The sequence below is a fragment of the Lutra lutra genome, chromosome 1 (genome assembly GCF_902655055.1).
Source record: "Lutra lutra chromosome 1, mLutLut1.2, whole genome shotgun sequence".
Taxonomy (NCBI): Eukaryota; Metazoa; Chordata; class Mammalia; order Carnivora; family Mustelidae; genus Lutra; species Lutra lutra.
The window spans coordinates 194764038-195917470 of record NC_062278.1 but is presented as its reverse complement, the minus strand read 5'-3'; the positions used below and the strand labels follow the sequence as shown (position 1 = coordinate 195917470).

Sequence of the window (1153433 nt, the reverse complement as noted above, 5' to 3'; positions counted from 1 at the left end):
TATATGTTGCCTACAAGAAACTCATCTTACACCCGAAGACACCTCCAGGTTTAAAGTGAGGGGGTGGAAAAGAATTTACCATGCTAATGGACATCAGAAGAAAGCAGGAGTGGCAATCCTTATATCAGATCAATTAGATTTTAAGCCAAAGATTATAATAAGAGATGAGGAAGGACACTATATCATACTCAAAGGAACTGTCCAACAAGAAGATTTAACAATTTTAAATATCTATGCCCCTAACGTGGGAGCAGCCAACTATATAAACCAATTAATAACAAAATCAAAGAAACACATAGACAAGAATACAATCATAGTAGGGGATTTTAACACTCCCCTCACTGAAATGGACAGATCATCCAAGCAAAAGATCAACAAGGAAATCAAGGCCTTAAATGACACACTGGACCAGATGGACATCACAGATATATTCAGAACATTTCATCCCAAAGCAACAGAATACACATTCTTCTCTAGTGCACATGGAACGTTCTCCAGAATAGATCACATTCTTGGTCCTAAATCAAGTCTCAACCGGTATCAAAAGATTGGGATCATTCCCTGCATATTTTCAGACCACAATGCTCTAAAGCTAGAACTCAATCACAAGAGGAAATTTGGAAAGAACCCAAATACATGGAGACTAAACAGCATCCTTCTAAAGAATGAATGGGTCAACCAGGAAATCAAAGAAGAATTGAAAAAATTTATGGAAACAAATGACAATGAAAACACAACAGTTCAGAATCTGTGGGACACAACAAAGGCAGTCCTGAGAGGAAAATATATAGCGGTACAAGCCTTTCTCAAGAAACAAGAAAGGTCTCAGGTACACAACCTAACCCTACACCTAAAGGAGCTGGAGAAAGAACAAGAAAGAAACCCTAAACCCAGCAGGAGAAGAGAAATCATAAAGATCAGAGCAGAAATCAATGAAATAGAAACCAAAAAAACAATAGAACAAATCAACGAAACTAGGAGCTGGTTCTTTGAAAGAATTAATAAGATTGATAAACCCCTGGCCAGACTTATCAAAAAGAAAAGAGAGAGGACCCAAATAAATAAAATCATGAATGAAAGAGGAGAGATCACAACGAACACCAAAGAAATACAGACAATTATAAGAACATACTATGAGCAACTCTACGCCAACAAATTTGACAATCTGGAAGAAATGGATGCATTCCTAGAGACATATAAACTACCACAACTGAACCAGGAAGAAATAGAAAGCCTGAACAGACCCATAACCAGTAAGGAGATTGAAACAGTCATCAAAAAACTCCAAACAAACAAAAGCCCGGGGCCAGACGGCTTCCCGGGGGAATTCTACCAAACATTTAAAGAAGAACTAATTCCTATTCTCCTGAAACTTTTCCAAAAAATAGCAATAGAAGGAAAACTTCCAAACTCATTTTATGAGGCCAGCATCACCTTGATCCCAAAACCAGACAAGGATCCCAACAAAAAAGAGAACTACAGACCAATATCCTTGATGAACACAGATGCAAAAATTCTCGCCAAAATACTAGCCAATAGGATTCAACAGTACGTTAAAAGGATTATTCACCACGACCAAGTGGGATTTATTCCAGGGCTGCAAGGCTGGTTCAACATCCGCAAATCAATCAATGTGATACAACACATTAATAAAAGAAAGAACAAGAACCATATGATACTCTCCATAGATGCTGAAAAAGCATTTGACAAAGTACAGCATCCCTTCCTGATCAAAACTCTTCAAAGTGTAGGGATAGAGGGCACATACCTCAATATTATCAAAGCCATCTATGAAAAACCCACCGCAAATATTCTCAATGGAGAAAAACTGAAAGCTTTTCCGCTAAGGTCAGGAACACGGCAGGGATGTCCGTTATCACCACTGCTATTCAACATAGTACTAGAAGTCCTAGCCTCAGCAATCAGACAACAAAAGGAAATTAAAGGCATCCAAATCGGCAAAGAAGAAGTCAAACTATCACTCTTCGCAGATGATATGATACTCTATGTGGAAAACCCAAAAGACTCCACTCCAAAACTGCTAGAACTTGTACAGGAATTCAGTAAAGTGTCAGGATATAAAATCAATGCACAGAAAGCAGTTGCATTTCTCTACACCAACAACAAGACAGAAGAAAGAGAAATTAAGGAGTCCATCCCATTTACAATTGCACCCAAAACTATAAGATACCTAGGAATAAACCTAACCAAAGAGACTAAGAATCTATACTCAGAAAACTATAAAGTACTCATGAAAGAAATTGAGGAAGACACAAAGAAATGGAAAAATGTTCCATGCTCCTGGATTGGAAGAATAAATATTGTGAAAATGTCTATGCTACCTAAAGCAATCTACACATTTAATGCAATTCCTATCAAAGTACCATCCATTTTTTTCAAAGAAATGGAACAAATAATCCTAAAATTTATATGGAACCAGAAAAGACCTCGAATAGCCAAAGGAATATTGAAAAAGAAAGCCAAAGTTGGTGGCATCACAATTCCGGACTTCAAGCTCTATTACAAAGCTGTCATCATCAAGACAGCATGGTACTGGCACAAAAACAGACACATAGATCAATGGAACAGAATAGAGAGCCCAGAAATGGACCCTCAACTCTATGGTCAACTCATCTTCGACAAAGCAGGAAAGAATGTTCAATGGAAAAAAGACAGCCTCTTCAATAAATGGTGTTGGGAAAATTGGACAGCCACATGCAGAAAAATGAAATTGGATCATTTCCTTACACCACACACGAAAATAGACTCAAAATGGATGAAGGATCTCAATGTGAGAAAGGAATCCATCAAAATCCTCGAGGAGAACACAGGCAGCAACCTCTTCGACGTCAGCCGCAGCAACATCTTCCTAGGAACATCACCAAAGGCAAGGGAAGCAAGGGCAAAAAATGAACTTTTGGGATTTTATCAAGATCAAAAGCTTTTGCACAGCAAAGGAAACAGTTAACAAAACCAAAAGACAACTGACAGAATGGGAGAAGATATTTGCAAATGACATATCAGATAAAGGGCTAGTGTCCAAAATCTATAAAGAACTTAGCAAACTCAACACCCAAAGAACAAATAATCCAATCAAGAAATGGGCAGAGGACATGAACAGACATTTCTGCAAAGAAGACATCCAGATGGCCAACAGACACATGAAAAAGTGCTCCATATCACTCGGCATCAGGGAAATACAAATCAAAACCACCATGAGATATCACCTCACACCAGTCAGAATGGCTAAAATTAACAAGTCAGGAAATGACAGATGCTGGCGAGGATGCGGAGAAAGGGGAACCCTCCTACACTGTTGGTGGGAATGCAAGCTGGTGCAACCACTCTGGAAAACAGCATGGAGGTTCCTCAAAATGTTGAAAATAGAACTACCCTATGACCCTGCAATTGCACTGCTGGGTATTTACCCTAAAGATACAAACATAGTGATCCGAAGGGGCATGTGCACCCGAATGTTTATAGCAGCAATGTCTACAATAGCCAAACTATGGAAAGAACCTAGATGTCCATCTACAGACGAATGGATAAAGAAGATGTGGTATATATACACAATGGAATACTATGCAGCCATCAAAAGAAATGAAATCTTGCCATTTGCGACGACGTGGATGGAACTAGAGGGTATCATGCTTAGCGAAATAAGTCAATCGGAGAAAGACAACTATCATATGATCTCCCTGATATGAGGGAGAGGAGATGCAACATGGGGGGTCGAGGGGGTAGGAGAAGAGTAAATGAAACAAGATGGGATTGGGAGGGAGACAAACCATAAGTGACTCTTAATCTCACAAAACAAACTGAGGGTTGATGGGGGGAGGGGGTTGGGAGAGGGGGTGGGGTTATGGATATTGGGGAGGGTATGTGCTATGGTGAGTGTTGTGAAGTGTGTAAACCTGGCGATTCGCAGACCTGTACCCCTGGGGATAAAAATATATGTTTATAAAGCTGTAAAAAAAAAAAAAAAAAAAAGGAAAGAAAGGATGAATCCCCAAGTTTTGTAGCAACATGGACGGGACTGGAAGAGATTATGCTGAGTGAAATAAGTCAAGCAGAGAGAGTCAATTATCATATGGTTTCACTTATTTGTGGAGCATAACAAATAGCATGGAGGACAAGGGGAGATGGAGAGGAGAAGGGAGTTGAGGGAAATTGGAAGGGGAGGTGAACCATGAGAGACTATGGACTCTGAAAAACGATCTGAGAATTTTGAAGGGGTGGGGGGTGGGAGGTTGGGGGCACCAGGTGGTGGGTATTGTAGAGGGCACGGATTGCATGGAGCACTGGGTGTGGTGCAAAAATAATGAATACTGTTATGCTGAAAAAAAATAAAAAAATTAAAAAAAAAATGTTTTTATCATGACTTTTTGTTATATTCTTCTTTGCGTTATTCCTCCACTCACTTCCCCATCTCTGTTCTCTCTGGTTGCCATGAAATGAACGAAAGCTCCTTCTGAGTATATTCCTTTGTTTTGTATGTTTTAAACCCTTTCCTTTCTGCCTCTCAAAATATACATCATCTATAGTGAATAAAACATTAAGAACACCATGAGCCATGCCCCTCTACTGTGTTTCCCCTCCAAAACCAGGTCTGTAGTCATGATCCTCATTTTGATTTCTTAGGATTTTCATTCTAGTAGATTGAACTTCTATTTTTCTTATAGGGCTGCTTAAAAAAAGTGTTTTTATTTTAACTTAATAGAAAAATTGAGCAGAAAGTACAAGGAGTGCCCATATATCCCTGTCCCTGTGCCCATATAACCCTTCTACTCCCAGATCCCATAGTTATTAACATCTTGGATTAGTTGCTACATGTGTTACAGTTGATAAGACAGTATTGATATGTTACTAACTAAAGTCTATAGTTTACATAAGGATTTATTTGTACTATACATTCTCTGGTTTTCACAAGTATATCATCTACCCATCATTACAGTATACAGAACTTTTAAAAAAAAGATTCATCCATCCATCCTAGGAAGAGAGAGAGAGTGATTGCCACAGTGGCAGGGAGAGGAAGAGGGCAAGAGAATCCCAAGCAGACTCTGTGATGATCATGGAGCCTAACCCAGGGCTTGGTCCCATGACCCTGAGATCATGACCTGAGATGAAACTAAGAGTTGGGTGCCTAATCGAATGTGCAACCCAGATGCCTCCAGAATTGTTTTACTATCCTCAAAATCCTTGGTGTTCCACCTATTCATCTTTTTTCTCCAAATACTGATTTTTTCATTTTGGCTTTTTTCATGTAGCAATATGCATTTGTTCCCTCCTTGTCTTTTTATGACTTGATAGCTCATTTCTTTGTTATTGCTAAATAACATTTCACCGAATGGATGTACCACAGTTGCAAAATCTTTGCAATCTGGTTTTCTTTAGCATAATCAAGAGCTTTATTATTCTGGATTATAATTACAACCTATTTATCTTGATGCCTGCAAAAAGGCCTTGATTTTTTCATAACTCAGAATTCTGCAAGAAACAAATGAGAACTATAAATGTATCACTGTACTTCATCTTTGTTCCCCATTTGGTCTCACTCGAGGAAAATTTATTTGAACATCAGCAATATCCTAGACATCCTATAGAATGCTCTGAATTATTAGCCAAGGATTTCATTGGAAAGTATTATACAAGGTAGAAAATACTCTCCCTTGGTTTTCCTTTGGTAATTTGTCATCTTATTAAGAAAACTGACAAATCGTAACACTGGGTTTTTATATTTATCTCACATATGTATATGTGTATCATATGCCTTCTTGCATTTGTTTACTTGATAGCTTGGTCCATTTGGGCTGCTATAGTAAAATATCACAGGCAGGTGGCTTTTAAACAATGGAAATTTATTTCTCATAGTTCTGGAGGTTAGAAGTCCAAGATAAAGGTACCATGGTTGGACGGAGGCTCCTTTCTAGTTTATGAACTTCTTGTCCTCGTGTGGTGGAAAAGGCAAGGGAGCTCTGTAGACTCTCCTTTATAAGACCGCTACTAACATTCTTGACAGCTCTACCTCATGACCTTCCCACATAATCCCTTCTCACAGCCCCCAGCTACTAATGCTATCACCTTTGGGATTAGGATTTCAACATGAGACTGGTAGGAACACAAACATTCAGACCATAGAATTTGGGTCATAGTCTCTACATCAGCACATAGCTGGATAAAATCCAGGTGACCCATGTGAGCTTGGCTGATTCTTTTCCCCTATTACCCTTCTGTGAAGCTCATTGTCAGGTGAGAAAAGATAGGAACAATCCTGATGACTTAGTGGCAGTTTGTCCCTGAGTAACCCAAATAGGGCTGATCCCAGCCAGTTCTGAATGAACATGGGAAGCACACTGTGGGGAGGGACATGGTATAAGTTCTTAGAGGGCATTTTCTGTGTTTTCCATTTCACCCTCTCACCCCAGAATCAAGGGGAGTAAATTCTGCTGATGAAAACTCCATGCACATATTCAACTTTAGAATAGGACAGAATTTTTGGTGTGGTGTATATAAGAATGGATCTTACTTAAGGAGGGTACTTATTCAAGGTGGCAAATGAGTGATGAGAAACTTCAGTTTGATTTCAATTCAGTGACAATTTATTTAGGAACAATAGATGCTGGAAATTATGCAAGGTGGGTTAGATAATAAGATGAATCCAAATGGATTTCAGCCTCAAAGAGTGTGCAGTTTTAGAAGGACTGATTGTTTCAGTAGAAGTAGAGATCTGAGAAAAGTATAATTAGAGGTAAAAAAGCTGATAGGAGAGGTTAAAACTTCTGAAATGGGATATCTTATAGTGTGAGTACCTTAAGGGGAGAACTGAATACTTCTAGAGCAAGGCATCTGAACCCTTGGGTAGTGCCAACTGTACAGTGGTGGTGGCCATCCCCTTCTTTGGAGTATGAGCATTAAGCATTGTCTCTGTATTCTTTTTTTTTTTTTTTTTTTTTTTTTTTTTTGGTCTCTGTATTCTTAATTTTCCCATCCCATCAGGGTTTTCTCTTACTGGTTCTTTCCTCATGCCTCTAATGTCCTTTTTCTCTCTCTCTTTAATATGGCTACCAAGAATTCAAGATTCAGTATATGTTAACTATATTGAATACATTTTTATGTTGTTTGTTCCTACTTCTTAAAGGTATGTGAAGTAGTTTGTGTAACCCAATACTAAATTTGATTTAATGTATTTGAAGAAGTATCATGCTAAATTCTTGAGGCAGGTACGTGTCTCCTACTCACCATGTATCTAGAATAGCACCTGGGATGTAACTGGTGTCTCTATGTTGGAAAAAGTTTTCAGGCCAGAAAACCCAGAGTTTATATCTATTAGCTCTGAAACCCAGAGTTTATATTATCTATTAGCTCAGTGGAAATTTTGCCCAATCATTTTTAATATGTCTTCTCACTTAAAACATGGGATTAATAGTTGTATTTCAAGGCTTTTTGTAAAAATCAGAGGAAATGATGAGAAAACATTTAAAACTATGTAATGTATATTTTTATAACATAACGTATTATTTGTTTCAGGGGTACAGGTGTGTGATTCATCAGTCTCAAAAATTCACAGCACTCACTGTATCTACCCCAGTGGCCATCCTCCAGCCAGCCCATCCCTCCTACATCTCCCCTCCAGCAACCCTCAGTTTGTTTATTGAAATTATGAGTCTCTTATGGTTTGTCTCCCTCCCTGGTTTCCTCTTGGTTCATTTTTCCCTCCCTCCCTCTATGATCCTCTGTCTTGTTTCTCAGATTCCTCATATCAGCGAGATCATATAATTGTCTTTCTCTGATTGACTTATTTCACTTAGCATAATAGCCTCTAGTTCCATCCATGTCATTGCAAATGGCAAGAATTTTTGATGGCTGCATAATATTCCATTGTATATACATACCATATCTTTTTTATCCATTCATCTGTTGATGGACATCTTAGGCTCTTTCCATAGTTTGGCTATTGTGGACATTGTTGCTATAAACATTGGGGTGCATGTGCCCCATTGGATCACTACATTTGTATCTTTAGGGTAAATACCTAGTAGTGCAATTGCTGGGTCATAGGGTAGCTCTATTATCAACTTTTTTTTTTTTTTAAAGATTTTACTTATTTATTTGACAGACAGAGATTACAAGCAGGCAGAGAGACAGTCAGAGAGAGGAGGAAGCAGGCTCCCTGCTGAGCAGAGAGCCCGATGTGGGGCTCGATCCCAGGACCCTGGGACCATGACCCGAGCTGAAGGCAGAAGCTTTAACCCACTGAGCCACCCAGGCGCCCCTATTATCAACTTTTTTGAGGAACCTCCATACTGTTTTCCAGAGTAGCTGCACTAGCTTGCATTCCCACCAACAGTGTAGGAGGGTTCCCCTTTCTCTGCATCCTCACCAACACCTGTGGTTTCCTGACTTGTTAATTTTAGACATTCTGACTAGTATGTGGTGGTATCTCACTGTGGTTTTGATTTGCATTTCCCTGATGCCGAGTGATGTGGAGCATTTTTTCGTGTGTCTGTTGGACATTTGGATGTCTTCTTTCAGAAATGTCTGTTCATGTCTTCTTCCCATTTCTTGATTGGATTATGTGTTCTTTGGGTGTTGAGTTTGATAAGTTCTTTGTAGATTTTGGATACTAGCCCTTTATCTTATATGTCATTTGCAAATATCTTCTCCCATTTTGTCAGTTGGCGGACAGGTCACTTTTGAGTGAAGTGGTCACCCAGAAGTAATGCAAGAGCAAAGGTGAGTTTGCATTATCAGTTTTTTTCCTTCATTTACTCCGCCCTGTGAAGTTCCATAATCTCTTACACCAACCTATTTTGGGGTGTGGAATGTGATGCTTCCTGGGACCAAAACATGGTATCCTATGTTACAGTGGAGCTATCCTAAGGTAGGAATACTCTAGCCATTCTTTCCATAGTACAAGAATAAATTTTGGCTTCCCTAGGACAGTGGTTGTCTTTTGATAACAATGGTTCTTGGGGATGGGGGGGTGCTCTCATATCATTTAAGGGAGCTCACCAGTTATAGCAAAGATAAGGCAGGATAAGGGTTCTACTCAAACACCAGTGCAGAATAATTTAGCTTATCCCAAACTCCTAGCCAGTTGTCATTCGGGTGGCATTGGATCATTGCTGTCTTATGGAATAAAAGCCCAGCAAGTACATTTCATAGGGAAATAAGGCACCTACAAGTGAGCAGGAGAGGGTATAATGTAAATTGACAGATAAAATACAGCATGCTGGTTAAATTTGAACTCCAGATAAACATTTTTAGTAGAAGTATATCCCATATGTGCCCAGTTAAATTGGGATTTCTGATAAATCATGAATTTTTTTTAGCATCAGCATATCCCATGAAATATTAAGCCAAGAGGACTGAGTTAGATGGGTAGGGAGTGGGGGTGGGGAGGCCACAGACATGACAGAAGAAAATGTAAGGAAAGGTAATTGACATGAAGAAACACCACCCCAAGAAAAAGGAAACATAATTCTCACAGTCACTATAAATGGACTGAAATTAGGCACAAGAGCAAAAATTATTATAATCCCCAAATATTTTGTTTGTATTTTTAATCTCAAAATCCTAAAGCATTTTTCTTAAGTACATTCACCATGAGTGCTTTAATTTAATTCAAAAGATTCCATGATTTATTTATTTATTCCATGATTTATTCCAGAATTTCTTAGAAATATATTCTAATCCAGGTTTATCTAATTTGCCTTCCCTATGCTTCCTAAAATCTCTTCAAGCCATTTACTTGCAATGTCAAAAAAAGAAAAAAAGAAAAAAGAAGTGCTCACTCTTTCAGCTCCCGAACCAAGCAAGTACTTCATCACTTAATGCAGTTCTCTCTGGGACTTCCAGAGGGAAATCTTGGCATCTTCAGTAGAAACACAGAGTGTGTCCCTGCTTGCTTTGCCCACCTCAGATTTGACTTTCCCCTAACTTCTGCCCTTCTTCCTAGAAGTGGTTCGTTGCCAAAATCTGCTTCATTACCAGATGTGAACGTCTCCGGCGTGAGGCTCTGTTGAGTGTTTTCCCTCAGGTGAGAGGGTGGAATGCCTCGCTTTCCTAGCTTGTGGGCAGACGTGGCACCTGAGCAGCAACCTGAGGCTCGGCTGCCTGCGGTTCCAGTGGGAAAGGATCAATCTAGCATAGAAAAGCAGGCACAGATAGATAGCTAAACACTGTAGGACAATGATGGCATACATCTCCGAAATGAGAATCTTGAAAATCAATAAGAATTGAAATTGAAAAAGGAAGAATTGTAGCTGTCAACATGCAGGATGTCGGCAGAATACTTGAGTCCAGATCCACGTTGGCTTGTCTGGTGCCCAGGAGAATCATCTGTTAAGAAAAGTTGTCTCTAGGGTGACCTTTCTCATGTCTCTTTGAAAAACATTGTGTCTCAGCCCAGGGACTGGACTCGTCCCCCAAGTCCTAATTGACCTACATATCATGTTGGCACAAGTGTGAGGGGCATTCTCTCAGCAAGAGGGGGCTTCTGGGGAGGGAGGAGAAGCCAAGGGTCAGAGGCTCATGCGGGAATGGGGAGGTCTGGATAGAGTGAGGCACATTTCAAATTCATGTAAAGACTATAAACAAAAATGTATTGTCTGGAAGACTTGCTAAGAGCACAAGTAGCAATCAGGCAAGGTGAGAAAAGGGTTTGTCACAAAAAACACTGAGCATCAGAACCCTTTCCTGTCTTCCAGTTAGAAGTTGAAATTCAAGGGGCGCCTGGGTGGCTCAGTGGGTTGAGGCCTCTGCCTTTGTCTCGGGTCATGATCTTGGTCGGTCCTGGGATCAAGCTCCGAATCAGGCTCTCTGCTCGTCGGGGAGCCTGCTTCCTCCTCTCTCTCTGCCTGCCTCTCTGCCTACTTGTGATCTCTGTCTGTCAAATAAATAAATAAAATCTTAAAAAAAAAAAGTTGAAATTCAAAATACGCCATTTAAAACATTAAATAAAACCAGAATATGACTCTCTACTGTATTATATCCCTTTTGATGAATTTTAAATTTTTTTAAAAATTGCCTCAATTTTTATAGTAACACAAACATTTCCTGATGTTCCACATTCTTGCCAAATCTTGGTAGTGTCTTAGTTACTGTACTGGGTTTGGGGTCTGGTTTTGCTTAATCATTGCAGTGGCTGAGCAGTGGTTTGGCTTTGTGGATGTGATTTGTTTCCTTATTTCTGATGAGGTGAAATGCATTTCTTTGTGTGTAGCAGCATTTGGATATCTCCTTTCATGAAGAGTCACATATTTTGCCCATTTTAATCATTGGGTTCTTCATATTTACTGATTTATAGTTCTTTATATCTTCCAAACACCTTATCAGTTATATTGATTAAAAATCCCTCTTTCCTTTTTACTCAATGATGTGTTTTGAAGAACAATTCTTAATTTTAATATGGTCCAGTTTTTTTAATGGCTAATGTTTTCTGGGTCCTGTTTGGATCGTTAGTTTTCTGCTCATCTTTTTTTTAAAGAAAGGTTATGTTACAGGATATTTCTTTGTGCATTGACTACTTTAAGATATAACTACTTAGCATATCTGTTCAAGAGAACAATTTTGCCTTTGCAAGGTAAGTCAAATAGCATAATTCAGACTAATACCATCAATTCCTTTACCAAACTGTGCCATGAAAACTTAGGTATTCTCATTGGCCTGAAAATAGAGGGATGGAAGTCCCCACATATATTTCTTTATTAGTTCTCTTTTTATCAGTCAAATCCAGTGTTTCACTAGTAATCTATATTCTCGAAAGTTTCATTTCTCAAACCTTAATGTGCCTTCAGATCAGTTGGAGATCTAGTGAAGATGTAGCTTCTGATTCAGTAGGTCTGAGGTGGGAGGAAACCCTGCATTTCTCCCAGGTCAAGGCAGCTGATTAGAAAATCACAGTTGGAGAGCAAGTTTCTCTAGTACAAGGCAGAATGAAGAATATGTAAAGAACATTATTTATGTACTATGTACATCAGTAGGATTTTAAATAGATCAAACTGCTCTTCCCCCCCCACCAAGATGTCCTTGAACTAAACAGACCTCTATTCTCAATTTTTCTCAAATGTAAAGCAGAATATAAGCTGGTGATTGCTAAGACCAATTTAAAATATTGAAGGAGTTGGGAGGTCTAGATCAGCTTGTCCTGCTTATAACAGAGGGTTCTGAGGCCAAATCCCATAAAACGGAGCCAACCAGTTGGCCAGCACAGAGGAGTGTCTTCTCTGAAAGAACTTTTTTACTATACAATTTTGATTAAAAGATTAATTTGAAATCAACTTATATCCACCTCCTTTTTCTTTCTTATCCTAACCCTTTACAACATTCTACTCAGCTTCCCCCAGCCCGCTCTGAAGGAGACTAATAGTGGCACTTGAAATTTTAGTATCTTGAGCAACACAGTACTACCTGAATATGATGCATTTGAGGGTTAGCTACTTAAAAAAAATGTTTACAGAGGAGAAAACTGGCAGACACTGTCTGGCCAGGTGATCAAGGTCAGCAATGCCTGTGATAAGTCTTATCAGTAGCCTAGACCGCTGGATATGATGTAATGAGAAAGGCACTTTACTTCATAGTAAACCCATAACCCCAAGGTAATCATGAGAAAACCATCAGACAAGGCTGAATTGAGGGACATTCTACAAAGTCTAGCCAATAATCCTCAAAAATGTGAAGGTTATTACAAAGACTAAAAAACTGCCACAGGCCAGAGGACATGAAGGGGACGTTGCTGACTGAATGCAGTGTGGTTCCTGGTTCCCATCTTGGAACAGAAAGAGGACATAAATGTAGAAACTGGTGAAACCTGGTTCAGGTCTAGAGTTTAGTTAATAGTAATATATCGTTGCTGGTTTCTGAGTTCAGACAAATATACCACAGTAATGTGCAAACATTAGGGGAACCTCAAATGGGTAGAGGATGTATGGGAACTCCCTGGACTAATGTTGTCATGTTTCTGTAAATCTAAAATAATTCCCCAATACAGAACATATTAAAAATGGTATTGAAAGCAGGATTGAGGGAGAGCAACGTTTAAGGAACTACTGGAACATATTCTTCTTGAAAACGTACTTCGTGGACAAATATCTTCCATATAATGTGTGTGTGTGGCGGGGTAGGACGTTGTGCAGGAGTGTGTATTTTCCTAATGATCTACTGAGACAATAACACAAAAATCAAAGATGACCTCTGGTTCAAAAGAAAACCAAAAGAACACCCCAGTGTCCAAGAAAGAGAAAGAGCGAGAAAGAGAAAAAAAGTCCTTAGTCATGAAAGTTAGCTCAGACGCTCAGCTGACATGTACCAAATTGCTTTGGAAGAAAGCAAAGTCTAGAGGAACTGTTGAAAAATCTGTCGAGTGACTAATCCCAAGTTGGATCCCAATGGAGGAAATTGGAGAGATCCATTAGGCAGACGAGGCTGTCCATTTCCTCAGAATTATCGACCGTGGTGATGCCCTTGCTCTGTGCGCATGTGTCACTGGAGAAGCTCCCCAGCCAGAATCGAGTTAAGTGGAAACATCACAATCAATAAAAGACACTCTATTTTCCATTTGCTCATTGTTTTTTAAGGGCTTATTTTGTAACAGCACAAGAAAGATTCAATTCAATATCAATTCACCTTCTGGGTGGGAGAGGACTCCAGATACTGACTTTTAGCACCTGACAAAGTTTGTGACAAGGCTCAGTTTGCTAACATTCTGACCAAAGTGCAAACCTCAGCCACAGAGGAGCCAGGATAAGCAGATGTTGGGCACCACTTCATGATACTGGAACCCCTTTCAATGCAGCAACAAAGACAGCAAATGCCAACTGAGCACCTACTGGCTGCTCGGCCAGCCAGCCAAAGTCCTTTCATGGTTTTCAGTGAGTTTGCCAAGAGCTGTTCTGGTTTGGGTTTTGTTTTTACCAGGTTAAATAGCTAAATTAGTAGTCTTCCAGGTGCTCATACCATTCCATTTTTTTAATCCAGGGGTGAGTTAAATGATACTGTTTAAAGCAATGTTTGACCTTTACATTGACTTTATGTATTTTTTTTTGAATTTTTGTTTTTGAGTTTGTAAGGGTGATGGTGGTGGTAGCAATGATGACATATTAGACTCTACTTAGAAATATATTTCTTTCATATTCTTTACCTACTCTTGCTCCTGCCCCAAGTGAAAATTACTAGGATTAACCAAGGATGTGGTTCTATGTGTATTTAATATATATAGCAAATATTTTCAAAGATGGCTGTGATCAGTCCTCCCACTCATTTATGTATTTATACCTCTACAACAGGGCTTGATGCTCTTCCCATGAAGAGGGGCAATCCATTTCTCTACCCCTGGAATCTGCTTGTGACTTGTTTGGCCAGTAGGGCATTAGCTAGTGTGATATGGGAGACTTGAAAATGGGTGCTTACTGGGGCTGCTGAAAATCCTACCTTCACATGTATAAGCCAGGGCTAGCCACCTGGAGAAGGAAGGCAACAAAGACAGAGACCCTGCCTGTCTCACCCATCCCAGTGAAGGCCCTAGTCATGGGAATGAGGGTCTCCTAGGCCACCTGACTTCAGCCAAGCCAACTCAGAGCAGCAGCACTGCCAAACTAATCCACAAAATGATAAATGTTCTAAGCTATGTTTTGAGGTGGTTTGCTACATAGAAAAATCTAACTCCTATAGTACATGCTCTTTGCTAGAATGGCTTATTTTTCTCATATAAGTTAAATCTTGAGAGTCTCAAATCCTAATTCAGAGCAAATATCTTGTTCTCAGAATCTGCCTTTACCTGGGAGACAGAATTATTGCTGATAATTCTATACCACTATGTTAATACATGTGACACTTATGCCATGTCTGTTTCTCTCTCACTAAGCTCTAAATGGAAAGGTTTGTACATCTTTGGGCATTTCCTGGTCTTCAGTATGGTAGAGACACTGGAATATTTGTTGAAAGTTCTAGGAAAATGTTTTCTTATTAACAAACATCTTTGTGTTGGGATCTTTGAAGCAGCCCAGTGTATAAGGCTACCCTGAAAAATAAGACAGGGGAAATGGAAAATATAGATTATCATTCCTATTACTGATAAAAACTAGGTAGAAGATATCATTTATCTATAACCCAATGTGTTTTCTGATACTCAGTTCCAGAAGTAGGCAAATGGACCCACTCAGATATAGGCTATGCTATACTAGACTCCATTTGAGTAGAGGCTGGGAAGACTCCCTCCCTGTCTGTCCCCTACTGAAGAGTTGACCCCACTCTCTCCATGACCCCATTTTACATATGTTGTGTCTTTTGGTGTTCATAGATCTTCCTGGCAGTCTTGATAAACTACCAGTGTATCTCCCCCCAATCCAAAATTGTAATTCCTTTGGCTCAAGGCAGGCATGTTAGTTATTTCTGTATCATTTGTGCCTGGTGGAGTTCTAGGCACAGAGTACTTAACAGTTGTTGAAAGACTAAGCTCTGTAATTGTGTGATTCTGGAGATAGTTTGACATCACCTTTCTCAATTAATTGGCATTGAAATCATCACAATTATGACATGGCATAGGTCACATATGACGCATGATAGTGTATGAACAAAAGGGGAAATCAAAGCTGTTTATGACGCTAATTTTAATAGACATGTGCTCGCTTAAAGAAAACAATCAGAACACACCACGTTAATGAGGGATGATTTGCTGTTTGTTTACTAACTTAACTACCCTTCTTATTTGCAGTGTGTTTTATAGACTTAAAGATGGTGTGACAATGACCTGTTCTAAACACTGAATATGGTGTTAGATGACCTTTTGTTCTTCATATTTTCATTAACTTTTAAAGACAAAACTGCCCTGGAAGATGTTTCTGTAAGGAAGATAGTTCTCTGATTTTAGTAGGGTATACAGTGCTTGATAAAAATACAGATCCTTGATCCCCATCCTCAGCATCTTTTATTGAAGGGGTCTGGATAGAGACTAGTATTGGGTGTGTTGAATAGCTACCCAGGGACTCTGATTCAGGTAGCCCATTGGCCGTCTTATGAGTGGGAGATTTTCTAACTGAACAGAGATCTGCTCAACTATCTCAAGTTCAAAGTCCATTTTTCTTTTGTAAGAGTGGAGAGATCTGTATTCCTAGGAAGCCAGAGAAATGTCACACAAGCAGACAGCTGAAAGGTCTAGCATCAGGGCAGCTCCGGGTGTACTGACTTGCCACCCTCCATCACCCTTTCCTGTTTCCTCTGATTCCTCCTATCTGATCTCTTCTCACTCCCAACCGCTTGCCTTTCAGTCCTTAGGTCCTCAGGACTTGGGCGTGTCCTGCCACTCAGCATCCAAGCTCTTCTCCCTGAGTTTCTCACCACCACCTGTGCACTTACCTGTGTCTTTTGTTTCAAATTCCCCAGAGGCAATTTGATCAGTGCAGTGTATCTTCTGGGGTCTTGATACCCAAATCAAAGGCTAGGAAAACCTCTGAGAAACATTCCTCACTGGACATCCACTCCTCATTCAGCACCAGGGGTGGGGTGGGGTGCTAGCAGTAGAAGGAAGGTTTTGTAGAAAATAGTGGCAGGGAGGCAGAGGGAACACTGGACAAAGTATGTTACTGGCACTCAAACCTTCTCACCATTTCAGTATCAGAATTTGTAACCAGCGATAAAATAGGGCACAAATTTGTCTCCACAAAAGACCTTTACCTTAAGGAATATTCACCATAGAATAGAGAATATGTAACATTGCTGTGGAGTGTGATGTTTTAATAATGTAAACACTCAAAGGGGGAGTTCTAAGATGTTTGGATATCAAGGAACTTTTGGAACCCAAAGGCCAGCAAACAGAAGATACTCAATTTGGATCAGACCTTCTTTTCAATTGAGTAGAACTTCAGGTGCTCATTTTGTCTTCATAGTCCTGGGAATTAGTTGTATTAAACCCCATCTTAGCTAGAGTTTTCTATGTTGTTGTTAGGATGATTCTATTTACTTATCAGACTCATTGGGAGTATGATTTACTTGATGGAAATTTACCTCGATGTACTCATTTTTGCATGTTAGAACTAAAACAAAAACGAAAACCCCCAAACCCTCACACCCAGAATTGATTTCCTTGGCAAAATAGTAATTAAAGAGCTTGTGTGTGCACATCTCTCCCTCACCTCTACTCCCTCCCCTATGTACATGTGTGTGTAGTTGTGTGTGTTTAATAAGAAAATGTAAAAAATCTGGAGACAAAAACCAAATTATTTTCCTGAAACTCGTAACATGTCCCCAGATGAGAAAGATTTCATTCTGGACAATGCAATGAAACTTAAGTAATTATCCATGTTGCATGTCTGTATGTTTGACAGACAATATTTTGTCTTCAAAAGCCTTCAAAATATTTTGATATGCAGCCTTTCTTCTTTTCCTTTGTGTTGTCATACAACATGCCAGCTGTCAGATGGAGGGAAGCAAGAAACTTTGGCATCACTATTCCTGCCACCTTCACCGTGGAGTCCCTATAAATAGCATGACAGGATAAACCAGCCTCAGAGGGAGAGCAGCAGGTGGCACTCCTTGTATCCAGAGCTGAACGTGTAAATGAATTTCAGTGTCTTTTTGATATCCAAACAAAAATAAGATTACAAAGAATGAAGCTTTTGTTAGGAGAGAGCCCAATATTTGAAGTAAATAATAATGATGATGATATTTTTCATTATCATGCAGCTTTCTCCTTTGAAAGAGTTTTCAAAGAAGAAAGCACCCTGTTTTCAGAACAGCCAATTTCCCTTCTTATCTCTCTAAGGAGTCTCTATGAACTCCCTCTTTTAAGGAAGGGGAGGTGATACTGATCTGAACCAGGTGGTAGTTGGAAGGAATTAAGTCTGTTGTAGAAATGTTACCATAAAATACATTGGCTGTAATTACCAGGAAAGGAAACCATGGTGACCTTCATCTGCTATGTTCTTAGTTGTTGCCCTATTTCTCAGCTTTATTTTCTGTCCATTCCTTGCCATTTCAGATTGATCACTACTTTTATGGCCCATCTTAAGTCCTAGCTCCTTTTCTCTGCCCTGATTGCTCCATATTAAAGAAACCTGCTCTTCTCGGACCACCTATAGCATGAACAGAAACACAATTTGTCACATGGTTCAGCTTTTGTATTAGGATTCAGCTGTGTCTTATACCTCATGTTTTTAACCAGATTTTGAACTACTTGAGAAAATAGAAGGTGACTTCATCTCTCATATACTCTTCATGATGTTTCACACATTTCTGCATCCAGAAGGGTCACATTCTACTTTATGCACAGTCAACCTAACCTCAGGAACGTCCAACCAGCACCAAAAGAGGGATGGGCGATGACGGAAGTTGTGGGCCCTCTGACCTTGTGCCATCTTTTCTTCTGCTCTTACCTCGATCTTTTCAGGTTCCAGCTCTGGTTCTTCTCTCTCTCTGGTCCCACACTTACCCCTCCAGCTTGCTGAGAGGTTCAGTGACCTCTACGTGGTCAGCTCCATCTGTAGTTTTGCAAGCCCCTGACTTCTGGGTGCTCTGGGTGACTGTTCTGCCTTAGCCTCCCTGATCAGGAATGGACCACGGATGCTCAGTTGTAAATAATTTACCTTATCCTTTGCAATCAGTTAACATCAAGCCAAACTTGTGTTAGGGCCACAGCTGTGCATAATGTAACCTAGGCTTTTTTCTCATTTCTGTCCCCTTTCCTCAAAAATTCTGGCCTTTCTTTCCCTTGAAGCTTCAGGACCATTTCACTTCTCTCTATCTGGAGGGCTTTCCTTCAGCTGACCACACACTCCCTATACCTGCTTTCACTTCAGGGACCATGCTCTCGCTCTCTCTCATTATATATGGTTTGGTATCTAATTGAGAACTAAATTGTTAATGTCACAGATGCCACATTGTCTCAGGGAGCTGGAGATCTATGCCAATCCTTGGTTAATTACCTGTTTTTCCTCACATTTGAATAGAGTGACACTAATTTTTAGTTGATCATCTGCTGAATCTACCACATGGATGAGACAGTGGTGTCACCTCTGCTGGGTGGAGATAACACACCATCAACAGCTCCATCTGCTCAGACCTATTCATTGTTCAGAGGGGTCCTGCCCATTGGGTCTTGTTGGTATATATGCCAAAATAGGCAAATGGGAAGATGAGGTAATACTACTTACCAGTATTTCACAGACAGCAAACCAAGGTTCTGAGACTCCATCACAAAGCTGTTAAAAAAAAAAAAAAAAGAACAGACATGCTGGTTGTGAAATCCAATTTTATGTGATTTTCTCTGCATCACTTTCCCTTGGTCCTCTGTGTTTTTCCAGCATCTTCTGTTCCTTACAATCACAGTTGTATCTGAGTGAAAGTTATATAAATGACAGAAGGTGGCTTCCAGTGGTGACAGAAACCATGGGGTACTTTGTGAATTCCCTTAAAACATGTGTCCCAGGGAGAAGCTGGAGGTGGTCTTAATAGTCTAGGGTGGGGTCTGCAAACTTTTGGTAAAGAGCCATATGGGAATTTTAGACTTTGAAGGCTAAGAGGCAAAATCAAGAATGTTACATAATACTTATATGACAAGAGATGAGATGAATTTATACACTTTTTTACCCAAAATTTAAAAATGTAAAACCTTCTTAGCTACAGACCATACAGAAATAGCCCAATTGGGCCTGAGGGCTGTGATTTGACTTCTACTCCGGAGAAAAAACAGAAATATTAGCCCAGGACTCTTAAACCTATATATATATACACACACACACACACACACACACACATGATATATACTTAATATGTATAAATATCCTAAACACATTGACCTTGCCTTTGGCCACAAATTTGGCTCTTTTTCAGGGTGTGCTCACTTCCACATTTATGTCCTGGCAGCCCCTTCTGAATTCTGTAACATCTGTGGAAAGTTGGAAGGGACCATACCTTTTAACTTGGCCACAGGAGATGTATTTTCTTACCAGAACCTCCTCAGGTGGGGACATGAGCCTTGCTACAGTCTTTGCTATCTGGTTACACTTTTCTCTCTCACTTCCTCTCTTTAGAGTTCCCACAGAGGCCTTTCTGCTCATTCAGTTCCCTGGAACACATCACGTAACCAAACCCTCATTAGACTTGATTGCTAGATTTTCGGTAAACAATAAAAATTACTTTTGAGCATTGCTGTACTGGTGAGACTACTATGTTAGATGGAATTAGGCCTATTTAGAGCTCTGTTTCCCTACATGTATGGGTGAAGGGCCTCATTTTTAACTGAAAGGGGTAGTAGTTATGGAACTTGAAGAACTTCCTAACTATTTGAGCCTGGGTCATGGCTTAGATTATATTTTGACTATAATGCATTGGCTTTCTTCTATGGAAAGTTCTTCCCAGTGGTTTTTAATAGGACTTTAAATATCATCCAGAGTTGGAGGCAAAGCCCTAAGGTAAGGTCTTCCCACATAAAGCCAGACCAGAGCTCTATCCCCAAGTATAGTAGACTCTTGAACAACACAGGGATTGGGGAACACCAATTCCCCCCCACACACACAGACAAGTTTTCACTAACTTTTGACTCTCCACAACCTAATGACTAATAACCTACTGTTGACCAGAATCCTTACTGATAAACCATAGATTAACACATATTTTCTGTTATATGTATTATATACTATATTTTTATAATAAAGTAAGCTAGAGAAAAGAAAATGTTAAGAATAAGGAAAAGAAAATACATGTGTACTACTGCATGGCATTTATCAAAAACATCCACATAAAAGTGGGCCTATGCAGTTTAAAACATGTTGTTCAAAGGTCCACTGTACTCCATCTTCCTGCCTCCTCATCAGTACGTGAATGGTTACACTTCCTGGTACCTTGTAGTTAGCTGTGGTCTGTGGCTTGCTTTGGATGATAAAATTTGAGAGGAAGTAGCATGTGTCTCTTCTAGGCAGAAATATTAAAGTGCCAGAGCAAGAGACAAGATCTCCTTTTTTCCTAGCCACAGGGAACATGGAAGCCCAGTGAAGACGGATTTGCCATCAGTCTGGGGCCTCCAAGAAAAGTCCTCCATGAAGCTGTACAGAGCATGAAGTTGCAGTGAGAAATAGGCCTTTGTGGTTTTAAGTCACCAAGATTCAGGGTTTTATTGTTATTTCAGCAAAACTCAGCCCATCCTGACTGCTATCACAGTCCAAATGCTAGTCTAGTCCAAATGCATGAGAATAGAGTGAGAAGAAAAATAATGCTGCTTGTTTGTTAGAATTATTAATAGTGGTTTCCAATTAGACTATTTCTAGATACGATTGTCCTGTGTGCCGTGCTTGTTGAGCTGTAGCTATAGGAAGTTGTGTGCCTTTGAGTATGGATCCAAAGACCAAACCTCTACCACAGAAGGGGAAATGGTGCTTGAGTTGAAGGCAAAATCCAGATAATGGGATCAATGCCATCGCATTTTGCCCTGCAAACATTTATTGAGCACCACTGTATACAAGACACTGTTAGGACCTCAGACTATTTTATCAGATAGTTTCTGAAGAACTGCAAGTATTTTCTTTGATTTCTTGTTTTCCTTGTGGTCAAGCAATTAGTTAGGAGGACACCTAATTAGCAGCTATTGTACCTCTATGCAGACAATTTACAAGTCTATTCTCCAAAAGGGGAAATGTTAATGAGAAGAGAATCCTGTGGCTAAACTCTTGGAGGGGATGACTGTCTGCCTTCATTGCATTCACTGGGCAGCTAGATTCCTTCGGTGTTCTGTACTCGGTCAGCAGAAGCATCTAGCAACTCACGTGACACATGGTTTATTTTGACCTCCTCAGATTGAAAACTTATTGCTAATTTAGTGGGTCCTCTTGGACAGCATGAGAAGGTACTGTGAAAAATCAAAACTGAGAGCACATTTAAATCACACCCCTCACCCAGACTGGGCATCTATACATATCATGGAACAATTTAAGTCCCCCGATGAAAAAGCAAGGGACACTATAATTGTCAGAGGATGTGTATTGAAGGTAGAACTTTGCAGCTACTAAGGACCAAGGGTTGGGTAGTCCACGTTTAGGTTGCAAGGGGGAGAAATTTAGCCACTGACCAGTTAAGAACCCTGGAGAAGCCATAAAATACGAGGGTAGACTTGTTCATTTTCATCCAGCACACACCTGTAGCTGTTACAGAATTTCCAATACTAAACGAGATTGCTAGGGAATCCTCTTTTTCTCCTCTTACTGAAAAATAATGAGATTTATTCAATAAGTATGTTTTTGTGAATCTCCATGAGATGCTCACTTTGTTAGTTAAGTAAGGAAATGCCAAGCTCATGAGCAAGTGATTTCTTCAACTCAAGTGTTGGTAGTATACCCTGCCACAGGGTCCCTTTTGCTTATAGGTCTTAAGTTATACTTTGTCAGTGTGCAAGATGGAAAAGAAACCTGTGAACCCTGGATATTCCTGTTTGTGAGAGAGGAGGAGTAGAAATATGGCAAAGGAGGCAAATGAGAGGCCATGTTGGCAGAACTTTGAGAATTTGCCTTTTCAGTCTAAAACCAATATGAGCCATGATAGCAATAGTTTTGAGACAAGAGCAAATACTGGGTATTAGAAATGGGTGGTTTCTTTTTTTGTTAATGTAAAGGAGCGAGGAAGCCCCTGTTGCTTTATCAAAATGAGTTCCACAGTTAAGATGCTCAGAAGATTGAGTAAACACTCAATTTTGAACAATCTTACTTCATAAAGTGGGATTATGCGAGATTTGCTTCCCATACAAAGCTTTGGGTCTCTCCCTATAAGTGCTGCATAGTTCCGCCAGCGTTGTGACCAGCGACTTTTTGTGGGGGGGGAGGGGGTCTCAGGGTTCTGTATGAGATGTGGCATCAAATTCTCTGGACTTCAGATTCCACTGTGGCTCCAAGAATTGGTTCACGTGGACTTCAAGCTGCTGTGTGCAGGTACGACTAAGCAGTATCTTGCTCGTCTATGCATCACATGCCTCTTGTTTCCAGGCTTCACTGACATCCGTACCTAGGGGGACATGGGAGCTGCTTGGCAGGTTTGCAAGGGCATCCTGGAAGCCTGGGAATTAGTGACCCTTCAGGAAACCCTTGGCCAGTGGGAGGTGAGAGCTGAGGGATAAATGCCTTCTCCTCTCACCCCTAGGTGGGCACTTCTAAGGCACATTTAACAAGGCTTCTCAGAAAGTCTCGAGGGATGTAGCATTGCAGCGTCTACAGTGGGGGCACGTTGATAGCATGTCTTCGTGTTGGCTTCCCCCCCCCATTCCTGTCTCAGTCCCCCAGCCCTTCCCTCCTGCACAAGCATCCATTTGCCAAAGAATCCACCTACGTACAAAGTGTGTCTCAAGCTCTCTTTTGAGGAAGCCTGTCTTAAGATACATTCTATTCGTAGGCCTTCACTGCCTTTGGCAGAAGTGTGTAATTTTAGGCTAAATTCAGTCTTACTGCTGTTGAGACATTATTAGTGAATATGAAAGACCCCACTTTTCCATTTCCAATACGGTTTTAGCATCAGGGCCAGTGGACTAAAATGATCCCATTAAAATGGTCAATGACCTATTTTTTCCCTCATGATATGGGAGAAGTTCTTTTAATGTGTGTTTCTAGCCTGCTGTATTGCTCCTTTGTGAGCCTCATTATAAAGCCCTGACCTTCAGGAAAGAAATTAAAGGATAGGGGCATTTCATGGTATTCGTGTTCGTTCTCTGTGTGCTTTTTGATCTTTGTAAAGTATAAACAGTCTGGGGAGAGTGCTGACAAGGCCAATGTTGTACCCTTGATCCTGGCATGGGCTGATTAGCCTTGCATAGCAGAAAACCATCACATAGCCTGAAATTGCATTCTGAATTCTGGTGGAACGTGGTGTGTCCGCTCTTGGTCACCCAGGGTAGCAGATGACAACATGCATTTCATCCTCCGTCCTGAACACTAAACACAAGTGCCTGTGACAGTGATTTGGAAATGCAGCATTGCCTGCGATGAGACTAACACATTTATACGATGGGGCATTTTTAGCTGGCTGAGCAGGGCTTGGATGAGACTCATGTAGGCACTGCCCTGGGGTTAGGAGTGTGAGGGCAGCAAAGCATCAGCACTGTTTGTCACAGGAGACAAGGGACTTGGAGAGACACTGGGTGTAAGCAGAGTAGCTTCAAGGCACACAACCCAGGTGTGGCGCTCCTCTAGTGGGGAGCCAAGGAGGGGCCAGGCTCCCCACTCTGCCTGGGGATCAGTTCCCTGCTGAGACGGCATACCTGCCTAGACGTGCATGTTTGTGTGTGTGTGGTGAAGGGGCTGGGGACAGGGCTGAGAGAATTGGAGTCAGCCAAGCTGCTGAGTGGTCTATAAACTGGGTGCTTATGGTACATTCGCCGTGGCACTTTTCCCCTTGTCCCAGATGAGGTGACTCTGCAGCCATATTTCTAATGGCAGTGGGTCATCTGGAAACTCAGGAAGCTGCTCTTGTCCCTGAGTTTCAGAGAAGGCCTGGCAGCTCCCCAGGAGGGCTACAGCTTGGCAGAGAATTGGCTAAAGGTAGAATTGGTTCTCTAGGGGAAAGCATGTTTGAATTTAATTTTGTGGTATAGGAATATGGAATGTTTTTTATTTTTGCAGTGAAATTTATATAACATAAAATTAACCACTTTAAAATCGTACTGGCATTTAGCTGTGGCATATAGTATATTTACAGTATTGAAGAACATGGCCTCTATCTAATTCCAAAATATTTTCATCACCCTCAAATGAGACGCCAGTGGAATGTCATAATGTGGTTTTAGTACCTGACTACACTGAGAATTGCCATTCTATGAGAAGAAAAAAAAAATTTTTTTAAAGATTTACATATTTGGGGTGCCTGGGTGGCTCAGTGGGTTAAGCCTCTCTGCCTTCAGCTCAGCTTCATGATCCACGGTCCTGGGATCGAGCCCCACATCGGGCACTCTGCTCAGCAGGGAGCCTGCTTCACCCTCTCTGTCTCTGCCTGCCTCTTTGCCTACTTGTGATCTCTGTCTGTCAAATAAATAAAAAAAAAAAAAAAAAAAAAAAGATCTAGGGCGCCTGGGTGGCTCAGTGGGTTAAGCCGCTGCCTTTGGCTCAGGTCATGATCTCAGGGTCCTGGGATCGAGGCCCGCATCGGGCTCTCTGCTCAGCAGGGAGCCTGCTTCCCTCTCTCTCTCTCTCTCTCTCTGCCTGCCTCTCCGTCTACTTGTGATCTCTCTCTGTCAAATAAATAAATAAAATCTTTAAAAAAAATAAAAAATAAATAAAAAATAAAGATCTATTTATTTTAGAGGGAGCACACAAGCGTGAGAATGGGAGGGACAGAGAGAGAGGGACTCTCAGGCAGACTTCCGGTAGAGTGCTGAGCTTGATGTGGGGTTTAATCTCAAAACCCTGCAAGCATGACCTGAGCCAAAACCAAGAGTCTGACACTCAACCTACTGAGCCACCCAGGCGCCCCCCCATCCCCAAAAGTTTTAAGAACAAATATCCTATTTTTAAATTTTATTCTATTTTTAAATGATGTAAATTTATTTTTGCTTCTTCCAATTTAGAGAGACCATGTATTTTCAATGCAGAAAATTTAAAAAAAAACCCTGTGAAATCAGAAGGTAAATCAGAAGGAAAAAAAGTTATGAAATTATGAGCAAAAAAATACCCAAACACAATATGAAGAAGGTGCAGGGCTAGTTGGGACAAAGTTAAGCAAAATCTTTTGCTAGATAAACATGCTCTGCTCTACCCCCATATCTGGATCAATGCAGATAGTTACATATGAGAATCCCATGACAGAGTCTGGAAAATGTGTCTTCCTGAATCCTCCATGTGTTTTCTAGAATGTTTCTAGAAAGTTCCACAGCAGGAGTTTTTCAAAATCAGGTCAGACTGGAGGTAAAATTTGATATTTACTGTGTAACCTTGGCAAGATGGGTACAATTTTTGTGAGCCTTGGTTTTCTTATCTGTAAAATGTGGTTAATAGCTGCTTTATGAGTTAATTGCTTATTGTGAAAAGTAAATGCCTGGTACCTAGTGCTGAGTAAATGATAATTTAAAAAGAGAGAGACAACTGTGAAGATAGGTAGAGATACAGATGTTTGGGGCCAAGCTCAACCACGCCCCCAGGCAAGTGACTCTCAGTTGTTTTATCCTCATGGTGGGTTTGAAGCTCGTGCCATCGCAAATGGAGTCGAACTACCACATACTAAATAAAGCTTGGATGCCAAACACCTGCTGGGCCCTGTCAGCTACTGCCAGAGACTATCTCCCAATTTAAAGCGGGATCACTTTGGGGAACACTGACTCTGGCTCATCAGTTGAAGAGAAATCAAGAAAGGGGAGTGAGTGGGGCAGGAAAGGTTGTGTGCTCTGTATATGACTAGCCAGTGGCACAGGGAAGCTTTACGACCGGCCCCTCCCAAGGCTAGAAATTGCACAAATTTGATAGGCGTGGCCTTGCTGCCTACAGTAGGGTGTCTGATTCTCATGAGACTGAGAATCTCATGTGCCATGCGCCGGGGGCTGGTTTTGTGTAGGACCTGAACACTTCATTTCCTGTGATCCGGGTGTGGAATGAAATTTGGAATCCCATTACCTTAGCCTAGGTGATACGTCCAGTGCCTCCAATCTAATTTATTCAGCGAATTGTTGAACATCTTTGGGTTAGATGTTATTCAAGGTGTTGACCTCTGGAAAGAAAACATGGCCCCAGCCATCATGAGAGTCCCAGCCTAGAGTGACCATTCCTTGAATCTTCCTGGAGGTCTTCACCTCTCAAGACGTATATCCCACGCATCAGAAAATCATTCCATGAGCAGACAGATTTGGCAAGGAGCATGGAGGCCATAACTCTACATTAATGTTTAAAACTTCTAAGACATCCCATAGCATAGGAAAAAAGATACATAACCAAATATGTCCAATGCTAATTTAAACATGAAATCCTTTTGCCACTTAAAACTTCTTAACATCACCTGAAGTGGTGTTCCCTGCTGGTCTAGAAGAAATCTGTCAAAATATCAGTTCTCCAGACTGATTCATGAAACTGTACTTCATATACATATACAGATCTATGTAATACTTTCAGAACCATTGAGATTTGATTCCATTTCTCCAACCCCCTAAAGGAGAGATGGAAAACAGCAGTGTTTGTAGCCAGCCAGCTCAGATAAGCAGGAGGGGCAGCAGGCAGCAGGCTGGGAGTCTGTCTGTGCTCACTGACAATTTGGTGGTAGTGCTGTGACCTGGAAACATACATCCTCCAGCTCCAGTCGGCCTCTGCTGGGTGGTAGGTGTGCGGGTCAGACCAGTGAGAGCTTGGTTTCATAGGAGAACATGGACATCTGTATTTTTTGGACATGAAATTTCACAACTTCAGATTCTAGAACAGTGTACTGGCCAAACAAAACAACAGAAACAGACTTCTATAGGCCAGTCCTGAGGGAGCTACCAAGCTATGCCCTGGCCCTGGGGCGATGGGGTGTGAACTATTTTCAGATTGGTAAGATATATAACACCAAAGGATCTGTGAGTTCATGAGGCAAATGCCATGCCCAGATACTTACGTTGGTGACCATGCCGTCCGTGCACTGTGATTCCCCACGTGCGTCTTCCTTGGCTCCTCAGGGAAAAGCATTGGCACAGCTGAAAGCTTTCTTCCCTGATACAGTTTCTGCAATTAGCTTCCAGGACTGCTCCTTCAACTACTTTGCTGCTTTTCCTTTTCTCCAAAGTTTGAGAATGTTTGAAAGACTCAACTCTGTTCTTCCTTATTTATACTCCCCTCCTGAGAGATGTCACATAGGCTGCAGGGCTAAGTGCCATCTCTATGCCCGCATGAGCATATTTCTATTTCTAGCCCAAATTTCACTCCTGAACTCTCCAGAGTTGTACATTCAAGTCTCTTCTTCAGTCCTAGTAGATCTTGAACGGGGCAGATCCAAAGCAGAGATCCGGATGTTTCCAGTCCCCCAAAGCTTATATACCCACAGCCTCCCCCATGTTGTAATAGTGGTGACAACGAACTACACGGCTGATTCCCTCCCTCCCTTCCAGTCTTGAACTGAATGCTCCCTCCTCCAGGAGGCCCGCCCTGGTTACCCTGTTTGAGATTGCAGTCCACCTCCTGTTCCCCATACCCTGCTTGATCTTCTCCCTTAGCACTTACCTTCTAACACACAATATATTCTTATGTTTACCGAGCATCTGCTTGTCTGCACTAGAATGTAAACTCCACAAGGGCTTAGGATACTTGTCTGTTTTATTTCCTAATATACCCTTAGATTCAATATGAAGCACATAGTAGTTGCTCAGTAAATGTTTGAGTAAATAAATGCCAGTTGTCACTTGACAAGGAATTCAAGAGAAAACGTGCTTAACAGCTCAAACTTGCCATAAATGTTCAAGTGTTAATTCTAATAGTTAGTGTCCATTAACTGAATTGAACCACAGACTACTGGGAGTATTTGGTATGTGGAATGTATTTGGTATGTGGAAACCCTATGATTATTGGGGCAGGTTTTAAGAAATAAGTATGTAATATGTGTGCAGATATATATATAAATAGATATTTTTTCTGATTAAGAATTTCATAATCCAAATATTCTAGGGGACATCTCTCTGTTGAAGTATTCTCCCAACTTTCTGCTAGGGTTCCAAATTTAAAATTAAAAAAACAAAACAGAGGTACTGCAGACTTCTCCCTGTACTGATAGCTCATTTCCCAGGGTGTTGCTAATCTCCAGTTTTACCCCAAAGATAGTATTTTAAAACTTTCACACTGAGTTCCTTTGTGTATCAAAGACAAAGTTATTATCAAAATTATTACTCATGTTCTTTGTCATGCAAAAAGCATAAGTAATGTTTTTAATAATGCAAGCCATTAAAAAGTGGATGGGCTGAATTCATTGTGTCTGTTTCTAGCCTGCTCTGGGAAAGAATTTTTCTCTGCACAAAGGTGTAACCCCTTGATGCCTGCAGGAGTCTTTCCCTCTGTTTTTCAATTAGAATTGAGCACCTATTTCATTTAGAGACTCCGAGCTACAGCTTCATCCTCTCAAGCCTCTTCCCTAGAGATGGAAAGGCTTTGGAAGGAATAGCTGCAAGGAAAAACTTTCTTTGGAAAAATCACTTTGGGAGAAAATAAAAGTTCTGGATTTTAAGTACGACTCCTTTCTTCAAAATGGCTTAGGGGGGTAGTTCATCGGAGAGGGGATTCTTCAGGAGTTAAGATGCCCTTCAGGATGGAGGCCCTCTTACTGGCAAGCTGGAAAGTAAGAAATGTGGTACGTGGGTAGCAGAGAGCAGGAGCATGTACCCCATTCCCCTACCTGATTGACGCCCAAGTGACTTCAGGAAAGCAGACAGGAAATCCTTGTCCGGAGCTCACAATATATATATTTTTTTAATTAATTTTTTATTTTTTTCAGCATAACAGTATTCATTATTTTTGCACCACAACCAGGGCTCCATGCAATCCGTGCCCTCTACCATACCCACCACCTGGTGCCCCCAACCTCCCATCCCCCACCCCTTCAAAATTCTCAGATCGTTTTTCAGAGTCCATAGTCTCTCATGGTTCACCTCCCCTTCCAATTTCCCTCAACTCCCTTCTCCTCTCCATCTCCCCTTGTCCTCCATGCTATTTGTTATGCTCCACAAATAAGTGAAACCATATGATAATTGACTCTCTCTGCTTGACTTATTTCACTCAGCATCATCTCTTCCAGTCCCGTCCATGTTGCTACAAAACTTGGGGATTCATCCTTTCTTTTTTCTTTTTCTTTTTTTTTTTTTACAGCTTTATAAACATATATTTTTATCCACAGGGGTACAGGTCTGCGAATCGCCAGGTTTACACACTTCACAGCACTCACCATAGCACATACCCTCCCCAATATCCATAACCCCACCCCCCTCTCCCAACCCCCTCCCCCCATCAACCCTCAGTTTGTTTTGTGAATTAAGAGTCACTTAGGTTTGTCTCCCTCCCAATCCCATCTTGTTTCATTTACTCTTCTCCTACCCCCTCAACCCCCCATGTTGCATCTCCTCTCCCTCATATCAGGGAGATCATATGATAGTTGTCTTTCTCCGATTGACTTATTTCGCTAAGCATGATACCCTCTAGTTCCATCCACGTCGTGGCAAATGGGAAGATTTCATTTCTTTTGATGGCTGCATAGTATTCCATTGTGTATATATACCACATCTTCTTTATCCATTCGTCTGTTGATGGACATCTAGGTTCTTTCCATAGTTTGGCTATTGTAGACATTGCTGCTATAAACATTCGGGTGCACGTGCCCCTTCGGATCACTACGTTTGTATCTTTAGGGTAAATACCCAGCAGTGCAATTGCTGGGTCATAGGGTAGTTCTATTTTCAACATTTTGAGGAACCTCCATGCTGTTTTCCAGAGTGGTTGCACCAGCTTGCATTCCCACCAACAGTGTAGGAGGGTTCCCCTTTCTCCGCATCCTCGCCAGCATCTGTCATTTCCTGACTTGTTAATTTTAGCCATTCTGACTGGTGTGAGGTGATATCTCATGGTGGTTTTGATTTGTATTTCCCTGATGCCGAGTGATATGGAGCACTTTTTCATGTGTCTGTTGGCCATCTGGATGTCTTCTTTGCAGAAATGTCTGTTCATGTCTGTCCTCTGCCCATTTCTTGATTGGATTATTTGTTCTTTGGGTGTTGAGTTTGCTAAGTTCTTTATAGATTTTGGACACTAGCCCTTTATCTGATATGTCATTTGCAAATATCTTCTCCCATTCTGTCAGTTGTCTTTTGGTTTTGTTCACTGTTTCCTTTGCTGTGCAAAAGCTTTTGATCTTGATAAAATCCCAAAAGTTCATTTTTGCCCTTGCTTCCCTTGCCTTTGGTGATGTTCCTAGGAAGATGTTGCTGCGGCTGAGGTCGAAGAGGTTGCTGCCTGTGTTCTCCTCGAGGATTTTGATGGATTCCTTTCTCACATTGAGATCCTTCATCCATTTTGAGTCTATTTTCGTGTGTGGTGTAAGGAAATGATCCAATTTCATTTTTCTGCATAGAGCTCACAATATTTTTTAAATGTTGTGGGTCCATGCAGCCACCCCCAATCACTTTGCATCAGCATGTGAAATTATTGTAGTAGATACGATTTTAAAAGTAAAAAAAATTAGTAAGAATTATTTTTTTTAAAAGCTGGATGTCAGGAGGACCAACACCAAGTCAAGGCCAAATTTCAGGTGCCTCTGATTGTTGGTAGCATGTCACAGCTTTCCTAAGTTCCAAAATTCGGATTCCTGTCCAGGCTTTTGCCCAATACCTGGTGGCCCTCTTTTGGATGTCTCAGACCTTAAGAAAAGGCTTTGGAGCAGGACACACTAAGAGTGGTTTATAAGAGCTTCATCTGGGCTTCACCCAGTGTGCTTTGAAACTTCTGGCTGCACATAACCAACGTCTTGATCCCAGACTCCTGGAATTAGTTGGCTTACAGATGTGAGGTCTTGAGAGTTTCCTTCAGAAGGAATCAAGGGGGCCTGTAGCTTTAATTCCTCTCCCAGATAGCAGTCTTTGTTCTAGTGAAGAGCCCAGCCTAGAAAGTAGTTACATAATGGGGGAGGGGCAAGAAGGCTGGGATTAGAATATCTCTCCAGGGAGAGGAAAACACATTGTAACTTTCTCAAACCCCAAATCTGTACTGCTTCTCTGCTGCTGAAAGAAATGGATGTTTATTTTTTGCTTCTTGTTGCAGAGAAGAAATGTGAAGGATCAAAAGAATGGATTTGCCTGGATGTTCCTGTGGCCTGATTAGGTTGGAATTAGTCTTTTTCTCTCTTCACTGACAGAAGCAGAGACCATCTGCGGAAATTATTTAAATTCTTGTGCCTTCCAGGGAAGCTGTTTTATTTGCCGCAGCATTTATCGTAGCACTGGGGAGCTCCACAGGCATTCCAGACTTCTGCTGCAATAGCACCAGTGTTGCCTCTGGCCATGAGATTAACAAAAGGAAAAATTAACTTTCCTCCAGCTGAAAATTAACACTTTAGATTAATTAAAAAGCAAATGTGATCAAGGCCCCTGGATTTTTTCTCTGAAGGTCCTTTCTGCAGGGGCTTCAGGACAAGAGCGAGGCTTCTTAGCTGATGAGGGGATAGGGGAGGGAAGAGTTGAATGTTTCATCAGGATGAATTTATAATGTAATTTGCCCAATGTGAATAGAAAGCAAACCAGTGGGAATCTAAAGCCTCTCTTGCTCCATGCAGAAGGGATCCTCACTGCTGTTTGTTTTGGAGGAGATGGGGAGGCTAAGATGAGCATGTGGGCCGCATGCCGCCTTCTAGAATGGGGCTGCCTTCTGTCCACATCCCAGGTGCCCCATGTGACCTTGGCCCTCTTGGCAAGCTACTTATTTCTCAGGAAACTGTTTTCTCACCAACAAAATGGGTATAAGTAATAAAACCTACAAGCCACAAAGCCCTTAGCATATAGGAGGCACTCATTAGGTGGTGGACATCATTGTCAGCATATTTATGGGAGGGGTGTGCTTGGTGCTTTGGCACTTAGTTACAATCACTCACCCTACAAACACACAGGTGGTATTGACAGTTATTCAATGGTCTTTGGGACCATACTGCTATTCTAAGCCATGTGTCTTAATTATGCTTTTGCTACTCGTAATTTTGCTAGAAGGCATCTGATCTGACAAAGGTCATCAAAATCTAGTAGACTATGTCATGGCAAATCTCCTTCCATATATTTTGCTTATTCTTTGAGAATCTTTGTGCTTTAGAAATGTTGTTTCTTGATTCTTCCAACTACAAATTTGGCTTCTTCTGGATTCTTTCATGTTTAAAAGCATTTAAAGCTTTTTGCTTTCTTGTCCCAATCCATTTTCTCTCTTTTAGCTCATGGACCATATAACACCCTAGCTACACTGAAATTCCTGCATTTTTCAAACCATTTGGGATTTTTATACTATCTGTTTTGTCTCTTAAGAATCCCTTTGTCCTTGAAGACTTCTCCCCTTTGAATCTGGATGTGGAAAACTCCTCTTTATAATTAAGCCCTATCCCCAATACCCAGTTTTCCATCTCCGAAACTCTCCTCTGATCTTAATCTACATCCTGGTCCCATCCATCTTTCTTTACAGGAACAATGCATTTCTCTTTACATTCCACTCTTTTAGTTTTGTGTATGACAGTAACAATATTAGTAAGGTAATTAATTTATGGGGCAACATCATTATCTACAGTTTCTAGAAGATGACCATGTACTGGGCATCGTGTGAAGAATATACTTGGCTTATCTCATTTATGCTTTACAACAACTTCACAAGGTGAAAACTAGGATTTTCTGTAGTTGGCAAATGGGGAAAGTAAGGCTCCGATATACTTGCCACAGTCCCCCAGATGTGGTAGAAGAAGCGCTAGGAGACAGGCCAGTTTGTCTTTAAAGCCCATGTGTCAAAATGTGTAATCTCCTTCCCAGGCATTGCCAGGATAAATTCCTTTCTATTATTATGGTCCTATCAGTCTCTCTTTTTTAAATTGTAAGCCCTCTGGGGGACCTGGGTGGCTCGGTGGGTTAAAGCCTCTGCCTTCGGCTCAGGACATGATTCCAGGGTCCTGGGATCGAGCCCCACATCGGGCTCCCTGCTCAGCGGGGAGCCTGCTTCCCCCTCTCTCTCTCTGCCTGCCTCTCTGCCTACTTGTGACCTCTGTCTGTCAAATAAATAAAAACAAAATAAAAAAAAATAAATTGTAAGCCCTCTGAGGTCCAGGACTATGACTCATTTGTCATTTCATTCCCTAGGCCTTAGTGTGGAGGTTGCTTACCTGGTGGGTGCCCGGAACGCAGTGGAAGGATTGAGTTTGGGCATGCATGGGCTGGCAAAGACAAGAGTTGAGGACGGTGGCCCCTATTCTCTGAAATACAACACAGGCCCCTAACGACATCACTTTGTATGCCCCTCAGACAATGACTAATGATTCTCAGTCTTCGTGAGCACATTAAGACGTGATTAAATTCTGTCAGCTCAGCTCTCCCAACTTCTAAATTAGAGCAGTGAGCACGGTTTCTCTGCTCGTGTCACGTTTTGCTGCAGCAGATTCCATTCAACCTCCTGACACCAATTTGTGTGATATTTTAGCATTTAGCACACAGACAGGAAAATGGTGTTCTTCCCTGTGTCCTCTAGGCAGACAGCGCACTTTGAGGTTCAGCCACGTGGTTTGTGCTCACTCCAAGTCTAGTCTACTCTATTGAAATTCTCCTCCTGAAATTCACTCATTAAACTCTCCCATGATCCATCACGATGAAACTGATTCTCGCAGTGTTGTCTTTTACCATTATTAATCTTTGGGGATTGATGCTCGCTGGTGCTTCTGACTGGCTCACATGATTTCAGCTATTAATCTTTATCTCAATCAAATTATTTACTGTTTTAACTTGGAAGGTCTTGCTGCCTCTGGGGCTGAATCTTATCAGCTCTGATGGTTTCGCAGGGAAAGCTATTTTTTTTTTTTTAAACCACCAACTTTTTGGTTTGCAAGCAAATTCTACCCACAAGAATTCCTGGATGTTGATGTTGTTTTCTTGAGCCCTTTTCCAAACACTGTTTTTCTCTCCATTTTTGTCTGTCCACCTCCTTCCTGGGGGTAGTTAAATGAGGTATCTGAGAACTGACTTTCAAAAACCTTCACACCAGATGTCTAATTGATAGGAAGCTACTGTGGTGGACATGGTCTAGCAGGTCTGTCCATGACCAACTCCCCCCACAAACTACTTCTGGCTAATAACTCAAAGTGTTAGGAGTACTAAGGCAGACTCATTCCTGGGAGACAAGAGACTAATTTATTTACCATGTTGGCTCTAAGACTCCCCCCGTGACATGGTGGAACCTGCCTTAGGCTGCAGGGCAGTCTGGAACACTTCCATCCAACCTTCTCTCCCTCTCTACCCCATTCGGGGTCAGACTGCAGCAAGATCTGCTCTCTCCTGTCCCGGCTTCCTTCTGAAGACCCAGGCTTACACATTCTCTTTCCACCTCTCTTCAGCTAGAGACCTGGCTGCACATGGAGAGTTTCACTTTAATGGAAAATGATATCAAGGGGCTGAGAGCAGTAGGTACACCAGAATCTGATATTCCTTTCAAGGAGAAGACTGAATCAGTAAAATTATTAGTGGAGTGAAATTGAAATAATGAGTTTCTAAGACAGGGCATGTGGCATTTGTTACTTCATGGATTCACTAGACTGAACACTGCTTAATTAACTTAATTAAGATTCAGTATATTCATTAGGATGTATTCACATACTTCTCAAACAATTAGAGGTCAAAGGTGGGAAAAAGACATGACAAATATTATAACATGGGGGAGGGTACCAATGATGTACACTGAATGCTCTTACAAATAATCATGTGTTTTTTATTTTGTATCTGGATGTTCTTAGTTAGGAGATATAAACAATATTCAGGTTTGTGTGATAATAAAGGAGATGTAAAGAAATGGGGAGGATAGTAAGAGGACTAAGTTTCAGGAGACGGAAACTAACCCCCCGCTTTCACCTGTTAAGGTCTGGCTGGATGGAAAGGTTGATCTGATAGAGCCTTGACCTTGGAGAAAGGAAAACTTGGCTGCTAATCCCCAACAAAGCCAGTAATTCACACCTGCTGTCTGGTCCCATTACCTCATTTGTACAGTTCGATAGGATGGGCTAGCTGAGTGCCATGTCCCTCCCTTCCTAGATTCCTCCTGCATCATCTAGCAGGAACCTCCGCTTACTGGCTATTGAAGGTTTGTGTTGATGAGTCGTGTTTCATGTCTAGAAAGCTAAATATCCCAGAATGATTCCAGAATGTTCAAAAGAATAAAATTCAAGATACATGTATGTTGACCAGCTAAATATATAGAAAAGGAATTTAAGAAAGGGCATAATCCCAGTTGTCATCCAGAAAGCATGGATTTCATGAAGTAACTTACCCAAGCTTGTTTATGGATTTTCTGCTGTTTTTAAGGTACTGTGCTAGGTCTGGGCATTGTTTGCAGACAGACTCCGTTAGCGTAATTGTGCAGATGAGTCTATGTCACTGGTTACCTGATACCCTAGCTGTCCTCCTCCTTCCAGTCAAAGCAGAAAGAGACGGCTCGACTAAGTGGAGTAGTGGCAGAGAATGAATTCAGCTCTTCTCTGCATGAAGCCCACACCTTCAAAGGTGGAACTCACTTCCTATCAGAGGGATGAAGTGTATACAGGTCCAAACTAAAAGCTTTCTATCCCATTGCCTTTTAACATTTCTTGCTGCTTTTAGAAAGGGGAGAGAGAATCAGATTCGGTGACACCACTTCTAATGGAGTCTTTACCTTTGATGCCTTTTGAAGGAAGAACCACTGTACGTGCTTTCTGTCTCGTAATATCAGTTTGCTTTTTTCCAGTCACAGGGATTCATCTATGGCGCTGCAATCCTGGGGTCCGGATCGGGTGTACTGGTGGTTAGTGGGAGGGCTCTGCCCATGCACTGAAAATTTCCAAGGCTGGTTCCTTTGCTTGTGGTGGTCTGTGTCTGTCTCGGGCCTTCTGACACCTTGGATTGTACCGTCTGGCATCTCACCACGTTTCTGCCTCTTCCAGGCAACACTGCATTACAGGAAAGTCAGACAGGGAAGCCGGGCAGCAGTCCCAATGCCAATGGAGCTAACCTGTGATACTAGTTACTAAGGGGTTGGTGGTAGCTGAGCTGATGCTCTCCCCAGCCATCCGGAACCTCCCACACCCCCCCCCCCAAACACTGAGTCCCGAGGAGAGCTGATTACCTTTGCCTTGCTCCCATATTCTCGTTCAAAGTTAACATTTAATACATTTATCAATACTGATTATGCAACTATTTCAGGCTCTCTGAAAAAAAAGCTTAGAATGTGTAAGAAAGCACAAGGAAGACAGAACTTTTTCTTTTTTTCTACAACCAGGGGTCTTATTGCACATACTGCGCTGTTCTTACATTTTACTCAACACTGTACTCGCAATACTTCCTTGCCTTTAAATCTTTTATAAGAGGAGCTTTAGAACTGCACGTTATTTTATAGGCTGGATGTGCCAAGCCCTGTTTAACCACAGTCTGGTCAGATGTTGGGAGTATTTTCCCTTTCTAGCTTGTGTTTACTCTTCTGAGCTTGCATTCGGCTCTCTTCGCACATCTGTGATACATTTTCCCCTTAGGATAAAATCTTCAAAGTAGAGTTGCTGTGTTGCTCGGGCTATTTTACAAGTTTAGAGGGTTTACGTCCCCACAAGTGTTGGAGGAGGACCCTTGGATTAAATCCACCCGCCTGGTGCAGGGGGTGGCAGTGGTCATGGTTTATAATGGTTAATTTGACAAGTCAAAATGGGTACCTAACTGGCATAAACATTTTGATTATTTTTTGTTTTGTTTTTAAAGATTTTCTTTATTATTTGAATGAGAGAGAGAGAGAGAGAGAGAGAGAGCACAAGTGAGCAAGAGAGGGGACAGCAGGGAGCCTGCTGTGGGACTCGATCCCAGGACTCTGGGATGATGACCTGAGCTGAGGGCAGATGCTTAACCAACTGAGCCACCCAGGCCCTCAACATTTTGATTATTATTCGATAACTACAAATTTTTAAGTGTTTTCCTCTTAGCTTCACTGGATTGTATGTTTCCCTTTTTTTTTTTCTATTTTACTTGTCATGTTTTATGTATTGCCCACTGTAATTAAAGTACTTTTTAATTACCTTTTAAACTCTTAATTAACAAAACAGATAGTTCATAGCTGTTCATCTGACTTTCATATTTTAACAATAAAATGTCTATTTTATTTATTTATTTTTCTTTTTTTTTTGTTTTTTTTTTTTTAATTTTTTATTTTTTCAGCATAACAGTATTCATTATTTTTGCACCACAACCAGTGCTCCATGCAATCCGTGCCCTCTACAATACCCACCACCTGGTGCCCCCAACCTCCCACCCCCCACCCCTTCAAAATTCTCAGATCGTTTTTCAGAGTCCATAGTCTCTCATGGTTCACCTCCCCTTCCAATTTCCCTCAACTCCCTTCTCCTCTCCATCTCCCCTTGTCCTCCATGCTATTTGTTATGCTCCACAAATAAGTGAAACCAAAATGTCTATTTTATTTTTATGAGGCCAAATATTTCCAAAATCTTTTTCATGGTCTCTTCCCTTGCTTACTGATTACCTCATGCTGAGAAGGGGATAAATATAAATTATATTACCTTTCCAATCTTATTTTTTTTAAAGATTTTATTTGTTTATTTGACACACACAGAGAGAAATCACAAGTAGGCAGAGAGGCAGGCAGAGAGAGCCTAATGCAGGGCTCGATCCCAGGAGCCTGAGACCATGACCTGAGCCGAAGGCAGAGGCTTAACCCACTGAGCCACCCAGCTGCCCCACCTTTCCAATCTTATGATTTAGTTTTTGTTTTGTTTTTTAACTTTAACTGATCTGAGTTTACTTTGAAGTATAAGGAGAGTAGGTATTTAACATTTTGAGGTAAGGAGTGATCTAAGTACCAATTATGAAATACCTCCTTCAGGAATTTAAATACTTCCTTTGGACTGTATTGACTATGTTCATACTTCAAGATTTAACTCCACCCAGCTATGCTTAGAATAATACAATAATTTTAGCTACAGTACATTTTAAATTATTTTAACACCAGCACTTCATGTTCCATGGACTTTTCAATTTGGAAATTATCTTTTTAAAATTTTACTTTTCTGTCTGCTGTTTAACATGTGAGTTTTCCCCTTTGATTATACATGCTATTATTGTAAATGTTCCTTGGGTGCGTAAGCTTCCTTCTTCAGCTAACTTGCTCTCTGATTGCCCTCCCTTAATACCTTGCACTACACAAAGCTTCCATTTCAGACCACAAACCTCTACTGAGTGTCAATACCTATTAATACCTATTAACACCAAACACCAGCTCTTTCCCTTTCATTCCTACTGTATTTCTACTCTTCTCCTCCCTGATTGTATAATGTCTGTCTCTCAACCTGTGCAATTAAATAGCTAAGATTCTTGGGAAAGATATGCTTACTTTTCAAACTAGAACTTCTTATATATATGTTTTTCATACTCTGGGATTTGGAACATACCTACATGTTCTCAAACCCAAAAGACATCCATGTGAGCAGCAATCTCAAGCTGTCATTTGCCACACACCTCCACCTGATCTCAGTGGAGACAGAAACAGATGCTGGTCTCCCAGGTTTACTTCCCTGACAACAGCTCAGTGATCCATTCTAGAAGCTACCATCTCCTTGACTAGAGGGCTCAACTGTATTCTCTCCTACTCTCTTCTACCAGTTGAATAATAGGTTTTACATCAAAATCAAATGTAATTCTGTGTAACATTATCAGGGGCTTTTAATAGATTAAGTTCAATCCATGTTTTGCAGGTAAGTTTTCCATCCTGTTTCACAGTTCCCTTGCCACTTATTCTTTGAGCAGCCCAGAGTATCTGTCACCGTCTGGTCTTTTCTAGATGCTGTTAGTGTAGAAATCTAAGAAAAGAACAGCACTGGTTAAAAGCAAGAGTTGGTAAACCTGATTTACATAGGCAGATAAAAAAATAGGTTTCACTTTGAGCCACAGTTCTCTGTTGCAACCCATCTTTATCATTATAGTGAAACACGGTCATAGACAATATATAAATGAATGAGCACAGCTGTGTTTCAGTAGAACTTTATTTACAAAAATAGATGCCAAGCTGGGTTTGTCCCTGGCATGTGGTTTGCTGACCGCTGTTTAGCATTGCAGGTGCTGGAGCTAAGTCACCTGAGAACGAGTATCTGTTCACCAATTTCTAGGTGTGTGATCAAGGGTAACTTTCTTAACCCCCTTGTGTCCCCAAAATAGGGCAGTCATAAAATGAAGATGATTATAAAATACGCTTCCTAGCGTCCTGTGGAGGACTGAAGGGGTGAGCACAGGTAAAGCTCCTGGCATCCGCCTGCCTGGGAACATACCAAGCCCTAAAAAAAAGTGTTGAATGTTGTGTTAGTTTGAGCCTAGTGCACTACATAGATCACGGAAAGAATATTGCTAGCATTTCATTTCTCTTAACTTCTCTTGTTTAAGCTCGGGACCTCTCCCATCCCTCCCCGAAGTCAAATCTTTAAGGAAATGCCAGTGGAGAGGTCTAACTGCCGCTTGCTCTGTTGTTTTATTTCCAGAAGGGAACATTGCAGTGGCAGCCGAGGGTCCTCCCAGGATACTCTGTAACACAGAAAACAAGGTCGGCTTTCTTATGGCTCCAGAAAAGCTCATTGCTTGTATTTCTTTTCACATGGTTTGCCAGTCTAGACCTATTTACTCCATGGTTTCTTGGCTAATTATTTCCAGCATGGCACTGATTGAGCTGTTAATAAAGTGTGAAGGTGCCTTGCAGATGCATTCTGAGCCTTAAAGAAGCCATCTACATCTCAAACTGCAAACGGGGGTGTCCTCCGATCCCTCCAATATTCTGGCGATAGCATCTCCAATTGTAAAATTAATCAAACTTCTTTCAGTGACAGAAAAGTTAATTTAAAATTTTTGTCACAATTACCCGGAGTGTTATTACAGCTTCTGACTTGTAATTAATTTCTCCTTCCCTTTTTCCATCACTGGGTTAGACTCCTTTGTAATAGTGATAAATGAAATCGCTGCCTTGACCTTTTTTTTTAAATTTAAAATAAATTACTTTACAAGAAAAAAAATTACTGCCAGGTAATCAACACCTTCAGATAAACGGGGGGAACATGGGGCATTAGGTACTTTATTGTTTCTCTCTTGCTCGCTATCTTTTTAATTTGTGTGTCTTCAGTGATTGAAACGACAAATGGAGAAAGAATGAAGTGAGTCTACTTTTATGGCTGCATTCCCAGGTGGAACCAACGTGGCTTGTGGTGTTGGTTTTTACGGGTGCCGGGAAACACTGGCAGAATCAGAGCGTGATGCTAAGAGATTGTAAATTAGGATAAAAGAAACCCACAGGGGAAGAAAGGAAACAAGATGTTATGTTTACTTTAGCAATAACTAGAAAGTTTAGTGCCCCCTCGGTGGGAACAAGCCCCGACTACTCCCCGTGTGGACCAGATGCATGGGGGCACTTGGGAGCTCACTGGAAATGCAGAATCTCAGACCCTGCTCTAGTCCTGCTGAATCAAACAAAATCCTCATGTCACCTGTATACATTCTAGGACCCGTAAAGCACTGGTGCCCAGACTTAGAGTGAGGTGTCTGGAAGGCAGGTACAAGTGAGGTTTATAAGCAAGAAGCAAAGCTCATGGGACCTTGCTACTACATGCGCACAGAAGAGGAGGTCCGGGGTGCACATTGGAATTTCAGAACATGAACAATTTAAGGAAAAGGGATGAAAAATGATCATTAAAAACAGGAATTGCTTTTCATGTCTCCCCGCAAGAGGCCCAGCTTTCTGATGACTGTCTCTTTTCTGCAAACCGTGGGATGGCAGGGACCATTCAGCTTTCTCCCAAGAGGTCCCCAGACATCTGACCAACTGAGTGGAAAGGGTAATGGAACAGGATCTACTAGACCCAACCGGAAATTCCAAAGCAGTTGGTATAACAATGTCAGAAGCTTTTGTAGAGTAAATGGGTTGTTCAGATTATGAATGCATGAATAAGGATTTTCTACCTCTGAAATGGAAAGCTTGGGACACGGGAGGATGTTACCTGACCGAGATGCTGGAGACAGAACAAGTAGGTAAGCAACACTTGGGACCTAAGATGAGCCATCCTCTGGGCTGTGCACTGGACAGATAGCCATGAAAACAATATGGGCTCCACTGGAGGAACTCAGAGTCTGAATAATGGTGGGGCAATGATCTTGGTTTCTCTCTAGGGCTTGCTTTATTACTTTCTTCGTAATACACTACTTTTCTCCATGTAAAAGTAAAATTTTGCTTCTATTTTGCCTCCAGATCTTACCACAAGTAGAACTAAGGAGCAGTGGTGAACTCTGGGCTACATTCCCTGGAGTTGGGACAGTTTGAGTGGGACTTCTGCTGTCACAGGGAATGTGCTTATTTGTTCATGTTATTAGTAAACAAGGTAGTTAAAGAGGCTGGCTTTCAAAATCTCCGTCCTTGATAGAGAGCTCTGAGAATAAGGATTACATGCACAGTGCTTTTCTGGGAAAAACAAGACTGGCTTGGGATCTTTGTTGTGAAATCCTCTGTCAAAATTAATTAAGGGAATCACATAATTACAATTTATGCATCTAGAAGGCCCCTAGTGGCTTGTTTATTAATATGGGATTAGTTTTAAAACCTATGAAATAACAATGAAAATACTAAATGGCATTTTTTGGGGAGATAAAGAGCTAAAGAAATCTTTGATTTAATCCTATCTTAATGGCAGTTATGGTTAGGATGGGAGTACTACCCCCTTTAAACTTAATCACATTAGGTATAAATCCTCAGATTGGGGGCCCAAGGATGGGAGACCCTACAGAAAGCCAGTATTATTTTAAAACCCGGGCCACATCATGAACAAAGTTATTACAGGTGGCAAGGCTGGTAGGAGATAATTGCCAGCCCCCCGGGTTCATAGGGAGGCACTTGCTTCGAGATTGGACTCCTCTGGCCCTTGATAAACGGAGTTATCACTAACACACACATGCTGCTGAATATATTACTTCATTCACCAAATGGAGATTTAAAGTGACTTTGTAACATGCCAAATTAGGTTAATTATCTTTTAAGAGTGTTTTGGAAAAAACTCTAAATGTTCTGTTCTAAGGCTGCAGGGGACCTGGCATGAGCTGGCCTTTATTTTTTTTTTTTAAATCACTTATTTTTCTCCTGCTTTATTACTATTGCCTGCTTTAAGGGACACCCAGCGAGTGTCCCTTGTGGCACCCTCTTCCTCTGCCAGCCCAGTGTCACTTTCACAGAGACCATGGTCCTCCCCTCTCCTTCCATCTTCTCCATTCTTGCCCACTGCGTGCTGGGAGGAGCCACACTCTATTATGGTGTGTGTGTGTGTGTGTGTGTATGTGAGAGAGAGAGAGAGAGAGAGAGAGAGAGGGAGAGAGTTGGGGAGGGAGGCAGAGGGAGAGAGAGAGAGGGAGAGAGAATCTTAATCAGGCTCCATGCCCAGTGCAGAGCCCAACTTGGGGCTCGGTCTCACAACCATGAGATCATGACCTGAGCTGAAATCAAGAGTTAATGCTTAACCAACTGAGCTACCCCGGGGGTCCCATCAATTCTGATTCTTGAAGATGCCTACCCACTTCTGTTATTCTTGACATTTTGACAAAGCCATCTCAGTTCAGCAGGGAGCCTCATGAGGGCAGAGGCAGGGCTTCTTGATTAGAGAATCCTAGCAGGGGCACGTGCTTAGAAAGCAAGTTCCCATGGTACGTGTCTAATGGATGCCAGTGAAGTGCATCACATAATCAGAATGTAGTTGGTGCTTGGAGTTGCTGGTATGTGTGAATTGTGCAACTTCTCAGCTTAAAATCCCTTTAATGTTTTTGCTTCCTATGGGATAGAATAAAACTCTAACATCACCTGCAAGGTCCTCCACCAGGGTCCTTCCATGCCTATTTCAATCTCCTCTTTTTAGCGTTTAAACCAATGGAGAATCTCAAGACCCTGAAGGTATTGAACCCCCTCCTGCCATTGAGTTTCCAACATAATTTTTCCTTTCCTGAGGAGTCTTCTCCTCTCCATCTTTGCCCTTCACGTTTCTTTGCTGGTCAGCTCCTCTTGCACCGGAGCGTTCTGCTTTGACACTCTCTATGAAGCCTTTCTGAATCTCCCCCCCGCCCCCCCCCCCCCCAGTGCTGGTTCAGGTTTGTGTCTGTTCATGCAGTATCTCATACCACCTTCCCACTCCCAGATTACTCAGAAGTTTCATCTCCTGGACTGTGAGCTCATTGAAGGTCATTGGAGACAGATGTCCTACCTGTCATATGGATCCCCAACCCCTAGACCCTGTGCAGAGCAGCTGCTCAGTTATCTGGTGTTGAAAGAATTAGTTGCCTCTGCTTATTCATAGGGGAGTTAAATTGTCATCAGAGAGACTAAACCTCCAGATTTGGGTGCCTCATTAAGAATGGGATATTAATTTTGGAAGAACCTCAACAGAAAGACTTGAAAGGTGTATGGTTTGTAGAGATTCTGCCATTATGGCAGCTGAGAAATGTCATCCTGTGTGAGCAGCAGTGTGCTGAGGATGACTCCTAGGGAGGCTGACATTGGTATATCAGGACACCTAGGTAATCTCACTTAAATAGTGCTCTAGTACCAAAGGCAGGTGAAGTCTGTGAACTCCTGAAATTGAATGGAAAACCCTATGTGTGGATGACAGTAGTTATCCATCTCTGAATATCTACCCCTACTTCTTCCTCCACACCCCATTAAATGGGATTTGCATTCTTCTGTTTACCTTTTCTCACCTTTTATATAGTACCAGGTATAAGGAGTCGCTTAAGTAAGGCTGGGGGTAAAGCATCCTGAATGTGTTTGTCTCTTTGAGAGGTCTTAGAATATGACAGAGTATTTCACCCCTTGGCATTACTACCAGAAAATTCCTGCTGGGTACATGTGAGAACTTGTTTCAGGCAATGTGTCAGGGATCACTCTAAGTTTGTAGAATGGCCTAGAAATAAGAAAAATAATTGCTGGTGTTTTCTGAACATTTCTTGTGTTCAGTATACCATGTTACATGCATTTGGGGCTTGTATCTCATTTTAATACTCATAGCAGAGTACTATTATTGTCCCCATTTTATCAGCAAGGGAAATTGAGGCCCAGAGAGAGAGGCTGGCCAACAGCATGCAGCCAGTAAGAAGCAAAGTCAGTATTTGAACCCAAAGAGTTGGTTTCTAGAACCCATGCTTTTATTCAATATATATTGTAGGTGATCTTGTAGGCCCATTTCATAGATAAGGAAAGTATGGGTCACAGAAATTAAGTAACTTACCCATGGTCACCCTGTTTTGTGATTAGCAGAGCCAGACTTGAAATCAGATCTGACTGCCAAGCCAGTGCTAGTGACCCCAGGCTGTTCTGCTTCCTGCTGGTTGTCTGTAGCTGGTGCCTTCTGGTTCAGACCCAGTTCCTTAGAGACCTCTCTTGGGGTTTCTACTGATAATTTCCTACGTTAGCCGTATAAATATTTCAGCATAAGAGAGGTCCTACCCGAGAGCTATTTTTGCTCCTTATTCTATGTGAGGCAGCCAAAGTATGTACTCAGCCCCATTGTATCTGTGATTAATGTTACCCACAGTGGGTGTTCTGATAGCAGTAACTTTGGTAAATTGTCTTAAGGGAAGCTAGTGCAATGTGACTCATCATTAGTTGTGAGTGTAGGTGGAAGCATTACTAGAGCCACTGGAGGTATTTTTCCCTGAACTCTCTTCTTCATTATTTTTAAGTACAATGTCCTAAGCTACAGAGTGAGTTATGACACTGGACCAAGGGATCTTTTAAATGATATTTTTAATCACCAACCATTCAAAGTGTTCTCTTCTGGCAAGATATTTTCTCCAGATTCCTGAATTTGTAGGCAAAAAACAAGTATGGTTCAGGTGGGTTTGGTATGTCTGAACCTGTTGGCCACTGACAGGATTCGTGTTTCCTGCTGACCTTCTAGAGAAGAATCTTATGTCTCTGTGCTGCAAAGGTTATTACTTGTTTTCATTCAGCAATTATTCAGTATAGGTCTGTAAGGTTCCTGGCATAGAGACATAAGGTAAATAAGACAGTTAAGATCCTTCCCTTGGAGGAACTGGGCAATAAACAGGGAAAAGTGCAAACAAGGATAGCTAAGCACTGCGCTATGTGCCGTGAAGGACATAAAGAGGGAGAGTGGTACTGATTGTTTGGGTGGCCCTAAATACCAAGGACCATTAGGGGTGGCTTCTTTGTAGAGTTTCTATTTATAGGAAAACTCAAGTAGGAGACAAAAGCAGGGGGAAGCATTCCAGGCAGAGGAGCTAGCATATACAAAGATCCTGAGTTGGGGAAAATCTTGTCAGTATTGAGAAACTAAAAGCAGAGGATGCCAGCTGGAGAGTGGGGCATGAGAGGTGGATGTCATGTGGGGTACTGCTGAGGAAGTAGGTGGGGTCTGGGTTGTGCAGGACCATGCAGGTGTTGGTATATATTGCAGGGACATTGGTAAGGCACTGCAACATTTTAAGCAGAGAATTTTTTTTATTAATTTTATTTTTTATAAACCTATATTTTTATCCCCAGGGGTACAGGTCTGTGAATCGCCAGGTTTACACACTTCACAGCACTCACCATAGCACATACCCTCCCCAGTGTCCATAATCCCAACCCCCTCCCAGCCCCCCTCCCCCCATCAACCCTCAGTTTGTTTTGTGAGATTAAGAGTCACTTATGGTTTGTCTCCCTCCCAATTCCATCTTGTTTCATTTACTCTTCTCCTACCCCCTTAACCCCCCATGTTGCATCTCCTATCCCTCATATCAGGGAGATCATATGATAGTTGTCTTTCTCCGATTGACTTATTTCGCTAAGCATGATACCCTCTAGTTCCATCCACGTCGTCACAAATGGCAAGATTTCACTTCTTTTGATGGCTGCATAGTATTCCATTGTGTATATATACACCACATCTTCTTTATTCATTTGTCTGTTGATGGACATCTTGTTCTTTCTTTTATTAATGTGTTGTATCACATTGATTGATTTGCGGATGTTGAACCAACCTTGCAGCCCTGGAATAAAACTCACTTGGCCTTGGTGAATAATCCTTTTAATGTACTGTTGAATCCTATTGGCTAGTATTTTGGTGAGAATTTTTGCATCTGTGTTCATCAAGGATATTGGTCTGTAGTTCTCTTTTTTGATGGGATCCTTGTCTGGTTTTGGGATCAAGGTGATGCTGGCCTCATAAAATGAGTTTGGAAGATTTCCTTCCATTTCTATTTTTTGGAACAGTCTCAGGAGAATAGGAATTAGTTCTTCTTTAAATGTTTGGTAGAATTCCCCCGGGAAGCCGTCTGGCCCTGGGCTTTTGTTTGTTTGGAGATTTTTGATGACTGTTTCAATCTCCTTACTGCTTATGGGTCTGTTGAGGCTTTCTATTTCTTCCTGGTTCAGTTGTAGTAGCTTATATGTCCCTAGGAATGCATCCATTTCTTCCAGATTGTCAAATTTGTTGGCGTAGAGTTGCTCATAGTATGTTCTTATAATTGTCTGTATTTCTTTGGTGTTCGTTGTGATCTCTCCTCTTTCATTCATGATTTTATTTATTTGGGTCCTCTCTCTTTTCTTTTTGATAAGTCTGGCCAGGGGTTTATCAATCTTATTAATTCTTTCAAAGAACCAGCTCCTAGTTTTGTTGATTTGTTCTATTTTTTTTTGTTTCTATTTCATTGATTTCTGCTCTGATCTTTATGATTTCTCTTCTCCTGCTGGGTTTAGGGTTTCTTTCTTGTTTTCTCCAGCTCCTTTAGGTGTAGGGTTAGGTTGTGTACCTGAGACCTTTCTTGTTTCTTGAGAAAGGCTTGTACCACTATATATTTTCCTCTCAGGACTGCCTTTGTTGTGTCCCACAGATTTTGAACCGTTGTGTTTTCATTATCATTTGTTTCCATGAATTTTTTCAATTCTTTAATTTCCTGGTTGACCCATTCATTCTTTAGAAGGATGCTGTTTAGTCTCCATGTATTTGGGTTCTTTCCAAATTTCCTCTTGTGATTGAGTTCTAGCTTCAGAGCATTGTGGTCTGAAAATATGCAGGGAATGATTCCAATCTTTTGATAACGGTTGAGACCTGATTTAGGACCGAGAATGTGATCTATTCTGGAGAATGTTCCATGTGCACTAGAGAAGAATGTGTATTCTGTTTAAGCAGAGAATTTATATGATATCATTGATGATTTTAAAAGTTTCCTCTAGCTATTGCATCACAATTGGATTAGACTGAAAAACTACAAAGTATTGCTGGAAGAAATTTTAAAAAACATAAATAGAAAGACATCTTGTATTCATTAATTGGAAGACTAACTAGCATGAAAATGATAAGGTTACCCAAAGCAATCTACAGATTCAGTATAATTCCTATTAAAAAAAAAAAAAAAGCTTGTGTTTGCAGAAAGAGGAAAAACCAATCCTAAAATTTATATGAAATTGCAAGGGACCTCGAATAACCAAAACAATGTTGAATAAGAATAAAGTTAGATCATTCAGACTTCCTGACTTCAAAAATTACTACAAAGATGCAGTAATCAAAATAGTGTCATATTGGCATAAGGACAGATGTGTAGGTCAATGGACTAGAATAGAGAACCCAGAGGGAAACTTTAGCAGTTAAGATCAAATGATTTTTGACACAGATGCCAAGATCATTTGGTAGGAGGGAAAAATGTCTTTTTATGAAATGGTGCTGGAAAAATTGGATATTCACATGCAAAAGAATGAAGTTGGACACTTACTTTACAACATACACAAAAATCAACCCCAAATGGGGTGCCTGGGTGGCTCAGTGGGTTAAGCCTCTGCCTTCGGCTCAGGGTGTGATCCCAGGGTCCTGGGATCGAGCCCCACATTGGGCTCTCTGCTCAGCAGGGAGCCTGCTTCCTCCTCTCTGTCTCTGCCTGCCTCTCTGCTTACTTGTGATCTCTATCAAATGAAGAAATAAAATCTTTTAAAAAATTAAAAAAGTCAACCCAAAATGGACCAAAGATATAAATGTAAGAGCTAAAACTCCGAAACTCTTAGAAGACAATAAAAAGTATCATGACATTTGACTTGACAATGACTTTTTTTATATGACATTAAAACTACAGGCAATAAAATAAAAGACTTTATCAAAATTAAAAACTTCTGTGTAGGGACATGTGGGTGGCACAGTCTGTTAAACATCCGACTCTTGATTTCAGTTCAGGTTGTGATCTCAGGCTCATGAGATGGAGACCAATGTCAGTCTGCTTGAGAGTCTCTCTCTCCCTCACCCTCTACCCTTCCCACTTGTGTGCTCTCTTTCTCTCTCAAATAAATAAATCTTATATAAAAAAACCAACCCAAACATCTGGGCAATCAAGAACACTACCATGAGAGTGGAAAGGGAACCAACAAAATGAGAAAATGTCTGTAAATCATATATCTGATATGGGATTAATATCTAGAATATATTAAAAACACTAACTCAGTAATAAAAAAAAAACCCAAATAAGCCCAATTTAAAAATGGGCAAAGTAATTGAATAGACATTCCTCTAGTGAAGACATGTAAGTGGCCAATAAGCACATGAAAAGGTGAAAAGAAAATATTACTATTTATTAGGGAACTGCAAATCAAAAACCACAATGAGATACTATTTCACATCTGTTAGGAAGGTTATTATAAAAAAAAGTAGAAAATAACAGGATGTAGAGAAATTGGGACCCTTGTATATTGCTTATGGGAATGTAAAATGGTGCAGTTGCTTTTGAAAACACTATGGTAGTTCTTAAGAAATTCAACAGAATTATAATATGATACATCAACTCTACTTGTAGATCTATACGTCAAAGAATTTAAAGCAGAGACTCAGATTCTTGTACATCAGTGTTCATAGCAGGATTATGCACAGTAGACAAAAGATAGAAACAACCTCAGTGTCCATCAAAAAATGAATAAAGTTTTCATATGTGTATATATACATTTATGTGTATATGTATATATGAAAAAGTTTGTGTATATACACACAGTGAAATATTATTCGGCCTTTAAAAAGGGGGAAATCTAACACAGGCTATAACATGGATGAACCTTGAAAACATGCTAAGTGGAATAAGCCAGACACAAAAGGATAAATAATTCATAGTTCTACTTATGTGAAATATCTAGAATAGGCAAATTCATAGAGACAAAAAGTAGAATAGATGTTTCCAGGGGCTAGGGGAACTTGTTATTTAATGGGCACAGAATTTGAGTTTGGTTTGATAAAAAGTTCTGGAGTTGGATAGTGGGGAAGGTTACATAATGTTGTGAAGGTATGTGATCACACTGGGTTGTACATGGTACAGTGGTGGCAGTGATCGATTTTACATTCGGTATCTTTTACCACAATTAAAAGAAATAAAGAAGATTGGATTGGAAGAACGAAAAGAATATAAACAGGCATACTGGTAAGGAAAAGTTGTGCGTAGTTAAGAGAGGAAGATGTTTTAGTTAGGGTGGGGGCAGGTGAAATGAAGAAGGAGAGTGTTTTGGATGTGTGTCATTTGTAGGGTTGGAATATCAACCATTAATTGTCTTTTAGTTTTTACTTTTTGTTTTATTTTGTTTTTTTAGCTTGAGCCAAAATAAAAATAGCTCTTACTGAAATATATTTTACTTTGGGAAGATTCTATCAGCATAGTGGCTGTTAAGTTGCTCACATTTATTCTTTTCACATCTCTGTGTTCATCCTTGGTGATTCTTCTACCCTAGGTTTACCTGTCTGGGACCAGAAAAACTAGCATTAGAGTTAAGGGTCTCTGACTCCATGGTCTTAACTTGTAAATAAATTCCCCCAAACTCTCAGCAGGCACTTTGTTTTTGAGAAGGCAAGTAAAATATTGATTTTAATGTAGTATTTGCATTGTAAATTAGCTCTTCAGAGCAGGTAGAATTTTTTTGGTATTGTTTTGGGCATCCTCAAAGGATGACAAAATAGCTTTCATTTCTTACCAGCTTGTGTCTCTGAGATTTACACAGAGGATCACATTGGAGGCCCATGCACAGAGGCGTGGCCAAGTGATCAATTTCCTGAAGTGATAGTTTTTCTCCCTGTGCCAAAAGGAAAGTCACAGTGAATATTGTGGAAGTTCATTTTGGAAGGTGTACTGCTTCTAAAGCCTGTTCATTAAAGCAAAGAGAAATACTTTAATGGCTCCTGTGTGCATACTGGCCCCTGTTTTCTAGAGTGGAACAGCTGTGTTGGTATTATGGTGGGTAGACAGACTGCAGTGCCTTGTGCAGGCCTGGGATGAACTGACTGGAAGATGATTAGCAAGGTTTGGGCAGCCACTGTGACACTGAGAGGCTGATCCCAAAGTGTCTCATACTCACTACCAACATCAGAAACAGGGCCATGTGTCCGTAGGGACCCTGATCCACAGACACTGAGTTGTAGCCTAAGGAAAATAAGCCCCGTTAGGAGGTGATGAGGGTACAGGGGTCTTTGAGAAAGATTTCAAGGTTGGTTTCCTTTTTACTTTTATAATCACACAATCTTTCTGAGCTGTCTTGAGTTTATGGGGGGAAATACTCGTAACTCCTATTATGAAAATAAGAATACTCATAACTCCTATTATGAAAATAACCATGGCAATTGTATGAGCTCTCAAAGAATGTTAACTAATGTGCCAGGAACTGTGTTATGGGTCTATTATAAAATGAATTGTGTTACCCTAAAATTCATGTTGAAGCCCAAACCAACAATATGATTGTGTTTGGAGATAGCAATTTTAGGGATGAAATTAAGGTTAAATGAAGTCATAAGAGTGGAGCTCTAATACAGTAGGACTAGTGTCCTTATAAGAAGACAGAACAGAGATCTGGAGGGTGGGGGCACACTAAGAAGGTACTTATCAGCAAGCTGGGAAGTTAGGTCTAATGAGACACCAACTCTCCTGGCACCTTGATCTTGGGCTTCCAGGCTCCAGAACCATGAGAACAGAAATTTCTGTTGTTTAAGCTACCTTGCCTGAGGTATTTTGTTTTAGCAGCCCAAGCCAGCAAATGTAGGATCCAACATAATTTGTCCCACTGCTCCTCACAACCTATAAGATAGGTAGTATATTCCCAATTTTGTGGATGAGGACACAAACTTTGAGTTGAAGGCAGCCTCTCCTCTTAAACTTTGTGAGTCATAGTTTCACTAAAGAAAATAAACATTCTTGCTTTATTTATTTATTTACATTAGCATATAATGTATTATTTGCCCCAGGGGTAAAGGTCTATGAATCGTCAGGCCTCCACATTTCACAGCACTCACCATATCACATACCCTTAACCAGCCACCCTCTCTATACTCCCTCTCCCCCCAGCAACCCTCAGACTGTTTTGTGAGATTGAGTCTCTTATGGTTCTTCTCCCTCCCTATCCCATCTTGTTTCATTTTTTTCCTTCCCTACCCCCTAAACCCCCCACCCTGCCTCTCAAATTCCTCATATCAGGGAGATCATATGATAATTCTCTTTCTCTGATTGACTTATTTCGCTCAGCATAATACCCTCTAGTTCCATCCACATCGTTGCAAATAGCAAGATTTCATTTCTTTTGATGGCTTCTTAGTATTACATTATATATATATATATATATATATATATATATATATATATATATATATATATAGACATCTGTGATGTCCATCTGGTCCAGTGTGTGATTTAAGGCCTTTATTTCCTTGTTGATCTTTTGCTTGGATTATTTGTCCATTTCAGTGAGGTAGGGTGTTAAATTCCCCTACTATCATATATATATATATACCACTTCTTTCTCCATTCATTTGTTGATGGACATCTAGGTTCTTTCCGCAGTTTGACTATTGTGGACATTGCTGCTGTAAACATTCAGGTGCACGTGCACTACATTTGTATCTTCAGGGTAAGTACATAGTAGTGCGATTGATGGGTCATAGGGGAGCTCTATTTTCACCTTTTTCAGGAACTTCCATGCTGTTTTCCAGAGTGGCTGCACCATCTTACATTCCCACCAACAGTGTAGAAGGGTTCTCCTTTCTTTTCATCCTCACCAACATCTGTCATTTCCTGACTTGTTAATTTTAGCCATTCTGACTGGTGAGAGGTAGTATCTTACTGTGGTTTTGATTTGTATTTCCCTGATGCTGAATGATGTGGAGCACTTTTTCATGTGTCTGTTGGCCATCTGGATGTCTTCTTTGCAGGAATGTCTTTTCATGTCCTCTGCCCATTTCTTGATTGGATTATTTGGTCTTTGCATGTGGAGTTTGATAAGTTCTTTATAGATTTTGGATACTAGCCCTTTGTCTCATATGTCATTTGCAAATGTTTTCTCCCATTCTGTCAGTTGTCTTTTGGTTTTGATGACTGTTTCCTGTGCTGTGCAAAAGCTTTTGATTTTGATGAAGTCCCAATAGTTCGTTTTTGCCCTTGCTTCCCTTGCCTTTCTAGGAAGAAGTTGCTGTGGCTGAGGTCAAAGAGGTTGCTGCCTGTGTTCTCAAGGATTTTGGTGGACTCCTATCTCACATTGAGGTCTTTTTTTTTTTTTAAGATTTTATTTATTTATTTGACAGACAAAGATCACAAGTAGGCAGAGAGGAGGAAGCAGGCTCCCTGCTGAGCAGAGAGCCCGATGCGGGGCTTGATCCCAGGACACTGGGATCATGACCTGAGCCGAAGGCAGAGGCTTTAACCCACTGAGCCACCCAGGCACCCCTCACATTGAGGTCTTTTATCCACTTAGAGTCTATTTTTGTGTGTCGTGTAAGAAAATGGTCCAGTTTCATTCTTCTGCATGTGACTGTCCAGTTTTTCCAACACCATTTTTTGAAGATACTATCTTTTTCCCATTGGACATTCTTTCCTGCTTTGTTGAAGATTAGTTGACCATAGAGTTGAGGGTCTATTTATGGGCTCTCTATTCTGTTCCATTGATCTATGTGTCTGTTTTTGTGCCAGTACCATACTGTCTTGATGCTGATAGCTTTGTAATAGAGCTTGAAGTCTGGAATTGTGAAGTCACCAATTTTGGCTTCTTTTTCAACATCCTCTGGCTATTTGGGGTCTTCTCTGGTTCCATATAACTTTTAGGATTATTTGTTCCATTTCCTTGAAAAAAATTGATGGTATTTTGATAGGGATTGCATTAAATGTGTAGATTACTTTAGGTATCATAGACATTTTCACCATATTTGTTCTTCCAATCCATGACCATGGAACATTTTTCCATTTCTTCCTGTCTTCCTCCATTTCTTTTATGAGTACTTTATAGTTTTCTGAGTACAAATTCTTTGCCTCTTTGGTTTGGCTTATTCCCAGGTATCTCATGGTTTTGGGTGCAATTGACTCCTTACTTTCTCTTTCTTCTGTCTTGTTGGTGTATAGAAATGCAACTGATTTCTGTGCTTTGATTTTATGTCCTGACACTTTACTGAATTCTTATATGACTTCTAGCAGTTTTGGAGTGGAGTCTTTTGGGTTTTCCACATGAAGTATCGTGCCATCTGCAAAGAGTGAGAGTTTGCCTTCTTCTTTGCTGATTCAGATGCCTTTTATTATTTTTGTTGTTGTTGTTGTGTGATTGCTGAGGCTAGGACTGCTAATATTATGGTGAATAGCAGTGGTGACTCCCTGCTGTGCTCCTGACCTTAGGGGAAAAGCTCTCAGTGTTTCGCCATTGAGAATGATATTCACTGTGGGTTTTTCATAGATGGCTTTGATGATATTGAGGTATGTACCTTCTATCCCTACACTTTGAAGAGGTTTTTATTTTTTTAAGATTTTATTTATTTATCTGACAGAGAGAGAGATCACAAGTAAGCACAGAGGCAGGCAGAACGAGAGGGAGGAAGCAGGCTCCCCACTGAGCAGAAAGCCCAATGCAGGGCTCGATCCCAGGACCCTGAGATCACGACCTGAGCTGAAGGCAGAGGCTTAACCCACTGAGCCACCCAGGTGCCCCTGAAGAGTTTTGATCAAGAAAAGTTACTGTACTTTGTCAAATGCTTTTTCTGCATCTATTGAGAATATCATATGGTTCTTGTTCTTTCTTTTATTAATGTACTGTGTCACGTTGATTGATTTGTGGATGTTGAACCAACCTTGCAGCCCAGGAATAAATCCCACTTGGTCGTGGTGACTAATCCTTTTAATGTACCATTGGATCCTGTTGGCTAGTATTTTGGTGAGAATTTTTGCATATGTGTTCATCAAAGATATTGGTGTGTAATTCTCCTTTTTGATGGGGTTTTTTTCTGGTTTTGGGATCAAAGTAATGCTGGCCTCATAAAATGAGTTTGGAAGTTTTACTCCCATTTCTATTTTTTGGAACACTTTTAGGAGAATAGGTATTAATGCTTCTTTAAATGTTTGGTAGAATTCGCCTGGGAAGCCGTCTGGCCCTGGGCTCTTGTTTGTTGGGAGATTTTTGATGACTGCTTCAATCTCCTTGCTGATTATGGGTCTGTTCAGGTTTTCTATTTCTTCCTGGTTCAGTTGTGGTAGTTTATATGTCTCCAGGAATGCATCCATTTCTTCCAGATTGTCAAATTTGCTGGCATATGGTTGCTCATAATATGTTCTTATAATTGTTGGTATTTCTTTGGTGTGGTTGTGATCTCTCCTCTTTCATTCATGATTTTATTTATTTGGGTCCTTTCTCTTTACATTTTGATAAGTCTGGCCAGGGATTTATCAATCTTAATTCTTTTAAGGAACCAGCTCCTAGTTTCACTGATTTGTTCTACTATTTTTTTGGTTTCTATTTCATTGATTTCTGCGCTGCTCTGATCTTTATTATTTCTCTTCTCCTGCTGGGTTTGGGTTATCTTTGCTGTTCTTTCTCCAGCCCCTTTAGATGTAGGGTTAGGTTGTGTACTTGAGAACTTTCTTGTTTCTTGAGAAAGCCCTGTATTGCTATATACTTTACTCTTAGGACTGCCTTTGCTGCATCCCACAGATTTTGAACAGTTGTGTTCTCATTTTCATTTGTTTCCATGAATTTTGTCAATTCTTCTTTAATTTCTTGGTTGACCCATTCATTCTTTAGTAAGATGCTCTTTAGCCTCCATGTATTTGAGTTCTTTCCAAGTTTCCTTTTGTGATTGAGTTCTAGCTTCAGAACATTGTGGTCTGAAAATACACAGGGAATGATCCCAATCTTTTGGTACTGGTTGACACCTGATTTGTAATGCAGGATATGATCTATTCTGGAGAATGTTCCATGTGCACTAGAGAAGAATGTGTGTTCTGTTGCTTTGGGATGGAATGTTTGGAATATATCTGTGATGTCCATCTGGTCCAGTGTGTGATTTAAGGCCTTTATTTCCTTGTTGATCTTTTGCTTGGATTATTTGTCCATTTCAGTGAGGTAGGGTGTTAAATTCCCCTACTATCATTGTATTATTGTTGATGTGTTTCTTTGATTTTGTTATTAACTTGTGTCTGCTCCCATGTTAGGGGCATAAATATATAAAATTGTTAGATCTTCTTGTTGGAAGGCCCCTTTAAGTATGATATAGTGTCCTTCCTCATCTCTTATTATAGTCTTTGGCTTAAAATATAATTTATCTGAGATAAGGATTGCCATCCCAGCTTTCTTTCTTTCTTTTTTTTTTTTTTAAAGATTTTATTTATTTATTTGACAGACAGAGATCACAAGTAGGCAAAGAGAGAGGAAGGGAAGCAGGCTCCCTGCTGAGCAGAGGGCCCGATGTGGGGCTCGATCCCAGGACCCTGGGATCATGACTTGGGCCGAAGGCAGAGGCCTTAACCTACTGAGCCACCCAGGTGCCCCCCAGCTTTCTTTTGATGTCCATTAGCATGGTAAATGGTTTTCCACCCCCTCACTTTAACTCTGGAGGTGTCTTTGGGTCTACAATGAATTTCTTGTAGACAGCATATCAATGGGTCTTGCTTTTTTATCCATTCTGATACCCTGTGTCTTTTGCTTGGGGCATTTAGCCCATTTCATTCAGGGTAACTATTGAAAGGTATAAATTTAGTGCCATTGTATTGCCTGTAAGGTGACTGTTATTATTTATTGTCTCTGTGCCTTTCTGGTCTACTACTTTTAGGCTCTCTCTTTGCTTAGAGGACCCCTTTCAATATTTCCTGTAGGGCTGGTTTGGTGTTTACAAATTCTTTTAATTTTTGTTTGTCCGAAGATTTTTATCTCTCCTTCTATTTCCAATGATACAGCTGGGTATAGTATTCTTGGCTACATATTTTTCTCATTTAATGCTCTGAATATATCATGCCAGTTCTTTCTGGCCTGCCAGGTCTCTGTGGATAAGTCTCCTGCCAATCTAATATTTCTGCCATTGTTTGTTACAGACTTCTTGTCCTGAACTGCTTTCAGGATTTTCTTTTTGTCGCTTAGACTTGTAAGTTTTACTATTAGATGATGGGGTGTGAACCTATTTTTATCGATTTTGATGGGGATTCTCTGTGCCTCCTGGATTTTGACACTTGTTCGCTTTGCCATATTAGGGAAATTCTCTCATATAATTCGCTCCGGTATACCTTCTGTCCTCCCCTTTCTTCTTCTTCTTCTGGAATCCAAATTATTCTAATATTGTTTTGTCTTATGGTATCACTTATCTTTCGAATTCTCCCCTCGTGATCCTGTAGTTGTTTGTCTCTCTTTTGCTCAGCTTCTTTATTCTCCATCATTTGGTCTTCTATATCACTAATTCTCTCTTCTGCCTCATTTATCCTAGCAGTAAGAGCCTCCATTTTTTATTGCACCTCATTAATAGCTTTTTTGATTTCAACTTGGTTAGGTTTTAGTTCTTTTATTTTTCCAGAAAGGGATTTTATTTATCCAGAAAGTGTTTCTCTAATATCTTCCATGCCTTTTCGAGCCCAGCTAGCACCTTGAGAATTGTTATTCTGAACTCTAGTTCTGACATATTACCAATGTCCATAGATTAGGTGTCTAGCCATTGGTACTGCTTCTTGCTTTTTTTTTTTTTTTTTGTGGTGAGTTTTTCCATCTCATCATTTTATCCAGATAAGAATATATGAACGAGAGAATAAAATACTTTATGTGTGGCAAAGACCCCAGAGAAATGTACACTAACCCAATCAGAAGACCCCCAAAACCAGCGGGAAAAGAAAAGGGGAAAAAATAAATAAATATATATATATTTTTGGGTGTATTCTGGTCTCTTAGAAGAAACTACCTCCCAAAATTTTAAAGAAATACACACACACACACACACACACACACACACACACAGAAATAAGGGTAAACACGATGAAGGGATGGAATATTACTGTAAAGAGGAAAATTTTTAAAAAATTCTAAAAAAGGAAATGTAAGATGAGTTGGTTGGAAAAAGAAAAGAAAAAAAGAGGAGAGCATGTGCTCAGGCTGGAGACTAGAACAAAGCCATGTGCTAGATTTACGGTATATTTTGTTTAGAAGAAATTGTATCCCAAAATTTTAAAGAAAAAGAAAACCTATATGTATACAAAAAATAAGGTTAATTACTATGAAGGGATAATATATGACTATAACAATGAAAGTTTAAAAGGATTTTTTTTAGAAATGTATTGCTAAGATAAACTAGTTTAAAAATGTCAAAAGAGGAAAGAGGAAATGTTTAAAAATAGAATAAGAAAAAATATAGAATAAAAAAATTTAACTTTGTAAGACTAAAGGATCATGGGGAAAAAGCCATGAATTCTATGTGTTGCTTTCCCCTAGCTCTGGAGTTCCACTGTTCTCCTTGATTGGTGAGCTTGGTCGTGGCTGGATGTTCTTACTGATCTCCTATTGCAGTGATTCTCAAATGTCTTTGCCTGAGGCAGAATTGCACTGCCTTTGCCAGGGGCCAGGCTATGTAATCTGCTCAGCTTTGCTCTCCAGAGCTTTTGTTCCTTGAAACTTTCTGTAAAGCTTTGGAGGATGGGAGTGAAAATGGCGGACTCCCAGTCTCTGACCTGGAGGAGCCGAGAGCTCAGGGCCCCACTCCTCAGTGTGCCCTTAGAGAAAAGCAATCAAACCCTCCCATCTCCCTGGTCTCCAGCCACACTCTAAACTCTTCTGGCCTGTGACCGAGCATTTCTATCTCTGGCCCACGGCCCCATTTGGAGTCTCCAAACTTAGCAGATTCCTGCTGTGCATTCTTGGGCCACTCCTCCTGGGGGAGGATGGAGGGGGTCTCTCCGGATCTGCCACTTGTGGGGTCCCTGCTCGAAGAGCAGTGGTCCAAATGTGCCTCAGATCACAGTTTAAGGTAACCCCAATCTGAAAGCTCACTCCTCAGCTCTGTCTCTGTAGTCTGCTTCCCTGCTCCAATACCTGGTATTTCTGCCACACTCAGACACCCTGATCTTTCTGTGACACTGCGTGACCTTAGACCACACTGTCCCCATGTGGGCTCCACCCCCACTGAGTCTCTGGATCAATGTTCCTCAATGGAGCAGACTTCTAAAAGTTCTGATTTTGTGCTCCACTGTTCTGCCACTTGCCAGGAGCCCACCCCTCCCCCTGTGGTCTATCTTCCTGTCACTTCAGATTCACTTCTCTGCACATCCTACCTTTCAGAAAATGGTTGATTTTCTGTTCCTAGAATTGCTGCTCATCTTCTCTTCTATCTCCTGTTGAGTTTGTAGGTGTTCGGAATGGTTTGATAATTATCTAGCTGAACTCCTGGGACCTGATGTCATTTCAGTCTGCTATAGCTCTGCCATCTTGGCCCCCTCCCCCAACATTCTTGCTTTAAATGGCTTACTTTCTGTTACTATGATACTGGATCTGGTGTTTTTACCTTCCATGTGTCATCACCACCAGCTAGGGTAGCTAGTACATAATAGGTCCTCATAACTTCATTGAATGAAAGATGTTGAGGCATTACAGGTGAAAGTTAATGTGGAGTTATTTGAATCATCAGCCATCTAATTTTATTGATTTAATATATGATTATATCTTCTCTACTTAAGGAGGGTAAGCATTGCCCAGATAGAAAATTCAGCTGCATTTTCACGAGTGATTGACTAAATGTATCCTGAGGGAAAATTTATGGTTCTTGGGCAATTCATTGCAAAGAAAAGATACAGGAAGAAACCTGGCATGACTGAAGTTTTTAGGCAGAGAGGTGGCTATTTGTATATTTTTTCAAATTAAGCTCATTTATTTCAACAATGTATTCCAGAAGTAATCCTGCTCACTTGCCTCCAGAATTGAGTTGTTGAGTGCAAAAAAACTTGGATCCATGTTCTCAATTATTTATACTTCCTGGGACTGACACTAGTGAACCCTAAGTCTTTGAAAAGAAAACATTGCCCAGCTGACATTGTTCTCATTTTTCTGAAGAGCATCAGACATTACTTGAGCCTATTCCTTGCCTTTTTCTCCTTAGGTCTGGAAGAAAATTTTCTCAAGTGAGAGGCATATGTACATGCCTTTTGTTTTCCTTTGCAATACTGTTACTAAAGGAGATTAATCATTCTTATCTTCTTAAACATCAGTTCAGGATGACAGAGCTACACACATTAAAAACCCCCATTTTTTTAAAAGATTTTATTTATTTGAGAATCAGAGATCACAGAGAGATCTGCCTGCAGAGAGGCAGGCAGAGAGAGAGGGGAAAGCAGACCTCCTGCTAAGCAGAGAGCCCAATGTGGGGCTCGATCCCAGGACCCCAGGATCATGACCCGAGCTGAAGGCAATGGCTTTAACCCACTGAGCCATTCAGGTGCCCCAAAACCCCCAATTTTTAAGACCAAATTCACTGGGACCTCCCTGCTTTCCAGTACATGGTCTTATATTGTCCTGTGGTAGCTGAGCAAATAAAAGTTGTTAAATGAACAGGGACAATATTTAAAGAGATATTCAGTCCTGGGTGAACAGAACTTCAGAAAATTTGATGTATGGCCATCCAAAATGAGCAAACACAAAACATCTTTTAGATGTTGACTCCACCATACTTAGATATTTAAATAATATTCACCTCCAGAGAGAGACTGAGATCAGGAAACTTGAAATTTGAGTGCTAGTAAATTATATAAAACAGTATTTATATAGCTAATAAAACAATAAGATTCATTTTACAGATTCATAATCCAACAGGAGTTCTCAAGGATTCATTTCTTAAACCAAGATAAATATCTTTCCTCATGTTTTCTTCTTGTCAAAAATCTAACCCTTTCACTGCCTTTTAAGTGATACCTAAGATTTAGTATGCTAGAGCTGGAAGGGAGAAGAGAGGAGTCCGAATCCAGCCCCTGATTTTACAACTGAGGAAATTGGATTAACTGATTTGTCCAAGGTCACACACCTATTAATGGCAGGCTCAGAACCAAGATCCAGATGTCTCAATTCCCAGTAAATACAGACTTCTTCTAGTCTCGTAAAGGGGTAATTGCTTGCATCATTTGGAATCGAGATATGTCTAAATACTGCTGGGTTCAGTCTCATCCCAAGATGGATATGTAATTGTCTAAGGCATCATCTGTTATTCTGCCAAAGATTCAACACCCTACTCAGTGGGAAACCAGCTCTAATTTAAGTCAGAGCAAATGACGTGTTTTTTTTTTTTCTATTGCAGGGCATGACAAGTTTCAGAAATAATGAGCTCTACTCACCAGACTTCTTTTTGGCTTGAGTATTATACTCTAGAATCATTCTTACTAATATCCTCTAAGGAGCTGAAGGGTTATACATGGGTTCTCAGAGCCATGTTTTATTATAAGGATCATTCATACCAGTTATGCATAGGCACATACCAATAGAAAGAGAAATTTGCAATACTGCATGCATGTGTTTAACTGAATGTGGAATGGTGTACTGAGGTTTGAGATCATATTAAGGCTCAGTCCTCATTTTTATGTAAACCCTCTCTGGCCTGAGGCATTTTCTCATTATAACCCTCCGTGCTGCAATCTCCTGCCACAAAGAGAAGTTTATGGTCACGACTGGCTATTTTTCAACTCATTGAAAAATATCAAAATGTGGATAGTTTATTAATGTTAAGCATTTGAGCATCTGGTTGAAATGGAGGGGTGGAAACAAGTACTCCTACAAACTCTTTCATCTATGGAATGAGGTAAAATCCTTGTGTTATCCAAGCTGCATACTGCCCCATAAATGCTACCACCTTCCCCACAGATGTTTTGTATCTGGTGTGTTTCTTGACCCCTTTGAGACACAGGTTCTGTGGAGCATCTGTTGAAAGCCATAAGCTTTCTCCTCCTACCCATCCTCGATACCTATGGGCACACCTCCTCAATGTTGCTCTTAATTTCAGAGGCCTGAGTGGTGCTTTGGAGTCTATCCAGGGGTCCTGAGTTAAGAAATCCCAGGTAGTGAGTTAAGATTCTTTATCCTAGAATCCAGAATTTAAAAGCTTTGGGGAAATCACCTTAGATTTCTTGAGATTTAAACCATGAACACAGGTTAGTATCAGATTAGTCCATAACAACTGAAATAAACTTCTTATCAGAAATTCTTTTATTGAATAGTAGGTATATCATGCAGACAACCTGGACATGCTTGAGACACCCTTACCCAGAAGCATATGGTCTAGTTAGAGACAAACTCAAAATAGCACATAAGAATGGTTAATCACAAAATGTCATACCCCAACATGTAGAGGTCAGAAGACAAATCAATCTCTTTGGGTCAGAGTGATGACAAAAGTCTTTCCGGAATGGAAGGAAATAATCTGTTGTGTGAAGCACAAATAAGCTTTAGGTAGATGGTAGGAAAGATGAGGGGATGGGGGAGAATATTTTGAGCAAGAGAGTAGTGCATTAATAAGACTGTTGGGAAGAATGTCAAATCAGCAAGAATGTGAATAGTGATGAGTATATGCAGTAAATTTTTTTCTATTATGAAGCATCACCTAACATAAATCTTCAAAGCTGATGGTACTATTGACCTAATTCTGATGAGGAGGAGTGATTGTATAACCAATCAAACTAAATTGGCCACAGTTTGAAGTTAGACATACATTGTTTATTGAATGATGCTTTGTGTTCTCAGCTAAAAGATCTGTTCATTTTAACCTTGTCTCTGCAATTCTTTTCAATTTGATGTTATTTTCTGGGTGTCAGCAGCTCTTAATGGGAGACCCAATATGCCTTCAACTTCTGCTGCAAACTATCTTGTCTTTTTTATGATTTTCCCATGGCTAATAAATACAAAAGTTAGGTTTTTGTGTATTTGAATAAATCCACATTTATTTATGTGTATACATAAATTTATGCATTTGCAATTCCATATATGCTTACATATGTGCAAAAAAATAGGAAAGGGATCTGAAGGTTTTAGTCTAAAGTATTGCTAGTGGTTGCCTCTGGGGACTAGGGTTGGAAGAGGGCAATGGTTAAGAGGGAACTTTATTTTACTCTACTTAGTGCTATATTGTTTGAACTCCTTACAATGAGCATGTATTACTTTTGTAATTAAAAAAAAGGGGAAAGAAATTAAATTTGACATACCTCCAAGTAATATGAAGCCCTTTCATCCTTTTGAAGGTACAAAGAAAAACAATTGTGCCTCAAGGGAAATTTATTTTATCAGAACCTGTACTTTTTTTTTTCTTTAATCATGTAATGAAGCAACTTGTCCTGGATTTCCAGTAAGCTTGCTTTGTTTAAATATGCAGATCTCTGCTAATAATTTATGGTAACTGGAAGAGGTATTTGTTAGACTGGCGTGTCATTCACACACTGGCATGTACTGTGTTAAGGCGATGTTGATTACTTTCACTTTCCCTCTATAGAATTTGGACTTCTGAAAGTGATGTGCTGGTTTTCCCATAATCTCTCTTTCCTCTATCCTGGGATTAAGTAGAGGAGTATTTCCTGCCCTGTGCCCTAGGGCTGTAGGATGCCCTATAGAACCATGATTTTGGTGTCAGAGTGGACATGCAGTTTTTTCCTCTTGTGCTCAATGGTGGTATGGCAAAAAAAAAAAAAAAAAAAAAAAAAAAAAAAAAAAAAAAAAAATTATTCTCCCAAGTGCATTTGATCTAAATGCCTGACTCATTAGTTAAAAATCACACATGTAATGAAAAATAAAGGCAAGAATATACAGAAACACTTTAAGATAATGTGTAAAGAGGGCAGGAATATGGATGGCCTCTATTTTTGGCAACATTAAATTGTTCCAGGGAGTAGACAAAGAATGGTAAAGAAAGTAACCACACAGATTTGGGCTAAGTGGAAGTAATAACAGAGAAGCAGTATAGCATTGTAGTTAAGAACATGCCCTCTGGGAGCGCCTAGGTGGCTCAGTGGGTTAAACATCTGCCTTCGACTCGGGTCATGATCTCGGGGTCCTGGAATCGAGCCCCACATCGGGCTTGCCACTCAGCGGGGAGCCTACTTCCCCTTCTCTCTCTGCCTGCCTCTCTGCCTACTTGTGATCTCTGTCTGTCAAATAAATAAATAATCTAAAAAAAAAAAAAAAAGAACATGGCCCCTGGCAGTCTGAATCCTGGCTCTTCAGCTTCAAAGCTATAGGACATTGGGCAAGTTACTTAACTTCTCTGTGCTTGAGTTTCCTCATCTGTAAAATGGAGTTGGTTATAGTGATTACCTTTTGGGATTATTAAGAATTTTAAATTTGTTCATATTTATACAGCATTTAGAATGGTGCATGGTACATGGAAGGCTGTGATGAAAAAATAAATTAATAAATATGTCAAGCATATATTAAGTTCTTAATGCTTGTCAGATCCTTAACTGAGTGGATTGTATATGCTTTAGTTTATTCCTCAGAACCTTGTAAGACATTTTAAGACTGCTTCCCTTTCACAGTTGAGGACAACAAAGCTCAGACAGAATGAGTAGGCACCAGGAACAGAATTTAAATACAAGCAATTAGATTTCAGAGCTCATGCTCTCAAATATAATCATCTACCAGAGATAGAAATGAAGGGATAAGGAAATTCTGATCCCAAACCAAGCATCCAATCCATGGTTTAAAATATTGTAGGTATAATGAGTATAGGGTTTCTTGTTGGGGTGATGAGAAACTTCCTGGAATTAGATCATGCTGATGTTGGCAAAGTATTGTGAATGTACTTAGTGCCACAGAATTGTTCAGTTTAAATGGTAAACTCTACCTTCTGTATACTTCACCACAATAATAAAAAGATAGCAGTCATGAGGGCAAGTAGCCCCCATGTAAAGAATATGTTGACTGCTAAGCTTTGTTACCAATTACTGCAAACAGGGTACATCAAAGCAACTGTCCCTCTTCTTCTTGAATTTGATGTCTATTCCTGAAACCGGGATACTTCTAGCTTCAATACAATGCAAAATCTGAGTGTAATGAAATCTCCCTGTGGCAAGCCCATCACAACTGTTCCTCCTATAAGTTGAGAGGCGTAATTATATTTTCTTCCCTGATAATAAAGTTCCTTGCATATTTTAAATCCTGAAGTGAGAAAACAGGAAAGTGAAGAGTCCAGGAGGGATTTTGTTTTCTGTGAATAATAATTTTTACAAGAATGAAGGCAACATGAAGAGGAATGAAATTAAGGAGAAATATTAAGAAATATAAATTAAGCATAATTTGTTTTTAATTTTTGTTTTTACTGAAGACTGTGTGGAGTCCATGGCTACTTGCTGAAAAAGAAAAAGTGTGTTTTAAAATTCTTCATTGTTGTTTAATTCCAAAGCTTTAGGAAAATTTAATCTTCTAGTGAAGAGGGGCTAATAATTGACAGTGTGGTGTGGTTATGTAGGTTTAATCATGAAATAGCAAAATTGTTGACCTATTGGAGTGATGGCTTAATTGATAGTAATAAGGAAACTATTAAGGATAGCCTTGGTTGGGGTTGATTCATTAAGAGCTTGTTTGTATTATTTTGCTTATTATATTTAACCCAAAACGGATATCAGACTAAATCATAAAATTTACATTGGCAACATAAAACAAAAAATTGTAAGAGAACCCCTTGTACCCTTTTCCCTTATTTTTTAGCCATGAAGAGGAGAGTGAGGGCCTATTTTATTTAAAACAAACAAAAAAAACCCTGGTCTCATGAAGAAATACCTTGAGAAATTTAAAAGAATTTCTATCTTGTGATAAACCAATGCAAATGCCGTGTGCAAAAACAGATTCTGACATATCTAAAATGAGTGGTACTTTTGTTGACAAACGAAAGGGGCCAGAAAAATGGAACAGACTGTTGTTACTAGAAGAAAGGTCTGGTCATGGAACCTCAACTAAGACCCAAAGAAATCCAATACCAGATCCTCACCATTATCCTCCAAACTGTATTTTATTCCTTAGTAACTTACTAGAGGTGGCTCACGGGGTGATGCTCTGAGCTGTTAAATTCTCTGGTTTCAAGGAAATAGCATTTCATACTTGGGAAACATGATATTGCTTTTAGTGAATTTGAAAATGGTGAGTGGGCCAGAGATGCTAGGGGGCTAGCTAAATCTTCCAAGTGACTTATGGTCACACTACCATGAAGATCACCAAGCCAATAAATTTTTTTTGGATATACTCCTTTTAAAGATTCAGTGTTTTTTTTTTTTAATTTTTTTTTATAGTGATTATTCCTAAAACATTGGTCACATCGCTTTGCTAATTTTGGAGGTGTGAGAATAAACATTTAACTTTTTTTTTTTTTGTGAAGAATTGAAAATAATCTTCAGAGATTTTTGTTGCTGCTATTTTTAAACTCAGTAGACTTAGAAATGTGGAAGTCTTAATTTTGTACAATAAAATTGACTTGTATTCTTAAAAAAAAAAATAGTACATATCCTGGTAGTGTCATTATAAAATCAGCATTAGTGTTGTTGAACCTGTTTTGAACCTGTTGGTGAGGTTAGGGTGGTGTGTGGAAGCAAAAAAAAAAAAAAAAAAAAAAAAACTGGTTTGCTGGTTTTCCTACCTGAAAAGGTGAGCTCCAGAGGGCAATTTCTGGAGAATGGTATGTGGCCTCATCCCTCATGTCTCCTTTTCCTGAAGCTGCCACTCATTTCAGAAATGAAGAGGCAAAATATGTGGGAAAGTATAGAAGGGTTCTGGTTCCAGGCTGGATTTTGATAATTGTTTTATTATATTTCCTAGTTCTTTGATGAAAGACGAGATGGCAGATCCACTTGTCAAGCTGCTTGGATGGTGTTAGACTCAGGTAAATAAGTGTTATTTCTTTACACTTACTAATGAGAAACCAAGAACACAGTTCCCCAAAGATTGGATGTAGGCTACCAAATAGTCCATGCTAAAGAATGGTTACTATTTGATTTATTCTGAAAAAACATACATGGGGAGCAAAGTTCTTATTTTGACTTGCTTTGTTTCACTCATTCCCAGATGATAAATGTTCTGTTTATGGGATAGTAATTTATGCTTTTGAAGGTTTGAATAACTGAATTCTACTAAGTGTTGCAAGATGTATTGGCTTTCAAAATTTTTCTGATATTAGTGTGATCTGGGTCTTAATCTGATGGTCTAGAATGGTTACATTGGTCCAAGATGCCAGTCACTGTTGGAAACATGGTATCATATTCCCTAGCCTACCATTAGCCATGTACTAGTGATATTAGGCTTTATGATTTCTATTTAAATAGCATAAGATGCATCAGCAGCAGAATGTTACTATACTTTTTCTTATACATATTGAGAATGATGCTTGTTAAAAGGTGGAACATGTCACTTCTTGTCCTGCTTTCTGTTTTATAAATAATAACTGGTGTTATAGACTCTCTGGTGATCCCAGAACAGTTTGCTTATGTTAATGTAGAATGAGATGCTGCTAATTTAGAGAAGTATGAAAAAAGAAAGAGAAATGTGTCTTACCAAGAAAATAGAATCATGTCCTGGGGCTAAACTTGGGTTGTCTTTTCCTTGTTCTGGAATTTTATTGTCTATATTTTGGGGATAAGAGGTTAGAGCCTGGCCATGAAGCAATTATTTAATTGTTGCCTAGATGGTGAAACTGATTTCTAAGAACATACCTTCCTGTGTGACTTAGGTCCTTGATTTGTTCTCAGTACCTTGGAGAGTTCCCCCCATTCGCCCTCTATGGAATAATGGTCCTCAAACTGTGGTCTCATATCCCTTACACTTACAAATTATTAAAAACTCCAAAGGACTTTGGTTAAATACTTATATTAAAAATCAGAGGTAAGAAATCTTAAATTATTATACGTATTTATTTTTAAAATAATAAACCTTTACATGATAACTGCATTTTTCAAGTGAACAATAGCTCTGTTTTCCAAAACAAAAGAAATTGGCAAGAAGAGTGGCATGTTTTACAATTTTGCAAACCATTTTAGTATGGATTAACAGAAGACTTCTTTTATCTGCCAATTGCATTCAATTTTTTGTGATAGGTTCATGAAAGTTGAAGTATATGAAGAAAATCTAGTCTCACATAGATGTGTAGTTGTAAAAGATGAATATTTTAATGTCCTCTTTTAGATAATTATGGGTATTTTTCTTTGATAATACACCTAAACTTGACAAGTGGTAGTTTTTTCAAAGCTATTTGCAGTTTGAAATCTGAACCCATATGAATTAGTGTTTTATATTCTATAAAATTAAAATCAGTTGGTCTTTCTTTTACTTTGAAAGGGTCTTTTACTTATGAAAGATTTCTTAACATCATGCATTGATTATTTGGAAAATATTGGTGCAGATCTGCCAAATGTTGACACATTTCACTGTACAATATAAAAAAATTACATTCATTAAAATCACAGAAAAATCTTTATGAACTGGGAAGCTTTTAAACGCACAGATACAATTTTAAAAAAAAAGGCCCTTAATTTTGCTTGAAAGCTTAAAATTTCAGCATTGGCAACAAGTGCTTTAAGTTTCCCTTGAAAGTTCCACTGTCTTCAATTTAGAAAAAAATGACTGCTAAATACCCAAATATCAGTACAATTGTGTGTCCATTGTTCTTTCAAGTAAAAATTGTGTTCCATTAAAAAAAAAGTGGTTGATTCAGTTCTCTGCTCAATCATGCAAGTGCTTTTCCTTGAGACAACCATCCTACTTCAGTTGGCAACAAAAGTGGGTTATGCAACTTTCCTATTTTGTCATACAGAATAGTAAAAAGATGTGTACTGAAGGGGTCAAGATTTAATAGGGCTCAGCATTTTTTAACTCCCTTTTCAAGTACCTTTTAAAAAAAATAAACTCCTCTTCTTCCTTTTTCTGCATGCCAGTGTGCTGGGAAGAGTTAGGGGGAAGGAATGTTGGTAAGATTACCTTGATTTGTGCTAAGCCTCTTAGTTTTCTCAAAATTACTTTTGCATCACTGGTGTAAAGGTCAAAGGGGTGAAAAATGCAATGTCTTAAGTTTATCACAATAATAGTTTTGACGTAGTGGCTTCCCTACAATGCTCTTTGGACCTGATTTTCTCCTTCCTCTGGGGTTCTGTGGATCACACTTTGAGAATTGTTGCTCTGGAGTTACATTTTGTTCTGGGATAGTAATCTTTTGTGAAATTTTTCCCCCTAATTTTCTTTTATGGTTAACTCTCTGAACTTCACTAAATCATCAGCTGTACTGTGATTCCCATCCTAAGTGTTTTACCTGTGTGAAATATTTATCTCTAAGTGAATTGTGTAGCAGATGTTCCCACTGAAAAATAAGTTAAGGCAGAGATCCTCCGAGAAGAAAAATATTAAAGAGCATTGATCCAAACCTTTAGTGACTGGGTAATATTATTGTGATCTAATCACAGTGGCAGAATGTTCCTCAAACGTTAAAACGAACAGCTCCATAATTTTCACAGTGTGCTATGTGACAGATGGCAAAAACTGTTTTGATTTTCCCCAATATCTGAGGAGCAGCAAGCGGAGCCTGTGCCTCCCACTTTACTCGCACTCTTTGTCATCTCTGGTCGGCCTGACAGTACACCGATTTTTGCCTCTGTGATCTGTTCTCTGGATGACTATGTTTTCAATAGCTACTTAGTATAAAAATAAAATGTGCAGGTCCCATCAAATAAACTAATTAAGGCTTAGAAAGTGTCAAAATCCAAAAGCCAGGAGGAACAGATTAGGCACTGAGTATAAGATACACAGACTTGACACCTAATGCGTTGCCATGACAACAGGAGAATCAATATCCCTCAACTGGGCAGATAGTTGACAGTAATTTTTGCTGGGTCAGAGAATTAGGAAGAGAGAGAACCACCTTCTGGTATGCAAAGAATTTCTCATTTTTAACCAAAAGCTTCTGAAGGATTTGTAAATTCTTGCTGTAAAATTGCAGTCAAAGCTAGGAGAAAGTGATGTCCATGGTGTTGGAGAAGGCCCTTACTTTGTAAAAGGGAAATTGTTGATTGCTGCTTTTTCTTAAGATGTTCCCACTATCTTCTTTGAAAATTAGTATATGAAGACAGGTGTTTCTTATGCATACTGTTCTCTATAAATGAGTGTTGAACATATGACTGAAGACTGGCCTGTGTTATCTCTTTCTTCTGTTCATGACTAACCGTAACAGGCAAAGAATTTCTGCATATGATCTTCACTACTGTCTTGTCACATTAGAAGTCCGTATTTTCCTGGGTGTAGTGTCACATACGCTTTGACATCCCATCCTGGCTACAAAGAGATTGGATTAAATATTACTTTGTATTTTGTGGAAGTTTGTCACTTAGCAAAAAGAGAGCCTCAACCTTACTGTCTGTTTTTCCAAACATCCTTCTCAGGTACAGTTGGTTTCTGAATTAATTGGGACCTAATAATATCTGACCTAGTAGAACAAGATATTTCATATCAAACCCATTTAGAGAAAAATGGTGTGCCATACCATGCATAATGGAGTAGATGATAAATTGCAAATGGAGAACAAAAATATTTGTTACTCTTTTCCACGACTTCCTACTTTGAGAGTCCAAATGTTTGTTTCTCTTTCTTCTTTTCTTTTTCTCTCTTTGACATGATGAAACTGTTTTGAAACACTAGCCAAAAGTCAATATATAACTTAGTCACACAGAGTTCTATATGTCCTTTCAGTAATGATTCCTGATGGCTCTCTCTTACCAAGTGGCACAGTGTGATATTATGGTGAAATGAAAATATGGGTTTCAGTTTTAATACAAGGGCATTAACAGAAATGTCATCCCTAACAAATTAGTCACTGGGAATTCTGCCCAGTAGTCAGAGAACCATGCTCATTTTGCCTTTTGCTATAACTTATATAAACAAACCTCGTGATGTAAATGCCTGTGGGTTAGATTCCCACTTGAGAGGCAGGTGACAGGCTTCACTGGGGAAATGCAAAGAGGCAGAATTTTTGTTTGTTTGTTTCAGACAAAGGATTTCTGGCCTGGGGCGATCCAGCTGCAGCTGCTGTCAATATTGAGGCAATGAGCCTATTTTTCTAACTAGATCAAAAAGGAAATTCTGACTGTGATTCACTATATCAGAAAGAGAGGATTAGGAAGGGAATGAAGAGGAGGGAGGGGGGAGAGAGAGGGATACAGAAAAGGGTGATTGTTAATTCTTGTGGAAATGATTTGCTAGAGCTGCCACTTTCAAATGAGAAGAACAAATTATATATGGATCCGTTTGCAAGATAGGAGCCTAAAGGAAAGAGAAGAGTGGTGTGATTCTCTGCTGTACAAGTGACAGGAGCTGGTGGGATCTGTGTTTTTTGAGAGAGAACTTCAAACCTCAAGAGCAACTGAATTTAGATCAGACTGATAACACGCTTGGTTTCTTATTTGTCAATAACATCCTGTTCTATTTTTCTCTTCCTTGGCAATAGTGTTTTAAGAACAGTCCTTCAGAGCCAGCCAGTGGTTCTTCTTATGGGTGAAAGTGACACTGGCCAGTGGGACCTTGGGTGACCTCACTCCAGTCTGAACCTTGCTGGGTCTATGGCTCTCCTGTCCTCTTGATACTGACGCATCACTTGGGCCACTTTGAGACAATACAGAGAAGTCCTCTTACTCTACAACTTACCTTTCCCCATCTATCTGCTTTTACTTCTTTAGTTGATCAATTAGGTACAATAAATGGGAAAAGAAAAGGAGAAAAATAAACAGATCTGAGTAACTGGAGAAAATGATGACCTATGATTGATTTATGCATTCAAAAAATATTTGCTGGGAAAATCAACAACAACAACAAAACACAAAATATTTGCTGAGTGACTTCTCCATGCTGGCACTGTGTCAGACCTCTGGAGACAAACATAGAACTGGCAGACGCAGCCTCTGCCCTTCAAGGCCACAGCCAATTGAATCAGTAAGGCCCCTGTTCTAGTTCAGTTTTTTATTTTAGTTGAACAGATTCTAAGGAATTAGCTTAAGCCATTTGTCTTAAAGATATTTGAGTTTTCTGTGTATGCAGAAATTGAAGAAATGAATTAGAAAAATATTAAATTATTTTATTATAAATTTGGCCCAAATTATCTGGTGTTATAATGCATACCATATCCTGTAACCGAGAAGAATATTATGAAGCTTAATAATAATTTCCAGGTTGCATAGGTGTGGTTGAATAGCTCATGAGAAAACCAAACTCAGGCTCAGGCTAGCTCCTTCTCTTCAAGTCAGATGAGCTCTTTGGGAATAGTTGTGTGCCTTTTTGAGGACTGACCGGATTGTCCTAAAACTATACTCCCTGCTATGGCAGCCAATAGCTACGTTAGGTGATTTAAATGTAAACTTAAACTGATTAAAATTATATAAATCTTGTTAAAAATTTATTTCCTCATTCATGCTAGCCATTCAAGTGCTCAATAGCCTCATGTGCCTAGAGGCTACCATATGGAGAAGAGAATAATACAGAGCATTTCCATCATTTCAGAAAGTTCTACTGGATAGTGCTGTCTAGAACACACCACTCAGCCAACCATTCTTGGGTACCTGGTTTGTGTGAGGCATTGTCCTGGTGAAATCAAGATACAGTCTCTGCTCTCAGGGACATTTGGCCCAAGGTAGAAGCTGATTACATGTAAAACAAGCAGAGGATGTGATGACATCAATGAGGAATGAAGTCAGGGTTGCTGGGACAGGCAATACTAGAGATAAGTTACTGATGGTGAGGGAAGACCCTTTTAAGGAGTTGACATCTGACTTGAAATTTGAGACCTGAGGCCCTGGTCTTGTGAAACTCAGACAAGTAGTATTTGGGGCACCAGAAACAGCATAAGCAAAGTCACAGAGGTGGGAAAGAGCTAGGCTTTTTTGTAGTTTCTCATGCACAGGACTTTGAGCACTGTGACAGTGATGGTGACTGATAGTGACATACCTTTACCCCAGTCACTACCTGGCACATTCACGAGGTTGCTTTCTTACCCCATCTGGGCTCTCTGCCAATTCATACTACATTTTCTCAACTGTGACAGTAGGCCTGTTTCCCTGGTCTCAGAATGAAGTTGGGAGAAGTTGAAAAGAGCACATTTAGCTTTTATTAAAGATACTTATGTTTCAGGGATGGTCATGTTCTGATTGTGGTTAATAATGAACTGTGGAAGCTTCTCTGTGTTAATGTTTGTTATTGCCTTTGTCTTCAGAATTCCTTCCCAATTTAGACCTTAATGAAGTCTCTCCAGGAAGGTGGGCGAGGCTTTTCCTCTTCTCTGAGCGGAAGAACTTCCAGTACTCACCTTGCTTGAATACATCATTCAAGTTCAGGGCATCAGTGCCTTTGAACAAGGGTTGGGTGAACACTTTCTCATATGCCTCCTCTGAGAATTTACAAGAGTTTGCTATGGAGAACTACTTCCTCTCTGGCACATCCAACAGGCCACAGATCATACTGATGTTGGCTAATGGCCTATATTTAGAACTCTCTGTGATTTCCAGAAGCCTTGGTCCAGCTCTTAGAGAAGGGGAAGCAGTATGCATCTGCGACTAGTAAGAAGACTTAGCAAAACCCCTATTGTACCATTTCCTGTAGACCAGTAATAAGAGTAATCCTTGGAACATAGGACTTAATCAATTATTATTATTATTTTTTTTATTTTTATTTTCAGTAGGTCACTGTGAGAAATGGGGCGGCAACTGTTGCTTCCTGAGGAAATCCTGTGGTGATGAAATCAGTGATGCCTTAAGACAGGCACTTTAAAATATCACAGTGTTAAAGATGGTGAAAACTGGAAGGTCCTTGTGAGAAAGTTCCCCACTTACCAGAAAAGTTACCTGGAAATGAAACCCCAACTGAGCAAGGAGACAGTCCCTGAGCATACTATAAAGATTAATCTTAGTCATTGTTCTTTTTGGCTTTCCAGAGGCAGAATAACAATCTGACTACAAAGCATGCAGACAGAAAGGCAAAGAGTATTGCAAGTAATAGATGGACTGTACTGCCTTCTATATTATCCATCTCTACCAGCCAAACACAGTGTTTGTGTTTAGGTGGACACTGTTGTGTATATCAAACCTAAATTTCAAAGGGATAGAATTAATCAAGTGTACTCGAAAGAGTGCTTTATAAAACTACAAACACATGTTATTGAAGATGATTTGATTCTTCTGAATAGAACACAACAAAACCAGCCACACAAAAGTTTCTTCTCAATATTTACAATGATAGCACCGTGAGTGGGATTGTGTGGGGGAGGGAAGAGTTACTTTGAAGAATCTCTAGAGATGCTTATATGCTAATGTCCTCTAATGGGTCTTCAGGGAAGAATTAACAATCATACAGATTCTTAAAATATTTTATTAATAGGGGCACCTGGGTGGCTCAGTGGGTTAAGCCGCTGCCTTCGGCTCAGGTCATGATCTTGGGGTCCTGGGATCGAGCCCTGCATCGGGCTCTCTGCTCAGCAGGGAGCCTGCTTCCTCCTCTCTCTCTCTGCCTACCTCTCTGCCTGCTTGTGATCTCTCTCTGTCAAATAAATAAATAAAATTAAAAAAAATATATTTTATTAATAGAATCTGGGGTAAACAGGTATAGAAAGGAATTACTTTGTGGAAGTGTTTTATTTTCCTAGTAGCTTTGTCAAACTGAGAAGATGATGGAAGGGAAGGCTATTCAAAGTAATTGTTTTGAATTTGGTTATATTTTTTAGAGAAACTTCTCTCTCTTTCTCCTTCCCTATCTCTCTCCATCCTTGTGTGTGTGGGGGGGAGGGGGGGTTGCTGCTCATTGCCTGAGAATCGAAGGGTGTGAATAAGGAGGTTGCTCCTGGCTGTACATAAATGGAGGCAATATGACCCTAAGAGAAATGAACTCTGTAGCCAGTTACTTTGTATGATGCTAAGAATTTTCTTCCCTTCAATTTCATTCTTTCATTGGGCTGGATTTTATTATTTTTGTGTTTATATACTGAGGCTCATGATCATATATCTCAAATTTATATATCTTTGTGTATACTATGTATTTTGTATATATTGTGTATGTTTGTATGTATTTGTGGATGTGTGAAAAAATATATGTGGTGAGCTCAATATCATGGAAGAGGCTACCAGAAGTGTGTTTATTCTGGATAGACTAGGAATTTTTTTTTCCCTATGTGTTCACTGAAGACTTATTTTTGTATGTACTTGAGTATGTAGAGGGGTCCTGGCCCATGAGAAAGTAGAAAAATATGATACTGTCTTTGTTTAGTAGCTAGTAAAACCATCTGGGATTATTAATAATTTTATGCATCCTGTGACTTTTCACTGCGAAAGTTAGTGCTTCCTTTTTTACCATGCCAACCCCAATCTGGCAACTCATTAGTTTTAAGTAATACTTCTACAGAAATTTGAAAAGACCTATTTTCTGCCTATTCACATGTGAACTTTGGTATTTTAGATGATCAACTTTTTGTTCAACTTCCTTTTTTTTTTTAAATTCTCAATTCAGAGTGTTTCAGAATAACCTGCTTATAAAATGCCGAAAGCATTGACTTTATATTTTCTACCAAAATTGCTTTACTCATTACCCTCACAAAACAGTATAATATTCAACTGATTCTAATAGTAAGTGAATCAGATTGCTATGAAGCCCAGACTTTATTTGGCTTAAATAAGTCCCTGTTAGTTTTCTATGTGTAGGTTTGGTTGATCCTTCTGCAACCAACAGGAAGAAAAAAATGTGCTTTCTAAAAAAGCACTTTGGGAAAGGTGGGAAAGATGGTGTTACAGGTTGAATTGTGTCCTCTCAAAAGTCATATGTTGAATCCTTCACCCCCAATACCTCAGAATGTGACCTTATTTGGTAATCTGGTCATGGCAGATGTAATTATTAAGTAGAGGTCATATTGGAAGAGGATGGTCCTCTGACTGATGATCTTATAAGAGGGAGAGATTTAGACAGGTGGCAAGCAGAACACAAGGAGGATGCATGTCATGACGAATGTAGAGATTGGGGTGATGCTTCGGTAAGTCAAGGAATGCCAAGTGCTAGAAAATCACCAAAAGCTAGGAGAGCAGTAGAATGTCCCTCCTAGCCCTTAGAAGGAAATCAACCATGCTGGTATCTTGGTTACAGACTTTTAGGTCTAGTACTGTGAGACAATACATTCCTGTTATATAAGCTTCTTAGTTTGCAGTACTTTGTTATATCAGCCCTAGGACACTAATACAGATTGCAAATGGGAAAAAAACAGAACAATCACTGGGATCATCATGACCACTCATCATTTGTACATAGTGGTGGTATGTTGCCAGGATAGAAAAGGAATGCTTACTAAGACCCCAGATGTGGGCAGCATTGGGCTGTTTACCAACATCATCATAAAGAAGCGGAGTTATTAAAGGCTCTCCGATCACTGGGTAATTCAGCTCTTGACATTGATGGATGGAACTTGGCTTTTCCTCTCAGCCAAAGCTGCTGACTGGGTAAATGTTTTATTCATGAGGCCTGGGGCAAGAAAGGATGCTAAAGGTTTAAGAATATTTTAAAAAACTCTTTGAGATGTCAGGCAAGTTATCAGAAGGTGTTAAGCAAGGAAGCTAGGTACTACCTCAACCCAGCTAGACAATACAACCTTAGTAAAGGCTAGAAGAAGTGGCTGCTCATGGTCTTGGGAAGCCATTCCATGTTCTTTGTCTTGTATTTTGTATTGGCTTTGTCCTGGTTACAACTCAAAGAAGCAGGAATTCCTGCTGTGGCTTGAGGGTCCTAATTTGGAGGATAGTATTAGTCTTGGAAGTTCTACCTGCCCATGGATGTAGACTCGGGATCTTTCCCCTGAATTGGCAACTGCTTTAGTCAACTGAGTCATTTAAATGATAGCATGTAGCTTTAGCTTAAAGTCTCAGGAGGCCCATTAGCTACACATTTTAATTACCTATTAACAAAATGGTATTTCAAATTATTTAGCACAATAGACTATATTTTTTTGCCAGGAGGATAGAGAGTAGCTTAAGTGTAGACAAGTTGCCAATGTGACTCTCATCTTTCCCTATATAAACAAAAGTCTTTTATATGCTAGCAGGGTTTAATAAAGAATGTTTGTACTAACTCAGGTAGCCATAATGATGGAAATTCTGGGTATATGTAATGAATCATAATGAAAGTGCCCTTTGTCCTTTAACTCTCTCTTATGGCCCATGAATTTTAATATTTCATAGTATCTACTAACAAAGCTTTAAAATTACTTAGACTCATGTAAAAGAGCCAACAATGAAGCGTAGTTGGCACATAGTTGTCAATTCAAGCATTTCCTCATTGCCAAGGTAGCATGCACCTAAGTCCAGAAGAAGCTTTGCAAATTTTATAACTTTGTTGAAACTAAACCAGGCTGAAATGAAGAGTTAAAATATAGAATGCATCAGTGGATAAAAACCAGACAAATCCTATGTATCCATTGCCCTTTATGTTTGGAGAAGTTTCGGTGTTAAAGAACCTAAGAACTTTCCCTTGGGTCTTGATTAGGAAAAAATCAAAGAGCAGAAATTGACAGGGACAGCCACTCTAAAACATGCTGTCAAGATGCATCAAAATATGCTTCTACATCCTCCCCTTTCTATCTGTCAAAGCCATTGATTATTTTCAATGAAGAAAGCCAGTGACAGTTGCTGGAATTGTAGAACTCGGCACAGCAACTAGGTGATGCCTGTCACTCTCTAAATAGACAAGAAAAAATTTATTCTCTGAATCACAAGCGTATTTTTGGAAGCATAGTTAAATACAGTTTCATAAAGCATAACAACAAAATGCAGGAAAGTAAAATAATCTTAGACCCCAAGGCTTTTTTCTTGGGTTTATTAGGGTTTTTCACGAAACTGCTTATTTTATGTCTGTTTTCCAAAGCAAACAGTAAGTTGTTGACCCTTTCCTGTCTCTTTGCTGGGTGAGAGTACTTTGGCACCCTGGAGTATTCAAGGATTCCAGGAATACCATGCATCTGGCCAGTCACTGTTGATCATACCGGTTGCTAAAGGTTGGGTTGTGTGGGAACAGTAGAATGACTTGCATATTTTAAGACATATTTTATGGTTGTCTGGTGTCCCAGAAAAAGAGTAGAACCCATGAAGGAAGTTAACTAAAGTTAAAAAAAAAGTTGAACACCGATGATTCTTGCTAGCAGCAGCAGAGGTATGAGCAATAGCTCATTTCCAGGGGCAGCAAGGGTATCGCCCAGAGTCTGGGGGCAGGGTCATGCTAGAGGGGAGCTGTTAAAGGGTTAGAGTCCCTGTCCTCTTGCCATGGACTGCTGAAGTGTGACGCGAGACTGAATTCCACCTGCCTAGCTTCCCTTGATTCTCAGCTTTCTCCTGCAATTCTGAGTTTACCATTATCCTTCTCAATAAATTCCTATTCTGCTTCTATCAGCTAGAGTCTATTTTTTTGTTTTTGTTTTTGTTTTTTTTTTTCTTTGCAACTAAGAAACCTCACTGATGAAATGTTGTGACTTCAGTTTGCTTGCAAAACCTCAGAGGGCTCAAAATGTGGTCAGGTTAGAGCAAAGCTGTTAACTAGAACCTACTGTATGACTATAACGTGGTATTTGGTGGTTTTTTCCCCTCTGTCAAGTTCTATTACCTCAACGTGCTCAGCCAATACTAGAAAAAAAAATAAAAGGAGCTTATCTGCTATAATACAAAATTAATAGCAATAACAGTGGCAGTAGCAGCTAACATTTATTGAGATCTTATGCTATGCCAGACACTGTGCTAAAAGCCTATGCAGAGTTTTTATTGAATTATCCCAACATTCCTAAGCCAAAAGTATTGTTATTATTACCATCCTATTTCTTTGGAAAATGAAGCACACAGAGGTTTTGTAACTTGCTGAGCAACACACATCTAGGAAACGTGAAATGGGTTTGAATCAAAGAGCTGTCTGCTTGAGACTTAAACTTGTCTATACTTATTATACTTCTGACTTCTAAAAAGCCATACAGTTTCAAAAGGGTCCTACTGATACCTGAAAAGAAAATAGGTATCCAGGTCATTATATGGGGAGCCCTGAGTGGCTCAGTTAGTTAAGTGTCAGCCTTTGGCTCAGGTCCTGATCCCAGGGTCCTGGGATGGAGCCCTACCTGGGGCTCCTTGCTCAGCGGGGAGTCTGCTTCTCTCTCTCCCTCTGGCCTTCTCCCTCCCCTCTGTTCATTCTCTCTCTTTCTCTCTCTCTCTCTTTCTCAAATAAATAAATGTAACCTTATTTATTTGAGAGAGAGAACACTTGAGAGAGCATGAGTAGGGGGAGGGGCAGAGGGAAAGGGAGAAACAGATTCCCGGCTCCCCTGCTGCCCCCAGCAGGGAGACCCATACAGTGATTGATCCCAGGACCCAGATCATGGCCTGAGCTGTAGGCAGATGATTAACCAACTGAGCCACCCAGGCTCCCAAGTAAATAAAATCTTTAAAAAAAAAAAAGAATTATACATCAGTCTCTCAAAACAGGTCATAACTGCATTAGTTTCATTCGAAAGGAAGATACATTGGCTTGTTTTTTATAATAAAAAAAGAAGGGGGCACCTGCGCGGCTCAGTTGGTTGAATGTCAAGTTCTTAATATCAGCTCAGCTCCAGTGGTGATCTCCCGGTCCTGAGCTCCATCCCTGGGCTTTTTGGCACTCTACTCAGAGTCTGCTTTGCTCGCGCTCGCTTGCTCTCTCTCTCCCTTCATATCCCACCCACCCACAAGGCTCGTACTCTCTAAAATAAATAAATAAATTTTAAAACAAACAAAAAGAAAGAAAGGGAATGATTTTTCAGAAGGTGGGTGGGAAAAAGGGTTGGGAAAACCCAGGGGATGTGGTTTATAGTTTTTAAATATTTAGGTCTACACATATTTCCTGTTATCACCCAAATTTACATCTGCAGCTAGCTAGAGCCATACTAACTAGAACAGTGGGTTTTGTTGTTGTTGTTGCTTTGTTTTGTTTTGTTTTTGAGATTAGTTCATTGTTTTCAGAAAAAAATTGGCTCTGGAGGTATTTGCCTGATTGACTCAGCTTAAGTGTAACTTGCAAAACACTGTTTTTGAGCATTCAGCACACCCTATTCTGCCATTAGCCACATACACAGGCAACTGCATCTGCAGGAGACCTTTTAAATATATAAACATTAATTTATCTATTTGAAATTCGTAGTAATAAGCCCTGCTTAGGAGTATAATGTAAAGCTCTTCAGAAGAAAGATGTAAAGGATTGACATCTTACGTCAAGAATAAGTATATTGGAATATATTGGGGGCCATGCTCTGATGGGTATTGTCAGAGAATCTCCTAATGTTTATTGAGGAAAAATGCTATCTGGTTTCCTTGGAAAATTTTGAACAGTTTATAAAATTAAAACATGGAATCTTTGGAGATTTTCCATCTTCAGCTGAGCAAAAATGTTTTTTAAAAGAAGTTCCCTCAAAAATATTTGAAAACAAATCTGTTACAGAAATGTCAAGAAAAATTTCCCAGGGAAAAGTCAGCCTATATTTTAACAGAGTAAATGCCAAACATATTCATCTCTAAAAAATACAATATACATATATTTAAATGTACAATCATATGTAATACATAAAATGGACATGAAATATAGCTATACCTACAACATGCAAAGACATATTCTATAAAATATTTAGTTAAAAATTGGTACAATTAAGGGTGCCTGGGTGGCTTAGTGAATTAAGCCTCTGCCTTCAGCTCAGGTCATGATCTCAAGGTCCTGGGATCGAGCCCCGCATTGTGCTCTCTGCTCAGCAGGGAGTCTGCTTCCCTCTCTCTCTGCCTGCCTCTCTGCCTACTTGTGATCTCTGTCTATCAAATAAATAAATAAATAAATAAAATTTAAAAAAATTGGTACCATTATAACAGATTAGAGCTTGTTTATACTCTTGTTGCTTTTCTCTTGCCATAGCTAGTTCTGTTTGCCTTTGGATCACATTATATCCTTAAATCTTGCGATAATTTGAAAGAAGTATTGATCCCTGCTGCTGTAGAAACAAACTAAAGAGATAGTTTAAACTGGCATGAGAAGATCAGACCAGCTGTGTTAATAATTCCTCTTTCTGCACTCACATTTGCACGTTGCTGTAGATTGAACAAAGGCAAAAATCTCTGAGAGGCTAGTAGATAGAATGGGACGATATTCCATGATCACCATTGGTGCACAGGTGCCTGAGTTTGTGTGTGTAAATGAGTCATGTCTGATGCGCCTTCTGTGAGTGCTACTACTTCAGTCCTGCTTTGGCTCCCTAGCCTCATTTTCTCCTCCATCGCGCTATGGAAATAAGCTTTCTGTATTTTATCTGGAAGAGAGAAGTATTATTACTTTTCAGAAATTTAGTATTACTGAAGATATTTTAGGTTTAAAGACATAAGGTTTAAAAGAAGAATGTGAAAACAACTAATGGAACTCACTTTGCATAGGATGACAGAACCTTACAGAATTTGTTACCCTAGAAATGGCCAATTTTTTCAAAGAGAGAAAGTCCTGCAGAGAACTAGGTAAATATTTGGAAGACCGATCTATGAGGACTTACCAAGCAACTTGCCAGCAATGTGTAGCTGTTTCACAGACTTTTGACTTCGTGGACCTAACCTACGTCCCTCACTAGAAAAGGAATAATTTACGGGGTAAAATATTAGTCTGACTTGATTTTCTTTCATTTATTCATGAAATATTTATTGAATGGCTACTATATGCCAGGCTTTACACTTGACAGTCTGAGATGAATGATGCAACCATTTTCCCTGACTGAATGGAACTTAAATTGGATGGGCGAGAGGGATGATGATATTACTTGATGAATGCAATAAGGCAAATAGGGAGTGCCAGTCTCAAGGAGCTGGAGAAGGTTTCTAGGTGGAAGGGGTTAAGCTGGGGCTTAAGGGGATTCGAAGTCAGCAGGAAAAGTAAGGGTTGTAGGTAAGAGTGTTCTGCATCAAGAGGGAGCAGGTGTTAGAGCTTGGAGGTGAGGAAGGGCCTGGTATCCCTGAAGATGCTAGCAAGTTCTGAACACTGCAGTTGGTCCAAGATTAATAAACTAGACACAGGTTATGGTGGAGTGATGAGAAGTTTGAAAACACAGAGCCCTGGGCCATGAACAAATGACCTCAGTGACTAATAAAGGAAGGCAAAAAACAAGTGGAATGAACCCAAGCAGCCAGGCTAGATCTTAAGACTAAACGAGAAACTCAGCGTAAATGCTGATGGCTAGCAGCTTCAACGGAGGCAGACGAACCACACATCACAGAGATGGATTTACTGCAGTGGACACAGGAAGGCCAGCAGTGACAGACAGTGCTCTGGAAAATGGTTGAGAGTGTTTGGAAACAGCATTCATTCCAGAGCTGGTCTCAGCAGGCCGACATGGTTGATGATGATGAACATGGAAAGAGTGTGTTGTTTGGAAGATGGATGGGGGTGAGGGTGTGTAAGTTAGGACTTTCCTTTGGGAAGAAATTAGGTGGGTTTCCTGTAGAAGTTTTGTCAGTTCCTAACAGCTTCTATGCCCCATAAACTTGGGGATCATGATGAGGGAGCCATTACTGGTTCTTCCACATTAATAATGGCCATTTATTTTTAGAAAGATAACTTCTAAAAGATTAAATGAAATATATTGATGTGACAAAAGTGTGGAAAATCATTTAGGAAACACATATGTGTCTTCTGCCCAGCTTTATCAAATACAACTTTTGCCAAGTTTGTGTAAGATATTTTTAAGAAATGAAACATACCGATAATGTTGAATTCTCCAGTCCCACTCCCCTCCCTCCTACTGGAGGGAACAATTTTTCTGAATTTGGTGTTTGTTAATCATCTCTATGGTTTTATTTAAAAATAATTTTACTACATTTTGTATCCTTAGAGAATATACACAAGTGACACTTTTAGAACTGTATAAATAGTATTATGCTATAGATATATACTATTCTGCATTATTTTTCACTCGGCATTGTGCTTTTATAATTTTTCTGTATTGATACAGAAACTATAGTTGATACTTTTAAAAAAAATATTTATTTATTTGACAGAGATCACAAGCAGGCGGAGAGGCAGGCAGAGAAAGAGAAGGGTGGGGAGCAGGCTCCCTGCTGAGCAGAGAGCTCGATGCAGAGCTTTCCAAATTTTTGCTATCATAAATAATGATGCCATGAGTATTATTTTGTTTGCCTTCTTGTGGAAATAAGGAGATGTATGGATGGGGTGCATATGCCTAAATGTGGAAAAGCTGTCACAGGAAACACTCATATCCAGTTTTACTAAATATTGCCACCCGCTTCCCAAAGTGGCCTTATCAGCTTCTACTTCCAGCAGCTGTGTATGGCAGGTCCTCCTGCTCTGCGTCTTTGTCAGCAAGTAGTATTGTCCGACATTTAAATCTGTGTCAATCTAATGAGTGTGAAATGGTATCTCAGTCAGGGTATAGCCAGGAATGCTCTACGCCCTTCAATAGAACAAATTTAATACAAGTGACTGTTGGGACAGTTGACGGCCCAGCTGAGAAGCTAAGCAGACTGGTGATACAACTTCCACAGTAGTAAAAGGCCGCTGTCAATCCCAGGGCTGGAGGGACACATGGAGAGGGTGTTGGAACCAGAGCCCAGAAGCTGGGGCTACCTGTCAGAAGCTGAAACCAGTGTGGGGAATGGGGTGTGAGAAGCCACAGAGGCTCATGGAAGCTGCCAGAGATCCTTCAAGAAGCAAAGAGAAAAGGTGAGAAGTGCCAGGCTCTCCTTCGCCTATCTCCCCCCACTCCCCATCTCTTTCCAGAGTGTTTTGCTTGGCTAAACTTACCTGCAGGCCAGAAGTTACCAGTGATATAAAGAAGAGCAGGGCAAGGCAGGAAATCATTCTAAAAGAAGACAGACCATTGACTAGAACAGGTGCTATTGCACTATGGTTTTATTTTCATGTCTCTGATTTTCAGTGAATGTATTTTTTAAAGATTTTTAAAATTTAAATGCAATTAATTAACATATAATGTGTTATTAGTATCAGAGGTAGAGGTCAGTAATTCATCAGTCTTACATAACACCCAGTGCCCATTATATCACATTTCCTCCTTAATGGCCATCACCCAGTTACCCTATCCCTCCACCCAGCAACCCTCAGTTTGTTTCCTATGATTAAGAGTCTCTTATGGTTTGTCTCCATCTCTGATATGGTTTTGTTTTATTTTTTTCCTCCCTCACCCTATGATCCTCTGTTTTGTTTTTTAAATTCCACATGTGAGTGAGATCATATGATAATTGTCTTTCGCTGATTGACTTATTTTGCTTAGAATAATGCTCTGTAGTTAAAACCATGTTGTGTAGTTACAACCATGTTGTTGCAAATGGCAAGCTTTCATTTTTTGGTGGCTGCAAAGTATCCCATCATATATATATTCATACACACACACACACACACACACACACACACACAGAGCACATATATCTATGTATCTATATCACATCTTCTTTATCCATTCACCTGTCAATGAACATTTGGACTTTTTTCATAGTTTGGCTATTGTGGACATTGCTACTAGAAACATTGGGGTGCAGGTGCCTCTCCAGATCACTACATTTTTATCTTTAGGGTAAATCCCTACTAGTGCAATTGCTGGGTCATAATGTGGCTCTATTTTCAACTTTTTGAGGAACCTCCATTCTGTTTCCCAGAGTGGCTGTAACAGCTTGCATGTAGGTGAAGATGCAGAGAAAGAGGAACCCTCTTGCACTGTTGGTGGGAATGCAAGCTATTTCAGTGAATGTATTTTAAACATTTATTGGTCATTTTGTTTCCTGTGAATCTTTTCAATTTGCTTTGTCCATATTTTTCCTATTAGCTGTCTGTGTTTAATGTATTTTTTTGGATTCTTTGTATATTATAGTTACTAATCATCAGTTATATGTATTGCTAATGTAACTCAAAATATGTGGCTAATTTTTCACTTTTTATGGTATCTTTCATGGTACAGAGGTTTTAAAATCTAATACACAAACTTGTTTAACTTTTAGGTTTTGTTCAAGGAGATCCTTCCCTATCCTGATTCATATTCCCCTATATTCTCCTTCAAAAGTTCTGTTTCACATTTCATATTTGTCTTTAATGCACTGGGGGCTTATTTTTTATGGTGTGTTTTAGGTATCTTAACATTTACTTCCATTAAGATAACCAATTGTCCCAGGTCATTTTAAAATACTCTTCCAATTTTTTTTATTGCTAATATTTTCATATACAGAGTTTGTGTATGTGTTGGTTCCTTCTGGTATAAGTCTGTTTCTGAGATATCTGCTCTGTGTCATTGGTCTGGGTTATTTTCATGAACAACAGCATCCTGTCTTAATATAGCTTTAAAATAAGACCTGATTGCTATCAAGAATAGTCCCTTCCAATCTGGCTAGGGTATTTCAGACTCTTAGGTACTTTGTATGAATTTTAAGATCATTTTGCCTAGTACCATAAAAAAACTGTTAAGATTTTAACTCATGCTTTGCTGAATATATAGATTAATATGAGCAAAATGTATAGATTAATATGAGCAAAAATCACTTCCATAATTTTATTTTCTCCTCACTAACATATGTCTCCTACATACTTTTGTCTTTATATAAAAATATTTTATATGTTTCATAATTTTGTCCATAAAACTATTACACACTTTTGGTTGCTTTTTCCTCCTTGATATATTTTCTTTTGGACTATCATTAACAATGACATTTTCAAAGTATAATTTCAAATTAATTGCTGCTAGTGCAAAAGAACATAAATAATTCTTATGTAATCAACTTATACCCGGAGAACCAGCTAAACTATTTCATTAGTTCTGTGTTTAGAGATTTTCTTGGCTTTTCATAAAGACACCCACAGTCTATGAATTATGATAAATTTATTTCTATCTTCCCAACCCTTATGCCTTTGACTGACTTTTTGTGTCTTACCCTACTGGCCAGCATCCCTTGAACAGAGATCATGACAGCTGCTCCTTCTTAGCTTTGGAAGGTAGTGTAATGTTTCAGCACTAAATATGCTTTTTACTCTGGGATTTTTTTTTTTTTTTACTTTTTTAGGTTAAAGAATTTCACTTTTCTTCATAGTTGGCTGCAAGTTTTGTTTAAATGTAATTAAATAATAGGTATTGTTTTGCATCAGGTGCTTTTCCTACATCTATTGAGAGGATCACATGGCTTCTCTGAAGTTCTTTGAAGACTAATGCTCTGCCTGAGGAAAATCTGAACTTGAAAAACACAAAAATCAATACTGCATATTTTCTATGGACATAGATAGATGTAAAAACATTTTTTAAAGGGTGGTAAGACTACATTCAGAAAGGATTCTAGGGGGGCGCCTGGGTGGCTCAGCGGGTTAAAGCCTCTGCCTTCGGCTCAGGTCATGATCCCAGGGTCCTGGGATCAAGCCCCGCTTTGGGCTCTCTGCTCAGCAGGGAGCCTGCTTCCCTTCCTCTCTCTCTGTCTGTCTCTCTGCCTACTTGTGATCTCTGTCTGTCAAATAAATAAATAAATAATCTTTAAAAAAAAAAAAGGATTCTAGGTGGTATTGTGGAGAGAGGGAGAGAGGGAAGTGGAAAGATGAGCACAGATAGGACTGGGGTTGGTAGAAACATAGCTGTGAGCTCTATCTGCAATATTCTAATATTTCTCTTAAAGGGGAATGTGCCTTTTGTAATTGTTTTAACAATGTACACAGAAAAAAAGGCATATAAAATTATAAATTTTGAGTGCTAAAAGATGTACAATTGCTACTTTCTGCACCTTTCTATAATTTTCTAATTTACAAGAACAACAAAAAAGCCATTTAGAAAGTATTATTCATCTGGATTATAGATGACATAGGATTTAAATTGTTCAAGTTTGGTCTTAATATTTGGAATCAGAAAGTTGAAAACATGAACTTCTTCATGCACATAATCAATTAAAATTCGTGTATTTAAGTACCTAATTGAGTATGGATTGGAAAGGATAATTATATAGGCATCATCTAATAATATGGATGGCAAATATAGACAAGCTTTTCAAAGAAGCACTGAACCAACATGGAAATCAAAAGTGAGATATTGGGACGCCTGGGTGGCTCAGTTGGTTGAGCAGCTGCCTTCGGCTCAGGTCATGGTCCCGGCATCCTGGGATCGAGTCCCGCATCGGGCTCCTTGCTCGTCGGGGAGCCTGCTTCTCCCTCTGCCTCTGCCTGCCATTCTGTCTGCCTGTGCTCGCTCTCTCTCTGACAAATAAGTAAATAAATAATCTTTAAAAAAAAAAAAAAAGTGAAATATTGCTGTCACCTACAGACCAATAGTAATAGTATTTCTTGTTTGAGTCTTAACTGTTTTTAATAGGCAGCCAAATCTTATTCCCTTTATATTACTAATATTTCTTTCTGCAAGTGTCTCTTTCACTCTAATTTTTATGTTTTTCTCTGTTTTGGACCCAGGAACTTGAAAAAGCAACCTTTTCCTTCATATATGAAGTGATCCTAATATAAGGGTTTGAACACCCAGTGCTGGGTGGTCCAACTGACAGATGGATGATTGGAGCATAGGCTTAGGGTGTTGACAGAACGCAGATAGATAGATGGGTAGATAGACACGCATGATAAGTGTGTGTGTGTGTGTACGTATGCACATACATATGCATAGATACATATATATATTTACATGTGATAATTCAAATAAAAAAATGAAAGCCATAATTAGAAGAATTAGAGTAGACTTAGGCTTACTTAATGCTCTGGTATTAGTTTATTTTGGAATGACGTGAGGAGTGGGGTGGATGGGGAGTAAGTACCATGGTTTTTCCAATGTTCGGGGCAGCTAAACATTTAAATCTGGCCCAAAGAACATATCTCCTACTCAGCAACATCAAAAAGAAGGAGTCTTTGTGAATGACTTTGTATTTTCAGACAGGCAATCCAGATACTTACCTAAGGTGTAGAATCTGAACCAGGCGTGATGTACGTAGAGTAAAGATTTGAGTGGGGCATTGCTAAGGAGGGGTGTGCATATGTGTGTGTAAAATATGGATTTAATCTTGAACAAGGTAAAAAATAATCAAATCCTCTCTGATTAAATGTCGAATGGCTTCGAAGAAAAAATCTTTCCCAAATGGCAATAGTAGATTAGCCCATGAAGAAGAAGAAAAAGCTAGACTCTGAGCATAAGGGGGTCTGGGGAACATGACTGCTGTGAGGAAGGACACGTAGAAAGGCAGAAAGAAAAGATGGGCAAAAAGTATGAGGAACAAGACAGATGGTATCCACACAGTCTTTCTCCAGGCAACCACACTGATGTCCTTCCCTGAACTTGTTTGTGCTTCTAGAAATCTCCTCCTTTATGTTTCCCATCTCCAGTCCCCATCCTGATAGGGGCAACATAAGTCCAGGAGAGGGAGAGGTCCACGGCCAGTGTATTAGTAACTCCAAATGCACAGCTAGATAGGAAGCTCATGGGCAAATAGGCTTCATTTTTGCTCTGGATACACATGCAGCATAGAGATAGGTTTTTCAAGCTTTGTCACACTGTTTGAGGTTACAAATGGGAAGGAAAGGAATTAAGCTTGAATAATGTCAGGGCCATGTTTTATAGAAACAGCAGGTCTTAAGATATTAGAGATGCAGATCCATCTTAATCTTTGCTCTCAGGACCACTATTTTATAAAACATTAATATAATAGTATTTTTTCAAATGTCAGAAGTTGTTGTTTTGTGTGGTTTTATAAAGATGGATACATAAGTAAATCAGGTGCTGAAGGGTTAGACTTAGGAGCCAGGTTTGAATAGGAGCTTCACTACACTCCACCTGATAACCTTGCACAAATTCCTCAACCTCCCTGAGCCTCCATTTCTTCATTAATGAATGAGGTAATAATACCTCCTTCCTACATTTCCTATAAGGAATAAATTATGCTGTGTAATAAAACTTAGCATAGTGCTGTGCACAGCGTGAAGTACTCAGGGAATGATGACGGTGCTATAGATGTGGTAATTACTCAACATTGAATTTATCATTTGTATATTTCGTATTTCTAGAACAATGATATTGTAATCCGTTGCATATAAAAACACCCAACCTCAATGGCTTGACCAAATTGGGGTGTATTTTTTCTCATGTGCAAAAAGGGGCACTCCAGGGCTTGTATGTCTGATGGAACAAATCCTCAAGCACCCAAGTTCCTTCCATTTGCCCTACTCTGTGTCCCTTAGTGAATGAGTCTAGTATTCATGGTTGCAAGATTCTCCTGCCCCTTTAGGAATCGTGACTATGCCCCCCAACAGAAAGAAGAGAAAGATGTGGGCCAGCGAAATTGGTCTCATTTCCATCAGGAACGCAAAGCTTTTCTGGAAGTTCTCTGCAGTGGACTTTCTCTTATACATCATTGTATAAGGTATTCAGTCACATGAGTATCTCCAGGACAAGGGACATTTGCTGCCCAAGCAAAGTTTGGTTCTGACAGTAAGAAAAGAGGAGAGAATAGATAGTGAAGAGGCACCAGCAGTGTTTGCCAGAGTTTGACATTAAGAATTATTTGCTTCCTGCCCTCCAGATGTCTAAGGCCTTAGTAATGAGAGGGTGAGAGAAAAGACCTCTGTTTCAGCCTGGTTTAAAAGAGGAGCTAGGTTGTGGCATGGCAAAACCCAGTATCACTTTAGGAGGGAGCAAACAAATGTTAGGCAAGAATTTTTAGCTTCTCCTAAATATTGTCCTGTCGTAGAGGGAAGCATGCTATATGAGTTTAGAACAAATCTCAGAAATCAAGCAGTCATGACTTGGAATTAAGGCCCTGGCCATCTTTGAGTGTATAACTTTGGGCAATTTATTTAATCTCTCTAGGATGTAAATCCCTGTGAGAGCAGTGACTTTGTCATTTTTGTTACTACTGTATCCCCGTTCTCCAGGAGAGAGTTTTTCTGTACCGGGCACTCAGGTATCTGATGGATGGATGGATGGATGGATATGTGAATGAGTGAACTTCTCTGAACCCCGAATTCCTCAGCAATAAAAGGGATTAATAGAGACCATTTTTAGAGGTCATAATGAGGATTAAATGAGAGAATATATGTCTTATAGAACACTCCATTGACTCCATTGTTAGAGAAATACAATTTCACTTAGAGCTTCCCTAAGGTTCCCTGAACCTGAGAAGCTCTGTGGGGTTTTTCAAAGGATCTATTCAGCCAGCTGTTCATCTCCAGGTCTGTTGGCTTTTTAGATAAGTTGCACTATTGTACAATTTAAGTTTAATACTAACATATCTATAGCAAATATCCTAGGAGTCTATTTCCAAAATGGACGGAGAGAGAGATGTATGTGTGCACGTGGCTGTGTGTGTATACACACCTGCAATGGTGGCTTTAATTTGGATAAAAGTCAGCTCAGATTTTAACATCTGCTACTTTGAGCAAAGCTTGCTGCTAATTAAGGGTTAGCACACTGAATTAGCAGGAAATTAATACTCATTTCTGCGCTAGTCCGCTACAGTGGCAAGAAAATTACCTAAATTCGATTCAGGGAATGGCATTTATCATGGACAACAATAATGGGGTCTAAAGGATTTTCTGTGAAACACTGGAAGTAAAACTTCCATGAGATCCAAAAACTCTGTCCTTATTTAGGACAGTGAGTGAATCTTTTTTTTTTTAATTTATTTATTTGACAGAGAGAGATCACAAGTAGGCAGAGAGGTAGGCAGAGAGAGAGAGGAGGAAGCAGGCTCCCTGCTGAGCAGAGAGCCTGATGTGGGACTTGATCCCAGGACTCTGAGATCATGACCTGAGCCAAAGGCAGAGGCTTTAACCTACTGAGCCACCCAGGCACCCCGGACAGGGAGTGAATCTTAAGAAATAATGATTTGAAAGAAAATTTCCCTCAGCAGCGTGTGCTAAGTACACACAATAGTTAGTATTGGCTGATTTACAGGGTTTTGGGGGGAACTTCAGAATTAAGGCCCAGAATGGCCTCATGCTGATAACATGAAAGTTGCTAAATTAAGGATTACATTGCAAGCAAATCCTACACCAGCAACCCATCATCAGGCAAATGATTCTCTAAAACTCATAAGCCATTTCATAATTCACCACCATCATCTCCTCTCTATTACATGGTGGTGTTTTGGCACCAGTGCCAAAGCGGGGATATCTTCTGTGCGGTGAGTGGTACTTGCTCAGACTTTCTAATTTGGATTTATTGACTAGGTGATACTGTGTTATCCCTGGCTATTGAAAACGTGTTCTACAACAGGGTAGTGTCACCAAATGCAAAAGTAACTACAATAAGCTTGGCGTACCTTTTCAGAGAAGAATGATTCACTCCTATCGCATACATTGTGTCATTGTGAAGAGACTTAATTTCCAAACTCATGGAACATAGACTGCAGGTAAACATCAAACTGTGTGTGCCCACCCCTCCTCTGAGTTTGAATAGTTCCTGAGGTCCTCTGTGGCCAACTTTGAGGTCTGTACCCATGGGCCCCACTGAGTATATGTCTGCTTTGTGTTTCTGCCCTAGCCATTCACCCTGCTCTGGCTTATAATGGGAATATTGACTGGCCATTGACTAAGCCTGGGCAGGCAGACTTTGCAGTAATTATGAATGAAAGATGTCAGTGGCAAAGCATCTCATTCCAGATATTTCTACACATAGTCGATATCGGCTTTTGTAAGCGTGACTGAGCTCCAAATGTCTTGCAGTCATAAGGGAATGACCAATTGAATAGCTATTATTTCATCCAATTGATGCTGTACTTTTTGTGCAAAGGGAAACAGGAATGCAGAAGTGTGCACATTTTACACCAGCCTGGTTCTTGCTTTCAATAGCTGCTGAAAAATATTAGCTATTTTCCCTAGGAAGCCGGCTCCTGGGGAGAGGCTATATGTTGCAAGTGGAAAACTATGTTAATTTTCAGCGAATGTTACAAAAAATAGAATCTTCTACCCTAACTTAATCATTAATGCATTTACTCCCACCAGAAAGAGTAGTATTTCCTGGAAACTCTTGAATCCTGCTTCACCAGGAAAATAAAGAATATGGCTAAGAAAAGAGTCCAGGTTAAAATGCAATATCCTATTGGTCTTGTGGAAGATCCATGAGTCCAGGCAAGGACAAAAATGAAGACTTCTGCCTCCTGACTGGCTTGCGTAATCTGAGATCCAAACCATTTTGAAATGGAAGATGCCTCTTTTCTCCTCACATTCTTGATGCCTCTGCATGTCAGAGGCATTTTACGTTCTTATGATGACAGTCCAAATATTTTCAGAGACTTTTTTCATTTGCCCATAATTATCTTGGTAATAGAGCATTAATTATTCTACCACGTAGTCAAAGCAGTTACACAGCAACATATCCCCAACTCCTGTAATGTGCAGAAAATGCCAGATTGGTTGAACAGAGTTGGGGGTAGGATTCACGCCAGACAGAGCTGCCCCAAGGGCACACAGCTAATAAATAGCAAAACCAGGTACTGACTCCAGACCGGACACCTCTAATCACTCTGCTTTATAGTCTCTCCACTGTAGGCCTGTAATAGCAGTAAGATGAGTTCATAGTAGAGGCATATAGAAGCAATAACAATATCAAGGATAGCATTTGCCATTATTTATTGAATTTGTGCTATGAGCAAGCTTCAGAATGTGTGGGATTGGGAATCAGAACTCTGGAAGGTGACAGCCTGTTTGAGATCCTCTCTCCCACCTCCACTACTGAGCTGCATCCTGCCACGGCACCCCATTTGCTTCTAATCAGATTCTTCTGAGGAGAAGGGCTTTTGTGTTCTCTTTCATGACAATGCACTCCTTTAGGATACCTTAGAGGGATTGGTACTGCTCCCGGGAAGCCCTTTTGGAAATTTGTGGGGGAGTTATTAGTTATTGCACTGACTGATATTTGCAATGACTTGCGTTCAGTAGGGGGAGTCGAGAATGCTAAATCTCCCAGCACCCTGAACAGCCCAGTTTCCGCAGGACTTCCACACATCATTCAAAATTTCCTGTAAATGCAAACACCATTTGCACCTCTTTAAGCCTTGAACTTGACTCCAGTTTACATACCAAGTATAAAATAATCCCAGTGTTCTATCCACTTTGTTTTCCAGGAATGCAGATGCTAGGTAAATGGAAAAAAGTGGTACTTCATTACACAGAAATAGCCTTTACCAGCACCCCTTCAGGTTTTCCAAAGCCCGCTATCAGATTTATATTAGTTTTCTCTTGCTGCATAACAAAATTACCACCAACTTCAGACAATATGCTTTTTTAATTTTTTTTTTTTTTTTTTTTTAAAGTAGGTTCCATGCCCAGCTTGGAGATCTGGAGTCAGACACTTAGTCAACTGAACCACCCAGACACCCAACAGCACACAGTTATTATCTCACCGTTTCCAAAGATATTCAGAGATCAGCATAGCTTAGGTAAGTGCTTCAGGTCTCATAAGGCTGTGATCAACGTGTCTCATCTGGGCCATCTGGGGCCTCATCTGGGCCAACAGGGAAAGAAGCTGCTACTGGGGAAAGACCCACTTTGAAGTTCACTCAGGTTGCTGACAGATTTTAGACTCATGGTTTGACTGAGGGCCTCTGTTCCCTCTGCTGGCTGTGAGCCAGAGGTTGCCTCAGTTCCTTGACATGTCGCTATCTCGTTAGGGTAGCTCACAAGATGGCATCTTGCTCTATCAGCGCAAGTGAGGAGACTCTACTACAATATGAGAGTTACAATCTTAAGTGACAAGCACAGAAGAGGCATCCCATCACCTTTGCCATATTTTATTGATTAGCAGCAAGCCCTACCCAGGACTCAGTGGGAGGGGGCTCCACAGGGGCATGAAGAGGCAAGGGTCACTGGGTGTCATCTTAGAATCTGCCTATCGTGCACCAAGCATGGGCTTGGTAATAGTTGTGTAGTCATGTCGGATCAGCCTTGGATGTAAAAATCCTGATTTTCAGCTGATTATATCTTGAAAGGATTTTCAGCCTCAGGCACCTGGAAATCAGAATTCATCATTATTCACTAGATGAACATCAAAGGACAGAAATTGAGGGGGGGAGGGGGGACAATGGAAGTTGTGATCCTTAAATCGGATACAAGGAAGGGCGATTGAGTAAAGCATGGTAAATTGGGTTTGGAAGGGATGGTCTAAATTCCCACCTACTCATTGTTTCATGAGTAGTGAAGTGAGAAGCCAAAGCCAAAGCTACCATAAGTCCTTCCCACAGGGCAGGGTTAAGAAGTAGGTCAAGCATAATGTGTTAGTTTCTAATACAATGCAGGAGGCAGGATGAAGTATAGAAGCCAGATCTTCTCAGGGCCGTGAATTGGGAGCTGAATACGTATCTTATGAGTTACAGAGGCTTGGGGTCCCCTTTTGAATCTTGACTCCTGTAGTGTGACCTAGTGGCAGTGAGAGAGAGCCTTGTTTCTGAAAGTACAAGGGCAAAAGATTTGGGACTCAGATGCTCTAGAGTAGAGTGACGAGCCATTGAGTCTTGGGCCTGGAAGGAACTTTTAGTTCCTTCCTGGTATCTAACACTTCATTTGATAGTTGGGGAAACTCCTATCCAGAGCAGCAATGGGGCTGAGGCAAGGCATATGGATGTAGGCTCAGAACCCAGATGTCTTATGTCCTTTTCACCCTTGCATTTTCCCTTTTAAAATAGGTCTCCCAAAATGCAGATATCTATATCGTCTTCACCAACTTGGAATGGGAGAAGCAAGGTTTTGTTTTGTTGGTGTTGAGAATGGGCTTCTGGCCACTTTTCCTAGGAGTCATGCATTATATAACTATCCTGTCATATCTTCCAGTGACTATCCCAGTGAGAGTTTGTACATCTCTGTCCCATTTAATCCCAGTAATCCATGTGACTTGTTTTGGCCAATGTGATGTGAGTGAAAGTGAAGTGTGTTGCTTAAGAGCCAGCTCGGAGTTTGCCACATCTTTGCTGCCATGAGCTGGGCAATGTTGCAGAGAGAGGCTTCCCAAAGTGAAGACAGCGTAGGGCAGAGCTATATAGCAGATGGTGATGACAGGTTGTAGGGACCACGTTTGTTGTTTTTTTGTTTTTTTTTTTAATAATTTTTTATTTTTTCAGCATAACAATATTCATTATTTTTGCACCACACCCAGTGCTCCATGCAATCCGTGCCCTCTACAATACCCACCACCTGGTGCCCCCAACCTCCCACCCCCCACCCCTTCAAAATTCTCAGATCTTTTTTCAGAGTCCATAGTCTCTCATGGTTCACCTCCCCTTCCAATTTCCCTCAACTCCCTTCTCCTCTCCATCTCCCCTTGTCCTCCATGCTATTTGTTATGCTCCACAAATAAGTGAAACCATATGATAATTGACTCTCTCTGCTTGACTTAGGGGGACCACGTTTGTTATGGGGGTGATTCAGTCTGCCTCCACAGCATTATCTGGTACAGCCTATCAGACTCAATTGAGGGGAGGACTACATACATATACATGTATGTAGACTCATTTTTCCCAGGTGCTAGCTCTTCCTCCAGTTTGCCTTCCCTTTGTATGTCCCCATCTCTATGAATAACATCCCCTCACTCAAGGAGCCGAGGGTCACACCTGCCTCCTCTTCCTCCTCTTCCAACCAGCTACCAAGTTCTTCTTTCTCGCCTCCCAGCTCCATCCCCACTGTCTTTGCCTGTGAGCAGGCCACTCATTGCTGCTCCAGCTGCCAAGTCTCAGCCTTCGCCCTCCAGTCTGTTCTCCATAAGTGCCAGAGGCAGCAAATCCCATTGGAAACTTTTGATAATGGTGTTGTAAGATCAGATTTAATACAACCCACAAAGTCCTTTCAGCAATGTCCCCATTTATCTCTCACTGTGTTACTACTGGGACCTTCCTCCTTATTCTCATCCACTGCCTCTTTTTTGTTTTAATTTATAGTAGGCTGCCTTTCCCCTTGGAAGCCTTGCCTCCCACCTGTACTGTCAGCCACCAGACACCCTCATGCCTCTCCCTTCTGCCCACTCCTCATTTACTTGGTCAGTTCCTACTCACTCCTTGAACCTCATCATAGACTTATCTCCTCTGAGAAGTCTTCCCTGAATTCCAGAGTCTTTATGCTCTTTATGACCCTATACTTTGTCTGACATGTGACTGTTCCCCACAGACTATATTCTCTGAGAAGTCCTCAACACTTCGCAAAGCAATATCTAGCACATAAGAGGTGACCCTTAAATATTTGCTATTGAATATTGTTTTTTTATCCTGAAAGTGAGGGAAAATAATGCCTGGACACTGGAATAAAATACTTTATCTTGAAAATAGGTTCTTTTGGATACCAAGTGTTTATATTTGTATGTAGCAAAAGCAAAGCTGTTGGAAACAACTAGAACTTTCAAGAATATAAGGAATAAAGCTATATATATGGTGCAAAATATGGGTCATTGTTATATCTGTTCTGAGTGTGCAAAAAATCACAAATTTTTCATCAAGAGGTAAATATTTAAAACATGAGTGCCGGGGGACTTTGGTGAAGAAGGAGGTGAGGAGAGGGCAGGGGATGAAGAAGAGCCTGCTTGGACTTGTGGGTCCGGGCGGACTCAGTTGGGGATGTGTGTGTGCATGAGAATAGTGTTCTATGTTTAAAAATACTTCCTCAAGAGATTGTTCACCAGAGAGTCCAACCTTCCCTCCTTGTTCTGTGCTGCGAACACAACCTGATTTCAGGAAGCTGAGTAAAAGAAATAAGAGTCTGTGGAGTCAGTGAGAAGAGCAGGGGTTGCTAGAGCATCCTGCAGGCCTGGTGGTCGAGGAGTACATTTGAGTGGTGGTTGTCAATTTTCTGGGCAGAGAAACTCAGGTTGGATAATGGTCTTTATTTCAGTGACTCTGAGGAAATGATTCCCAGTGCTTATGGGTACACATCTGAATTGTGGGTCTGTTTCTGCTGCTAGAGTGTCCTCCCTTGTGGTCAGTCAGAATGTAAGGCAGCTTGGGAATGCTGAACCTGGATCCCGCCCACATTCCTCCAGGAGGAGAACTGTGAGGTGTGTTTGCCATCTCCTCACTCTGAATGATCACAGACCCTCACATCTGACTATAGAACTTGACTTGGGCATGGTTGCCACATAAAGAGACTCTATAAGTATGTTGGGGCTCCTGGGTAGCTCATTGGGTTAAGTGTCTGACTCTTGATTTTGGGTCAAGTCATGGTCTCAGGGTCATGGGATTGAGCCTTGCCTCAGACTCTGTGCTGAGTGTGGAGGCTGCTTAAGATTCTCTCTCTCCCTCTCCACCTCCCACTGCTCTCTCTCTCTCTCTATTTAAAAAAAATTAAAATTAAGACATTATACATGTTAAGTATGTAGGTAGAAGTACTGACAGGCTGACAGAATTGGATGGCTGGCTGTGATTGTGCAGGGAGATGTACAGGGAGGTAAAAGAAGACTTTCTAAGGATCACAATGTTGGAAGTATCTTTTTCCATGACACTTACTTGCAATTTACTAAAAGTCAACATAGGAAATCTAAATAAATATGAAGTCCTACCAAAGACTTAATTAACCTAACCTTTAAAACATCTTTTATTGATTGGTCAAGTCAAAACATGATTAATACATCATTTAGAAGGAGGTATCACAAAGGAGACATTGATAAACATAAAACCCTTTGTCCAGGCACAAGAGAATTTCCCAAGAAGTAAGAGAGCTCATTTCTCCTCTGATAACACAATTTCTCTCCACTTAAAAAAGACATAAGCAGAATAATGAACAGATTAGGTACAGAATCACCAACAAAGTAATGAACCTGCTAAAGCAATTAGCCCCCTGTGCTTTCCCCCTGGGAGGAGCAGACCCAGGTTACATCCAGAATGAAGGAGCAGCACCTGAGTTAAGCAAGATGCTTTTGTTCATAGCCTAACTGTAGTTGGGCTGATTTCAAAGAGCATGAGGGAGGGGGTGGACTCCCAGCAACCTTTGCTTTCCATCTGGAGCGGACATGCATGTATGTCAGTCCCACACACCCTCCCTTTCTTTAAAACACAGCTCCTCTTTGTCTGGAGGGAGCCATTTGAACTTCCTATGTGGTTCTAAGAGGGGGCTGCTCATTACCGTACCCAACTCGAGAGTAGGCCTCAGATGCAAATGAGCCAATCATGGTAGATGCAGGCCATAAATCAGGCCAATCAGAACTCTCCACTGGGATTTTCATTTTAAGGGAGTGGCCCCTTTTCTAGTAGTAAAGTTAAGAGGATTGACAATTCAGGAGCGCAAAACCAACATACAAAAAGGAAAAGAAGTAAGAAACAACTGGAAAAAGAGGGGGCCAGCGTCCAGATGATACTTTAGTCCCTGAATCACCATCCCCTAAAAATACAATTTCTCTGATTCTTGCCTTTCTGAGACCTGGCTGTTTGGCATGTCCTGAACTGTGAGCTTCTCCAATGTCTCTTCAATAAATATCCACTTTCTTAAGCTAGGTTGATCTAGGTTTGTGTTGTTTGTGATGAAATGAGTCCTGAATAACTTATTTTCTTTCACATCTGGTTACTGAATACCTACATTATGCCTGAATAATGCCTCAGATTTTCTCTAAAGGTCCTCATGCCCCATGGGAGAGCTACAAAGAAGCCACGGTGGCCCAGTTTGTTTAGGAACATGATAGGTATTCCATGGAATGTAAAGACATTTGCCCAAATAAGAAAACCCAGTTCAGGTTGTAATAGGATGTATTTTTCTGAAATGTTTCTTAGGTTGAGTGCTGTCCTTGTGTTGTACAGTGTGAATTGGTGTTTCAATTAAAAATTTATTTAAAATGATTTTAACGTTTTCTAAGTCCAACCAAGTATTAGGGACACCAAGTTGAATTCAAATGTGCAGCAGGACTTCTCAGGGCCTATACGGCTAGCACAGTTTGGAATATAAAAGGGAATAATTGAGTATGTAGAGATTCCAAAAGTTCCAGAACCAAAGAATGCATTTTTCTTGGAATGTGTGATTAATTTTCAGAGAACCCATGTTCCTTGGAACATAGCTGGGGAACCACCCACACTAGATCTTCACTAACTTCTCAGTTGGTTTAGGTTAAGGTCCAAGGGAGAAGTTCTAGATTAATTAAATCTTTATTAATTGAATCCCAAGGCACTTTCCACTCCCTGCCACCATTGTGGATGGGTGCCAGAGCAAATCCTTCTTTTTGTCGTGATCAGGAAGCATGCTAAGCCGTCAAAAGGAGTTGCTGTGCTACGATCTGAAAAGCTGTCTTGTTTTCTGGAAGCCTAAGGTGGTACTGCAAAATGGGCGACAAGTATCACCTATGTAGACGTCGGCTGCTGTGAACTCTGGGGGCAGCCGGCAAAAGTTCTGACTCTTCTCAGCTTTCTTGGAGCCTCAAAAAAACTACCCATGGAAGTCCGCATTTTGATTTCCCCCTTTACATCACACGTTGTTACGACAGCAGCACGCTGCGGGAATGGAATGCAGAGGGAAGGTTAAAGGCCACTGGTAGGCAGAGGAGCCTCCTGTGGGCTCCAGAGTTTAGCTCTGATACCTCTGTGGACAGCTGGGAATTCAATATGGAAAATAAAGGGAAATTAAAGGGATTTCTGTGACCCTTTTGGTGATGTCTGAGGCAGAATATCAGAATGCCATCTCCACTGTTCAGGAAGTGGGGAGTCGAGCTTTCCATTTATATTCTGGCTCAGTGTCTCAGTTTGGTATATTTTTATGCTTTTGCTATTTATTGATTTAACCAATGTGAATCACCATTCGGCAAACAGGGCCGCATTAATGCGTTGAAAGCTCATTATGAGGATAATGGACACGAAGTAAAAAGGAATCAAATGATGTGAGTGTAAAAGGTTTTTCCCTAGACAGCTGAAAATAAATTGAAAACAAATTCAATTAAAATAGCATTCAGCCTTTTTATTCCTTCCGCAGTGTGATTCCTCTAACGGAGGTGCCCAGATCTAACACGCTGCTTTGCAAGGCCGCCCCTCCCGCACCTGCCAGACACACACGGGCTGTGGACAAGGGGCTCTGTTTTGGAAGCTGGTCTTGGCAACCCTGTGCTCCGGCCTACCTCAGAGATCTCTCCCTTTGTTTGTCCTAAGCCTTTCTCCTCTCTCTTGGTTAGAACTCATTGAGCCCCTTTGAGGCAAGGAGAGTTCCTCTCCTCTCACTGCTCAACCTTCTGCCCCAAAGCAAACGCTGGGTCTGTCCCAGCTGAAGCCCAGGGCCATAGGCCCCCTTGCTGCAGCTGCTGCTGAAACCCTGCCAGAGGCTTTTCAACTCAGTGCATTTCTTTGCTTCTCTGTGACAATGTCATTCTGGCCAGAGTTGCCCCTGACAAGGTGTGTTAGTATCCCAGGGCTGTGATCACAAAGTACCACAAACTGGGTGGCTTCACATCAAAAGAAATATATCGTCTCACAGCTCTGGAAACTCGAAGTCTGGAAAATCAAAGCATCGGCAGAGCCGTGCTTTCCCTGACTCCGGAGGGCAGTCTTCCCTGGCTTCCTCCTGGCTTCCGGGCCTTTGCTGGCCTCCTTTGGCGTCCCTCGGATTGCAGGTGCCTTACTCCATCTCTGCATCTGTCACCCCACGCTACTCTCCCTGTAGGTCTGTCTCCATGTGGCAGTCATCTTGTAAGAGTACCAGCCATGTCAGGTGAGGGGGCACCCCTACTCCAGCTTGAACCCCTCTTAATGGATTATGTGTGCAGTAACCCTATTTCCAAATAAGGTCACTTTCTAAAGTGCAGGGGGTTAGAAGTGCCCATAACCTCTGCCCATAACCGGAAGCTCTAGTCGTCTGGCCTTCTCCCCACCCCACCCCCCACCTTGTACCTGTCACTTCTCCAAAGCAGATGTGCACAGCAGCCAGAGGGTTCTTCCAACTTGAATCAGACCCTGACACTCCTCTCCTTAAAGGAGGATAAAAAGGATAAAAATCCAATATGGACAAGGTCCTGCAAGCTCTGGCTCTGTTGCCCAAAGCCTTTCTTGTGGCCCCTTTCCTGAAAGCTCTCCCTGTTCCACCCTAGTCCACGCTGCCCTGCTTTCTTCCATGGGTTTTGCCTTCCTCTCTTGTCAAAATACCTCTTTGGATATTGCCTCTTCCAAGAGGCCTCCCAGATTGCTCCAAAATCATGCCCTGACACAGCCTGTTTTTCTCCCTCACCCTTTTACGTGCTCATCACATCTGTCCTTAGGTAATTGTCAAGGCAGTTATTTGTTTAATATCTATCTTACCCCGAGGTTCGCTCTGGCTAATGGGCTACATTTGGCCCATGTGCCATTTTTGAAAGATGCTTGAGATAATGATTTTTACAATGTAAGGGCTGTAGGGGGGAAGAGGCAAAGAAAAGTATGCCGCAGAGACTGCCTATGGCCTGCAAAGCCTCAGAGGTTTACTCTCGGGCTCTTTGTAGAAGGCTTTTGGCCCCAAGTCTTACCCACGGCCAGCACACTCAGAGCCAGGAGCTCATCTGTCTTGCTCACTGCTGTATCTGGAAAACCTTATGAGGTCCCTGACACCTCACGGGTCCTCCAATAAACATGAGATGAAGAAATTCTTCGCTGCTTGGTCGGTTCACAATGGCTGTCGGTTAGACGAGGAGAAACAAATCCTTTAATAATAGCCAGAGGGAATTCTGTGGTAGCAGATAGAGATTTTGATAACCTGGTAATTCAGTCTTCTAATAAATACTTAGGACTGGTAATCTAGGTGCCTGGGAAGGATATGGATAGAGCACTTCCCTAGGGAAACTCCTCTAGAGGGGACAAGATACAAAGTGTGAGGAAGCTTTTAACACAGGAAACCCTGGCTACTGCGGCAAGAAATTTCCACAGGGCCTTGCTGAAAGTTCCACTTGTCTTTTGTGGTAGGGAGGAGGCAAAATTTTATTTTCTTAACGCACTTTCTCCTAGTGACAAACAAGTTCTCCTCAAAAGTGCTTCTGGCCCAAATAGGACTATCCCTCAGGAGTCAAGCCCCAAGTTCGTTGTCCTCAATGTCCAGGCTATAATGGACAAAACAAAACGTTTAGCATCCCTAGCCCCAGACTAAGTGAGGAAGTTGACTGTCTTGGTTAGCCCCTGGACACTCTTGAGGTGACAGCTCAGCCCTTGGTCAGCCACCATCTCTCACTGCCAGGGGTATTAGGAAGCTGTCATTTGAAATTTGGCCTCGACTTCTTTTTTTTTTTCCTCCCCAGGTTGCTGCAGTTTTAATGCCTATTTTCAGAATCAGATGGAATCTGAGATGCATGATCTGCTGGTTGCCTAGCTTCTTATAATTCAATGATTCATTTCAAAATTTCATGTCGTGAGTCTCAAGGAATCAAGCTTAAAGGTAGCATTAAGCTGTATAGGAGGCTTTGTTCTTCCCACTTTTGGCTAAATTAGAATCGGTTTGTCTTGGACTTAACTCTAAGCCTTCCTACCAGAACTTACCAGGATCTTTTATTTCTTAACAGAATTTAAATTTTCCTTTAAACAGGAGCCCTGGAGAGGGGCCTTTGTCTTCCAAATGTGGGGTTGCTTTATGGGACAGCTGGCAATGCTCTTCCTCCCTCTGCCTCACGTGGCTGTCACTTTTTCTTCCTGCAGGTCTCCGGCTTCAAAACCCTGCCCACATCCTTAGGGCTTTGTTCGGCTCTGGACACTGGGCAGGCCTGTTTTTGAGGTACCCGGCCACCTCCTGGCCCGAATGAAAAGCCAGATCGAGTGCCTGTATTTTGGAATATTTAAACCATTTTAAATCATTCCATTTGTGCATTACAATATATAATACAATGAAACTCCAATTTATTTATTCAAAAGAAGATGGAGAATGTATTTTGTGAAAGAATGTGTAGCATAATGAGTCCTGTGGGTTGGAGCAGGGAGGTCTTGGCGTGTACCCTCGATTCGAGTGGCAAGATGTGATCATCATTCAGTCCTGTCAGGTTCGCTCTGTGCCTTTGTGTGGTCCCTCATCTGGAGGCACCATTAGCATTGGGCGTGGGAGGCCCTTTGAAACGAGAGGCTTGGCCGAACACCCCCTGGTTCTTCTTTTCTGTGATGAAAAGGTCTTTGTCTCCCCAACTGTTTTCCCAGTACAGTTGCCTGTTGATTCCCTTTGAGTTTGCCATTATCTTATTTACCTGTTTGTGTTCTGCCTTCCCCTCCCTCTAACATAAATTCCCAGAGAGAGGGGTTCATGTAGTGTCCTCAGTGCTTGGTCCCCAGGGGGCCCTGTGAGTAAGGAAGTGGCAGATCCTGATCCGGGGGTGGGGATGGATGTCTGTGGGGCTGTCTGCAGCACACAGGGGCATGCGGGAGGGTTCACCGAGCCCTGCCGTGTTGGGCCGTGGTTCAACACCCAGGCCAGCCACCTGGTCTGGCAACGGAACCCACCCATGTTTGGTTACCAGGCCCTGTGCTCAGCTCCTCTTGCTCCCGGCTCCATGGCCGCACTAAGCTTGTTCAGTTGGTTCTGAATGTGAGGAACTAGGTAAACCTTTTGTCCAGTCACCTTTGTTTTCCTCTTGTCCTCCTTTCTTTCCTTTTTTTCAGATTATGCAGTGACTCATCTTCTACTGTCTTTCCATTCCCCAGAATCCCTCCTCATTTACTCCAGTCATCATGAAATCCTTGAGCTCTCACTCTGGGTCCCCATTGTCAGTGCAGGGTGGGGATCAGCAGGGACCCCATTACCCGGGTCTCCCCTGCTAACGATCTTACACTCCCTCACATCCATGAGTGCCCCATCCGATGGTGTTGATTTGTTGTTTGGTGTTAACTGATTACAAGTGTGACTTCTGGAGGCAGGCAGCCTGGGTTTGAAGCCCAGCTCTAGCATAAACTAGCTGTAAGTCTGTGCAAGCTGTTTCACCTTGCTGTGCCTCAGTTTCCTCACCTGTAAAATAAGGATGGTGATAGTATCTTCCTCCCAGCGTGGTTGTGAGGGTTGAATACGTTAATAAGAGAACTCACACCTGACGATTGCTGGCATACAGCAGGTGCTCAGATGGGTCAGCTGCTTTAGCATTTGCACATTGGGCTCAGGAACAGACTTTTAAGAGGTCCATTGTGGGGTGCTGGAAGCCTTTTATTGTGTGTGAGGTTATCTGTGTATAAGGACAACTGTTTGTTTACATTAGGGCTTAGCCTGAGCTGCTCCCTGTAGAAGAGAGCTGGAACCCTTAGCAGTGAGCCCTGGGATGGTCATGTCTCTCTCCCCGATTCGGTGGGGCAGAGAACCAGCCACGATGCTCTGTGTGCCTCTCTTCCTGATGGCCATGTTGCCTGACAGCTGGCTGAGTCCCTGGGGAGAGGAAAGGAGACAGCAGCGGAAGCCTGGAGCCCGTAGTGGCCTGTGCTCAAGCCAAGGCCAGGAAGCAACAGGCTGTGATGAACTACCAGGCTGGGAATGGAACCAAACGCCAAGGAGCAGCCTGATTAGTACATCAGGCCCGCTCCCTGCTGAATCGTTGCCTGATTCGGGAGTAGCAAAGGCAGGTGCTGTCTTGAGAGACAAGCCAGGGCCAGATGCCACATGCCCAGCAGCACAGCAGTGAGATCCAAGCTGTGACCATCCAGAGACCCTTAGTGCTGACCAGCTCCTCCCAGCCTCTTGGATCTCAAACCACTGGGCCTCCTGCTCTCAGCACCGTTGTAGCTATCACGCGGGTATTTACATGGCTATGGATAGCTTCCCCCCAAGCAGTTCTCCTAAGTAGCCAGCAGATGGCGCAGTTTCTCCTGTGTTCCTCCGAGGGCTTCTCAACCGGCGATGAGTTTTCACTGCTGAGAATCAAGCCGAACAAATACCTGTTAACATTTTGAATATAAAGCATAGCAGCAAACTACATTGGAGGCCACAGGCTGGGATGGCAATTTAACTTTTTTAATTTTGCAAACACAAGAGGAAACATGTATTAGAATTTACAAAAATCTTTTATATGTATTACCTCACACACACACACAATCAAAATAGATTTTAATCCCCTTCTGGAAAATAGGTAGGCTATATCTGAGTCCTGCATCTGATTGTAAGGTTTTACATTGGATCATTCAGTCCTAGACTATGTGGCAGTATTATTGTTGCAATAATGATATTGATAGTGATAAGAACAGAAACAATGGCTGCTATTATGGACTAAGCTTTTTACTTGCATTATCTTGTTTAATTCACCATGAGGCAGGAATCACCCAGTGATTGTACTAACAGATCTTGAAACTATGTCAGTAGGCTCACACTCACTGTCCCAGAAGTAGCCAGCATCACCAGACGAGAGACAACGAGAGTTAACTCACAGCAAAATTCCTCCTCTCAAATAAAAATATGGCAACCTGCCCCTTTGCCTTAATTCTGCTCCTGCTTATAGTGCCATGGCCTGGAGAGCCGGTAGAGGTAAATGTAACTAACACAGGGCAGATGATACATTCAATTAACAATAGCAGGTATCATTTACTTAGCTCTTACTATGTGCTGTGTCTTACTCTAAGAGAATCTTTAAAACCTTCTATCCACGTAGTGAGTAGGAACACTTCTCACCACTTCACTGCTGAGGGAAATGAGGCCCAGAGAGGTTTAGTAATGCTACTAAAGTCACAAAGCTAGCAAGAGACTAACTCTGGAGCAGACTCTCTTACACCAACCACTAAGTTAATGGTCTTCAGAACATAATTACCTGAGTGAATTTGCTTCTGTTGATTTCTTGGTTTCATGGCAGCTTCTTCATTAATCCAAGATTTTCTCAATGTTCTGTTCTCTGCCTCTGTGGGACCTTTTTTTTTTTTTTTTTCTTTTTTTTTAGGTGGATTTTCCTCTTTGCTTCTGTCCATGCAGCTGCCAAATCAAAAATACAACCCTCATTGGTTAGTCCAGATTGGTGTTTGGGACACACTCCATATTCCAGGATGACTCCATATTTCTGAATTATTAAAGGGACTCAGTCATTTGGCAGAGCCAATGGGCTTGTAAGATGTTGGCCTCAGCAGAATTATTTTGTGTCTTTTTTGAGTCTGTTCTGTCTCAGAAGCAAAGGGCACTTTGCTCCATTCTTTGGCAGTTTGAGTCAGTCCTGGGCCTAGAGGGTCATGTCCCCACAGCTTTAATGTAGGTCTCTTGTTTTCTCTCCCTTTTCTCCTTCTCTTTCTTTCTTACTCCACTTCCCTTCATCACTTGTGCACTTCATTTTCAGACATGTTTGGGAACTCCATGTGGATGAGAAGGGGCTGGTGAGATATGCATTTCAACTTCCCTTGTGCCATCAGATGTGTTCTTATCAGCTCTTGGGTTTTGAAATTACCTCATTGGCATCTAGGATCAATTTTTGTCAGAAGGGCTCATTTTCAGGCCTGGTGAAAAGTATCTGGAGAAGATCGGTATCTCTTACTAATTCAAAAAAGAGTGCCTCGTGCCTGCTTATAAACCTATTGCTCTGCAAATGGGGCTGTTGTTGGCATCCTTGTTACCCCCACTCAGCCTTCCTGAGTAGCTGCACCCCCTTTCCCAAAACTCTTCATTCCTAAAGCTCAGATCAACTGCTTCCTTCTTCTCTCACCCTTCCAGAGTAAGAATATCTTGTGCCCAGAAAGGCATTCTATTTCAGGGTTTGCCTATCAGGTGTGTGTGTGGCGGGGGGGTGGTGTGTGTGTGGAGGAGGTAGGGGGGTTGGGAGGGCAGGGGTGGGGGGGCCAAGACACTGCTGCAGAGCATGTCCTGGAGCTAAGGGGGGCTTGAGGAGGCAGGAGGTGTAGGCTGGCTTCCTCCTCAGTGTTGCCAGAGGAACCTTCCCCAGAGTTGTTGCACAGAATGTTATTGGCAGCCACATGCACACACACACATACATATACACACATACACACCCACACTGCCACTGCTAGAAAGCAAAATGGTTTCCTGCTCCAGTAAGTCCTGGGAGCATTGAATTAAAGTGATTCTTTTAGAGCCCTTGATTCTAAAAAGGGACTATAGCTTGGAGGGTTTTCCATATTTTGTAGGCCAAAGAGTCTCTTCTGGAAGATTATTTCATGGGGCTACTTACTCTATGCAACGCACATTGATGTATTAAGGAGCTAAGGGCCAGGACGTAGGCAATCTACTCTCAAAGTAATTTATAAAAATATATACTAATATGTATATGTGAGAAATACATGTTAAAAATTGGTGAATCTGAGTGAAGAATATCAAGAGTTCTCTGTATTTTCTTTTGTACTTTTTAGGAAGTTTGAAATTAGTTTAAAATACTATCCCAGAGGGTTGTTACTTAGAGACAAGAGTCACCTCTGAGATGTAAAACAAGCATTCACACAGCACCCAAACCAAGAACCTGCAGAAATTGGGTTGCATATTTGCCTCTGGTCCCCCAGACTGGGGACTCCAGTGCTCCATTAGGTAACTCCCTGCAGCCAGATGAAAAGCCAGGTGTCCTAAGCAGGCTCACCAAGGGAGGTCTTAGCCTATTTTTCCCTTTCAGAGGGATGGAAGTATGGATGGTTGGAATTGTGACTGGAAAGGAGAAGGAGTGTCAAGGCAGCCCAGCACAACAGGTATTTTGGTGGAAGGTGGGAGATCCTTTACCTCACTTGGAGAGTTCTGCATGTTTTTATGAATGCTAACTAAACTTATTGCAAAGCATATGGATTCCCACCTAGAATTCTTAAATATCCTGATTCTATGAATATGACACAAAGGCATAAATGACCAAATTCAATGATTATTTATGCTATCATGGTTAGAAATCAGCCACTCAGATAGCCTCCCCAAATAGTGCCTCACATTTGCCCTTAGATGGATCTATGAGCTCTTGTCTCTGATCTGCCTCCCATGCTCTAGCTCTTCACATCCATTAGTACCAGACCATTGGGTACAAACTTCCAGCCAGCGGGGTCTACATGGAGAACCCCAGTGGGAAGAGTTCTGTGTGCTTCTAAGGCTCTCATTCCAAGGGGTGCCAGGGTGTGGCTGGCACCATACAATGGTGAGAAGAACCTCTCTCCCCACAGCCTGCCATGTTTTGTCACGTGTACCTCAAGGCAACCTTGCTTACATCTAGAGCCTCTCCATTTATCTCAGGAACTATGATTCTGCTTTGAGCTAGAATTTTGCCCAGCCTCATTTGTAAAACAATCAGTACACACACAAAAAAAAACAAAAAACAGACAAAAGACTAAAAGGTTTTGCGTGTCAGCTCTCTGATAGTAGAATCTCAAACTCAGCTCATTATACCAGTTGGGGACATACCCAATACTTTGTACTACTTTCCTTCCTGTTTTTCCCAGCCCAAACTCTTCTTTGTCCCCAGATACTATACAAAAACCTGCTATGTGTATTTAGAGAATAGTTTTAAACAGCTCTCAGAAGATGTTGATAGAGTAGAGATAATCCTAGAAATTGTAGTTATCCCAATTAAGTGAGCCCCCCCTTTTTATATTAAGCTCAGTGCTGAATGCTTTGAGTGACTTATCTCATTCAGTCCTACTAATCACTACGTTCTAGTGTTATCCCTCCCTTCCTAGTTAGAAAACTGGGAAAATAAATAACTCACTTATGATCTCATAGTTAGCAAGCACTGGGGCTTGAACAACTATCCAGAGATGTCTGAATCCAAGGCCTATGTCTTTAACTTACTTCATGATTTCAATTCCCTCTCCTATCACTACAGAACTAATGGAGAGGGGAGAGGTGTTGTCTTCTAGCATCTGGGTTCTGAGGAAGATTGACCCAAATGATCTGTTCCCTATCATACCCACCAGGAGAGGTTGTGGGACCTTTGTGAGTCAGAATTTCCTATATCCGTGACTCTTGCCAATCTTAAGGATGAAGTTTAAAAAACTAGTCAATTCTGATGAATCTAGTAGAAGCCAGTGAAATACCTAATTCATTGACAATTTACATTCGACTCTGCAATACATTCAGTATTTTGGGAACAGTAGCCCTCCCCTCTATTCTGTTGGCTCTGGCTGACACTAAACTGTGTTTACCTTTCCTGGGTTCCACTGAGTCCAAGAAAACATGAATAGCTCAAAAGCATGGTGATTTGCCAAGAAAAGTTGGTTTGGGAGTGAATATCTGTAATAGAAAACCCACTGTGAGATTATTCAGAAAAGGATAAGGTAGGTGCACATGCTTCTTACTAAATGGGTTTCAGGTGAGAAGCTTGTTGCTTCTCTGTGCAGTTCAGCTTCCAATCCATGCCTGAAAATATAGGTAAAATTTCTGCCCTGACACACATGCATTTATCCTCTGTTTTGCACCCATAATCTACACTTGTCTTAATTTCCTCTCAATTATGCTCAGACATTAACTAATACTGACTAACTACAACCCCAAATAATTATTGCTATCTGTTCCCTTTGTAAATATAACTCCAGCACAGAGCTAGAAGAATAATGGCATATTTACGGAAGGCAGCTAATTAAACTGAGTTCCAATTGCTTTCACTTTGCCAGAAGGAGCCATTTCACAGCAAAAATTGGGTGGATGCTTGCATGCTTACCAGGAACAACTCAAGGTAACATAATTCAGGGTTCCCAAGACAAAAATTCAGCACAAGACAAATTTACACAAGCAATGAAAATCTCATTAAGGAAGATACAAAGATCTTTTTACTACAGCCCAACAGTTAAAAGAGGTATCATTTTGGTGGGTTTATTTAAGGAATGGTATATATTTCATTGTTTTATAATGGAAGTAATTGCAAGAAACTCAAATAATTCTTGAAGAACACTTTCATTTTTGAATCTTTCTTTTCTAGTTTCTAAAACTACTTCACCATTTGCAGCCTCGTAATTTCCACACTTTTGGGCAGATCTGAACCTTGTTGAGGACAATGTCGAAAATCGTGAATCCTCTTCTGCTTCTCATTTATTTCAGGAATTTGGTCTTAAACACAGCTTGACCTCTCCAATAGAAGGATGGGTGTTCTATCTGTGTGATTTCTGGAGTTTAGTTGAAGTCATTAGCAGTGGTCACATGAATGGAATTCCTCAGATCTAGATTTGAAAGCACATCTCAAGTTTGCCTTCTCCTCTGGGTTTATTCAAACTGAAACCAGATGCAGACCACAGCTTTCCAAAACAACAACCGGAAACGAAGCCATACCTAGCATTGTGAAGATGCTGGGTTTCATCTCTGTAAGGAGGAGTTTATTTCCCTTGTCCTAGCCTTGGGAGGGGAACTCAGTAACACACGGGTGCTTTTAGACTTGTGCCACTAACTGTCTTTTCAACTGCATTACTTTACTGTGTTTCTGAATGCTGCAATGATTTTTCTTCCTGCCTGTGTGTCATTCCTGAATTTGCTTCCATCTACTGGAAGTAGTGATTTGGCAGGCATCGGCACTTTTTCCATGTTTAATTAATTCCTCTAATTTTGTGGTAAATGAGAATAATGGGGCTTAATTTTGCTATTTATGTAAAATTGATTGGTAATTATGGAGAGCATAGGAGATTTGGCTTTACAAACGAAAATTAAGTGACCTCTCCATCATGGTGACTTGGCATGCCTCATTCACTCGTAGGAAAAAGCAGAAATGGCAGCAAAGCAGATGTTGAATGGGAGATGAATGTAGGTTTTGTGACTTCTGCAGAAGTTGAAATATGGACATTTGTGGGGTCTTGTTTAAAGACCTAAATGAGCTCAAACCAGAATCCTCTCAGAGAGAACATGTGAAGGACAGAAATGTGTTTGGGTTTCATCATCTCATATTTGGTATGATTGGTCACATTAATTCTAATATATTCTATTCTGTTGTGCTCTGATCAAAGCAGGGGGTAGTGAGTTGGCGGAAGAGAGGTCTTTATTTGAGGTGACCTGTGTTAAAGGGAGATATAGCAGGGGGTCTCAAGATGGAAAGATTTTAGAATTATTTTCTCTCTTATGAAAGTTTGGCAACAGGTCTAGATGATCTCTGGTTCTCGGTAAATAATATTTACATTGTATGAAGTGAGAAATAGTTTGCTATAGGTAAAGATCTATGCATACATATCTGTATCTACATGGTTATCTCTCTCTCTGTGTACACACACACACACACACACACACGAATTTCATCTTTGCTTTCTATCCAAGAAGACTTAAGCACCTTACCACAGCAATGAGAATTATTATCATCCCTAAGTATCAGGATTTAGTTGTTGTCATGTTGGGATTTATTTGTAAAATAAGACAAAAGAATTTGGTTTTGCTTCTGTTTGGTACCACCAAAAAAATTAGGGCAAGCAGGAGTGGTAGTCGTGATGAGACAAACCGTGTACGTTCACTCTGGTAGGGATATGGCGGATGTTGAATTCTGGAAGCTGATATTCAACCACAAAGATTTGCTGGAATGGACTTGTGTTGTGTGACCACATAAAAATTAACCACTATTAAAAATTGACAATATCTTAATTAGCTAATACTAATTATATGTAATTCTTTAATTTCAAAGTTCTGAGAAGAGTAGCTTAACATTAATATGTATATATTCTATAACTTTATATAGTTATATAGATAACTAAATAATATATAAATTTATATAACCATATAGCAAATATATTTAATATTTAATATATAATAAAATATATAATTATATAAATATAATTAAATATATATTGAACATTTAAATATATATAAATATGTAACTTTGAAATAAGTGCTATGGTTTATCTCAGTACTCATTGCCTGATTTTGCATTACAATGAAATGGACAGAAATATCTGGTAGTACCTGTTTTCTCCTAAGTTAATTTTTTCTCCACTAAAGTTATTCACCCTACATGTGCTTTGGAAGGCAACTTGGGATTACAAGAAAATTCACATTTAAGAAAGCCTCTGCCTCTAGCTGGGAACAAAAGCAGAATGCCCAGAACACACTGCCAACAGGATGTGTCCTGCTTTGGTAACTCTCTGGCCATGATCCATTTAGAATCAAATCACCGTGGATCAGGATGAGCTTTTTAAGTACTTTCAAACATTCCAGCCACTGAGATTTAAGGTGGAAAACAGAGTTGAGACAACAGAAAGACCTAGGGGATCAATTGCAAATATCACTGCAAAATGAAAAATATTTCCTTAAATTTTTTATTGATCTCACACCTGTGGTCTCCCAAAATAGTTTTAATAGCATTAAAACTCAGGGACTTGCATTGCCATCCTCAAAAACAAATTTAAAGTGCCCAAGCAAAACCCCAACTTTATTCTTTCAGACTTGCTTTTTTTGCTCTCAAAAACTTATTTTAGGGGCGCCTGGGTGGCTCAGTGGGTTAAGCCGCTGCCTTCGGCTCGGGTCATGATCTCAGGGTCCTGGGATCGAGCCCGGCATCGGGCTCTCTGCTCAGCAGGGAGCCTGCTTCCTCCTCTCTCTCTACCTGCCTCTCTGCCTGCTTGTGATCGCTCTCTGTCAAATAAATAAATAAAATCTTTAAAAAAAAACCAACCTTATTTTACAGCAGATCAAATCAAATGATCATTGCTTGTTAAAACCTTTGAATCAGGAGATTTTGGGGAGGTAGACAGTGGCAGCAAAATGTCTGGATTTCCCTGAATGATTATACAAACTCAGATAAATTAGTTAGCAAAACCAAAATTCCAGGTTTTTGGAAGACTTTGAGGTAACAAGGTATGCCACAGCCCACAGAATATAAGCAGGTGTTACTGTCTGTGGGAGAAAACAAAGGAAAGCAATGGGTCGTCTGACAGCCCTGAGAACAGGAAAGAACCCACGAGAGAGCTAACGGATACTAAGTGGAATGGGCGGCAGGCCAATTTTAAAATGGTAGCTCAAACTGGGGGTGATTTTGCTGCATGCCATAACAGAGGGGTACTTGTTAGGTATGAAGGAGCTGGAGCAGTCTTATCTGTATGAACTCTCAAAATTGACCTTCCAGTGGCCTTTCAGGACAGGACTCTACACAAAGGAGAAATTGCTGGGAGTGGAATCAAAATTGAGCAGGACAGGGTCAGTAGATAAAAAAGGAGAAAGTTTTCAGGTAAAAATATGAGAAAGGAACAGAGAGCAAAAATCTCAAAAAAAAAGGAAAAAAGCAGACAACTATATTTTCAATACAACATTTAATAGTAATTGCAACTACTTAATGCTACAATAAGTAGTGTCCAGTTGAACGTCACAGTTTGGGTTCAAAGAAACTAATTTAACATAGAAATGAGTAAAGAGCATTCAGGTAGATCTCACACAAAATTGTAATAAGAAAAAAAAAGAAATGTAGTAGAATATATCTCTGTAGAGGATAGAAGCATGCCAGAAATAGATGTTCAAAAAACAGATAAAAGCTATGACATTTTATTTCAAAACAATCTAAGAGACATTGAGAAAATAATAAGAGATATAAAAACCAACAAAAATAAAAACTCAAAGTAGATGAGTTTAAAAAAAGAATTAGAAATAAATCTTTTTCTTTTTAAAGATTTTATTTATTTATTTGACAGACAGAGATCACAAGTAGACAGGCGGGCAGAGAGAGAGGAGGAAGCAGGCTCCCTGCTGGTCAGAGAGCCTGACTCGGGGCTCGATCCCAGGACCCTGGGATCATGACCTGAGCCGAAGGCAGAGGCTTTAACCCACTGAGCCACCCAAGCGCCCCGAAATAAATCATTTTTTAAAAAATTTAGAAATAGTGGCCAAAATAGAAGGAATAAAAGAAGAAGTAAACATAGTATATAACATCCTAAGAAAATAGATGAAAAGAAGGGAATTTTTAAAATAAAAAACAGAGATAAAAAGGATTCATATGAAAATGACAAATATTACAGATAGGCAAAGAAGATCTAACCATGTGGATAATAGGAGTTCCTGAAAAAGGAAACTGTAGCAAGGGAGCAGAGAATACTAAAAAGGATAATTAAGAATGTATTTTCTTGGGTCAAAAAAATAATGAAAGTGACTACTGAAAAGGCACACTTTCCAATACCAACCAACTGCAAGATACATTCCAGTAGAATATCTGGATTAAAAAAAAAAAAATAGGAAAGGAAAACAAAAACAAGTGTGGCATCTAGGCAAAACGAACACATGACTTAGAAGGGAAAGAAGAATGGATTTCATCAGACTTTTTGATAGCAATGCTTTAATACAGTAGAACATGGAATAAAGAAGACATGAGAAAAGAATTAATGTCTACCAAAAAGATCTTTCAGTCTAAAAGGCAGAGATAAAATAACATGTAAGAATATTCTCCCATCCAGGTTTCTGTTTTTTATTTTAAGAAATCTACTAGAGAATTAGCTTCAGATCCCCAGAATGACTAAAGACATCAATGTAAAAACTGGCTTTTGGACATTAAATGAGCTTTTATATCTATCACTAAAAAGGGGAAGATTATGCTAAGTAGTGGCTGTATGATCTGACAGTGCAGACATAGTGCAACCAAAAATGGAAAAATTAGAGGACATATGTGAAAAAAAAATGTTTTAACTATTTTCAGGAACAATAATTGATGGCATTAGCATTGTTATGCTAATGTATATGTGCTATGTATACAGACGTAATCTGGGAAAATTAAATAAAATTCCTATATTCCCAAATTTGAACTATAAATACCATTGTAAACTCATGAGCTATTCAGGCTTTGAGCATTAATTACTACTAACAATGAAAACAAAAGCGAACATAGAACACCATGTATTTTCAGGTGAAACAACACACTACCATTATTAATCTTGCAAAAGGGATCATATCTGATCTGATCAAGCCTGTGGGTTGGGCTGTCAATTTGTGAGAAATATTCAGAACAGAAGAGCATGTTGAATTACCCGTAATCATGCAACCAACAAAGCCCAGACGGTGTGCAACTCCACAGGTCAAGTGACACAGGTTCTTCAACAGACACTTACTAAGGGATGGTAGGGGGAAATAGCCCAACTAGGTGACCTTCTCCATCTTGTTTGTATATTGGGAAGATAGAAGAAAAATTTAAGAATTCATATAAAATTTTTGGAATTTTTTAGAACTTTGGTTTTATGATGAGAAAGTTTAGGAAAGATTTGAGGATTCTACTCATGACGATGACAGAAATAGCTATTTATGAAAACCTATCACATGACTCATACAGTAACAATCTTACATGTATTATTATCTCTAATCTTCATGAGGAGTCTGTGAAATAAACTGTTAGCCCCATTTTATAATTGAGGATATAGAAACTTAAAGGTTAAGTAAATTGCACAACAGATTTATAACAAAATCAATGTGTTAACCCAGGCTATGTACTCCATATAGCCCATAATTTTCAACGACATCATGTAAAAAATTTTATTTCACATATGTTTAACACCTTACATTACATTACAACCTTAATGTTGTACATTGCAACCTTAATGTTATCACTTAGGAACTTGAAAAGGCCACTTGTGTTAATATGTCTTTTTTTATTGCCCAAACATAAAGCTAGAAAGACTGGTGTGGGACTACTACTTGGGTATTAACTTAGCCATACTGGCATCTAAGCATCAGCATATCCAAGAGACTTTGTAGTGGACAGTAACTTTTGGCTCACTAGAGATGCCATATATTTAACTCTTTTTCTGTGCTTTGAGAATCATCGTTGTTGGCCACTGCTTCTAAACATGTTATCACTTTCAATCTTATTTTGCATCTCTCATTTTATGGAGATTTTGTTTAGCTACTTACTTAAAATCTTGGTTTCTGATAGAATCAGAACAAGAAGATGTTGATGATGCCCCTGAAGGCAAAGTGAGAAATCATTAAACTGTATCAGTATTCGACAGCTGGTCCCTTGATCTATGAAACTAAGCTTCTTGAGGAAAATACCTGCTGAGACCCTGACCCCATGTAACTGGTTCTCTGCTTAGCTCAGCCCAGATATTCCATGCATGGTAAACAGGGAGGAGTCTCTTAATATGGCACTGGTTTTAGGGAATTTCTCCTTCTGTTTGATATATAAAATTATAATCCATTTCAGCCCATAATATCTTTATTCAGATGCCACCCTGGGAAGCAGTACCACCTTCCAGCATCATGGACCACCCCAGAGATTTCTGGAGGGGAATTGCAATAATAATATTTCAATTTGTTTTAAGGCTAAGAGTTTTGTCTGTGGAACTTTCCCTTTCTATTTCCTTCCCTGTCCAACTCCTCCTCACTAAGCTTAAAGCCCATCTTGAAATGGTGTTAAATCTAATACCACTCTCAGATTTCATCAATCTTTGAAGCTGGCCAGAGCTACATACAGTAAAACGGCAAGCAAAAATGGGCCTCTATAAATTAGAGACTGGAAAGCAACTATTAGAACACCAAGATTCTGACAAAACTTTCCCCCACCAATATACAGAGTTTGAAAATTGAAATGGTTTTCTCCTCAGAAATGCCTAAAAAGAATTTAAAATCCTTTTGTAGCAGTTTGTGATTCCTTGTACATCCATTGTTCCATACTATCTTGGTTCCTTTACTTTTGATTGAAAAATAAAAGTGATAACTTTTGCCACATTACAGATTCACCAGAATTCCATGTTTCTTCTTCATCTGCATGTTGTTGATTTAGTTCCTGTCTTGGGGTCTTTAGGGTCCCTACAAAATTGATATAAGTGAACTTGGGCCCCTGCCCAGGAATATAGAGACCCACTGAGCAATATTTCACATTGAAGGTCAATGCATGTTTAAGGATACAGAAAGAAAAGATTAGCCATGGGTGTGTTTCAGATCTAGGAAAGATGAAGCCAGAGAAAACCATTCCCTTCCTTAGAAGACTTTGTGGAGGAAGGGGACTTTTAGGAGCCATTTAAATGATGGACAAGGGACCACTAACTTCACAAAGATTCTGTATTGCCAAATAAAATAGCTTCAAATCACTCAGGTATTATAAGAAGAGTGTTAGAAAAATACACAGCCAGAGCTAAGTTAGGAGTGGCCCTTTAAATTTGATCAACCCAACTAGTCCTTAGATAATCTCATCTTTGCTTCTAGATGTTGGTGTGTAGATATTTGTGCTTTTATGAGTGGCATATCCTATTTTGGTTGATATGGGCAATAATTTCAAGGACGATATAAAATAAGATCCATTGAATCATTGAAAAGTATAATAAATTTGCACAGGGAAGTGTCTTTAGGATTGATTAGGGCTGTTTTGCATGGCTTGGTAAAGGTGAAGTGTCATCTCTCTTGTCTTCAGACAAATGAGTTTAGTTATTTCAATGAAAGATTTTTATGGAAAATGATCATACTCTCTTCTACTATAAACTTTCAGACTATAATTTTTATAGTGGTCAGGTCTCCCTTATTATATTTTATTTGAAATTCAGACTTCTATTTCTCTTTCAGTTTTTAGGAGGAAATTAATAATTAGTAATTTATCAAAATCTTGTGATCTTAAGTGAATACCTGTAATCTTGGTGGTTTACTTATTTATTAGCTATAAAGTAAGAAAAACACCAGGAACTCCTGAAAGATTTAATCACAGGTTCTATTTTAGACCAGTCTTTGAGTGACTTGAGTAAATCGCCTTTCATCTTCAGGCTTCAGCTTCCCCATCTGTCCAAAACCCCAAATGTCTAAACCTTTTATTCTCACAGTACCAAACTGATAAAGAAATGAATAGGGACATGCATAGGCTGATGCACAGATGGAAGCATGGGTGAATGCATGGTTAGGGATGTAGATAGATGCATGTTTGGGTGTGTGGATGGATAAATGGTTGGCTCCATGGGTGGATGCATGGACAAGTGTATAGATGGGTTCCGGGTTAAGGGCATGGATGAATGCATGAGTGCATGGGTGAGTGTGTAGATGAAGGCAAGGTAGGGTACATGGATGGATTCATGAACTGAAAGATGGTGGGAAGGAAGGATAGAAGGGCCCAAAAAATTTTTTTAAATTATAAAAAATGAAATAAATTCAGTAGAAGAAAAATGTACTGAAATAAAATTGGACAAAATGCTAAAATTTATTAAAATATTTATTCCCTCCCAAAAGACACTATTGTACCTAACACACTTTACAAATAATTTTAAAAAACATGTGCCAAGCCCCATGCTAGATAATGTTGCGTGTGTTTTTATTTGTAAGAGGCCTCTGTGGTTGATACGGCAGAACACTTTGCAGTGAAAGCCCTCATCTTTATAACAAGAACTTTGCAATTAACAAGAACGACCTCTTATTATTTATCTTCTATCCAGTCCAGTTCTTTGTCAGATCTCCAAAAAGAGGTACTAAACATCAGTCTGAAAGGTTCCTCAGTTCATGGAGAGCCCTAGGGTATACATGAAGCCAACCAGGAGAGCTATTGTTGTGTTAATTTGTTTTGTTAGATTAATGATTCTTCTGTTAATATTTAACCTTTTGTCAAATTGTGATGCATAGGGTTGTAATCTAGATCAATACAAATGAATAATGGGACAGGCATATTTTTTCATCTCATTTCTTTTTCCACTAGTTCACAACACTGTTTTATTGGCAGTGTGTTTCAAATGGCCTGTAATTAATTGAACTGAGAATGACGTATCCTTTTACCATGTGAAAAGAAACACCATTGGGCCAACTACTGTCTTTATTCTCCCTATGAAGCAAACTGGGACTGATTTCTATTTTTCCTAAATCTTCTTCCTCTTTAATCTTTCCTGAAGATTTGGAATAATAGTAAAGGAGTCTGTTTGAGGTCTGGATGGAGGGGAGGATGGAGCATATGGTATGCTTAACGGAGGGCTCGCAGGTCAGGTACAATGCACTGTGTCTAGGCAGGCAAATCGGAAAGCTTCTACGTGTTTTGGTGATTAGCAACGTCAAGTGGTGCTAAATAAGAAATGAATAACACCTGGGAATTCCTTCCAATAACACAGTCTAAAATTACAGCGCTTTCTCCTCAAATAGACAAGAATGATGAAGTACATGTCTCCTTAGTCCCTCACAGTGTCATTCTGTCAGTTCTTAATTTTACAGGCATCCTTGTTTATCTGTTCTTTTAATAAAATTTGTCAGGGCAAAATCCTCACTCCACATCATGCCCAGGCTCCATAGCATAATGCCTTGGAACATGGAATGCGCTGAGGAAATCCTCTGCTATTTTTGTGCTCAGTTGTAGTTTCGTTTCTTTCTGAGAAGAGGCATTGATTTTATCTCCCATTGCTGTAATTCAGAGCTCTTAGTGGTCCCTTGCTTGGGAGGTGCCTGCGATTGGATAAGTGAACAGAATACTTGGAGAACAGCAGTGTTTCGCTTTAATTGTCATTTCTCCCAGGACAGGAGATCACAAAGCCTCTGTCCGGTGCTGTTAGTCTGGTTAAAAGGTGCCTTTTGTCATGGACTCCTATCTTGGATTTAACGATGTAAACTTTGCCAGATATGAGAACCCGGCTTGGGAGCTTTATCCCAAGACAGGGACTTCCTGTGAACACCAGACCCTTGTAGGACACATGTGTTTCTTTCTGATTTGGGACTATGTAGACATGGGCTGCTTTCACGTTCTCTCTAGCTTAAAAGTGTATCATTGCCTTTTCCCTCCATGCTGCCAATCTCGATGACAGGAATAATCACGTCTTAATGTTCAAGGGCACTCACATCAACGCCTGTTTCCACTAAATTGTGGGTACAGGCTTCCTGCCTGAGAGCTGACCTAGAATCCTGATGAGCTGGGTTCAAGCTGAACTTGCTTCTCTGGCTGATGCTTTGGCCATCTGTTGACCCTCTCTGTAGCTTAGTCAAGAGTCTTTAGCCCTGACAGTACAGATGAAGGAGGCATGGATTGTATTTGGCAACTTTTCTGTACTTTTAGCACTTTTTCCTGTATTTTTTTCTTTATTTCCTAAATCAGTGAGAAGCAAGTTTAAGGAGCATGAAACATCCACTATTTGCATACATGGTATCCTTAGCTAGTTCTCCCTCTAAACTGTAGGGCCGAGATGATTTAGGTCTCATTAGGGTCTGCTCAACAATGTTGGTGGAATAAATGAAGTGATAAATGAACGAAAAAATGGTATATAGGTAAATTAAGATGGCTCTGCACCTATGGTTAATGACAATGTCAAGGATTTTACCCAGCATGGTTGTATCAACACTGACTCTGGTCTGATTAAACTTACCTCCTCTGAAGATAGCACCATGAACCACATTAACAGTGCAACAGCTTTGAGTTCTTCCATTTGGTGGTGAGGGAGCCAATCAACACAAGACCAATATTATAATAATTAGCATATGATTATAATAATTACCATGTGAAAGGCTTCCTGGTCACTGTTAAGACCAGTGACACATTTGCATATTGGCCTCATCCCCAAGTTGGTACCTTTAACACTAGCTCCCTTCCCCCCACCCCACTGCCCACTGCTGACCATTGCCTGCAGAGTATACACACCATGCACCAGGCACTCCAGTGTCATTCTGGGCACTGGATTTTCTCTCTCTGCTCTGCCTTCTTTTGAAACTGTTCCAGTGCTCACACAATGCTTCCATATTCTACCTTCCCTAAACAATTTGTATGGCTTCTATGTAATAGACCCTTTACTTTGCTGCTCTTCAAGTAGGAATCACCTCAGGCAATTACTCCTCCAGCCCTTCAAGTCAGTATTCCAAAGGTTGGTCTAGTCTTTGAAAAGGAGTAGACTGACACCCATAGACTGACACCCAAGAAAAAGGGTAAACTTGGGAAATCAGGAGAGGGAAAAAAAGGGGGCGACTTGGACCTGTGACCAAAGAGTACTAATTACAGGGCACTCCCAGGTAAACAGCATCATGAGCTCTTAAGCCATTCGTGTCGTAACATTCCTGGGACTCCTCTTTAGAAAAGAACTGTTTCTTAACACACTGTAAAATTTCATACAACAATAGCTATTATAGTTATGAAAAGCTAACATATTGAGCACTTTCTGCGACCAAAGCTCTCAATCCTCATAAAATTTTGGCATGGTAAATTGTACTGCATCACTTTAGAAGGAAAGTGAAGCTCAAAGAGATTAGCTATCTTGACCAAACTCACAGAGTTAGTGAGTTGAGGAGCCAAGATCTGGACCTAATCTAGTGTCCTTCACCATTGTTGCCTCCAATTTTCCTCCTCCTCACTACTCCCCCAACACACAAATAAATGAGTCTATCTGGACAACATATCTTCTCATTTGTAGAATAGAGAAACAGCTTTATAGTGTTTCAGGTTCCCAGGAAGACTGCAAATATCACGAAATACAATGGTGTCAAGCACTTTGCATATAGGAAATGCTAAATCAAGCTAAATTAAATTCGACAGAGTTCTCGACAGTTAAGAAGCCTTTATTAAACCCCTGCTGTGCTGGGCACCCAGCTGTGACTTGGGTTAAGCCTAATACTACTTAATTTATGAAAATGCTGTTATAATTATTCTGTTTCTTACATTTAGGTGCCCTCAAGAAGAAAGTACAATTACAATTAAATATAAATTATTTATCCCAATTTTCTGACTTCTATTCCATACAGTACTCCTTTAGGAGATACTGAACTGTGGTAGACCCATCTTAAAAGGTCTGCCTAGTTCTTGATTACTGCCCTTTGCCCACAATTACCCCTTCTTTGACACTCATGGAGGTGGTTTACCTACAGCGATGTGTGGCCATGTATTCCAGGTGGGGCCAATCAGGTTAGTTCTTTGTGAATTTGAAACTTAAATTTAGAATCTGTACCTCAGTCTTTGCATGTGGCTGGCATACCCCATGTGAACTATTTAGACAAAGGATGGGGATGAGAGTGAGGAGTGCGAGGGGAAAGAGAAAGCAGGAGAGAAGCAAAAATGAGAAACCATTTATCTAAAGAGGTAGACACACTAGCTAGAGCAAGAACACACAGGGCCGTGAAGGGAACTAGAGAATTGAAAACAGAAATTCCCAGCAGAATCCCTATGTGGTGGTGAAGCCATCCACTCATAATACCACACTTTGTGGAGTGAGGACTTCATCCTAATAAAATTTATTAAGTGCATGGAAAAACAAGGATGCCTTTAAAATTAAGAACTGGCAAAGTGATATTTTAAGGGACTAAGGACATCTGTACTTTATTGTTTTCTGGTATGGGAGAAAGCCTTGAAATTTAGACCATGAAATTGGATGAAATACCCAGCTAATGTTTCACTTTTTATTTAACATCATTGCCAGTAATGTCCTACGTGTTAATAAAGGACACAATATTAGGACTGACTGATAGTCATTGCTTTACCTCCTCTGCATTCCTCTAGTTATCAATTCTGAGGTCAAAACTAATTTTCTGCTTGGACTACTTGTTTTTTGTTTTTTGTTTTTTTGCAAAACGTGCTTCTCTGTATAAGGAGCTCCTTGGTGGGGTAGATCTACCTCAATCAGAGTGATATCATGCAGAACATGATGGTGAGGCTCCTGCTGTTCCTTTCACATCTGGAATTTCACATCATGGCCAAACCTGGGTTGGTAACCTCTTGCTACTTTACTTGTGTCTTCACCACTTGAACTTCTGACCTTCTGTGTCATCTATTGAAAATCTTCTTCCAAAATTTAATTGTACTTTTTATGCGCTGGTGACTCTGATCTGGGTCAGTTATGGTCTGGGGATTCATTCCAGAACTTTTATGAAGGCCCTGGGGTACGAGTTGGGGATACGTCCCTGCCTTTCCTGTGTTGATGGTCTGTGGAAGAGACAAAGAGGGAAATGAACCACCACACTACAGAGTGTGACAACTGCTACATCAGGATGTCTGAGCACGTTGGAGGGTGACCCTCTCAGACATATAGAATGTCTAAGAAGGCTCTCTAGAAGAGACAGGATCCTCACTGAGACCTGAAAGATGAGTGGGATGCAGCTGGGTAAAGAGTGGGGAGATGGATGATGTTCAGAGGCCCACAGTTAGGGAGTGCATGGCATGCTGGCTGGATTGAATGTGCTTGGTCGACCTGGAGCCCCAGCGCTACAGGAGAGGGAGGTAGAGAGACTGGCAAGGGCAGATCAGGAAAGGCATTGCAAGTCTTGTTAAAGGGTTTTTAACCTCAAAGAATTGGAGAGTGGTGGAAGAAGGAAGTAAGGAAAGGAAACTCAAGAAATCATACAGTTTGATGAGACGTTTCCAAAGATTCACGCCCACAGCCTCTGGTCAATCAGACTTGCTGGATGACATGTTTGTCTCTTTTGCAAAAACTATTTTTTTTTAACCCCAAGAGTTGAAAGTCCCAAGAAATTAAATATAAGAAGCATCTTTATTTCAGTCTTGCTACCTCAGCTCACCAGAGGAATCAGTAGCATTATTTCTGAGCTATGAATGCTTCTCTAAATTTCCATTTCCATGGCAATATCTGGAGAGGCAATCAGAAAGTAGAACAAGCAGGTTTCATGGGATATAATCACTGGAGCAACTTTATGTTTGTCTTACACAGTCACGTAAAATTTATTCAGTAGAAGTTCTTCCAGTGTCCCGAGTTGAAAGCTGAACTGGTCTCGTAATTTCCTGATTAAGCTCCATGGTCACTTTAAAATTACCCAGTTAACCTTAATTATTTAATTTAAATGTTTCCGTCCTAGGTAGACAACTTGCCACTCCATTCAAGGCTGCTGCCTGGGAAAGGAAAGATCAGGGTCTTATTTCTCACCTTCTCTGCCACCGGAGAGTTGTCATCCTCACTGTCCCTCCCCCGGAAGGTTTGGTGCCTCGGAAGACAGGAGGCCTGGGGGTAGGGGAATGGAAGAAAGTTTCTCACTTGGGGGGCACCATCGGAGGATGGCAAGGTGACATCACAGCCTTACATCTTTCAAGCTGACTCTCAAGTGAGGCCTTTCCCTCAGCTGGGCTCCTCATGCCATGAGGAGTGCATTTTATCCCTCTGGCAGCTGTACTCTACTAGACCTCCTTTGCCTTTTCAGGCAGGCTCCTGGGAGGGGGATAAAATGAATTGAGGCCAGGTCACCTCTTTAGCCCCACATAATTCATATCTGACTTCTGGAAAAGATTCATGCCACTTTTATGCACAGGTGGAGGCCAATCCCAAAGTAGCCATCTTTGTTTAGCTCCCATCTACTCAATTTCTCAGGCAGGAGTCAGATCCCCATCACCTGGGCCCTTAGCTGTGGAGAACATATCTGGCTCTGCACTGATGTGTAGAGCTCTCTACCAAAATACCTTCTCCATATTTTCTGACCTAGCCCTGTTATAGTCTCATCAAAGATGAGGGACTCAAAAGTCAGGAAACCTATTTCCAGACATTACTTTTGAAGCCCTTTTTGCTTAGGGTACCTCTTTGTAATCCGATCTTTCTCACATCTCGATACCTCAATCAAAATTTCCAATGTAATATTTTGCTACATAGACTTATAAGCATATGATACATGTTGGGGAACTAAAGAGATGTTCCCCATGCTCCTTGCTTCTGAAAAGCAAATATTTGTGAGAGACGGAGAAGAGAGAAATTCATTGGCAGAAGTTAGAATTTGAAGAGAAATGAAACAGAAGGAAAAAGTCATAACAAGGGTAGACTTTAAATGGAACATCTGAGAAACATTTGTTGAGAAGATGGGTCATGGCTCTGGTTGGAAGCCATAACTGATCAAAGAAATACGTCCAGTTAGAGTCCTGGTTTCCAGCCCAGAACTATTATTTTGGTTTCAGGGACGTAGCCCAGTGATTCTTCAAAACATATTGTTTATAAAAGAAACTTAGGTTTGTGAGATGCAGTCTAGCTTAGGATCCCTCAGTGGTCAGAGGGACCCTTTGCTTCCTCCATCCCAAACAACTATTTGTATTCCATTATAAACCAACTCATTAAAGAACAGACAGTTTATGTCAGGCCTAATAATCAACTCCGTAACTAGAAGGCACTGTAGTTTTGCTTCTCATTTTATTTTCCCTTTCACATGCATGAGATTTGGGGGCCTTTAGTTAAAAAGTATCTGAGTGAAGCTGGAGTCATCTCGTGTCTGAAATGAGATGTCTCCCGGAGTAAGAGCAAAGTGGTTCCAGAAGAGACTATATAGCCCCTCACTGTCCTCCAGGATGAGGAGGAGCCATGGTTTCCTCTCCAGGACTGGCAGAGCATCCCCTGTGTGCCTGGAGAGTGGACCAGAGGTCCACACTGTAACTCTCCAGGTTTGGGCTGCCGAGTAGATTTCGAGAGTCAAGATCTCAGCAGTGAAACTTCTGGTATTCAGATCATCAATCGCATTGATCCTTTCAGAAACAGGTGGCTCATGTGGATGAAAACTGGAGAGTCAATTTTTATCCATTTTATAAAGCTCTCTCATTGACTAAGACATTTCTAGTTATCTTTATTCAACACCTACTCCCTGCCAGCCTATTCCTGTTGTGAATACCTTTTGGGGTATCTTTCCAGGTCGCTACTCCCCCTTTAATCTCATTATCAAAAGCAATGAAATTCCTTCTCCAACAGCCATCCCGTACAGTGGGATAGATGCTCCAACCTCATCAGATTAGACCAAGTTTGGGTACCATTTTACCCAAGCTAGACCAATCAGAATCCTTTTCTTCTAAATTTGGAATTGAGAACAACAGAAACCAGGGAGACTGTCCACATGTGGCTGGAGATGTAACATTTGTACTCAGGAACCAGTGAAGCTGTCTTCTGCTGGGTAGCCTAGAGCAAGACAAGGCAACCTACAAAGACAGAGAGAAATGATGGGGATTCACAAAGAGAAACAAACAGAAACAAAAGACAGGGAGCGAGCACGGTATGAATTTCTGGCATCATCCTGGATTCAGAGTCAACCTTTCCTCAGAACTGGCTGCATTCCTGACCTTGATTTCCATGGAGGGTAACAGCATCATCTGGTTTGCCCAGTTCGGTTATAATAGTACTGTTTACACAGTCAAGTCCACAGACATCCTACTTCTATGGAACCTTAATTCTTGTAAAAGAACACCCATTTTGCTCTCAGGTTAGTTCAGGCTGGTTTTTCGGACTTACATTAGAATCAATGCAGATAGCAGCCTTAACAAACAGACATCTTAGAGAGTTCTCTTCATTTTGTAGATGAGAAAAGGGATGCTCTGGGGATTTAGGCAAATCATCCAAGATCAGACATCTAATAAATGGTGAAGCTGAGGTATCAACCAGACCTGGCCACCTCCAAAGCCTGTGCAGTTTCCATCAGGCTTCAGTGTTTCTCAAGGACACAGACTTCAGTTGTTTTTGTAGTCAACAGCGATTTTGTCTGTCTCGAAGCCTCTGAAGACAGATTGGGTGTCCAAAAAATGAATCCCAAACTTTTCTGATTAAATATCTGCTTTCCAATTGCTCTTTGAAATATGAGATCGAAAATGGCAATGCTGATGAAGATGAAATGAGCTCGGGCGGAAGCCTGAGCTGAATTTGGGAAGGATGATTAGTGAACCCAGTGCTGGGGAGAAACAAAGAGCTTGTTTGCCTTTTCCCTATTATCCATTTGTTATTGAAAAGGCGGACAAATCTCACCTGAGAGTGCTCTAATTAAAAGGTCTTTTGGATAAGAATCCGAACGCAACAGAGGGACGATAAATTAAAGTATATGTGTTCTTTGTACTGTTCTGGTTTCATTAGCCACTGGACCACATCTTTTTCTATTATTCACCAGGGATCACTACACAGAACAGCAGTGAATGCAGCCACTAGCTGAGTCTGGAAGGCCAATTAGACACCAGTTCTTAGCCTTTTTTTCTCCCCAACCAGGTAGAGTCACAGCTTTCAGAAACGAGAGGCATTATATGTGTTTTTAATTAACCTTACTTGGGTGCTAGCTTTTTTCATATAGGTCAGTTCTGACACAATGAGTACAATGTAGCTAGATTTTCTCTTCAGGGATGATTGGGTCTTGATTGGAATTGCAGAAAGCTTTTTGAACTAGACTTCCCTAATGCACACACAGTCTCCTCCCCTCCGGGGCTTGGACCCAACCTCCCAAAAGAGGGAACACCCACCTCCATATCACCACTGACAAAATCCAAGCATCTTTCCTGATATAGTCCTTATTGGCATAAATGAAGGATCTCAGAAGCAAAAAAAAAATCCAAGCCTAATAGAGGATGTCCGCTGGCATGGTTTTCTGAGTAAAGTGCTTATATTTTCCCCCACATTTCACCCTGTCCTCTTAATGGGGAAGGAAGTGGTGCTAATTTTACTGGTCAGCAATCAGAAGAGATCAATAGAGAGCACAGGTGCCAATTTGTAGAGGACGTGTTATTTTTAAATGGCATGCCGAACTCCGGAATTATACCAAGTTTTAAGGGCAAAACTGGGTCGAATAACTTTTTATTTTTTCCAATATGTTATTGTCTCACTTGCTAAATGTAATTTGCTCTGGCTGCTTCCTTAGGGGAGGGGTGGTGGAAAGAAAGAGAAAGAAATATGAAGCGAGGGGAGAGAAGAAAAGAATTGGAAAAACTCTATAAATGATCAGGGTGCAGAGGATGACATAATACCAGCTAGGGGCTTTAAATAGTCTGGCAGTGTAGGCATTTTGCTGATGCTTACTGGCCAGTCCCAACTAAGAAAGATTGTTTAATGCACATGTGTCATTTCATTATAATTCTCCAGCTAGTGTAAATCAAATTTCAACATTTGCTCAACATTGAGCCTAAAGCCACAGACAGAGAACAGATACGGTTCAATGCCTTGGGGTAATTTCTCCGCTATCAGGTTCCTTTCTCAGGACAGAGTTGTCTGGCTTGGCTATTCTACTGGGCAGGCATTAGGAAGGAAGACCCCAAATCATTGAGCCTCCTCTGTATTTATGTAATGCACCCCAGAATGGACTAAGTGGTATGGTAGTGGCAGGGTGTGATTCTGAAGAGCAGTTTAGAATAAGCCAAGATGCTTCTGGACCTGCCAGTTGGTAAACAAAAGTGCTTTATCACCATTGATGGGAAAGGTACCAATAAAGGGGTTTCTGGGACTCGTAGAAAGAACATGTAGTTTTTCAGAACATTCCTTCACATTTTTGTTTGAAGGAAAATATATCCTTTTTGTGTTTTCACTACAATTATTCCAGAAAAGGGAAGTGAGATTATTATTTTTTTTAACAATTGCCAAAAATCGGAGGGAGTACAAATCATACTTAGCTCATATTTGAGGGGAAAGTGCAAAAGAACAGATTGTGCATAGAAAGCCATTGCCCAATGATTCTTCCTCTTTAGTTTAAGATATTTCTATGAGGTGAGAGTAACACTTTCTCAAATATATTTACACTCAAATTACTGTACCAACATTTAGATCATTTGCAAGTAACAGTGTGAAACCAGCAGCCTCAGAAGTATTTATAACTGAGATGCATGATTGGTGGCACAGAAATTGTTTTATAAAATACTACACCTATCATTTTCGATTGCTGACTTAAGGTGAATGATCTGTATAAAAATATAAATTATTTGTGTTAAGGAAATGGTGATTAAATATGAGCTTTGTGTATTAGTCATTAATCTTTCCATTTAAATGCAAATTCTTCATTTCAACCACTACTTGAAGATACTTCTAATATGAAACAAGTTTGATCTTCTGATTTATTATTTCAGACAAGGCCTTTAAAATATGCATTTTCTTGTCATGGGGAAGGGTGGGTTCTATTTACATTTTTAAAAATGCACTGTAATAAAAACCAGCCAACCAAATACTACTTGAAACTCAAATATAAAATCCCTTTCTTGGCCAAGGGATGTCTAGAAGTGTGTGTGTGTGGGGGGGTGTACGGGGGTTGAGAGAAGGGTGTGGTAGTGGATATCCACTCTCTCCCAGTAATTCCCAATTCATGGACTACTGTGGACCTTGGAGTTACTGCTGGATTAACAAATACCTGTGCCCACCCAAGCATTCTCTTAACACTCAAAAAAATAAATATGTCTTGCTGGCATATTTTAATAATAATTACTAGTATTGTATGGCAGAAGTTACCCTGTTAAATACTTGACTAGACTCACTCACTAAATCCTCATAATAACCCAGTGCTATGCTGTTATTTTTATCCACGGTTGATAGATCAAGAGGTGAAACACAGATTAAGGAGTTGGTTTAAGATTACATGGATGTTAAATAAGGGAGCCAGAACTCAAACCCAGATCAGCTGACACCAGAGCCTGTGAATTCACCTCTAGACTCGGCTGTCTTCCCAGCTGAAACTTTATAAAAGGCATTTTATAATTTTTTTAAATCGATTTTTAAAAATTTTTAGAAAATCAATATTTAAAAAAAATATGGTCCTCAAATATGAGAAGGCTGAGATATCTTCTCTAATTGAATGAAGGCCTACATCTCATTGCATTGGCTGTTGTCAGCTGGATGTTTCCTCAAAATAAGAGTTCAAGATGAGGCTGGGGGTAGAGCAGCTGAGGGTGTGCAGCTCATTCATGAACTAACTTACCTGCTGCGCGGCGGAAACTACACGTGCCTTCAGTCAGGTCACCTCAGAGGGACGAACAATGGTGTCATAACCATGAATAAACCATTCCATATATATATAGCTCTTCTGTACCTCATTAGATGGCCAGAGCAAGATAACCCCAAAGAAAAAGAAAATGAGGAGGTGAAGAACAGACTAAGTCAGAAAATGGGGTTGCTGCTAATATTGGGGGTAGAAAAATCTTCTGTAACCTCCTGTCACCCTGGGTAAAAATGGCAGTAATATCGCCTCGCAGTGTCCTGTTAGATTACCTTGCGGTTCATTTACCTAAGGCATACGTCTAATGGACAAGGATTTTTTAATCCAGTGATTTTAGAGCCTGGCTGGGCTAGAGGGCAGTGTGGTAAACCAGCGATTGGCAAAATTCTTTAAGCAGCAAGCCTTCAGAGTTCATCTGGGCTGTTGTCTTGCAGGCGTTGGGAGTTCTGAAATAGGCCGTGGACAGTAAGGGGTCAGGCAGGTTCAAAGCCTTTTTTTGGAGGTGTTGCACCTGTACCACTGGGGGGTCTCTCTTAGTCCTTCATTAGGGCTGCACCCTTTAAAAAATCAGCTGGATAAAGAAAACATCAATTCATAAGGAGTAGAGCATGTGTTGCCGAAATACCTGTGGCCCAGTGATATCTGCCCGCGCCTGCTCCTGACTCCATAGCTTGTCCCCTTCTTGGGGACAGCTTCCCCCTGACATTGTTGTGCTGGTGTTTGTAAGTGGCCACACCATACGAGTATTTATACCTCGGAAATTGGTGTGTTCTATGAAGCAGGGCTCCCACTGCTGTTGCCCTATTTCCTTTCCCCTCCTCCCCTTCCAGCCAGTCACAAAACATTGGCCAGCACAACCTCTGCCTCTTCTCTGCCACCACTTGGGTGATTTTGGGCAACGATGTTCCCTGCAGAGTACTTTAGTTTTTTTTTGCCTATAAAATGAAAATACTAATATTAGTGCCTAATCATATAATTTTAGAGAGGATTAAATGAGATAATAAACGTAAAGCACACGTCAAGGTACTTGGCATTTAGTTAAGTACTTGAGAAATTCTGGCTCCTTGGCATCCTCTTTGCCTTTCATTAACCAGAATAGATGTGATCTCTCTAATGCAGACTCTTTATTTGTTATTTCCCTACTTAAATACTTCAATGACCCCACCCGGCCCCCTCCCTGTCCATGACGATTAGCATCTAATCAAATCTTAGTAGAGAAAATGAAGTAAATGTCTTACTTGGGAATCAGCCCAGTGGCCTTAACCTACTGCTCCAGGAGGAGCATTTCCCCTTTGCTGGGGACGGCCACAGAGGGTCTGATGTTATTTTAAGTCTCTGTCCTTGTACTTATCAGGAAGCAATAAACAAGGACAGGGAGGGCTGTCATGGCTCATGACTGCGGGCAAGAATCCCCCCAGGTGTGCAGCTGCAGAAAGAGGTCACATATGGGCAAAAGCTCATTTCAGACACTCTTGCGCTCTTAGGTAAACGGACCAGATTCCACCTCACAGAGCTTTGGTTAAAAGGACAAGCTACAGAGTCAAGGTCTTTAATGTCTACTCAGTGATCTCGTAGGTACACGGCTTCCACAAGGTGTTTTTTTTTTTTTTTTTAAACCTTTTTGAGCCTCCGTTGTGATTCTATGAAATGGGCATGTGAATGCCAGATTCATAGTCTCATTGTGAGCACTGAGCTAACGTCCAGCAAAATCCTGAACATGGTAACTGGTATGAGCTCTGTTGCTGCCGCTGAATCCGCCCCGGGTGGACAAAGTGGCAAATGCAGTGATGAGAAAGGGGAAATGCAGCTATTTTTTTTTTTCCCTTTTCATCCTCTGATGAGGCTTTTGCTATAGCTACTTCTAAGAGTCTGGAAACATTCTGTTCTCTTCAGGTATGAGCTGACACCGGGAAGACTATTCAGGGGCCTCATTGTGTCAATAAAACAAGAATAGTTCGTGGGGGTTGTGCCTCACTTGTGCTCTAGAGGTCACTTTGGTCTCTGACCTCTTCCGTCTACCCCAGTTTTATTTGCTGGTCAGCCCATCCCTTACCCTGGAAAGGCTGGGAGAGGCGGGGGTCAGCCTCCAAAAACACAAATAATTGTAAAGGTTAAAGTAGTTCGTGGCATTATAATTAACTGCTGTATTAGGTGTTTAACAAGCTTGACACTGGCACAGACAGAAATGTTTAATCAGAACAGAGAGTGCTTCAGCGTTAATCCATTTTCATGGTGGGAATTGCAGTGAAGGTGTGAAATCAGGCCAGCCTTCTTCTCAGGGAAGGAGGCAGCCCATTCGCCTTGCATGTTGGATGCTAGTCACTGTTTTTCCTGCTGCCATTAGAACTTCATCACTCAGAACTTTCTACGCTATAAAGTAACTTTTTGTTACTATAGCAAAATCTATTCATCAGTCCTTGGGGTCAGGATTCTTACCATGGTTTCCTCCTCAGAGTTCTGTAAGCCCTGACCTGTGTACAAATAGCACGGTGTGTATTCTGGTTGAGCCTGAAAAAAGTTGACCTTACCCAGTCCAAGCTCTGACTTGGATCTCTGGCCCTCCCCTGCCTCCAGCCAGTACTGAGCAACCAGGAGAAGGAAGGAGTTGTTGCACAGGTGGCTGGTCCGCATTGACTTCTTGCTCTGTCATGGCAAGCATCCATATGGCCCTTAGCATAATACCTGGCATAAAATTAACCTTCTATGAGTGGTTAGTCTTTTTTTAAACAGGCTCTACCCCTCTGCTGCTGGGCTAGGACAAGTCACTTAACCACACAAAAATCTTATTTCTTCAATATAAAAAAAAACGACTTTGTGGGGTCTTTGGAGAGAAACAGAGCTAACTGATCTATGGCACCTAGAATATAGGGTGAAGCCCGCAGATGGAAACCATAAGGATTCCCTTGACTGCAATAATGAGTGAACCACAAAGTGGATTATTGCACCTGTTGTTATTACTTACAATGGCTAGTTTGATAAATTTTGTCCTAGATATAATGGCCTAAAGGCCATGCTATTTAATAACTACATTAGTGTTCTCAGACAAATGCATTTACTGATTTTTAGAGCCTGTTAGCTTTTGCACAGGTGGAAGTAATAAATATATAAGATAAATATTTTAAACCCTGATTTTTTTGTTTTTCTAAGTCACACCGTACTCTTCTTTTTTAGAGTAGGATTTCTTGTCCTTGGTGGTGACTAACTTGCAAGGAGCCATTCGGACAGCCTGCATCCATTCTGCAAACGATGGATTTCTGCCTGCCACTGCCCATCTGATGGGCAATTAAAAAAGTGGTTTCTAGCACCTGTGCTATAATGCAGAGCTACCCATGCAAACACTTCACTGTCTCTGAATGGGGAACAAGGCCTGCGATGCAGTTGGGTCAGGAGGGTGCCAGATAATTTCTTTGTACAGCGTGTCTGTCCTTATCTGTGGGAGGTGTTTATTTTTAGCTCCCCAGACTGTTTCTAGCACCGTCCCTCCTTTGGAGGCCGACAGCTTGTTCCAAGGATCTTAAACAGGCTGTTAAAAGCAAGAGACTGCTGAAGGCAGCGAGGCAGCCAAGCAGCCAAGAAGGTGATTAGAGCAGAGTTCACCTTAGGTGTTAGAGGCAGAGGACAGCTTCGGTGGAGTGTGTCAAGCAAGTTGGCCAACAAACTTTTAAAAATGGCCTTGGTGACACTCACCTGGAGCTTTAAAGAAACAATGTTTGAAAGAAGCTGAGAGCATGACGGCCGCTGGGCACAGAGGCTGACGCTGGATGTGTGACTTCTCACCATAGCAGGAGGCTGGACTCCTGAGCTCAGACTGCAAATACCAAGGGCAGAAGCAGGGGAAGGAATCCAGGGTCAGTGACATTCCCACAGGGCCAGCTGGTTGGTGCCTGTTCAGGCTAATTTGGGGTGGCAGGAGGTCTGTGCTTGAGGTCCTATCCATAATCATGATGGTTAGTGTCAGCAGCCTACACCACCCAGACAGTCCCTGGACACCTGCAGGGGACAGAGCTCCAAGGTTAAGGAAATAAGCAAGGACAGAATCTCTGAGCACATTAAATCCCACAGGGTCAGATTTTTGTGTGTGTGGCAAGGAAGGAACGAGGAGAGGCTGGGAACGTTGCCTGTCTGAGTGGTACCGAATGTGCAGGGTGCCCTTGAATAATATGAAATAGCAACAGTGACATCATATCACATCAGGTGTGTCTTTAGGACTCAGGCGAGCCTGGTAGAACCAGCTCAGCGTGACAGTTGCCCAGGGGCCTGATCTTTAGTACGAAAGGGACAGATGGGAAGCAAGATAGTAAATTCCAGAGACCACAAGAACAGCTGCAGCTCTCAGACCTCCCAGAACATGAGAGAGTTCATCTCCATAACCACTGGTCACCGGGCTGTCTGCCTGGCTGTTTTTATGTGCAGCAGATAGAAAGGTTGCAAGTGGCTTTATGGGACACCCAGGGAGAGAGACAAGGGAAATGAAATTCTTTACTCACAAAAGTTCAGAACCCTGCGTGGATCTTTGAGTGGCATTCAAAGTGCTAGAGGCAGTGGAGAAGTGGGTGTTTGGCTGCTCAAGAAGATAGCAAGGGAATGAATGCCCTGCTAGTAGGTTGTAAAGAAAATATTCCCCCACAGATATGGATAAAGACAGAGCTGGAACACTGGCCTCTAACAATGGTGGAGGGGTTTCCTTTAGAGCCTTTCGTGCTGTCCACGCCATGGCCATTTTTCTGACCTTGAGGTAAGCATTGAGAGTTGAATGACTTGCCCATAATGTAACCAATATGACAGAACCCAGGTCATTCTCTTGGCTGTTGGTGAAAGATGTTGGACCCCTAACTCTAAATAAGTGACATAATTGGTCATTGTGTCACCTGAAAACTGGGTGACAGTTGTGGGAAGTGTGTGGCCTTTGGAATCAGAGTAAACCTGGACTCGAATCTCATCTTCACTATTGACTATCTCTGTGACCTTAGCAAAGGCATTCAGCTTCCCACCATCAATTCCACATCTGTAATGCGGAGAAAACAATGCCAACGTTGTAAGGCTAAGGGATGTGTCAGTCACTTGATAAACTATCTGGCAGTGTTGCCATTCAGTTAGTTCTACCAATCTGTGTTAATAACAATAAAATTCAAGAAGAAATTAGAACCAAAAGAGCTGTCTTTGGGATCAGAATCCACTGATGAGCTAAAATAGGGTGAGAATCTATAGTTCTAGATTGTCTTATGATATTTAAAATTATGTCACAATTATTTAAGCATGCACTGTGGATAATTCTCTAAAGCAATGTATTAGAAACAAATGGCATTATCTCCTAAATACTTACAAGTTAATCAATTATGTAAAAGAAAGAGAGAAATTTGGAGATTCTGGACCACCAAGAAGAGCTGTGTGTAGTTATGTCTTTTTTTAGCCAAACTGAGAATGTAGATAGGAACAAAAAAAATCCATGAAGCTAAGAGACAGAAAGAATACTTCCAGCTGTGGCAAACAGGGATCGGAGTGGAAGAAGGATTCCAACATCTGGGATGGAGCCGAAGAAGGGCATAAAAGATTATACAGGATTACAGGGAGGGCATCTAAGAGTCCACAGCCACCAAAAAGGTATTAGTAAGGCTCTGGAGATATCCAAGCATTGCTCTTGGTGCTTCAGAAGAAGCACCTGTGAAGTAGGCACCAGTGCCAGTGCTACTTGAACAAAGAGGCAACATGAGAAACCAAGCAGCATCCATCTGCTTACGCTAGAAGCAGGAGACTTGGGGAACATGCAGCCTGTTAAATATAAATAACCCATATCATCGTAAATATTTTATATGGCTCCAGACAGAGAAGGTGCCATATTTTATACCCTCACTGTAAATCTGAATACTTTATTGTTGCCAATTTTGCCATTGCCCTCAGCTAAAATGAGTCACTTATGGAGATTGACAGTATTTGGTTATATCACCCGTGGTCATTCCTATCAGCAATTGGCCTGATGATCTCTCCCAAGAAAATAATTGCCATCGATTGGCAAACACTGCAGACTTGTGGGTGTGTTTGCTTTTAAGTGATCCTAAAAGATGTATAGCTAATTGTATATATTAAGGGGGAAGGGCTTATCTTTAGGATTTGGAAACTTGAGGAAAATTTTATGAAGGAAATCAATTTTTAAGCTTTATTCAAATAAAAGGCAAGAAGTGTTCTCAATGAAGGCCTTGATATAATTCATATCTTTGTATAGCATTATGAGTATGAATGAACACACAAAATGTGGTATACCCATATAGGAATAGTATCTTGAGATAAAAAGGAACACCATACTCAAGACATGCTACAAAGGGGATAAATCTCCAAAGCCTTATGCTGAATGAAGGAAGTGAGACACAGAAGAACATATACTGTTTGATTCCACTCGCATAGAATGTCCAGAATAGGGATGCCTGGGTGGCTCAGTTGGTTGGACGACTGCCTTTGGCTCAGGTCATGATCCCGGAGTCCCGGGATCGAGTCCCGCATCAGGCTCCCAGCTCCACGGGGAGTCTGCTTCTCTCTCTGACCTTCTCCTCGCTCATGCTCTCTCTCACTGTCTCTCTCTCAAATAAATAAATAAAATCTTAAAAAAAAAAAAAAAAAGAATGTCCAGAATAGGCAAATCCATAAAGACAGAAAGTAGATTAAGGGTTGCCTAAGGTTGTGGGTGGGAACAAGGAGTAACTGCTAATGGGCGTCAAGGTTTCTTTAGGGACTGATAGAAATGTTCTAAGATCAGATGGTGGTGAAGGTCACACCACTTTGAATACAGTAGATGATTATTGAATTATGACTTAAAATGGATGAATTTTATGGTGTGTAAATTTTATCTCCGATCTGTTAGCATGAAAAGAAAAGGAGTGTGATGTTTTCTAGATGCAACTAGAAGACCTCTTTGGTAAAAAGGAAGGGATGAAGTTTGCACCCTCCCAAGAAGGATAATAAAGTGGGACATGGGCTTAACCTGACAGGCTGAACCCTAGACTCTGTTTTTCTTGGTTAGAGCAGCATCCCCGACCACCTGGCAAAGATGTGACCATTTCCCTCAAGGCAGGCCAGCTGATACTTGGACATGTGGCGTACATGTACTCTGATTTTGCCTTAGCTTAAGGAAGAATGAGCAAAATCAAACTAAAATCAAACCCTAAACTTACAGGGTGGGTAGGGCATTAAAAGCACCAAAAAGAGGAAAACTGGATCAAATGTGAATTAGTCCCAAGAAGGAGGGTCTCAGCCAGAGTTGAAAGCTGAAATTGAGTGTGAGCCAGAGATGGTTGTTTTACAAGCAGCACTCATGTCCTGGTACCAGCATGGAGCAGGGGTGGGGGGGAGGGGCTCATCGTGCCTCGCGCTGCATCTTCTGTCAGTGTGACATCCTGCCAGAAGCAGCAGTCCAGCTTATTGTTCATAAATGTGATTGGGAACCACACTTGGGTATTTTTCCCCTTCTCTCTAATTAAATGGTAAGTCCCAAAAGGCAGTGACCAGCATGAGCTTCAGCTCATGCTCTCGGCATAGTTTTTGGTACTGAAAAAATATTAAACAATGGTCTAGTCATAAATGACTGGCATTTTTCACAGAGCTGTTATAGCTGAAGAGCAAAGCAACCCTTTGAATGGAGTTGTAGGAGTTAGTTCTGGTTTTCATATTTCTCAGCAGGAGGCTCACTCCCCATGAAATGTTAATCACATTTTCATACCTGGTAAACCAAGCTAACTCGGGACTGTAATTGCAATAGTTTCATGTTGGAGGATAACCATTTAAGATCTTAGGTTATAACTAGTTCGTATTAGAACTAGGAAACAAAGGGGGAGTCATTTCTTCATTAGTTCCTGTGGAAGGGGTTGATCCAACTCAACCAAATGCCCAGAGTGGTATTTTCTAATGGAACTTCCTAAGATGGTGAAAATGTCCTATAATATAGAAGATATATCTAGCTGGTGGCTACCATCTTGGACAACCTAACACTAGAGGCCCTTAAGTAGGGGAGATTGAACAACTTTTTGATAACCCACACCTAAGTATTCATATACAATAGTGAAAAGTTATCATTAGAATTGTCATGGTGATCTCTTCTGTCTAGTCAACAAATATTTATTGTGGACTTTCTGAGTGCCAGGATCCATTTTAGATTCAGGATATACCTCAGTGAAAAGACCTGGCAAGGCCCCTGCTCTCAAGGAGTTTATAATCTTGTCTAAAACCAAAAAAAAAAAAAAAAATAAAAATAAAAATAAAAAAAAAATAAAGGAAAAATAAGCAAATAAATGAATGGTTACAAATAATAAGCTGTGTTTTCAAGAAGCCCACAAAGTAATGAGATATGCTGAGCTTCTTTAGACAGACGTGATGTCAGGTTTTGTTGAGAGTGAGGTAGAGGCTTCAGTTCAAAGAGAAGTGGGAAGGAAAGATTGTTCCAGGCAGATGGACTATCCTACAAGGAAACACCAAAGTGGGGAAAGAGCTTGATGCCTTTAAGAAACTAAATGAAGACCAGTGGAGAGCAGAGATGGACAAGAGCATGTTGGTGATGTAGGGCAGGAATCAAAGTGTACAGGGCTCTATAAACTGGTAGAGTACATTGGAAAATCTTGAGATGATTTCAAGCAGAAGAATGACAACAATGAGACATAATATAAAAAGTTTACTCTGACTGCAAAGAGGAGAGTGACTTGAAGGAGGCAGAAGTAAGAGTGAGAACACCAATTAGAAGATTGATGTGGTCAAAAAGTGAAAGGCAAGTGGCAAAGTAGTCCAAGGTATGAGTCTAGTTGTGAAAGGAGGGATTGAGAATTCAGAAATGATTTAGGAAAACTGAGAGATCTGACTGGATATTGGAGTAAGAATAAAATGGAAGAATCACAGGTTATTCATAGCTTTCTGGGCTAAGAAACTGGTGGATTTTGGTATCACTGGCAATAATGGGAATGGAACAGAAATCTCTTTTTCTATTCTAACTCTCTATTGGCTTTGTGTATCTATTTGTTCTTTTTGATGATGGGAGGTTGGATGACAACAGGTTTGAACTGGACTATCACATTTAGCACTGATTTGTTTGTTTCCAGACCTGTCTCTTGAAAGTGCCTTTTACGTTTTGGCTACATTTAACACTATAGTCTACAATGTTGAAGAAATAAGAAGGAATCTTCTAGACCATTTGTTCCCAACCTTTTAAAATGTGGGACTTGTCTGTAACAATGACATATGGATCTCCATAGGATGGTAGTAATTCTGGCTGGCTGCTTCCTTTGAATGGGATATGGACTGGAAGAAAGCTGCCAAAAACACAGCTTCTCTAGGATAGACTAAACTTTCAGTTTAACCAGCTAAGAATCTGGAAATGTAATGGAAAAAAAAATTTTGAGCTCCAGGATAGGGGAAGTTGCAGCACTTGGAATCCCGTTAGAGTTAAGAGAACAGTGGGGATTTTGCAATACTGTTGCTCTCCAGGGCTTATATAATCAGCTTTCATATTGTGTCCCAGAACTACCTAAGCACTTAAATTCAAGGAAGTATTTAAAAAAAAAACCATAGTCTCCTACTTCCTGGCTTACACTTATGATCCCTATCCAGGGGAGAAGGCAGAGTCTATGCCCCAGAGTAAGTGACACCACCCTAGTCCTGTGTTGTGGAAAGCCCGTGTCCTGTTCTATGTCTCGCGGAGCACTTACCCACCCCGGGCCAGGCAGGGTCTGTATCAAGCCCTCTCTTGCATTATCACACTTGATCTTCATTAAAGTCCCTTGAGACAGACTTCTTTTTTCTAAAATGATATTAACAGATGAGGGTACTGAGATTTGAAGAGGTAAAGAAAAACTATTTTATTGGGGTGCCTATAAATTAAGAAGATAATGACAAAACAACTATAAATTCAACAGTGATTTTGGATAAGTTTGTATTTCATTCATTGCAACAACGTCCATCAACTTTGGAAAATTAGTTGCCATGCCATTCATTTAATATTGAAACAGTGTTTTGAAGGTCATGAATTCCAGGTCCTCTTGCAATTTTCATGCCCCTCCTAGGAGTCCTTGAGTTGTGATTGACATCTTCTCATCAAACTGGAGCTGCTTGTTCTAGATTTTTGAATGTTGAAGTTTAAAGAAAGCAACTGATTTGACCAAGGGCAAAGAACTTGCTGATGGCAGAGTGGAGGCACAGACCTAGTCCTTCTATCTTTCTATTTAAATTTTTTACTAGTCTCACTCCCTAGTAAGATGAATGGATCATCTGCCTGAAGACACTAGAAAAGGACGGGTATTAAATCAGGATCGGCAGGAGAGTTATAAATCCTGCTGGTAACAGTTGCCTGCAGAGCTCTATGGAGAAGGATCTTGAGGCCCTATCTGTACTTACTGGAAAACATGATAGTAATTGATTACTAGTGTTTGTCATAAGTATGTGATTAGGAGTTAAGGCACGTGTACCATGCATTTGGATGTGACCCAGTCAAGTCTTGGTGGCTTTTAGTGAATTCAGGCTGGTTGGTTGTCTTCATAGTGTAGAGTCAAGTTCCACTTTCTTCGTGACTGTCCCTGTCAGGTCAAATGCCTTTAAAAATGAGCTGCAGAAGGGTATTAAATCTGGGTGTTGAAGGAAATTTGCCATATCCTTTCTGTCCCACTCACCAGCTTATGATTTTTTGTTATGAGCAGACACTAGCAAAAGTTCTGAGCACTGTATGTATACAAAAACCTTCCCTGACAAGGAGACAGGGGTCATGTTGAACTGAGAGTAATTGGATCATGGTACCTGGGGGTAGCCCTTGACATTTATTTTGAAATTTAAGTTCAAAAACTAAAGAATAGCATTTTAATTTTTCTCTGCTCCAAACCATTTACCTCCATTTACCTCCAAACCAGCAATTTATTGCTTGTAAGTCTGAGTACACAACTGAGTCTGGAAGTAGCAGTAGGAATAGCACAATTTTCAGTAGAAAACCTGAATCCACAGACAAGGGTATTGACCAGAAATGTAAGGGCAAACTAATTCAATTACTTTCAGTGGAGTTTAACCTATAATCTTCACCCAAGCATATGGGTACCTCAGACAAAGAGAAAGAACTTTTAAAAAATTGATTGTTACCCTGTGAAAGAGCAGGCAGGAAGCTGGCCTTGTGTGTATGAGGTTTCTTTGGAGGGCCAGAAATCTGTTTCTGTCAGCACAGGAAAAACCATCATGGAGTAAGGGAAGAAATGAAAACCAGAGTGAAAGTTAAACACTTTTTTTTTTTTTTTTCAGATGACCTGGAATAATGATTAAAATGCTGAATTGCTTTTTTAAAAGGTTTTCTACCAGAATGTCAGAGCCACCCCACCCCCACCAACTTGCTCCCTTCTTTTCAAAATGTCTGTGAGAGAACATAAAATGGGATATATATTTATGTAATTTTTTTCTTAAGACTGGTAAACAATTTGATCTCTTTTATCTGAAAGTTTTGCCAATGTTTTCATCAGTTCCTGTGGAGATGGCCTGTGAGCCCACTTTTTCTTTGAACAAAGAATAAATTGGGTTTCTTTGCACTGAGAAATAGAAGGCTAGCTAAAAGTACGGACTTCAAAATAGTGCTTATCGTACATTTGGGAAGAACATATTGAAAAAATAGTGCCGGGGCGCCTGGGTGGCTCAGTGGGTTAGGCCGCTGCCTTCGGCTCAGGTCATGATCTCAGAATCCTGGGATCGAGCCCCACGTCGGGCTCTCTGCTCAGCGGGGAGCCTGCTTCCTCCTCTCTCTCTGCCTGCCTCTCTGCCTGCTTGTGATCTGTCAAATAAATAAATAAAATCTTAAAAAAAAAAAAAAGAAAAGAAAAAATAGTGCCCAGTGCCACCTGTATGGAGAAATCTACTTTGGTTTCCATGAAGCTGCTGGAATCTTCTGGAAAAAGCCTGTGAGATATGCTCAGCTGGAGGTAGTGTTGGTATTTCCCTTTGATTCTGATTCATTCACTTGTTTCTCCATTAGCAATTTATTTTTACTTCAATGTTCTGTGGAAAAAGCATGTTGCAGGAAAATAGGAACATCTTATGTGCATATGTCTGACATTTTAAAAAATGACTGTAACACTCCATGCTCAAAATAAACAGGCTGTTTTTCCCTTTCCCCATCGAACAATATTTATGAACCTCCAGGATGAGATTGCTGGTATATTTGCTACCATCAGTATCCCAGGTCTGGCTGCATAATGGCTTAGTTCTACCTAGATTGGAGCCACCTAGATGCCAGAGTCATTGGCCATCAGGAAGGCTGATCTTCTCCAGGTGATCTGATAGATTCAGGATAGAAAAGCCTTGAAGATAACCAAGGAAAGTTCTTAGAGTTTATGTGCTTTTAATGGGCAGTCTTACTTTAATAGTGGTAATCTACTTCCTTTGTGTTATGCACATTGATTGATAAACTCATAAAGCAGTTGGCATCCAGCAGATCTGAGATGAGTCCCTATTCTACTGTTTTCTGAGCTTCTGGGTATGACTCTTGACTTCTCTGTCTCTGTTTACTCCTCTGTACTTAAAAACATACCCTTATCTTAAAAGGTTATTGTAAGGATTAAGTGAGATAATGCTCTTATAGTGCTTAGCACAGTGCTGGGCATATTAATTATTATCAGTTGTTAAACCAATTTCAGATAACTTTGACATTTATAAGTAGTTTCGCATTTCACAAAGGTGCTGTCTTGAGCAGCATCTGAAAAGTAATCTGGTATCCATATTAGCATCCCTCTTTGAATGTGATTTTAATACTATAGATGATTTATCTAAGCTGGATCTCTTAGCTCATTCCAAAATAGGTTGACTGCAATTAATCCTACTTCCTCCAGGGCCCTGACCCAGTGTGTTCCAAAGAAAACTGTCAGCTGCTACAGATACAGGCCTTGGGTTGAGTCTCAGGGATTCAGTCAACTAGGAGAAAGATTTTCTGCTAATAATTAAAAAAAAATAAATAAACTATATAACTTAGAACTATATATGTATATCTATTTATCTATCTATCTATCATCTCCAGCTTGTATTTGAAAGTAGAATCTCAAACTATTGGTATCTCTTCAATTCTAGAAAGTTCTTAGCCTTATCTTTTTGAAAATTGCCCTCCCCTATACTCTTCTTCTGCAGTTTCTCTGAAACATAGATGACTTAGCAATCTGTCCCTGTTGTCTCATAGCTGCTTTTATGTTATCTCTTTATCTGAGTCTATATTCTGAGTGGTTCCCTCAGTTCCAGAGCACCTGGAATGTATCCAGGATGTTGTTCAACCTGCTCACTGCAGTCTTAAGTTTAATGACTAGCTGTTCTGTTGTCAATATTCTATTTGGTTTTCTTTCAAATTCTCATGAATCCTTTAAAAATAATGTCCTGTTCTTTCACTAGGGCTTCAATGCCTTTTTTTTTTAATCTTTGAAGATTTTGAACACATTTATTTTATAGTTTCAGTCAGATAATTATCTTTTGTTCTTGAGGTGCTAATTTTGCCACTTGCTGGTATCAGCTGATTCTCCCTTGTGGTACTTTGTGTTCTTGTGCAGGTCATCTTATGAAGAAAAATATATCATTGGGTTTATCATCATTGGTGTTGGGGATGTGGTAAGGTGAGGACTTCTTTACAAGTCCTGTATGTCCTGCATCATAGGAATACCCCTGCTGGACAGTTAAACATGTGAGTCTCCTGTGCTTATTTGTGTGTTTGTTTCTCAGCTCGGGGTTCCCATGCCATATGTCATGGACCTATACCTGATCATCATGTGATGTATGTGGTGGATTTTGATGCCTTTGTGTGTAACTTCTTCTCCCTCCTATACCTCCAGGTAGACTGTAGTCATATACTGCAACTTTAGGCAAACAGAGGAGGTTTTCCTTCTTCCCACAGAAAGGAAAATATTTAAAGGCTCCCACATTTCTGTTGAGGGCTCAAGTCCAGCTTCTAGCCTCTCATTATCCAAAAAGTCACCATGGTTTCTGGACCATCCAGACGTTGTGGCCCTCTTTGCTTCTGGACACCTACATATTGCCTCCCTTGCAAGCTCTGATATGGATGGATTTACTGATTTTGTCCTTTTTATGTTTTGTTCTTCCATTCTTTTCTTTTTTAACAGGAAGATACCCTTCTATGTTTGGTGCTCTGGGTTGCCCTGGCATCAGAAAACATGGCTCTGGCCTGCCTGACTTAATCTGTGAGAAGTGCCCACTCAAAGCATTGAGCCCAGACTAATTCGATGTTTTGATTATAAACATGGGACCTTTTGATAAAGTGACAACAAAATTACACCACCTATTTTATGTGTCTTGAATTCCTGTGTGTGTGTGTGTGTGTGTGTGTGTGTGTGTAAAAGCCCTAGGCATTTAATCATTTAAAATACAAAGAGCAGTTTCTCATGAAGATGCTTCCTTACCTCAAGAAGAAACTAGAATATGTTCCTTTCTACAAATCAGCTCCAGATTATCTCAAAATCTAAAAGATTAAATGAAGGCAGTTGGTTTTTCTCCTAGTACTGCAAACCAGTGATTGTGTTTTCAGCAATAAATAGTCACATCACTGTTGGGCTAATGTTTTCAGAGTGCCCAAGAGGCACATCAGTTATAAAAACCTTATGAAAATTGTGGCCAACACCATTTCTACTGACATGGTGATATGCAGGCATGTCAATAGTTCTTAATCTATAGACAAATAATTTGGGTTCCAGAAATGTTCTGTTGTAACAATAAAAACAGAACAGTTTGTTCTTACAGACTTTTCTCTTTAAAAAACAAATGTCCTATGGCCTGAAATAGCCACATTTCTCTGTGGTAGAACAGGCATGAAGGTCAATACTTGGGACCTGGGAAGTAGAAGGGGGTATAAAAATAGAAAGTTGTGGCCCTTTCTTTCTAGCTGACAGCACAGTGGATCCAGGACTGAGTACAAGTGAGGTGTTTGCCTCATACACAAGATTTAGGGGTACTCCAAGAAACTCAGTAATTAAGGCAAATGATATTTCAATGCACTATTTTTTTTTAAACTTTATTTTTTCACTGTTCCAAGAATCATTGTTTAAGCACCACACCCAGTGCTCCATGCAATACATGCCCTCCTTAATATCCACCACCAGGCTCACCCAACCCCCCACTCCTCTCCCCTCCAAAGCTCTCAGTTTGTTTCTCAGAGTCCACAGTCTTTCATGGTTTGTCTCTCTCTCCAATTTCCCCCAACTCACTTCACCTCTCCTTCACCCAATGTCCTCCATGTTATTCCTTATGCTCCACAAGTAAATGAAACCATATGATAACAGACTCTCTCTGCTTGACTTGTTTCACTCAGCATAATCTCCTCCAGTCCCATCCATGTTGATACAAAAGTTGAGTATTCATCCTTTCTGATGGAGGCATAATACTCCATTGTATATATGGACCATATCTTCTTTATCCATACGTCTGTTGAACGGCATCTTGGCTCTTCCCACAGTTTGGCAACTGTGGCCATTGCTTTAAAACACTATTTAAAAAAAAAAAAAAAATCAATTGGCACACTCTGAGCCCTGGGATCTCTCCTGCTGTGGTGAATAAGGCTTCATTGGAATCAGGGCCAGGAACAGGGTAAGGCAAGTGAGACAGATTTGTCTAAGTGCATGGTCAGGTACTGTTCTTATTTAAAATTGTGATTTTTTTTCATCATGGGAGTTTCACATTAATTTTTATTGAAGATATTGCCTTAAATATTATTTATCTTTATTGTTCCCTTAAATTTTATAACCACGGGGAGCACCCCACTTTTGTCCCCGGGGTCTGGCCCAGCGGAAAGCTATCACAGAGAATTGACAATGTCTGACCTGTTACACTTGCATGGCTAGTAATGCAGACATCAAATCAGTGCTCTGGCAGGTGTGACCTTCTTCCAGATATTTCACCTCTGGGTGTTCTCTGCAAAGTGGTGGCCAGAACAGTCTTATTTTCTCAGATTGTATAGAGGATTAATGTAGGTGGCACAGCACAGTGCTCGGCATGTGGGATCAGTGAGTATAAAGAGTTAGTAGCACCAATAATAGAAATGAAAGACAAGTTTAGGAAGCTCTAAACAAAAGCAGATCGTTTAGGGCCTAGGTTGTCTTTCTAAGGATTTTTAAAAAATATTTTATGTATTTAGAGAGAGCACATAGCAGGGGGGAGGGACAGAGGGAGAGAGAGAGAGAGAATGCCAAGAAGACTCTGTGCTAAACACATAGTCTAACATGGGGCTTGGTCCCATGACCATAAGATCATGGACTGAGCTGAAATCACGAAGCAGATGCTTAACTGACTGAACCACCCAGGAGCCCCAGGATTTTTTTTTTTTTCTAATTGTGGTAAAACATACATAGTATAAAGTACACCATTTTTGTCATTTTTAAGTGAATGGTTCCATAGCATTAAGTGCATTCGCACTGTTCTGCAGTTATCTCCAGAATTTCTAGAGGTTTTGAACCCTATCCTTTTAGGCTTGAAGGGACCATGGAAGGCTTTGGAACAGAAAACTGGCCTAAAGAAGGATGTGGGCAAAATAAATTTGGAAGGAGAATCTAGAATGATACAGAGTAAGAAAGAAGAGGGGGAAGGAAATGATTAGGAGGGTCCATCAGTGGTACAGATGTGAAGTGGCAATGGCACTGACCAAGGAGGTGATAGCAGTAGCAAAGAGAAAGGACAGAGGAAGAGGGTGGGAAAGGTCCTTAGACAATGATAGAAAAGTAGAAGGAAATCAACTGCTGGAAGTGAGATTTTGAAAAGTGATTCAATTCATTAAAAAGCTGCTTTAGGCGTAGAGACAGTGGAGCTGTGGGTCAGACAGATGCTTCTCTCTCAAGGCAGCATATCGTGACCAGCTCCAAACAAAAGCAGCACCAGGTCTTCAATTTTCAGGAATTTTTTAAAAAAGTATTTATTTATTTTAGAGAGAGAGTGACAGAGATCCAGGGGAGGGGCAGAAAGGTAGAAGGAGAATCTCAAGCAGACTCCCCATGGAGCACAGAGTCCAACCCGGGTCTTGATCCCATGACCCTGAGATCATGACCTGAACTCAAATCAAGAGTCAGATGCTTAACTGACCGAGACACCCAGATGCCCCCAATTTTGGGGAATTTTATGAGCTAGCTGTTAAGCCTAACCAAAATTGATTAAGAAACTTACAGTTAAATAAATTACATTAAAAAACAAAGGTTAAAAGACTCAACAGACATCATTTCCGAATTGTGTTATTCCATTTTCATATTATCTCTGTTTCGGAGGTCATCACATCAGTTGTACAGCGCAGTGCTCTGTGACGGCATGCCACTGAGTGTCCCTTCCCAATGCCAGATTCAGTGACACTCTGTGAATAGCTAGAAAGCAATCATGGTGGGGATATTTACACCAGGAAACTGGTAAAGGCTACACAGTGGGGAGGAATTCACTGTTAACGCTGATTGTTTAGGCCTAGGAAGGTGATGGGAAAATGTTAACAATGCAATTATTGCTTAAAAGTATGTCGTGTCAGCAGCCGGTACCCTAGAACTACATGTTAAATCAAGGTGAATGGCTCTGAAGACAAAGGTTTGGTAAAAATCAACAAAACCATTTTATGCCAATCAATTGGAATTTAATGTAAAGAATACTGTAAATTTTATAATTTGTAAATTATGTGCTACATAGCCTTTGTATCAGTAAAATTTATGATAATTTAAAAAATTTTATATACATGAATATTTTGGGGCAATCAGTTGAACGTTCACCAGGATACCTCTGTCTATAATCTTCTATGAGAAGGAGATCTGTTGTATAAACATGTAGGTATTATTGTATCAACCTTATACCTGCCTTTCTGAAAGAAAAATGACTTAATTTTCCAGTTGAAACAGAAAACTGGACACATTCTTTACTTCATAAACAGTGAAAAGAAACTGTGTTTCTGCAGGCAGATGACCCAGTGCTAACCCCTTAGTTCTTTACTCTTAACCACCAGCAGTAGTTAGTACTGTTTAAGCACGACTGTATCCTATGTACCATGCAACATGCTTTATTCACGTTCCATTCCTGACTCAGCCTTGTGAGGTAGGTCCCAGTGTCACCCATTTTATAGATGGAAAGACCAAGGTAGCCTTACTTTAAAGGTTGTACAACGAGGAAGAGGTGAGGGAGAGATCTGAATATAGACCTCTTGATTCTGATACCTTCTCTATATTTCCTTTAAAAATGTATCTGTAGAAAAGTTTCTACTTCAAAAAGGATACATTTTTGGTAACCGTTACTGATCGCCAGTTATGTGCCCTGGTTCCCCATGTGACATGGGACAAGTCCGATGAGAGGTCTGTGAAGTGGCCTCTGACTCTCAGGAGCGCATTATGTTTATAAGCTCGACTGTGCTCGAGGCTGTCCCCATCACCTCTGCCAGTTTTATGGTAAGAGGAGTCACTTCCCAAACAAACCATACATTTGTCACAGCTGATGTCATGTGGGCTTCATTTGCTCCAAAGTTAGAACAGTCATTTCTTGTGGCCTTGATGCTCATCTCTTAAATCTCCCTCAAACGGTTCACTTGCTGCTCCTCCCACACGGTGTTGTTTAAGGCAGTAGGAGGATGATGAAGATATCAAGCAGCAGGTCCTTCCAGCCAGAGATCCTTTCAGGTTGTACAGTTATCTTTAGTCACAAAGCCTCTAAGACTCTCCTATCAAAATTTTGTGCTGCTGTGCGAGCTCTCGGATGCTCCCTTTGAGTTGTGTCCAAAATGAGAGATTTCAAGGGCCGTTGAACAGTGTTGTTGCCCAAGTGGATTGGTACAAGAACATTGGACATCAGAGTCTTGGACTCTGTCTTGGACATTAGAGGACATTTTCAACACTGAATGGTCTTAAAAATTTCCCTTTACCCACATTCCAAAGTAAGCCTGCATTCATCAACACCTCAGGCCCAATTGGCAGGAACAGAGGGATAGTTTGAGGATTCGGGTTCTCTCCCCCTTTATCTCCTTTTTCTCTCTATGTCCACTTACCAAAATATTTGCTTTCCCTTCTGCTTTCAAACTAGGCCAGTAATTAAGAGAGGAGTCAGAAATAATGTTGATATGCATCTGTGTTGCAAACAGAAACTCCAGTCAAGGCAGAAATGAGGTCGGCTAAAGATAGAACAAAGATTCTTCTGTTCACCAGTGATTAAAAAATACAGATCCTGAACATTAAAAACAATATAAATAAACCAAATATAAACAAACATACATGTTGATATTTATATAAAAGTGAAAGCACATTCAGATATAATGGTATTTATCCTTTTTTACTTAAGAGAAAAAAAGAGGAAGGGGCATTTGCAAACAGGAGACCCCGCTACCTGAGTGTCCACGTGGGTGTGCCCTGTGTTTGGAATCATACAAGTATAGAGCTCATTCTAGTTCTTTTTTTTTTTTTTTTTTTTTTTTTTTTTCAGCATAACAGTATTCATTATTTTTGCACCACACCCAGTGCTCCATGCAATCCGTGCCCTCTACAATACCCACCACCTGGTGCCCCCAACCTCCCACCCCCCACCCCTTCAAAATTCTCAGATCGTTTTTCAGAGTCCATAGTCTCTCATGGTTCACCTCCCCTTCCAATTTCCCTCAACTCCCTTCTCCTCTCCATCTCCCCTTGTCCTCCATGCTATTTGTTATGAGCTCATTCTAGTTCTTGAGTGCTCTACAGCCTACGCTTCCCAAAGGGGAAAATACATTGTTTCGCTCAAGCCCTAGCCATGTCACCAGTAATTCTTGTTTTCCTATTCACCAACCATCTTCTCTGTCCCAGTGAAGAGTGAGATCTCTTTCCCTCTCCTCATCAACACCAGGAAGAGGGAGGTGAGAGAGGTGACTGGTTTACATTCTAACAACTGAAAGCTGAGGGAACTTAAGCTATTACTCTTACAGGGCTATTAGGAGGCAGGCTAGGATTAGAGCTTGTTCTTCTAATTCTGGAGTGGGACACTTAGCCTCTGGGCTAGGGCTAGAGAAAGGCTCTGGCTTCAAAGCCCACCTCTGCTACTTCCCATCTTAATATAGTTTGGTAGTGGTGGTGGGGATTTGCTTTCCTTCCTGAGCCTCAGTTTCCCCTACTGAAAATAGAACCAACTTTGCAGGGTATTGTGGCAATGGAAGAGAATGTCAGTGAGGAACTTAAAACGGGACCTGGCAGGTAGATGGCAGGGATCAGCAGTTGTATTTGTGGGACCAATTCTGCTGAGAAATAAAGGGCCCAGTCTTTAAACTTGAGCTGTGAGTGAAGAGAATTATTGTAAAAACTCACCTTATCTGACATTTATTCATTTATTTTCTATTCACTCATTCACCCATTCCACAAGCATTAAGCATCTACTCTGATGTGAGGAGTTTTCTTCAGTTCTTTATGTATTTCCTTTAATACAACCTAAAAACCACACTACGTAGCAGACAGAGTTTCTGAGGCATCTTTTTTGCATTTGCCAGTCTAACCATTCACACCACCTATTGCATTGCAGGCACTGGGCTAGGCTCAGAAGATGGGCTGAGCACATTTCCCACTGTGGTAGGATAAGGGCCTTCTGGGGTAACCTGATCATCCGCATGTGGTATTGCAAGGGTGTGAAGGGAGTGCTCTGACCACAGAGGGGAGGGAGGGACTCAGGGTATGAAAGATTTCACCTCCCAAATAACATGGGAGGGCACTGGGGCGGATGGAAGCAGGCATGGCAGGCCTGGGGAACAGTGAGAACCCAGCATGGTTGGAACATTAGATGCAAGGCAGCTTGGGGGTGGAAGGTCCATTTACCCTTTGGAATATAGTCTTACTGTTGGCATGGCAACTGCTGCAAAATAAATTCAAGGTGGTGCTTCAAATGGTGCCTCAGAGACTGTCCAGGAGTCATTTAAATTGCTTGTTTGTTATGTATAAGGATTTGCCTAACCTCCAACCTGCAACTGCAGCTTGGCAATCTCTTGTTTATTGTGCTGATATTGTTTCTTGAGTCATTATTCTCCTTAAACCTTTTTTTCTACTTTTGCTTTTGCTTTTTATTTTGCCCATCTAGAAAATATGCCCAGGCATTGTGTTGATATTCCCAGGCCCCCTTGAGATACCCTCTCTTCCTCTGATGGAAAGGCTGCCAGGATGGTACTTGCCATCTCATTTCTCTCCCCTGGATCCCTGCACTGAGCTATGGTAGGTGTCACGGTGCGCTCAGCCCATCATGCCCCCCCCCCCCGCCGGTGCATTTGTGGAAGGGTCCAGAATTCAGGCTTCTCAGAGCCATGCAGTTGTTGAGGAATGAGACAGTTGGTGCTGACACCACGAACGTATCATGGATGCAAAGCTGCCTGCAAACTGACACCACAGGAGTGCTGCCCTGGACTGATTCTAAAAGCAGAATTAGAAAGAACGCATGAAAAACAAATAAATGACTCAGGGTGCCTTTTCCCCCTCAGGGTTCTAAAGCCAACAATAGTCTTTGGCTTCTTAGATCAGAGGTAGATTTGCCAAAACAAAATAAATGTCTAAATCTCTTCCTCTTCCTGCTCTGTGTGTGTGTGTGTGTGTGTGTGTGTGTGTGTGTGTGAAAGAGACTGACAGACACACACCACCAGCCACAAGGAATTGGGGAGGGTGGGGTTAGAAGGGGCCAATGTGGCTTCGGTTTATTCGGGAGAGTTGGTCTGTCCACCTTTCCAGGAGAAACTGAGTGTAAAATCCTTAGGCATGAAACGAACATCCCACAGCTGGACTCCTTGGGGATTCAATTCATACTCTTCTCTGCTTCTTTTCTCACTGTCTCTTTTGAACTTGAGGGGAAGGCATCTCCCATGCCGCTCACTTCTCTCACTCTCAGATAATAAAGAGAAAAAACTAAGGGGCTTAAATATCAAGATTTGTAGAAATTGGCAAACTGGCCCCACAAGGTTTGCAATTTGAGTGATGGGTCAGCATCAGGCTTGGTGACAATGATAGGAAAGGGGTCATAGAGCAGACACTCCTTCAGCCTTTCCTCTGTTCCAGGTACTGTTTTGAGAGCTGTACATTGATTAATTCATCTAATCCTCCCAATGATCTTACAAGGTAATAACAGTATTAATGTGATTACATCCATTTTGCAGTTGAGGGATTGATACTAGAGAGATAGGTCACATGACCAGCATTTGACCATAGACCGGTAGTTCTCAATCGGGCAATTTTGTGCACCCCCTCCCATGGGATCTTTGGCCATTTCTGAAAGCATTTTTAGTTGTCACAACTTGGGGGTGGGCTCTGCTACTTACATCTTAGTGGATAGAGCTGAGGGATGCTGGTAAACACCCTCACCCTAGCAATGAAAAATTATCAACCCAATGTCCTGAGTGCTAAGAACCCCTGCCTGGACTTATCACTTCTCACAGTTCTGGTGCTGAGCAGAATGATGGAGGCTGAGAATTGGATATCCAACTTGAGATCAGATATTTAGCTGTGAACATAGTCTCCTCCACTGGCTGGCTGAGCCACTCCACTTCTGTTCTCTAGTGCAAGGAGCAAGGTTCTTCTTAATGGCCTTTTATATCACTTCTGGCTGAATTTGGCAGGGGGAGCTCCTTGAGTTTGCCTAAGCCAGCCATCACAAGGGACATGGGTTTGGAATCTCAAGACCACATGGGAGGGAATGAGAAGAAAGCACTCACAGCAAAGTTATTTTTCACTTTCCTTGCTTTCCCCTTTCCTGCCCCCACCCTATCCTCCATATGAGAAGTTTTCTAAGTGGGATCTTTAGGAAGTAAAGTCTGTGACTTTACAGGAAACAACTGCAGGAGAGTGGGGATCTGTGGAATCCTTTGCTGGGGGATTTTTTAAAAAAATTATCAAGAGGAAGTTTGTTTTAGCATTCAAGAAATCCACATTCTCTGTAAGTTCTCCAAGATTTGCTTCTCTTGACCCAAAAGAGTTAGTTTCGAGGTTACCTTCAAGGATTTGATCTAAATCCACCATGTACTTTGGGGTTGACCAGTTGCTTCAGCGTTACCTGGGGTCTTCCTAGGAAAGTAGTATCTCCGCCCTGCCCAGGTCTATAGAATCAGAATCTGTATTTTTAACAAGGCCCCAGGTTACTTATATATAATAGTCTATGATGTTTTGATTTTTACTTTGGAAATTAGTCTAAGAACAGTGGGTACAAATAAATGGCAGCTCTCCTCACTAAACCTCAGATTCCAAAGTTTTACAGTGCAAGTTCCATCAGATGGGCTCTGGGGCCCGATTGCTGGTTACAAACACTGATGTCCTAGATTTATGTAATCCGATAGTTTCCAAACAATCCTAATCAATCACTGTAGGAATGTTTGAGCTACCCCACCAGTGATACTTCATACACTTTCAGTTGACCACCAGGCTCTTTGTAGGGCCCTCCTCCCACCAAGAAGGAATATTTCGTACTAAGAGCCATTCTGCTGAGGCTGGTTGTTGGCTATTTGATCTGACTTCTTCTGTCGCTTGGCAGTTACTTACTTCAGTTGCGATGTCTTATATGGGATGTGAATTAATCTACTTCCCAATTCCTTGCCACCCACTCCCGAATTTTTAGGTTGAGGTCCCACTCTAAAAACCTCATCCTAGGGTTTCTAAACCCTTGTATCCATCCATCTGAACATGGGCATGTATTTCAAGATCATTGTAGTGCTAGACTTTCTCCCTTCCCTCCATCAAGCCAAAAGACTGTGGACTATGCCTTTACCAGTCAAACAGATGACATGGTCATGCAGATCTTCAACAAGATGGCTGCTACCCTGGTGAAATGATGGGATCTCCCAAGAGGTGCAAGTGTGCAGTGAAGACAGGGGTCATAAAAGCAAATGTCTGCATGAGCCAGAAGAGAAGGCCTATTATCACAGGGCCTAGGGAGACATGATAACGTGTACAAGTGTGTTGAGGGAACTTGCACAGTTCCAACTAGTTGTTCCCAGGAAGGGGGACAGCAGGGCCTTCATGTGATCTGAATTTTCTTTGTAATCGAGGGAAGACACAAATCTGACAAGACATTTTAATTTTTTTTGAAAGTTGGTTATAATTCAGTTTCCTTTTGTTTTTCCATAAACCTGGGGAGAACAGAAAGAACACATCTTACAGTCTCAAATGTGTCCGTCTGGTGGAGATAACTCTATTTACAAGTCTTTAATGGACCTCTTCCACAGGCCTAGTGCCTTGTGTCGCTTGAAGTTCCATTTTGGATCACTCACATCAGAACCATACAATATTACCATATGCCCTCCTCTTTTTTTTAAAAGATTTTATTTATTTATTTGACAGAGAGAGCTCACAAATAGGCAGAGAGGCAGGCAGAGAGAGAGAGGGGGTAGGCAGGCTCCCCATTGAGCAGAGAGCCTGACATGGGGCTCAATCCCAGGACCCGGAGATCATGACCCCATCTGAAGGCAGAGGCTTTAACCCACTGAGCCACCCAGACGCCCCACCATATGCCCTTTTTGGTCCCCGCCCAGGACCGCCAAATCACAGTTTCTGTGGAATCTTTCTTTTAGCATGCTCCCTGGGAATTTCTGAAGACACAGAATTGTGATCCTTATTAAGTCTTATTACAAAATACAGAGACATGAAAAAGTAAGTCTCCATCCCAGGACCCTAGAATCTACTAGAGAAAATAAGATTATCACACATTAAATAATAATTTAAAAACTGGAATGATGCAGGAGTAGGGAGGAGGTCAGGCTTATAGATTACTCAGATCGATTGCCTTAAGCACTGGGCAATGGCCAGTTCCCCCGGAGTTTTGAAGGCAGCCAACTCTTTAACTGGGAAACAGCCTGTGGGGACCAGTTGTGTACTGATTGAATTTTCTAAGCACAGGCATAGAGATGGGGGTTGAAAAGTCAGGTGCCTCAGGGGCCAGTTAGGTGACGTGAAGGAGTGAAGCAGGCCAGCGTGAGAGGAAATGGGGAATGGAGTAGACTGTGGTGAACTGGAATGTGCATGGCCCCACTAGAGGGGGCAGTTATCTCTGAAAAAGACAAATAGTACCTACAGACCAAGAAAAGGCATGTTAAAACAACATAATTTGCAGCTACTTAGACTTGAATTTTATTAGGGATTCAGAAGTAGAGACCTCGGTCTGCTCCTCTCACATTCTGCTAGTTGCGCAGGTCACTTCTACCTTGTGCCTTCTGACGTTCTTCATATGTCGAGTGGTGGAGATAAGCTCTGACACTCTTGTTCTTTCTTTCTTGAGAATCAGGGCAGTTGGGTTAGTTAGTGGTTCTTAAACTGAGCTTTGGCCCATGAAAAGAGCACCAATAACAACAAGAATAGCAATCAAAATGTACGGGGTGGCTATCGTGTGCAAAACTGGGTGGCTTTCCTTCTAGGAAAGGTGAAGAGCAGGAGACAGACAGGCAAGAGCATGCATGCTGTGCACAGCGACAAAGACAAGGTGGAAAGATAGAGCTGAGTTTCTCTTTGGCTACTGCTCACTCAGGGCAAATCAAATTTTTTTTTTAATGATTATTTCATGTCACAGTAAAAAAGGCAAAATCCATTCGTTCATTTAACCCATGTTTATTGAGTACCTATCATGTGCTAGTGATAGGTTAAGTGTTAACTTGTCTGGGATAGTTCCTCCCGGCTGGCCTATCAGAAAAAGACTTGGCCTCCTTCAGTACTCTGCAGAAGCTGAGTACACAGCCTAGTACTTCAAAAGTCAATCCTGGTGAGTTCCAAGTCTGGAACCCCAACCCCCACTGTTATCACCACCCCATTATACTAGATAAGAGGCCAATTCTTACCCCTTCAAAAACTCTGGAGTGATGAATACTGTCTCAAGCTTTTCTCATTATAGAGCTGCAACTGGGAAGTTTAGGGCTCAGCCTCCAGATCATGGCTCCATAGCCATGAACACTAAGTGGGCACTAAGCCAGACCTGATGTTCTGCCATGCTACAGTGCTACTGTAGGCTTGCTTCTCCTCATGCTGGGAGAGGAGCTGATGCTTCCCTAACCAGGCAGTTTAAAAGACCACACAGCTGGAAGGTCAGTGTTCTCCTACTGGGTCTGATCTCTAACATTGCTATAACTCTGTGTGCTGCTCCGGAATGCAATGGTCAGTGAGAACCTGCACACCTGCTCCTGCTCCTCTCTCCAGGAATTTTCTCCAGTGATGCTGCTTGGCCACCTGTCCTTGTCTACATGACTGTCAGTGCCTGGGAATGCAACCAATCCCAGTGGCAGGGAGAACAAGTCAGTCAAAGTCTCTGCCCCCATGGAGCTTCCCTTCTAATGGAGGAGATGGCAAATACACATGTGAGTAAATGACGGAGGGTGAGGCAGAAAAATAGACAAATTGCAAAACAACCAGTGTTGGGATAGGAGTGAGGGGTGCTGTAGGAGCAGGCAATATCAGGGACAGGCCACCAAGGAGGTGGAAGCTTCCAGATAGCCTCACTTTCTTAACTCATAATTTAATATGGCTTCAGTAAATAGCAATAAATTTATTATTATTTTTTAATTTATCATAAAGCAAAATGTGTTTATTTTTGTCAAATCTTATGTCCACACTTCATTTGAGGCTTTAAAATATGCTCTATTTTATATCATTTAATGATATATTTGATCATTTTAATATCCATAATACACAAAATAAAATTTTTACAATAAGGTGGAGAGAACTTTTAATGAGACTATGACACTGAAACCACATAGAACCACCGCTCCAGCCAAATGTCCTGCCAGTTGTCTCATTATTGAGCACCAGCTGCATGTGAGGCACTCACCTAAATGCTTGTGTGTGTTCACTTTTTTATTTTTATTTTTTTGATGTGTTCAATTTTAAATCTTCAAACTAACCCTGGAAGAAGCGAACTATGATTTTCTCTGTTTGATAGAGGAGATAATTGAGGCACACTGAGGTGTGGAAACTTGGCCAAGATTATACTGTTAGTGTTAGAGCCTGGATTTGAACCCTGGTGTGCAAATCCCAGAGCTTGTGCTCTGATCATCCTTTCCTCCTTACTCCCAAGTCAACTAATAACTCTTGGGAGGACGGTAGCCCAAAGGTCTGGCAATCATTTGCATGTGTAGATCCTCTCCTTCCTCCCTCCCCAGCATTGGGTTTGGAAATCATTCAGTAAGTATTACCCTAGACCCAACAAGAAGGGTCCCACAGACAGGTAGACCTTCTTGGACATTCCCTAGAGAAGTGAAAACGCTTTCCTGGAGAGCTCACTGTGCATATTTGCTGCTCTCTGGATGTGTCCCAGTTGGGCCAACTTCTGTTCTCGGCTGTTTGAATATATTCTGGCAGCTCAGTGGTGTAATTTCTCCAAACGCCGCATTCCTGCTGGGCCCACGGGATGAATTGTGCAATTTCAGGTGAGCGTATCTTTAAACCTTAGCAAGTCTAGTAGTTTCTTCCCTCCTGCTTTCACTGCAGGCCCCACTTGGAAGATGGAGGGCCTGATAGCATATGCCAGGCCCTGGGATGCAGAAGGTGAGGTGCTGGGATGGAGATGGAGGAGGGCAGGAAGGCAGGTATGGAGCAGTGAGGGCTGCCCAGGCCAATGCCAGGTCCCCACTTTGAGAACTGGGATCGTCTTTAATTTTCCAGTTTTCATTTGTTCATATGTCTGTTGTAAAAAATATTTTGAGTGTCAGCTATGGGCCGATACTACTATGTCTGGAAGAATAATTGTTAAGTCTCCCTTATTGTGAGCAGGTAATGGGAGGGGAGCCGTGACTCAGTCAAGAAGGCTGGAGACATCTTATTGGAGCAAGTGGGATTAAACAGTGATATGAAGGTAGAAAGAGATCTTCCCTTCATCCTTAGCATTTTGGTTCTCTTTACGCATCAGGCATTATGTCAAGTGCTTTCTTATATTACTTCCATTAATCCTGCCAACTCCCTGTGAGGTAGGTTGGTTGGATTTTTTGTTTGTTTTGTTTTTAGCACCCTTTTACAGAGAAGAAATATAAGACACAGAGAATGCAAATGACTTGCCCAACGTCTTTCAACTGTAAGTTGTGGGAGCATTTTTTCTCTCTTCTATGAGGCTACATAGCTTTGAAGGCAGGTGGCAAATTCTCATTCTCACAGAGAATCCTGAGGAAGCACAGCCAATCTTCCTCATGCAAGCAAAGGCAGCAGGCAGTCTGCCTTGGCCCAACGGTGCCATACCTATAGAGCACGGAGTCCTGTCCCAAGGGATGGGTCAGCTGTGGGCCGACCGCCCGGCCACACACTGCACAGCTCTTCTTTCACCCTCTGCTCAAAGCTTCACCTATGCTCATAGAACTCTTCCCAGAAGCCCCTGAAACAGAGCAGGGTGAGGGACTGAATGTAGGGGCTCTGGAATCATGTCAAATCCCAACTGGGGCACTCAGAAGTTTCATGGACTGATTTTCATTTTCTTCCTTTTTAAAAAAGACTTTATTTATTTGACAGAGAGATCAAAAGTGGCAGAGAGGCAGGCAGACAGAGAGGGGGAAGCAGGCTCCCTGCTGAGCAGAAAGCCTGATGCGGGGCTCGATCCCAGGACCCTGGGATCATGACCTGAGCCGAAAGCAGAGGCTTTAACCCACTGAGCCACCCAGGTGTCCCCATTTTCTTCATTTCTAAAATGGAACTTCAGCTCATAGGTTCCTGTGAGGATTTAAATAAGGCTATCAGCGTAAAATAGCACAAGGGCTCCCACCACATAGTAGGGAAACTAAAACTGGCCATTCCTTCTAACTGTCATCATGAGCGTCTTCATCAATAAAGTTGATGAGAATGGGCTTTGAAGTCCCCTGAGGAAATCACTTCAGGCCTGCAGGGGGAAGGAGTAAGGAGGGGGCACCTCTGCAGTGTTGATAGGCTGTTTTGGCACCAGACTTTTGCAACAGGAGAGCAGAGCTCAGATTAAGCTCCTAAGTATACATTATACCAGGGGAATGAAACAAAGGTGAGAAATAACACAGTAAGGGAACAGACATTTCTAGGATTTCCCCAAGGAACAGACTTGTTCATCATCTGTCTCCACCACTGACTGAAAGTCAAACTCTGTGAGAAAAGGAAGTTTGTCTTACGTAGCTCTTTATCCTTTTCAGCTGGAACAGTTTCTGAGTCACTTTCGCTCCTTAATAGATATTTCCTGATTGGGCGAATGAATGAATGAATTCTTCTCTGGCCTGACTCAAGGGTCATTTTGCTAGAGGGTCAGGGTATGGAAATGAGGGACTTTTCAAGATGGCCTCCGCTTCCCACCTGAAAATACCTAAATAACAGGAATGCTTAATAAGCGGTAATTATCCCAGTGTACTGCCCCTGCATGTACTGCCTTTGTCCTGATGATATGCCAAGTGCTTAATGTCCCTTCTCTCACAGTACTCAATAGCTATGAGGGAAGAATTGTCATCCCCACATCCCAGAAAGGGGGGAGAGGATGTGGTGTGCAGAGGTGAAGCACCCTGCCCAAAGTCATATGGCCAAGAAGCCATGTGATCCTTGATTGGTTTCAGGGTCTATTTGTAGAGCCTGCATTTTAAGGCACTACCTTCTCCCACCTCTCCTACCCCCATCTGAGGATCAAAGAAGACCCCAAATAGCCTCACTCTTTTTAGCGCACAAGGATATGTTTCAGGAAAGATAGGCCATGTCATATTGAGTATCCATAGTTGAATTCAAGTCAAATTCAAGTGAACTTTCCAGTTCCATAACCCATATGACTCCCCTGAGGTGACCACCTGCTACTCCTGTGGGACCTGGGACACTGCCCGTCTCTACTCCCTGCACCAACTCACACATCAAAATGTGTCTGCTCAGTGGCCTGTTTCTTCCAAGTTTCTCTATGCCCCCATTCTCTTGAGCAGCTTACTTGAGCCAAGATAGGGAAGTGTATTTTTCAGACCATTCCTCCAATCTCTAGTGCACCATCATCAAAAAGAATGGAGCAATAAGGTCCAGAGCTCCCTGCTTCCCACCCCTGCTTCAGACTGAGTGAAGAGCTGAGTTTTCAACTTCTCTCCACCTACTTGTTTGACTTCTGTCCTTAAACAAAGGATTTTATGGAGCAAAGGACTGAAAAAGAAGCTTAAAAACTATTGGTTTAATTTCATCCTCAGTGTAGTCATCTAAAAATGTTTTGGAGTGTCTGCTTTGTGCTTGGCCATGTTCTCAACATCAGGGAAGTAAAGATAGGCAGAGTCCATGCTCTCATGGTGTTTACATTCTGAGGGAGATAGGAATTAAACAAATTTGTAACAGAAGTGAGGACAATAACGGCAAATGCTAAATAGTTAAAATCAAGCAATATGTCTAAATGGTGGGATCTAAAAAGGTGTGTCTGAGTCTTAATTCCTGGAACCTGTGAATATTACTTTAGATGGCAGAAGATGGAATCATTTAAGAATTTTGAGAGAAAGAACTTTTCTTAGATTATGCAAGTGAACTCTAAATGTAGTTACAAGTATCTTTATAGGAGAGAGGCAGAGGGAGTTTGAGACAGAAGAACATGAGGCAGTGGGACCAGACCCAGAGACTGGAATGATGCAGCCATAAGCCAAGGAATGCCTGGACCTGCCTGGTGTGGTTCTGCTGGTGTCCTGACATCTGATTTCTGACCTCTAGAACTGTGAGGGGATGAGTTTCTGTTGTTGGAAGCCACCCATTTTATGGTCCTTTCTGACGTTAGTGCCAAGGAACTAACACACATGGCTACTTTAGATAGAATGGTTAGGAAAACCTCAGAAGAGGGAACACGTGTGCTGATATATGAATGACAAAAAGGATCCTCCTTGTGAAGACCTGGAGGAGAAACATATCAGGCAGAGGGAATAGCTAGTGGAAAGGCGCTAACACAGGGTTCTAGCAGGGAGAATGCTTAGTGTGGATTACAGGGGCCAAGTGGAAGGTGTTTCCGACTTACACTAAAAGTAGTGGTTGAAAAGATAGGGAAAAGTAGATGGTCTTAAAATCAGTCATGGAATAAAGTCAATGTTAATTGTTTCCGAACTAGATATTGTGGTGAGGGAAAGCCAAGAGAAGATTTGGCTTGAACCACAGGAAAAATGTTGGTGTTGTTTACTGAAATGGAGAAAGAACAAGTTGGAAAGAAAATCAAGAGACCCTTTTCTCATATTAAATTTTAAATGCTTATGGACTCCCAAGTCTGGGATTAAAGGATATATTTGGGTGGGAAATCTAGCTTTGGGAGCCACTAACACATAGGTATCTAAGTTATGGGACTAGGTGAGATCATGCAGGAAGAGTATGTAAATAGAGAAATAAAGCAAGACAAAACAGACCCTGAGCAGAGAGACCAGCGCAGAGAGATCAGAATGATGAGGAGGAGTCAGTGAGGGAAACTGAGGCAGAATGGCAAACACAGTGAGAGAGAAAGAGTAGAGTGTGGTGTTTCAGAAGCCATGAGAAGGAAGACTTTCTCTAAATAGGGAGGCATCCACCATATCAAAATAAGTTTTTCTTGCCAAGCACCTCATATGCATTTTCACTGGGGAGTTAGTGTTCCAGGCCAATAGGTTTCTTCTCAACTGCCATCTCCCCTTAATTGGTAGTGGCTCCCCAGAGTCCAGTGATGAGAAGTATTCCAGTGTTCCGCCTGGGCTTGGCAGGAGAACCGGCTCTAATTGGTTGGCAATACCCATGTGAGAAGTTGGGCAAGAGTTTTGTCTATTTTATGGCCTTGCCTGAGCAAGGAGAAAGAGATGAGTTAGGACGATGTCAAGGGCTTTTGTAAGACACCAGGAGAAGAGCTGTGGGCAGGGTGAACCATCAAATCACATGCCGTAAGCCAAGTTCATCCATATGTTAGGACCAGCCTGCAGTGGAATCAGGACTAGAAACAGGGCAGTCTCTGGACGAAGGACATACAGAGAGACAGAGGCAAGAAGTGAGGGCTATAAATTAAGCCTGGGCATCAAGGGCTTTGAAATCTGATATCAGATCCAACTGGTAAATCTGCCACTTACTGTGAGGGTGTGGGTAACTAACCTTACTGAGCCCCATTTCCTCACCTGCTGAGTGATCTACATACAATGGTGGGGCCATAGCAATAGGGCAGGCCAAGTCTCTTGGGAATCCCTAAAACAATGTTTTTGTTTGTTGTTTTTTTTTGAGGGGCCAGAGTGATACCTTTAATTTAGGCAACAGAAGAGAGCTTTATCCCCCTCCATGGCCATCGCACCCTCCTTACAGAGAGTCTTAGGCATGATAGGTTCTCAATAAAGGATCAAACGGATTTGGATTGCAGTGTCACTGATTTTGTGCTATTGGGACACACTAAATTATAATCACATTTTGTTAAATAAGAATCTCTTATTAGAGGTATAACAGAGAATAACAAGAAGAATGTCAGTATGTGCCTACAATTTTTTTTTCATGCTCCCAGCTTTTAGGGAGAATACTGTGTAGACACTACATGGCTGTTGTGTCTTTGTTAGACAAATCAGGGAAATGGGTAGGGAGGTCATGGTAAAGAAGCTTAAAGAAGGAGAAGTAGACTTCCCTACATAGCATATGGAACAATTTGGGGAGGGGGAATTACCTAGAAATCTGGAGGATGGGATTAAAGAGAAGGGGAAAATATGAGTGTGGTCAGTATAGGCTGAACCACTTGAAGACAAAAGAGGTCACTGAACAGCTACCATGAATAGAGATGTTTGGGAAAGAGCTAATTAAGCTCTATGAGAAGAGTTTTGCCATGTTGTGGGACATGAATCCTCCCTGTCACCTCTTTAAGAGTCATTCAGTAAAAACTTGCTTCTCAAGACTTTTTGGATTAAAGTGTATATGTGTGTAATATCTTTGTGCTGAGGCTGGTCTTAAGGTGGCGGAGTTTTATTTAGGTTCCGTAGGTGAAAAGTGTCATCTTGTTCATCATCCCAATTTGACCTTCAAAGTACCTATCTGTGATAAAAACTCATCAGATTTTAGTTTTACATTGTTTCCTATCTGAACAAGGAGAGACCAAGTCTTGCCCTGTGTCCCTGAGTTCATCACTGGCAGGCTGTCAATAAAATACAAATTTCCTGTCACTTAGACAAGCGTGCTTTTCCTTCCCTCCTCCTCTCCTTCCCCATCTTTCTTCCCTCCTCGCTCTCTCTCTCACCCTCTTCTTCCTCCTCCCTATTCTCTCCCTGTGTATTACTGTTAGCAGTGAACCACAAGCCTAAGACATTATTCCCTGATACACCACCATGCTTTCAGTTGACAGTTTTAGTCTCAAAGAGTCCAAAGCTGAGTCTTCTGAAAAACCAGAGGGCCTGCCGATGGTGTTTAAAGATGTGAAGACCCAGAGGACTTACATTTTCAGTTTCCAGTGGGAAGGCCTAACAGCAGCCTGGGTGGTGGTAGATGCATCTAGGTCCCTTGCCTTCTAAAGGCAAAGAATCTAGACCCATGGGGATTGGGTGACTCCCTTGGGCCAAGCAGGGTTTTAATAACCTGGAGATAGGGAGGCTGTCTCACAGAGCCTGCTACCCAGGGTCACCACACCCAGGCCTGAGTGAGGAACGTGTTACTGTCCTCCAGGGCCCATGCTCCTGTTTTCTTCTGCTTTCCTTGAGTTGCTGAAAGCCTATTTGTGTGCAGTTTGGCTAAGAAAAATCCTGTTTCTTTCCAAGCGGATGCTTTGTTGTTTCTGTTACGCAAACATATGAAAAATCAGCATTTCCCACTCTGCATCGAGCCAAAATTGACTGCTGTCTCCATAGAATAAAGCAGCATGTTTTGCCCCTCTCTTCTAACTGGAAGACGCAAAGTCTCAACAGACAGAAAGAACGTGTTTATTGATTGAGCTTCATCCCAGAAACGGGACTGCACCACAGGGAGTGAGCAGAGAGCGAGCAAGCAGGCCAAGTTTAAATACTCCGCAAATGCTCCTTAGGGCTATTAATGAGCAGTGGACTGAAATGCGTTAAGATCTCGTGTGATGGAATAAATGAAGGCAGAGCTTTCTGTCTCAATAACGACCTGAAAATTCACTGGAAAGTGGAAGGGGAAAGAAGTCCTCATTTCCTGAGTTGCCTGTCCTCTCTTGCTGATTTGGAAATGCACTGGTTTCCCCAATGCAGTGGTAATAAAGCTCTTATGAATGCTGGAACAAGCCTTGTATGCTTGCAGGGGAAAGCAGGAACACTTCAACATAGTCTCAGGAGAAGCAGCAGAGAGATATGGGGCAGCAAAGCTGGACAGAAACCAAGAAGAGACTTGCCTCTGGCTCTTGTCCTGAGTCTGAATCACCTCTGTTTTTCCTTACCCTGTCCTGCCCCCTGCTCTCCTGGGTCTACCTGCTCCTTGGAGTGAAGTAGGCCTGTGGTTGGCTGGACCTGGTCTCCAGGGGCCTCTCTGCAGCCCCTTGTTCATTTCCCGTCCCAGAATGAGCTTGCTCAGACTCTGGAATGTGCTACTAACAAACACACAGAGCTGAGCCTCTGGTAGAAGACACTGCTTGCTGTCCCCATCTGGTAACCCAGAGAAAGCAGAGGGCGCACCTGCTGCTTGCCTGGATCCTGGCCTTGGGGGTCTGCCAGCTCCCCTCACCTATGGCAGCTAATTTTTTTTTTTTTTTCTTTCCTGCTCCTGGCATCAAGTTGACATACTGGCCAACAGATCCCTAGGGTAGCTCCTCCTCCAGCTATAAAAACTGAGCCTTGCTCCTGCCTGGAATATGAGCAAGATTGACCCAGAACCTAGAGCCACTGCCAAGGGGCTGCTTTTCCCCCTGTGAAGCTGTTCTTCATTCTTAAAAACAATGGGGAGAGCCAAAAATCCAAGGGAATTTGGGAGAGGGGTGGGGAGAGGGAGAGAGTAAATGGCATGAAGCAGGGAGGGCTTAAAATCTGGCCAATCTAGGTTCCAATCCCAAATCTGCTGCTTGCTACCAGCAAATTCACTTAGCCTCCCTTAGCTTCATGCCCTCAGCCATAGAAGGGGAATAAAAATGATTCATAATAGGAAGATTAATTGGGATAACATGTAAAGGGCCTTCGAGCAAGGAACTGGACACAGACCACATATTGAAATCTATTTCTTCCACCCCAACCCTCACCACCAATTTGCGACCACCAAGCACTTACTAGGTATTCTATAAATATCTGAAGGACAGAAAGATGATTTGAATGAATCAACAAATGTGTAATTTAAAAACACAGAATGTTGTAATGGATTAAGCCTTCAAAGTCAGAAGATCTGGTTTTGAGTTCTGATTCTAAGATATAGTTGAAGGAACTACACCAGAAATTTGATTGTGAAAATATTTGTTTAAGCTTTATTGTTTTTTCTTAGATTTTTTTTCTCATGAATTTTGTATTGTAGGAAAATACACATAACATAAAATGTATCATGTTAACCATTTTTAAATGTACAGTTGAGTGGCAGTAGCTTCATTTACAATGTTGTAAAGCATGATCACTGTTTCTAAAACATTTTCATCATCCCAAATAAACTCTAATCTGTTAAACAGTAATTCCCCATTTTTCCCTCCCTCCAACCCTGATAACCTCTATTGTCTCTCTAAATTTACCAATTCTCAACATTTCATATAAATGGAGTCATATAACATCTGTCCTTTTGTGTCTGGCTTATTTCACTAAGTATAATGTTTTCAAAGTTCATTGATGTAGCATCTGTCAGAACTGCATTTTTTACAGCTGAATAATATTCCATTTTATGTACATGATACATTTTGTGTATTCATTCATTTATCGGACTCTTGGGTTTTTTTTGTTGTTGTTGTTTGTTTGTTTTACCTTTTGGCTATTGTAAATGATGCTACAATGAGCACTGGCATACAAATCTCTGTTTGAGTCTCTGCTTTCAGTTATTTTGGATATATACCCAGGGATGAAATGCCTGGGTCATGGTAATTCTATGTTGAGCTTTTTGAGGAACTGCCAAATTGTTTTCCATAGTGGTTGCACCATTTTACCTTCCCACCAGCAATCCAGCAGTCATGCAGCCAGAGGTAGGGAAGAGGATGTTCCAATTTCTTCACATTCTCGTCAACACTCCTTATTGCCTGTCCTTTTTATTTTAGCCATCCTAGCAGCTGTGAAGTAGTATCTCACTGTGGTTTTGATTTACTTTCCCTAATGGCCTATGATGTTGAGCATCTTCTCCTGTGTTTACTGACCATTTGGAGAAATGTCTCTTGATGTCTTTTTTGCCCATGTTTTAGTTGGGTTGTCTGTTTGTTGAGTGGTAGGAGTTCTTTATATATTATGGATGTTGAGCCCATACCAGAAATATGACTTGAAAATACTTCTACCATTTGTAGGTTGTCTTTTCATTTTACTTAGTCTTGTCTTTAATTAAGAGTTATGAACACATGCACATATATGAGGGTAACTTAACATTATGAGAGTGATTCTGCAGTTCAAGAGCCAAAATCAGGCTTATAATTGTTTATCTGCAACCTCTAATGTAATGATGTCCATTTGGATAAGAAGTTTCTCTGTACAAGAAGTGTATGACCTCATAGAGCTATACTTCTGTACTCTGCTAGCTTCCTGGGAATGAGAGACAGTTGAGTCATTTTGTTATACTAAGTAGCAACCCAAACCTCTGGTTAGGTCCAGGATCAAGCAGCTCCACAGAGCCATAAAATGTCTTTTGAGTCCTGCCAAACATCCTTGGTTCAGCAGTGAAGGAAAGGAGTGATATGACCTAACTGGATGGATTTCTAACATGGCTGAAATCCAAATAACCAGACAGCAGGGGGATCCTGACCCAGAAGATGGACTATATTTGGACAGAGCTTGATGTTTTATTGAATACATGTTTCAGAATTCCAAGAGAGCATCTTTTATGACTTTTAAATCTGTGAGTCAAATATAAAGGAAGAATTCTCCCCTCTTCACTCTGGTAAGAGGCAATGGGCCCAGCCTTTAGGTATTTTCTGAGTGAGACCAGTAGGTGTTCCCAAGGCTGGAAGGGAAGAGAAAGGACATGATGAAGCAGTGTCCCTGCCTGTCTCCCTTCTCCCCACTCTTCATTCTTTTGTACCTAGTGAAGAAATGGTCAAACCTGAGAGGAAGAAGAGGAAGAAAAAAAGAGACAAGGAATTTTTATTTTTTATTTAAAAAAAATTATTTATTTATTTATTTGACAGAGAGAGGGAGAGAGAGCACAAGCAGGCAGAGAGGCAGGCAGAGAGAGAGAGGGAAGCAGGCTCCCCACTGAGCAGAGAGCCTGATGCGGGACTTGATCACAGGACCCTGAGACCATGACCTGAGTCAAAAGCAGAGGCTTAACCCACTGAGCCACCCAGGTGCCCGAGACAAGGAATTTAAAAAAAAAAATCAACTTGATCAGCTCTAAGATGAGCAGTCCTACTGCCACTGTAAAATATAAGCACTTTTGGGTATGATGTGTTCAGCAGGCAGGTGAAGTATGAAGCCAAGTCTTCAGGGTCCCTGATGGGAGCCCCCATTAGAGGAAGGGGCAGGAGCTTCTGCTTTCACATGCAGCAGGAGAAAGACTCCACAGCTTTTTAGCCAGGCAGGGGTTTGGTAGTGCAAAGGAAACAACAGGTTCTTCTCACACGGAGCTTCATAGCATTAGTCCAAGACAAGTAGACACTCCAAGATCCTAGAGGCAAAATCAAGAATTTCTCTACTAAGTGCTAAACAGGAGGTTCCGCTTAGCATGGGATCCTGGGATGGTGCTTTGAGATGTCTGCAGTTGGAGGAAGCTTCCTGCCAGAAAAGGCCAGAGGCCACTTGCAATAGGGGTTTTTTTGCTATCTGTAGAAACAAAAAAAGAAATTTAAGTGTTGCCCCGGGAGTTCATTTGGTGGTCTACTGGTACACACTCCCCTGCCCAGAAACCAACCCCCCAAAAGAAAAAAAAAAAGAAGGATGAGATGGTAATGGGAAAGAAGTATTTCTTCCTGGTCCCTTGGCTGATGCCAGTCTTGTTGCCTAGACGTAATGCCAGACTGCATGGCAGGCTTTGAGTGCCAGACAGTAGCAGAAGCAGCATGCTATATTTTTTAATTTTTTATTCCTCTACCTTCTCAGATGCCCATGAAGGGAACTTCCCTTAGCCCATGAATAACCGAGACTAATAGAATATCTCTGGCAAAGGGGTTGGCAGAAATCTCCACCATTTCAAGTATCAGGCTATGAGGAGGGACCCAGTTCCCTTGTTCCACAAGCAAAGTGTTGGCAAGCCACACAGAGAAAAACGACATGGTAAAAACATGTACATTTTGGGAGAAAAAAAATTCAGGTTGAGCCATATTGTTTTAATTGTCTCTGGCAAAATCTTTCTCTTCCATGGGTTTCCTATTGGAAGACATTTGTGATGCTGCTTTTCCTACCAGAAAAACAGGAATTATAAGAACTGATCCCTGCACAAAGCAAAACATGCTGAGGTTCAGGGGAAGAACTGGGCACTCTACTCAGGCCAGGTCCTCCTCCAGCATTTCTATCAGGCTCAGAGGGTGGGTGGAGCCTGTAAAGACCTTGGAAGTCATTCTTTCTTCTGCTATTATGTCAACAGCATGTCTTCCCAGCCCTGGGGAAGGCATTGCTCACTTAGCAAAGTTCCTGTGTGCCTCTCTACCCCTCTAAAGAGCCCCTGGCCCCTGCTGTTGACATCTAGAATTAGCCATGGAGCAGCCTAGGGCTGTGGGAAGTAGCCCAGTCTCTAGGTTTGAATGGCTCTACCATTCCTTCATAGTGTGATTTTTGTGAAAGTTATTTAACTGCTCTGTATCTTGATTTCCTGGTGTCAGGGCAGTTTAGCCAAGTAGTTAATAGTGAAGACTCAGAGCCAGAGTGACTAGGTTTAAATCCCCCATTTGCTGGCTGTATGATCATGGGCAAAATTGACTAATTCTGGGTGACATTTTTCTCATCTGTACAAAGGGGGTCATAATAGTATCTACCTTACAGGGTGCTTAGAAGCCTCAGAGGAGCTAATCCAGGGAAAGTGCTAAGAATGGCCTGCAGTAGAGACCAGTGAGTCACACTGGGTGTCTACCTACCTCTTAGCCCTGCCCTGTTCTCTCTTGACTTTCCCCGAAACACTCTGGCCACTCCTACCTTCCTTCAGTTTTGGAACAGACTCAGCTTTTCCTGCCCAAGGACTTTTCCTGGCTGATTTCTCTGCCTGTGCTTGTACCCTGACTCTCAAGACTACCTTTTTTGATTTTGCTTTCAGGTCTCAGCTGTCAGGGAGGTGCCTATGAATCCTCTGGACAGGATCAGAAGCCCCCTTGTGCCATAGCTTTCCCTTTATCCTTTTATCACAGTTTTAACATACTAATTTATCATTGGATTGACATGTATTAGATATTAGAATGTAAACTTCTTTACCATGACATTGTTGGCATTTATTGTACACATTAGGCGTTGGATGAGTATATGAAGGGGGAGAAATGCACATTTCCCTTGGGCTGGCCTGCCACCTTCCTATCTAAGGACGAGAATTACATTATCATGGGACTAAGATAGCATGCACTGATTTTTGCAAAGAATAATATTAATAATGGTGTTGATTTAGCTTTAGTAAGCAGTCACTAATGATACTCTGAGATACAGAATATACAGGTGTTTGTGAACCAGCAGGTGACAAAAGATGGTCTGGGATTTGAGGAGACAGTGGGGTGGAGTTGCTAAGACTATGGGCTCTTTGTTCAGACTGTCAGCATACCAGCTGTGTGATCTTGGGCAGAATCTGTGCCTTGACTCTATTCTTGCTGATAAAACACTTCCTGGGGTCACTATAAAGATAAAAACAAGATCATGCATATAAATTGCCTGGCATATAGTAAGCCCTATGCTAGTAATTTTTTTTAAAAAATCAGATACTATTTTTCAGACACTATAACAAATCCTAGAGACAATTTTTCCCCCCTAAGTCCTTGTCTCCTTTAATGTGTCAGGTTTCTGACTATCTAAGTGGAAGTGTAATCAACACAACTATTTAAATTTATATGTGCTCAAGATATCTTGGCTGAGTTAATCCAAAAATTTATGATCCCTTAAGGTATATTTACATTAGCTAGTAGAAAAAATGTAAAATGCACAGTGTACATTTAAAAGGCAGGCATTGGTATCTGTAGCCACATGCAATATGCAAATAAAAATAGCTCATCCAAGGTGCATGTGTGTTGTGCCTTGAGTACATCCTTGAAATACATACATGTGTCTTCATATGGTACTTTTCCCTCTGGGTTACACAACTAAGCCCATTGAAAATCATGATCTGCCTGAACATCTGGCTGAAGACTGGATATTTCAAACTCTGGACCACTATGAAAAAACACCATTTTCTTTCTGCCAACATCAACAGTTCTTCAGCCTATTATTAGTGGAATCATTTTCCATTGTTCCTTCACCACCATCTCTGGCTAAATTAGGCTATTCTTTGTAGAAAACAGTCACCTAATAATCTGTGTGCAGCCCAAAGGCGAAGGGCCCCTCTAGCTTCTGCCCTCCTGCAAACCCCACCAGTACTGTGCTTATTTGTGATTGGAGACCACAGGGTAAGCTGGTGGTGTTTTCCCCACCTAATTTCACCTCAGGAACACATGAGCCAAAAAAGTGTCTGGATGTTGCTGAGGAAGACCAATGGTCATTAGTGTTGTGAGCATTCCATATTGGCATGCCATTGGTGGTGCTTGATAGGCAACGTTTTTGATTAATTACTGGATAAACCACATTTATGTATGGATTAAATGCTGTGGCATGGGAAGGCATTTTGATGGAAAACTTACTCATCTTTTCTAACTCACTTATTCCAAAAATAAGTACTGAGTTTCAACTATGTCCCAGAGATCATTCTAGGCTCTATTAAATGATGACCAAGATGAGCCAGGCTTCTGCTTCCAAAGGGCTTATAATGTAAGATGGTATGGAATTCATATAATAAATTAACTGAAATAAGTAAGTTAAAAGATAATTTCAACTGTGGCACATGCCAAGCATTTGAAGAAACTGGATGACACAAAGGGGAATCAGAGGCTAGGAGCAACTACAGTGGGTGATAAGACCTATTTCTGGAAGGAACCAGATATAGGAGGATCTGGGGGAAAGGAGTTCTAAGCAGGAGAAAAGCAAATTCAGAGTATACAAAGACAAAAATGAACTTGATCCTGTGAGAAAGACCAGGAGACTACCATTGCAGCTGATGTCTAGTAAGAAGGAGGCAGGCAAGGGCTAGATCACACAGAGCCAAGTAGGCCCTGCTTTGTAGGGTTTGAATAGGCACGTGCTTGGCTTGATCAAAATCTTTAACAGGCTACTCCGACTGCTATAATATCCTGGCAAGGGGGCTCATACATATACCCAGACCCATGTCTTCCACTGATCCTCATCTAAAGAATGACATAAAAATGAACTAATTTTCCTCTTACTTTGAAATAATTATTCAGTGCCTCAATATTACCCATTCACTATAAAGACCATGTGCTTATGCTGGGTTTTCCTGGCTTCCCTGGAACCCCATCCCCAGAGCTGGGGCAAGCCCTTAAATTCCATTGGGAATTTAGGGAGTTCTGTACAAAATATGAAGTGTAGAAAATTCATATAAACAAGCAAAGAGAAACCTGCCTAAATACCTAAATGGTGCTTGTAAATATATTTCTCAGCCAGTTCACCCCAGCAGTTTTTAATAGAAAGGAATCAAACAAATCAGAATCTTAATAGGACAAATCATGATCTTCCTTTTTCTGGATCCTGGAGAGAACTGAACAGAAAGCAAGTGTATTTGACTCCCAAAAAGAAGAATAATTTCTTATAACTGAGTGTAGAGGTGATCTCTGGATAATGGATTCAGATGCTTGGTCACCCACAGGTTATAAGGTCTGAGCTCTGTTGGTTCTGCCCATCTGATCTACCATTGTGCCTGGCACTTATATGCTCAATAAAGTTCTACTTAGAATGGATGGATGTCCACTACATATCCAGTGTATTAAGTACTTTGGCAGGAATGGCAACAAGGCCATTTATGCTAAAGTGGTTGGGAAGCCAAAATACCTACCCCTTCTGTTCACAGAGCCAGAGATCCCTAGGAATAGTCAATAAAGAGTTTTAGAAGATGTATCAAAGAAAATATCAGGAAGGAGAGGTGTTTACAGTCAGACCAAAGGCTGGAATTAGGTAAAAGGCCATGGAGATTTGAGTCATCCAGGATCTTGGCTATACCCTGTGAGCAGGTGTCAGGAGGAACATGGAAGAGAGGGATGAGGATGTTAGAAACTGAGTGGTGGGTGCCTACATAAAAGGTAGAGGTTGGGATAAAGCTGAAGTCCATGAGTCAGATATCCAAATCTCTGATGGATGGGAGGGAATGGCCAGTACAGGTATACGACAGTGATGTGTTGGGGCTGCAGTGGGACGATGTTATAATTCAGTGGCCTAAGTCTCAAAGAATAAGAATTTTTTGGATCTCCTGTTGAGTTGAAGTGTAGTGACTTGTTTGCTAAGCTTTCTGTCCGTTAGATTATAAGTTCCTCAAAGACAGGAACACTTTTGCATCTGTTGTCACATTCTCTGTGCCTGGAATGTGATGGGCATTCAATATGTATTTGCCATGCTGAGAAATTATCCCTGGTATGCCCACCTGGAAGACATCATGATTCACCACCTCCTAATCAACCCTAGCAGTGGGTGTGCAAGTCCAGCACTTCCCTCATTTCAGCCAACTTGTGATTATTTGTTATTATTATTTTTTACCTCCTATAAAGCAGCAGGCCCTGGCAGGAGGAATACTGTCTCAGTCATCTCCATAGTCCTGTGCTCAGCCCACTAACATGTATTCAGTAGATGCTAAGTGCCTTTTGTTAAAAAATAAAAGACTTTAGTGACATCCTGCTCACTTCTTTTCTTCTAAATATGAAAGGCTTAAGTGGAGTTAATGGTTTTTCTCCCAGATAAAATAGAGTACACCTATATAGGGAAAGTGTAATTAAACAAAAACATCTTTGGTAAGTTAAAGACATATGCAGAGACATGTTGTTGTTCCTTATTGGAGTCATTCTTATTTGCAGTGCAACCTGACGAAGGCATGTACGTTTCTTGACTATTAAAAGATAGGCATATCTGAGGGAGCATGTAGGACCAAGAAATGCAATGAATAGATGGTGGTGGCTGTCTTGAGGTGGCATTGACAAGGACGAGCAGGAGTGTGAGTGGGACTGAGCTCTCCCCAGTGTTCATTGGGAGTGAATTGAGGGACGTGCTCCCATTGCTATTAAAAGCCAGGGTTCATCTTGAGTAAATAAGGCTTTTCAAAGTGCCACCAGGAGATGAAAGAGCCACTTAGATCAAATCTGACTTCTGTCAGTCTCAATAAGCTCACCTGTTTGCCACAGAAAGGGCACACTCACTCTTTGCTCGAGTCAACGCTGCTATGTAAACATCCAACTAAATATATCAGGCACCTGAAAGCATGGTAAAGAAATTGTGAAGTGCCCAGGGCAAAAGGGCCTCTTGACCCTGGAGCCAGCCTGATTTCACACTAAAATGACACCTGTCTGATTCCCACCATGTATCGAGATTGGCAGGTCCATTTAGTTCAGACCCCAACCTGGTTTCCACTGACCACCTCCAAAATTGCCCACAGAGGCCCAGCTGAGATCACCATGAGCCTGTTCTTACTCTAGGAAATATACCACCTTCTCTTACCCAGTTAATATACATGCAATATGCACTCAGTACTAGCCAAACTTTAGAACAATGGGGACACTTGCCTGCTCTCAAGATGGTAGTAGGAGAGATGGAAACACAATAAACACAATAAAGTCACAATAAATTCTAATAAAGTGTGATGTGGCAGCAAGAGTGGTAGTTTTGCATTTTAGCTCCACATTGAGTTAGGCCCAGGTTTCAAATTCCACCTTCTACAACTTACTAACTGGGTAATTCTGGGTAATTTAAATACCCTCTTGCAGCCTCAGGATCATCATCTACAGAGCAATGATGATTAATTGCTCTTGTAAGTACTCAGTAAAATAATGAGTGTGAAAAGAATCAGCCCAGAGTCTTGTAGTAGTAAATGCTTGGTAAATCTATCTTCTCTTCCTCCCCCTTTATTACTCCTATTACTGCTCCCATCCCTGCATAGAGGTGGGACCCAAGGGGAGGAGAGGGTCTGGAGGATGGAACAGGATTTGCTTGGGGATAGGCAACTATTGCTTTCAGGTCTCAGAGAATGGACAGAGTTTCACTGGGAAGAAAAGAATATGGAGATCTCTCTGGGCAGAATACTCAGCAGGAGCCACCCTTCTGTGCATACAATCATCCACTTATTTTTCCATTCACTTAATGTGTATTAACAAATATCTACTGAGTGCACACTATAACCTCCTCCAATTCCTGCCCGCACATACTCCAAACAGGCAAACTTTGTTTAAAAAAAAAAAAAAAATTGGGAGGCACAATTTCTAAGGGAAAAATCTTTATGCATTGAATACATTCTCAAAAAGTAACCTGTCAATTGATTTTTCATAAGTGGATCACATTTCATGCAGTCCTAGGAAGCTCACTACAGGAGTCTTATGACAAATCTGGTGAAGAAGAAATTCCTTACCTAATGTGAAACATCATTAGTCTTACATCTATTGAATGATAAATCTAGATATTGGATCCACTTCTCACTTCTTACCCTAGGTGTGCTGAGACACATGTTTAACCAGATGGTTGGCTATGCGATGTCAACCATCAGCACAGGAAGAACATATTTCTACAAGGAAAACTTTATTTGGAATGAGGTTTTGATGTCATATGCTTTTAAATTGGTCGGCAGCACTGGTATCAATGTTTTAGAGTAAGTCCGTGAAGGAAACCTGGAAGCCAAAGGCTAAGGGATGTGGCTTGGTCTTAGTGGTGCCACCAACAGCAAGGATATGATCTAGATCACAACTTCTGAATACCAGCCACAGCCAGGACCGTACGTGGGGCTGTTAGGACTAAGCATTTGGGTTTATGGAAATTAACTGCCTTTCCTCATAAGGAGAACAGTGTGTATGTGCTACTAATTATAACTCAGGTGTTGAAAGTTAATACTGAAAAAGATGACTAGCTGGGAAAAGGATCAATTAAAGAATTTTGAGACATGGAGGAGATTTCTAAAATATTTATTTTGGGCTCATATGTCAGACCATCATATAAACAAAATGTAAATATAGTCCAAAGATAAATGCTGTACTTTGCATATTTTAGGCTCATTATGGCTGATGTATAATGGGATGCAATCAGAATTTCCATACAGGAATATTTAGGGAAGAAACCCTTTTACTATGTTTTTACTTAGGCTAACAGAAGATTTTTCTTTTCTTTAATAGTCATGAAATAGTGTTATCACTTGGACAATATCAGCATATGCCATGTTTATTTCAAAATGTTACATTTATGCATCAAAATATTATATTACAGGTTTCCTGTTCAATAGGGATAGGGAGCAATTGAGTCTCTCAGGGGGGTGTGATGTCTTCAATAATTCAGATACCTCACAATTACATGGTGCTTCACAGTTTATACAAGACTCAGACCCATATTGTCTTATTTACCCTTTATTCAACCCTTGTGGCTGCTTAGTCATTACCATCATCATTTCATAAACAAATCTTAGCTCACAGAGGTGAAATAACCTAAATGAGGTAACAAAATAATGAGTGACGTGCCACCAGGTAAACTGTGTCCTCTTTTTCAATATCTAAATGAGTAGCTCGTTCCTGAAAGGAAATCATGCTCTCTTTTAAAGCCACATTCACTAAAGTCTTCAAGCTCCAGTCTGACCTAGAATATCACTTCTTCTGGGTGCCGCTTAGATCTGTTTGTGTCTCAGAAGGCAAACTCTGGTTCATTTAGACACAGAACTCTTCTGCCAAATTAAAAGTCAATTTGAAAGAGCAAAACCACAGAGCTAACAAAACTGAAAATCTGTTGTTACTATGTTCCTTCTCTCAGCATTGAACCTGGCAATGGAGGCCTGGCCTGCATCCCCTCTTGGCCATTGGCTCACTGTTAGTCGCTGTACTTCATTTGTGCTCATTTATTAGTGAAGATTGGAGTCAGCCGTGGATGTCTGTTTTAAATGAGAACAGAGTGAGGTTGGGGTTTCATTTTTATTTGAAGTCCAAGCCAAGTTTATTAAAGATAATTAGGCCTTTGGAATAGTGAAATTACAATCGACACGGGCCTCTTGCCAACTTAGGCAAACACATTTTCCAATCACAAAGAGGCACTAACTATCTGAAAGGAGCAAGATGTCTTCAGCCCCACAGGCTTCCTTCTGTTTCTTGGAGGCATGAAGTTCTTTCCCACTCAGAGCTGTTGCACTAGCTTGTTCCCTCTGGCTGGGGCATCCTGCTTCTGGAAATTAAAACCAGCTTCGTCATGTCAGCTAGATGCAAACAGAAATGTCATTTCAAAGAGACCCTCACTGTCCAAGTAATCTAAGGCAGCCAGCCAGTCATTTTATGAAATCATTTTGTGATATAGTAGCATCTGTTGCTCATTTTCATTATTTATTCCTTTGCTCCTTGTCTCCTCTTCACTAGACAAAAGTCTGGAAAAGCAGGACCCTGATCCCCTTACTCCTCCTTGTATTCTCAGAACTGAGTGCTGGACACCTGGTGTGTGGGTGCTTTATACATATTTGTTTAGTGAATGGAGCATCTTGAGCACTTAGGGCAAATCCATCCTCTTTGATGGCTGAATGTGTTCATAATTAAATTATTATTTAACAAGCTACCTGAAAATTTGATGGCTTACCATAACAATCCTTTATCATTATTCATGCAGTCTGCTGGTTGTGGGAGATTAGACAGTCTAGGTTGGGCTTGGCTGGTACAGCTCTGCTGATCTTGGCTGGCTAGCTCCCATTCTTGCAGTCTGCTGGAGTTGGCTGACATAGGTTGGGCTCTGCTTAACACTGTAGGTCTGAGGGTTCAGATCTTCAACACAAGTCTCTCATCCTCCTGGTCTTTATGCAGCCTCCCTGAACCTGCAGGCTCCCCAACCCAGGAGATGTTTTTCCTCAATGTAATGTCCTAGCCACAAGGGAACAAGCAGAAATATATAAGACCTCTAAAAGCTCAGAACTAGCCCACTGGCACTTTGGCAAACAAGCCATTGGCTAATAAAGTAAGACCTGTCCCCCAAGTCAAGGGATAGAGAAGTACACTCTGCCTATGATGAGGCTATAACAAAGGTGTGGATGAATGGAAGACTGAAGATTTGGGACATACAATGCAACCATCCCATCCATGAATACAGAGTAGGACCCATATGTCGTATAAGCCACATTTTCATCTGTCATGTGTCGATGGTTGCTTACATAGTCAGAAAAAGGTACAAGAGGGGCGTACATTTGGTAGATCAGCCCAATCTCCCTCACTTTCACTGGGTTTCTGGCATTCTCTTTTTCCTGTGCCGATCTCATTGTGTGACTCATTGTGCGATCTTTCTGTGTCTATTTTTATCCTGCCTTCCTTTCACTGCATGTGCCTTTTCTGAGTTTTGCATTTTCTTCTTTCTATCTTAACATATTTATATCTTCCTTTAAATAAAGAGGTATTTATTTTTAATGGTATTTACTGTATAGTTTTTTGTTTTATTTTTAATTTTTTATTATATTTTTAAATTAACATATAATGTATTATTTGTTTCAAGGGTACAGGTCTGTGAGTCATCAGTCTTACACAATTCACAGCACTCACCATAGCACATACCCTGCCCAGTGCCCATCCCCCAGCCACCCCATACCTCCTGCCCCTTCCACTCTAGCAACCCTCAGTTTGTTTCCTGAGATGAAGAGTCTGTTATGGTTTGTCTCCCTCTCTGGTTTCATCTTGTTTCATTCTTCCCTCCCTTCCCCTATGATCCTCTGTCTTGTTTATAAAATTCCTTATATCAGTGAGATCATCTGATAATTGTCTCTCACTGACTTATTTCACTTAACGTAATACCTTCTAGTTCCATCTACATCATTGCAAATGACAAGATTTCAATTTTTGATGGCTCTGTAATATTCCATTATGCATATATATATATATATATATATATATATATATCACATCTTCTTTACCCATTCGTCTGTTTGTGGACATCTAGGCTCTTTCCATAGTTTGGCTATTGTGGACATTGCTGCTATAAACATTCGGGTGCTCATGCTCTTTGGATCACTACATTTCTATCTTTAGGGTAAATACCAGTAGTGTGATTGCTGGGTCATAGGGTAGCTCTACTTTCAACTTTTTGAGGAACCTCCATACTGTTTTCCAGAGCAGCTGCAATAGCTTGCATTACCACCAACAGTGTAGGAGGGTTCCCCTTTCTCCGCATCCTCACTGACAGCTGTCATTTCCTGACTGGTTAATTTTAGCCATTCTGACTGGTGTGAGGTGGTATCTCATTGTGGTTTTGATTTGGATTTCCCTGATGCCGAGTGATGTGGAGCACTTTTTTCACGTGTCTGTTGGCCATTTGGATGTCTTCTTTGCAGAAATGTCTGTTCATGCCTTCTGGCCATTTCTTCATTGGATTGTTTGTTCTTTGGATTTTAAGTTTGATAAGTTCTTTATAGATTTTGGATATTCACCATTTACCTGATACGTCATTTGCGAATATCTTCTCCCATTCTGTTGGTTGTCTTTTGGTTTTGTTGATGTTTCTTTTGCTGTGCAAAAACTTGTTATCTTGATGAAGTCCTAATAGTTCTTTTTTGCACTTGCTTCCCTTGCCTTTGGCAATGTTTCCAGGAAGAATTTGCTGAGGCTGAGGTCAAAGAGTTTGCTGCCTGTGTTCCCCTCAAGGATTTTGATGAATTTCTGTCTCACATTTAGGTCTTTCATCCATTTTGAGTCAATTTTTATGCGTGGAATAAGGAAATGGTCCAGTTTCATTCCTCTGCATGTGGCTGTCTAATTTTCCCAAGACCATTTATTGAAGATATTGCCTTTTTTCCATTGGACATTGTTTCCTTTTTGGTCAAAGATTAGTTGAACATAGAGTTGAGGATCCATTTCTGGGCTCTGTTCTGTTCCATTGATCTATGTGTCTGTTTTTGTGCCAGTACCATACTGTCTTGATGATTACAGCTTTGGAATAGAGCTTGAAGTCTGGAATTGTGATGCCACTAGCTTTGTTTTTTTTTTGTTTTGTTTTTTTTTTCCCCAACATTTCTCTGACTATCCAGGGTCTTTTCCAGTTCCATACAAATTTAAAGATTATTTGTTCCATTTCCTTGAAAAAAGTTGACGGTATTTTGATAGGGATTGCTTTAAATGTGTAGATTGGTCTAGGTAGCATAGACATTTTCATAATATTTGTTCTTCAATCTATGAGCATGGAAATTTTTTCTATTTCTTTGTGTTTTCTTCAGTCTCTTTCATGAGTATTCTATAGTTCTCTGAGTACAGATTCTTAGCCTCTTTGGTTAGATTTATTCCTAGATATCTTACGGTTTTGGGTGCAATTGTAAATGGGATCAACTCCTTAATTTCTCTTTCTTCTGTCTTGTTACTGGTGTATAGTAATGCAATTGATTTCTGTGCATTGATTTTATATCCTGACACTTTACTGAATTCCTTTTAATGTACTGTTGGATCCTATTGGCTAGTATTTTGGTGAGAATTTTTGCATCCATGTTCATCCATGACTTCTAGCAGATTTGGAGTGGAGTCCTTTGGGTTTTCCACGAAAAGTATCACATCATCTGCAAAGAGTAGGAGTTTGACTTCTTCTTTACTGATTTGATGCCTTTAATTTCTTTTTATTGTCTGATTGCTGAGGCTAGGACTTCAAGTACTATGGTGAATAACAGTGGTGATAGTGGACATCCCTGCCATGTTCATGACCTTAAGGGAAAAGCTCTCAGTTTATCCCCATTGAGAATACTTGCTATGGGTTTTTCATATATGGCTTTTATGATATTGAGGTATGTACCTTCTATCCCTACACTGTGAAGCGTTTTGATCAAGAAAGGATGCTGTACGTTGTCAAATGCTTTTTCTGCATCTATTGAGAGTGTCGTATGGTTCTTGTTCTTTCCGTTATTATTGTACTATATCATGTTAATTGATTTACAGATCTTGAACAAACCTTGTAGCCCAGGACTAAATCCCACTTGTTTGTGATGAATAATCCTTTCAATGTACTGTTGGATCCTATTGGCTAGTATTTTGGTGAGAATTTTTGCATCCATGTTCATCAAGGATATTGGTCTATAATTCTCCTTTTTGATGGGGTCTTTGTCTGGTTTTGGGATCAAGGTAGTGCTGGCCTCATAGAATGAATTTGGACATTTTTCTTCCATTTCTATTTTTTGGAGCAATTTCAGGAGAATGTGTATTAATTCTTCTTTTAAATGTTTGGTAGAATTCCCTTGGTAAGCATCTGATTACTGCTTTAATTTCTTTACTGGTTATGGGTCTGTTCAGGTTTTCTATTTCTTTCTGGTTCAGTTTTGGTAGTTTATAGTCCCTAGGAATGCCTTCTTTTTTTCCAGATTGTCTAATTTATTGGCATATAGTTCTTAATATGTTCTTATAATTGTTTGTATTTCTTTGGTGTTGGTTGTGATCACTCCTCTTTCATTCATGATTTTATTAGTTTGGGTCCTTTCTCTTTTCCTTTTGGTAAGTCTGGCCAGTGGTTTATTAATCTCATTAATTCTTTCAAAGAGCCAGCTCCTAGTTTCATTGATCTGTTCTACTGTTTTTTTGGTTTCTATTTCGTTGATTTCTGCTCTGATTTTTATTATTTCTCTTCTCCTCCTAGGTTTGGGATTTCCTTGCCTTTCTTTCTCAAGCTCCTTTAGGTGTAGGGTTAGGTTGTATATTTGAGAACTTTCTTGTTTCTTGAGAAAGGCTTGTATTGTTATTTGCTTTCCTCTCAGGACTACCCTTGCTGCATCCCAAAGATTTTGAACAGTTGTGTTTTCATTTTTACTTGTTTGCATGAATTTTTAAAATTCTTCTTTAATTTCCTGGTTGATCCATTCATTCTTTAGTAGGATGCTCTTTAGCCTCCATGTATTTTAGTTCCTTCCAACTTTCCTCTTGTGATTGTGTTCTAGTTTCAAAGCACTGTGGTCTGAGAATATGCAGGGAATCATCCCAGTCTTTGGTACCAGTTGAGACCTGATTTGTGACCCAGGATGTAATCTATTCTAGAGAATGTTCCAATTGCACTAGAGAAGAATGTGTATGCTTTGGGATGGAATGTTCTGAATACAACTGTGAAGTCCATCTGGCCTAGTGTGTCATTTAAAGCCTTTATTTCCTTGTTGGTCTTTTGCTTGGATGATCTATTTCAGTGAGAGGGATGTTAAAATCACCTACTGTTATTGTATTGTCAGTGTGTTTTTTGATTTTATTATTAATTGGCTTATATAATTGGCTGCTCCCATTTTATGGGGATGGATATTTAAAATTGTTAGATCTTCTTGTTTGTTGGATAGACCCTTAAAGTATAATACAGTGTCCTTCCTCGTCTCTTATTATGGCCTTTGTTTTAAACTCTAATTTGTCTGATAAAAGGATTGCCACCCCAGCTTTCTTTTGATGTCCATTAGCATGGTAAATGGTTTTCCACCCCGCCACTTTAAATTTGGAGGTGTCTTTGGGTCTAAAATGAGTCTCTTGCAGACAGCATATTGATGGGTCTTATTTTCTTACCCAATCTGTGTCTTTTGATTGGGGCATTTAGCCCGTTTACATTCGGGGTAACTATTGAAAGTTATGAATTTAGTGCCATTGTATTGCCTGTACGGTGACTGTTACTTTATATTGTCTCTGTTTCTTTCTGGTCCATGTTGCTTTTAGGCTCTATTTTTGCTTAGAGGACCCCATTCAACATTTCCTGTAGGGCTGGTTTGGTGTTCGTAAATTCTTTTAGCTTTTATTTGTCCTGGAACCTTTTTATCCTTCTCTCTATTTTCAATGACAGCCTAGCTGGATATAGTATTCTTGACTGCATATTTTTCTCATTTAGTTCTCTGAATATATCATGCCAGTCCTTTCTGACCTGCCAGGTCTCTGTGGATAGGTCTGCTGCCAATCTAATGTTTCTACCATTGTAGGTTACAGACCTCTTGTCCAAGCTGCTTTCAGGATTTTCTCTTTGTCTCAGTCTCATATGTTTTTATTTAGATTAAGGGTGTTGACCTATTTTTATTGATTTTTAGGGGGATTCTCTATGACTCCTAGATTTTTATGCCTGTTTCCTTCCCCAGGTTAAGGAAGTTCTCCACTATAATTTACTCCAATATCCTTCTGCACCTCTCTGTCTTTCTTCTTCTTCTGGTATCCTGTTATTTTAATATTGTTTCTTCTTATGTTTTAACTTATCTCCTGAAATCTCCTCTCATGGTTCAGTGGTCATTTAACTCTCTTTTTCTCAGCTTCTTTATTCTCCATCATTTGGTCTTCTATACTACTAATCCTTTCCTGCCTCATTTATCCTAGCAGTTTGAGCCTCCATTTTTTTATTGCACTTCATTAATAGCCTTTTTTATTTTAACTTGGTTAGATTTTAGTTCTTTTATTTCTCCAGAAAGGGATTCTCTAGTATCTTCTATGCCCAGCTAGTATCTTTATAATCATCATTCTGACCTCTAGTTCCAACATCTTACTAATATCCATATTGATCAGGTCTCTAGCAGTTGGCACTGCCTCTTGTTCTTTTTTTTTTTTTTTTTTTGAGGTAAGTTTTTCTGTTTTGTCATTTTGTCCAGAGAAGAATATATGAATGAGAAAATAAAATGCTAAAAAGGTAACAATAACTCCAGAAAAATATACACTAAACAAATCAGAAGAGACCAAAAACTACAGGGAAAAAAAGAAAAAAAAAAAAAGAATGTGATCAGGCTGGTGAATAGAATAGAGCCACACACTGGATTTTGGGTGTATTTTGGTCTGTTAGAAGAAACTACCTCCCAAAATTTTAAACAAAGAAAAAATATATATGTATATATACAGACACATACAAAAAAATAAGGGAAAATATGATGAAGGGATGGAATATGACTATAAAGATTAAAATTAAAAGAGATTTTAAAAAAGGATTGAGAAGTTGGTTGAAAAAAGAAAGAAAAAAATTTTAAAAAGAGAGAGAGAATGTGATCAGGTGGGAGACTAGAACAAAGCCATAAACTAGATTTTAGGTATATCTTGGTCTGTTAGAAGAAACTGCATCCAAAAATTTTAAAGAAAGAGAAATATATATATATATATATGGTTAAATATAGTGAAGGGATAGAATATGACTGTAGAAATAAAAATTTAAAAAGATTTTTAAAAAGAAATTGATAAGATATGGTTGAAAAAGGAAAGAAGAAAAATTTTTAAAAATAGAGAAAGTAAAAAAGAAAGAAAATTTAAAAATTTAACTTTGAAAGACTAAGGAATCACAGGGGAAAAGCCATGAATTCTATGTGCTATGTTACCCTAGCACTGGAGTTTTGCTCTTCTCATTGATCGGTAAACTTGGTCTTGGAGGATGTTCTTGCTGATCTTCTAAGGGAGGGGCCTGTTGCAGTGATTCTCCAATGTCTTTGCCTGAGGCGGAATTGTACCACCCTTGCCAGGGGCCAGGATAAGCAATCTGCTCAGTTTTGCTCTCAGTACCTTTTGTTCCCTGAATGCTTTCCATTCAGCTTTGGAGGATGAGAATGAAGATGCTGGCCTCCCAGTCTCTGGGCCTAGAGGAGTGAGAGCTCAGAGCACCACTCCTCAGTGCACCCTCAGAGAAAAGCAGTCAATCACTCCTGTCTCCCTGGTCGCCAGCCCCACTCTGTGCTCACCCAGCCTGTGACCGAGCTTTTCTGTCTCTGGCAGACAGCCCCATTTGGAGTTTCCAAACCCAGCATATTCCTGTGGCTCACTCCCATGCCACTCCTCCCTGGGGAAGAAGCGGAGTCTTCCCAGATCTTCCACTTGTGGGGTCACTGCTCAAAGAGTAGTTGCCCAAATGTACCTCAGATCATGGTTTATGGCAACCCCAAGCTGTGAGCCCACTTCTTGTCTGTCTTTGTAGCCAGCTTCCCTGCTCTGATACCTGGGAGCTCTGCCATACTCAGGCACTCCCGGTCTTTCTGTGACCCCGAGGGTCCTGAGACTACACTGTCCCAGTGAGAGTTCTACCCCCTACTTAGCCATTGGAGCAACCTCCCTTAGTGGAGCAGACTTCTAAAAGTTCCAATTTTGTGATCCACCGCTCGATTACTTGCTGGGAGCTGCCTAACGGAGGCTCCCTCCCCCTGCAGTCTATCTTCCTAAATATTGCCTGGGATTCACTTCTCTGCATGTCTTACTTTCCAGAAATTCGTCACTTTTCTGTTCATAGGATTGGTGCTATTCTTTTCTTTGATCTCCTGTTGAGTTTGTAGGTGTTCAGAATGGTTTGATAACTATCTAGCTGAATTCCTGGGATTGGACAAAATTTAGGTCTCCTACTCCTCTGTCATCTAGCTCCTCTACTCTATAGGTTTAAGTTCCTTCTTACAAATTGTAAGAAATGAGTAAAACAGTTACATTAAATTCAGTTGCTTTTTATGTAATGTGGCCTTGCATTGATTTTTCTAGACATTATTTATACTGTATATAAAATGACCTCTTTATCTGACACTGATAATGTACCTTATCTGACACTTTATCTGACACTGATATGACCTTATCTGACACTTTATCTGACACTGATAATGTACCTTAAATAAAATGTTTTTTCTTCCCTACATTGTTGATGAGGATATAAATTTTAAGCCCTTTCAAGTGGGCAAATTGGCAGTATATTTCACAATTTAAAATACATGTATCATTGAACCCGAGTCCTCACTCCAGAAATTTATCCAACATGTGTATTTGTGTATGTACTCAAGGGTGTTCCTTGCAGCACTGCTTATATTGGGCAAAATCTGTAAAGAATTTAAATATCCATGAATGGGGTGCTGGTAACCTAAGTATGACATGTCTATACAGGGAGAGATCATGTAGTCAGTTAAAAGAATGGTGGCTCTATATGATAATATGAAAAGATCTCTAAGGCCTATTATTAAGTGAATAATTACAAGGTATAGAATATTGTATAGTGTGTGTCATGGTACTTAAAATGGACATGTGCATAAATACTTACACATATGTGTATATGTGGTTATATATATGCATTTCCATCTATAAATGCACATGGAAAATTTCTGGACAAAATATAGGAAACTTTTTGCAATGGTTATCTTTACTGACTGCTGGGATGGAAGAAAGGCAAACGTTTTTCATTGGGTACTCTTTTTTTTTTTACTTTAAGAATGGTTCATAAAAGTGGAAACAAAACATAAAAAAAAAGAATGGTTCAGATACTATATTTTTTTCAGGTGTACAACATAGTGATTTGATATTTTCATATATTAAGAAATGGTCACCACAATAAGTCTAGTTACCATATATCACCATACAAAGTTATAATAATGTTACTAACTTTATATATTACAACCCTGTGTCTTATTTATTGTGTAGCTGGATGATTGGGCTTATTAATCCTCCTTATCAGGTGCCTGGGTGGCTCAGTGGGTTAAGCCTCTGCCTTCAGCTCAGGTCATGGTCTCAGGGTCCTGGGATCAAGGCCAGCATCGGGCTCTCTGCTTAGCAGGGAGCTTGCTTCCTCCTCTCTCTCTCTGCCTGCCTCTCTGCCTACTTGTGATCTCTCTCTCTCTCTCTGTGTCAAAAAAATAAAATTGTTAAAGAAAAAAAATCCTCCTTATCTATTTCATCCATCTCTTTAATCCCCTCCCTTCTGGCAATCATTGGTTTGTTCTTTGTATCTCTCAGTCTGTTTCTGTTTTGTTTTGTTTGCTTGTTATGTTTTTTAGGTAATATATGTAAGTGAGGTCATACAGTATTTGTCTTTTTCCACCTGACTTACTTCTCTTAATATAATACTCTCTAGGTCCATCCATGTTGTTATAAAAGACAAGATTTCATCCTTATACTCTTATATGTGAGTGATATTCCACTGTGTGTGTGTGTGTGTGTGTGTGTGTGTGTGTCTGTATATATATTTTTATTCATTCATCTATCAATAGACATTTAGGTTCCTTCCACATCTTGGCTATTATAAATAACGTTGGGATGAACATAGGGGATGCATAATCTCTTTCCAAAGTAGTATTTTCATTTTCTTCCAATAAAAACCTGGAAGTAGAATTGCAGGATCATAGGGTATTTCTATATTTTTAGAAGATTTTACTTATTTATTTGACAGAGACAGAGAACATGAGCAAGGGGAGGGGCAGAAGGAGAGAGAGAAGCAGACTCCCTGCTGAGCAGGAATTCCTTACCCCCCAAATGCAGGGCTTGACCCTGAGACCTTGGGACCATGACCTGAGCTAAAGTCAAATGCTTACCCAACTGAGCCATCCATACACCCCTAGGGTAATTCTACTTTTAATTTTTGATGAGCCACCATGCTTTTTTCCATAGTGGCTACACCAGTTTGCATCCCCACCAACAGTGCATAAGGGTTCCCTTTTCTTAACATCCTCAACAACATTGGTTATTGCTCATCTTTTTGATTCTAACCATTCTGACATGTGCGAGGTAATATCTCATAGTGGTTTTGATTTGGGTTTCCCCAATAGTTAGTAATGTTTGGGAGTTTTTCATGTGCCTGTTGGCCATTTGGATGTCTTCCTTGAAAAAATGTCCACGTGGGTCTTCCACACATCTTTTAACTGGACTTTTTTTTTTTTTTTGATACTGAGTTTTAATATATTTTGTAGTTTAACTTCTTTTGGGTTATATCATTTGCAAATATCTTCTGTTTATTAGGTTGTCTTTTCATTTTGTTGATAGTTTTCTACACTGTGGAAAAGCTTTTTAGTTTGATGTATTATTACTATTACTATTATTATTATTTATATATTTTTTGCTTTTGTTGCCCTTGCTTAAGGGGACAGATCCAAAAAATATCACCAAGACAAGTGTCAAAGAGCTTACTGCCCCTTTTCTTCTAGTAGTCTTATGGATTCAGATCTTATATTTAAGTCTTTAATGCCTTTTTGAGTTTATTTTTGTATGTGGTAAAAGAGTCTGTTTCATTCTTGGGCATGTAGCTCTCTGGTTTTCCCAACACTATGTATTGAACTGTCATTTCCGTAGCTCTTCATGAATGCACACTTCTATTTAATTACACTCTTTGGTGTGGACTTGGTACTGTGAGATGTTATTGAATAAACTTATCCTTTACCACTATACAAGTCACATCGTAATAAAAGGGAGACTTTGTCCTCTCTTAGAAAAAAGTCATGAAAATACAGTTTTGAAAGAATGTTTTATGACTTCATTATAGTTTTTGATTTGGGGGACTATAAATTCCACAGCAATCCTGGGCAACTTCTAGATTTCACAGAGACATTTGTGGTCTCAGCCTGAAGATTTGCAATCTTTCTACCTAGACATTTCTCCTTGATATTTAGACATTTGAACTGTTGTAATTCTTTTAAGGTTTGGGGACAATAAAGAAAGCTGGCACTTTTAATTAATCGTATGCATGATGGCTTAATCCATTTTCTTGACTGTGAACTCCTTGGGGTCAAGAGTCAATCCATAGGACACTGCATCCTGAATATATTGTATACACACTCAATTGATCAAAGGTTAAAGGGTCTCTTTAAATGCCCACTGTTACACACAATTGGAAGTTATATGGTTTATATTCTGAGAATAGATGGATTTTCCCTTAAGAAAATTGGCTTGAAAAAAAAAATCCTAGGTTATAAACTAATTATTTAGACCAATACTATACAAGTATGATGAAAGCCATATGTCAAATTTTAAATATTCTCGTAGTCACACCAAAAAAAATGTAACAAGAAACAGGGAAAATTTATTTTAATAACATTTTATCTAAGTTGTATATCCAAAAATCAGTATATATAATCAATATAAAAATTGTTAATGAGATATTTTGTGCACTTTCTGGTATATATTTTAAGAATAAAAGAATAAAAAATAGCAGAAATGTGTGTAAAATATCTCATTCATTTTTATTTTTAAAACACAACTCAATCTAGAGAAGCTGTGTTTCAAGTGCTCAGTAGGCACATGTAGATGGTGGGTACCACAAAGGACAGTGTAGATTTAGTAGCTGATTGCATTTAAAAAACGATCCGTCAGAAGATCCTTCAAAGCAAAAGTTCTATTAGAGCATTTAAAACAAAATTCAAGTTATAAAGGTGAGATTTACATTATGGCCTGTTAGTAATGACTCTGTTTCATAGACGGAGGTATGCCTAAAGTGGAATAATTATGGAATACAAGTAAAAGCTCACCTTCAGCATCAATTATTGCTAACCAAATCACCACTGAAGGTAAATTAAATCAAGTATTTTAAAGATGGCTCAGCAATTATAAACACTTCCAGTAAACACCTTGCTGATGGTGAAATAGCATTTTTAAGAACAAAGGCTGAGAAGTGTGGGGTGAGCATGAAATATTTGCAGCACGTATGTGTAAAAAGGGTCTGGGTAGGTCTTCTCTGGTTCTGTAATGGACAGCCTCTCAGCTACACCTCGCCCACTTCAAATCAGAAATGAGAAACTTCAAGTGCCGTTGAACACTTAGGGAATTTTTACTGTGGAGCAGCTCAGGGTTATTTAACGCAGGTGTTGTGTAAATCATGATGCATTTGAAAAGCTTCTGCACCCGTGGCCTCAGACCCCACCTGCTCAGTAAGTGAGCAGCAGGCAATGTTCATGCAATGGTGAAATGCAGCTTTTGAGACCACTGGTGGCCTCCAGGCTCCCATTCTGCCTGGAGTGTCATAGAAAGAACTTGGACTTTGAGCCCAAAGAGCTAGGACCAAATTCTTGCCCTGCCATTCTTTTACTGTGAGACCATAAACAAGCCATTTGGTGTTCCTCCACTTCAGGTGCCGTATTAGGATTCTCCAGAGAAATAGAACAATAGAAGGTGTGCGTGTGCGTGCACACGTGCGTGCACACACACACTCACACACAGATTTATTATAAGGTGTTGACTCATGTGATGAAACGACGCTAAGTCCTGCAGACGTGGGTCCTGGAGACCCAGGAAAGGCAATGCTGTAATTTGAAGGCCAGAGAGCCAAAGGTATGCTTTCCAGTCCGAGTCTGAAGTCTTGAGAACCAGGAGCACCAAGGGCAGAAGACTGACGTCTTTCTCAAGCAATCGGGCAGAGAGCGAACCCTCTTCATCTTTCTGTTCTATTCAGGCCCTCCATGGATTGGAGGATGCCCACCCACATTGGGGAGGCCCATCTGCTTTACCAGCTCACCAATTCAAATGATGATATCTTCCAGAAAAACCCTCATAGGCATAGCCAAAGATAACATTTAACCAAGTATCAGGGCATCCTGTAGCCTACTCAACTGACACAAAAATTTAACCACTACAGGTGTCTTGTTTCTAAAACAAAAGGATTTGTTGAGATTACATCTACGGTCTCTGGAGTTTCTGACATTCTATGAGTCTTTGTCTCCAAGTGAATTATGTTAGTGGGTGTGAGTATTTGAATGTACGCATAACAAAATATGTGGAGTATTATAATACTCCTGATAGGAGTGAAGGAACAGTTAAAAGGCAAAAAAAAATCTCTGATAGGGGATGATGTGGGTTCAGGAGTCCTCAGAGAAATCAAAACTGTTTGTGTGTATGTCCTTTAAAGGAAAGACAAATATCGTTAGTAATATATGAATAATTCTGATTTCAGCAGATATGAGCATTTATAGCAAACTGTGAATGTTTTCCTTCAACTTTTCCTGCTTCCACTATACTTCTCAGAGCTAGCTACTGTCATTGGTATAGAGTATATTTTTCTAGTACATGTTCTATGCATTTGATCATATATTTAGACATTGTGTATATATTCTTATTTTTAATATAAATGGTATCATATATATTTTTCTGTAACTTTTTTTCACCAATAATATATCTTGGCAATTTTTTTTTTTAGTGTCCCTAGGTCTGTTTCATACTTTTGAACAAATTCCACATATTAATGTACCATAATTTATTTAGTCATTTTCCTAAGTGATGAGTATTTAGGTTGCTTCCAGTTTTTCACTGCTGTGAATACCTCTGAATTCACATTTTTATGCACATGTCTAAATATTTCAAGAGATAGAGTCCAAGAAATGGGATTGCTGAGCTGAAAGGTCTGTCTGCCTTTAATTTTGATGACTACTGCTAAATTACCTTCTATAAAAGCCCTCACCAACAATAATATTAAAAGGCCTACTTCTTCACAGAAGAATCGACATACCATTATCAATTTATATTTTTGAAAACTTCTGCTAATTTTATGGTTTTATTTTACACTCCTCAATTTTGGAGATCTTTACAATCCTCAGCTTTTGGGGAGCTTGTGTTCTCTTCAAATATTTATTGGACTTTTGTATTCTTTCTATGAAATGTCTATTCCTATTCTCTTCACAAATTTCTAAGAAGTTATTTGTCTATTCTTTATTGATTCACAGTAGCACAATTCATATTCTGGATAAATTAACGCTGTCCTTCATCTTGCATAAGTACCTTGCATGAATTTTTCCCAGTCTCTTTATTTTTTTTTAACTTTATGGTATATTTTGCCACATATAGATCTTTAATACTTTAATCTTTAGATTTATTTATATATATTTTGTTTCTATTCTTGTTTAGAACAAGATTATTTTACAATGACTCTCCTGAACTTTTGATACTATAATACTAGAAGGCAAATATATTTGTATTGATGTATAATATACTGGTAATGAAAAGAGATTTCAAAGAGTCTTCAAAACATGCATCAGTACTGATGTTTCTGAAGATCTCCTATCAGTGAAAGTGTGCTATTCTTTTCATCCCTTTCTCCTCATTCCTTCTTGAGACACTCCTGATGCCTTCCTACTCTGGCACAGAACAAGCCCATGCATAACATGAACCAACCTGTCAGTGTTAAAACTGGAACTCCCATCAATTTCCTAGCACCGATGGTGTCTGCATTCACTCCACCTCCTGACCTCTGCACAGCAAGTCTGTTTCTGCTGATTTTCTGTTTTCATAACCAGAATATGCTAACCTTTGTCTTCCCAAAGACTGTTTTTATTCCTTTCCTTTCTCCCCACATCTATTCCTTCTTCCTTTCTCTTTCTTTCTCTCCTTTTTCTCCCTCTTTCCCTTTGCCCCTAACCTCCTCCTCTGTCCTGTCTTTCTCTCTTTCTCTCTCTCTCTCTCTCTCTCTCTCTCACACACACACATACACACACATTTAGTGAGCATACAGAGTGTGTTATGGGCTTTTCCACATGCTCTGGGGACAGTGATGAACAAAGAAGGCAAGTCCCTCCATCATGGAACTTGTGTTCAGTGTTATTGATGCTGTTCTTTTTTATCAGGCTTTGCAATCTGCAAAGCTCACACTCTTACACACAACTGGGATGGTAAAGGGCATGGATTTTGGTGTCTGGGAGACATGAGTTCAGATTCTGGCTTTGTCTCTTTTAATCTGTGTGACTTAGGTCAAGTTACTTCAGCTCTTCCTGAATCTCAGTTTGCCTTCCTGTAGAATAGGGAGATTAATAGCACCTATCACAGCAATGGCCACGGTCACCAAACTGTGGAAAGAACCAAGATGCCCTTCAACGGACGAATGGATAAGGAAGATGTGGTCCATATACACTATGGAGTATTATGCCTCCATCAGAAAGGATGAATACCCAACTTTTGTAGCAACATGGGCGGGACTGGAAGAGATTATGCATATAAGACATGCAGAGAGAGTCAATTATCATATGGTTTCACTTATTTGTGGAGCATAACAAATAACATGGAGGACAAGGGGGGTTAGAGAGGAGAAGGGAGTTGGGGGAAATTGGAAGGGGAGGTGAACCATGAGAGACTATGGACTCTGAAAAACAATCTGAGGGGTTTGAAGCGGCGGGGGGGTGGGAGGTTGGGGGAACCAGGTGGTGGGTATTAGAGAGGGCACGGATTGCATCGAGCACTGGGTGTGGTGCAAAAACAATGAATACTGTTACGCTGAAAATAAAAAATAAAAAAATAAATAGCACCTATCACATAAAATTGCTGTAAGGATGGAATAAAGTGTGTGAAGAATGTAGCCCCATGCTAGAATATAGTAAATACAATCAGTAAATGGCAGACAAAATTCTTATCTCACTTTATCCTTATAATCTGTAGGGTGGTGACTGAGTAGAAATTATCAACCCTCCTTTCAGAGATAAGGAAACTAAGACCTGGTGCAGGTGCAGTCACTGGGATGTCCTGGGTAGAGGGTGCATGACTGCCTCCCAGACCAACCTTAGGGTTTTGCTCTGTACCTCCTGTTTCCATTTCCTTAGTGTTGACTCCTCTTTAAACTTTAACTTGAATAAGTACCTAGAATATCTGTGAAAAAATGGGTTTGAAATGCTGGTTATGGCCTATTTCATATACATGGAAAAAAAAAAAGAAATACTTTGAGCATTCTAGAACCATCATCTGAATCCCACCCAGAATTGCCTCGGCTGATGCTGGTGGTATGCATCCCCTGTAATATACGATGATGTCCCAAGATTCATGCCTAAATCAAACTGGCAGGGATCAGAGTTCTCTCAGTCCATGAAGAAATGATGCTCCAGTTCCCAAAATACAGTGAAGCCACTCTGTCAACCATCCCAAGCCTGGTTTTGTGAAATGCCAGTGTACCCCATTTGTCAGTGGTCCTCAACATCACCAAAGAAAATGAAGTTAATTCAATGTAATTTAAATGAGTACATTGTGAGTAGCACATGAATGTATCAACCACATGTGAGGGCATCTTGCATGGACTCCAAGAGTAGGGCTGGTGCTGGAAGTATGTGGGAGTGGTGGCTTCATTGGTCACAGCCAACACATCTGCTGAACTCAGGGATGCTCAGCCACAGTGCGAATATTTTGTCATTTCTGGTCACACAGGTATAAGGACACTGTTCTCACTGGGGAATGAGGAGTATGATGGACATGAGTAAGGAAGTGGGGGGAAGAAAACAATATCCCATCAGGAATGCCTTGAGAGGGTTGTTCTGGAAGACCAGGCCCACTGACTGGGGTTGCCCCAGACAGCCTGCATGGAACCTGATGCCTTAGTTCAGCCCTAACTTAGAGATGGCTTCTCAGAAGTGGAGCTGCTCTCCTCTGTATTCCCACCCTGGGCTTCCATCTGTCCCTGCATTTGCCACACACTGCTATATCTTCCATGTTTGTTTATTCCCTTTTCATCAAATACTTATTGAGGACCTACTACTATACACTATGCCTCATGTTGTGATCTAGAAACACAAAGGTAAAAACACAATAGAGATGAACCTTAGAGATCTTATTATCTAGTAGACATTATGTATATGCCCTATCCCTAGTTATAAAGGCCACTAACATTTGTGGCAGATAATGACACATGTTTAATATGTTATAAAGCCTATTTCAAGATTGTAAATTCTATTTGAATTCATAATAAGAAATAAGTACTGTACCCATTTTCCAGATGTGGAAACTGAGGCTCAGAGACATTACCCTCCTTACTCATGATCAGACAACAAGTGACAGAGGCAGGATTCAAATGGACTTCAGAAACAACTGTTGAATAAACAGGTTGTTGAAATTGAAACAGCCTGCTAAAGAAAACAGGTTTCTCCGCTGCATGGTGGTCTTGTCAGATTGCCAACCCTTTCTCCACCCTCAAGCAGAGGCTGGATGGAATGTTTCAAAGGTATATCATGACTCATTGGCTAGATGAATTCTAAGACCCTTTCATTTCCAAATGCCTGGAAATTAGAGTTAATCTGCTGAAGATGTTACCCTCTGTTCTTTTGGTGTTGCTGATGCTGGAGGCTATCCCTCCACACCTGGATGGTATTTAGACCATCTCTAAGAAAGAAGCTTGCCTTCCTGGTTAAGGTACTGGCTTGGTTTTCTGCAGAGCATAAAAGCAACCCTAATAGGCATTCTTTCCAAACCTCCAGTAGAAGGTAGAAATGCTAGAAGAAAGCAAAAGGACACTTGAGCCCAAGAGAACTTGAAAGGCCTGGATAGACTTAATTATCACTTTCAGAGTTCCCTTCTTGCTTCCACTCCAATGGGCTTTTGAAAGACATTCTTCTGTCTTTTCATGCCCAACTGGACTGATGGGAAAACTTTGAAACCTGGAATGCACTACAGAGTCAGAAGAGAAATTCTTTAATTTCCTCTCTAACTTTCCCTTGGATAGGGACAGGCCCTGTAAGAATCCTTGCAAAGGTAATGACATGGAACATAATTAAAGAATAATTAAACACTGTGAATCATTTTTTTCACCTCTGTGTTAGTAATTCCCCTAGGCAGAGTAGGGGTACCTGTCCTGCCTGGTGAGTGGGCAGCACTGCTCTGCAGTGCACAGTGGCCTGGGAAGTAGCCGGATCAGCTAGGTGGACAGAGCTTGTCCTGTCACATGTACAGCCCCCTTCATGCAGGCCGCAACTGGCCTGGATGGTGACCTGGAGGGTGGCAGGTCTCAGAGAAGAATTGCATCTCCCACCAGGCCAATCTCTTCAAATAAAGATTTGAATCTTTTACTGTTACTCAGATTAATTTATTTTGTCATTCACTTATATAAAACACGGTTAGTGCACCAAGAACATGTATAAAGTTAGCCCATCAAACATTTGTTTAAAAACCAACAGTAAGGGGCACCTGGGTGGCTCAGTCAGTTAGTGTCTGCTTTCAGCTCAGGCTATGATTCCAGAGTCCTTGGTCCCTGGCTTAGTGGGGAGCCTGCTTCTCCCTCTCCTCCCCATTCATGTTCTCTCTCTCTCTCTCTCTTTCTTGCTCACTTGCTCTCTATCTCAAATAAATAAATAGCATCTTTTAAAAAATAAAAACCAACAGTAAGCACATTTCACATTTCTTTTGAAAACCTTCTAAAGCTTTGGAACTTGATCTTTGTCCCAAATCTGATGTCAGCCCTCCAGTTAAAGCTTTTCCTGTCTGTTTCTCCTGCTGTCACTTCTTTTTGCTGTTTTTGGGATTTCTTGCTCTTAATTAAGGAGGCATCTTCCAGAATATAACAAAAAAACCCAGTGCATGAGCTGGAGGTATTGCTGTGTTTCTTTGTGCAAACTAGGAAAATGTGTCCCTGCCTCTAGATGCAGGAAGCCCCGTGCCAAGGTACATAGCTTGTAGCATAGAGGAGGAGTGGAAATGTAGCCTGCATCCCCCTTTTAGGATGTATCCTTGTCCAGGGGCAGACAGCCATGAGCCCAAGTCTTGATTCTACAAGGACCCAATAAACCTGAATGAGGAAGGGCTGAGGGCCGACATTCTCCCCTGAGAACAAAACTGGGTTCTTAAGATCTTTGGTGATGTCTACTTGTACATTCTTGAATAGTATGGTTTTCAAACTGGCCTTAGGACTGTTTTACATTACAAAGAGAAATCTCAGGGGCTGATACAAGGAATGAGATAGGAGGTCAAGAACGTATCTCTCTATTTAGGGTGGCTCAAACTTTTCACCATGTACAATGTAGAGCTTGAAAGTAGTAGAGGGAAGGGGATCCTAAGGCTAAAACAACAATAGATTGAAGACCATTAGTCTGTCCTTGAGATCAAGTTGTGGGGTCAGTGGGAACCTTCTGCATGTGTATTATTTGTGTTTGGGAAGGTATGGCTATCCTTAATGGTTACATTGACTATAGATAAGTACATAGCAGGAGATTGCTTACTATGTTTATGGTCATGACAGTTATTCTTATGTTTATAGGTACTTCTAGATGTTACCCAGACAGGGAAGAAAGGAAGAATTTCTGAATGCTTGAGTGTATATGGCAGCAGGTTCTTCATCTGGTGTTTGTCCAGCAGACCTCTTTATGAGCAAAGAGGAATCATGCCAGCACCCTTCAGACTCTGACTCAGGGTTGGGCTGACTACTGCTTATTATTGCCTGGGTGAGATGTACCACCCATACCACCTAGTAAAATTTAACCAGTGTTAACTATCACAAGGACTGGAAAGTGGTACTTGATTTGCATTTGCTTGTCTTCATATAGTAAGGGTCCCAGAGCAAGCAGGTTGCTCCAGGAAGTTCTGAGATAAAGTAGGGGGTCCTTGCTCACTTATCCTGGGATTGATGAAGCTTCCCTTCGAGCCAAGAAGATAACTTATGTGGGATATTTTTACAGACAGTTGAATAGCATTTCCAGCTCTGAGCACTAATCTAATTGTCTGTGACATATGACTGTCTCTGAAAAGGAGACGCAGGCTCTGGTAGGGTGCCCTCTCTGCCCCACTCAGCTTCAGAACATCCATCTCAGCCTTAATCACTTAGCCCATAAGCAGCCACATGGAGGAAAAGCCTGATGAGAAGCTGGTATGTAAAGGGTGTTTTGTGGCTTAAGTTGTTCTTTGCAATAACTGTCCTTGGAACTTAACTTGGGTGGATCTGGAGGTACCTCAGTCGTACCTGAAGAAACCTACAATAATGTCTCATTGTATTTAATAGTTCTCTGGGTTTCTATGTGACTTTTAGACTTAAACCTTTATAAATTCTTGAATACAAAGAGGCTTATTTTGCATACCTTGGGGTTAATGGAGACTAGGAAGAAAAAGCAGAAAGAAGAAAAAGGAGAAGAAGACAAGAAATGAATCAGTGGGCATGACTTTGCAACCTCTGAGCATGTGTCTTCCTGTCCCCATTATAAATAACAAGAGTAGAATAATATCACAACCACAGTTATTGAGTGTTTACGTGACAACATTTTGCAGGGAGCCTTATAAACACTATCTTAATTAATCTATTCATTTATACATTCAACAAGCTTTGAGTCTATTATATCCTGAATACTAGTGATTGGGGTTTACTAGTATGCAAAAAAATAGCCAGAGTTTCACCTTCATGGAGGTCACATTCCTGGGAGGGATACCCACAATCAAATGATTTCTCAAATATAGGTAAAATTGCAAATGAAGAAGGCATTATAAAAAGTGACGGGGGAAGGGAGGCAAGCTAGGATTGGAGCCTCAAGCGGGCATTAGCCTAATTATTGGGTATAGTTGAGCTGGGATCCAAATGAGGAGATAGATATTAATCAAGGAAGATGATAAGCCAGAGCACCTTGTGGTTTATGGGCACATAGTAGGCAGTGGATGAGCAGATACAGATGTTCTGAAAGTGATGTGGAGTAGAACATGATACATACTTAAATAACTCTGGGAATTCAGGAAGAAGCATTTTCTTCCAGCTAGAAGAGACCATGAAATTCCCCTGCAGAAGTGGGTATTGAAGAGGGACTTGACTGCACCAAGAGAGAGGCCCTGTGTGTCAAGCTGCTACATAAGATGCTTGGGTATATTTCCCCTGTGCACAGGATTTCGGCACCCTGAGCAATCCCACAGTCTCCTAGAGTTAGCAGTTCTCAACGAGGACAATTTTCTCCCCAGGAAACATTTGGCAAAATTTGGAGATGTTTTTGGTTGTCACACCTGGGAATGGGGGCAAGTGTTTCTATTGGCTTCTAGTGGAGAGAGGCCAGGGAAGATGCTAAACATGCCGTGATGCAGAGGACATCTGCTCACAACAAAGAATTATTGGACCCAAAATGTCAGTATTGCCAAGATTGAGAGCCTCTGTCCAATGCTTTAGGTAGGCCATGGGAACCAATGTTCCTGGTCTCTGAAGTAACTTTCAGAGACCTAACCACTTAAAATATCTTTCCCCCAGACCCCCTCCTTTTTAAATCAATATCTTTATGTTGATATTTATTAAAATGCTTATTACTAAAACCTATCTTCCTCATCTCTCTAGCCCTTACCACTGGACTTTGTATGAAGGGGATAGGAAATGGTAGAATAAGTGAATGGGTAAATAAATGAGTGGGCTGCTCTTCCTTGTGCCCTTGGAATGTATCTCTGGTACCACTGATAGCATGAAAATCCTGAATGAACTCTTCCTTAGCATGGAGGAGTCTCAGATCAACTCAGATTAGTCTCAGGATTATCCAGCACAGCTGTTTTTCTTATTCCATACATCTAGTATATCAGAAAATCCTATGGCTTCTATTTAAAAATATATCTCAAATTTATCACTCAGTATCTCTACTTCCTCCACCCCATTACCTTGTCAGAGCCAATACCAGTTTTCACTTGGATTTCCTGTTACTTCTCTTGCTTCTTTTCCTATGTTTACTTAATCTGCCCAACAGCTAACTCTCAGAACCCATTTTATAGCCTCAGCCCTGATGACTCTGTTCCAGATCACTAGCCTCCTTTCTGCTTTTCAGACATACATAGCTCTATTCCTGCCACAGGGCCTTTTCATGTGCTCTGACATCTACCTGGTACACACTTTCCCCAGAAATTCTCAGGCTCATTTCTTCACTTCATTCTGGGTTTTGCTCACATGTCATTTTATCACAGAAATTTTTTTCCTGACACTTCTCTATATGAACTAGTAGATCTCATACTTTTTTGTCCCCTAGTTCTGCTTTATCTTTTTTTTTGTTTGTTTTCAGATCATCCAGTTTCACCTGACGTTATGTTCTATATCTATTTTTTATGCCTTCTCCTTCTCTTTCACTACAATGTATGCTACATGAGGACCAAGATCATTAACAAAACAGATACATCCCCAGTACCTAGAAGACTGCCTCATCATGGGTCTCCATAAATTATTTAATAAATGAATGAAGAATCAAATTCCTGTACACTGAAACTAATGAAGCCCTGAGATGTCATACAGGAAAGACAGGAAGTATAAGAAGAAAGGAGACATGAGTTCGCATGTGTCACTGGGAGGCAAAATGGGGTGATGGGTTAGAAAGTCCCTGGAAGCTGCAGGGGCTGTGGGAATCCTGAGCTTCTGGTTGAGGGAAGATGTGATTGCCCTTTATCCATAGCAAGGGTACAGGGTAGCCTGTGCCTACTTGGCATTCTTGGCACTTGTGACCTCTTGACTTTGTTGCCATCCTACCTGTCACTGCATGAGGTGGCCTTACTTTCTGCCAGGGAACAGGGATCATCTTCCCTTTGACCTTAGACTAGAACACTGTCAATACTAATTTAATTAGCATTTGCATAATCACAACGTTATCATTTCCAAGTCTAATTTATTTTAATTTTATGTGTGTGATTTGATGATCAAAGGGTTTTTTGAAGCTTTGTTTCCATTCAAAGTACAGTATATTTATCATTCACTTAAAACTATTATTCCCACCCCTCCCCCACAAGACCCCTTTGGGTCATAAAGCGACAGGGCAGATTGGGATGGTTCATCTCATTTAGAATTTCTCTGATAGATTTCTTTTTTCCTTTGTTTCCCCTTCCTTTCTATGAGCAATCCAAGAAAATCCATTCCACTTTAATGGACCACTAGTAAAAAATGCTATGTGTTTTTCTACCCCACTCAGTTTGGGGGGCATTTCAGAATGGATTCCAGATCATAAGGCTTTAGTTTCCTAATGTGGTCAAGAGATCTAGAGAGAATAATGTCATAATTGAGACTACAGTTTTTGGAGTCAGGCAGACCCAAATTCAAATATTTGTTCCTTACTAGTGTGCCTTGGGCAGGTTGCATAATCTCTGTGAGCACCTATTTTTTTCATCTGTTGTATTCTCCAACGTGTTATAGAGACAATAATGAGACCTACAGATTTGACATTTAATTATCTGTTTGTTGTATTCTGAATGCTCTATGGAAATAAATGAAATAGAGGTAAATATTTGGTCAACATTCCCTCAATGTTTATTAGTAGCTACCATTTCTCTGTTCAATTTCACATACCCTTACCTGCCATATCCATGGCAGGCATGAAGCCAGGTGCAAGGGATACTAGAAATAAGCAGGGAACACATATTGCCCTCACCCTCAGTCCAATGGGAGGTCCAATATGCACTCTTATGGAGGCAACACAGTGAGCTGAGCACAGTAATTGAGTTCAAGTTGTAGGTACTCTGTCCTAAAGGAGCTAAAGAAACTATGGCATTGTAAGGTAGAGGCGGTTTAGGAAGGCTTCACAGAAGGGCCTGACATATATGAAGGAGGACTATAGGAATTGGTGCAAGAGGGAGAGGAGGTTGCAAGGACATTTCACGCTGAGGAGAGAACAAGTGCAAAAGCTAGCCCAGCACTAGTGTGCTCCTCAAAAGGTAAGTTTTGAGAACATTGGGCTTACCAAGGGGCAACTGCCAGGGGCAGACGGTACCAAATCAGGCTATTGGACACACTGATTGTTGATTGAGAGAGTTGGTTCAAGATCCCCCATGACAACATATGTCACACTTAATTTCTTAAATCCTTGTCCATATTGATTTCCCATCCTTCCAAAAGGCAAGTATACTCACAGAGGTTTACAGTGACCAACAATGATAGCCTGGGGAAGTTTTGCACAGGAACTGGACCATTTCCAAACTGTTTCTTGTCTGTTCATGCACAAGAGACCATTTCTTTGAGACATCTTGGACTGGTCTGAAAGGGCTTAAATATTAGAATATGAGCATTTTGTATTAGAAGAATCAAAATCTTTTGATCCTTTTAAGTGTTTAACTATTTTCTTATTTGGTAATATGAATATATTGATTAGAAATTTCCATCACATTATAGAATTCCAGCATTGACTAGTGACACAGGAAAGTCCAAGTGGGCTCCTCCATTTTCTTCTATGTGCATCATTCTTCTTTCCTTCTTAGGGTCCTTCCCAACTCAACTTTTCTACTCTCCATGATATTTTTCCCAGTCTGTGTGGTTGCCCCCTGATAATGCTCAAGGTCAAGAGGGTGCAGAAAAGATTCAAAAAGATGATAGCATCAAGTACTGCTAAGGATCTAGATGAACATGCTCCCAGGTAATGCCAATGGGAGTGAAATTGGTACATGTCTAGTGGGAATAATTTAGCCATATTCAAATGTCTTGATTTTGAATGCCATTTGATGAGGTGATGCCACTTCTAGGAATGTCTCAAATAAATTTTTTTAAAGATTTTATTTATTTATTTGAGAGAGAGATCACAAGTAGGCAGAGAGGCAGGCAGAGAGAGAAGGGGAAGCAGGCTCCCCACTGAACAGAGAGCCCGATGCAGGGCTCAATCCTAGGACCCTGAGACTGTGACCCAAGCCGAAGCAGAGGCTTAACACACTGAGCCACCCAGGCACCCCTCAAATAAATTTTTACCCTAAAGATTTAACCATAGATACAAACTTGGCCCCATTATTTAAAAAAATACAAAAATGAAGGGGAAGTTTTAAGTATCTATTCATATGGATGTAATCATAAATTATGTCTTATCAGAAAGGAAAATGTTGGCTTATATTTACTACCATTGAAAAAAGCCCATACTATAATGTTAGGTGACAAAGGCAGATTATAAAACACTATGCTGAATGTGAAACTATTCCAATTAAAAAATAGAACTCACTCTTACTATCCTTTAGCTATAGATTTAGAAATAGAGAAATACGAGTAACTTTCTTTTCTTCTCTATACTTTTTAAGTCTCTTTCTTTTAAACACATATTACTTTTAAGATCCAAAGAAAAGAGACTGTTTTCACTTAAAAAAAAAAAAAAGTGTATGCTCACCTTAGCCACATTTGGCACTAAGTCTTCCTGAGCAGGTACTCAAGAAACCACCTTTATCATAAGTTCTTGTCAGCAGAAAGTCCAGTGTCCATGCTTGTCTTAGAATTTTCTAAGTAATGGCCACCTTGAGGGAATGACCAGGTTTTTCTCCAGGAAATGTGGAAATAATTCCCCTCTCTCTGCTCTGGGGAAAGAGTTACTCTCAGCAGATGCATGAGAAACTAAATCTAGGAGCTGGGCACAATAGTTTTTATTCCCCCAGTTGTGTGAGGCTTGTCATCTAAGTTTAAAAGAAGTGCTTATGTTATGGTCACTTAACGAGAATTTGCAGCACACGCATGTGTTGTCTGATAGTGCTATGCTGTTCTTATAGTCCAAATCAACTCTTGTCCTGTGATATTTTCTTCATAGTTCCCTAAATACAGGTTTCACTGTGTTCAACATGCAGGTGGGATGAGGAAAGCTCTTCAGAGACCTGTCCACTGCTTCTTATATTAGCAATTCATTTTGTAGCCAGGAGTTTAATATAATCTTCCCTCCACATGATCCATCGAACTTGTACGATTTCAGATCTGAATTTGAAAAAGAGTTATATGAATTGTCGTATGTCCAGCCCTTATTACATTTTGCTGATCTTTTTATGCAGGAGGAAAGAAAAAGCAAGGGGTTTTGTTTGTTTGTTTGTTTGTTGTTACCATTGCTCTATAATGTCCTCTTTCCTGTAACATCCTCACAATTAAGGGCAATGACAAACATTAATAAGCATTTTCTACCAATTTGTAATTTACCATGTACTTCTGCACTCATCACTTCATCTGATTCTTATTAAGCACCCTCTGAATATGACATAATCACTGCCATTTTCAAGGTGAGGCAACTGAAGCATATAGAGGCTGTTATCTGCCTAAGTGTATTAGTTAGGACTCCTTTGGTTGCAAATCCTGAAGCACAAATACATCTCGCTAAAGAAAAAGGAAGCAATTTGTTAAGTCTAAGGGTAGATCTCGGCTTCAGGCACAGGTGAATCCAGGTGCTTGAATGTTATTGTCAGATTCATCCTCCATGTCTAGGCTCTGCGTTAGCTTCCTTCCCAGCAGATTTTTTCCATACAATGTGGAACAGCCCCACAGTTTGATATCTTACTGACTTAGCAACTTCAGCAGAAAGACATCTATTTCCCAAGCATTTAGCCAAATTCCTAAGACTGACTATTATTTGGTCTAGTCTGGTTCTTTTGTCCAGCCATGCACCTGTCACTGTGCCCAGGGAATGGAACATTCCAATGGCAGGTCTTAGATGGGGTGAAGTCAACCCCAACTGTAATGTGAACTGAAAGTAGGAAAAGGTTCTTCAAAGTGAAACATGGTACTGTTTACAGGAGGCAGACAGAAGCTCTAGCTCTTTGCTGTAGCAAGCTAGTAGCTAATAAGTAGTGAGTTTGCTGGGGCGCCTGGGTGGCTCAATGGGTTAAGCCGCTGCCTTCGGCTCAGGTCATGATCCCAGATCCTGGGTTCGAGCCCCACATCGGGCTTTCTGCTCAGCAGGAAGCCTGCTTCCTCCTCTCTCTCTCTGCCTGCCTCTCTGCCTACTTGTGATTTCTCTCTGTCAAATAAATAAATAAAATCTTTAAAAAAAAAATAAGTAGTGAGTTTGCACTCCTTATGGAAGGCTGGAGTAGGACATCTCACCTGAGAGGTTTTGCAGGAAGTCTGAAGACTAGAAACCACAGGCTCTGCCATAGTTCTCAAACCATGCTGATTCCCGAACTTTAGACTATTTGACCTTTAGATTATGTGGATCTTCTTGAATCCATATATGCACTCAACATTATCTTTTGAATTAAAAATATATCATGAGGCTCCTGGGTGGCTCAGTCAGTTAAGTGGCTGCCTTCAGGTCATGATCTCGGGTCCTGGAATTAAGCCCCATGTCGGGCTCCCTGCTCAGTGGGGAGTCTGCTTCTCCCTCCACCTCTCCCACCCACTCATGCTGTCTCTCACTCTCTCTCTCAAATAAATAAAAGCTTAAAAAATTAAAGTATCATGACTTGTTTGCATGGCCACTTTTCAAACATATAGGTGTAGCTATGATTAATATAAATCCATGGAATTCACAGAGGGTTTTGGTCATAATGTTTATTTTAATTTATATAAAAAATTCATGTGTTATCCTGTTCAGGGTTTTCAGAACATTTTCATCTCTAAAAGGTAGGGGGGGTCTCGAGGTTGAAATTACTTAGGAAGTCCTAGCATATTAAGATATTAAAACTCCATTTGAATGAGGGTTAGGAACCCATTTCTGCTATCATTTCTAATGACATGCTATTCCTTGGGTATCAGTTTCCTGACCTGTACTATGGGTATAACTGTCCTGTCCGCATAACTTGTTGCAAGGCTTTTACATGGAAGTGGAACTGCTAGCAAGTATTTTTAAAAAACTTATAATATGGTATCATTGATATTTTATTTTTATTTGACTCTGTGCTCAAGGATATTGCTCTTAATGTGTTCTGCAAACCACTAACGGCCCCTGAGGCAAAATGTTCTTGTCCATTTCTAATATGATTGTACAGATCAATGAAGGTCTGTCTTCCTCTGTGATACACCACAGGCTTACAGATTTTTTAAAGATACCCTTTTTCAATGATATATATTCCGGGAAGCACATTTTATCTTTCTTATGCCCAAAACATACTCATGACTGTAAAAAGTGATCAACAATTTGAATTTTCTGTTTAATTTTCTATTGTATAGTATACAGGAAAATGCATATATCCTAAGTATACTTTTGATTAATATTCACAATGGAAGACATTTGTATAACTAACATCCAGGTCAAGAGAGAACATCAGTAGTTCTCTAGAAACACACCCTGTGGCTCCTTCTTAGTTACAGACCCCTGCCAAAGATAACCTAAACCCGACTTCTCACAGCACAAATATGCTTCATTTGTTTCTTTAGTCCGTCTAAATGAACTCATTTTATTCCTAGTTCTTTGAACATTGCATTTACAAGATTTATCCATTTTGTTGTGTAGAGTGACAGATGATACATTTTTTTATTGCTGCACAGTATTCCATCATGTGTGTGTGTGCATGTGTGTGTGTATTTAACTTTCACAACATATTCATGCTATTCATAGGGATTTGAGTGGTTTCCAGTTTGGAATAATTCCAAAAAGTGCTACTGTTAAAATTTCATATAGGTCTATAGGTGAGCCCATACATGTATTTTTTTTTATTATTATTATTGTATTAGGGAATGCATAAGTTTAGCTTTACTAGACACTACTGAGCAGTTTCCCAAAACAGGTGCACCAAACAACATTCCCATAAGCATTGTAAGACAGTTTTGTTTTTTCCATGTGCTTGCTGATAGTTGGTGTTTTCTGCCTCTGTAATTCTAACCATTCTGGTAAATGTGTATACTTTTAATTTGCAGTTTGCATTATGGTTCTCATTTGCATGTTCATAATGAGTAATGAAGTTGAAATAATTTTTCATATGTTTATTGGCCATTTGGACATCCTTTTTTGGTGGCACTTACTTATCCGCATATTATGCTTATTTTTCTTTGGGCCGGAATCGGTTTCCTGTTGGTTTTTAGGGAATGGCTAATCCCTCACTTTTGCCATTTTATTGGCGGGAATATTTTTCAAGTTTTGATATTTATTTTTAAATATAAAATCTACTAACATTTCTCATCATGCCATTTCATTAGTGATCCATTCTCAGAGCAGAACATTGATTTGGACCCTATCTTTACAAAAACAGTGCTAGCTGTTAGACATGCAATAGTAAATAAAACATGTGGTCTCCACCCATTTGGTACTTACCATCTAAGAATGAGAGAGACAAACAATACACAAATACATGTATAAGTTAAAGATGAAGCCACTTATAAAAATAGCAGGAAACATTCAAACAGGGGAAAGGGATAGAATAAAAGGGCTTCCTTCAGCTCCACACACTTCTCTGTCATTGAATCTGAGACCTAAAGGCTAATAAATGCAGTGCCAAAAATGAGGGACGAATATTCTAGGCAGACACAACAGCATGTGCTATTCTCTGAGGTGGGAAAACACTTTGCATGTTCTAAGACTTGGAAGGAGGTGGTTTGTCTAGAGCATGGGTCAGCAAATTGTAAAAGGTAAAATAGGAAATATCTTAGGCTTTGCAGACCAGATGGTCTCTCTTGCAACTACTCAACACTGTTGTTGTAGCATGAAGGCAGCCATAGACTAAATGTAAACAAATGCACATGGTTGTTATTTCAATAAAACTTTATTTACAAGAATAGGCAATGGGCCAAATTTGATCCATGGCCATGTTTTGCCAACCCCTAGTCTAGATCATGGAGAAAAATGTCAGTCTCTTAGCTGGAATACCTTGGTGGACCCCTAACTAGACTTCCAGCTTCTAATCTTACCTACAAACATTCCCTACACAATATCCACAGCAAATATTTCAGAGTCCTAAATTAGATGATGATGCTCTTTTCCAATTAAACATCTCTGGTTAAATTTTTGGAAGCTTCTTATTAAACATAGAGTAGAATATAAAGCTGGGATAGACTTGGGCTACACAGCGCAGGGATTCATAAGCCACTGATTTGTAAACTTGATTTTAGAATGCAGTGCTGAAATTTCCTTTATATCTATGTGCATGGGGTTTAGTGATAACTGTGGGCATGGGATAAAAGGGGCATGATAGAATGTATGGTCTCTAGCTGCTCTTCAGCTTAGAGAAATCTCTTCCATCTGAAAATCCACACATACCTGACTTCGTGTACTTCTCATTTTCTCCCTTCTGTTACACAGTATAGGAGAAACCCTCTAATTGCTTGGGTTTTGTATTCAGTTCCAGGAGCAGATACGTGTTATGCGAACAAATGGATGGATATAATGGTGCTCTAAACCTCTAACGCTTAGTGAATAAACAGTCTAATAAAAGAATGAATAGCTTGAGTTTTGCAGGAGAAAAAAATCCAAAGATGATCCTGGAATTTTAGCCATGAGTGACAAGGGATGGGTGTGGCCTAATCAGAAATTAGGAAGTCAGGAGAAGGCTTTTTTTTTTTTTTGTCAGATTTCAGACATGGTGGATCTCTGGTGTGAGACCTCAGTGGTGTGCAGGGGACAGGTAGAAATGACTTCTGAGGCTTGGGAGAGAAATTGGGCTGGATAAAATAACTGAAACTAGAATAGTTTAAATACTAGGAGACAGAAGGAAAAGTGGATCAAGGACAGAAAAAGTAGGTTGAAAGGTAAGGATGAGAAATATAGAAAAATTTCCCTTGAATGAAAATAACTGTAAGATTTGTAGATTTTCAAGTAATAAAGCCATTCAGAAGGAGTGAAAAGCTATGTAGGCCCTCAATGTCAATGCTAAAATTATTCATTGACATGGGTATGAAGTTACATTAAAATTCACAAAATAGTGAGGGAAGTCATTAATGTAGATTCTTAACAAGATACTCATTTCCTAATTAAAAAAAAATAACCATCTCCTCTTCTTTCTACTTTATATTGTTAAAGAACACAGAAAAATGTATCCTTAAAAAACTAGATTTGAAGTCAAGCAGGGCTTGGATTCAAGTGCTAACCCTGCTACTCATCAGCTATTTGACCTTGAAATCTATATTAACTGTTCTAAATTTCAGTTATACATCTTTAAAGTAGGGTGGGTAACAGTACTTTCCTCAAAGCATGGTTATAAGGACTGAAAGGGATGATATGTATAAAAGCCACTGGCACCAGCAGGACACAAAGAAATGGGTATTAGCAGTTATGACTTGAAACATCTTTTTTTTTTAATATTTTATTTATTATTTATTTGACAGACACAGATCACAAGTAGGCAGAGAGGCAGGCAGAGAGAGAGGAAGGGAAGCAGGCCCTCTGCTGAGGAGAGAGCCTGATGCAGGGCTCAATCCCAGGACCCTGAGATGATGACCTGAGCCAAAGGCAGAGGCTTTAATCCACTGAGACACCCAGGCACCCCTTGAAACATATCTTCTTCTTCTTTTTTTTAAAAAACATATATTTTTATCCCCAGGGGTACAGGTCTGTGACTCGCCAGGTTTACACACTTCACAGCACTCACCATAGCACATACCCTCCCCAATGTCCATAACCCCACCCCCCTCCCCCAACCCCCCTCCCCCCAGCAACCCTCAGTTTGTTTTGTGAGATTAAGAGTCACTTATGGTTTGTCTCCCTCCCAATCCCATCTTGTTTCATTTCTTCTTCTTCTACCCCCTTAACCCCCCATGTTGCATCTCCACTTCCTCATATCAGGGAGATCATATGATAGTTTTCTTTCTCCGATTGACTTATTTCGCTAAGCATGATACCCTCTAGTTCCATCCACGTCATTGCAAATGGCAAGATTTCATTTCTTTTGATGGCTGCATAATATTCCATTGTGTATATATACCACATCTTCTTTATCCATTCATCTATTGATGGACATCTAGGTTCTTTCCATAGTTTGTCTATTGTAGACATTGCTGCTATAAACATTTGGGTGCACGTGCCCCTTCAGATCACTACATTTGTATCTTTAGGGTAAATACCCAGTAGTGCAATTGCTGGGTCATAAGGTAGTTCTATTTTCAACATTTTGAGGAACCTCCATGCTGTTTTCCAGAGTGGTTGCACCAGCTTGCATTCCCACCAACAGTGTAGGAGGGTTCCCCTTTCTCCGCATCCTCGCCAGCATCTGTCATTTCCTGACTTGTTAATTTTAGCCATTCTGACTGGTGTGGGGTGTTATCTCATTGTAGTTTTGATTTGTATTTCCCTGATGCCGAGTGATATGGAGCACTTTTTCATGTGTCTGTTGGCCATCTGGATGTCTTCTTTGCAGAAATGTCTGTTCATGTCTTCTGCCCATTTCTTGATTGGATTATTTGTTCTTTGGGTGTTGAGTTTGCTAAGTTCTTTATAGATTTTGGACACTAGCCCTTTATCTGATATGTCATTTGCAAATATCTTCTCCCATTCTGTCAGTTGTCTTTTGGTTTTGTCAACTGTTTCCTTTGCTGTGCAAAAGCTTTTGATCTTGATGAAATCCCAATAGTTCATTTTTGCCCTTGCTTCCCTTGCCTTTGGCGATGTTCCTAGGAAGATGTTGCTGCGGCTGAGGTCGAAGAGGTTGCTGGCTGCGTTCTCCTCAAGGATTTTGATGGATTCCTTTCTCACATTGAGGTCCTTCATCCATTTTGAGTCTATTTCCGTGTGTGGTGTAAGGAAGTGGTCCAGTTTCATTTATCTGCATGTGGCTATCCAATTTTCCCAACACCATTTATTGAAGAGGCTGTCTTTATTCCATTGGACATTCTTTCCTGCTTTGTCGAAGATGAGTTGACCATAGAGTTGAGGGTCTATTTCTGGGCTCTCTATTCTGTTCCATTGATCTATGTGTCTGTTTTTGTGCCAGTACCATGCTGTCTTGATGACAGCTTTGTAATAGAGCTTGAAGTCCGGAATTGTGATGCCACCAACTTTGGCTTTCTTTTTCAATATTCCTTTGGCTATTCGAGGTCTTTTCTGGTTCTACGTAAATTTTAGGATTATTTGTTCCATTTCTTTGAAAAAAATGGATGGTATTTTGATAGGAATTGCATTAAATGTGTAGATTGCTTTAGGTAGCATAGACATTTTCACAATATTTATTCTTCCAATCCAGGAGCATGGAACATTTTTCCATTTCTTTGTGTCTTCCTTAATTTCTTTCATGAGTACTTTATAGTTTTCTGAGTACACATTCTTAGTCTCTTTGGTTAGGTTTATTCCTAGGTATCTTATAGTTTTGGGTGCAATTGTAAATGGGATTGACTCCTTAATTTCTCTTTCTTCTGTCTTGTTGTTGGTGTAGAGAAATGCAACTGATTTCTGTGCATTGATTTTATATCCTGACACTTTACTGAATTCCTGTACAAGTCCTAGCAGTTTTGGAGTGGAGTCTTTTGGGTTTTCCACATATATAGAATCATATCATCTGTGAAGAGTGATAGTTTGACTTCTTTGCTGATTTGGATACCTTTAATTTCCTTTTGTTTCTGGTTACTGAGGCTAGGACTTCTAGTACTATGTTGAATAGCAGTGGTGATAATGGACATCCCTGCCGTGTTCCTGACCTTAGCGGAAAAGCTTTCAGTTTTTCTCCATTGAGAATGATATTTGCGGGGGGTTTTTCATAGATGGCTTTGATAATATTGAGGTATGTGCCCTCTATCCCTACACTTTGAAGAGTTTTGATCAGGAAGGGATGCTGTACTTTGTCAAATGCTTTTTTAGCATCTATTGAGAGTATCCTATGGTTCTTGCTCTTTCTTTTATTAATGTGTTGTATCACATTGATTGATTTGCATATGTTGAACCAACCTTGCAGCCCTGGAATAAATCCCACTTGGTCGTGGTGAATAATCCTTTTAATGTACTGTTGAATCCTATTGGCTCGTATTTTGGTGAGAATTTTTGCATCTGTGTTCATCAAGGATATTGGTCTGTAGTTCTCTTTTTTGATGGGATCCTTGTCTGGTTTGGGGATCAAGGTGATGCTGGCCTCATAAAATGAGTTTGGAAGTTTTCCTTCCATTTCTATTTTTTGGAACAGTCTCAGGAGAATAGGAATTAGTTCTTCTTTAAATGTTTGGTAGAATTCCCCCGGGAAGCCGTCTGGCCCTGGGCTTTTGTTTGTTTGGAGATTTTTGATGACTGTTTCAATCTGCTTACTGGTTATGGGTCTGTTCAGGTTTTCTATTTCTTCCTGGTTCAGTTGTGGTAGTTTATATGTCTCTAGGAATGCATCCATTTATTCCAGATTGTCAAATTTGTTGGATTTGTTGGATCATAGTATGTTCTTATAATTGTCTGTATTTCTTTGGTGTTAGTTGTGATCTCTCCTCTTTCATTCATGATTTTATTTATTTGGGTCCTTTCTCTTTTCTTTTTGGTAAGTCTGGCCAGGGGTTTATCAATCTTATTAATTCTTTCAAAGAACCAGCTCCTAGTTTCGTTGGTTTGCTCTATTGGTTTTTTTTTTTTTTTTTTTTGGTTTCTATTTCATTGATTTCTGCTCTGATCTTTATGATTTCTCTTCTCCTGCTGGGTTAAGGGTTTCTTTCTTGTTCTTTCTCCAGCTCCTTTAGGTGTAGGGTTAGGTTGTGTACTTGAGACCTTTCTTGTTTCTTGAGAAAGGCTTGTACCGCTACATATTTTCCTCTCAGGACTGCCTTTGTTGTGTCCCACAGATTCTGAACCGTTGTGTTTTCATTATCATTTGTTTCCATGAATTTTTTCAATTCTTCTTTAATTTCCTGGTTGACCCATTCATTCTTTAGAAGGATGCTCTTTAGTCTCCATGTATTTGGGTTCTTTCCAAATTTCCCCTTGTGATTGAGTTCTAGCTTCAGAGCATTGTGGTCTGAAAATATGCAGGGAATGATCCCAATCTTTTGATACCAGTTGAGACCTGATTTAGGACCGAGGATGTGATCTGTTCTGGAGAATGTTCCATGTGCACTAGAGAAGAATGTGTATTCTGTTGCTTTGGGATGAAATGTTCTGAATATATCTGTGATATCCATCTGGTCCAGTGTGTCATTTAAGGCCTTTATTTCCTTGTTGATCTTTTGCTTGGATGATCTGTCCATTTCAGTGAGGGGAGTGTTAAAGTCCCCTACTATTATTATATTATTGTTGATGTGTTTCTTTGACTTTGTTATTAATTGGTTTATATAGTTGGCTGCTCCCATGTTAGGGGCATAGATATTTAAAATTGTTAGATCTTCTTGTTGGACAGATCCTTTGAGTATGATATAGTGTCCTTCCTCATCTCTTATTATAGTCTATGGCTTAAAGTCTAATTGATCTGATATAAGGATTGCCACCCCTGCTTTCTTCTGATGTCCATTAGCATGGTAAATTGTTTTCCACCCCCTCACTTTAAATCTGGAGGTGTCTTCGGTTCTAAAATGAGTTTCTTATAGGCAACATATAGATGGGTTTTGTTTTTTTATCCATTCTGATACCCTGTGTCTTTTGATTGGGGGCATTTAGCCATTAACATTCAGGGTAACTATTGAGAGATATGAATTTAGTGCCATTGTATTGCCTGTAAGGTGACTGTTACTGTATATTGTCTCTGTTCCTTTCTGATCTACTACTTTTAGGCTCTCTCTTTGCTTAGAGGACCCCTTTCAATATTTCCTGTAGGACTGGTTTGGTATTTGCGAATTCTTTCTGTTTTGTTTGTCCTGGAAGCTTTTTATCTCTCCTTCTATTTTCTTTTTTTAACTTTTTTTTTTAACTTTTTTAAAATTTATTTTCAGCGTAACAGTATTCATTGTTTTTGCGCCACACCCAGTGCTCCATGCAATCCGTGCCCTCTCCAATACCCACCACCTGGTTCCCCCAACCTCCCAACCCCTGCCCCTTCAAAACCCTCAGATTGTTTTTCAGAGTCCATAGTCTCTCATGGTTCACCTCCCCTTCCAATTTCCCTCAACTCCCTTCTCCTCTCTAACTCCCCTTGTCCTCCATGCTATTTGTTATGCTCCACAAATAAGTGAAACCATATGATAATTGACTCTCTCTGCTTGACTTATTTCACTCAGCATAATCTCTTCCAGTCCCATCCATGTTGCTACAAAAGTTCGATATCAGCCACAGCAACTTCTTTCAAGATATGTCTCCAAAGGCAAAGGAAACAAAAGCAAAAATGAACTTTTGGGACTTCATCAAAATCAAAAGCTTCTGCACAGCAAAGGAAACAGTCAACAAAACAAAGAGGCAACCCACGGAATGGAGAAGATATTTGCAAATGACAGTACAGACAAAAGGTTGATATCCAGGATCTATAAAGAACTCCTCAAACTCAACACACACAAAACAGATAATCATATCAAAAAATGGGCAGAAGATATGAACAGACACTTCTCCAATGAAGACATACAAATGGCTATCAGACAGATGAAAAATTGTTCATCATCACTAGCCATCAGGGAGATTCAAATTAAAACCACATTGAGATACCACCTTACACCAGTTAGAATGGCCAAAATTAGCAATACAGGAAACAACATGTGTTGGAGGGGATGTGGAGAAAGGGGAACCCTCTTACATTGTTGGTGGGAATGCAAGTTGGTGCAGCCACTTTGGAGAAGAGTGTGGAGATTCCTCAAGAAATTAAAAATAGAGCTTCCCTATGACTCTCCTTCTATTTTCAATCATAGCCTAGCTGGATATAGTATTCTTGGCTACATGTTTTTCTCGTTTAGTGCTCTGAATATATCATGCCAGCTCTTTCTGGCCTGCCAGGTCTCTGTGGATAAGTCTGCTGCCAATCTAATATTTTTACCATTGTATGTTATAGACTTCTTTTCCCAGGCTGCTTTCAGGATTTTCTCTTTGTCACTAAGACTTGTAAATTTTACTATTAGGTGATGGGGTGTGGACCTATTCTTGTTGATTTTGAGCGGGGTTCTCTGCCCCTCCTGGAGTTTGATGCTTGTTTCCTTTGCCATATTAGGGAAATTCTCTCCAGTAATCCTCTCCAATATACCTTCTGCTCCCCTCTCTCTTTCTTCTTCTTCTGGAATCCCAATTATTCTAATGTTGTTTCATCTTATGGTGTCACTTATCTCTCGAATTCTCCCCTCATGGTCCAGTAGCTGTTTGTCCCTCTTTTGCTCAGCTTCTTTATTCTCTGTCATTTGGTCTTCTATATCGCTAATTCTTTCTTCTGCCTCATTTATGCTAGCAGTGAGAGCCTCCATTTTTTTTTTTGCACCTCATTAATAGCTTTTTTGATTTCAACTTGGTTAGATTTTTAGTTCTTTTATTTCTCCAGAAAGGGCTTTTATATCTCCCAAGAGGGTTTCTCTAATATCTTCCCTGCCTTTTTTGAGCCTGGCTAGAACCTTAAGAATCGTCATTCTGAACTCTATATCTGACATATTACCAATGTCTGTATTGATTAGGTCCCTAGCCTTTGGTACTGCCTCTTGTTCTTTTTTTTTTTTTTTTTGTGGTGAATTTTTCCGCCTTGTCATTTTGTCCAGATAAGAGTATATGAAGGAGCAAGTAAAATACTAAAAGGGTGGCAAAGACCCCAGGAAAATACACTTTAACCAAATCAGAAGAGATCCCAAATCGTGAGGGGGGAGAAAGGGGATAAAAAGAGGTTCAGAAAGAAAAAAAAAAAAGAAACAATTAAAAAAAGAAAATGAATAAAGAAAAAATATAAAAAAGATATATATATATATATATATATATATTAGATAAAGTAGTTAAAAAACATTAAAAAAAGGGTAAAAGTTAAAAATGTAGCAGAAGAAGAAAAAAAATTGAAAAAGAAAAAAAATTAAATTAACTGCAAGACTAAAGAATCGTGGGGAGAAAGCCATGAGTTCCGTGCTTTGCTTTCTCCTCCTCTGAAATTCTGCTACTCTCCTTGGTATTGAACCTGCACTCCTTGGTAGGTGAACTTGGTCCTGGCTGAATTTCTTGTTGATCTTCTCGGGGAGGGGCCTGTTGTAGTGATTCTCAAGTGTCTTTTCCCCAGGCAGAATTGCACCGCCCTTACCAGAGGCCAGGCTGAGTACTCAGCTCAAGTTTGCTTTTGGGAGCTTTTGTTCCCTGAGCGCTTTCCATAGAGTTCTGGAGGACGGGAATAAAGATGGCGGCCTCCCGGTCTCTGGCCTGGAGGAGCCGAGAGCTCGGGGCCCCACTCCTCAGTGCACCCCCAGAGAACAGCGCACAATCTTTCCTGTCTCCCTGGCCTCCGGCCACACTCCGAGCTCACCGAGCCTGCGACAGGTTCAAGGTAACCCCGAGCTTAGAGCTCACTCCTCGGCTCTGTCTCTGTAGCCAGCTTCCCCATTCTAATACCTGTAAACTCTGCGACACTCAGACATCCCCGATCCTTCTGTGACCCTGCGGGACCTGAGGCCATGCAGACCCCGAGTGGGCTTCACCCCAGTTAAGCCTCTGGAGTGATGTCCCTCAGCGGAACAGACCTTTTAAATTAAAAGTCCTGATTTTGTGCTCCGTTGTTCCGCCGCTTGCCGGGAGCCGGCCCCTCCCCCCTCAGTCTATCTTCCGTTGCTTTAGATTCACTTCTCCGCCAGTCCTACCTTTCAGAAAGTGGTTGATTTTCTGTTTCTAGAATTGCTGTTCTTCTTCTCTTCGATCTCCCATTGGATTTGTAGGTGTTTGCAATCTTTAGATAAGCTATCTAGCTGATCTCCTGCTTCCTGAAGTAGTCTCAGCCTGCTACTTCTCCGCCATCTTGACTCCTCCCCCAAAACATATCTTCTTATCATGGCAATGTCCTCTGTCCCTGAAAGCCCTTGATTAAAATAGAACATACAATGTAAAGATATGGTTTAGGCAACTAGCTTTGAGGGATTAAATCCTGGTTCTGCATCTTACAGCTGGGTAACCTAGGCACTTACCCTAATCTCTCAATTTCTCTGTCTGTAAATGGAGAAAATAAGAGCACTTCCTTCCCAAGAATTAAGGAGTGAATACATTTAAGGCTGGGTGATGGACATCAAGGAGAGTATGTGATATAATGAGCACTGGGTATTATATAAGACTGATGACTCATAGACCTGTACCTCTGAAACCAATAATGCATTATGTGTTAATTAAAAATTTTAAAAAGTACATTTAAGTCTAGTAAAATAGTCTCCCACATAAAAATATCTATAAATATTTTTGCAGTTTTATCATTATCATTATAGCTATGTAGCCATTCTAAAGCAAGACACAATGCAAGTTTTATTTAGTCCTATTTAGTTCCTATTAGAGATCGTCCTGGAACTATACCAGAAGGATTATCCTAAAATTCAGCATGTCAGACTCAACAAATTATTGCTAACAACAAAGTCCACCAATTTGTCCCAAATGAGGTAGCCAAATTAATAGGAAATTATAGAAGACCCCTTGCAGCTCCAAGGAACTCCCCAGTCTGTTGTCTCAGTTGTTCCATCTCCAGCTGAAACCTCCTCTCAGTCTCTTTGTCTCCTCTTTGCCCCCTAGTGGGATAGAGAGCTGATGTATACTCTGTGGAGAGATTTGGACAATATCCCACAGAGAGTTTGTTTGGGTTACAGCTGGCAGGATATCTCAGGAGCAAGGTGGGACTCAGAGTCCCAGTTAGAACACAGAATTGAGGGGACCACAGGAATGAGATCCCAGCATTAAGAACATCAGAGAAAATTATTCTGTGGGGATGGAGCTTTACAGAACAGTTGTGGTAGATGAGGTATTACAGAGAAGTAGCTTTGGAAGGATGTCAGGAAAGAGGAATTCCCACATCCTGCCTGGGATTGAACTACAAACCCGGTTCAATAATTGAATCCCTGCTGAGCTGCACAGTAGCATCAAAGGTTCCAAGATTCCTTTCTGTGTTTCCACTGCAATAGCAAAGCTCACAGACAGCCCCAGCTCCAGTCTTGTTTCTGCTGCTGTGAGACTCCTCTGCACCTCAGTTTCTCATGTGTAACATGGGAATCATGATAGGATCCACCTCGTCAGGATTATTGGGGTTCTACATATATGAAGAGTGAGAAGAGAGCCTGGCACACAAGTTTGTTATCACCGTCACTTTTGCCATTGCATCGTTATTACAAGGTGCAAGTCTGCAGAGGAAGCTTGAGTTCTCAAAGAGTCAATTGTCAAGGTGAAGCCCTGGTGAAGCAAAAGTGTGTTGGTTTAGAGTAGGGGTCTTGTAGTCAAGCAGAGATCCCACTTCTCACACTTACTAGCCGAATGACCTGGGATAAGTTATTCATCACTTGAAAGCCAGTTACTTTATCTGAAAAAATGGAAATGATGATCATACCTACCTCGCATTATTGAGAGGATTACATGACAGTAAGCATGAAGAACACTTTGAACTGTGTCTGTATATATCAAGTGATCCATAAATAGTAGTCATTATTAAAACTGAGACCGCAAACATCATTCCCAGCTGTAACTTGAGTGTCAGGTGGAGAAGGAGAGGCATAGAGCTAAACAGGAGTCCTGGGCCTCCAGAGTCAGACTCACATAAGATGAGATTTGGAAAAGGCTGTCCCATGCTGCAGTGGTTTTTGCAGAAGTGTCTTGGCCTTCTACTCTGGGCTGTCAAAAGATCAGTAACTAAAATAAATGTAACTCCTATGACTAATCATGAGGGCTGTGTGGCTGCATATTATTGCTAGGCCAAGGGAGGGGGATAGAGGAATGGGTGGGGGTCCAGATTGCTTCAGGGTCGCCCAAGAGGCAGTGGTTATTCTTTAAGGCGAGGTCATGGCCTCTATCGTTGGGGTAACTACACCCACATCCCTCATGACTAACACAAAACACTTTGCCCTCATTGCTGAAAAAAAAAAAGTTTCATAAGGGAATTAATAAACAAGCCAAAAAAAATTCTCATCTGCCTTTTAATTATAGAAGAGTGATTGCTATGCTAATCATAATCAGCATCAAGGTCAAAAGTTTCCACCACTCCAGAATGAACATTTAGAAAATAAATTAACCAGAATACCAATGCTATTTCTGAACTCCCAGCTCACGTGGGTTTGCGATAGAATGCTATATCTTTTAAGTGTGTTTTAAGAGGATCCATGTAAGGCTGATACATTGATTAGATAAATGTCACTCCACAAACCTAATGCCCAATGTGGGGGGCGGTGGGGAGCATTAGGAAGCCCATGAATTAGTGTAATTGCCTAGACTGCCAAAGTAAATACTGGTGATTTGTTGTCATGAGTAAGATCTTGCTTCATCTCTGGCAGGTATCACTACAGGATGTGTTGAAAGTACTTGGGTCTCAGGTTAATGTAAGTAATGAAATATTAATGTATTTGAATAATTCTAATATATTTTCATTTCCTCCTGGGTATTGGTATTACAATAAAAATAACGCTTCAATGCCTGTGATTTTACGAAGTTAGACCCCTACCTCACACCATTATACAAGATAGATTACAACTGTAAGACAAGTCAAATAAAAGTTTAAGAATATTGATACAGGGACGCCTGGGTGGCTCAGTTGGTTGGACGACTGCCTTCGGCTCAGGTCATGATCCTGGAGTCCCGGGATTGAGTCCCGCATCGGGCTCCCGGCTCCGCAGGGAGTCTGCTTCTCTCTCTGACCTTCTCCTCGCTCATGCTCTCTCTCACTGTCTCTCTCTCAAATAAATAAATAAAATCTTAAAAAAAAAAGAATATTGATACAATAAAGTATTTAGCCATAAGAAGGAATGCAGTACTGATACTTGCTACAACTTAGATGAACTCTGAAAATGTTATACTAAGTAGGAGAAACCAGACCCTGAAGTTTGCACATATTATATGATTCCATTTACATGAAATGTTTAGGACAGACAAATCCTTTGAGACAGAAAGCAAATTACTCATCACCAGGGGCTAGAATGAGGAGGGAATAGAAAATAATGGCTAATGGGTATGGGGTTTCCTTTGGGGTGATGAAAGTATTTTGGAGCTAGATAGAAGCAGTGATTGTGCAATGTTGTAAATCTCTTAAATGCCTCCCAAAATGCACAATGGTTAATTTTATAAGAATTCCATCTCAATTTTAAAATGTTTAAGGTTATTAGAAAAAATGCAGGGTAGTATTTTTTAAGTAAGGAAGAGTATTTTTTAAGTAAGGCAGAGACCTCAAAGCCATCGATCAAAAAAGGAACCAGTCTGGGGATGCCTGGGTGGCTCAGTTGGTTGGACGACTGCCTTCGGTTCAGGTCATGATCCCGGAGTCCCGGGATCGAGTCCCGCATCGGGCTCCCAGCTCCACGAGGAGTCTGCTTCTCCCTCTGACCTTCTCTTCGCTCATGCTCTCTCTCACTGCCTCTCTCTCAAATAAATAAAATCTTAAAAAAAAAAGGAACCAATCTGTACATAAGAATTAAAAGCATCTGTATTGCCAAAGATAACATAGCCAATGTAAAAACAAGTATAAACAAACAGCATTCCAGAAGAAAGTGCCAGGCGACATTCAAGGTTCTGAGAGACTTTCAGATATCACTGAGGGCTTGGACATCACCCTACCCTATGCCTGATCTGATGCTTAAACTCCTCCTTCCATATCTAGTATCTGCTAGGATGCATTCCATCCTGGGGAGCTCTTCTCTTCTGCACATGGCCTAGTCCATATTCAAGTTAACTCCACCGTCTTCAAAATATTTTCTTACATTGAGACAGATTGTCCTATGTAAGGCTCCCAATAGCTGGTGTGGTTTTTAGAGCACAGGCCTTACATTCAGAGAAATTCAGGTTTGTTTATTTACCACTCTGTACTCTTGTGCAAGTTGCTTAACCATTCTACACCTCTGTCTTCCCTCTTCTTTAAAAGAGGGTCATGTGTCCCTCGCTGGGGTAGTCAGAATTAAGTTAGATAATGTCTGCCAAAGGCCTAGCAGAGATCTTGGTACATTGTAGGCTCAGTAAGCGGTGGCTACTTTGATTAGTTCCAGAGACACAAACGGAAAATGGTTTCTGTCCTAACACATGGCAGTTTTCATTCACTCATTTACTCTTTCCTTTCTTCCTGCCTTCCTCATCTGAAGACCTTACTGTGGCTACAAGGTCCTATGTACAATCAGGCCTCACACCACCCAATCTCCCTGCTGCTAACTCTCTTACTTTACCATTCACCCTTTCTCTCTTCTGACTTCTCCACTTTAGCCACACTGGCCTTGTTGCTTTTCCCTCAACATATTCTGCATGCTTCTGCCTCAGGGCCTTTGCTCTTCTGAAATAGTCTTCTCACCAGTCACTCACACCTTCACTTCTGTGCTCACATGTCAGCCAACAAGAGAAGTTGTCCTAGACCATAGCGCTGCCACGCTTTGTTCTCAGCCCTCCTCCTTTGTTCTGCCTTATTTTTCTATTTATCTGTTTATCTATTTGTCTATTGTCTGTCCCCCTTAGTTAGAATTTAAGCTTCATAATGATAGGGACTCTTTTTTCTCCTTTGTGGTTTCCAGTACTTAGAGAAGAACTTGGTACATAGTAGGCATGCTATAAATAATGGTTTGGTGAATGTGTTAACCCAAATATGTGAGTGCTTGCTGTGAGCCAGGTGCGCTCATGCAGAGGAGAACAGCAAGGTGCTTTCTGCTTCGGTTATAACAATCCTATCCTGACACAACATGGTTTTAACAAGCCAGCTAGCAGACTGTCATAGTAAATGTTGTTTATGTACAAGGCATCTTTATGCTGAGGGTAATAAAACAGCCCTACGGTGCCAAAATCCTCAAGTTGAGTGACTGGTTAACTGTTAGACCATAAATAATTTGAGTTGGCGAAAAATATTCTCACTTCAGTGGGAGGCGGTATTCTGTCACTTCTCTGGATTCCATCTGACATGTTGGATTATTATAGATTAAATAAGCAATCCTGAGTGGACTGTGGCCTAGCAACACAGGCCTGAGACAAAGGAGATGGGACCCAAAAAACAGGGGGTGTGGGGATGTGGCCATGGCCAGGCTCACAGGCTACATTCACTGTAAGTGCATTTGTGAAGGCAACAACACTTGACCCCTGTTTTGTCCCCCTCGGGGTGCACTGAGGATGCTGTGATGACAAGGGCACTCACCGTGACTGTCCCCAAGGACTGGGAAGTGACTCTCCAGTCTCTTTTGTTGCTACCCGTGGCCATGTCTTTACAACAAGACTGCTGATTTGACAGCGAAGGTTTCAGGCGGGCAGCATTTTCAGCATTTCAGAGTCAGAGCAAAACAGACCTGGATTTGATTCCATACTCTGCTGATTCCAGCTGTGTGACCTTGAACAAGTTAGTTGACCTTTCTAAGCCTCTGTTTCTACAACTCTAAAAGGGGATGAAAAGCATTCTGATTTCATTATTAAGGAATAAACCTGATAATGCACATAAAGCATCCGGCATGGTGCCTGGCACCTTACAGGGGCCCAGTTATCACAATTGTGGTTGTTCACATGATTTAAGAATCTCCTCCCATGTCCTAAAATGGGGCACCTGGGTGGCTCAGTGGGTTAAAGCCTCTGCCTTCGGCTCAGGTCATGATTCCGGGGTCCTGGGATTGAGCCCCACATCCAGCTCTCTGCTCAGCAAGAAGCCTGCTTCCTCCTCTCTCTCTCTGCCTGCCTCTCTGCCTACTTGTGATCTCTGTCTGTCAAATAAATAAAATCTTAAAAAAAAAAAAGAAAAAAAAGAATCTCCTCCCATGTCCTAAATGGATGTTTGCTTGTATGTCACATAAGACGAACATGATATGGTGCAAGACAGATGTGGGAATGTTTCACTGACTTCCTAACACCAGAAAACAGCGTAATTAAAGTAGTCTTCAGGAATGCATTCAGGGAGCAAAGAATCCCTATGAAATAAATATGATTCAGTGATGCTTCCAGTCAGTTCTGTGCCAGCCAAGTCGATTAAAGTTTGAACCATGTCAGCTTAGTGATTCACAGTTACGGGATGCACATGCTCCGGCAAGACAGCCAGCCTGGAGACTGGAGCCTAAGGGCTCTGCGTGACCACTAGACAGCCTTGGGAGCCCCCTTCTCCTCTGAGCCTCGTTTCTCAGCTGTACATTACAGACATGCCATCTAGACATTTTGCTTTTAAACGGTCTTAGAATAGCAGGAACCCTAGATGCCCATTATTAGAAACAGACCCAATATCTACATTACTCCTTGTAACGAACAGATCTGTAGCATGCATTCTAATAATTGAGGATTAATATTCAAATAGGAGGCAGCACATGACAACAAGCAGGAACATCAGCATTTTTGTTCATTTCTCTCGCCCCTCTGGAGAATTGAGTTATCTGAATCGTAGGTTGTTTGAAAATGTCCGCGTTTGCATATAGATTTTCATTTTGTTCCTGTATTTATTCTAGTTTGGTGGTCCTCAAGCTGTAGTTTGTAGAAGATTTGCTATAGACCATTAATGATATAAAGTCAACATTTTCTACTTCCTAGGTACTTAAGGGATTTTTAATAGTATTTTGCCCAATACACATTTTTTTGTCAGACTTTAGAACATAACCTCCCAGTAGTGTAGAGCCCCACAAGGAAAAGAAAACACTGCACCAGATTGTTTCTATTGTTTCTTTCCTGCCTGAAAATAAAGGTGATGGTATAGGGGCTATTTTAGAGGAAGATACTGAAAATCAAATTAGGTCACATCCGTAAAACCACCTGGCAAACTGCTTCATAGAAGCGTTAGTTGCTGGAACTGCCTGGGGGCAGGTTGTAACACAGATATTTTTGAAGCATCTGAGCTGCACCCCAGATCTGCAGCTAGGATGGGAGAGTGACCTGGATAGGGCCGGCTTTGAAAACGCTGATGGAGGAGGCACAGCCACAAGAGGTGGGGCCACTGGCCTGGAGGGCAATACCGGGAAAGGAAGGTGGGGTGTGAATAGTGCCGGCAGGAACCTATAGGGCTGGGCGGTCAAAGAAGTGTTCTATTACTTTTTCCCTAGCCCCAGAGGGATAGGAATTCAGCGGGGCAGGAGTATGGGAGAATCTTCAGGAATCCATCCTAAAACCTGGGTGTGTGTCTCCCAGGTATCTTATGGGCATGTGTCCCCATAACTGTCCTTTTCTCTTGCCAAGGAGAACCCTATTCAGTCACAGGTGTGGGCATGTGCCAAGAGGGGACCTCGACCCCATAGGTAATAGCACCTGAGAAGGCCATTGAGGCCAGTCCCTGTCACAGCAGCACATGCAGCCAGGATCTGGATACTTGGACACCCCTTTGATGGGGTCAGTCTCCAGAGAGCTCTAGGCAGTGTCATGGTAGGTCTTCTGATATATGTTCAAATCCTATATGCTACTTTCTAGCTCTGTCATGTGCAGATGTGTATAACATCATGTAACCGTGCTGGGAAAATGAGCTTCTCAGCATTTTGAACAGAGCTTGAGGCAGACCTACCACTCAGGATGAGGGGGAGGCTTCTATGAGACTGGGTTCTATGGAACAGTCTCATAGAAGAACCAGAGGAGTCCAATGTTTATATACATTCCTGCAAACAGCACAGAGGTTGTTCCATAGTCCTTGAAGTGGTGGTGACATAAGCACCAGATGTAAAAGGGCCGTGGCCTGACCGTGTGTGTGTGCGTATGTATGTGTCGAGGTAGGGCATCTCTTTGTGCCATCTGAGGTCCAGCAGAAACCCTAGACTGACTCCATGGGTTGGTATGAAAATTAAATGAAACCATAGACGTAAAGCATTGAGCATGGTCTCTGGAATACATTAAGTATCTAATTGATGGGAGTTGTTGCTATTGTTGGTCATCCAGTGGAATTTGCTGGGAGAGGAGAGTGAGTTGAAAGAAGATAAAGCAACACAGTTAAGGATCTGATTCCCCTCTCATTACCTAAACCCCTGAGGGCCAGGAAAGCCAACACTCTGGTATCTGTCTAGAATAAGGCTCAAGCTCCAGACCCCCTTTCTCTCCCTAAGTTGTGGCCTCTCTCAACCTTGAAAGAGGTTTAGCAGAGTTTGGGAGAGAGTTGAGCAGAGTGGCCCCCATGAATCTCAAATGGCAAACACCCCTTTCATTCCAGGACTGACTCTACCCCATGTGTTCCATCACTTGTCATCTGTTTTTCAGAAATGAAGACGTCTTTCCCCTCAACCTGTGACTTCAGGACTTCCTTTCATAGTTCGGTGCTTGCATGCTTGACATGAAATGGTGTTGCCTCCTGCCATTATCTTTTATTCTGCTGAAACACAAACCCAAACCCTACCCAAGGCCCATGCGTTTCTTGCTAGCCTATCAGGATGTGCTCTGTCCACAGACTGAACTGACAATATGAAAGGCTTTGCCCTTGTCTATTTGCTGGTTCAGTCTCTGACAGCAGTAACTTGTTCCCGGGCTACCTTAATGGGAAGTGACAAGGATTTTTTCCTGGCAGTCCAGGTCGTAGCAGAAGCAGGATCTGACATGGAATGCATTCAGAACCCGGACAGGTCCATATTCCAGGTGATAGGTATCCATCCGGCCCATCAACTTTCTAGGAAATCTCTTTCTTTTTATCTCTTCTATATTAACTGTTCGAATTGTGTTATAAGCAACAGAACCCGAGTCTGGCTGAACTATGCAAAAGATTAACATTGACTGGCAGAAGAGAAGGGTGGCTCTCAGAATTGAGAAAAAAGATGGGCAGACCTCAGAAAGGACAGATTAGAACAGGCAAGAGATTGAGTTAGCAGAAGGGCAGCCACTGGGGCATATCTGCGTCATGCCGCTCATGATCCAGGTTCCCTGGAGATAGACTGATTGACCCAATGGGTTCCCAGGCCCAGTGGACAGGGGAGTTGTACCCACAAGAAATCTAAGTATTCTTAGCAGAGAGTCAGTGAAAGGGCTGGTCAGAGAAGGCAAGGATGCCAACCGAAGGGACAGCAAACAGCCCGTGCTCCAAGATTCTCAGGTGTCATTCAGCACATATCCTCCAGACCAGGTCAGCTGGGAGGAGTGCTTTTCAGTGCTGCCATGCCCCAGAGAAGAAGGTAGGGACGTTCCTTGTGGCCCAAGCAGTCTTCAAAAGGGGATCTAAATTTCTGCACATTCCGCATAAATCCCTCAAGCCCCACAGGACTTAAATCTGTTGTTAATTTCTATCTAACCTCAACCTCTTTGGCTGTTGAGTGAAGAACTTTCTCAAGAAACACAGTCTACAGGGCCGGGTGAGATGAGGGGAAAGAATCCTATGTTCACAGCCCAAAGGCCTGCCTCTCTTCTGAACCTGTTTTCTGGTATATGAAAGGAGAAGGACCATTTCCTGTGCTACCTCACAGGAAAGGAGGAGAGAATGAGTGTTCTTGAAAATTCTTTGCAAACTGTGAATGTGATGTGTCTGTGAAGCGAAAACCTGATCAATATTCGAGAACGAGGAGGATTCAAGATGGCAGAGAAGTAGCAGGCTGAGAATATTCGAGAACAACAGCAAGCATGGATGTGTTTCATCAAAAAATAGGCCATCTGATGGGACGCCTGGGTGGCTCAGTTGGTTGAGCAGCTGCCTTCGGTTCAGGTCATGATCCCAATGTCCTGGGATCGAGTCCCACATCGGGCTCCTTGCTCACCGGGGAGCCTGCTTCTCCGTCTGCCTCTGCCTACCACTCTGTCTGCCTGTGCTCATGCTCGCTCCCTCTCTCTCTCTAACAAATAAATAAATAAATAAATAAATAGGCCATCTGGAGAACAGTGGAGGGGTGAAGCAGCAATCCAGGCAAGTGTCCTATACCTAAAGATCAAATTTCAACAATTTTTTAGGCATTCAAGCAAATATGGGAAAGTTCAAGAGGGGAAGAATAAAAGAAGAAATTAATTTGAGATAAAGAGCTTGGGAGAGGAGATATCTTCCATTTGTATATTTGTTTATTCACTGAATAAACTGGGTACTTGTTACTTGTCAAACATGAATTCAGGGGAGACAGAGATGAATAAAGGCTAATCTCCTTTCTAAAGTCCTAAGAAGCAAGGAAGAAAGTTGGGAGTTGTTGTCCCTAAGGGATATTTTTAGGGTATGCTAAGGCAGAGGCAGTCATCTTGATTTCTTTTTTAAGAAAGAGGGGGAAAAAAAAAGAAGTGATAGAAAATATTGAGATGCCTTAACACCTTGGCTTTTCAGTCTCTGGACCTCTGAGGCAGAGCCTGAGTTTTCTCCCCAGAGGAGGATCCCTGAGGGTATCTCTTTCATTCACTGGGAATTACCAAGTTTTCATAAAGTCAGGCAGAAGTCATCCCAGCTATAGAGGCCACATGAGAATTTGAATAGTAAATTGCCCATTCCCTTGTCTTTGAAGCTAAACAAAAGTGCCCTAACCTTTGGAATCAACTGTAATATTTCACCCATGGTGGGGTGATGTCTATATAATGTATGAGTGAGTGGATTTCTTTAATTAAGAAATTAGCATTTTCGGAGTTTGGACTTAAGTGTATCTTGATCTATCTTAAGAAAGCCAGTGGGGGGCACCTGGGGGGGGTGCCTGGGTGGCTCAGTTAGTTAAGCTTCTGCCTTTGGCTCAAGTCATGATCTCAGGGTCCTGGGATTGAGCCCCACATCAGGGTCCCTGCTCAGTGGGGAGTCTTCTTCTCTCTCTCCCTTTACTCCTCCTCCCTCCTTGTGTTGTCTCTCTCTCTCATAAATAAATAAAATCTTTAAAAAAGAAAGAAAGAAACCCATTGGGACCCCAAGCTAGTTTTTGCAAATCTCCATTCTGTCTAGAGACGAAGACTCAACTATGAGAGATGATTTTAATTTCCATGTTGTTAAGGAAATGTTTAGGGTCATTATGTACTTATCAGAAGCAGTTAACAATTGACAATCACTGTAATTGTTCAGCGACTTTCTGAGAATGAATCTAACTGCCTCTATAATACCTTTGATCATGCCATTCTCTAAGAATGGAGATGATTATTATTTGACCAACCAAAACTATTGACAGGCAATGTCATATAGTGACATATATGTGCCTTTTTAGTCTCCGATCTAATGAAAAGCTGAATTAAACCAACAGGGAACTTTCACAAATGAGTGCTTTGGGACTGATGCAGAAAACTTTAAAAAGTGTGTGTGTGTGTGTGTGTGTGTGTGTGTGTGTGTGTACGTCTGTCTGTGAGTGTACGTGAGTATCTGTTTAGCCAAAGCGATTTGGACCAGCTAAAGAATCCCTTGACAGTGTTAAACCACACAATAAATTAGAGCGAGCTGTCTTCTGTAACTTCATGTGAGTGATAAGCATATTGACAGTAGAATTGAGCCTGTGGGATGGGAATGTGATAACAGGACGCCTTACAGTAAGATGCTTGTGATTGCAACATTTTAAATGGAATGTTTAATTACCTTTGGCTCTCTTCCTTTTCTAATCTCCCCTCCCTGCTCCTTTTGGCCCAGTAGGGAGATACAATAACACAATGAAGAATACTTTAGAGGAAAAGGGGAAAAAATAAAAAGCCCTTTAAAAAAAAAAAAAACCAACAAATTAGCACATTAATGCTCCAAACACAAGTAAAGCCCATTATCCTTTTATATTTAAAATCAGTTTGCTGTGTTATATTTGACTACTATTTTATCACAAATAATCACCTCAGTTTGGTGCCTTCTGTGTTTTTCAATCCATTGCAACTAAACTCCCACTTAAGATTTTAAGCAAATGCAAAATTCCATCAACTTCTTGAGAGAGAGAGAGAGAGAATGTGTGGTCTCATTTAGTGTTAATGGAATTTCATTTTAAGCAATGTTATAGGTATTCTGATTTGCTAGTTTAGTCACTTTAAGTGGGCAATGGAAGCTCAAGGATGTTAACATAAAACAAATCAAACATGACGGTTTTTACTATGCTTTACACTGATGTTTAAAGTCACAGAATAACATCCTTTAAATTTTGGCAAAAACAATTCTCATGAGAACTTTGCTGTGTATGGGTAAGACAGCTGACCTTTCAGGGATATTCTCTCTCAATATTTGAGCAACCAACATATGACACAAAAATATCCACTGCCAGTCCACTCTCATCCTCTGCAAATTCCCCTCCAGAGTTTCCCCAGATCCTAACGAGAGGCAGTGGTGCTGAAACTCTGATAAATTCCATGGGCCCCTGAGGCTCAGTGACTTAAAAACATGGCTGTTTCCTCCAGGCACAGTGGTGGAAATGACAGCACTTCTTCTCTGTCTTAACCAGGATAGGACTGTGTTAATTGCTGAGAATCCTACTAATCATACTGTTCCCTAGCTTGGAGTATTTATGGTCTTTCAAGTCTCAGTTGTGTAAGGAAGTTACCTGTTCCCAGCTTCATCAGCCATGTGGCCAGCCCTTCCCAGAAATGAAAATGAAGGATGTTTTGGGGAGGGGAATAAAGGCTGTCTCCTGGGATGTTTCAGAAAGGACATGAAGTGCATGAACTTTGACGTGTGCCCTAGAAAGACTTAGCCTGATGTTCCTGTGGCAGATTCAAGTTCTGTTGCTCACAGGTCTCTTTGCTACTGTTAACTTTTCTAGATAAAACAATAGAAATGAAGCCAGTTCACAGTCTTTACTTGCCCTGACTCCAGGCTCGAGTTTGGGATTCAGATAAAAACTTCAAAGGCCCTTCCTATTTCTAAAATTGCTTACCAAGGAATATAAGATAACTTTAAACATGTGATTTGTGTTCTCATAATGACATATTTCTATCAGAGGTACAATGAGGCAGGAGACAAAGCTTTGCTGTTCTGTGACTTTGGATCTCAACTTCTTCCCCTGTAATATGAGTCAGTGAGATGTCATGGAGACATGAAGCGATGGTTCATATTACTGAAGAAGAAAGAGTGGCTGGTGCAGTGGGCTGACAGCCAGGAGACCTAGACTTCATTTTGGTCCTAGAGAGCCGGCTCTGGGTCTTGGGAGGCTGCCTCATTTCTCTGAACTTTTTTCTTGATTTTCCAAAATGAAAAGCTGGAACAGGTGTCTCTGCTCATCTGGTGACTTTTTGTTACCATTCTTTATCCTGCTTGAAAAGCCAAGTTTCTGAGTCCTTACTGTTTTCCAGTGGCTGGAGAGGTATAGAGCAGCAGGGTTTTGGAGTTAGTTGTGTCTGAGTTCAAGTTTGGGACTCACTACACTTAGCAATATGGCAGTGGGTAGATACTTAGCATCTCCGTGTCTCTGTTTCCTCCTACATGGAGATCATGATGGTGTCTTCTCATAAGGCTGGGATAAGGATGAAACTTAAATTAATAGGAGCAAGGGACTTAGTACAGTGCTGGCCACATAGCAAATGCATGTATTAGTTTCTTGGGGCTACCTTAAATTCTCACAATTGTAGAGGCTTCAAGCAACACATATTTATTATCTCACAGTTTTCTAGGATAGAAGTCTGGCATGGGGGCCACCTGCATGGCTCAGTAGGTTAAGCATCTGCCTTCAGCTCAGGTCAGGCTCTTGGGGCCCTGGGATTGAGCCTGGCATAGGACTCCCTACTCAGTGGGGAGTCTGCTTCTCCCTCTGCCCCTCCCCTTTTGTGCTTACTTACTCCCTCTCTCTCAAATTAATAATCTTTTTAAATAAAGATTTTATTTATTTGTTTGACAGAAAGAGAGACAGTGAGAGAGGGAACACAAGCAGGGGGAGACGGAGAAGGAGAAGCAGGCTTCCTCCCAAGCAGGGAGCCCAGTGCAGGGCTTGATCCCAGGACCCTGGAATCATGACCTGAGCCGAAGACAGATGCTTAATGACTGAGCCACCCAGATGCCCCATAAATAAATAATCTTAAAAATTAAAAAAAGTCTGACATGGATCTTAGTGGTCTAGAATCAAGCTATTGGAAGGGTTATGTTCCCTTTTGATACCTGTCATGAGCTAAGTTGTATCCCCCAAAATTCATATGTTGAAGACCTAACCTCTTAGCATCTCAGAATGCAATTGTATTTGGAGATAAGGTCTTTGAAGAGGTGATTTTTTTTAAAGATTTTATTTATTTATTTGACAGACAGAGATCACAGAGAAGCAGGCAGAGAGAGAGGAGGAAGCAGGTTCCCTGCTGAGCAGAGAGCCTGATGTGGGGCTCGATCCCAGGACCCTGGAATCATGACCTGTGCCAAAGGCAGAGGCTTTAACCCACTGAGCCACCCAGGTGCCCCGAGGTGATTATTTTAAAATGAGGCTGCTAAGGTAGGTCTTAATCCAATCTGGTTGATGTCTCTCTATGTATGAAGAGGAAATTTGGACATCTGGAGAAATGCCAGGGATGCCTCTACACAGAGGATGGCCATGTGAGGACATGGTAAGAAGACATCATCTGCAAGCCAAGGAGAGAGGCCTCTGGAGAAACCAAACTTGCTGGCAATTTGATCTTGGATTCCCAGTCTCTAGAATTGTGAGCAAATAAATGACTACTGTTGAAGCCACCCCAGTCTGCAGAATGTATTATGGCCAGCCCTACCAAACCAACACAGGACCTCTATGGGAGGATCTACATCCTTGTTACTTCCAACTTTTAGAAGCCACCCACATTCCTTGGCCTGTGGCCCTCTTGCTCCATCTTCAAATCCAACAGCAGTGGGTGGAGTCCATCTCACATGGCAACACTCTGACCTTCTCTCCTGCCTGTCTCTACTTATCAGGACATTTGTGATTACCATTAGGTCCATCTGGATAACCAAGCATACTTTCCTTATCTTATGGTCAACCAATTAGCAACCTAAAGTCCCTGTTTGAACTTAATTCTCCCCCTGTCATGTAACATAATATATTCATAGGTTTCAGGGATTAGCATGTGGACTTTGGCAGGGGGACACTATCCTGCCTACCACAATGTTCAGTAAATTTTAGCTGTTGTATGGAATGGAAATTTTGTCCCAGCTTGGCTTACTTTACTGACTTCAGCACTAGAATGGAAATTACCAAAGAATTAAATTTCACTGAGTAGAAACTGGGGAATCATGCTCATTTTGTAGTTTGTCTTTGCTTCCTCCAATACAGCACAAGCTTCTGCTGACATAGGACTCCTATTGCATAGAGTAAGTGATGTTCCAATGAGCTGGAATTTTATCATTCTGATTCAGCTGATATTTCTAGCAAACTGTTGACCTAGTACTGTTTATTCAGGGGTTTTTTGGTCTTGGTAGAGTGGCAATTCAAGTTAAAATTTGTCATGCCATTTCTCACACATCTGTTTCTTTTACCTTTAGAAAAGGAGGTTTCAGTGTTTAATGGGGGACCAAGGTTGTATAGTTTCCATTGAACATTTGGCCTCAAAAAGCTCAGATTGTAGAAACAAAAAGCTCAGATTGTAGAAAACCTGATGTTTGTAGCCTTCAAAAGTGCTCCCAGTCACAAGTGACAGAAACTCAACTAGAAGTGGCTTAATCTGTAATGGAAGTTGTTGGTTTAGTTCATGTTAACTATAAAATCTTGAATGGATCTAAGTCTGAGTTCGATTAGATGCAGGCACTGCACAGTATTAGGATTAGAGTCTCTCTATAACCATCTCTATGCTCTGTTTGCACCTACATTGGTGTCACTCTGGGGAGAGACTGCTCAGAACTCTGGACCCTTACAGCAAGCAATCCCAGTGTAAATCAAGCTCTCCTTTCTCCAAAATCCAAGCCAAGTCCTTGGATTGAGTTTTCTTAGATCAGTTTAGGTCATGAGACCACCTCTAAACCAAATCAGTCTGACCAGGAGATACAGGGCAATGCTTTGCTAGGCTGAGGTCAAGGGCACCCTGGAGTCCTGGAAACTAGAGGAGGCTCAGCTCCACCCCAAATACATGGATGGAGAATGAGAAGAAATGATTCCCAAGGAAAATAAAAATGACGTTCCCAGGAAAGGACTACTGGATATGTAGTATGCAAACATAACCAATGTCCATCTCAGGTGAGGTTCTTATAATTACTCTGGAGATTGGAGCTTGTTATGTCTTCTGTCTTATTTGGGCCCCAAGGATGCCCTACTGGACACTGGACAGGCTCTTCCAGAAGTGTATGGATTTGGGGACAAATGACACAGACACCAGAAGATGTAAAATAATGTTTATTATTCACATGTAAATAGCCAAAGGATTTCCTGAGAAGGACTCAGATTCTATTCAGAATGAAGCAAAGAGGGAGGATCAGGTGGCTTTGGAGTTTTTTGGGAATTTAAGGGATAGGGTTGGGATAAGGTTTTCCTGTAAAGGCTGGGGTTTGAGTAGTGTGAATTTCCTTGTCAGGGCCTGAGCTTCCTCATGGACTTGCCCAGATGTGGGGCAAGTCATAAATGGGAAGGGATGGGGTTTGAAAGCTACCAGTGTCAAATCTCAAAAATGGACTTAGACTCTTGATTATACTTCCTTACTCGACTTTGAGGTGGGGGAAAAAACATAGAAGTACAGGGTTTGAAATCCTGTCTACCTAAAACAAACCTTGCCTCCTGGCATTTGTTTCTGATCAGTTTTGAAAAGGGAACATGTGGAAATTTTCCCAGCCACTTCCTGTTAGTGGGTCTTATAATACACATGGGAAATGGGTATGCTTTGCACATGTGGGTTTCAAATAATAAGCAACAACAATATATCTTTTCGCAGAGGAAATAGTTATCATGGAGATAAAGCAATAGACAGCACTAAGCTCTGGTGGCTGCACGCTTGGCATGGTGCTAGGGTTGATATTTACAGAGATAAATAAAGCATAATATTTCTGTCCACAAGGAACAGGTGAGGTGGTGCATGAGATCAGTGCACAATTCCTAAGAGCCTGTAAGTGTGAGTGGCCCTGCAAGTTACGTACAAGTGGTGTAGGAGGCGGTGACACATTACTCATGACTGAGGACATATTGCTACCAGGGGATGTTTTAAAAGCGTGATTTTTGATATGATGCTCGACAAGCTAGAAGCATGCTGATGGTCTAAGACTAGATAGATAGAAGAGGTTAAAAAATTATCAATCATATGACCCGGCAAAAGAGCAAACTAGTGTACTCCACATCCTGATGGAATCTCACAGGTAGTACATTGAGCAAAAAAGTTCATACAGCATGATTCCATACATATGAACTTCAAGAACAGGCAAAAGTAATCTATGAGAATAAACATAAGCAATTATTCAGGGTAGAGGTGGAAACTGACTGGGAGAGGACACAAGGTAGCCTTTGGGAGGTGAGAGAGGAAATGTAAATGTTCTCATCTTGACTTGAAAGGGGTTACAAGGGTGCATATATGTAAACAGTCATAAACTGAGTTTTAAGATTTGTCACTTAGCTATATGTGCATTTTGCCTGAATGGAAAGGGGGGAAAAAAAAGACAGAAAGAAATAGCCTAACAGTGATAACCATACTTATGTGCATGTGGAAGGCTGAATAAGGGCCCCTGAAAGATGTCCGCATCCTAATCCCTAGAACCTGGAGTTTATTACCTCAGGTGACAAGAGAGACTTGAGAGATCATGATGATTTTGAAGACATTGAAGTGGGGAGTTTAGCCTCATTTATCCAGGTGGGTCTGATGTAATCATAAAGGGACATTGTAATAGGGAAGAGCAGGAGAGTCAAAGGTAGAAGAGGCAGATGGGAGAACAGAAACAGAGGTGCTAGTGATGATCTCTGAAGATGGAAGGAGAGCCATGAGCCAGGAATACAGGTGGTCTCTAGAAGCTGGGGAGAAACAAGGAAACAGGTTCTCCCTAGAACCTCCAGAAGGAACGCAGGCCTGCTAAGACATTGAGTTTAGTCCACCAAAACTGGTTGACTTCAGACTTCGGATCCACAGAACTATAAAATAATAAATTTATGTTGTTTAAATCCACCAGGTTTATGGTAATTTGTTACAGCAGCTGTAGGAAACTCACACATTGCAAATTATTTAGCAGGAAGAGAATTACACCTGTATGCTATTTCGAATCTCAATTCATCTTCATAACTGCCCTTTGTGGCTGATACCATTATTTATCATCATTTTGTAAAGGAAACAGGCATGGACAGTCAGGTGTCCCCCAAACAAAAGAAGTGGAGAAACCACGATTTGGGTGCAGACCCCAGAGCTCAAGGTTTTCATCAGTCAGTTTTGCCCTTGCCAAGCAGAAGAGGCAGAAGCAGCAAAGCTGCAGAGGTCATTGTTTGGAGGAAACCAGAGTGCAGGCCGTGCCCCAGGAGAAATTCCATGACTTCTTTTCTAGTGGGCATATTCTGCCTGCAGAGCTCTCAGCCTGGCCCCCTCCACAGTCTATGGCCATGAGGGGGACAGTATGGATTTGTCAGGTTGCTATAAAAGCTTTGGTGTCTGGAGATTTGTTTCAGGACCATGACAAGCAGTTGAAATATTTCACTTGTGCCCACTGGGCGTCACATTTCATGAAGATGGCGTTAACTAAGGTCACTAAAAAATAAGTCTCTCCCTGAATGTCCCATACTGAACCGCTGCTGTCACTTGTATTCATGGACACACATGTATATGTGTGCGGTTTTATTAGGGTGTTATAGCAACTTATTGGCCCTGTCTCCCCAAATTCTAGAAGTCTACCAGACCCACCTTTATTTTCCAAATGGGTAGTCAGAAGATGGTTCGACTGACCTATACACAGAATTACATCAAGTAATATAGGAGCCAAACCTGCGATGCTGGTTTCCGGGGCTCCACATTCAACACTACTGAGAATAGGATATGACTTGCCCGGCTAACTGAAGGAAGTGTTCATTTTTCTCTAAGCCTTTTGAATATTTTTTCAGATCACACAGTGAATGGCTCTGCTTTCTACTTTGCTTAGAGAAACACACTGGTTAGGCTGAGGGCTAATAACAGAGGGCTAACAGAATACCAGCTCCACCTCCTACCAGCTGTGTGACCGTTGCAGGCCACCAACCTTCAATAAACGTTGTGTACCTGAAACAGAATGTTTCCACTCTTCCAAACCCTGAGAGGATGTCAGACCTTTAAAGAACTTCAAAGATCATCTAGTCCAATTTCTACATTTTCTAGGTGGAGAAGTTTGGCCAAGAACAGGGGTGAGTGGGCAAATGGCCAAGAGGGAAGTGGGTGACCATTCCAACTGTATGGACAACTGTCAATGCAAGGTTGGCTGATCATGAAAAAAAGCATTATAGTCAGAAGCATTTCCGGTAGACTATTAAGATCTATGATACGGCAATCATTTGAACAACTATGGTTATTAGTCTTATTTGCAGACACAGTGTTCAATTATGCAGAGCATTCAAGTGCAACAGTCCCATGGAAATTTCTCAGCCATCAGTGCAGAGAGACTCTTTTAAATGAATATATTTAGTGGTTTCCTCAGACCTACTTATCATACACAAGAGACCAACTTCCCATGGAAAAATCAGTTCACTACAAGAGGAGGCATGGGAGCTTTAAAACACTTCTTATTGCAAGTAGCCAAATAATTTTTTGAAAAACAACAACAACAACAACAACAAAACTTACCTTCTTGCCTTCCAGGCTGTTCAGAAGGCTTATGCAAATCTGTAAGTAAGCAGAGGTTAGTTTCTTGGCCTTGTCCTAGGGAGCATCCCTATACAGAGAAATCAATACCTCATTATCTATGGAGCCCTCCTGATGCTCACAAGCTGGTTTTATGTATTTATTAGCAATGTGAAGGGAAGCAAACCTAAAATAAATACTTATAAGGAGACCACAGCACATCACTCACACATACCCAATTCAATAACTACATCATATAGACCCTCCTCTGGAAATCTCAGAACTCAAAATATTCTGTTGGATTTCAAACACTTGCCAGAGACACTACTCTCACTATTAGAGAATTTTGCTAAAATTCTCCTTTTTCTGGTTGTGTTTTCTCACATCTCTGCTGTGGACTGTGACTAAGCCAGGGCCTCTCTAATGAGTTTTGAATGAGGCCTCTTCCCATGGGGAACTTGTCAAAGCTTAGGAAGGTTTAACCATAGACCAAAAGGACAGGGCATCCTACCTGGGACGTATAGGATTTTTTTTTTTCAAAATGATTTCAGACTGGCCTAAGTAGTACAAGGGGGTGAGGGATAGGGCTTGGGGTTGGCCTCTCTGTTAAACAAAATGCATTCTACTGATGAGTGTGGCTTCAGTGAAAGACCAGAAGGCAAAGCTCTGGATTTGGCTTTGTGTCATAGGGTGAAGGGTTTTCTGTTCCCTGGGCCCAGAGTCCGAAATGATAAGCTTTCTAAGCCTGTGCACTCTGCTCAAGAAAAGACTCTGCAGCCAGAACAGAAAAACTAATAAAATAAAATAAATTAAAAAAATAGCCATTTCTGCAGATTCCTGTTAGCCTAGAAAGGATTTCATTCAATGAGGAGTCCATGAGTGGAACCTCTGGGGATACTCCTCAAAATAGATCTGGATAGTCACACATGGCCTGTCCCTTGGATCAGCTCACACACAGATTTTAGAACTACCTTTACCATAAAGATCACATCTTTTTCTACCTTCATATGTTCCCTCTGTCAGCCTCTAGGCTTGGTCTGACCATTGCATTAGGGATTCTTGAGGTTTTCTTAGCAAATGAAGAATGGTGATAGGATGTCTCTTATTACCCAGGAGCTTGTCCACCTTATGAATAAATCACTTAGTTTGGGTACACTAGTATAGCTTTTCAGTCCTGGGGAAAAGACATGGGAATACTTACTATTCTAAAAACTTTTTTTTTTTTTTTTAGTTGAGCATTTGCTCTGTCCTTTAAGTCCTGTGCTCCAAGTTGGTGCCCTACTTACTGTACAAAGGCAACTGTGGGAAAGTGGATGAAAATGCTGTACTGCTATTCTTTATTCATTCATCCTATGAGAATATGCTTATTCAGGATTTACTATGTGTCTCTTTGCTAACTGCTATGCATATAGAATCAATAAGACAGTCCATTCCTTGCCCTCATGAAGCATCCTTCCTTTCTAGTGATGGAGAGAGAGTAAACATATATGATGCTTTCTGGATGTGATAAGAAGGAATAAAATAAGTAAAAGGGTAACAATGTCAGCACTGTGGAGGAGCCTCACTAGACTGTGTGCACAGAAGGTCTCTTGAAGGAGGCGGTATTTAAGCTGAGACTTGAACCTTGAGAGAAAACCACCTAAGACTGGAATCAGGAAAAGAACATTCCAAACAGAGGAAGATAGCAAATGAAAAGGCACTGTGGCGAGGGAGAATGTGGTATATTTGAGATGATAAAAAAAGGAAAATCTGTCAAAAAAAAAAAAAAAGAGAGAGAGAGAGAGAAAGAAAAAGGAAAATCTGTCTAATAAAAGGGGGAGCCTGGCTAGGAAAGAGGAACACAAGTGTCAGAGAGGTGGGCAGAGGCAAGATCCTAGGGAAGCTTATATTCTGGAGACTAGCATTTGGGTTTTATTCAGTGTCTAGTAGGAACCATGAAAATGTCTTAAGTGGGAAATGATGGGCTCTGGCTGATACCTTTCAGTGAAATTTGATTCATGTGGAGGATAAATTAGAACATGAAAGCCAGGAGAAGGGGCTGGGAGACTGTCCCCAAAGTCAGACCAGTGGTGATGGTGGTTTGTCCAAGGCAATGGGTATAGGAGGAAAACCAGAAACAAGTAGAGCGATAGAGGGGCAGACTATGAGTCCAGAGAGGCACTAAGCAAGGTGATGGCTTTGGTGTAGGAGGGATCCCCAAATGTTAGCTTAGTGGATGGCATGAAATCAGTGCTCAATGAACATTTCATCTAATATGAGTCACATTTGGAGATTTAAGCTCAATTTCGATCTTTGTTTCTAATGGATCTTTAGGCTCTAGGGGAGGGGGAATTAATTTTCCCACTATTCTAGGTTCTTGACTGAGACGTCCCTCGCCCATAATAAAAAGACAGATTAACATGAGAAAAACAAATTTAGTTACGTATGTACCTATGGTAGCCCCACAGAGATAGGAGACTCAAAGACAATGAGGCTTATATACATACCATCCTGAGCTATGGAAAATGATAGGTGTCTGAGGCTTTAAATGGGTGAAGGCAATTCACAGGACGGTAGCCCTCCCATGCATATTAAGTCTCTCAGGGGAAAACATTCTCTCTGGAAATGGCTCTCTTCTCAGCATTAGCCGCCTATCTAAAATTCGTAGGCATTTAAGAGGGAGATAAAAAATTTTGCCTGCTTTGCTGGGTCCTGATTGCTTTTGGCTTCACATGCCAAAGTGGCCTATTTTGAGGTGGCACATTCTGCTACCCTTCAGGGCAAATCCTTTACCCTCTCTAGATGAGGGTTGGAGGGGATGGCAGATCTGCAAGTCCTTTGTAAATGACCAGCCATCCTGACACAGAGGTTATGATGAAGATGGACATTCCTGGAGACATCAGTGCTCATATTGATTTTACTAAGGTCTCTTGGTGTTCACTGACCAGGGCTTGAGTGCAGGTGGCCAGGAGAACTCAGCATTTTATTTTCACCTCTACCCTGACTTTGAGCATAACTCCCTGTGAGCCTTCCTATGCCAGGAAAGCAGAGAACTCTCCTTGCCCTTCCATTATGGACTTTGGATGAGTTTGTCCAGACCTTGTCAATTCAGATGCTCATTTGGCTGATGGACAATAGGTTAGTGGGAACCAGGCTGCTACCACAGACCCATCTCAGGAAAATCAAAGAGCAGCTGGGGGCTCTTGGGGGCTTATTCATCATGGAAAGCATTTGGGTATGTGGCTAATTATATGCTTTATTATGGATGCTAATTTGTGCTGGAAGCTGGTACCATGCATGTTAGCATTTAGTTCTAGTTAATGAAGTTGAGTTAAGCATTCAATATATCACTGAGCTCACAATTTCTCCTCTTGGCTAGAACAACTTGGTGTAGAAAACTAACAGGTGATGGTGTTGGGGAAGAGAATGCACTCGTAGAGTGAGTTTATTCTCTGTAACTCGGGGCTATCTCCGATGCTGTATTGTGCCAGAGTGATATTAATGTGAGATAATTTTCAGTGGGATAAAACCCTGGGCTCTGCTAAGAGAAGTATCACTGTGATTACTTATTAGCATAATCACAAAGAGCCCCTGTGTGGGTTCCAATGAGGCCAGCTGGAACCCTGTGGTTTCTTTTAAGATAGTCTTAATGTTTTAAGAAGAAGAAATGGAAGCTAGCATAAAAGTGCATTCAGTATATCCCACTCATCTCAGACCTAAGTTTAATCATCACTGATAACTTTAAAATATGGAAGATAAACAAACTTACTTTGACCTTTGCAAGGAAGAAAATTATCTATTTGCTCTGTTCTTATTGGTGTTAAGAGGAGTTATGCTTGTGAATCACTGATATATGAATGAGATCATAGACTCCTGGGTAAGCCATTTAATTTTTCTTTTACTGCCATCTTTCATGTCAGGCTGAAAGGAGGAAAACAAAAACAATGTCCTCTATGAAGAACAAGTTTAGTTGACCTTGATTCTTAGGCATTCTTCCTCAGAGCCCAACTCCAGAAACCAGGCCCTCTGAAGGATCTGACAGGGAAGGGGCTGGGGCTGCCATGGTGAGGCTAGTTACTAGAGCCTCAAGTCTCCCGAGAAGCTGGCTTGAGGGCTTGCTGGAGTCCTCACTGTCCATCCCACAACCAAGTTTTCAGTCATGCCCTTTGTCATTTCATGGGAATTAGTACATTCTGCCACTGCACTGGGGTATTCTACAATCTTTTTGGGCAGGTAGCTGGCTATGTTTCCTTGAGTACTTACTAAGCACCAACCACTATGCTAGGAGCTTGAAATGCAGTACTTCACTCCATCCTCATTGCTGCTTCACTAAGGACACTGCCCCTTAAATGCCCAGATCTCAAATGAGAAAAATAGAGAACACAGAGAACAAGGGGAAATGACTCTTGAGTCAGACTGGTTGCCATGTTCAATGTTGCAAACCAAGGGTTGACAAACCCTTTCCTATAAGGGCACAGAGTGTGTATTTTTGGCTCTGTTGGCTATGAGTTTTTAGTTATAACTTACCTCTGGTGTAGAGAGAATGAACCATAGACAATATGTATGGGTGTGGCCATGTTCTACTAAATTTTTTTTTTTTTTTTTTTTTTTTTTTTTGCAAAAAAGGTGGGTAGCCAGACTCAGTCTGTGCCTCATAGTTTGCTGACCCCTATTCCTAAATGCTTGCTCCTTTTTCTTCTTCCAGGATCCATGGTGATGATCTCTGTCTTTGGAGTCCCATAGAGCCTGGCTTAACATTCAGTCTCTGCCACTTACTCACTCTGTTATGTTGGAGTAATCACTTAATGATGATTAAGTGATAAATCACTTAATGAGTTTGGTTTTCTCCTCTGTTAAATGGGCTGAAGGACAACCTAAGAGGGCAGTTGAGAAAATCAAATGAGAGAATGAGTATGAAACATGGAGCACAGAGCATGGCACTGGGAGAGCCAATGGACTGATGGCCCTACGACCTTGGGAGAGTCTCTGCTGACCCTGATCCTGACTCCAGGGAGAGTCAGTCTAGGTCTCTCTGCAGTACTGGAGCCTCCCCAGAGCAGGCAGGGAATGTTCGGGGGCCAGAGACCAGCTTTCAATCCTGCTTCTGTCTCCAAAATAACGATTTGGCATCAGGGAACAAAAGTCAGCTTACAATGGGAATTCAGGCCCCTAAGATCCCAGGGAACATGGGGTCTAATATTAAAGCACAAAGGAGGAAAGCAAGACATTTTTAAAAAGCTTTTTAGAAATGGTAAGAGACACAAAGAGCCCCTCACTGTTTTACACTTGTAAAGAGACCCCTGCAGGATTCCCAGTTCTAATCTGCAGTAAAAAGCTACAGGGCTACAATAAGGCATCTGGTTCCATTGACTTGCTTCCTTTTTTCTCCATAGCCTCTGGCATGAAAACTCAAACCAGTGAGACACTTTAGAATTGGCTTCAGCTGTGTTTTTCCTGTCAATCAGCTGCTGATCCTGGAAACACAAACATGGTGACATGACACAATTTCTGTTTTCATATCTGTTTTTCTGATATGATCATCTTAGAGGAGACATAGTCATCAGTTATTTACTTACAGCTCCCTGGGGCATAGAACCCTGGGGCAATTAAACCACAGAATTAGATTGAAATAATGGTGATGGTGGTGATGAGAACACAAAGGGCCAGACAGGCTAGGTCCTGGCTCAGCCTCACGCAGGCAGGGTGAGTGGGTTTCAGAACTTTCATTTAACAAAAGTATTATGCACATTATCTATTTTCTTTTTCAGGACAAGCAAAAAAATAATTCATTCTTTTCTCTGCTATCACTTGCATAGTAGCTTAAATCCCAAAAGTCATTTATTAGCTCACAAAACTAAAAGTCTAGGGGGTCTTTTGGTTTCAGGTATAACTGGATCCAGGAAGCTCAAACATGTCATGAGAATTTAGACAGCACACACATATGTTGTTCATCTTTCCTTCCTGCCCTCCTCTTTCTCTCCTTGTATCTCTCACTCATTTATTCATGAAATAGATGGAAATTAGAAGGCCCCAATAGCAATAGCATCTCTGAGGTGTAGAATCAGGTCAGGGTGGTCAAAGAAGATTTGCTGCAGGAGGAAGTCTCTGAGTTTGGGATTCAATCTCAACTTACTGAAAACCTGCAGAAGAATCTCCTGGACTTTTTTTTGCTGTGATATAGTTTGCTGGGCCCCATCCCAGACCAACAGCAAGAGATTCCCAGGGAAAGGCTCTAGGCTTGCTTTTCTTTGGCAAGTTTCTTCTAAATCTTGCGGACATTCCAGTTGAGAACAATTTTAGGGCTAACAGCTTCTTGTTCTGCACAATTAAGTAATAAATTGTAATTCAAGTTTGTATACTGAAGCTAGACCAGAAAATACAAAATATGTAGGGTAGATATAGAGTTTCCAGAACACTTACTCAGGAAGGCTGTTGGATCCCCCTACTCTCCAGCCTTCCTGAATAACAGACACAGACAATACTGATTTATAAGTGAGCCTTGCTGTAGGTAGACAGCCGCCCTGGAACACTAAAAGAAGACCATATTCTCTTTTTCATTCAGCAGTGCAGGAAGCATGGAAATCTTATGAAGAGCCCATCTCTACCTAGTCTTAGCTCTATTAGATGACTTGCCTAGGAAAAAAAGCTTCATAGATATTAAGTCCCCAGGACGTGTTCATGAGTTCCTTTCATCTATCACTGCAATCTCGGAAGAGGAAAGTACAGTGTCTCTAACTCATGTGCTCCTAGATCTTCTTGCTATACCAGATCCTAGTGTGGGTTCTGCAGTCTGCAGAGAGATGGCTTCATTCCTCATTTGGCTCTGCCCCATACAGGCTGAGTGACCTTGAACAACTCTGAGCCTGTTAATGAACATCTCTAAGCCTCAGTTTTCTCCTAAGCAACACAAGATGGTGAGAATTAAGAGTGAGAACTACATGGGAGGCATTTAACATAAGATCTGGCACGTAATATGTGCTCAATTAATCTCAGCTACTCTGACTTGACCTTATTAGTACTTCATCTGTGATTTACAGGAAGGATAAGTAAGATTTTAATATGAGAAAACTATCCAGGTCCTATGTCTTCTGCAAACTGGCATTGGGTCAATAGAGCCTTAGGGAAATATTTGGTTTCTATTAGATTCTCTGTTGGCCTTGATTATGTAAAATTAATTGTATATAATTATATGGAAATGATAATGAACATTTCCATCAGGGAATCAACAGAGCTTAGTAGTTAAGACCAAGAGTTTTGGTGCAAAACAAACATGGATGTGAGCCTGGTCCTGTCACTTAACTAACTCTGTAATCTTGGGCAAGTTACTTAACTTCTCCAGCCTCATTTCCTAGTCTGTAAAATGAGAAGAATAATAGAATTCACGCTCCTGGGTTGTTGTGGAGATTAACTGGTGAAGTAAAGTACCATATTTGCTCCATGGAAAGTGCTCTCTACCACCTCCACCATGATCATTTACAAAGACCCTTGTTAAGTGGGGTGTTTCTGTGCTTCATATACTTTATGGAAAGACAGTTTTGTTGGGTTTGCTTTTTCTTACAAAAAATGGCTATGCAATAAAATGGCTTATTACTATCAGCTCTACTTAAATTAGCAAAAGGGGCTCTACCAGACAGAGGAAAGAAGCTTGGGTTGGAAGAATGGGTAGAGGAGAACGGAGTGAATTTCTCAGATTACTTAAGACTGTGAATGTTCCAGGATCCTTGGGGTTGGGGTTGTGGGGTGCATCACCAAATTCTTTTTGTTGGAATTACTTCTCCTTTCTTCCCCTTCCCTTTTCTTCTCTATTTTTTTTAGATGGCCATAGATATGGAGTTCTAGATTTTCCACCTTGAAATTGGGCCATCCCTTTCCTTCTATGGCAAATGCTGGTAAAACACAAAAGTGCCATTTGTTTCTTCCTGCCTATTCATTCTTGCTGCAGAATAGTGGAAGAGTGGAGGAAGGCACTATCAAAGGCATTTCTGTTCAAAAGGAAAACTCCTCAATGATCACTATTACCGTTGCAAGTTCCGTCTGCTGCTTTCACAGTGTAATCATTTTCCTCTCCTTGAATTTTGCCTGTTTCCCTGAGGCACCTGAACCTGAGATAGTTTTTCCCCCTTTCAGGATGTGCCTATTGATTAGAAAGCATTAGGGGAGGCTCAGTGTGGGTCTAGGGCAACAGCCAGGGCACTCTCCAGGGCACCCACAGAGCTGGGTCTGCATTGCCACCGGTGGGAAGCATAGCTCTGCTGGGGCAGGGGTGGAGTTTTGGAGGCCCGTGGACAAAATAGCCAAAAAACCCGTTAAATCATAAGGTGAGAAGTTGTTCCCTTCCCACTTCTCTTTCAGTCTTCAAGGAGCAGGACTCTGTCTGGTGTTAGTGTATTTTAACACCTCTCTAACACTTACTAATGTCCCTTTATAATAAAGTGAGAAGGCAGGCCTCAGAGGCAGGACTTTCAGCAGCTCACAGGACCTACTAGAATTTAATAGCCTTGTATTCATCCTTATGGTTAGCTTCTGTGTATGACAAGGGATAGTGCTTTTCCATTTGCTGCAGTAATTTTATGTTTTCTTGAACAAATGTAAGTAAAAACGAGAGTTAAGTAAAGTGAAATATATCAATAACATAGGCATGTAGTCATGACAAACACATTGAAGGCTGGGAAGGTTGCCAAGAGCTAAAGTTTGGGGAAATTGTGCTGGGAACAATGACATACTTTCCCTCTTGAGGGTTTACTTCCAGGGTGGAGCCACCTTCTCATAAAGTCAGATGGTTCCGTGTATCAGTCTGTGAGGGGCTGTCTGAACACAAAAGGACAAGCTCTCCAAAGGGATAAAGAGACAGAGCCAGGGGATATTTTAGCTCTAGTCTTTGGTTGTGAGTGAAAGACTTCCACTGGGCTCCATCCCCAGAAGAGTCAGGGCAGCAAAGAGAGGGGACTTCAGAGTCTGGTGTACTGGGGTTTATATCTCAGTCAGCCATGTATCATTAGAGATTCTGGATTCCATTGTGGTTCAACGCTGAGCTCGGACACTTACTAACTGGGTAACCATGGGCAAGGCACACGTCCTTGTGCTGCAATTTTCCTATCTATAAAATGGGATAATAAGAATAGACTTACTCGTAGGGTGTTGAGAAGATTGATTGAAATAACAATATAGAGTACCTAGAAAAAAAATGCCTGAAACATTATCTTGTGGTAAATGCCCAATAAATGTAAGGTGCTATTATTATTGTCATCATCACTGCCACCCCCTTGGGTAACATCCTCTTGGAGCCTCATTTCCCTTGTTGGTAAAATCAGACTGGTACCATCTGCCTCAAAAGGTACCTAGTTGTTGCACAATCAATGCAGGCTTCCTACCATTCTCTTTTCCTGGAAATATAAGATAGGTAAGCTAATGCAAACTTCCAAAGCTATAGATATATGGCTTTCATACCTTACTTAATTTTGACTGGGAGCACAACCACAATGAGGTTTTTGAGTGCAAATGCCTTCCTATACACCAAGTCATTGGCAATGCTTGATATCCACAGTTGTGAGAGGCAGATATGAATGTCAGTCATTCAAAATGACACCTTTGCCTTATGGTGGAGTTGTTTGACTACCAGGGCCAAAGAAAGTCACTCCATTTGTAAGAGTCCTTTCGAACAACCATATTCCACCAATAGCATGCGTGAGCTCCTTTTCTCCTACTATAGAAACATTGATGTCTTCAGCAGCTAAGTCCAATTTTCAACCCATGTTGCTTCTCGTGGCTGAAGTTAGCACCATCTTATTAAGTTGGTAGTGAGCTATAGCTGCCCCACTTTCCCTCTGTTCCTCTATCGATCTAAACTAATCACTTAATTAGCCCAGACATGAAGTCTTCTGTGGTGTTAAATAACTCCAAAAACCTACCGGAGATGCTTGAGTGGACCGATTGGATTTAACTTGCAGTTCATTACCTCTAGACTAAGATATGTTAAATTCAGGGCCTGGAAAGCAAGCTGGATTCTGTACTGGAAACAAATTCTGTTTACTTACAGTACAAAAAAAAAAAAATCATCCCTTCAAGCCAGTGGTTTTCGAAGTGTGGACCCTGACACACCAGTGTCTGGATCACCTGGGAACATGTCAGGGCCCACTCCAGATCTACAGAATCAGAAACTCTGGAGGTAGGGCCTTACAATAAGTTTTAACAAGCCCTGCCAGTGATATTTATAAAGAACTCTTGCTTTAGGCTGTCTCTCAGAGTCATGGACTTATTTATGTGGGCCTACTTTTTTAGCAAGGAAAGCCGAGCAACCTGGATGGGAAGACTGCTTACTAAAGTATGACATTGAACCAGCAGCCTGGGGTTCATTGGGAATCTGAAAGTATTAGTTCAGATTCTTCCTTAGGAATGGCACAAGATAGAGAGGTGGGCACCCTGGCCAGGCTGACTAGGCAGAATGCTCAGAGAGTGACCAAAGTGCTGCTTTATTACAGAAATATGAGAGAACAGTGGGACATTTTCAGGGTGACATAAAGAGCACAAGAAAGCTTCACTTGCTCTTAGAAGTCTTCCCCAGAATGGACACACAGAAGGTATTTAATAAATGCTCCTTGACAAAGATTGAACCTTAGTATATTGTTTTTCCCCAGATAATTTTAATCTGGATTATGTAGGTGTGTGTGTGTGTGTTTTGTTTTGTTTTTTTGTTTTTTGCCTTTGTTTGTGGGGAAAACCAGGAGTTAGCCATAGTGCATCAGCTGTTCCCTCTTACACTGTATTCTGAGAAACAGCTTGGCTTAGAGGAAAGAGCTCCAGGCTTTAGGTCGCATATACATGTTCTTACTAGTGCTGACCTTAAGCAACTCGCAAACTCTGAACTGCTGGTTCCTCATCTACAGAAAGAGAATACTAGTTATTTCTGGATGTTTTTGCTCAGCACTGTAGCAGGGGCACCCAATATATACAATACTTGGCATATAGTAGTTGTTAGATAAATATCTGTTTAAAAGAAAGGGAGGAAAGAAAGAAGGAAAATGGGTTAAGGTGTGTTTTTTTTTAAGATTTTATTTATTTATTTGACAGACAGAGATCACAAGTAGGCAGAGAAGCAGGCAGAGAGAGATGAAGGGAAGCAGGCTCCCCACTGAGCAGAGAACCCGATGTGGGGCTCGATCCCAGGACCCTGGGATCACGACCTGAGCCAAAGGCAGGGGCTTAACCCACTGAGCCACCCAGGTGCCCCCGGGTTAAGGTTTTTTGTTGTTGTTGTTTTTGAGGCTTATATGAAATAGTGCTTTGAAAATGCCTGGCAAAATGCCTGGTACAGAGATACCCTGCAAATAGTATCCCAGGATGAGGCGGTGGAGAAGAAGAAAATGATGATGGAATTCAGAAAACCATCTTCTAGGTACCTAGAATTGGACCTGTCTTCTTGCTGAAACTAGATCTGCTCTTCCCATTCCTCTTCCCTCTGCAATCCATGGTTACTCCCCTTCCCAGCTACACCTCAGGAGCCATCTCAGTTTTGGCTGCTAAAACTATAGCCTTCAATTTGATGTACAGTATAGATGGTCAAGATGTTTGCAGGACTGAAATGGACTACAGATATGTGACCATGTTTGAGAGTTTTTAGTGGTGGTTATTCCAAGTGGGACTGATGGGTTTTCAATCCCTGCAACTAAGTAATTACATGTTAATTATTTTACATTGTTCCATATCCAGGATAAGTGATCATTAACCTTTTGGTTAACACATTTGCATCAGAGTCAGAGTAAGCATTCTTGGTAATACTCTTCCTGTATGTTTTTAAGTTATAGAAATGTCATGAGTTGCTTTCATTTACATGATTAAAGGGATGCTCTCACCTTGAGAATGCCTAAATATTCCCTGCCTTCCCTTAACTATCCCTTTCCCTTTCCCTTTGAACATCAGTACAAAGGACTAACCTACCAACTTGATAGTTCAGGAGAGAAATTGGAAATGATATTTATTAAATTTGCTGAGAGCCCTTCATTATTGATTATTCTCCAAAAGGGACAGGCTTTTGGGAATAAGACCTGAGTTGATCCCCAATCCATCCATTATCAGCTTTGTAAACTTGATCAAGTTCCCTAACTTTTCTGAGCCTAAATCTCCATATATTTATTTTTAGGGATCTTGTATGGATTAAACAAAAAAATATTTGCAAATGTATCTACAATAAAAACACAACAAAATTTCATTTCCTTCTTTGACCAGCCTGTTGCTCAGTTATACTCCATAGTTGTAGCTACTGAAAGAAGTAGGTACATCCCGAGACTTAGTCTCAAGCTTAGATACAGAGAGGGATGGATGGGAAAGGTTTCTGTTTCATGAGACATACAGCTCCTTCATACCATCTGAAGGAATTGGTGGGGTTTGAGAAGTATTATTGTATAACTTTGGGTCAGCTGTGGTGGAGATAATCATGGGGAAAGTTCCTTTCCAGTTCTTTGCCAAACATAGAGTGTCCTTCTCTTTTGCCATTTGGAATTTGATTATAGATGGAACAATAAAGATAAGGAGTGGGCCTGGAGTTTGAAAAGTGAGCACATACAGATATATAGGGGACATCTTCCTTCAGAATGTTGTCAATACAGAGACTGGCTGCTGTGCTCTTGTCTAATAAGCATGATGGAATGGATGCCCGTATACACATAGTTATCCATTGTTTATGGTAACATTAGGAACTTCTCAGCTCTTGGGCAAAACCGAAACCGCCTAGTGGGTATTGTGTCCAAGAAGAAATGAGAGAGAAAAAGAAGAATTCTTCCAGGGATACTGTCTTTTCTTCTGATTTTTCTCTATACAGACCAGACCCACTTTAGCAAATGGAGTAATAGTTATTTTTCCCATATTGGTATCAGTAGGCTTTGTTAGTTCTAGAAACATCTCTTAAAAGGCACTATAAACAGTACTTATTGGGTTATCAGGCCTCCCATCGGGCCTGGGTTCACAGGGCTGGCATGGAAGTAGAGCTTCAGGCCTGGCCTTCTGTACCGCCAGCTTCCACAACCTCCACAGTCTCCAAACCATGGCAGAGTTACAGGAAGATGTTAAGCTGAGGAAACACATGGGAGGAAGGGTGGAAATGAGGCTCCTCTAGGATTTCAATTGGACAGACAAAATGGAAACCACAGCTGCTGGTAGTTTGCAGTATCATACAATTGTTTCATCAGAGACTGTTCCTTCACTTCTTTGAAAGCCATTGAGTAACATGTGGAATTAGCCCCAATGGCAGCGGCTGGGTCTTCTGGTGACATCTGCTATTAAAATGGAGATGGAATTGGTGTCTGACCTTCTGGGGATAAGAAAAATCAGTACTTTTAGGGCTCTTCGTTGGACCACAAATCAGCCACCCTTGAGCTGGGGGAAATCACCAGTACTTGCCATCTTCCCTCACTGGTGTTTGATCTTCTGAACACATCCTACTCATATTGCAGTGCTTTTTCCTTTTAGCTAAGAAAGAAGCATCACAGACGAGGCTTGGGAATGAGAGGCTTTGGGGTCTCAAGAAGGCATTTGCCAAACTATTGTCAATCAATAGGACTTTGGCAAAGACATAGAAGAAGATTTGAAAGAAGATGTGATTGTCATACTCAGTTTATTGGCTTATACTAGATCAGAAACTGTCAAACATCAAATGTCCTAGGGAGTGGGTTGGATGGTGCCCTCCTCCCACAAGATATATCCAAGTCAAATCCCGGGAACCTCTAAATGTTTTCTAATTTGGAAAAGGGCCTTTGTAGATGTAATTAAGTAAAGGACATTAAGATCATGAGAACATCACTCTGGATTATTTGGGTGGCCCCTTAATCCAGTGAAGAGATACACAGAGGAGACACACAGAAGAGGGGGAAGGTGAAGACAGAGGCAGAGAGTGGGATCTTGTCAAGAAAATCCAAGGTTTTCTTGACAAGCACAAACAGCTAGGAGAGATTCCTCCAGAACTTCTGGAGGGAGCAGGGCCTCCCTGGACTTTGGACTTCTGACCTCCCAAACTGTGAGGGGACACATTTCTCTCATTTTGCCCCACCCAGTTTGCAGTAATTTGTTGCAGCACTCACAGGAAACTAATATGCCTTACGTCGATGATGGTGTTGAGGTCAAGGAGTAGCCCATAAGGCAACAGAGATTCTTAGGGTTTTTGTGGTTCTTTATCACAGTGCCATTGATATGTTTTATTTTTCTCTCTAAACTCAACTCTCCCCTTTTATTAATGTACCAGAGAAGAGAAAGAGCCTACGTCTGTCATCCTTCCTTATAGAAATTAACTATTCCAGAAAAAAAAATTTTTTTGACTATTCCGGGCAAGGGGCATGCTTCCTCAACCAATATCAAGAGCTTCTCCATTCCCTTTCGCTACATTCCTGCTGCTCAAATGGCCCAGTCCGAGGTGTCTGATCACCTCATTACATGTTTATTAGTTTCTTGAAGCCCATTTTTGCCATCTTAAGCTCTTTCAGCTCTGCTTCTCTGCACCCGAGGCAGGAGAATACAGCCGAGAAAAAGCTATGCATTTCTTGTTCTGTTTTGTTTGCTACCAAAAACGGAAACTAAGTTTTATCTCCGCTTTAACAAACCTTTGGTTACAGGAAGCACGGTAGTTCTAAAAGATTGACTTCCTCAGTTATGCCTTTCGGAGGCCCCCAAATATCAATTTTTAAGTTACCCAACACACAAGATAAATATTTTAACCACCGTTTTATTTCCATCCAGGCCAAGGGACAATTTAGAAAAGGTTCTATTCTAAGTACATAGCCCAGGAAGTGTGGAAGGGCTGTCGATGCTGTTATTTTGAAGTTAGCCTGTCAGTCATCGTGATTGAAACGTAACCCCAATGGCTTCCACAAGTGTAATAAAATGCTTCGCAAAAGGTTGCAGAATTGTAGGATGTAATAAAGTCTGCTTAGCTTCATTTCCAATGCCACAGAGTCCTAGAGAATGAGGCCCATTTCCTTATGCCTTGGGATTTGTTCAAGTCACTTTCGTGCCTGGAAATGACAGAACATAAAAACAGACATTTAGTTAGAACCAATAGCATTTTTTGAGTTATGGCAATAAACAAAATGTTAAGTTTGCTTACTGCTAATCTATTGGATTGCCACTAACAATTTCCAAGAAGCCATAAAGATGTGGGCAGAATGTATGAAATAGGTGGGTTCCAACCCTGCTGGTGTCTGTACTCCCCGGATCCCCACATTTTCTGTGGCTTCTGTCCACGCCCCACATCCCAGAGATCAGTTGCATGGTCTCTTAAGGATCTATTTTATGGACACGAGCCTTACATACAAATGAAGCCAATTCGGACCTTTATTAATTAGGTAAGAATGGATTCTCAAACATAGACGTTACCAGAATTACCAGGTGAGCTTGTTAAAAACACAGATTTCTCAAGTCTGTCCCCCACATTCTGACTCAGCAGGTCTGGAGAGAGGCCTGAGACTGTGCTTTTAACGAGCTCTCCAGAAGATTCTGAGATCTGGGGAATTACTGAGCTACTGTGTAGCAGGCAGAATTCACTTTGCTTCAAGTCTAAGTTACCGTAAGGATTGGGCTAGAATTAAAATAATTTCTACTCATAAAATAAGAAGGGGGGAGGTTAATCGTGGGAAGAAAAAAAGAAAAGAAAACCCTTAGCTCATATGAATGCCCTTCATATCTCTGGCATTCTCCCTCTACCCCAGAGGAGAACCTGTTGGATCCTTGGTTTCTGGGCCTTAATTACTGGTATCAGTAAGTTGGGAGTGGTAGGGAACTGGACAGGGTGAGGTACCAGCCTGGAGGACATTGGGAAAGGCAGTTAGTTATAGGAAAGAGAAAATTAACCAGGAGGGGAGGAAAGATGAGAAATTTCAGGGCTGGATTCCATGATACTGGGGGAAGGTTGAAAGAAGGGGTGCAGGGAGATGTTGGGCACAGCCACCATGGGTATGATAGAGGAGGAGATTTTGAGGAACTTTGTTGAGAAGCACAAACGGACTTCCCGTTCAGGGTTTTCAAAAGACTTCAGTGTAGATTTACATTGCTTTTCACTTCCTGTTTGCTATTTGTGTTAAATGGATGGCTCTGGGCGCAACCCCATGGACACAGATCTAGGAGGCTGAGCTGCAAATCCTCTGCTTCCCAGGTCCAGTGTATAGTTCAAGGGTGTCCCCAGTATGGGCTTGTTCAGTCCATATGGAGAGAGTTTTTACTGAGTCTAGCATTATGCTTTTTCTCTAAGTATATACCAAGGTCAGAGAGCAAAGGGCAGACAGGCATCCCTTTGGAAGTATATCTGGTCCCTTCCAGGACCCAGAACATAGAAGCCTAACCTCTTCTGCTTCATCCTTCACATTTGAGCTCAGGGTCCACTCTTCCTCCTGTCCCCCTCCTACACATTTACTGATATCTGGGAGTGAGGGGTGGAAAGTAGGGCATAGGCACCAGTCAGTTTGCAGGTCCCCTCCCTCGTTCCTGAGATGGGGGCCTATCTCCTTTCTCTGTGACATTGGGATCGTTCTCTATTGTGCTCAGCACCACCCATATTGTCTGGCATACAGGTCATCTCCTGATCATTCATCATTGCCCTTGTCCTTGAACAATTATTGACTTTGAGTCAGAGGCACCTGTGCAGGCCTGAAAATGGATGTGCCCTTTCTTTTCCTCCGCCTCACCTGTCTAGGGCAGATTTATGTCCTAGGAGAAGTTTCCCTCGGTTTTATTTTTGGTCTTTTGAACGTTGTGGCCCCGTGTTATTGGTCACACCCGCCCTCCCTGACACCAACCCTGTAATTTCTGAATCTCCACGGAAGCCTCGTTCTGTACCTGAGCGGACTTTCCGTCAGTCTACTTACAATGCTTCCGCACACATCCCTCACCAGGACTGGCATCCACACAGTCTGCCTTGCTTCTGCAGGCTCTGCATTTAGCAGTTCCTTTTCTCCCAACAAGCCTGGAAGCTTGTGGGAAGCAGAGTCTGCTTTTAAAGCCAGAGCACAGAGAGGGACCTTGTAGGGCTTTGCGGAGACTTGGGTCTGAAGCCCAGCCTCTTGACTGACTGGCTGTGTGTTTGCAGGGGATGTGGATTGGGCCTGGCCGGGGGTGGTGGGGGTCAGGGAGAGGACTGAGCCTGTGAATGCACACAAAGCACTTGAAGCAGAGCCTCACCCACTGTAAGCACTCACTCAGGTTAGCCCCTGGTGTCACTACCATGATTTTCCCTCTGGATCGCATTGCCCGTCAAAGCCAGTGAATGTCAGAGCTTAGCTACGCAGCAAGAGATTCAGTCTCATTTTTTTTTTTTTTTAAGATTTAATTTATTTATTTGACAGAGACAAGAGAGGGAACACAAGGGGGGGGTGGGGAGGGAGAAGCAGGCCTCCCACTGAGCAGGGAGCTTGATGTGGGGCTGGATCCCAGGATCCTAGGATCATGACCTGAGCCAAAGGCAGATGCTTAATGACTGAGCCTCCCAGGCACCCCTCAGTCTCATTTTTAGAGAGGGTGCATGTGGGCAAGGTGCTCGTCTTCCCGTCTTGTGGTTGGATGTCATATGGTAGGTGACCTTCATGTCCCTAGTTCCCTCTAATATTCCCTTAGACAGTGGTGTCTTTTGGTGCTGCCTGGGCATATCAACAAATGTCTTTCCTGAGGCATGAGTGAGACCCAGAGGAGGTGCAAGGAGGTTAATGATGGGTCCTCAAGGCACTTCTAGCTCTTGTGGAGAGACGCTCAGCACAGCACACGGCCAGGCAAGAGATGATCGGGGGCTGGGCAACCAGTCCCCAAAATGTGGCCTTTCTGGGATCTCAAGAACAGACTGCACGGGCCTGGAATGTGTGAATTGTGACTGATTGCCACAAACGTGTGTTTTTCCAATATTTCTATGTCTCTAATCTAGTGGCAGATGAACTGAGGACACCCCGTTCCCAGGCAAGGCCGTGCTTGAGGAGTAACAGGGAGTAGCATAAGGTTCGGGGGGAGGTTTATTTTGCAGGATAGGGAATAAAGGCAGACGGGAAGCTCCATGACCTTAGTCTGTAGAAGAGATTTTTGGGAAGGAGAGCTTCCAATTTGGAAGGAAAATACAAATGTCTGAAGGAGAAAGATTAAGTTTTGAGTAGGGCTGGCCATGTGGTGGATGCTGTCATCTTCCCCTCGGGCTCTCCCTGTTGCCTCAGGCAAGTCTTCTACGTCGATTTGCATGTTGTTGTCAGGAGTTAGTGAGTACAAACAGAAGCAGAGGGACACACGGATCCCCTGGGTTATGAGCTGAACCATGCCGACTTCTCCTTGACCGTGTAGGTGTCTTCATGCTCCAGAAAGTCATTCTCCACAACACGGAAGCAGAGTTCCCTGTTTTCAACAGATCAGCCAGGCTCTGCATGCTTTTAAGATGATGTCTTTCTACTACGGTGTCAGCAAAGAAAGCTTCTACTTCGTACTCTGTGCCTCATACTCTATGATCGGCCCAGAGAAGGAGTTTTCTGCTTTGAGGCTAAGAAAACAGATCAACATCTCTCTCTTCTGTAGGTGAACATGGACGGGAGCCGGCCACAGTCCATCTAGCTGACAGAATGCAAAAGGAACACTGGGGGCCACAAAAACTCAACACACCATCCCCTTCAGTTTCTTGAAGGTTGTGTTTCTCAACGTGGCTGGCTATTCACTGGAATTACCCACTCCCACCCCCACCAAGATTCTGATCTAATGGGTCGGAAGTGTGGCTTAGACTTTTGGGGGATATCACTGAATGTGAAAGCGAAGAGCTCCAACCCTGTCTCCTTTTTGATTCAGCTCTGAAGTGTGCGCCCAACAAAATGTTCCAGCTGCCCCAAAGCAATTCAGGAGCCGGAGACAAGTTTCAGTAGGTTTCAGATGCAGACTCCAAGGCTGTCCGTCTGCCACAGTCTTAGCAGAGCCTCACACACGGGGCAAGTGTCGACCTTCAAAGGGAAGTGATTCCTGCCCATGAGCTTGTATGAGATGTCTTGATTTGCATCCGTACCAGGGATGTCACAGAAATGGTTTTAAGGCAAAGTAATCACACTCACCAGCAAAACCAAGTCTTGAGACCCTAACATCAAATTCCTCTGTAACAATCTCTTCTATGAAAAGTAACTCTTTGTTCCTAGCAGCCTTACAGATATAGGCAGACAGCCACGGAAAGTCATTCTGCTCACACCAAAAACAAGAGGAACAATTTTCTACGGGCAGGCACCGTTGACCTCTGCTTTTCAGTTTTTTCTTAATAAACTGGTCTCAGAAATTGGGCCACAGAAGCTGCTGGTGGCAATCTCTTAGAGTAAGTGGGTAAAAGGGAAGCTGGGGGAGAAATGGCAAGGAACAGAGAACCACTCTGATGAGGAACTCTGAAGCAATGCAATTATTCTTCCATCTAGAGATAGAAGGGGTTATGCCCCAGCACAGTGACCAGAAACCCAGCGGTGCGAGGACAGACTCAAGAGAGCAGGGTGATCTCACGCCAAGTTTCCTGGCTCAAAACCATTCCTCTGTAGTGCACACCTGGCACTGATTAATAACACAACTTCCTTTGATGAGCTAGTGTGCATTAACTTCCGCTGAAATTTCCCCGTGGCCCAGTCCCGCGTTTGTGCCTCCTTGAGGGCACTGTGGGGCCAGCCCCACTCAGGAGGGGGGATGCCGTGTGGTGTTCTGCACAGAGGTGGGGCTCACCCGGGGGCTGTCCTTTATAGAGTGGCCACAGACTCGGCATTGTCGGTTTTCTCTTTGAAGGGATAAATCAAACACTAAGAACAGCAAACACACAAGAAAGATGATGCCCAAGCTTGTAGCTGTGAGTGATTTACGGAGACCCCGTGGGGCTCAGCACTTCCTTTATCCCACTGTCTCCTGGCAAGTGAAGCTGCGAAGCCTTTGAGGCTTGATAGTGGGAGTGAGGAGGCAGAACAGAGCAAACCCGCTCCTGGCAAATTTGTGGCACTCCCGGAGCGTATTCTTGTTGCCCACTTGAAACCAGTAAGGCCTCTGTCTTCCACGTTTGTCCCTTTGACGTCCCCTTCCCGGTGTCTGTATGGAGCAAAGACTCCCCTTAAAAGGCTTTCTCGTTCCGAGGGAGCTTATGAAGAACAGGCTTTATTTGTCTCTAAATCTTCAGCTGATATTACTTTTCCCTGAGACTCCGTTGAAATGAAAAAGGATTACTTTATATTTACTTGTGTCTTTCGTGAGAGAAACTAATTTTGAGAAAGAAAGTCCCTACAATGTGAAATACTTTCCCTTCTTCTCAACTCTCCAAAGGGGCAAAAGGAAAGCTAAAAGGTATACATGCTTTGTCATTTACTCTGTCTGACAGCTTTTTCTTATCATGCTTTTGAGGGTGACCTTCCTCTCGCATATTCCTTTGCTCTACTTGTGCTCTTTTGTTATAATGGAATTTTGGAGCCAACCATGGCACAGGCTACCTTTGATAATTAATGGCTCTGAGAGTTTGCTGAGTGTGTTATTTAATTAATGGCACTTGTGTCTGGAGTCTGTGCAACTCTGTGGTTGAATAAAAGGTGTATTTGCTGAGGGATTACAGGCAAATACTCAAGGATCGTCACACTGAGGATTTGTCAGGGTTCAGCACATTTAACAAACTAATGGGGTTATTATATTTTTTTGTTCTCTGCCATTTAAAAGGTACTGAAGTTGATATAACTCCGTCCTTTCTGCCTTATATGAAAGTTTAGATTATAATCCAAAAAATCCTTGGGCTAATGGATTAAAAATCTATTGCCTGGAGCAGGGCCTTTCATCAAAAACAAAAAGATGGAATCTTGAAGGCTCTATTTTGAGCATGAAGGTGATGGTTAAAAAAGTTCCACTTTGCTTCAATGACTCAAAAAGAGACTAACCTGAATTACACTCAAGGTCTGCTTGGGACCAAAAGATCAAAGGTTGAAAACTGGCAAGGAAACACAGTTGAAAGCTACTGTGAACACAGAATAGTTCACATCACCCTGCTTTTCCTGAGACTCTTTCTCATGCTAAGAATGAAATGCAGAAGAAAAGGCAGGGATGAACACATCCATGCAGAGACATCAGCAGTCCATATGGGGAAATCTGCACGGAGCTATCTCCATGGGTATTCATACAGAGACTACAAACAGGAAGGGTCTTAAGCCTGTATTATCACTCTGTGTGCCTAGACATGTTATGTCTGCTCTCTGGACCACTGTTTCTGTCTTTATGGAACTGTATATTGACCCCCTTCTGTCCCATAGATGCTCAAAGTGATTTCTTTCAATAGGGACATGGAAGCTGACTGTCCCACTGATAGAAGGGATAGCTGAGTGCTCACTTTGAGGACTTGAGGATTATCTTTTTCAGGAAGGGACTCCTTGTTGGGCATATTAATGTGAGAGGGCTAGAAGGAGCACCCAATCTCCAGCGCTCAGCCAGATGGTCCAGGGGATAAGACGCAAGCCAGGATCCTGGCTTTTTCCTTGCTCCATCCCACCAGAGGCCTCCCCAGTCGGCAGACAGTGGAAACAGGGGCACCATCACATAAGTTCAACTGGAGTGAGGAGAGAGACCCTAAACATTGTGCACAGTAGGGAAAGCCATCTGTCCTGAGCATCTACCAGCCAGCCCTTGTGCTAAGGGGGGGTGTACATCTTTATGTATGGAAACCTCATACAGTCTTCACCTCAGCCAGATGAGGTAGATGTCATAACTCCAGTGTTCCAGCTGGGAAAGGGTCACACAGTAAGTACAAGATTGGAACCAGATGTGCTTAATCCCAGAGCTCACCCTCTTCACACCTGCAGTGGCCAGTATGGTCACCACTAGCCACACGCAGTAAATGGGCACCAAAAGATGTGACTTGAGATGTGCAGAAAATATAAAGTCTAGGTTTCAAAGACTTACTCTAAAAGAAGGATGCAAAACAGCTCATTTTTTATATTTATATTTTTAGATTATAAAGATATTAAAATAATATTTGGATATACTGGGTTAAATATAAATACAAATATATTAATCAGTCCTTAATGTGGCTACTGAGAAATTTCAAATGACATATGTGGCTCATGTTCGGTTCCTATGGGACAGTGCTCTTCCATGACAGTATCCTGGCCTGGGGCTCTGGAATGAGCAGAGTGAAGCTGCCCAGGTGTGGGGAGACAGAGGTTCTGCGAGCATCTTAAGAGTTCATTTAGTGTTTGGTATTTAAGAACATGAGCTCTGGGTTCAAGTTAGGCCTGTGACTTATTTGCTGTGTAACCTTGATCAAGTTACTCTGCCTTTTCGTACCTCAGTTCCATCATCTACAGAATGGGAACTTAACTGTACCTGTTCTCCTAGAGTTGTTAGGAGAACTGAGGATGATACAGGTAAGGCACCTCTAGACTCTAAAGAAATGTCAGTAAGTGATTTGAACACTCATGATATGCCAGGAGCTCTTGCAAGTGCTAGAGACGATAATGGCCCTGTCCTTAGACACTTACTTGCTAGGGGAGCATGCACACAGACAAATCAATCTATAATGTGACGACAGATGATGGTGAATGCTATTAAGGAAAATAAGGCCAGTTTAAGGGAAAGAAGGAGACCGAGGCACTTAGGGAAGGCCTTTTGGGAGCAGGTGACATTTGATCAAATCCCGTGTGGAAGGAGAAAAGAATTTCAGGCAGATGGGGACAAGTGGGGCCAGGACCCCAAAGTGGGGGTGTGTCTGATGTGACCTGGTGACAGCAGGGAAGCAGGAAGACTGGAAGAATGAGTGTGGGTGAGAGACCTGGGAGAGGAGACTGGATTTGATCTTCTGTCCTTTACTGTGGCCACCAAAACTTCTCGTGAGTAGATCCTGGCTGGCTTTCCCACGTATGGAGGAGAGACATAATCTAGCTTGCCATTTATAAGAGCTTCCTATTTTAATGTACTCATTCATTCAAACTCACCTTGGGTGAGTTTGGGGGGATAGATGCATATTTTAAGAGTCAGAGGCAAGACTTGACATATGATATGCTATATACAGAAGCTATATTTTTAACTACAATATCACAGAAGCTTACCCAAAATGAGGGGGAAGTTCTTAGGTTTTACTGAGAATACTTTCCTTTTAAAATTTTGCACTACATTGCATTTCCATGGAGTCTCATTCTTTTAAAGGATTAAAAAAATTAAAATTAACTGCACACGAGATCTTCCACCTTAAAAGAAAAGAAAAGGAAAAAAAAAAAAAAAAACCTACCTGGATAGATAACAGATCCTTGAGAAGAGAGAAATAAAACAGAACTTTGATAGGGGTGCCAAAGATAAATGCTGATTTTACTACAGTAGGCCTATTGCCTGTTCCAAGTTGATAACTCTGGAATGTGTGGAGCCACCCGAGAGCGGATGAGAGAGGGGGCAGAGTTCTAAGAACGGCCCAGAGTTCCGCAATGCCAAGACTGGCCTTGCCTGTGAGAAAGCTTCCTTTTCCTAAAGCTATAACTCTGGCTTATCATTTCTAATTAAAAAGTGATTCAAGCAATATCATGGGCTTTCACTTCTTCAAAGCAATACCACACCGTCAGTTTGCAGCTTAGAATCCCAATAGTTCTAAACTTTTTGTGGGCCTCCTTGGAATAAGATGTAGAGCTTTAGCAGAGGGAAAATTGCTATGAACATCTAATTACATTCAAAGCCATTTTTACCTGTCTTAAAGGAATGGAAATGATCTGCCAGTTTTTATAGACCTTCTTGACCTAAAGATATCTGCTGGCGGAAAGGGAATCCTCAATTGGGTTCTTTTAATGCTTTAATTATTACATGAGCTATCCTTTTACGCACTGACTCACACACTTTGAAGAATCCCTTAAATACGCATTAAAATTGATTGGCTAATCCTAGACTGTGGGGTGGCTCTTGGAGGGCATGTAATTGTGTGTGGGCATGGGGGGTTAGACAAAATTAACACAAAGTCAACTACTTCATGGTGGGATAAGGTAGAGAAATCAATTTGGTCCCAGGTACTGTTGACATTGTACCGCCGACTTGCACAGAGCGCAGTCACATGCTTGCCTGTTCTCCAGTCAGTCTTACTGCTTGAGACTGACCAGCACTTTCTCCGGGGCAAGGGCATACTTCGCCTACTCTGCCTCAGTGTTTGGCTCAAAATGGCATCTCCATAAATATTTGGTGATTGAGTCCTAGATGCTCATGGTTAAGAGGGTCCTCTAGGAAGCAAGCAGTCCATCCCCCTGGTGTAGCCAGGACTCTTGATGGCAAGTAAGGAGACCTCAGCGCAAATGAGCCTCTGAAGAACACTGACATCATTACTGACCGTCTAACTATGAAGGGTGGGGTGGATGTGGGAATTCATCTCCCCTCTTTATCTTTTTGTCTCCCTTCTCTCTGGGGGCTTCTCCTGCATTAGACTTGTCCAAATGATGATCAGGATGACTGCCAATAGTCTCAAATACACGTCACCCCTTCAAGGGCTTCTCTCTGTATGTCCATACACCGAATAGTAGAGGAGAACTCTAATAAGCTGAATATGTGTGTGTGGGGCGGGGGCGATGGGGGTCACAAGCCCAGACTGTGGCCTATGGATGAGATTGACAGTTCCAAACTCAAAGCTACAGGGATGCCGGGGTGGCTCAGTCAGTTAAGTGTCTGCCTTTGGCTCAGGTCATGATCTCAGGGTCCTGGGATCAAGCCCTGCATGGGGATTCCTGCTCAGCAATGGGCCTGCTTCTCCTTCTTCCTCTGCCCGTCTGCCTGCTCATGTTCTCTCTATATCTCTCTCAAATGAATAAAGTATTTTTTTAAAAAATGTCCGCTACATCCCATCCTATTTTCTTCTCAAATCTCTCAACAAGCTTTTTAGTGTTTTGAAACCCAAGAGTTAATTTTAGACTCTTGGTGAAAAACCCATATCTTTAGAGGTAAAGGTCTTGAATGGAGCCGTTGGGAGTCCTCATTGATCCCAAGAAAGTAACATCTAATGCACTGTGGTCTAAGGTTGATTAGCTTTGATTTATTCCTACTCATTGAATGCAGTTTTAGCTTTTAGAGAAATATTCAGTCTGTAACTATGGCTGTATGGAGAAACGGGGGACGGTACTCTCTCTCTAGCAGGGTTGTTTAGCCTATTTTTGATACAAGTGCATGAAGTGACCAAAGCCCCTAGCACAGAAATTACCAAATTCTGGCTCCTTTACAGAAATTAGTAAAGAAGCAAGAGTAAGCAGTCTCTTAAGCCTCAGCTTCATTGTATAATTCTTGTCAGTTAGCTGGAGTTCAAGCAGGAGATGATGTCTCTAAGCAGAAACCCAGCAATTGTAGTGTGAAATGAAGTGTGGGCTCCCAAGTCAGACTGCAGGCACTTGAGCCCTGGCTCTCCACATAACCCTGAGAGTCCTTGGGCAAGTCCCACAGTGGCTGTAAGCCTCAGTTTCCACATCTGAAGATCAGGACAGTACTCCAGGGTTGCTGTGGGATTTAACTGACATAAAGCGTATAATGTGCTTGGTATAACTTGTCCATAATAAGTATTCCCTGAGTGGTATCCTTAAGAATCATTAATAATAAAGTGTCCTCTCTATGGTGATCTCTGTTACTTAGTTCCTCAGATGATGATCTTGTTGGCCAGCGTGGCCTCTTAAAGTCAGGGAGGATGGCCAAGAGGAAGAGAATGGGCTCTGATGTAGGAATACAGTGTCTGTAAAGATTACATACAACAATTATTCTTTTTTTGTTTTAGCCTATTATGGAATAATTGAATATCTAGCCAGCAGTTAGACTGTATATTAAAGTCAAACTCTTCCTTTCTTTTCTTTTGTCCTTAATGTAAAGTTCTTTATTTATCTGATTTACTTTTAGTCCTTTTTAGGGTAAAATATAACACAGTCAAGTGCAGAAGATACATACACATACGTGCTACACACACAAACACACATACACATATACATGCATATCTACCCACACAGCTTAGAGAATTAATATAAAACAAACACACATCTTGCTACTGGCCATGGCAAGGAGTAGAACATTGCCTCTACCCTCCTACGCCACATTTCCCTTCTCAATGACCGCCCCTTTCTTGCATCCCCCAAAAGGTAACCACTAGTCTGATTTTAGGGTGATTGCTTCCTTGCTTTGCCTTATAATTTTACCCTCTAAGTGTATCTCTAAACACTATAATTTAGTTTTGCCTGTTTTTGAACTTTACACAAATGCAATCACACCATGTGTGTTCTTTTGTGTTTGTTCTTCACACTCTTACAAGCACTTGATATCATCAGTTTTGCCAGTTTTTGACTATTGTGGAGGGTACACAGTGATAGTTCACTGTGTTTTAAGTTTACACTTCCCTGATGACTAAAGATCATTTGCCATTGTGATACTTCTCCAAAGTGCCTATTCAATCTTTTTGTAAATTTTTTTAATGTTATGTTAGTCACCATACAGTACTTTTTGTATTTTCTATTGGGCTGTTAACTTTTACTCAATGATTTTTTTTTTAAAGATTTTATTTATTTGACGGATAGAGATCACAAGGAGGCAGAGAGGCAGGCAGAGAAAGAGGGGGAAGCAGGCTCCCCACTGAGCAGAGAGCCCGATGTGGGGCTCGATCCCAGGACCCTGAGATCATGACCTGAACCGAAGGCAGAGGATTAACCCACTGAGCCACCCAGGTGCCCCTACTCAATGATTTTTAAGGTGTTGTTTTGTTTTGTTTTGTTTTCTTTAAAAAAATCTTCTGGGTACTGGTCCTTTGTTGGCTACCTATGTGGCAGATGCCTTCCCCCTCTCTTGTGTCTTGCCTTTCATCTCTCTTAATGGTATCTTTTGATAAACAGAATTTTTTTTTAAGATTTTATTTATTTGATAGATCACAAGTAGGCAGAGAGGCAGGCAGAGAGAGAAGGGGAATCAGACACCCCACTGAGCAGAGAGCCTGATATGGGGCTCGAACCCAGGACCCTGAGATCATGACCCAAGCCGAAGGCAGAGGCTTAACCCTCTGAGCCACCCAGGCGCCCCAAACAGAATTTCTTAACTTAAATGTATTCCAATTTATCAGTCTTGCTTGTGTGGTAATGCTTTTTGTGTCCTATTTAAAAAGTCTTTCCCTATAGCAAGAAAATGAAGATATTCCCCTATATTATCCTCTAAATGCTTTATGGTTTTACGCTTCACATTCTGAATTCTAACCCACCTCAGATTGTCTTCTGCATAAGGTGTGAAGTAGGGTATAGTTTCATTGGTTTTCTACCTGGGCCTTTTCCCAGGGCCTTTAATTGGGAAGATTTTGTTTTCCCCACAGCTCTGTGACTTCATTTTAATCATGAATCAAGTATTCACATATGCCTGGCTCTGGGCTTTGCATTTTGTTCCATTAGTCTACTCCTTGTACTGATACCATACTCTCTTAACTTTTATAGACCTACAATAAGTTAATATCAATTAGAGTAAGCCCTCCTATACATTTGTCTGCTTTTTTAATAGTCTCTGGCTACATTTCCATAAGCATAAGAATTAACTTGTAAATTTTCACCACCACCACCAAAAACAAACAAAAAAATCCTATGATAATTTTGACCTGAGTTGCATTGAATTTACAGGTCAACTTGAGGAGAGTTGCGTCTTTATGAAGTTGAGTCATTCCTCTCTCTGTTTACTTAATTGTTCTTTAATGCCTCTTACTACTACTTTGTAGTTTTTTTGTCTAGAAGCTTACATGTCTTTAATTATTCCTAGGCATTTGATTTCTGATGTTAACATAGGTGTCCCCTGCTTTTTGAAAATTCACTTCCACCACTGCACACTTTTACAAAAGACCTACATTAGTACCTGTTTTTACTAACAGAAAAAAAAATCTGAATTGGATTTTTGCTTTTATGAAAAAGGAAAAAAAGCGAAAATAGCATTTAGCATGCATTTTGCAGTGAGCACAGCCCTGCCGAGCTCCTTCCCTGGCAACTATACTCAGCATCAAGCCGCCATAGCCATGACCTGTGTCTGCGAGCATCTGTGGTTTATCTCCATTTATTTTGTGCATCCATTAGCAAGATGTATCCTGAAGTATCAGTAAAACCTAAAAGAGGTTATTTTTGGGTCTGGAAATGCTCAAAGAATTTTCCATATAAGTTAATGGTAATTGCGTCTTTGCTTTACACCATTTCAGCTTAGGAAAGGTTTCAAAAGAACGCTCTACTTTGAGATACTGGTGGGAAAATCTACATAAGCTAACTTCAATTTTTTTTTTTTTTCCATTTTCTTCCTGTGTGGCTGTTATGGAATAAATGATTGTGTCCCTTCAGAATCCATAAGTTGAAGCCCTAAACTTCAACGTGATAGTAATAGGTAGGGCCTCAAGAAGGTAATGAGGGTTAGGGGAGGTCATGAGGGTGGAGGGCCCCCGAGATAGAATTAATGTCCCTATAAAAAGAGTGAGAGGCTCAGACTTGCTGCTCTCTCTCCTCCATGTGAGGATACAGTGAAAAGGCAGCCATCTACAAAGTAGAAAGAAGATTCTCACCAGAACCTGACCATGTTGGCACCTTGATCTTGGACTTCTATCTTCCAGAACTGTGAAAAATAAATTTTTGTTGGTTAAGCCACCCAGTCTATGGGATGGTATATGTGGTATACAGCAGCCTGTGCTAAGAGAATGGCTAATAGAGAAATAAAAAGCTAACATATATTGATCTTATATTCAGAGGCCTTGCTAATTTTACTCATTAATTCTAATTGTTTCTCAGCAGACTGCTTTGTGTTTTCTGTATACATCATACTGTTTACAAATAATGACACTTTTATTCCTTTGTTTCCAGTCCTTCTACTTTTTTTTTTTCCTCATTCTTGCCCTACTGTACTAGCTACGGCCTTGAGTACATTGTGAAATAGCAGGACTAATAGTGAATATTGTCATCTCATTTATAATCTCAGATAAAGAGCATTGAACGTTTCATCCTTAAGTACAAGTTCCTTCTAGTTTCAGTGTCCTGGAACTTTTATATAAAGTTGGGATATTGAATTTGATCAATACACTTTTCCACATCTACTGAGATGATCCTATCCTCTATCTTTTATTAGTCTAGTGAAAGACAATGCTCAGTAGTCTAATATGAAACCACACGGCACTGGTCACAATGAATTCCCTTCTCATAGATTGTACATTCACACACATACACAATCTGTCTACCTATCGGATAGATTTTAGGACTTTGGTATCTGTATTTCCATGTGCAGTGAGTCTATAGAGCTCCTTTCTGTGATGTTCTTGTCAGGTTCATGTGTAAGAAGGCAACTCATACAACAAACTGAGAAGTGGAAGAATTTCTTTCTCTTTTTCAATTTTCTGGCAAAATTTGTTCCATCAGTTATATGGATAATAACAGTATTATTCAGATTCTTTCTTTCATAATTGCATGGTAGAATGCAGCAGTAAAGTTATCTGGGACTGATGTTATCATTGTGAGAGGGTTTAATTGAGGTTTGATTTCTTTAATAGTTACCCAATTCTTCTTCATTTTTTTTTTGTTGTTGTTGTTGTTTTTACTTTGTGTCAGTTTAGGTAAGATGTATTTTTCCTAGAAACTTCAAATTTCACCCCAATTTTCAAATCTATTGATTTAAAATTATTCATTATATGCTCTTTTCCTTTTGAATGACTGCAGTTTTCAGATAGACCTTTAGCATATTACTGTCAGTTTTTATTTTCTTCCAATAAATGCATACAAGTAATAACTACAAGTAAGTTACTCTGTAATCATGTTTAGTTGCATTCATGAGTTTTAGGTTTTCTTCCTTCAGTTCAAAATTATTTCTAATTTCCTTTGATCATTTTTTCTTTAGAATTCCTTTTAATTTATTTTTTAAATTTCTTTTCAGTGTTCCAGAATTCATTGTTTATGCAGCACACCCAGTGTTCCATGCAATATGTGCCCTCCGTAATACCCACCAGGTGAGCCTGGTGGTGGGTATTATAGAATTCCATTTGGATGACTCTGCTAGTGATGAATTCTCTCAGCCTTGTCAGAAAATGTGTTTGTTTCACTTTCATTCTTAAAAGAATATGTTAACTGGGTATGAAAATCTAAGGTGACAGTCATTTCCTTTCAGTTCTTTAAAGATGTCACTCCTTAGGTGGTATAATCAATTAAGCTTCTGACTCTTGGTTTCGGCTCAGGTTCTGATCTCAGGGTCATAGGATCGAGCCCTAAGTCTGCTTCGGACTCTGTCCCGCTTTTTCTGCTTCTCCCCTCAATGCTCTCTCCCTCTCTTGCAAATAAATAAATAGATAAATAAAGATGTCATTCCATGGTCTTGTGATTTTCTGAGGTTTTGTTCTTGTTGCCTTTTGTCTCTTGGTCTATTACTCCTTGGAAAGTGAGGTTTCCCCACCCCCACCCCCACTATTACACCTGAGACTCACCCTTTGCTTTCTGCAGTTGTACCATGATACCTTCAGGTGTGGCTGCTATACCCCCTGCTCTGGCGTTGGTGTGTTCTTGACTTTTGCCAGTTTTGAAAAATTTACAGCTATTATCTCTTTAAATATAGAGTTCGCTGAAACTGTTTTGGAATTGTGAATAAATATTTTGTAGGCTTTCTCATTATATTTTATGTTTTCTGACCGCTCATACTTTTCCCCACTCTTCATCTCTTTCTAGTACATTCTGAATATTTTCATATGGCTCATCTTTGAGGGTTTAGTAATTCTTTTGCTCCTAAATTCATTCCTTGAGTTACTGTATTTTTCTGCTCTAGAATTTCTGTTTGGTTCTTTTTCACATCATCTCATTTTCTTATAGATTCCAGCTCTTTGTTTTTAAGTATCTTTTCTACCTAGAAACAAGTTAAGAAAGTTATTTTAGTGACTGTGTCTTATCATTCCAATTTTAGGTATCCTGTGATTCTAATCTTATTTGTATTGACTTGTCTCTGCATATGCTATTGGGTATATATATGCACACATTCATGTGTTGGGTATTTGAAGAAAATAATTTGTAGAAATGATTTAAGATCTTGGGTGTGGTACTTTTTTTTTCCCCTCAGGGATGACTTTTTTTTTTCCCCCTTTGGTTCTGCCAGGCATCTAATATGACTATCAATTTGGGATCTTATATTTCCAAAAGTGAAATTTTCTCAATTGCCCACATGATTTGAAATTGGGCTGTGTAGCTGGTAGCAGGCCAGACTTATATATGGGTCATTCTTTTTCCAAGGATATCACTGCCCCAGATTTTTAGATTCCCACCCAGGTATGGAGATTTAGAAAGTACTCTGCCATTGGAAACCCAGCTTTTATTATTTTTAGTCCCATCTGCCTCTTCAAGACATAGATGCCCTCAGTAGAGAAGCAGCTATAAAAGGTGGGCTCCTCTCTCTGGATTTCTGGCTGCTTTTGGATCTTGACCTTATAATCCCTTACTGCCTTGTTACCTCTAGCAGATGTTTGTGTGTATTCTGTAAAATTCTTCCTAGTTGAACACAGTGGGATATTTAATTCAAATTATTTGGTCTGTTAGTAATAGAAGCAGAAGTCATTCTTTTTCTTTTCTCTTTTGGTGATTTGAAAATATCCTGCCCTACAGGTTTTATTCTTTAATTATTATTTAAACTAATTTATCCTAACCTGAACATTTCCATAATGTATCATCGTTAAAATATAATGGAAATTGGGGCGCCTGGGTGGCTCAGTGGGTTAAGCCGCTGCCTTCGGCTCGGGTCATGATCTCAGGGTCCTGGGATCGAGTCCCGCATCGGGCTCTCTGCTCGACAGGGAGCCTGCTTCCCTCTCTCTCTCTCTCTCCGCCTGCCTGCCTCTCTGTCTACTTGTGATCTCTCTCTGTCAAAATAAATAATAAATAAAATTAAAAAAATATAATGGAAATTATAGGGAAAATAATGAATCTATGTATTGGCACAACTAATGGACATTCATAGTCTCCATTGCTCACCATTAATGATAAATTGGAGGTAGTAGAACATACTGAAATGTCTTTTGTATCCTCAGAGAAGTATTACATCTAGAAGGAGCACAATTTAGAGCTGGTTTGGTAGTGTTATTTCCTAGCTGTTACTTTGTGTTATTCTCATAAAAACCTGAGGATATAATTAAAATGTTTTCCACCATAGTAATTCAGAGAGAGGAAAAATGAGGCACAAAAGAGTGATGTGTCCCAGTCCACAGAGTAAATTTTGTGACAGTGTTGATAGGGAGCTTGCTTAAATTATTTAAGACTTTTCCACTGAGAGTAAAAAACAAAGTAGCAGACAATCCAGACATTATTCTTAGGAGACTGAAAATGATCTTTTAATCCTTTGATTTGGTGATGAATATGCCTAGTACTTAGGACAAGTGATTAAAAATATATATTTTTTTCTGGGGCGCCTGGGTGGCTCAGTGGGTTAAAGCCTCTGCCTTCAGCTCAGGTCATGATCTCAGGGTCCTGGGATCGAGCCCCACATCGGGCTCTCTGCTGAGCGGGGAGCCTGTTTCCTCCTCTCTCTCTCTCTGCCTGCCTCTCTGCCTGCTTGTGATTTCTCTGTGTGTCAAATAAATAAAATCTTAAAATATATATATATATTTTATATATACATATAAAATATATATATATATTTTTTTTAGTTGGGTACGGCTAGGCATCATTTTTACAGAACCATGAAGTTTACCTTACCAGTCCTTTCTTTTCAAAGAACGTTCTAGAAAGTTCTGTTTAAAACTCCAGTCATTTTCTTTAGAAGAGGTATTATCTGCCACCTGACATTCTCTTGATTCCGAATTATTTACATGAGGGTCTAGTAGGGGAAACAAAATTTGCCCTGTGACATGGTTGCAAAATGGTAATAGTGAGCCAAAATAGTGACATCAGTGCATTGGCGTCTGGGAAGGGCATGGAATGGGTGGCAGGTATCCAGCTCCTAAATGAGCTGGCCACAAGAAAGTAAAGGTGAGTTCCCAAGGTGCCTTCCCAGTGCTCTCTTTCCCTGCCTCTGCATGGTTCCTATCCTCTCCAAAGGTTGTGTTCTACCTCATGTACCCTTAAAGGAGGGAAGAGGAAGAAGAGGGGCACATGGCATAGAATTGAGCTGGAGATCTAATTTCACTAACACTACTGAGACAAGTGGCCCCAGTGAGATATTTTAATTCTCTAAATGCTCTTTCTTTGGATCCTCTCCCTCTTTCCTCCATTTTTTTTTTTTTTTATTTTACTTTAATAAACAAGACACAGTTTCCATTGCTCACCACTCATGATAAATTAGAAGGAACAGACCATAGTGCAGTGTCTTTTGGATCATCAGAAAAATATTAACACCAAAAGGAGTACAATTTAGAACTGCTTTTTCTAGTGAGTGCTGATTGGTTGAGCACCCAACTTGATTGATACCCCTGGAATTTCAAAACAAAGGAGGATTGCTTATGTAAGAAGTGGCTTAGGGACATGTTAGGCATAGAATGGAGTGAATTATATAAATGTTATTACAAAATGATAGGTCAAATATTACTAATAAGAATTTTATTCTTTCCTTCACATTAACCTCCAACGACCTCTAGAAGAGTCTTTTCCCCATATTCCATATTCCTTTCTGGAAGAGACAAAGAGAAAATGAGAAAAGAGAATACCACACAGAGTGAAGAGAAGAGAAGCAAGTAGAGAGAGGGCAAAAAGTCTTGGGAGTGGGGAAAAATCTTGGAAAAGTTTCTCCAAGAGTGTGATGATTGATGTATGATATCCATTTCTGGGGATGAGATGAGGATTAGGATCCTAAGGATGGAAATGATGATAGACTTTTTTACATCATCATTTTGCAAGATGCAACTGAAAGTTATTTTTGGCACTTGGATTACTCTTTTCTGAAAAGAACTCTGTGCTGAGGTTTCACGTCAATCAGGGTTTCATAAGGGTTAACATTAACGATGGCACACTAGTCATTTTTCCTGTCACTTGAAGTAAATCTCAGTAGGATTCTGTAGATTGTTTAGTCATCAATGACCTGTGGAAATCTTTTGCCTCAACTATTGGGTATATGTCGAGAAAGCTAGAGCTTGGTAAAATATTTTTAAAATAATCAAACTAAGACCCATTTTGAAACCATGGGGTGTGGATCATCTCCAAATTTTTATAAAGGGAAGTTTTTCAAGTATAACTAGACGATCATCCTTTTGGGTCATGGTAAAATAAATCATTTAATAGGACATTAGATTTGATTATTTCTAAAGCTGACATAATTCTATGGTTTCTTGTTCCCAATTTAGATCATAGGGACTTGATTTATTAACATATTAATCCAATAAATAGACTCTTTAATTCCTCACTACAGAAATCTGGTTCTATAAAGGTAGAATATTCTACACAGAATAAAAGGAGAGGCAGCACCGTGCCTTAGAAACACGAACTTCAGAGGAAGGGAGAAGCAAACTAAAATCTTTTCTAGCTGTGTTTAAACGGATAGATTTTTTTTTTTTAAGAACTTTGAATATACTAAAGACTAAAGCATCATTAGCTGAAAGAATCTTCTCTTGTACTTCCATGCTAAAGAAAAATTTTTATTGTATCAATTTGGTGATGAGTGCTAGCAGACACTTTCCTTGGTACTGAGGATACCTCCGCATGGGATTGCCTGGTGGGTTTAGGATTGAACTGCCCAAGGAGCTGAAGTTAAAACCCTCCTTTTCCCTGAGAAAACATGAGAATACTATAATCTTCTCCCTCAGCCTTTCTCCTCAGAGGCTGCTGTGCTGAGAGAAGACCCTTTCTGTGAAGGAGGAGAGTTTTTCCAAGCAGGTGGGGTGTTTTAAGAAGTACAATTCAGTGACCAGAACATGTGCTAAATAAGCAGAACTGTCCTTTCTCATCTACCTCGACTGTCCATGATTATGATATAAGTGTGGTCCAGTGACTGGAATTATGGTGATTTTTCAAAAATGCCGGTGTCAAAATTTTGCCTCAACAGTATATCTGTAACTACTAATAATGCTGTTTTGGGCTGACTCAGTTGCTTTGAAATTGCACGGGCTCTGTTATGAGTAAATGAGAGGCAACCAATTATCTATAAAATAAAGGCATGCACAGAGGAGAGTTTGATGAATTACAAATGAGCTCTGCTGACACAACAGGGTGTGGAAACCTGCCCCACTCTGACTTTCTATCCAAGTTACGGGCCATGCTTGCATACTTTACAAACAACTTAGCCCACTCCATTCTAACATGGAGCAGGAGAGGGGACAGGGAGATAGTAAAACCTCCCCTCACTAGGACACAAGTCATTGGTTTAAAATTAAGTAGGAAACTCAATGTGGGTGTGTGGAGGCAGCAACCCCAAGTGTTAAATACGCACATGAAGAATTACTATGCTCCAGGAAAGATGCTCACATAAGGGATACGGATGCAGCGTCCTCTGATGGGATTCAGAGCAGAGACTAAAAGAGCCATCGCAAAGCTGCATCCTAGAGCTCAGCTCGGCTTGTGTAGAGCCAAGGCATAAATTCACCGAAGCAGAAGGCAGATGTTGAATTCCTGGAACCAAAGGATTTCCACCTCATCAGGGGTCTGTCCAGTGGAGGGAGCACCATTCAGCAACCCTTAGACTGTGGGCTCTGCCTATGCCTGGTGAAGACAATGCCTGTTTTTCACTATTGCTTAAGAAACTGCAATTCAAAGTCATTTTCTACTCGAGAAAGGATATAGGAAGTAGTCAGAGTACCAAAACCTCCTGCAGGGTCACGTGGGAAGATCAAGAGAATTCTATATGACTAAGTGGGTGTTGATGCCCTGGTGGCTTTAAGAGGCTGAGAAAACAGTGCATAGTTTTGGGATGTTTATCTCTGTGGTCCTATGGCAGTCCTATGCTGAGGATTAATGTGGGTTTATACATGAAGAAGATACAGAACAGGGGTTTCTGCTTACTGACAGGTTGCTAGGTATTTCCACACTGAACATTCTGCAGAGAGCAGGGGTTTTTTGTCTATTATAGGCCATTTCCCGTATTGGGCATCTCTGGGTATAGGTTTCCACATTCTTTTTTTTTTTTTTTAAAGATTTTTTATTTATTTATTTGACAGAGAGGCAGGCAGAGAGAGAGGAGGAAGCAGGCTCCCTGCTGAGCAGAGAGCCCGATTCGGGGCTCGATCCCAGGACCTGAGATCATGACCTGAGCCGAAGGCAGAGGCTTTAACCCACTGAGCCACCCAGGCGCCCCAGTTTCCACATTCTTTAACACACTGGTTTTTAAGGTAGGCTAATGGCAAAGTGTTGAGGCCAAGCCCTTTGAGTTCACCTCCCAGGAGAAGCAGTGATTTCAAACCGATCCAATCAGCCTAGATGAGGGGCCTAATGTGGGGCTTCCTGCCTGGTGTCCTCTAGCCAGGTACACGAGACTGGCCTCTTACCCCTGGGGAAGCCAACTCTGGTTCCCTTGGGTGACTTATCTTCTCCACATTCCTGGTAAGAGGCTTAGGGAGCACTGGCTTAGGGGGTTGCCACAGGCCCGGAGCCCGCTTGCTCTGGGTTTGAATTCTGATGGCCACTGCTGTTTTCCAAAGATGAGAATCATTTGTTTAAGATAATTTTAGGTGACCTTCATTGAACCTTGCTTAACTTACTTTCAATACTTTTAAATAGGTCACATAGAGAGTCCAGTCTGGTGCAGGACTCGAATGCCTCTGTAACGGTGGCTAGCCTCTCTTTTTAACAAAGAGAGAATGAATCTCAGCCCCAACTGCTGTAGGCAAGCGACGACACCATGCTGGAATTCATTAGCATTGTTTTTCTTTCGTCTTCGTTTGTATGCTTGACTTCTAGTACAAGTAATACTCATTTTTCATTGAGGTTAGGATATGAAGTTTAAGATTTTTTTTTTTTTTTTTTTTTTTTTTTTTTTATTAGAGAGAAAGGGAGAGAGAGCGAGCACAGGCGGACAGAATGGCAGGCAGAGGCAGAGGGAGAAGCAGGCTCCCCGCCAAGCAAGGAGCCCAATGTGGGACTCGATCCCAGGATGCCGGGATCATGACCTGAGCCGAAGGCAGCTGCTTAACCAACTGAGCCACCCAGGCGTCCCAGGATATGAAGTTTAAAAGTGAATCAGGTGACTAAGGAGCACACAATACCCTGGTGGGAAACAAAGATGAAAAAAAAAAAAAAAAAGCCTGAGGAGATGGGAATGAAAGCGATTTGGGAAACACTGTATTTGCCCAAGGTCATATTACTTGGGCACATGGTCATAGGATGTAATAAAGAGGGCAGGCAGCTGAGGGAGGCATTAAGCTGGTCTTGGAACAACGTACAAGGAGGGCAAAGTCAGTTGGTGCAAATTCAGCCCCGTTTGGGTTCCCGCTGCCCGGCTGCGGTGTGGCTGGGGCGCCGGATGCCGGAGTAGGGGGCATGAACAAGGCTGGCAGGGGAAGTGCAGCAGGGAAGAGAGGGGAAAGTGCTTCAAGGTGGAATCAGGCAGGCAACCAGAGCAGATGAAGAGGCTAAAGAGAACATTCGAAGGGCGCGAGGGGAGTTGGGGGAGAGTGGCCGAGCTGGCTGGGCAGTGGAGCTCTCTCAACAAAGACAGGCTGTTCAGACACTAAGAGAATAGTCTTTGGGGGGTAACTGGGTTCTGTCTCTGCTCTGTCCCTTGCAACTATTTGCCTCCAAATAACAGCATCACTGAGTGCTGGTTTTCTCATCCTCTGCAAGATGGGGTCGGAGAACCCATGTCTTCTCAATTCGGTAATGCCGGCTCCTGTTACCGAGTCCGGTGCTACAGCCTAGCGTCTCTGCCCTTGTGCAAGCTGCAAATCATACAGGCCTGGCTGATCTGTTGAAAACAGCTCGACACTGCCTCTGCCTGAGACTGACTTACTGCTGAGGGTGTAAATGGAGAGACACTGGAGAGGCCAAGTTTATCTGAAGTTTAAATAAACAATAAATAATTCTTCAGGTCTAGGTATATTCAAATATTGTATGACAGCCCTATATTTATTTACTTAGATTTTATTTATTAGAGCGAGAGAGAGAGAGAGCATGAGTGGGGTGAGGGGGCAGAGGGAGAAGCAGGTTCTCACTGTGCAGGGAACCTGATGTGGGGTCCAATCCCAGGACTCTGGGATCGTGACCTGAGCCAAAGGCAGGCACTTAACTGACTGAGCCACCCAGGCGCCCCAGGACAGCTGTATTTATTTGATGAAATTTTAGAAGTACTGAAAACCCCTAACACTGTATAAACATTTTGTGTAGATGAATTTTGAAAAGGAAGGAGAGAGCAGTGTCGAAAAACCAGGAAGACCAACTTATTGATCATGTTTCCAGGAATGAATGTTCCTTTACCCCTTTGTCTCTAAAGGGAAGTATATATAGTCCCTTTAAAGATTTATTGACTGATTTTTAGAGAGGGGCAGGGAAAGGGGCTGAGAGAGAGAGGGACAGAGAGTCCCAAACAAACTCCTCCCTGAGTACTGAGCCGACACAGGGCTGACCTGAGATAAGGAACTGAGCCGAAACCAAGGTTCAGACACTTAACTGACTGTACTACCCAGGCATCCCTACAGTAGTCCCTTTATCCTACAGGAAATGAGGATGCTCTTGGTGAAATCCTAGAACCCTATGTTTAAGTCCCTAGCCTCCGAGGTACTAGCTGTGCGATCTGGCAACCCACGTCATCCCTCCTTTTCTCCATTCCCACATTTGACTGCTGAGAACATTGACGGTGATTCGTTTGGTCTATAACCAAAGACCGGTAAAGACAGGTCTTAATGTTAATAATCTAAAAACCCACAGGCACTATGGCAACAGTTTGTACAGGAAGTTAGGATGACTATCTTTCTGGCAAGATTTATAAGGCAGGTTGATTCCCCGGGAGTATAGGAGATTTGGGGCCTCAAGGCAGGACAGAAGCAAAAACTGACAAAGCAAAGCATACAGGAAACTTGGGTACTAAGTTTAAATCCTCTTAAAACATCTAGAAAATGCATCCTAACGCAGAATTCTGTATTTCAGCAAGCCTCAGGAAAAGCCTAGAGCTTTCTCTCCTCTATCTGAAAGTACCCATTATGTAAGAAACCCAGGGTGGGGGGGGCAAGGAGCCTTATAAGTTGAGTCTGAAGAACAGTGATTCCATTTGAATGGGACATTCCAATATGAAACACTGGCTTTCGTGAGAGGAGTAGAAAGAGGTCTGAGGCTATGCCTATGGGTCTTTGTTCTTTAGGCAGACTAGCTTGATCCAGAGCAATTAAGGAGGGAGGGAGTAAGGAAGAAATGAGAAGGTGAACAGTGAAAAAGGTTCAGAATAAATGATCAAAGACAGCTTCTGCTAGCACTATACACTGTATCCCTTCAGGCAACTGGATACAGAACGGACAAACCAATGACATCCTCCGATTTCATTCTCCAGCGAAATAAGCATTCTAGAATGCAAGTGCCTGAATGCTATGACATCCTCAGACAATAATGGGTGAAAGGCCATTGATAGTGGGTCTTTAAGTCATTAGGATACTTTAAAAAGGAGGGTGGGGAGAAAATGCCCAAGAAATGCATGTATATTAAAAACTATCTAAAAAAGATGTCTATTTCAAAGTGAAAACAGAATACTATGAAGGTGTTTCCTACCTAAAAATCATGGTCACTAAGTGGTGGATACAATTTTATATAATTCAATTGCTACCAATATTCACCAATTGTGTTTTTAATTTGTGTCTAATCTACTTTAGCAGCTTATAATGTAAACACAAGACTGCATGAAGCAGCCTATTTCAAAAAGAAACTATTCAGGGGAAAAGTGCTTAATCCAAGGTCCATGGAAGGAGGTTTATTAACGGGGCTGACAGATAAAATGCAGGCTACATGGTACTTTTTAGCCTAGGGATGCCCCGATATTTCATGGCAACCCCATTTATTAGTATATTTCAGAAGATCCATGAGGCCCTGGACAACACATAAAAATTTGGTGTATATACGTATTTTGAAGGAGACTGGCTATCGCCTTCTACCAGAATCTTAAATCTGTGATCTCCCAACAGTTAAACATTCAGTAATGCAAAGAAATAATTCTATCATGTCTGACCTTTCCCTGTGACCTTGAGCTTCCCGGCAGCCAAAACTAAAGGGAAACATAAAACCAGGGTGTCTGGGTGGCTCCATCTGTTGAGCATCTAACTCTTGATTTGGGCTCAGGTCACAATCCCAGGGTGGTGAGATGGTGCCTTGTGTCAGGCTCAGTTGCAGAGTCTGCTTGAGATTCTCTCTGCCCCTCCCCTCTCCTCTCTAAAATAAATAAATAAATCTTAAAAAAAAAAAAAAAAGATCATTTAGCTGAGGAGAAGAGATCCAAGTGGAAGAAAGATCTAGTCAGGAGGTTGTGAGCTGGCTTACAGCACTGTGAAGCCTAAGGAGGGAATCTGAGACGTGAGCTCTCGAAGGGTTTGGGCTTTTTAAATGATCAGGTTTGCACTGCAAACTCTTTTGGCCTGCTTGGTGAGGTTGGTTTGGAGAAGGGCAGGACAGTGACTTGAGGTAGACTGGAAGGAAGGCAGCAGACAGGAGAGTCCCCCATAGAAGGTGGCAGGCAGGCAGGGAGGCAAAGGAAACCCAGAGGTAGGAATCCATGCCTCAAGGGTCAGGGTTTTCTCCACTCTGGCTTTCATGTCTTTGAACCCTCCTGCGCCTGCTTGTCTGTACCCATCCTGGGCAGGGAGCCTCCTTCTAGGGCCCCATGGAGGGTGTGAGTGATGAAATGCCCGGTGTTTACCTGCACAGTCACTGAAAGTAGGCCCGCAGGCTTGCGGCTTCTGCTGCCATTTCCTCCTCGGACCTCCACAAGGTTGGGGCGTCCTCCTCTTCCTTGTCATGTTTCTGGAGCTTTGGAGGAAACAATGGAATCAGCTCATGAATGGGTCCTCGGGAACTCAGAACAAGTGTTGTGGGCTGAACACAGTTGTGCACATCAGAGGCTGGAAGGTTGTGTGTCTTTTCATTGCACTAGTTGCCCACATGTGAAAATAGGGAAGTAAGAATCCTCATTTCCAGCTTTTGTGATCAAATAACCAGATTAGGCTAGCCTGTGGTCCCTTCCATGCCTTGTCTTATCTGCGGAGGTGGCGAGTGGGGGGTCACAGAGGGGAGCACCCTCCCATGTTCCATAACCCCCACCACTCTCTAGTCTTAGGCTCAGCTGGCATCGCTCATTTATTTTACTCACTGACATTGAAGACAGGGAGTTGGCCCCCTACCCATGATCATTCCCCTAAGCTGGCCTGCAGTTTACCTACTAGACATTTTGTTCAGTGAACCAAACTAGCCCAAGCAAATCATGATAATATTACAGGAGCCATGAGTACTGAGTGAGAAATAAGAGCATATTCATTAAAAGAGCCTTAGGGAGGCAAACAGCTTAAAAAAAAAAAAAAAAAAGAACATCAAAAAATTAACAATTGATCTAACTCAATTAAATCATTTTAAAATCCTCTTCAAACACCCGCATTTATTTTTTAAGACACCTTGTATATGTCTCAGATTTACAGAGAAAGTAAATAAAATTTCAATTCTATCAGAGAGAAGATATTCTCAGAATTTTTCATTGGAAGAGCTCAATTTCTCCCCTTCATCTCCTATTGCAATTCAGTTTTATTAACTAGATTTGTTATTCCTGTGTGGGGCTTTATCCGTTGTAAAATGCTAAAGGTAAATTCCTAGGATGCACGGTGTAGTATTTTGTAAGTCATTTGAAGAGATTGAGGTAAATGATTTAACAGCACCAATGATGGCTGGTATTTATGATATGAACGGGTAGTTTCTTTGATGTGTATCATTTCATTTAATCTATACCATCATCTATACATAAGGCAGGGACTACTTAGCTCCATCTTACCAAGGAAGAAATGGAGATCCGAGGAAGTTCCTTTGCTTGTTGAACTTCTCACCCAGCTAGGCAGTGATGGAGTTGTTCACTATAATTTTCGCCATTTTCTCTATCCCAGAGGAACTGCCAGGCCACCAAAGAGTAGCCAGCTCCGCCTGCCAGGTGCATACCCCCACAAAAGGCAGATCCTTTGAAAAGTATCTTGCTGCCTCAGCAAAAGGTCTCTCCACTGCCATAATGGAATTTCCTATCTCAGGCCCAAATCACTGTAAATCTAACGCAGAGACACCCCATACCCCCTCTCCCCCACCCTGAACCACGTGGCCCCTTGCAGCAGATAGGGAAATTTCCCCGTAGTTAAGAGCAAACTTTGCTGCACAAGGGAAAACAGTGAAGGAATGATAGCCCAGCTCTCCAGCTGAGCTGTATTTCCACTTGGGGTAAGTCTGAGCCTAAATGAGGTTCATTAGCATATGACTGGGCCACAAGTATGTTGATGAGGGTCATGGATCTTCCGTTCAGAATATGGCTGCCAGCACTCTAGTTTTACATTTTGCCACATAGATTTAATTCTCCTTAGTGGAAGAAAACCACATTAAGAAGTCATTTCCTTCCTTGCAGAGGCAGATATGACGCAATTGCTACGGGCGAGGCAAATGGGATTGCTATTTTTCTACTCAAGAACTAATTTTCATTTTGATTCTAGCTTTAGGTCTGTTATAAATCCCTCTTTTTAACAATCCAATAGGATGACAAAGAACAATATATACAGCCTGGAAAATATGGCCTCCCCACTTCTGGTGCTGCCATCAAAAAGACCCAGAAATCAAACATTAAGTGGCTTCATCACCACAGATCATACCAGACGAATCCAAATAATTTAGAGCCTGTGAGCGCTAATGCCTCCCTGGTTATTAGGCGACCGTCTGTTTTTGTCATATGCCTTACAGATGGCAACGTTGTGCCGACACTTCCAAGTTGTTTATGCGAGGTAGGGAATAAATAAAACAAAAACTAATCATATTTGCAAAGCTCTGTTGTATATGGCTTTTAAAACTTAGAGGTTTCCCTCCGAAAACTCCCAGATGGAAGCGTGGGGCTTTCTTTAGGACAGCCATGTTCAGTGCTAGCTGCCCGCTGGCATCCCCTGGCGAACTCAAGAAACTGCTATTGCCCGGGTGCACACAGGGGATCTGCTTTAATTTGTCTGGACACGGTCTGAGTTTGGGGATTTTTTTTTTTTTTTTTTCAAACTTCTCAGCTCATTCTAAGGTGCACTTACCGTTGAGAAGCCCCGCCCATGGGAGAAGCGTGTATGTGGACAGACAGAACCCGTGTACCTGATAAATAATACATCTGCCTTCGAGCCCAGTGCTTTTTGTCCTGTCCACAGAGTAGAGGCTTTCCTTGGAAACCCTGCTCCGGAACTGTTTTGCTTCTATTCTCATTCTGTCAAAGAGTGTCTGGGCCACGGGGCTTGTCCCAGCAACACTAGGATGCTGATCTGGTTCAGGAGACTTTGAGTAAGTTTTCAGTCTCAGCAGAAATAGGGAGCCCAGGAAAGATCCTGGTGAATAAGACTTGTGCCTCAGAAGAGCCACCCAGGTGACCTGGAAATTAAACATGCTGTAGTTTGGAGTGAATTTCTGTTTCCCTGAGGCAACCCAAGAACCTGGACGGTACAAGCATTGCAGACCTGCAGAGATCAACTCTAATGACCTCCAATGGCTGTTCATCCAGAAGGTACTAAATGCCTTGAGGAAGCTTTAATGCCGGGGGGAGAGGGGGGCGTTCAATTCAGATGAACCCTCCAGATTAATTTAGGCTGCTCACGGGGAAAGGCAGTGACTACATGCACACAGTATTTATTCTGTGTCTGCAATGCTAGGGGCTGGCCTTGGCATTAGAACACTGAAACAGACCCCGTTACTGTCTTCAGGGGGCCCCAGATAGGGAGAATAGACACCAAATGGTTAATTATCAATGTGAGGGGCATTTCCAAGTGGGAGGACTGCTGCTGGGAAGGCACGGCCCAGTCTGAAAGGCTTTTTAGAGTCAGCTGAGTTTGAAAAAGAAACAGGGTGCTACAATAAAGAGTGATGGGGGTTCTAAGGAACATCCAGCAACTTCTCTCCAAGAAGATGAGGTTAGGCCCAGACATTGACAATGAGAGGGGCAAGCTCCTTAACCTCTTTGTGCCTCAGTTTTACCCTCTGTAAAAGGGAGCAGTAAGAGTTGTGAGCAGTGATGTGCTGGGCACATAGTAGTAGTCACAGCAATAGCAAACAACTATTCTTAGGCTACGTACGCTGTCCCATGACAGTGATCACTGACCAATGCAGAGACCTTATGGCCAGGAGCAAAAGTGTTTTTCCTATCTTCATGGTTCCCCAGTGATATGTGTCTTTTTGACCTTAAATATCCTGTAAAAGGATTAAGAGCTATGGTCAAAATTCAGGCCCATACCAAAGAACCTGACACATTTAAACCTGAGGAGGAAATTTAGCTCCTTCAGATCTAAAATGACTTAGAATAATCCCTAACTCTCAGGGTTGTCGTAAGGAATGGATAAGGTATTAATGGAGGCTCCTCAGAATAAAGGTCATGGTCCTAGAGTAAAAAGCATGTGGTAATGGTCAAATGAAGTCAAATCACCTTGGGGGCAGGCCCCCAGAGTCAGCGAAAAAAAAAAAAAATACTAAAACAAATGAAATGAGTGTCCTGTATATCTCATCCAGTATTTGGGACATACTGTTACTGGTAAGTATTATTTGTTTATCTGAAATTCAGACTTAACTAGACTTCCTCCTGTATTTTATCTGGTAACTTGGTCCAGGAGACCCCTTTGAAAAAGACCACAGGAAGTATTTGGCTCACTTTTAGGTTGTTCCTAAACCTGCCGAGCTGTGAATCCTGGAAAAGATGCAAGCTCTCCAAAGGACGAACAAACTCAAGGCGAGCATTGGGTGCACTCTAAGGCTTATAAGTGCAAGAAATGAAGAATAAATCACCAGCTCCCTTTAAATCTCATAGCTCTTTGGTTCTCAGGCACGCACTTTTTCACATTTTCACATCTCTGAAATCAAAGTGTGTTCCACAATCAATGGTGTGTCATCATTTAATTGGCAGTGTTTTTCTCTGTTAGTAGTACATCAAAGAACAGTGCTCCTTCCAGGTGACTGTCTGGGATTCAACACACTACAGTGCTCTGTCTTTCCTCCTGATAATTACATCACGTAAGTTAAATGGCCATGAAAATGCTTAGCACCCCAGCACGTCGCTCTCCTTCTCTCCATGCAACAGGGAAATTGTTGAACAGATGACATTCTTTTCACAGGCACTTGGTTCTTTAGAGGAAAAGTGCTCACCTAAGTTACAAAGTTTGCAAAAATTTGAACCAAAAAGTCTTTATTCACATTCAACAGAGTGAAGTCTGTGATGGCTCTTGGAAGAGCATCCTATTTCTATATAGCTGTGAAAAGAGATTAAAAAAAATGTATCTGCAGTCATTCCACTTTATCTGCCTGAAATGGTTTTGGGGAAGGTAGTGTTAACAGGATTTCTGACTGAAGTACTGATAGGCATCAATGGTGACATTCCGCTCCTTCCCGGGTATTGAGCATGCTATCGGGAGGTATGTGGGGTAAAGATTAATTCCCTGATGTAATGCTCAAACTGCCTTGGCTATTGACTTTTTTTATAGCTCTGTAATGGAATACAGTGGGAAGAATGATGCACCATAATTTAAATGTTTTTCAGAACTCAGAACTAACCTGTAGTAAAATGCAAAATTGTCTTCAGTGGGTAGGGTATGGGGGGAGAAACAATTTAATACCACTTCTTAAAGAAGCAAGTGGCTGCATATAAACTTGGGTGTTGTTATAAAGTACATTAATATATTTCATTGTTATTAGTTTTGTAAAACAACATAAAGAGCAGAAAGCTTCAACTATTTCTTATGGGTTGATGGCTCTGTTCAGACAGGTGTTTATATAAAGTCTTGAAAGGGAAATAATATCAAGGAATAGGGAAGTAAATCTATATTTTTTTTTTTTCAGATCTGATTCTTTGCCTCTACTTTCAACTTAGCCAACAAGCATTTGTTGAGCACATGATATATCCCAGGCACTGCTGTAGGTCTTACGCTAACTATAAAGATGAAGAAGCCAAAAATCTGTGCCTTCTGGGGTCTTACCACCTTACAGGGCAGACCAGATTTATACATATGTTTAATATAATACAAGTCAGTCTGGCATAAGGACTGGGCTGGGCGAGAAGTTCTATCATAGTGCTCTCAGAATACCCAGGATGGGGTCTTGGGTTGACTTTACAAAATTGGGGTTTGACCTGGGCTCAAAAGATGGTGGTGGGATTTTAAGGACAAGGTTATTCTGGACAATGACAACAGCTTCAGCAGACACATAATGTTCAACTTTGCCGACTGTGTGCATCCCTCTTTCCGAAAGAATCCTGATGTGGCCATACGTGACCATCGATCAGAGTGGTCAAGAGAACTGAACCTTAGTTGCCAGTTTGAGAAGCCTTAACATCCCATGGTTTAAAGATGGGGAAGATATCTCCGTGGCCCCGAAGATGGCCTCTAGTCTATGATTCAAAACCACAAACTGTTTTGAATCTTTCTGAAAGTTATTCCATTTTCAATTGTCTTCCAACCCTTCTGATTAATCAAAAAGAAAGCCTCAGTGCTAGCATGTCCTTAACATGGGACCAACATGACCTCTAAGAGACACAGGGGAACCATCCAGACTCTAGCTAGAATTTAATAAGATTCTTTTGTTTAGATCACATTTATTTTGAAGGTTATCTCCCATTTATGATGTCATCTCAAGTTTCCTTTTAAAGTAAATTTATTTAAGGTAAGGAGTCGATTTAAAAAATAGATTAAGTAAAACTGTGTCAGAAATACAGCATTAAGCATGGCATTAACCTTGAAAGATGGTCCAGAGGTGGGAGGTTCAGCTGAGAGGAGGGAAGTCACTGATAATGTGAGGCTAAAACGTGGACCTTCTAGACTGGGGATGTGGTTTATATTGGGCTGAACTGGAAAATGCTTCAGAATTTTTTTTTTTAAACAGATCTTGAAAGTCAAAATAATTTAATATTCTAAGAGCTCTGAAGAACGACCAGTGCCTTAAGATCTGTAGAGACGGTGGAAGGGTAGAGAGGGGTTTTGGAAGGAAGGCTTCCCCAAAGAAGTGCTGGTTAAGCTGAGATGGGAACAATGGCTAGAAATCCCTGAAGCAAAGAGGAGGGAGAAGGACTATTTCACACAGAGCAGAAGTGCAGAGCACTGAGGAAAAAGGAATCTTGGTTGAGTGACTAGAAACGTAAGGAACATGGAAGATCATTTGCAGCTCGTAGGGATGGCTGAGAAATGTGGATTTTATTTTTGCTGCAAAGAAGACATTAAAGGGTTGGAAGCAGGGGAGTTAAAAGCTTAGAACAGTTTTTCATAGAGTGGCCTTGCTGGAGAATGAGTTAGAGCTTCTGGCTCCTGCGGCAGCCAGACCAGAAACTATGGGAGCTGGGCAGGCATGAACGTCGTCGAGGAGGTGGTGGTGGGGACAGAGGGGAGCTCAGCTGCCCCATGCACCAGTGTGGTGGTGACTTGGTGGCAACATCTGGAATTAGACACGGGGGCTCAGTGCTTGCCTGGAGCAAGCAGACCTTTTTCCGACAGGTTCCTTCTGGGCCCTTTGTAAAGCAACATGGAAGTTGTCTCCCTTGCTCACTCTGCTCTGAACCGGCATAAAAATCCTTCCTGCCCTGCCCAGTATGCGCCTCTCCTCAGTCACACGCTTCCCAAACTCCCCAAGAAGGCTTCTTGGACCACTTAGGTCAACTTGAGTTACATTTCATGGTTCTGGATGTTTTCTCACTCTGTCACACACACAGCCAGCATCCTTTGAGCACACATTTCCTCCCCCAACCATCAAACACCCTTTCTCTACATGCTGGTTATTGAGCAGATGGTCACCCACTTAGGCCTTTCTTGGGGTCCTAATGAATCCTCTCTTGCTTTCATTTGATGCAAAAAAATAATAAGTCTGGGCTGCCAAACTTGGACAGCCACTTGTGTTTTCTTAGAAACCTGAGAATCTTCCAGTATTTCTTTGTGCAAAAATATGTTAACTGCCTCCCTTCTTACTCTGTTTGAGCTGGAACCCTGGACTGATGGCCACATGGCGAGATCTCTAAGTGCAACCAAGTGACATCTGGTTTCCTCTTATTCACTGTGAAGTTTCCAAAGCCCTATTTATTGCCCTGATGGAGAGAAATCCAGGTAGTCAACAGAGCATTCATCATTTGATTAGTTGCCCACACTCTGATGAAGCCTAACTTGCTTGAGTTAAAGCAGAAGATTTTTTTTTGGTTTTTATTTTGTTTTGTTTTTAGTGCTGCCAATGAGGCCAAAATGCTGAAATAAGATCTTATATTAATTAATGGCACCCTACTTTCAAGGGGTATAGAGTGTTGATGTTTAAGAATTTGTAACCTCCAAAAGTATTTATTAACTAGAAAATCACAGCACTGGAAAGTAATTATGCCAAACCACTGTACTATAACAGAACCCAATTGCTTATCCAATTATACATTAAAGTATCACATTGTCAAGCCGATTGCCAAAGCAGCAAATGAGACTTTGCCAGCGTCACAATTTGGACCAGCTATTACTCAATAGACTATACTGTGAATGGTCTTCAGAGTATCCCAGGCACCCTATAAAACCTGTACAAACTAGGGTGGGCAGTCAGGTTTGGTGGAGCACATGCCTGCGATCATAAAGGGGCTGTAATTGGTTAGACATTGTAATTTGCCGTTTTCCATCAGGAGCTTGTTAGGAGCAGCTCAGCAAAGGGACACTTCTGCTCTTGGTCTTATGTGGTTGATTTCAATGAAAACAAAAGAGCAGTCTCGTCTTGTCACAGGCGAAATCGGTAAGGCTAACCTGAAACATACATTTGAGAAAGGTGACCCCAGACAGGGCGTCCTGCATCTGCCATGCTGCCTCCTGGTCAGCCACCATTAGAATGTTCTTACAACGTGGCATCAGGGCAGTTGAGGAACAGGGCTCAGGAAGTGAGCCTTGAGGGGCTGCTGGGGGTGTTGGTATGGGAGTCACTACACTGGAGAATCATTAGCATAGACAGAGTAAAATACAAACCCAACTTCTTATTTTTAGGACACCGCAGGGCTGAAATCTTCCTGAGGGCTTACCACAGTGAGCCTCATGATCCTAAGGAATAAGCGTGATCCTGCCTCAGTCGGGCTGGGAATTTCAGCTGCAAATCCCATGATGGCAGTAGTGATTACCGGGACTCGGCAGAGAAATCAGTGGGCTCACCCAACAGTTCTTGGTATTTCCATTATAATAAGCCCTCACCAATAGTTAATTTGGTAGAAAACTTCCTGTCCAATTCTCATGTGTATGTTAGAAATCACCAAATGACAGTAACGTCCTGACCATCTCCTTACTAAGCCGTGAGGAGTCTGACACTCAGTATGTTTTCAAGAAGCGTTGGTTAAGGGTGTTTTCCCTCCCAACATAGTACCTATATAAGTTCATCATTCCCATTTTCTGGATGAAACATCAGTCTCCTAGACACTTGAATCACTCAATCAACGTCACATGGCTAATGAGGAACAGTAGTTGTCTGGATCAGAAATACGATTGGTGGGTTCCTTGTATCCATTCTGTAAATACTTGGTGACTTTCCTATGGTTAACATAGGACAGGTGATAGAGCAGCCCAGAGAAGAAAACTGAAGTTGCAAGCACAGATCTACCTCCAAACCGGGATTGGGCTGGGGAGCCTCCTCTGAGGGGGGCAATTGCATCTCAGGCAAGTTTTCAGTAAATAATCACTAATCCCCGACACCTCACCCCGGGCTCCATTGTATCGGAGCTTTACTGGCTTTTTAATGGGTAGGAAATTGGTGAAGCAACAGGGACTAGAGATTTCTACCAGTTTGATTTCCTCAGGCCTCCTGTTTCTAGAAACACGCTCACCAAGAAATGAAATGAAACTCCTTCTGAAAGGGAGTTTCATGATGAAACAAAACTTTGGAAAAGGAAACATTTATTCAAAAAGCAATTTCCTAACAACAACAAAAAAGCAATTTCCTTGGCTAGTCATGTTCCGCAAGCCTTCCCCCCACTGTGTCTTGGATATTGGTGTTTGACCGAGAGTGTTCTCCTTTCTTCCCAGAGTGATGTCAGCTTTGGTACTCAGAATGAGGAAAGAGAAAAGGCGAGGGGCCAATTTCTGGTTTCTTTTGAATCTCCTGAACGTTTTGCTTCATATTTGCTCCTGCTACAATATGGCTTCTTTTTCTACAGGTCCCTTGCAGAATCTTTAGAAGCACAGCCCAGGCAAGAGAGCTCTCCTCGAGGTGACCGCCTGGAGTGTCTATACTGCAGGAAGGTAATCAGACACACAGCCAGAAGCATACTGCCATAGACACGGCCTCAGAGTCCTGCTCAGCACGCAGCCACAGGGAGCAACCACTAAGCCCTCAAGATAAAACCCATCGGGAGAAACCAAAGGAGGTTTGCAGAGTGGGGGGGTGCCCAATCCAGCACCCCCACCCCGAGCATTAGAAGCTCATTTCTCTGCAGAACTCATTAAATTACTCAACAAATCATAGTAATACATCTATGACATTGTATTACCCTGTGCGATGGTGAGCTAGCTGGACAAGGTTTAGTGCCCTCGAGAGGCTTACATTTGAGGAGAAAAGGCAGATAATTAGGAAGTAATCAAATCGGTTACTACCCTCCCAGGGAAATAACAGAAGTACATTAGACAGTGTGGGCAGGATAGACTGCTCTGTTGAAGTGACAAGGAGGCTTGAGAAGGATCAGCAAGGGCTCAGACTCAGCGGAAGCACAGCAGTATGTGTGTGATCTGTGCACTGGCTCAAGACCAGTGACAGGAGCAGAAAGAGGAAATGGCTAAAGAAGGGGCCAGTCCCCTTCCCTTTAGCACTAGATGCACAAGTGCTAACTGAGGGATTGGCTGATTCCATCACATCACCCTGACTGGGTACCTATTTTTGCTGGGCTCTGCAGAATACTAATCAAGTGAAGATGTGCAAAGTCCAGACTCCGTGAGCTGAAGGTAGAGAGGCCAGCTGGACTCGCTGGCCCAGCTTTCCCTCTAAGATAGGGCAAGGCCACGTTGTGGCTTGAGTTCTGCTCATTGGGCCTCTACCTGTTCTTAATACCAAGACCGCTTGATAGGGAATTTTCCATGGAAAAGCAAGCAAGCGGCAAGCTATTTGCACGAGCAGTTACCACCTTGGAGCAGCAAGGACACAGGCTGACCTCGAAAGTGGCTTTCTGAATGTTCACCGTATGTTTGGCAGAGCTAAAAGGGCTACCCCAATCCATCCGGCCAGGTGCCTGGCACCGGAACCCCATATTAGCAGATGAAAAATGACGAACATAAAATCCATATTCCAAGGGTACTCACCACTCCCCTGGACTGGTCATCAATTTCTTCTTTCCACAAGGTAATCATTCTGCCTCTGGTTATGAAGCCACACCCCACAAAGCTGCTACATGCCCATTGAAAGTAACGTGCCCTCTGTTATTCACAAGCCCATTCACTTCTCATGGAGCCCTGCCAGTGCCCTTCAAAGCCTGGCAGTGTGAGTTGCACAAATAAATTAGGAGCCAACCTTTCCCGAATACCTTCCTCTATCTCATTTAAAAACCTCATTTAATGAAGACGTAAAGCCTTAGATGCTGCTGAAACGCTAAGCTTACCATGTGTGACAGCAGATCTTTGTCACAAAGGATTTCAAATGCCTTTAAAAAAAAAACAACAAAAAACAACAAAAAACAGAATACTTGAAAGAAACTGAGATTTCCTTGTTACAGGCTCAACTGCTCATTTTATATACCCTATAAGTGACCATAATCCAGAAATCAGTACAAAAAACAGATGTAAGCCAACTGCAAACATACACATGTAACAGCTTCACCACAGTGAACACTTAAAATGCAATGCCAGGCTTGGGATTATTTCGAAGCATCAGGCTAGAAAAGAGACACCTTCACCTTTTCCAGCTTCCTGCTGTGCATCGAACCTCTCATTTATTTATTACTGAGATGCTCAAGAGGTACTATAGAAAGTGCCAAGCCTGGGATTTATACTTACATTTATTAATACACTATTTATATAAATTATATATGAAAATTCAGGCTTGACTCATGTATATACGTATGTATGTATATCTATATATGGCTTGATTTTAAATGTCATTGTTAGGAGTTATAACTTTGTGAATGAAAAACCCATAAAAATCTTTTAAGAGTCCTAATCTTTTAATTAATCTCACTTCAGTGTTGCTCAGGGGTTTAAAGGAGTCTGGTTGCTTTTTAAAGGATAAAAGATCAAAATGCCTTAAAGTATCTTCTTAAAATTTTAGGTATCTGTTTAAAGTCCCAGAAACAAATATTTGAAAAATGCTTGTTCCTAGAATCAGGGTCTGAAACCAATATTTGCAGTTCTCCAGTCCAAATATCCAAGGGGTACTCGCGCACTGGCTTGAGATTTTACCCTGCCCTGAAACAACAGGACCCCGACTGACAAGTGGTACCAGGAAGCCTAAGTCTGATTCTCCCTTCCCCAACCTCTGCACATAATATCTCAGCTTCAGCTTTATGTCTTAGCTTCAGGTCACACAGCATGAGATCAAGTTCACATACAAATACCACTTTCAAATGTTGAAGAATTTGAGCTACACCTAAACCTTGTGATTCCACGGCCTGGAGATCCTCGGGATCCCCATAGCAGTGCAGGTGAGAGGATAAGTTGCAGCACCCTCTTTGGAAGATGGTTTGGCCTGATCTCCTAAAGCTGACATTCACAACACGCTGTGACCCGCCAATACTATCCCCAGGCATATACTCGAGAGAAAAGTTTCTCACATGTCTGAGAATGTTCAAAGCAGCTCTAATTAAAACAGCCAAAAACTGGAAGTGACCAATGTTCTTCAGAAAGTAGATGAATAAACTGTGATATATTCACATAATGGAACATCATACAGTGATCAAAAGAATTGTTTGAAAGAGACAATTAGCCCCTATGGACAAATCTTAACATATAATGAAGGAAACAATAACTTCTAAAAGATAATATGCAGTAGGATGCTTTTTTTTTTTAAATAAAGTTAAAAAACAACTTAAAAATATATCCTATTAAAAAAATGCACAGAGATGCCTAAAACTATGTAAAAAGAAGTGAAGCAATGAGACCATGAGATTCAGGGTGATGGGTAACTCTGTGGGGGGAAGGGTGGGGTGTGGGCTCATTGTGCGGTTAGGTGTAGGGCATCAATATCGTAGATTTTGTACTGAGTGATGGGCTTGCAGATACCCAGTTGTTCAGTAAAACTACATCAACGCAGGCCACGAATGAAAACAAACTTGGGCATTTTGGGCAACATGCAGTTTATGCCATAGGATGACTGCAGTTTCCCTCCCTATGGAAATCCAGCTCCCATTCGGAGAACCTCGGTGAGAATTACAACATAGTAGCATTTGCTATGTAAGAGCACTGAAGTTATTAATTGGATTCCAGATGTCTGAAATTGATGTATCCCTTCCGTGAATCCCCCCTAGGATCTATTTTGGGTGTAACACTTCACACAGGATGCTGTTCTTAATTAAAACTGCTCTGCCTTAAGAGCTTTATGTCTGCGAGATAGTCATCCAAACATTCTCCTCTCCATAAATTTCCTCTTATGTCCTATTTCCAAAGCAAAAGTAATACTCGCCTGGGTTTTAATAAACATGTCTGCAGTGGTAATATAAATTTCACAGGCTTTCTACATTTCATTATCTCTTTTAGTCCTTTTCTTTGTGCTGATTCTCAGACCAGGACTGCATTAGACGGGTGTTGCAGCCCTTTGCCATTTCTGTTTCCCACGTTGGGGACAAGAAGCAGTAAGCTGACTGCTATTTGGGTAGGAAACACAGACAAGATGTTGAAAAAAGCCATTAATTTCCAAGCTGTTTTGCTCCTCTCCCTCTTTAATTTTTGATTTTGGCAATAACGGTCTAGTTCGTTGACATTAGATTGAAGCATCGTAGCCAAGTTACCAGTCCAAGATCTATGAGTGTCCCTGTAGGGTTACTCAGACTGTATGTACCAGATGCCAAAATTAAAGAATTATAAAATACCAAATATTTGGCATTTCAGGAGCAAAGCAAAAACAAAAAACAAACAAAAAGACCTGCTGATGGACTGTTTTTTTCACTTCATAAGTAGTTATTTGGGCCTTGGGTAGAGAGAAGACTCATCAACTTATAAAGGGAGTCAGATTCCGGACTTAATCCTCCAGCCAAATGGCAACTAAATCACAAGGAACAAATACTGTTGCGTGGAAAATGGACCCCTGGCCAAAGGAAAGAAAGATGTTCTTGGTCCAATGCCAGGGAACTTCTGCTCTAGGGAAGTGAAAACATCAAAGGAAGGGAGCCCAAGAACAATAATGGTATAATTATATTGTTATTATTAATGGATTTTTACTGAACATGCGCTAAGTGCCAGGCACGAAGTATTGGTACAGAGACAATTGCATTTAACCCTTATTGGACAGCCCTGGTGCTGTCTTCTCCTTTTTCAGGTGAGGAGGTTAAGATCAGAGATATGACCCTGTAGCTGACAGGTGGCTGGGTCTCCAGGGCCATTCCCTAAAGCTGCATGCCCTCCCTCGTAGAACAGTATCTGAGTCTGCTCAACAATGGGGAGTAAGGTCAAGTGTCTAAATTAAAGCACTTTTGCAGGCAGAATCTCATTGGATCCACGTTGGGGTAGGCAGAAGCATAATACTGCTGTCCTCATTTTATAGAAAAGGAAAAAAAGGCTCAGGAAGATTAAGTGAATTGTGGGGGTCTTTTCTGCAGTCTTAGACTGAAAGCCTTGACCTGTTTCTCTACTAAAAAGGATCCTCAATGAAATCTAATAGAAGTGACTTGAATCTAGATTTTGAAGCAGAACATACAGTGGGAGGATGATATATTGGGGCCTCTCCTACTTAAAAAGTATAAATTAAATTCTAGATTATGGCCCAGGGTGGTCTTCCAACCCTTGCTATCAAGTGCTCTGGTCCTGAGTTACTGGCCTTTGACAAACTTTCTTAGTATGATAGGCCCTTATTGACCATGTCACTCCCTCTCTCAACCTTCTGCAGCCTCTGTGCCTACCCTGTTTGAGCAAGAGTGGCTCTTTCAACAATCTGCCTTGTTTGACCACCAGTCCTCTGCACATACTATTCTGTATAAGGAAGACATTTCTTCCCCTGCTCACTCAAGGCTGGCCCAGGTGGTCCTGTGATGTGTTCCGTCTGAGGACATATACTGTGTTGTAAATACCTTACCCACTAGATTATATATTCTATGAGGGCAAAACCATGTCTACTGCCAATATTCAATCTTCCCTTAACCTTTCAAAGAACGTCACATGGTTCCATCGAAGACCTTAGTGAAGACCTTACAAAACCAGAGCTGGGTACGTAGTAGGTGTTCACTAAATATTTCCTGCCCAACCAACCTTAACAGATACTCAGAAGGGTGACACAGGTATAGCCACCCTCAGTTCTCAGAGAAGGGTTTGATTATGTTTTCCCAAACAATTGTTCTAATACTAATGCAGGAACAGAGATACATTGTAAGAACCATACAGAACAAAAAAGATTTATTGGTAGCCCTCATCAATCTGAAATTTAACCACATTTACTTAATCAAAAATTTTGTGCAACAGTAAACTTAGGATGAACCTGAGGAGACAGCCAAATGTTGGGGGTCCTTAGTCTTTGCACATGGATCCCCAGTGGCATTTTTCCCTCCTTCAAAAATAGTGAGAGAAAGCCAAACAGCAAGCAGAAGGGCAAATGAAAGGTGTGTTTATTGTATGCACAGAGAGCAGCATCCTAACCTTCTCTGTGACCCATAATGAATGACAATTTCCTCGTTTCAAAGCCTGGAAAATCACCAAGGAAGAGGACCTCTATTGTCTGACACCTAATCATCCTTTGAAGGAGAAGCTTGAGAGAAATAGAAGAGCAGAGACTATGGTCTGGAGTATTCTCTGGGTGGTCAGTGAGTACCCATGGCCACATCCCCTTCCTAAGCCAGCTCTGTGGTGACAGCCTCCCATTTCCCAGCGGGTGAAGGGAACATCTTGAAGAAGACTGGGCATGATGCCTTTCGGTTTCTACCGTGTTCCTTCTCGTTGTGGACATTCTTCTACGCGGCTTCCTAATTGTACACGTGCACATGCTGTGTCAAATGGAGTTTCCATTGCCTCTGCTTGCTGCATATTACATTTTTAATCAGGATATATAATTACTTATCACAGGCTGCCAGGCCAGATTTTCTGAGCATTAGTCTAATTAACTTAAGCTTGATAATTATGTTTCAGATACCATAGCTGTACACACGGAATTTGCGGATTATGCCGCCAGCTTATTTGATTCCAATAACGTGTTTTCTTGGACAGAGTTAGTTTTGATTTTTTTTTTTAATGGGCATCTGATAACTATTTAGGTTTCAGAGTTTTCCCTCAAACAAAATCATTGTGCTATTTAAGACAAGCTTCTCAAATAATTAATGCAGACTGGACTGAAATAGTAGGTTCCTGTGTATTTTTACACACACAAATCTATTTTTTACTAATATAAGCTCAGGTTGAGGAAATATTAAAGTATAAAATGTTCTATGGTCAAGTGGCAGAACCTTCCATGTTTCAACTGGTCTACGCTTTGCCTTTTCCCTTTACATTTACTTGCCCTCTAGTTGATGAAAAATGAGAAAAAAAAGAAGGGCAGAAGAAACTGAAAACCTCCAAGACTTGGAGGTGAGAAATTAGGGCATGATAAATTCCCTTATGAATAATAAGCAATGTACTGAGGGTTGTTACGTGCCAGGCACTAAGTTAAACCCTTTTTGTAGATTATCTCATCTAATCATCTGCAAACCCTATGTGGTGGGTATGTGTTACAGATTGAGCTGTGTCCTCCTTTCCCTCCAAAGATATGTTCAGTCTCTAACCCCCAGTACCTCAGAATGTAACCTTGGGTCTTTATAGAGGGAATCAAGTTGAAATAAAGTCGTAAGAGTGGGCACTCATGCAGTAAGACTGGTGTCCTTATTCAGGTGGGAAAGTTTGGACAATGCACACAGAATGAATGCCATGTGAACATGAAGGCGGAGACTGGGATGATGGGTCTACAAGCCAGGAAATGCCAGAGATTGCCGGCAAACCCCCCACAAGCCAGGACAGAGTCACAAAACAAATTCTCCTTCAGGATCCTCAGAAGGGACCAACCCTGCTGACACATTGATTTCAGACCTCTAACCTCCACAGTTGTGAGAAAACACAGTTGCCTCACTGGGTTTAAGCCATCCACTTGGTGTTGCTTTGCAATGGCAGCACTAGCAAATGAATACGGTATGCACGACCTTCCTCCCCATCTTACCGAGGCTCAAAAAAGCTATGGAGAGTGTCCAAGGCCACACAGCTGTCACACAGCAGGGATGGAGTCCACAATGGGGCCTTTCTGACTCCCAAGCTCATGCCCTTGACCTTATCCACAACCCAGCCATGAGCTATTTGTCTAGGAGTGGGGAGAGAAGCAATGCTACATGTCCTGGAAGTGGCTGATGTGCTATGAGCATTTTATTGCTTCTTCATTAAGAGTAAGACTGAGGTGGCACATGTTCCCAAGTCTATAGACAGTTGCTTTCATTTAGAACGAAAAATGCATGCTGGAAATCTCTACTTCCTAGCTTCTGAAGGCAACAAAACAGAATGTGCCTTTTCTCACAGTGATGGCATCAGCGCAGTTTTTTTCTCTTCCCACTTCTAACATGAGAGAATCATAGACCAAAAGATCAGCTGCCATTATGTAAGGCATGGGGGAAACAACAAATGAAATAGCCACTCTATTCAATCCACAGAACCAGAGAGGAAAGGACAGGTAGGTTTTCTCAAGATGTGGTAATGGAGGGAAAGAGCAGGAGTTGACAAGCCTGCTCCATAAAGGCCACAGCCATGGACTAAGAATAATTTTTGGGAAGAGATGCAATCTTGGTTCAAGACAGAAAGCAGAGGAATGGGAAGGAGAAAAAAAACAAAGAGGACACTTCTCTAAGAATGTCTGGAATGATCCAACAGAAAGCTTGACACCAGGCAAAGGAAGGAAGCTTCACATGCACTGAGGGCCTGTTACGTCTGCTGTGTGTAAAACACTAAAACCATCCAAATCCCCCCAGAAATCTGCAAACTGGAAGCTATCACCCCCATATGATCAGATACAGGGGCTCTGAGCACGGAAATGGTTGGCTCAGGGTCAAATCACTCGTAATGCCTCGATGGAAGAACAACGTAAAGGGGCTGCAGGAGAGCCACTAAGGCAGAGTAGGAGAACTGCCTTTCTCCTCCTCGACCAGCAGTGTTGAGGTATCTATCAGTATGTGTACAAGCTTACACTTAAAACATGGGCTGCTCGTTTACTGAGAATTTTCACAAATGACATCCAAGCTCCTCTAGAACTGGGGTTCTTACCATTTGGGGGCATGTCAAGACCTTTGAGAATCTGATCAAAGCCATGACTCCTTTCCCTAGGGGAAAAAACGTGTGCATACAAACACAATCTTTACATGAACCTTCCTGGGGGGAGGGGAGGGTAGTCGTGGGTCCCAGCTTAAAAACCACAATGGTTACACTTAAATCTCCGAGGACCCCAGCAATGTCATGATGTTACAGAAACGTGTACTGTGCCATGGTACACCTTGACTGGGAAAATTCCTCTCCTCCAACCCTGGCTCGTATTTCTGTAAAGCATTTGTTTCCCCCACTGCGGGGGAGCTGTACTGTACTTTGCTCACCTTTATTCACCTGGTACCTCAGTGCCCCCCGGGCCAGTAAGTATGAAGTCAATGTTAAGTGAATTTTTAGAAGGCCTCAACTTGATGCCTGGCCCTCCCTGCAAGCCACAGTGCTTCCCCTCCTTGGATCTCCCTTTCATCACCTGTACTATGAAATGGAAATCCTACCACTCCCAGCCCTGTTTTTTCTGAAGGAACATTTGCAATAATACAAGTGAAAGCAATTTCTGATAGTAACAGCGAGCGCCTGTTGCTTGTGCACCCTGTTTCTGCACTCTACCTGTCTTTACTCCTCCTGGTTACTAGCCTGGGAGGGTGGCACTACCTATCTCCATTGAACGCCGAGGAAGCTGAGCCCAGAGAGGTCTGGGGACTAGCATAGGAAGGCCCAGGGCTGGGATGCAAACACAGGCCACCGGGGCCCGCAGCAGCCCGTCTTGACCACTGGGTGGCGCATCTCTCTCCAGACTGGGCAATGCCATACAGGTGTCTGAAGCTGTTAGGACAAGGAGGCGCGATGGCCCCTCTATTAACGTAGCAGAGCTGGGGTGGGTGGATTTCGGGAGGCTTGACAGGAAAACCACTGGAGGAGCTCATTGTTAGGACCACAACCAGTTGATACCTCGAGCCACATTAACCGACCTGAGTTCCTCACCTGTGAGGTGGCTCTTCTGTGAGAGAAGCACCTGCCCTTCCCTCTTAGGCTCCCCCCAGCACCCTGCACGTGTTTTCAGCCCCGGGTAGAGGCGAGACAGGTATCAAGGAAGGGCGGCAGCCACTTCATGTTGGGCCTAGGGGTTGGATACCATGGAGTGGAGAGCCACGGCCCCTTCTAAAATCTGTCAGATTCACACGGACTGACTGTGCCAACCCCCGTGAACACACCTGCAGGCCACTCAGCCTGTGACTCAGCTGCCGTGCCCACTGAGCACACACCACACCACACAAAGTCCTTTCTTTCCTATCTCTGACAAAAGACTTCCCTCCTCCGATGTTGAGCTGGAGAGCTCCTACCTGGAAAGTTTCCAAGGAGTGCACACCCAGATGGACCTCAGACGGAATGCCAAATATTCTGCAAGACCCAATCCTCACTGCCAAGCACTCAGATGGCCACAGCTGGAGACAGAGCAGTGGCCAAACCCCAAGCCTGCCCTCTCAGAACTCACAACCCTGTGGGCCTCCCAAAAAACAATCTGGCACCTACGAAAAGCATGGACAGTGCTGTGACGAGGGAAATCTGGGCAATTGTGGGAGCACCGAGCGGGGGAATGAAGCTGGCTGGGGGAAGAATGGCAGGCAAGGGCTCCCAAAGTCTATATATCTGCCTGCCTTTACTTTGGAACAAAAACCCAAGACAGCATACCCAATGCTCAGTGCCTGCATGCATTAGCAGACTTAATCGAAAACATCTAGAGCATGAATAAAGCATCTTCTCCCAGTGTTCTTCTCTGTCCTGCTCAGCCTCTGGGTTTCCACTTGAATGTAACCTCTTTAAAGAGCCTTCAGGACCTCCCTTGCATCACCTGTCCCCTCAGGTCCATTCTTCCTTCAGAGGGGCAGTCTGCAGCCTTCCCACCCCGAGTCCACTGCTGACCAATATCATCTGGGGGCTCTTATGAGTATGGAATGTTGGGCTCCAGCCTGGACGAGTCTTCAGCACTTTACCACTGCCTTGTCCAGCACAGTAGCCACTAGCCCCAGGGGGCCCCCAGACACTTGAAACATCACTAGTCTGAGCTGAGACCCATGTTACGTGTAAAACACATACCACCTTTAGAAGACTTAGTGCAGGGCACCTAGGTGGCCAGTGAGTTAGGCTTCTGCCTTCTGCTCAGGTCATGATCCCAGGGTCTTGGGATTGAGTCCTGCATGGGGCTCCCTCTCCTCTGCCCCTCCCCACTGCTTGTGCATGCTGTCTCTCTCTCTCACACTCTTAAATAAAATCTTTTAAAAAAAGAAGACTTAATGCAAAAAAGAACATGAATTATCTCAATATTATTTAATACTGGCTACTTGTGAAAATAATATTTTGTATACTTCGGGTTAGAGATATTAAGTTTTTTTAAAACATGGCTACTCTAAGGTTTTCTATTTCACAATTAACTGACATTGTATTTATATTGTACAGGGCTGCTTTAGAAAATGAGAAGCTCGTCAAAGATAGCAATCAGGATCCAGAGTCAGCAAACTGGAATGGACGGGGCAAATCAGGCCCCCTGCCACCCCGATACACACACTTCCATCAGGATACATTGCTCTCACTCCTCGTGCATGTGATGTCTATGACACTTTCCTTGCTCCAAGGGCAGAATCAGGTAGGTGCAACAGAAACTGACTGGCTGGCAGAGCCTAAAATATTTACTGCCTGGCCTTTTACAGGAAAAGATCATGGCCTATCATCAAGAGCACTGGTTCAGGGGTTCAGGTTGTCACCCCCTTCCAGCACCTGAGGTTGGGTAAGATCCTTCATGCCTGTGCTGCAGTGTCTGCATCTGGAAACAGGGATGGGAGTACCTACCTCACAGAGCAGATACAAAGATTCGATCAGTTGATGCATGTGAAATTCTTTGAGGCTTTGTACCGACTAGGTTCTCAGTAAACATTAACCATCTTTGCTATCACCATGAGCAATGATCACGGGCTATAATTACACATTTTTGCTTTGTTACCTTCTTTCTTTTGTGTCACCCCACCAAAATTAAAAACCCCAGGGAAGCAGAGACAGTTTCTATCTTGATCCTGCTACTTCACTGGGAGCAGCTTCTGGTACAGAGTGGAAACTCAGTAAGTATCAGTTGAATGAAAGAGGTACAGAGGAAAGTACTTTGCCCAAGGCCTCCTGACCAGTCAATTGCCAGGACTTGAACTTGGTTCTTTCTGTTCCCTAAACTCTTAACTTCTGCTACACCAAGAGTGGTCTCTAGACCAGCAGTGTCATTGTCACCTAGGGCCTTGCTAGAAATGCAGATTCTTAAGCTCCATCCCAGGCCTGTTGAATCAAAAACTATTTTAACAATATTCAAGAATGTCTGAGAGATTCATGGACATGTGTGAGTTTGTGAGGTGCTACTCTGGGCTGTCATTCCCAGTTAAGACTCCCTGTTCACTCAACAAAGCAATCAATGTAGTATCAGTCATTCCACTGAGCCCTCTGTTCGGGCCCCCGAATACCAGAACTGATGATTTGTATTCACCCCACTGAAGGCCTGGGGGTATTCAGGGTCTGTGGTAAATGTCACTGCGCTGTGTCAGAAGGTGCCCTTTCTCCTGCCAGGGTCGGACCACTACAATGCTGGGGTGACCTCCCTGCACAGGAATCTGCTTAACTTTCCACACCGGCCTCTAATGACCAGGCAGCAAGCCCTAGGGAATCACCTCCTAAATCATCTCTCTCTGGATACCTACCTCAGTGAATTCATTCCCTTCTGCATTTTACACACCAGTGGCAGCACCACCAAAATAAACAATCCATCCCCACATTTAATAGCTCAGGCACCTTCCTTTTGAGTCTACAAATGAAAGCAAATCATCCCCTACTCATATTAAAAAACAAAACAAAACAAAAAAACAAAAACTCACAATTAAAATTCTCCCCACACTATTCTGGTTTTCTTACTTACTGTCCAGCTCTAAGACCCTATGTTCCTCACCTAACTATTTTCTTAGAAATGGTCCATTATGTGGCACTTGAGAGGATGAGGGTGTTTAAAATTAGCACAAAACCTTACAATGGGTTCCCATTTGTCACAGCAAGAAATTTCAAATTGTGGCCATCAGATGAACATTTTAAATTAGAAAAAGACTGATTAGCATAATTCTTAAGGGTCGGAATTCTAAATCCACAGATGGCCTCTGAGAGGGTTGACAAGGCAGAAAGGAGATTAGGATAAATCTAATTAGTTAGGGGTGTTCCCGTTTCTCAAGTCCAGTGGTGAGGGATGGAGAAGACGAGATGGATGGACAGATGGATCTAACGAAGCCCCATTAAAGTCTTTTTGATTCCCACTCACGGTGAGAGAACACATTACCCCATTAATGGTTCTGGGAGCTAACACAGTCCAAGTTTGGCACTGTGACCTCAGAAAATGAATTTGAATTGCCTGCCCAGCTCTTTGCACACATCTGCAGGATGTAAATGAGCCTGAAAACTCGATGCCTGCTGAGGGGCCATGCCTGCACGTGGGCTGGAAGCACCCCACACCCCAGCCCCTACCCAGCTGAGGGAGCTGGTGCCTCCTGGCTGCTTTCTCAAGGCCCTCAGGCTAGAGTCCCGCAACGTTTCTGTTCCTTCTGTGCTGCAACTTGGACCTGTCCTAGGAAATGTGCTGTGGTTTGCATAAGTCCCCGGTGCTACATGCTGATTCTAACCACTGTTGCTCTCTTCACTGGGGCTGATGGCTACACACTATCACCATCCCAGGCTGATTACAGATGGGAGGACAGGGCGAAAGACAGGGCCCTTTTCTTGAGGAGGAGCCTCAGTCCCAGACATGTGAGAGAATAACAGCACAGTTTTGCAGGCTAGGTGCCAGATGAAGGTATGACGGGCTCTGACAGCTCAGAGAATGAGGTGGAGACAGTGGTGGTCTCTCAGGGCAAAGTCAAGGAAAGAGGTAGGACTCCGCAGGATTTGAAGAAAGGTCCGTCTCTCCCATGGATGTCAGTCAGATCACACCATTTTTGCTGGTTCTCTCCAGCAATAATAAGAGCTGACGTTTACTGAGCACTTACTGTATCTTATGCTCGGCACTGATCTAGGCACATTTCATACAGTATTTCATTTAATCTTTGAAACCACCCTGTGTGGTAGGTCCTAGTACCATCCCTATATTACAGAGAAAACCGTAGCACAAAAGGTTATCGGCCCCAACAAGTAGCAGAACTAAGAGACAATTTCAGGCATCCTTCCTCTGCAGTTCATATTCTAAAGCCCGTAACTGCCATTCTTTGGCCCCTGTCCTCCAGTCACATGCAGAATAAAATCTAACAACACCCCCTCCACCTCATCTTGCTCTCATCTATCCAATGCTCTCTGTGTTCCAGCCACGCTTTCCAAGTACTCCAAGGGTGGTCCACATCAGGCTCTTTGCATTTGTAGTGCCCTCTGTCTGTAAGGTTTTCCTGCATTATCATATCCAACCTAGAAACAACTACCTGTGGTTCTTAGCAATTTTCTTTACTCCCTTCCCACCCAGGTGATGTCATTCTGGGCCATGGCTTTAGAATTTTTAAAGATTTTTATTTATTTATTTGACAGACAGATCACAAGTAGACAGAGACGCAGGCAGAGAGAGAGGAGGAACATGCTCCCCACTGAGCAGAGAGCCCAGTGCAGGGCTTGATCCCAGGTCTCTGAGATCATGACCTGAGCCAAAGACAGAGGCTTTAACCCACTGAGCCACCCAGGCGCCCCTGGGCCATGGCTTTAAACATCATCTCCTCCCAACAAACTAGAGCCCAGGGCCAGATGGCTTCCGAGGGGAATTCCACCAAACATTTATTTTATTATTATTTTTTTAAAGATTTCATTTATTTATTTGACAGACAGAGATCACAAGTAGGCAGAGAGGCAAGCAGAGAGAGAGGAGGAAGCAAGCTCCCTGCTGAGCAGAGAGCCCGATGTGGGACTCGATCCAGAGATCCTGGGAACAGGACCTGAGCTGAAGGCAGAGGCTTTAACCCACTGAGCCACCCAGGCATCTTCCACCAAACATTTAAAGAAGAATTAATACACATTCTCCTGAAACTGTTCCAAAAAATAGAAATGGAAGAAAAACTTCCAAACTCATTTTATGAGGCCAGCATTACCTCGATCCCAAAGCCAGACAAAGACCCCATCAAAAAGGAGAATTACACACCAATATCCCTGATGAACATGGATACAAAAATTCTCACCAAAATAGTAGCCAACAGGATCCAAAGTACATTACAAGGATTATTCACCACAACCAAGTGGGATTTATTCCAGGACTGCAAGGTTGGTTCAACATCCACAAATCAATCAATGTGATACAATACATTAATAAAAGAAAGAACAAGAACCATATGAAACTCTCAATAGATGCTGAAAAAGCATTTGACAATGTACAGCATCCTTTCTTGATCAAAACTCTTCACAGTGTAGGGATAGAGGGTACATACCTCAATATCATCAAAGCCATCTATGAAAAACCCACAGAAAATATCATTCTCAATGGAGAAAAGCTGAGAGCTTTTCTGCTAAGGTCAGGAATACAGCAGGGATGTCCACTATCACCTCTGCTATTCAACATGGTACTAGAAGTCCTAGCCTCAGCAGTCACACAACAAAAAGAAATAAAAGGCATCCAAATCAGCAAAGAAAAAGTCAAACTCTCACTCTTTGTAGATGATATGATCCTTTATGTGGAAAACCCAAAAAGACTCCACTCCAAATCTGCTAGAACTCATACAGGAATTCAGTAAAGTGTCAGGATATAAAATCAATGCACAGAAATCAGTTGCATTTCTATACATCAACAACAAGACAGAAGAAAGAGAAATGAAGGAGTCGATCCCATTTATAATTGCACCCAAAACCATAAGATACCTAGGAATAAATCTAATCAAAGAGGCAAAGTATGTGTACTCAGAAAACTATAAAGTACTCATGTAAGAAATTGAGGAAGACACAAAGAAACAGAAAAACATTCCATGTTCAAGAACAAATGTGAAAATGTCTATGCCAACTAGAGCAATCTACACATTTAATGCAATCCCTATCAAAATACCATCAATTTTTTTTTCAAAGAAATGGAACAAATAATCCTAAAATTTACATAGAACCAGAAAAGACCCTGAATAGAGAAATGTTGAAAAAGAAAACCAAAGATGGTGGCACCACAATTCTGGACTTCAAGCTCTATTCCAAAGCTGTCATCATCAAGACAGTATGGTACTGGCACAAAAACAGACACATAGATCAATGGAACAGAATAGAGAGCCCAGAAATGGACCTTCAACTCTGTGGTCAACTAATCTTTGACAAAGCAAGAAGAATGTCCAGTGGAATAAAGACAGTCTCTTCAACAAATGGTGTTGGGAAAGTTGGACAGCCACAGGCAGATAAATAAAACTGGACCATTTCCTTACACCACACACAAAAATAGACTCCAAATGGACGAAAGACTGCAATGTGAGAGAGGAATCCATCAAAATCCTTGAGGAGAACACAGGCAGCAACCTCTTCGACCTCAGTCTCAACAAATTCTTCCTAGAAACACCACCAAAGGCAAGGTAAGCAAGGGCAAAAATGAACTATTAGGACTTCATCAAGATCAAAACTTTTGCACAGCACAGGAAACAGTCAACAAAACCAAAAGACAAATGACAGAATGGGAGAAGATATTTGCAAACAACATATCAGATAAAAGGCTAGTATCCAAAATCTATACAGAATTTATCAAACTCAACACCCAAAGAACAAATAATCCAATCAAGAAAAGGGCAGAGGACATGAACAGACATTTCTGCAAAGAAGACATCCAGATGGCCAACAGACACATGAAAAAGTGCTCCACATCACTTGGCATCAGGGAAATACAAATCAAAACCACAATGAGACACCACCTTACTTACACCAGTCAGGATGGCTAAAATTAACAAGTCAGGAAACGACGGATGCTGGCGAGGATATGGAGAAAGGGGAACCCTCCTACACTGTTGGTGGGAATGCAAGCTGGTGCAACCACTCTGGAAAATAGCATGAGGTTCCTCAAAAGGTTGAAAACAGAGCTACCCTACGACCCAGCAATTGCACTACTGGGTATTTACCCTAAAGATACTAACGTAGTGATCCAAAGGGGAACGTGCACCTGAATGTTTATAGCATCAATGTCCACAATAGCCAAACTATGGAAAGAACCTAGATGTCCATCAACAGATGAATGGATGAAGAAGATTTGGTATATATATACAATGGAATACTATGCAACCATCAAAAAACCACAAAATCTTGTCATTTGCAATGATGTGGATGGAACTAGAGGGTATTATGCTGAGCAAAATAAGTCAATTAGAGAAAGAAAATTATCATATGATCTCTCTGATATGAGGAATTTGAGAGGCAGGGCAGGGATTCATGGGGGGAAGGGAAGGAAAAATGAAACAAGATGGGACCAGGGAGGGATACAAAACATAAGAGACTCTAAATCTCAGGAAATAAACTGAGGGTTGCTGGAGGTGGGGGTGGGGGGAGGGAGAGGGTGGCTGGGTGATGGGCACTGGGGAGGGTATGTGCTATGTTGAGTACTGTGAATTGTATAACACTAATGATTCACAGACCTGTACCCCTGAAACAAATAATACATTATATGTTAATAAATTTAAAAAAAAAAAAAAACATTATTTCTATGGCTCCCAAATTTGTTTCTAGCCTGGAACTCTAATGAGTTCCAACCCTGTGTATTCAACAGGTTCCCTGACGACTGTTCTTACATGTGCAGCAAAAACCTCATACTTCTTATAACCAAAGGAAAACACCTGACTTGTAGTTTCCCATCCTGTGTTAATCTTTCCAGTAAATATCGCTAATCATCCAGCTGGTTATTCAAGCCAAATCCCAGGAATTCTTAGTCTCTGAGCCCTCCTAGTCTACTCCATCAACAAAATCGGCCTGCTGGATTTTAAAGTCATCCTGTCAAAGCTGGCCCACTTCTCTTCACCTCCACTGTACCATAATCTGTCATAAACCACTGTGATAACCTCCTAATTGGTCCCCTTCCTTGCCCCTTTGCCTTCTTTCAACCTGGCCTGGGAGATCCTTGGACAACTTAGATCATGGCATTTCCTTCTCTAAGACTCTACAACTCTAAGCCCATACAAGACCTCCAGGCTACTGCCTGCCTCTGTAACCACAGCTCCCTCTGCCTGTTCATCAGTCCTCCAGGCTCACTGGCCTCCTGTCTATTTGCTGAGCATGCCAGGCTCATCTTAGACCCATGGCTTTTGCCATCACTATTTAATCTGCTTAGAAGACTCTCCGTCCTTAGGTTTCCCCAGACTTGCCTCTTATCCTTTAGTTATCAGCTGCGATGTTCTCTCCTCGGTGAAGCCTTTTCTGATACCTCTACCCAAATTCATTTGCTCCAGCACAAATACCTTTATCGTATTACCCTATTTTATTTCCTCTCGCTCTCTGGGATGAAGCATATTTGTGTGTTTACTTGTTTTTGTCTGTCTTTCCCCCAGGAATAACCTCTTTGAAGACCGGGGTGTGATCTGGCTTGTTCACCACAGTAACCCCCAGTGCCCAAAACTTTAAAGGGGCTCAAGAACATTTGTTTAATAAAGAACACCATGTGGCTAACCTAACAAGATGCAAATGGAGGTAGTAAGATTGAAGACAGATGATGCTGCTGGGACTCCTACAGTCGGCGGGGATGGAGGGCGTTGAAGAACCAATGTGAAGGGAACTTCTAGAGACTGGGAGGAAGTCTAACACCTTTCCTCTGTCGAGTGACTGTTACCCATGAGACCCTAGGGCTACACACGTGAACAGACTGCCATGGTCCCTGTCCTCATAGTGCTGGTGTTGTAGCATGTTGTTTAAACCCTCCATCCCCATTTTAGGATAGGGCATGGGGAAGCCATTTTTTTTTTTTTTAATGTAAAGGGCCAAATAGTAAATATTTTATGCTCTGCAGGTTTGCAATTTGTGTCACAAATACTCAACTCTGCTGGTGTAGTGCAAAAGCCATCACAAATGGCACAACATCATGGCTATGTTCAAATAAAACCTTGTTTACAAAAGCAAGCAATGGGTCTGGTTCAGCACATGGCTAAAATTTGATAAACCTTGACAGGCTCTTCTTTGGTACAAAGTTCTTCAGGCCTATCATACAGAAAAGTAGGCTTTGGAACAATCAGGATCTCTTGTAGAAACATCATCTCTGACACTCTCAGAAGACACTGCATAGACCTGAGCGGTGGTCCTATACTTCCTGTTAGTTTTCTGTACTAACTAATTAGTCCACTAATCAACCAGCTTTTGTAAGAAACTCCATAATTATATGGAATGTACTTAACCTGATGAAGAATAACTGAGAATGGCTAAGGAGACGGTGGACTTGCCTCCACTGGGACAGGATAGGAGCCCCAGCATCATACCATTGTTGGAAAGGAGGAGGATGGGGACTTCTGCTTGGTTATACTGATCCCAAATTAAGGTAATAGCTTGGCATCACAATGACTTCCATCAGGGAGGAGAGCTGTGTCCAAGTTTGCAGGTCTTCATGAAGCATTTGCCATTTAGCTGCTGGCTCATTAGCTTGGACGTAACAAAGGAGTTCTAGAAAGAAGATAGCATCATTGTGTGCTATTCTTGCTCTGGGGTGCATTTGGCAACAACAGCTGAGATCAGAGAAGTAAATACTGTTAAGGGAAGAGGGATGGTTGCTCTAGACAGATACCAACAGCCAAGCAGCTGGAGACAACAGAATCAAACCTTCAGGTACATAAGCCATTTCTGGGCTATATGCACAGGTTGCCTTTGTGCTAGTTGTCTGCCTGGTTTCCAGGGAGCCTTCAATTAGGCTACTGAGCTGAGCTGATTTATACCTGTGTACTGCATCAGCTCCATTACCATTAACATAAATAAGCCTTTATTACAGGGGGAAGGCACAGAGAGTGTGGATGGTGGCTTCACTTCATGAAAACATCCTTTTTTCAGAACACCAGTTTCTTCTGGATAGAAACTAGCTAGATTGCCCAAATAACATTAACATTAATACAGAACAATAGAAAGCCTCGATATACTGAACTGGGGCGACTGGGTTAAACTTGCTTCAATTCCAAGAAAGCCTCAAATCAGCTTGCCTCTCCCTAGAGGCCCACCTCCCTAATTCCTTTTCCTCTGCCTCTGTTTCAGCCAGACCTGGGGCGCACATCAGGGCACAACCCTCAACTCGGCCAGCACAGAACACATCTGTTCCGTTGCTTACTGTTCTCCCAGCACTTAGCGGTGTTCAAATAAATATGTGAGGAATAAACCAAGATAGGGAAACTCCCATCCCGTCAGAGTATAAGAATTCTGAAATGCATGGTCATAGGGGCACATGGTGCCCATCTCTATAGGAAGAGGAATAAATTCACTTTCATGGAAATACTCTAAGGCAGCGGGAAGGCTGTGCTAGGGCTTTTACCTGCCATGTCACTGAATGTCTTCAGCATCCCTGACAAGCAGGGATTTTTGACCAATATTTCACAGACCCTCTTACCATCTCCAATGGAGATAGCATCACTCACGCAAATGCTACAGTGGGGTTCACAGAGATAGACTATGTATGTAACATCTATACCCAGCCTAGGATCTGATACGTAAGTGTTCAGTAGATGACAACTGTGGGATTACTATTGCTTGTCTTGTTACAGATTAAGAAATAGACATTGAGTGGGTTACAGGGATCAATCCAAGGTACAAAATGTGTCACAATTGGGATTTGGATCCAATGTGTCTGGTTCTTTCTCTATTTACAGGAAGATATAGGGAAAGTATACTGGTTCCATCTTCCTCTGTTCTTTGCCTTCTTAGCATGAGCCCCGGGAGGTTCAGAGTACTTCAAGATTGCTACAAATTCTACTCTGAGTGCTTCACAGAGGATCAGAAAATAGATTACATACCTACTTACTTTCTACACTAGGTCTCTGTGATATGATATAAAGATAATTCTTTGTATAACAGAATATAGATCCCTTCCTCTAAAAAGTCCTTCCTGTACTGAATAGATGTTCTAATGTTAATTAAAGCAATTTCCACCTCACAGGTAAAGACACTTAAGGCTCCTCAAGGCATTTGCTGGGCTCCATTCTCTGGGTGCTGAGCAGAGCCTGACCTAGAGTGGTAGGTGGCATCAACCCTTCCATTGGTCACAAACACACAGCCAAAGGTCTTCAAAATGTATGGGCATCCTTGGAAAACAGAAGCATTTCTAGGCATGTGATTAACAAGCCAGAAAGGCCATGGCGCTTGACAGAAAAGATGAGGCATTTCAGAAAGATAAGTCAAGATGCATTTATGAGCTGAACGCATCCCTCAGCTTGCTTAGCTGTGCTACTGGGTTCATAAACCAGGGATTAAGTCAATTTTCATTTCAACTTTCTCTTTCACCTTTAAGCAACCCCTGAGGTTTCCAGAAAATTTTGCTTGACCTTTAGCTAAAGTTCAACCTCTACCAAGTTACCAATTTTGGATGGTCCCTGGGTGATCACTTAAGACAGATTTCACTATAATTCAAGACAAGGATAATCCCTGGCCTAAGAGTTCACAAAGGAAGGATTCCCAGTGGTCTCCGGGATGGCAAAAGTTATGATTCAGTCCTGCTAATGAATTGGAGTGATATTCTCATTGTGTGTTAATGATCAGGGAAGTCAGTCTGGATGCATTTGCTGGACATTGAGCCCAGGGTGTGTTTTTTTTTTTAACCTTCATCTGCTCCCAAATGAGGATTCTCTCGGTGGTCCTTTTAAGCTGAACTCCAGGAAGAAGCTATAGTCCATGGGAGGGGTCTTTTAGGAATTGTCATTTACTTCCGAAGTTATGATAGGAATGTTAAACCCATTAATGGACTTCGGTGGGATATCTTTACTACAAAGTACATATGCCTTAGATCTATCTCACACCAGCTTTCAGAGACTTCCAGCAACCCTCAGAGGAAATGTGGAGGTGAGCAATGAAGAGAAAATCAGGCCTTTTCAATTTGTAGTAAAGAATGGGGCTATGAAGTTATTTAATTCTTACATATCCTGACTTACTTTGTCTACCAAATCTGCCTGATTCCTAACTATATGAAAGTCTTTCAGTATGCCTATATATTTAATCAGTGGGTTTTTCCTCAAATTTTTGTTAATGTGGTCAGCTCCTGGATTATTGTGTGCCTATCATGAAGACAGAGTTGTTCTTGTCCAAGGAAGTGAAAACAGAGCCCCAGTTTGCATGAAAGTCAATTCATTCCTATCTGCAGACTCTACATTGATTAAATAAAGAAAAATTCAATGTTTATCTCATTCATGAATCCGAACAGAGTGTCTGCATATGTCATTTCTCTAATTTCCCAAACACTGTTGAGAACATATCGGCCCCTCTCCCCTAGCTCAGCGGACTGGAAGCGTGTTCATTTTAGAGGAAGGTCTCATAGCTTTCTGCAGACAGGTCAATACCACGATGCTTCAGAGTCAGCTTCCTGCATTCTTTCTTATTGATTGGCATACCTCAGGCTATTAGGTTTATTAACTAAATGATAATTTTTTTAGGGGGGTGAGTGTACAAGGAGATAAATGTTTCACAAATAGACTCAAAGCTTGCAGGCAGAAGATATGCAGTGATTTACAAAGTATTTATCTTTCTGGCATTTTTCTCCCCTAGGAAAAAGTAATCATTGCTACCATCCTCTGAAAACAGAGATGCTTGTCTTCTGGGCAGGCCTGGAGACTAGCCAAGGCAGTGTGACAATTCCTGGAATTTCAGCATACCTGCTGGGGTGCTGGACTGAGCCAAGTCCTCCCGCAGAGGCACCTGATCTGCTTGGAGAGTCAGCCCCTGGCCTCTCCCTTCCTCCTGGGAGCCACTCCAGCAGCCCTGGGTGTGTGAGAGTATGGAGCTTGCTTTCAGCAGCTGCCTCTTCCAGCTGGCTGCCTGGCCTGGTCTGATCCCAATCCTGGAAAACTCAGAGGAAGCAGCACTTTCACACCCTTGATCTCCCTCCCTCCCCCAAAGTACCCACCTCTAATGCAAATAATAGTTCCTAAGAGAAGCACCAGCCCCTCTAGAGCCTTCTTTCTTGTCCTCATGCAACATCCTCTGACACTGCCATTGTCCTGCTAGAGTTTCTCAAACTCAGGCACTATTGACATTTTGGGGGTCAGTTAATTGTCAGTTGTGGTGGGAGGTGGTTTTGTGCATTTTCGAAGGCTTAGCAGCATCCTTGGTCTCTACCTACCTGATGTGACTAACACACTCCTCCTTACCACTTGTGACGTTCACAGATGTCTCCTTACATTGCCAAATGTCCCAGGGGCATAAAATTACCCATTAAAACCAATGCCTTGTCACAGTGGGAACTAATGGGAGAACCTGAGAACCTCCCCGACCTCATAAGGAACTCAAAGGGAACATCACTAGCAACTCTCAGGCCTGGTTTGCAGACCTCATGCTGAAGAATCTCAATGAACCAATGCCCACCCCCCCAGGAAGGGGATCTGGGGGGACAGAAGGGGTGAGTTGAGAGATTATGGATTCTTGGCCAAAGCTGGACTGACCTGGCGCCCCCTGAATGTCTAGAGCCACATCACTTAGAAAACATTTCAAGTAACCACTGTGTCTTTCACCCCATCAATCAAAAAGTGTGATAGATTTTTTTTTTTTCCTTCTCCCCGTCCCCACATTCACTCTTCTAGTTTTTGTCACTCTCTTCTTATCCCTGGTTCTTCCAAAGCCTCCCTGCAGGTCCTTTCTTCCATGTTTGCTCTTCCCTGTCCTGCCCTGGGCCTCCACCCCCTGCAGGTGAGTGGGCTTTCTGAAATGCAAAGCAGACCATGCCAGCCAGCCATCTGCTGACTTCCCCGGCTTTCCAGCCTTTCAGGATAAAATCCAAACTCCTTAACAAGGCCTGCAAAGCCACGCACTTCATTACCTCTCTCCCTGTGTTATGTGCAACTTTACGTCTCCACTCCCCTGGATCTCTTATAGGACACATTCCCCTGTAAGGACACAGGTGGTTTTGGGTGGCAGCGAGTCATGACCGTAGTGAATGTAGAATCTCACAGTGATTGTTTAGTTTCAATATCCCTTTCTCCTATGTCCTCTCCAGGAGCCTGCTGAGTTTGGTGCTCCTTTGTCCTTCACACTGCTCTGAGGCTTGACAATCTCCCATTCTGTACCAGAAAAGAACAGCCCTCAGGCTCAAACAACAGCATCCAGATGAAATTTAATAACACCATTTTCTTTTTCATCATATTTACTTTTGTAGTTGCCTTCTATTTATAGCACATTGTACTACTTTTCTGTTACAAGAATGATATAATCTTTCCTTTTTCCATGAATGTTTTCAGGTAGTTGAAAGGAAGTTGATTTGACAAAGCATCAATAGCAGTAGAAGTGGTTCATAGACATGGCAGAGAATGGGCTTAATGATTGATACATGGGGAAAAAAGGAGTTATCTGAATCTGTGCCCTGCTCTTTGATACCCCAGTCTCACCTATCCCTCAAGACAGGCTAAGAACAGGGAGAAGGCAGGGGCAGGAGGAACTGGATTGTTCCTTGTAATGATTCATGTGTCCTTTAGATTTGGATGTAGATGTCACTTCGCCAAAATCTGAATCAGTGTCCTACCTGTGTGCTCCCCTAGCACTCTGGACACCCCTCATAGGCTCTGGCATGACCCCTGTGAGCTCTGCTTTATGTCTGTCACATTCATAGTGGTTTGCACAGTATCTGGTACAAAGCTTAGCAGAGATGAGATGCCAGATAAATGCCTCTTGGTTGGAAGAATGACATGGAAAGAAACACATAATCCTTTTCAGCTGGCTCTGGGCTTCAGCAAAAGAAAGGCAAAATGACAGGACCCCAGATAATCCATGTCACTGGGGATGTTACCCACTTCCCTAGGTGACAGACATGGAAGAACTGATGATGTAAATTACTCAGGGTACAATTTCTATTTACCCTTCCATTTTGAGCATCAGAATTTGACCTCCACTGGCCACTGAAACACTCTTGTGGCTTGGCCCAGCTGGATCTAGTGCCCAACAGGGGAGCACAGCGAAGAATACAAAGAAAGCCACAAGACATAAGTTTGCCATGTCCCCAGTCTTTCTACCAGAGCTTTACCTTTACAAATTTGTAGCACTTCAAGGTATGTTCCCTTAGCCACTTCCGGACTGTAACAATTCCTTTTTTCCTACTGACAAAATCTGATACTTAGCCTGGAGCACTTTCTTGCCAAGGAGAGAACTGTGTCAGACTTGTGACACATGATAAAATACTACAGTAATGTGGAATAATGCTTTGAAAAGTTGCCAGGGTGAGCATGCATGCAGAATGATGGAAATGGCTGCAAATACAAATGGTAGCTCTGTGGCTCATCTGTAACCTCCACGTAGGAAAACTGAGACATTCTTTTCCCTCCTTTGCAATTTGCACAGCCTCTCGTTGGAAACTATGGAGATTACCCCACTGAAAGTAACTGCCATGTTTACTCCACGCACAATTTTTACTAATACAATATCCCCATGTAGTCATTAGCCTTCTAGAGTTCCCCTGATACTCTGTAGTGCTGCTATGAATGTCTCATTCAAGTAGTCATGTACCCAAAACCAAAAGCTTTACAGAAGGGTACGGAGGTCATCTGTGCAGTGCTGAAAATGATGTCTACTTTGTCTACCTGAGAAATCAAGATTGTGGGCACCTGGGTGGCTCAGTGGGTTAAAGCCTCTGCCTTTGGCTCAGGTCATAATTCCAGGGTCCTGGGATCGAGCCCTGCATCGGACTCTCTGCTCATCAGGGAGCCTGCCTCCCTTCCTCTCTCTCTGCCTGCCTCTCTGCCTACTTGTGATCTCTGTCAAATAAATAAATAAAATCTAAAAAAAAAAAAAGAAATATTAAAAAAAGAAAGAAATCAAGATTGTGTAACTGAATGGGATTCAGTCCTCACTATACCCCCCAACCCACCAACCCCACACACCATGGTGAATTCAATGGGGATTATCAGTGCATTGAGCTGCATTATTAGAAGAGCCACAGCTGTAGGGTGTTTACTATATAGCAGGCATTTCACCCTCCTTTAGGTAAATAACATGCTATATAATAAGTGGAATTATCCTCATTTTGTTCTTGAGAAAAATGAGGCTCAGAAAGGATAACGTATTCAAGGTCTCACAGACAATAAGTGTCCCAGCCAGGATCGAGCCCCAGGTCTGTGTGATTCCAAAGCTTGATTCTTTTTTTTTTTTTTTTCCATGATGAACAATGTTGAACTAAAGCCAGCACCCTTCCTTCCATGAGTTGTGGTCAAACCTTCACTATCTGTGGGCTTTGAACATTATTTGTTGGCTATCTCATACCCATCAGTAACAAGATACATGAACCAATGCGTGGTTGCTTCCTCATGAAGAGCCAGTAGACTAATGAGAAGTTTTTCATGCACAAAAGATGACCAAGCAGTAGAAGAAGAAAATTCAAGCCCATTTCAAAGGTGTCTGCCTCTTTATGAAAAGTGAAACCCCATTTTCCTTTTCTGCAAAGGGAAAATAAGAAAAGCCATTCACTACGCATTGATTATTTCATTTATCCTAAGATAATAATAGTCCCCCGGCTGGGAACACAGTTCTTTCCCCACCTCCTGTGGTTGGCTGCCGTTCCACCTTCAGATCTCAGCTCTAGGGCCGCCTGCTCTGGGAAGCCTCGCCTGAAAGCTTGACTTAGTAGCCTCCTGCATGAAAGATTGACGCTTTCGTTCAGAGCACTTCTCTGCGTTGGTCCCCATTGGCTCAGATGGATCAGTGCCTGGGTCTCCCATTAGACACATGCTTGTGTCCCCAGCACTCAGCCCTGAGCCCGACTCAGGAGAGCCTCCCAAAACCTATCGGTGGAAGAACTGGCACCGTGACCTGCTAAGCAAGTCTGCATTCCTTTGTTGATGAGCTGCAAGAAGGAGGACGGCGAGCGAATATACAATGAGGTCACAAGGCTAGATCTCTTCTCTGTTCACCAAGTAACGTCTCAGATTCATGTGCTTTGCTGAGTTAATTTTTAATGTTTTTTTCCCTCATCTCCAAACATCAAGTCATCTTGTAGATCAATGCCTGAGACTAAAGAGACTTATGGAATGTTAAGATTATGCACATAAATGTACCAACTATGACAGCCACACTAAGAAGAATAGTAATATTGTGCCGAGCGACAGTTTATCAACCTTTGCCACTTACAAAATTCACAGCCAATTTAATTAAAAATATAACAGCTCTGAAAGCTGCTAAAATGAGTACGACAACAATCAATCATTTTGTAATAGTGTTGAAGATCCATTAGGGACGTTGCACTGGATGCCAACTATTTTTAAGCCCAGATAGTAGGGGCATTTCATTTTGCACAATTAATGTCACTGTATTAAAATATTGACTATCTATAAAGAAGAAAATACCAAACATCTTTATAACCCACATTTTTTATGGGCAAAACTTGCTTAGAAAGGTGCTTTGAATTTATTTGTTATAAGCTGCACATTTCACATTCAGAAAATTAAAATGGTTTCTACTGACTAACTCATTTAATCATTTAGTTGATTTAATGAAAAACACTATGCATTTTTCTCTTTCTGTTGCTAAGATTAATACTCTCTGTTCATTAGCAATCAAATATTGCAGGAAGGTTTACATCTTACTCTCACTTAACTCACTGCCTTTTATTTCAAAAAATCCTAATAGAATTTAAATGGTATCTTTTAAATCACTTGGAAATTTTTCTCTTAGTAACTCACTTTGTCTTGTGGAAGACACAGTGCTCACTGTGACACTGAGACATTTATCCCCAACTTCCTTTTCCAATCTCTCTTTCTGAGGGGGAAGGGCAAAGCATATATACATATGGGAGTGGAGACTTCGGATAAAAATTATGAATTATGCCTCTAATTCATTTAATACATCAGCAACATTGCAGCATCCCTTAAGATTCTGATTAGAAGGGCCCTTTGATTTATTAGTGGGGTTTTATGAGCTACCTGGGAGAATGAACCCATTAAAAATGTTAACCATAAGCATCTGGCTTTCATTTAATAAAGAATCAAAGCCACTGGGCACAAGTAAATGGGCACAAACACAGCACCCTTCTGCTGTCCCTCATGGAGGCTCCCACTGTAAATGCCACTTCCTCCCACTGTAAATGCCACTTCCTCCCAGCTGTGCCCTCTGCAGGCATGGCCTCATCTCTGCTCTCCACTGTGATTTTCAGGTATATATAAATGGGCAGTTGAATTCCACTTGAAATATCTCAAAAAAAAAAAAAAAAAAGAAATTAAGAAAGAATAAAACAAAAAAGAAAAAAGAAAAGAACAGAAATACCTCCAAGGGCAGATACTACAATGTAATCTTTTTTATGACCAGGAGAGTTATAAAAGAGTATAATCTATTTAAATTACTGAATAATAGAATCGGTAGTTTAAAAGCATGGTGCCAAGTTTTTCATTGCTTCTGTGCCGAAAAATATTTGTTAACCTCCAAATGATTGATAGGAGGAAATAACAAAAGGTAGATGATGATGTTTTATTCTGAGTGTAGATAGAGCAGGTTGAAGGACCCTGTGTGCCTGGGTGTAAAAATATAAACACTGAATCAGAAATGCTAAGACAGTGAGGACAAAGGAAACTTTTGGGCAGTAAGAAAATGATGCATTTTAAGGTGATTCTCAGAGAGCCAACTAAATACAGGAACAATCGCATCCCTAAATTTTACTATTTCAATGTGTTTTCTGCTTTTCTTGTGTGCATGCATGCAGACATATGTGTGTAGGTGAATTCATCTGTCTTCCTCACGGTGTTATATATTATCGATTGATTGTGGGAGAGGGACACAAGAGTCTTCTTTTCCATTTTATAGTTGGGAAAACTGAAATGCAAGGCGTAGGTATACTTTGACCCTAGCACAGTGATCTTTCCTTTTACACACTTGTAAAAGGGTAATTTTATCCTTTGGGCAATTATTAAAAGCTTTTTGCCTCTCTAGAATATAAGATCCACGAGAGGCACAGCAATGTCTTCCTTGTCCATCAGTGCTAACTTGGTTGGTACATGGTTTGTAAACTTCTTTTGAAAGAATGAATGATTTTCCCTGGTCATTACCACTGGAGTATTAGCAAAGAGGGTTTAAACTCCGGGTCACCCTTCTGTTCTATTCATGACTTTCTATTCACCCTGTGACTCTGTTCAAATACCAACCTCTGTAGGAAGCATTTCTGAGCTTTCTCCCCTACTTTCCCTGGGCTCCATTAATGCCTTATAGCATTAATATGTATATATATTAATATACATACAATAATATACATATATTAATATGTATATGTAGCTTTCCTTTTTTGTGATGGAACCCCTCTCTCTTCTAGGAAACTATTATATTCCTTAGGGTTGGGATGGAGTAGATTCTATTTCTACCTGGCCCTGTACATAGACTCAGGATCTCAATCTGGTCGCTCAGAGAACCATAACTCTCTGGCCACAGTTCCTAGTTCAACAATGGGCAAGAAACTCAAGTTGGACCAGAGTTCTCTGTGCAATTTTTTTTTTTTTTTTAAATCAGCATTGCTGGGAAAAACAATCTTTTCACTTAAGCTGGTAGGATATAAGCCTCAAGCTGCTGGTATTCATATCAGCTTCCTTAGGAAGAAGCTACCTGAAAGAAAGCAACACCCTTGGTGACATGGCTTGTGCCCCCAGATCCAGCCATGCCTGGATCAACTCCACCATTAGACTTTTCAGTTACACGAATAAAACTTCCTCCTTCCTTTCAAGCAGTTTGACTGCTGACCACGGCTTCTTGAGAGCAGGGGCTGACTCACTTCTGTATCCCCGAAGGGTGGATCCTACTCTCAGTAAAAGCCTGTTGAATGACAAACTGACATACTTCTTGGGGCAAGGACATTTCCAGGTGTTAGGGGAGTAAGACTATCCGTAAAAGCTATTTCACAGGGCTTTGTATCTTTTGGATCAAACTCTCATAAAAGAAGGAAGAGATAATACAGGCACTCTGGATGTGGAGGTGTCAAGGTCAATTTTAAGAGAAAGTATAAGGCGCTCGGCCAGATAAGGAGGCTCTTACAGCAGCTTACAATAAGGCAGTGGGAAGTGTGCAGGCACACAATGGATTTCACATTTCTGCAATCCTACAGTGACTAGGTCTTAATCATTATGACAGTATGTCTGCGGCAAATGGAATTAACAATCCCACATGCTTTGGAAATGTTAAATTGTTAATAAGCCCCTTAGAGCTTTGCTTCTTCTTTGAACTCCACGACCAGTTTTGGGCCACGGACAAGTGTATTAAACCATCTCGATTTGAGCTGGTAATTGAGGGCCTCTCGAAGTCTGCCCAGAAGAGAACATTTTCCACTGTGAGGAGGAACAGATGGTGCCGACGTTTGATTTTCATTTTTAAATCTAAGGCCTGGCAAAACTATTCAAGAAAAACGTAGTTTTCCAACTATTTGAAAGGTGAAGTTTCCAAGTACACCCTCGTTGTGATCCAAAAATCTGTACTTTGTTAAGCTTAAGAATCACCTGTACCTGAGTTTAAATCATGGATTTGCTACTTTTTTTTTGGCTGGAAGACCTTGAACAGATAACTTAATATCCATGAGCCCTTGTGTTCTCATAGATAAAACCAGACTAGACAACCCCCTCACAGACATTTTGTGAAGATTAAATCAGATCACGGATGTTAAATGCTTAGCAAGAATGTGGTGCATACTGTGAGCTCAGTATACATTAGCTATGAATGTGATGACAATGACCATGACCACTGCAAGCTTTTAAGTCAAACACTACCATACTGAATGCCTTATTTGTCATGAATTAACATCTCGAATATATTTGTCCACCTGTCATCACTTCCTCCATATATTGCTCATACTAAAATCATGTCAAATTCCCTTTCCTTTATTTCAGAGTCTCTATCCTTTTTGTTTTTTTTCTAGGTCTGAAGTCCCATGAAAATGTGATGGAGTCTGAGAGAGGAGCTCCTCTCTCAAGCTCTGATAGCATGCCATGTCTTCTACAGGACAGCCCCCCATTCTTTTTTACCACCACACTGTGATTGCCCACTGATTCATTTCTAGAATCTTCCTGATTAATCATAAAGGAGGCTCGGGGAGGTCAGGGACTGCATCTGCCCAGATCACCATTTTATTTCTCTTGCTTAGCTCAGTGTCTGGCAGATAATAGGTGTTCAATATTTACTGAATAAATAAATGAAAATCATAAAGCTTTCCCCTGACCCCTTAAATATTTCACCTATTCTGCAACTTTTGCATCCCATTTAAGGGTCTATCTGGGGACTCCAGAGTAAGAACCTCTATTTTAGATGATCATTAAAAACAAAGTAGGAAAATTTGCAGGTCAAATAAAGAAGCAGCCTTTCTTCATTGCAAGCCGGAAAGAATGCGCAGGTCAAGTGTGGGTCTCAAGAGATGAAGGGCAAAGTTCGTGTTGACATCGTGTTATAGATGAAGGAAAGCTTTGTCCAAGTCCCTCATATGCCTTAGATACTATGAGAGCTAAGCCTTTCCCAAGGTCACATGCCTAGTGGCAGAGAGAACCCAAATCTCCCACCTTCTAGACCTGTACTCCCTAGACCCTCACCTCACCCCTCCCGCGCTGTCTGCCAGAAGACCAGAGGTTACAAGAATTCAGCGAAGTCTTCCTTCAGAGCATGGCCAGAGGATAATTCAAGGCAATAGAGAATGGACATAACCTTGGTGAAATTAGGGGACAGGTCTTTACAAGAAAGATTGGATTCAAATGGGCAAAACCTTTGGAGTGAAGTTATTGCCTTGCTGCCTCATTCGAAAGAGGAAACCGTTCTCTCTCTTTATCCTTAGTGGGGACGTAACTTCAGAGGGAAAAAGGCCTGGTGCCTGAGAGCATGCCCAGCGAAGGCAGCAATCCTCTTGTGTTCCCCATTCAGGTTCTGCAGAGCCCTTAGGCTTGTCCCCCACACAATCCCCCAGAGCGAGGCAGATACAGCCCACAGACTTTCCAACCACATTTCACATTAACACGAACCCTTGATGAGCCTCTTAGCATGGGACACAGTTTTGGAATCCATTAATCTCACCACCACATAAGCAAGATGTTCCGGATAAGCTCAGCCAGAGATCTGTGTCATTGTTGTTGTTGTTGTTGTTGTTTTTAAACCAGGAAAAAAAGAAGCTCACACTCCCTGTCATGCCAGATGCTCTATCAGATAAATATCACACACAGTTTTTTAGAGAAATATTACGTGATTTGAGAACATCTTCAATTCTCTAGAACATACTATTGTCAGAAGCTGACTTAAACTACATATCACACATCAGACTTTCCTTCAAAGGTCTTGCACTAAAGTTTCCCATTACAGCACAAATGGTTCCTTCAGAAACAGTATCAGACAGAATTAAAAATGTGCCAGTTCATTAGCATTGCCACAACTCGATTTCAGAGGCACTCATGTTATCAATGACCGAGCTCCTTCCTGTTGCAAAAATGACAAGCGCAGAAGAGATCTCCCCAGTTGCTACTTTGGTTTGCTGTGGGTGTTATACCTTTGAGATATCACTTGTCCTTACATTAATTCGAGTAGCCACCACTATTTACAGGGGGGCGGAGAGGACTTTGTACACATGGCTTCCTCCAATGCCTTCAAGAGTCCTGTGAGACAGCTCCTATTATCCTACATGGCAGGGCACTGAGGCATGGGTGGGGGAGCATTTGCTGTGTGCTAGGCCCTCTGCTGTATATGTCATTTATATCTCATTTCATCCCACCAAACCCCTTGATGTCAGTGCCATCATCACTCCCAGGGACAGGTGAAGAAACTGTGACAGGTCTCCAGCTCAGCCCTGGTTTATTCCAAAACTCATGCACATGGTTTCATTTGACAGTATGTGGGAGGCTCCATATTTTGCTGAGGAGTGAGGTCTATGTAGCTACATCTCCAGGACTCCGCCCTCCCTATCTGGATGACCTTGGGTAAGCGCTAGTTAATCCTTCTGTGGCCAAGTTTCCTCATCTGTAAAATGGCATAATAATAGTCACTACCTCAGAAGGTTGAGAGAATGCAATGCCAGGTACTTAGCACAGTGTCTGGCACATAGTAATTGCTTAGCAAATTCTTAGTATTGCTAAGGATAATCCTAATCATAGGTCGTCTTATTTTTATAGAAAATAATGCTATTTCAGAAAGTATCAGGGATTAAAGTAAACCAAAAAAGTACACTGAGGGTGAGTTTAATTGTATATTAAGGACTAAGGTCAAATAGAGGCTGTCACCAAACTGAACAGAGCTACATTCAGTCAGAAATGGTGGCTGAAGGCCCCACTCTTCCTTGGTGCTTTCTGCGAAGGTGATGGCCATCTCCTACCCAGCATCACAGCCACCCTCAGACCTCTGGTGAGGCCCAAGATTGTTCAAAAGAGAACTGAGAGGTTCGTCTGGCAACGATCAGACCAAGGGGCCAAAATTAAGCACAACTGGTGGAAACCCAGAAGCAGGGACAACAGGATACGCAGAAGATTCAAGAGGCAGTCCTGATGCCCAACACTGGTTATGGGAGCAATAAGAAACTAAAGCACATGCTGCACAGGGGCTTCCAGAAGTTCCTAGTCCACACATCAAGGAGCTTAAAGTGCTACTTATGTGCAACAAATATTACTGTGCAGAGAATGCTCAACAGTGTCTCCTCTGAGAACCATGGAGCCCACATGGAAAGAGCAGACCAGCTGGCCATCAGTCACCGATCCCAATGCCAGGCTGCGCAGCAAATAAAATGAACAGAGAGGCAGCTTCTGTGCACATCACAGTTGTGTTAATAAGACCATTAAACTACTTTTTGGCTAAATAAATAAAGGCAGCTGAAGGGAAAGCCTTCTATTTTTAGTTCCAACGGGCTTATATACCTATCTCCTTTCCGGAAGTTGTGCATTGTTCGAGTGTTTGTATGGTACACAATGAGCTTGTCTTCATTTCTGTCTCTATCAGAATCTCTCCTGAGTGTCCTGCCCTGGGCTCCTTCTCTATGCTCTAGTCCATGGCTGCAGGACGGAGGTGGGGATGGGGAGGGTAGAGTACGAGTGTGCACGCATTCAAGACAAAATTTTGTCTAGTGATTGGGTAGATGTTGCTGTGGGAGCCGGACGTGGTGTCTCCACTCTGTGCTCAACACACACTGTGTTGGGTTCCTCTGTACTCAATGTTCTCTTATGAGTGTCCAATAAAGGGAGACTAAAATCCAAATCCCTTACACTGGTGTTGCATGATTTGGCGCCAGTCTACCTTTTTCTTTTCCCCACCAAGATCCATTCTCAAGTATCTCTTGAACACACGGGGCTCCTTCCATCCCCAAACTTTTACCCCAGCTCCTCTCCCTCTTTTTCTGTTTGACTTCTGTTCCTAGGCTCTTCTTACCCCAGCTCCTCTCCCTCTTTTTCTGTTTGACTTCTGTTCCCAGGCTCTTCAGCTTGGCTCCTTCTCCTACTGGTTCTGGGCTCTGACTCAGTCTTCCAAGAGAACTTCCCTGCGCTCCCCAAGCCACTGCATCTCTCTCTAATCTTTTCCTCACAGTATCCATTGCTACCTGAAATCATCTTATGTATTTGTGAGTTTATTATCTGTCTCCACCAAAATGGAAATTCCTTGAAGGCAGAGACCATGCCTGCTTTGCTCATTGCTGATTATCTTGTGCCTGACATGTCGGAAGTGCTCGATAAATAGTTGTAGAATTGAAGAATGAAAGCCCGACAGAACAGTCAATAGACCAGGAGTCAGGAGCTGTGTCTTCTCATTCTCATTTACTCTCCCTCACCAGCCATATGCCCTGATTTAGTCCCATCCTTACTGCGTCTTGGCTCTTTGTCTGGTAACTAGGACTGATCATGCTTATCCTTCTCTTACAGAACTTCCTTGATGAGCAAATGAGATTCATATGTATGTATCTCTGAAAATACTTTATAAATTGTGACTATTGAGGATTCAAAATAGGTTTCAATTCCCATGTCAGCTCCAGACAGGAATGTCTGAAGCACAGGCCTCAGATCCCCAGACTGCATTGTTCTGACCGAGGAAGGGTACAGCAATGGTTTAGTGATGTCTGCCCTGGAACAGGGAAAGGGCATTAGGGGCTGGCAAATCACTTATTCACTAGCTTATATTTAATATCACTGCAAAAATTCTAAATTTCTTTTTAAATCATCATAAGAGAGAAGCATCAAGAGAGGCAGAAAAGCAAAACTAGGAGCTTCCCATGTACAGCAGTGTCACTTGCTCATCACACATCAGCGTTTTGATCTGAAAAACTTCCTAAACAGTGAAAGGCAAATGTATTCAGTGAAGCCTACAGTATCACTGGTATTTCCTTTTGGCTAAACCATGTGCGTTACGTATAAAGGAGGTGCAACCCAGGGATCTCCGTTTTTACCCATTACTAAGTGACCATGGCACTCTCTTTGACACTGCTGTTACATAATTTTGAAGGCAGTGAGACAAATTTTAATTCATTTAATAATCAGGTCAATAAAAACCACTATAGCTGAGAGCTCCATTAAAAGTCCATAATGTTACCTTAATGGGGGAAAAACTAATATAGTTTTGTTGGAATTTTTCCATGAAATTAATATTAGACTATTTTAGTGGGCATCTTAAATAGCTTAAATTGACATTTTTATTAACAGAACTAATCATGGAATTAAAACAAATGAAAATTGTTACATTTGCAATGATAAAGTACCCACGTTCATGGGATTTTTATCAGGCCTGTTCCTAGGAAGAACATTTACTATCACAAGAACAGTAAGTTAAACTTGAGTGGACGGCTGCTCGCGGCCCTTCAGGGGCTGCCAACTCATGTTCTGGTGACTTCTGCTTCTTGAAATCTATGCTGGCAAACATTCCAGAGCCATAGGCTCCTCCAGATCAAAAGGCTTCTCTTAAGTCCTCTCTTTGGTTTCTAAGATTAACCCCCCATAGGAGGTTAAGAGCTAGGACATACACAACAGTTCAGAAAGACCCAAGACATGGAAAGGGTTGTGCTTACACTGCCCAGAGATGTTTGACCACCTCTATGTCATTGGCTTAGTCACTAAAGGTAGACATTAAGATGAACTAAAGTAGATTCAAGTATAGGGTTATGTGATTCCGGTAAATTTTGACCAGGACAGCTAGATTGGGGGAGGAAAAAGATTAAGCCACAGGCTCACTTTCTGGCCACATGAATCCTATGATTCTGGGAGTTATTCAAACACGTGAGTCCCTTTATATGGCCGTATCATTGCTACTTAGCTACTAGCAACTACTTTCATAATCAAGTGTATCAGATAAGGACTCAGGGTGATCCAATATTGACCAAAGGCCAAGGCTACAGATGTGTCTGACAACATAATACATGAACAGGACATTTGCTGATACACACAAAGAGGTAGCAGCGGGGGTAGGCGAGGGCCTGCAAACAGCAGGAGACTTTAGAATGGAAAACCCTGAATTTAACTCCAGCTCTTCTGCTGCCAACAGCATTATCATGGGCAACTCGGCTCACCTCTCTACTACTCACTTTCAGCATGAGGAAATGGGGATTGGTGGAGTCCATGGTCATTGGGATATTTGAAAAGAGACTGCACGTAAAGACTATCTAGTCCTGTGGCTGAAAGACAGTAAGGGCTATTCTTGGGCATCTGGACAGACTCAAGGTCTTAATTCCCAGGACATATTTCAGATATGAATGGGAGGCCTTGTCTAACCCCCAGCTACACTACTGTGCTCCCAGAAAGGTTGCGCATAGCCTGCCATCCCGAATCTAAATACCAGAGGGAAGATACACGTCTTCACCTCTTACTCCACTTTCCTTCCCTGGGAAGGTTCCCATGGATTACAAACACTAGGAAACCTATGGAAATATTTCTACTTAACTCAATTCTAAACGTGTCTGCTGGGAAATGTCATTCTATGGTAAAAGAGGCTTCCTTTGAAAGCACACATAGAGGCTGATGTGTGCAACATTTGCAACTAATTGGCATTTCAGGTGACACAGCAGGTCTCAGGAACAGGGAGGCACAGTCAAAAATGAAGAAACTCATTTGATCTTCCTGACTTCTAATCAAGGGTTGGTGTCTGAGAAGGCTTAGGCAGGTCATATTGGTGACGGTTATAATGCCATGCAAAATGGAGGAAAAAAATACCTTAAGAAAAAAAATTTACTAATGGCAGAAGACATGCGATTCCTTTCTCAAGGCCTATGATCTTCCAGCAGATGGGGATAATCTGCATGGGTTATTCTGTGCCTGGAAAGTAGAAGGGAAAATGTGGAAATCACAACAATTTAAAGTTGTTACTTAGGATTCATGATAGGAAACCAGTAGGGACACTTTGCCTTAAAATAAACAAATTCTGTGTTTAAAAAAAAAAAAGTAGCCAGAAAGTCCTATAAAAGAACATCCTGAAATCATCCAGTGAACTTTATTTTGGCGGGGAATGTTGGAGAAAAGAGACACTTCCTGCAACTTCTTTCATTTAGTTTGTGATATCATTGGGCATTAACTGGAGATTCACTATTCCTGTGGCAAGTACTTACTTTTGCTAAAATTACCAAATATTCTCTGGAACAGAGAATCTTATCAGAAAATTGATCTTTAATACATAAAGGCATCTTGTAAGAAAAAAGTCCCTGTGGGGGGATTTTTTTTAATGGTTCACTGCAGGCCTTTCACAGTCTCATGGAAATTTGTAGATTGCTCAGATATTGTTTCCATAGGGAGAGGGAAAGGGGAACAAAGAGAGACATAATACTTGTGACTTTCGACGCTACTACCATTTTCCAGTTTATTCAGTGAGGGCAGCAGAGGTTAATAACAAGGAAGTAAAAACCATTCAGGAATACAAAATTATTTACAAAAAATCAGTTTGTGCATTGCCTTTTTCCCTGTGACTCTGACAATTGCCAAGAACTGTAAGTGTACTTGCTCAGTACTATTTAAATTAAATTATCAAATGCAAATGCTAAATATGAACCTCTCAGCAAAGCACTAGATTAGAACACCACATCCCCTATTCAGACTCAAAGCTGATTACTGGTTCTGGAGCTATAAACATGTCAGACAATAATTTAATTGCTTTGCAGGTAGAGGAATATGCAATATTCTTATTCTCATTCTGGAACTCAGTGCAACTCTTTAATACAACATAATGATCATAAACATACACAAAGTCCTCACTTGACACCTGCTTTATGGTTAAAAAAAAAAGGGGGGGGGAGCTATAGCAAATTCCAGCAAAGCTCAAGGAACTAGGCAGTGCCAGACTTTTTAATCACCAAGCAAAATGGGTTTCTCACCACGTGGCCCAGGGTTTTACTCTGGTTCATGGAGTTAAAGAAGGGTTTTCAAAATGGGTTTAAATCTATAATGAATTTCAGGTGCAAAGGACCACCTTCTAACAGCTAATTTGCTTCCTGCCTTCAGCTGAGCTGTTAACCAGAGGCAGCCAACACGTGCGCCCCTTTCTTGGGCCAGCGGTGAACACAGATGTCACAATCAATACTCATTAACTACAAGATCAGGATCAGAGGAATACTCAGGAAAAGAGAGAGGGTCTAAAATGTAACTAGAAGGACTCTGTGAGCATTTAGGAGCCTTCCAGTTGCTGAGTGTTAAACCAAACCCAGAAAGGAGTGGAGCATTTGGGGAGAGAGGTAGGGAGTAGAGGGACTAACATTTGGTGACTTCTCCGTCTTAGAGCCCTCCATGCATCAGCCCGTGACATTCCCAAGGCTCCCGGGAGGCTGGCAGAACTGTCCACATCTGCCGCTGAAGAAAGAGGCTCTGAGTGACTCACCTTCAGTCACAAATGGTCACAAACAGGCCTAAATCAAGACACCATATCATTTCCCCCTTCCCAGTTCACCACAAGAGGTGTCGGACATTTCTTTGCAAATTGGGGATGAACAGGAGACTTTGAAGTCTGGGGTCCAACTTGAATACTAAATTCCCCATAAATGCTCTACAGAAATCACTCTAAGGAGCTGAACAACTGTCCCAACTCATCTGTACCCACTGCCATGCTAACTCCTCTGGTCTAACACTCTGCGAGCCCCATGTATCAGGCGCTGCGTTTCCTCTGTGCTTCTCCCCACAGCGACCCCATCATCTTTGAGGAAACACCCGGCCTTCTACCCCTATGAGGCTGTTTTAAACAATTCATACCCAATGGAGTCACGGTAAATGTAAATGTTTGCCATTTTTTTTGTACTTTACTACTTTTTAACAATTTCTTATGATGGAGATATCATACATTTTTTACAAAATCAAGAATGATTTTTTTGGCAGGAGGTTGGATGCAAATGTAAATCCACCAATATATTAAGCATGGTTAAATCTGGGTGGTAAGAACACAGATGATGTTTTGTACATTTCTTTGTATGTTTCTGAATGTTTAGTTTCCATAAATAAGTGAAAATGTAATCTTTAAAAAAAGAAAAGAAACTAGCAGTCCTTCACCAGTGCTACAGTAAGAGCAGAATCAAGTCCAAATTTCTTAAATCATAGGAAGAACCCGTGCTTATTAAATACTCCGTATCGATGCCAGGTCCAACACCTGTCATTTTCTGTGCGTGACCCCATCAACTCCGTCCGGCAATTCCAGCAGGTGGATGTCACCATTGTCACTGCACAGATGAGTCGAGTGAGGTTTCAAGTGGGTTAATGACCTGCATGAGGTCACTGGAGCATCTGGCCTCCACTAACCTCTCTGGCCTGAAGTCACCCGTGGGTCCCCTGACCCTTGCTCATGCCCTGGGCTCCAGCGACCAGAGTCCTTGCCCTTTTTCTGAGCACAAGCTCCAAGTCCTCAAGTCTGTAACTTTGCCTTCTCCCTGTCCTCTACTCAGGAAGCCCTTGTCCCACTTCCATCCATTCTCCCAAGGCCATATCAAAGACTGCTTCTTCCACAAGTTTCTCTGAGACGCCTGGCTGCGAGTCACCTCTTTCTTTCCCACATTTCTTTTCCACATTTCCTTAATATGTACCAGAGTTTGCCTTAGTATGTACCAGAGTTTGCCAGACCCCAGGCCAGCTCAGGCCCTCTGGATGCTTTGTTGGCATGGTATGTTCAATGTTGTCAAGACTCACAGATTCAGAGATTTGACACAAAATGTCCTATATGCCTAGTCGCCCTGGCCCTCCTTTCCTGCTTGGGAATAATTAAGCATAGCCAAGTAACCACTGTGCTCTTCAGACAGGAAAAGCCCTTGCTCAGGTCCTCATAAGCCTTCTTTTTAACCCCACTTCCTACCCTTGCTGCCTTTCCCCTCACTCCGCTACTGTCTGGCCCCTGTGGACATGGATGTTTGAGAACACGGATCAGTGTTTGCCTCTGACTGTAATGGTAGAGGTACTTCAACTCTGTCTTACACATACAAACCCCTTGCACGTTTGGTGTTCCCTCCCTCCCACTACTCAGCACAAATACGTGCTCAGTGTGGGTCAGAAAACAGTGAAGTCACTATGGCTGTGAGCCCAGGAAGGAGATGGTGAGGATTACGATAATGGGAAGAAGGAGGAGGATGAGGAGGAGGGGGAGGAAGAGGAGGAGGAGGATGGCAGCCTGGCTTAGAAACAATAACAGATTCAAAAGAATCTCTCCTCTGCAATTATGGCTCTTATTTGTTTCTTTTAGTACTTTCCATTCTGAACTGTAGTAATCTGGATATACCTTTTACCCATTCCATTAGACTGTGCCCTCCTTATAACATGCTGGGTGCAGTACTCGCCTGGCAACACCCCAGCCCAGCCTGACAGCAGGGCTCACCCAATACCATTTCAAAGATCACAAACCCTGACCCTGAAACCCACCATTTATGTTTCCACTGCATTGAAAGCCAAGCAAACTCATGTCCTTTCCTCCCACTCATTAAATTAAAAGCTTAATACATTAATGATCTGAACAAGAGTCAAGAGTTTGAGATAGTTCCCATCCCAGTTCACAGGTAGGGGCGAGATATATTTTCCCCAAGTCGCAGGGAGAGAAAGCAGACTAAGGAGTGAGGACCTGAAAGCCATGCACGGGGCCAGGCAAGGTTTCCATGTTCGTGTCACCTCATGGTCCTCATTAGGGATGCTGCTCCACTTCCGGGCCAGCTGTAGCAGCCGCGCTGATGGGAGACCCGTGCGCTGGCTCCCGCTGCATTAACAGTCCTTGCTGTTTCGACAGCAAGTGCAGGTCTCATTGGAGCGTGAGGACACGCAAATGCAGAGGGCCCTATTTTAAGAAAACACTTTGCATATGAACAAAGGTAGAAGCATGTCAGGCTTTTAAAGAGAATCTCCATCCCACTCATCACTTAGCAAAGTTATCCAGAGATTCTGCTAAGTAAAGAAGTTCTTGACCTTTTTCAAGCTATCAAAGGTGACCCAACCAAGTAAAGGGGTTTTGTTCCCCCAATTTCTTTTTCTCGGTTGCCTTGGACAACCAAGCCTGAACAAAACAGCCTCAGGGAGACTGCCATGTAATAACTCCCTATTCGCTTCAGCAAGGGGCATCTCAAAGGAAGGATTTTTTTTTAAAGAAGAAGCATATCAGAATGAAAGGAGGCACAAGAAATCTGACAATCCAGGGCACACAGATTCTGAATAGGGATAAATGCATGCAGGGACTGGTTTTCAGAGCTAGGTCTTCAAGCATTTTTAAGTAGCAGCTTGGCATCAGGCAAGATATGAATTTTCTTCACTGATGAGACTTTATGAAATAGCCTGTTTCCTTGAGCAGGAGCGGGGCCTCGAAGACATCTCATGAAGTTACTGTCACATCTATCTGTGTCTCAAGTTCTTTTGGGGAGAGAAGGAAATCATAGAACCCACAAGATGGGTTCAGAGGTTCTCATGCTCTTAAATCCAAGCAGGGACTCCTATGGCTTGGTCAAGTTTGAAACTATTTAACATGCCACGCATTTTAGACACTGTAGAATTTTAGGGTCAATATCTGTTTGCTTTCGTATCCCCCAATCTGAGCTTTTCCTTAAGGAAGAAGACACTGCCATCTCTTGGTCTCAAGGAGCTCCTCCTTGTTGACCCTTCCAGGAACTGGTAAGGTGATGTCCTAATCTAGAAAGGTTGGAGTAAACTGCCAAAGTCAGCTGTACTCTAAGTTTTTGGGAAAACCATTTTTTTTTCTCTCTCCCAGTTTGGTGGACTCCCTCGAGACTAGTATTTCCTTACTATTAGAGTGATCTACTCTTAGAGTATGGTGTAGGCCTACAGGAAGGGATGCAAAGAGCTAAGGAAACCATTCTATGCTCTTTGTTTCTATCTGTAGTGAAGCAAGAGCCCTCTTCTGTCTAGCTTAAAGCAGTGGAAATCTGCATGGGGCATGAAATCAAAGACTGAGAGAGCCCTTTCGTGTGATTTCATGTTCTGTAGGCACTTAGCTCTTCAGAACTTGTGAAGAGAGAGATGAGGGCTGGTGAAGCATTGCAATAGGATTTGGCTGATTCTTACCCCCAGCTTTTCTATTTCCGACAGGAATATTCAAAGTGATTTGATGCAATTCATTTTACAGATGAAACAGAGGGATCCAAAGTGGGGAGAAGACCCACCCAATGCCACAACATTTGCACTCTCCTTACAATATCCTGTCCTTACATCAGACATGACCACTATCGCAACTCTCCAGGCATAGACTCCAGCCTTCTCTTTACTTGTTATCCCCTATGACACAACTTATAAATCCTTTAGTGTTCTTGCCTGTGGAAAAAAGAGTGCCCTGTTTTCCAGGGGAATCAGATCATGATCAGAGGTTAAATTAAAATGTAAAAATGGACTCTACTCTTTACTTCTCTTGCCAGATAACCTATCTGATGCTCTGGGTTTTGTGACATTCATTTTCATATAGATTGTCTCAGATGATTCTTACAATCTCCCAAAGACGAGTGGGAAGGAAAGTGACATCTACAAAGTACCATACCATATACCATGTTCAGGACACACTTAAGCCTCATTTAAGCCCCTAGAGAGTCCCCATTTTACAAATAAGGTAGCTTATAATAATGAGACACAGAGAGGCAAACAACTTGGCTGTGGCTATAAATCTGGTAAATGGAGGAAACCGAATTCAGCTTTCGGACCTCCAAGCTGTATGTTCTTTCCAATGCTTCATCCTACGACTACAGTTAGGCTGACCATGGCTGCATCAAAAATCTTTCATGGGAAGCTTCTAGATCCCCAGTAATATTTCCAACCAATATGATGTTTTACCCGCTTGCCTCTCTCCCGTCGTGCACAATCATTATTGCCTCAAGTGAATTACTTCACATTAACAAATGATTCATATCCCCCGCCGGCATGGCCAGATGCAGCTATGGGACATGATGATATCCTCCTAGCGAGTTGACCTAAATCATCCCTGGAGAAACAATGAAAATGACAAAATCCAACATAAACCAACAAAACAAAAGTACACTTTTCATCTCAAGATAAAGACAAGGGAAAGATGTTCAGAAAGTCATGTGGCTTCTTTGCTCTACTAATTAAGTGTCTAATCTCAGTTCAGACAGTTCTAGAAACAACAGTCAGAACCAGGGCCATTGCCACACCTCTGGGGAATAGGGAAAGTGCTAGAAAAGTGGTCTCCACGGGCTGTCATGGCTCTGGCAGGGACCCTCTCCTATTGAAAACTCTATTCAGGGACTTGCTTGAAGACATGCCCAGATTTCTGTATCACAGAAAAACAGGAGGATGATAAATAGGTTAGATATTTCAACGGACTTCTAAAATTATATTTTGGAATGTTGCACTGTATCTAACTGGATAGGATTTCATTGAAATCCCTATGACTCTTTCATATGGCCTCCCAAATCCAGCGTCATACCTTTGGGCTGTGTGTAAGGGGAAGATTTAGCTTAACACCAGAGAGAAAACAGGAATTCACTGTAAGTGCCATCCTCTGGAAGGAGGTCCAGAGCAAGGCAATGGGTTATAAAGCTTGAGAGTTAGAAAAGACTTCAGAGGTCCTCTTGTCTTTTCATTTTACAGCTGAAGAAACTGAGGCCCAGAGAAATGGATGGCTTTTTAAAAGTTATACAGAGAGTTCGAGTCAGGACTCAGGCCTCCTAAGTCCCAGGCCTCAGGAGGTGATTAGCCAGCCATGACATATGGTGGCCACAGTGCTCAGAAACATTGTACCGTAATTTCAGAAAAGCAAGGGTGAAGGGGATATATCCAATGGAAGCTACTCTGGATTAGCAACCTTAAGGGTGAGCATTTGAAGGACCCAGGGTGACCAGGCTGGAAGAGCAGAGACACGGGCCATGACAGTGCCTACAGATGAAGGAGGAAAAGACATTAAAATGATATTCCCAGGGAAGAAGAATCAGACTTAAGGTTGGTTTCACTGGGCAGGGAGAGAACCAGTGGGTAGATCGGAAGGAAGCAGATATACTTATAGAGATATATACATATCTATATCTATATGTAGATATAGATCGATCTCTCTCTCTCTCTCTCTATATATATATATATATATTAATTACAGCAAGATACACATAAAATTCTCCATTTGGACCATTTTAAAGTGTATGATTCAATGGCATTTAGTGCATTCACAATGTTGAGCAACTATCACCACTATCAAGTTCCAGAACATTTTCATTACCCAAAAGGGAAACCTGTCCCCATTAAATAGCAATTCCTCATTTCCCCCTCCCTCCAGTCCCCGGCAACCACTAATCTGCTTTCTGTCCCAATCGATTTGCCTATTATGAGTATTTCATATAAATCGAATCACACAGTAAGTGGCCTTTAGTGTCTGGGGACCCGGATGTTCCTACAAGGCATTCCAATTGAGAACTATGAGCTTTGTGAGGGGGGCAGGCTGCTGCCTTCCAGGAGGCTCGGGTTCTAGCCAGGGCTAGAGTCCCCATAGTGGGAGCTCTGCCACGAGAAGTGGACCAGTAAAGGACAGCGAGCCAGGGCCTCTCAGACTCCCTTCCTGGGATGAGCTCTTCCATCAGCACCCCAGCTGTGCCCTGCGACCACTCTCTGCTGTAGCATAAAGCATGAGGCTAGCAAACGCTGTATCTCCTGCGGGTTTCCTTTCTTGCCACTCTTCTCCCACCTCCTGTTCTGTTGACACTTGTTTGCCAATTTGCCTGACACACCGCGGACAATCTTCCCCTCGCTTGAGCATGTCTGACCTGAAAGTACAGCTTTCTGTGGAGCTGATCTGGGGTTTTCAGCTGGCTGTTAGCGCAGCCAGGCACGTATTAAGAGCAGGGATAAATAAGGAGCGTCTGAGCTTTAACTACTGATTGGGCTCCAGAAGCTCAGGGATAATCTATAAAACCTGACAGCTGAGGGCAATAAACTTAGCTACGAAAGGACGGCAGGGTGGAAACATTGTCTTCTGGTGCTCTGCCCACAACACACACTTACACACAAAAGCCACTCTCAACACTCGGACTCAAGCCCTTCGGCGGCTTGGAGGAGAGGCATTGTATTTGAAAGGCTAGATTTAAAAAAATCAGAGGTGGAATTGAAGGGTATCACAGAAGTGTCATTTTCCAGGTGGTCATAATAGATTTCACCACGACCTGGAAAAGCGTATTAGAACAAGAATATCAGCCCTGCTCTGTGTCTAGGACTAAAAGTTCAAACATTCTTTAAATTCTTTAAAAACTTCTTTAAATTCTTTTAAGAAATTCTTCAAAAACTCTAAAAAATTACTTAAAGAACTTGTACCAGGTTGACTGGTGCCTTCCAAAAATTTGGAGGAAATAGGTCTTTGGAGATGTAATTAGTTACATGAAGTCATACGGGATTACCGCAGGCCCTAAATCCCCTGACTGGTGCCCTCATATAGAAGGGACATCCACAGAAGGAAGAGGTCATGCATATGAGGAGTGAGAAATGGGACAGGTGCACTGATAAGCCAGAGAATGCCAAGGATTGCCAGCAACCACCATAAGCTAAGAAGGAGAGAATTCTTCCCTAGAGCCTTCAAAGGGAGCATTGCCTTGCTAATGCCCAGATTTGGGACTTCTAGTCTCCAAACTTGGGAAAGAATATACTTCTGTTGTTTTAAACTACTCAGTGTGTGGCTATTTGTTCCCATCATTCTAGCAAACTATAATAGAACAACCTGATTCCCTCTTCTTCTATATGGTGGTACAGATCTATTTAAAAAATGGAACAGGGGAGAGTCAAGATGGCAGAGGAGTAGCAGACTGAGAAGACATCAGGTTGCAGGAGTTCAGCTAGATAGTTATCCAACCATTCCGAACACCTACAAACCCAATATGAGATTGAAGAGAAGGAGAGCAGCAATTCTAGAAACAGAAAATCAACCACTTTCTGAAAGGTAGGACGTGCGGAGAAGTGAATCTGAAGCCATGGGAGGATAGACCATGGTGGGTGGGGCCAGCTCCCAGCAAGCAGTGGAGCAGCAGAGCACAAAATCAGAACTTTTAAAACTCTGCTCCAATGAAAGACATTGCTCCAGAGGCTAAGTGGGGGTGGAGCCCTCACGGGGACAAGTGTGGTCTCAGGTCCTGCGGGGTCACAGAAGTATTGGGGATGTCTGAGTGTGGCAGAGCTGGCAGGTATCAGAGCAGGGAAGCCAGCTTCAGAGACGGAGCCGAAGAGTGAGCTTTCAGCTCGGGGTTACATTAAACTGTGATCTGCAGCACAGTTGGACCACTGCTCTTTGAGCAGGGACCCCACAAATGGCAGAACTGGGGAGACCTACCTTCCTCCGCTGCAAGAGAAGTGTGGCAGGAATCTGCTGGGTTTGGAGACTCCAAATGGGGCCATGAGCCAGAGATAGAAACGCTCAGTCACAGGCCGGGTGAGCTCAGAGCGCGGCTGGAGACCAGGGAGACTGGAGGGATTGATGACTTTTCTCCGAGGGAGCACTGAGAAGTGCGGCCCTGAGCTCTCGGCTCTTCCGGCCAGATATTGGGAGGCTGCCATTTTCATTCCCGTCCTCCAGAGCTCTACGGAAAGTGCTCAGGGAACAAAAGCTCCGGAGAGTGAACCAGAGCAGATTACTTAGCCCGGCCCCTGGCAAGGGCGGTGCAACTCGGCCTCAAGCAAAGACATTTGAGAATCACTGCAACAGGCCCCTCCCCAGAAGAGCAGCAAGAACATCCAGCCAAGACCAAGCTCACTGATCAAGGAGAACAGCAGAATTCCAGAGGAGGAAAAAGAAAAGCATGGAATTCATGGCTTTCTCCCCATGATTCCTCAGTCTTGCACAGTTAATTAAATTTTTTTAATTTTATTTTTTTCTTATTCTAATTTTTTTTAGCTTTTCCTCTTTCCTCTTTTAAAAAATTTTAACTAGTTCATCTTAATAATACCTTTCTATAAAAAAATCTTTTTAAACCTTCACTATTATAGTCATATTATATCCTTCATTGTATCTATTTTTATTTTTTGTATACACATAGGGCTTTTTCTTCTAAAAATTTTTGGGATACAATTTCTTCTAATAGATCAGAATATACCCTAAATATAGCATAGGGCTTTGTTCTAATCTCCAGCCCGAGCAAATTCTATCCATTTTCTTTTTCTTTCTTATTCCAACCAACTTATATTATCAATTCCTTTTTTAGAATTTTTAAAAAATTTTCATCTTTACAGTCATATTCTATCCCTTCATCATGTTTACCCTTATTTTTGTATATATATAAGTTTTTCTTTCTTTAAAATTTTGGGAGGTAGTTTCTTCTAAGAGACCAAAATATACCCCAAATCAAGTGGGTGGCTCTGTTCTATTCACCAGTCTAATATAGATATACACATGTATATGTGTATATATATATATACAAATATATGTGTATATATATATATATATATATATATATATTTATATGAATGAGAGAATAAGATAATAAAAGGGTGGCAAAGACCCCAGAAAAATGTACACTAACCAATTCAGAAGAGACCCCAACTTGGAGGGAGAAGAAAGGGGATAAAAAGACATTTTAAAAAAAAAATATATATATATATATATTCTATACAACAAGAAGATATAACAATTTTAAATATCTATGCCCCTAACATGGGAGCAGCCAACTGTATAAACCAATTAATAACAAAATCAAAGAAATACATCAACAATAATACAATAATAGTAGGGGACTTTAACACTCCCCTCACTGAAATGGAAAGACCATCCAAACAAAATATCAACAAGGAAATAAAGGCCTTAAAGGACAGCCTGGAACAGATGGAATTACAGATATATTCAGAAAATTCCATCCCAAAGCAACAGAATACACATTCTTCTCTAGTGCACATGGAACATTCTCCAGAATAGATCACATCCTGGGTCACAAATCAGGTCTCAACCAGTACCAAAAGATTGGGATCATTCCCTGCATATTTTCAGACTACAATGCTCTGAAGTTAGAACTTAGTCACAGGAGGAAAGTTGGAAAGAACTCAAATACATGGAGGCTAAAGAGCATCCTATTAAAGAAGGAAATTAGAGAAGAATTGAAAAAATACATGGAAACAAATGAAAATTAAAACATAACTGTTCAAAATCTTTGGGACACAGCAAAAGTGGTCCTGAGAGGAAAGTATATAGCAATGCAAGCCTTTCTCAAGAAACAAGAAAGGTCTCAAGTACACAACCTAACCCTACACCTAAAGAAGCTGGAGAAAGAACAGCAAAGAAAGCCTAAACCTAGCAGAGAAGAGAAATAATAAAGATCAGAGCAGAAATCAATGAAATAGAAAAATAAAAAAAAGAACAGTAGAACAAATCAATGAAATTAGCTGGTTTTTTGAAAGAATTAATAAGATCGATAAACCCCTGGCCCAACTTATCAAAAAGAAAAGAGAAAGGACCCGAATAAATAAAATCATGAATGAAAGAGGAGAGATCACAACCAACACCAAAGAAATACAATTAGAAGAAATATTATGAGCAACTATACAACAGCAAATTTGACAATCTGAAAGAAATGGATGCATTCCTAGAGACATATAAACTACCACAACTGAACCAGGAAGAAATAGAAAACCTGAAGAGACCCATAACCAGTAAAGAGATTGAAGCAGTCATCAAAAATCTCCCAATAAACAAGAGCCCAGGGCCAGACAGGTTGCCAGGGGAATTCTACCAAACATTTAAAGAAGAATTAATACTTACACTCCTGAAACTGTTCCAAAAAATAGAAATGGATAGAAAACTTCCAAACTCCTTTTGTGAGGCCAGCATTACCTTGATCCCAAAACCAGACAAAGACCCCATCAAAAAGGAGAATTACTCACCAATATCCTTAATGAACACAGATGTGAAAATTCTCACCAAAATACTAGCCAATAAGATCTAACAGTACATTGAAAGGATTATTCATCACAACCAAGTGGGATTTATTCCAGGACTGCAAGGTTGGTTCAACATCCACAAATCAATCAATGTGATACAATACATTAATAAAAGAAAGAACAAGAACCATATGATACTCCCCTCTTCACAGTGTAGGGATAGAGGGTACATACCTCAATATCATCAAAGCCATCAATGAAAAACCCACAGAGAATATCATTCTCAACAGAAAAAAGCTGAGAGCTTTTCTTCTAAGGTCAGGAATACAGCAGGGATGTCCACTATCACCTCTGCTATTCAACATGGTACTAGAAGTCCTAGCCTCAGCAATCACACAACAAAAAGAAATAAAAGGCATCCAAATCAGCAAAGAAAAAGTCAAACATTTGTAGATGATATGATACTTTATGTGGAAAACCCAAAAAGACTCCACTCCAAATCTGCTAGAACTCATACAGGAATTCAGTAAAGTGTCAGGATATAAAATCAATGCACAGAAATCAGTTGCATTCCTATACATCAACAAGACAGAAGAAAGAGAAATGAAGGAGTCGATCCCATTTAAAATTGCACCCAAAACCATAAGATACCCAGGAATAAACCTAACCAAAAAAGCAAAGAATCTGTACTCAGAAAACTGTAAGGTACTCATGAAAGAAATTGAGGAAGACCCAAAGAAATGGAAAAATGTTCCATGCTTATGGGTTGGAAAAACAAATATTATGAAAATGTCTATGCTACCTAAAGCAATCTACACATTTAATGCAATGCCTATCAAAATACCATCAATTTTTTTCAAAGAAATGGAACAAATAATCCTAAAATTTATATGAAACCAGAGAAGACCTCAAATAGCCAAAGGAATGTTGGAAAAGAAAGCCAAAGTTGGTGGCATCACAATTCCAGACTTCAAGCTCTATTACAAAGCTGTCATCATCAAGACAGTATGGAACTGGCACAAAAACAGACACATATATCATTGGAACATAAGAGAGAGCCCAGAAATAGACCCTTAACTCTAGTGTCAACTAATCTTTAAGAAAGCAGGAAAGAATGTCCAATGGAAAAAAGACAGTCTCTTCAATAAGTGGTGCTGGGAAAATTGGAAAGCCACATGCAGAAGAATGAAACTGGACCATTTTCTTACACCATACACAAAAATAGACTCCAAATGGATGAAACACCTCAATGTGAGACAGAAATCCATAAAAATCTTTGAGGAGAACACAGGTAGCAACCTCTTCGACCTCAGCTACAGCAACTTCCTCCTAGAAACAGCACTAAAGGCAAGGGAAGCAAGGGCAAAAATGAGCTATTGGGACTTCATCAAGATCAAAAGCTTTTGCACAGCACAGGAAACAGCCAACAAAACCAAAAGACAAATGACAGAATGGGAGAAGATATTTGCAAATGACATATCAGATAAAGGGCTAGTATCCAAAAATCTATAAAGAACTTATCAAACTCAACACCCAAAGACAAATAATCCAACCAAGAAATGGGCAGAGGATATGAACAGACATTTCTGCAAAGAAGACATCCAGATGGCCAACAGACACATGAAAAAGTGCTCCACATCACTCAGCATCAGGGAAATACAAATCAAACCCACAAAGAGATACCACCTCACACCAATCAGAATGGCTAAAATTAACAAGTCAGGAAACGATGGATGCTGGCGAGGATAGGGAGAAAGGGGAACCCTCCTACACTGTTGGTGGGAATGCAAGCTGGTGCAACCACTCTGGAAAACATCATGGAGGTTCCTCAAAGAGTTGAAAATAGAGCTACCCTACAATCTAGCAATTGCACTACTGGGTATTTACGCTAAAGTTACAAATGTAGTGATCTGAAGGGGTGTGTTCACCCAAATGTTTATAGCAGCAATGTCCACAATAGCCAAACTATGGAAAGAACCTAGATGTCCATCAACAGATGAATGGATAAAGAAGATGTGTGATATATATCTATATCTATAGATATAGATATATATCACATATTATATATATATATGTGATGCAGCCATCAAAAGAAATGAAATCTTGCTATTTGCAACAATGTGGATGGAACTAGAGGGTATTATGCTGAGCAAAATAAATCAATCAGAGAAAGAGAATTATCATATGATCTCCCTGTTATGAGGAATTTGAGAGGCAATGCCAGGGGCTTGGGGGTTAGGGAAGGAACAAATGAAACAAGATGGGATTGGGAGGAAGACAAACCATAAGAGTCTCTTAATCTCACAAAACAAACTGAGAGTTGCTGGGGGGAGGGGAGTATGGAGAGGGTGGTTGGGTTATGGCCGTTGGGGAGGGTATGTGCTATGGTGAGTGATGTGAACTGTGTAAGCCTGACGATTCACAGACCTATACCCCTGGGGAAAATAATACATTATATGTTAATAAAAAAAATTTTTAAAAATGGAACAGACTTTAGCCCCCATAACAAATCTCATTATATATGTTCAACTTCCAAACACAGGTTCATCAACAGTACTCAAATCTACTGACTTCAAGAGTGCTTTCTTTCTATTAGCCAGGTTTTGTTTTATATATTTGTCTGGTGGTCCTATTTATTTCCAGGTGAAGAGGAAGACACCCTCAGATCCCTTTGTCCTCAGATCTGCTCCTTGCTCTTTGGGGGATGCCTTTCTTTAGGTTGCCAAGCAGGGTCTTCTCTCAAATTGTTTATCCTTTTCTCCCCCCTTGTCATTTTCCAGAGAGAGACCCAGGGACTCAGAGGCAAGCTCACAGGGACTGAGCTGTGATTCCTCCATGTTGATTCTAATTTTTATCACATTATATGGGATCCCTCTGGTGGTTACCGAGAGACACGTCAGTTTTGAGAGATTAGGGACAAATCAAGAAGCTTCAAGTCTACAGGATAAGAGAATCAGGGTTTCCAAGTTGTGGCGAGACAGACAGACACTGTACTGCTTTGGGCATCTTCCCCATGTCTAAGTGACAGCTCCCAGGGCCTGAGGAAGGCTCCATTTGTCTGGGACACGAAAGGCTGCATTTGGTGATCCTTGAAAACTAACATCATTTGTATTGATAGGAACGGTGGATACAGAGCTGTCTTATCATAAGAAAAGCAGGACAGAGAATCCCAGCCACATCAAAGGAGTGGGTTCTGGCTACAGGGATTCAGAATGACACAGAGACCCAGATGAGAGGTTGATGGGGACAGTGTTACCAGACCCGGTATGGGCTAGATTTCTAAGCATCTCCAAGAACAGTCCTCACAGTGACCTTCCAAAGGCAACCAAAGCTGGCCCCCTTTCTTATTTGCAGCTACATATAAAAGCATCTATCTGGCTGGACCCAGCATCCCCCTCAGTTTAAAACAGTGGCAGAATAAGAAATAACTTAGGAAATGACTCATTTTCTTGACTGGCTGGGGCACTCTCAGTTGACCTTAGTAAGGGTCTGTTAAAATGCCTTTACGTCCTGATATGCATAGATGTGTTAATTTATAGCATATTCATCAGGAGACCTAAATTAATTGCTCTCTGATGAATTTTCTAACACCTCCTTTCTGCTTCTCCACCTGCCCCTCCTCCCCCAAGTACACTGATAAGGTCAGCAGCACTATCAAATCCAACACACTTCAACTTCCTTCCAAGCTCATAATTAAAGCTAATTAGTAGTTTTGGTAATTAGCACATGTAAGCTTCTTACTCTCTGAATTAATAAGACTTACTCAGGTTTGGAGCCAAGTAGACTTTTCGCTCTCTGGTTCTGATTCCTGAACTGCCTTGGCTGGTTAATTTAAAGCATGTCTGTTCCAAGTGCAACACTGGAAAGACATCATTACTTAATGGTGGCCTGCTCTCAAGCCAGAGTGTGAGCTGTGGGTAGGCAAGCGAGGGATTGTTGCCACCAGGATAAACTCAGAAGCCTCCAAGTCTGCAGTAACTGATTCAGTCTCAGCCCCTCAGTGTGAAATGGGTCGTGTCCAGTTACCGTGTCAGTGGGACCCCACATGCCTCCAGGATGCTCTTTTTTATTTACGTCCTAGGGATGACATGTCTGCACCGAGCACATCAGATCCTCTCAATTCTAACAGAACGCAAAGGTGATGGCTGCAGGATGCTAAGAAATAACTGCTCATTTTGTCCCAAATAAAAATCGAAAAGGAGAAAAATCATTAAGTCAAATCAGTTTCTGCTTTTGTGTAGACAAAGGGATTCTCCAAATAGCTTTGGGTTTCTTTTTTTAGTCAGTGTGTGGGCACCCTGCATGCCCAGACAGAATTAAGTGTGTTTTTTAAATCAAGAAATCAAATCTATATTCTATTAAAAGAAAAAAGGCTCTGTGATTTGTTTTCAGACTTTAGAAACAGTTTGAGAAAAATCTCCCATGGGTGAGCTCATTTGCTACCCCTCTCAACACTAATCTCGGGGGGTGGGTGGAAGGGAAGATTAAAAAAAGCAAAACCAGCTCAGGGATTTACTGGACCCCTTCTAGGTCCACAACAATAGTGCGGGGAGTGGGGAGCTCATAGCACCAGTCATTTGGATGCCAGGGGAAAGGAAGACAGCCACTTCTGCATGAAGAGGATTACCCAAGAGGCAGCCCTGGGTCATGGGAGTGAAGAGTTCTCATTTCAATGGCATGACTGCAGCTGTGACAGCCACATGTGGGTCCGTACGGGGCAGCCATTGTTACTAAGAGCAGAGACACATTTGGTCCTGTGGATGTCTGCAACTGCAAAGGTGACCAGGGACAGTGGGTTCCCACAGCCTCTCAGGCTCAATTCAATAGGAAGCCATGCATCCCCCTGAATGATCTCATTTCGGGAAGTACTTGAGTAAGTTCCATAAACAGGGGCTCTCAAATAGGGGTGATCCTATCCCTTCCTGGGGGTACTGGCAATGTCTGGATACATTTTTGATTGTCACAGCTATTAAGGGAGGTGTGAGCGGGGCTGTTTGCCACTAGCATCTAGGAGGCAGACACCAGGGATATTGCTAAACACCCAACAATGCACAGGACAGATGCCTAGAATGAATAATTATTTGGGCCTCAAGGTCAGTGGCGTTGAGATCGAGGAACCCTGATATAGAAGACCTGAATGGGGTCTGAGCCCCTCATACTTAACCACGTAAGAGCCAAACATGAGCTTTCTTGACTGACTACAGGCCTTATAACAATTAGAGGCTTTATAACAACGATATTACCTTGGCTGGAGCTGAACCAGGCTGAAAGGAGTGGGAGTACTCAGGATGATTCCAACCACCCAAAGCCAAGTGCTGGGCATTTTTATACTACAGCTCAGGCCAACATATTGCATTATGGATGAGCTCACATCCCGTGGCAAACAGTTTAAGAATGATGCTTATATTTAATGAATCCTAAATGGTTTATTACCGAGGGTCAAGTTCCTGCTTCCTGTGGGAATTTGACATTTATGAAAATGCCCGTGCATTAATTATTCAGCAGAGATGTCCTTCCTATGGAAATTCACTTTCCTGACACACTTGACAGCACTACATTCCCTGTCTGCACAGGCTACTTTGTTGTTAATCCTCTAAGCATTAATTAAATAAAATTTACAACCAAGGCAGGATACATCTACCCTCAAATATTACGCAAAAGACAGTAAATGCACTTTGATTTTTCCTGCTAGTAGCCAATCATTACCCATAGCTACTTACATTCTTCCTTTTGTTCTTTAAAGCATAAACCTGGTATCTCTTCCCACTGAGAAAGAAAACTATGCTTAGTAATTAAATTACACCGCATTAAACTTACTTAACTTAAGTTCACCAGCAGGGAAAATTCCATGCCCCTGGGTTTAACAATAACTCCTAATCACACTTGCAAGCCATATCTTTTCTGTGAGTTGTTATAATTTTCGTTCCTGGAATTCCATTAAAAATGGTAATGTCATTACTCCTGTTAATGTTCAAAACCAACAGCATAATCCTGCATTTTAATTAGTAATTATAATTAATCATTATTTCATTAATGAAATGTTTAGTTGGTAATTGTCTTTGAGCACCTTACTCCCTAGGCTTATAAGCATTTCATAACATCTAATTCACCACCTATTTCTGATGAAGTGGCACTGTCAACCTTATTTTATTTTAACGCTTTCATGTGGCTTCGCATCTAAGGCCCTTGACACTGGCTGCGTATTTACACTTTGGAAAACGTGTGGCTTCTGGCTCTCGATAAGGTTTGCATGAAGACTTACCCTCACACGCTTCTCTGCCAACTTAAGAAGGCAAGTCAGTGTGCTCCCGGAGTGCATAACGCGTGAACAGAAAAATAATTCTTGGAACCCTCGGTTAATAATAAATGTGGGATCCAAATTCATGGAATTTTGAGAGAAGATAGAGCAAGGATTTGGAGGTACTCTTTGGAACAAGAAGTTTGATTTTAAAGCTTAAAGAATTAAAAATAAGCTGGGAGGGTTGTCAAGAATTTCATATCAGGCAAGATTTTTGTTGATCCTTTTGCAATTATCACAGATAATCTTATTTTAGGGGTAGGAGGAAACCCTATCTTTGCCATGAAAATATAAACACCAAAGAGTGGGGACTCATACATATGCCTTTAGACCCTTGTATTCCCAGCTCCTGATGCTGGGCACATTTGCTATTCAACAAACAGCTGACTAGGTCATTGTTCTAATATGGCATGTGGTGAGGCCATGGAGAGGGATACCGAGGTACGAGGGTTGACAAATTAAGTCAGGGCTCTGTGATGGGAGTGGGGTGTGTTGGATGCTAAGAGCTACCATACTGGTGGGCTGCTGTGCTAGACATGGAGTCAGAGCTGTCTCTAACAGGGAATCCCAAAAGGAGGACAGGTTCCTCTTCTTGCTCTCCACGCAAAATAAAAGTTTAAAAATATATACGTGTATACGCACACAGACACGTCCAGCACTGAGCACAGAGAATTATTCAGGGAAGGGAAATCTGCTCTCCTCTGGCAATTACACAAGGAGAACGTGAGCAAAGAAAAGATATGCTGCTAGTATTTCAGGGAAGGATGCACAGCTTCTGAGTAAAGCTGAGACAGAACAAGGTCAGGCGGGTTGGGGAACGCTCCATGTGCGCTGTGTGTTACAGGCAAGCTACGCAGAAACTTCCAAATCTCTGGGAGAAATAAATGGTGGCCAATGGCTGTGTTGGCCCAAACATCAGAATGCACACAGCCGTGGTCTGGGAGGACTGAAAACCCATTGGGGTCCCGGGGGATCCTTCCCATTGGCGATCTTCAAGGCTGCTGATAATTTACAGCATGAAGAAATGTCAGGACAAAGCTTAAAGTTTTGTTGTATTTCATGAATGCTTCATTTAACAAGTTAACGCTTTAGCACATATACCTATATATGGCGACTTGTTTGGAAGTAACACTAGAAATCATAATTTGCGACCCTTTGTGAATGGGAGTGGAGGGTCAGCTAGACCCCCATACAGGTCCTTTATTTATATTTTTCCCTAGACCACATGGACTCTAAAAATAATATCCCTCCCCTAATATCCATTTAATTTCCCCAGAGCCCAGACTTGTGCGGAAAAAAGAATGGAGTCCCTCCCTCAGGGAGCCTCCAATCCAGAGCCCATTTCCTCCTGGACTTTCTTTTACTAGAAATCACCTTTCCTTTTCTAGGTGCCTTTGCTGAGTCCCTACTTATCAGCCGAGTCTCACGAATGCTACCGTGGTGGTGGGGGAATAAACACCAGAAAATATTTAATTATGGTCCTTGCACCCTAGGACGAAGGAGCAGGTTGCTTAATAATCCTGAGTAAGTGCTCTTGATCAAGAGGCTGGAGCGGGACTTTTAACACAAGTAAATGCAGTTTATTGAACACGTACTATGGGTGGGTGCATTGCTTAGTGCATCACCTGGATTGTCACTTTCAATCTGCTTCAGAGAAACTGGATTAGGCACAATGAGAATGAGGAGTGGCCCCATTCCACATCCGTCTAGGTCCATTCCACGCTTTGCTGACGGCTCGGGTGGGCTCTGCCTTGTTTGTTCCACTTCAGCTCTGACCGGAGCTATAGTCCAGGCCAGGTGGAAGGGAAGGGAAGGGAAGGGAGAGTACTGAAAGGAAACTCCAGGAAGAGGTATGAAGCCCTCTCACACCATAAGAGAAGACATTTGCCTATTTCTAGCTGTTCTCAGGAAGGAGAACCCATTTACCCATTGGGTGCGTCTTGCCAAACAAAAACAGTGAAGGCCCAGCCAGTCTGCGGGCTTGGACCCGGAAGGCCATGTTTGTATTGATATAGTGTGATAGCAAAGGCTTGGCTGCAAACGGAATCCTTGGGAGACAGCGCGGTGCATAAGGCAGCGAATCGCTGGGCCTCCAAACCCTCCTGTGTGAAATGGAGACAGGGAGCCCTGGCCTCGGGCTTTCTGGGATGATCACATGGAATAATGCACGCAGAGACATGAGCACTGTACCTGGTGCACGGTAAGCACTCGGCGGTTATCATTGTGTCATCCTCAATGTGGTTTTTGCTTATATGCTGTAGTCTTTTTGCTTTCATTAAAAATTTAAACAATGCCACCAGCCTCAGCTGTAAGCACAGTGGGCCCAGATTTAGAATACCGTGAATTCTCTCCCTGGTGTGATTTGAAAAGGGAGAACATTTTACGTGATGCTTTGAGGTCCATGGCAAGGCGTGATGGCGAACCCTGGTGTCATGCTTACATATTTTTACCAGAGGGAACAATAAGAGTCATGTGGGATGGTCTAAATGCAGGACTTTTTTTTTTTCCTAGACAGTTATGAGTAAGGCGAGCAGGAGAGTAGCTCGCTCGTTCATGCTGGGAGGCAGGAGCAGAGACAAGAAGGTGCTACACAAACACAGGATGGGAGGAGAGTGTGTTCCCCAAGTGCCCACAGTGGGTCCACTCCTGCCTTGTCAACCTTCTCTTGGAGTGGTTCTTCTCCACTCTCCTGCACCATGTTCCCTATCTTAAGAGCAGGATCACTCCTTACCCACAAGTAAATCCCCTTTAAAGACTGGCCATTGTTTTAAATGCAGGCTCTGAAGCTCTACAGAAAATCAGCAGATGAGAAGTGAGGTGATGGGGACCAGAGTCAGGAAACCGGTTGGGATGGGGGTCACCTGAAGAGCACCTTAGTCAGGAACTGGGGTGGACACACAGGACACAACAGTAACCCTTTGTTCGTGAGAAAGATTCCAAGAGACAAGGCCGAGCAGATGGAGACAGCTCCGCAGACCCCGGCGAGTTGGTAGATCTGAGGTTTAGCAGATGGTGTTTTTGCATTAATTGTCTAAATTACCATCTATAAGATCCTCTGTTTTCTAAAAACTGGCTTGCCATAAGCCTTTCAGCTTTTAATTTAACTTAAATGTTTGTGTGTGTTGGTAGCACACCTATGTTGCAGGGTGGCTGTTCCAGAGGGGCTGTGCAGGAGACCCTCGGAGGAAGGTCGGGGGCAAAAGCTGGTCCGCGAGACGAGACTATGCCCACCGAACAGGCATGGGGAGGGTCTCTCAGCATTGCCCAAGAAGGGCATGCTTACCGTGGTGGCTGCCCGTGGCTCCACCAGCACAGCAGCACTAGTGTCAGAAGAAAGATGAACTCTGGAGCTACACAGAGGCAGGTCCAGAAGCTTCCCTCCAGGCTTTGGAAGGCACTAGAAAGCTTTGTGTCACATTCAAGTCAGCTTGTGTTGTCAGTTTCATTGGTTTTACTCACAACAGTTTTCTCTCCAATCTAAGCTCCTCTTTCTTTACAAAACACAGAAAAGAAAAAAAAAGTCACAGTCTTTGTTTTACTAGCAAGAAATGAGGCTATAGAGCCCTTCAGAGAGCCAGTACCTATTTTCTACAAGCTTCGGCTGAGAGTTTCTAGGTGACTCCAAAAAAGGAAATGAAAGGACAGGGAGGGAGGAAAACAGGAAGGGAAACAGAAAGAAAGGAGAGAAGAAGGGAGAGAGGACAGAGAGGAGAATGTGGACAGCCACAGCTTATGACTGAACTGGGGGTGTGAGCAGGGCGGAGAGAAGAGAGCCCTATAGTAGGAACTTGTGTGAATTCTAGAAAGAAGAGAGAGAGAGAGGGAGAGAGAAAGGCCTTTGATCCACTCCAAAGAGGGAGACAGAAAACTTCAAAGCAGAAGAGCAGTCTCTTGCACTTTCCCTGCTGTAAGTATGGAACATTCATTAGGGAGCCGCTCAGCTCCCCCTGCGCCAAGTGGGGCAGCCGCACACAAGGGATCCGACTTGTCAGCCTCCCCCAAACACAGCTCGCACAGGGCTTGAGAACACGGATTCCTGAGGCCGCCCGCTCCTGTATGGGGATTAGCTCACTGATTTGGAAGGAATCTATCCAGGCCAGTGCTGCTAACCATCAGTTTCCCTTGCAAGATTCAGAGAAGGGGGGAGGGGGGAGGGGTTGCGTTTTGTCTCCCTGACACTATGAGTCAGTCACAGTGAGATACAACTGGATAATAGCCCAGGAGGAAGATCCTTGATCTCTTCAAAATCTTGCTTTCAGTCTCAAAAATAAGGTGTTTTTTGGTGGGGGAGAGGCGGTGAGGATGTCTTTACCGTGCAGAAAGCCTTGAACTTGGCTGGTAGCCCTTTAGAAAAAAGTAAAATTTGCTTTTATTAAAGACAACAGATCTGCTTATGGGAGCACCACAGATCTCACTGAGAGGTTTCATTTTTTCCTGGTTGTCCCAGAAGACTGGCCAGACCTCTGGTTCCCATGGACACGGGAAGTCATACAGTGAGATCATGCTTACTTATCTACCTCTCCTTAAACAGAACTGGGCACCTTGATAGAGTGGGGGGAATGGGAGTCTCCCCAACGTAAAGCCACGCAGGAATGCTCTGCTCTCCAGCAAAGCCCTGGCAAGAGAAAGGAGAGGAGATGAGCCCTCAGCTTCTTATTCTTTGTAGTGACTCATTTGTGTCACAGTCAGTAAAAATGGCAATGCAGCGAAGAACACAGATAAAAAGAAACATCCTGGAGAATTCTCCTGGTTATTTTTAAAATATTGTCTCTGTTGACTTGAAGTGGTGTAGAAACAGTTCCATATGCTGTGTTCCTTTTTTTTCCCTTGCATCTTATAGTTTAAACATAGAAGTACTATCGGATGCAACTTCTGTTAACAATATGGCCTCCTGGGTTAGCAGAGGAGGGGTTCTTTTCTCACACACTCTGGAATGGGGAAGGCTGTTAGCCGTCTTGTGTCCCCTGCTCACATGTATTTGTGGAAAGTATTCTGCTCTTAAGTTCTTTGCTGCTTCTTTTTTTTTTTTTTTTAAGATTTTATTTATTTATTTGACAGACAGAGATCACAAGCAGGCAGAGAGGCAGGCAGAGAGAAAGAGAGGAGGAAGCAGGCTCCCCGCAGAGCAGAGAGCCCAATGCGGGGCTCGATCCCAGGACCCTGGGATCACAACCCGAGCCGAAGGCAGAGACTTTAACCCACTGAGCCACCCAGGCGCCCCCGCCGCTTCTTTTCTATCACACAGGCCAAAATAACATATTCATTTCTCTAAGTTCTTGCCTGCTTTGGACCAAATGAAGGCCCAGAAATTGCTCACCCTTGTAAGTGTGTCTCTCTTATTTTTATGTAAGACAATATGTTTGTCTTTATTTCATCATACTTTATGGAGATTACCAGTGCTGCTTCACTCGTTTTCTTTCTCTTAAAAAAATCATTTTCATTTATACAGATTAACTTATTCATATATTTGTACAGTAAAATTTCAAAACAGAGATGGGATTATAAGCCCTTTTGACCGCCCTAGCCTACTTTGGCCCCCCTCCATGGGGGTAACAGTATCACCAGATTGGCTCATGTTCTTTTAGACCCTTTCTGTGGATTCACACAGATCTATGTACACAGTTATATGTCTTGTTTCTGTTGCTACTATTCTTCGATGAATGGAATTACACCCCAGAATGGATCTTTCATGATTTATTTACCCATTCTCTACCGAGTGATACTTTGCCTGTTAATTTGCTAAAAACCCAGGCTCCATTTCTAACATTTGTAACCAAACCAGGGTGGAGCAGTGAAAAGAATACCAAAGTGGACTGGATTTTAGTTCAGTTCTGTCACTAAGGCCCAGGTGGTCTTGGCCAAGTCACTGTCCTCTTTGGGCCAGTGTCTTCTCACCTGTTGGGGGCTGGGCAAGAACAGTGATCAGCTTGTTCAGGGCACAGCCACTTCGTACTAAGGTCAGGCTTTTCACACTGCAGTATGAGTGATTTAATTTAATAAACACATATCTAATGCCAGATATGTGCCAAAGTTCTCTGTTATCCAAATGCCTCTACACTTAGAATCATGCAGGTTTACAGGAATCATTGGTCCCACCAGAGTCTAACTTCGAGGCCAATAACAAGTACGCTGTGGAAACTACACAGGTATTTTCTCTGAGCCGTGCAGAGGTTTTGTTTTCGTTGACTTAGTTATCAATGTTATAAAAACAGGAAACATCCTAGAAAAATACAGTTGTCTTACTTCTCTTAGATGAAAATAAAATTTGGCAATAGTCAGCTTATACGTTTGGACAAAGAAAAGTTATAGACTGTGTAGGCAAGATGGGTTCTTTCATGCGTTAGAAAGATCCTAGTGCTGCCCAGATAATGGGGAAAGTACAAAAAGACAAGAAGCAGAAACAATTCAGAATGATTCAGGGAAGTTTGGATGAGGGAGGTTTCCCCACCCATTCCCTTAGTCTTACCCAGAATTCCCAACCCTCCTTTCCTAACTTGATTTTGCTCCCATCCCTTCCACATGCCATCTGATAAACTTTATCTTTCACTTATTCATTTCATTTCATGTCTGTCTCCCCTACTCCAATGTTAGCTATATAAGAGCAAAGATTTTTACCCTTTTTGTTTTTCAGTCTCAACACTAAAAATGCCAGGTACATAGTAGACACTCAAAAAACACTGAACTGATGGGGAAAAATGAATGAATGGATAGATGGATGGATGGAAGACTGGGTGGAAGGGAGGAAGGGAGGAAGGAAAGGGGATGTGATTGGTTGGTATACGTAATCTGATAGGCATATTTACATGGGGATGTTCTCATCCTTGAAGAGAATCAGGCTGGTATGGAGGACACCTTTGTGTACAATGAATGACTGATAATAACAAGTATCAGCATTATGGACAAATGATTAAGGCAAACTAGAGAAGAAAGAAATTGCACCAGAGTATATGAAGTTCTTAGAATGGGGTTGGAGAAAAATGAGTAGAATTTCTCCAGCTAGAGAAGAGAAAGCAAGGCCATTCCAAGCATAGGCACCTCCATGAGCAAAAGCTCAGAGGCCTGAATGTGCATGAAGACTCAGAGAACAATACACATATAGCCTAGGGCACCCAGAGTGGTGTGTACAGATCAGATGGCGGACAAGGGGATTAGAACAAGATAACGAAGAAAATTCTATCAGCTAGGCTAATATGTTTTCATTTTATATACTTTGTCAGTGTTTCTGAAGGTACTATCCTTGGACAACAAGCTTCTCAGAACCCAGGACAGTTGCTCAAGCGTCGATTCCCAGGCATCCTTGAAGAACCTAATGGGTCTCCAGCAATGCAGCTCAGAAATTCGCTTTCATAAATGTGTTCTCCACGTGGTTCTTATATGCACAGACATCTGAGAAGCATGGCTTTAGAAGCTATCCATTCTCAAACATGTCTATTCACTTGAATAACCTCTAGGGCTTTAGCAGTAGGAACACGCCCTGGCTTCAGTCCACTACTGGTGATTTGGATCTATGGCCCTAGAGCTTAAAATATTTGCCACTGGTTCTGTACAAATGTTTGCATGTCTCTGCTCCACGGCACCTGCTGGTGATACAAAGAAGGGGGAAGGGAGCCAACTTAGAATGGTGAGGCAGGGTTGCATCAGGACAAGAGAAAAGTGTAAAGTGAGAAACACAACATGATGAATCCATAGGCTTTTCTGGCTGACTCAATGTATGAAATAAGAGAATGAAAAGAGTCATTAGCTTCACCTTCCCAACTTGGGGGCCTGGGTGAATGCCATTAACCAAGATGCGGCTCAGAAAAGAGAAGAGGATTATAGGAAGGTGAGTGGGATCCAAGTTAACGACTTTCTGAATTCAAAGTGCAGATAAATATGCCCAGGAAGCAACTGGGGATCTAAGCCTAATATTCAGGTGAGAGGTCGGGGCTGAAGATCAAGACTTAGGGGCTACCATCTTAGGGACAGAAAAAGTCATAGAGCAGACCAGACCTGACCACGCATGGAAGCACGTGGGCCAAGGGAGACATTCTGAAGAGCCCCATGGTTAAGGGGCTGACAAACAATAAACCTGAGAAGCAGTCAGAAGAGGGAGAGAAAATTAAAAAAATAAATAAATAAATAATAATATCTGTGAGAGTAGAGCCACTGGTGTTGGCTTTTGGGGTGGTCTTTGCTGGGCTTAGGAGGTGTGGAGAATGCTCTGGAGACTGGGTGCCTCCTGCCAGCTTCCTGTGGAGACAACCATGGCACACACCCCATACTCATCATCTGCAAGGAGACAGCTGCAGTTTTGCCTCTTCTCATGTGATTTCTCCTCACACCCACCCCCTGGGACGCGCAATATGATTTTCCCACAGAGCAGATGGGTTGCTAGCTGGCGTTGCCCCTGCCTTGCAGAGTCCCCCAATGCTTAGCTCTGACAGAGCCTGGTAGTGTAAACAAGGCTGGCTCACCAGGGCCTGGCACCAGCAAGCCCTGAGCTGCTTTCCTATGCCTGGCCATGTACTGACCAACAAAGCCTCAGGCGCCAAGATCAGAACAATCCTCAGAGAGTTGCCTTATCCATATATTTGGAGAGAGGGAGAAAAGGAGCAAAGGAGAGAAGACAGAAAAGAAAGGAACAGGAAATTAAGCAAGGAGGGAGCTAGAGAAGGGAGAGAAGAAGATAAGGAAAAAAGAGCCGTGTAGAAAGTGACAAGCCACACAGCTAGATGACCTCACACTGGGTAGCTGACTTTGAGAGCTGTTGTGTATACTGAAGGTCCCCACATGGGCTTGGCGTCTAGCACAATACCTGACATACTGAACACCCCCTACATACCTCTTATAATCATATTTTTGAATATCCAAGGGAAGTAGGTCAGCCTTTACACTGATAGGCCCTTAGCTAATTCTCACACACCGTGCAGCAAAATCCATGCGCAAAAGGTTGGGGGAAATTCCCTATTCTGCTACATTTTTTCTGCACTCTTGGTGGCAACAGTGTTTAGCTTGGGTGAAATTTGATACTTCAAAAGTAGTCCCCCACTGAAGAGGGAAGGGAGCTCCCCCCGCTTCTCCTAGGGAGATATAGTAGACCACCCACGAAGTTTCAGAGAGTTACAGTAACACACTGAAGGTAAGTTAAAAGTCCTCTGCTAGTTTCCAGCTTCTAAAATGTCTCTACCCCTTCCTTCTTTTTTTCTTTTTTTTTTTTTTTAAGATTTTATTTATTCATTTGACAGACAGAGATCACAAGGAGGCAGAGAGGCAGGCAGAGAGAGAGAGAGAGAGGAGGAAGCAGGCTCCCTACCAAGCAGCAAGCCGGATGTGGGACTCAATCCCAGGACCCTGAGATCATGACCTGAGCTGAAGGCAGAGGCTTAACCCACTGAGCCACCCAGGCGCCCTCCTTCTTTTGTTCAACCACTCCCTCCTTCCTCCCTCCAGCCATTGCTCCCCATCCTCACTGTGGTGGACTGATGTGTGAGGGGCATCTTTCTAAGCTTCTGCTTACGTCTCCACCCGGGAAGCTTTGCTATTTGGATTTTCCAGCGAGCTCTGCAAAGGGGCTCTCAAAGAACTTTCGAAATCTGCAGTGTTACATATGTTTTGGTAAAATGTAGCAAAGGTTTTATTCATTTGGTCGGGTTTGCCTTTTGAAGTGTTACAGCCTCCCCCCCCCCCCCCCGGGGTGTTCCTCCTACCCTCCCAGAAGCCCTTGCGGAGCACTTCTAGAGCCTCTCTTCCTGCTGACTTGCAGAGGATTGGGTTCTTTTTCAATAGTGCCTATGCTGCTGTGTCGCTGCTTGTTCGCTTAACTTCATATTTCTTCTCTGGATGGATTTTCTATGAAGATCATCCCTACTTGTTTGATCTTTCATTTTGGATCTTGTCACTTTCTTTTCGAGTGTGCTTTTTTAAAATGGATGTTTCTTTGGTCTGAACAACTTCCCATGGGCCTCAGCAGGTGTTAATGGCACTCTCATTTATTATCATAGACAACATCAATTTCTAGGGGACAGGTGAGTTCTGCTATGGTTCAGAGGAGAAATAAATCCTTTACAACTTTGGCTATTTCATGTCACATCTGTGGCCTCAGAGGAGGAAAGAAGCTGAGAACATTGGCCACATCTGTTCATGAAGACTTCTCCACTTTCAGTTTGCTCCCCCAGCAAACCTGCTCAGGTCCACTCATCTAATTCATTGGGTCTGCAGAAAAATAAAACTATGTCTAAGGCACACAGACAGTTCAAGAATCAGGCTTTGAAAGAGGGCCTCAGTTCATCTTGTGCATCAGTGAGTCTTGCTGTAGAGAGGACTAATGGTCCCCATGCAGGCCTTTGGTAGAGAAGAGGTACAAGTCAATGGACTGAGACTCTGGGTCCCAGAAGATCTTCTGCCCAGTCTGCTCTGGCCAGCTTTGCAAAGGTCCCCAGCAGAACCGGCATTCTGAATTCATGACGTGACTGCATGTGAACACAAGAAAATCTGATATCCTTTACTGATTTTTTAATGACTATTTACATGGGAATTTTATATCTGTCCATCCATCATTAGTAGTAATGTCCCTAAGGCTGCTTTCTTGCTTAAAACAAGGAATCTCAACAGCTGAAACTCATTTCACTAACCTGCCACAGCTCTGAGCATCCTCCAAAACATGAATCTTTCTGTTATCTTCAGTTTAATTGATTAGCATATCTCCACATCCAGAGTAAATGAGAGTGGATGCACATCTAACTCCGTTATTCTCTTCTACTGGGACCATCCTGCTTAAAACTGTGATGTACCTCCCTTTCAGCAATCCTATTCCCTTCAACCTATTCTTTGTTTTTCCATTACACTATCACCTTCCAGCCTAATATGGACTGTCATTATGTTTATGTTTTATTGCCTATGTCTAGAATATAAGCTCCACGAAAGTAGGGATCTCTGTCTTGCCTGGCCCCTCCTCGCCAATTGCTAAGTGAGCCCCGACCCCCATGATCAATGTAACAAAAACATCCCTACATATTTCCAAATTCCTCATATGGCTCTGATAAGACTTTGCTTGGTAACTACTGCAACTTGTTTGTTTGTTTATACTGAAGTTCCACATAGCAAATAGTAAATCCACTTTATGCCATCTCACAGGCCCTCTCAAGGATGATACCCCTTCTTTCCTACATGCCTCATTCAACAGATTTCAAAATGCTTTCACAATTAAGACAGTGATATTTTATGGTAAAACTCAGCTGTCAAACATGCCTTTTATGCCAGTCAGTAACAAGCCAGTAAAGGAGTAATTACTAAGTGCTTTTGAGTCTTGGACCATGCTGAGGAATGTACATTTCAAAGGCACAAATGACATCCTGCCTGCATATTCTGGGCCGCTTGAGCTCCCTGTCTGATCTCATCCTGCTCCCACCTTGTAAGCAAAAGTTAGGCACTGCAGTCAGAGAACAAGTTTGACTGATTTCTTTTCTCTGTACTGCTCAGTTAGTCAACCGTGATGGACAAACTGATGAGTGAAATTGGAATAACACAGTCAAAGAGAATGACACCTGAAGTCAGAGATGGCAAAAATAACAGACATTTTTATGACAGAATATCAACAGATAATTACTGATTGTCTGCTGGATACAAAGTACTGTGCCCCAGAACAACATAAGGTATGGTTGTCATGGCATCGATGTCATCCTGGGGTGGGGTAGGTTGTGACAGTGGAATGTGTGTATGGATACGAATACTCACATAAGTGTTGATACTGTGAGGTGCTATACTGAATGCTTTACACGCACGATCTCATTTAATCACTAACATGAACACTATAGATATCCCTATTTTATAGATGTAGATAATGAAGCCCAGAGAACGGAGAGGACAAGCTGTCACTCAGCTGGGAATTGGCGAGTCCAGTACTTAAACTCAAGTTTGTCAGATGCCAAAGAGTCTTAACCATGATGTGACAAATTAACATTTTTTAATTGCCTGAAAATTGGCAGTTTTCATGTTCTTTGGTCACATAGGCACAAACTCGTGGAGATAAGAGGGTAGTATATATTTTTAAACTCTGTCTTTAAAGTGCTGTGTGTTGGGTTGCTTTGTACCTTCCACCCCATCTCATCTTCATTGTTTTAATCCACTGGTCCTTGCAAACATGGCGTTTGAACACAAATCGCTCATCCTGAAATGAATTATGGTGTCCCATGTGAAAGAAGCACTCAGAGATCCATCTCTATTCTATTTCAAGTAACTTATGTAAGAATCCTTTTTGATCTTTCCTAAAATTAAAATGAAAACCACACTCTGACAACATCATGGGATAACACAAGTGCTCAATTCTGTGAACAACGTAGCAACATCACTGATTATTTGGAGTTTAAGGCAAAGAGATAGCTGTTTCATTTGATTTTTCATTTCTGAACTCTACTGTCAGACTGTGAACCTTTTTTCTATCTTCATATAGCTTTTTAAAAGTGATCATCAAAAACAAGAAACAAAGACAAAGAAATAAACCACATTTTCTTGCTTCTAAGACTGGAAACATTTTCCCCTTGGCATGTACTCTAGTAAGTAGGAAGATCCAGAATGAAAGTTATGGTGTTGCTTCAGTAACTTCTAAGAAATCGATATAATTTTGGTTTTCTGCTACAGCTCTCAAAGAACATTTGATGTATCTCTTAGTCCCTGACACCTTCCTTCACACTCTGAAGCAAAACCATCCCAGCCAAGTAGATGTGCCTGCAGATGATAAAGGGTAGTGATTTGAAGTTTGCATCTTTTAAAAGAGACATACAAACTTCCCAGACAAATGGCGAGATACTACCTGTTCCCATGGACTTCACTAAGCACTTGCCTGGGTTTGGGGGCCAAATTCCATGAAGTCTTTGAACCAAGAAAATTAATTCAGTGCTCACTGAAAAACACTATTTCAACCATGTCACCTCCTTGGTTAAGACGGATTTATGGGAAAATCTCTTTCTTATATTATATGTAATTTTTCAAAAGTAAGCAGACTGTTGAATTTTGCACCTTTATGGAATAGAGGGTTAAAAAATCACCCTGTATCTAGACACAAACACACACACACACACATAAATTGTTGGTATGTGTATACTCACCTAGTTAATAAGCAAGGCAAATGTACTCAAGCAACTTGGCTAGTATTATGTGAACTTGCCAAGAAAGAAAGAAAATCTTATGTATTTCAAAGGCTCTCTAGTTTAATCATCAGAATGCCTATGAAAGCACAATCATAAAAGGAATAAAAGATGAAAACTGGATACAGAATTATGTTTATTTTACATGTGTATGATATGCAGTGGATGCCAAGAAGTAGGTGATGGTTACTTAAAATAACCATATCAGGTTGATTAAAGAACACAAAATTAAACACCAATTTCAACTGTAGACAAGGATACACATGAGTTCAGACCATCTCTGCATAATGAAAAGTGTATCATTCCAGTACCTCTGAAAATTTATCTTTGTTCTCTATGGATCTATGTGGTTCTAACTGAAGGATTCTATTCACAAATCAAGATCTCAGGGGAGAGAGGCTGAATGTTTGATAACCCTAGGGTTTCCCAATGTTTACACGCCTCCACGCTCCCACATTTATGCCCTCACCGCCAGCAGGTGTGAGAGACCAGGGACCCTCAAACTTCAAAATTAGATATATAAGAGGTTGAAACATGCAAGACTCAGCCAAGAGAGTCTAGGTCTGCTCTTTCTCCCATATTCCTCAGTTAGAGCATGAATGATCTGACACCTGCACTGTCCTTGGAAAGTGGGATGGATTAGGTGGTACTGAAGAGACATTTAGGGCACTGTGAATATCCAGGTACTCAACTTGCAGTTCCAAGTCCCTTACAGATAAGGGGACCACTCTGACCTGTCCTGCCCAAAGGACTTTGGGTGAAAATGCCACATTATGGACCAAAGAATTTAAGAGCCAATACATGACCTTCTCACTCTTTCTTTCTCTGCCTCAGTGATGTGGAGGCTGCTTGTTCAGATGTCAGAATTATAAGATACAGAAGATCTAATTCCTTGTAAGGGATCTTATAAGGAAACTGGCCTTGGAGAACCACCAGTCCCTTAACACAAACTGTATGAGTAAAAAATAAACTATATGTGTCAAAGTACCAAAATGGAGGGAAGGTATCACCCAGAACAGCACAATTAACCTTGATAATCTCTATCAAGTGTTAAGATAATCAAAGCAATCCAAAGTGCCATTGTAGGGCACAAAGCCTAACCAAGGCACATTCATTTTTGCACCTACTCCATTGGAGAAGTTCTAGACAACCGGATAGGTAATCTGCATCTCCAAGTGGAAAGAAGGAAATCCTAAGCAATTTTTCATTTGGGGTAAAAGCTGGGAATAAATACATGCTTCCCACTGAAACGTGTTCAGATCCTCAGAGATATCCTTAATGTTAAGTCCATGTGTAATTGCTTCCCTGTTTGGGGGCTCTTAAATATGCCATGTCAAACCTGTTTCCTAAAAATGTTGCATCGCAATTCAAAAAGCAATCAAAGGTTGTTGAAAATCTCTGGGAATTTGCAGTATACACACAGGCTTCAATTTAATCATTCTAAGGAAAATATTCCAACTCCCCCATTCTCCCATAGTCTAAACCCTAAATGTAGCATCCTAATTCTGCAAATAGAAATTTCCTCATTATCTGTGGAACAGGGCAACCGCAGCATAGACAGCCACCCCGGCAGACCTCTGAGTGGGGCTTTTTGAAGGAATAGCACCGGCCCTTAAAGAGACTTACACTTAAGCCCTGCAGGGGGCTCCGATTGTGCCCAGCAGCCACCCTTTAGAATTGGGTTATCTGTTCATGGGGTGGTTTATACACCATGTGGGGTGGAGGCTGGTGCTCTCCAAACAGCATGCCTGCTTTCCCCCAGCTGCAAAGGATGAAGCAGGGTAGGGATCCTGGCATTTGTAACCCGACCAGTCCAGTCACTCTGGCCCCAAAGAACTACTAATGTGAGCTGCAGTTGTGTGTTACTGCCGGAAGCATGGGGTATGATGCTAGGACCACGGGCTCTGCAGCCAGCCTACCTGGGCAGAATGACCTACCCTACCTCTTCCTAATTACGTGACCCTGGCAAGCTATGAGCCTCTATGAACCTTGGTTACTTCATCTGTTAAATGGGGGGTTATAATCCTCCCTGATTTGTAGGGTTCTTGTGAAGGGGTGCTTGAGAAGAGCTCAGAGGCATGCCTGGCATTCAGTAATTCTTACCGTTTCATGTTATTCAACATGACTGCCATGACCTAACACCTGGACACGACTGATATCATTTTTCCCATATTCACGATCCCTGATGACAGTGATGCTGTAATGATGATGAGGACAGGAACAATCACTTACTAGGTGCTTCCCATGTGTTTGGTACTCTGCTAAGCACCTTATGTGGATTATCTCGTTGACTCCTCAGGGTGATTGTTTAGATTATCATCTCTTTTTGACGATGAAGACATTGAGACTTAAAAAGATTAAGAAGCTTAGGGGCATCTGGGTGGCTCAGTGGGTTAAAGCCTCTGCCTTCAGCTCAGGTCATGATCTCAGGGTCCTGGGATTGAGCCCCGCATCGGGCTCTCTGCTTGGTGGGGAGCCTGCTTCCTCCCCCTCTCTCTGCCTACTTGTGATCTCTGTCTGTCAAATAAATAAATAAAATCTTAAAAAAAAAAAAAAGATTAAGAAGCTTGGTCAAATCAAAGAAGTAACCGAGCCCGGACATAAGTCATAAGCCGGGCCAACTGAATCTGGAGCCCATGCCCTCAGCCATGACCCCATGCTCCTGCACGTGTCCCATAGAGCCCCAGCAATGAGCTGTCCTTACAATGACTCAGCCCCATGCCGCGGGGCTCTCTGTGCAGGACAGAGACTCAGGTTACTTAAAATATGTGTTAAACACTTGATAGAGATATGCACATCTAGAAAGACACAGCTAGGCATCAATCCATAGACACAGAAGATCTACATCTCTACCAAGCTATATAAAATTTAATCAAATAAATTATTAGGAATTAAGGAATCCATCCATTCTCTCCATGAATTCCCAAATACTTTTAAATTAATTAGTACATTGCAGTAGTGGTGCCATACCATTTTTTCAGACTGAATGGAATCAACCCAAATGTATACAGATAGGCTGACCTTGTTCTGTAAACACCCCCTCTACTGTTTTTGCAAAGACAGCCTTTCTCTGAGAGTTACAGTCTGCTCTGGCCACATTGATTGTGTGGATCAAAGGCCTCTTGCCTTGTATCAGGCTGGGCTAAAACAGTCATTACCATAGATTTTGTACTTTTCTTCTTTAATGGACTAGGGCTTGAGGATCTGGGTACTGTTTGGGAAGTCAGAATAAGATCTGACAATTTCTTTAGGTACAGAAGAAAGAATGATAATATCCCTGCTGGTCATCAATGGGGATTTCTCCTCTTTCAATGTTATTTCTTACTCTCCCAATCTTCCCTCGTCTTTATAATAAGGAAAGTCCTTACATGGGTCATTTCTTGTATACATACAAAGACAAAAGATCTAGGGGTTCTATGCTGAAGCTAGAACTGCTGATATTTTTAAAATTATTAACCAGACCTGTCATGAGCGAGCCTGGTTTTGCAGAAAGTTCTGTCCCAGTCTCATGCATGAAGTATCAGGTCCTGACCTATCAAGAGGCAACATCTGGAATAGAGATAGGTTGAGAGCGGGGCACAGGGGGCACAGACCATCTGAGAGAAAATGGTTCATAACTGGCCCCAGGACGCCCTGCCTGGATGGGCAACCAGATTCCTGCCAGTCTTCTTCACTTCCTACAGGACCTCGAGTCAAGAGTATTCATGGATGCCAACAAAGACAGCACACCCTAGACAGAGTCCTCCCCTGTGTTTATCGAATGGATAAGGCTCAGGGCACCTGGGTGGCTCAGATGGTTAAGCATCTGCCTTTGGCTCAGGTCATAATCCCAGGGTCCTGAGATCGAGCCCTGCATGGGGCTCTCTGCTCTGTGGGAGTCTCCTTCTCCTTCTCACTCTGCCCCGCTACCCAGCTCTCTTTCTCTCTGTCTCAAATAAATAAAATCTATAAAACATAATGGCTAAGGCTTACAAGTCAAGGAGATTTGAGAGACCAGGCAGTATTATTCAGTCCTGAGGGAAGTTTCTTGCTAGACGGTTTGCAATTTCTCTCAAAATTTCCCAGGCTGGGCTGCTTTGCGTCACCCCATACTGTTAAGCTGGGCCTTCTCATCCTTCAGGACTGCTGGGACATGAACAAAGTGAGCCATACTTTGTCCCTTCAAAGGCGTTTAGTGCATTTGTTAACAGGCTCAGCTAACTCAGTGGGAGACCCAGTAGGTGGGCGGTGGCTGGCAAGGATGTCAGATATAAAAATACCCAGCAAACCCATGGAGGTTCTGTCTTCCTTCCCTGGTCTCCTTGCTCCTGGGGGGGAGGAGAGAGGGGTGACCTCTACACATGCCAGGAAAGCTTGGCCCTCGGGTTCTCCCTCCACACGAGAACGGGTGGCATGTCCTCTCTAGGAGTGCCACTGGCCATCACGCTGTGAGCCACTGAAGAGGCCGGGGGCCTGCTGTTTCAGTGTGGCCACTGAAGCCCACATTTGTGCAAGGGATTGGGCCCAGGCTGTTAACAGGTGCAGCCACTTCCCACCGGGGAGAGAGATGCTGGCCATGGGCCATGTGTGTTACTCATGGACTTGGCAGGAAGCGGCCCATCAAGAGAAATGACTGGACTGGGCGAAGGGGCTTGTGCAGGATGCCAAGTGTGCTGAGGCTCCCGCAGAAGCTGGACTGGCCCTGCTCCTGACGGAGATGCTCCCTCACTTCCCCACAGTCAGTGTCTACTTGTTGCATAGCTATTTCTTGTCCCCAGCTCACACCATGTCTAGGTTATCATGGAGAAACACAAGCTAATGTTCTGTGGGGAAAGCAAAAGTTATGCTTTTGCAAATTTGCTGAGGACACGCCACTGTTATGTTGGCTCCTGGCAATGCTCCGGGCACGTTCTCCCACTAAAAAGCACCCAAAGAGTCCTGGCCTATGGAAGCCTGATTAATTTTAAGTCACTATTTCTCCAGCCAATATATGTTTTCACGATCTCTCTTATAGCTCTCCCAGGGAATGCTATTTGTGCAATTCTGCTTTACAAAATATGCAGAAGTTGAGAGAATTGGTTTTCTCTATCAAAACTTGCCAAAGGTCCTCCTGACACCAGTTCACTTTCTCTGAGAGCTAGTTTAGCAAAGTGGTTATGGAGACAGATCTGGGGTCAAGCTGCCTGGGTTTGAATGTTGTCCCCAGGATCCATAGGTTACGATACCACAGGCAAGTTCCTGAACCTCTCTGTTTGCAGTTTTCTCCAGTGTAAAATGGGGATAATCACGGTATCTGCTCCAGAGGACTGTGGGCCGATTAGATCAGGTAGCGTCTGTGAAAGGCTCAGAGGGTGCCCGGCACCCAGTAAGCACGGGTCAGTATTCACTGGCATCATCAATGCCACCCAGAGTTGGATTCTAGAAACTCTTCTGTCTCTAGCTTCCTTACCCACCTCCAAAGCCATTCCTCGCCCATGTCCCACCCCTGCCTGTGAAAGGCTCCCTGCCACCCCCGCCCTCCTAACCAGCACAACCTGCCTTCTCACTCTAGGCTGGAGCTCACAGGTTCTCTGAGCTGTGGTCCCTGCCCTCAGTCTCGCCCTCCATATGCACCTGCTGCCCTCCATGGCCAGACTGCCTGGAACCCTCTGTCTTCTTGGCCCCACCCCTGCTGACAACCACATGGTGGTTCCCCCCTCGCTGCCTCAATGGCAGAGCTCAAAGTTCCCCGGGATTGCAAGACCCTCACAAGCCAGCCCAAACCTACTGTTCAAGCCTCCTGCATCCTTTCACTCCCAGGCTTTGCTCCTGTGGTTCTTCCTGCTAGAAATGTCCTTTCTGATCCCCACATGGGCTCAAACAGCGAGTAGGTGCCAAGGCCTGGCTCGGCTCCTGCAGGGTCATCTAGGCCCTCCCCAGCCATGCCGATCTGCTCCGGTTGTGGGGCTCGGGCGCACGCTCTAGGGCAGGGAGCTGGGGTTCAGGCCCAGAAGCCTGATTCACTTCCCAGCTTTGATAAGCACACACAGGAAGAGGCCTGAGGGAGTTGGGCAGCCTTTCCACATCTCACTTTCCTTACTTGTAAAATGGACACAAATTCTGTTTTCCTCACAGTGTGGTCAGGAGGTTTAGATAAAAACACTCTGCACACATTCCTGTTCTTTCCCAGAGTTGTCATGTCTGCCTTTTGAGGAGCCCTTGATTTGGGGACAGTGCCTTAGAAGGCAGAAGGAGGAGGGACCAGAAGGGAGGTCATGTTGGTCAGGTCCGGAGGTCCGGTCTGACAACCTTCAGCCCAGCCACCACATTTCATCCCGAACTATATTACTTTGGGTCGAGTTACCTTACATATTTAAGATCAGAGTTGGGTTAAATGATTAAAAAAAAAAAAAAAAAGCCTATTCCAAAAAAGAAAGAAGAAAACCACTGCCCTATGTGGTGTTTGATCGTTAGCAGCACACATACCCCATGAGGGCTGTACCATCACTGCTGGGCTCCCCAGGCAGTCCGTGTGTCCCTCGGGAGCACACAGCCTGAGCCACCCCAGAGCATTCAGTCCCCTCTGTGAGAACTTCAACTCTTGTCAGTGACGCAGTACTGCCTCGCTCCCACCAGCATCTCCAGAAAGCACCTGTGGACGCGGCTAAGCCCACCAAGAGGCTCCTTTCCCCTTGCCCGTGCAGGTGTCTTGGTCTCCTTCTCTCCCGCCCAGTCTTCTGGGAAGATCTACTCAGCCCCAGCTCCATTATCTCTTGCTCTCGCCCAGCGCCAAATGCCAGCTAGAGGATAGCATCCGAGACCTATGTTTCCTTAGAAGGATTCAGAGGATCATAGATACTGAAGACGAAGGAGAAAAAAAAAAAAATCTATCAGGACATCTTGTCCTCTCCTTGTGCAAAATGGTTCCAGCCTGAACATTTTCTAAATATTTGTCAGTCCCGGTATTAAAGGCTTGAAGTGACAAGGCCCCTCAGGGGAGAAGTCGGCATTAAACCTCGCTCTTAAAGATGATTTCTTTTACTGACTTTTTTGGCCTCATGTTTCACCACCGGATCTCACCTCTCACTTTCAGTTAAAACCCTTCTCCGCACACAGGCTGCGGTGAATGGGGACTAGAGAAAGGCCACAGGAAGGGTCAGAAGAGGGCAGGGCTGTCGCTCCGCAGGCTATGTGCCCTTCTGGCTCTGGGTAATGAAAAAGGAAGGCCGAAGTGGGAACCTGGTTTCCAGCTTAACTTCCACCCTGAAGCACAGGCACCCCTCCCTCCTGCAGGTCTCTGCTTCCCCTTTGGAGAGCCCAGACGCAATCTTGTCACTCAAGTCTCACGTCTGTGTCCCTCCTGAACTGACCCACTTAGCTGCCGGAAGGGGTCCTTTCTGAGGGCCAAATGCTCCCCCATCCAGCACACTGTCTCCTCATAGAAATGAGCACCCTTGGTGGCCAGCTCTCCCTCTTGTTTAAAAAGGCACACCAGGAATCATGAAATCTCTTCATTTTTAAATGTTGGCAACCACCTGCTTTCTTGTGCAGCCTGGATCTCCTAAGTGAGCGAGTTAAAAAAAAATAATAATTTTTAACCTATTGTGAAGGCCTAGCTCTCACCAATGTTCTCAGTTACGTGAGATTTCTCTTCCCTCTGAACAGATCACTTTTTCTTCAGCATGTATGTGGGAACGCTCATGCCATCTTCTGATGATTTTAGGTGTGGAAATCATGCTGAGTTTCTTGAGGGCAGGGACCACGTCTGATCCTGCTCGAACCTAAGTGCCTATTCTGCTGTCTTCTGCAAAGGAAGGTCCCCGAGCATCCATTCATAAAAAATGGCCAAGCCCTCAGGGAATGATTAATACTATTGTGAGGCTAGACCACTGGGCTTTGTAACCCTGCCCGTACCATTTGATAGCTCTGCAATCTGACAAATCTCAGAGCCTGTTTTCTCAACGGTAAACAGGGAATGATAACAGCTTTGACCTCACTGAGTTGTTGGAGGATTTGAATGAGATATTAGAGTAACAGTCACTCAGCATATAAAACAGCAGCTCAATCAACATCATTTGGTAGCTGCTTCACATTCCCATTGTTATCAAAATACCCAGAAACAGATGGTGCCCTTGACTCCATACTAACAAAGAGGCTCCCTGGCCTCATCCTATCCACCTCTGGGTTTTGGGGTTTCCTCTGAAGGTCAAATCAGCTCACTACATTCTTGGATGAGTCCTCAGCCCTCTTGATGGTTGACTGTGGTATGCATAAGAAAAAGTCAGATAATCTGGGCGCCTGGGTGGCTCAGTGGGTTAAAGCCTCTGCCTTGCGCTCAGGTCATGATCCCAGGGTCCTGGGATCAAGTCCTAAATTGGGCTCTCTGCTCAGCAGGGAGCCTGCTTCCTCCTCTCTATCTTTCTGTGATCCCTATCAAATAAATAACTTTTAAAAATCTTTAAAAAAACAAAAAGAAAAAGTCAGATAATCTTATCTGGGTTGACTGTCATCCAGGAAGATTACAGTTACATGCTAGACCAGGTGTGGGTGGGGGGAGGCTCGGCTGGGGACAGGAAGACACACACATATTGTGGTAGACGCAGATATGCACTGCCCTGACTCCCCTTTAAGGAACGACTTGCTGCCCAACTGTGAGGCAGGTGGTCAACAAAGAGTGTCCAGCCACCAGCTGCTTCAGACGGGCTCTGGTCACAGACAGCTGCTTCCCCAGAGGTCACACCCTCCCTGGGCAGCCAGGATCTGCTAACCGAGTGAAGCAGCCGTGGAAGGGCACTGCCCTTTCAGCTCACTGCAGGACGACCTTGACGGACAGTATTCATGCCCGGGCCCACTTTGGCTTGGGTGATACTTTGCAAGGCCTGCCTTACAGTCCACCCTCCCCTGTGTCCAGTCCTGCTTCCGCCACTTCCTTTAACAGATGTTCATGTCTGTTAGACATCCTGTACCCAGACTTCACCTTGGCCCTGCTTCCCACAGCCCAGCTTGCCACACACAGGTACACACATGCACAGCTCCTCTTAAAGCCCAATGCACCTAGTAAATAGGAAGCAGTCAAGTTGGTTCATAAGGATGACCAGTTTTGCCCTGTGATCTATAGGCTTTAGGATCAGAGGCATCTACAGAGTTTGGGAAAGATTCTCAATTATGTGTAAATATACGTATCTACATTCATAGAAAAGGGACACTAAAAAGACAAAATAACAATATGGCCCTTCAACAGGTGTCTGGATCTCTGAGTATTTTCAGTAATATGTGTGTTTTCTAAAACAATATCGGAGTTCTGGGAAATTATAAGAAATAAAAATAATAAATGATTCCTTTGTGTTAACACACAATAATTTCCTCTTCCCGAAGTACTCATGTTTAAGAGTGTATTAGGGAAATTAGGGAATGAAATGGAAAGATGAGGAGTTATGCTCAGGTGTCCGGCTTTTTATTATGCAATAATGACGCCGTGCAACCTGTTTCCATGTGGATTGCCTACGGGGCCTCTGTGATGCAGTGAAAAGTTCTACCAGAAAAATGTAACAGTTCAAAGATAATTCCTCCTATTCCCAGTAACAACAAAATACTTGGGAACAAAAGCATTTCAGGGCTCCTGTCTCTCACCCTTCACCCTGAGTATTTAGCTATATCTGTCCTTCTCCACTGCCTTTAGTTCCTCTTTGCTCAATTATCACCTGATCTAAAATGGAATAAATGGAATGTTATCATGCAAATTCTAGGAGGAGAGTACTCTCATAGATGAAGGTTAGGTTCACATCCCTTCGTAGGCAACCATTCACACTAACAGGTAGAGTTGCTCGTTAAGAAATCAGATTCTGCCATTGCAAAATGCATATGGAGAAGATGAAATCATGGCACATGCAGCGTGAGGTGGGTCCAAGCTACAGTCTAACGGAGGCACAATACTGAAACTCCAATCTGAGGGGTGGTCTGGCCTCCAATTCAGAAATATATGCAGACATGCAAGGAAGCAGCCAGCTGGAAAGTTGTTCTTTAAGCTTACCAACAGCATGCGCCTGAGGGCATGTGGAAAGCATGGAACAAAAGAGGCGGGCTTACCAGAAAGGAGCTAGTTGGTCTCCAATCCAGAGCAAAAATATCTAAAACTCCACAGTTCTAAGAAAGCTTAGCATTGTTTTCAGAAATACAAATGAATTCTATGAGTGGTTCAAAGAATATGAATTATTTTTGTAGTGAAGGAAAAAGCCTATGTCAATTTTGGACAGAGATCAGCAATATTATAAGAATATATACTAAGCACACGGAAGCTACCTTTGACTTTAGTTCATTGAAATAAATTATACCTATACAACTGTGTGAATGCACAACCTTAAGATAAGCCATGCTTTTTTTCTTCCATACAATTTTAATTAAGTACTTTTTTTTCAACATTTAAAAAAAATTATCTATGAGGACCAAATGCTAAAATGGAATTTTCTGCATGCTGGCCGCTAATTCAATAGTATTAGAAAGGTGAAGCTCTATTCCCTCGAAGGGAGAGGCCCTAACACAAAACATTCATTACTTCCATGTAAACTGCAAAAGTAAAGACGTTGGATTTAGCATCTAAGCAGAAGGAAACTGTCACTTTTCATTATCAGTGGGAAAATGTTATAATTTGCAAAATTCCCTAGCAAATTTTGATTTGACAACTCAACTTCTTTGTCAACATCTACCTTAATTTGTAATTTGCAACTTCTTAAGTACTATGTTGGGCCAGTGGTTCTGGGAGACTTTCTTTGAGGTAATGGCATCTTATATGGTTTGGGGTTTTTTTTGTTTTTGTTTTTGTTTTTCCTTTTTTCTCCCTTCTGGCACTGTCTCATTAAAATGAGACTCAGACTCAGAGAACCCTGACAGACCTAAGCCTTCCAATAAAAACCGTGGTATGTCTCTCCTCTTAAATTACACAGCAGAAGTGAAGTCTGGTACATCACACATGGAAGAGAAGCTAAAGGCCAAGCTATCTGAGTTAATGAGCCAGTACAAGCTCAGGCTCTCTAACCAGAGAGGTTAGGGTCAGACAGCATGGCCACCACCAAGAAACCGTGTTTAAAATTTCAATTAAAACTGAGTCACCTCTCTGTGCACCTCCCACACTTACCACTCAATACCTAGACACTCTGGGCAATGACAGGAAGGAACTCACACACATCTGAGAAAAAGCACCTTGGAAATGGGATCTGCGACAAGCCAAGAGCCTCTCTGCATTCGTAAATGTGATGGTAAGACAACAGGAGGGGTGCCGTGCAAGGGGAGACAGAGGTGGCCATCCTGGTATTCTAATACCCAATTTCATGTCCCACTTCCAGTCTGACCCCACTAGAGCTCCTCTTCATGAGAATGACTTGGATGACTGCCAGAGGTGTTGGCTACATCTAAGAGTCGTCCAGTCTCCTAAGTGCACAAGGAGTTGGCAAAACAGAATCAGCTAAGGAAGCAGGGTCTTCACCCATCCTTGATGGAGATGCAGTTAGGGGTCCTTCTAGGGTCTTTGGGCAAGGTCAACCTAGCAGAGTTCAGACCATCGGCTGGCATGTGTTCTCACATGTGAAATCTTTTTTTTTTTTTTAAGATTTTATTTATTTATTTGACAGACGGAGATCACAAGTAGGCAGAGAAGCAGACAGAGAGAGAGGAGGAAGCAGGCTCCCTGCTGAGCAGAGAGCCCGATGCGGGGCTCGATCCCAGGACCCTGGGATCATGACCTGAGCCGAAGGCAGAGGCTTTAACCCACTGAGCCACCCAGGTGCCCCTCACATGTGAAATCTTAAGTCGATGCACATGGTAGGGGTGGCAGCAGTGGTAATTCTCACAGCTCAAAAACTATTACAGCTCATTAATTATTAGTTAACCAAAACTTTCATAGCTCATTAGCTGCTGGTTAAATGTCAGTTAAAATGTAATATTTAATAAGAGCCATGAAGATGAGAAGCAGCAACTTACAGAGAGCTTGTTACATGTCAGTCCTACAAGAAATATTTTACATATATTTTTGTACTTGATCTTTACCACCTCAACGCAAGTGATGTATTTTTAGCTCCATTTTACAAATAAGGAAGCTGAATGTAAGGGGCTAAATAACTTGTCTGAAATGAAATAGTTAATGAGTAGTAGACCTGGGGTTCAAACCCAGCTCTGCATGATTCCAAGTCCATCCAATTATCACTTGATACACACCCAACTTATGCAATGCTTAGCTTTATTCTCAGTCACCTCTACACTGTAAAGAAGTTCCCTTCACCCCCAAATCAGGAATATTAAATGTACTTGTGTCCTCAAGAGACAATAGCATCTTGCCCAAAACTGTACGAAGTGTCACCATCATTAGTTGCCATGCCCACTAGAATTTGCCTCGACCCCTAATGATGCTACTGCATTCACTGTCATGCTAGTTTCCTCACCAAGGTATTATTTTTAAACTGCAAGTTTAAAGTTCCTACAAGCTTCTGACAACATACAAATCAGATATTACTTTGGAGTTTTTTTTTTTTTTTAAACAAACCAGTAGGAAGATTCCAATTAAGTGCCAAAAAGTAGTCACACATACCTGTAGAACTGATTCTAATTTACACCTTAATCTTGTTTTAATACACACCGTGTGAGTCTTAGCTCAGACAGAGAGATGATCCACCCAGCAGGGGATATTAGTTCTTCCTAAGTATTTTAATTAAAAAACTGTTATAGTGAGTAGCTTCTGCAAATCGAGTATGAATGACTTAATGTATAGCGGAGTCCTGCTGTCTAGGGTATGGCCATCCAACCACCCACATTCCATCTCCTTAAGCAGATTAGGATGAGGTCTTCCATGTAAGTTTGTCTTTTTTAAAAACCCTTGAATGGTTCTTTGTTCTTGGAGTAGAGAGTAGAACAAGGGAAAGAACTTCCGAGTAGAAAATACCACCACCACCAAGAGTGGCCAGCACTTATAGCACACTTACTCTATAACAAGAAATACACTCTACTCCTTGCATGAATACTCATTCTTAGAGTAGCCTCATAGGATATTATGATCCTCATTTTACAGTTGAGGAACTTGAGACTCAAAGAATGTAAACATCTCCCACTAGACATTATAAGCCTCAGAGGAAAGATTCAAATCCAAGTTTAGTGAACTGCATAGCCCATGATTTTTATCACTGCAATAGGATATACTTAACTTGAACCATTATATAACGAAGTATAATCTTTGGCCCAACAATTACCTGTTAAATACTACTAAATATCAAATTCAAAAATTAATCTAAATTAACTAAATCTTTGATATCTTGTCATGAAGGGATGGTGTTTTAAATGGAAGACAAGAATTTATAGTTCTGTGATTGAGAATAATTTCCATGGGCATATTTTTCTTTTTATCATATTCATTATGTACATGTGTGAGGGAGAAAGAGAGGGAGAGGGAGAAAAGGCAGTCACTTTCTTCTTATGCTACTTTGGAACTTTCCAGAGACAGTTTAAATCAGCTACCTAATTTTCATAAAGCATCCAAGTGAAATGACTCTTATTTAGACAACAGCATTCTTAACTGTTACAAAGACTCAGTAATCTTTGTAGTAGTAGGCATGGTTTTCATGGAATTCCTGAATATCTGTGTTCCTTCCCTGCAGTTCCACACTCTTCCCACCATAAAAATCCAAATAATAGATAAAGTCATTAGAAGCTAATTAGTCTCTGAGTAAAGAAAAGACAAAGAACAGATTTGAGGAAGGAAGGAAGGAAGGAAGGAAGGAAGGAAGGAAGGAAGGAAGGAAGGAAAACAAATCATCTGAAATACTGGGTAGAGTGCATGTAAATTGTGAAGTAAATTAATTAGCTCTGCATCGATTGGTATCAAAAGTCATTAGCCCTGCACTTCGAGGAAATCCCAGGAAGCCCCAGATGTGTGGCAGGAAAGGCTGTGATCGAGATCAATCTCTGCTCATCAACATTGATGCTTTAAAGGGTCCCCACTGTATACCTTGGCCAGAAGCATTCCAGGGGGAAGAACTCATGGATTTATATCTGCCACATGTGTCACTGAGCACAAATATGCCTGATAAATAATTGAAGGTCAGTAAAGCAAACTCCTCCACTGTGCTCACATCACATGGGCTAAAGAACAGGGAAAGGGAGGCAAAAAAGTCAAGTTTCTTTTGTGAATTTCCACTTGGCATCCCACTCATCAATTAGATCATTACTCTTCCTTATGGAAGTATCAGCTCATTGTGTTAGGGAATCCAGGGGCTAGTATATAGGCAGCAAAGCTGGTATCCCTCTCTCCCATACTACAGAGCCCTTTTTAAGAGTCCAAGCACAGGTCAAGGCCTTATCCATAATTCTCACAAGAATCCTGTGATTTCCAATTTTTAATTTAATTTTTTAAATTTCAATTTAATTTAATCTTTATCTTTTTCTTTTCTTTTTTCTTTTCTTTTCTTTTTTTTTTTTTTTTTTTTTTTTTTTTTTTTGAGAGAGAGAGTACTGTGAAGCACCAGTGGGTAGGAGGGGCAGGGGAGGGACAGAGAGAGAGAGAGAAAGAATCTTAAGCAGGCTTCATGCCCAGCACAGAGCCTGAAGCAGGCCTTAATCTCAGGACAGTGACATCATGACCTGAGTGGAAATCAAGAGCTGGAGGCTTAACTGGCTCACCCACCCATGTGCCCCATCTTGTGATTTTTCAGATGAAGAAATTGAGGCCTTGGGACAGAGCACCATTTATCACAGGCACAAAGCTAGTGAGCAGTAGACCTGGGATTTCATTCATTTATTTGAGAGAGAGAGAGAGAGCATTAGGAGAAGGGGCAGAGGGAGAGAGAATCTCAAGCAGACTCCATGCTGAGTGTGGAGCCTGACACAGGGCTTGATCTCACAACCCTGAGATCACAATCCAAGCCGAAACCAAGAGCGAGATGTTCAACCAACTGTGCCACCCAGGCGCCTCAATTTTAGCATTTTAAATGAAAAAGGTGGACACAAATGCAGCTCAAATAACAAATAATGATTATCAACAACTCTATGTCAAAATCTTCAAAAAACTTAGATGAAATGGTCAAGTACCTAGAAATGTATAAGTTACCAGGATGGGCATAGGAAATAAATTTTATTTTTATATTAAAAAAGCTTATATAGTCCCATAACTATTCACGAATTAGAAGTGTTCATTAAAAATCTTTTTGCAAAGAAAACACCATGTCAGATGACCGTACAGACAAGTTTTTCCACACTTTCAAGGAAGAGATCATTCCAATTTTATGCAAAATTTTTCCAGATGATAGAAAAAAAGAACTTATTCTCCACTGATTCTATAAGGTCAGTATAACCCTGCTACTAAGACCAGACAAAAACACTGTAAGAGTGAAAAATTACAGCCTCCCTTCACTCATAAGTACAGATGTATATCATTCTTCTTAGTAGCATACTAAGTTATAATCCATAAGAAACTTGATTTCCAATACCTAAGTACCATTGTTAACATTTCAGAAGGATCGCATTAGCTTCAGAATGTACCAATTTCCTAGCTGTATGACATAAGAATGTTACTTAAGCTCTCAAAAACTTAGTATCTTCCTCTGCAAAATGGTGTTTCATAATATCTACCTAATTCTGGGATAATAAATGAGGTCAATAATAGAAAGCCCTTAGCTCAGTGTATGGAAGTAACAATAAGCAATAATAAGTCATAGCTACTATTTATCAAGTGCTTATTTCCTTGGCTGAGTGTTCTTACAAACAAAAACCAAAATGAAACAATTTTCCTTGAATGCTCACAACCTCGAGTACTATCCCCACTTAAGGAATGAAGTAACTGAGTCAAGAAGAATCTCGACTTGCCCAAAGTTACACAATGTGTAAAAAGCCAAGTTAATATAACAACCGTGTGCAGTCTGGACACCGGTCTACGGTGGGCACTTCCAGTTGGAGACGATTTGAATAGCTGCTTTTGGGGACACAGCGCTTCCTCTGAGAGGCACTCTAGTTCCTTCCACAAGGCATGGGATGTGTTCACCTTTTTGGGAAAGGTAGTTTTCAGGTTGGGTTTGATTTGTGACCTGTGAGATTAAATTGCAGCCTTTCTAATGGAAAGGTTTCAGAGGGCAGGAGTGAGTGATACATTGTCATTTATCCATCCCTGCGTGGGGAACCTTGAACGTTAATGAGATCAGACATGTCATGGCAGCTCCCTCCACTACTGCCACAAATTCTAGGTCAGAAGAATTTTTTTGTTTGTTTGTTTTTATTCTGGCCACTTCCCTGCCCACCTGGAACTCTCTGCCAGGTTCCTAAGAAATAAGATTTATGATAATTTATCTTAGGCAAGGCTTGTGGCTTTATTCCATTAAGGTTATCAAGAATGTTGCCAATATCCATTTCATATTTTCATAGGAAAAGATTATTCACACAAATAATGAATCTAGAAAAATGAATGAGAGTTCTCAATTGGGAGAAAAGCTGAGTGGCAGGAAACATGAGGCTTGGGAACTCTGATGGCTTGAAAAATCAGTGGGGAAGATAGAGTGTTTCATTCTATTCATTCTATTCTTTCCCCAGAGAAGTTTACCTATCCGTTAGACATAGAAAACTAACAAAGATTTAAGAATCAATTTGCCCTCTACATGTGGAAAACACCATCCCATTAAAGATTATAACATGACATCATCTATTACTATGCTGTGCAAGGTGATTCTCTTGTATCTTAAGAGACTTTATGCTTGTCTTTGTACTACTGGTACCTTAAAAAGGAAATCAGCAAGGATGCATTGCTCACCATTTATGTCTATAGTGATACTGGGAACTGTGAATGTTAACATATTTTCAGGAAGCTTAAGATAGAGAAACAAGATGGTGAGAGAGGGTTTTGAAGATGACTGGATATAAAAAAAAAAATTGAGCTGAACATTCAGGTACCACCTGCTGTACCATCCAGTTCTTCTAGTTTTCTCTAGGGTCAGAGCTTCATGTCTGATTGGCTCAGCTGAATAAGTATCAAATTATTTCTGTCTCCAACTAGGCTTTGAATCAACCTTGGAGAGAGGTAGATAATGCTAAAAGAGTGAAGCAGGTGGATAGTGAACATTTGAGACATTTGTTCATTTGTTCATTTGACCCAGGTGCAAATACATTATAAAAGACAGAGGGTATGGGAGTTATCAAAATCCATCCATCAGTGAAAAGGCAAAAATGGTGATTTCTTTCCATCTTCCCCTCCCTTTCCTTGCTGGAGAGAGATGACAGCATCCAAGGAGGAGATGGTAAGAAGGGAAGGCGTCTCGTGGAGGTCCATGCTCAATGGGAGCATGTGCTGTAGCTGAACATATAAGACAGCGTGGGGAGGGCACCTGGATGGCTCAGTGGGTTAAGCCTCTGCCTTCGACTCAGCAGGGAGCCTGTTCCCCCCCAACCCCCACCTGCCTCTCTGCCCACTTGTGATCTCTGTTCGTCAAATAAATAAATAAAAATCTTAAAAAAAAAAGGGGGCGCCTGGGTGGCTCAGTGGGTTAAGCCTCTGCCTTCGGCTCATGTCATGATCTCAGGGTCCTGGCATCAAGGCCCGCATCGGGCTCTCTGCTCAGCGGGGAGCCTGCTTTCTCCTCTCTCTCTCTATGCCTGCCTCTCTGCATACTTGTGATCTCTCTCTCTCTGTTTCAAATAAATAAATAAAATCTTTAAAAAAAAAAAGGCATGGGGAGGGAGTGTCACCCAGAAATCGGGAGAGTGGTGTGTGCATTGTTTGAGGGAGCAGAGAAGAGCGGATGAGGGGGGCAGAGGTGGTAGGCAGGGAAGGATGACAGAACATTTAGGAGATTGTTTATACTGAGCAAATAAGTATATATATAGAGAGAGGACAATGTGAGCCAGGTTTCTTATTATCTGCAAGGGCATTTATAAACACGGAAAGGGAAAAGGAGTAAGATTTGAGTTGAAGAGTTACATTTGAATGAGTACGAACTCATGGTGGGATGTATATGTCCACATGCATGTCCATGCACATAGATATGATACATGCATATGGAAATATATACACATGTATTTCCAAGCTCTGTGTGTTGAGAGGACTTCCCAGGAGCCATGAGCGCACCAAGTACCCGGATGTTAGTTTCTAAAACTATCCTCCACTGAAAGGAACCATGGTTGTTTGGAGAAATAGCTGATTCCAAGACAGGACAGCAAAAATATAAGATGATCCTGGAACTTCTTATTTGGTACCAGAGAGTAAGGAAATGTTCACATAATGATGAGAAAACCTGGGAAACACCAACATGACCAGGAGATGCATTGAAAGGATGGGTCATGAGAGTTTGCCTTCTATGTGATGCACTGAAAAGATCTCAGCATCACTTCTGCAGAATTTCTGCCAGGGATGCATTCAAGAATGCATGAAGATACAGACAGAGGGTCAGCTTATGGGGAAATGTGAGGTAAGACTGAGAAATGGATCCAGATCAAAAGAAACTATGAAAGATAACCCACATTCCAAATGGGATCCTGGATCACCAAAGAAAACGAGTCATTGTTGAGACATTTGACAGAATCTAAATGGAGTCTACGGATTGGATGACGGTGCGTAACAGCACTGATTCCCAACTGGGGGAGTTTTTATAATAGTTATGAGAGGACAGATCTTGCCTTAGGATGGTAAACTGATATATATGTAGGGACCGGGGGTGGGGGCATCATGTCAGAAGAATATCTCTATTTGAGAGAGAGAGGGAGAAGGAAAATAAATGCAGTGACCTCTTAAAAGTTGGGTAATTTGGGTAAAAGGAATGTGACAGTTTTTACCATTCTTCTATAGGTTTGCAACAGCTTCAAAATTAAAAACAAAACAAAACAAACAAACAAAAAAACAAATAAAAAACAATAATCCTGAAAGTGATGAGCTCTGAAAAGAAGGAAACAGCATACATTTCACAGAAAGATTACATCATATACGGTTCAAATATCTTCTGTGCTTTTTAAGAAGTACAGATCCTAATGAAGATCCTTTGTTGGACAGAACTGGTAAGGAGGATTGTGAATGACAGTGAGCGTTGGTGATCTGGATGACTTCAGAGAAGAAAAAGAAAGGGAGATTCATTGTAAGAGAAGGAGGAGAGGGTAAGAAAAAAAAAAAGCTAGATATTGAGAGAAAGCACATGCACACACACATACAAAGAATCACCACCAGGAAAAGAACCAGTAGGAAAAGAAGAATGCTAAGGAAAAGTGGAATAAATTCTGGTGAAGAACATAGTCCTTCCATTATTCCAAGGCACTGCCAATAACATCCACATTATTCATCAACACCATTGGGACAGACACCGTGGGCTACCTTGTTTGATTTAATGGTAAGCATAAGGCTGATTGGAGGACAGGTACTGAGGGAGCACAGGGAAACCCAGAGTGGACAGGTACATTTGGGTTTCAGATGAAAAGTGAGATGAAACATATACCTAAAACCTAAATGCTCTAATACGTGATACAAAGGAATCCGACTGAGCCTCCAGAGAGTGGCAGATACAGTATGAAAGGACTTCAAAGGATGGAATGAAAGAGAACAGTCAAACTCCTTGAGCTCCCACTCTGGACTAGGTCCTTTGTATCTACTGTCCCATTATTCCTCACAGTGTGCTCAGGAGGTGGAAATTCAATACAGGAACTGCAAGGTATAGAGGTTCAACTCCAGACCAAGTTCCCCCAACTAGTAAATGGCAGAGCCAAGGTTTGACAACAAGTTTACCAGATACCAAAGATCATTTTGATTCCACCACAGTAGGCTGCCTTCTGCCTGGGGTCCAGGGATGGAGCTCTGATGGAGAAAGCTTCGTGGAAGACGTGAGCAGGGTTGAGGTAGGGTTTGACCAGCTGGCAGGAAGAGAAGGATGAACTCCTGGCAGAAGGAGAAGGAACTGTCAGCACATGGAGATGAGGAAGCCGGGTGGTGGTACAGGGGCAGTGCAACTGATTTCAAAGATGGCTAAAATACAAGATGACCCATTCTATGGCAAGTATGGATTCCAAGCCCACATGCAAAGATGACGGGGGTTAGAAAGACTGAGCCCTTTGGTGATGCCGACTGGTGGGCTGCAGAAGAGAGAGTGCTGGTGACACTTCTATGTCCTGAAGTTTAGGGTCAAAATCCACTGTGCACAAACTCACAGGGAAACATTTATTTTCAGATATCGTTCAAGGTAAGCAATGCCTGAAGGACTGAATGTGCCAAATTTCAAGGTGCTATTTTTGAAACTGCAGAACCTCCCAGTTGGGATACATTTTCTGAAAATTTTCCCCATCATTATTAGCCCTTCTGCCAAATAATCACATCCCTAAAAATATTTCCTCCTTGATAAAGCACAAATGAGGTCTCTTCATGGAGGAGGAGCAAGGCAAAGAAGGTGATGAATTGCAAATCAATCATAATTTATGCAGATATTATACTGAAAACTACATTCATCACCTTTTCCAAAAAGTACAAGAATTTCCTTTAAGTACAAGAAGGCTATTTTCATAAATTGGACCCTAATTTACTTCTCTAATCAATGTATTTTATGCCCAAAAGTCAAATAGTAAACAATGCAGTTAGGATAGGAATTATGAATGGGAAGAACATGGGACATGGTATTTAAAAAAGAAAAAAAAAAAGAAGAAGAATAAAACAGGCACATACATTTTCTATGGCTGTAGTTCTGCTTTTTTAAGTGCCTTTTTTCCAAAGGACTTTGTGATGTAATTGGTCCTAGTCATGCTGAGTATGAACACAAAAACGCCACATTATCATGAGATGCGTTTGGGAGAAAAATGGCCATTGGTGCTCAATGTCCCTGCCAGCTACAGATATGATGAGTAAATGAACAGAGCTCTATGTTCCAAAGCCCAGCCATCACAGTCACCAGCATCAGAAAACGAATGGTCTTCCAGCAGAACTCAGTTGCTACTTCTCTGACTTGCCTATCTCACATGTCTTTTTTTTTTTTTTTTTTTTTTTTTTTTTTTTTTTTGGTAGCATCCCAGTTGTAAAGGAGCAGACTAAGAAAAGTTCAAAGGCCTTGACTCTGGGGATTACTGACTTGGGTATTTAAATATGCGTGCCCGAGGCTAGTTTCCTCTAAAGCAAATCCTGATATAAGATTGTGAGGGCGGGTTGATTTGGAAGGTGATTCCAGAAAGCACCAGTCTGAGAGTGGGGAAGTGAGGTAGGGGAAGGAATACATACACCAGATGTGTTATGTTTCGTGGGCTAGAGGGACTGAATCCCACTGAGAGACAGCGTACACACGTTTCAGACTTATTCCACCACAGGAGCGAAGGAAGGTGGGTACTTATCCACTAACTTCATTTAGTCGAATGTGATGACTGTGACCACGTGGAGGTAGGGTAGCAGAGGATGGGATTTCCAATCAATTCTGCACTGCTCACTGGCAGAGTGGATAGCATTAGTGGCCAGGCAGAGCATCATGGTATTAACAGATGGAAGCCAAGGGTCAGGACGTAGTGGGATGACCACCGTCCACAGGTATGTTGGCAGCATCCCCGGTAGATCTTTTAAGAGGCAATGCTGAGAAGCCTGGGCCAACACTTAATTCCAAGCCAAAAAGCACACGTGTGTGTGTGCACGCACATGCACGTACACATACTCTTTAGGACAAAGTCTTTTTTTTTTAAGATTTTTTATTTATTTATTTGACAAGAGAAAGATCACAAGTAGGCAGAGAGGCAGGCAGAGAAAGAGGAGGAAGCAGGCTCCCCACTGAGCAGAGAGCCCGATGTGAGGCTCGATCCCAAGACCCTGAGATCATGACCTGAGCTGAAGGCAGCGGCTTAACCCATTGAGCCACCCAGGCGCCCCTAGGACAAAGTCTTAATAAGCATCAAATAGACCATCAGACAGCCATTTCAAGATCTGCTCTGAGATGCACACCAGCGCTCAGACTCTTCTAATGCTTATCAGTGTCTCAAAGACTAAGTCATCTAATTTATCTGCCCCTTGGTCTAATTATCTGCTCAAAGGACCCAAAACGAAAGGGGAAAGTCAAGACATTGCCATAAATAGGAAGAGTGATTGCAATGTATAACTTATTTACTGTCATGTATACCCATGATACCCTATACATCTCCTTTCATTAGCTTTCATTACATTCGTAATTATTTCTTTTTTATTATCTGTCTTCCCTGAGAGGCCATAAACTCAGTGGGGCTAGAGACCATGCCTGATTATTCAAAGCTCTATTCCCTATGTCTAATACATAGTAGAAACTTGATCACTGAGTAGTTTTGAGTGCAGGAATAAAGGAACAAATGAATCAGATTATTACCATCATCCATCAGGCAAAATGAATTACATGGCTAAGGTGCTGGACCACTGTTATATATGAGGTAACTTCCTACAAATTAGAAAATGATGTTCTCTTCTTTGGGCAGATAAAGCCCTGAGCAAGGGGCTCACTGTTTAACAAAAGGAATGCAGACTGGAATTCAGCCCTGGCTCACCCATTATTAGGATCCCCATGGTAGTCATAAGAGCTATATACTCATATTTATGGTTTTTCTTCTTCCTTGGAGTAAAAGTAATTTCCCTGTTCCTGTGAAATTAGATGTGGTCACATGGCTTGCCATAGCCATGTGAGCCAACTTCTAGGTGGAGGCCTCTGACAGTGCACAATATTGCATGTCTTGCCATATTCCTTTCCTTTTGCCAGGGTAACAGTAATATTTCAGATGGTAGAACAATGATCATCCTATATCCCTAAAGTGAAGATGCTATATTGTAGAATGCCCAGCTAATCTGCAAAGAACTATGGCATAAGGTAGAAAGGCACTTTTATTTTTTACAAATAAAAAAAAAAAATCATAATATTTGTTTGTTAGTGCAGCACACTTCGCTCATTCACACTTCGCACAACCAGCAGCTCTCTATTTGGTGACCCTGGGTAGGTTTATATAACTTGCACATTCTCTCCTCTCGTGAACTTCCCTGCATACCACACCCTCATGCATGCATTCTCCTCTCTCCACATGCATACAACAGAAACTCTAATAAGAATTGCTTTTCTACGTAGGAAAGAAGATGGAGAGCTTAACCACTTCTGCCAACAGACGCCCTTCTGAAATCATGTGAAGGAGAAAAAAAAAAAATGCTGCATGCTGTTCATTTAGAAGGGAGGCCTAATTCTTTCATCCTCATGTAATCTCAAGAGCAATTTCTACACCATCAAGGCCACCACTCCCCAGGGGGTCAGAGCTCCAGGCTCATAATTAGTTGTACTACTACTACTATCACTGCTAATTAATGGTCGATGTTCAGCTTAAATTGAATCCTGCCCATTTCTGACTCCTACACTGTAAGTCAAATACAGTTCCCACTTCCAAATTCTGCACTTCATCTTAACAGCATAATTTTATTTAAAAAAAATAAAGAAAAAAATTAAATCAAGGAAGAAATGACATTCCCCAAACTAGTTAGTTGGGTTATCAAAATTAAAAGCATAAAAAATTAATAACATGGGATTAGTATTATTATAGAAATACATTCAATCTTATATTAAAATACAATTCTTTTAAGCCATGGCTGTCACAGTTAAAATGTTAATAGTATTTAAACATAAATCCTTCTCCCCATGAAGCAAGAATCATTGTGCAGGCACGTTAGCTATTCTATTCACTTTAGAGATGCTGCCTGGTAGAGCATTTTAATGTAAGCCTTGTCAGTGTTAATCCTGATGTCTGATGCCGAGATGTGTGTTATATTACTTTACGTAACTGAAAAATGGGAAGCCTTTATGTCAGATTACAGGCTGAAATAATGACCTCCTCTTGGAAGCGGGGCCTGGGGTATAACGAGGTGCCACATGGGATTCTAGGTTGGAGCTTCTGCAAGACTTGAAAGGAGCCAGGTCTTTTGTTCAGACATATTCAATCACTAACAAAATGCGTTTGCCCCTTGCTATCTACTTCATGCTCACTTACAAAGAAGAGTAAGCATGAGAGACAGACTTGATTCATGAAGGGTTGGCCAGCCAAGATCTGGACTTGGGTAGACAACGGTGGGAATGTACCAAGCCACTCCTTCATTGCCACAACCAAGAGCCTAATGCAATGGTGTTCAAGATGTGATCGTGGAGTCCAAGGTCGACTGCAAGAACCAAAGGCTCCCCAGGGGCTGGATCAGGAAGAGAGAGACCCAGTGGGTTCAGTGTCTTCTTACTGCAGTCAGAAAAGTGCCTCTTATATCTGTTTCATATATCCGTATTCTCTTAATGATGGCATATGAAATATGGTTCTACTCTTAAAAGAATTCACTAATTCAACAAATATTTACTAGGCACAAATAATAAACCCCTAAATAAATGAGATAATTTCAGTGAGTGATAGATGGTATACAGACAAGAAGGCCTAATTATGGGATAGAAAGTGTGTGAGGTAAGGGCCACGTTCCTATGTGGTGAGACCAAGAAAACCTGGCTGGGGGGTGGAAGTTGAGTTGGACCTGTATAAACAGAAATAGTCCATCATGTGAGATCTAGAGAAGAAATATTTCAGGCAGAGGAAGCAGCCAGTACAAAGACCCCATGGCAGGAAAAAGCTCGTATTTCTAAGAACAGAAAGAGGGCACTGTGACTCTAGTCTGGGAAGGAAAAAAAAAAAAGAGGCATAAAAAAGATAGGGGCAGGGCAGACCAAGCAGATGTCATTGTCAGGTGTATAGACGTTTGGAAAAAAAGGGGGCATGACAAAATCTAAGTTCTAAAGTCTTCTGCCCCACGGGAAATAGACTCTTAGGGTTAAGAATATAAGTAGATTTAAAATTTCTCACACAAGAGAACATGAGGGCCTAGAAGAGAAAAGGAGTCATGAAGACGGTAAAAATTATTTGGACTTGGAGTATGTTTAACGGTAAATCTGATAAGAAGCGATGGTTTGAAACCACTAACCACAATTTGAGAAGGGGAGGGTGGAAACACATTGCATGTAGGGAAGGCGAGGAGGTGGGGGATAATGCTCAAACAAAAGACAACTGGCACTTCTACCAGACAGCTCGGCACAATGGCTTGCCAAGGATCAACACAGTGTTTCTGGGTGGAGACCTGAATGTTCTGTGATTGTCCTTCAACTACTTCACTCTTGCTTTGTGATCCGACCAAGAACTTTAGGTCAGTCTTGAGACTAAAACCCAATGCATTTTATACTCTCAGTTAATTTTAGGATCAGTGAATGAAATTGTTCTCTTTTTATGTCTAGATTACCTGTTCTCTCCCTTCACTTGCAGGTGGCCACAAACAAAGTGATCTCTAAATTTTTACTTCTTATGACAAATAAGGGGTTAGCGAACCTCATTAATGTGAGGGCTGTATCTTTTTCCCTTTTGCAACCACCCCATATAAATAGCCTCTAATTAGTTAAAAGACTCAACCAATTATACCATCAGAACAATGTATGGTAAAATCTGATAGCTCTAATTATCTTAATAATCAGCAGAACCACTCTCGACCTAATAAGAGGATGAGTCATTAATGACAGTTTATGAAGATTACCCTCTTCCTCTTTGTTTGCTATGCAGTTTGCCCTTTCCATGTTAAAATCTGGACATACTCTCTACTTGAATTTAAAAAGGGTGATTTCTAAGAAGCTCCTGCAGGAAGACAAGATCAAAACATAAGTAATAACCACATTTATTCTCAATTAATATCACAGTGAATTTAATACAGAACATATAATTAAGTTATAAATGAAATCTTAGACAGAAACTGCCCCCCTTTTAAGATTAAGATTTCTCACTCCCCATACACACTAAAATGAGAAGAAACATTTTCTCATTCTGATCCTAAATCACCACTGAAACAGTGATTTCACTTGCTTTTCATGTAATTTGCTTTATTTTGTGATTACCTTATCATACACCCTCTTTTTTCTTTTTTCCCCTTTGTGTGATTGCTTCTAGAACGAGAGGGAAATCTATCAGCTTCACTTTTTTTGTATGCTTCAGCTTGAGAAAACTATTTATGTAATTCAAAACTGGCCCAGGAGTGCCTGGATGGCTCAGTGGATTAAGCCTCTGCCTTCAACTCAGGTCATGATCTCAGGGTCCTGGGATTGAGCCCCACAATGGGCTCTCTGCTCAGTGGGGTGCCTGCTTCCTCCTCTCTCTCTCTGCCTGCCTCTCTGCCTACTCGTGATCTCTCTCTGTCAAATAAATAAATAAAATCTTAAAAAAAAACCTGGCCCAAAATTTAGAACGAAATATCACATACCATATACTCCTTGACCTTTGAGAGTTTTACTCTAAATATACAAACAAAATCCTCCCCATACCTCCACCATAGGGTATGTCCTTACCATCCCAAGTCATAAGATAAACCTATTTGTGGTTAGAATGAAGGGTGGGAAGGCAGCTTACAGTGTGTCTCTTCAAAAACTTTTGGATATGGTGAAGAAACAGACTCCAAGAAGTATGTAAGGTCATTCAAAGAGCTGGTGACAGTCTTGAGACTAAAACCCAGCATATTTTACTCTCAGTTAATGCTCTTTTATGTTCAGTGAATGAACTAATGCAGAAACGCTTCAGAAATAACTTATATCTCTTTTCATTATGTTTTACCACTACAAAGACTGAACATGGTCCTAGCAAGAGAGCTAACTTCAATATTAAAAAAATAATAATCTCAAAGAATCAAGCAATTCGTCAAGTGATCCTTCTTCTGTCTGCATTTCAGGACACCAAAACGCCAGTCCTCTGTACAAACATGCTTTCTGGATTCTAAAGCAGGGAGATTAATGTTCTTCCATTTCCTAGTCACAGTATAATCAGTATGAAGGAATAAGATTAGTGTTACGCTATTTCCACACACACAAAAATTTCTCAATGTGACTGTCAGTGTATGTGTTTCAAAATGATAATGGGGAATGCTTAATACAAGGTATTGCTCCTTATCTATGGATTGTGAAAAGAAAATTAGCTCACATATCCCTTGATATAGGAAGCACATATGAAAACATGAATTACACCATCTTGCTATCAATACTGTTTTGCTAAAAGTCAGTTTATGGCCCAGCCCCAAGCACCACAAGGCTCACAGTGCATTACCCTGATAGCAACTCAGAACTTTAAACATATATTACTCTTGCTTTCAAACCAACCAATATTAGAAGCTCTACGCCTTAACTCCATGGCATTCAGAAACTCAAAATGATGTCCTTTAGACTCTGCATCTCTTGAATCTGATTTTCTATGGGTGTTGGGCTAATTTCTTGCTCAGCTTGGGGTAGAGGAGCCTGGAGGAGGAAATAGATGTGTTTAGCCATTTTTAGGCTTAAATTACACCAGCTCAGTGAGTCCAGATTGAAGGAGGAGGAGAAGAAGAGAAGAGAAAAAAAATGATCTTCCTACTGTTCTTATATAAAATTCCAGGAAAAGAGCTTAATTGACGGTTCAATCATATGCTCACTCCTTAGATCAGTCACTGTGGCCAAGAGATGGTATACCTTGATTACCTATGCCTGGTCATATCCCCATTCTGTGGCTGGGACCAGAATATTCTGCTATTGTCTTTTCTTAAGTATTTCATTCTTGCCTAGATCTGGCTGAGAACTTTATGTTTCATATTAGCATACTACGTACTGATATGGACACCATGAACAGGAGATGTGTTAAAACCATATGATGTGTGGGGAAAATGTTATCCAGTGAAAATGGGTCATTATTACTGGGAATCATTGAAAGTTATGCCTGGAAGACAGAAACAACAGGTGTCCACTGCTGTTTCAAATGAGTTTATTAAGAAATCAAAGTCTGTGTCCTCTTTTATAATGCACCTTAATTCCAAAATTAAAAGTAAAAGGGTTTCCTCCAACCAACAAGGTCAAATAGGTCAGTTCCTTCTACCAGATGAGCCAAGAAGAATGAGCAATACATAAGGTCTCTCAGGTCACTCTTTCTTTCATGTTTAAATTCTGTAACTACAAACATAGTTGATAAATTTTCTAACTTAGATACCACATTAAGGAAAAAAAAATACCCTTCATCGGGTTGCGTTCAATGCTGAATGCCTGCATTTTCACGTACTAGTCATTGTCCCAACGTTTCATACAGTACATTTTCTTTTTCACTTCCTATCTAAGTTTACCAGATGAAAGTAGCCTACTATAATTCTTAGGAGTTTTTGTTCGTTTTCCTATTCTAAATCAGTTTGGAGTTTTCTTCTGGAGTAACAATCCCAATGATAGCTGCCATTTTTTGCCTACTAGTTATTAAATTCTGACTGTAGTTAGCATTGCCTACATTATCACTCATCTTCATACCAGCAATTATTATCTTCTCTATTATATAGTAGGGGAAACTGAGCCTTATAGAGCTCAAAGTGTTGCTCAAGGTCATGCAACTGAGAAGTGGTACAGCCTGAAGCCAAACTCTTCTCTCTGCACTACCAAGCCCCTGCTTTTAACTCTAGGCTCTATTCCTACCTTTCTGTCTACCAAGTACTTCATCTCTCCCAGGTACCGTGGCAAACACTACCCATGCATGACCTCATTTAACTTCCACTTTACACTTAGAAGATACAGATTTGCATTCCCATTTTACAAGTGAGGAAGTTGAGGCACAAAGAAATTAATCCACAGACCTAAGTTATCTAACAATTACTTTAAAAGCTCAGATAGTTTTGTATATGAATCTCTTGTTACTCTCATTTGGTTTCATTTTGCTCAACCCAGTCTTAATAAGCACTCTGGCTAAAATCATCTTATTGTGAAAAATAGTTAAAAAAACAAAACAGAGCTGTCTCATAAGGACAAGGACTGTCTCCATTCTTCCGGAGCTGGTTCCTTTTGGCAGTGGGTAATGCCAACTCGGTCACATTCAAGGAAGCTTGCCTTGCCTTCTTTGACACAATAACAGTAGAGTGGATTTCTGGAAGTAGAGAGCTACCTAACAAGGAAGGAAGAAACTGCAAGGTGCAAATGACTAATCCCTTGTCACTTGCCTGTAAAAGTTCCATGTATATGTCCTAAAAAATCAGAACCATGGGAGGCCACCTCTAGTTTGAAAAGATTCCAGATTTCAAAAGTTCTGGGTACTAATGGAAAGGTCATTCGTTACCCTGCTTTTGCTAGAAACCGACATGAACACGGGCACACATGATTCTTCCGTATCTGTGCTTCTCAAACTATGTGCAGTGAAGGACATGTGTGTGTGTGTATGTGTTTCCCTCTAATTATGGCTGACGGGTACACTGCCCTAGTGTGGATAACGAGAGACAGCTGACACCACAGCTGATTCACCACATGAGTATGACCACACTCACATTGGTCTTGCCCTTATTCAATAAGACAAGTCCACTGATCATGCAGTTTAATGTCATGGCGATGTCAAATCGTGACAGAGTTTCTCATCCCAGACTGGTATCATGCATTTCTTCGGGACTAGCACTGATCCTCCAACGACTCCATTTTGAGTCGCCCTGCTCCATAATTTTAGACCCAGGGGCGGCAAACCCCATGCACAGAGTGGTAAGGACGTGTGCATGCTGCGAAGGAAACCACCACGGCAGCTACTGAAATGACTGTTTCTGGACCTAGTTTAGGCAACAGCAGATAGTACCAACACTGTAAATATTTTCATATCTTATAAAGACCCACCTGCATTTTTCTGTGTGTACTATTAAAAATAACTAATATTTGTAGGATATTGCAGTTTTCAAAATGTTTCTTATATGTTTGCTAAAATAGCCCCACTGCAACCTGTGAAATATCTCCACCCTAGCCCAGCCCCCATTCCACAAAAAAGGAGTGGAAGCTGGGAGTATTTGTGTAACAAACCAAGTTTACATAGTCAGTTTTAGAGCCTAGCAAGGATGACACCAACGTTTCATCTGATTTGCCAACTCTGAATGACGCGATGACGATGGCCAGGAGGGTAGGTGGAGGCTATATGCCGGCTCAGTGTTAAAGTGTCTGATAGATTAGCAATGTCTTCCAGGTCAGACTCCATACCCTGCATTCTCTTGGACAGATTCCAATCTAGGGACACTGATTTCATTCTGCAGGTACTTTACCACTTTACCAAGAGCTGGTTCTCCCAAGGATCCATATCCGAAAGAGAGAATCTACCAGAACAATAACTAGAGAACCCCGGGGCTACAGCATATGCTCATTCTGATTGTTTAACTGCAGTCACCTACTCTTCTGCCCAGACTCAAGCTGATGCTTTCCTCCTCCACTCCTGATATTGGGTCAGCTCTCTCACACAATGTAGGATATTTAGCAGAATCCCTGGGCTCTACTTTCTAGATGCCAATAGCAATCTTGCCCCAAGGTGACAACCAAAAATGTCTCCAGGTATTGCAAATGTCCCCTGGAGGGCAAAACCATGCCATTGAGAACCACCGCTACAGCACAAATGGAATTCTTTTCATTCTATGAATACCATGTGAATCACTGCTTCTGTACTTTCAATTATATTTCATATTGTTTCCTTTTTAAAAAAATTCTCAGCTTCCTCCTTCTCTTCCCTGCTAGCTTCCCTAACCCATCAAAATTCTTGTCATTCTTCAAGATGATCGAAAAACCTACCCCAGTGAAAAGCCTTTCCTGATCAATCTCTTATGGTTTTCGACCCACTTTGCACCTGGTCTGCATCTACCCACTCATCTGAGTGAAGTTCATATTACCAGCAGGATTCTATTGGCTTATTTCTTCCCAAACTGATTGTAGGCTTTGCAGGGGACCACAATCTTCGCTGTGATGCAGTAATACTCAGCACAATGTCACCCATGTTGATGGGAAATTAGAATTTATTGAAATTAAGTAAAAAGAGATTTTTTTTTTTTTTCCTAGGACCTTCTGTGGGCTTCTAGACTCCAGTTAACAGAACTTTCTACTGGCCTTCAGCAGCCACACAAATCCCTAGTAATTTAATCTAGTCTTCTCACGTGGGGAGGGATGAAGAGTGTCCCTCCCAACTCCAGCTGTGACAACAGATGACTCTGGATAATGCCAAATGTCCCTGGGAGGTGGGGAATGGCAGGAAGGGGTGGGACATGAGGAGGATAGACACAACAAAATTGTCCAGTTGAGAACCACTGTCTAGGGTGAGGTACAGTTTAACACTAATGTCCCAAAGACATTATTAATAGCACCTTCTACCCCTTTACCTCAAATATGTCCCAGTTGGGAAGACAGAAGACGGAAGACACTATATCCCTACCTACATCTCCTGAGGCATTGACCTTGCTCTTTTTTCATGCTGATTCAGGAGTGAAGCAATATATAAGTCTGAATCCTTCTGCCTCCAAGGAACACATTTTTGTGGTGAGAAGATCTCCTCTTTAAAGAATATAATTCTCTCTCCTCCCTTCATACATGCAGCTCTGGGAGATAAAATCAGCACAGCCTCTCTGTGGGGAAATGTAAAGGTCATAAACTATCTCTGCCTCCCAACAAAAGAATCACATAATGTTTACAGCTTTTCTCAAAAAGTTGTGCATTCCTTAGGTATCCTTCCATGTCATGCTAACCCCAAATGCCTCAAAAACAAGTTCAAAGCATTCAAGTTCTTTGACCCAGCTTCTTCTATAGCCAAGAAATAATTGTGTTGCACACATTAACACAGGGGGCTCATTCTCTACTCATGGGAGATGTCAGCACACCTGGTTCTAAAGTTCAAAAGAAAAGTTTAAAATGAATCAGCAATTTTGACCAGCACAGTGGTTCTCCAGCTTTCCTGTCTATCAGAATCACCTGTTGAACCAGAGACTGCAGAGAGCCCTCCTCTCAGATCTCAGTAGGTCAGGGACAGAACTCATCATCTGCATCCCTAACAAGTTCCCTGGTGATGCTGTTGCTGCTGATCCAAGGCTCTAGAAGATGCCAGCTGCTCCCTGCTTATCCCCTCAAGGATCGAAGCATTCCATACCGGGGAATGGTTTGGGGAAAGAAAGAAGGAAGTTTAGGAGTCTTTTTTTTTTTTTTTTAAGATTTTATTTATTTATTTGACAGAGAGAGTTCACAAGCAGGCAGAGAGATAGGCAGAGAGGCAGGCAGACAGGGAGGGGGAAGCAGGCTCCCTGTTGAGCAGAGAGCCCAATGTGGGGCTCTATCCCAGGACCCTGAGATCATGACCTGAGCCGAAGGCAGAGGCTTTAACCCACTGAGCCACCCAGGTGCCCCATAGGAGTCTTAATCAGACTGCTTGCACAGCTGTTTGTGTTTCAGCTAATCAGAAGAAAATTGTTCCCCACCCACCTGTGCTGGGCACCACATTAGGCACTGGAGATGCAGCCAGAGCAGAACAGACGCAAACTCTTCTCACTGTACTCACTGCCCCCCCCCCCGCCCCCACAGCCAGTTTCCCCTTTTAGAGATGAAAACTCTCCTGCGGGCTCCCATTCCATTCTTTCTAGTACTCTGTTCTATTTATCAACTGCTAATCAGCTACTTCAATCACTCTCCAAATCCCCGTAAGACAGGTCCCATTTTTCAAAAGCAAAACCAAAGAAGCCTGGATGACAAAACAGAACTGAAATCCCGGAGTTTCTAGAGGCATCTCCTATTTCGGCAAGTGTTCCCTTTTTTTTTTTTTTTTTTTTTTTTTTTTTCTGTGACTCTGATCATTTCACGGGAAACTCTTACGGGTATGGCCCATCCCAGTCTCCTCTGCCCATTAGTTTCCTCTGGAGAAGGCAGGGGCGCGAGTTTATTTCTCATTTGCTGCAGGTCCTGCAAAGAGCCGTGTTTCACTCCAGCACTGATAACTGAGTGTGAAGGTGTCTCAGACTTCTTTCCAGGGAACAATAATTCAGACTATGATTTAGGACGTTTCCTTTCTTCTGTCACTGTCGCCAAGGCCTGAGGGAAAGCAGTCTACATTCTTGTTGACCTCTGAGGCAACTACCGGAGGTGTCAGCCATTTCTCCTTAACTACTCCTCACTGTTTACTCTTTAAGAGTTTTCATCTCCCGGGACTGCTCTGGCTTACCTCTTCATCATCATTTGGGAAGGTGAGAGGAAGTGTGGGTCATGGTATTCTCATTGGAGTCATCAAGACTCTTGTCTCATGCTGGGCTCTTTGTGGCTCTTTGTTATTTTTGTTTGGGGAATAGGGAAAATGCCCTGCGATTTGTAATCCCTCCTGGGCAGTGAAGGGGAAGCCTATAAAATAACTATGTTTTTGTGATACTAGGAGCATTCCATGGCTTTGTTACCCTCAGTTTTTAGGAAAGAAAAATTTACCTTCTTTCCCAACCAAAAATATCTTTTAGAGACAGTTACTTATTGGTTAACTTCAAATTGCCAGGGACCTAACAATGGTTTGACAGCAGAGGGGGACTCATTTTGTAAGTATTCTGCTAGGGAAAGATGGCTCATGACATGGTTTCCTATGGTGTCCATGGGTCATATTCATATGTATTCATATGACATCCATACATCAACCACGGGTCGCATCATTTTCTAAGATCTCAAACTTTCTCCCAAGCCCATATGCCCTTAGGATCAGAAAAAACTTCTGTTTCATGAAAAATAGCTTTAGTTCAAGAACTGTCTAGACTGCAAATTGCAGAAGTTCTCTAACCCAGTTGAGAAACAAGCAAAAAGAGGATGGTCATTGAAGCACATATAGGTCCAGCAGATGGGGATCCCTGGTAAATACAATTATAGTTAGCTCATATGCATAATATTTCCTCAGGCAATAAAGGAACCCATGAGTTCCTTCGATGAGTCTTTGGCTCTCCATGAAATCATATATATCAAGCACTATTTATAAATACTCCCTCTTTCAAAAGGACCTGCATTGCAAGCACAGCACGTGGGAAGAGAGACACTACCAAATTGGGGCAAGGAAAAAGAGAGGCAAATGCTCTTGGGTCTCTTTGAGGGTCACCTCACTATCATTTACGTGCCTGAGGACTGAGATCCCCTCTATAGTATTAACCATTCTTTGTAGCTATTTCTTCCATGTTTAATGGGCTCTGAGCTATGTGAATTGTGGCTTTGCTGTTCTGAGGACAGGTTGTTATTTGAACCATTCCTTCAGTTTCTTCTTGGAGGTAGAATCCAAATTACAAAATTGGTGAAGCTGGAACAAATATTCCATTTTGGAGACAGGATGGGTATTATGCAGTTTTTTTTTTGTTCTACAGAGGAATTTGGATTTTATCTTGGGGCAGATCAGTCCTTGCTCTGGAGGGGAGTATTTTGGAAAACCTTTCCTGCTCATGTAAATCTAAGGTATATGCCTCTCTAGTCAAATTGGTGTAGTCCACGGTCAGCAAAGTATTCTAAATACAGATGCTTCAGACTCTGATATTAAGAAATATATTTAATAAAATCAAATGGACATGACAAGATGCTCCACGTCACTAATTACTAGAGAGACTGCCTCATGCCCATTGGAATGACTATTATAAACCCATACACAGAAGATAACAAATGTTGGTATGGACATGTAGAAATTGGAACCTTTGTGCACTATTGGTGGGGACATAAAATGTTGTAGTCACTGCAGAAAATAGTAGGGAAGATCCTCAAAAATTAAAAACAGAATTACCATATGATCCAGTAATTCCATGTCTGGGTTTATGTGCCCCCAAATAATTAAAAGCAAGGACTCAAAGAGATATTGTACAACCATGTTCATAGCAGCATTATTTGCAAAAGCTGAGGCAGACATAATGGAGTGTCTGTCAACAGATGACTGGATAAACAAAATGTTACATATCTAGTGGGATATTATTTTGTCATAACAGGTAGGAAATTCTGACACATGCTACAACATGGATGAACCTTGAAGCCATCATGCTAAATTAAATGAGCCAGTCACAGAAAGGCAAATACCGTATGAAGTATCTAGAGTAGTCACACTCCCAGAGACAAAGAGTAAAATGGAGGTTTTGGGGGGCTGCGGTAATAGGGATATGTGAAGTCATTATTTAATAGGCACAGAGTTTTAGTTTTGCAAGATGAGAAGAGTTCTAGGAATGGATGGCAGTGAGGGCGGCAATGTGAATGTACTCAGTGCCACTGAACTGTCCCCTGAACATGGTTAACATGGTACATTTTACATTATGTGTATTTTATAATTTAAATAATAATAGAAAATGCAAAAATGTATACAATGAACATCTTAACAAGAAACTGTGATCTTAGATTTTTTTTCCTAAATGGAAATATGCATTGTATTAGGGCTGAAATCATCTAGTATAGATGATTTTGATGTCTAATAACAAAATTATATAAAATATTATTTTTGGCATCTAATAGCAATATTATTCAAATCTGAATAACTGAGAATTTGAGAGAAGCACTGGACTGCGTGCTTTTACCACGACAGAAGCAGCAGGCCCTCCCTACTCTGGAGACTGGGATGGAGCTTCCCTCAGAGAAAACAAATGTTCCATGGTCAGTCATCCTGGGGCACAAAAACAGACTTCGAGATGAAGAGAAGTAGAGGGCCTTCCTATCTTTAGAGGTAAATGGGCCCCTTAATCATGGTAACGAGCTAGAGGTGAGGACGGAGATGACTAGCAGGGAATGCCCATTCCATCAACGGTAAGAGCAGAAATATCTGAAATCCATCTTTCAGCTAGAGCTTCCTGCATTAGCAGTAGACACTACTGGTTGTCTTTCCACTCTCCATTTCTCTTTTCTACCTTGCTAAAAGAACCCTGGTTTTGTTAAGGTAATGACCTCTTTCCATCTGCTCATCTTTGTGGGCAGCTAATCCCACTTTCAACTGAATTGGTCTAAACAATTAATGGAAATAGAGGATACAATCCTTTTTCTTTTCTTTTCTTTTCTTTTTTTTTAAGATTTATTTGTTTATTTGAGAGAGGGTGTATGTGAGCAGGGGGAAGGGCAGAGGGAGAAGGAGAGAGAGAAAATTTCTTCCACTGAGCGTGGAGCCTGACACGGAGCTGGATCTCACAACCCTGAGATCATGACCTGAGCTGAAATCCAGAGTCGGATGCTTAACTAATTGAGCCACCTAGGTGCCCCACAGGATATAATTCTGACCACTGACATACTCAGCTATTGGGGAGACACCCATGAAACACCTCCTTGTCTCCTAAAGGAGCCACATAGGAAGACAAGGGTACAACTCCTCTGCTGTTAAGGTTTGGGTGGAATGGCTACAGCACCATTGACAACCTGTAATTACAAAGGTCACTAGTCTTGAACCAGACGCCAACACAGAGAGAACATAGAGTAGAAAGAGGGGAAGAAATTATATTCTTCATGATGATGTTTGTGTCAATGAGATAACCAACCATGAAACAGCTTACCTTTAAACTTACTGTTTGAGCTTTTTGAATCAGAATCTTTTATAATGTGCAGACAAAAGCATTTTACTTAACTGACTCAGACTTGTAATTCTTTCATGTTTTCCTTGAGTCATCAAAAAAAGTTTTCTTATAAATAACAGTCTAGTGTCGTCTATGCCTTTGAAGAATTAAGAAGAGACTGATGAACACAAAGGGAATGAAGGAGTCCTGGAACAAACTCTGAGAATATGTAGACATGGTTCTAAAAAGCAAGTGGAGATGAGCAGTGAGCAATGACTCATAACAGGAAGTGGCAGGTGACATCAGAGATGGATGTGAAGGACATGTAAATGAATCCTAGAGGTCTTCAGGAAGATGAGAGGAGGGGGACACATTTAAGATGTTAACTTCGTTTAGGGACACATGGGTGGCTTAGTCAGTTAAGCATCTGCCTTTGGGTCAGGTCATGATCCTGGGGTCCTGAGATCAAGTCCTGCATCAGGCTCCCTGCTCAGCGGACAGTCTACTTCTCCCTCTCCCTCTGCCCTCCACTTCCTCTTGTGCTCTCATGCTCTCTCTCTCTTGCTCGCTCTCTCTCAAAAAATCTTTAATTAAAAAAAAAAAGATGTTAACCTCATTTAGACATGTAGAATGAGGGCTTGGGCTATGATCATTAGATAGTAAAAGGAAGAGAAAAGATTGAAAAATAGGAAATTTAGAGGCATTCAGACAATATAAGGATTATCACAGGTTCCCCTTTGAAGAAAATGAAAGATTCCCATGGGACCTCATACATTTCTGTCTTTCTCTCTCTTTCTCTCTCTCTCTCTCTGAATGTTTTCTGTAAGGATACTAGTCATTAGAATGACAAAGTCAAATTGGTATATCCAAGCAAATGGAAAGAAAGTTCCTCACGCCTCCTCCCTTCTCCCAGAATGAGTTGTATAATTATGCATGGCAAGGCAGATGAGAACAAGAAAGCAAAAACCCTCACTCGAGCCCAGACAAAAGATAAAACAGGATAGTCGAAAGCATGATTGGTTTCCACCTTAACAGCTTACTTTCAACTCTTCAAAAACTAATAAGGAATAAGAAGCTATATTTTAGGTTAATAGTTACACCATTATTGAAGAACTGGGCTCATATCAATGAGCCATGAGCATTTCCTGCCTTTAAAAAAATTATAATGAAAAGAATGATTGATTGTACTTGGCATATTTTCCTCTCTATGGCTGCATTCCACTGCAATTATACAAATATAATATAATTTTCCCAAAGGCCATGGCCATCTGACAGAAGCATTTGAAAACCAACTGTATTTTGGGTTTCCAGGCAGGTGTGTATATATGTGTGCATGTGCATGCGTGCGTGTGTGTGTGTGTGTGAGCGAGAGATACAACAGTTCAGAAAAGAAACTTGTATTCGACATCCAGAGCCTTGTCTTCTTCCTTCCAGTCACTGCCCAGGTACTTCCAGGTACTTTCTCCAGTTATACCTGAGTTTTGATAATACTGGTTTATCAGAGGTTCTTAAGCCCTCTAACTGACACCTGTCCATTATACCAAGAACTGTTATTTTCACAGAAAGGTCGGAAGCCCATTTCGGACTCTCAGTCAGTGTAAAGAAACACTGCCCCCCAAAGTGTAATTCTTTTTCGAACACACTCACCCGCTAAGCACCAGAAAGAGCTCAGGGATTTCAAAAGTGCTGCAAGTTTAAAGATTTCGCAGTTTCAGGAAACACAGCCCGAGAGGAAACAGGAGAAAAACAACACAAAGACAACACTGGCTGTGTGATCACACACAAGTGAGGCATCAAGATATATGACCTCATGGGTTTTGACAGGGGTTTGGAGAACCACCTAGGTGACTTGATATTGATGCTAACGAAAGAGGGTTCAGAGCAAGTTTCAACTGGAGAAGGAGGAAGGACTTAAACCCCATCCTGGCGATGGCTGCTGCCCTGTTCTGAGAACTCTGTGTGCATTTCTCTTTCTGCACCTGGCTCACAGCTGATGTTATGATTAAACTGAACCCTTCTAACTATAAACCCTTTTGTTCTGTCTCACTATTTCACAGAGGCTTGGTGTGTTAATCAAACTGTCATCAAAGAAAAAAAAAGGGGGGGCACATTCCATCCAAATGAAGAAAAATTTGAGCTTTCTACAATAAACACATTTTACAGTGGATGAGCTTTTCACAGAGTAATTATTTCACTTCTCCCAAAGATTACTGATTACATCACACAGAAATACTAAGAGAGGCCTGTTTTATCTTCCCCATCTATCTATGGTTCTTGTGCAAACTTATACTTGTTACCATGAAAAATGACAAATTTGCCATCTGATCAAAATGTTAACAAGGTAACTGTCAGTGAGATGGATCTCTGACTGTCACTGCAAGCCAGAACATGAGGATACATTGATATTTCTCAAGGCAGCCACTGCTTCCCCAATGTTCACTAACAACATTTCCACAGTGAGGGTAATAAATCACCTAGAAATAACAAGCTATATACGATCTCTAGGATATGATAAATTCATCCTAACAGCACTATCTGCAAGGCAGAAAACAATTGATAATGATCTAAAGAAAGCCCTAATCAACTGCCATTTGCCATAATGGGGTAGATGAAGCAAAGATGAATCCTACCCATTTGATGCATGCAACGACAAAATTGAACTCCTCAGAGAAAAACACAGCCCAACAAACAAAATACAAATGAGTTAACGTTCTGGGAGCTCAAATAAATGGAAGATAAAGTTAGTAATATAATCCAGATAAAATTTTTATGTTAGACATGGGTAGGAATGAGATAATCATGGCAATTGCTGGGTTCATAAATACCCGGTAGTGGAAATTGCCCCATGACACTAATAAAGACTGGCTTAGTTCTTAGTTTCGTGGACTTTTCACCAGTACTTCTGTATTAAGACACTTTGGATCACATTATTTCTGAGCCTTGAATTCAGTGGTTTAACCAGTGAAACCAGTCTAGTTCCCCCAGCGTTATGGTCAAGTGCCATACCAAAGGAACCAAGACAAGTAAAGAACAAGTCCAAATGGAGTTAAGAAGAAATGGGAAATCAAACACAAGATAGGAAAGTCCTACAGGAAGATCATGGCATTGGGTTGCAAAAACAAAGAAATATGGTTTCAAACTACTCAAGAACTGCCCGTAGCCATATTCTTGGAGATTTCAAGAGTAAGATACAAATGCATGGCAGCTGTTAGTTTAATTTTTCCTCTCCTTGCTCACTACTCTTTGGATACTCTAGCTTCTGCTGTTGCTAAAATACTCCAAGCTCCTTCCCTCCCCAGGGTCTTTGCACTTCCTCTTGTGTTGGTCAGGAATCTCTCTCTTCCTTGTCTTTTTCCCTTCCTCCAGCTTACATCTTCTCCAAAGTTCTTCCTTGTCCATTTATTTCAAAGCAATCTCCACTCCCAGGCCTTCTGGTCTCTACCACAACTTCCACTTCCAAGACAGCAAGAACCATGTCTGTCTGGATCACTGTCATTTCTAAACTTCAAGCATGTTGGCTCTCACACAGTAAGGATTAAGCAGAGTCCAAAAGCTGAGCTCTGGGATGTTGGACTGCCTGGTTTTGAACCTTGGTGCCAGAACTCAGTACATATGTAACCTGGTATGAGTGCTCAATTTCGTGTGCCTGAGGGTCCTCATTTATAAAATGGGGACAATAGCAATGCTAACTAATGACAGTGTTTTGAAGATTAAATGAGATCATGCATGTAAAAAACTTTAGATAGTGTAAGGCACATTAGAAGCCATCAAAATTCATTAGCTGGTGTTAAAATTGCAGGAACAGAGGTAATTCTGACATATTTAAGTGAATTAATTCATGATAATGAATGTTAGGTCAATGAACCATCTTCTTTATTACTTGTCTGTATTTTTAACATGAGCCCAAACAATACTGTGTTAATTCTAGTTCCACAGTCTCAGACTAAATGGAAAGAATGGATTCTGGTCTTTAAGTTCCTTTAGGGAGTACCAATAAATACAGTCACTTCCAATATGGCAGCACCAGAAATAGCAATGCCATTGTTCATTTGGATGTCTTAACAACCTTTAGTTATATATATATATATATATATATATATATATATATATATATATATATAAAAATAATGGATTCATGGGTCTATTCCCTAAAAGAAACATACACATCTAACACACAGACATTTGTAATGGGCAGCAACACTGTTCCTTAGCTCCCGCTTCTCAATGATTTATCTCTTCATCTGTTCCATAATCATGCAATTGAATGCTTCTACTGGGCCATGTAGCAAGGATAAAATGATATTAAGACCACCTGGCTATGGAGATCCTTGCTTCTAAAGAGGCCATGTTCCAACCCACCTCAAGCTGTTGACCAAATGTATTATTTCTAGAACATTGGCACAGGTTTTGGAACTTTTATATATTTACATATTTGGTTCTTTATTCTTCCACATATCAGAATGCAGGGATAAAAGTATCCTTAGGAAACACAGAGGAAGGAGAAGTGGGCAACAGGTCATTAATAAAGTCATTTCTGCGAGGTAGGGAGAATGGGAAGACAATGGGTCCCACTAATCTCTATGAGGCAGTAGTCCTTAAGTTTTTGGGCATCATAAACCCTCTGTCAGATTCTGATTAAAACTATGGATTCCCAAGGCAAGTGCACATATACATAAATGTCCATGTATAATTTTTAGGGTTTGAAGAATCTCATAAAGTCCATCAATGAGCCACACACTCCAGGTTAAAAAAAAAATTTTCTATAAAGACTTAATATTACTCTTTCCTCCTTTGCATGCAGTCATTTTGTCCTTCAATGAAAATTAGTAAAATTAAGTCTTAAAAAGGAAGAAACTAAAATATCAGGACAGAATATTAGAGTTTAAAAGATCTTTGCTTGGTTACAATCTAAAGCTAAAGTTATTTGCCAAAACATATAATAATGCAATTTTTATTAATTAATGTAAATTGAAATAAGATAAAACAAACCTACAGCACTATAATTTCTGAATGGGTAATAAGGTGTCAGTTTTTTCCCTAACAAATTAGCTGAGCACACTTTCAGTTACTAAATTATAGTAATATGGGATACAAGAAAAAAAGTTAACATCAGGTGCTATGAAATTATTCACATTAAGAACTTTTATTTCCTACTTCCTTTTTCACTAAAATTATATTTTTTTCTCATTTTCAACCAGTCTAAATGTGAGGTATTTATCTTGCCTACTGTTCAAATTAAACACTTTCAGGGGCCGTCAAGATCAAAATAGGAGTCCTTTAAGATGCCTACATACAGTGTAAAAAAACATTTAGGTATGGAAGACAAAACATTCAAAACACATATGCACATTTATGTGTTTGGAAATATATAGTTAACATACTTCATGAAATAATTTTGGGGACTTATGCTACTGAAATGTCCTCATATCTTCAACTGGGTAAAGAAAAAAAAGTTATTAACAATATTCAAGTGCAGAAAACAGTTAGGAGGGGGGAGTATTTATAGTACATTGTTTTCGAGCAGAGCAGCCAGTAAGTGAGGTTTAAGAGAGCCCGCGGGTAGTACTTACTGGAGAAATCCAGACATGATGATGGGATTTACTTTCCATTTAATTACATTATCTGAGTCAAGGATATAACTTTCACCTTCCCACAGAGCAAACTGTTTACAGAAAAGACTGTTCAGGCCAGTGAGCAGAGGTGTAGGGAAATTAGGAGCTTCAAAGGACTTCAGGTGATAGGGAAGAACATCTAGAAAACAGATACACCCTGTAGAGAGGAAGGGAGATGCTGTTGCAAATGTTGCTGCATCCTAGAAAAGCATGACATCATGGACCACCGCCTCATTTCCTGTATTAGCCCTGGTTGATCTTCTTTGTCACCAAAGAAACATGGTTTATCCTTAACAGAGAACAAAGACACCTAATGCTCGAGAATTCAGAGCTTCCCAAGTTGACAAAAGGCAAAACTAAATGGACTTTGGCCATGACTGTGCTGTTGACAGAAGAAGGAGGATACAGAGTTTCCAGGGGAAATGATTTCTTCAGTGTTTTCCTAGGTCAGCAAACCCCCATTCTTTCCAAACTTCCTTCATCTCGCTTATTTTGGAATCCACATACATTGGATACAGTGATGTGCCGGGGTTGGTTTGTACTGACTCATGAGGAGTTATTTATAGTTTTCAGAAATTTTGTAAGCCAGTTGCTTAAAAAGCCATAAAAAGCTACTTTGTAACTTGTAATTAAATACACATTAATAGCAATGATAGTATTTAAAAATCCTCACTTCCTAATGATTTCACCATTGTCTATGCTTCTTCAGTATTCATGTCTGTTTTATTTGTATGGCTGAAATCCCATACAATAGTGAGCTACTGCAAATATCTTTCTAACTCTGCATAGTGATGTCTAGTTTGTAGCTTGAAATCAGCCATCATGGGAGTATTTATATGATGGAATTGGCAAACACTACAGATTTACTGTTTGGTTGGTTATCTAGCCCTAAGGAAGTAATGGATGAGATATTAACATAGATTAAACTTAAAAGTGTTTTGTGTCTATAGCTATTACATTGTGAACAGCACAGAAAATTGAGAGGATATTCTTCCAGTATTCTAAATCTATGACCTCACTCAGCAAAAAGTCACTCATGTCACTGATCAATGAGTAACATTTTGGCATATTTCTTCATTGTTTCACTTTTGTCTTCATGTTGCCATTCATGTCAGACATTGCAACATCGCGGAACTAGAGAGTAACCCAGAATTATCTCTCATCTGAATTTCCCAAACTGTGGCTGAATTGAAACCACAAGTTGACTATAACTTGTAGTTGTATACAAGAATTCAGCCAACATCAATAAAAACAACCTGTGAGAGTAAAAATGTATGCTCTGTATACTTTAAATCAGTAAAATTTACAATAAACTTATACGTATATATAAGATATGGACATTCCCATACAACTTTTTTTCCCCTGAAAGGATGATGTTTAAACACTTACCAGCACACCACTGGATATAACTACAATAAATATAGTAAAAGATGATCATTCAACTTTCCTACAAACAACTTCATTATGGTTGGACACTAGAGGGTAGGAGGTTTACTGGGTCATTATTTGCTATACAATTTACTTCCCAAACAGCAAGACTATGAAGTTGGTGACAGATCTGAACCCTCCTTCCATTATTTTGAGGGTAGACAGGGGTATCCTGCTAGGGGATGGAAGGGAAATTCACCTTTAGCAGGCAGGAAAGAACAGCAGACTTCAACAGGCTGTCAGTTGCCAGTAGACTGTTGAGAAGTAGCTACCGCACATAACGGAAAGTATTCAAACGAAAGGTTATTAATGTGAAATCTGTGGGAGAATATGTAACTTCGTATGTGTTGAGATAATATTAAGAGATCCTGTTTGGTGTTTGGTTGTATTCAAACTAGTTTAGAACTGTAACTCATTTAATTTTAAAGACAGAAAAGACCTTAAGCTAATGTTTCCTTGCAGTATTACATTTTAGAAAATAGTGGGGGAAAAAATCACCAAAATCAAAAATTAAGCAAAACAAAAATGGGGTACTCAAGTAGACACGCTGGGTTTGTTGTTGTTGTTGTTGTTGCCAAGTAAAGATGTTTTTAAACCCTTCTATTATCAGCCTCATGCCCTTAAGAAAGCTCATCAGCTGGCCATAAGGATCACATAGAAGTTAAGAGGTACCCAAAGATCATTTACTATCAACATTTGGAAGGGGAAACAGGAAAAGCACTGCGTCCAGCAAGGGAAACCACATCAGCCTCATCCTGGCTGAAGTTCAGCTTCAACCACACAAATACTGCCTAAGAAACACTAAGAACCAATGAGCACAGGGACTGCCATGTGTCCTCTCTGTTCCAGAGAGTCTGAAGGAATCAGTGACCTCAGGAAAATCAACCCAAAAGGACTTCTAGAAAAGAACATCAAGCCCATGCTACCTGCTGCTATATATTTTTTTCTTTTAAACTACTGACCTCTGTGATTTGATTTGCTCCAAGCTCTTCTGAGCATCTGAAATAGAATGAAAATGCAACAGCTACAGCCTATAGGTTCTTGCTTTGTAGTGTTCTATCTGATCATCGCTTTCCAAGACCCAGCTTCACATCCTAACTTCATCTTCCTTGCAATGCTTTGCTACTTTGAATGTTGTTTTTTTTTTTGTTTGTTTGTTTCTTTTTTTAAGGCCCTGAAGTATAGATGCCTGGGGCACCAAGAGTTGGGTTTTTTCTTTGACTTCCGTCCATGGAAGCCACAAGGCATATATGAAGGACATGAACACTGCTTTCATTTACCAAAAGAAATCAGCTTTCCACTGGGAATTGCAAGCACGTGGCAGGTTCCCCATTGTGGCTCATAAGAACTCACGCACACTCAAGAGTGAGTAAAACCAGCAGGGAGGCAGGTCTCAGCCAAGAAGACATTTGCTAGTTTTCCTTGAAATTTTCAAACCTCTGACCCTAAGAGAAGGTAATGCCAGGCATTTATACTTGCAAGGATGGGAGAGTGGTGGGATCAAGGCAAAAAGACACATTTGAGGGAAAGCCTTCTATTGGGCAAACTGATATGGAGGTTCTTTTTTTTTTTTAAAGATTTTTTTAATTTTTTAATTTTTTTATTTTTTTAAAGATTTTATTTATTTATTTGACAGACAGAGATCATGAGTAGGCAGAGAGGCAGGCAGAGAGAGAGGAGGAAGCAGGCTCCCTGCAGAGCAGAGAGCCCGATGCGGGACTCGATCCCAGGACCCTTAGATCATGACCTGAGCCAAAGGCAGCGGTTTAACCCACTGAGCCACCCAGGTGCCCCTGATATGGAGGTTCTAAGGCAGTTTTTCCTACCTGTGAATGCCAGAGCATTGCAGTGCCTTCGTAGGGCTCTGTGGTTACACGTAGTATTTTCTATCACATGAAGACAGCACCAGAAGGCAAGGAATGCCACATTCCTATTACATCTGACAGCCTGGAAATCCACTCTTTCACAAAGTGGTCATTTGGGAAATGAAAGAAAGAAAGAAAGAAAAAGCACCCCCCCTTCTCAACTTCCTTTGTTCCCACCAATTCATTCTCATAAGCGTGAAGCCACATTTCGCCTGAGCATCTCAGCTCATAGAGCTCAATGGAAAGAAGGAATTACACTCCCACTAATTGGGGACCAGCTATTTCCCAGGCACTCTGCAAGTACTGTGCCAATTAATGGTCCCTATAGCCTTATAAGGGCAGCATTATGATCCCTGCTTTATAGGTCAAGAGAGTAAGGCTCCCTCACTAACTAAATATGTATTTATTGAGCATCAGCTACTAGCCAGAAATCACACTGCACAGTTTCCAGAGAAGACAAAGATGTGGCCCCTCACCTTATAGAATTTCCATCCCAGTGGAGCTCAGAGAAGCAAGTGTCTGGACAGTCAGTAAGTACACTTCTGGCTGCCTGGCTAAATGAAGAGGAGGCAGGGAAAGAGGGGACAGTATGAGAAGACAAGAACAGAAAGAAAGGGAAAGGAAAAGGAAAAGGGGAAGGGAAGGGAAGGGAAGGGAAAGGAAAGGAGAGGAGAAAGGGGAAAGGGGAAAGAAGAGGAGAAAGGGGAAAGGGGAAAGGAGAAAAGGGAAAGGAAAGGGAAGGGAAAGGCAAAGGCAAAGGGAAAGGAAAGGGAAAGGGAAAGGCGAAGGGAAAGAAAAGAAAAAGAAAAAGAAAAAAAGCAAAGGAAACAAGTTGTCTAAGGATACCCAGATAATAAAATGAAGAACCCAAATTTGAATTCCAGATTCTTCACTCTCCACTTCACCAAGTCATATAGCCTTGGAGATGCCCCTACCGGCCTGCTGATTTCTGAGAAAAACAAAGTCCGAGAGAAAGAACAGTAGCGGAGGAATCTGTTCCAGAGCTTGATTTCACTCACTGGCGTCTAAGCATCATCTTTGGGGGCAAGGCCTTCCTTCCACAGCTGTGAGAAGGACCTGAATTCCAGATTTAAGGTGAGGACTAGAAAGTTTTCGAACACAGCCTGCCCTTTTAAACTCATCTTTATTAATATTCCTCAAGCTCCCAGGTAATGAGAAAATGCAAAATAGAGCCCCCTCTGGCTGCAGCAGCCAGAAAGCCAAAAAAAGAAGACTGCGTGTCATGCCACCCTATTATAATAAGAAATTAAGAGGGCACAAACAGGGTACTAATTAGCAGTCATAAAAACTCGAGGCTCGCAGTTGCTCATCTTTGTATCTGGGCAGGAAAACAGTTAACTTGGCGGAGCAGCTGAGAGCAGTTCCTGAGGCCTCAGCCCGCATGAGCCGGGGGACGCAGCCAGGTCCACTGGCACAACCTGTACTCTCCCCGAAGCCCAAAGACATTCAGGTGACTGCCCAAGAACTAAAAATCACCCAATCCACATAGAGGCAGATGCCTCCTAACTCGGCAAGGGACAGCAGGGGAAATGGCCGATTTCCGATTGGTCATTGTCAAGGCCCTGCCCCCAAGACGTATTCCCCTAGATTCTATCTCCCCTAGATTCTATGCAGAAGGCTACTTCTGAGAAATGAGATGCTTTTATTAGCATGCAGGGGCCCCAGTTTAGCCTGAAGGAGAGACACCTTCATCAATAAAATCTTTTTTGATTAAATTCAGTCTTTCTTCTTGGGTCTGCTCAGAGCTTAGAAAATAAGCCGTGTGTGCTTTCTAACTTTTATCCCCCATTTATTCCCTGAAGATTTCCAGGATTCTGTTGCCATCAGGGCAATGTGGGAGAAGAAAAAAGGGGATCTGTTTTCTTTAATAAGTTGTCTCTTAAGAAATTCAGACCCAATGATTCAGCCTTGGAAATTCACCCTATTCAGTTACCTAGCTTGGCCAAATGGTCATGTATTCCAGGTTAGCCAATTAACTTACTATAACTTTAAAATGACCATACAAGGCATATATGGAGAACCACATTTTATTTATTATTTTATTTTATTTTAAAGATTTTATTTATTTATTTGACACAGTGAGAGAGAGAGAGAGAGAGCACAAGCAAGGGGTGCTGCAGGCAGAGCGAGAGGAAGAAGCAGGCTCTTAGCAGAGCAGGGAGCCTGACATGGAGCTCAATCCCAGGACCCTGGGATCATGACCTGAGCTGAAGGCAGTTGCTTAGCCAACTGAGCCATCCAGGAATTTGACCTTTTTGTTGTTGTTGTTGTTGTTTTTTAATAAGGAAAAAAGTGCATCTCTATTGCATGTGAGGCTGAAGCTTGGCAATTTTATTTTTATTTATTTATTTATTTTTTAGGAAAGACACTATTAAAAGGGCCAAATTTGGGCGCCTGGGTGGCTCAGTGGGTTAAGCCTCTGCCTTCGGCTCAGGTCATGATCTCAGGGTCCTGGGATCGAGTCCCGCATCGGGCTCTCTGCTAGGCAGGGAGCCTGCTTCCTCCTCTCTCTCTCTCTCTCTGCCTGCCTCTCTGCCTACTTGTGATCTCTCTCTCTGTCAAATGAATAAATAAATTCTTAAAAAAAAAAAGGGCCAAGTTTGCAGACAAAGCAATGATGTAAGGGAACTATATAATAATAATCATATTTATCTTATTTTCCACATTACATAAAGGGATATATATCACCCATAGTAATAGCCTCCACTCACTGTGCAGTAAAAATCTAGGAGGAAAAAAAATCAAGGCTTTTTAAAAATAACAGCTCCACAGTAAAGGGAGAGAGAGAGAGAGAGAGAGAGAGAGAGAGAGAGAGAGAGAGAGAGAGAGACTGCCCCTACTCATTTATTATCTTTGAAAGATCTGGACAAATATCAATGGAAAGTGACTGGGTCCTTATATCTGTACCATCAGTGATTAGCCTGCCCAGGATGACCTTCTGAAAGTCTTAGTCTGTCTTTGGATCTCTCATCCTAGTCCCATGAACACACATTGTCCTCATTTGTCCTTACTGCTTGGGATTATATTAAAACAATGTTCCACAGTCCATGAGCCCTGGACAATCAGAATGGGACCAGATGCCAGAAATCTGCAGCCAGTCCAGCCTTCCCAGCGCATACTGCCAGCCATCCAACGCCAGGTCTTTCCAAGGCTCTGATGATAATATGGGCACCTCCCCTAGGATTTGCCTTCCTAATTAGATGCCTAAAAGAACAATTCATGAATCTCTAGTGGTGATAATTCAAGTACATGAGCCACAGGCCAGGAGAACTATTCTCATACTGAATGAAGCCTCCTCCTACGACCCTCAAATTACACCATGGGAGTGAAGCCCTCTGCATGGTCCCTGTCTTGCTGGGAATCCACGACCAAATCTTTTTACATTCTCCAGAAAAACGCATTCTACATAAAAGACACTGCAGCCTTGGCCTCACTCTTCCTCAAAGGAATGCTGAAAGGTCAAATAAGAGAAGACACTCAAATGTGCTTTGAATGCTTTCAAAGAAAAAAATACTTTCCAATCCTAAGACATAATGGCTAATAAGTGGTTTCTCTTTTACAGAAGGGTTAAAGGATTTTTAATACATATGTTCTTTGGTGCTCATTAAGAAAACTCCAATTCTTCATGGGTTCATAAGCACATACATAACTAAGAATAATTTGCAGTATGGTCCAGTAATAAATGTACAATCCTAATGAGAGAATGCGCATTGGCTGGAAACGTGTTGTTCTTTTCTTCCTTCCTTTCTTTTGTCAAAGATATTGTATTGAATTTTCTTCAGAGGGTTTATTAGTGCCTGTTTAATATTATCCCTCTCTTTTATGTGAAAACTTTCATTAGAATCCTAGGCAAAGCTTTAGGCTTTCAATGAAAAGGTTATTAAAAAATAATTAATATCTAAATGGTGCTCAAAATACCACATTACATTTAATCGACAGCATTGTCACAAGGCACAGAGATGGGGAAGATATTAAATACCAGAGAGCCCAGCCTGATCCATCAGTAATTTCATTATTTCCAAGTACAAAATTAACTTCGAGAGGCTAAAGACTGTGAGGCTCCTGGAGGCTTCTATTGTTCTGCACAGATGATTTCCTTGTGGGTACTCCATGGAGGGAATTAGACCTGACTGTGGTGGCTGCTGTGGCTGCTTCTCCACTCTTCCCATTTCTCATGCTAGTATGACTATAAATACGTCCTGGGCATCCCTCTGGAACTCTTTCTCAGGGTGTCTAGAAAACCAGTCATTGGAATAGAAAGGACTGCCATGATCTCCCTGGTTTCTAGTTCACTGGGGGCCAGATTCAAGGAGAGGCTGGTCTTAAGGTCCCTGAATAATCAGTGCTACCTCAGCTCATTTCCTGTTGGGGAAATTCTCAAGCTCATTTGTTAGCTTCTCAAGGCAAAACACCTACTTTAATTCATATACAGAATTGGAGCCAATTCAATGATTCTTGTCTGAAATCAGCCAAACCAGCTAATGAATCTTAGTGTCTAAATTTCCCAGTATGATCTTTGAAACACTATTCCCATAGAACTGCTTTGAGGAAGGAAGGAAGGAAGGAAGGAAGGAAGGCAGGCAGGCAAGAATGACAACCAACCAGAAAAAAGAAATGAAATAAAAAGAAAAATGTGGTAAAAGTACTTTTAGAAATGCTGATTATATCTCTTATTGGAGTTTCATAAAGAATGTTAAGGTTTGAGAATTTCTGCACTTAAGAAACCTGTTTAATTTTGTTTAGCTGAGAATTTTTCAAGGTTATTTACAATAGAACTTTCTTCATTTCTCCTCCTTTGTCTCAGCCTGTCATGGTTCCAGAGACTATGCTTTGGGAAGTTATGCTCTAAGTTAATCCACACCTGTACCCTCCATTAGCTGCCAGCCACCAACTCTGATGCAATCACGTAACCATACACTCAGCATTTCTCCAACACAAGGTCAGAAGAACAGTAATATACTCTTAAAGGGTAGGTTCCTAACATGGTGGGACACGTGCCAAGCCTCCCAAGAACTTACACACTTTCCAGAGGCCTAAAAATCTATGGGCTGAAGGCTATTAATCCGTCCTTCCTGCTGTCCAGCTGAGGCCAAGGGCCAACTCTGTGACAGCTGTAATGTCAGGAACTGGGGAGACCAATACAAGGCAAGTGTGGCCTCCAGAGGCTACCTTGCCAGTGATAGAGCACCACCCATAAACCATGAAATGTGTAACATGGAAAAAGGGGAAGTTCCTTCTGCATGAGGTGCAAAGGAGTTAGTAAAGACAGAAGTTGTTGGAACATGTTTTGGTGGAAAGATTTTGCCAGGTACAACGAGTAGAAGGCATGAGAGGCATTGAGGCTGCCAATATGAGGGGATGGCCTTCCTAAGTTGTTCACTCTCCCAACATCGGAGACAGTCTAATAGGTCTGTGCTCCCCCAACACAGAAGCAGGTGTCCATAGTAGTCATCCCTTTATGAGCACCAGCACAGGGTTACATTTGTGTCTTTGCCTTATGAAATAAAAGGGTCCTTAAAAACTGAATATTCATGGATGTCTTACAGGCATGGTCATTTTACATGGCCATGAAGAATGACCCATTTGAAGCACCCTTCCAGTAAATTCTTTGAGGAGCAAGGAATCCATAAGCACTCAGAGATTTGTTTGCATTTTCCTGAATAGAACATAACTGCTCTTTAAAGACTATCAAATTTAAAGAAATGCTGAAAAGCAGACATAGAATAACTGCACTGCCTCTGAACTAAAGGTAAAAAGATGAAAGCAAAATTTGCAAGCTCGATGTCATTTTGATGATTTGAGGTGAGATCACTGTCCCACCCCCAAATTTAGTCAGATCCTTATCATCTGAAGCTGCCTACAGTCTCAGTCCACCCTAAATAGTGACCCTGTAATTTGCAAGTTGAAGAAGAGTGAAAGAAACTGGCAGATGTTCACATCATCAGAAGAGATATAGCTGGTCAAATAGGCAGTGGTGTTTAAATACAACAAAGTGAGTTTTGAACTTCCTAAGCAAGCTGACAAATTGCCCTCTGGAGCGCAATTCCCAACATCAGCCCCACGTTGCCAGGATGGCTTGTCTTCTGTCTCTACTGCCTAATCGCTCTCCGCCCCAAGAAAGGCAGTCAGTGTGATTAAAATAACTATCAGGAAAACAGTCCAGTAATTGGCTGTCTTTTTTGTTAAATATAATTCTGGTCAGCAAGATGGATAAGCTCTTTTGGTCATTAACAACCTATGAAACAACAGTAAATTTAAAGTCATCACTTTCCTGAGCCCTGGTGTTAAAGAGGTTAGATGGCAGTTACACTGAGGCAGAGTCAAGAGCTGGAAAATTAAACCAGACTTGAAAAGTAAGACTTAACAAAGTAGTATTCCTCAAACAGTGCTGTGGACCTAAGTGGAACTGGAGTATTATTCATGCTAGGGAATTTGTTCTATCACTTTTTTTAAGGGAAACAAATCCTTTTTTTTTTTTTTTTAAAGATTTTTAAACATTTATTTATTAAAAAGAGAGAGCACGCACATGTGCACAAGCAGGGGGACAGGCAGAGGGAGAGGGAGAAGCAGACTCCTTCCTCCTGAGCAGGGAGTCGGATGCAGGGTCTATCCCAGAACCCTGAGATCATGACCTGAGCTGAAGGCAGATGCTTAACCAATTGAGCCACCCAGGGAACCCTAAAGGGACACAAATCTTAATACCTAGCAATATAATTTAGATGGGGATGGGAAATCCTTAAACCCAGCTGAAATTAAGATTTTATTGGAAATGAACCACCTATCCATTAATCATAAAAATATTAACTAATATGAAACATATTCTCTGGTCATGCCTGGGAATCTCAAAAACATCGATTCCTTTAGAGTGTTTTCATATTTCATATAAAAATACATATGGTCCATATATCCAATGGAGTATTATGCCTCCATCAGAAAGGATGAATACCCAACTTTTATATCAAGATGGACGGGACCGGAAGAGATTATGCTGAGTGAAATAAGTCAAGCAGAGAGAGTCAATTATCATATGGTTTCACTTACTTGTGCAGCATAAGGAATAACATGGAAGACATTGGCAGATGGAGAGGAGAAGTGAGTGGGGGGAAATCGGAGGGGGAGACAAGCCATGAGAGACTGTGGACTCTGAGAAACAAACTGAGAGTTTTGGAGGGGAGAGCGGTGGAGGGTTGGGTGAGCCTGGTGGTGGTAATTAAGGAGGGCATGTATTGCATGGAGCACCGGGTGTGGTACATAAACAATGAATTTTGGAACACTGAAAAAAAATTAAATTTAATAAAAAACTAGTCTTCAGACCATATTTTAAAAATGGAACCACTGATAGACACAGTCATTATAACATATTGTATTTTAAAATTATATCTATAAAATTTCAAAGTCTATAGTCAGTTGTACTGGTCAGTTAGTGTTATTATTATCTTTGCACCATCACATTTTGGTCTAACATTTTTACCCAGCCAAAGCTTGTTGCTGGCCCATTTGTTTTATCTGATACTCACAGGCCATTCATAGGGAAAGGTAAGCTAACTCTTCCATTGGTATATTTACTAGTTGCACAAAGAATCAATCTTTTGAGGTGCCTACTGGTGACACAGCCCAGTCTCACTCTACCCATGAATGGTCTAATAAAGAGCAAAATGGCCAGAATAAGAGGAAGAAAATCTCCCTCTAGCCTCCAGGTTTTAGACTGCTGGGAAGGACTCTTTGCAACCCAAAAAGCAAAGAATGTAAGATGAACTGAATCAGTGCACGAAGGCAAATTGGATTTTGTACACTCTAATCTGGAAAAAAACACATCCCCAGGACTGATCCTCAAAGGTATCTCTACTAATGGAGAAATTTAGGGATGTCTCCAAAGATGAAAGACTAAGACCACCAATGTGACAATACCACAAGTCTGCTGAACACTACATTTGCAGAAAGGATGTTCTATCTGCCTTTACAAAATTAAGAAAGAAATGAGTAAGCAGGAAAATAATAGTTCTATTGATTAAAGTTCAGGGAGCCTGGATTGTTACTTATAAGATACATTTCAACCATGTTTCCCTTTCCTCACAGGTTCACTGGATGCTTACTCACATGTCTCGATGGTATCTCCCTGTTCTATCTCAGAATTTACAGCTTAATGCTTGAGGGAGAAGAATTAAGGTACTGACAGGCAAGTAGGTTTGACTTCAAATACCAGCTCTGACCACATGGCAGTGGCCCGTGTTGAGAAGGACCCTGAGGCCACATTTAGACTCAGTGGAAAAGAGTAACATGATCCATTAATAATGTCTGTAGAGGCAGTTTCACAAAGAGGTAAAGAATGGATTCTGGGGGTGCCTGGGTGGCTCAGTGGGTTGAGCCTCTACCTTTGGCTCAAGTCATGATCTCAGGGTCCTGGGATCGAGCCCCGCATTGGGCTCTCCACTCGGCACGGAGCCTGCTTCCCCCTCTCTCTATGGCTGCCTCTCTACCTACTTGTGATCTGTCAAATAAATAAATAAAATCTTTAAAAAAAAATAATCGATTCTGAAGACACACTGAAATGTTCGAATCCCAGCCATGTAACTGATCGGCTAGGCAAGGCACTGATGGAACCTCAATCTACCACATACAAAATGGTAAAGACAGCAATGACTACAGGATTACTAGCATTAAAGAAATATAACACATTAAGCAATGTTCACAATGCCTAGTATATAACTTTCACTTCACGTAGTAAGCATTAGCACCATCATCATGACTAGTCACCACTGTAGCTAATTGGCATTGCAAAGCAGAGTGGCGGTCTTCTTTGTCCGTGGAGCTGTTTTTGTTCTAGAATCTGCTCCTCAGCTCAAGTGTAGAATTAATCAGTACCACGCTTTGAAGACGAGGGGGCTGTGGAAGTGGATTAAGTCAAAGCTAGACTCTTCTTCGTATGACTGAACATATGGATTTGGTAGAACTAACCTCCAAAATGCAACATATTACAGTAGTGCTGTTATGACATTTTCGGACTGTGAAAGATGAAAATGTCTTTCAATACCTCATATTTTCAGGGCACTGCAAATTGATCCAAATTGGTGTATCTTGACTTAAAATAAGTCATTTGGCTCTCTCCTGACTTCCCAGACTGCTAATAACATGCATTGCCACACTTCCTGTGCTCAAGCCGACTGAATAAAGAATCAAAAGGAGACTGGTTCCACCTCAAATGTTACATGAAGACTTCACATATTGCAAGTTTGGCTCCATCACTAAGAGGCAAAAAAAACCCTCTCAGATGTAGTGGGTGAGGACAATAGGCTTCTGAATTTGCCTGTAGTAGTGCTCCTACTGCTTCCTGTCATCAGGCACCAGGAACTGGAATTAGGGCATGAGTTCTCAACTGAGGACAATTCTCACCACCCCCTCATCCCCCGCCCCCCAACCGCCCAGGAATATTTGACAATGTCAGGAGACATTGTTGGTCGTCACAACTTGGTGGGAGATGCTACTGGCCTCTAGTGGGTGGAGACCAGGGATGCTGTCCACAGCCCCATCTCCACAACCAAGAGTTCTCTGGTTCAACACATCCATATTGTTACGGTCAAACCTTTCCTTAGTATGGAACACAGATCAGTGTGGACTCACTTGTGAAAGTTTTCTCCCACTAGATTGAAACCTCCATGTGGGCAGGAACCACTGTAGTCTTGGTGCTTGACGTAATGCCTAATACTTAATGAGGACTCTATTAATTTCTGTGGAGTAAATGAATGGTAACAGTTCACCACTTTTCTTCAAAGCAGAGCATACACTTCTTCCACATTGAAATCACAAAGGAAGGTGAAAAGAGAAGATATAACCAAATATGACTTTGCTTATTGGGGCACAAAGCACTTAGACATCTCTAATAAATTTGTCCCTTCCTCCTACATGCCCATCTTCCCTAGAGCAGTAACTGGGGTCACAGCTAGAACCTACCAATAAGTAGTGTCAACTCACCACAAAAGTATTTCTAGAATTGACATGCTTCTCTACTGTGTTACCACTACTACCAGGTATGGACAAGCCATCATTGCCAACATTTCTTAATGGGACACCCTGATTTCGCTTTTGACCTCCAGCTTCCATTCTCCATACAGTATATCCTTTTACAGGTTCTAATCACAGCCCATTATTCCTGTGTTCAAAACCTGCTCAAGTCCTTACTGGAGCTTAAAATGCCTTATAAGGTCAGGTACCTTCTCACCTCTTCACACTCTAATCACAATGCCCATTTTCGTACTTAACCAGCACAGCTAGATCCTTCTCCCCTCAGAGCCTCTGTACTGGCCTGGAATGTTCTTTCTCTGGATGCTTACATGGCTGCCACTGGCGCATCATTCATAAGTCAATTCAAAGTTAACTCATTAGAGAGAAATTTTCTGACTATAGGGGATAAAGAACTGCTCTCTCTTCTTTTTCTATCAGATATGTTACCTTGTTTTATTGTCTTCACATTATGAGTCAAAATCTGTGAGTTTACTCTTTATATGCTCAGTTATACTTGTGTGACTGGTCATCCCTCCCCCACTAGTGTGTCAGCTCCATGAGAGCAGGAGGTCTGACTGTCTTCTTTGCTGTATTTCGAGTACAGAGCCTGGCCCAGTAAAGGGGTAAATACCTATATGGTGGATGAATAGATTTCTCAAGAGGAGATGAAATAATATGTAAATGAGCCATGAAGGGCAAAAAGGCATTATCCGAAAGGAAATACAAACTGCCACTTGCAAAGAAGTTAAACCCCAAATTAAACCTCAAATTGCATCCTTTGTTTAACTGAGATCAATCCAACATAAGCAAAATCATCAGAATAATTTGAAAAAAAGTGGTTAATGTTTATCAATCACCACATACAACTCAAATTAAATTAACAATGTGTTAGTATAAATCATTCTTTTCATGAGCACTAAATTAAAGTTCATCCTATATTTTTAAAATATCTTACAAGCAGAGACAATGAAATGATGACATGAAAATACAGTGAATAATTTTAATAATGCTCAATACATAGCCATAGCAATAATCTCATAGGCTTCCAAATATGGTTCAGCAATGTGGACCAGCATGGTATGAAAATAAATTTAAGTCTGTTTTCCTTTTATAGTTTTTGTCACTGTGAAAAAAAAATCATTAAAATATTTAATATTCACAGGCAGTATCTAAGGCAAGAATAGGAGTATGCCATCCTTGCAGAAACCTGGAACACAGACAAGCGTAATGTTGCTTTTTTAGGACTGTGTGATGTATTTGTGTGCATGTCAGCTGTAAAGAAAAGAAGCCAGAACTATGTTGGCAGTGGTCGGGAGGGTGGGTAAATGATGGCATCCTGGATCAAGCAGAGTCAATGATGAGTCAACGATGAGAAGAACAACGGTGAAATGCACATACGCCTCATCTTGCTCTGCCTTCTGCCCACCTTTCACTCCAGCAACACCCCAAAACTTGTAGTATTGTGAACTTGCTAGAATCCTGGGGTATCTGTTTCCTCACTGACACCAGAGATCAACACCATCCAACAGTATCTTCCACAGTGGTGGAAGTGATCTAATTCTGCACTATGAGGTAGCTCTTAAACACATGTGGCTACTGAGCATTTGAAATGTGCCTTGCACAACCAAGGATCCGAATGTCTAATTCAATTTCAATCAAATTCACCACATGGAATATGTGGCAAGTGGCTGCCATATTGCACAAACGAAAGCCTAAGTGGCTTCCGTTACTCCCTCCCTTATTGGTCTAGCGAACACTTACTCTTCTTACAAGACTCAACGAAAACGGCCCCTCTTGTAGAATGCCCTTCCTGTTCCTTTTCCTGTTCCCTGTGGGGCAGGTGCATATACTTTGAAAATATTCATTGATCACTATAACATAATTACGTTATGACATGTTGGTCCTTCCACTAGATGTGAAGCTCTCATGGGCAGGGATTCTGGATCATTTCGAAATGCTTAGTTCGGTGCTTGGCACATGAGAATTATTTGACAAATATTTGCTGGATGCTCAAGTGAGATAGTGAAACCATCTTTAGATGTGAGCAAATATGAGCAGAGCTTCCCAGGAACGTTCTTCCCTAGGGAAGGTTTTACTGCCTTCATACAAGAAGTTGCAAAGCAGATGTAACCTTCAGATTTGGTAGTATTTTGCCATACATATTTTTAAAAGGTTTATTTATTTATCTTAGAGAGAGAGAATGTGGGGGGGAGGGGGAGGGGAAGAGACAGAATCTCAAGCAGACTCCCTGCTGAGCATGGAGCCCAACATGCGGCTCCATCTCACAACCCCGAGACCATGACCTGAGCCAAAAATCAAGAGTCAGCTCCTGAATCAACTGAGCTCTCCAGGTGCCCCATCAAACATATTTTGGTTTTTTAATGGAAATTGTTTTCAGGTGTTCAAAAGGAAGATTTCCAGGAATAATTATTAGATCTGGCAGTTTTCGTCTTATATTCCTGCTTGGCAAGAATGAACTAGAAAGGAACATGCAGCTGCATCTTTTAAATAATAAATACACTCCACAGATTTTGTTTTCTTACTCCCAGCCGACTTTAATCATTTATGGTCTCTTTCTTCCGTGGGCATTTGACCTTTAACTCCAGACACGGAATGAAGAGCCATGAGCTCAAGTTCAGACACTGATCTCTTACTTACAGTAGTAAAATAATAATAGTAACAGCAACAACAACGGGTGCTAGCATTTACTGAGCATCACATGCCAGGTCGTCTGCTAGGCAATTAATGCACACTGTCAGATGGAATCCTTCAAACTATACCATGGCCCAGAAAATATTTTTAGCCTCATTTTGTCAGTGAGGAGATAGAGATTCCAAGGAATGACACTGGGTATCAGCAGAAAGTTTTATCCCTAGGTCTGTCCCCAGAGTCCTTGCTACCATCTTCCCATTCCAAAGCCACATCCCATTTGGCTTTACAACAACCTCACCTATTCATGTTTTTTTTCTGGGCCTGGATTTAGACCCCAAGCATGATTCAAAGTGGGACCTTGGGCAAGTGACATAGTTTTTCCGTGTTTTGTTCTTCCACTAGCAATGAACTTCAGAAATAAGAGCTGATGTTACCTCCAGGGGCACATGTGGGCATATGACATGATGCAGGTGAAATACTAAACTTCTCAGACATTTTCACAAATGGAAAATGATTTAATCTTAGTAGGCAGATAATGGGTAGGGGTAGGCAGGCAAGAAACGTTTTAACCATTTAAAGAAAACAATGGTACTGTGGCTTCTGCTAGCATCAGCCTTGAGCATCGAGTAACCCTCACCTAGGGAAAGAACATCTCAGTGGAACTAATAAAAATTTGGCTCCTCGTAGCTCTGTGCCAATTAGGTGACACACTGGAAGTATACAAGGTAATGGAGGGTATAAGAGTCAGCTGTTGTGGGCCCAGTATGATGACAGGCCAGGAAGCACTTTTTCTATAAAGATCCAAATGGTAGATATTTTAGGCTTTGCAGGCCATATGTGAACAAATGAGCATGGCTGTGTTCTAATAAAACATTATTTATGAAACCAAGCCATTGGTTCACTCATTATAGTTTGTAACCCCTGAGGCAGGCACCAAGAAGGCAGAATAGAGGCTCAGCGGGAGACCTTGTACCTGCCCTTCACCTTTATCTAGCACAGTAACAGGAACAATACAAGATGATACCTATTGGATTCCCCTCCCTAGGTAGTCTCAGACCTTAAATGTAGAGGTCCAGATAGTGACAGTGACTTAACTAACAGGCTCTCAATAGCTCTAGTCCCAAACTAGCCCTGCAGGACATGAGAACAGTGAGTTTCTAGGTTGTTCCAGTGGATGGTTCCTTCAAGCAATGGTGTAGGCTGGAGAGCAGAACAGGAGCAGTGACATGGTCCTGCAGCCACATGATATATTAGCTCCTTGATGAAATCAAAGTTAACAGAAGAAAGGCCTGCAGTACGTAGAATACTGGCACATAGGGATGCTTGGGTTTATACATTTAGAGCAAACCAAATGTCTTTCCTTCCCTTGTCCCCTCTTAGACTTCCCCCAGGTGCCGTCCCCAGCACCACCTTGCATTAAGCCATCTACCCGTGCTTGAATTACTCACTCCTTATGTACCATGTATTTGCCAAGACTAGAGGTGGCTTCTGCCTTGGGCCCAATTTTTGGACTCTGTGCAGTCAGTCCTTCCTTGATGTGATCATACCGAGGTTGGTTGTTTTTCCCTCAAGTGTGTGACTAACATGATTCAGAAAACATTTGCTTCCTGCTCTGTTGGTTAATGACATCTTTCACTGTCCCTAATCTTCTGATTTTCTCATTTAACCCTGTTTTCCTTTATGGTACTAAGTCTATCCATTTCTACACTGTCTTTTGGAATTTACTAATAGTTTTATTGTTATCCTTACTCTTCATTGTTTTAGTTTTCAAGTGAAATGGTTAAATATACAAATGGGCACAATATTAGGAAATATACTAGCCTCAGAGTCAGAAATCCAGAGGTTCAGCCCTAGTCTGCCTTTGACATCTATGCGACTCTGGACAAATGAGTGAACATCTTTGACCTTTAATTGCTTCACCTACAAAATAAAGGTAAGTCTGCCAATCCCAGAAAGAAGCACAAGGATTAAATGAGTTAAATATGGAAGATTCTTTTTTTTTTAAAGATTTTATTTATTTATTTGACAGGCAGAGATCACAAGTAGGCAGAGAAGCAGGCAGGGGGTTGGGGAAGCAGGCTCCCTGCTGAGCAGAGAGCCTGATGCAGGGCTCAATCCCAGGACCCTGGGACCATGACCCGAGCTGAAGGCAGAGGCTTTAACCCACTGAGCCACCCAGGTGCCCCTAAATATGGAAGATTCTTCTTACAACTCAGTAATAAAATTACCTATGACCCAATTAAAATGGCTCAAAATAGACATTTCTTCCAAGAAGTTATGCAAATGGTTAATAAGCATGTGAAAGATGCTCAACATCATTAGCCATCCTGGATGAGAGAGCGCCTCATACCCACAATGTGATAGCGTCTCATACCCACTAGGATGACTATAATTAAAAAGTTAGAAAATAACAAATATTGGTGAGGAAATAAAGAAATTGAAATCCTTATCCCCTCATGCTGCTAAGGATGTAAAATGGTACTGATGCTTTAGGTTAAACATAGAGAGGCCATATGACCCAGCAACTCCATTCCCGAGTATATACCCAAGGGAAATGAAAACATATGCCAACACAAACACTTGTACATGAGTATCAGCATTCACGGCAGCATTATTTATAAGCAGCCCTATTCATAAAAAAGTAAAAATCAACCCAAATGGCCATCATTGATGAATAAATAAGCAAAATTTGGTACAGTCATATAACAGAATATTATTTGGCAATAAAAAGAAATGGAGTACCGATTCATGCTACATGATGTATGAACCTTGAAAATGTGATGGTAAGTGGAAAGAGGTAGGTCATAAAGGACCACATAATGTACAGTGTCCATTTATGTGAAATATTCACAGTCAGCAAATAGATTACTAATTGCCAGAGCTGGGGGAAGGGAGGAACGGGGAGTCACTGCCTTTGGTAATGGAGTTTCTTTTGGGAGTGATAACATGTTCTGAAATTAAACAGTGATGACTGCATATTCTGTGAATACACTTAAAACCATTTAATTGTACATTTTAATGGGTAAACTAGATGGTATTTTAATTGTATCTGGATAAACACTGTTGTAAAAATATGGGAAGTTTCTAACCTGGGCCTGGCACACAGTAAGAGCAAAAAATGGTCACTATTATTATCATTAACTCCTCTGGACATGAGTTTCTCCATTTTTAAACTGTAGTGTATTGTTCTGGAGTCTTTCAGCTTTGTTATTCTGAGAATCTAAGTGCTTAAGTATATATGTAATGAGATAGAGAGAAGAAGGTTATAGTTGCAGTAGTCAGGAAGTACCTTGGAAGTTTAGACAGGGCAGGTGCTTGGGTGGCTCAGCTGGTTAAGTAACTGCCTTTGGCTCAGGTCATGGTCTTGGAATCCCAGAATCAAGTCCTGCATCAGGCTCCCTGCTCAGCAGAGGATCTGCTTCTCCCTCTGACCTTCCCCCCTCTCATGCTCTCTCTCTCTCTCAAATAAATAAAATCTTTTGAAAAAATAAAGTTTGCCTTTCTCCGCATCCTCGCCAGCATCTGTCATTTCCTGACTTGTTAATTTTAGCCATTCTGACTGGTGTGAGGTGATATCTCATTGTGGTTTTGATTTGTATTTCCCTGATGCCGAGTGATGTGGAGCACTTTTTTTTTTTAAAGATTTTATTTATTTATTTGACAGAGAGATCACAAGCAGGCAGAGAGGCAAGCAGAGAGAGGAGGAAGCAGGCTCCCTGCTGAGCAGAGAGCCCGATGCGGGGCTCGATCCCAGGACCCCGAGATCATGACCTGAGCCGAAGGCAGTGGCTTAACCCACTGAGCCACCCAGGCGCCCCTGGAGCACTTTTTCATGTGTCTGTTGGCCATCTGGATGTCTTTTTTGCAAAAATGTCTGTTCATGTCCTCTGCCCATTTCTTGATTGGATTATTTGTTCTTTGGGTGTTGAGTTTGCTAAGTTCTTTATAGATTTTGGACACTAGCCCTTTATCTGATATGTCATTTGCAAATATCTTCTCCCATTCTGTCAGTTGTCTTTTGGTTTTGTTCACTGTTTCCTTTGCTGTGCAAAAGCTTTTGATCTTGATAAAATCCCAATAGTTCATTTTTGCCCTTGCTTCCCTTGCCTTTGGTGATGTTCCTAGGAAGATGTTGCTGTGGCTGACGTCGAAGAGGTTGCTGCCTGTGTTCTCCTCAAGGATTTTGATGGATTCCTTTCTCACATTGAGATCCTTCATCCATTTTGAGTCTATTTTCATGTGTGGTGTAAGGAAATGATCCAATTTCATTTTTCTGCATGTGGCTGTCCAATTTTCCCAACACCATTTATTGAAGAGGCTGTCTTTTTTCCATTGGACATTCTTTCCTGCTTTGTCGAAGATGAGTTGACCATAGAGTTGAGGGTCCATTTCTGGGCTCTCTATTCTGTTCCATTGATCTATGTGTCTGTTTTTGTGCCAGTACCATGCTGTCTTGATGATGACAGCTTTGTAATAGAGCTTGAAGTCCGGAACTGTGATGCCACCAACTTTGGCTTTCTTTTTCAATATTCCTTTGGCTATTCGAGGTCTTTTCTGGTTCCATATGAATTTTAGGATTATTTGTTCCATTTCTTTGAAAAAAATGGATGGTACTTTGATAGGAATTGCATTAAATGTGTAGATTGCTTTAGGTAGCATAGACATTTTCACAATATTTATTCTTCCAATCCAGGAGCATGGAACATTTTTCCATTTCTTTGTGTCTTCCTCAATTTCTTTCATGAGTACTTTATCTGGTGCAACCACTCTGGAAAACAGCATGGAGGTTCCTCAAAATGTTGAAAATAGAACTACCCTATGACCCAGCAATTGCACTGCTGGGTATTTACCCTAAAGATACAAACATAGTGATCCGAAGGGGCACGTGCACCCGAATGTTTATAGCAGCAATGTCTACAATAGCCAAACTATGGAAAGAACCTAGATGTCCATCAACAGACGAATGGATAAAGAAGATGTGGTATATATACACAATGGAATACTATGCAGCCATCAAAAGAAATGAAATCTTGCCATTTGCGACGACGTGGATGGAACTAGAGGGTATCATGCTTAGCGAAATAAGTCAATCGGAGAAAGACAACTATCATATGATCTCCCTGATATGAGGGAGAGGAGATGCAACATGGGGGGTTGAGGGGGTAGGAGAAGAATAAATGTAACAAGATGGGATTGGGAGGGAGACAAACCATAAGTGACTCTTAACCTCACAAAACAAACTGAGGGTTGATGGGGGGAGGGGGTTGGGAGAGGGGGGTGGGGTTATGGATATTGGGGAGGGTATGTGCTATGGTGAGTGCTGTGAAGTGTGTAAACCTGGCGATTCGCAGACCTGTACCCCGGGGATAAAAATATATGTTTATAAAAAATAAAATTTAAAAAAAAAATAAAAAAAAATAAAGTTTGGACAGGGCAATGGTTGAGGCAAGAGCTTTTAGAGTCATTGGAGGTAGCAGTCCAACAGCACAAAAGTGGAAATGATTTAGTCCCCGACTGGGCCCATAAAGATGTCAGTTTGATTAAGCAAATGTTCACAAGTGCAAGAGACAGGTTGGATGAGGAGGCAAAGTTTGATTTCAAAGAATCTTGAAAGCATAGGTCAGGAAGTTTGGACTTGTCCAAACACTGGGAAGCCAGGATTTGAATATAGGGAAAAGTAATCTGCCAGTTCATGTGGAATAAGTGGGAATGGCTGGAACAAAGTCCAAAAGGTACCAGCAAGTGAGGGTTTGAAGAAAGAGGAAAAGAATGAGGACAGGAAAGAAATGATACAAATAATGCTGCTTCATCATTATAATGGTGACGGAATTCAGAAGGAATATTCCCCAATAACTAATAAAATTAATAATAATGGCCACAAAATAATGGTGAAATCCACGGCAAATTTAACAGAACCCCTAAATTGGGAATCAAGTACAAACCCATGTCATAAGATTCAAAAGTAACTGGTAGGAAAAAGGAAAGTAGAAATAAATGGGAGGGAGGAAGAGAAAGAAACACATAGAAGGTAATTTTTTTTAAAGATTTTATTTGTTTATTTGACAGAGATCACAAGTAGGCAGAGAGGCAGGCAGAGAGAGAGGAGGAAGCAGACTCCCTCCTGAGCAGAGAGCCCGATGTGGGGCTCGATCCCAGGACTCTGGGATCATGACCTGAGCTGAAGGCAGAGGCTTTAACACAGGCGCCCCATAGAAGGTAATTTTGATGTGATTTGGAGTTGCATTAAAATCTCCGACCCTGGGGCACCTGGATGGGGCAGTCAGTTAAGCATCTGACTCTTGATTTCAGCTCAAGGGTCATGATCTCAGGGTTGTGAAATCAAGCCCCATGTCAGCCTCCCTGCTCAGCAAGGAGTCTACTTAAAATTCTCTGTTCCTCTACCTCTGCCCCCCCCCACTCACTCTCTCTCTAAAATAAACAATCAAATCTTAAGAAAAAGTAAAACAAAACCTTCCACCCCAACCTTCAGAAAGAGATTGAAAAAAAAATTAGTTGACAGAATTATGAGATTTCTTCTAATTTCACCCACAATCAAGAGAGAGGTACACTGAAGACATGATTTGAAAGCTCTGAGAAAGCCCCAGAAAACTTCTGGATAGGAGAATCCCAGGAATTCTGCCTACCCAAGGATAAGAATAACTATAAGAGGTGTTTGGCAGGAAAAGTTAATAGAACATGATGAACAACAGTATATAGGGGATAGACTTCAAGAATGAGCTGGAAATGAGGGGTGCCTGGGTGGCTCCATGGGTTAAAGCCTCTGCCTTCAGTTCAGGTCATGATCCTGGGATCATGGTCCTGGGATGGAGCCTGGACCATCTCTGCTCAGCAGGGAGCCTGTTTCCTCCTCTCTCTCTGCCTGCCTCTCTGCCTACTTGTGATCTCTGTCAAATAAATAAATAAAATCTTAAAAAAAAAAAAAAAAAGAGGGGGGAATGAGCTGGAAATGAACCAGATTTTCTAGCTGGGATTGTCCAGAAGGTGGATGCCAACAGTATGAATGGCTAGAAGAGGGAGATATTTTATGGGAGAAGGGGACGCATTTTCTTTTGAGATGCATTAAGTTTGAGCAATGCATCAGCTGAATTCAAATGTCTGGATCAACCTGTCCTAGAGTCTCCCAAGGAGTACGCCTTTTGTGAATGCATGCAGGATGAATGAGGCCACTGCATATAAAATGTTAATTGAAGTTGAAAAAATGAGAGCAGCTGTAAACAGATTTTCTTTTTAAAAAATCACCTTTTTCAACTACTTTGGAATCAACTGGCTCCATGATTCTTCAAAAATTTTGAATTTCAAACTATCTTTTTGATATTATAGAGCCACAGCCTGAGTCATCTAGCACTTAAAAAATAATAATGTAGAGCATATTAGAGAATAGAAAAACCGAATATGTAACTTCCTCCACTGACAGGACAAAAAAATTCCTATTTTTACAACTTATTTAAAGACTACTTAACACTTCAAAAAGATTTGTGATCAGTAAATTTCAAGATAGTTGTTTTCTGTACTTTGGTGTTACCTAATCATCAAACATCAGAAATCAAGTCAATTAACAAATAAAAGTGCAAGTCCTAATCCTTTGTGGAAAATTGTATGTCCTGTTTTTTTAGAAAGCTACTACCTGACTCTGGGACTGGACTTTTAATTAAAGGAAAGCTGAGAGAGTCAACCATCAGATGTGTGCAATTATGGGCTCCCCGATGAAGGTCACTGCCGTAGGTCCAGTGAATATTTCCTTTTCAAAAGACCCTCTCCTCCTCCTTCCATATTCTGACATTTGCTCTATAAGAGAATAACTCAACGGTCAAATGCTCTCACATAGAGACAGCTGGGTCTTGAGTGGACACAGTGAGCCTCAAGGATGTGAACACAAATCCTTGATTATGTATGACCATGTATATGCCAGTGTACATACATGCATATGTGTGTATAAAACTTCTTGCACAAAATCATTTTTTCTAATTTCCTAGATTTTTAAAAAGATTTCTTTTAAATGAATAAGAAAGAGTGAATGAACACATGGGAGGGAGGGGCAGGGAGAGACAGAAACTTCACCAGACTCCACACTGCCTGATGCAGGACTCAATTCCATGAGCCTGAGATCATGACCAGAACCAAAACCAAGAGCTGAACACTCAATCGACTGAGCGACCCAGGAGCCCCTAATTTCCTAGATGTTGAGAACATTCTTCTCTACTTCAAGTTGGGTATTCTTAACCCAGGATTAAAAAAAAAAAAAATTGTAACATGAAATGTAAATCTTTATAATGTCTGTGCAAATATTTAGAATTTGTCCTAGCTAGGGAGTTTCCAGCTTTCAGCAGGACTCTCAAAGGGGTCTGTAACCCAAAATAGATCTAGAACCACAGCATGAACCATGAGAGTCTATGGACTCTGGGAAATAAACTGAGGGTTTTAGAAAGGAGGAGGGTGGGAGGATGGGTGAGCCCAGTGATGGGCATGTATTGCATGGAACACTGGGTGTTATACATAAACAATGAATTATGGAACACTACATCAAAACTAATGATGTACTGCATAGTGACTAACATAACATAATAATAGTAATTTAAAAAGAGAAGCCCAGCATGGAGGATCCCTAAAAATTAAAGACAGGGAAAATTTATTTAGTGAATCTTCATGAGATGAAGAGCCAAATTCACAGTGCTTCTCAGGACTCAGTTCCCAGAGGCCCCAGTCAGTCAGTGGTGGAATCCTACTGTGTCTCAATTGTCTGCATGACTTCCCCTCCCTGTTATATTTATATCCAGCTAATTATTTCCTTAATATTTCCATAAAATAAAATTCCTAAAGTGATAGAATCAACCTTTTCATAGTCTTCCCTTTCTAAAGGGACTATTGTTGTCACTTTGAAGACTGTAAATAGCATTCACCATGGTATTTAATTTTAAGTTTGTGCCAACATTTAGTGGAAATATCTAAGTTTTGAAAATAGTAGGGAGCTCACATTCCATCTGGTGTGTTTTCATTTTATCTCCCCTTCTTGGTGAATTTTAAAAGTCAACTGCAGTGTCAATATCCTTTCTGCTATGCTAATGTGGCCTCCATGCAGAAATCAAAGGGAGGGAGTCCTCAGGGTAAGTGGTTCTTTCTCAATTGAACTAGTTAGTGTCATAGAATCACAAAGTATCAGAGCTGAATGTGTGCTTAGAGGTGACCAAGATGAGATGAATGCCTCTCAGTTTGAGGAAAGGGAAACTGAGCCCCAGACAGAGGGAAATGACCAAGGTCTCATTAGCAATAGAGCCAGGACATGAACCTCTACGGAGAGAAGGAAGGTGGTCACTTCCCTGAACCTGGAATACCCTTCATCATAGTGGACTGCCCCATGGGACTCAGTGGTTTCTGCTGTGTGGTTACTGTTGCTCATTTCTTATCCACATAAGGCAAGCTACTTTCAAAGTAATCACCGGTGTGCCATTTCCCTCTTGATCCTCTCTTCTGGCTAACTGGAAGTATAACTACTGCTTAGCACTAGTCTACTGCACTCATCAACATGACTTCTAAGTGCAAAAGGCACTGCCCAGTGTGAGAGAGAAATGATTCGTGCAGGGATAAGGAGCCTGCATAGCTCTACCTGCCTATCCTTGGACTTGAAAAAAAAGATTTTTCAAACTGGAGAAGAGACAGAACTTAAGAGAGAGAAAGCAACTGAGAGACAGAGAGACAGAATGAGAGAGAAAGCTCATGAGCATACCCTAGGGCAATAGGCTCTTCCCTTGCCCTTCTTCCAAACTCCAGGCCAAATCCTGAGGTTTGAAGATACATTAATTTGATATTTGTACTATAACAAATTTCCACAAACTTGGTGGCTTTAAACAACACGGGTTTACTATCTTATAGTTCTGGAAGTCAGAGGTCCAAGGCAGGTCTCAACAGGCAAAAATCAAGGGGTCAGCAGGTCTGCATTCTTTTCTGGGAGGCCAAGGGGAAAAATCTGTTTTCTCGCCTTTTCCATCTTCTAGAAACCGGTTGCATTCCTTGATTCATGGCCCACTTTGACCTTTGAAGCCAGCGATGACCGATTGAGTCTTTCTCTGGCCGCATCACTTTGACACTGACTCTTCTGCCTCCTCTGTCCACATGTAAGGACTCTTGTGATTATACTGGGTCTACTCAGGAGAATTCAGGATAATCTTCCTCTTTTTAAAACCAGCTAGTAGCCACTTTAATTCTATCTACTACCTTAATTCTTTGCCACGTAACATGTTTACAGATTCTGGAGATTAAGCCATGGACATCCTTAGGAGGCAGTCATTCTGCCTTCCACAAGTGACTTGCCGGAAACCTCCCCTTTTGGGTTGGGAATCCAAGACAGAGTGTACCTGCACTCTGCTCTTCTCATCAACAACTCTGGTAGCACATTTCTATGCAAAGAAAATGATGAAGTGTTGTATCAACAACATGAGTGTCTACCAGGGAGTCCCAAGTCTCCTGCAGGTCTCAGGAAAGCATGGAAGAAAAGAAGAACTATTCTGTGCCCATGAGAAGAATGCTGAAAAGGTGGCAAAGGGCACAGAGTCAGTGCTCTTCATGTGCTGTATACAGAGGCCTTTTCAGGACCATGGACACCTCAGGGAGGCAAGAGACCATGATCACTAACCCTCAGTGGACAATTGCCCTGTTTATACACCCAAGGACCAGGAAAGGCAAATTACTTAGACACCAGACGCCAAAGAAATAACAGCCAAGAATTGCATAACCCCTGCCCTCCCCAAATGACATGTGGCTGATAGTGGTCCCAGAGAGCAGAATGCTGAACTGAGAGGCTGTAAACCAGAATAGGGCTGAATTATAGGTCTGAACTCACTGAGACGGCACTGAATTTGCTGAGCAAAACCTGGCCCTGGGCTGATGAAATGGTCTGCTCTTAGGACAACAAATTAAACTCAAATTTGGGATTAAAGTGTATTTCATTCTTGTATAGTCAAGTTGGTAACTGTGAAATTAATCATGGACCACTCACGGACCTCAGAAATGGTAGGAGATGACTTGGCAATGGAGAAGAAACCTGAGACAAGACAAAGTGACTAGGGAGCATGAGACTTCGGAACGTTATATCTAATGTATCCTTTCCTGCAACTCTCTGGGCAGAAACTCAGGGAAATGTGATCCTAAACAGTATTTTTTACTAACAAAGGCCCTTTCTCTGGGTATTGCTGCTCAAGTGATCAAGTCACATACAAGCATCTCTCATGAAGGATTCACCAAAATTTAAGTCTCTTTCACCAGCCAGCCCCCCCATAACTGTTGGTCTTTGTCAATGAGTCTAAAAGAACACAAAGTCTGCTTATAAAAAAACTACCCCTAATATTTTATTTAAGTTACAGAATTTTGAACATTCACTATATAAAGTTTGGGGAAAAGGCCAAAGGGTATGAAGAAAGAAACAGAACAGACCTACCATTCTGTTACCCAGCCACAATACCTTTTAATTACCAGAAGTGTATGTTTCCATTCTATTCTTGATTTACATGCCACTATTTTCATTCAATATTATAATCTCAATGTTTTACATCATCAAAATTATTTTAAAGCACTCATCCATATATGTGAATACATACAATTAAAATATATCCCTCTATTATTTGACATTTAAATTATTTCCCAGGCATGGATTTTTTAAAATGAAATAGGTCAGTTATACAAGTTTTATAGACACACACTCTGAGGTAATTTGGAAACTATGATATAGATAACAGTATTTTTAAGCCTACAGTGGAATAAGAGAGAAATATCTATTATTTTCTTGGCAGGGTATTGACACAATTCCATAATATGAAGGTGCATGAGGATTATTCTATCTTGGATTGATTTATCTTAGAGAGTGCTGGTGGGGCTCTCAGGTCTCAGGGGCCAATTTTCAAACTAATTACAGGTAGATTCCAGAAATGAGTACAAGGTCCAGAGCTGGGCTTTGTGATTGGATTCTGGAGTTAACAACAAAGTCCCACATACCTCTAGACTAAGGTCTGATATTCCAGCTTCAAAATCCTGCTCTTTTCCCATCAGGCTTTGTTAGTTTATAAAATACTTTGTCATCTCTGGGAAGGGAACAATGTGAATTACTTTGTTACAATGAAGGTGCAGGTTCTTTCCTGAGGGGAGATTTTGACAGGAAGGAAGGTAGTACCCCAAAAACTAACAGAGGAATTTGAAGCTGATAAAGAAAAGCCACAGAGCTAAGAAATGAGAGAGCTAGTCTCTGAATTCAGAGGGTCAGGGGAGTAACAGATTCAGTTCAGCAAACGTTTTTCAAGAACCTACTCCATCAGGTAGCGGGATTTATCGGGTGTGAAGAGGTAGGGAAGACAAAGGTGATTAAAACACTTCTGGGAGTTCACAGAGGCAATGGAGTGAAAGAGAAATGAGCAGTATGAATCCTCTCTCTGCTTTTTACTGTGTGTGTGTGTGTGTGTGTGTGTGTGTGTGTGTGTGTGACCTTGAAAATGTTACTAGGTTTCTCTGTGCCTCAGTTTTCCTATTCTAGAAAGTAAATGTACTCTGTACATTACATTTACAGTAAATGTACTGCCCTACCCTGTACTTTATTGGATGCAAGACCTCATCAGCATGCTGAAGTCATAGCCACACCATAATTCCCCTCTGCATTTGAGAATATCATCCCTAACTTTTTCCTCAATAAGTTGAATTCATCTATATATCAGATCACTAATAAATAAAATCCCCCAAGCTCCTCATGCTCTTGATTTCAAGATGAGACCTGAACAAAGAAACTACACCAGTGCCCCAGGGAAGGAAGGTAAATGGTAGACCCATCATGTGGATGGAAAATGGCTTAAGAAAACAAGTATGATTGCTTATTTCAGATAGCTAAAAATAAAGTCAGCTTCAGTCTTCATAACAACGAATGTGGCCAAGATTACTGAAGAACCCAGTTGAAGGTTCATACATGGATCTGACCCAACTGTGCGCATTCCTTTTCAAAATCTCTGAAGAGTTATCTAAAAAGAACCAAAATTCTTTTAAAGGAAAAAGATGGTGCAGAAACAAGGTTTCATTTCAGGGAAAAGGGAATATTCTATAAGTTCCTTAGTTACAGTTAATATAAGAAGGATTTCCAACAGGTACTGGTACAGCTGGCCTAGAAGATATTTATGGTCCTCTGAGAGTTGTAAGCAAGGACTGTTTCTTTTTGAGGAAGACAAAAGCAGCAATTTCCTTTTAAATATTTTAGTTTGTTATCATGACATGAATACACTATAAGGCATGCAAAAGTATTTAAGAGGTTCAGTGCACAAAACCAGATCAGAAAGGATGACCTTGGGAATTGTAGAAGCTTGGCTAGAGTGTGTTGATGACTTTCTTGTGTTTAAAAAAAAAAAAAAACTATAAATAGGAGTTATAATAAAGTATCTAGCTGGGGACTAGTGGGTCATATGTGAAAAGCAGAGAACATATCTAACTTTGGAAAATGCCAATTTTCTACACTCTAAGTCTTATGTGCTTAATTAGCAGTGGTGGATCCAGGACCTATGGGTTTCTTGGAAATCTAGGATATGTGTGTGTGAGCAAATGTCTCTAAGGCCAAACAGAGACCTTGAAACTGTCTGAGATTTAGCACTGGAGGTCATATTATCTAGAGAAATCACTCATCTCACTATCTTTGAGTTTTCCATAAAAATGAAGGATAATATTTGCCTCAGACCAAAGGTTTTGTAGTCAGATGGACTGTGGTATAAACAAGCTTTGTCATGAACTAGTTATAATGTCTTGAGACAAACACACACTTGCTGGGAGGTGTAGCTTCAGCTGAATGGTATTAATGATATCGACCTCACAGGTTTAAGAAAATTCAAGAAATGTATGTACAGAACCTAACATAGAGTCCAGCCCATTGCGGACTCTCAGTAAATGACAATATTTTTATTCTATTAGTAGTTTTCATTAGTTCTCTCTCTAGGAAACAAAATTAAGAACTGTTTATTACTACTCACCTATGATTTAATCCCAGTAGCAAATCTCCCCCGCCCCTCATTTCAAATACTGGAAACATAAAAGATACTGAGATTTAAATAGCAAGTTCAACATTAAAGAAGTTGTAATAAACCACTGTACTGACCCAGTGCACAGAATTTAGACCTATGTAGGTATAGGAACCTATTCTAGATTTTCTTGACTAGAAAGAAAATCTGGCATCTCTCAACTTGGCTCCTGTAAACCTGGGGGTCATAATAATCTCCAAAAGAGCTGCTTGCCAGTAAGGAAAAGCAATCTGAAAGTCTTGGAATAAAATTGTAAATCAAAATTTCTTCTTTCCAGAAGAGATTCTGTCAATGGAAACATTTGTAGATCTAGACAGTGTGGGCTATACACTTGCGGTGACTTAAAAGTTTAATGTGGTCAAAAATTATTGAGCTGCTGTTTCTCTGAAGGCTGTTGGCCCAAGATGGGCATGATAATGGTAATGACACTATACCTTTATGATCTCCCCTTGATGGGTCTGTTGGATTTGGAATACCTCCTGGGTCTCCAGAGAAGGGGTCCTCTGGACTGTCACCTAGTTCATCTTCCAACTTCTCACTCTTTATAATACTTTATAACACTAACTTTTTATAATACTCTCTGATAATAATATGATAGTAATAATAGTTGTAATAATTACACAATAATAGCTAACATTTATTAAGCATTAACACTGCATCAGGCATTGTTCAAGGGCTTTATATGCAGTAATTTATTCTTCCAGCAGCTCCATCATAATCCCCATTTTACAGATGAGGAAATTAAGGCATGAAGCAACCAGTCTGGATCTGGAGGCCCAACCTTAAGTCCTGATATTGCCATAAAAGTACATTTAATGGGGGGGCAACTGGCTCAGCTGGCTCAGTTGGTAGAGCATATGACTCCTGATCTTGGGTTCATGAGTTCAAGCCCCACTTTGGGTGGAGATTACTGAAATAAATAAAACTTTTTTAAAAAAGATTTTTTTTTATTTATTTATTTGACAGACGGAGATCATAAGTAGGCAGAGAAGCAGGCAGAGAGAGAGGAGGAAGCAGGCTCCCTGCTGAGCAGAGAGCCCGATGCAGGCTCTGGGACTCTGGGATCATGCCCTGAGCCGAAGGCAGAGGCCTCAACCCACTGAGCTACCCAGGTGCCCCTAAAACTTTTTTAAAAAGTACACTTAATGGGTTTCTTTTCAAAACTGGAAGAAAGTTTGGCCTCCTGAATAATGGTTGATTATGCTACTCATAGAGGAGCAATGGTCCAAAGAAACAATGATCAAAACAGTGGCTCATCTATCCTCCAAAATTCATGGATTATCTTGTCAACCCCTGGTGAAATCAGTAGAAGAAAGATAAATTAGAAGAAAAATGAAAGTAGACTGTGTAGAGGAATCCAACTGGTCATCTCTGAGGTCATTTCATTGTTAAACTTACACAAAGCATTTGATTAAGGATGATAGGCCCTAACTCAACTATTTGATGACATATCTCTTGTGTTATCTTATGGCTTTAAGGACCAGGAGAAATAAATTATCATCTGGATATGGAAAGGTGGGGTGAAAAAATTAAGAGGTTTTGCATTAAAATTACACTTTATGAAAACTAATGAAGTTGTTTGGATTTAATCAAGCCTGAAATTGTACTTTCCAATTTGTTAGCCACTAGCCATATGTAGCTAGTCTAAATTGAGATGTGCTTGAAATATGAAATACATATTGAATTTCAAGGACTTACACAAAAAGAGGATGCAAATATTTCATTAATAATGCTTTGTATTGGGGTACCTGGGTGGCTCAGTTGGTTAAGCGTCCAAGTCTTGGTTCTGGCTCAGGTCATGATCTCAATTGTGATCCTTGACTGTGAGATCGAGCCTTGAGTCAGACTCCAGGCCCAGCATGCTTAAAATTCTCTCTCTCTCTACTCTCTCTCTCTTAAAAAAATATATATTTTGTATCAATTACATGATTAAATGATAATCCTTTGGTTATACTGGGTTAAAAAAGATATCACTAAATTATTTTCACCAATTTCTTTTTGCTTGTTTTAATGTGGCTATTGAAACATTTTTAAATTCATGTGTAACTCACATTATATTCTGTTGTGCAATGCTGCTCTAACACACAATATGGGAAGTGCAGAATGGAACATTGTGAGAGATATCACCTGACGGTGACATCAGTATAGCCATATATTTTTTAAAATATTTTATTTATTTATTTGACAGATAGAGATCACAAGTAGGCAGACAGGCAGGCAGAGAGAGAGGAGGAAGCAGGCTCCCCGCTGAGCAGAGAGCCCGATGCGGGGCTCGATCCCAGGACCCTGAGATCATGACCTGAGCAGAAAGCAGAGGCTTAACCCACTGAGCCACCCAGGCGCCCCTCAGTATAGCCATATTATGGGTGACATCAGTATAGCCATATTGTGGGTCAGTCCCTGAGCTGGGATTCCAAAGACCAGGCTATGTTTCTAGAGCCCTATGTGCCTTTTCTGATGCAGGTAACTTGGAGATCTACTATTCTCCACTGGCATGTGACACAAGATAGATCCAAAGAATAGGTCCTGCTCAAAGCTAATGGGTAATAAGACTTATTCATAAAGACTATTTTAATTAGGTATATCATTCTTTTGTCCAAAAAAAATGACAGTTGATAATTGAAAAGCAAAAAGAAAAAAAAATCAAGTGCTTTGAGGCTTAAAATTTTTATTCATTTTTATTCTTTCTTTTGCCCTTAATTCTTGCTTATTTGGCTTTTTGTCCTTAAAACAGAGATCAAGCCAAATGTTTAGGGAGTTTTTTCTTTGAGGTCATTATAATTTTTTTTTTAAGTAGGCTCCATGCTAAGCATGGAGCCTAGCATTGGGCTTGAACTCATGACTGTGAGATCAAGACCGGAGCTGAGATCAAGAGTTGGACTCTTTACTAAGCCATCCCAGGAGCCCTGAGGCCATTATAATTTATACTGATAGAAAAGTGTCAATGCTTAATCATATTTCTTTCCTTCTTGCTGTACTTATTCACTTCTGCGCATATTTTATTCCTCCAGTAATCCCTATTCTCTCAAAACTCTCAAGCAAAATAGATTTAGAAAAAATTCTTATGTGTGATATTGATAGTTTTCTTTAGCAGGTCACAGGCTCCTAAGTTACTGAATATTTTTGGACACTCTTATGAAGTGACTGTTATAGTTTTGTCAAGAGCCTTAAATATAAACTTAGTTTTAAAATTGAAAAATACACAAATGGTCCAATCTTTATTTACTGATGTTAGTTGAGTTTGATTGCAGTAGTCACTGTGTTACTAAAGACACAACTGCGACAGAAAGATCTCAGCAACGAAGACTTCTTAAAGCATCTTATCTAGCGTGGTCTTATTGATTTCTGCTGGGATATGTTTGTTTGGAGACAGGATTCACTGGGGAAGGCAGAAAAGACTCTGGACAATAAAGCTGTATTCAGAAAACATGGAACGGTCTTACTTTGGTATGATGGATAGAATGACATGTGACTAACTTTTTGCTGCTTATTGTTTATTAATATGCAATTGAACACATTCAAATGAGAGAGGAGAGCAGTTCTGAGAAGACTGGCATATGGTGGAAGTTGTCAAGGACTATTTCAAGAAAAATCATAGTGGTGTCATCCTTTGCCTTGAGGTACATCCTATAGATACCTGTCCTTCTCATCACCAGCCAGTCTTCTGCCTTCCTTCAGTGTTTTTCCTTTTGTATCCAGTGACTGCAGGATTATCCCTGGAGGTCTCCAGCCCACCATTATAACCCCGAATGCTTCTCAATATTTCACATGCATAGAGTCAAAAGTAACTAACCTGACTTGTGTACTCCCTGAATTCTTATTTCTACTAGTAAAAATGGGCAGAAATCATTTTTAACCAGGTAAATGCTTCTTTGCTAACCTTGTGTTCCTCTCTCCAAGGGACAGAGACATCTGAGTAATAATCTGAGATAGGAAAGGGTAAACCAGATGCCTACCCAATTCTCTTATACTTAAAACAGGTAAGCAAAAAATATTCAGAGATCCACACAGGGAGAATTTGATGTCAAAGATAATTAAATTACCACTAACTATATATTTTTTGTTGGTTATAGCACATCCAGATTCTTTGAGGTAGGAGTTCTCATAACATTGTAATAACTTTGTATGGTGACATGGTAATTACACTTCCTATGGCAAGCATTTCATAATGTATATGAATTTCAAGTTGCTAGGTTATACACCTAAAACTAATGAAATATTATATGTTAACTATGCTGCAATTAAAATTCTTTTAAGAAAAATTTGAAAGTTCTCATGAATTTAGAAGAACCCACAGTTTCTGTTTTATTATTTTTAAGCTTTTTTAAAAATTAATTTTGTGTGTGCGTGTGTTCCAAAATTCATTGTTTATGCACCTCACCCAGTGCTCCATGCAATATGTGTCCTCTTTAATATCCACCACCAGGCTCACCCAACCCCAAACCCCCTCCCCTCCAAAACCCTGAGTTTGTTTCTCAGAGTCCACAGTCTCTCATGGTTTGTCTCCCCCTCCAATTTCCCCCAACTCCCTTCTCCTCCCCATTTCCCAATGTCCTCCATGTTAGTTTCTGTTTTATTCTTAACAAGAGGTAACCAAGTTTTCATTCCAAAATTCTCAAACAGTAAAAGATGCATTACTCAGTATGAAGACATCACTGAACTCAAAAGGGGAGGGGAAGCTAATTAACTGTCTCATTGAAACATTCCTTCCCTTTTGGAGTCAAGTGGGGACCCATGGACTTTGAGTTCATTGTCAAATGGTGTGTGAAAGAGATCCAAGTTCAACAATAAATATTATCAGCAATATAATAGTTTTCTCCAGCCCTCAGGGCCCAATGACCTGCATTTTAGCAAATTGATTTTGTTCATGCATGTATTAAGCCAAGCAATTGTTTCCCATGACATGCTTGAACCCACAGTTGCTCTGTCTATGAAATTCATGGATGAATTGTCCAATTGCTGATTGCTATTCCCATTTGCTTTAATAATAGTCACTTCCTTCGTCAGTAATGGGTTTTATATACAGTGCACAATCACAACCATTCAATGTCACCCATAAACATTTGATGAATTGTCTAATCCAGTTATGAGACTTGCTTATTTGGGACACAGCTAGGTTAAGCCTTACTGAGTTAATGAGATGATGTACCATGGCATTAGGCAATGGGTGTTTCCTTCCCCCACATTAGCTGTATGTTCTCTTTTAACCAAGGACCCATTTATGTCATTATCATAATCTTCATCAACTTGTCAAGATAATGGAGGACCCACTGAGTTCAGAGAAGGCCTCACATAATTCATGGAAGTTTAAAGAACATGGATATAGAAAGGGTTTGGGAACAATGGACAAATAAGATCTTCATGGAAAACATTACTGAAAGGGCTTTATAAGAGATTTTTCCTTGAAAAGGGTGGAATGTGAACTCATTTTTGAGGGAGAAAAAGGAGACTCACTCTCTGAAATGAGGAAGATAAATTAGTGATCAAAATGCACAAAGACACATCCAGGACAGAAAGCTCGAGGAAGAGCTGATAAAGATAACCTCAGGACAATCCAGATTAAAATGAAAGGAAGAGAATTCTGGAGGCTGCTTTCGGCAAATCCCACATCTGTATTTGTTGCAGACACGTGAGTCTAGATTTTGGGGGAGGCAAGTGACTTATTGATGTTGACACGTGCCTCCCAGACTTCCTTAGCAATCGGACAAGGTTTATAATTACTTTGCCGTCCTTCTGACATGCGGCGATTTGGAACTGCGTGCACACGGATTTCTGACCAGCAGATTCTGTTCCATAAATTCTCCATTAAATTAGCCTCAGATGGCTGACATCACCATGTCAGAATCTCACCCAATGTAGCTCCAAGTTAATAAATTGACCCCCTGAAAAGCAAGATGTTCTCTCCCTTTAAATTATGTTAGGACTAGTAGGGAATGTCAAGTTCTTCTAGTTCAATGCCTCATTCCCTCATGTACTCATTCATTCAACAAATATTTCTTGGAGACCTCCTCTGCCCGATTAGGTCCCTGTTCCCAAGACTCTACAGCACAGATGGGAACACAGACACTGATTACTAAGCTAAAAAATTATTTCAAGCGTGGTCAGTATTAAGAAGTAAATAAATATAGTAAAGTGATAGAATTATTGTGGAGAAGATAAGAGATTAGTTATCCCAGATGGGCTGGGGGAATCCATGAAAAGAACCCTTCAAGGAGCTGATATTTGAGCTGAGATGTGGATGAAGACAGGAAGCCAGTGGAGGTTACAGGCAAAGGAAACATGAGTGCCAAGGCCCTGAGGTGGGAACAAGAATAATGTACTTGACAAAAGCAAGCAGTGAGGGAGAATGAAATTAAAAGAACTGGAGAGGTAGGCAGGGTATACTGAAGTTAAAGAACTTACCTAGGCCATAGTGCTATACGTGAGGAAACAAGGAGGTAAAATGGAAGTTACAGGGAAGTGACATGCACAGTAGAGGAGACAAACAATCCTGTGGAGTAGTGACATTTGAGAGGTAGAGGGAAGAGGGGCAGTCCATGAAATAGAGATCTCAAACAAATGGCTTCAGTGGCCAGACGGGGATCATAAACATATGAGGCAAGCGTTGCTAAGAGACAGGGAGCTGGGGGAGATGTAGTGACCTGAAGAATGAGTAACATGCCCAATACCATTCAAACTCATTAAAAAATACTTTGTAGGAAAAATAAATACATATGAGGAGGCAAGCAGAGCCTGTGGGCCAACCATATGCAAGAGTGAACTGGAGGAAAAGTAGGAAGCCGGTTGAGAATGAGAAAAATCAATACAGCCTGGTCACCCATACCTCAGAGGAAAACTACACTTATATTTCTATGAGCTACATAAAAAATTTTGTCCTATTAGGCAGCAACCCAAATGCTATTATTCTGATGACAACTACAACAACAACTCACACTAGTTGTTACAGAACTTGCCTAACCAAAAAATAAAGGTAATGATCCAATGGGCCAGATTGATAAAGAGTGGAATCTTAGAACCAAGGGGTCCCTCCAAGGACTGGATGTAGAAGTCCTCCTGAGGAATCATGGCCATCCACTCTGTGCCTGCATGGATCTGGGAAAAGGAAGCCCCCACAGACCCCCAATCACTCACACAAACACATGGCACTGTAAGTGTTTAGCAAGTTCTGTCAATTTGATCTATTGTTATATGGAGCTGATATCTGGCTCCTTTTAGCCCCCAAACCCCAGATTTCTACCCCCTTCCCATCAAAGACACACAGATCATTTAATACTTTTCCCACCTACTGGTAAATATTTAGAAATAATGACTCTGTCACTGCCTTCCCCCTGCAAGTCCACCCTTCTCGAGACAAAATATCTCCACCTTCCACTACTCCCCAGATCACCATGTCCAGACTCTGCCATCCCAATCATCTTTCTGTGAACCTTCTCCAGTTTGTCACTCTCTCTCCTCAAACAGGGCCTAGGGAGAACCCCACATTCTTAGCCGATTTATAATCTGGCACTCCTTTACACATCATTTTCTGTTTCCACAGTAGAAGGAACACAATTGCTTTTTATGGAGCCCCCTCTCCTGTTGTCCCCGTTCCCATTCCCCACCCTCCAAGCAAGTCTGTTTGCTGTATTTCATGGACAGATACATAATCTAGAATGAGTGCTCCCATCAGCATAAAGAATGCTGTCCCTCATCACTCCATCATTTCTGATTAAGATCACTCAGTCTAATGCACATTATGTCTTGTACCAATAATGCCTGTGCAATGCTTCATGTTTCTTGTACCACTTTCTAGACATTATCTTATTACATGCTGAAACTGGAAAAGTATATTTTTGCACAAAGAGGAAGATGAATCTGAGAATGAGTAGTGAAAGGCAGAGGGAAAATTGGAAATCTGACCCCTGAAAAGAATGTTGAATGGAAGCATCCAATGTCCTGGCTTTGAATATAAATTCTGCCTTTACCCACCAACTGCTAATCCTTTGAAAAACAAAATTAATGATCATAATAAGAATAGAACCACTACCTATTAATAAATGCCTAGTAGGTACCAATCCCCACAATGAGCTTTTAGGTACAGTATATCATACATTTCATGCAACGAGCTTTTGAAGGGTATTATCTCCATTTTTAAAGATAAAACACTGAGCTTTAATGCCTTGCCCTATGTCACAAAATTAGCAGGTAGCACTTGAATTTAAACCTAATTCTGCCTGTCTCTGAAGTTCAATCCCTTCATAGTTTTATACCATGATCTCCCTTAGTGGGTACTGTCTATACTGCAGGACTTAGCAGTTAATTGAAAAAAAAATAGAACTGTTATAGTAATTCCATCTCCTGAGATGCTTCTCCAAATATGGAGAAGCAGGAACATGTGTTGCCTCATCTATGGGGCTAGAGATGCTGTGAGAGCACGCACACAAGGGCAAAAGAGTAAGGGAGGGGAGAAAGGGCACATGCCACCCTCAGCATTGGACATCGTGTCTCAGACTGGGCTGAAATGTAGCCCCACAGCTCCTGTCACAAGTGCATTTAGAATATAAATAAGATTTCAAGGTGACAGTTCAGCCTAAGAAAACAGTGTTTTCAAGCACTTTTAATAACACTTTAGCAGTATTCACTTGTATATAAATCATGTGCTAATTTATTCATTAAAATAGCCTGTACTTGGCAACATTTTATTAACCTTAGTTTATGTTAATAAGATCAGTACTCATATTTTTAAAAAAGGCATCTCTTTATAATTACTCCATAATTCTGATTTTCTTCCAACTTGAACTAAGCCCTTACTAACTCCAAGTCACATTCCACATCTAATGAAAACGAGTTCAAATTATAATATTCTAGGATAGAACTTTCAGAAAGTAGAAATTTGGGAGACTATTTCCAAATCTAGCCATGATCAGAATCTCCTGGGCACTTTTTTTTTTTTTTTAAAGATTTTTTATTTATTTATTTGTCAGAGAGAGAGAGAGAGCAAGAGTGAGCACAGGCAGATAGAGTGGCAGGCAGAGGCAGAGGGAGAAGCAGGCTCCCCGCGGAGCAAGGAGCCCGATGTGGGACTCGATCCCAGGACTCTGGGATCATGACCTGAGCCGAAAGCAGCTGCTTAACCAACTGAGCCACCCAGGTGTCCCTCCTGGGCACTTTCTTATGCTCCCATAATTACTGATTCCAATGAGCCCCCATAATCCACTGGGTCAGAATGTCTAGGGATGGGATCTCTGGGGAATGGAGATTTGTAGCAATTGGTCCAAAAGCCAGTACTTAGGAATTTAGGAACCAAAAGCCAGTACTCTAGTTACTGGTGTAACTAGAAGGTTTTCACTCGGCACGGGCCTATTACAGTTCACAGGAGGCACAATATAGTGAGGGCTGTCCCAAAAGCATGATCACCAGTCACCTCTGAGGAACCAGTGAGTCCCAGAAAAATTAATTGTAAGTTTCATTATTAACGGATGACCTCTCATTCTTTATTTTTAGGGTATTGGTAGCCATTTTAATATCCAATTCCTGCAAAGAAACACTACAAATACAAAAAAAGACACACTAATAAAAAAAAAAAAAACAACCCTACAAATATAAAACCAGGTGGAGATAATCATAGGGGTAGGGCCACATGATAAACAACCAAAATTTTTTTAAAAATGTACTTGAAGCATTGTTCTCCAGTGGTTAGAATAGTAGTGTCAAAAAGATGGCAGGACTGGTACCCCTTTCCTATCTGACACCTGGTAGAGACAGCTAATCAATCACAGCATTTGTCTTTGTTTCATCCAGAAACAGCCTCAAAACCCTTTCCAAGCAAGCACTGGGGGCACCTCTGCCATCTGATCATTTGGGGAACATATGTGCCCTTCCCTGGCTAAAATAAGTAGTTAAATTGAATCATCCATCTAGGATTTTACACCAGCATATCCATTAAGGTTATTTACCCCACATAGTGCACACAGACCCCCAAAGTTTCCCAGGTAGAGGACCGTAGGAGCAGATCGCCTTTCTACTTTGTCTCTATAAGTGGTTTCACATTTATATTTTTGAATGGAAATATCCAGAAATCAGTTCGCTGCTCAAATGTTTACGATACATGGGCAGCACTCCTATCATTCAAGCCAACTAGGTTCTGCTGATGATAATTCAAAGTTCCACTTGGAATAAATGCTATTAGGGGAGAGAAGCTGAGTTAAAATTAAATGGAGCATTTGACTAGAAAAATAATCTATGAGTTGGCTTGATTTCCATTGGTCAGCAGCACTGTAGATTTTCTCCTGTGGAGACTGGGCTATATCTCCACACAATATTTAGTGTCCTTGGAAATGAGAGGGAGGAAATCACAAGGACACTTGGTTTCTGCCACATTTCATTTGAAAAAAAAAAAAATCATTATAATTCATTTGTCTTTGGTTCCTGTCATGGACATTCTTCGCTCCTTGGCTTTTCCTGCCACTTCCCAAGTCATATTGGGCAGAATCCCACATAAGCCCATATATCCAGGGTGATACCTGGTTCATCAGCTTGATTTCCTCACACCGACAGCCCCTGTGATCACGCAATGAGATCAGAGAGAACAGACCCACCTCATCATAGATGCTGTCATTCCTTTGAAAGTCTCCAGCCTTCCTCGGAAGAACGTGGACATGAACATGCTGAAAATGAATGAGAGAGGAAGAAATTGAAATGTGATTATCTCCCCATATATTTCTAGACTTGACAGTGATGCTCCCATGAAGCCCAATTAGTTCACATTGGTTCCTGCTAGATTATTTTCCAGAGGAGGAGGACGTTCACCTTCAGTAACTGTATCTGAAATCCATGGAGAACAGAGAGGCCTAAAACAAGAGAGAACAGTGTGGTGGCATGGATGAGAATTTGAGTGAAATGCCAGAACGTTTTAGGGGGTCTGTGGAATTATTCATAGCTGTCAGTCTTGGCTATAGTTAGCCAGTGCTGTGAAGTGACAGGTGACCACAGTGACTCTCAAAGTGACAAGAAATGAGACTTGGCCAAGGGAAAATTGCGTGGGAGCAAATAAGGGGCGGTAGCGAAGGGTGTAGGCCAAGTTACAGAATTAAGGTTTTTCAAGCAGAAATCATGTAAAAGTAATACAAATAGTTCTCCTTTATTAAACGTTGACTTATTGTGATAAGAAAGATCGATGCTTAGCACTGATCTCATGGACTGCTCTGAATAATCCCAGGAGGCAACTTCTACTCTGAGAACCCCCTTTACAGGTAAGGAAATCTACCCTCAGAAGTGGTCAAGGCCCCGCAGGAGATGCAGTGTCTATACAGGAACCCAGGGCTTGTGGCTCTTGTCCCCACACTCTTCATGAGCATCGACGCTCCTTCAATGAGTTCCATCTATTAAACAGCCTGTGTCTCCAGTCTATGAAAGCACCCAGGTAATAGACAGAGCTATGCTATTATGCAGAGATAGTGAATCAAGGCACATCGCATATCTAATTCAGTATATTCTTCAAGGCTAAACTGCCATTTGAAAGTTTTACTTTCCAAATAGCCTCTATTGTACCTCAGCTCAAGTTAAACCTCATTCCTGCCCTTGAGCTATGTTCCTGCGTTTATTACAAACAGTGGGGAGGAATGTGAAAATGAAAAGCCTAAATGTAGAGAGGCAGACAAAGAATCAAACTTAGTCCCTGATCACACCCACCCCTTCTTGATTACGGAGATTAGTCTCTGAGCTTCCAAAGGGCCTCTGGAGAATGTGAGATTAAGTGTCCCTGTGGCTTCGCTGCACAAGAAAGGGAAAAATGATATGCTATTAAAGCAGAGGTAGGGACAAGGCGGTCCAAGGTGAATGAAGGCAGAGGAGCTTCCCATCTGCCCCTGAGTGCACAGTCCCCAAAGAAGGACATGTTTTTGCCAGAATATTCTCCAGTCGATGAAGGCAGTCATGGATTGCTCAGTAACTGGGACGAGTTACAAAGATTGTGTGAGTGTAGGGAGACAAGGGGAACAAATAAAGGGGAAATATAAATTTGCAAACTGCCCATGGACCAAAGTCTTAGGAGAAAGCAATGGAGGATGCGCTCGGGCTGGATATGCTGAAAGACACAGGCTGTGTGACTTCAAGGTGAGACCAGAAAAATGTCACAGTTCAAGGCAAGAGCCCACCTGGGAAGGAGGCTTCCCTCGACCCTTGCTTCCCACACCTGAAGCTCTCCTTCCCTCCTCTCATTCTTTCCCTTTTCCTTTCTTCCTTTTATCCTTCCTTCCTTTCTACACTGCTTCCTGCTTTTCTTCCTTTCTTCTATCCACCTACCCACCCAACCACCATCTTCCTTGTACGTGGAATAATCAGATATTCCACACCAGGGCTCCGCTGTCCAACTGCCTGCTGCCAACCCTGACCAAACACTTACTGGCCATGGCCCCTGCCTCAGAAGGGCCTGGATCTCTGTATCCGCAGCTGCAGCAGGAACGGGAACGGTGTCTACCCCACATGGTCATTAAGAGGATTCAAATCCGCTAAGCCTGTGCAAAGCATCATCAGCACTCAATACACGTAGCTACAGCACTATTATTCTTATTTTCTTTTTTTATTTTCATTTTTTCCCCCTTCAGACCAAGTAGAGATCACCTCCAGGGACTGGATCCCAGGCTAGTAAGGAAGAGATTTAAGAAGCTCCTGGAGTGGGGGTACAGTTCTAGTTTGTGGCTGCAGCTTCTTTCTATTGCTTTGACTGGTAGTTCTCAAATTTGAACGTGCATCTGGGCTTGGTCAGACACGGACCTCCGGGGCCCCCAAAATGTGCATTTCAAGCAAACTCCCAGGTGGTGCCAATGTCCTCTGTTTAGACTATCCATCTGGTTCCTGAGCTCTTTCCTGCCAAAAGTGACCAGAGGCACCAGGGTCACTCACTGTTTTGTCTGCCCAACTGGGTTATGGAAGACCTACTATTACTAAATGCTCCCTGGCTTCCTGCACTCTGGTCACCCTCTGTGCCTTATCCTTAAGGATAGGCTTGTTGTGGTGCACTAATGAAATAGTCCCAGCTATGGACTTAATATTATATTAGGGGAACCTCCAGAGTCCAGGCCCATTCTATGTCTCCTTTTCTTTACCTTGTCTGCCTGGGTTTAGTGTTCAGGGCTATCTCTATAAGCTCTGTTATCACCCAGTCCTGGAAATGTCATTCCTGATCATGGTAGCCACTAAGATTTACTGTGACACTGATGACAACAAACAGCTCACCATATAGGTGATTCTCCCCAAGGGCCCAGACCTCAACCCTGCCTGATATCTTGATATAAATTCTTAAGTGACAGACTGATCACAAGATCCTGACAACACACTCGACTTCTCAGAGAAAGGAAATCATGATAAAGCTAGCTCACAACTTCACTATTGTGAACAAATACCATTACCATGGCCTTTCAATAGAATGGTATTCCAACAAAACAAAACAAACAAAGCGCTATGAATGGCACACATGGGGATATTTGGACATAACCTGTCCTTAGTGAGTTCATACGGAGCCTTGGTAATCACCGCTTACCTTTCTAAGTGGTAGCAAAACTTCTACTTAACAAAGCCCTCCCAAAATTTTACCAGGGTTTATTTTTTGCTAGAACTTAAATTTTGCTAGTGTTTCAAGCAGTTTAGCTGCTTGACTTAGAAGAATACTTCAGAAAAGCCATGACATATTCCACACCAAAAAAGGTTTCATGGTCAAGTAAAATTTCACAAGGCTCATAAGCACATTAAGGTATCAGACAAGAACCACATTGAATACACTTAATTAAGTATGTTCAATTAGCAACCGGGAAACTTATTTAATAATGGAGATCTTGCGTCCTTATTTATATAACATCTATTTATACTCTTCTAGTACAGTTATTCATGCAAAATTATTTATAACCAGGTACTACTCTAGGAACCAGTACCAAACAAGACAAAGTCCTTCCCCCCACAAAACTACATTCCAATAGGTAATGCAACATATACAAGAAAATAAATACACAATTTAATTGCAGGTAAAGATAAGGGTTGGGGAAAAATAAATAGTGGGCAGAGATAAAAATTCAGAATTGGGACACTTAAACATTTGAAGTTTGAGAAGGAAAGAAAAAAGATTCAAGGATACGGTGAGGAAAGTCAGGGAAGGGTCAGTGCTAGAGTTGAGAGAGGAAGGAATTTCAAGAAGGAAGGAATAATCATCAGTGTCAATGTTGAAAACCTGAGTTGGTTTCCAGTGAAATCAGGGTGATAAACACTTAACTGAAAACAGATTCAACATCATTAGTCAGTAGTGAAATACAAAGCAAAGCCACACTGAAAATATTGCCTTATATTCAACAGAATGGCAATTAGAGAAAAAAAGCAAGACAATAACAAGTGTTGGCGAGAATATGGAGAATTAAAACCTTCCTACACAGTTGGCAGAAAGGTGAAAGAGTATTACTGCTTTGGAAAAGAGCTTGACACTTCCTCGAAGAGTTAAACAGAGTTTCCATGTAAACCCAGAATTCCACGCCTAAGCATGTGCCTAAGAGATAAGAAAACATATGTCCACACAAAAACTTGCACATGAATATTTATAGCAGTATTATTCACAATAGCCAAATAGGGGAAGCAAACCAAATGTCCATCAAGTTGTGAATGCATCAATAAGATGTGGTACAGCCAGACAATGGAACATGATTCAGCCATAAAAAGGAATGAAGAGGGGCGCCTGGGTGGCTCATTGGGTTAAGCTGCTGCCTTCAGCTCAGGTCATGATCTCAGGGTCCTGGGATTGAGTCCCGCATCAGGCTCTCTGCTCAGCAGGGAGCCTGCTTCCCTCTTTCTCTCTCTCTCTCTCTCTCTCTGCCTGCCTCTCTGTCTACTTGTGATCTCTCTCCGTCAAATAAATAAATCTTTAAAAAAAAAAGGAATGAAGAACCGTTAAGTCAAAGAATTATGCTAATTATGAATTATGCCACATGAAAGAAGCCAGGCATAAAAGGCCAGATATTGTCTGATTCCATTTGTGAAATGTCTAGAATAGGCAAATCCATACAGACAGGGAGTAAATTAGCATTTTCCATGGAAGAATGAGGAGTTACTGCTAATGGGCATGGGTTTCTTTTGGGGATGATGAACATATTCTGGAATTAGATAGTTGTGATGGTTGCACAACATTGTGAATATTCTAGAAAAAATTGGAACTATACACTTTGAAAGAGTGAATTTGATGGCATGTGAATTATATCTCAATAAAGCTATTACTAAAAAAAAAAAAACTAAAACGGATATGGATTAAGAGAGAGGGGAAGGTGAGGAAAGGGAGATAAATAAGCACAGACAACTTTCTAAGGAAAAGGAGTCCTGCAAAGAAATCAATGGTGATATGGGCGGTGGAGGACAGAAATCACTTTTGCGGAAATACTGGCTGAAGTTTCCTCAGCCTACTGGTTTCCACAATGATCATTTTTATCTTCAGTAGCAGAAATTGCTGTTAGCATTTATTGAAGGCTCACTTCCTGCCAGTCCCTAGGATGATTTACACCATTTCAATGAAGCCTTCTAATACTCCCAAAAGGTGACTAATAAATTCATTATCATTTCCAGGTGCAAAGTAGGCCCAACGAGGTTAAGCATCTTGCCCAAGCTCCTGCAAGAGAGTGACCAAGCACTGAAATCTGAACTCGAGTCTGTCATGACACCATCTCTTAGGAGATCACACAGCTTCCCCCACATACACACTCCAAATTCAAGGACACCTCGTTGCTGCGGCTCCTTGATGCCTCTCTTAAGCTCTGTGATTTCTGAGTCATGTCTTTAACCACATCTGCAAGTCCTTTTGGGATCATGGATTGGAACTGGCCTTTGTCTAGAAAATTCAATTCACTTGGAGCAGTGTTATCTCCTGAGTTCCATTTCTATCTTACTTCCTCCTAGTTGGAAGCCATGCCCGATATCATACAGATGAACAAAGTTGTTCAATGACAAGTCTTCACTTCCCTCATTTATTAAACTGAAGTTCTTTCCATCAAGCAGGAGATCTACCTTTTCTCGGCCCCTGTGCTTCAGCACATTTTAGCTTTAAAAGCCCTGTTCTCTCTCAGTTTTCCTCCAAATGCGGGATCTCACTGAGTTTTAATACGCTGCCAACATTTTTGTAGGCTCTGCCCCTTTTGTGCTACGGAGCTTCTCCTTTCCTTTTGAACACACCTACTTTACCTCATACTCACTTGAGGATGGTCGATGTTGTCACACTGGTGTCTTTTGCCCTTGCTGGAATACAGTGCGATTTCATTATAAGCAATACAGTCATGGCAAGGGGAAAGGGTAGGGAGGGCTAGAGGGAGAGAGCTGGGCTCCTCCATAAATAGTGTCCTGCAACCACCAGCTGCTGCCAGTTGAACCTCTTCACTCAGATCAATGAGTGACCTCAGAAGGCAAATCTGATTCTAAAGAATAACAAACACCACTGCAGATCATGTGCATGGAATGACCCCTCCAGTATGTTCACACCCTGATCCCTGAACTTGTGAATACATTAGGTTCCATGGCAAGGGAGAAGTAGGTTGTAGAAAGATTAAGGTTGTTAACCAGTTGCTCTTAAAAGGGGAAGAGTGTGGACGATCTCAGATTATCCACCTGGGCCCAGGGTCCTTAAAGCGGAAGAGGGCGAACATCATCAAAATGTAAAACACTGGGCTTCAAAGGCTACCATCAAGAAACTTGAAGAGTCAACTCACAGAATGGGAGAACAGTTTTGTAGATCATATATCTGATAGGGCCTGGTACATAGGACATATGAAGAACTATTACAACGTAAGAAAAGACAACATTCCAGCTAAAAATAGGAGAAGTAGGAATAGGCATTTCTCCAAAGAAGATACATAAACGGCAATAAGCCCATGAGCAGAGTCAGCCGGCCATCTTGTCTCAAGAACATCACCAAAGCCAGCCTCCTGCCTTTCCTTCTCTGTTTGCCTAGTAGAGGCAGATGAGAATACTTAGAATCAGCAGAAGTAGGACTGCCTAGCAAGAACCATGCTGCTAGTTAGGGCACCACAGCATTTACTGTCTACAGTGGAACTTCTGAGCGTGAAAGGAGGCACTATTCACAACTACACTGGCCTGTTTATGACGACAGGCCTAACCCTGGACTATTCCAAATGCACCCAGACACATGTTTCACCCAAATGCTGGTTGTGTAGTTGGGAAGGACAGTGGTGTCACAAAGACAGCATGTAGACATCTCACCAAACTGCCTGAGAATCTCCGCTCCGCCACTATGATCGATTTGGTCACCCTGGACAATTCACTGGTTCTCAGTAAGCCCCATTTCCTCCTCTAGAAAAATGGAGACAGTCATAGCTCTTATGTTTTCGTGTTTTGGATGTGCTAATGTGCCCACAGCACTGTGCACGGTTACAAGCATATACTGTTCTCACAGATATGGTAGCTCCTGGTATAATTGACAATGACTTAAGAAATGGATGGATGAATGGTGTGATAGTACAACAGATGTCTAAGTAAAGCATTTGACTTATGAGAAAAAAAGTAATTAAATGATGTGTCAGTGTTCTCTTTATAGAAAAGAAGCAGATTAATTTTAGGGAAATCTTCAAACCAGCGATGACATAGTCCACCTCTCTCAAGACACCGGGTCTTGAGACGGTTCAACTGACAGCTTCGGAATAATGGGTGATGTATTTATTTCTCCTCTTTGATACCCAGATTATATAGGTAAGCTACTTACATAAGAAGCGGGGGGAGCCCAGAACTTCTTTTTTGAGAACAACAACAAAAAAAATGTTCTATTTGGTGAAAATAGGATGTTTTGCTTTTTGGAAGTCAGGGAGGAGTAAGAGGCAGACATCAAAAATCTATTGTAATTTGAGAATTAGAATCTGTGGAGGAAGCTAAAGGAGTGAAAAACTAGAGGCAAGATAATGGGCCGGGAGACTGTGTTAATTCCTCCTGCCCAGATGTTTCTCTCCACATGGCAGCCTCTCCACCGCCATGCTTGCCTCTAATTCACTTAGTAAAGGAAAATGGAAGAAGGCACTTGAAATGTAATTGTCTCTTGCTGTTCCTGTTTGGGCCTATTATACACACAGTAGGGAGGTTCCTCATTTTGTTCCGCTTACTGCGGTAGGATTAAAAAACAGAGGAGGAGGGGAGGTTCTCCTAACACCTGCTTTCTTAATGGATAGCGATTTCCTCGCCCCCAAAAGTGAGTGGTTTTTAAGCAAAGTGGTACATTCTCCTCAGCAATATCAGCATCTTATAGACGCATCATTAAGAAAGGAATGGGGGGATGCCTGGGTGGCTCAGTTGGTTAAGCGGCTGCCTTCGGCTCAGGTCATGATCCCAGAGTCCTGGGATCGAGTCCCACATCGGGCTCCTTGCTCAGCGGGGAGCCTGCTTCTCCCTCTGCCTCTGCCTACCACTCTGTCTGCCTGTGCTCATGCTCGCTCCCTCTCTCTCTCTTTCTAACAAATAAATAAAATCTTAAAAAAAAAAAAAAGATAGGAATGGGGATGGAGCTAAAGCAACAGCCCCCATTTCCCACTCTGGGTGAATGGCCCAGATGTCAGTCACCTTCGAGTTGTCTTCTCATTTGCAATCAGTGCATTGGTTTTACAAAGACAAATGATAGAAAAGGCCAGTTTGTCTTTCTGTGGGCCCTGTTTCAAATTGGTGAGCAATGGGTAAGGAAGTCATTCGACTTTTTATGTGCTCATTTTGTTCTGCATTTCAGCAGAAGCACTCTTTAAAATGAAGAAAACAGAAAATCATCTCCTGTGACCCAGTACTTCACTACGACGATGAGCTACTCAGGTTTGCCGTGTGGAAGATGGGGGGGAAATAGATGGGCAAAACAGACTCCTTGAACCTAGCTCATGTCTGTTCAGTTCTCTGAGCTTCTGCTCTTGTGAAGGAAAAATGGAAGAAGAGCCTTCCCATTATTTCTATGTTCTGCCCATTATTTATATGTTCTGAGCTTAAAGCCAGGAGGGAAAGACACATGCCCAGGCTCTCAGAGGGCAGGGACACTTAATACAGCAACAGATTCCATCATCTTGCTTTTATTTGACTTGAGAAGACCTTAATTTTTAGAAAATTTGAAATTTAAAGCTGTCTGGTCGCTAAAAGCTCCTTTAAACTCTCATTGTGGTTTGGAGCCATACATCATCAAAGCCGTGATGCTGAAATGATGTACTGTGCCCATATATCACGAGAGCACTGTCCTTCTCATGATGTATTATTCTAACTCACAATTGGCACACCATCATTGATGTATGGCTTGAAGACACAATCGTTAAGCCAAAAAACTCGATGGGGTCTCCACAAATTCTGGGAGGTTTTTTTGTTTTGTTTTGTTTTTTAACTGAAATGGCTTTTTTATCTTCTATTTTTTTTCCTTAAAGTTTCTCAACTTAACTGGGACGATCTGAGCATAGGAAAAACAAGGTGTTTCTTCTGTCTCATGAAAGGCATACCAGTTGCTTGAGCATGGCTGATACTCTGAAGGAAGGGCACGTATTGCATGGAGCACTGGGTGGGGTGCATAAACAATGAAATTTTGAACACGGAAAAGAGATAAAATAAAATAAATTGGAAAAAAAAAGAAAAAAAAGTTGACAAACTCAAGATTTATAAAACTGTGATAAACCCATGCAAATCTGGTCATTTTTCTGGCAGGAGGACATGCTCATGCAACAACCCAGGTGAAACTCCAGGTAGACCGACTCAAGGACAAGAAAGTCTCCCCGTTCAGCCACACGCTCGAGGGTTCTGTCTGCTGCTGGGAAGATAGAATGCCTTAGTGACAATTCCAGTAAAATGACTTTCAAGAGATTCAAAGAATGTCTCCAGATTTGTCATCCTTGTATTTTATCAGCAATTGTGGTGGCTGCTGTGTTTACAGTACCTATCCTTGATTAGAAAAATTTCACAATGTTCCTCCCTCTATGTGGAGTTCCCTTCTCATTCCTTCTCTCCCATTTCCCCCCAACTTGTAAGAGCCAGTTCCATGCCACCTTCTCTGTGTACCCTTCAGACTCTCCAGGGCTCCTCTGATTCTTTGTATGTATCTCAAGGTCTGCTTTTTACTATAAAGTATCAATAATTACAGGTACTTCTCTTCCATTAGTCCAGAACTCCGGGTTATTGCTGACTGCATTTTTCTTCTAATTATTTCCTTACCCCAAATCCTATATTCCATATTATGTAAATAAATCCTCGACAGGTGGACAGGTTGGATGGGTGGGTGGATGGGTGGATGAGTGGATAGATGGATGGGTAGTAGGTGATTGCTAAGCCTTCTTTATTTGTTAGGTTGCTTTAGGAAAAAGAAAAAAGAAACCTCACATACATAGTTTCTCTTGGCTATTCTTATCTTTTCCCTCTGTTTAAGCCTTCCTGCACACACCAGGATATGGCCCGTGTACAGCCATGGTGATTACATTGCACTTTACTTTCTTTCCCAATCGATTGTATTTTTGTTTTTACAAAAGTGTAAAAAGTTTGAAGGTCTTGTCTTTCCAGCTTCACGTAAGTCCTTTTTAAAAACTCTTCAAATATGCTTGAGTGTCTGGAGCCAATAGCTCATCCTGAAAACAATCAGCATTGCACAGACTGCCAAGAGGACGTATTCTTTGCTCAGCATTAACTTTAATAAGAGTCATTGTGGTTCTCTCTCAGGAGAAAAGAAGAAACCCACCCTTTCTTTGGATAACTTGTGACCTTGACAAATTAATTCCAGGATGTTCTCTTTGCTAGAAAGAATATCCAGAATATGTATTTTTTTTAATTTACACACCGTATCAGAACATTAATCCACAGAGTTATTCCCTCTGGGTGTTTTTCTGTTGGGTATACAATAAAGGATTTGGATGCAAATGAAACAATTATGGCATTTTTCCTTGTCTTACTCATTCTGTGACAAATGCACATTGCTTTACTGTTTGCCATACACATAATTACAGTTCTTTAATTTATGTTTCAATAAAATATATAATAATAAACGTTTACTGCTCCATGAATAAACATTCAAATGAAGCCTCTAATGGAGGTTACATGTTTTGAGGCAGCTCTGTGGCTTTCTAGAAATCTTGCCCTCTACTTAATGAGCATCATTTCCATAATCTGTGCATTATTGCTTAAGCCTCCCTTTAGGAATATTTTACAAAGCAAAAAAAAAAAAAATTGTGAAATATTATCAGTCCAAAGGGAAAAAAATGTTAAGGGGATTAGCAACTTGTCCTGTTAAAGGGACAGGACAAGCTTTCATGTCCCTCCAGAGACAGTGACATAGTAATTATGGAAATGGTTCTTCCTAATTATCTCACCAGCCGAGTGCATCACTACCATAGTTTTCACCTTTAATATCTGGTTTAAATAAAAGTGATGAGAAGCCCAGAAAGGTCAACCATGAAGGGCAAGCTTGTGCTACTTCCCTTTCTAGTGCTTAAAGAGAGACTAGGAGACAGACCTACACGTTCCCAGGACGTCAGGCTACAGCAAGATGGACACTCCTGGGTGAGAAAACAGACACACAATTTGAGTATCAAATAATCAACCAGAAGTAAATGAATCCAGACAAGATCCTAAGCTGGGTTTCACGCTGATGGTGTCACACTTTATTTTCAATGCGAGTTATTTTTTAAGAAAATTACTTAATATAATTTTATGCCATTATCATTTCAAAAGGTTAATCTATTTCAAATAATTTTTTCAAATTATCTTCCAAAAAGCAGGTGCTTTTAAAAATAACTAAAGCATAATGATATATTTCTTTTCTCTTTGTCCAATAGTGACAACTGGGTTGTTCAACCAGAGAGAAAAAGTAAAAAAAGGTGCCAGATAAAATCAAGCAACAAAGATCCTTTGCGGTGTGATAAGACCCAGATACTCAGCCTCTGGGAGTAATGATGAAATGCGTCCATTCATGACCTGTCAGCCTGCTTTATTGGTGGGTTGGCACACTATTTAAACGTTGTCACGAGGGAATCATTTTGCATAGTTAAAAGTTGTGTTTCTTTAATATGCATAAATATCTCTGAGTCCGCGTGCCACACTTCGAGATGGTGCTGTTTACTTACCATAGGAACAACAGCAAGCAGGGAAATGTTCCTAAGTGAACCTCCCCCTCTCCCACCATTTTGTGATTTGTTATGAATAATTATTCCTTGCTTTAAATGTTACCGCAAAATCTTTCAAAGGAACATTCTCTTTCCTTAACACGAGTTGAATACAAGATTTTCACCATTTCAATATGGCTATTTTCACATATGACTCCAACAAAATACAACATTCAGCATAAATAGAATTTAGCGCGATCCAAATTTTATCATATTTCTCCCTTGGATTTTTTTTATTTCCCATGCCGCTTTTCTCTTGGTACATATGCTTTCTTGTTTTCTAATGTTCCGGAATTCACAAATTAGGCAGAACCATCTTTTGAAGGGTAACATTTTCCTTCTAACTCAAGTGAGAGCAGGTATTGATTTGTGAGTCATGTTTTTAGAAAAGACGTCCTCTTGTAGGATGGGCCAAATCTGAACCCACAGAGCTACTAAGTGGAGCTGCTACTTCTTACAAATGTTCTAACCAGATAAGCTATAGAGCACAAACTTCAGAAATGATATTCTTTTCAAAGTAATCATTGTGAAATATACCAGGAAAGAACCACCCCCACCCAATGCCCTGTAACCCAGGAGCACTGATTTGATAGCTCAAGACAGGATAAATTACTCCGATTAGGCCAATGATCCCCAGTTTTATCGGGACCTCCTCAATCATATCTCGGTTTGGGTCTAGAATGATGACACTAGGAGCAACAAGAGGACTGCATATCATCCCAGCCTGGCTCCCACACAAGGAGCCAGGGAGATTTGTGGGACCCTGTCTGGTGGCTTTGAGGCTCCAACGATGAATGCTGCTAAGGCAATAATAATAAAAAAGGAAACAGGCAGTGAGGAAAGCCCTGGAACCATCTCTCGTTTTTCTCATAATATACTTTATTGTTCAATGAGACAGAGTGATTCCATAGGCAGTGCCCAGAAATTAGATAATATGAGAAATCAATAATGTTTCCTTTTCTGGGTGATTTCAGCGACCGAAGCCCTGGGATTTATGTTGACTAAACTCTTTTAGTCCAGAACAGCACGGTTGCTAGCTTCCATCTCCACGGTTCCATGTGGACTGGCCATTAACAGAAGACACACTGCATTGTATCACCTAGTCCAATCTCTCCTGTGGGGCGTGGGGGGGGTGACAGGTGCACCCAACAGCATTGGCAACAACTCCAATTTTCCAGGAATCTGACCCTAGACCTGAGTCTCCAGGGGTGAGGCCCTTTAAGGAACACTTAGCAGGAAGTCTTCCCTTCATGGCGTGGGTCAGACTGGGTTGTACAGGTGGTGAAGTGAGGTAAACCATCTATGATGATCTTCCCCTGCCTTTTAACCTGTAGAATTAACTTTTGGTCAAGGAGGGCCATCCAATGGCTGACTGTCCTGTTGCACGTAAGGAAACAAATGTTGGTGTTGGCTTAGGACACTGTAGGGCCCTGGCTGCTGCCAGTGTTGGCTTAATTCATTAATGTGATGAACCAACAATCCATCTTTTAAAACGAGTTATGCAAGCAGGCCATGCCAGGCCCACGGATGTGAAAGTTGGGGAACCACACGTGGCCCCTGAGAAATGTCACACCTGCATCAGCGAGCAGTCCAGGCAGAGCATCCCAGATGGTGCTGAACAATGAAGGCTTATGGCCCATGCAGGCTGTCTAGTTCCCTCCATGGACACATAGCCACCACGTATAGATTTCAGGGCAAGCATAGCTCTCCCTTTAAGCCTAGAGACAGAAGGTTCAGGTCCCTGGCCCTGCATCATGGGTTAACAATGTGCACATTCTGCAGCTGAACCTCCTTGGCCTCAGGTCCTGGTCCTGCCACTCACCAGCTGTGGCACCTGGACCAGATGCACACCTCAGGGCTTCTGAGCCCTCCTTTGGAACATTAGCCCCCTATTGGGCTTGCTGTGAGGACTGAATGGATGAGTGCTGCAAAGTACTAGGACTTGACACCTAGGAAGCCCTGAGGCAAGGGTCCACCAGATGTCACCACTGTTGCAGACCCTACCAGCCATCATTATTGCCACGTGACCACAAACACCCTCCATTCTTTAAATTTTTAAATACTCATTAAGCAAGTCCTCTTACAACTCTCTTTTAGAGACTTTAAGCCCTTAAAAAAAAAAAAAAAAAAGATTGTTGAAGCCTAATGTATAAAATAGACAGAAGTAGAAGCATTCTCCAGACACCATGGTGTGACCCCACACCCCTATCCTGGCCTCAAAAAACAAAACAAACAAACAAAATAAAAACAAATACGCAGGAGATTCCAAAGAGCACAGTGTGAAAACCATTACATTCAACCCACTGGGGAGGGAGACTGAAAGCAGAGAACCAGGTGCTTCTCCCCACAGGATACAGAATTCAGGCAACAGAGTTGGTGGTTAGCAGGGCCAAGCTCTAAAGTTAGACGAAATCCCCATGCCACCCCTCACTTCCCGAATGACTCTGGGAGAGCAGTTTTAGGTCTGTAAGCCTTGGGGTCCACTTAGGAATGCAGCTAAGAAGCACCTTCCTCAATGGGCTACTGAGCAGGTTAAATGAAACCCTGCAAGGAAAGCCCCTCCCACATCTTCTGCCCCTGGTAGGCAATGCACGATCCATGTAAGTTGGCTATTATCTCTTAGGTTTCTTATCTCTTAGGCTTCTTATCTCTTAGGCTCTTATCTCTATTATCTCTTAGGCTTCTGCTCAGGTACCTTTACCTCCTGCTATAGACTGAAGGTTTGAATGCCGCTAAAATTCATATGCTGAGATCATATCCCTATTCCCCAAGGACATGGGAGGAGGAGGTGGAGCCTTGGAGAGGTAATTAGGACATGAGGGTAGAGCCATTGTGAGCAGGATTCGGGACTCCTAGTCATGGAAGAGGGCTCTCACCAGACACCCTGAGGCTCTGAGGAAGCCTTTATCTATGATTTCCTAGCCTCTGGAACAGTGAAAAATAAATGTCACTTTTTAAACCACCCAGGCTGTGGTGTCCTATTACAACAGCCCGAACAAAGACACCTCCTTAGTGAGGACTTCTCAGTTCCTTCACATTAAAGAAGCCCCACTGTTACATACTCAATGGTAATCTGTATTTGTTTATTTTTTTCACTTTTTGACATATTCAGAGCTGGGATCCCATTACCTGAGAACACGCCTAGCACAAAGTCAGTGGGTACATGGAGGATTTGACTGCGTTAAGAGAACTAGGAGGAGGAGAAAGAGGAGAGAGGAAGCATCTCTACTCAATCTTCAAGCGATCATAGGAATTCTACCAGACCTGAATCTAGGAGGTAGAAATCCTTAAGGGAAAAACAAAAACAAGACTGCTGGCATAGACTTGTGCACATGATGTCATAAGGTGACCATTCTCTAACTGTCTACTACTTTTCACGGTATGGTAGTTGCTCTGCTGTCAAGGCACAAAAAAGGTGTGTGTGGGGGGGTGATTCAAACCTCCTTGGGGTGGGCCACAGTGAAAGTCTTGCCAAAGATGCCAGGATGCAGCTGGGACACTAACATCCTCACTGACCTTGTCGCCTTTTCTTCTGAAGCTTCTCTACATTATGACCTCTCTCTCTCTCTCATACTCTCTTTCTTCATGGCTGGCTTTATTTTGTCCATGGAAATGTCCTCCATATAATACCAAATATTCTCTTCTATCTTAAAACATTTTGTAGCCTCCTATGTGGGTATGATGTAGTTATACATCTACAGCTGGGATTCTTCACTGCCTTTGTGTTTACTTTGTGGACCTGGGTAATATTTGGATTCAAATCATGATATTATCCATTGGAGAGAGTCCAGGAAGCTCAGGCAACACTCCATACACCATGCTGTCATGACTTCTGCAAGGGCTGCCCAAAACCCAGGAGAGGAAGGCACATGCCTCTATGGGATACTGTGAGGGCAAGGTTCCTGAGCTCCCCGAACAGCCACCCCCAAATGCATGAGGTGTGATGTGGTTGGTTAAGGGGACAAGGGCTATGGTGGAGTGGGGTGGCTGAATTGGAAAGAGTTGGGAACTGGGAGTGTGTGTTTAGCGAAGTGGGGGGGGGAAGCATGGAGATGCCACGTTACTTTTGATGGGCACTGACTTTCAAATGCCTGAAATTTTCCCTCAACTTCCTGGCTCCAGAACAGTCAGCAAAATCCCCTCAGGCCTTGGGATCTGGATTCTTCTCATGAACTCTGTCTTATGCCCCAAAGTGGCCTCAGAAAAAAGAGGTAGATCCTGGCAAACCATTCAGACCACTACCATCAAGGAGGCTGTAGGGCTCTGATGGAGGGACTTCAACAGCTCTGTTTCAAGCCTTACGTCAGGCTCTACTCCCCTCCACCTCTCTGAACCCCTCACTCGGGTTGCCACTCCCCAGATATGCATCCATATTTAGCCTCTCAGCCTGAATATTTACATGGGTCCCTTCCTACAGGCTGCCCATCTGGCTCATAGGCAAACATCGGCCTTGCCCTCCATCTTTTCAGAGATCTTTGGAATCCACATTCCGGGCCTCTCCCATGAATTTCCTTCTTCCCAACATTCCTGTGCCCAAACCTGATGCCCCAAACCTAGCTTGGGCCTAGGTGTCATCTTCCCCTCCTCACCAGCTTGTGGATGACATTTATCAGACTCTTGGCTTAATATTCAACCGACAATGGGGACGGTCAAAGGACCTCTCATTTTCAAGAAGTAGTAGCTTTTCCTTGAATAAAACAGAACAGCAGTTCTCCTTTCTCCAAGGGACTCCACGTGGCCATTCCTCCAGAGCGGTGCTTTCCAGGACCCCAGCTGCCCGGTTCCCTCTTTTGTCCCCAGCAACTTACTCCTCGGCTAGGACTCTCGCCTGGGGGCTCTGCCTCAGGGACTGGAGACTTAAATTGGTTCCAACCAGAAGGCTTAGCCTACTCTTTGCAGCAGAGACCCGCGCTCCTATTATACTAGTAACAAGAAAAATAAGGCATCACAATAAATCTGCAGGTGCATCCCTGAGAGCACACGGCTTTGCTCAGATTTTACTCCTTGCGTCGGAAACCCTTGCCCAAGGCAGGCAGCAAAGCGGAAAATGCCAATCGCTAGGAGACAGGGGCTCGGGGCTTAAAGAAGGAGAAGGCCGGCGGGTGCCAAGCATTTTCAGGTTGACAGAAGTCAAAGAATTTTTTTTGGACTGGGATCATAGGGAGATTAGGCAGCTGGGTAGGAAGCGGACAAAGAAATATTCTCAACCTCAAATAAATCAGCATGGAAATTGAAGGATTTCGATCTCAGGGGCAGAAAAGGAAGAAGAACACTAACACCCGTTCTATTTGAAATGCACTACCCACCCTTCTCCCAGCCTTTCTCTGCATGGAATATAAGGAGCGGGGCCCTTGGGGAATTTTGCTTCAGTGAGAACCACAGAATGCAAGTGGAAATCAGAACAACTCCATTCTCCTCAGCTAATTACAGAAACCGCTTCCCTGGCACCTGGGTAAAGGCAGCAGGGCTGCCCCCCACACCTGCCATGGTTCACAGTGGGTTTTTAGAGACCTTGCCACCCTCTCGCAAGTACAGAGACCAGCCCTGGAGGGGAAGAAATCTCTACCACAGGAATTCCTCTATACCCATACATCCTTCTTTGGCTACACAGATGTCCCGGCTCAACAGAACTTACACACCCCTGCAGACCAAGGAAGAGGACAGTGGGGACAGATGTGGCTCTGGAGCTGGAATACCTTCGTGAGAATCCTCATTCTAACCACTTACTCCCTGTCTGACCTGGGGCGAGCTATCTGACTTCTCCAGGCCCCGTGTCCTCGTCGATAAGACAAACATAAGATTTTATAAATCTCACAGCATTTCCCCCTCTCTCCCTTAGAATTAGGAATCAATTACATAAAATAAGTCCTTAGCAAAGGCCTAGTGCACAGTAGGTACTCTCTAAATGTTCACTATGATTATCATTTTTATTCTACTGCTAACTTAAAAAAAATATGTTTTACTCTGAGAGCATTACAGGTTCAAAGGAAATTGCAAAACCAGTGAAGAAAAATTGTGCATCGTGTACCCTTTCCCCGGTTTCTCCCGGTAGGTAACCACGTGGCGTGGGTGGCAGCACACACGTGTCAAGCCCAGGAAAGTGACTCTGGTACAATGTCACTTTAGCACGTGTGTAGACGCATGAACACCACTGTTCTCAAGAAACGACACATCCATGAAGGCAAAGCCCTCCTTTGTGTTCACTCATGGTCACGCTCTCCCCTACCGCCTTCAATCCCCGCAGCCTCTAAGCCCTGTTCTCTGTTTCCATAACACTGTTCTTTTGAGAGTGCTCTGTAAATGGACTCAAATGTTATTTGACCTTTTGAGGTTGGCTTATTTCCCACTCAGCCTTCGAGATCCATCCATGCTGTGGCAGGTATCAGTCATTCACGACTTCTCATTGCTGGGTAGATTTCCATGGTAGGGACGTGCCAGGGTGTTGAACCCCTTACTCATTGAAGGATGTCACGGTGCTGTCCACTTTTGGCTACTACAAAGAAGCTACTCTGAACATTCATACACAAGGTTTTCTGGGCACGTAAGTTTTCATCTCTCTGGAGTAAATGCCCAGAAGTGTAATTGCTGGCTAAGGATATGTTTGGTTTTTTAGATTCCCACCAGAGAGAAACAGTTTCTCTACAACCTCGCCAGAGTCCTGTGTTATCACTTTATTTGATCTGTTCTTACCTGTGTGCAGTGATATGTCCATGTGGTCTCATTTTGCATCTCCCTAAGGGCTGTGAAGCTGGCATCCAACTTGTTAGTTCAGATGAAAGAACGAACACCAGGGGTGATACTGGCCCGGGGCATGGCTGGACTGGCCAGGGAACACATAGACCCAGGGCCCAAGACATGGGAATGCCTGCCTGTCAATCAAAGTAACATGAAAAAATGTAACCCCACTACTTACACATGTACAAATACTCAGGGAGCCAGCCAAACAGCACTCTCCTGAACTCCTTGGCACCAGATACACAAAATGACATCTCTAACGTAAAGAACAAAGCTATTTTGCAGATTCCCAATCTTTTGTGATGGAGCAGACCTCCATGGGACCATGGAGTGACGCCAGAAACAAGTAAGTAACATCAGTTAATGTGACTTCATAGGTCTCCAAACAACAACATTGAGTTTGTCAGAAGACTCTTGTCTCAAATTTTGCCCTTAAGAACCCTCACTCATAAGCCATTAGGGAGTTTGAAACTTGGAGCATTAGGTCCCCATTTTCCTGGGGGCACCACATCAACACATCAACACACCACATCAACAATCAACCCTTCTTTCTTCCCTGCAAATGTCCACATCAGTCTTTCAGGGGCTCGGTGTACATCAGGTGCATAAGCTCATGTTGGGTTTCTTGACGTCAAGCATCTTTTTGTGTGCTTTGTTGCCATGCTTTGTTCTTGTTGGGGAAATGTCTCTTCAGGACTTTTGTCCATTTTATAATTAGATTTTTCATTTTTTTCTTTCTATTACAGGGTTTGGAGAGTTCTCTATCATTCTAGATATGAGTCCTTTTATCAGGAAATTTTTAAGTATCAGGAGCCCTTCCCCAGGTCCCTTTAGCTGGAGATTATCTCTTCTTTCCCTCACTTGTTTACAGAAGTTTCACTGGGGAGCTTTGTTCCTGTCTATCTGGACTCCTCCACGAACAGAACTTCTAGACCCTGACTCATCTATATGCAGAATCTATGTCTTCCTCAGGGCTTGCTAAGAGGGGGGCACCTAGCTGATGACTTCATTAATGTCCACCAAGTGACTCTCCAAAAGATACCTGGATTTTTATTCAGTGACTCTAAACCTGGGTCTGAACAGAAACCATGGTTACCATGGATCTAGGGGCTGGGGGGGGTAGATAAAAATCATTTAATCCCATGGAAAGGATAACTAATTACAGGAAGAAATACACACACTCTGATGTGTGATTAATTTCTTCTCGGCTCCCACACTTCTAGCTAACACTGCAACACAGCGCCATTTATTGAAGAGTATTTATGCCAACCTGTGGCTCACATTTGGCTAATGAAGCACACATGCATTTCAGAACGTGTGATCTGTGGGCTGTGTTTACATACGAACATCATGTTCGGAACACAGGCAATTGCTTAGTGCCTCTAACCTATTTCCAGACTTACATTTAATTAGTGAGAGTTGCTGAGGAGAATGCAGCTCAGAATAAAACAACCAGCTACCTTCTTTACAAATCACAACAATGCATAATTAGATAATGAGATACCTGAGCTTTGTGGAATTGTTCCCCCAAAGGAGTTACAGCTCCAAAGAAGACCAAGTCACGGGGGTGGGGTGGGGGTGGGGTCATGGAAGGAGTGCAGGTAAGGGGACACGGGGGTGGACTCTAGCACCTCCACAGGCTCCCCTGTGCCTCAGGGTCCTCCCTGGTTGTAAAATAAAGACAATAACACAACAGCTTTCCCTGTTCCCCCCTTCCTTTCTCTCTCTGCCATGGATGTTCTACGGATCACAAGGAAATAATAGAGACAAAACAAAAAACGGATTAAAAAAACCTAACTTTGTCTTTGTTAAAGGAAAGACACAACATAAAATATAAGAATTATCACTGCAGTTCGTTAAGAGCATTTTAGTGTTTTGGTCTTACATGACAGAAGAAAAACAATTACCATTCAAGAAGCCTGTGATCCACGCCCACCTCCCTCCTGACCTTGTCTCCCATCCCGCTGTCCTTGTCCATACCTGCCGGCCACTGTGACTTTCCTCCCTTCCGCATGATACCAGGAACACTCTGGCCTTGGGGATTCCATACTTGCAAATGGCCCCTCCCCAGAGCAGATTTCCCTGTGCCACCCTCCAATCAAAACTGCCACCCACTTCCTTTTTATATCACCTCTTTAATTTCTTCCCATTTCTTAACCACATCTGAAAGCACTGTGTTTATTTGTCTCCTTGCTTTCTCTCCCCCTTCCCTAGTACCTTCCAGAATGAGGAACAGCCAACTATGACCTCAGATGAGTTCTCTGCAGTCCCCTGATGTGCCCTGGCAGACCTCTCAGGCACTGGGAGGAAAAATCTTCCTTTCATTTCACATGCTTTGGAAAACATGTTTAGTTCTAACACTGGGAGCCATTGTCCTTAAGCTGAGTCTTCAAGACCCCCCAGGATTCTGCAGCCCATAAATAAGACAACTTCATATGAGGAAATAGTAGCGATCATACGGTATCACGTTGAACTACATAAAAATGGCTGAGATTTGCTGTTTTGACCTACTTTCATATGGTTCAACATAGTAGAAAGGAGAGCAGGAGGAGACTTTACTAGGTGCCTGGCTTTGTATTAAGGGTCTGAGGTCATGTTAGCTTGTTCACTTCTTACTGCAATCCTCTAACCTGAGTATTATAAGCATCCATGTGTTATAGGTGAGAATACCAAGGATTAGGGAGGTTAAGGGATTTGTCCAGAAAAGAACTGCAGGCTACAATCCCAACCCTACATGATCCTGAAGAAAATCGTATGTGTTCCCTTCCAAGGGACTAGTATGCACTCAGCTGGGTTCATAGCCCAGAAAGAAGACAAAACCTCTAAACCAGGATGGTAGGCCACAAGATCTGATGGCCTTGCCCCTTGACTGAAGGTTTAGAGGTGGCTAGAGAGTCACAGGTGCCCAGAGGACTGGAGGTGGCTGAGGCATTATAAGCTAATGTCCATGTCATCATCAGAGTTCTTTGGGTAAAAGACAATCAGCAGGAAGTGCTTAAATACATTTTTGATACCTCATTTTATCTTCAACTAATTTTTCTCTTGGAAGCAGTGGTTATAGCCATGACAGGTATCAACTCATATGACTTTTGGGGGTCAGTGTAATTCAGGGCTTGCCACTCAACAGCAGTGGCCATGGATTCCTGGAGGATGGAGCGCAGAAAAGCAACTTCTATTACTCTTTCTTCTTTTCAGGGCAAAGTCCCTTTGCCCAGCTACCCCCAGCTACCTCACCCCTCCCATCCCAGTTCTTTTCTCAGCACACCTTCTCCCAACCATGACCTTTGCTTCTCAAAGCTAAGAAATGGGACTGGTCTTCTCCTGCCTGCAGTGTCCCTGAGAATACTGATCTATAACCTTTATTCAACAGTCCCCTCCTTTAAAATTATGTGATTGGGTATGTCAAGCCCATTCTTTACAGCTTTGCTAATATCCCTGGCAGCCTCCAGTTACCTCTCCCAAATTCCTCTCTTGGGGGTCATTCTCATGGTCTTCATCTCTACCTGGCCTAGGATCTTGTTCTCGGTATCCAGAGAGTTACAGCCAATGACTGATTCCATAGCCTTGTCTAGAAGTTCCTAGGCTCCTTGCACAAGAATTCAATTTCAAGGATTTGCACTTTAGCTACTAATGCGAAAGTGTTTTAATGTCGATTTTTATTATTAATTAAGTGTGGTGAGGCCATTAGGTCAGGAAACAATTGCCATTGAAAGGACAGTATGTATTCCTCAGAGATTCTAAGGTGGGTGGGGGTGGGGGGGGGTCATCCTATGTCAGGAGGTCCCATGGAGCAGAACTGGGGTTGGTAAGGAGTCAGAGGAGTGGAGAACCAAAGGCCAGAGCCTGAGCCTTTATGGGGTTCTGTGGGAAGGAATGGACAAGGCAGAGTAAGTTGAGAACCGGCTAGCTTGAATAATTTCAGCAAGCTCTGTGGCATAGAGGCTGCCCCTAGATATCCGGAACTATTAATGGACTACCCCTTAACAAATCTGAACAGCCCCACTGCCCTTGTCAGAACCAAGCACTGGTACTGCCGTCAAGCACCTGATGAAGTCCTAGTTGGGTGTAGGGAGCAAGAAATAGTCGACAAACATTCTTAGCCACCAGCGTCACATTCCGTCCAACAGAGGCTCACCCTGTGAGAGCGAGTGGGACTGCAGCCAATAACAGGGATGGCAGCCACTCTGGGCACATACCCTGAGAATGGAGTGGTTCATGATGCGTACCTAAGGAATTTGCTTCCTTTCTCCCTATGTATTTATCTCTCTTTCCATGTGTCTATCTCTGTGTCTCTGTCTCTCTTTCTGTGACCCCTTCTTGGTGTCTGTCATGTGTGTGTCTCTCTGTGTGCACCTCTGTGCATATATCACCCTTTTCTCTCTCTCAGTGTCATTGGGTTTCTATGTGTGTCTGGGTATGTGTTTCTGTGTATCTCCCTCTACCCCCACCGTGTTTCTCTATGTCTTTCTGTGTGTCTGTCCCTGCTCTCTAAATATCTCTCTCTATATGAGTATCTCTATGGCTGTTTCTTTCTGGGTCTTGAGGTCTCTTTTTGAGAGTGTGTGTGTCTGTGTGTGTGTGTGTGTGTGTGTGTATGTGTAACCCCCTGGCCCTATGTGTGTATTGGATCCGTGTGTGCAAGCCTGTGCGTATCTCCCAGGGCACATATTTCTCAGGATACAGCTCTCTGCCAAGCACTTAGAGCTGATTGAGTTCACATATATTAAGTGCACGCAACCCAGTGCCAGAGCCAGTCCTCTCATCTCATTCTCTCGTGGCCTGCCCCGCCCCACCCCACCCCACCCCGCCTCACCTGGAGGGACATGTCCAATTCTTTAGCACAACCTGCAAGATCTTCTGAAACCTGTTCCCATCAGGCACGTGAGCCCCACAATCTCCTGCACTGGTGCAGGCACTGCATACCTTGGCCCAAGCATTTACAAACACAGTTTTAGCAAGGCAGCCCCCCTTTCTCCAAAACACTCGCACTGAAGGAATGTCCACATATAGAAGAGGGTAGTGCAGAGCTTCAGTGGGTAATGTGAGGGCGGAGGGCTCCGAGCCAAGCTCAGCCTCCCGCTCAACACTCTGCAGAGGCCAAATGGAGTCTGAAACGGAAGCCCTAACAAACTGAACACTCCAACCTTTCCAGGCTCCCAAGATCCTCTACCATTTTCTTTTCTTTTCTTTCTTTTTTTTTTTTTTTTTTAAGATTTTGTTTATTTATTTGACAGAGATCACAAGTAGGCAGAGAGGCAGGCAGAGAGAGAGAGAGGAAAAAGCAGGCTCCCTGCTGAGAAGAGAGCCCGAGGGAGGGATTGATCCCAAGACCCTGAGATCGTGACCTGAGCTGAAGGCAGAGGTGTAACCCACAGAGCCACCCAGGTTCCCCAACCTCTACCATTTTCTCTGTATCAGAAGCCCCTACATTCTCTGGGTCAAACTCACATGCCACCCTTTGCAAAGCTTTAAGCACCCAAACTTGTTGTCGTGCCCACAAGCAGCATCCTGGTGCCTAAGCATTTCCTGGTACCTGCTGGTACACCATCACATTAAGAGGTACTGGCACCCATGGTGTGATACAAGTGTGTGTGTTAAAAGAAGGTTCTGAGGCTGTTTTTATGACCAAACTGCATCGAGTGGAGCCTGTCCTTTTGCCTTCTTTTGTAACCAAATGGGAGGATGTGGTGAACTTGCGGTATTTTAGTCTTAACCCTCAAGTTGGCAAGCAGCCCAAGCAAGACAATAGCACTTTAATTTGAAGAGTGGCAAAGAGACAAACAGGGAGAAAAGCAAACACTAGAAGTAAATCAGAGCCCAGGAGCCCCCATGAGTACTTGTACAACTGGTTATAGCCTCAGTCATCACGGGAGGGAAACTCACATTTTTAGAGGGTTTTCTGGTTGCTGCTGAGTTTTGTTTTTCCAAACATGCGTTTGTGCCTCTCTGCTAAAATAAAGGTCTGGTGCATTCCAAGTCCTCTGGCAAGACCCTGGGCTTTCAGAATTCAACAAAGCTCTTATTATTTGCAAAAGACTCAACTCAACAAACATCATTTGAGAAAAGCATGTGCTATGGCTTCTTGTAAAGTCAGAATGAAGGAGAAATCATGGTTCCTGCCCTTTGGCACTTTGGAAACAAACGATTTAGGGGGAACATACATCCACCTCTCATCTAAGGGGTGTGATAAGCACTGAAGGGGCAGACTGTTAACCCAGGAACATCTGGGATCTGAGACTCTAAGAGGAGACTAAAAGGACACTCCAGGTGGGGGAACAGCCTGAGCAAACACCTAAGAAGGACAGTATGTGAGACATAGTGTGCACATCCAATAAAAGTCTTACTGAAGGTATGTGTGTTGGACATGCTCATGTTGAACATCAACTCAAGACCAGACTGGCATTAAGAAGTACAGCTGTTTCCTTTTGGAAAGCCCTTTCCTGGGCTTCCTTTTGGAAGTTGCTTATATTAATAAGGTCTCATAATTCTAGGAGGAACTTTTAAAAGTTTCTTCAAATTCCTTTCTTTTGAAAATGAGGAGGCAGAGTTCCAAAGTTGTATGCTAGGTCTGGAAGTGAGAGGAGAACTCAGAACTATTCTCAAAGACAATCACTTTAAATTTAAATGTTTATCTTTGTAATCTGAATTTAAGGGATGAAATTGACATTGTCATTTGCTACTTTTCTGCATTAATACTGTAAAGAGAGTAAAATGGTGAAGAATTCAGACCCTTGAGTTGTCAGCTTCAGTTTTGAAAGCTGAGCTGGCCACTTACAAGTTGTGTGGTCATGGCTAGTAACCTACCACTGTGAGTCTCAATCTGCCCCTGCTGAGCTATGGGGATAATAATAGTGTATCATGGAGTGGTTGTGAAAATTAAGTGAGATCATGTAACAAACTACTCTTACCAAGGTTATCAGTGATGATGGCTGCCAAATTTAATGGATACTTTCCAGTCCCCAACTCACCTGACTTACGGATAGCAGTGTCTGACACAGCTGATGATTCTCCCATAAGTACCCCCTTGCCCCCAATTAACTTGGGGCCTAGGATGACCTTTCCTGGTATTACTTCCTCTCTAGATACTCCTCAGTCTTGTTTGCTGGACTCTCTTCTACATAAATCCTTTAAAAAAATTTTTTTTATTTATTTTTGTGAGACAGAGAGAGAGAGAGAGAGAGAGAGTGAGCATGAGTGGGGTGGGGAGGGGCAGAGGGAGAAGGAGACTCCCACTGAGAGAAGAGTCTGATGCAGGACTCGATCCCAGGACCCTGGGAATCATGACCTGAACTGAAGACAGATGCTTAACTGACTAAGCCACATAGGCACCCTCTTCTATACAAATTCTAAATGTTGGAAAACCTCAAGTTTGGGTTCTAAATCCAATCACCTTCTCTAGCAACATACTTTTTCCCTTGTCAATCCCATTATTTTACATACCATACAAATGCTGATGACACATACTTTTATATCCTCAATGACCTACTTCTTCCTTAATCTCCATACTCAAATGTCAAAATATCTACTTGAGATCTTCACATGGATGTCATGGAAGAGTTTCCAACCAACATGTCAAAAATGGAAATTTCTATTGTCCAATCTCTAAACTTAATTCTTCCCCATCTTAGTAAATTCTTCCCTCTACTCATCTGGTCAAGCCAGAATTTACAAGTCATTAATGACTCCTCAAATATGCCTCTCTCCCAACATCTGTCACTAAATCCTAGGGATTTCACATCCAAAATACAGGTTAATACTGCATGCCTTTCTTCTGCACCAACACCACTCTCATCTTGGTGACTGCAAATGGTGCGTGAGTGAGTTCCTAATTCGAGTCTTGTACCTCTGTAGTCATTTCTGCACAAAGCAGCCAGCATAACTTTTAACAAATGAAAAGCAGATCCAGTCTCTTGTGTCATATCCTTCAGTGGCCTCCTGTTGCTTGTAGAATAATGAAATCACAAGTAAGTTTTCTAATTTTTCTAAGATCTACTTACAAAACTCCTTTAGCACCATTTTCTTCTTTGGTCATTAAGCTGCATTCCTACTTGCCTATTTCCCATTCCTCAGATAAACCATGCTTTCTTAAGTCAGGACCCTCACACATATTGTTCATTCCTTAGCCAGCAAACTCCTCTTCCTTAACCTGGTGGTTAAGAGCTTCAATTTGCTAGTCAAACTGTCTTACTGCTTGTGACTATGGACAGTCTCCTTAGTATTATGTACCTTACTTTAATCATCTGTAAAATGGAAATAATAATTTTATTTATCTCATATGGTTGCAAATATTAAATTAAATACATATTGAGAAAAGTACCTGGCATATATGAAACAATTCACAAATGCTATTATCTTAACAAAAAATCCCTAGTGTCCTTCAGCTCTCAGGTTAAATGTTACTTCTTAAAGAGTCCTTACTTATTCTAACCCCCGGTTTGAATCCATCCTGTTTTCATAGAACCAACCTTAATTGGTCAGCAAATATTTATTTTGAGTCTTATTATTCATTCCTAAGCTTCAAAGAACAGGAACCTCATCTGTGTTTCCTTCAGTCCTTGGAACTTTATACAGGAGGAGAGAGATCGCAGTTAGGCACTCAGTGTAATGACTGAATGGTGTTCTCCTCCCTAAATTCACACTCTGAAACATGAACCCCCAGTGCCTCTGAATGTAGTTATATTTGGAGATAGGAAATTTAAAGAGGAATTAAGGTAAAATGAGGTCACTATGTAGGCCCTAATACAATGTGACTGGTGTCCTTATATGAAGAAATTTGAATACACAAATAGACACTGAGATAGTGTGTACAAGAGAAAAGACCATGTGAGGACACAGCAAGAAGGCAGTCATCTGCAAGCCCAGGAGAGAGACTTCAAGAGAACCAAACCTGCTGATGCACTGATCTTGAACTTTTGGCCTCCAAAACTATAAGAAAACACATTTTTGTTGTTTGATCCATCAGGTCCATGATACTTTGTTATGTCTCCCCTAGCAGACTAACATACTCAGTAGACACTCTCTAAATTGAATGAACAGATGAACATGCCCGCCCAGGTCCCAACACATGGAAGTATGCCACAAATGTTGACTCCTGTTCTTGAAATAACGATGATCTATGTAATAATGACTCACCAGCAAATCCACCCAATGTAGCTTGCCCAAGTGGACAAAAGAAAAATATTAGTGGCACTTAGTGCTTCTCAACTGTGATACTGAAGTTGAATATAATTAGTTATGAAAGCTAAGACTTTCCTTGGTGAGCAACCAAATACCAGTCTTAGGAATTCTATTTACTAATGTGCACATGTTGGAACTGGGCCATTTTTCTGACAGACCCTGGCTATATAACATTTCATACTGAGTAAACAAATATTTCTCAGATATGAAAGCAAAACTAGAAATAAAAAGAGTAGAATACTGTACTTTCAAAATATAGACCAGTGTTTTCATAAATATATCCTTGAACATGGACACATGTATGTGTATTAGTATATACATGTGAGATATATGAGTATACACACACACACACACACACACACACACACATATAATTTTCCACTGAAGGTGACCACACCATATACTATCGTAGGCTCTCAAGTTAAACATTTAGCATAGGTAGCCATATGAACCACATCTACCAAAATGCCTTCAAATAAAACTCTTTTATACCTGGAATATGTACCTGTCACAGGCAACTGCTGGCATATCTAAAATCATGATAAATCGCAAGACCTGGCACAGTTTTTGACAGTAGTACCATCTCTCGTATGGCTGCCCCATACAACAGAGTTCATATGAATGCAAGCAATTCAGCAAGCTATTGGCTCAAAATATGAAACAGCATGTATATTGATTCTTGTAATAGATCTTGGAATTAAAACACATGATCCCTTTAGAAGGACTGTAAAGAATCACCAAGCTGATGATTCGACAGTGAGGTCTCACTGAAATAGCACAAGTTGTGGGAGAAAAGGTAGATAATTTCTATGTTGAAGAGATTTCTCCTCTTACACACTGATTTTTTATTGAATAAAGAAATATGTAATGAAGTAATATAATTATGTATCTCACATAAGTAAGAGGAGATAAACAAAATGAGGAATAGCAAAAAGGTTTTGTGCTGAGTGTCAGTACCATTCAACTAGCTGCTGCTCTGTAGAGGGTTGTACTGAAAACTCTCAGCTCGATAGGTAAAAATGCCTTGGTGGAATAAAGATGTGTTCTGTGATGGTGAATTGGCGGGAGAAGATGCCTCTTATGTGTTGTCTACCCTTAAATACATGTCTCTAAGTTCCTTTCCAGTGTTAAACTTTTATGCTCTTCTCTTTCTCTTCTTCCCTCACTTTTGCTCTTGAGATTGGGATAAACATGGTAAAATATTCTGAGAATCCCAACATGCTCCTCTAATGCAAAATAAAGCAATTGGGGAGGAAGCAAGATGGTGGAAGAGTAGCAGACTGAAATAGCATTAGGTCACAGAAATTCATCTAAATAGTTATCAAATCATTCTGAACACCTACAAACTCAAGAGGACATAGAAGAGAAGAAGAGCAGCAATTATAGGAACAGAAAATCGACCACTTTCTGGAAAGTAGGACGTGCAGAAGTGAATCTAAGGAAATATATGGGAAGAGAGACTTCGGGGGGAGAGCTGGCTCCTGGCAAGTGGTAGAACATTGAAGCAAAAAATAAGAACTTTTGGAAGTCTGCTCCACTGAGGGACGTCACTCCAGAGGCTCAGTGGGGGGTGGAGTCCTTGTGGGGACAATGTGGTCTCGGGACCCACAGGGTCACAAAAGACCAGGGGTGTCTGAGTGCACCAGAGCTCCCAGGCATTGGAGCAGGGAAGTCAGTTGCAGGGATGGAGGTGAGGAGTGGGCTCTCAGCTCGGGGTTACCTTAAACCATGATCTGAGCCACAGTTGGGCCACTGTTTCTCGAGTGGAGACCACTCAAGTGGCAGATCCAGGGAGACCCCTTCCTTCCTCCTCCAGGAGGACTGCCAAGGGAGCACATGGCAGGAATCGGCTGGGTTTGTAGACTCCAAACAGGGCCATACACCAGAGACAGAAACGCTCGGTCACAGTCCGGGAAAGCACAGAGTGTGGCAGGAGACCAAGGAGATGGGAGGGATTGACTGCTTTTCTCCGAGGGCACAATGAGGAGGGGCCCCCTGAGCTTTTAGCTGTAATGGGGACCAGAGATTGGGAGGCCGCCATTTTCATTCCGATCTTCCAAAGCTCTACAGAAAGTGTTCAGGGAACGAAAGCTGCCAAGAGCGAATCCAAGCAGATTACTTAGCCTGGCCCCTGGCAAGGGCAGTGTAATTCTGCCTCAGGCAAAGATATTTGAGAATCACTACAACAGGACCTGCCCCGAGAAGATCAGCAAGAACATCCAGGCAAGACCAAGTTCACCAGATCAATGAGAATTGCAGAACTCCAGAGCTAGGGGAATGCAACACATAGAATTCATGGCTTTTCCCCCCATAATTCCTTAGTATTTCAAAATTAAGTTTTTTTAATTTTATTTTTTTCTTATTCCATTAAAAAAATTTTTTTCCTCTTTCCTATTTTAACCTTTTTTAACTAATTTATCTTATCAGTACCTTTTTTTAAAAAATCTTTTCTTAACTTTCATTGCGAAGGTCATATTCTATCCCATCATTGTATTTAACCTTATTTTTTTTTGGTATATATATATAGGTTTTTCTTTCCTTAAAATTTTGGGATAGAGTTTCTTCTAAAAGAACAAAATATACCCTAAATCTAGCACATGGTTTTGTTGTAGTCTCCAGCCTGATCATATTCCTTCCTCTTTTTTTTTTCCAACCAACGTCCTACCTTAACAATTTCTTTTTTAGAACCTTTTTTAATTTTTATTTTTACATTCATATTCGATCCCTTCATCCTTTTTACCCTTATTTTTCTATACACATAAGTATTTCTTTCTTTAAAATTCTGGGAGGCAATTTCTTCCAACAGACCAAAATACACACAAAATCAAGTGTGTGTCTCTGTTCTATTCACCAGTCTAATACACACACACACACACACACACACACATATATATATATATATATACTTTCTGTTGTTGTTGTTTTGTTTTGTTAGTGTATATTTTTCTGGGGCTGTTACTACCCTTTCAGTATTTTGTTCTCTCATTCTTCTATTCTTATCTGGATAAAATAACAAGGTGGAAAAACACACCTCAAAAAAAAAAAAGACAAGAGGTAGTACCAATGGCTAGAGACTTAATCACTACAGACATTAGTAATATGTCAGAACTAGAGTTCAGAATGATGATTATCAAGGTGCTAGATGGGCACCAAAAAAGCATGGAATATATTAAGAGAATCCTTTCTGGAGAAATAAAATCCCTTTCTGGAGAAATAAAGGAACTAAAATCTAACCAAGTTGAAATCAAAAAAGCTATTAATGAGGTGCAATAAAAAATGGAAGCTCTTACTGCTAGGATAAATGAGGCAGGAGAGAGGATTAGTGATATAGAACACCAAATAACAGAAAATAAAGAAGCTGAGCAAAAGAGACAAATAACTACTGGAACATGATGAGAGAATTCAAGTGATAAGTGATACCATAAGATGAAACAATATTAGAATAATTGGGATCCCAGAAAAAGAAGAGGGGGGGGCAGAAAATATATTGGAGCAAATTATAGTAGAGAACTTCCCTAATATGGCAACGGGAATAAGCATCAAAATCCAGGAGGCACAGAAAAACAACCTCAAAATCAATAAAACTAGAGCACACCCACTATCTAATAGCAAAACTTACAAGTCTCAGTGACAAAGAGAAAATCCTGAAAGTAGCTCGGGATAAGAGATCTGTAACATACAATGGTAGAAATATTAGATTGACAACAGACTTATCCAAGAAACCTGGCAGACCAGAAAGGACTGGCTTAATATATGGAGAACACTAAATGAGAAAAATATGAAGCCAAGGATACTATATCCAGCTAGGCTGTCATTGAAAATAGAAGGAGAGATAAAAAGCTTCCAGGACAAACACAAATTAAAAGAATTTGCAAACACCAACCAGCCCTGCAGGAAATATTGAGAGAGGTCCTCTAAGCAAAGAGAGAACCTAAAAGTAGTAGACCAGAAAGGAACAGAGACAATATACAGTAACAGTCACCTTACAGGCAATACAATGGCACTCGATTTATATCTTTCGATAATTACCCTAAATGGAAAAGGACTAAAAGCCCCAAGCAAAAGACACAGGGTATCAGAATGGATTAAAAAACAAGACCCATCCATATGCTGTCTACAAGAAACTCATTTTAGACCCAAAGACACCTTCAGATTTAAAGTGAAGGGGTGGAAAACTCTTTACCATGCTAATGCACATCGAAAGGAAGCTGGGGTGACAATCCTTATATCAGATCAATTAGATTTTAAGCCAAAGATATAATAAGAAATTAGAAAGGACACTATATCATACTCAAAGGGTATGTCCCACAAGAAGATCTAACAATTTTAAATATCTATGCCCCTAATATGGGAGCAGCCAATTATATTAACCAGTTAATAACAAAATCAAAGAAACACATTGACAATAATACAAAAATAGTAGGGGACTTTAACATCCCCCTCAATGAAATGGACAGATCATCTAAGCGAAAGATTAGCAAGGAAATAAAGGCTTTAAATGACACACTGGGCCGGAAGGACATCACAGATATATTCAGAACATTCCACCCCAAAACAACCAGAATACACATTCTTCTCTAGTGCACATGGAACATTCTCCAGAATAGATCACATCCTGGGTCACAAATCAGGTCTCAACCAGTACCAAAAGCTTGGGATCATTCCCTGCATATTTTCAGACCACAATGCTCTGATGTTAGAACTCAATCACAAGAGGAAAGCTAGAAAGAACTCAAATACATGGAGGTTAAAGAGCATCCTACTAAAGAAAGAATGGGTCAACCAGGAAATTAAAGAAGAATGAAAAAGTTCATGGAAACAAATGAAAATGAAAACACAACTGTTTAAAATCTTTGGGACACAGCAAAGGTGGTCCTCAGAGGAAAGAATATAGCAACACAAGCCTTTCTCAAGAAACAAGAAAGGTCTCAAGTACATAACCCAACCCTACACCTAAAGGAGCTGGAGAAAGAACAGCAAAGAAATCCTAAACCCAGCAGGAGAAGGCAATAATAAAGATCGGAGCACAAATCAATGAAATGGAATCCAAAAGAACAGTAGAACAAATCAACAAAACTAGGAGCTGGTTCTTTGAAAGAATGAATATGATTGATAAACCCCTGGCCAGATTTATCAAAAAGAAAATAGAAAAGACCCAAATTAATACACTCATGAATGAAAGAGGAGAGATCACAACCAACACCAAAGAAATACAAACAATTATAAGAACATATTATGAGCAACTATATACCAGCAAATTTGACAATCTGGAAGAAATTGATGCATTCCTAGAGACATATAAACTACCAAAACTGAGCCAGGAAGAAATAGAAGAAGGAAGAAGAGACCTATAACCAGTAAGTAGATTGAAGCTGTCATCAAAAATCTCCCAACACTCAAAAGACCAGGGCCAGACAGCTTCTTAGGGGAATTCTACAAAGCATTTTTTCTAAGATTTTATTTATTTATTTGACATACAGAGATCACAAGTAGGCAGAGAGGCAAGCAGAGAGAGAGGAGGAAGCAGGCTCCCCGCTGAGCAGAGCACCTGATGTGGGGCTTGATCCCAGGACCCTGGGATCATGATCTGAGCCAAAGGCAGAGGCTTTAACCCACTGAGCCACCCAGGCACCCTTCTACAAAACATTTAAAAAAGAATTAATACCTATTCTCCTGAAACTATTCCAAAAAATAGCAATGGAAGGAAAACTTCCAAACTCATTTTATGAGGACAGCATTACCTTGATCCCAAAACCAGACAAAGACCCCATTAAAAGCAGAATTACAGACCAATATCCTTGATGAACACAGATGCAAAAATTCTTATCAAAATGCTAGCCGATAGGATCCAACAGTACATTACAAGGATTATTCACCACGACCAAGTGGTGAATGGGCTGCAAGTTGGTTCAACATCCGCAAATCAATGTGATACACTACATTAATAAAAGATAGAACAAGAATCATATGAAACTCTCAATAGATGCTGAAAAAGCATTTGACGAATTACAACATCCTTTCTTAATCAAAACTCTTCAAAATGTAGGAATAGAGGGGACATACCTCAGTATCATAAAAGCCATCTGTGAAAAACCCACAGTGAATATCATTGTCAATGGGGATAACCTGAGAGCTTTTCACCTAAGATCAGGAACATGGCAGGGATGTCCACTATCACCACTGCTATTCAACATAGGACTAGAAGTCCTAGCCTCAGCAATCAGACAACAAAAAGAAATAAAAGGCATCTGAATCAGCAAAGAAGTCAAATCTCACTCTTTGTAGATGATATGATACTTGATGTGGAAAATGCAAAAAGACTCCACTCCCAATCTGCTAGAACTCATACAGGAATTCAGTAAAGTGTCAGGATATAAAATCAATGCACAGAAATCAGTTGCATTTCTATAAGCCAACAACAAGACAGAAGAAAGAGAAATTAAGGAGTTGATCCCATTTACAATTGCTCCCAAAACCATAAGATACCTAGGAATAAACATAACCAATGAGGCAAAAAATCTATACTCGGAAAAACTATAGAGTACTCTTGAAAGAAATCGAGGAAGACAGAAAGAAATGGAAAAACATTCCATGCTCATGGATTAGAAGAACAAATATTGTGAAAATGTCTATGCTAACCAGAGCAATCTACACATTTAATGCAATCCCTATCAAAATACCATCAATTTTTTTCAAAGAAATGAACAAATAACCCTAAAATTTATATGGAACCAGAAAAGACCCCGAATAGCTAGAGGAATGTTGAAAAAGCAAGCCAAAGTTGGTGGCATCACAATTCCAGACTTCAAATTCTATTCCAAAGCTGTAATATCAAGATAGTATGGTACTGGCACAAAAACAGACACATAGATCAATTGAACAAAATATAGAGCCCAGAAATAGACCCTCAACTCTATGATCAACTAATATTCGACAAAGCAAGAAAGAATGTCCAATGGAAAAAAGTCAGTCTCTTCAACAAATGGTGTTGGGAAAACAGGACAGCCATATGCAGAAAAATAAAACTGGACCATTTCTTTACACCACACACAAAATTGACTCAAAATGGATGAAAAACCTCAATGTGAGACAGGAATCCATCAAAATCCTTGAGGAGAACATAGGCAGCAACCTCCTCAACCTCAGCCACAGCAACTTCTTCCTAGAAACATTGCCAAGTAAAAAATGAACTATTGGTACTTCATCAAGATCAAAAGCTTTTGCACAGGAAAGGAAACAGTGAACAAAACCAAAAGACAACTGACAGAATGGGAGAAGATATTTGCAAACGACATATCAGATAAAGGGCTAGTGTCCAAAATCTATAACGAACTTAGCAAACTCAACAACGAAGGAACAAATAATCCAATCAAGAAATGGGCAGAAGACATGAACAGACATTTCTGCAAAGAAGACATCCAGATGGCCAACAGACACACGAAAAAGTGCTCCACATCACTCGGCATCAGGGAAATACAAATCAAAACCACAATGAGATATCACCTCATACCACTCAAAATGGCTAAAATTAACAAGTCAGGAAATGACAGATGCTGGCGAGGATGCAGAGAAAGTGGAACCCTCCTACATTGTTGGTGGGAATGCAAGCTGGTGCAATCACTCTGGAAAACAGCATGGAGGTTCCTCAAAGTGTTGAAAATAGAATTACCCTATGATCCAGCAATTGCACTACTGGGTATTTACCCTAAAGATATTAATGTAGTGAAGTTAAGAGGCACATGCACCCAAATGTTTATAGCAGCAATGTCCACAATAGCCAAACTATGGAAAGAACCTAGGTGTCCAACAACAGATGAATGGATAAAGAAGATGTGGTATAAACACACACACACACACACACACACACACACACACACACACACACACAATGGAATACTATGCAGCCATCAAAAGAAATGAAATCTTGCCATTTGCAACAGCGTGGATGGAACTAGAGGGTATTAGGCTGAGCAAAATAAGTCAACTGGAGAAAGACAATTATTATATGATCTCTCTGATATGAGGAATTTGAGAGGCAGGGCAGGGGCTTTGGGGGTAGGGAAGGAAAAAATGAAACAAGATGGGATTGTGAGGGGGGCAAATCATAAGAGACTCTTAATCTCACAAAACAAACGGAGGGTTGCTGAGGGTTTGGGAGGTAGGGAGAGGGTGGTTGGGTTATGGACTTTGGGGAGGGTATGTGCTATGGTGAGTGCTGTGAAATGTGTAAGACGTATGATTCACAGACTTGTACCCCTGGGACAAATAATACATTATATGTTAATAAAAATAATTTTGAAAAAAGATTCCATATAAAGCAACTGCTCAGTCCCAGCTTTCAGTCCCAAGACTCAAAATGGCAACCTCTTTACTCTCCATCTAGTATCATTTTAGTTATGTGTGGCTTTGGTATATGCATTGAAAATCATTACCAGAATGCTGACTCCCACTGAAGTTAGTAGAATAAATTTTGACAGACAAAATGAGATAGATGCAGGCGACTCAGATTTGTGAATGACCTCCAGGATCCTCTTTTTTGATATTAGATAGATAGATAGATAGATAGATAGATAGATAGATGAGGCACCATCAGTATAGTCCTATTTGCATGTGGAATTACAACAGCGAGAGAGCAATGCAGTGAGAATTGTTCCATGCTCTGCTTTATGTATGGGGTGGACACTGTAATCCTCATCAGCATCAAAGCTACGAAATTCATTCTCTAGTTCTCTGAAACTTCTTGATCATTGCTATAGCTACCATTTAATAATGTCTCAGTATGAAAAGTCAGTGTGCCAAGACGATGGGAACAGACTATTTCATGTAATACCTTCAACCAAAGCACCTATGAGACATTATTTTCTCTATAGAAAAATGTAGTCTAGGGAGGGCAAATAACTTGTAATAGAAGATTAGAAGATTAACAAACTAACACTAAAGCACTAACTAAAAAGGAAGCACTAACAAAAGTGCTTTGATTTGAAACCCATGTTCTTAATCATCTGGCATACTATTTCTCATTTCAACACATAAGACATGCAGCGATACTGGGCAGTGAGGGTGATAAATCTCACAAAAGGTAATTTGGGTTATTCATTCATTCACCCATCCACCCATGCATCTATCCATCTATCCTTCATTAATTCTTGCTTCAACAGATATTCACCATGTACCTATCACTGTAGTTGGTGGTGGCACAGAGTAATGAGGAAAGCAGAGAAGGTGCACGACCTTGAGGAGTTCACAGACTAATGGAAGAGGAAACATTAATCAGTGATGTTACTGTGTAATCACAAATTGAGATCATGCTCTGAAAGAAAGGAATAAGTTCAATGGGAGCATATGACAAAGGAGCACAACTTCAGCTAGGAGTCCTGTCTAAGGAAATTAGGTCTGAGATGTGAACAGAAAAGCAAATCAACACTAATTAGATAGAAAGGAGGTGGGGAATGGAAGTGGAGCATTGCAGAGGAAAGAACAGCATATGCAAAGGCCCAGGGAAGCAAGGAACATGACGTGTTCAAAGAGCTGATGGCCAATGTAGCTGGAACAAGTCAGTGAAGGAAAGAGTGATGTGAGAAGAGCCTGGTAGGGGGTCAGACCACTTTAGGGAGCATGGAACAGCAGCAGGAAACCATGGAAGGATTTGAGAGAGGGAGGGAATAGTAGTGTGGGGGCATTTTTTTTTTTTTCATAATGAATTAGACTTTAGGGATATAAATAATATAGAAGCATGGTAGAACTAGAATGAGCATAAAGCAACCAGTAATTAGGTTACTTAGTGGTTCAGATAAGAGAGGTTGGCAGTTTGACCAGCTGGTGCCAGTGGTGATGAGGAGAAATGGAAGAATGTAGGAAACAGTGATGTAAAAATCTCAGGAACTTAGTAATGAATTGGATTGGTGAAGGTAAGAAAGCAGGTAGAATAAAAGATAACTTTAAGGTTTCTGATCTGACCCAAAAGTTCCAGAAGGTGGCCATGCTGACTTTGAGATACCTTTAGGGCACCAGAGTGGAAAGGCCTATAAAAGGTTCAGTTGTAGGGCAGGAGCGAGAAAAGAGGTCTGGAACAGAGATAATAACTTGAGAGTCTGCTGGATAGATAGAGATGGTGGTTGATGCCTGGGGAGATCAATAGAGAAAGGATACAATGAACAACAATGTTCCAGAGAACTTAGGCAAAACATGCCTGTCTCCATGTCCTCCATGCTATTTGTTATGCTCCACAAATAAGTGAAACCATATGATAATTGACACGGGGACTTAGGGGAAGGGAGTTGGGGGAAATTGGAAGGGGAGGTGAACAATGAGAGACTATGGACTCTGAAAAACAATCTGAAGGGTTTGAAAAGGTGGGGGGTGGGAGGTTGGGAGAACCAGGTGGTGCGTATTAGAGAGGGCACGGATTGCATGGAGCACTGGGTGTGGTACAAAAACAATGAATACTGTTATGCTGAAAATAAATTTAAAAAATGATAAAAAAAACCATGCCTGTCAATCACTTAATCTACATTCTCTCTCTTTTATGATTACCTGAATCTTTCTTTTTCTCCCATTTTAATAGAATCTCTATTTTCTTTTACGTTTCCCTTCATTCTATTTTTCTCAATTGTTTTACATGTCTTATTTGACAGTAAAGATGCCTATGGCTATTCTATCTTTTGTGAAATGAGAAGAGAGAGGATCAATCACTAGCCTTCAGAAGAACCAGAAGAGACTCCAATTGGTCCAATTACCCTGGCAGTTGATGCAGCAAGCAACAGATCAAAGTTACTAATAGCGAATTCAAAGAAATGCTCCTTGAGACTCTAAGATGATTCTTGATGCCTTCCTATCATGAATGCCAAAATGTTTGAGAAAGTTGTGGTGGGCAGGGACTAGGCCCAGAATTTGATGTGTAAAGGATTCCCCGATGTTCAGTTTTAGGGTGGAGTCAATTCACTACGGCTAGCTGGAAGATTCATAGATGTTAGGATATATTAGCTACTAGAGCCATTTTTCTCATATCCAAGCTTACTGCTTAAGTGCTTTATGCTTGAAATAATATGCAGTTATGGAAATAGGAATGTAAAGATGAAGCAATCCCCAATGGCAAAAACTCTAAGAGATATGAAAATACATGTACTAAGTAATGAGTTTAATTACCTAATAATTAGATACTAAGCACTCAAATTTAACCAACACCTGTTTCTACAAGGAAGGAAATAATTTCATTGTTCTCATTGCCCTCTATTATACTTTTTACATTATCTTAAAGCTCACTTTTTCATATTTTTCCTATGCTGGGCTATGAGCTTCTTGAGAGACAGAATAGTGGTGTCTGGTTTTTGTTTTTGTTTTTAATCCTCTAGATCTAGTATAGTGTCTAGAAAATAACAAATGAATTAATACAACCAAGTCAAGCAAGGCTTCTCAATTCACAGCAGAATCATTCTGCAAAATAATTAATTTGAATTTTCTCTAAAAATGAAACCATGGAGATGTTCCATTAAAAGGCTAGAACTAAAATGTTTAATTCAATAGCTCTGACTGCATCCAAACAAAAGGAGCTATATCATTCAAATCTTCCTCTTGAAAACCAACCCATATGGGTGAAATCATTTATATGGAATATTAAAATGGGGAATAAAATCGGCCTACTGTTTTTGGCAAAAGTGCCATCAACTAAAGCTGGGGCCTCTGGAATATAATTAATGTTGCCTATTCTTTTTTTTTTTTTTTCTTAAGAGCTACTTTGTTCAAAGTTCAATCAAAGCCAAAAAGACAACACTATCTACTTATAGTAAACTGGTACTCTCCAGGACCACTTAATTTATTTCAGCTAATTCTAAGTGTCAAAAGTTCTGAAGAGCAGAAGACCCTAGAAATGTAATAGGACATTCATGTGGTTGGGTGTGTGGGGGAAGGAGGGTCTGTTAAGGAAAGATAAATTATTATTGTTCTAAGCAAAAAGATGGCTAATGAGATCCTAAATGATAGTTTAATCTACACACTTGTTGACTACAAAGTTATAGAGCTTTCTTCATTTCCATTGTTCAAGAGATATTTAAAGGTGAATGTCTCTTCTTAGATGGAAGCAATGGAAAACAGTAACTATTTTCTCAGCACAACTTCCTTTTCCTTTAAAGTTTTATTTATTTAAGTATTAAATTCCAAACTAAAGCAACTGTTCACATATTTGTTTGCTAGTTCAAGAGCACAAAACATGATATGTAGGAATGAGGCTCACCATAATGGATATAATAAAAGGACAACCAGATCCATCCATTTTCCAAGTATACATTACACACATATTTTGAGTTTTACATGGAACTCAGCATTACTAATATTTTATTTCTAATAAGGCAAGGATAGTAAGAAAAGCAAAAAGTTTTGGTTGTGTTAAAGGTTTTCTGGTTTTAGGTTGGTGGTCAAAAATACTCAAAGCTCATTCAAGTTCATTCAAACTCTAAGTATGAATTCTATGGATTAAATACTACTACAGTTAGTTCCTGAAATTATTCACCATTGTTTTTCTTTTTTGATAGCGAGAAAGAAAGAATGAGATAGAGAGAAAGGGGAGAAACTTCTATTGATTACCTACCATGTTTCAAGTATTTAAGTACTATATTGGAGGCTTTCATTTTTATACTCTCATTTATTCCTAAAAATTAAGTAGCTGAGGTTCAAAAAATAAAGTGATTCTCCAAAGATTATTCAGTGAGTAAGTGGTAGAATCCCAGTTTCAAAGAGCAATCTGTTGGACTCCAAAATGAGTTCTCTTTCCATAAAGCTATGCTACAAACTGGGGGAAATGGTTCATCTTTAAAATATCTTGTGAAGAAATAAATGAAGTTTTCACAGGAACATAGGCAAGCAAATTAAGAGAACATGATTTAAAATGCTGGATGTGAATTGGTAAACAGATGCATGTCACTAAAAAGTCACATTTTTCATCCTAATAGTTTGGCGTGTGTTGGCAAAGACCCCAGTAAAGCTGTTTTTATACAACAGAAGCACAGCTGGTTAACAAGGGAATAAATCTGGTCAACCAAATAAGACTTTCAATTCATTTAATGCCAATTATCTGTATGGATTTTTTTTAAAATAAAGCAACCCATAAGTAAGCTGACCCATATTTTTTTTATATTTAATAACTTTAATATTTAGGTCAACCTCTTTACTAATACCCTGCATATTATTCATTGTAAAAGCTAAAATATATTATACTAAAACTGATCTTAGACACTTTACACAGGAGTATGAAAAAAGGAACTTTTGAATTTAGCTGGAAATTTGTTTATATTTCAGAAACAACATACCATTCAGGTTCACAAGTTCCTCTACTCTCCATGAACAATGTGTGGACCAATACTCATCAGCCATTAATCATTATTTCTGTATAATGCATGTCATGTATTATACTTTGGTATAATACATATAACACACATATAATACTGATAAATTATGTTCTGATTCATTACTCCATCTGATGTGATATGTAACTCATTTGCAGAATACGGCGTTAAAGTAAAAGAGTTTTCACTTCATATACAAAACTAGTTACTCAGGATTTTTTCTAGAGTTTGGTCAACTAGAAGAAAATAAGTCTCTCATTTTTTTTTGAGTGCAAATTATTTATAAAGTGTCCCAACAGGAGCCCACAAAATAAATTATAATAGATAAATAGCAGCACTCAAATATCGTAAATAACAAGGGAGGACGCACAATTTTACCTATTCCCAGTTAAAGGTGTCATCAGTTTCAAGTTCTGAATTTAGGTATTTAGAAAATTAATCACATGTTGCTGAACATAAATCTTAATACCAGTGTGCATAAGCAGAAAAAAGTACATTGTGTATGTACAATTATTCAGTGTTATTATTTTTAAAAACCCTATATATCATACCAAAACAAATCAATATAATGCCACCAATGTGAATATCATTAGGCTCAGCATCTTAAACTCAGCATGAAATCTACCAGACCATAAATTTGAAAGGAAGAAATTCAACATCAGTCCCATAAATCAAATTAACATTAGGATAAAATCTATTAGCAAAAAGTCTTATTCAGAGGAAAATGGTATTCTCGGGGTGTGGGGGAAGAAAGTAGGTTTGTGACACTCTGCTCTATTAACCTCAAATCTTAAGAAATATCTAAATAGGAGAGTTTTGAGTGAAGTAGATCATAGAGTTAGCAAAACAATGCTTATATTATGTAATGAATCAATAACATGTATTTTTAACAAAGCAATACTTCCTAAATGTATAATGTTTTCAATTGTCTAGCAGAACAGAGCATGAATACAATATGGATGAGGGTATCTTTGTGTATAGGAAATAGAGATTCTATTAAGGAGATATATCTGACATAGATACCTGCATATATATGTGAGAATATGTTGAATTATACACTAAACCTCACAGAGCTACAGAAATATCACCCTCTTTGCTTTCCACATTACTATAAAAGAATATTATTTAAGAGATGACAATAATTTTCCATGTGTTTAACTTAAATTATTTCATCTCTTGCAGAATTATGTCCTCTTGTAGCTAGAGAGTAAAATCTCTTGGTAGCATAACATGCTCAAAAATTTTACACTAACACAACCACCAGTGACCAACTTTCTCTCACCTTCCAACAAGAGAAAGGGGGTAGACCTTGCAGTTCTAACCTTCCACTGGGCTTCAGGCTTATTAGATAGAACCAGTTCCCTCAAGTGATTCTTAAAAGGAACATTTAAAAGAAGATTAAGTCCAACTTCCCACCCACAAAACACCCATGACTATAACTAAATTTATATTAAATGTGATATTCAAAGCTATCTTTAAATATTAGAAATCATTTTATCTCCAAATACAACTAGACCATCAGAGAAGAAGTTAAATCAGCTTCTCATTTCCTCCTTTCTGCTCTGTCAAGGAAGGTGAACAAGCTGGAAAGAGTAAATCAAATGGGGATGCTCAGAGACCTGATGGCCAACATAGACTGGAAAATGAGACTTCAAGGGAACATGGCATTGTTTTAAAGGCTGTTCCAGACTGGATGAATGGAAAGAACTTGCAGATAGAACTGATGAATTGATGTGAGGTTTTCTGAGAAAATATCACTGAATTCAAAGGTGTCCAAAAAGGGATAACACCAGAACTTGCAGATTAAAGTGCTGAACTGCTTCTGGGCCTGGAAGAATCACCATCATAAGCCAGGGTATCTAAACAGGGATGACTGTGGTACTTAACCTTTTGTGGGGTAAATATGAAGATGGTACTTGAGGGAAGAAGCACTCGTCTCTTGGTCCCCAGTCATAAGGCTTGCAGTAGAAGCCTGGACTGGATTTTATCCTCACTTCCACATTGGTCAGGAACATTCATGCAACCTATACAACCCCTTCAAGTGGTCCTTTGATCTAAATATTGTGTGAGCATAAATGCCCCTTTATCAAAAGAACTAACCATAGCCTTAGAACATAGCTTGACAAAAATCTGGGTAAAATTCTAAAACACATTATTTTCAAATTGTGGGCATTAATTTGGCAAAGATCTTCACTAAGAATCAGCATGGCTCCCAGACGCATCTCAGTTTCTTTGTTTGCAGGATAAATTCAATAGATCCAAGGAATGCAACAAAATACATTGAAAGGTATTTAGAGTTATCATAATTCTCCTTCAGAGAGGATCAAAGAAGAAAAGACAACAAAAAAAGAAATAAGGAAAAGAGAGGAGTAAAGAGGAAAAGGAGAAAGAAGGAGGAGGGAAGGCTAAGAAAAATGAAGGAGAAAAAATGAAATACTTGAGGGGGAAAAAAAAGTAAGAAGGAATAAAGAACAAAGAATCAGGATATCTGTGAGGTAAAGACACAGTCCTTCACAATAGCCTTGCGAAGAATGTCACTTCCATCCAACAGAGCAGAATGCCAGAAAAAGTACCATTTCAAAAGACTGGGAGGTAGTTTTCCCATTTACCAATTTGAAGGGATAGTGAAATAAGAAAAAACACCATCTCCCATCCTAGGGAGGCATTTTTAATGTATATGAAGACTGTGGAAGGCAAATTTGCTTTAGGCTGCACCCACTGCTAACCTTGACTGTGTACTTTTCTACGAAGGTCAGGTATCCAGGACTCTCAGCTACAGGTGATAAGATCATACAGTTTCAATTTAATTTCACAATATAAATTAGGGGTTTTTTTTTTGATGAAGTGAAGACCTGCTCAGAGAGAGGGCAGGGACCTATGTGAACCTCAAGCAGTTCAGGAAACCCAAACCTATTTAAGATGTGCTTTAGACTCAAGGTCGTGGGCTAGTGGGAATAAACAACAAAACAAAAACAAAACAAGTCAAAACAAACCAGAGTTGTACCCTTGAGAAATCTCCTGGACAAAGGCTCTTCCACCAAGAAGTAACCCCTCAACTCCTGATTTCAAAGATCAGATACCAGCATCTTCACAGCACCTTCAACTATAGTTCTGTGGTTTCATTTCAAAGTTCTCTATCCTCCAAGAAACACACAGAAATGGGGCCTCACCTCTTTCAATCCATCACTCCCCACGGTGTGCATTAGCTGCCCAAGCCAGGAAGACACCATTACTGGCCACCGTGTGCCAAAGTGCATTTCCACAAACATGCCACTAGATACCAAAATATGTGCCGTGAACAAAAGGGCTTGCTATCCAGTAATGCTGGAGTTAAAGTCACAGTTATTTATTTACTGCTAGATTCCTCAAAGTCTCTATGATGCCAACGTTGCCTACAAATGTCTAAGAGAGAAACCAAGAATGCAACATTTCCCAAACGTTCTTCACTGGGGTATCTTAGCTTTTTAATTTTGCTAACCATCCTGACACATTTTGGGAAATGATCTGTCCAGGCCATTTTAGGAAATAGGTAGACAAAGAGTAGGTCTGCTAGATCGTGTGGGAAATCCACGTTTCATGTATTGCTCACAAGTGAAACTTTTTGCACACATGTATTATATCCCACATGTAACCATGCCTCTCATTTGTATAAACAACAGAAAGTCCTCTGTATCTAAATTCGAAAGGATGTGACCTGTTCTGTGCATATTTATTGTGTTGCCCAAGAATATCTAATGACATTTTTTCTACTTCAGTCTTCATTCCATCATTCAAAAATAAAACAATCACATTGCATTGGATTCTCCAGTTTCCTTCATTTGTATGTGGTACCAGTCTTCCAGGGAAATTCCTTAAAAGTGTTTTTCAAAGAAAGCTTTTGTTCGTACAAAACAGTCCCCAAACCTCTGTATTTGGGGACTCTAATATGAGGTAAGTGGAAAAGTAAATACTAATGTTTCATTAATCCCAATGCTTGCATTTCACCCCAACCTTTGCTGTGCTCTGCTCTCTCTGAAGTGATGTGTTTGCTTTTCAGTTCACCAAAAGCCCTGGTTAAACAAATGTTAAGCTAATGGGAACAGTAACGGTGTCTTGCGTAATTTGGGGCCATTACCAGCTACTTTTTTGCTTTATTTTATACTCATGTGTATTAAATGCATTTTGTTAAGTTCACCTGAGGATATTTTCCCTCAGCAGGAATAAATCCATACTGTCTTTAAGGTGACCTATGTGAGTATAGCTGCATTATTTATTCACACTAATATTTCCAGCAGTACCTTCAAAATCAAGATATTTTCTTGACAGTAAAATAACAAAATATACTGTAGGCCCAATACTTCAGAGGCCCCTGAAATTGTGTATAATAAGCCCAGTGAAAGGATCATTGAAGTTAACCAGCCTTGAGAATTTTAGCTATACTACCTCCCTTTGGTAAAACTATTTCTAATGGCTGTCATTTCAAAGGCACATCTCCCTCCAGCAAACTTGACCTTTCTTTTTCATCCCCACCCAGAACATGACTGAGTGTCATTTTACTGGGCACCCAGCTCCCTTCACCTGCCTTTTGTGTCATACATTTTCATTTATCCACACTCCTCGCCTAATACCATCACGCTCCCAAGTTTACCTCTGGGAGGACAAAAAGGATGGTCTTTGTGAACAGATGGTCTTTTCAAGGAAAACTAGTTACATTTCAATACAGATAAATGTACTGTAAATAATGGCCTTAAAAGAATTTAGGTCTTTAGGGGGAAAAATATGAGAGCACAAGATACTATTCTTTAATTACATGAGATTTTTTTCTTCCCTCGAAGACAATACCAATTCCTAATGAAGCATAATGAATCGTAAAGAGGCACCAATGCTCATTCCAACAGATGTTTATTGATTAGTGTTGACTGAACACAAACACAACTGAGCGTTGCTTGCTACCCTCAGTAAGTGGTGGGAAGTGGCACTGGCTCCCCCTCGTTATTTTACCTTCAAAGACAAGCTGACAAATCTATTTTGTCTTGAACAGCTGTGTTCTTATTTTTAAAGGGTTGGCTTACAACTAAGAAAGCAAGTGGAGGGAACAGCCTTTTGGTGTCCAATGTGTTATCTGGCAAGGACAGATTGTTTTAGGGTGCAATGAAAAAGATTTTTAATGAAACTACATTTTAAACGAGCAGCATATGCTGAGTTTTCCCTTCTGCTACTCATCCTGCCATTTGTTAATTTTTGTTATTGTTGTTCTCCGGGACTCCTAAATTTTTGCACAAGCTGTCTCGTCCAGCACTAACACAGCTTGGGGTGAATTATCACTTGGGATGCAAAAACCTCCACCTCCCACTCCAGCCTTTTTTTTAATTCCCATATTTTCCGCATTTAACCAGGGTTCACTGATAAACCAGTTGACTGAACAACCAGAGAAGAAAAATAAACTCTCCCTCTATGTTTGTTTTCCAAGCTGCAGAGTCTGAGATGTGACTTCAGGACATGTGTGGGCTCCTCAGCCACCTGAGCTGCACACAATCCTGGGGTCACAGCCCAGAACAGAGGTCTTGAGAAACTCTGAAATTGGGGATTAGGGCAAAATTTTTTCCCTTTAATACCATAATGCCTCATATTAATTTAAATGATTCTCTGAGAATGATTCTGTGGCCCAGTTAAATATAAAGTTCAAGGAAATGAATTTCAGTCTTTGGCAATCTGAGTTCTAGTTGAAAGCTATCAGCTTTATAAGATTAAAAAAAAATACAGAGAAGAGGAAAATCTTTGGACAGCAGGTACTTCGATAGACACAAGAAAAAAATATATATATATATATAATTTTTTTAAATGTGAACACACCTGGGAGAGAGGCACCGCAATTATCTTTGCTAGGAGGGCCTCCTAATGAGAATTCCCTTGTGCATGGACACTAAAGCCATCAACACCTGTGTCTGAAGAGTCTGGTTCAAGGGGTGATTTCAGTGTAATACTATCAATGCAAGGGTTTCTAAGCTCTGTTGGGGGGCTAACCTCCTTCTATGATCTGTTGAGGAACCTGGAGGGATTCACTGTTTCATGTGGGTTACCTTTAGCAAGAAAGCCGAGGCCAGGTTTGCCAAGAAAGAAAGAGAATACCCAAACAACATCTGTCTGTAACATGTATATCAGCCAATGGGAAAACAAAGGGCCTTGGAAGCCTACATGGGGTCTTGAGTCAGCTTTGGGCTCAGGCAAACCTCTCCTGTCCAGGCCTCCTCTATTCACTAGTTGTGTGACACTGAGCAAGCACAGTAAATCTGCTAAGGTTTGATTTCATCACCTACAACATGGGCATGATTATGTGGATTTCAACGTGGGCATGATTATGTGGATTTCAAGTGTACAGAAGAAATGAGTTACCACAGGGCCCAGCATACATTAAGGATACATTAAATGACAACAAAATATAATTATAAATGTTGTCAATGTCAAATCCGTATTCTACCTTGTTTCTTCCATTCATTTAAGTCCTTAAGATTTCAACCTCTTTTTGGTAGACCCTGGACAGACATGGCAAACTCTGTCACTCAACAACTTTGAATGGATGGTAATATAATGGTTAAAAAGCTACACATGTGATGTGGCCCATCATTATTTGGTAACCTGTGGACAATGTAGCAAGACTGTACTGGTGTCCTAGGACGGATGAGTACTCAGACCAAAGATGTTGGAATTAGGTGTGTGATTTGCTAAATTCAGCTGACACACATGTAAGGAACACACTCCAGAATTTCAGACTGACTTGGTAGCATAATTAAGAGGCTTGATAAGTCCCAAATGGGGCTGTGAGACCTAGGGTCACTTAACCCTGGACAATAAGAATATCAATGCCACCACCAATGCAAGTGTGTCTCCCATTGAAAAAGTGGGGAGACTTGAGAAGCTTGTTTACCAACCAACCACATGTCTCATTTCTTGGCATGCATGGCTGGGAGGGTACTCTTGGTATCCACTGCAGTAAACTATAAACTTCCTTAAGTTTTATGGGTCAGGTAGCTCATGGTCACTAAGACTCCTACCTAAAACATGCCTGTCACTCCTTTGAGGTTGTAAGACCTACTGCTGGGCCAGTCATCTCTTCTCTGCACGTTCCATCTGACCCCAGATTTTTAACAATCAAATTCACCAACCAGGACCCACAGGTCTCAGCAGTAAGTCAGACCCAGGTCTAAGTCCACTCTGCTCACAGAGCTTGGTTCTACAGTTTAGATAACTAAGTTCCTGTGTCTTTACTCAGTGCAGGTGTCAGGAACATGTCCAGTACTCCTGTTCTTTTGGGATTAAGGTTCTGACTTGTTCTCTTGAGGTTCACCAGGGAACAGAAGGAAACCAGTATCTACTGACCCTACCGGGTACTTTCATCACAGCGGTACTTGGTTTTTGCTCTTTGGACACTACCTGGGCTTTCTCACTTCCATATTTTTGCTCTTGATTACTTTTCCTCGACCGCATCCCAATCCCCAACTCTTACCAATGAAACCACACCATTGAATGCTAACTCTCTCATGAAGCCCAGCCAGATAGAGTGTAACTCTCCTCCAACTCTTAAAATTCTTGATTCCTCACTTCTGGTGCTTCTTACTACTTCCTATGATGGTAATTAATGCTATGTCTTACTTTGCTGTCTACATTCTTGACTGTCTTCCAAACTCCTCTTTCCTTGTCCATTCATATGCCCTCCAATCTGTTTCCCATTCAAATACTATACTGATCTTATTGAGACATGAACCTGATTCTACTTATGGTCTCTCAGTGATTTACCACTGTACTTGGGATAAAGACAAAGATCCTAAACACAACCCAGAAGACCTCAGTTGGCTGTTTATCTTTACAGTCTATCTGACATCTTCAGTCTTTTCCAGTCTTACGTTCCTACCACATCACTCACTCCCTTGCCACAGAGTCTTTCTTTACACATGCTCCCAGTGTTTCTTTCCCCATCTCTTCCTTTATTTAGTTAATATCTATCCACCCTCTGTATCTTAATTCAATCATCCATTTCTAGCCAAGATCTCTTATGAATTTCCCAACTAAGGCAATTCTGTTTGATTTTAGATCTTCCAGTACTAATATGTCTCCTTTGTAGCAGACATCAGAGATGTGATTTTGGTTTTGTATGTTTATTAATTTCTTGCTACCCCACTGGAGTTTAAACTTGCTGATATAGGGACCATGTTAGTTTTGTTAAACATTTCACCCCTGGGGTTTGTATAATACATGTAAGAGTTGCTCCATTAATATTTGTTAATTGAAATTACTTGGGCCAAGGACAAGATTCCATTTTTCTTCTTATTGCATCAATTTCTGACAGATAGGAGAGGCTCTCTATCCACTCTCCACCAACAAAATTATGGCTACAATGTCTCAAAGCTTCCTGTTTCTCCTAATAGTACCATTAAGTAGGACCATAGAGGCAATACTTTACAGGGCTCTATAAAGTCTTCAAGTACAAAATGTTGAAGACAAAAATTGTCTGTGCCATCTATAAGGAAGAATATGGTTCTCCTGGGCCACAGTGGCGTTCTCAACAACTGATATGGAGTGCCTCATAAGTGCTACAGCCATACCAATCTATACAGGCCATAAAGTCAGGCCAAAGGGAACCATTATGACATCTGAATGTTACCATTGACAGTTTGGCCAAGTTGTACCCCAACTCCCAAAAGAGAGATGGTGTTTTACAAAATGCCCAAAAAGGGAAGAAAAAAAAAAAAAAAAGGAAAGAACAAAACAAAGGCAAGTTGGGTTTCCATTCTGCACATGGTTTGGCCTCCATTTGTGTAGGAAGTCTAAATGCCCCATTCAGCAAAGGGAAAAACATTAAACGTCATCTTCTAAACCTTGCTCCCAAATGTGATGGGTAGATGTTTCACCTCAGCAATCAAATGGCCACCTAGAGTGCCAGGTATTTAGGCCATTCTGGCCTTAGTTCTACCAACTATTTTAGTGCATATAAAACACCTTCACCCAGCACGAGATACAAATACAGACTAATTTCTATCTCATCTTCTTTGCATTTCCTTATACTTAATACTGCCACATATTAAGTGGCACTAACACACCTAGTAAAGGATGGGTGTCTGTAAAGCCAACCATGTTTGCATGCAAAGAGTATCAACTTCAGACCTATCTCAATGATTGCAATGTGCATGGCAGCTAAGCTCGATAAATGTTAAACCACAAAACTCACACTAAAAGTTGTATGTGACTTGAGAGGGGTGAATTACAATTTCATGTTCTAAAACTTCCTAATATTCAAAGGTTGAGGGGGGCTGTGAAAATGGAGGCCAAAGTGGAAAGAAAAGTTCTACACCAGCTCCTGATCTTACCAGGAGTCTGTACCCTAATCTAACAAGAATGAGTTCTACCTTTACCATGACTACTCAGAAATAATGATTCTAATGGTAACCTCTGGCATTCACTGGTCTCTGTTCTATCTTTCCCCATGGAACTCATCATCCAAGATACACATCTTATACTTATTTAATTTTTGTGTGTCCCCACCCCTCAGTGGAACATAAACTCTATAATGGCAGGGATTTTTTATCATTCTTATTCACTACTATATTCTCAGCAGTTGGGACATAGGAGACTATGATTATTTCTTAAAAGAATGAATGAGTTCTTACTGTTTGCCATGTTCTGTTCCTACTGCTTTTCATGAATAAAGAGAAGGCAGCAAAGGAAAGAGCCAAGGACTTGGGTTCCAGAGTCATAAAGCCTGGGTGCCAAAACTTACTAAGTTTTTATCTTGGGCAAGTCACTTAACCTCTCTGTCCCCAAAGTAGTGATTCCTAAAATGGAGATGATGATAAGTATACTACCTCAAAGGGTAGATTTAAAATGTAATGAGAGAGTAAGTTTAAGATGCTCTGCACAGATCCTAGGCACATAATAATTAAACAATAAATGTTAGCAATTATTCTTATATTCTTACTGTAATTATTTTTTATAATTATTAATAACATAATTTTCAAAACAGCAGCAAAAGATAGGGCTTACTATTATTTTCTTTTTTACAGTTGGCCCTTTGGAGAAGAGAATGCTATTGCATAAAGTAAAGAGCAGAGAAAGGTTAGGGAAAGATGGTGGAAGGGAGGGAAGAGGAGCAAGACAAACAGAAGTATTGTAGCAAGAAGGAATCAAGAGCCATTAACGCAGAAATAAGAGACTTCATCTTGCAGAATTTGGTGACATTTGGTCCTGTGAACACATGGGAGTCAGGTGGGTTGAGACCAGACCCATACCTTAAGAGCTCCAGAACTGGGGCACCTGGGTGGCTCAGTGGGTTAAGCCGCTGACTTCGGCTCAGGTCATGATCTCAGGGTCCTGGGATCGAGTCCCACGTCGGGCTCTCTGCTCAGCGGGGAGCCTGCTTCCCTTCCTCTCTCTGCCTGCCTCTCTGCCTACTTGTGATCTCTCTCTGTCAAATAAATAAATAAAATCTTTAAAAAAAAAAAAAAAAAAAGAGCTCCAGAACTGGCCATAAACTGGAGTAAGCCAAAGAGTGAGTTGGAAATTAACAGCTTGGGGTAGAAATCCAGGCTATAAGACTTGGAACTCTGACTCCATGATTCCATTTCCTTTATTCTCAAAGACAGCAACAACACCAGCTTCTGCTCCAGAACTAGAGTGTTCCAGGACAACTCAGGGTATTAGAGTATAAGTTCTGTATCCAGACGGACTTGAGTTGAGACACAACTGAATCACTTACAAGTTGGGTGATGCTGTAACTTACTTAATCCCCTGGGCAACTTACTTTGTCCCCTGGGCCTCTTTTTATTTTCTTTTTTTGAAAACTGAGAATACTAACTGGATCTACTCCATGAGGTTGGCACAAAAAAGAAATGAGATAGTTCCCAAAAAGTGTTCCATACAGTATATGGGCAAGAGAATCTTTCAATTTAAGAATCTTTTAATTTAAGAATCTTTCAATTTAAGAATCATTTAAGCACAGGCAGTATTTAATTTTGCTGAGTGAATGCTTCTCATAAAATTAATGTATTTCCTCTTTCATGCTATGACTTCCCCAAAGGGCATATATGGTAGAAGCAAATCTAAAACCACCCCCTGAAGCATGTTAATGATCAACAGCTATCACTCTTAATGTCTTGAACAAATTAGCACAGTTTTCAAATACTAAAGACTCTCAAAGAATTAGGTACTCTACAAATACAAGAAAGTTGTCTTAGGAAGCAGACAAAGGCAACTAAATGATTTATGTCATGTCACTTATGTCAAGAGGAAAGGAAGGGAGGGTCCACTTTTAGTATTCAATATCCCCATGCAGATATCCCCACTCCCCTGCAAACCAGTCCTATCACAGTCAACCAACAAATTTGATGCTTGAAATCTGCCCCTATCATATCTACATTGCATGATACTTTCTAAATATCTTCATTTCTGAGCTTGTCCTAGAAATACTGACAAGGGAGAGCAAATTTTAGTGTAGGTTCAAAGGCCAGTCCTTTCAAAATGCCAAGTGAAATAACATCCCCGAGTCCTCCACTGTGTTGATAAACTTAGACACAACAAAGAAATCCTGACCCAGAGAGGTCAACCATTCAAGCATGAAAACAAGTATGCAAGATATTTCCACCAGCACTGGGAGAATAATTTGGGAGCCAGACATGGATTGAAGGCACATCTTATGGGGAGCTCTTAATTGAGCCTCTTTGTACTACCAAGGAGTCTCTGAGTGGGCCCTGGGGGTGGGAAGCCATGAGAATCTGGCGAAGTTCTTTGAGAATATGGCTTTTTTACTACAGAGTTAGGACATAGTTTTCTTTTTTCTTTTTTTTTTTTTTTTTAATTTAAATTCAACTAGCCATCATTAGTTTCAGGTGTAGTGTTAAAGAATTTATCAATTGTGTACAACACCCAGTACACATCACATCACATGTCCTCCTTAAAAGCCCATCACCCAATTACCTCATTCCCCTTACCGCCCCCAGCAACCCTCAGTTTGTTTCCTATAGTTAAGAGTCTCTCATAGTTTTTCTCCCTCTCCGGTGACTTCCCCTTCAGTTTTCCCTCCCCTTATAATCCCCTACACTGTTTCTTATATTCCACATATGAGTGAAACCATATGACAATTATCTTCCTCTGTTCGATTTATTCCATTCAGCCTAATACCCTCCAGTTCCATCTGTGTCTATGTAAATGGTAAGTATTTTTCATCAGCCAGCCACATGGATCCAAGAACCAAAAGGGGTTAAGAATCTAGAATGCATTTTCAACTCTCTCATTTTGTAGACAGAAAGACTAAGTCCCAGGTAAAACAGGACCGTTTCTCTCAAGATCACTTATCTGCCAATGGTCTTGAATTTGCCACTAAACTTCAGTGTTCTGTTTCTTCCATGTGTAAAGTCCTATTTTGAAGCAACCTGGAGGGTTCTCCTTGCTAAGAGGACTACAATTTATGCTCCCTTTCCAAAATTTTGATTTATGTTTAGTGAGAAAGTGGGCATCCCCGAAGCACTTATTTAAAAGAAAGCCAGCCTGCCAAATCAGCAGTGAGGGGCAGCCCTTGTAGAAGAATCCACCATTGGCCACGTTAATAGCCAAGAGAAAGGGTCATAAAAAGAAATACACTGAAGTTTCCAAACCTCACAGAGGTTATTACACATAATAACAAGGTCTCCTTTTTGTGTAGAGTTTAAAGAATGTGGATCTAACATTACATCTTGATAATAGTAACCAAGACACAGTCACTGTGTTATCAAACAATGAAAAGCTGAATATGAAATGCTCCCTTCCACAGCCCCTTTTCACAAATTTAAAGCAAAGAGAATCTCCCATGACAGATATGAATGTATTTATAAGTAGTTATTTGTGGCCTTGGCACAAAAGACTTACACACACCCACATACACACACACAGACACACAGCAAATAAATCAAGGATACTGATATTTTTGGGCCAAATTTCTAATAGCTCTAGTTATTCTGTCTATTAATTGATAAAGACACATGGCAAAAGAGAGAGATAACTGGAATATTGAGAAGTTGGTGGTCAATTGGCAGTATTCTGTTTTTAAGTGTTATGTAGTTTTAGGACAACTATGAAATTATGAGTCAAAAATATCATCAGCCAAGTGTATGGTATTATGAAATATATTTCACATTTACTGTGGGCCAGACACTATGCTAGGTAGGAATTCTTCATGTGTGATCTCAGTTAATCCCCACAATAATCCTGTGGGTGAATACTATTAAATCCAGTTCATAGATGAGGAAACAGAGACACCAAAATAGGTTAAGGAACTTGTTCCAGTCACACGGTTAATGAATCACACACTGGACTTAAACCCAGAAGTCTGTGTGCTCTTCCTCACGAAGGTTGATGGTCTTGGCCAGCAACTTTGGGGAAACTCTGTCCTAAAGCTGGGTTTACAGGTCTACCTTGCATGTCAATTAGGACTTTAGGACCTTATTTAAAATTTAAAGTACTTCATTTCTTCCTGAAAAGGGAAGTAGAACACAGAACACCTACAACATACTATATTATAGTTAGAACCCTGAAATTACTCATGTATAATTAGCTATACCCATGATCTGAATATCTAAAGTATCCTTAAAAGCCCTACTATAAATATGAAAGACTAGAATAGTTAAAGAGCTAATTAATTAGTTGTGTTCTTCTGCTCACTTTAGTTCTCTGAAACAACCCAAACTACTATCTAATCAGAAGTTCAGAATTGAGGGGTCCTTGCATGGACCTTAGAGAATAGGAAGGGTGCGGACTTCATACTCCCTGAAATTACTGAAAAACTTTTGGATAGACAGACATTTTTTTTTTCTCCCTAAGGAGAAGGTCCAAAGTTTCTCAAGAAGGCTTAGGACCTGAGGGGGAAAGAAGAAAACAAAAGAAGAAAAGAAAAAGAAAGCCTAAGGCTTAGAGAATTAACTGAATAGTACCTTCTGCCTTTGGGGGCTTAGAAATTCAGCAGACAGATGCATCTAAACTATTCTGTGGAGCCATCAAAATTCTGTTCTTTCTAACATTGTTTTGATTTCCCATTCAACATCTGAAAACTATTTTGACATAAGTAGCTAAAAATGTCACACCGAGGCTGAGATACCCCAGAGCTAAGACCCACCCAGACTCTCCCAAATAACCTTCTTAAAGCACCAAGGAAGACCTTGATCTGGACTTGGGGTCCTGAAGAGCTATGGAAGTGACGGGGCATTTTAGACTTGCAGGTTGTTTGTGTAGCCAATGCATTAACACCTAACTCATCAAAGCCAGAAACATAGTTTGTAAGTTACTGCTTCCCTCAATGCATTTTTTTCACGTATTTTGCACATTTCTATTTCCAAGATTCAGGGAAAACAAGATGCTTAGTTGAAAATGTTTACAGGGGAAGCCTTATAAATTACTTGATAGTCTTGGGAGAGGAAAGTATTTTGCAAAATACCAGCTGTGGGAATAAAATATTTTAGAGATTCTCTTAGGATCACTTTGCTTTCTATTGATACCAAAATCCTTTGTAAGTAGAAATATCTCAAGCAGGGGTAAGCAAGTGCTGATGAAGCCCCTTTAGAATTTGCATGCCCTCAAAGAACATTCCAGGTCAGTGGGGCCACTCTGAAACTCTAAACCAAGGGGTGATGGGACTGCTCTTTGGTGATCTGTTGCCTGGCTGAGGAAGGGGCGTCTCACTTATACTCTCAACCCGCCTACAGGTAAGTGAGCCCACATGACAAGGATATTTTTAACAAGAAAGAAACTAAAAATGAGTGTCACCATCCTGCCGCATAAAGAACGACAATAAATGATAACTGAATGATAACTTTCTTAATGGAAGGTTCTAATAACTCTGGGGGATAAAGCAGCAGCTCTTTCCCAACATATGAAGGTTGGCTGGCAGCGCTCTTCCACAACAAAGACTTGATGGGTCTGACAGATGGCAAATATACCACACTGACTCTTCTTCCTAATTTAACAAATACAAATGTTGTCAATTTCTCTTCCCAGTGAAGAGATAGCTTAAAACACCACATAAGTGTACATGGCTCTTGTCCCCCACTCTCCCTCTCTCCCATTATGTTTGACACTGCCTAAAAGAACCAATGCCAACTTCCTAAACTGACTCATTGTCCCAGCTACTAATGAGTATCACATATTCGGGCATTGGCTTGAGTGGTAATTCCCCATTTTTTTCTCACTATGATGAAGTCTCATGTCAAGCCAGGGGTAGTGAATCCAAGAGACAGTAAGCAATCCTGTTGAAATAATGCACAAAAGTAAGCATTTGTGTTCTTTGCTTGAAGGAAGAAAGGGGTCCTAACTTCATCAGATGCCCGAAGGCTCAATCCCTCTGCTTTAGTTCGAGATTGTTACTAAGCCATAAAGCTATACCCTGGGTTGCACTTCAGAATTTTGGGGGGTGGAGGGTGGTGTGTGCCTATGTGAGGTGGATGAGGTGAAGGCAAGGAAGGGCTTCAAGCTCTGGAGAAGCTATCTGGATCACTAAGCTGTCTAAGGAGCATCAAGTGTCACTCAAGGTCAGTGTGGAGAAGTCACAGACAAGTACAGCTTGCTGCCTCAGGAGGGGAGGTGCTTTTTTCCACCACTGCTGGAGGTATTTCAGTCCTGGCTGAGGGTCACTGGGAGGGTGTTGAGAAGGGCTCTGAGTAGGGATGGGAATAACGTGGAGGCACTGTGGGATCAAGCTGAAAGTGCAGATTTGGTAGATTCTTCATTTCCACTTTCCAGAACAGGGGAATTCTAGACTACAGAGGTGCCTCTAAATCAGGTCCCTCCTTCAAAGAGTAGGGCCTGATTCTGCTCACTGTGGTGGCATTTCTCTTCACTTCCTTAATTGCTACTTTGTTATGCTTACACCCACCCCCTGCTCTTATGCCTGCCAGGGGTGGAAATAAATTCCCCCGCCATCAGATAGCTCCTACTCTGGGGTCAGAGTGTATGGAGTGGAAGAAGACATATGTGAAACAATAAACAAAAAAAGAAATGTCCTTATTAGAGAGCAAGAGCTGCTCTGAAAAAAATGATAAAATAGGCGAGCAGATCGGATGGCTGCACAGGAGGGTAGAGGAAGGTACCTCTTCTCAGGGACCAGGAAAAGGCTCTGAAGAAGCAACAAAGAGGAAAGGGGCTGATGAGAAAGATGTTGACTGTGCAAAAATCTGCTGCTAGAGAATTCCAGACAGACAGAAGCCCAAATATTAAGAAGGGCATGAACTTTTGTGTTCAAGGAGGAGGGGGGAGAATGGTAAGAGAGAAGAAAGCAGCAGCACAGGGACACGGTGTGTTCCATTCTACAAACATGGGAAGCCACCAGAGGGTTTTGAGCAGAAGAATGACATAAATTGATTCTGTTTCAAGAAAGGTAATGATGGCTATTTATCATAATTTCTAATGTGTGCTAAAATTAAACATAATCTTAACTATGAACCTTAAATTATGATGTGTAACACCTTTCTGATAACAACACTAATTTTCCCCGAAAATCTCTGTAGTTCTATTATCAAAAATATCTAAAGACAAAGCAGCTACAGAATTTTAATTATTATTCTACATAATAACAATGAAGAAATCAAACCACCAAGACCAACAACATCAAAACATGGCATGCCCATGGTAAAATTAAAAAAAAAAAAGCAAATATTTAGTTAAGTCAAGTAAATAGATTTCTTTGCTGCAAGAAGAAAAAATTCTTAGAGCGTCTCATGGAAATGGAGTGTAGCAGAACATTATGCTTTATGCTATTCCGGAATCCAAATAATAATTATCATTTTTTCAATTTTATCTAAGAGGATTAAAATATTCATTCCTGGACTGTCTCCATATTACAGAGGACTTAATGTTGTCTTCTCCTGATCTTTCTTCTAAACTTCGGGATAATTCTCATGTTTCCAGCTGATTGCCTGGTTAAGACAACATAAGGCAACTAAAATATGGGCCATCGCTAATATGACAAATAGCCAAATTCTACTGCTGTCCTTGAACTGCAGTCTCTGGTTTCCTGCTAGGAATAAGTAGGCCATCAGTGGGGACCTACAAAATCCCTTCATTATACCAAGACTCCCACAGCAGCAGAGCCTGGCTGGCGTTATCTAACCTCTAGATAACACCCTGGCACCCGACAGTCCACCCACATTGCTACAGTTTTATAGCAAGGAAGGTATCCAAGGGCCCGCACATTGAGGCAAAGTGATGCCTCGATAATTAACAGTTCTTACAGAGTTTCCGGACTGATAAATGGTCAAGCAGAGAAGTTAACACACATAAAACATTTAATGTGAAATGGCCTAGATATGCCAAATTAACCTCAGATGAACTCAAAAGACCTTCAGCTCTGGAATCGACATTAATCATCTTCTGGAACACAAGGAAGAGCACGATATGGTTAATTTTTAATTTTATTTTATGACAGAAAGCAGAACAATCCCCCAGAAGTCAAGGTATCTATTAGTTTACATTCTTGCCAGGGTCAGTGAAAAAAGCCCTCTATTGATCTGCTATTAAAAATCAGTTGACTTCACTTCTTTCTGAACAGGAACTCCCTGATTGCTGAGCACTGGCTGATCTTACCTCTACCGAGTGCCAATGCAAAGCGATAAATAGACTATCCAGAGAGAGCTCTTCCCATCACATTAGCTGAATAAATAGTGATGTATGGGTTTCTTCTCTCAAGCGTTGCCTTAGTTTGTAAAGATGAGAATGAGGGAGATAGGGTTTATAAATCCTATTAGAATATTTACGCAAACACAAAATAACTTCCCTGAAGATCATTAAGAGAAAAGAAAAAAAAAGAACATTTTGTCTTTTAATTGTAGCTTCTGAGACTAAAAAAAAAGCCCATAATAAACCTTGAAGATTCAGAAGCTAAATGGAATCACAGAAGAAAAAACCTAATTTACTGTTTTATGAACAGTATCCAAAAGAAATAGGAGGAAGGCCCCGTCGTACTTCAGCAGGGCTATAGCATCAGTCCAGGCCAATTCAATGGAAGCAAAATATATTATCAAAACTGTTTTGCTCCAGGAATATTTCAGAATGAGTTTTTGCCCTCCCTAGTCTGTTTTTATGGACACTGTGCTCAATTTCCAGTGTGGACCGGTTCTTACAGAAGGGAAGGAAACTGAGCCAAGGTAAGGGCCTGAGGCTGGTGACCCACATATTACAATGTAGTCAGTGCTTCAAACAGCAACTCGTCCATTATGCTCCACTGTACACACAGAAAGGGAATGGGTCCTCCACAATGATGACATTAGCCACAGTCTCTATTCTCTTAGAACAGCTTCCAGAACATCCCCGGGGCTTCAACATATAACTGGCATAATCACCAGATTCTGACTTTCCTCTTAGTAAATTAGAGATTATAGCGAGGCAGAGGTAACAGATGAAATCCTACATATTCTGTATTAGGATTCTTCTTGACAAAAAGCTGGGAGCCATCGAGGTGCCTATGTGGCTCAGCAGGTGGAGCGCCTGACTTTTGGTTTCATCTGGGGTCATGATCTCAGGGTCCTGAGATGGAACCCTGCACTCAGCAGGGAGTCTGCTTGAGATTTTCAATTTCCCTCTCCCTCTGCCCCTCCCCCTACTCTTGCATTTGTGCACATTCTCTCTTGCAAATAAATCAATAAATCTTAAAAAAAAAAAAAAAAGCAGGGTGCATTTCAACTGACTCACATGAATACACCCCAGGATGGCCAGGCGGAGTTGTTGTAGTCCTTTGCCCCTCTGGGTTTTGGCTTCATTCTCTCAGAATGAAGATGAACAGCCTGGCCAGGGAGCATGGCTTCAGGAAGCCCCCAACCTAGTCATCAGGGAGGAATGGGAGAATTCTCCCACCAGAACTAGAAAACCATAAAATAAACAAAAAAGCCTGCCTTGGGTCAAGTGCCCACAACTCTATCACCCCTGTGGCCAAAGAGGGTGAATTACTGTACCTCATCTGCTGATGCATAAGGAAGGGACGCTGGGCAGACCAAGGAGAATAGCATCCATGGATTGGAAGGACAAGGCACAGAACACACCTTTACGGATTCTGATTCACCAAGTATACAATGCTATTAGATGCTTACAGGATCATCATTCCACAACTTCAGGTGAATAATTCTTTGGCCTCTCCATAAGTAGTACACTATCCTTAATATACCAAGAGGAAACTCCTCAGTCACTAACTGCTGGGTATGTTCTACCCGATGGTTTTCCCAGATGTAGCAGCTGTATGCTGAACTTCTCATCCTTGCTCTGTATTACTTTATTAGTGCTTCAGAATGGGTTCCCCAGAGCAGACTCCAGGAGAGGGCTATTCTGAGGGAGATACTAACTTCCCAGCACTTTAGGACTGATCCTTGCACTGGTGGGAGAAAGCTCTGAAGTGGGGAGGAGAAGGCACCTGTAATAGAATAGCCTCCCTCAGTATGTACAAGAAGGGTTAGTTCCAAGGGATATGGCCACAGCACACTCCTTTTGCTCCCACCAGTGACATACATCTATGAAAATATGCATTCATTTATTTAGCACCTACTTACCAAGCTCCTGTTTTGTGCAGGGAGTTTTCTAGGTGCTGAAAATATACTAAGGGACAAAATGAAGTTTATAGTCTGACAATATTCAGCAAAGCTGAGCTGGACAGAAGCAGACTCCATGGGCTGCATATCACAGCCTTGTTCACAACACCAGCTTTCAGCATGGTCCCTAATTTGAAAATAGCAAGGTCATTAGTCTTGGGTTTCCCTATCACTCATCCAGCTATGTTGGGTCTTTGAGCTACTGATAAATCTGACTCAAGACCTAGAGCTAGCAGATAGATGTTGGAAGGAAGTAGTTTCCTTTACAGGACACTGAGATACATTTTGTTTTCAAAACCCTTTGGGGACCTCTTTCTTGTGGTGGCTTGTGCCCAGAGGCACTGCAGCATTGCCTGCTCATATTCTGATAGCTGAGCGGGCTGTAAAGCTTCTGGACGTAGAGAAGACTAATGTTAATTTGACTACCTGGGGATTAAACGGGCCTTGGTGACTTCAAATATGCCCTGCAGAAGCTAACTGATCTCCATTTCAAGCACAAAGTCCTCTGCCTTCCAAATGATCCAGAATTCCATTTGATCTGCACTGGCCAGGTAAAGCAGCGTATTTGCAAATCTCTGGACATGGGCAGTTGTTTGTAAAACCTTAGAATATCATCAAGCATTGCCTTAAATAAACCCATTACACTTTTACAGAAAGTAATCGACTATATGTAGAGGTAAAAGATAAGTCAGGCCTATTCTACTGTACCCTGAACATCTATGCACGTAATTTAGAATCTGCTAGCAGGCAATTTTACTTATTCTGATTATCTCTACCATTTGGCATCTCCCATCTCAGGGAAATGAGTCTGGCTTCACTAGAGCTGCTTTTCTGTGAAGACTCTAGATTCTTTGATTAATGACTATTGAAATAAATGGTCAGAAAACAAAGTGCTGATGGCTGTTGGGATGCGTCTAGTGTGGCCTACAGCAGGATGAGCCAATATATGTGGGGCATGCTCTCGACAGACATGTTCATTGATTACAGCTCCCTCTCTCAATGAGCCCAGAATGAGTCTTGGAAGCCTTCATGGTACTGTTCTCCAGACAGTCATGACTGATCTTCTAGAGCATGTACTCGAGAAGAAACCTATTTGACATTCATGATTTGTTCAGAGAGCCTGGGCCCCTTAACATGCCATCACTGAGAAGGGGGGTGAGGAACGGGGGGAGAGAGGGAAGTGGGAAGGAGAGAAAGAAGGGGGAGAAGGGAGAGAGGGGGAAAGAGGAAAAATATTTAAACTTAAAAAAAAAAAAAAAACAAGTACCTCTTCCTTTGTTCTATGTAAATACTGCCATTTAGGGATTTAAAGTAAAGGGGATAAGCACATGTTTATAGGAAAATATGCCACTTTGGCATACTAATAATTTTGAGCTGAAAGCAATGGAAAAAATAGTAGCTGCAGGAACAGCTCTCTCCCTTCCCCGTTTTGCCTAAAAGCAGGACATAAGTTTCCTGGGAGAAAGGTATCCTCCCAGTACCAGGAAGACAAAAACAGTCTGACCACCAGGGATGGGAAGTCAATGCTGAATGGAATTTATATACACATGAACCTACCAAAATAACACTTATCTTCCGTTAGTTTGCTCCATATATTTCTAGTCACTTTCCCACTATTCACTGTCCCAGCACAAACCCCATTTTCCTTTGTCTTTTTGCATTTCCACTGTCTATCATTCTGTTAAAATGGCATATAAGCTCTCAGACTTGGCCACTTCTTTGGGTTTTCATTTCTTACATATATGAAAGCTTCTTTGTATGTGTAAAACTATTAACATCAAATAAAATGTAAATCTCTCTCCCTTGTTTATCTGTCTTTTGTCAGTTTAATTCTCAAGACCCGAGAGAGAATCTAAGAGGGTAGGAGAAAAGTCACTCTTCCCTGCATACAACAGTTTATTACTGTTCACCCTGAAACTGCTAACTTCCTGAGAAAACTCAAGACAGAATCATTCTTTCCAAATGCAAAAAAAGAAGAACAGTAACAAAAAATGACCACATCCTTAAGATAACCTAGCAGTTCTCAGCAGGAAGAAATTGTCCAAATAAAACTCAAGGGCACTCTACCTTTAAAAAGATGGTCAAGAAAACAAGAGATATAGAGAAGGATTAAAATTCCAAAGACCATTTTCTTCCCAAGCTTCCTCATTTTTTCTTCTACTGTGGTTACCTACAATGAATCATTCCCTTTGCCATATCACCTGGATATGGGTGTGACTGGATCGATCTCCCTTAGAGTCCAGAGAACTCTGGGTAGGAGAAAGTAGTATAATTCATACACACACACACACACACACACACACACACACACACATATTTAACTCTGTAAAACTTTTCATTCTACTAGCTACTTTTGGTGGTGACCCAGATCATCATTCACCTGGTATAAAAGAGCCTGGCTATGAACAATATTAAGAATTAGAGCCAAGAATGATCTATTAGTTCATCTTGCTTGTCTCATAGGCCAAAAACAGAATCGTTTCTCTGGATAGTTTCCTTGAAAGGTTTTCCAAATCTACTTGAAATCCCATTCAAAATCTTGTGACTTTCTTCTTTCTTGAATCCCACCAGTAATTAGTTGTTTGGCCCCTTCCAAGGCAATGATACCCAACATAAACACCAACTATTAACACACAACATTGGCCACTTTTATACTGCAAGCTCATTTTCAAGCATTATTTGTTTTCATAAACTTGAGCTAGGATGACTCTTTCCTCACTGCCTTTAATTAATAAAGAAAGCTTAATACGCACTTTCTTTCCCCCATCAATCTGGCACTAAAAAATGCTGAATTGCATTTGCGGTAATTTGAAAGAGGAGTTTGGGGCTATTAGAAGAAATTCACATCAGGCATTTCTCTCCATGGCCTACTTATATTTTTCAAAGTGAAGGAATGTTTCAAGGAAAATAAAAAACTTGGGGTACTAGAGAAGTCTGCCCCATCTAAAGTCCTATTTTTCGATTTTCTACACAAAGACGCCTTATGGTGCATTTTAATAATGTAACTTGAAATATATTTTGAAAGCGGGAACAAGTTGTAATCTGATCCAGGATGGAACAATGCCTCACATAGATTCATGAACGAATATCTGACTGTAGGAGCCCTACTCTTCTGTCTCCTGGGTAATTATTTTATACATTTGGGAGGTTTATAGGGAACGTGTATGAGCTTTTCAAGTGAAAAGGTGTGAGGCTCTGACTCTTCCTGCAAGTCTGGAAGGAAAAGAGAATATGAAATTAACAGGTAGCCTCCCGTACCGAACCAGGGATCCCGCGGGTCACCTTCACTGCTGAATATTCCATAGTTACACTCGTTAAAAATGCAGAAACAGCTTGAAAAGACATCTGACTTTACCCTTTAAAAGTAGGATTAAAAATTTAAGTAGCTTCATGAATTTCTCGCTCGCCTCCCTGTTCTTTGGTATTTTATTCTGTCCCTAATGCCTTGACAGAATCTACGGCTTATTCCTTTATTACATGATCAAATAGAGCAAACATGTGAAAATGTCCTTTTCCAAATAAACAGACTCTAATCTCCATGTTATAATCACAATATCTCTCACTTGGGTGTTTCCTGGACTAATCCTCTGGGCCACACACTCAGTGAGGCAGTGGGGACACACATGGTCCCATTCTCCTGAGCTGACAGTCTACTGAAAAGGACAGATTTTGATCGAATAAACACACATAGGCAGTAGGGTTTCAAATGGAGACAAGGAGCAAACACCTGTGAGTTGAGGGCCGACTTCCCTGTGGAGGTGGTAGAGAGTGAAGATGGACAGCTTGAGTAGGGGTTCAGGAAGCAGGAGGAGAATAGGCACTCCACGATGGGAGAAGGTGTGCACTGAAGCCCTAGAGCAAAATGGAACAGGGCCAAAGTCCTAAATGCAAAGAACAGGTGGTATTTGGGGAGCTAGCTGGCAACAGATTCTCCTATTTAAGCTGGCAGCATACACGATCTCAGGTTGATGGATACATGAAGGCGCTAAGTGCTGTCTAGATGGCTGCCACTGAGGGGCAGCTTGGGCTGAAGGCAATGGAGAGCATCTCACCTCAGGGCTTTTGATTCAGGCTTTAAGAAGGTTCTGGGCATGGGGCGCCTGGGTGGCTCAGTTGGTTAAGCAAGTGCCTTCGGCTCAGGTCATGATCTCAGAGTCCTGGGATGGAGCCCCGCATCAGGCTCTCTGCTCAGTGGGGAGCCTGCTCTCTCCTGCTCCCCTGCTTATGCTCTCTGTTACTCTCTCTCTGTCAAATAAATAAACAAAATCTTAAAAAAAAAAAATAAAGGTGGTTCTGGGCAGGTCAGTGGTTCTGAAGTACCTGGAAATGTGAGCAAGCAGATACATGGAGACTTCCACTGTCTTCCACCTGCATCCATTTAGGAGAGGCTGATATTCTCACAGGTCAGGCCCCCGTGTCCCCAGCCTTTCAGATACTGTTATTATAGGAGGACAGTGTGAGCTCTGATTCCCAGGAAACCTTTGAGGCTAGGGAGACAGCCTTCTTACTAGCTCAGTTTGGCTGCAGAGGGATGAGATGATTGCTTTCTCATACAAATGACCTAGACTCCAAAACTCTGCCACCATCTGGGAGATGAAGCAGGGCCTTAGCTTTGGTTCCCCTTAGAGCAAGACAAGGATCTTTTGTGCATACTTGGGTTAACTTTTTTTTCGCTGACAAGGAGTTTTACAGGTGTCTATAAGAGATAAGAATCATTCCCAGGAACTACCTCATGGTGGCATAGTAAGGCTCTAAAGGCTAGGCTTGTGGGGGTCTGAAATATCAAATTATGGTATAAAGAAGCTTCTATTCTGCAAATCATTATATTCCACAATCTCTAACTAAACAGAAGAGAGGGAGACCTCACTATGTGGGTTCAACCAGAGGCTCACCTGTACTGGGTTTGGTGTCTTCACAGGGACTCTGTCTCAGGGAACACCAAGCTGCCCATCTGTCATCCTTTCCTTTTTCCCTCTCGCAATTTTCACATGGCTTTATTTTTAACAAATTGTGCTCAATTTCCCAGACATCATTATATCAAAATGACATGTTCCTCTACACAAACTTCAGAGAGAGAAAAACCAAGAGAAAGACAGACAACAGAGGGGTTCTTTTCTCTGACAGGGATTTCCCTGGATAGAGAACTGATATATCTCAAATACAACAGAGAAGAAAGGTCAGAAAAATGGATGGGGAAGATAACCTTACCAAACCTTGTTTGTATGATGTTTGTTTTGTTTTGTTTTGTTTTTTTCCTTAACCATGAGTAGGAAATAATAAGAACCCCTCATAGTTTATGAAGACTTCTTTTTGTGGTTGTTTAAAAAAAAAATGTCAGCTGAAACATAAATTTAACCATGGATGATTTCCATTTTCTGCTTTGTATTTTTTCTGCATTTTCCAAAAAATCTACAATGAACAAGCGTTATCTTTGCAGTCAGAAAAGAAACTATAAAATTCCTCCAAATGAGATCTCTATCTGTTTGTGCTCAGGGAGCTATCTGGCGTGACAAGAGAAAGGGGACAACATGAACGCTTGTGGTGCCAACTCTCTTGTTTGCTTCAGTCAGAATGATTTCTAATTCTATTTCCCGTGGATTTTCATCAGTTGCTAGTTCATGTACATCAGCTATTAAATGGATACATGTGAAATCTTAAAATACACTGAGAGAAAGTATATTGTTCCATATTAAGCAAGCAGTCAGTGTTTCCAATTATATGTGAGCGTATGAGGGAGCCAATTCTCACTCACCAGATTTCAATCCACTTTGAAGAACTGCTTACTCCTCCACTTTGCTTCCTGATTAGGACATTTGATCTTTGGGAACCTTTACTATTACCGTATCATGATAATTCTTGGCTAATAGTCTGTGAAGAAATAATTACTTATAACCCATGCCAGCCAAAAGCAGATAAAGCAGTGTGAACAAAGGACTAAGGCTGGTGTTACGTGGCTCAATGACCACTTGGGGAAAAACAATGAAGGGTTTTTATTGACCTAAGTGGTTTAACAAATGACACTTAAGTGATCTATTGGCATATTAGAACAGAGGCAAAACTACTGCCTTATTAAGTCATTTTTAAAATAGTCATTATAGAGCATTTGCCATAAATCAAGAACAAAAGATTCCAGGAAATAATTTTTTATAAAAATTTTTAGACACACAGTAGTGTTGAGAAATGGGGCTTAGGGCTGATTATGGCTATTGATTACATTTTCCAGGTGTCTTTCCTAGAAATAATCCTCCCATGGGTTCAAACCTGAAGAATCAAGATGAGCTATTTTAGGTAAATGTGAAGGGTGGCAGACTCTGGCAGACTATCAGCCCTGTGAGGTGAGGGACCACATCCGTTCTCCTTAGCAGTACATACAAAAGAGCGGGCTGTGTGTGACTGTGGCTGTTACTTAGCAGGTGGTTAGTAAATGCTAAATGGATGAATGAGATTTCATAGTATCGTGTGATCTTGCAAGCAGAAAATCACAACTTTTTTGAATTTAAACCTACAGGGCAAAACCCATTATTATACAGACTCTTACAGAAATTTAGATATTTGGGAAAAGGACTGAGAATTTCTTCAGGTAGAAAGATGTTTCTTCACCCAGTATTTGCTGTGTGTCATTTGGCCTGATTTGGCCTAGAACATAAATGATGCTGATAGAAATTGAGATCCCAAGGGGTTCTCCCACAATCCTTTAGCTAATGGGATTAGTGGGATCTTGCACTGAACTCATGTTGTCCCTTCCTTATAAATTTAGTTGTCCCAGCCTCTTCTTAGAATCCCAAACAGAAAGACACATTAGTATCCCAGCCATCAGCCTTACCCAACTAACTGCTATCTTGCTGCTCTCTAGGAAGTACCTTTCTTTTCCTCTCAGTTAGTCTCTTCTTCCTTACCTCAATGAGTCCTGAATGCTTCTGGAATCATAGTCAGAAAGCAGGTCTTGGCTCTTGAGTATCTTTATGAATAGACTCCAAAACTGCCCACCACGGAGCTGCTCTTGAAACGCACATATGTGAGTCAAGATGCTCAACCCACTACTGCCATCTTGATACCTACATTAATGCCAGTCTTTTGCTTTACATGAAACATAGAGGAAAAGAAACACACATGGGGTGCGGGGAAGGGGAACACTGGCTCCTTATGTCGTTGAGTCTCTGGATCAAGCCATACCTGAAGTCAGAACATGGATGGACTCTTTAATTATATGATTCAATAAATCCTCCATTTACTTTATCCAGTTTAGGTTTTCTGTCACTTGCAACTGAAGTTGCTTTAACATATGAAGGATAAAGGAGATAAGGTCAAGGGAAAAAAACAAAACAAATCCCAAAAAACCTGAAAGGAAGAAAAGGGGATCTGGGGGAAAACAAACAATGGAAGATTTGACCAAGTCATAGGAACAGCCAGTATAGTATAAGAATACAGAGCATGGAGGGAGGAGGAGCAAGACGGCAGAGGAGTAGGGGACCTAAATATCATTGGGTCCCTGGAGTTCAGCTAGATAGTTATCAAACCATTCTGAACACCTACAAACTAAACAGGTGATAGAAGAGAAGAAGAGCAGCAATTATAGGAACAGAAAATTGACCACTTTCTGGAAAGTAGGATGTGCAGAGAAGTGAATCTAAGGAAATATATGGGAAGAGAGGCTTCAGGAAGGAGAGCTGGCTCCTGGCAAGTGGTTGAGCATTGGAGCAAAAAATAAGAACTTTTGGAAGACTGCTCCACTGAGGGACGTCACTCCAGAGGCTAAGTTGGGGGTGGAGTCCTTGTGGGGACAATGTGGTCTCAGGACCCACAGGGTCACAAAGAGACCAGGGGTGTCTGAGTGCAGCAGAGCTCCCAGGCATTGGAGCAGGGAAGTCAGTTGCAGGGATGGAGGTGAGGAGTGGGCTCTCAGCTCGGGGTTACCTTAAACCATGATCTGAGCCACAGTTGGGCCACTGTTTCTCGAGTGGAGACCACTCAAGTGGCAGATCCAGGGAGACCCCTTCCTTCCTCCTCCAGGAGGACTGCCAAGGGAGCACATGGCAGGAATCAGCTGGGTTTGTAGACTCCAAACAGGGCCATACACCAGAGACAGAAACGCTCAGTCACAGTCCGGGAAAGCACAGAGTGTGGCAGGAGACCAAGGAGATGGGAGGGATTGACTGCTTTTCTCCGAGGGCACAATGAGGAGGGGCTCCCTGAGCTTTTAGCTGTAATGGGGACCAGAGATTGGGAGGCCGCCATTTTCATTCCGATCTTCCAAAGCTCTACAGAAAGTGTTCAGGGAACGAAAGCTGCCAAGAGCGAATCCAAGCAGATTACTTAGCCTGGCCCCTGGCAAGGGCAGTGTAATTCTGCCTCAGGCAAAGATATTTGAGAATCACTACAACAGGACCTGCCCCTAGAAGATCAGCAAGAACATCCAGGCAAGACCAAGTTCACCAGATCAATGAGAATTGCAGAACTCCAGAGCTAGGGGAATGCAACACATAGAATTCATGGCTTTTCCCCCCATAATTCCTTAGTATTTCAAAATTAAGTTTTTTTAATTTTATTTTTTTCTTATTCCATTAAAAAAATTTTTTTCCTCTTTCCTATTTTAACCTTTTTTAACTAATTTATCTTATCAGTACTTTTTAAAAAATCTTTTCTTAACTTTCATTGCGAAGGTCATATTCTATCCCATCATTGTATTTAACCTTATTTTTTTTGGTATATATATAGGTTTTTCTTTCCTTAAAATTTTGGGATAGAGTTTCTTCTAAAAGAACAAAATATACCCTAAATCTAGCACATGGCTTTGTTGTAGTCTCCAGCCTGATCACATTCCTTCCTCTTTTTTTTTTCAACCAACCTCCTATCTTAACAATTTCTTTTTTAGAACCTTTTTAAATTTTTATTTTTACATTCAAATTCGATCCCTTCATCCTTTTTACCCTTATTTTTCTATATACATAAATTTTTCTTTCTTTAAAATTATGGGAGGCAATTTCTTCCAAAAGACCAAAATACACACAAAATCAAGTGTGTGCCTCTGTTCTAGTCACCAGTCTAATACATATATATATATATTTTGTTGTTTTTGTTGTTTTGTTTTGTTTTGTTAGTGTATATTTTTCTGGGGCCGTTACTACCCTTTCAATATTTTGTTCTCTCATTCTTCTATTCTTATCTGGATAAAATAACAAGGTGGAAAAACACACCTCAAAAAAAATAATGGGGCGCCTGGGTGGCTCAGTGGGTTAAGCCTCTGCCTTTGGCTCGGGTCATGTTCTCAGGGTCCTGGGATCGAGGCCCGCATTGGGCTCTCTGCTCAGCAGGGAGCCTGCTTTCTCCTCTCTCTCTCTATGCCTGCCTCTCTGCCTACTTGTGATCTCTCTCTCTCTCTCTGTTTCAAATAAATAAATAAAATCTTTAAAACAAAATGACAAGAGGTAGTACCAATGGCTAGGGACTTAATCACTACAGACATTAGTAATATGTCAGAACTAGAGTTCAGAATGATGATTATCAAGGTGCTAGATGGGCACCAAAAAAGCATGGAATATATTAAGTGAATCCTTTCTGGAGAAATAATGGAACTAAAATCTAGCCAAGTTGAAATCAAAAAAGCTATTAATGAGGTGCAATAAAAAATGGAGGCTCTTACCACTAGGATAAATGAGGCAGGACAGAGGATTAGTGATACAGAACACCAAATAACAGAGAATAAAGAAGCTGAGCAAAAGAGACAAACAACTACTGGAACATGATGGGAGAATTCAAGTGATAAGTGATACCATAAGATGAAACAATATTAGAATAATTGGGATCCCAGAAGAAGAAGAAAGAGAGAGGGGGGCAGAAAATATATTGGAGCAAATTATAGTAGAGAATTTCCCTAATATGGCAAAGGGAACAAGCATCAAAATCTAGGAGGCACAGAGAAACCCCCTCAGAATCAATTAAACTAGAGCCACACCCATTATCTAACAGTAAAACTTACAAGTCTCAGTGACAAAGAGAAAATCCTGAAAGCAGCTTGGGACAAGAAGTCTGTAACACACAATGGTAGAAATATTAGATTGACAGCAGACTTATCCAAGGGACCTGGCAGGCCAGGAAGGACTGGCATAACATATTGAGAACACTAAATGAGAAAAATATGAAGCCAATGATACTATATCCAGCTAGGCTATCATTGAAAATAGAAGGAGAGATAAAAAGCTTCCCGGACAAACAAAAAGTAAAAGAATTTGCAAATACCAAACCAGCCCTTCAGGAAATATTGAAAGGGGTCCTCTAAGCAAAGAGAGAACCTAAAAGTAGTAGACCAGAAAGGAACAGAGACAACATACAGTAACAGTCACCTTACAGGCAATACAATGGCACTCAATTCATATCTTTCAATAGTTACCCTGAATGTAAATGGACTAAAAGCCCCAAGCAAAAGACACAGGGTATCAGAATGGATAAAAAAAAAAAAAAAAAACAAGACCCATCCATATGCTGTCTACAAGAAACTCATTTTAGAGCCAAAGAAACCTCCAGATTTAAAGTGAAGGGGTGGAAAACTCTTTACCATGCTAATGCACATCGAAAGGAAGCTGGGGTGACAATCCTTATATCAGATCAATTAGATTTTAAGCCAAAGATATAATAAGAAATAAGAAAGGACACTATGTCATACTCAAAGGGTATGTCCAACAAGAAGATCTAACAACTTTAAATATCTGTGCCCCTAACATGGGAGCAGCCAATTATATCAACCAATTAATAACAAAATCAAAGAAACACATTGACAATAATACAAAAATAGTAGGGGACTTTAACATCCCCCTCAATGAAATGGACAGATCATCTAAGCGAAAGATTAGCAAGGAAATAAAGGCTTTAAATGACACACTGGGCCGGAAGGACATCACAGATATATTCAGAACATTCCACCCCAAAACAACCAGAATACACATTCTTCTCTAGTGCACATGGAACATTCTCCAGAATAGATCACATCCTGGGTCACAAATCAGGTCTCAACCAGTACCAAAAGCTTGGGATCATTCCCTGCATATTTTCAGACCACAATGCTCTGATGTTAGAACTCAAACACAAGAGGAAAGCTAGAAAGAACTCAAATACATGGAGGCTAAAGAGCATCCTACTAAAGAATGAATGGGTCAACTAGGAAATTAAAGAATTGAAAAAGTTCATGGAAACAAATGAAAATGAAAACACATCTGTTTAAAATCTTTGGGACACAGCAAAGGTGGTCCTCAGAGGAAAGAATATAGCAACACAAGCCTTTCTCAAGAAACAAGAAAGTCTCAAGTACATAACCTAACCCTACACCTAAAGGAGCTGGAGAAAGAACAGCAAAGAAAGCCTAAACGCAGCAGGAGAAGAGCAATAAAAAAGATCAGAGCACAAATAAATGAAATAGAACCCAAAAAAAAACAGTAGAACAAATCAACAAAACTAGGAGCTGGTTCTTTGAAAGAATGAATATGATTGATAAACCCCTGGCCAGATTTATCAAAAAGAAAATAGAAAAGACCCAAATTAATACACTCATGAATGAAAGAGGAGAGATCACAACCAACACCAAAGAAATACAAACAATTATAAGAACATACTATGAGCAACTATATACCAGAAAATTTGACAATCTGGAAGAAATCAATGCATTCCTAGAGACATATAAACTACCAAAACTGAGCCAGGAAGAAATAGAAAACCTGAAGAGACCCATAACCAGTGAGGAGATTGAAGCAGTCATCAAAAATCTCCCAACACACAAAAGCCCAGGACCAGACAGCTTCTTAGGGGAATTCTACAAAACGTTTAAAAAAGAATTAATACCTATTCTCCTGAAACTGTTCCAAGAAATAGCAATGGAAGGAAAACTTCCAAACTCATTTTATGAGGACAGCATTACCTTGATCCCAAAACCAGACAAAGACCCCATTAAAAGCAGAATTACAGACCAATATCCTTGATGAACACAGATGCAAAAATTCTTATCAAAATGCTAGCCGATAGGATCCAACAGTACATTACAAGGATTATTCACCAGAACCAAGTGAGATTTATTCCAGGGCTGCAAGGTTGGTTCAACAGCCGCAAATCAATCAATGTGATATAATAAAAGAAAGAATAAGAACCATATGAAACTCTCAATAGATGCTAAAAAAGATGTTGAAAAAGTACAGCATTCTTTCTTGATCAAAACTCTTCAAAGTGTAGGGATAGAGGGTATGTACCTCAATGTGCTAAAAGCCATCTATGAAAAGCGCACAGTGAATATCATGCTCAATGGGGAAAACTGAAAGCGTTTTGCCTACGGTCAGGAACATGTCACAAATGTCCACTATCACCATTGCTATTCACCATAGTACTAGAAGTCCTAACCTCAGTAATCAGACAACAAAAAGAAATAAAAGGCATTCGAATTGGCAAAGTAGAAGACAAACTCTCACTCTTTATAGATGATATGATACTTTATGTGGAAAACGCAAAAAGACTCCACCCCAAAACTGCTAGAACTCATACAGGAATTCAGTAATGTGTCAGGATATAAAATCAATGCACAGAAATCAGTTGCATTTCTATACACCAACAATAACATAGAAGAAAGAGAAATTAAGGAGTTGATCCCATTTACAATTGCACCCAAACATGTAAGATACCTAGGAACAAACCTAACCAAAGAGCCAAAGAAACTGTACTGAGAAAACTATAATGCACTCATGAAAGAAATTGAGGAAAACACAAAGAAATGGAAAAACATTCCATGCTCATGGATTAGAAGAACAAATATTATGAAAATATCTATGCTAACTAGAGCAATCTACATATTCAATGCAATCCCTATCAAAATACCATCAATTTTTTTCAAAGAAATGGAAGAATAATCCTAAAATTTATATGGAACCAGAAAAGACCCCGAATACCCAGAGGAACGTTGAAAAAGAAAGCCAAGGATGGTGGCATCACAATTCTAGACTTCAAGTTCTATTCCAAAGCTCTAATCATCAAGATGGTATGGTACAGGCACAAAAACAGACACATAGATCAATGGAACAGAACAGAGAGCCCTCAACTCTATGATCAACTAATATTTGACAAAGCAGGAAAGAATGTTCAATGGAAAAAAGACAGTCTCTTCAACAAATGGTGTTGGGAAAATTGGACAGCCACATGCAGAAAAATGAAATTGGACCACACACAAAATTGACTTAAAATGGATGAAAGACCTCAATGTGAAACAGGAATCCATCAAAATCCTTGAGGAGAACACAGGCAGCAACCTCTTCAACCTCAGGGACAGCAACTTCTTCTTAGAAACATCACCAAAGGCAAGGGAAGCAAGGGTAAAAATGAACTATTGGGACTTCATCAAGATCAAAAGCTTTTGCACAGCAAAGGAATCAGTCAACAAAACCAAAAGACAACCAAGGGAATGGGATAAGGTATTTGAAAGTGACATATCAGATAAAGGGCTAGTATCCAAAATCTATAAAGAACTTAGCAAACTTAACACCCAAAGAACAAAGAATCCAATTAAGAAATGGGCAGAAGACATGAACAGACATTTCTGCAAAGAAGACATTCAGATGGCCAACAGACACATGAAAACGTGCTCCACATCACTCGGCATCAAGGAAATAGAAATCAAAACCACAGTGAGATACCACCTCACACCAGTCAGAATGGCTATAATATAACAAGTGAGTAAATGACAGACATTGGCGAGGATGTGGAGAAAGGGGAACCCTCCTACACTGTTGGTGGGAATGCAAGCTGGCGCAGCCACTCTGGAAAACAGTAAGGAGGTTCATCAATAAGTTGGAAATAGAGCTACCCTATGACCCAGCAATCACACTACTGGGTATTTATCTCAAAGATACAAACGTAGTGATCCGAAGAGGCACTTGCACCCAAATGTTTATAGCAGCAATGTCCACAAGAGCCAAACTATGGGTAGAACCTAGATGTTCATCAACAGATGAATGGATAAAGAAGATGTGTATATATATTCAACAGAATAGTATGCAATCATCAAAAAAAAAAAAAAAACACACACAAAATCTTGCCATTTGCCATGATGTGCATGGAACTAGAGGATATTACGTTAAGTGGAATAAGTCAATCAGAAAAAGCCAATTATCATATGATCTCTCTGATACGAGGAATTTGAGAGGCAGGGTGGGGAGTCTTGAGGGGAATGGAGAGGAGAAAAATGAAACAAGATGGGACCAGGGAGACTGACAAACCATAAGAGACTCTTAATCTCAGGAAATGAACTGAGGGTTGCTCAGGGGTGGGAGGGAGGGATAGGGTGGTTGGGTTATGGACACTGGGGAGAGTATGTGCTATGGTGAGTGTTGTGAATTATTTAAGACTGATGATTCATAGACATGTACCCCTGAAGCAAGTAATACATTATATGTTAAAATATATATATATATATATATATATATGTGTGTGTGTGTATATATATATATATATATATATATATATATATATATAAAGAATACAGAGCTTGAAGCCCAGAGTTCACTGCTTCCCCCCTCCAGAAATCAGTATACTATTATTTATTTCTGCACATAGTTACTTTGAAGCTAAGCAATGAGAACTGGCCTGCCATCAACACCCCAGAAATACAAGACATATATCTGCTGTGGGTGACTTATACTCTGTTTTCTTCTTGTTGTACATTTAGGAATTATTTGCATAATTAAGTTTCCCAAGGAAAATACAAATGCCAATTTTAATTTAAACAAATACTAATGCTAAAATCAATTTGTAGAATATTTCAAATGGATCAATTGACAACGCTTCCACTAAAACAAAATCATTTCTCTACTAGTGCTCTCTATAAGTGTGCACCAACATCAATCAAGATTTTCAGGAAACTGAAAATAATTGCCAGAGACTGGATCAAGCAGCCAATGAGCAAATACCTGTGGCAAAAACTAATATCCTATCCTTGAATTCAAAGCACCTGAATTTTACCACACACTTACTAGAGATTTTACATAGGGTATGCCGCCCTGTGCCTATTTTCTCGTCTTCCAAAGGGTTTCATAATGTTTTGTGTGCAGTACCACAAGTAAGGCCCAGAAAGAGAGGTTATCTGTGCAACAGACACTGACTTGTCACTTACTCACAGAACAGAAAGGACTTAAAAATCACCAGCACAACTTTGCAAGAATATCAACAACAATAACACCTAGGCTCCAAGGTAGTGATTCTACCCATAAGAAGTTCAAGTGTTACAAAATAATAACTTGCTAAAAACCGAAAAGGACAAGCATATTTAATCCTATTGATGGCTCCTGCCTCTACTATTTGCCACAGGCAATTTGTTGTCTACCCTTCTTCTTGTAGAATGGCTTCACTGAGAGATAAAGTTCTCTTCTACCCAAGACACTTTCTTTACCCTCTGAATCCATGGTGTTTACTTTTCACCTTAAACTCATTGCTTGGTCCTTACAACATGCTGCCCTGTTGTTGGTTCTTTATATACATTTCCTGTCCTTCCTCCAGAATTGCATACCTGTGGGAGAGAGGTACCAAGTCTCACAGAGTTTCTAAGTCTGGAGCTCAGAACTACACTCTACAAAGCCAGTGACCCATACTGTTTGTTATTGTTCCTCATACATTTTTCAAGGCTGGTAACTGATCACTTTTTAAGAGATAAAATTGGGGCGCCTGGGTGGCTCAGTGGGTTAAAGCCTCTGCCCTCGGCTCAGGTCATGATCCCAGGGTCCTGGGATCAAGCCCCACATCGGGCTCTCTGCTCAGTGGGGAGACTGCATCCCCCTCTCTCTCTGCCTACTTGTGATCTCTGTCAAATAAATAAATAAATAAAAGCTTTAAAAAATAAATAAGAATAAATAAAAGAGATAAAATTGGTTATACATGGAGTATATTTTAAAAGTATAAAAAATTCTAAAATAATATCAGTGTGAGCATGGAAGCATTTTTAATTTAAGGGAGATGTCATATTCAGCCTGAGAATGGTGGAACTTATGACACCTCAAACAGTTTGCAAAGGGCCTCTGCTTTCCCTGTTGAGAAAATCTGTGTCAGAATCAAGTTCCAGATTCCACCCTCCCCGCCACAGACAATGAAACGTTTTGCTTTAAAAGCTGTTGCCAGGAGATGAGCTTGTTAGCCACATTCTGATGAGGCTGAGGCTACAGAAACCAGGCCATATGAGCGCATCGGGCAGACTCTACCAACATTTTCCCTGTAAATGAGGTGTCGTGGGTCTGAGTTTCTGTTTAGCTATGCCTCTGACTGGATTCTAGCTCCTGAGCAAGTCACTTTTCCCCCTCTGAGCCTCAGTCGTCTCTCCTTTTAAATTAAGATAAAATTCCTGGCAGCATACCTACTTCATGGGATGCTGGGAGCACAGTAACAGGAGCACTGATGATGTTAATAGTTCAGTGATAATAGCTAACATTCACTAAAGTGTCCCATATGCTAAGCACTGTGATAAAAGTCCTATACTTTCCTGAACTCTTATGATCCTCCCAACAATTCTACGAAGCCAGACACGATCATTGTCTGCCTTTTACAGATGAAGTAACTGAGGATCAAAGGTGTTAAACAACTTGCCCAAAGTCACATACCTGATAAAAAAAAATAATAATAATAATAATAAAGGCAGGATTTGAACCCTGGCATTTTGGTTCCAAAGCCTTATCCCCTGTGCTGTTTTGCCCAGTACAAATCATTTAAAGAATGTGATATGAAGCACTTTAGAACTGTCAGTTAATTTAAAAAATGCAAAGTATTACTATCAATATAAATAGATGTTCATGACAATTATTGAAAGATGAGGTAACCATCAATTCCTTTAATGAAAGCACATACACCTCTCTCAGGAATACTGACAATCCACTATCCCCCCCCCGCCCCCCGCCAAAAAAAAGAAAGATCCAGCTAGAATGGCCTTGGCACATCACCACAAGAGAAGTTCCACAGACAGCATCTCAACCTGAGAATTCATTCTTCCCTAGACTTCTAATGGGGGGAAAGAATCTGCCTTCTCTGACAGAGGAACAAATTCTTCTCAGAGCTCCAGCAAGGCACGCCTCTGACAGAGCAGGTTAAGGAAGGCACTCCCACTCCTACTGCAGACCAGGAGGGGGGCCTGCTGAGGGATCCCCACCAGGAGGCCTGTTGCCACCGGCAAGTCACACTTCACCCCGACACCGCCTGGGACCTGGCTGCAGGCCAAACCGACCTCACAAGCCTTACAAAGAGCCAGCCACTGGTGAGGTCTGGTGCTGCTGGGCCAGGGTCCCGGGGCCAAGGGTGAGGAAAAGCTCGCAACGCGACAGGCTATTTCTGAGTTCTCTCTTCAGCTTGTTTCCTCACTAAGTTACTTTGACACCACACCTGTTTCTGTTCTAGTCTGGAAGCCTCCGCAGCATGGCAGATGGCAGAGTGTTTGCATAACGAATGTTCTCTGGGGTCAGTCTGTGGAGGTGGCAGCGGGACTGTGACAGGTGGGACAGGAGGGCAGCAGGACCCCTCTCCCAAGGAAGCAGTGTCGCCATCCATCCCTGACTTTGCTGGAGAAACTTCCCACCCTGTGGAGACCAGAGTATGTCCTCAGCTCTGTTCCTCCTTCTGACAGTCACATCCCGGACACCACAGTTCAGCGGCTGCCAACAGGAAGCTACAAAGGAAATCTTGTGGTGGCCTTAAAAAATAATAATAAAAAGAGAACAAAACCTCATCACATTTAAAACTTACCTCCAATCTCAGTTCCAAGGAAACTTCCAATTTTGTGCTCTTAAATGGAACTTGAGATTTAACTCTTTGAAGTCTAAGCCTTTTAATTCTCCAATCTCAACTTCTCATGTTTCCTAACTCTATCTTCAAGTCAAAATGAGTCTTTTGAAGAGGGAAGTGAAATTTCACAGCTGACCGAAATGAGTTCATGTGAACTTCGAGGTTGGTTTAAGGTCACACCTGGTCCTCAGAGGTGGAAGAAATCCCCACTTTCCGTGTTAAAAATTTAACACCAGAATAAGGTTCTCTTTTGGCTGGGCTATGGGGGAAATACTTTCTCAATCATGCTACTGTCCATTTTTTAAAGAATTCACTGATGCTCAGGATTAGTAACATTCTGCTTCTAAAAGGAGCAAACACCCGTTCTCAGGGGCACATGCTTGGCAGACAGTATGTGTGTCTGAATGTGATACACACACTCCCCCACCCTCCCAGGGACACTGGTAGACTCCACTGCTTGCAAAATCTAGCTCTGCACATTCAGTGCCATTTGTCCCCCCTTGATCACACTGCTTGGAAACCAGTGTGCTTCCATTAGTAAGAATTCTGGACCCATTAACAGGATGACAGGAAGGGCTGGAAACCAACTGGAATTCACTCTCACTCCTCTCCAGGGGTTTCTCTTTAAGTTCTCATGAGCCTCGCCTGACACAGGGGTGATGGAGAAGAAGACCCGAGAGGATGCTCTCTTAGAGGGTAGGGACTGCATCTCCCCATGCCTGTTGTCATCACCAAAGCTAGAAGAGAGGCTGGCAAGCACTCGAGTTCTCAATAAATCATTGGTAAATAAAAATACAGTGTCCCAAGCACTGTGGGGAGAGTTTCCCATTCTTAGCTTTTTGTGATATTCACAAAATCCTGTGCAAGGGGGAGTCATCTCCTTCCAATGTCATGGACAAGGAAACAAAGGCAACAAAAGTTATGCCACTGGCCTAAAGCCACACAACTAAGAGTCAATGGAGCCAGACTTTGAATCCACAGAGCAAACAATTCCCATGAGTGAGAGACACAAGTTCCAAGGTAAATCTCCCAAATGGGGAGAACAGGGCTTTTTGCAACCTGCCTCAAGATTTATCCCATCCAGTTACATTAGTAATTCTACCTGCCCCTGAATGTAGGTAGAAGACAGCAATTCAGGTAAGGCCAGTAGAGCACCTACGAACAGGTGACAGGGGCCCAGGAGACCCCTGATATGAAATGGAACATTTTGTGCATATACCTGAGTTTTTTCCACAGAAAAAATTCATAGCTTTCTGACCTCAAAGAGTCTATGATCCTTCCAACCCCCAGAATTTAATGAGTTAGCCGCTTTTCATTAAATTAGGCTTCTAATTGTCACCCCCAAAGAGTCAAAGGGTTCTAGGTGACTTTTGTATGCCTGCTAGAGGGAAAATAATTAGCGTGAAAGCTTGGTGGGTATTAGACATGAGAACAGTCAGTCTCTGAAAACACCCTTGGTGTGGAAAGAGCCCCCACAGATCACCACTTAATTAAGAATATTAGTTCAGAATTCATTCCGTTGCTAGCATTTGTCCACAGTGAGATCAAAGAGCAGTTCTATCAATTTATTGCCCAGCTGGGCTTGCGGGTAGTGACATCATAGGATCCCGTATCATTGACCAGTGGTCAGTGGTCTTCAAAATATGAGAAGGAGCCAACAAATCCCCACCATACAGCAATGCCTGTAACTGTCAACAACGCATTTCTAACCATCTAGTTTTCTATGGTCTTCATCTGCAGCATGAACACCCAGCCCCGAGGCTCTGTACCATCGACATGTTCAACAAACACTGACTGAAAGCCTACTATGTACCAAGGACTGCAGTTAGACACTTCCTATGCCATTTGGTTGCCCCCATGTGATTCTTGACAACGTGTTTAAAATAGAAGAATCCCCAGAGAACACCTAGATGTAGGGACAAGCTTGGCAAAGGAGGAAAAGCCATGCCATATACATAGTTAAAGGCACCAGTGAGTCCTTAGAAGGACAAGAGCACATTTCTTCCAATTCCTATAAGGTTTCTAGGCAGAAAAGGAAACACAGGATTAGACCAGAGTGCCCAGACTCCAGAGAGAAAAAAACAAAAGAGCCAAGATCCCAGTCTTGTGACTGCTGGTTCACAGGAAGAGAAGAGGAAGAGGGGGAGGAAGAGAAGAAAATGGGAAAGGAACAACACACTTTTCTAATTGTAAAAGTGGAATAAGATAGCTGGTAACAAGTAAGCTAGATGTCTCTAGAAGACTCTTGTGCGATTTATACAAGGGATGAAGGTAAAGCTGAAACTATGCAACATGAAAGATGAATGAGTCAAAGATGATTGTATTAAAATACAATGAGACACGTACGTATCGTCAGTGTGTGACCCTTTAAAACTAGTACGTTGATGATGTTGTTTGCAGTAAAGAACATGATGTTCACAAGTCAACTTAACACAAATTACACGTTTACCATGGCTATTCCTGTAATGACCTTGGGAGTTGACTCATAGTCTTCCTTACCCTGATGAGCCTGCTGAATATCATCAATTAGGTTTGTAATTAACATTACAATGTATCTAACACCCCCGCCACCTTACCCCTACCTCTTGCTAAGGCTCAGGAAACTGTTGGGTAATCAATATGAGCTCTCAGCTCTAGCCATCTCTCTCTCCCTCCCCCCCGCCCCCTTTCTCTCTCTGTCAGCATTTCTATTATGGATAATTTATTAAACCCTAAAATTTCTTTCCTATTTGTAAGTTTCAGCAAAATTTAGTCAGGTTTCAACACAGAGTGTCAAGGGATAATTAGGACAGTTAGCAGTAATTTATGATTTCTCAGCTGGGTTTTCAAGCTTTCGCTGACTGCCTGTAGAAATCCGTTAGCCAGTTCTACGCCGATCACTATGAAATCTCCTTTATCTTTGCGCAAATTGCTTTTCTATTTTCCTGAAGTGAGCTGAAAGATGAGCCCATCCATTCCTGAAAACCTAGCCACCGGTGTGCTTGTCATCAGAGTGCGGCTGAGGCCAGGGTTGCAGATGAATGATGATAATGGCTAATGGATGAGATGAGGCCACAGGCAGCTCAGTCCCAACCTGCTACGGGTTAGAAATTTAAACCCGGCAGTCCGACTGCACATTAGATCTTCAGAAAATATGCAAAGGGATCTATGAACATGCCAGTGTACATGTTACAAAGCAAATACCGTCTAGCAGTCCACTAAAGATGAAAAGACTGGAGAAGCAAGGGACAACAGCTCTGCACTACTTCTGGGCAAGAGGAGGATGCTATTAAGCCTGAACTGGAAAAGGGAGGACCTCCTGTTCTTTAGAGAGGCTCATTTACTAGATGGTAAAAAATGAATGCTCTGGGTAATTTCATTCTGAATTGATTTATTTCTAAATGGGGGAAAATTGACACTCAGTGAAGAAAAGTAAAAAGCACGTCTCTGGAAAGAGCCAGCTAGTCTCAGGTATAACCCAATTATTTGCACACAGGAAATAAGAACACAGGAGGCAGGGTGGAAGGTCACCCAGGAAAGTCATTCCTTGCAATGAACACTTTCCTTTCCCCCTCCGATAGACTCTCAGAAAACTATAAACCGACCCATATTTCCAGTTTATTTCTGATGGCTAAACCTAATCAAAGTTCACTTTTTAGAAATCCAACAGTTATTCTCAATTAGATTGTCCCGCAAATTAAATCATAAATTTCTCTATCCTCGCCCTGGTTGTCACATTCCTAAAATACAACTTTTCTCCCTCTGGCATTCTATTTAAATCTCTGAGGCCAACTCCAGAGCAAGTTATAGATTTGATAATTTGCTAATGTGGCCACAGTAATTGTTTGAGGCATATTTATGATTTTATTGGATCTTACAACAATCAATAATAATCCATTGATGTCCCCGACTCTGGGGTTTTCTCAGAGTCGACAAATGGGTCAGTGGATTCATTTTTAATGTACTCAACTCCTTCCCTGAGAGAGTCTTGCATATATTAATAAAGGCCAAGAAATGAATGGCACTGGTGCACATATCTTACCCTGAAGAATTAGCTACAGGATAAGATTTAATGTTAAAGACAAGGGGGAGAATAGACTAACAGGGCCCATTTTGTACAGCACGACCATCATTAAAGTTAATGGAATTACCTTGTGGTCATGCACCAAAGGGAGCCTATTGGAAGTTAAGCTTTTCTAGGGCCATTGATTCTCCAACTTTCACTCAAAGATTCCCATTGGCATGTGATGAGTATCGCAGACATGCAGCCACACTTTATGCAAACTGCCAGTTAAGCATATTAAGGAGTAACGATAACTGAATATTTTAGAGCAGATGATTGAGTTGAGGATTCTTTCCACTGGAAGTGGCAGAAAATGCAATTCTGTTGGCTTAAACAAGAGGGGGCTTGAATGGATCACCTACCCAAAAAGTCTAGAGGTGGTGCAGGCTTCGGGATGGGTTAATTCAGCCACTTGATAATGTCACCAAGGGTCCAACTTCTAGCTCTGCCATTCCGGCCCAGCATTTGCTTTGTCCTAAAGCAATACTCCCCAGGAATCGTAAGGTAGCTGTCAGCAGCTGTCAGGGTTCCTGCTTCTTATTCACGTCCCTTCCCACAAACAATGGATATAAATTCTCCACGATGCTGGGAAGAACCATCCCTGAAGCGAACGGAATCCAACCCTCTAAATGGCTTGGGTGAGTGTTAACTGAAGTCCTAACTGTGGCAGAGAGAAATGGCTTAGGCCAGGGATGAGTAAAGGACAGCCTGTGGGCCAAATCCAGCCCACGGTCTGGTTTATAAACAAAGTTTTATTGGAATACAGCCACATTTATTGGTACAAATCCATTTACATGTTTTCTGTGGCTGTTTTCAGGCTACAGAGGCAGGTGTAAAATTGTGACCTCTAGCCTGAAAGCCTAAAATGCTTCATATCTGGACTTGTATGAAAAAGTGTGCCACTTCCTGAATTAGACCAAGCAGAGTTCACACTTAGATTTAGAGATGGATTCAAACACACCCTAATGTCTTGGCTGCTAGATAACGGAGGAATAGAGAAAGCATCCCAGAGAGACAACCAGAGTGCTCAAAATAGATAGGAGACAAAGTTATTCAAGTTCTGGAAAAAATGAGCTTAGAAATTGAAAAAACAAATTAATTCAGGTGACCCATCACATCTGCCCCAGGAGAAAAACCCTCCACCCTTGGAATAAAATGTAAATACCGAATACATTTAAAATCGAGTTAAAACTACTTACTAGGGTGTATAAGGCCTGGTATGACTCCTGCTCACCTCTCTATCCCCCAAATTCCTGCTACCGGGGCCATCCATCATCTCCCAGAACTTGGAAAGCTCGTTGCTGCTGTTTCCTCTGCCCAGAATGCTCTTCCTCCCCAGCTCTCCATTGGGATGGATCCTTATCATTCCTCAGATCTCAGCTGACTTCTCCAGCAGTCACTCCCTATCTAGAAAAGTCACTCCACCATCTTTCCTCCCTCTGTGTTTTTCCTTTCTCGGCTCCCTGTTATTGCCTTGTTACCGCTCAGAGCTCACAATTATTTTCTATGTCCTTTTGGGCACAGAGGAAGACGGACAATAGGTTGAGAGTTATTCCTTGGATGCTTGTTCTTCCACTGTACCCTGTGCCTGGGAGCACCAGAAGCCTAGCTGGTGATCACTAAACACTTCCTGGGAGAGGAATTCATAGGCACAACAGAACGTCCGCAAACCCTCAATCTTTCTCTGCGAAAGCATATATTTCAATGACTGCCCTTAAAGACAGGGACTACATCTCACTCTTCTTGGTCTGCCAGATCCTGTGACAATACCTGGTACACAGTAGGCCCTGCAAGAATAAATTAAAATAATAAAGACTAAATGCTAGGTAATAAAACATGAGCAGACAGGATGCTCTCTTCCTGCGAGGTAGGGACAGGATACTTCAATGGTGAGGAAATTCTCATCATCAACCACAGATCGGAGTGGTTCAAATCTAGAAGTGGCCTGGGTTTCCAGATAGAGAAGAAGAGGACAGAGCAATTTAGAGGCTATGGAGAGCGATTGTCTGCACAGGAGGTGAGGATACCGCATGCCCTCCAAGGTCACTTCCCCTTCTGGGATTCTCCGAGTTATCCCAGCCTCTGAGTTTCTTCCTAGAGAGTGACTCTCATCTCTGGTCATCTGATGGCAGAGCTGAGCTTGAAATCATATTTACTCTTTGCATGGCTGAACAGTTTTATCAAAATTATACTGTATAACCTGATTACATCTGGGAATTTATACCATTTATAACCAACGGATGAATGGAAACACAAATAAAAGGCCCAGCTGGGTTGTTTGCCAGGGCCCCAGCACATAAAGCCTGAAAAGAAAACATATTTTCAGGAAACAGGTCCAGATACGTGGACGCTACGGTGGGATATTTGAATGTGAACCTTAGGATAAATGGATTTCACCACGAAGTAAAAGAGTGTTTGGTGAGTTCGCTTTGTTCACTCAACGCTGTTTATTCTTATAAACCACTGTAGGCAAGATCAACAACCTAAACAACTTTGTGTTGATTTTTCATGTAGTATCAGGAACAAGAAAAGCTTATTTAAGAACAGGGGGAAGAAATGGGAGTTTTCATTCCAGGACCTGAAAATATTATGTCGAATGAGCCCAGAAGCATTTCAAACCATGCATTTTGCCCTCTCCCCCTGAGGTTCAGGATTCATGGGACTCAGGAGGCTTCCAGAGATGTCCGCCTCTATTTCCCTAATCTTGGCAGACCAGCGGCTTCTCCGCAGAGGGAATCTGCTATGAGGCTGCACGTTAAGTTAAAATTTCAACATTATCCTTTCCCAGCCCTAACATAATTCACACTAGGGAGGGGGCAGAATTGCTCACTGTGTTTGGCCCAAGGGCCATTACAGATCCTCCACAAGCCCGTATTTCTCACTTAAATGTCATTAGGAAGGTCATTATTCTAATTTTTCCATGTCTGTAGCTCTGTAGGTTGCCACGTCTATAATTCATTAAGCTGGTTTCCATCTGACCCAGGCTCAGTCATCACATCCTTATGATTCCAACTGCTTTTGGATCTTAATTATTTTACTAATGGCTTTAGTGTAAAAGGCAAAGAGGAGCTCCTAAAAGGGACAGAGTAACTTAGGATGGATATGGCAGCAAGAATCATGCCTCGATCACTTTGACCCAGAATCAAAATGTATTTCTAGAAATACATAAAACAGCAGTTCCTAAATCTGGGCAACAACAGAATCAACTGTAAGCTTTTAAAAAATCTATTTTAGGGGCCCCATCATCAGCAATCTGAACATAAGACGTATGAGAACTGGTTATATGCTAAGGACAATAAAGGAAAAAGATTGAATTATAAAAATCATTTCTTGATGGAAAACCTTCCAGTGGGACCTCTGTGAAAAAAAAAATAATAAAGAAAGCTGTATATTGTTTTTTAAAATACTTTTAAAATATCAATGATATTATAAAATATAAATAATGTAATGAATAAATAGGTACACATTACCCAACTTAAAGAGAAAACATAATTGTAGGATTGAAGGTCCCTGGGTGCCCCTGACATCCTATAGTGTGCTCCTTCTCCTTACTGTCTCCACAGGGCGGGGGGGGGGGGGGGGGAGGGTCCCAATCCTATTTTTGTCCAAATTTCTAAGCAATATACAGATCTGCATTTTTACATGTAATATAGACAGTCTATAAGGAATCTGCTTCTATATTTTATTATTTCTGCTCTCAATAACTCCTGAAACAGAAGTTTATAATGTCATCCATATCTTTCTCAGCTACAGTGTCCAATTTCAACCAAATCACACATTATTTAATGGCCATTCCCTCCCCATTTGATATTTAAGGTGTGTGGTATGGTTTATAACAAATGGTTCGTCTACTGAGACTGACATGACCACATCTCATCAAAACCGAATTCTTGTCACATGATTAATTGGGCTGAGTTAACTTTGCCTCTTCTTTCACGTTTTTTTTTTTTTTCTTTTTTCTTTTTCGTTCGTTTGTTTACATAGGGTTGACATTTTGGCCAAGTCAATTATTTAGATGCCACGGGTTCAAAACTTTAAACCTACCATGAGCTGGTTATATGGAATTGGAGAATTCTACAAATTATTTCCCAGGCCTGAAACATACAGAGCAACAGAGTGAGAAAGAGATTCCTTCGGTGATGACTTACTGAGTACCTAGTCCTCCACAACAAAATGGCAAGAGTGAGTGACTTTCCCAGACTGCAGCAACAGAGGTAAGAAGGTGAATGAATAATTACATCTTGCATTAATGGAGCATTTTTGGGTCTATGGAGCACTTTGCTTTTCACAGGATATTTGACTTGACAAGTGATTGAATAAAACCCCCTGACTGAACATCAGTTGTAAAAGACAGCCTGCTGAAATCTATAAAACATCGGCACCGAGAATCTATCTTCAACATTGGCCATCTTTCTGTGTTACGTATCTCAAAATAAATTTAACAGCCAAATATCCACTTTGCTTATGTCAGGTCCTCCAATTAATAAAGAAATTTGTTTGGTAGAGCTAATGAAAAACTGAACATCTAAAACGTATCATTCTGCTACGAACTGACGCACAGCAATAAAGCAGCATTTAGTTGAGTTAACCCTCACCTATATAATAAAGTTAGACAGAGAGAATCCTCTGGGTATTTTTTTAGGGAGAAGGCAATGTTATCCTAAGCAAAGCAAAATAAAATAGATTAATCTGTGTTGAGGGTGACAAAATATTTACAAAGTCTCTCCTTGAGCATCTTCCCCTGTGCTTACTGGGGGCAACGTGTTTTCTAGGACTAGCTGGCCACATGATACAATGGAGCGGGGCTCTCAGACAGGCCTAGGTTTGAATCTCTGCTCTACCATCAGTCAGCCGCATGTGGTTTGATACGTTACTCTACCTCCATACACCGTGGTTTCCTCAAGTGTAAAATACCAATGCCCACTGTTATGGGTTTGGAGGATTAAGTGAAAATTATAAAACTAAAGCAAATACTTACTCAGATGTACTGCCTGCCAAGGGCTGTTTTAAAGGCATTTATATGCATTAATCCCTTTGGTCTCCACAACACCCCTAGGAGGTAGGGTATCACTGAGGCTCTCACTTTAACAGTCTCTAAATGAATGGTGGGGCTAAGAGAGGTTGACTTCTGCTGGGTAGTACGACTGACTGGTAAGGGAAGCTCTGTAACTGAAACCAGGACATCTGGTTCCAGAGTCCTCCCTCTTTGTCAGTAGGTGGAATCCTGATGACATTTCCCCTCCGTCCTCACTCCATTTCCAGCATCCCCCATCCCATCTACAGAAGCTGCCTGTGACATTGAAAGAACAGAGAAAAATAAATAAATAAAGAGTAACCAGAAAACACCAGGGGGCTTGGGTAATTTTTCTTTCAGGGCTTTGCATGACATCATGCAAATCAAAATCAACTCTTTAGAAATGGAAAAACACAATGATTTGATAACCTACTTAGAAGAAGGCTGGAGGTTTAATAGGAGAAAGTTTCCAACAGGAGACAGGCAGGGTCATGGTTCCTTCCTCCTGCCTGGAGAGCCAGGCACCTGAGGTTGTGTCCCCAGATCACCAGAAGGGGAAGGAGAGTCAGACACACATACATGTTAGAAGGGAGGGGCAGGTTTGGAGGTGTCTGCTCCCACATGTACACCTAAACCCATCCTCTGAGCACCAAAATCGGTATTGGGTTACCAAATTCAGGCAAACTGGATTCACTGTGAGAGAAGAGATATAAATTCTCAGGCAGTTCCACAAGATAAAACCTATTATGTCCTTAAAATACTAATTCTTCTGGCAGTAATGCAGGCATGAGATATAAACACAAGAGAGGCACTTTTTGTCACAGCTTGAATCAGAGGATTAAAGTTCTCTGGCAAATTACAGCTTTCGTGAAATTTCTTTACAGATGAAAATAATAAATAACAGTCACGTAAAATCATTTTCATTCTCAAGGTATCTCTTTCTCCATTCTGTGTGCACCAAATTTTAGGAATTCATGTGGGGTGATGGGGTGCCTGGGTAGCTCAATTGTTACCCGTCTGCCTTTGGCTCAGGTCATGATCCTAGACTCTCAGGATAGAGTCCCACATTGGGCTCACCGCTCAGCCGGGAGTCTGCTTCTCCCTCTGACCCTTACCCTACTTGGGTTTTCTCTCTCTCAAATAAATAAATAAAATCTTTAAAAAAAAAAAAGGAATTCATTTGTCTTGAAAGCAAGGAATTATATATGGAGATTCCTCTCTATCTTCTCATCAGTTCGATGCTATGCACTAGACAAGGTGTGCCTGGGAATCACTTACAGTGTCTGTTAAAATGCAGAGAGTCCTAGGTCCCATGCCAGACCTACTGAATCAGCATCAGGGGGCAGGCAGATTTCTGCTTTGTGAAAACCTACATCAAGTAACTGAAGCATACTGTTGGTTTAGAACCATGAGTTAACCTATTACTGAGGGGTACGGCAGAGGCTAAAAAAACATCAGGGTAAAGATTTTTTTTTCTCCCATTTAATAAGGTAGGTTCTGAATATTCAACTGGTCACTTTTATAATAAATTCAAAGTCGATATTCAAAAACACAAGTCATATGATCAGAAGAAAGTTTCTCAAGAATTTAAGCAAAATGGCAAAAGTTAACAGTGTCAGAATTCAGAGTGTAGTTGTGAACTTATCAGAGCCACAGATAATCTCAATGCCAAGTATATTCTCTTTACATCCAGTCTTTGCCTATTTTCCAGATGAGAAAACTGAGGATAAGGTTAATATTAAGAGTCATGCACAAGGTCCCAGGGGCAGTATATGGTGGGCTGGGCTATTTATTCATGTTGGTTTCTCCTCACATCACTCCGTACAATAGACGATTCCCTCCATTTGAAAAATGGAGGCATAGATGTCCAGAGAGGTTAAGAGTCCTGCCCAAAGTCACACAGTAAAATAGCAGAGCTATTTTTTTAACTGTATTTTATTATTCTTTTTAATTGAGTTAGAGTTCAAATACGATAAAATCATCCATGTTAAAAAGTACGATGCACTGGGTTGTAGAATATTTGCTACATTGCAAGAACATCACCACTATCAAATTCCACATTTTTGTCAACTTAGAAAAGAGACCCGGACTCCTGAGCTGTCACTCCCCACGCCTTCCTTCCTTCAGTCCCTGGCAAACGCTCACGGATTTTTTGTCTCTATTCGATGCCTGCTTGTATAGGACGTAATTTTAATGCCCCCTTCAGAATTTCCAAGTGAAATTTTGAGATATTACATATATATTCATATAAATTTTATGAGATGTTTAATATGTACATCATATCGGTCTGTGCATTCTCCCACATTATTAGCTATGCTTCTACAGCTGGACTTCCAACCGCTGAAAGTATTCTGTCAAACTAGATAGTGCACACAGCATCTAACTAACTCTAGTGTTGTTGGAATCTACATCAACCTATTGAGGGTTTGTTTGTTTTTTTAAGGTTTTATTTATTTATTTTTGAGAGAGAGCATGAGTAGGGAGGAGGGAGAGGGAGAAGCAGACTCCCTGCTGAGCACGGAGCCCAACGTAGGACTTGATCCTAAGACCCTGAGATCATGACCGGAGCCAAAGGCAGACTCTTAACTGACTGAGCTACTCAAACACCCAGCATACGGAGTTTTTAAAAACTAGCAACCAGGTTTAAACATTGTGTTTTGTATTTCAAGAAACAATTTCAAAAAGAAGCTACACATATTATATTCTTTTTAGTGGCTGCATGTTTGGAAGCCTGGCATGGAGGGTAGACAGTGGGTTGGAGGGAAGCTTTGCGTCCCCTCTGTCCCTATGACATCATATGTCTGGAGCAATCAGGAGGCTAGCTCTTTTTTATCACAAAGAATTTGATGGCAGATCCTATAGGGCATTTGTTCCTCTGAAGTACTTCCCAGAGATTCTATTTTAAAAGTCACATAGTAGCTCTGTTAAACATTAAAACCATATGCAAACTAATATCAAGAAAAGACTATTTTTTTTTAAGATTTTATTTATTTATTTGACAGAGAGAGATCACAAGCAGACGGAAAGGCAGGCAGAGAGAGAGAGAGAGAGAGAGAGAGAAGCAGGCTCCCTGCTGAGCAAAGAGCCCGATGCGGGACTCGATCCCAGGACCCTGAGATCATGACCTGAGCTGAAGGCAGCGGCCTAACCCACTGAGCCACCCAGACGCCCCAAGAAAAGACTATTTTTTAAAAGATTTTATTTATTTATTTGACAGACAGCGATCACAAGTAGGCAGAGAGGCAGGTAGAGAGAGGGGGAAGCAGGCTCCCTGATGAGCAGAGAGCCCAATGCGGGGCTCAATCCAAGGACCCTGGGATCATGACCTGAACCGAAGGCAGAGACAACCCACTGAACCACCCAGGTGCCCCAAAAAAGGACTATTTTCGGGGGGGAACTGTTTGGAGCCAAGCATTTCCTTAGCCACTCACAGCCAGTCTCGAAGTCCTAAAACCGTAATTTGCAAAGTATCACATTAGCACCCTGGTTTGACTTGCTTCTGATTTCTAGCACTGGAAAAAAAAATAGCCTTTTCTATGATTTAGGTATAGGACATAACTGCAGAGGAATTTGCATTTGTATGAAGGGGGCTGAAACCCAGCCTCAGAATCAGCCAAGATTTTATTATTTTATTTTTATTTTATTTTATTTTATTTTATTTTACTAGGGAAGCAGAGAGTATCCCAATAAATCCTCCTTTCCTCTTTCAGCACAGTTAAAAAACCATCTTTGAGCTCCACTGACTCCATTAGGTTAGAACCTGGGTATGAGGTACAAAGGGAGGAAAATTATAGGTATGTGGGTGGAGAGAAAGAGAAGAAAGAGAGGCAGGGCACGGAACAAAGGAGAAGTGTGGGCTAGCACCTCGTGTCGCCCGGTGCTCAAGAACAACAAGGCAGAAAGAGGATGTGTGACAAACACAGTCATCCCAGCTTCACATGGGACCCGCCAGTCCACACAGGGCTCACTTGTACCCTGCACATGACCTCACCCGAACTCCTTTGACTTCAGTCTCTGTTTTTGGACTTCTTGATTTAGCTTCTGTTTTAGCATTTCCGCAATACTAACTTTACTACAAAAGGTAAATGTCTTGTAAACTAATGGGAAACATATTGCTTGGCATAGTTTATAATGTCAGGATTTATGGCTCTAACACTGAGGGTCTCTCTGACCTCGAAGATAACATAATGAACCAGCAATGTGCTACAAATGGCTCAGTGTGATTTTTATTAGTTCTCATAATTGCCCCTTATTAATTTGTATGCACGTAATAAGCACTCACCTTCACAGTCTGTCCAGCTTCAGGCCCATCCTGGAAGAAGGGGAAAAAAAAAGATAAATAACAGGGTGATACTAGATAGATGGTATCTCCTGCTTATTCAGAACTATCTCCTATTAATAATTTAGAACCAATTTCATTGTGTGTTAATTTATAGTATTCTCATGGGGACCATTCACCTCAAATGTGTGGGACCAGACAGTTCTCCATTTCCGACTGAGAGTAAGTGAGAAGTTATGTATAAAAATGATATAAATTATCCAGTGAGCCAACCCTCTTGCCACTTTCCATGCTCTTTGCTCTTGGCTATGGTTTTAATTGCATTAAAGAAGGTTGGAAATGTTTGGGGAGGTAAATTATCACACCTTTTGGTTATCTTTAAATCAGATGTAGTTTAATTAATGTCTGATTACTAGAGATCTCTACTCAAAAAAAAAAAAAAAAAAACAAACAAACCCAAAACCAAAACAAACAAACAAAAAACCCTGTTGTAAACATAATCCTTTAAGCAGGAAATGGGTTGTCTTATATGACAAGATCACCCAAGAGTGAGCCCTCTCTGACTGTCCTGACCTTAGGAGGGGGGATAGAGGAGCATTCATTGTTGCTGGGCCTTTTTCCCATCCTGGTTCCTCCTCTCAGCTTTTTAAAACCCAACAAAACTATTGGTTTAGCTGAAAATAAGCTAACTTGCCCAGTCATCATCATAATACAAAGCAAAAGCAAGTGTTTAGTGGGTTTGAGATACCAAGCACTGCCTACAGTCAAAAACTGTAAAACTAAAATAGAACCCTGCAACTTTTAGCAAGTCTTTCTACCTCTGCAACCCAGACTAATGGGTAAGCATGTTTGCCCTGCTGTGGCCAAGATGAAGTAGAACTCTGCATCAGTGGTTTTCAAACTTGAAGTCACGGCCCATTAGTGGGTCATGAAGTCAGCTTAATGGGTTGTGATCAGCACTAAAAACAAATCAGATAATACAACAAAAACGATTAGAGTGCACTGAAAGGGTAAATGCTATTTTGTAAAACTCTGGTTTTCTTTGTCTATATATGTATCCATGGGAAGGGAGGGTCACACTGTTGTGGAATAAATATCCTAGTGTGGTTTAAAGCTTTAAAAGGTTTGAAAACATGGCATATATGAAAGTACTCCAAGTGTTATGCACAAGTTAGTTCCTATGTTTATGAGATTCACTTTCTAGTAAATCATGTTAGATAACTAGCCCTGGCTATTTCCAGTGAATGTGAATTTTCTTCTAGCATTTCATTTAACACCGACAGATGTCTTCAGCCACTTGCCTTCCATTTCCTTCCTTCTCTGGAAACGTGATTTGTTGCATAAGCTTGATAAACTGACCCTGAGATTAATTACCTGCATGAAGGTGACTCAAATGGTTTGACATACAATAAACACACACACACACACACACACACACACACTTTAAAGGGAAGTTTACTCTCAACACAGGGCAGCAAAAAAAAATTTTTTAAGTGTTTTTTTTGTTTGGTTGTTTGGTTTTTTTAAAAGATTTTATTTATTTACTTGACAGACAGAGATCACAAGTAGGCAGAGAGGAAGGGAGAGAGAGAGGGGGAAGCAGGCTCCCTGCTGAGCAGAGAGCCAGATGTGGGGCTCGATCCCAGGACCCTGAGATCATGATTTAAGCCCAAGGCAGAGGCTTTAACCCACTGAGCCACCCAGGCACCCCTAAGAAGTGTTTAACAGCAGTTTTAGTCCAAGCCTTTCATAACCTGAAAATAGTGGCCTTCTTTATCTGTTGTCTTTGAAGGTCTGTGGTGGGGAAATGAGAGGGGTAGGAGGAGGATGGCAAGTATTCTGCACAACTAAACCACCTAGGGAAAGGTATCACATGATGGAAGAAGCCAATTCTTTCCAAAGGGTCCCTGCAGAGTCATCCGATTTCAAGGCTGTTGAGTACTTTAATAATTAGGTATTGATACCCCCCACTCTTCCCATGGGAAATCCGAAGGGGCATAAGATATGTTCTATTGATTTACTCAATTCCCACAACTGATGACTCACCACAACCTCCTCCTCTCACACTTTGTTCAACCTCTCCCTAAAAATCTCCAGTGATCTGGGGGCAGAGGGGGTCTCATTTTCTTCCTGGGAAGCAGGCCACACAGAATATCCAATCAATCCAGCTTCATACCAATCCATAATCGATCACTGGGGCTTGAGTTAAAGAGAAAAGGAACCCTCTGAGGGCAGTTTCTACTATCCTAAAGTAGAAGAGGGCTAGGCCCATGCAGTGCTCAAGACGTATTTACCATGCAGTAAAAATGACTTGCCCAGCCCCAGTTCTGGGAGAAGATCTGGAATGTCTTATTGCCCATGAAATCACGTGTCTATTATTACCACCTGCTTCGTAAACAACGCCGTAGACAGTGTCTCAGCTGACAGTCTACAGTCCACCTTGGGATAATAGGGCGGTCCTGGATTAGATACACCTTTTTCTGCTACTGTATAAGACATGAACAACTCACCTTACCAGTGAGATGCCGCTTAAAAGAGAGAGAGCCCAATGCTAGGGGGTGAAAAGGAAGAAAAATAACTTCTGAGCTATCCGTACACTCACCTGAATGGAAAATGTGAGAGAAGTCCCCTGGAAATGCTTCTCTACCACCATCCCGACCCTCTGGGTCGCCTGAAACAAATCCGCCACCTCATCGGGATGCAGGTCTCGGAAACGCTCCACCGGCCGAAGGGGACACACGAGGACATCTGTGGTGAGTTCTGTTAAGGCACACTTCGCTTGCTTTGGGTAGTATTTTTACCAAGAAATTTATACCCCTAAGTACTGAATCCCCTTGGCCCAGGGCCTTATCTCTCAAAGACTAAGGAATAAAAGAACAAATATTTATCAACCACCAAACTCCAAGAAGTTCAAAAAGAGCTTATAAACATGGTTAATTATACTTGGATGGTGCACTAAAGAAATCCTTTTAAGGGAAAGGGACATTAATGTTCAGAGAGACTCAAGTACTGGCTGAAATAATTAGGCCAAGAGGCAAAATCTATTCTGGACCATTATCTCCTGACCCCAATTCGAAAGCTCTGTCTTCTCCAGCAGCTAAAGGCACTGGGTTGGAAAAGCAAGCAGAATATCCATGATTAAAATTTTAATTTCAATATCTCTTTAGAGAAAAATGTAACAAAAATACTATAGGAGATGTTTTATTTATGTTTAAAAGGAGTGTTGACATTCTGAAAATGTACCATGCCCTTCATTTCTGATAAGAGATGTGCCACATGGTTAAGCAATTTATGACAAGTGTTCCTCAAGTTGATTATTAAGAATTCAGAAAGCCAGCTAAAGGTAAATCATTGACTTAAGAAAACAGGGATTTTTGTTTTGTGTTTTTTTTACTTAGGCAAACAAAACCATCTTAAGACAAGTCACCGTAGTTACGCTATTGGCCTGAACAAACAAGATCTAAAGAAAAAGATGAGTCTGATCACATGTTGGTGGCAAATCAGTATTCAATGTTACAGCATCAATAACATTTCAGTTGTCTTTGTATTTGAACTCCTCATATACGTGTGGCTACATGCATACAATCAGGCATGTGTGTGTGTGTGTGTGTATACATATACACACATATTCATACACACAAACATACACAGACAGATATAGTAATTTTTGTTTAGTTTTCAGGTACCAGCAGAGGGAAAAAAGTGTTCTAATGCTCTTTTCTGTTTCTCTCTTTTTTTCCTGTTTCTTGTTGTTTTATAAGAGTGTGCTTTGCCTGACGCTAAGCAGCTAAGGGGCATAATAAAACCCCAATTCTAGGACTGCTAGTCTCACCGGAATATCAAGCACTGTGGCCCATCATACTGGTAGGACTCAGAGCCCAAAGGGAAATGCACTGAGCTCAGCTGGGTGGGTCTGATTTCCATAAGAGAAGAGGGAAGGGGGGCGGAGAGAGGAAAAACTGATTAATTTTGCTCATAATCAGGAAATTCATGTCAACGGTAAACTAGGAAAAGGGGCATTTGTTTAATCTGAGTTCATTTTTCAAGAGAGGAGAAGGGAAGCCTTCACCCACAGGGCATCAGATACTTAAAAAGATAATTATCCTTCTTTGGCAGGGCTGCTTTATTATCATGGGTCAATGAACCGTTTAGAAATGAAGAATTTCCTTTCATTTCCTTTTAGCAGCCTCCACTCCCACTGAGTTGCCTTTTCTTTGTTAAAAGAGACCTTTTCCCATCATCCTCTTTCCAGCACCTCCTTCTCCTTCTTCCTCCCCACACCCTCCCTTAGGGCCTGACTTCACCAAACCACAACAACATGACAACTTTGCAGGCTTCCAACAGTACCCACAATTGCCGTGGTGAGCTGTGTCTAAACACGGCGACCAGGTGGGGAAGGAAGGACATTTTATTTAAACAACGGCTCACTGTAAGAATTATTGGACTGAATCTGAAATTCTTTGTACCTGATGTAACTTCAGTAATATCAATGACATCTGAAAATTTTTTTTCGTCCCAATGTCATAAAAATGTTTTATTATCAGTTCATTCTTCTTGTCTGATGCTAAGGATTGGCTTGACCCAATGTTTAATGAATCAAAACATTTACGGAAGTGAATTAAAATGGTTGAATCTATCAGCTGTTTCATCCCGTGTACACACAAGGGCAGGGTCGTCTACGTGATATACATTAATTATTTTAATTGAAGGTTAATAACACTAATAACAACAATGTCAAAAAGCAGTTGGGCAGGCTAAACGCATTCTCTTTTAGGTGAATATTTTTCACCAGCCCATTTAGGTCATGTTGCCCTGACATGTATATTTCCTGAAATCTAATCCTTTATTAAGAAAGCTTCTTATCTGCCTGAAACAAACATGTCTCCATGTGAATGACAGGATGAAACAGGGTTCAGTTTTAAAGGTGCTTACTCGGGCAGGTGTTCATGTAGGTAATCATTGTCTTTGTGCTACTGGGACCCAGCGGGTGGACAAATAAGCATCTTGACCCGGCAGTGGACACACGGGTAGGCTTCAGAGGAGTCCACAGGGAAGTAGATGGGTCTGGATTTACACAGGGTGGGTGGGGCTCTGGAGCTCCTGGCTACTGTGTGAGTCACTGACCTGACCAACAGCAGATTCCCCAGGCCATTCTAGGTACTAAATGGCATCAGGAAGTCAGGACCAACCATCATCCCTTAGTTCCTCTGAAACCAGAGCAGAAAAGAGCCTATGCCCTAACCCCAAACCCAGGCTACGTCCCCACTGCTGCCTACCCTACTTCCTGCTGCTTTTCTTCCCCCATTGCTCTGCTCTGCACTATACATTTGCCACATCTGCCTTTCTTCTGTTCGTCTAACACATTCAACTCCTTCCCAGATCGGGGGAACCTTCGTCCCAGCTGTTTGTTCTGCCTACAATTCAATTCCCCATGATCTTCGCCTGGCTGCTTCTTTCTTATCATTCTGATTCTAATTCCAGGGCTCCCCTCCAAGGAGCATTCCAGGACCACCAGTTTCAACAGCTACCCAGTGACTCTCTCTTTTGTCACCCGATTTCCATCCTGCCAGGGGCCTTGCCACCAGCTGGCAGTTTTCTGGGTTGGCTGCTACCTACCTGAATGAGAATGTCAGCTGCACAAGAGTGAAGACTGCCTTGTTTACCGCTGGCTCACCCCTGCCCGGAACACCAGACTTAATAAGCTTTGCTGCAATGAGGGAATACATTATGAACCAGACCTTCTTATCAGCTACCTCTGAGCATGAAGACCCTGACAAAATGGAGACAACACCCATTTATTTTCAGCCATCTCCACAAGGTTGGGATGGTGTGCAAGGTTGTTTTTTTTTTTTTTTTTAAATTCAAAGTGATCTATTCCTAACATGTAGCATAATTGGAACCAATGTCAGATGTGAGCTGGAAAAACGTAAACTTGTTTTTCACGTAAATGAGTTTTCATAGGAGCACAAAGGAAATATAATGATGAGGGTAAAAATCTTTGTGAAAAACACTTTTTAGGGGTGCCTGGGTGGCTCAGTGGGTTAAGCCGCTGCCTTCGGCTCAGGTCATGATCCCAGGGTCCTGGGATCGAGCCCCACATCGGGCTCTCTGCTCGGCAGGGAGCCTGCTTCCCTCTCACTCTCTCTCCCTGCCTCTTCGCCTACTTGTGATCTCTATCAAATAAATAAATAAAATCTTAAAAAAAAAACACTTTTTATGTATGTATTAAAAATTATAGAAAGAAGTGTTTTCTAGATTATTCAGAGTCTCTGGTAAACTAAACCTATGAAAATGCTGCTTTATAGTTTGAATAGGGATTGCAATTCATTTGTTCACTCAGTAAACAGGGGGCACCAGGTAAGTGTGGAGGCTGTGCCAAGCTCGGGGAAGAGCAACGGAGAACAGGAAGTTGCTCCTGTCCTTCCAGTCCAGGAGAGAGGCACTGGACCAGGTAACTGTAGTACCGTGGGAGGTACAGATGGAGAATTTGAAGATAAAGAGGCAGAGGGAAGCACCCAATGCAGCCCAACCTGGGAACCATAGTGAGGCAAGGGTTCCAGGGCAACCACAGGTGACCTCCAAGATTGATAAAGTACTCCGTGTTTCCCGAAAATATAAGCAGGTTCATAAAGGATTTAAAGCAGGTCAGCAAACATTTTCTGCAACACGTCAGATGGTTAAATTAAAAGTTTGATGGGCTGTATGCCTAAGCAGCTCTAGACAAGACAAACAACAGTAGGTATGGCTATGTCCTAATCAACTTTTATTTTAAAAAGAGGCGGGCAAGCCATATTTGGCCATGGATCTTATAATGTCAACCCTTGGTTTAGAGGAATCACATTAGCAAGAGGTAACTAAAGGAAGCTAGAACTATGTGGGGGCTCCATTGTTTTCCTGAGGTGAGGACTACAGTGTTATTTAGATAGAATATTGGATAAACATCATTTTGGTATCTTAAAAATTGTCAGTTTCTAAGGAGAACACCTGAACATGATAGAGAAATTTCATGAACCTGTGCAGCACTTTTGATGCGTTTAAAGACTAATCCCAGTCAGAAATTGTGTTACAGTGATGATATCATGTAGATAAATCCTTAAGTGTTGTTCCCCAATGCAACTAAAGGAGTTTCTGCCATCTTTAATTGGAAGAATGAAGCATATGATCTACAAACACATGAGAGCACCAGAACAGTATGTTATTCACAAATTCAACTGAAAATAAAGGCATTTTCTCAAAATAAGTGCATAAGCCTTGGAAGAAAACACCATATTGCTTAAAGATGGTGGGTATCACGCGCTACATGATTCCCATAGACAAACAAATCAGGGAAACCGAATTAATTTTGAAAAAGCAGACAGCTCTTATAATCCTACTGCAACTTTGTATATGCCAGTAGTTTTAAGGTAATATCACAGATGCAGAATAATTTAATTTAGAGATTCCTAGGCATCGTTAATGGGCAAATCCCACATTATACATAGTCTATTACAAGACAACTTCTTTTGCATCCTCTTTGCTTGTGATTAATACCTCTGAAGAGACTTTTTAGCCAACATGCCTGATACCCTCAAAGAAGTTAATCTACAGAATTGAATTTAATATATGTTTATTCGGGACCCATCATGGGTGAGAACCTGTGAAAGAGAGTATCAAATAGGATCTGGTCTCTCTCTATCTCTAATCTAAAGGAGACAAGGCCATTCAGTAGTAAGATTTTTTTTTTTTTTTAAAGAAGAATAGGGAATAGTTAGAGTTTAGTTCCTGTAGTCCACAAAGAAACTCCTCATAGCAGAGGAATATCAAAGACAACTTCCGAGAGCAGATGAGATTTCAAGTGAATTTTACAAATGGGGGAGTAATTCAACCAGTGGGCCAGCTGGCAACCCACTCATCCGTCCATCCCACCACTACAACCTCCTCTCAGTCCAGGGTTTCTGCTAGCATTTTGGGCGCCAAGATGAATACAGCAGAGTAAATGATCTTGAAGGGCTCACACTATGATGTCCCAAACTGTCATATAGTCTAAACAGATCATCACAACACAGAGAGATGAAGACTATTGATAGAAATCAGTACAGAATGTTGTGGGAGCTCAGAGGAGGCAGAATCTAACTCTGCCTAGGGGTGTGAGATAAACTTTTCAGCATGGTCTTGCATTTCAATTTTCTAAAATCAGAAACTATTTCTCCAAATTTAGGCCAAGATCTGTCCTTGAAAATGGCCTAGCAACTTGTGGTTAGCTTTAAAGAAATTTGTCAGACATTCCTTCTTTGGCCACAATCGCTGTTTCATTTAGAGTGTACTCTCCATTTACTTAATCTTTCCAACAAACCCATAAAGTACTGTTATAATTCCTATTTTGCAAATGAGGAAATTATAGCTTATAGAAAAAGAGAAACTTGTGCAAGACACTCAACATGAGATTAAAACTAGAATTCTACCCAAGCCATGCAATTCCAAGATCCATGTTATTAACCACAATGCTGTGATGTTGTACTTTTTGTACTATTAGGACTCAGTCTCTGCCCACCCTCTTATTAAAAGTGTGCCCTGAATTCCCAGGGTCTGTTTGTGGAAGACAGCCATGGGTATTACAAAACACTAAGACACCGTGCAAAACTGCTAAACACTGAGAGACACCTAGCCTTGAATGAAGAAAGCAGTGCAAACACATAATCCCATCATGGGAGGAAGCCTCAGTGCTGGGCAAGGGAAGTTGTTAAGGATGCCCTCATCCTAACAGAGAACAGTGAGTAAGGACATCAAGAATAAGAGAACTTCCTTGCACCAGGGGTTCACCAGGAGGAAGCATGGAGGGATGTGGAGCCTCCATTTTGGCCCTTCCCTCCCTCCATCCTGTCCTTTCTTCCTTCATTCATTTTAACTGAGTACAGTTGATTCATATCACATTAGTTTCAGGTGTATGACATAGTGATTCCACAAGTGTATACATATAATATGCTCACCCACAAATATAGCTACTACCTGGCCCTTTTCAATTTTTGAGGTTGGCTTGCTTCAAGGTACCTTTGGCTCCCCTGGGCTGGCAGATTCTGAAGGAAGCTTAGCTCCAACAGTCAAAATCGATGGGTTAGGCTGACAGATACACTGAAAAATCTGGCGGCTTGTTGGACAGTGATTGGGAGTCACTGACTCTCTCACACTATATTATTTGTATGACCAAGGACTACCAGAAACTTGGTAATGCCTTTCCTTTCCCTCTTCGTCTTCACTCACTACCAGCCCAGAGTGCTTGTCTCTGTCCTTTGGGTGTAAACACTTAGGGTGTTTTTGCCACATGGAAGCGATGATGACACAACACGCCAGACCTTGTGCTGAGCCCTGGGTGGCACACAGCTAACCCAGAATACAAACAATGGAAGAAAGAAATCAAATGGAATCTTGCACTACTCAAGCACCTGAAGTTGGTGTGGTAGATGATTTACAAATACTACCACAAAAGTCCCTCCCACCTGCCCCTTTGCAAAGTGACTTTGCTTCTCTTCTCATCAAAAGTGGAAGTCTGTTTCCTCTCCCCTTGAATTTGGGCTGGACTTAGGACTTGCTTTGATCAGTGAAATGTGGTAGAAGCTTCACTGTGTGACTTTCCAGGGTCAACCCTGAACAGTCGACAACTTCTGCTTTTTGTCCTTTTGGAACACTGAGACCGAAATGCCATGAAAAGCCCAGGTGGCCTACTGGGGAATGAGAACCACATGGAGGAGAACTAAGGTACCACACCTGATAGCCAGCACCAACTGTTAGAACCTTCCAGTCACAGGAGACCTAGTGACTGACTTCCTGTCTACTACTCCATTATGACAACAAACACAAACACAGTGGCCTAAAAAAACACTACTTTGTTTTCTTGTCCTGATTCTGTGGGTGGTTTTTGTGCCGGTCTCACACAGGTAACTGCTTTGAGTTGGCAGGTAGGGCTGGGGCTGGACTCAGCTGGGTCCACTGGGCCCTCGCTCCACGTGCACTTTCATCCCAATCCAGAGGCAGAAACTCTGAACGCCTCTGAAGGCTTAAGTTCTCCCATATTCTACTGGTCAAAGGAAATGACAGTCCAGCCCAGGTTCAAGGTAGAGAAATAAATTCCACCTTCTGACAGGAGGGGAAAGACCACACTGAAAAGAGGTAGGGGCAGGGGCAGTCCTGTTGCATCAAGGGTTCATCACCATAACGATGGACCACAGGTAGTAACTATGAAAATAAGTCCTGGGGATCTGATAAAAATGACCAGGTGCCAAGATATCTTAGACACCTGCTGACTATCTATAGCCACGGCATGTTTGGAGCTGGGATGGGCCTTATACATCATCCTTCAACTATTATAACATCAATTATCTTCCTTGTTGGATGGGGGAAAATGGGGGAGTAGAGTGTTTAACTGATGTGCCACAAAGTCACACAGGTTCACAACTGGAACTGAAACTCAGCTGTCTCCCTTCCCAAACCAAAGCTCCTTCCATTACACACAAGATGACAAAACACTGAGCCTCTGCCACCATGTTCCAGCACTAACCCTCTAGGAGACATCAATAATCAGCTCCGTAACCCTGTCCCTGAACCACAGAGACTTAGATTTCTTCTCAACCCTGCCCTTGAAGCAGCTGTCACCAATCGGAGTGGGCATGTACCATGAGACTCAGGGGTCATTTCTCTGGCCCCCTCTCCTGCTCAAGAACCACACAAACAAATGCAAAGACCCCGGCAGAGTCAAGAACAAAGTGAAAGGTTACAAAATCGAGAATCAGCCCAACTACCTCAAAGGTTCATCATGTTGCTACATTTTTATTCAAAATAAATGGGGTAAGTTTAAAATTTGCTCATCGTGGATAATAATTGATGATCTAAAAAATAATTTTATGTACATTTCCATGACAAGTAAGAAATATTTAAATACAGAGTCATGACAGAGAAATGGAAATGTACTGATTCAGATGATTAATTAAGGAAGACAGGAGAATATTATTCTCAGAGTTGTTCAGATTTGCTCCCATTTATTTTTCCATATCTGATCTATTCTAGGGATTCAGAATATAAAAGTCACTAAAATAAATCAAACCATCAAAATATCATTGATTCTGATGAGGCTGATTAGCATGTGCATATATGAATATGGAGGAAGTCAGTATCCAATAACATGATGAAGAATTAGTCATTCTTCGAAACTAATAAAAAAGTAGAGTGTATATTCATCTTACGACAGCTTAGTATGTACTTCAATGACAAGCAAGGAACTTTCCACTTCGTACTGCAGACTTCTAGAGACCCTGTGTAATAAGCTATTTGCTCTAACAAATAATCCTAGCCCTTGCAAATGTTTAAAATAATTCATAATGTCACTTCAAAAACAACAGGATGGACAGTGAGGCATTTTTTTAAGAGGAGACTCAATTTATTTGATTTAAATAGCACAGTTACAGAGCTTTGACTCAAAGTCAGTGGCATCTCCAAAAGTAATCTACTATTCACAGTGCAAGCACTTCTGTGAATTTTCTTATCAGAAAGGTAGAAATATTACCCCCTCTCCCCAAATTAAGCCATACCACTCTGAAGAAGCAACTTGTCCATTTGGGCCACATCTTTCTTCACTGGATATCAACATACCCACCATTGTAACTCAATGATGACATCGTGGGATAGTCATCAACCATAAGCATAAAGGGCGTGAATTTAATTTTAAGCAAGTTTGATTTTCAGAATATTCAGAAACTCCAGGACAGTGTGATTAAGATAATGATAGGACTCTGCTCATTCCTGGATCTCAGGGTGAGTATCTCCTAAGTATCCATGAGAATGCTCATGTTTTGTCCTGGAGACATACAGTGACAGTGAGTCCTCAGTCATCTGGGGGTAGGGAAGGCAGGTATCCTTGACTAGGCACACCTGCCCTGAGCCATGCTCTGAGCTCCTATACTACTATGGACGCTCAGAGGTGAGAATCACCTTTGTCGGGAGAAGTGATCAGGCGGCCTTCAAACAAAGTAAAATCAAAGGGGAACGTGCAGCCTGAAAGCACTATGGTACAGATTCTTCGGTTTAAATTTCACACATTTCTGTGTATTCTTCAAAGCAAAGGAATCTTGTATTGATTAGCCTAAGAGAATCAGAATGGGAAAAGCTTACCTGCATTAAATTAAACATGTGGGGACAAGTGAATAATGATAGCAGGGGAAGGAAAGAGCATGTAACATTTGTTTGCAGCCTACTATGTGCCAGTGATAATCAGTGACCCTTTGAGGCAGGTAATATCACCCCCGTTTTTCCACATTCAGAAGTTCTAGCCAATGAAGTGAAACCACATACCCAAGGTGACACAATTATAAAGTGAAAATCTTGGCTCAGGTCATGTGATGAAATCATCTAGGCTATCTCAATGCTGCCAACGTCATGGAAGTCTCCATGTGCCTACTGCGGTGTTCACTACAGCAGTTCACCAGAACCCTGGTTTTGTGAGATGCTATCACACATTAGACAGGAGGAAAAACATGGGTGCTTCGTGACGATTAAAAAGCACCAGATGAAATGAAGTGAAACAAGTTTCTTTACAACTGTACTCATCAGGATATTTAATATGCTAACGTGCATTCTGAGTTCTCAAAAACCAGAGATGCTGTGCAGCATTTCTCATATTTGCTTAACAATAAAACTAGTACTATCACTATTATTATTATTATTACTTTGCAGAACACTACATAGGACAAATGTTCTAGGGGATGTTCTTTGGGAATCCTGAGCATCATTTATCTCAATATAGAGGTGCCTCCAAAAGATGGCTCTTTTTCAAACAAAAAAGTAAATATCCTGTTAATTCCTATGGGCAAAGCAAGGCGACATTCTGCTAAATGAAATATGCTGAGAAGTTGAGCATTAAAATACATCTGATGGGATAGGAAGGTCATTAGGGCTCCTCACCAACTATTTTAGGTTCTTGCCATATCCAGGCACAAGGTAGGATTATACTTCCCGGATCCTTGTGGTTAGATGAAGCTGAAGATGAATTCTAGCCAGGGAATTGGGAGCAGAAGTGATACACATCGCTTATGCAGTCAAATGCTCTACCACTGCGCTATACCCCCTACACATCGCTTATGGACGAGAGCCCTGAATTGCAGTGTGAGACCCCAAAGCTCTCTCTCCTTCTCCATGGCAACCGGCAACATCAGTTGTGCTCTCAGACCGGACTGGCATCGCAGGTCAGCAGGGGGCTTTGCTCATCACCTGTTCTCAGGGACTAGAGCAAGTCTGTCAAACAGTTTTCATCTCTTTTGCTAACTCCCAACTAACCTGTAGCAGCTGTTTCAAGCAGTATTTCGAAGAGGATTCTGAGATGTTGATAGGAATCAGAAGGGAAGAATGGAGGGATTTGTTAGTTTGGCCTATCATGAGGGAAGGAGGAATATCCACATGCATGTGTATCTGCCATTCTTCGATGAGAAAGCATACAGACTTTCCCCCCAGGGCTCACATTTCCCCTTTCTCAATGATATGGAAGTCATCTCTAGGTAATGCAATGTCTCTGAGTAAGAGTGATGAAAATCTGGTCTTATTGATATTGTCCTGGAGATACATAAAAGACTATGGGGTTTAAATAATTCTAGTTAGGAGAGTATTAAAAAAGAGTTACTGTCTGGGCACCTGTGTGGCTCAGTGGGATAAGCTTCTGCCTTCCGCTCAGGTCATGATCCCAGGGTCTTGGGATCAAAGCTCAGCAGGGAGCCTGCTACTCCTTCTCTCTCTGCCTACTTGTGATCTCTCTCTCTCCGTGTCAAATAAATAAACAAAATCTTAAAAAAAAAAAAAAAAAGAGTTACTGTCACTCAAAAGTATCCTCCATAATGTGCCAACATGGGAGTGGGAACACTCCAAAATGAGAATGAAATAAAATGGTCTTAGGCGTTAACAGCTGGAAGGATATTGCAAAGAAGAATTAAATACACTTGTCAGCTGAAGGAAATATTTAAGGATCACCTCCAATGAGGATTTTTTTTTTTAAACTTCAGAAATACTCTGCTATGAGATCACTTCAAAAACTCTACAAAAAGTTGTGGGGTGTTTTGTTTTGTTTTGTTTTAATTCCAGTACAGATCAGGAAGTAATGCTAAAGGTCTGTAATTCATTGGAGATCTGCTGGAAAACCAAAGGCAAGGTAAGTAATTCCATAGCAGTTGGCCACGTACGCTTCTATTCTACCAGCATATGAATGAGGACAGAACATCTGGACTGTCTGCTTCTACAGACGGGGACCCAAACTCCCTTACAGTGAGGGTCGTTCCAACACAAGCTCCACTAGGTCCTGAAAATCATGGATTCCACTTCTGGTTTGCTAATGCCACTCAAGAGCCACTGAAAAGTCCAGTTTCCATTAGATCTCCAGTACAGTTGGACAAGCCCATGAAGCAAGCCACATATCATAGTTCGGACACTAAGGAAGGCAGAGAGCAACCAAAATATAAATATGGAACAGCAGAGACTCTTTAATAGGAGAAAAGAAATAGGAAATGGGAGACTTCTTTCTGCCTCCATTTTCTGCCTCTTCCTCTGGAGCGAGAAAGACATAAAAGGGAATATTCTGCAGGGAAAGCATTCTTAGAAGATAGGAAATATTCCCAAGTAGACAGGCTCACATGGCATTTCCTGATGCCACACACAGTGTGAATAGTGCAGAATAGGCTGTCAAGAAATATTTAGTGAAAGAGAAAATGACATGCATGCTCATTCGTTGCTTAATCTGTGAAACAATTCTTCCACGTAAGGGAGTCTTCAAAATGTTTCAGATATTGTTTCTGGGACCATTGAACAAGACAAGACTCAACTAACATACATGAAAATAATTAAGGGAAATGCACTTACTACTTAAAAAAAAATGCTTAGTTCTGAATTCTTAATCAAAGAGAGACCCAGCTAAAGGCACAGAAAAACTAAATATAAGATACCCTTCCCTTTGCACATCAAAGGCAGTGCTTGCATTTTAAATGGGAAACTTGTAGACCATTAACTCATTGGAGCTTGGAAAGATCTGAGAATACATTGTTTTATGTTTTTTTTTAAAAAAGGAAGAGATCTTTCTTGGTGATAGATACAAATGTTGATAGAAAAATTCCTTAAGAGAATTAAGTATGTTAATTGGACATTCTCAAAATGTGACTTAACCCCCTCAACCAAAATAAACAAATTCAGTCCCAAAAGAGATGTGAGAATATTTCATGTTGAAAGGTGTACTGTGTTTAATGAATGAATTTCTCTGTGAATTACTGAAGGAAGGCCATAAAGCCAAATTCTGGAGGAACAGGTAGAAACAAAACACTTTTTAGGACGTCGTATGTTTTTTATTTATTCATTAAGTATGTATTAACTTAGAGAATAACTAAGAGAGTTAATACTCTTATACTGGAATTAAAACACCAAAATTAAAGCTAAAAACTTAAAAAAAAAAAAAGAGCTTCCTACATGGTAGGTATTGTGTAGGATGCTGAGGACAGAGCAGGCACTAGCCATGTGTACCACGTTCCTTCCCATCCAGAAGTGTACATTGTAGAAGGTGAAAAGTCAGGAAACAGGTAAAAATGTCCTCTATTCTGAAAGAGACAATGGTGGACATAAGAAAGCCAAGATGCAATGATACAAGGGGAAAGACATTCCAATCCAACACTGCTACCTGGGAGTGAGCTTGGCCTGAGGACCTAGAGCACGAGGAGGGAGAACTGGCCCTCCACAGTTTTGGGGGTGGGGGAGCAGGCTGGACTAATTCTACGTGCATGGGAAAGCCTCCGCGGCATCTCAGGCAGTAAGTAACAGAGATTTATGACAGAATCTGAGTTCTCTTTTAGAAAGACCACTGTAAATGCTGTAGAGAAAAAAAAAAAAAAAGGATTCAATCAATGCAAGGATAAAAGCGGAAGACCACTGGGGATGGCTTTACCAGAGACTAGCTGAGAGATTCCAACTAAGCCCAAACTATGGTGGTGACAGTGTAGATACAGAAAATTTGAGACATATTTCTGAGGCAAGAGCAATAGCACTGACTGATGGGGGGTGGGGAAGAAGCAGAAGGGGAGTCCAAGAAGACTCCAGGGTTCTGGCCTGAGAGATGGGTGGGGAGAATGGTGTAATTTAGGACAGAAGGCGGTTAGCCAAGGGGGGAGGCAGTGTCACGTGGCTCACTATTTAGAGACCTTTCCTTCTTGAATTTACAGATTTCCCAAAACCAACCAACCTGGGGGTGTAGATGGACCCCAGGGCTCCTATGAATCTCCTGAAAATGCTAACAAGATGGGATGGATATGAGTGTGTGTGTGTGTGTGTACTGTTCTCCTGTGGTCTTGAATTTGCAAAAAATTCTTAGTCTCCTGACTACAACTAAGATAAGAATCACTGATTTGAATTAGAAAAATTATTTGGAATTAGTTTCCAGGAGAATGATTAAAAACAGACTTACACTTCTATCCATTGTAGCTTAGAATCTAATAGATTTGATGTAGGAAAGATGTTAGGGTTTGAAGCTGATGCCCAAGAAATTAGTTCCCAAGAGAATGATTAAAAACAGACTCACATTTCTATCCATTTTAGCTTAGAATCTAATAGACTTGATGTAGGAAGGATGTTAGGGTTTAAAACTGATGCCCAAGAGAAAATTCTTGAGACATCTTTGGTGCAAAAAGGTGGTTTTATTAAATCATGGGGACGGGACCCATGGGCAGAAAGACCAGCACCAGGTCATATGATGTGGCCCATTATATGCTTTCAGATTGGGAGGGAGTTAGGGAGAGTATAAGTCTCTAAGGAATTTGGAAGCAAGTCTTCCAGGACCTTGAGAGGGCTAGCTATTGTTGGGAAAAGGTCATTTATTACTGTCCAATAAAACCATAGTTATTAGACCCTTCAGATATATATCGGTAGGTCATACTCTTGGGGGATGATTGCCAACATGTATCTTGGGGAGAGGGGGAGATAAAAGAGGTTTCCAAAGAAATTTTTATATGTTTAAGTAGACTTGAAGGATCCTGGAGGTCAGGCTAAGACTGTCTTTTGCCTTTAGCAAAGTATTAACACCGAGGCAGCTGGGTGTCTAGAGGAATGTCACTCTGCCTGTTTCAAGGACTTGTCAGCAGGCTATAGGTAGGAAGGAAATTTAATTTTTTTTCTGCCTTTGTTTCTCACATCAGACCCGCTCCTGAAATGTGAAAAAAAAAGTTTATTTTGTGTCTGAGCAATGTTCAGAAGGATGAACAAGGATGAACCCTCCACAAAAGACAAACTAAAGTTTTTTTTCTACATGGCATAACACTAAAATCATTTAATCTGATTCAGCAGTGAACAGTTTAAGACATGTCTCTTCCAACAAAAGACAACTGGACACATAAAGATGATTGTGTGATCCATTCAAAATTAAAGAATAGGCTAAATCATTTACAACAATAAAAATGCAGAAAATCCTACTAGAAAAAAAAAAAAAACACGTGAAAACTCTAAGAAGCAAGTGATTTCTAAATGTTTCCAAAATAGGAAGCAAAAGACACTTTAATGTCACTCTGGTAGCTTCCAGAATAGAGTAAGTTAATCAGGCAGCCTCTAAAAACAAAGAGGCAATTCATTAAAAACAAATAAATTTAAAAAAATTCAGCAAGAAGTGTCAAGAAAGCAGGCTTTTTCAAGAGAGTGACTGTATGCAAATATAGCTCAGCATTTATCACTAAAATCTCCAAAGTCTGTAAAGGGACAAAGTTTGTTCTTTCCAGCTTCTTAAACTCTTCTCCTTATCAAGTCAACTGCCAATGACAAGGAAGGTTGTGACATCTTTAAAACAGTAGTAGAAGAGACACCTTCACACATATCACACATATAGTGTTTCAAACCACAAACTCCTAAGCTACTCTTTCTTCCTCAAATCTCTTAGCCTAGTGTCTTTGTTAATGTTAGGCTACTCTTTTTTTTTTTTTTTAAGATTTTATTTATCTATCTGACAGAGAGACAGAGATCACAAGGAGGCAGAGAGGCAGGCAGAGAGAGAGAGAGGGAGAAGCAGGCTCCCCGCCGAACAGAGAGCCCGATGAGGGGCTCGATCCCAGGACCCTGAGATCACGACCTGAGCCGAAGGCAGAGACTTAACCCACTGAGCCACCCAGGTGCCCCAGGCTACTCTTTATACCTACTTCATTTGGTGTGTTACAAGGGTGTTTTTGTTTGTTTTTTTTCATAAGGGATTTTTTTAAAAGATTTTATTTATTTATTTGACAGAGATCATAAGTAGGCAGAGAGGTAGGTAGAGAGAGAGGAAGGGAAGCAGGCTCCCCACTGAGCGAAGAACCAATGCAGGGCCCGATCCCAGGACCTAAGGATCATGACCCGAGCTGAAGGTAGAGGCTTAACCCACTGAGCCACCCAGGTGCCTCAATAAGGGATTTTTAATAGCATATTTCATGCCATACAAAGTGAATGCTACTAAGCAAATGGTTGCTTAAAAAATCAATAGAAATAACTTCCTTTAAGGCTTCCCTCTGGATAGCATGCCCCTCCTTGAAACCACAATGTGGAATAGGGTTTGAATATTGTTCACTGATACGAGGGTTCTTATCGTGAGGAACCCAGAACTTCCCTACGACACATATGAAACTTCATCGCTCTGTTTTCAAAGTCCACTCACCTACCCACCTCCCTTACCTCATATTCTCTCTCTGTTTTTCTCCCCCATCATTACTAGCACTGCTGGAAGCAGGGGCTGGGGATAGGTTAACTGACTATAGTTATCGTCTTTCACTCCAGTTTGAACTATATCAATTTTTTAAAACACAATTATCAATAATAAAAAAAACTCACAATAAGGAAAAAAAAAAAAACAAGAACACTGAAGACATTCAAAATATTGAAGCTCAATCAGGATTTACAACTTTTTTCTAGGCTCTCACTTCCGATGTTGGGTTTAGGCAGCGGAGCACATGATTCGGTTTGCCTAACGTTTAAATTAGAAGACCCAACAAGCTCAGAAGAATCTATGAAAATACCAACTTAAACCCAATATTTCTATGTATTTTAATTTTATTTTGTATATAACTGAAAAAAATATTTAAGCAGGCTAAGAAAAGCAAAAAAAAAAAATGTAGAAACAGATGTTCTGGCAATTTCTTACTAAGTTTATATTTACATGTTATTCCTCCTGCAGGATCTTAAAACTCACTCCCATTTCCTTATATGCCCAGATACTGAAAACACATATCTTTGCTACCTGATAATCTTCTGGTATGGGAAATCAAACATTGGCTCCAATACCTCTCATTACCAATATCACCATCATCACCAGCATCTTTGCCACCAAAAAGTAGAAATTATATGAATTACCACATTTTGCTAAAATAGCGTCCCAAATTTCTTATAGATGACAGCATGTTTTTCCCGGAGACTGCAACCTCAAATACTAAGCCAGCGAGGTTCCATCATCATCAATGTTTCCATAGGGAGAAAAAACAAAACAAAAAAGCCAAGCCTCTCCTTGAAAAAAAATACTCATTTAGAATCTCATCTGATCCAGCTTAATCTATGAAAAATGTAAAAAAAAAAAAAAAAAAAAAAGAATTCGAATGAGAGGGATTATTATGGATTTTAATGTTTTGATTTCTTATATCGATAGTAATTTACCTAATATAAGTCAATGCCTATAATGCTGTCCAGTGGGACTTTCATAATGAGGGAAAAGTTCTATATCCTACACTAATACAGTCCATGAGCCCCGTGTGGTTACTAAGCAGTTGAAATGTGGCTGGTGGGACTGAAGGACTGGATTTTAATTGCATTTAATTTTAATTAATTTTAATTTTAAAATGAACAATTAAACATCAACTTTATATTTTCACTTAAGTAGTTTCCTATAGGCAGGAGCTACCAGCAGCTACTTGCTTCTATACCGGACAGCAAGCAATAGAAGCCCCAGGTACATAACAACAGGGAGTTGGGAAAACTGACACAAATGGGAAAATACATACCCCAAGGTGGGGGGACATTACTTCATTGTTTCTTTTTATCAAGCAAAACTGGAAATTGGAGGCGCTATGTAATTCTATACTTAACTTCCAGCCCTTACTCACCATGATTCTAACACTTGAAAATGTCAATGACCACAGTTTAGTTAAATAATACCAGTTCCCTGACAATGTAGTTCAGATTTCAGTGACCATCGTTTGTTAGCTCAGAGGCAATGCGTAAAGTACAAATCCATTGCCATGTCTTCTGTCCACGGACCACCATGTGGGTAACAGATGTGCGTCTTGATCGGTGACCAACCACAGTACTTCTTTCAAAGTCTGCCAGGGATGGGTCACCGCGCATCTCTCATTGGTCACACAGAGCCTCCCAGTCTTCCGCTGGTTAAGCCCCGGTGACATTTTACAAACTTGGACATGCAGAGGAGGGAACGGGCCAAGAAATATGAAAGTACGACAAAGAAACAAAAAATGATGGCGGGGTTGGTAACTTGTGAATCAAACATAAAGGAAGTTATGGGAGGAATAGTTGAGTGTGGGAATGTCGGGAACGCGGACCAAGCTGCAGCTAAGACACTAGCTGTGGAGCCAGAGGAGCTTAGCTAAGGCAGAGGTATTGACATAAATGCAGAAAGCGGTCATGACAAAAAGAGGGAAGATGTCTCAGAGGAAGGGATGCCAGCAAAACACTTAATGTTTACAAACAAACAAAAAATAAAAAAAAAACAACTTCCTATTTCGCCACACTGAAAGCACAAAGGATAAAATGTTGGAAACCAATCGAAACTCAGAAAGGAATGTGACAATTTGCCAAGGCAGAGAATAGATGTTCCATCTGTATTATAAGTTATACAACCAGACAAAGCAGGCGAGCGCTGTTCAAACTACTCTTGATAAATGTTTTCCAAAGGGCGGGGGGCCACTTTCTCAATGTTTCTAGTGTTTTAAATTACCAGTGCACTAAATAGTCTTAGTCCTCTTTTTTTTTAACCCCAAAATCTCCTATATGCGTTTAACACACAGTAAGAATTGTGTTTTGACAACATTTTTAAAGGTCATGGAGCCATCATAATTTTCCCCCATTGATTATTAAGACTGCTTTGCAAGGCTTCAGTTTTCCTGGTCATTTTTCAGTCCCAAACTTCTGTACACAGTAAATACTTCAAATTCATAAAAAATACTGTGTAGGGCAAATAAGAAGCATGGTTAATGGGCCACATATTTAAAACCTGTGCCAGGAACTAATGTCATACTTGATGTGCTTCTCGGTAATAGCAGGATAGAGTGGGCTGAAGAAATTCAATGGCTGTAAGTGACTTTAAAAAGATGTATTTATCCAATACTCTGACCAGGAAGGGTCAACCTATTGTCACATGCCCCTGAATTCTAATAGACTGTCTGGCAAAAATAAAGTTGACAATCTATTTTTTTTTTCTCCAAACAGCTAGAGAACTGCATGTTACCAAACCTCTTAACCCCTCAATGCATCATTAAATCTGGCTGTTAAGCATTAAAGTTTCTCCATGAAATGTTCTCTTATACCTAATAACATGAAGGGAGGTGAATTACATAAAGAACATCAACACCACGCATGTCCCCTATTTAATATGGATGATGAACAGCAAGTAACATTCCTGCCAAAATCCTTGTTTTGAGACAACAGAAGGGATAGAGATGGATCTATCCTTCCCCTAACAATGCTCTGCGATAGACCCTTCCCATAGCAAATCCTCTGCTACCAGTCCCAGTGCTCTTTATAACAGAGGCCACCTCCCCTCGTTCATCCCTCAATCTATATCCAGCATTTGGAGCCCTGGCTAGGTCTCAGTTCAAATGTCACCTTCTAGGAGACCTGTCCACTCCATCTAAAGCAACCCTTCTTCCGTAACTCTTCATTTGCCGGTATCCCTCAGAACCTGACTTGAATCCTGAACTAAAGCATTCATTTAGGTTTACTTACTTCCTGCCTAGAATGTCAGCTGAAATGAGAGTCAGGGTGGGACTTGTCTGGTGTTCAGCTGTGTCGTGATGCCCAGTACAGTTCCTGGACATAACGCACTTGCTAAACACCACATGAATGGTGGTGGCTGGGTGTTTTGAAGCAACGCTGTTTAAGTGAATGACTATTTGAATGCATGACTGCTGAAAAGGATGCTTGATTAATAAATGAATTAGTCTGAAACTATTGCCTTATTTTAGTAAGTAGAAAGTAGAAAAAAAAGAGAACTGTTGTGCTCCTCACTAATGTTTCACACCCACCAACAGAAAATTCTCTGGGTTGTCATTCCTTTTCCTAGGTTTTGCCCTCAGACAAATCTGAAGATGAGAATTCTTGCAGTGGGTGAGCTCCCCAGGTCCAGCCTACCATTTGCTCAACGACAAGATGGAGACGTTTCACTTCACAGCAGCATGTGTGAAAACAGCTTGGGAACTTTTGTTAAGAATAAGCTCAAGATGAGTCGACAGAGAAATGTTGTTTCCACAAAACACATTTTCTCTCAGAATGTGAATGCCAGTCTGGTTTTGAGTTGAGGGAGGCGATTTCTCACTCTGATCTTTGTTGGCAAGGCTGTTCTTGGAGTTTTCTGTCAACATGGGAGCCACCAGGGACCGCCTATAGCACATTCACAGAAGGGATAAGTATAGATGAGGAAGATCAGACAAAATGGAAATGAGGAAACAAGGGCCAACCTTCAAGCCACAGCATTGCAACGGCTGTCATGTAGGGAAGAGGAAGATGCCGGCTAACCTGGTAGTGAGTGGGAGAATAAAAACCAACTAGTAAATGACAGAAAACAACTAGTAAATGGTGGAACAGAATTTCAGTCACACATGTGGGCTGAGGAATGACCCAGATCTGGATTCATATTTCATGTATCCCACTTTTTTAGCTATTTGATGTTAGGCAAATCAACTCCTTGAGTCATAGCAACTTCACCTGCAAAATGGGTATTATTTATTCAGTTTGTACTTCAGGGAAATCAAATAGTTTCAGCGATGGGAAGTTATCTAAAGTATTCCCATTCTGGGGGCGCCTGGGAGGCTCAGTGTGTTAAGCGTCTACCTTTGACTCAGATCATGATTCCAGGGACCTGGTATCAAGCCCCGCATTAGGAAGTCTGCTTCTCCCTCTCCCTCTGCTGCTCCACCTGCTTGTGCTCTCTTACTCTGTCAAATAAAAAAATAAAATAAAATCCTTAAAAAAAAATAAAGTACTACAATTCTAAAAGTGAAAAGAATATCAATAGACTTACAGAAACCACCATTTTCAAACCCTAATAAAAAAACTGATTCATGGGACGCCTAGGTGGCTCAGTCAGTTAAGCCACTGCCTTTGGCTCTGATCATGATCCCAGGGTCCTGGATCAAGTCCTGCATTCGGACTCCCTGCTCAGCAGGGAGCCTGCTTCTCTCTCTGCCTCTGCCTGCCACTCTGCGTGCTTGTGCTCGCTCTCTCTCTCTCTCTGACAAATAAATAAATAAATAAATTTAAAAAATTAAAAAAACAAAAACAAAACAAAACTGATTCATGTAAAATTGTTAATGGATGATTTAGGACCTAGATTAGGGGTTCACCACCTGGGGGGTCATTCCCCATCCACATTGAAGGAAAGACACACAATGAGAAGAAAAGGAACGCATGAAGATGAATGAGGGAGAAAGCTGCATGTCTGTTTTCACTAACTTTTAACTGATGCTTTGCATCTCCTCAAATCACAAATGTAAATAACAAACCAAGGAGTAACAGTGGTACCTAGAACTTTGTTATAGGATAATTCAAAGACATTTTAAAAAAAATAGAGAGTGATAGCTTTATATCTGTTATAGACATCTTGAAAAATCATTTACTCTATAGATATTCATCAATTCTAGGAGTATTAGAAAATTATAGAAGTTATTATACCTACCAGTTCTTGTTATTTACTATGTAAGAATATCATGCATATTTTACTATACCACAGCTTTGCTCTTTAATATTGAAAAAAACTGCTATTCAGTAACACGGACTTTCTCTGTGTTTGTACGCACTTGGTTTTCCTCATTTAAAAATTTATCAAGGGATGCTTGGGTGGCTCAGTCATTTAGTCATCTGCCTTCATCTCAGGTCATGATCTCAGGACTCCCTGCTCAGCAGGAAGTCTGCTTTCCATCTCCCCTACCCTTCCCCAACTCGTGCTCTTTCTTTCTCTCTCTCTCTCTCTCCAATAAATAAATAAAATCTTTTTAAAAAAATTACCAGGAGAAGAAATCTACAGGCTTCACTGACTTGCCAAAAGGGCTTACCTAACACAAAAGGTTAAGAGCTCCTGCTTTAGATGGAAGGTTGCTGGGGACTTTATAATAATGGGCCAGGATGTCAATACCTAAATCTGCTGAGCAATGTCAGGACCCTAAGAGTGGGACATCCAGATACCATGCCTCCCTGTTAGATGTGATTTGAGCACAGAGCACTGCCAGAAATGCTTATATCTGAAGATAGTCAATCCTCATGTCACACTGTCTAACAGAACTTTCTGTGATGATAGAAATGTTCTATGTCCAGGCTACCTAATATATCAACCGCTAGCTGCCTAAAACGTAGCCAATTCAAGGGAGTACCTGAATTTTTGAAATTTCATTTAAGTTTAATTAATCTCTATTTAAATAGCCACATTTAACTAGTATCTACACTACTAGACAACCCTCTTTAGAGCTAACCTAGCTTTTATAAGATAACAGAAGATGGAGAAACAAATTAAAGAAGACCAAGGGAAAGAAACAGACAAATCCAGATTACAGAACAGTCTTTAAGATAAGACAATTGATTTGATTAAAAAAAAAAATCAATGCCATAAAAAATATTGTACTAAAAGTACTAAAATAAGTAACCAAATATAATGTGAAGATTTTGTTTGGATCCTGATTCAACGAATCAATAATAAATAGACATGTTGAAACAATCACAGAAGCTTGAGTATTACATATCAGGAAATTACTATTAATTTTGTTAGATTTAGATATGATCATGGTATTATAGTTACATTAGAAAATTTCTACAGTTATAAAGATGCCAATAAAGGTAGGGTTGAGATAAAACTATGTCTAAAAACAGCCTTAAAATATTTTAGCAAATACAGAAATGTATAGATGAAATATGTGTAGCAAAATCTAGATAATCACTCAATCTGGTGAAGGTCAAAAGGCATCCTTTAAATTATTTCTGTTACTTCTGAGTATTTTGAAATAACTCAAAATGATTTTGGGGGCACCTGGCTGGCTCAGTTGGTTAAGTGTCTGCTTTTGGCTCAGGTCATGAGCCCAAGGTCCTGGGATCAAGACCCATGTTGGGCTCCCTGCTCAGCGGGGAGCCTGCTTCTCCCTCTCCCTCTGTCTCCCTCCCCCACCCTACTCATGCTGCTCTCTCTCTCTCTCAAATAAATAAATAAAATCTTTTTAAAAATGATTTTTAAAAGTGATTGTGTTCTGCAGAGTAATTGGCACATAGTAAGCACTCAATAAACGCATTAAATGTTAATTACCAACTATTAGCAACATCATTATTATTCATGATCCATAAAGCCAAAACAAAGATCAATTAGTAAAAAGTACAAAAGTTAGCTTTGGGCTCAATATACGAATAAGCTTTTTCAATGTGAGGGCTCTATGAAAATGGAAACATACTGTCTCCTGAGGCGATGGCGGCCCAGAGATGTTCCTAGTAACAAAAAACACAGTGGCTCCCATTTATTGAGCATTTACAAAGAGGGAGACATACGTCTCAGCCCCTTTCCATATTCCTTCATTTCAGCTTCCCAACAGTGTCATAAGGTAGATACTCCTGTTATCCCCACTGGAGCTATGCCAGCGGAGATTGATCACTTGGTGAGGATGTTGCAGAGAAAGGTCAAGGTGAATGGCTCTTCTAGTTGTCCTTTACCATCCCTGACAACCCTGGACTCTTCTGATTCAATGAACATGTCACTCAAGTGGATTGTACAGGCTAGTCAGCTGGCTGGCTCACACAAAGCCAGAGAACAGAGAGCAATTCTTCGTTTCACTTATTGAAAGGTCTTCAAACATCACCTTTCCCTTTCAAGTGGCAGACTAAAATCCCACAGGAATTTAATTATCTGTAGGCAAGGGGCTGATGTGATCAAGAAAATGCTACATTTCAACTACTTCATTTATCCATTTTCAAATTTCCCATAAATTACAGGGAAACATCTTCCCCAGGTTGCCGTTGGACCAAGAAATGCCCATGGTATATCTTTGTCAACATGTTTCAGAATATAAATCCAGATTACAAAAACTAAAGCTGGTATAAAGGCTGTCGTCATATATTATACCATTTGGAAAGAAATATTGGTGACCTTATCCAGTATGACTGTTATAATAGTAATAAAATTGAATCTTGGAAGATTACACTTCTGGTCAAAGTAGTAAAATGTGACCTTATTCTATTGAACATTGACATTTATTATATTAATTCACATGTAAAAAACTGCATTAAAATGATATTAAAGCCCTGGATAGAAATGGGAATGCTTAAGAACTTCAGAAAAAAAAAAAGATTTAACTTGACCAATCATTCATAGCATGGAGCCTGTTTGAGGCAAATCAAATTAAATTCCCTTCACCAATCTCTGGTTCAATCCTAACTTTATTACTATTACCATCTCATTCATACGGAAGGTATTTTTTTTTTCCTGATGCTTCTTCAAACATTTTATAAACCTTAACTCATTTTCATCGTGCTCTGGAGAGAAAGATAACACAGAGCAATGAATACACAAACTTGACACAGAGGATCAAGCCATCTGCTCACGGCCAAGAGATTCTCCTCACACCAATAAAACCGTCCTGAGGGGCACCTGGGTGGCTCAGTCAGTTAAATGTCTGATTCTTGATTCTGGCTTGGGTCACAATCTCAGGGTCATGAGATGAAGTCCTGTGTCAGGCTCAGTGCTCAACACAAAGTCTGCTCAAGTTTCTCTTTCTCCCTTGGCCATCCCCCATACTCCTCTCAGTCTCTCTCTCTCTCTCTCTCAAGTAAATAAATAAATAAAATCTTTCTAAAAGTAAATCATGCTTAGAGTTCATGTCAGCCAGTGCACAAGTTTCTAGAAACAGTACCAAGGTCCAGAGATCACAGAGCAGTCAACAGCTGCATGGACTTCACAGAATGGCAACAGATTATGGAGAAAAGGCATCATTTTGGATATTGTACCCACAAAAACAAAATTTATTTTAAATTTTGGTGTTTTGGGGGTTTTATTTTTTGACTAGTCAAGGTTTCACAGGAAGATCCCTCTCTTCAATATGTTTTGCATACATTCAGGTTGGGGGTAGAACATGAAATAATGCAATATATCCTGCGTATGGCCCAGACACCCTGCAAAGATCTGTTTTCTCTTGAGCATTTGCCCATAGTTCCAGGCTCACCGTGATAAGTCCTCCCATTTTTCAACCTTGTTTTTCACCACTCTCAGTAACTTCAGGCTCCAAACAACAGTAACTTCCTTATATCTCAATATCGTTTTCTGCTCTGAAAATCATTGCCCTCTATAATACTAGAATAGGCTAAGTGTTGTGGTAACAAACAGCCCCAACATTTCAGTGGGTTGAACAACAAAGGTTTTCTTCTTGCCTGATACTGAGTTGATAGCAGGTCAGGAGGTCTGCTGGAAGGCATCCAGGCAGATGGAGAAATCACCAGCACAAACATGGCTAGGATCCATGCCAAGAAGAAAAGAAAACTCTGTGGGTCTTGCACTGTAAATTAGCTGCTCAGACAAAAAGTGACACAATTTATTGCCATAAATAGCCATGTGGTTCCATCGAACCACAAGCACAATTCTACCATAAGCCTAATGAAAGGGAACTGAAATCATTTGTTCAACACCATCAATGACTTCTTATCTCCACATGCCCCCAGTCTTGTAATTCTTTCATATCTAGGTTAAATTCTATTTCCTCAAAGAGACCTCTTTGTCTCTTTGTACTCAAAGGTACCTCTTGTTACCAGGAAGCCATTTAGACTCTTAATATACACAGCACGTTATCCTACCTCTTAAGGCCATTATGGCTATGTGAGAACAGTGTCTCCACTGGGATTCTATGCTTCCCACAATGCCTTGCTAGATAAATATTGCTTGAATGATTGAATGAGACTGTATGCATAATGAGACTTCATCTCCAAAGACTTCAAATACCCTGGAGGCCAGTAATACTTGATAAGTAATAAACCTTTTTTATTTTTTCTTCTTATTTATATCATAAAGATACTTAAAACAACATTAAAAAGATCATAAAGATGAAATAAAACTGAACCCATAATCCCACCACCCTAAACCAGCAACTCCTCGCACTTCTCTGTCTAGTGCTGTTTAAAGAGCGTCTATGTCCTTTACATCACTATATTCAGGGTGCACATGGATATAGGGAGAATTCTAAATAGAAGATAAATGACTGCCCCATCAATGCTTTTTACTCTTCCTCAATGCAAAAACACATTGGGTCACATCTTAAGACTGATTTGTATTTTCCACAATATGCGTACCGGAGATGTAAAGATTCCAGGCTATTCAGTACAGTAGCCATTACTTAGAGGAAGCAATATACCCTGCCCCAAAACTTCTAGTCCTTAACCTGGCTCTAAAAGAAATCACCTCTAGTAAAAGGAACTTGATTTCCATCATTAGAAGAAAAAAAGAAAACAAAGTCTATGTACTAAATCTTAGACAATTTTGGATAATATTAGTGTAGGAAGAAAACTGCCAATGTTACCATGTTTTGGCCTATCATTAAGACACCATTAACAACACAAGAAAACATGAAAGTTTTAGTCTCACTCTTAAATTTCTTATTTTGTTTACTATTTTTTAACAAACGTATACTGCCTTCACCCATTTCCCCCATCCCCCACCGCCACATCACCAATCTGTTCTCTGTATCTATGAATTTGGCTTTGTTGCTATTATTGTTTTTTTTTTCTGTTAGTTTCCAGATACAAGAAGGATCATATGGAATGTGCCTTTCTGTGACTTACGGCACTTCACCTACTGACCTCAAAGTCCATCCATTTCACAAATGGCAATATTTCACTCATTTTCATGAATGAATAATATCCCATTGTGTGTGTGATATATATATATATCTATATATAGATATATCTTTATCTATTTCTTTATCTATTGATCCAGTGACAGACACTTAGGCTGTTTCCATCTCTTGGCTATTGTGAATAATGCTGCCTTGAACATGGGTACATGTATCTTTTCAAGTTAGTGTTTTCATTTACTTCAGATAAATAGCCAAAAGTAGCATTGCTGGATCATATAGGCATTAAATTTCTGTTTTCCTATGGTATCAGTTGTAACATTTCTTCTTTCATTTCTGGTGTTGAGTCCTTTTCTTGATGAGTAAAAACTTGCAATTTTTTAAAATATTTTTGAAGGAACAGGTCTCAGTTTAATTGACTTTCTCTACTGTCTTAGTTTCTAGTTAACTCATTTCTTTTCTAATCTTTGTAATTTCCTTCTGCTAATTTTGGGTTTCATTTGTTTTTGTTTTTGTTTTTCTAGTTCTGTAAGGTTCTGATGTTAGGTTGTTTATCTGAGATTTTCCTTATTTTTTTGAGGTAGGCATTTATCACTATGAACTTCCCTCTTGGAACTGCTTTTGCTGCATCTCACAAATTTTGGTATATCATATTTCCATTTTTGTTTGTCTCATAGCATTTTTTAACTTCTCTTTTGATTTCTTCTTTGACCAATTGGTTGTTCAGTAGCATGTTGTTCAATCTTCATATATTTGTGAATTTTCTTGTTTTCTTACTGTAATTAATTTCTATGATTATTTTATTACATGTTCTTCTTATGGATGTAAGCTGAGTTGAACCCTTTCTGGAACAAGGTGGAATATCCATACACAATGTATTTTTGTCTACTTATATAACCGAAAGGCACTGGGAAGTCTCACCATAGTTGATAAACAACCCTGATTGTTTAGTTTACTTAAGATCAAGTAAGTAAAATTATACTGAACTACTTCCATACTAAGAAAGAAAAAAATCATCCTTCCAAATCTTATTAAATTTCAGAGTAATGATTTCTTACCTATTTTATATTTAATAGGTGATAGATTATTAGGTTTTCAAGCTATAATATTTTCTGATTTTATGTTCAGTCTTTCACCACTTCCACAAGCACACATAATTTATACTCTTACATTTTTGAAAGGGTTTATTATTTTATGTGCCACAGTTATTGATCTGAATAAAATCTTTCTTACCTAATTCAACAGAATATAGTGGGAATAAAATGTGACTATTTACAACCATTAACCACTGCTATAATTCATATGGAATCTGCCAAACCCACTGCATTATAAATAACACTGTATATTTTTCTAAGAGTCTGGTAATACCAACTTCAAATACAAACCTTCTCTGGAAATTTGCCAAGAAAAATTTTTAAAAAGGTACCATTAAATAACATTTCCAGATATGACTATAGAGAGTTTCTAATACAATTCTCTTCAGTTTTAATACTGCTTCAATATTCATGAATGCTCAGCAGTTCAATTGTTATTTTCATGAGTTGTGCCTTCATTAAGGTGAAAAACATTAAACACCTGGAATTCTGTTCAAATTATTCCTAAGGGAGAAATTTTGGTGACAAATGAAAGGGATACATGTTTTACTTGAAAAAGTCACTTGTTGCTGATAAAGAATTTATAGCAGAATGTTCCAGTAGAGTAGAAGAAAGCAATATGAAAAGAAAATTAATATTCATTGAGAAATATCTACCTGGTATGAAACAAAGATCACAAAGCCAAACTGAACAATAATCCAATTTCTATATGAAAAATTGAACACACATAGTGCCTACAGTTCCAGTTATCTAATGTTGTGTAACAAAATACTCCACAGCTAAGATACCTAAATGACAGTCACCATTTATTACTTCTCATGGCTTCTATAGGTCAGGAGTTTTGAAGCATCTCCACTAGGAGATTCTGTCTCTCGATCTCTCGTGAAGTTGTAATCAGTGGTTATACTGGGGTCATACTGAAGGCTTCTCTGTATCCATGACTAGAGCCTGAGCTGGAAAGACTCACACAGTTAGGGGCATCCCTCTCTAGCCTTATATGGCAACCCCATGTGGAATCTCCAGGATGGTGGCTTCAGGGTGGCCAGATTTCTCACATGTTGCCTTGTGGTTGTGAAGGCAAATGTCCCAAGACAGAGAAAGGGTTTTCTTTCTCTGTCAAGCAAACCAAGGTTCTATAAGGATGTATTCTTACATCCTTACTCGCACAGCTTCACTTCTGCCACATTCTACTGGTCAAGGTATTTACAAAGACACACTTAGATTCAAGTGGAGGGAAGGTAAACTTCACCTCTTGAAGAGTTTCATCATCACACTGTAATAAGAGCATAGAGGATAGGACATGTTTTGATGTGTCCACCTCTCTAAAAATCCAACCTACCATCTTAGCCACATGGGTCACCTACACATGTAAAAATGATTAGCAATATAATCTACAAGGGAAAAATAAAAGAAAACAAATAAATAAAATAAAAATAAATAAATAAATCCCAATGTCTGCTGCTTGTCAGGTTTACCAACTAAATTGGGAGGAAGAAACAATTGTTAACTTAAAACCCCAGACTGTAAGAGACACAGTCCTGGAAAACATTAACTTGGCTAGAACGAGTATTAAAACTAAAACTGTCATATCTAAACACTGATTATGATTCAAACACTTCATCACTTTCTCTGGAGTACCTGTGAGTCTAACAGAGACACAGCACTTTGCTTTGAACAATTAGCCTCGGCAATATCTGTATGGAGAGATGTTTTATTTTCTTTCCTGGGGGCATTAGCTTTCTTTGGGGATTTTGCTAGAACAAATCTTAAGTAGAAAATGACAAAGCTCTGAAGTTGAATCGATTCAGGACACACTGACCATTCATTCCACAAATATTTACTAGGTATCTATCACGAGACAAATGCTATGCGAGGCACTGGAGACACAGCAGTGAGCAAATGAGACAAAAAGCTCTACCAGCAGAGGTCATATACTTGACATTGAGCCAGTTCTCTGGCAGCCACAGAACAACAAATGTTCTCGGGATCAGCTGTGAGATGAGAAGGAAGCCTAGGATAGAGAGAAGAGGAGCTCCAACATTTTGTCAAATTGATTTGAGGAGCAGCACCCCACAAAGGACACCGAAGAGGAGTTTGCAGGACAGGAGAAAATAGGAGGAATGGGAGGGGTCTGCAAAGTCAGGACAAACACAGATATCCAGAAGAGAAGGGTCAGCTCTGTCAAGTGAGCTAGAGACCAAAGACTATGGCAAATTTAACTTAGAGAACTACACGTTAGGATAATAGGGAATAATTCCTGCTCTCTGGAATGTGGGCAGATGTAGGGATGCTCTCTTAGAGCTGCTCTGGGAACACTACAGAATGTGAAATCACATTGTCTGTGGATAACAGCCTTTAGGGCGATGATTCTTAACCACGGTTCCACACCGCCACACGTGATACAGTTACATGTAAGGAGTACCTCAAGATGTTTAGAGAGAGAAGAGGGGGACAGATTCAGCTGGTGGATGAAGAAAAACCAAACCACAGGCAATTCTGGCCAACCCTCAGAGATCCTACATAAGGATCTGCAACAATGTACATCTCAACAAGAAAATCATTCCAGGAACCAGCATCCCACATTACAGGGCAAGTAGTGGGGGTGGGAGGAATTCATTAAAAGAGCTACACAAGTTATTTAAGTTAATGAAAGAGAATTCATGGCTTTACATGGGACATCGAGAGGGAGTGAGTGGGAAAGTAGAGCTAGCAGACCAGGAGCCTGGTTCTGGCCACCCTCTGCTTCCTGACATGGGACTTTAGGTCAGTATGATCAACCACTTTGTATCTCAGTTTCACTATCCATGCAGTGGGGATAGACGTCTCTCTCATAAGTTATCAAAAAGATTCATGGAGGAAGCAGGTGTAAAGCTCTTCACTGTGCTTGACATATGAAATGGTCAATAAGGATGTGCTTTGCTGTTCTGGTTGTTCTAAGTGGCTCTAGGTGATACAGTATAAAATGCTCTGGCTTGACTTCTCAAACCTTCCGGGGTCACCAGTAATTCTGTAACTTTCCCAAGGAGGCTCAGCTTCCCTGTTCCTGTTTCTTTATCTATAAAATTAAGAAGGCTTGTTTGGGTCAGTGGTCATTAAGCTCTCTTCTGAGAAATCTAAATCTGGAGAATAGGGGCAAGGCAAGAGTCTGATAGCCTCTCTCCCTTCACTACTCTCAGGATTATACACTTCGCTTTGGCATAAGTTTGTCTTTGACCAAAGACTGTATCGGTGAAAAATAGAACAGAAAATGTTTAAAAGTGACTGGTTTGGGTGGTGTCTAATGCCACAAACCTCTAAAATATGAGGTGAGCGGACAAGAACCCCTAGAGAATGCAGATAATCAAAACAACATCTAATTAGGCTATAACTGAGAGCTGGTTCATCATTATTCTAGCATCTTTTGCATATAAAGTTGTACTAAATACCTCACTTTCAGTTAGTCTTACATTCCATCCCTGTCATTGTAATAGGAATATTTTAGTAGCTGCAAAGCAAAAGATAGCTCTAACATGTATTTGCTTGGTAACTTCAATGCTCTTACAACAGGCAAACGATGGGGGAAGACTGTCTCAGAATGTGTGATCTAGTAGAAAAATCTTTGAACCAAATGCATGAGTTGAAAGCATTAGCACGGGCACTTTGGAGCAGTCTCAACTTTAGCAAAGTATTTAGCTTCTCAGAGTCTGAGTATCTTCATCAATGAGGTGGAAGAGATTATACAAGTTCACAAATTTGCCCTGAGAGTCACTAACTCACTCATTATTGAATTCACTCTGTATTTAGGGAGAACGGAATATATGCCAGAGGTAGCGCAGGATGAAAACGTAACAGTGAGCAGGGATGCCTACGATAACGAAAGGCCCCGAAATCATGGTATGTCTGCACCTATCAGCAGTCTTTAGAGGGATGCATGGAAACATGTCTCCCAAACTCAGGGTCATAACAATCCAGGCACCTAATAAATGCTAACTGTATTCCTTCTTAACCTTCCTTTCTTCATAGCATAATTAAATTATAATGAGTATGGGTGGAACAGAGCCATGCCATTCACATGTGACCCCCCCTGTCCTCCTCACCAAGTTTTGAGGGATTAGAGAAATACTATGGAGGGGAAGGAACTAGATCCCATTTCTCTGAGCTATTCAAATAAAGACTGAATTTCCTTTTAATTAACCTTAAGCATCTGAGTTGTACTCCTTGAAGGCCACTCTGGGTAGGGAATGAAGCACCACAGAGCCTCAAGCTGTATTCGAAACTGCCAGTATCAAACCCATGGTTCTCCTAAAATCTGGAAAGGGGCATTTTAAAAGGAGACAAACTGGCATTGACAAATATATACTCTGAATTGAATTCAGAGTGATTTCTCTGAATGGAGAAACTTCTGGTGCATTTAACATCAGGTCACCAAACAAGAATTTCCCGTGCAGAGAATACCTTTACATGTCCCACCTCTAAACCATGAGCCATCCTATCAGCAGCCTATGCTCCCAAACCTGCCACGACCCTCAGGAGAAGACTGCATATGCCACTGCTTCTGGAACCTCATGCACAGGGGGCACTCCTAATGTGTCAAGGGGGCATCTCTGGCTGAATGATGTGCTCTGAGGAGGAGAGGAAAATCAGCTCAGAAGTTCTTTGATCCTCCTCCTATTTTGTCTCTTATGCTTTCCTTTTGGGCCAATGACTTCTTTCAGACGCTAATAATTTACACTTCAGGCAAACATCAAAGTATAGTAATGCCCTGAATAGTAATTACTGCCCTGGTGATGGAATCAAGCCTCTCAAAGAAACTCTAAGTTAATTAGCTACAGACCTATTTACCTTTAGGCCAATGAAGAAGGCAAGGAACACTGGATTAGAACTTGCCTTCAATTCATGGCTTTATTAATTCTGGCATTCCAATCAGTATGAGACCCCACTCTGTCAACCTTCAGCATCTGGGCTGATAGCTGTCAATGGGACAGGACACCACTGAGACCCAGGCAGCATACCCATGGAAGAAACTTGGACTTTCATTGTTTTCTGTCATTTTTTTTCCAATTATTGAGCAGTTTTGTTTATCAGGACACAAATGGTCTCTTAACCCTTCCACAACACATAATGTTTTGGGACAAAGGTTGAGAGAAGAAAGATTCATTTATTCTTAACCAAAATTCTACTCAAAATCATTTTTCTATACCTATCCCATTTTAATCTTTCCTAATTCTTATTTCCCTTCCGGATAAATATTTTTTTTAGCTTTCATAAAAATCCACATTTTAGAGAAGCATTGGATATAAGTATCATTCGTTCTTGTTTCTATGTTTCTACAATGACTGTTGATTTCCACATACCCCTCTTAGAGGGGGACCCACTTTTGCCAGCCTACCTAGGATATTACTAAAGGTGTGTATCAACATGCCTCCTACAGATGGGTAGGACATATTTCTTCCAGTTTTCCTTGAGCCCTTTGTGTTGGACCAATCTCCCAGGAGAAGACATTTGAAATTTAGCAGAACCAGACCCCTGACCTCGGGTACTGACACTGACATCACGTGCTACAAATAAACATATGCTGACCGAACTTCTCAAATGCAGAATGCAATCTCAAGTATCTTGTTTGTCTTTTTTTTTTCTTTTCCATTTTTGAATAATCCTACCCTTAAAAGACCCTTTGTTGTGTCCAGACTGTATTAATTTACCAGGGCTGCCAGAACAAAGCACTTCAAACTGGGCACCTTAAACAAAGAATGCTATTATGTCACAGTTTGGGAGACTGGAAGCCCACCATCAAAGCATTGGCAAGGTAGGTCCCTTCAGGTAAGGGCTGTGAGGAAAGGATCTGCCCTTGGGTTTAAGATGTCTGTCTTCACTCTGTGTCTCTCCACATCGTCTTCCTTGTGTATATGCCTGTGTCTGTGTTCAAATTCTCCTTTTAATAAGAACACCAGGCATATTAGATTATGGCCAACCCTAATGAACTTATTTTAACTGGATTCCTTCTGCAAAGAACCTGTCTCCAAATAGCCACTTTCTGAGACACTTGGAATTAGGATCCCAATATACCTTGTTTTGGAGGTCACGCATTTCAACTCATTGCCAGGAATTAAAAAAAAAAAAAAAAAAAAGTTCTGACTTTAAAAAGTCACTTATCAAAGAGGAAAAATGCTATCGTAACACATTTCTCTGTTGGTTGCTTCATGTAAGCATCTGCTCTGTGCCAGGCACTATGCTATGTTGGAGGGAAACAGAAAGGAACAAAATGCAAATTCCATGCTATTGAACCTAACCTCTCTTGGTGGCAGTCCCCCTATCCTGCAGAAATGTAGATGAGCTGGAACACCCATCTTCAAATTGTGGAAAGCACTTCACTTCTATTTCCTTCTCCCTTGCCCTAGTTAAAAAGCATCAGCAACACTGTGACACTGTGTAAAGAAGTGTCCAGTAGGCATAGAAGTGACCAGTCTGCCCTCACCAATTTCCTTGGGACATTAAGCCCATGATAATTATTTTAATAGAATTGTATATAAATGAATAATGATGGCCAACCACCCATCTTTTTTGCTTGGTTGATAATAGGAAAAATAATAGCACTACCCATTTTTTTCTAAGACTTATGTTTCTGGCACTGTGCCAGGCACTTACCCTGCACAATTTTTAATTATTATTTTATATATTTACTTGAGAGAGAGAGAGCACAAAGGGAGAGGGAGAAGCAGATCCCCACTGAGCAGGGAGCCTGAGGCAGGGCTTGATCTCTGGACACTGGGATCATGACTTGAGCCAAAGGCAGATGCTTCATAGGCTGAGCCACCCAGGCACCCCTTACTGTGCACAATTTAAAGCCATTTTCACAATATAAGATTGCTGTTCTCAGCTCCATTTTACAGATGAGACAATTGAGGCTTGGAGAGATTAAGTATCTTGCTAAAGGCACCAGCTAACACACAGTGAAGGTAAAAATCAAAACTCCAGTTTTCTGAACAAAACTCCCACACTTTTTTAAAAATTTATTTTTATTTTTATTTTTTAAAGGTTTTATTTGACAGAGATCATAAGTAGGCAGAGAGGCAGGCAGAGAGAGAGGAGGAAGCAGGCTCCCCGTGGAGCAGAGAGCCTGATGTGGGACTCGTTCCCAGGACCCCGAGATCATGACCCGAGCCAAAGGTAGAGGTTTAACCCACTGAGCCACCCAGGCATCCCAACACACTTTTTTTTCTTTTTTTAAAGACAGAGTTATTTATTTATTTATTTGACAGCATGTATGTGTGAGAGAGAGAGAGCGCGCAAGAGGGAGAGAGCACAGCAGGGGGAAAAGCAGGCAGAAAGGAAAAGCAGGCTTTCTGCTCAGCAGGGAGCCCAATGTGGGGCTTGATCCCAGGACCAGGATATTATGACCTGAGCCCATGACACTCAGCCGACTGAGTCACCCACATACCCCACAACACCCACGCTCTTAGGCCCTATGCAATACTGCCTCTTTTAACCTCACAACTTGTCAATTGCCCAATATTTTGTGTGCGCTGTGTGTACATATGTGTATCCTTTAGCAGTAAACTCTGCACTCATTAGAAAGAAATGGGTGGCTTTTTCTCATGTCTACATCTGTGACATAACATATTCAACTAAAGAAAGCCTGAGCCAACTGATTAGTATTTGATGTGTTGAAAAGCCTAATGGTTCTTTATATGAAACATCTGACAACGTGCAGCCCACTTAATTACTTGGTTGATTTTATAGCTCCGAAATAGTAAAACAGAATAATCCAAACGACTGGCCAATGTGGTGAGTGATATTTTAACATCCATTCAACCCTCAAACTGTGAAGCAAAAGTACTTATCCAAAATCCAATACTTTCAATTTTTCTTTTTACTGTTATAAGTCAAAACCAGCTAAATTGATTTTTTTCCTTTGGCTTCCGTAAAAAAAAAAAATTCATTCCCGAACAGACTGCATGTGCTGCTTTATAGCCCGGAGGAAATTTTACCACCAAGTATAACCCTAAAATCATGAAAATATGGGTTTACTTGAGAAGCTGGAAGGCTTTGACAGATCTTTGATTATAACAGAGCAAATATATCTTGATAGATGAGCTACCTTTTATGAAAGAGATTTAAAAGTTTTAACTCTGTTAACCTTTACCCACTAGCATCATAGGAAGTTTCAGGACAATGTCTTCAAACTTCTAAGTAGAAGTCGGCACTGGCACGCATGCAGGAGCCCCTGGGACATCATTCAGTGACTTTCAATATGTGTGTCCAGGGTTTGCTTCCCTACAATGTTGCAAAACAAATGTTATCCCCCTTGCTTTTTTGGCTGCCAGCACACCTTGGCTATGTGTCTCCACAGTGTAACTGTTGATGATGATGATGATGAGGAGGAGGAGGAGGAGGAGAGGGAGGGAGGGTGAGGAAGATGGGAAGAACAACAAGAATATCTTCTGTAGGCTCCCAAAAAGGAATGCACTACATAAAAACCAATACTTCCTATGATGCAGGCAAATGGTCACAAATAAATGATGAAAATGAGACTCACATCCAGATCCTATATCTCATTCTCTACCACAAGCTCTCTTCTAAATGATAAGTTTGTAAAAACAAGCAATAGTGCCTATCCTAGGTCATTTTCCCTTCTGTTCCTATTGTTGAAACTAAGGCCATGTGGACACCTAGTGAAAATGCTGGGAGGAGTCCCCCCACCACGTCATAGGGACACCGTGAGCTCACGAGGCAAGAGCCATCGATGAATGATCTCTCTTGATACTCATCATTTAGGAATCTCAAAATATCTAAACACTGATAAACTAATATTATACTGATTCAAAGTTTTATCTATCTTCTTTTGCTTGTTCACATTGACCATTGCAGATGAAAGAAAGAAAGAAAGAGAGGGAAAGTGATAGAAGGAAAGGAAAGGAAAGGAAAGGAAAGGAAAGGAAAGGAAAGGAAAGGAAAGGAAAGGAAAGGAAAGGAAAAGAAAGGAAAGGAAAGGAAAGGAAAAGAAAGGAAAGGAAGGGAAGGGAAGGGAAGAGAAAGGAAGGGAAGGGAAGGGAAGGGAGGGGAAGGAAGGGGAAGGGAAGGGAAGGGAAAGGGGAGAGGGGAAGGGAAGAGAACGGGGAAGGAACAAAGGAAGGAAGGAAAAGGAAAGGAAAGGAAAGAAAAAAAGAAAAGAAAAGAAAGAAGGAAGGAAGGAAAGAGCGAGAGAGAAAGAAAGAATTATTTAATGAGTATGGATTTTAGTTTTGCAAAGTTCAAGAGATCTATTGTACAATGTGAGTACACTTAACATTACTGAATTGTAGACTTAAAAATGGTTAAGATGATAAACTTTGTTTCTTTTTTATCACAATTAAATTTTTTTAGAGAAAAAAGTGAAAAAACTCTCTCCCCTCTTCCACCCGCTTTCCTTCTAAGACTTGCATCTTAGGGATAAAAATAAGTGGACACAGCTAAGAAATATTTATGGGGCAGAATTGAAAGGATGGGTTATATTTCTGAATGGGGGGATGAAGAAGACAGAGGATATGGGTGATTTCCAAGTTGCTGGAAAAACTGCAACGAAGAATGGCCAAGAGGGAGCACTTTCAGAGGACAGTAGGGTTGGAAAGGCATGAGCAGTTCATCTAAGTAGGAATCACCAGCAAGCAGTTGACTCTGACAATCTGGAGCTCAGGAAGGAGGGTTAGTGTGGAGATGGAGTGTATTTCTATTGGGAACTCAAATTTTTGGTTACAGTCAAACCCTAGGCCCTTCAGAAATTTCTTCTTCTATAATTAGTAGTGATAAGCTTGTATTTCTAGAAGTATATGTGGATTCATCTTAAGTTTTTCATCGATTATTTCATATGTGAGTAAGGACAGACAGGCACTGGATCATTTGTGCAAATTAAGAATAAGTATCTAACACACCAGAAACATTTAACAAAGTTGTTTTTCATATGCTTCCTTGACTATCCATGCCTCCCCTCCCTGCTGCAACCCCCCCCCCCCCCCCAGCTATTACCATCTCACACATAGCTGGTTTGATCAGTCTGCAGAATCAAATCAATTTAGGCAAACACGGGGTGTTCAATGAACAGGTGGATTTCCAACAGAACACCCATCCATTCGACCCCCACGGTCAGGCCAACTGCATCTGTTGATACAATAACTAGCCCCTGGTAGCACCTGTGCAGACCAGCCTGCCGTCAGTGTTTACAAGTCGGAACTGACGAGTTCTCTCCGCAAGCTGACCGCAAAGGTTTGTGCAGCCCCTGTCCAAAGTATATGTGACTTGCCTTCAGGCAAGCCCATTAGTTCTCCACTTCCACGGACACTAGAACTTGTTCACAAATTTAGCGAGGTGTGGTGGGGACGGCTAGGTGGGAATAAAAAAGACAAAGAGAACCCGCTCTGGCTCAGAAAGGACACTTGAATGAGAAGCATCCTGATATGAGGACACAGAACAGGGGAAGAGGGAATGAGGAAGGCAGGACATCACCAAAACAGAGCTAGTGATGCTTACAGGTAGTAGGATATTGGAGCTCTAAGAAAGAGGCTCAGAGGCATGTTTTCTATCAGAGATGTCCTTGAGAAATATGCCAAGTACTGAGACTGGGCTCACGGATGTAAGTTTCCACTCCAAGGCATATTGCCATGCAGGGCCCTAAGTGCTTTAAATGGAACTTTGTGACTTGTTTATCTGACATAGTAACAGCTTTCTCAGCTCCAATCATCCCTTTTATGTGTTACAAGATAACAAAAGGTTATGTGATTTTAGGAAATTGAGCATATAAACAGGGATATTTGCAACATATCCAGTGAATATTAAGTGCCCACTTTTATCTCCTAGAGCTTGATGTGCAAAGGTAACTGACTTAAACACCCCAAAGAGCCTGCTTTCACAGGGCGATATTTTGCTAAGAATTTGTTGCGTTCTAAAATGCAGTCGCATTATAGTAATGTTCCATAAAGCACAACCGAGGGTGAATAGCAGGGATGCCCTCTGATTCGCGAAGGATAATTCTGTCCTCGATTCATTGCAGAGGAAAAACCGTATTGCCGATAAAACAGAATCCGTATCGTGACGCTGCTGGCTCTCTCCAAGGCTGGTGGGGGCACAGAAGGCTACATGGGCCACAGTGTGTTTTTGAGCTCCTGCCAGCTGAGGTCGGTTTCCCACTGTTCCCCAGTGCCCAATCTAACTACGTGCATTACACTGGCCGCGTTAATTCCTAAAAGAGAACACAAAATCTCTCGTGTTCACTTTCAGAACTCCAGCGGTCAATTCAAAGTCATGCTTTCAGAGAGTGAACCACGGAAAATAATGGGCAGACCAGACAAGAGTTCACAAAGGACTTTCTTTATGATTTGTAAAACCAGACATGGGACGAACGGCTAGTGAGTCACCCTGGCCCTTGGGGTGCATTTGCTCTATGTCCTCAGTGCAACTATGACACCAGAAGCACAGCAGCCAATCATAATGATCATGACAATTATGAACATTTATCCAGCAATCCCTTCCACACACCCACTTAATTCTCCCAGCAATCCTACCAGGTACAATTTACCACTCTCACTTCATGGGCCAGAAAGCAGCATGCAAAGAGGCCCAGAACTAGCCATTTGCAGACTGAGGTTAAGGCTAATCCAACCTGACTCCAGAGTTCCTGCTCTTACTTCTGCACTGACATTAAAAATATATATCTATTTTAAGGTTCAGGAGCATGGGGCCACTAGGGGCTGCCATAACAAAATAACATACAGAATGGCTTAAATAATGGAAATTTATATTCTCATGGTTCTGGGGACTCTGTCCAACATCAAGCAGAAAGTTTGGTTTCTCCTGAGGCCCCTATCTTTGGCTTACAGATGGTCCTGCTCTATATAGACACCTCCCTGTGGTCTCAGTGTGTGTGTCCTAATATCTTCTTTTAATAAGGATTGGATTGGGACTCACTCTCAGGGCCTCATTTTAATTTAATTACCTAGGTGTCAATGCCTGTCTCCAAATATAGTCATAATCTGACATACGGAGGATTAGGGATTCTATATGAATTTGGGGGGAAGAAACTGAACCCTTACATCATACATATTATAGTAAAGTAGTGTTCCATACCACACTAGCCTTAGAGCCCTCTGACTTCAGAGGCTTTAATTATATAAGGCCTTATTTTGGATTTTCCATTATCAAAAGGTTGTCAGAATGTGTTTAAAAACTATGTTTATCACAGGAGTAAAGAGCATGTGGGCGAATGCTCTGATTTTTTTCATAATCATGTCTTCTGGTGCCGTCAGCTAAGTTTGTGAGTTGCTGGCACGACTGAGTTTATGGTTTTAGAAGGAACGTCCACAGTGGTATTTAAAAATGTGATCATGAAACCATAATTCTGCATCAAGATTCCAATGTTGTCACTGCTTTGAGCTGATTTGCATTGGTCTTTTTTTTTTTTTTTAAGATTTTATTTATTTATTTGACAGACAGAGATCACAAGTAGACAGAAAGAAGGGGGAAACAGGCACTCCGCTGAGCAGAGAGCCCTATGTGGGGCTCGATCCCAGGGCCCTGGGATCATGACCTGAGCCGAAGGCAGAGGCTTTAACCCACTGACCCACCCAGGCGCCCCTGCGTTGGTCTTTTTAAAATACCTTTAAATATTTCCTATTTTAAGAGCAGGTTTACAGCAAAGGTGGTAATAACCCCTATGCCCCCCACACACATGTGTAGGCTCCCCATTATCAATGCCACTCACCGGAGTGAGACACTTATTACCAAGGAGGAACCTACATGGTCACATCATAGTCACCCCAAGTCCATAGTTTACCTAGGATTCACTGTTGGATTTGTACATTCTGTGGACTCGAGCAAATGTATAATGATATATATCGATCATTACAGTGTTAGTACAGAATAGTCTCACTGTCCTAAAAATCCTGTGTGTTCTGCCTGTTCATCTCCTCCACTACTCCTGGCAGCCCATGGGTCTTTTCTATTGTCACCACAGTTTTGTCTTTTCCAGAATGTCATATAGTTGGACTCATACAGTAGGTAGCCTGTTCAGACTGGCCCCTTTCACTGAGTCAAATGCATTTAAGTTTCCTCCATGACTTTTCATGGCTTCATAGCTCCTTTCTTTTTAGCTCTGAGTGACATTCCACTGTCTGGATGTACTGCTTATTGCTTTTTGTTTTCACCCTAGAACTGAGCTAAGTAAGCTCCTGGACCCAGAGCACTCTAAGAGTCTAGCTCTCTCCTAGATGGCACTTAAGGTTTTCCCTTTAGATACCCCTTTCCTGATCTCCTGCTGTCTCACCCTGTAGCTAGAGGTCAATTCTTCCCAAATATTTCCATGAATCTCATTATATATATATTTTTTAAATACAATGTATTGATTTGGGGGGGTATATGTTTAGTTTATTTAAAATGGCATTTTACTATAAATCTTGTTCTTATTCTTTTTTTTTCTTCCACTATTATATTATGGAAAACACCTATATAGCTAAGTTGTAATTCTTCATCATGTAGCTATTGAGCATTTGAAATGCAGGTAATACAAATGAGGGACTGAATTCTTATTTTTAATTGAATTTTAATTAAATTTAAATTTAAAAATTGACATCTTATTCAACTATTAGAATACTTTTAAGTATTTTTACAACATCTTGAGTATGAAAACCTATTTTCAGCTGTACATTTTATGAAATCTAAACACAGAAATAAGGGTCAAGTATTTCCAATGAAAATTTAGCATCTGATTGACATATGCTGTGTCAGGTATGCACCAAATTTTGAACACTAGGGATATAAATGTAATGTAAAAATCTCAATAATTTGTATATAAATATGTCAAAGGGATAATACTTTGGATCTACTGCCTTGAATAAAATAGAATATTAAAATTAATTTCACTTATTTCTTTGTACTTTTTTAATGTAGCTACCAGCAAACTTAAAATAACAGATATAACTCACATCAAATTTCTGTCAGGCAGTGTTTCTCTGGGTTTTAATTTCTCTGACTACTGCATAGTATCTTGTCATAAGCATACACCAAATTTTTCCTTCTCTATTTTCCTAATAATAGGCAGATAGGTTATTTCTAATCCTTTGCCATACCAAACAACATCAAAATTCCTGTTTTCACATGTCATGCCTGATAAATTATTACCTGACTTTCTAATTTTTTTAAACCAACCTCATGGGGAAAATGTCTCTCATTTTAACAGATATGTCTCTGAATACTAATAAGACTGAACATCTCCCTCAAAAAAAAAATTAGTCATTCAAGTTTCCCCTTCTCTAAAATGCCCGTTTATATCCTTTACCCATTGAAACTTATGTTCATTAAGAAGCAGAAATAAAAAGAGTGTATCTAAAGTATAAATATTTGATCACCTACTATCAGTATTTTCAATATTTTCTCTTGGTTTGCCCTCTGTTAATTTTTCTATGGCTTTCTTCACTGAACACAAATCTTTAATTATGATTTAGTTAAATTCCTCAAGTTTCACTTTTATTTATTTTAGGAAATTCTACTCCCTGTGTGAAATGATAAAGAAATTTCATAAATTTTCTCCTCGTGGTTTCCTAGTTTCACCTTTCGTATTTGGATCTTTTGTCCACCATGGATTTCTATTGTACTTAGAGCAGATGATTCTCAACCATTCTGGCTGGAGTCAGGTACCTCCCTTCAAGAACTGAGGAAAGCTCTAGACTCTTTCACTAGAAGGAAACACATTAACACTATGCACACAATCCAGAGAGTTCTCAGGCCTCCTACCCCAAGCCCTTCCTGTGGTCTGTGAAATCCGGGTTAAGGATCTCTAAGTCTTATGGACGCTACCACCTATTCTAATATTTCACTGTACTTTCTATAGCCTTGTTCATCCTTTGTATTCTGGATTATCTCATGTTCTCAACTAATTTACAGGCTCCTTAAGGACACAGACCTTGATTCAAATGTCTCCAAAATTTTTCAGAGTACAGCAAGGAGTGCTCAATAAATAAACTCCTTAGCAACTGATAGCTCAGAAATTAGATTCATAAGATTGTACTTATTGACCCAAGGGTTACTCTAAAGAGGTTATACAGTTGATTCACCCATTCAACTGGCATTCATAGAACTTGTCCATTGTTCCAGGCCCTGGGCTAGATGCCAGACAATCAATAAGGAAAAAGATACATTTTGTGCTCTCAGAGGGTTCCCAGTCCTTGGGAAAGACAGAGGAGAAGCAATTATAACAGGTGGCATAAATGCTCTACCAGAGGAAGGAGAGGGAGCTGTGGGACTGCATAGCAGGGAGCACTGAATGGGGCTTCTGAAAGTAAGGAAGGGTGGGGTTCTCAGGAAGAGCTGCATTTACACAGAGACCCAGAAGATGAGGAGAATGGAGGCAGCTTACCTAAGAGTAGTAGGAAGGAAAAGAGGGTCTCCTGGAAACCATCCTGTGATTAATATAGTGAACCAGGTAGAACGTTCCTGCTGCTCCTTCTGGGACTCCTAAAAGTAGCAGGTGAGACATTTAGCAAGGCACCCAAGAAGACTGATGTTCATATACAGGTCAGATGGTACCAGTGCCCATTACAGGATTGGCAGATAAAATATAGGACATCCAGTTAACCTTAACTCTCATAAACAACAACATTTTTTTGTTTCTTTTTTCTTTCTTTTTTTTTTAGTATAAGTATGCCCGGGCAGTAGTCAGGCCATACTTGCGCAACCAAAGCACATACTCTTTATCAGAGAGTCAAATTTAAGTGGGCGTCCTGTGATTTTGTTTGCTAAATCTGCCTGCTCCCCACACTTAAATTTACACTTAAAATACAATCCTCATGTGACCTGCCTCCTCTCCCCTTCCCCTCTCAACTTAGTCCACACTCTGCTTGCCCACCAATGCTTCAGGTGCAAGGAGAACTTCCAGAAGCATGAGAACGTGCCGACCACCTTTCCACCTCAGCACCTCAGTTGTGGTGTCTCTTGGAATGTTTTTCCCCTTCACCCTGAGCATGGCTGGTACCTCTTCTGCTTTCACCTGTCAGATCTCTCAACTGGCCCTAAGGAGATGACGTCTCATGGGCCTTAACCACAAAACCTAACGTAGGCTATCCCAATCATTTCCTTTCCTTTAGGTACATATATGGGCCAGTCCATCATCATCATCATCATCATTATTATTTTATTTGTTCAACTGTGTCCCTCACCATAAAGTCAGGGACTTCTGCCTTCTGCACCTTTGTATCCCAAGCACTTAGCAATCTGCCTCTCACATACAAGGTACTCAACAAATCCTTATCAAAGAAGAAACTACTCAGGTTGTCATTCTCCTCAATGTTTCTGAGTCATGTGTTTTGCCTGTATATGTTACCATTCATCGGCATGCGTGCTGGTCAAGGCCAAACACAGCACCTGCACAAAGGGAGCTCCACGCGTGTTCAAAGAAAGATGAAGACTACACAGCTGGCAGGATGGTCAAGACTCTACCAATGTTAAAGCCTTAGGGAAAAAAGGTCTCCCAAGGCATGTAAGAAGTTGGAGAAACCAGGTCTATGACTGGATGTCACTTCCCACTTTTTCTTTTCCTTTCCTACCTGTCACACCTAAGTGTTTGCTCAGTTACCTTGGCTGTGCCTACTCAGCCTTCATCATTTCTTACTACTTTATCTCCACCACTTCCCTCCTTCAAACAACCTTTTCCCGATACAACTTTCTATGAAGCTCACAGGGAAAAACCTCCCAAATATTAAATATAGAAGAAGTGCTTTCTTTACAAAAATACACATACATGCATACCCACTGAAGTAAATAATCCCTTTCAACACAATTGTTAACATAAATATATGCACAACCCTAATTCAATTAGGCATCTTATACATATGAATCAGGAACAATGCACACTATTTTTCAAAGGGATAATTCTGAGAAAAAAGATAGCACCCACATACATTTATTAAGAGAAAAACAAATGTAATGATTTTGTTCAGTCAGAAAAACGTTATAAATATGACCTATTATTACATGTAGCAAAATCAGTTTAACTTGATAATAACTCCACATATGAGTTATTTAGCTTTTTAATCATATAATTTACAAAAGTTTTGGATCAGATTCAAATTTCTTTTTAGAACCAAATGACAAGTTTGCAAACAATTATTGGGAAGAAATAAGAACAGATGACAGCAAATGAAAGGAGAAAGGTTATGTAGTGTGAAATCATGGTAAACCACAAATTTACAGCAAATTCTAACGTAGAACTTGGAAGGCACTTTCTATACGTGTGAGATAAATGAAAGTGCCAAGGTCATATCAGAAAAAAAAAAAATACAAGGTTTCTTTAGACAAATAAATGGCAGAACCAATGTAATGCCTCTTCGGATCCTGTCACCAGTGGAACGATGCTGCTATGAGATACAAACCCCCCACCCAGCCAGTGCTTCTCAGTAAGCATCATGGTTTTTAAATTAGTGGGAACTCTATCATAATGATGGGACAAGGAAGTCCACTCCATACCTTGACAGCTGTACATTATTTTCACTAAAGATAATACTGAGAAACAGACAACAAGGCTTCTGCCTGATCTGTTTATTCATAATATCAAACACAGCCTGTACTGAGTGGATGCTTTGTGCCAGGTGCTTGCCAAGCACAGGACAAGAGTCCATAAGTGCTACCTCGTCTCTTTTGTTGTGTGATGGTGGTGGTGGTAGCTATTTGTGCCTTCAGATCTCTTTACACACTCTGTCATTACATGAAAATTTTGAAATCCCATCCTTCGCCTACCCACAATGATGACATTTCACCACCTGTCACTGGTGAGAAATGCATTAAAAAAAAATAAAGTAAGGAACCAATGAAGAGAGAATGGATATCTTTGCTGCCTGTTCCAAATTCCCACTGAAGGTATCACATGCATGTGTGTGTGCACACGTGTGTTTCCTTGACCGGGGGGAGGGGAGGACAGTTGTCCAACACCAGGAGGAAATAAAAAATATCCTGTCGCAATACAATTCTCTACCTAAGTAAAAAGAAGTGATAACCCCAATTCCAGAGTACAGCCTTCTATGTGTGTGCCACACCGGAAACACTTTTCTCCCGTGAGGAGATAGCTACCCTTGACTATTCAGCCTCTTTCTCTCCTCTTGACACTACGACACTCCAACACGCCATCGGGGTTTTTCAGAAGGGACCGCACTGTCAGCTCCAGCTTGCAGCCCAGAGAAGTGACATCTTGAGTGGGCCTCTCCTTGTCACTTTCCCCCATACTTTGGCACACACAAAACGCCTGTCAAACACCATCGGACATACGTGGCTTCAAGGAGAAGGAAAAAAAAAATAATATCCACTTTACTATGAAAGATTCTAACTAGAGAAGGCAAAGAGATGCCAACTGACAAATGCACAGTGATAGGCTTTCTTCTTCTTTCTAATTCTCAGATTTATTCCTGAGGTTTCTGGCCCATTTCTGTGTTATAAAGATGGTGGTGTACAGAGCTCCACGGCTTCAGCATCTGTACCAAGAAACATTATACCACAATCTAGGAGAGGAAAGACGAGGGAAAACCAACATTTTCTGGGCAATGGCTATAAGGCAACCACTGTGCAAACATTTAGGAAAAGATCTTTGATTTTATTGAATCAAGGGGACAACACATCAAAGAAGCAGGCTTATCATTGTCTTATAGGGAAGCGAATTTCGACCCAGAGAACTGAAATGACTTGCCAAAGGCCACAGAGCTAGCAATTAGAGGAGCAGGAAGTGGACCTCAGATCTGATTCCAGAGGTTACACTCACCACCACCCCCCACCATGCACCCCCAACCCTCCCTAGGCGGCTCTGAAGATGCTGAACAAGGGCTCCTGAGGACTCAGGAAGTACTCAAGTCAGCTGGCCAACATGGATATGTTGGATAATGTTCAAATACTTAATAAGAACCACCAGCTGTCAGGTGTGGAAAGAGCTGCTCCAGACACAACCAAATCACATGCATGTCCCCGAAAAGCAACTCGCGACCAGCCCCCTTTTGCAGGAAGCTCTGAAAACACATCTCTGTAAGGGCCAAGGGCTTTATGCATTTCCCACACGCAGGACATCTGGAGGCCATGCAGGGTGGAAGGTCAGCACACAATGCTTCTGCTTTCCTTCTTCAAGTTCAGCCTGCTTGGAACCCTTCTGAGACAGAGAGCACAGATTCTACCAAGGACGATGCCCAGAAATGTTGCAGTTGATTACAAAGACCAGGCTGCTTTTGGTTCTATTGCTTTGGATGCATTTGGAACGAAAAGCTTTTCTGCCCGAAAGTAACCATTTATAATATACACGAGGTTGGGGGAGGGGAGGATGATAGGGTACTCCTGGTTTTTGTTTTGTTTTGTTTGTTTTTTCCTATTCCTGCCGCACCGGCTCAGTTCTATTATTTGCAAAAAGTTTTTTAACAGAAACTCTCCGCACACCTTACTCTGCAGCAGGTTTCCACGTGCCCAGCCCGTAGTTAGACTCCACGCATGCGCTTCTGACTCGAGCGCATTTATAGAGGTCGGCGTGGTTTCGCTCCGCGATTCCTCCAGCCACCTCCCTTGCCAGCTGCTTAAATGATGCCACTGCGGTGTTGTTGGTGTCCCGCAGATTGTACACCCTGATACCAGGAAAGCAGAAGCATTTCTCAAAGAGTCTTTGCTGGCTTGGCAGGAACACAGAAATTGCTTTTTATCAAAATGAAAAACACTTTCTTTCCCCCATAGGAAATATCAAAAGCAGTTTGAATGAGGGGTAGAGACTTTTTTATCTTGGAAAAGGTGTTTTCAGCATGGTAGACAGGGAGGCACGCTTTCCTTTCGCTCTCGAGATCAACCAGATCCGTGATGCCAGCCACCCCCAGGTCATGCAACAGATACACAGAGTGCTAAGTCCTTAGGGCCACTCTTTCCACTACAAAGATCTTGCCATTTTGGCCTCACTGTTCTCGAATCCATGTCCTGGACACACAAGTATCCTTTTTTTTTTTTTTTTTTTTTCTTATTTACGCTATAAAAACCAACCCCCACCCCCAAACACCCACTAGTATGCACTACTTCATTCTTGTCATAGGTAGGGGTTTCTGAACATGGAGGAATGGGTAACAACGTGGAATTAATTTTCCAAAGACTTACTATTAGCCTATGCATTATTCTACATAAACCTCACTATAAATCTTTAACAGCATCATTACATCCATAGGGCAGATGACAAACTAGGGGAGTTAACTAAAAATGCCCAAGGACATACTTCTGTTAAGCGGAAAGCTACAAGGATCTGGAGTATGATCCCTGCCCGATCTTCCGCTTCTGAGCCTTCCCATGCGACCAAGAGGCATTGCCATACCTTTCCTGCCCTAGAAAGCCTGGTGTGAAATGCTATTCCTGGAATAAACAACATGTGGTGTATACAGACAATGGAATATTATTCAACTTTAAAAAGGAGTCAAATTCTGATACACACTACAACATGGGACCTTGAAAACATTATGCTAAGTCAAATAAGCCAGACACAAAAGGAAAATATTATATGGTTCCACTTACAGTGGTATACCTAGAATAAATTGACAGACACAGAAAGTACCATAGAAGCTACCAGTGGCTCGGGGGAAAAGGAAATGGGAAATTACTGTTTAATGGGTACATAATTTCTATTAGGGATGATGGAAAAGTTCTGGAAATGGATAGTGGTGATGGTTGTACAACAGCGTGAATATACTCAATGCCACTGAAGGGTACACTTAAAAATTATTAAAATGGTAAATTTTATGTTATGTATATCTTACCACCATATAAACAATATTTCCCACTTCTCCCTTTTATAGAAACCACATCTTGATGCCAAAGCTCTTAGACCTACCTCTTGTTAGTGCTAAAGTGATACAAAATATTATCAATTCCAGGCATATTCCCTCTAATCCACTGATAGTCTGCTGAAAATACTGTGCTAATAAGGATCCTGCGGATGCTCCCAGGTCCAAGTGGGATAAACAGCAGAATGGACTTGTAAGGCCCTCACACAAAGACAAACAGAAATGTCAGATGTGATACGACAAAATATTTTTAATTGGGAAATGTGAATTGGGAACCACAAACCAAGTGCCAAGAGCCGAGGTGGACAGATATGCTACAGAGAGACCACGACAGCCAAGGCAAGTTGACTTCCTGATGGCCCATGAACCAAGGAAGCAAGAAAATCCAGGTAGCCTCAAAGGGAAAACAAGAGAGCTTTTCTCTGACCATGACTTTCATGGGTGAGGGCTGCGGAGAGCTTCCTCAGTTCTTGATGCTTTCTCTGCCAGTGCAAGACTCCATGTGGCCTTGCTATAAATCTCCCTTCCCCCCATACAAGCTTAGTATCTATTTCTTAAATCTAAAAATAGTCCAACTTCAACAGGGCCCCAGTCAGTAGGGTGGTCATATAATGTGTCCTCCATGGAAAGCAATTTCAATTCACTGGCATTTTGCTATACTCCAGGAGCTTTCTGTATTTTGATAGACAACATGCCCACATGCAAAGAGAAATACGGGTAGTCATCCAATTTCTCATTATTGGCAGAAATAGGACAATAGTTAAGTAGCATTTTTTAACCCTGGGAACTTCTACAACTTGCTTGAACCAGAAATAAAAATAACAAACACACTGGAAATTATAATAATCATTAAAAAATAAAATATTTGCAGAAATCCGTCATTCTGTTACATAAAAAAAAAAAAAGAAAAAATGTTTCTCGGGCAAAAAAGAGATCCTCCAATTCAATCAACTTTCAAGTTATCTAAAAATCAAACTGAACTGAATTTAGATCCTAGAATCAATACTTGGAGACTAACTAAGGATCATTAAATTCTATGTTACTGAATTGGAAAAACCTCTTTAATATGCATCATACAACACAGCCTTTATTTCTAAAATATTTTCCCTAAATCCTGCCTACATGTAGTTTGTGTAATGATTAATCTTTTGCCTTACCTGTTTTATATGTCAGAAATATGGAACGCATGTTCACTGTTCTTGTAAACTCTTTTGCATTGGTTTCTCCTACATACCACCTACTTTGAATAAATTACATGAAAAACACTGCACATTTGGGAAGAACATTGCTTATTAGGAGAAAAATGAGATTTTGAATTAGAAAGAATCAATACATGGATGCCTTAGTCAGTTTTAGATTTTTACATTGTAGTATCACTTTTTGGCCCCATGTAAAGCAAAAATCAATTTTTTTTCTTTTTCTTTTCTCATATTGGAGAACATCATTGCATTTAATCATAAAGAAGAATCTTGTTTTGACTTCCTCTATCAATTATTTCTTGGAAAAACACACTGTGGTAATCCTCTTCAGAATTTCAGAAACAAACTCTTCTCAATTTTCTGCCTGCCAACGAGGTTGGGATGGATGTGTGAGGGGGCTGAGATTGGGACAGAGGAGAGCTCCTACCTCTGATTCTGGGGAAGGCCTTTTTCACAAGGGGCAAGGTCATCGTGGGACATACATGATGCCTGAGTGTTGGTCGTCATGTTCCACTCAGATCCACAATCCCCTTGAAACCTGTCGCTTTCAAGAGTGCCAGTAATAGGAGGGGAAAAGAGCAACGGAGTTGGACATTCTCTAACAAGAGCCCAGTGGATTCCTACCTTTCATCTAAGACACTTCAATGGTTTCAGAGCAGATCCGCAATGCTGCTCAGTGAAAGGACCAATGCAAAATCACAGGGAGAGTCTGGAGTAAGAGATGGAATGTGACGATCCCAGGCCTTGCCCTCCAACCTGAAGTCCACATCACACGGCCTCTTCACAAAACGTCTTTCTGAAAGCCCAACGGTTGCCACTCTGGTTGGAGACTTACTGCTGAAAAGTCGGTGTGTAGAGATGGATATCTGACTAAGCTAGGTTTCCTTTTTATATGCTCACTTGCTCTCTCAAGAATGGAGGGTTTTTCACGTTCCAAAATAAAATGCAAACCAAGAGCATTTTGTATTTTTGCATTTCGATTCCCTGTTTTGTCAGTGAGTAATTATAGCAAATAAAATATTGCAGCTGAATGTAAATTGTTAGACAACCAGATCACACCAGGATATTTTTCTTCCACAAGTTTTACATCATAGCATGTTAAATATTAAAATACTACAAGTCAAGTAAACAGAGAGGGTTCTTTTGCTTAAAGCATTAATTTTAAACAAACATTTCACTGTTATTCAGATCAGATGCTGGGAAGCAAATGATGTTTTCTTTCAAATAAGGTGAATATATCATCTGGAGGAAAGTAGACAGGAGAATCACATAGAAATAGGCCATTTGTGACACTAGAGATGAATTTCCACCAGAAGAACAGAAGAGAATTCATGTTTTGGAGAAAAGGAAAAAGAAAGATCTGTAAAAGGGAATTTGGAAAAGAGTGAGAAATGAAAAAGATGTATTTATGCCTAGAAGAAAAAAAAATGACGATATGTCTCATGCCAGAAAAGAAACCTGACTCAAAATAAGGCAGGCAGTGAAGAAATCAAACAGTTTCTGATACAGTGAATTTCAGTTTTCTTAAGTAGTTACCAAGAAGGTAGAAGGAAGGAACATTTTTGTATCTCTGAAAGATTACCAATCCATAAAATGCCAATCAATAAGAACTGAGTACCTCATACGTGTTCAGCAACAAAACAGAAAATTAGACATGGTCCTCCCCTGACACTTTCCTGAGGGGTAAAGCAGAGGAAGTACTCTAATAATGACAGTCAGAATGTGTGTGTATTCTATACTGTGGAATTAACAATATCTGTAACTCAGTTTAAGGATATAGAAGATGATGGGGAGTTTGAGTTCCAGTCAGAACACGATCATTTCACAAATATCTCCTGCTTTCTAAGCCTTGTGTTGGAAGCCTGATGTCTACAACATCCAACATTTAAAACAATCCATTAAGAATTATTCCTTCTATGTTATTGAAGAAAATAAGGTTCAAAATTAAAGTCACTTATGTTAAACACAATGAATAAATGGTAGGGCCTGAATTTAACCAAAGTTCTCCCCTTCTCCCAAGGTCATGCTTTTTCTTCTACCAAAGTGTTGGATTTATCCTAAGAAAGCCCTTGGTTTATGAATCCAGACAGCCAAATAACAATCAATTAAAACAGAAACAAAACAAATAGAAAAGAAGTGTGGAAAAGTTTCTTTGTAAGGGACATGCTGCCAACATCATTAAAGCATCAAGACTGTAATAATATGGAGGATTTTTTTTTTTTCCTTTTAAAAATTCCCTTGGGAGGACATGTATTTGCTTGGAAGCAAGTTTCTCAAACCATTTCGGAGTTGAAGACTGGAGAGCATGGATACTGATGGCCATAATGTCTTCACAGAAGGAGGCAAGTCTCTTCTACAGAGGAGGGGGAACAAGAAAGGGGTAGGAAGAAGGAGAGCCAATCTCTTATGTCTTTCAGTTTTCCATTAAAATTAAAATAAAAAACAAAACCCTAAGACTAGGTCTGTTATGGATAAATGTGGACAACTAGCACATCGTGTTGAAGGGGACAAAACACTGCAAGATACTTGGACAGAGGAAACAGAAAGATTCCCAGAAAGGGTAGAGAACTTTAAATTCTCATGAAAAGTGGAATTTGTAGTTACATCTCCATAGGTTGAGGAGGATCCTTGGACATGTAGTTTATAGGAACAATATTTTGCCAATATGGTAATTTTTTGACAATTATTAGATGAGACTGAATATAAGCAAAGCTATAATAATAATCTTGCATTTGAACCAAGTGATACACCCCAGATATGTCACTACACTGTATGAGATTTCTGTAATAAAAAAATAGTTGAGCCAAATTCACACTGGTTGAGAATAACCAGAACACAGACTCCCTGTGTTCCCTGTAGCTCATCAGCTTCTCTTCTAGGCAAAAGCCCAGAGTGACTACTAAATAGAAATAACCTAATAGACATTCCACTCAATTATTTTTAGAAAGCTACTAAGAGACAAGCAATTGAAGTGGGGGCGGGGGAATGGATGAATAGGAGATTTTTCTTCACTTGTTTGTTAGGGAATATGCGGTTTCAACTTTCCTAGATAATAAACATCTGGCAATCTCCAAATAGAATGGGAAATCTGTATACCTTTAAAACCAGCTAATTCATTGCTAAAAATTTGCCTTATATATCTACTTAGAGTATACCAAAATAGGGACCTCGGGGAGGTAGCAGAGTGGGAGGACACTGAGCTTACCCCCTCCCATGGACACATCAAGGCTACAACTACATATAATGTAACTCACTCCAAAAAACACCTGAAGGTGAACAGAACAGCTTTTCCACAGCTGAAAATATAAAGCGGGGGGGCACATCAAGAAGGGTAGGAGAGGCAGAGACTAAGTTGGGAACCAAACCCATGGTGCAGAGACCCACTGGTGAGGAGGTCCTACAGGAGGAGTAAAGGGTTCAAGTTCCACATTGGGCACCCCTCACCCTGGAGATCTGAACCAGGAAGATAAGCAACTATGGCATCTGGCTTTGAAAATCAGTGGGACTTAACTCTGCGAGAGCCAGAGAACTATAGCCAACTGAGACTCTACTCTTAAAGGGCCAGTGTGTTGGAACAGCAGAGGCAGCAGTGTGAAAACTACCTGGGTTAATGTGAAGATTTATGGACTAATTTTTAAGCCATACTCTGCAAAGGCAGGGATCTATAGGAAATTTCTCCAAGAAAAGAAGTGCTGGTGGGCACCATTTTTTTTGCCCTCCTTCAGGCTAGCTAGCAGGATGCTAGAAGGAGCCCTTCTGACAACTTTGCTAGCATGCCCACCCCACCATGGATTTTCCCTTTAGACCTGCCTCACCCAACCTTGTCTCAGCAGGTACTCTTCCAAAGCTGTTGCCCTGCCACATCCAATAGACAACTTCAGTAGGGAAGGGTGTCTCACCTAAAGCAACTTCTAGCCTCCCACACCTAGAGCAGCTGAAGCCAGCATCTCAGCCAGCCACACCAGGGGCTGCCCTGTCCAGCTCTGTGCCTGCCCTGTCCAGAACTCTGGAGTTCCGAGTTCTGGTGACCAGGGAGGATTGTGCTACTGGATCCTCATAGGGAGCTTCCATCCAAGGCCATTATTTTCAATAGTGTGAGACAGAGCTGATCTATCTAATACACAGAAACAAACACAGAGAGCCAGACAAAATGAGAAATGAGAAATATGTTCCAAGTGAAACAATAATGACAACAACACAAAAACTCAGAAAAAGAACTAAATGAAACACAAATAAGCAAGCTACCTGACAAATTGTTCAAAATGATGGTCATAAAGATGTTCATGGGATTTGAAGAAAGAGTGGATGAACTCAATGAGAACTTCAACAGTGAAATAGAATATGTACAAAAACAATCAATCAGAAGGGAAGAAAACAATGATTGAGATTTAAAAAGACCCTAGAGGGAAAAAAAGACTACATTAGAGGATACATGAGAATGGATCTGCTATCTGTAAGACAGGGTAGTAGAAATCACCCAAGCTGAACAGCAAAAAGGAAAGATAAAAATAGAAATTGAAGGTAAGTTAAGAGACCTTTGGAATAACAGCAAGCATATAATGGGATTCCAGAAGGAAAAAAGAGAAAAAGTAGTAGAAAACTTATTTGAAGAAATAATAGCTAAAAATTTCCCTAATCTGAGGAAAGAAACAAACATCCACATTCAGAAACCACAGACAGCCTCAAACGAGAAAAACCCAAGGAAGTCTACACCAAGATACATCATTATTAAAATACTAAAAATTAGAGAAAGAAAATGTTAAAAGCAGCCAAGAGGGAAGCAAAGTTATATATCAGCTGTCTCTCAGCAGAAACTTTGCAGACCAGAAGGGAGCATTGTGATATAACCAGAATGTTAAAGGAAAAAACTTATAATCAAGAATACCTAGTGACACTTGGGTGGCTCAGTCGGTTGAGAGTCCAACTCTTGATTTTGGCTTAAGTCATGATCTCAGGGTGATGAGATCAAGCCATGTGTCAGGCTTCATGTACAGTGGGGAGTCTGCTTGAGACTCTTACTCTCCCTCTCCTTCTGCCCCTCCCCCCTGCTCATGCTTACATGTGCATGCATGCTCTCTCTCTCTCTCTCTAAATAAATTAAAGTCTTCAAAAAAAAAAAAAAAAAAAGGAAAAAAAAAGAATACCTGGCAAGGTTACCATTCAGAGCTGAGGAAGAGATAGTTTCTCTGACAAACAAAAGTTAAAGGAATTCACTACTATAAATGGCCTTACTAGAAATGCTAAAGAGACTTCTTAAGTGGATAAGAAAAGGCCATAGGAGAAAAATTATCAAAGGAAAAATTTTCACTGGTGAAAGCAAACACAGGAAGAGTAGTAGATCAATCACTTGTAAAGCCAGTATGAAAGTAAAAAGACAAATGTAGTAAAACCAATTACATTTACAAAAATTAGTTAAGAGATACACAAAATAAAAATATGTGAAGTATAACATAAAACACAGATCGGGAATAAAAATGTAGTGCTTTTGGAATGTGTTTGAACTTAAGGGACCATCAACTTAACCAGACTGCTATATACATAGGATGTGCTATAGACCTCATGGTAACCACAAATGGAAAAACCTCTAAAGGATAAACAAAAAATAAAGAGAAAGGAATCCAAGCATAACACTAAAAAGTCATCAAATCACAAAGGAAAATAGCAAAAGAAGAAGAAAGGAACAGGAACAAATTACAAAACCAACCAGGAAACTATAGACAAAATGGCACTAAGTACATACTCATGGATAATTAATTTAAATGTAAATGGACTAAATGCTCCAACCTAAAGAACTAAAGTGATGGATTAAAAAAATATATCTAAAATAAAAGTAAATAAAACAAAGATTTAATAAGCAATAGGAAAAATCAATGCAAATAAATCTTGTTCTTTGAAAAGAGAAGCAAAATTGATAAATTTTGCTTAGGCAGACTCAGCAAGGAAAAGAGAGGACTCCAATAAACTCAGAAATGAGAACTACAAAAGATTATAAGAGACTACTATTAAAAATAGTATGCCAACAAATTGGACAACTAAGAAGAAATGGATAAATTCCTAGAAACATGTAATTTTCCTGATACAAAACTATGTCAAGAAGAAATAGAAATCTGAACATACCAATTACTAGTAACAAAATTTAATCATTAATCAAAAAACTCTCAATAAATAAAAATCCAGAATCAGATGGCTTCACAGGTGAATTCTACCAAACACTTAGAGAAGAGTTAATTCCAATCCTTCTCAAACTATTTCAAAAAAAGCAAATAAATGATAAAAGCTGGAGGAATGTTTCCAAATTCATTCTACAAGACCAGCATTACCCTGATATCAAAAAAAAAGGGAAATTAAAGACCAATATCCTTGATGTACTTAAATGTAAAAATCCTTGACAAAACATTAGCAAACCAAATTCAGCAATAATTTAAAAGAATCATTTACACAATCAAGTGGAATTAATTCCAGGAATGCAAGGATGGTCCAAAATCCACAAATCAAAGTGTTTCCTTACCAAAATAAATGAAAATCATATGATAATCTCAATAGTTGCAGAAAAAGCATTTGACAAACTTCGACATCCATTCATTATAGAATCTCTTTAAAAAATGGTTTAGGGAGGACTGTCTCAACACAATAAAGATTATCTATGGCAAACCCATGGCTAGCATCCTACTCAATATTAAAAAGCTGAGATCTTGTCCTCTGTAGTCAGGAACAAGACAAGGATGTCCACTCATACCACTTTTATTCAACATCGTACTGGATATCGTAGCTGTGGAAATCAGACAAGAAATAAAGGCATCCAAATCCAAATTGGTAAGGAAGAAATAAGACTGTTTCTATTTCCAGATGACATGTTACTATACATAGACTAAAGGCTCGACCAAAAAACCACTAGAAATAATAAATTCAGTAAAGCTACAAAATACAAAATTAATATACAGAAATCTGCTGTTTCTCTACAATAATAACAAATTAGGAGAAAGGGAAATTAAGAAAGCAATCCCAAGAAAGCACTAAAAACAATAAAATATCTAGGAATAAATTCAACCAAGGAGGTAAAAGACTGTATTCTGAAAACCGTTCTGAATAAAGACACTGAAGGTAGCACAAATAAATGGAAATATATACTATGCTCATGGGTTGGAAAAAGTTAATACTGTTAAAATACCTATATTATGCAAAGCAATCTACAGATCCAATACAATCACATCAAAATACCAACAATATTTTTCCACAGGACTAGAGCAAATTACATTAAAATTTGTATGGAACCACAAAAGATCCCAAATAGCCAAAATAAATTTGAAAAAGAACAAGGCTGAGGTATTATAGTCCCAAATTCACAACTATACTACAGAGATATAGTAATCAAAAAAGTATGGTACTGGCACAAAAACAAACACATGGATCAATGGAGCAGAAGAGAGCCCAGAGATAAGCACAAACAATGTTGTTTTACCTACAACCAGGAGGCAGGAATATACAATGGGGAAAACACTTCAATAAAGATCTACAATAAATAGTATTGGGAAAACTGGAATGCTACATGCCAAATAATGAAACTGGACCACTCTTATATCCAACAAAAATAAACTCAAAATGGATTAAGGGCCTAAATATAAGACTAAAAAACACAAACCTCCTAAAAGAAAGCATAGGCAGTAATGTCTTGAACACTGGTTTTTAGCAACATTTTTCCAGATCTGTCTTCTCAGGCAAGGAAAATAAAAGCAAAAATAAACAATTGGGACTATGTCAAATTAAAAAGCTTTTGCACATTAAAGAAACCATCAACAAAACAAAACCGTGATCTCCTTCAAATAAGGGGTTAATATCCAAAATATATAAAGAGCTCATAAAATTCAACATCAAAACAAATGATTCAATCCAAAAAAGGACAGAAGACCCAAATAAATATTTTTCCAAAGAAGACATAAGATGGCCAACAAACACCCACTTCCGGTTATTTACATGAAAACACTAATTTGAAAAGATACATGTATCCTTGTTTTTATTGCAGAAGCATTTACAATAACCAAGACATGGAAGCAACCTGAGTCTATTAACAGGTGAATGGATAAAAAAGATGTGTGTGTGTGTGTGTGTGTGTGTATGTATTGCAATATTATTCGGCCATTGCTCTTGCCACTGATGACAACATGAATGGACCCTGACAAATATCTTATGATTTCACTTATATGTGTAACCTAAAAAACAATTCAAACAACAGAAACAGATTCATGGATATAGAGAAAAAGCTGGTAGTTGCTAGATGGAAGACAGTGAAGGGATGGGCAAAATGGGGATTAATTAATAATCCTTAATGAGGATTAAGATGTAAAAACTTCCAGTTATAAAATAAATATGGCACAATGATGAAATGTTCAAATAGGGAATACAATCAATAGTATTGCAATAACTTTGTATGGAAACAGACGGTAACTATACTTATTGTAGTAAGTATTTCATAATATGTATATTATTGATTAATTTTGTGGTACACCTAAAACTAATGAAATATTATATTTCAATGATACTTCAAAATAAAAACAGATTATGCCAAAATGATACACAGTAATGTTCATCATAGCACTGCATATGAAAACAAACAGGAAAGAACCCATATGCCGTCAACTGGATTAAATACATTTTGGTTCATCAGTAAAAAATTGAGAAAAACAACAAGGTAGTTCTATTCTTCAAAATATAATATGATGGGAAAGAACAAAGTGTGAAAATTACATATAATATCGAGTAATTTAAATAAAGTTTAAAAAGGTTGTATGTCATTTTGTTTAGACATGACATCTGTATTTTTCTTTTGTGAAAAGTACAGAAGAAACCTCACTGTGCCAACATTTGGAGAAAAGAGGACAATAGATCAAAACAGGTAAGCAATGGAGACTTTTATTATTTTTTAATTAGTTTATCTGACACACAGTGCTATATTAGTTTCAGGTGTATGACTTAGTGATCTGACAACTTTTTACATTATGCTATGTTCACCACAAGTACAGCCCCTTCACTTTTCTTCTTATACTTTTCTGTTTGGTGTTTTAGTATGTACATATGCTGTCTGCACTAAGATAAAAATATGTAATATTAACAGAACAGAAAGTATTGGGAACAGGATCCGAGCCTGCCAGGTGAAGCACTAATAGAACAGGACCCTAGAACTGTGGTAACTATGGCTGACTTTAGCTCACAAAATGGACATGCGTCCAAACAAGGGATGTACTCATGAGCACATGTAAGCACACACACAGAGTGGATGCAGAGGAGCCATGTGAAGACATACCAGTCGAAGTGCATTTAGTGATTGCAGAATAATCCAATTGTAGATTCTATTTGCATTTACTTCCCTTGCCCTTTAACCATCACCACAAACAGCTATTATTTACCTGATTCCTTATCAGATACGTTAGGCACTTCACATGCATGATCTCATTGACTTCTCATTGACAAAGTCATTGGTTAATACTGGAAATTCCCCACTGCTTATGAAGAAACTGACCCTTAAAGGTAGCAGATAACTTTTTCAAAGGCACATATCTAGCAACTGGCAGAACTAAGATTCAAAGGTAAACACAGCAGGTCAAAGCCACTAAGAGAACACTGCATTCATTCCAGTTCTAGACTCATTCTTTGACCTAAGAATATGCAATTGAACACAGGTCAGGTAGAAGATAATCCATTCACAGATGAGAAGACTTTCCAAACCTAAACTGGGAATTTTTGAAAAATAAGAATTATCATAATATGAGAATTGTATATGTGGCCAGGCTGTGGAGACAGAACATATTAGATGGAACATATTAGAAGCCTTCTTGTAAGCTATAAAATTTAGGGGATAGGAGAATGGCCTTTGTGGTCAGTCACCCGGGGAGAAATACTAACTCCACCAGTAGTTAAGTCAACAAGAGACAGTTACTTAACTGCCCCCCAATGTCATTACTTTCATCTCTAAAATGGATAGCGCAATTGTGCCTGCCTTCCAGAAGCATGGTGAGGATTGAATGAAATCATGCATATTAAGTATTTAAAGGATTTGGGACATAGTAATCCCCTCAATAAATGTGCTATGTTTGATATTAGAAAGTTAGTAACCATTATAAAAGTATCTGAAAAATTCTAGAACACTTGTAAGAGGCAAGCATCTTTAATTATAGATCACCCCTGAGCAAAACCTCATTTTATACAGCAAGAAAGTGAATCATCACCAGCCAAGAGCAAGATGCAACTCAACTTACACTTTTGGGTTCTTATTTTGTACTAAACACTACTTATATGAAATTCCGGGAACATGAACTGTTACTTGGTTTATCCACTGCTCATTTCCAAACCTTTCTCTCCTGCCTGCCTCCATCCCATGGCAAAGTCACTACTCACTCTCCCTGCTCCCCTAGAAACCAAGTGTGGCTACCACAATAAAGTCCTTGCCGAAGACAGGTGAGGAAAAATGTGCTGAAGGGTACTCTGGGAAAGTGTGTGCTCTTCCAATAAAGGGAATAGACACTGTTCCTGCCACCTCTCTCTCTCCCTTTCTTCCATGAGTTTGATCAAGATGCCAGGAAATATGGCAGCCATCTCAAAAAAGGACAGATCAAAGAATCACTTATATGCCCACCTCTAGTTCTCCTTGTTCCATAAGAAAATATCCCATTTGATTAAGCCACTGATAGCAGGTTTTCTGTTATATGCAGCTAAACTTACAAAGGATAAAGTTCCTTTTCCCATGGACAATGACATACTCTGGGCCAAGAAGATGACAAATATTAGTACAAAATCTCAGGAATTACCCAGCTCTCTGAGGAAATCCCTAAGTGTGAGGGTTCTATTTTTTTTTTTCTTAATTAAAATGTGAGTCAATTTCTGGCTTATTTTTGTCAGTCATTTCTCACTTTATTCTCCTTTTTGTCTTCACCCTCAGAATGAATTTCCCATAGATATCCAAGATCTTCCCATTGCCAAGTTGGCCCAGTGATTTCAGAGAATTTAGGTTTCATTGATGCTGCACTGTTTATTTTATTCACTTTCTACTCATTAGAGCACTTTGTCATTATCTCTATGTAGGCATTTTCTTCTCATCCCCACAGCACATGTTTGAAACATGGGAGTAATGATATGGAGGTTTAGATTGTTTTGGCCCTATCAATCTCCCCCACTTTCACAATGCCTAACTTTGGTCACAGAATTATATGCCACCTTGCCCTGTCAGTTAACTATTTGTTATGGATCTGATTTTACTCCTTAACTATATTATAAACCTGTGGGTATTGACAAAGTACTTTGTAATATATTTTTATAGTCATTCTCAGTGCCTGTCACAGTGATAGGCACGTCAAACATTCTCATTAAATGCTGTAAAAAGACACCCTCATCTCCTGCCAATAATCACAGCTTAAGAAAAGACCCAGTGCTAAAGGCACCTTACCCTGGTGTAAACTTGTACATGACTTTGAGTCTCTCGTCATCTGTTCAGGCAATCCAGTACTGAGGCTGAGATGGTTAAGATCAAGTCTGGATTGGGAGAAACATCTAAAATGGTGGTACTTATGGGTACATGTTGCTACACACACACAAAAGTACATCCCAAGACATAGCACAATGGTAGCCAAAAAACAGCCCTTTACCACATATATGTTGTGTGAATGAATAAGCATATGCATGCATGTAGCAAGAAATTTCACTGTGGGGGCGCCTGGGTGGCTCAGTGGGTTAAAGCCTCTGCCTTTGCCTCGGGTCGTGATCTCGGAGTCCTGGGATTGAGCCCCGCATCTGACTCTCAGCTCAGCAGGGAGCCTGCATTCCGCCCCCCCCCCCCCCCCCGCCTCTCTGCCTACTTGTGATCTCTGTCAAATAAATAAATAAAATCTTAAAAAAAAAAAACTCACTGTGAATGAATGCACTTCTCTTTTTCTAAAGATAGAGAAACTTACTAAAATAGATGGGTGATCAAACTCTATATTCTGCTTTCCCAAGCAAAGAACCCTCTCGTTTCCTCTTTGTTTTCTTCCTTACATGGTGTACAACATAAAGGACTTGTTAGTCACATTTGTCAAGAGAGCCCACAGGTACTATCTGGCTCATTGCAGCTTAAGTTATCAATTGTCTTTGTTGTTTGGTGGATATTGATCTGGGAAGACCTTGTATCTTGCTAAAGCCACTGTTACAGCAAAGCTTCCCTTTTCCTTTTTAGTCAACATGGAAGCTCAAGTGTGGCGGGCTTTAGGAATTTCCACCTGACAGCCCCCTTCCATCATTAAACATCCAGTTAAAGCTTGTTATCCAGATGAATGTACCAATTAAAGTAGCACACTGTTGCCCATACCTAACAGCGGCAGCAGGTCCAGGCTAACACTCTGAGGGGCAATAACTGATGTAGAAAATGGTCTGGGGAGCTACAAGTTTGGTTTCGTTTTACATTCATTCATTCATTTCTTCATTCAACTGGACATTTACTGATGGGTCCCAATGTCTATTTCTAAGCTTAAGATGTTGTTTGCTTTCCTGAAGGGACATATGTCTTTCCTAATTTTTCTGAACAGCACAAGATAACCAATCCTGACTCTGCAGCCAAAGCACCGAGCATTAGCTGGATATCCTGAGAACAAGAAAATAATAAAAATAGTGACAGTGAAAAATGACAGACATCAAGGTGGCCTTGTACGGTTGTGTGCACTGTGCACTATTCAACTCCTGAAGTTACTACTACTAGGACAATGATATGAATGGTGGGGCAGTGCAGCACCCTTGGCTGACAGTATTCCCTAGGCTAAATGGCATAAAACCATGCCATGCTCCAAAACACACCTAAAAACCAATTGCCTTTTTGTTTAGATAAGTACTTGATTCCACAATACATTTAAATTTTACAACTAAATTTTCAAATAAGGGGACACCTGGATGGCTCAGTCAGTTAAGTGTCTGTCTTTGGCTCAGGTCATGATCCCAGGATCCTGGGATCGAGTCCCATACCAGGCTCCCTGCTCAGTGGGGAGTCTGCTTCTCTCTCTGTACCCCCACCCTCATGCTTGCACTCTCTGTATCTCTTTCTGAAATAAATGAAATCTTTAAAAAAATATTCCAAATAAGAAGCTGCCAACTAAAAATATGTTATGAAAAACAAATATATCTATACCTGATGTTAACCCCACACAGGGGAATGACCGAACAATGGAAACACTATTTTTTAAAAAATTTCCAAAGTCCTAAGACTCTACACTAAGTAAATACAGTAGCGCACATAAAATATAGGTACAACGATATTTACTGCAATACAGCTACTACATTACTGAAACATAGGAATGGCTAAGTAAACTTGGTACTTCCATTCATGAAATTCTGCCAAGTCATTAAAAACACAGGGCCTTACAAATGCCCTGACAAGGACATAATGCCAAAACAAATCCTTAAAGGCAAAAATCAAAACAGAACAAGATGAATAATGTGCTTCTGCCCATGTACTTCTTAAAAATATGTACACTGTGCATGTAGAGATCTTAAGGGACAGAACAGAATCTAGAGGATACATACCAGTCTTGAGATAGGGGTAACCTCTGGAGAGGGACAGGAAAAGAGAGGAACATCAGGTTTTGTTATTATGGAATTTAAAATTAATAATGAGAAGTATTTATGCATTCATTTTGTTATAAAGACATACATATAGTCCAAACCAACAGCAAAATAATTCCAAGGTAGTTTACACACAGTTAAATCCCAACTTGTTGCAAATTCATGACAAAATGCCAAGTCATTTCAAAATAACTTTGCTGACGTCCCCTTTCCACTTCAATTACTCATCCTGGCAACATAGACTCATTGAGCAAATACACGCTGTACAACAGGCCCTGGGCTTTGGAGATGCAGAAGAAAAGGCTGGTGAGGTCCCTGCCCTTATAGAGCTGGAGTCCAAGCCACTAAAAGAGGCATCTGTATTTTATTTATAAATTTTTTTTAAAGATTTCATTTGCTTATTTGACACAGAGAGAATGAGCACAAGTAGCGGGAGCAGTAGGCAGAGAGAGAGGCAGGCTCCCCGCTGAGCAGGGAGCCCGGTGTGGGGCTTGATTCCAGGACCATGACCTGAGCTGAAGGCAGACTCTTAACAACTGAGCCACCCAGGCACCCTGAGGCATCTGTATTTTAGAGAAAATTTTCAGATTAACCATTATTTCCCTATTAAATAATTCAACTCATGACACCATGCCGGGCCCCAGGGCTGGGGGAGAAGTCTGCCGTGATTGCACTGAAGTTGCTTCTCTAAGACGTTCTATGCTGTACTGCTCATTCCCTGCCTATCAAATATTCATCCTCCTCACCCATCAATCAACTTAGGTTCCCTCCAACGGAATCCATAAAATAATAATACTTTACATTCAGAGAGGGGTTTATACCTTTCCAAACACTCTGGCATACACGGTATCCTAAGAGAGGGACGATTAGAATGTGAGAGCAAGACTGTGGCAATTTCTGACATAAAACTTCCTTCTGTCTGATATGCTTTTCCCTTTGCTCTTCACTCACCCAGCTTACTCTTGCCTTTCTGTTCACAGCTCGGATGACACCTCTTCCAGGAAGCATTCTGGGCTGGCGCAGGGGTCCTTCTTGCACGCTTCCATGGCTCCCTATTGTCTCTATCCCTCCAAACCCCACAAGATGTTGACCATGCTCTTTTGTAATTGCCAGCTCAGTGTCCCTGTCCATGACATTGGTCCCAGAATCACGTGGGAGGGACCCTGCTTCTGATCTCATCTTGAAGGACTAACCTACCAGGTAGGGAAGGATCTGACATCTATATTTTTAAAAGCTCCCTAGGTACTCTGAAACAGCTCATAACAAGAAATTAAAATGGAAGTTGTGGACTGTCTGTCCCTCAATCACTTGGCATTGTAGCAACAGCTTCTAAAAGCACTTGGTATATTGTTGGTGGCCAAGAAAGTGTTTCTCCTTCATCCACTGGTTCTTCCAACAAATATGTACTAAGCTCCTTCAGTGTGTCAGACTTCTGGTGAATGAGGAAATGGAATGAACCTAGTCACCATTCCCGAAGAACTTTCATTATTAGGAATTGTTTTCATAGTTACCTAATGTCAGACACAGCTAAAAAACCCAAATGGCACATGTCCCTTCATCTTACGGAGGATGGGTCAGAGAAGACCAACAGAGATTGGGGAGTTTCTGTCAGGTTCCTTAACTGCCAATATTCAAATCCTTCCAGGATGGCAGTAGTGGGCTCCAACTGCTCAGCTGTGTTTAGAGATGAGATGCCAAGCAGGGAAAATGAACCCAGCTGCAGGCCAAGAGGAAGGGTGCCTCTGTCTGACATAACGATCCAGTCAGAGAGAAAGAAGGAATCACAGCACGGTTACGTGGATTTTCCTTCCTAATTTTACTCTGTGTGCTTCTTCAGTAAGTTCCTTAAAACTTCTTCAAAATAGTTAGAAGGTATTGTTCTTACCTTCAAAGGATTTGACGAAAATCTGCTACGGGGTGTTGTCTCCTGGGCAGGGAAGGAGAGCCATGCCTACAGGTCCACTCGCATGACAACACAAAGACCAGTTGTAGTCTTTTTAAGAGAAATCTGTTGTCAGACTTCATGTAGGCTTCACCATGGTCTACAAAGCCCTTTCTCGCCTGCTCCTGCCTGTATTTCTACCTTTACCCATTCCACTTTCTTTTTTGCTTACTATGTTCCAGTTTTCCTCTGTCCACTAGAGTAGCCACTAGCCACATGGGACTACTGAGCATGTGAACTGTGGCTAGCCCAAAGGGAGATGCACTAGAGGTGTAACATAGAAACCAGATTTGCAAGACTTACTACAAGAAACACAGAATGTAAAAGCATGTTAGTACTGTTTTGAGTGGCTTATATGTTTGAAATGATACCACTTTGGATACATTAAATTCAATAAAATACATCGCTGAAATTAATTTTACTTACTTTTTTTTAAACCCCGTTTACTGGGGCTACTAGGAAAGTTGAAACTACAATGTGTGGCTGAGACAGGTCAGTGTAAGCTTTTTGTACTGGTCTTTTCACTCCTTCATTATGCCAAGCATTTCCCCACTTAGTCTTTGCTTTGGCTCTTGCCTTCACCCAAAAGACTGTTTCCACACTAGGCATGGCTGACCACTGTTCACTCTTCCAAATGTTGCTTTTTAACATCTCTGGGGTAAGGCTCCTCCTGACCTATGTATAATGTGTCTCCTCCACTGTCTATCCAAACCTGTTTAGATTTTTTAGCACTACCCAAAACCTGTCATTATTTTGCACAAGCGTTTTCTTACTAGTTTGTCTGTCTGCACTCTGCAACTTCGACTGTGAAGGCAGAGACCACGTCTGTCCTATTCTCTTTGTTAGTCCCAGATCCTAGTGTGTAAGAAGCTCTTAAAGTCTTTTTATTTGAATGAAATCACCAGTGGAAATGAGTAATAGACATGCAAAAAAGAAAATCAAAATTGAGTTTTTTGGCTTAGGCAAAACCTGGTTTGCTAAGTCCTCTTCATTTCTGTCCTGAAATGGCTCTGCAGGCAGTATCCCATCCCTTACTTGTAGAAACTCAGGACTTCTATCACTATTTAAGTGCCATTATCCTAGAGAATTTCTCAAATTCTGCCCTCTGTATAGTGACGGCTGCCAACATCCATAGATAGCTTAGGGCTGGGAAACATTCCTTAGGGTAACACGTCGTGAGGTGTGATGCTCCTTGGAGCACCAGCATCACGATTTCCCATGAATGTGGTTCCCCAATGCAGCACCCAGCTGAAAACCAATGAATCAGAATCTTGGGGGACCTTGCCCAGACTCAGCACTTTAATTAGGCTCCTAGGTGACCGTGAGGCACATCCAAATTTGATAACCTCTGACTTTTGACTGCAGTGGTCTCCCTGATTCTCCTAAGGGTTAACCATTCTTAAAAGAAGGGGAAGGGAATAGGGATGGCAAGGGGAAGTCAGACTTCTTATAGTGTGGAGAGGTTAGCAATGGTGGTCTTGTGCTACATTCCTAACTAGGAAGGTGAAACCATTTCCTACTAGGAGAGTAATGAGCTTATAGGCAAGACTCCCCAAACTGGGTGGGAATATATACAAGTAGAAGGCATCTTGGCCTGAAAGTCAGCTCCCAGAGCCTGATGGGAGAACGAGACAGAGAACAGATTTTCTTTGCTTCCTAGGCTTGGATCTATCAGACACTTTGATGAATATCAACCCTCCTTTTCTTTGGGGGTCTTTGCACATTTTCTATAAATACTTACATTGCTGGTCCAGCAACTAACCCAACCCGGACTATGAAACACAAAGTCAGAAAACACAAAAGATTAAAATGTCAGGGTTTGCTTTGTTCTTTCCTGGCACAGAGCTTGGGGATACTGAGCACATTTCTATGAAATACCCTCCTATCCACTTAGCCACAGGCAGTCGAGACTGGGACAGAAGGATACAGTAGCTTGAGACATGCTGAACACACGTGCTGAGAAGAAAGAAGGTAATTTCTTGCATACCAATTACCATGGCTCAACCGTCAGGGAAAATAGCAAAGTATTAACATCTTAATAAGCTGACCCCCAGAGAAAACAAAGTAAACCTGGATTCCTCATGACCCTGTATTTCTCTGAGCATGCAGAGGGCCATGTCTGTATCTTCCATGGTGCTCATCCTTTTCTACCTCACAGGTAAAACTACCACCACCTCCATCACTGCTATAATTAATAATGACAGCAGCAGAAGCAGCTGTCACTCTACGATGCTTCCCCTGACCCAGGCACTATCCCAGAGACTCATGTGATCTTCTCAACAGCCATATAAGCGAAGTGCTCTGTTTTCAAAGATGAAGAATTTGAGATGTACTTAAGACAAGTTGAATGACTTGCCAAGTGACAAAGACAGTAGGTGGAATTGTGACCACTCCTTCATTTGCTAAAGGGGACATCTTTAGTTACTCACTGTGTGTCAGAGGGCTTGGCTAAGACACTTCAGGCATTGAATCCTTACCCCAGTCCTATGAGTGAAGTAGAATTATTCCTATTTTACAGAAGTGGAAATGAGACATATAAAGGTGAAGTAATCTGTCCAAGGTCACTCAGCTAGGAGGCTTTGGAATCACAACCTAAAGCCAGGTAGCCAGTGGCCTATCACCTAGAATGTGCTTAATCTGATCTGTGGCTATGAATGAATGAATGGATGGATGGATGGATGGATGGATGCCCACAGAGTTGGCACTCTTATCCACTGCCTTTGAGGAATAAGACATAAGCAAAAGCTGAAGGCTCTAGGCATTCTTCTCATTTAACTTATCCCTCCAATGACAACTTTTTCTTCCCACTCAAGACTTCCATCTTGTCCCACTCTGACTTGCATGCCCAATTTCTAGTCAACTCAGGACCATGTTCTGGGAAGAAACACCCACTTAATACCCAAAAGCCCTACCATTCAAACCAGGGGAGAGGAAACAATGAGGAGCCCATTATCAGTTCCACAATAAAACAAAAAACTGAGTACACTGACAACACATACAAGACTACCTAAGAGTTTGTATGTGATTAGCCATGAATCAGATACTGTTTAAGACGTTGCATATAATGTTGGAGGAGGCGATCAGGAGAGCATGACTGCCTGTTGACCCATGAACAGGATCCAGACAATCCAAGGCTCCCTACTCCCTCCCCTGCCCTTGGAATGTTTGTCTGCTTGCCTTTGCCACAAGGATGCTGCCCCAAGGAGACCAACTTGAAGGAGTTATGTGTTGAGACCATGTGGATATTACATGTGACTGACCCAATTAAGGCCTCTGTATAAAATTTTAAAATTCTGGCAGGGTGGGTATGGAGATCTACTCATCTTGGAACTGCCTTACACAAGCCTCATGTTTCCTTGCTTATTAAACCTGCCACCTACCAGTCAGGAGTGGTTTGTCTCTTTCTTCAGTCTCTCCCTGTGTTCTGTTTCAAATTTCATTCAGGAAGCTCCAGAGGTTGCAAACCAACATATATTAATTGACTTCATCTTTTTAATGACTCTCAGAGGTATACAATATGAGTATCCCCATTAAACAGAGAAATAGAGAACCAAAAATGCCAAGCGACCTGCCCAATGTCACAGAGCTAGCCAGTGGACAAATCAGGGTTCCAGCCCATACAATCTGATCTTGAGCATGTGCTCTTAATCCCTTTGAGTTACAGCATTCCACAGCTTCTGTACTATCTTCTACTGACAGAATCCTAGTGTTACATTGTAGTGGGATTTAATACTTTCTTAATTACTTATTATTTCATCTATCCATGCCTTCTCATCCCAGCTAAACTGGTTGTTGCTTGAAGGGAGAGATTCAACCATCCTGCCCATACCAATCTGTTCTATTTGGACCCCATATCAACATGCCTTATTCTAAACTTGTGTTCAGTACACACGCCATGGATAACTGCATTGTGTTACTGAATCCTACAGAATAACAGGGATTGCAATCAATTATACATTCATGGAAGAAAATCCCAATTCAAATCATCCAGGGTTGAAACTAGGTCTTCTTTCCTATTGGAGGAAACTTCTGCAGGTGTGAGCAATTAAAAAATTAAACATTAATTAACAACTCAAGTGACTGTGTTAGTAAGTTGCTTGTTAACTACACAGGTAAATATTGTGCCCCCACCTAATGTTTGAAAATAAGGTCCCTTGAGCATATTAAGTAGTAGGGGTGATCTTCTCAAGATTCAAAGGTTCCATGCACCCCTTCAATATATGACATTTACAAGTTTGTAAATATATTACATTATAAGTTTGTGTATAACAAAGCTACTGAGAGAAGGGATTGCCTTACTCATTAACCTTGCTTATCATCTTACAATATATCTTCTACTGAATGAAAGACAAGGATGACAGCTCTATTTCCATCATCTACGTCTCATTATGCTGGGACGCCAAATAACCTCAGAATCATTATTCTCTAAATATAAACCCTAATGGTATCTCTCTCCTTTTACTCTCTCTCTTACTTGAAGACCTCTTCTCTTCCCCATCCTTCATGTTTTCAGTAGAGATGTGGATACTAACTACCTCTACTCCACTCACTTTAGCCATTTACTTTCTGGTTGCTGCTTTTATTCTTCTACTAAACCTGTTTTCTCAAAAGATATGAGAGCCATGCTACTACGTAAATGTTCTTGAACAGGTTTCTCTCCCTGGACAGTCCTGTGAACCATAACTCACTGTGAGAACTTACTCCACACTTGCCTGCTGTGACATTTTCTTTCTCCTTTGTTGTTAAAATTCTACAGTGTTACCTCTCCTATGACTCCTCCCTTCCATTGTGCCAAGTCTTTTCTCCCTTATTACATTTTAAACACTGTGAGGCAAGAGATAGCTTATTCATCTTTGACTTACCCCCCTGCCGAGCATCAAAAATTCTTGCCCCAAGATAGAATCAAATGAAAATTTGTTCATTCCTTCAGAACAGTTAGCAAATGGCTATATTTGAGAAATACACTTCCATCTCAAGGGTATTTAATACAACACCTGGCCCAGCTTTATAGACCAGAGACACATTACACCTGATATGATGATATTACTGCTTCTGCTATTCCTGCCAATTATTTATAAGAAAAAAATAGCATCCCTTTAAGAATATGTTACTCTTACTGGTACAAGGTACAAAAGTATATTCTCTTGGTATTTATTCCCTCTCCCCATATACTTTTCTCAGTTTTCATTCCAGAAATCTCATTACCCTCTTTTCACTTCCCCAGAGGCCTTATCCCTGGAAAACTTTACTGTCCTCACTAGCATTCACTTGGATTTATTTACTAAGGCCACTGTATCTACAGCCTTTTAGAACACTGGGCACACTGCTTCTCTTTCACTGAATCCAGGATATAAATAAAATAGACTGAAAGAGTGGGCATTAAGGCAAATTCCAACCAAAATTGAATTTGGTTAGATTCAACAATGAGGCTAACATGCTACCCAGTTTCAACTCCTCTGAAGTATTGTCATTTGGAATGACAAAAATCTTAACAAGATTTGGAACCAAAGTGCCTATGACCAAAAACAGCAGAAACTATATTTGTCATACTCAGGAAATAAAGGTACATTCTCAACCAGGATTGATGGGTTGTCTGTGAAACAGCAGGCTGCCTGTCAAGAGAACCAACAGAATAACTGGTAATCACTATATTTAAAATGAGAGTTTCTGTAAATGGTAGGCCTATGGGACATGGGTATAAAGTAAACAGCCATGAGTGGACAGTTCGTCAGCCAAGGTCCATAATTGTCAGCACCAGTGTAAAGAGCATTAGACCAGGAGTCTGAAAAACAGTAGTGTGACCTTAAGCCAGTTGCTTAATAAATCTTCATCCATGTTATTTAAAACACAACATAATAGAACTCCATGGAACCAATTAGATTTAATTCTTTATTATCCAAGCACTTTGTCTAAAATGAGATTTCTCAAAGCAACGGTCCAACATTCTTAGAAATCACTGGGTTAAAGAAGGTTAAATAGATTTCTTTACCATGCAGCCTTCAGGACTTTTAATATTCCAATGGGTATTGTGAAACTCTGAGATCTGGCAGATGTGCATGGAGCACTTCCCAAAGTAATCTGGCCAAAGATCCCTTTTACTGTGGACCATCTTCTAGGACTGTCATGCTCTATAACCCCACAGCCCTATATTATATCAGACTAAGAGAAGTCAAGAGAATGGTACCCTTGTTTCCTGACCCTGAGGCCTGCCCTTCTCATAAAGCCTACCCTATCACTTTCCCTTATGGTTTATGGCAAAGTCTGGATTCCTTAATACAAGGGCTCCTTTTGTCCTTAAGATAGCTTAAACTGGGGACTATTACGTGCAAACAGAATTATCTCAACTAAGAAAAACACATGTATACAGGTTGCAAATGAATATAGCTGATTGTTCTTATCTTCAGTGGTCACTGGGGCTGAAACCAAAGCACCAAGCCAACATGACAGTCAGTTTCCTTTGGGAACCCCAATTCTTGAGCTGAAACACTTTCATTCATCAAGATGCAATCATCTCACAGGAGGAACACCATTAAAAAATACAATTATTACAGAAAACTGAGACCTTTTGCAGGAGAACAGACATCCTGGTTTCCATTAAAAGCTCGTTCCTTTTTCATGTTCACCTTCTCCAACTTTAAAATAAAAGTGACTTCATTTTCAAGTGACCTTTTAAAAAGTCCACACATCAAGGCCCATAAATATTCAAAATATTCAGAATGAAACCTAGTCCTAGAATATTAAGTTGGATATGCCTGAAATTCAGAAAAGCCTATTGCTCTTTCTTTAAATAGCCACCTTGGAAAATGACTCATATTTTCTTCATAAACTCACTATGTGTTACTTATGGAAGGAGGTTTTACAAACCACGCCATGAGTTAATAAGACTGAACCAAAAGCTTTCAGAAGGATTTAGCTCTTTTTCATCTTCTTCTTTCCCTCCTTTTCTGAAAGGAGGAGATTAGAGGCAGATTGGGACTAGCATTATAGGTTTTCATAGAGAGAACAGAGAGATTGGAGTTAATTGTTACCTCATGTTACCTAACAGAGTGACAATAACGGTACTTTGGAATAGTAGCAGGGCTGTTGAGGATTCCTACAAGTAGCATAATTAGTTTTCAAATTAGTTTTAAGGAAGAAAATGAAAGAAACCAAGATGATTAAAACCATTAAAGCAATCCTAATCAAGAGAGAAAAAGAAAAATCAAACTCTGTTTTACTCCTAAGACAAGCATAAAAAGTAAAGTAGTCACCAAAATGATAAGTGATTGAAAAGTGGGAGGAAAACTCATTTTCCCCTTTCCTATGCAACCACTGAAGACAATTTAAGGCAAAAAAGATAAGCTGCTGTTTTTGTGGGGCTTGGGGGCTGTATGTATATGCTGGTGATTTGTTTGTAATGAATACATGGTTAAATAAAATAGATCAAACTTAGGAGACATAGAAATATATTTTCCCTGAAGGAAAAAAAAAACAAGCATTCAAGAGAGAAGTGTTGTTAAAAACAATGGCAACTAAGGACTCCAAAGTATCTATTTCAGGGAGTGAGGAGCCTATAGAGGACTTATTATAGGTTAGAAGTATCACTATGAATTTACAGTTTTTGATATACAAACTGAAATAAAGATACAGATGTAACGTGTGCACAAATATGCACTTCCTGGTATATCCATCGGGGGGGGGGGGCTGTGAAGTAATGGTACCCCAGTACTACTTAGCACACTGAATATACAGATCTTGGTTTCTAAGTACAACTATTCAATAAAAAGAATCAGAGCTCCTTAGAGAAATGGCTGATTTGGGGGGCGGGACATGGAAGAAAAAAAGATGGAATACCTTGTGGTGCCAGAAAATAAGAAATGGCTGAAAAAAACTATAGGAGGCATGGCAAAAGGACACATGAATCAGCCTGAAGGGGCTGCTCTGACAAAACCTGGGACAATTTTGAGCAAAACAAAGAAATAAGAGTAGCTGATTATAACTTACAGAATAAAAGTAAATACATGAGTCTATACTAATATAAATAAATGATCAAGTTAAAAAAAAGGAGAAAGAAAAGCTTTTCCTCCTAGAATTCAACTAATAAACACAAAAGTATGATTCAATTAAAGAATCACCATTTGGCGATCTCCACAATAATAACTGTTCCGGGTAAAAAGCATTAGTGAATGTTAAAACAAAAGTATCATAGGGAAAAAGGTATTTAAGTTGTTTAAAGAGATCACCCTATAAGATATACTTATTAACTACAAAAGGAAAAACAGTAATTTTTGAAGTGGAAAAACCTGTAAGCATATTCAGCAAGTGATCAAAGCTAATAAGCATTATTAAGAATGGGACAAGTAGACACCATGCACTCTCTAATATAATGCACGGAGAAGAATACAATACTACTTCCGTGACATTCCTGTCAAAAATGCAAAATAGGATTCTCATCATGAAGAAACATCACATTATCAGATAAACCCAAATTAAGGAATATTCAGGAGAACAACAGGTCTGTATTTTTCAAAAATGTCACAATCACAAAAGACTAGGAGTCTGAGGAATGGACATCAAGGAGAGATCAAAAGACATGACAACTAAATGTGAGGTAGGATCCTGGAATGGAACATGAACCAGAAAAAAAGGACATTGTAGAAATTTCAGTAAATTCTGTGTATCAAAAATAGTACTGCATCAATGTTAATTTCCTGGCTTGAGAACTGTACCTTGCTTTTCTAAGAGAATGTCCTCAATTTTTTAGAAATTGCATACTAAAATATATGGAACCAGGAGAAAGGGGAAACCCTCTTATACTGCTGGTGGGAATGCAAGCTGGGGCAGCCACTCTGGAAAACAGTGTGGAGGTTCCTCAAAAAGTTAAAAATAGAGCTATCCTATGAACCAGCAATTGCACTACTGTGTATTTACCCCAGTGATACAGATATAGTGAAAAGAAGGGGCACATGCACCCCAATGTTCATAGCAGCAATGTCCACAACAGCCAAATTGTGGAAGGAGCCAAATGCCCTTCAACGGATGAAAGGATAAAGAAGATGTGGTCCATATACACAATGGAATATTCCTCAGCCATCAGTAAGGATGAATACCCACCATTTGCATTGACATGGATGGAACTGGAGGGGATTATGCTGAGTGAAATAAGTCAAGCAGAGAAAGACAATTATCATATGGTTTCACTCATATGTGAAACATAAGGAATAACAAGGAGGACCATAGAGGAAGGGAGGGAAAACTGAAGGGAGGTGGAATCAGAGGAGACAAACCATGAAAGACTATGGACTCTGGGAAACAAACGGAGGGTTTCAGAGGGGAGGGGGTAACAGGGTGATGGATGCTGAGGAAGGCACATGTTGTAATGAGCACTGAGTGTTATACACAACTAATGAATCACTGTACCCTACATCAAAAACTAATGATGTACTATACGGTGGCTAACTGAACATAATTTTTAAAAAATGAATGAAAAATAAATATTTTTCTGCTCAAAAGAAACCCGCAAGTAGATAAATAACAAAGTATTAAAGAAACAAGGCAGCATCACTGTCTGCAACTTATTTCAAAAAAATTTTCAGGAAAAATTATCTACAGAGAGAGAATATGATGAAGCAAGGCCAAGTATGAATATCTAGAGAATCTAAAGGAAGAAGGTAAAGGAATTCTTTATGATTGCAACGTTTTTGCAAATCTAAAATTATTTCAGAATTGAAAGTTGAAAAAAAAACAAACAAAACCAGAAACACACACACACATACACCCAACTAGTTCAGATTTCAAGTATTGGTCTCTTGTAAATTGCAAAGCTTGGTCTCATTGAGATTCCTCTCCTTTGTTCAGTGGAAATGAAATGACTTTGTGTGCTCTCCGTGAGGACCAACAAGGTGCAGCCGACTCTACAGCCTAATGAGCTGGTTTGGAAGCCTTCCATAAGCTTCCATAAGCCTAGCTACTATGCCTTCTGGTGACTCTCCAATAGAGCCACACAACCAGAGGGAGCTACTGCTTCAAAGGCAGTTCCAGGGGCTTGGGAGGTCATCCCAACACTAGTGACACAATGCGGTTGTGTCAGGAGCGGGGACACAGATGCCTCACACCTGCTTTTAAATGGGGCCTTTCAGAGTTGTTTTTTTTTTTTTTTTAATGTTTCTGCACAATTGAAGATGGCATTACTCTTTTCAGAGTGGGAGGCTAAAAGCCACTGTGGGTGGGGGCTTCTTTAGAAGAGAGATTCATTTTTAACTTTTAAATCTGTCTCAGAATATCTAAAAATAATTCATCCTGCTGCTAAGCCTCTGCTCTGTTCCTGGCTTCTCAGCTGTCCTGTCCCTTGGCCTTTTCTTCTTATGGGCCCTTCCACATCTTTCTCCTGCCCTCCTTTCTGCTTCTAGTCAGTTGTGAGCCACCCCCATCTTCTCCCCTCTGATTTGTTTTGTATTTGTTTTGAAAAAGAAAAAAAGTATTAATTCCAAATGAACAAAAAAAGATATGTGGGAGGGAAATAAATAGTGAACTCCTAGTTACTCTACCAACTGCCAAGTTTATATGTTTTCTCCCCAACTCAGACTAAGCCCCTGAGCAACTAGAAATCACAGATGATTCTAACGGAAAGCTCAGATGATTCTAACCTAAAAGATGAAAATGGATAAGGAGAGGGGAATGTATTCTTATTATTCATAAGCCTGGGGAAAAAATTCCCAAGAATGTCAGTTTTAGGCTAACTATTAAAAAGTTACATTAAAAATGTGATAATTTTATAGATCTTTCCATTTCAATGTGTTTTAAACATCATAGACTATAAATTATTGTCATTATTTTAATGGTGGAGAATGTTGATAACTCAATCTGAATTAATTCCCAAACGTATCACCTTGAAAAGATGCACCCCAATGTTCATAGCAGCAATGTCCACAACAGCCAAATTGTGGAAGGAGCCAAATGCCCTTCAACAGATGAATGAATAAAGAAGATATGGTCCATATACACAATGGAATACTACCTAGCCATCGGAGGGGGGGGGGGGATCTTTTCTATTTTATTTCAATGTGATTTCCTAGTATTCAATAGTCAAAATGTGGATCCAGAAAAAAATAATTACAAGAGGGTTGAAATGTACCCAATGGGGTACATAAAATCTCAAAAACTACTTTCCTGAGAGCTCTTCCGTGATTTTAGAAAAGTGAAAACAAGGAAAATCCACTATTTTGTTTTCCCGTGCTCATGAGAAAGGGAGTGGGGCAACATTCGCTAAGGGAGAAGCCAGCTGCCAGACACAGGTATGGCTCTGAAAGAAACATCTTTCAAATCAAACCTTCAAGATGAACAGTCTCTGAGATGGGAGAGACCTAGTTTCAGGTCAATAAAACATCTTGAGAGCCTGATAGCCCCAAGGAGCTGCTAGTAACATTTCTGAGCTGTACTCTGTCCTTCATTTCATTCATACACTGATTTTTCATTCTGTTTCTATTCACCAAATATTAACCGAGTACTTGCTCACCAAATGCTGTGCTAGGTACTCTCTAACATGATGAGTGAGACAGGCCTGGCCCAAGGCCACATCACGTGCCAGCCAGCCTTGGCTTGTCTAAATTCCCAGAATTCCTGAGAGGGGGGGAGGATTAGCAACCTTTATGTGATGACAACATTTGGGCCCAGAATGGAATCCAGTTATTTTCTTAGATGCAATCATTTGCATGTGAGGGAGACAGGTACTTGTCAACAAACCAGGGTAGAGTGGGGAAGAGAAGAATGAGTAGTTCCAGACTACCCCCTGGGCACAGCCATCCTTTGTGTCTGCATGTGTACACATGGGCATGGGGGTGCAGAGAAAGAAAACTGAGAAGAGAGAGGGAAAGTGGGGGAGGGGAGGAGGAAGGAAGGTATTGGGGGAAGGCAGTCTTCTCCAAGTTTGGTCCCTGAATGCTCCCATCAGAATCACCAGACAGGATTTTTGAAAATGAGAATTTCTGGGCCCCAACCCAAGTCTACTGATCCTGAATCTGCCATATGGATTCCTGGGATTTATCTTTTAAACAAGGTTCTGGGGGGTTCCACGTAATAAAATTTAACATCCAGGCCTCTTACAGAACCTAAGGGCTCCTTTTTACTCATGAGTTGGCCAAGGTCTACAGTGAACAGATGCCTTCAAAGCCTGGTCATCACCAGGCAAGGCTGGGGCCTGCTCTGCACACTTCTGTTCATCCCACTCCCACATGGGGCACTCAGAAAGCCAGAGTGATCTTGAAGTCAACTACAAGTCAGCTCAGGTAGAGCTCCTGACTGGTAAATGGCCCTGTGGAAAAAACTAGGAGCTAGTCATTCATACTTTTATGGAGCTGCCAGCAGAGCCTCTCCAACTATTAACAGTGGGTGGATTCCAACCAAGAGATCTAAGACTACGTAATTCACGCACCATGCTACTTACTGAGTGATGGTAATAAATGTGGGCTCTTGCTTAATTATGCCCTGGTTTATTAACTATCTCGTAATAAAGTAGGAAGACCCCAATTAAACTAATAGATGTGGGGAGTGTGTGTATCTATTTATGTGTTTTTGTTTTTGTTTTTGTTTTTGTTTTTTTTTTAGAAATGTAAAAGGGATCTTAATGAGTGAAATTGAAGTAATAGCAGGGACACATGCCAGGCATCTTCTCTGTCTCCTTCCCAGTAAGCTGGATCACTTGTCAAAACTTCCCAAGAGAAAGAGGAAACTCCAACATCCACAAACACTAAGTAATTTTAGTATTTCTGCCAACGGGCTGAGTGTGCCACATGGTCCTTGACACTGGGTCCTTACCAAGTTATCAAGACACAGTGGTAGACAGATCTGCAGTAGCCCATAGTAGAGGTCGGCAAACTTTTTCCTTAAGAGAGACCAAGTAAATATTTTAGGTACTGCAGGATACATGGCCTCCACTGCAACAACCTTACCATTAATGCCTGAAAGCAGTCAGACATGTTATATAAACAGATGAGTAGGTCCGTGTTCAAATAAAGCTTTATGTATAAAAAACTGGCAGTGGGCCAGCATGGGCCTCCAGCATGCTCGGTTGTACCAGTTATTAAGTGATTGTCTCTCAGCACCAAATTAACCCTATGACACTCTCTGTGATAAAAGGCATGTTGATGTATTGACAAGAAAGATATACACGATATATTAGCTGGAGACAAAAAAAAATCACACTGTTTATAGCAACATGATTTTTTTTTTTTTAGACAAACTCAAGAAACAAGCATCAGAAAGAATAATACAGTTTTCCCCTTATCCGTGGTCTTGCTTTTGGCAATTTCAATGATCTGCGGTTCACCATGGTCACCATGACCTCCTTCTAAGGAATCATCTGAAGTTCAATAGCAGCCTACCGCTAGGACAGAATGAGTATGTCATTCACCCCACTTCCTCTCATCATAGGTATTTATCATCTCACATCATTATGAGAAGAAGGGTGAGTACAGTAGTAGAGAGATCATATTCATGTAACTTTCATTCCAGTATATAATTATAATTGTTCCATGTTATTATTAGTTATTACTGTTAATCTCTTACTGTGCCTAATTTATAGATTAAACTGTATGATGGGTATGCATGTAGAGGGGAAACGTGTATATATAGGGTTTGGTACTATCCACACTGCAGGCATGCAGAGGGGGTCTTGGAATGTATCCCCCACAGATCAGGGGGACTGCTATACTTGAAAGGATCCAGAGGAGTAACTTCTAGAAAAAGAATCAGGAGTGGAAAGAGAAGATGACACCAGCTTTTTACTTTTTTAACTTTATATCCTTTTTTGGTAATCTTTCAATTTATCGATGTGAACATATAGCCTTTCTAGGTTGAAAAACATAATAAAGGAAAAAGAATTTGGGGTCTTACAAATGCTGGATGTTAAAACATTTCTACTAGTTCCCACCTGAGCCTAACAAGGGTGCTATAGTCAAGGAATCATTCATTCAGTCACTGCATACATATATTGAGCACCGACTATGTGCCAGACACTAGATTAGAGACAAGGGAGTCATGGTGTTTTGAGTCTTGGTTGGCAAAAAGACATTAATCAAATAATTACACAAGTCAAGTTAAAATGACAACTGAGACAAGCGATATGAAGGAGACAAGGCATTATTCATTCTTTTAGTAAACTGTTTGTCGAGCACCATAACCCACGATTTCTGGAATATGAAATCTGTAGCAGTGAATACAGAAAGATGAGAGGAGGAGATAGGAGTAATATGCTGATGAGTGTAGACTCAGGTGTTTGTACCTAGGGTTATCATCTACTTACAATTTCCTTGAAGTCACTATGAATATAAAATCACAACAGCTATTTTCAAGGAGCTTGAAACAGAAGTTCTATGATACAAGGCATTTAGAAGTTTTCCTTGGCTAACATTCTGCACTAATCTTGTGTGTTCTTTTCACACCCTTAGAATCAGGGATGGGCTAGATCTTCTGACCTTACTGTCATGTCAGTCACCTCCTGTTGGCATTTTTCCTAATGAGATGCCAAGGGCAGAGACTGTGTCTTCTCTTGTACATGGTAGAGGCACCATCTTTTGAGTTGTGTGCCCAGTGCCTTCTCTGGAAATGGCTCGCCCTGTCCAAAGGGACAGGATCCCTGTGACATTTAGAACAGAGACAAAAGGACAGGGACAAAACAGAGTGATCTGGATTGTAGAGTACAATGGCTCAGGAGATGTAGGCCTCCACGTGTTCTTTTATGTGGACTAAAGAGAGGTAGTCAGCAGCCTTTAGAGAGAAAGAATCCTGCAGGCCTACAGTGAGAAGATGACCAAGGACAGATTATTCTACCCTACACTCTTCCAAAGGCACTGGGACATTCTTCACTTGGATTCCATGAGACATCATTCTATACTTAAAGTAAATCCTTCCTTTCCACATAAGCAGCTATAAATCAGCAGGACACTGACTCATGACTTGTGCATGTGTACATATTCAAAACTATTTACTATTATCTCCCTTTTTTTAAGTTTTTTTTTTTTTCTTTTAGTAATCTCTACACCCAGTGTGGGGCTAGAACTCATGACTCTGAGATCAAGAGTCGCATTATTTTCCAACTGAGCCAGCCAGGCACGAATACTCTTTCTAGACCATAAGGGGTTTACTTTCAATGCTTTCAAAGCCAAAGCAAATCCTGAGGTTATTATTATTATTTTTTTTTCACCAGAATATTTTTCCAGAAACTTTCCATTGGTCTGATGGAAGTTGGATGCCAAACAGAGTCATACACTGTTTAAAAGCCAGAAGCATAGCAATAGGAGAGCAGGGCAGGAGGCACTACATAAAAGTCCTTTAAATGACCTCTCCTGCGCTCTTCAGGCAATGTGGTTCGCATACCAAATCTGCCAGTCACTGACTGTGTGACCTTAGAGGAGTTGCTCGCCCTCTCTGACTTATAGTTGCCTCATTTGTATACATGAAGTACTATCTGATCTACAGAACTGTTAGAAGGGTAAGTGAAAAACTATTTGGAAAGCACCTCACATATAGTAAGTTGTCAGTTAAAAGTGGCTCTAAATATTAAGTTTATAGGTAGAGAGATAAGATCCTAGAATGATCACATGATAGAGCAGAAAGAGCATTTGAATGCTAATCAGAGGACCCTCCTTCAGGTCCCTTGCCCTCACTGATTAGCTATCCAGCCACACTGGTTACTTCCTTACCGGGAGCCTGTAACTTTGTGAATAAAATGATGCTCCCCTCACCTCAAGTGCAGCCCCACATTATCATGTCATGGAAACCCTAACTATAATTCACAAACCATCTCAGTCTTGACTTCTTCAGAAACACTTCTCTGGTTTCTGCAATCAGAGATCTTTCCTTCCTCTATATAAGTGAACAATGGGCATGGGCCTCTCCTATAGGAATTACTAGGCTCTGCCCTACTTATAGATGTGATGCCGCTCCATTTCCTTCTGTTTACCTTGTTTAAAGACAATGCATCATTCAGTTACATAAGAATTAAAGCTTAACATTCACTATAAATGTCAACAAACATATTTAATTGGATAATGAACTTGGCTCATAATTAGTACTAGGCATACCATTCACTGTTATATGCTAACACATGGAAAAGTGCCCGGCACAAGGTAGATACTCAACAAATATTTGCTGAATGAGTAAATAAATATTTAGACTTGATCAGGAAGGAGTATATAAGACAATATTTTCATGAGAATGTGTTTTTAGGCCAGTTTAGTTTACCCAAACGTGGGCTTTGAGGTTGAAAAGAACCTAGGGACTTGTAAGAACAGCCTCAAGTGTGATGGCAAGGCCATTATGAATGGTCATCTATGACATGGAGTCCACTGTTTGGTGTGGGAAAGGATGACAGCTGGCTACATAATTCCAAATGGTTCCACAAGGTGATTTTGAATACTGGGGGATTAGCTCAAGAATGCCTCTTTCAGACACTCAATCAACTGAGCCACCCAGGCGCCCCTCAAGCATGTATCTTACAAAGAGGTAGTAACAGTGGTCTTAACAAACACAAGTAATTAATCTCTGTTGGCTTTATGAAACATTTACTTTCTTTAGAACACTTAGTACAGTTTATCCTAATTTTATTGCCCTGCTTAGTTCCCTTTCTGTTGTTGTTTTTGGTGGTTTCCCCAACAGACCATGAGCTCTAAGTAGAAGGGAACTATGACTCTGGTCCACGGTTGTATGTGTACTGCCTGGCACAAAACAGATGAAGCTCAATAAACGTTGAATGAATAAATGAGCAGATGGCAGGCTGGATGGATTGTTGAGAGGATGGATGGAAGGACGGAAGCCAGAGAGCCAGCCAGATGGCCTTCTGGGTCACAAATCCAAATAATAAAATCAGGTCTCAACAACAACAGAAAATCAGTCTCATTACATTATAGGAGGGCTGAAAGACTTACCCATCTATAGATGATAGGACAAAAACAAAAATATGTGAATTATAATAGATGGAATAACAACAGGAGTACCAACAGCAGCCAGCACTGACATATAGCACTTGCTATATGCAAGTCAGTGCTCTAAATATTTTACATATATAAAATGAATATGCTTTCTTGATTGTATCTATCAAAAAAGGAATCTGAACATGACTACACACACACACACACACACACACAAATGCACAACAATGGTCTCTATGACCTCACATTATTTAATGCTAGAAGCAAACTTAACACTTTACTAAGTGCCAACCAAGATTACATCGTTTCCTAACCTGAAAATCTGAAAAACAAATGCTCAGTTTGTTTCCTGAAAAGCTCTCCCTGCCCCACTTCATACCTACCCCTGGAGAAATTGGTTTTCAAACCCTTCTACAGTCTGGGAATGCTAAATAAGCCCTAATAAGTTCAAAAGTTGGTAATGACTTTGCTAATTCAGTGGCTCCTTTGGCAGCAAGTCAGTCTCCCTCCTCAAAGGAAAAATAGGATTATTAAGTGAGCTAGGAGAATTTTCTTTACATGATTAATGGGAAGAACAAGTAATCACCTTTGAAGTGCCATGGCATATAATACCTCTTCAGTGTTCTCTTTCTTCTTCTGACACCCATGAGTAATTGAAGGGAAGGGAGCCTCTTAGAATGACCAATGAAGTGAAGAGGACAACTCTCTCTCTGTGTCTACCAAGAAAATGACACGCTGAGGTCTTAGGTAGTTGAGAGCTGACATGATATAAGGAGTCTTTGATGGGATCCTCTGATGCTGGGCTCAGCATGTACCTGCTACCAGTCAGACCACAGAAGCTTTGGGTAAAACACAGATCGGAGGAGATGAGCATTATTGTATCTGAGAAGCCCTGCTGTGAGAAGATCTGCTGAGTTTGCGGTGAAGGTAAAGTCCTCTTGGTAGGAGTGAAGGAAATTGGTGAGCAAAGAAAGATGGAGCAGGAGTGAAACCATGAATGCTATTTTGAAATCTAACTCCTTGTACCCATCCATAACAGATTAGCCATAATCTTGAGACTGGCCAACAAAGGACCATTAACCTCTTGGCCCCAACTTCTGGCGCAGGGACAGAGGGTCCTCCCCTTGGAAAAGGCACTGCTTCACAGCAGCTATTTAGTAAAGATAGCTTTGCAGATGCACACAGCTTAGCTGAAGCAGAGCTGAGTCTCACAGAGCTTAAGCAGCAAAATAATCAGGCAGTTGAGAATTTGCACTCCTGTAAGCTTTCCTGAACTGTGTTCAAGCCTGTCAGGGAAGGTTGACCTGCTGTAAATAAAATGCTTTGAGGATAGATTAATGGGAAGGAAGGGTCTTCAGTTTGTAGACAAGAAAGTAAAAAACAAAAACAAAAACAAAAAACAAAAAAAACAAAAAACCTTCTGCAGTTGTAGCCAAGATGTCACCTAAAATACCCCTGACCAGGTCCTAGAGCCTACTGGCTAGAGAATAGAAGGGCAGCCTGGGGTAATGAGGGGAAAGGGTGGTTGAAGACTCCATGGCATTTGGGCTTCCCTTGTAGAGAAGAGAATTAAGTTGGCTTGGGGGCATACCGTGGTGCCTCCAATCTGCTAATCAGGGTTAGGTGTCTGCCCTTTGGTAGCTGGGACCCACACACCCCATCACTCTTGACTCATATAAGAAAGACAAAGATCTTTTAAGGAACAGTACAGCGACAATTTCCTCTAGATCGTCTGCAACCAACTAATGGTCACCGTTCTCAGAAGCCGTGCCTCGAATACGGCAAACACTCAATACGGAACTGTAAATGAATCAGGAGGAAGGAAGGATTATACACTATAGCTATTTCATTAATGCAATTGTTTTATACTAATTTAATTCTAGCTTCTTGGTACCATGTGAGAATTCATTACATTAAGATCTTTCCTCTTCATATGACATGAGCTCAGAACACAGCCAACTTTTTCATCTGATTCTCAGCTCAAGAAACAGTGATGTGCGCCAAAAAGAGAGGACAGAGTGGGTGTAGTAGAGAAAGTAATGTTAGGTCTTTCTAATACTTAGGGATGTTGTATATTTTCAGGGTCTTTTCTTTTTTACTATACAATTTTTAGGTTAAGGGCCAACTATGAACCATGTAAAACATGGTAGCATTTCTCAAGTGATTTGATCCAGGGTTGCCTTTTTTATACCAAACATATATCTCAGACAAAGAATGAGTAGAGTGAAAACAAAGCCTACAAGAAATCATCAGGAGAGGGTTAAGGAGCAGAAGGAAAAGAAGGCAGAGAGAAACAAGGGCAGACTCATCCCAAGTCTACCAAGATGGGCTGAGATGTCTGAGCTTCCCGGAATAGCAAAATAAAAATAAAAACAAAAACAACAGCATTTACTGTGAACAAAAAAACCTATAAACAAATTAAAAAAAATCAGCAATAATGGTCTTAAGTTGCCTATAAGTAGTTTTTCATGTAATATCAGGGGTCAGGGAGAAGAAAACAGATTGTACATCTATTCAAACTGAACATATTTAATGCTAGAACCAGCTTAAGCCAAAGACATCGATTATCAAAGAGGGGGGAAATTGCAAATGGAAGCAGAGCGGTGCTTTATGCCCAGACATCATGAACTGGGGGAAGAAAACAAGGAAACCACTGCCTCACTTATGAGGTGCTGTACTAGTTCTCTGCCTGTCGTATTACTACCATTTAGTGGCTTTAAACAACACAAGTTTATCATCTTATTCTTCTGCAGGTTGGAAGTCTGGCCTGGGTCTCTCCGGGTTATAATCAAGGTGTGGGCAAAGCTGAGGTCCTATCTGGAGGCTTCTTTTCTAGCTTCTAAAGGTTAGCTCATGCCCTACTCCATCCACCTTCACAGTCATCAATAGTAGGTCAAGTCCATTTCCCAGGGTATCACCCTAATCTCTTCTTCCATCTTCCTCTTCCACTATTAGGACTCTTATGATTATACCAGCCCCTCTGGGATAATCCAGGATAACCTCCCAATGTTAAGGTCAGCTAGTTAGCCACCTCGATTTCTCCTGCAGCTTTAATTCCCCATTAACGTGTAATGACACCTATTCAGCTTCTAGGGATTAGGACATCCTTGGACAGAGGGAGAGATTCTGTATCCTGCCTACTAAAGACATCAAAGTTTCAGATTTATTTCTTTTTTTTTTTCCTTTTTTCATCTGCCCAGCTCCAAACTATCATGAGGATAAATGAGATCCTCCCATTTTATACACCATATATTATGAAGTGTGAGAATCATACCTCTCTTGCTAGGCACAGCTAAATATATGTACTTTCAGCAAACAAAACAAAACAAAGGAAAAAACTAACCACCCAAACAAAAAAACCCCAGAAAACCAAAAATAAATACCATCAAGGGAGGAAAAACAGAATATACTGTCCCGAAACATCTGAATTTATCCAGTGCACAGTTCCGAAGGCCATCTTCCCACTGACAGCCTTTCCCTCAAGTTCTCAATCATTTGTTTTGTGATATGTCCTATATTTGGAGAATGATTTCTAAGGAGTTTCATTGTTATTAGCAGTCTAGACACTTATGACAAATTAAAACCCCATTAAGTGTGAAGGTATCAAAACAATAGCAGTGCTGCCTTCCACTGCATATATTTTAGGATGACAGCCCTACTCCATCTGACTTCCTCAGCAAGAAAAGCTCATCAAATTCAGTTCTAGTGACAGAGCTCAACCAGCACCTATTTTTGTATTACCTGAGAAGGGAAAAAAAAAAAAAAAGTGCACGCAGGCAATAGTACATCTGGTACAGAAATGAAATTAAATACAACAAGACTGAAGCATCAAACACTCAGATCCATTTCATTGTTTCCTATCCAGAAACACCCTAATTGAAGGTGGCATTCCAAGGTTAAATCCCAGTTCTGACAGCCTCTCATGTCAGACACCTGTCAAAATGTAATAAGACACCTGTGAAAAGAAGAGGGATGCCAAAAGCTTATCAGATTTCCCAAATTGTGATCCTAAGTTGGAGGATTCATGTCCCCGAGCAAATGGAGTGGTACCTGGGTGCCGCTGGGGCCACACCATCATTCACAGGTGAGGAAGAATAAAATAGATAGATGACACCTTGGTAGGAAGTGCCATAGTGTTTCAAGATCAGCAAAGGATGATAATAAGCATGAAAGGACCTCGCTGAATGGACTTAAATTTCAGCATTCAGCCCTGGAGTCTTGATCCCAGTGAGAGGCAAGGAATTATTTTTTAATATCTGTTTTACATAATTAAGGGGCACTAGCTTTCATGCAGATGAGGCTTTGAATGTTCACAACACCAAATGGGCTTCATTAGCTTAGCCGGGCAATTAATGAAGCAGGAAGTAGAAAGCCAAGATAAAGCCTTATCTTCAAAAAAGTCTGAAGCAGGGAGGGCTGATAGTTGAGAGGCGGTGACGTGCATTTCCTACATTTATTCACTGGAAGGCAAAACTTCTATAGCTCTTGATAGCTTTAAAAGCAGCGCACACATCCCATTTAAGCCCCAAATGAGAGAAACAGGTGGTGTGTTTAAGGCTTTGTAGAAAGTCTTGAAGTATTTCCCAAACATTTGTAGGTTTCACCAAGCCTTTCTCTTGTTATTCTAAATGCCTTTTCTATTGTTTTCCAATTGCTTTCCTCATTTCCCTCCCATGTGCATTTCAAAGGAAATTGGAGAGTTTAAAATGTGGCTAAATATAACAGCACTGAACTAACAGTGAATAAAACCTCAAGAAATTATTTGAGATGCATGTTCCTCCCCTTCTGGTTAGGAAACTGCAGTATCACAAATGAGCTATGCTCCAGAGAAAGGCTATTTGTTTACAAGACGCCAAGCACAGGCAAGCAGAGCTCGGGCTGAAGGAATGGAATCCAATTCTCGGTTATTTCAATGCAGATTTTCTTCTAGATAACCAGCCACCTACCCATGTTGAAGAACCAGAGAAATCCAATGTCTCAGGGGTTGAGAAAAGTTAAACCACAGCCTGTTCACTCTGCAAGGGGCCATCTAGTGGGCCCACTCTAGTGCAACTACTTCATTTATTTTTTTCATGTTATGTTAGTCACCATACAATACATCATTGGTTTCTGATGTAGTGTTCCATGATTCATTGTTTGTGTCTAACACCCAGTGCTCCATGCAATCCGTACCCTCCTTAATACCCACCACCAGGCTCACCCATCCTCCCATGCCCTTCTAAAACCCTCAGTTTGTTTCCCAGAGTCCATAGTCTCATGTTTCATCTCCCACTCCAATTTCTCCCCCTTTATTTTTCCCTTCCTTCTCCTAATGCTCTCCATGCTATTCCTTATGTTCCACAAATAAGTGAAACCATGTAATTGACTTTCTCTGCTTGACTTATTTCACTTAGCATTATCTCCTCTAGTCCCGTCCACATTAATGCAAAAGTTGGGTATTCATCCTTTCTGATAGCTGAGTAATATTCCATTGTACATATGGACCACATCTTCTTTATCCATTCATCTGTTGAACGGCATCTCTGCTCTTTCCACATTTTGGCTACTGTGGACATTGCTGCTAAGAACATTGGGGTGCATATGGCCCTTCTTTTCCCTACATCTGTATCTTTGGGGTAAATACCCAGTAGTGCAATTGCTGGATCATAAGGTAGTTCTATTTTTAATTTGAAGGTGAGAAATAAAAGAGTTTATTGAGTTATTAAAGAGTTATTCTTTCTGGGTATCAGTGAGTCATCAACCATCAGAAGTAAATTCCAGGGCCCCTGTTTCTTACCCTGCTCTGTCTGCATTCCTCCAAACCATTTCCTAGGCCACGAGCTTCAGGGAAAAGGGAGTCCCAGAAAGATTAGGGATTACAAAGATATACCTGGAAGGCCTCATCTGTTCCTCAGGTTTTCTATTTATCTTCTTTTCTCACAGACATTCTGGTCACAGGCTTCTGTGTTGTTTTCTGTGTTTCCCTCCCCTTCCCTTTGTTCAAACTGAAGTAGGTATGTGGACTCAGAGAAAGTGCTAGACTCAAAGAATAAAGTGCTGGATAAATAAAGAGCACAAACTTTAACATCATGTTTATAGAGCAAAAGTGGCATTAGGCTCCAGAGACTAAGAAAAGCTCAAAGTTGGAAAGGGACAGGAGGACATAGGAGGGTCTAACTCTGGGGTACCGAGGGAACAGAAAAAAAAGACCTTAAAGTGAGTCCCCATCTAGAATTCCATGTGGCCAGCTGGAAGCTCACCTCATTATCACGTAAGGACCTTCACAGGCCAGGGCCCCTAAACTTCAATCCTATTATCAGCTCAACCTGGACTGGCTCATCCTCTATAATTAATACAATATCCTATGATTTGGGAGACCTACAGCAATCCACACTGTGGGTGGGGAACTTGGAAGGGTAAGGAGGGAACACTTTACCCCTTGTCGTTCAAAATGGGTCTGAACAGGATAAGTGGGGAATTTCCCCCAGGGCCCAAGGGAGAGGCACACAGAGGGTACACCTCCCCACTGATGTATATTATGTTCATTTGGTGTCTCTCAAGCCTGTTTTCTAGGATAGTCTCTAGCAAATATCCCATTACCTCAGCACTTGTTATCTCGTCTGATCTTAGACTTGTCTAATGTGAAAAAGCTGGTCCTATCCATCTGGTGACCCTGGAACTCAAGGCTTCTCCAATCTGCCCTTCATACCTCTTCTCTGTCCCCAGAAACTCAATACTGTAAGCCAAACAAGAAGAATCACATACCCTTGCTGGAACATGCCCCACAATTGCTTCTAATACTGGTCTTTGTCATTCAGGTCTTCCTACCCGAAAAGCTCTCCCTTCCCCATTGTCACCTCTTGATAATTTATCCACGTGCCACTTAAGAACTTTTGCCATTTAAAATGATTCATTGATGGAATGGGATGGCCTCGGAGAAGAAGAGCCCCTATCACGGCAAGTGTTCAAGGAGAAAGGAAGACAACATGTTAAGACTCTATCAGATAAAAGCTGGGCCACAACAATGACAACAGGGAGAGCTAGCTAGGTGCCAGGAACTGTGCTAACCATGGGCCATACATCATTCTCACAAAGACCCCAGGAAGGAGGTACGATAATCTTCATTTTATAGGTGAGGTCCAGAAATGTGCCCATGGTCACTCCACTGGGATTCAGAGCAAAGCAATAGAGAGTAAAGAGTAAGAGTCACATACTAACCCATGCCCTTCTAATGGTCCTCCCAACATCATTTTGTAATGTTCCTCCCTGGGTCCCTCTCTCACTGTCTGAGTGGAATGCAACCCCCTTTACCTCTGTACACTCTTGGCTCTTTCCTGGTAATTAATTTATTGGCTTCACCTGACATATCTGTATACTTACCTCATCTCACCTACTGGAACATAATCTGCTGGGAAGAACTCTGGCTGATCTACCCACAGAGCAGTCACACTGCCTGAGACAGGGCAGCTGCTAAAATTTTCTTGAATGAACACCACCCACAATGGTTCACATACTATAGCGAACTATAAATGGTGGTTGTATGTGTTGTATGTGTTGAAGATCATGATTCAAACAGCCGTCAAGAGCCAGAGTTTCTAATAATAACAGCCTGGAGGCCCCTTTGCTGAGAGCACCACTCTGACCTTGACGAGATGGCCAACCAGACAATCTGTTCTCAAGAGGCTCGGGGTGGGACTGAAAAACCTTCTTCTTCAGCCAAGAAGTGTTGTCATAAAATTCTTTGTTATTGTTTGAAACCATTAAATTCTTTATTGGTGCCAAGGTGCAAACGAAATCATTTGCTTTTGGCATTTGGACAAGCCCAGAATTATGTTATTGATAAAAACTGGTCTTTTAAAAATCCTAAGTTATTTCCACCGCAGGGATATTCAGGATCCTTTCTGCCTTACCCCACTGACCTTGAGTGGTTCTGGTCCCATCACTTCCGGGAGTTTCCTCCCTACCTTTGCCTCAGAAACATCATGGATTGCTGGAATTGTTCTGTCTTGGAGTAGAGGAAGCTGAGAAGACAAAGATCAGCTAGGGACTGGGATGAATTCATTTTATTCCTATTTATGGTAAAGTCATAATTTCTTTTCTTATCCCTAAAACTAAAAGGTAGTCATGCTGGAGAGAGACCATCAGTTATGACAACCAGACAAAACTAAAGCAAAGACAAAGCAAAGACATGTCCTTGTTTCACATTATTCGCTTCCCCTATTATTGCCTACATGATAAAGAACTGTTTGCCCTTTGGACAAAAAAGCAGTTACATCCAGAGCCATTTATGGCTAATGTCCTGATTCTGGTTCAAATCCCTATTGGTTCTACTTCCAAAACATAGTCTGACACGGATCACTTCTATCTCAAACCCCACCAGTGCAGACCACCACTGCCTCTTACCTTGGGGGTATCACAATATTCTTCCCTCACTGGCCTCTCAGTTTCCACTCCTGTCCCACTCTTCCATTTTGCATAGAGCAACCAGAGTGGCCTTCTACAAATATAAATTGTCTCACTTCTACCATATGTTTCAGTGGCTTTCCACTGCTTGGAGAATAAGCAAGCTAGAGCACAAGCCCTTAGGATGTGACATGGCACCTGGCCAGATGGCTGCCTGCACCTTGGGCCACTCTCACTCAGCACTCCAGGCTCCAGGCTTCTCTCACAGGTGAGCATGCACTGGTCCATACACCTGGAGCTCTGTTCTGTCACCTCTCCACAGAACATCTTCCTGTCACCCTTCCGATCTCTGTTAAGCATCATCTCAAAACATCTCTGACTCCCCTTTCTACAAGCACCTCTGAGTAACTTTATTCCATTCCTGCTATTTCCTGTCACATTCAATTTTTTTTTCCTGCCTGGTATTTTTTTTTTTAAAGATTTTTTTTTTAAATTTATTTGACAGACAGATCACAAGTAGGCAGAGAGAGAGAGGAGGAGGAGGCAGGCTCCCTGCTGAGCAGAGAGCCCGATGCGGGACTTGATCCCAGGACCCTGAGATCATGACCTGAACCGAAGGCAGCGGCTTAACCCACTGAGCCACCCAGGTGCCCCCCAGCCTGGTATTTTTTAAAGCATAATCAGCATTTATCTTCTTTATATATGTATTTATTTATTTCTATTTTTCCCTCCTGGAATTTAAGTTCCATGAGAACATAGACTTTGTCAGTCTCGTGTGACAGACACTGTATCTCCTGTAAGTCCTGAAACACATCACAGATACTCAAGAACTGTGGAATGAATGAAAAAATGAACTCAGATTCTATCCTGTTACAAGGTCTGCCATTATCTGGCTCCCTGCCACTCCTCCCAGCCTCATCTGCTGGCACTCACTCACACGGACTAATCACACATGGCGCACCGAGCCAACGGCTGTTGCACAAGGAAGTCACTCCTTTCAATGTCTCCAGAATGTTACACCGGCTCCCGCCTCTTGTTGGGACATCCTTCACCTCTACGCCACCTCTAAAGTCCTACTCTGCTCAAGGCTCAGTTTAACTGTTACTTCCTCCAGGATTTCAAATGAATCTCTGTCCCAAGGCAAAGTTAAATGTAGCGGTAATTTGTTAAAATATCTGCCTTTCAGTGGATGGTCCCAGAAGTGTACAAACCAAGGCTAACTCATACCTTTATCTTGAACACAGTTCCTGACACACAAGAGAAATGTTAGATGAATGAGTGAGTCCCATTTAACTACCACTATTGCACGCCCTCTATGTCCCAATCGTGAGGCTCGGTGAAGGATGGTGCTGAGGGTTTCCCATGTTGGGAGGAACTGGAGGAACTGTGTTGCATAAATCATTGAGCACAAAAGATAAATGAATTTCAGATGAGACATGAGAGCAAAGGAAAACTGACACTAAAGGAGCGAGCACTTTCTAGTTCCGTATCTGCTACTACGGAAACATTTAGTCCAAACAATCAGATTACTCGTGTTTCCAGGAGAGCATCCAGGTCCCTGGGCATAAACAGTCACAATCCAAAACCCCCCATGAAGACACAAGAAAGAATCTTCAAATATAATATTCCTGACATGCTCATTAAACTATTTTGGACAATTAATGTCAAATGATTAAGAACTTAAAAACAAACAAACAAAAAAACCTTTGTGTGTAATGTGATTAAAGATATCTTACCAATAAAGATCACCCATGGCAAAAATATTCCTTCTATAGAACTTCATTTCTTTTCCACTCTGAGGTTCCTAAAGACAATGGCCATGAAGACTATTATAGGATTCAAGGGAGAATAAAATGAAAAGGATGTGCAGGATAATTTTGCCCTTTTTTTTTTTTTAAATACAGAGAAGTGACACACTTACATACCAAAATACATGAGCTCCACATTAGATAAAATCACAATTATAGTCAAGGATACATTTCACTGCTTATCCACATCACACACTCGGAAAGGTACTCTACAAGGGAATTGTCCAAAGTCAAACAACTCCCAAACTTTTTCTTTGTGAGCACAGGTAGTAGTTAATATTATTCAGCCTTGTAGTATAAAAATTATAAGCTTATGAGCCCGTGGGTCTGTATCAAAAAAAAAAAAAAAGTAACACAGCTCACTTCCCAGCTAGATCCAGCCCATTCTTTTTCAAAGCAGCTCTCTTCTCCCCATCTTACCCAGCATCATGTGAAAAGAGATGACTGGGTTCATATGCTGATAGACTTCTCCTTACTTGATAAATACATTATGTATATTTGCCCCCCCTCCTACTAATATGTTTCCCTTTATATTTTATTTTAATATTTTTACGACCAATTTTAATGATGTCTTGCATGAGCACAATATAATCACTTCTAAAAAGCAGGTCATTTTCTGAGTTAGAAGGCATATCCGGTGCCCCAGCTTGCAGGTACGTTTGAGGCAGAGAGAAAGCAATTTCTGTGCATAAATGGACCTTTTATCAGATATATGCTCATATTCCTGTTTCAAATTTATGTCTTTTGATCCCTAAATGGTTTTGTTAAGAGTGAGAAAAGTAGACTCTCTTTCAACCTTGCCATAGCACAAAAATCAAAAGTCATTTTTGGTGGTGGTTTGGGGAGAGTAGTACCACCAAACTAGAATGCCACAGACTAAATAATGTGACATCAAAGATAAGTTTTCATTTAGTTTTTACTCCTGAGGGGTTATTTAGCTTTAAGAAAGTTACCTCTTGAACCCATCAACCAAGTACTGTTCATTAAATGCCAACTCTGTGCTAGAACCCACTTGTTGGAGAGAAGTCTATATCCTTATTAGGTGTCTTCATTGTGACTATCTTTGAAATGACCTTAACCATTCCAAATAACTATAAATGACTTTATATCAAGAGTAGGAAAAGACCGACTTGAACACATAATGTAAAAGTCTTGAAGGGAGCACCAGTTAAATTGTATTTTTTACAACAATCATTTGGCTTCTGGAAAAGAGAAAAGGGAAGAGAGAGAGAAGAGGGGATGTACCTTTTTCATTGAGAAGTGCAGTGTAATCCATAGTGATAACAAAAAAACAATCACTGAGTGATTAAGGACGAGAACTGCCAGGAAAAAATAACAAAGCAAAACGCAATTTAATGACCTTTGAGAAGGTGAGATCAGAAAGTGAAACAGAGACCTTTCTAGACATCCCCGTAAGCCAGATCAAATTTTTATTTTGCTGTCCATAGTGAAAACCAGAGATATCAGCTCCCTTACCAAAGTCAAGTTCAAACTTAGCCTCTTCTGTCACTAAGAACCTACTAAACTAAACTTAGTTGCCAGGGAAAACAGAATATAATTTTCAGAAAGAAGAGTGATATTGTCTTTGGAAACAGCTCAAGGGTCCACCAACTGATGAATGGATAAAGAAGATGTGGTATACGGTGGAATATTACTCAGCCATTAAAAAGAACGAAACCTTGCCATCTGCAATGACATAGATGGGACTAGAGACTATTATGCTAAGTAAACTAAGCCAGTCAAAGAAAGAAAATACCATATGTTTTCACTCATGTGTGGAATTTAAGAAACAAAACAAACGATTATGGGTAAGGGGGGAAAAAAAAAGAGGGAGGCAAACCAAGAAAAAGACTCTTAACTACAGAGACTGATGGTTACCAGAGGGGAGGAGGTGGGGGAGGCGAACTAGGTGATGGAGATTAAGAAGTGCTCTTGTGATGAGTACGGGGTGTTGTAGGGAGATGCTGAATCACCACATTGTGCAACCTGAAACTCAGATGACACAGTATGTTAACTAACAGGAATTTAAATAACAATGTAAAAGAAAAATTAACTCCAGCAGCTTTAGGCAGCGAAATCCAAAATCAAAGAGGGCTGTTTAATTTCCCCTCTTGAAGTTCTGACTGTCTTAGTGTATTTTAAAATAAAATAAAATCCAACAATAAAATAGCTCAATTAAGCCTAATTTGTGTGCTTCAACATCTGGCTGGGTGACTGCTCCCGTACTTCACACTTGTGCGGCAAAGCAATGTTTAATTAAGACCACTCGTTCTGTTGCCTCTGTACCAAACAATGATGAGGTTGTTGTTTGCGTACAAAACTCTCCAGGAAAAGGCTTAATGTAACAAATAATTCTTTTTTTTATTCTTTAAGTGCAAGGCAAACATTGGTTCACAGTCTAGGCTGCCTCACCTACCTTAAAGCTGATCTCAATCTTATTTCAGAGATGTTAGGATTTTATTGCCACTGTCTAGAACTTAGAAATAAATGCAAACAGGTGTGCAGGCACACATAACACAAAATCTCTCAAAAATCTTGCCTATAAGCAATATAGCTTTGGTGTGCTCTCCCAACACGGAACAAAATATGTGGTGTATTACAAACGGAAAAACACTCCTGTTTCTTGGGATGGAGAAATTTGAGGTTTCTCTACTTCACTGGGACTTCTATGTGAAATGCAGAGGACCAGACCTCAGCTGACCTTTTATGCTTGCTTTACTGATCAGAGTAGAAACACAGAACAACAGGAGACTCCAAAGCTGTGTTTTCTACTCAGCTAACGGTCCCTACAAAGAAACATCTCTTTTTTAAAATTATATCTGCAGGGAGCCCGATGTGGGGCCCGATCCCGGGACCTTGGGACCATGACCTGAGCAGAGGCTCTAACCCACTGAGCCACCCAGGTGCCCCCAAAGAAACATCTCTTAACTAGCCTTACCCTGAGCTAACTTCTTCTGATACACCATGTATAATTAAATATGTTAGCAAGACAGAAATGTGAGATACAGCAGCTTTCACACCCAAATTTTCAACTCCAAATTTATAAAAAGATAAATGTGGATTTTGTTTTTTTAGTTGAAAGCCCATCTTGAAGTATTTTATTTTCACTCTGAAAACTTTCAACATTATGCTAAAAGAATAAAAAGAAAATGGTAAAATTAGTAGTAGGACTGAATTTTCTAAGCAGAGAATTCTAAATCAAACTAACAGAATCTCAGGTGCCCAACCAAGGGCCTGGTACCCTCAGGAGATGAAGAATCCCCGGGAGAGTCTGTCCTCCCCCAGGCACATGTGGTGCCCACGCCACTGGTCTCTCACTTCTAGGAGTGACTTTGCAAGCTACAATGTTGATACAAGGCAGGAAACATCCAGCACGTGGGCCCTAAAGAACGCCGAAGGTGGCTTCCAGCCCCAGCCACGGGGTATCTCTTTATGGCTAAATTAAATGAAATTATATTTTATCCTTCTTAATTTGGCACCCTTTGGAAATGTGAAACTGCCTAGAGAAAATTGCTCTTTATATAATGAAGTGAAACAGTTTTGGAATATAGGCCTCTCCTATACTTATGCCTAAATATAACGAAGACATATGAGTGATAATTCACATTGGGTTTATAATATGTATATAAATCCTTTGGGAAAAAAATCCTGGTATTTTACATGCATTTGAAAATAAACCTAGATAATATTTATAAACTTAGCAAAAGGCCTATTTGATTAAACACATTTTGACCTTTAAAAGTCTTAATACTTTTTTTTTTTTAACACTAAGTATTCTGTTGTGGTTGAATCAATTTGCACATCCAGAGCCTATACCACAGATAGAACTACACAGTAATCTATCTTGTTATAGACAGGTTATCTTACAGATAAAAACAGAGATAAATAATTCATGCTCTTATCAGAATAACCTACCAAGAAAGAAATTAAAATAAACTCCATATATGCAGATAGCTTTTCAATATCATCTCTCATAAATGCCAGAAAGGTTTTCCTCTGTGTTGGCACTGTAAGTTTGCTTTGAAAAGGTAGTTATCGGGACGCCTGGGTGGCTCAGTTGGTTAAGCAGCTGCCTTCGGCTCAGGTCATGATCCCGGCGTCCTGGGATCGAGTCCCACATCGGGCTCCTTGCTTGGCAGGGAGCCTGCTTCTCCCTCTGCCTCTGCCTGCCACTCTGTCTGCCTGTGCTCACTCTCGCTTCTCTCTCTATGACAAATAAATAAATAAAATCTTAAAAAAAAAAGAAAAGGTAGTTATCTATTGGACTAGGCCCATTAATTTCAATCACTTCATTAAGACACATACAGGCACATATACTCTCTATTCTGGGGAAGTTTTCTCTTTTTTTTTTTTTTTTTTTTTTTTTAAATACGAAATTTTCCTGTTTTTTTTTTTTTTTTTTTTTTTTTTTTAAGATTTTATTTATTTCTTTGACACAGAGAGAGAGAGATCACAAGTAGGCAGAGCAGCACAGAGAGAGCGAGGGGGAAGCAGGCTCCCTGCTGAGCAGAGAGCCCGATATGGGGCTCGATCCCAGGACCCTGGGATCATGACCTGAGCTGAAGGCAGAGGTTTAACCCACTGAGCCACCCAGGTGCCCCTGGGGAAGTTTTGAAAGGCCATCTTGAGTAGTCAAAAAGCACTTCAAAAATTTCTCCAAGACTTCCTGTCCACGTATACACGAGTTTGATTACTTTGACAGACTGCTTAATTTAACCTTGGGGGAGTCCCTGAATTCACTAGCCAGACCAGAGGTTTAGACACAGTTGAAGATTCTGTATTTGCATCAACAACCATTTCTGATGAAAACTAGTTCAGAGTTACCTTCAAAGCTGGCTTTCAGCAACTGACACCAGAAGTCACTGGAGTGATGCAATTCCATCAAGGGGGCTGTGGCTGTTTTCCTGGTTACCTGTTTTGTTTTGATTTTCTGCTTCTCCAGGGCTTACCACCTGTCCTGATGTCCTGGTCCCATGTGGCTGGAATGCTTAGTGTGTGGACCCTTGGTTGGAGGCAAAGTACCCGTCTCCCATGAGGGGTCAGATGCTCCCCTCTTCCCCGCCAGGGTTTGCAGCACAGAGGCCTCCTGGCCCAAAGCATCTTGCTACAATGTATGGGGCTTCTCTTCTCTTGTTCCTAAAGCTTGCCTTGGTTCCTCCCATTTTCTAAGCCTTGTCTCTCCCCTGCTCATTGACAAGCATGTGTATGCTCTTATCCTCAGCCTAGAAATGTTCCCTTTCCTCCAAGATAGCCGGTGCTGGTCTGCACCGTGCTCCTGGAAGTTTCTGAGCGCAGAAAGTCTCACACAGTGTTAATTTTGCTCTAGATGCAGTAAGGAGAGGGAGGGGAGGAGAAAAAGAGAAAAAGAGAGATTAAAATGACAGACCAGAAATGCTGTTTCAGCCAGGATGCTTCTTCTCCCCCACAGCCTCTATTAAAATGGGCCTGATTTTCTAAATTCAGCCGAAGAGCCTGAGATGAAATATTAGCTTTTCAGTTAATGTCATTCACACAAGGAATTTGTCAGAAGAGCCTGCATTTGAACTTTTTATGTCATCTCATGCATCTCAAAGGTTATTAAACTCCATAAAATACAATTTCAAAAGTGAAATAATTCTCCACCTTGACTCTATAAGGGAATCTTAAGGAAGGTAAAACAAACAAACAAACAAACAACTACCTCTGGCTTATCCCTAAAGAGAGAATAAATAGAGTAAGGAGAGATATTTTCTGGCCAAATAACTAGAAGGATTACAACCCTCAGGGTTCTTGTTCCAAAGGCCTCCAAATCCCAGCAGGTCTGGCAAAGCAGAACAGAGAAGGGGCTGGATATACATTACAGGAAAAACAGAAGTAAGTGGTTAATGGTTTTCTTAAATGCTGCAGAAAATGGCTTGTGTGTAAATAAATACAGTAAAGTATAGAGACAGAACGAGGAAAAAAGTGAAAATGGAACCCAAGGGACCAGGAGGCCCTGTTCTCAGCCAGTCTGGCTGCATTTGCACAAGAGTGACCTGTAGCAAAGCTCTCCGTCACTACCTGGTTCCTCCCCTTCCTCCTGCGGTCGGCTACTAACCCACCACCACAGCCAGAAATAAATTCATGACATATATGCTATATTCCCTACCACCCTTTTATTTTTAAATTTTTTTAAAGATTTCATTTATTTATTTGAGAGCGAGCAAGGGAGCAGTGATGAGAGGTACAGGAAGAGGGAGAAGCAGGCTCCTTGCTGAGCAGGGAGCCCAACATTGGGCTCCATGCCAGGACCCTAGGATAGTGACCTGAGCCGAAGGCAGATGCTTAACTGTGCCCACACCCTTTTCTTTAAAAACTGTAAGAATTGCCCAAAGTAGCTTCTTAATGCTACTTCGATGGCTCCTTTGTTAAAGGGTTTCTGTTTTAGAGTCTCTGATCATAGTCTTAATGTTTCACACAAACTCAGATAGTCCAAAATTGGCTCAATGTTATGGCTTTATAGGAAACAGAAAACCGGCGTCCCAAGAACAACCTTCCTGACCTTTCTATTCTTTTTTTTTTTTTTTTAAAGATTTCATTTATTTATTTGACAGAGAGAGATCACAAGTAGACGGAGAGGAAGGCAGAGAGAGAGAGGGAAGCAGGCTTCTCGCTGAGCAGAGAGCCCGATGCGGGGCTCGATCCCAGGACCCTGAGATCATGACCTGAGCCGAAGGCAGCGGCTTAACCCACTGAGCCACCCAGGCGCCCCACTGACCTTTCTATTCTTAACATCATCTCTTGTGATTGGAGGGGGTTGGGAGGCCTCCATAGAATGATGATACAAGTGTGTGTGGTCAAAAAGATTTGGAAAATGCTGTGTTAAACATTAGGATTTTTTGGAGCATGTGACATGCAACTATGCAGTCTGAATCTCTAAATGCGGAAGACAGGCCGAGGAAGTCACAACTATTCAACTCACTGGACTATTTTGCAAAGTTCTTCCCTGGAACGTGGAGTTGAACTAAATAATCTTTACCATCCCTTCCAGCTTATATATCATTTCTGTTACTTTCTCATCAGGACCAAAGGACTCAACAAAACGACTGAGGGAAGTAAGAGGGTCTTCTTCCAAGGACAATCCAAAGGTCAGTAGATAGACACTATTGTTGGTGTTTTGGTGATGTAAAGAAGGTGTGATTTGGAGCCAAGATGACTTGAGTTCAAATCCCGTTTCTGCCTTCCACCAGCTGTGGGTCCTCAGAAAAGTGACTTAATCTCTCTGAGCCTCTGTTTCTTCTTCTATAAAATAGGAATAGTACTCATGCGACTAACAGTACTAAGATGACTTCATAAGGATGTTTGAAATAAATTATCTAAGACAGGAAGCACCATATCTTACATGTAATACAGCCATTTTATTTCAGTTACTCATTTATTTATTTCAGTAATCACTGAGGTTGAGACCTGGTTACGATCATCTGGTTAAGGAAGAAAGCTTGACTTCAAAATCACTAAAAATTTCTTTCTACTTTATGAATGGCCTTCAGATTTGCTGAATTTTGCATGTCTACATTTCTTTAACTAAAATTTTGGGTTCTTTTTGCATCACATCATAGCCTACCTAATTCCCCCTGAGCTTTCCTCTGCCTGCCCCATAAGACAATCACCAAAGCCTACAAAGGTCCCCCATAATACGGATTTTGAAATGATGTGAGCTGGAAGTAATTAACATATCCACATTGTCAGAGGTAAGCTGTACTACACATCAATTCCATTGAAGAGCAGTCTGCTATGCCAAAATAAAAAAGTATAAATTGTTTCTCTACCAAAGAGTACCACTGAATATTGATTTCTTCCAGTCTTTTAAATAGTCCATGTTTAGAATTTAGATCAGTGTTAGAACAATTCACTTCCAAATGCATGTAAATAAGGTTAAAGGCCTAGCTTAAATCTAGAATAAGTAGACCTGTGGAGAGTAAAGTCAAAAATGGCCCTCTGATAAGATAAACATATGCTCCTTCACCAAAGATGCAGTAATAAAAGTTGGTAGTGGCATCCTTCTAGATATGGGTGTACATCACACACTCCTGCTGTTAGAGGGCCCCTCCAGAGAGGACACCAGCCTAAGAAGGTGAGTTTTCTTTTAGCAATGGGATCAACTGTTTCTTTGGGGATATCTTTCCTTTAATGGGCACTGGCCTTTAAAAAATATATATATATTTTCCACTTCTATTACCTTTCATGTGAATAAAATACATTTGAAGTTTTGTAGTGGTTGTCCTTTAATCAGATACTTTTAAATTCAGTGTTTTTGTGGGGGAAAAAAATGGCTCTGATTTATAAAGAGGCCAAGAGATTATCAAATTCTCAAAAGGAATTAAAAAGTAGTCTCTTTCTTGGCTCTGCCTTAGGGCTAGCTCTTGACCTACCTTAGTTTTCTATCTACAGACCCAACCATTCTGTTCAGGTTTAAACTTGCATAGCCAAAAGCCACTCCCTGCCCCCAGCCCCCATCCATGAGACAACTGAACATCCCCCAGTTTTGCACCTGATTCCCCAAGATCTTTCAGATTTGTTCCTTCTCATCTCTGTTGTTGGCATCCCTTAAAATTACTTCCAGTTCTAAGAGACAGAAGACTCCGACTAAAACTGACTTGAATAATAAGGGAAATCATTGTCTCACATAAGAAAACTCTAAGTGGCTCCAGAAAGTCAGTTCTTCCTCTTTGTCGGGGGTTAGTCTTTCTCTTTGTCCTCCAGAAGCATCTGTGTACCTGTTGGATTCAAGCCCACAAACCAGAACGTACTCCAGAGATTTTAAGCAGGGGTAATTTTATATGGGGACATTGGTGCTTCAAAATCTACAGGAAGGGCTGAAGGAACAGGCTGTAGGTTAGGTCTACAGCAAAATTCCCAGAACAGTATTCCACTGACCACCGGGAAGTTACAAGGAGTCACTCCCACAGAGGCCACTTCGGAGCCCTAATACAACTGAGAACCTGTCTCAGGATGTGCAGAACAAGTGAGGAAGGCATATCTGGAGCTGTTGCTTGGAGCTCAGGAAGCTAGAGCAGAGAACTGTAACCACCGTGCCTGCCATCGCAATCATTCTTAAAAACTCAGAAAGCTGGAGAATGGACAGAGGAACATGCCTGCAGGGCATCCCCACATCTCACAGCTGTTCTAGCCAGCGGAGGCAGGGAGAGCTGTGCTGGAAGACGGCCTCCACCCCCTGCTTTCGCCTGTCCAACAGCACAGGAATGCATGCAACTGGAAGAACCCTTTCTGTAAGTCCAACCCGGCTAAAAGAGAATCAGAGAATCCTTGCTGTTCATTTTCCTTCCATAGAACAGAAACTATGTAAACTCATCTACTATACACAGGAAAGTCAGCTTCCTGGGGTGAGTTCCCACGGGAGAACATGATGGAAGTCAGCAGCATCTGGGCTGTCTGAGCCTTTGATGCAGTCTAATAGCAGAGACACAAAAATCCTTTCCTGAGTCATGGAACAGAGGCCCTCCCTTCTGTCTTGATCAGCCGATTTAGACCACTTGTTCACTCCTGGTTCCATATCAGAGACCAGGCAATGCTATGGGCTGAGAACGCTTAGGTGGGACAGGCTTAGGTAAAGAGTCAACCATGGTGTTTACCTCTAAGTCTCTGCTTATATATCATCACATGGAAGAGATCCTCCCTAACAATCTTGTCTAAAGTAGCCTTGCCTCATGAATGCTGAGTCCTCTACCCCGCTCATAAACCTTCATGTCACTTACCATATTCTGAAGTTGTCTTGCCCCACTGAATTCTTTGCTTGTATATTATTTCCATTTCCTACCCCGTGAAGGTGGAGATTTTGTCTCATCCCATTCACTTCTGTAACCCCATTATCTATAATGGCATAAAATACATACCAGTTCAATGGATAAACTGCTGAATGTGTACAAGTATGGACTAGCCCCCATGTACTACAGAAATATATTATCACTACAGCTTTTATATTCTTCCTAGGCCAATTTAGCCATTAAGTTAAAAGAGGAAAAAGTAAAAGCTGTTCAATTTGTGTGTGACCCATACAACTAATCTATTAGCTGGGTTGGTCTTTTGGGATTCAGAGTTTGGTCCTACTCTGTACCAGTCATTAGACCTTACAACTGGCCATTCATAAACCAGGGTCCTTTGCCTAATGAACTCTAATGACATATGAGGATGAACAGTACAATAAAACAGCTGCTATGGACAGCAGCATGTCAGTTCCTACTAAAATTTAAAATAGGATTACTAAGAAGAATGGGATTACCATATGATCTGGAAATTCCACTTCTGGGTACATACCCAGAAGAATAAGAGGGAACTTCTTGAAGAGATGAGCACAAATACTTTAATAGCAGCATGATTCACAATAGTCAAAAGGCAGAAGGAACCCTAGTGTTCCTTAAAAAGGAAAGAAATTCTGACAAATGCTACATGAAACTTTAGGATTTTTTAAAAAGATTTTATTTATTTATTTGACACAAAGAGAAAGAAAACGAGGGAGAGAGCACACAAGCAAGGGGAGTGGCAGGGGGAGAGGGAGAAGCAGGCTCCCCACTGAGCAGGGAGCGGGACGCGGGACTTGATCCCAGGACTCTGGGATCATGACCTGAGTTGCAGGCAGACGCTTAACCAACTGACCCACCCAGGTGCCCTGAACCTTGAGGATCTTATGCTAAACAAAATAAGCTAGTCACAAAAAGACTGCAGGATTCCACTTACATAAGGTACCTAGCATAGTCCAATTCATTAAGACAGAAATTAGAAGGACAGTTGCCAGATGGTAGGGAAGGAGAAAAGGAGAGTTGTTGTTCAGTGAGTGCAGAATTTCAGTTTCTCAAGAAGGAAGGAGTTCTGGAGAGGGACTGCACAGCAGTGCAAATGTATTTAACGTTACCAAAATGTATTCTTAAAAATCATGAGGGGCACCTTGGTGGCTTATTTGGTTAAGTGTCCGACTCTTGATTTCAGCTCAGCTCATGATCTCATGGGTTCTGGAATCCAGCCCCATGTCAGCTCACGCTGAGCATGGAGCCTGCTTAAAATTCTCTTTCCCAGGGAGCCTGGGTTGGTTAAACAACTGTCTTCGGCTCAGGTCATGATCCTGGAGTCCTGAGATCAAGTCCCGTATTGGGCTCCCTGCTTAATGGGGAGTCTGCTTCTCCCTCTCACCCTCCCCCCTCTCGTGCTCTCTCTCTCTCATTCTCTCTCAAATAAATAAATAAAATCTTTTAAAAAAATTGCTCCTTCCCTCTCCCACTTCCCCTCCACCCATAAAAAATCATAGGATGGTAAATTTAATTGACAGACATTTCCCAATTCTTGTAGACAAGCTATTGGGTGAACACACTCAGACATATCAAAGTTGCTTCTAAATTAAGTGAGAAGATAAGAAATCTGTCATTCTTGGGCTAAACTTGTTTAAAAAGTAAACTTCTTCAAAATAAGTAGTGAAAGGGGTGCCTGTGTGGCTCAGTGAGTTAAAGCCTCTGCCTTCGGCTCAGGTCATGATCCCAGGTCCTGGGATCAAGCCCCACATTGGGTTCTCTGCTCAGCAGGGAGCCTGCTTCCTCCTCTCTCTGACTGCCTCTCTGCCTACTTGTAATCTCTGTCTGTCAAATAAATAAATAAATAAATAAATAATCTTTAAAAAAAAAAAAAGTAGTGAAAGTTAACTGTAATAGTTGAGAGCATGTAATCTAAAAATATTTAGGTCAATGGACAGAAGAGAAAGGCCAGAAAGAGATCAGGGTGTAGAATGGATCATCCAGTAAAGGTGGCAGGCATGAGCCCTTGGGAAGAAAAAAAAAACAGGCAACAGACAATGGTGGAAATGATTAACAAATTACTTACGAGAAATAAGTTAAATCTCTTCCTCCTGTCACACTTTAAAATAAATCACATTCACTAATGAATTAAGAGGAGAAAATGGAGCCAGAAGATAATTAGAAGAAAATAGGCCTACATATCTGGATGGGAACAGACTTTCAAGTATGAAGACATAACATAAAATGACAAAAGAAAAAAACATGATATGTATCACTACAGAAAATTAAAACCTTTAGCTCTCCAAAACCATTATAAACAAGATGATGTGAAAAAACAATATAGGAAAAATGTATTATAGGCTAGTAGCTAATATCTATAGATAAAGAGCTATTACAAATTGATAAGATGCAAACACTTCATTAGGAAACTCAACTGAAACCATGAATAGTGCACATAAGAAGAAATATGTGTGGGTAAGAACAAAACGAAAAATATTCAACTTCACTACATTCAATTAACTACAATATTAAACAACGACACAGCATTTTTATTAGGAGAAAGGCTTTTTTTCCCTTATAAAAGTATTCAGAGGTTATAAGGAGGAAGGTACACATATATACTATTATAAGGGCAAATTGGTATATATATCAAACTATCTATACATTCCCTTCTAGAAATTGATGTCAAGATTATTATCAGAGATCCAAAGATTAATTCTAAGATGTTTATTGGTTTTATTTTTTTTTAAAAAGGGGAAAATAGCTAAATTCTGATATTCAAGAGCTAATATTTGAAAGCTATTAAGATATCAGGTTTTCAAAGGATACTAAATAATGCAAAAAAAGTTGAAATAGCAAAGTGCAAAAAAAAAGAAAATATAAATTCTGTAAATATATATGTATATATACATTTTTAATATACAAAAGTCCCATATATTTGCATTTAGCTATAAATAGAGAAAAGCATTAGGAGGAATTTCATCTAAGTGTTAATAATGGTTATAGCTAAGAAGTAGAATTAATGTTGATTTGTTTTCTGTACTTTTTGAATATTCTTTGATAAATTGGAACTATAGTTAGAAGACATTCATTGATATTGTAAATACTCATTTTCTAGATGTATTAAATCTGTTAACATTTATTGTTGACCACTGTATTGTATTAAGGGACTATGACAGAAAAAATAAAAGCAGCAATAGATACAAAAATAACTCCTGATAAATGGAACACTCGGTGTGAGGTTTGTAATGTAAGTAAAGAAAAAACTGAAATATGAAGGCAAAGGAACTGATAATAGGTGAAAGCCAGGAAGACTTCTCAGAGAAGGTGACATAAAAGCTCTGTATAAAAAAGATTGGAGGCCCATCTGCTGGAACAGCAGGAGAAGCTTCTTTGAACAGTGGGCTTCACCACTTAGACTGGAGCACTAGTCTCCAATAAAAATCATAAAGTCTATCTTCAGTACCTCCCTCTTATTCTTCTCCACCAGTTATGCAGTTCCCTTCCTTCCCAACTTCCTCCACTGTTGACCTATGAGTGAGACAATACTACAGCTTTTGGGAACCCACTGTGGACTACTCAAGTCCTCTTTTTTTTTTTTTTTTAAGATTTTATTTATTTATTTGACAGAGAGAGATCACAAGTAGGCAGAGAGGCAGGCAGAGAGAGAGAGAGAAAGGGGAGGAAGCAGGCTCCCTGCCGAGCAGAGAGCCAGATGCAGGGCTCTATCCCAGGACCCTGGATCATGACCTGAGCCAAAGGCAGAGGCTTTAACCCATTGAGACACCCAGGCACCCCTACTCAAGTCCTCTTAATTAGGGTCTAAGGATTTACTCTTCCTTGGCATTTGTAATATGCCTCATCTACCTATTTTTTAGCCCTGAAATAAAAGGTGTCCCTAATCTTTAACTAGTTTCAAGTATCAGGCAAGGTGGAGGCAGGGAAGTTTAGCCAAGAAGACAGATCGGAGCAACAAAATCGTACCGGGTAGCAAATGACTGTTCCTCTATTTGAAAATCTTTTGCTATTATAGGCAATTTTGATATGTTATTTTTCAGAAATAAAAAATAATGTAGTGATACAACTAGATGTACCTTCTATTTTTTTTTACAGACTTACTTATTGCTTGTAATTTCCCACCAGGAAATAAGTTGCAACTGGAACGTGTCATGAAAATATTGCACAAAATGCATCATGGGTTAAAAAAAAATAGGAAGATTTAAATACAAGAAATAATCTCTGTTAAATATGTGTTCTGGAGAGATCCACCATGTCCCAATCCTTAAATTAGAAAGTCAGCAGAAAGATGAACTGAATCCCAGATGTTAATTGCACAGGCTTACTGGATTAGAACTACAGATAATTAATTGCTCAATTTTAATATGCTTTGGACTAAATGGATGATAAGATTTTCAGTAGTTGGTTTTGAGGTCCAGAAGGGAAAGATTATTTCTTTACAGGCTTGGGAGCCCTAGGAACCAAAGACATTTAAAATGTCTGTATTTAGTGAGTAAGAAGTTAGGTAAACAGAAGAGGTTAGGGAATGAGGTAAACTTCCAGAAAGAGAGTACAGAAGTTCAACTTCAAATTACATTTACCTATTTGAAATTTGAAAATAATTTTGTATGGGAAAGGAGGTTTTAATTTTTTTTTCTACATCTCAGTGATTAGCATTCTTGTCCCATAATGTCAACATTAAATCCAGATAGATCCAAAGTCCATTACTTCCTATGTGCAAAAAAAAAAAAAAAAAAAAGACACTCACTGTTTATTGCCTAGATAATTAAATTTTTTATGTCCTCAAGAATTCAGGAGCATGATATGGTTAATTGGGAAAATTGTGAATTATGTGTAAGTTGTGCCCTACAACTTTTTTTTTTATTAAGCTTGTAACAAAGCAAATGATGAAGAACCAACAATTTGCCAATGCTAAGTGTCCAGACAAAAATATGCTGAGAGAGTTCACACCAGCAGATACCATTAAAAAGTTGTCTGCAGAGGTAGACGATGAAGGTCAAGAAGATGCAGGACTGTATGGCCCATCACTGAGTAGAAAAAAGTCCCATATTCTATCAACATAACATTAGGGATGCTAAAACAGAAGGAAAACCATCAACTACAAGGGCCCTACCCTGACATCCTAGAATACAAGTGCTGCACACCTTGAATATCAACTCTCCTCACACATCAGAATCATCTGTGGAGCTTGTTAAAGAAGATGGGATTCTAGGCTTTATTCCCCCCAAATTCTGATTTAAGTGGTCAAAGTGAGACCTAGAATATTCTTTTTTTTTGGTTGTTTATTTGTCTTTGTTTTTGTTAGTTTTGTTTGTGTGTGTGGGGGGGTGTTTTTTGTTTTTTTACTATTAACATATAATGTATTATTTGTTTGAAGGGTACAGGTCTGTGATTCATCAGTCTTACAAAATTCACAGCACTCACCACAACACATATCTTCTCCAATGTCAATAACACAGTCACCCCATCCTTCACATCCCCCTCCCCTCCAGCAATGCTCAGTTTGTTTCCTAAGATTAAGAGTGTCTTATGGTTTGTCTCCCTCTCTGGTTTCATCTATATTTCATTTTTTCTTCTCTTCCCCTATGATCCTCTGTCTTGTTTCTCAAATTCCTCATATCAGTGAGATCATATGATAATTGTTTTTCTTTGATTGAGTTATTTCACTTAGCATAATACCCTTTAGTTCCATCCATGTCCTTGCAAATGGCAAGATTTCATTTTTGATGGCTGCATAATATTCCACTGCGTGTATATATACCACATCCTCTTTATTCATTCATCTGCTAATGGACATCTGGACTCTTTCCATAGTGGCTATTGTAAGATCCAGGAAATTTCTGAGCAAACTTCACAGTGAAAGTTCAGCTAGGTTTGATAATTTAGTTTGACTTTTTAATTTAATTGAAAATATTAAATATAAATAAACTGAGGGTTTTGGAGGGGAGGGGGTTCAGAGGTTGGGTGAGCCTGGTGGCGGCCATTAAGGAGGGCACGTATTTCATGGAGCACTGGGTGTGATGCATAAACAATGAATCTTGGAACACTGGAAAAATAAAGTTAAAAAATATTAAATATAGGTAGCATTCTAGCATCATTCCTTTCATTTGAATGATGGGATATGCTCAGGGATGAATGTCATAATAGAAGTATGATAATATCAAGGGCTCTCCTTATAGTGTGTTTTTTTCAAGGCACTTTAGAATTGTTGGTCCCCTAGAAGTGAAGACACTTTCTGAAAGTCACAATGAATACAAAAAGAGGTAACAATTGGATTTTCGTATTTGAAAGCATATATCTGCTGTAATTATAATTGTCCAATAAGCTATAAGTTATTAAATATTAATATCTGAAGGGTCATTGCCATATTTCCTAAATTTTAAGATGCTTATTCATACATTTGTAACATAAGTAAGTAGAAATGCATCTTATGATTAAGTGTTTACTATGATGGCATTTCTTTTTTCCAAACTATAAAATCAATGGTACTCTTACAACCAACAGCATCACAGAATCGAGGATGTATGGGTGTGTGTGTGTGTGTGTGTGTGTGTGTGTGTGTAACACATGTACCATTTCTCTGAAACAAGGCTTTTTTTTTTTTAAGATTTTACTTATTTATTTGACAGAGAGAGAGATCCCAAGTAGGCAGAGAGAAAGGCAGAGAGAGAGAAGGAAGCAAGCTCCCTGCTGAGCAGAGAGCCCGGTGCGGGGCTCCATCCCAGGACCCTGAGATCATGACGTGAGCCGAAGGCAGAGGCTCAACCCGCTGAGCCACCCAGGCACCCCTGAAACAAGGTTTCCTGTTAATTCTGTTCTGTGCGTGGTTCACTGTCAGTTCTTGGTTAAGGAAACTGAAACTCACCTGGGCTAGAAACCTGAAATTAATTTTGGATTATACCTGCCTGGTACTGTCAGTATGTAACCACTCTGTGTGTACAGATGACTCCATTTTCACATTTTCAGACCTTTCTCTCCTTCCCAACACTACTGCTTCAACTGTTCCCACTACTGCAACACTAATCCAGTATGCCACAAAGTGGCCACATTTATCATGGTGAAATATATATTTGACCTTGTTACTTTCTTTTCAAATCCACTGTTCCCCAGCACTTAAGAGCCAAGTACCAAAATCCCCAAAGGGTATTTAGAATCCTCTGAAAGCTATTCCTGTCCTTCCTTTCCAGTCTCATAGTTGTCTGGTGCCTCCTCCTGATAGTAGATCAGCCCAATCACTATGTTTAGAACTTAGTCTTTCTGCCACATTTCTGTCAGTGGAAACATCCAGGATCTAGCTCAAAAGTCACAAACGGCCAACAGACACAAACACACACAAAATGCTCCACATCTGTCAGCATCAAGGAAATACAAATCAAAACCACAATGAGATACCACCTCAGAGCGGTCAGAATGCCCACCAGTAACAAGTCAGGAAACAACAGATGTTGGCGAGGATGTGGAGAAAAGAGTACCCTCTTACACTGCTGGTGGGAATGCAAGCTGGTGCAACCATTCTGGAAAATGGTATGGAGTTTCCTCAAAAAGTTAAAACTAAAACTACCCTACCCCCAGCACTTATACTTCCAGGTATTTATTCAAAGGATACAAACATAGTAATTTGAAGGGGTACCTGCCCTCCAATGTTTATAGCAGCAATGTCTACAGTAGCCAAAATAGGGAAAGAACACAGATGTCCATCAACAGATGAATGGTTAAAGAAAATGTGTGTGGGGTGTGTGTGTGTGTATGTGTTGGAATATTACTCAGCTGTCAAAAAGAATAAAATCTTGCCATTTTCAATGACATGGATGGAATGGGAAGGCATTACAGTAAGTGAAATAAGTCAGTCAGAGAAAGACAAATACGACATGATTTTGCTCATTTGTGGAATTTAAGAAACAAAAAACAGTAAAACATAGGGGAAGGGAAGGAAAAATAAGATAAAACCAGAGAAGGAGACAAACCATAAGAGACTCTTTTTTTTTTTTTAAAGATTTTATTTATTCGACAGAGAGAGAGAGAGAGAGATCACAAGTAGGCAGAGAGGCAGGCAGAGAGAGAGAGGGGAGGAAGCAGGCTCCCTGCTGAGCAGAGAGCCCGATGCGGGGCTCAATCCCAGGACCTGGGATCATGACCTGAGCTGAAGGCAGAGGCCTTAACCCACTGAGCCACCCAGGCGCCCCCCATAAGAGACTCTTAACTACAGGAAACAAACTGAGGGTTGCTGGAGGGGAGTTGGGTAGGGGGATGGGGTAACTGGGTGATGGGCATGAAGGAGGGTTCGTGGGTGTTCGTGGGTCTTACCCACGAACACACACACACACACACACACACACTGGGTGTTACCTGCAACCAAAGAAATACAAAATTCTACCCCTGAAACTAATAATACGCTCTATGTTAATGAAATTGAATTTAAATAAAAATTTTTAAAAATTCACATCACCCAAACTTTCCCAGTCCTCCCAGCAAAACTGATTTCTCCAATTTCAGCGTTCTAGCAGTTGGTTGGACCACCAGCACGTAACAGCTCCAAGCCCTACCATATGTGTGCCCCTCTCTCTATCCAAAGAGATGATCAGCTTCTTGACAACAGAAACCGGGTCTTAATCATTTTAGTTTCTTCCACAATGCTTAGCACAATGTACCGCATGTTGTACGTATTTAGTAAGCACAAAATATTTAACAAGGTCAGAACCAATCCTGAAGCCAAGTGGCCACAGGTTAAAGATACTATAAATAAAGCTCAAACAGAAATTCTTAGTCCTATGCTGGGCACCCGCAGATCTTTCTTGGGTTCTACCGCGGATGGTGTAATTTTAGATAACAGTATGCTGATGATGCACAATCCTCCCCCTCGGTCTTGGCTAAACTCAGGGATGCAATTTCCTATTTGATTAAGAGTGTGACAGTAGTGAGAACTGGATTATAAAAATTGACTATAGGGTTGAGAATGCAAGTCTAACCGTGGATCAAATGGGAGACATTCTCAGCGGGGTGTTTTTTAAAGGAAGTATTCGAACACTATTTCAGAAGAGCCAGTAACAGCTTTAGCATCACGCCAAGTTTAGGTAACTGTCTAATTTCAGGGCACATACTCATTCTCTCTTCTACAGGATCTAGAAAGAGGGTGGCGACAACTATCTGTTGCTCAGATGCCTCAGACTACCAATTCTTTTTTTTTTTTAAGATTTTATTTATTTATTTGACAGAGAGATCCCAAATAGGCAGAGAGGCAGGCAGAGAGAGAGAGGAGGAAGCAGGCTCCCTGCCAAGCAGAGAGCCCAATGCAGGACTTGATCCCATGTCCCTGAGATCATGACCTGAGCCGAAGGCAGAGGCTTAACCCACTGAGCACCCAGAGGCCCCCAGACTACCAATTCTTGTAATTACATCTCAACTAGGTGATTTTTTTTAACCATTTGTTTACATAGACGTATACACGTTTTATAGCAGTTCCCAAATTCTGCCTTTAGATTTATATTTTAAGTAAAGTTGCCTTCTCTTGGACATAGCAATATTCAATGGCTTTCTACCTAAAATCCTAGAAGATCATTTGGGGTTTCCTCTCTAGCTCATCTCCAGAAATCCTCAACGGATATTAACAAATCTTGAAATATTTTTGTGATTTGCTTTAATTTTTTTTAAACCACTGATCATGCCTTCAATGCAATGACCCTCTTAAAGCGAGGGCAATTCAAACTAACCCTATAATGGTTCACTAGCTTCAGCAATCACATTTGTGAGAAGGCAAAGGCTTATGTCCAACATTAGGAGTAGTAATTACATGTTCTGTATTAATGCTACCAAGTAAAATATACGAATTTGAAATACACATACTAATATAACTATTATATATACACATGCACCTCCATTTCATAATTACCAAAAACAGCAGTGAGACTCCTTGATCTTTACCTGGCACATTTCTAAGCACTTAAAATGCATTTTTATTATATGCCCACAACATTCCTGGTAACAAGCTTCATCTCCACTTTACAGACTGGGAAACTGAGACCAAGGTGACATAGGGAAGAAAACAAGAACATCAATAAAGTCTTAATTTGACACCCTGCCATTTTGTCCTCCATGTTAATCCATCCCCGCTTCTGCCAAGGGACTCATTAAAGAATGTGCATAAAAGAGTTCATTTCATGACTTCATTTCACTTGGGTGATTTCCATCCTGATAAAAGAACACATTACCCCTGTACCTCATCTCTCCTGTCTGAGGTCACGGCACTGTTTCTAAATTCCAGCCCTATAATAAAATACAACACATGACCCTCTGAACCACATCCCTTCCCCATGCCTCTGCTTCTGAAATTCTACAGTTCCAATTCTATGAAGAGTGTCACCAAAAAAATGTCCCCTTAAGTTAAACTTTCCCCCTCAAAGGCCAAGTCTTTCTTTACCACAACTTCTTAAATGTCTGGTCATATTTTGGTATCTATAGTCAACAAAGAAATAATTGTTTTTTAAAGACTTGGCTTTATTTTACTATTCACTCAAACCAAGAATCATTTATCATGCCTGCTAAGGGTAAGCTGCTTTCCTGGGAATAAGGAGAAACCCAAGACAGAGTGCCTGAAGGACCTTATGTTCTGAGAAGAGAAATGACAGAAATGCGCAAAAAAGTAAGAATAAATAATAAATAAAAGTAAGAATAAATTGTTTAAAAACCTGCAGCTAAAACAGTAATTTGACACACAGAGATAATAAAAGAGATGTTATGTAGCAGCCCATAATTGTCAAATGAATTGTACTGCTAAATATTTGACAAAGAAGCATTCACTCTGAGCAGGATATAATTTCCTGGTGGGTACCAGGATTAGAGGTAATATATATAAAACACTCAACCTGTTAACTCAGTAGATGATTATTATTAACCATAATATTATTGTCATAAAGATAATAAAGTACATTAGTGTGGTGTTGACCATTTACAAAGAAATTTTGCTCACAACCACCTCATTAAATAAGATTCCACGATATGGGTCATCTGACACAGAACGGGAATTCGGGGGAATGCGAAACAGTTTTGTGTTGAATCCGTGCCCTCAAGGAACATCTGAGATCATGAAATCAAGCTAGGAATCATGAAGATTGAGCCAGAATTGTTTTATCAAGAATGAAGGATAGATTCGAGAAAAACACAAATGTCTTGGGACTCAAGCAGACAGTTGAGACAGAAATTCAGTATTTAGGTAAAAATATACTGGTAACAAGATCACAGGACAGGTTTAAATATCTAAGAGAGAGTTTTACAGCAAAAAATTGGCCTTGCCTGAAAACATTCAATTTAGGACACAAAGGAGAAGTAGGGGCCCCTGTTTACAGCCTGAGACAAGTGATGAAATAGGGGGTCCTTTTCTAGAAACAGGGCTTCAGAGAAGTTATTCATTTGGAAGCTGTTGAGTTAAAAGCCCACAGTGAAGTCTTACAAAAAGAGAGAGACAACTTCCTACAATTTACACCAACAGAAAGCACTTAGGAAGGAAGAATAAATGTTAGTTAAACTTTAAAGATTAAATTACAGATTTACTCAATGGATTTAAACTTTCACTGCACAAGTAGCAATTTTAAGTCATAAGGGATCTGAAATGTTTCCAGAGTTTTAAAATCGACTATTTTACTCTAGTGAAAAAAGATCATCGCTTCTAGTGCTGAGCACATAGCAAATCTTCTACTTTGTAATGGGCTGGTATAATTGCATAGTTTCATTGAAATAATTTTACTGCTACCTTGCTAGTTTTCTGTTAATTATCATTTCAGAATAAGAAAAACTATTATTTTTAAAAGCTACATTAAAGAGGGCTTAAGCAAGCATAGGAAAGGAAGGCAGTATGGGAAAATATAAAAAGACACTATTAATATTAACAGTTATAGTTGGACACTTATTCATTTAATAAGTCTTTGCAATATTAGCAAGATGGATGAGTAGTAGTACAAATGAGAAGAACATGAGATAAGCGATCATTTGTTATCATTACTGAGATATAAAGTATGATTCAGTGTTTCATAATGGATGTTAAATTTGATTTAACATATGGTTGGCTCATTTGCTGAAAACTATCCTTAAAGATATAAACTCATTCTAAAGTCAAAGCCATTGTCTTAATTGCAGGCTTGGAATTATCTGTCCATAAAAGACTGAATAAACTCAGTAAACACAGGCTTAGGGAGAGGATGTGCAAAAACCATTAAAAAAAAAATGTGCCATATACCCAGACTCACTGAACATATTATAGAAAGCATTGTTGCCCATGTTGAAAAAGTAAAGAATGAATGTATTTTTAATACCCGTACAGATAGAGTGTGTTGAAATATTCATATGATCAATAGAGAAACTATCATGATTCTAACTGTTCCAGCAGCTACTTAAGAAATCCTCCTTAGTCAACTTGATCTGTATAATCACGTAAGTTCCCAACTTAAACTTAGTGGATTAAGCAGATCACTGCAAGTACGGTTAAAATAATTTATAATCCATCCTTGCCCTTTGGGAGTGATCCTACCTGAAATGAGAGACACTTAGAAATATTTGTGACATGAGGCTACTCCTATCAGCCACTCAAATTTGTCTGAGCTCTCAGTTCTATCAAGAGAAATACCTAAAAACATTTGAACAATTTACTTACCTCCTGGAGACACAAGACCAGTTTGAAAGCTAAAGGTCTTCAGTAGTCCCTGCGTTACCAAGTCAGTAGGTAAATGCTTGTATTTCATGAGTGGTGAGACTCTGTTCTAAAATCGGGTTCATTAATAAAATGTCTACCTTACAAACAGAGCTTGAATCTTCTGTTTTTAACTGATGAGTGTGCCTTTCCACATCTCTGGGCACCTATTCCTATAATCCAACCTACACTCCTCTGAAATAAGAGACCGCTAGGAAGCTCCATTACTGCACCTTTGAAAATTATCTAGACGTGGGGAGCAGTTGTTACATGCATTAAATCAGTTTCAGCTGTTAGGTTGCCTCTTGTCCGATCAAAATGTCATCTAATTCACATTGAGCTATTAGATGCACCTCTACTGAAGAGAACTTCAGCCAGATAAGGTTTATGTACACATCCTTAGGTTATATTCTCTAGGGAGGCTACTCTTATTTGGTGGAATCCCCATGGTTGACACCAACTAGCCTCGTGCCACTGAATCAGTTAACCCTACTCCCCACTAGCTACACAATCCCCTGAGGATTTTGCCAACAGATCAGACCTGAGAATCCAGGGGGCCCTGAAAATTCTGCATTGTATTGTTCCCAGATGATTCACATGGGGTATCCCCTCTGGAAATAATGAGATAGATATTGCTAAAATAATCTACGATATGATATACTGAATCCATTCAAGCACTAGGTAAAAAAAGACAAGAAGCATTCTGAGATCAATAACCTATTGTACAGAGATACCTAGTCACCCATCCAAAGAAACTGACCTCAAAAGGCCATGGAACCAGAGTAGACTGATGGAGATGGGGAACCCAACAGTCAGGGTTTAGAGTCCCCACTCTGCTCTCTTCCCAGCTCTATGACTCTGGTCATGTGTGTTAACCTTTTGAAACTTAGGGCTCCTTCTCTATAAAATGGGAATAATAAGTCCTACCTTAGAGAGGAGATGCAACATGGGGGGTTGAGGGGGTAGGAGAAGAGTAAAGGAAACAAGATGGGATTGGGAGGGAGACAAACCATAAGTGACTCTTAATCTCACAAAACAAACTGAGGGTTGATGGGGGGAGGGCGTTGAGAGAGGGGGTGGGGTTATGGATATTGGGGAGGGTATGTGCTATGGTGAGTGTTGTGAAGTGTGTAAACCTGGCGATTCGCAGACCTGGACCCCTGGGGATAAAAATATATGTTTATAAAGCTGTTAAAAAAAAAAAAAAAGAAAGAAAGGATGAATACCCAAGTTTTGTAGCAACATGGACGGGACTGGAAGAGATTATGCTGAGTGAAATAAGTCAAGCAGAGAGAGTCAATTATCATATGGTTTCACTTATTTGTGGAGCATAACAAATAGCATGGAGGACAAGGGGAGATGGAGAGGAGAAGGGAGTTGAGGGAAATTGGAAGGGGAGGTGAACCATGAGAGACTATGGACTCTGAAAAACGATCTGAGAATTTTGAAGGGGTGGGGGGTGGGAGGTTGGGGGCACCAGGTGGTGGGTATTGTAGAGGGCACAGATTGCATGGAGCACTGGGTGTGGTGCAAAAAATAATGAATACTGTTATGCTGAAAAAATAAAAAAATTAAAAAAAAAAAAGAAGAGGACTAAGTTAAATAAAAAATATGTTCATAAAGTACTTTCCAAATCTAAGTATGGTAGCTATGTGGCAGGGGAGGGCTGTGGTTGGGCTTTACTCACTGTTCTATTCTTTACAGAGCTTAGCACATAGTAGGTGCTGAAGAAACAATATCTGAAGGAAGAGAACTTAATCTAACTAACTAGTTATGAGATGTTATTTATTCGATTCATTCTTATTGGGAACCTGCCATGTGTGAGACACTGTGATAATCATGTTGCCTGTTGGATACATTTTTTTTTCTTTTAATTTTTTTTTGTTTTACAGAGGATGGGAGAGGCAGGGGCAGGGCAGAGAGAATCTTAAGGAGGCTCCATGCCCAGTGTAGAGCCCAACATGGGGCTCAATCTCACGACCCTGAGATCATGACCTGAGCCAAAATCAAGAATCAGGTGCCCCTCCATTCCCCGACTTCTTGACCTATTCTATGATCCAAAAGGTTGACCTGCATGGACTACACTGACAGGTTTCTTGCCTTCCTGCTCTCCAGGCAATCTGCTTCATGGGGGTTGCAGCAGGAGATCAACAGAGAGAAAAAAGGAAGGTTCAGTCCCCATTCAGGGATCCACAGTTCTTCCCAAGGCAGATTGCTTTTCCCAGTTCCCTCAAATACTATGGTTCAGGATCACTCTCTCCCTTTATCTCTTTGGGCCTGTGTCCTGGCAGTCCCAGTGCTGTTCCCTCCAGCCTTCTGCATTACCCTGTGATTCCCCTATATGCCATCCACACCTCTCCAAATAGAAACAGCCCCTTTCTAAAGAGTCCCTCCCATGCTCACCCTCATTTGACTGTGCTCTCCATCCTGGTTGGGAGTTCAATATAGGCAACATGTTAGGAGTTTGGGAATAAGGTAATAGACCAAAAAAGTCATCATCTCTTGCTCTCATGAAGTGCTAAAGAGGACGACTATGATAACAAAAATCACAAGAAACAGCTACCATTTATGAACACATATCACATGCCAAACTCTACAGAAACTGCACTCCTGAAGCTGGTATATTATTACCTCTATTTTGCAAAACGAAACAAAACAAAACAAACAAAAAACAACAAAAAAACACACACAAAAAAAACATAAAACAAAACCTAGAGCTCAGAAATATAAAGCCTGCATAAATATTAAGCGACAGAACTTGGATTCAAGCCAGGGTCAACCCAATGCAGAGCACACCCTCCTAAATACGGGCAGAGTGCCAAATTTACCTCAACAATATCCTGCCAGGTGGACCTTCAGTATAAGTATCAGAAGCTCCCTCTTCCCATGCCAAATCTGGCCCTGGACAGAAAACTCAATTTGGAAGTCGAAATCTACCCACTTATCACTTGCACACACATTTGCTTATGAGTTCCCTCTGGTGTGAGCTAACACATGTCTCCAGAAAGATGCATTCTTCCATAACTAGCAGCCTTTGTGGCAACCACCAGATCTGTCATTTTCTTGTACAACTCAAGACACATGCAGGTAAGCAAAGGGGAGGACCTTGGGGAGTATCCTGGAACTTCACAGAGAGACCAGGCATCTTCCTGACTGATTCCCACTTAGGTGATCACCCACTCGCCTGAGCCACCCCTTCTGTATTTACAGGTGCCCCCCCCGCCCCGACTATTGGCCAGAGCACTCAGCTCATCTAATGTTTTGAAAACACACACCCCCCAACCCAGGCTGGGCTGACAGATACACAGCTGTACCAACTTTATTAATTAGTACCAGACCTTTTGAGAATTGATTTCCACTTTGATCCTGGCCTGCACATTTCTACCTCAGATATCTAAACAGCAAATCATGTTATCTTATAATTAAGTGATAATCTTCATGACAGAGAAGATGACAGGACTATAAATGGCTTATGCCAGTGATTAAAATAACTTCCTCTAACTTCCTCTCCCTTCCCACTTAGCCCTGGAAATGTTCCCCAACTTCACAAAGCTATTAGTTGTTAATAAACTCTCCGTGACATGAGCCTCATTCCTATTCAACAAGATCACATATCCACTGAGTTACTCTTGAGAAACTACACACATTTCATTCTTTATGCTTAAATAAGCACACCCTATTGCCTTAGGAGGCCACACAACTGCAGCGAAACAATTGACTTTAATATTCAGATCGGTAAATTTTGAAGATATGCACAAACAATGTATGTACTAAGGAACTTCAGGGTCAATGGTGATATAACGCTGAGCATTTAAAACACAGAATAAAAAGCTATAAGAAGGTAAGTTTGACTTAAAGAGTACACTGAATTTAGTCGAGCATTTATTCTATACCAAACACCATGGTAAGTGCTTAGGATATCACAGTAAAAAGGGATACAAGCTCTACCTTTAAAGCTAGCAGAGCCAAGTGCAAGGAGAGTGAAAAAGAACTATTCCTCCAAGCAACTGGTAGCCATAGTAGTTGCGGACCGGTTGGAAGTAGGGTTGGGATTGATGAGCAATGTCTTCCATTAGGGTTGAACATAGGAATGACACAGTCCACTCAATGAACACCCCACAGAGGAACAAATTAATGCATGAATGTCATCTTTCAGACTGGATTGTGTGCTCCTTTGGGGGTAAGCTCCATGGTTATTCTACCTCCATGCCCCTCAAAACCCCTAACACAGTTCATTGTACATGGCAACCATTCATTTTGCTGGATAGGTGCCTGGATGGATTCCTTTCATTATCCATAATTCTGTTGCCATTTTGGATGCCTCATTGATGCTAAACCTTTCCTCCCCAGTTATTGTATCCTCTTTATCCTTCCCTTTTTCTGCTTTCTAAATACAACACGAATTTCTGCATCTAAATCCTACAAGGAGGGTCTCCTCTAAATGAGTTCAACAAACATTTTATACACATGTAGGTATGGATGATCCTTTGTTACCCACACATCAAAGGCATTTTAAAGCCAATCTGCAAACTCTTCCAGACTACATATCCTTGGTCACATTCTCAGGCTCTTAATTAAACTGCAACTAATTCCTTTTCTTCCAAGTAAGACAACATGTATATGAAGTACTGGGAGATGCCCTAATTCCACCATAAGTAGTGAATTCACTTCTATGCTGGTATGGACAACCACATTATTTTCCTAGCTATTCTAAACCCATGCCATATTCCTCATTTTGAATTATTGATGTTTAGGACACTTTGATTGTAAGATCTGTCTTTGCCTATGTCACATTAATCCTTGGTGCCTTTTATGCTCATCCCAAACTTTCCAAGTCTTTGTTCACTACAAAATATCTAAACATTCCTGAATTTGGGGTCTTAGAAATATATAATGTATTATAACATCTTTTACCAGAGGTACTGAACTTTCAACTTTTATATGGTCTGTCCTCTTTATGATGCTTAGATTTTCATTCAAATGACATACCTTTTTTTACCCAATTCACACTTCCTGTATCTATTTTTCTGTGTCCTTCTGGGATTCTCTGTCTCTCCACACTTCCCTTTCTCTTACACATGCACATTTCAGTGTCCAAATCCATAGTCTGTGCATGCTTGTGGTTTGCCATTCCTCTTCCACCTTTGTTAGGAGCTCTTTTTCCCCATGCAAGCAAATTCTAAGAGGAAAAATGAATAGGAACCTTGCAGAATAATGACTGATGGTTCAAAAGAAAAAGTACCAAGGCTCAACTGTCCCTAACCAGCCACATGATATCTGCCATCTGGCTTTGGTTTTCTCATCTGCAAAACTGGAGTGTGAGACAAGACTATGTCTAGCGTGCTTTCTAATTCTGAAATCATAATTATGAGTCAACACTTACTGAACTCTGACAATGTGTGCTGAATGAGATCATCACTTGTAATGGTGATGACAATTCTATAAAGTAGGCATCATTGTCAGCCCCATTTACCGAGCAGACTGAGGCTCAGAGAAGCCAAGTAACTTCATGACTCTTGAGAGACGGTCTGAGACTGGAACCCAGGAAGCATGACTCTCAAGTTATACATGTGCATCACACTCTCCTATCAACTGATCTCCTGTATTTTAATAGGATTAAAAATGAGAACATATAGGGGCACCTGGGTGGCTCAGTTGGTTAGGTGTCTGACTCTTGGTTTTGGCTCAGGCCATGATCTCAGGGTCTTGGGATCCAGCCCTGTGTCACATTCTGTGCTCAGCACAGAGTCTGTTGGAGATTATCTCCCTCTCCCTCTGCCCCTCCCCCTGTTCGTGAAGTCTCGCTTTCAAAAATAAAAAAAGGAATAAATCTTAAAAAAAAATAAATTCAGTAGGTGACTCTGGAAACAAATTATATACAGAAATTAATAGTGTATACCTGAAAGTAATATTACGCAGTATGACAACTAACTAGATTTTAAATAAAATTTTAAAAAATTAATAGCACCCAGACTGTTGAAAAAGCTTCCTCTCCTAAAACGACTTGAAAGGATGTCAAAAAGCAAGTTTTTCAAAATATAATCATGGCATCCATGTATACACTCCATATATACACTTTTAATTAGTACCTATATCCTCATGAATACATATAATCTCATGCTTTACATAATAATACAAGCATTATTCGCCTACATTCCATTGTCAACTTGTCAAGAGCACTGCCTGCCTACATTTTGTGGTCTTTACAAAAGAAGCTTTCCACCCAGGTAGGCCACCACAGACCTGTCCCTACCATCCCCTCAAGCTGACACCCACTATTGTGTTTCCTTCTCTGCTGCATTGAGAAGGCTCCTTGCTTTGGCCTTTCCGTCTCCTCCCTGAGGCTAAACCCAAGAACACACCCTACTGCAGTCATACTAGTCATCTTTCCCCAGCACTGCGACAAGAGGCTTCGAACCAGGAACCTCCACCTCAGTCCATTCTCCATGCAGCAGCCCTGTTCTCTTCTCAGAGCAAATCACACAGGCCACATCCTACTTAAAACTCAATAATGACACTCCATGGCACTGGAAATAAAACCCAAACACCCTGCACTCTTTCCACGTTATCTGCCCAGATCTCCATATTTATAATTTACTGACTGGTCTTTTTGACATTCATCAAACAGAATAAACTTTTTTCCCAATGCAGGACATTTGCATATGCTGGCCCCTTGACATTGAATATGTCTCTTTCTGCCTACCTTCTATATCCAGGCCTTCTCATTTTTGGGAGGCAGGGTGGGGGGGGGCTGAGATATTATGCCTCTTCCAGACAGCTTCTCATGTCCTCCTTATGTAAGTTGGCTCCAGCCTTGCCATCCCTTGTCTTACTTACAACTAAGAACTATTTCATTTGTGGGTGTGTCTCTGAGAGAAGTATCTTCCCTGACTCTAATACAAACCTTGAAGGCAGGTTGACCTTGCTCGCAGGTACATCTCCAGCATTTAACTCAGAGCCCCATATGGTTTAGAAGGTCAATAATTATTTGTTAGATGAAAAAACAAATGACCTTAGATCTGTTTACTTTAAGAGAAGAAAAAGATAAACCTTTTGAAAAGGGAAGAAAATTAAGAGGTTGGCCAAACTTAATAGTTTGGGCAAACGTTATCATGAACTTTGACAGATGTTAAAAGAATGGAGACAGATCTTTAACATATCTGATATATCATCTCTACTTAGAAGGTGGGTTTAAAATTATGTCTATGCCATTAGTTATGAAATGCGTGAAAATGATCTGCATGATTAACAGGGGCTAAGAAACTGCTCAGTATTGGTGCAACGTGCTAGATGGATAGAGATCTGGGTGGGCATTTCCCTCTGATCTTGCATTCACTTCTACTGGCTTATTTTTACACTGATTTTTATGGCTCTGCATTCAACAGCGAAGGTAAGTGAAATGAAACTCTGGAGAATGATCAGCAGTAACAAAATAGACAGGAAAAAAAAATTTTAAATGAGAATTGCCATTGCTGAGCCCACCATCTAACACATTTTATTATATGTGAATGATATTTAGAAGAACATCACACTTAAATCTCTTCCTGAGTTAGATTACTGGAGATAAAGGAGATTCTAAAATTGTAACTAAAGGAGTTAATATTCAAACATCTATCCAATAGAGAAATTTAAAATATAGAAGTGATTTTAAGCATAGTGAAATATTAACGACTACTAGGAAACAGGGATTTCATGGGGACTGGATATTACAGAATCTAATAGAAAGCTGGTAGTCTTTATTATTGGGATGGAACATGTTTTATGGTTCTGAAAATGTATGAAGTTTTAAACGCCAGACTGGAGTGAAGACACTGGAAGAGGAAGACTGGAGTGAAGGCCGGTGCTGATTTGTGGCAGGGGATAGGAGGTGCACCCCAAATCCATAAATCTTAAAATCAATTGTGCTCAGCCAAACTTCAATGATCTCCATGCTTCTGCCCTGACCCACTCCACAAACTTCTCCCCTTCCCTTGCTAATGAAATACTGGGAGAGAAACAATAAAAGGCAAATTTCATTAGAATACTTGGGCTGGACCTCTGCCAGGACATCTCCTGTCCAGAGGGATGAACCAGGGCACAAGTCAGGGCAAGCATAGATATGCGTGTTTGACCTGTTTCTACAGTTACAACATGAGAACAATGGAGTGGGTGGTTCATGTCTTAAGCCTCCGGTTTACAGACTAGTGTGATGAAAAAATAAAGACGGAAAAGTGGGGTATCCGAAGTTGGAAGGCTCTCTCGGTGGTCTGGGGGCACCAGGGGCAGAGTCCCTGACATGACCCACTGTGTAGCAGCTATGACAGCATTAATATCTGAGTCACGCATTAGTGTCCAGCCAGCATTAACCACCCCCACAGTTTCTCCTGACTTGTTTATTTTGTTTTGTTTGCTTTTTTTTAATCTTAAAAGAGGAAGCATTTCAAATAACCTAAATCTAAAAAATAGGGTAATTCATGCTTATGACTATTCCAAAGGAATGAAAGGGAAGATGCGCACGCACACACACATATTTCCATTTTGGGGACTTTCCCCCTGCCATGAAAAAGAGAAAAGTACTGTAGCTTGTCATTCAATCTAAAATCAGATTTTGTGCCAGCTGGAATCCTATGTCTATTTATTTCTGTGCGCAGTTTTTACATTAGCTATTTGTTAAAGTCTGATTTTGTCCCCAATGAGATACAATATAACTGAAGTCTCTTCATGTGGTGCCAGAAAGAATCATTCAAATGGGACTATTTGGGGAGAAATGCTATTAGAAGACAGGTGGAGAGGTACCACTTAGTCAATGATCCAGCTGCATTTTTGGAGAAATAAAGTTTAAATATAAGTAACTGCCTAATGGATTTGGGTAGAGATGGAGATTGGAAAATGTCCACGACATTCACTACATCTGCAAAACGGGTTCAGAAATAAATTCACAACATCTTAAGCCTAAGTAACATACTCAGGCCCTTAGCTTCAGAGATACCGGGAAAGTATCATCTAGTAGGAGTAGTGTCTTTTTCTCTATTTCAGAGAACTGTTCACATTTGCTCCCAATGAGCGTTCCAAGTGCAGTACTTCTCAGCTTAGGCTATGAAGAAGCATCTATAATTCACCCACAAGTTTCTTAAAAAGGAGAGAATCGGGGTGACTGGGTGGCTCAGTGGGTTAAAGCCTCTGCCTTAGGCTCAGGTCATGATCTCAGGGTCCTGGGATCAGGGCCCCACATCGGGCTCTCTGCTCAGCAGGGAGCCTGCTTCCCCACCCCCCTCTCTGCCTACTTGTGATCTTTCTCTGTCAAATAAATAAAATCTTTTACAATAAATAAATAAATAAATAAATAAATAACTAGTAGAGAATCAGACTTCTGCGACATGGGACCATACAGCTTTATAAGTTTTATAGGCTTGTACCTACACAGCTCATAGAAGGAGCACAATAGACAACTGACGATGAAATTCAGGTACACACACATTCACACATAAATACGTATGTGACCAAGCCTGCCCTAGGTTTATGGGTCTTACGAGGTTTCGTTTCTGCAGGAGAAGGTTTGTGATCAGCCTCTCTTGCTGGCAAAGACAGACAGACACATTCCTCCAACCATAAGATATTTATTTACATATTTATTAATAAATAAATGTTTTTCAATAATTTTTAAACTTAATAAATAAAAATAAAAAATAATTTTTTCTCAATAAATATGGAGTAAGGTGGAGTAAAGTAGAAGGGAAAGGAAGGGAAGGGGACTGGAAGAGGGAAGGGGAGAGCAGACAGGAAGGAAAGAGGGAGGCAAGGAGATGGCAAGGGACAGAGGAGAAGGGAAGCAAGCTAAGCATGGAAGGATGGGAAACAAGAGAAAGAAGGAAGCTGTCAGAGGAGGTGTCAGACAAAAAACAGAGGGAAAACGGCACTGCCAGAGTCCAAAGGTAAAATATTTTTTTGGGAGAGATGAGCAAAGTCCAGAGATGACACCCACGGATGAAGTCTTTTGCCTGCTGGGAGCATGTACAGATGAATGAATTCAGCACCTGGGGCTCCAGTGGTAAGGGGTCACATGCTCAGAATGCCTTGAGGGACCAGGCAAATAGCATAAACAGAAGATTATAGGCACAAAGATGCTTGAGGATTAAGCATGGCATCCATTTATAAAGGGGAAAGCTGCGTAGATCCAACGGCTAAACCCAGATTCTGTCCCTATAGCCTGGAGCTAGCGAATCGATTCAGATATTTGTGAAACACCTATAACAGAGTTTTAATTGCAAAACTTTCCTTGAATAGCTGCAAACACCAGCCTCTCCAAGCTTCTTCCCTCATCACAGGGAGAAGAGCACAAACATTTCAACATTTGGCAAGAGGTAGAAAGGTTTTTACATGAAGAAAGCCAGCTCTGATTTCTTTGTCCTGAGAGAGGAAAATCAGCCATGACTGATTTGCCAGAGCTTCTCATCTTGGGCACTGGCAGGGCTTCAGCCAAAGCCTCCAGGGAAAGAGCATAAACAGCCCCAAAATATGCAGGAGAGACCACCATCTTGGTCAACGCAACTTGTGTGAAACCAAGGTGCTGATCTTCTTTCTCACTTGCTGATGTTGGACACTTTTTTGTTGTTGTTTTTTAAGATTTTATTTATTTGTCAGAGAGAGAGAGAGAGAGCACAAGCAGGGGGAGCACAGGCAGAGGGAGAAGCAGGCTCCCCGCTGAGAAAGTAGCCCAATGTGGGACTCAATCCTAGGACCCTGGGATCATGACCAGAGCCGAAGGCAGACGCTTCAGCAACTGAGCCACCCAGACGTGGCGACACTTTTGTTTTTGAATAGAAGGATTTCAGTGAGCAGAAGGCTGTTTCCCACAATTTCTTATTATTGGTAGAGTCCCTAAAAAATCTAAATCCATCCAAACTAGCCACCGCCCCCATCTTCATAATGTTCTCATTGTATCCTAAATTTTTTTTTCATAATGTTTCACATCATTCATAGTAAAATATTCATTCGTCTTGCTTGTTGTCCACTTCCTCTATGAAACTGTCAACTCCATGTGGTAAAGGACAGAGTCTAAGTTGTTTATCATTGAATCTCGGGCATCTGGCACATACTCAGTGTGGGATACATATTTTTCTTGTTGGTCGTTTGCCTGGAAAGCAGCAGGAGCCCAACTCATGTTACCTCTTGCTGCTAACTCTTTTGTTACATCAGCACACCTCCATCAGTGCAAGGCAGGAGGAGGAAAGGGAGGGTGGCAACTGGGGAGCTCAATGTCAAGGGGATTTCCAGAGCTGTCGTGTCTTACATTTCCTGACTGCTAGAGGAATACTGGCGTTTATACTAGCAGAGACAAGGACTCCATGTTCTTCATCATGCCATAATCGAAAAATATATATATTTTTACAGGGTCTGTGGTATTATGCAAACCTAATTTTAATTTCAGATTCCAGAACATCTTCGCTACTACTGGAAGCGCATGTAAACCTTTGGCTCACATCTCATACAACTTCCTGCTGACCTTCCTCCCCTTTCTATCCCAAACCTGCCCAGAGTACTGTCTCATTAGGGCTGAGCCACTATCCAATTTCTACCTTATGGAAGGCTTGGCTTCAGAGTAACCTCACACATCCCGAAGGATGAACAAGTGCAGGGATTATGTTTCTGATAACTCACACATGACCTTGAATATCGCTATTACCCACATTGCAACATGTAGTTGCGCAGACTTAATACACCAAGCAACACACCTTAAGGTAGGGTTGTGTCTCTCCTGAAAGAGTGCCCTTTTCTATTGTGCACAAACATGCCCTATGGGCTAGTAACATTCTTGATACCAGAATAAAGGCCAAAACTCTACAGGACATGGCAAGTGAAACCCAATGACTTGATAAGATGTATTTTATCACCTCTGGTTTAATATTTCATCTGTTCCAATTAGGAAAAAATATTCATTACAAACTATTATTTTTTCAAATACTGTATCCTTTTGGCAGTAGCATGAATACCTACAGGGAGCTGCATTATTCAAACACTTTTCTATTTCAAAATACACAGGTAGGGAGAAGCAACACATTTTTACATTTCCACTAAATGCACAGGAACAACAAAGTTAATTAAAAAAACAAAAAACAAAAAACACTGAAGCAGCTTTCCAAAATGGTAACCTGCCTTCCCAGGGCAGAATGGTTTCCTTTTAAGGAATCCCCACCTGATGGCGAAGCCACCTTGTATCAGTAATTAATGACATTTTAAAAACTGAACTCATTTCTTAGATCTTTTCATAATGCAAACTGAAGTTGATGAGGGGCGAGGGTCCCCTTGGAACTCCAAATGCATTTTTACAAAAGCTTATATCTGTGATTCCTGCTCTGGAATGGCTATAATTAGCTAGCAAGCTGTCGATCACTCTCGTCTTAGCAATCACGTGACTACGAGAGGCGGGCTGATGTCATGGTTCAAATGGAGCTCCATCAGGGCAATGATACTGAGGGAGACAAAGCAGGGTGTAGGTTGCAGGAGCAACTCATGCACTCTGTAGGAATCTAAATTTTATCTTTCTCAGGCACGATGTCCTTGTAACCAGCAATACCTAAAACTTCTTCAGGGAATCTGAGGCCTCTGGGTCTGTCTGTAAAGGAAAGAAGCTGAGTCCTATCATTTCAGGCAAGTCAATCCTGCTGACTCAACAACATCTTTATAGGGAGAGGTTGGCAAAATGATACAAACTTTTGGTTATAAGATGAATAAGGACTGAGGATCTAGTGTATAACATGAAGCCTATAGTTGGTAACACTGTATTATGTAATTAAAATTTTCTAAGAAAGCAAAATTTAAATATTCTCACAAAAAAAAGAAAAAAAAGAGGGAGAGTAAAAAAAAAAAAAAAGAAAGAAAGAAAGAAAAGATATGGCCTCAGAATTAGTTCTGTTTTCTAAAACCCAAATACATGTAATTGGTTTAAAAAAAAAAAATCATATCCAGCATCCTACCTGCAAGGGAGTCTGGAGATGTCACTTTTGGCTTTCCTGCTTTTGGGTAGAGGAAAGCACATGAGAAGGAGGTTGAAAGTCTCCTCAGAGTCCCATCATCATATCCACACCAGTAGGTATGCCATCCAAGAGGCAGCTCAGAATTAAAGGGTATAGGAACCAAAAAACAGGCAAGACCAAATGCAAGAAGACATGACAGACAAGGGGTTAACTGGAGAACTAAAAAGAATTTAGTATAATGAAAGCAAAGGGAACATTTGGGAACATGGCAGGGGTGAAGGTGGAGAGGCATAAAATGGGCCCAATAGAGTGTCTATCACCTCAGCTTAAAAACATTCTCAGCCTAAACTAGATTTCCTTCTTGAGCTTCCAAGAAGCCTTGAATAATTCTCAACTACTTCATTTATCACACAGTTTTGTGACCATTCATTTTCTTGTATGCTATACCACTGCCCTTAAGGATGAGAGTGGGAGGTCAAGGGCAGAGAGGGGCTTCATCGTTCTTTTTTTTTTTTTTTTAAGATTTTATTTATTTATTTGACAGACAGAGATCACAAGTAGGCAGAGACACAGGCAGAGAGAGGGGGGGGGAAGCAGGCTCCATGCCGAGCAGAGAGCCTGATGAGGGGTCCGATCCCAGGACCCTGAGACCATGATCCAAGCCGAAGGCAGAGGCTTTAACCCACTGAGCCATTCAGGGGCCCCATCGTTCTTATACCTCTAGGATAAAGCATTGTCTTTGGCACAAACAAAAGCTGAGTACATGTTTGTCATATGGAATTATATCCTAACTGACCTTCTTTGAAAAATGAACATCTTGTTAATTAAAATACAACCAATCAGCCACTTAAAAAGGGAAAACAAAAGGTGTTTTCCTACCTTAAATACCCTTCATAATAAAAACTGATTGAATAAGGGCACCTGGGTGGCTCAGTGGGTTAAAGCCTCTGCCTTCATCTCAGATCATGATCTCAGGGTCCTGGGATCAAGCCCCACATCAGGCTCTGTGTTGAGAAGGGAGCCTGCTTCCCCCTCTCTCTCTGCCTGCCTCTCTGCCTACTTGTGATCTCTATTATATAAATAAATAAAATCTTTTAAAAAATTGATAGAATAAAAAAAATGAAATCTTGCCATTTGCAACAACATGGATGGAACTAGAGGGGTATTATGCTAAGTGAAATAAGTCAATCAGAGAAAGACAATTATCATATGATCTCCCTGATATGAGGAATTGGAGAAACAAGACAGAGGATCACAGGGGAAGGGAGGGAAAAATGAAACAAGACTAAACCAGACAGGAAGACAAACCTTAAGAGACTCTTAATCTTAGGAAACAAACCAAGGGTCTCTGGAGAAGAGCGGGGTAGGAGGGATGGGGTGGCTGGGTGATGGACATTGGGGAGGGTATGTGCTGTGGTGAGTGCTGTGAACTGTGTAAGCCTGACGATTCACAGACTTGTACCCATGAAACAAATAATATATTATGTGTTAATAAAAAAAAAATAATAAAGTAACAAGACATGGGGAAAAAAAAAACCTGGTTGATTATCAGATTACAGACTGGTAACACAATCAAGAATCTATCTTCATAAAAAAAAAAAAAAAGAATCTATCTTCATAGATTATAGATTATTTCTATGCATTTATACATAGGCCAGTTGTTTTTCACTGAGCAATCATTCCTGCATGTTGATATAGCATCTCAATTTTCCTGTAGAGCAGCACAGCACCTCCTGTCACAGGAGGGGCATCCTGTGAGGCATCTGACCTCAGCTCTGGGATTTCAGGCAGGCGCATGGTCTGGATGAACCAATGAGAGTTCTCTGGGGGACTCTTGCTAAGAGCTACTGAGAAAAAATTCTTCTGTTGAGGTTGCTGCTACTGATGACAGTCTCATGTTACCAATGGCTACCACAAGGAGTTACCTAACCAAAATAGAAGTCAACATAGTAGAAGTAGAGCCCAAAGATGGAGAGATGCAGATTAACAACATCATTTTGGGCACCTCGATCAAGGGTACTTATCTTACCATTGGCATGCATGCATATATATATATATGAAATCAAGCATGGATTCTGACTTGGGCCACCCAAAGAAATTCATGTTTTTCTATTTGCAACAGCTATACTACTGGTTGAAGAAATGGCAAGGACTCCAGGCACTGGAAGAATGGGACACAGTTTGAGAGACATCAGTCTGTGAGTGATCCACCATGCAGTCATTTTAAGGGCAGACAACTGGGGGGAGACACAGCCATCATTTGACCTTCCTTAAGAAAACTAAAGAAAAGCCAATAAGCCTTTCACTTGTCTATATGCACAGATAATTGATTAACAGTAAGTGATCATTACCAAAATGGCTTCAGAGCCCTTCAGGGCTTTGTGTATTACAGGCACTTTGAAGCAAATGAGATTACTTGAAGTTTCCCTCAAAGATTTTAGTTGTATAGTAATCAATGATACTGAAATAGCATAATTCCCATTAAAAAAAAAAAAAACCATTGAAGACTTTCCAAATAATTAAGCCAAGTGAGATATGAAAGATCACAGCAAGAAGGCCTTATGACTAAAAGTATATAAATACCAGAAGATCAGCCAGTAAAATACAACAAGAGCTGCTCTCATCTAGAATGGCCTTTACTTGTCATTCAAACTCATATAAAATGCCTAAAATCTGTCAGTATAGTAATTTCTAAGTGATATGTCAACAAATATATTCACTGAGAATACTTATTCTGCCTCAAGCCAATGTTTTTATAAAAACACCCTAAAGAGTCAACTGTTAAATCAATAAAAAGAATGTTTTGAGCAGGTGTTTGGAATTGTGCTGATTTATCCATATTTTCCAGTTTAATTTCCACATTTACCATCAAACTTCTGCAAGAAAACATAAAATGTACCTGGAAGTATTATGCTCCTCATAAATATGGGGACAGTTGTGCTAAACATATCTGTACCAGTAAGGGGGATTCATAAATCACTTTTATTTGCTTAAATTCTTAAGGTTTTCTGTTTAATCTGTAGTGATTGGAATGTCAAGTGTCACACAGCTTAAATGGTATTTTTAAGCCATTAACAGGCAACATTTTAATTAGGTATATTTTTGAGAGACACTGGAAAAAAATAGAAGATGAGTAAGGAATGAAAATCGAATTAGACTCATGAAAAGAGCAAGGAACTACTGTCCATTCTTTTTAGACTTCTCTGTTGGAATACAGAACAGTATAACTTACTGGTCAAGAATATAGGATTTAAAACCAGCCTCCACAAGTTCAAATCATAGCAGTGGCATTTACCACCCATAAGACACTGTACAAGTTCTATAGACCGCATCTGCTTCCACAGGGATAACGCAAGGACCTGCCACGTGAGGTTGTTGTGGAAACAGAATTCAGTACTGTTCAAACACCATTCTACATAGGATCCAAGAGGAAAAAAAGTGTGCAATAAATGCCAGCTCTTATTATATTATTTTTAACCCTACCTACTGGGTAAAGGGCAAATAGTGGTAGGAAATCATTGTTTCAAATTTAATTTGTATGTTTATGTTTCTTCTTGCATCAGAAATGATGCAAGACATTTACAAAATACCTATAAGAAACAAAATAGTCCAACTGAAGGAGAGATGTTAAATAAATAAGTAAGACAAAGGTAGACAAAAATAAAAGCAGGGATGAAAGGAAGAGTAAAAATCACAGATATCTGGCTGCCATAATCAACTACCTATCTTTCTTGGGCTTCTTGGCAACCAACATAAGAAAGTATGTATGCAGCACAATTTTCAGTACCCATGAGATCAGAATACACTAAATGCCGAGGAAGAGTATGATGATTTGTGAGAGACAGCAGACATGTAGAACTAATGCCAACACATGACAAGTATCTCCAGGGAAGCATACAATAACCATGGTAATAGCGTTGTTGGCCTCCTGCTTTACTCCTTCCTACACCCATACCTGTGCCATGGTTCCTGGGTCCATATGCATTCCCCAGACCCTTGACTTTGAACTTGGTCCTAGGATTCTCTCTGACCTTGATATATGGGAAAACGTGATATTGTGTCTTAAGTTCTAGTCCTTGACCTTAAAAGGTCTCAAGGAATTCTGCTTACCCTACTGCATCTCTGCCTCAGCATGAGAAGTAAATGGTATACGCCTTCTCTTGTTGTTAGTCTAAAAAGGCTGAAGGACAGGTAACAGGATCAGACCCTGCAGTGGGGAGAAGAGCCACCCGGCCGAGCCCAGCCAAGCTCAGCCAAACCCCAGACGACTCACAAAGATGTAAGCAATAACATATGATAGTTGTTTTAAACCTCTGAGTTTTGGGGTGATTTGCTTTGCAGCAATGGCAAACTAATACAAGAACAACCAAACGACAGTTCATTAAGCAGTATATGCATTGGCAACTCAAAGGCAAAAATATGTATTCTAAATGTATTACCATGACCCAGATAAAAAAGAAGAATATCCTCACAGCTTCAATTTATAAGCTTAACTAACCTCACTATTATAATTTCTGAAACCCATAATAGTTAATATAAATAAAATCAAATGTCTGTTGTTCCTCACCATACTAAATGAAAATGCCCTGACAGTCACCAAAACTGAGTAAGAGGCTTGAGGTAATCATTCATTTATAGGAGGATGAGAGGTGAAGGGGGAAGATGGTTATAACTTAAAGAGATAGACCCACAAGTTCCAGAGTAGCAATGGGCATGACAAGTGGCCCAGATGTCTGGCGCTTCATACCATATGTATGAAAATGCATTGGTCATAGAAATCATTCTCTTCACATGGGCACTTTATTCAAAAGTTACAGGGCATATGCTCCAAATGGTTGCATTGATCCAAGATTAAGTTGTTCTCACATGGGTAACTCTATCAGTCTGCACAGAACAGAGAAGTAGTAGGGATTTATTTAAGCATGGGTAATGATTCTCACTCATGAACAAAGCTAGATACTAGGTAACACCTACTCAGTAGCATGGATGTGCAAGGCACTGTACTAAGCACTGACCAAGAATTACTCCATTCACTTCATGTAACATTCATGATATCTACATGATAACCCAAGAAGGCAGGTACTTTTTCTCCAACGCACTGTTCCCTTTGATCTCACAGATACTCTGAGGCTTGAAGAGGCAAATGTTCTTCTTATGGTTACACAGATGCTCCTTGTTTAAGAGGACACAGTGGACAAAATTAGGATAGATAGACTTGATTACTATTTGCTGTAGATAAGTCTTGAGCAGTTTCTGGGTTGATCGACACTTAATTTTTCCCTTAAATATAAAGCTTCCTTAATTTCAACTGAAATTTCAATTTCAAAATATTAAAATATTTTGCCCAAAAAAAGTGCTTTTTAAATGGAGATAAGTGTGATACAGTGTGAATATCTCCCAGCTGGTCTAAAGAGAAAATATAAATTCCAATAATACCATTTTAGAATATCCCACTGGTATAGATTTAGAATATCCCACTGGTATAGAAATTTGGCCCAATACCCCAACATTACCTTTCAACTACCTCTCACCTACATGAAATCCTCTTTTTGTGTTCTGTCAGATGGACAATCTACATATAATATATTTCTCCTTTAAACTACTTTATACTGAAAATCATATACAGACCTCAGTGTCATAGGAAACTGCACTGTTGAACACACAAGGCTTTTTGTCTAATTTCTCTTGAACTTTCTCTCTTGTCTCATCAAACAGATGACATAGTTTGCACCCATATTACATACAAATTATGGACAAGTTTCACCACTCGGGCTTGCATATTATCCAGTGATTTCAAAAAATGGCATGTGAGGCATATGATAATAACCAGTCATAAATCTTCTTAGAAATTAAATACAAACCCAATGAACATTGGATATAAGCATTTCTAATGTGTTTTTCTTCAAATTTAGCTCATACAAGAAAAAAAAAAAAGACCAGTGGGACTGTGTAAAAGCAGTGAACACCACAAAATCATGTAGTTCTAGGAGATGGGCATTCTGGTCCACAGTGTTCGTTAATTATCAGAAACTAAAGCAAGCAGAATTCACACATGCAAAGTAATAAGAGAAATGGGCCTACCTGACATAACCGCTTGATTGAACTGATTATCACTGGCACAATGAGCTACTTCTTATCTATTTCAGAAACAAAATAATCCACTCGACTATCTCAAAACTCCAGGCTGCCCAGTTTTTGTTTTTTTCCCTCAAACATTAGAATGCTACATTATAACCACTGATTCACAAAGTAAGTTTTGTTGTTTCTTCCCTTGGCCACATAAAGGCTCCCCAAGAACAGTGAATAATCTGTCAGGTTATGATGAGCCTTCAAGAAGTTCTAGAAATTTCCTATTACTCCCTTCGGATATTTTGTAATACCCAACAGGAGCATCCAGCTCTTTTGAAATCAGAAGCTGTATTGGTACCCACATTTTTTTTCTTTGAAGATTTTATTTATTTATTTGACACAGAGAGACAGAGATCACAAGTAGGCAGAGAGGCAGGCAGAGAGAAGCGGGGGAAGCAGGCTCCCTGCTGAGCAGAGAGCCCAATGCAGGGCTCGATCCCAGGACCCTGAGATCATGACTTGAGCCAAAGGCAGAGGCTTAACCCACTGAGCCACCCAGGCACCCCTGGTTCCCACATTTTAACTACTATGTGATATAAAAGAACTATGTTTATCACAATGCCAAAATAAATAATTTAGCCAAGACATAACTTGGCTGGCTACATGTTACATATGAGGGCAAACCAACTCAATCTAACTTGGATAAAATAAAGGTGGGGAAAGGGGTAGGGAGTTAATTAGCTCACATGACAAGAGGTCATCTGATTTTATTTGGAATAGTCCCAGACCAGGGCGGGGGGCAGTTGGGAAATGTTTAACAATATGTTTATACTTTTTATACTTATTATTATTATTATTATTATTCATGGAGGGGGCCTGATTTCTGGCAATTGCCGATTTCAAGCTACCCACATGTCATCAGCCAGCTCACAAATTCCGGATAAGTTCAAGAAAGCTCTCGTGCACTGATATGAGTTAGCTCCAGGACATCACTAGATCTGGGTACCCAAATGATACCATAACTGCTCCCATCTCCCCCTCTACTTTCCGTTTCATTCTGTCTGATGTTCTCTCTCTGATGACGGGTTCATTCTATACAGTGGCAAAGACAACAGCAGTGGGATTGCTCAGACGGGCTGGAAATAGCGTGGCTTCCTAACCAAACATGATGGCAAAGGAATAAAATACTTCGATCACCCAGTTTGGGAGAAGGGGGAAGCTACCTTCAAGTCATTTGGATGAAGCAAGATTCATCCTTAGGGGGAAAGACCGGTTCTCTGAAGAAATTCTGCAGAGAAATAGAGACCATCTAAGTTTCAATAGCTCTAAGATTAAATCTAGGTAAAAGTTTACTCTATTTCTGGAAAAACAGCCGGAACTCCCTACCACAAGTCCACTTCCAATGAAAATGCAGGTCAAAAGCTTAAGATACAAAATAACAAAATGTGTCTTAAAGAAGAATACCCTGTTGCAACATAAAGAAGCCATCTTCAGTCATGGATAGATATAAAATATGAAGATATATAACTGCTGCATAAATTTATTAATGGAAGTGCTAATGCCATAAATCGTACATCTCTATTTGACACACAATCTTTTATTTTCCTTTCAATGAGGAAGAAAAAATAAAGGAGCGGAACTGGTAATATCGCTTGCAACTAAATTAGATTTTCCACCAGAGAAAGCTGTTTAGATAAAGCTTTTTGAGAAAGCAAAATAGTACTCACAAAAGGGTATTAATGAGTCTGACCAGGAAGAAAGAGCCTCCAACAATACAAACAAATGTTTGCAAAACCTCTTTCAGGACTGAAAGCCAAAGGGATGCTTACAACTTTCCGTCTTTGCAGAAACTCTTTCCCTTGCCCACCGAGTGTGAGCACCAGTTGAAATTTTAGACTAAGAACCCTCCACTTGCACTACAAAGTCTTACTGTGAATTCAAGAGACAAGACCTCCGCAGCTCTGGGTTTAGAAGAAAACTGATATATCCTACCCTCAAACCACGAGGCATTATAGGAACAAGATATAGGCTATGCTATGTGTTTGGCTCCCACCTTGGCTGTCATGAACATCATTACAAAGAGTTAAAAGTCAATTCCAAGACAAGGAGGGATCAAGTTAACCCTGAGCCTTTAGCCTGGAGAGCTCCTTCACTGCTTGTCCACAGAGTTTTCTGGTTTTTTTATAATCTTATTCTTTTTTATTCATTAACAAAAGAAGAAGAAAATGGCAGGAAAACGACAAAGAAAAAAATGAGCTTTTCCGCAAGAACAAAGGTGCATTAAGGCCACCTTTCTGTGGTTTCTCTGAAACACTAAATCAAGTCTGTTACAGGGATATCCCGCTTAACATGCCCCATGAGAGATGCAGCAGTTGGTAAATGACATTCAGAATTCTCTTCATCAGTTAAACAAGTCCAGGCCCATTTAAGCATTTTTTCAGAACCATCACTGCGTCATCCAAGCACTTAGTCAGCCCACCAGAGGGCAGTGGAAAACTGGGGCAGCTGGGGTGGGGTAGGGGATGTGGGGGTCGGGGAGGTGGGGAAGGTTCTGATTAACCCAATGGTCATGAATTCTTTTCTCTGAAGAAGGGGCTTCCTTGTAGATATTTAACACTAAAACTATCCCTTCTACACCATGTATCAGACTCATGAAGGAAGAGAAATGGACAAATGCTACCTGCTCTGAGCAAGAAGAGGGTCCTAAGATACAAACATTCCACTTCCAGGAATGAGATGGTCATGTTGACGAGAAAGTAGTTTTTCACCTTCAATTCCAATGGCACACTGGAAGGAATGCTAAATGTCCGTTCTCTCATCAGCAAGCCATTATACTAGGGTGTGTATTAATGAACCCAAGGCCCCATACTATGCTGCCATATGGATAAATAAGTGGCATACGTGGCACATAGTATTTTAAATAGGTTAAAAGTTTTAACAGGTTAGGGATGAGGTGACAGTTTGAATGTGGAAAAAAGAACAAACATTTTCTGGCATCATCTAGTGAAAAATAAATATTGTATGTGCAACAGTTGGAAAGGATCTGCAGTGTAGTTAATATTTATCTTCTTAAATTACACTTGACCTTTCTGTTAGAATTTCACCTTTGTACAGTACGCTAATATCACATGCAGTCTCAGTAGCATCTTTTACTTAAAACCGCAAATATTAGGTAGAAAAATGTGTTGAGGGAAGTTACCAGACTGCTTACATGGGGAAGGTAATTAGAGACGGCATCTGAATTGTTTGACAAGTCAGACCACATGGAAACTAACAACCAGAGACCTGTCAGGGGCCCCAGTAAGATAAGTGAGACGAAGGGTTACTTTTGCAGATTAAGATGTTATGATTTTTCAGTGAGTTAAATCTCTTGCAGAGAAAAGAAAGATGTGTTATTTAAATGTACTGTATTTTAATTTATTCTTAGGCATGCACTGTTTTAATAAAGTTGGAACCTGTTCCTTAAAAATAAATGTACCCTTAACAAAGTAAGCATAAACATCACCCTTTTATTTTTCATTCTGCTGTCTCTTCTCCCCCCCCCCCCCCGCATTCATTAGCTACTGTTCTTTGACCTTGGTTATGTAACAGTAATCCTTAGAGCTCTCGTCTACCACCAAGAAGATGTTCCCTCCACTCTGATAACATTTTTATTGTAGTTGTTGACATGCCAGGTGAAATAATTCCCTTTGGAAACTAAAACCCGTCTCAGAAACTATTCCTTCAAATAACTCACCCAATCAGATCTTAGAGGTGTTAAACCACTGCTGTGAGAGTTTGAATATGCTTATGATGTTGTTTCTTTGTCTCCTTCAGCCTTTCTCTCTTCCATTTTCTGGCATCCATGCATTAGGGTTTAGAAAAGACAGCGATGGAAATAGGTACCATCGACCCTGACTTCCCAGAGGCAGTCCTGTGTGTGGCTCATAATAAACCACTGGATTTACTTTTCAACCTGCCTTTTCGGGGTCAGAAGTGATGGGCTCTGTTGAAAACGAAAATGCATTTCTTCCACCAAGATGTCTTGAGAATGCCCATCTCAGGATATCACGTTCTTTCTAGCTTATAAGGACAAAGCAACATGAAAAGAATAACGTAGTATTTTCATCACAGTGTATCTGTCACTCCAGCCAGGAGCTCCATGATATCTAGAGGAAGCTTGCAGAGTACCTAAGGATGTGATGGCACTGTCATCACATTTGCTGTTTTCCATGACCCTCTCCCCCTTCCTCCAGCAAAAATGTTGGCATCATCTGGGGACTCAATCCTGCTCGAACTCTGTAAGGAAGGCTCCAGCCTCAGGCTTGAAGAATGTGTCTGAGGCTAAGCCAAAAGACACATCACACTCCCCTGGCCACTGAGATTTGTTGAGTGGTAGACGCATGACCTAACCCATTCCGATTAGAGCAACTCTGAGAAAGTCCACACGAGCTAGCATACAAGAAGTGGATTCTTATCTTCTGTTGGAGCTCTGTAGCCATACTGCCACCACTGGCTAGGCCAGATGAAGTCTGCAGACCTTTAACCACCTAATGGGACTTGAGGAATACATACTGGGCTCTCCCTTTACAGATAAAATATATTGGAGTCAGTCTCTGTTGCCCTTACACTAGGCAGAAGATGGCAATGTTTTAACCCCTTAGGGCAAACTGCAGAAATCTACATCTCAGAATTTTATCTGGCTTTGGTCATTCACTAATAGAAATATAATGTTTAATATATATATTTTTAAAGATGAGCATGAACTGATATTTACTACATGGTGGAATTAAAGCACAACATGCTCACTACGGCAGCATCGTGTTCCATCAGGCACAACACTGGATGGATTCATAGTGGGATCTTTCCACAGGTTTAGTGGGGAAATCGTGCATCGAAAGAACTTGGATACAAGAGACTAGACCTCAGAGTTTTCACAACTTTGTATTTCTGTCCATCCCCTACACATTTAGATTTAAGAATAGTATGGTCCTATCTAACCAAAGATTAGGTTCTAAAATCAGCACATAGATCATATCATCATGTGATATGACTTTATCACATTAATTCATATTCCTGGGTTATATAACTTCAAAATACATCTTCACGTCTTCAAAATATATCAAGATTCTGATCACTTCCCACCATCTCTACCACCATATCCAAGGCAACATCACCTCTTTTCTGGATTATTCCCTAAGCCCCCTAGTCAGTCTTTCTCCTTCCAAACTTATTCCCATATAATCTGTTCTCCACAGAACACCAGGAAATTCTTTTTTAAAAATACATCAGATCACACCAAGACTTAACACTCCCCACTGTCTTCCCATTGTAATTCCTTCCCATTGTAAATTCCTTTTAGCCTGCAAGGTTCTCTTGCTTCAATTTGGCAATGCCTACCCATCCAACCTCAATGCCTACCACTCAAACAAATCTCCAGCTCCACTGCTGTCCTTGTCCTTCCCTCAACATTGCATGCCCTGTCATTCCTCCAGGACTTTATTCCTATACTCTTCTGCCTGTAACACTTACCCCTTCACCTTTCCCATCCCAACCCCACCCCTTGCTTCATTCCAGTCACAGTTCAAATATTCTATCTTCAAAAAATCTTCCCTGGATACCCTATTAAAAATAGCATCCCTTCCCAACGCTCACTATCCTCTTGTCTTATTTTCTGCAAAGCACCTGCAACTACATTATATCCTTGTTGACTTGTTAATTATCTGTCTACTCCACTGAAATGTAACTGCCATGTCCACAAGGATGTCTGCCGTGCTGCTGAATCATAGCACAAGGAACGTAACCTGTGCAAGTCACTTTAGGTGTATTTAGCGAATGAATGAATGAATCAATTAATCAATCAATTTGGCTATAACATAATCCAAAGGTAAACCAATGTTCAGATACCACAAAAACTAATGACATAGAGGCAACTATTCTTGGTTCTGCTTGGCGAACATCCAATCAGCAGTGAAAGGCATGCATATTTGCATATTTAAACAATTATCGGCAAGGTGATTTTATCTTGAGGCTGTTTAATAGGATGAAAGCATCTCTTGATCGGACGCATACATACACATATACACATATACAAACTACAGTGGTTTCTGATGTCTTAAATAATTTGAGCACATTTTTACCTGAACACATTCCTTGGTATTAACAATGGTGTGCCTCCCTCAGAGAAATGAAACATACTGAGCTTTTCTCTAGGAAGACCAGGTCACAGAGGTTTCCAAAGTGTCAAAAGATCAGAGCATGTGTATACAGGACATATGTGTGGATTTTCCTGCGCACAGGCAGTTCTCACCCAATACACAAATAGAGAATGAACATGTTCCCAACCAAGAGAAAAACAACCAAGTTTCTAAAAAATGCTCTGAACCTGAATGTAACAGCAGAAGAAGATTGGAAAAGCTACAAAAGGCTGTTCTCTTAAAAATCTGTCATGACTCCTCACGAAAATGGTCTTTCACACATTGTCTTGCCTATAATCTCTATACGGGTTTTCCATGTCTCATCAGCAGGCTGTAAGAATGCTCATTCATTTTCACCCTCTTCTTTATGAGGTATTATGACTTTAAAAAATCCTGTCCAGATAGGTAGTTGAAAACACTGTATCTCACCACTTTAATTTGGATGTCTCTGAGCTGCTTAAAGCACAACCTCAGGATTCACTCATGCTCACATTTGAGTTCCAAAAAAGGGGTGGTGGATTTTTAAAAATTCCACAGGAAGCCAGGTGAAACCTTGACTATCTAGCATCATGAAGAAATAAGGGTCACTACTTCTAGTGAACTGGGAGTCAACCCAGGTGGCCTCTGTGAAGTTCTCTTCTACTGCTTCAGTTGATTTTCCTCCTCAGCCATCCAATGAATAATAGTAATTTTTGCATGTGCCTTACAATTTATCAAGTACCTTTGTCCTCCACAACTATTTTATAAAAAATGCTATAAGCCATATGAGGCAAATGTCTCTATTTTCCAGGTAAGATTCAGAAAACAGACTCTCCCTTGATCTCTCGGTTATTAAGTAGTAAAGTCCAGAACAGGATCTATGTTTCCTGATGGCCTTCTGAAAGCTCTTTCCAGAGGCACCTGGGTGGCTTGGATGATTAAGTGTCTGCCTGTGGCTCAGGTCAGGATCCTAGAGCCCTGGGATGGAGCCCTGCATGGGAATTCCCGCTGAGCAGGGAGCCTGCTTCTCCCTCTCCTACTGCCCCCCCCTTGCTTGGGCTCTCTCACTCTGTCAAATAAATAAATAAAATGTTTAATTAAAAAAAAAAAAAAAAGAAAACTCTTTCCATCATGCTGTGTTCCCTCACGATACACCAAATGAAAAGACACAATTTATCAGGAAAAAAAGAAAGAAAGAAAGAAAGAAGAAAAATAAGGCCTAGTTCCCACAGTGTTTCTTCTCTATGCCCACCCTCATGGGCTCTAAACTCCAACTAAAGTTACCCTCTTATACCCTCAATGCTACACCCAGCTGAGGCTGCCTGTTTGGTTTCTATGAGCTTTAACAAAAGTGCCAATTATATTATATTGAAATTCTATTTCAAGGTTTATCATGAACGCTGGTTTCTACAAAATCCTTAATTAAGAAATGATAGAAAACACAGCGCTCAGTCTGTCATCCTGGGACATAATACCAAGGGATGTTTACTATTCCTCACTTTTTTTTTTTTTTTTTCCAGTTTCAGGGACACCAATCCAGACTGAGTTAAGTTCAATGGTATCCTAAGGCCAATTTTCTGGAATAGAAACACCAAGGTCCCACAGTAATTTTGGGGTACATCTGAAATCTGGCATTTTATCATTTTGTTGCAGACCCAAGAGTTAACCTCGCACAGGCAGATTACTATAGCTTTCAGTGGGAAGTCACTCTTCCTAGGTTCTTCCAGCTCAAGCCAGGATCCACTCATCCATTCAACAACTCTATACATTCTGCCAGGTGCTGCAGATAGGATGAACAAACACACATTGTTCCTGTTCTCTAGAGATGTATACTAGTGAGACAGATGGAAAAAGACGAGTAAACATAGTTACAATTGATCATAGGTAAAGAAATAAACCGGGGCACTAAAGGGGCCTGACAAAGGCACCATTTTTGGGTAGGGTGGCCAAGCAAGAGTTCCCTGGACAGGTGACTCAGTGACAGAACAGCTGTCAATGAGCATCCCTTCCCTGACTCACACTTGCCTCATTCCACATTCTTTCCCTAAGTAGTTGACTGATGAACACGTCAAAAACCCAACATCCCGTGTTTGTTTGTTATGAGAGAACCCATATGATTTTGGTATGATACTGGACATACCAAAAGGCTCTGCTTTAGAAACCAGTCACAAAGGGGTGCCTGGGTGGCCTAGTCAGTTGGGCGTCAGCCTCTTGGTTTCAGGACACGTCATGTTTTCAGGGTTCTGGTGTCCAGCCCTGCTTCTGGCTTCCACACTCAGTGGGGAGTGGGCTTCCCCTCTCCCTCCTCTTGCCCCTCCCCCAACTCATAAACACTCTCTCTGTAAAATAAATAAATAAATCTTTAAAAAAAAAAAAAAAAAAAGGAAAGAAACCAGTCATGAAAATAAAATCAACATATAAGAGTCAGAAATGCCAACCGGTGCAAAAACGGCCTTTTTATATCCCATCAAGGAACCATTTCTCTAAGATGACAAGAGGTATATTGCCAATAAGTTCACAATTCTGTTTCCAATTAATGCAAACTTAAAATATTCCAAACTGTTATTAGATTTCAATTAATAACCTGTGATGCCTCATTAATGCAAATATGCTCCTGGTGGTGCAAAACCTTCATTAGTGAAATGGGTCCAATGACATGACTGTTTCATATGATAATGGAACTATGATTAAAAGGTACAATTAATCATTTTCTACTTCTAAATGATCTCTGTGACAGTTTACTTATGCCTATATGAAACATGTGCTTCTTGCAAAAAGCCAATTTATATTTAAACTCTTCAACGACAGAAAGAAAAGCAGAGATATCACAGTGAAGTGTCCCTAATCGTGGCAGAGAACCCAGAAGCACACTGGGTTCTTCAAGAATAAGAGAGGCACAGAGCCGATAGCATCCCCATTCCACATAGTACATCTGTTCAGATATGAAGAGCAAAGCTGTGGATCTCCACTAAAGCTGAGGGATGGTGCAGTTAGGTTTTCCTCCGTGTACTCTCCCATGACCTCAACCCCAAACTGCTTCACCCGGCAAGTTCATGCCAAACACCCATCCTGACACAGCAAAAGCAGGACACCATCCCCACATGCCCCCATGCAGTGAAGTTAGGCATGAAGGCAAACCACCTAGAACATTCTGTTACTGCTTCCTGCCCAACACTCTTTACAAATTTGTCCCGTTACACTGTTTTCCCTTTGCAGACCCAACCCTCTTTCACACCTGCGTGGTCTTGGTCAGACAGTCCAATACAAGCCTTCCCTCCAGCCCAGACAGGGCATGGTCATGAGCCTGGCTGGGCCAATGAAATACTCTGTCTCAACAAAGTAATGGCTCCTGTGACTTCTGAACTCAGCAGTCTCCTGGGTCTTTCCTGTGATTCTTTCACCACTACTCAAAAGTACCCTTTGACACCATGCTTTGGATTTTGTTTGTTATTTGTGATTCCTATAGAACCCCAGAACTGAAAAATAGGCAATTTAACGGAGCCACTGGTCCCATCCAAACCACCAGCCAGGTCAAGTCCAACCTGCTCTTATTCTCCCTCACTCTCAGCCCCCAGTGTCACTCATTGCTAAAAGACATAAGTTGTACAAAAGCCACACATTTCTCCCTCTTAAGTAAACAGTAGCTTTCAAAATCTATTGAGATGGCTTCTTAATTGTTGCTTAGGAACCATCCCAAGATTAGAACTATTTTCTAGCTTAAGAAAATAACACTATCAAAAGGATCACTTAGATATTTAAAAATTAAGAAACTGTCTTTAAATGGAGTTGTTGAAAAACTCTCAGTGTTTAGTAGCCTCACCTCAGACACATAATCCTAAAAACTGAAAATAAAACAAAAGCTTTAGGGAGTCTATGATAAGAGCACACAAGTCAATTCCTCTTCAATACTTTGTAGAACAATGTACAAATTCTGACTCAATTCCCCATGTCAATAGAAATAATATTGGGGGGCGCCTGGGTGGCTCAGTGGGTTAAGCCGCTGCCTTCGGCTCAGGTCATGATCTCAGGGTCCTGGGATCGAGTCCCGCATCAGGGTCTCTGCTCGGCAGGGAGTCTGCTTCCCTCTCTCTCTCTGTCTGTCTCTCTGCCTACTTGTGATCTCTCTCTGTCAAATAAATAAATAAAATCTTAAAAAAAATAATATTGGGTCTTAATGTGGATTAATATGATAGAAAAACCATACTTCTTTCATATATCATTATATATTATTAAATGCCTAAGACAAAGGCATTAGATATGACACTTTGGATAACAAGGTATCTCTTTATTTAAATAACTACCCCCCATAAAGAAATATTTGTAGAAATATTTGATTTGTAGATGGCCCCGCACGCTTGGTAGAAGGGATCCCAGGCAATGACTCATTAGGGCCACCATGGGTGTAGGACTCAGCACAGAAGAAGGTGAACCAAGAGTCTGTTTGCTCCCTTGCAGCATGCCGGAGCCCAGTTTCTCAGCCTGTGGTGGCTTGACCTTTGAGAAGCTGCAATTCCCTGGGTCTCAGTCTACTCACCTTTAAAATGACGGTTTTGATGAGATGACCTCGAAGGTCCCTTCCAGTTTGAACATTCTATGATATTCTGAGGCAAGCATAATCATAGCCACTGTGATTAGCAGCCAGAGTGGTATGATGTGGGGCGTGCTAAACACGGGTGGCCCCGTGAGCCTACACATGAAAACTCTGTGAGAAAGGGAGAGTGAAGGAAGGGGGGCCGTCTCTGAGCTTCTCCATGGGAAACGTGGCTTGGAGGATAATTCCTCAAAAGCAAATTAATATCCCATGAATAAGCAGTCCATCTTCCCACTTAAATATTTTTTCAAAAGTTCCTCACAGAGTTGTGTAGCCAAAAATGTTACATGTTCATGATTTCAAAAAATACAATTTTCTTTACATATAACCTTTCAGACACATCTGTACCTCACAGATAGAAATATGCAGGAGCCTTAGTCAAACTGTTTTTAGCCACAGAACCATGAAAGTCACCATCTCACAGAACAGGAAGTGCAGAAATCAGGCAGGCTCCGTGACTTGCAATGGCGGCAGGGGGGAGGCGGGGGAGTCTCCTGAGTTGTCTGTTCTTCAGACTTTGTGAAGGCTCTGTCCTAAGGCTTATTCCCCACATGGTGATTAAAGGACTGTTGGGAGCGATTGGTGCTCTGTGCATCTTGCTCAGTTCCTGAAAAAGATGGCTTTTCTTTCTTAGAAGCATGAGCAAGCTTCCCTGGCTGCTCTGTGGCCCAAATTGGTTCAAACCAACTCATCTTCAAATCAATATCTGGCAAGGTTGACGGAATTACTTTGGGAGGTGGGGGGGGCAGGGGGAGGAGGGATGGGAGAGAGGAAGGAAGGAGAGAGGTATGAAGGGAGGGAGGGAGGGTTGTAGAAAGGGCCCCAGACCAAAGGACCCTGTTCTGACCCTTACACCTAGGGCCCAGCATTAGAAGAGGGCCTGGCAGTCATAGCTGGGTCACACTGTTCTCCTGCTGGACATAAACAATCTTACAGAACACCAACAACTCAGGAAAGGTCACTCTGCGATTCAGATAAAGTAAGACAAGACAAGGCCTCTTGACAAAATGTCTAAGCACCTGACAAAGACAACGTTACTATACAATCCACAAAATACCAATGTCCTCCTCCTTTGGCTAATATGAGTGACTGCCGCTGCTTCATGAATTACAGCTTTAGCCTCACTCTACCCTGACTTCCCCATAGAGATTTATTGAGATACCCAATAATAGAAATTGGCCCCCACTTTATGACAGCACTCTGTCCAGGATGAACCTCACTTCAATGGACCCTCCCCAAATCACCCAACCACGTCCAAATCCTTTCTTACATGCACCATGGTTCTCCATGGTGTGCGTTCTCCCTCCTGGAATAATTTGTTCAACTCCAAGTATGTTCCTGGTGACCTATAGCTAGAGGGCATCAATACTGGTTTTAGACTCATGTTTGCCAATCCTTTGTTTTTTCCAGTCCTGCCCCCCATAAGAAGCCTCTTTACACATTCTTTCCCTAATCGCCTCTTACCCATGACATTTTAATACCAAAGACATACTGAATATCTACTTATTTACCGTATGCATGTCTGTGCTTTTTATACGTACAAAGAGTACGATCTCCTTAACACACACACACAAACACACACACACATACGCATTCATGAGCCAGCTGTCAGACGTGCAACTGGACGAGTCACCCAGGGAGCCCTAGAACTATCCCCATTTTACAGCTAAGGAAACTGAAGCACAAAGCAGTTAAGTATCACGCCCCAAGTCATACAGGGCATAAACAGTGTAGACACTACCACATGACAGGACCTATGACCCTAGGGGCCATGCTTTTAACCTGGAGGATACACTGCTCCATACGCAACATCAATTCTGTAAATACTTGCTAAAAGCATGAAGAATCTTTTTAAGATTATACTTCCAAACACTTATGAACGAGGCAGTAAAAATTTATGAACGTGGGGAGAAGAACTAAAAATAAGATGTCCTTTACACAGAAAACTGTTTTAGCAGAAATCTTTCAGGGGAATTTATACATTGTGTTGCATGACTGTCAAATGTTTCAGAAAACTAATCCTGTTCTGTATGTGTGCATGCATGTGTTTGACTAACTAGAAAATGCCTTGGTTAAGAAAGAGAGGGAGGGCGAGTGGGTCTGAATGATCTTTTCTTTCCCCCTTCCTAAAAATGAGCAGTTAAAAAGTGATGATCACATCATACAACCAACAGAGTCATCAAAGTTCTGGTTCACCGTTGGGCACCCTGGCTCATCTGTGCTCCATGTGGCTGCTGGACAGTTACAAAGCCAAGACTCCCTGTCCCCACATGAGACCACATTTCCCCATCTTCAGAACATTCTTCTCCAAGAAGAAACCAGATTTGGCACTGTTCCCTTTTACAAGAATCTTTTTGTTTCCAGCATTGTCCAAGAACTCAGGATCCTTAAGAGACTCGCCCTCTTCTAAAGTCAAGCGATCCACTCCCAGGACTTCTGCTCAAGTCAGAGCCTCCAGTTAAGCTGATTTTACACAATCAGATAGGGAAGGAAAATGGCGTTTTGATGAGCATCTGCTGTTTTGTTAAAAATGTGGTTAAAGACATTAACAAAAGTGACATTACCAGCTGTTGTAATGTCAAGCAGCTTAGCTAAACAGTTTTTTATCAAATGACAACATATGACACCCAAATTTCAAACCAATAACACATTGTTACTTGTAAAACAGAGCTGAGGGGGAGGCAGAGCAAGAGAGTGGGAGAAGTTAATTAAAACACAAATTCAAATTTTTCCTGAAGTAGGAACCACAAACGAGATACTGATCATTTTCACAAAATCTTTTACCTCTATTTCCAACACAGCAAAAGAGAACAGTTACCCCTCCCGTATTTTAACATGGAAACAATGCAATTTCCCTTGTGACATCCTTGTAACGGCAAAAAGATAAGACAGTGAATTTCTGGCTGTTAAATCTGACTTGGCTTCTGCCCCCTTAAGCCACGTACCTCCTGAGGAATGTGACTATAGGGAGAGAAGACCAGTTTTGTGTGGCTATATTCAGCTCCTCTATTTTTATCTGCCCATCATTTTTAATTAGCAGACCATTAAAAGGTGGCAGATCAGTAGCATTGTCAACTGTGTTGTCATTCTGGCTAGAAAGTCTGTGGCAGTCGATACAACCAACACCCTCCCTGTATTCTTCGCAGAGCTTGTAAAAAGCCAAACTGCCTGCCACAGTCATGGCCACTCCTGAACAAATGTTTAATATCCCTGACTGTGACAGGGTAGGGCTTGACTTGTGCCCAGTGCTTAGGAACCTGCGGGCATTTCATATTCACAAGCATTAATTATGCAATTCACAAATGCCAGGCCCACCGGCAAGGCCTGAGCCGAGTCCTGCTTCTCTAAGAGTTGATGTGGCTCCATCAACAGGCAAGAAGATGCTTCCAAGGGCATTGCTCCTCCTGGAAGAAAAACACAGGCGGGTGCTTGGGGAAAGGATGTTTGCCAGGAACAGAAGGTACATTGCACGTGGAGAGAGTTTCAAGATAGGTAACTCAGGAGGGACCTCCATCTGGGGGGAGAAAACACAGCAGAACCAATAGAAGAGACAGAAATAAGCAAGCAGCTGTGTGGCCCTATTTCTCCTAAATGAAAGGAAGACAGTGCTGAAAGTCACGGTCGGCATATGGAGACACACACAGAGGGGGCACCTGGGAAAATCAATGTGCATCAGGCTCGCTCACACCTGCCTCCTCAAGGATCTTGCTGGGTCAGCACAGGGTGGATAAATTCACCCCTTTCTGGCACAGGTGGATCCTGCATCTCTGCTCAGAATGGAATAAAGGCCGGCCTAGGGATAACAGCAAGAAGACTACAAGCCTGATGCTGGGAAGCACTTCCAACAGCAAAGCCACGACCAGCGCGGACCGCCAAGAGAAATGTATTAGGGAGAATGGGAGGACAGGAGAATGTGCAATGTCAAGGGTCCAACTCTCGCAAGAGACAGGAAAGGGCAGAATGACCTCTTCAAAATCATTCTAACCCTATTACTCCAGGAAAGAAAAGCTCCCTTGAAGGCCCTGGGTTTTAGATTTCCAATAGAAGACAGACGATTTGCAGTACTTTTAAAAATTGTTTTGTCATTTTCTAGTAGCTTCCATGGTAGACCTTTTACTTTTGAAACTAACTTTTTGTATTTTTCTATAGTCACCTGTCTCATTAAATCCTCTGTGACTGAAGGGCTAGAATTTGGACCAAACACCAGAAGCAGTGGTCAGTTGTGAATGTTCCCATTTGTTTGTTTATTCCTGGATTGATGTGTTTGTTCATTCACTTAAGGCATTAACACTTGCAACAGATTCCGTTTCTGTAAGTATTTGGAAAGCAGAATGACAAAGGATTCATAGTAAGGGGGAGTCCCGTTTTCTCTTCTCTGAAAGCATTACTTGTTGAATGCTCCATATTTATCGGCTGCCCTCCTACAATGCTACATGAAGGATTTTATTTCATCCTAACACTAACTTTGTGAGCTGTGTTTCATCTGTACCTTCTGTATTGAGGGCAAACTCTTTAGAAAAGAAATGCAATTAACAAGAGAAGTCAGGATTGGAACCCAGCACTGACTCTAGTCTGTACCATTAGCACCCTGCGAGATTTCTCCCTACAGATTTCTAAAAACACTGTACAAATCACATTCACAAGTAAATCCTTAAATAGGAATGTTCTCCTGGGGCTTCCATGGGTAACAGGGGACCTGAATTATAAATGGAGTTCTCCACTCAGGTAAATATCTCAACCAGAAGACCCACTAGGATTTCTCCTATGGAGAAAGGACGCAGGCTCACAACAACAAGACCTTTTGGCAGGGTCTAGAACTTTAAAAAAATTAATAAATAAACATTCCAATAAGGAGAATCCCAGTTTCTTACGGAGTTCTCCTGGTTTTTGATGAGATCCTTATAGCCTAGGTCAATACTAAAACCAAGAGGGAAAAGTTGCACGAAGATAGAGTATGTACATTTTCTCCCACACTCTCTGTGTTGGCTCTACAGGGTGAACAATATTGTCCCCATGCAGAAATGCATGACTGGCAGGTTAAGCAACTGTGACCAATCTTACCGAGGTCATGAGCAACAGAGCTGGGATTCCAGTCCAGGTATATGAAGCTCTGAAACTTGTGTTCTTTTCTGTGACAACACATGCTACAATGTCACCCTCAAAGGTAGACATCTGCCTTTACCACCTCTGAGTTTCTGAACTCACAGGGAGTTCAGACTCACTCACCGCCACGTGAGAGGTTTTTCTTCATGCCCGCCTAGAACCCACAAGGCCCCACAGAGACCACAACCTCTTCCCCTCATGCCCATTTCAGTCCCGCTCTCCAAGTCCCCTGATCTCCTGCTGCACTGGACACTTTCAGTTCCTCCAAGATCCTGTGCCCCTTTCTTTGTCCATGTGTCCTTCCGTCTGGAACTCATTCTTACCTATCTGTCCACCACTTTTGCTGACTCCTGTCCATCCTTCAGGATTCCCTCAAGGAATCCTCCCCAGAGTTCTAGGTCAGACCAGACCCCATGCTCAAGAACACAGCTTCCCAACCTCAGCCCTACTACTGTATGGGGTCAGGTAATTCTCTAGTGTGGGGTCTATCTTGTGCATTGTGGAAAGTCAGCAATACCGGATGCCAGAAGCCTCCACCTCCCAGTCGTGACACCTGAGGAAGTCCCCAGGCATTGCCAAATGGCCCTGGAAGGTAAAGGCACTCCTGGCTGAGAATCATCAGTCTACAGCCTTTTGGAACCACTTTCTGTACCTTTAGAGCACTGGCCCCAGTGCATTGACATGTGTTTGTGTGTGTCACTACTTAACCATTTCATGTATTTGACAGTGAGTGTGATGAAGGCAGGGGTAGTGCTGGCTTCTCATCCCTAGATACCCGGTAGTCAGGGCAGTGCCTGGCTCAAAGCAGGATTCCAAGAAAAATGCACGCTTTCTGAATTTGGACCTAAAAAGGGCTGGGTCAGAGACCACATACTCAAATCAGTAGCTGATGGAACACAGCTGAAAGGTTTTTGTTTTTTGAACACGAAGAATTACGCCACCATAGTTAGAGTCTGGGAAGATAAATCACCGGGCAGGATGAATACTGACCATACACCCAGAACATCGGGAGAACTTCCTGCCAAAGGAGGAGGTGAGAGGTTATTAACAGTGCCCCGATGGTACCCAAGGATTACAGAATGACATCCCACCACCTGTCCGTGGGGCTCTAATTAAATGAAGAATGTGTTCTCTGGCAGTGCTGCCACACAACCGTGGCACCGTGGGCACGCGGCTCATCCCACCAACCTGAAGACACACGCCACGACCTGGCCTCCTTGCCCGGCTGTGCCAGCCCGTGTTTCCCTGACGGAAATTAGAAAACAACGTAACCTCAGCTGACAGGTTTATTAAGACGCAGAAGACATTACAGAGGCCCTTTTGACATTATAATCTCCAACACAGTCAGAGAGAGATGCTGACTTGCCATCATTATTGAAAGTAATTGGTCAAAAAAAAAAAAAATGAAAAAGAGAGCCTTCCTATAAAGCTGTCAAGTTAATTATTTGGCCTACAGGTGTGTTCAGCACTCCTGACTCACCGCCAATGGGGATGCCTACCAGTGCTGAGTCGCTCGCTGTCTCCAGCCACCCCACTCCCGTTCCTCCTCGGGGGCAGCGGCATCTAAGGTGACTAGAGGACATTTAAGGCAGAATGCTACATTGGCCAAGCTTTCCCTTTGCCCAGTTTTCTTTTCATGCTGGCCCAACTCTTGTTACATCCCTATTGCTTGGTGCTTTATCAAGCAATAGGCCAATTTTCCAGGACAGATAGCCCAGATAACAACCACCAACCTGGGTGACACTGTGCACAACACCAAACACCAAAGCAAGTTTTACTCAGACTGAATTTAAGTTCTTAGGAAGTTGAGACCAGTGATCAGAAGCCCCAATTTTTTCACGGGTCAGGGAGATGCTCTAACAGAGTCAAGTAAGGCAGATGGGAGGAGAAAGGGAGGGATGACGGCTCTGGAAACAGGGTTGGCAGACGGTGGGCTCAGGGTCACCAGAAAAGCCCACTTTGCCAGGAAGCCTGATGCCACCCACGACCAGGGCTGCAGAAACTACGTGCAGAGTGGATACTCAAGCTGGATTTAGGCAATGAATGAATTCTGATCCAAGAGTGCACCCTGTTCTTTCTGGGTCCTGGGCTTCATCACCAGAATGATTTTTAGGTGTTCAGCGACTCATCAAGAGCCTTAAATCTCTGGTGCTTTTAGCACAAGTACTTATTCAGAACGTGCTAAACTTATTCATAAATTTAAAAATGGAAATGGAGGGTGAGTTGGAGCCACTGATACATGGAAGTGACTTAATGTCACTTTGGGAAACGCACAATCCACAGAGCTCATGGTCATAAGCGATTTTATTTCCACCTTGTTATGGGGGGACATTATTTAAAATAACTTGAGAGACTGTAATATTTTATAAGAGGTTTGGTAGGCTGGCAGGTCTACAGAGTGAAGGCTAAGGATATCAAATAAGATTATCGTGATATGCCTCTACTTTCCAAAATAAGGGAAGGAAAAAAAAAATCACTGTCCACACCGCTTCTCCTCCAAGAAGTGTACTTTGTCCCCCAACTTAGCACTCATGAAATATGTAAATATAATTTATACATATAGGTATACACTCAGAAACTGTACAAAGTCTGTTGCTGGTAGAAAACACAAGCAGTTCAGAAGGGCATAATATGAAGATACTGAGCCTAGTACTCAGGGATACGCTCGGTGAACGATTTCAGGCAAGTAGGTAGGGAAGGAGGAAGGGGATGGTGTGTGTGTGTGTGTGTGTGTGTGACAAATGGGCTCCTACTGCCACAGAGTACCTGCTCTTTTCCTTGAATCTTGGCCATCTTTCCATGTCCATGAATAGATGTCCGCTTTGTTCTTTGTCATCTACTGCTCAGTAAAAATCCACTGTAAAAATATAGAAAGCTGACTCAACTCAACACTCATCATGGAAAAGTTTCTATAATATGAGATCTTTCATATCTCTCTCATATTATTAGGCTTAAACAAATTATCAGAACCAAAAGACGTGACTGACATTGGCTTTGTTGACATGGATTCAGTTTTACTCAATTTGGACTGGTTTAAAAAATTAAGAAAGGCCTGCATATGAAGGACTGAGGAGAAAAACATCCCAGAGGAGCATGAAAAATGGAAAGTGTATATTTGAGGAAGGATTTGGGAGACTAGTTACACATCCTAAGGGTTCAGACTTATAGGCCAATTATCCCTAGGTACGAGTTGAATACTTTAGATAAATTACATAAGAATTGGAAAGTAGACTCGTCTTTGGTTGTTATTTCCAGCCTTCAGAAACACTCATCCTCAGTGTAAACATACATCAGATAGGTGTTCAGAGCATAAAACACGGGGAGGCAGTGTGCTGAGCACTGCCGAGGGCCTATCTCATTTAATCTTCATACTCTCCCTGAGAATAAGGCACTATAATTATCTAGGCAATCAGCTCCCAGAATCTGCACTCTATGACCCTCACTTATATCTTTAAAAATGCCAGAGATTTAGGGATGCCTGGGTGGCTCAGTCGGCTAAGCATTGGCCGAGGTCATCATCCCGGAGTCCTGGGATGGAGCCCCAGATCTGGCTCTCTGCTCAGCAGGGAGCCTGTTTCTCCCTCTTCCTCTGCCTGCTGCTTGCCCTGCTTGTGCTCTCTCTCCCTCTCTTTCTCTCTGTCAAATAAATAAATAAGATCTTAAAAAAAAAAAAAAAAAGGCCAGAGATATAAGAACAGAAAAAAACTGTGCTGCCTCCTTCATGCCCTGGGTTTTTCCTCCAAGGGGGGTATGGGTCATAAATGTTTGCTTTCTCTTTGCCGAATTAGCTTTCTGTTGTACTTGGGAGGGCTGAAGGAAGGACTCTGCCTGCTTAAATTAAAAAAGATTTAGGGGTGAGAAGCAGAGAAGAAGAAGAGCAGGAAGGAAGGACCTTCAGAAACCATTTGTCCCATCTCCCAAGAGAGGAAAGGTCAGCTTCCTTGGGTGGTCAAGAGTCCAGTTCCTCTAATGCTCCTCTGAGCCCAATCACCACTCCTCAAATATGCCAATCCCACCACATACGTCAGTACTCTGAGCTAGTTCTTTTACCTGGGAAGCTCCCTCCCTCCCCAGTTTCTCCCATGAGAGAGCCCTCACTTCTGTCAGAGTTCTGCTCAAATTACACCTCCGACCCCAACCCTCTCTTACCCACTAACATGCTCTGTGTTATCTTCATCACTTAGGAATACGAAATCGCATACAGAGTCAAGCTTTTTGTGACTGTCACCCTCACTATAAACCCTGTAGTCATCCCCAATCCCCGAAACAGTATCGGTAACGGCTTAATAAGTATTTGTTGAATGAGAGAATCAACTGTGTACTATATGGAAAGCATTCTTTTAGAGTGCTTGTAGGCCACCACAAGGTGTTCGTGTGTGCATACAAACACATGTGTATGCGTATATACAGAGACACCCACACATACATACATATTTGCATTTTGTAGTTTAGACTCTTAGATCATCGCAAATGAGGGACCTCGGTGATAGCACGTTGGGTGTCTAACCAGTATACGCCAATTGAATTACGAGCAGAGGACCCATAGGGTACTTAGAGACATTGCAGTAATTGTGATGCAGGACAGCGAGTCAAGGAGTAATGAGTAACAATGTTGTGTTAGTTGTGGATGAACCGTGTGGTCTTTATGAACTTCATGAGAAATCCATTTTTCTCCTTTTTGCTTATTACAACACAAAGGAAACAAAAGGACAACTGCTCCGAGTCCTACTCTAGCTATTAATATTTGTAGAAATTGAAAGGTATCAGGTCTTCCTAGGCTAATCAAGACCCTACAATTGGCTAGGCATTTATATGTCATTTTGGTGATCATGGTCACGGGCTCCAAAGATTCCCAGTCAGTACTCATTGGTGTTCAGATGGGGACCTGGTGATAAATACTTGAAAGAATTCCCTATTGCAGGGCGGAGAGGTGGGGGGCACCTGGGTGACTCTGCCAGTTAATCCTCAGACTCCTGATTTCAGCTCAAGGTCATGATCTCAGAGTCCTGGGATCGAGCCCCACATCAGGTCTCCCTGCTCAGTGGGGAATCTGCTTGTTCCTCTCCCTCTTCCCCTCAACCCCACTCATGCTATCTCTCAAATAAATAAATAAAATCTTTAAAAAAAAATAAAGAATTCCCTGTTGGGAGACAAAAGACTGATAGGTTTCAACCCTGCAGAGAGTTACCTTCCACCCCTTCTCCACAGCTATTAGGCTGATGTAATTAATCTAACACATGGAGCATATTCTAGCCTTCATTTTCAAGTATGTTGTCTATTAACAGTTTTTGTGAGCGCTCTGATTATGCAGGGTGCTCGTTAATGGATCCCTGCCAACACCAACCATCAAGCTAATGACCTGTGCTTGCCAGCTGCAAGATAAAGGACCACTCTTGGGCATCTCTTCCCAGGATGCAAAGAATCCCCTCTGCAAGTGATCTTGGAGAAGCAGGTATGCACCGCCTTCCTGCCAAAGGATTTCCCAGCTCCGTGTGAGGGCATTGAGAGAGGAGGAGGGAAAATCTAATTCTTCCTGGTTTAGATTATTGACTTCACTCTTAAGGAAGATAAAATAAAAGGAAGAGCCTTCCTTTTAAAGGTGAGATCGGGAATGTTTATCCTGCATTTCATCAATGTCAGCTTTTCTATGTTGGGTGACAGTCTATATCCTGTGACTTGTCAATGGCCCCATGCAGTGCAGCGAAAAGGTTGAAGGTTATTTCTGTAACGATTGATACTCTTTCTGCCACAGCAGTCAAGCCCCTGCAGATTCTTCCTTTTCTCCACTGCTCTGGTAAATCCTGCTGAAAGCCGATAGGTAAAAAAAGCTGCAGACCCCAGCAGACAACAAACCTTAAACACTGACTTGACTCAACCGGGTATGTGATGCTATTCACCACCCAGCTTCAAGCCGCTTCAGGAGCCCCTGAAACACAGCGGAAAGAATCTCTAAACACGGGGTAAAAGTCATGGATGACCTACATGGTCAGTGGTCTCTCTTTGGTCAAATAAGAAAAATGCTTCAGGTCAGCCCACTTGCTCAGCTAATGGAAAGATTGCCCAAAGTGATGAGGATGGAGGGTCATGGGAAAATGTGCAGATAAGTCAGCCAAAACTGACCCATCTTTTCTAATTGACAAACCCCAATCCAGTTTGTGGAATCCAGATTCCACAACAGGAATTCTAATGAAACAAACTGAGTATTTGAAGAATCACAATAAAACTTCCCGGAGTAGTGAAATACCCTTGAAAACTATGGAACACAATTAACGCGAATGAGCACAAGTAAGGTGGACACAAAGAGGCATCACTTACAGGACAGGAGAATAAGTAGCTGCTACACAAATGGTCGCTGTCTTGTTAGTTTCACATACAGTGTGCTTTGTTTCAGTGGGTGGGGAGACAAAATGTAACGAAAACCTTAAAAACTCTTTTTGTGTGTGTCCTAAACACTCTTTTAAATTAGCAAATGGTAACCTAAAGCGAGTTCATCTTTGCAACTCCACAGAGAAACAGGGAAACATTAAAGTCCCTTAAAAATGTCATTGTCCATGTTTTTACATCAAAGCTTAGGAGGCTCCTCAGCACATTCCAGGAAAATGAGGCTTCAAGTACACCAAGGGTCAATGACCCTGGGGGTTCTCACACATCTTCAGGAGATGAAAGCCCCCCAGGGAACAGAAGCCTGACTGCTTGGTGACATTCAGCAGAAACCTCTAGGCCATTAAAAGAACTTGGATCCTCACGGCCACAAAACATCAACTGAAGAATTCAGCAAAGGAAAAAAAGAAAATCCCCAGGAGGGGCAATATAGAATAAAAATGTGAAGAGAGAAAAATCTACAGCACTAATCTACAATTTGCTTCAACTGGCCAGAAAACAAACAAACAAACAAAAACAGTGTAGTTGTGTATATGCCAGAAATTATCATGCTACATGGAATGGACATCTGCGGTTTCTGATTACCCAGCATTCATCACTCCCATGTAATTTTCCTTTGGAAGAATCATTTTTTACATACTTTCAGTCCAGGCATTTTGAGAGGGGTCCTTTTAGGCACAAGCATGTGACCAAACTGAACAATCCATCCTCTGACCGCATCCTGCCTATGAGAGCTGCTCTAAGGATTTTGCTGAAAGTCCTGGGAGAGATTTTCTTGACAGTGGCTTAATAAGATGGTTGGAGGCAGACATGGGTGACAGGCAGGCAGGCAAGTGACCATCTTTGTCATTATAGAAGAAAAACCTTCCAGAGAGTAAAGGAATCCTAAAAGAAAGCAGAATGAAGAGATGGACAGAGATTCTTAACAATATATGAGCCTCTACATGCAATCACAAATGAAGCTAAGTATCATTATTTGAGCCAGTAACTCTTCTTGTTTGCTTAAGTTACTCTGATACATTTTTATCACTTGCAATGGATAATCCATTCCACATATGATGTAAATGTGGCATGACCTTTACAAGTACAAACTACCTTAGCGAAAGGACCGTACCTTGCTCACCTGTGTATCAGCACTTAGAACAAATGATGTGAGAAGACTTTGGATAATTGTTCAATGAATAGACAATATTTTTTAAAATGGATCTTTGTTGACTCAAAAATTATCTCTAAAATTCAGAGCCTTTAAAAATGAAAGATAATCAAAACAGGTTTGTCCTTCTCGTCCAAATCCCAGCAAGATCAAACTGGGGAAAAATTCATGTTCTCCCGTATCTATCTGACCTCAAATTATTACCTCCACGTGGTATTCAGTTTGGGGCAGATGTTTATGGAGAGATAACCTATATTCTGTGTTTTTAAGGAATAAGCCTATTATCTATTTTTTCTCTCACAAAGAGTAATGCCAGTGCCAAAATATTAAGCTATTCTCCCAAGAACGTGACATGTGGTCCCAAATCCCTGATGTCTAGAGGTGGTTCGACAAGCAAACACAAGGACCCAACTTTGTGCAGACAACTAAAAACCTCCTTAGAAGGAAAACATATAACCTCCTACTCCCAGCTGATACCAGAGTCCAGGTAAAATTAAACACTTTCCATAGACCCTTCTTTTCCTATTTCCATTAGAAAATTAAAACATTTGTATCTTTTAATGTAACTTCACTACCACAGTCTTCTTTACTAATTTTTAATATGGTATCTTTAAGGGACGCAATTTTTTTGAATACCTGCTTTCCTTCAACTAATGCAAAAAAAAAAAAAAAAAAGCCCCTCCCCCCGCCAGAAATAACTTTACACTATTGGTTCCCATGATACATTTTGCAGCAAATGTCTCTTCCTCTTCTACAAAAATCTCAGATGACTACAATGAGAGAAATTTTTCAGCACTTGGAACTCTCTAGGCTGTCTTATTTGGCTGTATGATTCAGTACTCCATTATACCTGCCATACCTTTGTAACATTGGTCACAAAGCAAACCTCTCACAGCAGAGAGAGACTCCAGAGAAGACAACCCACTGTAAATGCCAACTGGATGTGGAACAGCAGAATGGTTTTCACCTGTTTTCCAAAGCAAATATAAAATTCCAGACTAAAACTGCCACTTTCTCCTCTTACTGGGACCTACTGTTTGTTGACTTTTTGAGTTATAACCTCCCATGTTTGGAGTCATATTTTTTATTTCAAAATAATCCTTCCTTGTTTTCTTCATACAATTTTTTTAAAAAAATTATTTATTTATTTGACAGAGAGAGAGAGACATCAGAAGTAGGCAGAGAGGCAGGCAGAGAGAGGGGGAAGCAGGCTCCCCGCTGAGCAAGGAGCCCGATCCCAGGACCCTGAGATCATGACCTGAGCCGAAAGCAGAGTCTTAACCCACTGAGGCACCCAGGCGCCCCCATGCAATTTTTTTTTAAATGCCTTTGATTTGCTAGGTAGTGAGCCAGTGCTAGAACATAATGATGTGCAAAAGGTCCACACAGCCCTAGCTTTTCTGGAAAGTCCAGGCTAGTAGGGGAGAGAGCTATGATTTAAATAATTATTTAAGTAAACACATAACAGGAAAATCAAAGGGAGTTTGGGGGGGTTCAAGCGAGGCCTCCTGAAGGAATGAAGATGTAAACTGAGAGGCGGGAAGTCAACAGACCTAGAAGGTACCTGTGTAGGGCATAAAAATATGGGAAAACAAAAGACCACAAGAATAGAGATTCTGTTGTGGGAAAAAGTGGCCAGTGGCCAGGCACCAAGACAAGGCTGAAGGCTGAGGAGAGGCCACTCCAAAAAGAACTTTCCAGAATGCTTCAGGAAGGAGGTTGGTATCCTATGAGTGATAGGAATGGGTCTAACTTACTTTATTAATAAAACAAAACTGGTTAAATTTAATACATTTTCTGTATACCTTACTAACATCTCAGTAGAACTGATAGAGAAATCCCACTGCACATTCCCTTTGCTTCACTTAAATATTACTGTATCACACTGGCATCTACTGAAACATATTTCCCCTACCTCCATTTTTCATGTGCACACCATGTCTAAGATTCCTCCAACATTTTTTTCTTTGCTCGTCTGATGATTACAATAACAATCATGTAAAATAGAGATTATTATAAATCATGATCATAGCAGCCGAAATTTGTGGAAGACTCATTATGGTCAAGACATTAGACCCACCACTTTCTGAGCAAGTCCATGATGAAATCAGCTTTAACCTTAAAAAATTCGTCATTACATGCACATTATAAACTGAGATTCAGAGAGAAAAGACCAATTTGACCAAAATTACACAGCTAATGATTAGCCAAGTTGGTACATCGTTACAACTCTATCTGATTTCAAGGTCTACACTTATTTATTAGTTGAGGTAAAGTTCTTGTTACACAAAATTAACCATTTTAAAAGGAACAATGCTGTGTCATTTAGGAATCTGTTGTGTTGTGGAACCAGTACCTCCATCAAGTCCCACAGCATTTCATCATCCCAAATTAAAACCCATATCCACTAAGTAATGATTCCTTATCTCTGTTTCCCCTAGCTCCTAGCAACCATCCTGTCTTCTGTCTCTATGGGTTCACCTATTTTAAATGTCTCATATAAATGGAATCATAGAATACGTGACCAGTTGTGTCCACCTTCTTTCACCCACCACAATGTTTTTGAGGTTCATCCCCAGATACTGCATATTCCATTGGTTCCTTATGATTAAATAATATTCCACCAGTATATTCCACAAATCATTCATCTGTTTATAAATATGTGGGTTCTTTTCACATTTTGGCTATTCTGAATAGTGCTGCTCTAAATAAGTGTGTACAAGTATTTCATGAATTACCTTTTTTGTCCTTTTGGGTTTATCTGTGGGTAGAGTTTTAGAGTCATAGGTAATTCTAACTCCTGAGGAACTACCAAACGGTTTTCCGCAGTGGCTATACCATTTCCACCAGCCACGTAGCAAGGGTTCCAATTTGTCTTTATCCTCACCAACATGGGTTTTTATCTGGTGTTTTGATTATAAGCATTCAAGAGAATATAAAGTGGTATCTCATTGTGGCTTTGATTCGCATTTCTCTAATGACAGATAATCTTGAGCATCTTTTCATATGTTTGTTGGTCATTTGTTTATTTTCTTTGGAGAAATTTCTCTTAAGTCCTTTGCCCATTTGGATTGTTTGTCCTCTTATTTTTGAGTTGTATATATTGTGGACACAAAAGGATTTCCCTCTGTGTTTTCCTCTATGAGTTTTGTGGCTTTAGCTGTTATATTTAGTTCTTTGGCCCAATTTGAGTTAATTTTTTGTATATGGTGTGAGGTATCACGGTCCATGCTTTTAACAACCCATGGTTGTTATGTAAGAGGCTTCTTACATAACTGTATGTTATGTAAGAGGCTTCTCCCAAGTCTGCAGTAAAGGTTACCTTTTAAAAATGAAAATGGGAAAAATAAAATCAGCCCTATGAAGAATAAATCTACAGTTTTGTAGATTTCTAGCTCCTCTTGGAAAGAAATAGAAGTTCCGGATTTACATACTGGTGATGAGGGTTATATATAGCCAAAAGACAAGTTTTGTTTGGCCAATCATATGTGTAAATGTTTTATATCATGTGCTAATATAACATGAAGTATTTTCACATAAAGATCCAGACTTTCTACTCTCTTTGGAAGTACTGGATATTTTAGCCACAGTGTGCTAGAGCAATAAGGGTGCAATGCTCTGAACCCTTGAAGAAAGTCTCTCCAGCTTTTCCCAGACCTCAGCAGGATCTAACTAATTTCCATTACCCAAAAGGCTGTTGTCAACATGTAGGCTGTTGCCTAAGAAGCAACCTCTGCCACCAAAGAAAGTCAGATGTTATAGCCTGATTAATCTTAGATAACCCCATCTAGGCAAAGAAAATCAGACGGAAACAACGAACAGTAAAAACAGACTGACCGTCTCTAAGGGTAGGCCCATGAGACAGGTCAATTTTAAAGGTGAAGATGGAGGCATGATGGTTTGGGACACCCACCCCTGGGAATCTCTCTGCCCTGCCCACCTATAGCTTATAATGAGGTTTTTCTCTGCCTCTCTCCTTTGTCTGACCCATTACCACTCCTCTCCATCTCAATGTAGATTTCAATTCCTCTAGGATGCCTTCCCAAATCCTCTGCATCTAGATTAAGTCACCCTCCTATGCCTCACTACAACATTGTTCCATAACCAGCTACATAATTTGCAGAGTCCAGTACAAAACGACAATGGGGGGTGGGGGCAGCATCATGTTCAAAATTAAGAATCTCAGCACAGCGACAGCAGAGCGTTTAGCCAATTTGGGGGGGGGGGGTGGCCTTCTGGGCCTGGAGCCCTGAGCAGCCACACAGGTCACAGGCTCGTGGAGGAGACCCTTCCATTTTCTCCGCCATCAGACTGGCTTTCCTTCACCACCAGTGTCTTCTCCTTGCCTTTGAATCACCCCAGCGGAACACACAGTGCCTGGCATGTAGTAAACTTTAAGAAATATGAGTTGATGGACTGAATGAAAGGATGGGGGTGGATAATGATTAAACTACCATAAAATCCTGAGCTATTGTTCTAATATCCATTGTTAGCTGCTCCACAAATGCTCCTTCAAATTTTATCTTCTGTAACAATGACACTATGTCAACCTATCCACAGAGCCAATGCTGTTAATGCTGCATGTTAATAAAACCCCTGTCTTTCCCCACAGAGCTAGATATTTATTAACATGAAGCTTTAGAATCTAGATAATCAGGGCACAGTACACTGAATGTCTACATACTAAAACCGTGCAAAGCTTAAGCAAGACACATTGTTACATAAACGTAAAACTAATGCCATCTGAGTTTCTGAAGAGGAGAGTGTGGAATTTTAAGTAGGGTGAGGGCCCCTGCTATTAGCCTGGAAATGATCACCTGCTTGTGAGTCTGTGCTATGGGGCATCTGAGGGTCTGAAATAATGGCATAATTACATGTTAGCTCTTTTCTAGTCATAATACCTTAGAAGCAAGAAGAGAGAGGGGATGAGAGGAGAAAAGGCAAAAAAACCAACCAAACAAACAAAAAAAAAAAAACTAAACTATTTCTACTGAGTATAATGGCTCTTTGGAAGCTCTAAATGGCAACATTAGCAAAATTATAAAGTACATCTCAGAAGACAAAGGGCAGAAAGCAGACAAAAACTGTGTAGTTTATTTTATATATTCCATAAAAGACAAAAAAGATGAGAAATGCAGAGTTTTTCAGAGCAGCAGTAGGGTAAAAATAAAAGAAAACCAAAAACAAGCAAGCAAACAAAAACCCAAAAACCTGTACCTCTTTTAAAAATTAGGGCATTGCTAAATGCTGAAAGGAGTTCTTCAAGCTGGAATCAAAGGACATTAATAGCATGAAAATATATTACACACTAATAAAGTAAGTATATAATATGAATCAGAACACTTTAATACTATTATATGGTGATGTGTTAACCAGTTTAATGAGAAGGTTAGATGACAAAAAGATTTATAGTAACTACAGCCACATTAATGTGTTAATGAATACACAATTTAAAAAGAAGTAAATGGTGTCTTCAAAACACAAAAAGGAAAGAGTAAAAGAATAGAGTTTTTGTATGCAATCAACGTTAAGCTGTTATCAGCATGAAATAGACTGTTAGATCTATAAGATGTTTTATGTAAGTCTCATGGCAACCACAAAGCAAAAACCTACAGGAGATACACACACACAAAAAAAAAAAATAATAAAGAGAAGGAATCAAGACATAGCACCACAGAAAATCATCAACTCACAAAGGAAGACAGAAAGAGAGAAAGGAAGGAATACGAGAGTTATAAAATAGCTAGAAAACAGTAAGATGGGATTAGTACAAAACAGTTTTTTAGGAAATTTAGGAAGGTTAAAGCTATACATTTTTTCCCACCACAATGGAATAAAATCAGAAATCAACAAGAGGAAAGCTAGAAAATCTGTGCTTATGTGCTTATGGAAACTAAACAACACCCTCCTGAACAAACAACAGGTCAAAGAGGAAGAGGAAGTTGAAAAAAATCTGAACACAAATGAAAATGGAAAAACAATGCAACCACACATATGGGATACTGCAAGAACAATTCCTAGAGAGAAGTTGATAGTGATAAATACATATATTAAACAAACAAAATATCACAAATAAACAACCTAACTTTACACCTCAAGGACCTAGCAAAAGGAGAACAAAGCAGCCCAAAGTTGGCAGAAGGAAGGAAATAACAAAAATCAGAGCAGAAATAAATGAAATAGAGATCAGAAAAGGAACAGATCAAAACAAGAGATAATTTTTTTTAAAAGATAGAACTATCAAGCCTTTAGCTAGACTAACAAAAAGAAGACTCAAAATCAGAAATGAAAGGGAAGACATTATAACTGATACTACAGAAATACATAGGATCATAACAATATGCTTTAAAAAATGATATGCCAACAAAGTGGATAACCTAGAAGAAATGAACAAACATTTCCAGAGAAATGTACAACCTTACCAAGATTGAATCACAATGAGACAGAAAATCTGAATGAGAGATTTTTAAAATGAGAGATTTTATCAGTAATCAGAAACTTCCCAACACAGAAAAGCCCAGGACCAGATATTCAGCAGACTGCAAAACACTTAAAGAAGAATTACCACCAATCCTTCTCAAACTCTTCCAAAATACTGAAGAACAGGGAACATTTTCCAAAACCATATTACAAAGCTAGCATAACCCTTATCAAAACAAGATAAGGATAACACAAGAAAACAACAGACCAGTATCTCTGATGAATACTGATGCAAAAATTTTTGACAGAGTTATAGCAAATCAAACTCAACAACACATTAAAAGGATCATATACCATAACTATGTGGGATTTTTTGCTGGGATTCAAGGACATCTCAACACAGACAAATCAATAAATGTGATACATCACATTAAAAAGAATGAAAGACAAAAATCATGTGTTCATTTCAATGGATGCAGGAAAAGTATTTGACAAAATACATCATTTCATGCTAAAAACCACCAATAAACTGGGTACAGAAGGAAGATACCTTACTACAGTAAAGGCCATACACATAATAAAGGCTAATAAAAACTAACATGATACTTAATAGTGAAAAATTAAAAATTTTTTCCCTAAGATCTGGAAGAGGACAATGGTGCCCATTGTCACCACTCTTAGTCAACATAGTACTAGAAGTCCCAACTAAAACAGTTAGGCAGGACAAAGAAATAAAAAGCATCTGAATTAAAAAGGGAGAAGTACAATCATTGCTTGTTACAAGTGATATGTTTCTATACTTAAAAATTCAAAAGACACAACCAAAATACTATCCAAACTAATCAACAAATTCAGTAAAGTTGTAGGACATGAAATCAACCTACAAAAATCAGATGTGTTTCTATATACAAACAACCAAATATCTGAAAGAGAAAATTTTCTAAAAAATCCTCCCATTTTCAATAACATCAAAACCAAAAAAATACTTGGGAATTAATTTAATTGAGAAGGTAAAAAATCTCTGCAAACTCTAAGACTTATGAAAGAAACTGAAGAAAACGCAAACAAATGAAGAGATATTCCATGTCAATGGATCAGAAGAATATTGTTAAAATGTCCATACTATCCCAAACCATCTACAGATTCAAGGCAATGGTTATCAGAATTCCAATGGCATTTTTCACTGAAATTTAAAAAGATCTTAATATTTGTACGGAACAACAACAACAACAAAATGCCAGATAGCCAAAACAGCCCCAAGAAAGAAGAATAAACCTAGAGACATCATACTTCCCAATTTCAAAATATGGTACAAAGCTATTGTAATTAAAGCAGGGTAGCAATGGCATAGACACATGGACCAGTAGAACAGAATAGAAAGCCCAAAATAAACTCCCATAGATATGATCAACTAATATTTAATAAGGGGTCCAAGAATACTCAATAGGGAAGATTTAAGGACTTAAATCTGAGACCTGACACCATAAAACTTTAGAAGAAAGCACAGGGAAGAATATGCTGGACATTGTTTTTGGCAATAATATTTTGGATAGGACACTAAAAGCACAAGCAATAAAAGCAAAAATCAATAAGTGAGAATAGATCAAACTAAAAAACCCTGAACAGCAAAAGAAATAACCAACAAAATGAAAAGGCAACCTATGAAATGTGAGAAAATATTTGTAAATCATATATTGGATTAAGGACAAAAATCCAAATTATGAAATGATTTTAATCAATAGCAAGAAGAGGAAGAAGGAGGAGGGGGGGAGGAGGAGGGGGAGAAGGAGGAGGAGGAGGAGAAGTACTAGTAGTAGTAGTAGTAGTAGTAGTAGTAGTAGTAGTAGTAGTAGTCATCTGATTTAAAAAAAAAAAAAATGGGCAGAGGACTGGAATAGACATGTTTCCAAAGAACACATGTAGGTGGCCAAAAGGTACATGAAAAGATGCTCAACATCACTAATCATCAGGGAAATGCAAATCAAAACCACACTGAGATATTACATCATAGCTGTTAGAATGACTACTAATAGAAAGATAAAAGATGGTGGGGCGCCTGGGTGGCTCAGTCAGTTAAGCCACTCACTCTTGATTTTGGCTTAGGTCATGATCTCAGGGTCCTGGGATTGAGTCCCACATCAGCTGGGCATGGAGCCTGCTTAGGATTTTCTGTCTCCCTCTCCCTCTCACCCCCCCACCCCTGCCATGCTCATTCTTTCTCTTGAAAGAAAGGAAAAAAAAACGGTAAGAAGTGTTAAGTGTTGGCAAGGATGTGGAGAAAAGCAACCTTTATATACTGTGGTAGGAATATAATCTGGCAGAGACACAGTGGAAAACTGTACAGAGGTCCACTCAAAAAATTAAAAATAGAGAGTCAAGATGGCAGAGAAGTAGCAGGCTAAGACTACTTTAGATAGTGGGAGATCAGTTAGATAGCTTATCTAAAGATTGCAAACACCTACAAATCCAACGGGAGATTGAAGAGAAGAACAGCAACTCTAGAAACAGAAAATCAACCACTTTCTGAAAGGTAGGACTGGCGGAGAAGTGAATCCAAAGCGACGGGAAGATAGACCGCAGGGGGAGGGGCCGGCTCCCGGCAAGCGGCGGAGCAACGGAGCACAAAATCAGGACTTTTAAAAGTCTGTTCCGCTGAAGGACATCGCTCCAGAGGCTTAACCGGGGTGAAGCCCACGCAGGGTCAGCGTGGCCTCAGGTCCCGCAGGGTCACAGAAGGATCGGGGGCGTCTGAGTGTCGCAGAACTTACAGGTATTAGAACGGGGAAGCCGGCTACAGAGATAGAGCCGAGGAGTGAGCTCTAAGCTCGGGGTTACCTTGAACCGGTCGCAGGCTCGGTCAGCTCGGAGCGCGGCCAGAGGGCAGGGTGACGGGAGTAATTGGACGCTGTTCTCTGAGGGTGCACTGAGGAGTGGGGCCCCGGGCTCTTGGCTCCTCCGGAACTCTACAGAAAGCGCTCAGGGAACTAAAGCTCCCGAAAGCAAACCCAAGCGGATGACTCAGACTGGCCCCGGGTAAGGGTGGTGCAACTCCGCCTGGGGCAAAGACACTTGAGAATCACTACAACAGGCCCCTGGCCCAGAAGATCAACAAGAAACCCAGCCAGGACCAAGTTCACCTACCAAGGAGTGCAGTTTCAATACCAAGGAGAGCAGCAGAATTCCAGAGGAGGAGAAAGCAAAGCACGGAACTCATGGCTTTCTCCCCATGATTCTTTAGCCTTGCAGTTAATTTAATTTTTTTTCTTTTTCAATTTTTTTTCTTCTTCTGCTAAATTTTTTTTAACTTTTACCCTTTTCTTTTTTAACGTTTTTTAACTAGTTTACCTAATATATATTTTTTTTTCCTTTTTATATTTTTTTCTTTATTGGTTTTCTTTTTTTAATTGTTTCTTTTCTTTCTTTCTTTTTTTTTTTTTTTTTTCTTTCTGAACTTCTTTTTATCCCCTTTCTCCACGCTCACGATTTGGGATCTCTTCTGATTTGGCTAAAGCATATTTTCCTGGGGTTGTTGCCACCCTTTTAGTATTTTACTTGCTCCTTCATATACTCTTATCTGGACAAAATGACAAGGCAGAAAAATTCAACACACACACACAAAAAAAGAACAAGAGGCAGTACCAAAGGCTACGGACCTAATCAATACAGACATTGGAAATATGTCAGATCTAGAGTTCAGAATGACGATTCTCAAGGTTCTAGCCAGGCTCGAAAAAGGCATGGAAGATATTAGAGACACCCTCTCGGGAGATATAAAAGCCCTTTCTGGAGAAATAAAAGAACTAAAATCTAACCAAGTTGAAATCAAAAAAGCTATTAATGAGGTGCAATAAAAAATGGAGGCTCTCACTGCTAGGATAAATGAGGCAGAAGAAAGAATTAGCGATATATAGAAGACCAAATGACAGAGAATAAAGAAGCTGAGCAAAAGAGGGACAAACAGCTACTGGACCACGAGGGGAGAATTCGAGAGATAAGTGACACCATAAGACGAAACAACATTAGAATAATTGGGATTCCAGAAGAAGAGGAAACAGAGAGGGGAGCAGAGGGTATATTGGAGAGAATTATTGGAGAGAATTTCCCCAATATGGCAAAGGGAACAAGCATCAAAATCCAGGAGGTTCAGAGAACCCCCCTCAAAATCAATAAGAATAGGTCCACACCCTGTCACCTAATAGTAAAATTTATAAGTCTTAGTGACAAAGAGAAGATCCTGAAAGCAGCCTGGGAAAAGAAGTCTGTAACGTACAATGGTAAAACTATTAGATTGGCAGCAGACTTATCCACAGAGACCTGGCAGGCCAGAAAGAGCTGGCATGATATATTCAGAGTACTAAACGAGAAAAACATGCAGCCAAGAATACTATATCCAGCTAGGCTATCATTGAAAATAGAAGGAGAGATTAAAAGCTTCCAGGACAAAGAAAAACTGAAAGAATTTGCAAACACCAAACCAGCTCTACAGGAAATATTGAAAGGGGTCCTCTAAGCAAAGAGAGACCCTAAAAGGAGTAGATCAGAAAGAAACAGAGACAATATACAATAACAATCACCTTACAGGCAATACAATGGCACTAAATTCATATCTCTCAATAGTTACCCTGAATGTTAATGGGCTAAATGCCCCAATCAAAAGACACAGGGTATCAGAATGGATAAAAAAACAAAACCCATCTATAGGTTGCCTACAAGAAACTCATCTTAAACCCGAAGACACCTCCAGGTTTAAAGTGAGGGGGTGGAAAAGAATTTACCATGCTAATGGACATCAGAAGAAAGCAGGAGTGGCAATCCTTATAGCAGATCAATTAGATTTTAAGCCAAAGACTATAATAAGAGATGAGGAAGGACACTATATCATACTCAAAGGAACTGTCCAACAAGAAGATCTAACAATTTTAAATATCTATGCCCCTAACGTGGGAGCAGCCAACTATATAAACCAATTAATAACAAAATCAAAGAAACACATCGACAATAATACAATAATAGTAGGGGACTTTAACACTCCCCTCACTGAAATGGACAGATCATCCAAGCAAAAGATCAACAAGGAAATAAAGGCCTTAAATGACACACTGGACCAGATGGACATCACAGATATATTCAGAACATTTCATCCCAAAGCAACAGAATACACATTCTTCTCTAGTGCACATGGAACATTCTCCAGAATACATCACATTCTTGGTCCTAAATCAGGTCTCAACCGTTATCAAAAGATTGGGATCATTCCCTGCATATTTTCAGACCACAATGCTCTGAAGCTAGAACTCAATCACAAGAGGAAATTTGGAAAGAACCCAAATACATGGAGACTAAACAGCATCCTTCTAAAGAATGAATGGGTCAACCAGGAAATTAAAGAAGAATTGAAAAAATTCATGGAAACAAAAGATAATGAAAACACAACGGTTCAAAATCTGTGGGACACAACAAAGGCAGTCCTGAGAGGAAAACATATAGCGGTACTAGCCTTTCTCAAGAAACAAGAAAGGTCTCAGGTACACAACCTAACCCTACACCTAAAAGAGCTGGAGAAAGAACAAGAAAGAAACCCTAAACCCAGCAGGAGAAGAGAAATCATAAAGATCAGAGCAGAAATCAATGAAATAGAAACCAAAAAAACAATAGAACAAATCAACGAAACTAGGAGCTAGTTCTTTAAAAGAATTAATAAGATCGATAAACCCCTGGCCAGACTTATCAAAAAGAAAAGAGAAAGGACCCAAATAAATAAAATCATGAATGAAAGAGGAGAGATCACAATCAACACCAAAGAAATACAGACAATTATAAGAACATACTATGAGCTACTCTACGCCAACAAATTTGACAATCTGGAAGAAATGGATGCATTCCTAGAGACATATAAAATACCACAACTGAACCAGGAAGAAAGGAAAGCCTGAACAGACCCATAACCAGTAAGGAGATTGAAACAGTCATCAAAAATCTCCAAACAAACAAAAGCCCAGGGCCAGAATGCTTCCCAGGGGAATTCTACCAAACATTTAAAGAAGAACTAATTCCTATTCTCCTGAAACTGTTCCAAATAATAGAAATGGAAGGAAAACTTCCAAACTCATTTTATGAGGCCAGCATCAGCTTGATCCCAAAACCAGACAAGGATCCCATCAAAAAAGAGAACTACAGACCAATATCCTTGATGAACACAGATGCAAAAATTCTCTCCAAAATACTAGCCAATAGAATTCAATAGTACATTAAAAGGATTATTCACCACGACCAAGTGGGATTTATTCCAGGGCTGCAAGGCTGGTTCAACATCCACAAATCAATCAATATGATACAACACATTAATAAAAGAAAGAACAAGAACCATATGATACTCTCCATAGATGCTGAAAAAGCATTTGACAAAGTACAGCATCCCTTCCTGATCAAAACTCTTCAAAGTGTATGGATAGAGGGCACATACCTCAATATTATCAAAGCCATCTATGAAAAACCCACCACAAATATCATTCTCAATGGAGAAAAGCTGAAAGCTTTTCCGCTAAGGTCAGGAACACGGCAGGGATGTCCGTTATCACCACTGCTATTCAACATAGTACTAGAAGTCCTAGCCTCAGCAATCAGACAACAAAAGGAAATTAAAGGCATCCAAATCGGCAAAGAAGAAGTCAAACTATCACTCTTCGCAGATGATATGATAGTATATGTGGAAAACCCAAAAGACTCCACTCCAAAACTGCTAGAACTTGTACAGGAATTCAGTAAAGTGTCAGGATATAAAATCAATGCACAGAAATCAGTTGCATTTCTCTACACCAAGAACAAGACAGAAGAAAGAGAAATTAAGGAGTCCATCCCATTTACAATTGCACCCAAAACTATAAGATACCTAGGAATAAACCTAACCAAAGAGACTAAGAATCTATACTCGGAAAACTATAAAGTACTCATGAAAGAAATTGAGGAAGACACAAAGAAATGGGAAAATGTTCCATGCTCCTGGATTGGAAGAATAAATATTGTGAAAATGTCTATGCTACCTAAAGCAATCTACACATTTAATGCAATTCCTATCAAAGTACCATCCATTTTTTTCAAAGAAATGGAACAAATAATCCTAAAATTTATATGGAACCATAAAAGACCTCGAATAGCCAAAGGAATATTGAAAAAGAAAGCCAAAGTTGGTGGCATCACAATTCTGGACTTCAAGCTCTATTACAAAGCTGTCATCATCAAGACAGCATGGTACTAGCACAAAAACAGACACATAGATCAATGGAACAGAATAGAGAGCCCAGAAATGGACCCTCAACTCTATGGTCAACTCTTCTTCGACAAAGCAGGAAAGAATGTCCAATGGAAAAAAGACAGCCTCTTCAATAAATGGGGTTGGGACAATTGGACAGCCACATGCAGAAAAATGAAATTGGATCATTTCCTTACACCACACATGAAAATAGACTCAAAATGGATGAAGGATCTCAATGTGAGAAAGGAATCCATCAAAATCCTTGAGGAGAACACAGGCAGCAACCTCTTCGACCTCAGCCGCAGCAACATCTTCCTAGAAACATTGCCAAAGGCGAGGGAAGCAAGGGCAAAATGAACTACTGGGATTTTATCAAGATCAAAAGCTTTTGCACAGCAAAGGAAACAGTGAACAAAACCAAAAGACAACTGACAGAATGGGAGAAGATATTTGCAAATGACATATCAGATAGAGGGCTAGTGTCCAAAATCTATAAAGAACTTAGCAAACTCAACACCCAAAGAACAAATAATCCAATCAAGGAATGGGCAGAGGACATGAACAGACATTTCTGCAAAGAAGACATCCAGATGGCCAACAGACACATGAAAAAGTGCTCCACATCACTCGGCATCAGCGAAATAGAAATCAAAACCACAATGAGATATCACCTCACACCAGTCAGAATGGCTAAAATTAACAACTCAGGAAATGACAGATGCTGGCGAGGATGCGGAGAAAGGGGAACCCTCCTACACTGTTGGTGGGAATGCAAGCTGGTGCGACCACTCTGGAAAACAGCATGGAGGTTCCTCAAAATGTTGAAAATAGAGCTACCCTATGACCCAGCAATTGCACTGCTGGGTATTTACCCTAAAGATACAAACGTAGTGATGCGAAGGGGCACGTGCCCCCGAATGTATATAGCAGCAATGTCTACAATAGCCAAACTATGGAAAGAACCTAGATGTCCATCAACAGACGAATGGATAAAGAAGATGTGTATACAAAACTTGGGGATTCATCCTTTCTTTCTTTTTTTTTTTTTTTTTTTTATAGCTTTATAAACATATATTTTTATCCCCAGGGGTACAGGTCTGCGAATCGCCAGGTTTACACACTTCACAACACTCACCTGATTCCTACAAAAACACTGTTTTTTTCTTTACTTGATCACCATCACATTTGGGTGTAAGACTGGGTCAGAGCAGTGAATCTGAGAGAATATGAGAAATTAAAGCCCCAAGGGGTTGGGAGAGGGGGGTGGGGTTATGGATATTGGGGAGGGTATGTGCTATGGTGAGTGCTGTGAAGTGTGTAAACCTGGCGAATCGCAGACCTGTACCCCTGGGGATAAAAATATATGTTTATAAAGCTGTAAAAAAAAAAAAAAAAAAAGAAACGAAAAAAGAAAGGATGAATACCCAAGTTTTGTAGCAACATGGACGGGACTGGAAGAGATTATGCTGAGTGAAATAAGTCAAGCAGAGAGAGTCAATTATCATATGGTTTCACTTATTTGTGGAGCATAACAAATAGCATGGAGGACAAGGGGAGATGGAGAGGAGAAGGGAGTTGAGGGAAATTGGAAGGGGAGGTGAACCATGAGAGACTATGGACTCTGAAAAACGATCTGAGAATTTTGAAGGGGTGGGAGGTGGGAGGTTGGGGGCACCAGGTGGTGGGTATTGTAGAGGGCACGGATTGCATGGAGCACTGGGTGTGGTGCAAAAATAATGAATACTGTTATGCTGAAAAAAATAAAAAATTAATTAAAAAAAATTAAAAAAAAAAAGATGTGGTATATATACACAATGGAATACTATGCAGCCATCAAAAGAAATGAAATCTTGCCATTTGCGATGACGTGGATGGAACTAGAGGGTATCATGCTTAGCGAAATAAGTCAATTGGAGAAAGACAACTATCATATGATCTCCCTGATATGAGGGATAGGAGATGCAACATGGTGGGTTAAGGGGGTAGGAGAAGAGTAAATGAAACAAGATGGGATTGGGAGGGAGACAAACCATAAGTGACTCTTAATCTCACAAAACAAACTGAGGGTTAATGGGGGGAGGGGGGTTGGGAGGGGTGGGTGGGGTTATGGACATTGGGGAGGGTATGTGCTATGGTGAGTGCTGTGAAGTGTGTAAACCTGGCGATTCACAGACCTGTACCCCTGGGGATAAAAATATATTATATGTTGATAAAAAATAAAATTAAAAAAAAAAAAATAATAAACTCTCTAAAAAAAAAAAAAATTAAAAATAGAACCACCATAGGATCCACCAATCACATTTCTGGGTATATAACCAAAGGAAATGAAATGAGGATCTCAGGGAGATACCTACATGCCCATATTCAGTGCAGCATTACCAGCAGCCAAGGTATGTAAACTACCTAAGTGTCCATTTTTGGATGAGTGGTTAAAGAAGATATGGTGTGTGTGTGTGTGTGTGTGTGTGTGTGTGTGTGTGTGTATGAATATTACTCATCCATGAGAAAGAAGAAAATCCTGTCATTTATGACAACATGGATGGACCGTGAGGACACCATTCTAAATGAAGTCAGACAAAGAAAGACAAATACTGTAAGATATCTCTTACATGTGGAATCTGGAACAGCTGATCTCATAGAAACAGAAATTAGAATGAGCTTGGGGGTGGGGGATATAGGGGGATGATGGGCAAAGGTGACAAACTTTCATTATAGTTAATAGTACTGTATTGTGTATGTGAAAGTTGCTGAGAGAAAATCTTCAATGTTTTCACCACACACATACACACACAAAGGTAATTACATGAGGTGATGGAGGTATTCATTACATTATTGAGGTAATGATTTTATAATATATACATGCATCCAATCATCACATTGTATGCCTTAAGCTTCCACAATGTTATATGTCCATTATAAATTGCTAAAACTGGAGAGATATAATTAGGGTAGTACCAACAAATCTTTCACCAATTTAGAAGTCAAAGTATTACAGGACTCAGAACTAGTAACAATGGCACACTTAAAATTAGCAGAAGCCCGTGGATTTAACAAATGTTAACTATTTGGTTCAACCCAGATAAATCAGGACTCAGTTTTTAGCAGAGCATTCCAACAGAACTTTCTGTGACAACAGACACATTCTATATTTGTTCTGTCCAAAATGGTAGCCCACTGGCCACATATATCTCTTGAGCATTTGAAATGGGGCTAGCATGACTACAACACAGATATTTAAATACTATTTAACAGCAATTAATTTAGATTTACATTTAAAAGGCCACAGAGTCTATTAGTGACTATACTAGACAGAGAAACTCTGGAGAAACAAAGACACAAACAAAACCCAAGAGAAGACATCTGTCCTATGGAAATGGACAATCCCGTGGCTAGTCAACATAGACAAGCAGTAGGGGGTAATGCAAGTCAGATAAACCAGAGCTCATGGTGAGGCTGGAGTGTCCCAAGGACTTTCAAAGACTGGGAGAATCAGGGTCCCACACAAGGTTGCCATCTTAGGAAGATGAGTTCCGGTAAATGCTCACAGGAAAGAGAGACTTGACTTGCACAGGAAGCTTGTTTACACAACAGAGCTCTATCAATCATGCATCAGGGAAGTCCTGCTGCAGCTTTCAATGTCAAGCCGTAAATCTGTTCCCTGGAAATGGGAACCCCTCTGGGCTACTGAATGCCTTCTCTCCTTTAACTAGAGGAAGGAGGTCATGGAAAGACACTGAGGAGGGCAAAGCAAGGAAGAAAGCCAGGGATCAAAGCAAGACCAGACATAGGAGGAGGAAATGAAATGCTCCTAAGGAAATGCGATGCTCCCAGGGAGAAAATAATGAAAAATCAGAGGGGAGAGAGCATGCCCAGGCAGCTAGCAAGGGGCCTTTGGGAACTCATGTACAAAATCACAAATTACACACATGCCCCCTAGGAATGAGAAATGCTACACATAAAACCAAATACCTGCTATTAAAATAGAAGGAGGGAAGGGGGAAAGGAGTCAGGAAAACTACACAATAAGCCAAGACTCAAGTAAAACAAAGCTAGGGAAACTTGACCTAGAATTGAACAGTAGTGAGTGACTAAATTCAGAAAAAGGGAAAATGCCCGACAAATGTACTAGCACAATCAGCAGAGGCAAAACGGAATGCATTAATACAGATACTAGTAACTCAGAGGGATTTCTTAGAATTGATTGGTCTCTAATGCAATAGTTTAAAAACAAAAACAAAACAAAACAAAACCTGAAGTACAAGCTATGCTTCTAAATGCATTCCCTTCACAGAGCAGTAGGTCAACACAGAACTGGCTTACCAGGGCCGCAAAACAGACAAATCCCATCTTGGAACACACCGTGGTGTAAGGCGTTTACTGAGAGGACCAGCCTTAGCACGATTGTTTTGCATTTTGCATTTAGGGGTTTTTGAATCACTTTCTAAGGTCTTCCTTTCTGGGCATTCAATGATGTCAGCTGAGATAGAATGAAGCCAAACTGAGAGCCACGCCAAGCTCATCTCTCTCAGGGTTAGATAAAGGGTTCTCTCCCTGTCAAGATCTTCCCCCACCTCCCCTTCCTGATTCCTACAAAAACACTGTTTTTTTCTTTACTGGATCACCATCACATTTGGGTGTAAGACTGGGTCAGAGCAGTGAATCTGAGAGAATATGAGAAATTAAAGCCCCAAGCATTTTTAGGGGCTAGGTGCACTACACAAGATTAACACAGCAACGGCAAGCTCCTAGTGTGATCCAGTCAGTTCTGGCCATGGGAAGGGATGTTTACAATTGCCTCATTCCAACGTGTAGCCTTGTGGCACCAGACTTATGTTTGACATGTGGTGCCCTCAATGCTCTATTTTATGGAACGATGTAAGATGAGGTTTCCACTCAGGAAAAACAGAAGAGAACTGAGGAAGGACACATGGCTGATTAGTGCCTGAGACACAGATGGAATTCCTCATTCCCGTTTGATTCTTCAGTGTACACGACCTGAAAGGAACCCCATCTTTTTTTCATTTAAGAACCGTTAACTTCCCAAATGGGTTATCAAGGGGAAACCATCGCTAGTATAAGGGAGCAGGGGAAGATCAAAGCAGATTTAGTTGATCAACCCTAAGTTTTAAATAACAATTTATTTGCTCTTTAAGCCTTCCCACCCACTCCAGCCCTCAAAAAAACAAACAAACAAACAAAAAAATCTATTCCTCAGAAATCTCACCTCACAAGATATACCTTGAAGAAAGCCTTTCACAGATCAAAGCAGGAATGTTTCAAATTCTAAATTCTCTTCCTAGATATTTACCATGGCAGAAACATATTAAAGGTTCTGAGGAGTTCTGCTGTGAAAAAATAGGATTTTGCCCCCAGCCTTCTCCCAAATGGGTTTGGCTTTGCTTACTTTTCCATTGTTCTCTTTATAAAACCTCACTTGTCATCCGTCTAGAGTCCCATAAAATACACTTTGGGAAACATGGGACCGCCTGTAAGCTAATTATACTCTACAACTCTTGACACATAGGAGGTATGACACGTAGAAGGCAAAAAGGAAGAAAACGCAAGTTCCTCAGAATTAGCTCTTCCTGAGCAGGGAAACAAAGAAAAAAGAACTAGCATGCATTGCCATCTGCTGTGCAGTGACATTCCATTAGGAGGTTTCCAAACGCAGTAAATCATCACAATTCTCTGGTAGGTGCCAATATTCTCTTTCACGCAGAAGAGGACACTCAAGCGCAAGAATGTCATATGACCCGCTCAGGGTCAAAAGGTCAAGAAATGGCCAGGCAGGGACCTGAAAGCTGGGGACACCGTCCCCTCTACAATGCAGGTGTCATCTTTCACACTATGCAGATTTCTGTAAAACTGAACCATGTTGAAATATTTGTCCTGTGTGATATCACAATATTGTTAATGTTTTCCCTCTCTTTCCAACTGTCTGCTTAGTATAATGAAATTAAACCATTAAAATGGAAATTTGACTGGTTCTGTGACCTTGTCTTTGTCGGAATATGCCAAAGTAAATAAATGTGAGATTTTTGGAGGGCATGCCTTTTTTTTTTTTTTTTTTTTTTTTTTATAGAACAGGGCCCTTCTGCCAAGATAGAAGGCTCTATAGAAATTAAAATACATACCTGTAGAACCTCAGATATCAGGTTATAATACAGTTTTCTTTGGGTTACAAGAAACAGGCAACAGTTTTTTTGTTTTGTTTTGAATTTTAAGAAACTCAATGGCTATAGGCAAACTTGCAACCAGGGTCTAGAACACTAAAGAAACCCCAAGCCACCTTTCATGGCTTCCTGACATCTTAGTCATTGGACCCTGGTTTCCTTGGTTTTCCTTACTACATGAAAGGAAATAGCTACTATACTAATAATTCTCCAGTAAATCTCTTTCCTGATCTATGAGACCAGGTAGATTTAAGAAATCTGAGCCACAATTCTGAAACTTTCTGAGGAATAGGCTTTGACCTTTGGTCAGCCTTCTGTGAGCACTCTACCATACACAAGTGGCCAATGGAAATCTCTTACAAGTTAAGCACATGGATTGGGGGAAAACCGTCTCCAGACACAACGATGGGTGACGCCATTGAGGCAGCCAACAGAATCTACAAGGGCTTGCCAAAAGCACTCAAAGCCTTCGGTAGAAAAGTTCACAATATTCAAGTGATTTTTAACTAGGAAGATTGAAGAGGAGGGGGGACAGTGAATCCAGTTTTAGACAAAAAGTAGAAAAATCTACCATGCTGTTGCAATAAAAATAACCCAACTTGTGCTTGTGCAGAGTTATAAAAAGGAGAAAGGAAAAAACTTTTCACACCTGCAACAGAATCATTAAAACATGACAGGACAGTTTGGGTTTGCCAGAATTAAGGACCACCTGCTGTTCCACATTTCACCCTCATCCCAATCCCAGTCCTTGAAAGAAATGAAAAGAAAGCTGAAGGAATTTTCACTGAGACAAAAATCAAGCAGAAAACGAATCTGCCAAAGACAATTTTTCTATTCGGCAAGAAATATCTTGAAGTACTGTGTCTAACAGCTTCTTTATGATGTTTAACTTTTTTTTTTTTTTTGTCTTAGGCACTAAGGATGATGTACATTTTACTTTTTAATTCTAATTTTAATTAGAAAAACAGGGCTTGCGTTGTAAAAAAAAAAAAAGAAGAGAGGTCATTTCTGACTTGGTGCTGATGCGCCTTCAGAAAAATTAATGAGAATTTATTTTCTCAGAACCAAAATAAAAGGCCAAATATAAATTCTATAAGTTCAAATCTGTAGCCGGGTGAACCAAGCATAATTTTTACAATTTCTCTTTAAATTACTACATTGTAAGATTAAATACAGAGAATCAAGTATCCTGATATTGCTTCGTATAGCATTTATAAGATTTAAAATAGTCTACATACTTTAACCAAACTAAACATCTTCTATTTGGTTATCATGAAATTTAGTTTCCTATTTTATTTTTATTTCTATTTTTTTTAATTTAAATTCAATTTAATTAACATAGAGTGGATTATAAGTTTCAGGGGTAGTATTTCGTGATTCATCCGTGCATATAACACCCAGTGCTCATTACATCAAGTGCCCTCCTTCGTGCCCTTCACCCATTACCTCATCTCCCACCAACTTCCCCTAACTTCCTTTTTTAAAACATGATTTAGGAAGAAAAATTACAATTCCTGTAAACTGTCATGAATTAAACTGCCACACTGATGGGACTTCTTACCAAGCATCTAGGTGAAATGACAAAAATAGAGAACTCTGAATGTTACGATTAATTTCCACTATGAGTCTACAGACTATCTTCATTTTTTTTTTTTAAAGATTTTATTTATTTATTTGACAGAGAGAGATCACAAGTAGACGGAGAGGAAGGCAGAGAGAGAGAGAGAGGGAAGCAGGCTTCTTGGTGAGCAGAGAGCCCGATGTGGGACTCGATCCCAGGACCCTGAGATCATGACCTGAGCCGAAGGCAGTGGCTTAACCCACTGAGCCACCCAGGCGCCCCCAGACTATCTTCATTTTAAAGACAGGGACACCTAGATGCAGTAAGGTAGGGGAAGTCCTCAAGGACATATAGCTAAAATGCAGGGATCCAAAATCCACTATAACGCCAGGGCCATCCCTGTTCCCAGTGGCCTTTATAGAAAAGAGGAGCAGAGTTTAGGATACCGGTAAAGACCTATTCATCAGCACAAAGCCTCTTTATAATAAGGAAAAGAAAAACTCGGTACAGTTGCAATTCGGTCTCATACTGATCAGTTAAAATGGTCCAAAGCTTTTCTTCAGCATTTACTGACTTTAACTTCTATTCCCACAGCTCCTCAGAGCCTACAAAAATGATCACATTATCTCATTATGACACTATTACACACTTCATATTTTAATTGGTATTTATTAATTTATTCTATATCTCACTTCAAATGACACTTGAGGTGTTTTCTCTCCTTGACACAGAGCTCTCCACTGTTCCCTAATTGCGGTTACTCCCCTCATATGACTAGGTCTTAGCAACCCTACACATTTACAAACCCATGTAGCAACCCTCCTCTATCTGCTGCTGTGTAAACAAACAAACCAACAAATGAAACAACAGGACTATGTTGGGTACAGAGAGAGATGCAAATTCCCTGTGAAAGAGAAATGTGTTGTTGGGTTGGGTTCCTCCAGACTCTCCAGGAAGCATCAACTGGACTGCAGGAAACACGACACAATCCATAATGCACCTGCTCTGTCAGAGCAGGGCCTATTAGCGCCTTTAAATAGTGTAAGACATGTCAGCAGATTGTACTGGATCATATTTAGCGGCATCTGGTCACAGGAGGAACAGTCTTGGTTGACTTTCTTTTTAAAAAATTTGCTCAGAAGAGTACGAGGTCCCTTCTTTTGTTCTCTATGAATGTAGACATGAGAGAGGGGGATGAAAAGCAGAAAATTAAAACCAAAGAAAATATTAAAGAGGGTTTCTCTCCTTTAAAAGATCCTGCCAATGACTACTTTTTCCTCATTTAAAGGGAAAAAAGGGATGTCATCCTGTGTCTCTCACAGCCTCTCCTATAAAGTATCACTTTCAACAGAACAAGGGAAAGGAAAATATCAAGAAAAATTGGGGGGGGGGGTGTTATTTTGGAGGTGTTTTGTTTGGGGTCAACAACACCACTAAGAAGTTTGACTGGTACGGACCCTCAATCCTACCATGCTAGCCTAGAAACCCCACAGGCTGGACCAAGTCCACAGACCCCCAAGGGACTTACCAATAGTCACATCAAAGAGTCAAGTAAGTATCCCCATCTACATTCATTCTTTCCAAAACCTACTACTGCCTGAGTTGTAAACACAACTGATTAAAGGATGCTAACACACTTCTCCCTCCCAAATACCCCTTCAAACTCAAGCCCCACTTTGTTCAGCCACTTCAGGGAAAAAAAAAAAAAAAAAAAAAAAAAAAAAACACAAAAAAACCTTTTCTTCTCGGCCCCAGACTCTGATCCTAATCAACTGACCTGCTTTTTTGTTGTTATTAATCAACTTTTTATTGTAGAATAATTTTAAATCTACACAAAAACTAGGAAGATGATACAGAGTTTCCAGCTACTCCACATTCAGTCTCTACCATGACTGACATTGTCCATCGGTATGGTAGACTTGTCACAATTATTGAACCACCACTGAAACATTATTAACCAAAATCAATTCTTTATTCAGATGCCCCAGTTTTTGTTTTGGGGGTTGTTTTGTTTTGTTTTGTTTACCTAGTATTCCTTTTCTGTTCCAGGACCCAACCCAAGATACCGCATTTAACAAATGGCTCATCGGGTCTCCTAAGGCTCCAACTGGCTGTGCCAGTTTATTAGACTTGCCTTGTTTCTGGAGACCTTGATAGTTTTGAGGACTGCCAGTCAGGTATTTTGTACCAGGACCATCAGTTGAAACTTGCCTGATTGACGTTCTCGTGATTAAACTGGGATTCCAGTATTCTGGGAGGCACATCACAGAGGTAAAGTGCTGTTCTCATTGTGTCCTATCAAGGGTACCTATGACCGAGATGACTTAGCACTGGTGGAGTTCATGTTCATCATCTGGCAGAGGTAATATTTTAAAAGTTTCTGTACACTAAAGCTACCACTTTTCCTTCTCTCCACACTGTTCTCTCTCAACAACCACACTGTGTGCTGCCCACCCGGAAGGGGTGGGGAGTAATGCTTCATTTCCTTGACGGTGGATCATCTCCATAAATTATCTGGAATCCTTCAGCACAGATTTGTCCTTTTTCTCCCACTGATTCATTTTGCCAACCATTTCTTTATATCCTATCTACTCAAAGAATATTATTTTAGGCTTTGGGTTATAATCTGATACTACCCTCCTTTGGCTCAGTGTGATCCATCTTCGGCGATCCAGAGCTCTTCCAGTCACTTCCTCTGTCCCTCTCACCCATCCCCATTATTGTGGATTTATTTTGTTTTGTTCGGCTTAGTGAGCACTTTCTCACTTTCCGGCAGTACACAGTGTTCCATACTAGGTTGTGTATTTCTTGCCACCATCATAAAATGAGCCCCCTTTCCCCCCCCCTCAAGGAACTTTTATTGGAAACTGGTATTAGAAATCAAGATCTGAGTGTTAGGTGTACTTGTATTTCCCAGAGTGCCATTGCTTCTAGGCCCTCTCAGCTGACAGAACAAGGGAAAAAAACAATGTCCTGTAACCCAGGCATATACATGTTTCTGTAAATACCTTGATATGTAATCACCAGGATCTATATTACGCTAAATAGAGTTGGATGTTCCCAATTATAGTTAATCATCAAATGGATCATCCCAACCTGCTCTCCTGGCTTGTCTGTGACCTCCTATTCCAACCGTGAGAAACCTGGCTCCCATCATCCAGCATCCATTTATTTACCTAATTAATTACAATATACATAGATAAGGGTTTCAGAATTGTTAACCCGTAATCCTGTGAAAAGTAATTTTATCAACTGGGGTATAGGCCTCATGTACAGTTCATTTTGCCTTTAGTCTTACAAACTCCATTCATTTCCAAAGTTAGTAAACACATTTTCTCTCATCTTGCTTTAGTAAGACTCTTTCATACATGTGTAATACATAGATTCTTTTGTGATCCTCTATATTCCATCCTGGTATCCCCCAGACCTCCTAAATGATTTTTTTTTTTAATTTAGATACATTAAGATTTACTCTTGGAGATGTAAAATACTATGGGTTTTGGCAAATGCCAAGTGTGTCATATAACCATAATTACTGTCTCATACAGAATAGTTTGACCTCCAAAAAAAAGAAAGAAAGAAAAGAAAAGAAAAAAGAAAAAATCCTGTGTTTTATCTATTGAACCTTACCTTCAAACTTCTGGTAACCATGGATCTGTTTGTCATCTCCATGGTTTTATCTGTAGCAGAATTTCTTGTAAGTGGCTACATACACCATGTAGCCTTTTCAGACTGGCTTCTTTCCTTAGCAATAGGCATTTAACATAGACCCATACCTTTTTTTTTAATAGCGCATTCATTTGTGTTGCTGAAAATCGATCCATTCTACAGATGTGCCACAATGTGTTTATTCATTCACCGATGGAGGGCATCTTGTTTGTTTCCAGTTTTTGCCAATTATGAATATAGTTGTTAAAGTTGCTGTGTAGCTTTGTGGGGGCGTAACTTTTCAATTCAGTTGGGTAAATGTGTAAAAGCACAATTGCTGAGTTACACAGTAAAACGCTTTGAGCTTTGTAATAAAGTGCAAAACTGTCTTCCAAAGTGGCTGTTACATTTTATATTTTCATCAGCAGTAAGAGTTCCTGTTACTCCACATCCTCTGTGGTAATGGTATTGCCCGTTTTTTAGATTTTAGTCATTCTAATTGGCTTGTGGTGGGATCTCCTCATTGTTTTAATTTGCAATTCTGTTGACAGATGATGTTGAATATCTTCTCATGTGCACATTTTTCTACCTCTGTATCTTTAGCGAGGTATCTATTCAGATCGTTTACTCATTTTTTAATTAATTTGTTTTCTTACTGTTGAGTTGTAAGGATTCTTTCTGTATTATGGATTCAAGCTCTTGATCAGATTTGTGTTTTCCATTATCCCAGTCTGTAGTTTGTTTCTTCATTCTCTAGTATCTTTTGCAGAGAAGTTTTTCATTTTAATAAAACTTACCAGATTTTCTTTCAAGGATGTTTCCATACACTTACCACCATATCTAAAAACATATAGCTTTTTCTCCTGGTTTCTTTTAGAAATGGTTTTGCATGTTATATTTATGTTTATCGTTCATTTGGAATTATTTGAATTACAGGTACAAGGTCTATGTCTAGGTTCATATTTTTTCTGGATATGGATATATAATTGCTCTAGCATCATTTCTTGACAGGACTATCCTTTCTTCATTGAACTGCCATTGTGACTCTATCACAGCTTCACTGACTGGATTTCTATGGGTTAGCTAACTGCTTTTAAGAAATATTCAGCATTGGTGAAATCTGAGACGACAAGAAGATTCGACATTGAGCCAAGAGCAGCATGATAATTGAAGGTTGTGGTGGCACCATCGGTGTATATGCAGGTCAGACCAAGAGTGCTTAAAATGATCATAACGGAGCTAGGCCATGCACAGAATGTTCTGCATCTCCTAAATGATTTATAATCACTAACTAATGCTCTGCTATTATAGGTGGGCCTCATGATCTCTGGCAGCAAGGAGAGAAGGTGTTAGAAGACAGAAGGTTAATGCTAAGAGTAGGGAAGGAAAACTGGAATAGAAGAGCTGCAGAAAGAAGATGTCCCCCCGATTATAGATGGCCCATGGGATGTTTAATATGACCCTATCTTCATTTCCTTTGTACATTCTACATTGCCTCAAATCAGGAGGCATGAGATATTTAAATTCCAATGGTAGCAGTTTTTTAACTCCTCCAAAAAGCTGTGGGATCATTATGTACTTCACCAGTTTACATTTATGCAGAATCAAGGCATATTTACAAAAAGAATGAAAGATTATAATGAGAGTTTGCTGAAAACATGCCAGCTAAGACAAGGTCAAAGCAACCTTTCTGTCTTTCAGAGAGGTCTTCTGTCTTTGCAAGAGGGCTAACGGGGTCCGACAGTGTAGACCATGCTTTTTTTTTTTTAATTTCGGTCCTCTTCCAACACATTCACCATGATGTCCAGGGAACGCGCAACAATAAAGCCTCCTACTGGATTCAGCCTGTATAATGTCAAATCGGAATCAACACATCTTAATACTATCGCTGAAGTTGCTTTTGTGAAGTAAAAGTGGGCTGGATCATTTACCACGAACCATATGGAACTCAAGCAGGTGAGCCTGAAGTTCAGGTGAGAGGTTTTGCTCTGAAGATCAAAGTCTATAAGCATTTTTCAAAGGAGGACATTGGATCATTCCATTGCTGGTGCCCCCAGAAGCCTACCTGGGTTTCCTGTGAATCACTGCAAAGGGAAATAGTGAATGCAGAATGTGATCCCACCTCCACACTCATCAGTCCTCCGTCTGCAGATTGTGTGTGAGCACTTACAAAAATGGCAGGCCTCCTCCCGCATCACCAGCCCTGCCTAATACACTCACCCTGCTCTGCATGAAGCCAGAGAGACCCAACAACAAACAGCAAATAAATTTTAATAAACAGATTTATTGTCCTATTTTAATACAAATCACAGTCTATTAAGAATAATGCACTCTGATCCAGGTTCCGACAGTCAAAAATGCTGATTTAGTAAGAGATTTGTGCTCCTAATTTCATTCATTCATTTGCATGTCTCTCCTCTAAGTATGATATAATTCAGACTTGCTGATCATAGCTGGTAATCACACCTTCATGTTGTGTTCCAAATTGAGCTTTTTAAATCACCATTCTATTTATTTATTTACGGATTTTTATATATTACGGCTCTTGCATGAATGATTATTATATGATAATAAAAAGGGAGGTTATTCAAAGTGACCTTTGAAATGTCCCATGTATTTTTAAAATGATGTTTTTGTATTACAGGGAACATCACAGGATTCCCTACGACTAATGACATGACCAGACCCATCTGCACCTTTGGTCAGCACAATTTTTTTTTTTTTTTTTAATTTCAACACAGCATCACCCACTGAATGTCCAGATGTAATGGACATGTATGAAGCTAAGGGGTCTTAATTTTTTTTTATCACTTTTACCTTAAAGAAAACAAGATTCAGTTCCTTCAAGTTTAAACATTCCCACCTCGTTTCCTACCTCTCTCTCCTTCTGCCTCACTTTTTTTTTTTTTACTTGCTAAAAAATGTACACATTTACACATTATACTATAGATGCCGATGGGCTTCTATCATGTTTTTTGTTTTGTTGGTTTTTTTTTTTTTTTTTTTTTTTTTTTGAGAATGGAGAATAGAGGGAGAAGGAGGGAAAGAATCTTAAACAGCCTCCACGCTCAGCACAAAGCCCCACACGGGGCTCAATCTCACAACCTTGAGATCATGACCTGAACCAAAATCAAGAGTCAGTTGCTTAACTGACTGAGCCACCCAGGAGCCCCTGGGGGGTATCTTTTAATTGAGAGATTGTATTTTATAAAGTTAGATATGACAAGGAGTTCAAATTGGATTCAAAGTGTATACGTTTTCTTCAGAACAATTTTTTTTTTTATGTACCTCCCTTTGAACATGAAACTCTAATAAGCAGTGAAAATTTTGGACATAGACCTAGGTTTCACGAAGTTTCATATGGTGAGTTAAGGGATACCTTCATTATTCTCTAAGTTTTGACAGAAATCAATTTTTTATAAAGAAGCCAATTCAGCAACTACAAAACATTTCTGAATTATACCACAGTGTGTTCCATACTAAGATGAAAAACACTGCCTCTAATTCTATTAAAGACAAACACACATTTTTCACCTTAAATCTTGAACAGAGATGCAAACTTCTCAGAAAAAGCATAATAAACCACTCTTAAGAACAAACCATTCTTAAGAATGCTTGATTTCAAAATGAGACTTTTCCAGGCTACCTCTCACAAAGCAATTTCTTTCTTGCTTCAGGGCAACCCAGTAGATGTTAAAAATAGAATACATTCCTATTCATCCAAAAGAAGGACACTAATGTGAGCGGTGTAGCTTTCTGCATTTTGGGAAAAATCAGAAATGATCTGTGCACAGTGAATGAAGTTGATTCACTTACAGAAAACCAGCGTATCTACTCTAGCCTAGCTTTTGAAAGCCAGTCTGAAACAGCCCCTGTCTCCAAAATTGCAGAGGAATTACTCTCAATTACAGCCTTCTGTCTGTTAAAAAGTACAGTTGGTGATCACTTCGGACCTTTTTCCTCTGACAAGCCAAAGAAATGAAAGGAAAAAGAAAAATTTGACAGGTGTTCAATTTTCAAAGCTGAGGGTGGGGAAAAGAAGGGGCTGGGGGGGGGTGGGGAGGGACAAAGAAAAGCTTGTATTCCCCAGCTAAATCTCAAGGGGGTTTTTGTTTGTTTTGGGGGGCGAGTTCTTTTTATTATTCAATCTTCCTTCAAAAATTCCGTCTCAGTGAGTGAATTGCATACCGTATAATTTCACTTAAAGTCTCTCACTTTGTGTTTTAATTTTTTTTATTTAATTTTTTTCAGTGATCCATAATTCATTGTTTATGTACCACACCTAGTGCCCCATGCAATTCATGTTTTAATTTGAGTATCATTTACTAAAACCTTCCCACAATCAATCATTCCGGTCTTTAGTTTCATACTTTGGGGCCATTTTGCTGAATGTTACAACGTTGCCCTTGCCTCTTCCCTTCCTTCTTGTAATAAGGTTACAAATGACTACACAAGGATGACCTTTCTGGATCCATGCCATTTGTTGTGTTACTGCAAGACATGGCATACATACATACAAGCCTCCACATTTTACCTCTTTATGCGTCATTACCAAATTGACTAGATTGTGGTTGCAATTGGATTTAACTGTTTTAGAAATAACATGAATGGTTTTCCAGCTTTCTGACATTTACCTAAAATTTTCCATTTCAAAAGAATGACTATGTGGCTAAGGAATGAAAAAAAAGTTGCTCTGAGGAAAATTAACTCTGGAAACTTCTGTGTTCTCAGGAGTTGGTGGGTTAAGTTTTTGATAAACCAGTACTTATTCAGTAAAACTGCTCAGTAGAGGTGGAAGCCAATGAGTTTCCACCTCTCCCGACTTCAAGGAGAAAAAAGGACCAAAGGATAAGCTCATCCTTTTGGAATATTTAAAAATGACCCGTACTGAGGTCAGTTAATGATGGCTCCCACTTGGTTTTCAAACACAGTTAAGTCAGCTGCTTTTCACCAGGGAACAGACTATTTTGAGAAGAATTAATGATTCTCAAACATCATTCAGAAGCCAACCAGTCAAAACGCCACAATCCAAACAGAGCTGCAAACAACACTTGGAAATTCAGACTCTGATTGACTGATGACATCACAGGACTAAAATAATGTCCCACATTCTCTTCTTGCTCTGCTATTTTTGTTTCCTTTAGAACAGTCAGATCTGCTTTTTTGAGATGGGAGCGGTAGTTGCTCAGAAGTGACACATTATGGGGATAAAAATATATTATATGTTTATAAAAAATAAAATTTAAAAAAAAGAAGTGACACATTAAAGTGGCTAATGGACAGAAAGTGGGATTAAGCTAGATAGAAAAAAAAAAAGCCATAAAACAAAGGTGGAAAGAGGTCAGAGATGATGCACACATAACTCTAAAAGCAGGAGTCTGATAGTTACAGTAGTAGTTTCTCTACTAGAAAGAGAAGGGAAAGTATTTCAAATCTACTGGCCTAAAATGAACGTACTGTATGAACATAAGTACAATTTTTATGGCCTGTTTATAAAAACATAAAGCTATAAAGGTTAAACTCAAAACACCTAGAAAAGCCATATATGATAAAGATGGCATTTCAAATCTGTGGGGGGAAATGGATTAATTAACAATTGGGCATTTGGGACCATGATACCACTAGAAAGAATACATTTGATAAGTATCTCACAATGTATCTTCCAAATAAACATGAGGCATATCAAAGATTTAAATGTTTAGATCATTTATGTAAGACATTAAAATAATAAAAGCACAAGAAAAAATAATTTTTAAACATTCTGTAGTCAAGGGGACCTAAACGAAAAGACCATCAAATCTGATTAACATTTTTTAAAAAACCCACAAAAGTTCAAGACAATTTAAAAAACAAATGAATAGTAACAAGTCAACCAAAAAACCCATCACTGATAAAGGTAAAAGACAAACAGGCAAACACTGAATGGACCTAAAGGACAGATGCTTAGTAAACAGAGTCCCCAGAAAGCCCCAAAGCAAGGAGACAAAATGCAGGTGGGAGTTTGGGACTCTGCAGAGAGGCTGGAGCTGGAGACATGGGAATGTGACAGGTGCTCTTCATGTAGGCAGAGACCATGGCTACCTACCACCCAGATGGGTATGGAGTTTGCATTCTGTGATTCTACCTGTGCTTGGTGGGTAGATAAGTGACCAGCGTGGAAACCTGACCCGTACATCATCAACACAAAGGCTGGGTTGGGCCGTGTCTTCTTTAGGACATTCAGAAGTGGAAAAGAGGGAGACTAAGTGGGGCTATGAGCAGAACCAACTGGGTAAGCAACTTTCTGTGCTCTCTCCTCTGTACAGAAAAAAGGCTGATACAACCTACCTACTTGTGGAAAGAGAAGAAATCATGAGGGAGGGAGACAAAGAGACAGACAGACAGACTGACCAACCAACCAATCAACCCAGAGTAGTTTTCCAGATCTTGGCTCTAGTCCTTATGGGGACCATCTTGAATTCTTGGCTTTGGATCTCTAGAAATAGCCCACTAACCTAACAATTCATTCAGGGTTGGGGCCACCTGTTGTTTTGGGGGGGGCTTAAAGGGACAATTGTTCTTTCCCATATCAAAATCCTAGGTTTAATTTCTGATCAGTTAGGTTGGTTGACTTCATATTAATTATACTCAATTGAGAACTGTTAGGAGAGCTATCTACAGAGGGGACAAAAAGTGCTTTGAAGATAAAGAGGGGCCTGAAAAGGAGAAGCAGAGGAAGAGAAAACAGCATGACTACCCACCTTTACACACAGGAATGCTCTAAAATAAAACATCAGAACATTTCTGAATAATGTATGACCCCATCTCTATATCCCCTCTGTTTCTGCCTCTTATATTTTTTTATTCAAATGAACATACAAACAATCTAACAACAATAGGTTTCAATTTACTGACCAGCTCCGATCAGTTTAGAGGATGCTTCTGTTGAGTTGATACTAGGGTGATGTACGTCAGCTAAGTGAATGAGACTTCCAAGTTCAATCAGTGGCACCCTGGGGCATATATTTGCCGTATTTATTCTCCGTGCTGCTTACCTACTCAGAACATCAGCATGGACATATTTATTTCAATTTCCGTGCTCTTCTTCTGAGTCCTATCTTCCTACCCTCTCCCCTGATTCCACCACCATTCATGAAATCAAAACTAATACAAACTACAAGATGTAGGCTTATGACTTGTCTTGACTTCTCTTAACACAATCAACAACAAGCTATTTCAAATAACTGAAGGTACCAAGACCAGCTATGTTCCACCAGCTATGTTCCATGCTGTAACAAATTGCCACTAAGATTCCAGTGACAGAATACTACATAGGTTTTTTAAAATCATTCATTCTCTGGGTGCCTGGGTGGCTCAATGGGTTAAAGCCTCTGCCTTTGGCTCAGGTCATGATCTCAGGGTCCTGGGATCAAAGCCCCACATCAGGCTCTCTGCTCAGCAGGGAGCCTGCTTCCTCCTCTCTCTCTGCCTGCCTCTCTGCCTACTTGTGATCTCTGTCTGTCAAATAAACAAATAAAATCTTAAAAAAAAATAAATCATTCATTCTGTGGTAAGATGTGGTTCATTCTGTGGTAAGATGACCTCAAACTAAGCGAATGACATTTTGCTTAAAAGGTAGCATCATAAATAGCAAGCCACATTCAATAAGAAAATGAAGATTTCTTAAGTTTAAAATCCTTCGCCATGAGGAGTATAATTAATATGCTTCAAAAGTATAAATGCTTAGAATACACATGGAGTCTTGACAAGAATGATCATAATCCTTTCCAAACCTCAAGTCAGGCATGAGAATAATCACTAACCAGCAAAGAGAGGACTGCTCAAGTACACAGACCTGCCTCTGGCCACAGAGGGAGGAACATAGCTGGTCTTGATACCTTCAGGTCTCAGTGGATCTTGGACCCAGTGCTCATCCCACCAAGGCCTGTGTCTGTCTAGTTTGACAGAGGAGTTGACAATAAAACTCCACATCAACTTCCTAGTCATTTCCACAAAGTGAAAACAAATTTCTAAAAGAAAACAAAATAAAATAAAGTCATGAATCCTATTCAAGTGACTATAGAATTCTCAAATGTCAATTCCCAAGAGGGCCACAGACAGTTTCAGAAAGTACATGGATAGCCTTCAACCACACTGAACAGGACATGGCGGGGAAACAAAGGAACATACATATCTGTGACCGTGTACTTGACAAGCCACTTCATGAAAGTGTAAGAATGAGGTCTTGAGGCACACACTCAATACTTCCAAAAACTTCCAGGGGCTGAAAAAGGGTTGGCTGTGGGGGTACAAGGTCCTAGCCCAGGAAACTGTTAAGTGGAGAGACACACTGTGTCAGAGTAAGATAGATGTGATGTTAGAGGCCTGCACCCGGAACAGCAGGGACGAAGGAGGAAAGGAGAAAGCCCTCATCTTGGCCAGGGTCACTTGGAGAGGTCTCCATGGGAAACAGCTGCTTGACTTGGGTGCCAAAGAACAGGTTCCTCTTCCTACGAAGGATGTTGAAAGCGAGGAATTTTTAACCACCTGATTGCTTAGGGTGCACATATTAGTTTCCTGCAGCTGCTGTAACAAATTGCCACAAACTCACTGGCTTACAACAACAAATTTATAAGTTTCGAGGTCAGAAGTCTGAAATAGGTCTCACTGGGCTAAGATCAAGATATCAACATGTTTCTTCTTGAGGCCCTAGGGGAGAATGCCTATTCTTGACTTGTCCAGCTTCTAAGGACCACCTGGATCCCATGGCTTATGGCCCCATCCTCAAAGCTAGAACAGCATACTGAGTCCTCTGAGATCACATCACCCTGATTTCCATTGCCACATCCCCCCCCCCCCCCCCACTTAGCTCTGATTCTCTCTCTTCCCTCATTCACTTATAAGGACTCTTGGGATTATATCAGGTCTACCTGAGTCATCTGGGATCATCTTCCCATCTCAAGATCTATAACTTAAATCACCCCTGCAAAGTCCCTTTGGCACATAAGACACCCTTCACAAGTTCTGGGGACAAGGATGTGCAAATCCTTGGGATACCATAATTTTATCTATCACAATGAGTTGGACATCACACTACCCTAAGTACAAATGAAAGACACAACGGCCTAGGACACGCGACCTCTGGGAGAGTCTCATTTCTCAGGCCAGGTGTTGCAACTGGGCTAGCCTCAGCTCTGTGGGGGATGATAAGGATTTTAATCCCATTAATAGTTGTAACACAGTCACTGAGTGTTTACATGTATACATAGACATATTATGCATGGTATGTACATATAAGTACAGCATATAAACATATTGTTTGTAAAAAATAAATACATAAAGCAGGATTACATCAGTCTCATTCCCTTCAAGTCTGTCATGCTTTTGTGTGAGAAAAAAAAAATGTAGTTTTGGCTCCTGCGCTGGAGACCACAGAGAAGTACACATACCCATTCAGAACCCAGTGCACATGAGGGACCCCTATCATGTATATTACCACCACGCAAATAAACTATTTATTAAGTCAGGATTTCTCAGAGTATGGTACATATTCCATTCACTAAATTTAACTCTTTTTTTTTTTTTTAATTTGAAAAGCAATGCATTTATTTAGTGTGAATTTAAGAAAATAGAACCGGAGAAGGGGGGGTGTGCCTGGGTAGCTCAGTTGGTCAAGCATCCAACTCTTGATTTCAGCTCGAGTCCTGATCTCAGGGGATCTGAGCTAATGCCCTACACCAGGCTCCACATTCAGCAGGGAATCTGCTTGAGATTCTCACCCTCTGCCCCTTCCCCAGCTTGTGCACTCTCTCGTTCTCTCTCTTTAAAATAAATAAACAAATATTATTATAAAAAAAAGAAAATATAACCAGTATATCAAAGTCATGATTCCATGAATGCCATACCTCAACACGACTCTGCTCAATATAGTAGCCACTATCCACGTAAGACTTTTGAGCACTTAAAGTGTCTCCAGTCCAAACTAGATGTGTTGTATATACAAAATACAGGACTTCAAAGAGTAGTATGGAAAAAAAGGATGTAAGAAATCTCATCTTGGGCACCTGGGTGGCTCAGGGGGTTAAGCCTCTGCCTTCGGCTCAGGTCAAGATCTCAGGGTCCTGGGATCAAGTCCCACATCAGGTTCTCTGCTCGGCAGAGAGCCTGCTTCCCCTCCGCCCCCCGCCTGCCTCTCTGCCTACTTGTGATCTCTCTCTCTGTGTCAAATAAATAAATAAAATCAAAAAAAAAAAAAAAAGAAAAAAAAGAAAAAAAAAAGAAATCTCAACTTAAACGGTTTTGATAATGATTACATCTTGAAATGACAACAGCCAGGATATAATGAGTTAAATATATCATGATGAATTTCATCTGCTTTTTCTTCCCTTCTTTAATGTGACTACCAGAAAATTTCGTATTTGCCTCTCACTGTATTATTAAATACTGCTGGCTTAGAATAACACCAAAGTACTACATTAGTCAAAACAAAGCAACTTGAACTAAAGTGAATGATGGTAAAGTTAACATAAAGACATCACAAATATCTTAAAACCTGAGAGTTAATAACTAATGTTTGGCAGCACTACATAGCAATCCTGGAAAATGGAACCCAGCTTTTGTATATTTTTTTCTGGGAAAGAGATCTTAATACTTCTGAGGTTGTTTAGTCCAAGGCCAGGTGGGACCAAACAATAAAAATTTTCCTTATATTTACTATAAATCTGTAAGTCCTTTGTACATTTCTCTCCACTGACTTTAGTTCTGGCTGATGAAACAAAATAACAGAACTATCCTCTACTACCCACAACTAGCTGGTCCTAGGCTTTTGCACCTTCAGTTTCAAGGCAAAATGCTCTCATGAAACTAACACAGCAGCTTTGTAACTTTGTAAACTTGAAAGGCCACATTTTTGGAGGAAGATTCTTACTGCAGGCACTGGCATTCCCCATTGATGAGCTCCAGTCAGTTACTATAAGGTTCTGTACACACTTTCTGATGATGGATAAAACAAATGGATACGCCTCACAGGCACAGTACAAATTAAAAATACATTAGTTCATTGCAACCTCAGATCTGGGACTGAGGAATGCTTGGTTGATTTTTTTTTTTTTTTTAAATAAAGTTTAGATGAGGCATGAATTCAGCACAGAGTTCTGAGGCTCCCTGGGTCCAGTTGAGTACTTGGAGGGAAATCAAATACATTTTATCTAAGGTATGGCACTAACTTTCATCAAAAAATTATCATATGCTCAGCCACAAATGGTTATTGTAAAATCTTTATTAACCTAAGTGCATATAAAAATTGTGAATTCCTAATACAAAGCAGTATTTGACTTTTAAATTTCATTTTAAGCTTGGCCCGTTCACTTGGAATGTGATTACAGAGTAAATTAAAAAGTAATCACATGTGAATTACATTTCCTCATGAATGTAATGACTTCAGCAGGCTGATTAATGTTAAGCAGTGCCTGTCCTATTGCAGGTGAGATATGCAAGATAGCTGTCGTGAGTTGATTTAATTTTCTTTTACTGGTATTCCAGAAAGATTGCCTGCACACATAACAGACACGGCATGTTCATTAGGACTGAGGATGTTCTTCCCTTTTGTCTACCCAAGAACCATCTACAAAACACCATCCCTGTCAACTTATAGTTATGAGAAACACCCAAGGGAGGAAGCCCAACATGGGTACCATTTTCTAACTAACCAAGTCTAAATTTCCCAGTCTTTTTATCTTCTTGGCAATTCTTCCTGTTTGGGTGGAATAATTCAAGAGATTTGGTGGAAAGTGCATCTGCACTGGTGTAAAGGTAATGGATTGTCTCATAAAGAATGAAAGAATGATTTATTAAAAATCTCTAGCAGTATGACTGCAGAGAACAACATCTAAACTATAAATTTAAACTATATGGGGCACAAGATCATTAAAATATTTCCCTCCTGAGTAATGGAGAATGTAGAAGTCTAAAATACTTACTTAGTTTCAGTATATTCAAGTTAAGGTATTGTTTTCTGAAGGAGTCATCAGAGGAGTCACACTTCCGTTAGCAGGAGGGAATATTTGGTGCTTCATTATTTCTAGCCCAAAGAAGGATAAATTATTACAGTGGATTTGACAGTGGGTCAAATAAACCCACATACTGAGAGTTAACTTTTGGTTAAGAGTTAGTGCTCATTCTTGTGACTCACCACTCAGCGGGGTGGGAAGATGGACAAGTGCGGTATCATTAAGAAGGACATTTTACTTCATAATCTAGGACACTTATGGAGAGATGATGTCATAAAATTATTGTAAAACATACTGTGAGTGATGCTGTCCGACATCACCTCATCTGTAGGGTTTGTTCTTTTCTTTTAAGTTAGGTGAGGCACATTACATTAAATGTATATACAGTGAATGAGACAACCAGCAAATGGAGATATCACAAACTAGTGAACCTTGGAAATCACTGAAATTGGAAGACCACCATCACATTTCATCACTGTTTAATTGAGTGCCCTCAGAAAAGAGTGTGCGCAATGTCAGGGGTTCCTAGCCCTGAACAGGAGGAAATGGGTGGCAGGGAAAGAATTAATGTGAGGAGAATAAGGTACACAAGGCACACAGTTTTGTAGCTCCTCCCAAAACTAGCCTTTGGGACTCCTTTTAGTTTTTATGTTTTTGTTTTTGTTATGTTTTTAGCCTGAGGTATATGAATTACTGAAACAGTCCATGTAATTTCAAGAACAGTAGAAAGATAATTAAGTATAAATTAAAAAACAAAATTATTTTTGAGGATTAAGAAGAAATCCAGGAGAACTCTGAAGAGGTAATGTGTGTTTTCCTGAATTGGGAAGAGAGTAGAGATAATCATTCTTGAATTTTATATTGAGGATGACAGATGTAGTTGACTAAAAATGTAAAACATTATACTAATAGACAACATAGGTCCACTACCTTAATCTGAGAGAAGGATACTAACATTCTCTTATTGTACTAAATATTTTATGCCACATTCTGCTGTTCTCCATCTAAGCATTTTGAACTATAGTAATATTTTCTGTGATATCCAGAGGAGGGTAACCAAGATGGTGAGAGAAACAGAAAACACCTCACAGGATAATGAATGCATGCAAAACTGACCCTATTTAATGCAGACAAGGTAAGACCAATACAGAAAGGTTTAGGAACATAGGGCCTCAACCCAGATGACAGTATTTGGCCCAGGCTATGCAGGCAGAGATAGTGGGTTGGGGGTGCCCTTGAGGTGGCAATGAGAGTTCTGTTGCCAACAGGACCAAGTTAATCAACTCCCCTTCTATGCATCCCCATCTGCAAAATGAGAAATGATAGCTAATTTACTGTCCAATATTTCAGGGACTGATGTTTGACAGTGGCCTAATGAGTTACATGAATTCTACAAATTCTGTTCTACCATGTTTGATTTTCTGTTGAGATAATACTGAGCAGAACACAATATTCCCTAACGTGTGGCAATCTACTTTTATCTTCACCCTTGTTGCAATCTACTTTATCTTCACCATAATCAGAATTAGGCTACATGTTACCAAAATTACATTTACGGGATGGCATCGTGTATAAAATGGGCCCAGAACAAGTAAATTTAATCATTACAACATCAAAATGGTCTTCTAATGTAACAAGATCTTAACCTCTACCAAACAACTGTAGTGTGAACTTGAGGGACAGCATTAAGCCAAAGCACCAGTGCATTTCTTCTGGAATCAGAATCTTTTTGCTGCTTAAAAAAAAGAGAGAGAGAGAGAGAGAGTTACTGAACTTTTAATTAGGTTCCAGAAACGTGACCTGAGACAATAATAGAATGGCCTATTTCAGTGCTATTCTGCTCTTCATGATATCTGCTTAAAAATGGATCAGGCTTTGGGACACTCTGACATCTAAAATGTTGAGGTTACCGATTCAGTTTTATTTCATATGATGCCTTTCCTCACTCCCTTGTCCATCTGAACATCCATCTATCCTCCATCCTTTCAACAAATGTCAACATTCATTGCCAGACATTAGACAGAGACAACCAGCAAGAGGAGCATGGTCCCTGTTTTCAGAAGAGCTTATTAAAACCCAGCCCGGGAGAGTTACCACTTGCCTAACTTAAAACAGAACCTGTGTGGATGGTCCTCAGCCAAATCTGAAGAGACTCCCATTTCTGCTCTGGTCTTTACTATATCCTCTTACAGAGTTCACTTATGGTGTAGCCATTTAGTCCCTGTGACTTCGGAAACTACGTACAGACTTCAAACGCTCCCCGGTTGGTTCACCAACGTGGAAGTGTCCAGCGACACTGTGGAAAATATGGCTCCCTCAAGTGTCACCCACTGTGTATTCCAGTCATGATTCTACATTCTGTCTTGTGGATTCACATTTCTGAGCGCTACCCTTCAGCTCTAATACCAGCATGAAGTACTATCAAGACACACCCAGAGAAAGGGAAAAGCTACCTCAGGCAGACACCCAGGTGGAAAGAACCACTTAACAACACCCCACAACCTCTTCCCCACAATGGAATAGGAGGGCCATCTCTAAGGAAATAGGATGATTCCTGTGAACTCATTCTAAAACCAACATTGATCACCTTTTAAGTACTGAATAACATGGCGTACATGGGAATTTATTAGTCACTCTGCTTTTGTGTATGTTTCAAATTTTCCATTATAACATGTTTTAATAGTAAGTGCTAATGAACAGCCAAGTTAGTCCATGATATATTGGTTCTGAAGACCACCCAAACCTTCAGCAAAAACACTAACTAGATCTCAATTAATTTTTTTTTTGATTCTTGGAGCAAAAAAAACAAAAAACAAAAAAACAAAAAACTTTCCAAAACTTTAAATTATGTTATATTGGCCTAGAATGAGCATGAGAATGCTCAGATTCACTCTTACCAGATCGGTTGTCAATTACAAGGATGCCTGCCAGGCACAGGTTCTCCTATGTCCCCTTAAAATATTCCAGTAACAGAGATGAGAAAAATGATCTCAGAAAAATGTGTAAACTATTCACAAGACACTAGGATATTGATTTAATTCACCCATATAATGATCTATAAAATTATTTAATTCATAAAAGTGATCAGAATACTATAGTGTTGTGGAAAGAACATCTTTCCAGAGAAAATTCCTGAATTTTATTCACTAAGATTTTCTTTATTTAAGAGAGAGTATATGTGAGTGAGGGGAAGAACAGAAGAGGGACAAGCAGACTGTGCTGAGTGTGGAGCCTGAAACGGGGCTTGATCCCACGACCCAAGATGAGGATCCAAGCCAAAAATAAGAGTCAGATGCTTAACTGACTAAGCCACCCCAGGCACCTGGAAAATTCCTGAATTTCAGTCAAGACTTTATCATGAATTATCTTTATGCCCTTAAAAATATCACTTCGGGGCGCCTGGGTGGCTCAGTGGGTTAAAGCCTCTGCCTTTGGCTCAGGTCATGGTCTCAGGGTCCTGGGATCGAGCCCCGCATCGGGCTCTCTGCTCGGCAGGGAGCCTGCCTCCCTTCCTCTCTCTCTCTGCCTGCCTCTCTGCCTACTTGTAATCTCTGTCTGTCAAATAAATAAAATCTTTAAAAAAAAAATATCACTTTAACTTTTCTGGAATATGCTTACTTCTTCAAAAAAAAAAAAAAAAAAAAAGGTATTGGACCAAAGAGCTAGAATGGCAGACTTTTGTCTCTTATGGCCTGCAGTCCAAGAATGCTATTAATAACAAAGTATTTCAAGGTTGCATATCCAGCAAAGGATCAGCTCCCTTCACTTGGCCTGATGGTGAAAGTGCTTGAGATCCCCTAAGACAATTCACAAAGGGAAGGGAGGTGCTGCTGCCCAAGAAGACATTCTTTGTCACAGCATGTGGTCAGATGCTCCTTGGCACTAATTTACTTATTCACAGTTGTACATGAGACATTACTTCTGAGGAGTAGCTACGGTTGCCTGATTATGGATATGTGATTAATTTAGGAAAAGGCTGTTATAAAATTACAATCCAAGTGATCTCAGCAGGTGTCAACTGCAGCCAGGAGAACATCCCTTCCCACAAACACTCAACACTTATTTATTTATTGATTACTCGATGAAAGACAGTCCCTACTGGCCAGAGTAAAAGTGCTGAAGTCTGTTTCTCAACAAATGGCCAAGAACGAGTAACTGTGGGGGTATTAAGAGAGCATTTTATACATGTCCTGCCTTCCTGTGGGTATAGATGGAGCTGCGGGTCTAGGTTCCGGTTTGAGTAACCTTTCCTAATTTGTTTAAAGTTCCTCACAGCATGGCATTCTGCAGGATCAGTCAGAAAACCACCACTCCAATGCTCTACTTTTTTTTTTTTTTAAGATTTTATTTATTTGACACAGAGAGAGATCAGAAGTAGGCAGAGAGGCAGGCAGAGAGAGAGGAGGAAGCAGGCTCCCTGAGGAGCAGAGAGCCTGAAGCGGGGGCCCGATCCCAGGACCCTGAGACCATGACCTGAGCCGAAGGCAGAGGCTTTAACCCACTGAGCCACCCAGGCGCCCCACCAATGCTCTACTTTTTTAATGATCTCCATACTATCGTGTGCCTGCGTGGCTCAGTTGGTTGGGTGACTGCCTTCAGCTCTGGTCATGATCCTGGAGTCCCGGGATTGAGTCCCGCATTGGGCTCCCAGCTCCACGGGGAGTCTGCCTCTCCCTCTGACCTTCTACCCTCTCATGCTCTCTCTCATTGTCTCTCTCTCTCTCAAATAAATAAATAAAATCTTAAAAAAAATAATCTCCATACTGTCTACTCTTATTTATGAATCCGTAACTTAAAATGTGAGTGGTAGATGACTGGTGTTTCATGTATTAGAGTGAAAAAAGAACCCAACAAAACCACACACACAACACACACACACACACACACACACACACACACACACACGAAAGCTGATGAAATCTGAATAAATGTGAATTACACTGATGACATTTTCCTCATTTGGTACCATACTACAATTATGCAAGCTGACAAGATGTATGAAGCCTACATAGGACCTCCTTGGGCATTTCTTGCAACTCTATAAAGATACGATTATTTCAAAAGACCAAGTTTAAAAATAAATGACCCCCAAATGATAAAAGAAACACATACACCTTAAAAGGAGATTCAAGAAGTAACTGGAAAAGTTTAGACACTTTACAGTGTGAAGCTTCATCCTGACAGAAGGACTTTATTTCAGAAAAAATAGTTTTGTCATAATAATACTATTAATATTCCTCAACAAAGGCAGAAAAGTCACCAATATTTGCCCCCCGGAAATAAAGACAATCTCTTTTAAAAATATGGAAAGAACCTAGAATGAATTTCCTACCCCTAGATCACATCAAGAGTTTTTATTACTGAAAGTTCTTTCTCGAAGCTAATAGCTCTGACAAGTAAGATTTCTGTGATGTGCCTATCTCTAGATGCGCAGTCCTCGGCAATTATAAAATAACTTATTTTTTTCAGCATATGTCTGCCCATTTGAACTGACATGCAAGGAAGATAAGAACATAGGTGTGCATGCAGAGATGAGGAACAAATCACTCGCAAAACATTCGACTTAGAAAAAAAAATTCGGCAGAGTGGACAAACATCGATCATGGAAGGTAAAGTGATCTTACGAAGAGACAGAAGGGGACAAACAACCTAAAAATAGATAAATAAATAAAGAGGCATTTTTAAAAGGAGCAGTTGTAAACTGCCAACAGGAAGGAAAATATACTCAAACTCACTACCAGTCAGGAAATCTTAAACGAACAAAACAGTGAGATATCATTATACCTACCTGACTGATAAAAATGAAAAGAAGTGGAAATATCTATTCCTGGGGAGAATTCAGAGAAATGGGTATCCTAATATGTGGTGGGTTAAAATGTGAATTTTAGAGGTCTTTTTTTTTTTTTAACAATCTAACAACATTTATTAAGATTAAAAATATCTCAGTTTCTTAAACCAAGTACTCTTCTGCCTAATGCTCTATATTCCATTAAAAACATATTGTGTGCCAATTATAGCTTAATAAAAAATATCATATATGTTTTTTCTTATAGTGACCCAACAACACAACACAATGCCTCGACACAAATAAAATACCACTAGCAAGAGAACAGTTGTACAATTATGCTCCGGCCACTCAAAATAATGAGTTAGAGTTACTCACTGGCTTTAAAAAGACTTCCACAAAAAAAATTTTTTTTTAAGATTTATTTATTTAGGAGCACGTGGGTGGCTCAGTCCATTAAGTGTCTGCCTTCTGCTCAGGTCATGATCTCGGGGTACTGGGATCAAGCCCCACATGAGGCTTTCTGTTCATCAAGGACTCTACTTCTCCCTCTGCCTCTGCACTCTCTCTTGCTCTCTCTCTCTCTCTAGTAAATAAAATCTTTTAAAAAAGTATTAATTCACTTGAGAGAGAGAGAGGAGAGTGAGGGAGAGCATCCTTGGGGTCAAGGGCAGAGGGAGAGAGAGTCTTAAGCAGAGACTGTGCTGAGCACAAAGCCTGACGTGGGGCTTGATCTCACAATCCTGAGATTAGGGCATGAGCCAAAGCCAAGACCTGGATGCTTAACTGTGCCACTCAGGTACCCCAACAGATAAGTATTAAAAGAAAAGAATAAAATTTCATTTTTGTAAAACAATGACCAAAAAATCCTTCCAGATATGTATGTGCAAATACACATACATACAGGTATGTGTATCATTATTATAGTGACACATGAGCATATTGAAAAACATGAGAGCATCATCATAGGTCAGAATATCCCAACTGTTTTCACATCTCTGCACAAACATGCAAAAACAACTTTTATATGACACACCAGGGTAAAGGGATTGAGATGGTGCCAGAAAGGACCAGCCCAAGGATTCAGTCACCTAAGAATTAATATTTGAGTACAGGAGGTGAAAAGCTCTAAAGGACTTTGTTCCCTACGGATAATGTGCAGAGAGAAGAGGTGGGAGGGATAGTTGTGGATGGCAAAGGTGGGACAAATGGGCAGAGACCGAACGTACAGAAACATGCACGTACATATTTGTATGCGTGTATTTACATGTGTGGCTGTGTATCCGCGGACTTCGTGATCCTATTTATGCATGTTTGGAGAAGTTATGGTTTTAAAATTTAATTTAGGTCTTAACCATAATATTTAAGAAAAGAATCCAAGTGGGTGAACCTCCATGAATTTCTCTCTTAGATTTTCTTTGTCGTGCAGTTAAAATCTAGAGGGCACAGTATTTTCTCCTCGCTTACATCTAGGACCCAGCGCTTGTGATACAAAAACCAGGCGCCAGCATGTCCTCAGCACACTTCACACAGTAAGTAAGCTTCAGAGGGAGAATGGCCCTTTCAGACTCAAGAGTTACTCGACTTCATAGATGGCCACCTGGCAAATCTAGATAGGGGTGGATTTTCCCAGCAGGCCATGATTTATTGTCAAAAGCACAGCCTTTTTTCCTTTGGTTTTGACTTAACATGCCAGAAAAACAACACAAGACTGTAAGAATTAAACCTACTCCATTATCGCCAAGATCTCTAAGGCATAAAGAAGGCAAAGCTTGAAGTAAGATGAATTTATCAATCAGGCAATGCAGGGCCCCTTGTATCATTAGCATAATTCTTTAAAAGAATGCGGGACAGGTAGGCAGTTCTGCCATTAAATTATCCTGTTTAAGGAAAATGCAGACTCGGTACGCATTTCTAAGTGGATAGTCGAAGTTTCAATAGGGCGCTTTATTGAATGTGTGTGTGTGTGTGTGCGTGTGTGTATGCACATGCGTGCGTGCACACACAGTAATGAAAAGAAGCTGCTCTTTAATAAACCCCCCACACCAGATACTTTTGCTATTTTATAAAGATTTTTATTTTATTTATTTGACAGACAGAGATCGCAAGTAGGCAGAAAGGCAGGCAGAGAGAGAGAGGGTGGAAGCAGGTTCCCTGCTGAGCAGAGAGCCCGATGCAGGGCTCGATCCCAGGACTCTGGGATCATGACCTGAGCCGAAGGCAGAGGCTTTAACCCACTGAGCCACCCAGGCACCCCCACTTTTGCTATTTTAATTTGGAGTCAACTGTATCTTTAATAGTTCACTTTTGTTGCAATTACTATTTCAGTATAATTTCACATATATTCTCATTATCTCACTAAAACTCTTACCATGATAAAGAATAGATTCCCCTTACTAAACCCACTTCAAAAGAGTACCTATGCCTGTTTACACACACACACATATGCACGCACACATACACACACATATATATACACACCACACTATAAGTGGGCTAAAAGTGAGCTTGAAGGACCTGGCAAAAACATTTAAAAAAATTAAAAAATCTCAGCACACACTTAGAAAAGCCAGATTTACTTCATGGTTCAGCAAAGTAATATTAGTTATTAGTTAAGTAGGAAGTGTGAGTGTGAGTATGTGTGTTTTCTGGGTGGGAGAGAGACAGAATACCAGTAAATACCTAGGCGGGGAAAAAGAGGGAGAAATCAATCTAACACTTTATAAAATGTCAAAAAGCTATGGAATGTATCCACATGTATGTTCTACTCACTGTCTCTTAAAAAAGAAAGACTTTTTGATGTAATCTGTTTTGGCATTACAGTAAGAACGTGTGAAAAAAATGTTAGGCACACTAAATATAAAAACTCAAGATGTTGATTGGTGTGAGTACAGTGGGGGTAAGGTCTTCTTAAAATAGAGGCTGCATTCCTTTTGCAGACAAATTCAAAATTTTCTGTGCTCCATTGTGAACATATCGGATCAGAGTCAACCTCACACCTGGGGAAGGCTAGGAGCTGGTGAGAACATGTGATGGGATCCAAGAGCTCAGATGTCCCACGAACACTGAGGCAACCAACCCAGATCTGGTAAGTACTTGCCGGTGATGTTTTTATCAGAAATGCTTTACTTGTGTTGTTTTACCAGCAGGTCCTTTAGTACTAGGATACATTTAAATCTGTCATTTTAAATGTGTTTACACTTAATCTGTATACAAGAATTGCTGGCAAAGCCAAGCGTGACATGTCATACTGATGATGTGCTAAGCTGAGGAAATTCAAACCGCCACAGGAAAAACCCTAACTTTAGGAAACATTTTAATCACATTTTTATTGGAGAAGCTTATGAAGAGATACAGGTTTTCAGAACTTAGCAGATTTTCTTCGTCTTTTGGCAAGTCTGAGGTGAGCAGGGTGTACTCTGAAGTCACCTACCCCGAACTGTAAACTCATCTTCAGAAATTAGATGCTGACATTTAAGCATCGTATAAAAGTCAAACTTGGCTAGGATGGCCGAGAAGTTGAAAATCTTAAATGCGTACATTGTGGGAAGAGAAGCAGAGACAGAGGCCAATCTGGCGAATAATTCTAAAATTAAGTTCAGCTCTTTCTCTGTATTAGTCACGTGTTAAGAACAAACTCATTCTTTTATACAATATAGCTATTTTCAATCTCTCTCAAGAAATAGTCCTCTATCTTTTCAAACCATTGGTTATTATTTTCCACAAAAGCTTGCTTTCTCAATAGTATGATTCCATGTTTGTGGACTATAAAATTGTAGCTCTGAGAATATAAAAGAATATAATCGCTAGAAAAGGCAATGGATTTCTGTGTGTGCAAAAGTTTTAGACCTTTCTTTTAACTGAATGACAGAAGAGAGCAATTTAGCTCTAAGTTTCCATGACTGGCTGTAAAAAGGAGATAGCATTCATTCATTCATTCATTTGATAAATATTAAGAGAATGTCACCAATATTTTAGGTACAGAGCTAAGTGACAGAGAACACACTGATTCTGTCTTTAAGAAAATGTGCAATCTACTGCTTCCCATCTACCACAACCCAGAGAAAAAAGAATGTTTATAAAATATATATTTCTCAGGAGAAAAAAAGGTACTTTATGTAGAGCATTGAAATGTCAAAACAGGGCTTAAAAAAAAATGCTATATCATTTATCCAGCTTACCCAGGTCTTAGGAACATAGTGATTAATATATTTTTAAGTATCTTTATTTCTGCCATACTGTAGTTAGGTTGTCCAAAAAAAAAAAAAAAGTTGCTTTATTATAAAACCACAGTTAATAGTAGTATCTCAACTCTGTGCTCTTTAATAATGATCTCCAAACCTGTAATATGTCTAGGCACTGTGCTAGTGGCTAGAGACATGGAGACACATTAGAACTCTGACCTGGAGAAGCTTATAATCCAGAAAGAAGACCTAATACATTGTGATTTCCCTGATATCTATCCCCATCTCTGCATCCCTCCATCTGTCTTAACCTAACTACCTCTGATTAGCCAAAGCATCCCCCCTCCACCTGCCACAAAGCCTTAGGCTTTGATAAACCAACAGGAGAAAGGCCATTCCTTTTGCAATGGATTGGTTTAGGAAAGGCAGGTGACCTAGTTTTGGGCAATGAAGAAAGTAAGGGGAAATCTATGAAATAGGACTTCTGAGGAACTTTCTTCACTTATTGAAAAAAAAGGTAAAAGATAAACCCAGCTGAATATTTAGCACATGATAAATATGGTATCCTCAAATTATTAGAGGGAAAATGGAATTTCTAGCAGGCAATTATGGGATTAAGCAGATAGTCACATGAAAAATAAAATCAGATCCATTCCTTGGACTACAGACCAGAATAAATCTCAAATGGATCAAATATTTAACTATAAAAAAATGAAATTAAGTACTAGAGGAAAATACAGGTGAATCCCTCGATAACCTAAGAAAACGGAAAACTTGCCATATTATGATTTCAAATCCAGAGACAATAAAGGAAAAGAAATATATGTAATGTGACTACATTAAGTATTTTTATGGTAAAGATTCCAAAGCAGACCGGGAAACAGTATTTATAACTTACACTAGAGACAAAAGTCCCCAATATGTACGGGGCTTCATACATTAGGGAAAAAAAAAAGATCAACAATCATATAGAAATATGAGTTAGAGGGGTGCCTGGGTGCACAGTTGGTTGAGTGTCTGACTCTTGGTTTCACCTCAGGTGGTGGTCTAGCCCCCACATCAGGCTCCACACTCAGTGCAGAGTCTGCTTGAAATTGTTTCTCCCTCTGCCCCTCCTCCCCCACAACACACACTACCCCCCCACCAAATAAGCAACCTTTTTATCAGAAGAAAAAGGAGTTAGAAATATGAATTAAGCACTCACAGGAAAATAAATGCAAATAGATGTTAACCATATGAAAAAAAGAATTCAACTTTGCTTTTAAGAAGAGATATGCAAATTAGTAGTATACTCAGATCCCATTTCTTATTTATCAGATAGGGGTATCCTTCAGTTCAACCACGCATGTGTTGGGGAAACAGAAACTTTCCTATAGTTCTTGTGTGAATGCCAAGTGGCACATACAAACCATATGGAAAGGAATTTATCAAAACCCAGCAAAATTACATAGGCATCTCTCCTTCGACACCAAAAGCCCACTTCTGGGAGTTTATCCAAAAGACATATGACAAAGACAAAAATGATGTCTGCACAAAGCTGTTTCTTGCAGCATTATTTATAGTAACAAAACACTGAAAACAATAAAAATATCTACTGATAGGGGATGGATTGAATAAAATAGGACATAATCCCGCAAGGGAATACTATGAGACTATAAATGCACAGAGGGCTCTCCAGAATATTTCCCTAAGGAAAACAAGTCAGAGACAACTGAGTACCCTAAACTTTGCAAAGAAAGGGGAGGCAGATGTATGGGTGCCTGTGTATACACCGATGTGTCTATATGTTCACACATACAATTGTACACATAGATACATATAACCCAATGTGTATCTATGTATTTCTGTTTTTTTAAAACAGAATATAAAACTATAAGAAATCTGTGGGAGGAATAGATAGGATGCAAGGAAGAGAGAAAAGATAGACTTTTTCACATTTACCTTGTTTTATAGATTTGATTTTGGAATCATGTGAGTATTCTACATTATCATAAAACAAAGGTAAAATCTAAAACCAGAAATCTCCATATACTGAGAGTGAAATAAGACAACGGGACACGATTTCATATCCAGTGTCATAAGTATTCACAAAGGAGCTATTCCAAATGACTTTATTTAAAAAACAGTAATTTGTAGTAAAAGTTTTAAACTGCTTATAGTAACTGTATTATTCATGGCAGGACTGGCATTCTTTTTCTGAGAATCTTACAGTTGTTACTCTGATTTATCAATCAAAGTAACTGGAATGGTATCATTAAGAACAGAATTATTTTTGCTTTGTTTTGCTTTGTGTGGTCGAAAATAAAGATACAAGATCAGTGAGATTCGGGCAGTCAGATCAGAGAAACCCACATTTCTAAAGACCATTCTTAGCTTCTTCCATGGACTTTTGCATCCCTTGTAATTTCCATGAGATCCATCCTTGAGCTATTGTTCACTTTGCATATCATGAGGTCAACATATGTATGTCCTAATATAAAAGTGTTTTAATATGTACATACACATGCACATATACTCTTCAGAGAACACTGCTACCTTTTTTTAGATAACATGCTCTCATGCATTCATGACATTTTTGATTTGAGGGCAGAGCACACTGGATTGGTTCTTGCAAACTGAATGCCAAAGTCTGTCCATGCCCAGCTCTAGACCTTACATTCTTCCCCAGTTCTGTCCCCTCCGCTGCCAGCTACTTGTAGTCACTAGGCAGAAAATCCTTCTCTTCAAGCAAGTGCTGTCTTTCTGTCTTGTATTAATCTACCTGGATGTCGGGGCTACCAATGGAAAAACTTAGAGGTATAAGATATATTTAAAACAAGCCCTACCTCCAACCATACTTTTGTGTTCAGAAAAAGAGACTCTGAGGCGCACCCAACATCAGGACATTAGTCAAAAAGCCACATGTTTTCCCATAGTAGGAAGGACCAAAGGCATTTTTCTGTGGAAACAATGTTTAGAAAACATTGTTTTCTGTCTTGAATTTAAAAGGTTTAACATGTGTCCATTATAGCAGAACTCTATCAGAAGATAGACTCTCAAGACCTCAGAGATAATAAATCTTCAGACAGAAGACAATTCTTGAGATAAGACTAGTATCTATTCCTACAATAGTATAGAACGTTTCCTCCAAAAAGAGTATCTCTTTAGCATAATGGGGTTGTGTAAATAGAAGGCTGAAGCCAACTAAGGGTCTTTTAAGACGTAAAAGAATAATGGACTAGTAAGAAGAGGAGAAAAAGAAGTCTACATGGACAGGAACTGTGATTATTTAATTTGGGAAATAAATATGGTCTACAACATACATGAAAGGGAATGGTATTGGGGCAGGGGGCTGAAAAGGATCACAAAGGAGAAACCAGGTTGAAAAGTCAATTTAGAAGGAAACAGCAAGTGGTAGAACAATCCTAACCACTGAAGTTTTTCTGAGAGACCAGGAAATAGTGGTTTCCTGGCAACTCCTCAGAATGGGGCAGATGCCTATGTCAGCCACTTCGTGAACCACACAAGCCCTTAGACTGTGTTCAGGGATGCCTGAGATCTTCCACCGACCTGAAAGCAAAACAAAAAAGAGCGGCCATTCTCTCTCTGAAAGTACATAGCACTTGAAGACATGCCAGCTTTGTGTCCTTTGGTGGTTTCTTGTGCTTATTATTCAAGACTCCTTGTTGCAGATGCCAAAAAAGCAAATCACACTAGCTTCGGCGAGAGAGAGAATTCATTTTCTTCTATAACCAGGCATTCTAAAGATAGAATACATCAGGTAAATCCAAATCAAGGTACATACGTTCTTGTTTTTTTTCTCCCTTATTTCCTCTTTCCATCAACAAATTCTATTTGTTTCCGATTGTCTTTTATTTCTGGTCTCCTGTTCTTCTTCCACAAGAAGGTTCTCAAACCCAGATCCACAGTTTTCTAATTTAAGCCTTCTCTCTTCATTTATCAAACCTCATGAAGTGTTCTGATTGACCCTACATAGGAAATGCATCAGCTCCACAGGTCAGTCACTGGGGCGTATGCCCATGGCATCAGCCAGGTCCAGGTCAAGTGCCCACTTACAGGCAGAACACTGTGCTTGCCAATTCCGCCAGGACCCCATGGAATGGGGAAGAAACAATTTTTCAATAGATCTCAACAACAGATATTTCTCATTATCTTTCCCAAAAGACCCTTAGCCTTCAGAGGGCAGAGTTCACACAAACACTTTTGGCCTTCTCTCTACATTACCATAGCACCTCCCTAACACATGTCTTGCAAGGACATGAACAAGAATTTTTACTGTACACATCATCAAGGAGTAATTCCTATTGACTACAAACATATTCCTTCAAAATTCCATTAACTGTGATCACCTAACTAGCAAATGAAAACTGCCTCAGAGTATCAGGAACATAAGAGAGGCAAAGACATATGTCAATTTGAAAATACCATCTTTGGAAAGCACGTCTCCTCATGTTCCTGATCTTTAAGTTATTAAGGGAATATATTTAAAATACAAAGATTTTCAGAGCTAAAGAATGGGACAGTTCATGTAATTCATGCATTTTGCCACTGTAGTGTGAAGAACACAGATGTTATGCACAGTTATCTCATGATGAGAGCAGTTTGTACAGTGGTCATGGGTAGGGAAATGGGGGGAAAGTCGAAGCAGGTAAGATTCTATCCTCCCCACAAACAGAGGTCAAAGAGTGTATGTCTATCTCTTTCCTACTTGACAGGTCCACATCAGGTTTGGCTTGAAGAGGATTCTACTGAAAATTAATTTATTAGTTAGTTAATTGGTCAACAAAAAATTGTATTAGTCTAATCGCCCAGTTTTACTAAAGATGTTAATAGTTTCTACATTGCAGGCCTGGAGTAAATTGCAATCATCCAAATCTCAATCCAGCATTTCTTGGATTTTACCAGGCTGCCTATCCTAATTTGATTCTGCAAAGATTAAAAAAGAAAAAAGAAAAAAAAAGGGGGGGGATAGTACCCTATCCTTGCATTCTTAAACTGCACATAAATATTTAAGTTGCGTTTACCAGAATTGTAGGATTTTGAAGAGCTTGCCTGAATTCCGAAAGCTTCTAAAAACAACATCAGTGTCAAATATGGACAAAGGATGCAAGAAATATCTACCTATCCAACTACTAGAGTAAAAATGGATCCATCTAGTAAATGCCTTCAATAAGCTATTTAATTAAAATTACTAGTTCTAGTAATCATTCTGGTTGACAACATTTAGAATTCAGAGGAGAGAACATTTTAAGTACTTCCATTTGTATACACATACAATGCCTAGACTTGGTAACATAAAATCTCCAGTAATCTGTAAGAGAACATCTGAAAACTTTATAGTTAAAAAAGAATAATTTTTGGAGTAATTTTCAATCTATTTTCGAAAACTAATGACTTCTTCAAGGTCTAATCAATTACCATGGTAAAGACATACACGGCCAGTACTTGGCACATGGAATCATAGCAAAAATGAACACACACCCTATCAAGCACATCTCCATAAGTCAAAACAGCAATAAGAAAATATTTTCCACATGTGGTCCACAGGGACTGAAGGGAGGTCAAGACTAAAAGTATATTTCAGAATGCCAGCTGAAAGTTTTGACCAAGAAAGGGAAGAAATACTGGTCTGGTGCCCATGAGATCCCCTGCTATATTGGGGCTTAATACATTTTAAAACCAAAAGAGATTTTATGTATCAATTGTGCTAAATGTGAAGAGGTTTTACAGTAATCTTAGAAGACGTTTCTAAAGGGCTTCTCTGAGACAGTTACAGTCAATTCTTTGTAAGGGTCAAATCTATTTACTTGTTAATTTTATAATTCAGTAAGAATTAGACACTAACTCAAGTAAGAGTTAACACGAAAATACCAGTTCAAAGAAAAGCTAAAACCCTGAAGTATTTTATCGTACCACATGTCTCAAGTTCTTTTTAATAGTGATAGGTCAGATTCCTTGCTCTCTTTGGGGGTAAGATACAATATTTCAGTGTCCCAGATGGATTAGAGTCATAAGCAAAAACTTTCACAAACTCAATGTACTGCCTGTCTATCTAACACCAGGCTAAAATACAGTGACTGACCAGAGCATGTCTACAATCTACTAATCCTATGGCTTGTATTTAAACAAGACTGGTTAGATAGATAATCTAGAGAAATGCAGTATTCCATAACACAAAGCATTTTTGGATGTCGTAGGCTATCACCTAAGCCATGAACAAAATTGATTTTTCCAGACATGTTCCAGTTTCTGCTCACCCTTTCCTGCTACCAACTGTCATCTTGCTCCCCTGATAAAACTCTTGACATGTTTTGCCAGATCCTCTACTCCTTTCCCATTCCAAACAGCTGTCTTCCCTTCCTGGCAGAAACTCCCTGACATCTGGATACTCAGGATGGCTACGGGTATGATGGACAGATTCCATTTTAACCAACTACCCCGCTCTGAGAATATAAAATGAGCAAAAGAGGGAAGAGTATAAAACCTTCACCTGCTGAACAAATCCAAGTAAGGGCTAAATCAAAACCTTAAGATTCAGAAGATTTTACAAGAAGTTTTGTGACATCTGCAAGATGGCACAGAATATACAAATGCTGTGATTCTGAAAGAGTAAATGATGACAAGCGTCTAAGGTTCTACCCAGGTGGCAATCACATATCCAGACCCCCTAACTCAAACATGAATTTCTGCTTCATGGTCTAATTTGATGCTTCTCCCCCTCCAATAGATTTAAGAACAAAAACATGTGTGTTAGGTGAAAATGGATGAGTTGAAGAAAAATAAATCATAAATCACTTTCCTTGAGCTCATGGCCCATACCCAATCAATCACCACTTCCACTTTGTACCAATTCCTAAATACACACTGTCTCTTGCATATTCTGCTACAGTACAGTCATTTTTTAACTCTTTTCTCATATGCATGCCTCTGAATATTTCAATCTAGTCTCTAAAACAGCTAGAGTGATATTTAAAAAAAAAAATGAAAATTGGGTCATGTCATCCCCACTATTCCCTTCCTAGAAGAATAAAGCCCACACTTGCCCATATAAACCTCCAAGACCTTGCAGGACCCCGGCCCCAACTCCTCGCTCCAATCTCAGCATAAGTTTCTTGACCTTTCACTCAACCAATTCAAACCACGGGCCTGCTTTCCATCATCCCAATGAGTCATACTCCTCCCATGCCTGAAGTCTGAAGTGTGTCTCCCCTCGGTTTCTCTGCTTGCTTGCCTCCAGCTCCGGTTCAGATCTCTGTGTATGTGTCCCTTCCTAAGTCAATTACTCCTCAATCCACAAGAATATGTTAGGTACCCTTTTATACGTCTCATGGGATCATGTAATTTATCTTTGTGGCAGTCTTTACAACTGTATTTAATTATCATATTAAGTTAAACATTAAAGAGATTTATAAAACTATAAAACAATGTCATTCTCATATTTGTTTTCTAAAATATAGGTTTATGCCACGTTATGTTAATGTGTAATGGCTTATGATTGTTATTTTAAGTGAATATTTTTATGATTTCTGTGCTTTAATTTCTATTACAGTAAACGTGGATAGATATAACTATATAAACAAAAACCCTTTGGGCCTTTAATAATTTTTAAGACTATAAAGGGTCCTGAAACCAAATAGTTTAAGAACCACTGTATAAGAAATTACCTTATCACTTTAGAAAAACACAGGATTGCCTTATACTTGATATTAAATCTTTTAGAAATACTTTGAATTTTATTTAAGTACACTTTAGGGCAAAAGAATGCTTTAATGTATTACTGCTGATTTGGAAAGAAAATGCTCGAGTCTCATATAGTGCTAAGTGAATTGTAACAGGATTGGTTAAGTTGGGTCATAAGCAATGCATTCATTATAACAGGGTTGATAAGAAACTCACTGTGACACAGTTTGCAGCTTTAAATGAACAGCTCTCGCCTTTAAAAACATTCTAACCGGGGCGCCTGGGTGGCTCAGTGGGTTAAGCCGCTGCCTTCGGCTCAGGTCATGGTCCCAGGTCCTGGGTTCAAGCCGACATCGGGCTTTCTGCTCAGCAGGGAGCCTGCTTCCTCCTCTCTCTCTGCCTGCCTCTCTGCCTACTTGTGATTTCTCTGTCAAATAAATAAATAAAATCTTTAAAAAAATAAAAATAAAAACATTCTAACCAATGTCACTTCCAATAACAAACACGTGTGGCCTCAAACTTTGCAGGCAAAGGTACTTGAAAATCACAATTCAGACAAACCTTTTGATATTACAGAAAAGTTCTTAATGGAAGAACAATTCTGTGATGACACGACAAAGTACGAGTTCAAAAGGAACTACTGGACCTAATTACAGTAACAACAAACCCATATATAGTACTGTCCTGAGAACTCCACAACTTTTAACTTTTTAAAACCTGATAACCACCTTAGATACTATTTTCATCAGTTTTAGTGTATGTAACTTGCCCTGACCTCATGGCTGAGGGTAAGAGGTGGGATCCGAAGTCAGGGTCTGGACTTTGAACACTCCTGCCTGTGTGTGTACAGATGAACTAACCCCCTTTCTTCTGCTGGTAAACAAAGGTAAGTGCTAACCCCAGCAATGGCTTTGTTGTCCAAATACTCATCCCCACTGTGCCTTCCAAGGTTCTCTTGAAGCACCACCCAAATTAGCTATCTCTGATCTTACTATAATGTTAACCAAAGCTAAGTCCAAAAATGGGGAGCTTAAAATTGATTTCCCTAGAATCTATGGATCTACTATGCCATCGTTTTGTTCAACAAACAACTAGCCGATTTTCTCATTACATCTGGTTTTCTTTTTTCATGTTTTTGATGCTCCTGATGATGCTCCTGGAAGCTCAAGGCAACGCCCATTCCTGACCCCTGCAGTGGGCATTTGGTATCAAATACTGATGTTCCTTGGCCTTCAGACTATTGGGAGGCTCATGCCATGAAATCTTTGTTTCCTTAATGGTTTCTAGTCTTTGTTCACTGCCTGTTTCACCTGTTCGTGTAACAAATATTGTAACTAAACAGAGTTTGGAGTCTCTAGTAATTGAAAGAAAATCCCATCCAAAGTCAATGTATTTATGTTAAACAGAAGGCAGTTTGTAGTCCTGAGTGAATTATTTGCCATGACATCTTCCTGATTAAAACAGTAAACTCTATATCGAATAAGGAACCTCAAAAATAGAATTTTAGCGAAAATACCACTTTAAAATATATAAACAGATAAAGGGCTTTAACATCATGTGACAGAATAGTTTCATTATATCTGTTGAAATCTCAGTGTAGGTGATACCTCCCTTACTATTCCTTAATGAATCTCTGAAAAATAAACAACTCTATTCTCCCTTAAGTTTTCCCCTTCATTCCATTTTTTTTTCTTCTTACAGAGGCCAATGAAGCTGAGACTTTAGAGTCCCCCGCTTGTAGGCTTACGTACCTAATTAGCCACAAAGAAGACTCCAAAAATCACATAAGCTTCAGATCCTACTAAACCTGGATCTGCCTTATCTAAGTTCTTTTTTTTTTTTTTTAAGGGAGGTCCTACTTTTTTTTTTTTTTTGAGGTCCTTTTTTTTTTTTTAAGATTTTATTTATTTATTTGACAGATAGAGATCACAAGTAGGCAGAGAGGCAGGCAGAGAGAGAGGAAGGGAAGCAGGCTCCCTGCTGAGCAGAGAGCCCCATGTGGGGCTCGATCCCAGAACCCTGAGATCATGACCTGAGCCGAAGGCAGAGGCTTAACCCACTGAGCCACCCAGGTGCCCCTGCCTTATCTAAGTTCTAAATATTTCAGTGAACTTATAGTTATTGAATTTATCTACTCATATTTTCATCTTACTATACTTGCACCTATGGAGTGATTCATGGACATCAGTCTCTTGGCTACAAAAGTCTGTGTTCACCAAGAAAGTGGCATAGAATTACAAGTCAGGACAGGTGATAAATATTTCAGATCTAAATGTCTGTCACTAGGTGATTAGTTTCAAAATCAGGTAAAAGATCCAGTGGGTACTTCTGACCCTGCACAATTTAAAAACATACTTTAAAAATCGGGGGATTTCGCAGAAAAATCCAGATGTTAAGTTTCTTTTGAAAAAAATCAGAAGGTCTGGCAAAACTGGGTAAACATGCTCTGGCCTGAACATATTTCCTACCTATTATTCTTAACTCATTAACATTGCCTGGCTGTTCTCCTTTAAGCAATTGGATTTGCCAGCCTCCAGTTATAAGAAAAATACCTAAGAGAGGTATTATTAAGTTAAAAAAAAAACAACTGACAGAACGGTATCTGTAGTATATCCCAACTTATATTTTAAATGGTATATATGATATACAATGAAATATTATGCAGCCACCCAAACCCGAAATCTTGCCATTTGCAACGACATGCATGAAACTAGAGGGTATTATGCTGAGTGAAAAAAGTCAATCAGAAAAAGACAACTATCATATGATCTCACAGATAAGAGGAATTTGAGAAACAAGACAGAGGATCATATGGGAAGGGAGGGAAAAAAATGAAACAAGGTGAAACCAGAGAGGAAGACAAACCATAAGAGACTCTTCTTATTTGCTAGAGGGGAGGGGGGGTGGGAAGGATGGGGTGACTGGGGGATGGACATCTGGGAAGGTATGTGGTATGGTGAGCGCAGTGAACTGTGTAAGACTGATGAATCACACACCTGTACCTGAAATAATATAATACATTATATGTTAATTTTAAAATAATGATAAAAATAAATAATAAAATAATAAATAAATGGAATATAGGATAAATTAATTATAAGACATACTCAAGCCATACATAATTGTTTGTATGGCATGCATTCCTTTAACCTTCAGAGAAAAAAACATAAAAATATTAATTTTCTGACTAGTTAGATTATCACTCTTCTTTAAAGAAAACCTCACCCACCACATTTAAATACCATTTCAGTAGCACCTGCTATCTTGATAATTTGGTCAAATGGAGGACAAGGCAACAGGACTTGCTCAAATCCAGGGATTGTGACATCAAAAATCTTGTTTTCCAGGCCAGAGCACAGATAGGAGAAACACAGATTAAACATTTAGAGTCAGCACTTTCTTCACAGCAGTATTAGAAAAGAAAGCCACAGTGGATGCCATTTCTATCTAGCCGCATCCAAGCCTTTCTGGATCTCAAGTAATATCCAATTACCCAATACCACTAGAGCAACTTGTGTGAATTGTTTTAATATATATTCACAGCATGCGCCGTGATGGCTCCTGGCTGCTATTAAAAGGGTGGGCTAGCAACATGAATTAACAATAACGCACGTGGTATATTATGGCTCCATCATGCCTGCAGCATTTAGCTGGTCTCCTTACTATTCTTAATGCACCCTTAGAGCTCCTGAGGATCATGTAACTGTGAATGCAACTGATCCCAAATGTTAAATGGAAATACACACACACACACACACACACACACACACACACATATATAATTGTAGTTTACATATAAACTACTTTTAGGAGATACCTACTTTTAGGAGATATATATCTCCTAAAGGTAGTTTAGACTAACTGCTACATCTACTGTTCTTCCTTTTTCATCACTGATACATTTGTTCTTTTTCAGAACATTTCTGTTCGGACCAAGCAGAATTCTTAAGGAAAGAGAAGGTTGTCAGGATTCCAGGTGGGAGAAAGAACAGCTTCTCCAGAACAGCAGGTCAGTATAAAAAGGAGGCCGGAGTGTCTCCCCCTGCTGTCACCTTCTAGGATGAGTTCTAGGGGCCCCTAACAGGCACACCTTTCTCCTGGGTTCCCTACAGTCCACTGTCCTCCCAACAGCTCGAACCACCTATGAAAGGAACACATCTCAGCACACCTCCTGTGCATACAGTTTCCCAGAGGCCTCAATACATATTTAGAATAAAAGGCAAATGTTTGCTGCCTGCCCTCAAGAATCCTTTAGGACTTGGATGCCTCCTTATCCCTGTAAATTCCTGTGCCATTTTCATGAGTCAGCCCAAATCACTGTTATTCCAAACTATGGGTACTTGACACCCCCTCAGCTGAGTACCCTGCCCATAGATCTTCTAAAGGCTGGTCCCTCCTCCTCCTCCAGATCTGAGCTCAAATGTCACCTCCTCAGAAACTATCCTGTCTAGCACAGCACATCCATTTTCTTCACACACTAGGCACATGGCTCCTCATCAAGTGTCTTGCTTGCCCTTGATATGTGAAATTACTTTCTTTTTTGTGTGTTTTCCTATTGACCATCTCTAACCAAATGTGTGCACATGAACACACATGGACACATGCAGAAATCTGCATTTCCGTCCAGACCGAGGCCTCATCTGTCACGCCAATTCTTCCATTCCCAGCACCTCGAGCAGAATCCAATGTGTGGTGGGTGGGTGCTCAGAACATAATCCAGCAAGAACAAATGAACCGGCTAGCGTTGTACAGTTCTAGGGAGTTGATTTTGTGAATGTGTGAGACCCAGCTAGTTAAAAATTAATCTAACAACCCCAAAACTAATAGTCTTCTTTCCAAGGAAATACTCAGTCCTGGCCCCTCCTCCTAGGATGGGGAAAAAAAACACAAGCTCTACACAATGGATTCCTCCCCACCACCATGCCCACACCACCACACCCAAACTCAATCACTCACATACTCTCCGATATGGTTTGTGCCATTTCTGAATACCAGATATTTACTCAGGTTATTTTTCCACATAACATTTTTCACTTGATCCTCAGACTAAGTAGCAGTATTTGTGAAGTCATGGATTTGATGGGACTATTATAGTATATATTTTTCCAGATCGCACCATAATCAATCTTCGGCTGTTAACACGCACGCACGTACACACACACACACACATTTTTCCCACATAAAGTTATATCTTCCCACACTTGAGGAAATCGTGCATTACAAATGAAGACAGACATTTATCCAGGGGAATAAGCTCCCCAGAGGGAAGCACGACTCTACAGGGCATCATGAGGACAGCTGACATTTACTAAGCGCTAACTCTGTGAAAGGCCCTGTGGATACACTTTATTATAAGACCTCATTTAAGGAGCTCCCATATTATCTGTTTTTCAAGGGAGGACCTAGATATGGGGAGAGCTTAAATATGGGCTCAAGTGACTGCTCTGAACTCAACGTGTCTCTCCAAAATCCAAAATGTTGAAAGACGCCCCAGTCCCCAATAAAATGGTATCCAGAGGCAGGGCCTTTAGAATGTAATTCGAGTATAAGACATCACAAGGGTGGTGCCCTCATGATGGGATTAGTGGTCTTCCAAAAAGAGAAGAAGACAGGAGACACTGCTCCTGCTCTGGGAAGACGCAACAGGAAAGTGGCCATCTGCAAAGCAGGAAGAGGGCTCTCGCCAGAACCGACTGTGTTGGCACCTTGATCTTGGACTTCCCAGACTCCGGAATTTTGAGAAATAATTGTCTGTTCCTGAAGAGCCCAGTCCACAGTGTTTTATTATAGCAGCCCAAACCAAGGCAATCAATCACACCACAGAGGTAGTAAGCCATAGGAGTAGTGTTCAAATTCTGGTCTGTTGTGCACTAGAGTCCATTCTCTTAAACTCTGCTTCATCCAGCATCTGTGAGCTCCATAAGCAATCTGTGCTTCGTTTCATAGTAAAAACACTGATTTCCTAAGGTCCTGATAGCTTTTCTTTGCCTATTTTATTTACTAATATAAAAGCTGCACATGTACCGTTGACTTCTTTTGCTACTCCTAAGCAATAAGCCTGTTGAAAGATTTTACTGAAAATAAGCTCAGCCCTCCTTTCACTATTCACTGATTTTTAAGTGTTGCTAATCTCATCACTGTCGTTTATACCAGTAGACTTTTATTTTTATAATTATATGCTGCCAGGGGCTTCTTCCAAAGCCCCCTGCTAAGGCTTCACCGCCAGATCCAGGTGCAAACTGTTTTCTGAGCACCGCCGGGTATTCTCTGAGAAATGATTCACTCTTTGGATCTCACTACCTTGGAGAGACTTCTGGGATTTTCTCCTTTTCCGAAGTCCCTAGCAGACACAGCACCCACGACTGATTCGGGTCTGCTCCCCTCAAGACTCATCACCTCACTCCCAAAGTGGAGTGAAGTCAGAGCTCTGCACCTGTGTTGTCTGCCCTCCGTTCCTGACATTTGCATGGTAGTCAAAACAACACTTCGAACTCAGACGTGTAGAAGTGTGTCTTCCTGGTGAACTGAATGTTTAAAATTAATTAATTAATTAATTAATTAACAATAGCAGCTAATCTTTAAAGTTTTTTTTGTTTGTTTGACACAGAGAGAGAGAGATCACAAGTAGGCAGAGAGGCAGGTAGAGAGGAGGAAGCAGGCTCCCTGCTGAGCAGAGAGCCTGATTTGGGGCTCGATCCCAAGACCCTGAGATCATGACCTGAGCCGAACACAGAGGCTTAACCCACTGAGCCACCCAGGTGCCCCATTATAGCAGCTAATCTTTATTGCATTCCTATCAACTATCAAAGCAAGGTTTTTAAAATACTCATTCTGAAAAAGAAAAGAAAAAGAACCCCTGTGGAGTAACAACTTATTTTATCCCCACATTAGAGACTAGGAAACTGAGGTTTATAGAGGTTGTATAATTTGTCTAAAAGCAAGCTGGGAGGAAATCCAAACCTCTTGGTTCCAAAGTCCCTAGTTTGAAGAACCACTCTGCAGACTGTAGTATATATCTACAAATATATACAGTGTATACACACACACACACACATTCAAGATAAAACTATCCTGACCTGACCTTTATGCAAAATTATAGCAAATAAGAGGAGTTTGATTTCTCTGTGAAAGAAACAACAACCACCACCACCAAAAAAAAAAAAAAAAAAAAACAAAAAAAAAAACCCAGAACATTATTAAGAAGTATTAAAAAGAATTTTTTTTTTTTTTAAAGAAAATAGATGCTTCCTTTTCCTTCAAGACCAATAATCCACCTCTGTCTTCAATCCCTCTTCCAGGATCTTCTGAATGCTCCTATCAAAAGTTTCTCCTTGTATTTACACAACTACTAGGTTATAACAGGCCAAGCACAAATTCCCAGTTTACTCACATTGTTCTCTCATACTTATTATCACTCTCTGAAGTGTCCTCCTTTTTTTTTTTTTAATTGAAGGGTAGTTGACACATGTTACATTAGTTTCAGGTGTAAAACATAGTGACTCAACATCTCCATACATTATGCTAGGCTCTGTAGCTACCATCTGTCACCATATAACCCTATTATAATACCACCCACTATATTCCCTATGCTGTGTGTTTCATCTTTTGGAAGGCGACTTATAGGACTTCCACAGCCCATTAACTCCATGAAGGCAGGTTACACATGTTTCTCTTTGTAGGTTTCACCAAGCTCTTCACATGTCATATTGCTCCAGAAGGCGGGCTTGCTGAATCGTGCTCTCCCCTGGCTAGGGGCAGTGTCTCCATGATCAGATCTCCCTCAGCACTTTATGTCCCCTTTCCAGGAATTATGACATGGTGACTTTAACAGTTCTACCACGGCAGTTTAACCCTACCACCTTCTATCCCATGGGCCCGAGGTAAGATGCTGTTTCCATCAATGCGGTTAACTACATACCGACAAGCTGAACTCAGTGTTCTTCTAAGGTTGATTCTTTGACACAGACACTATGGACTTACCCTGTACAACTAGACACTAAGGAAACAAGATGGAAAGGCATGTTCCTCCTCATAAGTCACCTACAATGTAATGGAGCAACCACAAATGGAACAGAAAAAGATAGTATTGTGAGGTAAGTGGTGCACACAGCAGTATTGGGTAAAACAGGACAGAACACACTGATGCTTGCCTGGGGAGCAGGAAGAAGTTCATGTGGGTAAAGGACTAAGAGGTATTCCTCAGGGAGAAATGTCTTGAGAGCGGGAGGCTGGGGTTGGACAGGTGCAGGACAGAGTGGGAGAGGCCCTCCCAGGCAGACAGAAAAGCAAGAAGACATATAAGAAAGCATGCAGCTTTGCGGCCAGTAGGTCACATGGCTCCCAATGGCAGGAGTTTAACATCGTAAGGGAAAAAAGCTGGAGCAGTGGACAGGCCTCCTTCCCCACAGGAGGTTGTGTTAAATACCAAAGAAATAATTAATACGCTATGCAAAATGTGTCCTCTTTTAAGACCAGTGATTTGGGGATCATCAAAATCCAATTATAACTGGGGACAATTATAAGACAGAAGGAGGGGACAGATGACCTCTGAATGGCTTATTCCAGGACTAAGAGAGATCAAAAATCTCTCTCTCCACTTTAGTACTTTCTTTAACAGGACTGGCAGAGGACAAAGCCCTGCTTAGGAATTTGATCCTGCTAAAGGGAAAATGGTCATTGCAATACTCCTGTGAGTCCCCTGTGCTGAAAAGACCCGGACAGGTGGGCTGCTTATAAGACATACTACTCGGTTATGGGACGAGACTGGTCAGCACCCAGGAGATGTGATGACTCCATAGGAAAAGAGAAGCTGGGGGAGGTATTAAAAGCTGGTCTCAGGGGAACACAGCCTGGGACACCATCTGGGAAAAAACGCCCTGTGTCTGGGAATGACCCACCAGTGGACTGGTACATGGGAGCTGACCTCTATTCAGTTAAAAATTGTTTTCTGCCCTGTATTTAACACGTTCTATGATCCCGATCCTCTCACCTAGGGCGTTAGTGTTATGGCTAAACTTCAAGTACTGCGGTAACAAGTACTTTGGGAAAATGGAAAACTGTGTCCCGGGTCCAAATGGAAAGAAGCAAGGAGGGAAGCAATAGTAAGCTGTCACCAGAGTCCAGCCACAGGGGAAGGAAGAGCAGTCATAAGGGAGACTTGGGGGACCGTGTGTGTGTGTGTGTGTGCGTGTGCATGCGTACACGCACAGAGATCAGAAATGCAAACCAATAATCGTGCAAAAGCCCCTTTCCCTTGAGAAGTGCTGGTTTCAGAACAAGCTTCCCTCCGCAGACACTGAGGTCCCACCTCCTGTCTATTGTCACGCTTGTCCTCCGAGCGAGTGTGAGCCTTTATCTTCCTCTTGGCAAGACCATCTATCTATGTAATGTGGTAATTGAATCAGGTTTAATTTAAAGAAAAATCAAAAGTCCTTTCCATGCAGCCGCATAAGAAAGCACTTAATCTCGATAAGCCAGCAGTTAGGATGATAAGAAAATCTACAGGAGCTGAGAGATACATAGCAAATCAAAATTCTCTCCATTTGGGTTAAGGAATAAAGCCAAAATAAGCTTTCTTTTTGGCCTAAACCACGTAAGGGAACACATATTAGAAATATGGGTTGGGGCAAGGAGCTGTGACCATCGGTGATTCAGAGGAATCCCCAAACACTTCCCACCAGTTCCACAGAACTGCATTGGCTCCGAAAAATGACATTTACTGAGATTCTTAATAAAATGAACATATTTGGCCGCTTCATACATTATTGGATTTTTTGGCATACATTTCAGAACTCCAATACTTTAACTCTACCTATGAGTGAGACGGGGATCCCCACAGGGCCACCCTCCCACCCCAGGAAATATTTTCATTACCCAAGTCAGGGGAAGTGAAGAAATGAAAATTTCATGACTCTTGCCATGTAGATAGCTTAATTCAAGTGTGCTATGTTTTCATTATTTGCATTTCCCTTGGAATGTGAGGACTGTCTTCAAATCTTCCAGCACCTGTTTTTTGACTGCCTCTGCTCCGTGACTTCCTGAATAAGAAAAAACATGGCTTTCACTGGACAAATGTTGGGATTCTGCTCTACTATAGACCTTCCCTACACCCAATGAGGTTAACTATGGGCCACTGTTGAAAAATATGCTTATAAGGCCCTTGAATAAAATAAGCATTATATACTATCTAGTTCTTGGAGTTGCGGCGAGCCCCTTCTGGTCTCTGTGCTTAAATTATGTCATCTTGGGAATTAAGGAAGTGGACTTTCCACGTGCATCCAATACTGAGAGCCTGTGCCAGGGTGAAATGATACTCCCGCAGGGCTGCCTTGGCTTTAGTTAGTGCTCTTTATTTGTGCTTCCTCTTTTTTTTTTTTTTTTCATTTTTTCTTTTTTCTATTACTTTTAAGGATTTTATTTATTTGAGAGAGAAACTGAGAGGGAGAGAAGAATGAAAAAGCACAAGCAAGGGGAAGGGCAAAGGGAGAAGCAGGCTCCCTGCTGAGCAAAAGAGCCCAATCTGGGGCTTGGTCTCAGGACCCTGGGATCATAACCTGAGCTGAAGGTAGCGGCTTAACCCACTGAGCCACCCAGGCGCCCTGTGCTTCCTCTTCTTGACAGTTTTTTATCAAAATGGCAACTGTTTTATAAATCATTTATTAAGTGAATTCTAAGAACTATAGAGAGGGTAGAGATGGCTTGAAAGAGAGACCCATTATTTTTGTCTATCATTTTTTTATAGTGAAAACTCATCCTCCATACCTCTTGCCTTACAATAAACAAGAAACAGATGGCCATGTCACTTCACATTGTGCTTCCTAGTGGCAATAACAATAATACATTACAAGGTTCTCATTTTTAAACTCCCACTATGTGACAGACCTTTATCCACATTATTGGAAGCAGTATAAAAATAAAGTAAGGCTTGAAACCTATGTCCCTGACATATTATAGGATCCCATTTATGGGAAATGTTTAGAATAGACAAATCCATGGAGACAGGAAATACAGATTAGTGGCTGCCAAGGGAGCAGGATAGCGAGGGGATGGGGTGTGACTGCTAGTGGAGATGGGGTTTCTCTTGGGGATGATATAAATGTTCTGGAACTAGATAGCATGATGATAGTTGCACAACCCTGAAAATCTACTAAAAAATCACAGAATTGTATATACACTCAGAAAGGGTGAATTTTTTCATATATAAATTATATCTCAACTAAAAAATACATATACATTTATATAAGTGTATATTTTTATAAATATACATATAATAAATACATATAAATATATATTATATATTTATATTTGCATAAATATATATTTTATAATATACAATACACATAATATTATATATTTTGTTATATGTAAATATAACAAATATATATAAACAAAATATATATATTTTTAGTTGAGATGTGATATATAATGTTATATATAAATAACATAAATATATATATAAACATAAAATATATATATATTTTAGTTGAGATGTCATATATATATACATATATATGCATATATACACACACACATATACATATGACAAATCAACCTACCACCCAAGACACAGACTTTCCAGGTTCAAATCCCAGCCCTAACACCACCTTTTCCAAACCTAAGTTTCCCCAGCTGTAAAATAATGAAAATACCCCATAGGAAGGTAGGGGTAAAAGGAGGACTAAATGAGACCAGGGAGAAGGTGCCAAGACCAATCTACAGCATGATGTCAACACTGAAAATGTATTAGTTAATCTTGACAATTCCATAAGATGAGCAGAACATTCCTGATTTTAGAGATGAAGGAACATCTGACCTGTAAAGGGCGAGGACATTGACCCTGTTGCAGAGCCACTAAGTGATAGGGTAGGTGTCTCAGAGCTGAACCTCCTGCTCTTTCATGATACATCACCACATTTCAATGCATCTATTAACAACCTAATGTGTACATGAACTGCTTACTGACTTCCTACTGTGTGCCAGACTCTTGAAGACATAAACCTTAAGACAGAAAGGGCAGTGCCCAGAGATTAAAGAAATAAGGAACAAAATGGGAAAGGCACAAAAGTCAGTGTTTTTGCCATGCAATTCAGAACCTAGAGGCCTCCTCTGACCTACAAGGGGACTTTCCCACCAGGAGCAGACCAGAGTAACTAGGTTGAGGAAAACATGATGTAGATGCACATTTGAGAGGTTCCATGAAAATAACTAAGTACAGTCAGCCACCAACTTCAGTCTGAATACAATTTTTTATTTAGATTTCCAACCTCAAGGTCCAACACTATAGCTACTAGCCAGATGTGGCTATTTAAATTTAAACAAATTAAAATTAAATCCTATTAAAATTGTAATTCCTCAGTTTACTGGGCACATTTCAAGTACGCAATAGCCACATGTGGCTAGTGGCTGCCATATTGGAAAGCACAGAAAATGGAACATGTCCACCACTGCAGAAGGTCTTACGGGGCAGGGCAAATCTAAAACATAAAATCACATCATCAATTGTCAAATTCTAAGGGGAAATACAACATTTTATTTAACACCCTAAAAATGGGCTTTGGTATCCAAGCAAATACCTAGAAATACAACTGCTTGCCTTGGTTGTAAAATAGTATTGTAATTCCTCATTTACATATTTAAGATAATAGTCTCTGATCAGATCTTATTATTCAGGCACAGACAGGATTTTTTTTTTTTTTTTTTTTCAGGAGAAAAAATTGCTTTCCTAGACTCTTGTCTTAACCATAAAAAAAGAAAACACAGGTAGCATAAGACAAACAGATAATGAGGACACAAGCTCATTGCATCTCTGTTTTGAAAGAAGTACAATTTACTGGTCTTGCAAAGAAAAGTTTAGAACATATGAGGAAACTCCATTGCTCTGGTCCCTGAGTTAATAGCCTTGTGAGTAGAACTGTATTTTCCTCCCAAAGAACTCTCTACATGTTTTCATAACCAATCCAATTTCAATGCAGATGTTCATGATAACTGCCCAGAAATAAAATTATCTTATGAGAAAGGGTCAAATATGCTAATGGAGACCCCTTCTAATTCCCCACCCGTGAGCCACTGTCATATTTGTACTATGGGATGAAGAGATTTTCTATTCATTATCCTATTTTCCCCTGATGAAGCTCACACATACAACACACAATACATATAAGAAGATTATTCATTCATAATGTTGGTATCTATCATCTGACTGGATTTAAATTTTTAAAGTATAACCGACATACATCTATGCAAAAATTTCATGATTTTTTACAATGCAAACACTTCTATATAAACAACACCAGAAGTAAGAAAAAGAGTATTATCAGCATTTCAGAGCCTGCCTCATGCAGCCTTCTAAGGATCAACCCCCATCAAGGGCAATGAACATCCCGACTTTCAACACCATTGGTGAGTTTTGACTGTTCTGGTAGCGTTTATGTGTGATACTCTTTTGCATCTAGCTTCCGTCACTCAATAACACACTATCTAGTTTCAACAGACCCTCTTTGCTGCCATAAGGTAGTGATTAAGGGCTTTCCCACTACACTGTATAAAACCATTGCTTACCGAGCAGGTATGGTGTATCAAGTTCTGTTCTATGTGCTTTATAAACCTAAACTCATTTTATTCCCAAAACAAGCTCATCAAGAAAATATTATTAAATAGATGAGGACCCTGATATACTAATCTGGCTAGACCATAGTCCCCAATTATTCAATTAAACACTAATCTTGGTGCTGCTGTGAAGGGCTTTTACAGATGTAATTGAATTCCCTCATCAATTGACTTTAAATTAGTAAGATTATCCTGGATGGACCTGATTAGTCAACTGAAAGGCCTTAAAAAGGGGCCTGAGACTTCCAAGAGAGAAGGAAAGCAAGAGGAGGAGGGAGGGACTTTTTTTGAAATAGGTAAGTAACAATAAGCAACTAACTTACACCTGCTAATAATAGATGGTGAACCAATTCACAGTCAAGTGTGTGCAGATCATTTTTGAATTAGAAGCAATGGAAAAAATGGCAGGCATCATGGTTATGAGTGTTTTAGGTTTTTGGTTTTTCTCTTCTTTTCTTTTTCTTTTTTTTTTTTTTTTTGTTTTTTCTTTCCAAGCCAACCCTGATCCCATCTATTCTTGCATATTGTCCCTGGAGTTACACTCTGATTTTTCAAGTCTGTGGTCAGATCTTAGGTTTAGAAAGTAAGGTCACTGAGTTTGTGGTAAACTGGTAAAAGGAAGTATTTTTTTTTTTTTTTATTTGACAGATAGAGATCACAGGTAGGCAGTGAGGCAGGCAGAGAGAGAGGAGGAAGCGGGCTCCCTGCCGAGCAGAGAGCCCGATGTGGGGCTCGATCCCAGGACCCTGGGATCATGACCTGAGCTGAAGGCAGAGGCTTTAACCCACTGAGCCACCCAGGCGCCCCAAGGAAGTATTTTTTGAATAGTCAGATCTCTCAGACTTGTTATTTTTTTCTCAAAGGAATCTCAGTGAAAGGCTTTCCCTGAGTGGACCTAAATAGATCGAGTAAACCTGTTAAGTTTTTCTGACAACAGAAATTTCTTCCATCATCCTCTTCCCCTTGACATATATCGCTTAGCAGGATGAAGTCAAATCTCAATAAATATGGACGAATACCATTTGTCTTCTTTCTCAGTTTAAAGCTGATTTTTAAATAGTTTTCCATTTAAGATGTGCAATTAAAGCCTAAACGGAATTCCTTATTTTCCATTCCCAACCTGTTCCTCCTCAAGTCTCCATCTCAAGGATTCATCTCACCGTCACTCAATTTCCTAGGCCAAAATCACAGTTATGTTGAACCAATGGATTCTGCCTCCTAAGCACCTTCCAAAGCTGGCTGCTTCCCTCCATTTCCATCATAAGCACCTCTGTTCAGGCCACGCTGATGCCAAACCCAGGCAAGGGGTCCCCCAGTGAACCCAGCATCCCCAAAGCCTTGCTATTACATACAACAACGGTACCCTTTTAAATTTTGAATTAGGTACTGCTTCTCCCCTGCTTAAGATTCTAACAGAGACTGGGTATCTGATGACACCAAAGAATTACTGGAAAGTTACTAAGTGTGATAATGGTATCATGGTGATATTTTTTTAAAAAGAGTTTTTGTGTTTTAGAGGTTTAGAGCGACATATTCACACATGGAATGACTAGGTGTTTGCTTCAAATAACTTGGTGTGGCTGGGGAGAGGGAATAGATAAAACAAGATTGGCCATGAGATGATAATTACTGAAGCTGGAATCATTATACTTTTCCATTTTTGTGTATGTTCAAAATTTTCAAAATCCCCAACGACTCCTGAATGCACATAGAGTGAAATTCCAAGAATGTGTCTTGGTCCAGAAGGCCCTGTAAGATCTTCCTCCTGCTTACCACTCTCAGATCTCCTCCAGAAGCCGGTTCTGCCCAGTAACTATGGAAGAGCTACCAAGTAGGCTATCTGTGTGCCTTGCTCATGCCAAGCTCTTTGACACTTTGGGGACTTTACAAACGCCCTCGCCTCAGTCTGGACAGCTTCACCCCAGATGTTCTCAGAGGTGGCTCCTGCTCCTTCAGGTGCCAACACTCCTCAGGAGAGCCTTGTCTGATCATGCTATCTGAAGATATTTTCCCTCTTACCTTCATCCTCCCAACCCTCTGCACTCCTCCTTTCTACTCAATCTCTTATTTTCTTTTACTCTGTTGCTATATTTTCTTCATAATGCTTATCATTTTTGAAACCCTCTTATATCTCTAGTATGTCATTTTAGAAATAAGTCATTTGTTGTCAGTATCTCCTCTATTACCAGAATATGTGCTCAGACATAATTGGGACCTTGTTTGTCTAGTTCACGTGCATAGTATCTGTGTCTATCATAGTACCTAGCACCGTAGGATTCTAATGAAGATACATGAAATGAACTCTCCATTAGACCTCGTCATTAAGGTTGCATGCATATCACGGGAATGCCAATAAGAATAATTGATGTCTTGAGGTGACTGGGTAGCACAGTGGTTGAGTGTCCAATTCTTGGTTAGAACTCAGTTAGAGATCTCAAGATCTCAAGGTTGTGCAACTGAAGCTCTATGCCCAGTGCAGAGTCTGCTTAAAACTTTCTCTCCCTCTCCTTCTGACCCACCCCTAATCCCCCCTACCGTCTCTCCCTCTCACATAAATACTTCTTTTAAAAAAAGAGTAACAGATGTCTTAGAATGTTAAATTATCCTTACATGTATATATCTGTAGTGTCAATGAATAGTTAATATCTATGGAATTCTTCCAAATTAAATATATGTCAACATAATGAATAATTAAATGTTTACACAAATTAATACAATTAATGAATAATTAACACCTCTGGGTTTCTTTAGAATTACATAAAATATATACATGCATATACACATATACACGGTCATTATTCTAATATCAAACATATAATAAGATTATTGGTTAATGTAGAAAGAATATGACAGTTTAGGATTGCTACCTTTTTATAAAAAAAAAATAATCTGTTAAATGTATTGTTGTCAGACCTACACTTTAAAATTCATTTCTAAGATTCTTAGCTGGTGTTAAACCATGTCAGCATAATAAGCAAGTTTTGATTTCCTTTCAGATGATCCTAGCTGCTGAAAGAATTGATTTTTAAGATTTTTTTTTCCCATTGACCTAGAAGGCTGTGAAGAACAGATAGCTCTCCTTAATCTCAAAGATCCAAGCCGAGCTTACATTCCCTGGTCATTGTTCAGATGTCACCTTCAGAGCTTGCGTCTTTACGAATCTTTGGAGAAACACAAATGTATTAGTGTATGACACTGCCTGAAATGTTTTAAACCCTCTCTGAAATGTTGTTTTAATATTGATAGCTCAACATCATTCATTCAAGGACAACTATGCCCAGTTATCATAGATATAAGCAAGTATATTTTTAATTTTACTATACCTATCTTCTCACATATAATTTTTTTTCTGTGGCTAGATAGGGAACACAAGATCACCAGAAGTGTGAAATAATATGTGGCTTTTTAGTTGGTAGGATGAAGAAACAGGAGAGAGATTCTAGCAACTTGGTTTTTATTTGGACTAAAGAGGCTGTAGTTTGTTTCATAGACGGGTTGGTTTCAATGAGAAGATACAATTAATAGAAGCAAAAAGCAAAACTCACTACAGAGATCCCCCCAGTATTAGATTTTAAAAATTCTATCAATAGAGTTCTAATTTATTTCAATGCTCACAGAGCAATGTTAAGACTGGACCTCCTTTTGCAGAAAAACCAAGAGACATTTTGCATTGTGTCTCTAGCAACCACGGTCTGAATATAATTCTTTGAACAAACTCCTCTACTGCACACAGTTGTCCTCACACCCAGGAGCTTACCAAATTTCTAAATAATTCCTATTTATTTTATTTATTCTATTTATTTTTTATTAGTTACAAAGGCAAAATTTAGTCATTCATCAGTTAGATATAACACCCAGTGCTCATTACATCAAGTGCCCTCTTTCGTGTCCATCACCCAATTACCCCATCCCCCCACCCACCTCCTCTCAAGCCGACCTCACTTGTTTCCTATAGTTAAGAGTCTTTCATGGTTTGCCTCCCTCTCTGTTTTTACCTTATTTTGTTTTTCCTTCCCTTCCCTTATGTTCAACTTTTTTTTTTTCTCTTAAATTCCACATATGAGTGAAATCACATTATATTTGTCTTTCTCTGACTAACTTATTTAACTTGGCATAATACCCTCTAGTTCCATCCACAACATTGAACATGGTAAGATTTCATTCTTTTTAAGGCTGAGTAATATTACATTTTATATAACTACTACATCTTCTTTATCCATCTGTTGATGGACATCTGGGCTCTTTCCACATTTTCACTATTGTGGACATTGCTGCTATGAATACTGGGGTGCAGGTGCCCCTTGAGATCACTACATTTGTATTTTTTAGGAAAATACCTAGTATTGCAATTGCTGGGTCCTAGGGTAGCTCTATTTTTGATTTCTTGAGGAACCTCTATCTGTTTTCGGAGTGGTTGCACCAGTTTGCATCACCACCAACAGTGTAAGAGGGTTCCCCTTTCTCCACATCCTCAGGAACATTTGCTGTTTTCTGACTTGTTAATTTTAGCCATTCTGACTGGTGTGAGGGGTATCTCACTGTGGTTTTAATGTGTATTTCCCTGATGCCAGCCATGTGGAGCATTGTTTTCATGTGTCTCCTGGCCATTTGTATGTCTCCTTTGCTGAAAATGTCTGTTCATGTCTTCTGCCCATTTCTCGACTGGATTTTTAATTTTTTTTTTGGTGTTGAATTTGGTAAGCTCCTTATAAATTTTGTATATAGCCTTTTATCTGATGTGTCCTTTGCAAATATCTTCCCCTATTTCATAGGTTGCCTTTCAGTTTTGTTGACTGTTTTTTCTGCTGTGTGCCTGCTTATTTTAAAACCCAAATTGGAGGCTACCCTCCTTTAGAAAGCCTTGTTGACTAATGTCTCATTTTCAAGTCCATCCCACCCTTCTACATGCTGTTACTGACTTCATGCTTTAATTGCTATTATTTTTCACAATAAATTGTCATTCACTTTCTTAGTGTTTATCACACACAGTAAATGGGACTCTCAAAGACAAAGGCTTGGATTTTTGTTCTCCGGGGCTTGCCTGGGGCCTTGGCACAATGCCTCCCCAGAAGACACTGAATGAAAGAATAAAGGAGCAAACAGACAAGTCAATGAAAGAAGAAAGCCAGTACCTCTTTAAATTTCTAGTTCCCATACAGTTCCCACCACTACGCTTCCACTTCAGGTCCAATATCATCTACTTAATTTTCATTCCTAAACATTGTTAAACTTTGAAGTTCATTATCACTGAAGTGTCCACAATGGCTTATCACTAATTTTTCATTGCGGCTTCCTTAAAGAGTGGCTCATAGTTAGGTTTTTTTTTTTTTTTTTAAAGATTGTATTTATTTATTTGACAGAGAGAGATCACAAGCAGGCAGAGAGGCAGGCAGAGAGAGAGAGGAGGAAGCAGGTTCCCTGCCAAGCAGAGAGCCCGATGTGGGGCTCGATCCCAGGACTCTGAGATCATGACCTGAGCCGAAGGCAGCGGCTTAACCCACTGAGCCACCGAGGCGCCCCAAGTTAGGTATTTTTTAATCAATGCCTTCATCTTTGTGAATGGAGGTGCTCATGGATCCATCATTTAGATGCTACAGATTCTGCAAAGTGATTGTGGGCTTTGTCCCCCCCCCCCCCTTTTTAAGTTATATATACAAGTAGTACATGAGAATAACCTCACTGAAAAAAATCTCAAACAACATAGAAAAACCTGAAAACTCTCTCTTACTACTTCACCTAACCTATTTCCCTCCCTGGTGGCAAATTTATTAACAACATCAGACCCTTTCCTTTTCATTTAGCGATTTGCATATACATACACGTTTTGTGTTGTTTGTGTGGGAGCCTTGTATGAATGTCACGTCTAAAGGTTTTGCAAACTTCTCTGTTCAATTAAAAACATGTCTCAGAGATAGTCCCATGTCAGAAACATACCTCATACTTCTTAACTACTAGTATCCCTTAATTTGGGTGCGCCATCGTTTAATCATTCCCGTATTGATCAAAATATATGCTATTCTATTTTTCTCTCTTAAAAATCCCTGAAAAGGTCCCTTTATATAAAGGTGCCAGGAATTGCTGGGTTTAAGAGTATGCATAGATAAGCTTACTGGAATATAAGCTTGTTTCTCCAAATCCTTACAAACAGAGTGGGTATTAACAGTTTTTGTTTGTTTTTGGTTTCGGTCAATTTGATGATACCAATATTTCCATAGGACCTAATCCAGGCCGGAAATGCCTATGGTGCACTGTGACTGGCACCCATGTTCAACGGAAATATACCACACAGACCTTAAGGGGCTCCTACTCAACTCTTTTCAGTTCCCATCCCAGTAACATCAACATGGATTCAAAATGAGTTCATGGTTAAACACCAAGAAGGAGGGACTGTGAATAGTGTCTGCAGAGGAACTATCTTGTTACACCCTATTAATACCTGATGACGTAGAAAATTTTTTCCCTGTGTTACAGATGACCACGCCTGAGCTGACTCCCCAAGGGCCCCATGCTCTGCTTCATACCATAAAGTCCTAAACTGCCTGAGAATTAGAGAATTACACCAGAGTTCTATCCACTTTAACCTTCTTCAAGCTGTTATTCTTCCTTGGTTCCTAAGATACTGCTTTTGAGTATCACTATCCACACCGGAAGTGAAAATGCCTCTACCCATTATTTTAAAAAACCCTATGGCCTTGGAAACACCATTAGCACATAAATGCTAGAAGATGGCAAATATGTGCATAGTGGAAATAGAAGTGATCTTCACTGGGCACCCACCCTTTTTTGTTGTTGAAAAGTTCCTCAGATTATTCTCCAGAACTAAGGTCTAAGACATGAAACAGCAGAGAATTAACATAAAGTATATGAGAATAGGTATTGCACTTGTTACATCTTGGCAATATTTAAGAATTAAACATTTAAAAGCTCTATCCTGGACAAAAATCAATAAACTAAAAGAAGCCACAGTCATTCTGTTAATTTTTTAAAAAGTTCTCCAATATTACCAACAAAAAAATCTGTACTAAGGAAACAAATTAACTTTCATACCACTCAAGTTCTTCTGACTTGCAGGGCGGGGTGGGGGTGGGGGGAGTACATCTTTTAGCACCAAATAAAATGAACAGAAAAATGCTTTCTAAAATGTTGAAAGGCATGAAATGAAAGGTTAAAACATTTCACCATGCATATGTTATTCTGGAAACTTGAAGGTATCGTCTAAATGAGAATGGCACTTTAAACATTACTTGAATGTGCTTTCTGAAAGTATGGAATGATCAATTCTTTTTTAAAACCCTTAATGTAACAGTACTCTTACTTTGCCTGACAGATGACAAGGCTCAGGAAAGGCAAAGATCAGAACTGCAGGAACAAAAATAAAGTTGGCACCAGATCCACTTCCCCTTCATGCCAACCCTTTCTTCTCCCTTATCATACAACAAAGCAAAAAAGAAAAGTATTGAATATGAAAACCAGAGAGATTTCCCATGACTGAGCCTTGGCAAGTACAAATGCATTAGTAATGGAGCTGATTCCTGTGACCTTTTCAATTATGATAATCCCTCAAAGAAAATTAAAACCATTTTCTAAAACATGGTCCAAAGAGTTCCACAGATAATTGAAGAAAACATTTAGGAACATCCCTGGCATTTTTTTAAAGTATGTACATACTTAACACACATCTGTTCTACTCGACAGCCTTTCCAGGCATGATTTTCATGAGCAAAAGGTCATCTGACTTGAAAGACATTTTTTCAAAGTCTGTGTTTCCAGAAATTTTGCTCTTCATTTCTCTCTTATACATATTTATATTGTGAAATGGGAGAGGGGGACTATATAGCGGTTTCTGCCTCCTGAGGACTTGTAGTCGAATGACTAATGGATACTCCATTTAAAACATATCCTTTTATTTTAGATACAACAAGTACATAAAGCGGCACTAGAGATCCAGGATTTTCAATGGATTTCTTGTGAGCAAACATTTCCTCAAAGCACGGAAACATGTATATATATTACTTAATTTAATGTAAAATTATTCACCATGTTTGCATGTGCTAAAATGATGAATAAGCAAACAGTATTTAAAGAGATAAAGATCACCTCATTGCTGGACTTGAATGATTTCAGTTGAGAGCCCAAAAGGAAAGCCAAGTTTATAGATATGATATCTAAGAAGCAGAGACCTTGCTCTTCCACTCTGTCCTCCCTCTTGGCCTTATGGCATTTAGCTGGGCAGCTAGCCCATCAGAGCCTCAGTTTCTCATTAGTAAAATGAGGGTATTGGCATGACACGGTACACTTGAAACACTGAAACACTACTATCACAAGGATTAAGTAAACTAACAGATAAGAAAAGGCTTAAAAATTACATAGTTACATTATGTAAACAAAGCAAATGGTGTTAAAATTACTAGTTCTTATTTACAGTTAGATTTTCAGTATCAGTGAGCATATACCTACTGTAGCAGATCTGAGACAAGTCACCCTGTGCTGGAAACTATAAAATGAATTCTGATTCATAGAAGCCCTTCTACTGCATTCCGGTTTTTCTAAGGGGAAATCAGAGCCTTAATTAGAGAGAATGGGGAAAAAAAAAAAAGTATTTGTTTCAAATTTTTAGTTCTGTTACAGAGACCTATTGAGAACCAGATACAGAGCTATTAAGCCACACTGCAATTTATAAATAAATAAATAAATAAATAAATAAACCCTTTAAATTCCATCATCAGGACAGAAGATCAGCCCCAAACACACACTACAAAGGATGGGAAATGGCTAATGAAGACTTCCATAACAGGATTATGACCCTTAATTTCACCGGGAAGGTGTTCTATTGTTAGAGCTCAAGCACACGGAGAGAAAACATCACGGGAGCAAAAATAACTATCCCACAAAAGAATACTTTGCCTTGGTGCAAGCATAATTTCATCTTTACCCAATTCAAGTATCACAGAACAAAGAACTGGAAGGAAGAGGGATAGATAAAAAGCCCAGCACTTCGGAGAGAAACGTGCTGCCCTCAGTGAGACTGGAAAGGACAGGGCAACCTGCGTGCCTTTGTTTGTGGAAACAAAGTCCCCAGCAGCTGGAGGGAAGCAAGAGGATGATGCCTTCCCAATTCACCTCCAAACCTATTAGCAACCCTCAGATTCAAGAGTTACAAGTCCCTCGAAACAAACAGTGGGAAATGGGGAATACGTCATCTCTTTTGGAGAAAAGACGAGTTTAAAACAGCAAAAATATGCGTGTTTTCTCACAGAGGAGGAACTGAGGAAAGTAATTATTTCGGGACTTGCAGGGACCTCTTACTACAAAGCCGACTTACTTGTAAGAATCTGGAAGCAAGCATCCCTTTATGCAAATTCACCACAGTGAGTACTTTTTAAACACTGAAGATACTCATACACTTCCAACAGTTTAGGGAAATGAAGGAGGCAGAAGTCACTTCAGCAAAGAGGTTCAAACACGTGTTTTTCTGTGCCTGCCTTTTCTTAAAGGACTCCCCCTCAACTTCTTCCCAAATTCTGTGTGACCATTCCATAAAGTAGTCTCAATGGGCTTCTCATTCTTTACTTGATGCCAAGGAAACATCACAGGGTTCACAGATATTAGAAAATTTATCAAATGGCAAGATAAGACATGGAGACCCAGTCTAAAGATCATTCCCTCCTCCCGCTGTCTTCATTACTTTTGTCCAATGATGACTCACAAAGCATAATCATCATAAAGCTATGCACTAGTCAGCTTTCCCCCCAAAAGCAGCAAGCTTCCGGAAGCCTGCATTTTCCACTTATATCCCCAACATCGTCACCGCATCTCATACACAGAAAAAAAGTTCCATACACACTAGCTATTTTAGTTATTTTAATTAACGCAGCCTAAGCACTGTTTCAAATTGTACTTATATTGAAAATCTTGAGTTTTTAAGGAATTTTTAGTTCTCCCCTCAAAATTTTCCAGTAACTGGAAATGAGTATGTTTGTATAAATATGTTTACATAATGACTATGTAAACAAAGACATTTACTTACATACACTTTTTACAGATGGGCCAAGAAAATATTTCTGCATCAAGATACTATCCGCCTTCTAATCTATAGATTTTTCCCTTTATCGTGAAGATTGAAAGGGAAAGGGATGCAAAAGTTTATATGTAGAAGAGGCAAAATAAAAGATGGTAGAAAAGTAAGTTCCCAGAGGTCAGGGAATCAACTGGAGAGAGTTCATAATGCCAATTCTGTGTACCCATCCCAGGATAGGTACCCCATATTCCTAAACGCTGAGGGAAAAGAGATGAGTTACAAAAATTCATGGGTGAGTAGAAGGCAGTTTCTCTTGGTTTCTTCTTAAGTTTTATTTCAGAACAAAATGGATTATAAAAGAGTAAGAAGTGGAGCTTACTGTCATTATATTTTATTATTCTTGATCTCTACCACCTCCAATAATTTTGTTGTTCATTATTGTCACATATCTAAATTAACAAAGAATTTAATATGTTTCTTAGATTCTAGGTAGAGATGAATTTTGGTAACATAGTCACTGGTTAGGAAAATGGAAATCAGCACATAATCATTATAAAAGGAGACTGTTATTACACTGACAAGTAACGTGGGGTAACAACTAAAAACTAAATATATAGGCATTTCATATTTTCTTCACTTCTTTTTTCTTCTCCCTGTCCCTAATATGAATCAGAATGTATATGAGGATATTACCAAAAATCAAAGAAAGCCTTGTAGATCATATGATTGGTTTTGCTTATTGCAATAGTCTTTCAAAAAAATAGATATTTTACTATTTTTCATAGCAAATTTATTTAAAATCCCACAGTATTACATTTTGGCCTGAAACTTTGTGTTCCACTTCTATTCACTCCTAGATCACATCTCAGTATTTAAATGCTTTTTTTTTTGCCTTTTTTTGCTTTTTTCTTTTTCTTAATTTAGAATTTCTAAAACCTATTTGGATGTTTATTCTTCTGCATTATAAGTACATATTACCTCCCACCAGGCACATCATATACCTGTGTGTGTGTTGGCTTGCCTTTCTCCAACCCACATAAACTTGATAGAAGAAGGACATAACTTCCCCCACTGCTGTAGTTCCAGCTCCTAGAAGAAGGGCTAGCAGAGGGCAGATACTTGGGGCAATGCTGGCTGTTAGATAAACCCCAATGTCACTCTAGCGCTTCCTTAGTAAATGTGTTCTGAACTTTCAGCTGGATGTACAGCTGCCTCAAAGAGATAGTACAACCTCTAGTCTTAAACAGACTGCTTTTGCCCCTTCTTGTCTCTTTCCTCCTTTCTGCTGGCTAAAATGTGATGGTAATGACCAAATTACCCAAATTACTCATTACTCAAATGACCAAATTACCATCTCATTACTCAATTAGATGCTCCTCCTCCCGTGTTCACACACCCACATGTACACACCAACCTGCACATGCGCACACAACCACACTTCCTCATGCTTCCTCTTTTGTCTCAATATATCAAAAGACTGGGAGAAAGAGACCTTATCCTGTAAGCTGCTAGTCCTTTCCTTGAATCAGAAAGCAACATTTTCAAGTGAACCTCAATGGTCTCAAATGAGCTTTCTCCGGCCATCACTAGGACATCAGGACTTACTCAGAAACTGACAGACTCAGACTTGGGACACTCATATTTAATACTGCATGTGAAGTGAATGGATTATTTGCTGTTTTCTTTTCTTTCTCTACTTTCAGCCCCACATTTGCTATCGCCCACACAAAAACCCAGCGTTACCTCTAGGCATTGTCATTTTACCACATGGATAACTCATGGTTAAGGGGTACCCATAAAACCCTGGAAAGAGGGAAACTCAACGTTGAGTCACTCACTCCACAGCTGAACAAAACTGATTTGGACTCTGCATTCATCATGGTTGCATTCCACTGCGGGAGGGGGGGACACACAAGCCAAAACACAATGCTGTTTTCTTCATAGAGCTGAACACCACAGGAAAATAAAATAGTCTGGCAGAGAACTGCTTGCAGTGGGGGTAGTGCGCTATGCTTACAACACCTGGCATTATGCTTGTTTACACTGTGTACACGGAGGTTAAAAATCACGTCCTTCTTTAAGCTCAGTAAATGGCTATGTCTTTTGACTAAGTTCTGTCTGATACTCTAAGCTCCCGAACTCTTTTAGAAATTGAGGTAACGTCTCTTATCTAATTTACAAACACAGTTCAGCAGCAGAAACTGTTATCTCGAAAAGGGTAACATCTTGGCACTGAAAAATGATAACCACCCTCTTTATTCTCTGGAGATGTCACCTTACATTAGAGGCAGGTGACGGTTTGTATTCTTTGACAGTGCTGCTCTACCACCAAATTTTATAATAAATTTTCCTTTTTTTTCCCTCCTTTTTTTTAAAGCCAAGAGAGGAGATAAAGAATCGATGAGATGTCAACACAGAGCCCACACAGGACAAGATGTAGTCTCTACATAAAGTTCTACAGGAGTCAGCAGGGAGAGCAGAAATAATTTATCCTAGGAATCCTGACAAGTACCATCATCTACACTCTGTTAAGTGGTTTACATTGTTTAAAAAAAAAAAAAGTCTGGGGGCGCCTGGGTGGCTCAGTGGGTTAAGCCGCTGCCTTCGGCTCAGGTCATGATCCCAGGTCCTGGGTTCGAGCCCCGCATCGGGCTTTCTGCTCAGCAGGGAGCCTGCTTCCTCCTCTCTCTCTGCCTGTCTCTCTGCTTGTGATCTGTCTGTCAAATAAATAAATAAAATCTTAAAAAAAAAATAAAAAAAAATAAAAAAAAAAGTCTTAAGATGGGTCTTACACCATTCACCTTTACTTCCATCACTTAAGGAAATTCAATCAAAGGCTGAAGGTAAAGATACCAGTTCTTGTCAAATCGAGATATTGAAGGTGGCTTTGATCACAGCAATTCTCAGAAAGTTCAGATGTAGTGAGGCACTAAAGATAAAATGTGATGTATGTACAACTATTCACTCCAGTGTCCAATATTTCAATTATTATACTTCATATTTTACTCCATAAAATAGCCAAGAGGAGATATCATCTGTAGAATACACACATATATATATGTAGGTGTATATGCATGTCTGAGTGTATATACACACATATATACATATATACATGTGTACACACACATGCATACGTGTACACACAGACACACACATATACATATGAGGAGACAGAAAAAGAGATTTCTGGTTTTTTAAAAAAATAAAGAAATGAGGAAGAAAGTTCATACCATTGTTACTTTCTAAATATAAATAATTACCCAGTATCGGTAATCTTCAAAGCTGTACTGAATTATTCATTTAATCTTATTAAAACCAGAAATGTAAGTAACACTTCTGAATATAACTCAGAATAATATAACAAGATAATCATAAACCCATCACAAAAATTCATGTTGATTAATAGTAAATAGCTTTTGGACTGAATGAGTTCTCTTTATGGATGAGAACACCACTTAACCTCTGTTGCCAAAAAAGCCACAAAATTCTAAAGCCACTCATTTCTGAAATGAGACCTCAATGAAAAGTTGCATCTTCCAGCTCATCTCCAGTTTTCTGAATTGTGCATCACAGTACTTACTACATGTGCTCCCTGTCTGTAAGACAGATTACAAATAACCGCTTGAATGGGAGTTTTACTTAAAATTCTGTGTATTTCCCATTTTTTAAAGCAAAAGATCTTGTATTTGATCAGTTTGGCTTTTAATTTTAGTTATACTTATTTTAAAATATGCTAAGATATTCCTGACATCTCAAAAGAGCAAATTATTACTGTCTGTCAACTCATTTTTAGGAAAGCTGTATCATAAAAAATGTATAGCTTCATATAATTAAAAAAATTCAAGCAGTGTGCATTGACTAAAGTAATATGGACTATTAAATAATTCAAAATTGTGTTTAGCGGCAGCAGCTGTTTAATTAAAAGGTAAAAACTGAAACTAATCCACTACGGTTGACAGAAATACAGCCTTATCAGTAGTTAGATCCCCTAGGATAGAGAATATGGATATGAATTCAAGAAGTCATGAGCTTCATTTAATGAATATAATGAAAATAACCACAATAAATCTGTACAGAAACATATTTTACATCAAAGATTTTTCTGGATGTTGCCTCACTTTTAATTTCCTTGATGCTAATAATTTTGCATTTCAATGTAGCAAAAAAAAAAGAGAACATATTAATGTACATATTGTCAACCATTGATGCATACAGCTTTTATTAGAGGGTCCACAGCTTAAGCTCAGCTCACAAAGTGACTAGAAAATTCTCAGAACCAGTTAATTCCTTCAAAGCTCTGAACTCTACTTCGGCTCAGGTCATGATCTCAGGGTCCTAGGATTGAGCTGCACATCACCACATCTGGCTCTCTGCTCAGCAGGAAACCTGCTTCCCTTCCTCTCTCTCTGCCTGCCTCTCTGCCTACTTGTGATTTCTGTCTGTCAAATAAATAAATAAAAATATTTAATTAAAAAAAAAAGCTCTGAACTCTAGGCTACCTATTCAACATACTTTCACATAATTATCCTTTAACCTGAAGATACACACATGGCCAAAAAAAGACATAAAGTTAACCAACATCATCCACAATTGATTAATTGAACTTTATAACTCCCTTGAGAATTTTTTTTTCACCTACCATATTGGGGGAAAAAAAACTCCTTGGCACGTGAAAAAAGAAACTAGGGATAGTGAGGATGATATAAGTATTTATGACAAGACAGAGGATCATAGATGGGAGGGAAAAATAAAACAAGATGAAACCAGAGAGGGTGGCAAACCATAAGAAACTCTTAATCTCGGGGAAAAAAATTGAAGGTTGCTGGAGGGAAGGCGGGTTAGAAGTATGGGGTGGCTGGGTGACGGACACTGGGGAGGGTATGTGCTATGGTGAGTGCTGTCAATTGTGTAAGACTGAGGAATCACAGGTCTGTACCCCTGAAACAAGTAATACAGTATATATTAATAAAAATAAATAAATAAATATGTAGAGTGTTTCCATTCTTTGGTCCAGGATTTCCAATTCCAGTCAATTTTCTTCTGAAACAATAAAGCATGTGGGCAGAACTTTATACACAAATAAGCTTACTGCAGAAATGTTTTGAATATCAGGAAAACTTAGAAACTAATATAAATCTCATTGCTGGAAACTTACCAAAAAATTATGTCTCAATTCTACAATGGACTATTATAAGCCCACTAAGAATTAGACAAAACTATTCAAATGTATTACATTCTATGTGACAAAAAAACAAATGATTGAAAAGTAAATGCATTTTTATGAAACAAATTATATGATCAGAAGACAAAAACGATAAAGAATGTTTTCTTCGCTTGTTCTTATGTTAAAATAAATCATGTTAATTAGCTTTCTCATTATCTGCTAAAAAAAATGCTTACTTTTTTAAATGCTTATTTTTATATTGGAAATTCCCCAGTTTACCCTAGCTGTAATTCAGACAACAGATTTGAAAAGTATGGAACCAGGCAGACCAATGAAAGAGCATTGTAGTAACACAGGCAAGTGAGGTAGAAATGAAAATGGAAAGTAGTAGGAAAGTATAAAAAGTAGAGAAATGACTTGTTTTTTGAACAGTTGCAGTGAAATTAAAAATGCACCTCCACATACACAAATACATATATATATACATATATATATATACACATATATAAGTATATATATGTAACTCTCTACATCTTTCTCTCTCTCTCTCTATATATATATATATGCAACTCTCTCCAACTCTCTCCCTCTATACATACATACACATACATACACATGTATGTATAGAGGGAGAGAGTTGGAGAGAGAGAGAGAGAGAGTGTGTGTGTGTTACTTCCAGAGAATAAAAAGAAATTTGATTCTATAGAACCAAATCTAGAAAATTGATTCTATAGATTTTCTTTACTTACACAAAGGAAAGAAGACCAAAAAAAAAAAAAAAAAAAAAACCCTCCTAAAATGGCAGGGGAGAAAAAGGGGAAGGTCCCTCTTGAACTTCACAAATGAGAAAGATAAATAGTTGACAAGTTTTTTGCTTTCATAACAAGTGTCCTGAGGATTTTATTTATTTGCATAGTATGGGGCATGCAGAGCAGAACACAGGAGTCCTTAATTAGGGAGAACAGGTGGCGGAGAGTCACAGGGTGAATGCTGGCCACAACTCTATCCTGTGCCAAAAATTATAGACTTGAACTATGGAAGGCATTTTCAGGGTGTTACCTGTCTCCAAGTAGTCATCTCTTGAGTGGAGTTCAAGCTCCTCCGCTATGTTTGTTAAACGATGTTTACTTTACTTCATGTGCATCAACTGGAATTTACCAACTTATAAATTATTGAAATTCCCCACACAACCTACAAACCTCTTTCTGCAGTTGAGGCAAGATCTTTCCCTGCTAAATGGCCCTATTTCTCTAACTGGGGTTTGGAGATGAATTCTCCTCAATGGTATATTAAGTGTTGCAATGTTGGAATGACTTCATACATGGCAGAAAAACACTTACATGGGCTGAACACCGAGGAATTTTAGGGCAGTGAAACTATTCTGTATGATACTATAATGGTACATATACATACTATGGTACATAGATACATACTATTGTAATATTTGTCCAAACCCACAGAATGTACAATACCAAAACCGAACCCTAAGGTAAACTATAGATTTGGGGTGATAATGATGTGCCCATGTAGGTTCATTGATTCTAACAAATGTACCACTCTAGTGGGGGATGTTGACAATGGAGGTTATACAGATCTATAGAAAAACTCTGGACCTTCTGCTCAATTTTGCTGTGAGCTTAACACTGCTTCAAAAAAAAAGTCTATTATAAAATATGTATATAGCAATAGAAATTTATTAAAATTTTTCTGCCATGAAAAACTGTGAGTTCACAAAATGATTTGCCATGCATGTCTACAAATAGCAGCCATCTGATCTTCAAGTTCATGATCATTTGCACTCAGCCTTTGATTCTCAATTGTACAGCTCTGCACATATGGGCACATTGTTGTGCACTGAAGTGCTTTAACTTACCACTTATTTGGCCTTGGGCAAGTTACATAAAATCCTATGCCTCAGTTCTCTCATCTATAAAATGGGAGAAATAAGGGTACCTACTTCTCCTGGGGCTCAGCAAAGTGCTGAGCACATAATAAGGACTTTAAAAATACAAACTCCTTTTGTTATTATTGACCACAACTGAAGGCCTGTAAATCTCCTTTATTTTTATTAATATCACACGGAGTGATCATAGAGGAAAACACGGCACCTTCAGAATAAATAGGCAATGCTTGAAATTCATTGCTTCGGTGTGGAATTTTTACTGGGCTTTCGAATTGTCTTCAGACTTATTCAGCATAATAAACCTCTAGATGAATTACTTACAACTGCATCCTAGAAATTGTAATTTTTCAGTGTATGATTCTTCATCTACATTTGAAGCTACCTAGTTGCAAAAAGACGTTGAAATAAATAATTTCGGCTTCTCCCCCCCTCTAAGAGTTTAAAATCTACTCCCTGGTTTATTCTTTGATACAGAAAACATCCAAAATTTGATTTGCCGATGATAACAAATTTATTTTCAGGAGTAATATTCCTGATCTAATATGACATAGTAAATAATTCAGAAGTTTCACATTATCAGGGAATTACATTTAGGAGATCAACTGGGGATCTCTGTAATGAGAAACATTCACCTTGCTAGAGAAACGCTACTCTGCATTTAATCTTATAATATTCCCTTCCGGGTGTACAAGACAGCTTGTTGGAAAATAGAATAATTCTTGGCTCTATTTAAAAACAGAGAGAGAGAAGGCAGGGAAAGGACACAGTACCATGCAAATGACATTTAGATGCCATTTGAATTCTAAAGTATTGATTGAACTTTCAAAAATCTCCATTTGAAGAAATTCTGAAAATTTGTCCCAAGTGAGTATGAAATAGGATAGAGCTTGGTACTTAAGATAGGGTCAGTCCATACCGTCGTCGTGCAAATGTTTGTTTTACTATTCTTGCAACTGTCTGTATGCTTGACAATTTTTAGAGCAAAAAGTTGGAGGGAAAACCTGTTGTTGAAAAGCTGGGGCAACAGAATTCTATAAGCAGTTTTCTCATTGGATACATCGACTATGTATTTACTCTTCTCCTGGAAAAAGCATGTTCTCTCCCCCCACATCACCCAGGTGCCCTGGAGGAGGCCCACTCCAGCATTTGAGCCTCTATAGCTTTCCCACAGAATCAGCAGAATTCTGTACTCTTGGCCATTTGGATTGGCTCAGGGATGGGAAGAGACTAAAGTTGAACCAATCTGATTGAAGCCCAGGATTTCTTTTTTTTTTTTTTTTTAAAGATTTTATTTATTTATTTGACAGAGAAAGATCACAAGTAGACAGAGAGGCAGGCAGAGAGAGAGAGGAGGAAGCAGGCTCCCTGCTGAGCAGAGAGCCCGATGCGGGACTCGATCCCAAGACCCTGAGATCATGACCTGAGCCGAAGGCAGCGGCTTAACCCACTGAGCCACCCAGGCGCCCCAAGCCCAGGATTTCTGTTCACCAGTGAGAGAGGTTTCCCTTTTCCTACTGAGCATGAATGGAGGAAAGAGAGGGAAGGCCTATGGCTGAGAGTAACCACGTTAAAACCATGATCACACCGTCTGCTAGAGAATGAAGTCGGTATGAAGGAAATAGATTTGAGAGAGAAAGAGAGAAACCTAAACAAAGCTACACCTAAGGCTGAATCTAGCATCGTACTGCTCAATTATTGGAGCCAATAAATTCCATTATTCGCTTAATCTAGAACGGTCCTTGCTTTGCTGCTTACAAGTGAAATTGTTCTAACATGCCAGTAGGCAAGACAAAAATAGCTGAGTCATGACTAAAGAAACCCCCCCCTTTTTTTTTTACTGCATACACTCTGAGATCATTATTCTATCATTTGCTGCCAAATGGAGAGAAAAGTTGGTTCCTAAGGATCCACTCGGCCAAAAAAAAAAAAAAAAAAAAAAATTAGAAAACATCTGTTGGAGTCATGAGTGACTTGTCAGTTAAGTTCAGCAGCAGTAATGCCTTCTAAAAAAACAGATCTTTTCTCACCAGTGGGTATTTATATAATTACGGTCAATTACAATTTAGAATTTCTGGGGCATGGGGCTAAATTACAGTGACATTTAAGAGCTTTGCTAAATTTCCCCATTCATCCTGAAGATTTCTGGAGTAACTATGTTGTAATTAAGTAATTTTTTTTCTTTTCATTTTTATTATAATTTTCTTCTTCAAGTTTGGTAATTACCCACTACTCCAGGGTACCTTCCTTTAGAGGGGGAAAAAAAGTAAAAAGACCACCCGATTTTCAACCAACATTTAGACGAGGTTTTGTTGCCTGCTGAGTGATGAATGCTGATGTGTACAGCAACCTCTGATGAGATTCTTTAAGTTCCCACTCCGCCCTTCCAAAGCCCAGAGGCTCCCCAAAAAATTATTAAATTGCCCGAGTGGGTAATTGAAAACAAAACAAAAAGTGAAACCTGACATTATGATTATTCAGCATCTTCTACACAGGAGGTAATGTTTAAGAAGCCTCTGGGAAATGTGCAAGCAAAGCCTATTACTGTGGGTTTTACATATGCCTCACCAGTACAGATTTTATGAAGACATACCTTTTGAGCCTTATGCAATGGAGAGGAAAGATAGGTCTCATTGGATTAAGTTATTCTAACTGCATTTACTTCTTGCAAAGAAGTACATCACATTCATAAAAAACAGCCAGAGGCCTTTAAATTTTAGGTCAATAGCACCAGACTATTACACATTCCTAAGAGAAGCTCTAACAGGTTGTGTCGATGTTACAGAATATTAGGCTCTTTTTGAAGAAGGAGCAGGAAGGGACTGATGATCATGATACCACCACCCATCATCAACTACTGTGGAGAGAGGACTCACTCCATCCAGGTACCCAGCCCCCTTGAGGAAGGGTTTTATTAGGGACAGTTGAAAAAAACAAATGAGAAAAAAAGTGAAAAAGTTAGTTGTCTGGCCTATATAATCATCCAACTCATGGGTGTCAGAACCAAAATTGAAACCCCATTTTTCTGACTCCTAGAACTGCATTCGAAACTGTATTTCAGGTGTTGAGAGCAGGACATGACAGTGTTTATTTGAGTTTATGATTCATGTATGTCTCAGGTTTCTCTGAAACCACCTATTTTTTTTTTTCTAAGATTTTATTTATTTGTTTGGGAGAGAGAGCAAGAGCACAAGAGGAGAAGGAGAGGGAGAAACAGACTCCCCTCTCCCCCCCAACCAAGCAGGAAGCCCGATGTGGGACTCAATCCCCAGATCCCAGGACCCCAGGATCATGACCTGAGCGAAAGGCAGTTGCTTAACCAACTAAGCCACCCAGGCACCTTCTCAAACCATCTTTGATCAAGTCCAGACACATGTAGTTAGAGGTTCCTTCAGTAATCTTATCCTTCTCTAGCTTTTGGGTAATCAATCATGCCGTTTCTTCTATGTAGTATGTATTTCCTCTCCTTCCTATTTCTACCTATAGAAAAATGCCTTCTATTTCAAAGCCCCATTACTCCTTTATTTCACAAGTATTTGCTAGGTGCCACCTATGTGCAAGATATGACCAACGCTGCAGTAAGACAGACATGGCTCCTTCCCTGCAAACCTCATAATAATATAAGGCACATGACAGTGGTTCCCGAGCTCATGAAGACATCCCAATGCATTCTCACTCTAGAAAATGCATTCCAAGGATTACCAACAAAAAGGGAGAAAACGTTCATTTTACACATACCAAACATGTGCCAGGTATTTCAATATGCACCTAATTTAATCATCAGCTATAATGACAAAGTTTGCAGGCAAGCATATTAATGCATTCATTTAAAAATACTTTTGCAACAGCTCCTTGGTTAAAGAGCCATGTTAGACACTTGATGCAACACCAACATCAATCAGACCACAGGAAATAAAGTCTGCACGATGATCAAAGCAATGTCAGTTCCTTATCTTGGGGATTTAAAAAGCAATAGATGAAGGCATCCTGATGTCCTCTGCTTCCGGATAATGAAGACAGCTGATTCCTAAGGATACCTTCAGCCGGGACACCTGGGCGGCTCAGTGGGTTAAGCTTCTGCCTTCAGCTCAGGTCATGGTCTCAGGGTCCTGGGATTGAGCTCTGCATTGGGCTCTCTGCTTGGCAGGGATCCTGCTTCCCCCCTCTCTCTGCCTGCTTCTCTGCCTACTTGTGATCTCTCTGTCAAATAAATAAATAAGATGTTAAAAAAAAAAAAAAAGGATACCTTTAGCCATAAAAGTTCACATTTGGTGAAGTTTTGAGGCTCCCCCAGGGCAGGATTTGGATGGCTGTGGACATCTTTATTGCAGCAGCTAGCACTGCATCTGAGCAACAGCCATTTCCTTAATAAGTAACTGAATAAAAGGTACAGACTGGGGCTTCATGGGCTTTCTAGTCTAGCACACTGCTAAAGAACTAGAGAATGCAGAAGTGTTCAAACTACTTACATTCCTAAGTTTTTATTTCCGTTCCATGATCAACTCAGCAAATTAATACCTACCCCCCAAAAGCACCTATATATATATATATATATATATATATATATATATATATATAAGCACAAACACATATATACACACCACACTCCTCTTGCTATTTACCAATCACCTAATCTGCTCCTTACGGCAGGGGTTGGGAGAGGGGGTGGGGTTATGGATATTGGGGAGGGTATGTGCTATGGTGAGTGTTGTGAAGTGTGTAAACCTGGCGATTCGCAGACCTGTACCCCTGGGGATAAAAATATATGTTTATAAAGCTGTAAAAAAAAAAAAAAAAAAGATATTCCAGACAACAAAGATGAAAGGTTTTATCACCCCGCATAGAACAGAGTGAGACACAACCCTTGTGTGAGATGGATTTAGTATCTTGAGTAAAATAATCTCCCCGACACGAAGAGTTTAGTACCATGGATAGTGGGAAATATAACTAGAAAGACAGAGGGCAAAGACCTTAACCATGTTATCTGATAGATGTTACCCAGCAGAAAATGAAGAACGGCCAAGCATTTTTGAGTGGGCTTGGGATCCAATAAAAATGCTATTTTTTCAAGATAATTTGGGGATGATACATTGAAGATAAAGCGAACACGAGATGAACAGGAAATCAGGCAAGTTCAAAATACGGATATACTAGCCAGAACAGAATGAAACAGGGTCTGTTCTATCCCTATAACAAAAGACAACTAAGGAGATTTAAAAAGTCATTGACCAACAGTATTTAATACAAACATACTCAAACAGCATATATTTCAATTAATTAGGTTTCTAGAGGAGTAATGTGGTATTTAGACTTGGACATTAAATCAATATTGGCCTTATAGATACTCCCCATGTTCCTCAGCCCTCCACTCCAATCCCTTCCTCCCCTGCCAAATCAATACAATTACCTTTATATCAACCAAAAAGTACAGTACTATTTAAGTGGGAAAAGCAATCTAAATTTACAACTGTAAATGTCTAAAGCTTCTAGTCTGGGGATTTTCCTAATGGGAATATTTGATGTGACTTTTTGTTATTCTCATGGTTGTGTTCATGAGCACATCACCAGGGTGGTTTAAAGGCCTAAGTGACATAAATTAGATTTTCTTTAAGAAATCATGTCCTTGACATATTTTTTCATTATCTGAGAAGAATGAAACAGATTTTTCGGTTAATTAGTGCTAAGGCATGTATTTTGCATTAAGTTTACCAAAATGGCTTTAAAAACTTGAACAGATGGCAGAATTATAATATCTTTTCCTTATGATTTAGGTTAAGAATAAAGCATCGTGAGAATTCTCCTCCTGCCTAACTTTCCCATAAAGTTAATGCATTTAATAGATACGATGTATTGTTTTTCTCATTGAGGTGTAAACAACTCTATCTCACCTTAGACGAATATAACAACGAGCTGTGGGAATGCGTGTCAGTACTATCTAGCTAGAGGCTAGGGCTTTTCCAGGGTATTAGCACTGAAGCAACCACACACAAACAACTCCAAAATCCGGACAATAACTGTGCAAGGATGGAGCAGGAGTTACAAAGACAGATGTCCACAGTGGCCTGGCAGGCATAAGGCAAGTAAGTCAAGCTGACTTGCCCTAAGAAAATGGGATAGTGGGGATGGCAACAGGCTGGACAGGGCAAACAGGACTGAGAACACCAGTTGCTGTGAAGCATGAAGTGACCCCTTGCACAGCCATCGCAGCCAATTTTTCAAAAGAAATATAAAACCTAAATTTTGTAGGTGAAATTTCCCAATTAAAATTTTGGCTGCTATTTCGTATTTGCTTCAAAAAAAAATCAATAAATAAAGCCATGAAAACCAAGGAAAACAGTCTATGGCCTCCTTTCCACTGGCCTTGGAGACATTAGTCTGAAAACCTGGATGGGGGAGGGGGGTTTAAAAATTAGAGTTCATTGTCAGTGCTTATAGGGAATTCAGTCTCCAGGTAAAACACTTGAGGTTAGTATAGTAGATCGGTTTTATAGCCTGGTTTTCAAAAATGAATTGCGGTGGTGGCTCTCTGCTCAGCAGGGAGCCTGCTCCTCCCTCCCCTCCCTGTTCCCACTCTCTCGATATCTCTCTTGCTATCTCTGTCTCTGTCTCTCTTTCAAATACCTAAAATCTTTAAAAAAAAAAATGAATTGAGGTGGAAGAAGCATGAATCATAATGGGCAGATTACCGTGATACCTATAGGAAATGATCTTGAGCTCCGTGACCTTCATTGAGTTCAGGGAGCTCTTACTCCATTTCTTTCTTCTTGACTCTACTAAATTCTCTAGAGTGTCTTTTCTAAACTCTTACCTCATGCTTCTAAAAAAGTCACAAGTAACTGAAATTAGCAAGTTTTGAGAGGTGGTGCCTTTTCCCAGCCTTCATGTGCTTTAATTTCATGGCAGCATTGGCTATCTCAACCTCCCATGTCTCTCATGAATGAAGAGCAAGTTCTTCAAATCTTCTAGACACCCCTAAACTCACCGTTCTTTCTTGAACCTTTTCCTCCTGACTTCAGTGATACCAGTTCTTGGTTAACTTCCCATCTGACTCTTTCTGGATCAACTCCCTCCTTACCTTGAGAGATGACAATAAAGGGTAGTGAACAGTTCTCATCTAACTGTTTTTCACGCATTTCCTCTTACCTACTGCATGGAATCTTCTAGTCTTAAGCCCTCTCTCTCAGGTAATAATTCCACTCATTCCTTGATTTTCATTAGTACTCTTTGGTATTAGGATTTGGGATAACTCCCAAATCTCTCCATACATTAAAATTCAGATTTCCCAACCCCGGGCTTAAAAGCTAAAAGAAGGGGAAGAGCACCTAACATTTGTTGACCTTTTACTATGAGCCAAGCTTACCTGATATGCCCTGTCTTATTCGATTTGCACAATACTAGAAGATAAAAAATATTTTTGTGCCATCTTATAGATGAACAACCTCAGGCTGAGAGAGGTCACATCTCTCTCTAACAGTTGTGTGAGGTCACACAACTAGGTAGATCCAGGATCCAAGTATTCATCTCTTCTCAGCCATTAGACTCTTCCCCATACCTCCCACTTTTTAATTACCTGGTAAAGCCCACCTTGGCTTAGTAATTGCTTGTCTCACTGTTCTACCTCAGCACAATTACCTTAGTCACACTCCTTTGTATTTTCCTCTTTGGACACTGCCATAGTCTCTCAACTACTGTTTATGCTTCTAGTTTCTTTCTCTTCAATCCCAATTTTCACAATATTATGATCTTATCACGTCCAGCTTCTAACATATCTTATTAAAAAAAAAAAAGTTCAGGGGCGCCTGGGTGGCTCAGTGGATTAAGCCACTGCCTTCGGCTCAGGTCATGATCTCAGGGTCCTGGGATCGAGTCCCGCATCGGGCTCTCTGCTCAGCAGGGTGCCTGCTTCCCTCTCTCTCTCTCTCTGCCTGCCTCTCCATCTACTTGTGATCTCTCTCTGTCAAAAAAAAAAAAAAAAAAAAAAAAAAGTTCTTCAGTAGAAACTGACCTGTCTCTGTTCATTGTCTGAATCTGAAATATCTTACAACTCCGAAAGTCACAGATAAGCGATACTAATGCAAACGCTGAGACATGAATGTATTTTCTGTCCGGTAGAGGTTTAATGGGCCTCTCCCCTCCCTCCTAATCCCCCTTCCACCTCACCACTTGCACAATAAAAAAAAAAAAAATTTTTTTATTCTATTTGCACATTTATCTCAATATTTCTATTCTATAAATGTGTTTTATACTATCTTTTGAACCAGTTACCATACCTGCAGTTTTCTTCATGAATTAGCTAAAATATTTAACATACTGTTCATTTATATATCTATATAAGAGTCATTGTTGACCTATTATTGAAAATTACTTTTCAACATGTTCAGCTCCCAACAAGTCCATCCTGTGCTCAAAACCTGGCAATGGGAATCACTTGCCAAATGAATTAAGCCCGGAGACCTCACCTTACAGTTCAAACCCAACAACCTTCTCTACTCTGCCAATTGTATATCCGTTCCACTTTTCACCCATTCACATCCTACACAGAGGCCAAAAGGAACTCCTCAGGTCCCAGACACACATTTTTCTCACCCAATTTTCCTCCTTTACTGATACTAATCCTTCCCTCTGGACTGTGGCTATTCATAGAGCAGTCAATAAAAATAGCTACCATGGATGCTTTAAGCTCATATTTCTCAGACATTTACATGGAAATAACACAGGTAAAGAGAATTACTATTTGCTTCTCTAGAGTGTAAGAAGGGGGACAAAAAGGAAATAGACTACTGGAAACAATTTATGTAAGGTCTCTTGTTTTATCTTAAAAATGTATGCAGATTTTTTTTTATCCACTCTATAATACATCATGGATTTTCATTAAGAATAATATCTCTACCAGGCACCTGGGTGGCTCAGTGCCTTTGGCTCAGGTCATGATCCCAGGGTCCTGGGATAGAGTGCCGCACCGGGCTCTCTGCTCAGCAGGGAGCCTACTTCCCTTCCTTCTTTCTGCCTGCCTCTCTGCCTACTTGTGATTTCTGTCTGTCAAATAAATTAAAAAAAAAAAAAAAAGAAGAAGAATATGTCTGCCTTTAAATGTAATGGGAAAACTGATATTCCAAAAGGGTGACTTACCTAACCCGTGGCTATATCTCTTGCCTAAGCCCTGTACTCTCAGAAAAAAGGCAAAGATTAAGAAATCTGCCCCTCCCCACTCTTTTCCAGAAAGTCCCACCCTCCACACTTCATAAGGATTCCTTTGTTTACCCACCTTAATAAAACCCCACACCCCCTTCCTTTTCGTTAGGATGGTCTTCATTAATGAATATTCTCCCTACTACAACAGTCTGAATAAGATTATTTCCTTTAATTATCTAATACATTGTTTTTAACACATGACATTCTGAAGTATACATCTCAATCTGAAAAGCGCATGACTTTATGTGATACTTTTCAAGATTATAATCATGAAGTCTGGGACTTCATGGTATATTAACTTATTATAGTAGAAATAACAATACTCAGACTTTCTATGTCTCCGAGGAAATTAATGAAAATGAAATTGGATCATTATCTTACACCATACACAAAAATCAACTCAAAATGGAGTAAAGACTTAAATGTTATACCTGAAACTATAAAACTTCTAGAATAAGACATCGGGGAAAAACTCAGTGATGTAAGTCTTGGCAATAACTTTTGGATATGACACCAAAAGCACAGGCAACAAAAGCAAAAATAAACAAGTGGGACTTCAAATGAAAAAGTTTCTGGGGGCGCCTGGGTGGTTCTATTGGTTAAACATCTGCCTTTGGCTCAGGTCATGATCCTCGGGTCCTGGGATCGAGCCCCACATAACGCTTGTTGCTCAGTGGGGAGCCTGCTTCTCCCTCTGCCTCTGCCACTCCCCCTGCTTGTGCTTTCTCTCTCTTGCTCTCTCTCTCAAATAAATAAATAATTTTTTTTAAGTTTCTGAACAGCAAAGGAAACAATTAACTAAACGAAAAGGCAAGTTACAGAATAGGAGAACATATCTGCAAACCGTATTTGTGATTAGTATTCAAACTATAAAGGAACTCATACAAGTCAACTGCAACAGAACAAATGACCCAATTTAAAAAGGGACAAAGGATCTAAATACATTGTTCTGAAGAAGACACACACATGGCCAACAGATAGAAAGGATGCTCAATATCACTAATCATCAGGCAAATACAAATCAAAACCACAGTGAGACATCACCTCACACCTGTCACGATGGCTGTTACTGAAATGTCAAAAGATAACAAGTATTGGTGAGGATGTGGATAAAAGGGAACATTTGTGCAATGTTGGTGGGAATGTAAATTGGTTTATACTTATGAAAAACAATATGTAGGTTTCTCACAAACTTAAAAGTAGAACTATTATATGATCCAGCAATCTCACTTTTGGGTATACATCCAAAGGAAACTACATCACTTTGTCAAAGAGATATCTCAAAGAGCTATGTGCCTTCCCACATTCATTGGAGCATTATTCACAACAGCCAAGAGATGGAACCAACCTAAGTGTCTTTTCATAGGTAAATTAAAAAAAAAAAGTGGTATATATTCACAAGGGAATACTCTTTAGCTTTAGAAAAGAGGAGAATCCTGGTATTTGCAACAACATGGATGAACTTGGAGGACACTGTGCTGAGTGAAATAAACCAGACATAGAAAGGCAAATACTGCATGATATCACTTAAATGTGGAATCTAAAAAAGTTAGTTAGAGACACAGACTATTGAAGGGTGGTTACCAGAGGAAAAGGAAGTGGGGGAGATGGGAGATATTGGCCAAAGGGTAGAAAGTTTCAGTTACAAGATTCTTAAGTTCTAGAGACCTAACATACAGCAAGATAACTAGAACTTAAAAATAATGTACTTTAGACCTGAAATGTGCTAGGAGTATCCTAAGTATTCTCACCACATGCACAAACACAGGTAATTTTGTGAGATAATATATTAATTAGTTGGATTGTGGTAACCATCTCACAACATAAATGTGCATCAAAATATCATGTTGTTTACCTAAAATATATATAGTTAAACAATTTTTATTTGCCAATTACACCTTCAGTGGACTTATACCAGGAGTGTATAACTGGGGGGCCAAGAGACTAGCAAGGTTATACCCATAAGAACTACCTAAGAATCACTGTAGAAGGCCAGGTACTGCGGAGGCTGGGGAAGTAGGAAGAAATGGCAGAAATCCTTCCTAACACCCTGAAGATTTCTGAAAATAAAACTGCTAGAAATGGACACTAGTTCTCCTTCCTTCTTCTTTCAACAAATATTGCTAGGACATAGATGATGAGGGGCTGGGGACCAGAGACAGAATTTGTTCAAGGGGAATCTATGGAATCTTGATTAAAGCTTTGAAATTCAAACCAAAGATAAGGTTCAAAGGATGAGATGAATGGGAGGTGGGGGGTGGGAGATGCTTCAGGGCTGCCACAAAACATCAAAACATTCAAGTATAGGATAGTAAGAGCTTAAGTTATGAAAACAGCAAATAATAATGGCCTACATTAAAAAAAAAAAAAGTAAAACCTTAACATATGCAGGAACTGGCTAATTTACATTCATTACCTCACTAAATCCTTAAAGTAACTCCAGGAGCTAAGTACTATTATTATCCCCACTTAACATAAAAAGTAACACAGCCTCAGAGAGGTTAATTAACTTGCCCAGGGTTTTGTAGACGGTAAGTAGCTGGGCTGTTCAACTCAAAACCATACTGAAAGAATTCTTCCCAACTGCACTCACAAAGGGCTTTGGGCAGGATATCCAATACAAATTGGAATCTGGAGTGGACAGGAGGAGAAAAATTAAACACAGGTCAGACCTCCTGCGTCAAGTCATCCAGTCTGAACTTTACCTGAAGGAAATGGTTAAGACAAGGAAACAAGAGAAAGTAAAGTGTAAGGTGGAGACCTAGCAATGGAAACCTGAGTACTGAGAAGTACTAAGCCAAAGGTCCCTTCCAGGGCACCAAAATGAATGAGAATGAAAAGAATGCAAACACAGACTAAAGTTCTTCAATAAACACAAGGTAAGAAAGGATTTAGTTTGAAGGAAACCAGAATATACCACCCAATACATGCCCCTTTAGCATATGGACTCTGGAGCTAAACTCCATTGAGAACCAACAGATACAGAAAAAGCTCTAAAAACAAGGAACAAATTTCCTTTATTAAAGGTATCTTCCTCTCCTATATCAAAAAGAGGAAGAAGACTTTTTAACAACCCTTATCCATTGAGAAAGCTGAAACTCATGTAACAAACATTACTTAACAATCCTTGTTGACTATACTTTTCCCGGTCGCCATCCCACAACTTGCCTTCCTAACCCAAATGTCCTAAACTCCTTTTCTCCTTCAGCCTAAGATAGCATATAACCCCAAGTTCTAAAAATCTGAGTTACTCATCTCTGGGTACTCCCATGTGTTATGTGAGCAATGCACATGTTAATAAACATGTTTGTTTTTCTCTTGTTAATCCATCTTTGGCCAGCCTTCATTACACAGCCCCAGCTGAAGAAACTAAGAAACTAAGAGTAAAGGAAAAGATTTCCCACTCCCCCTTAGCTTTAAGATAAGACAATTCTCAAAACATCTTTAGAGGAACTCAAATCTGAATTCTGTGCATCTAATTTCTATAGTTACTTGGAAAAAAGAAAAAAAAAATTAGTACTCTTTGGGAGCCAAAATATTGTACCAGCTCTAAGGGCCACTCAGGTATGGGAGGTTGGTTCACACTTCAGGGTGTGCCAATTAAATATGATGACTACTGCAAACTAGTGAGTAACACAGTGAGATATTTAAGTACCTCAGTTACTGGATTACTGCCACTGCAGGAGATTTTTCTTTCCCTAAAAAAATAAAATGTGAAGTCAGGAGAGACAAACTATAAAATACAGGAGTTATTTTTCTTCCTCCAAGGTGCGAGTAATTTGGTGTATTAATTTTATATACAAGTTTGAAAACTTTGAATAAATGAATAGAACACCAAAATGAAAACAATTACTTTTGTATAGATGTAACACAATGTTTTTTTTTAAAGTGTTTCTGGAACTTTAATGAATTTTGTTTTAAGATTTATTTATTAGAGAGAGAGAGAGAGAGTATGTACGCGCACCTGCATGCAAGCACATGAGTGGGAGGGGGCAGAGAGAATCCTCAAGCAGACTCCCCACTGAGCATGGAACCTGACACAGGGCTTGATCCAAAGACCCTGAGATCACGACCTGAGTGGATATCAAGAGTCAGCCACTTAACTGATTAAGCCACCCAGGTGCCCTGGAACTATAATGAATTCTTTTTTTTTCTTTTTTTTAAATATTTTATTTATATATTTGACAGGCAGAGATTACAAGTAGGCAGAGAGGCAGGCAAAGAGAGAGAGGAGGAAGCAGGCTCTGTGCTGAGCAGAGAGCCCGATGCGGGGCTCAATCCCAGGACTCTGGGATCATGACCTGAGATGAAGGCAGAGGCTTTAACCCACTGAGCCACCCAGGCACCCCTGAATTCTAATAAAATTATTTATGACATCACTCTTTTTCTTATGTCCATGATACAGGAGAAAAGGAGCAAGAGACCTATATACCAAATTCCATCAAACCTAATAGGGCACCACACAGATTTCAAAAAGGCTAAATAAGGAGAAAATATGCATCTTAGAATCAACAAAATATAATGATCATAGTCATGACTCTTGCCAGCAAGGAAGTTCTTGCTGTCGTAAAAGGCAGGACTTTTCAGCTGTAGTCTGTTCCTGTATAACAGATCTGGTTGATGTTTTAGGAGTCAAGCAAAAAGAAACTTCAGGACACACAGAAAATAAACCAGTCTGATACCACATATTCTTCAGGGTAAATACTGTCCTCCTGGTAAATTAAGTTGAGTAGAAGCTTCAAGGGACAAATATGCCTTGAAAAATGTGCCTACCTAACTAATACATACAGTACATGCCAAGATCTAAGACATGTCCAAGTATAATTTTTATAAAAGTTTAATAATAATGCTTTTATACAAATATAAAATGAGTATGTGTCAAAAGTGAATTTTAGTAATGATGGAACCAAAAAGATGTTGAGGGATACTAGAATATGCTGTCCCCAAATGTGCTTTTTTGGCATATGAATTATTTTGAGCTAAAGGCCATTGAGAACCAGCTGACTCAGGAAAATCTCTAGAAACAGGACACAAGATTTCCTTTCCTAAAGGAAATTTACATTTGTAAAGTTGTCTCCTCCCATACCAAGAAGAGAACTCTCAACAAGTCTTATCAATGGAAAAGCCACCAACTTCAATAGTATTAGTATAGAAAAACTTATTAAACAAACTTTGTCTACCATGCTTTTCCTGGTTACCTTCCAGAACTTGCCATTCTTCCCCCAGAAACCCAAAATGTCTTTTTGCTTGTTTTAGCCTAAGTGGTATATAAACCCAAGTTCTTGCCGCCCTTTTGGGTTGATTATCACTGAGTCACCGGGTACTGCTGCCTTTACCTGTGCATACATTTCTCTTTGCTCTTCTCTTGTTAATCTTTTACCATTCTCATTTACAGGGCTTGAGTTGAAGAACCTCCCTTACTGTAGTAATAATGGTTCAAAATGAATTAAAGAGTCCACATATAAGTAGGTACCGAAAGTAGAATCTTACCTAAGCCATGTTCCTGGAAAGCATTAACAGTTAAAATATCCCCTCAACTTTTTGTTTTCCAAAATCTCAACACACTTTGTGTCCTGGGAACTGGCTTACTGAAAGGAATCACCATGCTTCCTTGCATGACTTAGATAAAACTTGGTGATCTAACTCTCTCATAACACATGCATAGGATTCCAGATACTTAGCTATAACAAGGCCAGAAACAGACTCTTCTCCTTTTGCCCCTAACTACCTTCCCATTCTTTTCTTCGTGAGTGATCAGCTAGGATTAAAATTCTGTGTAACCCTCAAACTCAAACTACCTAGACACAGACATACACATTTCTTGTTCAGAGGACTGCAATTCCCTCTTATAACAACAACACCAACAAATCTCAACTATTAATACCTACCAATGTTTAAGATTGTTAGGACTTTTTGATGAGTAGGTTGCTTTATTATAATAAAATGATTCTCTTTATCTGGGCTAGTGTTTCTTGTCTTGACTTGTAAAAACTGACTAATTATAAAATTTATATATGAAACCACAGGAGGATTTAAAATAGCCAAAATAATTTTGAAAAAGAACGAAGTCTAGAGGTACCTGGGTGGCTCAATCAGGTTAAGTGTAGGACTCATGATTTCAGCTCAGGTCGTGATTTTGTGGGTCATGAAATCAAGCCCCAACTCAGGCTCCACACTCAGTGGAGTTTGCTTGAGGATCTCTCCCTTCAGCCCCTCCCCCCACTCATATGTACACAGGTGCTTTCTCTTTCAAAACTAAATTAATCTTAAAAAAAAAAAAAGAACAAAGTTTGGGGATATATACTACCTAGTTTCCTAATTTAATAAAAAGCTATGGTAATCAAGGCATTGTGATTATAGCTATAGAGATAGGTATACAGCTCAACAAAACATATTAAGAATCCAGAAACAGATCCAAGCATTTATGGTCAGTAATTTCAGGAAAAGTAGCAAAGTAATTCAACAAATAAAACACAGGGTTGGGGTACCTGGGTGGCTCAGTGGGTTAAACATCTGCTTTTAGCTCAGGTCATGATCCCAGGGTCCTAGAATCAAGCCTTGTTTCAGACTGCCTGCTCAGCATGGAGCCTTCTCCATCTGCCCCTTCCTCCACTCATGCTCTCTCTCTCTCTCTCTCAAATAAATAAACAAAATCTTTAAAAAAAAAAAGTGTTTTTTGGGTTGTTGTTTTTTTAACAAATGGTCCTGGTATAAGTGAATATCCATTAGAAAAAGGAAAAAAACTTCAACCATCATTTCATTCCATACACAAAAGATAACTCAAAATTAATTACAAAATCAAGCAAAAAAAAGCTAATTCTATAAGGCTTTCAGAAAAAAATTACAGGAGAAAACATTCACAAGTTTAGATTAGACAAAAATCCTCAGCACATAAAAAATATTTTTTTAAAAAGGCCTTAATTTGATAAAAGTTAAAAACTTTAGCTCTTTAAGTTTTCTCCCTAAGGTCAGGAGGAAGGCAAGGATGTCCACTGTCACCACGTTTATTCAACATAGTACTGGAAGTCCTAGCCACAGCAATCAGACAAGAAAAAGGAATAAAAAGCATCTAAACTGGTAAGAAAATAGTAAAACTCACCATTTGCATATGATAAGATTGTATATACAGAAAACCCTAAAGATTCCACCAAAACCAGCTAGAACTGACATGAATTCAGGAAGGTTACAGGATATAGAAATCAATATACAGAAATTCACTGCATTTCTATACACTAATAACGAAGTGGCAGAAAGAGAAATTAAGAAAATAATCTCATTCACAATTGCACCAAGAATAATAAAATACCTGGGAATAAACTTGACTAAGAAGGTGGAAGACCTGTACTCTGAAAACTATAAAATGCTGTTGAAGCAAACGGAAGACAACACAAATAAATGGAAAGATGTTCAATGCTCATGGATTGGAAGGACAAATATTGTTAAAATGTCCATACTACCCAAAGCATTGTACTGATTTAATTCAATTCCTATCAAAATATTAATAACATCTTTCACAGAACTAGAACAAATAATTCTAAATTTATTTAGAATTTATATGGAACAAAAAATTCTAAATTTATATTAAATTTATATGGATGGGCGCCTGGGTGGCTCAGTGGGTTAAGCCGCTGCCTTCGGCTCAGGTCATGATCTCAGGGTCCTGGGATCGAGTCCCGCATCGGGCTCTCTGCTCAGCAGGGAGCCTGCTTCCCTTCCCCTCTCTCTGCCTGCCTCTCTGTCTACTTGTGATCTCTCTCTCTGTCAAATAAATAAATAAAATCTTAAAAAAAAAATTAAAAAAAATAAATTTATATGGAACCATAGAAGACCCCAAATATCAAAGCAATTGTGAAAAGGAAGAACAAAATTGGGGTAGGTATCACAATCCCAGATCTCAACATATAGTATAATACTGCAGTAATCAAAGAGGTATGGTTCTGGTGCAAAATAGACACCTAGAGCAACAAAACTGAATAGACAGCCCAGAAATAAACCCACAATATGGTCAATTAATTTTTAACAAAGGAGGCAAGAATATGCAATGGAAAAAAAGTCTCCTTAGCAAATGGTATTGGGAAAACTGGACAGCTATATGCAAAAGAATGAAACTAGACCACTTTCTCACACCATATACAAAATAAGCTCAAAATGGATTAAAGACCTAAAATAGGAGACTTGAAACAAACAAACAAAAAAAGATCCTAGGAGAGAGCACAGACAATAATTTCTTTGACAATGGCCATAGAAACATTTTTCTAGCTATGTCTCCTGAAGCAATGGAAATGAAAGCAAAATAAACTATTGGGACTACCTCAAAATACAAAGTTTCTGCACAGCAAAGGAAACAACCAACCAAACTAAAAGACAACCCATAGAATGGGAGAAGGCATTTGCAAGTGATGTAATCCCATAAAGGGTTATTAACCAAAATATATAAAGAACTTACACCACACTCAAAAAACAAATATTCCAATTAAAATTGAAAAGACAAACAGATATTTCTCCAAAGAAGACATACAGATGGCCAACAGCCACATGAAAAGATGGTCATATCATTCATCATCAGGGAAATATAAATCAAAACAACAATGAAGAATCACTGTATGCCTGTCAGAATGGCTAAAATCAAAAACACAGGAAACAACAAGTATTGGAGAGATGCAGAGAAGAAGGAACCCTTGTGCACTCTTGGGGGGAATACAAATTGGTATTTTCACTATGGAAAAGAATAGTTTTCCTCCAGTCCATCACCTATTTTACACCAAAATTAGTTTGCAGGGTGCAGTAGCTGTTTCTTTTGTGCCATTTTGGGGTGGAGAAGGTGGATGTGATGAAGCCAATAATTCAGGACTTAATTCTCTCTCATGTTATGGTTTTCTGCCCTTGCACCAGAATATGAAACAGCTTCTAAGAGTCCTAGCTCTGAGCTGGGAAGAGTCTCTGTGCTGTAATCACATTGTGACAACACTCAGCATCTAAATTGGACTTACTGTATTCTCGCCACTCAGTTTACTTTTTAGCCATTTAATGGATACATTTTAGAGTCTTCCATTTTGTGTGGAATTAGATCCTCCCCTTCAAATGCTGTAATTAACATCACTTAAAGTAAAACTTGAATAAAATATTGAAACCTCAAAAAAAATGAAAAATAGGGCTACCCTATAATTCAGTAATTCCACTACTAGGCATTTACTCAAAGCATATAAAAACACTAACTCAAAAAGATACATGTGTTCCTGTGTTCATTGCAGTGTTATGTACAATAGCCAAATTATGGAAGCAACCCAAGCTTCCATCAATAGATGAATGGATAAAGAAGAATGAATATTACTGAACCATAAAAAAAAGATGAAATCTTGCCATTTGCAACAACATCAAGGATCTAGACAGTATAATGCTAAGCAAAATAAGTCAGACAGAGAAAGATAAATACCATATGATTTCATTCATATGTGGAATTTAAGAAATGAAACAAAGAGAAAAAAAGACATACAAAAAAGGGATTCCTCATTGTAGAGAATGAACTTATGGTTAAAAAGGGTGTGCTTTATTGTATATAAATTATATTACAGTGTAAAAATGAGGGGTTGGGGAGATGGGTGAAATAGGGGAAGGGAATTAAGAGTATGCTTATGATCACAAGCACTGAGTAATACATAGAACTGTTGAATCACTATATTGTACACCTAAAATTAATATAATACTGTATGTTAACCATAATGGAATTAAAAATTTTATAAATTAGGGGCACCTGGGTGGCTCAGTGGGTTAAAGCTTCTGCCTTCGGTTTGGGTAATGATCCCAGGGTCCTGGGATTGAGCCCTACATCAGGCTCTCTGCTCAGCAGGGAGCCTGCTTCCTCCTCTCTCTCTGCCTGCCTCTCTGCCTACTTGTGATCTCTGTCAAATAAATAAATAAAATCTTTATAAAAATTTTTTAAATTAAATTTAAAAAAATTAGCTCTTTAAATACACAGCAAACCATATAAAAAGACAAGTCACAGACTACAAGGAAATATTTCCAATATAGGATCCAATAAAGGACTAACATTCAGAATAATAACTCTTCCAACAGAATAGCAAGATAGCCCAATTAAAAATGGGCAAAAGAATTGAAATGATATTGCACAGAAGAAAACAAAACAGAACATAAGCACAAGATGTTTATCATTAGTCATTAGGGAAATGCAAATTAAAGTCCAAATGAGACACCACTGCCACCAATAGAAGGGCTAAATTAAAAAGCCTGGCAATATCAAGCCCTGATGAAGACAGGCAGCAAGTGGAACTTTCACATGTTACTGATGAAATACAAATTGACATAGCTACTTTAGAAAACAATTGACAATTGCTAATAAAGTTATTTATAAATATATTATTTGACTCAATATTTCCACTTTGGGGACTATTTATTTAGTGAAATGCAAGCATACTGTCCAAAAAGACATGTACATGAAAAATCATAACTTTCTTTATAAAAGCCATGAAGCAGAAACAACCCAAATTTCTACTACTGGATGAGTAGATAAACAAATTATGGTATATTCATACAACACTCTTCATCAATAAAAAGTAATGGATCACTGATAGATGCAATGACAAAAATGAAGAAAAAAGGTGCATGCTGCATGATGTCATTTACGTGAAATTCTGGAAGAGCCAAATCTAATACTAAATGGCAGAAAGCAAATTAGTGGATGCCTGAGGTTAGGGGGTATAGAGAGGAGGTTGACTGTGAAGAGTATGGAGGAAATTTTTGATTGGGGAGAACTATATTATTGCCTACGTGATTACAAAGGTGCACACATTTATCAAAATTCAGTGCATGATGCACTTAAAAAGGGTGTGCTTTATTGTATATAAATTATATTACTGTATAAAAATGAGGGGCCCCTGGGTGGTTCAATCAGTTAAGCATCTGCTCAGGTCATGATCCTAGGATCCTGGGATCAAGCCCTATGTTGGGCACCCAGCTCAGAGGGGAGCTTGCTTCTCCCTCATACCCCTGTTCATGCTCTCTCTCTCAAATAAATAAATGAAAAATCTTTACAAAAATGAAAGAGATAAAATGTTTGGCTTTCACACGTTTTTTCAACATATTCTTCCTTTATAATCTAGCCAATCACCCTGGAATAATTTGAAGCCTCCCACCATGGTAACAGGTCTGGGAGAAAGTGAAAGGTTTTTGTTGTTGTTGTTGTTGTTTTGGAGATGTTTTACATTAATGTTGGTAACTTTACCAATTGTCTGAAATGTTTTTCTTTCAGATCATTTTGATCTGTTAAAATTAAACTTATTATGTCCTGAGGTGGTTTGCTAAGAACACCACCAGCAAAATATGCATCATCTTCCACTGTATCAGGGAAGAAAACTAACAAAGATGGATCCAAAGAGAAAGCTTTCTACCAAAACACCCATTCATCCCTACTTTTCCATATGTATTTTTTCAGGGGGAATGTTCTCTAAAAATCACTGTAGGTAGCAGCACCCTATCTGGCAAATTTAACACTCTTGTATACAGACAGAATAAAATAACACAATCAAAAAGCATGGGAAGACAGACTCAAGTCGGAAAGAGATTTTCAATCCATTTAGCTGTACATTCACTAATAAAGCCTTTCTACCAATAACTTAGTCTACATTAGACATATCAAAACCAGTGGGCAGAAAACTTATAGCTTCTAAAGAAAGAAGGCAGTATGACAGTAGAAAGTTATCATAAGGGATATTCAATTTAAGAAAAGATTTGAAAACCCTCAGTGCACATACCACTTTTCCCCGCTACAATATACAGGCTCTATTGTCCTATTTAATCCTCACAAAACAAACAACAAATCTATTGCAAGACATTAAGTTAATAGATAGTTCATATAAAAGCACAAGGGAGCAAACATTTAGAATTTCCCAAAAAGCCTTTACTGGGGATGATTTCAATACCCAAGCAGTTGGATATAGATGCCCCTTTTCTCCCATCCTTTATTTAGGTGGTTTTCAATGTTCAAGTGCATGAGAATTACTGCACAGTGTTGATATGCCAAAACCATGTATATATATCACGGGTCACTTATGCAATGTCCAAGGAAATTCTGAAGTGTCATTTTCACCTAACGCAGTGTTTTTCAAATGCCTTTTTCATTATTGTCTCCCTAATGAATCTTTTTTAGACACTTTCCTAATTGCTTCCCTGAAGTTTAATACCACAGATTTCCTGTATATCTATGTGTATGTCTTTGCTTCATACCTGAAGAGAGTAAGATTTTACTTTTCCCAAGAACCAATTTTCACCCACTTGGGGGTAGTATCACCCCTCCTGAGAATACATGACCCAAACTGACCTCTAGCTTAATTGGTACTTTCCTTGCATACTCTCCATAGCTTCTTTCAATGAAAAGTCTGTTTCCAAGAGCCTTCTTGTTTGGGGTTCAACTTGTTCGGGGTTCAATCCATTGTAGTTTGTTTTCTTTATACCAGTTCTTTCCAAACTTTTCAACTGAAGCACATAGTGATAGTGAAGAAGGAATGCACACTCTGAAGATGAAAAATACATTAACAAGGAGGAAATGTATTTGAGATTTGATATCTTTAATCATAATGTGGATTGGGAAAGAACAGTCGCAATGGAAAAAGTGGCTATCTACATGGGGGAAAACATGAAGCTGGGCCCCTACCTCACACCGTATTCAAAAATTAACTCAAAATGGATCAAAGATCTAAATGCAAGAGTTCAAACTATAGAACTGAGAAGAAAACATAGGTGTAAGTATTTATGACCACAGAGTAGGCATTAGTCTCTTAAAAATGACACCAAAAGCATAAGCAACAACAACAAAAATAGACACATTGGGTTTCATCAAACATAAAAAGGTTGTGCTTCAAAGATATGATCAAGAAAGTAGAAAGGAAAAACCAAAAGAATGAGAGAAAATATTTGCAAATCATGTATGTAATAAAGGACAAGTATGTGGTATATGTGAAATGCTTACAACTCAATAAATGGAAGACCCAATTTTCAGGGGAAAAAAATGGATAAAGTATCTAAACAAACATTTCTCTAAAAACATGATCAACAAATGGCCAGCAGCGTGTGGAAAGATGCTCTACATCTTCAGCTATCAGAGGGATGCAGACCACAATCACAGTTACCACCTCCCACCCACTAAGATGGCTATCACCAAAAACCAGAATCAATAACAAACGATAACAAAGGGGAGAAATCAGAACACTCCTATGCTGCTTTTAGTGACGTAAAACTGTGCCTCCACCTTGGAGGATATTTGGGCATTTCCTCAAAAGGTGAAAACACAGTTATTATATGACTTAGTAACCGCACCCCCATGTATATACTCAAGAAAAACTAAAGAGTACGCCCACACAAAAAATTTCTACATGGATGTTTATAACAGCATTATTCATAGTTGCTCAAAAGTAGAAAGAAGTCAAATATCCATCAGTTGATGAAAAGATAAATCAAATGTATTAACAATAAAAAGAAATGAAGTTTCTGATATACACTACAACTTGGATAAAGCTTAAAAACATGATGCTAACTGAAAGAAGCCAGCCCCAGAAGAACACACATCGTCTAATTCCATTTAGATGAAATACCCAGAACAGGACAATATATAGAGGCAAAATATAGATTAATGGTGGCCTAGGGCTGGAGGAAATGGATAGCAAATGCTAATGAGTTTTGGATTTCTTTCCGGGATGATGAAAATGTTCTGAATTGATAGTGGCGATGGTTGTACAACTCTGTGAATAAACTAAAAACTATGGAATTATATACTAAAAAAAAAAAAAAATTAGGTATTTATTTGAGAGAGGGAGAGAGAGAAAGAGTATAAGGGATGGGGAGGGACAGAGGGATCGGGAGAAGTCTGCTCCCCACTGAGCAGGGAGACCAACACAGGGCTCAATCCCAAGACTCCCAGACCTTTTACTGACACCCAGTAAGCCCCTAGATGTCTTTACCACCCATACACCCCTAGAATTAAACTTCAAATAGATAAATGGTAAAGTTCATGACCTCAATCTCAGTATAACCATTAGGTAGGAAGGAAGGAAGGAAGGAAGGAAGGAAAAAGGGAAGGAAGGAAGGAAGGAATACACAGATTTTCTCTTCAATTTTGCTGCAGCCAGGCAACTGCCTTGCCTCTACCATGGCCAATGATGCAAGCTTTGTTCCTTAGATGGTAAAAAACAGGGTCTCTGGACATGGAGTATACCAGGCACAGCTGAGAGCTAGGTTCTAGGACAGGCTTCTTCAGGAAGATGAAACTGATAGAAAACTGGAACCATGACAACATCTTGAGGAGGCACTGAGGTGAACTGAGGAGTTTAGGGCTGATGTTGTTGCATTTAGAAAACAAAACTACTTTAAAGAAGAAGACAATCATTACTTCGAGAGTAAACAACAGCCAGGTAAGGAACTCAGCCCCATGGTTCAGCTTCAGACGGCATTTGTATAGTACACTAAAGTAAGTAGGGAACATTAGGTCATCAAAATTAGAGTCACAATAGTCTAGATGCAGAGGGAAAGAAGGGGAACCATGGGCAATACAAGTGGAGGCATGAAGGACAATTACCTCCTCTGTTTCTGTAGTGAAAAATCAGTAGAAAAAGCTTAAAACTAAAAATAAAAGCAGTATAAACATTATTTAGAGATATGGAGGTAAATAACAAAATAATTTGCTTAAAAGGAGGATGGGGAATGAGGGCGAGGGAGAAAGGATATTGTAGAGTCTGGTTTATAAGAAAACTTACAGAGCTGTTTCATTTCACACACACACACACACACACACACACACACACACACACTCAATAGGAAACACTTGCAAATTGTATAATGTTATAAAAATTTTTAAATATTTGATAAAAATTAGATAGAAATAGTTACTAAAAATGTGAATTTAATTCCCAATATGATTTTGCCACACTATAAAAATATTTTAAGTTACTCAGCACGTAAAATATTTAACTTAGTTTCCTCAAATATTTAAGTAAAATTCATTTCTAGGAAGATGCACAATGTTTATCCTATGTATCCGTGTGCTCTCCCCTAAGACAAAACCAATTAGTCCTAAAAATCCCAATTTGAGAAGCATGAGAGATTAACTATCTTGTGAATGTTCTTCTATACTTGGCACTTTCACCTACACATTATTAATTCATTATTCAGCAAATATTAAAAGGCTGAGTAACAGCCAATCCAGGTAAAACAAAAACATCTGATCTAGGACTGCTCCTAATACATTATTTTTTTGGCATTATGTTTTTTTCTAGATTGTTGACCACCATGAACGTATGGGTGCAAACTCCTGTAAGAAGGCTGAGTTTGATATTTAGTCTAAGCCTGGCAAAATTTGGACTTAGTATTCTATGAAGCTATTATGTGTGCACATATTTGAAGGACGTTTTAAAAAGTGCTAAACTATAAATATTCTGACTCACTGCTCTTTCACACGTACTAAAAATGACTTCGCGTAATCACTAACCAGGAGGGAGGTTTTGTATCTCACTGAAAATGTCACTTAATAAATAACCTTCAAATTTAAATGCAAACTATGGATATCATTCATAGATTCTCAAACTTGTCCTTGAAGTCTAAATAGGCAAAGAAGGTAACTAAAAAAGAAAAAAAAAATTCTGCCATGAACATCCTATTGGTTTAACTCCTTAAAAATGAGTCCCAACTTCAATTTTCAGCATAATATTCTTATGTTTAAGAATCTGTACTCTTACAGCAATTTAACCTGAGGTTTTTAAATATAACTTAAAACTTTGGGATAATTTGTTATTTTCACTTCTCATACTCCAATTAGATCACTAACAGTTTTAGGTAAAATGACTTAATTTCATAATTTATAATAATATATTCATTTTTCTAGTCAAAAAGTGATCTTTTGTTCATAGCAATATACCTTAGTGTAATGACTGTAAGTCTGACACATATTAGATGCTCAATGAAGGCAACCCGATAATTATGGCTAGGAAATATAACCTGAGAGGGGTACAGAGATCAAGAGGCTGGACATTTGAGTAAGTGATGAGGAAATTCTGAGACAGAATTTACCACCAGATAGATTTAGCTTATCTGGCATTAACTTTTCATTAAACAATAAACTCCTTGATTATAATATATCATTTACCCTTGTATCCTCCATAGTACCTGACCATGTCCACGATAAGTATGATGGGGAGAATAGTGGCCTCATAAAAATATCCCCTAATTTCTGGAAACTATAAATATGTTACCTTACATTGTAAAGGGTCATTAAGTTTGCAGAGGAAATTAAGGTTGCTAATCAGCAGATCTTAAAGTAGAAAGATTATCCTGGATTATCTAGGCAGGTCCAGAGTTACCACAAGGATTCGCAAAATGGGAAAAGGGAAACTGAAGAGGTCAGAGTGATGAGAATTGATAGAGACATAAACTGCCCTTGCTGGAACTGAAGATGGAGGAAAAGGCCTAGAGCCAAAAATGCCTGGCATTTTTGAAAAATCAAAGAAGTGAGTTCTCTCCTAGGGCTTCCAGAAAAGAACACAGTTCAGCCAAAACCTTGACTTTGGCCAAGAAGACTTGATTCAGACTTCAGACTTCCAGAACTACAAAATAATAAATTTCAGTTGCTTTAAGTCACTGCTTTGGATAATCTGTTATGAAAGCAATAGAAAATTAATACCATTTTATTTTATTTTATTTTATTTTTTAAAGATTTTTGTTTATTTGACTGAGATCACAAGTAGGCAGAGAGGCAAGCAGAGAGAAAGGAAGGGAAGCAGGCTCCCCACTCAGCAGAGAGCCCGACGTGGGGCTCGATCCCAGGACCCTGGGATCATGACCTGAGCTGAAGGCAGAGGCTTTAACCCACTGAGCCACCCAGGCGCCCCAATTAATACCATTTTAATCAGTAAATACTTTTCAAAATAAAAATTGAAAATTAGCATCTAAGGAAATAAGTATGAAAATATCAAGATATTTTCAGTTTTCCATAGTGTCCACGTATTTGGAATCTCAACTTGGTATATTCAATCCCTGGAATTTTACTGTCCACTCATTTGAAATCTGGAGTTTCTTAGAATTCGAAATGGTTTCCTTTCACTGACCAGCAGGTGCACTGACCTGGCATTCCCCCCCGTGGCTGGTCCTGTGAGGCATCTTGATGTTTGCTAATGCACTATGACTGCATCATGAGCAGTACATACTCATCACATTAGGCAGTTATTTTGATCTAAGGTATCTTTTGGTCATTTAAGATTTAAGCACAAAATAGATGGGTCACAAAGAGGTATCTTTTGATACAATCAACCTTTTATCTATTTCTTCACTTGACCAGCATCTACTGAACATTTACAATACGCTACCATTGCGCAGGCACTGAGAGTCTGAAAAGTGAATACCACATGCTCACGGTCCATGAGAAGCTCACAGCCTAATAAGGGAGAAATAGATAGTATTGTTTAAAAGAAAGTAAGGGATTAAGAGAAGAAACCACAAAGTGTTATAACTCAGAAGGAAAAAAAAATCACTAGCTTGACTAAAACAACTTACCTCAAATCAGAAAAAAAAATTGAGTTCTCCATGTCGGGATGAATGTACTCTAAACCTGCAAATAGTTGTAATTGCAGGAGTTGGTTAGAAGACTCCTTTCAGTGCCTCTCCTGACCCATATAACCCTTCTCTGAAAATGTGCCCTCCACCTGCCCCCATACACAGCCAGCTCTGAAATGACAAAGGCCACACACCTGAACCACACAGGACCAGGTGATCAGATTCTTTCCACTGAGAGAATTTATAGCTAGAATTTATTTTTTTTTTAAGATTTTATTTATTTATTTGACAGACAGAGATCACAAGTAGGCAGAGAGGCAGGCAGAGAGAGAGGGCGAAGCAGACTCCCCGCTGAGCAGAGAGCCCGATGTGGGGCTCAACCCCAGGACCCTGAGATCATGACCTGAGCTGAAGGCAGAGGCTTTAACCCACTGATCCACCCAGGCACCCCTATAGCTAGAATTTAAAGGATGAGTCTGTCTTTACTAATCCAGTGGAGTCAGGTGATAGAGATGCAGGGCCCTGGGAAGCCAGGTCATGCAGGCATGTAAGACCCAAGGCAAAGACAAACAGAGCAGGCTGGCAAGCACAGAAAAAGGATAGCGAAGAGGAGACTCAGATCACAGCTGTAGTAGTCCTGGTCTGCCTTTCCTGGTGAGACCCTGCTGGACTCGCTACATTCTGATGCAGCAAGACAGACCAGTGTCCTCAACATAAAATTCTTATTTTCGTTACATTACACTGAAGTTAGTTTCTGCTGCGTACACAGTAGAGTAGGTATCTCTTCATGAAACAGATTCCGCCTTTTCACTAGCCTAGAAGCTGGCCTCAATGACCTCACCTGCAATATGGGGATAGGAAAGCGGTGCCCTTTTTCAGAAAATGGGCAGCAGAATTCATAATGGATGTGCAAGCATAAAAGCACTTGGACTATAAATTATCATATAAATGCAAAACCTTGACAACTGTAACTGGTTATGAAATACTGTTCACACAATGACCCCTATTAAAAGCCAAATGGGAGGATTTTTCAGCAAAAATGAGGTAGGAAAAAGCTCAAATTAAAATGGGCCACGATTCAAAGCAGCCCTCTCTATTCAACTTCAGAGATTATTTGGCCCTTTCAAAGTGTGGAGGAGAGACAGAAGGAGGTAATGGTAGAAAGAAAAAGAATTCACACAGAAGCAATGGAACGAATGCGGGAGGGGATTTTATCTTCTCAGAGAATTCCTATCTCCCATTAAACCATGCTGCACGGTGGACTGTGCCAACGATGTTCTTCTTTCGACAGAAGATAGAAAGAACCTCAAAAGACAACTTTCAAAGGTCTCCAACTAGACAAAGCAGCGTGTTCCCCCACAGTCAACAGAACAAGACCCATGTCTGACCGCTGGGGGATTTTCTTCCTGTCGTCTGTTACCAAGAATCTATAGAAAGATACAGTAAATAGTTGTTGTTTGGGGGCTACCTTCTGCTACTCATCTTTGAGGTCAGTGATAGCTGTTAGCATTGAAAACTAACATAGACAAACAAGACAAAGAAGGGGCACCTGGGTGGCTCAGTGGGGTGGGCCTCTGCCTTCGGCTCGGATCGTGGTCTCAGGGTCCTGGGATTGGGCCCTTCATGGGGCTCTCTGCTCAGCAGGGAGCCTGCTTCCCCGTCTCTCCTTGCCTGCCTCTCCGCCTACTTGTGATCTCTCTCTTTCTCTCTCTGTGTCAAATAAATAAATAAATGGAATCTTTAAAAAATAATTATAATAAGACAAAAATAATAACAATAAGACAAATAATAATAAGACAAATAATAACAAGACAAAGACATGATGGGCTTGTTCATCAGAGTTAGGCATTAGCTAAACTAGAAAGTAGGAGTGGTTTCAAAATAATTGCATTTATTGATGGTAGAATCCAGGCCTATATATATTATCAGAGCTTAGTAAATATGAGATCAAATGATATTCATTTTATGGCATACAATCTCCTTTACCATGTAATTCACTTCACCACATCATCGCCACACACTCTGTCCCACACTAACCCACATTGAACCTTGGTTGCTGGTATTGTTTCTTCCTCTTCCGTGTTACAAAGATATTTAGCATCCAGTTTTGTAATCTCAGCACTTAGCATGGTGCCTAGCATAGAGCAGAGACTCAAAGATCATCTGCAATTGCATAAAAAAGTCAATTCTGAATTCCTGTCCATCATGTTTGTTAATGTTTTGTGAGCACTTACTCATCTCCAGGCATAGCACTGGCTGTTTCACGTGCAGTGTTTTCTTATATCCTCATGACAACCCAATGAGGAAGCGGAGATACAGAAACTAGTTTGAGGTAATAAAGGCTACTAGTTGGTAGAGTTAACATCAAGATCCAGGCAGCCCACCTCCAGAGCTCAAGCTCAACACCACTCTGCAGGACTGCCATTCATATTCTAGGCAACTCAAGAATCCTTTGCTGATGGGCTGGCAGATGGTCAGCTCTGACATATGCAGACACAAATAAGGTTGTAAACTGGTTCTCAAGAAATGAAAGTGATATGTATATATTTATTCCAATGTGAGGCAGAATCTGACAAGGACTTCTAGAAATGAGGCTCAGGGTACAGAAGACACAAACAATTCTTAGCGAGGGTAGGAGACTCAGGGAGGACTGTGTAGACCAGAGACACGTGAGCTCAGCTTTTTTTTTTTTTTAAGATTTTATTCATTTATTTGAGAGAGAGAGAATGAGAGAGTGAGCATGAGAAGGGGGAGGGTCAGAGGGAGAAGCAGACTTCCTGCCAAGCAGGGATCCCAATGTGGGACTCAATCCCAGGACCCCAGGATCACCACCTGAGCCGAAGGCAGTCAGTCGCTTAACCAACTGAGCCACCCAGGCACCCTGAGCTCAGCGTTAAACAATGGAGGGTTTGCCTAGATTTGCACAGATGCAGAACCCAGACGCTATTCAGGAAGACTATCACGTGTCAGGAAAAGCCCTGTGTGACAACAGGCATCACAGGGCACCTGTAGGAAGTGGTAATGGTAAGTTCTGTTTTACTCATTCTCTATCAATTCCCTCAAAGTGTACTCACCAAATCCTGAGGCTGACTGATGAGGACTCCCAAAAGCACCTGCCAAAAGTAATCAAGATTACTCTGAAGTTCTGAACGTTAGTGAGGATGAAGATGCCAGTAGAATGGTCACTTTTATACAAACTGAGGCTGAGGTCATGAAGACAGATGTTAGAACTATAATCCCTGAGCTCAGGAGAAGGCAGGTGGACAGATCTACCAAGGAAGGCAGGAAAAATCCCAGCTGCATGAGTCAACAGAGGTGTGTAGGGCTTTCCTCCCACTACACAAGGTACAAACAGTGATTTTGAAAATGGGACTCTAAAGTCCCATGCATTCACCAATAACAAAGCCGGATGACTGACAATGATGGTAAATCAAGGAGTATCTTTGAATTGGGTTTCAGAGACACTATCAAGACTCAGTTTGAATTTATCTGACTCATCTCTATGTAGTTAAGCTGCCACTTTCTTTAACAGGGTAAACAACGGATTGATGTAAAAACTGCACATACCAGATCTGATAAGCCATTCTATTTAAAATGTAAGATTTATATAAAGAGAACTTCTATGGTGGCAGATAATTTGCTTACACAGGCATTTTATGACTGCCTTTCAGTTAGCTGGAAAATACAGATGAAGAGATTTGGGAATTTCTCTAATGTTCTGCATAAGCACAGGAAAAAATTTAAATAAAACTTCCTTTTTCTTTGAATTAATATCCAATTCTCTTTTTGATGAAACTTTATTAAATTAAAAGTATAATTCTCCAAGGTGTCTGGGTGGCTCAGTTGGTTAAGCAACTACCTTTGGCTGAGGTGATGATCCTGGAGTCCCAGGATTGAGTCCAGCATGGGGCTACCTGCTCCACGGGGAGCCTGCTTCTCCCTCTGACCTTCACTCCTCTCATGCTCTCTCTCTCTCTCTCTCTCAAATAAATAAATAAAATCTTAAAAAAAAAAGTATAACTCTCGGTTTGAAAGAAAAGCCTCACTATTCTTTATGATGATTATACTGCTGGCTTGATTCTAGTCACTGTCAATAAACAAAATGACAGTAAACAACCATTTTGAGGCAGCAATTAACATAACAGTACCTCCTAAATTCTAGGTTTGTTTATTTAAAGTGAAACTACTTATTTCTGTTGGCAAGTATGCAGATGAGAGCTCATTCTTGAAGAAGGACATGTTAAAAGATCTTTCAAAAATGTTTAAGATTATTTAAAAAAGCAATGTTCTGAAACTTATAGAGAAATTAATAAAAGCATTTCATGTATACATAGATTAAATATTAAAAATCACATATATAACTTCCATTAAAATAGTTCTTTTTAAAACTTTTTCTTGGGGCGCCTGGGTGGCTCAGTGGGTTAAGCCACTGCCTTCGGCTCAGGTCATGATCTCAGAGTCCTGGGATTGAGCCCCACATCGGGCTCTCTGCTCAGCAGGGAGCCTGCTTCCTCCTCTCTCTGCCTGCCTCTCTGCCTGCTTATGATCTGTCAAATAAATAAAATAAAATCTTTAAAAATAAAATAAAATAAAACTTCTTTTTTCTTTGAAACTGGTTTTTATTTTTTAATAATCAACTTTTTTTTTTTTTAAAGAAAACAATATCACAATGACAAAATCCTTTTGGCAATCCTGATAGGTGCTTGAGTCTAGTCCTTTCTTCATTAGTGTTCCTGCAAGATTGTTCTCTCTACCTAGACCAGTCTTTGCCTCGTGGTCTTCTAATCCTTCCATTCTCCTTATCCTCTCTTCTGCTCTCAGGTCAGCTTCTATAACATCAGATCACTCTTTCATACCCCTTATCGGGGCTTCAATGTTACACTCGGGTATTTCATTCACGGTTCAACATCTCTCTCCCTTACTCAATTATAAGCTCCCTGAGGGCAGACATTGGTTCCATTCTGTTCACCAATGAATCTCCAGCTCCAAATACTCAGCACCTGGGATATATACTGTGAACTACTTATCAGTCATTCAATAAATATGTGAGGAAAGATGGGACAAAAAACTTTGACTTGAATACTTGCCTAAGAATATATCTTATATATGGGATGGGCAAAATAAATTTAACATTTCTATGTGGGTGTATCCATCTAAATGTTATATTTCCCTTTGAATTTTTGAGAATAGTTGACATTGGGTATGAGTGATAAATTAATTAATTTAAAAAATGGTTGGATTTTATGAAAATAAAAACATATTAAAAATATATCCATAACAACAACAAATAATTTTAAAATTAAGGCAAGAGCCCAACTATTTCAAATAACTTGAGAAAAAGCACAAAACTATTTTTTTTTTTAAATTTGATAGAGATCACAAGTAGTCAGAGAGGCAGGCAGGGAGAGAGAGGAGGAAGCAGGTTCCCTGCTAAGCAGAGAGGCCGATGCGGGGCTCAATCCCAGGACCTTGGGATCATGACCTGAGCCGAAGGCAGAGGCTTTAACCCACTAAGCCACCCAGGCACCCCAAGCACAAAACTATTAATACAAAGAACAGGCAATCTCTTAGAGTCTACTGGAAAGAGTCTAGGAATTTTAGGTCCAGCAGAAAAAGTGAGAGCACTATTAGAAGTATGCAGACAACAGTCCCAAGAGCCCAGCCACCAGATGTGGCCTTGCCCAGCCTAGCCTAAATATTAAAGACCTAAACGAAAACAACTCATGTCTTCAAATTGAGCATGGATGATTATAACTGCAGTAAGCTTAAAAACTGCTTTCATTAGAAAAGTCTATAACTTTGGGAAATAAAATACTTTAACTTGCATCCCCAAATACAATTATATTAGAATAACAAAAGAGATTTCCCCTATTCATCTAATTATTTTTAAAAAATGAGAATAGCAAGGAAGAGAAAGAAGCTTTTCTTTCATTTAACAGGATAAGAATTTTGCCTTTTACTTAAATCCTCCTTACCACTACACTTTAAGGATTTCAGTTCATTAACTTATGATAACTGAAACTAACAATTTCATGTCCCTTTGTGAAAATTCTGCAACTAGGCATATTCTTATTCCTCTGTTCGTTCTTACTAACAACAAATAAAAACAACTTAGCTACCTCTCTGGGAAATACATGTTCCTGGCACAAAAATCTATGAACTAAAATTGTTTACTTAACAAGGCAATTAATTTACTCATCCAGACTACTTCAAGACCTTCAACTTCCTATAGCATCAACACAAAGCTACATCAATACAAAGCCAACGCAACTGGCTCAACTCCAATCAGTTTCTTGACTGGCAATACTTGGTGTTTTAAAATCATCCAGCTCAAACCCTAAACTGAATAAATGCACTACCTTATTTTCCCTCTTTTGAGAATCTACTCAGATTCTGTCAAAGTGGTATATTCCTTACTGCATTAAGTCTAAAGGCATAGCTTTACTCTACCAATATAGGTTTTTCTGGCAGTCTTGGGCAAAACTGACAGTCAACATTTGTCTGATACCACACTAAAAAGAAAGCCTTTGAGTTCACAGATGGCATCTTGGTCACTATCATATAACTGTGACTAGTAGACTTGCTGGCATATAGAATGGGACTCTTAAATTCATACAGAGGGAGGCAAAATCTGAGTAATCTTGTCCTGATGGATTATATCAAGTCCCCAAGTCCTTATACAGGAAAGTTAATAACCCAAACTAAACTAACATATTCTATTCTCATGAAGTATCTCAGTATCCATCCTAAGGTTACCATGTACAAAGGCTTACAATCTGTGGTTTTAAAACTGGACACATATTCATGGGTGCACACATTTAGTTCCTACAGATTAAAGAGCAAAGCAGTAATTATTGCTCTTCTGCTAGATGACCTTCAGGGTAGGTTTAAGCAATAATCTGGAGAATTTTTATGTTTTATACCCCAATGTCCTCTTACAGATAAAGCAGCAGCCTGAGAGATGCATGCTAAAACATCTTGCTTATTTTGTGAAAAGACCACACATTTGCACAAATTTTTTTTCAGAATTGAGAAACAGGAGAATAATAGTGCAAAATATACTGGGATACTCGGTGGCCACCATGTCTGAGGGTCTACAAGATATAGAACTGGTGGGAGAACCTGTCTTAATAAATGAAGATGTTCCAAGAGTGCTTATGTAACAACTGAATAAGGTGAGTCACAAAATATGTTATTTTTCCCCATAAAATATTTTGTAAATTCCTATTTCAAATGTACAAAAGGTTCAGCCCCTAAAAGTTGTATAAAAAAATTTGTGGCATCTTAATCCTTTGCTGAAGTAGTGATGGTGGACAAGAAATTAGTGAAAACATAAGAAAATATTGATTTACAAATTAATATGATTGTATAAATTTCTGGGTTTATCTATCAACCATTTGCATGAAAATTTCTTGGGCTGGACATGTGAGGAGGTTGGAAGCCATCACTCCCCTCCTTACCAAAACAAAAAATGAACCAACTGAAAAATCAATCAGTATTTTTTGTTTGTTTGTTTTTTTAGAACCATCAGAAAACTGAAGTTACAGGAAATCACCACCTCACAATTTGCAGAGATAGAAGAATACAAAGAATCATAGCAAAGATCAGCTTACCTGAAGCTAAAGCAGAAGGAGCTAGGAACACATAAATGGTAATTTTAACAAATTGCTGGAGGCTTAATGAGAACTAACTTGAGAGCCAAAAACTCCTAGCCCATCTTAGGGCAGACTCCACAATTTTGGTGGCTTTACCTCTAGGAAGCCAACTATGATTTCATAATGAAGACTGAAGGAAAAGTCCCTTCTGGAGAGGGGAAAAAGAAACTGTCTTGAAAGTTTCCCAGATTGTTCTCATAATAAAGGCATGTCATCCTAGGGAATCTATTTAACCAGAGTTTTATCTGACTTTGGGGAAGAGCAATTAACCAATTCCAACCCCTCCTACTTTTTCTGACTCACCATGGGAGAAAAAAAAAAAAAAAATTAAAGGACTATGAAATGCTTCTAAAAATCACAGTCCAGGGAATAAGACCCTCTAACAAATGAGATTTGATTATAAAATTACAGAATAGTAACCATGCCCAATACCTCTCACCACTAGATGAACAGTTAGTGTAACAACTGTTATTACACTGATTATAACTGAGAGATGAAAGACACAGACTCTGTTTACAGAGGAAACTCACAGCAAATGGGGAGAAAAAAGTACTTATAACTACAACAAACATTAAACACAGTCTAACTCCTAGATATAGTAAATATAAAACCTCACAATAAAGGCCTAATAATCTAAGTTCTTATGACCTGGGATAGCATTTCCTGCTTTTGACAATAACAAAATTACAAGACACACTAAAAGGCAAAGAAAAAACACAATCTAAAGAGTCAAAGCAAGCATCAGAAGTGGGCTCAGATATGACAGATTTTGTAATTATCAGGTAAGGAATTAAACTTTGGGTGGTTAAGGACTCCACTAGAAAAGAAGACAAAAGATAGGTAATGTAAGCAGAAAGATGGAAACTCAAAGAGAGAATCAAAAGGAAATTCTAGAAATTATAAAAATAAAAATACTTTAACAGAAGTGAAAAATGCTTTTTATGGGCTTATTGGTAAACAGAACATGGCCAAGGGGAAAATGGGTGAGCTTTAAAACATTTCAACAGAGGAGTACCTGGGTGACTCAATACGTTAAGCATCTGCCTTTAGCTCACGTAATGATCTAGGGGTCCTGGGATCAACCCCCACACCAGGCTCCCTGCTCAGCAGGGAGTATGCTTATCCCTCTCCTTTTGCCCCTCTCCCCCTGCTCAGGTGCACTCTCTCTCTCACAGACATAAATAAAATCTTAAAAAAAAAAAAAAAAGACATGTCAACAGAAACATCTTCAAACTAAAATGAAAAAAGAAAAAAAAACAGAACATTCAGGGACTGTGGGACAATTTTTTAAAACTGTAATGGGAATATCAAAAGAGAAGAGAGAGAGAGAAATATTTGATGTAATGATTGCTGAAAGTTTTCCAAAACTAATGACAGACATCAAACTGCAAATCCAGGAAGAGGCCTAGAGATCACCAAGCATAAAAAATTCTGAAATATCTACATCTAGGCATAATTTATTCAACCTGCAAAAAAAATAAAACCCAAAAAACAAAAAACAAAAACAAAAACAAAAAAACCACAAAGAAACAAACAAAAAACCCAGGCAAAGAGAAAACCATGAAAGCATCTAAAGGAAAAATATTACTTATCTGTAGAGGATCTGTCTGATTTCTTGCTATAAATGATTCAAGCAAATGGGAATGGAGTGAAACACTCCAAGTACCAACAAAAATAAATTAATTAATTAAATTAAAAAATAAATAAATCACCTACCTTTAATTCTGTACTCACCAAAATTGTCATTCAAAAGTCAAGGAGAAATAAACAGTTTCTGAGACAAACAAGAAATAAAGGATCTGTCACCAGCAGACTCACCTAGCAAATGTTAAAAGATCTTCACACAGAGAGGAAAATGGCACAGAAATCTTAACTGCATAAAGAAAAGGAAAGCATTAGGGATTAAAAAAAAAAAGGAAGGTAAAATAAAATCTTTTGTTTCTTTTTTTCTGAGTTAATTGAATATGGGAGAGCTCAGAATAATAAAAACCTTCTATTGAATGATTACAGCATGTGCATAAAAGAAGCAAGAAAGAACAATTTCATAAAGGATCAGAGAGAGAGATAGAGAACATGCTGTTATGAATGACCTGTACTACCAGGAAGTAGTATGTTGTTTGAAAGTGGACTTAAATTCATTGCAAAGGTATAGTGAAAGCACAAGGGTAAACAATGAAGCATTTAAAAAATATAACTGATATGCTAATTACAGGATAGAAAATGGAATCATGCAAAAATCCTTATTTAAGACCAGGAAAGATTTATAAAGAAATGAGAACAAGGGCAAGGAATAGAAAATAATTACAACCTGGAGGTATTAATCTAACTGCATCAATAATCATTTAAAATGTAAATGTTTAAAGACACAAATAAAAAACAGACTACCAGAATCAACCATTAAGGTGTCTACAAGTAATCCACTTCAAATATGAAGACACCGATATATTGAAAGCAAAGAAAAGTAGAAAGATATACAATGCCAACACCCATCACAAGAAAGGTGGAATAGCTATATTAATTTCAGACAAAGACAATTATCAGGAATAAGGAAGGGCATTACTTAATGATAAAGAGGTTGTTCTCCCCCCCCAAAAAATAAACAATGAAATGGTCTTTACTGTATGCATCTAAAAACAAAACCTCAAAATACATAAGGCAAAAACAAATAGAAATGCAAAGAGAAATAAAAATCCACTCTATGGGTGGAGGCTTGTATAACCCTCTGTTTAATAATTGATAGATGCAGCAGGTAGAAGGTGAGTATATGGTTGAATTGAACAGTGCCATCAATTGACTGGATCTAACAGACGTAGATACTTCGTTCTACAATATAGAATACTATGTATACCTAGTATTATAATAATATTGTAATATTATTGTATATTATATGTATTATTATATAATATTAATATATATTATTTATATTAATATATATATTAAATATATATTAAAATAAATATATTAAGATATATTTTATTATATATTAATATTAATATAATATTGTAATATTATTATAATACTAGGTATACATAGGATACAATGTTACAATACAATAGAATACTTCACTCTACAACTGAATTACAAATTCTTCTCAAGTTCACATAGAATATTCACCAACACACAGCACATACTAAGCCATAAAACATAGCTTAACAAAATTAAAAGAATTCTAATTATACAATGTCTGCTTTTATATTACACCAGAATTAAAGTAGAAATCAGTTGTAGAAAGATAGGTAGAACATGCCACAATATTCAAAGAAAAAATTTCACATTTCTATATTAACATGAGTCAAACACTAAGTCTCAGAAATTTTCAAAAATTTTGAATAAAAATTAAAATACAACTTAGCAAGTTTTGTGGGATGCAAGGATAGTAGTACCTAGTAAGAAATATATAGCACTGAATATATATATTTGAAGAAAGATCAAAAATTAATAATCTAAACACCTGAGAGAACCAAAGATAGAAGAGAAATTGAAACTTAAAGCACTCAGAAGAAAATAATAAAAATCTGAGCAGAAATCAGTTAAACTGAAAACAAGATATCCATTAGAGAAAATTAATAAAACCAAAAGCTAGTCCTTTAAAAAGTTCAATAAAATTAATACACCTCAAGCCAAACAGAGAGGGGGAAAAAAACTAAGAGAGAGAAGATTAATATTATTAATACTAGAAATAAGAGCTATCATTATTACTAATCTTATGGACATTAAAAAGATAATACAAGAACATTATGAAAAACTATGATATCAAACTTGGCAGCCTAGGTAAACTGGACCAACTTCTCAAAAGAAACAAACTACCAAAACTCACACAAAAAGAAATACAGTCTGAATAGGTCTGTATTCATTAAACAAATTCAATAAAAAAAAATAATGACCTTCCAAAAGAGGAAGTATCAGTCCCAGAAAGTTTCACTGGTGTATTCTACCATACATTTAAAGGAAGAAGTGATACCAATTTTCTACAGTCTTAGAAAAAAGAAACAGAGGGAATGCTTCCTAAGTTATTTTGTAATGCTAGAGTTACCTTAATACCCAAATCAGATGAAGACATTACCAGAAAGGTAAACTAGAAATCCGTATCACTCATGAACACAGAGGCAAAGATTTTCAATAGTTATGAAAACAAGTCCACAATGTATTCAAATAACTATACACCATGACTAAGTAAAATTTATTCCAGGTACACATGGCTGGTCAAACATTCAGAAATCAATTAACGTAATCCAGCCTATCAACCAGTTAAAAATGAAAAATCCTGTGATATCAAGAAATACAGAAAAAAAAAACTAAGAAAATGTTTTATTCATGAAAGAAACTCTCAGCAAAAAAAAATCTACAAAAACATACACCTAAAACAACATCATACCTAATGCTGAGAACCTGGGTACTTTCCACTTAGTATTCAATGCAATAGGTTGAATAATGGCCAGTCAAAGATATCAAGTCTTAATTCTTGAAACTTGTAAATATTACTTACTTGGGGTAAAAATAAGAGACTAGACAAACAGAGTAGGGGCATAAATAAAGATTTAGAAATTAGGAGTTTATCCTAGATTATTTGAGTGGGCCCTAAATGCCATTCAAAATATCCTTATATCCCTTCAAAGTAGTATTTTTTTATCTTTGGGTAAATACCTAGTGGTGAAATTGCTGGGTCATAGGGTAGCTCTATTTTCAACTTTTTGAGGAACCTCCATACTGTTTCCCAGAGTGGCTGCACCAGTTTATACCCCTACCAATAGTGTAGAGGGTTCCCCTTTCTCCACATCCTTGCCAACATCTTTGTTTATAGGTATTGACCCAAGAATAAAAAAGTACTAATTTGTATTAACAGCATTATCAGTAGTCAACTTATGGAAAGAAACCAAATGTCTGATGACTGATGAATGGGTAAAAGGGTAAAAAAGATGTGAGATTTTATATGTATATATATATACTATATATATATTATATATATATATATACATAATATAATTATATATATATATATATATATATCAGCCATAAAAAGGAATGAAATCTTGCTACTTGCAAAAGCATGCATGGAGCTAGAGAATATTATGCTAAGCAAATAAGAGAAAGACAATTACCATGATTCCATTTAGGAAAAAAAAAATCACAAGAGGAAAACCAAGAAAGAGACTTTTTAAAAAAAATTTTATTTTTTTATAAGATTTTATTTCTTTATTTGTCTGAGAGAAATAGAGCATGAGCATGGTGGAGGGGGAGAACTAGGGGAAGAAGCAGAGGGAGAAGCAGGAGCCCCACTGAGCAAGGAACCCAAGGCGGAACTCGACTCCAGAACCCTGGGATCATGACCTGCACTGAAAGCAGACACTTTACTAACCAGGAGCCCCTAGAAACAGACTCTTAACTACAGAGAACAAACTGAAGGTTGTCAGAGGGGAGGTGGGTGATGGGATGGGTTAAATAGGTGATGGGGATTAAGGAGTGCACTTGTGAAGAGCAGCAGGTATTATATGTAAGTGCTGAGCCATTAAATTGTATACCTGAGGGGCTCCTGGGTGGCTCAGTTGATTGGGCAACTGCCTTCGGCTCAGGTCATGATCATTGAGTCCTGGGATCAAGTCCCACAAGGGACGAGTCCCATGGGCTCCCTGCTCAGTAGGGAGTCTGCTTCTCCCTCTGACCCTCCCCGCTCTCGTGCTCCCTCTCTCTCTCATTCTCTCTCAAATAAATGAATAAAATCTTTAAAAATAATAATAAAAAAATAGTACACCTGAAACTAATAATATACTGTACGGTAACTAATTGGAATTTAAATAAAAAACTTAAAAAAAAAATCCTTATAAGGGAGAAAGGAAATAACATAGGTACACATAGGAGAAGCCAGTGTGACCAAGACACAGAGCTTGGAAGGATGCAATCACAATTTAAGTCAAGCCTAGAGTCACTTGGAGTTCGAAGAGACAAAAAATGGATTTTCCCCTAGAATTTCGATGGGAGTTCAGACCAGGTGACACCTTGATTTTGGACTTCTGGCCTCTAGAACTGTGAGACCAAAAAACCGCAGTTGTCTTAAGCCACCATTTTACAGTAACTTGTTCAAACAGTCACAAAAAACTAATGCTAGTAGGAACAAAGCAAGGTTATCGCCTTCTCAACGCTCCTATCCAACGTTATACTGAAGTCCTAGCTAATGCAATAAACCAAGGAAAGGGAAAAACGGGTTCACAAAAAAAAAAAAAAGTCTTTGTTCTCAGATGAGGTGATTGTCTATGTAGAAAGTACCAAATAACTGAGGAAAAAAAAAATTCTGGAACTAATAAATGACTATAGCACTGTGGCAGGATAAAAGCTAACATAAAGTCCTCAATTCCATTCCCTCACACCAGCAAAGAACAACTGGGATTTGTATTTAAAGCACAATGATACATAGGACACCTGGGTGGCTTGGTCAGTTAAATATCTGACTCTTACTCATTACTCGGGTAATGATTTCAGGGCTGTGATACTGAGCCTCAAGTTGGGCTCCACTGCTTAAGATCGTCTCACTACCTCGCTCTCTGGCCCTTCCCCTGCTCAAGCTAAATATCTCTTAAAAACAAATAAATAAAATAAAATCCCTTTAAAAAAAAAACACAATGGCATCTATATTACTATAAATAAATATTTAAGTATAAATCTAACAAAATACACACATGATCTTTATGATAAAGAAGACAGCATTCTGAGAAAAGAAAAGATCTAAATAAATGGATATGTCATGGACAGGAGGAGTTCACTAATTTTTAAGGAAAGAAGGAAAGGAAAGGGAACAAAGCACAAGGAAGATTGCATCTAAAAACTTACTTGGGATGCTCCCTTGGGAACAAGAAACCCCCAATTCAAGCAGCTAGGAACATTCTCAGAGCTGTTACAATTTCAGACCAAGGCTTTAAGTCTACAGAGTCTCAAGGTAGATTGGACAGACAGCTGGAAATAGGTTGAGTTCCAAGAATAGGGCTTGTATTCAAAACAAACCAAGGAGAGCTGGCTGTTTGGAACTGAGGGATGGCAGAGTCAAGCTCCCTCAGAATCAAAACATCCTCAGGAAGGAAGACTCTATAAAGTGCACACTCATGTAGATATGGCTTTGGATTAGGTTCTTTAGTGACAAACAAGTGTCAGATCGATTTCCGAAGCACACCAAAATCCTTTCACTGGGGATATGGAAAGAGTCCATTTATTAGAGTGAATAAAAGGGAAAACATGTGTGTGCGTGTGTGTTTGTTATGTCCGGAGATGCTCTGCTTTGCCCCTTCAACTCATTCAGGCCCAATATTTTTACTGAGAAACACACACACACATACACACACATACAGAATACATGTCATAAAATTTACCTTTTCAAATATTAAATTCAATGGTTTTTAGTATATTCCCAAAGCTATGTATCCATCACTACTACTTAATTCTAAAACCCAAATTTTGTTTTTAAACACATGCCTCAAATTCTGAGTACATAAAAATGCCAGTCCGCTAGCGATGTGTCCGATAAGAAGAATCCTTGATTTCTTTTTCAAGTATTTACCTTTGCACATTAATACGTCTGTATTCTTTCTGTATTTAGAAAATTTTCCTTTTTCCCCAGCAATCATGTGGGCTGATAGTTATTAAAGTTTCCACACAGAAGACTGTTAACCTGACCTGGAAAAAAATTAAATGTAAAAATGTATACATTTGGACTAAATAATGAAAAAGAGGTTGAGCGAAAGTGCACTGGAAAAGGCAAAAAAGGGGACTATGGGCCAAAGGTATACAATAGGGAATATAAAAAGTTTCTAGGGCACTGCAGAAAGACAATGTATTCTAGTGATTACCTTTATTAGACTCTATTGGATCAGGAGCCAATTCATTAAACATTAATGGCAGGGGAATGCCATCCATATATTATAGAGAGTCATTAAGCTGAGATAGACAGCTCCGCACAGGGTCAGTATGAATTAATAAAAAAAATGAGGCTGGCATTTTAGAATCATAAAAAGACAGATTTAGTAGAAAATATTCAATAAGAATAAGGAAGAACAATATATATTACACTATTTGTCTGAAGAACAAACTAAGAATGAGAACAAATTTACCATAAACCTAAAAATACCCTTTATGACGAAACACTTACTTCTTGAAAATGGGTGTCAATTACATTTAAGAATCTTAGTTCAGTACATGACATTGGCAAATGGTAAATGCAAAGACAAGTGAAAAGTCGATGTTCAGGTGGAAATTAGACAAAATGTTAATCAAACTAGAATAACCTCACTGAATACAGTCCCAAGTATACTCAATACCAGCAGACTGGAAGTATTAGCAGAGAAGGTCTAATTTCAAATTCCTCTATTGGGTTAATTCTGGAGTCTCTCCCACTTGATTGAGTTTACAAGTTATGTCACCTGGACGGTAACCATAATTCGTTAGTTTTACCATCAGTTTTCTCAATTTAGAGAGTGGAACCATATGATAAAAATCATGGTATTAGTGGATAACTACATTTTCACAATTTATTTTTCTCACCTTTGTTGCTAATTTACATTCATTGTTTTGGAATAATCTCAAGAAAAAATTAAGAGATTTATATGCTTTTTTAATATCTTAATGTTTCTAAGATACTAACCCATGAACTTTTTAAAGAATTTCGTTGTGACAGCTATTATGACACGAAAATGAATATGGCACTTGTGAAAAAATTATCATAAAATCGGAAACAAGGGGAGGATAGTGGTGGCGATACACAGTAGGTCCTTTCAATATAGTACCAGCATATTGTTTTAGAAGTCCACCTATGGATTTAATTATCTAAGAGAATATACCTGTTGATAAATTTGCTTTTTGATTATTGGACACCTACTATAAAGTTACAGGTTATCTTGCAAATTTTTGTCTAATACAAAAGATAATCATGAAGATTATGATTTTATTGTTCTGTAGAATATTAACCAGTCTTGTATTTAACTTAGCAACCTACATATTCTCCCCCTCCTCGTTTTTAACAAAATGCTATAAATACCCAAGTACCCAGTTTCTCAAACCATGCCTGCACTACATTGGTTTCCTCATTAAAAACTTCACTAAAACTTGGTAAATATGTATTCTACATCTGTAATAAAGTCATATTTTTTAGCTCTTTAAAAATAATAACTCTCTCATGAATCTGTACAAGCCAAGCCATGAATTGCCTTGTGTCAGTCAAGCTAATACAGACAAAGCAAAAGCCTTTTAACTTTAAGGACTTCCATTGAAAATATAATTTTAAGCATGGAGAATATCAAATGTAATGACATGAACAAACTCTACTTTGTTTTTTGCCAACATTTTGAGAGAGAAATTAAGAAAAGGAAGGTATCGTTAACAAGGTCAAAAAGCTTTTATAACCTATGATTTCATTACAGAGGTCTCCCACCCCTCCCTTGCTAGAATTATACCTTGGAGTTTTATCACAGAATGAGAAAAGTATATACCTAATGCAAGAAGTGTGTGTGTGTGTGTGTGTGTGTGTGTGTGTATTTATAAATATATATAACATATATTTATATGGGATATATTTATATATACAAACACATCTATGTTTATATACATTTATAAGTTAGTACATCTTCATGAAGCCTGTGATTTTTTTTTTTTTTAAGATTTTATTTATTTATTTGACAGAGAGATCACAAGCAGGCAGAGAGGCAGGCAGAGAGAGAGGAGGAAGCAGGCTCCCTGCTGAGCAGAGAGCCCGATGCGGGGCTCGATCCCAGGACCCCGAGATCATGACCTGAGCCGAAGGCAGCGGCTTAACCCACTGAGCCACCCAGGCGCCCCCTGTGATGGTTTTTTAACATGTTAACTTGGCTAGGGTGAACTATATAGTCCCAAGTCATTCAATCCAACACTAATCAAGGTGTTGTTATGAACAGATATTGTAGATATAATCAAAGTCTCTAATGAGTTGAGTTTCATTTTGGGAGATTATTGTGGGTAGGCCTGATTTAACCAGCCTTTAAGACAGGTCTTAGGACATCTCATGTATGATCCTGGTTCTGAGCTGAAACCCTGGTTGGATTGTCAGCTACAACACTTACATCCTGTGACCACCCTCTTCATATGGTTACGTTTCCCTTATAACATGGTGATGGGATTCCGGGGGCTGTATCCCAAGATGTGGAGGGGACAAGGCAGAGGAAGAGATAGAGAGTATGTGCCCACACTAGATGCATTCTTTTCATAGAGGCAGTCACAAAGTCCTACCTAGGTCCAAGAGAAAGGCAAACACACTCCACATCTTAACAGAGCCTAACAAAATTCTGGTAGAGCATAGTTGTTCTACCAGATTCTACCAGGTTCTGGAAATACAGTTGTGGCCGCTTCCAGAAAACATAACATGCCACAATGTTCTGTGGCCATTTTTCTGTGAGAATGCTGATCATCTTCTTAATGACTTCCAGAAGCTTTGGGGAAAAAACTAGGTGAATTAACATATACGAAGACGATATGAGTTGTGAATAGTTTTTCTCTCAAATGCATTTTTGTTATTACTTTCATGTATCTGTCTCTTTTCTAAGTCCCTTGATAGTATGCACATTTTATTGAGTGGAAATAAATTTTTTTATTAATTTTATTTTTTATAAACCTATATTTTTATCCCCAGGGGTACAGGTCTGTGAATCACCAGGTTTACACACTTCACAGCACTCACCATAGCACATACCCTCCCCAGTGTACATAATCCCACCCCCCTCCCAACCCCCCTCCCCCCATCAACCCTCAGTTTGTTTTGTGAGATTAAGAGTCACTTATGGTTTGTCTCCCTCCCAATCCCATCTTGTTTCATTTACTCTTCTCCTACCCCCTCAACCCCCCATGTTGCATCTCCTCTCCCTCATATCAGGGAGATCATATGATAGTTGTCTTTCTCCGATTGACTTATTTTGCTAAGCATGATACCCTCTAGTTCCATCCACGTCGTCGCAAATGGCAAGATTTCATTTCTTTTGATGGCTGCATAGTATTCCATTGTACATATATACCACATCTTCTTTATCCATTCGTCTGTTGATGGACATCTAGGTTCCTTCCATAGTTTGGCTATTGTAGACATTGCTGCTAAAAACATTTGGGTGCACGTGCCCCTTCGGATCCCTACGTTTGTATCTTTAGGGTAAATACCCAGCAGTGCAATTGCTGGGTCATAGGGTAGTTCTATTTTCAACATTTTGAGGAACCTCCATGCTGTTTTCCAGAGTGGTTGCACCAGCTTGCATTCCCACCAACAGTGTAGGAGGGTTCCCCTTTCTCCGCATCCTCGCCAGCATCTGTCATTTCCTGACTTGTTAATTTTAGCCATTCTGACTGGTGTGAGGTGATATCTCATGGTGGTTTTGATTTGTATTTCCCTGATGCCGAGTGATGTGGAGCACTTTTGCATGTGTCTGTTGGCCATCTGGATGTCTTCTTTGCAGAAATGTCTGTTCATGTCCTCTGCCCATTTCTTGATTGGATTATTTGTTCTTTGGGTGTTGAGTTTGCTAAGTTCTTTATAGATTTTGGACACTAGCCCTTTATCTGATATGTCATTTGCAAATATCTTCTCCCATTCTGTCAGTTGTCTTTTGGTTTTGTTCACTGTTTCCTTTGCTGTGCAAAAGCTTTTGATCTTGATAAAATCCCAATAGTTCATTTTTGCCCTTGCTTCCCTTGCCTTTGGCGATGTTTCTAGGAAGATGTTGCTGCGGCTGAGGTCGAAGAGGTTGCTGCCTGTGTTCTCCTCGAGGATTTTGATGGATTCCTTTCTCACATTGAGATCCTTCATCCATTTTGAGTCTATTTTCGTGTGTGGTGTGAGGAAATGATCCAATTTCATTTTTCTGCATGTGGCTGTCCAATTTTCCCAACACCATTTATTGAAGAGGCTGTCTTTTTTCCATTGGACATTCTTTCCTGCTTTGTCGAAGATGAGTTGACCATAGAGTTGAGGGTCTATTTCTGGGCTCTCTATTCTGTTCCATTGATCTATGTGTCTGTTTTTGTGCCAGTACCATGCTGTCTTGATGATGACAGCTTTGTAATAGAGCTTGAAGTCCGGAATTGTGATGCCACCAACTTTGGCTTTCTTTTTCAATATTCCTTTGGCTATTCGAGGTCTTTTCTGGTTCCATATGAATTTTAGGATTATTTGTTCCATTTCTTTGAAAAAAATGGATGGTACTTTGATAGGAATTGCATTAAATGTGTAGATTGCTTTAGGTAGCATAGACATTTTCACAACATTTATTCTTCCAATCCAGGAGCATGGAACATTTTTCCATTTCTTTGTGTCTTCCTCAATTTCTTTCATGAGTACTTTATAGTTTTCTGTGAATAGATTCTTAGTCTCTTTGGTTAGGTTTATTCCTAGGTATCTTATAGTTTTGGGTGCAATTGTAAATGGGATGGACTCCTTAATTTCTCTTTCTTCTGTCTTGCTGTTGGTGTAGAGAAATGCAACTGATTTCTGTGCATTGATTTTATATCCTGACACTTTACTGAATTCCTGTACAAGTTCTAGCAGTTTTGGAGTGGAGTCTTTTGGGTTTTCCACATATAGTATCATATCATCTGCGAAGAGTGATAGTTTGACTTCTTCTTTGCCGATTTGGATGCCTTTAATTTTATTGAGTGGAAATAAATTTTTAAATGAAGTATCTATAAAGGGTTTTTTCGGTATTAGTGTATATCAGCTAAGTAATTTACTATAATTCTCACAGCACCCAGTCTTCCTCCCAAATAAAAAGATATTTACAAGTTTAAATGTATTTTGCTTTGAGTTTTCCTTCTAACCAGCAGGCTAATCTACTACAGAAACAATAATGAAAATGTCATTTAAAAATCAGACAGAAGAGCAACAGGGAAAGTTGGTGTTTGGTATTTAAATTACATTTTTTTATCAGTAGGCTTAGAATGTTGTGGAGATATATCATTTCATTTAGTTTTCTTTCATTTTAATGTCACCAAAAGGTCAAGGGATAATCCAGAGATCAATTTACCATCCAATACACATTGCTCCCCAACCCCAAATTGGGAATATAAATTCAAATGTTAAGATGGTCTTTACCCAAGTTCTTCCAAAGAAATGTAAAGGCTTCAGATATTTTCCTATCTACACAAGCAGAGAAGGCATTACGTCAAATAAATGCTGTACAAATTAGCCTGGTGACTCTTCTTTTATCTTTTAATACTTTCATATCAGCAGGATAGGAGATTAACTCCAATCAGGGGAAGCAGGTTCTACTTTTGGTTCTAACACAGAAAAACCATATTGCTTTAGCAAGTCCTTTTAACACTAAACTCAGCCAAGTCATCTATAAAATGGGGACATGTCACCTGCCTAACCCCCTGACAAGGTTATTGTAAAGATCAAGGGAAATTTCATTTACTTCCTGTCACATTAGGGTGATAAGAGTGTAACATACGTGACTCTTACTGGGATTGATTTCAACACTTAGAAACCTCTTTAGAACATATTAATTGCTTAATAAATTTTATCAGGTGTTTTTGTTACACTGCCTAATTTCCTTTAAGAAATTAAGGGGATGAAGTAGGAAATAGATGACCCACTACTTTATCAACTGTCAAGTACTATGTGTCTATGGTGTGTGAGAGGAAGAGAGAAAACACATAATGAAGGAAAAGGAGAAGAACAGATACAGGGTTGTGTCTCAGAGTACTGCTGTCTTGCTAAGTGGAGGAAAATAGCGCTCTTTATCACCACAGCTGGATCCCCACTCTACCTCTGTCATTTACTAGACCTCCAACCCGGGGGAAGTTACATAAGCCTTGGGTATCAGGTATCTACTGCTATTTAACAAACCCAGGGGTTTGAAACAATCATAAACAATTATCTCACAAAGATTCTGTGGGTCAGGAATTTTGGAAGTAGCTTAGATCAGTGGTTCTGGCTCAGGGTCTCTCTGGAGGTAGGAGTCAAAATGTCCACCATGTCTGGAACAACCTGTAGGCCTGACTGGGCCTGGAAGATCACTTTAAAGATGACTTGCTTACAAGGCTTTGAAGGTGGACTAGCTGTTGGAAGGAAACCTCATTCTTTGCCATGTGGACCTTTCCTTAGGGCTGCTTAAATGTTTTCACAGTATGGTAACTAGCTTCCCCCCAAGTGAGGAATCTTTTTTACAATCTAATATCAGAAGTTACACAGTGTTGCTCTCACTGTAGTGTAGTGGTCAAAAAGGTCAACCACACACACTGGGCAGGGACTCTACCAGAGAGGGTAAATGTAAAAAGGCAAGGCTCATGAGAGGGCATCTTGGAGGCTGGTTACTGCTCTAAGCCCTTTTTCCAGCCTCAATAAAATGCCAATGATAATAACCTCTCTTCACAGAGTTGGTGGAAAGACAAAAGGAGACCATCTATTCAAAGTGCCTATTATCTAACATTTGATCAATGAATGCCAGGTCTCCCCATTCCTTCTACAGGCCTTCTTGGCTCCACATAATGTGAGCATGTGTGTATGTGTACATGTGTGTGTCCCTGCACCACTTTGGATACCTGATGAAGCCTATGTATTACCTCTAAGAATCATATCTTTTTAAATTAAAAAGTACATAGTAAGGGGTGCCTGGGTGGCTCAGTCAGTGAAGCATCTGACTCTTGATCTCAGCTCAGGTCTCAATTTCAGGATTGTGAGTTCAAGCCCCATATTGGGCTCCATGTTGGGTGTGGAGCCTACTTTATTAAAAAAAAAAAAAACAACTATATAGTATTACAGAGAATACAAATTAAGCTGAAGTATAGCTATCAGAATATTTTTAAACATGTTCGTGATATAGTATCATGTACTTATTTATTAAGACATTAAATAATGAAACCCAATAGCAGGTCTAATAATTACTTTATTTTCAAAGGAGTAATGAGCCAAATGATATTTTGAGGTTTTTGCAATAACTCCAATATGATTAAGCAATATCCATGATTTCTTTTGGTGACAAACGTCACAAGTAGTGCCAATGTCACTCTGGTCTTATGCCTATATTCATATTTGAAAGAAATGCTAAATTCCAGTTGGAGGTTAGTATAAATGAAGATGTAATTTTTTTTTTTTTTCTACTCAAGTTCACAGATTTCATGAAAACTCTCCATGGACCTAGTGGTGGTCACTGGACCCTGGACTAAACTTTGAACTGCCCTTATACTTTAAAACAAAGGGAAAAGAAAGGTAGTTCTAATATTTAATATTCTCTAAAAATAAAATAATTTTGTTCCTGTTAAATTTCCTTCTGTATGTAGGAATATCTAATGTCTTCTGCAGCATTCTCATTTCAAAACGAGCACCCCTTAGACACATACCTGTATAATGCTTTCATTTAAATGGATTTTAATGAATCTTTAGACCTAGATAAATGGATTTACAGAAGTGGTACATTAAAAGGCCATTTTAAGTTTGGGATCCAAAGAACCTTTAATTTATAGCTCCAGAAAATATCCATTCTATGGCTCAAAGATCCTTGTGGATTATAAAAGAGGAAACGACTAACAGAAAAGGAATTATTCACCACATTATTAAACATGACAAAAAGCTTCTGAATTGGAGCTTAAAATGGGCTATTTAAGATTCCAGCAATCCCTGGGACTTTGGCAACAAAAATGTTCAAAAGCCTTTTATAGTTGCTGTCAGATTTCTGTAAAGCATTTGAGATTCCTGTGAACTTATTTATATAACAAGCTAAAACCTGAAGCTGACTTGAAAGTCTTTCTATTCTAATTACGTAGAATTGGAAATGCCTAGAAATGATGTTCAGTGTTCTCCCAAGAATATCCTCCTGAAATGGTGGTTTCGGAGCTGGGTGTTTAGAACAAGCAATGAGAGTGTAGCTGCTATGGCTTATTATAAGGAGCAGTTACAGCAGATATACAAACTATAGTTTGGGAAAGTGGTTTCAAAGAACTGCCATTTAGTGACTCTCTCTGCAGCAGCACATTCTCAATGACTGCTCATATTGTTCCCTCCTGGCCTGCTATCGTGGTTTATTTCTGAAGCTCCATAGTTCATGTGTAATCATGTAGCAAAATAATTCAGGAGATAATGACCCACCAGGAAATCAGCTGATAGATACTGTTCCTGATGCTCTGTGTGGCTGTCCCGGCTAACTCTTTAACCTCTTAGGTGTCAGTATGCCAATTTATAGCTGCCCCTCTGTGCTCAGAAGATATGGCAGGAATAAAGCGGCAGCACGTACCCCAAGCTAGAAATAGTTAGGAGATACTGCAAAACAAGATAATATAGGTTGGGGGCGGGGCTTACCATTGGCAGTTTCCAAAATGGCACCCCACGACTACACCTTCCGGAATTCATACCCTGCCCCTCAGCTTCTGAGTGTGGGCTTCCCAGGCAGAGGAGATGCAGGGGTGGGAAGAAGGGATGGGGCATCAAAAAAGGCTCCTGCTCTAAGAACGTCTGAGTCTCAGCAGTCTGTTCCAGGGCACCGCTGGACATTGGAGGGGTGCACACGGGTATAAACACCTGGAGAATCTGAGGAAATCGAGTGGCCTCATTCCATGCTTCCTGATGTAGAGTTAGCTCTGATCTGATCCTGGGGTCTTCATAGGTGTAATGATCTAAAACACCAAGACTGAAATCATCAAGGATTTAGGGTGAGCCTTGAATCTAATGACTGATGTTTTCAGAAGAGAAAAGGGCGTGGGGATATGGACACAGAAACAAGGAGGGGAAAACAGAGGCAATGACTGGAGTTAGGGTGCCACAAGCCAAGGAAGAGCAGGAGCCACCAGAACCTGGAAGAAGCAAAGAAGGACTCTTCCCTCAAGCCTTTAGAGGGCATGTGGCCCAGCTCACACCTCAGTCTGGCCTCCAGAACTATGAGTCAAGTCAAGTCCCGTTATTTTAAGCCACTAACTTCATGGTCATTTTGGCAGCCCTAGGAAACTAGGACAAGTCCCACATGACATTAATGCCCAGCCAGAGAGGACAGCCTCTATTTGAAGCTGTCATGCCTATCTCTCCATGTCAACCGCTCTCTTGGTCAAGTTAGGACCCAGGTGGTCATGAGTGGCAGTAAGAACACAGCTACAACAATAATCAAAACACTAACTTAACCTCCAGAACAAAATACTTAAAAGTCAGTGCTAGCCAGGGACACTTGGGTGGATCCGTCCGTTGAGCATCCGACTCTTGGTTTCGGTTCAGGTCATGATCACAGGGTTGTGGCATCGAGCCCCAAGTCGGCTCTGTGTTCAACAGAATCTGCTTCTTCCTCTCCCTCACTCTCCCCCTGCCACCTTGCATGCTCTCTAAAATAAAATAAATCTTAAATTTAAAAAAGTCAATGCTACCCAAATAAAACCAACAATATTTTGTCTATAATGTTATTGTGAAAAGTTTAATTAGAAATAGTAAGTATAAACCCAGACATATATTATACCATAGCTGAATATCATCTCCAGATTAGTATGGTGCCAGGCATGAATCAGATCCTCAAAAAATGAGTGTTTCCCTTCCCCTTCAGACATAAAAGGTGGGAAGCCTGAGAAAAATCAGGGGGCTCATCCTAATTTAGATGTTAGCTGCTGTTCAAGCTTTCTTTATTTCTTCTTCTTCTTTTTTTTTTAACTTTTAAAATCAAACCTTTATAGTAGGTTCTGCTCTAAGAAAGCCTTAGAAGACAGTGTAAGGGCACATACTTGGGACAAAATGGTGTGACTACAGCAAAGTCATTCTACCTATGACTTGATAATTAGATGTAATTAAGATGCGGGCCACGATACCTCACACCACAGCAATTATAAATACCAACTGATGAAGGCAGGATATCAAAGGATGAATACTGAATGATATCAGTTGACATATCAAAAAACCTCATGAAAAGCTTTCTCTGCAGAAAAAAAAAAGTGTGCAATCTGTTAAATCGCTTTCTCTTAAGTAGTTGTAAAATAAAATTGGAAGTATATTTTTTTTTTGTTTGCTTATTGGCTTTTTTTCCCCAAATGGCTATTATTATATCTTGATAGTCAATTATAACACATTCACCAAACTAGAAGTCTGCTCAAGTATATATGTATAAGCAAGCATAAATATATTATAAACTATTGAATTGAAGCATTAAAATATTCTCCATAGCAACCCTAAATCAAACTGATATTTCATTTTGGTTCCCCTGATGCCAATACATATAGTATATTAAATCCAAAGCATTCAAAGCATAAAAATGTCTTTGAAAATGTAAGTAATCAAGAGATGATAATCAAATATACTATAATATGCGTCTTGTTTTACAGGTATTATTTCTTTCCAAGATTACATTTCTCTGAGAACATCACAGTCTAAAAACTATATTAGATCATTAATTGTAATAGTGGAAAAATTTTGGCTTTGGAAATCCTGACCATTGGCGTTTCCATGCCCATAGTAATAGATAACTAGGTAACTTACATCTAGTTTGCACTTTTCCCAAAAAGCTCAAGTCAAACACCACAGAACATATAAACTGCAAAAGTTAAGGAGGAAGGACACCGGTGCTACCCGAGACCAAAAAAAAAAAAAAAAAAAAAAAAAAAAAGGATAAAGATCTTACTCTTGGACTTCAAGGCCACTGGTCTCATAAAAATAAAGCAAGAACACACTCTCTATCCACTTTCTCTGACAGCAGACAGTGTTTAATCAATGTCTGTTAGTTCAGAAAGAAGTGAGGTATAGATCTCAAAGTCACCTAACGATATGTTTTCTTCCCAATAATATAGGGCATAAGGGAAAAAACACTAAAATATGCCTGCTGTTTGGTATTAGAAAGGAGGCAGTCCTATGTTCAATGCCATGAAAACCAACCTTAGGAAGTGTACTTCTCAGCTCCCTTCCCAGGGTTTAGGGAAAAGCAACGGGGAGCACTAAACTGAGTCAATTTAGATGAAGAGTGGTTGGTGGATTTAAGGGTTCACCAGATATAGGAGAAAGTTCAGAAAATGGGTTTTCAGATCACAAAGTTTCACATGAATTAAGACCTAGTGCAGATTAAGTTTCATCAACATGTGATGAAAAAAAAATTAGTTCAGAATGTGAACTCTGCCTTAGATGATACCAAAGAATTCATGGAAGGTAAAATCATGGCAAATTACATTTTAAAAAGCAATCTCAGCAGTACGTCCTACCCCGAAATCTCCAATTCCCTTTCAACCAACATTCGCTGTGAGTCCTTTTCAACAGCTTTCCATGAGCAATGCAAAGCCGTGTCTTCAGAGACACAAGAAGTAATCAAAAGTACTTACAGAACTGCAAGGAGGAGGACTGGGGGTCTCCAACTGTCATCATGGAAAGTAAATGCTGTTATGTTCCGTGCATTAAAATAACCCATGCAAAACGTGCTTGATGAAATAGGACAAACAACCCAACAAGATGCACTCTTGCATGTCTGAGTATACTTTTGAGATGCTGAAATGCATCTGATGCATTGAAACATGAAACTATCAGATTCTACAGCTGGAAGAAACCCCTGAGCTTCATTACCACAGAGCCCTCCAGAGGAGCCTAAGTTCCAGCAAACATGAAGCACACAATCAAGGTCACAAGTTAGTTGGCAAGAGAAGTCAGATCAGAATACATTATCTATTCTCATTATACCACACTTTCAGTTTCTAAATACCAATGGACATGAATACAGAAACAATGACTACAGTCACATGCTGTGCCTAAAATAACAATTATAAAAATAAACCTACTGCCCCAGTTAAAGTGTGCACCTTTGTGTGTTTTCTCCCCCAAGAACATTTTCATGACCACAGATTCTTCATGTTGCCCATTTGCAGCCACACCCCTTCCCCTCCTGTCCCATTTCCCTTTACCATCCTTAACCATCAGCAACCACCAATCTATTCTCCCTTTCTATACTCTTATCATTTTAAGAATGTTACATAAACAGAATTGCGCAACTTGTAACTTGATGAAATTGGCTTTTTTTTTTTTTCCACTCAGCATAAGTTCTCTGGAGATTTATGCAAGGTTTTTTTGTGTACCAATAGATCTTTCGAATCTTAAATAATCTCCATGATGTAATATACCACATTTTATATAACCATTCACCTGTTGAAGGACATCAAGGTTTTCAATTTTTCCTATTATTAATAAAGCTGCTATGAATATTCATGTATAGGTTTCTGGGTAGATCTAAGTTTACATTTTTCTGGCTAAAATGCCCCAGAATGCAAATGTACAGTGGTATGGTAGCTGTATATTTAGCTTTTAAAAAGCTACTAAACTGTTTTCCAGAGTGACTGTACCAGGTCACATTCTCCATAGCAAAGGTGCAAAAATTAATTCAGCTGAGGAGAGTAGATTTTTCAACAAATTATGATGAACAACCAGACATTCAAAGTCCCCTCCCGGAAAGAACCTTGACCTAAACCTCATAACTTGTGTAAAAATTAACTCAAAATGGATGATAGGATTCATTTTCCCCATATCTTCGCTAGCATTTAGTGTTGCCACTTTTTACCTTAGTCGTTTTGATAGGTGTGTTGAAATATTTCCTTGTGGGTTTAATCTGCATTTTCCTTTCAGCAAATAACGTAAAACATCTTTTCATGTGATTATTTGAAGAAATGTCTATCCATACCTTTTGCGCATTTTCTGATTGAATTGTTAGCCATTTTTCCTATTAAATTTTGAGAGTCCATTATAAATTTCAAATAATAGTCCTCTACTGGATATGTGGTTTGCAAATATTTTCTCCCAGTTTGTGGCTCATCTTTTCAGCCTCTTAACATAGTGTTTCACAGACCAAATGTTTTCAATTTTGATCAAGTAAAATTTAAGGATTTTTCCTTTATGGCTCATACTTTTCTTGTCAAGTCCAAGAACTCCTCATCTAGACACAGATCCCAAAGATTTTCTCTTTTTTCCTAAAAGTTTTAGAGTTTTGTATTTAAGTCCTTGATACATTGGAATTAATTTTTGTTCAATATGTAAGATTTAGGTCAAGATTTTTAAATTTTGGCCTATAGATAGCCAATTACTCCAGCACCATCTGTTGAGGCAGGCCATCTCTTCTCTACTGAATTACTTTAGCATCTTTGTAAAAAAAAAAAAAAAATCAGTGGGATACATTTGTACAGGTCTGTTTCTGAGTTGTCCATTCAGTTGTGTCTACACAACAGACCTATGTGTTTCAACCTCTGTCAATAACACATAGCCATAATTTTGGGGTCTACATAATAAGCCTTATAATTAGATAGACTGATCCTTACCACTTTATTCTTCTTTGTAAAAATTGTTTTAGCTATCTTATTTCCTTTGCCTTTACATTAAATTTTAAATAATCTTATCTGTATCTATAAAAAAACTTGAGATTTTTATAGGAATTATATTAAATCTGTGTATCACTTTGGAAGAATTGATATCTTTACTATAATGAGTCTTCTAATATGTGAAAACAGTAGGTCTTTCCATTTATCTAGATCTTTGATTTCTTTCATCAGCATTTTATAGTCTCCAACATATAAGACCTATACATGTTTGATAGATTCACTTCTAAGCACTACATTTTTTTGAGTGCTTGTTAATAGTAGTGTATTTTTTATTTGGTGACCACAGGCCCATTGCTATTATTTAGAAATATAATTGATTTGCATATGATGATCTTGTATTTTACAGGATTGCTGAATTCATCTATTATTTCTGGGAATTTTTGGGGGGTAACTAAGGTAGATTCTTTAGGGCTTTCTATGTGAACAATTAAGTCATCTGCAAATAAGGACCTTTCATTTCTTCTTTTTCAATTTGTATATCCCTTTTATTTCCTTTTCTTGACTTACTTTACCATTTAGATGCCCCAATACTATGTTGAAATAGTAGGGGACTGGCTGTTGTCTTATTCCAGTCTTTTTTTTTTTAAGATTTTTTTTTTTATTTATTTGACAGATCACAAGTAGGCAGAGAGGCAGGCAGAGAGAGAGAGGAGGAGGAGGCAGGCTCCCTGCTGAGCAGAGAGCTCGATGCGGGACTCGATCCCAGGACCCTGAGATCATGACCTGAGCCGAAGCCAGAGGCTTTAACCACTGAGCCACCCAGGCGCCCCTCCAGTCTTAAGGAGAAGGTATTCCGTCTTTCACCATTAAATATGATATCACCTGTAGTTTTTTGGTAGACATTCTTTATAAAATTAATAAATTTTCTACTAAATACTCTTTTCTAGTATTTCAAGGGTGGACAAGATCATGTGATTTTTCTTCCTTAGCCTATTAACATGGTGGATTACATAATTTTGTTTTCAAATAAATGCCACTTGGTTACTGTTTATTTTTCTTTTTAAAACTGTTGAATTCTGTCTGTTAACATTTCATTAAAAATCTCTACGGCATATTTATGAAGGATGTTGGTCCACAGTTTTTTCTATTGTTTTGGTACTGAGCAATAGTAGTTTCCTAAGATGAAGAAATAAGTGAATAGCTTATCTGAGAATGTTTTCCTTAACCCCTAATCCTGCAGAGTATTTTCACTAAACATAGAATTCTGGTTTGGTAATTCTTTCAGCACTTGAAGTACATGGTGCCACTTGTGCATGACTGGAGAATGTGGCCTTATTATAAGTGAGCAGGGGTGAGGGTCCTAACTCTCCATTAGGCTTCCTCTGATGCTCCTCCCTCAATGAACAGAGGAGCACTTCTTTAATGTTGGTGGGTGGAAATCCAGGCTCCCCACTTGGAGTTGTTACTACAAGCAGCTTTAAAAGTCCCAGTGCCATATTTGCCTTCTCTGACACTAGCCTGTTAAGGAAGTTGGGGTGCTTCAGTAGAGCTCTGTCAGGGTAAAATTCTAGGCTCCTTACCTGACCTTTACGCTGGAAGTGGGGCAAGACTACAGTGTAGGTTTGGTTTTTTGTTTGTCTGGCGGAGTATGGCTAGAGTAGAGCAAATATTGTCTAGAAGTTTGCTCTATCGCTAGACTGTTCATTTCTTAATCCTTTGGCTAGGGAGAACAAGCTTTTGTTAGGACTTTTTTTTGGGGGGGGGGGGGGGGCTGGGTTTTTAAGGGTAGCTGGCTGCTTTAGTTCCAGGGCTGCCATACCTAAGGCAGAAATAAAACCTAAGGAATTCACTACTCTATCGTTTCTTCTGTCTCCAGGTCCCCGACTAGTTGACTTCCACTCTGCACCTTTCAGAATCTTCTTATGTTCATTTTATATAATACCTAGGGTTTTCAGTTGAAGTTAATAAGAGGAAAAGAGACAATTATTCCATCTTCCCAGATGTGAAAGTTCCTTTGCCTTTGTTTTTTAATACCTGTTTTTTCTCCTCAGGTTAACTCACCAGATCCTATCATGTCAGAGAATTTAAGACAAAGGAGAGGAAGCAAGAGGCTCTCACAGCTTTACTGGAGAAAAGGCAAAGGAAGGGATAGAAAACAAAGAGAAATAAAATGAAGAGACTCAAGTTCTAATGGAAAGATTGTCACTTTATAGTCCTGTGACTCAACCTGTCACTTAAACATTCAGTCAATCCTGTTTTTTTTTCTGTAAGATGGAGAAGATACTTACCTAGAAGCTCCTCCACAGTTGCTGTCAGTACATGCCCACAGAGGATATGAAAAGATATTTTGTCACATTTCAGTCAAGGTACAAACAAAAGGCACATTATTTCACTGTGATAATGAACTCTCTTCCTACTGCCCATCCTGCTTCAATAAAACCTGGTCTTTTCAAAAATTTCCCATTTTCAGCATGGATGCAGCCACTATTGATATGCTAGTATCAATATATGAGGCATTTTGGCTAACTCTCACTCCCCCATTCCCCACTGGTCTAATAAGAGTATCAAAGTCCTGCTGTGGTACTTCTGAATCTTTCTTAAATCTGTCCACCTCACTTTATCAGCCCTAGATCCAGTCCCATTCTCTCTAACCTCTATATTAATAGAGGTTATATTAATACCTTCTACATTAATAGTCACATACTCATTTGCCTTGTTTTAAGCTCTTCCCTGAACAGCAGCCAGAGTCCCCTTTCCAGTACCCAAATAAGATTTCCCAGACCCAAGCTAGATTCACCAGGGTTCCTGAGATCCCCGGATCCCATTCAGGCTTCCCCTCTCTCAAGAATATAATTTGTTCATTCATTCAAAACACTGGAATGGTTTTTCCTTAGATGATTTATTTTAAAATAAAAATGGAATCTAAAAGAATCATTCTAACTCTTTTTAATAGCTCTATGATCAATAAAATAAAACTAACATCAGTGTTCTAAAATAGGGAAGTTAACTCTGACACCTGGTATTAGCACTGTTTCATAAGGACAAGGAGAAACATTTGAAATATATGGATCTAGTATGTTTCACCAGTTGTCTTAAATATATATTACTTGGGAATGAAAGTATCAACCATAACTTATAAACCTGCTCTATGACTCACAAAACCAGTAAGCTGTACCCAACCAAGCCATATTTACAGACGAAGCTTAAACTCTTACTAGTTCATTCAGAGTCATACGTTCTCCTTGTAGACTATTCAATTACGTTGCACAAACTGCTGAGTTGACCAATACCTAAACTATCCCATGACTAATTCCAGCCCTCAGTAAGTTCTAGTTCCCCTTTCCACATCTGTCCTTTGAGACACCCACACTTCTCCTGGTATGTGCTCACCCTTGCCATACTATACTAGCAAACCTACCCTGGAATTCCACGGTGCTCCTGGCAATCGATAGTCACTGGGCTTTAGCAAATAAACACCTAGAAAAAGGTACCAAAGAATTCATACCTATCTTTGAACAGTTAGAGGAGAAGGACTGAAGGGAAAGTGGACCTGGGATGGGGTGCCGAGCACACTTTTTCTCCAGTGTCTGGATTTTAAACAATGAAAATGCATTTGTACATTACCTTCTGCAGTTTGAAAACCATACATTAAATGCTAGATATAAGTCCCGTCAATTAGAAACTATGAGTAATCTTATAAAAGAAAACAAAACACTTGCTCTCAGGGGACCATTAAATACATACATTAACTAAATGTATTTAAAGTGGCTGTGATTCAATGTCAGATTGATATGTTTTTGCATCTATTTTAATTGCTTTTTAAAAGAAGTATCAAGAGGCTGCAATTAGAAATTAACTGAAGGTCATTTCAAATCAATATGCTGTGGGAATTAAATGATGTTTTGTGTTTTACTTTTTGAAGATACTGGTCATTTTTTTTTTCCTAATCACTAAGAGTTCAAGAAAAGGTGGTTATTTATTGAAAGAGACACAAAAAAGCTTCTGACTAAATGTCTATTACTTCAGTGTCTTCATCTTCTCCCCACTCCTACCACATTTAATCAACAGGGAATTCACTGACCTTTTATCTCCTACAAACCTTCTCTGTGACCTTGAGTTATTTCTCCTGCCTTAGCTCCTCTGACTTTTTAATCCTGAAAAGCATACCTAAGTATCTGATTATAGATCATACTCTTCTTTCATATCTCAGGTTTTATGTTTACAAAACACCATCGTTATAATTTGATATTCATCAGAATGTCTACCATAGGGCCTTGAACTAAACAGCTATCTAAAAGAAAACAAATTTTGTTGATTAGGACTGGTATGAGCAACCAACCACATTCCAGGAGATTTGTGAAGTGTAATTCCCCATTTCAAAAGGTTTTCTTCACTATTCTCCAGTCTTCCAAGAGTCCTATTTCACTGCTGTCTAACTCCTATCTCTGATTTGAGAACATTCTGACGCTATGTCCCTCCACCAAAGTTAATTGGGAGAAGGTGTCACCCACCAGAAAATTCCATCTAAGTGAAAACGGAACTGAAACGGCCAGGCTCCATTGGGGTCTGATCTGAATTTTTCAACAAGTAGCATTTTAAGGTATCACCGACAACATTGCCTTGGGCTAGAAAAAGCTTTGATGCTATCGGTTTTACTCCAGGATCAAAAAACAATTTTCAACTTTTATTGCAGTTAATAAGTTTCTCTCCCTCTTTGTTACAGCTATGAAAAACTTCTAATATTTTTGTTGCGTGGGAATAAAGTTAGGGAGGAGTTCAATTTCAGGTAAATTGGAAAAACATTTTTAAAATATAATCATCGAGACTGATAAATTTGGCATTGCTCAAAACTACCTTTGCCCACATCACACAGAGCCTGGAGCGATGGCAAATTCAAATCCGTGTATATGAGCTTGCGATAGAAACTATGATAACCACTCATTTCTAAAATGCTAGTCATGATACATGAATCCAAATTCCTACGGCAATAGGTGTTTTCAGTGGCTTATGAGAGAGGTACAGCTGATGGCTGATGGGTTTCAGTTCTTTCGCCAGCTTCGCTTGCCAACTACTGCCTGCCCGTACAGTGGAGAATATGCTGACATTGCTTCCGGGCTCTGGGGGAAGAAATAGCACAATCAGTGATAGTTGCTAGTGTGGCAAACCAGTAAAAACCAATCTGGGTCCTCTCCTAAAAGGTATGTGTCGCTGGACACATGGAAGGCCATGTTTCTGAGCCCCCTTTGCAGCTGCTGCACTAGGACACATGACCAGTTCAGGGCTATAAACTGTGATCAGTGGTAATGTGTCCAAGCTTCTCTTCTGCAATGGTGGTAAACATTGAAGTCTTCAGATAAAGTTGCCACAAAACTGCAGTGGACGAAAGGATGAGTCACCCTATGGAGTAAAGGAGTCCTGGGAGGTCTTCTGGGGGCCTTGCAAGGATGAGAAATAAATCATAGTTGGCAAAGCCAAATAGATTTTGGTATCGTTTTTTCCTGCATTATAACCTAGCCTACTCTGATGTCTACACAGACTTTCAGAGCAGGGGCATGAGGCAGGGGTGCCCAGTACTTGGTATTTCTTAGGGGATAACAATTTAATAATTAGGAACACTTGTTGATGTTTTGTTTTTTTTTTTAAGATGTTATTTATTTGACAGAGAGAGATACAACAAGAGAGGGAACACAGGCAGGGGGAGTAGGAGAGGCAGAAGCAAGCTTCCTGCAGAGTAGAGAGCCTGATGCGGGGCTTGATCCCAGGACCCTGAGATCATGACCTGAACCTAAAGCAGAAACCTAGCGACTGAGCCACCCAGGCACCCCTGCTGATGTTACTTTTAAAATATCCACCACCACCGTGGTGAATTTCCATCTGGTGTTACGGAAACTCTTGTACTCTCACATTGCTTACCTCCATTCGGATCAACCGTGACTAGCAACTTGGCTCTTACCTGTCTCCTTTATCCTTTCTACACTTCTGTACTTAAGCACGTATATGTTCTAGAGCAGACTTGACATATCATAATAAATATTAAGAAAAGTCTCTATAAAATGCAAAGGCAAAAGTCACCATTGTGGCTCTTTTCAATGCTGTGAAGACTCTAGTACTTAAACTTTCAAGTGTCTCAGTCAAGGGTCACTTGGGCCAAACTGTATTTTGGTCAAGTTTCTATCAACTGCATCGGGAAGACTTCTTTACATCTTAACAGACCTGTACCAGTAGGATTCCAGCAGAAAAGGTGTCTAACGCTGGAACAAATGGCAACCACCTCAGGGACAAAAACTTATGCTTCTATAGTGCTTGCTAAGTGCCAGGAATGGTTCCAGAAGCTTTACTCATATCAGTGAGTTGAATCCTTCCAACAGCTTGGGAGATCACTAATTTTACCACCACTTTACAGCTGAGACAACTAGTGTATGAGTTTACATGCTCACAGAAAATACTGATCTTTCTTCATAAGCGAGAGTTCCCAGATAAAGCACAGGATGAGTTGCTGAATTTCAGGTAATAAAAAACTTCTGGTATATTAGGTACCACATATCAGCTGAGACATATTTATACTAAAACATTTTTCATGTTTACCTGAGAGACTCAGATTTAACTGGGCCTCTACATTCTTATTTGCTAAATCTGGCAACTCTAAATTAGAAGCAATATTTGGAATTTTTCATTGGTACTCAATATTACAGACTTTATTGAGCAACCAAGCTAAGCCGATTGTACGTGTCTCTATCAAAGAAAGTTAAAGGAGATAGGGTACGGGGGATGGGAGGGGAATTTTGAATCTAGACTCCAATAAAAAAAAAAATCCCAACATTCCAGCCATAAAATAAGTCATGGAGATGAAAAGTACAGCACCAGGATATATAGTCATAAATAAATAAATAAATAATAAACAAACAAATAAATAAATGTCACAAAACATTACAAAAAATTTACCTTTCCTTCCGTACTACACAACCTGTGGCATTTGACAACAATCCATATGTTGATATATCAACTTTGTCAGGTGTCACATGTTATATCTAAATTGGCGAAAATCCTACCTGTGAGTCTCTACGGCATTTACTTTGTTTGGATTTGGGGGTGAGGAGTTGCTAGAAAAACACAGCATATCCCTTTATTTTGTTACTTTTACAACATGAAGCCCGTTATAACAGCAGCATGAATATTCTAGCTCAGGCAGAGATGAAAGGACATAATAAATAGGAAATACTGCTCTACCAGTGTACTCCTGAAAAAGTCCTTGTCAATCATGTTGAGTAAAGGGAATCTAAAATAACGCTTACCATGACAGGAGCAGGCACTGAGTTTAGCATGCCTGGGACAAATAATGAAATAGATGTAGGGTAAGACTAATAAAATTTCCAAATCTGAGGGGCCTTGGAATAAAGTGCTTCCAGAGAATCCTAATAACGTTTAAACTCTTCGTCTCTCTTCTAGGATTTGTTGCATGAGCTATTGCCAACGAGCTAATATCTACTCTCAGCCCAAGCACAGTATGTCCCCAATCGCCATTCATCAAGAGCTTCAAAACAATGTGTTTATCTTTCGACTTGTTGAGAATATTAATAAATTAAGATCTTTAAACTGTCTAGAAAGAAGTAGAAATAACTGCCATGAGCTTGGGTACAGATGATGTATTTACATACATTAGAGAAGTACCATTAACAGTAATTAATGGTGCTTTTACATCTCAAAATGCACTGCAATTGACTGTCAATTTGTTTTGGAGGTGTCTGCATTCATTAAAAAAATCTCATTCTAAATGGATACTTAGTAATATTTAATAATTTCAAACTCCGATGTGCTACTTAATGCTTTGGCAATAACATACTGTTTTATGAAGACAGTATTTTAAATTTAGAATTTTTATCAAACTTTATTAAAGTTAATGAGACTGCATTGCTTACATTCTACCTTAACTTAGACTGTTTATAAAGGTCATGAAGGCTAATTTAAAAATTTGTATTTTGGAAAAAGCAAATTTAGTCAGTTAATGACTGTGCAATTAAAACATAACTCCACTACTTTCTAAAGGAGTCCACATTTAGCGCTGTGGTATGTATTCATGAGAGGTTTTAAAAATTGAAAGTTTAGGATTTATCACTGTTATGAAGCTGAATAGACACAAACATACAGGGGAATTTCATTAACTCCTGATTCTCTTCTTGACTTAGTCTGACTTCTGATTAGAACTAAAATACGCAGCATCTGGCAAGCTCCAGTACAAAACACATCAACTGAACTTCCAAAGAAGTTAAAAGTAGAAAACGTATCTCCCCTAAGTCAATACATTCTGCAGTATTTCACTAGTGACTTAAGTCCCATTTTTCTTGAGAAAACTAAGAGTAAAATAGAAAATATACTTGCTTTCAGGGTGTTAAGGCTATGTGGTATAGAAATCTGGAGCTAACCTACTTAGGCTTACCTATATCCTTTCTGCGAAGGAGATACACTATAAAAGCAGATTTGGGGGAATCCTGACAGGAGTTAACAAGGACTCATTTGCATGTCCCTTGAATGTCCCTAGACTGAGAGGTTCCGCAGCTCCCTTTTCCTCCAACCCACTTTATTGCCACTAGGAACAATCGTTCACCCTTTGATAGTGGATCTTCATAACAATTCCTCACAATAATTTATGTGCAAAACTAAATTGAGTTTCTTTGTACTGTTCACAGTATGGTAAGAGAGTTTATAAGGCAATAATTCTAAATATAAAACAAAAAAAAAAACCAAATGTTACATTTTACAAATTTAAGGAAATATGTAGGAGGAGTACTAAACACATTTGGCATGTTTAAAAATATACTTGGTGCTTGTCAGCTCTCAGAGAGTACAGACATATTGTTTGTATTATCAATAATAACAAGCAAATCATGGAGAATTGATCACTAGAGTATCTGCCTTCCTCCTGACCACAACTATAAATGCTTACATGCTGCGTATGAGGCAAAAATCTGACATGTGAATCCTGAGAAGGCAAAGTTAGTCATTTTTATGTGTTCTTAAAGAATTCCAAATCAAGAAACCATGCTCCCCTTTGGACATGAATACCTCCTTCTTTCACAGACATCAAAGAAAAAAGCATAAAGAGAAATTATTGGTGTACCTGAGTAATTAAATATAGACATGTTGACTTCAATAAGGCTCTCATCTCAGAGATAAGGAACCAGTGTAGAACTGTCTCCAGTAGGGTATGTATTCAAAATTTTTCAACTTCCTTAACAGGAAGTCTTATTTTTAAAATCAGTAAATTCACCAGCCACACAGCATTTTGTCATCTGACCTTCGATTTCTATTGTTCAGCAGTCCCTAATTCTAAAAGACAAATTCATAAGAACGCCTCTAACCCCTCATCTGATCAAAGCAAGACTGTAAGATAAGACCCACACACAGGGGAGGTAGATTGGGGGGAATGGGTGAAATAGGTGATGGGGATTGAAAAGCACACTTGTGATGAGCACCAGGTATGGTATGGAAGCATTCAATCAATATTTTGGACACGTGAAACTAAAATTACACTGTTTGCAACTAAATGGAATTTAAATAAGAACTTCAAAAATCAGTCTTCAACATTTAAAATTCATCCTCAGTGATATAGAGGAACGTGAGTTCCAGGAAGGACTGAATGCCATGCTTGGATTTTTGCCATCAAGGAAAATCTACTCTGGCATATGTTGTATGACCCTTATCTTTACTTTGAGGACATTTTAAAATTGACACTGGCAGGCAGCTGGGTGGCTCAGGCAGTTAAATGTCTGATTTTAGCTCCGGTTGTGATCCCAGGGTCCTGGGATGGAGCCCCACGTCAGGCTCCCTGCTTGGTGGGGAGTCTACTACTATCTCTGACCCTCCACCCTGCTCATGCTCACCATCTCCATCTCTCTCTCTCTCGCCCTCCCAAAAATAAATAAAATCTTAAAAAAAATACTAATAAAAAATAATTGACACTGGCTACAAGTATCATGAATCTATGTATCTATAAAATCTGGCAGTTTGCAAAACAGCAGGGGTAAATATATTATGAGACATATTATACTGTTATTTTGTTCCCAGGGGAAAGATCATTTTTCCAGGGACTCCACTAGCAACTATTTCTACTGTCAGCTGAAACTGGTCATGGTTCTGGACAAACATCATGACAGAGTTGGTTTCCTGCCACATTGATTCTTAGAGCTTATATTCTGGCTGTGCCCATACTCTTAGGCAACAAAGGCCAATTCAAGTAGAGTTGATGGAGACCATCCTATTTTCAAGACACATGCAGTCCAGCACATGGAGGTTGTACATGGTCATATGATCATTACTAAAGATGACGAGAGCTGCAACGTACTAAGGGAGTGCTACGTGGTAAATACTATCTACAGTACTTTAACATGTCACCTCACTGTATCCTTATAACATCATTCTGAGTTAAAAAGTATTATTAGCAACACTCTTCACAGATGAAAAAATTTAAGGTACAATAATTACCTTAGCTGGGACACCTAGGTGGCTCAGTCAGTTGGGTGGCTGACTCTTGGTCTTGGGGGTCAGGATCAAGCCCCACTATGGCTTGGCACTCAGAAGAAGTCTGCTTAAGATTCTTTCCCCTCCCTCTCCTTCCCCCTCCATTCCTCCCCCTGTTCGCACATGCACTCTCTCTCTCAAGTAAATAAATTTTTAAAATAATAATAATAATAATAATAATTACCTTGCCCAAGGTCATTGGGAGTATAACCCAAATCCATGTTTACTACACTCATGTTGTTCATCACCACAGCACCAGCTGTGTAAGGAGTCAGATTTGAGTTAGTCTGAGCTCAATCTCTTACTGTTACCTTGGACAAGGTACTTAACTTCACAAAGCTTCAGTTTCTTCACTGGTAATTTGGGGTTTGTAGCACTACCTATCCTTACAGGCCTCTGAAAAATCACCTGAAACTTGAAAATAGGCAAATGAGATTACTAGGTTCCTTCAGGGTATTGCTCCCACTATCAGGGTTGGCTTTCTGTTTATAGGGCTGTTTTATAGTCTAATGGGAGACAGTGACTTGTGTGAGCTATTATGGACCAACAGGACATCATCCTGCTCTGTATCTAACCCAACAACCTATCAAATTGCATATATATATATAAAATCTCAAATGATCTTTGGACTGACTTTAACATCTTACTAGGTCCCTCATCAATTAATGAGCTGTGTAAGATACTGAAGCATGTTTATATTTGTCCAAGAGCCATTAATTTACCTTTCACACATTTTTTTTTTCTTTTTAACACTGGATTATTTTCAGAATTCAGTGAGATAATGCATACTGAATGTTGAGTTTAGGGCCTGTCACATATAACTCAATAAATGTCACCCATTATATCATTGCTATGAACATCTCAATAGTTATCACCATTTTCATACCATTTAAAATTTTTAATGTTAGCAATTGTTTACTTACATTCAAATATTAATAAGGAAGAGTTAGTCACTAGTTCTGAAAATAGTTCCAAATTCCACGCTGCTACCCACAGCTGGCACCACTTTAACATCTGGCCTTGAGAATGGTTATCTTGCAAATCACACACTCAGTACAGAAAGGGAGTTTTTAAGGGATCTACTTTGCAGGCACAGAAGCTTGTGCATCAGCTGGGCTGCCATCATGTCTGCTAAACAGGATTCATTAGAGTGATAATTGACAGTTGTTTCCTTTTCTAAGTGATTGCTCTGTAGTTCCATTATGTTCTGTCAAGGAAGTGCTAGTAATTAATTAACAATAAACACTAACTTTGCTTGCAGTGAAGGTTTGAAACCATTTATCTTGGGGGTGTGGAGACATGGCAGGGAGAGAGGAAATCCACCTCCCAGGTGCATGAAATCCACTGTAAGATGTTATTACAGGGATGGGTGGGGATGGGACGGACAGAGCTTCTGGCAGGATGAGAGACCACCACACCCACTTTTGAGTTCCTCGGTATATTAAAAAAAACAAAAAGGAAGAAATCTCAAGCCAATTAGTCCCAAAGGTATAGTCTATTTTTTTGAAAGACTAAAAACCAAAAACCAAAATCAGAATAATTAAGATATTCATAAGGTAATGGAAAGGAACTTTTTTTCTTTTAAATTTCAAAATGACTGGCCAGTGAATGGTGAGGTAGGTTGACAGAGTCTACTTTGCATTCTTACCAGAACATTTCTATAACTTTCCTCTTTTAGAAATAATATCTAAAGTCTAAATTGAGGCTTTTTGTGAAAACGCAGCCTGAGGCCAAGGATTGAGCTCTCTTCCCTCATCCCTGACACTCTGAGATCTGATTTTACAGTAAATCATCTGATATTCTACACCTCAGTTGCTGGTCTCCTTTCCTGCCTATTTATTTCTTTGATGATAAAGCCATTAGGGGCCTCTTTCTACAGATCCTGGGAGACACATCCCTACTGCTCTCCACCTTCTCCCATCAGCCCAAGCTGCGCCTAAAGCCACAATGGTCTCTTGGTCTCTCACATTCCTGCCATGCATTACTTACCGTAATTTTTTGAATGCACTTAATCACATTAGCTTTTAGTTGGCTTCACATTCAAGTGTCTCACCTCATCAATAAGACTGCAAGTCTTTGAGGACAAGGACGTGTCTTCAAAAGATAATTAACAATTACAGAATGCCACTGCTTTGGAATCTGGTCATGTGGGCACTTGGCAGAGCAGACAAGCAAGCAACACCTTTGTTTACTCTCCCAGCATTCCCCTGCCATGGGAATAGACCATAGTTTTTAATTTTTTAAAAAATGTTTTGTGGGAAGAGCCCAAAACCTATACTTAAAGGCTCTAGACTCCCTGGGATGTCCAAGCATCTATTAGTATCTGAGTCCCTATCCTACAGCAGTTTTTAAAAGAGGATCCTGAGGTATTCTGCAAAATCAAGAGAGTGATGCTCTCTCAAAGAGACTGGTGTTCAAAGATGCAAGGATTTAGTTAAGTAGGGTAAGAACTAGGTAGAAGTCAGAATCAGCTAAAGGCCAAGTGAGAAAGACAAAGGGAATCAAAGGAACCAGCTAATAATAAATTTGGGCACTGGATCAGGAGTGTATGTTGATAGAAGGGGCAAAGACCAAAATGTCCTACAGACCTATGCAGGGTCAGGGGGTACTTCTGGTCTTTCCTGTCAGCTCCTGAGAGAGCTAAGAGCTCTCTGAAAACTAGAGAATACTGGAGCCTCTAGTTCCATCTAACTTGGCCTTCAGGGGGCACACCCCCCAAGGCAAAAGTATTCTAGGCATCCGCGGAACACATAGGGACACAATTAAATACAGAGGAAAAAAAATTGATTGGGAATTAATTTCTAACTTATCTACAAGCCCCAAGAACAAGAAGAGTACAGGGAACACCTGTGTACCCCCCAGATTTACTTGTATTTTCTCCACCTGCTTATCATTTGCACACTCTCTCTCTCCTTATATACACTATTCATTTCCTGCCTTTATTTTGAAAATAAATTGCATTCAATGCTTATTTCTTAAGATATTCTGGAGATGATCCAAGATGGTAGCACAGGAAGACCCTGAACTCTTCTCTTCCCACAGACACACTGAATCTCCAACTGTATATATAGCAATTTCCCCTGAAGAGGAACTGAGCACTAAATGAACACCTTCCACAGGAGAGAAAGGACAGTCAGAGATACAGTAATGAAAAGTACCCCTCCTGGACCTCATGACCTGCAGTAGAGATGTCTCTGAGGGGCCTACATATAGATTCACCCACTCTGGGGCACAGAAAAAAATCAGCGGGTTAAAATCCAACTAGACCGGAGGTAAAGGAAACTCATATACTAACCCTAGAGTGTCCTCCAAACATTGCAGAAGCTGCTGGAACTCTCTCCTAGGTTGAAGGCACTGGTGAGCACCACTACTTACATTCCTCTCCACTTTTGCAGTACAGAAGAGAGCAGGGTCTAGGCACTCTAGCTGGTCCTAGGAACGCCCCATTAAATCCCAAGCCCCTAGCCCACTCCAGCTCCAACCATCCCTCCAAGGTGACATGGAGCATCCTAACACCCCTGGCCCATGCCTTCTCCAGCTCCAGCTCTGGCCATCCCAGCAGACTTAATGATTTCACTAACATGTGGAATCTGAAAACAAAATCAAACTGAAACTGGAGATACAGACATTTAGACACAGACTGGTAGATACAGAGTAAATGGATACTGGTTATCAGAGGGGAAGGGTTGGGGGGACAGGCAAAATACATGAAGGGGATTGAGAGGTACAAACTTCCAGTTATAAAATAAATAAGTTATAGAGATGTAATATGCAACATAGAAAATATAGTCAATAATATTTTAATAATTGTATAGGTAACTACACTTACCATGGGGATCATTTTATAATGTATGTAAGATATTCTATGTCAATTATACTTCACTTAAAAAAAAAAAAAAAGGATACTCTCATCACCCAGCATGGTAACTAACTTCAGTAAATGTAACTTTTGTCCAATATTTTATCTGATCCACCATTTTCTGTTCCCCAATTTTACCAATTAACCCAAAGATGTCCCAGATAGTATTTCTGCCTCCAGCTTAAGATCCAGTATAAGAGGAAAAAATCAACAGAACTAAAAGGCAACCTATAGAATAGGAGAAGATACTTGTAAATGACATATCTGATAAAGGATAAGTATCTAAAATATATAAAGAACTTACAAAATGCAATACTTAAAAAGCAATACTCCAGTTAAAAATGGGCAGAGGGCATGAACAGACAAATCATAAGGGACTCTTAATCATGGAAAACAAAGTGAGGGATGATGGAGGGGTAGAGGTGAGAGGATGGGGTGCTGGACATTAAGGAAAGCATGTGATATAATGAGCAATGAATATTATATAAGACTGAAGAATCACTGACCTATATCTCTGAGACCAATAATACATTGTATATTAATAGAATTTAAATTTTAAAAAATTTTGGAAAAAAAAGAATGTACATACTTGTGTATAAATGTATGATACATATTCACATGTGTTATGATACCAATATTCTGAAGGCCAACATAACTAGTGAATAGGGTCCATTAGAGGGGGAAAAAAACACAGTCTTTGGGTGGCTATTAAAGCAATAAATAAATATTTTTTCTCAAAAAAAAAAAAGTGATAGAAACACTTAAGATGGATACTTGCAAAGGTATCCTCCATTTTCTTGGCTGCCTGTTGTGGTGACTGTGGGATTGAGTTACTACATGCATTTTTCAGCATGAGTTCCTGACCAGAGTTTCCCTAACAAGCCACTTTAGATATGTAATGGGAATGAGAAATGTTTTAAGCCACACACACATGAAAAGACATGAACAGACATTTCTCCATTTCTCCAAAGAAGACATACAGATGGCCAAAAGACACAGGAAAAGATGTTCATCATCACTCAACATGAGGGAACTACAAATCAAAACCAAGATGAAATACCATCTCACACCTGTCAGAATGGCTAAAATGAAAAACACAAGAAACAACAGGTGTTAGCAAGGATATGGAGAAAAGGAACCCTCACGCACTGTTGGTGGGAATGCTGCCAAGCTATATCCACTGTGGAAAACAGTATGGAGGTGCCTCAAAAAGTTAAAAATAGAACTACCCTATGATCCAGCGATTGCACTACTCGTATTTACCCAAAGAATATAAAAATACTAATTCAAAAAGATACATTTACCCCTGTGTTTATAGCAGCATTATTTGCAGTCACCAAAATATGGAAGCAGCCAGGTGCCTATCAATTAATGATTGGATGAAGAAGAGATATAGATGTAGATATAGATATAGATATATATAGATATATATCTTTCATTCATATATCATTCATATATATATATATGAATATTATTCAACCATAAAAAAGAATGAGGTTTTGCCATTTGCAACAACATGGATGGAGTTAGAGTATAATGCTAAGTGAAATAAGTCAGAAAATGGAAAGTTTCACCCTTATGTGGAATTTAAGGAACAAGATAAATAAGCAAAAGAAAGCAAATCACAGAAAGAGAGAGACAAATCAAGAAACAGACTCTTAATTATAGAGAACAAACTGATGGTTAGCAGAGGGGAGGTGGGGGGGGATGAATTACACAGATGTTGGGGATTCAGGCCACTTATGATGAGCCCCAGGTGATATATGGGAGTGCTGAATCACTCTACCGTACACCCAAAACTAATAACTTAATTGTATGTTAACTAATTGTATGTTAACTAGAATCAAAATAAAAAATTTTTAAAAAAGAAAAAAGACCTAGTATAAGAGCTTAGTGTCCATGTCTCCTTAGTACCCTTTAATCTCCAACATCTGTCTTTGAGTTTTTCTGTTTAACAATACATCTCCATCTCCACTCCCACCCCACACCCACAGGTTTGTTTTTAAATAGAACTATTCCTTATTTGGGGTTTCTCTGATGTGTCTCATGTTATGTATTCCTGCCCAAACACTGTATTGATCAAGTCCTGGCCTTCCATGGACATCATTCCAGGAGGACATGATATCCACTGCTCCTCACTGGTAAAGTTTGGCAATTATGATCCCTGGTCAAGGTCTTGGCAGATTTCTCCACTGTACAGTTACCACTTTTTCTAAAGAGACGACTGCTTGATATTCTGATGGCGTATTAGACAAAGAAAAAGAGTTCATTATGTTTTTGCTACATACTGACAGAGTATGCACATTTTTAAAAGCTTACAGTGTGTTTTGTTTGCTTTAAATAATAACGTGTTTAGAACCTGCAATTTTAGGTTTAGTGTTTAGGACTATTTTTTACTTCCTGTTGTCTACCACTCTGAGCTGTGAGCTTTTATTATGCAAAAGCTGTGGTGCGGGAGCCATTGCTGGTATGTTTCTCAGGCCCTCTCAATGGAACAACACAACACATACAATAACCAATAAACATTCCTTTGATTAAATGTGGTCAGAGTGGATTTTCACATTTCAAAGAGCATCTCAGGCTGTTCAAGCTGACAGACATTTAAAATCAATTTGGCCCAACCCACTCGATTTTTACAGTGGAGAAAACCAAGGCCTAGGGAGGAAAAAATGACTTGCCCAAGGTCACGTAAGCACAACAGTTCTTTATAAACAATTATAAAATCAATTCAGAGGGCCATGACTGCCGAGTTTTAAATTGAAATACAATAAAAAAAAAAAAAAAATCTCTGAGCACGTAGCCTATAGCAAGGATAAATATTGCTTGGTGAAACTTTCGTTTTAATTACAGGTGTTTATGAGTCTGTACGCTCCCCTCCCTGGGTAATGACATAAAACATATTTCTTACTGAAGCTCATGGTTAAAAACCATCAGAACCTGAGTCTGCCAACTCAAAAACCAATGGTCGATCTACTAGAAAGGTGCTGCTTACACTTTAGTGTGAAAACAAAGACTGAGGGGCCCCTGGGTGGTTCAGTTGGTTAAGCATTTGCCTTCAGTTCAGATCCTGATCCCAGGGTCCTGGGATCCAGCCCCACATCAGGTTCCCATCTCAGCAGGGAGTTTGCTTCTCCCTCCCCTGCTCCCTCTGTTTTCATGCTCCCACGCATGCTCTTTCTCTCTCTGCCAAATAAATAAATAAAATCTTTGGGGGGGGGACAAAAAAACAAAAAAAAAAAACACAAAAAACAAAGGCTAAAATGCAGTTTCTGAGTCAACAGGTCTTGTTGCAGAACCCAGACTGGATCCTGGTGGAAGAACCAAGTGGCACTTGGAGACATTGGAGGACTGGAGGTTTATTTAACACTGGTGGGCTCAGAGGAGGTTATTCTCCAAAAGTCTGAGCCCCGAGCACAAGCATGGAGGGGGATTTACACCCTTCTACTTCCGCATACTTGGTACTTTTGGTGCGCATGGGAAACGGGGTAGGAAAGAAGAACCCAAAAGGGCTTTGAGACAGGGACTGGAATTCCCTTGCTGGTTTGGTTGCCCATCTTAGAGTACAGTTTTTCCCTATTAGTCTGGGATGGGATCTGAGATTGTACATTTTGAACAAGTCTGTGCGCCCCTTTGAGATCCTGATGAAAAGACTGTACAGTAAGGACTTAGTTTACTGGGAAGGATACCTACATAAAATAGATATCAAATATATACTTGTTTTCATTTGTTAACAGTTTGATATGAACTAATTCTTGAGAATGTTTCAATTAAAGCAAACAAGCAAACCAAAACCTTCCACAGAGAATCAGCTCAACTCACAGAAGGAAAAAAAAAATGTGCTAATGGTGATAGTTACTAGAACAGTGGGATTTCCTGGTATTCATGAAATGCCACACATGGCACCCTATCAGTAATCATGCACATGGTGATTCTTTCTCCCAAGGTACGGAGGAGCAAACAGATTCAAACATCTTACTTGGCCCAAAGTCATACTGCTCATGAGGGGAGTGCCGAAAAACTAGAATCCAGCTGGTGCCTAAGATCATGCTTCCAACATACTCACTGACTCACGTGTGTTTATTACTCACACACATACACACAACCTTTAGCTATTCCATTTATATAAATACATATATAGATACGTACATTAACACCTCCCTTAAATTCCATGAGTCTGGGATCGGCAAGAGGAAACTAATGTGTCAAAATCGAACTCTCTAGAATTATGTGCCTTCCACGGTGGCACAAGCAACATTCTTATTCCCATTTCTTAATTAATGGGATCTGTTAAAAACAGTCACATTAGGGCGCCTGGGTGGCTCAGTGGGTTAAGCCTCTGCCTTCGGCTCAGGTCATGATATCAGGGTCCTGGGATCGAGTCCCACATCCGGCTCTCTGCTCAACAGGGAGCCTGGTTCCTCCTCTCTCTCTCTCTCTGCCTGCCTCTCTGCCTACTTGTGATCTCTCTCTGTCAAATAAATAAATAAAATCTTATTAAAAAAAAAACAGTCACATTAGATTAGAGAGCGTGAGTCTGAAAGTTGGTGGGATCTAGTGTGAGAGATAAACAGCAACTACTACAAACAAGATTCCATCATCTGTGTCGCAGACTTCATGGGGTATATTTAGTTCAAACCCCAGTACTTTATACAAATAGGTTGTCATGTAAAATGCAAACAACTCTCTTTTGACAAAGTGATACTGCTATGGTCCTGGGTTGATGGCTTTATATACCGCAAAGCTCTTTAAGTGACGAATGAAAGCAGCGACTTGAAATTATGGTGATATGGAATTACTGCATAAATCCTTTCTGGTTCTCAGGGGGAGCAAAAGGATAGCATTTTGCAATTAATTAAAAAGAAAATCTGAGAGGACAAGGTTAGATCTTTCTAGTCTTGACTCTGTAACACAGACTTTGAAGTTACTGGCACAAAATTGGGAAATGGCCCTGAAAACTTCTTCAAATGAGATGTACCATATTGTTTAAAGATCTGGCTGAAGAGCCGCTCTTGACCCAAATTATGCCAGGCATGGGATAGAGATAGTCAGTGCACTGATGTGGAGACCTCTTGATATGTTTAATAATGCAGCTTTCTGTGTACACACTGCTTGTCCAAGCTATCCCCATCAGTGGCATGTCCAAATGAAGCCCAGTGGTTTAAAAGGCTCTGCTTTCTCGTCAGCTCTATTTAGCTTGAATAAACATTTCCAGTCAATCGTACATAAAACCCTCTGCATAAATTCAGCTGACCTGCTTTCCTCGACTAATAAGGAATTTTACAAAAAGGTCTGTTGGGCAACATACTTCTGAAAGAAGATTAATAAGAGATATGGGATTTTTTTTTTTTAAATCACACTTTAACTATAAGAGGGCAAATTCATTATCCATAAATCAAAAGGAGCAAAGGATTTCTGTTGTATCAAAAGCCTTATCTGACTTCACTCTGACAGTTAACTATAGGCTGTAAATGATTAAATAAAAGTCTGAGTTCACCCAAGCCTGGAGAAAAAAAAAAAAAAAAAAAAAGGCAAAAACTCAAAGCCCAGAAACTTCAAATAAAAGAAGAAAAAAAATCACAGAATTTTCAAACTCAAAAAGAAATGGAGAGAAGATGTACTATCTATTGGAAATGGATTTCAGATGGAGGGTTTCTTTGGTTGTTTGTGCTTTTTCAGAACTAGATTCAAATTTTATAATACCCTCCAAAAGAGAAGAAAGTTTTGAGAGTATTGCTACTGATTTTTACTTCTTAAAAAAAAAAAAAAGAAACTTTTGAGATATATATACATACATATATATATATATATATATATATATATATATATATATATATAGTATAACAAAACACAGATTGCCACAACATCTTTAACCACCCTTCCATTGAGAGGTGGGCTCTGGGTCCCCCTCTCCTTTAGTCTGGTGAGCTCAGTAAGTTTTGTTTTGTTTTTTTTTTTTTAAGATTTGTTATTTATTTTTTTGAGAGTGAGAGAGAATGCACAAACCTGAAAGGGGAGGGGCAGAGGAAAATGCAGGTTCCTCACTGAGCTCCAGGGAGTCCAACATGGGGCTCAATCCCAGGACCCCAGAATCGTGACCTGAGCTGAAGGCAAAGTCTTAACTGACTGAGCCCCCAGGCACCCCTCAGTAAGTAGAATTCTGCAATAGAATTCTGTGGAACCTACTATGCCCAGGCCTTTAGAAACTGGAATTTCTACCTACTCTCTTAAGACACTTGCTCCTAAAGCCATGAACTTCTCTAATGTAAGAAATCTGACTACTTAGAAACAATTTACAAGGAAACCCAAGAGAGCCATGTGGAGAAGGAGAGAGACATTCAACCCCCTTCTAGTCATTTGAGTCAGCTAAGCTGAGGCTCCAAATATTATTGAACTGAGATAAGCCAGTCATCCCTGCAATGCCAGGTGACCGTCCTGACCCACAACATCGTGAGGTCTAATAACAACAAATGGTTTTCAGCCATTATGCTTTTGAGTGGCTTATTACACAACAGGTTCCCTGAAAATATAAATGAGATAGATAATCTTAGGGGTACCGTTCTGCCTTTTTGCATATGCATACACATGTACAAAATCACCAACACGAAACACACACCCATATACAGAAGTAACCACTATTCTAACTTCTATCCTCCTAGGTCAGTTTTGCCAATTCTTGAGTTTCATAGTCGTGTACATCACACAGCATGTACTCTTTAATATCTAGCTTCTTTCATTCAACTGCCCCCGAGATTCATTAATTTGCGGCACAAATCAATGGATGGTATCTATTTATTGCTGTGAAGTATCCATTTTATGTCTACTACATTAAGTCATCCAGTGGTTGATGGGCATTTGGGTTGCTTCTAGCATGGGACTTCGATAAGTAAAGCTCTTATGAACATTCTTGTCCAGTCTGCTGGTAGACAAATGCACTCATTGCTCTTGGGGATAAACCTAAGAGGGGGTTGCTGGGTCACAGGCTAGGGCATGCATTAACCCAAGTACAAGTTCAGATTCCAACCACCTATGCGACTGTTCATCAGGGTTATGCTGCACATAGGTTTCTCTCCAAACGCATCTGGCAAATACTGAGAAACAATCAGGCCAAGCATTAAATTAAGCTATTTATGATTTGTCCTTCCATATTTGACCTTTCCCGACTAACTGCACAATAGTATTGTTCTTGACAATGTCTACTGTCATGAAAATGACACTGTTCTGGAAAAATCCTATCAGGCAAAGTCAACCTCTAAAATAGTACTGTAATAAATATGCAGAAATGTCACTTTTTGCATTAGCCCAAAGGTTTTGTATAGCTTAAGGATATGTGCAGTAAGCTAACTATAAAAATAGAAACTTGACAGTGGGGATGTATGTGTGTGTCAAAATAATATTACTCTTTCTGGGAGTATGGCAGAAAAAATGACACTACATCCACCAGCATGATTTTTATAGATCTGCCTCTTTGCCAGATGTCACCTTTTATAAACTGCTTTATAAAAACATGACAGTATAAGTGCAATAGTGTGTTTATTGCTTGATAAACTTTAGTAATAAACTTAGGATTGGCTGAAAATTAAAGCTTTAGAGCCTATTCATTAAGCACTTAGGACAAGTGAATAAGCAAAAAACGCAAGCTATTAAATGTTCAATGTATGCAGATCAAGCTACTGGCAACGAGCGCCATTTCTCCGTTGGTATGTCTTACGGAAATATCTGCCAGTTTTCTTGTCATTGAGATAAATGCATTATAGCCACATCTAAAGGATGTCGTTCACATTTCTACAAATTTGAGTGAAATCCAGAAGCTTACAATTGCCACAGGCTCACTGAGTGAGAATAAGCCTTTTCCAAAGTGTATAGGAATTTAGCAGAGCATATTTATATATGGCAAGCCATGGTTCCAACAACTATTTTTCTAAAAAGACTGGAAAGGACTCTAAGGAATGTCTTAAAATAATTTCATAGCACACAGTCACTATTTTCATTATTGATGGACTATGTTGCCTATAGCAATGTTTCTGGAAGTATAGTCTGAAGATTTTCAGATTATCTGCAGCACCTGCTAAAACTAGGGGTTCCAGAGTCCCCTCTTAATTGATTAAAACAAAATCTCTTGGGGTAAGGGACCAAAGAACTAATATTTTATTCTCCAACTCCAAATGATTCTTATTCACAATAAAATCTGTAGACCACAGCTGTACAGGAGTCTAATAAGAATAAATTTCAGGGTCAAGCATATTGCCCTGCAGTGTGTCAATTTTAAGTGGATAATATATAATATCCTAGGGTTCACTTTGTTACTCAATTTTGTATTTAAGAAAACCAGATAGCTTTTATCAATTTAATTTTTTTTTTGTTATAGGTAAGAAGGAAAACCCACAAAACAAAGTCTAGTTAAGGACTTTTAAAAATCAACCCCCATAGCAAATGCATATACAGCTAAACTTTCCTGAGGATTCTATTTAATGGGGCTGACATGTGTAATCTTTGTATCTGATAAACATGAAAAAACAGCAATTATCAGAACGAAGCAATCCCTTTACCCACCTGTTAGAACTCCTGACTGTGCATTAGATTTTTCTACTGCTCACTATTCTCAATGAATCCCATCCATACTCAAATGTCACAGAACACTACAGTAGTTAACTATCACAAAGCAACCAGCATGCAGTTTGCATGTGGTGAAAACTCATAAAAATGCCAATAAAATATCAAAATAATGATACACTATCATTAACAAATTAGTGTACCAATGTGACAATGAATACCTAAGGGAAATTGTCAAGGTCTCCTAGGTGCTATGAACATTAGTACTGAGAATTACCAGTCCGAGATTCCATTTCAGGCAACTAAAAAAATCTTAGCTAGTCATGGGGCGACTGGGTGGCTCCATTGAGTAAGAACCTGACTCTTGACTTTGGCTCAGGTCATGATCTCAGGGTCATAAGGTCAAGCCCTGTGTCAAGCCTCATGCTGAGCAAGGAATCTGCTTGCCCCTTTCTCTCTGCTCTGCATCCCTCCCCTTTCCTGCATGCACGGGTACAGGTGCTCTCTAAAATAAATAAATAAATACATAAACTCTTTTTTTAAAAAAGCTTAACAAATCATGATATAATGCAGTGATAAAGCAATTTAGGATTTTTCTGGACATGAGGCACGTTGAAAATAAGCTCTCCTCCCAACCCCCGTCACAATAAGGAACAAAGAGTGCAAGCAGTTTTCCTTACATGTTAAAGGAAAGAACTTGCAAAAGGAAAGTCAAGTTCAATTCTGGGTAGTTTTATTTTCTTCTCCGAAAGAAATAGCACTGAATCAAGAGTGAAATAAAAATCAGAAAAACTACAGGAAAAGTTTCAGAGAAAGGTACAGAGGTGGGAGAAGGAAATGTTTCTTCCCTGAAATAATCAAGTTGTTTTTGCCTTGTTTTGTTTTTAAACATCTTATGGAAACAGAGAAACTGTTTTTAAGCAAATTTCATCCAAGTCCCTGGTTCTCTGGGCCTTGTCACTACATGCACATTTCATCAGCAGGGACAAGACCACAATTTAGGGCATCCTGACCACGTGTCGTGCAGAAGAGCCTGAGACTTCCAGTCAGCACAGCTATCACCCTGTTTGACTTCAGGGCCCATTAACTCACATTTTAGAAGTTTATGGATCTCTATATTAATTTCTTATCACTCCTGTAACAAGTTACTATAACTTTATGGCATTAAAATAATGCAGATTTATCCTCTTAAACTGTTTTGGAGCCAGAAATCTGAAGTCAGTTTCAATGAGCTAACATCAAGGGGTCACCAGGCTGGCTCCTCTTGGATGCTCTAAAGGGAGAATGTGTCTCCATGTCTTTTTCAGCCTTTAGTGGCTGCCTGTATTCCTTGGTTTGTGTCCCCTCCCCCAGTCTGCAAAGGGTACCACTCCCTTCTCTGCTTGCTGTCACACTGCCTTCTTTCTGATGCTGACTCCTCCTCTCTCCCTCTTACCAAGACCATTGTGATTATGTTGGTCCCACCCAAATAATCCAGGATAATTTCCCCATCTCAAGATTCTTAATTGAATCACACCTGTAAAGGTCTCTGTGCCCATAAGGTAACGGGAATTAGGACAGATTTCTAGGAATTAGGAGGTAGGCCTATCTGGGGGCCACCTTACAGCCTACTACAATCTCCCCAAGTTTTCTTTTGAAAACTAGTTCATTCCTGTGCTTACTTCTCCATATACCCACCAACATACCCACCCCCCTCACTCTACAGGAGTTGGTCAGAGGTTCCCAACCAGTATGGCGGAGCAAACTGGTATGCTGTGAATCCCCAAAGGATGTGCTGACAAATTCTGATCAATATGCAAAATCAATTTTTGCTGCAACTGAGTATACATTCTGACAGGGTGATGTTCTCGGGGGATGCGGGGGTGGCACAGAGCAGAGTCGGTGATGGAGTACTATATAGATTGGGATAACTAGCTTCCAGTAAAAGGGCAGAGTCAGTGCTTCACGTTAAAGTGGTAGTAGAGAAATGAATCAGTTTTTCAGGAATCTGAAAAACTGGATTTACAGGAAGATACAGGAATTTGTCTTGCAAACACATAAAAGACTGTGGCAGGGACGGCAAACGGCCCAACTTGAAATGCAGCATGACCTCAGTGAGACTGAATGAATACAGCAGGAACCGGGAGAAGCTTCTAGAGATGCTGCGCAAAGCTGTTTCTGCTAGTGATCGCATTGTAATGATCAGAAATTGTTTTGAGTTGCTGACTTTTGGTCTTTTCATGCCAGGATGGGCCCCTGGCCCTGGGGATGGAGTCATCTTTCTATAATCCTGGGAGGAAGGGGTGGATGCCTACATAAGATAAAACTCTGTTAGGAAGGAATGAAGGAAATTTTCAGGTAATTCACTAAGAAGGTACACCTTAGCATCTTTCCCACAAAAACACAGGCGTGGGGAGTTTTTTTATACCCCAGTTTCAAGTGCTCCAAAGGTTGACAACTTAAATCTGAATTTCTCCTACACACAGTCTCTCTAAGGTGGCTTTCTGTATATACCCCCAGCCCGTATTTCAAGTTGAACCACTTAAACTTTCCAAATTCAGTTAAAATCATTCAGGTGCTTTTCATATTTTTACATTGTTTAGAAGAAAATAATTAAACTAAGTTTGCCCTTAATTTTAATTTTGTTTATCCTTGTATAAGATTCCAGAAACAAGCATTTTCACTAAAGGCAAAGAAAGGCTGGTGGCGAAAGGGAGTGGGGAGACAATGGCGCTAGTATGACTGGGTGGTGGGTTAAGAAAATGTTTTCAGGACAAAACCTTAAAATAAGATTTGAGTGCCACAAATAAACTCAGAGGAAGGAACAGTGACAAAAATGGCTAACTGGAGAGAGAAAAAAAAAAATCTTTTCTAGAATTTTCATCAGGGCATACATAGTCTCCAGTAAGGAAGTGTTTTAACATGTACAGACAAAAAAGTCCCTATGCTTTTTACTCTGATTTAAATTCAAATGTTAAACCTTGTCCAATCACTGTAGTGGGACTAATGACAATATATATTTTTAATGGTACATTTGAGTTAGATGGCAATTATCTTCCAGGTATCAATTTTAGACATGCACATAAATCTTAAAAAAAAAAAAAAAGATAAAGTAACTGACCTAAACACATCCAATCAAATTAAAAGAAGTATACGTTTTTATAGATCTTGTGCTATAATTTGAAATTACAAGTAACATAAAAGGAAATACGGATAATTATAAATTTGAAATAGAGGAACATAATAATATGTTAATCTTTATGATAATTCTTTAAAATTGCCCATAGTTTTATAACAGAAAATATTGCCTCAAGGACGCAACTGAAACCAAATAATAATGATCACCCATTTAACTCATTTATTAAATAAAATCTGTTTAATTATACACTAGATCTAATGACATGACCAGAATGAAGTCTGAGCTACAAAGTTCAGTGAAAACTGGGGAAAATTAGTAAAGGTCATTTAACTTGTTACCTCTACAATCAGCAGAACCCAAAACATGCTTGGTTCTCTCCTTTTTGCAGGCTGAGGGCTTCCCCAAACTGAAAATAATAGTTACTGTTATCATTTGCTATGTGGTACTCACCTTGCAAAGAATGGACAGCCAATATCTCATTTAATTCTTATAGTAATTTGAGGAATGAAGATGAGATGAGGAGATAAGGAATGAAGGTGTGAGAGATCCATTAACTCGTCCAAGACTATATAACTAATAAGTGACAGAAGAACTCCCAAGCCTACAGGGTAATTGCTGGAATCCAAGGACTTCTGTACATAAAAGGAATCCATCTAAACACGGATTCCACATCCACAGGATTTGCTTGTTGAAACACAGTGCGCAAAAATACTGTGGCCCCCACGCCGTACTTTAAGTATACATTTCCACATAATTATGATGCCTCCTAATCTTCATTGTAACAGACCCTAGAGTAGAATAAGACTGGAACTCCTGGGTTTTTTTTTTTTATTTTGTTTTGTTCTGTTTTGGTTTTGGGGTGTTTTGTTTTGTGTACCAGGACTTCACACTAGTACTGCAAGTACTAAAACCAATGGTGTGCCTACAATGTCAAGGTCCATTTACACATGTTACTGTATATGCCGTTACATTCACTGGGCAAGCGTGACGGAGAAAGAGTGGTTATTATACTCACTTAAGGTTTGCACCAACAGGCACAAAGGAAGCACCGACTTCTTGAAACTTGGAGGCAACTGAGACATGCTATTATCCAACCCTTGTGTTGGAATCACAAGCAGTTAAGATCCAGAGAGGTACACTGTCTTTTCCAAGATTGTTCAACTAGAAAACAAGGGTGCTAATTGGAATTCGGCTCCTACAATTCCAGACACGATGCATTACTTCCGGCGTTCCACTTGGCCTGCCTCCAGCTTTCTGAATGGATGGTCAGCCTTGTGTTACCATTATCTTCACTTTATCAACCACGTGGAAAATAAAAGAGAATGAGAATTTTGGAGACTAAAGATTCCCACTGGGTAAATGAGTACCTCCTGAAGGCAAGATACAGGTTGTCTTGTTTGAGAGACCTCAGGAAGTCCCAAAAGATGCAGAAAATGAAGCTCCTGAGAGGTTACATGAATTGCCCCAGGTCACACTGCAGGCTGGAAGCAAGGCCTTGACCCTGAAGTCTCCAAACTCTACCCTGGGAGGCTGAAGCAACCTTGGAGTAGTTACCCACCTGCAGCCAAGTTCATAGTTTTGGTCTCATCCTGTGCTTCCTACACTATCATTGGCCTTCTATTTTCTTTACATCTGCTCAGTTTGTCCTCAAGTGACTCCGATTTAAATGGAAATGTTCTCTCTCTGCCATAACTAGAAAACCAGTATCATCTCCCAGAGACAGTTAACCCTGTTAACCTTGAAACAAAGGAGATACTGAACTCTGCTGGAAGAGATCCCTCCCGCCTGAGGCTCTGAGTCTGGGGCCTGTGCATGGCTCTGTTAAAAGGAAGTTTAGCAAGTCTTAGAAAACTTCCCCTTGGCTAATGAGAAGGGCTTAAAGACTAGAGAGAAGAACTTCCCAAACTTGCCAGAAATGCCCCTTAGAATAGTGGTTTCCAAGCTTGCTTTGAGCCAGAGAACACTCTGTTCAGATAAAATCTAACTAAACAACAGTGATGCTGCTGACAGTCGTTATTTGTATCAGGATATGTCAGGCTTCTAAATACAACCAATCTACAAATATGAACTCATTCACTCTTTCTAACAAGTCTGTGATGGCCAGAGAAGCTAAGTGACTTGCCCAAAGTCTTCACTGCTGCTGAGGGAAGACCTGCGTTTTGATCCCTGGAGGTCTGACGTGAGTCCCTGCCCCTAGTGAGGACCTAGATCACCTCCTAGAATCCCAGTTACCAGTAGTTAACAACACAGCTGCTCTAGTTCAAAGGGGATTAAGGAGCTGAAAAATTCCGTCTTTCCCCTCCGCAAAGAGGCTCTGCTAAGCATAGTTAGAAACAAAGGAAGGGCAAATGAATCCACTCACTCTATAGCTAGATTTGGTTACTTAAAGATAATTCATACTTTACTTCTTAACTTTGTGCTTCAAGGTCATCACTTTTAGCCCTCTTCTCGTTTTTCTTGGCTAATGAAAACTTGATGCACTCTTGTCTTTATTCATAAACGTAGGTTACCATGCCCGTACCTCAACACATTAGAAATCCCTTAAAGAGCAAGGTTTTCCTCTTTTTCTTTGAATACCAGGCACATCGGTGAGCACATTTGATGATTGACAGCATTTTAGATACTTATGAATTCACACCATATAAAGGTCACCGGACTGTTCCCACTGTTTTACGCATGTCCCCATAATTCTTTTTTTTTTTTTTAAAGATTTTATTTATTTATTTGACAGAGAGAAATCACAAGTAAGCAGAGAGGCAGGCAGAGAGCGAGGAGGAAGCAGGCTCCCCGCTGAGCAGAAAGCCCGATGTGGGGCTCGAACCCAGGACGCTGGGATCATGACCTGAGCCGAAGGCAGCGGCTTAACCCACTGAGCCACCCAGGCGCCCCAAGTCCCCATAATTCTTATTCTTAATACTTGTCAAAGACTATACCACCAATTTATGTCCAGAGTAAAATAGCAAACTTTCTTTCATATTGTTTATATATGTATTTTTACAGATGACTAAAGAAAGAAAAACACTCTGGAAATGTAGACATACAAAAGCATATTGCATATTTTATAATTACATTTCATTCCATTCTGTTAAGTGGCCAGAGGGTTTTTAGAAGGCAAAGATGTTTCCAAATTAAATTATTATCATTAAACCCCTTAAGCCTCATCTTCGATTTACACTGTCACTAGAAACTTTTGATAAACTAAATAATATGCAGTATAGAAGCATTAGATGTAGTTTAACATACTTAAAATAGGTTCTTTATACCATCTCTAAGTGCAAACTAAGACTTGGGAAGTTTGAAATACATTTTTCCTTTAGTGAGAGTGTTTTGTTTTAAATTTTGTTTTTTAGAAATCTAATTAATGAAAGCTACAGAGCAATAATCTAGCATAAAACAATGCCTTGAGAGTTGGGTTTAATGCTTACCTCTCTAAATTGCTAAAAATGCTTTTTGGTGTTTTTTTTTTTTTTTGTATTTTGAATCTAATAGGATTTGGTGACTAAAATAATAACGTAGACATGTAGCTAAATTTCCAATAGTACAAGAAATTTCAAATGTAATAAACCAAACCAAAGGGGAATTAATAAAACAGAGTCAAACTACAGTGGTTACTTCAGAACAAAATTGAATCACTATCCCTCGTCCAGCGAGGGAGGGCATTTTATCGGAGCAGTGGGGACCAGGAGGAAAGATGTGTCTTACAGAATAATCAGGTTATGTTACACTTTTATTGGATGTACTTACATTTTGGACTCTACAGTTGCTCTTGAAATACTTCCAAATGTATGCAATCATACAATGGCAATACATGGCATTACATACATATATGGCACATATATGGCAATACATATATGGCAATACATACAAGCCATGTATGATGGTAGGTTTCTACCTAAATGTTGCCATCAAAGGGGAACAGGATGCGAATAGATCTGATGTAGGTACTTTCTATCACTTAAAACAGGTAAAAACTTGAAGATCAGCTAGCAATACATTCACTAACACCTAACTCTTACATGCATCCCCCCACTCCATCTCAGTAACTGGTAATGACTACATACTGAAAAACTGCACTGTGTCACTCCCCAGAAGTCACTATCTTTGCCAAGAACCACCAGTACTGGTGAACACCAACTCGAGGATTCAGCTGGAGTAAAACATGTGCCTGCTCTGTGGCCCACATCTCCCCTTGGCTGAAGAAGAGGAATGTGAAAAATGCTTCCTAGAGTAAGAATTTTCCAATGCCAAAGGATCACCTCCATGTTTTCCACCGGCTCTCTATCATGAATGGACCCCCACTGTTGAAAAATAACTCCTTACTTTCCATGTAAAATTTGCTAGACCCTGCCAATGTTGATTATAGAAGTGGGAAAAAACATGAAGGGCAACGCACAGGAAGAAAAATACTAGGGAAATGAGCCTGTGGTTTTTCTCTCCACAGAGGACTCACAGTCCCCCCCTGTACGTCAGAGCACCCTCCACTCACAGCAAGGTTCATCCTCTGTCCTGGCTTTATTTTTCTCCCTAAAATTTACCACTCTATATTATCTATCTCATTTTCTTTACTGCCTTCTGTATCCCTAATAAGAAGTGTCTCACGAGGGAAGGGTTTGGGGACGTCTTTGTCACTGCTGTGTCACCAGGGATGAATGACAGATGATGCCTACCTTACTTACAATGCATTCTGAGGATCTAGTCCATGGCTCTGTCACCTTTCTCAGTTAAGTGTCAGATGGTAGATATTTCAGGCTTTATAAGCCATACGTTTCTTTTGCTATTAATTCTGCCAATGTAAGACAAGGGCAGCCTTAGATGACATGCAAATAAATGGACATGGCTGTTTTCCAATAAATCTTTATGTACTAAAACGGCCTGAGAGTTGATTTGGCCCAAAGCTGTAGTTTGCCAACCCCGACCCAGACCATGCCTTTCAAATGGTAGGTGCTGAATAAATGTGTGAGCAAGCAAATAAATACAATATGATATCCCCAAGCCAGTCAGCATTCCTGTTTGCCACCCAGATCAAAAGGGAGCCTTGCAAAGGACAACCGTGAACAGTCTTTAAGGTGACGGGTATTAAGTGACATTAAAAGCAGAGCAGGTGAATAAAACATACACTCGGTCCTGAATGATGAGGGACGGTCTCTGTTAAAAGAGAACCAGGTACATGTGACCAGTTGGTCTAAGTTTTATTTTGGATGAGAATATCCTGTTTGCATGTGACATGTAACCGTGGAGAGAGGGGAACAAGCAGAGGAACATTTTGGCTCCAGTTCCAATTAGGAGTTCATTTGCACAGCTTTGTAGGGGTCAGTCTCAAGTACTCCATATACCTTCTCCCAAGGCCTCTCCATATACCTCTCCCAGAGTGCCTCAAAATATTAGAACTACCTGAGGGCTTCTATAAAATGCAGAATCTTGGGACTCAGATATACTCCAAGAATATCCCAAGGGGTAGAGATCCCAAGAACATGGACTTTGAAGCACACTCAAGTTTGAGACTCACTCATACTCAATGAATGACCTGTCACTACTATATGATGGTCCCAGAAGAAACAGAATCCAACTCAGATGGTTCACATGAAGAAACTGCAACAAAAGGGTACTTGACAGAAGGGCAGGCAGAGAAAGGAACAGACAAGGAAGGTGGCTGCACTCAGAGTGCAGGAAGCCATGACACCCCTACAACCTCACAGGGCAAAAGAGACGATGGTAATTTGGGTGCCCAGTGAAGGCTGGAGCATGGGGTAGGGAGCAAAGGTCACTAAATGGGGTAACCACTGCCAACTGCAATGCTCCATCATGGAAAAAGTAGGAGAACTCTCAAATGCTTTCAGCTCCAGTCTTCTGATTTCCCGGCTAACCATCCTATTAATCAGGTCCAGATCTAATCTGTAAAGGAGCTACAAATCCACAGGACCAAAATGGAAGAGCCTAGACAGAGAGTGGCAAATAACTGATACATTGATCAATTATCAGTTATCATCAAAAGAACAATTATCAAAAGATAATTGTTTTCTTAAAATAATCTTGTTTTCTTAACAAAATAATCTTTTATTAACAAAAGAACAAAAGATCAATTATCATCAAAAGAACAAGTACAGATATGAAAATCTCAAGTTCCATACATTCTACAAAGGAGATTTAAAAAAAAAAAAAAAAAAAGACCGCCAGTAATCAGGATGTTCCCTGTAGGTACACAATAACCTATCCCAAACTAAAATTCTGTCTTGATTTATGCTGCGGTCTTGTCTAGGGGCAGCTTCCTCACCCAGGTCACAGTCTTCAAAAATTGGAACCAACTTTACCCATAGAGTCAGCAATAAATGAAAATGGTACCTTTAACTTCAAATTATAAGGTAACACAGTGATGAATAACCATGGCATGATTAGTCGATTCAGGACCTCAACGTGCAATGGAAGAATCCATCCATTATCTGCACAACGTAATTCTTTCATCCCAGCAACTTTAAAAACAACGGAGGAAAATTACTGTCCCTTAGTAAAGCCTTTTGAATTTCATATGCATTTAATTAGGTAACTGCCAGCTCAAGGACAAGAACCATGACAAATAGTTGTTCTTTTCAAATTAGAAGGATAGACTGTTCAAAGAACAATATTGATGCTACCCACACCTACTTATCCAGGAGTTTCCTATTCTTTTTTTTAGTTTAGCTAACCATTTTAAAATTTAATAAAGCTTTTGTGACCACTGTCCTCTTAGAGTCCTAGCCATTAGCTTTTTTTTTTTTTTAAGATTTTATTTATTTATTTGTCAGAGAGAGTGAGCACAGGCAGAGGGAGAAGCAGGCTCCCTGCTGAGCAAGGAGCCTGATGTGGGACTCGATCCCATGACGCTGGGATCATGGCCTGAGCCGAATGCAGCTGTTTAACCAGCTGAGCCACCCAGGGGTCCCCCTAGCCATTGGCTTTTAAAAACCAACCAAGAGCAGCCTCCCTGGGTGCAAAAAGTACCTTGTTCCTCGCCAGAGGCCCTTGTTCATCCACATGCTGCTAGTGTATTTTAACAAGACCCTCTTTATAAGCAAACAGAAAAGCAAATGGAGAATATGGATCACCAGGCAATGCCTGTACTAATCATAATAGTGCTCTAACTGAAATATACAGTAATGATCCTAGCTCAGCTGTTCAGAGCAAGCGGAGCTCATTTCTTTTTGACTAAGGAACCAACCGGAAGGGCAGGAAATGGGCTGGGGAAGGGTCTGACTGATGGGTAGGTAGCAGAACAGAGTACAGAACCTTGACATTCTACAGGTTCTCTCTCTGCATTTTTTTTTTTTTTTTCTCAAGGTGCATCCAAGGAAAGTGGAGCACTAAGGACAAAGCTGTCCAACCCTGTCTCCTGGCTTCCTTCGGACCTGGCTATCCTTCCCCCTCCTCTGATGCCCCTCGCCCCTCCACACATAGCTGAACAAATTCAACAGACCAGACATGTATTTTGTAGCTATTAATAAAAAACATGAATTTTTACATTTCTATAGATTTCTAAAAATTTTTGAAACATATTTGGTAGGTAAACATTCCTACTACAGACAAGGAATAAAAGGGAAAAACTTTGCAAAAGCCTTTTATTTGGCTTGATCAAAATTAAAATTTCATTGCCTCATAATTTCAAATAATAATTTACAGCCGAATGTAATAAGTGAACGTCCTGGATACAGGCTCTGGTGTTCTCCTCAATATACTTAGCAAACATGGCTGTGGAACGTGACAATAAAATATTTCCAATCTCTAGGTCTTTTTGATAATTCACTCTGTGTTTTACAAACAATCCAGCTCCCAGGTTTCAAAAGGATTCTAAGCACATCGCTCAGAGTGACAGAGCAAGCATTCCAGACAATTGGTTCCCTGAGGGTCAAGACAGTGATGCTCGATCAGGATTCAAACGGGTCATAAACCCTTCATGGATCTCTCTCAAGTGGGTGGTGATGTCTCCCCAGGGCTGCTCATCATTTGCTGCTACAGTCAAGCACTTGTCATTATAGACAAACACCCCGTCAGTCTTAGGTACTCATCCAATCAAGTCTTCCTGCAACCAGGGAAGAGAACCAGTGGTATAAAGAAGTCCAAAGAGAAAAATTAGGCATGCATGCCTACCCAGGCGTGGCTGCCCGCTGCACACTTCATTTCTGGATCTGCGTTCTCAGCCTTCCCACAAAACTTTGTAAGTGTTTATCTACCATGATCACAGGTATCCCAACGGTCCTGGGACCATTATGTCAAAAGTCCAAAAACACCAAAACCACTTCTAGAAATTTATCCTAAGGAAATAATGGGACAAGTGCCTAAAAGATGTATGTACAGGGTTGTTCACTGCTGTCGTCTTTACAGAAGCACAAGATTGGAAACCCATCAATCTCAGTTTTGTTGTCTGCTGAGGTGGATTGCAAAATCTTATTTATACCTGCAACAATTACATCTTGCCACCTAACGCTGGGAGCAGACTAAATGTGGCTTTCAACTAAAGGAACAGCACAGCCCTAGGAAGCAGAAAGCCAGGATGGGGTATATTTTTAAGAAGCTCCAGTCCCAAGTCCGGCTCACATCCCTTCTCTGAAAGACAGCCAGACCAAAGATTTATTGTTACAAACATGACCCCAAACTCTCCTCAATCAAAACTCTTCTGAGGCTTCCTATGACCACCAGGACACTCTGAACACCTTAGCATGGATCTGAAGGCTTCTGCACAATCCAAGTCACCGATTGCTTCTCCTTACCTCACCTACACAGTACTCTGCACTGGATTTCAGGAAGTACTCGTACCTTTAGGCCTTTACATTACTTCATTCATTCTGCCTGGAGTGCCCTTCCTCACTCGACGGCCCAGCTGGCTCCTACTTGTCCTGCCTCCCTCAGAGGCCTGTCCAGATTTCTCTCCCATTCTTTCCACCTGTGGATTCCAGCGCCCCTCCCCCATGGTGGCTGGTACCTTACTTACACATTCTACTGTCTTTGCCCATTTTCTTATCTGTTAAGCACCTTAGAGGCATGGGCTATGACTAGTCCATTTTTTTTTTTTTTAGAAGACCAAGAATGCATTTCTAGGCCATCTCCCACCTCTACTCTCATGTGTGCCCCAGGTTGCTGGACTTTGACGGTTTCTTTCTCACTCCTGGTTCCTTAATAAGGAAATCTACTCTACTGATGTATGTCCATACAAGCTGTGCCTCGTGATCCTCCCACTTTATTCAGGTGTAACCATCCTGAATACATACACATGCCCTTCGTCACCAGTTCTGTATATTACATACCCCACCAAAGAGGCATGGGTCCAACAAGAAAGATGTAAAGGAGGACGAATGCCATTAGGTTACTGGATAGTTCCTTCATGTTTATGAAGCATTATACATACGTACATGTATGTGTGCGCACCCGTACCAATACTATATACCCCTCTAAGTACTTTACATATATTAAAGCAGGAAGTCTTCACAGCTACCCTAGGAGGCAAAAAAAAAAATCACCTACAATCTCAAAGCTACTAAATGGAAAAGTCAGATTTTGAACCAGGGTAGCTGCCGCATCTGTGCCCTGAAACACAGAGCATTGCTGCCTTTCCAGCATACCCAGGATTACTTAGCCCCTGGGCATGGGTCCAGGCGATGGTTAGCTGAGCTTATCTGAGCAGCAGGAGGGAAATCTGACCACCTGCTATCATCAGAGAGAACATTGGAACAGGAAGTCACAAAGATCCCAGGGACACAGGAGCTGAACAGCGGCCCCATTCTTCTCCCCAGAGGGGCTGGCTGAACTGAGAATGGGTGTTAGTAATCACACTACTTCTGAATCTCAGGTATTCGGCAGAGCCTGTGGGAGCCCACAAGAGGCTGGAGTGATGGCGAGGTCACTCGCTGGCCGATTTTCCTCTTATTGCTATCATTCTGGGGGCTCCCTGGTGTGAAAAGGCAATTGTTTTGGGGACAACCGCTTTTATCAATATAAGACTTTATATATCTACCTTCTATCCCTCGCCCATTCCTGGACTCCCTCCACCTCTAACACAACCAGGAATTTGCTCTCCAGAAATGAAGATGACAGAAATAAAATCAGAGACCTAGAGATGCTATCACAGCCGACTCAGAGGAACATTTTCCCCTCCCTTATCTCAAAACCTGGCTTTGCCGACACTGTGTCTGCTCCTAGACGTCACTTAACAAAAGACTTTAAATAAATTGTTCCTAAAGTTTTTAAAGAAATCTTCATTTCCAGGATCCTATGACTGTATTCCAAGATAATAAAATATAAATGAGAATAAAGAACAAGCTAATAAACTGAATTGAAGGCTGCATTACAATAATAAGGTTTGAGAACCATTTACTAACCATGTGTATCTCACTCTCATGACTTATAACATTGGCTGAATTACTTAACAGAAATGAGAGCTCCTATTGCTTCTGTTATCCAATGCAGATGCTTTTTGGAGCTGAACAATGTGACATTTGCTTTAGAGCACTTGTATCTAATCAATACGTAATGCTAAATGTGATTTAAAATCAATTTAATTGTACGCTTGCTCTCCCATGAGTCAAGGGGGAAACAAAGGTAACATTTGAGATATGAAACCATTCAGCTATTTCCCGAAGAAGGCAGAGGTCCCTTGCTTCTAATGGAGTCTAAGAGGTAAACACAGTTGTTCATACTACCAACTTCACATCTGAAAAAGAACCGTGTCCTGTGAGATATATTTGGAACTGTGGTTCTTTTATTTCAAACCATTTAACTACTAAAAGCTTTTTCTCTTATTAAAAAAATTTTCTGGATTATAGGAAGTTTGAATGGAAAAAACAAATACATGAAGTACCGTATTTAACTTCCTATAACATCATACTTCTTAAATATATACTTCTTATTTTATATATATTGTGGCAACCACACACACACACACACACACACAAAGAGCTCTAACCTTGAGTGTCTACAATGGACTGGACTCTGTGCTTACCTATATCATCCGTCCCCATCTGACCAATAGTTACTGAATCCCAACTCTGCCAAGGTTATACTATTTACACTCAAATGAAAATTAGGCTGGGAGAGATTTTAAAAGCATAAAATTGAGGATTCAAATATCCGATGACACAATAGAATCTAGAAATTACACTATACTTTATACAAAGGTATTTAAACAGTTCCAAAGCAGCCAGTGAGTTTCACCCAAATTTGCATATCCTAAGTCTTATAAAAAATGTATTAATTAAACCAATTGACTATTCATGGTTAACATAGATGTAGCCAAGGAGGAATAGTATTTTTTTTTCTGTCTGCATTCAAGAAGCTATGCAGTTGCCGTATATAAGAAACAGAATTTTTTATAATGTCCTTTTTAACGTCAACTGAAAATAGCCCTCTACAACACAACCAGGCTGAATCTCCATTTTTAAAAACTTGTATTTGATTTACATAATTGTGAAATAATAAAGCTGAATTAGAAAAACATCTTAAGTACTAACTGAAGTTAATTGGGATAGAAATATTTTTTTTGTTTTAATAGAATAAAATAAAAGATTAGTTATGCCCATAAAAAAATCTATGATTTGCAAATTTTTTTAAAAAAGTAGTTTACAAGAAAATCCCCAATTTTATGGCTCCTGTGTTAGATTAGACACAAAAATGACAGAGCTGCCACAAACTTAGAATTAAAAATGTCTTTAAATGTTGCCACAATTTGAGCAAGAAAATCTGGATGGACCAAAAGCATCAAGGGAAATTTTAAGCCATAACCATATTCATAAATCTGGCCCCTGTATTATCCTACCTTTGTCTTTCCTCTTGATCAAAGTTTCAGGGTAAATTTGTTGATGACCAGCCATGTAGTAGATTCACTGATGATCTCTGCTGAATAACTGATAATTCCTTTTTACCTTTTGGCAAAATACCCTCAGAAGTTCAAACACAGGGGCACCTGGTTGGCTCAGTAGGTTGGGTTAGGGTTAGGGATATCTATCCTGGGATAGAGGCCTACCTATATTGGGCTCCCTGATCAGTCCGGAGTCTGCTTCTCCTTCTCCCCTATCCCAGCTCATGTACTCTCTCTCTGTCAAATAAATAAAATCTTTAAAAAAAAAAAAAAGTTCAAAGACAGTTCACTATGCCTTGAGTAAGGATTGAGGGATACACTGTCCAATTGGATATACTCACTAACCACGTGTCACTAGGGAGTGCATGATATGTGGCTAGTCATATCATGCGCTCTAAGTATAAAACACACACTGAGTTTCAAAGAGTCATCACAGAAAAAGTAATACAAAGTATCTCATTAACTTTTTATACTGATTACATATTTAAATATTTTAGATATATTGGGTTGAATGAGGTACATTAAATTTAATTTCTACCTACTTTACTCTTTTTTTTAAAATGTGGTTACTAGAATATTTAAAAATCACATTTGTGGCTTTTATTTTCTTTCTATTGGGCAGTGCTGACATAGAGGATAAGAAAAAAAAAAAAGAGGACATGCTCCCATTTCTGATTTAGAACTTTTTTTTAAATATGCTAAATTTCCAATTATATTTTTTCAGATGAAACATACACATTTTAACATAGAACATATTCTGACAGATCTGACAGAAGACATGAATAACGTGTGCTTTCTATCATAATGATTATTTTTCTAATAACAACAGCTGTTTGCCTGTACAAGCAAGAGACTGTTTTTCCACATACCAGCAAGTACTAGCATTCAATCATGAAAGAAAAATAATTCTCCAAGGCCTTTCCCCACATGCTTTACATCAGCAGCAAGCTGTGTATTCTTATGTACTCTGAAAATCGCTACCAAGTCGGGCCTGCTTTCTGGCTGACAACTTTGCTACTTGTTTCTTATTATGGCAAATACAAAGTGCTCACATTGGACTGATTCAGAAGCAAGTGCATCATTCAAGCCTGTACAAAACCCAAGCAAAAGGAAACCGAGACAGGTGAGTGCTCTTGCTTAGTTACAAAGAAGATGAGAAGATCTCTTAAAGGGCTACAGAAAAAAATTGGTTAAAATTCAGCTATTAAAGAACATATTCTTGTTTGATAACACTTGAGAACAGCTTGAAATTCTCCCACAGATTTTAAGGTCTCATTTCTTACACTGTGTGGTCAAGAAGGACCTCACCTGTTAGAAGCTAATTAGATCTGAATTGTTCAAATGGAAGCCCACAGCCACATGTGGCTATTCTAGTTTAAGTTAACTAACATTAGAAATTTGGTTCTTCTATTGAAAGAATCATATTTCAAGGGCTCAAAACCACATGTGGCTAGTGGCTTCTACATGGTGTAGAACATCTTCATCATTGTGGGAAGTTCTGTTGGAGAGCATCATGTCAGATAATAGTAAGCACTACATGAGCAATCAGGAAAACTTGTTTTATTTTATATTTTTAAGATTTTATTTATTTATTTGACAGACAGAGATCATAAGTGGGCAGAGAGGCAGACAGAGAGAGAGAGGGAAGCAGGCTCCCTGCTGAGCAGAAAGCCCGCTTTGGGGCTCTATCCCAGGACCCTGAGATCATGATCTGAGCTGAAGGCAGAGGCTCAACCCACTGAGCCACCCAGGTACCCCACAATCAGGAATATTTGCAAGGAAAAAAAAAAAAAAAACAAGAGAAGTGAGAGTAGGGAAGTGAAAAGCATGTATTTGGGAAACAAACTAAGGGACGGCTTCAAAACAAAACAAATCACATCCTTGTAGTTCCAGTCTGTCAGACCAAACAAAAGGAAATCTGCATTGTTCATTACACTTAGAGATGTAGTCAGAAAGTAAAACAAATGGAAAGCTGATTTATATATACTGGTTTAATCCTTTCCTTGGCCACACACAGATAAAAACTCAGGTAAACGTTTAGCCATTCTTAAGTTATAGTTTTGTTTTTCTACAACAGGAAGCTAGGCTCACTGACATACTTCTTTGGCTGAGTTTACATGAGCGACACTAGCTCTTGCCTTAATGTAATAAATTATTGTGGTCTACATTACAGAATCCTTTTTTTTTAAAAAAGCATTTAATTTATTTATTTGTGAGAGAGATGGTGAATGAGAGAGAGAGAGCACAAGTTGGGGGGAGAGGCAGAGGGAGAAGCAGACTCCTCGCTGAGCAGGGAGCCTGGCAAAAGGCTCCATTCCAGAATCCTGGGATCATGATCTGAACTGAGGGCAGATGCCTTATCAACTGAATCCCCCAGGAGCCCAAGAATCTTTTATTTAGTTAGTTAGTTATTTAGTTATTTATTTTACAGATAGAGATCACAAGTAGGCAGAGAGGCAAGCAGAGAGAGAGAGAAGGATGCAGGCTCCCCGCCAAGGAGAGAGCCTGATGTGGGACTCGATCCCAGGACCCCAAGATCATGACCTGAGCCAAAGGCAGCGGCCCAACCCACTGAGCCCCCAGGTACCCCGAGAATACTTTTTTTATCTAAGGGTAGAAAAAACAAATCACAATACAAACATTTTCTATTTCTTCCTACCCACATGGAAGAGATGGAGTAATACTGGGAGAGTTCAAATAGTCAAAGAATGGCTAAAAGCCTACCTCTGGAATCCAAAAAACCTGTGGCTTCACTGCTTTCTAGCTATATGTATATATATTCCACCTCAGTACCCTCCTCTGGAAAACTAAATGAGATAATGCCTTAACAATTCTTTGGTATATATGGTTTTTTTGTTTTGTTTTGTTTTTTTAAAGCAGGTTCCACATCTACCATGGAGCACAATGAGCTCAATGTGTGGCTCAAACTCACAACTCTGAGATCAAGACCTGAGCTGAGATTAAGAGTCAGACGCTTAGGGCGCCTGGGTGGCTCAGTGGGTTAAGCTGCTGCCTTCGGCTCAGGTCATGATCTCAGAGTCCTGGGATCGAGCCCCGCATCGGGCTCTCTGCTCAGCAGGGAGCCTGCTTCCTCCTCTCTCTCTGCCTGCCTCTCTGCCTGCTTGTGATCTCTCTGTCAAATAAATAAATAAAATCTTAAAAAAAAAAAAAGACGCTTAACTGACTGAGCCACCCAGACACCCCTTGGTGCACACAATTTCTGACTAAAGAAATACTGGACCCATGCAACCATTCTTCCTCTGTGGCTAATCATGAATTTAAAAAAAAAAAAAATACATAGCACATTTTGTCACAGTGAATATAAGTAAGAATAACTTAGTGACAATACTACAAAACAATGGCAAAAACAAACCAGCAACAACAACAAAATCTGCCCCTATCTCCCACAGGCCACTTTCTTGGTGCAGAAGTTCCTCACGTTGTACTGTCCACAGCACAAGGAGTGTTCAAAAAGCCTGGGTTGTGGTACTGAAAGAGAGTGCTGAAATGAGACAGACACGCTCAGAGCATCCTTGGGAAGCCACATGAGAAAGGGGATCACTCTAGATTTCTTAAGAGTCCAGGGATAGGGGCGCCTGGGTGGCTCAGTGGGTTAAGCCGCTGCCTTCGGCTCAGGTCATGATCCCAGGGTTCTGGGATCGAGCCCCACATCGGGCTCTCTGCTCAACGGGGAGCCTGCTTCCTCCTCTCTCTCTGCCTGCCTCTCTGCTTACTTGTGATTTCTCTCTGTCAAATAAATAAATAAAATCTTTTAAAAAAAAAAAGAGTCCAGGGATAGCAAGAAGGGACTGAGGAGAGAGCATTGCGATACTGGAATGTCTGAAGGCTCCCTAACGAAAACAGTCTGCATTCCTGGTCACTGAGCACAATCAAACTTAGGGAACTCTTCATAGGGACACCGGCGCGAACCCTGAAATATGTAATCATGCATGACTGTCAAGCCTGGGCATTTCCCACAGTTTGAAACATCGTATGTTCAAGTTGCCATTTGTAAAAAAAAAAAAAAAAAAAATCCAAAAGTTATTTTTTCCCATTTGCATAGAGACCTTGAGAAAAGCGTCAGATCTGAGATGAAGCAGGAGGCATGACAGAACAAGTTTTCCCGACAGAAACATAAATCTGCTCTGCGTCAAAAAGACAAAACACAGAAATTGCCCACATTCTACCACATTCCACTTGAAGTCTAGTTTTTCTATTAATTGCTACTACCCTGAAGACTTGCCTGACATTGTCACAATACATGACAGACCGTATGTGTTTGATTTTCCACACAACAGTCTATATCATGAAAATTTGCATCTTACTGTCTCGATAAAATTACCAAAACTATTCAAAAATTCCAATAGTTTTAACATCCAAAGCATATATACCAAATTGTTCCTTGTACCTGGTATTGATAGAAAAATCCTTCACCACACTCTTGTCTTCCAAAACGGAGTTCAGGAAGGACAGTAAAGATTTCCAGCTGCTAGCCTCCTTGGATGGTGCTAAGGAAAGATCTGATACATGTTGTTTCTCATGATATGACAGATCTGAACAGCTCCAGTGAATACGGAAAACAACGACACACAAGGGTGGCACCGCCATGGGGACTGCACAGCGTATTTGTTAGATCGTATAAATTACCAACGGGTGTATGAGAGTCAGCCTTCCCTCAGAACTAAGTAAGGCCTGGGCCAGTGGAAACAGAATGCAGCTTGGGGAGGGGTGGGGGTCAGAAGGCCCACCTCAAACCTCAACATGCTGCTCAACAGCTGTATGACCTCCATTTCCTTAACCCTCAAGCAACCCTCAACCCTCAATGCCCTCTTTCTTGTGGGGAGTGAAGGAAGGGATGAGGAACAGAAGACACCGTCTAGATAATAGCTTGTATAGCCCACGTCCATGGCAGATATCCCGTACCAATCGCCACATTTGCTATTTCTGTCCTGTGTGAGTGAATATATACACTTACAGACTTCAATTAAAAAAGACGTATATTACTATAATACACAAATATACAAATATGCGTTCATGCATCTGTGTGTTTATACATAAAATGAGTGATTTGGCTCTTTGATCTTCAAATATTTTCCGTGGATGTTAACTTTTCTTTCTTTTTTCTTTCCTGGATTTAAGATCTCAGAATCCGAAAATAACCTAGCTTCCACAAAATCTCCTCATTATTTGGTTAAATGAACAGAGATTCACTGTGAGCCCACATACTGTATTTCTTTTCAGTATCCTAAAACGAGGAAGGTCTGGAAGTAATACTTCTTTTCCCAGTTCTCACCTAATACATCCACAGAAGATGAGAAAATTAGCTTCAGATACCAGATACAGTGCAACACCCACAGCCTTTCTGACAACCATCGGCTCTCTGCACCTCACACACCTGTGAAAGGGATTCTGGCCCATCCCTTTATCCCAGCTCCTTACCTCTTCTCATTTACCCTCCTGGATTTTACTTCCTCCCTCAGAAAGAAGAATCCCATCTGCTCGAAAGAAATATTTGTAGCCAATATGACAAAAGTGGAATCCCTACTTCCTAACAGCTGTGAATCAAAACACGAGTGACTGAAATTAACTGCATTGTGCGGCTGAGCAGATGTTCTCACAGAAACCTACTTGAGCTCTTTTGTTTCCAGGCACCGTGTAGAAATCAGCCCCAGACAACACGGTGGGCCAGGTTCTCACCTCATTGTTATTCATGTTAATTCTTGATGTTCCCCTGAACTACTAAAGACTTTGCAATCAAAAAAAAAAAAAAAGAGAGAGAGAGAGAAAACCTCGGGATCCTTTTTTCCCCAAAAGAGCAGATTCTGAAAGTTGCCAATCACTCCCTCGAAGCCTGGACGAAACAGATGGATTGTGATACCTCTGGTTGGATTTTAAATGTAAACATGTCAATTTAGGCTCTGGCACAAGTTCTGGTGTCTCAAAATCTTTATTGGGCTTTTTTGGGTGGTGGATAATTTTTTTTCTTAAGTTTTGTTCTCTCAACTCCCCTTTTCTACATTAGCAGTTAAACCAATAGAGATCTTATTATGGAAATAGTGACATAACTGCTATATATTAACCTAAGAGTCTTAGATAATTTTACTAAAAACCTTACAAAAATAAATTCCAAGTGAAAATAGAACCTGCAATGGAAATTGAATAATGATAAGAAATAAAAGAATTAAAAAAAAAAATGGGCGCTTTTTTCCCTGGTGACTCTCTTCATAATGAATACATATATCATGTCCCAATAGCCAGAACTAACAAATATGTGGCACATGACCTCCAGGCTTTGTTCTGGTGCCCATAATAGACACTGATAATCCACTTCAGGACTTCTGTCATCCTTGCCCCTCAGATGCTAAAGGCTCCATTAGCTGCTCTTGAGAGACGTAAACCAAGGACAAACCTTAACATCAATGAGTTTATTATCTAGTTAGAAAGTTGAACTATACATGCATGAAATGACCTGAATTATTTTAAGCAAAATATGCACGATAACAGACTGCAGGATAATTCCTCAATTATTGAGAGAGAACATTTATTTTACGAAGGTGGGTTGTTTTGAGTTGGTAAGGTCCACGCGGCACATTAGATCACAAGGGTAGTTCTGTTTTAAGCCTTTTGGGGGTGGGGGACAATACTACGCTAAATTTGTTATTTTATTTCAAAGGTTTAAATAAGCAGTATCATTTTACATGGTGAACTTAAAATCTGTTCAATTCTAGCTCTGCATTTTACAATCACAGATGTGTAAACTCTGCAGAAAACTGAAGAATCCACAGGAAGACAAAGGCAGCAGAAATTGGAAAGAACACCTGATCACGAGTCATAAGTACTTGTATAAAATCTTCTTTACTGCCCTCTGTACTCTGTGTTGAGAGCCATACCTTGAGAATAACACACTATTACCCCCCCTCTTTTGCTCCAACATCTTTTTCACGTACTGAAAGTAGGAGATTCTACGTGCTTATCTCTGAGACAATGCCTCTAGCCAGCTGGCTGCTTTAAAATGAGGATCATTCTTTCCCAAATTCCAGAGTGCGACGGACTTCCATCCTTATTAGCAGGGTTGTGGTTTCTTTTTTCTTTCTGTGTCTTCACGGGTATTTTAATGAGAGCTAGGCAAAGGCTGCACGCTGGGCTGTCAGGGAAATGCTCACAGAACCTGGGTCAGTGCCCTGTGTGCATCACGAGCTTAGGAAGTAGTTACCGAATGAACAATTACATGAACAAAGTTTAAAAGCACGACAGATCTTTGCATTGAAAGGCAGGCAGCCGATCACCTGGCATAATTTGAAAGACAATGAAAAGACTGTATTGGTCCCTTAATCTAATAAATAAAATAAGGACCTACGTAATATTCCGCTGTATATATACACTACTTCTTTAACCACTCAACTATTGATGGACACTTGGGCTGCTTCCACACCTTAACTATTGTAAAAATGCTGCAATAAACATAGGGGTACATATATCTATCCAAATAAGTGTTTTTCTTTTCTTTGGGTGAACACCCAGGAGCAAAATTATTGGATCATAAGCTATTTCTATTTTTAATTTTTCGAGGAAACTCCACATCATTTTCCACAGTGGCTGTATCAATAAATAAAGTATATAAAAAATAGAGTGCCTGGAATTCTGACATTATCAATATTTTGGTTTAGGCACTGAATGTCTTTGAAAAAAATTTTATTGTGGTCAACTACCTGTAACACCAAGTTTTCCGTTCTTAACCATTTTTAAAAATACAGTTCTGTGGCATTATGTATATAATCACATTAGTGTGAAGCCTTAAAAAAAAAATGTAGTATCCTTTTTTTCTGACGACAACCAGATAGTTTATATAATCTTATAAACACTGAGTTGCCCTCTTTCGTCAAATTAAGGTTTAAAATTAACATGAAACACAGTAAGAAAAGAACCTCAAGACTGACAAGATTTTGGCTTTGAATGAGGAACCAAAAATTTAACTCAGACTCAGAGGAGGTAAAAATATTTTCTGGAGGCACTGAAAGCTGAGAATTACACAGAGTGGTTAGAAATGAAGAAGTTAAACAGATTGAGGGAAAATGGAATAAGCTTATACTCGTTGGCTTTTAAAGCAAATGCCGTCATACAAGATTCCTTATTCAATCTCCTCAAGGAATTTATCATCAGCACCATTTCCAGCTAATTTTGATGGAGAAAAGTTACACTACGTGCCCAGAGTGATTAACTATGAGGACCCCAAATCAACCTCATATTGGTAGTATCCAACTTCTATGCCCGCTGAACACTATCATCTCCTCATACGAAGACAAGACGATATTCTCTCACTAAAAAATGAGCGTCAATAGAAATTTGTTTCCAGTTATCACTTAATGGTTATTCTCAGAACTCTTCTTTCCTCACCTGTCCTATTCGTCATTCAGGTAGCTAGACCTTCCTTACTCATTTTTTCTGGGGAGTAACATGACGAGGCAGAAAGCTGAGGGAAGGTCTGTCTGGTTTTCGTTTCTTGATAACTAGGATTTACACAATGAAATCGAGTTACCAAAAAAATAAATAAAAGGCAAAAATACGAGAAAACATCATGACCAAGAACATGGATTCTCTCTGCCCCAACTCTAAACACCACTCTCTCCATCCAAGACAACCTGGGCTGGAAGTAGGGAGACGTATAGAGAAAAAAGCAATGACAATGAAGACGCAGAACTTGCCACAACCTCCAGCGCGATTTGGGGAATCCTAGAGTCCAGGAGACCTGTCCCTCCTTCTACAAGGAAGAACTCTACGAGAACAACAAGGCTCTTGTTGCTGACTTTTCCCTTCAGGATTTTAGACACTTCACATTCTACCCAAAGTTCCTGTGTGCTCAAGCACCTTAAGAAAGGTAAAGGGCCCTGTGCCTCCATGAATGCCATGGGCAGAACAGAAACCTCATGACCCAGTTTCTTTACAGACAGCAGCAACATGCGGGTCCCAGTGAGCCATAGTCTACACAGAAAGGACCATGTAGGGCAGTGGGTGTCTCCTCAGACACCAGAGTAAACAGAAGACTGTGGATACCAGAAGGGACCCTGCTCCATCCCCAGAACATGGTCAAACCCAGGAAAAAGAGAAAGACCATCCCTAACTTATTTATATCATTCTTCTCAACAACCTGATAGAATGAATATCTAAAATAAAAATCAAATTAAGTTACAGCATGATTATGTTTTTGCATCTCTTAGTCCATGTAATGAAATAAATCTTCTACATAATTGTTTAAAATGTAAATCAATATACCAAAAACTCCAGAATAACTCAGCATAAATTGTTAGGTGTACAGGTGCCTATTAGATCAATACTAATATTTCCAGAAAAAGTATTTACTTTGCACAATCCATTAAGATACAGGACGTTGTCTGTAATTTTGTTAGTGCGGGGGATAGAGGTTCAGGATAGGGCAAGGGACTTATTCAATCATAATGCTGATCAGAATAGACACATTCTCTATTGGTCTAAGGTAGAACTACAGAAAAATAGCATGCAAAGAAAGGGAAAAGTTATAGCTCTATAGCTATAACTCAAGCGATTGACTCTGCTATGTGTTTAGATCTCCCCTGGAATAAGTCTACGTACACATGGTAGAGAAGAGGGGTAGTGATGAATTCTAATGCCACTTCCCCATGATCCCCCAAATATGTTACAGGCACCATGCCAAATTTCTCAACACCACTTGACACAAAATCCTCTGTGGCCCTATTAATAATATTTTCTTTTTTTTCCTGCTGGTCTAGGCTGCAATTTACAATCAGTGAGTAGAATCCCTATCTTTCTCCCAACTGTATTATAACACACCACAGACAGAACCGTGCACAACAAGAGACAAACTTCCTTTCTGTTTCAGTGTCCCCTCTAAAAGCCCTGCATTCTGTTCATTTCTGCCAGAAGATAACTTGTAGCCTAACAATGGGGGACAACCAGAATTCCAATGAGCCTGCTTTTGGTTTATAAAAATTATGTATTACTTTCTCTTGTGATTGGTCCTCAAATGTGACGTAATGTAACATGACAGCTCCAATTTTAAGGATCACATTTTGCACTTTGCTTTCAAACTCTACAACTACAGTCATTCAACAGAAGCTGGCTGACCTCAGTGGAGCAGACGGGGAACTGTTCACAGACTGCCAACTTTAAATTACTGCTGAGTAGCTTAGCATATCTTTAGAATAATTCCGTTAAAAAGCAATTAATCATCATTTCAAAAAGGTCCTCCATCAAGTTTATTTTCTGTCTTTTCCTTATGGAAGACATTTGACTGAAAACTGCCTTTTCAAGCTCAGAGAGAAAGAGAAATCATGAAGATTTCTAGGACCCAAGCAAGGTGGGAAAGCAGAGTTTGTAGATTAGACAATGATGAACTACATCAATGATCTAGAAGAGCCACAAAATCATGCTTAAGAGAACACTGTTCCTTTTGTCAAATTCATAAGGGTACCTTTGTTTAAAGACACTAACATTCTCGTCTCCTTCCACTACCGACTATCTGTAAAAGGAATGAAGCAATAAAATCCCACCCTAGAGCAGTTGATTGAAACTTAGATTACATCAATATGAAGGACTACCACTATTTTATGTAATTTAAGAAAAATAAACATTTTTAAAAACTATGACTTGCCATCAGTTACAAAAAAAGGACCTGACTGAGCTTTGCGCAGTGGCAGTATCGTAGCCAATGAAGTTTATCCGAGGCGCGATTATTGCTAATTGAAAAAGGACCTGACTGTACAAGTGTTCTGACACATAAATGCATTCAATTGATTAATTTTTTAAGGTAACATTTGCTACCTCAATTGCACCAGTAACTTCTTGATAGGAAAATCATTCCCAAAACTGAGACCAGTTTTTCAAGTTCTGTTGCTGTGCAAAGCTTGATCTTACCTCTTCTCCCTTTTATATTTCATTTCTTACCAAACCAACCCCCAGGGCAATGGGTTTCAAGCAAAGGCAAAGGCCTGGCTTAGAGAAGAAATGCTTGTTCTCTGCCAACATTTGCCTATGTCTGTGCCCAAACCCACAGTGACTCCTTTGAGAGGACTCCAGAAAATGCACACCAATTCATATTTTTGTTCTTAGGCGCTGTAAAGATCTAGAAATTCTGCCAGTTCAGCCAGGCTATGCTATCCGTAAGAGTAGTAGAAAGATAACCAATTGGCAATGCCATCTTGCTTTCACCAATCAAAACAGCCATAAGCCTGCAAAACTATTCCATTACGAATGTGAAAAGAAGCAGTGGCAACTTCAAAGAAGAATGGCTCTCACCAATCAAATATTGAGGAGTAAATGCTTATAACATTTTACTGCAACAATGAAGAAACTTGGGAGTCAACGGTGTAACTGGTAATTCCAGCAAAGCAATTCCTGCAATAAGATTTTTGACACCTGTTTCTCCTTTTGATAAGGCAGAAAACCAAGTTCATAAAAACAGCAAATTGCAAAGGACCCGAATCTAGTTTTTTGATGCGATCCATTATACTGATGTCGTTTTCTTAGAAAAAATTTTTAGCTTTTTTAAAAAATTTACAGAGAAGCATTTTTTCTTCTATGAATCATATAATATTTAATTTCTTCTACAAGGCATACCTTCTTGAAATATAATGCCTGCACTGAAAATACACTCTTATGATTTGATAAAAAAAAAAAAAAGTTGGAGTTGCAAGTATGCTTTTATGATTTCTTTCTTTCTTTCTTTCTTTTTTTTTTTTAATGGAAAGATTCCCAATCCGCCTACCAACTGAACTGTTTTGGTCATGAAACATTACCTTCTCAGCATGTGGTATGCCCATCAGCAGAAAAGTAGTAAAGAAGAACAGACTAACTTTATTTATTACATTTGCATTGCCTACAAAGCCATTTACTTAATGGATGAGTCTCATTAGCAGTCCAACCACAATATAAAGAATACAATGATGTGTTTCATAGGTTCATTAAAATAATATTTCAAAGGAGTCATTAGAAAAAAAGAAGCTAAACATTCAACAGACAGTAAGTTGTCTGCAAATAAATGAGATGGAACCAACATGTTTTCAAGTAAGTTAAGAAACATGTTTACAAATATATTACAGCCATTAAAAAAGGAAGCATCAACTTAGCAAGTGCTGGGGGGACAATTACTCATGCAATTTACTAAAACAAAACTGTAACACTTTCACATCAACGTTTATTGTGGATGTGAATGGCTGTAGGTATACCAAAACGTGCCTTAAGAAGAAAAATTTGTTCTGTAGCCTGGAGATGATTCTCTTGTTTGAAGCAAAATTTAAAACATTCAATCCTCTTTTCAGATCCACTGTTTTTGGTTTTTTTGTTTGTGTGTGTGTGTGTTTTTTGGTATGCACTTCTATACTGTTAGCCCAAATCTGCCTATCTTTTTATTTAAAAATGAAAATCACAATAAATTAGCAAAATGAATCGTCCTGCAAAGACAGAACTTACACCAAGAAAACCCAAGTCTTTTATACCCTTGCATTCAAAATAAAAAGTTCTATGAAGTCCTTACTTTTTTACCACACCTGAGGATTGACAAATGTTTGTTCAACAAATGAATGAATAAACAAATGAAAGAACAGAACAATTACTTAACCAAGGGGAGTTTTTAGGTTAGACTGTTAATTACTGTTGCTATTTTAACCCAGTATTTCTACTTTAAGCAAAATTAGCAGTTTTATACAGTGTATTCCCAATAACGTAGGAGTTTTATACATTTAATAGTATCAAATTTTTACTTAAGTCATTGAGTGTATATTAAAACCAAGGATTCAATAAGGTTTCGTTTCTGGGGGTTTTTTTTCCACCAGGAAAAAATAAAACAAAACAAAACAAAACCCAACTAACTAACATATACACTAAAAGCCACTAAAGAGGGCCACCTGGGTGGCTCTGTCAGTTAAGTGTCTGTCTTCAGCTCAAGTCAGGATCCCAGGGTCCTGGGATGGAGCCCTGCCTCAGGCTCCCTGCTCAGTGGGGAGTCTGTTTCTCCCCCTGTCCCTCCCCCCTGCTCCTGCAAGCTCTCTCTTTCAAATAAATAAGGAAAAGCTTTTTAAAAATAATAAAAATAAAAGCCACTAAAGAAAAAAAAGATTGCAAAGGTTGGCCACACATATATTAGTACACCCTGGATTTTGAAATAAGTCATCGGCATGAAGACCATAGCACATGAGGCAGAGAACACAAGGATGAGCCCCTGTAAGTCTGCAAGGACCTCCTGCCTACACATTCCACCTTACCTTTAGAGGCTCAGATGAGCCACATGACTTGATTTGGTCAATGGAATACCAGCAAACATGACTCAGAAACAGGTTTGAACATAGGTTTGTGTATTTCTGTTTGTGTTTCACACTCTCCCCACCCACTCACCTCCTGCCGTCAGTATGAGAACGTGCCTAGGCTAAATTGGGGGAGAATAAGAAATATGTGAAGCAAAGCTGAGTCACTCTAGTCAGAGACCATCTAGATGAACCTAGATCATCCCACAGCCAGCCACCCCACAGGCATACAAGTGAATATAGCCAAGATCAGCCAGGTTGCCTAGGTAACCCCAGCTGACACCAGATATGTGAGCAATCAACACTAGTGTAATGTGGTATTACTTCGCAGCCAACAGACTCCCGTATAGATTCTGTACTAAGATTCACCCTCCTAATGGAGAAACCAGTTTTCCTAAAGTCGAACTAGTGTTGTTTTATTAAAATAGTGAATAAACCATTATGCACTTTTTTTTTTTTTAAAGAGAAAAGAAAAATTAAGACTTGGAGGCAAAGTTGCAACTCTTGAGTGTCGGACGCTAATTCAACCAAACACATCACCAGCTGAAGTCAACCCACATATTGCTCAAGGTCAACCTCTGTTCTAGGTACTAAGGAGGCCCCTGATCTGAAGTCACTTACAAATTTTATGGGATGGATAAAGAAGGTATGACATGAAAGAAATTAAAATGGACATATCTTGGGGCGCCTGGGTGGCTCAGTCAGTTAAGCAGCCGACTCCTGATTTTGGCTTATCATGATCTCGGGGATCATGGGATTGAGCCCTAGGTCAGGCTGTGCCCTCAGCAGGGAATCTGCTTCAAGATTCTTTCTCTCCCTCTTCCTCTGTGCCTCCCAGCACTTGTGCATACATGCTCTCTTTCTCTAAAATAAATACACAAAAATCTTTAAAATGGTCATATCTTTAATGTTTACCATGTAAACAAAACAACTATGGATTTCTAAATGCCTGTTGGAATGCTTGCCTAGGAGATTACAAACCTGACCACTCCCTATAATTAAGGGATTTAAGACCTGTTTTAAAAATATGTAAAATATGGGACAGTTGGTTGGATGACTGCCTTCAGCTCAGGTCATGTTTCCAGAGTCCTGGGATTGAGTCTTGCATCCGGCTCCCAGCTCCACGGGGAGTCTGCTTCTCTCTCTGACCTTCTCCTCGCTCGTGCTCTCTCTCACTGCCTCTCTCAATAAATAAATAAATAAATCTTAAAAAAATATATGTAAAATATGTAAACATATCCCATGGGATTAATCACAAGTCTATCTTTTCCTGGGAACTATAAAAAACAAAAATATCAAGTTTAAAAGATCAACAGTTTATTCATTAACTAAAAACTTCAGCAAATACAGTTTCTTGAGAAAAAAGAAAAGAAAATTACTCAAAAATCAATTTTTTTTTTTAAAGAAAGAATTCTTCATCACAACTTGGTCAATATTTCCAAATAATAGCAGTAAAAAATATGGGAGATATATAAATTCATGAATTTATAAAAAAGTAGATACTAGAAGGTAAATCTAATTGCTAAATGTATAAGATAATATGTTATAAATTATACATTACTGATATATTTATGCCTAATGTCATATATTCCTTTCTAGATTATCAGCTCCCTGAGAATAAAACCTGGTTAGGTAGACATCTGTTCTCCCAAGTATTTACAATTCCCTAGTTCACTCTGTCTATTCATATGGCTGCGGTGGCTGAAACTAAGGTATAGGAAACCATCGTTCGGATAAAAGAATAGGAGAGAGCTGGTTTCAGTGTAGTAACCATTCACCTGAAAAATTCTACAAAGTAATGATTATGTTCTATAGAAGTAAAATTAACAGATTATTATAGTACATACTACTATAACTATAGCAGGGGGATTAAAGACACAGTAAGAATAACAATGCCCTTTGGGACTGGGTAACCAATGGTCCTGAGGATATCTATCTCAAATGCCCAAAGAAATCAGAGCAGGTATAATAAATGAGTACAAACAGGCTAGATCTCAGGGTAAGTGTGCATTTGGTTTCTGAGTAGTAGAGATTTCAGTAAACCCAACTATAAAATTTGGGTTTCTTCAACTAAGCCCTAGCTAATTTTCCTATGTAGGAAGTTAGAGTCCCAAGCTACTAGAGCTTTCTATTTTTTAAAATGGAACCACAAATAAAAATTTTTACTTATTACTCCAAAATTTTAAATGATGTCACAACTTAAAAAAAAAAAATCACAGTGTAGAGCAAGTAAAACACATGTTTAATCATCTGTGTGCTCCAGAAGATGATGTCACTTGTGTTCCTATCAAGGAAGCTAAATGGAAACAGAAATGTTCCTTTCCTCCTCACTGGATTCTACCAGTAGTGCTACTTAAGGTATGGGTGAAAAATACTGCTGCTCTCCTCAACCAATTTATTCTTGGCCTCAAAACAGATAAGAAGTGTGGTTGACACATAATATCCATGACCCTTATGCATGACCCCCTCCCTTATGTGGGGCAAGGACCTGTGACTTGCTTCTAGAAAACATGCAGAGGTGATGAGATGTTATATCTGTGATTACCATATCTTATGTAAGACACTACCTTGCTACCAGAACCCCTCATCTCTTTCTCCCTTACTTGCTCTATAGAAGTGAGCTGCCCTCAATCCTAGAGCCACAAGGGAACAGATTCTGTCCACAACCTGATGGAATTTGCAAGTGGATCCTTCCCTAGTCTAGCCGCTGATGAGACCAGTCCTGGCTGAAACCTGGATCACAGCCTGGTAAAACTCAGAAGCAGGAAGCCCACCTAAGCTCATCTGGACTTAGGACTCACATAAACTGAGATAAACAGTATGTGCTGATTTATACCATCAAGTTTGGCATAATTTGTTACAAAAGAATAGGTAATTAATATAAGGAGTTTGCCTGAAAACGTAAATCACAAGGCACATTGTTTAGTTTGGCTGATGCTTAACTTTTCACAATAAGACTTTACTTTTCAAAATGCAAGAAGCAATGCATTCAGTTCCATTCTGGTGCAAGCTCCTTATTGCACACGGCAGACCAATACTTTGAGTAGCTCTGGTCTACATTTCCCTTGCACAGTGGAAAGACAGGTCTGGTCTAACTGTATATCCAGAAAAGGAGAAAGGTGTTATTATTAATTTGACTTAGAATTTTGTCTGACTGCATGTGCAACAGGGGTAGAGAATGGCGGAGTCTAGGCAACAGGGACGATGGAGAAGCAGTTTTCACCATCTATCATCCCTCAAAGTCACATCATAAACATTTTTATACCACAGTTAAAAGCAATGGGTGAGCTAACTGATATTACCTGATAATAAACTGATAACAACATGATAAGGTGAGGATAGCAAAAACAAACAAACAAACAAACAAACAAACAAAAAAAACCCAACTCCTATAGAATTGTCATACTACTACTTTCCCAAGGGCATTTGAAAATCTACAGAATTTAATAGTGCCCACATTTGGCAAGTAAACTGATTAATCATCTTTGTCATGTCCTGCTCACAAGAAAATCCTTTTAGACCCTCATTAAAACCATGCATCTTCTTTGCTTCTCAATCCTAGCTCTGGCTAACCCCTATGACCTCTGAAGATTTAACTAGGTAGCCCTTATTCTGAGAAGCCCTCCTTGATAACTCTCCCTACTCAGTGTTTCCCTAATAATCCTGTGCCCCTTCTATCATCCCATTTCCTGCCTTACAGTATAATTACCTCTTTAAGTGATACTCTTACCCACAGGAGTAATTGCTATTTGAGATCAGGGATTATGGCTCATGTTTTTGTATTTTCAGCATGTGGGGGAGTGCCCTGTCCATAGTAGGTGATTGGTAAATACTAAATGAAGAGTAAATAAATAAGCCTTCTTACCCAGAGCTGTACAAGAGCTAAGAGAAGCACCCTAAGCTTCGAAAAAGCAGGCAAAACCGTGCTAAGAGCTTTGAAACACTGAATTTGTTGGTAGTAAGCCTAAGGCAGGGGTCTTCAAAGGTAAAAGATTTATACAGAACAATAGGAAACTAAGAATTTTACAATCCAGCACATGTTAAAATTGGAAGAAATATTCTGGGTACCCACTATACCCAGATGTTAACTTTTTCCCTACCTCACTTCAACAGTACATGCATATTATTGACTCATATCACACATAATGAGCTATGTTTTCCTAAAAGCATTTCTTCTTAGGTTCCTACTCAGCTGGTTTTGTCAGGTACCAGGAAATAAGGGCTCTCCCTCTGGTTGGAATAGCCTTGCCGCTCAGTGAGAAAGATACAGTCTGCTACACACACCTCCCTTGGAGACCAATTCCATAAATGCAACAGATGGCTTGCCAAACAGCCTTATTTTCAGGAGAATAACTTTGATTTGTACAGAGGCCAGTTATTCACACTCATTTCAATGGTTTAACAGGATAAACTTGAAGTCATTCCTCCTGAAGAAATTTCAAGGTCTTCTTAACATTCTACTGCTCCCATTATGATTACTTCTTCAGAGACCTGACTTCTGGAGAACATTGAAAATTCAGATGCATTGACTAAGAAACTGAATCCTTTCCTCCCTTTCTCCACCCATTCCTCAGTCATCAGCTCCTCAACACCAAATAAGCCAGTAATGGGTTTATCTTTTCTTTTTTCCCAGATGCCCAAGCCTGGTCAGTACAAGACTAATTTCTTGAGTGGCTATTAGGAACTATCCAAAGTGTACTGCAAGTTAAATGGTTGACTGAATACAGTCTATCAAAAAGCCTTAAGATCAAAAAGTGCCAAGTAGAATTATTCGCCTATCCCCCAGAAACACCGCCCCCCCGCAAAGGACCCACACCATTAGCGGCAGACATTTCCTCCACCTCTTTGTGCTGGCGAGTCTAAATCTGAATTACTCTTCATCTAATCAATTCAGAAAATAAACTATTAAGCATGAATTTTGCTGGCATAATAGCTTTTATCAACAAAAAGAAGTGAGCTTTTTTGTCTTGCAAAAATATGACATTCTGCAAAATAAGAGCTTTAATATAAAAAGAGTTTACAAATCAATAATAATAAAGTCACCTCTTGAGAAACAAGATGGGAAAAGGAGAAAAAAACACTTCTGTTTAAGCAAGTGAAAAACAAATGGAAAAAGGACAATGTGCATAAACAAAGTTCCAAATTAAAAGACGGCATTATATTCACTCTTAAAACTGCAAAGATTTTTTTTTTCTTATATTCTAATAAGAAGCATACAAAGAAATAGACATTCATACAGTGATGGTGTGCCTGATAGCTTCTCTGGAGAGAAATTTGGTAACATGCAGCAAAAGCCTTAACAAGTTTTATACATTTATCCTATCTTCTTGGAACTCTAAAGAAACAATCAGATTACCCAGAGATTTCTGTGCCAGAATTTTTCTATCTTGATGATGAGCTGGGGTAATCTAAATGCCCCACAATAAAGAATTGGTAATATCAAATATAATAAATGATATAAGAACTACCAAGTTTTGAATAATAAGTTTTGGGTTTCTTTCATTGACATGTGACATGCTCACAACATATTAAGTGGAAAAGAATCAGGTACCAAACATTGTTTAAAATATATGACAATTTTATTTTTTAAATATATATAAATACATAGCAAAATAAAGTATGCATGCTGAAAAGGTATTAGTAACTCTCTGTGTAAGGTATTGTTATCAGTGAGTTATTTTCCTTTTTGTATTTTTAAACTTTTTCTACCCATGTAAGTGTGGCCCATCCGATCCATAAAAATGATGAAAGTCTAAGGCTTAATATGAGAAGGCATAAAGTTCCTATACCCTGCTAAGTAACATAAGACAACCTCTCCACAAAACCCCAAGCTAACCCAATCTCATAGCATTTTATGCTCTAAGTATCAGTTAAGATGTTTCCACGTGGGATGTGAAACATCAGAGAAAGAATAGTTACCAGAACAAGAATCCAATACTAGCTAAATCACTCTTAACCAGATTTAATTTTAACAGAAGGCCCACATTAAAGAGCAAAGGTTCAAGTCATTTAGTGTTACTGGGAGGATTAGCTCATTGAGAACATGAAAAACAATTATAAATTAAAACCAACTAGTTCACTCTGGTTTTTAAATGTCAGCAGATGCAGGTTCCCTCAAATTAAGCAGGTTCAACTGTTTGTACCTGATTGTATTTAACTCTACTAAATATATATCATTATTGTAAGAAAATCTGCAGTGCAGATTTATTCCCGTTAATTCCCTCTTATTTATTCCTGTTCTTCTTTGGTTTTCTGTTAGTGACCATAAAATTGGCTTCAACTTTGATGACAGCACTGGCAAAGAAAGGACAGAAGGCCCTGTGATCCCTTTCAGTCCTAAGGGTCTGTGATTGTTTATTCTTAAAACATAGCCAGTAAATTTATGTTTTAATTATAAATCACTCAACTGTGGGCTAGGACTTTAAAGAATCTTGAAGCATAAATCTTTTTAATCTGCAATGAATTAGACTCTCTACACTTGTTAATAATTCAGCCAAACTAAAGAATGCTAAATTAGTCATTTTGTGTGTCAGATTCAACACACACGCACACACAGAATGATTATTTGTTCTCAAAGGATTTTGTTATAATCTCGACTCACTTGTCATGTAACACTGGAACAAAATGGTTACACTAATTACCCCAAATCAAGTTTCACTTCTCGATTTATAAGCATTCCATTCTATTCTATAAATTCTTAGCTGTCATGGAGTCGGAAAATTATTACTGTCATCAATAGAAGACTGTTTTCATGGTGCAGATGGCTGTCCTTTTATAGGCCAACTTGATGACTTGTTCTTATCTAATCTCTCATCTGTTGTTTAGTTGTCATTATGAACTTTTTGGGTTTCATATCAATCAATTTTCCATGTTTACTAAACAGATGGCTTTATTTAAAAAAAATGGAAAGCAAGAAAATGACATTAAGTGATTTCAAAAAAACTCCAAAGGCTACATACACTTTTTAGTGTATCTAAATAAAATAAATTGTTATTTAAAAAAAGTAAATTTGAAGCCAAACTGAGATAGATCTTAAAACTCAATGGATGTGCAAAGAAACAATCAGTAGCAGCTATCTACAAATAGAATGAATTACTTGAAAATAAGGAAAGCTGGGGCGCCTGGGTGGCTCAGTGGGTTAAGCCACTGCCTTCGGCTCAGGTCATGATCCCAGGTCTTGGGTTCGAGCCCCACATCGGGCTTTCTGCTCAGCAGGGAGCCTGCTTCCTCCTCTCTCTCTGCCTGCCTCTCTGCCTACTTGTGATTTCTCTCTGTCAAATAAATAAATAAAATCTAAAAAAAAAAAAAAAAAGAAAATAGGGAAAGCTATTTCTCCCAATTTTTCATGCAAATTTTAAGAAAAAATCTATCTTGACAGATAGAGATGACAAATGTCAACAGACACAGATCACTGATTCAGAAGCTCTTTATGTTGTAATTTGCAGGTATATGCATCCTTTGTTGTAATCTTTTTTAGAAGGTAGGTAATCATGTACTTTCACTGAGTGAAAATCATCCCTTGTCTTTGTCATCCTGAAGATATCTTTGTTTAATCACTGAGTTATTATCAAATGGACACTTCAAGTCAAGAAACAAAATGATAAATTTAAATGGCTTCTATCAGTGGGATTCAAGTTCAGGAAATACATGGCATTGCATCATAGAAGGGCACTGTGGTTCACAGTGTACTAGAGAAAGAACTTCATAGGTATAAGAAACTAAAATATATTTTTGTAAAATTGACATTTCATTCATGACAGTGTATTTAAGATTGTGTGTTTGATTATTTAGGAGGGATATAGACCCACAAACTTGAGATTTGTTTCAAATGTACAAATAATAATGTAATTATTATACATTATTTTAACTAATAATGCTGCAGAAGTTATAGAACAGAGCTTTCTGATAAGCATACAAAAATATTCTAGAAATAGTTTCCCAGTATCGTGTCAACATGTCTTCCCCTTTTGAATGAACTGAGTTCAGTGGTGGTTTTACTTGCCAACTTCAAGTTTCCATAGCAGTACAAATCTGACAATGAGGAAGACTGTGAAGGGTTAATGCTTTAAGTCCTTCAGGCAAAGTAGAAGACCTTCAGGTGGCAAGCTGACTTTTTAAAAAGCACAAATCTGTCTCAGTTTATTTCCTTATATAATAACCACAGTAAAATACAAGGCTAGTGTAGATATCCATCATGCCATTCCAAGAAATTCAGAGATTTCGATAGGATTAAACACACACACACACACACACACACACACACACACACAGCCCCCAAATGAAAATCGAATACCAGATACTTGATTTGAGACTCACAAAAATTTTCTATTTCCTCCTCTGAAACAAAAATCAAAAATGGCTATTATAGATCAGAAAGCCAGAGACTTAATTTAAATCAAAAGACAGATTTAAATCCTACCATCTACAACGTGGAGAAAGAATGTGTACCTTAAAGACTTCTCTTAGGTCTTCAACTCAAATCCTGTTGGCAGAGAACACGTGTTTGACGTCAGATGTGTACCTGGAACTGAGCCAGGTGCTCTCCATGTGCTAGAGAGATTCCAAACAGCTAGTGAAAGCAGTCCAAATTGAGCAAAGGAAGCTTTTCAACAAAGCAGTAAGGTGAAAAACCACACTGCTGAGTGAGGTCATAGAACACAGTGAAGCTCTGGCTGAAGTTGGTTTTCTTATCTTCACGTCTACCCATCCACGTTAGGATTTGATCTACCCAAAATACTTTACAGGCATTCTCAAGTTATCAAAAAACTTGAGACTGCTTCAGGTGATCAGGTCTCCTGCCAGCAAATACCAGCCAAGGTTGTTTTTAATGGGTTCCAACACATAAATGGTCATTTGTCAACAGAGCTGTATACACTATTTGAGGATCAGTTGGCATAAAACCTCACTCAAAGCCAGAAAGTTCAGCACAACATGATAATATTCTGTGGACATCATACTTCGGCATATTATCCTCTGCAGTGTATATTTTCATACTAATCACATACTTAATATATTTCAAAAGCTTTGAACTGTGGTATGTCGGTGATTTTCACAGAAGCAAATCACACTACCATCAGAGTCCTTGGGTAAGGCTACTCTTTGTTTTGAGATGCTTTCTGAATTCCATGCCTCTGACTCAGTGGCTCAGATATAAAAACTGGCCTTCTTCCACCAGATGAGTGGCTCTCAAAGTGTAGTCCAAGAACAGTAGCATCATCGACACCTGGAAACACGTTAGAAATACAAAGTATAGATCCCCAACCCAGACCTGAGTCAAAAACTCTGGAGGTGGGGTTTAGCAATCTATATTTACACACATATTTTGAATCACTGAAGTTTGGAGAGCCACTATACTGTAACCTTCTTCAGGACAAAGAGTCATTCAACTTAGTATCCTTCAGTGCACCAAACAGTAAGTACCCTGGACACAATAATCATTTTTTTTTCTTAGGTGTATGTATGTATGTACATATTTATTTATTGAGAGAGAATGGAGGGAAAAGAGAATGAGAAAGAGACTGAGCGTGTGAGCAATAGGGAGGGGAAGAGGGAGAGAGAGAATCCCAAGTAGACTCCATGCTCTGACACGGGGCTTGATCTCACAACCCTGAGATCATGACCTGAGCCAAAACTAAGAGTTGGATGCTCAAATGACTGAGCCACCCAGATGCCCAATGACCACCATTTAATAAAAGCTTGTGATTTCAATTAAACTGAGATGCACTCAAGACAAAACTCATTTTGGAGAAGAATCTAAGCATGGGCCTTCTTTGAAGCTACTGTTTTGAGGTCTTAATACCAGAGATGTATTTTGCCAAGGAATTTCCATTCCTTTTTTTTTTTTTTTTTTAAGATTTTATTTATTTATTTGACAGAGAGAGATCACAAGCAGGCAGAGAGGCAGGTAGAGAGAGAGGAGGAAGCAGGCTCCCTGCTGAGCAGAGAGCCCAATGCGGGGCTCGATCCCAGGACCCTGAGATCATGACCTGAGCCGAAGGAAGCGGCTTAACCCACTGAGCCACCCAGGTGCCCCGGAATTTCCATTCCTTAACTAGGTATTGCTACATACTGTAAATTTGTCATTAATTGAAACCACAGATAGACAATAATTAGGACAAAAAAGAGGTGGGGAAAACCACTTTACTCCTTCTGCTCATTTGGTACAAAGATGCCAGGTATTACCTCTTTAAGAAGGAAATAACATTTGATGAATACCCAAGTTTTGTAGCAACATGGACGGGACTGGAAGAGATTATGCTGAGTGAAATAATTCAAGCAGAGAGAGTCAATTATCATATGGTTTCACTTATTTGTGGAGCATAACAAATAGCATGGAGGACAAGGGGAGATGGAGAGGAGAAGGGAGTTGAGGGAAATTGGAAGGGGAGGTGAACCATGAGAGACTATGGACTCTGAAAAACGATCTGAGAATTTTGAAGGGGTGGGGGGTGGGAGGTTGGGGGCACCAGGTCGTGGGTATTGTAGAGGGCACGGATTGCATGGAGCACTGGGTGTGGTGCAAAAATAATGAATACTGTTATGCTGGAAAAAAAAAAAGAAGGAAATCACATTAAATTTGAATAATTGAGCAAATATTAGTGTGATATTTAGGGGGGAAAGTTAATATTTAGCATTCTAATATAAATAAACTCAGCTTTATATTAAAGAGAGTGCATAGTAAAAATAAAAGCCAATTAACACTGATAAGTAAATGGAGGAAGAATAATAATATAAGCACAACATGACAAATGTACACTGCCTATTGCTTATTTACTACTTTCCTAGTCCCATAACACAGCTATCAAGAACATAGGTTCTTAAGCCAGATTAACTGAGTTATATCTGTCTCAGGTCCTTATTAGTGGGTCCTTGGGGGAAATTCATCAACTCCTTCATGTTTGCGTGTCCTCATCTGTAAAATGGAATAATAACAACTAACTCATAGAATTGGTGAAAGATTTAACTAGGGTAATGTGTGTTGTAAATGCCAAACAATCTTTTATTGTATATTTGTCTTCTGCAACCCCTTACAAACACCACCAGCCACTACAGTGGAGAGGATTGTAGTCTACTTGTCCACATTACAAGGCATAAAAGGTCATTAAGTCAGAGTTAGAATGCTGTCAGTGCTTACTGAGAATTGGGGACATAGTATCTGTTAAGTGCAGGCCAAATCAGATAGATTGTACCAGAGTACCAAGAACCCTCCCCCAAGAGTCATAGTTGAGATTTATATAGTGAGCAGAGACTTTGCCACTTCACAGAAGCAAGTAGACTTGCCTGACTTCATGAGACAAAACTAAGAAAAGTTCCCCAAGTATGTGATTGCTTTAAATATTCAATTACTTTTTCAATGGCTCCCAATGATCCCTGCCTTCTGACATTCAAGTCTTTGTGCAATCCCTACCTTCTGAGTATAGCCTGGACCTACTGACTCACTTCTAAAGAATAAAAGGCAACAAGAATGATGATATGTTACTTCCAAAATTAGGTTACAAAAGGCCTGTGACTTCTATTCTCTCTCTCCCTCTCTGAAGTTGTCATATTGCATGTAGCCCAAGATAGAGGTTCAAAGGACAAGGAACTGATGGTTCTAGCCAGCAAGGACCTAAGGTGAGGTCTTACAGGATGTAACTACCAGATGCAATGTGGTCCTTGACTGGACACTGATGAAAATATACCAGCTGTGAAAGACATCTGGGGGTCAATTCAGGATATATGAATGTTGACTCGGATCAGAAAACACCATAATTTATGAAAGAGAAAGGTAGAGACTTGACTGGGGAAAAAAAAAAAGGCAGGTTCAGGGTAGCATGCTCATTATGATCTCATTTTGCTAAAAATAAACAAGAACAAAAAAATTCATGTGTGCACATGCATATGAAAATGATATACCTCATCATCCCACAATTTCATTTCTAAGTGTGCATATGTGTCTCCATATACATTTTCAAAGAAAAATGAGTTCCTAGGTTGACCAAAAGGCATTTTCAAGAATGTTCATAGCACTTTTATTCACTGTAGACAAAACTGGAATCATCCAAATGTTCATCAACAGGAGAATGGATAAACTATAAATAAATTATATATATTTTAACAATGGAATACTATATATCAATTAAAGGCCAAATTATTGACAAATCCAACATGGGTGAATTTCAAAAATATAATGCTGTGGGAAAGAAGTCAGATACAAAAGAGCACATGCTGTAAAATCCTTTTTTATATGAAGTTCAAGAACAGGCAAATCTAATATATGGTGATATGAGTCAACAGCTATAACCATGGGCAGCTGAATATGGACTAGGAAGATGGATGAAGAAAACTGGAGTGAGGATAATCCAGAGCTCCAATGTGATGTGGTTTCACAGCTATCAAGATACAAATGTATGTGAAAAAAAATGATCAAGTTGTACATTAAATATTTGTATATTTTATAACTATATTGAATTATACCTTAATGTTTCCTTAAATTTTAAAGGAAAAAAAATCCAGAAGGATTACATCCAAAGTCTTAAAAGTGGCAATTTCAGGGGAGAGGGAGCAGGAATATGATGTTTTGATTTTTTGGTGTGTTGCTTATCTATATTTCTTAATTTTCTATAATACATAAGTATTATTTCTGTAATAAAAGATTATGTTTAAACAGAAAAAAAAAATAGGAAAGATTTTCCCATTTCTAGGACAACCTCACCTACTTTCACTTTAACAACCCACACTTATCACTGGTCTTTAACCAAGGAGGCAGGAGCAAAAATTCTGGTTTTTATCAGCAGGGACTTATCTTTTTCTTGAAAGATTATGAAATTTCAGAGTCCTCCAGACAAATTCAGTTCCACAAAGTTGACTGTTGCCATCCCCAAAAGTACAATAGCAACATACGCACAGATCGCAAGGTAATGCAATTCTTTTATACAGTGGGTTAGAGGATGGCTTTCTACTACACACCAATACATGCCAAGAGTGATGGAAAGTACAGAAAGAGGGAGGAAAAAAAAAAGAAAGGAGGGAGGGATGGAGGAGAGGAGGCAGGAAGGACAGAATTTAAGAGATCTTTTTAAGGCAATTAGCAGAGAGCAGGATGAAAGGCTGATCCAAACACTGGGACATTCAGTGTTCTTTCACTCTGAGGAAATGGCAGATCCCTGCTTTGGGCAAAGACTACGAATGGGAAGCTTTCAACGTTTCCACTGTTAGCACCACAACCTCAATTCTATTAGAATATTGAGCTTTTAGGGTTTACACTACATTTATCAGCCTCCCTATTCATGACTGCTCTTTAGCATATTAAGTAAGTCAAAATACTTAATAGTGGAAGAGTATAAGGGCTGGGTTGAAGTAAAGCAAAAAGCAGTGATAGAAGGACTTCTTGAGAAGGTAGGATTTAGCTGGGCCCATGAGAGACAAATGGAATTTTACGAGGTTGAAAGGAAAAGGGGGGAAAATGCTAAGAAGAGGGACAACGAGAGAGAAGACACTGGGGACAATAATGACCAGAGTTTAGATACTGCAGCTGAATGGGCAGTGATTAATTTGTTCTCAAAGGCAATTGTGGTAGAAGAGATAAATCCAGGTCTTTTCAGTGTGGGAGCCCTGTTTCTTTGCAACATTTGGCAAGACATACAATCAATGAGGTTTATTTTGAGCAGCCACAAAATGAGGACAAAAACACCTATCATATGAAATAGGTCAAAGAATAACAGCAATTGCTAGCAGGTGTGCAAACTCATTCTCTTCTCTTTCCTTAAAACGATTTGTCTGTTGTTTTCTTCAACATCAACATAGCCAAAACCAAATTCACAACTTTTTCTTATAAGCTTCCCTTCTCAACCATTCTATCTTATCAATAAGGCCACTTCATCTCCATTGACCCAAGCTTAGAATGTATGACTGATTGCTCCCCCAACTCTCTTCTTCAAAACGAGTGTCCAGTCAAATTATACCCCCCAAAACTATTCATTCCCATTTCTTTATCTCTATTTTGTCAGCCAAAATCCAAATCTAAGTTTCAGTGATTGCAAAGACCCTCCAGCTGACCCTCTAGATTATTAGTTTTCCTCCCACCAATTCATCCTACACTGCACTGTCTAGCACCTAGGTGATTTTTTTTTATTTAAATACAGTCATAATGCACCCCTCCAATGGTTCCTTGTTTCTTTTGACTCAGTGATTCATTCATTTATTCACTCAATAAACACTTACTGAATACCATCAAACACTAAGTACTATTCTACATCCCACAGATGAATAAATGAATAAATTATGCCTTTAAGAGTCCAATGAGGGGAAGTAAACAGGTTACAATACAATGCTACAAATAAGAAGTGAAAATGTGGAAACTTATCCTATAGGATGAAGATACAATCTCATAGATATGATGTCATCTCCAGCAGCACTCCAGAGTAAAAAGTACTTATCAAGTAACAAAGAGGAGAAAGGTAACTTATTCCTCTCTCAGGGCACAACACCCCACCCCCCCCAAAAAAAAACCCTGTATTTCCTACATAAAAGACCCTCCTCTGGGGAAGTTAAGTAGAATCACCGAAGCAGTTAAGTGTGTCACTGAGTAATTACCCAGGATGCAAACACATCTGAGAAAGCAGCAGAACCAAAAACCAGGTTCCTCACAGAAGATGCAGTAATAATGGTGAAGTGCTTCCCTGGGCAAATATTGGGTTGGCTATCAAAAGTGAAAAGGTAGAGAGAGTTGAGGATCTAAGAAGAAGGCGTCAAGGACAACAGAGTAGGACAGACACTGGTGCTCTACTGGCAAAAAAAAAACAGAAGGGAGAGTTTGAAACCTCAGTGACAATAAACACAGAACTTAACTACTTTTCAAAGAACTGTTCTAATCATAACCTCTTCTGACCCTCATAAGGAACAGAAGGAGAACAACAAGGTTTAATGCTACCTCATACCGAATGTCACATGGATTCATCCATGGGGGAAAAAAAGTCCTCCATCCATTCAAAAAGCAAGGGACACAGGTCCACTCCAGATGTGTCTTGGGGTGCCTGGATGGCTCAGCGGGTTAAGCCTCTGCCTTCGGCTTGGGTCATGATCTCAGGGTCCTGGGATTGAGCCCCACATCGGGTTCTCTGCTCAGCGGGGAGCCTGCTTCCCCCGCTCTCTGCCTACTTGTGCTCTTTCTCTCTGTCAAATAAATAAATAAAATCTTTAAAAAAAAAAAAAAAAAAGACATGCAGTATTGTGCAGCAGTATTCAACCAGCTAGGATGCAAGTCTCCTGACACAGGTGCCCTGAGTCTGGGATTGAAATGGAGATTTATTATTCCAAAGCTCAACCCATATCACAGATGGGAGCTTCTCTGGTTTGTTTTGTTTCGTTTTGGTTTTTTGACCGGGGAAGAGGAGAGAACAATATATTTTAATTTCACTTTCAGATCAAATTAATCTCTCCCACCATACTTAGGGTATGTGTTTCTATTATTAATGATCCTACCAGAGGTGTGCCGTGAGCTCATCACAGATATAAACAGGGCCTTCCTTACCTGTGTTACCCCGTCACCTGCAGTGCACGGCATTTAAGCATTCAATTAATCATGGCAGAGTAAATGACATGTATATCCTACACAGATGTGTTATCATTGCTCAGGTAAATGAGGCTGAACACTTACCTACTCAATAATACATCCAGTTTTATTAACTCTTCTGAGACTCAGTTTCTCCATCAATGAAATGTAAATCATACTGCCTTCTCCACAAGGTAATAATGAGGGCTAAACAGGGTAAGTTCTACGAAAAGCTTAATGAGCCTTTAATAAAGGACTATAAAATTCTGAACAAGAGCAAAAAAACAAAACACACAACCTGTTTTTGAGAAATCAGAGGTTCCACAACAGTAACGAACTATAAACACCAGAGCCTCAGGAGCCTCCCCTAGACTCACAGGAAGCTCCTTCAACTTGCTTGAGGTGGGCATGTCCAGGAATCGTCAGGGAAAGATACTGTCTTGTCAAAATGTAGATGACGGCTAGAGAAGCAAAATGGGAGGTGGCAGAAGTCTTCAGGGAAAGGGATGCAGAAGAAACGGGTGGGAATCCCAAATTCTACTTACCCAAGAGCAAAAGCTATTCTCTTCTCTAAGATGAACCAGCAACCCAACAATCATGCTTAGGTCCTTATCACTGCTTTTCCCTTTCAATCCCCCCCACCCAATTCTTCACCCAGTCCAAGTGATGTGTGTCCATGTGTGGATATAACTAAAGCTTTAAGGAAAATTTACAGATAATTTTATATTCTTGCTTATGACTCTATCTACATAGCAACATGGAAAACTGCTTAATATTTTAAAAGAAATCTAATTATGGGGGCGCCTGAGTGGCTCAGTGGGTTAAGCCTCTGCCTTCGACTCAGGTCATGATCTCAGGGTCCTGGGATCAAGCCCCACATTGGACTCTCTGCTGAGCAGGGAGCCTGCTTCCCCCTCCCTCTCTGCCTGCCTCTCTGCCTACTTGTGATCTCTTTCTCTCTCTGTCAAATAAATAAACAAAAAAATCTTAAAAAAAAAAAAAGAAATCTAATTATGCTACTATTCTGCTTATATATATGGTAACAAGTACAATTTATTTAACATTATATGCCTGGCATTTTTTACCTGTTTTACATGGGTCTCATTTATTTTCTATAACTTTATGACATATATTCTTCTTAGGCCCATGAGTAAACTTGAAGACAAGATGAGTAAACGTGAAAACATAAAAGGGTTAAGTAGTCTTCCCAAGGTCATACAGCTGGAAAATAAGTGGCAACTAGGATTTGATCCCACTAGGTTTTTAACTAGGTCACCAAAAAGCCACTAGCCTGGGTATATTCTGTCCCCCTCACACCCTCTCCTTCCTAGACCCACCACTCCACACACATTCTTCATCCTCCTCTGTGCCCCTGGAGGCTGACCTCTGTGAACACAACCAAAGTTTCCCTGGCCCGCTTGGATTCACTAAGTTTGGAATCTCCTTCAACTTACTCCTGTTGGGTTATTCCAAAAATTGAAAGGGAAAAACTCTTTTGTCCAAATGTAGACAGTGGTTAGAGAAGCAAAGTGGGTACAGTGGGTACAGTGAAGATACAAATCTTCAAGGAAGATGATGCAGGAGAAACAGGTAGGAATCCCAGATTCCACTTGCCTAAGGAAAAAATAACTGTTTTGCTGGAAAGGGTACAGGCAGGAAATGGGAAGAAGGAAAGAGAGAAGAGGTTACCATACTGACTGCTCTTGTTCCTCCCTACCAGGTCACCTGTATCTGGCTTCCTCAAATGAAGGTCACGGCCCTCTCAAGACCTCTCTCCTTTGTGATTCCAACAGTAGCTTCCTCTCCTTGTCCCTTTAGGTCAAGGGACAGTGACAACTGTACTATTACTAATCTCAATTCATTTAATATTTTCTTTGGTTCCCTTCCATTCAGCCCACAACTTGGTAGAGAGTCCCACTGGAAACAAACTCTTTGACTCAATGTAATTTGAATATGCCATCTGTTTCTTGTTGAGATCCAGACTAATAGAGCCTTCCAAATAATGCTTTTGTCTAAGAGCACAATAATGCCTCTGTTCTTCAAACAACACATGCTCTTCCACAACTCAGTGCCTGGATACTCCATGCTACTGCTAAGTGGAAGGCTTTCCCACTATTCCCGATAAGAAATTCCTACTTATCCTTTCTAACTTCTCAAGGCAGCTCTTTTGATCCCACCACTGGCAGAATTAGGGGCTTCTTCTGTCATACTGGACAGGCATCTATCACTTTGAGAACACATTACAATGTATACATATGAGGAATCACCAAGTCTCAAAATCTACCACTAGGTACCCAGTAGATAAAAACAAATGAGCACAAAATGCTTGAATGAGCCTATTATTGTGTCACATACATTCTTTATTCAGTTCCTCCCAATGAATCCATCAAATTACTGGCATTTCACTTAGCAACACGGAAGACCATGAATCTCTAATGAAAGCAAGAAATACTAAGAGCTCTGAAACTGGGGTCACTCTGGGAAACCAAAATCCAACATAAAGCTTTACTTAAAGATTTTTTTTTTAATTTATTTGAGAGAGAGAGCAAGAGAGAGAGAGACAGATTGAGAGAACGAGTCCGGGGAGGGGCAGAGGGAGAAGCAGACTCCCTGCAGAGCAGGGAGACTGACTTGGGACTCGATCCCAGGACCCTGGGATCACAACCCAAGCCAAAGGCAGACGCTTAACTGACTGAGCCACTCAGGCACCCCATAGAGTTTTATTTAAAAACATATGAGGGAAGACAAAGAAGAAGATAACCTTTGAATCCAAACTTGAAAGTTTCATTAATAACGTTGTACTGAAAAAGTCCCCACCAAACTTCTAAAAAATAAAGATAATTTTCAGTAGTTTGGCATATAGTTACTGAGTTTTAAATTCTAATACAATTTACTTTTCAAAATTAGATCCTCAAATGATGTTTATATAATACGTTAAAATAATAACTGATTTAAATTCAGCTAAATAGCCTAAAGACTCGTTAAAACAACTTTCTTTCTTGCTAATTATATAGTTCTTCTCTCACACATAATTTACTTTTCATCTAGTTATTTCTAAAGAAGGCTGCAGTACTGCCACAGACCCCCCTCTGCTCTGAGAACTTAGGAGGTCATCTCTTGCAGAGGAGGATGTCTTACACATTTATGTGTAGACTTTCAAAGATTTAACAACATTCTTTGCTCTTAAGATCTATTCTTATGAGCCTGGTGGTGGATATTAAGGAGGGCACATATTTCATGGTGCATAAACAATGAATTTTGGGACACTGAAAAAATAAAATAAAATTTTTATAAAAAGATCTATTCTTATACATGGTTGCTCAGAAAGTTAACTCCACATCAAAGATTCTTAAATGTTCTTGGGACGTTTAGTGGCTTGAAATCTCAATTGCTATACCTATAGAACTTATTGCCTCCTCTTATGGAAATAGGTAACGATAAAATACACCTGATTCACAGCTTAGTCCATGCAGCATGCAACATTCATAGATGCTAACTAGCTCTTTTAAAAGGTACTTAGTATTTACAAATCATTAGTATTTATATCTCCTCCCTTTAATGACCAAAACATTGGTGTTCTAAATAAAACACATACAATAATATGGCAACTATTTACTTGCCAATGAATGGTTATGGCTTTCCATTATTTATTTTCATTTCTAAAAGTGAATCAGGAAACTCTACCAATCATTTTTATGCATGTAGAGCTGAAGTTTTTGAAAAGGAAGGGGTTGCCTTCAGTTAATATCCCATAGTGCTCATAGCTGAGTACTTGATGAGTGATGTCTCATTTTATCCTACGGACCTTAAAGACGCAAGGTTGGAAAGACTAAGAAACTAGCTGAAGGTCACACAGTTAACAAGCACCTGAGTCTCTGATGCCCAGCCTCAGGCTGTTGCCATTGTATCATGCTGTCCTCATAGGCTGAGGCTATACATATGTCAAGTAAAAAATATCCAAGTGATAGATTCAAGTTGCCATTCTTCTTTGCCCCATTATGTGTGCTCTCCAAGGAGAGTGAGGGAGGAGAAGAGATTTTTGTGTTAGTTCATTATCACTGATCTTCATCACCAAAGAACTATTTCTGTGAAATGAACTCACTCTTTCCACAACAATGCTACATACTAGTAGACCCCTGACTGGCCTTTTAGTTTTCATTCTCAGAGGCTTAGGGTTTTTAACGTTGTATCATCAATTCCTTTCAATTAAGTCAGGTCCTATTCCTGCCTGGACATTTGGCTCCCAGACAAATGGTTTCAATTATCCAGGGTCTGTTTCTCAATCAGTAGCCAATTCCCTGGGCTAAAATAGCTTACGTTCCTCCGTGTCCCTCTAGAGTATTTTTCGAAAAGATTTAAAAGAATATCCCATTTCAGGGAAGTATCTAGGGAAAGAAATTGTTTTCATTGAAGGAAATTTTTGCTAAGTCTGCCCCTTTCTAAAGACAACAGAGATTCTAAGCAAACCCTTATCTTAAAAATCCATGAGAGGTAGAAAAAATTCAAACAAATCTGAAAATATCTAGATCCTCATAAGTTATATTCTTGGCCAGAACACATTTGAGGAATTTGAAATAACTGATATGTTTATTAACAAATTTACCTTAATTTATTATGCAAAATCATAATCAGCAACTTCAATTATTTCATTCTTTATTGTTTGTAAAAAAAAATCTGATCTTTTTAAATAAATAAAGTATGCAAATTTTTTAATGGACAAGTTTTGACAAATGTTTATGCACATGAAATTGAAACCCTAATCGAGTTACAGAATATTTCTATCACCCTAGAAAGCTCTCCAGTGCTGGCTTCCAGCCAAGCCCCATCATTTCTATAAGGAACAAGAAGCTGCTCATCTGATTTATACCATCATAGATAAGTTTTGCCTGAAAATAAATGTAATTATGCAATACGTACTCTTTTGTGCCTGACTTCTTTCAACTCTTTAAGATTCATTGATCCTTTTGCATTGATCAGTAAATTTTTTTTATGGCTGAATAGTATTCCATTCTACAAATGAATACCCAATAATTTTTATTCCCTTGAAGGACTTCTGAGTTACTTCCAGCACAGGGCTTTATGAATAAAGTTATATAAAAATTTGTGTAGACATATTTTTTGTAGATATATATTTTTTTCATTTTGCTTGGACATATGCCAGAATATGTAACACTGCTGGGTAATAAAGTATATGTGTAACTGTGCAAGAAACTACTTTCCAAAGTCACTGTACCATTTTTAAATTCCCATCAGCAATGTGTAAGAGTTTTAGTTATTCCATATCCTTACTCCCCATAGACTTCTTAATTGTGGCCATTCAAGTAGGTCTAAGGAGGTATCTTAGTCTTTTTTTTTTTTTTTCATTTTCATAACTCATGATACTGAGCATCTATTTTAATGATAATATTGATTATACATAAAGATATATACATTTATGTTTATACATATTGGTAACAACAATTCAAATCTTTTTCCTTTAACATAAATTGGGTTGTTTCTTTGTTATTGAAATATAGGAGTTTGTTGTATTTTTTTAAATATATATATTCATTATATGTATGTACAAGTGTTTTCCTCCAGAGAGTAGCTAGTCTTTTCATTTTCTTAACTGAGTCTTCTGATAAGCAGTTTATAATCTTAATGTTCAACTTATAAACTTTCTTCTTTTATAATTAGTGATTTTGTTCACTAAGAAATCTATCCCAAAGTTTTTCTACATTTTGTTCTAATAGCTTTACACTTGAATTTTTATATTTAAGACTATGACCAACCCCAAAATAATTCATATTTTTTCATTCTTTTCCTTACTGTTATTTAGCTTGGGTAATTTCTATTTATATGGCATTGAGTGCGTTAACCTCTTATCACACAGAGTCTATGGTCTTTCATTCATCTAGGACACTTTTTTTTTTTGCCAATTTTAATTTTTTATTTTTTCAGCATAACAGTATTCATTATTTTTGCACCACACCCAGTGCTCCATGCAATCCCTGCCTCTACAATACCCACCACCTGGTGCCCCCAACCTCCCACCCCCCACCCCTTCAAAATTCTCAGATCGTTTTTCAGAGTCCATAGTCTCTCATGGTTCACCTCCCCTTCCAATTTCCCTCAACTCTCTACGACACTTTTTTATTTCAGTCATTGCACTTTTCACTTCTAAGCACCTTCATTTTTTTATAGTTACCATTTCTTAGCCCAAACCCCCCATCTGTTCATGCACTATGTCCAATTTTTCCTTTAAGTTCTTGAACATTGTTATAATTGCTATGCTAACTCTAATACCTTGTCATCTTGGCCCCTGTTTTAGTGACTGTTTGTCTTTATTGCATATCACATCCTCCTGCTTCCTATGTATCATAATTATACCCGATACACTGTAAAGTATCTTTATCTCTTCTTCCCATATAGGTATTAAGAATTACTCTGGCAGTTATTAAACTGTTGGCAGATCCTTTTGATCCTGTCAGACTGGTTTTAATACTCTATTAGAGTGGGTCTATTTGGCTTTATTTTTAGTTGGAATGACATGGCCCTCATTCTAGATTGTGATTCTTACTTCTCAGGTGTAGTTTTTCTATATTCTCAGCTGAGTTTCTGGGCTATTCAGTAAGACCCTTCCACTCTAGTAAGACCAGGACTCCAACATCTCACAGATTTTATGACCTTCCATGTCTGTTAAACATTTAGCCCTGTGGAAGCCTTCTTCAAGGTCCTATAGAGTTCTACTGTGATGCATGTGTATCACAGTCCTTGGCCAGTAACATATACAGAACCCCTGCGAGTCTCACTCTTGCATTCTATATAGCTTCCCTCTCCCTAGTGCCTTGATCATCAAATTTTAGCATCTTCAGCACCTTTGAACATCAAACTCAAATGAACATCTTAGCTAAATGAAACCAATGCCCTCTGCTCTGGCCTCTCCTCCTCATATGGATATCAGTATATCTTGTGTATTTCCCTCCTTCTGAGGATCATACCTATCATACCTATACTGTCTTCCAAAGCCTAAAATCAGTTGCCATAGAACTTTGTCCAGTTTTATGTGTCGCTTACTGTGGTACGGTAAATTGTGCCAGTTATTTGATCATGGGTAAAAAAAAAAGTTAATATTCAATCTTAACATTAAATTGGTAGGTGGTAGACCAACTACACATGGTTATTTCAACTGATGACCTTAGAATACTGCTCAAGTAAAATCCTAATCAAGGTAACCAATACAAAGACAGAATCAAGAGTTGCTTATAAAACATCGCTAAGCCACAAAGAAAAACAGTCAGGGTTAACCAATAATTTATTGCCAATAATTTCTGAACTACATTTAGAAGATGTCTGTAACATATCTGTATTATCCTAATAAAGAAAATTATCTGCTATAGCAGTAAGTGATTCACTGTCTATGTCAAAGAGCTTTGGAACCTTCATTCTTCACACATAGTGTCATTTTTTCATAATATATAAAAGGAAGAGCCATTAGAAAAACTTAGGTCAGAAGCATTAAGTTTATGGATATATGCTTGAATTAACAACATATTTGGCCAAGATTCAAAATGACTTCATGTTTTCTGAGGCCCAATTCAGTTACAACTCGAGGTCAAGCAAAGAAATTTAGTCTAAAAGCTGACATAAAAATAGATTTTCCCTCCATACTCTTTCAAGTATACATTAATAATGTTCGGAGTGCTTTTCTCTTCAAACTCCAAACACTTTCCCCCAGTGAAATGATCTCCTCCCAGGGTTTCTGTTAATTCAATAAAAATGCCCAAATCAACATTCCAAAGTCAAACTCCCCCCAAGTTTAAAAATTCACTCACCTATCCACCTGGAACTCAACAACTCCAAAACAGAATTCCTTCTTTTCCCAGAAAAACTGCACCTTTTCAGGAATGTCCATTCTGGCTGCTCTGTGCACCTAGGCACCTAGAAGTGGACTCCTCTATCTCTTCCCATTAATGCTTGCATCTGTACAATCCATTATGAAGCCCCAATAGTTCCTGCCCTTAATTATAGGTCAAGGTCAGCCCCTTGTTTCCATTACTACTCTAGTGCTAACTTTTCCCATTATTCACTTAATCTATTTCCATAACCTTCAAACAGGTCTCCCCTCCAATCTATCCACAATGCAACTCCTGAGTCACTAACTTGACCACATCAACCCCCATCTTAAAATCTACCAAATACTCCACCCGAATCGCTAGCATAAAGTTTATGCTGCTTCTGCTGCATGCATCCCATCTCTCCTGCCTTAAGCTCAATGTCTCCTCCTTGCTAATTTACACTGTAGCCACACCAAACTGATTGAAGGTGAATGGGTGATACTGCTTCAAGACCTCAACACTTTGCACAAGCCAGACCATATGCCTGAGACTAAATTCCTACTCATCTTTGGGACTAAGATCAAATATCTCCTCCTCTGAGATCCTGAGGTATAGCAATCTGATTCCTTGAGCTTCTATTAGGTCCTAACCCATTTCTTTTATTACACTACCTCTGAAATGACCTGTTGGTTCCATGCTAGGTTATAAATGTCTTATGGAAAGAAAGTGTAACAAATCAGCCATGATCTAGTAAAATGCTTCACCCAAAGTGTACCTCCAATAGATACGGGATGACAGAGGAGTTACTGAAAAAATATCCACTTAATTAAAGTACAGAGGGAAGACCACAACTGCAATAAATGTCAGTTCTGAAGGGTGGGGTTTTACCCCATGTCTGTGGTGGAGGCTATTGAAAGCAACATCAGTTTGACAACCAGCTCTTTAAAATATATTTTTAAAAAGTGTCTAGTTATTTTGATGACCAGCCACTACCTGTATTTTCTTTCTTTAAAATATGAATGGACATGTTTTCAAATTTATGTGATCCTTAGCTCATCACATATACCATAGAGTGTGTGTGTATATATAGCGTATATCATACAGTTGACCCTGAACCACACAGGTTTGAACCACATGGGTCCGTTAACACATAGACTTTTTCCATTAATACATTAGAAAATTTTCTGGATATTTATAATAATTTGAAAGAACTTTTTGAAGATTTGCAATAATTTGATAGGAAAACAGCTCACAGACATACCAAATAGCTTAGAAATGCCAAAAAAAATTTTTAAAAACAGCTATTATAATAATAGAGTATATAATAATATGCAAAATATGTGTTAATTTATTGTCTATGCTATCGGCCAGGATTCTGGTCAATAGTAACCATATATATATGTATACATATATATATTATATTTTTATATAAATATATTACATATATTTATATAAGTTATATATTATATTATTATATATAAATATATAAATTATATGGGAATTAACTGTTTACATTTTTTTTTAATCCAGAAACAAGAGGTGTTAGATTTTTTCTTTTTATTTTGTGATGACCCTTTGGCAAATAATTTTAAAATTTTCACTTATTATTTTAAAATATTTGAACTGGCAACCTGAGAGCATGGATCTACCCTAATGAGTACTTTGGCAAATCTGGACTTTCCAAATAGTCATTGATTTCTTACCTCAAGCTTCTGAGTCTTATACTCACTGGATAAAGGAACAAGCCAGGGAAGGCACTGTCCTAGTGGACTGCCCCACTCTACCCTCTTCGTGGAGATCTGGTACTAGGGGCAACATGAATAGCTTAGGGTGGGTCCACACCATTAGGACAGATGCTTTTTCAGAGCCTGTGGCAGATGCTGAAGTAATATCTGACTGGCCGGTATTGCCCGTGGTATCAATTTTAGTTACTCCTTAACAAGCAGGTGTGTGTGTGTGTGTGTGTGTGTGTGTGTGTGTGTGTGTGTGTATACACACATACATACATATGTGAAGCAGTGTGCTCATTGTTTCACTTGTAGAGTTTCATTGGGTCTCAGGACAACCCTATGAGTATGTGTCATTGCTTCTTTATACAGAAGAGGCAACCTAGAGGTGGACGGGAAGAGACAGCATGGAGAAACTCCAGAAAAAAAGGCCCAGTCTCTACTCCTGCCTCTGACACTAGCTAGCTTCCTGTTCAGAGAATAAGACTAGACCATCTCTAATGCTCCTTCCAGCTTTAATGTTGCCGGATTTTAATCAAAATGGTATTAGAATCATTTGTGAGAGAAACAGAGGTCGTGCTTTATAATAAAATCTCTATTAAAATGCATTTTTTAACATAGTAAACCTCAGAGGAAATGAGGAGGATTAAATCAAAGCAGCCCGATGTAACTAGGAGTACAGAGACTGTACCCTTGTCAGCGGCAGCATTTAACTAAGACGATGTGGCAATTGCCACAGAGCCTTTTATTTTTTAGTATTACTGGAATGAGAAGCAATAATAATTTCTAATATTAAAGTTATCATTCTTTTCTACAATTTAATTTAGAAAATAAAATAAAATTGCAACACTACTTCTGAAATACACTGTAAAAAATACACCCAGATAGGTGAACATTCATTAAGTTATTTGATGGTCATTTGGAAGATGGGAGCAGGATGAGGAGGAAAAGGAGAAGATGAGCAACTTGAGAACAATTTGAGAGCAACCTGAGAACTTAATCTAGATTAGGTGGATTTTTTTTTTAACTCAAAATGTTTATCTAACAGGTAAGTAAAAGGTAGGATTCTTTAACTACCCCATTAATAGTCCACTTTCTTTTCACAATGGGAGCCTCATGATTATGTAAATCATGGGGTGCCTGGGGCGCCTGGGTAGCTCAGTGGGTTAAAGCCTCTGACTTCGGCTCAGGTCATGATCTCAGAGTCCTGGGATGGAGCCCCACATCGGGGCTCTCTGCTCAGCAGGGAACCTGCTTCCTCCTCTCTCTCTGCCTGCCTCTCTGCCTACTTGTAATCTCTGTCTGTCAAATAAATAAATAAATAAATAAATAAATAAATAAATAAATAAATCTTAAAAAAAAAAAAAATCATGGGGTGCCTGGATGGCTCAGTGGGTTAAGCCTCTGCCTTGGGCTTAGGTCATGATCTCAGGGTCCTGGGATTGAGCCCCACATCGGGCTCTCTTCTCAGAAAGGAGCCTGCTTCCCTTCCCCTCTCTCTGCCTGCCTCTCTGCCTACTTGTGATCTCTGTCTGTCAACTAAATAAATAAAATCTTAAAAAAAAATACCAAAACTGTGAGGTCCTACTAGTGATAACTCCTCTATTTTTATACCATAAGGCCTTTGCACTTACGAGTTGCCATGATGGCATGAACATCATTGCTGCCTGGTGGAGGCTCCAGAATGGCTCAAATGCTTCATCTAACTTTGCCCAAATGGTATCTGAGGTATTACTAGAGCTGTCAGCACTTGGAACCTGGACATGCTGTTTCCAGCCCAGCAAGACTGCGAAATGTTCAATATTCTACCTCTTTCTCTGAAAAGCCAGAAAAACAAAGAGACCTATTAAACTTTATTTAAACCAACCCTCCAAATTTACCTGAACAGAGACCACCACCCCTTCACCAACACCACCTTTTTCTCTCCCTCAGAAATACTTAACATCCTGTAAAACATTACTGGGGGATTAATCCAAAATTGTGATGCATCTATAACTTAGCTACTTGGAACATTACGTGAAAGGATAGATTTAAGGTCATGAGTCGCTTTGCTTATCTCCATCTTATTTTATTTTTTATTTCTCCTCTTTGTCTCCTTTTTCTCTTCCACCTCCAACACATGCCCACACTTGGATTCTGAATTGTTGGTCCAAGACTAAGAGAGTCATGAGGACAAATTCTGGTCAATCTATTTCAATGAACAAAGCTATTGACTTCCTGACAGCAAAATTATATGAAATTAGTGACAACCACTTCAATATGCATTAACCTCTTTTTAATAAGCTGCCTCTTTTATCTTCAGAACTCAGTATGTTTTAGGATGTCTTTTATGTCTTCCTTATCTGGGACTCCTACTTCCCCCACAGACTTAAAAAATGTTTGGTAGCTGATAAGATCAGTGCACTTCTTCTGAAATTAAAGTTTCTTTTGATACTGAGTTCAGTACATTTAGAGTGGAAATCAAATGACTTAGGCTGGTAACAAAAATTTAAGTCAATAGTGAGGAATTTAATTTGCTGGTGTTGGATTTCATAATCAGATAGAGAGGATCTATCAAATCCAAATTTCAAAGTGTCTCCAAAATTGTATTGAGTTTATTTTTTCCACAAATAGTTAGTAAATGCCTCTTATGTGTCAGACACAGCTTTGGGTGCTGGGCATACTAATAGAACCTGTCTAAACACTGTCCTTGCCTTCAAGAGGTTTTAGCCTCGCAGAGAAGGGAGGTATTCCTTTCACCATTAAGTTTGTAGTGCTCTGATTACAACTGTGATCATGGCCAAGAGGGAGATGATTGAGCTGACCCACATAGTCTGTGGGTGGGGAGAATGTGTGAGGATGGAATCAGACGAGAGTGACCTGAGAAAGTCACATTTAAACTAAGACCCAAAGAATAAGGAGGACTGGGTGAACTTCCAGATAAACAGCAGCATCAAATGGGAAGAAGCTTGTCATGTTTGAGGAGAGAGAGGGCCAGTGTGTTTGTAGTACAGAGGACAAGGCAGAATGGTGTGGGAGTAAGTCAAAGAATAAGAAGGACACCATCATAGACCTCAGAGGCCATCTTAATTTAGAACTTTATCCTGAAAGCAACGGGAAGCTATCAAAGGTTTTAGAAGCTGAAAATGGTCATGATCACTTGTTTTAACAGATCCCCCTGGTTCAAAGCACAGAGTTAGCAATTCTTGGTGACAGTGAGGCTGGCAGTGGTTATCCCCATAGTGCTCATTAATTACTGGGGGGAAAAAATCACAGAGAATAAGCAATCTAGAAAGCAGAGTTCACATTTGATGGAATTCCTCCAGCTTCCAATGTATAACCGAAGTGTCATTCTTAAATCTCAATTTCAAATTTCTCAAGCAAACAGCCTTGGAAGCATGTGAGAATTGGTTCAAGGCAGTAGGACTCGAGGCAGGGAGGCTAATTAGGAGATTATTGCCTACGCAAGTGATTCCCACGATTCAGGAAGAAAAGTGAAAGGACATGAGCCACACAGAAGGGAGAATCTACAGCACATGGTGAATCTCTTATTAGTATTATTACATACAATTTTTGAAAAAAATGTTTTGGTTCTTCTTGTATTACATGATACTGGAATATGATCATGAATCCCAATTATTTTTTCATATGTAAAACATAGTTAAAATTTGACCCTGCCAGATGTTTAAAACAAAGGAATTAAGCCAACAAATAAGTCAATCTCAAACCTTTAGTTACTTAACAAAAGAACAACTCACAGTTTATTTATAAACAATTCTTACCTAATCATTTAAAAAGACTTATTGAGAATGTGTTGTAGAGCAACAAAGTCTAGACTTAGTTTTTGCAATTGAAAACAATAAATTTCTGTATCTTCAATAATAGTTAATCACTTTGGTTTCCACTGATTCAAAATTAACTTCCTCCCCTGCTAATCCAAGTCTGTAAGGTTTTACTCAGTTTTACTCTGAACTGAAAATACTAAATTTAGTGACAGTTTTTTACAAAAAACCCATGACCATGTGAGGTATAAAAACAGAGTTTGGAGACTGAAAGATGTGGTCAATAGAGTCTTCTGTCCTAGCTTTCTTACCTCCGGTGTGCTAAGCAAATGAAAAATAAGATAAACCTATGCACTAGATTCTCTACAACATAGTCTCTTGGGCAAAGTAATGACACTTACATGAAAGGAATTCCAGCATGGGACTAAAGAATATCCACACCAAGGTAACAACTTGAATCTAAAACCTGTAGAGCTCAAAGTCAAGACCGAAGAGCATAACCAATTTTCCATAAGCATTTCCCATAAGCATTCTTTAACACTGGGATGGGATGATAGTTGTGTGGCAGTGTCTTTTTGAAAAAGTCTGTTGAGGAGAAGAGAGCACTACTCACTGAATCATTTCCTACAGTTTTCTTTGTTGTCCAATAGCCAATTAACAGGGTTTCAGGAGGGGGAAAATGAGAAAAAAAAAAAAAATCAGGAACAGGACAAGTTAATGCATGTAATGAAGAGCTGAGAGCAGAGTTAGGGAAGGTTTGTAAGACATTTGGGATTCTGGAAGAAGCAAGGAAACTTTAAGAGTACCAGTGGTGAATGGTTAGGACAAGGGAGAGAAAGACAGTAATTTATTTCACTTTATATTACAAAAAAAATTCTTCCTTTGCTCTTTTTTTGAGAAAAAACTAGAGATTTTAAAATGTATTTCAACTACTTTGGATGTCAGATTCATTAGTCTTTGAACCTAACACCATCCCTAAGCAGAAGCCCAATAGGACTTGCTTTTGTATGGTTGTCGTAATATTGACAGCAGTGATACTGTTCTATCACCGTAATACGGACATGCATGGAATTGGAGCAGTACCATTCTGCGAACACAACAGCTCGGGTTTAATTCAAGTTACTTCCAGATACTGAAGCTTCCCTGGTGCCGGGACTTTTCTCCCTTTTATCTCCAGTTTTCATCAGGTCACTGCCTACTTAGATACCATACCTAAGCTTAAAGATCTGTTCTGCAGAGAGATCCTCTCAGAAGTGACAGCTGTAATGCTGTCCAACAGGACTCTTCACAATGATGGAAGAGTTTTAGATCTGTATTATCCAACAGGCTCGCCACATGGGACCACTGAGTATCCGAGACGTGATAGTATGACGGAAGGAGGGAATTTTAAGATTTATCTTATTTTAATTAAATTAAATAAATTTAAATTTTATTTTGAAATTAAAGAAAAATGAATGGTAATTAACTTGAAGTAGCCGTATGCAGCTAGTATTTATGAGACAAAATCACAGCAAGACAAAGCCTCCAGTCTTGCGCTTCACTAGCATTCTGTGTTTCCTTTGCAGTACTTGATGGCATGTACGGTTATATAGTGTTTATAATTATTTGTTTAATGACCATCTTCCCCACGAAACTACCAAAACGGTCTCTTGATCCCACTATGATAGGTCATGCATGAAGCACAGTGACAACTCAAAGAGCTGTTGACTGACTGACTTACTGTTTAAATAAAACCTTTCATTATTTTAATCATACGATATCAGATGTTAATCGGTTGAGTATGTGAATACCAAAGGTGGGAGGAAGAAAATCGGAAGACTAGCTGTTTAGGAGGTGGGAACTTTCTGATAAAGTCCATAAAGTGGTACCAAAAATTATCAAAATCTGTGGGAAATGTGTTTGCTACAGATTTTTCCTAAACACACACATACACACAACACACATACACACACACACACAAACACAGCTGCCTTCGGAAAAGAGTCTTCTATTTTGCTCTAAAATCTGTTTTGGCTGTGAAAACGAGGACACTCCTCTGCGGAAGAAAAAATGCAATGCCAAACAAATCCATAATTTAGCTCAGGATGTAGGAGAAAGTTGACACAAAGAAGCTGTCCCTCCCTCGTTGAGATGAACACTTTATCTTTAGATCACGGTAGCTGATTTTCTTAAATCCTCTGAAATATGTTAACATCTCCACACACAAATGCTCAATAGTTATTCTTTGTCAATGCTGAACATGCAAGAAAATATATTAGAATACCGTATGTAATATAGATATTTTAAATGTGGAGGCCATCATTATTAAAACCCATGGTATTAACCCAAATAAGCTCATTATGAAGAATGATAGAAAAGCATCCAATGATAACTCGTGCCACGATGTTCTTCTTCTGGTGTGTAACTCTATCTTTGGAGGGCCGCCAATGCAAAGCTTACAACCCGAGACCATCAGGGCATGCGTGGCACTTTCATGTCTCTTCTCAAGACCGGTATAGACATTTAAATTAATCATTTGGAGGTTGAAATACTAAGAAATTTCTGCCAAGTCCTATCGTCCTTCAGCAATAATTTAAACAAGAGAAGTTATGTGTCAAAAGTACATGAAAACCTACAGAGATCTAACATGTCAAACGAGTATGATAAAATTATTTTACTATTAAGGTAATTTCAGGATGGGTGTGACATTTGGCTTTTTTGGCTTCTAAAAAATGAAAAATGTCTTTGGATATCCTGAGCAAGGCCTGACCTTCAGACTCACTGACGCTGTAAGTAATGCGGAGATCACGGTGATTGTTACAAGAATCTGGGCCTGGAGGCCCAGATTGGAAAGTTCATTTCATTATCACAAAATAACCTGAAGGTAGACTCAGCATGGATTCATAAAAATAAAGCACCAACAGGAAGGAAAATATTACCTATTGAAAGCACTACAAATCAAGTAAGTGGTATACATCCCTGATCCTGGGAGAATTGCAAATGTACCCTGGCTAAAACCAGTCTTGCAGAGTTTGACTTTCCTCTGGTTTTATAATGATAAAGAATCCATTTAATCCCACAGCAATGAAAATGAGAGCATGCTAGGGCTATGGGGTGAACTGTTAAAGGTTAATTGAGTTTTAGATACTTACCCTTAATTGTTTAAGATTTTATCCTAATATCAATTTCTGCATTAATTCACAGGTTCCCTGAGTCCAGAAGGAATAGATTTCATTTAAAAATTAAATGTGTCTTTCTGCCCAAAACGAAAAGCATATTTCCCAGATAATTCTTACAATGAGAATCCAACTTCCTAGATAAAATAGGTCAAATTAATCAAAAGTCCCCTAAAATGTCACTTATAGGAAGTGGATAACTAAAAGAGTTACCTCGTTAATTCTAACACTATTGATACTCAATGCAGAAGATTTGGGGCACTAATTAAATAAGAAAATACACAACATGTCATTTTCCTGAGGGAACTGTACTTTCATAATACTAACACTCAAGTAAAGTTAGCGGTAAGACTTTGACTGTTCTCTTTCCATACCTGGAAAACGGAGTCCCGTTGGTTCAGCAGGAATAAGGTTGACAGGCTATTTATTCCAGCATTCAGAGCCGCTCATTAATAAAAAGAATTGCCACAAGTATTTTTAAGTTATTAGAGCATGATCATGTATAATTGGACAATATCTTTAAAGATAGGCCTATTTGTTGCTACAATAAACCATCTGGTAAGTTTTCCAGAGCCATTTTTAAGTGGTAGGGATGGACCCAGCTTTCAGAACACCTGGTAGCGGAATCTCTTAGTTTACAAAACAAATAAAATTAAGGGAGATTGATTTGCATTGCAAAAGAATTCTCAGGATAGGGAAAAGAAAGGAAACACCTATCCCAATATCCCTTTACCAACCCTGTTTCTAGGCCTTTGTGTGTTTGGATTTGCTGTATCTTGTTTAATATATAACCTTTAAGATACACAACAGCAGCGGCATCGATAACAGTAGCTATAATTTATGAAGCAATTTCTATGGACTATGCATGATGCTGAAACTATGCATTTATTATCTACCTATGTCTCATAGTACCCCTAAGGGCTTGGTGCTCTCCTTTTCATTTTATACTGAGAACACTGAGATTCAGGATAACTTCTCAAGATTTTGCAACTTCCTTGGAAAAAGAGAATAAAGTGAACATTTTGTCTTATTTTTAAAAAGGCTTTTAGAGAAGGGCTGCTGTGAGGGGTCCCTGGGTGGTTAAGTACCCAACTCTTGATTTGTGGACTGAGGTCATGATCTCAGGGTCAGGGGGTGGAGTCCCGTATTGGGCTCCCTGCTCAGCAGGAAGTCTGCTGAAGTTCTCTCTCTCCCTAGCCTTCTGCCCGGTTCCCTGCTTGCTCTTTTTCTCAAATAAATACATAAATCTTAAAAAAAAAAAAAAAAGAGAGAGAGAGAGAGAGAAGTGCTACTGTGAATCTCTTCAATGCTTTCATACGGGTTAAAGCTTAATTGTCTTTCAATATAAATATTTTCCACCTTCTCAGACACATATTAGAAAAACAAACCGAACATCAAACACCAATTATTTTTTTTTTCCACAAACATCATCATCACTACCAGTTTCCAAGCATCATGAGCCTTTTGACCTGATAAGGCAGATATGGATGGAGGTCTCTCAGGGGATTTTGTTCAATACATGTTATCCACCAGAGAGCAGGCAACTGACTGCCAAGCATAACTGAAGCTTTATAAACTCAAAGGAATTTATAAACTTGACTCACTTCCCTGGGCCACCAGGACGACAACTACGTATCCAAAGTGCCACACAGAATGGTTCCCGGTAGCACAGTTTTTAAATATATAGGTAAGGTCGCTGGGGTCCAGAGCCGATGGCCAAGAAAGAATTTCTGAGATGTCTTTGGTGCAAAATGGTGGTTTTATTAAAGCATGGGGACGGGACCCATGGGCAGAAAGAGCTGCTGCTGCCTGTTGCCCCCTACTGCCTTCTGCCGCCCCAGGATTATGAAGGGCAACTGATGGTATACTTTGGGCTTGGGGGGCAAAGGAAAGATAAGGGAAATTGCAAAAGGATTTTCATATGCCAAAGAAGACTCATGGGATACAGGAGGCCTTGTTATTGTCAAACTAAGGTTGTTTTTCCCTCTAGCAAGGCATTAACATTAATACAGGAGTTTCCTGGTGGAACATATACTCTGCCTGCCTCAAGTGTTTGTCAATGGGCTGCAGGTTATATGAACATTTAATTTTACCCATATTTACTTCTGCCTTCATTTCCCACATCACTGGTACTTACTGTCATGACCAAGGACCTAGTATCTTTTGAAACTCCATGATTTATCATATAACTAAACAGTTCATGGATATACCTTGCTGTTTCATGTCCTACACAAATGACTCTACACTCCCCAAGTATGTGGTTCCTGTGACTGGTCCCAAAGATTCTTCCCTGGTTTAGTAGAGGTGTGCTAAATTGCTTGGCAGATAATATGAGGGCAAAAACAGTATATACAAAACAACAAAAAAACATTGAGGCATTCTACTGTATAGACCTAATTTCAAAGAATAGGTAAGAGTAAATATAAAAAATACTTGTCTGCATTGACTTCCCTTCTCCCTTTCAGTATCAGAGATGTCTCTGTTTGATATTAGGCCTCTAGAAGTTAGACTTCTGCAATCATAACTCACTAGGATTCCTCACACATACAACTATTCTCCTGCCTCCATCCACGTGGCTACACCAAGGACTCAAGGCTGTGACAAAGGCTCTGTCACAGTCAGTATGGTCTGTTTGGAAGACCCAGAGTAATCACAATCCCAGGTTCAAAACAATGTCTCAGTAAATTTTCTCAATAGCAAGAGTTGTGCTGTAGCTATACCTGGTAGCTACAAGTGGCTATTTACCATTCTGTAGTCAACTCACCATATATCAAGTTGTCAACGGCCACATGTAGCTACATGTCATCATCTACTGTATGGGGCAGCACAAACATAGTTCAGCCCTGGCCTAGAGTAACATTTCCCTATGTGTAACCTTGACCAGGGTTTAAATCAAGACTAGCCAATGGATCTGGGCTCATACGCTAACACTGGTCAAAGTGAACTGGCTTCCTAGAGTAAAATGCAGGGGAAGAAAATGCAATGCCTGGAACAGTGATGTGTCTCTGGGACACAGAAACGAGCAGTGGTAGCCATATACGCCAAGGACACTTCCTAAGACCTTTGATTAGCATCAACAGCAAATTTCCAAGAATCTAAAACCAAAGAGCGCCAGATCTCAGAAATAACCCATCTCCTTCCACACACCATTTCCAACGAGGCATGGGAGAGGTAACTCCTCCCAAGCACTCAGAGTTAAATAAGTATTTGATTTCACCCCTGATCGCAATATAGGTCCTAGTCCAAAACAGACCAGTCTTATTAAACCAGATAATATTCTACAAATTGGTGATACAGATAATACCAATATAATTTTTAAAATGCCTATTTACCTACATGAAAACCTTATCTTCTGAGTATCATTTCTCTCTCTCTCTTTTTCCTTTTATTTCTTTTTTTTTTTTTTTTTTTTTTTTTGGTTAAATAAACAACTGAGCCATTGTTAATGGCTTCAATCTAGAGTCCGCATTCTTCCCTGATGGAACTCAATCTAATCAGAGATTTTCCCCTCACTTAGAAATCATTTTTGGATACTCTGACTCCAACAGACCTTTGGTAAACCAAACAGAACTGTGCACAACATTTCAAATGCAGCATCTGGTCTAGTCTAAATTTCTAAATGACAAGCACATCAAGCAAGCATAACATGCATTTGGAATGAGGCAGAGAATGAGAAATCAGGCCTCTAGCTATCATTAGCAATCATCTTCCCCGGACGCTGCCTCTACTCTCTACTATCCCACCTTTACCTTCCATAGACCTCTTGCTGATGTCATGATTAGCTTGTCAAATCAAATTCAGTGGTGCACAGACATCTAGAGAGACATTTCTCATTTTGCATTTTCATTCACTAGGAAGAAATGAACTCTACTTAGTAGGTAGATTATCCATTATCTACTGCAATTCTAAGCCATTTGAGTTGCATTACTAAAATGAATTGGCACTGAAAACAGACGAGTAAGAATGTATACTGATGGAAAAGTAAGGAGGGACAAGGAGTCTCTTTTGTGCTTACTTTCCAGTGAATTCCTAGAGCTTCCATGAGGCCAAAGTGATGTAGTTTATTTCCGCTATGAGCACTGGGTGAGATCTCAGCTTATAACAGTCTTAATGACTTAACCAGTCATAGTTGTGATTGAAAATAAGAGAGAAAACACTGAAAACTCAAAGTAGGTATTCCTGTCCCCCATCTCAAGAGCAATGTTTCTCAACCCAGGGTCAATTTTGCCCCTCTTTCACTCCTTGGGGTATTAGGCAATGTTTATTCATACTTTCAGTTTTCACATTTGGGGGTGAGGACACAATGGCATCTAGTGGGATCAGAACAGCCCAACGCACAGGGCAGTCCCCTCACAACAAAGAATTATCTAGCCCCAAATGTCAATAATTCTGAGGTTGAAAATCGTATCCTAAAGCTGTGTATGATCACTACCACTTATCTGATTATTCAAAGATTTATAATCTGCATGGACATGAGCTATTTAAAAAAAGTGAAATAATAAAAAAAAAGTCTTCTGTCCATTCACTGATTTCAAGCTTAAACAAAGCTTAAACAATTGACATTTAAAGGGTAAAGAGGTACATCTATTAGTAAAAATACTATTTTGCAACACAGGCTATTTTGTCATTTGTTCAGTCCTTATTCTTTTAGTTTCCCAATGAAAAAAGTAGTTTTCTTTTTAATCTATTTTCAGCATTTAAATATTGTTGGATCAAGTTCTCACTGTCAAGAAGATATTAATTACCAAAAAGTAGAATGTGACCATCTTTACAGTGCTCAGTATTTTCTGGAAAACACTTATGTCAAAACTGCCTCACAATTCTGGAGATAGTTTGTTTAAAAAAAAAATTCCATAGGCATTATTACTTATTTATAATAACACCTTTCACACCTCTTAAAGATAGAGTTTACAACAGAAATCATAGCATAAAGTGGAATTAAGTGGTATTAAGTTGTTTCTTGTCTTTGAGAGAATTGAATTATAAGTTGAGGGTCTGGTATCCTTGTTCACAGACAAGGGCACAGTAATACATTTTTCCCCCCCACATACCACAGAAAAGATAAAGCAAACACACAGGAGTTAACCTCTCATAGGTTATTAGTCCCTGTTTTGCTTTGTTTCGTCATTACCAGGTATTGCTCGATCAGTATATGTATGCCAGTAGGATGGGAGTATTTCTCAGCATTTTCTACCATTAAAGGCAAATTCTAAAACCTGGAAAAATGCTTTGTCCACCTGTTACAATCCTCCTTTCCCTAAGTCTTTATTCACATTATTAATGAAAGAAGATGTCAAGTATCACGACTTCAGTTGCAGAAGAAAACACGTATACTTTGAAGGTAGGTCTCACAACTTTGGTAATAGTTGAATACAATAATCTGAAATACTACTGAGAAAATAAATGACAGCAAGCAAGTATTGTCATCTCTAACAACTCACTTTGACTCTGAGTTTTCAAGTCAATTATTTCATAAAACACTAGCCTTGATTGAATAAATAAAAATGTTCCAAAATAGTCCCTATCTGGCATAGAAGTAAGTTGTGATGTCTATGAATTGATATGTCTAGCTTAAAAATATGAATTAAATGTTTCAAAAGGGATCTCAAGCTTCAAATTTGGGAAAGAAAAAAAGGACCAATATTTGGTGTTTGCATGCTGATACTGTAGCAGGAAATGACAAAATGTGCAAGAATGAAGCCGACTTTTACTTACATAGAAACTGCCAAGGGCTAACTCCATGTTGAATCACTATAGAACATAATTACAAAATCTAAAAATAAAAAAATAAAAACCACGACCCTGAGCCACAGTAGTCCCTCAGCACACTCAAGAGATACACAGCTATTTAAAAAATGCAACAAATTTGCTGCTCAAATGTGGGCAACAAGTATAGACTCCCTTTAAGATAAACACTATGTCAGAGATGAACAAAGCTAGGAAGCATTTATACGCTGACCAAAAAAAAATCATTTAAATGAAAACCTATTGTCAGAGGTCTAATTATGCTCAATGTCATCCCCTCCTTCTACTCTACACAGTTTTAAAATATGCTAATCTTGCTCTAATTGCTCAGTAATGGACAGAGCCTTCTAAGCAAAAACCTATTATTAGAGCAAAGAAAAATGAACAGGTAAGTGGCTAACAGAACAGACCCTTGGTACAATTTAAAAAATGTATGCAAAATAACATTTGCTGTATGCCCACCACCTTGCCCAATCCTGGTGTCCTATACCGGGCTCTACCTGATTCCACAACTTAAGATACAACAGAAGTGGGGCACCTGGGTGGCTCAGTGGGCTAAGCCTCTGCCTTCAGCTCAGGTCATGATCTCAGGGTCCTGGGATCGAGCCCCGCATCAGGCTCTCTGCACAGCAGGGAGCCTGTTTCCTCCTCTCTCTCTGCCTGCCTCTCTGCCTACTTGTAATCTCTGTCTGTCAAATAAATAAATAAAATCTTAAAAAAAAAAAAAGATACAACAGAAGTAAGAAATGCCTACTTGGGCAGATTAAAAAATACAAGGCAGCGGTAAGTTTTGAGACCACCAGCCAAAACCACCCATGATGGAGAAGCTCTCAAGTCCTCAATAACTTTGGACAATGCCTTAAATCCATCACCCACAAAATATAGCATACATAGCTTTGTGTATTCAGTCCTTAAGTGTAAGAAAGCTACACCATCAGACATAGGAAGTAAAAAGGATTCCACGTGAAAGCTTTATTCTATGGTAATTTATTATTACAAATTAGAGATTAAAATGCAGAAGAAGGAAAAAAAAAGAAAACAAGCTCTGAACAGTCAAATGAATGATTTTATGTAACATGTAAGTTGATTATCCTAAGAGTATGTATAGAATTCTTAGGAGTTAAATATTCCTATAATGTGATTTTATAGTATGGCCTTTAGGGAGGTCAACCTTGTGGGCTACCTTGGTGGCTTAGTTAGTTGAGCATTTTATTCTTGTTTTCAGCACAGGTCATGATCTCAGGGTCCTGAAAACAAGGCCTACATCTGGCTCTGAGCTCAGCAGGGAGTATGCTGGAGATTCTCTCTCTCCTTCTCCCTATGCCCCTCCCCTCACTCACACTCTCACTTTCTCTCTAAAATAAATAAATCTTAAAAAAAAAAAAAAAAGGTCAACCTTGCATTTATTCAGTTTCCTAGGCTATCTGTCAGAATTTGGGACTATCCTTATTAGGCGAAGTAACAGAATAAGTAATCCTTCAGGGATAACTACATAGCAGGCAATGCTATAAGTGCTAGACACATACTAACTCACCCATGTGTTACTTAAGAGACTGTGTTCACTGGTCTCTTCTGTCTCCAGGAGATTCCATCCTTCCCCACTTCCTCCTCCTCACCTCTCTACGGTCCCATCATCTAATTACCTTCAAAAAGCCATGATCTGAAACCGAGATCCACAACCACCAGGTGTGAGCTGTGTCTTTGTGAGCAATCACTTTTCTGGCATTCAAGGACTAAGGATATCATCAAACAATTCCACAATAATGATAGGGCAATGACTATGAGAGAGCACCCTCACCTTATTGTGTCTATAAAAGCACCCACAGGGGCACCTGAGTGGCTCAGTTGGTTGGGCATCTAAGTCTTAATTTCAGCCTGGGTTATAATCTTGGGGTCATGGGATCGGGCCCTGAGTCAGGGTCCCTGCCCTGCATGGAGTCAGCTTGAGATTCTCTCTCTCCCTCTGCCCCTCCCCCTGCTCATGCTTGCTCTCTTTCCCTTTCAAAATAAATACATAAAATTTTCAAAAAAAAAAAAAAAGGCACCCACAGTTATTATACCCATCACTTGCTCCTCTTTCTGCTCTTTGTCATTTTTTCTATAGAAATCCATGGACTGCCCTGCCAGCTCTCTCACCTACCCAAAGAAGAAGGTTTGCATGCCTTCTGGTAAACAGCAATGTTCCTTCAAGCTGGTGTGACCTCACACTCCACTTCTTGATTCTTCTCTAAGCAGTTTTTCCTGTTACACTGTAATCACAGTAGATATGGGTGAAAACCCAAGCCTAAAGTCAAGTACCTTACCTGCAAAAGAATAGCACCTCATAGACTAAGCAGTCCATGCTTTCATTAATGAAGAGCCTACTATGTGAGCCGTGCAATAAATGGCACATGCTGAGTCCTATACATGCAGCCACAGCTCTTTAAAACAGAGCCACCTCCGCAGCATCCATGAGAACACTGAAGAGTCATGGAGAACAACCAACGTGTCCAAGACCTCCTGGCTAATTAGGGTTGAAGGCAGGATTCTAACTAAGCTCTTCTAGAAAGCCCATACTCAGTAATATCTCCCTCCCCCTTGTTTGCATAAGGGTACCTTACTTATTCTTCAATCTCTCTTCAGCTAGTCTGCACTCTTCCTGGGAGGAGGGACCATGTGTCCCTTATCCATGTCCATTATCTTTAAGAAATTCTCAGAATTTCTTGAACTACTCGAAATATGAGAGGACAGCACATAGCACTCAGTAGGCATGTAAGTGCTTATGGTATAAAAGGATGCATACAGATTAGAAGGCTTAAGACTCTATTTAACCTAAGTTGAATGCATTTTGATACTACAGCCCTGAATTCCTGGTTCTGTCTCATCTTCCTGTCTTGGACCTCCCCTTTCTTCATCTCCTACTTCTCCATCTTTCGGTTTCTCCCCTCTCTCCATTTGTCTCTGCCCATCTCTCCCACATACCACCACTGTCACCACCAGTCATGGCAGCTACTGCATCCATTAACATACCATATGGCCAGCGTGGTCAGCATGGTCCACAATCTCGTGTGAAATATCCCTGACCACATCTGAGAGCAAACCCTAAATAAGCATACGCATGGTATGGACATGACAAACAACTCTACCTCAGGTAGTTTTGTGCAACAAGATAAGCCTTCTAAACTAAGGACCCCCAAACTTGACACCTGCATCTCAGAAAACAAGCAATACCTCTCAACCTCTCCCACATGTATTACTGAGGTCATAGTGTGTGCCCACAACATTCCCATGTTGGAATCTGTATGCCTGGATTCTGATGGTGTTGAAAAGTGAAGCCTTTGGCAGGTGATTCAGTCACGAGGGGGGAGCCCTCATGAAAGGCATGGATGCTCTTAGAAACGAGATCCCACAGAGCTCCCTAGCCGCTTCTGCCATGTGAGGATACAATGAGAAGCTTGTAACCCAGAAGAGGGCCCTTACTCAACCATGTTACCACCTTGATCTCAGACTGCAAGTTTCTGAGAACTGAGAAATAAATTTCTGTTGTTTATAAGCTACCTCGTCCTCAATATTTTGTTACAGCAGCCCAAATAGACAGAGGCTGATATGCACCCACACACAGTGACTTCCCTTTGGCATATTACTGACACTGTCGTGTAATAAGACAGCCCTCCCCACATGCCAACTCTTGTGCTCAAATACTTCATTGCACCCTCCCTTGGAAACCCCCAGACAATTCTGTGGTATAGACCACTGACATCTACATTTGACAGATGAGGAGGCCGAGGCATAGAGGGCCTCAGTAACTTGCTAACTGTCACAAAGTTACCAAGCGGAAAATACTCATTCCTAGAACCCACTTCCTCTGAACACAAAGCCTACCTTCCCCTCCATCCCACTCTGGCTGCTCCCAGTCAGCTTGGTGTTCTTTGTGTGTCAGGAATTGCCTGAGAATTACCCTAATTTCTCTTGCACCAGAATGGTACACTCCGCATGAAGGCACCCGATTTAGTAATTCATTTGCTTTCACTAAATGGTGTTCTACATCAACAGTTAGCAAAGTGTGGTCTCCAGACCAGCAGTATTAGCACCACTTGGGAGCATGTTAGAAATATTCACCCTTGGGCCCCATCCCAGACCCGCTGTATCCCAAACTCTGGGGCTAGGGACCAGCTGCTTGGGATCTTCTAAGCTTTCAAGCTAATTCTGATTTATGTTAAAGTTTCAGAATTAACACTCTGATATTTGCTGCAAATTTTAGGTAATGGTCCCTTTGAAGACTCACGGTCAGAAATGAAGGCAGAAACTGCATCTATCTGCAGGATATGAGGCATCCTGCTTCAGTAACACCCAGGGGCACATTCTGTAATAATTCCTCATACTGTCATCTGTCCTCACACATGGCTTTCTGCTCATAGTTTCTTAATTGCAGCCCCCTAACAGCTTCTAAAACGAGTATCTGGCCTGGCAGATTTTAAAATGCGAGAAGAGGAAGCATCTTGGTTTCTGGATTGGACTTATCCAATGCAGGTGACAAAATCACTCCACCTGAGAGCCAATTAATTACCCCTTGACATAACTTTATTTCCACGCCAAGTATGGTCTGTAATGAGGTCTTTACCATGCAACCAAATTTTGAGCAATCATTCACTTACGTAGCCATATTTTAATTACTGTCACTTCCTTCATTAGGTATTCTCTATATACAATACACCTGTCAGAAGAACATTTCTTGTTTGACGGATTGTCAACTCTTTCTATCTTTCTGGGTCCTGTGCTGTCCAACACCACTCCCATCAACATGTTGTTTTGTTTTGTTTTGTTTTCCCCTTAACTAAAGTCAATCACTGCACAAGATCTTGGGGACTTGGAGGCAAGTGGGATGGATGACCAGCCCTAACCGTCAGAGACTTTCATCTGCCGTTCTCAGAGCGTATCTGTCTGCTGCAATTAAGGTGTTGTAAAGCTGTTGCTGATAAAGTGACATTTGCTCTAAGCATTGTCACTTTGAAGAATACCCAAGAAGGAAAATGAAAATCGATGTAATTACAAGTCATCAACTACAAATTTCATTCACTTACTTGCTTCAGAACTGCCAAATGAAAATAATTTCAGTTTACCTTAATAACAATATATGGATATTCAATTTTTTTTGAAAAGCTTATTTTCGATCTGCATTTCTAATATTAAAAAGAGGAAAAGCACTCAATCCAATTTTCTCTAGTTAGAGAACCCTAACTCTACACAAAACACTTGCAAGTGAGTTGTTGCCTAAGAATTTACTATAATAAGTATTGAAATGTGCGTTTTAAGCCAAATACTTCTGAAGCTTTTGGCTGCTGTCTTACCTGAGTACTTTTTTAAAATTCGAATCACTTTTTGTGAAAAAAGAAGGCACCCAAACAAGCTGTCATGTATTATCAATGCACTACAATGGATATTTTGATTACATGACATTGACTGTCTTTCTAAAATTGTCTGTACTAATTATTGTGGAGGAAAAAAGATCATTTATAAAACACACAGCAGAGGGTCAGTTTCTTCCAAACAACTTTGGAAACTGAACAAATAAAAACAGAATTCTGTCGAGGAGACAGTAGGAGCAACTTTCAATCAGTAAATGTGGATGACACACTCCTTAGCAGAAGTCCAAACCTGGTGGCTTCCCCCAAACAAATTTTGTTTGCCCCCTGATAATTTTGTTTTCATTTAAATGTCAGCTTTAAAAATTTATGAGATTGCACTTAAATATTTAGATTTATATTACCTCTCAAAACACTGGGCCACCTGGCAACAGTGGGCTGTCTAACCTCCATGGAAATGATGGGCTGGCTTCACTGTGTAAGAATCCTGAGAAGCTCCTGCAGGCCACAGAGTTGGCACCTCCGTTTTGTGTCCTGTGGCCTTTAGAAGAAAGTCCTCTCATTACCAGCCTGGAGTCATCTATGAAGATCCCAAAAGGAGGTGGGACAGAGGGTAAACTTTGGAGAATGAACGGGAAAGAAAATGGGGAGGGGGATGTCGGGGTCTCTTAGGATCTGGTAACGCTGTAGGCAAAGCTTCGGTAGTGAAGGTTGGAGAGGGATTTGTAAGGCAAGAGGAATAATAAATGGACATGTCTGACTGGGACAGAGGTATAGGAATGGGGATATTGTGAGAAAGCCTAGGAAGAATGGACTACAGAGTAACTGAAGAGAGCCTTGAATGCCAACTCAAGGAGCTTCTGGGACATTATCCAAGATCCAGCTCTTAGCTTTCTTTTGAGAAACAAATCAACCCACTCCATATGTAATTTCAGTGCATTTATATGCCCACTTAAGCTTGAGTAACATGTCCTACCTCCCAACCTCCAATCAGTTCAGTCAAGGAACTGCACTTATTAGTACTATGGGAATCTGGCAGTAATGGCACCTAAACTGGAGAGGACTGGTGCTGGAAGAAGGGAGAGCAATTGGCACGGAAGGGGAAAGGCTAAGGAAGCAGTAGAGGGTTGTTAACTACACAAGCATCTGAGTCACATGGGCTGGGTTCCAAGTCTAAGTACCATGGCCTTCTGCAGGTTTTTTAACATCTCTGAGCCTGAGGTTTTTTTTCAGCTCTGATAGAGGAAATAGTACCTATGTCAGAAAACCTATTGTGAAGATTTAATAAAGTGATACATGTTATATACACTTGGAGGAGTTTCTGGCACAAAGTAAGAGCTTAATAAACATTAAGCATGCTGCTGTCATCATCATCATCACTTAAACTGTACTGAGTCCTGAAGGGGGTGTCTCAGATTTGATTTGTGGCCCTGGACATAGAAATAGAAGTGAAGAGATGACAACAAGGTTGTGAGAACATATAGGACTTGGTTATATTAGAAATGTGGGAAGATGACCTCTTCACAAGTATTCAAAGATCACTGCATGAACCTGAAGGTGGGGGATACTTTAAGGCAATAGAGATGGAGAAGGTCAAAAACAGAATCTGCTCTTCAGAGAAGTCACATTGACACATTCGTGTCAGTTGCACGAAGGGTACAATTATTCAGAAAGCAGTTAATAAGGCAGAAGTCTAATTCAAAAGAAAGGTCTGAGCCAAGATGCACTTTTGAAAACAGCTAATAATATTTGAGATTAAATTCTACCAAGTAAAGGAATTAGGAGCATAGATAAGCCCCATCACCACGAGCATCATCATTAGATAACATTTACTATCTGCCAGAAACTGTCCTACGCATTTTACGTGGTTTATCTCCTACATGTATCACTACCTCCCCATTTCATAGATGGGGACACTGAGGCTTAGAGAGGTTCAAATTGCTCAGAGGCACCCAGCCTTAGCATGGATAAAGAGTAGAGCCCAGAGTCTTCACTCTGAATCATTTGCTGCACTCCTTCCCATAAAAGGAAAGGGAAGTCTATGTGTTTTGATAAGCTGAGAGAAAGAGCAAAATTAAAAATAGTAGGAGGCGAAAGTCAATGAGTCATGCCTCTAAAGAAAAGAAAGGTAATGGGTTTACGAGCTGGGCAGAGAGCCATCACAAGGCTAAACTGGGCTCTGAACACAGAGAAAAGCTTTTAAAATTTAAGAAGGATTGGGGCCACCTAGGTGGCTCAGTTGGTTAAGTGTCAGACTCTTGATTTCAACTCAGGCCATGATCTCAGGGTCATGAAATCAAGCCTTGTGAGGGACTTCATGCTGGGCATGCAGCCTGTTCAAGATTTTCTCTCTTCCTCTCCCTCTGGCCGTCCCATTCATGCATAGATGCATGACTGCACCTGCTTTCTCTCTCTCTCTCTCTCTCAAATAAATCTTTAAAAAAGCTTTAAGAGGGATTGGGAAGGGGGCTAAAAGACTAACACAGATACACCTGTTACGTTGAATACCCGATAAGAAAGCTAGTCATCCCAAGATCAAGTGCCATTTTCAGTTAGAATGTAGGACAAGCAGCAGGATTTCATGGCTTCGTTTCACCAAAGAAATGAGCACCAGAATTCTGCCTTCAAATTCATTTACAATAGAATTTTGGAATCCTCTGTTGTACTGTCCAGCTTGGGTGGAATTACTATTTTTTGCTTGGGAGGCTGCCACGACTCATAAAGACATTGACTTCAGAGACACACATCTTGTGGTAGTAAATAACATCAACGTCACAACTGCTGCAACCACACTATACCACAACCATACCCCACCCCACAGCACAGCACCACAGACCACAGCAAAGGCTAAGATACAGAACAGCTAGTTCCAAGAGCTTACTATCTGTCAGACACCACACTGGCTGGGGCCAGTATTCATTTACTATTCAGAACTATTCCCCATGTGATTGGGCCTAATATTGACCACAGTCACAGATGATGACCTAAGGTTTCGTAATTATCTAGTGGCCAAGCCAAGTGAATCTTTAAGACCAGTCCAGTCTCCTGGTACCCACAGTCTGACCTTCTCCTTGATACCAAGATAAATCTCTTACAACTAGACACATCTATTTCTTCCCTTGGAAAGGTAAGCACTTATGTGTTCTGACGGCCACTACAGCATATATAGTTTATGGTCACTTTCATACAAGGATCTAGAGAAAGCAGCTATCTGGTGTGGGGGCAGGGGAGTAAGCCCCACATCACACTCTGGCAAAGTTTGTGAGGGAGGGACCAGAAGGAAAAACAGAAAAACAAAACAAACAAACAAAACCCACAATGAAGATTCTTTGTAGTCTTTAGAGAGGATGGCACTGAAAAAAAAAAAAAAATCAACCCTAAGCAGGGTGAGATGATCACTTGTACCAAGGACATTTTTGATGAGGAAGCAAACAAAAGATAATACTATAGGTGCTAAGTGAAAGAAAGCAGACAAAAGTTTCCATATGTATGAGTATACATTTGTATACCTATTGTAGGAGTCCCTTCATATGAAATAACTAGAATAGGTAAATTCATAGAGATGGAACACAGGTGAATGGTTACTAAGGGCTGGGACGGCAGGGGAGAAGCTGCTTCACAGGTAAGGGGTTTACTTTGGCATGATGGAAACGTTTTGAAACCATATAGAGCTGGAGGAGCACAACACTGTGAATGTACTAAATGTACCTGCATTGTTCACTTCAAAATTGTTACTTTATTATAAATTTCATCTCAACAAATTATTTTTAAAATAAAAAAAAATGTTTTAGGATGTCAACTAATACAGGGATCTTCTCCTTTTCCTCCAGAACACTAAAAAAAATAGTCACTATGAAAGATGAAAACATTATTATTTCCATGTTTGGGTTTAATTTGGGAAGGGGGAGGTTTTTCATTCTTTTTTTTTTTTTTCCTCTTTATTACCTCACAGAATCACATACAAAAATGTACCACAGCAACAATGAAAGTTCTCTACAGGTTATAGTCACTACAGTAGAAGATAAAGAAAATGAACTACATGGATAAACAAATCTCCTGACAATGAACATAGTTCCCTCCTCCATCAAAGTGTTCAAAAATTTTCTTCAATTACAGAAGAGAAAAGTCACGTTAAAATTCATTTAGAGGCAGAGCTTAGTGCTATTTGTGTTAGTTCAGGTTCTCTGATCAGCAGACCTTGCGTTAGGATTAGACATGCAAGAGATGTATTTTGGGGTTGGGGGGTAGAGGGAACGAAGAGTGGCAGGCAGAAAGAGTTAGCTGCCTGACCACGATGTAGGTCTGATTTCTCTAAACGATGGGGCAGAAGATAGTTTACGGTGGGAAGAGTCTTGGGCTCCAGGGTATTTCCATGAAAGGTTTGGCCAAGCCCAGAAGAAACCTTAGAGCCAGTCTTCCAATGAAAGAGCCACACATATCATAGGTGTGGGTCTATACTACTAGCCCATTTGCCTTCATTCATTGGCTACAGGAAATGTACACTCGATATGACACAATGAGGGGTCCACGGCAGTAATGACTGCATTCTTCAGTCAATTTTGCTCCTGCAACAAAAGATCTGAGTGGCACATTTTCATAGAACCACCTGGACATATTTTCAAAGTCCTCACTATATATATTTGGCAGGGAGTTAGTGTTTTAACTCCCATAATAATGAGGAACAGGCAAGTGTGGTACATTGAAATCTGGAAACAATACCCAATTTTATTTTAAGTAAAAATTTCTGTAACCTCTCCCCCCTAAATGTATGAGGTATGTTGCTAGGGAGGGAGAAAAAAGGAAATTCATAACAATGACATTGCAAGCATTCACACTAAGCCAAAGTCCAGCCAGCAAAGCAACTAACCAAATGAGCAAGTCAACACCAAGGATACAATCTACAAATGGCAAGTCAGATTCTGCACATCAAGTGTGACAATTAATTAACGTTAACTGGAAATGTTAAACAGAAATACAGATTTTTGTCTGTTTAACCATATGGGGAACAGGGTCACTCACTAAGTATTCTCTTAAGTGTTAGCACTTCCCTCCTCCCATGAGTAATAAACCTGTTCTTTTAGACTAATACGAACATTTTATAACACATATCCACAAATTTTATATTTATTACTTTTATCTAAAATCTAGAGAGATACTTAGTAAACTACATTCTTCATATGTTAAAAATCTGGCAGCTACCATATGATCCAATAAATCCAATTACCTGGGAGGAGTAGGAACATGGAATCAATCTGTGTGACTTCACTGGAATCAAATAAAAACATTACTTATATATCACAGCAAAATCTGTTTTTTGGAAAAAGCAATAAAGTCCAGTTGTGTTACAAGAAAAGGCTTTAAAAATAAAATAATAATATAAAGAATTAAAGCATTTGTATATGTTGTACATCTGTGTCCTGTTGCATTTCTATTAATCTATTATTAAACTTACATACCTCTGCAAATATATATATGTAAATACATGTATACACACACACACACATAATTCTAAAAATAAGAATTAAAAGAGGGAAAACCTATGGGTAAAAATGAAACTGTATTATATTCTGAGAAGTAAATACTATGCATAGCAGAGAGTTTTTTTGTTTTTTTTTTTAAATTTTTTTATTTTTTTCAGCATAACAGTATTCATTATTTTTGCACCACACCCAGTGCTCCATGCAATCCGTGCCCTCTACAATACCCACCACCTGGTGCCCCCAACCTCCCACCCCCCACCCCTTCAAAATTCTCAGATCGTTTTTCAGAGTCCATAGTCTCTCATGGTTCACCTCCCCTTCCAATTTCCCTCAACTCCCTTCTCCTCTCCATCTCCCTAGCAGAGAGTTTTTAAAAAGCCAATGCTAGTATCATTTCCTTTGTGCCAGATAATCAGCCCCTTTTAGAGTATGATGCACTTCCTATCAGCTTCCAGTCCTTGCAGCAACAGTCTACTAACCAAGAACTAAATAAATCACCTAAAAAGTTAAAGTACATCTTAAGGTATTTCATTCAAAGCCCAGGAAATGTTTCCTCTCATTGTAGTACCAGAGTTTTTGAGTCAAATTTCTCCAACTTTTTTTCACAATGGGATTTTCCCTCTAGTTCTACGGTGAATAGGTAAATATACCATTTCCTCCCATACTTAACCCTCAGGATGGAGGAAGTAACATCTTCCAACATTTTGCAAAGACAGACTGATTTCCCCAAACATTAAACTCAATGAGACAGTTACTGAGTATCGGCCGCCTATGGCATTCACAGTCTCCCATGATGACTACCAAGGGAAGATCAGTCATCTGATCACATGTGTCTCCCTCATATCCCAGTCTGGGCTGGTTCCCAGTTTGGGCTGGTTTCAGGTGGGATCTGGAGGACAGAAACATGGATTTCATAATCAGTAGGCAGTGTAGGAGTCACATACACAATGAAGCAATCAAAAAGGTGAGCGGGTGAATATTCCCTTTCAGAAGATAAATTACCTTTTCCTGGAAAATGATTATTGGCTGACAACGAGGTGGTAATTTACTTCTCTCCAGCCTATAATAAACAAAAATACAAAGTAGGACACCATTTGCAATAACTATGTGGGTGATTATAATCACCTTTTAGCCTTGAAACCAGTCCCTATCTCATCAGCTATGATACATAAATATTGTTTTAGATTTTCATGCCTTCTAAAAGAAAAGCTTTTGTGTGCTCCTATCTCATCAGTTTTGATGCCTTTTTTTTTTTTTTTTTTTTGGTTAGATTTCCATGCCTTCGGAAAGAAAAGATTTTGTGTGTCTCAGCTTGGCAAGCTGTCCCTAATGGCCCCTGTGACCAAACTTAACAGAGTTTAGGATTTCTTTTGAAATAAACCGTGTTTCTTAATTCAGCCTATGCTCTTGCTTCCCACCTTCAGGAAGGAGTCTGAGGCAGGCAGTTCTACTATGGAAAGAGGACAGAAGAGGTGTGTTATAGAGGTCAGCAATGACTGAGCTGATTGCTCTGGAAGGACAGCGGAATTCTGGGTGGAGTAATAATTGTTCCTTAAGTAAGCCTCCTTCTTTAAATGGGTCTTTGGATTATCTAGGGGTCTAAACTGAGGTAGAGGTTGCAACAAAAACCATGACAGCAATTGGAATATACAGCATAGGAATGCTTGAGTTGTCTCTAGGTGCCATAGGAAGGCAGGGGACAGAAGGGGACAGCACAACCTGAGGACCTGGAAAAGAGAAGGAATGGAAGACACGCTGGAATGGGAAGCAAGAAAGGAAAGATCCCAACTGATCTCAGCCTGCTGCTAAGAAGAAAAGAGCTTGAGGAGAAGTTCCACCTAAAAGGGTGGCCAAGCTTGTGGCAAGAGACTTTGCGTTGGAAGTGGATCCCTGCTTTGTCTGAGAATTACCTTCTGTTACGTCCACGCATCCAGATAAAGTCTGTTACAATCACCTTGGGTTATTAGTGCTCTGGGGATTGGAGGAGTAGGCAAAAGAGGTCTGCTGGTCGCCAAAGGTGAGAGGCAGAGTGGGGACACCAGCACACACACACACACAAGCAGGAAGCCAGAGCAAGAGAGGGCGGAACTTTATAGAACTTCCCAAGCATTTGGATGCACTGGGGATGGGAACCCAGTCTGCCCCCAGTAGGTAGGATTATGCTGTTTCCTTTGGAACAGCATGTAGAGGAGCTCAAAAGAACCAAAGAACTGAAGGGCTCTCAGCTCTCAATGAGAGGAGTTTGTTAATCTAAAGTACAGGTCTCTAAAAAGGAAACTGAATTAGCTGTCAACATTTAAAAATAAAACTTTTTTCCTAGCTATATGACTTCTTTGGTTAAAAAAAAAAAAAAGAAATAGTCTGAAAATGTCAGGCTTGAATTTCCAGGCACTGCATGGCAACTGAGGCTTACAGAGTTCTTAACAGACACAACTCCTCATTATCTACCACCCAGAGCAGTTCACTCATTCATATGCCCCACCTGTGTCTGGAGGCACCATTGCATAAACCCTGATCGCACAGATCTGAGGGGTCTACACCTGACAAATGGCAGCCTATGTATGCATTCGCAATGGCTATCTTTGCCTCGCCCATAGTAGCGGCTCAATATAATTGTGAATTCCTTGATTCTGTACTATAAGGTGAAAAGCAAGTTAACCTGCCAATATACATGGGATCTTCCTGTTGGTTTGTGTTAATGAAAGGCATGTGTGCTGGTTATTCTCCATTTGGCCCCAGATCCATTCTTTGCTCTTCCTGTCCTATATCTTGGCAAGTTATTTTCTATGTATCTGCCAGACTCCTTTCTCCTCTGACTTCTGGTAGGTTTAGTCAATGAGAATCATGAGCAAAAGACTGGTGGCTATGAAGGGAGAGAAGATGGAGTACTTACTCCCCCAACTCTCGTCATGTTTCTATAATCTCCATGGAGCCTGCTTCGATAGGATCAGCTCTTGTGTGGCTCTCCTATTTTCCCATCCAGGTACAGAGTGAGACAGGTTTCCCTCCACTGCTAATCCCTGGTGCTCTCCACTCCCTTTACTACCCTCCACCCTGCTCATACCTTATAAACAGGCCCTTTACTAACACCCCCTTCCATTCAACCCTCTGATGGCACCATCTGTTTCCTACTGGCACTTGATAGATTAGATGTGAACATTCCAAATTTGGGTACAAAAGTGGCTGGACAAAAAAAAAAAAAAAAAAAAAAAAAAAAAAAAAAAAGGAGGTAGAGAGAAAAAGAGTATATTTCAAATGAGTCTGGGGAAAAAAAAAAACTGGACTAGTGCAATCTTGCAGTTTGGTCTTTACAAGGCTTACTTGCCTTAATCAGATACTTAAATGGTTGAGTGTTCTGGGTCATTTCTTCTCTGAAGCCTTTCATTTCATGTGTAATTAGAAGCACGCCAGTCTGTAATGACAGCGGCCTTCAAAATGGTCCGTCTGTCACTTTCACATCTCTAATGCAAAACAGAAATGCCTGCCTGATTACTAAGAGTCTTATTAAGGGGCCATTGTTTTCCCCTTTCTGCCAACTCCTCCCATCTCCTGATCTTTATCAACTTGCATTCTACTTAAAGAAGGGTCTAAAAGAAAACAAGATAATCCCATAGACACCCACATCAGACTGTATTCACAACCAAGGTAAAGTGCATCTGGTCTTGTCACTCGGGCTTTGTGTCCTTGTCTGAATCTAAGAATAACCTGCAGTCATTGCAAAACGGGGAGGAAGTTTTTCCAAGGAGCATGAGGGTGGTAGAAGTTAACCATGATGGAAATTCCAGCATCAAGAGTCTGGTTGGATTTTTGCTGTGGCGGCCACTCGGCTTTACTAACTTTTTTTGGCCACGATATTCATTTTAGGTATAGATAGCTATTATCTTTTGTGAAACTAATCAGATTTGGCAGATAGTATCCTTTAAAGAGGACACTAATTCCAAAAACTGCTTAGTTTCTCTGTTGGCTGAGATAAAGGAAAATAATCTTTATTTTTACAAGTGATTAATTCTATTCATTTTTTTAAAAACCCATTACTGCAACATTATGCACCAGGTTTTTCACAGACACCTGTTTTCAAATTATCTAAATTTCAGGGAAGTCTGGTAGTGGTTTAGAAAATACGGTCTTTCACCCATAATAAAGGAGTATTAGCACTGAGGGCTAGAAAGAGTCCAAAAATGGAACAGATCAGCTTTTTAGCTCCTGGAGGGTGGAGATTATCAGTCACTGGATCTTCACTGATGCACACAGAACTTGGCACGAGGTAAATGTTCCATTAATGTTTATTGAAAGAAGAGAATGTCTTTGTGGCCACCTATTCATGGCAGACTCCACCCACACTTAGTCCAACACTTAGAACAAGTATAGGACCACCTTTTTGCAGCAATGCTCATCCCCAGAACACAATTCTTATTCAGCAGGGAGATCTCCAGCACCATAGAAAGGTTCTGACTGGTTCTCTGCATTAGCATACAAAGCCTACATTTCTGCCCATAGAGAGGATAATAGGAGTCAAGAGTCCCAGTCTTCCGCAAGTGGCACTTACTTCCTCTGAATATAAAAGCCCAGGGACACAAAGACAGAAAAGACAACACTGAAACAACCAGTGTGAGCAAGAAGAATTGCAATGACAGAGTCGGGCAAAGAAAGAACCAATTACTACGTTTGTCTTGATGCAGCTTCAAGAATGCTGGTGGGGGGACACCTGGCTGGCTCAGTTGGTCGAGCATGTGACTCTTGATCTCAGGGTCATAAGTTCAAGTCACACATTGGGCATGGAACCTACTTAATTAAAAAATATATATATATTTTAAAGTATTCTGGGGGTGCCTAGGTAGCTCGGTTGGTTACAAGTCTGCCTTCAGCTCCAGTCATGATTCCAGGGTCCTGGGATTGAGCCTCACATCAGGTTCCCTGCTCAGTGGGAACCTGCTCCTCCCTCTCCCTCTTCTCCTGTTCATGCTCTCTCCCTCTCTTTCTCTCTCTCTCAAATAAATAAAGTTAAAAAAAAAAAAAAAGTATTCCATGAGTGCGTGCTGGTTGAGGGTGCCTGGTTGGCTCCCTTGGTAGAGCACAAGACTCTTGATCTTGGGCTCATGGGTTTGAACCACACTTTGGGCAGAGAGTTTATTTTTTAAAAAGTGTTGATTGGTGGGGCGCCTGGATGGCTCAGGGGGTTAAAGCCCCTGTCTTTGGCTCAGGTCATAATCCCAGGGTCCTGGGATGGAGCCCCACATCAGGCTCTCTGCTCAGAGGGGAGCCTGCTTCCTCCTCTCTCTCTGCTTGCCTCTCTGCCTGTCAAATAAATAAAGAAAATCTTAAAAAAAAAAAAAAGTGTTGATTGGTAAAATTATCTCAGGATCTGATGGTGCTTGGATTTCTTTGCATGGACTTTTGGGAAAAAGGAAAATGTCGTTTAACCACCTTCCTAGAGAACTATCTGATAACACCCAAATGGAATAAATGTGTACATCTTTGCCAGTGTCACGGGGATCAACCATTTGTTCATTCCTAAGCTTTCTTTACTAGCACAACAAATACAGTACTGAAAAGGGGGAGCAAGGAGAGGTGTGTGCAGCACAAACTCTCCCTCGGGTAGTAAGGACAACGTGCTGCGTTCATAGATCTGTTTGGTGGTATTAAATCCTTTAAGAGAAACTTACACTTGAAAATTTGTATGGAATATCTACCTCATGAGAAAAGAACATATATATAACATCAATCATAGTGAATTAAAATGATCTTCCAATAGCCTAATACGTCAATTAAGAAATAATGTGTCCCTTGGTAAAGATTTCTCCTAATTACATCAAAGAGGGAGAGGCTCATTTAGGCACTAAGTTTCAACCCCTACATGTTTCTAAGTTGTCTGCCTCTCCTTAAAAGAGGAAGGTTTACAGTACTTAAAGCTCCCCCGAGAGCATCAAGGAACCTTGCGGCAATGCAGCTAAGAGAGCCCCAAGAGCAAAAAGACTCTGCACAGGGTAAACCATCAAAACTATGAAAAGAATGTGAAATCTCCCATCTTAAACCTAACATTGTCAAGGCTATTCATCATGTAACAGGAGAGCACATTTTACACTGAAGCTCACAAAATGAGAATCCATCATTTCAGGCCACCGAGTCTATACTAGTGGTCCAACATGGATATGGCAGTAACCACCAAGACCCTCTTCCCAACTTGGGTGAAAAATCATTCATTTGTTTTGTTTTATTTTTCTTTCTTAGAGAGAAAGAGAGAGATCACATACATGATGGGGGGAGGGGAAAGACAGAGGGAGAGGGAGAGGGAATCTCAAGCAGGCTCGAAGCTCAGTGCAGAGCTCTGTGCAGGGCTGGATCTCACCACCCCAGGATCATGACCTGAGCTGAAATCAAGAGTCAGAACACTTCTGCAACTGAGTTACCCAGGCACCCAGAAAATCATTCATTCTGTAGGATAAGGTTGAAAGTCACCTCCTCTGGACATACTCCCTGAGCTCAGGCAGGCATTCCTTTCACTGGATAGACAGGTAGCTCCCTGTCCCTCTCTCCATCACAGTCCTGGTATTGCTCTGCCATGACAGTTCTCTCTAAAGAGACTGTAGGCTCTGGAAGAGCCAGTACCATGCCTGTCTTCTGAATTCCCAGGACCTGTAAGGACACATGATAGCCCTTCCATCTGCTGAATGTAAGAGGGTTCTTCATTTTGTTCTGTTTCTGTTTGTTTTTGAAGTTCCAGGGCCATGCTTTATACACTCCATACTCAAAGCCAAAATGTTTGCAGAGTTTCCAGTAGTGTGGGTGCCTGCTCACTAAGGCAGAAGAACTCACTTTCCTAGACTCCTCCTCAGTGAGGACACAGTCAGAGGACTCAGGCCTCACTGTGACAGACTCAGAAAACAGGAAGCAGCAGGAGCCACCCCAGAAATCCAGTTTCCAAAGGAGGGTGACAGAAAGAAGCTTTCAGTGATGCAGTAGCGGAGTCCCTGTGGTATATATCCCCCCGCCCCCAAACTAGCAATACCAGTGATACAGCTGGTCTCAAGTGATTGTGATCTCAAGTGATTGCAATTTTAGGATTTTGCTCCCATTTCCCCCCACCTCCCAAGCCTAGGGCTTTGGGAAATTTTTGGAGACACCTGAGGCCATTACAACTAGAAGGTGCTACTGACATTAAGTGAAGGCCAAGGATGGTACTACACGTGGTGCAGTGCACAGAACAGACCCCCTCAAAAATGTTCATAGCACAGAGGTTCCAAAACGGAGCAAGAATAATTTTTGTTGTCTGCCACTCAGATCACTACCTTTGTCCCTCTAAGCCTCAAAGTCCTCATCAGTATCAAGGCCACAAAAATTGGCTTCATAAGTGTTGAGACCTGGCACAAAACAGATGTTTAATTATTATCAGGTGTTTGTAGTAATTATTATCCTAACAAAAGCCAACACTAATTCTGTACTGGTGACGAGTGTGTCAGGTACTGTGCTAAATCTCTTCAAAGTTGATATTATAATGTCCTATCCTCCAGTCCTCCAAACACACTTGGCAAAACCCTAAACATTGATGGAGGAGTGGTTTATTAAATGGTCATATACGTAGGCCCATAAAGAAGACATAAAAATGTTTATCAGGACACAATGCTGAAAACAGTAAATTAAATTCCTCTTATTCCATTAAGAATGGTTTCCTCTAGAAAGTTCCTGATCTTAAGAACCAGGCAATCTGACATGTAAAGACAAAGCTATTTTATCCTTCTCTTCAGACAAAATACAATCAAATAAGGCGTGGCCAAGACCCATTACTGCTGGTTTGGCAGACCACTGGAGCCAAGACGGTCACTAATTCTGTCCTGCTATATGCAGCAAAGTGAAAGAGACACGCGGCACTTCAAATAAATCAATTTCCTTTATTAGCTTCCTTTCTTTATCGCTTGTTTTTACTGTATGTTTTGTGGATCAAGTTAATCATTTTCATGTAAACATCAATCTCAATATGTTCTTTCACATGAAAGCTGTTGTCAGATTTTGTGGTGAAGCTCTATTCTAGAGAAAGATAGGAAATTATATAGTAGATTTTCATTGTTTCCAGTGGCCCAACTCTTCCATGGCTTTTTGATAGCATCACCCCAAAATCATCTTCACTGTCAGCAACCGCTGGTGAAGGTGCGCCCTTGCCACAACCGGGCACATTTTCCAATTTTGCCAATTGGATACTTCTCCTTTGACCTCTGAAACTTGATTATAGTGACCAGAAGGCTCAAAAAAAAAAAACAAAAAAAAAAAAAAACAAAAAAACAACCTGGAAATTGTTTTGTTTTTGTTTTTGTTTTTGTTTTTCCCCCATGGTGGAGTCCTTAGAAGACCGCTGAATAGCACTTGCAGGCTCTCACACCAAATCTAGGCTGCTTCCTGTTCACACCCATATGTCATTCTCCCATCTCCCATAATCTGTACAGTGAACTCAAGAGGCTGCCAATAAATTCCTTTTTTGCTTAAGCTAACTAGAATCTGCCTCTCTTTGCTTATAGCCAGGACAACACTAACTGTTACTGGTAAAGATACTGAATTAGTTGGGACATTACAAAACTCTACTGATATGAATGAACCTGGAGTCAGGATATATTTCCGTTCTTCCTCTGCTTAATCTCTTAGACAACTTGTTCCTCAGTTCATAAGTCTATGGGGAAAAAAAAGGTTGAGAAAACCTTATAATGAGGGATGCTTAGTAAGCCAAGAGAGCTTTGCTACCACAGAGTTTCCTATAGATCAGGTTATCTGGAAACATAAGCTAGTGATTATATCTTTCTGAATCTCTTGAAATTTAAGTACATCACACATTTATTAAGGTGACTCAGGCAACTTCTGAGTTAAGAAAAATATCCAAGTTTATACAATATTCAAGCATTCCATATTTAAATAATGGTATATATGTATAAATACATAGCCATATACCTATTTTAGTAATACCTCTACATTTCTTTTCCCTTTGATGAATTATTGATCCATAATGAGAAGAGTTTCATACAACCATTACTAAGACCTGTGGAAGGCACTAACAGCAAAGGTCATATTTCAATATTCATATATCAATTACACACCAAACAAAGGTCCTACCTTATGATAGCACATGGTTCATTTTGAAGTTATCTAAGTGAACTTTCTTCAAGTTTCTTCAGTCAGCACCTATTGAGTACCCTTTGGAAAACACAGGCAAAATTCATGTGCACACATGTATGGGTATACACAGGCACATTTATTATGCAGATAATAAGCTGCACTGTCACCATCCTAGCCTATCATGTTCAAACACTCTAAATACGATGTCAAGTTCAACACACTTCCTCAACTGAGACTTGAGCTAAAATTTGAGGATAAATTGGTCTTTCAGACCCAGATCTGAACTTTTGGTTCTGAATAAAGCCCATCCTGGGTCCCTTCCCATAGCTCTCAACTCACATTTGTCTACTGGCCATTCTCTAGAACACCAACCTCCATCCGTAATATTGAAAAGAATATGGATATCCCAGAAGTTCACTACTGTAAAATACAATGTGGCAAGAAATTGTAGTCAAAAGAAGTGAACAAAAAGAATGAGATTTTCAGATCTTTAAAGGCAGGTAACAGAAAAGGAGGGAAGCAAGGAGATTGTGAAAAAAGTCACAGGAAGACTGAAGACTGAGGGAGATGAAGAAAGGCAAGTTAGGGAAAGAACAGGGAAGATGAGGGTTGAGAGTAGGAAGAACTGATTATAGAAAATGAAGGTCAGTAATTTGGAGCAATTGTATCATCTACTTATCAATGTGGTGTTACTTAGGATCTAACAGAAATTGGAAAAAAAAATAGGACTTTAACAATGATTCAGTTCTATATCAATACCTGCCTTCAAAGGAAAGATCAATTCCTATTATGGGGGATGGAGTATTTTTTTATGATTCCCAAATGACTTTCTTGAGAGTATTTAGAAGAGTTACTTGCCATAGATTAAAGCATGAGTATCTGTCAGCTGATGATTTCAAGGAGCTTCTCTCCACAAGGTTAAGGCCATGGTCTCCAAGTTTATTGTCAGATTCTTGAGGCTCAAAACTCAGCATTGCAGCTGAGAATTAGGTGACTTCTACCAGTTCATTAGTATGTCACTGAACCTGTTTCCTCCTTTGGAAAAAAGAGTAATATCTACCTCAATGGATTCTTATTAAGATTAAATATGATAGTGTAAATTGTAAAATTAAGTCATAAGCTCCAAGTATTTTTTTAAGTCTGCCTTGATGAAAATTATAATTAAAAATACTGGCCATAAATTTCAGAGCAATTAGTGAAAAACTTCTAGGTAAAGACATTGTTGACTCGAAGGCTTTTGCAAATTTAAGTCCAAGACTAATCATAACCTTTGTTTAGAGAGAAAGGAATCTAAAGTCAAATTTGAGACAAATTTATGATTTTCAAGTTCTTATAAAATTCAGTACTTGCACATTTCAGTTTACCAAAGGTGGCAATGATTTGCTTTAATAAACATTGGCAGTCAATCTGTAACCTTGGACTGTGGATGTTTATAAGAAATGCCATTTACTGGAATGTTTGTTTTATTTCTTTTTTTCATGGAGTTCTGTTATTTAATTTTGTAATAACCACTAAGATCTCAATGGTCTAGTTGTAATTTACAAAACAAACAAACAAACAAAAAAAAAAACAGAACATTTCCTTGCTGATGGTAAAACATCTAAAGTTATCCTTCCATGGAATAATAACTTATTTTGCGATTAAAATAAATAAGAAAGGAACAGATTATCATCAAAACAATGCAAAACCTCCCTTTTTCACAAAAACACAATTCAATGAACAATCCTAAATACTTCTATGTAACATTCAACTACTGTAGGTTTTCTGTCGGATATATCTTTGAAGAACTATAAGAAATATTTACCAGGTTTGAAAAAGCAAATGGATATGCATCCCATAGGGATGCATATAGTCACCATAAAGTTTAAAAAGCTTTTAACTTTAGTAATAAAAGCACTCAAATTTAAATAATGGGGAAATTGAGCAAAAAGAGTATCTTAAGAACAAAAATGCCATTTTGTTGCTCAAAAATTCTGACACTAAGTGTGAAGGGGAAAAAAACAAATATAGGATAATCCAGAAGACTAAGAATTTGTTATTTAGTTGAATGCTTAGGTAAAATTTAAAAAGATCAGTGATATAAAGTTTTGATATGGCTGCTCACCAGCTGCATCTAGAGAGAAAGGCAAGTTAGATCTTGGACATTTCTGCCCAATTTAGGTAAGGAGAAAACAGGAATAATGGTTACACATGAAACCCATGTACAGTACAAAATGGCAGATAATTTTGAATAATTGGAAGCCTCCCTGGAGTTCAACAGAATCCTGAAGAAGGGAAATTCTACATCTAAAGAGGAGAAAGGGGACACCTGGCTGGCTCAGTGGGTTGAGCCTCTGCCTTCAGCTCAGGTCATGATCTCAGGGTCCTGAGATCGAGCCCCACATCGGGCTCTCTGCTCAGCAGGGAGCCTGCTTCCCCCTCTCTCTCTGCCTGCCTATCTGCCTACTTGTGATCTCTCTCTCTGTCAAATAAATAAATAAAATCTTTAAAAAAAAATAAAGAGGAGAAAGGAAGACAAAACATCTGATTACACTGGGCATTTTTAGTTACAATCTTGACACAAGTTAATTTCATTCTCACCAAATAATTATCAATAGATTCTCATAAGATGTTACTGTTGATAAAAGTAGTGCAAGAAATTACTTAAAATATATTAACTGACAAAAGATGAATTCATGGAGAGTTCAAATTGTTTTGTTTTACTTTAGAAACAATTGACATAAGCAGATAACACCATATGGATAACTACTTACAATGCACACAAATAACTTTTCACACAATTATGTTAAAAGACAGAGTTGAATTTCCATATGTAGGATAAACAATATATCCTTCATTTTGTTTTAAAAACTCAAGTTAATGAGTTAAGTAATTTTCCTGGAAAACTACTGAATGGGACTTAAGATTCAAGATCCTAAGATTAATTTTTCAAATGTTATTTAGGAGGCTTGTATAAATGAACTCAACAATACATTAAAAGGATTATATACCATGATCAAATATGATTTACTCTAGGGATGCAAGGATGGTTCAATATCCACAAATCAGTCAATAAGATACCCCACAGCAACAAAATAAAGGATACAAATCTTATGATCATATCAACAGATGCAGAAAAATCATTGGGCAAAATACAGCATCCACTTATGATAAAAAGTCTCAATAGAGCAGATATAGAAGAAACGTGCCTAAACATAATAAAGTCCATGTATGACAAGCCCACAGATAACATCTTAGTCAATGATGAAAAGCTAAAAGCTTTTCCTCTAAAATCAGGAAAAAGACAAGGGTGCCCACTCTTGGTATTTTCACTCAACAAATTAGTGGAAGTCTTAGCCAGAGCAGTTAATCAAGTAGAAGAAATGAAAGGCATCAGAGTGGAAAGGAAAATGTTAAACTGTTGTTCTTTGAAGATGACATTATATAGAGAAAATCCTAATGACAGCAACAACAAAAAAAAACTTTTAGAATAAATTTCATAAAGTTGCAGGATATAAAACAGTACACAAAAATCTGTTGCAGCTCTATATACTAATAACAAACTATCAAATAGAAATTAAGAAAACGGTCCCATTTACAACTGGGTCAAAAAGAATAAAATACCTAGGAATATATTTAACCAATGAGATGAAATACCTATATATTGAAAGATATTAATGAAGGGAATTGAAGAAGACATAAATAAATGGAAAGGTATTTCATGTTCACAGACTGGAAGAATCAATATTGTTAAAGTGCCTATACAACACAAAGCAATCTACAGTTTTGAAGCAATCCCTTTCAAAATCCCAATGGTATTTTAACAGAATCAGAACAAAGTATCCTAAAATTTGTATGGAGCCACAGAAGACCGCCAATAGCCAAAACAATCTTGAGAAAGAAGAGCAAAGGGGAGGCATCACACTTCTTCATTTCAAACGACATTACAAAGCTAAGTAATTAAAACAGAATGGTCTTGGTATAAAAGACAGACACATTGAACACTGGAATAGAACAGAGAACCTAGAAATAAACCCATACATATATAGTCAATTAATTTACGACAAATGAGCCAAGAAACAATGAGCAAAGGACAGTCTCCTCAATAAATTAGGGAGTGTTGGGAAAATGGGACAGCTACACATAAAATAATGAAACTGGACCACTATCTTACAGCATACACAACAATTAACTGTTAATGGATTAAAGACCTGAACATAAGACCTGAAAGCATAAAACTCTTAGAAAAACAAAGGTTATAAACTCCTTGGTATAGGTCTTAGTGATGATTTTTTTTTTAATCTGACAACAAAAGCAAAAAAAATAAATAAATGGAACTACATGAAATTAAAAAGCTTCTGCATAGCAAAGATAACCATCATGAAGGGATGCCTAGCTGGCTCAATCAGTAGAGCATGGGCTTCTTTTTTTTTTTTTTTTTTAAGATTTTTTAAATTTATTTGACACAGAGAGAGAGAGAGAGAGATCACAAGCAGGCAGACAGGCAAGCAGCGGGGGGGAGTAGGTTCCCCACTGAGCAGAGAGCCTGATGTAGGGCTCGATCCCAGGACCTTGAAATCATGACCTGAGCCAAACACAGAGGCTTAACCCACTGAGCCACCCAGCACTCCAAGCATGGGACTCTTGATCTTGGCATCATGAGTTTGAGAGTTTGAGCCCCCCCCATGGGTAGGGAGCCTATGAAAGAAAGGAAGAAAGAAAGAGAGAGAGAAAGAGAAAGAAAGGAAGGAAGGGAGGGAGGGAGGGAGGAAAGGAAGGAAGGAAGGAAGGAAGGAAGGAAGGAAAAAAATACATCTGATTAAGGACTAATATTCAAAATACATCAAGAACTCCTACAACTCAAAAAGCAAATGACCCAATTAAAAAAAGGACAGAAGATGTGAGCAGACATTTTTCCAAAGACGACATAGAGATGGCTCCCAGGTATGTGAAAAGATTCTCAACGTCGTTAATCAGGGAAATATTAAGTCAAAACACAATGAGATAGCCCTTCACACTTGTTCATGTGGCTATTATCAAAAAGGAAAAGAAGTATTGGCAAGGACATGGATAAAAGAGAACCCTTGTATACTTGCTGTTGAGAACGGTAGGTGGTATAGCCACTTTGAAAAATAATATGCAGTTTCCTTGAAAAATTAAAATAGAACTACCATAGGATCCAGCAATTCCATTTCTGTATACTTACCCAAAGAAAACAAAACCACTTACTCTAAATGATACATGCCCCTCCATGTTCACTGCAGCAATATGGGAATAGCCAGGACGCGGCAATAATCTAAGTGTCCACTGATGGATGAATGGATAAAAAAGATGTGGCATACCTACATATATAACGGAGTATTACTCAGCTATAAAAAAGGAGGAAATCCTACCACTTGTGACAACATAAATGAACCCTGAGGGATTTGTGCTAAGTAAAATAAGTCAGACAAACAAAGAGAAATACTCCTTCATCTCTCTTATATGTGGGATCAAAAAACAAAAACAAGCTCACAGAAACCAAAACAGAGAAGAGATTGGTGGCTGCTGGTGGTTGATGAGTGTTGGGTGATGGTAAAGTGGTCAAAAAGTAAAAAAGAGAAGAAAATAAAACAACAGAAAAAGAGGTTTCTGTTCTCATAAGCATTCTGCTTATTTAGTGAATCTCTCCAAACACACACAGCAATCCAAGATCTTTCTTTTTTCCTACATGGAGTAAAAAGAAAGTTTCATTTTAGCAAAACACAGCTACATTCCTGTCAACCCCTGATTCTAGAATCCTGAGGCAGGCAGGAAAACTTAGGTAGTGTGCCCAAGGTCCCTGGGAGGGACAAACATTTGAGAGAAGTTGAGGAAGCATTAACTTCTCCCGTGTGTATCTCAGATGTAATGTTACTTACAGAAACATAATGGATTTCTTTCTGCACCAGCATATAGGGATCTGAATTCCCAAGTACTCTAAATTATAAGATACTGATGCCAATACTCATTATAAATCAGAAAAGTCTGAAACTAGTTCTTAAATCTGAGAAATTGGTTTCCCTTGGTCTATTCAATAAGACATTTTGCTGGGGTGCCTGGGTGGCTCAGTGGGTTAAAGCCTCTGCCTTTGGCTCAGGTCATGATCCCAGGGTCCTGGGATCAAGCCCCGCATCGGGCTCTCTGCTCCGCAGGGAGCCTGCTTCCTCTTCTCTCTCTCTCTCTGCCTGCCTCTCTGCCTACTTGTGATCTCTATCTGTCAAATAAAATAAATAAAATCTTAAAAAAAAAAAAGACATTTTGCCTCCTGCTAAGAAGGAAAGCTATTCTTATCTCCCATTTCAACTTGGAAATTATCAAAGTAACCTGCACTAACAAAATAATCCACTTAATGTGTCCAGAAGGACAATAATCCTACTACAATGCTAGGGGAGTACAGCCTCCCAGGAACATAGCCATTTACCAAATCTCTGAGCAGGTGCCAAGTGCTGCAGGGTTCATACAGCCACTGCTAATTACTATGTATATTGTATTCCTGGACCTAATGGCGATGCATTGGCTGAACTTTCTGGATTATGTCCGTCCAGCTGAGTGCTGTTTACTTGCCACATAATGTGAATGACAGGGAGGAGGCTGGTCTATTTCGTGATTGGCAAGGTAAGAACTTAAAATCATGCTTTAGATCAGGTCAGGAAAAAAATGTGTCCGGTGGTGGTTAGAGAGAAGAAAATGCTTTCAACAAACTTCATACACTGTGTAATTTGGGGTAAAAGAGGAAAGATCTAAGTGTTCTGCCATTAATCTTTTTGAGCTGGATCCCCTCGACAATGCTCAAATCTCTAGTGGAAGTAATTTCCAAGGAGCTATGAATCTGACTTTTCCCTCTGGAAAACTGCGGGAGGACTCCTTAGGGGAATTATGTTGGAACACATGTTTTAAACATTTCACAAACAGAATCTTTATTCATTTATTATTTGGGGGAAGACTTTTTCACCTGTGTTGTCTTCCCTTTCAGGTTTTTAGCCTGGAATGATTAGCAAAATAAAATGAGGAGAGTTTATTATCATCTGTTAAAGAAGAATCCTGAGGAGGGCGGGGGGCAGGAAACATGCCTTGGCTTTGCACTCCTCACAATCCATTAGCAGGTGCTTTTTCTCAACAGTGTGCGAGGACAAAAAAGAAAGACCGGTTTCACATTTGTTTCCCTAAGAGATTCAGTCTCCACCTTCTTTCTTTCTGCTAAGATTTAATTTTGATTTTTAATGTGGCCTCTGTTAAAAATCTTTCTCCCTCTACAGTGCTCCTAGTCGTTATGAGATCCGCGGAACTGTACCTGACGTCTGTTGGCCGTAAGTGCCATACCCTGAGCGCCAAGAAGATTCGAATGGATTCTTCTGAAAATCTCCTCCAACCTCACAGCTGTGCCAGAAGGTAGCTATTATCTCCATTTTACAGACAAGCAAACTTCTAGCCCCGGGAAGCAAAGAGGCTCAAGACCTCTCACCCAAAAAGGGGTTGAACAGAGATTCAAATCCCTATCTAACCTCTCAAACCTGTGTTCTGGCCGCTGCTGTTGATAATGGTGAAAGGAAAAAGGGCTAATTTTTAGGAGGCAGGAAATTCTTTTACATCCATGCAGCCAATCATTTTCACCAGCTCTTAAGAGAATATCGGAAGCATGAACCAGAGGGGAAACACCTGCCAAACAGAAGGGATGGCCATCAAAGAGTTAATAAATCTAAAACTCTGGCATTGGAGAGAGGGTGAGATGTGGGGTTGGGGGTGGGGGGCAGGAAGGAAAGGGGAAGAAACGCTGAGGAAGACCAAGGCAGACTTACACAACAGCTTCTCTGAGTTTAACTATGGCAATGGGCATAGCTCAGGACACCAGAATTGCTAGGTCAACAAAGCTCAAGGTCTTGGTCAAGAAGAATCATGCCAACTCCATTCCTGGCTGCCAGCACCTGATGTGCTACATGTTAGTTCCTTACTGAGTGCGTGTGAAGTGAATCGAACATGGTCTCTGTCCTGAAATCGAAATATCTGTGACGGTAATGATAATGCCACTGGAATTGAAAGCCCCAGAGCAAGCTGACTGGAGGGAGCTGTGTGCATGTGTTTCCTGCGAACTGTTTACAAATTAGTTATGAAACAGACTATGTGGTTGTCTACATCAATTACAAAAAAGCAAACAAGAAAAAAAAAAAGCAGATCGGAAGAAATACAACCTTAGTCACTTCGTAGTAACTGATCATTCACTCATCCATGTGCTTAAATATTTTTTTAACATCTACCACATGCCAGGCGCTGTGCTACCTACTGGGGGATACACTAGTGAATGAAATAGGTATGGTTTTAGCAATTACAACGTTTATGATCAAGTTAAGAAAACAAAGATAAATATATAACTACAAGTGGGGATAGAGCAGGAAGGAAACACAGCAGGTGCAGGATAAGGATGAGCAAGACAGGCGAGAGGCCGGGGAGGGAGACGTTCAGTTCAGGTGGTCAGAAAAGGCCAAGGAGTTGGAACTCTAGACCCCAGCTGCTTCTCAAACTTGAGCATGTATTAGAATCACACAGAAGGCTTGTTAAACAGATTGTGGAATCTCACCCCTGCCCCCAAATTTCTGATTCAACAGCTCTGCATTTCTGCATTTCTAATGAGTTCCCAGACCTAGCGATTCTGATACCTCTAGACTGGGACACATACTTTGAGAATTCACCCAGAGCATGCACCTGAAGGTGAGTTACGGGAACTGAAGTTCGAAGAGGAAGCCTGGAAGTCTAGATGTCCTCACAAATGACAGGTGATGGTGTCGGAGCCAAAATCAAAACCTGTCTAGGACGTGGAGTCAGTCCAGATAGTCAGACCTGTTTCTCTACTACCCTCTTCTAAGCTAAGAACCTGTAAGAAATCCCACCAAGGGATGTAAAAAGCCAACTTCAAAATCAAACAAGTATTTTACATGGTGTCCTTAAATTTACACAGCCTCCATCATCTAAAGAACTCGATGTTATCACAGCATATTTAATAGAAAAGATAAAAGAGTTCAAAGAGCGACAGCTGCCTTTAAACATGTGACATTGTAATGATTATGGCAAAGGCAGCATTTCTGTTAACTGAGAGGGTATGAGCTTATAGTTACCGTAAAAGGAATCCAAATTGTATGTAAGGAAGAGATATTTGACCTTACATGGTTTGAAGTATTTTACTGGCTTCCTAAGAAAAAGACAGTCTTTTTTAGTATTTTTAATAAAAGAAAGCCATAAGAATTTTGAGGGTTTGGTGGTTGGTTCTCATTTTGCCCAAGAATCATCTGGAAACTTGCTGGAACGATAGATATTCAAGAACAACCCTCAGGACTCCTGACTCAGTCAGACGACATGGAGCCCAAGAATTCGTATTTTGGCAGTGAAATTCTGCTGTTGGTAGAGTGAGGACTACAGTTTGACAAAAGTGTAGGTAAGTCATGGTTCCATGTCAAAGGCGAAACTATCTCAAAATAATGCCTTATGCAGTTGATAGAGACGCAACTGTTACTGAAGAACAATTACATGCCAGGTACTGTGCCCCGAAAGTCTTTAAAGCCCCTCCTTTAATCTTGAATAATATCATCATTCATATGTAAGAAAGCAGTGGGAAAAAAATGGAACCTAGCAAGGCAAAATAACTTGGCCAAAGTCATATAGCAAATAAGTCAGAGAGCCAGATGTGAACTGAAGGTTTTTGCCTCCAATAATAGATCTGCTTTGACTACACTGAGCTCGAGATTGCCAGCCTTTGTGAAGCCACAACACTCATTAAGTGATTTTTGGCAATTACGGGTTCCCCTAAAGTATTAGATGATATAGACTTCTAAATTAAAGAGAAGCAAGGTTTAACTATGTGTTGAGACTTTGAAAGATTTTTGGCTATCTGAAAATCTTCATAGTTGCTGGACAAGCAAGGGCATGGCTCAGAAACAAGATTCCTAACTTAAATTTTTTTTTCTACTAATGGTATGCTTGACATATTTATATTTATCCTACACTGTTCACAGAAGCAGAGACTAAATACCTACATTAAAAAAAAAAAAAAAATCTGACCCTATCATAGATGAGCTGTGTGACCATGGTTAAGTGATTAACCTCTCTGAGCCTCACTCTTCTCATCTATTACATGAAATATTACTACTTAACCTCAGGGGTTCCTGTAGTGTTCATACAAAATAGCATCCATGAAGCACTCAGCAGAATACCTAGCACAGAGAAGTTCTGTAAATGGTATTCTTACTTTTGTTTATTATTACCCCTAAGAGGCACGTGATGTAGTTAAAAAATAGAGAAAACCCACAGAAGACCAAGAAATAATGAAAAGATGAGACCAACCATATTAGAAGTAGGAAAGAGCAAAACTAACTAGAATAGCAAAATGCCATTATCACCCTCCATAAAGACACATGAGGGGCAACTTTGATATTTTTAAATGGCAACAATGTAGAGAATAAGTATTTTTTCCTACACACTGCAAATTTATACAACCACTTAAAGGAGCATTTAGAAGTTTATTAAATTTTTTAGTGCTGTGATATAGAAATTCTCTTTCTTCTTACTGACCTTAGAACAGAAGTCAGTAAACATTTTCTGTAAAGGGACAAATAGTAAATATTTTAGGCTTTGCAAGCCTTCCAGTCTCTGTGGAAACAACTCAAATTAGCCTGGGGAAGTAGAAAAGCAGCCACAGATGATGCATAAATGAATGAGCATGGCCGTGTTCCAATAAAATTTTATTTAAAGACACCGATATTTGAATTTCATATAATTTTCCCATGTCAAGAAATAATATTCCTCTTTTTATTTTTTCCCCACCATTTAAAAATGGAAAATAATTGTTAGCTTGTGGGCCACACAAAAGCAGCAGTGGGTTGGCTTGGGGTGAGTGGCTGGTCTAACTTTGAAAACCTAGAAATATGCCATCAGTTCATCAACAGTGAAATGGCTAACTAAATTCTGGTATACCTGTAGTCTGAAATACAATGCTAGTAAAAAAGAATAAAGTAATTCTAAAGATCCTAATATAAAAGACAAACTATTCACTGAAAAAGTTGCAGCTCCACAGTATGATTCCAGTAACTAAGAACAAAAGCAAAAAAAAAAAAAAAAAAAAAAAAGAAGCAGAAGAAGAAAAAAATTCCAATTTAGCAATCCTTTATGTCTTCTGTGGAACATTTTTCTGGCAAGCAACTGCTTTTCTTTCAGAAGTTTGGAAGAATTAGCATAAACTGTTCACAAGGGGAGGGGAAAGAAGGAGGGGCCAGGAGGAGGGTTAGTGGTGTAAAAGGATAGTTTTTAGCTGTATTATTTCCATTTTGTTCCAGGAGACTGGATTCATGAAAAGAGCTGAAAGGAGATTTAGCACAGAGGTTTTCACTCTTGCGTGATTGAAGCAGTGGGGACATGTGTAAAAGGAGGAGGTGGGTCTGACACTTTCTGACCCCAGAGACAGGAGAAGCTCATTTGCTGAGATGGAGTTACCTGCCATTTACAGAAGTTTGGATTTGCCTCTCAATAAACGCCAGACAAATCAGATACGGGCTTGAATGGGAAAAAAGGCAAAGAAAACAGGATAAAGCCAAGGAATGTGCTTTCATTAAGAGCACTCCTGGGGACTTTCAGACAGATTCCTTGTGGATTTTTTTATTGCGAATGGCACCAATCTCAACGATCAAGAGACGGATGACAACACGGAGAAAATGCAATGCAGAATCACATTTCAGAGTGTGTGCATGGGGTCGGGGGTGACGGGGGGCTCCGATGGCATTAGCTCACCTAACCACAGCAGAGAAGAAAGTGGTCACAGCAGATACCTTGTCTCAGTTCATTTCTCAACACCTGTTAAACGTGATTAACACCCCTGGCTAATTATGTGTTAGAGCATCTTAGGCTGGAATGGATCCCAGAGGTCTGTGAAGTTGACTTCATTTTCATGTTAGTCTCCTTCCACAAGGTCTCAAACACCACCAAAATCTACGGAGTATTTTATGAACTCCCTTGTGAGTCACTCAGAGCTTCAAATACACCAGCATCTTCTACAAAGTATAGTGAGTACCTAAGATATACATTTGTTCAATAAATAAAGCAGGCAGGTTTGTATTTTATGGGGCACAAATGGGCCTCTTGTTGCAATTAATATTATAAAAGGCTGCTAACCTGTATGCATTAAATTAATCACTATGTTTTGTGATCTTAGCTGAAAGATGAAACAGCATTCTGGTGACAGAATGTATCTGAAACCCTCCTCTATCTCACCTTAAATAAAGCAAAACTGCAAAAACCAGAAACCAAGAAGGCTTCAAGAGAAGGCTTTAAATATATATTAAATTATTACCATATTAGGTTATAAAATTATATGATACACATTTTATGTAATATCATATAATATATTAATATATATTCCATATTAAATATATACACATACTTATCTCACAGACTATTAGCACAGTTATCAGGGTGTATTTCTTCTCTTAAATGGTATTGAACCTCAATAATTTTCAACTCTTCCTAAAGTTAATTAAAAGTCAGCTAATTAACTCTCCTCCTTTTCTGGCAAGAGGTAGAGCTGGAGTCAGAAATGAATTCCTTCTTCATTTCCATTTGCTTAGTCCAGCAACACAATCAACAAGAAATAACTCCATCAGCAATTGCACATCATGGAACACTACACATCAGTTAAAAATATCGAAGACCATCTACATCTACTGACAGAGCAAGTGGTCTGAGATAGACCAAGTTCAAGAGAGTAAGCTGAACATACAGCTTATGGTCCTCTTACTTTTGTAAAAGTAACAGTCAAAATCGTATCTGCACATCTTTAGATTTGTATACACAACAAGAATGGCTCTGAAAACATATATAACTACAAGGTCTTTTTTGTTTATTTTTTAAAGATTTATTAGAGGGAGAGTGCTCAAGTTGGGGGAGAAGCTGAGGGAGACAGAAAGAGAAAGAGAAGCAGATTCCATGCTGAGCTCAGAGCTGGACTGAGGGCTAGATCGGACAACACTGAGATCTTGACCTAGGTCTTAGAAGCAAATCAATTCTTTCGCAGTCTTTAGTACCAATGGAAAGTAGGAGTCCCAAATGGTCTTCATGATTTTCGTGGTCACTTCTTACCCAGCAACAACAGAGCACAGCCCTTTAGATCACACACCCGGAGTCAGGCAGCCCAACTCTCACAGCGACTGTTTACCAGCCCCGTCTTCTCCAACAAGTTAGTACATTTTGCTCCACACCATTTCCTCATGTGCACAGTGGAGCAAACGGTCCCTACCTCATCAAATTGTTGTGAGGGTTAAATGATTTAGTAACTATGAAGCAGCACTCGGCTTAGCAAGTGCCATGAACAGTCCCTTCTATCATCATTAGCTCAGATCCTTGTCTCAGCCATAATGCGAACTACCCTTATTCACTGCTTTTTCTAATTTGCCAAATGTAAAACAGGGCCAGGAAACAGCACAGCCTCCACGCCCCACCCTTTACACCACCACTTTGAGCCCCCAAATAAAAATTTTAGTTTTTACATTCCTGAATTTTTTTTCACTCTGTTATAGTTCAAGGTCATCAGAGACCACCTCGTTTCTAACATGAGTTAATTCTCAGCTGTGGTCTGAAGGTGATGGGGGGTGAGGTGGGCTTTTCCTGGGTAGCTGACAGCTCCATTAGCATATTTGTGGTTTGTTTTTTCCTTCAATATTCTTTTTGCTGAAATTGTTCCTTCTCTAATCTCTTACTTGTCTTTCCATATTGGTCTAAAAGTTTCTGTCATTTTGGTGAAACCTAAACATATATCCACTGTGTACTATCTGGAGCCCAGGAGAGGTACAGTTATCAGTGAGGCTCAGCTTTCTTATGGGTAAGATAGAGATAATAGCATTAGCATTTTTACCCTTAGTTTTGAAATAAATTTTATTTTTTCTAATTATAGAATTCATGCCATTTTATTAAACAAAGATAAAAAAAAATAAGTACCAGAAGAGAATTAAAACCACCCATAATTCCACTACCAATCTCAAATACCTGTTCTATTACCTTCTAATCTTTGGAAGTGCATATAGATTTAAAGGTTTGGGATCAAATGATTTAGAGAATTCTGAATCTTGCTTTTATTTCTTTTTTTGTTTTTTGGCTTTTATTCTTTCTTCTCAGACCACTTTCAAAATTAACTTCCAGTCTTATGTTTTATACTGTGCCTAAATATATGCCAATAATCACAAATATAAAGGCTTTGTTTTATTTTAACCAAAAAAAAAAGGCATCATGCTTTACACATTACCTGTAACTTGCTTTGCTAATTTTATATCATGTGATAACCTCCACATGAAATATATATTCTCATCTTTAATCTCATAGTAATCTATAGTATAGACATATCATAGTCTATTCAACTTATCTCCTATCGATCAAAATTTATTTTGTTTCAAATTTTTGCCACTATGGACAATGTTGCAATGAATAATCTTATAATTTTTATATAGAATAAATTTATAAAGATTATACTTTTGCCTCAGAGGTATATATATATATTTTTTTTAAATATAATATTTTAATTTCAGTGTTCTAAATTATAGTTAAAAAATAGCTTTACCACTTTTCACTGTCGTATACATTTATAACCAATAGTGAATGAGTTATTAACATTTTGAAACAAAACTTTAAAGGTCATGGAATAATTATAAATTTTCTAGCTGATAATTAAAATCACTTCACAATTTTAACTTGTACAGTTATTTTTCTGTCTAGACTACTATGCAAAGGGAGGACCAGCTTTACTCTACACACAACTATCGAAGTAGCACACTATCATATTTTTAAAGATTTATTTACTTATTAGAGAGAGAGAGAGAGAGAATTGGGGGGAGGGACAGAAGGAGTTAGAGGAGAGACTCTCAAGTAGACTCCTCGCTGAGCATGAAGCTCAACACCAGGCTTGATTTCACAACCTTGAAATCATGATCTGAGCCAAAATCAAGAGTCAGCCACTTAACCAACTGACTCAGCCAGGCACCATAAATTAGCACAATATTCTTGTTCTTTAGTAAACATTGTACTTTACTTGGAAGTTTATTTGTTAAATTTCCAATTATATAGTAAACACATGTTTACTTAGCAATACATGCTCATTTAAAAAGAAACTTCATGGGGTGCCTGGATGGCTCAGTGGGTTAAGCTACTGCCTTCGGCTCAGGTCATGGTCTCAGTGTCCTGGGATCAAGCCCTGCATCTGGCTCTCTGCTCAGTGGGGAGCCTGCTTCCTCCTCTCTCTCTGCCTGCCTCTCTGTCTACTTGTGATCTCTGTCTGTCAAATAAATAAATAAGATCTTTAAAAAAAAAAAAAAGAAACTTCATAACAGTTTGGAATAATTCAAGCAATAATTTGGGCTAAATTTATTTCTCCCCTCTGGCACTATGTAATCCTGCAATTAAACAGTAAATTAAACAGTGAATTTAATAATAATAGCACTGTTACTTTGACTTTACATTTTTTTTGTGATCAAGTTTAGTTTTATTTGTGTTAAAAATTTCTCAAATTTAAAAATGAAGTCTCAAATCTTAATTTTTTATAGCTGTAACAGAATATCATATAGGCATAAATTTTAATCTATATTTCCCAAAATAAATTTATGGATTTAACAAATGTTACTTTTACTTTTTTGTTTTTGTATATAGTAAGTATATATTGTTTACTTTGTTACAGTTACTTCTGGTCTGCTTTACTTCACCTGCTTCTGTAACATGTTTTCTTTCCTTTTTTTTTTTCAGTCAATATTTTTTTTTTAATTTCTTTTCAGTGTAACAGTATTCATTGTTTTTGCACCACACCCAGTGCTCCATGCAATACGTGCCCTCCTTAATACCCACCACCTGGCCAGAGGTATATTTTTAATTCAAAATGATATGGCCAAACTGCTAAGCAATGTATACTGCCCCCAACATTTCTCTGCATTCTAACTAACGTGTTATGTATTTTTTAGTTATGCCCAATTTGTGGGTAAAAATCTTGTTATTTTACTTAGCAATTCTGAGATTAATTCCTTCCTTTTATACTGGTCATTTCAATTTTTCCGTTCTGTAATTGTCCATCCACATCCATTGCCCACTTCATCTGGTTGACTTTTTAAAAAACATTTCATATGAGGGATCTTGGCATTTAAGTGTCTCAACTACTGGTCTGTCAGGTTATACTTCCTTTTTTTCCCCCCCTAGGTTACTGGTTGCATTTGAATTTGCATATCATCAAACACACATTGAAAGGCTGTTGAGGGGAACATATGCTTTAAAGCTTTATTTATTTATTTGACACAGAGAGAGAGAAAGAGCATGCACAATTACCTCCATAAAGAACTAAGATTTCTCCCTCTCCCTGCCTGCCCCCCCACTTTTTTTTTTTTTTTTTTTTTTTTGCCAAAGGGAGAATAAAGCTTTGACCAATGACAGTTTTGATGAGATGGCTAGAAAAACTGCTTTCCTTCATCGGCATTTAGGAAATATTGCTTGGTGGTTTGGGACCCATTTGTTTCTACCACCTCCATCTATCTTTGCTTTATGGCTTTTGACTTTTGCTGCTTTAACTCCACATTCTGTTTTGTTCTACTTCTACTGTTTAGCTGCCAGGTTTGGTCTGGTTTCACTGATTTACTGTATCTAGCCTCATTCCCTCTCTGGATTCTGAATCCCATCCTCGAAAAGGCTGCCTCTGGCTCCTAGATTCACTCACTTATTGACATAAGTTCAGTTCAATCAATAAACATTTTAGTCTAAGTGAGTGCAATTCCAGTAGCATAGATGTTTTCAGATAGCTTCAGATGGTGAAACCTAGCAATTTTAATTATTTTTGCAAAACACTATTAAATAGTGACATTCAATTTCATCCTGTGAACTGGAAATGTTTCAACTTAAGGAGAAAATCATGATACAAATGTATGTAATTAGGTAATAAAGCATTATTTATTTTTATATTAGATATTCTATTTTTCCTATAGAGGACTTATAGCATTTCTTTATTTCCTACTACAATTAACACACAGCGTCATTTATTAATATCGAAGCACTATTATCATAAAATACCAGACATAGCCCAGAAAAGTCGGGTTTTTTTTTCAACTTAACTTTCTCCAATTCTTCTCCTATTAATATCAATTTGCTACATTTTGCTTATTGTGGAGTTAGTGCCAAATACTTTTAAAATATTAAGGTTGAGTAACTAGAATTGGAGGACAGTCTGTTCAATTATTCCCCTTCCTGCAAATCAGGGAAGCACCACTCTTGCTCACCATGGGTGTGAAGACCCCAGGGGACGCAGAGAGACTAGTTCAGAGGCCGTGGCAGAAGACCTTATTGGGAAGGAACTTCCAGTCTGGAGTGACACAGAAGAAATAAGGTCAGAGATCAGAGATCCATTTTAAAGGGTGCACTGACAAGCACTGCTGGAGAGTTTTTAGGAAGCACGGGGGCCGAGTTTGACACCTTAAAAGCTCCTGCATTTATTTCCTGACCAAGTATCAGTCTTGCCCATTGAAATCTCAGCCTCTTAAGCTTGCTTCTACGTGGTATCATATTTTTTTGACTTGAGCGCCACTTTTCTGTTTTCTGTTAGTTCTCATTCTTTATCATAGGTCCCAGTGTCCAAACACTGGTAGGGGGAAAACGTCCCAATGATGTACATGTGGAAGCCTGACATAGGAGGAGAGAAGAGGCAATAGATTTGTTAACTCTGGGCAGTTTTGCAAAAGAATCAATTTTGTAAACCAGCACTGCGATGCATGGGATCAGGCAGTGTTCAGGTAGGATGTCTGTGTGTCCCCATACAGAACATGTCCTCTAAAGCGGCTCCATTTCAAAACTGTCCTAAGGTTTTTGAAGCTCTTCTCATATCTTATCACTTTTTAAGAATCTAAAAGAATCAATATTTGTTCTTTACAACATTCTAATTTTTTGTTGTTGCTATTGTTGAAGGACAATCAATGGTGATTTGCATAAACTCAAGGGCAATTTAAAAGACAAATGCAATAACTAAGATTGAAACTGGCATGTCTTTCCCTGGTGAGGTGTTATACATAGAAATGGCTTTCATCTTATAACAGAGAGGATTCATGTCGCCAGAACACACTAGACTTCTCCTCTCATCTTTTCCCCAAACAGCTGCCTGGGTGTTTGTTTTTTCCTTAAATGAAAATCCTAATCCTATCATGTAACAACATATTGAGACTTTTCCATGATTTTCCATCATGCTAGGATACAATCCAAATTCCTCAACATGGCTTATAAGAATCTACTTCAGGGCTCTAAGTCCCAGCAGATCCAGCCCAGCTTTTTGGGTTTTTTTGTTTGTTTGTTTGTTTTTGTTTTTGTTTTTAAGATTTTACTTATTTATTTTTGTAAGAAAGAGAAAGAGACAGAGACAGAGAGGGTGAGCACAAGCGGCAGGGAGAGGCAGAGGGAGAAGCAGACTCCCCACGGAGCAGGAAGCCCGATGCAGGACTCCATCCCAGGACTCTGGGATCATGACCTGAGCCTGAGGCCAATGCTTAACCCACTGAGCCACCCAGGCGACCCCAGCCCAACTTTTAATACAAATATTGTGTGATGCCCTCTTTTGTCTCCTGGAATGAGATCTACCACTTAAATGACTGATCTACACTCCTCAGGCAGTGTCATTGTAACGCCTCATCTTTACTATAAAAGAGAAATCTTAGAATGGAATAAAGTGTGTTAACAGTTCTTATTCCCCTAAACATACACAAAAGAACATGTAGCATCAGTTGCCCCCAGCAGGCGTCCCACGACTAGGAGACAAGCTGGCCTGAAATGAGGCAAACACCATACACACACAGTAGACACACCGAGAACCCAGGTTCATGGTGACTTCACAGAGCTGCTGAGTCAACATTTCCTAAAGCCCATACTTTAGATGATACAAACCAATAAATTCCTTCACAGTTAAACTTTCTGCACTGGGTTATCTGCCTATGACATAAAACCTCATCACCAATACAACTAACTAAACACAGAGCATGAGGAACAGGGTCAACTCTCTTATCAGACTGTCCAAAGCATGCTTATTATGATCACCCAAAGAAAACAGGAAAATTTGTGTTCTTCTCTGATTTATAAGTATGAGATATTATGGACTTCATAATGATGTGTTACCACAACCACCTAATCGAACATGTTTCTACCTGATAATCCCTCAAGTTTAAGATCCAACTTTCCTGATTTCCTATGTGCTTTAACTTAACTGTGTAATATATTCCTTGGGTCTTTGAGGCAATGACACTAGTATTAATCCAAAGCTATCAGAGCTGGTTACCCCTGCCTCCTCCTACCCATGCCGGTACAGCGAAGCAACACGGCTGACCATCAGCATATCCGCAGTCCCACATTCCCATGAAGTTTCAGGGGCAGGCTGAGGAAACTAAAAACCCATAGTTAACTTCTTGTAAGTGATTATCTATATCCCCTTTTAAGTGTAATTTCCCTAATGCCATAAGAAAACCACTTTCCCTACTTGTATTCTTTCCAAAAAAGTAAAATAGATACTAAACTGGCAATGTGACCATTCATGTTGTACTCCTCCCTGCTTTTCCTCTTGGGTTATAAATGTATTACAATAACTATAGTAATTAAGAGCCAACACTTGTATGGAACCATTTGTATATCAAGTTTCTATTCTAAACACTTTGAAAACAGTAACTCCTTTAATTCTATAATAACCCTAAAAGCATAAATACTATTTTATATTCCTATCTTACAGATGAGAACAATGAAGCACAGAGAGGTTAAGTCACTTGGCCAAAGTCACACAGCTGTAAGCCAAGATTTGAACGGAAGGGCAGTGCTCTTAATCATTAGTCTCTCAATACAGGACATGCTGGGGGAAAGACTGGCTGATATTGGAAAATATGTCTTGAAAGTATTAGAAAAATGAATCTGCAGGAACCTCAAAGCTTTTGGATGCAAGGAGATAAATACCATTTCACAAAGAGAACAAAGGGAAGCAAAGTAGTTCTTGAAGAGCCTGCAAAGCTCCAGTTAGAAACTCATCACTCTTTTCTTCCGCCTGGTCATCTTTACATCCTGGAAATTTGGTTTTGAATTGGTCATAATCTCTTGCTCTCTGATGCACTAACATGTGCATCCTGGAAATTTGGTTTTGAATCGGTCATAATCTCTTCCTCTCTGATGCACTAACATGTACACACATCTGTCCATCTGCACATATACAACATTCAAGCACAATTGTGCCCCAAATACATGGGAGCAAAATGAAATAAAAGCAGTCTCCTTCTCTTTGCTGATCAAATGTAGCTGCAGAGTCATCTGGGGATAACTATCTTGATGCTTACTTTATGTACAAGGGCTTTGAAGAACACAGAGAAGTAACTTTCTATGTACCATTCTGAAAGAAAAAAAAATGCCATAAAATCCAACTTCCCTGGTGAGTGTCTTCTCTGGCAGTGAGGTTTGTGTTTATTTGTAGTGTTCATCTAGGTGATCAAAAATAACTGATCCACAGGTTCTGAAGTTTTCATTAGTAGTCCTCTTTCACATTCATCAATAAATCAAAAAGCAATTTTAATCCTGTCTTCCCTCTAACATCAGAGCAAATATTTCGTAATAGGCAAGGGGCAAATTGAGGACATTCTCAAATGTAGGTAGGTGGGCCAGGACGAAGACACCTCACTGAATTTGCCTGCCTGTGTGGCAGAAGCAATGGATAAAGTCAGAATCGTCTTCCCGTATCTCTATCAAGGCCAATGGCAGCTATCTGACGCACCTACATACACCTGGGGTTGGAAAATATTGTCCTCCTGTAGAGATGAATATAGGGCTGACCATGAAGATGAACATGGTCATCAAGTTCAATTACAAATAGTGTCTGGCACTAATCGAAAAGCAACTCTTTTGTTTAATTCCTTACCAGCAGAAAATAAAATACTAGAAAGAGGAAAAAATAATGTCAAGACCTCTACCAAAGATGAATGAACCTCCTTTCCAAGGTTCAGTCACATCCCACTCCATAGCTCCAACACTCAGAGATTCAAACACAACCCAAGAAGCCAACAGGCGATCATCTTTTCTCTTACTGAAAATAGTTCTCAGAACTATAATGTATTCATTCCCTTTTTTTTAATTAGGTGAAATCTATTTAATAAAGCAAGAAAGTCCTCAAAGGGGTCACAGATTTATCATGATGTTCAAAGTCATAAAATTATAGTTACAGGCTAAGTAGTTAAACCCAAATTACACACCACCCCATTAATTTTATAATCAATAGAGATTAAAGGAAATGAGCAAGTAAAGTGAATGATAGGATCCTAGCTTGAATCAAATGAATACATATTTACTGGCATCTATTATGCTTAAAATGCCACGAGGAAGGCAAGGCAGTGTAGAGTCCTGTTCTGTGCCTTCGAGGGGCTCACCGTCTGGCTGGGAAATCTATATGCAGCACGCAGAAGGTTTCCCCAGAAAGCAGTCACCATGCCAGTGTGTCACAAGACCCTGTACAAATACAGACCAGCAGGCTCATGCAGAGGAGTGCAGGCAATGGTGCAGTAGCTAAGAGTATGGTCTCCAGAGCCAAGCTTTCCGGGTTTGTCCAGCTCGTTGACCTTGGACAAGTAATTAGTCTTTCAGTGCCTCAGTTTCTTGAAATGAAGAGGAGACAGTACCTACCACCCATGATGGTGGTAAAAATTAGATGAATCAGTAATTGCCAAATGCTTCCAAAATAAGGCTGGATATACAGTAAGTGCTCCATAATGGTTAAATAAGGGAACTACTAATGAGAGAGGGAAAAGACCTATCAGTCTAAAGTTTCCTAAAATGCTGGTAGAATTTAAAAGGGGGAGAAAAGACATCATGTTAATTTTCTCCCTACAGCTGAGGCTGATTCTTTCCTTACCGCTATAAACATCCTAAGGTCTCAATGATTCTAAAACTTACAACTGATGAATGGTCCTCTACATCATTAGCTTTCTGTTAAAATCTCTCCTTCTCTTTACTGATAAACATTTTAAGCCTCAGCTACACATACACCTATTAATTGTCCATGATCATTCATTCCTCTGCCACTCCAAATCTGACTCCACCCCCTCCCCACCAGCTTGCCCAGAGCATGATAAATAGCCTAATGCCTAAATCCAACATTCCCTTTTGATCTGGCACCATCCTCCCATCTACCTAGAGCATTAAAAATTATTCACTATTCCATCATCCCAACTTTCTCTTCCGTAGGCTCTGTCTCTGCCATTAGAATGTTGTCTTGTAGCAACAACAACAAGGGACTTTCTTCCTCACATCTACATCTCCTGGTACTCAGTAGTGTATCAAGACCTAAATTGCTCTGCTAGACTCTTTTCTCCACCCATTGTGTTAAGGAGACTACTGACATGGCCCCCAAAATTTCGATACCTGGTGGATATACTTATCTAATTCTTTCCTCTTAATCCTGGGCAGGACTTCAATGTGATAGAGGTCCCTCCCATGATTAGGTTATGTTATATGACAAAGAAGGATCTCAGAGATATCATTAAGAACCAGGCTCTGCCCCGCCTGATCAGGTGACTTTGAGTTAATCAAAGGGGAGGTTATCTCAGGTGGGCCTCACCTAATCAGGTGAGCTCTTAAAAGAAACTTTGGCCTTTCCAGACAGAAGCAGCTCAAAACCTAAAAGAAATTCTGCTGGAACGCAAGTAAAAGTAAGTTACCAGGTTGTGAGGGCTTTTGGAGGAAGTCATGTGGCAAAGACTTGAGTGCATCTTCCAGGAGTTAAAATGGTCACTGTCCAACAGCTGACAAGAGGCTGCGTAAGTCAGTCCTACAGCCACAAGGAAATAAATTATGCCAACAGGAGGGAGTGTAGAAGTGGATCTTTCTTTTGTCATGCCCCTAGATAAAAACACAAACAGCTGATACTTTGATTTCAACCTTAAGCAATACCTAGCAGAGAACCCATGTAATATAGGCCAGGTTCCAGCCCAAGGAAAGGGAGATAGCAAATTTGGTTTTTTAAGCTATAGTAGTCTCCCTTTACCCATGGGTGACATGTTCCAAGACCCTCAATGGATGCTTGAAACTGCAGACTACCTACCCTATTACACTATTTTTCCTATACATAACACACCTATGATAAAGTTTAACTTATAAAGTCTAGTAATAAAATAATATATTGTAGTAAAATTTATGTGAATGTGCATGCTCTCTCTCTCTAATTACACTGTAATGTGCTCATCCTTCTTCTTGGGATGGTGTGAGATGATAAAATGCCTATGTGATGAGATGAAGTGAGGGGACTATCATAGGCATTGGGACATAGTGCAAGGCTACCAGTAACTTTCAGCTAATAGGACAGGAGGAGGATAATCTGCTTCTAGACCACGGTTGACTACAGGAACTAAAACCATGTAAAGTAAAAGTGACGATAAGACTACCTTACTAGGTTTGTGGTCATTTGTTACCTGGCAACAGAAATGTAATATACCAGTTTCTCATTACCCACTGCCTCCCACAAGCCTTCTCTGGCTCTGTTATCCTTACTTTACACTTCAATGTATGTTGTTTTCCTTTTGTCTTAGCCCTCTCCAAAGTGATTGAGTCACTTTAATAAGCACCTGTATGTGGTTCTGCCTAGATCTCTCCACTCTTCTTCCCACTTAAATCCATGTCTTATTTTCCTATTGGTGCTCTGTGTGAGTACCAAACTCCTTATTGGATGGGTCCAAAATCTACCTTGTTTTTGCCCTCTCCACCTTATGCTCTAATTGGGCCAGTCCTATCCATGGCATTTCGATTTTCCCAGTATTGAATCTGCAGGCATCACAAGGAAATTCACCTTCTTTCTATGATTAGAACCGACAACTGACCAGATCTTGATGGCTTTTAACAATGTATTTCCCATTCAGCCCTCTTTTCTAGTGCCAATGTAATTTAGAACTTATTACTACTATTCTGAGTTTTCCCCCTAATTTATCAAAAACCTATTTAAAAATCTACATATTCATAAAATCTATGTGTATATCTTACAAAAGGCAATAAAAATGATATTCCCTCAAAAGCACCCTCAAAGTCTAACCTATATAATTTCCATTCTTAGCTGTTGTCACTTAACTGCAAAGGCCTCCTAATATTTTCTTTAACATCTTTGGGCCTCAGTTTCCTATCTGATTATTGGGGAAAGTGACATTTACCTCACAGTGTTAACAAGAGGATTCCAATAAATAGTGGCTGTCCTCATCATTCCCTGGGTCACCAGCAACAGAACAAGTTTCCTTGCTAATCAGGCTGGAAAGCTCACCAAGACTTCCTGTTCTCTTTTCTCTATCCAATTACTGAACCCACAGGTGGCCACGACCATCATCTTGCATGGTAAGTACATCAGAACATGTCAGGAGTCTCCATTCAGCTTGTCAACTCTTGGAGAAAGTCAACAACATTGCTTGCTTATCCTTGTCACCCTGAACATTGGCTACCAAATACATGATAAACAATGAAGAAGAAATTGAGAAGTGGTTCAAGGGGCACTTGGCAGTAGGAAAGGAAGAGGACAGAGAAGAAAGTGGGATTGGTAAACATGACAGGCAAGCTTCATCTCACCTAAAAAATCAAATGAAGCAAAGATGCCCCAGGACTGAGGTTACTCTTAATGAGCAGTCCTCCTTGGGACACATGGACAGCTACTAAAATCAGATCTTCTTCAGGATCATTAAGATTCTCCCATGGGAGGAGGGAGGAAGACTCAAGTCCCTATCACATGCAATCCAGAGAGAGTACAATATCAACCGAATAGTTTTGTACTTAAATAATTGGATATGCTTGACAATTTTCAGTTAGTTCATTTGCCCCAAAGGTGTAAAGGGTTGAAAATCTCTTTTTTCCTTCTGCAGCTGAAAAATCTCTCTATAAAATGAGGACACTTTAAACCAGGTTACCAAAGAGATGACAGCCCTGAGGTCTAGAGATGGCATCTCTCGTAAACCCAGTGGGCTCTTACTTGGAGTACCCAACAATGACACAACTTTATTTTCTGCCAAACATCGGGGACACAACATTCATAAATATTCTGGTTCTAATTTATGACAAACCAGAAGGATCAGTTAAAAATTTTATAAATACCTTCTTTTAAGAGGCTTAAAAAGCTTTCACTGATTTCTTCCAACCATCATTGTCAGAGAATCAGAAAAAGGAAAAAAAAAAAGTTCTAAACGTAGATATGTTCTAGTCAACATGTGAGAAGGAAGGGAGTCTCAGAGCAGGAGGAACTGAATATGCAGCCAGAATGAAAAGAAATACAAACAGGAAAAAACTAGGGAGTCCGGAGAACTTTCACAAACAGGTGTTAACACCTTCAGGTCCTACACAGAATGTAGAAATAAGTGAAGTGACACTTCTAGGAGACTTTGCCCCATACACCAAGCAGAGAGAACAAACGTGGTGGGTCAAGAGCATCTCCAGTGGGCAGTTCTGTTGATGTGATCAGCAATGCAGTGGTAATGCACCCAGGGTACTGGGGAGGGTAGGAGAGAACCCTCGGACATATGTGCTGGGTGTGAGCATGAGATGGTCAAGGAGAGGATAAAAACGTTACTGCTTGTTGAGAACAGATGCATGTGATTTTATACACAGGATCCCCACAACTAAGGTTATCATCATTGTATCCATTGCACAGATTTGGAATAGAGGCACCAATAGGCTAAGGGAGAAAGTAGGTTATTGTTGAGCAAATATTCCCTTCCTCTCCCCAACATTCAAAGGAGAAGAATCCCACCCTTCGCCTTTGATGTTAGACTTGGTCATGTGATTTGCACCGCAATGTGAATGGAAGAATAGTGTCCCTTCCTAACTAAGCCTTATGCAGGAAGAGGTCTGTGCTTTGTCCCCCTTGGAGCTTCCGAGGACCCTGAGAAGAATATGCTTCAGGTGGCCACAAAGCCTCCATCCTGAGCACCAATGTGAGACAAGTGGGGCAGAGCCCCCCTCCCCCACCTGCAGACTTGCAGGATCAACAAACAGAACTGTGAGATAGTGTTGCATACCACTGATATGGTAAGTCACCCCTTCGCTGAGGGGTCTAAGAATGATTTTTTGCCACTTAGTAGCTCTGGGTCCCCTGGCTGAAACACAGAAGCCATTTCCTAACCATGTTAGTTCTCCTCCTCAGAAAGGAGGAGTGGGTGGAGCTTAATATAGAAACCTATTTTCTGATTTCCACCTCACACATTCTAAATATAGCACACTTCTTACTTAGTAGGTCTTGCTTCTGAGTAAACTGGATTCTGAAAGAGTGTACCTCATTTTGCTCTGCTTTCTCCTGGCTGTCTTACAGGCTGTTTTTTGTTTTTCCCCCCTCCCTTAAGCTGCCTGCCTGCGCTGTTATTTTTACAAACCACATTAACTGAAAAGATTGCATTTTATTTTTTTATATCATTATCTCCCCAAAGAGCACTTTACTCTTCACTGTATTTTTGGATATCTCATCTGGCATTTTTTTGTGTTTCTGTTTCCTGCACTTACCTCCATCAAGTTTAGATAATAGTCAGGGACTCTTTGAGGACTCAAAGCTTTTACAGAACATTGTGGGGATTACATCCATAAAAGGCTTGATGTACTCTGCGGATCAAAGATCTCTTTCTACCACCTTCCAGAAGTTTCATCCTTTGAGATTAAGCCAATGGTTTCAAGGGCAGTGAGGTTTTGGCAGCAATAATCCTTGACTACTCTAAAGTAAGATTTCACCTTTGTCTCAGTCTTGGTTTCCCTGAATATATATATTTTTTAAATACCAGAAATATTATCATTTAATTCCTTCTGCTCCTGCATCCAACATTCTTGGCATCATAATTTCCTTTTATGATACAGGCTTGATAAGTTAGTATTTTCACTTTTCCCAACAAAGTGGATTAACAACCCATTATAGAAGGGCAGAGGAAGCTCTCTCAACTTGCAAACCTCTACAAGCTCACCCTTAACTACCGATTTGGTTCAGAACACCCTAGCGTGGCACACAGGTGCTCCCTGCCTGCTGGACTGGCCCTGTCTTTCACCACCTGCGCTCTCCAACTCATTTCCCAATTTCTTAAAAATGACCTCACACCTGTGCTTTCAGTAGATCTTTTATTTATTTTATTTCTTTTGCTATTGATGGAAGAAACCTTAACCAAGTCAAAAATCCTGTCTGTGGCCACATGCCTAGCCAGGGGCAGCACTGTCATACCAAAGTCATTAGTCTCCATCTCCTAAGCACTCCACTCCCACCAAGTGCCTTTGCCGACATGGTTCCCTCTGCCCCAGACGCCTGGCAAACTCACCTTTGCAGTGAGCACTTACTGAGTCTCCAATGCCAACTCTGTTTTCTTTTGCTACCTTTTCACGACCAGTCAGAGATAAAAATAACCGCTGCTCCATTTGTGTACCCCTTGCCTGATTTTCTTAGGGAAGAAATAAAACACTGCATTTATACCTCTGTTTGCTCCATGGCCCCAAAGCTCCTTGAAGGCAGGAGCCTCATTTTTTAATCCTCAGAGCTGAACTGAACTTCAGGCACATTGCCGGTGTCCCCAAACTAAGTGTTGAACCTAATCTAGATAACAGGAAAATCAGGACAGTTACTAGAATTACTCGAGAAAAGGAAAGAGCGTGTGATAATGTGTGTGAATAAGGTATCCATATGGGCATATAATAGATATGGGCTATCTATAATAATATAGGTAAAATAGGGTTCTGGATAGATAACTCGTATGGATGGACCACAATATGCTGATGGAATGATGATAAAAACTGAGTACGAAGTAAGATAGTGGCCAAATACCTCTCTATGGCATTTTTATCTAAACAGACACTCTTTTAAAAGCCTTTGAGGATGGCTTATCAATGCTTGATAAGCGGGAGACCGAGTAAGGGTCACTTGTCAAAGGAAGGTAACTTCTAATTTGCACTGCAAAGCCATTGTGAAGGGGTCCAGGATCCTTAAGAAATGTCTTTTGAAGAACAAGAGCTCCTAGTACATAAAATTCACACAGTTCTACCAGGAATGCAACTTAACAAAAAGAACAAAGTTAATGTGTTGCGACACAAGACAATGCCTTCTTGGATTTTGCCACCTACCAACATCAACTTACACGTCATTTATATTTGATGATTAAAAAAAAAAAGAAAGAAACACGTTTCACATTTGTTTTTTACTTATAAGACAAGGTCAAGAGAGATCAAAACACTTGCTGGAAGAACTGCCAACCTCGACAGCTCCTGGTTCCTGGCCACCTCATCTGTACCCACTATTTCTCTGAACATTTGCTCTTCCCTTTGGGAATCTTTTGAAGTTGCCTCCCACTGTCCAGCCCTGTATTTGGGTATTTATTCTTCCAGATCTTCACTGATGGCCAAGTCTCCAAGAAAATCACTATGCTATCGTCACTCTGAAAGAATGGGCGAATTAAATACTCAGCAAGAACCAAAGGTCCCCATGATGATGTCTTTGCCTTTCGGATATACTTTCTTCTGTCCTCTTCCTCCATCCTGGGGGGTGAGGGTTGGGGGTGGTGCAAAGGGGATAATTCTAGGTGTATATCAATCTGAAAATACTCACATGCCATCCTGGTTTTCCAACAGGACCTCTGGAGTAATACCGTCGCATTTCTCTGCGTCCTGAAAATGCTGCCGAATGTACATTACCTTGTCTCCATTTCAGGTTTTAATAATAAATTCAAACTGTCTTTTCAAGCCATTTTCTTGAATGCCTTGACAGACTTTTATCTAAAGTACTAGATAAATGCTTGCTTCATCCCAAAGAGATAGCAGAAAGAGTAATTTCTCTTCAATTTACTCCTGCATTTTGCCTGTTAATTATTTTGAAACATTTTTGCAGTAGATTGTTCCATCCCATTAAAATAAAAAATCTCTCCTAAATTTCCAGACCACTCCCTCCCACCCCCCAGTCATAGTTTTTACACTCAGTGGTTGTCAGTTTTGAAGTAACATTTTACTAACTACAACATTCTTAGTTAAACCAAAGCAAAGAGATATCATGTGCTACAATGTTTTTCTCATCTGTAACACAGATCAGGGGTTTACTTTTTCCCTTTATTTTACATTGCTTCCCAACAAATACACCTGGGGTAAAAATAGTAGCCCTTGCAACGAAAAGGGTAACATACACTCAGTGCGTGACTGAACTGTACTGGCCAGACAGGATCAATGGCACAGAAGGAAAGCAGTGATGCATCACAGGACCACCCCGATCCATCAGTCTGCGGCAAGGATGACGGTGTATGCCAGTGGCAAGCCATCAGCATGCACGTCTTCCTCTGTGACTACTGCCGAAACATCAGCCATCCAGGGCCTCCCGGTCTTTGGCCAAACCCTGGGAGTAACTGCAAACCATAAACTCTCCGTCCTTTAAAAACATTCTCAGGGATAAAGTATGCAAATACAGCCATCAACACTTCCAGAGACTCTAACTTATAAATGACGGAATGTTATTGGAGTTGATTTTTAAATGAAAAATTCAGATGTGATGGCAAGGCAGTTTTTCACAGTCCTCCATGGGATCCGGGAGTTGATACAATATTGAGGAATTATATACTTCATGATGTAATAAAAAAAAACATGAATTTTTTTTTTACCACCAACTAGGTTTATGAAGAATGGTGCACATGCCTGCTAAAGTATCAAAGTAAACATTTCATTTCCTTAGGTGAGGTAGCAAGGCGAATGCTTCATGGGCGGGCACAAGAAAGCCCAGGACTCCTTTTGGTTCCTTTACACAGACAGACAAATGCCAGAATGAGGTACTTCTATTCAAAAATCTAATCAGCATGTCTGTGTTGTGTATCTACTCTATGTCAGGCACTGTCCAAGGTTCTGGGAACCCAGAATTGAACAAAAAAGAATAATTCTGCCCTCATGGAGTCCATTCTAATCCATCCATTTTTCTCGTCTTTACAGATCTGAGCCGAAAGATGCATATTTTCATTTCTGAAGTATTTTATGTTAAAATTAACATAGTTCCAATTTTACTTATTTTCCTGGAGGGTATGGATTTTAAAAAGCCAGTCATCTCCAGAGGATATTATCCTGATGTCTAGGAAAAGGATTTTTAATCTGAGATTCTTTGAACTCCTCATCTGTGCCACAGAATGCAAGGCTGTGAAACCACACAGGCTACAAAAAAAGTAAAAACTGTTTTCTGAGTAGAAAAAGTAGAACATCTAATGTGTACCTCCCATTTTATACTTTCCTACATACATATATATATTTCATGACATCCATCTTTGGCTCAAATTCACAAATGAGATCCATTAATATCCCAAGTTCAGTAGAGCTTCCTTGAGAATTTTCAAAGTGGCAAACAAATTGAGGAGAACATCTACCTTAAAAACCCATCACTGATGCTCTTGATCCATAGTTGGCATCAATAAATCTCCAATAGACATGTGGGCAAGACTGTTGGAGCCAGGCAAGGATTTTTCTTAATATGGACACTGATGTCATTTAGGCAGAGAGAAGCCAGGCAGACTTGCAATAAGAGGGAAGTGATTATATAATACATCCAAACCATAAATAAACACTCCATTAAGTTATAAAATTGTTTGTCCTTAGGAAGGCTTCCTGTGAGCCACTTAACTTAGAAAAAAGGAAATAAATAAAAGGACAGCTCTATTAATCATTCATTTGGCCAAAACCTACTGAATCCTTGCTCTATATCCAGCACAACGCATCATCATCATTGTCATGACCATCATCACTGTGTTGAATTTACCGTGTACCAAACACGGAGCTGGTTGATGGCATGTCTCATCTTGTTTAATCAGTGAGCAACCCATTAGAAGTTGTGTATAACTGTTATCCTCATTTTAGATGGGCAGATGAAATAAATGATATCAAAAAGGTCATGGTATCCACTTGTGGTCCCACAGCAAATTAAATAAGCAGGCACCAAATGGGCATTTACCAGTCTCCTAAGACTATGGTCTTTAGCACCCCTTGCTCCAGCTTTGAGATGTAACTGACATATAACATTGAGTGAGTTTAATGTGTATCATGTGCTAATTTGATACACATACATACTGCAAACTACTACCACCATAGCTTTAACTATCACCTTTATCACTTCACATAATAAATAACCATTTCTTTTTTGTGATGAGAACATTTAAGATATACTCTTAGCAACTTTCAAATATATAATGAAGTATTACTGACTATAAGCACCACAATGTACATTAGATTCCAACTTATTTCTCATGTAACTGGACGTGTGTATTTTTGGACCAACATCTCCCATTCCCCCCAAACTCATCTCAGTTTCTAAAAATTTAGCTTTGTTAGGTTCCAAATGTAACTAATACATGGTATTTGTTTTTCTGAGTTATTTCACTGAGCATAATGCCCTCAAGGTTCATCCATGTTGCCTCAAATAACAAGAATCCCTTCTTTCTCATGGCTGAATAATATTTCACTGTATACATACACATACATACACCCCACATCATCTTTATTCACTCATCCAATGACCAATATTTAACTTGGTTAATGTGAATAATGTTGTAATGAACATGGGTATATAAATATTTCTTTGAGATCCTACTTTCATTTCCTTTGGATAGTTTCCGGAAGTGGGATTCTATGGCTCTTTTTAAAAGTTTTTTGAGGAACTTGCATAGTATTTTTCATAGTGGCTGACAAATTAATATTCCCACTAGCAGGTGCACAAGGGTCTTCTTTTCTCCACATCCTCACCAACACTTGTTGTCTCTTGTCTTTATGATTTTAGCTATTCTGACAGGTGTGAAGTGATAGCTCAATGCAGTTTTGATTTGCATGTCCCTAATAATTAGTGATGTCAAGCACCTTTTCATGTATCTATTGACCACGTATATCTTCTTCAGAAAAATGTCTATTCAGTTCCTTTGCTCATTTTTAATCAGGTCTTTTTTTTCTATTGAGTTGTAGGAGTTCTATATATATTTTCAAAATTAACCTCTTATCAGATATATAATTGCAAATATTTTCTCTCATTCTGTAGGTTGCCTTTTCTTTTTGTTGATTTCCTTTACCATACAAAAAAGCTTTTGAGTCTGATGTAGTCCCGTTTCTTGATTTTTTTCTTTTGTTGTTTGTACTTTTGGTGTCAAATCCAAAAACACATTTCCAAGACCAGTATCTAAGGGTTTACCCCTTATGTTTTCTTCTAAGAGTATTACCGTTTCAGATCTTATGTTCAAGTCTTTGATCCATTTTGAATTGATTTTTATGTATCATATAAAATGTGATTAAGCCCACATTCTTAACTACTCCATTATTCCCAAATCAGTTGCTGAATTGTGGATTCATTTGCATCATTGGTTTTGTATCTGAGTTGGAAAGGACCTTAAACATTATCCAATGAATGTTATAACTTCAGAAGTTAGCCCATGTCTCATGATCATCTAACTTGTTAGAGGCAGAGATGAAACTAGAATTTGGGTTCTAATACAAGCTTGATTCTACTATTCCATATGTAATTGTGAATAAACCATAATAATAAGGATAATAGCAGCTTGTGGAATCTATTATCTTTCAAAACTTTAAGCACTCATTTAATCTTCACAACATAGGAAATGGATCTCACCATCCCCATGTCACAGGTGAACAACTATGACACAAGACGATGTCTTTTCCAAGGGTATATAAGTACTTAGTGGTGGAGCCAAGATATGAATGCATATCTTCACAGTTCTCAAGGCCGGCTTTAACTACTGTACTATTTTGCTCTTGATAACAAAAATCAAATTTTCTCAATGTATCAAAATTTAAAAAGAAAAAAAAAACCCTTCAGTTTCTATATGATGCTTCTTTGACCACCCCAATCCAGATTTATAGCCTTTTCTCAACCATGCTTTGAGATTTTGACTCCTATTTGCTTGATTCTGTGAACACACACACCATCTCCCAACATATCGTTGCTTCTGAGATCAGAGATTGTGTCTTTAATCCTACCTGTTCCTCTCCCAGTACCTCATTCTCACAGTGCACTGACTATAGTAGACGGTCGGCAAAAACTCTCTGAAGTGGACATTAAAAAATTGCAGGTAGCTGACTAAGATAGTTTAAATTCACGTTACTCAACTTGACAGAGGGTTGCTCATGCAAAACGATCCATATCCAAATTCAGGGAAAGTGTACATCGAAATATATTTTATAAATAAGCATTAAACAAATAGCTGCTTGCCTGATTTAATTTAAGGTATTTCCTACCCTATGCACCAAAATCACAACTAGTCACTTGAATTGATAAATACCTACATACTTGAAGTTCAACAATCACTGCCTGGAATAATGTGTCACAGTATTATGGAAGTTATAAAAAATTAAGAAAGACCCATCATACGTACATAGGCTAACTATATATTAACTTAGGAAACTCTACAACTCAAATTTAAAAGAAATTGTGCATGATCATCAACTCCCTTTTACCAAGACAGCAGGAAAATTGAAACATTTTTGCTGATAACCAACTAATCACACAGCTTGATTAACCCAAACTCTCCATTTCCTTTTCAATCAGAATGAGTGATGTCCTCGGTGCCCAGAACGCTGGATGCCTAAACTTCTTCCCACCACACTATACCATCTATTTCCATCAGCTCAGTTGTATGTTTAACCAGGAATCTATATACCCATTCTCAAGCCTATTGTATTTGTGACCGTGTTCACGTGATAGAAGCATAATATAAATTGATGAAATATGAGTGCAGGAGAGAGATCTGTTTCCTTGGGAGGGTAAGTCCAAACTCATGAGAATAAGTGGCTTTATATTAGATAAAAGAAACTTCACAGGGTGGGGAAAAAAACATGGTAAATTTCAAAAGAATCGTGCTTGTAATTGCTTTGCAAGTGTCCATGGTTTTTTCTACTTTGAAGAAACTGTAACCAATGCATTAGGACTATCGTTTATACAGAAAAGTAGAGCTGAAACTTCAAATAGCAAATTCGCATTTAAATAGGGTCTAGCTTGAACAAAGGATTGGCCAACAGGCACACTTCAATGTCCTAAGTTAAAATAAAAATTTTATGTAGCATTTTAATTTTTTTCTATTTTCTAAAATTTATTTTGTATTTTTAAAGCCACTTTTTATTGCTTCAACCAAATGTTTCAGTCAGCTGACCAAATAGAAGTCATAATGGATCTGAGGTAAAAGGGCTTCTGTAGTACTTTTGCAAGCCTTGGGTAGCTAGAGGGAAGATGGGCTCTGGTCCTGGCCTGGCTTCCAGAATTGTCCTCATTCTGTACATTCTTAGCCTATTTTCACCTGTGCTCGCTCTGAGAGCCTCCCGGCACCTCCTCATGTCCTCTGATCTAGTCCTTATGTACAAGTTTTCCTCCCTCGAATTCTTCCTGGAAGGCCCCCAAGCATGGTGAATGTCCATGTCCTTCCTGCCTGTACACTTGCTATTCTACCTACACTTCACCCCACCCCTTCTCCACCTGTTTATAAGCATCACCTCCTCCCCTTTTCCTGATGCTTTACTTTTATTCACATCACCTCCTCTGCTCCCCCTTATCACCAACACATGCTGGCCCCATCTGGTGTTTAGCCTGGCTGTGTTCATCCTCGGTTATAAGCACCACAAGGATCAAGATCTACATTGTTTTAACCATGGGATCCCTAGCATCCAACCTCTTGCCTGGCAGAAAATAAGTACTCAAATACATAATTTATGGATACACTCATTAATGAACTAATTTAGGTAACTGTTCCTCCAAAATTCCCAAAGACAGGAATTCTTCCTTCTCTCAAGTGCGCTTTCTATATGGCCCCCCTGCATATGAAGCCACTCTGGGCTATTTCCCTGTGCTAAAAGATTTGAACTAGGGCCTTTTACATCCATTTCTGAACTCTGTTCTTTATGTTTCAGATAGGGGGCTGTAAGGACCAGTGTCAGGTGACGGGTGCTCAGAGGGATCCCACCCCAAGTCTGGGTGATTTCCCTGGGTGCATCTTCTGTTCTTCTTAACCACCAGAACCAACACTGAGCAGCCTGATAAGATGCCAAATGCATTCTCTTCCCTTCAGGTTTCATGTGTCTCCTGACCCATGCATGTCGAGAACTTTCCTTTAAAAATCTATACTCCCGGAGGGTTGAAGGGCATATATTGTCTTTTAGAATGGAAAGAGTATGACAGAGCATCTCTGAAAAAATTGGCTAGTCCAGAGACAGCAGGGTTTGTTCAAAAGTACTCCCCTTCTCCCACTGCTTTGTGAGCAAGAGATTCCCATGCTGATCTTAATTCACTGAAGCCATGTTCATATTTCACACTGCCTGCCATCACATTTAAATCATTTATTCTTCCTTATTACTGGCCAAGCTACTCTCACTCCTGCTTTACATCTACAGATGTACTACCATTCACACTCAGTCACAGTTCTGAAAGTTCCAACTTGACCTTGCCCCTTGAGTCTTTAGAGAAGTAACAGAATTAAGACCATTATTCATTAACCAGTAAAAAAATTTCTTAAATAACCAAATGGTTCCTAAGTTTCTCTAAGTGGTCCAGGAACAACTCACTCACTGTCCTGGGTCTGCTTCTCCTCCCATTTAAATTCCAGACTAGCAATTCATATCCACCCAGCCAAAAGCTCCCAAGACTGGATTTTCTATCAATCAGGGAGAAATTGGGCCTGTTTCATTTCTTTTTTTTTTGAAGAATTTTTTAAAGATTTTATTTATTAGAGAGAGAAGCACAAGTAGGGGATTGGCAGGCAGAGGAAGAAGCAGTCTCCCCACTGAGCAAGGAGCCTGATGTAGGACATGATCCCAGGACCCTGGGACCATGACCTGAACCAAAGGCAGACATTTAACTGACTAAGCCACCCTGCTGTCCAATGGGCTTGCTTCATTTCTGTCACTTCATTCCAAATGTCCTGCTGCCTGTCTCTACTTGGAAGAGGATATATAAATGCCACCTTTTATACAAGCACCATTCTAATTTTTATAAGAAATTTTAGACATAGGGGTGCCTGGGTGGCTCAGTGGGTTAAAGCCTCTGTCTTTGGCTCAGGTTATGATCCCAGAGTCCTGGGATTGAGCCCTGCATCGGGCTCTCTGCTCTGCAGGGAGCCTGCTTCCTCTTCTCTCTCTGCCTGCCTCTCTGCCTACTTGTGAGCTCTGTCTGTCAAATAAATAAATAAAATCTTAAAAAAAAAAAGAAATTTAGATATATCAAATTCAGCATATACCAATAACACAATATCCTAAATAATAAGAGACCATATATTGAGTACCTACTGTGTACCAAGTCCTGTACCCAGAACTTTACCTGCATTATCATTTCATTCTCTTAGCAGTCCTATAACAAATGTGCTATTGTTATCCCGTCACAAGGAAGCTAAGCATAAAAAAGTTGCCCGTAGTCATAGAAATGTAAATTCATTTATGTCAAATTCCTAGTCCAAACTTTATAGTTCAAGGATCTCCAAATGCAAAGAACAAATAAACAAAATTTATACAGATCTATAGTTCTTCTCTGGATATTCTTAAAAAAAAAAAAAACAATATTCAATGAGGCAACAAATCTCTAGAATTTCTCATTTCAGGATATTTTCACTAAAGCTAAATCTGTCACACAAACACTATCTGGCAACTCTTTCTAGTTGGTCAGCTTGGAACTGAGCTAAGTACAAATAATGTAGGACAATACTATACATTATATTTAGCACTTAAGGTACTTTGGTGGTTCCACTAGGATACTATTCTGTTACTTTAATTGCAACCTAGCGAGAGCAACACTTCATGAACCTCTTAAACATGATACCTAATTCCAAGAGGTCATCCTTTCTTGAAAAGGGGCAAGTTCATGTCTTTGGGTTTTTTTATGGTTTTGTTCTCGAAATTCTTTCAAAGCCCAATAAGGTAAAACCAGATGGAATCACTGTCTTTGCTTGATAGAGCAGGAAGAAGAACAAAGAGGGGGGGTTGAGCTTACACATAAAGAACCTGAGTATTTCACTAATGTTTGATGAATCACGAATGAGCTTTAGCTTTTCCCTCTTTGGATTCCTTCTTGATTGTGCTACCAGTAAGTCTGACCAAACCACTTGCCTGCTAATGAAGTGTCAACAGAGGACAGATATTCATGAAACTGTACTAAAATGTACTGAAACAGAGGACAGATATTCATAAAACTGTACTAAAATTCATGAAACTATACTAAAAATGACCAGCAATCCTTACACAATAGAAATAGATACTCTTCTTGAAGGTACTTTCTTGGGAGCAAGAGGAACCTCCACTCCACCAAATCATTTAAAGAGCAGGCTGAAGATAACAATATCTTTAAAACAATTTATCATCTCAAACTTCTCCTTGAAAAACTTTTTTTGTTTTTTTGTTTTTGTTTTTAACCTTATAGAATAGCCACGGTGGCGGGGGAGGCGGGGGAATCACTTAACCTATGGGGATCACAACACAGATGCTTTTTTAAATATAGCAGCATACTAACTGGTTAACATAAGCAAACCATTTTCAAATGGATACTGGAAGTCTTAGACCAATAATTTCTTTAACACTTCATATTTGAAATATATAGAGAGAAATACAGATCTATATATAATAGTATTAAAGAGATAATAATTTTATGATGTGCACAGAGATGCCTTTAAAAGTTCAACTTTCTGTTCCATGTATCTTCTTTCTGAAAGTTGATTCTTTTTTCCAAGTACCATTATTCTGGTCTATCATTTTAGGTTATTTTTCCTTCCAGTCCCTCTTAAAGGGACATGATTTGCTCTTTGTTCAAAGAGAAGAGATTTCTTCTCAAAGTTTGATTGCTTTATCATCTAGCTGAGGATCTCAATTCATCTTCCCATTAAGAAAGACCTTCTATACAGTATCAAGAGAACTTCTGCTGGTGAGAGGAGGAAAGGTCTATAGAAAAGGGAAGATCTTACCCAACTGTCTTTAAAAAAAAAATCCTTCTAACATGAAAGGTAGATCATGATTTTCTGGCCAAGGAAAAACTGCCCAAAGACCCTAACTATATTATATTTGAAGATGAATAAATGAACAGTGCAATGTTTTCTTGACGTGGCCCCAAGGTCCTCACCACAGGCTGGTGACTCTATATGAATTACTATCCATACACTACAGCAGTGGTTCTCAAATACTAATGTACTTAAGTGTACCTTTGACAACTTGTTCTAACATAATTTCCTGAGCCCCACCTCCAGAGGTTCTGATTCTCTGGGTCTGGATGGGGCCCATGAGTTTGCATTCCTAATAAGCCCACAGGGGATACCAAATGCTAGTCTGAGGACTAGTTTGAATATCACTCCAGGCCACTGTGATACCAAAGCATTGAGGTAAATTTTATCACTCATTCTGCATCTAAAATTCTGTTCTTAGATTATTTCAGTCTGCAGTCTTATAAGAAGCATTTGGTCTTCAAAGAAACCATACTGCTAAAATGGGAGGCTATCCTCTTCAGGAAGGAAGGAAGGAAAGAGAGGGAGGAGAGGGAAGAGAGGGTGGAGAGAGAGGAGAGAGAGGAGAGGGAGAGAGAGAAAGGGAGCAGAGGAAGGAGAGGGAGAGAGAAAGGAAAGACAGGAAAGGAAACAAAAGGAAAGGGAAGGGAAGGAAGAGAGGGAGGGAGAGAGGAAGAGAGCGAGGGAGAGAGAAAGAAGGAGGGAGGGAGGAGGAGAGGGAAAGAGACAAAGAGAAAGAAAAAGAAAGAAAAACTTAAAGCAATGGGTCTTCACTTGGAACAGAGAGCAAGCTGACTCTGGTTTACAAAGGCCTATCTCATTCCTGATCTTTGTCATTTGAGAGAGATGTGAGCAGTCGATGTCAAAAATGCACACTGCACATTCCTAAGAAGCCACTCACTGGGCCAACTGTAATTTTATTTAAGCCTGCCTGAACTTGTTTTTCATATTTCTCCCCTGTAGGCACTCAATGAGGGTTTTGTTGTTTTTTGTTTTTATTTATTTATTTTTTTGTCGGGGGGCAAGAAAGATATCAAAGACAAAGACACAGAGTTGACATCACCAAAAACTAGCAAACTTCAAAGCAAAAAGTAAATAAAAATCAAGCATTTCTGTTTATATCAAGATTCACCCCACAATCCCTCTACTCATCCTCCTATACAAAAGAGAAAACTTAACACTATAATAGCCACTCTTCAAAAATAATTAAATGAATGGGGCACCTGGGTGGCTCAGTGGGTTAAGGCCTCTGCCTTCAACTCGGGTCATGATCCCGGGGTCCTGGGATCGAGCCCCACATCGGGCTCTCTGCTAGGCGGGGAGCCTGTTTCCTCCTCTCTCTGCCTGCCTCTCTGCCTCCTTGTGATCTCTGTCTGTCGAATAGATAAATAAAATCTTAAAAAAATAATAATAATAATTAAATGAATATCATCCAAAAGTCAGATTACTGGCAACATGCCTAAACTCTTTGTGTGCAAATCCATACAGTGGTGGCTGGAACACCAAACATCCAAGAAAAAACAGACATACTCCTTACTATAAAGCAGAGTTGCAAATCCAAATGTGTACAGCCTAAGAAAGGTAATTTAAGGGATGAAACCAGGAGTAAAAGAAGAGAGAGCACCAGGGACCATGGAGAACCTGAGTGTCATGGCCTTATCAGCTGCTCCTAATTAGCTAAAGTGCAACTATGATAACATCAGAAATTCATTTTCTTTTATTTCTTCCAGTCCTATTTCTTGGATTTTAAGTTGAGTTACAGATACTATGTTTGAAAAGTCACAGGGAAACTGGATGAAGATTAACTTCCTCCAGAGAAGGTTCATCCTAGACTCTAGTAGGCAGTCTGGGATGGGTCGGGTCGCCTTTATCCAACTCGGGATTGAGTTGACTCAAAGTTGACTGACATTTTGAAAGATTTGGTCTGCCTCTTCTGCTCACATTTTTGGATGTAGTTTGAAAGCCTCTGGTGTTTACCAGGCTCCCTTGTCCTTCATGGATATTGAACTCTCAATAGTTTTACCCTTAGCAATGAGAGACTGTCACAGTGAGCGCTTTGCCTTTTCAGTGATTTGCTTCTTAGCTTCCTAGTCCCACACCCTACATAGCACAGAAATTAGGCAAATGCCTCCAGGGATGAGACTGCCCAAGATCAGGATAATTATCTAGTACCTGCCTTCCTTCTGAGGTCTCATGCCCTCAACTCTCAGCTACTTCCCTATCCCTCAAATTCGATGTTTGTCTCTTCTACCTTATGAGATTGCCAAAAAATCTTCTGCCTTCTCTGCTCCCAGGCACAATCTTTTGTCTGATTTCTCAGCTTTCATCCCCCACTAAAAATTGCGATCCCTTAAGCAAAAAGCAACTTGTGGAATGCTGCCTTACCACTTTATAGCTCCCTCTGTTCTAGGAATCTTGGTTTCCTCGGCCACTTTTTAATGTCTTCAAATTAGGTGCATTTCAGATTTTAATTTAGCTTCTCTACTGTTTTTGAATTAGTGTTAGTTTTTCATAGACCACCCTATTAGCTAGAGGCAAAAGCCCCAGGTAGGTTGGTTGACTGATTGATTGGCTGGTTGCCTGATTGATTGATTGATTGAATTTTTAAAGATTAAAACTAACACGTATTTTATTTCCTTGATTGAAAGCCTCATGGTACACAGAACATGTAGAAGAGTTGACCTCAGTCTTGTTCACACTGACTCACGTGAGCTGCATTTGGGTTTTCTATGCCTGAGACTGCTCAACTGGTGTTGTTGCCATAGGTTTGTTTTCTTTCCGGATCAAGTTGGGTACTTTCATATAAAATATTATTTTTAATTCCTATTCTGGCAATTCTTTCCAGGATTCTTAGCTTTGCATAAGTATACCTACGATGGGACCAGCATTCTTGAGTCACTAACATAAATCCCCCTACTCCAACATAGCAAGATCATCTCATTCTACTTGTTAACAAAAAAAAATGTCCAAGGTGAACCACAGTGGAGTCTCAAGAACCATACAACACTGACTCCTGTGCACCGGGGATATTTCTGTCATCTAAAATTCCCAGGAGCCTCCCCTTGATGGAGTCACCAGGCTCTGGTATGGCAGCCATAGGCTCCAGTCCAGGCTAATTCAACAGACTAATACAACTACTTCCCCCAGGAAATAATGTATTTATTCTGAAATTTAGGAGTTAACTTCATATTTAAACACTTAATCTACATGAGCTATGTGGCAATTATTTGGGGTAAAAATTGACTACTATATATATATATATATATATTTATACACACACACACACACACACACACAATTTCAAACAAGACATCAAACTAATACTTTTGGTTCAGTGATCTCTTTTAAGACAGGTATGTCAAGCAATTTTTGTATTTTGTCAGCAGCCTTAAAAGAAATTTCAAGTAACCACAAATCATTGTTACACTTCAGAGTACTTGAGACACTCCAGATAAATATTTGATGATAGAGGGACAGTACGCGGGGGAATGGTTTCATCTAATATGTAATAGAAGAAAGTGACAAGACACCCACCCTTATGCTTATCAGGGAACAAGAAGAGAACGCTCTGGCAGAATATCACTCTCAGAGTTGCCAGTAATTGGCCCTACTTGAAGCAAAGAGGAGGGACTTAAATGGAGACACTATCTGACTTAAGCCTTTCTGTATAATGCAGTGCCCTGGACACAGATGGACATAGGACACATGGTAAAAATTGCCAAGTTATTCCCATTACCATGTGCCATCTCCAGCTGTGGCTGCCTGTGAATTCATCTGCAAAAGTGCAATGAATTATCTTTATCAAAAATGTTGAACGGTCTTTGAGATTACTGCCCTGTTAGGACATCTAGCCTAATAGGTACAGAGCTCTCCACCATCTGGGTAGCTGGAGAACGTGGTAGTGGGCTCAGGAAAGGACTGTCCACAGTGAATGCAGACTTCAGTTCCTCTAGGACCATGATGGACCCCACGGCAGGTCCCTGCTGACTGAGCTCTTGTCTCCTCTGTAACATGCCTATATAATAGTTAAGAGAAAATGCCCAGGCATCCAAATGATGGAGATAAGGAGAGACATCAGAACACGGCATGTCTCCTAAACTAACCCTTGATTTTCATAATTATCTAGTTTTTAAGACTGAGTGGCAAATAAGTAAAAAAAAATAAAACCTTTGGCCTGTAAAGCAAACAAGAAATAAATAAAATTGACTAACACGGAGTACAGTATCAGAAGGTACCAATTACTGGCAAAAAAAAAAAAAATTATCTGTATATGGCAGGCACTGTGCCAAGGATATTACATGAAATCTGTTCATCTTCACAACAACTCTTCAAGGTACATACTCTCATAATCCTCCTTCAGATAGATGAGAAAAATGAAGCACAGAGCAGTTTAGTAATTTACTCCAAGTAGTAAGCGGTAGAGAGTCAACCTGAAACTAGGTCTCTGGATGCCGTATCACAAACGCTTAACCACATCCCTTTTTCCCTTTACAGGCCTCCTGGACTGCATTGATCATCTTAATGTCTCGCCACGTACTTGAATAATGTGACTATAGATTATGGACATGTGCCTTTCCTAGCTGTCCTTAAATTCTGAGCTAAATATAAAATTAATGACATCTTGGGAGCTGTGATTCTTCCCGAACACATTTTGCTAAGAACATGGCTTATGAAATCTTTATATCTAGTTGAAATGTGTTTACTAAATCTTGCCAGGAAGTTCATTCGAGGGGGATATTACACATGGGCAATGTAAATTGCAGTAAGGGCTAAGAAGCCTTCATTCCAACTAGTTTTTTGCCACCGAGTAATAAGTAATTTAGTAGATTTGGAAAGTGAAGCACCTGGTCTACCCCTTCTCACAAGTTAGTAGGACTGCATAAAGATCAGTCACTCTACACAGAGTCGGAAATTTCCCCATCTGACACATGGAGTTTGCCTCTCGCAATGTTGTTGCAAACTGCACATTAGTGTTTAGACATAGTATCTCTGAGGAGGCACAAACCTGTTGCGGTGGCCTAGAAATTCCACATTGCAAATATGCATTTCCATGAGCATTTCTGAGCAAGGGAGAAAGGAGAACTGGGACTCCAACCCGCAGACCAACATCCTGTTCCTGGCTTTTCTGGCTCATAGCTGTGCCACCATGAGCAAGTCACACCATGAGCTTCAGTTTCCTCCTCAATAAAAGATGCTAACCTGCCTCATGATGTTCATGAGGTGCCTGTGAAAGCACTTGGAAAAACTATTCGGACCGAAGATCAGATATGTGCCATAAAGACACGTATATACTAATCCAGCTCCAAAGACTAAGACATGTATACCCACCAGATGCCAGTGGCTAGGTGATTAACCAGGTAGAAGACAAGTCCGCTCACTGACACACCCCCTCTCCCTCCCAGGAAGTGAGCCTGTGAGGAGACGCCCGGTTGCCGTTGTGATGGGAAAGGACAGAGCAGTCCAGGCAGAGGGACAGGGAAGGAAAGGACACAGGTTGGCTACAGAACTGGGTTCTAGAGAGCCTTCCTAAAGAGCACTGGGTATGCGTGTAATTCTGGAAACAGCAGCAGACAAGAATCATTCATTAACAGAAAATAATCTGATATAGAAAGGCTGTGTGCCAGGCACCATAAACCAAAAACACCAACATGCAGGATCTTGCTTGATCCTAATAATAAGCCAGTGAAGGAAGGCCTCCTACTTACTGATAAGGTATCAGAAGCTTTGGACAATTTATTGTCAGGTCACATAGGGAGTAAGTGATAGAGGCCAGGTTCATACAGGATCTGTAGAACTTGTTTGAACCTGGAGATAAGCTCTTTGACCACTTTGCTATGCTGCCTCTCTAAACCATTTTCAGGATACATACTAGTATCTCTACCAAGCTATATTTCTGTAGAACAACTTTGTGTTTAAATACATAGGGGAAAAGTCAGGTATGGTATACACTCAACTGTTCACAGCACTTTGTGCAGTGGGATCACAGGTGACCTTCTCAATACCCTTAGGTATTATATCTGACTTTTGTAATCAAAAAGAGAAAGCAATTAAAGAATTAAAATGCATCTTTATTTTTCCTTCCTAAGGACAACTCTTATTTCCAAATGCTTTCGGTCATCTATGGAAGGAAGGGAGGAAGGGAGGAAAGGCAAAAAGGAGGTATGAAAGGGAGGAAAGGCAGGGAGGGAAGGGAGGAAAGGGAGGGAGGAAAGGAAGAGAGAGAAGGGAGGAAGGAAATGGAGGGAGGGAAAGGAGGGAAGGGAGGAAGGAAGGAACAAATGAATGAACAAACGAACAAATGAATGACGGAAGGGAGAAAGAAAGAAAAAACAAAAGAACAGTAGAAAGAAAGAAAAAGGAAGGAAGGAAGGAAGAAAAAGAAAGAAAAGAGAAAAAGAAAAGAGGACATCAAGGGACAGTTTGTTAAGGATTAAATATTATAAATTTGATAAATTTGATTTATAGCTTAAGTATCTGTGGGACAGCAGGAAACCACTGAAAACATTGGAGTGAACCTAATCTAGAGGGAGAGGCTGGACTTGAGGTTCATGATGGCAGGTGTGGGGTACCCTCACAGGGATGGAGGTCAGTGTAGAGTGCTTTACAGAGTAGTCCCCACTCCAAGACTTTCAGAGAACTCTGGGAAGAATCACTAGTATAGGATCCACTGTGCTGGTGGGAATCAGTAGTTCCCCTTCTAAAATGTTGGCTGGGAGAAAGGCTAAGAATCACTGATACACAAAGAGATAATCAGTGGAAAGCTATGCAATTAGATAAGACAGTAAAGGGAAAAGGTCAAAGAAAAGCAGAAAGGATAGGCATAGGGAAGCTCCATATTTGGAAGAAGCGCCATACCTGAAGACTAGAAAGAAGATAAAGGGAAATGAAAGGCAGGGGACGGGGGAGGAAGAAAAGGCGTGGGTAGGAGGGTTGTTTCTTATAATGGAAGAAGGCTTTAAAATATAAAACTACTTGTTTCAGAAAAAAAAGTTTCATATAACAAGTAAATCCTTACCTTACCTTAGATTAATATAGAAAATAAAAAAGCTGGTTTCCATCTGTATTTAATATGTGGAACAGTGTAATCTCTTTTATCCACATAAGCTATTGCAATGAGATTTATAAACAGATGAAACTTCTTTCAAATTAACTGTTTCCAATAGTTTAGAGTCACAATGGATACTTGTTACTTGTATAATGAAAACTTGTTTCTAGAAGTTCCTAAGCCAACTAAGAAGGCCATCACGATATTGAAATGCTTTGAATTAAACATTAGCAAAAGAGCAATTTTAATGAAAAGCACAATTACCTTTTATTACTGTTCAAAAAAATCATTTTCATGAAGTTTTATCTATTTGGCAATGTTGAACTTAACCTGAACCCCATGCTCCCAGGAAATAGCCAAGGTCAAGAAATTCGTACCCTTTTGTGTTTTGGGAAACATCCCACAATATAAGGACTGATCTGCCCTTGGATATTCTGAGACCCACATCCACCCTTCCTCATGATGCCCTTATTTTGTAAAACCTCAAAATGTTTACCTCATCTCTGCATAGGAAACATGCCATTCTAAATGCCATAACTGATATCAACCATCCTCTATTGTTGGACATCTAGGATGTTTCCAGTTTTTCACAACTACAAACAAAGCTACATCAGCCTTCTTTGTACAAACAACCAGCCAACCTCAACTGTTCTCCTTCTTTGAGACTTTGCTCATGAGTGAGCATTCCCCCTTTTGTAAGGGCCTGGATAAAATCATCTCCTGTTATAACGGTCTGGTACACCTTGTCTTTGACATATTCAGCTGTTATGAGGTTTCCAGAAAAAAAAATAGCAAGAAAGAAAGGAGACCATATCACAAATACTTGCTCCATGCTCTTTTCCAGAAAACATAAATAAAAACAAAAAATTTCACAAAGAATACTTAATATCAATTGATAATGCTGGTGCAAGGACTCCAAGAAGGGAAATGAGATTCTAAGAACAATCTGACTTTGCCTGAAGATGAATTAGTACAACTGAAAAGTATTTCAAATTTCTTATTTGAAAGGCAAGGAAAATAATACTAAGGAAGGAAACCGGACTCACTACGATCAGGAGAAACACTCCCAATTCAGCAAACCGCACAGGTAGCATGGTGCATTTTACAGGGCCCAAAATATTTGACCAATTCTAGCAATGTGGGAAGAGAAAAAAAATCACAGCTTTGGCAAAGGAACAAAGTCCTAACCATTAGGATGACTTAAAGACATGGGCTTCAAGCTCGCATGGGATTCAAGAACCACCTTGTTCCAAATTTCAGCAGGTTCGTAAATCACAAATCCCAGGCACAATTCAGTGGGGCAACTCCCATTGATGTTTTGAAATTTGTGATTTTCTGCAAGTTTAGTTTGCTTGGAGGAAAATCATTAAATATATCACATTTTATTTCTACACTTCTGTAGGACTTCTTGGGTAACTGACCAATTCTGGGGGTAGAGGTGATTGGAGGGGGTAGAATATTCTAACCACGTGTCATTTTAGGTTCTGCATTAGGACAATGATGCTGCAACTCTAAGGTAGAAGAGTTTACAGCAGAAGCAGCTCCACTTGGAAAGGAAACTGCCGTAATTTCGACTATGAATTAACAACTCATTTCTTGAGCACTGCAAGAAATGAAGCATACCCTTTATCTCATTTAAATCTTGGAACACTCTTCAAGATTCCATTTGACAGATGCAAAGGTGAGACAAAAAGGCTTTACTGTGTGCTTAGGGTAACAAATTTGGTGGAAAGTGGTAAACAGTGATTATTAAAGAAGGATTCAACATGTAGCCCTGTTAGAGTCAACGACATTCAATTTTGTGTGAGACCAACAGAATGTGGCCAAATAAAAGTATTTAATGTGAAAGGCTTAATGAATTCAACACAATGATTAGTAATTAACACATCAATCTCCCGAATGTCAATGGATAGCTCTAAACTGCTGGGGGAAAAAAATTTTTTTTAAATAGTCCTGGAGCTTGCTTGCAGAGTTTCTTCTCTTGAGTTGATTAAATATTCCCTCCAAAATCTTGTTTACATTATTAATTTGCTCAGCAACCCCCGTCTTCAGAGAAGTAAATTTCCACCTGGTCCCTTAAGAGTTAGCGCATATTTTTAATTAAAATGGTCTTGAATAAATTGAGTTGTTATTCTTACAGGCTGTATTACTAATAGTATTAACTCCAAATAAGACACAAAGTTAAAAAAAAAAACAAGGTACATTAAAAGTATGCACATATAAGGGCCTTGAACAGTGGAAGATTTATCTAAACTTCATAAAAAAAGATCTGACTCTCAATTATGAAAAAGGGACAGTGAGTCATTTCTATAGTTTTTATGAATGATTCACAACAGTTAAGAAGTAAAGATGTGTCAAGAGTTTACAGGTTCAAAGTACAAACTGCATGCTTTCTTTAGGAAAAGCTAAAAACAAAATTAAACACCAGGAGAAAGATTTGACACTCTTCTCTCTTATACTCTAAATGACAGTAACAGAGTTATATGCAATTACACGCTGTCATGAGCAGTTTAATTATCATATGCCTGAGCAGATTTTTTTTTCCTTAAAAAATCAAGTACCCTGTAGAACGTTCACATCTGAATGCTTCTAACCTAACTTTGCCATCCTTCCACTATATTCAATTTTCTGTGGACACAGAGGAGTGGTCTATCCCTTAAAATGATGCTATTAATAACTTCTGATGATTGTTTCTACTTCCTTGGTGTTAGTTGTGATCTCTCCCTTTTCATTAATAATTTTATTAATTTGGGCTTTCACTCTTTTCTTTTGGATTAGTGTGGCCAATGGTTTATCAATCTTATTCTTTCAAAAAACCAGCTTCTAGTTTCATTGATACGTTCTACTGTATCTCTGGTTTCTACCTCATTGATCTCAGCTCTAATCTTGATTATTTCCCTTCTTATGTGTGGAGTTGGTTTGATTTGTTGTTGATTCTCCAGTTCTTTAAGGTGTAGAGACAGCTGGTGTGTTCTGGATTTTCCAATTTTTTTTGAGGGAGGCTTGGATGGCTATGTATTTCCCCCTTAGGACCGCCTTTGCTGTATCCCATAGGTTTTGGACCAAAGTGTCTTCATTCTCATTGGTTTCCATGAATTGTTTCAGTTCTTCTTTGATCTCCTGGTTGATCCAAGCATTCTTAAGCAAGGTGGTCTTTAGCTTCCAGGTGTTTGAGTTCCTTCCGAACTTTTCCTTGTGATTGAGCTCCAGTTTCAAAGCATTGTGATCTGAGAATTTGCAGGGCATAATCTCAGTCTTTTGGTATTGGTTGAGTCCTGATTTGTGACCCAGTATGTGGTCTATTCTTGAGAAGGTTCCATGTGCACTTGAGAAGAATGAGTACTCTGTTGTTTTAGGGTGGAATGTTCTGTATATATCTATGAGGTCCATCTGGTCCAATGTGTCATTCAATGCTCTTGTTTCTTTATTGATTTTCTGCTTCGATGATCTATTTCTGAGAGAGGTGTGTTAAGATCTCCTACTATTAATGTATTCATATCAATATGGCTCTTTATCTTGATTAATCCTAGCAACAGCAATCAGACAACAAAGAGAAATAAAAGGTATCCAAATTGGCAACGAAGAAGTCAAACTTTCTCTCTTCGCAGATGACATGATTCTTTATATGGAAAACCCAAAAGACTCCACCACCCCCAAACTACTAGAACTCATACAACAATTCAGCAACGTGGCAGGATACAAAGTCAGTGTACAGTAATCAGTGGCTTTCTTATACACTAACAATGAAAATACAGAAAGGGAAATTAGAGAATCGATTCCATTTACTATAGTACCAAGAACCATAAGATACCTGGGAATAAACCTAACCAAAGAGGTAAAGGATCTGTACTTGAGGAACTACAGAACACTCATGCATGAAATTGAAGAAGACAAAAAAAGATGGAAGACCATTCCATACTCTTGGATTGGAAGAATAAACATTGTTAAAATGTCTATACTGCCTAAAGCAATCTATACTTTTAATGCCATTCCAATCAAAATTCCACCGATATTTTTCAAAGAGCTGGAGCAAATAGTCCAAAAATTTGTATGGAATCAGAAGAGACCCCGAATCGCTAAGGAAATGTTGAAAAACAAAAATAAAACTGGGGGCATCATATTACCTGATTTCAAGCTTTACTACAAAACTGTGATCACCAAGACAGCATGGTACTGGCATAAAAACAGACACATAGACCAGTGGAACAGAGTAGAGAGCCCAGATATGGACCCTCAACTCTACGGTCAAATAATCTTTGACAAAACAGGAAAAAATATACAGTGGAGGGGCACCTGGGTGGCTCAGTGGTTAGGCCTCTGCCTTCGGCTCAGGTCATGATCCCAGGGTCCTGGGATCGAGCCCCGCATCAGGCTCTCTGCTCAGAGGGGAGCCTGCTTCCTCCTCTCTCTCTGCCTGCCTCTCTGCCCACTTGTGATCTCTGTCTGTCAAATAAATAAAATCTTTAAAAATATATATATATATATATACAGTGGAAAAAAGACAGTCTCTTCAATAAATGGTGCTGGGAAAACTGGACAGCTATATGTAGAAGAATGAAACTCGACCATTCTCTTACACCATACACAAAGATAAACTCAAAATGGATAAAAGACCTCAATGTGAGACAGGAATCCATCAGATTCCTAGAGGAGAATATAGGCAGTAACCTCTTCGATATCAGCCACAGCAACTTCTTTCAAGATATGTCTCCAAAGGCAAAGGAAACAAAAGCGAAAATGAACTTTTGGGACTTCATCAAAATCAAAAGCTTCTGCACAGCAAAGGAAACAGTCAACAAAACAAAGAGGCAACCCACGGAATGGGAGGAGATATTTGCAAATGACAGTACAGACAAAAGGCTGATATCCAGGATCTATAAAGAACTCCTCAAACTCAACACACACAAAACAGACAATCATATAAAAAAATGGGCAGAAGATATGAACAGACACTTCTCCAATGAAGACATACAAATGGCTATCAGACACATGAAAAAATGTTCATCATCACTAGCCATCAGGGAGATTCAAATTAAAACCACATTGAGATACCACCTTACACCAGTTAGAATGGCCAAAATTAGCAAGACAGGAAACAACATGTGCTGGAGGGGATGTGGAGAAAGGGGAACCCTCTTCCACTGTTGGTGGGAATGCAAGTTGGTGCAGCCACTTTGGAGAACAGTGTAGAGATTCCTCAAGAAATTAAAAATAGAGCTTCCCTATGACCCTACAATTGCACTACTGGGTATTTACCCCAAAGATACAGATGTAGTGAAAAGAAGGGCCATCTGTACCCCAATGCTTATAGCAGCAATGGCCATGGTCGCCAAACTGGAAAGAACCAAGATGCCCTTCAACGGATGAATGGATAAGGAAGATGTGGTCCATATACACTATGGAGTATTATGCTTCTATCAGAAAGGATGAATACCCAACTTTTGTAGCAACATGGACAGGACTGGAAGAGATTATGCTGAGTGAAATAAGTCAAGCAGAGAGAGTCAATTATCATATGGTTTCACTTATTTGTGGAGCATAACAAATAGCATGGAGGACAAGGGGAGTTAGAGAAGAGAAGGGAGTTGAGGGAAATTGGAAGGGGAGGTGAACCACGAGAGACTATAGACTCTGAAAAACAATCTGAGGGGTCTGAAGGGGCGGGGGGTGGGAGGTTGGGGGAACCAGGTGGTGGGTATTGGAGAGGGCACGGATTGCATGGAGCACTGTAATAAATTTTTAAACAATGAATACTGTTACACTGAAAATAAATAAAAATTTTTTTTAAAATGATGCTATTAAAATTCCCTCACTTTATTTTTAAGCTCTTAAAGCCTAGGTAGCATTTTGTCAGTATCCACCATGCAGAGAGCCTGAACTCATTCATTCTTTCTACTGCTTGAATGCCTCCTTCATGCCAGGTAGCAGTCTAGGATGTGAGATACACCCAGGAGGCCATGGGATCTTACTGGCAAGTAAGGAGACTGGAAACAAGCAGGGAACTGGACAATAGAGAGGCGGCTTTGGATCAGTGGTGTCTATGTTCTCAGACTGCACGGTCAGCCCTGGTTTAAATCCTAGGTGTGACTTTAGGTACATCACTCAAGGTCTCTAACTCAACCTCTTCCTCATCTGAAAAATGGAAGCAATGAAAATCCCTACTTCACTGATTTGTGAGGATTAAGTGAGAGGATGCAATGCTTTTAACCTAATTCCACGGCACACAGTATAGATACATATACGCTCCATGAATATCAGCTGCCCTAAGGATGCTAATTATATCATTATTACTTTTTGCCTTATAACAAGTGCCATGAAGAGCTATGTAAAGGATGCTAATAAGAGCACCAGAAGAGCAATAAATCTCCCTGGAAAAGCTCAGTATGAACAGACAGACTATAGAGGAGACCATGCCATGTAGCGAGTCTTCGATACCTATGAGAAAATAAATAAATAAATAAATAAATAAATAAATAAATAAATGGAGTGTTGTACAAGAAGAACTCTCAAGAGAAGATGTTGTGTTTGTTTAAATGACTACTTCATCTTAAGAAAGCAGTCTTTAGCTACTGATTAAACCAGAGCCCTAGCCATCCTGATGATGATAATCATCAACATCCATAAATTCGTCTGCTGCATCACATCTTGGCATGCAAACGTTCATTTGTTACAATTATCCCTTCAGTTTGACATGGAGAGAAAGCAACCATAAAGCAAGTTCTATTACCCTGGGAAGCGCCTCCAAATAATTAAAATTCTGAAGCACTCCTCGAGCTGAAAGCCCATCAGCCCCTCATTGCGGGCACGTTCTATTAAATAAGCAGGCTCGTGTTTGTTGTTCTTGCAATCCAAGTCCTTGAGCTCACAAATCCCACAGCACCAAAAGTCATTATTTTTTAACCTAATTTAATTTTTTAAGTCCCAAATCTATCTTCGGGGGAAAAAAAAAAGGCCACCATTTCTTACATACATCTTGGGCCCTTTCAAGGTCCTTGTCATTGGGCTAAGCTTATAACAGGCATGATCTCATCTTCATAGTTTTCCAGGGTGATGGTACTATTACTCAGAGTTTGAAAGGAAACTGAGGCCCAGAGAGATTCAAACCCTCACCCAGTTTCATTAGCTCAAGCATATTAGAGCTACGATTTGAACCCAACTTTCAAATCAATGTCCTTATCTACTATATTATAGCATATGCACCTTGAGAATATATTTTTTCTTTTTTAAAGCAAGACTTGCATTCTAAATGCAAATGAAGGTCAGGAGGGGGTAAGGTGTGGTGGGGGGGTAAACAAGTGGGAGCAGGAAAAGGAAGGTGAAGGACTCAGTTACTGCAGGCACATGTTTAACAGAATTCTCGTAGGCTCCATCTCAGGTTGGGTTTTCATGAAGATCATTCTCTTTCCCCAATGACTGAACTCCGTTTTAAGTCTGGGTCTTAGACAACAAGAGCTACTCACTTCCTCTTAGACTTGGAGGAGTGGTTTTCTCCCCCATTATTGAGTTTTAGACCTGCCATCTTCTCATAAGCCTTCGTGAGGTGACAGTCTACTCTTTCTCATGAAACAGGATGAGAGCAACATATCTACATGCGAGTCTCACCAACCAATTACAAAGGAAGACGGGCTTGTTGTAAGCATTAATTAAAATGAGATAACATTTTGCTTAATTAGTGCAGTGCCAGGCACACAGTAGGCATTCAATATATGTTTGCTCCATTCCTAATAACTTTTATGGATATTATGATTCCTAAAAATAGTCCTTTAACTCACATGGGAGCAATATCCTGTATACCACATGCCCTTTGCTCAAGATTTTGCAACCTAACAGAAATAACTAAAATCAACAATTAGCTTGTGCAAATGAGGAATCCTGCAAATGACTGCTTTCTTGGACTTGTAACAGCCACATGCTCAACTGGAGGAAATTTATTTTCATAAATGTTTGTCACAGGGAAAAATGGGCTGTTTGATAAGGCTGGCATCTGAAAGAGGAAATTCATAAGGAGGAAAACAATAATTTTATTTTAAAGGATCACAAGCCATTATTAAATGCACCTGCTTACCAAATGCAGCTTAGAGACCACAAACAACTGGGTAAACTGAGTCCAGGAGTGGTTGGACTCATGCAGTCAATTGATTAATTTAACTAGTCAATTAATTGAAAAGACATCCAGCCCATGTGCATGAAGACCATGCCAGTGAGCAAGACTAACAGAAAGAGTTGGCATATAAAGGGCCACCAGACTCAATTAATTCACATTTGATCAGATGCCCTGGATAATGTTGGCTCACAGCTGGATTTGTACAACACAAAACACACAGAGTTGCATTTAAATATTAATAAGTATAAATATTTGAAAAGGTGTATCTTTTTTACTTATCATATAGCCCAAGGGAAGAAGAAAGGTTGCATAATTTCTGGATACCTCAACTGAGGAAGGCTCCCAGCCCTCACTGAAGTTCAAGAGCATTTACTTCATACCTACGGTCACACCCTTGCCACCTCCCAAGACCAGGCCTGACTTGCTACTCCCCTTCCGTGCTGACTTTAGACACAGCTAGCAGTTTTGCTAAGTCGCACTGCAGGGGGACACTGTGTCCCTTTCTAAAGACAACGCAAATTATGGAACTAACCTACTTAATCTCTTGTCCCAAAGATTTCAGTGTTTAACTCTACTCCCCCATAATTCACTGCGCGCAGCAATTAAATTAATGGCAGCCGCGGTAGCATGGAATCCTTTAAGCCCCTTTGGGCTTGTTCCTTTGATTAGACCAGATCCAGGAAGCTGCAACAATTTGCAGGCAGATTAGAGGGGCTCCCTTTTTTATTGCCATCAGGGCTGAAGATTGAAAGGTCAGGTGTGTTGACATCTTACTCATCTCCACCTGTGGCAGTTTACATTGAGGTTATTCTTAAAAAAGGTTTTTAATACAGTAAGAGGACCATGTGGATCACGAGGCATGAAGCACCCTCATACATTTCAGGCAAAGGTACCAAGCAGATTTATGCCTATCTGTTTCCTCAACACACCCTGACTGCCACCTCCAGGTGCCAATAACGGATGCAGGACATCAGCATCCTGACGCTCTGTGAGATAGGATGGGGGCCTTCTGGATCTTACAACATTTAATTATGCTCTTCATGGTTTGAGGACTAAACCCAATTTAATTGCATTTTATTACATTTTAACCTTCGGTGGAAAGAAACGCACTTCTTATGTGTTCATCAGTCATTCCCAAATCTAGCTTAATCAAAACCACTTGAACATTTTTATATTGAAAAGAAACAAACAAAAAATTGAAAACCAGATTCCCAAGTCTCACCCCTGAGCTGGTGAATAAGTATCTCTTGGGGACTCGGCCCAGGAATCTCTCATTGCAGAGAGCCCCTCTAGAGGTGGTCCTAGTAAAGACCCAGTTCAAGGACTCACTGGTACATGCCACAAAGCCAAAGTGTAAGAAAGTTTACCCGAAAATAAGTAACAATGTTCAGTGAAGTTAAACAATGAGGAGGTTGGGATAGTCAGGCTGCTTGGGATTGAAATCGCCTTCTCCCACAGCAATAGGGTGTATAAATTACCGAATCTCTCTGGGTCTCATTTTCCTCACTTCTACAATGGGGTTACTACCACCTCCCATGTGTAAAGCACTTAGCATGGGCCACAGCTATATGAAGCTACCCAAAACTGTGAGTGGTAATTATTTTTTAACCAGATTCCAGAAATTCTATAAAACAAAGCTCATTGTATCATAGTAAACGAATTTTCCACAAAACAGAATAGCCTTTTTCCTCTCATTTAATTCTTTATACTTAATATTATAACTTCCTGTGGGATAGGCTGAACATAATGACTAAATTCTAATTTAAAGCTGCATTACTTAATAATTTACTTAATTCAAAGGCACCATCAATTCATTAATAGCTTTGTTGGAATTAAGGAAGGAAAACAAGTGTGTGATGATTGTAAACTGCATCCCAATCTCAGAAACGTTAAAATGTACTGGGGTGAAGTAGTCCAGGAGAATGTAGAATCCAATGTTGTCAAAAACCCAGGAAAGTCTGTATAAACAAAGCCTACATGTCCCCAAACACACAAAGTTCCGCCATGCTGTCATCGGCACAAGAGTCCTCCGTAATATTCTAGGGTCAAATCTCCTGGAAATCACTACCCATCGTTGCCCTCCTTCCCATACCCTCTTTTCATAGTTTCATGATGCATATTCACATATTAAAATACCTAAAGGTTGAGAAGTCTTCCAACAGATCTACCAGTTGAACTTGCCTTGAACTTTTCTACTGACCCTTTGGGGAATAAACTTCCTCAGTACATATTTTGAGAAATGTTAAAATAAACCAAGTTTCTTGGCTATAGTAATTATGAATATCTCTGTCCAAATATCTTGTCTTGTCAGAGTACAAGACCTATGAGGAAAGAAGTCCCATGTCCTGAACTAACCACAGGATTCATCGCTTCCTTCCAAGGAAAGTAAAGACCCTTCCTTGTTACTTATTAGATGGTGAAAAATGAACCATGAGAAAACAGGGAGAGCCATTACTTTTTCTGAGCAAACTTGTAAGCTGAGAACATTATTGAGCATTTATATTGCATGATAATTTGACAAAAAGACATTTTTACAGTTTTTAATTATCCCAATGATAAGAGTAAAATTCCAGGAACTGTTTATTCAGATCCATCTTGGTAAAATAACTACATTCAATAAACAGAGAATACAGACAGTTTTAATTTTACATGTGGGCCAGGAGGATCCGTTTCTCCCAAAACATGTATCATCCCATATGTGGTGTGATTTATAATCCCCAAAGCATTAAAATTTGAATTGTGAGTCTTCTGTTTAGGATTCATTGGAATTCTGATCCTATAGTCACACTAAAATAGATGCAGCCTAAAAGAAAATTCTCCACATTTTAAAGCCAGATGGCCTATATAAGCTAAATATTTTTTCATTGCTTGTTCAGAAGAAAATTCACGTTGGAAGGGGTGAATTAATTTAAGTAGACATGAGTTTAAGGGATCCTTAGTCATCAGTCCCAAACTTAGGACTTTATTTAAAGAAAATGTATTTTTTAATTAAGTTTAAAAAATAACAAAAAAAGAATATATATAACAACCCTGGCACAGAAAACTTTTCTTTTAAAAAAATCCCCTAATGTTTGGTTGGGGGGGGGATCCCTAAATTAAAACAATTCTCCTCCATTCCATGGTGTGACCAACTTTTTTTTTTCTTCAAACTGAAAAATGAGATCTTTATTTGAACTAATTTATAGAATCACCAAAAAAGGTCAGATTATTTCAAATTCTCTGGTAATAAATATGTTATTGAAGAGTGAGACTTAATCATGATTTTCCTTTTGATTAAAAACAAAGCAACAAATCCAATTCTACCCTACCATTATTTTTTTTTTTAAGATTTATTTATTTTAAAGACAGAGTGAGCACGCATGCATGTGAGTTGGGAGAGGGGCAGGGGGAGAGGGAGACAGAGTCCCCCAGAGGATCCTCCACTGGGCATGGACCCTGACACAGGATTCGAAATCCCAGGACCCTGAGATCATGACCTGAGCTAAAATCAAGAGTCAGAAGTCCAACCACCTGAGCCATCCAGATGCCCCCAATTCTACCATTTCTAGTCTTAGACTGAAGGACGTGGACTCTAGCATGCAACATTCTTACACATTCTATACTTACTTTTCTCTTCTATTGATACAAATATATATAAATATGCATAGAAAGACTCCCCAGCAGCCCTGGGAGACATTAACCATACTGAATGATTCAGTTAAATGAAATCAAGAAACTAATAAAAAGGATAGCAACATTCTTCTCTTCCTCATATTTAACATCTCTGTTCTTTAAAATGAAAGCAAGTAGCTATACAGTAACCTTGAACATGCCATAGAGCCGGGTCTTCTCTCCAGCACTCTAAGAACTGCTCAGATATGCAAGACAGGACCTCTTCAAGTCATCATTGAGTCTTAAACACCACGAGGATTAGGGGCACGGATCCCCCAGGGGAGTCAAAATTCCATGTGCAACTTTGGATTCTCCAACACTTAACTAATAGCCTACTACTGACCAGAAGCCTTACCCTCAACATAGTCAATTAACACAAATTTTGTATATGGATTAATTAATTATATGATATATTCTTACAATTAAGTAAGCTAGAGAAAAGGCAGTGTTTAGAAAATCATGAGTCCTGTGCTGAATTTACTGAAAAAAATTCCTTGTAGAGGGGTGCCTGGCTGGCTCGGTTAGTAGATCATGAGACTCTTGATCTCAGGGTTGTGAGTTCGAGCCCCAGGTCGGATGTAGAGATTACTTAAAAAAAAAAATCCACATATAAGTGGACATGCAGAGTTCAAACCCATGCTATTCAAAGGCCAACACTATTCCCTACGTGGGATAAAAATGTTGAAGGCATTTTCTTCTGCATGTTACTTGCACGTTCCTCCATTAGACATTCAAAGTCAGTTTCTCAGCAAACAGTCTTAGAAAACAGACCATAATTTTGTTTAAGGCAAAGGTCTTCAAAGGCAGTCAGAGGCAGGTTGAGGATGGGAGGCCCCAAACAAGCCCTTCTCTGTCCTAACAAGAGCAACTCTCATGGAATCAGTTTAGTAAACTGAGTTTCCACATAAGATTATAAGAAACTTTAAAAAAAAAGACTGTGCAGTTTAAAAATAAAAATCTGAAAACCACAGTTTAGTGGAAGTGGGACATGCATGCAAGATAGGACTCACTCCTGCATCAGGGTCAGGATTGTGGGTAGCATGACCCATTTGCTGAGACAATCCTTGTACCCAAAGGCCCAGAGCAAAGGGCCACATTACAGAAAGTGCCCCGACTGTCAGGGAAAAACTAGCAACATTTGCGTGCCAAGAGCACATCTTTAAATCCCATTACTACTCGAGTACTGATTCAGAGGGTGAAGCATTCACATTCTGCCTACTGTAGGGCCGGCCCATAGTCAACACATGCACTGAAGGGGTGCCTGTGATGGGCCCGGCATCATGCCAGGAGCAGGAGGACGTTGTTGAACATAAACAGCACAGCCCCTGCCACCTAGAGGTCAAGTCTAATGGAAGAATGGTCATTTATCAAATATTACAAAGAACTGCCACATAATGAGCCTCTTCTGGGCATCAGGCACCAGTCTACCATCAGCCCATTTCATCAGCAGCACATCTCTAAGAAGGAGGGGCTATGACATCTCCATGTCCCCGAAGAGGCACTGAGGCACAGAAAGGTCATGGGGCTGCTGAAAGGCCAAGTTTGGTTTGAGGTGCAGCCAAATGGCTTGAGATTCTAGGCACAGCACTCATTAGACCCTCTCTCCTCTCTTTCACACATTATCCTCAAACACCCAAAGCATACCACTGAGGCAGGTCTTCAAAGAACAGACATGGGATGCTAAAAGTCTATAATTTCCTGGGGATTTGACCTAAGCAGGGAGAACAGACCACAACTGCAGAAATGACATTTGAGCTAAAAGCTTAAGGAATGGGAGAGAAAAGGGAAGAGGTCAATGCACCTGCCAAGGGCGGGGGGTGGGGGGTAGTGCTGGTGAGCACAAGCACTAATAACCAGCCCACTGGACAGAGAGCACAGAGGCACGGAGTGGCGGAGAGCACTGGGAACAGTGGGTGGTAGGAGGTAAGAGGTGACAGGCACGTCAGGACCATGGTGAATAGGGCCCTGTAGACCATGGTAAACAGTTTTGTCTTCATCCCTGGACTAAAAGGAAATCACTTCAGGAAGGTCCCTCAGAGGTACAGGTGTTTCAAAAGTCCTCCCTGATGCATCCACACGTGAACCATGAGAACCTTCTAACCTGTCAGGACTAACTAGGCATGATCCTCCCCCACAGACTGACCAAGACAGAACCAACCCTGCTCTGGATCATTCTGTATGTTCCTGAGGCATGCCTGCAGCCTACAGTGGACAGACCCCTGAGCACTGTGCTGGGAGGTGGGGCGGAGAGGAGGGTGACTGCTCCAGCTAATCTCTCCCCAAGCTTCATCCGTGGGACAATCCATCACCTCCTCAGACTTCAGCATGGAACGAGAACTTTGAGAATACAAACATTTAAAAAATGATGCCATTCTCCTCAAAATCTTTCCTTCATTTGTGACTGGTAGAAGGAGACAGATACCGTATCACATTACTGAATACCATGGGACATTTGTTCGCACTTAAAAGTATTTAGGTGTTATTTCATGTAAATGTTGAGAAGGGGAAAAAAAAAAAAACCAACTTGTTTTTCTTATCTCTTGGGAATCAGGTTTACTTCCCCCCCAAAATTCTGCAAATTGATGGAAAACGATGTATCTGTATTTATTTCAGTGTATATGGATTTAATTCCATAAGACTAACCATTGAACCCTGCCCAAGGGCAGAACTTTGAGGAACTCAGTCTTTCAATCAGAATCACTGGCGCTAAAAACTGTAATTCCCCTGACAGTGATTCAATACACATCACTCTGCTCTCCCCACCATCCTTTTCTCCATTCCTCCCTTAACTAAAGAGATATAGGAAACTTCTACCGAACCCAACATTTCTTTGGGGGGAAGAGAGCATAAAGATCTTGAATCCTAATAATCATGATCTTGCAAAGCCATCCATGCAGAGGAGTTTACAGCATGTCCAGAGGGATGGCATGGTTATGGACATGGCTTTAACCCAAAGAACCTGAACTCTGCTAAAGTCTAGCTTTGAGCAGTTGATCCCCCTGGGCTTCCACAGCCACATCTGTAAAATGCATGATGTAATGCTCTCTACCTTACACTTAGGGTGAGTATTTAGCACAGGACCTAGCACCATAAAGGTGTGTGAGAGGGCTTTTTTTTTTTTTTTTTTAATTCTTTATTAATTTTCCACAAATCAGTGTAACTTTACCTAAGAAAATAACATCCACATTGGGTTGGAATCCTGTCCCTTCTAGTAAGACCGTTGCAAAAAGAGATGTCAGATGTTTCTTTTGAGGGAGAGCACATCATTAGCCCTTTATCAGAATGTGGGTGTGTCACCAGATGTTTTAACTTCCCCTTAAAACCTTTTAAAATGTAGAAGGAAACGGACATCCAACTATCTACTGAATATGCCACACCCTGACAGAACTCAGCTCACTAAAAGATCCCCCTGTCTCTTGCTCAAAAAGGCATGACCGAAGGAGAAGAAATCCCTACTGGTTCCCCGAATTTTTTTAAGTAGGTTCTATGCCCACTGGGGCTTGAACTCATGACTCTGACCCTGAGATCAAGGGTCATATGTTCCACCAACTGAAACAGCCAGGCACTCCTCCCCCACATTCTTGACATGACTTTAAAGGCTCAGGTTAAGTCTGTGCCACCAAATCTCCTGTCATTAGAAAGTGTGGGTGGAGAAGGGAGGCAGAGGGAGAGAGGGAATGCCAAGCAGACTCCATGCTCAGTGCAGAGCCCAATGCAGTGCTCAATCTCAAGACTCTCATCCTGACCTGAGCTGAAACCAAGAGTTGGATGATTAATCCCCTGAGCCACCCAGGTGCCCCAAGAAGAGCCATGTTTTAAATAAAGGGGATAATTTGGGATTAATCCTATTTAACTTACTAAACTAATTTTATACCAAGATGGTATTATAAGAACTTTTGAACAATTACCTTTTAAACAATTACCTTTAAAATTTTTTAATTCTAATTTTTTTTTAATTTAAATAATTACCTTTTAAAAAATTACCTTTTAAACAATTCCTTCTTAGGCCCATTTATTTCTTCAAACCAAATTCCCACTCTTTCCATGCTGCAAAGTTTTAGAAAATGCTCTACTTTAAAAGCAGTCTAGTCTTTGCTGCCTTTCAACTGTATGTACTTTGTTTTTCACAGAGAACAGAAAACCATTGATAATCCCTCAAGAAACTTCTGACAGGATAGGAAAATGCCTGATGAGTCCAAAAGCCCCCAATTCCCAAGACATAGAAGCAAGAGAAGTTGGGGGGAAATTTTAAATACCAGTAATTATCATATCTCAAATTGCAAGAAAAACAAATGCCTCAAATACCATTATTCATTTAGGTTTTCTGACAACCCGACATTTATCTGCTTTGGTCTTATATTATAGAATTGTCTCTTATTATATTCATTTTACAGAGACTGAGTACCTTTAATACTAATGAGATACATGTTCCAGAGTTGATCCTTTTCTTTAAAAAAAAGTTGAAAGAGCTGAAGCTATTATGTTGATTGCACAGTAAAGTGTGTTACCGTAAATGATGCAAAAGGAAATTTAACAAACAGGTAAAATGCACTTTAAAGTGGTACTTCTTTGCTCTCAAGGTGCTGGTCACAAGATATGCACCAACGCTAAAAAAAAATCCATCCCCACACAGATAGCCAGTTTCTTCCATAAAGTTCAATTGAAATCAAACAGTAATTAAAGCACTTAATTTGTATGAGCACTGTTCCAAGATTAACTAAAGGGCTGAGGGGAGCTGGAGGCGGGCAGATCAATTAGGAACCTATTAAAATATGATCGGAAGAGAGAGAGAGACAGCAACAACTCTGAGGTTGGGATACAGAGTGGAAATGGAGAAGAGGGATTGAGAGAACGAACAGGACTCGGGAAACAATATGGAGAAGAATATTTCAAGGCTTAAAAAAAGGCAATGGTGGGCAGACCATTAACCCTTCACCGACAGAACAAGTGGAAGAAGGAGCAGTTTGATGGGAATGAATTCTCCTTTAGAAACATGGAGTTGAAGGCACTTGCACATGAAACCTCACCTCAGAGACTTGTGGGTAACAACAGTGGAGCCGTATCAGAGGCAGAGACGTCATTTTGGGAGATAGTTATGGAACCTTAGACTCAGAACAGGAAAAAGTCATCTCCATCAATTCCGCTGCTTTTTTCTCCCTAAGGCCAGCAGTGACACAGTCTGGACAGGCACTGTGTCTGCTTGCCCAGCGCTCAAGAGAAAGGAAGTAGACGAGGCTGACAAAGGGCCATGAGGGTCAACCCTGACCACACCAACACCAAAGGCGAGACTTTCTTTTGGTATAGGAAGCTGAAATAATTTTCATCATTAAGCTTATTTTTACACCCAGGGGAAAATGAGCATGTATTCACATTATAGTAATTTGAGAAATTCAGAATTAATGAAAAAGGAAGCCTCAGAATCTTAAATCAACTGAGGATGGGTGGATCATAAGTAGTAACCAAGAATGGATGAAGCCCCAAAAGGCATCTGTTATGCTCATATATAATAAATTAAAAAAACAAACAAACAAAAAACAAAAAACAAAAAGTCATGTTTCTAGACCAATTTTAGAGGGCTAAATTAATGGCTAGTTTTGGAATGTTCTGGGAATTCCACAATGTTCATTTTCATACCATTTGTGCATTGATTAATGATTGGATAAGAAAATCATTAACTACATCATCCAAACAAACGTGAGGCATAGGAGGCTCAATTTCGCAGGTGCAACACTCTCAACAGAATACAATTCCAATTTTTAAATAGCATTATTTAAATAGCAAACACAGGGACTCTTACAATGCGCTCAGTTAACTGCCATTTCCCACCTCTAGAATTTGGCTCATGCCAGAAAAAGACACTATACTCCTTTGATATAAGCCAATCACTCGGGGTAAAAGGGGGAAAAAAGTAACAGTAAAATAACAGCAGTAACTGCGGAGGCATTTACCGTGTGCTGGGTGTTAGGCCAGGGACTCCGTGTTCATTAATCTTTCAAACTTCACAGCATCACTATCAGTTAGGTATCTTGTGATGCCCATTGAACAGATGAAGGAATTAAAGGTCAGGGAAGATTAAGCAACCCAGTTACTTAAATATATTCCCCCTTGGCTAATAGGACATATGCCAGAGGGTCTGAAAAGCCTTATTTTCCTAATCGATCCTTTATTTATGTGCAAAATAGCAAATAAACATTAAACTCGACATAAAGAGAGAACAGATTTAATACTGTGGTTATTACTTTGAAACCCAAGCTATACAGCCTCACCAGAAAAACCACACCAGCAAAGCCGCCAGGGGCTGAGTTGGAGAAGCAAGTGTGTGCTCAGAACCACAGCTGGCAGAGAAGTAAGTGGATGGGCTGTATCCTGGAACCCAGGTGGCCTGTAAATAGTGAAAAGGTGAAGGGGACCAGTTTAGTGGTCATTTACATACATGCTTAGATACCGACTTCATGGGCTTATCCCAAACAGCTCATGTGCCCAAACCTCATGTTCTTCTAGTGTAAACAAAAAGGGACTATTAATGGCATCAACCTCCCTGCTCTGTGGTCAGTACTATGCAGGGAACATACACACTAAGCACTTAGCATAAAAACTAGCATTCAGGGGCACCTGGGTGGCTCAGTCGGTTAAGCATCTGCCTTTGGCTCAGGTCATGATCACTAGGTCCTTGGATCGAGCCCCACGTTGGGCTTCCCACCCAGTGAAGAGTCTGCTTCTTTCTCTCCCTCTGCCCCTCCCGTCGTCCGTGCTCTTGCTCTCAAGTAAATAAGTAAAATCCAAACAAACAAACAAACCTAGCACCAATTCACTCAACAGTACAGCTGTCATCATTATTATTATTTGCCTTCATGATTTCACAGTGGCAGGTATAGAAAAACAAAACAAAACAACTGTGAAGTCAGTCATAGCAATCTTCAAACTCCAAGCTTCTCATTTAGGTAGTACGGCACCACCGATTTAACTTACCTTGAACTTTATTGTTCTTAGGGATAAAATATAAATAAAAATACTCCCCTTGAAAGAGGCAGAGAAATAGAGCCAGTGTATCAAAAGTTCCATACAAAGACTCTAGAACATGGGAAGTTCCATTACTGTTTGCATGAAGGTGCTATAAACACTAAAACCAGGCAACAACTGTGGGCCACAGAGGAAATAAATGCGAAAGTTAAATATAGACAAATCCAGGCTTAGGTAAAGGTGGACCTTATTTGAAATGATGATGGCAGTAAGGAGAGGGAGACGATGGTGATAGGAAAAGGGAGACTACTGCTATAGGGAGAGAGCTCTTGTCTCTAAGGTCAGGCAGAAAGGAATTTTCTAGGGAGGGGCAAACACATCTAGAAAGACCCAGGCTTAGGAAAATGGGATGAGGGTGCAGCATGACTGAGCAACTGCCCAGGTAAAGGGTTTCCCTGAGGTCAGCCAGTTCTCAGGAGCTGTTCTGCATTCCAAAGATCAAGGACCAGGACGGGGGTGGGGGGGTGGGGCTTGGGGGGGGGGTGGTATTCCTGGGCCTGAGAGAAGAAGAGAGGCTTGGCTGCAGTGTGTCAATTTCAGTCAGCAAGTATTTGTGGGTTTTTGTTGTTGTTGTCGTTGTTGTTTTGTTTCTTTAACTTATTTACTTGCAATAGAGAAAGAGAAAGAGAGAGCATAGAGGCAGAGGGAGAAGCAGGCTCCCCACTGAGCAGGGAACCAATACAGGGTTCAATCCCAGGATCTGGGGACCATGACCCAAGCTGAAGGCAGAAGCTTAAATGACTGAGCCACCCAGGTGCCCCATCAACAAGTATTTGGACAAAGGGTACAAACATTTCAGACAGAGGAGGGGAATGTGGGAGGGGTCCGTGTACCTAGGAGAGGGGCACCCATTAGTCATATGTAAGCCAACTGGGCAAGAGTGGTTCTTTGCAAGCCTTTTTTCTCAACACAAGGGTAGCAGATTCCTTTATCTATTGCTGTTTTCCAGGAACAGGGTTCTCGTAAAAATTAGCATTAATAAAAACAAAACTATACCTGTAGAGTTTAGTGCTTTTAAGGAAAGAATCTACTGGGATATCAAATTCAAACAATCACCTTTCTTTTTCCTATGAAAGAAATATGAATAAGGGTTTAAAAAAAGAAGAAGAAAAAAAAAAAGTCTGTCCTTAATCCATAAAGAGGGGAAAGACGATTCTAACTGCTTGAGGATTTTAGATTTTTATTTTTTCATTTCTTTGAATGCAACATCATTGCTTAGAATGTTTCACACATAATCTCAAACATAACAAAAATCAGAAAAATGGCTGGTCCACAAAATGAAGACTAGAAAGAGAATTGGCAAATATTTCACTCCTTTCCTGTTATTATCTACTCCTTTGCTCTGAAGAGAGATGCAGAAAGGGAATTTGAATGTTTATGTTCATCTTTGAGTTTCTAAGAGTTAGGTCTCCTATTGAATCTCCTTTGATAATCATTAGCTTACGCCTACTGAATGTACTATCTTGTGAGGTATCAGCCAGCCACGTTATGCAGTAGTAACTGGAGGTCTCTCTGCAGAGCCCAGAGAGGGCACTATTAAAATATTTCATAAAAATTTTGCAATCTACAACTACTGCAAGGACTACTACATTACTATTCTGCTATATAGATTTCATGCCAAAGATTAATGGATGTTTTGTAATAATCTGTATAGGTAAGCAAATATAAACACACAGAGAAAATAAACATGCCTGTTTCAGGAATCAGGTAGAGCACATACTAATTATTTTTGTCTCCGTGGGTAGGAGGCTGAAAGTCAGACTTAACGATCAGTCTACGGTGTAAAATGACTTAATCTGAGCTTCCCTAACAAAAGATTCTTTTCTACTCTGTTCATGGCATGAATGAGAGGTGAATTATCTTGGTTGGTTTTGAGTTCCGTATACTCACTTCAGAAGTCTAAAGTACACACAGCACACAGAAGGACATAGGTTCTTGGTCAGGTATCAGGTAGGAATTTGGACCTCTTGCAGAAATAAAAAAAAGCAACAAAGTAATAACAAATAATAGTAATAAAAACAATTAGAGCAACAAAAAAAATTACGGCCCTGAGGTACCGATTACTCGTGACCTGCCAGGCACTGGGTGACCACTTATTTTACTACCAAATTTAATCCTTCCAACTGAGAATTAATCTTATGATCCTCATTTACACATGAAGAAATAAGATGGAGAGTGAAGGTTACACAGCGACTGAGAATGGGAACCAGGAACTGACCCCAGGCAGTGTGAATGCACAGCCGGCACCATTCACAATAATTGGGTTTAATGACCTGGGTCCTGTCCTGGTCGATATATCAGGGAATAATCTTAGTCAACAAGTCAAGAGTAAGGGAGTCAAGCAGGTTAGAATGAACTTCATTTATGGAAAACATATTAGGCTTTTATAGGAGGCTCTCACCTCCAACCCATGATGCCTAGCCATGATTATCATCACAGTTCTTAATGGCTCTTTCAGCAAAGAAATCAAACTCTATAAAGAGAGTAGAATGAGATCTGACAAAAGCATTAGAATGATGGTGATGATGATGATCAGAGTTACAGAAGCATCAACAGCAACAAGAATCCAATAAAACTACCACCATTTATGTACCAGGTCCCATACTATTACATGTAAGGCATATAAAAGGCACTACAGAAAGCCTTCCCTCCCTACCTTGTTGCACGGTCCTTCACATACCCTGCAAAATGTCTTACATACAACAGGCACTCTCTTTTTTTTTTTTTTTGCATTAACAAATAAATGAATAAAAGAAAGAGCATATTGAAGGTATCAGGAAATTATTCATAAGACATGCTCAAAATTCCCAATGACACAGAGAATACAATCACACCACATATCAAATCCAAGCCACATGCCATGGAGTGCACTATTGAAATGAAATGCAATGTAACTACTGTTTTGGGAATAAGACAGAGGATCCAGTAAAAGACATTGTATTAATTATATTGTTTCCCATAGAACTTTTCTAAGGTTGCCCAGGACAACAAGACTGTAGAGCACTCATGATGAAACTGTCAAAGAGGACTAGACTTGACGGACCTTTGGGAGAAAAGAGATTTGAAAATAATGTACTGCCTGCCCATGGTTCAGACATGCCTGTCTCTGTAAGTATGACCACATTATTGATTCTCCAAGGAAGAAAGGAAATACGACTTTGTCCCTTAACTGACATCAAAGTTATAGTGCTATGCAACACTGCCCAAAAGCATTTGCAAATATTTTTATTCAGATACAAAAGCTGAGTGTCCTAGAGGACATAAAGTTATTTGGTCCAAAATGCAGGGGTCAGGAGGCACTGAAAATCTGTGGTGGGAGGTTGAAGGGGGTGGGATAGTAAATATTTGAAAGAGACAAGGCACTAGAATCAAAGACTTTGAAATTCTCTGGAAAAAATGAGGGAGTCAAAGATATTTTACCTTCTCATACACAGACCCCAAACTCTGATCAGTAATGGCAGTGAGATCACAGAAAAAATAAATAAGAAGTCTCTCTCTAAACTGAAGATATGAATATTCCAAAGAACAGTTTCCCTGTCATAAGTCATTTGTCTAAGACTTTTTGACCAGCATGAAGTAGCACAGTAGAGGATATATTTCTATGTACCCATCAATGAATATTCTCGTTATAATGGCTATCTCTATAAACTAATATATGCTGTCAACTCTAATGGGAACTGAAAAAGGCACAATTTCCCAAATATGATAGAAGGTACAATAAATATTTACAGAATACTTAAAATGAGAGTGTATATAATCCAAAATAAAAAGTACATGACTCAAAGCTAGAACCTCCAATAGGAAATTTTATTTGATTTTGTTTGGTAATTAGAGGAAGAAAGATCAAGCCATATGTCGGATGCAATTTAGTTTTTTAAAAGCATAATCTAATCGTAAAATAGAGGGTCTCAAAGAGTTAGGGCTGAACAGATCATAAAAAGCATACATTTCCACGCACTGCAAACATTCCAATCCCTTGAACAATTCCCCCAAAGCTGCCTAACATCAAACATCGGATACTTTGGAATCCATCAGCGAATTCAGGACGCCTCCGAAGGGGCCTGACAGGTTAGGCAAAGACAGCACCGCACACCATCAGTTCTTCCAGCGCTGTCTAAAGATCTATAGGTCAGAGAAGGGCAGGCTCTGATGTTTCCTCCATTAATTATTTAAGGTAATATTCTGGATGCAAACAAATCCTAACAACTTCAAATATAAACCCTTTTATGCTTCAAAGATGTGCTTTCAATAAACAAATCAAAACACTTCTCAAAAAGGAAAATCTGATGATGCATATTTTATCTTTCAATGGGCCTCCCTGTACAAACAAATTTGGATTTTATCACATATTTGGGGTCAACTGACGACAACAAATGAGAGCCCTTCTCTCATTTTTTGCACACGCTCTACTCCTATCACTCATCAGCCAACCTATCTACCCTAGTGACCTAGATATAGCTGGTAGAAACCTTTTGATAAATATGTTTACTGTAACTAGTAATAGTGACTGAGTTTAAGGGTTCTTTAACCTAGTTTTGTTATTTTAATTATGGTGAATTTCAAGGATATACAGAAGTAGACCAGTAACATCAATCTTGACATACAACCTTGCCAAAATGACCAACTCATTGCCAATCTCGGGCCACAGCCAATCTTACCCTAATTCACTCTCCAATTTCATTTGGAAGCAAATCAGTCATCACATAATTTCGACTTACATACTTCCAGATGTATAGCTTTAAAAAAACAAGGACTTAAAAAACATTTCTAAAAAGATCCTAAAAAATTAACATATTAACAATATTAATATGTTTTAAAGGTCTTGTAAAGTACCAAAAACAATGACAAAAACAATGTTAACTATCTAGTGATTAAATTTCCAATTTTCTCATATATATCTTAAGTACAAACTTAATTCTTTAAAAAAGCATTAGCATCACTAATTTTGTTTTTAAGCTACAACTTCTCAAAAAGTTAATTTAAATGTGAGTTAATTGAAATCATTCTTCTATTGCTCTTTCAGAGAGATCACAAAATTGAAGTATGTGTCGTCAGGTTCCAGAAACATCAGTCCTTCCTGATGTTTTCTAACCAAGTAACTGTACCACAAGCAAATTGGGTCACCATAAGCACCATGTAAATGATAATAAGAGTTAATATTTGTTAAGGATGTTGTATGCCTGATCCTTGGGCCAATCTCTGTTCACTGAATTCTCACAACCACCCCTGGAAAGGTTTTATGGCTTGAGCAAGGGGCACCCAGCAAGGAAGGGGCGGAATAAGGGATTTGAGGCAAGTCAAACCACCTGATTTCCTGTCACGGACACTGTACCCAAGACTTGGGGGACACCAACGTGAGAGCTCCGTGAAGGGAGGCAAAAGCAGGAAGAACATTCTGAGCAAGTTGCAGAAGCTGCTTAAAGCAGAAACTAAGGCTCATGGCTGCTGCAATTTTATAATTACCTTTCTTTTTTTTCAAGTATAATTACTGCTCAGAGTTGGAAACATAAAAGGCGGAAGTACTGTGCAAGCAGGGATCCACGCACAAAAATAACCGTGAAGAAGCCTCTGCTCACCTCCTCTGTCACATTCCTTCAAGAGCGTTCGGAAGACAATGCAGATGTGAAGTGTAGCAATTAATAGGTACAGTTACATACTTCTACAGGCTACACATAATCCATTTTGAATTCACCTCTCAATTATTTCATGCCTGGGGTTTTCTGTGATGCCTGCCTACCTCAAACTTGCTAATGGAGAGAAGTAAGCCTATTGTGAAGTCAAAACACTTCATCAGCACGTTTTATAGTACAAAAGAGTGAGTCCCGAGTTCAACTCGTTCTCTCACAATTCAGAGATGATAAAGTCTTAATGCCAAGCCACTTATGCGGCAAGCTTGACTCCTATTTCCATCTCCCCTTTTCCATCATCCCAAAGATATAACCAGGTAACAAAGTTCAAGTTCATTACCCAGAAAATCCACTTCTGCATCCAAAGCATAGGGAATGTGGATGGACATTCTAAGTGCCTGTTAAAAAAAACCCGAGTGATTAGAGGTTCTTTATTCAGATATTTACTAGACCCTCTGTGAAGCCAACATTCTGTGATCCAAGTACAAGTGTTCTGTGAAGGAAGGAAAGGCTAGAAAGAAAACCCAGACAAAGCCCCTGGAGCTGCTCAAAACATAAAGATGAGAGCACATTCATTTGATTTAAATACAAAGCTTTGCTAAGAGATCAGGAAACCAAAGCAATGCTGGGGTGGGGGGCATGGTGGCAGACTTGCCAAACATTTACTTAGCTCCTATGATTGAATTCAAAGGTTCTATTTGAGATGCTCAGTGTATCACCATACTTACTAAGTCCCAGTTAGGTTTCCCAGCAGTGTTTCAGGCACGGTAGCTCAGTCCTGGCCCTAGGACAAATTTTGCTGTTACTTGTTTCCTTTTGCTTATGCAGTTTAGGGAATCTCATACCAAGATTGAAAGATACTTTTCTCTTTTATCTTATTATTCCAAGTAACCTTTTACTTATTCAACATTCATTGTAGGCCCATTCAGATGTCACATCTATTAAAGCGAAGGGCTTCTAGAAGCTTGAAATGTTGGGGGAATGGGGTCTTGGAGGCCCTCTGCAGAGCATGGGGTGAGTTCTATGATTGCTGGATTGCAGGAAAGTCTAGGAAAGTCTAGGGGAGGACGCAGGACAGCTAGAACAATAGGTCTGGGAGCATTCCTGGGAACTCAGGGCAATAGCTATGTACAATAGAAATATTTTGATATTTTAATAACCAGTATGACTAAATCAGCATTTATGACTACACAGAATCTTGGCAGTCCTGTGTTGTCTAGTATTATATAAACAAGTCCAAGTCTCACATGCAGGCAGCTCTCTAAACAATATGGTACATAACCAATAAATACCATGTGAGTTTTATATAAACAGAAAGAACAGGTTATCTTGGACTTTTCAGAAGTTCTTGTGGAAAACACAGCAAATAGCTCACGTGTAAAGATTCTAGAAAAAAGCTCTTCCAATTTACCTTCTCCGGTACACCAAACATTGCTATTCCACATATGGTGGTTGTTTTGTTGCTCACAAATACCTAACAATATTTAACTCTCATTCAAATTCAGAATATCAAAAGATCTTAAAAAAATCCCAGGTAGAAGAGCTAGAAGTAAAATCAAAATAGAAACTTCATGTCACCTTTTTGTGTCAAACATGAAACTATAAATATTTCCCTGAATAATCTGAGTAACTACATATAAAGTCTAATCCACCTTCAGAAGTCCTTCCATTTTAACTCATGGATCCCACACTTCCTGCTACACAGAGGACTTCCAAGGTGGGAGTGGGACTAGATGGGGTTGGACTAGATGATGTGAAATGGCTTGGGATCTCGAAGAGAAAACAACAACAGCACTGAGAGGTATTAGGAAAAAAATAAACACGTTGTCAGCGTGCATAATATACAACAAGTAACATAGGTTAGAAAAAAAGATCTTATTATCTTCCTCCAGTAAATATCATTATTAATCATTTCCCTCTAGAACAGGTACAGAGTTCTAACATAATGCTACCTATTCATTTCCACCTCTTTTTCCTCAGAGGTACGGGTCCTGATTGGAAAATCTGAAAAATCAAACTCAAGATACAACTTGAGTTAGGTACCAAATTATCCTTAGAAGGCATAGAAAAACACATGCAATCTCATTAGAAAGGGTGTGCTTGCACTTTCCATTTCTTAGAAAGCAATCAAAGCCCTGGTTTGCAACACTGTCCAATTTAATGGAGCATTAGTTAAACTCTTCTTATCAGTGTTTGAATTTTGAAAAGCACACTGAATTAAACAAGGACACCAAGACTATGATCAAATTGGAGTTTCCTTGAATCTAGCTTATACCTTTTTGGTCCAGACAATATGTAGCACTGACCCCACATACATTAACTAAAGTCACCTGTGCCCACTCACTAATCACTCACACCTGCTTCTACTATTCTACTGCTCAGATACTGACCAGAACATCTGCTCACTTCAGATAAAAATTCTGTGCACATCTAAATTACATAACAGGCTTTTAAACCATTATTCTGAAAGGCGAAGCAGTCAATATGCTAATTTTTGAGGCTTTCTGCCTAATTTTCATTAGCTTACCCTAATTTCTTTTTCATCTTTGGGAAAAGGGCCTGTGCCTATTTTCATAGGCAAAAGATGTCTATGCTCACAGACAGCTATAAAGTATGACAACCCCTCCTATTTCCAATTTGCCAGACACAAAACAAGGGCATCAAACTGAAGTCAGCTCCTTGTAGTCAGTCAATCTCTCTCCTCTGCTATGTATATGTACACACACACACACACACACACTGGGTCTCAGTGTTCTTCAAATTTAAATAAAAGGTGGAAAGTAACCCTTTCAGCTTTCACATTTAGTAAGTTTACTTTTAACCAAAATGGGCAATGAATTTCACAATATAAAGACATGGCCAAATTCTAAAACTCTGAAACAAATCAAGGCAAAGGACAATATTCTACTAGCAATTAGGCAATCACAGGCTAAGATGAATAATATTCATAATGCTTTTGTGAACACAGATATGTTTTTAGCCACTCCTACTTGGTTGTATGTATTAAGCCCCCCAAATTGTAAGTTACTATTTTCATAATATCTGGTAGTTAAAATGCTACATGAGACACCACTACTGCCCCCCCCAAAACCCCTCTCACTTTAAGCAGATAACAAAAATGTGATGTAAGTATCATAAAATGAGCCAACTACTGAACTCAAATTGTGTACCAGATGTGTATTTTATTCTCAGATAAAAAGATATATTTACCCCAGCGACCCATCACTGATTTACCATAATTATCCCCATTTTAGAAAAAACAGAACCTGAGGCTGAGAGAGCTAAATCTATTTCCCCAAGGTTATAACCCTAAGTACTCAAGCCCAGAATACTCAAAACCTCTCATTCTCACCAGACTTGAGCAAGGGAGGAATTCAGGTGGGGACTTTGATCATCTCTCACTTGATTTGCATAAAGACAAATGTGATTAAGGTTTCACCTCTTTAAAAAAAAAAAAAAAAAGAGGTTTCAGCTCTTCTCTCTTACTAATGTGTGCATATGGGTATTAATAACAGCTAGCTTACTTAGCACTTTCTTTGCTCTGAGCCCTTCACATGACTGAACTAATTCTCCAAACAACCCTATAGGGTAGATACGATTGTTACACTATTTTGTAGGTGGGGCTACAGGTCCCAAGATGTTAAGTGACTTGCCCAGGCAGTAATTTCAGGCCTCTCATTAAGGCATTCTGGCCCCTGGGGTCCATGCTTTGACCCCTGCACTACATTATCCTCAACCTCTGAAAATAAAACATAATTAAAAAGCAAAGGAAGAGAAATAAAAGGCCCTGAGAAGTGATAAGCTGGATCTCCAAACCTGAAAAGCACACCTTGCACCAAGCTCTCCTTGCATTTCCAAACTCAGGATTCCTTAATGATTTCTAAGTGGAAAGCAATCTGCTGGGTCAACAGTAAATGGACAAAATCAAATGGTGTCAAGTTGTTTGCTAGAAACACGTTAAAAGATGTATTAAAGCAGCACAGATCTGAAAGGCAAACAATAACCTACTGAAATATCGTCTTAACATTAGGCAACAGCAAAGGAGAGTGCATTTACCTTTCAAGAAAGAAGGGAACTAATTCATTATTGAGACAACAATAAAGTGAGCCAAATTGACACATAGTTTCTTGCCTCTCCTTACATACTCCCTTTTCTCTTCTCTCAACCAGAAGCCCTACAGAAAGCAAGATTATAATAGATATGCTGATACAACTAACCTTATAATGTTTCATACTCAAAGCTATAATTATATTTTCTAATTGTATACTGGGCAAAAGAAATGCCAACCAGAACAAAAACATAACTAGCTAGAAACAGTCTATCAGAATTCTCAGATTATAGAAAACGTCTATGAAACACTATTATCTTCAGCCACAGCCGGAAGATGTCAGACAATCAATTCATATAACATGCCAGCTTAATAAAATCTGCATATAAAATTTATGAATGCAGTAATATTCCTTTTTATCACAAGTTATTAATGGTCAATTTAATGAACATCTACAGCTGGAATGCTTTGGTTCTGAATGATATTTTAATCATCTTTAGCCATGGATTTAAATGCATTTCATTTTATAACCATCAGCTATTCAATAGGATAAGAAAGCCCTTTCATAAGTGTTGAGATATTTGGGGTAGGTTACCAATTTCATCCTTAAAATTTTATATTTTTTTAAAAGATTTTACTTACTTATTTATTTGACAGAGAGATCACAAGTAGGCAGAGAGGCAGGCAGAGGTGCGAGGGGGAAGCAGGCTCCCCGCTGAGCAGAGAGCCCAATGCAGGGTTCTGAGATCATGACCTAAGCCAAAGGCAGAGGCTTAACCCACTGAGCCACGCAGGTGCCCCAATTTCCTTAAAATTTTAAAAATAGAAACAAAAGTAAATATTCCATTACAATCATATTTGCTTTAAGGTCCATGTTAGAGCACAAAAAGTTTCCAGAAGTTGTACCACATGTTTAGTCAGCTTCAAACCTCCTTCCGGCTCCTTTTCAATCAAGAGCCTCCCAATCTTGTTTACACAAAACAATCTTCCTCAAAGCCATTTGGAATTTAGAGGAGTGGAGAAAATCAAGATATATTTTTAGGTAAAGAGAGCAACATGAAATGTTGATTTAAGGACAACAGACACACAGACAAAAAAGACAGAAGGTGTGAATCTTAGATTTAAAATGCTGATTTTCCACAAGGCGTAAATCTGTAGATGGCAGGCATTTTTCAAACTCCTCTAATAAGTAGGATATGAATATATCCAGTAAGATCATGACTCATTACATTTCATTTTAAGCTTCTTGAATCTGCCTAAATTTTCTCATCTTATCAGACAAGCCAATATATGCTTACACTGTGAGGTTAAAGCAATGAACTTAGGAAGAGAACCTGTCAAATCAAATTATCAACAAGCAATAGTACCACTATTGGGGAGTATCTAAGCTTCAATGTCAATTTTGAAGAAATGTGCTTACATTTGCATTTTAATTAGATCACACCTTCAACATCATACTAATTTCGGTTTAATGTTCTATTTTATTACAATTTCCAAAATGACATTTTTAAATGTGGGTATCAAGAAAAAAAACCTATACTTTTATTTTGACAAAACTCAAATATTGAACTTTAAATAGTATGGACTGAATGAAATATGATTGTGTCTAAAATTCTAAATACTTAGAACTGGATTTAAGAAAACCTTCCAAGAGCAAATTATTCTACTCTTATTTAAGAACATAATGAAAAGTTGTATGGAACATGAAATTTAGGTTCTTCTGAGTGACCAAAAACTAGACATCCATGGTTTAAAAAAAAAAAGAGTAAAGATTTTGGTTAAGGCTTTCATTAAAGGGAATACCTATGTGGCTCAGTCTATTAAAGTGACCAACTCTTGATTTCAGGTCTGGTCATGATCTCAGGGTCTGCATGGAGTCCGCTTGAGATTCTCTCTCTCCCTCTGCCCCTCCACCCACCTCCCATCCCACCCCCAGTCTGTACTAACCAAATAAATAAAATTTAAAGACTTTCATTATAATTCAGACATGATCTATATTGTTTCTTTGCAGGAGGTGGGAGGAACCAGGCAGATTAAGGCTGCTTTCTCTCCAGTTAAACAAATATATACACTTCAATACATAAACTGTGAGAAAATTCATCAATGTAACCTTTCTGAAGTGAAAAGTCCTGTTATTTAGTATATTTGTGATGTTGTGTCACCTTTATCACTGTGTTTGCAGAATGTTTTCATCATCTGAAAAGAAAACCCAGTACCCAATAAACAACCATTCAACCCCTACCACCAGCCCATGGCAAACACTAATTTCCATTCTATCTCCATGAATTTGCCTATCTTAAATATTTTATATAAATAGAATAAAAGAATAGCGGTCTGTCTTCTTTCACTTAGCAAATTGGTTCAAATACATTTTAAGTAAAAATACTGGTAAAGAAGAAACAGACAAGTTCTTCATTTCTCAATTTTTTTCCACTTTACTTATTCTAAAACTCTTCCAAAAAGTCCAAGAGGATTTGTGTTCACTTTTTTATGAGGTAAAGAAATATAAGTTTCCATTCCCTATTTTTTCCAAGCAAAAAGTCAATGATAAATATCCATTTAAATTAAAATCCAGGACACCTGGGTGGCTCAGTCTGTTAAGCATCTGCCTTTGGCTCAGATCATGATCCCGGGGTCCTCGGATCAAGCCCCACACTGGGCTCCTTGCTCAATGGAGAGTCTGCTTCTCCCTCTCCCCCTGTGTGTTCTCTCTCTCTCTCTCTCTCTCTCTCTCTCTCTCTCTCTCACACACACACACACACATAAATTAATTTTAAAAATCTTTTAAAAAATAAAAAGAGGAAGAAGAAGGAAGAAGAATTAAGATGAGAGTGAGAACATGGGGTGTATCTATAACATTTTATTTTTTAAAAAGATCTGAAGCAATAAAATCTTAAAAAAAAAAAAAACTGTGCTATTTTGGGGTGCCTGGGTGGCTCAGTGGGTTAAAGCCTCTGCCTTCAGCTCAGGTCATGATCCCAGGGTCCTGGGATCCAGCCCTGCATCAGGCTCTCTACTAAGCAGGGAGCCTTCTTCCCTTCCTCTCTCTGCCTGCCTCTCTGCCTTCTTGTGATCTCTGTCTGTCAAATAAATAAATAAAATCTTTTTTAAAAAAATCTGAAGATATATGCAAATATGTTAATTTTTAAAAATCTGTGTAGCACATTATTCCCTGTACATTTTTGTATTTGAAATATCTCTCAAATTTAAAAAAAAATAATAATTCAACAAATAAACAGACAATTTCTAAATTTGATGGGAGTTTACATAGTTGTTTCATTGGCATGTTTCTGGAAATATACTTTTGGAAAAATATTCTCACACTCATGATCAAATTTTATTTGCACATTTTTTTCTTGGTGTTTGTTCTATGTAGAGCCATGTAAGTAGGGTTGTGGAGGAACTCGGGATTTATCTGTTCTATCACAGTTTCAGGCAAGAACATTCTAAAATCATACCGGAGAAAGTGAATTTAGGCTTTCCTGTTTTTACAGCATATTGTAATGATTCCACTCAATTTTCTGATGGTCTAACTGGTACACCTGCATCAGGCCTGCCATCACATGTCCTTAACAAGATGGCTCCTGATTCGAATTTCTCCCAGCCTTATGGAATCTGGGAGTTCCTCGAGACTGCTTTGAAATCAATCAATGCACAATTTTATTTTTTTCATTTAGTTCCTTAGTGCAAGGGTTGGCAAATGTGTTCTGTCAAAGGCCAGACAATCAATGTTTCGGGCCCTGTGAGCCATAGGGTCTCTGTCACAACTACTCAGCTCTGCCAATGAGGGGCAGAAGCAGCCACAGATGCACATAAAGGAATAAGGGTGGCTGTGTTCCAAGAAAACTTTAGTTATAAAAACAGACGGGGGATGGGATTTGGCTCTATGCCATGATTTGTGCATACCTGGAGTGCCAGCCAAAAGATACAACCTTAAAATGTTACTTTAAATTGAAGGCATCTCTCAAATCTTCACTGGAAATAAAATGTTGCATATATCAACTGTTATAGAAATTTTACACAGTTAAACATGAATTCATAAATAAGAAACAATGCCATAAATGACAAAAATGTTCATTTTTTAGATTCACAGTGTATGAACTTCTTTCTGGAACTATATTTTATGATCTGATTTACTAAATTACTAATTATAATTGGTTCCATTTGTTTAAATTATGCTATTAATGATTCTTTGTGGCAAAATAAATACATATATCTTATCTTCAATTTGACTACAGGGTTGGAATGACAAGGACAGTAAAACTATACTCACTGCACAAATAATAGCTTTCTATTAGGTTTGCCATTTCACCTGAATAATTCCTTATAATCATGAATAATGATGTTATTCAACAACCTAATGATATCATGGTATGTAGCCTCAATCCATCTGTCTTTGTCAAGAAGGTCAAATATTTGTATTCTACTGCACTAGGCAAAGTTGAACCAACAGTTAAACAATACGATGCCCCTTAATTATTTCTCCAAATGAAACCAGCAAGTACCTTTCTACATTCTAGGATCTATGCACTACACATCTGCTTCAAAGAAATTTAACACCTACTCATTCTTTTACCTACTCATTTTTTTTAAGCTCAACTTAAAAAAAAAAAATGGTTTAAACTCTAAGAAAAATCCACAAGACTACCTAAGGATAGTCTTAATTGGTTGTTGCCAGAAACTTACTCTGCAATAGAGGTTTGTAACATTCAAAATATTCCAGGAAATTTAATATTACACAAGAATCTGAAATATGCAATGTGAGGTCTTGAAATTGGTATTGAAGGTAGGAACAAAGCAAAAACAAAAACAAAGACAAAAAACAAAATAACACATGACAGATCTGAACTACAGCGTCAATAAAGAAATGCTTGATAGTGTTTGCTTTACAGAATCTATAAATAACTATATTCAGTTACTCTATATATTAAATGACTATAAATAAATGCAAAATGGCTGATGTGGATGAACATGCCTCACTCACTGTTCCTACAGGGCCTTTGCAGACCCAAGCCCTTGCAGATGGAGGATGATAAACAGAGCACGGTATGAAGAAGGAACATTTAAGTGACACTGCAGAAAAATTCACATGGATGTCCCCTTCCTTTAAATTTCACCAAAGATTTCTCACTGCCTTAAAATCAAGTCCTTAAAAAGTCATTAATCTGGTTGCAGGGGCCCAGGATTTTCCCTCTTCCTTCCCAGGCTTCACCCTCATAGACTCTGCCATCGGTTTTTTAAACATTCTTGAGCATGCAAAATTTTTTCTGCGCCAGGGTTTTTGTTCTTGTTTTCCTCCACCTGGAATTCCCTGCCACTGTTCTTCATGGGGCTGCGTGTCCTTGTTAGTTCCTAGATCACATGTCACATCCAAGGAAAAGCCTTCCCTGACCACCCTGAGTAGTTGGTTTTATGTACTTATAATACAAAATCATGTTGTTCATGATTGATGGGCTTATGGTTATGGGTTTCATCTCCTATTGCTAACCTCTGTGTACAGAATAAAAGTAGGACCCTTACCTGTCTGTTCATGATCCTATTTCCAGGGTCAGGCACATAGTGGACTAAAAAATTAGTACACAACAAATGAACATACCACTTCATTCACAACAGACAACTATGTGTCTAATGGGAGGGCTGCAAAAGATAGCCCAAGGGCCAAACTAGGCTGACACCTGCTTTTGTAAATAAAGTTTTATTGGAATATGGCCATACTTATTATTCATTTACCTATTGTTTAGAGCAAGTTTCACATTATAACATAGTTGACTAATGGCAACAAAGACCCTGTGGCCCAGAAAAGATTCACTATTTGTTCCTTTACAAAAAAGAAACTGCCAACTCCTGGTCTAGTGTGCAATATATGTTCTGAATATGTAAAATGAAGAAAATAATGTCCTTGCCTTCAAAGGTGTTACACTCCTTTGAATATTTTTAACATGAGTCGTATGTGGTGCTCTGTTCAGTGGGTCAGCTACTGTAGGCTGAAACCTTGGCAGAGAGCACCCTGAAACGGGTCTGGAGCAAATGAATGGTAGCAATGGTGCAAAGAAAGATCTGGAGTTTCAATGTTTCACACAGATGCCACTAGGATCTGTGGCTATTTAAATCAATTAAAATTAAGTTAAAAATTCAGTTCCTCGGGGAAAAAAATTCAGTTCCTTGGTCACACTAGCCTCCTCTCAAGGGCTCATGAGCCACATACAGCTACTGTAATGGGTCAAGCAGGCTTATAAGGCTTTTCCATCATCACAGAAAGTTCTAGTGGACAGAGCTGATCTAAAGACTCAAAAAAAGTCCCTCCAACATGAGGAGTAACTTGAGTTCCTTTAAGGCTAGAAGGGAAGCCACAGATCATGTGGACACCTCTCCCAGGGAACTGGCCTCTGAGCAGCACAAATCAAAACTCAACTATGTTGAAAAAAAAAAAAATTCTGAAAAGTACTGCATTCTGCTCTGCACAGTTCCAATTAAAGTTGCAAGATACAAGAGTAGAAACCCCAGAATGAGGCTGTTCAAGTTAGATCCTCTGTCTACCTCAAAGAACATAACCTCTCTCAGTCTAGTCCCTTATTTATAAGAACAATAACAAAGAAGGTGTTTTGTATTGTCATGAGGAGTTAATATACATAAAGCAGTAACTGGGCCTGGTCCCGAGGAAGCAATGTACAAGCACGGGCCTTTATTTATTTTTTTAAACATCATCCCCTGCAGATAGCACAGGACTCAGCACCCACCAGGTAACACTCATGATCCGCTGAACCAAATTTGAAAGAAATTGGACTTTTTGAACCAGAGGCACTAACAGGCCAATTTGCCAAATTAGTGGTCAGAAAACTTATTCAGCTGACAGCAAGCCATTCTGGGAAAAAAGCTGGTCCCTAAGAAGCTACTTCTCATCACCCTTTACAAAGGATGGCAAACTAATATGATCAAGGAGTCAGATTGCAATATACATTTAACATTTTTTGATAACTTGATAACAGACAGACACTGTTTATCTTATTTGAGCTATAAAGATGTATAAACACAAAATCTAAACAATTCAAGCTATTCAATAATTCAAGATGCCATACTATCTATAACACTCAGTTCTATAGATATTTCTTTGTAATTAAGAAATCCCAACTAACCCACATTTTTACCACCTCTCAGTCATGATCAATTTCTGCATTTTGTTTTATTAAACATTTGTCTCACTGTTGCATGGATGTGCACCCCCAAAATCAGGGATGATTGGTTTCTTTTAAATTCTAATTTCTGGTTCTTACATTCAACTTTCTAGTTTAGGGTGAAGGAGTCAAGGCACAGTCCAAAAATCTGCTTTTTAACTGACACTTCAGGTGAATTTTCATACTGGAATCTCAGTTTTGTTTTGCTTTGTTTTTTGTTTTTGTTTTTTTTTTTAAGTAGACTTCATGGCCTGTATGGAGCCCAACACAGGGTTCGAACTCACAACCCCGAGATCACTACCCAAGCTGAGATCAAGAGTCAGATGCTTAACTGACTGAGCCATCCAGGTGCTCATCAGTTATTTTAGAAAAAGATTTTGTATACCCATAATAAGAATAAATACAAAGCAGTTAAGTACTTTTTAAATCAATTTTTTTAGGTAATATACGCTTTACTCACACTTATTCTTATGGCTGTGTATTACATATATACACACACCATACTTGTAGGTAAAAAGCACTCAAAGAAATCTAAGACATAGCTCCTTTGCCATCAAGGGGCTTCTTGGATCAAGTGTGTACATATAATGTTATGTAAACAAACAATGTTATGATGTAACAAATGTTATGATGCTACATGATATAGGAGAACTCAGTGGATAGAGGGTAATAAGATTTCAGAGGAAAAAACAATCAATCTAGTCTAGGTTGCCAGTAATGTAAAAAATGGCTGCCTTTGGATTAGGCAGGAAAAAAGTGATAGTAGATGTTAAACTCGGTGGGTTTCCCAGGACCTTGTTCTTCTCTCAAAAGCTTCAATTTTTGAACACAAAAAGACTAAAGCAAAAACTACAGCCTTTCGGGATGCCTAGGTGGCTCAGTTGGTTAAGCGACTGCCTTCGCCTGAGGTCATGATCCCAGCGTCCTGGGATCGAGTCCCACATCGGGCTCCTTGCTCAGCAGGGAGCCTGCTTGTCTCTCTGCCTCTGCCTGCCACCCTGTCTGCCTGTGCTCTCTCTCCCTCTCTCTCTCTGACTAATAAATAAATTAAAAAAAAAAAAAACAACCTTTAAAAAAAAAAAAAAAACTACAGCCTTTCTACTTATTAACCCAAGCAGCCTGGATTACTAAGGCTTCACAAAGTAGCCAGAAGTACAGCTGACCCCTGAGCAACACAATTCCATTTATATGCAGGTTTTTACATTACAGTACCATAAATGTGTTTTCTCCTCCTTACAATTTTTTTAAGGTTTTATTAATTTGTCAGATAGGGGGCGGGGGGAAGGAGATACAGAGCACAAGCAGTGGGAGCAGCAGGCAGAGGGAGAAGCAGACTCCCCACCCAGCTGGGAGCCTGATGTGGGACTCAACCCAAGGACCCCAAGATCATGCCCTTTGCAGAACACAGACCCTTAACCAACTGAGCTACCCAGGCACCCCTCCTTACAATTTTCTTAATCACATATTCTTTTCTCTAGCTTACTTTATTGTAAGAATATAGTACATAATACTTACAACTTTCAAAATACAGTTAATTAATTGTTTAGGTTATTGGTAAGGCTTCCAGTCAACAGTAAACTTATTAGTAGTTAATGGGGGGAGTTAAAAGCTCTATGCAAATTTTCAACTGCCTAGGGAACTGGAATCCCAAGTCCCCCCGTTTTTCACAGGTCAACTATAGATGTGTGTGAGTGGTCACTGAGGAGTGACGACGTGGGACACCATACACTGAGCCATCATACAGCCCCTACATCTAAGAAGCCACTCCTAGAAGACCTTGCACAGCACAGAACACCCTTGTCTTCCCTTAGCATCTGCCATGAAAACACCGGCTGGTCTCCTCACTTGACATCTCATCAGACACTTCATCCTGAAGTCACTTTTCTCATGGTTTAGCTCCTACTCTTTCAATGATCCTGTAGAGTTCTGGAAAGATGTGGGCTGCGTCTTAATTCTTGGCAAGGCCCCAGGTGCTGGTGCCTAGTACAATAATGTCATGCATCAAAGAAAGGTCTTGAACTGACCATTTAGAAAACCCTTCTGTAGCACCTACTACATACCAGACATTGTGTTAGGCACACAACAGAACAGACAGCTAGGTCACTGCCGGTGGCACTGACTAAAGTCCTGTGATCACTGAAGACAGCCTTGGGATATAGGAAAGCCCATGGAATGGTAAACTTCAAATTAGTGAACTGGATAACACATGACTTACCAATAAAGTTATACTAAAAAATACATAATGGCAGAAAAGCATGGCCAGTCGTTGGCCATCCATTGGGTGAAAGTTGAGGGGGAAAAAGAAATATATCTAGAGTTTAGCTGTTCCTATTTAGACAGATTGTGATATACTCATAATCCGTGGTGGCACTGTACCTAAATATTAAGAAAAGTAGAATGCTTCTAGGGGCAACAAGACAACAAAACCCAACTTATATAGCATTGTACACAGGCACTAGAATCAGAGAAGCATGGGGCCAATATCTCGGTTCTCTTTCTTAGTATAGACCCTTGATCAAATTACTTAGCCTATCTGAGCCTCAGATTCCTCACCAGTAAAACTGGAATGAGCCAACAAAAAAAAAAAATGTCATGTACACTGCTAATAATCAAATAAATGTAAATCAGCAGGATACCATTTTCACTTCTAAAACCAGCACCTCTGAGGAGTACTATTATCATTACTATTGGCAATGGCAAATTGTTTTTCTACTCTGCTTACAGTTACATAAATTGTACAATGTTTGCAGCGTGACTTGCAATACTGAAAATTCAGCAACATTCAAAACCAGGTGAAGTAAATCAATTATGGAAAATCAAATCAATGGAATATTATGGAGCCACTGAAAATGCAGTTATACACTGTTGGAGAACAATAAAGAAAATGCATGTATTAGAAATGAAGGGATAGGGCATTATACACAGGGTGTTATCCTAGTTTTACTGAGAACTGTTTAAGAGAAGATGAGAAGGAAACATCTTAGAAACATCTTCATAGAAGAACAGGTTTACCCCTGGGTATGGGATTATCTATCTTTTTTACCTTCTTCATGATTTTGTGAATCAAAAAAAAAAGTAGCATTAAACTTTTGCTCATTTTATTCATAACAAATACATGCATTAAAAAAAATACATGCATTACTCATGTGTAAAAATTGGAAAATATGCCCTATATTATAGGGCATTTATATCATAAAATGAAATTAATTTTACTGTACAGATAAATAGTTACATTGCACAAATGATCAAAATAAGCAGTGTGAGTTACAGTCTCAAAATAGAAGCATACCAGCTCTCCACCCATATTCATAGTCACCAATGTCAAGGGTTACACTTAAGGAAAAAAAAAAAAAAAGACTGGTTCAATAAATCTGCTGAGTAAGTAATTTGAAGTTCTTTATTACCCTAACCTAAACATTTCACATCACAGCCATTTGTTAATTATAAAATAATTATTTAATATAGTTAATAAAAGAGCTGCCAAATACACTATTGATCTGAGGAGTCTCCCAAAGGTTTCAGAGCTTCAGGGATAGTACATAATTTCTATACTCACCTGCGACACCAAATGTGAAAGTAACTAACAAAATAATGATGAAAATTACTTTGAAAGGGAAACTATGCTTCAGAAATTCTTAAAACAATTGGTGAAAAAAAAAAAATGAAAGATTTCCCTAAAATCCTACAACTGTTAGCTACAGACCCAGGGAGGCTTTTCTGCCCTGTGGTAAACCCAATCACGGAAATCAAATCTAGCAGTGATTTAATTTACAATTATTTTTCAAAGTTTGAAGAAAAGGAATAACTACATTATGGTCAATGGGCTGAACAAATTCTGATCTTTGAGTTCAGGGTGGATATATCAAAGTGCTGTAAGCCAGGATGACCTCATGGGGATAAGCCAAAAGGTACCAAAGTGTCTGTTGGGGGCAGGCAGGGGGCAGCCTACTTCCCTACTCCCCATCACCCCAAGAAGTTTACAGTTCTAGTAATCTTAGATATTTGTGCAAGCTATTTTCTCCCTACCTATTTAGATCATGGGCTCTACAAACCAGGGAGGGGAAAAAAACAAAACAAAACCACCAGACAGAAAGCCATCTGAAACCCACTATAAATATGTATATATACATGTATGTGTGTGTGTATTTTTTTTTTAAAGTAAGTAAAAGGACAAAGCAGGTCAGCTACCCAGAACCAGGCTTGTCCTAGGCCTGTGATATGATCAAGTGATTAAGGAAATTATTTTCGCAATCTGAGTGGCCTCGTTCATATCAAAACTCTACTACTTACTAGCTGGGTGAATTTGGATGCTACTTCCCTAATGGTAGGGGTTATTTTCTGAATTTAAGTAAAGTCCAGTGAAGTAAATAAGACAGGTTTCAGTGAGTGGTAGCTGTAAGTATTGCTGAATATAAAAGTTTCATAGAAAAGATATGTGTCCGTAAATGTTAGTTTTTAGGAATAACATTTTCGCTAAAACCCATTTTAAACTGTTTTACACCAAAGTCACAAAAAATGTTTTTGGCTGCTTCTAACTAATCTAGGTCCACATTCTCCCTCGCATGGACACTTTTCACCTTCAGTTCTCTCTTAGGAATGAGATCATCTCTTGAGGTTTCCTCTAGCTCTATCACTCTATGACAATCAGACTGGATGGGGAAAACATATTATCCAGGCTCTGGTTTTGATTGCTCTCTTTCCTGTGGTAAATCTCAAAGAGCTGCCCCAATCCCCTGCAGATTGTCCTGGCCAAGATGGTAATAAATCTAGATTTCTACCATCCAGTGGTATTCACCTGCATAGACAAAGGGCTCTTTTCAAATTATGAAAACGTCTATACCTTCTTTCTTCTAATGTTAATAAACTTTAATTTGGTGATATTAACCCCAAGGTTACCAAGTGTGGCTTCCTCTTGCCAGCCCATATCGGCTTTTTATGGAGGACATTAGTCCGTGTGCTAAAGTCAGGTTTGATTATTTCTCATTCTCAGCCGATTTCCTAACTATGACCAACGTCAACCTTAGGTTTATTTTCTTAAAATTAATCAACAAAGCCATGAGACAAATGTGAAAGCTTTGATGGTATTTTCTAATCATACTCTTCCCAGTCAACAGAATTGAGCTTTGGAAGCTCAATTTCTTCTTTTTATACAGTGAGTGCTAATGAAGTAGTCCTTAAACACTTGTCACATGACACACATGACTGATGTCTTTTTTCCCCCATGGTACTTTTTTAGGCATGGTGGGTAAGTGGGAAGGGATGAATGTATTCCACGGAATCTACAGCAACAAGTCTAAAGCTCATTGTACTTTGTGAACATCAACTCTTCAGCACTGGTCATCTAGGAGAATTTAGGATATATTTCCTATATTGGAGGTGTTCTTTGCATTGAGCAAGTCCATGGCTTTTAAGTCAGTAGTGGAGGAAGGCATTCTTTTGTCTTAAAACCTTAGACTAGTTTATTCACAATCTATGGTAGATTACATTTATAAATAGTCATTCTCCCTTCTACATAGTGTGTGTGTGTGTGTGTGTGTGTGTGTGTGTGTGTGTGTTGGGGTGGAGGGGGAGTATACTTCTCTGTCCCACTTAAAATAGGATAGCCATGGGACTTGTTTTGGTCAAGAGAGAGGAGTGGATGTAACATATGGGTGTTCTCAGCAAAAATTTTAAATATGGACATATGGACATGTGGTCTAATCTCCCACCTTCTACCATGAGAGCGACAAGTTTCAGACAGTGGCTCCTTCTTTTTGCTGGGACACAGAGAATAAGACAACAGGCAGAACAGATCATACCTGGCCAAGCCCAGCCAAGCCTAGCAGAGTCACAGCTGATCCACAGAACTGTGAGCAAAACATTAATGACAATATTGTTGTAAACTGCCAAGATTCCAGGTTGCTTGCTACTCTATAAAGGCTTACTGATCACTCTCCTTAAATCTTAATCACTTCATTCAACAAGTAATTACTGAGGGCTTACACTGAGTGCAAAACTCTGAGCTAAGGTTACATAATGAGAAAAGAATATATGCTGTCCCTGCTCTCATAGCCTAGAGGAAATAGATAGAAATTACCTGATCGTCTTAGCACATGTATAATTACAAACAGTTAAACACTAAGAAGAAAAGGAACATAGTGCTATTAGAGTATATAATAAAGGAAGGTGATCTAGACTGGTGTGTCAGGAAAGCCCTTCTACAAGAAGGGATACATGAGTTGATATTGGTTGGACAAGCAAGTATTATCAAGGGGAAGAGTCAGTGAAAGAACCTTCCAGTCAAGGAAGATGAAAGGTATAAAGCCCCTGTGGCTGAAGAAAAGATGATTTGGCAGAAGAACAGAAGAGGCAGGTATGGCTGGGGCATGGAAGGTACACAGAGGACTAACAGAAGGCAAGATGAGAGAGAAAGATGGAAGCAGGACCAGAGAACTTTGAAGGCCATGTTTAAAAAGTGAGTCTTTATCCCGATTGCAAATAAAAAGCCATCTCAGACTGTTCGATGGGGGATAAAGTGGAAGGTTCTGTGATCAGATTCGTATCTTGCAAAGCTCTCCCTGGTACATGGAGAGTGGACCGAGGAGAAGGCAGAGTGAGTGCTAGAGAATAATCCAGGGGAGAAAGGCTGGTAGCTTAGTTAAGGTATTGGCATTGGAAATTAGAAAAGCATGCATTTTTGAAATATGGGTCATAAAGGTAGCAAGACCAGCTCTGTGAAAATGGTACTGGATGTGAGTGGAGGGATATGCTGCAACATTACCCTCTATGAAGAGACATGTCTTACCCTAAAGAGGAAATATGAGAAATAAGGTCTGGGCTTGTGAGTTTGAGTGTATCAGTTAATTTTGATTACTTTAAAATGCCCCATAATGGTAGGTATATTAAACTCCCTGCCACCAGTTACAAATGGAAAATTTTATTACTGGTGAATACGTAAATCACATTTGTGAAACTTGTCAATCTCAGGAAGGAACACTGGATAAGTAGATGAATTTCAGTATAAATTAATTTAGGAACTCGAGTTTTCTCCTTTCTAATAACTTGGATCTTTTTTTTTTTTTTTTTAGAAAACATAAACACAACTATATAATTATAATCATCGCGATAGTACTATAAAGTTATCTCCATAATGCTATGAAGTACCTCAAAGACTACCGCCTGAGTGAGCACAAATTCTATTCCTATTTCGTGAGATTTAGAAAGTAATTATGAGGCCTTTTTTTCTTGAGTGTCCTAAAAGCTCAAGGAGGAGTTCCAACAGTCTTTGGAGTAACGGCTCCTGGAAACACAATTTAGCTTCTGAAATAGACAACTATATAGCACACCTGTCATCCTGCCTAAATCCTGTATACTTAGGGTTTTTTTAAAAATCCTAATTCCACAAATGGATATGAAAGTAGTGAAGGATATGATGATATAGCAGAGATGCACGCCCACACCCATGCCCACACACACGCATGTACACACCCACACGCACACACACACACTCACCTTTATTTCAGACTTCCCTCCCCAGACCCACAAAGCTGACATTTGTAGCAGTCACCAGTGAAGCTTCTATTCTGCCCCAGTTTTTTTTAGGACGCCCATCCTCCCCCAGAGCGAGCGGTCCTTGTAGGCTGTCACCTGCCTCTGGCAATAGACCCAGGCTAGGCCAAACAGATGGCCTGCTCTGGGAATTTGACTATTGGCAGTTCCATGTGACACAGAGACACACATGGCGGGGGCTGTGTCATTGCAATGGCAGCATCATGACGAGACTGTCATCTCTGCAACCAGGATGCCCAGAGCTGCCCTAATTTCATTTATTTTTGAGGCCTGCTACTTTCCAGCTTTCCCTTTTCATTCTGCGATCTGCTTCCTACAGCTTTCCAACACACTGCTTTTATACAAGTGGGAACAGACTCTCAGAAAAGACAGTTAAACCGCCCAAAGTCACACAGGTAAGAAATGGCTGCATTGGGATTCACTGTTCTGTTTGTCTGATCCCAGGCCCATGATCTCATACATTCATTATGCTCCCCCACTCTCCTATTCTAAGTGGAATTTGAAAATGTAACATTTGTTTATTGCCCCAGTGCACCAGTTAGGACTTAGAATGAAATGTAAGCTACATCTGCTATTTTGCTATTTACAAGTGACAGATGACTTTAAAAGCATGTCCATTTTAACTAGTCCTGTAAACATATTTACGTTTTCATATTCCCTTCAGATGGCTTTTCAATGGCTATGCTACTAATCCAGAATGAACTTCCATTGTCTGTTGACAACGATCAGCTCCATTTTCAGAGAAAACTGCCCCATGAGCTCCTTTAACATTTGGAGGACTCCATCCTTTGGAGACAGAGATGGAGAAGTTGCATTTGTTACATTTTCTTACATATTCTTCTTTCATTGAAGAAGAATGTGCCTGGTTAGGAGGTCTTCCTACCAATTCAACCCTTATCCACATGACCATTCAGAGAGACATCAATGAGTGAAACCAACCCCAATGGCATGAAGCTACAGCTTGGTGAGACTGGCAACAAAGAACACCTATCCTCAGAGTCACCAGTACTCTTATTCTGTCCCTTTTATGTCTTTGTCTTCTGACTGTGAATACAATGACAGGTCTGGTGGCAAACATATTGTAGACTCCTAAAACCAATGCCAGGACTGAAGAATGCAAAAGACTGAAGGTAGCAAAGGGAAACCACGTGCCTGAGCAGGCAGCATCTCGGAGAAAGTTAAAAACTGAGTCAGCACTAAAAACCAAACATGGTTAAGTCAGGATTTATGGGCAATGCCTGCAATACATAATTCATCTGAAATCCAAATCCAATTTCACATATTCTGTAAGCCCAAAGTATTTCAAATGTTGTGAAGTTTCTCTAAGGGCTTGATTAGAACACTCATGCTTCATTTTTGTTCTTCTTGTGGGGGGATTTCAGTACCCCAAGAAGAACTTATCTCTTCAACATATTGTTTTTATTCCCTGAATTTGGATAGAGTACCTCCTTGGTATAATGGGGCTGTGTTGGTCTTTTGCCTCTCTCATTTTTTGTAAAGCTAGCCAAATACTCACCCTTCTAGTAGGGTCAGAACCAATGATCTGGACTGAGAAGAATTTCATAAGAGAAAGAAAGGAAAGGAAAGGAAATTGAAGAAAAGAGAGAGAGAGACCTCATGGGGGACACCCAAGAACAGACCTCTGAAACAAGAATAACTGGGTTCAAGTATCAACTCTAATATTTACTAGCTAAAAGGCTCTGGGCAATCATAGTACTTTTCTGAATGTTTCTTTCAAAATATAGATAGGAATACGTATTGAGAATGATCGCTTTAAGAATTCAAAATAATACATTTAAGGTTTTAGCACAATGGCCCACAGGAATCATGACTATACTGCCATTACTAATAACTTACTGAGAATATCTACATACATTCAATAGTCAAACAACAGAATCATGATCTCAACCTCTCAGATTTTGCATTTCATGCGATAGACACAATGAGAAGTAATTTCAATAAGGGATGAAAATTGTTCTGATAGCAAAGTTAAATGTTGCTAATAGTAACTACTTTTTATCATTAAATTTTTAAATCATATGCAGAACACAGAGGTTAAGAATCTGGACTCTACCATTGGATTGTCTGGGTTGGAGACCCAGGTCTGTCTATTATTACTGTGACTTTGCATGAGATTTTTCATCAGTGAAATAAAAAAGGTAAGAGTAACTATCTTGAAGCATTTTTGTGAGCATCAGCAGAGAAAACATGCAAAGTACAGTGCTAGACACATAGCACTACCGGAATTACATCAGTACTGAGCTTTACAGAAAGAGTTGTGACCCTTCAGAATGCCTTCTTCTGAGTGTACAAATGTTGTTTTGTGTGTTTTGAGCCAATCATTTTGTAACTAAACCAGAAATCTAAGGTATTTCTAAAGATACTTTGAACTCAGACCACTCACCTTTGGATCAGAAGTGTACAAATATTGGCATTGCAATTCTTAAGTTATTTTGAGGGTAAAGTTACTTTGAGGGTATTTTAAGATTGCAGAGTAAATGAGACAGAAAATACAAAAATGAATAGGAAGAATGTAAGGAGGAACCCCCATAATGCTGGATTTTAATGGAGGTATCAAGATGAACACATTAATTGTATACATATACACATAAACATTTGGAATTATTTCTACAAAAAGTGCCTGATAACATTATCCCAGTAATGATGAGCACACCTAGTGCCTAGACCTTGGTTTCTAAATATCATTAAATATCTCCTTTAGTGATATTTCTAAAAATCACTAAATATCTCCTAAAATGACCCATCTCTTTGGATATTGCTAATTCCAGGGCTGAAGGAAGGACAATATAAAATGAACTTGGAACAGATAGCAGAAAATGTAGCAGAAAATAAGGAAGTGCTCAAAGACTAATAGAGTCATGTCAAAAGGACATAGGAAACTTTCCAAGGGGCATTTGTTGCCAAATCTGGTAAACTTGTACATCAAAATTCTATAATAGTAATAGATTATAACACCATGAAATAAAAATAGTCTGAGTCAACTAGATGAGAGACAGAGACAGACAGAAAGAGTTAACAAAAAAGTCAAGTTCTTCTTTATAGAAGAATCCCAAATAATAATAAATGTAGAAAAAAATGATAGAATTAGATAGCCAGCATTTTGTAAGCCCCATATTAGAAGTGACTCAGGCAAAGGTCAGCAACATGCTAAAACTAAACCACTATGAGATATTTTATTGGGGAATGAGATAGATGAGAATTAAAGTTGCCATATGCCTAAGATCATTCTGGAGCCATGACAAGTCTCTAGTAGCCTCTAGAAACAGACTGAAGCCTATTCAAGTGACACTCTTTTCCTGGTCAACCAATGACAGCCCTTTGTTGCTTAAAGTCAACCAATCGGTAACAAACTCAATACATCCCCAAGTACCAACTTTAAGTACCAAGCAAGTGACCAGCACAATTCTCCATTATAATAAACTCAGTTTTGTCTTTTTAGCTCAGACAATGAGTGAGGGCCTGCAGACTTACCCACTACCTACTAATTAAAAAGAAAAAAACTTACAACAGGACGATCTGACAGTCACCACCTAAGCAAGCAGTCGAGGCTGGCAGTTCCAATAACACTCTGGATGCCTAATATGATACATCCTAGTACGAGGCAGTGCTGAGCAAACAAGGTCACCTAGTTGGTGTTGTTGCCAAAAAATGTTTGACCTCCTCTGAATCATGAGAAAACAGTCAGATGGCTCAAGGACGTGGAATATTACATGGGAAAACTGGATGGAATGTTCAAATGACTTAATGCCATGAAGAACCAAGGGAGGTAAGGAAGGAGTATAGATGAGAGCTATTAAGGAAGTTTAATAACCAATTGAAATGTATGAGCTTTGGCTGGATCTAGTATCATGGAGGAAAGAAGCCAAGTGAGGAAATCCAAGTATGACAAGTAGGAAGAGATCACTGAACTGATACGGATTTTCTTGGATGCAGCAACTGTGGTACAGTTGTGCAGGAGAATGCCCTTATTCTCAGGAGATGCATGCTGAATTATTTAGGACTGGAATGTCTTGATGATGGCAGTAGTCTACTGTTGGATGGTTTGGTCAAAGGGAAACCTCTGACTATGGACAAACATGGCATGTGCATATCAAGAAGTTAAAGCTGATGAATCTTGTTGAGAGAGATACTAGGCATCAGTGAACTCTTCAACTTTTCTGTGAGTTTGAAGTCATTTTATTCTTATTTTGAAAACCACATTATTATAGTACATTTGGAATATGCCAGATATTTTCCCACTGCCCCAATTTCTCAATTATAATCAAAATAAATCTGTTGTGCTGTACGTATTTTTGTAAGTCAGCTCGTATCTTTTTTTTGGCAGAAAGAATGGCCCAAATAAGCCAACAAAGTTCAAAATATTTAATTTGCAAAACAATTTCTCTCCTACATTAAAAACAAAAAAAAAAAGACAAAAGTTTTTCAGTTAAGAATAGCCAAAATAAGACTCCCTTTGGAGTTAAAAGATCCTCCAGCCTTTATCACATGACATTTTCTCTCCAATGTCAATCAGACAAGCCCAGAAATCTGTGAAAGGAGGAGAATCTTCCCAGATCCATCAGGAGACATGGAGGTTGTCTCGGAGCATTCATAAACACACACCAAGACGCTAAGGGCATCCATGGACTCAGCATTCTCCCTGTCTCCCATACTGGCACGAGTCTTTGGGATGCCATCTGAGGAGTCTTGTGGGAAGAGAGGACTTGATCTGTCAGAAGAGCATGTGGACAGACGCTGCCTGGCTGGATAAAATGCAGCGAGCTGGTTACCGCGTCCCTGGGGTGACGGGGCACTCCCGCAAACAAGGTGGAACGAAGCAGACAAGAGAGTGGGCACTACAGAAGAACAGGCAGGCCAGTGGTGCCTGCAGAAAAACCTTTGACCTGGAGCATAAGATTGCAGTTTGAGAAACATGCCATGAGGTAAGGGTAATAGGATCCTAGTGTATCCAGCTGAAACTGTGAGGAGAACCCACGTGGTCCCTGGAGCAAGAGACGCCCGGACTATGTCTGGCGAGAAGGTTGCGGAGCCCCCTGCATGTCCAGGAAGCCTCATCTGGTCTAGTACAGAATCGAAACAGCGACCACTGACACAGAGGGGAAAGGAGGAAGGAAAATCTATACGTTTACGGGACATGAATTGCAAATAATTGAGGGAATTCAGTGAGGGAGGAGAGCAGATAGCTTTGGTACTTACGGATTTACAGGAAGAGAAATGCATTATGATAGCCAGCAACCCCAGCCCAAAGGGAACTCACCACACAATTTAAAAAAAAAAAAAATTCCACATTCATAGATCTGGCCCTGTGAAAGAAAACAAACTAGAAAAGGAAATTTGAGCTTTAATAATGAAAATGTTCACAAAGAGCAGGAGAGAAAATTCAATAAAACTTGTGGAACACAATCACATCTGACTCCTCTAGACTCTCCTAACTGCACAGAAACTTCACCAGAGTGCTCGTTTTTGACCCCTTCCCACGGTCCGCCTCTGCATTTCACAGCCATTCATGCATAGGACACTCATAACGAACCCACGATGGAGATAGTAGTACCCCATTTTAAGCGTGAGGCAGCTAAAAGCAAAACATATTCAGTTAATCCTGGGGTTATGCTTCTAGTGAGGAACAGAGCACCCACGCCTGGGCTGCCAAGGGACAGCCCTCAGTCCCGTGGCTACAGCTTCACAGCGTTCCAAATCACCTCTGCCTTTAGGAAATAAAGCCTGGGGCTTTGGTCTCTGAGGGAGAACTAAAACAGAAATAGAAAAGAAGGGAGAAGATATAGCTGAGCAGAAGAGTGAGGAAGGATAATTACAGGGTTCAGAGGAGCAGCCCAGAAAATGTTTGGTCTCCACACCCCTTTAACTGTTGGAATGTCTTGATGTTACAAAATAAATAAGTCCTAAGCCTGAAAAGTATAGCATGGGCAATATATTCAGTAATATTGTAGTAACACCGTATGGTGACAGATGGTAACCACTTACTGTGGGAGGCGTAGTGCCCCATAGAGAATTTTCAGCAATGTTGTACACCTGAAACTAATACAACATTGTCTGTGAACTGTACTTTAATTAAAAAATATATATATGGATGAGACCAAAGAGCTCATGTTTATGTGGATTATATCTATTGATATATCATTAGAAATTAGGACTGAGAAAATTTAAAAATATTTTAGGGTTTACTTAAAATAATAAACCTACAACATGTTAACATAAATCATATTTTGTGATAATCATATTTTCCAAAACAAAAAATAGTAGTATGAAGAGTAGCAGTGTTTTACAGTTTTGTAAATCTCTTATGAATGGCTTGATGAAAGACAAGTGCATTCTCATTTCTATTTTCAATCTGCCCTGATATGTCTTTTGGTCAAAGTGTAAGAAGAAAAGCTGTTCTCATACAGATAATGTAGTTGAGGAAGGAAAGATCTCAGAGATTCTCTGAAGAACCCCAGGATGCTAGGGACCTCAGGACCACTGCTTTAGACCACTGATGCTAGAGTTGGACCATTTGGATTTGAAACCTAGCTTTGCCATTTAATACATGTTTGATCTGGATTAATTCAGCTTTGAGTACCTTACTTCTTTATCTATAAAATGGAGGTACTAACAGTACCTGCCTCATAGGATTCCTTATGGGTATTAATACTTAGCAAATGCTTAGAAAAATTTTCACGGCATATATCAAGGTTACAGGAGTCGTGTTAAGTAGGTAAATGAAATAATCATTTGGTTTTGCAAGCAGAATCTCTGTCATGGGGTGGCATCTTTACACTGAATTTATATTCTCACAGCTGGGACAAAGACAAGGACTTCTTGAGCAGGAGTGAACACTCATGGAATAACATCCATGTCATAATAGGGGACCCAATAAATTGAGAATGGAGTTCAGATGCATACTTTGATAAGCTGAGAGAAGGAAAAAACAAAGAAATTGTAATCTCCACTTCATAGAGGATGAGTAGCAGAATCCCATCTTCAGAACTCTTCCACACTCAAGTCACACCAGACAGTGGGAACTCTTTCTTGTAATTCAAAAAATGTTGAGTTTGGGCTATAAAAACATGTCAGGAAGTCATTAAGCTGATCCATTCAGACATCTTTTAATGACAAACAAGCAGGGGAACAGTTACCAACAGTCAAGAGTTAATGCTAAAGAGAGGTCTTAAAAGTTCTCATCACAGAAAGAAAAAGAAAAGGTGTCACTAGGTGTGGTGAAGGATATTAACTCAACTTACATGGGAATCATTTTGTTATATAGACATATATCAAATCATTATGTTCTACGCCTAAAACTAATACAATGCTTCATGTCAATTATACCTCAACTTAAAGAAAGGCCAACATTAGGCCAGGTTTAAGTTAAATATATTTCTATCTGGACAAAATTTATTAATTTTATTTCTAAAAACTGATAAAGGTCATTTAAAGAAAGGCCAACATTAGGCCAGGTTTAAGTTAAATATATTTCTATCTGGACAAAATTCTATTAATTTTATTTCTAAAAACTGATAAAGGTCATTCAGGAGATGGTCTAAGAACTGAACACAGAATGAAGGCTTTATTACAGGTATCTTTTCTTACCACTATTCCTTCTCTACATGAGGTAGTTTTGACTAAATGTGTAATTCTTCCATTCAATCCCACCAAACTTGCCACATAGTCTTAGACTTTGCTCCCCTCTTCATTAAATACACTCACTTTTCTTCCAGAGACCATCAGAATCCTAGAAAATGGGGTATTTCCCCGCTTCCTCACATTCACCTCCCTAGGACCACGGGCAGATGACTTACTTGTAGGGCAGAGGGGTTTTTTTTGTTGTTGTGAGCAATAGTTAAAGGATAGTCTTCAGCTTAATGAAATAATCTGTCTGACTAGGAATGGCCATGAACGATGTATCATTTTTAAGGAATTAATTATAGAATGCATTTTATATAATCACATGAAGCATCATCTAGAATGTAAGACAACACTGTAAAACAACACTATATTGGATATAATAATCTTTGATGATTCAGAAGACACATTACAGGAGTGCCACATTTCCAAAGATCTACCTTTTCAATATTACCTTCATGCAGGGAATACATAAAACTGGCACTTAGTAATAGAAAGACCAATTTAAAAGTTTAATAAAGAAGTGGACACATAATATTATTTTAAGAATGCAGAAGCACAGCTCTGCTTCCAGAACACAACTACCTGGTTCACTGCAACCCAACCCCCAGTCTCTTCATTTATAATTTGGGAAAAGCATTCTCTGCCTCCTTCAAAGGGCTGTCAGGAAGATAAAGTGAATTTTTAAAGCATGTCTATGAAGTGCTAGGAACTTGGTGATAGTTGACTAAAGAAAAAGAAAAATCTTAAAACACACACACACAGAAGAAAATAAATATTTGACTGATCTCAGGATAGAAAGCATAAATGAACTTTGTAAGCATAAGCCCTTGTAAGCATAAATGAACTGGAAAAACACACAAATGATAAACTCACAAAGTGATAAGCTTAACTACAAAAAAAGGTTAAAATTCTTATATGTTAATAACATCATTAGCAAACTAAAGAGATCAAAATGGGAATAATATTTGCAACAAATATGACAGGCAGGGGTTAATTCCTAGAAGATCTCAAAATCAAATGAAAAAAGGAGCAAAGGACATTAACAAATAATTAACAGATAAAAATAATTCATAAATACATTTAAAAGTTCATCCTGCTATTGATCAGGTAGAAACAATAACACAGATAAATTTATCAACTTGGCAAAGGTTAGGACACACTCAAAAGTGTTAAATTTTTAAAGTTGATGAGCATATGGCAAGATGTATGCTACTTGTGTATTGCTGATGTAAGGCAAATTTGGTAATATTTGCCAAATGAAGCAATGCGCAACATTTTACCAAGTTATTCTAGCTTAAGAAATTTATCAGAAATAGGACCAAAACTCCTTTATCAAAATATGCATGATGTAGGCTGAATAGTGAATGTTAAATTATAGTAGATCCATACGGTGCAATATTACTCCATCATTAGAAATCTCAGGGTTACATATATATTTTTTTAAAAATCAGAAAATGTCAACAATAGATTTTAAAAAAGGTTATAAAATTTTTCTCTTTTCTAGAGCAACAAAAAAACTAGAAGAAAAAGTAGAAAAATTGAAATTTTAGCAGGGGTTATATCTGGATAATGGGATTATAGATGGTTTTTACTTTATATAATGGGCAAATATTCTTATAATTAGAAAAAATAAATGCAAAATTTAAAAACTTGTTACACTTGATATAAACTAGATTGCTTTTACATAGATATAATTTAGACAAAATATTTATTAAGTCAAGCAATTCATTAGCTGGTTACTAAAAGATTGCATTAAGAATACCAGATGCCGGGGCGCCTGGGTGGCTCAGTGGGTTAAGCCGCTGCATTCGGCTCAGGTCATGATCCCAGGTCCTGGGTTCGAGCCCCACATTGGGCTTTCTGCTCAGCAGGGAGCCTGCTTCCTCCTCTCTCTCTGCCTGCCTCTCTGCTTACTTGTGATTTCTCTCTGTCAAATAAATAAATAAAATCTTTAAAAAAAAAAAAAAAAAAAAGAATACCAGATGCCTTGAGGGGCACCTAGGTGGCTCAGTCGTTAAAGCTCAGGTCAATCCCAGGGTCCTGGGATCAAGTCCCATATCAGGCTCCCTGGTCAGTGGGGAGCCTGATTCTCCCTCTTGCTCTGCCTACTTGTGTTCTATCTCTGTCTCAAATAAACAAATAAATATTAAAAAAAAAAAAGAATACCAACCAGATGCTTTGAGTATGAGCAACTCCTCTCCTCTGTAACATTTCAGTAGTACTGGAACTATGTCAGTGCTGAGTACCTACTGTGTACTGACTATATCAGGAGGGAAAGATGGGGGAGGGGTAAAAAAGGGGGGGAAAAAAGGAATAGTTTCATTTGAAATTAAATGACAGAGAAGCCTACAGCCCAGAAAGCCCATCAGCCCAGGCCCAAACCTTTCCAGCATGTGTAGGTCGAGCACTGCAAAATGAAGGCCTCTTGCTTATCAGCAAATTGTCAGCAATCTCATCACCCTGAGGACTGCACAGAGATGGTACACTTTAAAAAAAAAAAAATCCATTAAAATTAGTTCAAAGAGCAAGACACAAAGGTGGTATGAGAGGGTCATTTTTCAGCGCTATGCACAGAGAAGAGAGACATGTACAGTAACTCCCATTACAGTTAATGAGCGTTGACCATCTATACTAATCTAAACCCCTTGAGAATTTAATTTAAAACCACCACGGCAAAGCCACTCTCAGTCATGAATGAACCCCAGGATTGTTCACTTACCTACTCTTCCCCAGGCACTAAGCACAGTAGAAAATAATATATATTTTTTTCATCACACCTCACAGAAAAAGTAAAAGGCTCACAGAACATCAAATTCCCTTCAGTTTAAAGGCTTATTTTAAATCCTGGGTACTATTTTAATGCCATTTTTAATTAAGCAGTTTAAAATTAGGTCTGGGTTATTTCAGTTGCTATGTGATATTCTTATATCCAGGAATCCAGAAAGTTTCCTTCAGTTTAAACTTCAGTTGACAAATTCAGGGCCACAAATAAATGGTGCTCTTCACCCAAACCCAAGCCCTGGACCAGCCTTCAAAAGTACGAGGATACAGGGCAGTGAAAAAGAGTAATTATCATGCCAGGCTTCCACAAGCCAAATCCATCCAATTCATTCTTCTGCCTTTCACATCATCTGAATTTAGTCTTCAAACTAGTCCTGGAGGTGGTTATGGGTGGTAACTTTATTTTCATGTGGGGAAAACAAAACCAAAAAAGATTACATGATTTGACAAGGTTTCCCCAAACTGAACTAAAATCTAGCTCACCAACTCCTCAGCCAAAGCTCGCTGGCAAATATAAATGGTTCTGCACCCAAAGAGGGGAAAGGAAGCAACAGACCCAGTGGCAAAACTGCTTCTTTCCATACGCTCAATGCCAGAGACAGGATGGGACAATCATCACTAGTTATCATCTCCACAGTCTGAGTTCTCTGGTAGGTCAGGGAAGGACTCTGTGTGGAGTTGCGGATGCTGGTATGTGAAGGTCCTGATGGAAACAATGGCTGGTACAAAGACCTAGCAGAAGGAACAAGTTCACGGAGATGGGGGCCAGAAATCCAGGAGGTCCTGGTGAAGACTGGAGGTTGTATTCTAATTGAAAGAAACCACCACTCAAACTCCTTGAAAGAATAGCCTGGCCTAATGCCTACATTAAAGAGACCGTGTCCACTGCCATGTGATGTGTAAGGGCAGGGGAGGGAGATGTTTGGAAGGCTTTGTAAACAAGGAAACCAGAGATGATGGCTGTCCACGCAGGACTTGGCAGGAGCAGTGGCAATGCTGAGTAGTAGACTCAGGACATTTTTCCGAGGGAGAAGCTCCATACGTTGCAAGGACGTTGTGAGAATGCAGTCAATTACATTTTCTGGCATCATCTCTTTGAGGAAGGATCCGAACAAAATAGGACTCTGATCTCTGGTGTTACTCGGGTTTCTCTATTTCCTGAGCAATCAACCGATTTGCCCTCAAGGACAGAGACTCTTTCCTTTCTTTAGGTTGGTGCCAGAAAGCTCAGGGCTAGCACTGTGAACCATCTCTAACAAGTTATGTGGACATTTGTTATCTATTCATGCACTAATTTCACTTTTGGGTTCATCTGACTTTCCTTATTTTCTTCTTGACTTTTGTTTGCTCTTATTTTTAAAGCACTTAATCTTGCTCTACTTGATCATTCAACTGAATTTTTTTAAACATTCCAGGAAATAAACAAAGAGACAATGTAGCATGGCAATGTCTTGGTTGCTATACAAATAATAATAAAGGTCTTTTCAAAGGGATTCATCGGAGATTTATAAAGAAGTACATGTGTAAGAGAACCTGTGTGTGTGTGTGTGTGAAGCCAAGGAGACAGGTCCATAAAGACTTGCCTGAAGGGATAAGGAAATGGCACACAGTCCCCCTAGACACCCGCCCACCGCACTCCCCCCACCCACCGCGCAGAAGGCAACACAGTAACAAATCTTGGAAATCAAAGCTTACCAGTTGATGAGGTATCAAATCCTATGTTAATTTCTGACATTTAAGAGGATATAAAAATATCACCTCAGACAGAAGGCTCAGACAAGAAAGAACTGATTTTATCAGCCTGGCTGGAATCCACATGGAAATCTAGGAAAACTGCTTGGGGTTGGGGAGGGTGCAGGCAAGGTAGGTGGGGAGGGTAGTTTTTCATGTACACACCACCTGTTACTTCTTTCTGTTCCAGAGCAAGCCACTTTGGAATGACTAAGTATTGACTGTGCGTCCAAGTGTTAGTGTGTACACGTGTGCGGGTGAGTATAAAATCCAGGTCGACACTCTCTTAACCATTACACAGCATTGCCTGGTGTCAGAAGTTATCACCTTGTTCCACTTGTTAATGAGAACTCTGGTCCCTCCCTCCCTCTCTTTTTCTTAATTAGTTTTAGAGCTAAAAATTCCCCATAATCAATAATCAGGTTTACTCACTAAACAATTATTTACCAAATGCCTGCCATGCACCAGGGACAGTCATCTCACACTTCCCGTCTTCCTGTGACACCAGTACTAATTACACAGTAAGTTACAATATTAATGCTTCAAAGAAATAATAGAGCCAGAGATGTGCTGCAGTTTTCAATCAGAGCAAAGGGAAGCGCATCCTGACTAGGTGACGTTTGCATACAACTTGAATAAAGGTCTGAAGGAGATGAAAGAGCTCAGTGTACATACATGAGGGGGAACAGCATCCCAAGATGAACAGTTGCTTCAAGAGCTGGGAGACAGGAGTGCGCTTAGAACGTTCGAGGGACAACAAGGAAGTGGGTGTGAGAGGAGCAGAGTGAGTGTGGAAAGTATCAGTCTTCTGTGGCTGCTGTAATGCATTACCACAAACTGGTAGCTTAGAACAGAAATTGACCCTCTCCCCATTTTGAAAGTCAGAAATCTGAAATCAAGATGTTGGCAGGGCTGCATGCCCTCTCTGGAGCTTCTGGGGGCAAACATGTTCTTTGCCTTCCCCAGCTTCTGGTGACTGCGAACATTCCTTGATTTGGGACCACACCTTCTCACCTCTGCCTCCCTGGTCACTTAATGCTTCCTCTGCTCTGTGTAATCCCCCTCTCCATCACGCTTACAAGGACATTTGCCAGTGGATTTGTGGTCCACCCTGAAAATACCCTCATTTCAAGATTCTTAATTTCATCTGCAAAGACCCCTTTCCAAGTAAGGTAATATTCATCAGTTTCAGAGATTGAGATGAATCTTTTGAGGGTCATCATTTAAATTCATAAGGGATGATGAGTAGATGAAATCAGACAATAATGGTTGGTGGTAGGAAACAGAAAGAAGAGTTTATGTAGGAATCTTGTAGATCATTGTGATAGTTTTGGCTTTGGAGAAAACAGGAAGCCATTGTGGGGACATAAGTAGAGACATGTGACATGGATTCAACAGGTTTAATGGGATCATTCCAGCGCCGTCATACAAAAAAGTCTAATAACATTCAACCCTTAGATTGCTACTTCTTCAACTCAGGAGTGTGCCATATTATGATTAGAACTAAAAAACAAGGAGGATTAGTACTTGGCACATAGTAGGCCTTCAGTGGCTACTACACGCCTCTCTGAAAATCCCCTGTGCATCCCATCGGATATCTGTTGAGCAAATGAACGTTCTTTTATCTAAACCAACCCGTTTTGAAACAAAACTAAATTTTTTCCCATAAATATTTCTCCATCATCTACTATATTCAAGATCCTGTTCCTAGGAATTAAGGCAATCAACAAATCACATACTGCTATCTAACATGGTATTAAGTGACAAGTCACTTTTTTTTTTTTAAGGATTTATGTCATCACGTTACTTGTGTAAACAGTGATTGAAGAATTTAAGCTCAGTGCGGGTGCAGACATGCTACACTCATATTCTTTGTTATCGCTTTTCCAGTCCTGCTAATGTAGAATCCCTTCCCTGCCCCTCTGCCACATCTTTGAGAGAATCAGTAAATTTGCACTCCCTTTTCATAATTAAAATTAATAATCTGGTCTCAGATTAAAATTTCATGTCCTACCTAAGCATCGGCTTAAAATGCAAACTTGACCGCTTACAGCTCTCTTCCAACTTCTTCCCTATTCTGGGACTGAGCTACTCTGATTTTAGAGGCCCAATGGTCTGAGGTAATTGGTTGTCTGTCAGCTGGTAAAAGGCTGGTGTCCCTGACCTAGTCGTTCCCTCTGCTGGGAGCTCCTGCAAATGTGGTGGTCTCAGCAGAGTTCAAAGCTGATGGACAGGCTTTTTCTCTGAAAAGCCATTTAAGTTCCATCCTCACTCTATCTGCTTCTGAGGGTCCATTCACAGAAGGACAGCCATGTCTCCCTTCATAATTCTGTCAGTGGTATATGACCCAATCACATTTCTGGATAGGCCAATGCTTCAGTTACATCAAGGTCTCCCGGAGCAGCCCCACGGCACCTACCTCCTATTTCAACATTCATGGCTCTGGGCAGAACCAAGGGACCTGCCGAAATGGTTCTGTGTTTCTTCCAAGGGCTACAAAAAACTGGAATGTGGTAGGAAAGTTGTTCCCTTCTTCTTCTCAGAAACGTTACTCCTCAATCCCTTTTGCCCTGCTGCTACAGGTCACTCCAAATATCTCTTCCCAAAAGCAAATGAGAGGGAGGCACAGATCTGTGCTCATGTGCGATCACAAACTCTGTAGAGTAAATGGGAGGCCCTCCTCCAGAGCCTGTACTGTGCCTGTCCCACACTCCTGTCTGAGAGCAGAGCCTATGGAGACAGCTGGCACCACAGCTCAGCATCTGGCCAGGGAACAACATGGCAGCATCCTTTTGTTGAAATCATGCGGCTCAGGGCTTCCAGCTACATTCTGCTCATGACTTTCAGGAGCAGCAGGCGTAATCACTCCAGAAAGAGGGAGGAAAAGAGTCTCTTGGAATCCTCCATTCCAACTGGCTCTATCTTCACCCTCACCAATTCTCCTCTTACGGAGCCTGGGAGCATGGAAGTGTCAATCTACGTGGTGGGTCTGGTTCTGCTGCTACCTCTCAGTAAAGTGAGTGTGGGTTCCTCTCCTACATGATTATCTCCCCAAGAATACTGTCCGCCTTTTTGTTAGGGCCCTAGCTGCTCATATTCTAGGGTAACATGAAAAGTCCCACTGAATGTCTGTTCTACTCCTGAGTATCAATGACCTTACTGCAGATATAGCTCCATGAGAAAAAGCTTCTAGGGGTCATTTGGTCTCCAAACAGGATAGAAAATACTAACTAGTATTCTACATGTCTGCATGAGAAGCACTCTTAAAGATTTTAATGTAATTTCTTTTGATTTATTTTATCCTGACATCTTATTTAACAAATTTTAAAGCATTCATCTCTGGTGAATGGAAAGGGATCATGGTTTACTGTTGAAGTGTTAGCACTCAACAGATAATTCTTAGTTCCAACAAATCTGTTGAACTGGAAATAAATCTTGAAGATGAAAAGATCTCTTGATAACTACAGCCATTTCAAAACCTATTAGAAAACAGAAAAATTAGAGAGCCAGATGAATTTTGCTCCTCTTGGACTCATTTTTCCTAGGAGCAAATTGTACTGCTCGACTAGCTAAACTGCCTGGTCCCCCATACCAGCACTGCAGAGTCAGGCTGAAGCCTTTTCCATTCCCAAAAGTCACCAAGGTTTGGCCTGTTCTGAAATAATAATGATAATTACTCCTGAACAACAAAGCCACCAAAATGCCAGAGAGAAATTTCAATGGCAGAGTATACATTTACAACAATATAGCCCTAACAAGTAGGAGTCTAAGACTCTGGGGAAAATAACTCCTTAGAACATCTAAGCAATGACACAAAAAGGTTTGCTGCTCATGGGATGGCAGCTAGAAGGGGTAGAAAGAAGGATGGAATGAGGATCAAAAGTCCTGGGTAAAGAAGTCCTGACTCCCATGTGGTAGGACCACCACTGGCCTGAGACAACCTTCTTATTTCAACTGCTCACGTGGTTAACAAGGACAAAACAAAGCATCACTCATCCTAAAATATTATTTAAATTCAGTTAATTTATTTCCAAAATTATGTTTAACAAAATATATTAATGTATTGTATATGTATATATATACACTCTTCACCCCCATTATACAAACACACACACAGACACACACAAGAAAGACAAAGAACACTGCCTCAGTCCCCTGCTACAGCTTTCCCCTAAATTGTTGTGTGATGGGTACCAGTTCGTGTTAAGGAAGGTGGTCATTTGAAACGAAGAATTCCCTTGTTTTTCATTCACTGGTGGATCTTTTATCCTGCTAGACTCCATGGTATTGAAGAACACATACCAGGTCCGAGCTGAAGGGTCTCACGGCGGCTTCTCCCTATCAGTCTTCTACCCTATCTGTCTACCACCAGGGCTGTCACTAAGACATGCCCACTGGCACGTCTGTTCCTGTTACTATATTTCTGTAGGTACCCCACCCCAAGTGCTTCTCCTTCCTCTTTGCCTCCTCCCCTGGGGCTCTCTAGACCTCTCCACGATGCAGAAATTAATAGGCTGATGTCTGACACAGCAGAGAGCTTCCAGGAACTGCCCTGACATTGGTCAGTGCCATGTGTCCTACTAATTGTTTGCATGTAAAAATAAAAACTCCTCTAAGACATATCCACCCACATCCTGGGCCCCCACTGCAGGTACATCTAAGCCAAACCAAGATTCCTAAAGCACATCTAAATCCTGCAGCAGAAATCCCCAGAAAATAATTTAGAACACAAAACTAGTTCAGATATCCAGTACTGTAGCACGTTCTTACGATAAGGCCCATTTAGAATTTGGTGCCCGAGAGCTATTTGCAAATTTATAGTTATTTTTTTCAGTCAATTAGTTTGAGACAAGAAATGGAAGCTAAGTAAATAAATTAGATCATTAATTTGCAATAAATATAAATTATGCTAATTCTAAAAACTGGACATATATACAAACTATGTATATATAATCAGTGAGGAATGTACATAAGACTCTATTAGCAAAAGAAAGCCATCTTATTGTGTTGTAGAAAAATCCATGTTTATTCATTCAATAGATTTTAACAGTTTTGATATGTGTATGAAAATATAAGATAAACATTAACTGCCTACTGATGTTCTAACAAATCTATTTTCATTCCAAATGGAAATTAGAAGATATTTTGCATTATTTAAGTTAATTACATGACATTTCTTATGAATAATGATGTATTATTTCATTCGTTACTTCTAATTATGTTCTGTTACAAGTGCAAGGCTGGCAACACCATGACTAACCTTTCCCTATTCCTCATGATCTGATCACTTGCACAGGAAACAGGTCAAAATATGCCCAGAATATAATGAACAGAGTTCAGTAATTGTTAACCATGACAGTTTAAGATTACCTGAGGAAAGTTCCACATAGAAATAAACAGAAATGGGGAATGGCTTGCCATGTTACAGGATATTCCTTCTTGCTACCAATTGGAGAAATATTCCACTTGTTATTTTAATACATTTAATTATCATCCTACCATTTGCTATGACTGGCAGGAGAACACCCCTAATACTGTCCTCCTTGTTCTCCACACTTACCCACCGACACAGTTATATTTTATGTAGACAGGCAGATTGTAAAGATGTATTTTCCTGCTGTGAAAGTGATTCTGTAGGCTTAATGCCATTCGGAGAGAATGTGGGAACTTCCCAAAAGCTCCAAAAGCCAGATGTATTCGGTATTTCCCTCCTTTAATGCACAACCATGGTCAGACCAGCCCATCTCACTCCATTCACAGCAGGGCCTGCCACTAGAAGGTAAATCCTATTATGAAGAAGTCGAGGTCAAGGAAAATCAACCAGAACCAGTAATCAAGAATAGGGGCCAAGAGAAACACAAGGCCACTGCATGTGTTCCCTCATCAGCCAGCAGTCAGCAAGGAGCCAGGAAGAGACAGGGGACAGTGGCAAGAGGCCGGGATGAGGTCTACAGGCCAACATGCACATGCTTCATGCACACTGCTTCACGGGTGAGTCCCCTTTATTTGAATGGGTCAGGACCGAGTATATAAAATCCACACATTTTTCTTCACCCAATTTCAAACATTCCCCGTACAGGTACAAAGCATCTATTAATTCCTTCAGTGTCAGGTGCCAATGATCCATCATTCTGTCTACAGGAAAAACAAAGATACCAGCCTCGGCTCCAGGAACAACAACAACAAAACCCTGGAAGAGGAAGAGCTTGGCAAAGAGGGCTTTTCTTTCTCCTCTGGTACCCATGACACTGAGTACCCACTGGTCCCGCACGCAGCCTCAGAATCCTCCTCAACCCCGGCAGCTCACTACCAACTGGCAAAGAGGTGTTTGCAGTAAAACGTGTTTGGTCTCTGTGCAGTAATACCTCAGATGACACGTCAAGATGGATAGGGGTCACACGATGGAGGTTGTCTTGCCACAGGGGTTGCCAGAATCATCTCTGGCAGGTTCTGGACACTGAAAAAGGAGGTCAGTCAACTTAGTAAATGATCAGAGCATCCAAGAGCTTCTTCTGTTGCTGCTGACCAATGCCACTGAAAACCGTTTCTAGCTACCAACCCAAGGGTAAGCAAACATTTATATGGAAACCTTCCCCACACAAACAGGAGAAAGAGTACTCCAACTGAACAGTCACTACTACATGCACAACTCTTGAACACAATAAGATGCCAAATAAAGGGAAGAAAAATAGGACCATAAGAAAACCAACTTACCCCACTGCAGCTGAGGACAAAGGACAGCAAGACTGTCCTTGAACATCTCTCCAAGCGTATTTTAAGCTAGCTGATATACAACAGGCATGCAGAGTGTGGAGGGGAAAGACATACTCAGGGAAATTTTAAGAAAGAAAAACTATCTTTAGTAATAAGGATATTAATATAGTGCTGGTGCTCATTTATTTGCACAGGAAGGTTTAAAAAGAAATTCTTTTGGGATATGAAAGATCATCAGATCGCTAATAACTGCAGTTTCCTGAACAATTAAAGAAATTCACAAGATTACAACCTACTCAGGAAATGACAAATATCTCTGATTTTTATGGAAGAACTAAAAGGGCACTTTTATCTATAGCATCCAGTCTGTAAGAAGCACTGTTAAGTAATGAGGCTATTTTTATTATATGTCCATTCACTTCAGGAGTATTCAACATGGCAGTGGTCTAAAAACAGCAAACTTGCTCGTTCGGAAAGGTAAAATTGTATATCGGAAGGCATTTGCCAGAGTTTTCCTTTTTAGGTATTAAAGTTGGACCTTGGAGGCACGATTCCCGTTGTGCCAAACTTTTGTTTCTCATATTCAGCAGAAACAGCTTTCAAGTGACAAAGTCAAATTCTTCCCAAACGCACTTCATGATGCTGTCCTCAATACATCATCCTAACGCTGTTTGGACTCGATAACATTCGGTGCGCCACGCTCCGGTTTGGAAAAAGTCTGCTTTTTAAAATAACTGATTCAATAAACTGTTGACAAATGATGTATATCATATAATATGGCCAGAGAGCCAGGTTTATCTCTGTCATTACATGCCGCATGCAGCCCGTTCACAAATGTTGCCATGTTCCCCTTATGTTAGGGTTCCTTATGCCATTCTGAGTAGCAATCCAAAGATCAATACACAGTCTGCTGAAAACAACAGGACATAACAAATGAATAATTTTATTTACAATAAAGCCTCAGTCCCTAAATGGATTCCCCTAATGCTCAGATTCATTTTTCATGCTCAAGATGGGAGGTAGACATAGCATAAGGCAAAGGAACGGCGTTCGGAGAAATATTAACCATACTGGTTCAAATTTATTTAAGCCACACGCAATCGCTGGACTGCACTAAGGTACATGAATAAAACGTTCACTGAAGAATTCTGAAGATGCAATCTCCAAAATGCTTCTATTCTCTCGCCGAGACACTCTGAAAAGCATTTTCCAGTAACAAGAAATTAATGGATTAAAGACATTCTGACATATCCTTCTCAAGCATTGCACCACAGAGGCCGAAGCCCGTTCAATCAGCTTTAAACAGTTTGCAACGAACAGAAGTATTTGCTTTAGGTGGGGACAAGGAGGGATTGAAGTGGGTCTTTTGAGAATGAAGCAAATAGTCTTGCTTCAAAAGACTTATCTTTGGCCCCTGATCTGACAGTTCCTTTCCTCCTCTGAAAGTTATGAAAAAGTCAGTGAGCAAAGTCATAAGAAAAAAAGGGTTGGGGAGAGGGAGCAAAATGTTAGAGAGCACACAAGTTGAAAGATGACATTTACAAGTCTCGTGAATGGCACATTCCCCAAAGGCCACCTGGACCCTCTTTTTAAAAAGAAATCCTAATAAATACAAAATAAAAATTTCCCATTCGCATACAGATGCCAATATATTGCCCACAAGATGCAGACTTGTCCATTAAAAATTAACATGCACCGGGGCGCCTGGGTGGCTCAGTGGGTTAAGCCGCTGCCTTCGGCTCGGGTCATGATCTCAGGGTCCTGGGATCGAGTCCCACATTGGGCTCTCTGCTCAGCAAGAAGCCTGCTTCCCTCTCTCTCTCTCTCTGCCTTCCTCTCCATCTACTTGTGATCTCTGTCAAATAAATAAATAAAATCTTAAAAAAAAAAAAAATTACCATGCACCAAAAAAAAAAAAGAAAGAAAGAAAGAATTTTTCCCCATCCGCCATGAATTCATTCACCTCTTTTAGACTTAACTCTGTATACTTGTAACACAGAAATGTAAACAAGATTGCAACTGAGAAAGCAGGAAGGGAAAGTTTAAAATATTCAGCTTCGATAGGATACTAAAAAACCTGGAATAAAAGGGGAACCCGTTTGGCTGGTGTTCGGGAATACTGAAAAGGCAGGATTTCCACGCACCCTTGTTGCCCCCCGCTCCGTTGAAATGATTCATGTGATCCCCATGCTTATCATTTCATTTTAAATTCAGTCAACATAGAACTTTGGATGCTGAGGAAAAAGAGATGTGCAAAAGCAAGTCCTGCCCCACCCCTTTCCAGGAACTAAGGACTTAGCACGGAACCAAGCAAGAATGCGTGGTTCTGACTTGAGGCAGACCCATTAAGTGTTTGGCACCACGGTGCCTGGAACAGAGTAGGAGCTCAGGAATAAACTACTGCATGAATCAACATGCAAATAAGGAGCCAAGGGTCACAGAAAGGACAGAATATTTTCTTCCTGAGGGGGAGCAAGCCAGGTATCAAAACATCTTAGCTGAACCGAAAAAGAATGGGAAGGATCTCCCGTACAGAGACAGGCAGGGTCAAGATGGGTGGAAACACGGTGAAGGGAAATGCAACATCTCTTTAGGAAATAGTTGCAACAGGGAGGGAGGTGGAGTCAAAATAATGAAAATCTTTGAAAACTATGCTAAGGAGTTTGTACTTTATCTTCAAAAAAAAAAAAAAGATTCATTATATTCATTAGTGGTTTACTTGCAAGGGAATAGGAAGGAGAGAGAGGATGGGAGCCGAGGTCTAGAATGAGGTGTGGGCCCAAGTAAAGTCTAGGAGCAGACAGGGTGCAGGGAGCTGGAAGACCTAGGAGACCCACACCAGGGCGCTGATCTAAGGCAGACAGAAGAGAACGCTGGGGGAAGATGAAAGCCCACTGCAGACATCTCACCATTTATTTTATGAAATGATAATAGGCAGAGCTAGCCACAGCTTCAATTCCCAAATCTCAAGACAAAAGAATATCACTTTCTACAGGCGAATGAGTAACGTATTAAGATTCTTCTCACAGTTATCACCTAACCGAGTTTACAAAGGTAAAGTAAAAAAAAAAAAAAAAAAAAAAAAATCACAAAATCATCATATAAAAAGGATTGTCTGAATACATTATCTACTGGCCCTGAGATCCCTTTAAACCCTGCAGATATGAAATAGCCTCACGGAATATACAGATGATAAAGATGTCCCTGTTCTGTTATCCCCAGAAAGGGTTGGTTCCTTCTTGCTACTTTCCAAACGAACTCAGGTTTGTTCATTTTAATGCAACATCCTGTCCAAAATGGCAATTCCAGGGCTATCTGGAACAAAACCAGTTATCAGTCACTAACTGTTCACTGTTCAGAACAGCATTTCCTGAGAAGAAGACACCGCAACTTTTCTTTAAAGATTTTTTTTTAATTTATTCATTTGAGATACAGAGACATAGAGCACACAAGCAGGGGGGAGGCAGAGGGAGAGGGAGAAGCAGACTCCCCGCTGAGCAGGAAACTGGACATGGGGCTCAATCCCAGGACCTAGAGATCATGACCTGAGCTGAAGGCAGACGCTTAACCGTCTGAGCCACCCAGGCAACCCATCACAACTTTTCTTAAGTACAAACATGCCTATGACCCACGTCTTATATCACACATGCCAAATGGGTTAAAAAGACCATGCAAAGTCAAGTTTCTTACTTACAAGTTTCAATATATAAGTAAAAAAAAAAAAAAAAATCACGAAGTTAAATTCAATCCATTATTAACCATTAAAAAGGCAGTACAACTCAGCAACTTCACAATTTTCCAGGCCAAGGTAATAAAACACATTCATCCAAAACCACATTTTTATCCCAGGTTCCCTCTTTGATACAAGATAGAAGTCAACTAAAGCTGGCACTCAGATACCTACAACATTTCAACCATATTCTTCTGACACCAGAATTCTCAAGCATTTCCTTTAAAAAAAAATTCCTCAGCGGAGAAAAACAACCAGAAACTTGCAGCAAAATCAGATGAAAAAAATAAAACACTTGGTTATTTAAAGAACTTCACAGTCTCTTAGAAGAACTCAATATAAAATTGGTATAGAACTTTAAAATTGTTCTTTTAGAGGAACTTCCTGAACCATTCTAGTTTTTATTTCTACTTCAATAGAGGAATAATATTTTCTAATATTGTGTATTTATAATGTAGATTATTTTTATACATTTAAAAGGAGAGCTAAATATCAAGTAGTTAAATATCAAGTAGTCATTCACATATCATTTAGTAGTTTACTGCTGTGGTCCTTAGTTTTATAAATTTACAGAATTTATTTGGCTAAAATTAAATTCAAGGAATTTGGGCACCTATCAAAATCACAATTATCTTTTGGTTCGTGATTTCTTATTGTATTATTTTCAATGTAGAGCAGTTACATGGCCAAGAAAGATTATTCCTAAAGTTCTCAAACACCTTGAAAACTCCCATGGTGGGGGTAGCATTTTCCACACTACAACATGATTTTATTTTGAAATAAATATTCATATGTGTGTGTGTGTGTGTGTGTGTGTATACACACACACACACATATGAATATTTATTTGAAAATAAAATCATGTTGTAGTGTGGAAAATGCTTATTATCTTAAAATATGAAAGTTTATACTTTCTTGCACTCTGCATAGTAAATTAGAGGGAAAACAAAAAAAAAAAAAACAGAAAAAAAATTCTAGACAGTCAGTACAAAAGTCATATGCACACAGTCACGAGTGATACTTTCAGCAACATAAAAATAACTCCAGAATATTTCAACCAATTCCTGCTGCTCCCATGGCAAAGAATAAACCTTCTACTGAAGTCAATAGGAGGAAAGGCTACAACACAATGGTCAGAGGGAAATAAAACAACTCTACCACCAATGACACTGGACAATGATCTACAAGTTGTGATGTTCTCCAAAAAAAAAAAAAATGCTATTGCAGATCCTAAAATGAAAACAACTGTTTTGTAGGTATATTTATGTGTATGAATTTGCTTGAACGATCTCTAAGAGGTAAAGATAGCACGTCAGGCTCAAATCTTCAGGTAATACCTTATTTCCACGTCACAAAAGTGCCACCAATCTCCATCTTACTATTAATATTCACTACTGATGACTGAAAACAAAGCACTCATGATACTCATTGAGCCCCCCTTGGAAGGACCTATTTATTTACCCAGCTACGATAGTGAAAAGGTCAAGTAAAAATTCACCTCCAAAGCCACAGTTGCTAAGCAACTCTTTTCAGAAGTTCTGCAACATTCATCAAGCATATTGCTGGTACCACCAACTGGAACCAAAATAAATGCAACATCTTACCTGGTTTCTCAAAGGGGGAGGCAGGTGGATTCCTTGCTTACCTCTGCAGACGGACATGGAGGCCAACGCTGTATTCCTTTGGTCTGTTAAGTTCAGGGGCTTTTTATTTTCCCTCTCTTAAAAAAAAAAAAATAAATAAAGGATACGTCCTGGTACCACAGGTTTCCTGTTCACAAGAGCAAAGGACAGTTCTGTTTTGAGAAAAACCACAGAGGGCTTGATGAGGTGTTGGCCAAATCGGAATGACATTTCTTCACAGTTGAAGCCTGAAAAGAGAAAATGATTTAAAGAAGTGAGCTTTTGTAAAATTCAGATGAGAAACTTAGATTATTTTAAAGAAATACTAATACTTTAAAGAAAAGTAAATCCCACTTCCTACAGATTTTTAGTTGCAAGGATGACATCATTGAAGCTGTTCCCCATTTAATGTCCACCAAGATAGATTCTGGGCAAGTCCTCCTAACATACACTCTCCTCTCCCTACCCAGCACTGCCTTGTTTAGAGTGTTTTCAAGCAGAAGCTTATACATGGGCAACAAAAAAGTCTTCTTAAATCCCTCTTGGCAATTCAAGTTGTCACTTTAACCCAAATCTGCTAGGTCCCCTTTCTTGGCTTATTTTTACCCATTCATCATCTTTGCTAAGCTGAAATTTTTAATTGTTAAGCATGGACTATAAACCATTTAATTCATAAATGATTTTCTCAAATGGTTTTATCTCTATTTATATAAAAGCAATTTAGAAAAAGTACAAAAGCCATTTGACCCTGCCTACAACTACAAAAACATGAGTACTCTGAGGGAACTATTAGAGTAAAAATTCCAAAACTAAAGGGAAAAAAATCGAGAAAAAGAAAGAACAAAACAGAGTTCAAGAATGAGAACTTCTGGCTGAGTCAGTGCCAGGACTGACAGTAAGGCATGTAAAAGGTTCCATATCTTCTTTTTGGGGGAAAGCCTCAGGGGTGAGGGGTGGTTGAAGGAATACTTGGTCCTTGGCAACTGGGGTACGAGATAATGATCTTCCAATGATCAGATGCCGATACAGGGCAGAGTTACTTTCTGAATGACAAAGACACAAATTCCTTGGAAAACCATTCATTTTCCTAATTTAGAAACCACCCCACTATAAAACTATGAAAATAGATCAACCCACGGGAAACCAGAAATACGATTACAAAAAGGATAATGTCAGAAAATGGTTGACTATTTTATAAAGCATAAAAATAAGTGTACAATTGTTTAATGATTCTGATGTTCTCAATGACTCAGAAGATACAGAGAGCCATGCAAATGCCATCTAGGGTCACCTAGAAGTACCCACACGGCAAGAACCTAACACATTTCAGGGACAAAGACATAAAATGGAAGGTGTGCCTCAATGGTACAAATACCGGTTTTCAGAACATTTACAACTAGCTCATGAGAGGCCAGTAAAGACATCAAAAATCATCTAACCCAGTGGTTCTCAGAGTGTGTTTCCTGGACCAGCAACATGAGTATCACCTGGGAACTAATTAAAAATGTAAATTCTGAAGTCCTACTCTGGACCTCCCAAACCAGAAACTTAGGCAGAAGGGCCAAGAATAACCTATCCAGATGATTCGGAACCATAATCAGACCCAACTAGTCTCCCAGTCCTTGGGTCCTTCACTACAGAATCCTGGCCAACCAGCTGGCTAGCCTGGGCTTGAGTACACCCAGTGGTGGGAAGTTCACTACCCATTACTTCTAAGAAAATTCCAGCAATTACATAGCTGCCCTTCCTATTTATCCTATTTATCCAAGTCTATTTATCATGAATTTTGCCTCAGGGCCATATGAAACAAGGAGCATGCAGTGGTAGTGCTTGAGATATTTAGAGTTAATTTTTATTCATTTCCCCCCTCCACCATTTGTCTAAAATAAACATGGCACTTCATTTCAGTCATTCTGCAAGCAGCATTGATTCAATTCCACCGCAGCTCTTGGTGGTTTTTTTGTTTTTGTTTTTGCCTACCCAGCATCTACTTTCTATATGTCTGGCCATAATTGGGGGGGGAGGGTAATTTTTCTTTGGGTAATACCCCACTATTTTGTGCTATTCCCACCACCTGATTCTAGAAACAGGAAATTGATCCCAACTTCCTTAGGCTTCTGTCTCATGACTGGTTCAGGAGTGGACACAGCACCAAAAAATGAGCCACTGAAAGAAAAAAGACCCATGAGAAGATTACTGCTGACACTACAGGGAAAGAACTTTCTCCCTGCTGAGTTGCCAGTCTGATAGGACATGAACCAGAACAACTAGAGGTTGCACGGAGTAGAGTCTGCCTGACACATGGAGGCTGGCAGAGCCAAGACAGAGACCCATTCCTAGGAGATTGACTTAAGCACAGGTTAATGAGCTCATGCTAGGAGTCCATCAAAGGCTCTTCATGTGGTTTTCATTTTCCTTACCATTTCTCCTTCATCGCTCTGCCCAGCCCCCTTCTTTCCACCATAGAGCTTCACTGTTTCATAATTCATGTATTGTTTATCACCTTAATTGCATTTTATAAATATTTTCCATGTCAAAATTATATAGGCACTTGCAGGTTTTTTAAGATTTATTTATTTATTTGACAGACAGAGATCACAAGTAGGCAGAAATAGGCAGAGAGAGAGGAGGAAGCAGGCTCCCTGCTGAGCAGAGAGCCCGATGTGGGACTCGATCCCAGGACCCTGGGATCATGACCTGAGCCGAAGGCAGAGGCTTAACCCACTGAGCCACCAGGCGCCCCTCTTGCAGGTTTTTTACAATGGGTATATAAATTGTATCATGCTTTAAATACCTTTCTGCCTTTTTTTTCCTCAACACTTTTAGAAATTCATTCCTGATGTTTTAAGTAGATATAATTCATTCCTTTCTACTTCATATTCACTCAGTATATTACACTGTAATTTCCCTTACCTGTCCCTCTAGCAATGAAGAATTAGCTTGTCTCCCATCTTGTACCACAAATACCACTGTGGTGACCACCTTACATAGATTTCCCTGAGTATGTAGGCTGGAGTCCCATTATTTGGTTTTAATATCTGGATTTTCTAAAATAAATGTACCAGTTTGCATTCCCAGAAGCAATAGATGTAGATTTCTATTTTCTCACATCCTTGCCAGCACTTGGGAGTCTCTGATTTCCTAGCTGTTACCGGTATGAGAAGCAAAATAGAAGCTCTTAATTTTACTTTATCTCCAATGTCATATAGGTGGCTACTTCTTCTTGTATTGTCAATTCATACTTTGCCCTCTTTTGTAAGCATTTCGTCCCTTCTATTTTCTGGTTTTTCAGAGTCTCTTGTGTATTTAAATATTGATCTTGGTCTTTTAAACATGACAATTATGTTTTTGCCATCTGTTAGTTTTCCTATCATACGATCCAGTAAACAAAAAGCATTCATTTTTTATGTATTTGTCAATTTTCTTTTTTATGGTTTGTGCTCTGTGACTCTTATATAACAAACCCTTCTTTACCACAAAGTTATATAAGTATCTTATATTTTTGTCTATCAGCTTTATAGCTTCATTCTTAACAATTTGATACTTAATCCACTTGGAATTTTGCTTATGGTACAAATTACAAAAATGTGTTTTGTTCTGGTTTCTTGTTTGTTTGTTTGTTTTTTTACTTTCGTGAAGTAATTTTCCTAGGATGAATTGCCAGGAATATTTACACCAAATCCCTTTACGTACAAAGGAATAAGTCTGTACTCAGAATATTCTGATTCTATGTTAGATGCTAAAGAAGAGGGGTGCCAGATTTTTTTCTCTGAAGGGCCAGATTCAGCCCATCACACAGTCTGTTGTAACTACTCAACCCTGTTATGGCAGTATAAAAGCTGCCAAAGACAATACATAATAAACGAATGTGCAGTGTTCCAATAAAACTTTATTCATAAGAGATGGCAGCAGCCTGAACTTGGCTTCTGGGCTGTAGTTTGCCAACTTCTATTATATAATATTAATGCCTTGTAAAAGGAGGATCCTTCTTTATTCACCCATATAAATTTTAGATTCAACTCTGCCCCTTGAAAAAAATTATTCCTTGGATGTTGATTAGATTTATACTGATTTTAAATTTTAATGAGGGAAATCCAACACCTTCACAATATTCAATCAATCCATTTATGTATGCTGCATTTATGTTCTATAATACCATAATAAAACTCTTGTAATAGGGTTTTAAATTTCCCTTATATGTTTTATGAATTCTTAGATTTATTCCTAGATAGCTTTTAGTTTATGTCACTATTACAAATGGTATCCTATCCTCATCATAGTTTATAATTGGTTATTCCCAATACAGAGGAAAGCTATTGATTTTTATATTTTGCTCTTATAAGCTGGCAACCTAGCTGAACCCTTGTATTGCTGCTAATAGTTTCTGCTGATTCTCTTTGGTTTTCTATATAAATGATTTTACTTAGATATAATGACAATTGTCTCTCTCACTTCAATCTTTCTACTTCTGTTGGTTTGTCTTGCTGCATTGGTCAGGTATCTGGTATTATGCTGAAAGGCAGAAGTAACACAACCATCTTTGTCTTGTTCCCAACATTAAAAGACATGAAGAAATGAGTTTAAATCTCTGTTTCATGAAAAATGGTATCTGCCATAGGTTTTTAGTAGAAAGTCTTTATCAAGCTTTTAAAAAATCTCTAGTTTAAGTCTAAGGGTTGATTACATTTAAAAAAAAGAATTTAGTTTTACTAAATGTTTTTTGTCATTGATCAAACAATGTCTTATTCTTTGCCATTACAGTAACATTTTTTAAAATGCTGGAACATCCTTTCACTCTTATGAAAAATTAAACTTAGTCACATTTTTAATACACTGCTAGATTTGAATTCAGTGTTTTTTTTTTTCATGTCATAAGTGAAGTCATCCAATATTTTTTACTTAGTTTTGTTAAAAAAAAATCATACTTATAGGTTGGATTTTCTTTGTTCTACAAGAAGTTTTATAAACAAGGATTTTCTGTTCCTTGAGATTTAAATAGAACTACTTGTCAAACTGTCTAGGCCTATTTTTATATCACAGGATTGTTTTGATAAGCATTATAATTTATTTAATGGTTACTGATTGCATTTTTTTCCTTGCAATTTTTTAACCTAAATTTATCCTAAATTTTTTTCACCTCAACTGATCTTTATTGGTTAAAAAAAAAAAAAAACAAAAGACAAGCCTCTTTGAACAGATTAATAATTCCTAATTATTTCTTTTACCTATTTTGTATTTGTTCATAATGTATATTTTTTTCAGTTTTCCTGGAATTATATCTACTGTATTAGCTTCAAATAACTTTTTTCTAGTTCTTTGCTTTTATTAATCATCTCTAGTTTACTGCGTATTTTCTGCAATGAAATTCTTTCCCCTTTTTTCTTCCTTCTTTGTTTCTGCAGATTTACCATGTCACAGTTTTTTCCTAATTACTTGAGCCAAACATTGAGCTTGTGGGGTTTCCGACTATTTTCCTCTTCGGTATCAAAAAAACGCCACATTGCCTTCAAAGTATTCCATTACTAGCTCTCTCAAACGGTGACCTTTGTGTTTTGCTATTCTTGTTATTATTTCCCATTTCACCCGAGGGTTATTTTGTAGTAGATCTTTTCATTTCCAAACATACAGGATACTTCTGCTATCTTTTTCTTAATGAGGACTGATTTTAAAGTGCTGTAGTTTAAACCCTTAAGACAATGTATTCTGCATTTGTTACGAAGTTCTACACACACGGTAAACCAAATTCATTAACTGTTACCCAATCTGGATCTTTGTGCACTTACTCAACCTTAATATTTCGTGGCTTCTGGAAACAGGTTGCTGGGTTTCTAACTAGGACGGCTGAATCCGTGCCAAAGGGCATCAGGACCTGCCTCCAATACTACGGCACGTGTATCTGCTCCTACTCGTTTTACTCCCTTGAACTGCGGTTCCTTGTTTTCCTTGTTTGTATTTGACAAGCATAACTTTTTCCATCCCAAATCATTGGACTGTGTCCTTCTAAATGTATTTTATAAATAATATAGCCTTTTGCTTTCCATCCATGGGACAATCTATCTGGGTTCGTTTAACCCTCAGACATTTATGCCAATTATTCTTTGAGCTTATTCAGAACATCCTAGCTTACCTTTGTTTCCATCTTCTCTTTGTTTCACTTTTCTCTCCTTCCTACCTTCCACGGACTAGGACCAAATTTCTTCCTGCGGGTATGAAAATTCTGTAACCTATTTCCTTTCAGTAGAAATTATTGTTATTACAATCTTAAACTAGTGCTCCACTTCCGCCATTATAAAAGCTGATCTCTCTCTCAGTCCCTTGGCATATTCTTACCACCTTAGGTCTCTTTCAGAAATCTTCTCTATCCCCACCCCCGCCCCATCTATCTTCTGATGCACTGAAATAATACAGCATTGTAATTTTATGTAGCTACTGATATGCTGGGTTTTTATTTGTACACATAGAGATCGCGTCTAAAAACAGTGGATGATGGTAGACGTAAAGCACACCTTACTATGTCACATGAAATAGTACCAAAAATTGTAATGTTTTTATATCTCCTTGCCCAAATCCAATTCAGCCTCTTCTTTAGTCATGGTAAAATTCTACCCATTTGTGCTGCTAGCAGACATACTTCCTCAAGTTTTAATTTCAATGGAGAAGAAAAACCCTCCAGCAACTATAAAAGGAACAAAAATAGAGCAAAGGGTAAGAGCCAGGACTGCAAGATGGGAAGATTCCTGCATCTCCAGGATCTCAAACTGTCTGCAAGGCTGAGATAAATATTAAATACTTTCCTCTCACGTGAAGATGACCGAAAGCAATTTTATTTTAAGCTAAAGTAAAATTGGTGATTTTTTTTTTTAAACCCAACAAGACGGCTGGATGTACCAATCTTCTGTTGAATTCCCAGAGGAAAATCATCTCCTGGGATCTCTGTTACTTAATAAATATAGAGAGGACGGCTTCTGGCTTCCAGAAAACCAACCACCGGGTTAGGGACCTCAGTCTAAGCTTTAGGTCTTAGACTTATTACAAGCCTCAGCTAAGACAGAAATAGAAGGCTAACTCCAGAAATGGGGACTGAAACCTGCATGTGTCTGTTTATAAACAATAGCATATTAATGAACACCTAAAATCTTATGCTTTTAGCTAGTTCCTGAATTTATATTCCTTAATAATAACATCTGTTTTCTTGAACTAAAAATACATGCCTTTAAGATCAGGGCGCCTGGGTGGCTCAGTGGTTAAGCTTCTAGTTTTGGCTCAGGTCATGATCCCAAGGTCCTGGGATCAAGCCCCGAATTGGGCTTTCTGCTCAGCAGGGAGCCTGCTTCCCCCTCTCTCTCTGCCTGCCTCTCTGCCTACTTGTGATCTCTCTGTCAGATAAATAAATAAAATCTTTTAAAAAAAAGTATTAAATCAGTCTCTATTTCTCATCTTTTCGGCTGTTGAAGTTATGTGTACCCTCTCTTTACTGCTCTACCCACTATAACCTATCTCTACCTCTCTATCTCCTAGAACTCACAGCAGCTGGTGGCATCACATTATTTTTAGAACTTGGTCTTCAAAATTCAGTATAGAGAAAGTCATGAAAAGTTCTCCATTGACTATTCACATTTAATTTTGTGACTCAGTGGATTTGATCAGTCATTTTCTGATATGGCTAGATAGGCAACCTAATTCGTGGTGAAATAAGGCTCAAAGGGCACAAAAGCAAACGCTCTGAAATGTTAAATTTCCCAACCATTAACAATGGGAGATGACAACAGCTCTCTTCAGGGTAGATCAGGTTTCTCCCTGCTTTGCTTTCAAGTGATGTTAATGTCCAACTAAAATGACTGCCATATGCTTCTAACCTTGTCCCTCAAAAGAAAAAAAAAAAAAATCAACTGTAGAATTTGAACAGGAGAGGCCCTCCACGATCACACAGATACAGTTCCCTCATTTTAGATATATTGAGTAATTTGGTAGGTCAAGTGACTTACTCAAATTCACTGTGAACCTGGGAGGTTCTCCTTCAGAGGATACTATTTGGGGAGGATACAAACTATTTGTAAGGAGTGCCCAAACTTAGGAATCTAGGAGTTGAGAGAACCCATTTTCATAATCTCTTAACTCAAGATAACTGTCCCATCAGGGAATCATTTGGTGCCAAAACCACACAGCTGTACTCTTGTAGGTTAGTCAGCCAGGGATCCGGAATACATGCCTACGTCTATTACATTCATATTATTTCGTCAAATGGAGAAGAGAAAATATAAACTCCTTTTTGAGAATGGGAGGACCCTACAAAACCCAACAACCCAAATTTGAGAAGCTCAGGTCTTTAGCAAAGGTTTGAGAACCACTTCCCTAGAGCACTAGTTCCCATTAAAATCACCGTGGAAGCTTTTCTAAAACCAACAGACACTTAAGCTCCTACTTAGCCTGACTCCAGCAGAAGTTCTGGGATAATAATGTTAAGAACACAGCTCACGGGGCAGTCTGTGAAATGGGGAGAACAACAAACATTCTTCTCCAGGACACATGTAAAGGATTTAATAAGTATTTTATAAAGCTTATTATCATATCATTGTTGGCATTTTATGTTGTCAAAAAGTAATGCCAAAGGGTGCCTGGGTTAACTGTCTGCCTTTCGCTCAGGTCATGATCTCGGGGTCCTGGGGACGAGCCCTGTGGTGGGATCCCTACACCGTGGGGAGTCTGCTTCTCCCTGGGCCCCTCTCACTACTCCTGGTTTGGCTCTCATGCTCTCTCTCCAATAAAATCTTTAATAAGAAAAAGAAAAAAAAGCAATGCCAACCTTTATTCAACAAATAATTGTTAACTGCCAGCTAATACATAATATTGCCAAATTGCTTAGAAAAGTGCTTTCAAATAAATAGTACAAAATTAAGTTAAAAAAACAAGTAAAACCATATGTTTGGTACTGCACTACCATTAGGTGACTGCTATCCTCTCCACACTAAGGGCAGAGGAGTGTCAGTGAAAAAGTAGTTTCTGAGGGACACCTGTGTGGTTCAGTCTGTTAAGCAAGACTCTTGATCCTCAGCTCAGGTCTTGATCTCAGGGTTGTGAGTTCAAGCCCAATACTGGGCTTCACACTGGGCATGAAGCCTACTTAAAACAACAACAAAAAAAACCCCTGATAAAATAGAAATAGCTAATACCATATTCAATATTTTCATTCCAAGGGATTTCTATATAAAAACTTACTTAATCATCTTGACAACACTACAAGGAATGGGTCTCATTCAGAAACATGTTTGTATCTCTTTGAGCTCAATTCCTAGATTTGAGAATCACTGTGATCAAAGGATGCTGAACCTTCAAAGCTATTGATATGTACTGCTAAATATCTCTCACAAAAGATTCATAAAAATTTACATTCAAAAGTAATATAGGCAAGAGGCTTATTTCCCCTTAACTTTGTCAGCATTGGGTATTCTTCGATTCTCCAGATTTCTAGTAAAAAATAGTTATATTCCTTAGGAATATAAGGTAGAGGGAAAGGACTATTCTAGTTCAAATAATCTGCTATGAAATCGGACATCTCCTAGGCACCCAGGAAGCCAGACACATCGAAAAGGAAATGCTGTCTTTTGGCTCAAAGTATGAAAATGTTATCTTTTACCTTGAAAAATAAATGTGTTATTCCATTATGGTTAGGTAGGATAAGATTTACTTTAAAAGTCATATGCTATTTTTATATCCACTCAGCAAATGGCAGGAATCTAGACCAATCCTAGAAGGTGTGAACAACCGTCTTCGAGAGTCAGCAGAAGAAACTACGTCGCAAATAACTCCAGCTCCTTTACCAACTGGCAAATATGCTTCAATTCCAATTTACTTTATTTAAAAACTGGGCACTCAAAGGCTCACCACAAAGGCAAATGAGCTGGAAAAGCTGCTGGTTAATGAATCCTTAGAGCAACCCTCCCAGGAAAGAGGACCTGTCATCTCACTAAGGAACAGCGTAGTTTCAGGAGGCCAGGCTCTCAGACATATTTTACCGAGGACTTGGACGACCATCAGGATACCTAAATGGACAGCTGGAGACATAGTTTAGGCTGAGGTGACTTATAAAACATTCTAAACTTACAGACATAGGTCAAAATTCCACAGGGGCCAGCATAAGAACATCCCACAAGAAGGTGACAAGAACAAAGAGAAAGAGAGAACAGTCTGAAGGCTCTCACAATTCAAGCAAACAGAAGTGCACTTGAAACATTTTTATACAAAGAAAAAACAATTTTAGTAAAGTAGATTAAGTCATCAACCTATGGTGTCACTAAAGAAAAATTTTCAATTGTTAACAAGTCAAAAAAAAAAAACCCAACAAACAAAAACTGAAGCTCAGCTATTTATAATCAGAAAACACACAGGCATTTCAAAATGCCAACTGCTTTTTCAAGATCTCACTTCATCAACAACCTCTCCTCCTCCCCGCTCCCCTGTCACATTCATGTGTTGCAATTTCTGCTTGTTAACCAACTCTGATCTCACTCCCCTGGTTCCTTCTTCTCCCATGAAGGTGTTCAGAGAGAGCCTACACTTAACATGTCTTTCCTTGAATTGGTTCCTCATTAAATCAATCACTTATTCAGTCAACAAGTACTTATTATATATTTGCCACTTTCTAAATACTATGCTAGCAGTGAACATGCCAGACCAGGTCCCTATTCTCATGGGGCATTCTAGGTGCAGGATGAAGAGGACAGGTAAGTGGTAGAGACCACAGACCAATCAGCGAGTTGAAATATTTCTGATTTTGATTTAAAGGAAATAACTTTGGTGCCCAAGTAGGTAGTGACTTGGAGAGGATTGAAGTAGTGGGTTTAGAGGTGATGGAAAGGGAACTAAACTTTTGATCTGAGACTTGAATGAGGAGCCCGCTATAGGTGAGTGTCAGGGGACAGAGCGCTCTGTGGAACAGCAGGTGCCAAGGTAAGAATGAGCTCCAGGTCTTAAAGGGATGGAAGGAAAAAAGAGGGATGGGAGGGACCTCAGAGTCTCAGGGTAGGAAGCAAAATAGAAAGGTGAAGCGATAAGTTGAAAGATGGGTAGGGACCAGATCATGTAAGGCCTCCTTTGGAATTTCATTCAATGAGTGAGGAAGTTTGTGATGACAAAGATTTAAGCTACACAGGGTTCAATTATCAAATTTCATTTTTTTAAAGATTTTATTTGACACAAAGAACACAAGCAGGGGAAGCAGCAGAGGGAGAGGAAGAAGCAGGTTCTCCACTGAACAGGAAACCCCTCCTGGGACTTGATCCTAGGACCCCAGAATCACGATTTGAGCAGAAGGCAGATGCCTGACCAACTGAGCCACTCAGGTGCCCCTCTAATTTCATTTTTAAAAGCAGATCTTCACTATTGTATGTTAAAATCATCTCAGAAGGTTTTTTTTTTAATGCTCCCAAGCCCTAAGAATTTAAAATGAGCTACAATTTACATACCATAAAATTCACTTATTTAAATGTACAAGACAGTGGTTTTTATTAACACCACAAAGTTGCACAATTATCACCAAAATATTTTTTTCACTCTGAAAGAAACACCATATCCATTAGCAGAGGCTCCCCCTTTCCCCTCTACACAGCCTGTGGCAACCATTAATCTACTTTCTGTCTCGATGTATTTTCCTGTTCTGGACATTTCATATAAATGCAATTATACAACAGGTAGCCTTTTGTGTCTGTCTTCTTTCACTGGGCGTCATGTTTCAATGCTCATCCATGTTGTAGTAGGTATCAGCACCTCATTGCCTTTAAAGGCTGAATCCCATCCCGTTGTATGTATACACTATATTTTTTAACCATTAAAAAAATGACATTTGAGTCCTTTGAGTCATTTCTACTTTGGGGCTATTATTAGGGGCTATTAGTGCTGCTATGAACATTCAGGGGCAAGCTTTGGTTTCAGTTTTCTTTGGATGTATACCCAGGAGTGGAATCGCTGGGTCATATGGAAACTCTGTATGGAATCTGTGAGGAAAGCCAAACTGTTTACCTTAGCTTCGCCACCGTTTTACATTATCGCTACCATCAACAAACAAAGATTCCACTTTCTCAACATCCTCACCAACAGCTCACTCCCATGCACTTTAATTGGCCTGGGTTACACCTAGGCATCCTTTGGGTTGCTTTGTTTGGAAGAGTTCTTTTTTTTTTTTTTTAATTTATTTATTTGACAGAGAGAGATCACAAGTAGGCAGAGAGGCAGGCAGAGAGCCCAATGAGGGGCTTGATCCCCGGACCCTGGGATCATGACCTGAGCTGAAGGTACAGGCTTTAACCCACTGAGCCACCCAGGTGCCCCTGTTTGGAAGAGTGAAGCCAAGAACCCTTTACTGCACAAGGATTTGCCCTTATGCCCTGGACTGCCTGCCCCAGAACTCTCTGGACTGGTTCCATTCCTGCCACCACCCCCCACTCAATAAGGACATCTGCTTTGTAGCTGATTCATCCAGGGAGAGAATAAAATACAAATAAGATATAATCTTATATTTATGATACATATATAACCTTGTATTTATTTAATTATAATATATAACCCTGTATTTATATGATTATATAGAACCTTGTATTTATATAATTACATTATAGAACCTTACACTTATATGAATTATATATAACCTTATATTTATAATATAGTCATTTTCAGAGTATAAGGAGTAAACCATTTTTTTAAATTTGTGTGTGCACATGTACATAGGGGAAATTTAGAAGTTCACGACGATTTTTCTGTGACAAAATGGGTTTGAATAATTTTCTTGTCTTTTCTGTATACTTTTTTTTTTTAAGATTGTATTTATTCATTTGACAGAGAGGAGAGAGAGAGAGAGATCACTAGTAGATAGAGCAGCGGGCGGGGGAAGGGACTTGGGGAGGGGGTAAGCAGGGGAGCGGGCTCCCTGCTAAGCAGAGAGCCCCATGCGGGGCTTGATCCCAGGAACCTGGGATCATGACCTGAGCTGAAGGCAGAGGCTTAACACACTGAGCCACTCAGGTGCCCCTTTTCTGTATACTTTTATTTTCTATCATGACCATGTACTGGAGGAGCTTTTAAAGGAATGATTTTTAAGTATCCCCGGGTAATATGAATTACCAACCCCCTTCTCCCCACTGACCAACTGGAGACCTGTTCTTTAAGAAGAGACCACCTGTAAAAAGTATTTGCTCCTCACGTTCTTTTCATCAAGTAAAGAAAGAAATAGAACAGATGACTTGTATGTATTTTATACTTCAACCTGACCTTGAGTATTAAACACAGTACCGTATGTGCAAAAATGTATAAAATTCAAAATTATTTATGTCACTTAAAAAATGTTTTCTGCCAAACCAAACACAGGTGGTGAAGGTCTTTAACACCAGTATTGAGGCCTAAAGTCATTTAGAAAATCAACAGCCTGTGTTTGTAGATAACCGGCTCAAGAGGGAAAGACAGAAGCTTGGATAAAAAAGAAGCAGATTTCTAAACTGAAGGGCAAAGTATGGCATGACTACTTGGTCTGATGAAGGCTGAGAGTCATCTGAGCAGTAAAAATAGCCCAAACTGTATCTTCATATGGACTGCAATAGCAGAGGGGAACTCACAGGTTAGGATATTAAAACAATACTTTATGATGACAGATGGTAGTTACATTTGCGGGGAGCATAGCGTAACACAGACTATAGAATCATTCTGTTGTAAACCTGAAACAAATCTAACACTGTGTGTCAACTGTACTCAAAAAAATTTTTTTTTCTTAAATACTTAAGGAAGAATTTTCCAGTTGAAAAAAAAAAAAAAAAGAAAAGAAAAATATCTGGGGGCACTTGGGAGGCTCAGTCAGTTAAGCATTTGCCTTCTGCCCAGGTCAGGATCCCAGAGTCCTGGGATCAAGCCCTGAGCCCTGTGTTGAGTTCCATGTTCAGCAAGGAGTCTGCTCCTCCCTCTGCCTCTGTTCCACTTGTGCGTGCGCGCTCTCTCTCTCTCTCTCTCCAATAAAATCTTTAAGAGTGAAAAAAAAAAATCACCTTAATGTCATGTATCCTTCTGAAGCAATCAAATTTACTACTGCATTTCCATTCACACTCACTATACTCTTCATATTAATCATGAAAGATTCCTAAGAGTTCATCTCCACAGGCTGGATCGTGGTGCAGGAACACCAACTCGGAACTAGTGGCAAAAGTTTGTATAAGTACACCAAAGCCAACTGTGATCTTCCAGAAGCAGAAACCACATGTTAACATCCTTTTGTCAGTGCACAGGCCTCTCAGAGGTTAAGAGACCCCCATGGCTCTTTAACTTTAAGGTTTCTAGCATATTAAAAAAAATTTTTTTTGAAATACCAACACAAAATTGCCCAAATTGTGTTTGGTTTTAAACATTAACATTGAACAGACTGAAGCTCCCAGTGCCAATGAATACCAGACAATGATTATTGTGACACCCAAGAAAAAGGATTCCACCACTTTTTAACTAACATGGAACCTGTGGATTTTTGTGGTGAAGCCATGGCATGCACAGGTTTTTGCTCAAATGGAATGGTAAGGTTAATTACAGTATAAATTATAGCTAGGTGTCACTCATCATCTATCAATGGATGTACTTCTATTTTAAGTGTTCTACTGTATTCTGCGATTTCTAATTGTGCTATTCAGAAGATAATTACATGACTGATACAATCTATGATTTAACGGTCCACTTCAGGTAGTAGGATCTAGTAGGGGTGCAAGTTCAGAAATATCTAAAGTCCTTCCTTCAATCCTGTTCAATAGCATATGGCAAATTCACCTGACATTAAGATCTAAATTCAAGGATGGCCCTTGAACCCAAGGCCACTCCAGACTACTCATCCACTGACTTCTCCCAGAGGTCCTCAGATGTGGGTCAAATGAAATCACAAGAAGCCAACCTCTAACTTTTAGATCTGACATGGTCCAACCTCACAGAGACAGTGGAAATCATGACAGGTTCTCACTCATGAGGTCTTGAAACACAACTCCCTCCCAGTCCCCACTTCTGTATATTTTGCCCTCATAAAATAGAAACTAAAACACGGATTTGAAGTCAGCCCTCATCTGACCCCTCTCCCCCCACCCCATGGCTTTTGCTGCACAGCATTTCACAGGGCTCCATCCAAGGTAGTTTCCATTTCATCACCTCAAAAATGCCTACTCGCTTCCCTGTGCCAGAGCCAAATAGGTATTTCTCGGTATCTCTTGGAGTGACAGTGGTGTTTTTCTCTTTTCCTCCTCCTCTCACCATGATGGGCACTCATCAGGGGATCTCTGTTCCTACCCATCTCATTACTTCTTCATTCTATTTGTCACCATTTAGAAATTCAGAACTCTTAATATTAGCTTACTCTTACCAACAGTAATGAGGCTCTGGCTGCCTACTGGGGAGCATCACTGAACACTAACGAGCAGGCACTCCGAGACCCACACCTGCATCCCATCACGTGGCTCCATTGTTCAGGCCAGGTGGGACATCTCTGTCCACAGGCAAGCTTCTGCAGGAGAGCTGGAGTTTGCAGGGCGGCTGTTACGCATTCGCTTTGGTCGTATGATTAACACAGCTTCCCTGAGTGGTTGGACTCATTTACATACTGGCTATTACCTCCCTTATAATAACACTGTGCTGTCTCATTCTTCCTTGTTCTCTTCTTCACTTGTTTAAGGACTCGCTTGAGCTGAGAGTTCTCAGAGAGAAGACTAATTGGTCATTTTCTTACTGCTACTTTTGATCTCCTCCTGACCTCAAAAGGAGGTGGCTCTTATCATCATCTAGGTGATCTGTCTGTATATAAACCTTCCTTGATGTCTCCCACAGTGTCCAGCATGTTACCTCAAACACAAAAGGTGCTGGGTAAACATTAAGTGACATCTATACAGTTTTCTGAGTACCTAAGAAAGACGGGCCCCAATCCATAGGAGACGGAAAGATAAGGATGAAGAACGAGCAGGTCCCCCCTGAAACTATGACAAGGATGTCTTTGTAGTTAATGAGGAAAGAGGGTCTGACCTGAAATTCTTCTCTTTCTGAACTTAATGTCCTTTTATGGCAGCTAGAACCTTGCCCCAATGATGACAAATGAGAATTGACTGAATAATCCTGTGTGCCAGAGCCCATGTTAGGCACTTGACCTACATTAGCTCATTTGAACCCCAACAGCCTATATAGGAAACACTGAGAAAACAAAACCCATAGAAGTCAAGACTTGATCAATGTTATCCGTTAGCTAAGAGCTCAAAGCTCCTCTCAGGAAAGGTTACCAAGAATTGCTCAGGAAAAGACAGGGGAAGGTGAGAGCATGGGATGGCTTTCAGGGAATGGAAACCCCTCCAAAGGGGATGGAGACCAATATGAGAGGTTAGGAGTGGTGGCCACACCCAAGTGTCAAACCTGTATCCTGAGTAGCTGCTTCCTCCTTTCCCCAATGAATACCATCGTGAACACTGTCTAGGGAGGACTGTGCACAGAGATAAGAATGTTTTCATAGCTTTTAAAAGCTAAGACATTTATTAAAGTTCTTGGGGGTCAGCACTTACGATGCCGGCAAGAGCTCCTCTTGCTGATATCCATCATGTAGATATGGAAAACTTATACAGTAAGTTTTTTTTTTTAAGATTTTATTTATTTATTTGACAGAGAGAGAGATCACAAGTAGGCAGAGAGGCAGGCAGAGAGAGAGGAAGGTAAGCAGGCTCCCTGTTGAGCAGAAAGCCCAATGCGGGGCTCGATCCCAGGACCCTGGTGCCCCATGCAGTAAGTTATTTAATATGGGCATTTGTTAGTCATACTAAAACATGGAGAACCCTTCAGTCCTTGCTGTAAACCAGGCATAATGCTAAACACTCTACATAAGCATCTCACTTAATTCTCTCGATACCCTTGTGACAGCTTTTCATCATCCAGATTTTACAGAGAAAGCACTGAGAGTGTAAGTCACTAGACCAAGTCCACTCGGCACATAAAAGGTGGTGTTAAGATCTGCATCCAGGGGGCACCTGGGTGGCTCAGTGGGTTAAGCCTCTGCCTTCAGCTCTAGGTCATGATCTCAGGGTTCTGGGATCGAGCCCCACATCGGGCTCTCTGCTCGGCAGGGAGCCTGCTTCCTCCTCTCTCTCTCTGCCTGCCTCTGTGCCTACTGTGATCTCTATCTGTCAAGTAAATAAATAAAGTCTTAAAAAAAAAAAAAAAAGATCTGCATCCAGGATGTCGGGACATTGGACTCCTCTCTACCTCCAGCAACACTAAGAAAGATATTCTGCCCACATTGTGTCACTTGCTAAACTTTCAGTGTAAATGATCATTGCAGATGTCTGCATCCAGGTGGGTGAGAAGAGCAGGAGACAGGAAGAACACAGAGAGAGACCTATCAGGAAAGGAATTAATTTTCACATGCACACGTCTGGCTGCCTACAGAGTCAGTCTGGTCTTCCGAAGGTGTAAAGGGATTACTCAGAGCCCACAGGGTGGCCGTGCCCATTATCTAAAGGCCCAACAGACAGGCCAAGGGCATAATCAAGCCCTTTGACTTTCCATGTGGCTCTGCCTCACGTGCCCACTCAGTTCACCAGGGACCTGACAGAGCACGCAGAGTTCAGGGCAACTCTACCTTGAGTGTGTTCCGTTGCTAAGGGTAATTTATGGCAACGTTCATTACCACTTGGGCTGCCAAACACAATAATTAAAAGGCTGACAAGCAATCCCTAATTAAGTGCATCTGTATTGTGGAATGGATTTGTAGTCCTAGGAAAATCACAATGAGTGTTCTCCCAGAGCTACACCTTTAGAGTTTTATCACCTTAAAGCCTCTTGCTTTTAAAATAACATTTCAGATGTCAGCTGTTAAACACCTATACATTTGAACCTTGGCTGAATGACCAAAGTGAGAAAGCATCATTGCTTTTCGAAAAAGCAGCAAATGGGTTTTTTTTTTCTTGTATTTTCTCTTGAAAAATTTTTATCCCAGTTTCAAATGATTTTGTTTAGATGCCGAAACCCCACGCAGAATCGCTGCTGACAAGGCAGAGGCACACGCCCTAGACCCTGCCCCTCTGAACCACTCCACTTACTGGGATCTCCCCAACCCCTTCTTTCCTGACCATGGCACATGGATGCAAGAAGCCATTCCATGATTCAGAATTTCATTCAGCATGCTCCTTAGAGCTCTGGGGCACCAGTATTTATTCTTCCTGTCACCGTGTCTGGGAAGAACACTGTCCCCACTAAACACAGATTCCCAAGAACTGCTATCCTTCATGAAAAGCATAAAAGGTGCTTGGTCAGCTCACTACCTGGTTTTGTTTCTATTGGGAAAGACCCATGCTTGGCGCTGTGCCTTCCTCCCCCAGCACCAATGATAGACATCACTAATCAACTAGGACGTCCTTGGGCATGATTTTAACAGAACGTTCGAGATCGTCATTACCAGAGTTGCTACATGACATGCATAACCTATTTTTCATTTTAATTCTTTGGTGACCCAGAGAAAGCTTTCATGGCGGTGCTGAGAAAGTTCTATCCATTTCAGACGAAGGATACAATAACATGTATAACTCCCAGATTCTCAACTCTTTGAATTACGAACATGAATAATAAACTTCTAGCACTAAAATAACATGTCCTATGGTAATCCTCTGACTAATCACCTTGTTAATAAATATCTAAAGACCACATTTTTCTCTGGGCTTCCAGCTTCCATGGGAACATTCTGATGGTGACATAATTTTTAAATTAGTAGGTTTATTCATAGTTTTACATTAGTAAATGTCAAGCTTCTTACTAATTAGCAAATTCTGTAAATCCACAGTAGTATTAATTTTCGACTGTACAGCAAATTAATGAGAAAAAAAGAGAGACAATTAAAATTTCCCTAAGGGGCACTTACTTCTATGAAATTCAGCACAAAGCAAGAAAACATTAACCCATTTTGAGGGTGCATTTAGCAACGATTACAAAAAATTTGTCACTGTCACCATGGAGGACTGAAGGTAAGGAGTGCTCCTTACCATGGAGCACTCTCTGTTACCACTAAATTCTCAGATGACAGTTTCTCAGGTTGCTGGTGCTGGGAGGTCTCCTCTTGCCTTTGATTTTGTTAAATGCATTTGGTGGGGGGCAGTTTCTCATTTAATCAAGTTCTATTATTTCCCTGTTGATGTTTCTACTCAAATTGCTGGTGCACTTTTTCTGGCTTTAGAGGACAAATGCATGGTATAATTCTCGGATCTTCAAAAACCGCCCTACAAGAGTCTCTTGCCCACCAAGTGCTTGTTGATATCAATCTCACTTCCTCCACTAACCCGCTGAGAGGGCGGAAAACATACCTACCTCTGGGTGGCCATTTAACCTCCGAGCTCCAGAAGATGAGAGAAAGCACATCTCGCCCATGGGCATATCTGCCATTTCCTTACAAAGCTTTCCTACAAACATTGTTAAACAAATCTGCTTGTTTTTTCAAATTCTCCTTCAAACTGCTTCAGCCTACTGCGAAGATGTCAGAGTCCTGTGTTGGTGGCCATGGAAACCACCTGTGCACATCATGGCACGGGGTCTTCTCTTTGCTTTTCTGGGTACACGAGGCTGCTGAAGACAGGCTAGAGCCCCATGTCTGGAGAAGTGCAGAGGTCTCAGAACGAGGGCCCCCTAAAGATTTCGGATCACAGTTCATACCAAAATTAAAATGTACCACGGTATGCTGGGAGCCAAACTGTACAATTTGTAAGTACACACACTAGGCAGTGTACAGACAATTGTAGCTTCCTTTTGGGGGCCCTTTTCTTTCATTACCATGGCTCTGGATGACACAATCTGTAGCAAAGGAAGATCTTCGCCAATTAGAGTAGCACACATGGAAGGTTCTGGCCTCCCACTCTGCCCTAGTTACCTTATCTGTGACACACTCCAAGTAGAACAGCCCTCACACACCCACTGTGACTGTGTATTCACTTCCCTATCTCACATACTAGGTCATGATCTCCTTGAGGGTGGAAAATGCAATCTGAGATCACGGTTATCTGTTAGCCCCCTCCCCGAGCCAACTGAGAAGCCCTGTGAGGAGGGAAGAATGGCTTTATGAAGGGCTGGGCATTTCCCATCAGTCTCTGAATCCTATGAGCAAACCTTAACAGGTTCAGGCCAGAAGCCAAATGGGTCTTCCCGCTATCTCACCCCAGGGTCCCAGGTGCACAGTGCTGGCCAGATGAGACTTCCTCAGTCCAAGGCTGAAAATGGTAACTGGGAAGAATTGGGCAGGTCTTTTATAGAGACTAATGAATGCACCATTCAGAGCTAAGGACAAGTCCAAGCAAAAGACTGTAAAAAAGATTATAACACCTTTTCTAGCTTTAAGTGACAAACTATCCCCCGCTAGCATGTAGGCCATAGCTCGGTACGTGCCAGCTGTCACCAGGGAGGGCAGTTGTTCCTTTTCCTGATAGGAAGTATGTGGGGGGGGGACACCTGGGTGGCTCAGTAAGCCAAGTGTCTGCCTTCAGCTCAGGTCATGATTTCAGGGTCCTGGGATCAAGCCTCCATATCACATCGAGCTCCGTGCTCAGTGGGAAGCCTGCTTTTCCCTCTTCTCTGCCTCTTCCCCTGCTTGTGCTCTCTCTCAAATGAGTAAAATCTTAAAAAAAAAAAAAAAAAAGCGCACGTGTGTGTGTGTGTGTGTGTGTGTGTGTGTAAAAGAGGGATGGAGGGAAGGAAGGAGCCAGAGACTAGAGAGAAAATTTCCCTCCTAAGAAAGAAGATTTTCATTGAACATCCCATATATATATATCAGCCAGCATAGTGCATGACAAATGTGCGATACCCAATAAACATCATTTGAATAATGAATTCATTTAATACACTCTTCAATATCTCTGTCTCTAGGAGTTAGCAGTTGTTTAATGTATTCTGGAAGAGCCTACTACTATTTTAAACCAAACCAATATAGTAGAATGCCCCAGAGCACTGACATATGTATAGGAATTAGACATCAAATTACCAATCCGATAGATGCCCAGACAGGACCTCTATAATAGCGAATCCCATTTTGGAAGGAAAGAACAAAGCCAATATCCAAGGCCAAGCTTTGAACATAGCTGTTCTTCCAAAACACCTGGACCACAAGATACTCACAGTGAACTTTAGTTCATTCCTTCTCTCTCTTCCGTTTAAACCAATGATAGCTAAGTTACAAACGTGGAATCCTCACGAGCTGACAGAAGAGCCAGTCGAAGAATATCTGAGCCATTTTTCCTAGCTTCAGGTGATGATGAAATGGGGGGGGAGAAAAAGACTTCTATAAGGATGCTGAAAGGAGTAGATCTACAGTATCCATTTGGGCAAAGGACAGGTGAATAGCTCAATTCTCCCACAGAAAAGGGGAAGAAAAAAAAAAAAGTTCAGGCCATTATCCACTGTGCCTTGAAAAGGCAACCCAGTAACTGAACTTTGTTGCTCTGGTATCGAATAAAAATGAGAGTTGGAGATAGAAGGACAGATGGTTCATTTTCTCACAAAGGTTGGTACCTCTGCTCAGAGAGGCAGGTGGACAATGGCTTCCTATCAAACGGCACAGACTTTGGCAGCCTCTTCATAATAGAATAGACTCTACCCCCCTCAAGGAAAGACCTGTTGCCAACTACTGAGGACCATTCTTGATATCAAATCCTCCCCATTTTTTATTGCCCTAATTACAGGAGTCTAGAAATTAGTTTCTTATTTAGAAAGGAAGGAAGGAAGAGAGAGAGAGAGAAAGAGAGAGGAAGGAAGGAAGGAAGGAAAGTATGGAGAGGACCTGACTATCCATACATAAAGTAACACCTGCCAGGGGCACCTGGGTGGCTCAGCTGGTTAAGCATCTGCCTTCACCTCAGGTCATGAGCCCAGAATCCTGGAATCTTCTCCCTCTGCCACTCCCCCTGCTTGTGCTCTCTCACTTATGCTCTCTCTCAAATAAATAAATAAAATCTTAAAAAAAAAAAAGTAACACCTGCCAACTAATCTAGCCCACTAATTACTACTCTCTAATGTGTTTTCCCTATTTTTAACCTGAGTTCTCCTTCACTGACTCAATATCTACATGTGCCACATCCTATGCTGTGCCCTCACAAGAAAAGGGCCCGTCATCATGGAACTTGTGACCAATATGTCCTAGAGTAATTCTTATTATTTTACTCAATAACTATGTAGAGCAAGCAGTGCTCTCTATGGTTATGGGGATACAGTAGTAAACAGAACAGACAAGCTCCTTTCTCTGATCAGAAGAAAACAACGAAGCAGTAAAAGAAGATTTTTAGATAGTTAGGGAAGCTGGAAAAAGTAATAAAATGGGATAATGTTGCTGAGAGGGATGGGCAGTGGGATCATTGTTTAGATCAGATGATCAGGTAGAGTCCCTCTGGAAAGGAAAGTCTCACTTGACACTGGGGTGGGTAAAGAAGGCAACCATCCAGGCAGGGTATCACAGCAGCCTGATTTTTCCCCACACTCGGGTTTTAATAGGAGGCTGGCATGAAAGGTTTCTACATGAATACCTTGGTTGAATACCTTGGTTGGCCTAATTGGCCTACTTGGGTTCAATACCAGCCAGCCCCTCCTGGGAGCTTGTGCGGAATGCATATTCTTATCTCTAATCCAGTCCTACGTGAATCAGAATCTGCACTTAACCTTGGCCTTAACTAATTCGTGTGGGTACTAAGACTTGGAGAATTCCTAAGCTAAGATCTAAAGCCATGTCCACCAAGCCTGCTCTGTATTGGGTGTTCCTTTTGGGAACCAGAGCAGGGAAAAGGGCTGCTATTTCTTGAAGGATCTCAAGACCTTCTAATTAAAGGGCAAGTGAAAGGCTGCCATGTGGGCCAAAGTGAATTATGAATAGAATCAACAAAGAGATGGCCAGCATGGCTGGTGCCTGGCGATGGAGGAGACATGATCTAGGATTCAGATAGAAAGTGAAGGCTGACACATAACATGCATGGCCAGGGTAAGCCATCTCACTTCTTTCTTATTGAAATGGGTAGCCTATGGAGGTTTTCAAGCAAGGAAATAGTACGATCTAATTTAAATTTTAAAAAAGTTTATACTGGATGCTGTGTAGAGAAGGAACAGTAGCCAGGCAAGAAGAAAAGTAGCCCATATAGTTAAGAGGCTCTACAAACCAGAGGACAAAAAGCTGGGGCTTGAACTAGCGAGGCAGCCATGGTACAGTAAAAAGTGGTCATACTGGGTCTTGGGGCCGGGGGAGGGGGGAGAGGTGGGGACGGGAGTGGTCACAGTAGCCTTGAGCACCACGGTGAACCATGCCGGTGGACCCACTATCCTGGCCGTCTGGGGCCCCACCTCCCATAGGCCACATGGTGACTCATCTCATTCTGATGATCAGTAAGCATCAGCAGCTGGGCTGATCCCGAGGACAACACAGCAGGAGAACCCATGAACAATGAAAGCCTCTCAGATGACAGAGAAGGCCAGAACTCCCAGTTCGGATTCTCTTTCTCATTACTGGATTCCAACAGGGACCCCCTCCTTCCTTGAAAAATATCAGAGCAATGGTTTTCATGGAAATTAGTAGTCATTTAAAAATGAAACGAATGCTAATTCAAGAAAATACTTCAGGCAAGTACAGACAAAGCCAAGTTTAAGAAGAAAAATCCTGAATATTTAAATTAACTTACTCTCTCACCATTGATGTTTCTCACTAAGAAATAGACTGCACATTGCTAAACTTCTCCACACTTTAGGAGACAGTGGGCACCTAACGAGTACAGCAAAGCGAACTAAGCTCATCCTGGGACTCAACCTTTTATCCTCTAGAAAGGCCATTTTTAATGAGTTCCCTTTCAGCTCTAAGCCGCGCTCATCTTTTTGAACTCAATCTTTATTCAGAAAGAACGCACATAGGGAAAGCAGAGGCAGCCATTAAGAGGTCAGCGGTGACCATCTTTACATAGGAGAGACAAAGCATCCCTCTCCAAAAAGTCACCGTGTTGTGCTGGGGACTCAGACCTTCACTTATTTCCTCCAGAACAACACATTTGTGACAATTCATCATGATACAGGTTCGTTCTTTGCTTTCAAAAGTAGTCTCCCTTACGTGTTTTCCTGGTAAAAACAGGCTTTCCAGTGAAGCTCGCCTTCTTATTCCCTCTCTGCGGCCAAAACCCAAACATTTCTCCTATTTTAGTTGCACTATTTTTATGTGCATTTTGTACCCAAATTCGGGAGAGAGTTGACAAAGAGCAAGGTAACATTCGAGGCAGTATCTTTTAAATAGAATTCTATTTTCAGGTTCCAGGATGTGGAACAGTTGGTTTTGAATGTGTGACTTTGATACCAGCGTGTCCTTCCTTAGATGTGCTTCTGAGGATGCCTTCTGGCCACCAGGGAAGGCTGGCTCAGCTCATTTCAGCACTGTGATAAAGGGATGGAGAATTTTATTCCCATGGGGGCTAAGTCTCTTATCTGTCCTACACCAATTATTTTGCAAATTAGATCCGCTGGTTACATAACAGGACACAGTGAAGGCGTGTGGATGGATAGGAACAAATTCCTCAGTATTTCTCCAGCCACATGCCTGTTGAATCACAGGGTAGTTAAGTCAGCCTCAGGTTTGAGGACAATAAGATGGTGTAGTGGTTAGGAACATAAACTCGGTCTCAAACTGCCTGGGTTCTTACTCCACTCTAGCTAGCTATGCAAGTCTGAGAAAATTCCTTGATCTCACTTTTCCCATTTACTATATAGAAATGCTTCCCAAATTATTCACCTAGGGTTTTTTTTTTTTTTTTTTTAATGTTAAGAGTTGTATAGGAATACAATATACATACTGGAAAACTTGCCCATTTAAAATGTCCAATTCAATTTTTTTTTTTAAATCTATTCATAGAGTTGTACAACCATCACCACCATCAATTCTAGGCCACTTTAATTACCACTTGGGGATTTTTTTTTTTTTTTTTTTTTTTTAAATCCCAAAGCCTAGGCTATGTCCCAGATCAATGAAATCCAAGTCTCTGGGGCTGGGATGCAGGCATCAACCGTTCATGATGCTCCCCCATAATGCCAAGGTGCAGACAAGTTTGGGGTGACACGGCTCATGGAGTCACTGTTGGGATTACACAGAAAACAGAGACACAGATGGAGAAATGGGAGCTTCTCAGTACAGAGGCTGACCTATAATAAGCACTCAAGAGGGGGTGGGAATAATCACAGTAAGGAAGAGAGAATGGGAAGGGCCATTAGAACAGGCACACTGAAGCTTGTATCGTCTGGACTGCAATGGTGAATTTGTACGTGCAATACATTTGACAGAAATGCATTTCCACGTACAGCATATTCTCAGAGATCTAACTTGGGAATGAGAATTTTGGAGGTGGGACTGAACCCACAGAGGGATGGGAGTTTACAACTTAATCTATCACACTTGAAAGCAATCATCGAGCTTCCTGGGCTTCTAGGAACTGCTGCTTCGGCTTCAGGATGCCATTAAAGCGTCACCCTGTGAAAAAGTGCTACTCCTGGGGCATCTGGGTGGCTCAGTGGGTTAAGCCTCTGCTTTCAGCTCAGGTCATGATCCCAGGGTCCTGGGATAGAGCCTCACATCGGGTTCTCCACTCAGTGGGGAGCCTGCTTCCCTCTCTCTCTTTCTGCCTGCCTACTTGTGATCTCTGTCAAATAAATAAATAAAATCTTAAAAAAAAAAAAAAGTGTTCCTCCTTCTTGGGCCTTAGCATTCTGCACACCACATAATAACAGCACTTATCAGCCTGTGCTGGGTGCATTTAGAAGTGAGTTTCCCTCACCAAGGGGCGAGTGCCTTAGGGGCAGCAAGAAAACCTAATGCATTAAAAAGAAAAAAAAAATCATCTCTGGAGCATAGCATGTGTTTTGACACAGAGTACACAAAGGTTCGTGGGACTGAAGCAAGTGAATTCTTAACAAACATTGCCAGTCCAGGAATGAAGAGTGTACTTGTTCCAGAGTTCTCAAAAGACGTGTGACCATTGTAGCTCACAGAAGGCTGGCAAGAGAGCCCCGCAATTTCGCTCTGTAAGCCGTGTCCCGAGGAGCGTTGCTTTGGGTACTTAAGAACTCCAGTGAGTAAATGGCACAACCACAAGCTGTGATTAAGAACACTGAATTATGTATTACCAACACTGAGATTGAGAAAAAAAAAAAACAACAAACACAAAACTGTCATCGAGGGGAAAGATTAATTAATATCAATTAATTTTCTTTTACAGTAGATTATGCAGAAGTCTTCGGGCTTCTGAGGAGAATTTCCGAAAATTTTAGAGCACACAGGAATTTGCGTACACTCCAGAAGCAAAAAGCAGGTCCCCAGATGGGCTAAGAGGGTAGCAGTCAAGATGAAGAACAAAAGATAGAGGCAGTCTACAAGTGCAGAGTCATGGGGATGGGAATAAAAGGCAGGCAGGCTTTGGAGGGAACAGAAAAAGCTTCCAGATTCAAAAGAAATAAAAATTGCAAACATAATAGCACTTACATGGTTACACAATCAGCAACACTCCTAAGCACCCTCTCCAGAAAGAGAGTGTTCTTTGAAAACCCAAAAGCAGAGAGTTAACAAAAGCCATTAGGTAAAGTCCACCAGAGGAAGGATTCCTTTTCATTAGCATCCTCCTTCAAGTGCAAGATAATAATGCTTGATTTGTGGCACAGGAAATGAGTCAAAGAAATTCACCATGTAGTAAACTTGGGCAAATCATCTCTTTGGACTTGGCTTTCTATTTCTAAAATGAAGCCTTGGATCAAGAGAGTGCTTCCCCAAGTTTGTTCTGAAAGATTTAACAGGCATTACTTGAAGAACATGTTTCGTGTTCAAATAGATTTGGGAAAGGGTTGCATAAGCCAGCTACACAGGTTTCTTCCTTTCAGAGCTTGGCAGAAGGTTCTCTGTTAATGCTAGTTGTGCAAGGGGACGCTGGTCTACAGCATCTCCCCAGCCACAGAATGCTTTGGGGGCAGACCTCATCGAGGGACTCGTGTTTTACTGAACTCACGTTAGAAGATTCTGGATTATAATGATCTTGCAGGTCCTTTTCTGGGTTAAAAGTCCATGGATTCCCAATTACTGTCACAGGAAACCAACACCATAAGATAATGCATCAATAGGCAACTAAGGTAACAATTAGCATTTGAGCAGCAATGAGATACAAAATCTCCAATTGCAAAGCAGTACAAAAAGGGGTAACTGGTATTCTTCTCAGTACATACATCTAGAATTCCTTTGCTTTATTTTAATTAATCCAAGCTAAGCACTGGCGGGCTAGATGCATGCCATACTTCTTAATATTTATTCTATTTATCAAATATAGCCATCATGTCTAGCTTCTAGGCATGTTTACAAATAACACAGGGAAAGAAAAGTTTGTGGATAGCATAATGACTTACAACTCCCCTGTCAGTGTTTTCCCAAAGATCTCCCTCACTCTCCCTCTCCTTCTGTATCCACTGGGGAGGTTCCACAGTATTCTCCGTGTTAGCCATGCCCTGGACTCTCGCTCTCTCTCTCTTCCTGACCCGCTGCATAACTCCTACCATCCAGAATCCTAGAGCATTAAAAAAAAAAAAAAAAAAGCATGGTCTACTGAAAAAAAGGACAGAGCCTGTAAATGGAGAGAGAGCCAGACACACCACACTATTTCTTTTGACTGGAGTCAAAAGTCCTTTCAATAACCTCATGGAAATAAATAAATACATACATACATACAAACATAAACAGTGCAAAAAGGAAAGAGGTAGTGGGAGCAGAGAGCTGGGACCCGTGGGGCAGCAACGAGGGGAGTCACCCCACCCCCAATTTCCTCACATACAGCATTTTATTTCGTCCTCTTGGTACCCCGGCTAGGTAGCTCCTATTGTTCCTATTATTTGAGTGATAAAACCAAGGCTCAAAGAAGTGAAATGAATCGCCCAAGTCCCAAAGCTACTAAGCAACAGACCCAGGACCTGTGCACAAGTCCGTCCAAGGCCAAAGTACAGGCTCTTCCCCAGAACCGCCTGCTTTCATGCCAGAAAATGTGAACTTAAGGACATTTTAGTCACTCCCTCAATTGGCCTGGCTGGTCTCCTAGGCTGAGGCCACCACAATGTGCTGCCCCTGTTGCTCTGAATTACGACCATTTCCCTCAGATACTTTCCTTCCTCTACAAAAGGGTCTATCTCCTTCTGCATTTGGATTTCTATAGAAAAGCAGATATTTGCCCGCAAATGTCCCAGCCAAAGCCTGGTCCATCTGCAATTTTTCTGCCTATCTTGGATCCCGAACTAAACACCCACAATGAGATGACAAAGGAAAAGCCAGAGTGTTGCAAAAATTTGAAAGACTTGTGACCCCCAAACCCCCCGAACACCCTCCAGTGTGAACTTTGGTTCCATAGAAATCTGTAGTGACTCTTTCCAAGCCAAGGTCTGACCTGCAGGATCTAGAGCAGCTCCAGGAAGCGGGAGAAGACGCAACACACAGCTCTCTCTCTCTGGGCTCTCCGGAACAAGAAGGAAAGGGCAGCTGCCCCCAGGTAAATGCTGGAGGGGGGAGGGGTCAAACAACTCTCCTCACCGGGATTCTGACCTTTCTCCCACTAGACACAGAACTGGAGATTCTCCCCTTGGTGATAAATTCATTGTGTTTTCGTTTACGTTTTGCGCGCTTCTCACTAATGTGTTCAACTTCCCAATTAAAAATGATCCTAGTCGCTGGGAGGGTGAGAAAGGGCAAGGAATCTGGGAGCTTTTAAGACTTCCAAGCCTCTCCTTTTCTCCTGCCTTTCTCCTGCTCTCTCACTTTCTGCCTTTCCTTGAGGAGCAACAAGGGAAGCAACTCGAGCAAAGTCGCACAACCTTGAGATGTAGCTTACAAATTTGTCAGCTGCATCTTTCTATCTCCTCCTCCATCTGTGCTATTCACCTTACCTTTTTTTTTTTTTTAAAACCATAACTCTTTCTATTGACTTCGAGCATAGCTTGGAAAATCACTAACCAGTGCTGTATCAGCGTAGAACGGTACTACCTAGACATTATCTGGTGATGGGGCACAGCTGAAGAAGGCACAAGGCTCTCAGGAAAGCCATCAGCCACAGCTGAAAACAAGGTACTGTGGAGCTTCCATGAGTTCTAGATGCCCCTTCTAATCCCTTGAGAATCACAGTCAGGGTTGGGGGTGGGGGGAATGGAAGCAACTGCAGGATGATAAACAGTCCATTCTTGGACAGCAGTCCCAACCTTGACTGTACCATGATCCAACTGATCCCTTTAGAACAGAAGAGTTACTTAAATGTGTAGCCCTAGACACCCACTGTTCCTGAGTTAAAGACAAAGCTCTATCAGTTGACCTACAGAGGACCCCTTGCTTATCTCCTCTCATTCCTCCCACCTGTGAGAGTAAGAAAACTCAGGGAAGACATGCCAGCCCAGACCTGCCTCCTTCCTTCTGAAAAAACGAACCGCTGCCTCCTCGATGTTTTATCATGGCCCTCTTCACACTGGGTCCCCCTTCCTTACGCGCTTGTCTCTCCAGATGGCTGTGGACTTCTTTCAGTTTAGGAACATTGCTGTCTCATCCTGACAGCCCCAAGAATAGAGATGATAAACAAAAGGGTTTGATGGAGTGCAGAGTGAATGAATAAATAAGCATTTTTTTAAACTGTCTGCAAAAAATTTACCTTCTTGTAGGTAAGTTGAGACACACAGTAAAATAAATGAGATAAAGCAGTAAGTGATAAAGATGAGACTAAGAAGTAGAGGACGCGGGGGACCTCTGGACTTGGTTAAAAATGTAAATGGCAAGCCTGTTAGGAATGTGAGTAGGAATCAGATGTGCACAGGTGTATAAACAGAGATGAGAAGGTTCTGTTTGGGGGAAGCAGTGTCTAGGTTCAGGGTCTGCTGAGATCCAGATGCCCAAAGACATTCAACATCAAACAAAAAATGCTATTTTTTTTTTTTTGGTCTGGACAATAGAGAGGATCTTACAAAGACAATTAAACTGGTGGCCAAGGTGGACTGGAACTGGTGTCAGGGAGACCCATCATTTGCTGAAATTTGTTTACACAGCAGCAGAAGAAATCTTTATCAGCTACCCGTTTTAACCAAACAAGATTTGTACTTGAAAAAATAAGAATTAAGACCACTGCACGAACAAGAATTAACATTCACAGAGAACAAATGGCATCGAAGAGAATTCATGGGTCAGGCAGGAACTTGCAAGTAGAAAGCCTAATTCAAATTCTCTGAGAGATTCAGGAACATTCCGCACCTATAAGTTAAGAAGAGGTGGTATATCCATCAGGATATAGATGCATTCTTGACAGCTGTGTAAAAAGTCTTAGACTAAAGACATGGGCCAGGTAAAACAATCAAACAAACATGAATGATGACTTGTGGGGCACCAGAGATTAGCAACAAGGAGGAGCCATTACCTCCACAGCTGAAGGAACAAGGGGAGGAATCTTGTTATTCAAGGTGAGCTCGTGCTACCCATGGAGGCTAAGCCAGAGGGAGCTGCAGGAACAGAAGGACACAGATGAGGCTACAAGGCAGGAGAGGGGGATAAGAAATATTCTGACTTCATTCTCTGCTCTCACTGCAGACATGTACCCATGCCTCCCGCTGCACAAACCAGCATGGAAGTGGAGGGATGCGGGACAGGGAATAGTGGAGAAGGGGACTTGGTGAAACAAAGCTTAAATGACTCAAGAAGCTATGGAAAGAAGAAAGATCCAAGTGCGAGGGGCCAGAGGGTCGTTGAAAATGAAGAATAACATTGATAAAACTAAAATTTTAAGAAAATGTGGAAGACAAGGTAGAGAACATTTCATAGGGCAAGAAGGAGATGGAAAATGAGAGACAAGTCAGGAAGCATGGAAGAGGGGTCCCAGAGAGAGCTCTTGATTACTAAATGCCAAGGGTATGGGGTACGTGTCTCAGGATCCTCTTGGGGGACCAGCAAACAGGAAGAAATGAATCTTGACCTTCCTTTAGGAATCCACAGAGCGTTGTGACAAAAACAATTCCTTTGTCCCTGAGTCCTTGGAGCAGAAAGAAATCTGGGGCAACCGGTTCCTTTACCGCATCAGAAAAGTAGCTTTTTTGTTTCAAAGGTCTGTGGTGAGACACAATTCCATGATGTTAATCAATTTATTTCAATTGAGAGCGAAACACAAATGAAAGGTCTCCATTTCAGAAAAGGCCATGAAAATGTGAAGACGTTATTATTTCTAAGCTGAGAGGAGAGGTGAGATTCTCTGCCTGGCACATTTCAGAAAGGTTCAATCAGCCAGGGCAGGGGAATAGATTTAAAATAGAAAAGTAATGGGAAAAGGGCTTTCCACGTAACAGAGTCGGTGACTGATGAAAAACCATCCCTCTGGAGCCAGCTCTATTAATACCCATTTCTTCCAGGCAGTTTGGAAAGTTTGAAAACCTACGTAGTTCTCATTTCCTAAAGCTTCCGAGCCTAATAGCATATTTGTATCCGTACATAGATTTATATATATATATATATACACACACACATACATACATACACATATATACACACACACGGGTCTCATCCAGCGAAACAGATAGCTACATATTCAACTTGTAGATCACCATCTTCAAATAGAGATCTAAATTTGGAAAAACATCTGTACGCTGTTTTTCAAAGAAATAAAAAGGAGAATATTGGCCAAAAACCATAATACCCGACTCACTGATTCATTCATTTATGCAACAGGTATATATTGGGTATTCACCTGATCATAAGCCTAAGACCTAATACTTCATGATTCCAGCCCTCTCAAATGACACTGAGCTAGTTCAGGGAGCAAGCCTTCCTAAGCCAAATTTTGGAGCTGCATTTAGCAGCAATTTGAAAATCCAAAAGCATAGGCCTCCCAAATGTCTAGAAACTACCCCGAACTCCCTCCCTTTAATTTATCCCCTTACAGTTAGGTGTCCCATGCTCTCTTGTAGGTCAAAAACAACAGGGATGATTTAATGCCTTATGACTGTCCCTTAAATATCTAAATTATGCATAGTCAGATGAAAGCTGCTGTAGTATTTTAATAAAAGCATACTAAATAAGGCAGCTGGTAATAAATCTCTTAATAAAAATGTAGTCAATGGTGTATTTAATTTGATCACAGAGTCCACTTTCAAATAATCCCAAAATTGGATTTTTAAAAAATAAGATGCAAACACCTCTCTCATGCTGTTCTTAAGAAATGTATTTGCACAATTAGAAGACATCCATGTTAAGAGGCTTTCTTGCATATTTGAATTTGGTTGGAAAGCTTTGTTATTTGTTTCAGTTAAATGAATATACATAATTGTCCAGCCACCCCAGGACATTTATGAAAACAAGATGTTCTGTCCCAACGAGGTTAGCTTTAGAGTGACATTCGAATCTTGAGATGCCTCATTAGCTGCTAGGCAAACAGACTTCAATCTTCTGCTTTCCCTTTTCTAATATTAGCTAGCTAACAATTCAATTGCTTCAATAACTCCAGGTGACTCCAATTTCACAGCAAGTTCTTCCAAAGACCAAAGTGAACACTTTAAGTTCCCAAAGGCTTGACACTAAGTGTATTTACATAACTTTGTATGGCTCTAGCTCAGCATCATGCACCAAGGGGAGGAAGACAATGGAGGGGAAAAAAGTTAAAATATATATATTCATATCTACATAGATGAATCCTGAGCATTTGTTTAAGAATGGCATATATATATACCAAAATCTGTGTCTGAGCATAGAGAAGACATTTAAATACACAGAAAGGGACAGAGACCTATAATCTGTTTAAGCAGCTAGTTGATATTTACATTGCCTGTCCTTTGTCATTTAGCCTATAGTTTAAAATGAAGAAAAAAAATCTTATTCTTTTAAATTACCTCCACAATTTCATTTGCTGGAAAGCAGCCAGTTTAATTTCTATCACATGTAGAACACACTCTTTTCCATGAGGAGGACATTTTAAGACAAATGTAAAAGAAAACAAGTTGAGAAGTTAATCTAAAACAAAACAATTCACTCAAAAGAGAAAATGGGTCATGTGGATTCTTATGTTAATATTCTAAAATAAATAAAAAATTAACCAGGGCAGTCATACTCCATTACCACTAAAGATGGTCACAGAAAATTTATATGGATGTGCCTGTATTTATTTGTACAGACACAGTTCCAATTTTCCTTTTGACTATTGGGGAATGTTAATTCCTAGAACACATTTCCTCGATATCCTCTTTTATATACCAGGTCTTTGGACATGAAATTAGTTCCAGGCAAAGAAATAAAATACTCAAAAAAGGAAAGTGGTTTTATGACCTGACCTTTAATGTTATTTTAAGAGACACCGTCCTGGATCCTTGACTCTGGTGTCCGTGCATCTGCAATTATCCTTTTATCCATCTCTTGAGGTCAAACAGATTTGGATATGGAAAACTTCCAAATCAGAAAAATGATGTGTACATCGACTAAGTTAGTGCACTGGGGAAAAGATCGTCCTTTCCTGGAAATTTTGAAGTTAATCGCTATAGGTTGGCTAAAGTAAAATGACATACATATATACATAAACACATAAATATGCATTGATATACATTTCATGCACCTATATACATACATAAACACACATACATACATATAGATCTATAAATATATAGTCGACTTTTGGTTTTTGGTTTTTGAATTTGCAGAGTCTGTCTTACATTACCTAAACTATTACTACAGCTTGGGAAAAACTTGAAATGTGAAAACTGACACTGCCTTATTTTAAGGAGGGGAAATTTTGGTGTATCTTCCAGAATGGGGAAAGGAGCCCCTCCATGTCAGCCCAGACTCTTCAGGGAACATTAACATCTTGAGATTTCTAGCAAATTAACGGCCCAGGTAACAAAACGCAAGGAACTCTGGCCAGTCGCTTACTCACTCAGTTGGATCTGGCCACTTCTCCATGTATTCCCACCACACTAAATGGAGCATGAGCCATTTGAGTAATGAGTCAGAAAACGTTTAGCAGCCTCAGTGCAACAGCCAACGTGATGCTTAAGATAAATTTCAGAGGTATTAGGATAGTGTTTTCTTTTCTGCTCTAGGCAGACCATCTCTCTCATTGGTGATGAACAAAATTCTTCCCTCCTTCCCAGGAGACAAAAGCTGGATCATCTGCTATCTCAAGATTCATTCCAGCCCTAAGATGTAAAATTTCAAGCAAAAACAATTGTAAAAGGCAAAGGCAATGTATCATGGTGTGCCCTAAGCAAAATGTGTATTGTGAAATGCTGTCTGATGAATTCAGTGGTCACTTCATTGACAACCTCCCCCTCAAGCATTACACATCCTTGCTAACAAGACAATGCTTAAAGCAAAAAAAAAAAAAAAAAAAAAAAAAAAAAAGAAGAAGAAGAAAAAGAAGAATTTTAGAATTCAATGGAATTAATGTATCATCACATTTTTTTTTAATTCCCATGCCTACATTATCACAATAGAAATTACCATTAGGCTTTGAGTTTTAATCACAGTTAACACTGTTAGCTGATTTTAACTTATTTCTTTCCCACTTCTGTTTTAACACTGAATGCTATTTTATCCTTCTGGTTAATCTCAATGTCCTTTTTCACCATCCAGTGGTAGCACAAAGCCAACCACACAATAGTTGTGTGTTGCCGAATGACATCATGAAGGCAGTATAAAATAATGCACAGGATTGCTGGTTTGAAGATTAAAAGTCCAGAATTTGGGGCACCCAGGTGGCTCAGTGGGTTAAAGCCTCTGCCTTCGGCCCAGGTCATGATCCCAGTGTCCTGGAATTGAGCCCCACGTCAGGCTCTCTCATTCTCTGCCTGCCTCTCTTCCTACTTGTGATCTCTGTCAAAGTCAAAGGGATGAATAAAATCTTAAAAAAAAAAAAAAAAGCCCTCAATTTGAGTACTGTCTTGGCAATTCACTGCCTTCCAAGCTCGGGCAAGTCACTCTGTCAGTGCAGTAAGTTTCTTCTGCTATAGGGTCCATCTCGCATGACAGTTCCCACCAGCCAGTTGAAGGTGTCTGCAGTGTTGACAGGATGCTGAGGGATGGAGTGCCACGCTTGATGAGTGACGACGGCCACAGGTGTACTACAGGGGAGTAGCATCAATTGTGCCTTCTATTTGCCATTCATTGAGTAGAACACTGCTGCTCACTTGTGCATACAATCGCTGGGCATTTTTCTTTAATGCGGATTCAGACTCAGTGAGTCTGGGGTGGCTGGCTAAAATGACACATTCCTAACAGGATCCCAGGTAATGCTGATGCTGCTGAATCAGGAACACAAGAAGCAGGGTAAGGTCCCTTGCAGCTCCTGAAGAATACACACACACACTCTCTTCCTACTTTATGTATGTGAAAAGGAGCTTACCATACGCTACGAACAGGGATAAGCACATTAAATACGTGATCACCCTGATTTCTCAACCATCTCCCCTAGCTCCCCCCACCCAAAAGGTAGCTAGCTCAAAGTTTCCAGGGAAGGAAATGAAGATTTAAAAAGGGTGGGGCGCCTGGGTGGCTCAGTGGGTTAAAGCCTCTGCCTTCGGCTCAGGTCATGATCCCAGGGTCCTAGGATCGAGCCCTGCATCGGGATCTCTGTTCAGCAGGGAGCCTGCTTCCTCCTCTCTCTCTCTCTCTCTCTCTGCTTGCCTCTCTGCCTACTTGTGATCTCTGTCTGTCAAATAAATAAATAAAATCTTAAAAAAAAAATAAAAAATAAAAAGGGTAATAAATTTGCCTACCTTCACAAAGCTGATAGGCAGTGTAGATGAGATTTGAACCCAGGGAAACTAACCTGATGAGCACCCTTGTTCTTGGCCTCTAATATACATTGTCTCAATATCATCACAACACTGGAGTGCTTGCTTAGTGCCAGCCACTAGCCTGTTTCATACATATTATCTCTTCCTCTTTTCTTAACAATCCTAGGAGATGGGTAATATCATTATTTTTATTTTACAGATAACAAAATTAATTAACCTTCCTTCAACGGCATCAAACTCAGCGAAGCTACAGCAATTCCTATTTAAGTAAAAGATCAGATCAATAAAATACTGATAATGAACTAAACACAAGGAATAGTATGCTAATGAGAAGAAAATTTAGCAGCATGTATATTCACCAGGCTAAAAAAAAAAAAAAAAAAAGGATATGGCTATCAGTGAATGTATAGAAAATATGCTCTTATAAATTCATACCCTGTGAATGCATTTTTGACAACTGAGTCCAAATGCTTCTGTACAGGTTAGCCATGAGGTTATCAGAGTCCAAATAATCAATGGTCTCAAACAAAACCCATTGGTGGGATTTACAGTTGGAGATGTAGCAAAGATTCATTTCTTATCACCCTCTTTTGCTACCTAAAAGATCCTTCTTTATTAACAAGCTAATGAAATAAGATTGTATCAGTAAATTTCTCTGGAGATGAGACTCCGGTACAAGCAGTCGACAAGGATGCTGTGTTGTGCGTGCTTAAGAAGACCAAATACCATAGACACATGAGCACAGGATTTTCACATTATTCTGTTTAAGAACAAGTTTAAAACCTAAAGGTTTAAAGCATGATCCTGAACCTTGGCTGCGGGCTGCACTTTGGAATCAAGTGTGTGGAGGCGACATAAAAATTAGTAAATAAATACATGCATACATACGTACATACATACATACTGATGTCTAGATCCTAGCCCCAGAAATTTGGATCTAATTGGGCTGAGGTCCAACCTAGGGATCAGGATATTTTAAAGCTTCTTGGTTTTTCTACTGTATAACCTAAATTGAGAATGACTTGATTAAAGCAATGCCTGTACTATGGCAGGAGGAGGGGGAAGGTGGTGAGTGCAAACAGCTGTCAAAGAAATGAATGTCTAATTGGCAAATGTCATCCTTAGAGCAGACTGTGCAGGTACTCAGATAGTGGGAGTCTTTCTCTCCTGAAGGTATACTTAAATTTCATAAGCAGGTATATTGTAACAGAAAAGAACCTTATAAAACATTTGCTAGTCTTTATGACCACAATTATTTTCTCCCCTTACCAGAATAGTTTCCATTAGAGGGCAGTCTCTTCTTGGGAAGAAATGAATGGAGACACTTAACCTTCTTACCTGACCAAAGTTTAAAATATTGGCAGAGACTGTAACACTTGCGTGAATTTCCTTCAAGACAATTTCCAGGAGATGAAGTATGTGGGGCGAAAAAAATTTGTATTGTATGTCAAGATACTGTCAAATTAAATATTTATATCTGTCTGCAAAAAGTAAAAGGATAAAAGCTTACCCCAAAAGATAAATATGCACATGCATAGAAGGCCCTGAGGTGTACAAACATAATAATAACAACAAATAAAAGTAACATTTATTATATGCTTACTCTGTGTCAGATTCCTATGCTATGGAATTTTAACATTTGACTTGATTCTCAGAACAATTCTATATTTTATACATGTAAATTGTTAAAAGCAATTTGTCCAAGACCATACATCAAATACTGGCCAAGCCAACTTTTGAACCCCATTTGTCTGACTCCGAAGCGAAAGTTTTGTCACCACCAACAATACTCCTTTACCGTGTCAGAAGCAACAGGGCCCTTGTGATCAGGAGACCATGTAACTTAGAACACATCAGCATAAGAAAGCATGAACCTCTTCCTATTAGGCTATCAACGAAACTGAAGGAAAGGTAATTTGGGCAAAGTGAGACATTCCTTATTTTCTTTACTCTTTCGTGTTTTAAGAATTTTCACAAGCTGTTTATGGTTCCCCTCATTTTCTTATGCAACTCCTCTCAACCCCCTTAAGAATGAATTTGGCATTCCTACGGCTATGTCTTCAGTCACTGTACAGAACCTTGAACTAGCTGGTCACAATTCCTCAGAGACTTATTTCCTAGATCAGGGGTTGGCAAACGTTTTCTGGAAAGGGCCAGATAGTAAATATTTCAGGCTCTGGAGGCCCCACAGTCTCTACTACAACCACTGAACTCTGCTGGTGTAGCATGAAGGCAGCCAGAGATGACACGATGATGTCGATGATAGATGATATGAACAAAAGGCCAGGGCTGTGTTCCAGTAGAACTTTATTTATGGTCACTGAAACTATCATTTTCATGTGTCACAAATTCTTCTTCTTCTTTTGATTTTTTTCAACCATTCAAAAATGTGAGAACCATCCTTAGCCCACAAGCCACACAAAGATAGGCAGCAAGCTGGATTCAGCTGATCAGCTGTCATTTGCCAACCCCTGTCCTAGATGATCAGATGTCCTATGTTAAAGGCATTGGCCATGATGCAAAGTTGTTGTTATGTTCAAAAATGGCAATAGCTCCATGCTTAAAAAGCAAAAGGATCCCCAGGCACTGGCTTGTCAGAATCACTTGCCTTCCCTAAAACCCTCTTTAATACTAACCACAGATTCTCTCTGTACCAAAAGTATCCCAGTTAAATCACCAGCCCTCTAATAACCAACAATGGCAAATAACATCAACTTTAAAAAAGTTGATCATACACAATTACAATGTATTCCCTCTTACAAACACTTCTTGAGAAAGCATTCTAGAACTTGGGAACTGAAAGGGATTTTAAAGATCTCAAAAGGCATTCTTCAGAGTTTTCAGGTACCTTACAAATATCTGCGGACACAACCCCACAAAATGCCCCTAGGTAAGAAATCTACTATATGGCACAACATGATGGATGGACTTAGAGGGTAGATGCTAAATGAAATAAGGCAAATGGAGAAAGACAAATATCATATAATTCTACTTGTATGTGAAATCTAAAAAATAAAATAAAAAGCAAACACATGAAAAACAGAAAGACCCATAAATACAGAGAACAAACTGATGGTTACCAGTTGCGGGGGGGGGGGGGGGCAAAATGGGTGAAGGGGAGCTGGAACTACAAGCTTCCAGTTAGAGAATGAAGAAGTCATGGGAATAAAAGGTACAGTTTAGGGAATATAATCAATGGTAGTGTAATAGCATTGTATGGTGACAGATGGTAGCTACACTTGTGGTGAGAATAGCATAATGTATACAGTTGTTCAATTACTATGCTGTATGTCTGAAACTAATATCACAGTGTGTCAACTATTCTTCAATAGAATGGAAGGAAGGAAGGAAGGGTAAAGAAAATCTAGCCAAGGTGTACCATAGACAGTTCCCAGCAGCTCATGAGAACTACTTGTTTTGAACTTTTGGTGTTTTGTGAGCCAGCTGACATCAGGTTGATAATCCAAAATTGTCCAAGGTGGGAGGTTTTATACCACAGAAATCCCCAAATCTGCCAATTTTGCATATCAAGATTGTTTTTTTTTCTTTTTTCTTTTCCTCTGAGACCCAGTTGTTAAACATTTATCAGCATACCACTGCCCATTTACCCTCTTCCAACAAAGAGGCTCCTCTTAGGTCTGTTTTATACACACACACTCTTCTCTCACTCACCCACTAATGAAAGTTGAGTCCAAAGAAAAATAGGGATTGCTCTAAGCCATAAACAAGTGGATAAGGAATTAATCACTGTTCTGTTATCACCCTTAAATTATTGTTCCCTCCATAATCCCAAATGTGCTCTCATTTTATATTAAATATGGTCCGCTGGAGAAAGAAGAATTTAAACATTTAGCCTACCAAAAATGTATTGAAACCTATTACCTCTCTAATTATATATGTTCTTCTAGCTTGGATAAAAAAAGAGAGAGCGAGAGAAGAAATGAGAAGGGACCACACTCCATTATACAACTGTGATTCCAAAGGTGACATTTCTACTTCTGCATAAATGCGAGCTAATTACCTACCAAGCTCCAGCCCATTTCCTTATTTCCTTCCTTTTGCTATTGCAGAATGAAGATCCTTCCGGTGTGATACCTAGCAATGCTCTAATGCTCCTGTACTGTATGTGTTTGTTTTGAGGCAGGAGGTTCTCTGATTATTCCTGGTTCCCGGTCTCACTCCACCAAACTACATGAGCCCATAAACCTAATCTAAACAAATCATTTTGAATTTACTTTTTCTATGTTTGCTGCCTTCATCTTAGTTTTGCTTCACTTCGGGCATCAACAGAACTGTTTTAGTACAACCCTTTCCCTTTAACTGTACAAGATTAGAAAATAAAAAAGAACATTTACAACTGCTACTTGAGCTGGAATATCTAAAAGGGGATTATATCCCTATTTGTCAGCACATATGAAAGCAGTTCATATAAGAGTAAGCTGAAGCTGAGTGGTCTCTACCTAATTCTGAAACACATTGCTCTCCAAGGTTTAGAAAAGAGTACCCAGGACTCAAATGTTCCTGAGACTTTGCAACAACAGATTCATGCATAATCAGAAATGTACAGACTTTAATAAATCGACCTCTCCAATCTTCAGAAAGCAATTTTTGGAGCCAGACACAGATGTATTTTGTTAGAGTTCGATTGAAACTCTTTACATTATATAACCATGGCAAAATAACCTGGGGTTATTCATACATGGTTTTAATTATTTATCTATGGGCTCACATGGTTTTATTTTTCATTCAGATCCATAGCTAGTTACACATTCTGCAGCAAAATATTTAAATGAAATTCTGGGACTCACAAAATCTTGTAGGCAAGGCAAGAAAGATCTATTAGTAGTCTGTGAATTGACATCACGTACCTACAAATGAAACCAGCCTTGGTACTCAAATGCACATCACAACCTAAAATTAATACTTCAATACATAAATTCTAACTCCAGTTGCTTTTCAAGAAAAACCTTCCAGAAACCTATTTTCTCTTCTTCAATCTGTTCACAAGTAATGGAGCAGAATCAGTTACCTAGAGCCCTTTCATTGTCTATAGAAATATTTCCCAATTTGGGTCCTGTGGAACATGATTGTGGGAGATATCACCGTTGTTTTACTACTTTTTTTAAAAAGTTCCATTTTTGAGTAAGTATGGGAGATGCTGGGTTTAACCAGTTTTCTTGGGGAGAGCTAGGAGCCTTCTTATGTGAATATTCTTTGGGATTTGACAAGGAGGGCATTATAACGGACAGAGTTTTCCATGCATTTTAAATCAAATTTTAAACCTTCTTCCCATGGGGTACTTCAAGAAACAAGTGTCCCATGAGACACACTTTGAAGAGTGCTGGTTCAAAAGACACAGGTGGGGTTTAAACATGAGTGTCGAAATGGGAGCACAAGAGAGGAGAGAATCATCTGAGGTCCCTCTGCTGTGAGCACACCAGCAGCAGTAAGATGACCCAAGAGAGCCTGCTGAGTTCTTCCACACCCATTTCCAGATCCTATCAAAAGAAGGAAGCACCCTAAGGGGGCCAGGAAGGGAGATCGGCAATCCCATAAGATAAACTAGCCCCAATCTGCTTGCTAGTTCCCATGACTTACCATTTACTCATCCCAACAGTCAGATGTGTTCTAATCCATCCAACTTCAAACTTGAGAATTTTAAAAACAGACTGAACTTCACGTGCAGCTAAGGTGAGTCTGCTGGAGGCGAAGGAATGCTAACATACTGCCGCAGATGACAAATTTAAAGAAACGCCTTCCTTCCATCTAAGGTCAATACAAGAAAAGTAATTACCTGATATTCATTGGGATAAAGAAAGGGGTTTGCAGAAATGTTTTGTTTTGTCCCTAGAGAGCAGAAGTAAAACGACAAGCCCTTAGAGGCCACGAAGTTCGACTTTTTCATTTCACAAATGGGAAAATGGAGACTCAAGGTATTTCATGTCTTGATCAAGGTCAAGCAAGACATAAGCTAGTGGCAGATTTGGGAGTGCTACTCAGATCTCTTGACTAATGGGTTCATTCAGCTAAAGGATGTAGCTGACAAACCCATGTGATTATCTCTGTCTCTATTTCTTGCTCCTTTATGAAAAGGCTTAGCCACCATTTATTGAGCTTCTGATCAATGCAGGCGGTATTAAAGCATTTATAAATATTCTCTCATTTTATCATCTGACCTTGGTAATGTTGTCAGTTTTATCCTTATTGTACAGCTATCACATGGAGAAGTGCCATGCCATGTCCAATATCACACAGCTCCTGGGTATAGAATGTCTACAGGGAGGCAAGTCTGCTTAACTTCAAAACTCATACACTTCCCTCAACTTTCTCTTTTTTCCCATTCTACCCTTCTGCCACTCCCTCTCCTTCCAATTTCCATTTAAAAGCAGTTGTGATAAAGGAGTACATGCACCTGAATGTTTACAGCAGCAATGTCCAAATAGCCAAACTATGGAAAGAACCTAGATGTCCATCAACAGATGATTGGATAAAGAAGATGTGGTATATATATACAATGGAATACTATGCAGCCATCAAAAGAAACGAAATCTTGCCATTTGCAATGATGTGGATGGAACAAGAGGGTATTATGCTAACGGAAATAAGTCAGAGAAAGACAATTATCATATGATCTCTCTGATATGAGGAATTTGAGGGTCAGGGCAGGGGATTGTGGGGGAGAAAATGAAACAAGATGGAAGTGGGGGAGACAAACCATAAGAGGCTCTTCATCTCAGGAAACAAATTGAGTGTTGCTGGGGGTTGGAGGGGAGGGATAGAGTGGCTGGGTGATGGACATTGGGGAGGGTATGTGCTATGGTGAATGCTGTGAATTGTGTAAGACTGCTGATTCACAGAACTGTACCCCTGAAGCAAATAATACATTATATGTTAATTAAAAAAAAATCAAAGGTCAGCTGCCCATAACTTAACTCAAATGTTCTTTCTTCCTTGCTTTTAGAGATGTATTACTATCTTCCATCATCCACGTAGACCAAAAAGGATTTAGACTGAGATGAGTATGCATAAAATTATCTGAGTGTCATTACCCATCAGGCACTCTGGAGGGGTCATTCTCTTTGCCCTTAGGAAAGCTGAAGCTTGTCATAGTTTCTTTTCCCCACATATCTACTAAAGATCAACTGATACAGAATGGATGAAGGTGCTAATAATTTACTGCTGATTTCTTTAAAACATGTGTCATCAATAAAGGAGGTATATAGTCAAATGACTTTAGAATCTAGAGACAGGACCTAAAAAATACACCCTTAAATTTTTCAGATAGGGGCACACAGATCATTTGCATCCGAATCCCTTGAAGCTGAAGCTTCCTGACCCCAACCAGCCTAAATAAGTCAGAATCTCTGGGATGGGATCCAGAACTCTGCATTTGAACAAGCTCCCCTGGTGATTATAATTTACACCAAAGTCAACCTAACCTAAGAAGTGACTTCTAAGTGTGTGGCTTGTGGGACTCATATGTTTCCCAAGTTTTCCTCAAGAAACCAGGGCCCAGCTGCAGGAAGAATTGTTCATAAATATAATGATGACATCACATACTGGAGACAATGTCTGTGTGAGGCCGATAAAGAATGACGAAAACATTCTCCTGGAAGAGGCTACTGTCTGGGGAGGGGGGAGTGAGGGCGGGGGGATGTACCTCGCAGGTGACTCTGAAGACATCGGGAAGAGTGCTATCTATGAAACATGATTATCTTTCTTGGTGCTAATTTTAAACTCAACAAAAGTCAACAAGAAACTATTTGAATATTGTTCTAACCTTTTTTTTTTTTTTTTTTTTTTAGAAAACCTAATAGGGGAAACATAGAGGAACACATTCAAATGATGCAAAGCATTTCTAGTAAAAAAAAAAAAAAATGAGTCTTCCTCTCATCAAGTCTTTCTAGTTGACCACTGTTTTCTGCATTTCTGAAACACGCTTAGCAGAGTAGCACATATATTTGTGTATTTTATTCTGAGGAAGCCCATTACACCCACAGTTCGGTATCATTTCCACCTCAATAATATATCTTGGAGGCCATTCTCCACATAACATATACATTACACAATTCCTTTTAACAGTATCACAGCTTTACATTAGATAGATAAACCATAGATCTTAACAGGTTCACTTTTGATAGATATTATGTTTCTTCCATTTCTTGAATGATACTACCATGAGCACTCTTATTCATATGTCTTTGCCCACCTGTGAAGATTTATCTTCAGGATACATTTTCAGAAGCAAAATTGCAAGGGCAAAGGATACACGCATTTTTTATTTGAGATGTTGCCAAATTTTCCCTCCAAAGAGGTTGCAGCAATTTACACTTCTATTAATAGTACATGATACTGCTTTTTCCCCCACACTCTCACCAATACAGTGTATTTCTGATTGTAATTTAATTTGCCACTGAGACTTCTTACTGGAGAAAGTGCTGACCAGATAACATGAATAGAACTTGGCAGCTATATTTCTCCTGGAGAATGAACACATTGGCATTCTAATTTATCATCTTCTTATGAGTTAGGTAAGGATCGTCAGTGGCCTCGACCCTCCCCAACTCTGGATAAGAAACTACACTAATAGAAAGGAGTCTTCTATTAGTTTGTTCTTTGAAATTTTGGAAATAAATCACAAAAATAGGATATTTCTTCTAATCAGTTATTATGATTTAAGTAAATTGAAAACATTTTCTAAGCAACTAGGAACAAATTTTCCCTGCTGACGTCTGCAAAAGGGGAAGTACCCTGTTGGGTGTTTTGGACCAAACCTCCTTAACAGATAACAACAATCTAGTTTAAACAAAATCTACCTTCAGATTCAATGCTCTATTTTATGGGTTCAGAGTTAATAAAAATTTATACTACCAAGGCACCTGAGTGGCTCAGTTGGTTAAACATCTGATTCTTGATTTCAGCTCAGGTCATGGTCTCAGAGTGGTAGGACTGAGCCTCATGCTGAGCTCCAAGCTAGGCAAGGAGCCTGCTTAAGATTCTCAATCTCCCTCTGCCCCTCCCTCACCACTCCCACTCTCCCTCTCTCTCTAAAAAAAAAAAAAAAAAAAAAAAAATCATACTATCGATGTTATCACTATTGTCACGACAGAAAATCAGAAGCTCTCTTTACCCATCATCTCTACATTCCACCTTCAGGGAATAACAGACAACATGCTGTTTCTTCCAGTAATTCTCTGGATGTTATTGATTTATTATTTTTCATTGAGTCCATGCACTTAGGAGGAAACAGGATGTAATATATATGCACTTTCAGAAAACTGCTTTAATGTTGTAAATAATATCCCAAACCTTTAATGAGCCTTTCAGAGGCATCTGCTTTGCAATACAGAATTACTTAAGCACTGGAAATCAAATCTACAAATATTTATTTTGCAACTTCTATGCACATGCCTTTTTTTTTTTTTTTTTTTAATCCCATAAGTAAAATAGACCCCTCTGGAAAAATACATTAATTCAATACATATTTGCTGAGCATTCACTATATGCCAGGCAGTGAGCAGGGACCATAGCTCCCAAAGGGAATAAGACGAAGACCCTGCCCTCCAGTTATGAAGAGCCAGATGGAAGATACAGCCAAGTTCACAGATGGCTAAGAAGGTAGGATGCAGTAGGATCAGAGAATGAAGGCTCCTAATCAAGCCTTGAGGGAATGAGGGAAGGCTTCCAGGAGGAGGCAATCTAATATGACTTCTAGTTAGGATACAGCCAAGGGAAAGAATGGACAGAATCAGGGAAATACTATCGCTTAATCACATAAACTCCACGAAAGTCAACAATGGAACAGTACCCGTATGAAACATCATGAGCTAGTGTTAGAATATGTGCAGGTTTCATGATATAAAACAAATGTCTAAAAAGTTTTCTGAAAGTCTAAGTCCCCCAAAAAGAATAAAAGAAAAGCTAACACCATACACTCACTTACTCAAATTAAAGCATATTTTTCCATTACAAATACTATATATTTTCACCAACTCTGGAAAAAAACAAATGAACATTTTATGAACTCTAGAAGAATTTGTTCCCTAATTCCCTCCTTATGCTCCTCCCCCCACCCCCTTAAACTGCAGCATGAACCTCTGGTTTTGAGTACCACCTTCTCTGCACTTAAAACTTTCAAAACCTAATTGGAGATAGCTATAGAGGAAGAAGATGGGCTTGATGGACTTAGATGTGTTTTCCTTCATTGGTGTTTAGGTTATTTTGACAGCAAGCAGACCTAAAATCAGAACTGGTTCCAAGCAAACTCCCCAAAGAATATCAACAAGGAAGAACAGCCACTGAGCTCTACAAATCTACTTGCAACAAACTCTTACATGTGCATAAGAACCACTATATGAATTTTAATCCTAACAGGAAAACAATTCAGAACTCAGGTACACTCACTTGGGCCTCCCCACGTCATGGAGGACTAACATTAGTAGCTCTTCAATGTGCTATGCGAGGAAGCAAGATCAAAATGGCAAGCAGGGAGCGCTGGGGTGGCTCAGTGGGTTAAGCCTCTGCCTTCGGCTCAGGTCATGATCTCAGGGTCCTGGGATTGAGCCCCACATCCGGCTCTCTGCTTGGCAGGGAGCCTGCTCCCCCCTCTCTCTCTGCCTGCCTCTCTGCCTACTTGTGATTTCTGTCTGTCAAATAAATAAATAAAATCTTCAAAATGGCAAGCAAAAAAGAAAAGGAGCCTTCTGAGATTCATTCTTTTGTTCATTCAAATACAATGCAGTAGAGTACTTTCCATAAAGAAATTACTCAATTTAGAACACTCTCACTTGTGCTGTTTGGAGAAGAACTGCTTGACTCTAAGAGTGGACATTTCCAAGGGCCCCAAATGATGGGACATTGGGAAAAGACAGAGTTTGGGGGCCATTAGAGAGCAGGAACATTGACTGCTACCATACTGAAGTGACTTAAGAGGAATCAATTTGAGTTGCTACAGTCTTCCTGGTTACATAGTCTACGTGCCAATCTGAACAGCTTCTAATGTGCTCTTTTCAAAATTTAAGGGGAAAAGAGGAAAGGAAAATTAGATTTCAAATCTGCCCTTTAGTGAAAGACTATTAAAATGATTTATCTTAACTAAGTGACCTTCAAATTAGAAGCTGTATGCATTCTTATAACATTCTGAACGCTACATATCAAAATTAGATAGAAAAATATTTTTAATACATATAAAAATACACTTAATTTTGTATATCTTATAGATATACCATGTATTTGTGACACAATAGTCTATTGAGATGCTGAAAGCAATGCAAAAAATATGCATATATATAAAATGTATTAGTTACAAATCAGGTATGGCTACATGTAACACTACACACACACACACACACACACACAAGCATGCCCGCAAAATAACAGTGACAGGCAGACGTGGTTTTATTCTCCCACATGAGTCTGGGGAACTAGTCTGACCACTAGCTCTGCAGCCAACTAAAACCCAGGCTACTTGCAGATTTCTGTTCTGTCACCCCTAGGGTATGGTCCTTATTCTCATGGTCCAAGATGGCACTCCAACCATCCCATCCCCTTTCTAGGAAGCAGGACAGAGGCAGAGCAGGCCTCCAACGTCTAAGGACACTGTTGCACATATTACTTCTCTTCATTCCCCTAGGTCAGAATTGACTTAGCAGCAAAGTGGGTTAAAAATGTAGTCTTCATTCTAAGTAGTTAGGTAGGCTTCCAGAAGCGATAGAGCTGGATTGTTTAAGAAAGGAAAGCATCACAAGGAGAAGGAGAATGGTCTATGTCTGGAGAGAGTGAGTAAAGCTTCCCTGAGGGGGACCCCTAGCAATGGCAGATCTCAGAGCAGTCCCTGGGTACATGCCTGGGGCTCAACGTCGTTGCCCCAACAGCTGCCACAAATGCCCCAGTGGCTGTGGGTGGCATGAAAGAAGTAAACAAGAGCAACAGCAAAGTCTGCATCTGAACTGATGGTTCCAGTCAGACCAGGACAATAAGCAGCTTGTCCTTCACCAGGGTATCCTAAAGACCAGAGCCTTTCCCCATGTTCTGGGGGACATATAAGCACTTGATACATGGGCAGTGCCTGCATTTTCATTCCACCCAGACATACACTTGGAATTGTTCCCCTAGTGGTAATCTACAGTTGGTTAAATGCACTCAAACTCACTCTATACCCTCGAGACCCTAAGTAAGACTGCTCTCGATCAGAAATAGGGATAGGAAACCAATTTTGTCTTTATGATACCAACTTGCGCAGAGGAAAGCATTGCTTCAGCTTGGTATTAACATTATAGTTTTATAAGCAACAGCATTAACCCAGGTGATGTGACACTTCTCTGTAATAATTTTCCCTGGCACATTAATTTACACACGCACACCTATTACTGAAGAAAAGTACTGGGAGTTTCCACCAGAACAACAGACCTGAAATGAGTGCTGAAAAACATTCACAGCTAGGATATCACTTTCCACCCGCTAGTTATCTATTTTAGCCTTCTACGTTGGCAACTTTTTAATTTTTTGCTGTTCAATGAAAATAACAAATAGCTTAGTGATGAAAAAAAAAATACTCCTGAAATACATTGTAGCTCTGTGTAAACTGGAAATGAATACCATCTCCAATGGGTTGACACAATGTGTGACTTTCTGGTACTCCATCCAACTAACGACTAACGTCTCCTAGGAACAAAGCAGAGGGATATCCATGTGCATCTCTTTCCGAGACACAACACCCTTTCTTTGAGCTGACATCTCTAGAATGAACAACTCAGAGCCAGCCAATGTGCAAAACACTCTCCCTGCTGTCACACTCTTAGGTGGGTCAGAAAGTCAATTAAATTCTACTTTCACAAATAAAACTAATTCCTATAATATGAGATGGGAGGCTGCATTCATATTTTGAAGACCAAATATTCTCCCTCAAGTAATATAAATTTATAGCTATGACTTTTCCCAGCGCTCAATCGACTGCTCGCGGTATATGAAAGTAATTAGGCTTCTCTGAAAGCCACAGCTGCATTGAGAACTATATTTGAGTAAACACAAAAGAAAAGCATTCCAAGTGTTACTTTTAATGTTTCCATAAAAGTTAACATCTATAAAAATATTGCTTCCCGTTTTCTGTGTAGAAGCCAGCCACCCTTAGTTACTGAAAGGGGACTGTGGAAACACAGTGGCTGACACGCTGCCCTGAGGAAGAGTGCAGAATTCTGGTCTAACTCAGATCTGGCCAGGCCCCACGTCGAAGCGGGTCCTGCAAGATATGTTGCCTACATAAGGGAAAACGACCTCTGTAACTTTAGTTCATGAGAGGCTGAACATACAAGGGACAATGGCCAGATACAAAAAAAAAAAAAAAAAAAAAAGAACTCTGACCCACAATCCAAGGGAACCACTCTGAAAAGCCAAACCACAATCTCTTTTGCAATTGGTCCCAAATGGTGAGGATTTAAATAATAACTGCCTGCCAATTTCCCCAATTTCTGCCCCTGGCTGCCAACTTTGGAGCAATCAGAGAGAGCAGAATAAGCTCCCCTAACCAACCACACAGGATGTCCTGCTTCCAGCTAGCCTGGCTCCGGCATCCTCATGCCAACACCCTCTAGTTAGGGCATATCTGAAGCCTTCCCATTCCACCTCTTTAAAGCTTCCACTCCCGTGACTAGCTTTGAGTTTCTGCCAAATGCAAGCAATGGTGGCTGACTCTCTTGCTCTAGAAAACTCTGAATAAATATCCTCTGCTATTTCTCATTTGGGTGGTTTTTGTTTATTTCCACACCTGGTTCTCCCTGGTGGCTCTGCCTGCCTAGCAGCCCACTCAGCTTTCTCCTCCCATGGTGCAGGGTCTTCGCTCTTCCCTGCTGCCTTGGGCTGCCTCTTTCTCTTTCTTTTCTTTCTCCCTTTCTCTCTCTCTTTCTCTCTTTCTTTCTTAGATTTTGTTGATTCGACACAGAGAGAGACAGAGAGTACAAGCAGGGTGAGTGGCAGGGAGAGGGAGAGGGAGAAGCAGACTCCCTGCTGAGTAAGGACCTTGATACAGGACTTGATCCCAGGACCCCGGGATCTGAGTTGAAGGCAGATGTTTAACAGACTGAGCCACCCAGCCGCCCGTAGTCTGTCTTTCTGAAGGTGAACAGCTCTTCCTCTATTCTTCCAACTGTATTCTTCATCAGTATTTTTCCTCCTCCCTCCTGCACTTTTTGTTAATCTACTGTGTCCTTTCCCATGTCCCACACATGCCACCAGGACAGCAGGGGAACCTTCACGGGGCACCCATGGGACTAAGCACAGTGAGGCGACTGTGAGGACAGGATATGAAAAAGTCAAGACATTGGCCTTGCCAAGAAAAGGGATCATTACAGTTCAATTCACCTACACTAAAATTTGAGCCCAAACTGGGCAGCTAAGATCTGGAAGCTGAAACAACAAGAAAAAAGCCAGGAGCCAACAGCAACTGAGAGAGGGGTCAGAAGTGGCCAGCATCAAGAATGTGGACAAAGGTGAGCAGAGAGGAGAGGAATGAGAGGAAAGTGAACTCTCCATAGGGAGATTAAGGCAAGGACACCTCGTTAACCATTGTTTTCTTTATTCTGAGCTCTAGCAAACCTCAACAAGCCATGTCTTAAAGGAAAAGAACATGGAGGGTCACCAAGAGTTCTGTCCAAAATGTATTCTCCTTTGCAACACAGTCTCTATATAGTAAAGTATTTACATCCCATGCAAAGGATAGTAACACACTTGTCAGCAACTTCCTCCTCTATGGCTCAGAAAAACTATCTTTTTTCCATTTGTCTTCAATCTCACCTTTGCTATCCATTCTTCGAATTCTTATGTTTCTCTTTCTCACAAGTAAAAGTCTGCTCAACCATGTTACACTCCCAAATGACCAACTTCTTCTTTTCCTGTCATTAACCACAAAAGCTCTTGAAAGCATCTACTGAACACCTAGTCTCTGCTGTCTCCTCAGCCGAATAAAAAGTTGGCTTCTGGGGCATCTGGGTGGCTCAGTCAGTAAGCATCTGCCTTCAGCTCAGGTCACTATCCCAGGGTCCTGGGATTGAGCCCTGCATCAGGCTCACTGCTCTGTGGGGAGCCTGCTTCTCCCTCTCCCTCTCCCTCTGCCTGCCTCTCTGCCTGCTTGCATTCTCTCTCTCTCTCTCTCTGTGTCAAACAAAAACATAAAATCTTTAAAAAAAAAAAAATTGGCTTGTTCCCTCTGCCGTGCTAATAGAATTGCTGTCCAAGGTCACTAATGATGGCCTCGGGCCCAAACCTGATGCCGCCCTTCAGTCCTCATAGGCCACATGCTCTCCTGGCCCATCTTGACTTTCTTCAACCTTCGCCTTTCTGGCACTGCACTCTCCTTCAGGACCACACTTCTTCAGTTTAGCTACTTTTTATTTTCACAGTCTCACCCATTTCCCCTTTCCCCATCTTTCAGTGTCCCCTGCTATGGAAACTTGACCTAGTCTCCAAAATAATCCATGCCAGTTGCCATTTCCTACCAGATCTCTGGAAACAGACAAGATTAAGTCCTCCTTTGCTGTTATTGGTATTGAGTTACTCCTGCAGCAGCTTCCCTTGTTGCCTCATAGTAAAGTAATCTGCATCCCTGTGTTCCACCCCTCCCTTAGTCTACAGGTTCCTTGAAGGCAAAAATGCAATCTTATCTTTGTATCTCCAGGTCTAAGAATAGAACTGGACATACAATGGGCATGGGCTCTGGAGTCTGGCGCCTATAGAGTGAGCATGGTTTCTACTTCACAGCATAATGCCCAGCATGCTGGCTGTTACCATCATCATCAAGAGATGAGAGTTAAATTCTACTGAACCTAATAATATGAACACAGGTGTGAGCATTGTTCCCCTGTGAATTTTCTGCAGTATCTGATTTCAGGTATTTCAGTGGGGAAAAAAAATGTGCTTTTAATTACCTGGAAGATACCAAAAATCAAATTTATCAGATGCTTCTGATGTTCTCAGTTTTGTACAAACTGTTTCTTATATTATTACTTTATATAGCACCATTTCTATCTCATTTCGTATAGAACCACAGGATGTCTATGTATGCTAGGAGGAAAGGGGAAGAAATACTGAGGAAATGAGAGGAAAATAGGGACAGGTACACAGAAAATAGTCAAAGTCAACTGCAGACAATCTTGATGTGGAGAAAACGGTGGGACAAGATTTTTCTCACAACTCTGCATCCCAGAGCCCTAAATACTTTGTCTTTCAGTAACAATGGCAAGAACTTCTGTTATAAAATTATTTTTACAACAGCTAAGAGGCCTCAATGTTTAATCATTATGACATATTTAGGAGTGTGGTATTATTACTTTATACGTAAGAGACTGGGGCTCAGAGACACCCAATAGCTTACTGAAAGTTCTGCATTCAGAAAGCATCAAAACCACATCTGAACTCTGGTCTTTCAAATTTAGGAGCCCTAACCCACTTTTAATCATATGAACACCACCTCTCCAAAAGATCACATGAGGAAAGAATTAACTACTACCCAAAGAAATGATGCAGCTCTTCCTCCTTGACAAGAGAGCGGTTAGATCCTAGGAAGATCCAAGTTAAGTCTATACCTAAGTTCTCAGTTTCTGATATCAAGGAAATGCAGGGGATTGAGTCCATTAAGTGTTTGCATTTAAGGGTAACTCTTAGGTCCCTCTTCTAATAAAGTCTGAAAGAAAGTGAACCAAAACAGGTTATCAACTAATTAGGCTTCGTTCTTTTGCTTTATTTGGACCCCATCTTGAAGTCCCAAAGGACCAGGCTATGAAATTTGTATTTGAAGAAGCTAAAACCAACCAAGAGATATTGAGCAAAGAGCCAAAGAGTCTTCTAGCCCAGAGGAGGAATGACAACACTAGACTGCCAGGCACAAAGAAAGAAGGAATACAAGAAGTTCAAAATAAAGTGTGTTCACAGCTATTGCTATTGGGAAGACTTCAGGGAGAAACTGGCATTAGAGCTAAGAATATTTAGATCATATTGTTTCATCCTAAAATTGTAAAAATAAAAGTCTGAGAAGATGTACAAATGTAAGGACCTACCTTCCAAGTTACATTGTAGAAATGTTATTCCAGCTTTCATACTGCAGAGTACATAGGAACTTCATATTCAGAAACAATTAGATGATTTCTGAACAACTTAAAGAAAAGATATTTTCTAGATTAATGGATAGCAATTGAGTAAATGTGTTTTTTGCTCAGAAATCCCAGAAATAATTACCAGCATGAAAGGTAACCATCAAGCAAAATGACGACGATTTTCAAGTTGGCTTTTCTCCCCTCTCAGAGTTATTAATAAACTTGCCACATTTTGGTTGAAATATTCATCCACAGGGAATATTAATTTATCCAAAATGAATAGAATTATAATATTTAAACATGTATTTTGCCAACAAAAAATAATTTAGGCTGAGTTTTTTAGCATACATAATTCCACTGGGCAACAAAAGTCACTTCATCTTCCATCTTGTCAGAAGAGCAAAGAAAAGCAACTGGATTTTAAATGTTTAATTAGAAGCAAAATCAAGTTTATATAATGATATACTGCACTGCTAGAAAGTAATAAAAATAAACATCTTTGTACATTATCAACACTGAAAAACACGGTCAAATTTCACTTTGCTTACAGATGGCAAAAAGAAACTTCTATAGTATTAAATGGCTTTTCAGATACCACTTCTGAGTTTGGTTGTTGTTTGTTTGTTTTTGTTTGTTTGTTTTGTTTTTTCGTTCTCCCCAAGAACTTGGGGTTGGGATAATTTGAGGCATTTGAGTTTTGACAGTGACATTCCTTGTAATTGAGAGAAGTTTGTGAAGTTCAGACATGATTGTGTTTGCCTTAGCAAACACACCGTTCACATTTTGAGAAAAGCTGCTGATGCAGTCCTAATGAAACTGTTCCAGCCCTGCCAAATCACCGACAGATGTGCTTGCCTGCCAAGGGATTTCCCTCGGAACGTTCTCATTTTCTCCTATCTGTTTAGAGAAAGTTCATTTAAAATCTGTTAAAATGTATTAATGTGCAGCACTGCATTGTAGCTTGCTGTGGGCATCCTGGTGAAAGAGGAGTTACATGAAGATGAACACTGGGATACCTACCGAAAACTTCAGAGATCCATCCAAAACAGAAACCTTCCCAGTCTAGAGCCTTCCAGAAAGGAGGCCTTATCCGGTCCACAGAACTTACGTTGCATAATTGCATAGATTGTTCCAACAGAAAGGGGCTCCTCTATTGCCCCACACCCATTGAAAAATGTGTCTGTGTCTGACATCTAGAGAGACAAAATGACTGGCTGACAGTCACAAGGTCAGCTGTCCAGAGACCATGGGGCCACCTGCAAATACCGATTGAATGAAGAAAACAAAAGGTAGTTTTTACCTATTAGTTTTGCACAAAGGATGAGGCTCCAAGGTCCTCCGAGTATGGACCTAAAACTTTTATTTATTATCAAATCAATATGTTCTACAGTTCATATGGCGACTATAGAGGAATCCAATTTTGGAACTTCATTAGAGTTGCAAACACCTTATCCATTAAGGGGAGGTTTAACACAGCTTTCTTTAGTGAATTAAAATTGACTTGTGGGTGTTGGCGCAAGCGTTTAAGACAATATCACGATGATGGTACCTCCAAGGAAGTAAAATGTTTAATTCTTCAATTTAAAAAAGCCCAGGTTTTTTTTTTCTTTCTTTCTCTTTTTTTATTTATTTATTTTTAATTTTTTTTAAAGATTTTATTTATTTATTTGACAGAGAGAGAGATCACAAGTAGACAGAGAGGCAGGCAGAGAGAGAGAGAGAGGGAGGTAAGCAGGCTCCCTGCTGAGCAGAGAGCCCAACGCGGGACTCAATCCCAGGACCCTGAGATCATGACCCGAGCCGAAGGCAGCGGCTTAACCCACTGAGCCACCCAGGCGCCCCTCTTTCTCTTTTTTTAAACAAATGCAATACTCAAGTCTGAATGGAACTGGTGACCACACTCATGCCTGGATCAATGCAAATGCCCATCTACCGACTGAAAAGTATAATGAAGAGCTATTATTCTTACCTATCTCAGCTCCCATCCTTCTGGGCAGGATTTCGCCCCCTTGGTGCTATTGACATTTGGATCAGATGCGTCTTTGTTGTTGAGTGCTGTTCTGTGCATTGTGGACACTCATGCCCTCTACCCACGAGATGCCATAGCACACTCTCCCCGATTAGGACAACAAAAATGTCTCCAGACATGGCTAAATGTCTCCTGATAGTGGGGGCAGGACATATCACCCCCTGTTGAGATCCACTGCTCTAAAGGGGCTTCCCTGCTGCACTGGTGAGGCTGCCTCAAGCGCCCAGCAGGTACTTGGAGCTCAGCAACCACAAAATCAGGGCTTCCCAGTGCCCATCATTCTGTCCTGCGGAGGGCACCTGTTGCCAGTTCTGCTTCCCCTGATCTCTTCTTTAATTCCATATGCTACCCAGCAATCTCTCAAACCTTGCTTTTTCCCCTTGCCTAAGTCATTCAAAGTACATAATTGCTTACAACTAAGGAAATCTACCTGATAAAAAGCTAAGCAGAAAACAATCATCCCAAGAACACCCTCTTCCTTTTTTCAGTCTTCTTCCTTTTCTTGTTATCATGCTATATGAGAAGATGGATGCGAGCTGAACCTATTATGGTAATCATTTCACAATCTATGTAAATCAAACCATCATGCTGTATGCCTTAAACTTATACTATATACTCATGTATACCAATTATTTCAATAAGACTAGAAATATTGAATGCAAAAAAATATTATTTTCATTCGTGTGGGTAAAAAAAAAATTGAATGCATTTGTTATATAATAATAGTACAATGAGGCAGAAGCATAGAATCACACTCCCTCCGAGGGAGGAGTCAAGATGGCGGAGAAGTAGCAGGCTGAGACTACTTCAGGTAGCGGGAGATCAGCTAAATAGCTTATCTAAAGATTGCAAACACCTACAAATCCAACGGGAGATCGAAGAGAAGAAGAACAGCAATTCTAAAAACAGAAAATCAACCACTTTCTGAAAGGTAGGACTGGCGGGGAAGTGAATCCAAAGCGACGGAAGATAGACCGCGGGGGGAGGGTATATATATATATATATACTGATATGATATACTGACTTCCTCATCTCTTATTATAGTCTTTGGCTTAAAATCTAATTGATCTGATATAAGGATTGCCACTCCTTCTTTCTTCTGATGTCCATTAGCATGGTAAATTCTTTTCCACCCCCTCACTTTAAACCTGGAGGTGTCTTTGGGTTTAAGATGAGTTTCTTGTAGGCAACATATAGATGGGTTTTGTTTTTTTATCCATTCTGATACCCTGTGTCTTTTGATTGGGGCATTTAGCCCATTAACATTCAGGGTAAGTATTGAGAGATATGAATTTAGTGCCATTGTATTGCCTGTAAGGTGACTGTTATTGTATATTGTCTCTGTTTCTTTCTGATCTACTACTTTTAGGGTCTCTCTTTGCTTAGAGGACCCCTTTCAATATTTCCTGTAGAGCCGGTTTGGTATTTGCAAATTCTTTCAGTTTTTGTTTGTCCTGGAAGCTTTTAATCTCTCCTTCTATTTTCAATGATAGCCTAGCTGGATATAGTATTCTTGGCTGCATGTTTTTCTTGTTTAGTACTCTGAATATATCATGCCAGCTCTTTCTGGCCTGCCAGGTCTCTGTGGATAAGTCTGCTGCCAATCTAATATTTTTACCATTGTATGTTACAGACTTCTTTTCCCGGGCTGCTTTCAGGATCTTTTCTTTGTCACTAAGACTTGTCAATTTTACTATTAGGTGACGGGGTGTGGACCTATTCTTATTGATATTGAGGGGGGTTCTCTGAACCTCCTGGATTTTGATGCTTGTTCCCTTTGCCATATTGCATTTCTCTACACCAACAACAAGACAGAAGAAAGAGAAATTAAGGAGTCCATCCCATTTACAATTGCACCCAAAACTATAAGATACCTAGGAATAAACCTAACCAAAGAGACTAAGAATCTATACTCAGAAAACTATAAAGTACTCATGAAAGAAATTGAGGAAGACACAAAGAAATGGAAAAATGTTCCATGCTCCTGGATTGGAAGAATAAATATTGTGAAAATGTCTATGCTACCTAAAGCAATCTACACATTTAATGCAATTCCTATCAAAGTAACATCCATTTTTTTCAAAGAAATGGAACAGATAATCCTAAAATTTATATGGAACCAGAAAAGACCTCAAATAGCCAAAGGAATATTGAAAAAGAAAGCCAAAGTTGGTGGCATCACAATTCCGGACTTCAAGCTCTATTACAAAGCTGTCATCATCAAGACAGCATGGTACTGGCACAAAAACAGACACATAGATCAATGGAACAGAATAGAGAGCCCAGAAATAGACCCTCAACTCTATGGTCAACTCATCTTCGACAAAGCAGGAAAGAATGTCCAATGGAACAAAGACAGCCTCTTCAATAAATGGTGTTGGGAAAATTGGACAGCCACATGCAGAAAAATGAAATTGGATCATTTCCTCACACCACACACAAAAATAGACTCAAAATGGATGAAGGATCTCAATGTGAGAAAGGAATCCATCAAAATCCTTGAGGAGAACACAGGCAGCAACCTCTTCGACCTCAGCCGCAGCAACATCTTCCTAGGAACATCGCCAAAGGCAAGGGAAGCAAGGGCAAAAAGGAACTATTGGGATTTTATCAAGATCAAAAGCTTTTGCACAGCAAAGGAAACAGTTAACAAAACCAAAAGACAACTGACAGAATGGGAGAAGATATTCGCAAATGACATATCAGATAAAGGGCTAGTGTCTAAAATCTATAAAGAACTTAGCAAACTCAACACCCAAAGAACAAATAATCCAATCAAGAAATGGGCAGAGGACATGAACAGACATTTCTGCAAAGAAGACATCCAGATGGCCAACAGACACATGAAAAAGTGCTCCATATCACTCGGCATCAGGGAAATACAAATCAAAACCACCATGAGATATCACCTCACACCAGTCAGAATGGCTAAAATTAACAAGTCAGGAAATGACAGATGCTGGCGAGGATGCGGAGAAAGGGGAACCCTCCTACACTGTGGTTGGGAATGCAAGCTGGTGCAACCACTCTGGAAAACAGCATGGAGGTTCCTCAAAATTTTGAAAATAGAACTACCCTATGACCCAGCAATTGCACTGCTGGGTATTTGCCCTAAAGATACAAACGTAGTGATCCGAAGGGGCACATGCACCCCAATGTTTATAGCAGCAATGTCTACAATAGCCAAACTATGGAAAGATCCTAGATGTCCATCAACAGATGAATGGATAAAGAAGATGTGGTATATATACACAATGGAATACTATGCAGCCATCAAAAGAAATGAAATCTTGCCATTTGCGACGACGTGGATGGAACTAGAGGGTATCATGCTTAGCGAAATAAGTCAATCGGAGAAAGACAACTATCATATGATCTCCCTGATATGAGGGAGAGGAGATGCAACATGGGGGGTTGAGGGGATAGGAGAAGAGTAAATGAAACAAGATGGGATTGGGAGGGAGACAAACCATAAGTGACTCTTAATCTCACAAAACAAACTGAGGGTTGATGGGGGGAGGGGGTTGGGAGAGGGTGGTGGGGTTATGGATATTGGGGAGGGTATGTGCTATGGTGAGTGCTGTGAAGTGTGTAAACCTGGCGATTCACAGACCTGTACCCCTGGGGATAAAAATATATGTTTATAAAAAATAAAATTTAAAAAAAAAAAAAAAGAATCACACTCCCTCCAAAACTAACAAAAATAGCAAGGAATGAAATGATAAGCATTTTGAAAGACTATACTATAACCACCATCTATAAAATCGGCAAATCAGTAGGTGATTTTGCTAAAAATTTTTATTTATTTGAGAGAGTGTGTGTGCAGCAGAGGGGGCGCAGCAGAGGGGAAAGGGAGAAGCAGGCTCCCCACTGAGCAAGGAGCCCAACTTGGGGCTTGATCTCAGGACCATGGGATCATAACCTGAGCCAAAGGCAAACACTTAACCTACTGAGCCACCCAGGTACCCAGAAGAAGCATGGAAGAAAGAAAGGAAGTACAAAGAATACTTAGAATTCTCAAAAATACTCTAGAAGTTGTAAAGGTAGGGACTGAAGGAAGGGGCATGATGAGACCTGGATAAATTCAAGGAATACAGCTTTATCACAGAAACCCCTTCATATTATTTTAAGACCCTGCCAGTATGTACTACTGTGTACATACTGATGTTCTTCACGTGAAAAGGTGCTCCCTCTGGGTAAATCCATTAAAAAATAGCATCCCCCCACCTACAGTCTGGACTGAAGTGGTCCCGCACCAGGCACATTCTTTGTGAGCAGAATGCAGACTAGATTTTAGTTCCCACTAAAGCCCCCTCAGCCAGGTGCCCTAATACAGAGACAGCCCACACAGCAGTCCACGACAGCCCTGCCAACAGAGGCAACGGACCATGCGGGCTTGCTGATTTCCTGAGCAATATGCCAAGTCAAGGAAAGTGGTCTAGTCCAAAAGTGTAGAAGAGTCCTGGTTGAGGAATGATCCCAGGATATTTAACAGGCTCTCAGAAGATAGCACAGGGACAGGATATTTAATAGAGTCTTGGAAGACCAAGCAGGGCTCAGGTACCCATGTGTGGGCTGTGCTCAGCTCTACCATAGTTTTCCATTCCCACATGGAATATTTGCACAATGTCTATTGCAGTAGTTTTTCAAATTCTAAGATGCACCAGCATCACCTGGAGCACTGATTGCTGGGCCCCATCTCCAGAGTTTCTGACTTGATAAGGCTGAGGTGGGGTCCAAGAATTTCCTTTATTAATTGATGCAGCTGGTCCCAGGACCTCTTTGAAAACCAGCCACCTTTAGAAAAGTAAACAGAAAGCAACATCCAGTTCTTAAACTTAGGTCTCAGAATTTGGAAGACAAAAGCGCCCCAAATAGTCTGAAGAAGGGCCAAGGGAGATCAATTTACACAAATCTGGAAATGAACACAAACACCCATCTGACTAGTAAGCAGGATACAAAGAGAAGGCATGCAGACAAGTCTGTGAAGGAAAGGTGGGAGGAAGAGAGGAGTATTATGCAAAGGACAGATGAAGAGCTCAGCTGGAAATAAATATAACCCAAAGAAGAGACACAAGTTCCCCCTGAGTGCTTTGTAATATTAAAGAACTTAATAAGAATATTCAATGAGAGTTCAGAGCTGAGAAGATGAAAGGAAATTCCAGAGCTAAGCAAACACTCTGAAAAATATTATGTACCACTGAAGATCTAATAAATAAATTAGAAACAGAAGTGGGGGGAAAAAAGTCAAAGCTAAAAACCAAATTAACAGAATGATGACAAAACTCAATATAATAAATGCATAGAGGAAAGGCAAGAAACTTGTTAAAGCAAACTGAAAGCAAAGCATTAATTTGGAACAAAAGAACAATTGGTATTCCCTGAAACAATGGACCAGGGAAAGGAACACTGGGTTATCACACAGAAGCCTGTCCCTAAAGGAAGAAGAGCTGAATCCATAGGCGGAAATGATACATCATATTGAGAAAAAAATGTAAGAATCAGCATTAAGACATCCGAATTAATCTATTAGACACCGAGGATAAAACCAGAGTTATTCAGGCATCAAGAAAAAGGAAGCAAGTCAACTCCAACAGGGAAAAAGAATCAGGCTGGCCTCACACCTTCCGTAGCAACATCCAATCTCTGAAAATCATGTGGCAATATCTGTAAGCTTCAGCGGGAAAGAAAAGGAAATCCAAGAATATCATTCAAGTATAAAGGCAGTGGGTAGATATTTTCAGAAATGAAAAATCTCAGAAAACACAACGTTTATGAGACTTTTTTTGGAAAAAAGAAAACAAACCTTGATGATAAGAGTTATACAACCAAAATAAATCAAAATAATCCTGAAATGTACAAACTACAGTGAAAGGAGCAGTTAACGAATGGTGGGTCCAAATGAAAATAGAAGCAGAGCTAAACAAACATGAGAATTACATTTACAGAACAGAATGAAGATGTTATAAACCTATCAGAGTAAATACAACACAAGCAACAAAGTTGGAAGGTAGTGGGGCACCTGGGTGGCTCAGTGGGTTAAAGCCTCTGCCTTCGGCTCAGGTCATAATCCCAGGGTCCTGGGATCGAGCCCCACGTCGGGCTCTCTGCTCGCCAGGGAACTTGCTTCCCCCCCTCTCTCTCTCTGCCTACCTCTCTGCCTACTTGTGATTTCTGTCAAATAAACAAATAAAAAATCTTAAAAAAAAAAAAAGTTGGAAGGTAGTGAGAGAGGAGTTGAAAGAAATGAGGGAAACCCATCATGTCATCTTCTCTAGTAAATGATATTGTCTAAAATTGATGTGAAAAACTCATAAGGATTCCAACTTTTTAACAATTTCAGATTTTTTCTTAAGCTTTAGAAGGTCTTTTAGAAGCAAATACCTGTGATAGTAAAAAAAAAAAAAAGTCTGAAGTTTAGCAGTTCCTTTAGTTTTGGTTTATTTTTACTTTAACCAATTGAAGTAAAATTAAATGTTTTTAAAGATTTTATTTATTTGAGAGAGAGAGAGAATGAGAGAGAGAATGTGTGCACATCTGTGGGGAGGCAGAGGGAGAGGGATACAAAGCAGGTATATATTATGGTCCCTGAGTTAGTTCCATTCTTACAAGATTAATAATTACTAGCTAATTTTCTATCTTTCTACCTGTACATGTGTAGTAAGATATGTTCTTCGCACGCTCATGGTGGCTATTTTTTGGGTGATGAGATGTAGGATGGTAAGTTTTTTCCTTCTTTATAATTTTCGGCATTGCTTACTTTTTTAAAAAGTAGAACTAACATACAGTGTTATATAGTTTCAGGTCTACAATGTAACAATTCAATAATTCTATACATTCCTCAGTGCTCATCTAGATAAGTGTACTCTTAATCCCCTTCACCTATTTCACTCATCCCCCCATCTACCTTCCCTCTGCTAGCCATCAGTTTATTCTGTGTATTTGAGTCTGGTTTTTGTTTTTCTCTTTTTTCCTTTGTTTTGTTTCTTAAATTCCACATATGAATGAAATCATATGGTATTTGTCTTTCTCTGACTTATTTCACTTAGCATTATACACTCTGGATAATTCCATGTTGCTGGAAATGGCAAGATTTCATTTTTTTTTTTTAAGATTTTTTATTTATTTGTCAGAGAGAGAGGGAGAGAGACCAAGCACAGGCAGACAGAATGGCAGGCAGAGGCAGAGGGAGAAGCAGGCTCCTGCTGAGCAAGGAGCCCGATGCGGGACTCGATCCCAGGACGCTGGAATCATGACCTGAGCTGAAGGCAGCTGCTTAACCAACTGAGCCACCCAGGTGTCCCAAGATTTCATTTTTTATGGATGAGTAATATTTCATCATATTACACTCTCTCTCTCTCTCTCTCTCTCTATATATATATATATACACACACATATATATGTATACACACACACACACACACATACATATACACCATAGCTTTCTTCTTCATTCCTCTATCAATGAACACATGGACACTTGTGCTGCTTCCATAATTTGGCTATTGTAAATAATGTTGTGATAAAAATAGGGGTGCATACATCTTTCCAAATTAGTGCTTTTGTTTTCTTTGGGTTAAAAGTAGTGGAATTACTAGAACATATAGAAATTTTATTTTTAAGTTTTTTGAGGCACCTCCATACTGTTTTCCCTAGTGGCTGTACCAGTTTGCATTCTCAACCATGCATGTATATTTTTAATGATAAGCATAAGTCACTTGTAAAAAAAAGAAATACAGTCATCACTCTAAAATGAACATATAAAATATGACACAACTTTTCTGACTTAGCAACTGCATAAAGTGAATTTTTTTGATGATCAAACACCTTGAAGTACCTCTATATGATGCATCATTCTAAAAACACATCCTCCTTGTAAAGTACACTAAAACGAAACGGTGTATAAGAATGAGCAGAATAGAATCCAGGCAATTACGATGGAAGACGCTGTGTTTCATTTTCTTAAATAAGTCTCTGGCTTCCACTCCTTTAATTAGCACTACCTAATATTTATTAAGTGCCTACAATGTGCAGGGCAAACTGTTCACATACTTTATAGGTATTTTATTATTTAATCATCAGAGTAACTATAAGGTGATAGTAGGAATAATGATGATGATGAGAGTAATAGCTCAGATTTATTGAGTGCCTACTATGTGCTAAACATTGTTCTAAGTGATATGTACTGAATCACACTTTCAGTGGGAAGTCCTCATCATAATGGAAGTCCACTGTGTTATATAAAGCTCATCAAGGTTAGCTTTTAGAAATACATGGTTTATATTAGTATAGTTAGAGGAAGTGCCCAGGTGAGCCTGACCTTGTGTGAAGAGAGAACACAAAGAAAAAAGCTGGCAGAATCAGGGAAATAATTGAACACTTTGGGTCCCAAAACAGAGAGGAATTGAGACTACAGTAGGGCTCTGACCATGTTGAAACAAAGACCTTGGTCAACAGCTGGTTGTCCTGGAAACAGAATTCCAACCATTATACTGAGAGAAAATCACATGCTGAAAAGGGAAACAGTAATTAGAGTTGGGGGCCAAACGCAGAGCCTAACTCCATCTTGGGAGGTGCTCTAGACAGAGCTTCAGATGTACTTTTGCCACAAATAATTAGTCCTAAAGGGGAAGGATTTGGTTTATGTATGAAAGGGTCAGGTTGAAATGGCATGTTCAAGAGTTACGCTATTTTGAGTGTTGCTTCCCCTGGAAACTCTGACCAAGTCAGGGTAGGTAGCGAATTATATAGCCTGATTCCACTTACCAATTTCTCCTCTATGTAGGAAATGGCATGAATAGGAGACAGAGTAGTATATGCTATTGGTGTCCTATGTGATTGACCATGGGATTTAAGAGATCTTGGCTCATTCTCCCCACCCTCCTTTAATTGTACAGGAGGTCTGGACATATGCAGAGGGGAGAGTAACCAAGAACCAACAAGTTCAGGTAATATCACACCCACTTTATGAATAACATGATGCTTTTATCATGTCGATTTCACAGATTCCACATCTATCAGGAAGAACTGTATTCAGAGGGCAAGTAACCCATCCACAGTCTATTTGAAACAAGATCTTCATGACCCGATTCAGACTCCCTTCTGTTTGCTTGGGATTTCTCTCTTCTCTGAAACATTTTGGCTAGGAATTTTTCAAATGATTTCTATGCTTGTGTAAGTACTTTTGTTCATATCTAAATTATTATTCTGTGCTCAGGGACACACACGCGTGCATGCACACACACACACACACACACACACACACACACACACACAATATAAACAAGAAAGGGAGATAATTTCCCTCAAGTAATAATGTCCATGAATTGAAAGCTTGGGCTGTAGCTTTAATATGGTTTGGTTTCGTTTGGTGCAGTTCTACAGAGCTGGCTTTGTAAATTAAAGGTGTGATCCCTTGAAATCACTGTGATAAAAGTGCTTTGAAATCATACTACTGACAGCCATAATAGAAACAAATGCCTCCTTACCACTCATAGCTCAGCTCTGGTGAGAACAAATCAATAGAGTAAAATGCTTGCGGCTTCTTAGAGAAAGGTTCCACCTGACAGGTATCAGGAGATCAAATATTCACACTGCTTAGGACCAAGAATTGTATGGATTATGACATATTTGAAAAGGCAGCAAGAGAAGGATAAAACCCCACCCTGTGAGGCCTCTGGTCACTATTCCTTTATCTTTCAATTTGTTCATCTCCTGTCTCTGTCCTTCAAGTTAAAACTATACCAATAAAAGACACATTTCCTGCATCAAGGAACTCTCTGTTCAGTGGTGGAAACAATTAATACATGATTTTGAGCTATTGTTCTGCTAGAATTGTGCACATGGGGTGCTACGGGAACACAAAGAAGGGGTACCTATTTTTGCCCTTCTAAGGGAGTTTTGAAGAGATTGCCTAAAGAAGCATTTAGAAACAGACACTTTGAGAGGATGGGAGAGGAAAAGAGAAAAAGCAAGGACCTCTAAGATTTTGGGCATGTGAACTTTTTATATGACATAGTCATTTGGTCACTCTATCATAAAGTTTCTAAGGGAAGCCCATCCTACACACCATTCCAGAAATCAGAGGATGTTATTATCCAAATTTACCTGGCTACTTTTAAGGTGGCCCAAGCTCTAATTTCTCAAGGATGATATTCTTCTTGCCCATAATTCTTACTGGAGCCCGAGGTACCAAGTCTTTCTACCTAATTTCCTGCCCAGTGAAGAATTCTCCTTTATGACATTCCTAATGGATGTTCAGCCAATTTCTCATTAACTTTTGGCTCCTTAGCCTCTATTTCCTTTGTGTTACAGGACATGAATTCCCTTTTGGGAAATTTCCCCCTATTGTAGGCAGTGTTTGTAGGATAGTAAATTCAGTGCCCTACCATTTCACTACAGGATTTGAGGAGATCCCCCAGAGACCTCTGGTAGCTATTCTGCTGTCCCCATTCTACATGGACAAAGGATAAACATGCAAATTAAATTCAGGCAGCCAGCTCTACTCTTCCAGAACCTTAAATCCTAAGTAGGATGACTCAACACTTGTTCATCCATTATTACAATGGTCTTACAGTCAAGTAGATTCCAGCTTGATTCCTTTACTGTTTCTAAGCCTGGTCCTGCTGCGTGCATCTTAGTCTGTTAATTCCCTGATAACTTTCTAATAAATTCCAGTTAACTTATGTTAGCCCAAATTGGTCTCTATTACTTGCTGCCAAGGGATTTTTATTCTGCTTGAATCCTTCCACTCATGGAAATATCACTACATTGTAAGGCTGAATATCCCACAGGTATACCTCTGAATTTGCTACAGTTATTAATTCAAGCTAAAAATCAGCTTCCCTATTACTGGGGTCTGTCATCAGGAATTCAAAAAAATAAATTTTAGTCCTTCTATTTGATAACCACTTTAGTGTCTGAGGACAGCAAGTAATTACTAATAACCATACCACAAAAACCAATCCCTTTCTCAAGTTGGAAACTAACATGACTTTAAAGACCCCAGACCACAGAAATCAGAGAGCTGGATTGTTAATGGGCATCTTAATCATTTTCATTGGGTCCCACGGGAAGTAAGAAGGCACTTCCTCAAAAAGTCTCTTTGAAAGAGAGTACTTCCATGTTTATTGTTTGCAAGGGTTGGTGAGTGGTAGAATTTGTTGATGGAATACAGAAGGCCTCCTTATCATATAACTATTAGGTTTCTCCATATTCCTCTCCAGTCTGCCCCCAATTAACAGTTGTCTTCTCTACTGAAAGTTGGAATAATTGGTGGTTATTTTCAGAGCAACTCATCAGGATGAGAGAGATTGATTATTTTTAATTGAGGTAGTGGAGGTGTTGAACATTCGTTGGACACTGAGTAAATGTTGCTAGGATTGCAATTCCCAAGCCACCTGTCTGATAAACATCACATCCTCAACATTTGCAAACAAACCAAAGTCACTCCTCCCCCATTCAAGTATTCCCCTTTCTCATTCTAACTTCTACTCTAACTACAAGTTTATGAGTCTGTATTCACTTCACTACTTCAGGAAAACATTTGTCTGTAAAAATGCATCTATTCTTGAGCAATAGTAGGTCAGAAACCCGAGTTTTCATGACAATCAGAGGAGGAACAAGGGGTAGACAGAGAAGAGTCCTTCTTCTCTAGAGTCTTCACAGTCTGACACTCATGCAGCTTCTTCGTTGCAACTCAAGCCTTCCCCTCTTCCTGCCTCATCTCCTTATTCCTTTCACAGAGAGTGAGAATTTAGGGCAAGTAATTCCCCCATTTCATAAAGAAAGGAGCTCCACTTAGAGTACCATGCTTCCTTGTGACGGAGCTGTCAAAGGAGCATAGTATAATGGCCATCTTTTCTCTTGCCTGCTCATACAGAGGATGACTTCCTCTCCTTTTTCCTCCTCTCCCTTCCCTTTCCCCTCCCCTCCCCTCTTTAGTTCAGTGGACACTAGCACCTATGATTACTGTCCCAGCCGGAGGAAGCCTGAGGCAAGTAGCCTGGACCCACACCAACCAGCACTGAACAGGAGTCCTTTGGCTCCTTTTCCTCTGGTGCTTTGGGTGTTCTGGCTTGGCTGCACCTCCCACCACTCAGGTGAGATGTGACACTTGGGGCTGAGGAGAAGTAGACAGACTGCTCTGGATCTAGATCACCTCAGCTACTTTTATATAGGTAAAACCATTTACCAAGAGTTCGGTGCAAGTCACCACGGTTCTACTTGGGAACCTAGGGGGCCCAGGGCAGACTGCCCCAAGATGGGCTGCTTTGGCATAAAGATTATTTTGAGTTAAAATTCACCAAAACCCAGCAGATGCAGGAAAAGCTCTCTGATCTCCCCTTCAATTGCTTACATTTCCATTGGAAAGGAGAGCTTATAACAAGAAGAGAGCTATTAACAGAGTCTCACCTTTACCTAAGTAACCTATCCCCATAATAGAACAACTTTGTTTTTCCAAACATCTCCTCTCACCTTCTTGCTAATGGCCTCCCTCCCCTTTGTGTCTTCAGACCCCTGTCCCTCTCCTTAGCTCATATAAGCATCAAGTGCCTCTCTGTCTCTGGGATCTCTGGTCTGTGTGGGTTCCCTGTACATATGATGAAGTTTTAGTTAATATAAGCAAGGTTCGGTAGGGTGAGGTATGGAGCCAATGACCAAGAAAGAATTCTTTAGAGATCTTTGGTGCAAAATGGTAGTTTATTAAGGAATGGGGACAGGCCCTTTCTCAGGCAGAAAGGGGGAGGTAAGGAAAAGGGAGGTTTCCAAAGAACTTTCATATGCTAAAGAGGACCTACAAGATACCGGATACCAGAGGCCTTGCCATTGTCAGGTTAAGGTTCTTTTTCTTTTCTTTTCTTTTCTTTTTTTTTTTTTTAAGATTTTATTTATTTATCTGACAGACAGAGATCACAAGTAGACAGAGAGGCAGGCAGAGAGGGAGAGAGGAGGAAGCAGGCTCCCCCGATGCTCTGCTCAATCCCAGGACCCCGAGATCATGACCTGAGCTGAAGGCAGAGGCTTTAACCCACTGAGCCACCCAGGCACCCCAGGTTAAGGTTCTTTATCTCTCTAGCAAGGCATTAACATTAAGAGAGTTGGGAGATTCCTGGAAGAGCATCACATAGGTTCCTACCCAGGAGTGGGGGGCAGTGGGAGGGGAGGGAGGGGGTTGCAGGATGTCAGCTTCTGCTTTGTCCTCAGCCTGCCATCTGTTCCCTCATCACATACATCTATTAAATTTGATTTTCTCCTGTTAATCTGTCTCATGCTGATTTGATTTTAAGTCCAGCAAAAAGGACCACAGGGCAGAGGAAGGTCTTCCTCCCTGACAAAGTCCCCAAAACCCAGCTAAGAGCAAAGAATGACTTAGATTTCCTTTGGCCTCCTGAGTGTGTGTGTGTGTGTGTGTGTGTGTGTGCGCGCGCACATGTGCGCATGTGCATGCGTGAGCACATGTACGCAATTTCCAGAAAGAAAAGAAGCTGAACGAAATAGACGCTGGGCCCCGTATCCTCATAACAATACCACAAGCTCACACACCATCCTGATGGTACATATCGGATTTTTTTTTTTTTTTGACTAATGAGAAATTGTATGTCATACAAAAGAAAAAAAATCCTTAATGATGTATATCCCTATTTGGCTTTGCATGTCAGTCATAATCACATAAACAGAGAGACATACAAATTGAAACACTCTGAAGGAATGGGATGATGCTACACTAGTAAAAACCATGACATAAAAGTTTAGTTTTATTAATTCTAAAATAACTACCTTTCTTCACATTTTACTATTTCATTAAATGAGAGTTCTTTTCAAGTGATGTATATTTAATGCAGGGTTTTGTTTTTTTTTTTTTTTTAAGTCTCTGATAACTCTGACTACATTGTTGCTGTCTTATAATTCATATTATCTTAGAACTAATGAAAATTGGCAAATTCAATCATTTGACCTCTGGACCAGAACTGGTGTGGCATAAACCCATCCAGGGAAGCCTCCAGAGGTTCCAAATATTTTTCCTGATCCTGCTGAAATTTTCTCCCATGTGGGTTTTATGCCCTGCAAGGGACAAGAATATCCTTACAATAGAGTAGATTAATGTACATTGGGAGTCTCACCTTCTCCCCATCCTTAAAAATTGTGGGCCCACTCCTGCCGGGTTTGAACTTCTGTCTGTTGGACAGAGCAAAACAGTGTCCCCTGCAGAGGAAGAAAGGGACAAGGGGACAGACTCCCTAATATTCACCCTGAGAATTAAACAGACTCACCCACCCGGCATCTTCCTGGGATCAGGTAATTTCTTCTGTTCTCTTTAAAACAGTCCTGTGAGAAGGTAAAGGCTAAGAGAAGGTAAAAGCTAGACGTACTACAAGGAGGGGACAGTTGGTTTTACACAGGAGTCTTGTTCTTCTACCACCAACCCAGAGCAGGTGGGGCGAGAGGGGTCACACACTACAGGGACGCAGGAGGGGAATGCAGGCACTGCCCCTAGGTGGTGTTAAACAGCGCTCAGTCACATGGTGAGACGTACTTGCTTAAATTCCTGTTCCGTCCTTTTTTATTATTATATCAAGGGGAAAGCTTCAATATGGTACCACATGTCTGAATTGGCTGTCTAACACTTGGACATCTCCCCTTTCAACACAGGGAGACGAGGCCTCAGGTTCAGAGCCATTATCAGGAAACAGCTACTACCCTGAATTAATTTGTGGTAATTTACTTTCACTACGTATTTTTGTGTTTCCTTTCTCATCGTGGTAGGTGGCAAGATTTCCCATTTAAAATAGCGGCAGGATTTCCTTTCAAAACTTAACGGTTTAAAAGTGAGTTAATTCAAAGAAATACTAAATACACGTTAATATATTAAATACACCAGTGCCATATGCAGATATGGCAAAAACTGCATACGGGGCTCATGGATGACTCTCATGCCACTTTGGGCACTGATGCATGATTAGATCCTTCGCTTCCAAACCTCCTCAAAGGAAAAGAGCATTCCACCTGACAGGTGTGTGAACGCACGCCTTTCCCCCATATGGGAGCAGAGGCAATCCAAAAAGTCCACCAGTGCTGTTTTTAATCCTGCTACTACCGCTGGCTCCCTAATCCCTTACACATGGAGTTTAATCTTTTGCTTCTGATGAGAAAGAAATTTTCATAATTCCCTCCACCCAGCTCAGGCAGGTATCTCTCCACCCCACCTATAATATGCCCATTCATTTCTACCTGAACAGCCTTCTTTATGTTGTACCCCCCAACCCTCCTGCTGGACTGTGCTTTGAAGGTCTTCTTTCTTTTTTTTTTTTTTTTTCTTTTTATTATTATCTATTTGGCAGACAGAGATCACAAGTAGGCAAAGAGGCAGGCAGAGAGAGAGGGGGAAGCAGGCTCCCTGCTGAGCAGAGAGCCCAATGCAGGGCTCAATCCCAGGACCCCAGGATCATAACCCGAGCCGAAGGCAGAGGCTTTAACCCACTGAGCCACCTAGACGTCCTTGAAGGTCTTCTTTCTTACGTGCCATGCAAGAATAAGTTTCCACTCTTCCTGGTATCAAACCCAGAGCTCTTGCTATGACTTCTACATGCTGCAAACTCAAAGAATGTGTATGTAAGAAAGAACTTTATTCCAAGACTTTGTTTGCAGAAGGAAAGTAGAGTGATTGAATGCATTGTTCTACAGTGATTTCAACTGTCACTCTAATCTGATCGGACTCTAACCAGCTAATCGGTATTTAATCAGTTGTTTTAATTTTATTACAAAGCAGCTAGAATGCAGTAGTGGCTAGACACGACACAAATAAGTAAAATGCATTATTATTTTTATTATATCTATGCATATGAGTTTTATTTTACTTTTGTCAAAACTAGACTCACTTTCACCCCACTAGTAATTTGTTTGTATTAAACCAGTATTATGCATTTGCATGGTGAAAACAGTTAAAAATGTCTATTCATTGCCAATTTAAGTTATATAATAAGTTGTTATATGTACCACCCTCATCTGCCAAATAATCTTGTGATTCATTTAAATATTTGTACAGTGCTTCAATCACTGACATTGTTTCTATTAATTAATGATACCAGGGGTTAGTTCTAAGGAATAAATAAATATAAAAGTAGATACAACAGAACAAGTTCTTGCCTAAAAGAGGAATCTGACTTGATCACCCTGAAATATAATTCCAAATATTGCCACACAATTCCCCAGAGAGTAAGGCCCAGCAGCATTAATAAAACTCTGGTTTAGATTTGAACATGGGTACAATAGGTTCCAAAGCCTTATGTAAGTATTTGAACAACTTGACCTTATTTCAGCTTCATCCAAGAACTATCGGGGACAACCAGCAAATCAACATGAGAAATTATTAGGGACCCACACAGTGCCTACCTAAAAGGGCCCAGAAAACTACCAAAAGTTTAAAAAGATACTAATAACAGAATCACAACACCTCAAGACTGCTCTTTGGGCCTTAGACATCCTTGCTGCATGACCTCAAGGCCACTTACTCTCAAGTCTCAATTTTTTCATCTGCAAAATAGGAGTCATCATAGCTGCTCGAACATTAGCCTGAGGTTTAAATAAGACAATGCCCTGAGGCTTTAGCTAAGGAGTCCCACTGCTCCTTTGGCCACTGAGCTCTCTGGGGCTTACTCAGTACAACCAGTGCTGCTCCCCTTGTGGTCTTCTCTACATCCTGCTGAGGTTCACTGATTCACCAAGTGCTTGTTGAGTACCTCTGATGGGCCAGCCACTAAGAGAGCCCCTTGCTACATAACCCTGCAGGTCCAGTTTGAAACAAAAAGCCATTTCTCCCATGAGAGGACGACTAGATTTGCCTTTAAACAAAACATGCTCAAGTAGGTATTTGTGTTGAAACCAAGATCGAGCCACCTGTGGAAATATTCTATGGAACCATTAAGGAAGAAATGGCCCTTAGTCCAAGCTTCTCATTTTCTATCTGATGAAAGAAAACTTGTTTACTCATTAGCTTCAGAACAGAGCCTGCTATTTACATAGCAGTGGCCATTCTGAAGCATTATTTTGTGTAGTAACATCCAAACCCATTCTGGACTAGGCCTAAAGATCTACCTTCTTGAATATCACTACCCCCTCATTGAACCATGGAGTCCATCTACCAGAAAGAAGATGGCCAACAAAAGATCTCTACAAAGAACAAACCAGCCAGTAGCTTGGTTTCATTCTTGCCCTGGATCTTTAAACTGGTCTACCACACACCACAGTCTGAAAGCTCCCTACATGTGTGGAGTGGCGTGGAAGGCACTCCAGCTCTGCTCTAGGCAGTGACATAAGGATCCCTTAATTGCTCCTGCACAGGGTTTTGATCCCATCCCTCTTCCTGTTCTGCCTGGCTTCAGAGCTCTCGGCAGGATGCCCTGTTATCCACCTGACCCTCACCTGCTCTATCTAATGACTCTCACCCACTGAATGCAGCTCAGAAATAATCCCTGCCAATCATGGCTCCATACCCAAACCTAGGGTTTCCTCTACAACTGGCAGCCTGGTGGGCTTTCTATGGTCTTCAGAGAAGAATGATCAAAGACAAGAGAGGTCAAACAGACACATGAAAAACATCACTTGGCATCAGGGAAATACAAATCAAAACCAAATGAGATACGACCTTACACCAGTCAAAATGGCTAAAATTAACAAGTCAGGAAATGACAGACATTGGCAAGGATGAGGAGAAAGAGAAATCCTCCTACACTATTGATGGGAATGCAAGTTGGTGCAGCCACTCTGGAAAACAGTATGGAGGTTTCTGAGAAAGTTGAAAATAGAGCTACCCTATCACCCAGCAATCACACTACTGGGTATTTACCCAAGATACAGATGTAGTGATCCAAAGGGGCACCTGTACCCCAATACCAGCAATATCCACAGTAGCCAAACTATGGACAGAGCCCAGATGTTAATTGACAGATGAATGGATAAAGAAGATGTGTCACATATGTACAATGGAATATTGTGCAGTCATCAAAAAATGAAATCTTGCCATTTGCAACAACGTGGATAGAACTAGAGGGTATTATGCTAAGCGAAATAAGTCAATCAGAGAAAGACAATTATCATATGATCTCACTGACAAGTGAAATTTCAGAAATAAGGCAGAGGATCATAGGAAAAGAGAGGAAAAAATGAAATAAGATGAAACCAGAAAGGGATACAATCCATAAAATGTTCCTAATTTTAGAAAACAAACTGGAGGGGAGAGGTGAGGAGAGGGGATGGTGTAACTGGGCGATGGATATTGGGGAGGGTATGTGTTGTAATGAGCACTGGGTATTTTATTTTATTTTATTTTTTTTAAAGATTTTATTTATTTATTTGACAGAGAGAGATCACAAGTAGACAGAGAGGCAGGCAGAGAGAGAGAGGAGGAAGCAGGCTCCCTGCTGAGCAGAGAGCCCGATGCAGGACTCGATCCCAGGACCCTGAGATCATGACCTGAGCCGAAGGCAGCGGCTTAACCCACTGAGCCACCCAGGCGCCCAGCACTGGGTATTTTATAAGACTGATGAATTACAGACCTGTATCCCTGAAACAAATAATACATTATATGTTTAAAAAAAAGTAAAATAAAAAGAGAGAAGAGAGGTCAAAGAGAAAGGTCAATTCTCATGCAAAAGAAAGATGAGTTATGAACTGCGAAATCCTGAACATAAGTCACATATTCTCTGATCTTCATTCTCCAAATCATGTGAATTGAGAGTCACCTAAATTGCCTCACATAGATATGATAATACATACATACATACATGTATCATCACAGCAAAAAGATGTCTTTTATCAAAGCCAAAGAAATCTTACCTTCTCCAATTACAACAACTGGATTATGCCACCAAAAGATACTTGACCTTCCTTAAACAAAACACAAAACAAAAATACCCCTGAGCCTTGCATTCATAGTAGAGGATAAATACTGGGTTACTGGATAATTTTTAACATGGGGGCTAATGTATATCCATTGCTTATTAACATCTGTACCCTTCTTATAGCCTGTTTGCTGTGCCAACACTGAAGAAAATGAGCTAGGGTGGTGGTAAAGGATTGTTACATTCTAAAAAATTCTCAAAGAAGGAACACCATTTCTCTGGCTAGACAAAAAAAAAAAAAAAAAAAATCTGTGAAAAAGATACCAAAAGGTCTTACAAAAACTTTAAGACTAGAAGACAAAACATGGCACACAGACAACACTTCCACCTCCTCCCTCTATAGCAGACATTATTAAACAATCACAGAACTCTTTCCACTGTGTCTATACATAGCCTTCAAATGCTTCCCAACATAGCAACTCACATAAATCTTGGCAACAAATCATACTTGGTATGAATGATAAAAGCCATTTGGAATTCCAGCTTTATGAGACTGACTCTATTACCCTTAACACCATTTTGAGTATTAAGAATCAAGACTGTCAAAGTATCACTACTTACATGAAATAAAATAGGGAGGCAATCCTGCCTATAGAAACATGGATCTGAATGTTAATAGAAGATTTCAAACCTGAAACTCTCCAGAACTTTCTTATCACTCTAATATCTGACGTTAGCTCCCCTTGCATCCTTTTCCCCTTTTAAAGCACAAAGGCCACTCCAACTGAGAAGAGTTTCAGTTTAAGTTCAGGCCAAATGTTGTAGCGCCTCAGAGTCTCCCACTTCAGAGGTTGAGTATAATCCTGAGAAGGGGCTGTGAGTGTGGAGTGAGAGAAATGCAAATGCAGCCTGCACTGCTGAGCTGGGAGAGTGGGTCTGGTGGTAACCAGGAAGGGGTCCATGGGGAGTGGGGGTGGGGGTGCAGTGGGAGGTGGGTTGGGGAGCAAGGAGAGCAACAAAGGTGCCAAGGGAATGGACTGGAGAGAACAATGGTATACATTAGTGAAGGCTGGGCTTTAGGAAATAAATGTAAAAATCATGGCTCTTGAATGAAGAGCTCCTTCTCATGGAGTCTGACATGTCTTCTCTGACTATAAATTACCTTTCCTTCCTCTACCCTTCAGCTCTTCTCTCCTTCCTGTACTCCCCATTCTCTTTTCCTTCATCTTCCTTCCCACCCCTTCTCTTTAACTTCCATTTCTTCCTTTCTTTGGCTCTCTCTTATCAATCCTTCTTCCCTTCCCCTCTTATTCTGCCTTGTCCAAGCTTTTGACAACTGGGCCTACCAGCCTTTTGTGGCTAAGGTACTTGTTACTTATTTCCCATGCAGCCCAGCACAGAGGGAACTCAAGGGACAAAAGGCAGGTGGGGTTCCCAGATGCTACAAATCAGAGGGGCGTGCAGGCCAACTGAGGGAAGGAGGCAATGAAGTAGTAAACAGAGATGGAGAGGGTGTATGCATGTCCACAAATAGGGTCAACAAAGTCCCAGGGCAGTGTCACAGTTAGGTTGGCGGAAAAACCAAGAGAGTAGAAAACAGTTCAGGCAGGAAGTGATGCAGCTGAGAAAAGACAGAGAGAGAAATATGAGACAAGCAAGAAAAGCAGCAGTACTAATGAGCGGCCATGACTGGAAAAGACCTGGGGGAAGAAGGTTAACAGGCAGGTGCCCACTGAGGGTAAGAAGCAAAAATCAAAGTGACAATCCGTGGCTCTGTAACACTTGAGATACAAAAACAGAGGTGTGCCCATTACATGGCAGCACCATGTGAGGAACTCAGTACGTATTTCTTGTTTTACTTGAATTTTTTATGTTAATACCACTGTGGAAACAGAATTTTTGCTCTGAGATTCAAGAATAACTCATATCAATTTGGGAGCCGACATAAAACCAAATGCCCATTCTAGTCTGACTATAATTTGGACTGACAGTGCAGAAATTCTTTGTTAAGCCCACCTATTGGACCTGAAGGTCAACCCCATCATAACAGGGTGCCTCGGAGAGCCATTCTTCCTAACTAGTTATCGATTTGTAAAAAATCATGAGTGTCTTATATCAAATGACTGCTCCTGAATTGTTACCTTGGATCAACAGAGAGTAAATATTGGCATTTTCTTATGACAATCTGCTATTCGGGAATAATCTAGCCTTCCTGGAGGGACAGAAATAAAGCACGTAACAGTCATTTACCAATCATATAATATTAGACACTAGTAATTTGTCATTCACTGCAGTGTTCTAGAATCATTAGAGGAGACATTCAACTGCTCTCAGACATACCAGTTCTGATCATACAGGAAGCACGATTCTGCAGGCTGAATATACCAAGTCTGCACTAAGGTTTCATGACTCTAGACTGAAAGTTAATGACCAGTGCAAACCACCAGGCTACTACAGTAAAAGAGCAGTAGTAAAAATGGCCTAATAAATCAGAAATTTAAATGGGATATTCATTTTAGTTATGGTCATTAGAGCAAAGTGACGGTCCAATTTACTTACATAAGGACTTACATTGATCATAACAGTATTTTAAGTGATAGTATCTGTTAATTAATTAACAAATATTGGATTAGTACCTACTATGTGCATGATGCTCTACCAGATGATATGAGGCATATTCAGACATAAAAAAGATAATCTCTACCTTCAAGTGGCTTGTAATTCAATAGGGAAAGAAGACCTTTGGCAGAATTCTTGTACTAAGTTAAACATGACCCCATAATGTAAAAGGTATACAAAGAGAATGTTTTAAGACTATAAAAGGAGAAATGACAAATATATGTTACCTTATAAAGAAAGGTAAGTTTATATATAGAAAAATCATTGCACATATATTAAAGAAAAAGAACAGACTTTGGATAACCCAAAATTGCAGGGAAAGGATGCCCAGTCATAAGAACAAGTACTATAGATGGGCTGGATGATCTATTGTCAACCCAGAATCACCAACCCCTTCTCAGCAATCAACATTGCAAAGCTGATGGTGGGGACTACGTTTTCCAGAATACCCTTCCCTGAATGGTTCCTAGTAGAGTCAGCCAATGAGAGAACAGTGAGAAGATATGGAAGGCAAAGAGATGTAAAGCCATCCTCAGATGTCAGACAAGTGTATACAAATGAGATCTTCACTTCCCACTAAGAGAGTGGATGAGAGTATAGCCCCGCTTTCTGTACTGAAACCATAATGTGTCTCTGAGTTACTAACACCCTTGTCACTGAGTCACAATTGTGCAAACTGTCATTGCCTAGATTCTTTTTCATGTGCTTTATTTGCATAGTAGTTGCCTTAAATACATATATAATATGTTGTCACCTGTTTGAATACTTATGGGACCTATTAACATCACATCTCTTGTAATCTCACCCAAGATGTATTGGTGTTTGCTCTGTTTAATTCATTATATAAATCTGCATATAAACTAATAGAAACAAAAACAATTCTAAGCCACTATAGGAAATTCATGAAAGACATAACTGGTGTCAAAATATTTCATCACATTTAATGACTACGATGTGTGTAAGTATGCTGAATCACTTTCTCCCCATCCCTTCTGATTTTTTTTAATTATATAAGCAATATTCTGTTGGAAGTAATAAGTGATTATAGCAGGGGTGTGGGATTTGAAATTAAAAACACAATACCATTTGCATCAATATCAAAGTATGTAATACATAGGTATAAATCTAACAAAATAGGTCCAACATACATATGAGAAAAACTATAAAACTCTGATTCTGAAAGAAATCAAAGCAGATCTAAAAAAAAAAAAAAGGAGAGAGAGAGAGAAAAAAAGAGAAAGAGAGATTCCATGTAACTTGATAGGAAGACTCAATATTGTCAAGATGTCAGTCAGTACAATCCTAATAAAAATCTCAGCAAACTATCTTGTGGATACCAACAAACTGATTCTAAAGTTTATATGGAAAGGCAAAAGATCAAGAATATCCAACACAATATTAAAGGAGAATAGCTAAGTCAAAAGACTGACACAACTGAACTTCAAGATTTACTACAAATCTACAGTAACCAAAACAGTGTGGTACTGGCAAAAGCACAAACAGATCAGTGGAAGGTAACTGAAAGCCCAGAAAACACAAAAATATAGTCAAAAGATCTTTGATAAATGAACAAAGGTAACTTAAAGGAGAAAGGATACAAGGATACTTTATTTATTTGTTTATTTATTTATTTATTTATTTATGAGAGAGCATGGTGGGTAGGGGCAGAGGGAGAAGGAGAAAGAGTATTGCAAGCAGACAACTTGCTGAGGGCAGAGACTGAATCAGGGCTTGATACCATGACCCTGAGATCATGACCTGAGCTAAAGTCAAGAGCTGGACACTCAAATGACTGAGTCACCCAGGTGCCCAGGATTCTCTTTCCAACAAATGGTACTGAAACCATTGAACACCACATGTAAAGGGAAGAAAAAAAGAAAAAGAATATAGAAACAGACCTTATACTCTTCATAAAAATTAGCTCAAAATGGATTGTAAATGTGAAATGTAAAACTTTGAAACCTAGAAAATAACATAAGAGAAAATCTAGGTGATCTTGGGTATGGCAATGACTTTTTAGATAAAATACCAAAGGCAAGATCCATGAAAGAGATAATTGATAAGCTGGACTTCATTAAAATTAAAAACTGCTTTATGAAAGTCACTGGCAAAAGAATGAAAAGAGAAGCCACAGATTGGAAAAATATATTTGCAAAAGACATATTCAATAAAGAACTATTGGCCAAAATATACAAAGAACTCTTAAAATACAACAATAAGAAAATGAACAATCCAATTAAAAAATGGGCAAAAGACTTGAATAGACACCTCATCAAAGAACAGACAGCAATTATGCATATGAAAAGATTTGTACATCAGAAGTCATTAGTGAACTGAAAGTTAAAACAATGAGATGCCACAACAAATTTATTAAAATACTGAAAATCCAAAACACTAACACCACCAAATCCTGGAGAGTATGTAGAGCAACAGGAGCTCTCATTTATTGCTAGTTGGAATGCTAAATGCTACAGCCACTTTGGAAGAGAGTTTGACAGTTCTTACTAAATGATCCAATGACCATACTCCTTGATATTTAACCAAGTGAGTTGAAAATTTATGTATACACAAAACCTGCAAACAAATGTTTAAAGCAGCCTTAAATTGTTAAACTCATAATTGCTAAAATTCATAATTCATAATTGCTAAAACTCAGAAGCAACTAAGATATACTTCAGTAGCTAAATGGATAAACAAACTGGTACCTCAAGGCAAGAGAATATTATTCAGCACTAAGAGAAATGAGCTATGATGTCTTGAAAAGACATGGAACCTTAAATGCATATTCTAAGTGAACAAACCAATTTGAAAAGGCTACACAATGTATGATTCCAACTATATGACATTCTGGGAAAGGCAAAACCATGGAAACAGTGGCTGCCAGGAGCTCAGGAGGAGGATGGGAAGGATAAATAGATGGGGTGCTGGCAATTTTTAGGGCAATGAAACTATTTTGTGTGACACTGTAGTGTTGGATACATGTCATTACACATTTGTCAAAACCCATAGAATATACAATACCAAGAGTGAATCCTAATGTAAACTACAAACTTTCATGAATAACAACATATAAAAATTGGCTTATCAATTCTAATAAATGTGCTTATGACACTAACACAATGATAGGGGAAACTGGCAATGGTGATGGGATATATGGGAACTTGACTTTTTGCTCCATTTTTCTGTAAATCTAAAACTGCCCTAAAAAGGGTCTATTAATTTTTTTAAAAAATCAAAATAATAACATAAAATACATTCTTGTTGTGAAAAACCTCAAACATCAGAGCCTACAGACTAAAACATGTAAGTCCCAAGTGATTCATTCATACCAATCTCTCTTTCCTATCAAGGGGTAAATGCTACTAATGATTTGGTATGTATACTTCCAGTCTGCTTTTTAATATACTCATTTATATATGGGTACATTTCTACTAAGTTATTTTTAATATATATGGACCATTTCATACATATTCTGAAATGTGCACAGTTCTTCAAAGCATCCACTAGTTACTAGGCTGAGCCTTACAGGAAAACATGTTCCACAAGATGCATTTCCATGGTTGGTACCCTATAACCTGAAATTTCTTTTATTTTCCCAGAACATTGTGTAGTGATGAGCATATAGCAGGAAATCTAGAAATGATTATGGATTGATGGGCAATTGACTAAGTCAAGATGAAAAGAATAAGGCAATTAAAATATAGCTACATGGTCTGACAGCTAAATTTTAGAGAGAATCAACCCTTCGACTACACAGCCAGTATACCAATGGAGTGTCCATTGTATAGAGTGAATAACACTTTTCATGTTTAATAATGATTTTATCTCTTGGAGCCATACACAATGTAGGAACTGTTAACCCCATATCAGAGGCAAGAAAACTGAGGTTCAGGGAGTTTAAATAACTTGCTCAAAATAATCTGACTCGTTGGCAATGGAGCCTCTAAGTCTCATAGTACCATTCCAAAGTACCATCTACAGGTAACGAGCACCCACTGGTCCTTTTGTCACAATCTTAATTGACTGAAAAGGCCATTTGCATCCAACAGGGACAGGATCATATTCATATCTTACTCAATATTAGGGTTCCATCTTTCCCTTTCCTTAAACTGAACGCCATTTAATCATATGGATTTTTTAAAGGTAGAATGCTAGACGGGTTGTTGTTTTTTATACAATCTGGTGTTCAGTTGCTTAGGAAACTGTTTTTATCATTAGGGGGACAGGACTAACACATTGTTAAGTGAAAGAAAGGCAGAGGGGAATATATAGTAAATCCAGTGTTTATATGAATTTCATTCACAGGGAATATAGCAAAATAATCACAACTCAATGGAAAAAGGAGCTTTTGAGTGGATTGTGAAATAAGCTATGAAGTCATGCAAATAAATCCAATGTCAACACCTCAGAGTAAATTGGATTCATGCATTGGAACTCATACTTCATGATGTTCTCAGGGGTTTATTTTGTTTTTTTCATTTGGTTTTCTGGGTTTTCTTTCTTGAGGGGAGGGGATTTTAAGGAAGGTATGACTGCTTTAAGGTGGAAAACTCATGAGTCTATGTGCTGCAAGTGTTGAAAAAGTATATTATCACAAGACAATATCAGTACTTTCAACCTTCACCATTTCTCAGCTCTGCTCTAAAGAAGCATCCTCTCTTCTTGCATGCAACCTATCCATCCTATTGTTCCTTGAGGCACATCTGACAACCAGATAGGAACCCAAGAGTCATATAATTCAGAGGGTATCCTCGTCCATGAATTGGAGATGTTGCTGTTGACAGCACAGATGTTAACCTGTGAGTGTCTGTAAGCAGCCTTTCCCCCATGCAGCACATCTTCAGGAGCATTGTGAGATTTTGCTTTTCTTGTCCAGGGCCATATCTGGAATGCCTAACCCAGCACCTGGTGCACATAGCAGACATCCCACAAATACACACTCATCTGTTACATGAGCAAGAAATAACCTTCTATTTTGTTATATCACTACATGGCTGGATCTACTTGATACCAAAATTTAGCCTCCTTGGACCAATGGACCATCTTTGTATTCCCAGTGCCAAGCACAAGTTCTCTTGGCTCAAAGAACAATTGTGCTAAGTAGTATACTCTAAATTTTACATGTCATCTCATTTAATTCCATGTAATACCTACATAAATACATGTTCTCATTTTATAGATGAGAAATCAGGGATTAGGAGAAATCAAATAATCGAGCTACAGTCCCAGAGCTAATACATGATAGAACAAGGATTTAGATCCCACTCTGTTTCAGCTGCAAACTCTATGTTCTTTTCATCTGTGCTGGGCTGTGTTCTGTCCTAAATGAAGTACTGTACACATGCATCACTCAAATGCAGATACCAGTGTTTAAATCTAAAACCTTTATGACTTATGAAGGACTACTGTATGAAAGACATTGGGAGACTAACAGATTCAGTTTACTCAGAATGGAGGTAACAAGCATGAGGATATAGTAAGACTGGTGATATACGAATGGAACAGTAGTTAGAAATGGATGGTCATGGTTGTACAATTCTGAAAAGAGCAAGAAAGTCTTCATTCTGGAGCACCTTCAGGAGAACATTGTCTAGCTAAATAACTGTCCCTGTCTTTAAATTGCCCAAAGCCAGGTGGAGGGAATAGAAGGCTTCTCTCAGGGTCAAGGACTCCTTCTCTGCCTCCTTCCCTCCCCTCCTCCTTTAGTGGTTCCTACACACCAGGCAGTGTGTTGCAAAATAAAGAATAAGACACGGTCTTTGTTGATTTTTTTTTTTCTTAGTCCTACAACACATAAAAAATAGGACAAAACGTGGTTAGTGCAGTGTGAGTAATGCAGAGAGAAATTCACTCAGCCACAGCACGGTCTGAAGAGCTGTCTAGGCTAAGCTTTAGTGGAGTCAGGAGTCTGGGTATGCAGACAATTTCATGCAATTCAATATTGCCAAAACATACAGTAAAAAGAAAGGAGTGGTGAGAAAAGAGCAGGATAGGCTGGCTTACTTTCTAAGTAAGCCATGTTGACAAGCTTAGGCTTCATCTTGACAGTGATAAATGTATATTTGGAGAGCTTAGGCAGAGGACTGACAAAGTTGGATATGAAGTTTAGAAAAATCCCTACAGTTGCTATGTATTTTAATGAAATTGGACAGAAAGCCAGGAGGTCAAGTTAGGAACCTAGTACAGAGTCTCAGCAAAATATAGGAACCTGAATGGAGATGGGGGCTTGCTTTGACAGTGCTTCAGAAAAATATTTCAGAAGGACGGGAGAAGAATTCATCATGAGGAGAAATAATAAACTAGCAAAAAGGCAGAATATTAACAAAAACTGGGAGTATATAATATTAAAGAAGTTACTGAGCAACTTTAAGAATTTTAAATATGCATGGTATACATTAATACAGCTTTGTTTTATTGTCCAATGTGTGGTCTTTGTTGACTAGCTTCTCTCTCTTAATATGTTTTCAAATTTCATGCATGTTGTAGTATGCATTAGTGTCTCATTTCTTTTTATTGCCAAATCATATTCCACTGAAAGGACAGTTTATTAAATATTCATCAGGTGATGAACACTTGAGTGCTTTCCACTTTTTGGCAAGTATATTGCTATGAACATTCATGCAGAAGAATTTGTGTGCACACATACTTTCATATCTCTTGGATATATATCTAGGAGTGGAACTATTAAGCTATCTATTACTATGTTTAACTTCTATTGTAACTATTTTCCAAAGTTTCTCCATCAATTTACATTTCTATTAGCAGTATATAAAGGTTCTAATTTCTCCGCATCCTCCTTTGGATTATAACCTTTCCAGTGGGGGAATGCCTAGGTGGCTCAGTTGGTTAGGTATCCAACTCTTGGTTCCTGCTCAGGTCATAATCTCATGGTTGTCGGATGGAGTCCCTGTCAGGCTTGTGTTCTCTCTCTCTAAAATAAATAAAATCTTTTAAAAAAAGAGAGAGATTAGGGGCACCTGGGTGGCTCAGGTCATGATCCCAGGGTCCTGGGATCAAGCCCTGCTTCTGGCTTCCCACTCAGCAGGGAGTCTGCTTGTCCCTCTGACCCTCCCCTTACTTGTGCTTGCTCTCTCTCTCTCAAATAAATAAAATCTTTAAAAAATATATTACTTAAAAAATTAAAAATAAAAGTAACTACTCCAGTGGGTGTAAATGTGATACCTTACTGTGTTTTTTATTTGCTTTTCCCTGGTAGCTAATGATTTTATTTTATTTTATTTTTTTAAAGATTTTATTTATTTATTTGACAGAGAGAAATCACAAGTAAGCAGAGAGGCAGGCAGAGAGAGGAGGAAGCAGGCTCCCCGCTGAGCAGAAAGCCCGATGTGGGGCTTGAACCCAGGACCTGGGATCATGACCTGAGCCGAAGGCAGCGGCCTAACCCACTGAGCCACCCAGGCGCCCCGGTAGCTAATGATTTTAAGCAGCTTTCCATGAGCTTATTGAGTATTTATATACTCTTTTTGGATAAATATTTATTTAGATCCTTTGGCCATTTTTAATTGGTTGTGTCAGAACTGCTCTATAGAGAGATGTTTTCTATATATCATATAGATTATATATTTAGATACAACTCCCTTATTCGATACATAATTTATAAATATTCTTTCTTATTCTGTGGATAGCCTTTTCACTCTCTTGATGGAATCTTCTGAAGCACACTAGTTTTAATTTCAATGACATTTATCTATTTTTCCTTTTGTTGCCTATGCTTTTAAAATGTCTTTAAAAATCACTGCATAATCCAAAGTCAAGAAGACCTGTACTTATGTTTCCTTTTAAGAGTTTTATAGCTGTAGCTTTTACATTTGGGTCTCTGATCAATTTTCAGGTAATTTTTTAATATGGTGTGAGGTAAGGCTCCAATTTCATTCTTTAGCATGTGGATATCTAGTTGTCCATATAATATGTCAAGAACATTATTCTTTCTCTGTTGAACTGTTTTGGCAGACTAGTTGATAATCATTCACAGTAAATGTGAAGTTTTCTTTCTGGAATCTTAATTCCCTTCCAATGAAGTGACATACAGTAGTTATCTTTCTAGTAATTGTGCATTTCATCTAATTTGTTGGCATACATTTGTTCATGATATTACCTTACAATCCTTGTATCTTTCTATAGGGTCAGTAGTAATGTCCCTTTTTTCATCCCTCATTTTGGTCATTTGAGTGTTCCCTCTTTTCTGTTTGGTCATTCAAGCAAAATGTTTGTCATTTTTGCTATCTTTTCAATGAAACAACTTTTCCCTATGTTGATTTGCTATTTTATTAATTTTGACTCTAATCTTTATTTCTATCCTTTTGTTTGCTTTGGAGTTCATTTTGCTTTTCTTTCTACAGCTTCTCAAGGTCCAAGAATGGGTTATTGATTTGAGATCTTTCTTTCTTTTTAATACAAGTGCTTAGAGCTATAGACATTCCCTCTAAGCATTTAGTAACATTGCATATACTTTGGTATGTGTGTCTTCATCTTCACGTGTCAAAAAGTTTGGGGGGGGGGGTTGTTTGTTTGCTTGCTTGTTTTTCATAATTTCTCTTGTGATTTCTTCTCTGTCCTATTGGTTTTATAGAAGTATATTCTTTAAATCATATAAGTATGTTCTTTGGCCAGAATACTGTGGAATTAAAAAACAGTAAGAGAAAATTCTGAAATTTACAAATACATGGGGATTAAAGAATATACCGTCTTTTTCAGTGTACACAGACTGTTTTCTGGTGTATCTGGAGAACATTCCATGTACACTAGAGAAGACTGTGGATTCAAGCTTCTCTTTGACTTTTTTCCCCTGATCCATTTCTCTTTTCCCCTCATCCATTAAGCTGTCTGCATCATTTACATCACATCCCACTGTAAGGTTTCACTAATTTCCAGCTGATTGTTCTATTGGTTTTGATAACACCCCAGGGGGGCATAATTGCTCTACAGTTTGATCCAATTAAATTCACACCCTTTTGTGGGGGTACTTCTAAGGCCAGTTTAGCTTTGTTTTGTTTTATTTTTTCTGATTACAGGAGAATAGATCTTCATTGATAATGTCTGGTAAACTAGGTGAGCTATGGTTAGGTTGTTGCTTTTACAGAGCTATCAACCTCTTAATTGCTTACCCACCACAATCTCTATTGTTTTGGAGAGCACCTTAGACTTAAAATTCCCCACACTCTCTTCCAAATCAAGTGAGTTCCTTTGGGTAGACTTTTAGAACCCTCTTTTCTTTTAGCCTGCCTCTCTCTCTAGCAAATCTTTGAGCCACCGCTCTGAAGCTGGGGACTGGAGTGACACCCTTGCTTTGTGAGCAGGATACCAGTTAGAGGTGGTAGTCTGGTATTCTTGACTTGCCTCTCCCAGGGTAGAACCTCTCTCCTGCCAGCAAGTTAAGCCAGGATAATCTGTATCTCTCAGCTGCCACAGCTGGGGTAGAGCCTCCACTCCCTGAGTGTGGGCTGAGTAGAAGAAGGTGGCCTGTAACCTATTAGCTAAATTCGCTAGGAATTTAGCTTCTGTAACTCAGAGCTGGACGGAATGAGAAATGCTGCTGGTCTGCCCCTCTTAATGAGATACCACATCCTTTGACTGAGAACCGAAGAGAAAGTAAGCTTCTTCATCTTGACCCCATCTGCCCAGAGTAGAGCTTCCATCTTACTGCATTGGGTGAAATGGGGTGGGGGTAAGGAGGAGCAGGTTGTAGCTCAAATGTTATATGCCCTTGGTGCTCTTGTCAAGATTTGGGACATTTTCTTAAGTATTTCTTTATTTGCTCCATACAGTTAGGACAATTCCAAAGACTTTATTTTTTAAAAAGATTTTATTTATTTATTTGACCAAGGGGGAGAGAGAGAGAGAGAGAGAACACAAGCAGGGGGAGCGGCAAGCAGAAGAAGAGAGAGAAACAGACTCTCCACTGAGCAAGGAATTCCATGCGGGGCTCAATCCCAGAACCCTTGGATCATGACCTGAGCTAATGGTAGATGCTTCACCGACTGAGCCACACAGGCACCTCCCAAAGATTTTAAATGGCTGGATTTCTTTTTATTGTTTTCACTAGCTATGGTTGTTTTGCTGTGGAATAGGTCTGTGGAGCTTCTCACACTGTCATATTAGAAATGGAACTCCAATAAATTCTTTAAACCTCAGAGACTTGGAAGTTGCTTATTATCTATCAAAGCAGAGCCTCACTTAGCATGACTAAATCCATGCCCAATATTAAAGCAGAATTGAAGTAAACTCAAAGGAAAAAAAAATAAAACTATGATTTGCCAAATCTATCTTTCTCTAAGAAGTTCTTGTCCCTTAAAACTGCATATCCTTCATTGGTCAGATTCTAGGATAATGCCTTCCCTGTTTCTCCTTTGTCCCTTCTGTTGGCTCGGTTGCTGCTGTAATGTGTCTACGCATACTATAACCCTCTGATGGAAAGTCCCAAGTTACTTCAGGCTACTTGCAATGTTTAAAACACAGTACCTACTTAAAGATGACAATATGTGGGGTGCCTGGGTGACTCAGTCGGTTAAGCATCTGATTCTTGCTTTCAGCTCAGGTCATGATTTCTTGGGGGGTCAAGGGATCGAGCCCAACATCAGGCTCTGTGTTCAGCAGGGCATCTGCCTGGGATTATTCTCTCTCTCCCTTTTCTTCAGCCCCTCCCCACACTGCTCTTTCTGTCCCTCTCTTTCTTTCTCTCTAAAGTAAATAAATAAATCTTTTTAAAAAACAGCAGTACGAACAACATGAGGACAGAAATGCTATCTATTTTATTTGCCAAATATTCCCAGATCCTAAAAACAGTGCCTGGCTTGCCCGAGCCTTCATAGCTTCTCTCAAAACATATTTTTTGAATGAAAGATAGTATTAGCAATCTGCTCCTGTGCCTTTGTCATACAACTGGCTGCCCTAGGAATGGAAGGGATGAGAGGATAGTTTGTCTTATGGTATCTTTCTGAAAGTATCCTTCCAGAGAGTGGTTTAACCTGGGATCCTGACACCTATGCTAAAGGATTCTGTGCATTGCTAGAATATCCCCAAGAGTCTTATAACCAAGAGATCTGGCCTCGTTCTCAAAGTTATCTCAGGAAACTCAAGGTGTATATTCTGTCATCTGTAGCTGACACCACGGAACAGAGGATAGCCCATCAGTTATATGAATGAAAAGCAATGGAAGGAAAGTGACCCGAGAGAAAAGAAAACAAATGGTTCTGAATAATCAGCCCACACCTGGACCACAGGGAGACCTAAAGGCCCAGGAATACCCTGCATGATCAGAAGATGTGGGCTTGTCCCCTTATTTAGGTCTGAGAGAATCAGGTCTCTTCCCAAAGCCATCAGAGCCCTGCCTTCAGATGAATGAGTCTAGAAGCCCTAGACAATTCCTGAAATGATGGTAAAAAGGTAGCATCAAACCACCCCAAGAAGCCTCTTTGGGAACTGTGTTCTAAATTTCTAAGGCTTTGGCTCAGTGTCTCTCTTACGTATTAAAGTCCCTCTATTTACCGAGCCCCACACTAGCCCTGCCTGCAGACTCGGTCAGGCCCTCTGCCTACTCACCCAAAACCATCAGTTGATCTTTGCCAGGAGCTTCACCTCATCTAGATCTCTGGCTTTCTGATCTTCCTTGTCCCCTAAAACTTGCCCATCCCTCCTCCTATCTTGATCTCACTCTGGTTTACACAGAGTAATTAATCCATTGGTTAATTGGTAAATTCAATTAATTCATCAATCTCCTGCTTGAGTCCCTGTTGGGATTCTGTGACTCTGTGTCTTTAACCTTATTGGAAAGCAGCCACATCTCCGATTTTACCCTCACTTCTTCCCAGGTCATAAAAAAAAAAAAAAAAAAAAAAAAAGGCAGCCCAGAAATAAGTGTGTAAAAAACAACTCTCAATCTTTGCCCTCTTGGTATCAGCTTTGAGACACCTGGCCAAGTACAGCCTGTGCTAAGTTTCAAAGAAAAGGCAGATAACTTTGAAGATTTTATTTCACAGGGACAAAAGATAAAAGTCTCTGTCAAGTTGTCATTAGATGCTTAATGCTATTCCTAGTGGGGTGCTGGAACTCCCCTCCTCATCTGTAGACCTCTAGCAGATTAGGTTTCAGAGCCTTAATTTGAGGAAGGATTTACAGCTGTGAAGAGGTATAATATCATTTTGATTTGGGTTGTACTAGGCTGGGGAAGCCAGATTACATTTGTATGAAACTGCATTAGAAGATATGACTGAAGCCACCAAAATCAAATAAAGCAAAAATTTTCCAGGGAGCCTAAAAATAGGGGCCTGCCTTTCCAACACCCCTGCACTGTTTCACTATTATTCTGATTTACACCAAGAAGATACAAGCAGAAACACAGAAGATTAAAAAAAAAGAAGAAGAAAGAGAGAGAGAGAAAAGAAAATAAAGGAAAAGAAAAGAAAGAAAAAGGAAAGGAAAAGGAAGGAAGAAACACAGAAGGTAGACAGCAAAAATGTTTATACTTGTCTGACCTGTCCATCCATCAGTCTGTCATAAACCTAACCCAGAGAGAGGTTCCCTGGATAAAGAAAAATAATTAATTAACCCTTAGAGAAGTGTGGAAGTTAGGAGAGGGGAAGAACTTATGAATAATGCCCTGCTTTCACCTCCTGAGGCACTGTCTAATTCAGAGTCTCAGAGAAATCCATCAAATAGTCTCTGAAGTTTTGCTGGGCCTCGGTCCATCTTCCACTGCCATATGCCACCACATGCACGTGTCACACAGCAGCCCCCAGATAATGACTTACACAGAGCATGAGCCTTTCCTTCAGAATGATCTCAAAACTATTTTAGAACCTGACTCTCCTCATTTGCAACGCAAACAATAAATCACATCGTGTATTGCGAAAACCCAGTTTTCTCTGCCAGGAAGCATGGAAAACTATTAGCTGTTGCTTGGAATTGTTTGTACTACACAGTTCTGTAGCCCTGGGCAGGTCACTAGCGCCTTCTGGCAGGATTTAGAAATGCATGAACAGAACACCATGGGTAGAACTTCTAAAATGTAAATTATTGTGCCAAAGCCTCTAGATTCAACCAGAACGTGTTATTCATGGTTGGGGAGGATTGGGGGAAGTAGGGCTGTTTCTTATCACCAAAGTACTGTTTACTTCCAGAAGCAAGGGGAAACCATGCAGACAACCACAAGCTTCTTCAGGGGCTACCTACTTCTCAAACTGTTGGTTCCTCTAAGACTGGTTGATAGCCACAGAAAATGAGACAGAGGATGACTTCTCTGATTTCTGCCAAGAGTTCTGATCTCTCAAGTACCACAGAAGATGGTAAGGCCATTTTTTTCCACAGGAACCATCTTCAGCATATGTTTTTTATACCTGCACATGTCCTCAGACAAAGAAAATATAACAACTCTCTTAGGCACATGTCCTCAGACAAAGAAAATATAACAACTCTCTTAGCTCCAAAGTTAAAGTGTCACTGGGCCCATTACAAAAAGACTCAAAGTCTTTTGTGTTGGTATGCACAGATGTCTTGATTAACCTGAATATAGAAGAGATGTCATAGGAAAGGCACCTCTTCTTTAAACACAGGATTAAAACATGGTTTCCTCAGGGTCAAAAAGTAGTGACAAAGGCTCAAAATTTAGGTTCTGACTTCCAGATCTGGATATCAATAAAATCAAATTAATTAGATGAAAAATACATCCAAAATCTCTCAGATTGCCCAAAAGAACTCCCTGGGGATAATTTATATCTACTAACATATTAATTTATATAATTTATAGCATATCTACAACAAACCAATATGAATGCTTATAATGATACTTGTTAGTAACTCTATCTTATTCTCAAATCATAACCAAACCTCAAAGTGGACGAGTCTTGTTTCTAAAATTCAGTGTTGTCTAGAAAAAAAATTAAAAAGCAAAGTTCTCTTTCTTTTAGGAGTCTATTGGTTCCCTTACCATCTTTTCAGACACTATAATAAAGGTTCCTTCTAGACCCTGAGAAAGCAAAGAACCATAGCTTCCATAGCCTTGGAACACTAAGCAAGTACTTAAGAACACAGAACCTTGAAATCTGACCTTGAACTCTCTGAGAACCCGATGCTTGGCAAGCAAAAAAAAAAAATATACAAAAAAAGGGGAGTGGGTAAGAAGACCTAGCCACACTGCTGACATTTTAGTTCTCTGACCTTTCATTTCCTCCTCTGGAAAATGCAAGTGTAGATTAACACAAGCCTAAAAGAAAGCCATGCTCTCTAATTGAAAAATAAATAAAATGGCCTTTAACTCTTGGGAAGAAAATACACTCAGAATATCCTTATGGATAGTTTATTAACCTGCACTGAGAGGGTAGACTAGCATGTGTGGTGGTTAGGATCGGGAGGTATGAGTCACACCTACGTGATTCCCCATCCTGATCACATCATTGACTAGCTGTGCAACCTTGGGAAAATCACTCAATCTCTCAGAGACTCAGTTTTTCCATCTGTATAAAAAAATAATAAAGGGGCACCTCGGTGGCTCAGCTCAGTTTTTCTATCTGTATAAAAAAATAATAAAGGGGCACCTTGGTGGCTCAGCTGGTTAAGCGTGTGCCTTTGGCTCAGGTCATGATCTCAGGGTCCTAGAGCCCCTAGTGCCTTTGGCTCAGGTCATGATCTCAGGGTCCTAGAGCCCCATGATCTCAGGGTCCTAGAGCCCCCATGTCAGGCTCACTGCTCAGTGGAGAGTCTGCTTCTCTCTCTCCATGTGCCCCTCCCCACTGCTCGTGCTATCTCTCTCTCTCTCTCTCAAATAAATACATTAAAATCTTGGAAAAAAAAAAAAAGAAAAATAGTAAAATTTCCTGCATCACAGGACTACTGCAAGGATCCCGTCTAGTAAAACATGTAAAGCTGTCAGCACAATGTCTAGCCCCACAGTAAGCACACAATAAACATTAGTTACCAAGAGAAATATAATTAGTAATAATTCTCTTTAAGTACAAGCAAGTAATATTTACACACTTGCAACACTTATTACCTGTGGAACTATTAAATCAAGGATCAAAACGGAATTATAAGAAAGACAGTGTTGCGTGACATCCTTTGGATTAATCGAAGTTGCCAAACAAACTGATCCAAATTTAGAAAAAATCTTTTGAGCTATTTTGCAGTACCTATGTCTGCCCTCACTTGGGAAAGGGAAATGCACGTTCCTCGCATTCTGGTGAGCTATTCAGAAATGCTAGCTGACCCCTGATAAACCTTCTGCCTCCCTGGGAAGACACTCAGGCAGCTTAATTTGAGTGAGCCAGGGGAGAGCATGAGCCAAGGACCCTGCACTGCCCAGTCTCCATCTGTGCGGGTTCACCATGAGCCACAGCTCACCTCTGCGGACACCAAGCCCAGCTGCCAGGGAAAGGTTTCAGACCCAGAGTGGTGCCCCAACAATTTCCAGTTCAGTGGGAAGCTGGGAAACGCCTGGTCTCACAGCACACGATTTCCTCATTTTTCCTCACTTTCTAGGCTTTAAACAATTTTAACCCCCCCTCTGGGTGAATACAGAGACCTCTGTGCTCTAAGTGGAAATACCAGATTTGGGGTAGTGTGAGCAGATTTCACACCTTCCAGTGGGCGTCCAAGGAGGACCGTGACACTGGCTGAGTCCTGGCTTCTCTGAGCTTCACTTTCCTCCTCTGTAAAATGGGCCAAAGCTGACTTTGGGGGTGGTGGGGAAATGTGGACCTTTGGCACAGACGTGTAGACGTTACTAATTTTCTTAAGGTTCTTCTCATTTTCTGCTCTGAACTGAATGAGGCTGTCTATCTACTCTCACAGCCCTCTTTAAAAACAAAACAGAGGGGCGCCTGGGTGGCTCAGTGGGTTGGGCCTCTGCCCAGGTCATGATCTCCAGGTCCTGGGATCGAGCCCCGCATCGGGCTCTCTGCTCGGCAGGGAGCCTGCTTCCTCCTCTGTCTCTGCCTGCCTCTCTGCCTACTTGTGATCTCTGTCTGTCAAATAAATTAAAAAAAAAAAAAAAAAAAAAAAAAAAAAACAGAAAAAAAAAACAAAAAACAAAAAATAAACAAACAGAACAACATTTCCAAAAGCTAACAAACTTGAGAAGAAGAAGAAGAAGAAGAAGGAAAATTCTCCGCCACATAAATTGGCCAGGGCCGAAACGATAAGCGGCTCGGGCAAAGCAGTAGGTATCCACAATTTATTCTTTAATAACTTCTACTGTAATATTTCTGGGGCACATCAAAGGACAATAACAGCCCGATGTTGGTAATCCCTCTCACATATAAAAAACTTTCATTACAGAGTGTTAAAGGCATCACTCTGTCTGAGAAATGGGAATCAAGAGGAGTTGGCCGCTTTTCTTCCTGCCTATCCCGGGGAGACGGCACCCAGCTTTTTCTCCCTAGTGGGGCCACGCTGTGTGGTCAGAGTCTCCTCTGATGGCTGCAGATGAGCAACAAGATGAAACATCTCTGTGATAAATGGAAAAGGGGAGAAGAATTTCAGGAGAACACATCTCCGTGCCAGAAACCTAGAGCGGTCCAACCTAATTAGCCCTAAATGCGGCTTGTAAACATTGGCTTTGATGTATGTTTAAAAGTCACTGGGATTCGTTCTGACTTGGGCACTTTTGTGCTGTCAAATGTAAAAGATTTTAATTCTAAAAAATGTTTTTAATGAGCACCCCAACGGCAGGACAATTTGGGGACACTGTGGCAGATCTCAGTAATACAAACTAAAAGAGTAGCTAGCAGACAGCCATTAATTTCCCCCTATTATCTATAATGCGATGTATTAGAGGCAGAAATACAAAATTCCTGACATGTGGTTTTAAATTCACCCTAACTGTAGCATTCACTTTCTTTAAAGTATCATTCTAGATTCTTTAAAAAGCTGGAATCACCATGAATTTTCTCTTTATCGTGAACATATAAAGGCCAAAGTCATGTCCCTAGTAAAGGTCATCAAACAAACTGTATCTTCCCAAAGCCAGTGGCCAATTTAAGGTCTCCCTTCATTTCACCATGTAGCAGCATCTGACATCTGTCACCCCCTCCTTCTTTTACACACTCCCACCTTGACAACTACTCATTCCCTCTACTGCTACCTTGCTCTGTCTATCTTCTTTAGGGTTTCATCAGGATGTGAAACAATCTCATTTATTCCTGTGTAAGCTTGTTAACTGACTTCATCCCTCCTGCCTAAAAAGAAGTTTCTGGCACATGTTGGACACACCATAAATATATTATCTAACTGACACTTGGCCTTTTCATGTGACAGATAAAAGACTAAAGCTCAGAGGAGCAAAGCAACTTGCCTGAGACTGCACAGTGATTGGCCACGGCAGGATTTGAACCCAAAGCCTCATAACACAAAACCCACATTTGGGACCATTAGACCATATAAAGGCAGCCTCAGCATAAATGTCCAGGAGCTGGGTTGGTAAACTGTAAAGGGAGATATTGTAAGCAGTTTTTGCTTTTTGTTTTGTCCTAGAACCCTGTGAAGGATCAGTTAAAATTTGTGGAATGGATGCATGTCACCTCTGTCTTCTCAACAGCAAGATGGTCGAAGGGAAAGACCAGATGCAGCACACCTCTTGCAGCTAAAACAGTCCACTGGCCACAACAGAGAGTTAGAGTAATTCCTATGGATTGGTCTATTTACCAAAAGGAGGCAGAAGTCTGGGCAATTCCAATTCAGTCAGAAAAAAAGTAAAGGACCAGGAATGGCAAGAAGCTGAAAAATCAATGTTCTTCCTTTTCCAATTAAGAGGCTCTCTCCGAATGGAGAAAGTAAGCGTCACCCTAAGTATGAGAGGAGGGAGAGAACTATTCTCACCTTGCCGGCTTCCTGCACTCCTACCCTACCGAGACGGTCTTTTGGCTACTGCACAAAGAGCCAAAAGTGACTCCCTCACAGCATGAGAATACTTTCAGCTGGAGGCCAGGGGGAGGTTTTCTCTTGGTCTTTTATTCAGTTGTTCACAGAAGGGGACATCCTGTGACCTCCTTTTTACTCTGAAGTAAGAGAGAGAGCCAAGTGGCTTCCTGCCTTTGGTTCTGTAGAAACTCCCCCTTTTGATGGCCCCTTTCTACTCCTCTGATGCAGTCATGGAGGAAGAGCACTTTTCTGTTTCCAGGAGGGGTGGAGTTCCTGGGGAATCAGTTGCTCCCTGGGAATCCAGGCAGCACCAGGGAAAGGAGAGCAGAAGGAAGGCCCAGTTTCAGTCCTCTGAGCCACTGCAAAGGACCCCTTTATTAAAAGCAATTCTCGTCAAGGGAAAGGTGCTTGGGGAGAAAGCATAGTGGTTCAGCCATGTGAGTGGGACATAGGGATGGAAAACTTTCAGTATGGCTATTTTGATAGCACCCTTGTGAAGCACTCATTGTGATGCTGGGATAAAACTACTTGGAATTTTAGTTTGTCCCCTGGACAAATACCTACGTGAATAATTTTGGATCCATAATAATAATAATTCTTATTTGCCAGTTTACTTGTTTCTTTTCTTCCTCCTTGAAGACAGTGACCATTCCTGTCTTAATTGTTATTGTATCCTTAGTGCCCAGCATGGTACCTCACACATAATTACTTACTGGGGGAAAAAAAAAAAGATTACTACTGGTACGATCATTCTTCCTCCTCCTATCATTACTACCACTGCCTATGCCCAGTGCTTACACACAGTAGGTGCATAATAATTTGCTGAAAAAATGAACTGCCACCATCACTACTACCATTATGGCTCTATCACTACTACTACTACTGCTACCACCACCACCACCAAGTAATCCTGTTGGCTTTCCATTAAAAAGCCAATGGCAAGGATTATGCTTGGATTATTTCAATTATCATCCCCATTTTACAAATGAAACCACTGGCACAGAGAAATACCCTAAGACAAACATGCAATAGGTGGTAGAACTGGAATAATAATGTTGTTATTATTACTGTTGGCCAAACACACTGGGAGAAATGAGGAAAAGCCTGAGGGTTAAGGACAGGGTTGTACTTAGTACCTCTCTTTTGATCTCTTAAGCACTTTTTTTTTTCTCTGAAAGGAACCTGGGATCCTTAAAGAAATGGCCGATTGTAGATCTGGCACAGGAAATGGACATGCTGAATGAGGAAAGTTTGTCATAGGAAGTTATCAAAGCCTGCTAGAGTCATGTCAGAAGGACTTGGAGCCAACTTGAAAGGGGCTCCTACTGGCCAAAGATGAATCAATTTCAATATCAAAAACAACTTTGAACATGGTAGAATGAAACAGATCTAATACATAAAAATCCATGAGTTCTATAATGGGGTTTGTGCATATATATGTATATGTATGCATGTATATATATGTATGTATATATATACATATATATGTGTACAGGTACAATTGATACCTGAACAACTCCTAAAGGTGACCAACGATATCTATATCTATCTATATAGATATCTATCTATCTATCTATATATATATATACCTTTCTATCTATCTATTTATAGATAGCTAGATATAGATAGATAGCTATAGAGATAGATAGCTAGATAGCTAGATCTATATCTATATAGATATAGATATAGATATAGATATAGATATCGCTGGTCACCCTTAGGAGTTGTTCAGATACCAACTCATAATGTAGACAATATATAAATAGGTAAATAAAGCCTTTACCCTAACTTTCCATATAGACTGCATTTCAAGAGAACCAAATAGGAATTGAAAGTTCCATATAGAGGAATCACAGCTAATAAAAGCATGAGGCATGACAGAATTAGAAAATCACCATCTGCAATTCTTAATGAAATAATGGTTCTAGGCAACTACCATCGATAGCTCCTAAAACATAAGCTTAAATCTTGATGGGGAGCTTGATATCGAAGGGATCAAACTGACAAAACCTGAATATATGAGTCAATCCTAACCTAACTAAAAGTGGGATGACCAGGCATTACATCAGTGGTTTCCAAACTTTGCTGCACATTAGCATCAGGGAAGGAGGCAGGGACAGCTCCTAATGTTCAGGTCACAGTCCATAGCAATTAAACCATAATGTCTGGGATAGTAATCAAGTTATCAGTAGGGTTTTTCTTTCCTATTTTTTTTTGACTCTTCTTAAAGTTTTGTCAGATGATTCCAATGTAAAGCAAAGTTTGAGAGCCACTGTATTTTATGGCTCATGGTGTGAGGCAGTGGGAGATACACAGTGCCACCTTGGAGATGTCACTACATAACAACCTCTAAGTCTAACTAAATATCTACTAGAAATATGATGAATAAAGAAACATTCAAACAGTGACACTGTAAGGAAATAATTAGCAAGTGTAGGGTTTTCAATGGAGAAAAAAGACCTTTTTTCTTTCTTCCTTTTTTTTTTTTTCCCAGAAAATGGCATCTTTAAAAATGGTGGTAGGAAATGCCTTTCTTAAAATATAGCTGAAAGAGCAATACTTCTGGTTATGAAGGAGTAACTTGCATAAGACTAATCTTCCAAAAGAAAACAATTATAATGATGCATGGAATAAAAATAAGACCAACTATTTGAAAGCACTGCAGTACCCACCAAGGCAACCAGGATTTAAACAGAAAAGGAAAGCTCATCGAAGTCAGCCCTATATTTACAGCAACTTTTTGTTCTAAAGGCATCTGTTACTTCACATTATGGGTCTATTCACCAAGTAGAAAGTAGCAACCTATAGCTTACAGCAGCTTCTCTGGGTTGAAGAGATAAAACTTGAAGTTAAGGGCTACAGAAGTAGCAGCTAGGACTTGAGGAGCTAAGATTTCTGAGAAAGGGAGGGAAACAGAGAAGTGACTTCAACATTCCCAATTCAACTTCCCCCTAGATCTTTGCAAATTCCTAACCTACAAATGTGTGGAGTGGGGGACCCAAAAGTTAAGCAGAAATCAATTGCTAAGAGACTAAACAGCTAAGGAACACTTACTTCTGTCAGTCCAGTAATGATTGTAAAACAAACGCTGGAATTTAGAACCTGCTAAGGACAAAAGGCCATGTAAACATCCCACTCAGCTGAGAAACTCTGAAGGCTTGAGTTGTTAGAACGAATGGGAAATAAACCAGGCACAACTTTGAAAAATCTCATTTTGTGATTAGATCAATGTGACCTGTTCGTACTGATTCCACCTGCCAGAATATTAACAACTATCTGGAAGAAGATAACAAAATTTACATGAAAGCAAATACTAAGAGGAACGAGAGGGAGTTATTTGGGCAGAAGACATTCTCAGATGAAAGCACAGAATACAGAATGCAAGGAAGAATACCAGATTGGGGTAAATATGTGGGTAAATTCTGAAGAAATAAGATTGTTTAAACTAAAAATGTCTTTGTGTGGGATTGAATTACATGGTAACAACAACACAGAAAAGAGACAGCATAGGTGGTAAATGGATGCATTACAGATTTCTTTAAACCAAAATAAAAACTTAGGAGACAGATTGCCAGACTGGATTAATAAAATAAGACATGAAAGAAAAATCTTAAATAAAGATAAGAAAGTCAAACTGTCTTTACTTACAGATGATATGATCATGTATGCAGAAAAGCTTAAAAATCTGCAAAAAGACTAACAGAACTAGTAAATGAATTTAGTACATCAAAGGATATGTAGGCAACATATAAAAATCAATACTATTTCTAACAGAAGCAATGGATAATTGGAAGATAAAACTAAAAGTATAGTTTCATTTACCATGCCACCCCAAAATGAAATACATGCAAGACCTTTGTACTAAAGCCTACAAAATACTGTAAAAAGAAATTAAGGAACTAAATAAATGGAAAGATGGAGCATATTGTTAGATTCTATTGAAAGATTCAATATTGTCAAAATGGCATTTCTCTGAAAAATCAATCTAAAGATTCAGTGCAATTCCAAGCAAAATCACAGCAAGACTTTTTGTAGAAACTGGCAAACTGATTATAATTTATATGAAATGCAAATGAATGAAAACAGACGGAGGCAATTTTAATACAGAAGTACAGAATTGGAGAACTCCAACTACTTGGTTTTAAGAAGGACTGTAAAGTCACACTAACCAAACAGTTTGTTATTAGTGAAAGAATAAATTAATCAAGGAAAACAGAGAGTCCAGAAATAGACCCACACATAAATGGTCAATCGATTTTTGACAAAAATGCCAGGGCAATTCGATGATAGCATAGAGTCTTTTTGATAAACAGTGCTAGAACAACTAGATATTCATACTGGGTGGGGGAAGGCCAGAGGAAAGAACATTGACTCTTACCTTAAACCATACACATATATTATCTCAAAATATAACATAAACCAAGATTTTAGAAGAAATTATAGGGAAAAAATCTTTGCAAACTTGGAGTTGGCTAAGATTCCTTAGAAATGATCAAAAAACATAATAGACCAAAATTTTAAACTTCTGCATTTTAAAAGCCACTGTGCAGCAACAGAAGAATATATCTGCAACACACATATCTGACAAAGGACTTGTGTCTAGAATACATAAGGAACTCCTACAACTCGACCAGAAAGGGGAAAAATCCCAAAGATTTAAAAACACCTAACACACAAAAAAATTCATACCAATGGCAAATAAGTACATGAAGAGGTGTTCAACATCATTAGTTATCAAGAATCACAAATCAAAACTACAATGAGGTATCAGTGCACACTCATTAGAACAATTCAAATTTAAAAGAGAGACCTTGCCAAAGGTTGGCAAGAACATAGAGCAACTGGAATGCTCATATACTGATACTGTGAAAAAAAAATGGCACAACCACTTTAGAAAACTGTTACTTTAAAATTTTATACATATCCATAATATACAACTCAAATACGGCACTGTAAGTTTTTTATTTATCCAGAGAAATGAAAGTATGTCCACACAAATAACTGTGCACACAATTTTATCCAAATTAATCCAAACCTGCAAACAACCCAAAAGTAAACCAAAGGAACAAAGGAATGAAAGAATAACACAAAATGTAAAATGCCCATATAATAGAATAGTACTGAGCAATAAAAGGGAACAAACTACTAATACTTGCAACCACCTACATGACACTCCAAATCATTATGGTCAACGAAGGAAACCAGACATAAAAGAGTACATACCGTATGAATCAATTTATTAAAAATTATAGAAAATGAAAAATAATCTCCAGTGACACCAAATAAATCAGTGGTTGCCTGAAAGCTGGGACTGGTAGGAGGGAATGACTGTAATTTGACATGAGTAAACTTTCCATGGTAAGAGAAATGTTCTGTATCTTGGGGCACCTGGGTGGCTCAGTCAGTTCATCGTCTGACTCTTGATTTTGGCTCAAGTCATGATCTCAGGGTTGTGAGATTGAGCCCCACATCTCATGGAGCCTGCTTAGGATGCTGTTTCTCCCTCTCCCCCTTCTCCCTTCACCATCTCTGAAAAAAAGGAAGGAAGGAAGGAAGGAAGAAAGAAAGAAAGAAAAAAAATGTTCTGGATCTTGATGGTGGTAGTAGTTTCATGGGTGCATACTTCTTTTAAAATCCATTGAACTATACACTCTTTAAATGGGTACAGATAATTATATACAAATTATATCTCAGTAAGTTGATTTTTTAAAAAGCAGTTGAAGGTTCCCCAAAAGTAGCCAGAGCAAAAAGATGACATGTTGTAGGATTCTCTTACAGAAGGTGAAAAATGGACAAAACCAATCTATGATCATGGAACAACAGCTATCTTGGAGGGTCAGTATACATGTAATGACTGGGAAGCTTCTGGGTGCTAGAGATGTTCTGTATCTTTACTAAGTAGCCATTACGTGGGCTGTTCAGTTTTTAGGCATTCATTGAACACTTAGTGTGTGCTCTTCCGGTGTTGTTTTTGTTGTACTTTAAAAAAATTAAGGCTAGGTGACTTTTAGAAATTAAAAGAAATTTGATGTAGCTACCAAATGCAATGTGAGGGTACTCTATGGATTTTGATTTGAAAATCTCAACTGAAAAGAATTTTGAGGGGATGGAAGAAAACTGAACATGGACTATTTATTAGACATTAAAGAATCATTGTTCACTTCATTGTATGTGAGCTACAGGTACTTTTAAATTCCTTATATGTTAAAGAAACATAAAAATGTATTTATAGGTGAAATGATATGATGAACAAGATTCAGTACAAAATATTACAGAAAAAATATGTGTGTGCTAGGTGATGGGATATTGATCATCATGGAAGCTGGACAATAGGCTCATGGGATGGCAGATAGGGTCAGAGTGGGTATGAAGATATATAGTATGCCTGTGGCCAAAATCTTCTTTGTACTCTAAAGATCAAAATATCTATAGCATCAAAATGTCCTATTTCAGAACACACATGGCAAGAAATTTCTCAGGGGTCCAGAAACATGACAAGCAGGAATAGAGAGAAATTTATGAGAGCCCAATTAGGTCCTGAATGACAGCCAGACAGATATAGGATGACAAACAGTGCCCCTCCTTCCTCCAGAGACTGATCTATTTTGAGTCTGAAGTGAGGAAAGTGAGTGCAGATTATCCAAGGGATTTCACCTTGTTCTTCTGGTCCCTGGTTTTCTGAATCTGAAGGCTACCCAGCTATTGGGAAGAGGAGAATATAATAGGTAGCCAAAAAACAGAGTATGATGGTATTGGTTGGAATTCCGGCAGGAAGAGGTCACAATCGTCTACAACTTTGAAGAGAATTAAATGAAGGAACTACTTTCAGAGGTACAGGTGGGACTACGAGTTGAGGATTCTGAGACCCCTGGGACTAACTGCCTCAAGATACCTCTACCACCTGGGCCAAAAACAGCAACAGCAAAGGGAGAGACTACATTACCAGGGCCTGAGGAGGTAAGAGAGGTGGGGACTACTATCATGAGATGGATCCATGCTGGAACTTGGACCTCAACACCTTCTCACCTCTCTCTCCTCCCATTACCTTATTTCTCTCCAGGATCTCCATTAACTAAATTGAACTGAAAGTAACAGTCATGGGAATCCAAGTGGTGCCGTCCATAGTGGTCAGACTTCTAGGGAGTCCTCTCACCCAATCAGGGCAGAGAAGGTTGCCAAGTAGACTACAGAGATGGGGGGGGAGAATAACCAGCACACTCCCCCGAGAGAGAATTTACACCACTCTGGAATACATAAGGTCTTCAAATCTGCAAATAGGACTACTAGCCATTTGGTGAAATCTTTAAATCAGTCAGACAACAATGAGTGAACTGCTTCATAATAGAGCATTGGGTTAAGGAGCTATTCCTACTACGACTTGGACTTACAAAATTAAATATCCTTCTGTATTTAACATTTTTTAATTAAATGCGCAATAAAGTACAGAAAGTGGGTTGCATTTTCCATGGAGATTTAACCATCTCCCTATTAAAGAGAAGAATTCAGAGCAAAGTTATTATAAGTAGAAATGCAACTCCAAGCCTAGACAAGGAGCATCTCCTTGTCCTGGCCCATTAGGCTCTTATGGACTGGCCTTTCCCTGCCTTCCCATGGGCATCTCCAACCTCTCTCCCTCTTATCCTCCAGGGGTGTGGGAGCCTGTCAAGCATGATGATGCTAACTCTGCTTCCTCTCACCACGGTTTTGCATCTGCTGTTTCCTCTGCCCCCAACATTCTTTCCTCCCATCCCCTTCCTGTTAAGTCCTATCTTAGCTCAACTGTCACTTTCCAAGGGAAGCTTTCCCAACTTCCCTAGGCACACATTCATAGCACTGGGGTCTTTTCCTCCATGGAATCTCTTCCACATATTTTGGTATGACTGCTTGCTGGTCCATCTACCTCACTAAACTGCTAGCTCCACATGGCAAGGACCATGTGTACCTTATGCTCCATGACAATCCCAGGGCTCCACATACTCTTAGCTCATAGAAGGTACATAGTTATTGTTGAATAAATAATATTGTTGAATAAATAAGTCCTCAGTATAAGAGAACATTGTTTCTATTCAAGGGACAGCCTGAGCTTTAAAATTTTTTTCCTTTAATATACAACACAATTTTGTGGGAACTCTCAATTATCTGATTGTTTCTTATATTCCTTTTTTTAATTTTTTTTAAAGATTTTGTTTATTTATTTGTCAGAGAGAGAGAGAACACAAGCAGGGGAAGCATTAGGCAGAAGGAGAAGCAGGCTTCCCACTAAGCAGGGAGCTTAATGTGGGGCTCAATGCCAGGACCCCTGGATCATGACCTGAATGGAAGACAGACGCTTAGCCAACTGAGCCATCTAGGCATCCCATTTCTTATACGCCTTATAAGAAAATGATCTGTACTGATTTTTTAAAAAGATTTTATTTATGTATTTATTTTAGAAAGAGAAAGAGCAGGGAGAGGAGCAAAAGGGGAGAAAGAATCTGAAGCAGACATCGCCCTGAGCACAGAGCCCATCATGAGGCTCCATCTCACCACCCTGAGATCATGACCTGAGCCAAAACCAAGAGTTTGCTGCCTGACTGAGCCACCCAGGAACCCCTAAGAAAATGATCTTTAATGAGGGCTTTTTAAAACAACATACAAATTATGCTTAGGACTCATACACATCCAACTTCATCTCATAGTCCAGGTTTTGTACAACTGCTGCTCCAAGACATTATTTGCAGGCACTCAAAGCAAGAAAGACTTCATCACATATTCTGGATTCCATTTAAAATGCAAGAAGGTAACCACATACTTCTTTGGGGGTTTCAACAAGGGTTAAAACCCAAAGGACTTCAGAAAATTCTCAATTATCTAGAATGATTGGCTGTATTCTTAACTGACATTACTTGAAGGCACCCAAGAAGGGTTTGGTGAATGGGAGAAGACATTTGTTGAACACTTAATACGCAGCAGCTATTGGGCAAGGAGTTTTAATAGTAAACAGTGACCAACATCTAGTGAGAATTTTATGTGGCAGGTGCTTTGCTAACACACAAACTATACACTGTCTCCTGGTCCTCCCAATAATCTAATGAGTTATTTTGCCCAGATACTGAGAGACTAAGTAATTTGTTGATGGCTACACAGCCAGAGCTGGGATTCACTTCCAAGCTTTTAATGTTGCTATCCCCCGTGTTCCTCCTCATCTACCTCATTTAATCCTGACAGTCTAAGAAGAAGCAGGAAGATGATGTTCAAAATTTTTAAACATAAAACCTTACCATAAATGAAATGTTAAGTAGAGCCCAATATCAGGTTGAAAAGAAGAGGAGCTGCTTTGAGCTTAAGAAGGGGTAAAGAATTAGGAATCGCATCAAAGCACCCAAGTTCTAGTGTTGCACCTGGAAAAGTTCTAGCCATGTCTGCTGCAAAATTTGGGAAATGCTATTATTAATTAAGAAACTGGAGTTGAGGGCACCTGGGTAGTTCAGTGGATTAAGCCTCCACCTTCAGCTCAGCTCATGATCTCAGGGTCCTGGGATCGAGTCCCTCACCAGGCTCTCTGCTCAGCAGGGAGCCTGATTCCCTTTCTCTCTCTCAGCCTGCCTCTCTGCCTACTTCTGATCTCTCTTTGTCATATAAATAAATAAAATCTTAAAAAAAAAAAAAGAAACTAGAGTTGAAGTACCAAGAAATTTGCCCAAGTTTAATCATCTAATAAATGACAAAGCAGTAAGTTAAACCCCAATTAGGATAACTCCAAGGGCACCTGAGTGGCTCAGTAGGTTAAGCATCTGCCTCTGGCTCGGGTCATGATCTCAGGTCCTGGGATCAAGCACTGCGTCAGGCTCCCTGCTCAGTAGGGAGCCTGCTTCTCCCTCTTCCATTCCCCTTGCCTGTGTTCCCTCTCCTGCTATCTCTCTTTCTATCAAATAAATAAGTTTTTTTTTAAAGGATGATTCCAGTATTCACTCATACACATGGATAGATGAATATGGCCAGAATAGTTACCTCTTAAAGCATATTAAAACTAACCCAAAATTCTGGTTGTAATTGAACCATTTCCAATGCAAGGAAAAATTAAGAAGTTTGCACAGTGAGTGTTCCAGTTTACCCAAGATCCCAAGACACGAGAAGACACTATTTATTTATTAAATAAACACTGACAAAGTAAATCCTATATCTGGGATCACAAATGCAAAAAGGCATTTTAATTAAACTAAATCAGTTGCATTGTTATGTCCATGCATATGCTATGAATATAAAACCTTGCAGATAGAGTTTTAGATATAACCATATTTTCCACAGGTACAAAGTCAACAATGACCACCTAAGTTCTTCAGCATCTTCATACCATTATACTCATTTCATAAATCAATGGTAATAGCATCTGCAATAAGTCATCCAAACCAGAAAGAACAAACTGACTGGCAGAATATATTTCCTTCCTCTGTAAATACTCCTTACTATTTATCATTAGAATCATCTGATATCTCTAAGATTTAGAATGTATATTCTGTAGAGGGTATCTTTCAAATTTGGAACAATCCCCAGGGGTTTTTTGTTTGTTTGTTTTTTAAAGATTTTATTTATTTATTTGACAGAGATCACAAGTAGGCAGAGAGGCAGGCAGAGAGAGAAGGGAAAGCAGGCTCCCCTTTGAGCAGACAGCCCAATGCGGGGCTCGATCCCAGGACCCTGGGATCATGACCTGAGCCGAAGGCAGAGGCTGTAACCCACTGAGCCACCCAGGCGCCCCATCCCCAAGGGTTTTAAAGGTATGTTTCTAAAGCAGGGCCCTTACCAAAACAAAGCTCTATGGTCAAACATGTATGGACAATGCTACATACTACATAGCCACTTTGGAAATCTGTAATATACACTAAGGAGTTTAAGAAGATCCCATGGCAGGTAAGACTTGGTAAATGGACATCAATTTCCAAAACATATCTCACTAGGAACCAGGTTTATTTCAAATAATTCCTCTTACTATCCTGGGGATCATATTTGAGGACATACTATAATGAAGGAAAGATGTTCAAGAATACATAGGTTTGTGAGATTGGGAAAAAAACACAATATTTAACTGCTCTTTGACAACCTCATTGTATCCATCTCTCTATTCTTCATAGGTGTCTACCCTGCCCCAATGTTTTTGTTTTCTGACTACTTTAAATCTTAAAATAGGAGAAAATAGTAAGACAAAATGAGAAAACTAATTTTTGAGTAACTTACTCGACAGTTTGAAATACGGACATTTTGAAACAAAGTGATCAAAGTTAGTTCAGAAGGGAAATTATTTTACTGAAAAATAACTTGATCAGTCCAAATAGGTACTTACATTTATTGATATATGTTAAATATATGGATATGTGTGGGATGCCTGGATAGCTCAGTTGGTTAAGCAACTGCCTTCAGCTCAGGTCATGATCCTGGAGTCTGGGGATCAAGTCCTGTATTGGGCTCTCTGCTCAGTGAGGGATCTTTTTCTCCCTCTACCCCTCCCCATCTCATGTTGTCTCTCTCTCATTCTCTCTCTTTCAAATAAATAAAATCTTTTAAAAAAATAAACAAATAACTATATGGGTAGGTACTTAGGATATGTATGTATATATGTATACATACATATATGTATATATATATGTATGTATATATATGTGTATATATATGTATATATGTATACATACATATCCTAATAGATAATATATATAATAAAAATGAATAAGATAATAGATAATAGATATATAGGACAATAGATAATGGAAATTATATACATATAATTTCTATTCAGAAATGAATAGATACACCTTTATGTAACAAGTATGCTGAACAAGCATAATTTATAACATAAAACATTTTCTTTTTCTTTCTTTTTTTTTTTTTTTGGTCCACTGTCCCTCTAAACTTGATTAGGTATTAATGATCT

At 40.2% G+C, this 1153433-nt stretch overlaps 1 protein-coding gene, 1 non-coding gene and 1 pseudogene across 2 annotated transcripts; 1 reads left to right on the top strand and 2 right to left on the bottom strand.

Annotated features, from left to right (window-relative positions):
• Positions 1–248217: 248217 nt before the first annotated feature.
• Positions 248218–1100192, bottom strand: FHIT (fragile histidine triad diadenosine triphosphatase). The gene is made up of 7 exons (XM_047690617.1): positions 1100138–1100192; positions 1047437–1047556; positions 528142–528287; positions 525543–525572; positions 434084–434152; positions 274211–274320; positions 248218–248520 (listed from the first exon to the last, which is right to left on the bottom strand). Exons 1-6 carry the CDS (start codon positions 1100175–1100177, stop codon positions 274219–274221), a joined length of 507 nt encoding a protein of 168 aa, XP_047546573.1. The 5' UTR covers positions 1100178–1100192; the 3' UTR covers positions 248218–248520; positions 274211–274218.
• Positions 874643–874783, top strand: LOC125089394 (U4 spliceosomal RNA). Its single transcript, XR_007123938.1, has one exon. It is a non-coding gene; the product is annotated as a U4 spliceosomal RNA (small nuclear RNA).
• LOC125078284 (cytochrome c oxidase assembly protein COX20, mitochondrial-like) lies at positions 975618–975971 on the bottom strand (annotated as a pseudogene).
• Positions 1100193–1153433: the final 53241 nt, after the last annotated feature.

Coding starts and splice junctions, on each gene's coding strand:
- FHIT (XM_047690617.1), bottom strand. CDS start 1,100,177: ATGAAAGCTGGAATAACATTTCTACAATGTAACTTGGAAG. Junction 525,573..528,141: donor CTCTCACATTTTCCATTCAG/GTGAGTGTACGG, acceptor CCCTTCTTCCAG/GATGGGCCTGAAGCTGGACA. Junction 434,153..525,542: donor AAGCTGGACAGACTGTGAAG/GTGAGTGCTTAT, acceptor ATTCATTTTCAG/CATGTTCATGTCCACGTTCT.